The 1,153,433-nt window shown below is 43.8% G+C and overlaps 4 protein-coding genes across 12 annotated transcripts; 2 read left to right on the top strand and 2 right to left on the bottom strand.

The window, feature by feature from the left end:
* Positions 1-350,479: 350,479 nt before the first annotated feature.
* On the bottom strand, positions 350,480-354,104 carry ZFP36L2 (ZFP36 ring finger protein like 2). Its single transcript, XM_033938950.1, has 2 exons — positions 353,831-354,104; positions 350,480-353,495 (listed from the first exon to the last, which is right to left on the bottom strand). Exons 1-2 carry the CDS (start codon positions 353,879-353,881, stop codon positions 352,320-352,322), a joined length of 1,227 nt encoding a protein of 408 aa, XP_033794841.1. The 5' UTR covers positions 353,882-354,104; the 3' UTR covers positions 350,480-352,319.
* A 23,022-nt stretch (positions 354,105-377,126) lies between these two features.
* On the bottom strand, positions 377,127-915,241 carry THADA (THADA armadillo repeat containing). Of its 4 annotated transcripts, XR_004538762.1 has the most exons (40): positions 915,177-915,241; positions 906,213-906,314; positions 901,928-902,022; positions 899,899-900,029; positions 898,318-898,466; positions 896,734-896,766; positions 893,800-893,848; positions 892,087-892,277; positions 886,086-886,180; positions 884,957-885,180; positions 877,299-877,990; positions 866,221-866,375; positions 863,184-863,339; positions 860,873-861,001; positions 858,751-858,874; positions 855,556-855,707; positions 843,841-844,063; positions 841,087-841,222; positions 834,362-834,498; positions 827,833-827,994; positions 821,109-821,266; positions 808,474-808,583; positions 759,324-759,456; positions 756,397-756,519; positions 752,027-752,149; positions 748,003-748,094; positions 707,588-707,677; positions 703,886-704,017; positions 637,808-637,976; positions 593,045-593,160; positions 549,673-549,770; positions 521,393-521,793; positions 520,566-520,678; positions 504,768-504,840; positions 495,276-495,429; positions 478,988-479,149; positions 391,325-391,491; positions 383,418-384,072; positions 382,757-382,908; positions 377,127-378,210 (listed from the first exon to the last, which is right to left on the bottom strand). XR_004538762.1 is itself a non-coding variant. In XM_033937269.1 (38 exons), exons 2-38 carry the CDS (start codon positions 906,286-906,288, stop codon positions 383,740-383,742), a joined length of 5,856 nt encoding a protein of 1,951 aa, XP_033793160.1. In that variant the 5' UTR covers positions 906,289-906,314; positions 915,177-915,241; the 3' UTR covers positions 383,326-383,739. The 4 variants fall into 4 exon arrangements, 3 of the variants coding, with proteins under 3 accessions (XP_033793160.1, XP_033793161.1, XP_033793162.1); XM_033937269.1 differs by lacking the exons at positions 377,127-378,210; positions 382,757-382,908 and having other exon boundaries at positions 383,326-384,072; XM_033937270.1 differs by lacking the exons at positions 377,127-378,210; positions 382,757-382,908; positions 383,418-384,072; ... (13 more) ...; positions 756,397-756,519; positions 759,324-759,456 and adding an exon at positions 797,202-798,527.
* On the top strand, positions 429,795-430,178 carry LOC117357077 (60S ribosomal protein L37). Its single transcript, XM_033937272.1, has one exon. The coding sequence runs from the start codon at positions 429,832-429,834 to the stop codon at positions 430,123-430,125; it is 294 nt and encodes a 97-aa protein (XP_033793163.1). The 5' UTR covers positions 429,795-429,831; the 3' UTR covers positions 430,126-430,178.
* A 20,201-nt stretch (positions 915,242-935,442) lies between the features above and the next one.
* PLEKHH2 (pleckstrin homology, MyTH4 and FERM domain containing H2) lies at positions 935,443-1,153,190 on the top strand. 6 transcript variants are annotated; one of them, XM_033939575.1, is made up of 29 exons: positions 935,443-935,465; positions 946,760-946,889; positions 982,632-982,694; positions 991,505-991,654; positions 1,001,699-1,001,782; positions 1,005,922-1,006,003; positions 1,017,240-1,018,225; positions 1,031,269-1,031,344; positions 1,035,009-1,035,103; positions 1,039,180-1,039,324; positions 1,048,987-1,049,123; positions 1,053,131-1,053,241; positions 1,061,571-1,061,657; positions 1,064,853-1,065,011; positions 1,070,068-1,070,148; positions 1,074,806-1,074,985; positions 1,081,537-1,081,645; positions 1,084,469-1,084,581; positions 1,086,743-1,086,922; positions 1,094,848-1,094,945; positions 1,097,700-1,097,877; positions 1,106,461-1,106,616; positions 1,114,061-1,114,158; positions 1,115,720-1,115,861; positions 1,123,365-1,123,510; positions 1,135,197-1,135,326; positions 1,138,880-1,138,966; positions 1,144,905-1,145,042; positions 1,152,507-1,153,190. In XM_033939575.1, exons 2-29 carry the CDS (start codon positions 946,767-946,769, stop codon positions 1,152,690-1,152,692), a joined length of 4,320 nt encoding a protein of 1,439 aa, XP_033795466.1. In that variant the 5' UTR covers positions 935,443-935,465; positions 946,760-946,766; the 3' UTR covers positions 1,152,693-1,153,190. The 6 variants fall into 6 exon arrangements, with proteins under 6 accessions (XP_033795466.1, XP_033795465.1, XP_033795464.1 ...); XM_033939574.1 differs by lacking the exon at positions 935,443-935,465 and adding an exon at positions 936,459-936,531; XM_033939573.1 differs by lacking the exon at positions 935,443-935,465 and adding an exon at positions 936,619-936,661 and having other exon boundaries at positions 1,001,702-1,001,782.
* Positions 1,153,191-1,153,433: the final 243 nt, after the last annotated feature.

Raw genomic sequence — 1,153,433 nt, 5'->3', positions numbered from 1 at the left:
AGGGCTAGCCTGAAAACCCGATTGGCCTGGTGTTCCTCCAGGACAGGGTTGGGAATCACTGTGATACCTCTCCTTTGGATTGTATCATCACAATATGTGTACACCTTCCATTGTATATAAGTTCCCACCAAAGGTTGCAGGACCCCTGAATTTGCATTAGAAAGGAGGAACTTACTGACTGCCCTACAAATTAATTTTAGTGGAGAGTCTTGTGTTATAAGGAGAAAAATGTGTTGCACTAAGTTTGGATTAGTTTTGATGAAAGAATTCCTCATGCAAAAGCCAGAACACCCAAAAATCTTCAGGTGGCATTCTGTGATGATACCGTATCGTCAGGAGTTGTTTTTAGAAAGGGGAACGGCGAGTCCCTCGTTGCAGATCAATTGACCATAAAATTTCCTTTCAGGAGGCTTGGTTCCCCCTCTGCAGTGCCCAATCCCTGTGGCAACGAAGAACATGCCTCCGTGTCCCATTTCACTTCATCACGACTTTGGTAATTGGGATCGTAGACGTAAAGGTCAACAAACAAGTCGTACCTTTTCCCTGGACTCAATACATTTGTGACTCGCTTTCAACAGCTATGTTCCTTTCATCAGTCTCTAATGCAACACGAGCTATGGATTAGAAATAGATGCATACGTTACATACAAATTGTAGATTAAGAATAGGACATAGCATTTGTTTTCAAGGTCGTAAAGAGTTGCAAAGGAAAAAGGGAGGAGGGTGAGGAGAAATGTGAGGAAACAAAACTAGCGGTATTTACATGAAATATATGTTGTATTCATGTCCTGGGCCTGGTCCCATGAGTAGAATAATAATAAAATTTATTTATATCCCGCAGTAACTTGCAGTTCAAAGCGGTTTACATCAAGAGAAGCTGTCAAACACAGCGAAGATATGCCTGAAATACATCACTAAGATAATTTAAACAAAATCAGGACTCAGTTCAACACTGTGCATTGTAAAAATAAGAAGTAGCACAGATATCCAGTTCCAGGCTGGTTTGAACTTATATTGCAAAGCAGTGTGGGATTTGTAGTATCTGATCCTGTCCATTGAAATCATTGCTGCAAGTCCCATAATGCACCATGCACCGGTGGCCTCTGCGTTAGGGAAGTCTATGTTCGCCTACCTTCATTCAGTGTTGAGCTACTTCTGTTTGGCAGAGATTTCTCCTCATACTCTTAGTCGGCTGAATGAAACTTACAAGTTATTCCACATATTCACCCCAAAGTTCGACATACTTGGCACATTGTGTCTGACGTTTCTGTAACATAAGAACATAAGAACTGCCGCTGCTGGGTCAGACCAGTGGTCCATCGTGCCTAGCAGTCCGCTTTCATGGCAGCCCTTAGGTCAAAGACCAGTGCCCTGAGTCTAGCCTTACCTGCGTACATTCCGGTTCAGCAGGAACTTGTCTGACTTTGTCTTGAATCCCTGGAGGGTGTTTTCCCCTGTAACAACCTCCGGAAGAGCGTTCCAGTTTTTTACCACTCTCTGGGTGAAGAAGAACTTCCTTAAACATCCCAAAAATGCTCTTTGGTCACTGAAATACGGCTCCGCTGCTTCAATCATCTCCGAATCACTCAAAAATTGTCGCCCTTTCAAACTCTTTTTAAGGTTTGGAAACAGAAAATACTCAGATGGAACAAGATCTGGGGAGTAGGGTGGATGGTCTATGCACTGAAATCCCAACTGTGTTATTGGTGCTTTGCCAGCCTTGTGAGCAAGTGCATTATCTTGCAAAAAGAGAACTCTTTTCCGCAGCTTCCCTCTCCTTTTTTCTTTCAATGCCTCCTTTAATTGGCACAGCAAGTTATAGTAGTATTCTGCATTAACTGTTTGGCCCCTTGGAAGATAGTCAGTCATTACAACGCCTTCCTGATCCCAAAACGCTGTGGCCATGACCTTTCCTGCTGACCTTTGGGTCTTCAATTTCCTTGGCCTTGGAGATCCTGAGTGCCGCAATTGCATGGACTGTTGTTTTGTCTCATGATCATAGTGGTGAAACCATGTTTCATCAACAGTAACTAGTCGTTCCAAAAAGTTGGCACCAGCTTGCTGCAAAATCAATTTCGAACTGTCTAATCCACGTCGTTTCTTGAAAGCATTCAAACATTTGGGCACCCACTTGGCTGACAGCTTCTACATACTCAGCTGCTCGTGGATTATACACCCAACATGTTCCCTGGATATCTGAGGAGACTTAGAGGGGATATGATAGAGACTTACAAGATCATGAAGGGCATAGAGAGAGTGGAGAGGGACAGATTCTTCAAACTTTCGAAAAATAGGAGAACAAGAAGGCATTCAGAAAAGTTGAAAGGGGACAGATTCAAAACGAATGCTAGGAAGTTTTTCTTTACCCAACGTGTGGTGGACACCTGGAATGTGCTTCCAGAGGGCGTAATAGGGCAGAGTACGGTACTGGGGTTCAAGAAAGGATTGGACAATTTCCAGCTGGAAAAGGGGATAGAGGGGTATAGATAGAGGATTACTGCACAGGTCCTGGACCTGTTGGGGCCGCCGCGTGAGCGGACTGCTGGGCACGATGGACCTCAGGTCTGACCCAGTGGAGGCATTGCTTATGTTCTTATGTTTTAGCTGATATTCGCTGATCTGCCAAAACCAGGTCATGGACATATTCAACAATTTCAGGAGGCCCACTATCCTTAACCCAAGTTAAGATTCAACAGATTTTACTCTGGTCTCGTGTCCATCCACTTTAATTTCCAGGCTAGATACTCTATTTTTTTTAAATCCAAATTTTCTGATACAACCGTTCTGTAACGCGCTGTGAGATGCCGCATTTGAGTCCCCAGAGAGAGTTGTAAATTAGATATTGCTTCCCATAAGTGTTTCCATATTAAAAACCCTGGGTCTTTGCATGGGCACAAGCTCTGTTCCAAGGCCCACTGGTGGAATCAAAGTACCTGTAACCTCAACAGGAGTTGCATTGAGCTTAAGGAAATCCTCGGGGATCTGCTGCTTCTCTTTCTCCGAGTGCTCCGATGACTGTCTCAAAGGCTTCTCTGCCCCCGTCTGCAGAGTCGACTTCTGTACTCTGTTGGTCAGGAAAGAGAACGCTCCGGGCCGTTTCCTCCTCCAACTTCCCCTCTAATGCCCCAGGGCGACTCGGAGGACTCCGCTCCTCCGGAGATAGAGTTGTTCCCTCGATAGAGAGGACCGACGCTTCAACTTGCGCGCCTCCCACAGCCGAGGAGTTCTCCAGTTCTCTCGCTCGGGCTCCATGCTCGAGAAAGACGTCCATCTGGCACACTGATGCACTGGGTTCCTCCGGGAACACCCGGATCTTGGATTTCCTCTTAACCGTTGAAAGTGGTAAGGCAAAATTTCCCTCCAGCAGGTCCGTGGCGTCTCAGCACAAGCTACCAGCCACCATCTTAGTTGAGCTCCGCCCCCTGTGTTCCTGAAACCGATCTACAATTTATTGCTGTGGATGTTCTCATTACTGACCACTGGAAGCTACGGAAGCTCTAATGTCTACGCCAGCTCCTATGGAATGATGTCGAGAGGCGTGCGCTCTGGAGCAATGCAAGCCACCTGCGCCTCCTCCAATATGGGGGCTACAATTTATATTTGATTTATGCTTTTTAGTTATAACACGTTGTACTAATCTGTCTATTAGGAAGAGATGCCGACATGTAATTTATTGTAATTAATTGACTGCTGCTAGGAATACATGCATAATGTATCACACCCATTGCTTAACTGTAACTCTGCAACCTATTGCTTTTTTATGTTAACATGTATGGACTTGGGCTATTAATTATTACTTTTGATCCACACCCTGAGCGCTGTTTGCAATAAGTAGGTTTTGGATGACCTGGGAACCCTTTATCCAGCAGCTATTGGCCAGAGCACGTAGTTTTGTTGTGAATTCATTGCATTTGTAATCAGGAAGTGAAGCCATTTGATTAGTAGCATTTGGGAATAGGGGGGGATGGAGGGATGGGGGGATTAGAGAGATGGGATGGGGTGTGGGTGTATTGGGAGGTTATTGGTAGATATATTAATGTTAATATAAGTCTCTTTTCTTATGTTCTATTTGTTATTGTCTTTTATTGTTAACTTTAACAAACAGATTGAAACATAAAAGAAATATACATTATTATAATTTTTGATAAAGTTTACATGAATTTATTCAGGTACTCATGCATTTTTCTCTGGCAGATTCACAGTCTATTGAATGTACCTGGGGCCGTGACTTGCCAGGGTTACAAGGAATGGCATGGGTTTGAACCCATGACCTCAGGGTGATGAGGTTGCAATTCTAACCATTGGGCTGCATTCTCAGACGTGGTATGGTAAACATTGACAAAAATGGCAAAGCATGGTAAAAATATAATATGATAAAACATGGTATGGTGAGTATAGTGCGGCAAAACATAGCACTAGTACCTGGCCGAAACCCAAAGAATAGCAAGATTCCGGAACCCCAATGAGACCAACATTCCAGAGCTGAGATTGTGATGTCATAATGCCTCATTCCACAGTGCCTCAGAGCCAGCTTCATCAGTGATGTTACAATGGCTTAATTGTCCTATACAGTGGAACCTCGGTTTGCGAGTAACCCGGTTTGCGAGTGTTTTGCAAACCGAGCACTGCCCCGATCAACGAGCGCTTACAGTCCAGGAAGCACCGCTTCGGGGGATTCCTCTTCCGTCTTCCAGCCAGCCTTCCACGTTGGGTGCCTTCCGCAGGTTGGAAGACCTCTGTCTGGGCCTGCGCGGCCTGGTGCCGTCCCCCCTGCGCATTGCGTGTGGCGCGCACAGCATCAATCATCGGCGTTGTGTGTGTCTTGCGCGGCGTGCAGATGGGGCAGCGCTCGGCTGTGTGGGCTCGGGTTGGGGCTCTCCAGCATGCAAGGGGCATCCGACGTGGAGGGCTGGCTGGCGGATGGAGGAGGCATCCCTCTGAAGCGGCACTGTGAGTTCTCCGGTGGCTGGCACATTAAAGGCATCCCCTCCGAAGTGGCACTGTGGGGTTGTTCTTCATGACGGAGGGAGGAGGCGGACGGAGGAGATGGCGCTGCAGCACCCGGCCCCGACAGGTACATACCCCGGGTTCTGGAACCAATCGTTGCTGTTGCCACTATTGTCTATGGGGAACTTTGCTTTGATAAACGAGCATTTTGGATGAGCATGCTCCTGGAACGGATTATATTCGTAATCCAAGGTACCATTGTACTTGGCTCACGTTAGAACATAAGAATAGCCTTATGGTCCATCAAACCCAGTAGCCCGTTCTCACAGTGGCCAATCCAGGTCACTAGTACCTGGCTAAAACCCAAAGAGTAGCATCATTCCATGCAAGCTGTGGCTTCCCCTGTGTCTTTCTCAATAACAGACTATGGACTTTTCCTCCAGGAACTTGTTCAAGCCCTTCTTAAAACCAGCTACATTATCCGCTCTCACCACATCCTATGGTTTTAAAAGGATTTCCCTTTAGCTTCATCGAATGTCCCCTAGTCTTTGTAATTTTTGACAGAGTGAAAAATCGATCCACTTGTACCCGTTCTACTCCACTCAGGATTTTGTAGACTTCAATCATATCATATGGAAGGCTCTTTGTAAATGTTAGTGCTGCAAAACCTTTTAGGCACAGAAGAGCAGTCCAGGACATGCACAGATGTGTATGGATGCAATTCCAACAGCAGATTTGTGTACCAGTGGAAGCTACTGGGTAGAGCAGCTGCCTTGGCACCCTGAGGTTGTGAGTTCAATTCCCACTGCAGCTCCTTGGGACTCTGGGCAAGTCACTTAAACACTTCATTGCCCCAGGTACAAAATAAGGACCTGTCTAAAATAAGTACACTTCTCCCTCTTTATTCGCTGCGATAGGGGATTAACAAAACCGCAAATACAGAAAAACCGTGAATAACTTTTTCATATGATATTTGCTGTTTTGTATTAAAAACCATCGTGAATAGGGTGAAACCGCGAATAACATGGTGGGAGACCTGGCCTGTTCCTGAAGGAGAGGCAAAACACAGCAAAGAAAGCGCTGGGAATCGGCAATTTTTCTCTGGAAACGCTTGGAATCGGCAATTTCTCTATGCAAGCTGATGTCATTTGGGGGGAGGAGCCAGCAAGCTAAATACCGTAAATAATTGAAACCGCGAATGCTGAAACCGTGAATACGGAGGGAGAAGTGTACTGTAGGATAAACTGCTTTGATTGTATTCACCACCACAGAAAAAAAAAATGGTATACCGTACAAGTCCCATCCCCTTTCAGAAGGAGAGAGTGGCATAGTGGTTAGAGGTACAGTCTCAGTACCCTGAGGTTGTGGGTTCAAATCCCATGCTGCTCCCTGTGACCCTGGGCAAGTCACTGAACCCTCCAGTGCCCCAGGAAAAATGCTTTAAGAACCAGTATATAAAACACTTTGAGTGTGCTTGTAAAACTCTAAAAAGGCAGTCTACAACAGTGTTCTTCAACCACCGGTCCACAGAAATTTCCTGCCGGTCCACAGGGCCAGCACGTGCATCAGGCCCAAAACAGTGTTCTTCAACCGCCAGTCCACGGTGTGATCGATGTGGTGTTATCTTCGAGCCAGCTCCTTCTTCCTAACTAATTCAGTGCACAAAGCCACGGCCAGCGGCTTCTACGGGCATCCTGCGCCTGAACCGGAAGCCTTCTCTCTGATGTTGCAACACATGCAGCCAAATTGGACCCCTCCATCACCAACCTACTGACAGCTTCAATTGACCTCAAAGCTTTTCGAAAAGAAATCAAAACCATACTATTCAAGAAATACATCCTAATTTCCTAACCCCACTCTTCTCCCCTCTCTCCCCTTCTTAGGATCCTCCCTTCAAAATGTGATTTAGACCTAACGCCTTTAACTGTATTCCTCTTCCTGAAAACGTCCAGCTATCGTTTAGATGTATTAGGCCCTACGTCGTTAATTGTATTCCTATTCCTGGAAATGTCCAGTTATCTATTTGTTGTAATCCGCTTAGAACTGCAAGGTACAGGCGGAATAGAAGTCATTAATGTAATGTAATGTAATGTAATGTAAGAGGGAAGGCTTCCAGATGAGGCACGAGCCGTGCAAGGTGCAATTAGTACTATTATGGGGGCAGGGTCTGGGGTGGAGATGGGCGGGGTCTGGCCCACGACTTAGCCCCGTGTTCCTCAACCGCCGGTCCACAGAATAATTCTTTTATTTCTGCCGGTCCATAGGTGTAAAAAGGTTGGTCTACAAGTCCCATGCCCTTCACAAGACAGCTGCCACAAGCACAGACCCATGTGGGCATGGATCCAGTGTGCCCTTCCATGTCAGTACACATTATTTGCACTGGGCCTATTTGCATACTATTGGTTAGGGTTACCAGATGTCTGGATTTCCACAGACATGTTCAGGGGTCCGGACGGCTTTTCAAAACCTGGCACTTTGGGTTTTGAAAAGCTTCCTGATAATATCACGTCGGGAAGGAGCGTCTGCGCAAGCGCAGACGCAGTGCGGTGATGTCACACGCACGTGATGTCATTGCATCACATCTGTGCATGCACGGATGCTGTTTGGAGGGCATGATAGAGGCGGAACTGGGCGGTCCTGGGGGCGTGGCCATGGTCCGGATTTTCCCCGAAGGAAAATCTGGTAACCCTACTGAAGCAAATCTTTGATGTCACTCTAGTGATCGGAAATCAGACAAGGTTTCCCCAATCGACCACAGGCTGTTTGCCAGTCCCACCTCAAATATCTTCATGAATGATTGGGGGATTCTTTGTTTTGTTTATTTTAATGTGCAAAGGTGGAACCTGTAGGGAAGTTCACATTTTCCGCAGTAGGTAACAAATACATCAACAAATGCCTTCTTAGAAATAAAAAGTTAGACAAAGACCCAGGTAATGGCATCCCTGTGCATTTGTATAGGAAGGTGCTTTAGAAACCGAGTTGAAATTTAAAAAGATGCATTGTGATGCATCACTGGAAAAACAAGACTCCCTGGGTGAAAGCTGTTTTGAGAACCCCTCCCCCCCCCTTCCTGGGTATAAACTCAGATGATTTGCTGGCTTTGTAGACTTTGTGAGGAATAAATGTACGCCTATGTAAACTACTAGTGTTACAAACTCTCTTTTTTTATGCACAGTTGCCTGAAATAAGCTCTGAGGTCCTTTTCACAGACCAGTTAAGGGGGGGAGTAGAAAAGAGGAGGAAAAAACGGCCTATCCCCCACATGGAACACGACAGGAGGTACACAGTAAAATTCAGGAAAGGTAGAGCATAGGATAAAAACACAGATAACAAAAATATAAGGTTATATATCAAAGCTCACAAATAGTAACACCGTCATTGAAGATCGGGTAACGTATCATCATTATAAAAGCTCATAAATAACAGCTCATACTGTATATTGTATTATAGAAACATAGAAATATGACGGCAGATAAAGGCCAAATGGCCCATCTAGTCTGCCCATCCGCAGTAACCATTATCTCTTTCTCTCTCCGAGAGATCCCACGTGCCTATCCCAGGCCCCCTTGAATTCAGACACAGTCTCTGTTTCCACCATCTCTTCCGGGAGACTGTTCCACGCATCTACCACCCTTTCCGTAAAAAAGTATTTCCTTAGATTTCTCCCGAGCCTATCACCTCTTAACTTCATCCTATGCCCTCTCATTCCAGAGTTTCCTTTCAAATGAAAGGGATTCGACTCATGCACATTTATATTATGTAGGTATTTAAACGACTTTATCATATCTCCCCTCTCCCACTTTCCTCCATAGTATACGGATTGAAATCTTTAAGTCTGTCCCCAAACGCCTTATCACGAAGACCACACACCATTTTAGTAGCCTTCCTCTGGACCGACTCCATCCTTTTTATATCTTTTTGAAGGTGCGGCCTCCAGAATTGTACACAATATTCTAAATGAGGTCTCACCAAAGTCTTATACAGAGGCATCAATACCTCCTTATTTTAGAGAATGACACGGTGACAAAATTCATCACCGTTCCCGTCCCACGGATAACCGCGGGAAATAATCCCATGTCATTTTCTAGTGTCTATTTCAATCTAAATCCTTCTACACCAGCATTCTTCAAAGCAAAGCTTGCGGGTCAGTGGTTGTGGCCATTCATAACTCTGATTCTTCCTTCTCTCCTTAAAGAATTAGATGAAGATGGTTTCCTGCGGGGACGGGAACGGTGATGAATTTTGTCACCGTGTCATTCTCTATTTCTTACCTTCTCAGCTACTACTTTTGAGAGCCTTCTTTTCCTCTTACTTTCACTTACTTGCCTAACTAAAAGATTTGTCGCCCTTACAATTGCTCCTTTCAGTTTTGCCCACCACATTTCCACTCCTTCCAGATGGTCCCACCCAGACAACAATTCCTTGACGTAAACCCCCGTCCGAACAAAGTTAATTTTTTTAAAGTCTAGAACCATTGCTTTTGAATGCACCCTCTCTATACCCATCTTAATATTAAACCATACCATGCAGTGATCACTGGATGCCAGATGATCACCCACTATCCTGCTGCACAATTGGACGAATGGAAGGGAGAAGCAACGTTGACTTTTTTCAATCGCGCATAAAACATGCCTTTTTCTCCACAAAACTATTATAATTCAGGTAAATCTTGTAATTTGTTTTTAACGTAATATGTAATCAAGACCCGTAGCCAGAAACACACAAGACAAGGGTATCATACACGCGCTCAAGAAGAAACATTGGCTTTTAACAAGCGCGCATGAAACATGCCTGTCTCTCCCCAAAACTGAAAAGAAGTGTGATTTTACTACCCTCCACTAAAAATATATAGATACATTTCTTTTTTTTTCATTAGCCCATGTCAAATCACAAGTGCTGGCACTGTAACGGCAACCCCGGACCAGTCGCTGCTTTTTGTCGCCAAAGGCCGACACCGCTCTTCAAAAACGCCTCAGCAATTTTTAAGAATCCACCGGAGGCCTCATTTCAAAGTTAAAGAGCCCATTTGCATGCCATTGTGAGAGATCGCTAGAAACCTCGCTAAAGACAGAGATAATCCGTTTTGATAATCCACCGCTAAAATGCGTGTAGGCTAAACCCGCCGGAAAACAGTTTAGCGACAGCGTTAATGTTTTGAGAATTTTGCCCCCTGAGACTGCTGCTAGAGCAGTGGTCTTAAACTCGCGGCCCGGGAGCCACATGCGGCCCGCCAGATACTATTTTGCGGCCCGCAGTCTGTACTAGTGCTGCCCGCTCTTTGCAGCGTCCTCCGGCTTCCCCCTGGCCTCCTGCTCTTACCTTCAGATAATTACCACAGCCTGTAGAGAGGATTACCGGTGCTGTAGCGATCCTTGCAGGCTGCTGTCGTCCTCAGCAGCTCGTTCCCTCTGCCGTGATCCTGCCCCTGACTTCAGAAGAGGGGCGGGACCGCAGCAGAGGGAACATGCTGTGGAGGTCGATGGCAGCCTGCAAGGAATTCTACAGCACCGACGATCCTCTCTGCAGGCTGCGGTAATTAGCTGAAACTAAGACCGGGAGGCTAGGGGGGAAGCTGGAGGACGCTGCAAAGAAGGGGGGAGCATGCAGGCCTTCGGGGGGAAGGGGGGAGGCTTATAAACTATAACCCTAGATAACAATGCTCTTTGGAATTGAGGAGTGAATCTGGCCAGAATGATACCCTTACCCAGGGACCGGCCAGTATTCAGCCGGGACTTGCATACATTCCAACAGCTTCCCCCTATCCCATCAGCCCCGAATATCAATCCATTGGCCAGACATGGTCTATTATTGAATGCTGGGACCTAATTCTGCCCGGGGGAGTCAGCATTTAAAAATATGCTCACCACCTCTGGCTGATGTGTTTATTTTCTACATTGCCTATTCACTAAGGGACCCTTTTGCTAAATTGTGAAAAGCACTGAAGTAGGGTTACCAGATTTCATGAAGCCAAAAACTAGACATGTGGCCCTATTCCGCCCTGGTACTGCCCCCCATACAAATCTCTCCTCTTTCTTTGAGCTCGGGGCTGCGTCTGCAGAGCCTCCAAGCATGCACAAATGTGACATGAAATTCCAGGAAATTTACTACCCTGTTGTACCTTTCTCTATACGAGCATTCTGACTTCAGCACATCCCATCCAGAAATAACTCTTTCCAGCTCTGTGTTACTGGCTTTACATTTTTCTGGGTTACTAGTTTTTTCACCCTGGCTTTAAGCCCACTCTCTCGTGCTAGAATTATCAAGTTCACCTCTCCTTAGCCTTTCTTGTGTCAAGTTTTGATCTTGTGGTTTCTGAGGTAACTCCCTGTATTTCCTACAAAGTCTGAGCTTTAGCTACTTAAGAACAGTCAGACAAATGGATAATATAACCCAGAATCCTGTTTCCTCAGTGGTGAGTCTAGGTCAGTGGTAGGCAATTCCAGTCCTGGAGAGCCGGAGCCAGATCGGGGTTTTCAAGATATCCACAATAAATATGCATGAGATAGATTTGCATCTCAAGAAGGCAGTGCATGCAAATCCATCTCATACATATTCATTGTGGCTATCCTAAAAACCTGACCTGGCTCTGGCTCTCGAGGACCGGAATTGCCTACCCCTGGTCTAGGTCACAAGTACCTGGCAGAAACAAAAGGGTGGCAACATTCCATGCTATTGAACCCAGGGAAAGCATTGGCTTCCCCCCACGTCTGTCTCAATAGTAGACTATGGACTTTTCTTCCAGAAACTTGTACCAACCTTTCTTAAACCTAGCTATGCTAACCACATCCTCTGGCAACGAGTTCCAGAGCTTAACTGTTTTTTTAGGGAAAAAAAATATATCCTCCTATTTATTTTAAAAGTATTCCCGTGCGATTTCATCGAGTGTCCCCTTTCTGAAAGGGTGAAAAATGGATTCACTCTTACCCGCTCAGGATTTTGTAAACTTCGTTCATATTCCCCTTCAACCTGCAAATTTCCAGGCTGAAAAGCCCCAACCTTTTTAGTCTTTCCTCATAGGAGAGGAGTTCCTTCCCCTTTTATCATCTTGGTCGCTCTTCTTTGAACCTTTTCTAATTCCGCTATATCTTTTTTGAGATACGGTGACAGAACTATGCACAATACTCAAGGTGAGGACGCAACACGGAGCAATACAGAGGCATTATAATAGTCTCTGTCCGGTTCACCACACAATTGTTCCCCACGTACTCACCTTTATAGGACCCCCAGGGACCCCTGAAGAAGACTTTTTGTCAAAACGCGGACCGTGTTGGGTCCTGTATCCCTAGCGGACTAGGTCCTTTAAGACTCTTATGTGGATGATTTACTTTTATGTGGATGGAATTATTTTATGTGGATGATTTTAGTGTACCTTTGGAACTTTGATACTTTCAAATAAAGTCTATTTGGGAACATTGTCATTCCACAGAGTTTTTTTGGTTTTCTCTAGATTTTCTTCTTTGTGGATATTTTGGGGTCAATTCCTTTTGTTTTTTCCATGTTTGCTAGCCTGATTTTGCATTTTGAGAATTATTTCTGTCGCTTCTTCTTCCCCATTCCCACCCCCATGCAATAGTGGATTCACTCATTCCTTGTGATCATTGAAACACAGGCCCAGTTTTCAGAGCAGTGACCCCGCTGTACCTGTTTGCTTTTGTACTGGAGAATTGTGATAGTATGAGATTCTAATATATTTCTCTAAGCCTTATACCATCTTCAAATCTCAGAATGTGCAATCGCAGAATCCACCGGTTCGTGTAGCTTGCCTAGAAGCAGGCGTGGAGCAGTGGTTAAAGCTGCCTGAATAAATTCATGTAAACTGTTCTGAGCTCCCCTGAGAGAACGGTATAGAAAATTGAATAGGAAAATACAAATAAATATCTTGAGGTCGTGAGAGTACGAGATTCTAAGTATAATATATTTCTGTAAGACTTATACCACCTTCAAATCTTAAGGTTGTAGGTTCGAACCCACGCTGCTCCTTGTGCCACTTAAGGGCAAATTCTATAAGAAGCGCTCAAAAGTTAGGCGCCTAATTAGCCACTGTTCAGCGCGATTCAAGTAAAATCGGGTGCTGTTTAGTGAATCACGCTGAGCGGAGCCTGTTTTGGAGGCGTCCAAGAAATAGGCCAGCTCTAGGCCCGACTAAAAGTTAGCCGCCTAGCTGAGTGCTTAGGTTCATAGACAACAACGTGGAAGACAAAGGCGCGTGCCGACAACTGAGCGCAAGACGGAGGCGCGCGCCGAAGAAAATTACTGTTTTTAGGGGCTCCGACGGGGGGTTTTGTTGGGGAGCACCCCCAGTTTACTTAATACAAATCGCGCCGGCGTTGTGGGGGGTTTGGGGGGTTGCAACCCCCCACATTTTACTGTAAACTTAACTTTTTCCCTAAAAACAGGGAAAAAGTGAAGTTTTCAGTAAAATGTGGGGGGTTACAACCCCCCAAACCCCCCACAACGCGGCACGATCTGTATTAAGTAAAGTGGGGGGTTCCCCTCCACGCCCCCCCCCCGTCGGAGCCCTAAAAACAGTAATTTTCTTCGGCGCGCACCTCCACGCTGCGCTCAATTGACTGCTCGCGCCTTTGTCCCGGCGCGCTTTTGACCTGACACCGAGTGCTTAAGCCACGCTTAAGAGCAGTGATTCTGCAACAAGGCGCCTAACGCGTAGCCACGCCCACACCTAACATGCATAGCGCCTATTTTTTTGAAGGCCGCCTAAATTTTTTTTTTTTTTTAATAATTTTGAATACTTTACAATATCCAGCAATTCCAAAGGAAAAAAGGAAAAAACCATATTAAACCAATACATAATCAAAATGTATACACATAATTCCCTTCAAGCCCACATTAATGGGGAGCACATGCTATAATTTTTTCTAATAAAATCAGGAAAAATAAAGGATAATAATTCTAGGTTCACACTAGGGAACCCAGATTCATTCCTTAAATTGGGATATTAATTAATTTAATTCTCCTCATAATCTCAGCTAAATGAAACAAATCTTATTTCTGTTCTCTTGCAACCAAAAATTGTTGTAGTTGTATAGGATCCCAAAAAGCGTACTCAACCTCTTGTAATTTAACCAAACATTTACAGGGAAATTTCAGGTAAAAGGATGCCTCCAGGGCCAGAACTCTATCCTTCAATTTCAAAAATTCTTTCCTCCTCAATTGAGTAATCCTTGATACATCCGGAAAAATCCTAACCAAATCCCCACAAAATTTCATTAACCTGTTTTTAAAGTATAGTTTCATTATCAATGTCTTATCCATCTCACTCATGCATGTTATTTACCAGGGTGGACCGACTCTGAATCACATCTTGTGTATCTTCCAAAAATTCACCGTCTAAATTTTTACAGGCACCTTGTTACAGAGTCGCGCTTTCTTGATAGGCGCCTATGTTTCAATCAGTGCTGATTAAAAAGCTTAATTGAGCTTGTTATTCAATTTAGATGGGCGCCTCCAAAATAGGTGCCTAACTTTAGGTGCTGGTTACAGAGTTTGGGCCATAATCCTCCTGTCGCCCCAGGTACATTAGACAGATTATGAGCCTGTCGGGACAGACCGCCTCTTCCTGTACTAAAGTCAGGCCTCACCAATCAGAAGGCCTGACTTTAGTGCAGGAAGAGGCGGTCAGAGCATACAGCGAGTGATTTCCTTCACTCGCCGGTGCTCCGGCTACTTTCTCCTGCCCCTCCCGCTGCCCTCTCCAGTCTCCCCCCCACGAAAAACCGTATTCGCATTTTTTCATGATTCGCGGGGGTTCCTGGAACAGAACCCCCACGAATACCGGGGGAGTGCTGTAAACTGTTCAGAGCTCCCCTGAGAGAACACCATAGATAAATAAATATATCAAATTTGTCACATCTTTATGGCTAGCCTAAAATTCAGGAAGGGAACACTGCGGAGTTGATGTTCGTGTTGCCAGATTTTATTATATTATATAACAAATGTATCCCCCACCTCCTTTTTATAGAACGGTGATAGTGTTTTTTTAGCACAGGCCAGTTCACCGAATGCTCTGCGCTGCTCCTGAACACTATGGGGCTCATAATCAAAAAAAAAGTCTAACAAGTGGCCTAAATGGCTACTTGAACGATCAAAAAGCCTGATCGTCCAAGTACCCATAATCAAAGCTGGTTTTAGACGTATCTAAAATCAGCTTAGGCCTTTCCCCTGCCTCTAAACCCACAGAGAGAAAAGAGGCGTTTTTAGAGGAGGGGAAAGGGTGGGCAGTGGGCAGGAGGTGGGCCGACCTAGACCTAGGCGTGCAGCAGGTATAACCAAAACTTTAGGCAAGTTGCCTAGTCGGCACTTATACGTTTTGACTTAGACCAAGTCAAAACAGGTATAAGTGCCGAAAAGGGGCCGCTTTGCTGATCGCTGCAGCTCAGCGGCCCCAGCAACCTGCCTACCCCCTACAGCAATGATCGCGGCAGGAGAGATGGCTTATCTCCCCTGTCGCGATCCACCCTCCCCCCCCAACGATCAGGGCAGGAGGGAGCCCAAGCCCTCCTGTCCAGCGATCCCCAACCCCCTCCCCCCCCGGGCCGAATCCGTTGGGGCCAGGAGGGAGCCCAAGCCCTCCTGGCCGGGCGATCTCCCCCCTCCTCCCCCCCACCACACATTCCGGCCAGGAGGGAGCCCAAGCCCTTCTGGCCCGCGACCCCCTCTAACCCCCACCCCGCACTAAAATACGGGCAGGAGGGATCTCAGGCCCTCCTGCCCTCGACACAACCCCCCCAACGACCGCCCCCCCGAACCCCTCCCATGTGCAAAAGGTTTTATGTTAGGTGCCTTCTTCTGGGCGTTTGGGACTTGGACGAATATTTGGATGAGAATGTGGTATAAAGATAAACATAGTGACAATCTGGACAATCAAACGCTTAGACGTACAAATGGACAATTTTTGGGAAAAAAGTATACTTTAGATGTATTTTTCAAGAATGGACATTTGTGCCCTGCAGACTTTGGGCGATTAGTGCCCTATGTCCAAATCGATCTTAGACGTATGTTTTGATTATGCCCCTCCATAACTCTGCAAACAAAAAGAATACATTTTCAAAGTTTAGTTTACAGTATTTGATATAGGGTTCCTTTAACTAAGATGTGGTAAAAGTGTCCTTAGCTTACCGAGACGTGGGTTTTTTCTGCACGCCAAGGCCATTCTTACCACAGCAATAAAATGGATGATTTTCTATTTCTTGAATTCATGACCCATGCACTAAATGTTGCCATTAGTGCAAAGCCACTAAAAAACATTACCGTGTGAGCACTTCCACTCATTTTGCAGGCGGTAAAGGCTCACGCGGTAATCCTGCACTAACCAGGCAGCACATGGTAATGTGGACGTGTTAACTGATTAAAGTAGGAATGCCCACTCTCTGTCGCCCAACACATCCTTTCAACAAAAATTTTAAAAAATATTTTTTAGCACATGCTGATTTGAAACTTACTATAGGACTCGTGAGCGTAGTAAGCCATTTTAAGCTGCAATAAGCACACTTTAGCGTAGGGTTACCAGATGTCTGGGAAAACCCAGACACGTCCCCTTTTTGGAGGACTATCTGGGTAACCAAATGGATTTTTTTTTAAAAACAGCTGTTTGTCCCGGATTTTGAAGAGTGCCAAGCTTGGGCCCACGTCCGGAATGCCTCTGAGCATGCGTAGATGTGATATAATGACATCACGTGCTTGGGAGCATGCTTGTGACATCATCACGTCACATTCGTGCATGCTTGGAGGCTCTGCAGACGTAGCCCCGAGCTCAAGGAAAGAGGAGGAGAGGTTTGTATGGGGGCAGGACCAAAGTGGAATAGGGCAGGGCTGGGGCAGAATTGAGGTCCACATGTCCAGTTTTTGGCTCCATGAAATCTGGTAACCCTGCTTCAGCACTTTTCACAGCTTAGTAAAAGGGCCCTTAGTGAATAGGCAATGTAGAAAAAAAAAAAAAATCATAATCGTTTTCTAACTTCACAATATATTTGGCATCCTTCTAATCTCTCGTGTTAACAAATTATACAAGGATGCACAATATATAATATGGTCTTAGCGTGGCTGCACTTTTCAAGGCTGTATTGTTTGTTCCCCTGATGAGCCAAACATTGGTGAAACAAGGTCGCTTGTTGGGAAGATTGGAGAAGACGTGACAGCGTTGGAGCTCAAGTCATCTTTTGTCAGTTAAGTCCTTGAACGTGCCTCCGGGTGACTTTGCCGTTTTCTAAACCTGAGCTGTTCTGTGAGGGAGTTTTTTTGCCAGTGAAAGTATTCAAAACAGTTTTGATTTGTACCTTTTGGTTCTATACTGCTACATTAGTCTGAGGCATGCTGGGTTTGAAGAGGGAGGTACCTCGGGGCCACGATCATACAACATTTTGACTCATTATATGAACATCCTTCTAATCTCGCAATGGGGAAAAACAGTGGGACCGGACAAGAAGCTTTCCAAACAGCCAACAGGAGTGAAGTCAGACGATGTTTATTGTCGTCCAAGCATGTGCAGTGGTCAAAACCCAACACAGTACTGTGTTTCGGCGTATTAATGCGCCTGCATCAGGAGTCATTGTAAGGCTATACTTCACTGAAAATGATTTTTATTTTTATTTTTTTGAACATCCAATCCGGAGCACGGTGAAAAGTCAAACTCAGTTTTGAAAAGCACTTAGACGTGTATCCCTTCCTCACCGCACTTCTCTGGTCCTGCCCAGAACAGATCCACAGCGTTACCCACATTCTAGGGCTGGAAAACTTTACTTTTTTTGCCAGCAATTGTCCACCCTTTATAAGCTCTAAATGGTCTAGAAACCTATCCAATAGCTAATGGTTTAAGACAATAGCTGCCCAGCAGGGACTGAAGGAATTAGTGTACTGTAAATAGTCAACAGTACCCCTGAAATGTGGAGTACCTGTTTTTAGTAAACAAAATCAAATTCACTGCTACATTGCAACTGACCAGAGGAAGACATGAGGGACAAATGGACTACCAGGTGAGGTGCGCAGAAGTATACAGTATCATGTCTTTATTTTTAACAAAAGAATTAATTAAACTGCATGGATTCGGATGGACAATCACAAGCATAATCTATTTTATGTTCTTTTTTTGGCAACTACTTTTAACGGGGGAGCTTAGGCATTAAATGAAAAGTAATTACCGTAATAGCAAATCCACAGCCATCTAGACAGTACTCTCTCTAGTCTAGTCTGACCAACTTTCTAGGGAGAAGAGCCCAGGCCTCAACAAATGGACTAGGCCTCGGATAAGGTTGTTGATATCTGGAAATGTCACATGCCAGTGCCATGTGGTTTGAAACCACAGACAGAACATCTGAGCAAACTTAACTATGGCATTTTTCTAAACGGTGGCTTGGAGATAATCAGATATGACAAAGACAACATGGCACTCAAAGTGCTGTGTTGTCTGTACCTGCTGCAAACACATTGGCAACCAAAGAGCTAGGAAGATAGAAGGGAAGAAGAGATGAGAGGCCTTGCATGCATTCCCTTCCAAAGGGCCCCATGGACAGCGCGGACCAGCACAGTGAGGTGAGGGGGAAGGGAGGCCCGATCGTCCCCCCCCCCTCATTGCACCGGCCACGTGGCTGCGAGAAGCCCCGCCCCTCCCAGCACATATTCTCTTTTTCAACCCTGTAAAAGAGCTGCCTTGCAGGCGGGCCTCTCCCGCCAGCGGGCCCCACCAAAGGGCCCTTTGAGCATCCCTTCGAGCGGACCGAGCAGGATCTACAAGGCCATACAGCTTGGATCATTTCTCGGCGGGAAGCCCCATATCATTCACCACAGGAGCTATTGCCCTCTCAGCCCTCCCAAAAAAATCGCCAAACAAGAAATCTATTTCTGCCGTTGTTACTGCATAGTATCACCAGCAGACGATTCCATACCAGGTCCCATTGAACTTAAGCCCTCTGAACTCCTCTCCCCCCATCCAAGCTCCAGCCCTGAAAATAAAGAGACACAGCCTCCCACCCCATCTATCCTGATTGCTCTCCATTCCACACACAACCTTCTCCCTCACCCACCCCTCTCCTCTTCAACTGCTCCTCCCTATATCCCCTCCCCCATAACAAACACAATGAAGACTCCCACGGCAAAACAAAATGTACATTATCCTGCTGCACTCCTTGCTCCTAACAAACTAGAATGTGGCAGGATACATCTTCTCTATCCCAGTAGCTCTAAGAGCCTACAAACCTCACTACTCAATGAGAAAAAGTTATATAGACAGAAACCTAGTAGACTGCTCGTCCTAGATGCACAAAAACATCCCCCAATATGGAGGAGAAGACCAACATTCACACCAAGGAATGCACCTCCTTCCCATCCCGGGCCAAATAATCTTCTTTACCCAGACAGGGTCAACCACACACGTATGGAATATACCCCAATTACCTGTGCCTACGTGAACATCAGCGCACTAGACCCAAAGGTTGACATAATAAAGGACTGGATAGAAAATTAGAAGTTAGGATGCCTATTCCTCGTGGAAACCTGGCTAACCTCTGACTCCGACCCCAGAATTTTGTCCACGGGGCTACAAGCTAGAGGTGGTTCAAGCAGAAGCAGGCTCTGACTGCAGTTACGGTAATAGCTAGATGCAGTCTGGTTTGCTTGTGTGAGCAGAGCTGGAACCAGTTTAGCGCCCATCATTAAGGGCACGGTAAGCTTTGAGAATCCGGCCCTGAGTGTGCTGAACCTGCGCTCTTTTATTAATACTTGGGGACCGTGGGTGAATTTTTTTTATCAAAGTGCCAGTACTAAGTACCCCAGAGAACCCATTAGAAAAAAAAAAAAAAGCCCCGGACACGTGTCATGTGTCCATAACATTTGTAGTTTAAAAAAACACAACAACCTTGTATCTTGTACAGTGGTGCCTCGCATAACGAATGCCTCGCACAGCGAATGCTGCACACAACGAACTTCATGTCTTGATTCGTACAACGAACTTCGTTTCACACAACGAAGTCGCCCGAGCTGCGTTACTCACTGCGCTTAACTGCCCTCTCTCACAGCCCTTCGCCTGGCTCCCTGTGCAGTGGCGGACCGTCGGCTCGCCTCCTTTTATGGAGGGGCCCGGCGCCTACTGCTGATGCGTTGGGGGGGCGGAGCTTCTCTCGCCGCTTCCCCGATGCTAGAAAAAAAAAAAAAGAAAAGTTAAGTCCCAGTTTCTGCCCTCTCTCACTGTATACAGTCGTCCTTTTAAGTTAAACTCAATATTTTTTTTATATCATGGCTTCTAAAAAAAGCAGGAAGGTGATTTCTGTTGAAATGAAACGGGAAATAATTAGAAGGAGTGAATGTGGGGTAAAACAGTGTGACCTCGTCACAGAGTTTGGCCTCAGCAAGACCACCATTTTCACCATTTTGACAAATTTATCTTTTTTTATGTCATCTTAGCATATTTTATGCTGCAGAACGAATAATTTTTTTTAACATGTATTGTTATGGGAAAACGCGTTTCACATAACGAACTTTTCGCATAACAAACTTGCTCCTGGAACGAATTAAGTTCGTTGTGTGAGGCACCACTGTATATTGTTCATACTAAACCTAGCTATTCAGGAAGGTTTCAAAGAGAGGGACAGTTTGTGGATCCATGTTGCAGCCGCCTGTTAAATAAATAATATTTCCTAAATGTGCTATAAGCGTGTGAATTGCTCACCTATCCAATTTGTTTGTTTTTAAGGCTCCTTCAATTGCACGGGAAGAATGCCAAATTCTCTCACTAATTATAGTCATTATCAGATTTCGCTCTTCCCCAGCTCCCGGTCCTTTATCAAAATCAAAACATGTGTTCTTTAAGGGAGTAGGTTTTCTCCGCTCTTGTCATCTAGGCCAGTGTTTCTCAACTCGGTCCTGGAGTTACCCCCTTGCCAGTCAGGTTTTCAAGATCTTCACAATGAATAGGCATGAATGAAATTTGCCCATAATGGGGGCAGCGTATGCAAATCAAGTTTATGCAAATTCAATGTGGATATCCTGAAAACCTGACTGGCAAAGGGGTGATCCAGGACCGAGTTGAGAAACACTGATCTAGGACTCTTGGCTGAGCTTGCTTCCAGGGTCCTCTGCAGTTCTTTCTTAGGCAAGATGCTCCCAAGAGGGAGAGGTGCCAAGTTACCCAGTTCCAGTCTAGAGATTTTGGGACAGTCCTGGTTTTGAATTTACATCCGAAAGCAGTGTGGAATTTGCAGTGACTGATCCCTCCCATTGAAATCAATCCTGCAGGTCTCATAATGCAACAAGATAGGGGCGTCAGAAAATTCAGTACTGTCCCCAAATCTCCAACCTGGAACTGGGTAGCCTGGCATCTCTGAAGATGACTGACTGACACTGCTTCTGGCATTAGACATCCTTTAGCAGTCATTACAGATGTGTACAGTGGCGTACCTAGCATATGTGACACCAGGGGCCCATCATTTTTTGACACCCCCCATCTAAATCAAAAATATGATTTTTTGTAACAATCCACATATCGCACAACAAGAGTGTACCTAGGAAAAGGCAGCATCTTAAACACTGCAGTGAGCACTAGAACACCAACACATACATTGTAAATCTAAAAAAACCAGATCCCACACAGTCAATTGGTCCTGCAGTCAATGCCAACTGAAAACTATGTCCTTTCATGCACAGAGAACAGAGATACACCCTCGCCCAATATGGAATAATCACAAACTAAAAATAGAAATATGTAGACAAAAGTTAAACTGAACCGCCAAGAAACCAGACTCTGCATACAATGCAACACCACATAAACAGTGACACATGTCCTCTAATACTGTGCAAAATATAAAGACAGTAGATGTAAATTTGAAAAAACTGATACATAACAATCACCACTTTACAAATTAACAAATAAAAATAAAACAAATAATGAGAAATAAGAAAATACCATTTTATTGGACTAATCCATTTTTCAATTAGCTTTTAGAGGCCAAATCTTTCTTCAGAACAATACAGTATACTGCTGTTATGCTATCCTGTCCTAAGGAAAGGGGTTTAGTCCAAAAAATTGCCTTATTTCCATTTCCTATTTATAAACTTTTATCAATACAGTTACAATACTACTTGATTCTAAGTAAACCAACAAAAAAATCTTTTTACCTTTTGTCGTTTCTGCTTTAATCATCTTCTCTTTGCTCTCTTCTTTCTAAACAGCGTTTGTCCTCTCTCCCTTCCATGCAACATCTGCCATCTCTTTGCCCCTTCCACTCAGCTTCTGCCCTCTCTCTCTACCCCTTTCATCTACTGCCCACACTCTCTCTGCCCCTTCCATCCACCCTCTCTCTCTTCCATATGGCATCTTCCCTCTTTCTATGTCCCTTCAATAAACTGTATATCTGGGGTCCCTTCTCTCTTTTGCACATGATTCATTTCAGCTTCACCTCCTCTCCATTTTTCTGTCTCCACCCCCTCCCCTATGGTTTGGCATCTCTCTCTTTCTCTTCTCCTTTCCTTCCTTCCTTTCCACTCCATACCATGGTGTGGTATCTCTATCTCCTTCCCTTCCCTCATGCCATGGCATCTCTTCCTCCCCCTCCATGGTCTGGTATCTCCTTTCCTTTTTTCCTTTCCCTCCCATGTACTTGGCATCTCTGGTTCCTCTCCCTTGCCTTCCTTCTCCCTCCTTCCCTCTCTCTCCCCAATTGGGTGCTGCAGCAGCAGCATTTCTCCCCCCCCCCGCTTCCCTGTGCAGCAGCATGTCTCCCCCCTTGCCTTTGCAGCATTTCTCCCCCAATTGCCTGTGCAGTATTTCTATCCTCCCCCTTCCCTGCCCAGCATTTCTACCCTCCCCCTTCCCTGCCCAGCATGTCTGGCCGGTTCCCCTGCTGAAAGCCGCAAGCGTCTACACCTCATTGATCCGCAGCTGCGTCAGAAGCCATGACGTCAGAGAGAACGCTTCCGACGCAGCTGCGGTTCGCGCAAGGAGCGGACGCCCACAGCTTTCAGCAGGGGAGCCGGCCAGAAGCTGAGCAACGGCGGTGAGCACCCGCGGACACCCCTCTTTACTGCCGCTGCTGCTGGTTAAGGAAAGGCAGCAGCGGCAGAATAGGGAGGGCGGCCAGCTGTGCACCCCCTTGGGGCGTGCACCCGGGGTGGACCACCCCCTTGCCCCCCCTTGGTACGCCACTGGATGTGTATATAAAAAAAGAAGCCATAACTGAGGACACAGGCTTCTCAAATAGAGGGGTGCAAACTGGAGAAAACATTTCTTCACTCAACATGTAACTAAACTCTGGAATTTGTTGCCAGAGAATGTGGTGAAAGCAGTTAGCCTAGCAGGGTTTAAAAATGATTTGGATCATTTCCTAAAACAAAAGTGCATAAGCCATTATTAAGATCAACTTGGGAAAATCCACTATTTATTTCTAGAATTGTAGAACTTGCAAGCCTGAAAGGGCCCAAGGCCTATAAGTCCAATTGTACAATTTGTACAATTTCATGATGTGTTTGTCTCTTTTGACCATTGCTCTTGCTGACTTATGGCTTTAGCCAGTTCCACCTGAGTTGTTGTCAGTATTACCTGGTGTCTGTTGGTTGTTCTTCAGAGAGAGCAGATGTGTTAGAATCTTTGTATACTGAGAGCAGACCGTATTTGAACCTTTGTATACTGATAATAGCAGACTTTTAGACATGTGCCATCCTGTGTATGTTTGAGGGATAAACATTGCACACTATAAAAGAAGCCATTCAACATTGTTAAGCTCGTAGTTCATCTATGGAGTGAACACGTGCACTGCCCAGAAGCCCCTCCCATGAAATGGTTCCTAGTCTGACTGTTAAGGGACTACCCGGTTTGTGAGAGACTAAAGGATGCAGTTTCTATCCATGGTGATGCATCCTTTCTTTTCTGTACTAAGAAATATTATATGTAATTTTAATAGAAGTTGGTGTGTGCAATTCGATTCTCTGTATAGAAATTGGTGGGTTGTTAAAAGTTTTGCACTAGCCTGTTATACTGTGTAGCTAGGTAGAACAAGAATCTAACATAATAAAGCCCTAAGCGCGCATGCGCACTCCCACCTGCGTGCTCCCGTTTTCCGTGAGCTGTAGGGACCCGCAGGTAGGAGTGCGCATGCGCGCGGTGACGCAGAGCCTGTCGGACGCGGCGGCTCTTGCAGTCTGAAGGATGTGAACTGGCCAGGGTGACGTCAGCGGGGGCCGGAACGGACTTTAATTGCTGCCTCCCAGGCTTCTCCTCCTGCTCCGTCTGGGCCCATGTAAAAAACAAAACAAAACCCAGAGCTCACTTCGGGTCTGGCAAGGGCTGCGGGTCCTGAAACCTTCCGATTCTAGCAGCGTCTACAGCACTCTACACACGTTACTTCGGGGCCACGTGTCCCTTTTTTGTTTTTTTACAAAAAATCTGGCAACCCTAGGTATGAGAAATGAGGAGAGGCCATTAAACGCTCATTTTAAGAATGATTCTTTTTTGTATTTTACGTTTTGCTTTTGTTTAGTTTATCAAGAACTGTCATTGAGGCTGAGTTATGGTTCTATTATATACTCTGTGGAACTCTATTCCCAATCATTTACGAGGAGCTTCCTCATTAAAGTATTTCAAATCCAACTTTAAAACGTTCTTGTTTAAACATGCCTTCGGGCTCTAACCGTCCTTATAAGGATGAGTTCTCCCTTTCTTTTCTTTTTTAAAGAATTAAATTCTTCTTCTTCCTTTTAATGAACTTGTGTTTCCCCCTTCTTACTGTATTTCCCTTTGCTTGCTCTTTTCTTTCCTATCAATAATGTAGTTCTACCCATATCCCTCTTGTCCTGTTTTGTTAAGTATTTTCATTTTGTCCTGTTTTGAATCTGTTGGTTTTATTTTTTGTTCTTAGCCTTGTTGTTTATATCAGTGGTTTCCAACCCTGTCCTGGAGGACCACCAGGCCAATCGGGTTTTCAGGCTAGCCCTAATGAATATGCATGAGAGAGATTTGCATATAATGGAAGTGACAGGCATGCAAATCTGCCCCATTCATATTCACTAGGGCTAGCCTAAAAACCCAATTGGCCTGGTGGTCCTCCAGGACAGGGTTGGGAACCACTGGTTTATATTATGTAATCCCATTTTAATGCTCTGTAAACTACTAAGAAGTTTTGATTTAGCAGTATAACAAAATTGTAATAATCTTGGAAACTAAGGATCCAATCAATGTCAATAATTGGCTGCTAATTGGCCCCAATTTGGAACTGGAGACACATTTTGTTGCACACTAATCTATAACAATGTGCTTTCCAAATACTGTAGCAGGGGTCCCCAAAGTCCCTCCTTGAGGGCTGAATCCAGTCGGGTTTTCAGGATTTCCCCAATGACTATGCATGAGATCTATGTGCAAGCACTGCTTTTAATGCATATTCATTGGGGAAATCCTGAAAACCCGACTGGATTCGGCCCTCAAGGAGAGACTTTGGGGACCCCTGTTTTACTGTATATCACCTTTCCTTAGGGCAGGGGTAGACAATTCCGGTCCTCGAGAGCCGGAGCCAGGTCAGGTTTTCAGGATATCCACAATGAATATGTATGAGATGGATTTGCATGCACTGCCTCCTTGAGATGCAGATCTATCTCATGCATATTTAGTGTGGATATCCTGAAAACCTGACTTGGCTCCGGCTCTCGAGGACCGGAATTGCCTACCCCTGCCTTAGGGAATGGAAAAGCAGTATACAATCATCAACAAAAAGGTGAAGTTGGAAAGCAACAGAGAAAAGTATAAAAGATGTGAGGATATAGCAGGGAGGTGGGCAGGAGAAAGAGATAGATAGGAAAATAAAGGGGCCAAGTACCAGATGCTGTTAATCACCTTTCGTTCTGGGTATTTAGTGGTCAGAGGGTAAATGCATTCGAGTGAGGTCATGCATTGAAGACTATAGAGAACAGATGAGGTTTTGGGGCCTGTATTAAACCGAGGGAAGGAGATCTCCCTTTGCAGATGTTTTGGAAGTGATTATAGCCATCGCTGCTATCGTCGCTGCGGTTACGCTAACCAGTGAGCGCTGCAGATGTTCAGAAGCAGATTGTGAACAACTGTTTTGATGAGTTTTCCAGTTCCAACCACGGCTAGCCGCAAAAGAAAAAGGGCCTCATTCCCAGGGACACCCTAAAGCCGGCAACTAGCACCCCTCCCCCACCAAGTTTTCCCAAAGCACACACAAAACAGGAGAGACGTCACATAACATAGTACATGACAGCAGATAAAGACCCGAATGGTCCGTCTAGTCTGCCCGAGGGCACGAAGAAGATGAAGACTAGAATGGCAAGTAAAAGGGTGTTTTGGAGGCCGTACACTTCAGCCCTTCAAAAATAAATCTGCTTTCATTTATACAACACAAAGTATTTCCAAGAAATGTTACCAGATGATGAAGGTCTTCGTTGTAATTAGCATAGTTAGTGCCTGTAGGTTTGAGGGTGAACCTCAGTCTACACTTCAAAAGCTGTATAAGCTGACCAAATATTTTAGTTTGAGGGCATAGTTCATTTCTGTGAGCTTTGAGGCACTGACATAAGAACATAAGATTTGTCTCCGCTGGGTCAGACCAGAGGTCCCTCGCGCCCAGCAATCCGCTCCCGCAGCGGCCCATCAGGTCCATGACCTGTAAGTGATCCTTTATATCCTTCAATCCCTTTTATCCTTCCTTATCTATATCCTTCTAACTGTACCCTTCTTCATCCTATATCTTCCCTATCTATATCCCTCAATAACTTCTTCTTTCAAGAATATATCCAATTTCTCTTTGAAACCCTGTAAACTCTGTCCTATCACACCCTCCGGAAGCGCATTCCAGGTATCCACCACCCTCTGAGTGAAGAAGTACTTCCTGGCATTAGTTCTAAACCTGTCCCCTTTTAGTTTCTCCGAGTGCCCTCTTGTCCTTGTAGTTCCCCGTAGACTGAAGAATCTGTCTCTCTCCACATTCTCAATGCCCTTCATGATCTTATATGTCTCTATCATGTCTCCTCTGAGTCTCCGCTTCTCCAGGGAGAAGAGCCCCAGTTTCTCTAGCCTGTCTGCTTATGAAAGGTTTTCCATACCCTTTATCATACGTGTAGCTCTTCTCTGGACCCTCTCAAGTATCGCCATATCCTTCTTCAGGTACGGTGACCAGTACTGGACACAGTACTCCAGATGCGGGCGCACCATCGCTCGATACAGCGGCAGGATAACTTCCTTTGTTCTGGTTATAATACCCTTCTTGATGATCCCCATTTCAGTGCTTACACTTCAGGGCTTAGACGTCGGAATGGGGGGAGGCCACAGGGGCCTCCCCAATAATTGGCAGCCAGAGAGCCAGTTATGGCTGTACTCCCCCACCTACCTCCTCCCAGCCGCTGCAATTTTAAATCTCCCGGCAGCCGCTGCGCAGCGTTGCTGCACAACGGAGACTTCCGGGGCAGGCCTGCTCGTTGATGCTGCGTGGCGGCTGCTGGAAGATTTAAAATTACAGCGACCGGGGAAGATAGGTGGGGGGAGTCGGGAGCTGGAGAAAGAGGTCCTGCCACAGGATCCTGCTGGGGCTAGGGCAGAGCCTTTGGGTCCCCCCCCCCCAAATGAAAAAGCGTTCCTCTGCCTATGCTATAGGATGGTCACTAGGGAAAAATGATCGGGGCCTTTCTGAGTCAGGGAAGCCACATAGTTCCCTGGGATACCCTCCACCTTGTCCAGCCAAAACCTATTCCCCACTTCCCCTTTATCTGTCATGAGAACGTGAAATGTAGCATTATAGATCAGACCAAAAGTCCATCAAGCCGAGCTTCCTGTCTCAGACATTGGCCAGACTGGTTCACTAACAGCTACTCAGGACATTCCAAAGAGTGGGCCCAGTCTCCACAGCTCACTCCCAAGGATTGAGTGTCAGGTTAACTGCTTATGGACTTTCCCTCTAAAAATTTGTCCAAGCTCCTTTTCTCCCCATAGAGCTCAGAACGGGTTATAGGTTAAACATACATAATATACAGTTACGATTTGCCATAATTACAGTACAAGTTTACATGACAAGTTTTTATCCTAATATCCTATATAATAAAACCCTAGCCGCCCATGCGCACTCCTACCTGCGTGTTCCGTTTTCCCTGATCCGTGAGATGTAAGTCTGTGGCGGCAGGAGTGCGCATGCGCGAGTCCCCAGCCTTAAAACACCTAACTACACTCGCGGCAGGATTGGCCGCCAGCGCTAAACTCCCTGCTCTCTCGCGGCAAAAAAACGGTAAGTTTTTCGCGGTCTGACCCTCCCATCGCTTCCCGACGTCTGGCCGCCCCCCCCCCTTCCCTTCTCATGGTCCAGACTCCAAACCTGTCTCCAGCACTCTACACACGCTGCTTCGGAGCCTTCTACTGCCCTGATTTGCTCTGCCGCGTCTTTGATGATGTCATCAGGAAAGTGCCAGAGTAAATCAGGACAGTAGAAGGCCACGAAGCAGCACGTGTAGAGTGCTGCAGACGCTACTAGAGTTGGCAGGTTTGTCGGGACCGCGGGAAAGGAAGGAGGGGGGGGGGCAAGGGACTAAGGGAGCCGGACAGACTTCTAGCACCCGTTAATGTAACAGGCTAAAATACTAGTAAGTGAATAAAAGAGTATCCAATTTGTTTTGAATCTGTAATCTGTTAGTTTTCCTAATCCTATTTGAAGACGTGAATGGTTGTTCCCAATACCTGTCAGCCTATTCCATCCACTCATCGCTAATAATAAAACCCTAAGCGCGCATGCGCACTCCTACCTGCGTGATCCGTAGCTCCGTGGCCGGCAGAGAAATGTTAAAGCGTGCGGCGCATGCGTGTTCGGCACGTACGCACGTTCAGAGCGTGCGCTCATGACGCTTTACTGTATCCAGCAGTGGTTACTGTGTGCCGATTGCCCCCCAAAAAACCAAACCAAAAAAAAAGGTAGGTGGGAGAAGGGGGCGCGATAAACAGACAGGCAGGGACATTGACAGACAGACAGAAATAGAGGAGGGCTTTGAAGAGGAGGCCAGACGCGAATGAAGAGCAGCGGCGGCGGCAGCGGTTCGTGCCGGTGGGCCAGAAGAGACCAGGAAGCCGGGATGGAGGGAGGGTAGGAATGGCGGTTTGGGAGCAGGTATTAGGGATCAGGGAAGAGGTGCTGCTGGACAGGGGGAGATAAAAGGAAGGTAGAAGGGCTACTGCTGGACAGGGGGAGCAGGGAAGGGGTGCTGCTGGACATGGGGGAGATAAAAGGAAGGGAGAAGGGCTACTGCTGGACAGAGGGAGCAGGGAAGGAGTGCTGCTGGACACGGGGGAGGTAAAAGGAAGGGAGAAGGGCTACTGCTGGACAGGGGGAGCAGGGAAGGGGTGCTGCTGGACACGGGGGAGGTAAAAGGAAGGGAGAAGGGCTACTGCTGGACAGGGGGAGCAGGGAAGGGGTGCTGCTGGACACGGGGGAGGTAAAAGGAAGGGAGAAGGGCTACTGCTGGACAGGGGGAGCAGGGAAGGGGTGCTGCTGGACATGGGGGAGGTAAAAGGAAGGGAGAAGGGCTACTGCTGGACAGGGGGAGCAGAGAAGGGGTGCTGCTGGACACGGGGGAGGTAAAAGGAAGGGAGAAGGGCTACTTCTGGACAGGGGGAACAGGGAAGGGGTGCTGCTGGACACGGGGGAGGTAAAAGGAAGGGAGAAGGGCTACTGCTGGACAGGGGGAGCAGGGAAGGGGTGGTGGTGGACAGCCGAGGAAAGAGAGAGACAGAAAGACAGACAGCGGCCAAGGAAAGAGAAAGAAAGACAGACACAGACATTTATTCTAGCACCCGTTAATGTAACGAGCTTAAAGACTAGTGATCTATAAAGGTCTAACAGATATCCTCTCAGCTATCTCTTCTCCGCAATAAAAAGCCCTATCTTGTTTTGCCAGTCTTCAAAGAGGAACTATTTATTTCCCTCTGTCATTTTTGTTGAGCTTTTCTGTGCCTTTTCCAGTTTATCCCTACTTTTTTTTTTTTTTTAAATGGGATGACGAATAGTACCTTTAACATCTACCTAATCTTAACTATTAGTATGTTATTCTTCTTTTTAATGAACTGTAAACTGAATTGAGCTCCTTAGGGAAATGATCCGGTATATAATTTGAAGATTAGATTAGATTAGACCAGAACTGCACACAATCAGGCCAGTTCTAAAACTGCCGGGATCAGACGGCCATATTTAAATGGACGAAATAAGCGAGGCATTTATTAGGACCCCTGGTTGATCAGGTTTTTGTGGGTTTTTTTAACAGCATGACATCTGCTGTTGTCTGTTGTGCCAGTATTTGCTTCCCAGTTGTCAGTGAACATCTGGCCTCTTCCAGTGGCTTTCTTCGCATTTTTCCTTCCTTTTTTTTCTTTTCCTGTGTGAAAGAAAACTGTGTAAAGCCAGTTAGCCTAATTGAAGCCGTAAGGTTTCCATGAATTCAAATCTGAGCTGGCATTTAAAATACTGTATTTCAGGATTTCATTTTAAAAGTTGTTTTCTTAGAAAAGGAGAGAAAAAGCTTAATTTTGCACTAAACGCTGGGAGGTGTAGGAGGAAATATGATACACATTTGGAAAACAACATCACGCATACAAATGCCAGGTGTCTATAGTGCTGATAGGCATACGCAGTGCTGTATAAGAACATATTTATGAGATGGTCCCTGCACAGTAGAGCTTACATAGAAACATGATGGCAGATAAAGGCCAAATGGCCCATCCGGTCTGCCCATCCACACAATCCACTATCTCCTCCTCCTCTCCCTATTGGTTAATGCTCTTTAGACCTGCATTGTGAGGTCACAGATCATTGTTGTTATAAGCTAAGGCTCTTAGCACTTGTATTGTGAGGTCATAGAGCTTTATGGATATAGAAACATAGACAGTCAAACAAAAAAGGCAAGGGTAAAGACATTATCACTGGTTCAAAAGATACCACCCTTGCCTTTTTTGTTTGACTGTCCTTTCTCGAAGGCGAGGCATTCTTCTATAGAAACATGACGGCAGATACAGGCCAAATGGCCCATCCAGTCTGCCCATCCGCAGTAACTATTATCTCTTCCTCTCTCTAAGAGATCCCACGTGCATATCCCGGGCTTTCTTGAATTCAGACACGGTCTCTGTCTCCACCACTTCTTCAGGGAGACTATTCCATGCATCTGCCACCCTTTCTGTAAAAAAGTATTTCCTTAGATAACTCCTGAGCCTATCACCTCTTAACTTCATCCTATGCCCTCTCGTTCCAGAGCTTCCTTTCAAATGAAAGAGACTCGACTCATGCGCATTTACGCCATGTTGGTATTTAAACATCTCTATCGTATCTCCCCCCCTTTCCCCTTACAATCTAAATTAACAGACAACAGGACAAGTAGGGGCTTAGGGAGTTTCTCATAGTGCTTAGGGTGAGGAAGTTATGAGTTAAATGCATTCTCAAAGAGTTTCTATCACGAGGAGATACAGTACAGTCTTGATTATCCGACATAAATGGGTCCGACCCATTGTTGGATAAGTGAAAAGTCAAATAATACAGAAAAGAACGGTAACCCTTCAATCAAAGGCATACACAAAGACAGTAAAAGCAGGGTCCTGGGTGCAAAACAAATTGTCTCAGGTGCAAATCTTCCCTCTATGATACACTCGAAAACAGAAAAAGAAGTTGGTGACGCAATGACGTTACCAGGGGGGGGTCTGTCGGATATGCTGTATGGTCGGATTAGCGAAGGTTGGATAATCGAGACTACTGTAATTCATGTTAGCCATAGAAACCTACAGTTCTAGGATGTACAGAAGTGCCCCAGTAAATTCATACAGAACTGAAACCATTTACATAGTTGTGCTAAAAGCTTCAGCCAGAACTTATACCTCAAAATACACCAGAGAATTCACATAGGACTAAAACCATTTACGTGCACTGAGTGTGATAAAAGCTTCATCAGAGGGGAGAGTGTGGCACAGTGGGTTACAGCTACAGCCTCAGCCCACTGACATTATGGGTTCCAACCTACACTGCATCTTGTGACCTTGGGAAAGTCTATTAATCCTCCCATTGTCCCAGGTACATTAGATAGATTGTGGGGACAAAGAGGGGGGAAATGCTTGAGTACCTGAATAAATTCATGTAAACCATTCTGAGCTCCCGTGGGAGACCGATAAAGAAAACTGAATAAATAATAGTGTGAAAAGTTTCAGCCTCTGATAACCAGAGCTCACATTGTGATGTCATAATGCCTCATTCCACCAATGCCTAAGAGCCAACCTCATCAGTGATGTCACAATGACTTGATTGTCCTATACTTGGCTTACTTTTACAACATTATGATTTCTATTGTGGTGCAGTAGTTAAAGCTACAGGCTCAGCACCCTTGGGTTGTGGGTTCAAATCCACACTGCTCCTTGTGAGCCTGGGCAAGTCACTTAATCCCACCATTGCCCCAGGTATATTAGATAGATTGAGTTTGCCAGGACAGACTGGGAAAATCGCTTGAGTACCTGAATAAATTCATTCATGTAAACCATTCTGAGCTTCCCTGGGAGAATAGTATAGAAAAATAAATAATTAATTAAATATATCAACACATAACATAATAGCAGGGAAATCAGTGATGTGCTATATCAGTGGTTCCCAAACCTGTCCTGGGGGACCCCCAGCCAGTCAGGTTTTTAAGATATCCCTAATGAATATGCATGAGAGAGATTTGCATATCATGATATCCCTAATGAATATGCATGAGAGAGATTTGCATATAATGGAAGTGACAGATATGCAAATCTCTCTCATGCATATTCATTAGGGATATCTTAAAAACCTGACTGGCTGGGGGTCCCCCAGGACAGGTTTGGGAACCACTGTGCTATATGAACACCTTGTAAATTATTATCTAAGAGCAGAGCAAAATCAACAAAATTCTCATGATAAGAAATTTGTAGCATATCACAAGGGAACCTGTGCTTTGGTATGGTTTGGAATTTTAGGAAATATTCAAACCCTTTATGGATGCCAGTAATATATTTAGATTTTTATGAATTATACCGAGCAATTCAAAGCTTGTCTGAAAAATTTCCATCTCTGCTATCAACACACAGAGCTGTCAAAACTGTGAATCAGGTTGAAGGTGGATATTTTAACTTAAGTTTCACATCTTAGATGGTTCTCCAGGATCCGCAGTAGGGTCCAAATGCTTCTTTACAGCACTCATTTGCTGTTGGAGCCTGGTGCAGGTCACAGAGGTTCTTCAATCTATAATAGGGTATCATATGTCCAGATTTACCCAGACGTGTCCTATATAAGAACATAAGCAATGCCTCTGCTGGGTCAGGCCTGAGGTCCATCGTGCCCAGCAATCCGCTCTCGCTGCGGCCCAAAAAGTCCTGGACCTGTGTAGTAGTCCTCTATCTATACCCCTCTATCCCCTTCCCAGCAGGAAATTGTCCAATCCTTTCTTGAACCCCAGTACCGTACTCTGCCCTATTATGCTCTCTGGAAGCGCATTCCAGGTGTCCACCACACGTTGGGTAAAGAAGAACTTCCTAGCATTTGTTTTGAATCTGTCCCCTTTCAACTTTTCCAAATGCCCTCTTGTTCTTTTATTTTTTGAAAGTTTGAAGAATCTGTCCCTCTCTACTCTCTCTATGCCCTTCATGATCTTGTAAGTCTCTATAATATCCCCTCTAAGTCTCCTCTTCTCCAGGGAAAAGAGACCCAGTTTCTCCAATCTCTCAGTGTAAGAAAGGTTTTCCATACCTTTTATCAGACATGTCGCTCTCCTCTGAACCCTTTCGAGTAACGCCATATCCTTCTTAAGGTAAGGCGACCAAAATTGGACGCAGTACTCCAGATGCGGACGCACCATCGCCCGATACAACGGCAGGATAACTTCTTTCGTTCTGGTTGTAATACTCTTCTTGATTATACCAAGCATTCTATTCGCTCTCTTGCGGCCGCTGCGCACTGTGCCATCGGCTTCATTGTCATGTCCACCATTACCTCCAAGTCCCTTTCCTGTGTACTCTCATTCAATAATATCCCTCCCATCTTATAGCTGTACCTCAAGTTTCTGCTTCCCATATGTAATACTTTACATTTCTCAACGTTGAACTTCATCTGCCACCTTTTATTTTTGAGGACTGTCTGGACGGTTTCTGAACTGGAAAGAGTTTGTCTGGGTTTTGGACTCCCTCCCTCCAGTCCAGCCTCACCCCAGAGTCGAGTATGGCTCTCCCCTGTCCCCAACTTACTTCCTCTGGCACTGTAATTTCAATCTTCAGTTGCCTAAGACCACTTCCGGTGCAGACCATACCCATGCAGACTTAGGCGTCCCTGTGTGCCTTTGTAGGCACGAGACAGACACCTAAGAATGGTGTCTACATTTTTTCATTCATTTTTCATATGTACACACCATATAATCTTATTAACAACACATAATGGTTAACCACAAAATTAAACTACACAAAGCACACTGTATGCTTCTCAACATTCATTCTTACCAGAACACCTGGCCTTGGTCACACATGCAGAATATAGATAACCCCTAAGCAAATACAGGACCACAAACTAAAAGTACTAATATATACAAACAGAACCCTAAGCTTCAAGACTCTGCACGCAGTACAAGCCCAGAGAAATAGAAACAAATGCATTTCTTCCTCAACAGTACAAAATACAGCAGAAGTAAATTCTCAAAACTGACACATTTCAGTCACTAAATTGAAAATAAAATCATATTCCCTACCTTTTGTTTTACTAATCATCTTTTCCTAATCTCTGGTTGCACTGTGCTCTTAACTGTGTATCCAGGGCCTTCTTATCCATTTGCTGTGTTTCTCTCCTTCTTCACTTTCTGCCCTACATCCATCTTTAGCATTAACCTTTAATATTCAACTTTCTTCCATTTTTCTGCTTTCTTCTCAAAATCTATGTACTTTTCCATGTCTTCCCTTCCCATCTAGTCATGTGTACCATCTCCTCCCTCTGTCTCCCTCTCCCATGGTTAGACATCCCCCTCCCCCCTTCTATAGTATGGCATCTTTCACATCTCTTTCCCATAGCCTGGAATCTCTCTTCTTTCCCATGGTCTGGCATCTCTCTCACCTTTTCTCCTATCCTTTCTGCAGTCTGACATCTTTCTCATCTCCTTCCTGCAGTCTGGCATATCTCTCTCTCCTCTTTCCCTTCCATTCCGTGGTCTGGCATCTCTCTCTCTCTCTCTCCTTCCCATTACAGTTGTCTGACATCTCTATTCCCTCCTTCCATCACCCTTCTCCGGAATCTGACATCTCTCCCTTCTTTGAGTCATCTCTCCTCCCTCTCAATGTAACATTTCTCCCTCTCTCCTCTCCACCACTATCATGTCCAACAATTCTTCCTTTCTCCATGTATACCATCTCTCTTTCCCTCCCACTCCACACACCTATGTCCAACAATTCTTTTTCTCTTCTCTCACCCACCGGCAGCATCTCTCTCTTCCTCCCTTCCCACCACCTTGCCCGTGCATCTCTCTTTCCCTCCCTTCCTAACCCCCAGCCCATGCAGCATCTGTCCTTTCCAACCCCCTCCCAGCCATGCAGCATCTGTCCTCCCTGCCTTACCAAACCCAAGTCTGTGCAATATCTGTTCTTCTTGCTTTCCCAACCTCTCCCCCACCCCCTGCAGCCTATACCGCATCTGTCCTTCCCTCATTCCCAATCCCAGTCTCCCCCACCTCAGCTGAATCCTGTGGTACAACCTCTCCCCAGTTCCTAACTCCCCTACCTACCATCTCCCTGCCTCTGTAATTTAAAATATTTGGGGCCGTTGGTGCAACGTAGCAAGCTTCCCACCGTTGGCCTGCCCCGGAAGTGTTCTTTCTATAGCACGTCCTCTTCCCAAGTAGGCAGAACGCTGGAGAAAGAACGCTTCCAGGGTAGGCCGAGGGCAGGAGATTTGTTTTGTTGTACTGCCGGCTGCCCAAAGATTTTAAATTACAGCGGTGGGGAGGTAGTAGGTGGGGGAGTTGAGATTGCCAATTTTTGGGGAGGCCATGGCCCCTGTGGCCCTCCTCCCTCCCCCCCGAGTGCTTGTATATAATATGTAATCTGCTTTGATTGTAAACACAGAGGCCTGGATTCTCTAAATGACCGTTTGTTTTTAGGCACCCAAGCTCAGTAAAAAATGCCATTTAAATGACATTTTTAACCTAGTGTCGAGGCACCTATCGTCGCCTAAAAAATTGTCACCGGACTCGTGCTTCCATAGACGCTATAGGCTACCTAATGCCGGAGGTGGCGTTAGGTGGCCTAAAGTGCCTACATTGGCGTGATTCACATTAAAAGTAGGCGCCAGAAATGTAGGCCTGGAAAACCCTGGCCTACATTTCCAGCACCTACCTTTGCCAGAGGTGCAATTCTGTAACCGTCGCGTGATTGACATGCGATTGGCGGCCACTTTTAAGGCGGCCGCCGACAAAGGCACCGGTTAGAGAATCCAGGCGGGTCTAGGATTCCGGATTTTCCAGACGGAAAATTTGGTAACCCTAGTCCAGGGTGTACAATGAGCAATTTATTCCAAAGTTGTTAAGCATTCGATTGAGAAAAAGGAGTCCAACACGAAAAGCTAGGAAGAGATTCTTGAGGTCCAATATAGCTGAAGATTGGGAACTTTGATGACTGTCACAACAAAAGCTTGGATTATCCGAGAAAGCAAAAATATTCTAATTGTCGTTGACTCGGGCAAATCAACTGTGCAGAAGGTAAAGTGATGTTTTGGCACGGAGACTGCAGTTGAAAAGCCTGGATGCAAACTAGAGAATGACACGGTGACAAAATTCATCACCATTCCCGTCCCTGCGGATAACCGCGGGAAATAATCCCATGTCATTTTCTAGTGTCCATTTCAACCTCGGTCCTTCTACACCGGCATTCTTCAAAGCAAAGCTTGCGGGTCAGTGGTTGTGGCCATTCATACTCTGATTCTTATGTGAGCCAAGGATAATGAAGCCATTGTGACATCACTGATGTGATTGGCTCTTAGGCACTATGAGGCATTATGACATCACAATATCTGCTCTGGATACCAGAGACTGTCATTCTGTAGTGTCTGTTTCAACCTCAGTCCTTCTACACCATCATTCTTCAAAGCAAAGCTTGAGGGTCAGTGGTTGTGGCCATTCACACTCTGATTCTTCCCTCTCTCCATAAAGAATGACATGAAGATTGTTTCCCGCGGTTATCCAAGGGGATGGGAACGGTGATGAATTTTGTCACGGTGTCATTCTCTAATGCAAACTACAGATTCTGATAACCCTCTTCAGTGAGAATTACTGTCAACAGCAGCACGAGGAATTTCGATGAGCTGGAAGCATTGCAAGACAGGGGGCACACTTGGAAGACTTGATCATTTCCGATGGCAGAGAAGGAAGTGCTGTCACGTGAGGGTAACCCTTGGGAAATTCCTTTACTGCTGGTTTCAGGGTCTTGGGGAATTTCCTCTGCTCATAAACTGGTAAAAAGGGGAAAGAGCTTGCCGGAGGGGGGGGGGGGGTGTTTGAATAAGGGGGTGGAGATTCTAAAGGTGTGATCCAAGTAGGGGAGGCCTGAGAGAGCATAAAAGGCAAGGGAAGAGAGGGTGACCAGGTCTTTGGTCACCCAACCCTTAGTAGCAAGGGGGGGTGGATCCCAGACCTAATTTGTAGTGCTTAATTCTAAACACAAGACGAAGGTATTGCTTCTGTCTTACAGCAAAGACCTGGAAAGAGGTAAGGAGAATCATATAGTCCGGTGGGAATACAGTATAGAAAGCTGAATAAATAATAGTGTGAAAGGTTTCAGCCTTTGAGAACCAGAGCTGGTATTGTGATGTCATAATGCCTCATTCCACCAATGCCTAAGAGCCAACCTCATCAGTGATGTCACAATGGCTTGATTGTCCTTTACTTGGCTCACTTTTACTACATTTTGATTTCTAGAGTGGTGCTGTGTAGAGAATAACACAGGGGCAAATTTCTCCCCATCCCCGTGGGAACTCAATTTCCCTATCCCTTCCCCGCAAGTTTTGTCGCGGTCCCTGTCCCTGCCTCATTCCTGCAAGCTCTGCCTCAACCGCACAAGCCTCGAACGCATGATATGAAAGTGTTTGAGGTTTGTGCAGATGAGGACGGAGCTTGCATGTATGGGGTAGGGACAGGAAAAGAACTCGCGGGGACGGGACAGGAAAATGAGTTCCCGCGGGGACGGGGAAGAATTTGTCACAGTATCTTTGGGCCAAAGCTACATGAGATATAAGTAACTAAAGAGTTGATATTCGGGCCACGGCGGTAAGTGCCAATATTCAGACTGGTGTCCAATTCACTTCCGACAGCTGTTTTGCATAAGAAGGCCTCATTGCAGCTTTCTCTTGCACGCTAAGATTTATGGCATATATCCCTTAAAGTATCAAAATTAGAAACAGAAAGCTGTGATTTTGTTTCCCAAGAGAATATGGGATTTATTTTCTTGGCACAATTGTGATTTGCATATTTTTGGAATACATGACACACATGCAGCGTAATTCCAATTAGGTGCATATGTCATTAGAATAATGGCATATTCACACTTATGTGCACACGCATGCATGTAAATGGCCACATTTTCTGTAAAAATGCACATATCTTATATAGATCAAACATGTTGTACATATTCCCCCTGATTGACGGACAAAATGCTTCAGAGATAAGTTCATAAGTCTCTATTTATTATAAAACTGTGAGGAAGTGACATCATAGAAAGAGACGATGCCGGTGTGAGCAACAGGTCTGGGTTGCTGTGCGCGCCTGGAACATTAAAGAGGTATGGGGGAAGGGAAGGGGGAGTGGGTGGGGGGAGCAGGGAAGGAGCAGGGGCGGACAGGAGTACGGGTGCTGGCACCCGGGGCGGGCTGCCCCCACTGCTTACTACACCAGTGCCACAAGCTATCTGTATACATAGAGGCAACACTCAAGGCTGTATTTGTCTGTCTTGCCTGTTTAGATTGTAAGCTCCTTTGAGCAAGGACTGTCTTCTTTGTGACTCTGTACAGCGCTGCGTCTGGTAGCGCTATACAAATAATTAATGATAGTAGTAGTAGTGTGAAAAGTTTCTGTCTCTGGTAACCAGACCTGAGATTGTGATGTCATAATGCCTCATTCCACCAATAAGAGCCAGTCTCATCAGTGATGTCACAATGGCTTGATTGTCCCATACTCCTCTTTGCCTTCCAACCCAGCCAGCAGATTAACCGTTCCCCTTAACAGTATCCATGACATCCTGCTTGTCTGTTTAGATTGTAAGCTCTTTGGAGCAGGGACTCTTCTTTGTGACTCTGTACAGCGCTGCGTATGTCTGGTAGCCCTATAGAAATAATTAATAGTAGTAGTATATGTAAATTCAGTCACACTACTGCTCCAGAGAGGAGCACTTAATGTATGTAAAATATTTAAGTGCTGCACCCAATGTTTCAAGAAAACACTGACCACATGATTTAAATATTGACCCAAAGCATTTTTTATCTTGCACCAGCTGCCCTATCTTAATTATAGCATCAGTTTGCTTAAATGTGTAGAAATCCTTTAGGTTTTCATACCATACCTCTTATGGTTCACTTTGCAATTTATACCCTCTCCTCAGAAGCTCTGAATTTTATCTTACCGCAGGCTGTTGTTCCGACAATTTATTGCCCTGGCAACATTTTGCATTGCTCAGCACTGCCAGGGCTTCAAATGAAACTCAGGCCCTGCAGACGAAGCAACTTTGCAATTGATGTTCAGCCGCACATCGGACAGGTTCATCTTTCACAGGTGTGACAGCCACTTGCAAAGCATGATGGGAAACAGAACAAGATGGGAGGCCTGCAAGCTGTTTTCCACTGAAAACAGGAAATTCAGACTTAAGGTGCCCATCAACTGATTTCAGTAAGCCTTTAGCATTGCCTCACACAAAAGAATTAGGGGGGGGGGGGCCAACCCTGAGTAGCCTAGAGATGGGTCCTATGGTGACAAACTAGTTAGAAAGTGGTTGAGTGACATGCAGCAGAGAGTGGTGGTAAATGGAGCTTGGGTCAGAGAAGGGGGATTAGTGCAATGCCTCAAGGATCAGTCTGAGTGCACTTCTATCTAATATTTTCAAAACATTTACTACAGGACTGCCAGTGAAAGGTTGGTGAGGGAGGTTCAGATGTTGCTAAGAGCGGCAAAAAAAAAAAAAAAAAGCGCGTACGCCTGAAGGAATACAAACAACATGAAGTGATATAAGAAAGTTTGATGAATGATCTGGAACATGGCAGCTAGGATTTAAGGCAAAATAAGCCCTGATATTTAAAAACATACGGAGCCAGCAACACCGTCAACTGCCCCTCCCATTTTAAACAAATTTACCTCGGTTCTAAACATAATTTTAGGTGTGCTCCAGAAAGCGGTGGTTGAGAAGAGACACGTGGGCAGGAAAGTTATGCACCTGCCCCTGGATTCTATGTAGGCCGCCGATCCCAGACCCGCACATCAATTAATTAGTTAATGAGCTGTTAACATTAATTGGTACTTCTTTAGGTTTACATGCAGTTCTGCCTTGCCCCCCCCCCCATTGTATAAAAACGCACGCCTAAATTTTATAGTGCGCAAATAAAACCAGGACGTGGCCATTGGCGGGTCGGGGGCATTCCCAGAAATTAGGCGCCATGTTAGAGAGCAGGGGTCATGTACGTCCCCAACTGACATTAGGTTTCAGCAAGTCTGTACCTTGGGTGAATCTCTTTACAAAGGCAGTTAATAAATCCCAATAAATAAATAGGCCCACCCTCGCCCACCCATGCCTCTCCCAAGTCCGCACCTCCCCCCCCTTGCAATAACGTGCTATGAATTTTACATGTGCAATTTACAGAATCCTAAGGGCAGTTATGCGCGGCCGCAGAATTGCTAATTAATGCCAATTAGTGGATTTAACGTCAATTACAGCCAATGACGCCAATTAGTAGCTACTTATTAAGTGAGACTAGTCTATAGCTTGCATGTGCTACTTTGCATGCTAGTGTCAAATTGTGCACGCAGATTTATAGAAAGAGGGGGAGTGGGGGGGGTCTATGGATAACTCCAGTGCATAAGTTAGGCCAGGGGTGGGGAAGGAGGGCCGCAATGCAGTCAGAATTTCCCTAATGAATATGCATGAGATCTGTTTGCATGCACTGCCTCCATTGTATGCAAATAGATCTCATGCATATTCATTAGGGAAAACCTGACTGCATTGCGGCCCTCCTTCCCCACCCCTGGCCTAACTTATGCACTGGAGTTACGCCCAGAAATAGCTAAGAAGAAAAAAAAAAAAAATTTAAATTGAATCAGGTTGGGCAGACTGGATGGACCATTCGGGTCTTTATCTGCCGTCATCTACTATGTTACTATAAGCTTTGGATTCTACTTCCCCACCCCAAAGAGCTCAGAACGAGTTACAGGTAAAACATATCATTAAGAAGGGTATCACGACCAGGACGAAGGAAGTCATCCTGCCACTGTATCGTGCAATGGTGCGCCCGCACCTGGAGTACTGTGTCCAGTACTGGTCGCCGTACCTCAAGAAGGACATGGCGGTACCTGAAAGAGTCCAGAGAAGAGCAACTAAGCTAATAAAGGGCTTGGAGGACCTCTCATATACTGACAGACTGAAAAAGCTAGGGCTTTTCTCCCTGGAAAAGCGGAGACTTAGAGGAGACATGATAGAAACCTTCAAGATCATGAAGGGCATAGAAAAAGTGGACAGGGACAGATTTTTCAAACTATGGGGAACCACAAGGGGGCACTCAGAGAAATTGAAAGGGGGAAGGTTTAGAACAAACGCCAGGAAGTTCTTTTTCACCCAGAGGGTGGTGGATACATGGAAAGCGCTACCGGAGGATGTGATAAGCAGAAGCACGCTACAGGGCTTCAAGGAAGGTCTGGACAGGTACCTGGAGGACAAAGGGATTGAGGGGTACAGATAGGAGTAGAGGTAGGCAATAGGGATAGGATTAGAGGCAGTTACAAAATTAGTCAGGGACACTGTTCAGGCAATTAGGCCTGATGGACCGCCGCGGGAGCGGACCGCTGGGCAGGATGGACCTCTGGTCTGCCTCAGCGGAGGCAACTTCTTATGTTCTTACAGTTAACAGGTTACAATTAACTTTAGTTATCCTTACACTGCAAGTTTTATTAATAAAAGATTTTATCCTAACAATATACTTGACCCACATTTCTCTCACTGCTCACTGTATTGAATTTCAACATACCTTCGAGGATTTTTATTTATTTTATTCACTTTTCTATACCGTTCTCACAGAGGAGCTCAGAACAGTTTACATGAATTTATTCAGGTACTCAAGCATTTTTCCCTGTCTGTCCCGGTGGGCTCACAATCTACCTAATGTACCTGGGGCAATAGAGGGATTAAGTGACTTGCCCAGGGTCACAAGGAGCAGCGTGGGTTTGAACCCATAACCTCAAGGTGCTGAGGCTATAGCTTTAAACACTGTGCCACTCTAGAAATCATAATGTTGTAAAAATGAGCCAAGTATAGGACAATCGAGTCATTGTGACATCACTGATGAGGTTGGCTCTTAGGCATTGGTGGAATGAGGCATTATGACATCACAATACCAGCTCTGGTTCTCAAAGGCTGAAACCTTTCACACTATTATTTATTCAGCTTTCTATACTGTATTCCCAGGGGAGCTCAGAATGGTTTACATGAATTTATTCAGGTTCTCAAGCATTTTTCCCTGTCTGTCCCAGTGGGCTCACAATTTATCTAATGGACCTGGGGCAATGGGGGGATTAAGTGACTTGCCCAGGGTCACAAGGAGCAGCGTGGGTTTGAACCCACAACCTCAGGGTGCTGAGGCTATAGCTTTAACCACTGCACCACTCTAGAAATCAAAATGTAGTAGAAATGAGCCAAGTATAGGACAATTAAGCCATTGTGACATCACTGATGAATTTGGCTCTGAGGCACTGTGGAATGAGGCATTATGACATCACAATGTCAGCTCTGGAATGTTGCTCTCATTGGGGGTTCCGGAATCTTGCTATTCTTTGAGATGCTGGAATGTTGCTACTCCTTGGGTTTTGGCCAGGTACTAGGGACCTGGATTGGCCACCATGAGAACAGGCTACTGGGCTTGATGCACCATTGGTCTGACCCAGTAAGGCTATTCTTATGTTCTTATGTGAATCATCTCAGCGCCAAACTTTGTACGTCAATTACAGGATCCAGCCTTAGGTACCTCAACTACTTGCATATTTAGCAGTCAGTCAAAACAGAGAGGGAGTCAAAGTACTAATCAACCAAGAGGCCCAAAAAAATGAAACACAAGGGGCCCTCAAGTCCTGAGCAGTCGAACGTCCATTTGTTAAAGGACTGGACATGGTTTGTGATTCGGCATATCCTCCTGTGTCAGGGGTCGTTCAATGTAACCCATACAAAGAAAACTAGATAACACCAAATATTGACTCGCTCAACGATCAGTATCCAAGGAATAGCAAGAGTGAAGTTACACCTACGTATTAACAGCTAATTCAAAACCAGAGGTGTAGTAAGTAGGGGGTGGGGGTGGCGGTCCGCCCCTGGCACTGTCTTGGTGGGGGCGCCAGCACCCGTCCTTTCCACACACACACCCCCTGCTCCTTCCCTGTCCCCCACAACTGTGCACCCCTTCCCTTTCCCTGTACCTCTTTAAAATTCCCGGCACCCATGCCCAGGAAGTGACATCAGAGGAAGAGCCGACGCTGGCCCGAGCCGCAGCTTGGGGTTGCTGCTCGCGCCGGGAACGTCAAAGAGGTATGGGGAAAGGGAAGGGGCACGCATGTGTGACAGGAGAGGGCAGGGAAGGAGCGGATGGGGGAGGGGCGCCACTCACCCTCGCTACGCCATGGTGCAAACTCTCCCCCCCCCCCCCCCACTGAATGATCGCTGACGCAGGCGGGCATGCCAAAACCCAAACCGCATCGGGTCCTTTAATAAATAGAAGTTTGACCGCTTGGGACTTGAAGGCCCCTTGTGCTTCTTTCTTCTTGTGCCTATTAAGCCGTGCCATTTCAACAGCTCGCACTAGGGTTGGCACCGCTGCCACTGCATCCAGCGGCAAACTCTATTGTTCAGCACCAACATCCTAAATCAACATTCTTTCACGTTTCGCTCTAACAGATAAATAGCAGAAGCCTTGAGAAGGATGCAATAGGCCCTCCTTTGGCTCGGCAAGCCGCGAGTATTGTCCTAACGGCTTCATTAACAATAGCCAGCCAGGAAGGCTGCGGCACAACCTAGTTCCTGTTTAGGAAGAAGATCACTGATTTCCCACCCCGGTTCCTTGAATACAAATAATAGCCGTGAAGACAATTAGCAGCTGTCCTGGTCCTCCAGAGAGTTTCCTCAGAGCAGTCGCTTCAAAGGAAAAGGATACTGATAAAACAAGTGGGAGGGAGAACCAAAAAAAAAAAAAGACATCGTTATCTGCAGATAATAAAACAAAGCCTTGTTACAGTTCTTTCTGTTTGCATGGAAAGGACCGGAGTTTCTTTTGGCACCTTTCACACAAGAGCCTCCTGGTAGCTCGAGTGGCGGAGACCCCGGTTCGGGAGTGAGGTTCATGAAAGTCAGAACTGTGATAGGCCCTAGAGAAGTTGCAAGATTGGAAAGGTCCTGTTTTAGTCCATCTTTCCCGGAAGTAGCAAGACAAAATTTATCACCGTTCCCACCCCGTGCCCATGAGCTCGTGCCCATTCCTGCGCCGTCCCTGCCAGCTCGGTCCCCGTCCCTGCGAGCTCAGTCCCTGTCCCTGCCTTGCAAACTGTCAGATCCCACCCGCACAAGCCTCGATTAGTTATGATTTTATACTGAACTTATTTTTATTAAAGTATAAAAAGAGACTATTCTGTACAATTGTCATTTTATAAACACAAATAAAACAGAGCAAGGATCAACAAAGCCCCTGTCTCCCCTCCCTTTCACAAATATCCCCTCCACTGTTGTGAAAACCGAACAAACCAAATTACTACAGAATGCTACATAGAAAACTCAAACTAACAGAATACTTCAGTCACACATGGCAGGAATAGTGTTAGAGGAGTACAATTAGGGCAACTGCCCCCTGGTCAGAGAGAGAGACCTAAGCCAGCTGGAAGCTGAAAAAGCACTGCCTGGGCTTTGCGGTCCCCAGTTATGTCTAATACCAGCTCTAGCAGGATACGTATTTCAAATCTGAAATATTCTAATCACAAAATATAAAATAAATTAATTTTTTTCTACCTTTTGTTGTCTGGTAATTTTATTCTTCAAATCACATTGATCTCAGGCTTTGGTTTTAGGTTCCTTCTGTCTTCATCGTGGCATGGCTGGCTCCTGAAGGTAAAATAGGCACAAGAGGAACTGGGGAGGAGATGCCGAGTCTGACACGGGCGCAATTTTTTTTACCACAGGAGCAAGACTTTTCACCACTCCCACAGGACGGTAAAAAGTCTTGTCCCCCATTCCTGCAGTAAACCAATTGCAAATGTCTCCATTCCTGCGGATTTACTGTGGTGACCACGGTTTACCGCAGTAAACGGTCCCCATGTCATTCTATATGCTGAATATCATTCAATATGGATAGATGGTTGGATAATTAACCTTTCCAGAGGTGACAAGTAAAGAATGACACAGGGACACAATTTTTTTCCCCATCCCCACGGGAACTCATTTTCCTGTCCCAGCGAGTTCTTTTCCTGCCCCATTCCTGCAAGCTCTGCCTTAACCACGCAAACATCGAACACTTATGATTTTAACGTGTTTGAGGCTTGTGCAGATGTGGACGGAGCTTGCGGGAATTGGGTAGGCACAGGAAAAGAACTCACGGGTATGGGATGGGAAAATGAGTTCCTGCGGGGACAGAGACAAATTTGACCCTGTGTTATTCTCTAGTGACAAGTTTACATCAAGTTTTAAGGTAAGTAAAAATGCTAAAAATGAATGTTGCCCGATATTCAAGAGGAAGCCATTCTACACCTAGTTCTCAGGGGACACCTAGTCCCATCAGTTTTGCAGAATAGCCATAATGAATATTCATGAGTTTGATTTGCATGCAACTGAGGCAGTGCATGCTTGGAGCTGGTGTTTGGTCTCCAGCGGCATAGGGTTTCCGGGGAATAGCGGGCTGAAGGCTTGCTCTCAGGGATCAGGCTTTGGGAGATGAGGGCCAGGGAAGCCAAAAGGTTGGACATCCCCGACCTAGATGGAGACTAGCTTACATGATGTTTTGCTAGCAGCCAGCTTCTGAAGGGTGAAAGGCCTGCAAATTGGCTCATTGCTTCTCCCGGTTCATAGACAACCCCACGAAAGACAAAGGCGCGCGCCGACAACTGAGCGCAAGAAGGAGGTGCGCGCCAAAGAAAATTACAGTTTTTAGGGGATCCGACGGGGGGTTTTGTTGGGGAGCCCCCCCAGTTTACTTAATAGAGATCGCGTTGACGTTATGGGGGGTTGGGGGGTTGTAACCGTCCACATTTTACTGTAAACTTAACTTTTTCCCTAAAAACAGGGAAAAAGTGAAGTTTTCAGTAAAATGTGGGGGGTTACAACCCCCCAAACCCCCACAACGGCCCCACAACGCGGCGCAATCTCTATTAAGTAAAGTTGGGGGTTCCCCCCCCACATCCCCCCCACACCCCCGTCGGAGCCCTAAAAACAGTAATTTTGTGCGGCGCGCACCCCCACGCTGTGCTCAATTGTCTGGGCGCGCCTTTGTCCTGGCGCACTTTTGACCTGGCACCCTTCTCCCTGACCCCATTTTCGAGGACATGTCTGGGGGTCTGGATGGCTTTTCAAGACCCGGCACTTTCTCTGGGTTTTGAAAAGCTTCCTCGAAATCGTGTCAGTCAAGAGGGCATCCGTGCATGCACGGATGTCCTCCTGCCCGACATGAGCAGGCAGCGGGGGGTGGGGGGGGTGGGGCTAAGGGGGGATGGGTGGAACTGGGGGGTCCGGATTTTACCATCGACCCAGAAAGCGCCAGTGCCTCTTCCCCCTGCCCGTGTATTGGGCTCCCTGCTCCCCAGTTTGACTGGGCACGCGCACAGGAGCTTGGCTTTCCTCGCAACTCCTGTGCGCATGCGCCAGCTACATCCCTCTCCTTTACTTCCCAACGCTCAGCCTAATGGCGCCCGTCGACCATTTGCGTACTGTTAGTGTTGAGCTTCGGGAGGTGTTTTCTCAGCGCCGCTCTGATGGTTTTTCTGCTGCTGTTGCTTCCAACACCAGAGTGCTGAGAATCGGCCCCCAACCGAGGCGAAAGAAGATATTTCAAAGAACAAGTGACGAGTGCGTCAGGGCTGCCGTTTTTTGAATCGTGGAGGCGGAGCCATTGCTTTTCATTTAACTAGCCCTGTAACTAGACCTTCCTCGACTACTCCTACCCTGCAAACTGCCCCGCCTGCAAACAACTCCCTGAAAACTACCCCGTACCCCCAACTGACACAAAACCCCGCAAACTGCCCTAATCCAAGTTTATTTAAAAATTTGATTAAACGCCTATCAAATACTAAGCGTTTTACAGCAATAAAAAAAAAAAGGGTAAAACAAAGCATGGTAATTATAAAACAGAATAATGTTAATAACAAGAATGTATATCTGGACACATAACAAAAGGAGAGTGGAAAGAAAACGTAAATGGAAAAAACAAAACCAACCCACTACAAATTCACCACCATCCCACAAATTTCCCTAGCCCCTAAACTAGTTCTCCAAACTAGAGAATGACACGGGGACAAATGTTCCCATCCTGACAAGTTCTTTTCCTGTCCCTGCCCCATTCCTGCGAGCTCTGTCCTCATCTGCATAAGCCTCACATCTTTTAAAATCATAAGCAGCAACATTCTAGAGCTCAGACTGTGATGTCATAATGCCTCATTGCACCAATGCTTAAGCTCCGTCCTCATCCGCACAAGCCTCAAACACTTTAAAATCCTAAGTAGCAACATTCTAGAGCTCAGACTGTGATGTCATAATGCCTCATTGCACCAATGCTTAAGCTCCGTCCTCATCCGCACAAGCCTCAAACACTTTAAAATCCTAAGTAGCAACATTCTAGAGCTCAGACTGTGATGTCATAATGCCTCATTGCACCAATGCTTAAGCTCCGTCCTCATCCGCACAAGCCTCAAACACTTTAAAATCCTAAGTAGCAACATTCTAGAGCTCAGACTGTGATGTCATAATGCCTCATTGCACCAATGCTTAAGCTCCGTCCTCATCCGCACAAGCCTCAAACACTTTAAAATCCTAAGTAGCAACATTCTAGAGCTCAGACTGTGATGTCATAATGCCTCATTGCACCAATGCTTAAGCTCCGTCCTCATCTGCCCAAGCCTCAAACACTTTAAAATCATAAGAAGCAACATTCTAGAGCTCAGATTGTGATGTCATAATGCCTCATTCCACCAATGCCTCAGCTCCATCCTCATCTGCACAAGCCTCAAACAATTTAAAATCATAAGTGTCCAAGGCTTACAGGACTGGGAAATTGAATTCCTGTGGGGACGGGGACAAATTTGTCCCCGTGTCATTCTCTATCTCAAACTATCCCTATATGGTTGAAATTACCCCCTCCCCATCACACTTGCTGATCTACGACAGCTTCCCCCCCAGCCTTGATGGACCTTTGCTTTATGTTTATGTTTATTTATTCATTTGATGAATCGCTTATCCATAATTTACTAAGCGATTTACAATAAAATACATAAGCATTTTAAAAAACATATTAATAATATCAAGTAAAAGATAAAAAACAGACTCATAAACAGACAAGACATCAAGACACATAATGATAAAAGGGGAAAAGTTACATAATAGATGTTTCGAGAAGAAAAAAAGGGAACATTCAAGGAAAAAACATAAGGAGGGATGACTTAACTAATGTAATAAAAGTATTTATTTTAAAGATTAAAAGCATCTTTAAAAAGGAAAGTTTTTAATTTATTTTTAAAAAGACTGAGTTCCTTTTCATTTCTTATGTATTGTGGCAAGGAGTTCCAAGTCTGGGGGGCCACAATTGAAAACATGTCATGACGTCCACTTTTAAAGAAGGGACTGCCAGTAATCCTTGTGCTAAAGAACGAAGAGAACGTGATAAATTGTGTGGGATAAGCATCCGATTTATAAATGATGGTTCATTTGTGGATAGAGTTTTAAATACCAGCAACAGAATTTTATATGTAATGCGATGAGTAATAGGGAGCCAATGCGACTCGATCATATAAGGAGTTACATGGTCATACTTTTTACCATTGTATAAAAGTTTGACTGCAATATTTTGAATTATTTGTAAATGGTTTTTTTCTTTTTGTGTAATATTAATTAATAATGCATTACAATAGTCAAGCTTTGTTATAATCAGTGAATGTAATAGAATATTTAAAGATTTAGGTTCAAGAAATTTAGAAATTGAACGGATCATTCGCAATCTATAGAGGCAAGATTTGACAGTGTTGCTAATATGTTCATGATAGGAAAAATTTTCATCGATCACAACCCCAAGTATTTTTAATGAAGAAACTAAATCTATATGAATATTATTGATAAAAGGAGTAGCTAGCTTTGTTCCTTGTTTCCATGTAAAAAGTATTGCTTTTGTTTTAAGGATATTTAATGCTAATCTATTTTCCGCAAGCCAATATTTAATAGTATCGAGTTTTTTTTATTGATCTGGGAGATTTCTTCTGTATGTTCAGGATTTAAAGGGTGAAACAGCTGAATGTCATCTGCATAAGTGCATGAAGAAAAGCCGATAGATTGGCATAAACTTAGTAATGGTGAAAGAAAAATGTTAAACAGTAAAGGAGATAGTATAGATCCTTGAGGGATTCCATAGCTGAGGGAGTAAGATTTTGAACTTGTATTGTTGAAATGGACTGTATATGGTCCGTTCCAGTATGGCAACTCATGTGTTATGTTCTCCCCAACAGAGACAACACATGCCTAACACACACACATACACACACACACATCCAACATCCAAACATGTGAAAACACCACAGATGCGTTTGCAGGGAATGTGAATATGGTCAACAGACTAATTGGGGCTCCCTTATACAAAGCCACAGTAGCCATTCTTAGTGTGGGAAATGCAACATAGCCCATGGGAACTGAATAGGATTCGTCGCATTTGCCTCATGGGAATTGCTTCCGCGGCTTTGAAAAAGGGGACCAAAAAGAGCTCAAGTCACAGTAAGGGAAGAGGTGATCCGGAAGAAGTTTCTGTGCTTTAGATGTGATGTTTCTGTATCTAGCAAGAGGCAGAACAGGGGGGGAGGGACCCCCCTCCAAAATGTCATGTCCTGTGGGAGAAGCAGATGCAACAGCTGTAGGGTACATACCTGATTCATTAATATTAAACTAAACTAAACTAAACCTTAAGTTTATATACCGCATCATCTCCACGGATGTTGTGGAGCTCGGCACGGTTTACAAGAACTTAAAATATAGGAGGAGAAGGAAAAAAAAAAAAGGTTGACATGAACTTATATAGAGAAGAGAAGAGTAAGGGGGGATAGAATTACATTTTAGTGAAAAGCCAGGTTTTCAGTTGCTTGCGGAATAATTGGAGGGAGCCCAGGTTCCGCAGCGGGGTAGTAAGGTATTAAGGATCTGTAACTTTCAAACAGTTTTCCCCTCTGTAGATAATGGAGACTTTCAATATTGTGAGCATGCCAAAAAGTAGTGAGTGTTTGCATCTTCCCCCCCCCCCAAATAGCTTATAATTATAAAAAAAATCCTGAAACATTCACCTACATCTGGTAATGATGGATCTGGCTGAACAAGCATAAAGTGGAAGGGCAATTGTGGAAGTCCAGTGCCAGGCCAATAAATCGACTTCCTTTCTTTTTATCTTCCTTCATACTCTAAACAGAGAAAATAACCATATGGCCCATCTAGTCTGCCCCTCCACACCAATTAAGCAGCTCGATAATTGCTTCCTTTCCCTCTGAGATTCCCTATGCTTGGGAAAATCCACTGCTTATTCCTAGGATAAGCAGCATAAAATCTGTTTTACTCTTGTGGGATCCTGCCAGGTACTTGTGACCTGGGTTGACCATTGTTGGAAACAGGATATTAGGCTTGATGGACCTGTGGTCTGTCCCAGTATAGCAGCTCTTAAGTGATCCAAGTATGGGACAGTCAAGCCATTGTGACATCACTGATGAGGTTGGCTCTTAGGCATTGGTGGAATGAGACATTATGACATCACAATCGCAGCTCTGGTTATCAGAGGCTGAAACTTTTCACACTATCATTTATTCAGTTTTCTATACTGTTCTCCCAGGGGAACTCAGAAGAGTTAACATGAATTTATTCAGGTACTCAAGCATATTTCCCTGTCTGTCCCAGCAATGGGTGGAATAAATGACTTGCCCAGGGTCCCAAGGAGTAGTGTGGATTTGAACTTACAACCTCAGCATGCTGAGGCTGTAGCTTTACCCACTGCGCCACACTCTTTGCTCCCCTCCACTTCAGCTTCTCCTTTGTGGGCCATACATTACATAATTATGATTCTATAACTCCAGTTTATCATGAACTTCATTGGCTTCCAATAGAATCCAGGGTTCAATTTGAGATATCTACCCTGCTATTTTAAATTCTTTATGGAGAATCCCATCTTATTTGTTGGAGATCATAAATATATTGTCAGGTCGTTAAACTTTATGAACCATGTAATTATTTATTCTTGAACTTTCTTAATCTGAAAAATATTAGATATCAAATAATTATTTTCCTCCGCCATTCACTATTAGGCTTCTTCCGTTTGGAATTCACTTCCTTCAAGGTTGAAGTCTGAACAACATTTCATTCATTTACAAAAATTATTAAAGACTGTCCTGTTTAGAAAATATTTTAGGGCCCCTTTTACGAAGGCGCAGTAGCGATGCATGGGCTTTGATGCATTTACCGTGGCAGCATCGTTACCGTGTTGTATTCTGTAATTCTGGTATGCTATGTGTCTGAGTCTTTATTTTTGTAATTCGGAATGAACCTCTGTTATTTGTGGAAAATAAGTGCTTTTATCTATATATATAAAATCGGAGGTATGTATGTGTGTGTGTATGTGCCGCGATCACGCAAAAACGGCTTGACCGATTTGAACGAAACTTGGTATGCAGATCCCTCACTACCTGGGGTGATATGTTCTGGGGGTCTCGCGGCCCACCTGCACACGTGGGCGGAGCTACAAACAGAAAATCAGATTTCACCCCTTCATGTCAATGGAAAATATGTAAAAAGCTGCCATTCTCACAGTAATTCAAAAACGGCTTGACCGATTTGAACGAAACTTGGTATGCAGATCCCTCACTACCTGGGGTGATATGTTCTGGGGGTCTCGCGGCCCACAACTCTATGTTGCTTGCTCAAGGGTGGGTTCACCCAATAATTTATATGTTCTTGCTCCAGGAGGTGAAACTAAAATTGTTGTTTATAATCACGTTTTGCGTTAGTTTTATTGTATTCATTTTGTCAAATATTTCACATTATAATTTGAATATTGTACTTTTTATTAAGCTGTAAAAAAATAATTTCATTCACCACTATAAAGTATCTTTATTTGAATCCATTTACAGTGTTATTGCTATAATTAAATACCCGTGCAACGCCGGGGCATCAGCTAGTAATGTAATAATATAAAGTAATATCATTCTGGATTGGAGGTATTATGCACTTGGAGGTATTATGCTGCAGTCTGTCTCATTTATGGCCTCAAGAAATCAGACCATGTAAGCCCATATTACAAAAAACTACACTGCCTGCCTGTGGAAGCAAACTTCATCTTTAAGTTCGCCTGCCTTTGCTTCAAATCCAAGACAGGTTCATCCCCAACCTATCTGTCTCATCATTTCAAATTCGTAGTGCCTACTTGTTCGCTTTTCCATCCCTAAAGGGCTGTACCTACAAGAGAGACCTCGACAGAACACTATCATTCCAAGCAGACAAATGGAACAAATGTTTAACCAACTTCATCTCAAACGCACTTTCGTACCAAACGTTTAGGAAGTCAATAAAAACATCTCTTTGACAAATTTCTCTGATCCCTCCTCAAACTGATGTACTTCCAATACACTTCCAGATAAATCTGACTAAACTTAACAAGTCAATGTAACTTCGAAAGTTCTCTGTAATGTCACTATCTGTATACAGTCTCTTCCCTTGTAAACCGCTTAGAACTGTTTGTGGTATGGCGGTATATAAAAATAAAGTTATTATTATATAAAAAGTATTATGGCATGAGACAATCTTATTCTACAAGTGGAACAATGGTCTAATACTTGGCAACTGAGTTTTAATGCCAAAAAGTGTAAGGTGATGCACCTTGGTAGCAATAAACCCTGCAGAACATACACCCTGAATGGTGAAAACTTAACAAGAACCAACGCAGAACGAGACCTGGGTGTAATCATTAGTGAAGATATGAAAACTGCCAATCAGGTGGAGAAAGCTTCAGCCAAGGCTAGACAAATGCTAGGTTCCATCTGGAGAAGTTTTATCAGCCGTAAGCCTGAAGTCATAATGCTGTTGTACAGGTCGATGGTGAGACCTCATCTGGAGTACTGTGTTCAGTTTTGGAGGCCACATTTTCAAAAGGATGTGAAGAGAATGGAGTCGGTTCAGCGCATAGCCACTAAGATGGTCTCAGGATTAAAGATCTCCCCTATGAAGAACGTCTAAGCAGGCTGCAGTTATATTCTCTCGAAGAACGCAGAGAAAGGGGTGACATGATAGAGACATTCAAATATCTTACGGGCCGTTTTGAGGTGGAGGAAGATATCTTCTTCCTTATTGGTCCCACGGCAACCAGAGAGCATCCACTCAAACTCAAGGGTGGGAGATTTCATGGTGACATCAGGAAATACTTCTTCACCGAAGGAGTGGTTGATCGATGGAATGGTCTTCCGCGTCAGGTAGTTGAGGCCAGTAACGCACTCGACTTCAAGGGACGATGGGATAAACTTGTAGGTTCGCTCCGGGGAAATGCTTAAAAAGAGAGTTCTTGTTGAGGAAGGGTTCTTGGAGTGGGTTCACTCCGGGAAATTCTTAGAGAGAGGGTTCTTGTTGAGGGAGGGTTCTTCGAGTGGGCAGACTTGTTGGGCCGACGGCCCTTTTCTGCCGTCATACTCTATGTTTCTATGTTTAAGTGGAAGAGTGGCCTAGTGTTTAGAACTACTACCTCAACACCCTGAGGTTGTGAGTTTGATTCCAACTTGCTCCTCATGACCCTGGACAAGTCAGTTAGCACTTTATTACCCCAGGTCCCACAGTCAGATTGAGAGTTTACTGGGGCAGAGAGGAAAAATACTGATTACTATTCAATGTATTGTAAGCTACTTTGGGTAAATAAATAGGAGCATTCTTTCTACATGTTATGTTTCATTTATAGAAAAGGCAAAACAAAATGGCCTAAGTAAAATGCCTGTACTGTATATTAAACTAGATATAAGCTTATATACCGTACATCAACACAAAACAGAAGAGCAAAGAGAATTAATCCGGAATCACATATTTGTTTGATAGTACCAGCCAAAGCAAAGAGCTGACCAACTGTTTCAATTCCTAAAATGATTAATGACAGATGGAAAAAGTTGATCTAGCCCAGACCCTTTAACCCTTTGAAGTCAACTGCATAAGAATAGAAGCATCTATTTGTATGTTTTAGAAATGCAATAAAATCCTAATTTAAAGTCCCTTCTTTCAACACTTAAAAGCGAGGAGGGAACAGAAGGCTAAAAGGTTCCAAGCAGCCCCCGCGCTTTCTTGAGAGTTAAGGTTAAGCAAATAAAATTTCATCAGGTCTTACGGGGCCATTACGAGCAATAAAACCCTACCATCTTGTGATAAATCATGGACAATGAAAGCAAGCAGACTGAAGGAGATGGAAGACCTTATCAGCTGACGGCAGAGGTCTGATACCTGGCTTGCATCAAGCTGGAGGCTTCCTAGATGACAGAACTGTTTGACTTTTTTCTCCACTTTGTCAGATCATAAATATCTGAACACAGAAACCAACCGCCAGTCCTCCAGGGAAGGGAAGAAGATCTGAAAGCATGAGAAGCTACTCTTCAACTTGGGAAAGGTTCAATGCAAAGATAAACACTGCACCAGCATGCCTTATTGACTTCTTGGGGTACATGCCAGAGCTGGAAAACATGTTTTTAAACAACTGGCTGCCCCCATGGTCAGTCTTCGTTAAAACAGGCAACTCTACTGAATCTGTGAAGTGAGAATGGCCTGCCTGTTTCATTAACACTGGACCACAAGAATGCAGGTCATGAACACGGTTTAATTTTAGGAGAGCGGGAATTTAGTTTTATAAGATTCTGTAGAAGTCATATCCCAAAACCTCTTTATAGGTCAGGAGGATCTGAAAAGGCAATTGGGTAACTAATTTAACAATTAATGCAACATAGAGGCAATAACTGGCTACTCCACCACCACCACCACCAGGGCCATGATAGGGGAAACAGTAGAGACACCGGAAATATGCAGATAAGTAGAAATATCTGGATATGTATACATTTAAGATGAATGCAGAACTGGCACTGACATTATGCACATAAATAAGAATGATTTTGATTTTACATAGTGTGTATTTACATAGGATGTTTGTACTAGGGCAGTGGTAGGCAATTCCAGTCCTTGAGAGCCGGAGCCAGGTCAAGTTTTCAGGATATCCACAATAAATATGCATGAGATAGATTTGCATCTCAAGGAGGCAGTGTATGCAAATCCATCTCGTACATATTCATTGTGGATATCCTGAAAACCTAACCTGGCTCCGGCTCTCGAGGACCGGAATTGCCTAGGGTACTAGGGTATAGATGCTCAAGACCAGGGTATACATAGGATGAATTTAATGTATACTGTATACAGAGTGGAAATAGTGTATATATATAAAAACACAAAAACATGACAGCAGATAAAGGCCAAATGGCCCATCTAGTCTGCCCATCCACAGCAACCATTATCTCTTTTTCTCTCCGAGAGATCCCACGTGCCTATCCCAGGCCCTCTTGAATTCAGACATAGTCTCTGTCTCCACCACCTCTTCTGGGAGACTGTTCCACACATCTATCACCCTTTCTGCAAAAAAGTATTACCTCAGATTACTCCGGAGCCTATCACCTCTTAACTTCATCCTATGCCTTCTCATTGCAGAGTTTCCTTTCAAATGAAAGAAACTCGACTCAGGCACATAGGTATTTAAGTGTCTCTATCATATCTCCCCTCTCCTGCTTTTCCTCCAAAGTATACAGATTGAGATCTTTAAGTCTGTCGCCATACGCCTTATGATGAAGACCACATACCATTTTAGTAGCCTTCCTCTGGACCGACTCCATCCTTTTTATATCTTTTTGAAGGTGCGGCCTCCAGAATTGTGCACAATATTCTAAGTGAGTTCTCACCATAGTTTCACCATACAGAGGCATCAATACCGTCTTTTTCCTAATGGCCATATGGTATGTACATATGTTGGGTAGAGATTACATAAGAATATAAGAATAGCCTTACTGGGTCACCTCGATGGTCCACCAAGCCAAGTAGCCTGTGCTCATGGTGGCTAATCCAGGTCACTAGTATCTGGCCAAAACCCAAAGAGTAGCAACATTCCAGGCTATTGATCCAGGGCAAACAGAGGCTTCCACCATGTCTTAATAACAGACTATAGACTTTTCCTCCAGGAACTTGTCCAAACCTTTCTTAAAACCAACTTCGCTATCCACTCTTACCACATCCTCTCACAATGCGTTCCAGAGCTTAACTCTTGTCTGAGTGAAAAAAACTTCCTCCTGTTGGTTTTAAAAGCATTTCCCTTTAACTTCATCAAGTGCCCCTCCCCCTAGTCTTTCTAATTTTTGACGGAGTGAAAAATCGATCCACTTGTACCCGTTCTACTCTACTCAGGATTTTGTAAACTTCAGTCATTTCTCCCCTCAGCCGTCTCTTTTCCAAGCTGAAAAGCCCTAATATTTTTACTCTTTCCTCAAACGAGAGGAATTCATAAGAACATAAGAACATAAGCAATGCCTCTGCTGGGTCAGACCTGAGGTCCATCATGCCCAGCAGTCCGCTCACGCGGCGGCCCAACAGGTCCAGGACCTGTGCAGTAATCCTCTATTTATACCCCTCTATCCCCTTTTCCAGCAGGAAATTGTCCAATCCTTTCTTAAACCCCTGTACTGTACTCTGCCCTATTACTCCCTCTGGAAGCGCATTCCAGGTGTCCACCACTCGTTGGGTAAAGAAGAACTTCCTAGCATTCGTTTTAAATCTGTCCCCTTTCAACTTTTCCAAGTGTCCTCTTGTTCTTTTATTTTTCGAAAGTTTGAAGAATCTGTCCTTCTCTACTCTCTCTATGCCCTTCATGATCTTATAAGTCTCTATCATATCCCCTCTAAGTCTCCTCTTCTCCAGGGAAAAGAGACCCAGTTTCTCCAATCTCTCAGCGTATGAGAGGTTTTCCATCCCTTTTATCAAGCGTGTCGCTCTCCTCTGAACCCTCTCGAGTAACGCCATATCCTTCCTAAGGTACGGAGACCAATATTGGACGCAGTATTCCAGATGCGGGCGCACCATCGCCCGATACAATGGCAGGATAACTTCTTTTGTCCTTGTTGTAATACCCTTCTTGATTATGCCTAGCATTCTATTTGCTTTCTTAGCGGCTGTTGCGCACTGTGCCGTCGGCTTCATTGTCATGTCCACCATTACCCCCAAGTCCCTTTCTTGGTTGCTCTCATTCAATAATATCCCTCCCATCGTATAGTTGTACCTCGGGTTTCTGTTTCCAACATGCAATACTTTACATTTCTCAACGTTGAACTTCATCTGCCATCTCGCCGCCCATTCCCCCAATTTGTTCAAGTCCCTTTGCAATTCTTCGCATTCCTCTTTAGTCCCAGCTCCACTAAATAGTTTTGTATCGTCCGCAAATTTTATTATCTCACACTTCGTGCCTGTTTCTAGATCATTTATGAATATATTAAATAGCAGCGGCCCGAGCACTGAGCCCTGCGGAACACCACTCGTGACCCCCATCCAGTCCGAGTAGTGGCCCTTCACCCCTACCCTCTGTTTCCTACCCGCCAACCAGTTCCTGATCCATCTATGTACGTCTCCGTCCACTCCATGGTTCTTCAGTTTCCGGAGTAGACGTTCGTGAGGCACCTTGTCAAAGGCTTTTTGGAAATCAAGGTATATGATGTCTATGGGGTCTCCTCTGTCCATCCGTTTGTTAATTCCTTCGAAGAAGTGCAATAAGTTCGTTAGGCACGATCTCCCCCTGCAGAAACCATGTTGGGTTGTTTTCAAAAGTTCGTTTCTTTCCAGATGTTCATCGATGTGTTCTTTAATCAGTGCTTCCGTCAGTTTCCCCGGAACCGAAGTCAAACTCACTGGTCTGTAGTTTCCCGGGTCACCTCTTGATCCCTTTTTAAAGATGGGCGTGACATTGGCTATCTTCCAATCCTCCGGGATCATGCCTGTTTTCAAGGATAGGTTGCAAATTTGCTGCAGTAGTTCCGCTATCTCCTCCTTTAATTCCTTCAGAACCCTGGGATGGATTCCGTCCGGACCCGGGGATTTGTCAGTTTTAAGTTTTTCTATCTGCCTGTGTACATCATCAAGGCTCACTTCCATGGATGTTAATTTTTCTGCTTGATTTCCATTGAATATTTGTTCAGGTTCCGGTATGTTGGTTGTGTCTTCGTTTGTAAATACAGACGAGAAGAACATGTTGAGTCTTTCTGCGACTTCTTTCTCCTCCTTCACCGCTCCCTTCCTGTCTCCTTCGTCCAGCGGTCCTACCTCCTCCCTAGATGGCTGTTTCCCTTTAACATATCTGAAGAACGGTTTGAAATTTCGTGCCTCTTTATCATCTTGGTCTGCTCCCATCCCATGCAGCTTTGGGTTGATAATGGAAAACTGACCCCTGGCAGTAGTCTCACGGTAATACCACTGGGAGTCAGCCTTTCATATAAGGGTAATGGGGGGGATCGTAACCATGGGGAGAAATCCAGGACCCCTCTGTGGGTCCAGGATGATATTCAGGTGGAACCTCAATATTTATTTATTTAATTCGTTTATCTATCCCGTTGTCCCAAAGAGCTCAGAACTGGTTACAAGTTTTTATCCTAACTTGATACCTACCAGGGTCTAATATTTACAAACATAATATACAGTTTGCTATGGTTATCCTTGCGGTGCAAGGTTTTCAGTATGTTTTATCCTAATTTGACACAGAGGGCTCCTTTTACTAAGCTGCGATAGCATTTTTAGCGCGTGCTAAACCCGCGCTACGCGGCTAGAACTAACGCCAGCTCAATGCTAAGCGCGCGCTAAAACCGCCATCGCAGCTTAGTAAAAGGAGCCCAGAAAATTACAGTGTATGATACAAGTTATCCGTACGCGACACATACTGGTTCTGGTACCAATATACATTTCTTTGTGGTCTATCGGTCAGGGGTAGGGGTTTAGGTGAAGAGGTATATTTCTATTGCTTTTCTAAAACTGAGGAGTCCTTCGAGGGATCTGATCTGTGGGGGGCTGTCGATTCCAGTGGCTCGGTGTGAATTGGAAGCAGGACCCGTCGCCTTGCGGTTTGCAGTTGAAGGGCCTGAACAGGGGGCATTTTGAGGCATATTTTGGCCTGGGAGAGGAGGGACCGGGTTGGCACATACGGATGAAGCTTAGTCATCACGTAGCCCGGCTTGTTATACGTGTTAGGCAGACTTTGGATGAATCTCAGCCAGGACCCATATAAGTTCTGGTGGCCAATAGATGTCTAGTCATATCCTGATATTCAAACCCTGTCGTTCCGATCCCATCTATACCCATATAATATAGACATGCATTTTTTATTGTGGGTATCTTGAGAAATCAATCTGGCTGGGTATATTCCAAGGATTGGGTTAAGAACCCCTATTGCTAGATAGATGAGAGATTGATGGAAGGCAGTTAAAGTAATAGGAGCGAAGTTAGTTATGCCAGAAAGTGTAGGTGGAGAAAAAAGGTGTTTATGACAGCTGATGGAGGAGAAGGAGAAAGAAAGAAGGTGAGGAGCAGATGGTGTGTATTTATTTATCTGTAACAATTTTAAGTACTGCAATTTTCTTAATAGTTTCATAGTTTATTTAAATTTTGATTAAACGCTTATCCAAAGGTACAAAGCGTTGTACATCATAATTTTAAATAGCTGGGAGACGAACATTTGAAATAATTAGACATACACCAACTAATCATACATACTTATCATGTATTCTATTTACTAATTGTATGTATTCTCTTGTTGTGAACCGCTTTGAACTTCTGGTATAGCGGTATACAAAAAAATAAAATTATTATTATTATACTTGTGGCCAGAGAACATTAGGAGAAAAGGGAAGATCTACAATTTCTTAGAAAGAATACATAAAAGGAAAATACAATAGGAAAGGGGGAAAAGTGAAATAGTGTGGAAGTATGTACTTGTGTACAAAAATTCAGTTATAGGCGTCTTTAAAGAGAAAACATTTTAGGCTGCTTTTATATTTCTGCAAGTTTTGTTCAGCTCTGAGAGTTTCAAATTAAAGGGGCAGTGACTCAGAAAATGAGATTATCTTTAGGGATAGGAGTTAAGGGAATTCTGTGAGGCTGATCTTAAAGTTCTGGGAGGGTCATACTCATAAGGGATCAGCAGTCTATCTATGAAAGCTGGAGTATTGGTTTTCATGCTTTTAAAAGTCAAGAGTACAATTTTATAGGTAATCCTATGTAAAACAGGCAACCAGTGAGCTTTTTGTAACAGAGGGGTGACATGATCAAATTCTTTTGATCCCGAAATAATTTTAATAGCTGTATTTTGTATAAGTTGAAGACGTTTTATATCTTTTAGACACAATCCATTATATAATGAACTACAATAATCAATTTTAGATATTACAAGAGAATGAATTAAAACATTAAGAGATTTTACGTCGAGGAGGGAGACCAAAGTTCTAATCATCCCAAGTTTGTAAAAACAGTTCTTGACCAGCGCACTGATTTGAGGACGGAATGAAAGTTTATTATCAATAAGAACACCTAATATTTTGATTGTTGGAGTTGATTTAAGAGGGACATTGTCGGGGGCGATGCGTAGAGGTGGCCAAGATGGCGGCGGTGAGCTATGCGCGTTGAGATCGAGCTCTGGGATTTGTGATTTTTTTTTTTCTTAAAATGCCGCACACCAAGCGCAAAGGCACAATCCGAACGGGGCCCTTACCTTCGGATTCATCTACGCCGACTTCACCGCTAGACCTCCTCTTGATGTTGGAGTGCGTGGTGCCGTGGCGTTGCCCTTCCGGGACTTGGAAGGCACGCCGGAGCCGGAAGTCTCTCTCTCGCCTCCCGACCTCTCTATTCCTCCGTGCCCCACGACAGAGACGTCCGAGCGTGAAGGAAGCCCTGATACCGAAGTGGTTGCAGGAGCATTCCTTCATGAGGGAAGCACAGCCGGATATGGAGCCGCGGTGAAAAGAAAAGAGCAAGGAGTTGAAGATACCACCACAACTCCCTCGGAGGTTTCCCTTGAAGACGTTTGGAGACTGCTCCAGAAAATGGAAGGAACGATTCGAAAATCCACGGAAGAAACAGCAAATTTGGTAGGCAAAGTTAACTCTTTAGTAAAAACAGTAGATGACATTAAAAAAGACACAGAATTGAAGTTTTCAAAAATCAATGAGGATATTACATCTTTAAAATCAGTCAATGAAACTTTAATAAAAGATAAATTAATGATACACAAGAAAATAGAACAATTGGAAAATTATAACAGGAGAAGAGGGACGTTGTCAATGGAGTCCGGAGCAATTAACTCTAAACCTTCTTTCCATGAAAAAAACACGGTTCTTGTTTTAGAAATGCTTAGAGAAAGCATATTCGCATTTAGCCAAAAAAAACATTATGGTGGAAATAATAATAATAACAGTTTATATACCGCAAGACCGTGAAGTTCTATGCGGTTTACAATGATTAGAAATGTTACAGATTGAGTGAATAAACAAAGGTACAGATTGAATGAACAAACAAAGTACAGATTTAGCGACAGGTGGTTCTTGCGTTCAGTTGTTAAGGACTAAGATTGAATAGGTTGGTTTCCTAAGTATTTCAGGAATAGACGTGTTTTCAGGCATTTCCTGAATTCTCCATAGGTAGTAGGCACAAGCAATTATTCAAGGTCTTTACCCCATAATGCTGCTTGATGTGCGAGAAGATGTTGATGATGACTTTTACATTTACAACCTCTAACCGGTGGAAAAACGAAGTTCAGGTGTGAGCTTCGCTTGTGTCTGTTGGTTGAGAAAGAGAAATGGTCTGTTATGTATTTAGGGGCTAAGCCATAAAGTACCTTGAAGCAAAAGCAACCAAATAGAGAGTTGTGCGGGGACAGAAATCCCACCCATCCCTGCCAAAGTCCCACCCGTCCCCACCTGTCCCCATGAGGACTCCCACCCGTCCCCGCGAGGAATCCCTCCGTCCCCACCCGTCCCCGTGAGGAATCCCCTCCGTCCCCGCGAGGAATCCCCTACGTCCCCGCGAGGAATCCCCTACATCCCCACCCGTCCCTATAAACTACAGAAATAGTTATTTCATTTAATTATGCTACTGAATTAAAGGCTCTGGTAGAAACCCATTTAAAAATAAGCAAAAAGACTTTATTAATTGGGAAATATTAATTGGAAAGAATACATACTTTGTAAACGGGTTTCTACCAGAGCCTCTAATGTTTATAAATTTTTATCAACACAACTAATATACTACTTTATTTATCCTTAAGCAAAAAAAAAAAAAAAAATTTTTTTCCTATCTTTGTTGCCTGGTTTCTGCTTTCTTCATGTTCTCATTCAATTCCTTCCATCCACTGCTCTCTTCTCTCTGTGTCTTCCATTTGCTCTGTTACTGTGCCTCTCCCTTTCTCCCCCCTCCCAAATTGGTCTGGCACCCATCTTTTTCCCTCCGCTCCCCCCATAGTCTGGCACCTCTGTCTTCTTCCCTGCCAGCGTCTTCTCCCCATTCCCTCTTCCCCATTTTCTTTCAGTGTCCTTCTCCCCCACCATCTTCCCCATGTCCTGTCAGGCAGCATCCTTCTCCCCCTCTGTCTTCCCCATGTCCTTTCAGCGGCCTTCTCCCCCCCCTGTTTTCCCCATGTCCTTTCAGCGGCCTTCTCCACCCCTGTTTTCCCCATGTCCTTTCAGGGTCCTTCTCCCCCCTCTGTCTTCCCCATGTGCTTTCAGCATCCTTCCCCCCTCCTCCCGTTTACCCCATGTCCTTTCAGTGTTCTTCTCCACCCCTTTGTCTTCCCCAGTACTTTCAGCGGCCTTCTCCCCCCTTAAGCGTCTTTTCTTCTCCACTCCACCTTTCCTCCCTCCCTTTGTGGCGCTTTCGCACCCGACCGACAACAGAACAGGCCCGGTCGGACAAATCTCCCTGTCTTGTAGCCGCGAATCTAAATTACCTTCTTACAGCAGCTGGAGTAGTGAAGCTGCTGTAAGAGGTAATTTAGATTCGCGGCTACAGGGCAGGGAGATTTGTCGGCCGGGCCTGTTGTCGATCGATCGGGGGACCTGACCGGCTGTGCACATTCTCCGGGGTGGACCGCCCCCTCCCCCCTCTTTCGTATGCCATTGCCTTCTTCCTACCTGCCCTGCCGCACACAGCCGACCAGAAGTCTTCCTGATGTCAGCGCTGACATCGGAGGAAGGGAGGGCTTTGCTTAAGCCCTCCCTCCGACGTCAGCGCTGACATCGGGAAGACTTCCGTTCGGCTGTGTGCTGCGACAGGGCAGGTAAGGAGGAGGAGACTACCCTCGCGGCTCGAGTGCACTGCGATCCAACCCCGCAGGAACCCCGCGACCCTCGGAGGCGTCCCCACGGGATCCCCGCGACCCTAGGGGGCATCCCCACGGGATCCCCGCGACCCTAAGGGGCATCCCCATGGGATCCCCGTGACCCAAAGGGGGAACCCGCGGGATCCCCGTGAGATTCCCGTCATCCCCGTTCCCGTGCAGCTCTCTACAACCAAACTTGAATTTCACACATGCCTCCATCGGTAGCCAGTGTAAAAGTCGATAGGAAGGTGTCACATGATCAAACTTCTTCAGTCCGCAAAGTAGTCTAACCGCTGTATTTTGTAGTATCCAAACAGTGCCTAGATGTCGGTGCCCCAGTGCAGCATGGGAAACACCTATCCTACTAATTAAACTAAACCTTGGACTTGTGTATCGAGTCATCCCTGAGAAATAAGGCTCGACTTGGTTAACAATAGTTGTAGTTAATAGAAAGAATTGACCTCATGGAAACTTATCTGCTAGAAAATGCTGAAACAAAGTAGTTTTCAGGAATTTTTCAAAAAACTTGAAGAAAGAGGACAGGATCTTATTTGAGAAGATAGCTCGTTCCAAATTGCTGTTAGTAAATAGGGGAAGGAGGAAACAATTTTACTGATAGATCTGGCACCTTTTACAGTGGGGAAAGTAGGTTTAAATACCTGGATAGTTCTTGAAGATCTCAAAGAATTTAAAGCTAGAGGGACCAAGGAATCAAAGACACCATGTAAGATTTTAAAAACTATGCAGCATAATATCTGTTTTACTAGTTTGGGATTTTGCCAGGTACTTGTGACCTGAATTGACTACTGCTGGAAACAGGATACTGGAATTGACGGACCTTCAGCTCTTATATTCTTGTGTTCATTTTCTGGAAAAGTCCTGTTTTTTTGGATAATTTGAAAAATGATAGATCTATCAAGAAGAGGCTCTTGAGGGCAACCGACCTCCCTTTAGAAAAGTCAATAGAGATACACCGGGTCACAGTTGCCCCCCAAAGTAAAACAACGTCAGATCAGTTTAAATCCAAACGTAGCAGACGTGGGTTTTTTTGTGGTTTTTTTTAACAAAGAGAAAGAAATCCAACAAGTCTCCAGTGGAAGTCAAACAGCCAAAAATTGAAAAAGAAAACTGAAGAATGAATGTACTTGATGCAGAAGCTTTATTGAATCAAACGTGCAAACAAACAGAGTTCCACCAATGACTTGCATGAAGTTTAGAGGAGTCCTTCCAATTTTGAAGGATAAGCTGAAGAGCAATAAACAACAATAATATCATCGGGCGATCATGATATATAGGTAAAGGAGAGGATAATGCCAATGAGCCAGTAATTAGAATCTCAAAGAAGAGTCATGTATGCGAAATATTTTGAGGATTGTGAACCAAATTGACGTCCATTGTTGGAGCTATGTTTTCTCTTATAAAATCAATAAAACTATTTGAACTAAAAAAAAAAAAAAAGAATCAAACGTTATTTCCTTTAAAAAAAACCACCTTTTTAAAAAAATTCTTTATTGAATTTTTCAAACTACAAATGCGTAATAAATGATTCATATATTTGTACATTATATAATAAGTGCAACAAAACTTACAAATATTATTGTACAAAGAAATTTTCCACCTAATAAACAAATATATCAAAACCTTCATTAAACTATTCATAAAATCCCTGGATCAATTCCAATTCCATTCCTTTCCCTTGCCCCCCCCCCCCCCCCCCGCCAGGATGTGTATGTTTACTTGTCTATAAAATAAAAATCAATTATTCTTCTTTACAATATTTAGCCAATGGCTCCCAAACATCTAGAGAAACGGGGATCCAACATGGTCTGTGTATTGATTAAAGAATCTTCCTCAGGGGTCTTCAAGGATTTCTTGGGGGGAACAAAGTGGAGCAGAACAACATACAAGAAAATCTATTGTGGTAATCGCATAAAAGTCCTCAAGGTGCTGAGAAACGTCTCGGAGCAGGTTTTAATCAAAACACGGACCATGTTGGGTCCCCGTTTCTCTAGAACAAAAGGTGGATTTTTCTTAAAAGAAAACAACGTTCGATTGATTCAATAAAGCGCCTGCATCGAGTACATTCGTTCTGCGGTTTTCATGTTGGTTTTTTTTAGACATTTTTTTTTTTAAATCTAGAGAACTGCAGCCCTGCATGGGATATCCTGCAGTAGCTGAAAGGGCTAGCGTGACGACAGACCACAGATACGGCAGTATATAATATATGTAAAGAGAAAAAAAATCATTTGTCTCATTGTTACACCAGGGACCAGACACCAGAGTGGACTACTTGTTTGTTGAATCTGTCAGAAAAACAGCACAGAAGGGAGAAAAAAATAAGACTGCTAAACAAACATGAGTGCTGACAATCTGTGTAATGGCTCTTAAAACTTAGGCCTATAAATAGGCCCAGACGTGCCTCAGTCAAATCTTCTTTTGTTTCTAGTGATTTTGTCTCTGTGGTACCAAGGCTGTATTCTCTCAATACAGTTCCTATGTAGGCATCCTCTTTCTCAGAATAGGAGTTGGTAGGGTTAACAGAAGTCCGGATTTCCCCAAACATGTCCCCCTCAAATTGTGTCAGGCAGGGAGGAAGTCCAAGCATGCGCAAGGTTCCTCCCAGCCCGACACGATTTGTGGACAAGAGCAGGCAGCAGGGGGCGGGTCTAGGGTGGGACTGGGGGCAGGGTTAGGGTGGGGATGGGCAGAACTGGTTGGGCCCAGGGTGGGTCTAGGGGGGGTCCAGATTTTCCGATTGGAAAATCTGCCAACCCTCGGAGTTGGCAATGCTCTTCATTACAATAAACTTTAGTTTTTGTTGTTTGCTGTCTCTGAGCAGTCAAGGTCAATTGATCCTTCAGGCTGGATCCTCATTCCTCCAATAAAGGGGTCTCAAAGTCCCTCCTTGAGGGATGCGATCCAGTTGGGTTTTCAGGATTTCCCCAATGAATATGCATGAGATCTATGTGCATGCACTGCTTTCAATGCATATTCATTGGTGAAATCCTGAAAACCCAACTGGATTGTGGCCCTCAAGGAGGGACTTTGAGATCCCTGCTCCAAACCCTAGAGTCATTTGTAATTGTGGGCCTCTTCTTATCTGAGATAGTTCAAAGGCAAGATGCACACTTCCGTCCCAGTGTCTACTTTTAGATGTTTGGATGTGTTCTCATGGTGGTCCCAGTAATTCAAGAATACAGGCTAGCGGCAGCGATTTCTACAGCTGCCTGCCATTAACTCAGAAGCCGCTCCTCTGCCTTCCCGTCCTCTGTCAGATCTTCCTGTTTCTGCCCAGGTGGGATGCGACAGAGGAGAGGCTTCCGGGTTAGCGGCAGGCAGCGGTAGGAATTGCCGCTGACCCACTGAAGCAAGAAAGAGCATAATATATGTGAGTGGGATTGGGGTTGGGGGGAAGGAAATATGTTGCAGGAGGGATAAGAGTGGTGAGAGAGGAAAAAATGGACATAAGGGAGGAGGGGAAGGAGAAATGGACATAAGGGAAGAGGAGAAGGAGAGATGGTGCATGGGGAGAGAGGGATATAGGGGTGGATGGGAAGGAGAGATGTTGCATGGGGAGAGGGAGATATGGATATAGGAGTGGAAGGGAAGGAGAGATGGTACATGGGGAGAGAGGGAGATATGGATATAGGGGTGGAAGGGAAGGAGAGATGGTGTGTGGGGAGAGAGGGAGATATGAATATAGGGGTGTAAGGGAAGGAGAGATGGTGCGTGGGGAGAGAGGGAGATATGGATTTAGGGGTGGAAGGGAAGGAGAGATGGTGTGTGGGGAGACAGGGAGATATGGATTTAGGAGTGGAAGGGAAGGAGAGATGGTGTGTTGGGAAAGAAGGAGATATAGATTTAGGGGTGGAAGGAAAGGAGAGATGGTGTATGGGGAAAGAGGGAGATATGGATTTAGGGGTTGGAGGGAAGGAGAGATGGTGCGTGGGGAGAGAGGGAGATATGGATTTAGGGGTGGAAGGGAAGGAGAAATGGTGTGTGGGTAGAGAGGAAGATGTGGATTTAGGGGTTGGAGGGAAGGAGAGATGGTGCGTGGGGAGAGAGGGAGATATGGATTTAGGGGTGGGAGGGAAGGAGAGATGGTACGTGGGATGTGAGGAAGATATGGACACGAAACAAGTCTGTGAGAAATGTCATTAAATTGTTTTTCTTTATTTTCTGTAAGTACTTGAAGTTTTGTTTTTGTGTATGTTTATCGATAAGATGACAGCAAATACAAGTCCCGAAAAGCACAGTTAGCAAGATCTTACACAATCGCTTGCACTTTCACTCTTATAAGCTGCAATTGGTGCAGAAGTTACAACCTTCAGACAATGCAACGCAACAAAATGACCAGGTGTTCCTCAAGTGGTCCCCGAGATCACCTGACATTACTGTTTGTGACTTTGTCCTTTGGGGGTACGTGAAAGACAAAGGCCTCCTTTTACGAAACTGCAATAGCAGTTTCTAGCGCGGGGAGCCGCACTGAATGGCCCGCATTGCTTCCAATGCTCATTGAGTTCCTATGAGCATCGGGAGCCGCGCGGGCCATTCAGCGCGGCTCCCCGCGCTAGAAACTATCGCAGTTTCGTAAAAGAGGGGAAGAGTGTACGTACCTTCACTACCCGCAACTATGGATGATCTGCAGGAACGCATCACTGAAGCTATAAACGCAATCACGCCGGATATGCTTTGGAGAGTCTGGTCCAAGCTCGATTATCACATCGATGTTTGCCGAGTAACAGGTGGGGCTCACATTGAGTGTATGTAATCAACAGATACCGTATGAAACTTTATGATTTGATGAAACTGTAGCATTTAAGGTGAAAGAATAGTCCAATAAATTTTGGTTTTGTAACCATTTAAAACCAAGGAGTGTTTTTGTGGACACCCTGTATTATACTCATACCGCATTAAAAATCGAATCTCAAGCCCCCTTCTAGTCCCATTGTAACTCTTTGTAAATCTTGGGTCAAACATTTTAGGGTAAAATGGCTCTTTGCTTTAAAAAGGTTGCTGACCCCTGGCCCAGACTAGAGGTCTGAACAGGAACGGGGATTGCGGGAATCCCGCGGGTCCCGCAGGGGTCCCATGGGAATCCCCCCTAACCCACGGGACTCCCACGGGGACCCCCCTCTGGCCCACGGGAATCCCACGGGGTCCCCCCTCTGGCCCACGGGACTCCCATGGGGATGGAAGGCTTTGAAAGCAGGGTTCATCCATATAATATAATGGGCACGTCAGCCTTAGTAAAAGAGGGGGTTTATAAGTTAATTACCTGAACAGAAAACAAAAAAAGGGTTCCACCAAAGAGATTCCACAAGGAAAACAGCAAAAGAAACTGTGGAATTGATGATCCTGTCAGACGTAATTGCTGCTTTTTATAGGGACGGGCGGGGATGGAGGTAATTCCTTGCGGGGATGGGTGGGGACGGAGAGGATCCTGATGGGGACGGGTGGGGACGGAGAGGATCCTGGCGGGGATGGGTGGGGACGGAGAGGATCCTGATGGGGACAGGTGGAGACGGAGAGGATTCTGGTGGGGACGGAGAGGATCCTGGCGGGGATGGGATTTCTGTCCCCACGCAACTCTCTAGCCCAGACCTACAACACTTCATCAAAGGCATCAGACTGTTTACATAAACATAAAAATTCATCCAAATATCTTAAACCCTCTACACCTACCTCCAACTAATTCACCTACCTCCAGACAACTCACCTACTGCCAGATAACTCTCCCCCAAATACCCCACTTAAACACATTTCAAGTAAACAGACCCCTATAATAGATTGTAATCTTGCCTACTCTAACTGTATTCCATTTGCTAATTCACCCAGTTCGGCACAGTCAGTTTACTATCCAACCCATAAGGTCCCCTAGAATTCTACCCCCTTATAAAAAAAATTTAAAAAAATAACCAAAAGGTATCTTCACTGGAAATGTCCAGTCAAATCTTTTGTAATCCGCCTTGAACTGCAAGGTATAGGCGGAATAGAAATCCGTAATGTAATGTAATGTAATAAACCACAGCCTAAATTCATCGGGACAGATAGGGACAAATGACTGAGTACCTGAATATAAACCGCTTAGACAATTAATAGGCAGTATATAATTATCTTAAATCAATAAATAATATATTATAGACTGAAGTCTATTATGAGGCAAGTAGATAGCACTGCTCTGTTCTAGGGGCTGAATTATATTCATTGCTTTCTGGTGAGTTCCTTTCGTATTGATCCTTTCACAGAGCTCTGTGCTCTGAGTCTCAAGCTGTAACAGGATGTAATATTTCAACTGATTTGATTACTTTGTTATTTCGCCATTCACAAAGCATCAAAGATGATTACAATAAAACATCATAAAAACAGAAACAGTAATAAAGCTATGAAAATAATCCATTGCTCATAAACTAGAAAGAAAATATTTTGACAAAGACTGGTCTGCGTGACATTTGGAGCATTGAGATCAAGCATCAAATTACTGCGTCTCAATGGCCACGAATTTGGGCTTGGAGGATGAGATGTACGGCGTCAGCATCTATGAGACAAACTTGGGTTTTATTGTTACACTAGTCATTAAGCCCGTTACATAAACGGGTGCTAGAATATATGTATGTGTGTCTTTCTGTCTCTCTCCCTCCCTCTGTCTCTCTCTCTCTCCCTGGCCCCCTTTCTCTGTCTTTCTGTCCCTCTCCCTGTGTCTTTCCTCCAGGTATTTCCCTTCCCCTCCAAGTCCCTGTGCGGCGGTATCAGCATTTTCCCCCACCCCCCTTCCCTACTCTTAGCACGATGTGGCCTGTTCCTTTTGGCCCCTCTCCCTTCCCTCCCGCGGTGTAGCCTGCTCCAAGGGCCCCCCCTTCCCTTATCGTGTTTCCCGCAGGCAGGCCCAGCTTCTCCCTGCACGTACCGGTTTTTTTTTCTGTTTCCCTCCCTCGCGTGGCTGCCTGCCTGGTCGCAATGAGCAGCTCGCAATTGGAGTCTCTTTCTGCACTTCCCTGCCCGGTCCGCGGTCTGGCCTGCTCTGGGCAAGTGTCGCAGGGCTCCTCTCTATCCCCGCCAGCGTCGGAAGCCTTCTCCGACGCTGGTGCGGCTCATGAGAGGAGCCGACACCGTGAGCAGGGAGTCCAACGCTGGTGGCTGGGAACCAGTAAAGATGGGGACTCGGTTACATAGAGCATTTTAGACCCCAGTTCGTTTACAGAAATTACACAGCTCTAAGTCTAATAGATGCTGACACTGTCATCTCGAAGCCTTTGTTTCAAAACTCTAACTGGCTCCTCCCCAATCTACCTGTCTGAGCATCTTGAAATAGCAGGCCCCTCTCGCACACGAAACACTCATTTATTCACCTTTCCCTCCCTAAAAGGCTGCCTCTATAAGAGATTCATTGATAGAACCCTAGCATTCCAAGCGGGCAAATGGAACAATTGCCTAACTGACCTCATCTCCAACTCCCCGCCTTATCACCTGTTCAGGAAGTCACTAAAAACCTTCCTCTTCGACAAATTCCGCTAACTCTGCCTTCCCTCCTTCCCTGCTCCCTCCCTACCTCGATATGACCCTCTTACCCAATCTCAGTTTTGATCTAAAGGCCCCTCAGGCCTCCATAGCATATGCCTTTTCACGGCCTTATATTCAACAACGCTGTAAATGTAACACCGTTATAATTTGTAACATCGCTGTAAATGTACAGCCTCTTCTTAGCACATGCCTTTTCACTGCCATATATGCAACATCGCTGTAATTGTAAAAACGCTGTAATATGTAACTTCACTGTAAATGTATGTAACTTCGCTGTTAATTTTCACTGCCATTTATGTAACATCGCTGTAAATGTAACAACGCTGTAAATGTAACTTCGCTGTAAATGTACAGTCTCTTCTATTGTTAACCGCATAGAACTTCCATGGTATTGCGGTATACAAGAATAAAGTTATTATTATTATTATTATTATTATTTACTATTCTATTGTCCATTGATACTTGCTTTTTGGAAATCAATTTGGGGTCAAATAAATAACTTACTGGAAAATCCTGTGGCATTATCATATGATACTGTGTTATTTGGTACATCAATGAGAGCTAAGAGCCAAATAATAACAAACTTTTACTCATTATGACAGGGGTTGCCATACAGCATATTATGAAAAACTGGAAAAATTGGGACCGTCTGAATTACAGCTTTTGGTGGAATTCTTTATGTCACATCTTTAAAATGGAGAGGGTTATAGCCATACAGCAGGGGAATTTTAAGAAATTTCAGAATGTTTGTGAGCCATTAACAAAATATTGTAAAGAATGAATATTGGGTTTTCTTTTTGAACATACATGTCCAAGTCGGGGGGGGGGGGGGGATAATTTATATTATCTTATGTTTAAGGACAGTTGTTGGGGTATGTGGGAGGGAGGGATATTTGATCTGAATTAGACTTTGATAGACTATTAAGTGTTTTTAAAATGTAAAATGATTTTATCTTATATTGCACTTATTGTAAGTTTTAAAAATGAATAAAGATTATTAAAAAAAAAAACAACAAAAAAACATTTTAATGCTTCCTAAATAAATTGTATTTGGTCTCCCTTCCAATTCCAATGGAAGCCTATTCCACAAAACAAGAAAATTGTTCAAAGATCGAGTAGATGAAGTTTTTAATGCCGGCCGCGATGGGAACACCTTCGATGCTCATAGTAACATAATAACATAGTAGATGACGGCAGATAAAGACCCGAATGGTCCATCCAGTCTGCCCAACCTGATTCAATTTAAATTATTATTTTATTTTTTTTTTCTTCTTAGCTATTTCTGGGCGAGAATCCAAAGCTTTACCCGGTACTGTGCTTGGGTTCCAACTGCCGAAATCTCTGTTAAGACTTAAAGACTAAAACAGTTAGGGCTCTTCAGCTTGGAAAAGAGACGGCTGAGGTGAGATATGATTGAAGTCTACAAAATCCTGAGTGGAGTAGAACGGCGACAAGTGGATCGTTTTTTCGCTCCATCAAAAATGACAAAGGCTAGGGGACACTCGATGAAGTTACAGGGAAATACTTTTAAAACCAATAGGAGGAAATTTTTTTTCACTTAGAGAATAATTAAGCTCTGAAACGCAATAGTAACATAGTAGATGACGGCAGATAGAATTCCCACAAGCATCAGAGCTGTTACCGCTGTGGCCGGCGCTTAAAACGAGCTATGGCTTTGTAAAAAGGGGGGAGTCAACTTTCCCCCTCTTTTACAAAGGTGCGCTTTAGTGGGTGCTAAACACTCGCTAAATGCTAACACGCACGTGTTATCCTATGGACGCGTTAGCGGTTAGCGCACGCATTGATTTAGCGTGCACTAAATCCGGCGCTAAAACGCTTAGTGCACCTTTGTAAAAGAGGGCCTTGGTTTCTTCAGTAATGGTGTGATCACAGCCTGTTTCCGTTCATCTGGGTAATATAACATTCAAACTGGTTAAAAAATTAAACAAAAAAAACAGTGTCTGTCAATCTTTTTTTATTTTTTTTAAAATATCTTTATTCATTTTAAAGTCATAAATAAGTGCGACAAATTATACAATCATATCCTATATAATAAAACCCTAGCCGCGCATGCGCACTCCTACCTGCGTGTTCCATTTTCCCTGTTCCGTGAGATGTAGGTCCGTGGTGGCAGGAGTGCGCAGGCGCGGGTCCCCAGCCTTACAGCACCTAATTACACTCGCCGGCAGGACTGCTGTCAGCGCTGGACTCCCTGCTCTGTTAAAAGTAAGTTCTTTGCCTCGCCGCCCCCCTCCCCCCCCTTCCCTTCCCGCGGTCCCGACTCCAAACCTGCCGACTCCAGCAGCGTCTGCATCACTCTACACATGCTGCTTCGGGGCCGTAGAAGGCCCTGAAGCAGCGTGTGTACAGTGCTTCAGACGCTGCTGGAGTCGGCAGGTTTGGAGTCGGGACCGCGGAAAGGGAAGGGGGGGGGGCGCGGCGGCAAGGGACTACGAGAGCCGACCAGACTTCTAGCACCCGTTAATGTAACGGGCTAAAATACTAGTTACACTATAAAAGCACTTAGATTCAACCAAAATTCTAGGGGTCCTTTTACAAAGGCGCGGAATACCGCGCGTTAAACCGCCTGCCACGCTAGTACCTAACGCCTCCATTGATGAGGTGTTAGGATTTTAGGCTGCCGCGGGGGTTAGCGTGTGATGGAATGTCTGACGCGCTAACCCCCGTAGCGCGCCTTGATAAAAGGAGACCATAGTCTATGACAAATAGATATATCACCCTCCCATACTTATATTCAAAAATTGCACTCAAATGAAAGAATTAAAAATATTTTGATCATGCACATCCAGGGTGGGTGGGTGGGAGGGGGGGTTGGAAAATATTTTTAATTCTCTCAAAAGTTTTTTTTTAGCTCTGGCACACTAAATGGAGCAAATGTTTATCATGGCACATTATAATTGGTAGTGGTAGCGGCTTAGTGCGCAGAATAGCACGCGCTAAATTGCCACGCGTGGCAATTTAGTGCTCGCTATTCCGGGCACTAAAGCGGTAGCGGCTAGTGCATGTGGCAATTTAACGCGCGCTATTCCGCGCACTAAGGCGGTAGTGGCTAGTGCACGTGGCAATTTAGTGCTCGCTATTCCGGGCACTAAAGCGGTAGCGGCTAGTGCATGTGGCAATTTAACGCGCGCTATTCCGCGCACTAAGGCGGTAGTGGCTAGTGCACGTGGCAATTTAACGTGCGCTATTCCACGCACTAAGGCAGTAGCGGCTAGTGCACGTGGCAATTTAGCACACGCTATTCCACGCACTATGGCGGTAGTGGCTAGTGCACGTGGCAATTTAGCGCGCGCTATTCCACGCATTAAGGCGGTAGCGGCTAGTGCACGTGGCAATTTAATGTGCGCTATTTCGCGCACTAAGGCGGTAGTGGCTAGTGCACGTGGCAATTTAGCGCGCGCTATTCCGCGCGCTAAGGCCCTAACGCACCTTTGTAAAAGGAGCCCTAAATTTGCGAGTTATTTATTTCAAGTTCTTTAAGCTATGTATGGGCAATTGCAACAACGGTGAAACTAAAGTAGATAGAACTGCTAATCAGTGCTTGTTTTTGAGTGTAAATTAACTTAACATGCAGCTCGATAGTCAACAAGCAAACACGCACTTCTTCATCCACCATCCGCAGTCGTTCTCTTTTTTTCCCAATTTAATTTCTGTCTGAGCTGAAAATCCAAGTTCGCAAAGATAAGAAGATCCAAACGATAACAAAGCCTCGATTGCTTTCTTGCTCAAGTTAGGATAACTACTTCCTAAAAAATAAAATTACTTGCTGTTAGTTTTCGAGGACCAATCACGTCAAAGAATGATGCTTGTCTTGTCGGTTGTATCTTTACACACACAGACGCTCATAAGATTGACAGACTCAATGCTTATGCAATGTGCATGTCATCTATTTTAACGTATACTTATGAAGGGAATTTAAAAAAATGAAAGTATAATTCTGGAATCTCTCATGGCACACCCGGAATCTCTTCGGGGCACACCACAGTGCCTTGGCACGCAGTTTGAGAGACACTGGACTAACTCAATATGTTTTATGATGAACCTTCGAAGGCAACCCTTCTTTTTCAGATCAGAAAAAAGCAAAGGTAGACAAATATCAGTATAAATGATGAAAACATGAAAGAATTTTAGGGATAGGAAGAGGGAGGGGTGGGTGGGCAGGAGACAGAAAGATGGCAGAGCAGTTTTAAATGTCTTTTATAGTGGGATAGAAAGCCCAGATCTCTGTTAAGTCCTGTCTGGTAGGTGTCAAAATACCTTATCATTTTGATTTCAAAGGTTTTATGTTCCTGGATTGTTTTCAAGTTCCCTTTTAGGGATCCTTTTACTAAGCTGCGTTTGGGCTTTAAGGCGCTACATTGCCCCCGTGGGCTAGACCTTAACGCTAGCACTGAGCTGGCGTTAGTTTTTCCACGTAGCGCACAGTGTAGCGCGCGGTAATTTCCTGCGTGCGCTAAAAACGCTAGCGCACCTTACTAAAAGGAGCCCTTAGTATTCTCACCATAAAATCGTTGGCGCAGTGGTCGGTTTTTCCAAAGTGTCGCCCGATGGAGGTGACATCGTGGTTGGTCTTGCAATTCTTAATATGATAGAAGACGCAGCTATTTGTTGATGCCTTTTTTTTTTTTTAGGTATTTTTAACAAAATTGATGAACGATCCGTGATCTTTTTATCCACATTATGGTATCTCCTTGAAGATTGTTTTTATGTTCATTTTATTATATCCATTTGTTTTTATGATGTGTTCATTTTAAATACTGTGCATGTAAATTTTGTAAACCGTTTAGTTTTAAATGGTATTTAAATTTTTTAAATAAATAAATAAATATGTAGGTTGATTCTGGTCTTTAGCATTTGGCTTGTTTCACTGATGTAAAGTGCCTCTTTGCACTTTTTGCACTGAATGCACATTAGAAGATGCCTCCCTGCTCGACAAGAGCAGGCAGTGAGGGGCAGAGCTAGGGCGGGGGTGGGCATAACTAGGCGGGGATAGGGGGTCCGGATTTTCCAAAAGGAAAATCTGGCAACCCTAGTGGGGGGGGGGGGCAGATTGCCCCAGGCCCCATCTTGGTGGGGGTGCCAGCACCTCTCCTCCTTTCCATCCCCCGCTCCTTCCCACTTCTCCCCACCACGTGTGTGCCTTCAGTTCCCCGCCACTGTGCCTCCAGCTCTTCACCAGCACGAGCAGCACCTCAAACCTGGGCGCTCCCCTCTGACCGTCACTTCCAGGTCCCCCGACTGGCAGTAAGTTAAAGATGGTGCTCGCACCTAGGAAGCTAAACAGGTACAACAGAAGGGAAGGGGAGCCTGTGCGGCGGGGGAGGGGGCAAGGAAGGAGCAGGGAAGGACGGAGAAGAGTATGAGGGGGGTGCCATTGTCCCGGGCTCCTCTCACCCTCACTACGCCATTGTGTGGGAGAATTCTATAAAGGTTGATATCGTCATATCTGCTTGTCTTTCCCTCTATAGCAGGGGTGTCAAAGTCCCTCCTCGAGGGCCGCAATCCAATCGGGTTTTCAGGACTTCCCCAATGAATATGCATGAGATCTATTAGCATACAATGCAAGCAGTGCACGCAAACAGATCTCATGCATATTCATTGGGGAAATCCTGAAAACCCGACTGGATTGCGGCCCTCGAGGAGGGACTTTGAGACCCCCTGCTCTAGAGTTTCCCACCGTATCGGCCTTATCATTCCCTCTGCAATTGCCTACCTGAGCAGCGTGCATAGACTCACCCTTTTTCCCCCTGTTTGTCTGTCACAGTTAGATTGTAAGCTCTTTCGAGCAGGGAATGTCTCTTCTTAGGGCTACCCCCGGACCTGGCCTCTTTTTTAGAGGACAAGTCCGGGCGCCTTTTCAAAACCGGGCACTGTGTCCGGATTTTCAAAAGCTTCCAGCTCAGCCCCGTGTGGGGAGGGCACCTGCACAGGTGTAACACGGTGACATCACGTGTATGCGCGCGTGGGTGTGACTTCATCATGTCGCACCTGCGCATGTGAAGATGCTCTCCCGATGTGGCTCCGAGTGTGAGAATAGGTTGAGGGGGGGGGGGGGGGGGAGGGATGAAGCTTGGGAATGACTTGGGCAAAACAGGGCAGGGGTGGGTGGAACTGAGCGGGCCTTGGGATGGGGCCACGGGTCTTTATTTTACAGTAGTAAAATCCGGTAACCCTATCTCTTCTATGTTAATGTACAGCATTGCGTGCATCTGGTAACACTACAGAAATGATAATGAGGAGGAGGAGGAAGAGTCCCATGACTTCTTAGGGCAAGATTTTAATCCTGTCTGTAGCCACTGTATCTGTTTGGGTTCTCTGCTGTTTGTTTCTCTGCCAATTTACAAGTTCATCTGCACCAATATAAGCATTCATCCCTGGGCCAGTAGCTTTTATGCATGCTTCCTATCTCACAATTCATCTATTTGCATATAAGATTCATCCATTTGCATATAAAGAGATGGTAATGCTGTGCTATTTAAAGAGGAAATTTTCACTCCTAAATCCAAGGGATCTGACTGTTATCATGACTCCCCCCCCCCCCCCTACTGAAAAGCTTTGCCGACAGAAGGCTGCAAGTGAGTAGCAATTGTTTCGGATTGATTTAGTGGATTGGCCAACATGCAAAGTGCTGGGAAATTTTCCATTTGAATCTCTCCCCTGCGCATGCTGAGAGCTGGTTGTTTCAGAGGAGTTTCACTGCGTGGAATTCTTCTCTGGCCACCGTCCCCAGATAAAACAATTGAAGGATTAGGAATCCTGCTCACAAACTTATCCAGGGTAGATCTTAGTAAACAAGAAGACTTAATTGAGACAATCCAAATATGCAATCATGAACACTGTTTGCCAGGGTGGCTTTCTTGATAAAGACAGCTGTTCTTTAACTTTAATCTGCCTGCAGAATGGTCTTTTCTTAAATTTAAGAACCTATTAAAAAACACTTTTTTTTTTGTTTTTTAACGATGGCATTTGATGTTTCCCTGAGCTGAAATTTGCAGCTTCCATTATGTCTGTGGGCCCTCACCACCCAGGTTAAGGGCCTAACTCTGGACAATCCTGGTTTAGCCAGTACGCAGTTTAGCGAAAAGGGATTATCTCTGTCTTTATTGAGGTTTCTAGCAGTCTCTCACACTGACATGCAAATGGGCTCTTCGACACTGAAATGAGCCCTCCAGTGGATTCTTAAAAAATGCCGAGCCATTTTCAAAAAGCGGCGTTGGCTTTTGGCAACAAAAAAAAGCGACTGGTCCAGAGGTGCCGGTCAGTGTCAGAGACTGCTAGAAAGCCCCTGTGTTGTGATGCAGTGGGAGAGATGCCCATTCTCTCCGCTGCATCACAATATCACTTCCCTGCAGCGGCAGCAAGCACAACCCCCACCCTGGAACGGCAGTGACACCCCCACCACCACCCCCGCAGCAGAGATTTTAGGGCAGCAGGAGAGAGGGCATATCTCCTGCTGCAACGGCAGGGTTGGTGGGGATTTTAGGGCAGCAGGAGAGAGCGGGCATCTCTCCTACTGCAAGGGGGGGGGGGTCGCGTCAGGGATTTTAGGACAGCGGGAGAGTGTGGGCATCTCTCCCGTTGTGTTTTTTGTTTTTCTTGACAGCATTTTTTTCTGCGCACGTGGCCATCACTATCACCAGCAATGGGCACATGCAAATTTAGCGAATCTTCGCTGCTGTCCACCAATCTCATTTGCATTTACGATTTTTTTGAGACTGTCTCGGTTTTTTAGATTCACTATCAAAACGGCTGCATCAGCAGACCATCGCTTTTTAACGTGGGATTTGAAGAATCCAGCTCTCTATTTTAGACTGAGTGTCTTTTTTTTCCTTGTATGATATTATCCTTTATTTCCTATTAAGAATTGGCATTATTTTCCAAATTAGTTTTATCATTTTTAATTTGAAAGCCACTATGCAATTAGAAAGGTAGCAAGACTTTCATTTAAAAATAAGCAATTTCTCTCAAGTTTGTCCTGGTACTGCAAAACCTCTGTCATGCTGACCAGCTGCTGGGCACTGTACATTATTTTCATGGCCATATGCCTTTAACAAAGCTTTTTCTCCTATGTTGCAGTGTAAGGGAATGCCAAGGTCAAATATCTCCTGATATTCAGCCATTTTATACAGCCCAGGAATTCGGTACAGGGCCAATGAGAAGATCCCATCCCTGGCCCTTTAAGGCAGTGTCTCTCAAACTTTTTTTTTAAGCTCTGGCACACTAAACAGAGTAAATGTTTTTTGTGGCACATTATAATTAAAATTATAAAATTGCAAAAACAACATAAAATTAAATTTGAGAGTTATTTGTTTAAAGTTCTTTAAGCAATGAATGGGTAATTGTAACAACGGTGAAATTAAAGTAGATAGAATCGAATTGTTAATCAATGCGATGGATGTGCTTGTTTTTGAGTGCAAATTAAATCAAAATGTGGCTCAATAGTTGACAAGCAAACACACATTTCATCATCTCCCATCTCTTTTTATAATTTAATTTCTGTAAGAGCTGAAAATCCAAGAAGATCCAAACAGTAACAAGCCTCGATTGCTTTGTTGCTCAAGTTAGGATAACTACTGCCTTAAAAAATAAAATTACTTGCCATTAGTTTTCAAGGAGCAATCAAGTCAAAGAATGATGCTTGTCTGGGCGGTTGTATCCTTATGCACAGAGACGCTCATAACCTTGACAGATTCTTGCGTATGCAATGTAGGTGACATCCGTTCTAGTATACGATACTTATGAAAGGTATTTTTTAAAAATAAAGGTAAAATTTTGGAATCTGTCATGGCACACCTGGAATCAAATCGGGGCACACCGCTGTGCCTTGGCACACAGTTTGAGAGACACTGCTTTAAGGGGCAAAGAGATGGCACATCTGCTGAAGACATATTACTATGGCAATGTGATACTGTTCAAGGCAGTTTCAAGTTAATACCAGGGCAAGGGAACTTTTTTTTTTTTTTTTCAGCTGGGCCAAATGAGACAAGTTTCCTTGGAGTTGGGGAATTAATCGAATTCGCTTACTGGAACAAAGCCCATGAGTTAAAGTAAACCAATCCATCCTGAGAACAAAGAGACATTTTATGGCCCTGCTTTCATTTGAAGAGACTGTCTTCAGACGTCGCCCCTGTAAAAATCCCAATGTCAGATTCCTCCTGTGAACTTGAAGTAGGACAAGGGTCTGTCCATTCCCACTACCATATGCCAAACAGGCCCAAGCAGCAGGGTATCGCCCCGGAGCTAAAACCATCCCACTGAGCACTTAGCCGTAGTCCAGTACCTATGCATGTATGTAGTTAACTCTTTCCTCAGGACATCAGAACTAGTTTTCAATTGCAAAGTGAACCATCTTCCACCCTGGCAGAATGCATTTCAATAGCAAGCTGCGTCATTGTCATTTTTTTTTAAACTCTCCCATGCTAATCCCCTAATTTATGAAAACAGCAGTGCAGGGCAGACAGTTTACAAGCGAAGCCAGAATGCTTCATTTAATCTTCAACCTGAAAACATTCACGTTAATTACCCTTTCTCCAAATATAAAGGATCCAGCGACTCATAGATCAGAGAAATCTTCTACGACACCAGCAGAAAATCCATCTTCTCAGTCATGGTGCTCTCACTCTGGAACCCTCTTCCTCTGCATATAAAACAAAGAGTCTTCCCTCACATTATTCAGGACAAAACTCAAAACTTTTTTATTCAAGGATGCTTACAAAACCTAATCTAGGAACCCTTTTCTCCCTGGAATAATTTTTATTTCAGGTTTTCAGCTCCAAATGCCTCTTTAGAGACAAATTAACTTAGAAACATGATGGCAGATAAAGGCCAAATGGCCCATCTAGTCAGCCCATCCGCAGTAACCATTATTTCTTTCTCTCTCAGAGAGATCCCATGTGCATATCCCAGGCCCTCTTGAATTCAGACACAGTCTCTGTTTCCACTACCTCTTCCGGGAGACTGTTGCATGCATCTACCACCCTTTCTGTAAAAAAGTACTTCCTTAGATTACTCTGGAGCCTATCGCCTCTTAACTTCATCCTAGGCCCTCTCATTGCAGAGTTTCCTTTCAAATGAAAGAGACTCAACTCATGCACATTTATATTACGTAGATATTGAAACGTCTTCATCATATCGCCCCTCTCCCACCTTTCCTCCTGTTCAATATATTTATCAAGACGAAATATTTATCAAGACGGGGACGAAATGTGAGGTCATTAAATTTGCTGATGACACCAAACTCTGTAGCAGGGTCAAAACCAAGGAGGATTATGAAGACCTGCAGAGGGACCTGACGAGACTAGAGGAGTGGGCAAAAAAATGGCAAATGAGTTTCAATGTAGACAAATGCAAGGTCATGCATGTAGGGAAAAAGAACCCGATGTTCAGCTATAAAATGGGGGGAATATTGCTAGGGGTGAGCGACCTTGAAAAAGACCTGGGGGTGATGGTGGACGCAACATTGAAGCCATCGGCGCAGTGTGCGACAGCCTCAAAGAAAGCAAACAGAATGCTGGGCATCATCAAAAAGGGTATCACAACCAGGACGAAAGAAGTCATCATGCCACTGTATCGTGCAATGGTGCGCCCGCACCTGGAATACTGTGTCCAGTACTGGTCGCCGTACTTCAAGAAAGACATGGCAGTACTCGAGGGAGTCCAGAGAAGAGTGACAAAACTGATAAGAGGTATGGAAAATTTTTCATACGCTGACAGGTTAAAAATGCTGGGGCTGTTCTCCCTGGAGAAGAGGAGACTTAGAGGGGACATGATAGAAACCTTCAAAATCCTGAAGGGCATAGAGAAAGTGGACAAGGACAGATTCTTCAAACGGTGGGGAACCACAAGCACTAGGGGTCACTCGGAGAAATTGAAAGGGGACAGGTTCAGAACAAATGCTAGGAAGTTCTTTTTTACCCAGAGGGTGGTAGATGCATGGAACGCTCTTCCAGAGGTTGTGATAGGCCAGACCACAGTACAGGGGTTCAAGGAAGGTTTGGATAGGTTCCTAAAGGATAAAGGGATTGAGGGGTACAGTTAGAAGCAGAGGTAGGATATAAAAATGGTCAAATCACTTCACAGGTCAAAGGACCTGGTGGGCCACCGCGGGAGTGGACCACTGGCGGGATGGACCTCTGGTCTGACCCAGTGGAGGCAACTTCTTATGTTCTTATGTATACAGATTGAGATCTTTGTCTGTCCCCATACGCCTCATGACGAAGACCACACACCATTTTAGTAGCCTTCCTCTGGACCGATTCCATCCTTTTTATATCTTTTTGAAGGTGCGGCCTCCAGAAGTTTATACAATATTCTAAATGATGTCTCACTAGAGTCTTATACAGAGGCATCAATACCTCCTTTTTCCTACTGGCCGTACCTCTCCCTATGCAACCTAGCATCCTTCTAGCTTTCGCCGTCACCTTTTCAACCTGTTTGGCCACTTTAAGATAATCACATCCAATCCCACCCAAATCCCGCTCTCCTGTCGTGCACATAAGTTCTTCACCCTCTAAACTGTACCGTTCCCTCGGGTTTTTGTAGCCCAAATTCATGGCCTTGCATTTCTCAACTTTAAATTTTAGCTCCCAAATTTCAGACCATGCTTCGAGCTTCGCCAGGTCTTTCCTAATGCTCTATCCATCCCCCTCCCTCCTTTATATATTATTTTATCTCGATGTATTATTTTTTTACCACCTCTTGTACCTTCCTCCCCTGTCATGTCAGTGTCAAGTAATATATGTAACCTCCCCCTCCACATTTACCCCCTCTTTCACTAAAGCGCTAGCTGTTTTAGCGTGCACTAAATGCTAATATGTTCATAGAATGTAACGGATGCGTTAGCATTTAACACACGCTAAAACGGCTATCGCGCCTTGGTAAAAGAACCCCTTAATTATCATGTGGTGGAACTTTTTTTTTATTTTTTACTTTAACTTGCTTTTAAATATTTTTATTGACTGTAAACCGTCTAGATAAATTTTGATGGACGGTATATCAAAGAAATAATAAACTTGGAAACTTGGATAGATCCAAACTTTAGAATTCTCAATCATAACTGAAAGAATGGAGGTATAATCCACATTCATATACACTTCCCCCTCCCCATTCGCAGTTTCGGCAATCGCGATTTCACATATTCGTGATTTTTTGGGGAGGGGGAAAAAAGAAAAAAAAAAGCATTGTTAAGTCTTTCCCCCGGCATCCCGGCCTTATCTGGTGGTCTAGCGGGCTTTCGGGGCAGGAGCGATCTTCCTACGCTCCTGCCCCGTGCAGATTGCCATTAGGAAATAGCTGTAGGGAATTCCCGTCGTAGTCTCGAGAAACTACGGGAACTCACAGCAGCCATTTCCTAATGGCGATCTGCACAGGGCAGGAACGTAGGCAGATCGCTCCTGCCCCAAAAGCCCGCTAGACCACCAGGTAAGGCCAGGAAGGCGGGAGGGAGGCAGGGGTGGGTAAGAGCCGGATATTTGCGATTTTTCCCCATTCGCGGTCCGGCTCTGCCCCTATCCCCCGCGAATCCAGAGGGAGAAGTGTAAATATATATATTCCCAGTAAGCCCCATATTTCCAAAAGAAATTATACTTCCTACTACCATTATTGCTACTTACCATTTCAATAGCACTGCTGGATGTATGCAGCGCTGTACATTAAAACGTTCAGGAGGCAGTTCCTGCTCAATAGAGCTTACAATCTACTCAAACAGGACAAGTAGGGGGTTAGGGAGTTTCTCAAGAACGGGTGCTTTACAAGCGAGTGGGGGTTAGGAGTTAAAAACATCCTTGAAGAAGTGAGCTCTTAGCCAGGATGTGAATACTGCCAGGGACGAAGCTTGACGCACTGACTCAGGCCGTCTGTTCCAGGCATAAGGCACAGCAAGGGAGAAGGAACCTAGGCCCCGATGCACAAAGGTTTCCTATTGAACTCTTCTGCCGATTCACAAAACAGTCCTCCGTAGCAGATCGTCAGTAGCAGCCACCGAGAATCCTAAGCTAAAGCATTACAAGGAGCTCATTAGTATTCTGATGAGAACTCGGTGCAATGCACAGCAGGGAAACACACTGTTTCCCCTGCAAACTTCACCGATAGGATCTGAGCTGTCATTCTTACTTTCCTGTCAGTGCCTGAATGCTGATTGGCTCAGGCACTGCCAGTAAAGGCCCTGACAACTATTTAAAAACAAAGCAAAACAATCCTCCCTCCCACTGATCCCCCGGCCAAAGCCATTCCCCCCCCCCCCCAACACACACTCCTGTACTTTTTTTTTTTTTTTTAAGGGCTTTCTAACCATCCACCACCCTGTCCATAATGAAATACTTGATTATTTTTTTAAAAAAATTCTTTATTTGTTTTTGAAATCAATTACATAGTGCATAACAGATGAACAATCAAGTATTATAACATATTGCATTCTATTCCAACAAATTGATACAAAGCTGTTTAACGCCCCCCCCCACCCTCCCCCCTCCCCTCCTGGATGTGTATAAAAATCTTTCATGAATCAAAGGGAAATAATGTTAATAATTCACATTTATATCTTACAATACTTTGTTAACGGGCCCCAAATTTCCTTCAATTTGTTATAGTATCCCTTCTGTAAAGAATTAATATTTTCAAACTTATATATCTGGCATAAGGATTCCCACTAGAAACTATAATTTAAGTTATCCCAACTTTTCCAATTTTTCATTATAAGCTGTCGTGATGAGGAGCAATTTATTCTGGTTTGCATTGATTGGTTTCTTGGGGAACAATATCGTTCCAAACAATATTACATCATATGATAATGATAATGGAACTTCCAATATCGTAATAATTTGACCCCCAAATGGATTTCCAGAATTTAAGTATCGAGGGACAATACTATAGCAAATGATCCAGTGTCCCTATATCGATGTTTTCTGAGGTTATTCCCAAATCTCATAAAGAAAGAAAGAGCCATTGCTGTAGAGGGCAGGAAGTTCTACAAGGTACTGCTTCTAGTGTGACTAGAAGAAGAAGAAGCAGATGAGAGGTGGGTGTGTTCTCTAAGATCTATTACTTGAAATGAAAGATCGTTAACTGGCACTACTCCCAAGGCTCCACTCACCAAACAGGAGGGGATGACAAGGTAAAGAGAGGTGATGGGACCCAAAATATGAAAAAGAAAAGACAGAGGAGTAAGTGATTCAAGAACCTGAGACAAAGCGGGGACAATTAGGACATGAAATGAAAAGAGAACGTGGAATTACCAAATTACTATTGTAAAATCCAGGACCCATGGCCCCAACCCCAGGCCTGCCCAGACCTGCCCCGTTCTGCCCTTCAAGCCAGTTCTTACCCCAGTCTCGCACACACACCCCAGCTCCACCCCCTAAGCTGGCTATGTGCTATTTGCAGGCCGGAAGCTATTCCTGGCTGGCTAAATAGCACTGAATATTGGGCCCACTGAACACTCTGACAGCTTGAAAAACATAGATGTCTATTTTTTAAAAATGGCTGACATATACCTCTATGTTCTGAAAAAGCAACAAACATAATGGGCCCGTTAGTCAAACCATGGGACATTGCAGTTTGGGCCTTTAAGCGAATGGCGCAAGAGAAAAGATAAAGAGCAAAGATAAGTTATATAGCTCTGTGTGCATGCTGAGTACAATCAGTAATGTTGATTTCAGCTTAGTATATGAAGCAGCAAAATAGCTGACTTCTGATCTGATACAAGGGGTAGTCAAAAAGAAGACCAGAAAAGTTTGATAAAAATAAGATGGATTAAGAAGTATATAAAATTTGCTACGATAGAGTAGTAAAAGGTAGGTGTGTGTATGTGGAGGGGGGGGGGGTGTCGATGAAAGATAACCATGACCACATAAATTAAGGGTAAAAGTCATTATGATCCCTTTAGTGGTATTCTGAGACACTATCCCTCCTGTGGATCTGGCATTTGAATGCCCAAGGTGTTTTTGACTGGCTCTATCTTAACCGCTAAGTCAATATTCAGCACTGACCAGTTAAATTATAATGAGCAAAAATAGGACTGCTATTTAAGTGGTCTAATTTGCCTACTAAACCTGAATCCTGAATCAAAGCTGAATCCTGAATCAAAGCTGAATCCTTCCAGTTATTGTGCGATATAGCCTGTTACTGCAAACATTCAGTGGAGATAACAAGTTATCTCACTACTTGTTCCTCTGATCCCTTCCCCCACCCATGTACTGATCATCATCTCTCCTACTGTCATCCCCACTATCTGTCATATTCTCAACCTCTCTCTCTCTCTACTGCAACTGTACCCAAAGCCTTCTAACATGCCATAATTATGCCGCGCCTCAAAACACCCTCACTGGATTGGCCACCATGAGAACAGGCTACTGGGCTTGATGGACCATTGGTCTGACCCAGTAAGGCTATTCCTATGTTCTTCCCCTACAATAATCATCCTATATCCCTCCTCCCCTTCTTACCTCATAGTCTAAACAGTGTCATTTTGCTCACGTCACCCCTCTCAAGTCACTTCATTGGCTCCCTGTACGCTACTGCATATACACATCTCCCTCCGTATCCAAGGGGGTTAGGGGCAGAGCCGATCCGCAAATATTTAAAAAACGCAAATAATATTCGGGCCAGTTCTGCCCCTAACCCCCGCTTCCCCCCGGCTATTTTAAACCCTGTAAGCCCCCCCCCTTAAGCCTTACCTGGTGATCTAGCGGGTTTTCGGGGCAGGAGCGATATTCCCATGCTTCTGCCCCGTGCAGATCACTCACAGGAAATGGCTTCCTTGAGCTCCCGTAGTCTCCCGAGCCATTTCCTGTGAGCGATCTGCATGGGGCAGGAGCGTGGGAAGATCGCTCCTGCCCCAAAAACCCGCTAGACTACCAGGTAAGGCTTAAGGGGGGGGCTTAAAACTGCGAATAACCATATCCGCGGATACTGAAATCGTGGATTTGGAGGGGGAAGTGTAGTTCAAACTCCTCTTACTAACCTACAAGTATATTCGCTCTGCAGCTCCTCAATATCTCTCCTCTCCCTATACTCCACTCCAGAAACTCCATAGGGCAAGTCTCTCTTTGTACCCTTCTCCTCTACTGCCAGCTCCAGACTCTGTCCCTTCTGTCTTGCTGCACCATATGCCTAGAACAGGGGTGCCCAACGCGTCGATCGCGATCGACAGGTCGTTCGCTCAGGCGACCCCAGTCGATCGCACAGCAGGTTCCCTTCTTCCCTTCTCTTTTTTTCCCCTCCTGACTGGCCCGCCTCTTAAAGAACGCTGGCCAATCAGAGTGCTGGAAGGGCAGGGTGAAGGTCAGTGGGGGACGGAACTCAGCGCATCACAAGAAATAGAAGCGCCTGTAATGATTGAGGTAAGAGCGAGGCCTAATGCTGCCCGATATACAATTTAAAAAACCCCAAAATCGGCCTCCCAATCAGTGGCATACCGAGGTGGGGCGGTCCGCCCCCGCCCCGGGTGCACGGCTTGGAGGGATGCACAGCCGTCCGGGTCCTCCTGCCCTTCCTTTCCACCAGTCTGCGCACGGGGCTTGCACCCGCCGCCCAAATGGTGCTGTTGGTTATCGCGAGACTCGCGGGAGTTGACGGCACCATTCGAGCGTCGGCGCGGGACCAGGCAGGCGCGAGTCCCAAGCGCGGACCGGGGGAAAAGAAAGGCAGGATGACCCGGACCTGGCCGGCTGTGCACCCCTCCAAGCCGTGCACCCGGGCAGATCGTCCCCCTTCTAAATCTACTTGTCTTTTATTCAGTTCCACTAATGAGCATTGTGACAGGCAGTTCTTATGGGGCAGTTGTTGGAGGTATTTCTTTGTTTTTCTGTGCCTAAGTATTCTATTAATTTAACTTCCTTATTCCTGTGGGGATCTCCAAAGGGGACGAATAGGAGACGGCCGGTGGCAGGTGGTACTTTAGCGATCCTTGCAGGTTGCCATAGGCCTCAGGAGCTGTCTTCCCTCTGCCGTGGTCCTGCCCCTCCTCTAAGTCAGAGACAGGCTTGGGGCAGAGGGAAGACAGCTCCTGAGGCCTATGGCAACCTGCAAGGATCGCTAAAGTACCAGCGATCCTCTCTGCAGACTGCTCTCTGCTGGAATTAGGTAAATGGATGTGGGGAGGGTAGGCCTTCGGGGGGGGGTGCAGTCCTTCAAGAGGTAGTGCAGGCCTTCAGAGGGGGAGTCAACCTTTGAGGGGGAATGTGCAGACCTTCAGGGGGGGTCAGGCCTTCAGGGGAGGGGGGCTGTATAATAAAAAAATATTTGAACATAAATACAAAGTATACTCGGTGTGTATGTATATATATATATATAAAAATAAATATATATATGTTTAGCATTTTTATTGTTGGTAGATCATTTTGACTTGGTCATTTTAAAAGTAGCTCTCAAGCCCAAAAAGTGTGGGCACCCCTGGCCTAGAACAACCTGCCTGACTCAATACATCATGCTCCATCTCCAGCTGAAAGCCCACTAACCCTACCAATTTGTTTGTCATTCCCTCTGTAGTCCCCTACCCTCTCTAATTCGTCTTCCTTTTGTATTTCCCTACATGAGCAGCATATAGTGATTCACCACTTCTGTCCAGTGTGCCTTTCATAATTAGATTATAAGCTATTTCGAGTAGGAACCGTCTCTCACGTGTTTAATGCGTCTAGTAGCACTATAGAAATTAGAAATTGTAGTAGTAGTATCTCATGCTCAATATTTGTAGTTGGCTGCCATTTCTTGCTGGTTAAATAGCTTTGTATATTGGGGAGATTATGCCAGAGCCTGTAGTATACATTGCCACTTTGACCCTGATGACATTTTAGATACTACCACTGCATGTAACTGGTCGGTGGTGTAGTAACGGGGGGGAGGGGTAAGGAGGGCAGCCTGTCCCGGGCGCCATGTTGGTAGGAGCACCGGCACCGCTCCTCCAAACTGCCCCCTCCACATCTTCCCACTCCTCCCTCGACACCTCTGGTTGGTCGCCCCCGCGAGCAACAGCTTCAACATTTTCCTCGAGACTGCATCAGCTCTCCTGCTGGCATCACTTCCAGGCGCTGCACATAGGAAATGACGGAGGGAGAGCCGCCAGGGTCGTAAGGAGCAAACTGAAGTTGTTACTCGCGGCAGTGAAGAACTAGAGGTACGGGAGAAGGGAAGAGGGATGCGCACATGGCAGGAGGGGGATCGGGGAAGGAGTGGGGGGTGCGGAGATGAGGGCGGGGCGCCTCTGCCCCAGGACGCTTTTCACCCTCGCCACGTCACTGTAACTGGCATTTGCACGTCCATTCCTGGAGGTACTTTAAAGTAGGCGCTGCATTGGCTGTTCCTGTTCAAAAATATTCGCAGAACTTGACGCGTTCTGACCTGGGTAAGGAAACGAGGCAGTCGGTCTATTAGATCCAACGTGGACAGTAGACAAGAAAGACCATAGGAAGAAAAGTGGTCTTTAATCAATGCTCCCAGGAAATGGTGCCCAACATGGCCACGTTTCGCCAGCTAGGCTGCGTCAGGGGCATACATCCAGTTGGTGACACACAACTGCTTCCACCAGTGCTGAAAGAAATAATCCTGGGTAGGGTTGCCAGATTTCCTCTTTGGAAAAAAAGAGAATGCCTGGCCCCGCCCTGCTCCACCCTTAATCCTGCCCCATTCTGCCTCCAGCTTTTCCCAATTCCTCTCCCCAGCCCCGCCCCCACACAAATCTCCCCAAGCTTGAAGGCCACATTAGGAAGCCTTTGCGCAGGCGGGGGCATCTTCGCAATGTCAAACGCATGTGCGGGTGCACATGACATCGTCACGGAGATGGCTGTGAATGCGCAAAGGCTTGCAGACGCTGCCTCTGAGCTCAGGACTTCCAAAATCCCGGATAAACTGCCGGGTTTTGGGAAATTCCTCCGGGCGTCCGGACAGTCCTCTAAAAAGACATGTGGTAACCCTAATCCTGGGTCCGTTACAACTGATCATGAATGTTTTGTTGAGATATTGCCTTTTGCATTTTAAAACTTGCATCGAATCTGAATTGAAGCCGCTGTTTAAAAGTTATTTGTTCCGATTACAATTCCACCGTGCTACTCTTCAGAATCCCAAGCCGGCATTGCAGGAGCAGCCGAACAGTGGACTCGGGGAAGGACATTTGGAAAGCTGAGTTCATCAGAGGTGACGGATGTTTATGCTGATGCATCTGAAAAGTGGAGTGGTCCCCCCCCCCCAAAAAAAAAAATGCCTGAACCAGCTTCTTTGTCATTTTGTCTGCAAAACTTCAAGAAATAAAAATTCACAGGAAGAAGAACAAAAGTGTGGGTCCAAAACTGACCTATTTGGAGACACAGTCCATCCTCCCCCAGCCCACAGGAACAAGAAAGCTCAGTTGAGGAAGCTGACAATTACTGATGCAGCAGAAGAAACAATAAATTGCAGAACAGAGCCGATAATGGCGTGGAATCCCCGCCCTCTTCCAATCCATTGTCCTCTTGAGCGGTGAATATTACTTCTCAGGGAGAATTCCCTTCGTCTAATGAGCTACCCTGCATCACAAGGGCAGATGGATCACTTTTCACAGGGCTGTGATTTGATTCCCTTTTGCTTAGTCACCATCGCCTTTGATATTCCATCGACTTTATTCTCTCTCTCTTAATTTTGTGGGATAACAGCTGTCACAATAAAATGTCAGTCAGAGCCATCTTTTATACTGGCTTGTCACTGCATTGCAAGTTAGCATGACAGAGGAGACACTGATTTGGAGTCCTCAAGCTTCCTTTATTTAGAAGCCACGAGATGAGGCCCCATCTGACCCAGAGGTTAAAGGTCAGTCCCTAGGGGCCCGAGTGAGTTGTTCAGCTATGGGTGGATAATCCCCAATGAGTGGCTCTCAGTGATGGATTTCTTTATCACATGGTCTTCATTTAAAATAACAACACAATTAACAAGACCGCTAGAAATCCATGACTCAGACAAACGCTTAAGGGTTTGGATGAAAGGTAATTGCCAGCTAATCCATGAGACCACTATGACATTTGCCAGGCATACAGGAGAGGGAAGGAGGGGGGGGGGAAGGTTTCTCTGTGATAAGTATTGTTTCTTAGCAGTTCAAATAAGAAATTCTACAGGTTGGTTTCCAGAATCTTCACCTGTTTTATATCATAAATAAAACACAACACGGAATTCCAGCAGGGGTTATAGCAGTGGTTCCCAAACCTGTCCTGGGGGACCCCCAGCCAGTCAGGTTTTCAAGATATCCCTAATGAATATGCATGAGAGAGATTTGCATACCTGTTACTTCCATTATATGCAAATCTCTCTCATGCATATTCATTAGGGATATCTTGAAAAGCTGACTGGCTGGGGGGTCCCCCAGGACAGGTTTGGGAACAACACAAATGTCATAATTCACAGAAAAACACATAGGCACTCATTGTCAAAGCACACGGATGTCTCAAAATGCCCCCAAAAGTCCAAATCTAAATTTTCAAAAGGGAGAATTTGAAAATCCTACACTACAGTTCACTCAAATAGCAGAAGGGGAGGGAGGTGTTGTGGGATTGTTTAGGGTGGGGCTAGGGAGGGCCCAAATTGAAATGTCCAACAGCAATAATAGATTGGGAAGAAACGTCCAAATCAAAAAAGAAGGGCATCCTAATTTGGACTTGCTTCAATCTTGTCCAGGGTATAAAAAGGTGCCCTGAGCGGTATTGCTGGGGAAAAAGGCGATTTTGCTCTGCTGGATTACTGTGGACTCTCCGACACTTTCTCGCTGGCGAACGCTCATGATCCACCAGGCTTCTATGGAGAGGCTCTGTTTTTCTTCCATGTACACTGATCAAGGACGGTTATTTTGTACTTGTTGGAAGCCTTTTTGGGACACTTTAACGCCTAGAGCACGTAGTCATATATTGAATGTTTAAATTACTCCGAAGGAACTGCACCGGATTGCATGTGTGTTCTGTTTCTGTAGGGATTGGGGATGGGAGGGCGGGATGGGGGGAGGGGGACAGATATGGTTTCTGGTGAAGAAGTGATGAATATTGGTAATCTCTCTGTATTGTTGTACACCATTACCATACTGGAGTGTGTGGCGCAGTGGTTGAAGCTACAGCCTCAGCACCCTGGGGTTGTGGGTTCAAACCCCACGCTGCTCCTTGTGATCCTGGGCAAGTCACTTAATCCTCCATAGCCCCAGGTACATTAGATAGGTTGTGAGCCCACCGGGACAGACAGGGAAAATGCTTGAGTACCTGATTGTAAAAACCGCTTAGATAACCTTGATAGGCGGTATATAAAATCCTAATAAAACTTAACTTAAAACTTACTGTGATTTTGTATTTCTAATTTCAAAAAAGCAATAAAATATATTTGGAAAAAAAATAAAAAAAAGGTGCCCTGATTGAGTAACTGACTACTGGAGGGATTAAGGCATGACCCCTCATGAATCCCCAGTGGTTACTACTGTCCCCCCCCTCTCTCGCCCCTGAAATTGACACTGCAAAGGAAGACCAGATTCCCTCACAACATCAGATATTATGGTTTATGGCTTTTTAATCTTGTTATGCCGCTCGTTCATTTTACTGGTCTAGGCGGTTTATTTTACTTAAAAATTAATATACCGCATAAAAACTATGCGGTTTGCAAAATTACATGGAAACATATTTAAGAAATGCTAAACATGTTTCAACAAGACAAACGCAAAAGGCCATTAACTAACGGTATCATTATTAAAATCTTCTTTTAAATTCATCCTACAAGATGGAAACACAAAATCCCATAAAATCATTTACAGGACAGGAAGGCATGAACAGAGAATAGCATTAGCACAGGAAGGCATTGACAAATAACCGCGCTTTCAACATTTTCTTAAAGTTCGCTGTCCCATCACAGAATACCAGGCAGCGCATTCCAGATTTTGGCGCCAGCTACAGACAAAATTGTTCCCCCAATCTTAACATGAGAGACTAACATCCGCAGAGGTTTGGTCAGCAGGAGACCTGAAGTAATGATGCCGTTATACAGATCCATGGTGAGGCCTCACTTGGAGTACTGTGTTCAGTTCTGGAGACCACACTACCGTAAAGACATACTAAGAATTGAGTCGGTTCAACGAATGGCGACAAGGATGGTCTTGGGGCTCAAGGATCTCAGGTATGAAGAAAGACTAAAAAAGTTGCGGCTGAGGAAAGAAGAGAACGGGGAGACATGATTGAAGCGTATAAGTACATCACGGGACGCATCGAGTCGGAAGATGATCTCTTCTGTCTCATGGGACCCTCAAACACCAGAGGGCATCCGATGAAAATCAGGGGAGGGAAATTTCGTAGCGACTCCAGAAAGTACTTCTTCACCGAGAGAGTGGTGGATCATTGGAATAGACTCCCATTGCAGGTGATTAAGGCCAGCAGCGTGACGGATTTTAAGAAGAAATGGGATATTCACGTGGGATCTCTAGGGGAGTGAACTCTGGGGGGGCGGATAATTGGAATGGGCAGACTTGGTGGGCTATAGCCCTTTTCTGCCGTCTTTTTCTATGTTTCTAACATCTTACCCTCCAAACTCAGTTTCATACTATTTTCAGATCTCAAACATTTTCTGGGTTGATAGATTTAAAAAAAAACAAAAAAACCTTTACACGATACAATCAAATAAAACCAAAATGAAGAAAAAGAAAGAACTCCATTGGTAGATAGAATAGACCTAACTCACACAACAACCATACAGAATAACATTCACTCCTAAATAAAATAATAATGTCATATTAAGATTTCACAGGATTGCTCACTGAGGAGCCACAAATTATTTTAAAAACATGGATTAATTCAGATTGGATTGAATCTTCTCCGAATGCTTCTTTAAAAAAAAAAAACACTACACGTTTTTAACATAGTTTCAAAAGATTTTAATTTTTCCTCTAATCTTAACTCTCGGTATAAGTGATTCCATAAATACGGAACTGCAAAGTAGAATGCCTTATTTCACGTAGAGTCCCGCCTTGCTCTATTAACCGAAGGGAGTACTAACCTGTTGTCTTGAATAGATCTTAAAGTTCTTGACAGGTGAATAAGGAATTAGAAAGGAATGTAAATAGTCAGGCTGTAATGAATAAAAAACTCGATGTGCAAGAATTAAATCGATGTGCAAGAGTTAATTCGATGTGCAAGAGTTAAATCAAATTCTATAGTGACAGGTAATCAATGATATTGCAAATAGAGAGGTGTAATCTTATCGCCCAAAACTTTTATTGCAGTGTTTCGCATAGTTTGTAATCTTTTCAGATTCCTTTTTGATGTTCCCAAGTACACAACATTACAGTAATCCAACTTTGAGATAATTAAAGCAAGGAGAAGAGTGTGTAAGTATTTCTCTTGAAATAGTCCCACACGTAGAATTCATATGTTCACCTATCCGACAATAAAGGCCTGCCACTACAAAAGATTCCTGGACAAAACTCTCGCCTTCCAGGCAGGTAAATGGAGCGATTGACTGCGTAACATTATCATGCATTCCTCATCCTACTTCAATTTTAGAAAATCAGTAAAAACGAATTTGTTTAATCGATTTGTAACCTAAGAATCTTATAGTTTTTCACTTCTTCCATTCTGTAAGCTTGTATTCGATGACTTTGTATTGTGACCACTTCGCTGACTGTCCAGCACCTCTTGTTGTAAACCGCCTCAAACTATCATGGCTTTGGCGGTATATAAGAATAAAATTATTATTATTATTATTAATGAATAGAATTCTTTTTTAATGACCTCTGACACCTGTTTTTCAAAGGTCAGCTCGTAATCAACCCAAATCCCAAGATATTTAAAGTTTTTTACTAATGGAATTTTCCTTCCAAAAATTTCAACCTCCAAATTGGGTTGTAGATAGTGTCCTGTAATCCAACAAGATACACATTTGTCAAAAATGAGGACTAATCTGTGGTCAGATAACCATTGAGCAATTGTTACAAGTCCTTTCTTCACAGGATTCAAATTGGATCAATTTTAGCAATTAATAAGATGTCATTGGCATAGCAATATACTCTAAAGTCCATCTCTTGAATCAGAGAGATTAAAGGTGCTAAGAAGATGTTAAATATAAAGGCAATAGAGTAGATCCTTGAGGAAGTCCGCAAGATAATTGATACTTTTTTGAGATTGCTGTCTTTCCTTTCATTGAATATGTTCTATTGCACAAAAAAGATCCAAACCTGAATACAGCAGCAAGCAGGTCTAAAAAGTAGCCTAGACAGTAGAGTAGACTGAAAGACAGAGGACCAAGGTTCAAATCCTACTTCAATTTTCTTGTTTGTTTGTTTTTTACTTTTGAATTGTGAGCCCTAAGATATCCCACTTGCCTGTCCTATGCTTTCTTAAACTCAGACACAGTCTTTGTCTCCACCACCTCTACCGGGAGATTATTCCATGCATCTACCACCCTTTCTATAGAAAAAAGTATTTCCTTAGATTACTCCGGAGCCTATCACCTCTTAACTTCATCCTATGCCTTCTCATTCCAGAGCTTCCTTTCAAATTAAAGAGATTTGCCTCATGCGCATTTATGCCACATAGGTATTTAAATGTCTCTGTCATACCTCCCCTCTCCTACCTTTCCTCCAAAATATACATATTGAGATCTTTAAGTCTGCTTTTTCTTATGATGAAGACCACAGACCATTCTAGTAGCCTTCCTCTGGACCGACTCCATCCTTTTTATATATTTTTGAAGGTGCGGTCTCCAGAATTGTACACAATATTCTAAATGAGGTCTCACCAGAATCTTACACAGTGGCATCAATACATGCATATTCCTTGTGGATATCCTGAAAACCTGACTGGCAAGGGGATACTCCAGAACCGACTTGGGAAGCACTGAACTGGTAGAGAGGGGGGAACGTGGAAATATAATATAAGAACATAAGCAATGCCTCTGCTGGGTCAGACCTAAGGTCCATCGTGCCCAGAAGTCCACTCACGCGGCGGCCCAACAGGTCCAGGACCTGTGCAGTAATCCTCTATCTATACCCCTCTATCCCCTTTTCCAGCAGGAAATTGTCCAGTCCTTTCTTGAACCCTAGTACCGTACTCTGCCCTATTACGCTCTCTGGAAGCGCATTCCAGGTGTCCACCACACGTTGGGTAAAGAAGAACTTCCTAGCATTCGTTTTGAATCTGTCCCCTTTCAACTTTTCCGAATGCCCTCTTGTTCTTTTATTTTTCAAAAGTTTGAAGAATCTGTCCCTCTCTACTCTCTCTATGCCCTTCATGATCTTATAAGTCTCTATCATATCCCCTCTAAGTTTCCTCTTCTCCAGGGAAAAGAGACCCAGTTTCTCCAATCTCTCAGCGTATGAAAGGTTTTCCATCCCCTTTATCAGATGTGTCGCTCTCCTCTGAACCCTCTCGAATAACGCCATGTCCTTCTTAAGGTACGGCGACCAATATTGGACACAGTACTCCAGATGCGGATGCACCATCGCCTGATACAATGGCAGGATAACTTCTTTCGTTTTGGTTGTAATACCCTTCTTGATTATGCCTAGCATTCTGTTTGCCTTCTTAGCGGCCGCTGTGCACTGTGCCGTCGGCTTCATTGTCATGTCCACCATTACCCCCAAGTCCCTTTCTTGGGTACTCTCATTCAATAACATCCCTCCCATCGTATAGTTGTACCTCGGGTTTCTGTTTCCCACATGTAATACTTTACATTTCTCAACGTTGAACTTCATCTGCCATCTCGTCGCCCATTCCCCTAGTTTGTTCAAGTCCCTTTGCAATTCTTCACAGTCCTCTTTAGTCCGAGCTCCACTAGTGATTAAATACTTGAAAATATGAATGCACAAAACTCAAATCTTTGCCACAGGAGAGGAATCAGAGGCCCTGCTATAAAACTGCAAGGAAGGAGATTCAGAAGCAATAATGGGAGTTACCTTTTTACGGAAAGGGTGGTGGATGACTGGAATGCTGTCCAAAAGGAGAATTTGGTAGACAAAAGCAGTTATGGTATTCAGAAAGGCAGGGGATGAACCGAGATTGACTTAATGACGAGGAGATAGAAACCAAGCATGGGCACCTCCACTCGGAAAACTATGAATCTAATCTAATCTAATCTAATCCTTAGATTTGTATACCGCACTATCTCCACGTTCGTAGAGCTCGACGCGGTTTACAGTAGGAGAAATAGGAAGGAACTACAACAGAGGGTTAGAGGTAGAAGTGTGAAGAAAATTTAGAGGACTTGGGATGACAAGATATGAGTTTCCTTGATTCCTAAGTTGGAGGGAGACTTACATTTTTTGAGAAAAGCCAGGTTTTCAGATGTTTGCGGAAAACTTGGAGAGAGCTCAAGTTCCGAAGAGGGGAGGTAAGGTTGTTCCAGAGCTCAGTGATTTTGAAGTGGAGGGAGGTCCCTAGCTTTCCTGTGTGGGAAATGTCTTTTAGCGAGGGGAAGGATAGTTTTAATTTGTGGGAGGATCTGGTGGTATTAGGTATTAGTAACTAACACTTCCAAAAATTAGATTAAGCTGCACAGAACAAGCTGTTACAACCTTAAACAAAGACACTGGAGCAGCAGTTAATATTCGGACTTCTTCAGGGCAGGCTAGATGGATAATTTCAATCTTTATTAGGAATGGGCAGTCATGTCGAATGAATGTCATTGACCAATAAGGGTGCCCACATTTTCTTGACATTAACTTTTAGGAATGCCCACGATCCACCCACTGGCCTTTCGAGATTCATGCACTAGAATCTATGCATACAATTTTACAGAATACGCCTAGAAAGTTGTGTATATAAACAGTGGTGAGGCGAGGGGAAGTGGCACCCCTCCCCCCCACTCCTTCCTGCCACGCGCATGCCCCCGTTCCCTTCCCCCATATCTTTATCATTTTCCACGCAAGAGAACATAAGAACATAAGCAGTGCCTCCGCCGGGTCAGACCACAGGTCCATCCTGCCCAGCAGTCCGCTCCCGCGGCGGCCCAAACAGGTCACGACCTGTCTGAATCACCAGAAGGGGCCCCCTTGCCACCTTGGTTTCTCATTGAAGTCCTATCTTCCCATCAAAGTCCTAACCCTCCGGTCTTGCACATGCACGACCTGGTTGGGTTTCTATACTATTTTTTATTACCTGGTTAGCTTTCTATACCTGTGTTACATCCCAGCACCTCTCTCAGTATCCCACGATCCCTTTATCCCTCAGAAATCCGTCCAATCCCTGTTTGAATCCCTGTACCGTACTCTGCCTGATCACTTCCTCCGGTAGCGCATTCCAAGTGTCCACGACCCTTTGTGTGAAAAAAAACTTCCTTGCATTTGTTTTGAACCTATCTCCCTTCAGTTTCTCCGAATGCCCCCTCGTACCTGTTGTCCCCCTCAGTCTGAAGAATCTGTCCCTATCCACCCTCTCTATGCCCCTCATGATCCTGAAGGTCTCTATCATATCTCCCCTGAACCTCCTTTTTTCCAGAGAGAAGAGCCCCAGCCTATCCAACCTCTCGGCGTATGGGCAGTGTTCCAGCCCTTTTACCAGTTTCGTTGCTCTCCTTTGGACTCTCTCAAGTACCGCCATGTCCTTCTTGAGGTGCGGCGACCAATACTGAACGCAGTATTCCAGATGTGGACGCACCATCGCTCGATACAATGGCATGATGACTTCCCGCGTCCTGGTTGTTATGCCCCTCTTTATGATGCCCAGCATCCTGTTGGCTTTTTTCGAGGCTGCTGCGCACTGTGCAGATGGCTTCAGTGATGCATCCAAGAGCAATAGCACAAACTTGCTGCCTGCGTCACGTCGGCTATCCGTAACTTTACTAGGGCGCGAGGCACAGAAGTGACATCAGAGAGAGGCGAAACCGACGCTGTAATGCTGCTCGTGCAAGAAAAATTAAAGAGGCACGAGGAGAGGGAAGAGGCACACGTGCGTCAACAGAGGGGAAGGAGGGGGAAGCGGAGAGGAGGATGGGTGCGTGTGCCCTTTACAAATACCGTGCCCTGCACCCCATGCTGTTCCACACTGCAAATATCGTCAAATTATCCTCCCCCCCCCCTCCTTTATCAAACTGCACTAGAGATTTTTAGCATGGGCCAGCAAGGTTAAGTGCTCCGAAGCGCAAAGGGATTCTATGAGCATCTGAGCATTTACCATACCAGCTTGCGCTAAAAACCTCTAGTGCAGTTTGATAAAAGGGGCCCTATATTTTTGAAGGCTGTACATAAAAAAGTATTTTGTTACTTAACATAACAACATAAGAATAGCCTCACTGGGTCAGACCAATGGTCCATCAAGCCCAGTAGCCCGTTCTCAGGTGGCCAATCCAGGTCACTAGTACCTGGCCAAAATCCAAAGTGTAGCAACATTCCATTCAGAATTCTAAACAATAACTAGATTCTGGAATCCCAAAGAGTAATAAAAGATTCCGGAACCCCAAGGAGTAGCAACATTCCACGCTACCGATCCAGGACAATGAGTGGCTTCCTCCATGTCTTTCTCATTAACAGACTATGGACTTTTCCTCCAGGAACTTGTCCAAACCTTTCTTAAAACCAGCTACGCTATCCACTCTTACCCCAACTTCTGGCAATGCGTTCCAGAGCTTAACTATTCTTTGAGTGAAAAAATATTTTCCTCCTATTGGTTTTAAAAGTATTTCCCTGTAACTTCATGGACTGTTCCCTAGTCTTTGTCATTTTTGGCATAGTGAAAAATCGATCCACTTGTACCTGTTCTACTCCACTCAGGATTTTGTAGACTTCAATCATTTCTCCCCTCAGCCGTCTCTTTTCCAAACTGAAGAGTCCTAACCGTTTTAGTCTTTCCTCATACGAGAGAAGTTCCATCTCCTTTATCATCTTGTTCGCTCTTCTTTGAACCTTTTCTAGTGCTGCTATATCTTTCTTGAGATAAGGAGACCAGAACTGAATGCAATACTCCAGATCAGTGGTTCTTAACCTGGGTTCGACCGAACCCCAGGGGTTCGGTGAGTCAGTCTCGCGGGTTCAGTGGAGGTCAAAACACACCTCCAACTCATACAGCGCTTCGGTCACGTTCAATCATCTATCAGTTATTCAGTGATTTTGATCAAGACTAATCGTGTACTCGGTTTCTTGATCTATCAATCAACAGCAGAAGTCACACTGATTTGCAGTAAATTTCATTATTATGTTATTATTATTCGAAATATAGGAGAACTTTTTTGTTTTCAACATTGATATTATTTTTTCCCTCACTGTATACCTATGTTTTGAATTTGTAAAAATCATATTTTATTTTTCCAATAAAGGGTTCGGTGAACACGCATATGAAACTGGTGGGGTTCAGTACCTCCAACAAGGTTAAGAACCACTGCTCCAGATGAAGTTGCACCATGGTTTCATCGTATTGTCTACGATGATACCCAGATTCTTTTCTTGGGCGCTATCCCCCAAGGTGGACCCTAGCAACAGGTAACTATGATTTGGGTTATTCTTCCCAATGTGCATCACATTAAATTTCATCTGCCATTTGGATGCCCAGTCTTCCAATTTCTAAAAGTCCGCCTGCAATTTTTCACAATCCGCGTGCGTTTTGACAACTTTGAACAGTTTAGTGTCATCTGCAAATTTTAATCACTTCACTCGTCGTTCCAATTTCCATATCATTTATAAATAAGTTAAATAGCACCGTTTCCAGTACAGATCCAAGTTTCAAATTTATTAAAATTTGATGAAACGCTAATAATAAATTCTAAGGGGCTCATAATCGAAAGAGAAAAACATCCAAAAACTGGCCTAAGTCGGCACTTGGACGAACATTTCTCAAAAACGTCCAAGCGCCGATAATAAAACCGGGTTTTGGACGTATTTAAAAACGACCTAGGCCTTCATAGTGCCGATCAACGTCCAAAGCTAAACGGGGCGTTTCGGGAGGCGTTTTGAAGGCGGGAGTTGGACTGGGACGTGGGCCAGCTTAGACTTAGTCATACAGCATGTAAAACCGAAAGTTTTACATCAGAGCTTAGACGGAACTTGGACGTTGTGACTTAGACCATATAAAACATAGTCTGAGCCACAAAAAGCCACCTAAACTCACCAGGTAAGCACTTCAAACACATAACACAGACCCCCACACGCTACCCCAGTGATCACCAACCCCCCCACCCCCATAAAAATTTTATTCACAACTTTAAATTACAGCCTCCAGACCATCATCAACTGGCCGCCTGGCATAGGAAAGCCTAGTTGTTTAGCCCAAAGGCAGCTTAAGTCATCTTGGGGGTGGGTTAGGGACCCATAGAGAAGAGGACCCATGCCCATAAGCCCCTGTAATCACTGCATTGATACTTAAACATGTGCACTCCCCTATACACCCCTAAAACCCTTTTTTACTGGCATATAAGTGGCTCCTGGAGCCATTAGGGCTATTGGAGTGGTAGATAAGTGGGTCTAGGGGTTTCTAGAGGTGGTTTGGGGGGGCTCACCATGACCTATAAGGGAGCTGTAGGGAGGAGAAGCCATGGCACCCTTTTTGTGAAGTTCACAGCAGTGCCCTGTAAGGTACCCCACTATTTAGATGGCATGTCTGGGTGTTCAATCCATCACTTTGCAGACCCCTCCCACGTCCAACAGGGCATGTTCTAGGTGTTTTGGACTTGGACGGAAAGTTGGATGGAAATGTGGTATAAAGATGGACGATTTAGCGGCTTGGATGATCAGATCAGCAGGATGTATAATTAGACGATTTTCTAAAGTAAAAAAAAGTTTGATGTCTCTTTCAAAAATGTGTCTTAGGCTCTTTTTAACTTTGGACGACTTGCAAGATGGACGTCACCGGCTTAGACGTCCCTTTCGATTATGCCTCTCCACGTGTTTTAACAATTACAAATTAAAATGGGGAACAATTAACATACTTGTTAATGAAAAGATGTAACATACATAAAAGCAAGAGGAGAGTGGGGGAACATGCTTTTAACCCGTGAGTTAAAACCACAGACTCACACTGCAGGGAAGGGCGGCAGAGAGCAGGAGAGTCGGCAGGGACAGGGCGGCAGAGAGCAGGAGAGTCAGCAGAGCTTGCCTTCTTGTGCTTTTTGCACAGAGGACATGTGTATAAAATGTTTTATTTTGTTGAGTTTATTTTTGTTTGGGATTTCAGGGCTGCAGGGCTGGGATTTCAGAACAGGACAGTCGGCAAGGACATGAGCGACTGGTCTTCAGCAGTCGCTTCTTTTTGGATCGGCCAGCCCGATCGATGTTCCTTCTTCTGTTTAGTGAATCACTGCCTTCCTACTTATGCATGCCATTTCCCCTCATTTGCATTTGCGGATCGGATCGGGTGCGGATTGGATCGGGCAGAAGGTTAGTGAATCGGGTCAGGACACAATCGGTAAGCTTAGTGAATCCAGCCCAAAGTAATATAAAGACCGCTCCCCTCAAAAAAAATGCCTGACACTGAGGTTTTTGTTTGAAAAACTGCTTGAGGGACTTGGGTGAGAAAAATGTCCTTTCCCAAACAAACTTTCTCCTCTGGAAAAACTTCCACCTCAGGACACTGAAACGCACAACTATTTTTTAGGTTGGCGTTTTTTCTGTAGCCTCATTGTGACTCCCTGGAAGATATGAAAGAATGAAGAAACTTTATTGAGTAACAGAAGACAAACAACATGGAGCTGTTTGAAAGAAAGGAGTTTGCCTCTTAGTAAATATTTAGACTGATACTCTCAGGTACAATTGAAAAAAGCCCACCAACCCTCCCTTATTCAAAAAGATGAAAATAACATTCTTCTATTGAAAAATACATTTCAAATTATGGTATTCCATTTGATTATATCATCGAGTCCCATATGATTTGCTGTTTGAAGATCAAAAATCCTATATTTTTCTCTTTGGGCCAATGGCATGGTTCCATGTTAAGATCAACTGCTGTACAATCTGTCCCATTTTCTCTTCATTTTTACTAGATCCTTTTATGAAAAAAAAAAACCAAACCTGTAACATAAATTTATTTTCCAAGGAGAACACCACAAAAATATTAGCTTTGGCAACTTTTGACATTCCTGATTTTACAATTGTTTTGATCTAATTTCCATGTTTGGTTGACTCATAGCTATTATCTCTGGTCTTTTTAAGAGACTTTACATTCAAAGATGTTATCTGTAGCCAGGCACTGATACCGCAGAGAATTCTTAGTAGATTTATATCACTGTAAATTATATGCCTCAATATGCAATAAATGCAGGGGACAGGCAACCAATTGAAAGATTTCAAAACAAGCAGGTAATAATATCCCACACTTAAATAGAAAAAAAAGGATTCTTATGTAATTAAGTTAAATTGTGGAAACCGAAGGTACAACCCTTTTCAATCATCTATATATACCAGTGGGAAGCAGTGCTTCAATTTTGAGTTTTCAATTGCTGGAATCTTGCAGAGCTTGCCTGTCCCTCACTATTGGAAATGTGATAATGAAACAGCACCTCCCACTGGCAGAGTTGTAGGTGGAGGACTCCCACTCAGTTCAGAAGAATAATGGGTATTTGATTACAGAATCTAGGTGCCTAGATTCCATTACAAATACTAGTAAAACCGGGTACCACTGTGCCTAACATTCAGGCACCTGACCTTACACAAGCCATAGAGCTGGCATAAGAGCAGACCCTTAAAAAATGGCAGGGACAAATGTAACTTACAGTTACATACATAAATAGGAGTCCCCTTGCTAACACACGGTATATAAGTTAAGCAGATAAATGCAGGGTAGGGTATAGGCCGGTATGAGTGAACATATGCACATAAGTACTAGAATTCTATAATCTATACACCCACATTTACCCACTTACATACGCAGACCCATGTAACAGATAGCAGGGCATTCAATGGATCATTTAAGTGCTGCTGCCTAAATGTTTGCTGTACCTATATTCGGTTATACTAATATTCCATAATGGACCCTAGGTGCCTAGGTTTTATTATAGAATGGACTTCTATCATGTAACTTGGTGCTCATAAATGAAAGGGCCTAGTTATAGAACTATCCTCTAGAATATACTTTGGGCTACTTGTTCTAGGTTATTCCTAGATATTGTCATGTTCAGGAGGATGCCCTTGCCCCAACCCATGAATCTGACCCCTAAAGTCCCTTGCTCATGAAAATCATGGGTTCTTGAAATACCAAGTACATCAGTAAATAGGGAATTCCCAAGCTGGAGGGGAGGAGAGAGCACAAATACTATGGGATTTAGTAGGGGTAGGGATAGTGAAGAGAGAAGACTTGATGAGGATGAGTATCCTTACTTCCAGCAGGTCCAGGGAGGTAGAGCTCCTAACAGGATCTGAAAGGGTAGAGGAACCTACTACTATGGCAGTGGAGGGACTTGAGAAACAAGGGGAGGAGCTGTCAAGGATTCCCAGAATTCATAGGAGAGCCCAAACCAGAGAAGAGACTAAAGAAGATACCAGATTTTTTTCCAGGCCTGATTTGCATATGATTTATGGACAGTTAAAAATCCCTGGATAATAAATTTGCTAAGGAAGGAATCGAGGGATTGGATCTTATCTTGTGAACTTTACAAACTAATCTTACAGTATGCATTGTCTTGGCAAAAACTGGATCCAGAATTTGTTTGTTCACCCTGAGTGGAAAAGCGGCCCAGAATCAGGACAACTGAGAGCAGTCAGCAGGATGCAATAAACAGTGACTCTCTTGGGTCATCCAGAACTGTGGACCTGCCTGGAAGGAAGAACCACCCTCTTTTTTTTTCTTGGTGGAGTGCTGGGCCCTTACATCTACATAGACCTGACTTGCCAGTGGAGAACCCCTACCTGCTATAATGTATAAGCTCTACATATTTGTGCCTCATTTAGAGTAGATGAATAGTGGGCCACACCTCTATGCCTACTGGCGTATATAGGCAGTTTTATATGTACCTCTACTGAAAATAAAACTCAGGTAGTAATTAGATATCTGGTACAGTGTTGAACAGTCTTTGGCGGTGCCTGGAGATTGTCCAGGTACTGCCAGTGGTTTAGTCGGTACAATTAAGACAGCATCTTATGTGGTCCTACATAAGGCATTGAGTGGTCCCGGCATCGGCATTGAGTAGTCAGATGGTTTCCAGATCTGTCTGGAGTCTGCTTCCAGACAACCCCTACCGCTGGTACCAATGGGAGCATATATTCAGCGGTACTCTCCACTTAGCAGCTACTGAATGTTTGCAAGTGACACGAATGGCATGGCCATGCTGAATAATCTACCTTTTACATATTATATGTATAAATATAGCAAGAACAGTTTCTGAAAGCCATCGGCTTGAGTACATGGGTGCCCAATTTCTGTCTGGGTAAAAGAGCAATGGTTCTTTGAGTTTGTGTGGCTGTTAGGATTCTTTGCTTTAACAGCACCTGTTCTTTGTCACCTCCCAAAAGCTGCCGCCCTAGGCAATCCTCTAATCTGCCTAACGGTTAAGCTAGCCCTGTGTCCACTCGTGTGTGCAGGTTTGCGTTTTGTTTTGCATTGCATCGATAGCCTGTTAGTCGGAGCGAGCAGAGTCCTGCTAAGAGCATGCAATCTCTGTTCCTAGGGGTTAAATGTTGCATGTCATATGTTCTTTCCTGTCTCCTTGAGAACTTGCTGGCCTCTTGCCTCAGCCAATGTAGACTTTGACCTCATTAGTCAATTCCAGTCTTTTGGGGTATTCTTCTGCACCCCTCCCTCTAATGCAAAAATCTCCATCTTGGGCTTAAACACAAAAACCAAGGCACTCCGTTGCTTTTTTTTTTTTTTCTTTTTTTCGATCTGCACTCCTGGAATTTGCAGCATTTTTTTCTCTTAAGTCATTCTGCTTTTTTTTTTTTTTTCTGTGCAAGTGCTTTCATTAACTTGTACGTTCTGTTCTGTCTTCAAGTTTCAAGTTTATGAAGAAATTTTTTATACCGCTCAATCAAACTTCTAAGCGGTGTCCAAATAAGTGCTAATGAGGATCCAAAGACAGAGGCTTACATAGGTAAAATTTGAGATAGGTTACGAGACAAATATTATATAACATAAAAACGAACGGGCACAAGAGGAAAGAGATAGGAGCTATAATAATCAAGTAAAGTTAATATAAAAGGTAGGAAGTAGATTTTTTTTTTTTAAATTAAGAAATTTAAAATTATTTTGCCCTAATAAGGGCAGTTAGGTGTCGAAAGCATCTTGAAACAAAGCGTAGTGTCTTGCTATGGACATACAAAGACCTGAGACGGTTCAGAGGAAGGAAACAACGACGATATGGGGATTTGTGCCAAATAATGTATGAGAAGAGACGAAACACAGAAAGAGAGAAAATGAAGGCAGATAAAGACTACCGTATTTTCACGTAGATAACGCGCACCCGTGTATAACGCGCACACGGGTATAGCGCGCAGAAACCACGATTTTATGTACAACAACTTTTGTATACCGCGCTCACGGGTATACCGCGCATGCAGCCTGACTGTCCTTTCGCCTGCCCCGACTCTCCTCTGGCCACCCCGACTCTCCTTTCGCCCTCCCCGACTCTCCGTGCGCTGTCCCGACTCTCCTTTCGCCCGCCCTGCCCTGGAAATGGACCCGGAGTTTTCTCAGCAGAATTTCCCAGACCACCTCTTCCTCTCAACACATTGACACGCTAGTGGGTTTATTTTATAGCTTTTTCACTCCCTTCGGTCTGCCTGTCCCCCTTGCAGTCCTGTCCCCCCTTGAAGGTCTGCCTGTCCCCCTTGAAGGTCTGTCCCCATCCTGAAAGCCTGATGCCCCCCCCGACGTCCGATACATTCCCCCCCCCCCAGCAGGACCACTCGCACCCCCACCCCGAAGGACCGCCGACTCCCCGACAATATCGGGCCAGAAGGGAGCCCAAACCCTCCTGGCCACGGCGACCCCCTACCCCCACCCCGCACTACATTACGGGCAGGAGGGATCCCAGGCCCTCCTGCCCTCGACGCAAACCCCCCTCCCTCCAACGACCGCCCCCCCCAAGAACCTCCGACCGCCCCCCCAGCCGACCCGCGACCCCCCTAGCCGACCCCCACGACACCCCCACCCCCCTTCCCCGTACCTTTGGTAGTTGGCCGGACAGACGGGAGCCAAACCCGCCTGTCCGGCAGGCAGCCAACGACGGAATGAGGCCGGATTGGCCCATCCGTCCCAAAGCTCCGCCTACTGGTGGGGCCTAAGGCGCGTGGGCCAATCAGAATAGGCCCTGGAGCCTTAGGTCCCACCTGGGGGCGCGGCCTGAGGCACATGGTCGGGTTGGGCCCATGTGCCTCAGGCCGCGCCCCCAGGTGGGACCTAAGGCTCCAGGGCCTATTCTGATTGGCCCATGCGCCTTAGGCCCCACCAGTAGGCGGAGCTTTGGGACGGATGGGCCAATCCGGCCTCATTCCGTCGTTGGCTGCCTGCCGGACAGGCGGGTTTGGCTCCCGTCTGTCCGGCCAACTACCAAAGGTACGGGGAAGGGGGGTGGGGGTGTCGTGGGGGTCGGCCAGGGGGGTCGCGGGTCGGCTGGGGGGGCGGTCGGAGGTTCTTGGGGGGGGCGGTCGTTGGAGGGAGGGGGGTTTGCGTCGAGGGCAGGAGGGCCTGGGATCCCTCCTGCCCGTAATGTAGTGTGAGGTGGGGGTAGGGGGTCGCCGTGGCCAGGAGGGTTTGGGCTCCCTTCTGGCCCGATATTGTTGGGGAGTCGGCCGGGCAAGAGGGCTTGGGCTCCCTCTTGCTCCGATTGTGGATGCGGGTGCGGGTGGGAGCGCGTGCGAGCGGTCGTTCGGGGTGGGGGTGCGAGCGGTCCTGCTGGGGGGGGTGAATCGGGTGTCGGGCGGGGTGGGAACTATGTAAAAAAAATTTTGTATAACGCGCGAGGGGTATGCGCGGTAGGTAAAAACGCGTATAATGCGTGCGTTATATGCGTGAAAATACGGTATATGGCCTATTCAGTCTACCCCTTCCAGTGGCGTAGTAAAGGAATGGGCGGACCACCCAGGACACCATCTAAATGGGGTGCTAGCACCTTTATGCCTCCCCACCCCACCATACTCACACCCTTCCTTCCTTCCCCCCTCCCTGTACTTCTTTAAAATTTCAGAAGCACGAGCCGGCCTGGCTCCCCTCTGAAATTGCTTCCTAGTTGCAGGGCCAGGAAGTGACGACAGAGGGAAAGCCAGCGCCAGCATGAGCAGTAGGCCGGGGAGGTCGCAAAAAGAGAGGTCCCAGAGAAGGAGGTCCTGAGCAAAGGCAGCGTTTGGCTGAGGTAAGCCAAACCTTATTTGTAACGTGTGAGGTAAACTTAAAAGAAATAAAAAATCATTTACTCACATGCCGGTGTGTTCTTTTATCTGCTGACCTCTCCAGGAAATCCAGGCCAGTCTGCCACACCAGCTGTCTGTTACACACATATTGTACCACAAAAAAAGATGCTCAGTGGTATACGTAAGCTTTGGGTAATAGGTTCCAATGCCCTCCCAGGTTCTGTAAAAAAAAAAAAAATGGTTGACCAATTATTATTATTATGGACTGAATTTCTCACTGGACACCAAAACAATACTGCCCATGACAAAAAGTCAGAAAGAGAAGAAAAATGAAGGTAGGCAAACACCACAGTATCAAGATGAACACACGCTGGTTTATTATAAAGGCAAATGTTAATTGTAGAACATACCGATACTCAAATGTGAATTACATTACATTACATTACATTAGCGATTTATATTCCGCTTGTGCCTTGCGGTTCTAAGCGGATTACAATTTATAAGACTGGACATTTCCAGTAGCGGTGCAGTACATAGATTCAAGAATGTGTCAGGATACAATTGTTAATCTGGGTTTTTCGGAGGAACTTGAAAGCTAATAGTAGATTGTGATAAGTTGTTGTGATGAGTAGATATAATAAAGTCAGGATTCTGGTAGGTTGTTGTGATGAATAGAAATAATAAAAGTCAGGGTTCTGATGTATTGCGATGGTGGTGGTCATGAGAGTATTTTCTATTGTTGTTGAGGGGTTATGATGATGGGAAGTGTTTTTTGAAGAGATAAGTTTTGATTTCTTTTCGGAATATTTTGATGTCTGTTGAATTTATCAGTAGATTGTTGATGGTGGGATCAATCTTTGCTGCTTGTGTCGCTAAAAGGCTGTCGTATATTTTCTTTCGTCTTGTTCCGTTGAGAGGGGGGTGAATGAATAGGCTCCGAGTTCTCCTTAATCTATGAGATAGGTTACGGTGTAATCTGTTGTTTAGGTATATGGGTGCTGTTCCGTGTGTTACTTTGTATAGAATGGCAGTTGATGAGATGGACCAGGCCTGACATGGTCCATGTTTCGGCAGAAATTGCCTTCCTCTGTTGATCCACCTTCTGATCAAACACATTTGAGATAAATATTCTTCAGAAACCCCCCAGAAGCCTCAAAACCCCATGTGAAACTGACAGAGAAAACGTGGAAGTCGAGCACGTGAAGAGCTACTGCCAGGTCTTTGGGATAGACAGTCTTTGGAAATACAAAAGGAAGGATAAATAGGCAGACAATGCATGCTTCATGGTCTTTGTTTGCCATCATATTCTATTTTCAGCTTTTTTTTTTTTTTTAAAAAAAAGGTTGACAGCTTCAAGGTTCTTCAAGAAGAGTCATTGAGTGAAAGATTATGCAAGACAGGCTTACAACTTTCAAAGCATCTTTTCTCTTTTCTAGGGCAAGTTTCCCATCAAGGTAACACAGAAAGAAAACAAAAGGATGAACACTTAATACTTTTCAGAAAGCTTCATCCTTTGTCTTTCTGGTTTTGCGGTTGACTTCTTGCTTTGCAGTCTAACCTGTTTTGCATTTAGATGTTTAAATGGAAGAAATGCCCTTAGCCCCACAAAGACAATATTTTTCAGTAAATACTAAGGGAAGCACCAGACTGAGAGATGCAAAACATTTCCTTCCATAATGGTTCCTCCCTCTCCAGGTGAGACAAAGCAGCAGCCTTTGCTGTTTAAACCTGTTTTCCTTCACCTCGTGCCCTCAGTCAGTGAATAAAAATAGATACTCTGTGCACTTCATTTTGCCTGTTGTAGGATCTTACAAATGGTCTCCACCGAGCTCAGACAGAAGAGATTTCTAGAGACAAAACACAGTGAAGTATTTTCAATTCATCCCTTTAGACCAGTGGTCTCAAACTCGCGGCCCGGGGGCCACATGCGGCCCGCCAGGTCCTATTTTGAGGCCCTCGGTATGTTTATCATAATCACAAAAGTAAAATAAAATTGTTTTGATCATATGTCTCTTTACCTATAAATTACAATATTATTATTAAGACTTAGCCAAAAGGAAAGATTTATAAACTATAAAGTGTTTTATCTCATGCAAAATTGTCATTTCTTTAATAAGAAGAAATTAACTATTCTTTCTGCGGCCCTCCAAGTACCTACAAATCCAAAATGTGGCCCTGCAAAGGGTTTGAGTTTGAGACCACTGCTTTAGACACTCAGTTCAAGATATACAGGCAGTCCCCAGGTTAAGAACGAGTTACGTTTTTAAAACTGTTCTTAAGTCGGATTTGTATGTAACTCGGAACTTGTAGATTTTAAGATTGTTGCTGCTTACCTCTGCTTCCAGCTGACAAAAGAGTTAACTATCCCTACCAGTGTTTCGCTCTAAGGTACAGCAAGCACAACCACACACTGTTCTTAATGTGGCCATGCATCATTTCTGAATCTGCTACAGGAGAAGAGTAGGAGTCTATGCCACTGGAAAGACTGCTCAGTGAAATTAAATGAAGCTGCATCTGTGTTCTTAAGCATGAGTCGTACTTAAGTCAGGCGTCTGTAACCCGGGGACTGCCTGTACATCTTTACAATGTTGTTTGACTCGGCCTGCCTACTTGCTTGCTCTGCAGGTTTTGTCTCGGAAATTAAAGCATGCATATCTAAAGTAGAAGTGTTCAATTAAAAAAAAAAATTGATCAGATCCCATTAGAAACCGTTCAGATTAGATTAATATGATTATGAAATGCTCTGGATCTGCAGGTTCTCATTATCTTCTTCAAGTGCTGTCTTTGATACGAAGGTTGGCAACTATGAGGCAACAGTGGTGTCTATGATTGGCTTTTCCCCTTTGTTTTGCCTTTGGGGGCTCATTTTCAATACAAATAGACATCCAAAGGACAGCATAAACTAGCACGAGTCAAAACATCTAAGTGGGCATTCTCAAAACAGACTTTCTAGACGTCTTTCTTGGTTTTTTTGTCTCCAGTGTACCCAAATCTTAAGAGAGCATGTTAGAGGTGGATTTTGGGTGGGCTTAGGACTTGGATACTCATCAGGCATAATCAAACCTGTAACAAAAGTTCCTGGGCAGTTTTTTTAGACGTTTGGAGTTGGTTCATAGACAACCCCGCGAAAGACAAAGGCGCGCGCCGACAACTGAGCGCAAGACGGAGGCGTGCGCCGAAGAAAATTACAGTTTTTAGGGGCTCCTACGGGGGGATTTTGTTGGGGAGCCCCCCCAGTTTACTTAATAGAGATCGAGCCGGTGTTGTGGGGAGTTTGGGGGGTTGTAACCCTCCACATTTTACTGTAAACTTCACTTTTCCCTAAAAACAGGGAAAAAGTGAAGTTTTCAGTAAAATGTGGGGGGTTACAACCCCCCAAACCCCCCACAACGCCCCCACAACGCGGCGCAAACTCTATTAAGTAAAGTGGGGGGGTTCCCCCCCAACACACACCCCCGTCGGAGCCCTAAAAACAGTAATTTTTTGTGGCGCGCACCTCCACGCTGCGCTCAATTGTCTGCGCACGCCTTTGCGCTTTTGACCTGACACCTTGGAGCTAGACCTGTTTTAAAAGCATCTAAATGCTAAAAAGGTGTCCAAACTGATCAGATGACCATTGGAGGGATTAAGGCATGACCCCTTTTACTCCCCCAATAGTAACCGACCCCCCTCCTACCACCCAAAGAAGTAAAAAAACAAAAAAAAAAAACCCCAATACATTGTAGCCTGTATTAGGAGGGGGTGCTGAAAAGTTCTCAGCCCAAGCAGCTTCAGATATTAATCTAATCTAATCTAATCCTTAAGTTTATATACCGCATCATCTCCATGAGAATGGAGCTCGACACGGTTTACAAGAACTTAAAATAGTGGGTAGAGAAGAAGAAAAAGGATTACATGAACTTATGTGTAGAAGGGGGGAGAGAAAGGGGGGAAGGATAGAGCTACAATTTGCTGAAAAGCCAGGTTTTCAGTGGTTTGCGGAATAACTGAAGGGAGCTCAGGTTCCGCAGCGGGGTGGTGAGGTCGTTCCAAAGACCTGTGATTTTGAAGAGAAGGGATTTTCCCAGTTTGCCTGAATAGTGGATGCCGCGTGGAGAGGGGAAGGCTAGTTTAAGCCTTTAGGCAGTTCTGGAGGAGTCGGGACTGGAGGAGTTGAAAGACAGCGGGATAAGAGGAGGCAGGATTCCGTGAATGATCTTGAAAGCCAGGCAGGAACATTTGAAATGGATTCTGGAGATTATTGGGAGCCAATTAACACAGACATTTGAGCCCAGAAAGCAGAAGGGCACTCTAGGGTTACTGCAGTTGATTTCATATTAAAAGTTCCAGGGACAGATGTCACCATATCTTGCTTATATTGTATGGTGAGCCCTCCAAAACCTATTGTATCTACTTTAAGATGACACCCGCAGGCATAAGGGCTATTGTGGAGTACATGTGGGTACAGTAAGTTTTGGAGGGCTCAGCATGCAATGAAAGCAGTTTATAATGACATGTGACAATCCCTGCAATACCCCCTAGAGTACCCCTCTGCTGTGCTCAGCTCAAACTACAGAACTCACTAATGACATTCCGGAAAATGGTAAAGACCCTCCTCTTCAACTAAAGGTCACCCTCAGTCTACACCCAACCCCTTAAACCCCACCTCTACCCTTCTTTCTCCATTCTAATCTTCTGCCTAAATTTCTGTATTGTCCACTCTCAGCCTATACTCAAATAACTTGTATCTAAACTAAACTACTTATATTTAAACTACTGTTCTTAATTTGCTGTATAGTCCCTATATATTACACTGCTGCACAGTCTCATATGTCCAAGTATTTAAATCTACTGTATAATCTTGTATGTCCAATTCACTCCATTGTGAATGTTTACTTGTAAACCGTTCTGAGCTACTGGGAGGACGGGATAAAAATCTAAATAAATAAAATTAATAAATGCTAGCTGCTTTGAGGTCTGAAAAACTTTCTTTTTCTGCTTTTTTCATGTGGACGTATTTATATTCAAGAATGGCCAAAAAAGACATACTAAAGACCTAAATGTCTACATACACATAGGTCATTAAAAAAAAAAAAAAAAAGATACCTTGCTATTTTGAGAATGGACATTTTCTGTACTGGATTTCTGGACGTCTTTCCCAAAACATCCAAACTCAAACTTAGACGTCCTATTGAAAATGCCATTCCATGTTTCCACATTTTGACTATTTGTGTCATGTATCCTAGACTGTTCTCAGTTTTCTTTTGACTCTTTTATCCTTTTTGCCTTCCGGTGTAAATTAGCTGGTCTGATATGAGAAATTCTGAGTACGTAGTAACATAGTAAATGAAAGCAGATAAAGACCAAAGTTGACCTATCGATCCTGCCTAGTAGAGATGTATGCACTTTGGGTAGATCCTCACATAAATTCCCACATAAAATGCCTACACCACCTCTTTCTTCCATATTTGTCACCCAACTAGAAGCTGCCCAACCCCCACCCCCAAATATTCAAGTGCAGTCACTGGATATGGCCCAGCATTGAATATCCACGGTCAGTGCCAACCATGAGAGCTATCTGGGCTGTTTCCTGGTGGCTCACGCCGGCCTGGCTCCCCTCTGAAATCACTTCCTGGTTGCAGGACTAGGAAATGACATCAGAGGGAATGCCAATGCCAGCGTGAGCAGCAGGCTGGAGTAGCTGTAGCCAGTAGAAGGCAGAAGGTGTTGATGCCCCTGTACAGGTCATTGGTGAGGCCCAACTTGGAGTATTATGTTCAGTTTTGGAGACCGTATCTGGCGAAGGACGTAAGAAGACTTGAAGCGGTCCAGAGGAGGACGACAAAAATGATAGGAGGCTTGCGCAGAAGACGTATGAGGAGAGACTGGAAGCCCTGAATATGTATACCCTAGAGGAAAGGAGGGACAGGGGAGATATGATTCAAATACTTGAAGGGTATTAACTTAGAACAAAATATTTTCCAGAGAAAGGAAAATGGTAAAACCAGAGGTAGATTCAAGAGCAATGTTAGGAAACTCTACTTTACGGAGAGGGTGGTGAATGCCTGGAATGTGCTCCCACGAGAGCTGGTAGAGAGGAAAACGGTGATTGAGTTCAAAGAAGCGTAGGATGAACACAGAGGATCTAGAATCAGAAAATAATATTAAATATTGAACTAAGGCCAATACTGGGCAGACTTGCACGGTCTGTATATGGCCGTTTGGGGGAGGATGGGCTGGAGAGGGCTTCAATGGCTGGGAGGGTGTAGATGGGTGGAGTAGGTTTTGACGGAGATTTCGGCAGTTGGAACCCAAGTACAGTACCGGGTAGAGCGTTGGATTCTTGCCCAGAAATAGCTAAGAAGAAAAAATGTGAAAAATTTAAATTGAATCAGGTTGGGCAGACTGGATGGACCATTCGGGTCTTTATCTGCCGTCATCTACTATGTTACTATGCCACTGAACACATGTACAGTCGACTCCGCTTAAGAGCACGACCTTTGGACTGGGTCTCCACGTGCGCTTCAATGGAGTGTGCGCTTAATAGGAGTGGAGGGGAGAGAGGAGGGGGGAGGCTGTAGTTAAGCCGGCTCAGTTTAAATATGGCTGCTGGAGCCTAAAGTACAGGAAAGCTCTGCCCTACATCTTGAGTGGAAGCGGAGCACTCACTTTCCCAGCTGTCCCAGCGCTTAAGCTGCTGTGTGAAGTCCAGCCATTCGCAGCCAGAACGTGACTGCATTTAACCGGAGTGAACGTAACGTGAAAGAGTAGAGGTTGGACCTATGACATCAGTGCGCAAATGCGGACTGTGTGCTTATCCGAATTGCAAATATCCTGAGCTTACGTCCATTGACTTTAATGTTAAAAAAAAACGAGAGCATGGGGGTAGGCTGCGAATAACCGAAGCGTGCGCTTAACCGATGTGCACTTAGGTGGAGTCGACTGTATCGGTCGGTTCATAGACAAAAGTGCCGAAGACAAAGGCACGCGCCGACAACTGAGCGCAAGACGGAAGCGCCGAAGAAAAAGATTGTTTTTAGGGGCTCCGACGGGGGGTTTTGTTGGGGAACCCCCCCCCCCACTTTACTTAATACAGATCGCGGCGGCGTTGTGGGGGTTTGGGGGGTTGTAACCCCCCTCATTATACTGGAAACTTAACTGTTTCTCTGTTTTTTAGGGAAAAAGTGAAGTTTTCAATAAAATGTGGGGGGTTACAACCCCCCAAACCCCCCACAATGCCCCCACAACGCGGCGCAATCTGTATAAAGTAAAGTGGGGGAGTTCCCCCACACACACCCCCATCGGAGCCCTTTAAAACAGTCATTTTTTTCGGCGCGCGCCTCCACGCTGCGCTCAGTTGTCTGCACGCGCCTTTGTCCCGGCACGCTTTTGACCTGACACCGTATCGGTCATTTACAGTTACAGCTCCTGCTCTTTATCGGATTGTGACAGCACAGTCATACACCAAAATCAAGATGCTCTCCAGACTTTACAGGCATCGGTATTCAGAAACGATGACCACGTTATTTGTATTCTAAGGAGAGCCTCCCTTGTCACCACGTTGGCTTGCAATGGGATGGTAGGTGAGGTAATTCTAAGACTCGGTTCAGATGAGTCATATATATATATGCTTGTCATGGACATGCTGTAATTTAGAATTCATTTCTGAAATGGTTCCTTGACAGAATATAATTTTAGCTTCGCTTGCGTTGCTATTTTGCCGTACTGTTCAGTTAATTAGTGGCATGAAAGGTAACCAAACTTTCTTCTTAGCAGCGTTAAGTGCATTTCTTCACCAACTGCCAAAAAGAACGTTGTCCCCCTCCCCCCCCCCCCCATGGTTATTATGGGGCGGTTCCACACTGAAGGAGGCGTGGCAATACTTTGTGGAACAAGATTTTAGATGCTTCAGTTGTCTCGGGAGAAAGAGAGGAACATTTCAGCTCATATTGTATGTCTTATATTAGATTAGTTTACAAGGATGCTGGTTTATCCTTTATGCATCTGTGTTTATCTACACTTCCCCCTCCGTATTCGCGAATTCCGTATCTGCGGATTCGCTTATTCGCGGTTTTAAATCAAAAAATACATTTTAATTTGGGGGGCTATTTTAAGCCCTCCCCCCCCTAAGCCTTACCTGGTGGTTTAGCGGGTTTTCAGGGCAGGAGTGAAGGGGTGCTCGTGCACACAGCAGGAGGGGGCAAGGAAGGCGCAGATGGGGTTGGGGGCAGAGAAAAGAGTGGAGGATGGGTGCCACCACCCTGGTCACCTCTTACCCTTGCTACACCACCGGGGGAAGGAGAGGTGCAGGGGTTTGTTTGTGCAATTTTATGTAGGGTTATTGTTGATGAGAATGCTATTTTGTGAGTTTTTATAAGCTACATTGAGTAACTTTATGAAGCTGGGAGGGTGGGGTAGCCTGCCTTCATCTGGGGGGGGGGGGTGTAGGGGGAGGTAACCAGTGCTGCTCACAACACAACATTTGAACTGAAAAACCATCAAAAGTCCCAGGGTACTTTTTACACAAGGCGTTGCTTGCACTATGGGCTCCTTTTACTAAGGTGCGCTAGCGTTTTTAGCGCACGCAGGAAATTACCGCGTGCTACGCTTCTAGAACTAACGCCAGCTCAATGCTGGCGTTAAGGTCTAGCGCACGCGGCAAATCAGCGTGCGCTATTCCGCGCGTTAAAGTCCTAACGCACCTTTGTAAAAGGAGCTCTATGTTTTCCAGTCTGTGCGTACCGGTAATTTCCTTCCAGAAGGTGCAGAAAATGAAATCCTTAGGCAAAACGTGTTATTTCAAAACTGTGCAAGCCAATTTTTTTTTTTTTTTTTTGCCTTTTGATTTTTTTTTTTCCTCCTGTAACATCTGGCACAGGATCTGACAGGGAGGTACCAGCCTCTTCCAGTGGCTCAAACACTGGCAGAATTCCCACACTCACTATCACTGCTGGAAGCAGAAGCGATTTTAAGAATTCCCTACCTATCCTGCAGGCATCTGCCTACTAACCGCTGCTCTTCTGAGGAAACCAGTCAGCGGTTTTCATAAATCACCTTGATCCTGTATGTCTGGGGCGGTTTGAAAGCCTCGCTCAGCACATGCTGCCTGTCAGGACTCGGTTTGGCTTCAGAGCGCTCGGTCTTGCTTGGAGAATTCCTGCTATCGCAGCAGTCTCTTGCGCTCTCTTTTTCCACCGCCTTTTCAACCCCTCTGGCATTCACTACTAATGAGCTTTCTTCAGAAAGTCTGGTAACTGCCTTTACCTACATTAAGGGAAGAAGCACGACAGCAGATGAATGGAGAATGGACATAAGGTTTTGAAGCTCATTTTCATAAAAGAAAGACGTCCATAAAGTGTCATAAAGGGGCCGATGGACGTTTTTCTTGCCAAACTGTCCCAATTTGCTGTTTTCGAAACCTACTTTCTAGATCAGTGGTCTCCAACTCAAACCCTTTGCAGGGCCACATTTTGGACTTGTAGGGACTTGGAGGGCCTCAGAAAAAATAGTTAATGTCTTATTAAAGAAATGACAATTTTGCATGAGGTAAAATTCTTTTTAATTTATAAATCTTTCCTTTTGGCTAAGTCTTAATAATAATATTGTCATTTATAGCTAAAGAGACATATGATCAAGAAACTGTTTTATTTTACTTTTGTGATTATGATAAACATGCTGAGGGTCTCAAAATAGCACCTGGCGGGCCGCGAGTTTGAGACCACTGAGTTAAGGGGAACGGTTAATCTGCTGGCTGGGTTGGAGGGCAGAGGGGAGAACAGGACAATCAAGCCATTGTGACATCACTGATGAGGTTGGCTCTTATTGGTGGAATGAGGCATTATGACATCACAAGCTCAGCTCTGCTTCCCAAAGACAAACAGGATGTCAAGGATACAGTTAAGGCAGTGGTCTCCAACTCAAACCCTTTGCAGGGCCACATTTTGGATTTGTAGGGACTTGGAGGGCCTCAGAAAAAATAGTTAATGTCTTATTAAAGAAATGACAATTCTGCATGAGGTAAAACTCTTTATAGTTTATAAATCTTTCCTTCAGGCTAAGTCTTAATAATAATATTGCCATTTATAGCTAAAGAGACATTTGATCAAGAAACTGTTTTTTTTACTTTTGTGATTATGATAAACATACCGTGGGCCTCAAAATAGTACCTGGCGGGCCGCATGTGGCCCCCAGGCCACGAGTTTGAGACCACTGCCCTAGATGGATTTCTATGCTGTTTGTCTAAATCTCAAGGGGGCGTGTTAGAGGTGGGGTCAGGGCAGGTCTAGGGCGGCTTATGACTTGGATGCTTTTCTAAAAACAACTTCAACTGCAAACAACTTGGGTGTTTTTCTGCCATAATCAAACATTTCAGAAGATGTCCAGGGTACAATTTGTACCCCTGGTGTTAGTAAGGTTACCAGACATCCGGATATACCTGGACATGTTATTTATTTAGAGAGTATGTCCGGGCATCCGGACGGCTTTTCAAAACCCAGCACTTTGTCCGAGTTTTGAAAAGCAGATCACGTCGGGAGGGGTATCTGCGCATGAGTGCAGGGCAGGATTAATTCTTCGAGGGCCCCTAGGCACACAAGTACACTGGGCCCCCCTGCCCCGCCCCACCCCACCATGCGCCCAGGTGGAAACAGGAAGCTGTGTCAGAGGGAAGCTTTGGGCAAGCAGCACCGCTTGCACAATTACAGTTCCCGTTGCCTTTCTTACCTGCGTTGCTTGCTTGACTTACTTTCCGTCGATGGGGGGGGGCTGCGTTGTCAATTGGGGTGGGGCCCGCGTTGCTGATTGGGGGGGGCCCGCGTTTCCGATCGATGCTGGAGGGGCCCATCGCCATTTGGAAAAAACAATGTTGATACCCTCCTTCATCGGGCCATCCTGACCATTTCAGGTCCTAGGCACATGCCTACTTGGCCTATTGGTTGATCCTGCCCTGCAGGAGTGGATGCAATACGGTGATGTCATGCAGATGCGCGCATGCAGTCATCGCGTTGCATCTGTGCATTAGCGAATGCCTTCATGACCGAGACGAGTAGGCTGAAGGGGTAGGGCCAGGGGAAAGTCCGGGGCGTGGTATAAGCGTAATGGAGCGGGGATGGGTGGAACTGGGCGGGCCTGGGGGGTGGGTCTGGATTTTACATACGTAAAATCTGGTAACCCTAGGTGTTAGACCTGTTTTAATAACAAATAAGTGCCAAAAAGGTGCTCTAACTAACCATATTACCACTGGAAGGATGTAAATATGACCTCCCCACGGTGTGACATCACGGATGTGACACAATGATGTCATACACATGCGCATATGTGTGTGAGGTCGCCATATCGCATCTGCACATGCGGAGATGCTCGACAGACGTGGCCCCGAGCTCAAAGCTTTTCAAAACCCGGCAAAGCGCCAGGTTTTGAAAAGCCGTCCAGACTCCTGGACAGACCTCTATAAAGAGGATTTATCCTGGTAAATCCGGACGCCTGGTAACCCTACACTGACACCCCCCCCCCCCCCGCCCCTTCCACCTTCCAAAGTTGTGAATGACAGGTTCAGATGTCATGGCTGGTTCTAGTAGAATAGCAATCAGGTTCCTGGAGTAGCTTGGTGGGCGGTGTAGTGAACCATAGTGATGGGGACTCAGGCCCATACCTTACTCTAACCCTGGGGTAGGGAACTCCGGTCCTCGAGAACCATATTCCAAGTTTCCAAGTTTATTATAAAATTTGATTAATCACCTATTCCAAATTCTAAGCGATGTACAGCTGAGAATTACAGAGTCAAGAGAAACAGACAAGACTAACAAAACTATTACTAAACATATTAAAATTCAATAAATACATACAAGGTCAGACATAGGGAAAGTTTAGAGAAGAAATACAATTTAATTCAAAAAGAAATGATTAAGGTAAATAACACATTGGGAAAGGGGAGAGACACTGGTTATAATATTAAGGCTGAATTAAAGGCATAGGCAATTCATTTAATCCTTGAATGCATCTTAAAAAAGAAAACCCTTAAGTTTGCTCTTAAATTTATCCAAAACCCTTTCCCCAATGAATATGCATGAGATCTATTTGCATGCACTGCTTTCAATGCATATTCATTGGGGAAATCCTGAAAACCCGACTGGAATACGGCTCTCAAGGACCGGAGCTCCCTACCCCTGCTCTCACCACTGCCCTTGTAGTGGAACGTGTGAGCCTTGCAAATCCCATCCTAATCTCACTGTACCCACCTACTGCCTTCACACATCAAATCTCTTGAAGGACTTTTGAGCTTTAGGAAAGCAATAAAAACCTACCTCTTTACCTAATTCCCTTAGCCTAAAATCAGTACGGTATAGCTTTAACAGGGGTCTCAAAGTCCCTCCTTGAGGGCCGCAATCCAGTCGGGTTTTCAGGATTTCCCCCATGAATATGCATTGAAAGCAGTGCATGCACATAGATCTCATGCATATTCATTTGGGAAATCCTGAAAACCCGACTGGATTGCGGCCCTCAAGGAGGGACTTTGAGGCCCCTGGCTGTAGCACCTAGACTCCCAACACTCTCCACACATCATCATTGTTAAACTATCAACTCGACCGTGTGAACCACCATCTTCTTTCTTCAGTCATACAGTCTAACAGGCAACTAATGTATTCTTCACATCGGCTGAACTAGACTCAAAACGATCCATTATATATGAAACTAACTTTCAGTTACACAACTATAAGTGAATGATACGTGAAACCAGCAATGTTCTAATCTCACTGTTTCTCTGGCACAGGGACACTGTGGAAAAGTCCCACCTCCGGTCCGGCGGCAGCTGTGCTTATAGGGTTACCAGACATCCGGGAAAACCAGATATGTCCTCTTTTCAGAGGACTGTCCGGGCTCCCAGACAGGCTTTTCAAAACCCGGTATTTGTCCGGGTTTTGGAAAGCCCCGACGAACCCTGGCAAATAGAATGAACCCATTCCGAGCTCTTTGGGGAAAACGGGATTGGAAACGAATAAACTAACTGAATAAATAAATATCTTAGGAATTATCAAGAAATCAATGGAAAACAAAGATGAAAATGTTATAACGCCCTTGTATTGCTGTATGGTATGGCCGCACCTCAAATACTGTGTGCAATTCTAGTTGCTATATCTCAAAAGAGATATTGTGGAATTAGAAAAGTTACAGAGAAGGGCGACAAAAATGATAAAAGGAATGGGGCGACTTCCCTATGAGGAAAGGCTAAACAGGCTACGGCTGTTCAGCTTGCAGAAGAGACGGCTCAGGGGTGATATGATAGAGATCTATAAAATACTGAGTAGATTGGAAAGGGTAGATATGAATCACTTGTTTATTCTTGCCAAAAAGACTAGGACCAGGGGGCATGTGATTAAGCTACTAAGTAGTAGATTTAACACAAGCCAGAGAAAATATTTCTTCACACATGTAGTTAAACTCTGGAATTCGTTGCCGAAGAATGTGGTGAAAAATCAGTTAGCTTAGCAGGGTTTTAAAAAGGTTTGGCTAATCTCCTAAAAGAGAAGTCCATAGGGCATTATTGAGATGGCTTGGGGAAATCCACTGTTTATTCCTAGGATAAGCAGCATAAAATCTGTTTTACTACTTGGGATCTAGCTAGGTACTTGGGACCAGGGTTGGCCGCTGTTGGAAACAGGATGTTGGGTTTGATGGACCTTCGGCCTGTCCCAGACAGTTTCCGAGGGGGTGAAAAGAAAAGTTGAACATAAAATAGACGAATACGTTGACGTACGCAATTTTGAGGGAGAGGGTGAAAGGAAAGTTTATAATTACATCATTAAATTAAATAAAAATAAATGAGGGGAAGGGGGGGAAGACACCAGGACAGGGGGGGGGTCGCTTCTTTTTGTATACTGATGTGCTGTTGGAAAGGGGTATTGTCAAACGCTATGGTATGCGTCTTGGAATAATAGTCGCTCTAATAATAGTGTTACAGTATTTATACAGTTTCCGGTGAACGGGACATTCTACATTATTATGCCTTTCTCTCTAAAGGTTTTCCAACATCATTTCAAATACAAACAGCAATAACAAAAACCCTGTATGTTTTTCCCCAACAGATCTATTATTCAACATTATATACAGTAAGTTATTGGTCCAGTTGTAGGCCATTGTCTCCGTTGTATTATATTTGAGTTCATTATTTAGCTGCTGTCATCTGTTTTCCACCAGATAGGATATATGAAATTATAATTGTTATATAGATTAAAACCTATGCTACCAGCTTATGATTTCCGTCGTGTGGTGCAAGCAGTAATGCTAAGTAGAGTGGATTATTGCAATTCTCTTTATTTGGGAGTTACTAAAGTGACGATGAGAGCACGACAGATGTTAAGAACTTAAGAATTGCCGCTGCTGGGTCAGACCATTGGTCCATCGTGCCCAGCATTCCGCTCCCGCGGTGGCCCCCAGGTTAAAGACCAGCGCCCTAATCGAGACCAGCCCCACCTGCGTACGTTCTAGTTCCACAGGAACTTATCTAACTTTGTCTTGAATCCCTGGATCGTGTTTTCCCCTACGACAGCCTCCGGAAGAGCGTTCCCATTTTCCATCACTCTCTGGGTGAAGAAGAACTTCCTTATGTTCGTACGGAATCTATCCCCTTTCAACTTTAGAGAGTGCCCTCTCGTTCTCCCTAACTTGGAGAGGTTGAATAACCTGTCTTTATCCACTTTGTCTTGAATCCCTGAAGGGTGTTTTCCCCTATAGCAGCCTCCAGAAGAACGTTCCAGTTTTCCACCACTCTTTGGGTGAAGAAGAACTTCCTTACGTTTGTACGGAATCTATCCCCTTTCAGCTTTAGAGAGTGCCCTCTCGTTCTCTCTAGCTTGGAGAGGTTGAACAACCTGTCTTTATCTACTTTGTCTTGAATCCCTGAAGGGTGTTTTCCCCTATAGCAGCCTCCGGAAAAACGTTCCAGTTTTCCACCACTCTTTGGGTGAAGAAGAACTTCCTTACGTTTGTACGGAATCTATCCCCTTTTAACTTTAGAGAGTGCCCTCTCGTTCTCTCTACCTTGGACAGGGTGAACAACCTGTCTTTATCTACTAAGTCTATTCCCTTCAGTATCTTGAATGTTTTGATCATGAACCCCTCTCAGTCTCCTCTTTACAAGGGAGAAGAGGCCCAGTTTCTCTACTCTCACTGTACGGCAACTCCTCCAGCCCCTTAACCATTTTAGTTAACTCTGCCGCAAGATTGATTACTGGGGTTTCAAGAATGACTCGTATAACCCCAGTGTTGAAACAACTGTACTGGTTACCTCTGCAGCAGAGAGTCCAGTTTAAGATTCTCTCAATCATACAGCAAACCTTATATCGCACTTATATCAACCCAGAAAATGTTTGAGATCTGAAAATAGCATGAAGTTGAATTTGGAGGGTAAGATGTTAGACTCTCATGTTAAGATTGGGGCAACAATGCTGTCTGTTGCTGGCACCAAAATCTGGAATGCGCTGTCTGGTATTCTGCGATTTTGTGATGGGAGGCTGAACTTTAAGAAAATGTTGAAAACCCAATTATTTGTCAATGCCTTCATGTGCTAATGCTATTTGCTGCTGAAGCCTTACCGTCCTGTAAATGTTTTTATGGCACTTTGTCTTTCCGTCTTGTTGGATGAATTTGAAAAAAGGTTTTAATAATGAGACTGTTAATGTTTTATTGTGTTTGTTCTGTCGAAACATGTTTTAGTATTTTTAATATGTAATTTTGTAAACCGCACCTAGGTAACAGAAACCCGTGCAGAACTTATACCTTGAACGGGGAGACCTTGACCAGGACTTCAGCGGAACGAGATTTGGGAGTAATCATTAGTGCAGACATGAAATCTGCCAATCAGGTGGAGAAGGCTTCCTCAAAGGCAAGGCAGATGCTGGGTTGCATCCGTAGAAGTTTTGTCAGCAGAAAGCCTGCTGTCATTATGCCATTGTACAGGGCCATGGTGAGACCTCATCTGGAATACTGCGTGCAATTCTGGAAGCCACACTACCGCAAAGACGTGCAGAGGGTCGAGTCGGTCCAAAGAATGGCCACCAGAATGGTCTCAGGGCTTAAAGGTCTCCCGTACGAAGCAAGACTAGACAATTTGCAGCTCTACACTCTAGAGGAGCGCAGGGAGAGGGGAGACATGATTGAGACGTTTAAATACGTCACCGGACGTATAGAAGTGGAAGATGACATCTTCCTTCTTAGAGGCCCCTCAACCACAAGAGGGCACCCGCTCAAACTCAGGGGCGGAAAATTTCACGGCGACACCAGGAAGTATTTCTTCACGGAGCGAGTGATTGATCGGTGGAACGGGCTTCCAGTGCAGGTGATCGAGGCCAGCAGCGTGCCAGATTTTAAGAATAAATGGGACGCCCATGTGGGATCCCTAAGAGGGTCAGGGCAAAACACTAGCTAATCTTAAGGGGAGGGTCTATAGTGGGCAGACTTGATGGGCCTTGGCCCTTTTCTGCCGTCATCTTTCTATGTTTCTATGTTTCTATATAAATTTTTAAATAAATAGCTCAAACTTTAACCACTGCATGCGATAAGCCTGGTTTATTCCATCTCGCTGCTAGGATCCTGCCCATCTTACACATTTTCCAGAGTTTACGAATCATTTCCTTTCCATCTGGCACCGTTGCCACTTTTCAATTCTTTCCATAAACACATTGAATAGCTACCAGACCACACTTCAAGATAGATGCTCCCCCCACAGCCCCTCCTATTGCAGCATTCATTTATAACGTATGCACCAAGATTCCCAAGTTTGGCCTGGAACCTCTTTCAAGATCCCCAACAGCCCTCCCACTCCTATAGTACCAACTGCCCATCGCCCCACTGTTCTTCCAACACCCCTCCCACCACCTACAGTGCCAACTGCCCATCGCCCCACTGTTCTTCCAACACCCCTCCCACCAGCTACAGTACCAACTGCCCATCGCCCCACTGTTCTTCCAACACCCCTTCCACCACCTACAGTGCCAACTGCCCATCACCCCACTGTTCTTCCAACACCCCTCCCACCACCTACAGTGCCAACTGCCCATCGCCCCACTGTTCTTCCAACACCCCTCCCATCACCTACAGTGCCATTTGTCCATCGCCCCACTGTTCTTCCAACACCCCTCCCACCACCTACAGTGCCAATTGCCCATCGCCCCACTGTTCTTCCAACACCCCTCCCACCACCTACAGTGCCAACTGCCCATCACCCCACTGTTCTTCCAACACCCCTCCCACCACCTACAGTACCAACTGCCCATCGCCCCACTGTTCTTCCAACACCCCTCCCACCACCTACAGTGCCAACTGCCCATCACCCCACTGTTCTTCCAACACCCCTCCCACCACCTACAGTGCCAACTGCCCATCGCCCCACTGTTCTTCCAACACCCCTCCCACCACCTACAGTGCCATTTGTCCATTGCCCCACTGTTCTTCCAACACCCCTCCCACCATCTACAGTGCCAACTGCCCATCGCCCCACTGTTCTTCCAACACCCCTCCCACCACCTACAGTGCCAACTGCCCATCACCCCACTGTTCTTCCAACACCCCTCCCACCACCTACAGTGCCAACTGCCCATCGCCCCACTGTTCTTCCAACACCCCTCCCACCACCTACAGTGCCATTTGTCCATTGCCCCACTGTTCTTCCAACACCCCTCCCACCACCTACAGTGCCAACTGCCCATCGCCCCACTGTTCTTCCAACACCCCTCCCACCACCTACAGTGCCAACTGCCCATCGCCCCACTGTTCTTCCAACACCCCTCCCACCACCTACAGTGCCAACTGCCCATCGCCCCACTGTTCTTCCAACACCCCTCCCACCACCTACAGTGCCAACTGCCCATCGCCCCACTGTTCTTCCAACACCCCTCCCACCACCTACAGTGCCAACTGCCCATCGCCCCACTGTTCTTCCAACACCCCTCCCACCACCTACAGTACCAACTGCCCATCGCCCCACTGTTCTTCCAACACCCCTCCCACCACCTACAGTACCAACTGCCCATCGCCCCACTGTTCTTCCAACACCCCTCCCACCACCTACAGTACCAACTGCCCATCGCCCCACTGTTCTTCCAACACCCCTCCCACCACCTACAGTACCAACTGCCCATCGCCCCACTGTTCTTCCAACACCCCTCCCACCACCTACAGTACCAAATGCCCATCGCCCCACTGTTCTTCCAACACCCCTCCCACCACCTACAGTACCAACTGCCTATCGCCCCACTGTTCTTCCAACACCCCTCTCACCACCTACAGTACCAACTGCCCATCGCCCCACTGTTCTTCCAACACCCCTCCCACCACCTACAGTGCCAACTGCCCATCGCCCCACTGTTCTTCCAACACCCCTCCCACCACCTACAGTGCCAACTGCCCATCGCCCCACTGTTCTTCCAACACCCCTCCCACCACCTACAGTGCCAACTGCCCATCGCCCCACTGTTCTTCCAACACCCCTCCCACCACCTACAGTGCCAACTGCCCATCGCCCCACTGTTCTTCCAACACCCCTCCCACCACCTACAGTACCAACTGCCCATCGCCCTACTGTTGTTCCAACACCCCTCCCACCACCTACAGTACCAACTGCCCATCGCCCCACTGTTCTTCCAACACCCCTCCCACCACCTATTCTACAGCTTCAGCGGAGTGGTATGCATCCTACATAATGTTTTACAGCAGTTTTCTTGGAATTGGGCCAATGCATTTATACAATATGCCCTATCACTTTATTCGTATTTGTGCCTTTCCAATCTTCCATAGAAAGCTTACACCCAACATCCTCGTCCCATTGTTTAGCATATGCGGCACCCTCCCGTCCCACCCCTGTGCCTCTTTAAATCTTCGCCAGCGCGGGCAGCTTCTCCAGCCTGCTGCTTGCGCTGGTGTTGGCTTTCCCTCTGATATCACTTCCTGGCCCCACGACCCGGAAGTGATGTCAGAGGAAGCCAGGCCGGCGCAGAGCAACAGGTCAGAGCAATTGTTCACGCTGGTGAAGATTTAAAGAGATATGCTACAGTGGGGTGGAGCGGGGAAAGGGGGGCGTGAGCGTGGCAGGGGGAGCGGAAAGGTGCCAGCGCCCCTACCAAGACGGCACCTGGGTCAGTCCGCCCTTCCTTACTATATCACTGAGCATATATACTCTGTTATACATATTTGGTTCTTCATAAATGTAGATTATTGTAATGTTTATTGTTGTTCATTTTCACAGGCAACTAATGCAGGAAGAACAAGACAGCCTGCCACCCTTTGAATGAAAAGATGTAGGCTAATAACCGACATGGAATAATCCCGCTTCCTATCCTTTTTTGGGGCTCCCCTCCATTATACCTACCCCTTTCTGCCTGATATCTCTCTTCCTCTTCTCTTATTACAATTCTCTGTGAAAACTGCACAGTCACTGGAAACTCTTTTTCAAGCGAGGCATCATTTTCTCCAATGCTTGTAAAATAAAAACCCTTGCAATTCAGATGCTCTGTTTTCGCCTCTGTAAGGCTCATCTGTAGCAGTGATGGATAGATACATAAAGCAGTGTGTAAGAAGAATTGGAAGCATTCAGGGCCTTTGGAAAATTGACAGTGTAGTGTTTATACTTGTAAAAAAAAAAAATAAAAAAATAGATAAATGAGTGCATTCGGTTCCCAAAACAGTCACATCCTATCTTTTCGATAATGATAAACCCACACTAATATGAAGACAAGCTGCAAAGATAAATAAGAGGCAAATATTACTTATCTATATATATAAAATCGGAGGTATGTATGTGTGTATGTGCCGCGATCACGCAAAAACGGCTTGACCGATTTGAACGAAACTTGGTATGCAGATTCCTCACTACCTGGGATGATATGTTCTGGGGGTCTCGCGGCCCACCTGCACACGTGGGCGGAGCTACAAACAGAAAATCAGATATCACCCATTCATGTCAATGGAAAAATGTAAAAAGCTGCCATTCTCACAGTAATTCAAAAACGGCTTGACCGATTTGAACAAAACTTGGTATGCAGGTCCCTCACTACCTGGGGTGATATTTTCTGGGGGTCTCGCGGCCCACCTGCACACGTGGGCGGAGCTACAAACAGAAAATCAGATTTCACCCATTCATGTCAATGGAAAAAATGTAAAAAGCTGCCATTCTCACTGTAATTCAAAAACGGCTTGACCGATTTGAACGAAACTTGGTATGCAGATCCCTCACTACCTGGGGTGATATGTTCTGTGGGTCTCGCGGCCCACAACTCTATGTTGCTTGCTCAAGGGTGGGTTCACCCAAGAATTTATATGTTCTTGCTCCAGGAGGTGAAACTAAAATTGTTGTTTATAATCACGTTTTGCGTTAGTTGTATTGTATTCATTTTGTCAAATATTTCACATTATAATTTGAATATTGTACTTTTTATTAAGCTGTAAAAAAATAATTTCATTCACCACTATAAAGTATCTTTATTTGAATCCATTTACAGTGTTATTGCTATAATTAAATACCCGTGCAACGCCGGGGCATCAGCTAGTTTTTCTATAAAAGGGTTAAGTATATGAGGGGCAACTGAAAAGTTCTCAGCCCAACCAAGAAGAGAATGATGTGGAGCCATGAAACTTACAAGTTATTCCACACTTCTTGATACTTTTAATTTCAATGAGGCAAATGCATCTAGTGGTCTAATGGAATGGTCTAATGCCTGGCAACTAAAATTCAATGCAAAGAAATGCAGAGTAATGCATTTGGGGATTAATAATAGGAAGGAACCTTATATGCTGGGAGGAGAGAAGCTGATATGCACGGACGGGGAGAGGAACCTTGGGGTGATAGTGTCCGAAGATCTAAAGGCGAAAAAACAGTGTGACAAGGCAGTGGTTGCTGCCAGAAGGATGCTGGGCTGTATAAAGAGAGTCGTAGTCAGTAGAAGGAAGAAGGTGTTGATGCCCCTGTACAGGTCATTGGTGAGGCCCCACTTGGAGTACTGTGTTCAGTTTTGGAGACCGTATCTGGTGAAAGACGTAGGAAGACTTGAGGCAGTCCAGAGGAGGGCAACGAAAATGATAGGAGGCTTGCGCCAGAAGACGTATGAGGAGAGACTTGAAGCCCTGAATATGTATACCCTAGAGGAAAGGAGAGACAGGGGAGATATGATTCAGATGTTCAAATACTTGAAGGGTATTAACGTAGAACAAAATCTTTTCCAGAGAAAGGAAAATGGTAAAACCAGAGGACATAATTTGAGGTTGAGGGGTGGTAGATTCAGGGGCAATGTTAGGAAATTCTACTTTACGGAGAGGGTAGTGGATGCCTGGAATGCGCTCCCGAGAGAGGTGGTAGAGAGTAAAACTGTGACTGAGTTCAAAGAAGCCTGGGATGAACACAGAAGATTTAGAATCGGAAAATAATATTAAATATTGAACTAGGCCAGTTACTGGGCAGACTTGCACGGTCTGTGTCTGTGTATGGCCGTTTGGTGGAGGATGGGCAGGGGAGGGCTTCAATGGCTGGGAGGGTGTAGATGGGCTGGAGTAAGTCTTAACAGAGATTTTGGCAGTTGGAACCCAAGCACAGTACCGGGTAAAGCTTTGGAGTCTTGCCCAGAAATAGCTAAGAAGAAAAATTGGAAAAAAAATAAAATAAAATAAAAATTTAAATTGAATCAGGTTGGGCAGACTGGATGGACCATTCGGGTCTTTATCTGCTGTCATTTACTATGTTACTATGTATCTAGTAAATGGGCACAAGTCATTGTTACATCACTGATGAGGTTGGCTCTTAGGCATTGGTGGAATGAGGCATTATGACATCACAATACGAGGGACCACTGAAAAGTTCTCAGCCCAACCAAACAGACAATGATGTGAATCTATGAACCTTACACTTTTCATTTCCATGATATGAAATGAAACGAAAAGCGTCAAGAGAAGTGTGGAATAACTTGTAAGTTTCATGGCTCCACATCATTTTCTTCTTGGTTGGGCTGAGAACTTTTCAGTGGCTCCTCATAAATCCACAGCTAGGGTTTGTATTTGTATATTCCTGGAGGAAGAAAAAGCACATGATGGAGATAGGACTTCATAGCATCTCAAGGCACAATTCTGTAAGGCTTCCAATTGCAGCAGCGAAGCTAAATTCTGCTAAAGCATTTTACCTTTTGACTAGTTTATGGCACTTCTGTTGATGTCCTATATCTTTATTATAATTTTAAAATTTCTTCAGCATATTTATGTAGAGAAGGTTCAAAGAAGAGCGACCAAGATGATAAAGGGGATGGAACTCCTCTCGTATGAGGAAAGACTAAAAAGGTTAGGGCTCTTCTGCTTGGAAAAGAGACGGCTGAGGGGAGATAGGATTGAAGTCTACAAAATCCTGAGTGCAGTAGAACGGGTAACAAGTGGATCGATTTTTCACTCCGTCAAAAATTACAAAGAGTACGGGACACTCAAAGTTACAGAGAAAGACTTTTAAATCCAATAGGAGGAAATATTTTTTCACTCAGAGAATAGTTAAGCTCTGGAACACATTGCCAGAGGTTGTGGTTGGAGCGGATAGCGTAGCTGGTTTTAAGAAAGGTCTGGACAATTTCTGTCATTGAGAAAGACATGGGGGAAGCCACTGCTTGCCCTGGATCCGTAGCATGGAATGTGCTACTCTTTGGGTTTTGGCCAGGTACTAGTGACCTGGATTGGCCACCGTGAGAACGGGCTACTGGGCTTGATGGACCTTTGGTCTGACCCAGGAAGGCTATTCTTAGGTTCTTAGTCTTCATATGTGTCTACTCTTGAGGTCTTTCTGATGGCTTCCAGTGAAGAAGGTTACTGGTACTTCTTGTACAAAGAGACAGAAACAGATGAATTTTCAGGATATCCACACTGAATATGCATGAGATAAATTTGTATATACTTAGTACCAATATATGCAGATTATTTCACACATAGTCCTTGTGGATACCCTGAAAATACAACTGGCTGTGAGGTCCCCGGGACATAGTAGGGAAACTCTCCAGTTTATCCACCGTCTTTGGGAAAAACAAGATTTGAGCTGTAAAGGAAGCCATGATTCACTGACATTAGTACCTTTAGGGATTCCGTTTCTTTCTTTTTCATGGAAAAGGAGGTTTCAGTTTCTTTGCCAGCAGCCATTTTCTGTGGTGATGCAAGGTCCTCTGTAGACTTTCTGGCTCAGTGTAACATCTGTGTTTGATTTACAACTGGCCATGAAGAGTCATCTGAGAATCGTCCAAACAATTGAGAATCGTCCAACGACTGAGAATTGTCCAAAATGCTGCAGTCCGTCTCATTAAAAACTACACTGGTTGCCTGTGGAAGCAAGGGTCATCTTTAAGTTCGCCTGCCTTTGCTTCAAAACCATGACAGGTTCAAACCCCAACCTATCTGTCTCATCATTTTGAATTCGTAGTGCCTACTTGTTCGCTTTTCCATCCTTAAAGGGCTGTATCTACAAGAGAGACCTCGATAGAACATTTTCATTCCAAGCAGGCAAATGGAACAAATGTCTAACCAACTTCATCTCAAACGCACTTTCTCATCAAACTTTTAGGAAGTCAATCAAAACTTATCTCTTTGACAAATTTCTCTGATCCCCACTTCAACCTTGATGTACTTCCAGATAAACTTGACTAACTTTAACATGCCAATGTAATTTTGAAAGTTCTCTGTAATGTCGCTGTCTGTATACCAGGGATAGGGAACTCCGGTCCTCGAGAGCCGTATTCCAGTCGGGTTTTCAGGATTTCCGCAATGAATATGCATGAGATCTCTTTGCATGCACTGCTTTCAACGCATATTCATTGGGGAAATCCTGAAAACCCGACTGGAATACGGCTCTCGAGGACCGGAGTTCCCTACCCCTGCTGTATACAGTGGTTCCCAAACCTCTCCTGGGGGACCCCCTACAAGGCAGGTTTTCAAGATATCCCTAATGAATATGCATGAGAGAGATTTGCATATAATGGAAGTGACAGGTATGCAAATCTCTCTCATGCATATTCATTAGGGATATCTTGAAAACCTGACTGGCTGGGGGTCCCCCAGGACAGGTTTGGGAACCACTGATTTAGGGGATGGTTGGCTTGCTCCGCACACAAGCATCTGACAGCAAGTACTCTACGGTGTTGTCCTCCCCACCCCATACTTCTTTATTATACATGTTACATTTTCTGCATCATATTATACCACTAAACTGCACATTGCTGAATTTTTCAGTTTAGGGGTGTGGCACGGGCAAAGAACGGGCGTGGGAACATTAGCTAGTTAGTGCGTTACTGTTGCCATACGCTAACTGGCCAATGCAGAATTAACACAGGAGGACTTATACCTTCTAAATATAAGGCGCTGTGTCGTTCCATATTAACTCTAAGCAGGTATCATGCAATAATGGGAACCTTAGCACAAAGACCTTTTATTTTATGTTCTTTGTTAGCTATTTTATTATGTAAAGTGGTAGATGCGTGAAGGTGGTGGAGACAGAGACTGTGTCTGAATTCAAGATGGCCTGGGATGGGCACGTGGAATCTCTTAGAGAGAGGAAGAGATAATGGTTAGTGCGGATGGGCAGACTGGATGGGCCATTCGGCCTTTACCTGCCATCGTGTTCCTATGTGTTCCTCACCGGAGGAGGATTTGAACTCTTTTCGCAGGGCTTCTGCTGACTTAGAGCTCAGTGCTCCAACCCTCTAGAAGTCCCTCCTTCTGACTAAAATGTTCAGCAAGACGGGGGCAATGAGAAGAAAAAGAGGGCAATCAACTCAAACACCAGCAAAAGATCTTCAGCGTCAGTTACTCCCTTACAAACTCCCGGTCCATCTTGAAATTTATGTTCATTTGGAAGGAGAGTGAGCAAAAAGAGCCTTTTCATAAATGCCATTCCTGTGGACCGGTAGTCCCATTGAGAGAAGTTCATGCTTGTGTAGCTTGAGCTTCTCACATAAAGATGCCGGAGCCACACGGTTTCCATGATCCTCTCCTCAGGTACTATGGTTCAGATTGGAAGAAGAAGTGCTTGGATGATTCGTCACCCCTTAGCTACCCACATATCCTATTTTTCTGGGTTTATAACCCGTTCGTAAACAGAAGTAGTGTGTGGGCAGTTCTAGACTTCTATACAACAGAGCTTTAATCCTAGACATCTGCTGGCTTATCCAGTGCACTTTATAAAAATCACATGCTATCTTGAGGAAAATATTGGCACACTCTTCTAGGGCAAAAAATGGCTAGAGCTAATGAAGTTAATGGTTAAGAGGGAATTAAAAATTAACCTGGCACAATTTGTGAATTCTGCAAAGCCTTCATGTTGTACTGAAGGAACAAATGTATTGGACTTCTGGTTGAAAACAAGAGTACATTTTGGTTTCCAGTGCTCAATGACAAATTAGTTGTTGTTTCATTCAACGAGGCACACACACACATATATATTTTTTTTTCTCTCTCTCTCTTTTGCCTCTTTTTATTACCAGTTAAAGAGGAAATACGGTCAAATATGTTCCTCACTCTTTAATACCCTTCTTTTGAAGTATTTGACTTGGCATTTCTGTAATTATTTAAGACAAAAAAGAGACATGTTTAAGCCCTATCTTCTGAAGACTCAGCCATATTTTAGGCCTCAAACACATAAAAAACAGAAACCTGCTACAAATCCTAACACAGATAAAAGTGGGGTCAACTTTCAAAGCAATTTAACCGGCCAGAAACGGCTCCTGGCCAGTTAAATCACTTGTTCAGGAATAACCGGTCATTTTCAGTGGTACTTAACTGGTTAGTGTCCCTGAAAATTACCAGATAGCACCTAACACAAAACCAGATCTTTTTTAGGGGGGGGGAGGTTCCAGAGGCAGAGTCAGCACATGGCCAGTTAAGTTCCAATATTCAGCACTTAACCAGCCAAGATTACTGCATAAATAGGATCACTGTTCCCTCTAAGCCAGTGGTCTCCAACTCAAACCCTTTGCAGGGCCACATTTTGAATTTGTAGGTACATGGAGGGCCGCAAAAAAAAAATAGTTAATGTCTTATTAAAGAAATAACAATTTTGCATGAGGTAAAACTCTTTATAGTTTATAAATCTTTCCTTTTGGCTAAGTCTTAAAAATAATATTGTCATTTATAGCTAAAGAGACATATGATCAAGAAACTTTTATTTTACTTTTGTGATTACGATAAACATACCGAGGGCCTCAAAATAGTACCTGGGGGGCCGCCCCCCGGGCCGCGAGTTTGAGACCACTGCTCTAAGCTGTGTGGCAGTCCTCCAACCATGTAATCCACTACTGACAAATGTTATCTAAATTCGAAGTCACTGAGCTTCCGTGATGCAATTTTATATAAAAGCAACTTCGCTGATAGTGAATTTTTTTGAAAACCTGCATGTGAAAAAGTTAAAGTGCACCTCAATGGAATGTAATTATAGACCGAGAGGACCCTGCAGTTGAATATTCCTCATGAATTTTCTATGGAGTTCATTTATATCTGTAGGAAAATTGTGCATGAACAGATCACTATCCCATGGGACCTCCCTTCTCTTAAAGTGGGCAAAAGGTGTGCACCATAGAACGGGCAAACTTTTAGTCCCACCACACAACGAATTAATACGAACAAACAACTTTTGAAAAATTGTCCTTACAATAATATACAAGGGTCATTTCATAAATAATGCACAGGTTGGCAACATTGGGGAGTGAATGATGCAATTGCTGTAAACCTTGTTTCACTTTCACTTCACTGCTTGAAGCAGCAGGACGTTTGCATAGGAGCTCTGTAGTGTGCATAGGGTGGCTGTGACAAGTGCGGGAAATGGAGGCTGCAGGTGTCTCGGATACTGTGTCTGTTGACAATCAGAGGTCGTACATTAAGATTGAAACTCTACAGGGCAAAAACCCGACAGAAATCCAGTGTGTTACGTGAAGTGTGTGGTGAGTTAACAGTGGACCATAGTACAGTTTCTCGGTGGGCAACTCGTTTTCGGAGTGGTCATGCGAGCAAAGATGATGATGCAAGACGAGCTCCATCAAAAGTCAGACAAATGATGATTTTTGCTTATGATCACGAAGGCATCATCATCACAGACAAAGTTCCATGTGGAAGAAGTGTCAAAGCAGTGTATTATCATGATTTGTTGCACAAAACCCGACCTCAGTTGCTCTTGGTTGGGCCACTCATTCTTCACGATAACACTCGCCCACACATAGGGAATGTCGTCATTGGAAAAAGTATGCGAATACGGCTGGGAGATGTTACCTCATGCTCCCTACAGTCCAGACATGAGTCCACCAGACTTCGACCTTTTTTCCAAAGTTGAAACTACCTATTCGTGGACATCGTTTTGCATCTCTGGAAGAGCTTTATTCCGCTGGTACCCGAGCTATTCGGCAACTGAACAAAAACGGTGTCTAGGATGGAATAATGAAGCTTCCCGGACGTTGGGACTTGGTCATTGCAAAGCAGGGAGACTATATTGAAGGATTGTAAAGAAATACTTGAAAAAAAAAAAAAGATAAACATGTAAATAAAAAAGAAACAGTGTGCATTATTTATTAAATGACCCTCATAGTATCATTATTTTATATATCTGGCTATAATTGAATAAATAAATGGTACAATTAAGCCATATTCTAGTATTTGGTTTGGCTTATTTATTTATATCCCGCCCTTACCCAGGGCAGGCTATAAATTAACATACAAAAATACAAAATTATGTACAAAAATACATACAAAATCGACAATAAATACACCCACAAAACAGAGCAAAAATACAAACAATAAAATACATAGGCGACCAGCACCTCACTATCATCATCTCTTCTTCATTAATCACCCAGTCTGATATCCTGTACACTTCCCCCTCTGAATCTGTGGTTTCAGCATCCGCGGATTTGGTTATTCACGATTTTTACACAAAAAAAAACCATTTTAATTTTTAGGGCTATTTTAAGCCCTGTAAGCCCCCCCTTAAGCCTTACCTGGTGGTCCAGCAGGTTTTCGGGACAGGAGCGATCTTCCCACGCTCCTGCCCTGTGCACATCGCTCGTAAGAAATGGCTGCCTTGAGCTCCCATCGTAGACTCGAGAGACTACAGGAGCTCACGGCAGCCATTTCCTATGAGCGATCTGCATGGGGCAGGAGTGTGGGAAGATCACTCCTGTCCCGAAAACCCACTAGACCACCAGGTAAGGCTTAAGGGGGGGGCTTACAGGGCTTAAAATAGCCGGGTGGAAGCGGGGGTTAGGGGCAGAACCGGCCCGAATATTATTCGCAGTATTTTTATATTCGCGGGTCGGCTTTGCCCCTAACCCCCGTGGATACGGAGGGAGAAGTGTATTTTATCTGGCAAAAAAGATGCATTTTCAGCAGTTTCATAAAATTCTGCATGTTCTGTTGTCGACAATTGTACTCAGGGAGATCGTTCCATTCCCTGGGCCCTATACAATGAAATATACTATCTCTCGACATTGTTAGCCGCAGCTCTAATTGTTCTACAGATCGAAGTGGACGAAATGGGACACGTGGCAGAATGCTCTCAAGATCTTTAGAAGCCAAGTTGTGCAAGCACATATAAACGGTTAGCAATAGCTTAAAGCAAACCCTATCCATCAACTTCAATCAATACAAACTCACATAGGCCCCCTTTTATTAAACTGCGAGAGCGTTTTTTAGAGCAAGGAGCCGCGCTGAATGCCCCGCGCTGCTCCCGACGCTCATAGAGGTCCTATGAGCGTCGCGAGCAGCGAGAGGCATTCAGCGCGGCTCTCTGCGCTAAAATCCGCTATCGTGGTTTAATAAAAGGGGGCCATAATATTCTGTCACATGTTCCCGTCTATAATTTGACCGTCAATTTCACTATCATTCTCTTATATACATTGTAGAAAATTAAGGAAAAGTTGTTTAGTAAATTTGAAAAGGATTATTGTATGGTTTTTAATTGATTGTGAATTCAACAGTTAATGTGCTGGTTTTATCTTTTGTACATCACATAGGACCGCGAAGTATCTGTGATTCATGGTGTCAGGTCAAAAGCGCGCCGGGACAAAGGCGCGAGCAGACAACTGAGCGCAGCGTGGAGGCGCGCACCGAAGAAAAAGACTGTTTTTAGGGGCTACGACGGGGGTGTGGGGGGAACCCCCCACTTTATTTTATACAGATTGCGCCGCATTGTGGGGGGTTTGGGGGGTTGTAACCCCCCACATTTTACTGAAAACTTAACTTTTTCCCTGTTTTTAGGGAAAAAGTTACGTTTTCACTAAAATGTGGGGGGTTACAACCCCCCAAACCCCCCACAACGCCGCCGCAATCTGTATTAAGTAAAGTGGGGGGGGGCTCCCCAACAAAACCCCCCATCGCAGCCCCTATAAACAGTCTTTTTCTTCGGCGCGCACCTCCATCTTGTGCTCAGTTGTCGGCGCGCGCCTTTGTCTTCCGCGTTACTGTCTATGAACCATGATTTATAAATAAAGTTTTATGTTGTGCTATATTATCATACAGTTTCTCTTGATGAGGGTACAGCGGCTTACACATTTGAAAGATCAAATTAGGCAAAAACCAATAGTATGAACCGTGAAAATCTTCAGAAAGAAGGACAGCCAGAAAATGCACGGCTCCGAGGTAAACAATGGGGGTTTCACAAGCCAAAATAGGTCATAGGGGTTATTAAAATGCACAGTCTGTTCTTTATGCAGATTACAAATGACTTCATTGTGTCAAGTGGTTAAGATCAGCAGCTGGGTGCATTTACAAAATCTTGTTTACACATGTGGAATTCGGTGCTGGTGATTCCCGTACACTCAGCCGGTCCCCATCTTACTTTGGTTAAGGATGGATGACTCATTCGCTGGATAAAACAGAAGGAGCAGCGTGATTAACCAAACAGGCCCATTTGTCTAGTCATTAAGGTGGGCCGTAGCGAAGCAGGACCCTGCCAGAACTAACACCAACAGGAATACTTAAGCCGTTAGCCCTGTCACTTTGCTTTCCAGTTTGCTTTTTATGCCTCAGGATCCCCTCCCTGTCCTTAAATGTTAACTACGATAGAAAAGTAAATGAAACTAATTTGATGGAATCTTAGAATATTGTCTTTCTCTGCTTTCTAAGAAGGGATAGAAGAAAGAAAAGAAATGTATGATATAGTCCTTTTTTTCCCCCCCTATGGGTCTATAATTGTTTACATAATTTAAAAAATCATTTTCTTTTCTTTTATTAATTACTGTATTTCAAGTGGCTCATACTGGCCTCCCCTTCTCTTGTGAGGGGTTCCCGCCCAATGAGAACCCCAGTTCAATCCTTCCCCACATAACTTACCAGACGTTATCATGAGGCCTGAAATCTATCAGAGGGAGTTTTCATTCACATACTTTGCCAGTCTGGCAGGGTTCCCAAGGTAGTATCACTGGAACCTTTATTTGCACTTTGCTTATGAAATTTCTAGCCCGCATTATCCTAACATTCTAGGCAAGTTACAATAAATACATATATAAGCATTCAGAAAAGAAATAAAAACCACACTTTTCAAGAAATTCCTGAAACAGCAATAACACCACGACATCTTAGTAACTCTAAAACTGACATTTGATCTACCCATTACTGCACTAATAATAACAAAAGAATCTCCACTATGACCACCTATTAACTCTTTTACAAACCACCTCACCTTCAACAACCCACAAAATGTCCATAAGATCTAAAATTTACCTCTCTAGCTAATCATTGTAACTCTGTTCTTTTTTAAATCAGGGGCGGGAAACTACGAGGTGACACCAGGAAATTCTTTTTCACTGAAAGAGTGGTTGATCGCTGGAATAGTCTTCCACTACAGGTGATTGAGGCCAGCAGCGTGCCTGATTTTAAGGCCAAATGGGATCGGCACATGGGATCTATTCACAGGGCAAAGGTAGGGGAGGGACATTAAGGTGGGCAGACTAGATGGGCCGTGGGCCCTTATCTGCCGTCTATTTCTATGTTTCTATGTTTCTATGTTTTGTAATCCGCCTTGAACCGCAAGGTAATGGCGGAATAGAAATCCCTAATGTAATGTAATGTAATGTAATAAGTCAAATAAGGCAATGTAATTTATTTATTTAATCTGTTTTCTATCCCTTTGTCCTCAAAGAGCTTAAGAACATAAGATTTGCCACTGCTGGGTCGGACCAGCGGTCCATCGTGCCCTGCAGTCTGCTGATGCGGTAGCCCTTAGGTCAAAGGCCAGTGCCCTACTTAAGTCTAACCTGCATATGTTCTGGTCCAGCAGGAACTTATCTAACCTTTTCTTGAACCCCCCTGGAGGGTGTTTTCCCCTATAAGACTCTGGAAGAGATTTCTACCACTCTCTTTGTGAAGAGGAACCCTTACGTTTGTACGGAATCTTTTCCCTTCTAACTTTAGCGAGTGCCCTCTCGTTCTCTTCACCTTGGAGAGGGTGAACGATCTCTCTTTCTCTACCAAGTCAATTCCCTTCAATATCTTGAATGATTCGGTCGTGTCCCCTCTCAGTCTCCTCTTTTCAAGGGAGAAGAGACCCAGTTTCTCCAATCTCTCACTGTACGACAACTCCTCCAGCCCCTTAACCATTTTAGTCGCTCTTCTCTGGACCCTTTCGAGTAGTACCGTGTCCTTTTTTCATGGACGGCGACCAGTGTTGGACGCAGCACTCCAGGTGGGCTCAGAATGGGTTACAGGTTGAACATACATAAAAGACAGTTGACGGGTTATGATTTAGCAGCGACTCCCGAGTTGATGCAGGGTTTTCAAAGATTGCCTTTTTTCAAAAATTTGTGCCAGGCCATAGAATTTGGTCAGCGTGTACAGCAAGACTCTTCTTTTCACCCCTGAGGAAGGCCTTTTGGCCGAAACATGGACCTTGTTGGGGTCCAGTGTACATTACAATCCGAAGGACTGGGGTCCGGTATATATTTCATTACAAAGGACTTGTTAAATGCCTTTCACAACTTGCACTGCTGCATGTGTGTATTTGTCATTTTAATTTTTAAATTAATCAATTGATTGTCCTTGCAACAGTTTGAACAGGGTCCCTTCCCCATTTCATTTGTTGTCTACGTTTACACGTGGGGTTAGACTTTTCCTTTGTATTGTTTTTGTAACAGGTTATGATTTTCCATAATTACAGTACAGTTTATGATACAAGTTTTTTTTAATCCTAATTTGTTATTTATTAGGGGTCTAATACCAATATACTTAATATACAGTTTATAGGTTACAATTTGTCATAGTTATCCTTACATTGCAAGTTTTTCAATACAAGTTATAATTCTAACTTGACATATACTAGTATAGATACTAATATACTAATACTAATATAGATAATATACAATTTACAGGTTAAATTTCCATAGTTACCATTTTTATTTTTATTTATTTATAACTTTCATATACAGTTCACAAGAATAACTCTTGCTGAGTGAAACACAGGAAAGAAAAATTATTGAAAGTAAGCATCATATAATAACCATATCTTAATATCTTTTCTTAGAACACAATAATAATAGGTGTAGTCATCATATATATAAGGAGAAATTAATTACATAGTCAGTTGGGGAAAAAGGCTTAACATGAATCAACGACTAAATTAATCTAAACAATCCCCTTTCCAATCATTCCTTGACGATTTTCTTGATATCTAGAAATTTGTACAAGCACTACCGCCAGGACAGGTCAGGACAGAAAGGAGGTAGAATAGCCCTATACATAAAAGAAAGCATACAATCGACAAGAATGGACACAGCAGAGACGACCAACACGCTGGAATCGCTATGGGTTAAAACACCGGGAAGGAAAGGGCCTGAAATAAAGATGGGCCTATACTATCGTCCACCCGGGCAAACCGGAGATATCGATGAAGAAATGGAAGCCGAGATAAAGCAAGAATGGAAAAGCGGTAACACAGTTATTATGGGGGATTTCAACTACCCCGGGATAGACTGGAGTCTTGGAAGCTCAAGATGTTCTAGGGAGACAGAATTCCTGGAGGCTACACAAGATTGCTTCATGGAGCAGCTTGTTAGAGAACCGACGAGAGGAAATGCCACTCTGGATCTAATCCTAAATGGGTTAAGGGAACCTGCAAAGGAAGTGAAAGTAGTGGGACCGTTGGGAAACAGCGATCATAATATGATCAAGTTCAAGGTTGAAGTAGGGATACCGAAAGGAAAGAGAACAATAGCGACTACTTTCAACTTCAAGAAAGGAAACTATGAAGCAATGAGGGAAATGGAAAGGAAGAAACTTAGGAACACTTCCAAGAAATGGCAGACGGTAGAACATGCCTGGTCTTTTTTCAAGGACACGGTGAGCGAGGTGCAAAATCTGTATATCCCCAGAGTCAGAAAGGGGTGCAAAAAGAGTCGAACAAAAGACCCGGCGTGGATAACTAAAATAGTGAAGGAAGCGATGGGCAATAAGAAAAATTCATGCAGGAAATGGAGATTGGAAAAACTGGGACTCTTTTCCCTGTAGAAGAGGAGACTTAGAGGGGATATGATAGAGACTTACAAGATCATGAAAGGCATAGAGAGAGTAGAGAGGGACAGATTCTTCAAACTTTTGAAAAATAAAAGAACAAGAGGGCATTCGGAAAAGTTGAAAGGGGACAGATTCAAAACGAATGCTAGGAAGTTTTTCTTTACCCAACGTGTGGTGGACACCTGGAATGCGCTTCCAGAGGGCATAATAGGGCAGAGTATGGTACTGGGGTTCAAGAAAGGATTGGACAATTTCCTGTTGGAAAAGGGGATAGAGGGGTATCGATAGAGGATTACTACACAAGGTCCTGGACCTGTTGGGCTGCCGCATGAGCGGACTGCTGGGCACGATGGACCTCAGGTCTGACCCAGCAGAGGCATTGCTTATGTTCTGGAGAATAAAATGTATATTTAACACCCAAGTACCTAACCAGGCACTTATAGGGATACGCAAGAAGAAATGTAGCTCCTAACTTAATTGTCTTTTGAATATATGGTAGGGATTAGGGGGTGAGGTGCAGCAATACAAGAGTCAGGGGGTTTCAAGAGCTACTGCTGTTTGTGGAGACTGGTATTTTCGCCGCCATCTGCTGCAAAATGCTGGATATGTGTGTGTGTGTCATTCTGTGGCCTTTTGGATTGATGGCTGGTGGTGGGCAGATGCCTTTCCCTCCACCCCGAGCCTTCCCCTGTCATCTCTTTGTTTAGAGTTCTGGAAGTTGAGGACACACAGAAGGGAGGACATTGAGGACATGATGGGGGACAGGGAGGATACTTACGTTCATCCCAGAGGAGCAGTGACTAGGTTATGGTGCACCTGAAGTGCCTGCAAGACACAAGTTGTGAGAGACTGGGGTCAAGTTATTTATTTTAACATGTATAGCCCACAACATCCTACTATTCTGCTTGGGGTACAATAGAACATACACAGTTAAATTACATACATACAAAGACTATTGCTATAGTTGGCAAAAATGTACAAAGTTATATCTCAGTTATAGACATCAAAAGAACATTGGGACACTGGATCATCTGTTGTTCTATTGTCCTTTGATGCTCAGCTTCTGGAAGTCAATATGGGGACAGATTAACCTCATCCTGGAATCAACAATCCCTTTGAGGCAATTATATGTGGAATATTGCTGCACGTCAAGCCTCCCATAGATCGCTACAAAGGCAGGCTCTTCTTGATTATGATAGGGATGCAGATGAAAGGCATGCAGATGACAACCCGCAATTGGAAGAATTGCGATCACCTCAACTTTCCATTTTGGTGGGCCAGTTTATGTTTAGGGTACAAATATGAAAAGATGCATGCGGATATGTTCGGGCATAACAAATTATTTAATTTGGTTTGGGACCCGTTGACATCCTTTGTTAATTCAACATAGTTGTCTTGGTTTACATTTTTTTGTTTATTTTTATACATGTCCAGGACAGGGAGGGTGGGTGGGGGGGATATCTTTTTGGACTATTTCTTGATTAAATTGATGGAGGGGAGGTATATTTATCTTCTACATTGTTATTAGTGGAATATAAGTGCTTATTTTGTTATTCATGTCTGTATAATTTATGGCAAACAAAACAAAACTGCAGATCTGTACAAGACGTAGGCAAAATTTATTGTGACAAAATAATTATATGCAAACCCTTTTACCAATCAAGGGACCCGACACGGTCCGTGTTTCGGACAAACCTTCGTCAGGGGTCCATGGTAAAAAAGGATAACAAAAAAAGTCACAAAAAATTGTAGAGTTTTTTTTACTGCAGTTTAGGTTGGGACCTCCCTTTTCTCTTTGTATAATTTATGGCATTGTGTATTAGCTTTGAAAATCAATAAAGATTTTTTTAAAAAAAATTGTCTTCAAAATTTTTCAAAACTGTAAAATTCCAAGCAAAGTTTTGACTTGTAAAGCTAAATCATTCCAGAGATATACACCTTGGATTGAAAATGTAGTGTGTCTGTTAATAAGGAGTTAAAATTAAAAGGTTTAATCTCCGACAATAATCTATTCTCTGAACGCAATGGCTGCAAAGGATGATATTGCTGGAACAATGAGTTAAAAATAGGTGAACTATAGCCATTGAGTATCTTATAAATAAGGCATAACACTTTGAAATCTATTCTTGCACAAATTGGCAGTCAATGTAATTCTCTAAGAATAGGTGCAATGTGTTCATTTTTTGACACATGTATGATCAGTCTTGCCGCAGCATATTGAGTTAATTGTAGAGCTTATAAAGTGATTTTTGGCCACCCAAGATTTAAAGAATTACATTCATCAAGAAGTGGAGCAATAATTGCTATTACAACAGAACAAAAGTTGTCTGAATATAGGTAATCCTTTAATCTTCTCAAACTCCTCAGGTGGAAAAAAAACTTTAGAAACTATTGCCTTGATTTGAGGCTTTAACGACAATGTTGAATCAAGAATTACTCCCAAATATCTGCATTGGTCAAGTATTGGTCAACGAACACTTCCAAGGGAAATATATCTAGTTACCTACCTCTCCCCAAACATAACATTTGAGTTTTATTGAGGTTAAGTTTCAAGCGTTTATCAAGCATCCAAACACTGACTGCATAAAAGCATTCTAATTTAATTAATGTTTGGGAGACTGAGTCTAAAATTGGAACGACAAATTATATATCATCAGCATCAATCTGGTAGCTTACATTCAGCTGTGAGAGTATTTTACAAAGCGGTGACAGGTAAATATTAAACAATACGGCTGATAAAGCTGAATCTTGAGGTACATCTCCAACAATGGGGCACCATTCAGACAAATCATCAGTTTGTTTAACTCGAAAACTTCTGTCTTGCAAAAAAAATTCAAACCAGCCCAACACTTTCCCACCAATATCTAAAGTTTTCAGCTTTAATAATGAAATCCGATGGTTAATCAAGTCAAATGCAGCAGAAAAGTCTAAAAATATCTTCCAAAATGATTCTCCACGAGAACTGACAGCAGGCATTGAGGAAGCAGCGCAGGCGCTAGGCTTGATGCTGAAAAGATCGCTCCTGCCTTGCACCGCTGGCCGCGACATTGGAGGAGGCAGCCGGCAGCCGTCCAGTGAGGGAGCTACGGTATTTTAAAAGGTATGGGGGATTCCATTAGCTCGGCGACTTATCTAAGATTTTTAGAACAAAAATAGAGGTTTCCTGCGGCCTATTCAAGGGAGTGGCCTATACAAAGGAGCAGCCTATACATGGAGAACTACAGTACTCAACATACTGCATTGCAATCACCATACAAATGATCCTACACAACTGGAAATCGGTGGATATGTTAAACATCGCATTCTGGTGGAAAGCAGTCCTTCTGATCCACCTATATGAATCAAAAGCTGCTGAATTCTCCAATAGACAAACCACAATATCCCAGATCTGGGCCTCTATAGTGAACTTCTCTACATAACCGTTGACATTTTTCACTTTTCTCCAAGGTACAATCGACTCCACCTAAGTGCATGTCGGTTAAGCGCACGCTTCGGTTATCTGCAGCCTACCACCATGGTCCCATTTTTTTTTTACATTAAAGTCAATGGAGTAAACTCTGGATATTCGCAATTCTGATAAGCACACAATCCGCTTATGCGCAATGATGTCGTAGGTCCCACCTGCATTCTTTCACGTAACGTTCACTCTGATTAAAAGCAATCACAAAGATGAGCCGCGTGTTTTGGAACAGTAGTCTAGGCCTGGCCATGTGTTCGAACTTTCGGAACTGCACCGTGGCGGCGCGTGGACAAAAATCATTGTCTTTGGCTGAACGTGTCCACCATGCTGATGTCAGACGCCAGTTAGGCGTTGTTATTACAGTACTTGTACATAAATTGGAAGGGCCTGTGGTGTACTCCAGGTCCTTCTGCAGTTGCTCACGTATAGTCTCCCAATTAAAGCGATAGAGACCTATACACCGCTTTCAAACGTAGCAAAGCTGTTGGCTTCAAGGTGCCTGCCTGTTGACTATGAAAGCAACAAAAACCAAGGGATAATCGCAAACTTCAAACATGATTACAGGTCACTCGCCCTACGATATGTGATGGCAGTGATCGATGCAAGCACGGAATCCTGCTCCCAAGGTGCTGATCTAAGAACATAAGCAGTGGGTCAGACCAGGGGTCCATCCTGCCCAGCAGTCCGCTCACGCGACGGCCCATCAGGTCCAGGACCTGTATAATGATCTCTATCTATACCCTTCTATCTCTTTTTTCTTCAGGAATTCATCCAATCCCTTCTTGAACCCTGATACCATACCCTGTCCTATTACACCCTCTGGAAGCGCATTCCAGTCATCCACCACCCTTTGGGTGAAGAAGAACTTCCTAGCATTGGTTCTGAATCTGTCCCCTCTTAATTTTTCCGAATGCCCTCTCGTTCTTGTATTTTCTGAAAGTTTGAAGAATCTGTCCCTCTCCACTTTCTCTGTGCCCTTCATGATCTTGTGAGTCTCTATCATGTCCCCTCTGAGTCTCCGTTTTTCCAGGGAAAAGAGCCCCAGCTTCTCTAATCTTTCAGCATATGGAAGGTTTTCCATACCTCTTATCAATCGCGTAGCTCTTTTCTGAACCCTCTCGAGTATCGCCATATCCTTCTTAAGGTACGGCGACCGATATTGGAAGCAGTACTCCAGATGCGGGTGCACCGTCATCCGATGCAATGGCAGGATGACCTCTTTCGTTCTGGTTGTAATACGGTGCTCGACTCTCTTCGCCTGGTGCTCCGTTTAAGCGCACGTGGCAAACCGATCCGAAGGGCTTGCTGTAAAGCGGAGTCGACTGCACTACTATTCGGCTTTATGTCATATCATTTATGCTTTCTTGACGTGAAACTCAGAACCCTTCCTCACATATCTTATCATTATTTCTTCTTAAACGCGTTCTTTGCATTTGATACTTTTCCTTTTCTCTCTCCGGGTTCCACGTTTGTTCCTTGCGGAGTCGCCTCGTATGATTACATCCTCTCATGCTATCTCATCGTTTTTCTAAGGCGCTAGCCGATTTAGCGCACGTTAACCGATTTGGCATGCGCTAAATGCAAACGCGCCCATTATATTTTACGCATTCGCATTCAGCGGACGCTAAATCGATCAGCGCGTGCTAAATAAAAGGGCCAGCGCGCCTTAGTAAAACGACCCCTGTATTTTGGAAATGTCTTATGTAATGTCGTATTCCCACGCACGGGCTTCTCTCGCATTTGTTTGTGATTGTTCTGTTCTCTTTGCCCCCCCCCCCCAAAAAAAAAAAAAAATCCTGAAATCTGAAATCCCTGTCCCTTTTTAATTTCTCTGGCATGCAGAAGGAAGAGTGAAAAGAGTGACCCGCTCCAGACAGCAGTTAAGTTGGCATTCCTGTTAGGAATATAACAGCATGCGTTCATCTTTTGAGAGCGGAACAGGACCGGTTATAGGCTATGATGGTCCCGGTAGCCACCTATGCTTAAATTCACTATTAAAGCACCGAGGTTGAGGGTCTGAGCACTTGGGGGGGTCCTTTAACGAAGGTGAGCTCGCCGTTTTAGGACGCACTAAACGTTAACGCATCCATTATATTTTATGGACGCGTTTAGCTACCGCGCCTTAGTAAATGGACCCCAAATGTAACGCATCACATTATTTATTATTTATTCAGTTTTATGTAGAAAGCACGGTATTTCTTTTGTGTTTAATTGGCATAGTGTTAATTAAGGGCTAGATTCACTAACCTATCCGTGTCCAATCCGTGTCCGTTTGCATACAGGCCGACGAATTCGCTAAAGGCCTGCATGCAAATAGGGGGCGATCGTTGGTACGCCCCCCCCCCCAACCACATGGATCGCTAGAGAGCGATCCTTGAGCATACGCAGACCCTCTTCCTTGCCTGTAGAGGGTCTGCGCATTCTCTCAACAGGAAACTATTTTCTTTTTTTGCAAGCCCACGGTTTTAACCCGCTTTAAGCCAGCAGGTTAAAACTTCGGGCTTGCAATGCAGGGAAGGGCAGGAGAGTCGGGGCGGTAGGAGAGATTGGGGCGAGAGCAGCAGATCGGGGCTGAGAGCAGAAAACCAGGGCAGCAGAAGGCAGGGCAGTCGGAATGGACCTGAACGGCTCGTCCTCAGCAGTCGCTTATTTTGGAACGGTCAGCCCAGTCGGTGTCCCTCTTTCTTTTTTTAGTGAATCGCATCCCTGCCTACTTTGCATGCCGCTTCCCCTGATTTGCATGCACGGATTGGAATCGGATCGGTACACAGGTTAGTGAATCGGGTCGGAGGGAAATCGGGTCGCAAACTGATCAGTATACAGTCGGTTTGCTTAGTGAATCTAGCCCTGAGTGAATCCTGCGTTGAATTGTGGGTTTAATATAATCACAGGAAAGTTTATCATATGTACTCCAAGCTATTACTGTTTTGATATTACAAATTACTATGCCAGTCAAACTGCTCCCTCCTCCTCTCTCTCCTCCAGTTGACAGACACACAAACAGAGGCAAAAAGATTGGAAAGAAATTCCATGAATCACGCTGTGCATGCTTTCCCTACTTAATTAACAGCTACAGCAGGAAGAGGGGGGGGGGGGTAACTGCCTCCCTGGAAAACTGTGCAACTTCAAGCAGCAAACTGGAATTGAGACATCCAGATTAGGACATCGCAAGTTCCGCTACCGTATTAGAACCGTGTCTCCCCAAGTGGTTCAGTTCTTGGGCCTGTTCTTTTTAGCACTTTTGTAAGCGATATTGCTGAAGGGCTGTCAGGTAACATTTGCCTCTTTGCGGATGATTCCAAAATCTGCAATAGAGTAGACACCCCTTATGGTGCGGATGACATGAGGAAGGACTTAGTGAAGTTCGAAGAATGGTCTGAAATTTGTCAGCTAAAGAAATGCAAGGTCAGTGCTAAGAAATGCAAGGTCGTGCATTTGGGCTGCATAAACCCACGACCAGGGCATGATGTCAGAAAGGAGCCGAGACCAGTGCAGAAGGTGGAACATGCTGCTCTTGCTGGTGAACATTTCAAGAGGTGTGCAGGGGGGGGGGGAGCAGAGAGAAGGAGATGCACCCCCAACAAGACTGCTTGAGGTAGTCTGCCCCCCTTGCTATACCACTGAGTGGAGCACTCCTTAATAGGAGGGATTTTCTGAAACCTGACATCTGAGGTAGCAGGTAGAGAATGACACAGGGACAAATTTGTCCCCATCCCCACAGGAACTCAATTTCCCTGTCCCCATGAGGTTTGTCGCTGTCCCTATCTCATTCCTGGAAGCTCTGTCTTAACCGCACAAGCCTTGAACACTTATGATGTTAAAGCGTTTGAGGCTTGTGCAGATGAGGACGGAGCTTAGGCATTGGTGGAATGAGGCATTATGACATCACAGTCTGAGCTCTAGAATGTTGCTACTTAGGATTTTAAAGTGTTTGAGGCTTGTGCAGATGATGATGGAGCTTAGGCATTGGTGGAATGAGGCATTATGACATCACACTCTGAGCTCTAGAATGTTGCTACTTATGATTTTAAAGCGTTTGAGGCTTGTGCAGATGAGGACGGAGCTTAGGCATTGGTGGAATGAGGCATTATGACATCACAGTCTGAGCTCTAGAATGTTGCTACTTAGGATTTTAAAGTGTTTGAGGCTTGTGCAGGTGAGGATGGAGCTTAGGCATTGGTGGAATGAGGCATTATGACATCACACTCTGAGCTCTAGAATGTTGCTACTTATGATTTTAAAGCGTTTGAGGCTTGTGCAGATGAGGACGGAGCTTGCAGGAATGGGGCACTGAATGCTCTGCGCTGCTCCTAATGCTCATAGTGTTGGGAGCAGCGCAGAGCATTCAGCACGCCAATCTGTGCTAAAAACCACTTTTGCAGTTTTGGAAAAGGGAGAGGGAGGATTAGTTTTACTAAAACCAGAGTGCATTGAATTGTAGAGCAATTAAATTTTTGGGTTAAAAATGTTAACTTTTACTTTTTACTCAAAATTATCCCCTCCTTTTATGAAGCCGCGTTAGTGGGTTTTTTTTTTCACTGGTCACAGGAGCAAAAGCTCCAACGCTCATAGAATTCCTATGAGCTTCGAAGCTTTTACCGCCACAGCTGGCGATAAAAAACCCTAACACAGCTTTACAAAAGGGAGGGTATATTGGGCAATATCTTTTTTTTTAATGTTCTCTTAAGTAAATTTTTTTAATGTGTTCTTCACTGTACTTTTACTGAAGTATTAAAACATACGCTTATTTTTACTGTTACATAATTACTTTGGCCTAGTACTTTGAAAAACTGCAGACTTTAGCTGCATTAAGGAAGACAAGTACAGCAGTAAGTGATACTGTTTTTTGCCCCACCCCCTTTACTAAACTGTGATAGTGGTTATTTGCGCAGGGAGCCGTGCTGAATGGTCCACGCGACTCCCAATGCTCATAGAGTTCCTATGAGCGTCGGGAGCAGCGCGGAGCATTCAGCGCAGCTCCCTGCCATAATAACATATGTGCCTCACTTTAGAAACCCACAATCATATGTTATAGACTTTATATTGTCAATTCCACTTGGGTTCGTTAAAAGTGATGTCCTCACCGCCAATCCCAAGTATTAAAAACGGTTTCAAACTTGATTAATTGTTCTTTTATATACCCAATATTTTTTCTTTTCAGTGGACCTCAGAGACACAACTCGCCGCTCAAAAGTTTGTCATAACGGTTAGCTTATAAGAACATAAGACGTGCCTCTGTCGGGTCAGACCGGAGGTCCATCGTGCCCGGCAGTCCGCTCATGCGGCGGCCCCTCAGGTCCAGGACCTGATAGTGCTCCTACCCTAAAACTCACATACGCTTTTCGCTTTTGTCCTGTAGAGTAACCTTCTATCTATACCCTGCAATCCCCTTCGTTTCCAGGAAGTCATCCAGTCCCTTTTTGAAACCCAGTATTGTACTCTGTCCTATTACCTCCTTTGGAAGCGTGTTCCAGGTGTCCACCACCCTCTGAGCTTAACGTGTTGGCTCCTCACTGGTCCTCTTATAGCCTAGATATTAGTATTAGCTTATATATTTAAAGTGCAAAATTTTTAAAGTGCTTCAAGCTTGCTTCTCCCCAGAGTCAACCAACAGAGATAACAAAGATGCTTCCAGCATTGAGTACACTTTGGAAAGAAGTCTTGGTGGAAACTTTGCTTGGGAAACGATCCTTGATAAAGCGCTGAGGCGCAAAACATGTCGGATTCACGTTTCTTCGATCATTAAAGCTAAAGATAAGTTCAAGTGTATTGAAGGGATTTGAATGACTATAGCACTTTAAAACATATTTGAAGCACTTTAAAAATTTTGCACTTTAAACATATATGCTAATATCTAGACCAGTGGTCTCAAACTTGCGGCCCGGGGACCACATGCGGCCCGCTAGGTACTATTTTGAGGCCCTCAGTATGTTTATCATAATCACAAAAATAAAATAAAACAGTTTCTTGATCATATGTCTCTCTAGCTATAAATTACAATATTATTATTAAGACTTAGCTAAAAGGAAAGATTTATAAAGAGTTTTACCTCCTGCAAAATTGTCATTTCTTTAATAAGACATTAACTATTTTTTCTGAGGCCCTCCAAGTACCTACAAATCGAAAATGTGGCCCAGCAAAGGGTTTGAGTTTGAGACCACTGATCTAGACTATAAGAGGATCAGTGAGGAGCCAACACGTTAAGCTAACCGCTATGATAAATTTTTGAGCAGCGAGTTGTGTGTCTGAGGTCCACTGAAAAGAAAAAAATATTGCTTATATAAAAGAACAATTAAACACGTTTGAAAGCAATTTTTTTTAAATATTTTTATTGAAAATTTTTTATATTACAAACATACACTCCAAACAGAAAGTACAAAGTCAACAGGACCTCCGGGTTGAAAGCATTTTTAATACTTGGGATTGGTGGTGAGGCTGTCACTTTAGAAAGCCACACTGCCTTCGTCAGCTTAGTGAAAGTTTAAGGAATACGGAATCTGGCTAGGTGCGAGGCTGTCTGTATATGGCAGGAAGCTGCAGGTTATATTGCCATTAGAGCTCCGTAGAAGGAATGATGGGGGTGCTCGAAAGAGGTGGCAAGAGACAATAAAACCTGATAGCAACTTAAGAGCAAATATCTGATAATGGCAGTAAAAAGCAGTGTCAATATAATGTCCTTTTGTGCTGCTTCCAAAGTTTTTCACCCAACTAATTTCAAATGTTTTGCATTCTCTAACACTCCCTTTAAATACTGTGAAGCATGACCTTCTACGAGACACGTCCGCTTACTGAGGTGTCATTTCATTTTTATCTGTAATATTTTAGGCCTGTGAAGGTTTATTCCCTTTTTTTTAACTGTGGGCTGATTTCAATGATGGAACATTTTATTAGATTCTGTATCTTACATTTGCTTTCTATCAAATTATACATTTATAATAAGGCTATTAGCTATTATTGTATTTCATCACATTACATGCATGTGAACTGCCTGGACCTTGGTTTTCTCACCTTGTAAAAAGTAGAATATAAATTTATAATTACATTAAATTTACAAATGAACGCCAATATCAAACCCTTTATTCTGAATGTTTTTCCCATGTAGGTCTCTGTAGTGTCCCATGAAATATGGTGGAATAGTCTGAATTATAGGGTCCTTTTACTAAGAGGCGCACTAAACGCAAACATGTCTATTATAGTCTATGGACGCATTAGCGTTTCGCACACGCTAATATTTAGCATGCGCTAAAACAGCTAGTGTGCCTTTGTAAAAGGACCCGGTGTTTGGTATTTTCCAGTTTTTGTTCAAAGCTCAGTCCTTATTAATTTGGTGTCAACTTAAGCGATTGCCAGAAAATTAGAACTGGAGAAGTATGGAACATTTTTTTGCACTCATAAGAACCTAAGAATAGCCATATTGGGTCAGACCCATGGTCCATCAAGCCCAGTAGCCCGTTCTCACAGTGGCCAAAACCCAAGGAGTAGCAACATTCCAGCATCTCAAAGAATAGCAAGATTCCGGAACCCCAATGAGAGCAACATTCTAGAGCTGAGATTGTGATGTCATAATGCCTCATTCCACAGTGCCTCCGAGCCAACCTCATCAGTGATGTCACAATGGCTGCTCGTGGATTATGCATCCAACACGTTCCTTGGATATCTGTAGTGTCTCAGCAATTGTTTTAGCTATGAGGGGGGGGTCGCTAAAAAAAATGTCCTCTGCTCAACCAACAATGTTGGAGCATTCTCCATCGAGGGTTATACCCTTAGGGCTCCTTTTACTAAACTGCGCTAGTGGTTTTAGTGCACGCTTAGCACGCGCTGCATTGCCGTGCGCACTAGACGCTAACACCAGCATTGAGTTGTTGTTTAGTTCTTGGCGCGTAGCGCAGGGTTAGCGCACATAAGAGTTTGGCACACATAAGAGCATAAGAATAGTCAGACTGGGTCAGACCCATGTTCCATCAAGCCCAGTAGCCCGTTCTCACGGTGGCCAATCCAGGTCACTAGTACCTGGCCAAAACCCAAGGAGTAGTAATATTCCATGCTACCAATACAGGGCAAGCAGTGGCTTCCCCTGTGTCTTTCTCAATAACAGACTATGGACTTTTCCTCCAGGAACTTGTCCAAACCTTTCTTAAAACCAGCAACATTATACGCTCTTACCACATCCTCTGGCAACGCGTTCCAGAGCTTAACTATTCTCTGAGTGAAAAAAAATTTCCTCCAATTGGTTTTAAAAGCATTTCCCTGTAACTTCAAGTGTCCTCCAATTGTAGCGGTTGCGGGTCTTTCACGGTTTTTCTTAGGTTAACTGTTTCAAGCTGCATGCTATGGCACGAGGTATCTGCTCCATGATTCTCCTTTCCACTAACACAGCAACCAAACTATGCTGATCTAGAATTTTATAAACTATTTATCAGGGGGAGTTTTCAGTGTCAGTGGTCAGCGTATTTATTTAAATGTTGGTTGCTGCATTTAAATAAATGCATATCTTCAGTGCCACCAGATGGGGTAATTCTACAAGAAGCTGTCATAGGAACCAGCTCTATTGGTGCCAGTGGGTGGTGAGCACCCCCCAATATTGAGCAAGTTCCTTCCTTGTATCCAGGGAGAGATAATTTGTGTTGTTTGGGTCTCTCCCCCCCAAAAAAAAAAAAAAAAAATTATTTTGAAATGTTAGCACCAATGGAAGATGCCCAGTTTTAGATGGCAAGAAGACATGTAGGCGGTGGTATTCAAGTCATTTCTACGCATAAATTACTTTTGTGCATAAATGAACACTGATTTGTAGAAAGCTACATGCCATGGGCTGAAAATGTATACATCGGTGGTCAATATGCACATGAGTGGGATTTGGGCATATGAACAACCATATAGGGTCAGACCAATGGTCCATCTCTAGACCACTATTCATTTCCAACAATGGCCAATCCAAGTCACAAGTATCTGACAGAAACCCAAATATTAGCAACATTTCAGAGCTGAGATTGTGATGTCATAATGCCTTGTTCCACCAATGCCTAAGAGCCAACTTCATTAGTGATGTCACAATGGCTTGACTGTTCTACATTTGGCTCACATAAGAACATAAGAATAGCTATACTGGGTCAGAACAATGGTCAATCCAAGTTGCAAGTACCTGGCAGAAATGCCAATGGTAGCAAAATTCCAGAATCTTAAAGAGTGACAAGATTCTGGAATCTCAAAGAGTAGCAACATTCCATGCTACCGATCCCAGGGCAAGCAATGGTTTCCCCCATGTCTGTCTCAATAGCAGACTAGAAACAGTGACCATAAACACCCACACTGGGAACTAAACCCCCATCCCCAGCATTAAGGGACACAGTGTGTGGGCGGTATGCATATAGAATTCTATAATTTATGCAAGTTCTAGCACACAACTAGGCACCGGCAATGAAGTTACAAGGAGGAAATATTTTCTCACTCAAAGAATAGTTAAACTCTAGAACTCTTTGCCAGAGGATGTGGTAACAGTGGTTAGCATGTCTGGGATTAAAAAAGGTTTGGAAAAGTTCTTGGAGGAAAACTCCATAGTCTGCCATTGAGACAGGCATGGGGGAAGCCACTACTTGCCCTGGATTGGGATTCTGGAATGTTGCTACTCTCTGAGATTCCGGAATCTTGTTACTCTTTGGGATTCTGGAATGTTGCTACTCTTTGAGATTCCAGAATCTTGTTACTCTTTGGGATTCTGGAATGTTGCTACTCTCTGAGATTCCGGAATCTTGTTACTCTTTGGGATTCTGGAATGTTGCTACTCTCTGAGATTCCGGAATCTTGTTACTCTTTGGGATTCTGGAATGTTGCTACTATTTGAGTTTCTGCCAGGTACTTGTAACCTGGATTGGCCACCGTGAAGACAGGATAGTGGATCGGTAGCATGGAATGTTGCTACTCTCTGAGATTCCGGAATCTTGTTACTCTTTGGGATTCTGGAATGTTGCTACTATTTGAGTTTCTGCCAGGTACTTGTGACTTGGATTGGCCATTGTTGGAAACAGGATACTGGGTCAGATGGCTATTGGTCTGACACAGTATGGTTATTCTTGTGTTCTTATGCTCTTGGGCTGGTATAAGCACTTGCATCTTAAATTTATTTATTTAATTCGTTTTCTAACCCGTTGCACCCAAAGAGCTCAGAACAGGTTACAGGTTAAACATGCATCATTTCAGTACAAGTTTACGATACAAGTTTTTAGCCTAATCTGACACGTACTAGGGGTCTAATATTAATATACATAACTAGCTGATGCCCCGGCGTTGCACGGGTATTTAATTATAGCAATAACACTGTAAATGGATTCAAATAAAGATACTTTATAGTGGTGAATGAAATTATTGTTTTACAGCTTAATAAAAAGTACAATATTCAAATTATAATGTTAAATATTTGACAAAATGAATACAATACAACTAACGCAAAACGTGATTATAAACAACATTTTTAGTTTCACCTCCAGGAGCAAGAACATATACATTCTTGGGTGAACCCACCCTTGAGCAAGCAACATAGAGTTGTAGGCCGAGAGACCCCCAGAACATATCACCCCAGGTAGTGAGGGATCTGCATACCAAGTTTCGTTCAAATCGGTCAAGCCGTTTTTGCGTGATCGCGGCACATACACACATACACACATACATACCTCCGATTTTATATATATAGATATAGAGTTTACCGGTTACAATTTTCCAAAGCTATCCTTACAGTGCAAGGTTTTGAGTACAGTGGTACCTTGGAATCCGAACGCCCCAGAACTCAAACTATTTGGAATCCAAACCTTTTTTTTGTAGTAAATTTTGCCTCAGAATCCGAACTCTGCTTTGGAATACGAACGCCCTGCACACTGTATGTGTGTGTTTGTGCCCCAGAATCTGAATGCTGCTTTGGAACATTTGTTAATATTTTACCTTAAAATCCACTGTATTTCCTGTTACAATTTGAGTTTGTGGGACCCAGGAACGGATTAATCCAGTTTGTATTATTTTCAATGGGAAAAATTGTCTTGGAACTCAAACGCTTTGGAACTCAAACGGGGTTCTGGAACGGATTAAGTTCAGATTCCAAGGTATCACTGTACAAGTTTTATCCTAATTTGACACACAGATAGTTTACATGTTAGATTTGCCACAGTTACAGTGCAAGATTTTACAATACAAGTTTTCCTTTCGAAACAAGAATTTAAGAGCAAATGGGATGCCCATGTGGGATCCTTTAGAGGGTTAAGCTAAGGAAACCTGCCATCAGGTGTGGGATCCCTAAGATAGTAGACTTGGGGGAGGGTCAGTAGAATGGGCAGACCTGATGGGCTATGGCCCTTATCTGCCGTCATCTTCTATGTTTCTATGTAACACATCCTGGTTCTGATACCAATATACATTTCTTTGTAGGCCATCGGTCAAGGGCAGGGGTTTAGGTATGATTTTATTACTTTTACTAAAGCTAAGGAATCCTTCAAGGGATCTGATTTGTGGGGGCAAACGATTCCAGTGGCTTGGTACGAAGTGGGAGTAGGAACATCGGTTGGCGGTTTGAAGTCGAAGGGCATGACCAGGGGGCGTTTTGAGGCATATTTCATCCCAGAAGCGGAGGGACCGGTTCGACACGTATGAAGGAAGCTTAGCCGTGAGTGTATTTTGATTCTTAGAACCAGTGCTTACAGTAAACACCCTGGTACAGAATTACTCTGATAATATGGCCACTATTCGTATCATCTGTAGTGCTGTCCTCATTCTACCCCGGACCTGGCTCCAGTTTATATTGATAGTACGAGGCTGGTCAATCACATACTATCCATATAAATCTTGACAATCAACAGAGAAGAGATTAAGATGGATATCAGCAGCCAGCGTCCATACAAATCCTTTTGAAAATTGACCCCGTATATCCTACAATTTTGGACAGCAACTTTAAGACAGGGTGTCTATGTAGAGTTTTTCAAGTTTCATTTAAAATTTGATTAAATGCTTATAAATATTTCTAAGTGATATACATCGATTAAATTGGAGAACACGTACAAAATATGTCTGGACATTCATAAAAACTAGACTAACTAGAGACAAGTTAGAAATAGTCTGCTTAGAAACAGAGCGACCCAAGCAATTGGGATCGAAAGAGAGGAACAGCTGTGTAATTTCTTGATTGCAAAATGAATAGGTTGGTTTCTGATGCTAAGTGGTAGGTCTTTCCATAATTTTGGACCAATATAACAAAAGGCAGTGAGAGGATTGGGAAGAGGTTAGATGAAGTTTTGAGGAAGGCAGAAGATGAAGTAAGTTACGATCAGTGGAACGAAGGAAATGAAGGGGAATGTAAGGAATAATAAGCTTGTGAAGATAAGCAGGAGCAGAAGGTAGGTGCGACTTGTAAACAAAAGTGAGAATTTTATAAGTAATACGCGCAGAAAGAGGAAGCCAATGTTCAAATTTGAGCAAAGGTGTAACATGAGCTTGGCAAAAGTAGACTGAATAAGTTGCAGACACTTCAGGGAGGCCAACTTAAAGGGAATTGCAGTAGTCAAGATGTAGTAGTAGGAATTACAGTAGTCAAGATCAGATATTACCAAAGCCAAAGAGGTAGAAAGGAACAGACTAAGCAAATACGATGAAGAGAGAAAAAGAGAGTACAAATAACTGAGTCAATTTGTAGTTTAAATGTAAACTTGGTGTCAAAAATGATAGCTAAACATTTTACAGAATCCTTGTAGCAAGGAGGTAGATCACCAATAAGTGCGGAAGGACAACATCAGAAGAAGAATGGATCCAGGATCAAACTGCAGCAGCACCATCCCTTTGTGAAACAGTCATTGAGAGTTGAACTGGATCGGTAACAGAAAATCTGAATATCGTCTGCGTCAGCGGTAAGGGGTGCAGCCATGATCTTGAATAATAGTCAATGGTGGGGCAAGAAAATATCGAACAGCAGAGGAGCCAAGATGGAACCTTCCTGATTGAAGACTGAGAGCAGCTGTGGATGAACGATTAAAAGTCTTGTCATCTCAGTGTTTTGGATGTCTCTCAGCAATTCTCATTTTGTAGAAACAACATATTGGACTCCAGAAGGTTGTTCACAACCGAAACACAGACTGTGTCAGGTCCACACCATCAAACTTACACTGTGAAACACATTGTTTTTATCAATTGGATTCACATCACTTTTATTTGTGAAGACTTTTATTAATAAACTCTGATATCAAAATCATCGACTCCACAGCTTTGCTTCTTGCTTGGCTCCGAACGGTTTACTTGAATTTATTCAGGCTCACAAGCTATCTAAATGTACCTGGAGCAATGAGGGGCTTAAGTGACCTGCCCAGGGTCACAAGGAGCAGCGTGAGTTTGAACCCACAACCTTAGGGTACTGAGGCTGTAGCTTTAACCACTGCGCCACTCTAGAAATCAAAATGTAGCAAAAGTGATCCAAGTGTAGGACAATCCAGCCATCGTGACATCACTGATGAGGTTGGCTCTTATTGGTAGAATGAGGCATTGTGATGTCACACTACAAGCTCTGGTTATTTAGAGACTGAAACTTTTCACACTATTATTTATTCAATTTTGTATACCATTCTCCCAGGGGAGCTCAGAATGGTTTACTTGAATTTATTCAGGTACTCAAGCATTTTTCCCTGTCTGTCCCAGTGGGCTCACAATCTATCTAAATGTACCTGGGGCAATGAGGGGATTAAGTGACTTGCCCAGGGTGGATTTGAACCCACAACCTTAGGGGGCTGAGGCTGTAGCTTTAAACACAGCACCAAACTCTTAGACATAGCATGGTAGAAGGTAGCATGGTGAACATTGTCTGACAGCGATGGCAAAATATAGTTCATTAAATGAACTTGGTGAATACAGGGAGGATAAAGGCTGTGTTCTACTTGAAACTCACACTGAGCAACACTGGCGGTCTCTGACCACAAGTCCTGACCACAGTCATGTAAATACATACTTTTCCATTCTAACATACACACGTGCTGTGCTTCGCTCTTAACGCTGTCACATCATAGGCCTGCTGAGCAAGGATAATTGCAGGTAAGATTGCCAGCTCAGTTAAACTAAATACAGCTTACGTCAGGGTGAACAAACAGCAGAGCTAAGGTTTCCGCACTATAGGGTTATAATGGCAAGAATACTAGCGGCTTCATTTACTAAGCTGAGATAAAGTTCTGCAGCTTTGCAGAGCAATTGCCAAAATTAATGTAAGATAAGTGCAAAACCTTTGCAGTAAACTTTGGGAGCATCTGCAGCATTTAGAAAGCCCGGGGAATCAGCTGAGGGCCAGGTAACATCAGCCTCCCTGCTGGAGGAATAGACATTGGTCTGTGGGGAGGGGGAGAAATTTGCTTACAGTGTTAAGAAGTGGATTTGCAATAGCGGAACAAGTAGGGTTACCATATTTGGGAAGTCAAAAAATAGAACACATGCTCCCACCCCACATCCCATCAGTCTTGCTCCTGGCCCCACTCCTGCCCCGTCCCTTCATCCATTTCCTTAGTTGACTATCCTGCTGTCCACGGAGAACCTACGTTACAGGTAGGTAACTACGGTACACTTTCCACCCTCTGTACCCTTTTAGTGCTCTCTGTCTCTCTCTCCAACCCCCTCCCCTGCATGTGCTTCTCTCTCTCTCCCCCTTCCTCTCTCCAACCCCACCCCATGAGTGCTTCTCTCTCCTCTCTCTCTCTCTCTCGCCCCTTCCAAACCCCCCCTCTTTCTCAGCAGGATCCAGGTTTCTCTCTCTCTCCCTCCCCTTCCCCCCCTTCTCTCAGTAGGATCCAGAGCTCTCTCTCCAGCCATGGCTCTCCCTTGTCCCTCACCTACCTCCTCTGCTGAAATTTCAATCTTCAGGCCAGCCGGCAGTGTCAGCGAGGTGAGCCTGCTGCTCTCAGCCTGCCCCGGAAGCCTTCATTTTTCAGCTGTCCTGCATATGCAGGAACAGGAAGTCACTGCAGAATGAGGCTTCCAAGACAGGCTGACAGCAGCAGGCTCACCTCAGTGACGCTGCCGGCCTGCCCAAAGATTGAAAATTTCACCAGAGATAGGTGGGGGATGGTTGATCCATACCCGGATAGACACTTCCAAAGTTCCCAAGCTGTCTGGACACTCAAACAGTCCTCTAAAAGGAGGCCATGTTTGGGTAAGTCCGGACATCCGGTGCCCTAGGATCAAGGAATAAGGTGGTAAAAGTATGGTTAGCAGAAATCTGGATTTTCCCAGAGATGTCCTCTTTTTATAGGACTGTTCACGTGGCCAAACAGTTTCCTGGACTGGAGGGAGTTTGTCCGGTTTTGGACTCACTTTCTCCTATCCACCCCCCCCCCCCCCTGAACTCGGGTGGCAGCCAGCGGTGTTAGAAACATGATCCTGCTGCCGTCGCTCTGTCCCAGAAGCCTTCGCTCTGCAGCATCCTACCAAGGCGGGAACAGGAAGCAGTGCAAAGTGAAAGCTTCCAGGGCAGGTCGACAGCAGCAGGATCATGTTGCTAACGTTGCTGGCTGCCTGAAGTTTTGAAATTGCAGAAGAGATACTGGGGAAAGGGGAGACTCAGAGAGCCATACCTGACTCCGTGGTGGCCCGAGTGAGAGAAAGGCTGTGCTGGAGGTGGGGCAGATTAGGGATGAGAACAGCAGGATGCAAGGGCAGGGCACTGTGAGTGGGGGGGGGGGAGGGGGGCATGGGCCAGGGGGGGGGGGTCAGGTCATGTTCCTCTTTTTTGGCTTAATAAATATGGTAACCCTGGGTAAAAGGGGAGGGGGAAGATGATTAGATAATTAAAACTACAGAAGCTCAGAACGATTTACATGAATTTGTTTAAGTACTCAAGCATTTTCCCTCTCTGTCCCAGGGGGCTCACAATCTATCTAATGTACCTGGGGCAATGGGGGGATTAAGTGACTTGCCAGGGTCACAAGGAGCAGCGTGGGTTTGAACCCACAACCCCAGGGTGCCGAGGCTGTAGCTTTAACCACTGCGCCAAAAGGGGACCTGGGGTGATAGGGGCTGCCATGAGCAGGAAAATGGAAGCACCTTGTTACTGAGAGGATGAAAGAGGAGGTAGGCTTTGAGCCCTGTATAAAAATGGGAGTGAATATGAGTCACTGATTGGAGGAGCAAAAATTATAGGTGAAAGGATGAGTGATAAGAAAAACAGTAGAAGAGTTGAAGGGTTTTTGTTGTGAAGAAAATCAGGGGCAGTGGGTGGATTAAGGTGGTGTGGAAGTTTGGTACGTTTCAATGGCCATAACTTTGCAGCTTCTATTGTGCTTTGGGTGGCAGTGTCGGCAGCGTGCATTGGATCCTGGTCAGGGCATTGAGTTATATGTATAAATTATGAACTGCTGTAATAGATGACTGGTTTTATGGTGGCAATCTGGGTATGAGAATTTTCATTAGCTCTATGAGGGGCCACTGAAAAGTTTTCTGCCTAACCAACAAAGCTGAGAATGTCTCCATCATTGCCTATACATTTTTGGCCTGATTCTCTAAATGTGTATCTAAATTGCAGGTGGCGGTAGCAGCCAATCAGGATAAATGTTTAAAAAAAATTGTGTGAGGACGGACATGTAATTCGCTGTCTGTACAGTTTCTCTTCATTGTAAACCGCCTAGAAGTCGCAAGATTGTTGGCGGTATATAAGAATAAAGTTATTATTATTATTATTATTATAACATTTTCTTAATGTCCATGAATTGCGCTGCAGATAATGCGATTAGAGAATGGCACGGGGACGAATTTTTCCCCGTCACCCACACAGAGCTCAATTTCCCATCCCGTCCTCGCGAGTTCTTTTCCTGTCCCTGCCCCTTTCCTGCAAGCTTCGTCCTCATCTGCACAAGCCTCAAACACTTTAAAATCATGAGTGTTTGAGGCTTGTGTGGTTAAGGCAGAATTTACAGGAACGGGGCAGAGACTGCGACAAAACTCACGGGGACGGGACGGGGAAATTGAGTTCTTGCAGGGATTCTCTAAATGTGATGCAGTTAGCTAGACCTCTTGAGAAGATGTTAATTGCTCCGCATAATCTGTTGCATTAACAGTTGTGTTTTTTTTTTAATTCTTTATTTAACCTTTGCAAAATACAAGAATATCCAACCATATGGGAAAGCAAAAAATAAAATATATCTTTTTCAATGATACAGTCCACATTATTGGAGCCGCTCGGTGGACGCTAATAGAGAAACTATATATATATAAAAACAAATCAATCGATCAAAGTCCTATCAAGGTCAGGCATATTTAATGTGACCATACGTCCTGTTTTGAGGAAGTCTGTCCCGTTGTCCCGAACCACAGCTTCAGGACGCCGAAATGTCCCGTTTTGAGCAACCCACTGCAGTGTTCTCCCTAGTGCAAACGAAGGCAACGCCGACGCAGGAACAGATCAGGTGATGCAGCGATTGCTCAAGCCTTCCCCCCCCCCAACGTCAATTCTGATGTCGGAGAGGAAGTTCCGGGCCAGCATCTCTGTCTTGTTTCCTGAAGGATATCAGCATCTTAAACCTTTAGCATTGTCGTCTCAGAACTTTACCAAACTGGACTCCAAATTCCTTAAGCAATCTTCTTTAATACAGAACTCCAAACAAAGAAATAAATGAACTTACAGGTACAGATTTATGGCACCTGTCCACTCTTGCCCAGTTTAATTCCCTATCTCAGGGACTGGGAATTGATCTTTCAGCTGCTTGCTGACGATAATGTTGTGTTTTTAGAGAGAATAGTATTAATTGGCAGAAAGCTTTTAATAGAACAATGGTTTCTCAAGCCATGTGTTTGACTGAACATGGAGCTTGCTACTACTCAAAACAGAGAGAGAAAAAGCGTGGCAGAGAATAGCACACAGGCAACCAGCCTAGTGTGCTAGAAAGTCAGCAGCTACTAGGAAGTGTCCCATAATGCACAGGGGGAGCTGGAGGACTCATTCTTAAAAGCTTAGTTAAGGATACTATAGGTATGTCCGGATTTACCTGGACCTGCCCTCTTTTTAGAGGACCCAGCAGTTTGTCCAGGTTTTGGGCAGCCTAAATTTTTTTTTTCTATCTTCAGGCGGGCAAGGGAGGTCACCTGCTGGTGGGAGCCGAATGGATAGGGTTACCAGATTTTCCCGAAATCTGTTTGTGGCACCGTAAGCTGTGAATGCAAATTGGTGCGCACAGCAGATTGGTGGGCAAAACTTAATTAAAATGCCTAACTGGCAATGCCTATGGCCAATTAGCACCTACTAATTGACACTAATTGCCATTAATTAGAAGTTACACACACTCAGGGCCGGATTTAGATGAAAAGAGGCCCTAGGCTATTCCACTTATGAGGCCCTTTCACCTCCCATTTTTAAGTTTGTAAATTACATGAGAGATAATAAAATACATCATTACTGTGATATATATCAATATGTTAAATGAAACATGTTGTTATTGGTACTAACCTTTATAAAAAATGTGACACGGATAATAAATAAAAAAAAGGCGAGAACACTTATTTGGACATTTATTCTCAGCACCATATATAGTACTTGTAACAATAACTAATCAAACATAACACACAACATTGCCCCTTCCTATGTCCATAGTGCCCCCAGTGCGTCCTTCCTCACCTCACCCCCCCCTCCGATGCCCGCCTGCCTCCCATCCCTCTTCCACTGAACCCCCCCCCCCCCCCCGATGCCAGTCTGGGCCACCCTGTCCTGACGGATCCACGTTTTGCCTCTCTCCCCGCGGGGCTGGGCTTTGCCCAGCTGTTTCCGGACTGACGTCTTTCCCTCCCCGATCCTGTGATTCTTGTGCGCATATCTTGTATAGAATCATGCAAAGCGCTGTTCTGATCAGCGTCAATTTTTTTAGGTGTCCTATATAGAATCAGACCCAAAGGTTATAACAGTGTATCGCAAACTGTGTGCCGCGGCACACCAGCGTGCCTCCTGAGATTTCAGGTGTGCCGCAACACGCTGGCGAGGAGGAGAGTCATCCACGCCGGCTGACTGCCTACAGGACATGCCTCTCGCCGCGAGAGGCACGTTCTGTAGGCAGTCAGCCGGCGCGGATGACTCTTCTCCTGGCCGGCGTCTCTTCTCCTCTCCCCACACCTTCCGGATCCCTCCACCAAAGCGGCCAGATGGGTCTCCGCGCACGTCCAGGTGCCTTCCGGCCAGGGCACTGCATTTAGTGTGCCGCCGGCCGGAAAGTTTGCGAGACACTGGTTTAGAAAGTACATGCGTACATCATAATAGGGTTACCAGATTTTACTCCTGTACAATCCGGACCCTTGGCGAATATTTAGGGGCTCTTTTACTAAGGCACGCTAGCCGTTGTAGCACATGCTAAATATTAATGCGCGCTAAACGCTAATGTGTCCATTATATCCTATGGACGAGTTAGCGTTTAGCTCACGCTAATATTTAGCGCGCTAAATCGACTAGCGCGCCTTAGTATAAGGACCCCTTAAAGAGGTACTGGGGAAGGGAAGGCACGAGCGTGTCATGGGGAGCGCGGGAAGGAGTGGGCAGCGTGGAAGGAGCAGGGAGGCGCCATCACCCTCGTTATGCCACTGCCTCTACTGCCAACCCCCGACTGCCTTGCTGCGCCTTATGCCTGAAACATCCCGATTGACTCAGCGTGTCGGGCCCCGTCTCTTATGGTGTTCAAATCCAGGCTAAAACCCCCACTTTTTTGAAACTGCGTTTATGCCTACCCTTCCAACCTGTAAAGCCCCCATATCTGTTGCCATTTCCTCTTTCCTCTCCTACCTCTAGTCCCTTATATTTACTCACCTATGTAACATGTATAAGCCTTTGCCTTATGTTTGTCTTAATTAGACTGTAAGCTCTTTTGAGTAGGGACCGTCTCTAGTGTGTTTGTTGTAGAGCGCTGCGTGCTTCTGGTAGCACTTTATAAATAATAGTACTAGTAACTTTGAGTTACAACTCAAAAAAAAAAAAAAAGAAAGGCACGAGCTAAGTCCAAAATCTTTTCCCTTTCAAAAATAATGAAATATGTGACCCCTTTAACCTTGCTCCAAAATTGTATTAACTTTAAATTAGATTCTGGGGAACTCGTGCACATTATTAAAAAGTTGCCACAGCAAATTGTCGTCGTACAGATTGCTGGTTAAATTTTATTGTTCTAATCTCCTCTTGCTGATTTCATCTGCCGTGCATACATTAATTACACAAAATGAGAACTAGTTCAACTTTATGAAAAATTTAAATGATAAAACCCAAACAGTTATTGAAAAAAAAAAAAAGTCTCACAGACTTCCATGTCATTCTTCCAAATGTTCTGCAGTTGAGCAAACACAAACCCTTGCCTAGAGTAGTGTAAAGCACGCTCTCTCTTCTGTTCCACCTCACCATTTTCACCGAAGACCAAAGATAAGCTGTATTTTTCTTTCTCTTACCTAAGGAGTAGGCTTGTGCAGCCTTAGGAAATCTAGTCAACCCACACCCCATCTGAAAGTCAAACACACACATCTTTCAGAAAATAAGACAGCAGAACCTCTGTCAGGAATTCTGTATCCTGCGGTACTTCAAAGAGGGATGGGGGTGGAGAGGCATCTGAAGGAAGAATTTAAGGTGAACCAGATGTCCGCAATTTGGTGAAAGTATCAGTCAGGGATTTCAATATTGCTTTATTGATGGTCACCAGGATGAGCCTCCAACAGGGCCCAGGCCTCTCATGTCCTGTCTCCCAGACAGCGGCTTCAGCCACAGTCAATTGCATCAGCAGCACTGCAGGGATCAAAAGTTTTGGAAAGAAATTTGGCCGGCCTCAAAGGGAGTTTGATGATGTGAAAGCTGGCTTTGCTCTCTGTCCTCTGATCTTTATGGCAAGGGGCAGCGCAGTGTGAAGTACATATCAGCTAGTTACTAGGCCCCAAAGTGTTATGTGCATGTCAATAATGATAGAAGAAGCCTCTTGCTAACGCAGTGTGCTATAATTAGCAGCTTTTGTACTGTGCTGGGTTGTCACAAAAACCTTGTAAAAAAAAACCAAAACGTCATAGAACTTCAAGAAATTCTGTAAAGTAAGGCACTTTACACTGCCTTTAATAATACTGGCAATAATGGCTCTTTGGTAATCCCACAGTGTCCTGTGTTATAATATAAAGGCAGTCCCTGGGTTAAGAACGAGTTCCGTTTTTTAAACCACTCTTAAGTTGAATTTGTATGTAACTCGGATGCTGTACAGTACACAGTCATTAAACATTAAAAGAAACAGTCTTCAAAATAAAGTACTGTAGTTTAAATAGAAAGAAAAGATAAGTTTACACTTACTTTTGCTCTTTGGGTAGAAGATAACGTGACCATTTATTTTTTTTTTCCATCAAAACGGGACATCTACTGATTTTCAGTCCCGCATCCCACCCTAGCCCCGCCCCCAATTTCTTCCATTCATTTTTCATGTACACACAATATCTTATTAATTCATAATGGTAGCCATAAAATAAAATTTTAAAAAACACAAAGCACACTGTATGCAGAAAAAAGTTAATTATCATTTATATTCGGGGGTTTTCAAAGAGGTCAAGACAGATGACTTTAAAATATGCAATATCACCTCAGTAACAACTATAGAAAAATAGACAAATGTAGTGCAAAATAAAGACAGCAGATATAAATTATCAAAAATTACACATTTTGATCACTAAATTGAAAATAAAATCATTTTTCCTACCTTTGTTGTCTGGTGAGTCTCTGGTTGCACTTCCTTATAACTGTTCATCCTTTCTTTCTTTCTCTCTCCCTGTCCCCCTTCACTCCCTGCCCCCCTCCCAAGCCACCGCTGCCATACTCCCCTAACTTTTTCTTTCTTTCTTTCTCTCTCCCTGCCTCCCCCCACGCCACCAACAACGACAATTTCTCCCTGCTTCCCCGCTGAAAATGGGACATTTCGGCGTCCTGAAGCTGTGCGTGGGGACAACAGGACAGAGGATCTAAAAACGGGACAGTATGGTCACATTAGTAAAGGAGGAAGGGACCAGGAGGGGGGTCGGGGGGCTCATAGCTCAAGACAACTACTGCTGCTGCTGCTTCAGTGCTGGAAGGAGGGGGGATTCAGGGCTCAGGACTGCTGCCGCTGCTTCGGGGCTGGAGGGAGGACTGGAGTGAGGGGGATTCATGGTTCAGGACCACTACCGCTGTTTTAGGATTGGAGAGAGGGAGGTAGGTTCCCAGTTCAAGACCTCTGTTGCTCCAGGGATAATTTTTTTTTTGCCAGGGATTTTTTTTGCCAGTTAGGTGAGAATGCCGATTGCTTGAGTACCGGTTAATCAGCATTCTACCGTAATTTAGAGATAGCAAAATTTTTAAAGAAGCCAATTGAGGTTGCATAGATTCACCATTTGTCCTGTATGTCTGTCATAATTAGATTGTAAGCTCTTTCGAGCAGGGACCGTCTCTTGTGTGTTTAATGTACAGCACTGCGCACGTCGGGTAGTGCTACAGAAATAATAAATAGTAGTAGTAGGATGGGTCATCATCTGATCAAAGCCCTCTTGTTCTGCAGCTTACTTTCAAGAACACATAGGTAGGAGTGGAGGGGGGGGGGGGCTTGGGGTTAGAACTGCTGCCTCAGCACCCTGAGGTTGTGAGTTTCATCCCAGTCTGCTCTTTGTGATTCTGGGCAAGTCACTCCATTGCCCTAGGTACCTGCTGGGATAGAGAAATTACTTAGTACCTGAATACTATTTGGTGTATTGTAAACTGCTTTGAGTGAATCTCTTTATGATAAAGGCAACTAATAGATTCAATTCCTGGCCCCAGCCTTTGCTTTATGGGCTATACAAGGCCATGGACCTGCCAGTGGGGGGTGCTGTTTCACTATCACATTTTCAATAGTATGGGGCAGGCATGCTCTGTAGGACTGCAGGAAATCTGCCTGTCCCTAGTGATTGAAAACACAGTTTTGAAGCATCGTACCCCTTCCTCCCCCACTGGTAGCAATGCGGTTGGAGGACACCTACTCAGCTTAAAGAGGAACGGTGTCTGGAAGGCTACCAAATCCAGGAAATATCCCTGGGTAGATGTAAATGAAGGCTTATGGTGCTGATGCCCAACAGAGACCAAAGAGTCAAATTTTAAAAACCGCCATCTGACCCTGGCATCATACCCTAGGGCTCAGATGAACGGAGCAAGTTGGGGGCCTGTGTGGGAGAGTCACTACACACACACCCAACATCCAACATGGCTTTCAGGATAGCTCCACTGCCAAAGGAGCTGCCCCAGCATACCCAAGGGCCATTGGAGGAGGAGAGCAAGTCAGGGCAGGTGTAGGAGAGTCATACCGCCCCTGACGTCCTCCCAATGTGCTGCCATTTAAGGCGGTACATCGCCTAAGGTGCAAGCCAAATACAAACTTTTTAGAATACTTCTTTATGCAGTTCTTGGTGCAATTCCCAGTGCAACTCAAGACCAACTGAAACCCAATCAACAATAAGGTACCTTTCACTAATCTGCTGTCTCCTAACACAGCCTAGGAATACCTCTTCCCCACACCCTAAATCAGTGGTCTAAAACTTGCGGCCTGGGGGCCACATGCGGCCCGCCAGGTACCATTTTGAGGCCCTCAGTATGTTTATCATAATCACAAAAGTAAAATAAAATAGTTTCTTGATCATATATCTCTTTAGCTATAAATGACAATATTATTATTAAGACTTAGCCAAAAGGAAAGATTTATAAACTATAAAAAGTTTTACCTCATGCAAAAATGTTATTTCTTTAATAAGACATTAACTATTTTTTCTGTGGCCCTCCAAGTACCTACAAATCCAAAATGTGGCCCTGCAAAGGGTTTGAGTTTGAGACCACTGCCCTAAATCCTGTTTTTTTGCACAGTCTTGCTACCTGCACATTGACCTCTCCGCCATCGGAAAGTGTCTTACCAGGTAATATCAGAGAAACAAACTCGAAGAACCAAGATGAATTTCTCAATCACATATAACATAACATAAAAACGCACTTTTATACTGCAAAACCGTTAAGTTTTATGCGGTTCTATGTGATTCACAAAAGATAAAGGATCTACAAAATAAATGCAATAAATAAAATATATCTATCTTCCAAATGATTTAATCAAAGCGTGGGTTTTTGGAGCACGTCTGAATTGGTGAGAGGTGTCGGAGGATGCAATTAAATGATTCATAAGAACATAAGCAGTGCCTCTGCCGGGTCAGACCACAGGTCCATCCTGCCCAGCAGTCCGCTCCCGCGGCGGCCCAAACAGGTCAAGACCTGTCTGAATCATCAGAAGGGGCTCCCTTGCCACCTTGGTTTCCCATTTAAGACCTGCCTTCCTATCGAAGTCCTAGCCCTCCGGTCTTGCACATGCACGACCTGGTTGGTTTATACTCATTTCCTGGTTAACTTCCTATACTTGTGTTACATCCCAGCTCCTCCCTCAGTATCCCACGATCCCTTTATCCCTCAGAAATCCGTCCAATCCCTGTTTGAATCCCTGTACCGTACTCTGCCTGATCACTTCCTCCGGTAGCTCATTCCAAGTGTCCACGACCCTTTGTGTGAAAAAAAACTTCCTTGCATTTGTTTTGAACCTGTCTCCCTTCAGTTTCTCCGAATGCCCCCTCGTACTTGCTTTCCCCTTCAGTCTGAAGAATCTGTCCCTATCCACCCTCTCTATGCCCCTCATGATCTTGAAGGTCTCTATCATATCTCCCCTGAGCCTCCTTTTCTCCAGAGAGAAGAGCCCCAGCCTATCCAGCCTCTCGGCATATGAGCAGTGTTCCAGCCCTCTTACCAATTTCGTTGCTCTCCTTTGGACTCTCTCAAGTACCGCCATGTCCTTCTTGAGGTGTGGCGACCAAAACTGAACGCAGTATTCCAGATGTGGACGCACCATCGCTCGATACAATGGCATGATGACTTCCCGTGATCTGGTTACTATGCCCTTCTTTATGATTCCCAGCATCCTGTTGGCTTTTTTCGAGGCTGCTGCGCACTGTGCAGATGGCTTCAGTGATGCATCCACCAGCACACCCAAGTCTCTCTCGAGTCTGCTGTCTCCCAATAATACCCCCCCCAAGATGCTACTTGAAAGGACACAAATCTTACCTCTCCTATACCTGGTAAGCCTTATAGAAGTTCAGTCCCCATGGCGCACCACCAAACAAGGACCCAGAGCCCAAAGTTCTACCACCACATCATGAGATCGCTACCCTCATCACCAATATCCTATCCCCATTCTCAATTTCAAGCATGATACCAACAAAAAGCAGTTAAGACAACCCCTTTTCAGAAATCTTACTAACTTAAGATATATATCTAATGCCAATAAATCAAAACTCCAACCAAATCCACTGTATGCACTTCAAAGCTAGGTCAGTAGTCAACAAATTGTTTTTACACAAAGAGCTAATCCTAACCAGCAACCTGGGGCTCTTCTTCATCTGTGAAACCTGGCTAAAAGATCCTAATAGTCCTGAACCACCTCACCTCTGCCCACCAGGTACAGCATCATTCACATTCCCAGTTAGGACAGGCGAGGAGGTGGTTTACCTGTCGTTTATAGAAGCTCCTTCAATATTTTTGGATTGACTCTGCCACCCACTCCGACCTTGAATATATAACTTACAAACTTGAAGACAAGCCTAATACCATCAAGAACAGCATCTGCCTTCTACTGATATATTGCCATCCTGGCCCCCAATCAAACAATAATACAAACTTGTAAGAAATTATCTCAAGTGTAGCCTGCCAGTACACTAGACTGCTTATACTTGGAGACGTAAATCTTCCCCTTGAAGCATCTGATAATAATGCTGTTCACTGCTTCAAAATACTGCTTGAAGACTGCCAAATAGACCTCAAAACATCTGGCCCATCACTTGAAAAAGGCCATACCCTCAACTTCATTGCCTCCACATCTCCCTGTCTCATCACCAGTCTCTAAATGGTCCCCTGTTTCCTGGTCAGACCATTACCTCCTCTCATTCAATCTGTCTTCACATTGCAAACACAACCAGCAATTCCTTCTACTCTAATAAATCAGTAAGAGGTAAAATAAACCCTAACCAAAATAAACCCTATTCTGGAACAAAGTTACTGTTTCTTTAAACGTCACAACCGACTCGGCCATTGCAACTTCTAACTGTTATTTGGAACTTTTCTCCTGATACAGTACTTGTGAAAAAAGGCCCTTTGGCCAAAATCTATTGTTGAGAATCGATATGAGAAGAGATTTTCTGATTTGAAAAACTACCCGCTTGGATCTTAATCATCGTTTGAAGATATTGGAGTGCCATGAGGAGACAGCACAATTGAGCTAAGTGGTGATTTGAATAACTTCTCTTCTATATTGATGAGGTCTTCATTTTTCAATATTTGGGCTCGGTGGACTGTATGACATTGGGATAATATGTGTTTTTTTGACCAGAGATGTTTTTTTGTTCCTAACCTGGTTTTTTCTCCTAGCCTGGAGTTTGTTTGTTTCCGCAGTGGGGCCAGTGAGAATAACGACTTATTAAGAGGGACTTTTTGTCTCACTGCTTGAGTCAAAATTTCCTGTGGATTTGAGGCGCATTTCTTTAAAATTGATGATTTTCTGCATACAGCCACTGCTCACAAATTAGAATTGGACACCAATTTTAATTTAGATCTACGTTTTGTAAAGTGTCCCTTCCTCTGGTTTTGTTTTTGTTTTTTTTTGTAAGCAACTCACATTCTACATGGAACAATACTCCAGCCTACATCTTTCTCAATTTGGATTCTGACCAAAACACAGCACTGAGCTCCTTCTACTCACCCTTACCATAAAAATCAAACAGATACTAAGCACATGTCAACAAGCAGTCCTCCTTCATTTTGACTTCACAGCAGCTTTCGATTCTGTAAACCACCAACTTCTCCTAACAAAACTTACTGAAATTGTAATCATGGGCACCAAACTTAGTTGGTTTAACGACTTCCTCAAAAAGAGAGAATACCTTGTCTGGAAATATGAAGTCTTCTCTAACAGCTGGAAAACCTTCTGTTCTCCCCAATACTGTTCAATCTATTCAAGAGTTCTCTCGGTAACATCGCATTCATGAACAATGAATGCCTGTTATCACATGTGGATGACATTCTCCTTATTTCCATTATAGACAACTGACTAGATGCAACAAAAAAAAAATTGCTGATAACATTGACAAGATACAATCATGGGTCACAATCAACAAACTCAAATTGAACGCAACCAAAACCAAAATCTTCTGGTTCCACACATCACTGCAAACAGCTCCCAAGAGCACTGTCCTGCCATCTGGATCCAAAATAGACATAGAAAAATCCTCTAAAGTACTAGGTGTTATACTGGACTCCACACTATCCCTTGAACCACACATCTCAAATCTCTCGAAGAAAACCTTGTTTTTCATGAGGCAGCTGAGACTCATAAGACCCTATTCCATGAACGACACTTCACCATAACTGTACAAATGCTAATTTTGTCACAGATTGATTACTGCAACTCCCTCTACGCAGGCATCAACACAATACTAACTCACAAACTACAACTAATCAAAAATACAGCAATTAGATTTATCTTCAAGCTGAAAAAAATATGACCCAATCTCTACCTATCTCAAACAGTTGCATTGGTTACCCATCACTACTTGAATAAACTTCAAGAACTCCTGTATAATCTTCCACATCCTACATGGAAATTCTGCCATGCCACTCAAAACTTATTCACTTCCTCAAGGTCCACTTCAACCAGAAATCTCAGTAAGCTTCTGTTGAACTATTCCTCAAAAAAAGGCCTCAGATACAAACGTACTTTCAACACTATATCTACATATATCGGCACAAAGACATGGAACAACATCCCAACAACCATCAGATCTGAACTGAACTACCTCATATTCCAGCAGGAGCTAAAGACTTATCTCGTCGACACCACATCCACCACAGAAAACTGAGCCAAGAGCCTACAAAACACCTTACAACCTCTATGACACTAACGTACACAGTCAGCCACATGACACTGGACTATAAGCTACCTTCACCATCTACCTCATAGCACCACTCTTTAAACAATACTAGTTTATCTCCTTTTGTATTGTACCACCTCTCAAACTGTTTTGTAAAGTATCTCCTGTAGCATCCTTGTACTGTACTAAATTGTATCTCTTTAAATTGCACTGTAAGTTTCCTTGAACCTATTTAGACATAGTGCGACTCATAAATCTCAGATTGAATTAAACTAGATCCTAAAACAGTTTTCCTGTTCAGTCTTTTTCCATGATATATCTCTTTTTATAATTAAAAAAAAGAGTAAAATAGCAAAGCGATTTACTATCCCCTCCTCTCCCTTTTACCAAGCCGCGGTAGAGGTCCAACTCACATGCTGGAATCCTGAAGCAGGCAAGCACCAGACAGACCACTCTCACTTTCAAAATGGCGGGAGACCATACCCAAGATGTAATTTCCGACAACTTCAAACGTTACTCTTCCTTTTGGCATTAAAAGAGGCACTCTCTTGAGCAGTGGACTTTAGGAAAAACAACCCAGCAAAAGCAAATTCTCCTTTTCTCTCAGTGCAAGATGTTATCATCCAATTTGTTCATATCTTGGGTGGATGATAAACTGGTCAATTGGTCGGAGCTCGCAGAAGACAAATTTCCTGCCTAAAATAGGGTCCTAAATCTCCTTTTGTGTCAAGCCACTCCCAACTGCCCATCCCTCCAGAGAACCAGGAGCTGTCCTGGCTTCTCTTGTGCTTAGCCTCCAGGACCCCCCCCCCCCCCCCGGCCCTTGCTCAGAAGCCAACAAGTAAACTAACCTGTTTCCTTGACAACGCCTCACTTAGGTGCAGACGGCTTCCATAACCTCTTCTGATTAGTAGGTGAAAGTTCAGTGTCAGACACCGACGCTATCACAAACCCCTTAGCTGTACAGCACTGATAACTATTAAGCAGGTATGAGAAATAGATACACAGTTAAGGTAGTGAATTTTATCTCCATCCTGCTACACATAGAACATTAGAAAGCGTTCCTTTCAAAGCCTTCAAAACTCTTCTGGGAACTGTTCACAGAAGACGCTAAATAAATAAATGCTGATTTTTACAAAGCAACGGTAGATGTTTCTACCGCAGGCCGGCGAGGTGAATGCTCCGACGCTCACAGAAATCCTATGAGCGCCGGAGCATTTACCTCGCAGGCCTGCAGTAGAAACCTAAACCACGGCTTTGTAAAAGGGGACCAAAGTAATTGAGGAAGAATATTCATTTTCATAAGATTAATTTTCCTTCTTCCCTATGTGATAGGTAAATCCATCTAGAGCAATTGAAGATTTGTATGAATACAATCAAGTACAAACAAAACTGTGGAACAATGGTCTTGATGTAAAAGTGTTTAATATCATAAGTCTTCACAAATAAAAGTCTTCTCAAAAAGTGATGCACACAATAAATAAATCCGTATAGCACACAGGAAAAAAAAGTGGAATGGACCCGACACGGTCCGTTTTTTGATTATTGATAACCTTCTTCTGGGGTCCGATTCACCGCGTAGGAGCTCACAAAGCCTGCTTAGCTGTTCACCGCATCGCTGTTTTTCCAGATGTTATCCATAAGGTTTCCCTGTATATGATACGCTTTTGGACCCCTGAGGAAGGAGTGTTTCTTCGAAACACGGACCGTGTTGGGTCCCGGTTCACCAACCTTTTTGGATACAAACTCTTTTATTATTATATCTATGTTTGTTCATTAAAGACTTGGAGTCTTGTACATCACTCCTGAAGTTTTTTCTTTAGCTCTTCGGTCCGATTCAGCAATATCATACAAACGAAATATGAAGTCATCCAGATAACTGTAGGCTAGAAGCAAAATACTGACAACGCAGAATGCATCGCACTCCAAATCATTTGGTGGATTCTTTGTTTTTGTAAATACAATCAATTTTGAGGAGTCTACAGGCAGTGCCTGAGTTACAGACGCCCAACTTAAGTATGACTCATACTTAAGTACGCAGTTGCGGCTTCATTTGATTTCACTGAACAGTATTTCCAGTAGCATAGACTCCTATACTTCTCCTGTAGCAGATTCAGGAATGATGCCTGGCCACGATAAGAACAGTGTGTGGTTGTGCGTGCTGTACCTTGGAGGGAACACTGGTTAGGGACAGTCGGCCCTTTTGTCAGCTGGGAGCAGAGGAAAGCAGCAAGAATCTTAAAATCTACAAGTTCTGAGTTACATACAAATCTGACCTAAGAACAGCTTTAAAAACAACTCGTTCTTAACCCGGGGACTGCCTGTAATTGTTCTAATAAAGATTTTGCAACTGAGCTGGGACAACTATCCAAAAATATTGAAAAGTAGAGATCCTATGAATCTGACAATAGGCAATTGGCATTGCAACCCCAGGATATACAGCTCAGACTTGTCAAGATTTAGCTTGTATGGAAAGCTTATGTTCCACCTCTTCCATTACTAATCCTCAAAGAGAGGTTGAATCCTACACAAACAGTGCCAAGGGCTAAACTGTGAGCTCAATGTGGGCAACAGGGGGCGCCCCTGCCATGTACTTTAGTTAACATTCTGGACCTTCTATAAATGTCAAAATGTATAGCGCTGTATATGCCTTTCAGTGCTATATAACATAGAAACATGATGGCAGATAAAGGCCAAATGACCCATCTAGTTTGCCCATCTGCAGTAACCATTATCTCCTCCTCTCCCTATTGGCTAAAGCTCTTAACATTTGCATCTCCTCTTCCTATAGCCTAAGGCTCTGTGCACCTGCATTGTGAGGTCATAGAGCTGCCCATCCGCAGTAGCCATTATCTCTTCCTTCCACACTTTCTTGAATTCAGGCACAGTCTCTGTCTCCACCATTTCTTCCGGGAGACTATTCCATGCATCTATCACCCTTTCTGTAAAAAAGTATTTCCTTAGATAACTCCTCAGCCTATCACCTCTTAACTTCATCCTATGCCCTCTCATTCCAGAGCTTCCTTTCAAATGAAAGAGACTCGACTCATGTGCATTTACCCCACGTAGGTATTTAAACGTCTCTATCATATCTGATAAGTAGTAATAGTATTAGTATATGGTAGCCATGCTTTCTTGATTCAGATCCACGAGACTACGACGGGAACTCACGGCAGCCATTTTCGATGACGGCTCTGCACGGGGCAGGAGTGTAGGAAGATCGCCCCAGCCCTGCGTCACCGTTAGACCACCAAGTAAGGTCCAGGATGCAGAAGGGAGGCAGGGGTGGGTCAGAGTCGGCCCAAAAGTTGTTCGCAAATTTTCAATATTCACGGGCCTGCTCTGCTCTTAACCAACGCAAATACGGAGGGAGGGGGGGGGAGTGTAGTTTCATATCGCTTCTAAGCACCCTGAGAAACTCCTTAAACTTCTACTTGGCCTGTTGTCTGTTAATTTAGGTTGTAAGCTCTACTGGGTAGGGACCATCTCTTAAATATATTGTACAGCACTGCACATGCCTATCAGTACTATAGACATGTTAAATAGTAGGAGTAATAGCAAAGCCTTTATGCATCACCCTGTAAATGTGATTTAGCTTGTGAATTGAATGCTCTGACTAGGGTTACCAAACATCTGTTTTTTTCCGGACATGTCCTCTTTGTCCAGGTTTTGAAAAGCTTCTACATCGGGACTGTGTCGGGAGGGCATCTGCGCATGCAATGTGGTGACATCACACGCGTACATGTGCAGATGACCTCCCAACGCAGTCCCAAGGACGAGAACAGGTTGAGGGGGCGGGGCTGCGGGACAAGACCGGGGCAGAATGGGGCAGGGCTGGCTGGAAGTGGGCGGGGCTATGGGTCCAGATTTTACAGGAGTAAAATCTGGTAACCCTAGCTCTGACACAGCCCCACAAAAAAACGTTTTAAGCACATATTTCAGTGAATAAGCCCCGAAACTGTTAACCACCAGGCTGTCACACTAACCAGAAACATTAGCTCTCGAAATTGGGAAGTGGTGCTAGGAACTAGCAAATTCATTGTCTTAATGCTGCAAGAAAGCTAAACCTTTTGCTATCAGTGGGAGTCTGGCACTCTCATATCTGAATTAGCCATGCAAAGCAGAAGGGAAGTACAAGCAGTGACATTAGGGCTGCTTCCCTTTCTTTACTTAATGGTCAGTTCTGGTTGCTATGGACAGGATGGCAGTGTCTGTACTTAGAGAGAACATGCACACACAGAAAGCGCCTGGCTTGCAAATAAGCAATCCGGCCAAAACCAGCGCACAATTAGGAGCAGCATTTCAATGCTGGATTGAATGTTAGTTTAGCGGGGTCTTTTCTGTTTAATGTACCGAATAAATTGGTTGGGGTTTGTTTTTTTCGGGCACAAGAAATGCCAAGGAGCAAAAAAAAAAAAACCCCAAAACATCCCAGAATTATCTGGAAACAGTTTAATCTCTCTCACACATGAAATAACGAGAAAAAAAAAGGAAATTAAGACATTTCAAATGATTGTTTTCTGCTGTTTCCAAAAGAGTAAAAAAAAAAAATGCCTCCGTTACGAAGACTAGTTGTCCCCATTTTGTGCCTTTGGGAAAAAAACTAATCACGCTGGCCCTAAAGAGTGTATTAGGATGCCTTTCGACAAGACAAATAGACCAAGGTTTGATTCAAACCAGCTTTAAACCATTTTATAAGCAAAAAAAAAAAAAATCCCCAAGGAAAATGACACTGTTTACTGTAGGGTTGATGACATTTGCCATGCAGTTGTTTTCTTTACTCCTTTTTCCTCACGAACACGTAGTTATTTGGATATTTGCAGACAAAAAAAAAATAAAAAATGGAAAGCTGGCAGAATCGCTGCTTCCAGAGAGGCTGCATTCTTTACGGGAGTGCTGTGATTACCAAGGCCGCAGATCCAGTGCTGACATGGAGTGCCCACAGAACTGCAGGGCGGTGCTCGCTCTCGCAGAGCTGACAGCCAAAAATACTGCTCCCATGTCTCAACCACTAAAGCTGTGTATGCAGGACTCTTTCTCTTCTTTGCCAGGGAATGGCATGATGCAATTTGGAGCTCATAACTTTCTCATTAAAAAAAACAAATAAATAACACATTTCTTATAATGACTAAGAACAGGCTAAATAAATTCCTAATGGTCCATCTATTCTAATGTCACGAAATGCCCTGATGAGCACAGAAATGATTTCCTACTTCTCCCAATATGCTTGTTTTTATCTTCTTAAGCATGTCAATGGTTCTTCACATAGACATTCAAATATGAGGTTTGTGGATGCTAAGCTTTCCCAGCCCCAACTGTGAACTTCCTGACCCCCAAGTCAAACTGGCAGGCAGCACTTTCACTCCCCCCCCCCCCCCCCCACTTCCCAGTACCTCCAATAGCGCCAATAAACAGCAAAAGGATGCAGAGCTATTTACGACCTCAAAACTCCTGACAGTTCTCCATGGACAGGTGATCATACAGACACACAAGCGGTGATGTCACTGTTGCGGAGCCGGCCTCGGCTAGTTACAAGCTGAGAAAAGTCTAGAAAAGTCTTTAGCGCATATGCCAGCCTTTCCCGCCTAAGAATCAACTGTGCATATACTGTAACACTTATTGTACACCTTCAGTTTTTTCGTCTCCGCTTAACGCGTCGGACTTACAGTTTAGTTATAATCATGTCAGCCTTCTGACATAAAAAATTTCAAATTAACAACAAAGATTCCCGTTCCTTTTAGGAAATTTGATTTTTCCACACTAATATTCAAGATGACAGACAAGCAGTAACCGGGTTTTAAGCGCTGCTCTGCTTGTGCCTTTAAAATGCCCCTAAATGACTCACACGCCACCCGTGTTCACTGCTTGGGACTTGTGCCAGCTGTTCCCAATTTAGCAAGTGCTCTTTAAAAATCTGAGAACTCAAATTGAAGGATTACCTGGCCAAGCATGGAGGGGATCAACTGCAGCATCCGGTTCTGAATATAGACCGGTTACTTCTTCCCCTAAATACCCCTCTGCCTCAACGCAAGGTGTACGGGAGAAGACTTCGCAAAAATCGTAGCCGGGCAAGAGCCTTTCCAAACAACTGCTCTCGGGACCTTCTTCTTTGGCTCCACCCACTAAGGCGGAGCCACGTCGCACGTCGGCATCGATGCAATCAGCGAGGTCAGCCCCTAGAACAGAGCCGACGTACTCCAAACAAACGGCGGTGCCGAGGGAATCAATATACACAAGTACTATAGCACTACTGTTGACTCTTCCTTTGAAGAGAAAAGCAAAGCAAAAGTACTGTACAACATCAACATCTTCCCCTTCAACCTCTCCTCCGAGGAAGCACCGCTGTTCTATGAGGATCTCACATTGATTGCAGGATTCTTCTAACCATTCTTCTCCTTCCTGTCTGAATTCACCAGCATCCCCTACAGGAAGGAATTCTCCACCTTCTCTTCAGCAGGATGCTTTAGACACTCAGCGACAGACTGCAAGTAAGGCTACTGCCTTTGATTCAAATTCTCTATTTCATCTTTTCCAGCAGTTTCTGCAGCAACACTCTCTACCTACATTCAAGGATTCTCCTCCTCTTCTACAGTAGCACCAACTGCTCCTTGATTCCCCATTCAGTAAACGTTCATGGTCAATCTCGACTACTTCGTCAATTGCGGCTACTGTCCACTCTTCATATGCTTCAACTCCACAGTCATCACGTTCTCCAACACTAAAGTGAGCAACTCGTGACTCACCAGAGCTGTCATCTGAGACTTCACCACAGGAACCTGAGCGCCCCTCTCCTCCAGAGGACGCATCTCATTTACGCTTTCTCTCTAAGTTTGTTCAATCACTACAGCCTTCTACAACTTCAAAGCTGGACCCAAGAGAGAGATCTCAAGGTACTTAAATACTTAGACATTCCAAAGGAGATCATATCTATTGGATACTCACAAATCGGTCTGGAATATGCCTTTTACATCTAGAGTGACCAAGAGAAGTCTAGATTATAAATATAAAGTCCAGGGTGTTATGGGCTACGGCAAGCAGCAGCTTCCACACCATTCTTTGGTTGTAAAATCTGCTCTACGAAAATCTAAAAGTTTTAAAGAGTTCTTCAACTATCCCCTATGAAAGATATGAAGAACATGGACTAAATGGGTAAAATGATGTATCAAAACACCATGTTATCTGGCAGAATTGCAATTCACCAGTATCTCTACACTCAGTATTTATATGCTGTCATGGAGGAGATCAAAAAACAAGTGGAGGCCTCAGGATTCATTTCAATGTATCATCTCTGATTTTTAAGAGAGTTCCATGAACCTGATTAGAGCTGGTCATGACACTTATGACACCGCCATGTGGGGAGCAGCAACAGCTATCTGCACTAGGAGACTGATGTGGTTGCAATCTTTTGGATTACGAAATGATGTTCATAATAAAATCTTTGATGCTCCTTGCATGGGAGAGAATCTTTTTGGCGATGGAGTTAAGAATCTTATTGAGGGTATAAAGCAGGGCTGCACCACTCTTGATATCCTAGGAGGAGGGACTTAATCATTATAAACAGCCCTACAAGAAGCAACCCTATTATACAAATAAGAAACAGTACTCCTCAAAGAAGTCTTACCCCTCATACAAATCTTACCAGGGGCAGCAATACAACCGCAACCCTAGGTCTTCTTCGGGACCTAGACCTCAGAGAGACAAAAGATCTCAGAAACTAGCTCAGGTTGTGGGACCAAAAACATAGCCCTCTTTTTGATGGAGTTCTAGATCAACACATCCTAGTGGGGGGTGTTTACAATTTTTTTTGTTTTTTTACAGTGCCTAGAGTTTGGTCACTATGGACTCCTGGGTGCTCAAGATTCTCCAAGTGGGTTATCGTATCAATTTACAGTCTCTGCCTCCAAACAATCCTCTTACCTGCCATCAGCTGCAACTGGCCATTACAGATGGAGTTAAATCATCTCATTTCCATCAACACCATCAAGCCTGTTCCTACTCAAGAATATAGCCAGGGATTTTATTCAAAATATTTTCTCACTCCCAAAAAATCAGGAGATATTCAATCAAATCTGGATTTACGCAAACTCAACAGGTATGTGTTAAGGGAACAATTCCGTATGCTCTCCATTTCATCCTTCATGCCCCTTCTAGTGCACAGCATGTGGCTCTCCTCTCTGAATCTTCAGGAGGCATATATTCACATCCCGATCCACTCATCTCACTGGAAATATCTGCAGTTCATTTCCAGAATCGACACTTTCAATACAAGGCACTCCCATTTGGCCTCTCCTCTGCACCAAGAATATTCACGAAGTGTGTGCTCCCGATGGTAGCCTTCTTTCTGAGGCAGGGTCTCATGATTTTTCCATATCTAGATGACTGTCTCATGTTGGCTATGTTGCAAGACCAAATTTATGGGCATTGGAAACAACTGTGAACCTTCTTCTCCAACTAGGATTCTTAATAAACTTCCAAAAAATCTCAACTCTTTCCTACCCAACAACTTCAATTCATTGGAGTTCACATAGACACATCAAGAGTGGTGGTCTACCTGTCAGATGTCCGAGCTTCAGCCATTCGAGGCCTTATCCTCGAGCTCTCTCCGAATCAAATAGTGACTGTTCATTCTATCCTGGTGCTTCTGAGGCACATGTTGGTCTCGGTGCAGGTCCTTCCTCTAGCAAGACTTCATATGAAACCACTACAATGGTTTCTCAAGCACCACTGGAATCAGTTCAGTCTGTCTCTCTTTCTACAAGGATCAGGATCTCTGCTCAGATATTACATGCTCTTCGCTGGTGACAATCTTTCCAGAGGTCTTCCTTTCCTTCTACCTCAATGCACAATCAGCCTAATGACCAATTCATCAGAAAAGGGTTGAGGTGCCCATTTTGACTCATGGTCCAACCAGGGTCTATGGAGCCTGACCCTCGTGTCTCGAAGCATCAATTATCTCGAATTTCATGTCATCAGGTTAACGATTCACCAAACTATTCAGATCCAGGGAAAGACAATCATATTGCAAACAAGCTCAGCAGGCAGCTTGATCCTCACCAATGGTCACTCAAGATCACAATTACACAAGATCTATTTGAGTGCTGGGGCATGCCTCACATCGACCTCTTTGCATCACCACAGAACGCCAAGTGCAACAAATTTTGCTCAAAGTTCTTTGCTCCCATCAGGATTGCAGCAGACGCATTTCATATAACCTGGGGAACCTCTCTTTTGTACGCCTTTCCTCCAATTCCACTGATTGTCAGGACCATTCAGAAAGCCATATCGGACAGGTCATGCATGATCCTCATTACACCACACTGGCCCAGACAAACATGGTTTCCCGTTCTGCTGAATAGAGCTTGACATCCACCTTACATGTTACCTCTCATTCCAGATCTGATCTCCCAGCAAAACAGAAGGCTTTTACATTCCAACCTGAGATCTCTCAATCTCGTGGCCTGGTAACTCCTTCTACAGTAACCACAGAGGATATTTTTTCCACAGAGGTACTAAACATCCTCTTGTCTTCTAGAGCAGATTCCACCAAGCGCTCCTATGCCTCTAAGTGGAAATATTTTACTGTATTGTATCAGTCTCGACGACTAGACCCAGTCACTACTTCCATTTCACAGGTTCTCCAATATCTTACCTATTTGAAGTCTCTAGGTTTATCTCATAATTCCGAACTCATATGGCAGCCCTGGCAGACCTGGTTCATGACAATTATATTTTTCAGCATCTCATTGTGAAACAGTATTTCAAGGGCCTACTTAGGATTCTACCTCCATGATATTCACCTGTTCCTGCATGGGATCTTAACCTGATTTTGCACACTCTTTTGGCTACTCCCTTTCAGCCCTTGCATCAGGCCCCTTTAAATATCTTTCCCGGAAAACTTTGTTTTTGGTAGCTATCACATCCACTATACAAATTGGTGAACTCCAGGCCTTGGTGTATTACCAACCATACACTCAAGTTCTTCAAGACAAGGTGTTACTCAGAACCCATCCCAGATTTTTACCTAAGGTGGTGTCGAGATGCCACCTTAATCAATCCATCATTTTGCCTGCGTTTTATCAACCTCCTCATTCTTCAAACACGGAGCGAAAACTGCATATGATGGACTGCAAACATGCAATGTCTATATACCTTGAATGCACCAGCTGTCCAGACCAGCCAACTCAATTATTTCTCTCTCTCTCGCAGGAACTACCCATCTGAAACCAGTAACAAAGGGGACTTTATCCAGATAGCTTTCTAGCCTCATCCAATTTTGTTATTCTTCTCAACCTTCATTTGACACCTCGCCTACTTGGCCTCAGGTTACAGCACAAGACCTCAGAGCTATGTCATTTGACAGGTGTGCCTTCTCAGGATATTGGCAGAGCCGCTACGTGGACGTCCACTCATACTTTCACAAGACACTATTGTATCGATGTGGCATCCCAGGATGATTCTCAGATGGCAAGAGCAGTTCTTCAGGCGGCTTTATGAGGCAACAACAACCCTCCTCCGCATCTCTCAGGTAACAGACAATTCATCTTTATTATTATTATAATGATAATTACCTCTCTTTGGGCTCCTTTTACTAAGGCGCGCTAGCGTTTTTAGCTCATGCACAAGATTAGCGCGTGCTGTAGCGCACGCTAGCCAAAAAATTACCACCTGCTTAAAAGGAGGCAGTAGCGGCTAGCAATTTAGCGTGGGCTATTCCCTAACGCACCTTTGTAAAAGGAGCCCTTTGTCTGTTACCTTTGGTTTGGGAGGCACCACCTGTGTGGCTGTACGATCACCTGTCCATGGAGAAATGGTCCATGGAGAAATTGTAGCTCTCTGCTACGTGCACCAGGCTGCTCGGCTCCATGCAGGGATCAGCTGATGCTATTACAGTAGTAAGATTCTGTAGCTGACATTTGAGGCTTTTGGGAGACTTTGTGAGAGGCAGCTATGTGCTGGAAACTGCCTTAGTCAAAGTTATATTTTGTGGGTAAAACTTGAATTTCGAGAGTTTGTGTAGTTAAACAATACAGAGCTCGCGAGATTATTTGGCTACGAGTGTGTGATTGTAAATTTAAAAGCTTATCTACTGAACTGAGTATTGAGTTTTTGTGAAGCTGCTGGTCTGTATAGAGGTTTTGATCAATGATTTCGGTTGCCATTAAAATTGAAACCATATAATTCAACAGACCTTTAAGTTATCTTTTCATTGTCTGTTAAAGGAAGCTGATTTATGTTAAGTTCTACTTCTTCACCTGAAGTAAAAGAAACTCAGCTTATATTCAGGAGAATTTTAAGGGAGTAATCTTTGAATTGTGCCAAATATTTAAAAGGACCAAGGTGGCTTGGCTTCTCCCTTCCTTCTGTTATAAGGAAAATATATATATATATAATTTTTGTATATTTGGTGGTATATACAGAAGCCTGAAAAGCCTTTTTCAAATTAGAAATATAATAATTCATTTGAAAGGCTGACGACTTAGACCGTCTCTTGAATTAATGAGAACAGTCTTATTTTAAGAAATATTGGGATTCTTTCTGACTGATTTGTACTTGCTGAGGGTGGTTCAGTTTAGGGCTCCCTTAATTATCTGTTTATTTTAATTAGTTAGGGCCAGAAGTACAGGTTATTGAGGAAAAGAAATGCATTTAAATATTTGCATCATTAAAAAGACATGCCCCCCTCTTTTACGAAACTGCGCGTGGGGAGCTGCGCTGAATGGCCCGTGCTGCTCCCGACGCTCATAGGAACTCAATGAGCATCGGGAAAAGCGTGGTCCATTCAGCGCAGCTCCCCGCGCTAGAAACTGCTATCGCAGTTTCATAAAAGGAAGTGTTAGGGTTTTGCTTTATTGATTTATTTAAGATAGGTGAATAGGTATCAGAGGAGGACTGCAAACAAGCAGATAACAAGAAAGAATCAAAGACTTAGGATTCCTTTTACAAAGGCCCGCTAAGCATTTTAGCGCACACTAACCACGTGCTAACGCTAACACATGCATGTTAGTCTATGTTTAGCGCACCCTACAAACGGCTAACACACCTTTGTAAAAGATCCTCCCAAAAACTGAAAATCATTCCCCTTTACAAAAGGTATATCCCGCGTAGGAAAATTAGGAACAACCCTCCCTTTTAGAACCACAGAACTCTGGAATAACCTCACATCCCCGCTCAGAGTTTCAAGTTCCCTCCAATCCTTCCGCAAACACCTGAAAACTTGGCTCTTTTCAAAAATCTAACACTTCCCGCTTTTCCCTGTCCCTCTTTATCTTCCTAGCTCCTTTCCTATAACCCTTCATTGTAGCTCCTTTTCAACCTAACCCTGTAAACCGTGCCGAGCTCTACGCTTGTGGAGATGGCGCGGTATACAAACCTAAGGTTTAGTTTAGTTTAATGGGCTCAGAGTTGTAAGAACTATATTTAAAAGAAACCATTTTAGAAAAGTTACATTACATTTCTTCTCTGATTTAGATTTTCTTTACTGAGAGAATTAAATAGTTTTGTATTTTTAGGCTTCCCTGTAGAAACATAAAATCTAAGTTGAAAAATGTTATTGTAACTCCCTGAAACTGTTTGAAGCTCTTGAATTTCATTAAATTTGAATTTTACATAAGAAAACAAAATATCATATTTTAACCTCTTTCCTTAAATTCTAATTAGTTTATTTCCTCCTGCTGGAGGTTAGTTTGTTTTATTTGTACTCCACCCACGTTTAGGGTTTTACAGGGCAACGCGGGAAACTATCTTCATGTCATTCTTTAAGGAGAGAGGGAAGAATCAGAGTATGAATGGCCACAACCACTGACCCGCAAGCTTTGCTTTGAAGAATGCTGGTGTAGAAGGATTGAGGCTGAAACAGACACTACAGAATGACAGTCTCTGGTATCCAGAGCAGATATTGTGATGTCATAATGCCTCATTCCACCAGTGCCTAAGAGCCAATCACATCAGTGATGTTACAATGGCTTCATTATCCTTGGCTCACATAAGAATCAGAGTATGAATGGCTACAACCACTGACCCGCAAGCTTTGCTTTGAAGAACGCTGGTGTAGAAGGACTGAGGTTGAAACAGACACTACAGAATGACAGTCTCTGGTATCCAGAGCAGATATTGTGATGTCATAATGCCTCATTCCACCAGTGCCTAAGAGCCAATCACAGTCTATCTCAGGGGTAGGTCAGATTTTCAGGATATTCACAATAAATATGCATAAGATAGATTTGCATCTCAAGGAGGCAGTACATGCAAATCCATCTCATACATATTCATTGTGGATATCCTGAAAACCTGACCTGGCTCCAGCTTTCAAATTGCCTACCCCTGGTCTATCTAATGTACCTGCAGTAAAGCGACATGTTGGTGCCCAAATGCCATGGCATTAGGGCACCTAAATTTGTGACCCAGTTGATAGCAACATCCCCAATGTCTTTTAAATACAGTATAAGGAATAATTCCCCTCCCAAGGATTCGCAGTTTAATCTATTCCAGGTTTCACGATAAGCTCAGTTGGGCAATAATTTAGAGGCTCTTTACCACTGTCAGCACCACAAAATCAATGCCTGCAGTTTGTATCTCCCTATATCTTCTTGAAGTTCATCTGAAGTCTATTAAAATAAAAATCTTACGGCCCTTAATGATTAAATGGCAGATGTTCCAGTCACATCTTGCACAATGCAATACATGAATCAATCCTTCTTGCTTAATATTCAGACACATATGGTAACAGATGATAAATTCAAAACCCAACAAACAGAAGACGAAGCTGAATGGAAGAGGTTTGAGAAGGATTAGGTGGAAAGAATCAGTTCACTGTAAAAAAAAAAAAAAGTCTTTTTTTTTTTTTTTTTAAATTAACCCTTCTGAGAGTCCGGAAAGGAAACATTTCTTAAGTAAACCTTGCATAAACATACTCCGGTCACTCTATCATGCCTTACTCAAGAAACAGGTAGGTGAAAATGAAACAACCATATAAATATATAAAATTCAGACCGCAGTAGGAGTAAAACAATTGAAACATTACAATTGAAAAACAAGCAGATAAGATTTCAGGAACTTCCTTTCCCCCAGTTTCATTTAATCCAGTGGTCTCAAACTCGCGGCCCGGGGGCCACATGCGGCCCGCCAGGTCCTATTTTGAGGCCCTCGGTATATCTATCATAATCTCTTTAGCTATAAATGACAATATTATGATTAAGACTTAGCCAAAAGGAAAGATTTATAAATTAGAAAGAGTTTTACCTCAGGCAAAATTGTCATTTCTTTAATAAGACATTAACTATATTTTCTGAGGCCCTCCAAGTACCTCCAAATCCTAAATGTGGCCCTGCAAAGGGTTTGAGTTTGAGACCACTGATTTAACCCGTGTATGCAAACAGTTGCAGTTCCACCATTGGTGGGAAAACTCTGCCAACAATCAAGTTCGTATATATGATCAGCCTAGAACTGGAGTCTCAATTCCGTGCAGGGCTTGGCTGCCAGGGTGTGGGGAGCAGGTTTGTCTGAAGAGCAAATGCCTTGCATTGCAAGATATAGGAACAAAGGCCCAACCTACACATGTAGATACGAACGCTATGACTTTTAAATGTGCAGGAGTTAAGCTATGGAACGGCCTTGTTGGCCAGATTCGAAAATGTGGAGAGAGGAATTCTTTTAGGAAAATGTTGAAGTCTCAACTATTTGTTAATGCATTTTTCTGAGCAACTGATTTATACTACACTGAATTTATGCTATATTGAATATGTCCTTTTTATTTTCTTATTTTGTGTAGATTTTTAATATTTTATGTATGTAATCCCTTGTGAACCGTTTTGGATTAAAACGGTATAGAAATTTTAAAAATAAACAAGTAGACGACGCAGAGTTACACAGGGGAAGAAAGCAACATCTGCAGCCTCCGACTTTCTGTTGAACCATTTCAAATAAATTAGCGTTCATTAGAACATTAGCTCCCCTTAGACAACATCAACTTAAAGGTCCACAAAAGAATTCTAAGAGAGGCTGTTTTATTTGGACTAACTTCACACATGTGTGACTAGCTTTCAAGATCTGCGATTCCTTCGTTAGGTTAGGGCAAAGGCATCAATGCAAATTTACAAAGAGATTTGGGGAAACAGTTTAGTGCATCATAAAGCCCACTTGGTAATTATGGCCAGCCCTGCAGTTTACTACCACCACTGTACACTGGGGTTCAGGTGACCCAGAATTAGATCTTCTGGCCATTGATAATTACCTATACCATGAAAGAAATGCATTAAAGCTTCAAGTTAAATGCTGCTGGCTCCCTGTTTTGTGTGGTTCCTTTTCTAGATGTCAATCAGTTGAGGAGCTCCAATTGCTAATACACTCGACTCCACTTAAGTGCACGTCGGTTAAGCGCACACTGCGGTTATCCGCAGCCTGGTCCCGTTTGTTGTTTTTTTTTTACATTAAAGTCAATGGACGTAAGCTCCGGATAATTGCAATTCTGATACGCACACAATCCGCTTATGCACACTGTTGTAGGTGCCACCTGTATTCTTTCACGTAACGTTCACTCCGATTAAAAGCAATCACGTAGATGAGCTGCGTGTTTCGGAACAGTAGTCTAGGCCTGGCCATGTGTTCAAATTTTTGGAACTGCACCCTGGCATCACATGGACAAAAATCATTGTCTTTGGCTGAACGTGTCCACCATGCTGATGTCAGATGCCGCTTAGGCGTTGTTATTACAGTACTTGTACATAAATTGGAAGGGCCTATCCCTTCCAGGTCCTTCTGCAGTTGCTCACGTATAGTCTCCTAATTAAAGCGATAGAGACCTATACACCGCTTTCAAACGTAGCAAAGCTGTTGGCTTCAATGTGCCTGCCTGTTGACTATGAAAGCAACAAAAACCAAGGGATAATCACAAACTTCATAAGGGATTACAGGTCACTCATCCTAAGATATGTGATGGCAGTGATCGATGCAAGCATGGAATCCTGCCCTCAAGCTGCTGATCTCACGAGAAAAATGACAGTGCTCGACTCTCTTCACATGGTACTCCAATCAAGTGCATGCTCCATTTAAGTGCACGTGGCAAACCAGTCCGAAGGGCTTGCACTTAAGCGGAGTTGACTGTCCATCAGAGGGAAGTGAGGGATAAAATGATTGGAAGAAAAAGGGAAGTATACACTTAAGAACATAAGAACATAAGCAGTGCCTCCGCCGGGACAGACCATAGGTCCATCCTGCCCAGCAGTCCGCTCCCGCGGCGGCCCAAACTGGTCACGACCTGTCTGTATCACCAGAAGAGGCTCCCTTGCCACCTTGGTTTCTCATTTAAGTCCTGTCTTCCTATCGAAGTCCTAACCTTCCGGTCTTGCACATGCACGACCTGGTTTGGTTTCTATACTCATTACTTGGTTAGCTTTCTATACTTGTGTTACATCCCAGCTCCTCCCCCAGTATCTCACGATCCCTTTATCCCTCAGGAATCCGTCCAATCCCTGTTTGAATCCCTGTACCGTACTCTGCCTGATAACTTCCTCCGGTAGCGCATTCCAAGTGTCCACGACCCTTTGGGTGAAAAAAAAACTTCCTTGCATTTGTTTTGAACCTATCTCCCTTCAGTTTCTCCGAATGCCCCTCGTATTCGCTGTCCCTTTCAGTCTGAAGAATCTGTCCCTATCCACCCTCTCTATGCCCCTCATGATCTTGAAGGTCTCTATCATATCTCCCCTGAGCCTCCTCTTCTCCAGAGAGAAGAGCCCCAGCCTATCCAACCTCTCGGCATATGGGCAGTGTTCCAGCCCTTTTACCATTTTCGTTGCTCTCCTTTGGACTCTCTCAAGTACCGCCATGTCCTTCTTGAGGTGCGGCGACCAATACTGAACGCAGTATTCCAGATGTGGACGTACCATCGCTCGATACAATGGCATGATGACTTCCCGTGTTCTGGTTGTTATGCCCTTCTTTATGATGCCCAGCATCCTGTTGGCTTTTTCGAGGCTGCTGCGCACTGTGCAGATGGCTTCAGTGATGCATCCACCAGCACACCCAAGTCTCTCTCAAGTCTGCTGTCTCCCAACAATACCCCCCCCAATTTGTAGTTGAACAACGGGTTCTTTTTCCCTATATGCATGACTTTGCATTTGTCCACGTTAAAGCGCATTTGCCATTTGTTTGCCCAGTCTTCCAGCTTGTCCAGGTCCCTTTGTAGGTCCTCACACTCCTCCCTGGTCCTAACTCTGCCGCACAGTTTGGTATCGTCTGCAAATTTTATAACCTCGCACTTTGCCTCCTTTTCCAGGTCATTGATAAATATGTTGAAGAGTAATGGCCCCAGCACCGACCCCTGTGGCACACCGCTTGTGACTCCCCGCCAGTCAGAATATTGACCCTTTACTCCGACCCTCTGCAGTCTACCCGACAACCAGTGCTTGATCCATCTGTGCACATCCCCTCCCAGCCCGTGGTTCCACAGCTTCTTAAGCAGCCTTTCTTGTGGCACCTTGTCGAAAACCTTTTGAAAATCGAGGTAAATGATGTCTATGGGTTCCCCATTGTCCACCCGACTGCTTATTCCCTCAAAGAAGTACAGAAGGTTCGTTAGGCACGACCTTCCCTTACAGAATCCGTGCTGGCTTGTTCTCAGTAGGCCATTCCTCTCTATGTGCTCGCAAATGCCGTCCTTGATCATAGCTTCCACCATCTTCCCTATAATTGAAGTCAGGCTCACCGGCCTGTAGTTCCCGGGGTCACCCCTCGATCCCTTCTTGAAGATAGGTGTGACATTTGCCAATTTCCAGTCCTCTGGTACCTCACCAGTTTTCAAGGATAGGTTGCAAACATGTTGGATTGTGCCCGCTATTTCTTGTCTTAGTTCCTTCAGAACCCTTGGGTGGATCCCGTACGGGCCCGGTGATTTGCCGCATTTTAGCCTGTCTATCTGTTTGAGGACATCCTCCTTACTTACCTCTATGTGCTCCAATTTTTCAGCCTGTTCCCCACTCATGAGCTCCTCTGAGTCCGGTATATTAGATGTGTCTTCGCTCGTGAAAACCGACGAGAAGAACGTGTTCAACCTCTCAGCTACCTCTTTATCCTCCTTAATCACTCCCTTCCTATCCCCATCGTCCAACGGCCCCACCTCCTCTCTCGCTGGTCGCTTCCCCTTAACGTAACTGAAGAATGCCTTGAAGTTTTTCGCCTCCCTGGCCAGCCCCTCTTCGTATTCCCCCTTTGCTTTTCTAACCTCCCGATGGCATTCCTTTTGGCATTTCCTGTGCGCCTGGTGATTTTCCTCCGTTGGGTCCTTTTTCCATCTCTGGAAGGATACTTTTTTGTCCTTTATCGCCCTCTTTACTTCTGTTGACATCCAAACCGGGTCCTTTGATCGCTTGTTCTTGCAGCCTTTCCTGAAACTGGGGACATACATTCTCTGTGCTTCCTGCAGGGTGTCCCTGAATAGGGTCCAGGCGCTTCCCACAGTCTCCATCCTAAAGATGTTTCTGAGCTTCCTCCCCACCATTTCCCTCATAGCAACATAGTTCCCTTTCTTGAAGTTCAGCGCAGTTGTTGCGGTCCTCCTTACTATGGGTGTCTCTCTTTCTAATGTGAATCTGATCGTGTTGTGATCACTGTTGCCTAGTGGTCCTCCCACTTCTATCCCTCTTGCAGGCCCCCCTAATCCGTTTAGGATGAGGTCAAGAGTAGTACCCCCTCGCGTCGGTTCTTTGACTAGTTGCTCCATGAAGCATTCCTTCACAGCTTCTACAAATCCTGTCTCCCTAGTGCAGTTGGAGTGACCCATACTCCAGTCTATTCCCGGGTAGTTGAAGTCCCCCATCACTGTTACACTTCCAGTCCTGCATTCCTGTCTCAATTCCGCTTCCAAGTCATGTCCGACTCCTTCTGGTGTACCAGGTGGTCGATAGTACAGCCCCAGTTTTATGCCCGCACCCTTGTTTCCCGGTAATTTGACCCATAGCGATTCCAGCCCCTCTGCCTTCGTTGCCATATCCATCCCGACCGAGTGGATAGAGTCCTTTATATATAGTGCTATGCCTCCCCCCTTCTTGTGGGTCCTGTCCCTCCTGTAGAGCTTGTACCCCGGCAGCGCCACATCCCATTGATTTTCCTCTGTCCACCAGGTTTCTACAATTCCAATTATATCCAGGTCCTCCCCCTAGGCCACGACTTCTAGTTCACCCATCTTGGCCATGAGGCTTCTTGCGTTTGCGTATAAGCACCGCAGGTCCCGTCGTTTTTCTTCCACCTCTGCATTTACCTGGGCCACTTGCCCTTGGATTTCGGGCTGTTTTCCTGTTCCCTGTGCTTCTGCTTTGCCCTCAGCCTTTACCCTCTTAGCTTTCAGCTTCCCCACATCCCCGCCACCCCACTTCCCCGCTTTTCCTCTGGGTTTTCTAGCCCTACCGGCCCCCTCCTGGGCTATCATCCCTTGAGCCTCTGTTTGATCTCCCTCGCCTTGTGGTACCTCTATATTACCCTCGGCTTTCGCCCTCGTGCCACCCAGTCCCCCTGTGTCTCCATGCCCATTAGTTTTCTCCCAGCAAGCTCCCTTTACCTGATGTTTCCCTCGCTGTCTGATTCTAAGATCTTCCGGTCCCTCTGCTTCCTCCCTGCAGTCAGCCCGTTCAGCATCTGTTCTGGATACTGTTGTCCGAAGCGTCAACATCAGATCAGCTGTCGGCTTTCCCCCTCTCCTCAGTTTAAAGCCCTCTCCATCTCCTTCCTCACATTGGCTGCCAGTAGTCTAGTTCCCGCTGTGCTCAGGTGCAGGCCGTCCCGCCGGTAGAGCTTGCTCTTTCCCCAGAAGGACGTCCAGTTCCTCACAAAGTGGAAGCCCTCCTCCTGGCGCCATCTCCTCAACCATGCATTCACAGCTTGGAGGTCTGCCTGCCTCTTTGCATCTGCTCTCGGTACAGGCAGGATCTCCGAGAATGCTATCCTCCGTGTGCTCCGCTTCAGCTTTCGTCCCAGGACCCTGAACTGGTCAGTCAGTGTGGCCATGCTGAAGTTCCTCCGGCTCACATCATTCGTTCCGACATGGATTATTACCGCAGTCTCCTCTGTCTCTGCTCCATCCAGGATCCTCTCAATCCTGTCAGTGATGTCTCGTGTCTTGGCCCCTGGGAGACAAGTCACTAGCCGGTCCTCCCTTCCTCCAGCTACGTGACTGTCTACCTCTCTCAAGATCGAGTCTCCCACCACAATAGCAGACTTCCCTTTCCTCAGCAACCTCCTCTGCCTCAGGTCCGTGTCCTCGGTGTAGTGCGGTGTCTCTCCCTCGGGGTCCCGGTGAGTCGCGAACTCCTCCTCTTGCATGGTTCCTCCGCTAGGTCCTTTCCCGGTGTCGCCTTGTGGATCCTGGGTCTCGTCTGCCAAACATCCGTCTGTGCTGCTGCTGATCCCATTCCTCCACCTTCCTATAGGCCTCCTCGATGAATCTCTCGAGGTCCCTCACCTGGTCCACAATGGGGCCTGCTCCGTCTGTGTTCTGGGTAGACCAGCTCGTCTCCTCTGTGGTGCGCAGTCCCTCCAGTCCCTCCAGTTCCTGGACCCTGACCCTCAATCTGCTGACCTCCATCCTCAGGCTTCCCAGTTCCTGACACCGACTGCATATGTACTCCCGCCTTCCCAAAGGGAGGTAGTCGTACATATTGCACTCTGTGCAGTATACCGGAAAGTACCTCTGGGATCCTGGGTCCTCCATCGCTCTCGTAAAGTGCTGGTGTGCTCCTGCAGAGAGAAAAGAGAAAAGAAGGTGATTTCTTGGTGTTTCTGTCTTCCTCGCAAGGCTCCTTCGCAAAGGCGCTCTCGCTAAGGCGAGCGCCTTTGCCGCTCGCCTTCGCCGCGCACCGAATGGCTGCGTGCCGTTGGCTCCCTTCCTATTAAGGGGGGAGTCCGGGCGCTGACGTCGGTGGTGACGCGGTGCGGGTGGGCGGAGCTAACTCTCGCCACTACCCGCTCCTTGCTCCCACTGTCCCCTGCCTTCTCCTTCGCCTGTCTCCTCTGTCTCCTCTGACCCGCTCTCCTGCTGCTACAGCCGCCGCTTGCTCAGCTCCCCTCCTCGCGGCTGCTTCACAAATCCATCATCCAATCAAATTCTTTGGAAACCAACTATACTATGTTTATAGTCAAAATATATAGTACTAGTCTTTTAGCACGTTACATTAACGGGTGCTAGAATATATGTCTGTCTTTCTTTCTTTCTGTCTCTCTCCTTCCCACTGTCTTTCTTTTTGTTTCTATCCCTCCCGCTGTCTGTCTTTCTTTCTGTCTGTCTCTCTCCCTGGCCCCCTGTCTGTCTGTCTTTCTCCCTGTCCCTGTGGCTTTCTTTCTTTCTTTCTGTCTCCCTCCCGCTGTCTACCATTTCCCTGTGCAGCAGCATTTCCCCCACCCCACTTCTCTGTGCATCAGCAGCATTTCCCTTCCCCCCACACTTCCCTGTACAGCAGCTGCAGCAGCAGCATTCCCTCCCCCTCCATTTCCCTGTGCAGCAGCATTTCCCTCCCCCCCACCCCAGTTCCCTGTGCAGCAACAACAGCATTTCTTTCCCCCCCCACTGTTCTTATTAAGGAGTCAACAGCCTGACCACCCTTACCATCAGAAGCCAAGCAGGGTCAGGCCTAGCCAGTGGCGTAGCGAGCATGAGAGGCACCCTTCCCCCGCTATTTGCACCCCTCCCCTTCCCCCGTACCTCCTTAATGCTTGCAGCATGAGCAGCAACCCCAACCTGGTACTCACGCCAACGTCGGTTCTTCCTCTGACGTCACTTCCTAGGCGCAGGCCCAGGAAGTGATGTCAAAGGTAGAGCCGACGCGGGTGCGAACAGCAAGTTGAGATTACTGCTCACGCCACCAACATTAAAGAAGGAAGGGGCACATGTGCACGGTAGTGGGGGGGGGGCGAGGGAGGAGCGGAGAGGATGGGTTCTGGCACCCTCACCAAGATGGCATCCCAGGGCGACCGGCTCCCCCCCTTCTTATTACACCACTGAGCCTGGCCAGTACCTGGATGGGAGACCACCTGAGAACACTAGGCACCATAGGTCAAGGGGCCCCATGTTGGGCAGCATTGACCCAGTAGAGCCACACAGGAGAAGGCAATGGCAAACCACTCTTGCACTCTGCCATGAAACAGCACAGGGTGGGTTCCTCACTATGCACGATGTCATGAGTCAGTGGCATAATCCAGAAGATGCGGTAAGAGTGGGTAGCGTAGCTGGCTTTAAGAAAGGTTTGGACAAGTTCCTGGAGGAAAAGTCTATAGTCTGTTATTGAGAAATACACGGGGGAAGCCTCTGCTTGCCCTGGATGGGTAGCATGGAATGTTGCCACTCCTTGGGGTTCCAGAATCTTTTGTTACTCTTTAGGATTCCGGAATCTTGCTGTTCTTTAGGATTCTGAATGGAATGTTGCTACTCCTTGGGTTTTGGCCAGGTACTAGGGACCTGGATTGGCCACCGTGAGAATGGGCTACTGGGCTTGCTCGACCATTGGTCTGACCCAGTAAGGCTATTCTTATGTTCATTCTTCTTACGGACATGGAGTTGAATTTTTATTTTTTCTTTCCTCATAGCATTGGGCATATGTTTCTCTATCAGTCAAACCTGCATTACGACCACATTAGTGAATTCTATAACACAAGCTTTTCGATGTACGGGATGAATCCATATTCTGCTGGCTTCTTGTTTTATAACATCCAACCATGGACACTACCATCTCTGATAAATGTCAAGGGGCTCTTAGCCATGAAAAGACTTTTGTCCATCTTCAGTTTCTCATTCTAAATGCAGCCTGTGCAGCAAAGGGCAGAGTTAGTCAGCCTCAACGCTCGTCCAGCCAAAGACCCCTACAGCACAAACGCGCCACTGTGATATTTTACACAGCGTTATAAAGCATGGCAGTCATTCGACCAACAAACAGTCAATGCATTTAATGTGTGCGCCAATGACCGCATAAGCGTTTTCACGCTATTTAGAATCCAAGCCTTCCAGAACTCTGAGTAGTCATGCTAGCATTCTGAATTCTGTTTTGTCAGTAACATCCCCTAAATCGAAACAGATCTGTCAAAGACGGCTAATGGATAGTCTGTTCCACTGTTCAATTGACTCTTACGGCTTAGGTCTTGATGTATATATGAATCTGATGTACACTACAGGCCCTTTCAACTGCTTTGTTTATTCAAGGATTCTTTAAATCCTATACCAGCTGTTTTTGGTTTTAAAAAACGGCTTTTTAGTTCATCTGGATATGCTAAATTCTGCTTTTGCATTCCCAATGAATGAGGGGCTTTTTTTTTTCCTTGAGATCCTCATAACTGAGGTGTAAAGTGTGAGTTTAGAGACATAACAGTACATATAAAAATATTTATGATGTATATAGACCACAAAGTCCATCTAGACTGCGTGTTTTGCTCCCAATTGCAACACAGTGGTAATTTATTTTTATTAATTCATTTATTTAGCCCGTCCTCCAAAAGGAGCCCAGAACAGGTTACAAAGGTATATTCACAGTATAGAAGGACAAAATTATTGAAAGACATTTTTGGCAGACATAGCTTAGAAGAATTTGCGGCATTCGTAGAAGATATTACATGGCGTAGTATAGATTTAGGACAGAACATAATTGTACTAAAGTTTTAGGGCTCCTTTTACTAAGCTGCGATAGCAGTTTCACCGCTCGCTGAATTGCCGCGCACGCTAGACCTTGACGCCAGCATTGAGCTGGCGTTAGTTCTAGCCGCGCAGCGCGGGTTTAGTGCGTGCTAAAATCCTGCACACGCTAAAAACGCTATGGCAGCTTAGTACAATGAGCCCTTAGTGTTGTAAGCGAGTACATGATGGGTGGTTGGCAGTTTAGGTCCCGTGAGTAGCGTCGGACATTAAGGAAATGGAATTCATGAAGAGAAAGGTTAGGAAATAAGTGAATGGATCTCAAGGCCAAGGCTTACAAGTTCCAAGTTTCAGTCATTGATCCTCAAAACCTTCCCCTCCTTCTATAATTATAAAATCAATCCTTTATTATTTCTTTCTTGAAAATGCTTCCAACAGTGGATCCTTCTTCTTATATTCAATATAAATCATCATCCACCCAGCAGAGAAACAAAATAACTTATTTTAAATAGATGCAAATGATCCAAAGCCCGACAAGACCCGTTTCGCCCTTTATATAGGCTTTCTCAAGGGTTCAATAAATGACACTGCATCTATTTTTAACTGTGTCACTCCCGATAAAGGCTGGTGCTCAATGGGCTTTGGATCATTTGCATCTATTTCAGATAAGCTGTTTTGTTTCTCTGCTGGGTGGATGATGATGTATGGAACCACTGTTGGAAGCATTTTCAAGAAAGAAATAATAAAGAATTGATTTTATAATTATAGAAGGAGGGGGAGGTTTTGAGGATCAATGATTGAAACTTGGAACTTGTAAGTCTCGGTCTTGAGATCTATTTACTTATGTCCAAGCCTGTTTCTGAGATTCTTAACACACTCTTTGCTTCAGTCTATGGGATTGCACTTTTCCTTTGGATGGTGCCCTTCAGGGGCCCATCACATCCCATCACCAGGGGGGTAAGAGGAGAGCTGCCAGTGGCCACACCAAGTCAGCACCAGGGCAATCCTCCCCACTCCCATTGCTTCGCCACTGCTCCTAGTGGTGGCCTTAAGAAGGAAAAAGAGGAATAAGATAGCAAGTCAGTCAGCAAGGTAGAATGAGGAAGTAGGGAAAAGACAAGCACAAGACTGATTTGCCTAGTATAGCCCAGTGGTTTTCAACCCATTCCTCAGGGACCACCTAGCCAACTGGGTTTTCAGGATACCCACAATGAATATGCATGAGAGATATCTGCATGGAATTGTGGAAAAAACATGCATATTCACTGAGGTTATCCTGAAAATCCGACTGGCTAGATGGTTCCTGAGGAATGGGTTGAAACCCAGAAAGTGGTGGAGAGCTGTAATGCTCTTCCGGAGTCTGTTGTAGGGGAAAACACCCTCCATGGCTTCAAGACTAAGCTGGACAAGTTCCTGCTAAACTGGGACGTACGCAGGTGAGGCTGAACTCATTTAGAGCACTGGTCTTTGACCTGGGGGCCGCTGCATGAGCGGACTTCTGGTCAGGATGGACTACTGGTCTGCCCAGCGGCGGCAATTCTTATGTTCTTATTCGTCTAGCCAACACCTAGCACTGGCCCTAGATAGTCATACAGAGGCCTACTACAAACAGGGCCGGATTTTCCTATAGGCTAACTAGGCTTCAGCCTAGGGCCTCAAGATCAAGAGGGGCCTACATTCAAATTGTTAGCAAAATTAAAATTACACTATTCTAAAAACAATGAACACTAAAACACTGAACCGAAAATAAGGAGAAATTCTACACTTCGGGATCGGAACCAGCTCTGGCCGCAACGGGGCGCCGACTCGGCTTCTCCCTTTCTTTTTCTCGCCCTGGGAGGAGGATCGGGGAGGGAAAGACGTTAGTCCGGAAACAGCTGGGCAAAGCCCAGCCCTGCGGGGAGAGAGGCAAAACGTGGATCTGTCAGAACAGGGCGGCCCAGACTGGCATCGGGGGCTGGGGTGGGGTGGGGTGGTTTCAGTGGAAGGGGAATGGGAGGCAGACAGGCTGGCATCAGAGGGGGGGTGGGGGGGGTTAATGAAAGGCAGGCAGGCAGGATGGCATGGGGGGGTGTTCAATGGAAGGGGGATGGGAGGCAGGCGGGCATCGGAGGGGGGTGATGTGAGGAAGGACGCACTGGGGGGCACTATGGACATAGGAAGGGGCAATGTTGTGTGTTATGTTTGATTAGTTATTGTTACAAGTACTATATATGGTGTTGAGAATAAATGTCCAAATAAGTGTTCTCGACTTTTTTTTATTTATTATCCGTGTCACATTTTTTATAAAGGTTAGTACCAATAACAACATGTTTCATTTAACATATTGATATATATCACAGTAATGATGTATTTTATTATCTCTCATGTAATTTACAAACTTAAAAATGGGAGGTGAAAGGCCTAGGGCCTCTTTTCATCTAAATCCGGCCCTGACTACAAACTTTACAGTTTGAGGCTAATTTTTCCTAAAGTCATTCTAAAACCTGGTCACTTCCTGCACAAGGTAGAGTTTGTACCAAATAAAAAAGCTTGACTTGTGCCACTATGAACAAGTGTCATCACTTTTATCTTTGCAAGCGATTCCTTTCCTTGTGGCAGAAAATCATTGGTGCTCGACTTTTCCATTAGAGCTCAACTTTCCATTTTGGTGAGAAGGATTTTGCTAAACATGCAGAAATGTAATGCATATTTTGCAGTGCCGTGCTCATGTTTCCAGCCTAACAATTATTAACAGAAAACAAACCATTTTTATCCCTCAGCGTGTTGCCTAGTCAATCCTCCAGCAAAATTTAACTTGGGCCATGAAAAAAACATGCGTTAGCAATCCAAGAATACAAATCTTGGTGTCTGTAATTCACTACATACAGTAGCTCGCCAAACGTCTGCGATCCAATTGCTTGATAATCAACATTATATTTTATTGGACTTCTCTGATTCAGCAGCTCACTAACCATGTGTAGGTGTAGGTGCCTAGATGTAAGTCGAGCTGATTCTGGGTGATGGAGGTATGTTTTAATGGAACCTAAGTTCTGTTTACAGGTTCCTACTATGGAGCCTTGAGTGCCTAAGCAGAGGCGTTCACTTACAGAATTTCCCCCAAATAGTTCATTCCATGGAATCGAGGGTGAAATACTCACGTGGATTAAAAACTGGCTGGATCACAGGAAACAGAGAGTGGGGGTAAATGGACAATACTCGGACTGGAAGAGCATCCCCAGTGGGATGCCGCAGGGCTCAGTGCTTGAGCCTGTGCTCTTCAACATCTTTATAAATGATCTGGACATTAGTATGACGAGTGAGGTGATTAAATTTGCGGACGATACAAAGTTATTCAGAGTATTGAAGACACAGGGGGATTGCGAAGATCTGCAACGTGACATAATCAGGCTCGAGGAATGGGCATCGACAAGGCAGATGAGGTTCAACATGCATAAGTGTAAAGTGATGCATGTAGGCAACAAAAATCTCATGCACGAATACAGGATGTCTGGGGCGGTACTTGGAGAGACCTCCGAAGAAAGAGACTTAGGAGTTATGATCGACAAGTCGATGAAGCCGACCACGCAATGTGCGGCCGGTGGCAAAAAGGGCGAACAGAATGCTAGGAATGATAAAGAAGGGGATCACTAACAGATCGGAGAAGGTTATCATGCTGCTGTACTGGGGCCATGGTGTGCCCTCACTGGTCGCCATACATGAAGAAGGACACGGTACTACTCGAAAGGGTCCAGAGGAGAGCAACTAAGATGGTTAAGGGGCTGGAGGAGTTGCCATACAGTGAAAGATTAGAGAAACTGGGCTTTTTCTCCCTCAAACAGAGGAGATTGAGGGGGGACATGATGGAAACATTCAAGGTACTGAAGAGAATAGACTTAGTAGATAAGGCAGGTTGTTCACCCTCTCCAAGGTAGGGAGAACGAGAGGGCACTCTCTAAAATTGAAAGGGAATAGATTCCGTACGAATGTAAGGAAGTTCTTCTTCACTCAGAGAGTTGTAGAAAACTGGAACGCTCTTCCGGAGTCTGTCGTAGGGGAAAATACCCTCCAGGGATTCAAGACAAGTTTCTGCTGAACCAGAGCGTACGCAGGTAGGGCTAGTCTCAGTTAGGGCGCTGGTCTTTGACCAAGGGACTGCTGGGCCACGTGAGTGGACTGCTGGGCACAATGGACCCAAAAGCAGCAATTCTTATGTTCTTATGTTGTCTCAAGACTGGGAAGGTGTACTAAATTACCAAAGGCATTCTTTACATTGATTGTGTCTGTGTTGAATGTATCTGCTCGCTCTCCAGTCCTAGTTTATCACCCTCCTTCCCTTTTAGTCAATCCTCAGTTTTTTCTCCCAAGCTAGGGTTACCAGATGTCTTGGAAAACCCAGACATGTCTTGTTTATGGAAGACTATCCAGGTGCCCAGGGGATTTCCAAAACCCGGTAGTTTGTTCAGATTTTGGAAGGCCCCAAGCTTGGGGCCACATCTGGAGGTCCTCTGTGCATACGCGAATTAAACGTGACATCATCACATTGCATCCATGTATGCTCGGAGGCCCTCTAGACAATGGGCCTGAGCTCGGGGAAGAAGAGACAAAGTTTGTGTGGGGGAGGGGCTGAGGGCGGGGCAGAGTGGGGCAGGGCTGGGGGCGTAACAGAGCGCAGCCATGTGTTCTCTGTTTTTGCCAACAAAATCTAGTAACCCTATCCCAAGCCCAGTCAGCCTGTTGTTCTCTGTGTCTCCCAACCAAACCTCAATTGTTCTACACCCAGCAACCCTTTCAATCCCAGTTATCCTCTGCCTTAATTTGGTGCCCACTCAGAAGCTCCTTCTCGTGTCTCAATAATATGGTCAAAATTTATTCTCCCCCGCCCTCTTTCTCAATTTTTTCCAACAGCTTCCACAAGGCCTAAATTTAGGGTTACCACACGTCCAGGAAAACCTGGACATGTCCTATTTTTAAAGGCCTATCCGGGTGCCCAGACAAACTTTCCAAAACCCAGCAGTTGTCCGGGTTTTGGAAAGCTCTGGCCATGCCTAGAGGACCTCTGAGCATGAGCGGTTGACATCACACATGCCCGCGCATGCTCGGAGGCCCCTGGACACAGCCCAGAGGTCAGAAATTTAAAAAATAACCATGGCTTTTGGGGGCGGTGCTTAGGGCAGAATGGGGTAGGCTCAGGGGCAGAACAGGGCCGGGTGGAATGGGTCACGGGTGGGGCTATGCATCTGGGATTTTATCGAACAAAATATGGTAACGCTACCTAAGTTTTCTAGCTTCAATTTCCATACGTTGTGTTCATTAGAAAATGTTTCACAGAGCTAAAAACGGTGATTCTTTCAGCAACTTAAAGAGAACAAACTGAGGTTTTGAGCTGCTGGCTGGCAGCGAGGTTGCCTGGTCAGCAAACTCAAAATTGATTGGTCAATGAGTAGCTTTATGATTTCGGGTTTTCTTTACTGTTACAGTTCTGTAGAAATCTATTGCAATTTAGAAAGTTGCTTAAGACCCATTTGCTTAGGTTTTCTTAAGCTAATACACTACCTTTCTGAATGTCATCTTTTCTGTGGGTTACGAGATTTATTTTGGGGGGGGATTTTTATCTTTAGTTTGTAGGAGATAAACCTGATGGAATGACTATTAATGACTTGTTTTGCTCTATTGTAGAGTAAAGTAGATGAATGGCTGAAATGTAATCAATTTGTCAACATGGTATAAGTATATAATTTTTATTGATGTACTATGTGGTTTTTTAAAGGTGTTTAAATTTGAATTGTTTATGTGATATTGTGAGCCTCCTTGGATAAAGGCGGATTAGAAATGGTTTAAATAAATAAATACTGGAATATGACAATCAGACAGACAGGTAGAAACTAGCTTTTATTACAGAGATAATGATCCCCAAATTTTCTTGTCTCCATTAGTTCCATTAGTTCTCAAGAGAAGTTTGAACTTGATGGATCTCAGGTCTTCTCCAACTTTACCTACTTTGGAACCATGTAAGTATGCCTCAGACCTAGAAAGAAACATAGAAAGATGACGGCAGATAAGGGCTACAGCCCATCAAGTCTGCCCACACTATTTACCCACTCTCTTAAGTCTACTGACCCCCTAAAGAATAATTGTAATTATACTGTCACTCTACTGACCCGCTCATTCAAATCCATACCCTAGTGACCCTATCCCTTGGCATGACCCTCGTAGGGATCCCACATACTGCCCTCCCAGCAATTTCCTTCCTACTGAACATTAATAAAGTCATCTTACTACGAGAGACAGAGAGATTTCTGTAAATATAGCGACTTAAATTTAAAAAGACACGGAAAGAGTTGAAGGTGATTTTTTTACACTGTATTGTCTTAAAACATTCCTTTGACAATTTCTATGTCTTTCTTTATAAGCTGTTTTATTAATTTAAAATTTTATATACCACATACAACTATGCGGCTTCCATATCACATACATAAAATCTTGTTTCCATGCGATTATCACATACAACATAGACATATCTAAACAACATCATTAATCGTCCCTGTTATAAACAGGGATAGAGCGCAAATTCAGTCAATTCAGAAATACAAACAAGCTTTAAGTCATACATTGATGTAAAAAAAAAAAAAAAATTCTAAAAGGCTATTATCTAATCTAATCTAATCTAATCCTTAGGTTTGTATACCGCATCATCTCCACGTTCGTAGAGCTCGACGCGGTTTACAGTAGGAGAAATAGGAAGGAACTACAACAGAGGGTTAGAGGTAGAAGTGTGAAGAAAATTTAGAGGACTTGGGATGCCAAGATATAAGAGTTTCCGTGATTCATAAGTTGGAGGGAGACTTACATTTTTTGAGAAAAGCCAGGTTTTCAGATGTTTGCGGAAAACTTGGAGAGAGCTCAAGTTCCGAAGAGGGGAGGCAAGGTTGTTCCAGAGCTCAGTGATTTTGAAGTGGAGGGAGGTCCCTAGCTTTCCTGTGTGGGAAATGCCTTTTAGCGAGGGGAAGGATAGTTTTAATTTGTGGGAGGATCTGGTGTATTATCAACTGAAATATACCTTAGCATAAGAAGGCATTGGCAAATAATTGAGTTTTCAGCATTTCATAAGCTGTTTGAATGCATGGCAGGATTTTAGATCTCTTAGGCAAAGTCAAGCTTACTACAACTACCATTTATTTTTTCTATAGTGCTACCAGATGCATGCAGCATTGTACATTAAAAACGCAAGAGACGGTCCCTTGCACTCTCCTAGGCCCATTTGAGCTTTTAATTTATTTATAAGGCTTATATATCTTATTTCAAATAAAATCAAAGACAGTGACCAATTAAACATATACTCATATACTGTACACTTCTCCCTATGTATTTGTGGTTTCAGCATTCGCGGTTTCGATTATTCACAGTTTTTAACTTGCTGGCTGCTCCCCCCAAATTACATCAGCTTGCTTAGAGAAATCGCTGATTCCAAACGTTTACAGAGAAAATCGCTGATTCCCAGCACTTTCTTCACCGTCTGAATTGTGGTCACAGGGATGAAGCAGGAAACTACAGGCCGGTGAGCCTCACTTCAGTTGTTGGAAAAATAATGGAAGTGTTGCTTAAAAAAAGGACAGTGTACTTCCTTGAATCTAATGGGTTACAGGATCCAAGGCAACATGGCTTTACAAAAGGTAAATTGTGCCAAACAAACCTGATTGAATTTTTTGATTGGGTGACCAGAGAGCTGGATCAAGGACATATGCTAGATGTAATTTACTTAGATTTCAGCAAAGCTTTTGATAAGGTTCCTCATAGGAGGCTGTTGAACAAACTTGAAGGGCTGAAGTTAGGACCCAAAGTGGTGAACTGGGTTAGAAACTGGCTGTCGGACAGACACCAGAGGGTGGTGGTTAATGGAAGTCGCTCGGAGGAAGGAAAGGTGAATAGTGGAGTACCTCAGGATTCGGTGCTGGGGCCGATCCTGTTCATTGCTGAAGAGTGACATTGCTTGAGGAGTAGTGGCTCGTGGCCAGTAGGGGGTGATGTTTATGGGACAGTAATGGAATGGATATCAGAACATTATAGTGCAGTATTAAGTGCCTGTTTTTTGTATGATTCTGGGTAACTCTAGTTAGATACAAGCATATGTGTCAGTTAAGGCCACGCCCAAAGAGAAGCGTACGAAAAACTGGTGAATAAAAATCTGAATATGAATGAAGCTAAAGCCAGAAAAACACACTCCAAGATTAATATAAGGGAAAGTATAATAATATTCTTTTTATGTACTTTGCTATAAGGCTAGATCTTGAAAGAAATTACAGGGGCTCCATTTTGGGTTCTTTGTTTTGCTATATCTGCTGTGTCTTTGGACACCATTTTGTGTCAGTGACTAGTTTCTGTCTTCTTTGTTCTCTCTGCTTTTCTTTGTTTAGTTTTCCCGCTGCTAAGCCATGTGGTGTTAATTGATACCAGATGTGCTTTAGGCTGGCTAGGAAGACATGTCCCAAACCAAGATATAACAGGAATTAAATATGAATCAATCAAGTTATGAATGAAGGGCCCGAAAGTATGTGATTGTGTGGCTGTGTATTGAACAAAAGAATGGGTTTTGAAAAAACATATTATATATATTTGCAACCTAAAGAAATTCAAAGGGCACAACATCTGGAAATTAGCAGTCTCTAGCATAGAGAGGGGGAAACCAGCCCCTCCTCCTCCTTTTCTAGGAAGGCTTCTGTGTAAAGACAATGAAATTTGAAACTGTCAGCTTAGGGGGAAACAGCCCCTCCTTCTCGTCCTCCTTCTCTTTTAAGAATGACAAGCAGGCTGACAACTTTTCAGCACTGTAAGGTTTAGAACTTTTTAGCAGCTTGTTTGATACATAGACAAATTGTCTAAAATAAGAATGATAAAGGAATATTTGGAAATGTTATAAAATGTAAATGTATATTCAGAAATGAATGTAAGCAAACAAATGTAATTTTCTGAAACTTTTTTCTTTATCTAACTTTTAAGACCACCCATCTAATTTTATTGGTTGTCAAACTGATGATGTCATACTAAGCCAAAAGTACATAATAGAGTGACTTGAGATCTTAAACTGAGCTAGTTATCAGAAGGCCTGCATTTTGGCAACTATAACGACCTCCCACTAATGCAACTGGCCTTGGGATGTCCATGATAGCACAATAGCAACAATAAAATTGAATAGAGCTTTGCATTGGTGTCACATTTCATATTTTTTTGTTATTTACACTGAGTTTAATCTTTGCTCAAGCTGAAGGGTTAGAAGGAAAAGTGTGCCTTTTTCCAGATGATACCAAGATTTGTAACAGAGTAGACACCGAAGAGGGAGTGGAAAATATGAAAAAGGATCTGCAAAAGTTAGAGGAATGGTCTAATGCCTGACAAATAAAATTCAATGCAAAGAAATGCAGAGTAATGCATTTGGGGATTAATAATTGGAAAGAACCGTATATGCTGGGAGGTAAGAAGCTGATATGGACGGACGGGGATAGGGACCTTGGGGTGATAGTGTCTGAAGATCTAAAGGCGAAAAAACAGTGTGACAAGGCGGTGGCTGCTGCCAGAAGGATGATGGGCTATATAAAGAGAGGCATAGCCAGTAGAAGGAAGAAGGTGTTGATGCCCCTGTACAGGTCATTGGTGAGGCCCCACTTGTAGTATTGTGTTCAGTTTTGGAGACTGTATCTGGCGAAGGACATAAGAAAACTTGAAGCAGTCCAGAAGAGGGTGACGAAAATGATAGGATGCTTGCGCCAGAAGATGTATGAGAGACTGGAAACCCTGAATATGTATACCCTAGAGGAAAGGATGGACAGGGGAGATATGATTCAGACAATCAAATACTTGAAGGGTATTAATATAGAACAAAATCTTTTCCAGAGAAAGGAAAATGGTAAAACTAGAGGACATAATTTGAGGTTGAGGGGTGGTAGATTCAAGAGCAATGTTAGGAAATTCTACTTTACGAAGAGGGTAGTGTATGCCTGGTATGCGCTCTCGAGAGAGGTGGTGGAGAGGAAAACGATGACTGAGTTCAAAGAAGCGTGGGATGAACACAAAGGATCTAGAATCAGAAAATAATATTAAATATTGACCTAAGGCCAGTACTGGGCAGACTTGCACGGTCTGTGTCTGTATATGGCGGTTTGGGGGAGGATGGGCTGGAGAGGGCTTCAGTGGCTGGGAGGGTGGAGATGGGTGGAGTTTTTGACGGAGGTTTCGGCAGTTGGAACCCAAGCACAGTACGGGGTAGAGCTTTGGATTCTTGCCCAGAAATAGCTAAGAAGAAAAAATTAAAAAAATTTAAATTGAATCAGGTTGGGCAGACTGGATGGACCATTCGGGTCTTCATCTGCCGTCATCTACTATGTTACTATCACCATGTTAAAAAGATAGGCAATGCAATTGGGGAGCAAAGACATTTTTTAAAGATATGTGCAGTAAGGGATAAGAGGAAATGCCAAAATGGCATTATGAGGCTCAAGGATGAAGATGAAGAATATATAGAAATTGATAAGGATAAAGCTGAATTACTTTACAACTATTTCTGCTTTGTTTTAACAGATGAAGGGCCAGGGGTAGGACCACTGAAAACACATGCTAAAGGGAGTGGATGTGTGTTAGACCAGGACCAATGCTCAGAATGCTGTGTTCTGGAGGCGCTAAACTAATGTAGCCCCTGGCCTTGTGGCTGGTTATGTGCACAGGAGGCAAGCCAGAAGGACACTATCAGGTAAAAGGAAAGTAAATAGGACAAATAAAAAATTCCCTCTTTACCTGTATATTTTATTCATTCAATTTTCTATACCGTTCTCCCAGGGGAGCTCAGAACGGTTTACATGAATTTATTCAGGTACTCAAGCAGTTTTCCCTGTCTGTCTCGGTGGGCTCACAATCTATCTAATGTACCTGGGGCAGTAAGGGAACAAGTAACTCGCCCAGGGTCACAGGGAGCAGCGTGGATTTGAACCCACAACCTCATGGTGCTGAGGCTGTAGCTTGAACCACTGCACCACTCTAGGGATCAAAATATAGCAAAAGTGAGTCAACTATAGGACAATCAAGCCATTGTGACATCACTGATGAGGCATTGGTGGAATGAGGCCTTATGACATCACAATACTCTGGTTATCAGAGGCTCAAACTTTTCACACTATTAATTTATTCCGTTTCTATACTGTTCTCCCAGGGGAGCTCAAATCGGTTTACATGAATTTATTCAGGTACTCAAGCAGTTTTCCCTGTCTGTCTCAGTAGGCTCACAATCTATCTAATGTACCTAATTTGCATAGAGGTAACCAGCTGCTTAGATAAGTTCTCTGGCAGGTCCTACAACATTATTAGCCAGAGAGAGACAAACTGTTTCTCCCTTCTCCCAAATGCTTTCTGAGCCCTCTGTACACTGTTTATCAAGCTGTATCAAGCTGGAAAAATGACTCTTTCAAAAGAGCTAATGGTAGCTCTCTGCTCTAAGAACCAATAGTAGCTCTCTCCTCTAAGAGCCAATGATAGCTCTCTGTTCCAGGTAGTGGGAGGAGTCTTCACAGTGTGCATGACACCTTCTCCGTTGCCTTGACATCAGAGGCACATAAGCATTGCCTCTGCCGAGTCAGACCATAGGTCTATCATGCCCAGCAGTCCGCTCCCGCGGCAATAAGGAAACCTCTAAAAGAGTGTGTCTCAAACTTTTTAAGCTGCTAGCAACACTAATGTCGGGGCTGCGGCTGGAGGGCACCAGGAAATGTACAGATCTCATGTGTCATGTGTGATGTCATCACGTCGATGTTCGTGCATGCGCAGTTGTCCTCCAGCCGCGGCCCTGAGCCTCCTATTACTGCCGGTGGGTGGTGCTGCAGAAGAGGGAGCAGAGGCGCAGGCGCCGGCTGCCTGACGACAGGACGTGCCTCTCACCGCGAGAGGCACGTCCTGTAAGCAGTCAGCCGGCACCGGCGCCTCTCTTCCTCGCCGGCATCTCGGGGCACACCTGGAATCCTCCAGGGCACACTAGTGTGCTGCGGCACACAGGTTGTGATACACTGCTCTAAAAGATTCAGTGAACAGATTCATCCCCTCTCCTCGCGCTAAAAATAGACAAATTGATGGGATCTGATAGGAGAAATCTGTGGGCAGTCAAGGAACTTTGGAAAGTTCTGGCAGCTCCATTGTCTGTTCTTTTCAATGCTTCTTTAGAGTTACAGTAAAAAAAAAATAAATGTGCCACACAAAAAACTCATATAAACCCCATATTACAGATTTTCTAATTAACAACAAAAGACAATAACAATTTTCTGTAAATTTTGGAAAGGGAAAAAAACCTTCTTTAAACAGAAACTAATGCAAATATCATTATCAAGCAAGTTTGCCTGATTTAAGATAGAGAGCTAGGGGGCCTGGAAATTTGCCAGACACAGAAAGTTCCAGAGCCAAGGGATAATGAGTTTTTATGGAAGGGGAGGTCAGCAGCAGTTTCTTTCGGCTCCTTTAAGCTTCCCTTTCAGCTGGAACCATCTTATATCAAGCTATGGTGCCACCTGTAAGCTTTCCACATATTTTTATATCCCCCACACAATTTAGCCCAGCTAGTGGATATTCGATCCCTTGCCTACAGACCACAAACTGCAACTCTGGAACTCAGCTAACACCTAATCCAGCTGGCCTTAGCAATTATGAGGCCCTATGTGGACCAGTTTTGTGGGACACTTGGGATTTAAGATTTGAAAAGGATGTATTTATTATTTAAGCAGAATTATTTAATTGCTGACTATTAGTGATTTAAAAGCTGGGCCCCAGAGGTAGTATAATAGAAAAAATAGAGAACACTGAACAGAAGGAGAGAATCAACAGTGAGGCTTGCCACACAGCCTTCTTCAGTCCCTCATAAGCCCCTCCCCATCTTCCTGACTACAATACCTGACAGGCAGTCTGTGTGGGGTAGCAGACTACAGTAATTTCCAGCACCGGCACAACTTGAATCAATGAATGATTCTTCTAGTCACCTCTGCTGTACCAATGACTGTAACTTTGGTTGGCTGTAGCCCAGCTGAGGAGAGAGTGATGGTCTCCTGGGGTCCTGGCTGTCTTGTGCTTGAAAAAGTTGGTGCTTCTGCAGGGCCCACCCACATAGCACTATGGTGGGAGGAGCAGGGGGCATAGCCACAGGTGGTTTTAGGCCCGGCCACTCAGTAGCTACAGGCCACTGGCAGTGGTTTGTACACGCTGCTGGTGGCTGACCCAAATGCTTTTCCGCTAACGCATTTGAGTTTTACTTCAGAGGAAAGGCTTCTAGGTCAGCCACTGGCAGCATGTAGGAACCGCTGTCAGTGACCTGAAGATATACGGTACACAAGCTAGGGGGCTGGAAAGGGAGGGAGAGGGAAGGGTGGGAAAGGGAGAGGCTGCTGCCCAGGCTGGGGGAGTGGGAAGAGAGGAAAATAGAGAGATATGTCTGACCACTTTGGGCTCAAGCCTGCCCAAAATTGGCTGCCACTGGAGAGGAATATAGGATATCAGTGATAAGAAGCACACTTACCAAGGGGGAGGAGAGGGAGATGATATGAAGATGGAATGGGACAAGAAGCATTAACTTTTGGTCAGCTGTTAGTTGCAAAGCAAAGTCAGTTAAGCATGGGGCCCTAGAAGCACAGGACCCTGTGTGGCTGCTCCTCTTGCCCCTGCTTAAGGCTGAAACTGTCTAGACCCAGGGGTAGACAATTCCGGTCCTCGACAGCCACAGGCAGGTCAGATTTTCAGGATATCCACCATGAATATGTATGAGATGGATTTGCATGCACTGCCTCTTTGAAATGCAAATCTATCTCATGCATATTTATAGTGGATATCCTGAAAACCTGACCTGCCTGTGGTTCTCGAGGACTGGAATTGCTTAACCCTGGTCTAGACTGATTCCATCCCTACCCCCCCCCCCCCCATACACACACACCTAGGGTTACCATATTTTGAGATGCAAAAACCCAGACACATGGTCCCACCCCATTCCCGCCTTGTTCCACCTCCAGTCCCACCCCATTCCACTCCAGCCCCACCCACACAAAGCCTAGTCTCTTTTTCCCCGACCTCCGGGCCGCGTCTGGAGGGCCTTGAGCAAGCGCGGATGTGTGTGATGTCATCCGGACATGCTCAGAGGCCCTCCAGATGTGGGCGGAGCTCATTGGGGCTTTCCAAAACCCAGACAAACTACCAAGATTTGGAAAGTCCATCCGGGCACATGGCCAGTACTCTAAAAAGAGGACATGTCCGGATTTTCCCAGATATCTGGTAACCCTATACACACCCTCTTTCCAAAGGAGCAATGAAAGTTGTCCCTGCAGCATCACCAGCCCCAGCTGACCCCAGGATCAGAAGCCTGACCCAGAAATCAAATCCATATACCTCTACATTGTACTTTATAGCATGCTCACTGAGCCATCGGACCAGCCCTAGCATTCTCACACTCTGATGCTATGAGAATTTAGAACTTGACATCCTTGAGGAAGAGAAGAGGAGCTGAAATAAACAAGGAATAAATACTTATCCCACGTCAGACAATGTCAAGAGAGCAAAGGAGCCGACAATATTGTAGCATGCAGATAACCGAAAAGCTCAGCAGAGGCAGTAATGCTCAGAGCTTAATTTGTAGACAAAAAACAGAAATGAAATTGTCCAGGGAAGGGAGTCGGTGGACCAAGCAGCAAGAGAAGAGAGGCTGGATTAGAGAGCAGAGTACCTGTTCTCTGCTCTGCTCCAGGCTCATCCCCTCCCTTCCTCTTCCCTGTAGGCTTCCTGGAAGGAAATGACTGGAACAAAACACCCCTGTTGCTCTGCAGTCTGAAAAGAAGTGACAGAACTACATTCCAGTGAGAGGCAGAGAAAGAACCCAGGCACAAAGCACAAGGAGCACAAAAACGCACAAAGGGGCCTTCAAATTCCAGGCAAACAAACTTCAATTTATTGATGCTTGGGCATCAGAATGGGGGGGGGGGGAGCCACAGGTGCCATGGCACCCCTAAAAATCTCCCCACACCCCACTACCAATGCTGCTGTCGCAGAAGCAGCAAAACAAAGATAAAAGCGTCCGGAGTCTCTCTATTCATCCTCACAGCTGCCAGCTTTGCCTCGAAACTGAAAGTGATATCAAAAGGGGGCGGGACAGGCAGCCATGAATATGAATAGAGCTTCTCCACGATGCCTTTATTTTTGTTTTGCCGCCATCAGAAAGACTGATGGCGGTGAAGAGACATGCTGGCACAAGCCTCCTATCATTTTTGTTGCCCTCCTCTGGACCGCCTCAAGTCTTCTTACGTCCTTCGCCAGATACGGTCTCCAAAACTGAACACAATACTCCAAGTGGGGCCTCACCAATGACCTGTACAGGGGCATCAACACCTTCTTCCTTCTACCGACTACGCCTCTCTTTATACAGCCCAGCATCCTTCTGGCAGCAGCCACTGCCTTGTCACACTGTTTTTTCGCCTTTAAGAGTCTCCCTGTTATATAGTATGAAGGTGTGCCTGTTCAATAATTTGAGAGTATGAAGGTTTGAATGATAGAGCGAAAAATACAGTAAATGGCCAGACCACAAAGGTAGAAAAATGAATTTTATTTTTACTTTAGGATATAGTATCGTGGTAGCTGTGTTAATAAACACTAGTAAATAATTACAATGGAAATAAGGTGATATCTTTTTATTGGTCTAATTTTAATACATTTATGGTTAATGTTTGGAGACCAAACCCTCCTTCCTCATATTCTTGCCTTACATCTGTTTTCTCTTTCAGGGACAGATGTGCTAAGCATTTTGCCCTTAGACAGAGAAGATCGGATTCAGTAAATTAGGCGTCAGAAAATATCTGTTCTCAGCGCTATTCTATAAAGGACACTGTTGGCAGGGCAGGATTAATTCTTCGAGGGCCCCTAGGCACACAACACCACAGAAACACCGATGCATGTCCCCTAAAGCAAAAAAATAAATAGAAATTTTTTTTCTACCTTTGTCTTGTCTGGTTTCTGCTCTCCTCATCTTCTTGTCAATATCTTCCTTTCATCTTTTGTCCTTCTGTGCCACTTCCAGAAACTGTATGCCTCCCCCTTCCATCTTTCTCTTCACCCTCATTGGTCTGGCATCCATCTTCTTCATTATCTCCTCCAATAGTCTGACATCTCTCTCCTCTCTTCTTTCCTTCCCTCTCCTACACCCCCATGGTCTAGCATTTCACTCTCTCCTCTCCCTTCCCCCCACTTCCATCAACATCAGCCCCCTTTCTTTCCCTCCAACCCAATTCCATCCAGTATCCTTCCCTTTCCCTGTACACAATTCCATCAGCATCTGCCCCCTTTCTCTCCCTCCTTCCATACCATGCTGCCTCACCATCCTTCCCACCACCCTTCCATACCACCCTGCCCCCTTTCTCTTCCTCCACCACCCTTCCATACCATCCTTCCCACCACCCTGCCCACTTTTTCTTATTCCGCCACCCTTCCATACCATCCTTCTCACAACCCTTCCATACCACCCTGCCCCCTTTCTCTTCCTCCACCACCCTTCCATGCTCCTTTCTCCCCCTCCAAACATTGCTGCTGGCTCTGACCTCTGAGCTTCTTTGCCCAAAAGCAGCATTATAACAGTTGACGGCAACAGCCCCCCCCCTCCGCAGCAACAGCAAAGGCAACCCCCCCCAATGACAATGCCCCCCCCCCCCCGCAGCAATGGCAATGCCCCCGTTGCTCCGAATCTATAGCACTGCAAAATAACTCGGCCACGCAGTGAGAGAAATCGGTTTTAAATCGTCTCTTTTCTTATTTATTTTATTTTATTTGCATTTCATTTTCTTTATTTATCATTTGGTTTCTTTTTCTCTCACTGCATGGCCGAGTTGTTTTGCAGTGCTATAGATTCGGAGCAACGGCATGAACATTTTACTTTAGTCCATTTGTTATTTTAAAGACCATTTGATACCCAAAGACTCCTAAGACTCCTGATGCAGGCCGGATGGCCGAAACATGATCATGTCGAGTCATTGAGTTGCTTTGGATGTTTGAATTGGTTTGGATGAATAAAGATCACTGGATTTATCAGATGAGTTGAAAGACACTTTTTTGTGCACCATTCTGATTGGACATTTCCACTTTGCTCTTGTTCATTAATAGAGAATGACACGGTGACAAAATTCATCACCGTTCCCGTCCCTGCGGATAACCACGGGAAATAATCCCATGTCATTTTCTAGTGTCTATTTCAACCTCAGTCCTTCTACACCAGCATTCTTCAAAGCAAAGCTTGAGGGTCAGTGGTTGTGGCCATTCATACTCTGATTCTTATGGGAGCCAAGGATAATGAAGCCATTGTGACATCACTGATGTGATTGGCTCTTAGGCACTGGTGGAATGAGGCATTATGACATCACAATATCTGCTCTGGATACCAGAGACTGTCATTCTGTAGTGTCTGTTTCAACCTCAGTCCTCCTACACCAGCATTCTTCAAAGCAAAGCTTGCGGGTCAGTGGTTGTGGCCATTCATACTCTGATTCTTATGTGAGCCAAGGATAATGAAGCCATTGTGACATCACTGATGTGATTGGCTCTTAGGCACTGGTGGAATGAGGCATTATGACATCACAATATCTGCTCTGGATACCAGAGACTGTCATTCTGTAGTGTCTGTTTCAACCTCAGTCCTTCTACACCAGCATTCTTCAAAGCAAAGCTTGCGGGTCAGTGGTTGTGGCCATTCATACTCTGATTCTTCCCTCTCTCCTTAAAGAATGACATGAAGATGGTTTCCCGCGGATATCCGCGGAGACGGGAACGGTGTTGAATGTTGTCATCGTGTCTCTAGCCCAGGGGTGCCCAATAGGTCGATCGCGATCGACCGGTAGCTCGCCAAGGCAAAGTGAGTCGATCATCCAGGACTCACTTTGCCTTGGTGATCTATCGGGCCGATCAATCTTCCTCTCCCCGATGTCAATTCTGCCGTTGGAGAGGAAGTTCGGGCCAGCCAATCGCTGCCTGGCTGGGTGGAACTTCCTCTCCGATGGCAGAATTGACGTCGGGGAGAGGAAGATTGATTGGCTCGAAGCAGAGAGAGCATGGGGCAGCGTCGGCGTTATCCATTGGTGGCGTTTGGGTCCTGTTCCCCGATGGCAGCGGCAGTGGCAGTGGCTTGGGGAAGGGCAGGGAGAAAGAAAGAAAGGGGGCAGGCAGGGAAACAGAAGGAAAGAAGAGAAACAGAAAAAAAGAAAGGGGGCATGAAGAGAGAAAGAAAGAAAGGTCAGGGAGAGAGGAAGAAAAAGTTGGGGGAGGGAATGAGGTGTGTAGGAGAGGAAGCATACAGGCTGAAAGAAGGGAAGAAAGATTGGATGCACAGTCAGAAGAAGAAAGTGCAACCAGAAACTCATGAAATCACCAGACAAGGTAAGAAAAATGATTTTATTTTAAATTTAGTGATCAAAATGTGTCTGAATTTATATCTACTGTCTATATTTTACAATAAGGTCCCCTTTTACTAAACCGCAATAGTGGTTTTTAGCGCAGGGAGCCTATGAGCGTTGAGAGCAGCGCTGGGCATTCAGCGCAGCTCCCTGCGCTAAAAAATGCTATTGTGGTTTAGTAAAAAGGGAGGGGGTGGGTATTTGTCTATTTTTGTATGGTTGTTACTGAGGTGACAGTGCATAGAGCCATCTCCTTTGACCTCTTTGAAAAAACCCCGGAATAGGAATGATAATTAACAATTCTATGCGTACAGTGTGTGTTGTGTTTTTTTAAAATTTTATTGTTGGTAGATCATTTTGAAAGTAGCTCGCGAGTCAAAAAGGTGTGGGCACCCCTGCTCTAGCCATTAACACTCAAATAGAAAAATCAGCCATTTTACTCCTGCAGTAAAACAGTTTGAGCACGTGGGAATGACCCACGTTAGGGCCTGCTAGTGCTTCTGCCACGGCTTTGTAAAAGGGCCCCTCAGTTTCAAGAACAAGGAGGTCATTATTCTAGATCACAGTGAATGCTGGATATGTTATTAAAGTTGGCAGCTCCAAATTTATCATCAAATTCTTAACCATGAGTGTCCCGTTGTTAACCCTTTACTAGACACAAATGCTGCAGTCTTTAAGGCAGACAATCCTGTTGCTGTCGCGTGTAATTAATTGATTTATGATACTTTGACAAGTTTGATTATTACAGCTGGGTGCACAGTGAAAACACAAAGAACTTATTGTGCGCGCATCTATTGTAAACAGCTCTCGAAGGATCACTATCTCACTTTGGCACTACCCTTAAATGGCAGGAAAAAAAATTAAACCAAAATATGACACCGTGTTTTTGCTGCCGTGATTGTTGTTTATGTCAATCTTTAATGAGTCTCTCTCTCCAAATTCAACCAGATCTCCACAAGAAAAGCCTGAATTTTCTTCTCCTTTAAAATGGGGGCAGCCTACTAGCTCAGTGCTCCTTGTGACCTTGGTCAAGTCACTTAACCTTTCACTGCCTTAGGTACAAACAGATTTTGAGTCCTCTAGGGACAGAAAAATTGGTGAGGAGACAAAAGCGCGCCAACATTAGAGAGCAGACAATTGAGCACAAGACTGTACCGCCCCCCCATAAAAGTTTATTTTAAAGAGCTCCGAAAGGGGGTGTGGGGGGATCCCTCCCCCCACTTAACTTAAGAGTGTTTGTGCTGCCGTTGGGAGGGGTGGGGGGTGCAACCCCCCCCCCATTATACAGAAAACTTAATTTTTCCCCTAAAAAGTAGGGAAAAAGTTAAGTTTCCTCTATAATGGGGGTTCCAACCCCCCAAAACCTCCCTCCAAAGGCAGCGCGAACATTATTAAGTAAACTGGGGGGTGGTTCCCCCCTCACACACCCCCATCGGAGCTCTTTAAAATTAACTTTTATGGCAGCGCACTGGAGTATTGCGCTCAATTGTCTGCTCTCTAATGTCGGCGCGGCTTTGTCCTGCGCGCTTATGACTGTGAACTGAAAAATTCCTACTGTACCTGAATCTCATTTGTCTTGAGCTACAACTGTAAAAGCGTGAGCTAGTCCAAACAAATAAAAACAGGGTATCCCAAAAAGAAAATATAGATACTGAAAGGACTCGGGATGACAAACAATACGAGTTCCATAAAAAAAATTTAAAGCACATAGAACTAACCCACTACTTTTATAACCTTCAGTTACTACATATAAGCATCATTTGTGTGCCACGATTATAGTGTTCATAAGTGCTAGGCATGCGCTCAGCATTATTCTAGAATGCAAGTCACATGAAAGACAATTCTATAACTCTAAGCTGAGTGGGAGTCCTCCACCAACACATCTGCCAGTGGGGGCGCTGTATCGCATTTGTAATTGCAGGGGCAGGCAAGCTCTGCAGGACGCCAGGGAACCCGCCTGTCTCTAGAGGCTGAAAACGCAATATTGAAGCACTGCCTCCCACTGGCAGCAAAGCAATTGGAGGACTCCCATTCCGCTTAGAGGGAACAGTGTAAGTTTACAGAATACCAGCGTTTATGCACATAATTGGAGACAATATTTGGTAGTTACCCACATACGGGCCAGGTGCTATTCAATAAACAGTTTGCCTAACTTGTTTGCCCCCAGATTCTATATAGGACACTCAAATTTGTGCGCATGTACGTGACCGAGATGTGTGTGCAAATGAGTTCATTAGCAAGCTCCAAAACATCAGTAATTGTGTGCTAACAATAAATTATTGATGTTTATTGACTGCCATTAAAATTTGCATAAGGCAGGACTAGGACACCCAACTCCCATAGGCCCAGATTCTCTATATGGTGCCAATATCAGCGGCCACCTAAAAAGCAGCTGCCGATCACGTGTCAATCACACGACGGTGCCATATTGAGAACTGAACCTCTGGGAAAGTCACTGGAAATGTAGGCCAGAGTTTTCCAGGCCTAGCCTACATAGACTGCCTAATACCACAGTGAACATAAGAACATAAGCATTGCCTCTGCCAGGTCAGACCATGGGTCCATCATGCCCAGCAGTCCGCTCCCGCGGCGGCCCCCCCCAGGTCCATGACCTATAAGTGATCTTTTACTTAAAACATGTTATTCCCTAACCATTAAATATCCTGTATAGTAACCCTTTAACTATACCCTTCAATCCCCTTTTCCTTCAGGAAATCATCTAATCCCATTTTGAAACCCATAATCGTACTCTGCCCTACCACCTCCTCTGGGAGCGCATTCCAGGTGTCCACCACCCTCTGAATGAAGAAGAACTTCCTAGCATTTGTTCTGAATCTGTCTCCTTTCAATTTTTCTGAATGCCCTCTTGTTTTTGTTGCCCCCCCCCCCCTAGTCTGAAGAATCTGTCCCTCTCTACTTTCTCTATACTCTTCATGATCTTATAAGTTTCTATCATGTCCCCTCTAAGTCTCCGCTTTTCCAGGGAAAAGAGCCCCAGCTTCTGTAGCCTTTCAGCATATGAAAGGTTTTCCATGCCTATTATCATCCTTGTTGCTCTTCTCTGGACCCTCTCGAGTATCGCCATATCCTTCTTAAGGTACGGCGACCAGTATTGAACGCATTATTCCAGATGTGGGCACATTATCGCTCGATACAGTGGCAGGATAACCTCCTTCGTTCTGGTAGTGATACCTTTTTTGATAATGCCCAACATTCTGTTCACCTTCTTTGTTCTGTACGTGAGATTCCCGAGTTCAACCTCGCAGCAGAATTCATCAATTGCTGCAATGCGTTATATCTAATTTTAGTCATTCCCAAATAAAGCATATTACAGTTTACTTATAGTAAAAGCTTTGTGAAGAGGTAAAATATCCAACTTATACACAACCCCGGGTGAATATCATACAACTTCTTCTCTTGATACTTATTTCAAGGAGGTTTGACCAACTCATGCCAACTACGTCCTCTGCCATATCATGTCATATTGTGTTAGCTACTCTTCAAAAGTAATTAATTACAGCTACTGGGTTAGTGAATAGTTAAGCAATAAAAACATTCCTTTTCACCTAACGCCTCTACCTATGTCCGGTGGATTACAAAGAAATATACTGTATATTGGTACGAGATCCTCAGTATATGTTGCATTAGGATAAAAACTTGTATTGCTAAATCTTGCATTGTAACTATGGCAAATTGTAATCCATTAAATGCATATTATATGTAACCCATTCTGAGCTCGTTGGGGAGAACATATAGAAAAATTAAATAAGTAATACTTTATTGATAACTGCAAGAAAGTAATTAACTACAGTAACGAATTACTGATAGCTCAATATCGCATAACACTGAGAATACTGTCATGTATGAACTAAAGTGCATCATTTTTTTTACGTCTTCGTTTATTTATTGAAATTTTCGATACATACAAATTGTACAATAGTTGAACAGTTGTAATGATTGGAAATATACAGTAGGGTAAAGAGGGAGGAAGGGGAACAATCAGCATGAATGATTTAGCAAGATACACGAGTGATAAAGAAAATGCACTTATGTCTGCTATTGACATGCTGTAAGTGGGTGTATGTAAATGTAGGCAAACAAAAGTCGACTTGTACTAGTATTCTCCAATCAAATCTAATCTTCTATTTGTGCATCGCTCATACCTATACAGGCTCAAGGCGACTTTAAAGAGAGGAGAGAGGGGAGAGGATGGAGAGGGAGGGAGAAGAGGAGGGAGAGAAGGGAGGAGGATAGGGAGAGAGGGGAGGAGGATTGGTAGGAGGGAGAAGGAGAGGAGGGAAGAGATAAGAGGGAAAGAGGAGGTGGGAGGGGAAGGGGAGGAGGAGAGGATGCAGGAGATTAAGTGTCAAACAGATAGATGGGTTTTCAGTTTTCTTCAGAAGATGATGTGGCAAGGTTCAGTTCTGGTCATTTGTGTAAGGCCATTCCAAGTTTTTACTCCTAGAAAGGTAAGCATGGAGTGGAAAACTCGTTTGTAGTGAAGATCTTTTGTGGATGGGAGATTTAGTAGCATCTGGTTGAGGGTTGTGCGAGAAGTAGACCACGCCATTGAGAAGAGCTGGATGAGTGGGGCCTCAGAGTTTCCATAAAGTATGCGGTGAATGATGCAATGACTTAAGCATGCCAAATTACTGATATTGAATTCACACACAGCGTGCTATATTTAGGCACCTAAATTTTGGTGCAATTTATAGAATTACCACCAAGAGGATAATTTTATAACTGAGATCATGCATTAAAAAAATGCATGCAAACTTTTCCTTGTGTGGGTACCAAGAACTTCCATAACGAAGGTTTGTGCAGGTCTCTGTTTTGGAAAGCACCTCAGGAAATTTATGCACGCGCGTTTACATCCACTCTTTTGGCATGCATAAAATCCCTGGGACACTTTACGCACGTATGAGGGGGTGCTGAAATGTTCTCAGCCCACCCAATAAGGGAATGACGTGGAACCATGAAACGTACAAGTTATTCCACATATTCACCCCTAAGTTCAACACATTGGCACATTGTGTCTGAAGTTTCTGTAACACTTCCCAAAAATTCCCTGATGTCTGGTCACCGAAATACTGCTCCGCTGCTGCAATCACCTCTGAATCACTCAAAAATTGTCACCCTTTCAAACTCTTTTTAAGGTTTGGAAACAGAAAATAGTCAGATGGAGCAAGATCCGGTGAGTAGGGTAGATGGTCTATGCACCGAAACCCCCACTGCTTCAAAACATCCATTGTTTTGCCAGACTTGTGAACAGGTGTATTGTCTTACAAAAAGAGAACTCTTTTCCGCAGCTTCCTTCTCTATTTTTCTTTCAATGCTTCCTTTAATCGGCACAGAAGTTACAGAAGTATTTTGCATTAACTGTTTGGCCCCTTGGAAGATAGTCAGTCATTACAACATCTTTCTGGTCCCAAAGCACCGTGGCTTTGAACTTTCCTGCTGACTTCTGGGTCTCGAATTTCCTTGGCCTTGGAGAATCTGAGTGCCACCATGCTGCAAAATCAACTTGGAAGTGTCCACTCGACGTCATTTCTCATCACCATTCAAACATTTGGGCACCCACTTAGCTGACAGCTTCTGCATACCCAGCTGCTCGTGGATTATACACCCAGCACGTTCCCTGGATATCTGTAGTGTCTCAGCAATTGTTTTAGCCGATATTCACCGATCTGTCAAAATTAGGTCAACAATTTCAGGAGTTGACACCGTTTGAAGCCTCCAAGACCTTGCTGCAACTTCAGTCTCAAAATCTCCACCTGAAAGTTGGCACACCACTTCTTCACTGTGGAGTATGGCAGGCATTTGTCACTCGGTGTTTGCGTCATACATTCTTGGATTTCTTTTGGAGTTTTCTTCTGCAGGAATAGGAACTTCATGACAGCTCGGAGTTCCACACTTTTCGTAGACATGGCTCAGTTGATGATCTCTCAAATCCAACATCTAGTTTAACTGAGTGTTCATAATGTTTGGAAAGCACTTCTTTTTTGTTTTTTTCATAAGACCTCAGAACCACCACTCCTCCGCCCCACCAAAGTGTATATACGGGGAGTTACAAATGGTGAAATCCTCACCGGTGTCTTCAAAGTTTTAAATAACATGCATTTCTTAGTGTATTATTACTTAACTTAGTAATGGTGAAATCTTGTTTTTCATGCGGACTGAACGGTAAGACCCGACATGTTTCACTGAAGTTTCGTCAGGGGTCTACCCACTACCGCAGCCGTGCACTTCAAATCCATTTGCACGGCTGCGGTAGTGGGTAGACCCCTGACGAAACTTCAGTGAAACATGTCGGGTCTTACCGTTCAGTCCGCATGAAAAACAAGATTTCACCATTACTAAGTTAAGTAATAATACACTAAGAAATGCATGTTATTTAAAATTTTGAAGACACCGGTGAGGATTTCACCATTTGTAACTCCCCGTATATACACTTTGGTGGGACGGAGGAGTGGTGGTTCTGAGGTCTTATGAAAAAAACAAAAAAGAAGTGCTTTCCAAACATTATGAACACTCAGTTAAACTAGATGTTGGATTTGAAAGACAAACAGCCAAATACCTTAGAAACAATTCTAACTTTATTGACCAGATTTCTAAGGAAGCAATCAGCCTTTTCATATCAATTGATGATCTGACACAATGTCAAAACATAGCATTACAATTCTGCGAATTGGCACTTTGTATTATAAAATAACACTTTTTCAGCTACAGTGGCAAAATAATGCTCAGAATGTAAGAAGTTGATTGTGCACTCCCCTCCCCCAGTATGCATCTTTTTTTTTTTTTATTAAAAATGTGGATAAATACAAACTCCCAAGAATGCCTCCACTCAGACTGGAGAAAGTTACGCACATCAACCACACACTTTATAAACACCTATTTCTGGATATCATGAGGGCAATTTGTACATCAGAATTTACGGGGGGGGGGAGGGGGGGGCTGTCAATATTCAAAGTGATTTAACCCATCAGAAATGGCTCCTGGCTCATTAAATTGCTAGTTTGGGGTTAACTCTTAACCTGTTAGTGCCACTGAAAATGACTTGTTAATGCCTAAAGCAAAACTGACTATTTGTGGGGGCATTCCAGGGTTGATATTCATAAGAACATAAGAATTGCCGCAGCTGGGTCAGACCAGTGGTCCATCGTGCCCAGCAGTCTGCTCACGCGGCGGCCCTCTGGTCAAAGACCAGCGCCCTAACTGAGACTAGCCCTACCAGCGTATGTTCTTGCTCAGGAGAAACTTGTCTAACTTTGTCTTGAATCCCTGGAGGGTGTTTTACCCTATAACAGACTCCGGAAGAGCGTTCCAGTTTTCTACCACTCTCTGGGTGAAGAAGAACTTCCTTACGTTCGTACGGAATCTATCCTCTTTCAACTTTAGAGAGTGCCCTCTCGTTCTCCCTACCTTGGAGAGGGTGAACAATCTGTCCTTATCTACTGAGTCTATTCCCTTCAGTATTTTGAATGTTTCAATCATGTCCCCTCTCAATCTCCTCGGCTCGAGGGAGAAGAGGCCCAATTTCTCTAATCTTTCGCTGTGCGGCAGCTCCTCCAAGCCCTTAACCATCTTAGTTGCTCTTCTCTGGACCCTTACGAGTAGTACTGTGTACTTCTTCATGTACGGCGACCAGTGCTCTAGGTGAGGGCGCACCATGGCCCGGTTCAGGGCATAATAACCTTCTCCGATCTGTTCGTGATCCCCTTCTTTATCATTCTGTTCTCCCTTTTCAGCCCTTAACCAGCCAAAGTCACCGCATAAATAGGACCACATAAAAGTCAATCATTGCCGGTTAAGTGTTGAACAGCACACTTAATCAGCTTTGGTTTAGCTGGCTCTATAAACCCAGAAATTCATTGCTGGAACCCAGACATGACCCTGGAATTGAATTTCCAGGCATAATGCCAGCAGTGGTCAGTAAAATATTGAGTTTCGCCAGCTGAATATCAATCCCTAAGTACAAGGGTGCTTCAAAAAGCTTCTGCACTTTCATGTTTTCATAGGAAATGGCAAGAGGGCGTGTCATATAATGTCATGTGACTAGTCAGTCAGGCAAGCCAGTTCACCTTGCAGGTAGTGATGTAATTTGCTTTTTGAGATATTTAATTAATAGTGTTTAAAAAAAATAAAAGTGTAGAAACGTTTTGAAGATCCCTCTTAATATAAACTGTCTTGATCAGGTAGAACTTCATAGTCTGTTTATCTCAGGCTATTTTATGAGTTTTATGTGTATTTTTGATTGATCAGATTTGAGACATCCAGGTCAGAGCATGCTCAAATCTTGCGGTACTTTAGAAAAGGGTCTGCCAAGTTTACAAATCTACAAGTAGGAAAAATCAACAGAGGAAACAAGACTCCATAATTGAATTGTTTCAAGGAAATTCCTGATTACATTTTTTTATCTTTCACTGCTGGTTGCTCTGCCGTTCAAAGAACTCACCAGTAAATCCATTTTGTTTTCAATAGCCAAACCAGCATGCACTGGATTTATTGCTAGCTTTGCCGATCGGGATACAGTGTGAAGGGTTCTGCAAAGCCACAGTTTTGGACAATTGCTTTCTCTTCTCATCCGGGTTGGCATTTAGCAACACAGGAGAGGCAAATATGATCCACAAACGTCAAGCAGCATACAACAGAAGTGGATCGTACAGGAACAGTTGAAGTCTAAAAGAAGCCCTTTTGTTATATGTAGGATGATTGATTATAGTATCTGTATTGTGTCTGTATTGAAAACCATCTCAGAAAATTTTAACTCTGTATTGTAACACCATTACAAAAGCTCACATAGTGTAACACCATTACAGAAACTCATGTAAACCACTCTTAATTGACTCCCCCAGTCATTAGTGGCGGTTTAGAAGCTTTCAATAACAGTAATATTTGCCCAAGGTGACCACATTTCACCCACTTCTGGGCTCAACAATAGGAGAGAGTCAAAGCACAATTCTCTCTCTCTCTCTAAAAAAAGACAATGGTATATAGTTTATCCAGACGTATATCTCACAGCAATTACATCACACGCTATAGCCAGCTAGGGATAGCATTGTGCTTTGATTTCCTGCTATTGTTGGCCCCTGATGCAGCCCTGAAATGGGCAAAACATGGTCATGATGGATATATTCTTGTAGACTTCAGCTGTTCCTGCATGACTGAGCCACTTGGTTGGATATCAGTTTAGCCTCTCCTGTATTGTATACCCCAGGTTGTCATTGGCATGCGTGATGGACACAGTCATCCCCCTCCCAGACCCAGTGCTAGGAAGAAGAGGCATGTTAAAGTTACTTGTACGGGAATAAAACAGATAATGAAAGTTAAGGCCATCAGCAACTTGTCATGTACGCCTACTTTGGCAGGTCAGTTGTCTTGGTCCCCGCCCTGATTGCTTAAGATATCTTTTTCAGTAACAGTAATTGGGACAGGGAGTGGTTCTCAATTTGCTCTGCCTATTTGTCTAACCTTCACTGGCTCATTTCAGCAGCTCAGCTCAGCAGATCTCTCACTCCAAAACATCTTTGCCATGCCTAGGAGTGAAATACAGCTTCATCTTTGCCACCCTCCCACATGAGCAAGCGTGGGAGAGTGTGGTGCAGTGGTTAAAGCTATAGCCTCAGCACCCTTGGATTGTGGGTTCAAACCCGCACTGCTCCTTGTGAGCCTGGCAAGTCGCTTAATTCCCCTCCCCCCATTGCCTCAGGTACATTAGATAGATTGTGAGCCCACTGGGGCAGACAGGGAAAAATGCTTGAGTACCTAAATAAATTCATGTAAACCATTCTGAGCTCCCCTGGGAGAACAGTATAGAAAACTGAATAAATAATAGTGTGAAAAGTTTCAGCCTCTGATAACCAGAGCTGGTATTATGATGTCATAATGCCTCATTCCACCAATGCCTAAGAGCCAACCTCATCAGTGATGTCACAATGGCTTCGCTGTTCTATATTTGGCCAGAAGACGTATGAGGAGAGACTGAATATGAATACCCTAGAAGAAAGGAGGGACAGGGGAGATATGATTCAGACGATCAAATACTTGAAAGGTATTAACGTAGAACAAAATATTTTCCAGAGAAAGGAAAATGGTAAAACCAGAGGACATAATTTGAGGTTGAGGGGTGGTAGATTCAAGAGCAATGTTAGGAAATTCTACTTTACGGAGAGGGTGGATGCCTGGAATGCGCTCCCGAGAGAGGTGATGGATAGGAAAACGGTGACTGAGTTCAAAGAAGCGTGGGATGAACACAAAGGATCTAGAATCAGAAAATAATATTAAAAATTGAACTAAGGCCAGTACTGGGTAGACTTGCACGGTCTGTGTCTGTATATGGCCATTTGGTGGAGGATGGGCTGGGGAGGGCTTCAATGGCTGGGAGGGTGTAGATGGGCTGGAGTAGGTTTTAACGGAGATTTCGGCAGTAGGAACCCAAGCACAGTACCAGGAAGAACTCTGGAATCTTGCCCAGAAATAGCTAAGAAGAAAAAAAAATTTAGATTGAATCAGGTTACATAAAAACATAGAACATGACGGCAGAAAAGGGCCACGGCCCATCTAGTCTGCCCACACTAATGGCCCACCCCCTAACTACCTCCATGAAGAGATCCCACATGCCAATCCCATCTTTTCTTAAAATCTGGCACGCTGCTTGCCTCAATAACCTGTTGTGGAAGATTATTCCAGCGATCAACCACCCTTTCGGTGAAGAAATATTTTCTGGTGTCGCCATGAAATTTCCCACCTCTGATTTTCAACGGATGCCCTTTTGTTGCCGTGGGTCCTTTAAGGAAAAAGAGATCCTCTTCCACCTCGATACGGCCTGTGACATATTTGAACGTCTTGATCATGTGCCCCTCTCTCTGCGTTCCTCGAGTGAGTACAGCTGGAACTTACCAAGTCGATCCTCATACGGAAGATCCTTGAGACCTGAGACCATCCTGGTGGCCATTCGCTGAAACGACTCAACTCTCCGCACATCTTTTTGATAATGCGGCCTCCAGAATTGTACACAGTATTCCAGATGGGGTCTCACCATGGATCTGTACAACGGCATTATGACCTCAGGCTTACGGCTGACGAAACTTCTACGGATACAGCCCATGATTTGTCTAGCCCTGGATGAAGCTTTCTCCACTTGATTGGCAGTCTTCATGTCTTTGCTAATGATCACCCCCAAGTCACGTTCTGCTACAGTCCTTGCTAGGATCTCACCATTTAAGGGGTAAGTCCTGCATGGATTTTTGCCGCCAAGGTGCATGACCTTGCATTTTTTGGCATTGAAACTTAGTTGCCAAGTCTTTGACCAATGCTCCAGCAGGAGTAGGTCCTGCGTCATACTGTCGGGCATTGAGCTTTTGTCGGGCACTGTGCTTTCATCTGTTGTGCGGTTGTCTACTATGTTGCATAGTTTGGCGTCATCGGCGAATAATGTAATTTTACCTCAAAGCCCCTCAGCCAAGTCTCTTATGAAGATGTTAAATAGGATCGGGCCCAAGACCGAGCCCTGCGGCACTCTGCTGATCACCTCCATCGTATCAGAGAGGGTACCGTTTACCACTACCCTCTGAAGTCTACCTCTAAGCCAGTCCCTAACCCATGCGGTTAATGTTTCACCCAGTCCCATCAAACCCATCTTGCTCAATAACCTGCTGTGTGGGACGCTATCAAACGCTTTGCTGAAGTCAAAGTACACGACATCCAGGGACTCCCCTATATCCAGCTTTCTTGTTACCCAGTCAAAGAAGCTGATCAGATTTGATTGGCAGGACCTTCCCTTCGTAAACCATGTTGATGGGGATTTCATAGATTCTCCTCGTTCAGGATGGTATCCAATTTGCGTTTGATTAGTGTTTCCGTAAGTTTACTCACTATCGACGTGAAACTCACCGGTCTATAATTCTCAGCCTCCGTCCTGCATCCCTTTTTGTGGAGTGGAATGATGTTAGCCATTTTCCAATCCAACGGGACTCTTCCTGTTCTTACGGAAAGATTGAAGAGCGCGGATAACGGTTCCACCAGGACGTCACTCAACTCCCTGAGCACCCTGGGGTGTAGTTCATCCGGTCCCATAGCTATGTTCACCTTGAGTCTTGATAGCTCCTCATAGACACTGCTGGGCGTAAACTCGAAATTTTGTGCAGACTGGATGGACCATTCGGGTTGTTATCTGCCGTCATCTACTATGTTACTATGTCACTTCTGCTACATTTTGATTTCTAAAGTGGTGCAGTGGTTAAAGCTACAGCCTGAGCTTGTGGGTTCAAACCCACCTGCTCCTTGTGACCCTGGCCAAGTCAATTCAATCTTGCCTACTCGATATAGTAACTGTAAAGTGTGTTACTCAGGTTACAGTAGTGTAGCAAGGGGGGACACCAACACCTGTTCTCCTCTCCAACCCACCCCTTCCCCACTATCGTGCACGTGTGTCCCTTCCCTTCCCCCGTACCATTTTGCTGGCCGATGCTGGTGCGAACAGTAGGCTGGGGATTCTTAGTAACTAAGCTGGTTAGTTATCGATGTGGGCGACTGTCCAGTTGGGTTATTTTACTGTTAAGAACAGCTGGATCACCCCTGGAACCCAGATTCTTAGTACCGTTAAGATGGGTTATTTTATTGTTATCCCTAATTATTAGCAACAAAGTCTCATTGCATAAACTAAACTAAACTAAACCTTAGGTTTGTATACCGCATCCTCTCCACAATCGTAGAGCTCGGCACGGTTTACTAGAGTTGGGAGAGAAAGGAACTCCAATGAAGGTTAAAGGATAAAGTGAGAAGAATATTTGGAGAGCTTAGTATGCCATAGAAGGAGTAAGTATTACATTTTTGAGAATAGCCAGGTTTTCAGATGTTTGCGGAAGAGTTGTAGAGAGCTCAGGTTCCGAAGAGGGGAGGTAAGGTTGTTCCAGAGCTCAGTGATTCTGAAGGGGAGGGAGGTCCCTAGTTTTCCTGCACGGGAAATGCCTTTTAATGGAACTTTTGCTAAATCTGCATGATTTAGTGATAAAATAACATATCTGAACAGTAGCCCATATTGGTAAGTCCCCCACCCCCACCCCTTCTGTTACTAAACCGCTAGATGGATAGCATTGCCTCACAAATAGTAGGACTGAGACTGCACAGCTATCTTATCCATTTAAACAACTATCACTGCTGGCCATCCACATAAAATAAAGCAGATAAGATCCATTTAAACCTGCTGAAAATTGACCTTTAATGCTTTTAAAACTCTGTTCTTGCTGACACTGCAAGCTTCATTTTGAACTGCCATGATCTGCTTTTAACCATGTATGCGCTTTCCAGGAGAATTGTACTAATTAACCTTTAAACATCTTATTATTCTCCAGTTTTAATTACAGATAGTTGTATGGCTAGGAAGGCATACACATGATTTATTTCACTTTAATAATTGGGAGGAGAATGGTAAAAAGAACTGACTTATTAACCTGTGCTTTTTCATGCTTTCATGTTGCAAACAGACAGCTGAGTATGAGACAACAACTACAGTTGGCCCACCGGAGGAGACGACCAATACATCATTTAGAATAATAAGCAGACCATCACAAAAATGAGAGCAGGGGATGGAAATTCTGCCCAAACAGCTCCTGCAGGAGAGAAGCAAAGAAAGAGGTCCATTTACAGCAAGCATGTCAAACTCGAGGCCCACAACAAACATCTTTGTGGCCCAGCCAACGTAATCCAATACGTCATAACTAGAGTCGCAAAATTTGTCCCGCAATCCATTGGCGCCAAGAGATCACCTATCTAAGCCAGTGGCAAACAACGATATAACGTACGAGAATAACCAGTTGCTTATTCTTATTAAGTGCTACGATGCAGACGTCTTTGGTACCCGAGACAAGTTTGAAACAAGATTTTTCAGATTTTAAATCTTTGGAAGACAAGTTTTCTTTGTTTTCTTCGATTTTCTCAATAAATATAGAATCGGCACCTAATCGTACGCAAATGGAAGTAATTGAGATCCAGTGTGATTCAGATCTGAAGACAAAATACAGTGAAGTTGGTTTGAAAATATTAAAAAATTTGCATATGAAATTATTTCCATGTTTGGAAGTACTTATCGGTGCGAGCAGTTATTTATACCTATGAAAGGAAATAAGTCTCCTATCAGATCCAGAATTGCCGACATTCACCTTGGATGAGTTTTAAAAGTAATCACTCCGGACAGGATTTCCCCCGAAATAGGAAAAATAGAAACAGAGAAGAGATGCCAAGTGTCAGGAAGAAAACATTAATTTTATCATTCCTCTTGTTCTTTTCTTATACTGTACTTTTCGGGAAAAAAAACCTAAGTTTCTATGAAAAATGACGTTTTTGCTTTTTTGCGGCCCACATAAACTTAAACCTTGTTTATTTGGCCCGTGTCAGCCTTTGAGTTTGACATGCTTGATTTACAGCCTTTCCTGGATGCTCCACCTACTTCCAAAACTTCCACTTGAAGGACCCTCGACTTCAATGGCACTCAATGTTTACTGTACCATGTCTTCCATGCTTTGCATGCTAACCTTACCATTTTTGCAAAGTCATGTCTCACTTTGTCAGTCATGCTTGAAATACTTTGACTGCTGTGCCATTCTATGCTCACCCACATTAGGTCTCACCATACCATGTTTTGTCATTTTAAGTTTTACCATGCTTTGTTACCTCTGTTTTGCCATCTCTATCGGACAACGGTTGCCTTACTATTTTCTACCATACGACGTCTGAAAGTGTAATGCAGGGATTATAACTACAGCCTCGGCACCCTGTGGTTGTAGGTTCAAGCCCACATTGTTTCCTATGACCCTGAGCAGGCCACCTGGTTCTCCATTGCCCCATCTACATTAGATAGATAAGGAAAAATGCTTGAGTACCTGAATAAATTCATGTAAACCATTTAGAGCTCCCCTCGGAGTATAGAAAATTGAATGGATAAAATTAAAGTTCAACTCATGCCACTGCCTGAAGGGAAGAGGTGGGAGGGGTTAGCTCCTCTTTTGGGCATGGCACTTTGTTAAGGAGTTTTCTTTTTGCACTGTATTAATGAAGATGTACAAGGGCTTGCTAGTGTTTGCTCTCAGGGGAGATCTGACCACTAAAAAGAGAACAACAATCAAAATAAGCCTATTCATAAACAGAAATGTATCTTCTCTATTGCTGATTTCAAATGAATGGACTTTTGTTCCAGTTCTGATAGAAATGTTATAATCTATACAGATTGTCTTTTACAGGACTAGAAGGCTCAGGGCTGAGGTCATTATTTCATTCATATATTGTCAGGGCAAAAACTGTAGAACTTGCATTCATTTCTTTATCACTGCAAGATGGTGAAGAAACTGGAAGGGGCTGGAGGAGTCGCCGTACAGCGAGAGATTAGAGAAACTGGGCCTCTTCTTCCTTGAAAAGAGGAGACTGAGAGGGGACATGATCGAAACATTCAAGTTAATGCAGGGAATAGACTTAGTAGATAAAGACAGGTTGTTCACTCTCTCCAAGGTAGGGAGAACGAGAGGGCACTCTCTAAAGGTAAAAGGGGATAGAGTCCGTACAAACATAAGGAAGTTCTTCTTCACCCAGAGAGTGGTGGAAATCTGGAACGCTCTTCCAGAGGCTGTTATAGGGGGAAACACCCTCCAGGGATTCAAGACAAAGTTAGACAAGTTCCTGCTGAACCAGAATGTACGCAGGTAAGGCTAGACTCATTCAGGGCACTGGTTTTTGACCTAAGGGCCACCGCGGGAGCGGACAGCTGGGCACGATGGACCACTGGTCTGACCCAGCAGCGGCAGTTCTTATGTTCTTAACTATATTTCCAGATACAAATGTGCCTCAGAGTCAGAGTTGACTCTTGGCGACCACACAATGAAGGACCCTCCCCCCCCTTGTGTTTTTCTTGTTATGATACAGGAGTGATTTGCCATTGGTTTCTTCCAAGGCATGAAAGGTTAAGTGATTTGCCCAATGCCCAAGGTCTCAAAGAACCATCATGAACAAGCTATATTTACATTTTCTTAAAAAGACATTCCATAAGAAACGAGTCTGAGGAGAGACACATAGGGGGTAGTTCTCTTCACGTCGGCAAAGTTAGGCACTGGGATGCTCCACACTAAATACAAATGCTACTCGTATTTTGGCAATTACGCAATGTAATTGCTATTATAGAATACTAGCGTAAGACCGCAGTTATGCAACAACATTTTTGACACAGCTGCTTCTACTATGTCAAGGGCTTGGTGTAAATGTTCCCAACTAAATGCTACAGTCACCCATTATCCAATCGATAATCAAAGCGAGCTAACTGACTGGAAACGGTCCTGACCGGTTAACTCACTGCGTCATGACTATCCAGTCATTTTCAGCGGCACTTAACCGGTCATCCTAGTTGAATGTAAAGCCGGTCACGTCGGGGGGGCGTTCCAAAGGTGGAGTCTAATTAGGTCCTGATATTCAGACCTAACCGGACAGGTTTAGCGTATAAACGGGGGCCGCAGAAGTCGCTATCCTATCTTTATGTGGTACGAGTGGTTGGTTACTGTAAGTATGAATATTATCTTAGCTGGTCATGCACTAGTCAGTTAAAAAAAATATATATATGGAAATTCGATGCCAAAGCCTGTCCGCCGCCACCTGAATATCAACCGGTATAACTTTAACATGTGAGTTCTGAGCACGCATCTTGCCCACCCATGCCCCTCCCACATCCGCAGCCCCTTGCGGTTACGTGCTATAGAATTTGGACACTAAGAGGTACATAATCGAAATGGAAATACATCTAAAAACCCGCCTAAATCGGCACTTGGACGACCTAAAAGGCAGGTTGTCCAAGTGATGATAATCGAAACAGGTTTTTGATGTATCTAGAGGCATTTTAGGCCTCTTGAATGCCGCTGTGTGTCCAGAGTGAAAAGGGGAGTTTTTCAAGTAGTGGTTAGGGTGGGAGGTGGGCAGGATGTGGGTCGATCAAACTTAGTCGTCCAGCAGCGATAATCGAAAGTGTGACAAGGCTACCTAGACGGAATTTATATGTTGTGACTTAGGCGATCTAAAAACAGGTCTAAATGCCCAGAAGATATCCAAAGTGACCATATAACCACTGCAGGGACAAAGTACAGACCCAAACACACTCCCCCAGTGTTCACTGACTCCTTCCCCCACCCCTGCTAACACCATCATAAAAATCAGAATACAATATCTGCCTCCAGAACATCAGGAAAGCCTAGTAGAGCTGCACAGAGGTGGCTTAAGTAGTCTGGGGGGTAGGCTAGTGAACCATAGAGAGGAGGACCCAGATCCATAAGCCACTCTAACCACTGCATTCATGGTGGAAATTATGAGCCCACCAACCCCCCCAACCCTACTGTACTACCATATAGGTGCCATAAGGGCTATTGCGGTGGTAGACAGGTGGGTATAGTAGGTTTTGGGGGTGTTTTGGGGGCCTCACCATGACCAGCAAGGGAGTTGTGGTGAGATATGTGGCACCCTTTTTGTGAAGTTCACAGCAGTGCCCTGTAAGGTGCCCCACTACTTTGTTGCCATGTCTGGGTGGCCAGTCTATCACTTTGCTTACACCTCCCACGTCCAAAAAGTCTTGTTCTATGTGTTTTGGACTTGGACGAATTTTGGGATGAGAATGGGGTATAAAAATAGACGACTTGGTGGTCTGGATGATCAAACAGCTGGATGTATAATTAAGATGATTCTCTGAAAAAAAAAATATTTGGACGTATTTTTCGAGAATGGACTTTAGACGCTACCAACTTTGGGCGACTAGCACCCTAGACCCAAAATGGACTTAGATGTTTTTTTATTATGCTGCTCCACGGCTATAGAATGGCAACCAAGGAGAATTTATCAAGGTGCCATACCTTGATTGACCACGGGAGTCATCAACCTGCAGTATCTCTGTACTGCAGTTTGCTGACTCACATGGCAAAAATAAATGCTGCTTGCAAACCTCGTAAGCAGCATTAGTCCATCAGGCTGGGAGCATCTGCCCATTGCTTCCAGGCCGTGTCTTAAAGGAGCAGCACTTATACAAATAGTCCCTTGTTTTATTACTTGGGATCTAGCTAGGTACTTGGGACCTTGGTTGGCTATTGTTGGAAACAGGAAACTGGGCTTGATGGACCTTTGGTCTGTCCCAGTATGGTAATTCTTATGTGAGCCAAGTACAAGATAATCAAGCCAATGTGACATCACTGATGAGGTTGGCTCTTGGGCATTGGTGGAATGAGGCATTATTACATATTACATATTACATTAGTGATTTCTATTCCGCTTGTGCCTTGCGGTTCTAAGCGGATTACAAATTAGAAGATATCTAGACATTACCGAGAGAATTATATAACAAAGATTCATGTTCAGGAATGAGCAAAATACTCACTGACCAATGGCTGAATATTGATCCCCCACCATTTTTTTTTTTAAAGGATTTATTCACGATTGTTTTGACGGAGGTCAAACTACAGTGTCACTACTTCAGTCAAAGACAGTATTTGGGAACGAAGGCTCATACTGCCAGAATGCAATGCAGGCAAGCCATGATATAACTGGAAACTCAAAAAGGAGCAGGAGGCAGCCATCAAGTCAAAAAGAGAAACATTGATTCCACCTCCACTCCAGAAGGCATGGAAACAGGACTCTTCAAGATAAGCATCATCTAACTTTGGTATTCCAGACTGTGTAAATGGTTCTCTTTGCTATGCCCTCGGAGTATCCTAAAAACCAGACATGTTGGATGGACCTGAAGGATTGTCTTTTCCCCTTAGGAGGAAAGCAGGGGAAGGGTGCTCTGTATATCGCCTCTGTCCTATGAAATAGACCCCTTATTATGCTTTTCTCAGACGTCTTCATAAGAACATAAGAATTGCTGCTGCTGGGTCAGATCAGTGGTCCATCGTGCCCAGCAGTCTGCTCACGCGGCGGCCCTCTGGTCAAAGACCAGCGCCATGAGACTAGCCCTACCTGCGTACATTCTGGTTCAGCAGGAACTTGTCGAGCTTAGTCTTGAATCCCTGGAGGGTGTTTTCCCCTATGACAGACTCCAGAAGAGCGTTCCAGATTTCTACCACTCTCTGGGTGAAGAAGAACTTCCTTATGTTCGTACGGAATCTATCCCCTTTCAATTTTAGAAAGTGCCCTCTCGCTCTCCCATCCTTGGAGAAAGTGAACAACCTGTCCTTTTCCACCAAGTCTATTCCCTTCAGTACTTTAAATGTTTCAATCATGTCCCCTCTCAATCTCCTCTGTTCGGGAGAGAAAAGGCCGAGTTTCTCTAATCTTTCGCTGTACGGCAACTCCTCCAGCCCCGTAACCATCTTAGTCGCTCAAACTTATCTCTTCCAACAGTTTTTGAATTAGGGTTGATTCTTATTATTATCCCAGGACAAGCAGGCAGGTATTCTCACTAGTGGGTGATGTCATCCGACAGAGCTCTGATGCGGACGTCTCACAAGCATACTTGCTTGAAGAAACTTCAGAAGTTTCGAGATGCCCGCACCGCGCATGCATGAGTGCCTTCCCGCCCGATGCACCGGGCGTGTCTCCTAAGTTCTTTTCTTTCCGCGGAGCTGAGAAGTTTGCTTCAACTCTCTGCGCTGAGTGAACCCGTATTCTTGCCTTCTAGTGCCGCTGTTTTGAGTTTAATTTCTCATAATCGTGTGTTTTCTTCTGTCGTTTTATTATTTTTTAAAAAAAAATTTTTTTCCAAAGATTCGACCGGGTCGGCCGCGTGGATTAAATGAGATAGCACCAGCCGCAGTGGTAACAGTTCCAACGCTCATAGGAATTCTATGAGCACGGGGAGCTGTTATTGGTGCGGCCAGCCCTAGACTCCACACAAATAGCCTTTTTACCTATTCCAAAACCTCTCAAATAGATTTATTTATTTCATTTTCTATCCTTTCATCCCCAAAGAGCCCAGAACGGGTTACAGGCTAACATACATAATATACAGTTAACAAGTTAAAATGTGCCATAGTTACAGACCTAACTCAACACATATTAGGGATCTAATACCAATATACATAATATACAGTTTACAGGTTAAATTTGTCATAGTACAGGTCAGATAAAAGGCCGAAAGGCCCATCCAGTCTGCCCTTCCCCACATCCACTATCTCCTCCTCTCCCTAAGACGAGACATGTCAAACTCTGGCCCACAGGGCAAATCTGGCTCGCAGTGAGTTAAAAATAGGCCCGCCAGACATTTTCATCTTTATACTCAATCTGGCCCGCCGGCACGAACCGCTGCCACTGCTACTCTTCACTCACGTCAGCCTTCGTCTGATCTCCTCTTCAGAGCAGCCTGCTGAGGATCGCTGGCCAGCTGTAGCAAACCTCGCAGGCCATTGTCGACCTCGATAGCATGTTCCCTCTAATGCGATCCCAGAGAAGGGGTGGGATCATAGAAACATAGAAACATAGAAGATGACGGCAGAAAAGGGCTACAGCCCATCAAGTCTGCCCACTCTGCTTACCCACCCCCTGTCTATGCCCTAATGACCCAATTTCCTTATCTTGACCCTCGTAGGGATCTCACACGGGTATCCCATTTATTCTTAAAGTCTGGCACGCTGTCTACCTCGATCATCTGCACTGGAAGCTTGTTCCAATGATCAACCACTCTCTCTGTGAAGAAATACTTTCTGGTGTCGCCATGAAATTTTCCGCCCCTGAGTTTGAGCGGGTGCCCTCTTGTGGCCGAGGGTCCCTTGAGAAAGAAAATATCATCTTCCACTTCGACACGTCCCGTGAGGTACAGCTCTACACTCCCTACGTTCCTCGAGAGTGTAGAGCTGCAATTTGTTCAGTCTCTCTTCGTACGAGAGACCCTTGAGCCCCGAGATCATCCTGGTGACCGTCCGCTGAACCGATTCAATTCTGCACACATCTTTACTGTAATGTGGCCTCCAGAATTGCACACAGTACTCCAGATGAGGTCTCACCATGGCCCTGTACAACGGGAATGTCAGAGGGAACGTGCTACCGAGGTCGACAGAGGCAACTAAGTTTCAATGCCAAAAAATGCAAGGTCATGCACCTTGGCAGCAAAAATCCATGCACGTCTTACACCCTAAATGGTGAGAACCTAGCAAGGACTGTAGCAGAACGAGACTTGGGGTGATCATTAGTAAAGACATGAAGTCTGCCAATCAAGTGGAGAAAGCTTCATCCAAAGCTAGACAAATCATAGGTTGTATCCGTAGGAGCTTCGCAGGCGTAAGCCTGAGGTCATAATGCCTTTGTACAGATCCATGGTGAGACCCCATCTGGAATACTGTGTACAATTCTGGAGGCCACATTACCACAAAGATGTGCAGAGAGTTGAGTCGGTTCAGAGAATGGCCCCCCGGATGGTCTCCGGACTCAAGGATCTCCCGTATGAGGAACGGCTGGATAAATTGCAGCTCTACTCACTTGAGGAACGCAGAGAGAGGGGAGACATGATCGAGACGTTCAAATATGTCACGAGCCATATCGAGGTGGAGGAAGATATCTTTTTTCTTAAAGGCCCCACGGCAACAAGAGTGCATCCGTTGAAACTCAGGGGTGGGAAATTTCATGGTGACACCAGAAAATATTTCTTCACCGAAAGAGTGGTTGATCACTGGAATAGTCTTCCACTAGAGGTAATTGAGGCCAGCAGCGTGCCAGATTTTAAGAAAAAATGGGATTGGCACGTGGGATCTCTTCACGGAGGGAATTAGGGGTGGGACATTGGTATGGGCAGACTAGATGGGCCGTGGCCCTTTTCTGCCGTCAGTTTCTATGTTTCTATGAGGCCTGCGAGGTTCGCTAAAGCAGGCCAGCGATCCTCAGCAGGCTGCCCTGAAGAGGAGACCAGGCAAAGGCAGACGCGCGTGAAGAGCAGCAGCAGCTGCTGCCGGCTAGCCAGAGGAGACCAGGAAGTTGGGATGGAGGGAGGGTAGGAACGGCAGGCCAAATATGAAAGTGAGACCGGGAAGAAGGGGGGAAAACATGCAGGCCTTCGGGACGGGGACAGGCCCTGGTTTCACTTAATGGTGAAACCTTAGTTAGGACCAAGGCGGAACGTGATTTGGGGGTGATCATTAGCGAAGACATGAAGACTGCCAATCAAGTGGAGAAGGCTTCATCAAAGGCAAGACAAATGATGGGTTGTATCCGAAGAAGCTTTATCAGCCGGAAGCCCGAAGTTATAATGCCGTTGTACAGATCCATGGTGAGGCCTCATCTGGAATATTGTGTACAATTCTGGAGGCCACATTATCAAAAAGATGTGCTGAGAGTTGAGTCGGTTCAAAGAATGGCCACCAGGATGGTCTCGGGACTCAAAGACCTCCCGTATGAAGAAAGGCTGAATAAATTGCAGCTATACTCACTCGAAGAACGTAGAGAGAGAGGAGACATGATAGAGACGTTTAAATATATCACCGGCCATATTGAGGTGGAAGATGATATCTTCTTTTTTAAAGGTCCCTCGGCCAGAAGAGGACATCCGCTGAAAATCAGGGGTGGGAAATTTCATGGCGACACCAGGAAGTTCTACTTCACCGAAAGGGTGGTCGATCGTTGGAATGAACTTCCACTTCAGGTGATTCAGGCCAGCAGCGTGCCGGATTTTAAAAGGAAATGGGATACACATGTAGGATCTCTAGGGGAGTAAAAAAAAAAAAAAAAAGTAAATGGGATACACATGTGGTATCTCTAGGGGGGTAAATTCAAGGGGGTAGGGTTGTTGGGGTGGGCAGACTTGATGGGCTGTGGCCCTTTTCTGCCGTCATCTTCTATGTTTCTATGTTTCTATGAAGTACCCAGAGGGAGAGAAGGAGGGGTCCAGACGTGCATTTGCCGGACTGAAGAGGAGTGGGGGAAGAATAAGGATACAGACATTTAGGGACACAAATGGGGATACTGGATACTGCAGTGGCCAAGAAAATGCTAGATCAGGGGTGGGTGAAGAATGACAAAGGGAGATCATAAGCATTGAGAGAGGGAGTAAGGACACAGAGTGGATACTGGACATGTGGGTGGGGAAAGCAGGGAGGAAAGGGGAAGATGCTCAATGGAGAGGGGCAAAAGAGGAAATGCTGAACAAAGAAAGGGAGGGATAGAAAGAAAGGCTAAAAAGAAAGGGAATATGTTTGCTTGGAGGGAGATTGGGGTGGAGTTATGAAGAAATAAAACAGGAGACAGAGAGAGATGGAGGGCAATGGGATGGAGGGAGGGAAGGAACAGAAAGAGGGAGAAGTTGGACACAAGGGATGGTGTGGAGGGGGGATAGAGATACTGGATAGGAGGATAGTTGGGAAGAGAAACAGAGAGATGGTGGACCCTGGGGTGGTGGGGAAGGAGGGAGAGATGAGAAACGGACAGATGGTGGATCTGGGATGGTGGGGCCCATTGCTGCTGTTGCGGATGTGGACATGAAAAAAAGGAAAGATGCCAGACCTCTGGGGGAGGGAAGGGAAATGGAAGGGGAGGACAGAGATGAAAGATGGATGGTTAGCACAGAGAAAGAAGAAAACAACAAATGGGCAGGAGACCCTGGCAAGCGAGTTATCAGAAGACACCCAGAGCCTGGGACCAACAAAAGGTAGAAAAAATAATTTTATTTTCTGTTTGGTGATTACAATATTTATTTTGTTTACACCACAGAGCCGGTGTGGGGTTGGAGATGTTGTAACCCTATATGTCTGCTAAGACTAAACCTTAGTCACTTGGGGGGTCCTTTTATTAAAGTGCAGCGTAGCTTAATCAAAGGACCCCTAAGTATCTTAATTAAAAATTCAGCCCGCGACTTAGGGCTCCTTTTACTAAGCTGCGTTAGGGCTTTAACGCGTGGAATAGCGCGCGCTACATTGCCCTGCGCGCTAGACCTTAACGCCAGCATTGAGCTGGCGTTAGTTCTAGAAGCGTAGCGCGTGGTAATTTCCTGCGTGCGCTAAAAACGCTAACGCACCTTAGTAAAAGGAGCCCTTAGCCTTTTTTTTTTTCAGATTTCGGCCTCTTAGAAACATAGAAAGATGACGGCAGAAAAGGGCAAAAGCCCATCAAGTCTGCCCACTCTACTGACCCACCCCAATAAGTCTGAATGCTAATGACCCAGTTCCTTAACTCGACCTTCGTAAGGATCCCACGTAGATGTCCCATTTATTCTTGAAGTCAAGCACGCTAGTGGCCTCGACCACCTGCACCGGAAGCTTGTTCCAGTGTTCCACCACTCTTTCTGTGAAGAAATACTTCCTGGTGTCACCACTAAATTTCCCCCCTCTAAGTTTAAGCGGATGCCCTCTTGTGGTCGAGGGTCCTTTGAGAAAAAGGATGTCATCTTCCACCTCGACACGTCCTGTGATGTATTTAAATGTCTCAATCATGTCCCCCCTCTCCCTGCGTTCTTCTAGAGCACAGGTGTCAAAGTCGGTCCTCGAGGGCCTGAATCCAGTCGGGTTTTCAGGATTTCCCCAATGAATCTGCATGAGATCTATTTGCATGCACTGCTTTCAATGCATATTCATTGGGGAAATCCAGAAAACCCGACTGGATTCCGGCCCTCGAGGAGGGACTTTGACACCACTGTTCTAGAGTGTAAAGCTCTTATGTGATTGAGCTTGACACCCCTGCCCTAAGAGATCCTACGTGCCTGTCCTATGCTATCTTGAATTCAGATGTGGTCTTTATCTCCATCACCTTCCTTGGGAGTCTATTCCACGCATCTACCGCCCTTTCAGATCCAATGAATGCTTTTTTATGTCGTACAAAATGGAACACAAAAAGGACAAGTGGGCAAAGATTTAAACAAGCCACGACTGAGTCAATAAATATTTGTTCTAGTCTCTTAATTACACCTCAGTTCAATCCACCTTTCACAATGTACTGTAATCAATGTTTTTGTTTTCTTTGTATAATCCTTTATTTCAATATTGACAAAGAATCATCACCAACAATAATAACGTTATTTTGCAGTAAGGGGGAACATACTGTATCTTCTCCTCTCTGAGATGCTGTCAGGCCTGCAAAACAAAGCTAAAACCGTTCACAAAATATAAAAAGCACACATGCATTTACTCATCCCCACCCCACCCCCTTTTACAAAACCATAGCGCGGTTTTTAGCACCAGCTGTAGCAGTAACAGCTCCGACGCTCATAGAATTCCTATGAGCGGCGGACCTGCTACCGTCATGGCCTGCACTATGGTTTTGTAAAAAGGGGGGGGGGGGGGAGTGTTAATGTGCTAGACCACGGTGAGCCATTCTGATAATCGGGCGGTAAAATACTGCCATAGTAAACCGGCTGGAGCCGGCTTAGTGACCACCGTTAAGGGCATGTTAAGTTTTGAGAATCCAGCCCTCAGAGTCAGTGCCTGGAAGTGTGGCAGTTAAGAACAAGTTACCATATTTTTCCCCACTCCATAAGACGCACCGGACCATAAGACGCACCCTAGATTTAGAGTAGGAAAACCAGAAAAAAAAATTCTGAACCAAACTGTGTACTAATATATACCAGCCCCCTTCACTTCCTGCCAGGCTCTGCACCCTGACTCCCCTTCCCTGCCAGGTTGTTCCTTTCATTTTTCATATACACACAATACACACAGCAGATATAAATTATCAAAACTGACACATTTTGATCACTAAATTGAAAATAAAATCATTTTTCCTACCTTTGTTGTCTGGTGATTTCATGAGTCTCCTTCCTTCCTTTCTTCACTCAGGCCCAACAATTGTCCCTTTCTATTTCTTCCCTCCCATGTCCCAAGTTCGTGCCTCCTCACTGCCTTCCAGCTTTTGTCCTTCATTCTCCCTCCCTCCCATGTCCCAAGTTCTTGCCTCTTCCCCCTCACTGCCTTCCAAGCCTTTGTCCTTCCTGCCGTGCCAGACACTGTCTTTCTCCTTCCCTGCCGCGCTGATGAAGCCTGCTTACCCTCCGATTCCTCCTCCTCTGGCCCAGGTCCGCCGCTACTGCGCCACTACTCAAAGAAGGGAAGGGATGGGCCAGCGTGCAGCCATTGTACGTCGCCGGCCCACAAACCTTTGCCCAATGTCAGAACTGACGCCAGTTCTGACATCAGGAGAAGGCTTGTGAGCTGCATGCTGGCCCTTCCTTTCTTTGAGTGGTGACGCAGCGGCGGACCCGGGCCAGAGGAGAAGGAATCAGTGGAGGGTAGGCAGGCTTCAACAGGGCAAAGAGGGAGGAAAGCAGCATCTGGCGCGGCACGCTGGCCCTTACATTCCCTTCCTGCAGTGCAGTGGCGGCTGGCAAGGATAAGCGGCGGCAGGCAGGCGGGCGGCAGGCAGCCCGTGTACCCCCGACACGTGGGACATTTTGAAGAGGTACAACTGGGTGGGGGTGTTTTAAAAAAGTTACCTTCGCTTTATAAAATGCACCCAAATTTCCACCCAATTTTGGGTGGGAAAAAAGTACGTCTTATGAAGCGAAAAATAGGGTATGTTTTTAAAGCTGCTCTTAAGTCGGATTTGTATGTAACTCAGAACTTGTAAATTTTAAGATTTTTGCTGCTTACCTCGGCTCCCAGCTGGCAAAAGGGCCAACTGTCCCTACCAGTGTTCCCTGTAAGGTGGAGCATGCACAACCACGAACTTGCAGCTCGCGTCAGCTTCGGTGCTTTCTCTCTGATGTCATTTCCTAGGCGCGGGTCCCAGAAGTGACATCAAAGAGAGCGCTGAAGTCAACACGGACAGCAAGTTTGTGGCTGCTCGTGCCAAAGTTACAAAAGTACGAGGGAAAAGAAGGGGCACACGTGCACCAGGGGGAGGAATGGGAAAGGGCGGGCGGAGAGGAGGAGGGGTGACAGCGCCTCAAGGAAGACCGTGCCCGGGGCGGACTACCCTCCCCCCCCACACACACACACCCTTACTACGCCACTGTGCATAACCACACACACTTCTTAATGTGGCCATGCATCATTCCTGAATGTGCTGCAGGAGAAGTGTGGGAGTCTATGCCACTGGAAATACTGATCAGCGAAATCAAATGAAGCCACAACCGTGTTCTTTTTTTTAAATTTATTTATAAATTTTCAATCACTACATACATCTATATATATAAAATCGGATGTATGTATGTATGTGCCGCGATCACGCAAAAACGGCTTGACCGATTTGAACGAAACTTGGTATGCAGATCCCTCACTACCCGGGATGATATGTTCTGGGGGTCTCGCGGCCCACCTGCACACGTGAGCGGAGCTACAAACAGATAATCGGATTTCACCCATTCATGTCAATGGAAAAAATGTAAAGAGCTGCCAACGCAAAAACGGCTTGCCCGATTTGAACGAAACTTGGTATGCCAATCCCTTACTACCTGGGGTGATATGTTCTGAGGGTCTCACGGCCCACCTGCACATGTGGGCGGAGCTACAAACATAAAATCAGATTTCACCCATTCATGTCAATGGAAAAAATGTTAAACAGCTGCCAACGCAAAAACGGCTTGCCCGATTTGAACGAAACTTGGTATGCAGATCCCTCACTACCTGGGGTGATATGTTCTGGGGGTATCGCGGCCAACCTGCACACCTGGGCGGAGCTACAAACAGAAAATCAGATTTCACCCATTCATGTCAATGGAAAAAATGTAAAAACTGCCTCCGCAAAACCGGCTTGCCCGATTTGAACGAAACTTGGTATGCGGATCCCTCACTACCTGGGGTGATATGTTCTGGGGGTCTCACGGCCCACCTGCACATGTGGGCGGAGCTACAAACATAAAATCAGATTTCACCCATTCATGTCAATGGAAAAAATGTAAAACAGCTGCCAACGCAAAAACGGCTTGCCCGATTTGAACGAAACTTGGTATGCAGATCCCTCACTACCTGGGGTGATATGTTCTGGGGGTATCGCGGCCAACCTGCACACCTGGGCGGAGCTACAAACAGAAAATCAGATTTCACCCATTCATGTCAATGGAAAAAATGTAAAAACTGCCTCCGCAAAACCGGCTTGCCCGATTTGAACGAAACTTGGTATGTGGATCCCTCACTACCCAGGATGATATGTTCTGGGGGTCTCGCGGCCCAACTGCACACGTGGGCGGAGCTACAAACATAACTTCAGATTTCACCCATTCAAGTCAATGGGAAAAATGTAAAAAGCTGTGGGACCGATTTGAACTAAACTTGGTATGCTGTTCCCTCACTACCTGGGGTGATATGTTCTGGGGGTCTCGCGGCCCATCTGCACACATGGGCGGAGCTACAAACAGAAAATCAGATTTCACCCATTCATGTCAATGGAAAAAATGTAAAAAACTGCCATTCTCACAGTAATTACAACTACCTGGGGTGATATGTTCTGGGGGTCTCGCGGCCCATCTGCACACGTGGGCGGAGCTACAAACAGAACATCAGATTTCACCCATTCATGTCAATGGAAAAAATGTAAAAAGCTGCCATTCTCACTGTGACCAATTTGGACGAAACTTGGTATGCAGATCCCTCACTACCTGGGTTGTTATGTTCTGGGGGTCTCGCGGCTCACCTGCACACGTGGGCGGAGCTACAAACAGAAAATCAGATTTCACCCATTCATGTCAATGGAAAAAATGTAAAAAGATGCCATTCTCACAGTAATTCAAAAACGGCTTGACCGATTTGAACGAAACTTGGTATGCAGATCCCTCACTACCTGGGGTGATATGTTCTGGGGGTCTCGCGGCCCACCTGAACACATGGGCGGAGCTACAAACAGAAAATCACATTTCACCCATTCATGTCAATGGAAAAAATGTAAAAAGATGCCATTCTCACAGTAATTCAAAAACGGCTTGACCGATTTGAACGAAACTTGGTATGCAGATCCCTCACTACCTGGGGTGATATGTTCTTGGGGTCTTGCGGCCCACCTGTACACGTTGGCCGAGCTACAAGCAGAAAATCGGATTTCACCCATTCATGTCAATGGAAAAAATGTAAAAAGATGCCATTCTCACAGTAATTCAAAAACGGCTTGACCGATTTGAACGAAACTTGGTATGCAGATCCCTCACTACCTGGGGTGATATGTTCTTGGGGTCTCGCAGCCCACCTGCACACGTGGGCGGAGCTACAAACAGAAAATCAGATTTCACCCATTCAAGTCAATGGAAAAAATGTAAAAAGCTGTGGGACCGATTTGAACGAAAATTGGTATGCAGATCCCTCACTACCGGGGGTGATATGTTCTGGGGGTCTCGCGGCCCACCTGCACACGTGGGCGGAGCTACAAACAGGAAATCAGATTTCACCCATTCAAGTCAATGGAAAAAATGTAAAAAGCTGTGGGACCGATTTGAACGAAACTTGGTATGCAGATCCCTCACTACCTGGGGTGATATGTTCTGGGGGTCTCGCGGCCCACCTGCACACGTGGGCGGAGCTACAAACAGAAAATCGGATTTCACCCATTCATGTCAATGGAAAAAATGTAAAAAGATGCCATTCTCACAGTAATTTAAAAACGGCTTGACCGATTTGAACGAAACTTGGTATGCAGATCCCTCACTACCTGGGGTGATATGTTCTGGGGGTCTCGCGGCCCACCTGCACACGTGGGCGGAGCTACAAACAGAAAATCAGATTTCACCCATTCAAGTCAATGGAAAAAATGTAAAAAGCTGTGGGACCGATTTGAACGAAAATTGGTATGCAGATCCCTCACTACCGGGGGTGATATGTTCTGGGGGTCTCGCGGCCCACCTGCACACGTGGGCGGAGCTACAAACAGAAAATCAGATTTCACCCATTCAAGTCAATGGAAAAAATGTAAAAAGCTGTGGGACCGATTTGAACGAAACTTGGTATGCAGATCCCTCACTACCTGGGGTGATATGTTCTGGGGGTCTCGCGGCCCACCTGCACACATGGGCGGAGCTACAAACAGAAAATCAGATTTCACCCATTCAAGTCAATGGAAAAAATGTAAAAAGCTGTGGGACCGATTTGAACGAAACTTGGTATGCAGATCCCTCACTACCTGGGGTGATATGTTCTGGGGGTCTCACGGCCCACCTGCACACATGGGCGGAGCTACAAACAGAAAATCACATTTCACCCATTCATGTCAATGGAAAAAATGTAAAAAGATGCCATTCTCACATTAATTCAAAAACGGCTTGACCGATTTGAACGAAACTTGGTATGCAGATCCCTCACTACCTGGGGTGATATGTTCTGGGGGTCTTCCGGCCCACCTGCACACGTTGGCCGAGCTACAAGCAGAAAATCGGATTTCACCCATTCATGTCAATGGAAAAAATGTAATAAGCTGTGGGACCGATTTGAACGAAACTTGGTATGCAGATCCCTCACTACCTGGGGTGATATGTTCTTGGGGTCTCGCGGCCCACCTGCACACGTGGGCGGAGCTACAAACAGAAAATCAGATTTCACCCATTCAAGTCAATGGAAAAAATGTAAAAAGCTGTGGGACCGATTTGAACGAAAATTGGTATGCAGATCCCTCACTACCGGGGGTGATATGTTCTTGGGGTCTCGCGGCCCACCTGCACACGTGGGCAGAGCTACAAACAGAAAATCAGATTTCACCCATTCAAGTCAATGGAAAAAATGTAAAAAGCTGTGGGACCGATTTGAACAAAACTTGGTATGCAGATCCCTCACTACCTGGGGTGATATGTTCTGGGGGTCTCGCGGCCCACCTGCACACGTGGGAAGGGTGGGTTCACCCAATAATGTATATGTTCTTGCTCCTGGAGGTGAAACTAAAAATGTTGTTTATAATCAAGTTTTGTGTTAGTTGTATTGTATTCATTTTGTCAAATATTTCACATTATAATTTGAATATTGTACTTTTTATAAAGTAAAAAAATATTTTCATTCACCACTATAAAGTATCTTTATTTGAATCCATTTACAGTGTTATTGCTATAATTAAATACGCGTGCAACGCCGGACCATCAGCTAGTAATGAATAAAGAAAAAGATAATTAATACAATAATATGAAGAAAAACACATCAATTCAAAATTTCCTTTCAAGCCCACATCAATGAAGTGCCACACCCAAGTTCAAGGAAAATAAACATACTATAGGTAAATAATTGAATGAAACTCAGTCCATAAAATGGACCTTGATTCAGTCAATAATATCTAGAGCCAAATTACATTTGTTCCTCTAATATCTGTCATAGGTAAACAATACTCATTTCATTTCTTTAGCCAGCAGAAATTGTTGCAACTGTACTGGATCCCAGAACACAAATTCCGTATCATGCAATTTAACTAAACATTTACAGGGGAATTGTAAGTAAAAAGATGCCTCCAGAGCAATCACTCTAAGCTTTAGTTTCAAAAATTCTTTTCTTTTTAATTGGGTGGCTCTGGAGACATCCGAAAAAATTCTCACCAAGTCTCCACAAAATTCTGTCAGTCTATTTTTAAAATATAATTCCATTAATAATATCTTATCTATCTCTACCATGCAGATTATTACCAGAGTGGACCGAGTCTGGATCATATCTAGGGTTCTCAACTTTAAAGGCACAGACTTCAACCGCATGAGAGATTTTGTCCATCAGGAGCTATATAAACAAACAAAATCTGAAAATTTAGAGGATATGTGGATGTCTCTAAAGTCCATCCTACATGAAGCAACAAACCGATACATAAGAACAGTAAGTAAATGCAGGAGAACCAAAAGACCCCAATGGTTCACTAAAGAAATTTCAGACCTAGTTAAAAAGAAAAAAGAGGCATTCATCGCCTACAAACATTTAGGAAACCAGGGGGCGAAAGAAGACTATCTAGACGGAGCTAAAGCCGTTAAAAAGAAAGTCAGAGAGGCCAAACTCCGAATGGAGGAAAAACTGGCACGGAATATCAAGAAAGGGGATAAATCTTTCTTTAGCTATATTAGTGACAGGAAAAGAAACAAAGATGGTATAGAACGGCTGAAGAAATCGGATGGTAATTTTGCAGAATCAGACTCTGCCAAAGCAGAACTACTGAACGAATACTTCTGTTCAGTCTTCACCTGCGAATCACCGGGAGCTGGTCCGCAGCTTCAGACGGGAGATACCCAGAAAGACCCGTTTCAAGATTTCGAGTTTACGCCCAGTAACGTCTACAACGAACTATCGAAACTCAAAGTAAACAAAGCCATGGGACCGGACAACCTGCACCCCAGGGTGCTCAGGGAGCTATGTGGAGTCCTGGCCGAACCATTATCTGAGCTTTTCAATCTCTCCCTACGCTCAGGAAGAGTCCCCTTGGACTGGAAAACTGCCAACGTAATCCCACTTCACAAAAAGGGCTGCAGGACAGAGACGGCAAACTACAGACCGGTGAGTCTCACGTCTATAGTGTGTAAACTCATGGAAACACTCATCAAACGGAACCTTGACATAATCCTGGACGAAGAAAACTTACGAGACCCCCACCAGCACGGGTTCACCCAGGGTAGATCCTGCCAATCTAATCTGATTAGCTTTTTCGACTGGGTTACTAGACAACTGGATGCAGGAGAGTCACTGGACGTGGTATATTTGGACTTCAGTAAAGCATTTGATAGCGTCCCACACAGAAGGCTATTGAACAAATTGAAATCGATAGGATTAGGAAGCACTCTAACTGCATGGGTTGGAGATTGGCTAAACGATAGACTTCAGAGGGTGGTGGTGAACGGTACCCCATCCAAGGCGTCAAGAGTGACCAGTGGGGTGCCGCAGGGCTCGGTTCTGGGCCCAATTCTATTCAATTTATTCATAAGAGATATGACACAAGGACTTAAAGGAAAGGTAGCACTATTCGCTGACGACGCCAAACTTTGCAACATAATAGGCAAAAGCTTATTACCTGATAATATGACACACGATCTACGACTGCTGGAAAGATGGTCAACTACTTGGCAGCTAAGCTTCAATGCTAAAAAATGCAAGGTGATGCACCTGGGAAAGAAAAATCCGCACAAAAATTATGTACTGAATGGTGAGACCTTAGTTGAGACCAAGGCAGAACGCGATCTAGGGGTGATTATTAGTGAGGACATGAAGGCTGCCAATCAAGTGGAGAAGGCTTCCTCCAGGGCAAGACAGATGATAGGTTGTATCCGTAGAGGATTTGTCAGCAGGAGACCTGAAGTCATGATGCCGCTGTACAGATCCATGGTGAGGCCTCACTTGGAGTACTGTGTTCAGTTCTGGAGACCACACTACCGTAAGGACATACTGAGGATCGAGTCAGTCCAGCGAATGGCGACCAGGATGGTCCTGGGGCTCAAGGATCTCACGTATGAAGAAAGACTAAAAAAATTGTGGCTGTACTCACTTGAAGAAAGAAGAGAACGGGGAGACATGATTGAAACGTACAAATACATCACGGGACGTATCGAGTCAGAAGATAAAATCTTCTGTCTCATGGGACCCTCAACAACCAGAGGGCATCCGCTGAAAATCAGAGGAGGGAAATTTCATAGCGACTCCAGGAAGTACTTTTTCACCGAGAGAGTGGTGGAGAGTTGGAATGGACTCCCACTGCAGGTGATTGAGGCCAGCAGCGTGACTGATTTTAAGAAGAAATGGGATACTCATGTGGGATCTCTAAGGGAATGAACTCTGGGGGGAGGCTAATTGCAATGGGCAGACTTGGTGGGCTATAGCCCTTTTCTTCCGTCATTTTCTATGTTTCTATGTTTCTATGTTTCTATCCTCTACAAATTCTGTCAAATTTATTCCAGTTGATACCAGTTGGTCAACATCCTGCTTAGATTCACATTTTTTCTGGGGAATATAATAATAGTTATTAATAGTAAAGGTCTCCGCATTGGGTAAACCCAGTATCTCATTAAAGAATTTTTTTAATAATATTTCTGGAGAAAGCAAAGGGGTTACTGGGAAATTAACCAAGCGGAGATTCCTCGCGCTATAAAGATTCTCCATTATCTCTAACTTAGAATGCATATAACACATGAATCCTTAACTGCTGAGGTTGAAACAGTTTGCAATGTGGTAACTTGTGACTCCATTGTACTCATCCTCTTATCCAAAATACCTAAATTGGAATCTACATTCTCCAGCTTTTGAACAACTGCTTGTGAAAAGTCCACTGTTTGTTGTACCTTTGACCTCAGAAGCCCCTCCACTCTAGTTATTGCTAACCACAAGTCTTTAAGGGTAATATCTTGTAGTCCTTCTGTATCACTGTGTTCTTTAGTACGAGTCATACTTAAGTCGGGCGCCTATAACTCGGGGACTGCCTGCACTTAACTCACATAAGAGTTGCCATTCAGGGACAGACAGAAGGTCCTTTAAACCTAGTATCCTGTTTCCAAGAATGGCCAACCCAGGTCACAAGTGCCTGGCAAGATCCTAAGGAGTATCAACATTCTAGAGCTGATTTTGTGATGCCATAATGCCTCATTCCATCAATGCCTAAGAGCCAACCTCATCAGTGATGTCACAATGGCTTGATTATTCCTATACAGGCAGTACCAGGGTTAAGAATGAGTTACGTTTTTAAAGCTGTTCTTAAATCGAATTTGTATGTAACTCAGAACTTGTAGATTTTAAGATTTTTGCTGCTTACCTCTGCTCCCAGCTGACAAAAGGGCCAACTGTCCCTACCAGTGTTTCCCTCTAAGGTACGGCATGCACAACCACACACTGTTCTTAATGTGGCTGTGCATCATTCCTGAATCTGCTGCCGGAGAAGTGGAGGAGTCTGTGCCACTGGAAATACTATTCTGTGAAATCAAATGAAGCCGCAACCATGTTCTTAAGTACGAGTCGTACTTAAGTCGGGCGTCTGTAACTCAGGGACTGCCTGTAGTCCAAAGCCTAGAAGGGGCACTTGCAGGACTGAAAAGAAGTAGCAGCACAAACTTGCAACCTGTCGAAACAGAAACTCAGCAAAGATGAGCTGAATTAGTTGTTTCAAGCAGCAGATCATTACTGCCATGCCCCAGAGGAAAATGAAAATAGAACACCAAACTCCATTCTATTTATAATCACTGCAAGCAGTATTTTAAAAGCCATTATACTGTTTTCTAATACAAAGGCAGCCAGAGTTGCTTAAATGGTTCTCAGCGTGCCACGCCCATAGCTTTGTGATGAATGAAAGCTAAATTGTCTCAGAAAAAAAAAACCCACACTGATGGTAGAAAGACTTTTTCCAAAATTTCTCCCACACCTTGGCATGGTCTTCTAGATGCCCGCAGAAATTTTGATTAATATGTTTCAATGTTTCTCAAGTCATTCCTTCAATACTCCCTACGCAGGCTGGTCTTCAGGTTGTCCCCAATGAGAGGCAAATATGCACATTCATCGTAGAACGCTTGAACAGCCCAGTAGCTAGAGGGTGCTCCAGGAATGAGTCACACTGCTTTAGTTTAATAAGAATCTGATGGTTCGCCCTTCCCTTAATACATCAGAGTGGCACACTGTGAATCCAAATATCATCTCCAAAATGCAATGTTACTAACCAATCATCGCTGTCAAATGATCCAATTTTTAAATTTATAACATTTTATTGAAGGAATCAAATAAATATACAATAATAGAAGTTTCGTGGAGATGCCAGGAAGTACTTCTTCACGGAGAGAGTGATTGAGCATTGGAAGAAGCTTCCAGTGCAGGTGGTCAAGGCACGCAGCATCCCAGACTCCAAGAACAAATGGGATACCTATGTGGGATCCCTACGAGGGTCATGCCAAGGGATAGGGTCACTAGGGTATGGACTTGAATAAGCGGGTCAGTAGAGTGACAGTATAATTACAATTATACTTAGGGGGTCAGTAGACTTAAGAGGGTGGGTAAATAGTGTGGGCAGACTTGATGGGCTGTAGCCCTTATCTGCCGTCATCTTTCTATGTTTCTATGTTTTTAATATAATGCAAAAAGATACTCATTACAATTAGATTCACAATTATAATTTTCCATACATATTTCTAGCATTCCTCCAAAATATATTTCCATATGACCTATTTCATTCCTCTATACACCCCACCCACCCCGTTCCCTTCCCCCTTCCCTCCCCCATTCTTTAATTTATAACATTTTATTGAAGGAATATACAAGTATACAAAAATATAATACAAATTAAACTCAAAACAATTATATTCATAAAAATATTTGTCAAACATAGTTATATTATTCCTCCAAAATATATTTCCATATTATCTACAATAAACCTTAATACATTCTCTAGTTCAAACCTCCTTTTTCAATTCCTCAATTCCCTCCTCTCACCCCTACCCCTTTTAATTATATGTAAATCAAATTTTTTTTTTTTCAGCATCTTATTCCAACTGCCTAAAGTCATGTCTAAAAGAAGGTTCTCAACTACCAGCATTACTGAATCAATTTCTCCCTGTAAATCAGGTGGGTCAAGCATGCGACCTGCGGTAAAGTACTGTGCGGCCCGTGTTATAGTATCTAATGTGCATTCTAAATTTAACTTCCACGTAATTGTAATGGGAAAAATAGGAAGGGCGAATATTTTAGTGCAGCCCATGGATTAATGTGCGGCTGCCATAGTGTAGGGTTACCATATGGCTCCAGAAAAAGACATCCAGGTTTTACTTCCATTGAAAGCAGTGGAAGTAAAACCCGGATGTCTCAGTCCGTCCTCCTTTTTCTGGAGCCATATGGTAACCCTACTATAGTGGCCCATGAGTCAAGCCTGCTATAGACGCTCAGAAGCAACTTGTCTAATATTCCTGAACAAGCCTTTGTTTCCTCCCCTACTTTTCTGTTCCCAGTTCCCCTCTAAATAGGGTTACCATATGGCTCCAGAAAAAGGAGGATGCATTGAGACATCCGGGTTTTACTTCCACTTCCACTGAAAGCAATGGAAGTAGGACAGATAGAGATATCTGGGTTTTACTTCCATTTAAAGTAAAGCCCGGATGTCTCAATCCATCCTCCTTTTTCTGGAGCCTTATGGCAACCCTATCTCTAAATAAAAATGAAGTATGCTGTGATCAAAGCATGATACTGGCACGGACTTTACCAATTTCTCAGTAAAGACTTTTCTAGTCTTTTAACTTGAAATTTGTTCTAGAGTAATATATGCTAAACTTATGTGACCTTTAAGAACATAAGCATTGCCTCTGCCGGGTCAGACCAGGGGTCCATCGTGCCCAGCAGTCCGCTCCCGCGGCGGCCCCCCAGGTCCATGACCTGTAAGTTCTCCACCACCTACATTGTTTGTGCCCTAATCCTGAAGTACACTGTATAGTAACCCTCTAGCTATACCCTGTAATCCCTTTCTCCTTGAGGAAGTCATCCAATCCCTTTTTGAAACCCAATATTGTCCTCTGTCCTATCACCTCTCCTGGAAGCGCGTTCCAGATGTCCACCACCCTCTGAGTAAAGAAGAACTTCCCAGCATTCGTCTTGAATCTGTCTCCTCTCAGTTTTTCTGAATGCCCTCTTGTTTTTGTTGTCCCCGCTAGTCTGAAGAATCTCTCCCTCTCCACTTTCTTTATGTCTTTCATGATTTTATAAGTCTCTATCATGTCGCCTCTAAGTCTCTGCTTCTCCAGGGTAAAGAGCCCCAGCTTTGTCATGAAATATCCAGTAATTACGGGCTATAATGTATTTCCAAGGCTGAAAATTGTGCACGAATTTAGAAGCCTAACCTAGGAGCTTAAATGTAGGATCTCACTTGCCTGAGTCTGATGGAAAGGGGAGGGAGGGATTCTTCTCGTTGGCTCCCTCCGCTGGGAATGGCCAAGGGAGATCACAGTCTGGTCAATATTCAAAACAATTTAACCAGATAGAAATGGCCACTGAATGGTTAAATCACTTTTTTGGAAGTATTTGCTAATTTTGAGCAGCACTTAACCGATTATCGCCGCTGAAAATTAGCAGTTAACGTTAAAGTCAAAACCAGCTATTTTAGGGAAGTTCCAGGGGCTGAGTCAGCACTTAACCAGCCAGGGTAACTGCATAAAATACAGTACTATCTTCATGCGGAAACTCATTACCAGTTCAGTCAAAAAAGCGAGGGATAAACATAGAGGATCTCTAATTAGAAAATGAAGGATGTGAATTAAAGAACTAAGGCCAGGATTGGACAGACTTGCATGGTCTGTGTCCCATATGTGGTGATTTAGTGTAGGATTGGCTAGGGAGGGCATCAATGGGAACTCCACTAACTTGGAACATGAGGATGTTACTGGCCAGACTTTAGGGTAGATATCCTGCAAACAGGATGGTTGGATAGGCTTGAGCGAGCTTGGACGGCCACTTCAGCATTTGGAACCTAGGACAATAAGAAACAGGGCAAGTGGACCCAATATTTCACAGGAAAAGGAGCAATCCAAAGAAAACCAGACTGTAGATAACACAATGTTCTTGACTTTCCTTTTATCTCTTCAAATGCGTTTTCAAACCCAAAATAAAATGGTTTTTTTTTCATATACAGCAGTTGTTCTGTGCTCCAGCGCCCAGCTATTGACTTCATTCAACAATTTGTTTTTTTCGAGACTTGGAAAGTTACCGCCACAATTTTACACATACATCATTTTCCATCGGACCCTTGAGGAAGGCTTGTTAGCCAAAACATGGCCCGTGTCGGGTCTGTTTTACCTTTATATATGATCCATGTGGACAAGTTTTATTTTGTTCAAAAACGCATTTCAAGAAATAAAAGGAAAGTCAAGAACACTGTGCTATCCACAGTCTGTTTTTCTTTGGATTGAACCTAAGGCAATACCAGGTGGACTTTACAGCTATGGCCCAGAAATATCAAAGAAGAGACAAATTAATTTAATCATGAATTTTTAATGGGTATAAGTAATGGGCAGACTGGATGGACTGTTCAGGTCTTTATCTGCCGTCATTTACTATGTTACCTGGCAGAAACCTAGAGAGTAGCAACATTCCAGAGCTGAGATTGTGATGTCATAATGCCTCATTCCACCAATGCCTAAGAGCCAACCTCAGCAGTGATGTCACAATGGCTTGATTAGATGGCAACTTCAGCATTTGGAACTTAGGATAATACCAGGTGGACTTTACAGTCTATTACCCAGAAATACCAAAGAAGAGACAAGTTAAGTTAATCATGTATTTTTAAAGGGGATAACTAATGGGCAGACTGGATGGACTGTTCAGGTCTTTATCTGCCAACATTTACCATGTTACTATGTTAATCAGCTATCGTGTTTGCCAATGCCACCTAAACTAGATATTCAGTGCCAATGCCCGGACATGGTCCAGCATTAATTATCCAGGAATAACGCTGGCAGTGTTGAGCAAAACATTTGCCACCACTGGCTGATGATTTGGGGGGAGAGAAGGAAGCTTGTCTTCACTCTCTTTTGCCAAGCTGGCAAAAAGGAACTACACATCCCCCTCCATATTTGCGGCTTCAGAACTCATGACTTCGGTTATTCGTGATTTTTGTCTGGGTGACCCACTCCCACCTCCCAGACTGCTCCACTTACTTGCTTTTTAAAACCTGGTGGTCTAGCGGTGAAGTGGGGTAGGAGCGATCTTCCTACACTCCTGCCCTGTGCAGAACTGGGAACAAAAATGACTACCGTGAGTTCCCATAGGTCTTGCGGGAAATCACGGCCATTTTTGTTCCCAGCTCTGCATGGGACAGGAGCATAGGAAGATCACTTTTGCCCCGCTTCACCACTAGACCACCAGGTTTTAAAAAGTATGTACAGTGGACAGATCCGGGGGCAGGGTTAGAGTCGGCCCTAAAATTCTCGATTTTTCCATATTCGTGGGCTGGCTCTGCACCTATATGGAGGGAGAAGTGTATATGAAAATATGACCCCTAGCAGCCATTTTGCAAGACAACCACTAGGGGGCACCATTTTGTTAGCAACGCCGGAGATGCCAGGAGCAATGGGGCATTGCTTCTAGCCACCCCACCCCCAATCCTATCAGACACTCACTGGACCATCAAGAATTATACAGATAGCCATCAGGGTAGTTTGTGGGGGCATGGGATCCCGACAAGGGGAGTTGTGGCCAGGGGAATGGGATGGTCCCAACATGGGGGGTTGGGGCCATGGGGCTCCCTACTTGGGGGCATTAGGGCTGGGTGCTTGGAGCATTGAGGATTGAAAGCTTCTATACTGCTACTAATGACTGGAAAATCGATTCAGAGCAGTTTACATGAGCTTCTGTAATGGTGTTACAATACATGAGCTTCTGTAAAGGTGTTCCAGTACAGAATTAGTGTTTATTGAGATGGTTTCAATACAGACAAATGTATACCATAGTCAATCATCCTAGTATTATATATATATATATATATAATACTAGTATTGTGTACTATGTTCATACTAAATCCAACTTATTTGCACACATACCTGTATCATGTTCTATGTTGTGTTCTTAACGGAAGCTATCTCTTCTATGTTGCTTTATTAGTTAAAGTAGTCTGTGAAGAGGATGGTCTTTATCCCTTTCATGAACTTTCTGGTGTCCTTTTCTGGTCTGAATTCCTTCGGAAGGGAGTTCCACCACCTCAGAGCCACATGCAGTGTTATTCCTATAGGATGGGATTCAGTAATTTGCAGTACTGGAATACCAGAGGTTGTTGAATCCCATGGGTCATCAAAGTATGATAAAGAGCGAATCAGAGGAGGGAAATTTAATGGTGACACCAGGAAGTATTTCTTCACAGAAAAGGTTGTAGATCACTGGAACAAACTTCCAGTGCAGGTGGTCAAGGCCACCAGCATGCTAGACTTTAAGAATAAATGGGACATCCACGTGGGATCCCTGTGGGGGTCGAGCTAAGGATCTGGGTCATTAGCACTCAGACTTGATGGGGTGGGTCAGAAGAGTGGGCAGACTTGATGGGCTGTAGCCCTTTTCTGCCGTCATCTTTCTATGTTTCTATGTTTACCGCACCCTGATGAATTCCCCCCACCTTATTGTAAAATGAAAAGCAGAGTGACAAAAGCCATGAAAAACTCAAAGAATAAGTTGCCATGGACTCAGAATGGGCCATATTTCAGTGAGGGTACCTTGCCTTCCTCAGGAATCCATAAACAACACAAGCAAGAGCTGTAGCCGAAATACAATAATATCAAAATACCAGAGATGCCAGTACGATGATAAAAAGCATATTTGTGACAATTCCTAAAAGCTGCTAAAAATTGGTGCTTTGTGGGATCCTATTAGGTTCTTCTCTTCTTCTCACTCGTTTATGCCTACCATAGGCTTGGCATAAGTGGTGTAGTTAAATGCCTGGGTGTTGCCACCAGACCAGAATACACACGTCGGTTCGTAAGGAATAGCTAATCCCAGCTTCCAAGCCAGGAATCTTCAAGTCCATGAAATTCTTACCCTGTCTTTGTGGACCAACTAATTGCAGCAATTCAGCCAACAGGTATTTTTCTGCCTCTGGCTGGGAAAAAAACAATATTCAGCTTTGACCTCTACTCCAGTTGAAAAGCAGATGCACAGTCCTATATTTGCTGGGCTAGAGAGACTTTGGAGGTTTTGTAATGGCGAAATAGAAATCCCTAATGTAATGTAATTGTTCCAATACAGAAAAGTCTCGATTATCTGACCTTTGCTAATCCGACTATCCAGCATATCCAACCGAGCCCCCGATGATGTCATTATATTGCGGTTAAGAAGTATGCACATTCTCTTCCTGTTTTCTGGCTTCACACGCTGCACAGAAACCGTGGTTTTGACCACGCTTTTCCAATTTTCCAGTATATGCAGCAATTTTTGGACCTGGGTCCCCGCTTTTGCTGCAAGGGAACCATTTTTTTTCCATGCATATTTTAAAGGGTTACCATTGTTTTCCATGTTATCCAACTTATCTGACAACTGGTCGGTCCCATGTACGCTGGATAATCGAGACTGTAGTGCACTTTGAAACAGGAGCTGCAAGAAACAAAACCAATTTTCTTTCTGGCTTAAAGGAGTCACCCAGGAACTGTCTGCTTTAATAGAAGCTTTACTACCATTGTAAATAGAAAAAAAAAAAACCCCAAAACCAAAACAGATTTCACAATTGTATAGGTAACATCCAGTAGGCCTATAAAAGCAGGTTATGAGCTTTTTGCTGCCTCTGATGTGTTTCACCTGTAAGATTTCTGTTAATCATTTACCCTAAATCTATATTGACTTGCTTAATGTAACCCTGCCTTATTCAGCACTCTGAATCCTATCTGTGCTACATATAACAAAGAGAATGAGGGCCTAGTACCAAATTTTAAAATAACTACCACTGACAAAGTACATTGTAAGATTACTTTCTTTTTGATTTTTGTTTTGTTTTCTGGGGGGGGGGATTAGGTGGAGCACTAAATCTTTAAACATTTAAAAAAAAAAAAATAAATTATAGGTGAAACCAATCAAGTCCTCCTCAGTGAGAGAGACGTAGCGCCATGGCACTGCGCCAACAGCACAAATGTGCAAATGCATTTCTGTACTGGAGGTTACAGTCAGGCACATTCCAATTCGCCCCGTTAATACTGTCACAGTACTTGAAGCCTAAACAGGAAGTGAAGGAAAAAATACACCAGATGCTGTCTGAGTTTAGAAAGGCAGTACCAGGAAGCCTGCCATGAGAACAGCAAAGCTGCATAAGACATTAATAACTCGAACAGTGATATCCTGTCAGAACTGTTTACGGCTGGCAGATAAAGCCACATTACTTTAGGTGGGGGAGCATTTATTTCCTTTCAGCGTCTACAAATGCTGGGTGTATAAGCGTCCAGATTCTAGGGCTCCTTTATCAGCCATAATTATGCCATGCCAAGACTCACTTCCCCACCCCTCCATAAGAACAAATAATACACTCTGCAAATATCAGATACTTAACGCACTTTCCAGAAAATGAAGCTTTTTTTGCTGTCCTGAACTTGCATTTCAGTAAGACTTTCCAGTGTCTGTTTTCTGCTGAAATCGATAGGTTATTCGGCACATGCAGTTAGCATTTTGTCGGATGGTGTTCTTCCGTACTCACTTGAAACATGGTTAGAAGGAATACTTGCTGATCTGTATGGCACATGTATATGGCAAGGTTACCACGGTGGGGGAAACAGATGCCAGACATCTGGTAAGTCTGTTGGTGCTGGCACAGGTACAGTAATATCCAGCCATGAGGTTTTGCATCTGTTAGTTTCATTGAGAGCCAAAAAAATACTTCGAAAGTCACAAAAGCATCCCCTGTCTGTTTTGCCTGGTTTCTACATTTAACATGGAACTCCTCTCGTATGAGGAAAGCCTAAAACGGTTAGGGCTCTTCAGCTTGGAAAAGAGACGGCTGAGGGGAGATAGGACTGAAGTCTACCAAATCCTGAGTAGAGTAGAACGGGTACAAGTGGATCGATTTTTCATTCCATCTAAAATTACAAAGACTAAGGGACATTCGATGAAGTTACAGGGAAATACTTTTAAAACCAATAGGAGGAAAAAAAATTCACTCAGAGAATAGTTAAGCTCTGGAACACATTGCCAGAGATTGTGGTAAGAGCGGATAGCGTAGCTGGTTTTAAGAAAGGTTTGGACAATTTCCTGGAGGAAAAGTCCATTGTCTGTTATTGAGAAAGACACGGGGAAGCCACAGCTTGCCCTGGATCGGTAGCTTGGAATGCTGCTACTCCTTGGTTTTTAGGCCAGGTACTAGGGACCTGGATTGGCCACCGTGAGAACGGGCTACTGGGCTTGATAGACCATTGGTCTGACCCAGTAAGGCTGTTCTTATGCTCTTATGTGTGCCAAGCATAGGACAATTAAGCCATTGTAACATCACTGATGAGGTTGGCTCTTAGGCATTGGTGGAATGAGGCATTATGACATCACAATACCAGCTCTGGTTCTCAAAGGCTGAAACCTTTCACACTATTATTTATTCAATTTTCTATACTGTTCTCCCAGGGGAGCTCAGAATGGTTTACATGAATTTATTCAGGTTCTCAAGCATTTTTCCCTGTCTGTCCCAGTGGGCTCACAATCTATCTAATGGACCTGGGGCAATGGGGGGATTAAGTGACTTGCCCAGGGTCACAAGGAGCAGCGTGGGTTTGAACCCACAACCTCAGGGTGCTGAGGCTGTAGCTTTAACCACTGCACCACTCTAGAAATCAAAATGTAGTAGAAATGAGCCAAGTATAGGACAATTAAGCCATTGTGACATCACTGATGAGGTTGGCTCTGAGGCACTGTGGAATGAGGCATTATGACATCACAATCTCTGCTCTGGAATGTTGCTCTCATTGGGGTTCCGGAATCTTGCTATTCTTTGAGATGCTGGAATGTTGCTACTCCTTGGGTTTTGGCCACGAACTAGGGACCTGGATTGGCCACCATGAGAACAGGCTACTGGGCTTGATGCACCATTGGTCTGACCCAGTAAGGCTATTCTTAGGTTTTGTCTTTCCAGTGAAGAGTCAAGAGAGAGGCAGAAGACCCAGTTCCAGGCTTGGAGTTGGACAAGCTGCAGCCCAGGGCAGAAACTAAGGAGGAACCCTAATCGGTGCTAGATGCTCTGAAGTTCTGATCCAATAACATTGTTCAGTTTCACCAGGGACCCCCTTGTAATGAAGGGACTCCTGCTTATGACCCCGCTATCCCTCCTTTTCCGTAGTGCTGTCGCTGTGCACAAATCAGCATTTTTTTTTTTGCAAACCTATTAGGTATATTTTCAAAGCACTTAGACACGCACAAAGTTCCATAGTTACTGTGGTACTTTGTATATTTAAGTGCTTTGAAAATGAGCCCTTATGTATTTAATTTACATACCAGACTTAGGGTTCCTTTTACGTTTTTAGCGCATGCACCATATTAGCGCATGTTATAGCGGGTGCTAGCCGAAAAACTACCGCCTACTCACGAAGAGGCGGTAGCGGCTAGCGCGCGGCATTTTAGCGTGCGCTAAGGCCCTAGTGCACTTTTGTAAAAGGAGCCTTTAGTGAGTTCTGCACTCTGCATTCCATGTCACCCTCGGACACTAATGTCTGTTCGTAAGAAACAAGATGTGGGAATGGGATGGAGCCAGAAGGTAAAATGGAAAAAGAAAACATACTCTCTGCATACAAAGACAGAGAGAGGGTGATGGGGAGAACGATAACGAGAGAAATTGACTCCCCCCCCCCAAGATCTATTTCTCAATTGTGGCTTTACCCAAATAGAAAAATGTCACAGGGACCCTTTTACTAAAATCAGGTGGAGGGGTGGGGTGTCAGACCATCCCAGACTCTCTCCGTCCCCCCCACTCCTTCTCACTCCTCCCCCGCCGCACACGCCTTCAATTCTCCGCCACCGTGTCTCTAGCTCTTTTTAGAAAGTGCACCTACTTTTATTCTTCTGGTAAGATATACGCCACCTTTTACGAAACTACGATAGCGGTTTCTAGCGCGGGGAGCGGCGCTGAATGGCCCACGCTGCTCCCGACGCTCACTGTGTTCCTATGAGCGTCGGGAGCAGCACGGGCCATTCAGCGTGGCTCCCCGCGCTAGAAACTGCTATCGTAGTTTCATAAAAGAGGGGGATAGTGCCATAGACTATCTGGGTTTTAACTTTTTACAGTTTTATTGCTAAACGTTGTATTGATACGATGTTTGTCTATTGTTTGTTCATATTTATGCAACTAAAGGGTGATCAGTTTATTATGTGTGCAACCAATATGTGAACCGCCTCATTTTATGCGGTATATAAATATCTGTAGATCCCACGCTACTAATTTTCCCATGAGTGTGCGAGACCTGAAAAACAGTTAACAAGGGAGCACTTACCGCCTCCTGAGTGCTCACACGTTAACTCGTGTGTTAACCAGTTATCGCGTACTAATCAGAAAGCACAAGCTGGTGAATGCAGACACACACATCCCCCACCCATGGCACACCCCCCTTCCAAAAAAATGCAGACACACACATCCCCCACCCATGGCACACCCCCTTCCAAAAAAATACTTAAAAAAAAAAAAAAATTCATTAATGCACACCACGCACATGGAAAATACAAAATTAACGCAAAATGCTTTAATGTTTTGGGGTTTGTTTTTTTTTTTTTTTTTGGGTGGGGGGTTTGCAGTAAGCATTTTCTACACTCTAAGCACATGTTAGGAAGATGAGAGTTGTCCAGAATACAGCAGTTCGTCTGATCTATAACTTGAAGAAATCTGAACACATAATACCTTATCTTAGGAAATTCCATTGGCTCCCTGTTGAAGCGAGAAATACTTTTCAAATTTGCTTGTATCCGTTATAAGACTCGGTTTGGAAGCGCACCGTGTTACATGTTGAAACCTTTCAGACTTTCAGGTAACGAATGCCACGTGGCTGTTCTCTTTTCTCTTTCCCATCCTTAAACGGATGCGTCGTACAAGAGTTCTTGAAAGAACTCTATCTTTCCAAGCTGGCAAATGGAGTAAAACGTCACGTGGCATGATTGCGGCTTCTAGTTCCTACCAAACTTTTAGGAAAAATGTCAAAACTTTTCTTTTTGATAAATTCATCTGTTGTCCAGTTTTTCGTGATTGGAAACCGCATAGAACTGAGAGGTACTGCGGTATAAAAATAAAATGTATTATTATTATTAACAACCTCTAGTAGCTGGTTTTAAGAAAGGTTTGGAAACGTTCCTGGAGGAAAAGTCCATAGTCTGTTATTGAGAAAGACAAGGGGGAAGCCACTGCTTGCTCTGGATCGGTAGCATGGAATGTTGCTACTGTTTGGGGTTCCGGAATCTTTGGTGATTTAGACAGGTCATGACCTGTCCGCGGGAGCGGACTGCTGGGCAGGATGGACCTATGGTCTGACCCGGCGGAGGCACTGCTTATGTTCTTATGTTCTTATGTCACTTTGGGATTCCAGAATCTTGCTATTCTTTAGGATTCTGAATGGAATGTTGCTACTCCTTCAGTTTTGGCCACGTACTAGGGACTTGAGTTGGCCACCGTGAGAACAGGCTACTGGGCTTGATGGACCATTGGTCTGACCCAGTAAGGCTATTCTTATGTTCTAAAGTTAGTTAATTGAAAAATAATTATTGAAGGGGTACAATATGCATACAGGGTTCTCTGGAGAGGAAGATCAGGCTGTCTCTGCTCTACTGGGAGTTTCAGTCCATGGTGTTTCTTGCTGTCTTAGGTTCTATTAAAGGACTGTTTTAAGCATCGGGTGGCAGATTTATACCATCTAGCTGCCTTAGGCACGGTCTCAACAGGGTGGGGGATATCTTCTCTAAAAGTCCTGGCTAGCTGTTTGGGGAAGGGGTGGGGAGGCCCCTGTAATAACATGGGCACCGACTAAGAAAGCAGAAGTGCCAGTACAAGCAGTAACCTCCATGAGCACATCACCAACAGCACTGACAGAAACAGAATGACTGTCCCCTAGGGGGCCCTAGTGTAGACAGTTTCACCTATTGGGAAATCTGCCCCCAACTTAAAGACTGTCCATGTGTGCTATAAAAAGTGGTTGGCAATGGGATTTATGTGCCAAAGATAATGTCCAGTGCTTGTTCTTGTGGAATGCGTAACCTTTCTGCTTATATTTCAATAAATGAATTTTCAGCCTTTTATGCTTGGGCAAATGTTTTTCTGTGTATAAATTTCTATTTTATGCATGTTTCGTTCACCTCAGATTTTCACTTTTACATATAGGGAAGATAACTTTTAGTATAGGGTGCCTCTGCAAATAGGCACATATATACATACGAGAGGCTGCTGAAAAGTTCTCAGCCCAACCAAAGAAGAGAATGATATGGAGCCATAAAACTTACAAGTTATGCCACACTTTTCTTGACAGTTTTCATTTCATTTCTTGTCATTGAAATGAAAAGTGTGGCATAACTTGTAAGTTTTATGGTTCCACATCATTCTCTTCTTGGTTGTGCTGAGAAATTTTCAGTGGTCCCTCATATTATGATGTCATAATGCCTCATTCCACCAATGCCTAAGAGCCAACCTCATCGGTGATGTCACAATGGCTTGGTTTCTCTATACTGTACTTGTGCCCATTAACTAGATGTATTTGCCTCATGGAAATGAAAAGTGTCAAGAGAAGTGTGGAATAACTTGTAAGTTTCATGGTTCCACATCATTCTCTTGGTTGGGCTGGGAACTTTTCAGTGGCCCCTCATATAGACTTAAGATATTTTTGTGCCAGTTATATATACAAGTTTGCTTAGACTTTTATGTTTTGAGACTGTATTTGATGCTTTTAATAAATACATTTTTAAATAAGGATAAAAACACATATAGACCTTTATTTTGGAAACATTGCCTCAAAAGTAGTAGCTGAGAAGATAAGGAATAATAGGTTATCTTTCATAAGCTACAAAAAAAATCGCAGAAAGAGGAGGGCAGGCAAAAATATCTGGAAAAGTTAAGAGAGGCTGGTCGAGTAGCCAGGAAAGCAAAGATGCAAATGGAAGAAAAAGACAGGGAGAAAAGACATTTTTAGATATATCAGTGATAGGAAGAGTGCAAAAGTGGCATTGTGAGGCTCAAAGGTGAAGGGGAAAAATATGTAGAAGCTGATAAAGAAAAGGCTGAATTGCTTAACAAATATTTCTGTTCTGTGTTCACGGCTAAAACACCGGGATTGGGACCACAGAAGACAAACGCGAATAGGGATGGAGGAGTGGTAGACCTGATCGATTTTCAGAGGGTTGTGTTCATGAAGAACTAGCTAAATTAAAGGCAGATAAAGCAATGCGGCCGGATGGTGTACATCTGAGGGTGCTGAAGGAACTTAGGGAAGTTCTGGTGGCTCTGCTGACTGACCTTTCCAATGCTTCTCTAGAGTCGAGAGTGGTACCAGAAGACTGGAGAAGGGCGGATGTGGTCCCTCTCTACAAAAGTGGAAGTAAGGAAGAAATAGGGAATTACAGGCCGGTAAGTCTGACTTCTGTGTTAAGCAAATGAATGGAAACACTTTTAAATCACAGAATGGTGAAGTTTCTGGAATCCAGTGGATTACAGGACCGGAGACAACATGCATTCACTAGAGATAGGTCTTGTCAGACAAATTTGATCAATTTCTTTGACTGGATGACCAGAGAATTGGATAGAGGATGTACGCTAGACGTGGTTTATTTAGATTTTAGCAAAGCCTTTGACAATGTTCCACATAGGCATCTAATAAATAAACTGAGTGCCCTCAGGATGAGTCCCAAAGTGATGGGTTAGGTCTGGAATGGGGTGAGTGGAAGGCGACAGAGGGTAGTGATCAATGTAGATCGCCCTGAGGAAAGGGAGGTTACCAGTTGTGTATCTCAAGGTTCTGTTCTTAGGCCTGTTCTTTTTAACATTTTTATAAGCGATATTGCTGAAGGGTTGTCAGGTAAGATTTGCCTCTTTGCATATGATACCAAAATTTGCAATAGAATAGACACCCCAGAAGGTGTGAATAACATGAAGAAAGACCTAGTGAAGCTTGAAGAATGGTCTAAAATTTGAAAGCTAAAATTTAATGCTAAGAAATGCAAGGTCATGCATTTGGGCTGCAAAAACCCAAGGGGACAGTACAGTTTAGGGGGTGAAGAACTTATGTGCACGACAGAAGAGCGGGACTTGGGTGTGATTGTATGGATGATTTTAAGGTGGCCAAACAGGTTGAAAAAGTGACAGCAAATGTTAGAAAGATGCTAGAGTGCATATGAAGAGGTATGGCCGGTAGGAAAAAGGAGGTAGTGATGTCCCTGTACTATTCTGGAGGCCAAACCTTCAAAAAGATATGAAAAGGATGGAGTTGGTCCGGAGGAAGGCTACTAAAATGGTGAGTGGTCTTCGTGATAAGGTGTATGAGAACAGAGTTAAAGATCTCAATCTGTATACTTTGGAGGAAAGGCGAGAGAGGGGAGATATGATAGAGACATTTAAGTACTTACATTGCATAAAAGTGCTTGAGTCGAGTTTCTTTCATTTGAAAGGAAGCTCTGGAATGAGAGGGCATAGGATGAAGTTAAGAGGTTCTGGAGTAATCTGAGGAAATACTTTTTTACAGAAAGGGTGGTAGATGCGTAGGACAATCTCCTAGAAGAGGTAGTGGAAACACAGACTGTGTTTAATTTCAAGAAAGCCTGGGATAGGCACATGAGATCTCTTATAGAGAGGAAGAGATATTGGTTACTGCGGATGGGCAAGACTGGATGGGCCATTTGGCCTTTGTCTGTCATCATGTTTCTATATTTATACCTGTATAACATGTACACATAAAAACAAAAGTATTTCCATCCTGGGATAGACTGAAGGTCCATAAAGTCCAGTATCCAGGTTCTAACAATGGCCAGTCCAGGTCACAAGTCCAGGCAAGACCCCATAAGAGCAAAATAGATTTTAGGTTGCTTATTTAGTCCATCTGAATAAAGGTTTATGGATTTTTTGGGGGGAAGGTTATCAAAACCATTTTTAAACCCTGCTAAGCTAATTGCTTTTACCATATTCCCAGAGTTTAATTACATGTTGAGTGAAGAAATATTTTCTATGGTTTCCTTTAAATTTACTTCTTTTAGTACCTCAGCATTTTTCAAATGCTGCCATTACTGTGCTCTGCTGATTATCATCTTCGACTCCATAGGGCTGTACAGCGCTTTCTGTGGGCGGGCAAATGTGCTCATATTTCTTATGCGACTCTTACAATGCCTCGGGTTAAGGGAGGATTGGGATTGCTTAATATGCATAATTTTGCTATTGCCTGCCAATTGCGTCATTTAAATGATTGGTATCGAGGGGCATCCTATTTTTCTTATACTCCTGTGGAGTTGGAACTCCTTGCTCCTTATACTGTCATTCTCTTTTGCATGCTTCTGATCAGTGTTTGCAATTTGTGTTGTCTAGTTACCCTGTTTACTATTCGGTTCATACAGCTTGGCAATGGACTTGTGCATATTTGAATCTTTCTTCAGTTAGCTCCCCTTTATTGACGATCTGGGGTAATCCACAATTCCGTTCTGGGATGGAGATGTCCCTGTTTGACTCTTGGTCAGATAAAGGGTTAGTCTACTTACACACAGTGTTCTTCAACCACCGGTCCATGGACCAGTGCCGGTCCACAGAAATTTCCTGCCGGTCCACAGGGCTAGCACATGCATCAGGCCCACAACAGTGTTCTTCAACCGCCGGTCAACGGTGCGATCGATGCGGCGTTATATTCGAGCCAGTTCTCTCTTCCTAACTGATTCAGTGCACAAAGCCACGGGAAGCGGCTCCTACGGGCATCCTGCGCCTGAACCGGAAGCCTTCTCTCTGACGTTGCAACGTCAGAGGGAAGGCTTCCAGATGAGGCATGGGACGTGCAAGGAGCAATTAGTACTATTATGGGGGCATGGTTTGGGGGTGGAGATTGGGTAGAGATGGGCGGGGTCTGGCCCACGACTTAGCCCCGTGTTCTTCAATCGCTGGTCCACAGAATAATTCTTTTATTTCTGCAGGTCCATAGGTGTAAAAAGGTTGAAAAACACTGACTTACACCATATACTCACCTCAGCTGGACAGATGCGTTCATACCAAAATTTGGACCAGAAGTTTGGGCTTCTGCCTAATGATGTATTCCCTTATTTGCAGTTGCAACATTATGCACACACCTTACCACCTGTTACCTTGACTAAGACCGTTTTTGACTCCTTGAAAGAAAGCTTATTGTTTGGAAGCACAGTCTATGATTCCATCATAAATTTTTGTTGGAAGAGACCCCTGGTTTTGATTTTGCTTCTTTGAGTGAGCATTGGTCTGTTGATTTGGGGACCCCTATTTCAGTAGAATTGCTACAAGGCACTTTGAAGTCTTTTAAGCAGTCTCGGGCTTCAATTCCCTCGATTGAATTGCAATATAAACTGCTTATGCATTATATATTGCATTTATATCTTAAGCCTTTAATTCTTTGCCCTCCCTTTTGTCTTTCCCCCTTTGTGTTTATTCTCTCTAAGAAAAAATTGTAACTTTTCCCTTTTCTCCTCCTGACTCATGTTGGTCCAACCTGTAAGTCTGATGTTATTTTTATTAGATGTTATGACTATGCTTTTTTAGAAATTGTACATCGCTTAGAAAATAGAATAAGCGATTCATCAAATACCAATAAACTTGAACTTTTACATTTCCCCTGCCAGGTCGTATCGTGCTGCTCTTCATCCAGACTCCTGTTGTTCTAAATGTGTGTGTGGGGGGGGGGGGGAGGGCTGAATGCAACTTTGGGGCATATGTTTTATTCTTGTCCAGTTGTTTTGCAATTTTGGAAGATTCTTCATCATCACATTGCTCAGCTTTGGAATACTCGTTGTTTGCCTCATCCAAATATGCTTTCCACTACTTCAACCTTGGCCCATCCTGCTCCGAGAGGCCTACGTACTTTTTTGAAGCGTGCATGATTGTTTGGAAAGAAATCTATTCTAGTAACACTGGCTGGATGCGCATCCTCCTACCTTGTGGCGATCTTTGATGATTTATCAATTGAAGATGGAACGTTGTGACATTCCTGAGACGGACTCCGTTAAGGGCCATCAATTACAACTTACTTGGGAGCCGTTATGGGCTTCTTTGACCGAGTATGCTCGTAGCCATGTATTGAATATTTGATTGTGCAGTTGTTATTTTCTGGTACTGTCTGTGACATTTGCTCTCCTGCTGCTCCATGCCTTTTTTTTTTTTCTTTTGGGGTGTGGGGAGGGGATGGTTTTTGAAAATGTGGTCATTGCTGTATTATTGTTCTTGTAGTTTTCGCTTGTGCTTTTGACCAATAAACAGTTTTGCACATAAATTTACTTCTTTGTAGCTTCATTGTGTGGTCCTAGTTCTTGTATTTTTTGAAAGCGTGAACAAGTGATTTAGGTCTGTCGATTCCACTCCACTCAATATTTTATAGACCTCTATATATCTCCTTTCATCCCTTTCTTTGCTAAGCCTCTTCAGCCTTTTCTCATAAGGAGATCCACACAGTGCCATAGCGAGGGAGGATAGCGCTGTGCCGTTCACCCCCCCCCCCCCCCACACACACACACCACTCTTCCCCACTGCTTGAGCGTCCCCACGTACCTCTTGTGTGAAGAAATATTTTCTACGGTTTGCTTTAAATCTACTACTTAGTAGATTCATCACATGCCTCCTAGTGCTAGTATTTTTGGAAAGAGTGAACAAGCGATTCACATCTACCCTTTCCGCTCCACTCATTATTTTATAGACCTCTATCATATCACCCCTGAGCCGTCTCTTTTCCAAGCTCTCCTCGTAGGGAAGTCATCCCAAACCTTTTGTCATTTTCGTCGCCCTTCTCTGTACCTTTCCTAATTCCGCTATATCTTGTTTGAGATACTACAACCAGAACTGAATACAGTATTCGAGATGTGGCCGTACCATAGATCACAGATACAAGGGCATTATAACATTTTCATCTTTGTTTTCCATTCCTCTCCTGATAATTGCTAACATTATTTGCTTTCTTAGTGGCCATTGCACATTGAGCTGAGGGTTTCAATGACACCTAGATCCTTTTCCTGGGCAGTGACTCCTAACTTAGAACCCAGCATCACATAGCTATAGTTCGGGTTCCTCTTTCCCACATGCATCACTTTGCACTTGCTCACATTAAACGTCATCTGCCATTTTCACGCCCAGTCTCACTAGGTCCTCTGGCAATTTTTCACAATCCTCTTGCTATTTAACAACTTTGTGTCATCAACAAATTTAATTATCTCATTAGTTATTCCCATCTCTAGATCATTGATAAATATTTAAAAAGCAGTGGTCTCAGCCAGGGCCGCCATCAGAAATTTCTGGGCCCCTTACTGAGCAATCCTATTGGGCCCCCCACGCACCCCTTCCCCCCCCCGACGCCCCTCCCCTTCTTCCATGGGCCGAATACACACATACTTTTCTGCTAATGCTCCACCTAAGCCAGTCCCGTAAAATCTTCTCACGTCCATTGGGTGATTTGGCATAGAGGAGATATTCATAAAAAGAACATCCGTCAAGATCTATACTCATAGACTGTGCCATTTGCTTTAAATCATATTCCATCATTAATCCAAATTGCACAATTCTTTCTCTGTCTTTGTCCTGAATGGCATCTGGCCACATTGCTGGATCCTTCCAGTCAACAAATTTATGAGCAGGCGCGGAGAACGCATTTTTAAACAAATGTAGTTTATCCTTGTACTCCTTATGTAATTTTAATCATCTATGGATATGTTTGTATGTTTATTGTTCAAATGGTTTTATTTATTTCCCCAAATTTATTTTTGTTATACGCATTGAAAATATTTGATATTGCGTTTAAATCAAAATCTCAATAAACTTGAAACTTGAAACGAGTGCCCGTGAGATTGTGGGAGGGTTAAATACTCAAAACTTAGAAGAATAACAATTTACTTAAAGTTTTTGCTACGCCAGTTTTCTGGTATCTTTACATACAGTGGCGTACGTAGCATATGTAACACCCGGGGCCCATCATTATTTGGCACCCCCCCCCCATCTGAAAGAAAAAACATGATTTTTAGTAACAAACCACACGTCACACATGAGTACCTAGGAAAAGGCAGCATCTTACATATTGTAGTGAACAGTACATCAATACACCCATTGTAAAACTAAACAAGCCAGACCAGCACAGATCAATCCTACACCGTCAATCCTAACAGAAAACCATGTCTTTCGAACACACAGAACACAGAAAACACCTTCGCCTAGTATGGAATATGTCATCACAAACTAACCCCTCACTCTTTTACAAAACTGTAGTGTGGATTTTAGCCATAGTGGTAACAGAATTCTGAACATCAGAGCTGCTACCACCACGGCTGGCGCTAAAAAATGCTCCACAGTTTTGTAAAAGGGGGGATAAAATAGAAATACACAGTTTCAACGCTGTAGCTCAGAGATGCCCAAACTTTTTGAGCTTGTGAGCTACTTTAAAATGACCAAGTCAAAATAATCTACCAACAATAAAATTAAAAAACACAAAGCACACTATACGCTGAGAAAATGTTAATTATCATTCCTATTCTGGGTTTTTTTCAAAGAGGTCAAGGCAGATGACTCTATGCATTGTCACCTCAGTAACAACCATACAAAAATAGACAAATATACCCTCCATCCTTTTTATTAAACCACAATAGCAGTTTTTAGCGCAGGGAGCTGCGCTGAATGCCCAGCGCTGCTCTTGACGCTCATAGGCTCCCTGCGCTAAAAACCACTATTGCGGTTTAGTAAAAGGGGACCATATTGTAAAATATAGACAGCAGATATAAATTCAGAACTGTGCATAGTAAGTGAAGGGAAGTTTTTATCTCTGGGAATTTACCCAGTTAACTATTAAGTTATTTGGGCAAATTCCTTTGAAAACTGTGGCCTCCACTTTGCTAAATTTAAAATAAAATCATTTTTCCTACCTTGTCTGGTGATTTCATGAGTCTCTGGTTGCACTTTCTTCTTCTGACTGTGCATCCAATCTTTCTTCCCTTCTATCAGCCTGTATGCTTTCTCTCCTCCACACCTCATTCCCTCCCCCAACTTTTTCTTCCTCTCTCCCTGGCCTTTCTTTCTTTTTTTCTGTTTCTCTTCTTTCCTTCTGTTTCCCTGCCTGCCCCCTTTCTTTCTTTCTCCCTGCCGTTCCCCAAGCCACTGCCACTGCCGCTGCCATCGGGGAACAGGACCCACCAATGGATAACAGGCCCCAAAGCTGACGCCAATGCATGCTCTCCCTGCTTCGGGCCGATCAGTCTTCCTCTCCCCGACGTCAATTCTGCCGTCGGAGAGGAAGTTCCGCCCAGCCAGGCAGCGATTGGCTGGCCCGAACTTCCTCTCTGACTGCAGAATTGACGTCGGGGAGAGGAAGACTGATCGGCCCGATAGATTAGATCGCCAAGACAAAGTGAGTCCTGGGTGATCGACTCACTTTGCCTTGGCGAGCTACTGGCGCCCCTGCCTTAGAACACTGCCTAGGACCCTGGGGGAGCCCGGGCCCCCTGTCAGCTCCGGGCCCCTGAATGCAGGACTGGTAGTACTGCCCTGATGGCGGCCCTGGTCTCAGCACAGACCCCTGAGGAACCCCACTATTTACTCTTCTCCATTGAGAATATTGACCATTTAAACCTACTCTGTTTTCTGTCTTTCAACCAGCTCTTAATCCATAAAAGGACATTATCTCCTATCTTATGACTGTCTAATTTCCTCAGAAGTCTTTCATAAGGTACTTTGTCAAATGCCTTTTGAAAATCCAAATACACAATATCAAGCAGCTCACTTTTATCCACATGCTCATTTGCCCCTTCAAAGAAATGCAGATTGGTAAGGCAAAATTTCTTTTGACTAAATCCATGTTGGCTTTCTTTCATTAATCTATGCTTATATATATGTTCTGCATGCTGGTTTGATATATACTCTCTTTCATACTCGCATTATATATTTGAAGTGCAAGACATTAATTTAATATTGATATATATATGTTCTGTCATTTTGCCTGGCACCAACATCAGACTCACCAGTTTATAATTTCGTGGATCACCTCTGGAACTCTTTTTAAAAATCAGTGTCACGTTGGCCACCCTCCAGTTTTCTAGTACTATGCTGGATTTTTAAGAAAAATTACTAAGCAATGGATGTAAAACCCAGCTATCTCAATCTGTCCTTTTTCTGGAGCCATATGGTAACCCTATCTAGAGAGCATGTCACATGGGGCACGTTTCTGAAAAGATGACAAATTACTTAGTTCCATGCTGGAGATTTTGGGACAGTCCTTGAATTTCTGACCACTAGATCCTGGTGCATCATGGGACTTGAAGTCCTGATTTCAATGGGCAGGATCAGGCACTACAAACCTCATATTGCTTTGTAAGGTAGATTCAAAACCAGGACTGTCCCAAAATCTCCAGCCTCAAACTGGGTAACTAGGCATCGCTGATTTACGACTCGAGATGATCCTAACAATGCTTATGTTCCTATGTTCTCTTAAAAGCAGCACAGAGCAAGGTCTACAATATCTTTTTCACCTGTTTTCGGAGCAGGGGAACCTGGTCACATTTGCCGAGCTGCAACGGACTTTTGACCTACAGGCTAATGATCTCTTCGTCTATTACCAGATCCGTCACTATGTTCAGTCCCTCCCAGTGGCTGCCCTTACTGAAGTCTGCAGGGAGGCGCTTTCAGAACTCTTCAGCCTTTCAGCCCAACAGAGGATTCCTCTACGATTTCATATTGTGGGGATCAGGGATTGCCAACCAAGTACGAATCTGGATATATTAGCGACAGCGTGGGCTGAGGACTTGCATTGCCAGTTGACTGCTCAACAGTTACAACGGGTCCTGAAGAACATTCAGAAGGTGTCACCCAATATTACTCACTGGGAAATGCAATTGAAAATTGTTCTTAGACTTTACATTCCACCGGAACGTGCAGCCCGGATGGGAATTACTGCGTCGCATTCTTGCCCGAAATGCAATCAGGCTCACGCATCTTTGAGTCACATGTTTTGGGCCTGCCCCACAATCCAACAGTTTTGGAGACATCTTGGCCTATATACCACATCGCTTTGGGGAAGGCGATGGCTTCCGCAACCGAGGGCGTTATTTGGATCTTATAATATAGCCTCGCCCAAACCCAGGGGAATGTCAGCATTTATCTCCAGAGCCCTTTTGATGGGAAAAAAAGCCATCCTCACCAACTGGCTCTCCCGTGATCCCCTGTCATATGCACAATGGAGATCCCTAATGATAGTGTACGCAAAACTGGAGAGACGCATGGTAGGAGACTTGACTCTTGGCCCGGGTCGCTAATTTTGTCAGGTGTGGGAGCACTTCTGGCAGGACCTCACACCGCGTGCTCGCAGTAGACTTTTGAATCTTTAAGATTTTAATCCCACTCTCAGCTGTTGGACTGGCCATGGATTCTTGGGGAGGGGGGGGGGAGGAGGGGGATGGGAGGGGAACTGATTATATTGTTGAAAATGTTATTTCCTGACTGGTACTACTGTTTGTATTTGCTTCTTACTGCTGGAATAATAAAAATCATTTAAACATAAAAAGAAGCACAGAGACGTAAAAAAAAAAAAAAAAACAAGAACAAGAGGTTCAACCACTATACTGGTTTCCCTTGTGGGTAAACTGAAAGTTTTGCCTAAGAGCGCAACCTTATGGGCCTCACAAAGCATGCAGTTCCCCTTATCACTTGGCATGAGGCTGCATTTTGATTCAAAAGAAAAATGTTGCGCTCCAAGGAGCAGCTATGTTTTCTCAACAGCTCACATCATTTAGAGGATTTTAGTCCACTATAGGGTGTTTGAGTTTTGTAGAATTCAAGTAGCTCAGTAGAAAGCGTCCTTAAAGAGCCAGCTTTTTAAGAGACCTTTGAACTTACTAAGTGATTTTTCTTCCCTAATATGAATTGGAAGCGAGTAAATGAATCTTAGTGAGGGGACTGAGAGGAGAGATTTCTCCTCAGATCTTAAAGATCTTGCTGGAACGTAAGGGATTAGAAGTCTTTCTAAAAATGCAGGAGCTTTATTAACGTTTTGTATGTAAGTAATGCTATTTTGTACGTAATTCTATAGTTTACGGGTAACCAATATGCTTCTTTTAATAGGAGAGTGACGATCAAATTTTTTCTTTTTGGTAATTATTTTTATTGTGGTATTTTGTAGTATTTGTAATCTGCTTATTTTTTTTAAGAACATAAGAATCGCCTCTGCCGAGTCAGACCACAGGTCCATCATGCCCAGCAGTCCGCTCCCGCGGCGGCTCCCTAGGTCAATGACCTGTAAGTGATCTATTACTCTAAAGCATTTGTACTGTGTAGTACCCTTCTAATTATACCCTTCAATCCCCTTTTCCTTCAGGAATTTGTCCAGTCCCATTTTTAAACCTAACATCGTACTCTGCTTTACTACCTCCTCCGGAAGTGCATTCCAGGTGTCCACCACCCTCTGAGTGAAGAAGAACTTCCTGGCATTTGTTCTGAATCTGTCTCCCTTCAATTTTTCCGAATGCCCTCTAGTTTTTGTTGCCCCTGCCAGTCTGAAGAATCTGTCCCTCTCTACCTTCTCTATACCTTTCATGATCTTGTAAGTTTTTGTAATGTTATTCCCTTGTACAAGGCATTACAGTAGTCTATTTTTGATATGACTAACATGCATGAAGTTGACAGTGTTGCTCAAAGTACTTAAGTAAAAATTAATGTATTTTTTAATAAGTAAAAGTACAATGAAGAATATTGTACATTAAAAAATTTATTTAAGTAAAAAAATATTGTCAGATATACCCCCAACTCCTTTTTAGTAAGCCATGGGAGAGGTCTGTACCATACTGTTGCCCATGGCACTAAATGCTCCGACGCTGCTCCCATGCTCTTAAGAATTCTATGAGTGTCAGAACAGTGTCAGAGCATTTAGCGCTCCGGGCCACTGTAGAAACCTCTACGGTAGCCTAGAAAAAGGACAGATAAGAACATAAGAATAGCCTTACTGGGTCAGACCAATGGCCTATCAAGCCCAATAGCCCGTTCTCACAGTGGCCAATGCAGGTCCCTAGTACCTGGCCAAAACCTAAGGAGTAGCAAGATTCCAGCATCTCAAAGAATAGCAAGATTCCGGAACCACAATGAGAGCAACATTCCAGAGCTGACATTGTGATGTCATAATGCCTCATTCCACAGTGCCTCAGAGCCAACCTCATCAGTGATGTTACAATGGCTTGATTGCCCTATACTTGGCACACATAAGAGCATAAGGACAGCTATACAGGGTCAGACCAATGGTCCATCAAGCCCAGTAGCCCGTTCTCACAGTGGCCAGTCCAGGTCACTTGTACCTGGACCATACTTTCAATTTCCCTTTAAGAAAGTCTTCTAACTGGACTGGTTCAAAAAGATATACTTATCACTTCCATACCAGCCTAAGCATTTGAATGGAAATTTAAGAAAGAATGTAGCTCCAGCTGCTACCACCTTAGGTTTCAGCTGGAGAAATTGCTTTCTTTTATACTGAGTTTGTCTAGAGACATCTGGAAAATTGTCACACGTTGACCACAAAACAGGTCTTGTTTTTTCAAAAAATATAATTTCAAAATAGCCTGTTTTTCCATCTCTGTTTTGAAAACTACTAATAAAGTTGATCGTTTATCAATTATATCCTTAGAGGATTCAAGAAATTGTGATAAATTCAAACTATCAGGTGAGACAAGTTTATCCATCTCACCTTCTTCAAGTATTTTTTTAGACACTCTTGGAATGTAATAGAGGTTATCTAATTCAAGGTTATCCACTTTAGTATAATGCAATATATCCCTCAAATACATTTTCAAGAGTTCCAAAGAAGACAAATAATGTGTCAAGGGAAAATTTAGTAAACGAAGGTTTTTAGCTCTTAGAGAATTCTCTAATTTTTCTAACTTAGTATGAATCAACATACCATCTTTAATGTTAGAAACAGCATTTACTTGTAAAGTGTTCACAGCTTGATCTAATTTTTTTCCTGTTTCACTCTGATTAACATCAAATTTTTTAATTTTAACTGTAACATCTAAAGAAAATTGACATAATTTCAAAACAGTTTTTTGTAATGTTGACTCTATTCTGTTAATGCTTAGCCATACATCGTTTAGAGTGATCTCTTTGTCCTTAAGAAGGACTTCAGAGCAATGCCCCATGTCCATCTGCACAGGGGTTAGCTCTTTGTGTCCTTCTAAGGATAAGTCCTCCAGTCCAGAAGATAATAATATTTGTTGGGAAGAAGATATTCCCTCCTCCACTGGTGGGAGTCTTCCTTCCCTAAAGAATATGGTGGTTGAAGGGGTGGTGTAGGTTCTTCAGAGGATAGTGAAGCTGTTAGAGTATCTAAATTTACCTGATCTTCCCCTTGCAGCAACACAGGGGCCATAAGATGGCGATCCATCGGACCCTTCATCAAAACTAGTGGAACTACTTTGGTCTTTCTCTTGCCCATATTGATAAATTTCGATACTCCCTGTTCCCTGCTCCCCTTAGGCTCCGAAGGGGCGCAAAGGGGCAGGCCCCTTTGGCCACGCTCCTTTGGCTCACGACCCAAGGCTCGCGCCCGCGGCTAACTGGCAATTTAAAGATCCTTGCAGGACCCTCTCAGCTGGCTGGATTATAAGCTGCGGGACTGCCTGTCCTGATGTTGAAAAGTGCTTCTCAGTACTGGCGGCAAGTTCCCTCCGCGGCTAGCTGGCAATTTAAAGATCCTTGCAGGACCCTCTCAGCTGGCTGGATGGTAAGCTGCAGGACTGCCTGTCCCGATGTTGAAAAGTGCTTCTCAGCACTGGCGGCCATATGAGTTATTATTAAACCAGCATGGCTAAAAAAAGTGTTCAACAACTGCACTGGGAAAAAGTGGATTGCTCAGTCTGAGTCAAATGTTTCTTCAAAACAGGCCAGGCTTCAGTATTACTGATGTCTTTTGACTCACTCTGCAGATATTGATCAAGGGAATCTCTGACTTCCATATAACGAAGAATACTTTATCATCACCATTATCATTATCATCTACATTAGAAGCAGTCTTTGAGAACTGATGCAAGAATTTCAAACGTGTGGGAACCCTTCAGTCTTGGGGCCAGACATGCAGGCTTCCTCTCTAAAGGCTATCAATACAGTAGACAGTCACCCCAATGCAAAATGTTCTTTGGGATGACCAGCATCTGTCGTGGTAGAGACATGTCTGATCAAAAAGAATTGCCACCAGTTTCAGCTTCATTTCCACTTCAAAGCGACCCAACTCATCAGTGTTCTGTTTGGCTGGAGACCAATAACCAGTCCAGCCTTCACAGGCAACTCCACTGTGCTTATTGGCTATATTCACTGAACTGCAAAATTTAAGACAAAACGATCCATTGTTTTGCATGACAAGGTTTGCAATAGCAAATTCATGTTACGGATTTTGCTGTTTACTGAGGCATCGTCATTTACATCTTGCTTCTGCTTTTACGGTTAACTGCAAGAATTGGATGCATCTAGGTAAAAGTAGTGAAAACTGGTGAATATATTACTTCAGTAAAAGTAAAAACATTATCCTTAATGATAACGTTTGTTATGGGTCATACAGTGCTGATTTCATGAGGTAGCCTCAGGGACTGCTTTGAGAGGTTAAGTTCAAGACTAGCACTAGCCAAAAAAGTCTCCTCCTCCCCCCCCCCCCCCCCCCCCTGGAACTGAGTAACTCAGAAATTCTAGTCTTAGCGGATTCAGTTCTCTACATCACATAAAATCTTTTGTTCTTGCAAAATCACATTAGCAAGATTTCTTTTCCCCCTGCAGCTCACATAAATTTGCCTTTGCCTTCCCTAAAACACGCCTTTTCTGTAGAGCAGAAAAATGCTGATTTAGTAGTTTTGATTGATCTCAACCAAGAAAAGGTGAACTAAAAAAAAAAAAAGAGCATTCTCATTTATGACTGGGAGATAATTTACCTTTAAATCAGCAAACCTTTGGGCAGCTTCTTAAGCATGAACTGAGTTTCAAAGAATGTTGAAATCAGCCATCAATGCCTCTTTCACAAGCTTGCATCCCTCAGGGCAGAAGGGATAATGCCACGATGGGTAGTAATTCTTTAAGCAGCTGGCCACAGACTGAGGCTTGTCTGTTTCTTCATTTCTTTGCAAACAGCAGGTCAATTAACCCCTTGTGAGCTCTGGATTTTCATATTTTTTTCCTCTGGAGTTGGAAAACAGTAATATAGAATCCCTCTAAACCAGGGGTCCCCAAAGTCCCTCCTTGAAGGCCGAATCCAGTCGGGTTTTCAGGATTTCCCCAATGAATATGCATTGAAAGCAGTGCATGCACAAAGATCTCATGCATATTCATTGGGGAAATCCTGAAAACCCGACTGGATTCGGCCCTCAAGGAGGGACTTTGGGGACCCCTGCTCTAAACTATGTACCTAGAGCAGGGGTGTCAAAGTCCCTCTTCAAGGGCCGCAATCCATTTGGGTTTTCAGGATTTCCCCAATGAATATGTATGAGATGGATTTGCATGCACTGTCTCCTTGAGATGCAAATCTATCTCATGCATATTCATGGTGGATATCCTGAAAGCCTGACTCCGTCTCTCGAGGACCGGAATTGCCTACCCCTGACCTAGTAAAAGGGGCCCTATATCAGGGATCTCAAAGTCCCTCCTTGAGGGCCGCAATCCAGTCGGGTTTTCAGGATTTCCCCAATGAATATGCCTGAGATCTATGTGCATGCACTGCTTTCAATGCATATTCATGGGGGAAATCCTGAAAACCCAACTGGATTGCGGCCCTCGAGGAGGGACTTTGACACCCCTGACCTACAGTGTAGAATATTAATCTCTCTCTTACCCTCCATGAAATTACATAGGGCTCCTTTTACTAAGCTGCGATAGCGTTTTTAGCACGCGCAGAATTGCTGCGTGCGCTAAACCCGCGCTACACGGCTAGAACTTAACGCTAGCTCAATGCTGACGTTAGCCTCTAGCATACGGGGCAATTTAGCGCATGTAAAGCGCGCGCTAAAACCGCTATTGCAGCTTAGTAAAAGGAGCCCATAGTGTCACACTAAAAAACAAATAGAAGAAAATATTTTTCACTCAATATATACCCCCCCCCCCCTTTTACTAAACTGCAATAGCGGTTTTTAGCATAGGCCAATGTGCTGAATGCTCTGCTCAGAGTGTTCCGGTTGGGAGCAGCACAGAGAATTCTGCGCTAAAAAACGCTATCACGGGTTTTTTTTTTAAAAGTGTGTGTGTGTGGGGGGGGGGGGGATAGTTAAGCTCTGAAATTGCCACAGCAAGTGGTAAAAGCAATTAATGCAGCTGGGTTTAAACAAGGTTTGGACAAGACTAGTTCCTAGAGAAAAAGTTCATCAACTGTGATTAAGTTAGACCCGGAGAAAGCCACTGCTTATTCCTGGGATTTCTGGCATGGAATCTTCTCATTTTTTAGAACTCTGCCAGGTACTTGGGACCTGGACTGGTCACCGTTGGAAACAGAATCCTGAGCTAGATGGACCTTTAGTCTGACCCAGCAGGCCAACTCTTATGAGAACACATCACCCCTTTCTATCATAAACTCCATTGGCTGCCATTTGAATCCAGAGTTCTTGCTTCTGTTGTAAAATAACATTCGATATGCTTCCGAGTTACCTAAACTCTCATTTTAATCTGAGTTATACAAACAAGAGTTCTCGAAGATTGCATCTGTTCGCCTATCCCTCAGTTAAATTTTGCCAGTATAAAAGGTTTTGTGACCAAATCTTTGCCTTTCATAAGAACATAAGCAATGCCTCTGCTGGGTCAGACCAGAGGTCCATCACGCCCAGCAGTCCGCTCACGCGGCGGCCCATCAGGTCCAGGACCTGTGTAGTAGTTCTCTATCTATACCCTTCAATCTCCTTTTCCTTCAGAAAATCATCCAATCCCTTCTTGAACCCCAATACCGTACTCTGTCCTATCACACCCTCTGGAAGCGCGTTCCAGGTGTCCACCACCCTTTGGGTGAAGAAGAACTTCCTAGCATTGGTTCTGAATCTGTCCCCTCTCGTTCTTGTAGTTTTTGAAAGTATGAAGAATCTGTCCCTCTCCACTTTCTCTATACCCTTCAATCCCCTTTTCCTTCAGAAAATCATCCAATCCCTTCTTGAACCCCAATATCGTACTCTGTCCTATCACACTCTCTGGAAGCGCGTTCCAGGTGTCCACCACCCTTTGGGTGAAGAAGAACTTCCTAGCATTGGTTCTGAATCTGTCCCCTCTTGTTCTTGTAGTTTTTGAAAGTATGAAGAATCTGTCCCTCTCTACTTTCTCTATACCCTTCAATCCCCTTTTCCTTCAGAAAATCATCCAATCCCTTCTTGAACCCCAATATCGTACTCTGTCCTATCACACTCTCTGGAAGCGCGTTCCAGGTGTCCACCACCCTTTGGGTGAAGAAGAACTTCCTAGCATTGGTTCTGAATCTGTCCCCTCTCGTTCTTGTAGTTTTCAAAAGTATGAAGAATCTGTCCCTCTCCACTTTCTCTATACCCTTCAATCCCCTTTTCCTTCAGAAAATCATCCAATCTCTTGAACCCCAATATCGTACTTTATCCTATCACACTCTCTGGAAGCGCGTTCCAGGTGTCTACCACCTTTTGGGTGAAGAAGAACTTCCTAGCATTGGTTCTGAATCTGTCCCCTCTCGTTCTTGTAGTTTTCGAAAGTATGAAGAATCTGTCCCTCTCCACTTTCTCTATGCCCTTCATGATCTTGTAAGTCTCTATCATGTCCCCTCTAAATATTTGGCTTGACCGGTGTGTGTTAGAGGCCTCTTCTTATCTGGATTTTAGAAAACAGATAAAAACCCTACTATATAACAGGCTATGGCCTTAATACTTTTTTTATATCTTTTGCTATTTAAAATTCTCCGCATTCTTTTATATTGCATTTTATAATTTATGCATTTCTTTTTAGTGGCTTTTAATTGCTGTTTTTTAAAATAATTTTACTGCTTGTATCTTATCCAATTGTTGTGAACCGCTTAGAACTCCTGGGTTTGGTGGTATATACAATTAAATTTATTATTATGTTCCTCCCAAAACTTCTCTTAGTCTCATTTTGGAGCTTTACTTATTTTTCAAAGACTCCAGATAAAGGACAGAACATGAAAGTGACTTCAAAAATTCAGGGGGCTTGGTACTATTAGTAACTATCTCTGAGACAAGGTGATTAAAGTCACCAGAAACAAAAAAAAAAAAATGAGGCTTTAATGGATTATGTTAGAGCAAACAATTTCTAATAACAGCAGTCCAAAACCCATCCTTATATGTGAAAAATTTTAAAAGTTACAACATAACTTTTTGCGGACTTGGCATGAAAAATCACCCAGTCTCGAAACATTTTGGATCTCCTACTTTACCCCTTCTTTTGCGAACGCGTGTAGCGTTGGTTTTAGTGCCGGCAGCTGCAGTAAAACCTGCGCTATGCTTTCGTAAAAGAGGGGGTTAGTCACCTTTTCCCCAAAATGATCACCTTTTAACTTTACAAAAACACAATATGACAAATTATAGACTCAGTTTATTACCTCACAGCAGTACTTGGATATCTACTCAGATAACTTATTGTCACTTACCTTAATAACTAGGGATGGACAGTCATTTACAACAGAAGAAATATCAACATTTTTTATGCTGTTGTCTGTCATTGGCAAATGAAAGTGGGATTGTTTTGTTTGCCAACAACATGTTGGCAAATTAAAGCCACTCCTTCATACATGCATAATTCCTGGTTCTACCTTCTGGCCCCACCTCTTCGTAGCCCCTTGTCGCAATTTTGGCATCCCCCCCCCTTTCAGGCCTATCTTAAGAATTGGGGGACCAGCAGCCAAAGTTAGGGTAAGAGTGATGCCCACTTGCTCCTGCTTATAATCTTGACAACCTTCAATATGGAGTCAGTCCCAAGGAAGGCTACTAAAATGTTGAGTGGTCTTCATCATAAGGCATATGGAGACAAACTTAAAGATCTCAATTACCACAATCATATCAGCTCATTGACCAAAAACTGTTTCTATAAACTCCATCTAATTCATTCTAGAACCTCTGTTCTAGAACCTGCTTCTATTCAAACTTTAATTCATTTGCTGATCATCTCACACATAGACTACTGCAATTCTCTATACCATGGAATAACTCAAAATGAAATTCATCGACTGCAACTGATTCAAAATACCGCAATTAAACTCATCTAGAAAACCCAAAAATATGACCGTGTCACCCTGCTTCTTCGAGAATCACATTGGTTGCCAGTCTCACATAGAACTTACAAAATTCCCCTACTTGTTTTCTTTTTTTTTTTTTTTTTTTAATTCTTTATTAATTTTCAAACCAAATACAAAGTGCCAAGAGTATACAATCAATTAATACATTAAACAGCATTTTTATCTAAACAAATAGTAATACAAAGTATATTTCCCCTCCCTCTCCCTCCCACCCTCCCTGGATGTGTGTAAAAAAATCAATTAGGAATTAAAGGTGTGTTCTATTAATCAATTTTAACAAATTATGCTAATGGACCCCCAAGTTTCTTTAAAATTTTTTATTATACCCCCGTCATAAGAAGGAGTCTGTTTTTTGGGTTTTTTTCATCAATTGGACTCTTAGGTTGCAATAAAAGTCCCAAATAACACAATGTCATACGACGTTGGGATAGAGGCTTCCAATATCCTATTAATTTTACCCCAAATAGACTTCCAAATGTTGAGTATCAAGAGACAATAAAACAACATATGATCCAGTGTCCCTACTTCAAGATGACAGTGCCAGCATTTATTTGATTTTGAACTGTCCAACTTTTGTAAACGAACAGGGGTCCAAAAAATTCTATATAAGAAAATAAAAACAAGTTTGTCTCATAGATGCTGATGCTGTAATCTCATCCTCCAAGTCCAAATCCGTGGCCATTGAGTAGTAGAAATCTGCTGCTTTATCTCAATGCTCCAAATGTCTTTTAAGCTTGTTTTTGGCTTTTTATTTCAAGTTTCAAGTTTATTCAATCTTTTGATGGATCGCCTATAAAAATTTAAATATTCAGATATTAATTTGTACCACTTGGCAGCCTGATGCTCTTGCAAATCTGTCTGGAAACATAGGCCCGGCAAGCTATACTGATTTTTTAAGGTGCGCCACTCAGGGAACCCTTTCTGAATGGCCTGTTTCAATTGCAACCATTTATATCCTTAAAATTTTGAAATGCCAAATGATTGTTGCAATTGTAATAAATTCACCATTTTCCCATTTTGAATTACACCATCTAGCGTTCGTATGCCTGCCTACAACCAATGTTTCCAGAGGATTTTAGACTTGCTGATTTTTATCTTGGAGTTTAACCGTAGGGATTGACACGTGGATTGTTGCATTGGAGTAGAAGTAAATTATTAATAAATTTTAATGTATTCCAGGTGGAAAGAAGAATGCTACTTGTTTTCAAAATTAAATTCTCCCACTCACCTGCCTTCTTAGATAAATATCTTATCTCACATACTCCTTCCAGGGCCCTCAGATCTTTCAATCAGAACTTACTGACGGTCAAAGACCTCTGTTATACCAGAAAAATTATCTTTTCTGCCACAGCCCCTTCCCTCTGGAATGCAATGCCATCACATCTCCGCCGTGAAAACTCTCTAACCAAATTTAAAACTAACCGCAAAACATTTCTGTTCAAAGACGCATACCAAAATTGCAGTTAAGAATCCTTTTCCAGGAAAAAGATTTGTATTCCTTTCCGCCTGTATTTTTCTCCCCCTCTTCCTTTCCTCTTATTTTTATTTTTTGATGTAATTAAAATCTCCCCCCAGCTCCTTCTGTATCTAACATGTTCAAACTTTGTCCCTGTCTAGGCTACAACCTGCCCTATTTTTTTTTTTTATAAATTTTTAATATTGTAAAACAGCCAGACACCTGTGATGGTAGGTATACCAAATTATGAATAAACTTGATATGATAGAAATATTAAAATACCTATATGGCGTAAATGCGCATGAGTCGAGTTTCTTTCATTTGAAAGGATGCTCTGGAATGAGAGGACACAGGATGAAGAGGCGACAGGCACATGGGCAGCAGGTTCGTAATGCTGCTCACGCCAGGGAAAATGAAAGAGGTGCGATGTAAGGAAGGGTCAGGAAGGAGCAGGGAGACGGAGAGGAGGATGTGTCCCTGCGCCCCTTACAAAGACCACACCTGGGGCACCCCTCCCTTACTACGCCACTGGTTACAAGTCCTGGATGGGTTTCAGGTGGCTACTAGTCCACCAGGCATTTTTCTATAAGCTCTGCCTCCCTCAGTAGCAGGGAATCCAGAACTGGTATTCCTCACCCAGCACAAAGACAGAAGATTGCAGTGAAAAAATCCAAACGCATCACCCCATATTACAGAAAACTCCACTGGCTACCCATTGAGGCCACAATAATCTTCAAATTCGGCTGCCTCTGCTACAAGACACTCTTAAGCACTGCTCCCATCTACCTCCTGAAACACGTCATCCTACAGCAGTGGTTCCCAACCCTGTCCTGGAGGAACACCAGGCCAATTGGGTTTTCAGGCTAGCCCTAATGAATATGCATGAAGCAAATTTGCATGCCTATCACTTCCATCATATGCAAATCTCTCTCATGCATATTCATTAGGGCTAGCCTGAAAACCCGATTGGCCTGGTGTTCCTCCAGGACAGGGTTGGGAATCACTGTCCTACAGGACAAACTCCGCTTCCCACGCAGAATCCTCCTGTTTACATTCCCCTCCCCCAAAGGACGCCAATTCAAAATATTTCCTCAACAGGACTCTCGCTTTCCAAGCAGGGATACAGAACAACAACCTAAGCCAGGGGTGGGCAACTCCGGTCCTCAAGGGCTGGAATCCAGTCGGGTTTTCAGGATTTCCGCCATGAATATGCATTGAAAGCAGTGCATGCAAATAGATCTCATGCATATTCTTTGGGGAAATCCTGAAAACCCGACTGGATTCCGGCCCTCGAGGACCGGAATTGCCCACCCCTGCCCTAAGCGACCTAATCCTGAACTCACTAACATACCACACATTCAATAAAAACACACTTATTCGACAAATTTATCTGAACCTCCAAAATAGCTCAACACCTACCTCTTCCTACACATTCTCCTCCCCCCCACTCCCTATGCTGCCCAACCACATAACCGCACAATTACCCCTTCCCAATTCCAACCAATGTTAACTCACTGTTATCAGCGCCTCTTGTTGTACACCGTCTTGAACTGAAAGATATGACGGGATATAAATAAAACTATTATTATTATTCTGCTACACCGGAATACAATGGCTTTTGATATTTACTGCAAGGCCATTATTCAGTTTCCATAATAATGAATTGTATCGCATGCATTTGTATGCAATGCAACTCATTATTTTCACCTTACCTTGCATCTAATTACCGCCAATTAATATGCATTACCAGCAAATAACATGTCGAAACTGGTGGATACCAGCTATTGTAGTCACACTGCTTAGTAAACAGACTCCATAGAAATAAAGAAGAATGAACCATTTCATGGCCTTTTGTCAGGGGCGGGTGGGTCAGGACACACCCAGCCAGTTGGGTTTCCAGGATATCCATAATTAGTGGGTATGCAGATCTGGCTCATGCATATTCATGGTGGGTATCCTGATAACCTGACTGCCTGGTTGCTGTCTCGAGAGCTAGAAGTGCTGCTGCTGCGGGCATGTCACGAGAAAAAAGTCTAAGCGCATTTCGTGATCATTTGCCTGTCACACATTATTTACTTTTTGTAATTTTTTTCTAGGGCTGAATTTCAATTAAAATTTTAATCACAACCCCCCCTCCCCCCTTTTTTATCAAGCAGCGCTGCCGAGTCCTGGCCAAAAGCCTCTGCGCATTAGCTGCGCATTGATGTGTAATTTATACTGGCTAAAACCAGTCTCTTTTATTTTATTTTTTTATTTTAATAACTTCTATACCATTTTAAACCAAAATGGTTTACGGAACTGTTACATATATAAAATTTTAAAATAAATTAAGACAAATTTTAAAGCAAATAAAAAAGAAGTATTCAATTCTTTTAGAAAATCAGCAAGCAAAGGTCACATACTTAAAGGAACGCGTTTACAAATAATTGTGTTTTAAGTAACTTTCTAAATGCCCCCCCCCCCCATTTCAAATTGGCCCTACAAGAGACTTCCTAAATTTTACTCCAGCACATGAGGTCATTGCATTGGTTTCTACATATTTTGGGTTGACATTTGTCTTCAACAGCGCAGTTTTCAGAACGCAATGATCTTACTGGTTGATAACTAGACATTTTGGGGTCCTTTTAATAAGGCGTGCTGGCCGTTTTAGCGCGCGCTAAACGCTAACACATCCATTATATCCTATGGACGCGTTAGCGTTTAGCACGCGCTAATATATAGCGTGCGCTAAAACAGCTAGCGCGCCTTAGTAAAAGAACCCCTTTATTCTTAAAGAATTCAGGGATTGTACCGTATAGAAATTGATGACAAATAATAACTGCTTTATATTGAATTCTAAAAGCTGTCGGAGATAAGATGTGATATGCTCATATCTCGACGTTGCAAGCAGTGGTATAGTAAGGGGGGGCAGGGGGCAGTCCACCCTGGGCACCTTCTTGATGGGGGCACCAGCACCTGTTCTCCTTCCTGCCACCCTCACTCCTTCCTCGCCCCCTTCTACTGAGCACGCACCCCGTCCCCCGTACTTCCAACCTGCTGTTTGCACTCTTCCTATGATATCACTTCCTAGACCCGGAAGTGATGTCAGAAGAAGAGCCGATGCTGGCGCGAGCAGCAGGTTGGGGGTTGCTGCTTGCGCCGGGAACATTAAAGAGATACGGGGGAAGGGAGCAGCAGGAGGGGCGGGGAAGGAGCGGATAGGGTAGGGTGGGCAGAGAAGGCGGGGAGGGGCGCCACCGCCCCAGATGCCTCTCACCCTCGCCATGCCACTGGTTGCAAGTCTGATTTGCTTTGAACAATCAGGCCCTTGGTGTCAAGGCAGCACTGATTGGTTTCTTCTGAGAGGAAAACTGCTGTCATTTTCACTGACACATGGGAAATAATTACAACTACTACTATTAATTATTTCTATAGCGCTACCAGACGCACGCAGTGCTGCACAGAGTCACAAAGAATAAGAAAGCAGTCCCTGCTCCAAAGAGCTTACAATTTAAACAGGCAAGAAAGACAAACAGGATGTCATGGATACAGTTAAGGGGAACAGTTAATCTGCCGGCTGGGTTGGAGGGCAGAGGGGAGCCATTGTGACATCACTGATGAGGTTGGCTCTTAAGGGTGGAATGAGGCATTATGACATCACAATCTCAGCTCTGCTTCCCAAAGACTGAAACTCTTCACACTACTACTACTACTACTATGAATTATTTCTATAGCGCTACCAGACACACGCAGCGCTGCACAGAGTCACAAAAAAGACAGTCCCTGCTCGAAAGAGCTTACAATCTAAACAGGCAAGACATCAAGGGGAATTGCAAGATATCCCTGTTAGCAGCCATGGAAATCAGCCATCAGGCCCACTTTTCAAGAAAATTAGCACCTGCAAGAAACGTACAGGCTTTGAATATGCCTAAAGCATGTGCTGCATAACTTTTGAACAGATGCGAAACTCTGTGCAGTTCTTCGAGATGGCAATGAGTCTGGTTTTAGAACGCTGCTTCTTAGCTATGTTTAGGAAACAGCAGTGCAGCCATTGTTCTGGTAACTTTCCACTCACACCCTACTGCTGGGTGTGAATCTCATTAATTCCAGAAGCCTCTTGAGTTCAGACGGTCATAACCTCCCACTTAACTCCATCAGAGGCCTAGCCCTTCATATCCAGAGTTTTATCCTCCTGCTTAGTCAATACAAACTATGGGACGAAAAAAACATTCCCAAAACACTTACCGTAAGAGCTGAAAATGGCTTGATGTGTCTCTGATTTTCTGGAGAATAAGTTGCATGGCATATAGCAATCCTGAAAATATAAAACATTCTACAGATCAGGAGTCCTGTGGGTTTATGTATGTATATTATAATATATAGCATCAGTGGAGACTCAGAATACTGCACAATGTAATGAGACTGGTCAGTGTATTATTTCATGCTATCATATTTTATTTTTGAATATAGATTCTTTGCAGGCTGTGTATTTATTGCATCAGTGAACCCATTATTAAAACTTCTTTTGCATGTACCTTTAGGGTTGTCCCGAGAAACTTAGGGCTCCTTTTATTAAGCTGTGCTAGCGGTTTTAGCGCACGCGCTAGACGCTAACGTCTCCATTGAACTGGCATTAATTTTTCGGCATAGCAAGGGGGTTAGCGCACGCTAATCTGCAGCGCGCGCTAAAAACGCTACCGCAGCTTTAGTTAAGGAGCCCTTAAAGTTAGAAAAATTGTGCCAATTGATATTTTTTTCCCCATGAATTTGATTGTGCTTGATCTGCAAATTATTTTTTATTTAAAGATTCCTTCAAGAGCCTTTTTAAGAGTGTCAGTTCTCTAATATCAATCAAAGGTATTGCTAATTTCACCTTACAACAACCTAATGTAGGGTTACTAGATTTTCGCAGTTTTGTAAAAAAGGGGGGGGGGGGAGGGGAGAGTTCTCTATCGTCACCACACAAGATGTCTCTGACCCGCTAAGGCAGGGGTGTCCAATGTCGGTCCTCGAGGGCCGCAATCCAGTCGGGTTTTCAGGATTTCCCCAATGAATATGCATGAGATCTATTTGCATGCACTGCTTTCAATGCATATTCATTGGGGAAATCCTGAAAACCCGACTGGATTGCGGCCCTCGAGGACCAACATTGGACACCCCTGCGCTAAGGAGACTCTCAAAGAAATTCTGCTACTTCGATATCTGCCCATCTAACAGGTTGGAGCACACTCTTCCTGTATGTTTAGAAAAGGGTGCATATCCACAACCAATATTGACCATTACCTTGACCCCTATACGCAAAGCATTTAGTCTAGATTTAACCAAATTCAAAAACTTTTGACTGATGGCAGGAATATCTTGGCCTGATAAACTGCTGGAATTCAGCTATCAGACTTTCTTTTTTTTTAATATCTTTATTCATTTTAAAGCCAAAATAAGTGCAACATAATATACAAACATTTTACACTTTAACAGCACTTAATTCTATCAAATTACTGTATATTTTATGACAAATACATATATCATCCCCCCTTTCTACATATCCAACAATTGCACTCAAATTAAAAGAATACTTGAGGGTTTGGAATGCCATTGGTAGATGACTACCCCAAATTGTACGTGTTTAGCTATAAGCGAAGTATGTTCAATTTCTGTTATTTTCCACAATAAAATGCAGATATTGAAGGTTCATTTAATAAAATGCTGCTAGATTTTTTCACATAAAATGCCTTTTTATCAATGTATCATTGCTGAGTGTGAAAACATAAAAGTTAGATATATACAGGTGTGAATTAACAATTAATTTATGTGATAACTGGAATAGACCTAGTAAAATGCAATATAACTACTCATGCACTGCCTGTTGGAGAGTTTGTCCATGCACAGTGCCGCGCTCTGCCTTTAGTCGTGCGGCAGCCACGAGGTCAGAAACTTGGACGCTCCACTGCAAGATTGCACCATTGAAGAACAACGAGCGGGAGTGTGCTTTCTTTGGGCAGAGGGAGTGAAACCTGTGGAAATTCACCATCGGATATTGACTCAGTATGGACATAGCACCACGAATCAATCAAAGGTTTATGAGTAGGTAAAAGCGGGAAGAACAGGTGTAACAGACGACGGTCGTTCTGGTCGCCCATCAACGGTGTACACACAAGAGCACATCGACAGGGCAGATGCATTGATTAGAGAAGACCGGCGGATAACGGTTTCTCGATTGGTTCCAAATTTGGATATCAGCTATGGATCTGCATTTGCCATAAGGCATGATGGCTTGGGTTACAGGAAAGTCTGCAAACGACGGGTTCCCAAACAGCTGACTGATCCGCACAAGCAACAGCGTGTGGAGGTTGCGAACCAGTTCCTGAGACGGTATGAAGAAGATCCGAGTATTCTGGAGAGAACTTTCACCGGCGACAAGACATGGGTGTGTCACTACAACTTGGAGAGCAAATGACAAAACACGGAGTGGAGACATCCGTCTTCTCCAGCGAAGAAGAAATTCAAACATCAGCCCTCCTCCAAGAAAATCATGTTAACCTTCTTTTGGATCATGAAGGGACCTATTCTGGCACATTTCCAAGTGCATGGGCAAACAGTGAACAGTGAAAATTCTGTGCATTGCTGAGAAATAAACTTAAACCTGCAAGTCACAGCAAAAGAAGAAGAATGTTGTCCAAAACCAGTCTTGCTGCACCATGACAATGGACATCATCATACAGCAGCAGCGACAGAAGAGACAGTGCCACAGCTTGGGTTCAAACGTCTTCCTCCTTATAGCCCGGATCTGGCACCTAGCGATTATCACATCTTTAGTCCACTGAAGGAGATGCTGCAAAGTCACAAATTCCCCTCTGATGATGAAGTAAAGGAAGCAGTGCTCACCCGGCTTTGGGAGCAGCTAACATAGTAACATAGTAGATGACGGCAGATAAAGACCCAAATGGTCCATCCAGTCTGCCCAACCTTACTGACTCTTTAAATTACTGATTCAATTTAAATTTTTCTTCTTCTTAGCTATTTCTGGGCAAGAACCCAAAGCTCTGCCCGGTACTGTGCTTAGGTTCCATCTAAACAATCCCAGCCATCGAAGCCCTCCCCAGCCCATCCTCCACCAAACAGCCATATACGGACACAGCCCATGCAAGTTTGCCCAGTACTGGCCATAGTTCTTCAATATTTACTATTATTTTCTGATTCTAGATCCTCTGTGTTCATCCCATGCTTTTTTGAACTCTGTCACCGTTTTCCTCTCCACCACCTCCCTCGGGAGCACATTCCAGGCATCCACCACCCTCTCCGCAAAGAGTCTACCACACCTCAACCTCAAATTATGTCTTCTGGTTTTACCATTTTCCTTTCTCTGGAGAAGATTTTGTTATACGTTAATACCTTTTTAAGTATTTGGACTTCTGCATCATATCTCCCCTGTCCCTCCTTTCCTCTAAGGCAGTGGTTCCCAACCCTGTCCTGGAGGACCTCCAGGCCAATCGGGTTTTCAGGCTAGCCCAAATGAATATGCATGATAGAGATTTGCATATAATGGAAATGAAAGGCATGCAAATCTGCTCCATGCATATTCATTAGAGCTAGCCTGAAAACCCGATTGGCCTGGTGGTCCTCCAGGACAGGGTTGGGAACCACTGCTCTAAGGTATACATATTCAGGGCTCCCAGTCTCTCCTCATACATTTTTTTGAGCAAACCTCCTATCATTTTCATTGCCCTCCTCTGGACCACTTCAAGTCTTCTTATGTCCTTCGCCAGATAAGGTTTCCAAAACTGAATACAGTACTCCAAGTGGAGCCTCACCAACGACCTGTACAGGGGCATCAACACGGTGTCAGGTCAAAAGCACGCCGGGACAAAGGCGCGCCCAGACAATTGAGCGCAGCGCGCGCCGCCGCACCACTCTAAATTACTGTTTTTAGGGCTCCGATGGGGGGGGCAGTGGGGGGGAACCCCCCCACTTTACTTAATAGACATCGCACCGCGTTGTGGGGGCATTGTGGGGGGCTTGGGGGGTTGTAACCCCCCACATTTTACTGAAAACTTCACTTTTTCCCTGTTTTTAGGGAAAAAGTTAAGTTTACAGTAAAATGTGGAGGGTTACAACCCCCCAAACCCCCCATAACGCCGGCGCGATGTCTATTAAGTAAACTGGGGGGGTTCCCCAACATAACCCCCCGTCGGAGCCCCTAAAAACTGTAATTTAGAGCGGTGTGGCGGTGCGCTCAATTGTCGGCGCGCGCTTTTGTCTTTTGCGCCGTTGTCTATGAACCCATCAACACCTTCGCTCTTTTACTGGTAACGCCTCTCTTTATACAGCCCAGCATCCCTCTGGCAGCCACCGTCTTGTCGCACTGTTTTTTTGCCTTTAGATCTTCGGACACTATCACCCCAAGGTCCCTCTCCCTGTCCGTGCATATCAGCCTCTCACCTCCCAGCACATATGGCTCCTTCTGGTTATTACTCTGCATTTCTTTGCATTAAATTTTAGTTGCCAGATATTAGGCCATTCCTCTAAGTTTTGGAGATCCTTTTTCATGTTTTCCACTCACTCCCCGGTGTCTACTCTGTTACAAATCTTGGTATCATCCGCAAAAAGGCAAACCTTTCCTTCTGCAGGAATGCAAAAGCTAGTTGAACAAATGCGTCATCTTGCATGGGAACTATGTGGAAAAGAGATATGTTCAATTGCTCACAGTTAAATCTATGAAATGTATTTTGCCTTTAGTTTTTTTTTTTTAATTTACCCTCACAATGCCAAGAAATTTGCTCCATTATGCAAAAATATAGCAAATTTCACACACACACTACCTGTATCAAGCTGTGCTAAATGTTTTTAGCATTTGCCAGCGAGGTAAGTGCCCCAACGCTCACAGGAATTCTATGAGCGTTAGAGCATTTATCACGTCGGCCTGTGCTATAAACCTCTAGCGTGGCATGAGGTTGTGGGTTCAAACCCACATTGCTCCTTGTGACCCTGGGCAACTTAATCCCCCCATTGCCCCAGGGACATTAGATAGATTGTGAAGTAAAGAATGACACGGTGACAAAATTCATCACCGTTCCCGTCCCCGCGGATATCCGCAGGAAATAATCCCATGTCATTTTCTATTTCAACCTCAGTCCTTCTACACCAGCATTCTTCAAAGCAAAGCTTGCGGGTCAGTGGTTGTGGCCATTCATACTCTGATTCTTATGTGAGCCAAGGATAATGAAGCCATTGTGACATCACTGATGTGATTGGCTCTTAGGCACTATGAGGCATTATGACATCACAATATCTGCTCTGGATACCAGAGACTGTCATTCTGTAGTGTCTGTTTCAACCTCAGTCCTTCTACACCAGCATTCTTCAAAGCAAAGCTTGCGGGTCAGTGGTTGTGGCCATTCATACTCTGATTCTTATGGGAGCCAAGGATAATGAAGCCATTGTGACATCACTGATGTGATTGGCTCTTAGGCACTGGTGGAATGAGGCATTATGACATCACAATATCTGCTCTGGATACCAGAGACTGTCATTCTGTAGTGTCTGTTTCAACCTCAGTCCTTCTACACCAGCATTCTTCAAAGCAAAGCTTGCGGGTCAGTGGTTGTGGCCATTCATACTCTGATTCTTCCCTCTCTCCTTAAAGAATGACATGAAGATGGTTTCCCACGGTTATCCGCGGGGACGGGAACGGTGATGAATTTTGTCACCGCGTCATTCTCTATTGTGAAGCCACCAGGACAGGCAGGGAAAAATGCTTGATTACCTGAATAAATTCATGTAAACCGTTCTGAGCTCCCCTGGGAGAACAGTATAGAAAATTAAATCAATATTTAAGAAACACTGAGCTTTATGTTATCAGTGGCTTTGAGGGCCTTAAAAATTTATTAAAAAATATTTTCTGATCAAGCACAATCCAATTCATGGGAAAAACTTCAATTCGCTGTTTTTTCAACTTTAGGTTTTTCTGAACAACCCTAATGTACCTTCGCGACCCCATAGAAGAAAGAGGAAACTGCTAGGTCAATAAGAAATGTATCACAACTTGAAACGACTCCAGCTTTTTTGAGTTACCAAAACAGTTACATAACTCAAGAAAGCATAAGATAAACACAGAGAATCCCCAGCTGCAGCGCAGACGTAAAAGGAAAGGCAGAGGGTATCTATTTCATACCACAATGAGAAACAAACTGAGCCGACCAGATGAACCTTATATCGCTCCTTTCCTGCCATTATATTCTCTGCGTGGCTATTATCTATTCCTAGAACTGCTGAACGTGAAAAACACACTTTAGTTCAAGCATTTGTATTATAGCAAAAATCCTCATTATACACAGAACATTACTGTCCCCTTATTCTGCATGGACCACATCTTTGGATGGTGCTCTATCATGGGCAAAGAAAAGGTTAACAAGATCACAGAAACAACAAAGAAAAGCACATCATTTGAACCAAAAATATATGCATTCCAGTACACTTTGATATCCTAAGTCCTGAAAGAGACCTAATGAAAATTAACAGCTGCTACACAAGAGGTCAAGCAAAGATTGTTCACAAGATGATTTGCTTGTATTTTCTATGGTTTCCAGTGTTGCAATAAAGATGATATTGTTCTACAGGCAGTTCCCGGTTTAAGAATGCTCGACTTATGTCAAGACTTGTACTTACGAACCGGGGTCCTGCTTCTCCCTTCATGTGCCAACACCACCCTATTTCTCCCTTCCTGTCCCAATGCACCCCTTGTCCTGCTTCTCACTTGCCTTCCTCCCATGAGTGTTACCTCCTGTAGCCAGCTCCCTCTTCCCTACCATACTTCTCATCTCAAAGCCATGGCCATGGTTCATATATGTGGCTTGCAGATGACTCGGGAGCCTTCTTTTCCTGTCCCACAGCGCCCCTTGTCCTCCTTTGCCTCCCTCCTGCGGGTGTTACCTCCTGTGGCTGGCTTCTTCCTCCCTACCATATTTCTCTTCTCAAAGCCGCAACTGTGGGACCTGCACGCAGTCTGCAGCTGACCCAGAAGCCTTCCCAGCAGAAAGGGAAGGCTTCCAGGTCAGCTGTGGGCCTCATGTAGGAACCACGGCTTTGAGAAGAGAAGTATGGCAGGGAGGAAGGAGCTGGCCACAAGAGGGAAGCAAGTGAGGAGTATGAAGGTCGCATTGGGACACAGAAGGGAGGAAACTTTAGACAAAGGATGGAAGGAAGAAGGGAGGGGAGCATGGACTTAGGACATAGGATGGAAGGATGGAGGGAGTGAAGGAAAGAAATGCTGAGGTGGGAGAGGGAATAGAAAAGGAAAATTGTTGGGCATGGGCATCTGAGTCAAAGGGAAAGAGAGATGGCGCACATGGGGAAATGAAGACAGAGGTGAATTGTTGGGCATAGGGAGGGAGAGAGAAATATTGGACATGATGGTGGGAGTGGTGCGAGGTACAGATGCATGAGAGACTGACACGGGGACAGAATTTGTCCCTGTGGGAAACCATCCCCATGTCATTCTTTAAAGAGAGAGAGGGAAGAATCAGAGTCTGAATAGGCTCGGCCACTGACCCTCAAACATTGCATTGAAGAATACATGTGTAGAAGGACTGAGTTTGAGATACACCAAAGAATGACACTGGATGGTTTCTCACTGTTATCCACGGGGATGGGACAAATTCTGTCCCCGTATCATTCTCTGATGGCGAAGAGAGAGATGGGAGGGAAAAATGTTTGATGTGGTGGTGGAGAGGAAACAGTGGGACAGATGTTTTATAAGGATGGAGTCGGTCCAGAGGAAGGCTACTAAAATGATATGTGGTCTTCATCATAAGAATTATGGGGCAGACTTAAAGATCTCAATCTGTATACTTTGGAGGAAAGGCGGGCGAGGGGAGATACGATAGAGACGTTTAAATACCGACGTAATGTAAATGTGCATGAGTCGAGTCTCTTTTATTTGAAAGGAAACTCTGCAATGAGAGGGCATAGGATGAAGTTAAGAGGTGATAGGCTCCGGAGTAATCTGAAGAAATACTTTTTTGCAGAAAGGGTGGTAGATGTGTGGAAAAGTCTACCGGTAGAGGTGGTAGAGACACTGTGTCTGATTTCAAGAAAGTCTGGGATAGGCACATGGAATCTCTTAGAGAGAGGAAGAGAAAAGGGCCATTTGGCCTTTATCTGCTATTATGTTTCCATGAAAGTAAGTATAAATCTATATTTTCTTTCTATTTAAACAATGGTACTTTGTTATGAGGACTGTTTCTTTAATGTTTTTATAGACTGTGTACTGTACAGGATCTGAATGGTTTAAAAAGCGGAAGCTGTTCTTAACCCGGAGACTGCCTGTATATATATATATATTTTTTTTTTTTAAAGCTGCTTCATCTTAAATCTGTAAAGAAAATAGTTTAATACATCTTGAGGCCTGAAAGGGTTAAGTTGATAGAAGCCAGGATTGAATATTTGATGTCAAACACTGTAATGCTAGGGATAGGAACGGGGAAGTGCTTGTATAATAGTGTTTACATTCTTTTCTCTGACCGCTGGCCAAGGCAATATTACTGGTTGCTTCTTGTGGTCTGGCGCCTGCATTTTGCTTGCCTGCTCTCTCTTCTTACACAAGATGGACTGACACAACACCAAAACCCAAGAACTGTTATTATATATATATTTTTTTAACCTCACCTTGGACAGACATCACAAAAGCTTGTGGTCAAAGATTAATGCTTTCAAGTGGCTGCAGTTTCTGCAGGGCCTGCCCCGAGTTCTTCGTGCTGTGCATTGCATGCTGTTTGGTCAGGGCCGTGAAAATTTGCAGCCCGACAGAGGCTTCATCTGTCACTTCAGCGGGTTTGACTGCAGGCAGTTCCCAGGTAAACCTTGCTGGCATCGTCCTTTCTGGGAGCTCCCTTGCTAGTTTAATAAGGAGAAAGGCACCTCAGCCAAGTTAGGAGAGCAGGGCAGGATTTACCCTTTGGTGGAGGCCAAGCAAACACACGCTCATTCTCATTGTTAAAATACACTCATACGCGTGCTTTTCAGCCACATGCATGCTCACTCTCGTTCTTCACACAAAGACACGCCCACTCTTCAGTCACATGAAAGCAGTAGCGTAGTAAGGGGGAGGGCGATCTGCCCCAGGTGCCAGGTTGGTGGGGGCACCGACACCCCTCCTCCTCCCCTGCCTCTTTCCACTCCTCACTTCGCCAGGCGCACACCCCCCTTTCCCTCCCCCCATGTCTCTAGTTATTCACCGTCGCCAGCAACAACTTCAACGTGCTCCTCGCGTCCGCGACATCTCTCCCGCTGACGTCACTTCCGGGTGCCGCGCATAGGATGTGATGTCAGAGGGAGAGCCGACGGGGGTCGCGAGGAGCACGTTGAAGTTCTTTGTTGCCCAGATCAGGTTGTGTTGTAGAAGTTTTCATCTGCCTAAGAGGCTCATAGAGAAACCACAGAGTCCCCAGTGTTTAAATCTACACTTGCATAAGAGCAATAATAGTGATAGTATTGTGCCTACATGGAACCTCAGGGAACCGGAAGCATGCGGCCCGATCCAGCACCCCAGAGGTAACAGTACTGCAGGCAGAACTATGAAGCGCAAACACTGCAAAGTGGGTCACTAATCCAAGCGGTTGTTAATATACTCGACTCCACCTAAGTGCACGTCGGTTAAGCGCACATTTCGGTTATCTGCAGCCTACCACCACGGTCCCGTTTTTTTTTTTTACATTAAAGTCAATGGACGTAAGCTCTGGATATTTGCAATTCAGATAAGCACACAATCCGCTTATGCGCACCGATGTCATAGCCCAACCTCTGTTCTTTCACGTTACGTTCACTCCGGTTAAATGCAATCACGTTCTGACTGGGAATTGCTGGGCTTCACACAGCAGCTTAAGCGCTGGGACAGCTGGGAAAGAACTGTAGGGCAGAGCTTTCCTGTACTTTAGGCTCCAGCAGCCATATTTAAACTGAGCCGGTTTAACTACAGCCTCCCCCTCCCCTCCACTCCTATTAAGCGCACATGGAGACCCGGTCCGAAGGGTGTGCACTTAAGCGAAATCGACTGTATTCTAATTATGGCTATTATTGACACCTATCCATGCTTCTTCTTATTTCTACAGCGCATGGTAGGCTGTCTTTACTAATGATGCACCCTGTCCAGAAAGATAACATAAGAACAGCCTTACTAGATCAAACCAATGGTCCATCTAGCCCAATATCCCGTCTTCACGGTGGCCAATCCAAGTCACAAGTACCTGGCAAAAATACAAATAGCAGCAGCATTCCAGAGTTGAGATTGTGATGCCATAATGCCTCATTCCACAAGTGCTCCTATTTCCATCCAAGGGGTTACTCTTAAGCAGATAAATAAGATTCGAATTTTAGGTGTGATTTTAGATGAAAATCTAACCTACCATGACCACGTTAGTTATGTGGTTAAAGCTACCTTTTACAGACTTCGCCAAATACGGGCCATTTCGAAATTTCTATGTCCAAAATCATTGAATATATTAATTCACTCAATGATTATCTCAAAAATTGATTACTGTAATGCATTATTCAAGGGAATGGCTCAAAAAGAAATTAGAAGATTGCAGATAATCCAGAATGCCTCTATCAAATTAATTATGGAGCAAAGAAGTTCGACCATGTAACTCCTTTACTTCAAAATGCGCATTGGCTTCCGGTGTCCCATCGTATTCTATACAAATTATCTTTACTTACATTTAAATCTCTATTATATAAAACTCCAGCTTTTATTTATAAAGCATTGATATCTTATAATTCTCCCAAATTTTTGAGATCAAATGACCAACTCTTGTTGGTCATCCCCACTCTCAAAATTATCAATACTCGAAGGCAATTTATTTTTACTGTTGCGGCTCCTCAGACCTGGAATTCACTCCCGCTATACTTAAGAGAGGAGAAGAATTTGGAAAAATTTAAGAGCCAACTTAAGAGCTTTCTTTTTAAAGATGCGTTCAATACTTAATTGAAATGTTAATTTGCTCTTTTGTTAATTGCTCTTTTGTCTACTTTTATTTTACCTATTTATTTGTCCTTCGATTCCTGTTGTGTTTTACTTTTAATTGTTGATTCTTTCCTATCTAAGATTGTATTTCTATCCCACCTGTCCTATTGTATTCTTGTCTTATCTTAATTAGTTTGTTTTGTGACTTATCCCCTTGTTAATTATATGGTCTATTTTATGTATATTTTAGACAATTTATTTTACCAATTTGTACATCGCTTAGAATTTGGAATAGGCGATTAATCAAATAATAAATAAACTTGAACTTGAAACTTGAAACTTGCCTAAGAGCCAACCTCATCAGTGATGTCACAATGGCTTAATTGTCCTATAGTTGGCTCACATAAGAACATAGGAATAGCCTTACTGGGTCAGAGTAATGGTCCATCTTGCCCAGTATCCTGTCTTCGCAGAGACCAATCCAAGTCACAGGTACCTGGCAAAAACCCAAACAGTAGCAGCATTCCATGCCACCGATCCAGGGCAAGCAGTGGCTTCTCCCATGTCTGTCTCAACAGCAGTTTATGGACTTCTCCTCCAGGAACTTGTCCAAACTTTTTTTTTTAAACCAGCTACTCTCTGTTTCAGCAAAGCACAACACTTTCTGGGTCAAAAGCTGATGCAACTTTCCAACCAGTTTCCCAGTGAACATAAATGCTAATTAACTGAGCAAGATTTCCTTGTACCTTTAACCAAACTGGAAATCAGTTCACGGATGATGTATTGCTTGATTTATTAAAAACCTCACAGCTCTGCAAACAACGCAGTGGTAGCTGATCCTAGAGGCCAAGCACAGGAAGAGGTATGGCTTATCTGTCCTATTTCACAGCTGGAGAGCACTGCAGCCTCCACATAGGATGCGCCCTTGCATATTGGAGTGATAGCATGTGAGTGTTGTCTGTCACAGCCCTCAGCTTTCACTTTTACTGCTGCTCAAAAATGATTTTATGTACATCTGTTGCTTCTTTGCAGTCAACACTATCTACAGTGTATAGTACGGGTTTGCTCTATGGGCAATCACAGTAGATATGAAGTAAGCTCAACTCCTAAGCTGCTGTTGCACCTTTGCTGATGCCACTTCTTCCTTGGTACTCCCTGTATCGCTGCTCTCCACTCAGTCCTGCTTTAAAATCTCTGGGATTCCCTCTCATTGATCACGAGATGAAGCTTTCTCTCTAGTGCAGTGGTCTTCATTCATTTTTTTAAGTTGGGCCCACTTTGGATGCAAAGGAGCTGAAGGAGAGCTGCTAGATATCACCCCTTGAGAGGCCTTGACACTGCTGATCATTGTGTGTTAATGACATCCAGTAGCCCATAAGGCCAAGTGTAGGATTACATCAACATTACACATACGGTGCAATCATTAGAACTGAGGGGGAATTCTATAAGAGGCACCTAAAGATATGAGCTAGAGAATGACACGGGGAAAAAATCTGTCCTCGTCACTGCCCCATCCCCGGCCCACCGCCCCGTCACCGCCATTCCCTTCACCGCCATCCCCTTCACCGCCCCCGCAGCATCCATATAAGCCTTAGTACTGCAATATTTAGCTTATTCCTTTCTTATAAATCAAAGTTCTGGCTGCTGAACTAGAGAAAGAGATGTTCAGCTGGCAGGGCTTTGTTTATAAATTTTTATCAACACAACTAATATACTACTTTATCATAAAGCAAAAAATAAATAAATAAATGGAATTTTTTTTCTACCTTTGTTGTCTGGTTTCTGCTTTCCACATCTTCTCATTCAATTCCTTCCATCCACTGTGTGTCTTCTCTCTCCATCTTCCATTTGCTGTTACTGTGCCACTCCCTTCACCCCCCCCCCCCCAATTGGTCTAGCACCCATCTTCTTCCCTCCGCTCCCCCATAGTCTGGCATCTTTCTTCTTCCCTTCCAGCATCTTCTCCCCACTCTGTCTTCCACATTTCCCTTCGGGGTCTGTTCCTCTCTACCCTCTTTCAATGTCTGTTCTATTCCTTTCCATCACCACCCTTCCCTCCCTCCTTTACCATCTGTTCTTTTCTACCACCCTTCAGCTCCTCTCGCGTGGCCTATCTATCTACCTTCCTCTTATTTTTGTGGCACGTTACAATGTAATTTGTGCAAGCCACTGGAGCCTGCGAGCTCGGTCCCTGTCCCATCCCCACAAACCATCTAGCTTCTGTGCTCCTATTTTCCCCATTTCTAATATCTCCCCTATGTATCTGCCATTGCCCCCCCCTGTGTCCATATACCATCCCCATGGCATGTCCCCTTTATGTCTCTGTCCCTATGCCCCATGCACATAATTTCCCCTCTTTCTATTACCTTCCTGTGTCCAGATTTCCCCTATCTTCCTCTTCCATACCAGTGTGTCTCTTCTTTTCAACCCCATCTAGCTTCTTTCCCTCTTTCTGGAAGGGAAGAAGACAGATGCCAGACTATGGGGGAGCGGAGGGAAGAAGATGGGTGCTAGACCAATTGGGGAACGGTGACGGGGCGGTGAAGGGAATGGCGATGATGGGGCGGTGCAGAGCATGGTGTGCCGTGGACGGGGCGGTGACGGGGACAGATTTTTTTCCCTGTGTCATTCTCTACGAGAGGGCACTCTCTAAAATTGAAAGGGGATAGATTCTGTATGAATATAAGAAAGTTCTTCTTCACCCAGAGAGTGGTAGAAAACTGGAACGCTCTTCCGGAGTCTGTTATAGGGGAAAACACCCTCCAGGGATTCAAGACAAAGTTAGACAAGTTCCTGCTGAACCAGAATGTACGCAGGTAGGGCTAGTCTCAGGGCGCTGGTCTTTGATCAGAGGGCCGCCGCTTGAGCGGACTGCTGGACACGATGGACCACTGGTCTGACCCAGCAGCAGCAATTCTTATGTTCTTATGAACGGTCCACCCCGGGCACTGTCGTGCATGCTGCTTCCCCCTCCCTGTACCTTTGTAACGTTCCTGGCATGAGCAGCAACCCCCAACCAGCTGTCACACCAGCGTCGGCTCTTCCTCTGATGCCACTTCCTGGATCGCACCTAGGAAGTGACATCAGAGGAAGAGCTGACACCGGCGCGACAGCAGCTTGGGGGTCGCTGCTCACTACCAGGAACGTTACAGAGTTATGGGGGAAGGGAAGCGGCGTGCGCGAGGTGGGGAAAGAGCATATGGAGGTGAGGGGGGAGGCGGAGAAGAGGGGCAGGGTGGGGTGCCACCGCCCCGGGCATCTCTCACCCTCACTATGCCATTGATGCCATCCACCCCACCAGTCTACATTCACACTTTTTATTATGTGTATCCTGAAGGAGGAGAACAAAAACTACAGTGATGGTGTACAAGACACCAAGTCTTTATTGAATAAACATAAAAATAAAATTATAAAACAGTTTGTATCCAAAAGGACAGATAAGGTCAGACCCGACACGGTCCGTGTTTCGAATAAACACTCCTTCCTCAGGGGTCCTAATCTATGATGTATCAATGCAAGGAAACCTAATGGATAAAACAGTGAGTAACTCCACTTTTTGCCCTGCACCACGTAGGAGCGATTACGGTTATTGAGTTACTCACTGTTTTTATCCAGTTGTTATCCATTAGGTTTCCATGCATTGATACATCACAGATTAGGACCCCTGAGGAAGGAGTGGGTTTTTAAAATTTTTTTTATTTATCGATTTTAAACATTATCATTTATACAAATAATAAAAAAAGAGATTAGAAAATTACAAAATTTTACAGACATTAAGGGATATTCCCTACAACAGTAACCACTATCTCCTGTAGTCCACATAACGAGAGAATGTATCCTGATATTTACTTGAAGATACAGTTAAATATAATCATGATCAAAGATCAAATATTTATGGTGCGAAATACATCTAAGCTCCAATTATAATTAATTAAAATGGGAACTAATTAAGTTTCATGGAGTTGCAGAAGCTGTTCCAGCTGCATAGAATCCCAAAATACATATTCACATTTGTTAAATTTCACAAGACATTTACCTGGAAACTTTAAATAAAATGTGGCTCCCAAGACCAACACCCTTGATTTCAGGAGTGTTTATTCGAAACACGGACCGTGTTGGGTCCTACCTTATCTGTCCTTTTGTATACAAAATGTTTTATAATTTTATTTTTATGTTTATTCAATAAAGACTTGGCATCCTGTACACCAGTGGTTCCCAACCCTGTCTTGGAGGTCCACCAGGCCAATCGGGTTTTCAGGATAGCCCTAATAAATATGCATGGAGCAGATTTGCATTCCTGTCATTTCCACTATATGCAAATTTCTCTCATGCATATTCATTAGGGCTAGCCTAAAAACCCAATTGGCCTGGTGGACCTCCAAGATAGGGTTGGGAACCACTGCTGTACACCATCACTGCAGTTTTTTGTTTTTGTTCTTTGACTTGTTACTTCACTGCAGTTTCGTTGGGTATTTTTTTGCTTTTTGCCTCCTGTAGGAGGAGAGCATTTACAAACACATTCTCTTTGTCTATTGAGAAATGCTTTGTCCTCCCATCCACTTCCCCATTTCTGCCATGAACTTGGGTAGAGAGGCATAATGGTAATAAAAATATTTTTAAAAAGCCAGAAAGATGATGATGGTTGCCACAGATATCTCCAGGGGCTGTTTTTGGCACCTGCATTGAAGAACACTGCTCTGATGACTACTGTATATCCTGCCTCTGCCTCTAGATAAGCCACAGGGATTTTTTTCCCCAAGTTTTTTTAGTGTTTGTTATACCGCACATCATGGAGATACCTGAGCGGCATACAATGGATAGCATGAGCGAGAGAAAGAGGGGGAGAGGTTCTCAACCAAGTCACCTCCCTCAGACACCCCTTCCAGCTGACCCCTCTGTCAACCTCCCTTCAACCCCTGCCACCTTTTCCTCCTTTGCTGAAATCACTGAAGAGGAAACTGCAAATCTTCTCTCCTCCTCCAAACCCAATACCTGCTCCTCTGACCTAATTCCCACACCCCTATTCGTCACTATCTCTCCTACTGTCAGCCCTCTTATATGTCACGTCCTCACCCTATCACTCTCCACTGTAACTGTTCTCGATGTCCTCAAACATGCTGTAGTTACACCTCTCCTCAAAAAACCCTCACTAGACCCACATCCCCCTCTATCACCCCATATCCCTCCTCCCTTTCTTATCCAAGCTACTTGAATGTGCTGTTCACCATCGTTGCCTGGACTTCCTTTCATCTCAAGCTATTGTCCCACTTCAATTGGGCTTTTGCTCACTCCATTCCACAGAAACTGACCTTGATAAAAACTCTAGTGACCTATACCTAGCCAGATCTAATGGCCTCTACTTTATCATCATCCTTCTTGATCCTTTGATACTGTTGATCACCACCTACCCCTCGATATGCTGTCCTCACTGGGATTCCAGGGCTCTTTTCTCTCTTGGTTTTCTTCCTCTCTCTTCCATTGCACTTTCAACGTATACAATGGTGGATCCTCCTCCACTGTTATCCCACTGTCAATTGGTGTACCTCAAGGCTCTGTCTTGGGCCCTCTCCTTTTCTCCATATATACCCGCTCCCTAGGTACACTGATATCCTCCCATGGCTTTCAGTATCACCTCTATGCTGATAACTCCCAGATCTACCTCTCCACACCAGATATCTCTACAGGAATCCAGGCCCATCTGTCATTGCATGAACTGGGAGAGGCTTAAGGTCCTGACTGGGAACAGAAATAAGGAATGCCGACCTGGATGTGGTGGCGATATCTGAGACCTGGCTCACAGACTCCCATGGGTGGGACATGGTCATACCGGGTTACAACTTGCTTCGCCAGGACAGAGAAGGCAGATTGGGAGGAGGTGTAGCATTATATACTAAAGATGACATTAAGGTCACAAGAATCTCAGATGTCCAATACACTGGAGAATCCCTTTGGGTTAATTTGGCCAGAGGGAAGGACAAATGCTTGTATCTTGGCGTAATTTACAGACCCCCAAGACAACAGGTTGACCTGGATATGGAAATAATCGGGGATATAGAAAATATCACCTTGCGTGGGGACACAGTATTGTTAGGTGACTTCAACATGCCTGATGTGGATTGGGATACACTAACCTCCGATTCTGGCAGCAACAGGAGGCTATTAAACTCTATGAAAGGAGCTGGTCTGAAGCAACTGGTGTTAGACCCAACAAGGGATCAGGCAATACTGGACTTATTACTTACCAACGGAGAAAGTGTCACAGAGGTCTCGGTGGGCGACACATTGGCCTCCAGTGACCACAACATGGTATGGTTCAATCTTAGGAAAGGTTTCACTAAATCTAACACGCTGACCAAGGTCCTCAAATTCAAGGACACAAACTTCCAAGACATGGGTTCCTTTGTTCACCAGGCGCTACAAAGCCAAGCAAAAACCGATAGCGTGGAAGAAATGTGGTCGACTTTGAAAGCCACCATACAAGAAGCGACAAACCGCTATGTTAAATTAGTAAGTAAGCGGCGAAGAAACAACAAGCCACAATGGTTCCCTGCGGAGATCTCGGACCTCATCAAGGAAAAGAAAAAAGCTTTCATCTCTTACAAACAATCGGGGAAACAAGACTCTAGGGCAGACTACCTGACCAAGTCAAAAGCAGTCAAAACAGCAGTCAGGGAGGCTAAATTTCACATGGAGGAGTCTCTGGCAAAGAACATCCAGAAGAGAGATAAATCCTTCTTCAGGTATATCAGTGATAGAAGTAAAAACTCTGGCGGGATTGTACGTCTAAGGAAACCAAACGGAGACTATGTGGAAAAGGATTCCGAAAAAGCCCAGCTATTAAATGAATACTTCAGCTCAGTCTTCACCCGTGAAGCGCCGGGGCTTGGCCCTCAACTACAGACAAGGGCAGACTCAGTTGACCCATTTAGTAACTTCGAATTCACGCCCAGCAGTGTCTACGATGAGCTGTCAAAACTCAAGGTTAACAAGGCAATGGGGCCTGACAACCTACACCCCAGGGTGCTTAGGGAGTTGAGTGATGTCTTGGCAGAGCCACTGTCGGCACTCTTCAACCTCTCCCTTAGTACGGGAAGCGTCCCGTTGGACTGGAGGACGGCTAACGTCATTCCACTCCACAAGAAAGGCTCAAAGATGGAGACAGCAAACTACAGACCAGTGAGTCTAACATCTATAGTGAACAAACTTATGGAAACTCTGATCAAACGACAATTGGATAAGATCCTGGATGAGGAAAATCTACGGGACCCCCGTCAACATGGATTTACTAAGGGAAGATCATGTCAATCCAACCTGATCAGCTTCTTTGACTGGGTGACGGGGAAGCTGGATGTTGGGGAGTCCCTGGACATCGTGTACCTGGACTTTAGCAAAGCATTTGATAGCGTACCACACCGCAGGTTGCTGAACAAGATGAGTTCTATAGGATTAGGTGACACATTGACGAAATGGGTTAGGAACTGGCTTGGTGGTAGGCTTCAAAGGGTAGTGGTGAACGGCACCCCCTCAGAAATGACAGAGGTGATCAGTGGAGTGCCACAGGGTTCGGTCTTGGGACCGACCCTATTCAACATCTTTATAAGAGACTTGGCAGAAGGGCTTCGAGGTAAAATAGCATTATTCGCCGATGACGCCAAACTAAGTAATGTAGTGGGAAAATGCACAACGGACGAAGATTCAATGCCCGACAACATGATGCACGACCTACTCCTACTGGAGCGCTGGTCTAGGACCTGGCAACTCAGCTTCAATGCCAAAAAATGCAAAGTCATGCACCTAGGCAACCACAATCCATACAAGACTTATACTCTTAATGGTGAGATCCTAACAAGAACGGTTGCAGAACGGGACTTGGGGGTGATCGTCAGTGAGGACATGAAGGCTGCCAGCCAGGTAGAGCAGGCCTCATCCAAGGCAAGACAGATCCTAGGTTGCATTCGCAGGGGTTTCGTCAGCCGTAAGCCGGAAGTCATTATGCCATTGTATAGATCCATGGTGAGGCCCCACCTGGAATACTGTGTGCAATTCTGGAGACCACATTATTGCAAAGATGTGCTGAGATTGGAGTCGGTTCAGAGACTGGCCACCCGGATGGTCTCGGGACTCAAAGATCTCCCGTACGAAGAGAGGTTAGACAAACTGCGGCTATACTCGCTTGAGGAGCGCAGAGAGAGGGGGGACATGATCGAGACGTTCAAGTATCTCACGGGCCGCATCGTAGCGGAAGAAGATATCTTATTTTTCAAGGGACCCACGGCAACAAGAGGGCATCCGTGGAAAATCAGAGGCGGGAAACTACGAGGTGACACCAGGAAATTCTTTTTCACTGAAAGGGTGGTTGATCGCTGGAATAGTCTTCCACTGCAGGTGATTGAGGCCAGCAGCGTGCCTGATTTTAAGGCCAAATGGGATCGACAAGTGGGCTCTATTCACTAGGCAAAGGTAGGGGAGGGTCATTAGGGTGGGCAGACTAGATGGGCCGTGGCCCTTATCTGCCGTCTATTTCTATGTTTCTATGGCCACCATTTTGATGAGGCCGCCTTTCAAAGCAGGAGGAAGTGGGCATCCAGACCCACAAGAATATTGGGACCAGCCATTTTGGATATAAACTTTTTATGCAGTCTGTGCAATTTGATTTTAGATTTTTGTGATTTTAATAAATTCCTGTACCCTGTACATTTTCTTGCAGTATTGTTCTTGTTTGCAGAAAGGAGTTCCTGCACATTTAAAAGTTACTGCTGTTGTCTCTTGTTACAACAAAATGCTGAGAACAGAAAAGGTGGATTGCCCTATCAGGAATGCAGGTATTGCCTCGGTAGGATGATCGCTAGTGATGCCATGGTGAGAGAGAGCTTCTGCACTGACTCACCGTGACTTTGAGTCCAATCCAGCAGCAGCTTGCTCACAAATTTGCGTGGCTCTCTATCTTCTCTGTATCTCCAGCCTTTAATTTGCTGCTACTGCGTGCAGATCTATTTGTGTAGCTGTGCGGTCAGAGACTTCGAAGAAGAGATCAGCAAAGATTTTTAACTAAACTGGTCCACTGGTTGTACATGCCAGCTAGCGAATGGCAGCTGAACTGGACTTAAGTTAATCACACTGAGTTAATTAAGCAGAGTGCCTCTCTCTCTCACTCCAAAGAGCTGCTTTTTGACGACCATTTTGACTTTGACAAAACCCTCTGAGACAGAGGGGGAGTAATTAAGATCATTATTAATCAATAAGAATTTTTATATCAAAAATGCTAGGATAGAAAAATGGTTTCTGCAGCTGAGTTATGCAATATAAATGTATTGCTTTGTACTTTATATTATTTTGCTTTTTTCAACTGTGCTTGAATAAAGGGTGGCTACAGAATATTTTAGACACAGCCCCGTGGCTGCCAATACATTACATTGCATTTGTGATTCTATTCCGCCATTACCTTGCGGTTCAAGGCGGATTACAAAAGGAATTATCTGGCCATTTCCAGAGGAATTGAAGAGTAGAGCGGGTTGCTTCAGAGAGTTGGGACGAGTCTTGCGGTGTTAATTTGTCTTCAAGGATTTCTTGACCAGCATGGTTTTTGTAAGATGTAATACGATAGGTGAAATAATACAGGAAAAATTAGAATATTCTAAACAGAAATAAAAATCCCATCTCACATCTCTCCCAAGTATGAAAAGTGCCCTTACCTCATCAATTTGCTTCATTTCTTTGAAGGGATGAATAAACATGTGGATAAAGGTGAGCCGATTGATAATGTGGGGCTCATAATCAAAAAATAAAGACATCTGAAAACCGTCATAAGTTGGCACTTGGGGCTAGCGTTTTTAGCGTACGCAGGAAATTTCCACGCGCTACGCTTCTAGAGCTAACGCCAGCAAGGTCTAGCGCGCGGGGCAATGTAGCGCATGCTATTCCACACGTTAAAGCAATAACACGGCTTAGTAAAAGGAGCCCTTGGATGTCTTAATCGCCGGGACGTCCAAATGTTGATTTATGAAATTATCTGTACGTCTTGTGTGGCGCTTTGCCTGCTGTGTGTCCAGAGTTCGGGGGGGGGGGGGGAGGGGGGTTTTGGATGTTAAAAGATAGAAAATAGAAAGTAGAGTTGAAGGGTCAATATTATCAACAGAGAAAGGTAAATATTGGAGTTCCCCAGGGGTCTGTGCTGCTACAGCTGCTTTTTATAATACATTTGCAAATGATCTGGAAATGGGAATACGTGAGTGATCAAATTTGCTGACGACACAAAGCTCTGTAAAGTTCTTAAATCACCAGAGGACTGTGAAAAATTACAAGGGGGCCTTACAATACTGCAAAGCTGGGCAACCAAATAGCAGAAGACATATAATGTGAGCAAGTGCAAAGTGATGCATGTAGGAAAGAGAAACTCAAGCTTATATGATGTAAGGTTCCACATTAGGAGACACTGGCCAGGGAAAGGATTTAGGTGTCATTGTTGATGATAAATTGAAACCTCTGCTCAGTTTGCAGTGGCAGCTAAGAAAGAAAATAGAATCTTAAGAATTATTAGGAAAGGAACAGAGCACAAAATGGATATTTTAATGCCCTTGTATCGCTCCGTGGTGTTGCCATTCTTTGAATATTGTCTGTAACTCTGGTTACTATCAAAATATAGAAGGACGTCGATTACCGAACTCTGATTATCTGGATGTCCAATTATCCATTCTTCCACCCCCCCCCCCCCACCCCCACACCTGAAGCTGTGCTAGAGGTTTTTATTGTGGGACAGCACAGTAAATGCTCCAATATGTATACTTTGGAGGAAAGGCAGGAGAGGGGAGATAGGATAGATACATTTAAATACCTACATGATGTAAATGCGTGTGTCACGCCTCTTTCATTTGAAAGGAAGCTCTGAATTGAGAGGATATAGGATGAAGTTAAGAGGCTCAGGAGTAATCAAAGGAAATATAGTGGAACCTTGGTTTTCGAGCATAATTTGTTCCAGAAGCATGCTCATAAACCAAATTGCTCGTATATCAAAGCTTGATTTGTTCCCCTCCCACTGAGGCCACTGATGCTGCTCTACCCCCCCACCCTCCGATAACCCATATCGCTCCCCCCTCCAGCCTGCGAACACCCCCCCCAAGAACTGGCATCTCCCCCCCCCTGGCATCCCCCGCCAACCCAAACAGAAGCCTTACCCTATCTGGCACCGGCACGCAGCCCAAAGGACGTGCCGGTGGATGAAGATCCTGCCTCTTGCCTGGGCCTTGAGCATCTGTGCATGTTCAAGGCATTCTGGCTCTCGCTCTCTCTGAGATTCTCAGAGATCTCCGAGAATCTCAGAGAGAGCGAGAGCCAGAAGGCCTTGACCATGCACAAATGCTCAAGGCCCAGGCAAGAGGCAGTATCTTCGTTCACCGGCACATCCTGTGGGCTGTGTGCCGGTGCCAGATGGGGTAAGGCTTCTGTTTGGGCGGGCGGGGGATGCCGGTTCGTGAGCAGGGGAAGGATGGACGTTCGCAGGCAGGCGGGGGGAGTGATGCTCGCAAATCGAGTCAATGCTCAGTTTGCGAGTCACGATTTGCGAGAATGTTTTGCTTGTCTTGCAAAACACTTGCAAACTGCGTTACTCGCAAACCGAGGTTTGTACTTTTTTACAGAATGGGTGGTAGATGCGTGGAACAGCCTCCTGGAGGAAGTGTTGGAGACGTAGACTGTGTCTGAATTCAAGAGAGTATGGGATAGGCACGTGGAGTCTCTTAGAGAGAGGAAGAGATAATGGGCACTGCGGATGGGCAGATTAGATGGGCCATTTGGCCTTTATCTGCCATCATGTTTCTAACCCCTCGTATATGAAGCTCCCCTAATCTTTTTTATGTCTTGTTTGTCTATCTTGAATACTCTGTCGAGCAGGAACTGTCTCATTTGTGTTTGTGTGCAGCACTGCATACCTCTAATACAGGCTTGTCCAACCTATGGACCATGGGCCAGGACTCAGCCCACCAAGTGCTTTTATCTGGCCCTTGGAAGCCTGGCACTTCTTGTGTTTACAGCAGGATTCCTGCTTTCTGGCTGAAGCTTAGAGGGTCAAGTTGTGGTGGGGAAGCAGAAATCCTGGGTGAAGACTGGGGGGGGGGGGGGGGGAGGAGGAGTCCATGAGTGAGAGGGGTTGGGGGTTTACATGAGTGAGTGAGATGGGTGAAAGCTGGGGAGGGAAAATACACCATCATATTTTGCCACTATTTGACAAAACATGCGTGTTTTGGTCCTTCAAGTATTACAGAATATAAAATGTGGCCCCTGTTAGAAAAAGGTTGGAGAAGGCTGATTTAGTAGCATTATAGAAATAACAGGTAGTAGTAGCAGCATTAATTAGGGGCTCTTTGAGGATACAAAAACAATGGTGGTTTCAAGCCACAGGTCCTATTGCTTAGTATCTTTTTCCAGGAGAATCAAATATGTTTAGGTCTGTCACTTAGGAGTGGGCAGCATCCGCGACCACATTACCCCTGCATTAGCTTCCATGCACTGGCTGCCCATTCGAGACCCTGGTCCTCGCTTTCAAATCCTTCCGGGAAGCGATTCTGCACTACATAAAAACTAAACTACAAATCTACTTCCCAAAGCAACCACTGCGGTCCCAAGGAGAAAGACCACTGACCATACCTCCCGGCCACTCCCTTAAAACTGAAACAGCCCGCAAACACTCCTACTCACATTTCATACCCAGGCTATGACACACCATCCCCCCATCTGTTAAAACACTAGATGGACTTTGGAGCTTCTGGAAGGCCGTGAAAACTTTCCTCTTCACAAACCCAGCGCCTTAAGGACAAAGGGGCTGAGAGGGACTTTTTGGACAAAGGGACTGGGAGGGAACTTTTGGACAAAGGGGCTGAGTGGGAACCTTCAGAAAAGGGACCCACAGATGGGACTGAGAGGAAAATCTTGGACAAAGGCACTGAGAGGAAACTTTTGGACAAAGGGACTGGGAGGGAACTTTTGGACAAAGGGACTGAGTGGAAATCTTCAGAAAAAGGGCCCACAGATACAATGCAGGGGCCCAGTGCCCAAATGAATCTAACAGGCAGGGTCGAGAGAGTACAATGGGAGCCAAGGGACCATCCAAAAAAGGGGATACTGGCTGGGGGCAAAATGGACACGCCACGGGAGGTGGATGACCGAGTAAAGGCAAGCCAGGTGGGAGCGCCGAGCCATGGAAAGAAAACAGCAGGGCGGGCGACAAATCAGGACCTATATTGCCTCTACACAAATGCGAGGAGCCTCAGGGCCAAAATGGGAGAGTTGGAAATTATAGCCAGTCAAAAAGCCCTAGACATAATTGGAATCACAGAAACGTGGTGGGCTGATGACAATAAATGGGATGTAGTCAAACCAGGGTACAAACTTTACAGGAGAGACAGGACACACAAGAAGGGTGGAGGAATAGCGCTATACATAAAAGACTCCATACCTTCAACCAAAATGGAAACAGCAGTAAGGGCGGACGGCTTGGAATCAATATGGGTTAAGCTACCAGGAGGATCTGGAGCAGACATCAAATTGGGTCTATACTATCGTCCGCCTGGCCAATCGGAAGAAATCGACCGGGACCTCTAGACTGAACTGCGGCAGGTATGCAAGAATGGAAGTGTGGTGGTGATGGGGGACTTCAACTACCCTGGGATAGACTGGAGTATCGGGCACTCAAGTTGCGTGAGAGAGACCAAATTCCTGGAAGCCATGAGGGACTGTTTCCTGGAGCAGCTGGTCACAAAACCTACACGAGGAGAAGCTACTCTTGATCTAATCTTCAGTGGACTGGGGGGACCTGCAAAGGAAGTAGCAGTATTAGACCCACTGGGGAACAGCGATCATAACATGATCCAGTGCAGACTAGAACTGGGATCATCCAGGGTGAAAAGAACCACAACAGCAGCGCTCAACTTCAGAAAAGGGAATTATGATGCAATGAGGAAAATGGTGGGGAAGAAACTCAACGGCAGCACAAGGAAGATAGAGTCCGTAGAAAGCGCCTGGACCCTGCTCAAGCATACGGTGCACGAAGCACAGAACCTGTACGTCCCCAGGTTCAGAAAAGAGTGCAAGAAAAATCGAATAAAGAACCCAGCATGGATAACGGCTGCTGTAAAAAAGGCGATCAGTGACAAGAAAGCATCGTTCAAAAAATGGAAACAGGATCAAACGCAGGCCAACCAAAAGGATCAGAAGGAAAGACAGAAGGAGTGCCATCGAGTGGTTAGGAGAGCAAAGAGGGAATATGAAGAGAGACTAGCGGGAGAGGCAAAAAATTTCAAATCATTCTTCAGGTACGTAAAGGGAAAGCAACCAGCGAGGGAGGAAGTGGGGCCCTTGGATGATGGGGATAGAAAGGGAGTAGTGAGGGAGGAAAAAGAAATAGCTGACAAGTTAAACGACTTCTTTACGTCGGTCTTCACATCCAATATTCCGGAACCAGAGGAAATAGAAAATGGAGATCAAGATAGCAAGCTGGTCCAACTAGAGGTGAGCCAGGAGGATGTCCTCAGGCAGATAGACAAGCTAAAGAGCGACAAGTCGCCAGGTCCAGACAGCATTCACCCAAGGGTGCTCAAGGAATTAAGGAATGAAATAGCAGAGACACTTCAGCAAATATGCAACCTATCCCTAAAAACTGGAGAGATCCCGGAGGACTGGAAATTAGCTAATGTCACGCCCATCTTCAAGAAGGGTTCAAGGGGCGACCCGGGAAACTATAGGCCGGTGAGCCTCACATCGGTCCCGGGAAAGATGATGGAGGCACTGATTAAGGACGGCATCTGTGATCATATCGAAAAAAATGGACAGCTAAGGTCGAGCCAGCATGGGTTCTGCAAGGGTAGGTCGTGCCTCACAAACTTGTTGTACTTCTTTGAGGGGGTAAATAGCCAGGTGGACAAAGGTGAACCCATAGACATAATTTACCTAGACTTCCAGAAAGCCTTCGATAAGGTACCACATGAGCGGTTGCTCAGGAAACTATGGAATCACAGGGTGCGAGGGGAGGTCCACCGATGGATCAAAAACTGGCTGGCAGACAGGAAGCAGAGGGTTGGTGTAAAGGGCCACTACTCGGACTGGCAAGGGGTCACGAGTGGGGTTCCTCAAGGGTCAGTGCTGGGACCGCTCCTGTTTAACATATTCATTGACGACCTGGAGGCGGGAACAAAATGTGAGGTCATCAAATTCGCAGATGACACCAAACTATTCAGCAAGGTTGAAACCACGGTAGATTGCGAGGATCTCCAAAGGGATCTTACGACACTGGAAGAATGGGCGAAAAAGTGGCAAATGAGCTTCACGTGGGGAAATGCAAGGTCATGCATATAGGGAGAAGGAACCCGATGTTCACTTACAAAATGGGGGGATCAATGCTAGGGGTCAGTAAGCTGGAAAGAGACCTGGGAGTGATGGTAGACACATTGAAGGCGTCGGCACAGTGCGCCACAGCCTCGAGGAAAGCAAACCAAATGTTAGGTATCATTAAGAAGGGTATCTCAACCAGAACGAAGGAAGTCATCCTGCCACTGTACCGGGCTATGGTGCGCCCGCATCTAGAATACTGTGTACAGTACTGGTCACCGTACCTCAAAAAGGACATGGCAATGCTTGAGGGAGTCCAGAGAAGAGCAACTAAACTGATTAAGGTATGGAAAACCTTACATACACTGACAGACTGAAGAAGCTGGGGCTGTTCTCCCTGGAAAAGCGGAGACTCAGAGGAGATATGATAGAGACCTTCAAGATCCTGAGGGGCATCGAAAAGGTTGACAAGGACAGATTTTTCAATTGAAAGAAACCACAAGAACAAGGGGTCACTCGATGAAATTGAAGGGGGACAGGTTTAGAACAAACGCAAGGAAATTCTTTTTCACACAGAGGGTGGTGGACACATGGAACACCCTTCCAGAGGCTGTGATAGAAAATAGCACAGTACAGGGTTTCAAGGAAGACCTGGATAGGTTCCTGGAGGACAAAGGGATTGAGGGGTACAGATAAGAGCAGTGGAAGGTTTAGAGATAAGTGTAGAGGTAGGTATAAAATTAGTCAGGGACCGCTGCTCAGGCAATATGCCTGATGGACCGCCGCGTGAGCGGACCGCTGGGCGGGATGGACCTCTGGTCTGCCCCGGCGGATGCGACTACTTATGTTCTTATGTGCCCAGAAATGCCATTCAGAGTCAACGCACCTTTGCCACCTACTTTCACTGGATGCTGCTTAGTGTGTATGTTTTATTGTCATGTCTATATTGTAAATTATGTCATCTATGTCCTGTCTTGATTATATTGTGAATGTACCTTGTAACCCGTTCTGGGCTCCTTTGGGAGGATGGGCTAAATAATTGAATAAAGAAATAAAAAAGACAAAATCTGAGTAGAAGATGCAGAAGAGACAAGCCAGGGAAAGGGTAGCAGTGTCTTTTCAGTGTTTATTCAATACTTTTCTTTTTGTTTGGGGGTATTAGAAGCCCTACTTGCACTACACACAGTGGCAAGGGGCTGGACCGCCCCATGCGCTGTCTTGGTGGGGGTGGGGGAGGCAGTACCTCTCTGTCCCTTCCCCAAGCCACGTTCGCACCCTCCCATCTCCCCCCTTACTTCTTTAACTCTTTGCCAGCGTGAGCAACTTCTCCGGCCTACTGCTTGTGCTGGCCTGGCTCCCCTATGAAATCACTTCCTGTTCACGGGGCCTGGAAGTGATGTCAGAGGGAAAACAAACACCGGTGCGAGCAGCATGCCGGAGAAGCTGCTTGTCCTGGGGAAGATTTAAAGAGGTTCGGGGGGAAGGGAGGGTTCGAGTGTGGCATGGGGGGGGGGGAGGGACAGAGGGTGCGGGGGGTTCCAAACCGATGACACAGTTTAACTATTCTATAGGTACGCAGGGGTAAATTCCGTAAATTGCTTCTAAAAAGATAGCCACCTATCTCTTGTCAATCACACTTAGGTTCCTATTACATACACGCTTAACTTAAAACTCAGGCTTTTAAAGGCCTACATTATAGGTATCTAAGTCCTTTAGAAGTTTAGAGAATCATGCCTAGTGGTGCCAAGTCCTTTTCTGCCCCTAATCCTTGGAGTTAGATGCCTATGTTTTGTAGAATTATGCCTAAGATAGGCTCCTGTCACCCAATTAATTTGTATTTTTTTTTTTTTCAATTATGAGCTTGTTAATGCTCATAATTGAAGTCAATGTACTAATTAGGTTAAGCGCCTAACTTTAGGCACCTATTTAGCTAGGCTCATATCTCTCATAGAATCCACCCCTCCCCCCAACTGCATAGTCAGGAACTCTTATCAGTTCTGGTTGCACCGTATGTGTAATGTCGCTGCAATCCTACACTTGGCCTTATGGGATGGAAAAAGCAAGAACTTTGTGGCTATGCAGTCTTCAAACATATGTTCAGAGGATGTCTTTGGTCTCACGAGAAGCCAACCAGCTCCAGTAAAAGGGCCAAGAGAGTTCTGCAAGAATGTGGTTAAACCTGGTTTCTCTGTGCTTGAAATTAAAAGATGGTAAGCAAACTGCAACAAATGAGCCAGGTAATTGGAGAGATTGCAAAGCAGCTGGCTGCATAGATCTGGTTTATTTAGGATGTCACCAGAAACTTGCTTGTTTCTTTTATTATTATTATATATTTAATAAAATTCTGAAATAATTACAAGTGTCCACGTGTTAAGAGCTTGCTAATTTCTTTTGAGCTGGATTGCTTCCATTGTGTTACCCCATACTTCCCCAAGCATCCTAGTAGCAACACTTTCTCCTCCTCAGGGCTGACACAATTGTGCTGCTGTTTCATTGCCTGTTGCAAATTGAGAGCCTTATATTGCCTCCGGGGCTGACTATATCACTGTTTTCTAACAGCTACACAAGTAATTAATGTAGATGGGTTGGAGCTAGCTTTAACCATGACCTATACATTTCCTAGTGCCCAACCGTGCTTAAATATCAACTGGAGTCTCCATTTGCGGCCCGTCTCTTCCGTGAAACTTGTTAGAAAAGCTATTCTTTAATTCTTAGCTCCAGCAATAAATTTTTTTCACTGTTCTCTTAAGCTTCTGCAGCTGGTGTCGTGATTGTTGCTGTTTTCCGGGTCTCGCTGTGAAAGTGTAGGTAGAACCAATGTTTCAGCCATCATGCTGTGGCATACCCTGAAGAAAGCCACAGTGTAGATGGCTGAAATGTTGGTTCTACCTACACAGATGCGGCGAGACCCGGAAAACAGCAATAATTGTATTTTGTCACTGTCTTCCAGATGTAATTCAATGTGCAAACCCTCTGACTGCTTTCTTATGACTTATTAGCAAACCCCAGATCCTTGGTAGAGTCCAGAGAGATCTGAGGAGAGTTGAGGTAAAACAAGTGCCCCTGTGGCTCTCAATAGATCTCAAATTATAGAGATGCTGACTTTTGTCACCCAAGAATAGAGAACACTATATTTAACTTTATAACTACAGCATATTCACGTAATAAAAATTTCAGGAACTAATTAGCCCTACCAGTAATGGTGCGTTTCAGTTAAACAATACACATGATGAACAGGGATGGAGGGTGGGACACTTGAAGTGTGGGCATTGTTCAATTTGTTCTGTGACTTTAGACTGTGGGTCATTCATAAATCCATCTGATCAGCAAGAATATACTTTGAAAACCTTTGACTTCATGTGACACTAGAGGTGTTATCTTTGCAGTACAATTTCCCTGTAAATTGTTATATATTGGACAAACTTCAAGATCTTTCTAAAACAAGGATAATCGAACATAGATCATGTTTGACTTGTCATAAATTGGAGGCTCCTATGGTTCAACATAGTATGGACTTCAACCATTCTTTTGAAGAGATGCGATGCTGGATAATTGAAAAGCTAGTTCCATCACAAAAAGGAGGCGACTTTAAGCAGCTTCTGAGACAAGGAGAGCAAAAATGGATTTTTAGATTACAAACCTGTATTCCGAAGGGCTTGAATGCCCGCATTGAGTGGCGTGCTTTCTTTTGAAGATCGCTTTTATTTTTGTTCTCATTAGCTTACCGTCCCCCCTGTTTTTGTGATTGACGTGAGCACGCATCAATTTAAATCTCTGGTCAGACGCCGGGGGTGCCATTTTCCCGCGGAAGATTTTGAAGCTGCTGCTCATTTTTCTAAGGTAACCTAGATTTTTGATGCAATATAGATTTATATGTTTCATCACGACTAAGTATATAAAAAAAATTATTTTCTCAGATATTCCCCTGAAGCAGCCAATCGGCGAAACAGGGCCTGTCGGGAATACTGAGACGTACTTTGAAGCATGATTTGAAAATTGAATTGGTTTCTTCTACGGAGCAGTGGAGATCTTACCTAACTGCTTTTTGGGAGATGTATTGAAGATAAGTGCAAGTTTATTTATGCATGTTGCTATTTGCAGTTTGAACTGTGTATTTTGAACTGTGTTATTATAGCTTTCTAATATTTATTCACAGAGTTTTTTGACCAAGGATGTGTTTTTCTATGACAGTTTATTACTTGTCATAGTAGTTTCTTGGATGTTTTTCCTTGAAACACTGAGGTCTTTTTCTCCGTGTTAATTAACTTGCCTTTCTGCCTTCCGATATTAGCAGTTCTATTTTGAATATCTACTAGAGTTTTTGTTTTTCATTTTTTGATATTCAGCTTGTATATATGTAAGGAAGTTTTTCTTCCCCCAGAGAGTGGTAGAAAACTGGAATGCTCTTCCAGAGGCTGTTATAGGGGAAAACACCCTCCAGGGATTCACGAGAAAGTTAGACAAGTTCCTGCTGAACCAGAACATACGCAGGTAAGGCTAGACTCAGTTAGGGCACTGGTCAGTGACCTAACGGCCACCGCTTGAGGAGCCTGCTGGGCACGATGGACCACTGGTCTGACCCAGCAGCAGCAATTCTTATGTTCTTATGATGCAGCTGTGAGGCAAAATGCTTGGCCATCATCAGTGGAGCTAGGAGCTTGGCTGCCTTTCTAAACAGTTCAAGACAAGTTTATTGTTATTTCTTTAATGTTTGGCACAATGACTGCCTTGAATGAGTAGTGCCTGTGAGGTATTTAACTGTTTTATTAACTGTTTGTGTACCTATTTCACTTGTCCTTGTGGTCAAACGGAGGTTTAAATGCCTAATGGGGCTCTAAGGCATTTCCTTCTGAACACCTATAAATTTGCTTTTTCACCATCAAGATTTTTTCACAGCTTTATGTTTATATATTTGATTGAATCCCACTATTTATCCTTCTCCATTTATTTATTTAAAACATTTATATTTCACAGATCCAAATTCTATGCAGGTTACAATGGTAATACACATACAAATCTACTAAAATCCATTTTAACCAGTTTTTAATCCATACCTAGGACATTATCTCCTACCCCATATGTGCCAAAAATATCAACATATGTATAAGATTCAACACTCATGATTAATATTCTAAAAAATTTTGAAGATTTGACTGATATACTACTTGTCACCTTTGATATTGATTCTCTTTATACAAACATTCCTCAGTTAGATGCTTTAGCGATTGTGGAGAAAACTTTGGTGGGCTGCGAATTTGATCGTAGAACCCAACCACTTAATTTTGACTTTTGCTACTTTAGCTATACCCATGGCCTTGGTGTCTCCCCCCTACACACACAGATTCATATCTTGTCTCATACCCTTCAAGGCCTTTTTCCATTTTTATGTCTCCCCCCCCAAATAATGCAAAATTTTTTTTTCTGTCTCCCACCTATGCAGCATCTCTTCTGTCCCTCTTCCCCTCATCCAGCATTGCCCCATCACACTCCCTCTCCTCCCTACCACCACTGCCCCATCCAGGGCCACCATCAGAAATTTATGGGCCCCTTACTGAGCAATCCTATTGGGCCCCCCCACGCACCCCTTCCCCCCCACTTTTGTCCGGGGGGGGTGCTATCAGGAAATCAGCAGGGGACAAAAAAAAGTATTACAGCAGTGTTTATTGTTGTGCACAGCAGAAGCATAATACAGGAATTTGTGCTATGGTGGCCTAGGACCAATGTTCCCTCTAAGGATTGATGAGGTGTGTGCAAAAAAAAATATGCATGAGCGACAAGTTACATACTCCACAAATTTATGAGCAGGCGCGGAGGACGCATTTTTAAACAAATGTAGTTTATCCTTGTACTCCTTATGTAATTTTAATCATCTATGGATATTGTTCAAATGGTTTTATTTATTTCCCCAAATTTATTTTTGTTATACGCATTGAAAATATTTGATATTGCGTTTAAATCAAAATCTCAATAAACTTGAAACTTGAAACGAGTGCCCGTGAGATTGTGGGAGGTTAAATACTCAAAACTTAGAAGAATAACAATTTACTTAAAGTTTTTGGTACGCCTGCTTTCTGGTATCTTTACATACAGTGGCGTACCTAGCATATGTAAATCAACACTTTCAATTGGTGACTACTATATTTGTAGGACAAAATAGTAATGAAGTTTTTGCAGAAAAATATATATATATGTGAGACTAGTATCAACTCTAAATATGCTCAAAAAGAAGGAGAAAAGCCTCAGAAAGAGGTCCTCCCACCGCCACAAAGGTGGATATCAAGGTGGTTAGACGGTAACCTCACAGGCAAAACCTTCATTGATGTAAGTAATTTGAGCAGAAAACTTGTGCTTCACATATATAAGTTAATAGATAGAGGAAAAACCACTTATCTTAAACTGATCGGCAGTTTAAGATAAGTGGTTTTTCCTCTATCTATTAACTTATATATGTGAAGCACAAGTTTTCTGCTCAAATTACTTACATCAATGAAGGTTTTGCCTGTGAGGTTACCGTCTAACCACCTTGATATCCACCTTTGTGGCGGTGGGAGGACCTCTTTCTGAGGCTTTTCTCCTTCTTTTTGAGCATATTTAGAGTTGATACTAGTCTCACATATATATATTTTTCTGCAAAAACTTCATTACTATTTTGTCCTACAAATATAGTAGTCACCAATTGAAAGTGTTGATTTACATACATTGGTTTTCAATATATCTGTGTTTTTATAGCTAGTACCTAGCATATGTAACACCCGGGGCCCATCATTTTTTGGCACCCCCCCCATCTGTAAGAAAAACATGATTTTTAGTAATAAGCCACACGTCACACATGAGTACCTAGGAAAAGGCAGCATCTTACATATTGTAGTGAGCAGTACATCAATACACCCATTGTAAAACTAAACAAGCCAGACCAGCACAGATCAATCCTACATCGTCAATCCTAACAGAAAACCATGTCTTTCGAACACACAGAACACAGAAAACACCTTCGCCTATTATGGAATATGTCATCACAAACTAACCCCTCCCCCTTTTACAAAACTGTAGTGTGGATTTTAGCCACGATGGTAACAGCCCTGATGCTCATAGAATTCTGAGCATCAGAGCTGCTACCACCACGGCTGGCGCTAAAAAACGCTCCACAGTTTTGTAAAAGGGGGGATAAAATAGAAATACACAGTTTCAACGCTCTAGCTCAGAGATGCCCAAACTTTTTGAGCTTGTGAGCTACTTTAAAATGACCAAGTCAAAATAATCTACCAACAATAAAATTAAAAAACACAAAGCACACTATACGCTGAGAAAATGTTAATTATCATTCCTATTCTGGGTTTTTTTTCAAAGAGGTCAAGGCAGATGACTCTATGCATTGTCACCTCAGTAACAACCATACAAAAATAGACAAATATACCCCCCTTCCTTTTTAATAAACCACAATAGCAGTTTTTAGCGCAGGGAACTGCACTAAATGCCCAGCGCTGCTCTCAACGCTCATAGGTTCCTTGCGCTAAAAAACACTATTGCGGTTTAGTAAAAGGGGGCCATAGTGCAAAATATAGACAGACACATTTTGATCACTAAATTGAAAATAAAATCATTTTCCTACCTTTGTTTGCTAATTTCATCTGGTTGCACTTTATTCTGACTGTGCATCCAATATTTCTTCCCTTTCAGCCTCCTGTATGCTTCCTCTCCTCCAGACCTCATTCCCTCCCCCAACTTTTTCTTTCTTTCTCTATGTCTGTCTTTCTCTGATTCTGTGCCCCATTTTTTTGCTTTGATTCTGGGTCCCTGTCCCCCCCCCTTCTTTCTTTCTTCCTTCCTCCGTGCCCCATTTTTTGCTTTCTTTTCTGGCTCCCCCCCCACACCTTCTTTCTTCCTTCCTGCCTCCCCCATACCACCACCGCCACTGAATAGGCTGCTGCCGCTGCCGCAATCGGGAATAGGCCGAGATCTCCTTGCTTCTCTTCTGCACGGGGCCGATCAACTCTCGCCACCCGACGTCAATTCTAACGTCGGAAAGGACGTTCCGGGCAGCCAGGCAGCGATTGGCTAGCCAGAACGTCCTCTTGACGTCGGGCCGCGAGAGTTGGTCGGCCCTGTAGGGAAGAGAAGCAGGGAGATCAAAGAAAAATGGTGCCGGCCTGATCCCCGATGGCAGCAGTGAGAAGGGAAGGGAAGCAGGTTGGGCACCACTGCTCTAGACGAGCCGCACGCTAAGGAGAACAGTTGACCGCCCCCCCCCCCCTTGGTACGCCACTGGAGCAGCAGCGTGTCTGGCCGGCTCATTTGTTCAAAGCCGCGGGTGGCGGCTCCTTGCGAGATCCGCGCCTGCGTCTGAAGCCTCTCTGATGTTGTGACATCAGAGAGGCTTCCGATGCAGGAGTGGATAGCGCAAGGAGCCGCCAACCCGCGGCTTTGAATGAACGAGCCGGCTGCTGCTCCAAAAGGAAGGGAATGATCGCCTCCAGATCCCGGGCCACAAATAAAACCTGGAGAGCCATACGCGGGCCCCGTGTTTGAGACCGCTGCCTTAGAGGGAACACTGCCTAGGACCCTGGGGGAACCCGGGCCCCTGAATGCAGGACTGGTAGTACTGCCCTGATGGCGGCCCTGGCCCCATCTCTCTCTCCCCCTTCCTCCCTCCCAGCATTGCCCCATTTCTCTCTCACCCCTTCCTCCCTCCCAACATTGCCCCATCTCTCTCTCCCCCTTCCTCTCTCCCTCCCAGCATTGCCCCATTTCTCTCTCTCTCTCCCCCTTCCTCACTCCCAACATCACCTCCTTTTTTTAATATCATCTTTATTGGAAAAGCAGTACAGACATAACACAACCAGAAATACAATAACAGTAAAGCAAAACACACCAGCAGTGCAGGTACAGAAGCAAGAAATAAACAACTTCAAAGACCAGGCTTGCCATGGCAGGCCGCCCGTCCATTTTCAATATACAAAATACATCCCACTAATCAAATCCCCCAACATAAACCTAAATCTAAAAAAGAAAACAATGAATACAAGAACAGACACAAGTCGTTCCCCCCCCTCCAATACAACCTACCCCTTAGTATGCGATCAATAGTCCTAGATTGAGACCTAGAAAGTGGTACTGAGAGAAACCCCCCAACTCCCAGTGCACCACAGGACCCTCAGATATTCAGACATTGCTGCCACAACCAGATAGCACAGTTACTTTCCGTAATAGGTGTTATCCAGGGACAGCAGGCAGCTATTCTCACATATGGGTGACATCATCCGACGGAGCCTGGATGTGGACGCCTCAGAAGCAGACTTGCTTGAAGAAATTCAAAGTTTAGAGTTGCCCGCACCGCACATGCGCGAGTGCCTTCCCACCCAGCACAGGGCGCGTCTCCTCAGTTCACATAGCTAGCAGAGAAGCCAACCAGGGGAGGTGGGTGGGTTGTGAGAATAGCTGCCTGCTGTCCCTGGATAACACTGTTATGGTAAGTAACTGTGCTTTATCCCAGGACAAGCAGGCAGGTATTCTCACATATGGGTGACCTCCAAGCTAACCAGAATGGGATGGTGGGAGTGTTGGCAATTTAAGAGAATAAATTTTGCAATACTGTTTGGCCAAACTGTCCATCCCGTCTGGAGAAAGTGTCCAGACAATAGTGAGAAGTGAAGGTATGAACTGAGGACCCAGTAGCAGCCTTACAAATTTCCTCAATAGGTGTAGATCTGAGGAAAGCAACTGAAGCTGCCATTGCTCTGACTTTAAGGGCTGTGACTTTACTGTGAAGGGGTAATCCAGCCTGGGCATAGCAGAATGAGATACAAGCTGCCATCCAGTTGGAGATGGTATGCTTAGAAATAGGATGTCCCAACTTATTTGGATCAAAGGAGACAAAAAGTTGAGGAGCAGTTCTGTGTGGTTTGGTGCGTTCCAAGTAGAAGGCCAAAGCACGTTTGCAGTCCAGAGTATGAAGAGCTGATTCTCCAGGGTGAGAATGAGGCTTTGGAAAAAACACTGGAAGTATGATGGATTGGTTGAGATGAAATTCTGAGACCACTTTAGGTAGGAATTTCGGATGAGTACGGAGAACCACTTTTGTCATGATGGAACACCGTGAATGGTGGGTCAGTAACTAAGACTTGCAGCTCACTGACTCGTTGAGCAGAAGTGAGGGCAATGAGAAACACCACTTTCCAAGTGAGATACTTCAGATGAGTCTTATCAATTGGTTCAAATGGAGGCTTCATGACAACATTGAGGTCCCAAACCACAGGAGGCGGTTTGAGAGGAGGTTTGACATTGAAATGTCCTTTCATGAATCTGGAAACCACCGGATGAGCAGAGAGGGATTTCCCTTCAATAGGCTGATGGAAAGCCACAATTGCACTGAGATGGACTCGTATAGATGTAGACTTGAGGCCAGAATTGGATAAGTGTAAAAGATAGTCCAAAACAGAAGATAAGGAGGAATGCTGAGGCTCCTTATGATGAGAAAAACACCATGTAGAAAATCTAGTCCATTTTTAGTGATAGCATTGTCTAGTTTTAAGCTTTCGAGATTTAAGCTCTTACAGATTGAGAAAACTGAAGAGGGGTTATGTTGAGAGGTACCAGGCTGTCAGATGTAGAGACTACAGGTTGGGATGAAGCAGAGATCCCTGACTCTGTGTAAGCAGAGAAGGAAAAACTGGTAGAAGGTATGGCTCCCTGCGGCTGAGTTGAAGTAGAAGGGAGTACCAGGGTTGTCTCGGCCACCGAGGAGCGATTAGAATCATGGTGGCATGATCGTTCTTCAACTTGACCAGAGTCTTGAGAATGAGAGGGAATGGAAGAACTGCGTAGAGGAAAAGATTTATCCAGTCCAGAAGAAAAGCATCTGCCTCGAGGTGGTGAGGAGAGTATATCCTGGAGCAGAACTGAGCCAGTTTGTAGTTGTGGGGAGCTGCAAAGAGGTCTATCTGTGGCGTTCCCCACTGAGAAAAAATGTGATGAAGAGGCGAGGAATGGAGAGTCCATTCGTGAGGTTGCAGGAGACGACTCAAGTTGTCCGCCAAGCCCCTTGAATGTAGACAGCTTTGAGGAAGGTGTTGTGGCGGATTGTCCAGTTCTAAACCTCCAGAGCTTCTTGACAAAGGGAGGCAGACCCTGTCCCTCCCTGTTTGTTGACATAATACATGGCGACTTGGTTGTCCGTGCGAATAAGGACTACTGTGTCGTGAAGGAGATGTTGAAAAGCATGGAGAGCTTTGAGGATCGCTCTGAATTCCAACTGATTGATATGACACTGACGATCTGTACTGGTCCTGAGGCCTTGAGTACGGAGACCATCGAGATGAGCGCCCCAAGCGTAGGTCGAAGAGTTTGTCGTGAGGACCTTCCGATGAGGGGGTTAGTTGAAAAGCAAGCCTCTGGAAAGATTGGAAGAGAGCTTCCAATGGAGAGACTGCTTCAAAGAAGGAGTGACTGTGATGTGTCGAGAAAGAGGATTGCAAACCTGCATCCATTGAGATGCCAGCGTCCACTGAGGAATTCTGAGATGAAGTCTGGCAAAAAGGAGTCACGTGTACTGTGGAAGCCATGTAACCCAGAAGTACCATCATGTGTCTCGCTGAGATGGAAGAGCGGGAAGACACTGTGTGACAGAGTTGAAGAGCTTCCAGACGTTGTTGTGGAAGAAATGCTCTGAGTTGGACAGTGTCCAGAACAGCTCCAATGAATTGTAGATTCTGTGAGGGCTGAAGTTGAGATTTGGGAAAGTTGATTTCGAATCCCAAACTTTGTAGGAACCAGGTAGTCCGTTGAGACGCTACCATAACCCCTTGAGATGTGGAATCTTTGATGAGCCAGTCGTCGAGGTAAGGAAATACCTGAAGACCATGATTTCTTAGAGCTGCTGCTACCATTACCAGGCACTTGGTGAACACTCTGGGAGACGAGGCCAGGCCGAAGGATAGAACTCTGTATTGATAATGCAGATTCCTTAGAATATTTGGAGCCAGTATCCAATTGTACATCCAAGTCTACAGCCATCTGTCACAGGAAAGACGAGAAAGATAGCTGATCTGGCAATGCTTTGCCTCGAGAAGGACTCGAGGACGTCGAGGAAGCTTGTGTCGTAGAAGAAGCTTCAGCATGGAAAAAAGCATCAAAGGAACCTGGTGACTTGGACGAGGCAATCGAGACCGGAATATCCTTGAGGTCCGGCATCGGAGACCTCGAATGAGGAGTCGGTGGTCTGGTCGAGCGAGGCTTCGAGGAAGATGGTTTATCCTGCGAAGAACGATGCCTGGAAGAATGCCTCGATGAAGGCCTCGAACGGTGGTGAGAACTGTGTCTGGAACTAGATCTCGAGGATTGAGGAGATTTTGCCTCGGAGACGTAAGCAGTCGATGCCGATGTATGAATAGGGCTAGAGGCTGTAGATCGAAGCTCCAGAGGCTTGGTGGAGGAACCTCGATGCACTCTCAAAGACTCTGCTCCTTGCGTAGAGTGTGAGGATTCTCGTCGATGCACTCGCAAAGAATCTGCTCCTTGCTTTTCGTGCTTGGATGGCAGACCAGACACTCACAGAGACTCTGCTCCCTGCAAACAGTGTGGAAGCTCCAACTGGGGCATAGGAGGCAGCTCGACCTCACGGGAGTCTGCTGAATGCCCAGGCTGGATAAGAGGAAGCAGTTTAGGTCCCATGTTAGTAAGGAACTGAATAAACTGCTTCTCTAACATGGTCTGGAAAGAAGCTGGCAAGGATGGATCCGCGTCTGAAACCGGACCACCTGCCTTGGCTGGAGGTTCCTTCGAGGTAGTGAGTGTGCTTCGACTTAGTAGTCTTGGACACTTTAATCACCACCGGTGGAACCGACTGCTGAGCTATCTGACCTGAGGAAACAGGGGAAGATACAGCAGATGACGTCTAAGCAAGAGCTGCTGCAAACGATGAAGGTCTGATGAGGCTCGAGGTGGAAGCAGTAGGCGCTGAAGGAGCCTCGATGGAAGTCGAGGCCAAAGACGCCTTCGAAGTCGAGGGATCAGTAGGAGACTCCATCTCGAAAAGCTTGTCCACCAGAATGCAACAATGCATGAAGGCACGAAGCTGAAGTGTTTGGCAAGGCAGGCATGACCTAGGATGATGTTTCAGCCCAAGGCACTTGAGGTAGCGTCTGTGAGGGTCCGTGAGAGAGATCGCGCGCTGACACTTGCTACACCTCTTAAAGCCTGTAGCAGGCCGAGACATAGAAAGAAAAATAGCCGCCGCAAAGTTGAAGCTTACGGGCTGCGGCCGTGCGGCCTGTCCCGGAAAACAAACGGAAGAAGACATTTTTTTTTTTTTTAAACTAAAAGAAAAGAAACAAAATAAAACAGCAATTTGTGAAGAAAAAACACCAACCGCGGTTGAGAGAAGGCAAAAAGTGAACGAAGTTGAACGTAGAGAGTCAAAGATGGACTTCTCGGCTCCGCAGAAAACTGAGATCTGAGGAGACGCGCCCTGTGCTGGGCGGGAAGGCACTCGTGCATGCGTGGTGTGGGCGACTCGAAACTTCGAGTTTCTTCAATCAAGTCTGCTTGTGAGGCGTCCGCAACCGGGCTCCGTCAGATGACATCACCCATATGTGAGAATACCTGCCTGCTTGTCCTGGGATAAATATAGCAATGGCGTTCTGGGGTCTTCCTTTTCCCCTTCACCACCATGAGCTCACATCAGTGGTATCATAGAGATCTTTTGCAGCCTTTCCGAGCAGCCTGGGCCTGGTGGAGACAGGACAGGTTGCTTCCCTGCTAGGGCTAGTGGACAATCCGGAGTTTATCCCTAGGGTAGGGATCTCCCCCTTTACTTCCTTATTTCTCTCTCTCTCTCTTCCTCCCTACACACTCACTCTCCTGCTGCCCTCCAGGATAGTTGGTGGTAACAGAAGCAGTAAAAGTAACAGGAAGACATGAGGGGCCATCAACCTAAACACGTTGCTACTAGGTTGTCGGTTCGGTCCCTCTAAAACAGGAAGTTTAAATCAGAGGGGGAAAGGACTAAAATAACTAGTAGCATTGCATATAGGGAGATGGTCTGGTGCCCCAGGAAGACAGTGGGTCTAGGAAGAAGGGGAAGGTCATGGTTTGGTCATACTATGCTAATGGTTTGCAACTCCAAGCAACTCATGACTCGAGAACCATTGCTGTAGGGCAGTGGTTCCCAACCCTGTCCTGGAGGACCACCAGGCCAATCGGGTTTTCAGGCTAGCCCTAATGAATATGCATGAGAGAGATTTGCATATAATGGAAATGACAGGCATGCAAATCTGCTTCATGCATATTCATTAGGGCTAGCCTGAAAACCCGATTGGCCTGGTGGTCCTCCAGGACAGGGTTGGGAACCATTGCTGTAGGGCAGGGGTGTCCAATGTCGGTCCTCGAGGGCCGCAGTCCAGTCGGGTTTTCAGGATTTCCCCAATGAATATACATGAGGTCTATTTGCATGCACTGCTTTCATTGTATGCTAATAGATCTCATGTATATTCATTGGGGAAATCCTGAAAACCCGACTGGATTGTGGCCCTCGAGGACCGACATTGGACACCCCTGATGTAGGGAATCTAGACAAGGTATAGAGGAGGTAACCAAAATAATACAAAAGATAAAAGAACTGTAAGCAAATGCTAAACAGGTTTGGACGCTTTTGCTTGGAAAAAAAGATGACAGAGGAGATCTGACAGATGTCTATAAAATCAGGCATATGGTGGAACAAGTAAATAGGAAATGACTGTTTACCCTTTCAAATACTATTAAGAGGTAGGGGACATAACAGGAAACTCAGATAGCACATTTAAAACAAATCAGAGAGGAGGAGATTTTTGTTTTTAACTTAAAACACAATTAAGCTGAGGAATTATCTGCTGGAGGATGTGGTCAAAGCAGTTAGCAAAGTTCGGTTTATAAGAGATTTAGTTAAATTCCTAGATGAACTTCCATAAGCTATATAAACTTAGGAAACCCAGAGCTGATCTCTTGGAATGAACAGTAAGAAATTAATTGACAGTTCAGGAGCCTATCAGATATTTGTAACCTGGCTTGACCACTATCAGAAAGAGGATGTTATGCTCAATGGACCTCAACTGATCCAGCATGATACATCTTGTGTTCATTTATTGTCCATTTAGTCAATGTACACTTTTCGCTACAACTATGGCAGCAGCCGTTAGCTTTCACAGTAACATGGTCACATTGTAGATGACAATGGTTCATATCCAGGCTGGCTAAGTCACACTCAATATCCATCCACGATTAAATCAACAATGAATATGGGTATAAAATATATATACTTAATCATAAAACACAGATACAATTAGGGCATGTTCAAAGTCCATCTCTTCCAGTACAATAAATTTATCTGTGGGTACCAGTTCAAGGTCCATGTCTTAATCCTGTCTAGAACTCACTTCCAGAGAACTTGGTGGATGTAAATTCCTAAAACAATGTTTTTTTAACTTAGGGATTCTGAATCTGTCCTCAAGACATATCCAATCAATCAGGTTGAATGTATATCAGATCAGTTTGCATCTAATAGAGGCAATGTATATAATTTGATCTCACACACACTCATCCTGAAAACTTGACTGGCTTGATGCATCGTGTTGAGAAACTCTGCTTAATTCTAATAAAGGGAGTCTTAATTCCCAAAAGCTAATCAAAAACTTTATTTAGTCCAACAAAAAGATATTTTTTTAAATTCTCCTTTACTTTCACAAAATAAATATAGGGGTGCAGCTTCTTAAGCTTTGTCTAAAATGAAGACACATTTGTGTTTAATGGAGGTTCTTTGCAGTAGTTTAAGAATGGTTTATATGTGCTAAAATCCTTAAACTTATTAAGTTTATATTAGCAATTCCTTCTGACAGTTTCTGTTGTCACCTACTAACTGGTTCCCACTGGGTTTTTTTTGTGCGATATCATCTTGTGGGGGTGACTCTCCTGTTGGCAATCTCCCTAAAATATGCATCTGCTTCTTCATCCTGGAGATATGTATAAATGTACAGTATATGAAATCTGATCTACCTCAGTGGTTCTCAACCCAGTCCTTGGAACACATGCTGGCAGTTGGGTATTCAATATATTCATAATTGATATACATGAGAGAAATTTCATACCCTAGAGGCAGGGCATCCTGAAAATGCAACTGGTTGGGTGTGCCCTGTGGACTAGGTTGAGATTAAAAACCAGAATAGGCCGTCACACAGAGAAAGACAGGAGATAAGACAGACAACAGGGCAATTTTTGAAAGCTATGGCAGTCAAGTCACCAGTCATCAGGCTCACAGGTGCTACAGTGGCCTTAGCAAGGGCATCTGTACCCTTGCCATATATGAGTGATATGCCAAAAGTAATGCAAAAGAGGACATAAATGTTTTTATTAACTGACATGGGTCATTCTAATTGCACATGTTGGTAGAGTAACTTTTCCTCTATACAAGTGTTTCAGAATCTTTTTCTTCATTGCAGGTGAATAATGGATTCTAAGGAGACGCAACGTGCTGTCATTGAATTCTTGACAAAGGTGGGGTGCAGGCTGTCCCCCATCCAGAGAAGGCTACAGGTTTACAGAGATGGTACCATTGACAAAAGCAATGTGCATAGATGGATGAAGAAGTTTAAAGAAGGGGAAATCAGCATTGAGGACAAACCACACAGTGGGAAACCATCAACTGCGATCCCTGACCTGAATTGTCAGCAAGTGGACAAATTGATTTCCATAGACATAGGCTTAATCCGCAAGCTTGCAGCACAACTAGACTGTGGTCACAATGCTATACAAAAGAAGGTATTGGAAAGTATGTGCTAAGTGGGTACTTCAGCAGTTGACATTTGATTTGAAGGAAAGGGTGGAAGCCTGCTCCAATCTGCTGGAAGCATTTGAAGCCACTGAAGACATATTTGTTTCCAATCTGGTGAAAGGGGATTAAATAGGGGCATTTCTTTATGATCCAGAAAAAAGAATAAGTCCATGGAATTGTGTCACACCTCTTCTCCAAGGCCTAAGAAGTTCAAAAGCCAGCAACCAGCACAAGGGCATCATGCTCCTTGATTTTCTGGAACATGGTCTTACCCTGACCAGCGAGTGGTACATTGAGACACTCAAGAAGCTTAGAGAAGCCATGACGAGGAAGAGACCAAACAAAATCTGGAAACAAGCCACCTGCACCATGACAATGTACAACCACACATCTTTGGCAACAAATCAGATGATTGGCAAATTTATTTATTTATTTAGATTTTTATCCCGTCCTCCCAGTAGCTCAGAACGGTTTACAAGTAAACATTTACAATGGAGTGAATTGGACATACAAGATTATACAGTAGATTTAAATACTTGGACATACAAGACTGTGCATACAAATTGGACTGGTCAGTAGTCCCCCCCCCCCCCCCCCCCATCCACTGTACAGCCCGGATCTGGTACCCGCTGACTTCCACTTGTTTGATCCAATTTGATGACACTTATCGAGGTGAAACTGGCTGTGACGTGGATATGACAGTGTACATCTGAATTTTTTCAGAGGATGCGAGAGTTGGGTTCAACAAGGGCGCAAATGCATTGCTTGTGATGGAGACTATGTTGAGTAGCACCTTTGTACAGAGGAAGAGTTACTCTACCAACATGTGCAATTTGAATAATCTATGTCAGTAAATACAAAAAAAAAAAAAAAATTATGCCCACCTTTGCATTGCTCTTGGTACAGCCCTCGTCCATTCCGGTGCAGTCAATCCTTAGCAGCTGTAGTACAATCATCCACACAGAACTATAAATGCATCCCAAACCATGCTTGAAACTTCACCTTGAGCAATGTGTGCATTTCTGGTCACTGCATCTCAAAAAAGATGCAGTGGACCCAAAATGATGCTGAGTAAGCCAACAAATATAGTACAGGGAACAGACCACCTTCCTTATGACTAACTGGTTAAGAATCTTGAACAGTAACCCTTATTGTTGCTCTGGCTTCAGAAGGAAATAAAAGAAATTTAAGAACAGAGGTTTCTTTCTGTGATCAGAAGATGGCTGTTTCCTGATGTGGCTGGCTAAGGCCACTCAAGTTAGGAAAAATTTGTTTCTCCAACTTACACTTTTAATAGTTCCCCTGTAAATATTCTAGTTGGGTATCAGAAACATAATTATACCTTGATGGAGTCAATGCAGTTAGAATTGCTACTTTGAAGTAAAAATGGATAATGCATTTTTATTATTAATATTAACCTAGTCTTCTGTCACATGGGGTTTATTGTAGTTCATGAAGATGATATGAAGGATTTCATTTTGCTTCATTCTTTAATAAATTCTGTTTTTTGGTCTCTCCTCTCTTGATGTGAACTGGAGAAAGTTTATTGAAAAGTGCAACCTGATCAATTTTTTCCTTTGCTTTGTTTCTTTTATGGGTAATTGCACTTTGAAAAAAAATGATATTTGCAAAAACACTATGGCCCTTTTGCGCTTGCACACACTAATGCAGTAGCCTGAGGGTCACGTGGCCCATATGTGTAAGATATATACACAGCATTTAATGCATGCTGAGCTTTAATAAAAAAAAGGCCCCCTTATATGAAAATACCCACAAAAGCTGGCATGAGATACATATACTACTTTGCAGAAAATTTAATTATAAAAAAAGTTAGATGAATTGGCTCACCACTATGCTCATTTACCTATGAATTAATAGAAAACTTATGCACATAAAATCACTATTTTCCCAGGACAGACCTGGTCAAAGGCCTATCACAACTAAGCCTCCTGCAAATTGATTAACTGTCGTGGACTAGGTTTTACACCACATTCAAGCTTTGCCAAACTCCAGTTTCACAGCTTTGTCTTTTTTCTCTGGCATTTGTATTCTACTGCATGAGGGCCAAGACATGATGTCAGTTGTGCCATTTTCCAATCTGCTCAAGAAGTTAAAACTGTTCATAGCCTGTTTTTGACCAGCCAAACACCTATCTCGTATCACCTTTCCCATTTTGTATTGCTTTGATTTTTTTTATAAGCACAATAAGCCATAGAAAGGATGACAGCTCCTTGAATGTGCATGCTACATCTAGAACAGGGGTCTCAAAGTCCCTCTTTGAGGGCCGCAATCCAGTCGGGTTTTCTGGATTTCCCCAATGAATATGCATGAGATCTGTGTGCATGCACTGCTTTCAATGCATATTCATGGGGGAAATCCTGAAAACCCGACTGGATTGCGGCCCTCAAGGAGGGACTTTGAGATCCCTGATCTAGAATAATGGCCCAGGAGAAGACACCCCACGTCGGTCACCAAGAGCCACACTGCAGGCAGGTGTTCATGACTTTGCACAATGACCGTGCATGAGTGATTTGCATTTACCACTTCCATTTTATGCAAATAGATCTTAGGGATCATTAGGGAAACCTGAAAAACCCAAGTGCATTGTGGTCATCAAAGACCACAGTTACCCACCCCTAAACTAGCTGGTGCTAGTCTAACTTTTTAGTACAAGCTAAAATTAGCCTGTCAAATACTTGAATTGTAATTACATCCAATTAAATTGGTACTGTACAAATAGGGCGAGTTGTCTACCTTTAAACAATAACAATGCCAGTTGATGTCCTAACAGCAATTGAAGTGCAGATTTTTTACAGCACAGTATGGGCTAAGTGCAGCATTACAGGTATAGGCTTTGATTTAAAAAAAGGAAAATTGAGCCGCCCTTACATGGACTAATTGGCAGAGCCTTCCAAGGCTGCAGTTAGATGTTCCAAAGGTCTGAAATTCATATCTGAGAACAGGCACCAGGCCTTCAGTGCCAGATATCAAGGTGCAGCCTGGGACATAAAACAGTCAGAAGGGCAGCAGAGAACCTTGGCTATGTGACACAAAACCTTGACTGCCTAAGGACAATTAATAAATAATAGAGGCAAGAGTTGCATTGTGCAGAGGAAAAAAAAAAAGAGGCCAAGATTTCATCATGTTTAGTTAAAAGTGCATCGAATAGAGGCAACACCCATTTAATCTCTTAAAATAAAAAAGGGGGGGGGGAAGCATGGCTATCATTAAAAAAAAACCAACTTACCCCAGAAAAATACACATGCAGCAGCACATCTTTTGTAAAAAAAACAAAAAAAAAAACTGAAGGGGTCATTTTAAAAAGTACTTTCAGGTAGTTCTAGAATCTAGGTTAGCAAATGCCACTGGGAAAAAATTTGTCCTCGTGAACACTGTTCCTGCAGCATCCATATAAACCTCAGTACGGCAATATTTAGCTTATTCCTTCCTTATAAATCAAAGTTCTGGCTGCTGAACTAGAGAAAGATGTTCAGCTGGCAGGGTTTTGTTTTATAAATTTTTATCAACACAACTAATATACTACTTTATCCTAAAGCAAAACAAAAAGAAAATATAATTTTTTTTTCTACCTTTGTTGCCTGGTTTCTGCTTTCCTCATCTTCTCATTCAATTCCTTCCATATCTTCTGTGTCTTCTCTCTGCATCTTCCATTTGCTCTGTTACTGTGCCTCTCCCTTCAAACCCCCCACCCCCCAGTGGATCTGGCACCCATCTTCTTCCCTCCACTCCCCCCATAGTCTGCCATCTTTGTCTTCTCCCCACTCTGTTCCCCATTTCCCTTCAGCATCTTCTCCCCATTCTCTCTGTTCCCCATTTCCCTTCAGCATCTTCTCCCCATTCTCTCTGTTTCCCATTTCCCTTCAGCATCTTCTCCCCATTTCCCTTCAGCATCTGTTCCATTCCTTTCCAACACCACCCTTCCCTCTCGCACCCCCTTCAGCATCTATTCCCTTCTACCATCCCCCTCCCTCTTACCTTCATGGTGCATTACAATGTAATTTGTGCAAGCCGCCGGAGCTTGCGAGCTCGGTCCCTGTCCCCACAAACCATCTCACTTTTGTGTTCCTATTTTCCACCATTTCTAATCTACTATAATAAAATGCTAAGCGCACTCTTACCTGCATGATCCGTAGGTCCCTGGCCACTAGGAGTGCACATGCGCACTTAGCTGTGCCAGTGGACGCCAGACAAATTGAAAAGCGATGGCCTCCCTGCTCTCCACCTCATGCAGTCCTCCATCCCGGAAATACAGACACACCGGCTGAAGTTTCTTTTTTAACTTAAGACGCTGCGACGGCTCCTCTCACAAGCCGCTCCTGCGTCGGAGAAGGCTTCCGACACAGGCGGTGATTGTGACAGGAGCCGCCAGAAAATTAAACAAGCAGAGGGGACCAAGGGAAGGGGGGGTGGCAAGTGACTAAGGGAGCCACAGCGCTATCCTGTCGGCTCCCAGACAAAATCTACTTCTCTCGCGGCCCAGAAGACCTACCTGACAACCCCGGACACCGAGCTCAACCAGCTCCCCGCAGCCCAGCAGAGGCCCTGCACCATAGTGCGTCGGCACCCGATGCACAAGTCAGCTGCCCCGGAGCCCAAATACCACCAACGCAAGACGAAATTAGGGAAGGTAAAAGGGGAAATGGGAGCCTGAATATGGGTAGGTAAAAGGAAGGGAGAAGGGCTACTGCTTGATAGGGGGAGCAGGGAAAGGGTACTAGTGGACAGTGGGGAGGTAAAAGCAAGGAAAAAGGGCTACTGCTGGACAGGGGGAGCAGAGAAGGGGTGGTGCTGGACAGGGGGGGAGAGACAGAAAGAGAAAGAGTCTACACCCGTTAATGTAACGGGCTAAAAAACTAGTATAATAATAACAATTTATATACCGCAGGACCGTGAAGTTCTATGCGATTTACAATGATTAGAAATGTTACAGATTGAGTGAATAAACAAAGTACAGATTTAGCAACAGGTGGTTCTTGCGCTCGGTTGTTAAGGACTAAGATTGAATAGGTTGGTTTCCTAAGTATTTCAGGAATAGAAGTGTTTTCAGGCGTTTTCTGAATTCTCCATAGGTAGTAGGCACAAGCAATTATTCAAGGTCTTTACCCCATAATGCTGCTTGATGTGCGAGAAGATGTTGATGATGACTTTTAAATTTATAACCTCTAACCGGTGGAGAAACGAAGTTCAGGTGTGAGCTTCGCTTGTGTCTGTTGGTTGAGAAAGAGAAAAGATCTGTTATGTATTTAGAGGCTAAGCCATAAAGTACCTTGAAGCAAAAGCAACCAAACTTGAATTTCACACGTGCCTCCATCGTTAGCCAGTGTAAAAGTCGATAGGAAGGTGTCACATGATCAAACTTCTTCAATCCACAAAATAGTCTAAATCGCTGTATTTTGAACCAGTTGCAATCGACGCATGTATTTCTGGGTTGTGCCAAGTAGGCGATGTTACAATAATCGAGTTGACTCAGAATAAGGGATTGTACTAAAATTCGAAATGATGAGGCATCGATGGACCGAAGTTTCCAGAGGGTATAAAAGATTTTTCTGATCAAGAAGTCCACCTAGTCTTTCATGGTCAGGTTTTGGTCCAGTGTTACACCCAATATCTTCATAGTAGGTTGAATTGGATAGCTGAGGTTGTTGATGCACATTGGTGCTTTAGTGTCGAGTGGGTATGGTGCTGCTATGAAAAATTTTGTTTTCTCTGAGTTGAGTTTTAGTCTGAATTCAGTCATCCATTGCTCCATCCGATTTAATACTTCTGTTGCTTTGGGGGTGACTTCTGAGACAGAGTTGGTGAATGGGATGATTATCGTAAAGTCGTCAGCGGAGCTAAATAGTTTTATCCCCAGCTGGGATCGTTGTGCACCCAGTGAGGACATGTAAACATTGAAGAGCAAAGGGGATAGCGATGATCCTTGTGGCACGTGTCCATATACCATCCCCTTGTATGTTCCCTTTATGTCTCTATCCCTATACCCCCATGCCCATAATTTCCCCTCTGTTTCTGTTACCTTCCTGTGCCCAGATTTCCCCTCTCTTCCTCTTCCACATCAATGTCTCTTCTCTCTAACCCCATCTAGCTTCTTTCCTTCTTTCTCCTCCCCCACCCCTCCTGCTTCCAGCATCTGGCTCCCCTTTCTTGCCTGTCTGTGGGTTTAATATTTCTCTCCCTCTTCATCCCCTTGGGCCAGCATGTCTTTCCCTTTCATTCCCTCCTTCCTAGTGTGAGGAAGCATGCACGATCACGGATTGCGCGGTCCAACAGCCTCCTCCTGCCATCTCCCTCCCTCCACCTCACCTTAGGTGCAGACTTTAATTCTTCTGCTCCCAGCGGCACACTTTCAATAAGCCGGGGGTGCGCCCTGCTTGCATTGTTGAATCTTCTCCTCTGACCGGAAACAGGAAGTTGCATCAGAGGAGAAGATTCAACAACTTTGTGATTTTTGGGAAAAGGGGAAAAACCCATAGTTTAGCCTTCCTCCCGGTGTCCCGGCCTTACCTGGTAGTCTAGCAGGCTTTTGGGGCAGGAGCGATCTTCCTATGCTCCTGCCCTGTGCAGATCGCCAATAGGAAATGGCTGCCGCGAGTTCCCGTAGTCTCTCGAGACTACGACGGGAACTCCCCACAGCCATTTCCTATTGGTGATCTACACGGGGCAGGAGTGCAGGAAGATCGCTCCTGCCCCGAAAGCCCACTAGACTACCAGGTAAGGCCGGGACACCGGGAGGAAGGCTAAACTATGGGTTTTTCCCCTCTCCCCAAAAATCACAAATATGTGAAATCGCATTGCTGAAACCACAAATGGGGAGGGGAGGGGGGAAGTGTACAGCCCAGGGTAGCTCCACTGGCTGACCTTTTCAATGCTGCTTTAGAGTCAGGAGTGGTACTGGAGAAGGGCAATGTGGCGGTCCCTCTCCACTAACTGTGGAAGTAAAGAAGTAGGGAACTTGCCAGTAAGTCTGACTTCTCTGGCAAGTAAATTAATGGAAACATTTTAAAAACAGAACAGTGACATTTCCAGAATCCAGTGCGTTACAGGACCAGAGGTAGGTCTCGTCGGATAAATCTGATCAATTTCTTTGACTGGGTGACCAGAGAATTAGATAGAGGAAGTATGCTACATGTGGTGCATTTAGATTTTAGCAAAGCCTTCCACACAGGCATCTAATAAATAAGCCAAGTGACCCCGATATGCGCCCCAAAGTGACAGACTTGGTCATGGACTGGTTGAGTGAAGGTAGAGGGTAGTGGTCAAGGGAGGAGATTACACCGATGAGAGGAAATGTTACCAGTGGTGTAGCTCAAGGTTCAGTTTTTGGGCCTGTTCCTTTCAGCATTTTTGTAATCAATATTACTGAAGGGCTGACAGGTAATATTTGCCTTTTTATGGATAACAGCAAAACCTGAAAGAGTACCCCTGATGGTGAGGAAGGCTAGGGAAGCTTGAAACATGGGTCTGAAATTTGGCAGCTAAGATTTAATACTAAGAAATGCAAGGTAATGCATTTGAGCTTCAAAAAAATAAGGGAACAGTACAGTTTGAGGGATGAAGATCTTTTGTGAAAAAGAGGAGTGAAACTTGGGTGTGATAGTATGCAATGATCTTAAGGTGGTCAAACAGGTTAAAAAGGAGACAGCAAAAGCAAGAAGGATGCTAGGATGTATAGGGAGAGGTATAGCCATTAGGCAAAAGGACGTATTAATGCCATTGTATAACTCTGGTGAGAACTCATTTAGAATATTATGTACAATTCTGGAGATCGTCCCTTCAAAAAGATATAAACAGGATGGAGTCAGCTCAGAGGAAGGCTAATAAAGTGGTCTTCATCATAAGGCATATAGGGACAAAGTTTAAAGACCTCAATCTGCATACTTTGGAGGAAAGGTGGAAGAGAGGGGAAATACGAAGATTTAAATATCTAGTTGGCATAAATGCACATGAAGCAAGTCTCTTTCATTTGAAAGAAAGCTCCAGAATGAGAGGGCCGAGGATGAAATTAAGAGGCAATAGGCTCAGGAGAAATCTAAGGAATTTTTTTTTAAACCAAATAGGGTGGTAAGATGCATGGAATAATCTGGTCGAGGTGGAGGAGACAAAGTCTGACTGAATTTAAGAAAGCATGGGACAGGCACATGGGATCTCTTAGGGAGAAGAGGACTTAGTAGATGCTGCAGAGAGGCAGACTGGATAGGGCATTTGGCTTTTACCCGCTGTCATGTTTCGATCCAGTATCAAACCCAGTTCTTGCATGCATATCGTGCTACAAGCAGCTGGCATTCTACTACTACTAAAATCTCTATAGCACTACCAGACACACGTAGCACTGGACATTAAAATGCAAGACACTGTAAGCTCTCTCAAGCAAGGACTATCCAATTGTGACAGATTCATTTCTAGAACAGCCAGAAATCCATTTGGCTTTTGTTCCAGTCCATTACCAAATTATTTAGAAGAGTTATCGTCATCTTTTCTTACATCACCGATGTATCCTGTCCCAAATCCATAAGCTTCTGTTTATGCCTTGACAATCCATTCAATGAAAGTAACGGAGAGATTTCTTTTTTCTTTTGAGCAACATTTAGCTTTTTTTTTTTTTTTTTGAGTTGGCCATTAGATGAGAAGTGTAAGGATAGCTGCTAACCTGTTGTGTTATTTCTTCGTTAGTCATCTCAGTTCTATCTAGTTTTTCAAATGTTATTAAAATAATTCAAACATTTAACATAAGGCAATGTACTGAGTTATTTGCATGGAAAGGTAGTTGAGCCAAAACAATCTACCCCTGCCCACAGTCTCTTGTCTAGTTCAGCCAACTGGTTTCTACTTGTCTTCCCCTCCAAAATTCACCTATGGCCTACAAAATAGCTAATCAAGGCAAAGGTGTGTTCAATTTCTTGAAAAAAAACAAAAAAACCCAAAATAAAACAAAACAAAAAAAACACCACACAAAAAAAAAACCACCACAAAAAACCCCAAGACAAAACAAAACCCCCCACCAACCAAAAAAAACAAACAAACCTCCCTCCCCCAACCCACACAATCTACCTATTTAATACTCCAAGAATCAAATCTACTTAACCGAGCTAAGCTCCCTAGCACACTTTTTTACATTAACATATTTAAAGTTGTAGGAATTAGACATTATACTATTCCATTAATTCATAAAAATTCTTCAAAAGATTGCCAAATTTTAGACTCCAGAGTAGAGAATGACACGGTGAGAAAATTCATCACTGTTCCCGTCATTCTTTAAGGAGAGAGGAAAGAATCAAAATATGAATGGCCACAACCACTGACCTGCAAGCTTTGCTTTGAAGAATGCTGATGTAGAAGGATTGAGATTGAAATAGACACTAGAAAATGACATGGGATAATTTCCCGCGGTTATCCGCGGGGACGGGAACGGTGATGAATTTTCTCATCGTGTCATTTTCTACTCCAGAGCAATGAACACCAAGCAGGAATTCTATATCTGGCAATTACACGGGTGTTTTATGATGACAGGTAGGTAGGTGCCTAAATGCTATCTTTTACACACAACTTAAGGCAACTTATGTCACCTCAATGGCTAAATCTCTAGGCCAAATTGAAGGAAGTTAGGTACATAAGTTCCAGCACTTTATAAACCACACCTGTAACTCTCTGTCTATAACCCTCCTAGGTCCACACTCTTCCCCCCTCCTTAAAGTCGCTGCCATGGAATCTGAGTGTGCAACTTATACACCATGAAGGGTAGGCAGTTACACACAAACTGCTAATTGTTATCAAGTAGCACTAATTAAGGTCAATTATAGCCTGAATTTATTCTAAAAAAAATAAATAAATTTTATATACCGTATATCAGGCATTCCCCCTATCACATTTGCATGTATACTACCATATACTCATCTATTTTTAGCCTAAATATCTGAGAAACCCAATATATGTAAAATACAGTATGTAAAGTTTATGATTAACCCAGCACCTATATAAAAAGACAAAAGAAAAAAAAAATCCTTAAGATTTTCAAACAGTGAAATCCCCTTGTCTAGTTAGATTTACATGTATATTCCAATCCCAAGAACCATTTGACTTTTTCAAAAATTTCCCACTAGGAAGCAGCTAATACCAGATATACACAAAATGTTATGGTGGCACAGCTGCACAGACCTTCTCAGATCCCCAGTCCAGCCTCAGATAACCATTACACCTCTTTTTCAACGAGGCACATTACATATCACAAGATATGAAAGTGGTATTACAACATATACTGGTTCTTAGATATTCAACACGCCCACCACAATTCTTAGATTTAACCTAATTATTCAAGAATGACACCTAATTATTCAAGAATGTATCCAGAATAATTACTCAAGGCTAGAATCATAGATGGGGCTATAGCAAAGCTGTACAAGAACACACAGACTGTCAGTAACTCGCTTATAGCATTCTAGCTTAAAAGCACATTCCAGTATCAGTTTGCCTTCTGTAGCATTTTCTCTCCCTATTTGTACGAGACGGTTACAGCCTTCAGATATTTAGTTTTCCATTAAGGAAAGCCACTGCAACCTATAACAGGAGGTAGTATTGCTCTTGTATAGCTAACTACCATGTTCCCCAAAAATAATACCATGTTCCCCAAAAATAAGCCCTAGCATTTTTGTGGGTAGGTCTTTAATATGTCTTACCCCAAAAATAAGCCCTAATTAGATCACCCCCGAAGCCCATCCAAAATGTCCCCGACTCCATCCTATCCCTGGATTCACTGGCAGCAGCAGCGCTCACCCCCCCTCCTGTGGTCAAACCCCGCTGACGCTCCCACCCATCCCCCTGCACAGCATCTTTCCATCTCTCCCACCTATCCAAACTGACATACCTCCCTCCAAACAGCAGCGGCGGCAGTACTTTAAACAGGCTGCTTCGCAATTTTCTCCCACTGGTCCTACCCTCTGCCACTTCACTGATGTAATCAGCGATGCAGCACGAAGAAGGCCCAGGCGGGGAAGGCCACGAAGCAGCCTGCTTAAAGTGCTGCCGATGCTGCTGTTTGGAGGGAGGTATGTCGGTCTCGTGGTTGGTGGGTTGCTGTGGTTCTGCTATAGGGGGGATGGGAGGAACAGAAAGATAATGCTGCATGGGGGGGGAAAGGAAAGAGTAAGAATTGATGTGGAGGAAGGGAAAGAATCATTGAACACGGAAAAGACAAGTCATCCCCTGAAAATAAGCTCCAGTGCATTTTTTTGGATCCAAAATTAATGACACCTTCTTATTGTCTGGGAAACACGGTAGTAAGGCTATACCTTGTGTAGTGTGTTCAATTTGAAGTCATGCCTATGCCCAATGTCTTTTCAAAAGGTAGTTCAGAATAAGCTTGGTTAAATGGAAAGCTTGCAAGAGCCACAGTATAAGTGCGTGCTTAAGACACTCAAAATATACCGGCTGAAGGAAAGGAGGAATAAACGGTAACAGAAATATTTAAATATGACAGGCTCCAATAATAAAAGTGTAGAACAATGGAATTCAATAGGCAGAAGGCAAGGGGTTGTGATATACAGTTACAGAGAGAAAGGTTCCGATGCCAGATGAGCGCACACTCCCCTCCCCTCCCCCCTCCAAGGAGGGTAGTAAGTACAAAAAGTAGCCTACCATCACAAATGGTGGAAACTAAATACAGAATGCAAGCAGTTTAGGTAAAGATGCAAGTCTAGCATAATAGGTCAAACACCATGTACACACTTGGTGTAAATGCTTGCATCTCTGAAATGTTTGGTACATACAGTAATTACAAAATAGAACACAGATGAAATCTGCTCAGTTATGCACATGTTCATGACTAGAATAGCAGGCATTTGCATGCATACTTGCTATTTAAAATCCAGGTGATTCCTTACAAAATTACCTCCATAATGAAGTAAAAATAAATAAATAAATAAATAAAAAAAACCCAAAAAACAAAACAATGTGGTAGAGGAGTATATATAACAGACTAGAGTAGAAAATACTAAGCAAAAAAACGGTCTGACTAGCATTAGACTAAGACAACCAGTCTGACTGTAGTAACAGCCCTCTCAAAGCTGCGGTTCATCCAGTTTTCAAAGTAACCAAGCAAGCAACATGAATAACCATCAATGAATTAAGGGTAGGGAGATGAAACATTCACATGATTTGTTTAGATTAGTACTGTAGGCATAAGACAGATGGGGCATGGGTGCTGTAAAGAACAGAACAGATCTTTAGTTCTGAGGCCTGTAACATCAGTTCAGCATTGTGGCATTGACCATTTGAGTTTGCAAATAAGACATATTCCAAGGTGGTACAGTAGATCCAATGCCTTATCACTCCTTAATAGGGCTTAAGCAAACTTACAAAAGCCCACTGGTTCTCAACCCTGTCCTGGAGGACCACCAGTCAGTCGGGCTTTGGGATAGACCTAATGAATATGCATGAGATATTTGCATGTAATAGAAGTGACAGGCATGCAAATCTGCTTCATGCATATTCATTAGGGCTATCCTGAAAACATGACTGGCTGGTGGTCCGCCAGGACCGGGTTATAAGCCGAGTTTCTATAAATTTGTTTTTGATCTGCTGCTCATTAGTTTCAAGTATCCTCATTTTAGTGACTTAATGGTTAAACTACTCCAGGATATTATGAAGTTTGAGTGGGATAAAATAGTAATGTTTTTTTACCCCTTAACTGAAGAGCTTTAACTTGTTTTTAAGCTATCATAAAAGATGTTTGATAGCAAGAGGCATATAGTAAAAGAAAATCAAATCAAAACCCTTCTTTTCAAAAAAATGTATCCAGATATCTTAACCCAACCCTTCCCCCTCCTCCTAGATAAATTCTCCCCCAAAACCTCCACTTAAATAATCTCTTCCTCCCCAAAACACCAACCAAGTATTCAGATCCCTGAAATGTAACGTAATCTTATTTGTACTCTAACTGTAATCTATTTGTTATATCACACAGCAACGTACAGTCAATTTAATATCCAATTTGCAAGTTCTTCCGGAATTAATCCAGGTACCTCTCCTCCCTTGTAACCAAAAAAAAACACAACAACCCCAAAACTGTTGTAACTTCACTGGAAATGTCCAGTTAGTTCTTTTGTAATCCGCCTTGGCGGAATAGAAGTCCCTAATATAATGTAATAGTATGACAAGATCCAAAAGCAGAAATAGATCGTGTTAAGTTCCTCTATTACAGGGATGTCAAAGTCCCTCCTCGAGGGCCACAATCCAGTCAGGTTTTCAGGATTTCCCCCCAATGCATATGCATGAGATCTATTTGCATGCACTGCTTTCATTGTATGCTAATAGATCTCATGCATATTCATTGGGGAAAACCCAACTGGATTGCGGCTCTCGAGGAGGGACTTTGACACCCCTGCTCTATTATCTTAGCTCAGGATCTGCCCACGTAGAACCTGCTCTAAAATACAGGAATGAACATGTTTAACCGATGCATCCATTTACAAGTAATTATTGATGTGGTCAACACAACATTCATAACACAGCATATTCATTGTGTTTTTTTCACAGCAGCTTCTCTTTTGCCCAATATCACTTTCAAGGAAGAGCAAGGGGGAAGATCACCCCCTAATGCCGCCAGCTGCAGCAGATGTGAATCCTGATAGTCATAAACATGCATTTGCTGTCCCCTCCCCCAACACACCCAGATTACTACCACGTGCATGTCTTCCCACACCTGCAGTATAACCTAGATTTTTACCACTAGGAGTTAGAAACATTACCACATCTATGTCACTTGTCCCTCTGAGTATTTTCTAGTTTTATTCTTTTTTCATTAGAGCAAGGTACCTGGCATAGCACGCACTGTTATAGTACAATAGTAGACCAAGGAAGTGTCATGACATTCAGCTTTTAACAGCTATTTGCTTTTTTTGGCAACTACAGCCCACAAGATGCCATATAAACACACTGTCCATGTTGACACTGAGATCTTTCTTGGGTGGCGACTTCTAACTCAGCAATGTTTACAGAGTTGGGTTTCCTCACCATGTGCACCACTTTGCATTTGAACACATTAAAATTTCAAATGCCATTCAGACATCCAAAGCTCCTCCTGCAATTCTTTTTGTGCTACTCTTTCAAAATTGGTACTATCTACAAGAACATTTTTTTTAGTGGGTTGGAGACCTCAGCTATTGACTTTCTTCCACAAAGAGTGTGGTCCTGCTTCCTTAACCCTTTAATTGGCAGATGGTGAAATGGCTGCGGCTGCTTTACTTAACTTGATGTTGAACAAGAGCAACAGTGCCAAGGAACAGGCGTTTGGCGATGCAGATTTCCCATAAGAAGCACAGAAAACACATGTTGCTTCTGAGCAATCATGCCAAATAAAGGGTTAAACATTTGCAGTTCACAGTAAGGCCTTGTTTCCCATCTCAATCTAAGTCTTGTGACAGACCTGCCCTAGTTAAATGCATGCCAATTCATCCGTTTAAAAAACACATCTACCTAAACTAGGGTCAAAATAGCTTTATAATTTTGCTTGGCAGATAGCTTGAGACTATACCTCAGGGTTGTCCAATGTCGGTCCTTGAGGGCCGCAATCCAGTCAGGTTTTTAGGATTTCCCCAATGAATATGCATGAGATCTATTAGCATATATAGAGATCTTATGCATATTTATTGGGGAAATCCTGAAAACCCGACTGGATTGCGGCCCTCGAGGACCGACATTGGACACCCCTGCTATACCTAGTGCCCTTAAAAGACTATGTTTCAGTCCTCAAATACTATGGCAGTTCTCAACCCCGTCCTCGAGAACCCCTCAGTCGGGTTTTCAAGATATCCCTAATGAATATGCATGAGAGATTTGCATACCTGTCACTCCCTTTATATGCAAATCTCTCTCAGGCATATTCATTAAGGATATCTTGAGAACCAGACTGGCTGGGGGGGTCCCCTAGGACAGGGTTGAGAACCATTGCACTATGACCATATTAACTGGTTGTTAATCTGTAACCTACAAGAAGTTAACAATTTTAGACTTGGTAGGGAATAAACAGGGCTAAGAGATTTGATAAAAACATTATTCAGCAGAAGAGAGAGAACAAAGAGGCCCCTTAGACTTGTTACCAAATAAAGTCAATTATAATAGTGGTCGGATTTTCTATATCTTTCATGGAAGTCGTGCTGTTACTTGTAGTATAATTTTCAAGAAGGGAACTAGGCAGCAATCTTACAGGATGCATCTTATTTAAAAATAGGACAGCCAGGCAGCTACCTCATTGTTAATTTGATGAAATATCATTACTAGTAGAATACTACTCCACACTAGAGAGTTGCACGGGGACAGAAATCCCACCCATCCCCGCCAGGATCCTCTCTATCCCCACCCATCCTAATTCCACAGTTTCTTTTGTGTTTGTGCTCCTGTTTTCCTTGTGGAATCTCTTTGGTGGAACCCTTTTTTTTGTTTTCTGTTCAGGTAGTTAACTTATAAACCCCCCTCTTTTACTAAGGCTGACGTGTCCATTAAATTATATGGACGAACCCTGCTTCCAAAGCCTTCCATCCCCGTGGGAGTCCCGTGGGCCAGAGGGGGGTCCCCGTGGGTTAGGGGGGGGGGGGATTCCCACGATCCCTGTTCCCATGCAGACCTCTACTCCACACACACTCTGGTCTCACCTACAGAAGCCAACACTAAAAATTTTATAAACAGCACTGAAGGAAAAAAAATTGAGGTAGTATAGGAGGGAATATACTCTTTTCAGATGTCACATTTAGTACCAAGATTTTATGGCAGACAGAAGACCTAAGGTAATGGTCCATTCCCTATAATGGAAGAGGGGTATCCATAAGTACGATTACTGCTTAGTTTCTCCAAATACCTGACCTAGCTATCTGTAAGAGCAAACTGCTACTAGAGCAATTTAATAAATTGCATTGTGAAGGGGGGAGGATGAATCTACAGCTTATTTATTTAATGGTTCTATACAGTTCTCCCAGGGGAGTGCAGAACAGTTTACACAAATGCATTCAGGTACTTGATCATTTTTCCCTGTCTGTCCTCGTGGACTCACAATTAGAAAACAACACGGTGGTTGTTACCCACGGCTAACCCGCCGAAATGGGGAGAGAAAAACTTAGTGGTCGCTGTGGGGATGGGACAAGGCCATTCACCGCCCCGTGGAGCGGTGGGCGGTCTTGTCTCCGCAGTGAAGCCAGCACGGATCTCGGGGTCCAACATCCCCACCCAATCGCCATGTCCTGCCGTCTCCCTCCCTCCATCTCACCTTAGGTGCCGAGCCCAATTTAATTTTTCTTCTCCCAGCCGCAAGCTTTCAATAAGCCGCACGTGCGTAGCTGCTTGAATTGTTGAATCTTCTCCTCCGACGCAACTGGAATCAGTGTTTGGTCAGAAGAGAAGATTCAACAGCTCAAGCAGCCGCACGTGCACGGCTTATTAAAGCGTGCGGCTGGAAGACAAATTAAAGTCAGGCTCAGCACCTAAAGGTGAGGTGGAGGGAGATGGCAAGACGTGGCACTCAGAAGGGGGCTTCTGGACCGCATGATCCATGACCGCGCATGTTCCCTCACACTAGGAATGAGGGAGAGAAATACTAATCCCACAGGCAGGAAAGAAAGGGGAGGACAGGCAGGTGAGCCAGATGCTGGAAGCAGGGGGAGGGGGGAAGAGAAAGAAGCTAGATGGGGTTGGAGAGAAGAGACACATTGGTGTGGAAGAGGGGAAATTTGGACACAGGAAGGTAACAGAGGGGAAATTATGTGCATGGGGGCACAGGGACCGAGACATAAAGGGAACATACATTGGGATGGTATATGGACATGATGGGGGGGGGCAATGCCAGATACAGAGGGGAGATATTAGAAATGGGGAAAATAGGAACACAGAAGCGAGATGATTTGTGGGGACGGGGACGTACTCAGACTCTGGAGGCTTGCACAAATTACATTGTAATGTGCCACGAAGGTAAGAGGGAGAGAGATGGTCAGACCGCGCGAGAGGTGCTGAAGGTGGTAGAAAGGAACAGATGCTGATGGGAAGTGGGGAAGACAGAGTGGAGAGAAGACGCTGGAAGGGAAGACAGACTATGGGGGGAGCGGAGGGAAGATGGGTGCCAGACCAATTGGGGGGGGGGGGGAAGGGAGAGGCACAGTAACAGAGCAAATGGAAGATGCAGAGGGGAAACAGGGGATGAAAGGAATTCAATGAGAAGATGAGGAAAGCAGAAACCAGACAACAAAAGGTAGAAAAAAAGTTTTCTATTCATTTTTGCCTTAGGATATGGTATATTAGTTGTGTTGATAAAAATTTATAAACAAATCACTGCCAGCTGAACATCTTTCTCTAGTTCAGCAGCCAGCCAGAACTTTGATTTAAGGAAGGAATAAGCTAAATATTGCAGTACTGAGGCTTGTATGGATGCTGTGTGGACAGTAGTCACGGGGACAGGGCAGGGACAATTTTTTCCCCGTGTCATTCTCTACTCACAATCTATCTAATGTACCTAGGCCTATGGGGTGAATTAAGCGACTTTTCCAGAGTCAAAAGTAGCAGCATGGGTTTGAATCCACAAGCTCAGGGTGCTGAGGTTGTAGCTTTAACCACTTTACCACTCTCCCCTAAAGAGCTGAGCTGAACATCCAGCTTTGGCACCATTCTGCCCCTCTAGAAATAGAGGATAAAAATCTGGAATAAAATGTAGACTAATATAGATTTAACCCTCCCCCACAGACATGCCTAGAGCAGCCAAGTCTCCAAGACTACTACTGATTATAAAAATAAGTGATGCTAAAGCATTGTTACAGTGATCACACAACTAAAGATTTTGGCCAGGGGCTCGACCTATAGTACCAACCAAGGGGTGCAGCAGGGTTTTACAATCTGAAGCAATTTATTGAAACTTTCTAGACAGCAGCAACAGTTATGTAGCTGGCAGTAGGCACTAGTGTAGGATGGGCATCAGTGGGAACTCCACTAACTTGGAACATGAGGATGTTACTGGCCAGATTTTATGGTAGATATCCTGCAAACAACAGGATGGTTGGATAGGCTGGAGTGAGCTTTGACGGCAACTTTAGTTGGAACCTAGAATACCAGGTGGACTTTTGCCGTCTATGGCCCAGATATATCAAAGGACAAGTTAATTTAATCATGCATTTTTAATGGATATAGCTAATGGGCAGACAGGTCTTTATCTGCCATCATTTACTATGTTACATGATAGAGAGCAGGTGCAAAGGTTTCACTGATCAAAGGTGTAGGGGTGGGGAGGTCAAGAACCCCTGTCTTAAGCCATGCAGAAGAAGTACAGCAACATAGCTACAAAGCTGCATCATCTTTAAGGAGATATAGTACATGGATATTCTATACTAGTTATAAAAGCACATGGAAAGTTTAAGGTACCTGGACAAGGAGGAATGATCAGGCATCAGGAAAAACAAACAAAAAAAAACCCCCCACACTCACACAAACCACTACTATTCAAATGGCAGCTTCAACATAGTACAGCATTTTGAGGATGCCACCCTTGTGACAGTTTTAAGTATCTGAAATACTAGGTAGAGGAACTATGTACTCGTGTAGAAGACTCATACTATTAAAAAACAAAAAAAAACAACCACACACACACACTCCTCAGTGGCAGCTCAATAGGAGTGATCAAAAGATATCCTGTTAAAAAAAAAGAGCCTGAGCCACAAAAGATCAAGAAAGAGCTTAAAACAAGCTCTAAATATTTGATAAGTTCATTGCACAGATTTTGGATTGGAATTTAAACACTTTATATACAATTAGCCATGCCACTTGGTGTATGTCATCTTAATCACTCCTTAAAAAGCTGATGCTTAGCTGAAGCTTTGCAGTCCGACATGCATTTTTTTTTTAAATTTAAATATATATATTTTTTAGCATGCCAATATTGTAGTGGCAAAAACTGCAGCCAATGAAGAGTCAGGAATAGTCTACCTACAAAATAACTTGTCACTAGTTTTAGACAAGACCTTCCTGAGGACTACATATTGAATTTAAGGTTAAAAGCCAATTTGAAGTAGTCTCTTAACTTGGTCCACAAAAACAAAAAACACCTTGCCTCCCTTGAAACCACCTTCATTCAAAATGAACAGTTCTTAAATATACAGAAGTACATTGGTTCCACCTATTCTTATTGCAGTGTTAGACCTTCAAAAAAAAAAATTAAAATGCAAAGAGTAGCTAGGGCCCACAGTCCAAAGGCTAGTCTTAGTTCTAAGAAGAATGTAAGGTGCAATGTTATAAGTTATAGCAAACTACTTCACTTTGAGTCCTGCCTTGCTATTTAAAGTTGTGCTGTACTGAGCATTTCCAGTGCTCTCTGAATATCTTTCCAAGACCTTGTTCACAGATAAGGCCTAGTTTTGCTACATTACCCTTATACTCTCCTACCTTACTCTATAAATAAAGTGAAAACAAGCTGGTTTAGGAGGGTTAAGAACTAAGCATAGGATTCTGAATGCCAATACATGTTGCAAAAAGAACCATTGTATATAACCCACTGCCAACAAACATTTGTTCACTTCAAAAGTCAGAACATCGCATTTGTAAAAATTAGCTTGGATTAACAGAAGTATAGTGTATCATACATATTCTAGTTTAAGACTGTGCTGTTTCAACAGAGTGGAAAAGAAGGCTGCAGGAGTGGAATGACAGGCTGGGACCACTTGTTGCTCTGATCAGAAAATTCTTCCCACTCCACTCTTCCATCTCCAAGCTCTCCTCTCATGGCCTTCAACATGTTATAAACACTAGAGAAGCGAGAAACCTGTGAAACAGCCACGAATATTTGTATTTCCAGTAATATCCACAATATGGCTCCACTGAAAATAAGTACCCCTGTTGCAGGATCTGCAACTGTTAATTGCAGCAGTGTGTCAATTTCTGCAGGAAAGTCATTTTGCAAAAGTCAAACCTTTAGTAGTTTGTACAAGGAAAGAAGGAGACCCATCAGGATGCAGACCATGTTCTTTTTTTGCATTTTCTTCAAAAATTATTTTATTTGACAACTACAAAACATTTACAGTACAAATTTTACAGTCACACGCTCAATTTGTAGTGAACGGACTTCCCCAAAAATATATTACAACTCAAGTTGACTTATCCTTTAGTTACATTCAAAATAAAATAAAAAAAAAATCCAAAACAATGTCTGTTAAGTAGTCCAAAGAGAGTACATAGTGCTCATCTGGTACCTACTATGTACAAACAACTAAAGCTATGTCTCAATCTTCCACTGTTCAGGAACTCCTAACACAAGTAAGAAATATCTCAGTTTGGAATTGTATTAAACATATGTTTCATGTACTATATAAAGTTTCAGATCAAAAAGGTGGCCTCCTTAGTTAGAAAAGTGGTAAACATTTAGATAAAATCCCCTACATTCAGATTATCAAGCATTCAGAAAAAATACTTATTTGGTTGAGGAAGTTTAAGGCAAGCATGGACCCTGAAAAAGGCACTGTGAAACAATATGGGGCTCCCCCTTCTACCCCCTCCCCCCTCCCCACATTATTGCTACATATTCAGTTATATCACAGTGGATTTGTGGAACTACACACCCAAAATACTTTTTTGGTTAAATTTAGACATCAGCTTTTGAATTAGGATGCCACTTTATAATCTGATTGCAAAACTATAAGCTTTTGGACAGGCAACAACCATTTTACATTCTTTAAAAGAAGAAAAAAAAAATCCAACCATAGTACTTCCTCCTACTTCCACAGCATTGAGATTGATTTCTGTAAGAAACCATGCAAATTTTCCATTTACGTAAACAAGGAAAGAAATTAATGAAATAAATATTACATACAATCTCTTAAATTAAGATTTACTCATTTACAATAAAATAACCAAGTGAAGTTACAAAAAGGCATATATTACTGTGAAAAGAATATACACTCCACATTTTGCAGATTAATAATGACAATCATAATTTAAACATAATAAAAGAATATATATCTATTGCTTTTTCATCATACCTGATAAATACAGTATGAACAAATTACCAATGTATACTTTTCACAAGATAATAAATAAGTTAAATAGTTTTCATACTGAGCTGTGTGCAGCAAAATGCACCAGCAACTCAGAACAGCTAAAAAAAAAAAAAAAATAATAATAATTAAAAAAAAAAAAAAAAAGTCAGCAGTTATTCTCCAACAATTAAACTAAACTCACTTGAGTGCTTCCAAATAAAGCAAACAAACTTGTTCTAAGCCAAACATCCACTAAGTGGTGGCAATGGAACCAATGTTAAACTTTGGAATGGAAGTTATAGCATTTGTCGCATAATTTAACAAAACCCTCAGGATTGTTGTAAAGGCATATTCTTGGCAGGATATCGAGATATATATTTAAAAAAAAAAAAAAAATCCACGCACCTTATGCCAGGTGCTTAACTGGATTAAAGAAACACTATAAAAACTCAGCTTGGAGAAGGCTAAACTGCAGTTCACAAAATTGTTGCTTTCTGGCATAATGCTTCATCGCTGTCAAGAGATGGAATGCCTGCTGGTGCATTATATACGTATATATTTTCTCACAAAGTAAAAAAAAAAACAAAAAACCAAACCCAAAACCTTCCCCCGCTCACGAGTTCTATAAAAATAAGTTTGTTCTATTCATATTATGGTTTTTGCCCTTTTGCAAATAAACTTTTTTTTCCCTCTCGTTTTTGTTCAACTCTCGGTATTGAGGAGTCGTTCCTCCTCCCCCCACCCCCCCTTCACACAGCTGGGCTCGCGCGAGCCCTCCATTCCACCCCAGTGCCGGAGCTCGCGCACCTCCCCCTCCCGCCTTCTTGCCTCAGTCGTCGGAGATGGAAAGCCTGCTGAAGATAGGCAGCCGCCTGCCCGAGTCCAAGCCGGGCGACTCGGAGCCGCTGAGGCTGCCCGAGCTGAGGGAGCCGCTCAGGTAACTCTCGCGGTCGGAGAGCGAGTCCGGGGGGCTGGGGGGCGCGTCGAAGACGGGCGACTCGGAGAGGCGCCGCAGGGGCTGGAAGGTGAAGGCGGCGGCGGGGGGCGGCGGCGGCGAGGAGGGCGCTTGGCGGGGGTAGTAGGCGGAGGCGGCGTTGGCCTGGAAGTTCTGCGTCTGGATGGCGAGCGGCGCGATGAGGCCTCCCAGCTCCTGGCCCGAGAAGGCGAAGGCGTTGTTGGCGCAGCACGAGGACGACGTGAGCAGCTCGTCGCAGTAGAGGGAGGAGGGGGGCGGCGGGGTGCGCGAGGTGGGGCTCTCGAGCAGCAGCGGCGAGTCCAGCCCCTGGTGCTGGCTCGAGAAGCCCGAGAAGCTCAGGCTGTGGTGCAGCTTGGGCCGCTCGCGCGCGCCGCCGCCAAAGTTCAGTTGCAGGCCCTCGCGCCCCACGCCGAAGGCGGCGCAGTTGCCGTGGCCGCCGCCGGGGGGCGCGGCGGCCGGCGCCGGCCGCCTCTCCTCCGCGTTGTGGATGAAGTGGCAGCGCGGTCCGTAGGGGCAGAAGCCGATGGTGTGGAAGGTGCGGCACAGCTCCGTCTTGTACTTGGGGTGGCGGGTCAGGCTGCGCAGCTCGTGGAAGCCGTGCGCGAACTGGCACTTCTCGCCGTACTTGCAGGCGCCGCTCTCCTCGAAGGGCCGGCACAGCTCCGTCTTGTAGCGGGTCGAGTTGATCTGCGCGCCCGACTTCTGCTGCTGCTGCTGGAGCTGCAGGAGGTGCTGGCTGCGCTCGCCGTTCTCGCTGAACGAGCGGTCGCGGAACTTGTTCTCTTTGTTCAGCAGGGCCGTGCTGCCCTCCTTCAGGTTGCAGAAGTTGGCGCCCGGGAACTTGGAGGGGGAGGGCGAGCTCGAGACGGCGGCGGCGGTGGTGGTGTTGGCCAGGGCCGGCAAGTTGCTGGTCGAGTGTCTTCGCAGGAACGCCGGCACGAAGTTCGAGTTGGGGGAAGTAACAGGAGTCCCCACTGCTTTCTTATCCAGCATGTTAAGGTTTAGGTTGTTGAAAGATTTCTCCGTTTGCTAAAGAGAAAGAGAGGTCGGGGGGAGGGGGTGGAAGAGAAAGAGAGAAAAAAAAAGTGGAATTGTAACTTCTGAGCAGTCACAACAGCGTGCAAAACTCACATGCTTAGTTAGTCCCTTGATTACAGTAAAGACCCGTCTCAAGGCTTCAGGCCAGAGTCTCAAAACTCACAATCAAAGCAGCAATGAACAAAAAAATTAGCTTACTTATAAAAACTAGCAAATAACTAGTTTGAAAAAAAAAATGGAGATACTAAACTAGACAGTCTCGACGTTAGAGAAGTAAAAAAAAAAAAAAAAAGCAGCCTCTCAAAAGGGATGAGCCAGATACGTACCTTACACAAGAACTCAAAGTCGTAGAAAGCAGATAAGAGCGTCGTAGACATTTCCAGGTCCTGTTGGGATCGGACAGACAGGCGGACTCGGCGATCCGGCGGTCGTGGGGAGGCTTTGGCAAAGCCACGACTAGGTCTGAGGCGCGTGTGCCGCGTGAGGTCCGCGAACGCTCTCCGTGCGGCGGCGAGCGTGGAACTTGCAAGGCGAGAGAGAGGACTGCTGGAACTCGCGGAGGCGCCAGCGCGAGCATATAAACGCTAGAAGGGCGCGCGGGGGGAGGGATCGAACGCGGACCGGGCCTGAGCGACACTCCCCTCCCCCGGCTCGCCGCGAGCCCGGGCCTCGCCGCCGTCCGATTGGCCGCCGCCAATTTTTTCTCGGGTGACGTAACCGAGCGAAAGCCTGGGCAGTGCGTGCAACAGGAAGGACCCTGCTGTACGCTCTTGTGTTTTTTTAGGGGAGGGGGGGAGCTATACAGTTTGGCTTGCAGGCAAAACGAACTCCCCTCCCTCCATCGTGAAAGTTGCGTAGCTATGTGACCAGTATAAAAGGATTGGAGTGAGGCGCTGGAAGTTTATTGTCATTGAATTGAGGAAGCGAGACGGTTTAGGCCCAGCCTTGAGGTTACAGTCAAGCGCGTAGGAAGGGGAAGGAAAATAACTTTTGCTGTCACGTGGGAAGTGAACAGTGTCAGTGGGCGGTGGCGGTTTTGCTGTTAACTGGGGCGTTCTCAGTCTGCAACCTCAGATTGCTGACCGCAATTTTTGTTTATTTCAACGGTTTTACAAGTCTGTTTTTTTTGTTGGGGGGGGGGGGGGAAGTACCCGAATGTTATACAATATGTACATTTACTTTATATACTGTATTCCCATGCCCAACATTCAGAACCGTAGGCCTTCAAGTCTAGTTTTTAACTCCCCCAACCCTGACAGGTCCTGTCTTTCCGTCCAAATTATATTGTAAGCTCTTCTGGGCAGGGAACTAAAAGTGAAATGTCTACAGCACAATAGAAGTGATAAATAGTAGTTTCTTCGCTGGGGGGGGGGAGGGAGTGTGGCTCAGTGGTTCAACCACCCTGGGGCTGTGGGTTCCAAACACACGCTGCTCCTTGTGACCCTGGGCAAAGTCACCTAAATCCCCCGTTTGCCCCAGGTCCACGAGATAACTGTGAGCCGGCCGGGACCAACAGGGAAAACCTGCTTGAGTGCCTGAATAAATTCATGTAAACCGTTCTGAGCCCCCCCGGGAGAAAGATACAGAAAATTTTAATAGATAAATATCTTGCCACGTTTTCTGTGCAAGGGAGTGATCGCGCCAGCGGTAGGAAACAAGGGTAATGCTGCTTTTTTTGTATTGCATACGATTTTTTTTGGAAAAATCATTTTTTTTTTATTATGCCGGGCTGTGATTTATTTACTTTAATAAATTTAATAACATTTCAAGGATTTAAAAAAAAAAAAAAAAAAAGAGGCATCGCAAGAGCCTCGACCAACCGGCCCCGGTTTCTCGCACTGTCCCCCACGCCTTCCCGGGGACGCCGAGCGCCGCTCCCCAGGCCCGGCTGCGGCTTTCGGCGAAAACACTCGCGCTCCCTCTCGCAGCCCAGATCCGATTGCAGCGTTCGGCACTTTCCCTGAGCCTTCTCGGCGATCGGGGCTGGGCGGAGACCCTCCTCCCGCCCCTTTGAGCTAAGCTCCGTCCCATCCCACCCTGGCTCGCATCCCCCTTGTCATCTGCTTAAAAAAGCCGAGGCATACCGCGCGCTAGCGAGCGATAAAACACCGCAGCAAAACGATGGCTTTTCTTGCGCTGCAGGGGCTATAACTTTGGAATCGGATAACTGGGTATTTTTAGACTCTTTAAACGGCTTGAGCCGGGACCAGCACATGCCTCCATCGTGCTCACACGTTTCCCTTTGCATTGCAAGGAAGATGCTGCCCCCAAGTGGCCATTTCTTACTTTCCTAGGAGGGGGAGGGGACCGACTTCTCTCGCCCGTCTGATATATTATGCAAGTTGTAGAAAAGATAACCCCCATGATTAACCTATATATTAAGCGTTTATCTACTCAGCCTGCTGGGAAAGTAAACGATTCCAAGCAGTTTTTCCATATATAAGCAACAGAGTGGAAAAATAAAACACGTTATATACATATATTTTTTGCCTAATGCTTAAACTAAAGGAGGTCGTTCACAAATGTTCAGTCGTGCATTATAAAGAGAGTTAGAAAACTGAGCGGTAAAGTGTAAAAAATTATATGACGTTTGTGAGCAAATTTACATAGCTTCTACTAGGTGCTGTAACACTACCAAAATAAAAGGTATGACTGTAGACTTACTCTCTCGACCTGTCTACTCCCTTTAGTCCTTTTTCTCCACTAGGAGTAAAAACAAAGGTGCTGCCTATGAATGACATTCATATATTTTTTTAAATGTCAGCCTAGGTGCAGAAGTATGTTTTATGTGCATATAATTACATGAACCTGATGGAAATGCATAAAGAGTGCACATTTTAATTGAATCTTTTTTAAAGGCTGATAAAAGGGTATTTATTGCACACCCCTGCAGATCTTTCAGCCATACATCTTTCCCTTTCTCCTTACTCCAAAAACATTCTCTCTTCTTATGCGCCAGGTTCAACGATCCAGGAAGGGACAAAGAGGAAAATTCTCAAAACTCACAGGTAATATCCAGCAAATCGATGTAGTGGGGTGATTTTTATTTTAAGGGCGATTCTCAGCATAATAGCATGCAAATCACATGCACGCTATTTGTGCGGATAATCGCCTGTGAAGAGCAGGAGAACTGTGCCTGGTACTTGCTCAGAAGAGCAATTGCAAAGCACAGCTTCCCCTTTCTGTCAAAGCTGCCCCCCATTCTGTCAAAGCTGCCCCAAGCAGTTAAGGCTCCTCCTTTGGGGGTAGGATCGTAGAAAACAAATGCAAATGGGCATAGATGTTTAGCAGATTGTCTATTTTTAACTAGTTCCTCTTAAACACAAAGCAATGGGGCCTGACGGGACACTCAAAAGTTCTCGAAGAACTCAGAGATTCTTGCGTCTTCATTGTCTCATCTTTTCAATGCTTCCTTAGAGTCTTTTGTGGACGCCGAGGACTGGAGAAGGGCAGATGGGATCACTCTGCACGAGAGTGGAAGTAAAAGGAGGCTGGAAATTACAGGCTGGTTAGTCTGACCTTGGTAGTGAGTAACTAATGAAACGCTTCTTAAGCGGAAGATAGTGAGATTTCTAGAACTGAATGGATTTGCAGGACCTGAGACAGCAAGGTTTTGCGAGAGATAGGTCTTGTCAGATGAATCTGATTGATTGATTCGAAAAGCCAAAAGAAAGTATGAAGAGAGGCTAGCCAGGGAAGCACGAAATTTCAAACCGCTCTTTAGATATGTTAAAGGGAAGCAACCGGCTAGGGAGGAGGTGGGACCGGCGACGGAGACAGGAAGGGAGTGGTGAAGGAGGAGAAAGAAGTGGCAGAAAGACTTAACATGTTCATTTCGTCTGTATTCACAAACGAAGACACATCCAACATACCGGAACCTGAGCAATTCTTCAATGGAAATCAAGCAGAAAAATTAACATCCATGGAAGTGAGCCTTGAAGATGTACGCAGGCAAATAGAAAAACTAAAATCTGACAAATCCCCGGGTCCGGACGGAATCCATCCAAGGGTTCTGAAGGAATTAAAGGAGGAGATAGCGGAACTACTGCAGCAAATTTGCAATCTATCCCTGAAAACAGGCATGATCCTGGAGGATTGGAAGATAGCCAACGTTATGCCCATCTTTAAAAAGGGATCAAGAGGTGACCCGGGAAACTACAGACCAGTGAGTCTGACCTCGGTCTTGGGGAAAATGGCAGAAGCACTGATAAAAGAAAACATCGATGAACATTTTGAAAGAAACAAACTTCTGATAACCAGCCAACATGGTTTCTGCAAGGGGAGATTGTGCCTAACGAACTTATTGCACTTCTTCGAAGGAATTAACAAACGGATGGACAGAGAAGACCCCATAGACATCATATATCTAGATTTCCAAAAAGCCTTTGACAAGGTGCCCCGTGAACGTCTACTCCGGAAACTGAAGAACCATGGGGTGGAAGGAGACATACATAGATGGATCAGAAACTGGTTGGCGGGTAGGAAACAGAGGGTAAGAGTGAAGGGCCACTACTCGGACTGGAGGAGGGTAACGAGTGGGGTCCCGCAGGGCTCGGTACTCGGGCCGCTGATATTTAATATATTCATAAATGATCTAGAAACAGGGACGAAGTGTGAGCTAATAAAATTTGCGGACGACACCAAACTATTTAGCTCGGACTAAAGAGGACTGCAAAGGACTGCAAAGGGACTTGAACAAACTAGGGGAATGGGCGACGAGATGGCAGATGAAGTTCAATGTTGAGAAATGTAAAGTATTACATGTGGGAAACAGAAACCCGAGGAATGTTATTGAATGAGAGTACCCAAGAAAGGGACTTGGGGGTAATGGTGGACATGACAATGAAGCCGACGGCACAGTGCGCAGCGGCCGCTAAGAAGGCAAATAGAATGCTAGGTATAATCAAGAAGGGTATTACAACCAGAACAAAAGAAGTTATCCTGCCGTTGTATCAGGCGATGGTGCGTCCACATCTGGAGTACTGCGACCAATATTGGTCACCGTACCTTAAGAAGGATATAGCGATACTCGAGAGGGTTCAGAGGAGAGCGACATGTCTGATAAAAGGTATGGAAAACCTTTCATACACTGAGAGATTGGAAAAACTGGGACTCTTTTCCCTGGAGAAGAGGAGACTTAGAGGGGATATGATAGAGACTTACAAGATCATGAAGGACATAGAGAGAGTAGTTAGGGACAGATTCTTCAAACTTTCGAAAAATAAAAGAACAAGAGGGCATTCGGAAAAGTTGAAAGGGGACAAATTCAAAACGAATGCTAGGAAATTCTTCTTTACCCAACATGTGGCGGACACCTGGAATGCGCTTCCAGAGGGCGTAATAGGGCAGAGTACAGTACTAGGGTTCAAGAAAGGATTGGACAATTTCCTGCTGGAAAAGGGGATAGAGGGGTATAGATAGAGGATTACTACACAGGTCCTGGACCTGTTGGGCTGCCGCGTGAGCGGACTGCTGGGCACGATGGACCTCAGGTCTGACCCAGCAGAGGCATTGCTTATGTTCTTATTTCTTTGACTGGGTGACCAAACAATTGGATATGTGAGGGGCTGTCGACATGGTTCTGCATAGGTGATTGATAAATAAACTGAATTCATGTGGCCCTAAAGTGACAAACTGGTGTAAAAGCTGGTTAAGTGAAAGGAGACAAAGGGTAGTGGTAAATGGAGTTTGCTCGGAAAATAAGGATGCTGTTAGTGGAATGCCACAAGGATCTGTCCTTGGGCCGGCTCTATTTAACATCTTTGTGAGTGATATTGTGGAAGGACTGTCCGGCAAAGTTTGTCTTTCTGCAGAAGATACCAAATTCTGTAATGGGGTAGACACTCCAGAGAGGGTATGGATAATATGAGGCAGGATCTGGTGAAGCTTGAAGAATGGTCAAGTCATTGGCAACTAAGATTTAATGATAAAAAATGCAGGGTCATGTACTTGGGCTACAAAAATCCAGGAGAAAGGTATAGAGACTTGTGTCTGATGATATCAGGTTGGCAAAACAGGTAGAAAAGGCGACAGTCAAAGCCAGGAAGATGCTTGGGTGTATAAGAAGAGAGATGGCCAGTAGGAAAAGGGAGGTGATAATGCCGTTGTATACGTCTCTGGTGAGGCCACATTTGGAATACTGTGTGCAATTTTGGAGACCACACCTTCAAAAAGATATAAATAGGATGGAGTAGGTCCAGAGGGCTCCTACAAAATTGGTTAGTGGTCTTTGTCACATATCATTTGGGGACAGACGAGAATGTAATATGTATACTCTGGAAAAAAGACAGGAGAGAGGGGATATGATAGAGACATTTAAATATCTCCGTGGCGGTAATGTACATGAAGTAAGTTTCAAATGTAGGAGAACTCCAGAAAGAGAGGGCATAGGATGAAGTCAAGAGGTGATAGGCTCAGGAGTAATGTAAGTGGTAGATACGTGGAATAGTCTCCCGATCAAGGTGATGGAGATGAAGACCGTATCTGAATTCAAGATAGTGTGGGACAGGCATATGGGATCTCTTAGGGAGAAGAGGAGATAGTGGATGGTATGGAAGGGCAAACTGGATGGGGCATTTGGCCTTTATCTGCTGTCATGTTTCTATATCCCCCTCCACCCCAGACTATCAGGTATTCCCACCTATCCTGCCCCTTCCCCACACCCAAGAACATTCTCACCTCTTTCTCCTCACCCCTCCTAACCCCAAATGCTTGTAGATGCCCCCAAATGAGGCTAATATCCTCCACACTCCAATGACACTAGGATAATTCAACTGCCACACCCCCACCAGGGATGCTGTATCCTTCCTCTTTCATCTGAGTGCTGGTCTGGGCTATTAGTATCAGCAGCTAAAGTGGTGGGAGGAGCTGCTTTTTGTGGCGCTGCTTCTTCAGCAGAAGCATGGCACCCATTTAACTCCCATGCTATTGTCTCCTTTTTCCTAATTCTGGGAATTACAAGCTGACAGCATGATACAGGAGACAGAGAGATGGAGATTGATGAACTGATGCAGATGCTGCCCGTGACCTCTCTACATTGGTTCTGGCCAGGACTCAGCAAAAGTGCTGGTGGAAGCAATAGGCTGCCACTGTGGCCCCCAAAACTGTGGTGCTCTAGATGGATGCCTAAATTGTCTAATGCTGCCTTCTACTAGCCCTGCGAAAATACACTCTAAAAGAAGCACTAATGGTCTGAAAGAACAGCATCATTATGTATTTTTGAGCACAACTGGCAAATTGCTTGCCATAAATTTTTGATTACACATTATTTTTAAATATATATTCCATAGTTTTAATGTTTATTTTATTTGTTTATTTTATGTCACTTCCTTTTCTTCCTTTGTGTTTGCTATTATGCTTATCTCTCATCTATTGTCTTTTCTTATATCTCTCTATGCAATATTTTCTTTCTCCGAGGACAAGCGAGCATAATATTCTCACATATGGGTGACGTCATCCACGGAATCCGGTACAAACACTTTAAATCTAGGCAGTGCCCATTGCACGCATGTGCCAGTGTCTACATGCATGATGTTGGCTCATGGGACAATCAGTTCTTAGTTTTTTTGTGAAGCTGAGAAATTATGTCTTCAGTTTTTCCTCAACCTGTCAAACAGATATCTTTTGGTGCTTTCCTGGTTTCATTTTATTGCACCTTTCTTCATTTTTCTCGTCTTTAGTCATTCCCTTGAATTTGCTTCAGTTTTTTTTTCATTTTTTAGCCTTTGGACCGCTTTGAGACCCTTTTCACTTGAGCTCCCCAGGCCATTGAGTCTTTTGACTTCATGTTGGGCATTTTCCCTCCATGTCAAAGAGGGTATCAAGCGGCTTCAATAAATGTACTTGATGTAATCGGACCATTTCAGGCAATGACCCCCATAACTGGTGTGATCAGTGTCTGGGTCCTGACCATTGAGACAATTTGCTTTGACCACTGCGTATGCAAAAGAGGATACTTAAAGCCCATCAACGTTAATGTGAATGACATTTTAGTTCAGCATCGACACTGAGCATGGTGGGAGATTCAGGAGCCAACACATAGCTGCATCGACACTGCGTGTTCTGACATTACATACAGAGCGTTGAGCGTTGGGCTCTCTTCAAAGGAAGACTCAATATCGGCTTCCTCCATGCTTCACCCATCTGGGGAGGTAGCATGTAAGAAAGCTACAAAACAAACATTCTTCCCTTCTAGGCATGGTATGGCATCATCTCAGGCATCCACCTCTTTGTTGTGTAGACACAATGTACATCTCCACTGCTGATCATATCTCCTTCCAGGCATGCCTCTGCATCGAGGTCTTCCATGCCTCGCAAACATGCACCGCAGTCTGCTTCTGTGCCAATGTCACTTCCAGTGCAGATGTCATCTCTTCAAGAGGAGATCCAGGCTGTGGGCCTTCGGGTCAACTGCAGTTGCAGTGTACATAAGGCTTTAAGGGCATCCATGGCTACTTCAGCCCAGCCCAGGATACGTTGAGGTACCGATTGAGGATGAGCTCGCGCACCCTTTCAGGACAGTCCCATTCACCGCATGAGTCACCAGCAGAGGAGTTATCTCCAGGGTCAGAGCATTGTCCCTTGCCTTGACGCTAGATTCTCCTAGGAGAGAGTATTTTGAAGAGTGATTCAGATATCTCACATCACTCTGAAGAGAAGAGGATCTGCCAAATTTGTCAAAAGAAGAATACTATAGTATACTTTCTGATCTTTCTCCTCCACCTCAAAGGTGTAAGTCTCCACCACAGAGCATACCTTTACTGGCTTTATAAGGCAAATGGGTCAAGCTTTTCCATTGAAATGGAGACAGAGAAAGAACCTTGTTCAGAGCTTTTTGACTATGAATCACCACCAACAGACCGATTCAAGGTACCTTTACCTAGGGTCATGAAAGATACTTTAAGAACTGAGAGACCCCTCTTATCAGTTTAGGTAGGTCCTAAAATAAATTGACACGTACAGAATTCAAAAGTGTCCCTCGAACAGAGGAGATTGAGAGGGGACATGATCGAAACATTCAAGTACTGAAGGGAATAGACTTGGTAGATAAGGACAGGTTATTCACCCTCTCCAAGATACGAAGAACGAGAGGGCACTCCCTAAAATTGAAAGGGGATAGATTCTGTACAAACGTAAGGAAGTTCTTCACCCAGAGAGTGGTAGAAAACTGGAATGCTCTTCCGGAGTCTGTCATAGGGGAGAATACCCTCCATGGAATCAAGACAAAGTTAGACAAGTTCTTGCTGAACCGGAATGTACGCAGGTAGGGCTAGTCTCAGGGCACTGGTCTTTGACCAGAGGGCCGCCGCGTGAGCGGATTGCTGGGCACGATGGACCACTGGTCTGACCCAGCAGCGGCAATTCTTATGTTCTTAATTTGAGAGAACACAACTTCAAGATCACTCTCTAGTTGTGGAATCTGCTCTGAAACACTCACACAGTTCAAGGTCTTGCTCTTCTGCTCCTCCAGGAAGGGACGCCAGAACACTAGAATCTTTTGGTAATCTTTTTCAATTATCCTTGCTCATAAATAGAATTATAGACTTCAAATTCTATTCATCTATTTAAAATCCTTTCTAAAACAACTTTGAGATTATGAGGAATTCCTCCCTCTGGACAAATGTAAAGACTTCCAACAATTCTCCAAGAAAGTGCCTAGCTAGAGGCATCTTTGATGCATTTGTTTCTTCTAAAATATCAGCAGTGGCAATTGCTATGCACCATTTATCTTGGCTCAGTGGCACCTTTGCAGGTGGTACCAAAATCTGTAATACAGTAGACACCCCTGATGGTGTGGATAAAATGAGGAAGGACCTAGCAAAGCTCGAGGAATGGTCCAAATTTGGCAGCCAAGGTTTTTAATGCTAAGAAATGCAAGGTCATGCATTTGGGCTGCAAAAAATGGGAAATGACACAGTTTAGGGGGTGAAGATCTTATGTGCACAAAAGAAGAAAGGGACTTGGATGTGATAGTATACGATTACCTTAAGGTGGCCAAACAGGTTGAAAAAGTGATAGCGAGGAATGGCTGGTAGGAAAAAGGAGGTTTTGATGCCCCCATATATAACTCTGGTTAGAATATTGTATACAATTTTGGAGACCATACCTTCAAAAAGATATAAACAGGATGGAGTTGGTCCAGAGGAAGGCTACTAAAATGGTCGGTGTTCTTCGCCATAAGATATATGGGGACAGACTCAAAAGATCTCAATAAGTATACTTTGAAGGAAATGTGGAAGAGGGGAGATACGATAGAGTTATTTAAATCTTCGGAGTTCGACCTCCCTCCAACACTTCAGAAAACATCTGAAAACCTGGCTTTTCTCCAAAATGTAACCACCCCCCTATCCCCCATTATTCAAAGCCCTCTTTCCTTCCTATCTATCAGCCCTTCTTCCTCCCATTGGAGTTCCTTTCTCTATTTTAATTCCTGTAAACCGTGTCGAGCTCCACTTCCGTGGAGATGACGCGGTATATAAACCTAAGGTTTAGTTTAGTTTAGTTTAAATACCTATGAGACAAAAATGTGCATGAGGCAAGTCTCAATTGAAAAGAAACTCTGGAATGAGAGAGAATAGGATGAAGATACGAGGTGATAGATTCAAGAGTAATCTAAGGAAATACATTTTTATGTAAAGTTTGGTAAATGTATGGACTAGTGTCCTAGTATAGGTAGTGGAGAAAAAGCACAGTTACTTACCGTAACAGGTGTTATCCAGGGACAGCAGGCAGATATTCTTAACACATGGGTGACGTCACCGACGGAGCCCTCGGTACGGACCTTTTTAACTAGAAGTTTCTAGTTGGCCGCACCGCGCGTGCGCGAGTGCCTTCCCGCCCGACGGAGGAGTGCGTGGTCCCCAGTTAGGATAAGCCAGCTAAGAAGCCAACCCGGGGAGGTGGGTGGGACGTAAGAATATCTGCCTGCTGTCCCTGGATAACACCTGTTACGGTAAGTAACTGTGCTTTATCCCAGGACAAGCAGGCAGCATATTCTTAACACATGGGTGACCTCCAAGCTAACAAAGAGGGAGGGGGGATGGTTGGCCATTATGAAAATAAATTTTGTAACACAGATTGGCCGAAGTGTCCATCCCGTCTGGAGAAAGCATCCAGACAGTAGTGAGTAGTGAACGTGTGAACTGAGGACCAAGTGGCTGCCTTGCAAATTTCCTCGATGGGCGTGGAACGGAGGAAAGCTACAGAAGCAGCCATAGCTCGGACTCTGTGGGCCGTGACAGCTCCTTCCAGTGAGAGACCGGCCCGAGCATAGCAGAATGCGATACAGGCAGCAAGCCAATTAGAAAGAGTCCGTTTGGAGACAGGGCGACCCAAACGGTTAGGATCGAAAGACAAAAATAGCTGAGGGGATGTTCGGTGAGCTCTGGTACGATCAAGGTAGTAAGCAAGGGCACGCTTACAATCCAGCGTGTGCAACGCCTGTTCCCCAGGATGCGAGTGAGGTTTAGGGAAGAAGACTGGCAACACAATGGACTGGTTGAGGTGAAAAGCCGAGACCACCTTGGGGAGGAATTTAGGGTGGGTACGCAGAACAACCTTGTCATGGTAAAAGACAGTGAACGGTGGGTCAGCCACCAGTGCATGCAGTTCGCTAACCCTCCTGGCAGAGGTGATGGCAATTAGGAAGAGCACCTTCCAGGTAAGAAGCCTGAGCGAAGTTGTGGCAAGAGGCTCAAACGGAGGTTTCATGAGTGCTGATAAAACCACATTCAGGTCCCAGACGACAGGAGGAGGCTTGAGAGGCGGTTTGATATTGAAGAGACCTCTCATAAATCTGGAAACCAGAGGATGAGCCGTGAGGGGTTTTCCGAGGATAGGCTCGTGAAACGCAGTGATGGCACTGAGGTGGACTCGGATGGAGGTAGATTCGAGGCCAGCATTGGATAGCGAGAGTAAATAATCCAGCACAGTTTCCACCGCTAAAGAGGTGGGTTCATGATGATGCCGTAGACACCAGGAGGAGAACCTGGTCCACTTCTGATGGTAACATTGGAGGGTGGCCGGTTTTCTGGAGGCGTCCAATATGAGGCGGACAGGCTGAGATAGATTCTCTGGAGAGGTCAGCCCGAGAGAAACCAAGCTGTCAGGTGGAGCGAGGACAGATTGGGATGCAGTAGAGACTGATGCTGCTGTGTAAGTAGAGTAGGAAACACAGGAAGAGGAATGGGCTCCCTGGAGCTGAGTTGGAGCAGGAGGGAGAACCAGTGTTGACGAGGCCACCGAGGGGCGATGAGAATCATGGTGGCTTTGTCCCTGCGGAGCTTGGACAAGGTCCGCAACATCAGAGGAAGTGGAGGGAAGGCATACAGGAATCGATCCCTCCAATCGAGTAGGAATGCATCCGGGGCCAGACGGTGAGGAGAGAAGAGTCTGGAGCAGAATTGGGGCAGCTGATGATTGTGAGGTGCTGCAAAGAGGTCCACCTGCGGAGTGCCCCAGCGAGCAAAGATGGAGAGTAGAGTCGGAGGGTCCAACGTCCACTCGTGAGGTTGAAGGATGCGGCTGAGATTGTCGGGCAGGGAGTTCTGTTCGCCCTGGATATAGACCGCCCTGAGGAAGAGATTGCGGTTCGTGGCCCAGGTCCAGATGCGTAGAGCCTCCAGACAAAGGGGGCGAGATCCGGTGCCGCCTTGCTTGTTTATGTAGTACATGGCGACTTGATTGTCTGTGCACAGGAGGAGAACCTGAGGGCAGAGAAGATGTTGGAAAGCCTTGAGGGCGTAGAACATGGCTCTGAGTTCCAGGAAATTGATGTGATGTCGACGCTCCTGTGGGGTCCAAAGTCCCTGGGTGCGGAGAACTCCTAGGTGAGCTCCCCATGCATAGGGGGACGCATCCGTGGTGATGACCATAGAGTGAGGGGGCAGATGAAAGAGCAGACCCCTGGAAAGATTTGAGGAGTTCAACCACCATTGGAGAGATTGCTGAAGAGATGATGTCACAGAGATGGGATGAGAAAGAAGATCCGTCGTCTGTGACCATTGGTTGGCGAGAGTCCATTGAGGCGTGCGGAGGTGGAGACGTGCCAGAGGAAGGACATGTACTGTCGAGGCCATGTGTCCCAGGAGGACCATCATCTGTCGAGCAGAAATGGAGGGGTGTTGGAGCACCTGACGACAGAGATGGAGCAGAGTCCACTGACGATCGGAGGGAAGAAAAGCCCTCATTAGAGTGGTGTCCAGAACAGCTCCGATGAATTGAAGTCGCTGGGTGGGAAGTAAATGCGACTTGGGGTAGTTGATCTCGAACCCCAGGAGGTGGAGGAGAGAGATGGTGTGATGAGTAGCCTGTAGTACAAGTGGAGATGAAGGTGCTTTCACCAACCAGTCGTCCAAGTAGGGGAACACCTGGAGGTTGTGAGACCTGAGGAAGGCCGCAACTACTATGAGGCATTTGGTGAAGACTCTGGGTGAGGAAGCGAGGCCAAACGGTAGCACCTTGTACTGATAGTGGCGGTGCAGTACTTGGAACCGCAGATAGCGGCGAGAAGTCGGATTGATGGAGATGTGAGTGTAGGCCTCTTTGAGGTCCAGGGAACATAGCCAGTCGTGTTGAGAAAGAAGAGGGTAGAGCGTGGCAAGGGAGAGCATTCTGAACTTCTCCTTTACCAGACACTTGTTGAGGTCCCTGAGATCGAGAATGGGACGGAGGTCTCCCGTCTTTTTGGGTACCAGGAAGTAGCGGGAGTAGAATCCCTGACCCCTTTGGTCTGGAGGTACTTCTTCGATGGCATTGAGAAGAAGGAGGGATTGAACCTCCCTCAGGAGGAGGGGGGTTTGAGATGAGTGAGAAGCAGACTCTACGGGAGGGTTGTCCGGTGGAAGAGTCTGGAAGTTGAGAGAGTAGCCGTGGTGGATGATGTTGAGGACCCACTGGTCCGATGTGATGACCTCCCAACGGCTGGAGAATATGGTGAGACGACCTCCGATTGGTTGTGGAAGAGGTAGCGAAGGTGGAAGACTGGCTATGCCCTGGAGAGAAGATTCAAAAGGGCTGAGACTGCTTTGTAGGCTGAAGAGGCTTGGAGGGTTGAGTGGCCTGAGAACGAGCCTGGGCATGGTGCTGTTGTTGACGGGGTCGCCGAGGTTGCTGAGGAGGCGGATTGAGTGGCCTGGCTGAGAACCTGCGTTGATAAGACGACTGAGGTCGATAAGGTCGGGCAGGTGGAGCCTTCTTCTTTGGCTTGATCAGGGTGTCCCACCTGGTTTCGTGGGCGGAGAGTTTCTGGGTGGTGGAATCCAGTGACTCTCCAAAAAGTTCATCCCCGAGACAGGGGGCGTTGGCTAGACGATCCTGGTGATTGATGTCCAGGTCGGAGACTCTCAGTCAGGCCAGGCGGCGCATGGCTACGGCCATGGCAGAGGCACGGGAGGTGAGCTCGAATGAATCGTATATCGAGCGGACCATAAACTTGCGCAATTGAAGAAGGCCAGAGATGTGCTGTTGGAACAGTGGGACCTTGCGTTCCGGCAGGTATTTTTGGAGGGCGGACAGCTGTTGGACCAAATGTTTCATATAAAAAGAAAAATGGAATGAATAGTTGTTCGCCCTGTTGGCCAGCATGGCATTCTGGTAGAGCCTCTTGCCAAACTTGTCCATGGTCTTATCCTCTCTGCCAGGGGGGGTAGAGGCATAGACACTGGAGCCCTGAGTCTTTTTTAAGGTGGATTCAACAAGAAGGGACTCATGGGGCAATTGAGACTTGTCGAACCCTGGGATAGGGATGACACGATAGAGGTTGTCCAGTTTACGGGGGGCCCCCGGTACCGTAAGGGGGTTTTCCCAATTTTTGTAAAAAGTCTCCCGTAGGATGTCATGCACGGGAAGCTTGAGGAACTCCTTGGGAGGTTGTTCAAAATCTAAAGCCTCCAGGAAGGCTTGAGATTTTTTTGAGTCAGATTCTAGAGGAAGGGATAGTGCTGCAGACATCTCCCTGAGAAATTTCGAAAAGGAGGACTGCTCTGGTTTGGAGGTGGCATCGGGTGCCGACGGGTCCTCATCAGATGAGGAGGGATCCTCCTCGGTACCGGGAGGGGACTCCTCCCATAAATCAGGGTCCCGGACCTCTGGTGCATGCCGAGACACCGGGGTGGAAGGTGCGGTATGGCGAGTCTTAGATAAAGATTTTCCAGAGCGCACCGAAACGGTACCAGGAGAAGAGGACCGGCGTCGATCCCGGTCCCGGGAAGTATGACGCTCTGCCTGGTGCCGAGGGGGATCCGTCGTGGTATGGGAGTGGACCACCGGATGGGTATGAAGTTGCTCAGCCGAAAGAATCGGCATGGAGGTGTTAATAGGTACCGATGGGGTGGATACCGGGGGCTCGGTACGGGGCTCGGGCCGGTCTGGTACCGGAAGGAGCGGTGCCAGGATAGTGGGCAACAGTTGCTCGAGCTGACGCTGTAACTGTTCCTGGAGTTGAACTTTTAAGATGGCCGAAATACGGTCATCTAGGGGTGGCATCGGAACCGCTTTCTTTTGCTTCGGTTCCTTAGATGCCGCTCCACGCCCCGGCGATGAGGAGGCCGATGATGAGGCGCTCACCGAGATCGGGGCGGAGCGCTTGCGGGGTCGGCGCGAGGCCGGCAAGGTCGGTGTCGCCACCGTAGTTGGAGGGCGCTCGAGGGAAGAGGGAGGCTTCTTAGCCGGCTTACCTGGCGCCAGAGACGCCGATGCGGGGTCGGGCGGTGTCGAAGTAGACGGTGCCGATTTCTGTGGGACCGCTGTCGATGTCGAGGAGTCCATCGCCGACCCGGTGCCGAACAAAAGAGTTTGTTGAATTTTTCGGTTTTTGAGAGTTCTCTTTTTAAGAGTGGCACAGCGGGTGCAGGAGTCCGCCTGATGCTCCGGCCCCAAACACTGCAAACACCAATTGTGTGGGTCAGTGAGGGAGATCGGGCGTGCACACCGCTGGCACTTCTTAAAACCGACCTGCGGGGGCATGAAGGGGAAAACAGCCTCCGCAAAATCGAACCCCGAGGCCTGTATAATGGCAACAGGCCCCGCCGGGGCAAAATCGAAAAAAGGGGAAAAAATGCAAAGTTTTTTTTTTTTTTTTTTTTACAAATCAAACGAAAAATAAACCCGAAGGCAAAAAAAGAAAAAATAGGGAAAAAAGCGCGAGCGGGAAGGCAAAAAAGTGGTTTCAACGGCCGTTGAAAAAACACACGCGTCTTCTTCGCTCCGTGGAAACGAAGAAACTGGGGACCACGCACTCCTCCGTCGGGCGGGAAGGCACTCGCGCACGCGCGGTGCGGCCAACTAGAAACTTCTAGTTAAAAAGGTCCGTACCGAGGGCTCCGTCGGTGACGTCACCCATGTGTTAAGAATATGCTGCCTGCTTGTCCTGGGATAACGACTGTGTCCAAATTCAAGAAAACGTGAGATAGGCAACTTGGATCTCTTAGGGAAAGGAGGAGATAGTGGATGCTGCAGATGGGCAGACTGGATGGGCCATTTGTCTTTATCTGCTGTCATGTTTCTAATTTTTCAGATGCTCCTTTCAAGGGTGATGATCTTTTTTGGAGACAAGCGGCAGCTGATAAAAAAACCCCCAACAAAAACTACATAGACACCATGTGAACTTTGTCTATGCCTCAGATTTCTCAGTCTTCTTTTTTAGAAGAAACTCTGCTCCATCTAGATGTTTATTCTACTACAACACAAAACATCATTCATCCTTTAAATAAGAGAGCCATAGTTGATTGAGCATTGTCTTAACTAGACGGCATACTTTGAGTAGTAGGGACAGTCCTTTAATCTTATAAAGGGGTGCCTACTTGTCTTTATAATATACTAGTGCAAGTGGCAGAAATTCTGATTACAATGCATGCATGGATATTTACACCTGCGTTGGAGCAGGACTAACTGCCCACGCATATAATTTTTTACATGTACCCATACATTAGTATATTTTTTAATCTACCTAATCTACTTTGCCCAGACTCCACCCCTGTACATGCGTGCATGCAAATTACATATTTGTACAGCAGTTGTTTTATAAGACACAACATATGTGTGAAAATTACTCCCTACATGTCTCAGTACAGTACTGTCTATATTTGATATGTGATAATAATGGAAGAAAATAATGCGGAGCACCAGTAAGTACAATCTTAGCATCTTAACTGTTAGTTATTCTTAAAAAACAAACAAACAACAACCCCAAAACAAAACCTCAAAAAGTCTACTAAAGAACAAGCTATAAACTTTCTACTTGAATATTTTGACATCCAGAAGATGAAGACACATTTTTTTATTCAGTATCTCTGAGTGGATGGAGTCAGAGCTTAACTATTCTTTGAATGAACAAATATTTCCTATTGGTTTCAAAAAGTATTTCCATGTAACTTCACTGAGAATCTCCGGTCTTTGTAATTTTTAATAAGAGGTAAAAAAAAAAAAAAGCAATTTACTTGTACCCACTCTGTACCACTCAGCATTTTGTAACCCTTAATCCTATCTCCCCTCAGCTGATTCTTTTCCAAAATGAAAAGCCCTAACCTCTTTAGCCTCTCCTCATACAAGAAGAGTTCCATCCCCTTTATCTGCTCTTCTTTGAATCTTTCCAAGTTTTATTAAAAATTTGATAAGGCTTATTAAAAATTTCTAAGCGATTACATAATTAAAGTTGGGGGTAAGAAACATAAAGACAGACATCGACTATAACTTACTTGAATCTCAGGGAAGTAGGGGTAGAACTACAAATTAATACAGAAAAGAAGAACACAGAGGGATAATAACAATAGGGTAAAGGGTTTAAAAAGCTGCCAGATTGAGGCTTAGTTATTGCAATATTTTGACTTGTGCAACTTAAGAAATTGAGGGGGGTCTCGTATCTAAGTTATGTACAATCTCAAATGCATCTTTGAAAAGAAAACTCTTCAGTGAGCTTTTAAATCTTTCTAGCACTCTGAAATGGGCTGGAAGGTTATTCCATATCTGAGGGGCAGTGATAGAAAAGATGTCTGTGCATCTTAATAGTTTTTAAAGAGGATATTGACAGAAGATGTTGGTCTGTTGATCTCAATGTCCTGGGGGGAGCATATGAGATAAGAAGTTTATGCAGAAATGTGGGTTGATTTGTTTGACAAATTTTAAAGGTTAAAAGAGTTAACTTGTAGGTAATTCTATGCGGGACTGGAAGCCAGTGCACATTTTTAAAGAGCAGCGTACCGTGGCCATATTTCCTTGAATTTGTGATAATTTTAACTGCTGTATTTTGTATAGTTTGTAGCCGTCTGGTTTCTTTTAGCGAAATACCTTTGTACAGAGAATTGCAGTAATCTAATTTTGAGATTATTAGCGAATGTATTACTATATTCAGGGAAGCTGGTTCTAGCACCTTTGCCAATTATCTTATAATTCGTAATATGAAGAAGCAGTTTTTGACCACTGCACTTATCTGTTCATGGTAGGAAAATTTCTGGTCTATAACCACTCCTAGGATTCTAATGGATGTCACCATTATTAATGGGAAATTGTTTAAGTATAGGGGTACAGTTTGAGGTAAACCATCTTTCCAAGGAAATAGCATTGTTTGTGTTTTCGAGATATTGAGGGCCAACATATTTTCATTCAGCCAATTATGGATTTGCTGTTTATATTGATTATAATCATTGTGATTATCAGCATCAAATGGGTTCAAGAGTTGTATGTCATCTGCATATGCATACATTGTGAATCCAAGGGATTGCCTGAGTGTCATTAATGGTGCCAGGAAGATGTTAAATAAGTGGTGATAGAATCAAACCCTGTGGTATTCCAAAGGTGTTCGAGAATGAATTGGACACCGAGGCAAGATTCTCAAAAGTTTAACACCGTCACTTAACTGCTTTCCGGCGGTTTAGCCTGTATGCAGTTTAGCGGTGGATTATCAAAATGGATTATCTCCGTCTTTAGCGAGGTTTCTAGCAGTTTCTGACATTGACATGCAAATGGCCTCTTCAACATTGAAATGAGCCCTCTGGTGGATTCTTAAAAAAATGCTGAGCCATTTTCAAAAAGCGGCGTCGGCTTTTGGCAAAAAAAAAAAAAAAAAAGTGACTGGTCCAGTCAGAGACTGCTAGAAAGCCCTGTGTTGTGATGCAGCGGGAGAGATGCCCATTCTCTCTGCTGCATCACAACACTCCTTCCGTAAACTCCTGGCCGCAACCCCCCTGCAGCAGGAGTGCAGCCTACTCTTGTCTGCTGCACTAAATAAAATAATCTTGCCGCAACCTGACCTGACTGCCCCCAACCCGCAGCAGGAGAGATGCCTACTCTCTCCTGCTGCACTAAATTTTAAAAATCCTGCCGCGACCTGACCAAAATGTGCTTTCCCCCCAGCAGCAGGAGAGATGCCCACTTGCTCCTGCTGTACTATACTATCCTCCATGACCCAACTGCTCCCCCAATAGTAGTGACCCCTGTCTACGCAACCCCCCGCCCCCTAACCTGAACAGAGGATCCTGACAGAGGTGGACATCCTCATCGCAGCTACTGCTGCGTCTAAAATGGGTATTCCCCTTCTTGATGCATCTTGGGATGCACCGGGGAGGGGCCTGAGGCTCTGACTGGCCCAGGGTGTTTAAAGCACCTCCTATGGGAGGGACCTTAAACAACTTGGGCCAATCAGAGCCTCAGGCCCCTCTCTGGATGCATCAGGAAGGGCCCTAGGACTCTGATTGGCCCAGACATCCCATACTTCAATAGTGGATCTTTGTTTCTCATACAGTATATTAATTATCATCCACCCAACTAAGTAATGAAATAACTTATGTTGAATAGATGATGCAAATAATCCAAAGCCCGACAGGATCCGTTTCGCCCTTTATATTGGCTTTCTCAAGGGTTCAATATTGACGCTGCATCTATTTCTAGCTGGGTCACTCCTGATAAAGACTGGGTACTCTATTGAAGTATTTTTTTAAGAAAGAAGCAATAAAGAATTAAGAGTTTTAAGCAGGAGGGGAAGGTTTTAAGGATCAATAACGGAAACTCGGAACCTGTAAGTCTTGGCTTAAAGATTTATTCACTTATTTTCAAGCTGGTTTCTGAGATCCTCAACCACCCTGTATCGACACTCTATGCTCAAGTCTATGGGATTGTGCTTTTCCTGCGGGTGTTGAAAAATTCTCAGCCCAATTTCCTAAATTTTGAGCATTATTTTGCCACTGTAGCTGAAAAGAGTGTTATTTTATTTTGCAGAATAGTAATGCTATGTTTTGACATTGTTTCAGATCATTGATTGAAAACCATGTCTAGGAAAAGTGTGGAATTTTCAAGTATGGAACTCCGAGCCATCATGAAGTTCCTATTCCTGCAGAACAAAACTCCAAAGGAAATCCATGAATGAATGGTGCAAACACTGAGTGACAAATGCTCATCATACTCCACAGTGAAAAAGTGGTGTGCAACCTTTCAGTTTGGAGATTTTGAGACCGAAGATGCAGCAAGGTCTAGGAGGCCTCAACTTCTGGTTGTATCTTTTTAAAGGTGTGGTCGTGATAACATATACCATATCTTATTGTTATCATCTATCTAGGGCTGGTATTAGGGGGAGAGTAAACAGGGCAGCTGCCCTGGGCCACAAGGCTCTGGGGGCCCCCCGTGGGCCAGCATGTTTTTTTCCCTTTTCTCCATGCAGTTCCAATGTTGTCCTCACCTTCTGTCTTGCTGAAAAATCTGCCGGCCTTGGCAGCGATTCAGAAACATTGCCCGCATCTCCTCTTCTTGCTTTCCATCTGCCACAGTCCACCCTGGCAGAAACAGGAAGTTGCGTCATTGTGGAACGGACCGTGGCAGACGGAACGCAGGGATGAGAGCCACGGGCAATGTTTCTGACTCATTGCCGAGGCTGGTGGATTTTTCAGTGAGACAAAAAGTGAGGACCAGCGTGGAAAGAAGAGGTAGAACATGCTGGGCCAAGAAAGCCCTCTGAGAGAACAGTGGTAGAAATGTGGTAATGGGGAGTAGGAGGCTGGGAAAGAAGTGAGATGGGAAATAGGAGAGCTAAGGACTGAGGGGAAATGGAGAATTTGAGAGGTAGCTCAAAATTTAAAAAGAAGAAGGTTGAGAAAGAGGGCAAGATTTGAGTGGACAGGCAGAAAAGAAAAAGGAAAGCTGAAAGACAAAATCAATATGTTGGAGACAGGCATAAGGAGGGAATGGAACAAGAGAGAAGAGGAGAATAAAAACTGACAGCAGACACTGGAAAGAGAATTAGTAGAAGATAGACAAAAAGCAGAAAGAGAAACTGGGACCAAGATAATGGAAAAACAAAATGTCCAGACAAGGCAGAACAAATTGTTTTATTTTGAATTTATTAACTGGAATAGCTTTGGGATATGCAATGTATGCAAGTACAAATATGTAATATTTATACTTGCATAAATTTTAACTGCTTTTAAGGATCTTCGGAAATAGTGCAGTAGTCTTCAGTAATAGATTTTATGAAGCGCTGCTAAATCGTCATTGATCCTTCAGCGAGTCAAATATTTTAGGCTGATTGCATATGGGTTAGCCTTTGAAATTTTATGAGCGTGATGACATCATGGTTTACATTCAGGAAGAGGAGATTAAAAAACACCGCCGCCATCTTTACCCTTAAACAACACTGGGTTCAAATGAGAAGGTGAAAACATGTATGGTAAGTGCTTTTAATTTATTTTAAAGTTAGCTATCTGTACTGTATCGATAAACTGAGAGCAGCAGAGTAATGATAAATTTTATTATCATTATTATTTACACTAGGGGGGTTGCCTTGAAAAAACTAGTGCGATGAAACATGTTGGCATCTACCCCCAGCTGACGAAGTTGATATAACAGCTGAAGTCATAAAAAGCTAAGCGATACAGTTTAAATAATATTTATTGAGCACATAATTTATTATTTATTTAAGAGTGAAAGCACAAAACATAAAAAACTTTAAAAAGCACAAAAAATGAGTTATATAACTCACTGAAGGGTCAATGACGATTTAGCAGTGCTTCATAAAATCTGTTACTGAAGACTACTGCATTATTTCTGAAGATCCTTAAAAGCAGTTAAAATTTATGCAAGTATAAATATTAAAAACACGTACATTGCATGGACTATACATTGAGGGTATATACTCTATATACCATTGCAATTTAAGCTTTGGGATATGTGCATCACAATTATTTTTGTATTGTGTTCAGTGGCATAGTCATACAGCTGATTTGGGGGAGGGACTGGAGCCCAAAATTAGTGGATGGCCACCAAAGTTTCTCCTGGCCTGAGTGCAATATATAAATACTTAAGCTAGTAGGGATCCCCAAGCCCTGCCAACCGAAGAGATCTTCCTCCAGTCCGGCAACCCAAAATCTTCAAGCTTTGCAGCTAATGGGAATGTCCTCAAGCTGCCACTGCTTTCACGCATACATGAAAGCCAAGTGGGGGCAGGAATGAGGGAAGGCAGCAGCAACAGCTTTGTAATATTGCTGCCAGTTGCAGAACATGGAAAGTTCTGGTCACTGGACCTGAAAAAGGGGGAGAGGCGGTCCTCAGTTGATGAGGCTTGGGGATCCCCACCAGCTACAGCAGAGGAGATGCTCATTTTGAGAAGGCCTAAACTCAAAAGTGGGAGGTCCAGCTCCCCCTCATTGCCAGTGATTGTGTTCAAAATGAAGTACAGTACTTGTCGAGTTTAATTTGGAGGGATTTCCAGTTCAGCTTTGGTATTCATATTTCTATTTCTAATTTGTGATCCATTGTTTTATATTTGTTGAATGTTTGTCTGTCTGTTTTGTGTGTGAAGAAGTCATTTAAATGTGGGTGGGAAAATTGGGAGACGGGTAGGTAGAAGAGGGCCCCTCTACTTAATTTCTGCCCTGGGCCCCAGCATGTCTAAAACCAGCCCTTTCATCTATCGCAGATTATGTAACAGGGCTAGCTCTAGATTATTTATAAATCTGTTGTGATCTGTTTTCCTAGATCTCTTTTACTTTAGAGAAATAATGAAATGCATGTTTAGGAAATCTTCCTTGTTTCATGCTATCTGTTGTTTTCATGGTTCCTTCTTGTCCTTTTTCTCATGTTTATTAAAATCTGATGCAAACGCTTATAACATACGGCCTCTTTTACAAAGCCGCGCTAGTGGCTGCGTTGTGCTAATGGCCCCGAAGCCCATAGAGATTTAAAGGGCTTCGGGGCGGTTGCTGCTCGGCTTTGTAAAAGAGGCCGATAGTTTCAAAGTGAATTACAAATATAAAAAGGGGGTAATAAGAACATTTCACACATATGTTAACAAAAAATAGACAGACTTACAGACAGCATGAGAAAGGGGCTGGAACTCCAAATGTTTTCGAAAAAGATAACAACGAAGGGTCAAACATTGTGGAGGGGCTAAAAGTAGAAGCAAAAATGTTAAATAAAAAAGAAAAAAGACCTACAAAAATAAGTTTGATTGGTGAGTTTTAATTTCCGAAAGCATCTTTTATTTATTTATTTTTTTTATTTTATATTTATCAAATTTTACATTTTATAAATCAAGTATCCACTTGTACAGAAAGTTGAAGAAAAGCAGGAAAATAATACTCATAGGTAAAATACATAATAATCAACTAAATAAAAATAAATGTTTAGCTTAAATTCAGCTCAAGTCCTCTAAATTAGATCCAAGAAGGATGAGGCGGACATATTAACAGATACTAACAAATATCAATTCTGAAAGCATCTTTTAAAAAGAAACGTTTTTAAAAAAAACTTTTAAACTTGTCTCGAGCGGATTCTCCTCTAATATATCCAGGCAAAGAATTCCATCATCGAGGCGCAGCTGTTGAAAATATTTCTGCTCGTCTCGTGCCGATAACTTTAAGAGACGATACTGAAAAAAGGTTTTGGTCAGGGGACCGCAGAGTTCTGGATGGAGTATGAGAGATCAGTAACCTGCCCAAAAAAGGTAGGCAGATTAGATTGGCGGATCTTAAATGAGAGCAATGCTATTTTATAGGTAATACGATGGGGTATTGGCGACCAATGAGCATTTTTTCAAGAGAGGTGTTACATGATGAGTGAAAAGTTGTTTCCCTAGTGTTCTGTAGTACCTGAGAATGGCATTTTTTTTTTCTCTGAACCTCAAGTAGCTTTTCCCCTGCACGCCGAAGCAAGAGTTTGGAAGAAAGACTAAAAAGAACCAACAACGTGAAAGGTTATTATACAGCTGAGAACTGGAGTTGTCATTTATTATTACAAGGGCTGTTCATGGAATTACAAACTTTTAAAAAAATAAAAGTTTTAAATGGTGATAATCACAGTAGTCTTGGCCTCGACAGCTCATGAAAATGGTTGTTACTGCAAGAAAATTGTTCTTGCAATATTTCAAAGAATGCATATAAAGTACTATTCCTATCTAGATTCAAAGCATCCTATTACATTCAGATAAGTTGACACCAAGCACTAATTGTTTAACATGAAATTTTCTGCTTTTGTTCACTGTTCCGTTACTTTTGTTAAACATTTATCAAATAAAGATTGATATGAACTTAAAGAAATGAAAGATTAGTTTCTTACCTTGATAAAATCTTCTTTCTAGTAGACATACACTCTATTCCTGAACCTGTGGGTAGTCGACCCCTTCTCGCGAGAACTCTTGTAAGGAGCTTCATTTGCATTCTTTTCGCCCCTCCTCCCTTACCTCTGGGCTGTCCTTCAACTCCTGAAGTTACTACCAAAACAGCCAGTCCTGAAGAGGAAACAGAAGAGGTAGGGGTACGGGAAGTCTCCCTGAGAAACATGTTTGTTCTCATATCATCAAACATTATCAGCAAATATATAAGATAACCAAATTCAAACATTTGCAATACATAACAAGGGGGAAAACAAGTCACCAACTTAAGCGCAACCTGGAGGGTGGCCAATGTTACGCCGATTTTTAAAAAGGGTTCCAGGGAAGATCCAGGAAATTACAGACTGGTAAGTCTGACTTCAATGCTGGACAAAATGGTGGAAACAATTATAAAAAATAAAATAGTGGAACACGTAGACAAACATGATTTAAGGAGACAGTCAGCATGGGTTCAGCCGAGGAAGATCTTGCTTCACTAACTTGTTTGATGTCTTTGAAGGTGTGGATAAAGGTGAGCCGGTTGCTATGGTGTATCTAGATTTTCAGAAAGCTTTTGATAAAGTTCCTCATGAGAGGCTCCTGAGAAAATTAAAGAGTCATGGGATAGGTGGCAAAGTTCAGTTGTGGATTAGGAATTGGTTACCGGATAGAAAACAGAGGGTAGTGTTCAATAGTCATTTTGGAGGAGGAGAGTAAACAGAGGAGTGCCTCAGGGGTCTGTACTGGGACCGGTGCTATTTAACTTATTTATAAATGATCTGGAAATTGGAACGACGAGTGAGGTGATTAAATTTGCAGATGACACTAAACTGTTCAAAGTTGTTAAAACGCATGCGGATTGTGAAAAATTGCAGGTGGACCTTAGGAAATTGGAAGACTGGGCGTCCAAGTGGCAGATGAAATTTAATGTTTGTTTGTTTCTCACCCGCCCTTATCCAGAGCGAGTTACATATTAACATATAAATTAAAACATTTGCATTTGTCGTACAAAACACTTCAAGGACACACTATGGGCTCCTTTTACAAAGACGCGCTAGCGCACGGTAAGCCGCCGGACGCGCTAGCCGCTACCGCCTCCTCTTGAGCAGGCGGTAGTTTTTGGCCATTGCGGGGGTTAGCGCGTGATGAAAAGTCGCGCACGTTAACCCCGCTAGTGCAGCTTTGTAAAAGGAGCCCTATAACAAATTACATACCTACATATCAAATCAAATTACATATAACATACACGTCACATCAGCAACAAATATAATTTAAGGCCACAACTGGTCAAACCCACACACATCAAAATATAAAATTCCATAAGTCATGCAAGATGCCTCAATAACAGACATCATTAAATCAAATAAAACAAACCAGGCCATCGAAAGTCTCTGTGACCAGCGCTCAGCACTCAAGAGCCATCACTCCTTCTCCCTCAGCCAAACTCAGACCCTATATTTCATTTCACAGAACAGATGTCTTTTCAGCAGTTTCTTAAAGTCTTGAACATTTTGCTGCTGGCGAGTATAACCTGGAAGGTTTTTCCACTCCCAGGGGCCAATGCTGTGAAAGACACTATTTTGGGAAGAGGTAAGCCTTAAGCCTTAACTCCCGCACAGATGGTACAGGCAGATCACAATGCTCAATTGAGCGAAGCAGTCGAGCTGGCTCACGTGGCAAGATGCTCTGGACCAGGTGGCAATGTATTATGTAAACAAACAGGGCGGAACAGGCTCTTGGGTCTCTGGGAATGGGCGGTCTCCCAGAACATATTCCTGCGTGCGGTTTACATTCAGGGAGAGAGGAACTGTCTGGCAGACAAACTCAGTCGTCTTCTCCAGCCGCACGAGTGGTCGCTGAACTCCCGGGTTCTACGCGAGGTCTTCGACCGCTGGGGGACTCCTCAGGTGGATCTGTTTGCCTCCCCGGAGACTCACAAACTACCCCTCTATTGTTCTCGGATGTACTCCCGGGACCGTCTCGAGGCCGATGCCTTCCTTCTCGACTGGGAGGGGAGGTTCCTTTATGCGTTCCCTCCTTTTCCTCTGATCTTGAGAACGTTGGTACATCTCAAATCGACCAGGGCCACTATGATTCTCATTGCGCCTCGTTGGCCCAGGCAGCACTGGTTCTCCCTGCTCCTTTAACTCAGTGTACGGGAACCTCTGCTTCTGCCTGTTTTTCCCTCTCTGCTGTCTCAGAGTCGGGGTTCGCTGTTACATCCCAATCTTCAGTCTTTACATCTGACCGCTTGGTTCCTTTCCCCTTGACTTCGGTTCCTGTTTCTCAGTCGGTGAGGGAGATTTTGGAAGCCTCACGCAAGGTCTCGACTAGGCTTTGTTATTCCCAGAAGTGGACCAGATTTTCATCCTGGTGTTTCTCGAACCATCTGGACCCGAGTTCGGTTCCAGTGTCTTCGGTGCTGGAATATTTGTTGCATCTGTCTAAGTCTGGGCTGAAGACGACTTCCATTCGGGTGCATCTCAGTGCCATTGCGGCGTTCCATCGGCATATCGAGGGTCGGTCTCTTTCTCTTCATCCTCTGGTAACTCGTTTCATGAGGGGTCTCGTGAATGTTCATCCTCCTCTGAAACCTCCTCCTGTAGTTTGGGATCTTAATGTGGTATTAGCTCAACTGATGAAGCCTCCTTTTGAGCCTATCGACAAATCTCATCTTAAGTTTCTCACTTGGAAGGTGGTCTTTTTGCTTGCGCTCACATCCGCTCGTCGGATTAGTGAGCTGCAGGCTTTGGTTGCAGATCCACCTTTTACTGTGTTTCATCATGACAAGGTGGTTCTTCGCACCCATCCTAAATTTTTACCTAAGGTTGTGTCTGATTTCCACCTCAATCAGTCCATTGTTCTTCCGGTGTTCTTCCCGTAGCCCCACTCTCATCCTGGGGAGGCGGCGCTTCACACGCTTGACTGTAAGAGGGCGTTGGCCTTTTATCTCCAACGTACCAAGTTTCATCGGAAGGTTCCTCAATTGTTTTTGTCCTTTGATCCTAATCGGTTGGGACGTCCTATTTCCAAGCGCACCTTGTCCAACTGGTTGGCTGCTTGTATTTCTTTTTGCTACACTCAGGCTGGTCTCACGCTCCATGGTCGAGTCACGGGGCATAAGGTCCGGGCTATGGCAGCTTCTGTTGCTTTCCTCCGGTCTACTCCTGTGGAGGACATATGTAAAGCTGCCACTTGGTCTTCGGTTCATACGTTCACCTCCCACTACTGTCTGGACACTCTGTCCAGAAGCGACGGCCGGTTTGGCCAGTCGGTGTTACGTAACCTGTTTTCCTGAATTGCCATCCTCCCACCTGCCCTTTTTTGGTTGGCTTGGAGGTCACCCACATGTGAGAATATCATGCCTGCTTGTCCTGGGATAAAGCACAGTTACTTACCGTAACAGGTGTTATCCAGGGACAGCAGGCATATATTCTCACAACCCGCCCACCTCCCCGGGGATGGCTTCTTTGCTGGTTATGGAACTGAGGACCACGAGATGGGGATGCGCCCTCTAGTGGGCAAGAAGGCATGCACATGCGTGGTGCAGTGTAGCAAACTTGAAACTTCAATCAAGTTTGCTTGAAAAGCTGTCCGCGCTGGGGCTCCGTAGATGACGTCACCCACATGTGAGAATATCATGCCTGCTTGTCCTGGGATAAAGACATTCACCAGTAGCTTGTACTGGATCTTATGTGGACAAATGCAAAGTGATGCACAGTGGGAAGAATAACCCAAATCACAGTTGCCCACCTTGGGGGTTAGTGCCCAAGAAAAGGATTTGGGTGTCATCAGAGACAATATGATGACACCTTCCACCCAATGTGCGACGGCGGCCAAAAAAGCAAAAAGGATGCTAGGAATTATTTAAAAAGGAATGGTTAACAAGACTAAGAATGTTATAATGCCCCTGTATCGCTCCATGGTGCAACCTCATCTGGAATATTGTGTTCAAATCTGCCGCATCACTGATGATGTCATCAGCAATGTGGGAGAAGGCCCGAAGAAGCCTGTCTAGATTGCTGCTGACGCTGCCGTTTGCAAGAAGGTATTTCAGTCTCGCAGTCGGCGGGGTTAAGATGGGAGGGAGAGATGGAAGAGCCAGTGGGGGAGTGCCGGGCTCTGGAAGAAAGGAACAAGGGGATGATTGAATACCTCTGATATAAATGCACAAGAGTGAGGCATCCTTCAGTTAAAAGGAAGTTGTGGAATGAGGGGTATTAGAATAAGGTGAAAGGGGAGAGACTCAGGAGTAAATTGGATACCGTGTTTCTCCGAAATAAGACCTAGTGCATTTTTTGGGCCCAAAATTAATATATGACAGTGTCTTATTTTCAGGGAAACACGGTATCACACATTGTAGAAAGGAATATAAAACCAGATATGTAATAGGGAGAAAACTGAGTAATGTTAAGGAATGGCCTACGCTCAATCAGTAATACTGTTGAGTTCTATATAGAAGTAAAGGTTTCATGACCCTTGTTTCATCACATTTAAATGATCTAACCCAGCAACTACTGTATATTTTTAGAGCTTAGTCACAAAAGATATGCTGTGCTGCCACCTACTGGGCGTCAGTAAGAGTATTTGTCTTGGCAGTGTTCATTGTAGAAATTGCTACGCACAAAGACATCAGCTCGAACCTCCACTCACATCACAAAAAAAGCACCCTTGATCAGCTCACCAGCATAGAAAGGCTCTCAATCAGGCGGGTCCCCAAATCTCTGGCAGTCTCTATTCATGGATTAATATTTACTGGTCCCAGGGATGTGCCCTCTGGTGTCCCCTTCGTCTGTCGCTATCTTGAAATATGGCAGTGGTCCAGCTGATATCTAACTACAATCAAATCACAAACCAATGACCACATAGCATGAGGATGAGGGTTTTTTTTTTTAAATTTGTAAATATAAGGTTAAAGTAAAATATGTCTGTCCAGCCCAGCTGAAGATCTCTGAAGAACCATTGACTGAGCCTGAGGAAATTATCTACTCATCTGTCCTCACTTCATATAGAAACTAAAATTAAAAATAATTTATTATGTCATGCATATTTGTCTTTACTATATAAGACTATTGACCAATTAATTCTTTCCCTTTGTAAAGGAGGACTTAAAAAAAAGAAAAAGAAGAAGAAAGTTGATTTCTTCATCAGACTTAACCCAGAAATTAAACCGTGCTTAGCTAGATTAAGCTGAATGGGCATGCAAAACTGAAAAAAATAACATTTTTCCTTTTCTAAAAATATTTATCCAAATACTAAAACAGAACTTTATTATTATCCCATTCTTGCAATATAAGCACAAGTTGAAGTGAATAGAAAATGAAAAAAAGCTGGATTTTGCTTACTGGAAATGAAGTGGAGCATGCCTGGTGTGAATAAACTTCGCACAGCCCAGGAGTGCAGGCTGGTTATATGGAAAACATTACAGTTCAGTTTAGCTTCCTCACTACAGTAGCTGTAATAAAATACATTGACCCAAATATAATCATTAAATATATTTCAAAGCAGTCTTGCATAGCAAGTCCAATAGAGTTGGAGAAGATTTATGTCAAGGACATAACATTTTCTTACATTCAAAAAATGTGTCATGACATTAGCCTGAGAAAATACAGCCCTGCTCGTGTTGCAGGAACGTTTGTTGGGAAAAATGTACCAAGGATTCAATTCTTAGGTTTCCTCGGCTTTCTTGTTAGCATTGTGTCCCAGCGAGTTAAGTAGCTTAAGACAAGCCGATATCCTTTTCTTCTGAATTTGCAGCCTCGTAAACTCCAGAGTTTTGGAAAATTCTGGGGTAAGAGGAAGATCTTTAAGGAGCTGTTCAACCAGTTGGGCTTGATCAGTCACAATTCCAGACAATTGATGGAGTTCGGCTTGATCAGGAAAACATGAGTCCATTGAAGTGATAAGTCTGTGCAGGTGTTTACTAAGCAGTCTGACGTAGGTTAATTTTTCTGCCCAAAAGTTCACTTCTCCCTTATCAAAGAGGTACTCATCGCCTACCTAGGGAAGGCAGAAGAAAGATACTGAGTTAAACAAGAGAACACCTTTAAATCCAACACAATAACAAGAAACTAAATACAAGTTTTCCCAACTTGGAACTTCACAGAATATAATGTACCATATATTTCGCTCCATAAGACACACTTTTTTACCCCAAAAAAGTGAATGGAAATGTCTATGCGTCTTATGGAGCAAATATAAATTCCCCCGCCCCTCGTACCTTTTTAAATCCTGGTGGTCCAGCATTGTATTGGCAGAAGCAAGCTTTCTGCACTCCTGCCCCTCCCTCACTGGACAGCTGCCTCACTATGTCAGGGCCAGTGGCGGGATTTGCGAGAACTGACGGCAGCCATTCAGGGAGCGGCGCAGGGCCAGGCTGGAACACGAAAAGCTCGCTCCTGCCTTGTGTGCCGCTGGCCCCGACATAATGAGGCAGCCGTCCAGCGAGGGACGAGCAGGATCGCTGAAAGCTCACTCCTGCCGATACACCACTGAACCACCAGGATTTAAGGGAGATTTCAAAAAGTATGATGGGGGTGGGGTGGGATTTCAAAAGGTATGGGGGGAGGTGTAAAAAATTGGTAGTGGGCTGGGACAGATCCCTCCTGTCCTGGCCTACCACTAGACCACCAGTAGGGGGACAGGGTACAGAGCCTGGCAGGGAGGGGAGATAGGGTGCAGAGCCTGGTATATTTTATGAAATATATTAGTATACCATTTGGCTCACAATATTTTTTTCTCATTTTCCTCCTCTAAACCTAGGTGCGTCTTATGGTCATGTGCATCTTATAGTGTGAAAAATATGGTAAGTTAGAAAATGCTGCAACTTTCTTATTGCAAATCATGGCAGGATGGTGATTACTGTCACCAAAAGCATAGGTCATACATGGCTGGGGAAACTATTGATGAAAGAATGGAACAACAACAACAAAAAAAGGCCCTACAGGAATATACAATTTATCTTAAATTACCATTCCTACTTCTTTTTTGCTCCAGTATTTAATAACTATTTTCATTTTAACAATCTATGGGGCCTTTTAATTAAGCTGCCTGAAGACTATCTGAATTCAAGAGGGCCTGCGATAGGCACGTGGGATCTCTCAGAGAGAGAAAGAGATAATGGTTACTGTGGATGGGCAGACTAGATGGGCCATTTGGCCTTTATCTGCCATCATGTTTCTATGAAGCAGTTAGCACAGGTTTTGCTGTGCATTAAAATATTAGTGTGGAACGGCACGTCTAAAGCAGTAGAACAGCCAGCACATAAGATGCTTAAGATGGGAATGGGCAGTGTACGACCAGAGCAGCGTAGAGGAGCGGCTGCCATGACAGCTAGGATGCAAGCTTTGACCATATACTAACTACCATGACTACCGACAGTGCAGCTACATTTACCGCCACCTAGAGAGGAGGTTTTACGTGCAGCCAAACTATCTGCAGTCCAATAGTGTGGTTGCTATCATAATAAGTTTTGTGGTGTTTCCCCTTGTTATCTGACACTCTCCCCCACAGGTACCTCTCAACATCATCTTCCTGGCAGTCCAGTAGGTGACCCCTGATACTCCTTCCGTAGCCTTCCCCTGCCTTCAACTATGTCCTCAGTGGTGCTGGGTAGGATAAAAATGGCCGTCACGACAAAAGTTTGAAAGTAGGTGCTAATATTTATGCACCAGTTATTTATGTGTGATCAAATGTGTGTATATGCCAGATACATGCTTATGTGCTATGGGCCAAATTCAGTAAATGGTGCTGAAAAATTATCGGTACTCTGTGCTATTTTATAAAGGTCACTCTAAGCCAGTGGTGTCAAACTCAAACCCTTTGCGGGGCCACATTTTGGATTTGTAGGTACTTGGAGGGCCGCAGAAAAAAAATAGTTAATGTCTTATTAAAGAAATGACAATTTTGCATGAGGTTAAACTCTTTATAGTTTATAAAACTTCCCTTTAACAGTTTTACCTTATGCAAAATTGTCATTTCTTTAATAAGACATTAACTATTTTTTCTGCGGCCCTCCAAGTACTCTATTTTTTCTGCAGCACTCACATTTAAAGTTTAATATCTTTTCTTTCTCAAAACTGGCACATTTCTATTACTAAATTGAAAATAAAATCATTTTCCTACCTTTGTTTGGTAATTTCATCAGTCTCTGGTTGCACTTTATTCTTCTGACTGTGCATCCAATATTTCTTCTCTTCTTTCAGCCTCCTGTATGCTTCCTCTCCTCCAGACCTCATTCCCTCCCCCAACTTTTTCTATGTCTGTCTTTCTCTGATTCCTTGTCCCATTTTTTGCTTTGTTTCTGGCTCCTTGTCCCCCCCCTTCTTTCTTTTTTCCTTCTGGCTCCCTCCCCCCCTTCTTTCTTTCTTCCTTCCTGCCCTCCCCCATGCCACCGCCGCCGGGGAATAGGCTGCTGCTGCTGCTGCCGCCATCGGGAACAGGCCGAGATCTCCATGGGGCCAACCAACTCTCGCCGCCCAACGTCAATTCTAATGTCGGAAAGGACGTTCCGGGCAGCCAGGCAGCGATTGGCTAGCCAGAACATCCTCTCGACGTCGGAATTGAGGTCGGGCGGCGAGAGAAGCAGGAAGATCAAAGAGCATGGTGCCGGCGGTGAGAAGGGAAGGGAAGCAGTTGGGCACCCCTGCTCTAGACGAGCCGCGAGCCGCACTCTAGGAAGAACAGTGGAGGGTGACCAGCTGTGCGGACCGCCCCCCCTTGGTACGCCATTGGAGCAGCAGCGTGTCTGGCCGGCTCATTCCATTCAAAGCCGCGGGTGGCGGCTTCTTGCGAAATCCGCGCCTGCGTCTGAAGCCTCTCTGATGTTGTGATGTCAGAGAGGCTTCCGATGCAGGAGTGAATAGCGCAAGGAGCCGCCAACCCGCGGCTTTGAACGGAACAAACCGGCCAGACCCGCTGCTGCTCCAAAAGGAAGGGAATGATCCAGTCCAGACCGCGGGCCGCAAATAAAACTTGGACAGCCACATGTGGCCCGTGGGCCGCGTGTTTGAGACCGCTGCTCTAAGCTGACTCCCCTTTGTAGGACAGCTTTTAGTGCCGATTCCCATGCCCACAACACTGCATGCAAATTTCCAGAAAGTCATTGCCCAGGGCCACGCCCTCTTTTGGGATGTGTGCTGTAGGATTTGGGCACCCAGTACATGCAGATGTCACTGATTGTTAAGTGTCCAATTATGGCTGTTATTTAGCCTGTTATCTAGTTAAGTTGCATCTTAGGATCACACCCAAGTTTTGCAACACAAATTTCGGTGCCCTTTATAGAATCTGGGGTTACGTGCATCTCTTGCCTAATGGGTATTTTGCAGCTGGGCATTCCACACATCACCTATTGCCTAGACTACTGCAACCTGCTTCTCACTAGCCTTCCGCTAAACCATCTCTCTCCCCTTTGATCTGTTCAGAACTCTGCTGTACACCTCATATTCTGCTAATGTCGCTATGGCCACACGACCCCTCTCCTCATGTCACTTAATTGGCTCCCTATCCTCTTCCGCATACAGTTCACACTTCTCTTACTGACCTGGGTATTCATTCTGCAGCAACTCAATACCTCTCCTCTCTCCCTATACTCCCCCCCCAGGGAACTCCGCTGATTGGGTAAGTCTCTTCCTCTGTGGCCAACTCCAGACTCTGTCCCTTCTACTTTGCGACACTGTATGCCTGGAACAAACTGCCTGACATTGGTACGTCAAGCTCCATCCCTGACAGTATTCAAATCCAAACTCAAAGCCCACTTCTTTGAAGCTGCTTTCAATTCCAAATTCTTACCTACCAGCTAAACACCCATACCTAGCTTCTCACTCCCTCTGTAATTCCCCCAACCTGAGCACTGTTTATAGATGCACCTTTTTGTCCAGTTTGTCTGTCTCAACTATAAACATGGAAACACGATGGCAGATAAAGGTCAAATGGCCCATCCGCAGTAACCCTTATCTCTTTCGCTCTCCGAGAGATCCCACGTGCCTATCCCAGGCCCTTTTGAATTCAGACAAGCTTGTAAGCTCATTCGAGCAGGGACCATCTAATCTAATCTAATTCTTAGGTTTGTATACCGCATCATCTCCACGTTCGTAGAGCTCGACGCGGTTTACAATAAGAGAAATAGGAAGGAACTACAACAGAGGGTTAGAGGTAGAAGTGTGAAGAAAATTTAGAGGGCTTGGGATGCCATGTTTTGGTGTACAGAGCTGAATAAGACTGGTAGCACAATTTTTAAATCGGGACCATTTTGGATCCAAAATGAGCTGAAGGAGAGCCACCAAATATCATCCCCTATGGAGACACCACCAACCAGTGTGCGTTTGTTTATTTATAACCGGCTTTTTACAGAGCGGCTCACAATTTAAAACATAAACAGACTCTGAGACATTCATCTCCACCAGCCCATTTTCAAATGTTTAATTGAGGATATCCTCAAGGAGGTGGGCATTTCAAAATATATTTCTGTTTCTATGTCTGTTGAAAAGAAGAAGAAACAAACAAAACTGCAGACTGTGTACAAGATACGGGCAAAAATTTATTGTAGCAAAATTAAAATGCAAATAAGTAAAATAAAACCCTTTTACCAATCAAGGGTCCCGACACGGTCCGTGTTTCGGACAAACCTTCGTCAGGGGTCCTAATGAATACAAATACAATACAGAAAACATTATTGTACACAGTCTGCAGTTTTGTTTGTTTCTCCTGCTTGGTTTTTTCTGCAGACAAAGTTGGACTTTCTCCTTTGTTTTGTTGCTCTATGTCTGTTGAGAAATGTCTTGTCCTTCAAGCACGTAGCTCTACCTCCCCCATCCAATTTCCCCTTTCTTTGGAGAGCTTGGATAGAGAACATAAGAATTAATATACTGGGACAGACTGAAGGTCCATCAAGCCCAGTATCCTGTTTCTAAAAGTGGCTAACCCAGGTTCCAAGTACTTAACTAGATCCCAAGTAGTAAAACAGATTTTATGCAAATTGTAGCAAAAAAAAAAAAGTGATTTTAGGGGGCTATCTTTGGCTCCTGGGTTTGCACTGAGAGGAGGCAGGGAGGATATTAATACAACTTATAAAATATTATAAGTTACATATATGTTGATTACTGACACTTAAGAGTTCATACTCAGGTATATACCCACTTATGCTGGTATTCTATACAGGAAAGTAGACATCTAGGGGCTGATTCTGTATAGGACGCTGGCCGCCAAAGAAGTGGCTGAGAATCGTGAACCAGCGTCCTATAAAGAATTGTGTCTGTCTTAAAAAACATACACCTTACCCCCCCCCCCCCGATTCTCTAACCAATGACCATGTCACTGGCACAGAATACAGAATTGCACCTCAAATGTTAAAAGTAGACACGGCCAGCTGAGCTGATCGTGGCAAGGGAATCCCTGATCAGCTGAGCCGGCATGACTCCCCAAAGCTGTGGCTTTGGAGAGTCCTGCTGGCTCAGCTGATTGGGGGAAAATACCCCTGCTGCAATCGGCTCAGCCGGCTGCGACAGGGGACCCCCTGAAAGTACCCCCAAAATCAACAGGAGGGATGCTCACTCCCTCCTGTCGCTGACCCAAACAGCCGACACCCCCCCAAATCCAAGAATGGCAGCAGGAATGCCCACACCCTCCTGCCACCGGCCCCTTTGATCCCCTGAACACCTCCCCCCATTGAAAACTAGCAGGAGGGATACCCACTCCCTCCTGCTGACACCCCGAGAACCCTCAAAATGCCCCCAACCGCTGACACCTTCGAACTTCTAGATCCCACAAACATCCCCCAACATCCAGACCCCTACTCCGGCACCACCTCAAACCTCCAGAAACCCCATCCCTAAGCCCACCCCAACACCCTTGTACCTTTGTCAAAGAAAGGCTGGTCAGAGTGATGCTTATTCCCTCCAGCTGGCAGGCCCACCTCTTCAAAATGGCGGGCCTTTCCCTTTCTGGTGCATCCCAGGATGCACAGGGAAGAAGGCCTAAGGCCCCACCTATGGGAGGGCCTTAGGCATCTGAGCCAAACAGGGCCTTAGGTTCCTCTGGGATGCACCGGGAAGGGTAAGGCTCGCCATTCTGAAGAGTCAAAAAATATATGTTCTACCCTGTTAGTCTTCTGTTCTTGATTTTATAAAACTGTACATCACGTAGTAAATTTTAAATAAGCGATTTATCAAACAAAATAAAAAACTTGAAACTTGAAGAGGCAGACCTGCCAGCCGGAATAAACATCCCTCTGTCCAGCCTTTCTTTGACAAAGGTATGGAGGTGTCAGGGTGGGCTTAGGAGTACGGAGTGGGGGGTCTGGAGGGTGATGGGGTGGGGTCTGGCAGAAGGGAGTGGGCATCCCTCCTGCCAGTCTTCAAAGGGGGGGGGTCAGGGGATTAAAGGGGCAAGAGAGAGTGGGCATCCCTCCTGCCATTCTCAGATTTGGAGGGGGTGTAGGCTGTTCAAGAGGGTTGGCGGCAGGAGGGAGTGGGCATCCCTCCTGCCAATTTTGGTGGTACTTGTGTGGTCCTCTGCCATAGCCAGCAAAGATAACCCGTGTGGGTACCCACAGAAACCTTTTCCTCCTTGAATTTGAATGTTCATAATAACTTTCATTTTGGATTCTATTGTTGTGGGACTTTACATATATTGAATTGGAATATTTTGTGGAGTAAAGTCAGCCTATAGGTATATCTACACAGTATATGGGAAAATATACACAGCTATAAAACAAATACTGCTGAAAGAAATGTTTTTGATATAGCCAGATTATTGCACCAACATGGATCTCTACAGCAAGGAAATAAAGGGAAGCACTAAAAAAAAATGCAGTAGAGTATAATTCTTGACACGGAGGGGTGTCAGCGGTTCCATTATTCACACCAACTTGTCTTGTGATGTCTTATCGGAAGGAGGGCGAGTGTGTTATGTTACCTATGTCTCAGCATGCCGGAATGCTAAAACAGAGGTGTTGAAATATTTGCTCTAAAAACAGGATAAAAAGTTCAGAGCACGTCAAAGGTCATTTTGTTTCTCATATCAGCTGTCACCCAATGCTTTAAAATGGTCTGTGGCAGCTGTTTAAGTCTGTGCTGACTTTTCAAGACACTCAACAGGATCAGGCTATTTCTTCACAATGAAGGACTATGTCAGCCTAGTGCCGGGCTACCATCCCACAGACATCATTTGAAGGAACTAAGTTAACAGGACACTTCTGAAATACACGATGAATCCGTGCAATCAACCTCGGCACAGAAGTAGCTGATTAAGTTACCGATTTTGAAGTCTCTAAGTCTCTCTTCGGGTCATCTTCTCCCAGCTGCCACTGTATCAAGATTACGACACCGGCAGTTGCTTGATCCCAGGCCTGTAGCAGCTCACAAAGCAGACCAAAGGCTAAATCCATGGCCATCGGTGCATTAACCACACAAAAGGAAAAGTCTGTAGAGACAAAAGTATAGAGGGAGAATAAATTCAACCAACAACAAAGCTCATCATATGGCTGATAATAATAATAATAATTTTATTCTTATACTAGTCTTTAAGCCTGTTATATTAACGGGTGCTAGAGTAGATGTCTGTCTGTCTGTTTTGGTTTTTTTTTCATTTCTTTTTCTCTCTCTCCTTGCACGCTGCCTGTCTGTCATTTTTTCTGTCTGTGTCTCTCCCTATGTCCTTAGTGCCCTCAGTGCCTCCTTCCCATGTCCTTAGTACCCCCTCCTATGTCCTTAGTGCCCCCATTACCTCCTTCCTGTGTCCATAATGCCCCCAGCGCCTTCTTCCCATGTCCTTAGTGCCCCCAGTGCCTCTGTACTGTGTCCTTAGTGCCCCAGTGCCAGCGTACTGTGTCCTTAATGCCCCAGTGCCTCCTTCCCGTGTCCTTAGTGCCCCCAGTGCCTCTGTCCTGCTTAGTGCCCTCAGTGCATCCTATGTCCTTAGTACCCCCAGTGCCTCCTTCTTATGTCCCCATCATTATCTTCCAGACTTTGTCCCACCCCCACCCCCGATGGCAGCCTGTCTGCCTGCCTTCCATTGAAACCCCCCCCACCCCCCTTCCGATGCCAGCCTGCCTGCCTGCTTCCCATCCCCCTTCCATTGACCCCCCCCCCGATGCCAGTCTGCCTGCCTGCCTCCCATCCCCCTGAGCAGCATGTTTTTAAACACCCCCCCGCGCCGACCCTACCCGGCACACCAGAAACCCCCATTGACCCCCCCAGCCGACCCTCCCACCGCTAGACGGCCGAAAAACCTCGCAGCTCCAGCAGCGTCCCAGGCACAGTAAACACGCTGATTCTGGTCTTCTACTGGCCTAATTTACTCTGCTGTGTCCCTGATGACCCGAAGCAGTGTGTTTACTGTGCCTGGGACGCCCCTGGAGCTTCGAGGTTTGTCGGCTGTGTAGTGGTGGGAGGGTCGGTTGGGGGGGGTGTCAAAGGGGGTTTCTGGTGTGCCGGGTAGGGTCGGCAGCAGGAGGGGAGGGGGGAGTCGTGGCGTGTTACCTGGCTGGTCCTTAGACACGTGCATGTGCACTCTTACCGCCACAGCCCGACAGATCAGGACTCAGGGAACACGGGGTAAGAGTGCGCATGTGCGCTTAGCATTTTATTATTATAGATACTGCCATACCAAAAAAGTTCTAGGCGGTTCACAACAAGGTGAGCTAATACATGGGATCCAGATAAAATACAAATTAGAATAATGGACTTAAAAACAGATAAAGACAGAAAGCATTTACAATATAATGCAGAAAATACCGGCATGGCAGGGAAAGAAGTAATACATAGAACAGGTCAAATACATCAAGTTGAATATAAGGAACTTGATTGAAAAAATGAAGCAGAACGCATAAAGATACCAGCCTATCAAAGAGTTGAGTCTTTAACAATTGTCTAAAATCAAGATAGGAAGAGACCTCTAACATAATTTTTCCAAGCCATACATTCAATTTAGCAGCTTGAAATGAGAGGGTTCTCTCAAGGAACTTCTTATAACGACAGGATTTTAAGGAGGGATATGAAAACAAGTGCACTCTATGTGTGGTCTTTTTGGCATGACTCAAAGAAAAATGAGACACAAGATAACTTCTAACAAACCCGAAACTGATTTATAACAAATTCAAGAAAATTTGAACAGAATTCTCGACTCTATCGGCAACCAATGGAGTTTCAAATAAGAAGGAGTGATATGCTCCCATTTTTAAAAACAAAAATGAGGCGAACGGCAGTATTCTGAATCACTCTCAATTTTTTGAAAATTTTCTTGTAAGCACCTAGGTATATAATGTTACAGTAATCGAGAATATTTAAGACAACTGAAACAACTGGGCATCCAAAGTTCCAAACTGACATTCCACCTAGTTGTTCCATATAATGAAATAATTTGTTGCATGGGAAAGAGTTAGGTTCCAGCAGTACATGTTGTGCCTCAAAATCTTGGAAAGTGGATCCTATTGAGAAAATAGGGTTAGGTTCCTGCATGGGGACAGCATTGTAGATGCTTGTAATTCACTCTCTGGACACTTGGGGGGCCATATCTGGAAGTGAACATCAGATGCAAAGTGAAAATGAAAGCAAAGAAAGCTGTGATTTTTTAATTTTTTTACAGCAAATTTGCGAACACAGCGGTGTGAATGGGAAATATTGGTCACAATTGATGCAACTGTGGATATGCAAAATTGTACCATCGAGAACACACAAATAATGAGAACGGTCTATATCATTCTAATGCTTTTTACTTATAAGAATCCTTCATTACAACAAACTAAAGCCATGATTTTCAAGGATTAAAATAGTATACAGTGAGGTTATTTTAGAGTCATCTCCAAAAATAGAGCCATTTATACTCAAGGCAGGATTAATTCTTCGAGGGCACCTAGGCACACAAGCACACTGGGCCCCCCTGCCCACGCCCAAAACTGAACTGGAAACCCCAAAACAAACTCAGCAAGTACAGTCAAACCTCGGTTTGCGAGTAACACGGTTTGCGAGTGTTTTGTAAGACGAGCAAATCATTCTTGCACATCATGACTCGCAAACCAAGCATCACTACCCCCCCCCGCCCGCCCATGAACGCCCCCCCTCGCGAACTGGCATCCTCCGCCCGCCCAAACAGAAGCCATACCCCATCTGGCACCGGCACACAGCCCACAGGACATGCCGGTGAACGAAGATCCTTCCTGTTGCCTGGGCCTTGAGCATCTGCGCATGCTCAAGGCCTTCTGGCGCAGTGTTCCCGCTAAGCTGCGCTGGGGTGCGCTGGCGCTCAAAATATTACCTCGCAGCGCACAAGTTTCTCGTCACAGCGCACACAGTGTAGAGCACAGTTCTTCAACCGCCGGTCCGCAAACAAAATCTTGCCGGTCCGCGAAGGATTCGGTCCCCGCCGCAACGAAAGGCCGGCGTCAGCTGACTTGCAACTTCCTGTTGCAGTCGCTGTGCCGGGACTCCTGCCTTCCACCGCGTTTGCCTCCTGCCTTGTCTCCGCACCTCCAGACCAGCAGCGGCAGCTGTGTATGCTTTTAACTTCGGCACAGAGCTGCCCCTAATCAATAGTTTAGCGCGGTTTCATAAGGCAGCCTCGGGGCCTTTGCTAGGCCGGCCCACATCGCATCATCGAAGCGGGCCGGCTATCAAAGGCCCCGAGGCTGCCTCATGAAACCGCGCTAAACTATTGATTAGGGGCAGCTCTGTGCCGAAGTTAAAAGCATACAGAGCTGCCGCTGCTGGTCTGAACTCTTGGGCCGCTGAAGGAGGGCAAAAAGCAGCTGTCCTGGAGGTTTCCCTTCCTCTCGCCTTTACAGGTTCCTTTTTTCCACCTTTTTTTTTTTCCTTCAAACGGCAACGGGCCCCAGCATCGACATCAATCAAGTAAGTTCCACTGTCAATCAAGCGGTTCTGCTCGGCCAAAGCTTCCCCTGTGACATGAGCCACCCTCAGGGGAAAGAAAGTGACCCACAAAGGTGAGGGGAAGGGGGGCAGATGATGGAAGTTGGGGGGGGGGAGAGAGAGAGAGAGAGAGAGAAGGGGCAGATGATGGAATGGAGGAGATGAGAGAGAGAGAGAAGGGGACAGATGATGGAAGTGAGAAGAAGGGAGAGAGAGCAGAAGGCAGATGGATGTCAGTTGAGAAGGGAGAGCAGATGCTGAATGGAAGTGGGGAAAGAACACATACTGGATGGAAGGAGGAGATAAATAAAGGGGGAAGAAAATAGTAAGATAATGGAGGGGTGAGGGAAAGGGGTGACTGACAAGCTGTGTGTAGACACAGTGAAAAGAGGGAAACGGGACTAAATAGTAAGAAAGAATTTAATTTAGATGGAGGCAGAAAATAGAGAAGGAAGACCAGAGAAGAAAAGGGAAGAGAGAGCAGAGAATGATCAGATCTGAGTGGAGGAAATGAGAAGAGAGATATGCTAAAAACCACAGGGGGGAGGGAAGGATAGAGATGCCAGACCATGAGGGGAACAGAAGGAAGATGATGGATGCTAGACCAAATTGGGGGGTGGGGGGGGGGGCAGGAGGAGGGATGGCAGGGAAAGACAGACAGTGAATGGAAGGGGCAGATGCTGGACTGAAGAGACAGAGAAGGTTATCATGCTGCTGTACCGGGCCATGGTACGCCCTCACCTGGAGTACTGCGTCCAGCACTGGTACTTTAAGAAGGACACGGTACTACTCGAAAGGATCCAGAGAAGAGCAACTAAAATGGTTAAGGGGCTGGAGGAGTTGCCGTACAGCGAAAGATTAGAGAAACTGGGCCTCTTCTCCCTTGAGCAGAGGAGATTGAGAGGGGACATGATAGAAACATTCAAGGTACTGAAGGGAATAGACTTAGTAGCTAAGGCAGGGAGAACGAGAGGGCACTCTCTAAAGTTGAAAGGGGATAGATTCCATACAAACGTAAGGAAGTTCTGTGGTAGAAAGCAACATATTTATTTGGCTCATAACTTGCTGGCGCCCGATATTTTTAGCTCACAGTGAAAAAAAGTTTGCTCACAACACCCGCCCGCTTAGAGGGAACACTGCGTCAAGACCCAGTCCAGCAATAGGCAGGAACTTCGGGCACCGGCACCTCCTGTGTGTTGGTGCTGCATGCCTGCGCCAGAATGAGGGTAAGCACTCAGTTTGGGCGGGGGATGCCGAATCGCAAGGGGAGGCGATGCCGGTTCATGGGTGGGGGGACTCACAAATCGAGTCAATGCTCGGTTTGTGAGTCACGATTTGCAAAAATCTTGCTCGTCTTGCAAAACACTCACAAACCATGTTACTCGCAAACCGAGGTTTGACTGTATATTATTTTCAGTTCATTGTATTGCTTCCTATTTTTGATGGATGTTATTGTCAAAAGTTGAAAATGCATAAATAAAGAAAGAATTTAAAAAAAAGTTTATATTGTGTGTATATATGAAAAATGAATGGAAAAAATGGTGTTACAATTAGTACTATTATGGGGGCGGGGTCTGGGGTGGAGATTGGGTGGGGTCTGGCCCGCAACTTAGCCTGTGTTTTAGATTTCGGCCCCTTAATGTGACTGAGTTTGACACCCCTGTGCTAGGAATTATTAAAAAAGGGATGGTTAACAAGACTAAGAATGTTATACTGCTTCTGTATTGCTCCATGGTGCGACCTCATATGGAGTATTGCATTCAATTCTGGTATTATCTCAAGAAAGATATAGAGGTACTAGAAAAGGTTCAAAGAAGAGTAACAAAAATGTTAAAGGGGATGGAACTCCTCTCGTATGAGGAAAGACTAAAAAGGTTGGGGCTCTTCAGCTTGGAAAAGAGACAGCTGAGGGGAGATATGATTGAAGTCTACAAAATCCTGAGTGGAGTGGAACGGGTACAAGTGGATCGATTTTTCACCCATCAAAAACTACAAAGACTAGGGGACACTCAAAGAAGTTACAGGGAAATACTTTTAAAACCAATAGGAGGAAATATTTTTTCACTCAAAGAATAGTTAAGCTCTGGAATGCATTGTCAGAGGTTTTGGTAAGAGTGGATAGCGTAGCTGGTTTTAAGAAAGGTTTGGACAATTTCCTGGAGGAAAAATCCATAGTCTGTTATTGAGAAAGACATGGGGGAAGCCACTGCTTGCCTGGATCGGTAGCATGGAATGTTGCTACTCCTTGGATTTTGGCCAGGTACTAGTGACCTGAATTGGCCACCGTGAGGATGAGCTACTGGGCTGGATGGACCATTAGTCTGACTCAGTAAAGCTATTCTTCTTTTTTGTTTTAATTCTTTATTTAATAATTTGATTTTAATACAATGATCTCAGTACAACACAGTATAATTCATGAGCTTAGTAAACTAATAAAAAATAATGCATCTTATAAATACTACAAATAAATCAGCCCCATTCCCTATCTCTTCCCCCCCCCCCTCCCAGAAGACCTGGTTCCATAACCAAAGGAATAAGATAATTCTTTCATAAAGCTTTTTTTTCAAATTCAATATAACTCTCCCATATGTTCTTAAATTTTGCTCACTGATTAGTTAAAAGGGCCGAAAGTCTATATTTATCACACAATATTCCTAAACGTTCTCTCACATCTCTTAAGGTAGGTAGTGAGGTACATTTAGCGTACACCATTGCTGAGCTAGTGTGAGTCTAGCAGCTACGAATGTCAAGTCCATAAGTTTAGATTGAGAAGAGTTAGACCTTCTATTCTTACTCCCAACAATGCCGGTTCAGCATTCAGCTTAAGTGGAGTCTGAATTAATCTGCTTACATATTCAAAAACTTGCTCCCAAAACTTCTGGACCCTTTGACATTCCCACCACATATGATAGAATGTACCTCTTTCACCACATCCTTTCCAACAAGTAGGATCGCTCTGTTTGGTACATTTACTAATTAAAACCGTACTAGGAGTTTAATAGCATTTTCCACCAAAGTGGCAGCCCTAGCTGTCTGAAAGAGATGTGATACAATTACCCCCCACTCGTCTATAGACCAATCCTTCCCCAGATCTTTTACCCATGCTTTCACATACGATGTTTTGGTTACCGTATTTTCACGCATATAACGCGTGCGTTATACGTGTTTTTACAAACCGTGCATAACCTTGCGCGGTATATAAATTTTTTTTTACATAGTTCCCACCTCGCTTGACGCCCGATTCATCATCCGGAAGGACCGCTCGCACCCCCACCGCTCGCACTCCCACCCGAAGAACCGCTCGCACCCCCATAGTCTCCCCCCCTCCCCCATGGAGAAGCTGTCTACCTTGTTTCCGGATGCCAGTGAGCCCAGCTGTTTCCTCTGCCGGCGGTCCTGCCCCTTCTCTGAGCCCTGCTGCGCTGCTTCCTCTTCCGGCGGTCCCGCCCTTTCTCTGACGTCAGAGAAAGGGCGGGACCGCCGGAAGAGGAAGCAGCGTAGCGCAGGGCTCAGAGAAGGGGCAGCCAGAGGAGAGTCGGGGCAGTGAACGGAAAGTCGGGGCAGGTGAATGGAGAGTCGGGGCAGGTGAACGGAGAGTCGGGGCAGCGAACGGAGAGTCGGGGCAGCGAACGGAGAGTCGGGGCAGCCAGAGGAGAGTCGGGGCAGCGAACGGAAAGTTGGGGCAGATGAACGGAGAGTCGGGGCAGCCAGAGGAGAGTCGGGGCAGCGAACGGAGAGTCGGGGCAGCGAACGGAAAGTCAGGGCAGCCAGAGGAGAGTCGGGGCAGCCAGAGGAGAGTCGGGGCAGTGAACGGAAAGTCGGGGCAGGTGAACGGAGAGTCGGGGCAGCCAGAGGAGAGTCGGGGCAGCGAACGGAGAGTCGGGGCAGCGAACGGAAAGTCAGGGCAGCCAGAGGAGAGTCAGGGCAGCCAGAGGAGAGTCGGGGCGGCATGCGCGGTATACCCGTGAGCGCGGTATATAAAAATTTCTTTACATAAATTTGTGTTTTCCGCGCGCTATACCCGTGTGCGCGTTTTACACGGGTGCGCGTTATCTACGTGAAAATACGGTACTTTATTTTCATTTATAATTTTATATAACCAGGAAACGCACCCTTTTGCTACTGGTTCTTCTAACCTTTTTTCAAGTTCAGATTTCTTTAAAATTCCATTGCTCTTCAGCTTATATGTTAATATATAATTTTTTATCTGTAGGTAAGGAAAAAGATCTCTCGTTTCCAGTTGAAATTGATCCTGAATATCTATAAAGGCTTTAACCTCACCTTCTTCAATTAGTTGACCAAAACATGCTAATCCTTTTGCCTCCCACTTCTTAAAGATTCCCCCCTCCCTATCTGGTATAAAGTCTTCAGTAAGGCTAGTCTTATGTTTTAAAAATAAGGCTAATATATGCTGGTTACCTTACAAATCAGGACTGTTTAAAGCCCTTGAAGACCAATGTTCTGAATCCCTGTTATAGGACGTCTATAAGAGTTCTGTCCTATTATTTCAAACTAGTGTTTTAGCCCGTTACATTAACGGGTGCTAGAGTAGATGTCTGTCTGTCTGTCTGTTTTGGGTTTTTTTTAAATTTGTCTCTCTCTCCTTGGACGCTGTCATTCTTTCTGTCTGTGTCTTTCCCTGGTCCCCTGTCTGTCTATCTTTATTTCTAACTCTATCCTCTTCCCTCAATCCTGCATGTGCCCTTTTTTCTTTCTCCTCCCCACTTCCTTCCAACGTCTGCTCCCCCTGTCCTCCACACTTCCATTCAGTGTCTGTCTCCCTCTCTCTACCCCTTCCATCTACTATTCACCCTCTGTCTTGCCCCTTCCATTCACTGCCCTCTCTTCTCTTTCCATCCAGTGTCTGCCCTCTCTCTCTCTGTTCCATATGGCCTCTTTCCATCTCCTTCTTTCTTTTCCCTTGGTCTGGCATACCTTCCTCCTTCCCTCCATGCCCTGCCATCTCTTCTTCCCTCCAAGCCATTCTCTTCCCCTCTGTTCCCTTTCTTCCTTGAACTACTTCATCGGGCAGCAGCAGCATTCACAATTCATTGCTATTGCTGGCTTCAGGTCTTCCTCTCTGGCGGGTCCTGTCTTCATAAAAACAGGAAGTAGGCAGGACCGGCCAGAGAGGAAGGCCTGAAGACGGCAACAGCAGCGAATTGTAAACGCTGCTGCTGCCTGAAGCACCCGAGGCAGACGCTTTTCTCCCCTCCCAGCCCAACCCTCGCTGACTCTACGACCCTCCCAGCGAGATGACTTTAATAACAAACCTCCCTCCAGCGTTGGCAGCCGCAGCACGCTAAACAGGCTGCTTCGCGGCTTTCTTCTGCCGTTGAGTCCCTCTGTCGTGTCATTGATGACGTCATCAGTGACGGGGCAGAGGGACTCAACTGCAGGAGAAAGCCGCCAAGCAGCCTGTTTAGCGTGCTGCGGCTGCCAACGCTGGAGGGAGGTTTGTGCTGATATGTGCAGAAACAGTATGTCCCTCCCCCTCCAGTACCTCTGCAGCACTTTACGCGGCGCATCCTCCCACGATCCTGAGTCGGCCATAGCGCTTGAGTGTGGGCCCTAACCGCGCATCCGCTCTCCTGCCTGCCGCGGACCTACGGAACACGCAGGCGGGAGTGTGCATGTGCGGCTAGCGTTTTATTATATAGGATACTTCAGCTGTATGCACATAATACATGATATCACCAGCAGAAGCAATCATTTCAAATATCTAGTGTTGCAGGCCAGTGACTTTCCATGGTTAACTATAGTTAATATTAAATATTGCTAAGGTTTTATTAACTACTCATGTTGCACAGATCATAATTCGTTCCGAAAACATGCTTGTAATCCAAAACACTCGTATATCAAAGCGAATTTCCCCATTAGAAATGATGGAAACTCAGACGATTCTTTCCACAACCCAAAAGCTTTAATATTGCAAGACCTCGCTCATTTAGAACAGTCGCTACACTCTCACAGCATCAGAGAGAGAAGAACCATCGGCTCAGTTGTGATGATGTGACGCGTGTATACTATGTGTACTCGTATTGCAAGACTTTGCTTGTTTAAAACAATCACTACACTCTTGCAGCGTCAGAGAGAGAAGAACCATCGGCTCAGTTGTGATGTATGTATACTGTATGTATTCGTATTGCAAGACATTGCTTGTACATCAAGTTAAAATTTAATAAAATGTTTTGTCTTGCAAAACACTTGCAAACCAAGTTAATTGTAATCCAAGGTTTTACTGTACTTGTAAAATACAAAAAACATAAGAAGAGATCATGAGAGGGCACGTGACCATAACAGAAGGCACAGAATAGTTTATTTTAAAGGTGTAAATACTTGAAAATTAAAGTCTATAAAGAGATCAATTACGACCAAATAAGGAAGCAAAATCACTTTTGCTAGGCATGTTGATAGTTTGAGCATTCTGAATTGAACTATGTGGCGGCAGCAGCTAAGAAAGAAAATAAAATGTTAGGAATTATCAGGACAGGATTGGAAAACATAGATGAAAATGTTATAATGCCCTTGAATGCTGTGTACAATTCTGGCTGCCGTATTTCAAAAAAGATATAGCGGAATTAGAAAAGGTAGAGAGAAGGGCGGCAGAAATGATAAGAGGAATGGGATGACTTCCCTATGAGGAAAGGCTAAAGTGGCTAGAGCTCTTCAGCTTGCAGAAGAGACGGCTCAGGGGTGATATGATAGAGGTCTATAAAATACTGAGTGGAGTGGAAATTGTAGATGTGAATCGCTTGTTTACTCTTTCCAAAAATACTAGGGGGCATGTGATGAAGCTACTAAGTAGTAGATTTAAAACAAACCGGAGAAAATATTTCTTCACACAATGTGTAATTAAACTCTGGAATTCATTGCAGAAGAATGTGGTGAAATTGGTTAGCTTAGCAGGGTTTAAAAAAAGTTTGGATAATTTCCTAAAAGAGAAGTCCATAGGCCATTATTGAGATGGCTTGGGGAAATCCACTACTTATGCTTAGGATAAGCAGCAAAAAATCTGTTTTACTACTTGGGATCTAGCTAGGTACTTGGGACCAGGGTTGGCCACTGTTGGTCTTCTAGACCTTTGGGATGTCCCAGTATGGCAATTCTTATGTTCTTATATTTACATCTGAAAAAAATAACATAGTAATATAATAAATGATGGCAGATAAAGACCTGCATAGTCCATCCAGTCTGCCCAAGAGTTTACAGAACATTAATATGATGATATAAATGTTGTTAAATAAATCATCTCAATAATACACTTGGAAATTTTACTCTTGAAACCTTATATTATCATACATTTATGCAGGGTTTAGTTTCTAATTTGCTAAGCTTTTTTCCCATAGACATAGAATGAGAGAAAAGCCTAAATAAATTGGGTCTTTGAAGTTAGATTCTTAAGATGTTGTTAGGAAACCAAGGAGAGGTGAGGGAACCAGTTTGCTTTAGTCATTCAGCAGAAATGTCTTCGCCCATATAGAGAATGGCACGGTGACAAAATTTATCACCGTCCCCGTGGATAACCGCGGTAAACCATCTTCATGTCATTCTTTAAGGAGAGAGGGAAGAATCAGAGTATGAATGGCCACAACCACTGACCCGCAAGCTTTGCTTTGAAGAATGCTGGTGTAGAAGGACTGAGGTTGAAACAGACACTACAGAATGACAGTCTCTGGTATCCAGAGCAGATATTGTGATGTCATAATGCCTCATTCCACCTGTGCCTAAGAGCCAATCACATCAGTGATGTCACAATGGCTTCATTATCCTTGGCTCCCATAAGAATCAGAGTATGAATGGCCACAACCACTGACCCTCAAGCTTTGCTTTGAAGAATGCTGGTGTAGAAGGACTGAGGTTGAAACAGACACTAAAAAATGACATGGAATTATTTCCCGCGGTTAACCGCGGGGACGGGGACGGTGATGAATTTTGTCACCGTGTCATTCTTTGCGGCCCATATATACAAACCGATCATCTGATTTCCAGGTGATAGCCCCATAGCTGCATTTATTTAACAGTAACTGCTAAGGAGGCCATCACAAAAACAAATAAAACCTCAAAATAATATAGCAGCCTTAATCTCTTCAAAAGCTATTGGCAGTTTCTGATCATGCTTTTTAAAAAAAATGCTTTGCTGCATGCAGCACAGCAATTTGTGGCCTTCATTTTAAGTATCTCAGATTACTTTAATTAAAGCCGCTTACGAGCCGGCAATCGCCATGTAGAAACCCAGACTGCATAACACTAAGCCCGTAAACCAACCTCAAATACTTTCCAGAACAGCATGAAGTCGTAAAATTTGTTTGCCGACGAACTCAAAGAATTAATTTGAAACGTGTGAGGCGCGCAACACAAAACCCAGTGATCCTGTCAACTTGGTTCTCAGGCTTTACTGTTTTCTCTCTAAATTCATTTGTTCCAAAGGCGCAGCAATTAAAATGGCATGTAATATGGGCTTAATAATTACACATGGCAGCAATTCCATAGAGAATGGATGCAAGACATTTACCATTCATAACGTTTTACACCTTCCAGACAAGAAATATTTTTGAGAAACCAGACAGGAAGGATTGATTTTCTGCTGAATCGAGGCATGAATGCAATAAAGAAACCTGTAGAGTACTACAGCTAACTAAATTACCTGTTCTTTCCAAAACGCTGACGTGGCATTCATTAGCTGACATGGGACTTTTGAATGTTGTAAAAAAAATCATGAAGTACTTTGCAATATTCCCGATTCCTAAATAACTATGGTGAAAAACCTTCATGTAGCAGTTACAAGAAAAGTAAGATGTTACTTTTTGTGTGTGTGTCTTTATGCCACCTCAGCTTACTTTCTTATGTGGTCTACTGCTTAAGTGTTTTATTCTGTAGCTCATTAGTTTTATAATTTCCACCATAAGTAATTTCCTAATCCCTTATTTACATAGCACCATAGTAAAGGATTACAGTAGGCAACATAGACTTTCCACAAGAACTACAATCCCGAATCTTAGGAGTAGAAATTGATAACCACCTATCCATGAAGAGCCACGTACAATCAATAATAAAATCTTTCCATTAGAAAATACTTAGAAACAGAGGCTTTCTGAATCTTAGTGGAATCCCTAATCTTATCTTGAATAGACTACTGTAATGTGACACTAGTTCTTTGCTCTAAAACGTTGCTATTGTGTCTACAATTACACTTCTCCCTCCGGATTCGCGGGGGATAGGGGCAGAGCCGGACCGCGAATGGCGAAAAACCGCAAATATTCGGCTCTGAGCCACCCCCGCCTCCCTCCCGCCTTACCTGGTGGTCTAGCGGGATTTCAGGGCAGGAGCGATCTTCCTACACTCCTGCCCCGTGCAGATCGCCATTAGGAAATGGCTGCTGTGAGTTCCCATAGTCTCTCGAGACTACGACGTGAACTCCCTACAGCTATTTCCTAATGGCGATCTGCATGGAGCAGGAGCTAAGGAAGATCGCTCCTGCCCCGAAAGCCCGCTAGACCACCAGGTAAGGCCGGGATGCCAGGGGGAAGACTTAACGATGGTGTTTTTTTTCTTTTTTCCCCCTCCCCCAAAAATCGCGATATGTGAAATCGCGATTACCGAAACCGCGAATGGGGAGGGGGAAGTGTAGTTCAAAATGCAGCAGTAAGACTTATTTACAGGCTATGGAAATCGGAACACCTACAATCCTACTATATCAGTGGTCTCAAACCCAAAACTCTTTGAAGGACCACATTTTGGATTTGTAGGTACTTGGGAGGGTCGCAGAAAAAATAGTTAAGGCCTTATTAAAGAAATGACAATTTTGCATGAGGTAAAACTCTTTATAGTTTATAAATCTTCCCCCCCCCCCCGAAGGCCTGCATCTTCCCCCTGGCCTCCCGGTCTTAGTTTCAGCTAATTACCGCAGCCTGCAGAGAGGATCACCGGTGCTGTAGCATTCCTTGCAGGCTGCCATAGGCCTCCACAGCACATTTCCTATGCCATGGCCCGCTCCTCCTCTGACGTCAGGAGCAGGATTGCGGCAGAGAGAACATGCTGCTGAGGATGACGGCAGCCTGAAAAGATCGCTATAGCACCGGCAATCCTCTCTGCAGGCTACGGTAATTATCTGAAGGTAAGAGTGGGAGGCCAGGGGGGAAGCCAGAGGACGCTGCAAATAGCAGGCAGCACTCGTACAGACCGTGAGCCACAAAATAGTATCTGGTGGGCAGCATGTGGCCCCCAGGCCGCCAGTTTGAGACCACTGTACTATATGAAACTACATTGCCTGCCCATATGTAAACCTTTTCCTACCCTTTCTCATTTTTAAGTTCTTGTAAACCGTGCCGAGCTCTACTTCCGTGGAGATGATGCGGTATATAAACTTAAGGTTTAGTTTAGTTTGGTTTAGTTTAGATAACTGTAAGAATCAAGTTTAAATTAGGCATTATTGCCTTCAATGCCTCCAACTACCTAAAAGAGTTGGCCAAAGTGGCCATCCTATTCCAGGGTGCCTCCAACAAATATTCCACCAGAAATCTTTTCCACTTAAAAATCCCAGCAAGAAATAATATAAAGTCTACCAGACATATTACCTTATCCATCCAATATTAATTAGCAAAATGCTGGAACCAACTACCACTTACACTACGTTCTTGTGACCACTATCTCAGATTCAGAAAACTTTTAAAAGCATTTTCCATACCAAGACAGGGAGCCAACCCTGAAGTAACTGAAATGGTAATTGTAAAAGCCCATTTCTATATTGTTTAATGCAACTGCTGGGACATAATGATGAGCCAATGATGATCTACTTGACTTGTAACTCTGTATTTCTAACTATGACCTAACTCTATTAGTAACCGCACAGATCTACCTGTACTAGCAATTCTATTGAATTTCTATGTCAAACTGTCCATTTTAACTTCCTGGGTAACTGAGCCAACCTCCTGTAATGTAATCCGACCTTGAATTGAATACGTAAAGGCTGAATAGAAAACCTGATTAACATAACATAACAAATGACAGCAGATATATGATTAGCAGTAGTACTAGTATCATACAAACTATGCCTATATGGCTACCAAACTTCTACCCTATGCCCCGATTTGATCGCTTAGCTCACAAGAAGAAATCAATTACACACACTCTTGGGAAGCACCCACCCGGAAAAGATCTTACTCGCAATATCTATCACGCCTCTGGAACAAACTGCGTTCATTAGAAGAAAGCAATCCCACCTCTTCCCTTGGCCCTTTATGAAAGTGCACCAATCCAAATTCCCCAGATCTTACGAAATGGGCACTGACCTTCCGCTGTCACGAGTCTCAAACCCTGATGTGCTTCATCCTACCTGCCGCATTTTATATTGGGTGGCAAGTCAAATGCGTGCAAGACAAAAGCGCGCAGACAAGTGAGCGCAAGACAATTAAGCGCAAAGACAACTGAGTGCAAGACAACTTAGCTCAGGACAATTGCACGCAGCGAACTACAACACATGCGCGCATGTGCAGGAAATGTTAACAACACAATCACGCGCAAGACGTTCACGTAAGGATGTAAGGTACGTCACTGTCATACGTGACTGTGTTTTGCAAGTGGATTTTTAACACTGTGGTTACCTAGCCTCTTTGTGCTGAGAAGACGTTGACGTAAGGATGTAAGGTCATTGTCATACGTGACTGTGTTTTGCAAGTGCATTTTTAATCACTATGGTTACGTAGCCTCTTGTCTTGCACGCTATTATCTTGTGATATAAAGTCCTGCACACTATTGTCTTGCGCTCAGATGTCTTCCATGCTAGATGTCTTCGCGCTCAGATGTCTTGTGCTCAGTTGTCCTACGCTCAGATGTCTTCGCGCTCAAATGTCTTCGTGCTCACTTGTCTTCGCGCAATTGTCCGCACGCATTTGACTACGAACATTATATTGTCCATCATGTTTTGTTATTTTTTGATTGTGTGTTTGGTTGTAATCCGCCTTGTTATTTTTTATTTTATTTTATTTTTTTTATTTATAAATTTTATACTTATAATATCAGATGATACAAATAAAAAAAGGATCTTCCTTAAATATTAACAATATTTAGTCATTCATACAAAATTCCTTTCTAAGCCCACAATAATGGGAAGACACGACACAATTTCAAATAAAGAAATTATAAGGAAAGAGAAAAAAAAAAGGAAATATTTCACGATTCGTCCACACGAATCCTAAATCATTCCTTACTCTAATAGGGATTCTTGATTTAACTCTCTTATTCCTCAGTAGTGAAACTTAAACCTCTTAAATATTTATTCATTTCTGTCTCGAGCAATTAAAAATTGCTGCAATTGAATGGGATCCCAAAAAACATATTCAAAGACATTTACATGGAAATTTTAGGTAAAATGCCTCTAGAGCTAAAACTCTTAACTTTTAATTTAGAGAGTTGCGCGGGGACAGAAATCCCACCCGTCCCCACCCGTCCCCGCCAAAATCCCACCCATCCCCACCCGTCCCCGTGAGGAATCCCTCCGTCCCCACCCGTCCCCGTGAGGAATCCCTCCGTCCCCACCCGTCCCCGCGAGGAATCCCCTCCGTCCCCACCCGTCCCCGCGAGGAATCCCCTCCGTCCCCACCCGTCCCCGCGAGGAATCCCCTCCGTCACCATCCTTCCCTATAAACTTCAGAAATAGTTATTTTATTTAATTATGCTACTGAATTAAAGGCTCTGGTAGAGACCCATTTACAAATAAGCAAAGAGACTATTAATTTGGAAATATTAATTGGGAAGAATACATACTTTGTAAATGGGTTTCTACCAGAACCTCTAATGTAAATATAAAATATAAATACTCAGCTGATGAGAACCCACAAACTGTCAGCTGAGGACTTCCTTTGCAGTTGGCCTGGGGTCCCTTTTGCCAAGCTTGGCAGGCAGCAGTAGCGTCCCTGAGTCACAGATGCTGGCACCTCAGTGGCTCATGGATGCTGCCAGCAACTGCTGCGCTTGGTGGAGGGGAGTTCTGACCATCTCTAGAGGAGGTCCTCTGCTGGCGGTGCTTGGGGATCCCCACCAGTCACAGCAAGGGCCAACAAGTACTTCAACACTGTAGAAATAAAACCAGAAATGCATTTCCTTTTCTTTTGAACACAAAACAAAGATATCTGCCATATACATTTCCCAAGGCAGATGACTCTATGCAATGTCACCTCGGTAACAAAATACAAAAATAGACAAATACACCCCCTCCCTTTTTACTAAACCACAATAGTAGGTTTTAGCACAGGGAGTTACGCTGAATGCCTCGCGCTGCTCTCAATGCTCATAGGCTCCCTGCGCTAAAAAACAATATTGCGGTTTAGTAAAAGGGAGCCATAGTGCAAAATATAGACAGCAGATATAAATTCTCAAAACAGACACATTTTGATCACTAAATTGAAAATAAAATCATTTTTCCTATCTTTGCTGTTTGGTGATTTCATGAGTCTCTGGTTGCACTTTCTTCTTCTGACTGTGCATCCAATCTTTCTTCCTTTCTTTCAGCCTCCTGTATGTTTCCTCTCCTCCAGACCTCATTCTCTCCCCCAACTTTTTCTTTCTGTCTCCCTGTTCCCCCTTCTTTCTGTCTCTCTGTCTGCCCCCTTTCTTTCTTTCTCCGTGCCCTCCCCCAAGCCACTCGGTTTGCTGCCACCGCCATCGGGGAATAGTCCCCAAGCCACCGCTGTCCCAAGCTTTCCCTGCAGAAGCGTCGCGCTGACCAGCATTCCGCTCCCTGACGTCAATTCTGACGTAGGAGAGGAAGTTCCGGGCCAACAAGGCATTTCTCCTCATTCCATCCAGCCTGAGCCCCATCTCTCCTTGATCCAGCATTTCCCTTCTGTGTCTGTCAGAATTACCATTCCACCTATTTTCCAGCATCACCCTTCTTTGTGTCCATCTCACCTATATCCCTATCTCACCACTTTTTCAGAATCTTCATTTGTCTCTGTCCTTGTCTTTACCCCATATTCACCATTTGCCCTTTCAATGTCTTTATCTCCCCCCCCCCCACTTTTTCAGCATTACTTCTATGTCTCTTTTTCACCTCCTCTTCATGTCCCCTCTGTATCTCTATCCTTATTCAGTAGGTCCTGCTTACCCTTTCTCTTCTTTGTGTCACTATCTCCATTTTCAGTTTTCCCCCCTTTTCCTTTGTTACTGCCAGAATCTTTCCACCCTCCCTCCACTCCGGCCCAGCCCAGTATGAAATATTTCCTTTTGTTTCCCTCCCCTCTCTCTTTCTCTCTCTCTTCTGCTCCCTCACTCACGAGTCCTGCATCTGGCCCTCTCCCTTCTACCTGCACCTGGCAACACCCCCCTGCTCCGCGGCTCTCTTAAGCAACTCGTCAGCAGCGGTGATCAAGACAAGCTGCCGACATCGAGGCCTTCCCTCTACGAGTCCCACCTTTGTGGAAAAAGGAAGTTGAAACAAGCGGGACTCGCAGAGGGTAGGCCCCGACGCCAGAAGCTTGTGTCGATCGTTGCCGAAGAGAGCCGCAGGTAGAAGGGAGAGGGAGATAGGAAGGCTGTAGAAGCTCCGGAGCATGACACCGAACCCGGCCAGGATGATTTCTTTTTCAGGCTGCTGCTGCCGCTGCCGCTGCCATCCCCCACCCGAAATGACAAAAAACAGCCTAATGCCCGCGTCGGGAAATAGCCATGCTGAGCAGTGAGCTCAGCACGTACACAGATGAAAGCCTTGCTTGCTGATTGGTCCGGCGGCACGGTGGGACGGGGCCGCCGGACCAATCAGCAAGCAAGGCTTTCATCTGTGTACGTGCTGAGCTCACTGCTCAACATGGCTATTTCCCGACCCGACGCCAGACTTGCATCGCCAGAATTTAGGTAGGTTGTTTTCATCCCCGTGGGAGTCCCGTGGGCAAGGGGGCGTCCCCGTGGGAGTCCCGTGGGTCAGGGGGGCATCCCCGTGGGAGTCCCGTGGGCCCGGGGGCGTCCCCGTGGGAGTCCCGTGGGCCAGGGGGGGAACCCGCGGGATCCCCGCGGGACCCGCGGGATCCCCGCGATCCCCGTTCCCGTGCAGACCTCTATTTTAATTTCAGAAACTCTTTCCTTCTTAATTGTGTTGCTCTAGAGACATCTGGAAAAATTCTAACCAAATCCCCACAAAATTTTGTTAACCTATTTTTAAAATAAAGTTTCATTATTAACATTTTATCTATCTCACTCATGCATGTTATCACCAGAGTAGACCGACTCTGGATCACATCTTGGCTATCTTCCAGAAATTCTGTCAAATTAATTTCAGTTGTAACCAAATGGTCTACTTCCTGGGCGGGTTCTATTTTTTTTTTAGGAACATAATAATAATTATTTATTGGAAAATTTTCTGCATTGGACAACCCCAATATTTCTTTAAAAAATGTTCTTAATAATATTTCAAAGGATAATAAATGAGCTACTGGGAAGTTGACCAAGCGAAGATTTCTCGCTCTATACATATTTTCCATTAATTCCATTTTAGAATGTATCACTGTAGAATCCTTAACAGCAGATACTGAGACAGCTTGAAGTGTATTACATTGAGTTTTCACCACATTTAACGTTTATCCAAACTACCTAAATTGGAATCTACATTTTCAAATTTATGAGACACAGAATGTGAAAAATCTACTGTTTGTTTCACAGTTGACCTGAAAAACCCTTCTACTCTAGAAATACCTAACCACAAATCTTTAAGGGTAATATCTTGTGTTTCCACTGTTAGTGGTTGATCTTCTACTTCACCTGAAAATTCAAGTGATTTAGGTATTTCAGTAAAAACTAGTTTATTCTTCTGAGTGGAGGATACCACATATTCAGTGGAAATAGTAGGATTTATATTCCCACTATTACTCGATACTAGATGAAGGGGAGGAGTCCTTTCGAGGGGACTCATTGAAGCTCCCGAGATGGAAGAATTCATGCTGAGTGGTACTGTTGATGGATTATCAGTTATTAATGTCAAGTGCCTGTCCATAGGACCACATACAGCTGGTGTTGAACTTTTAGGTTTAGTTTTTCTTTTCCCCATGTTGAAGCTATTAAAAATTATAGAGGAAATAATACCTCCTTACATACCAATTCCTCAGCTCCTCGTGGCTCCAAGGGGCTCCCAAGGGGCAAAATGTGCCCCTTTGGGCATGCCCCTTTGGCCACGCCTTGCAGCTGCAACCGCAGCAGCGGCTTCAATTTTAAGATGTTGGCGGAGACGGACCAAATGACGTCATGGATCCGTCTCTTCCTGTGCCTGCCCGATGGGCTGCCGAAGAAACAGCTGCCGCTGCTGCGAGAGACACGGGGCAGCAAACAAGTCACCTCTAGTCTTAATCCCTCGTGAGTATCAGCTCCCGAGAATCCGCGGCAGCAGCTTCAATTTTAAGATGTTGGTGGAGACGGACCCAATGACGTCAGGGGTCTGTCTCTTCCTGTGCCTGCCTGATGGGCCTCCGAAGAAACAGCTGCCGCTGCTGCAAGAGACACGGGGCAGCAAACAAGTCATCTCTAGTCTTAATGTAAATTTATTTATTTTATTATTTATATATCACTTATAGCCTAAGTGGTTTACATTTAGGTACTGAAACATTTTTCCCTGCCTGTCCTGGCAGGCTCACTATCTATCTAATGTACCTGGGGCAATGGATGGGGGGAGGGGGGAGATTAAGTGACTTGTCCAGGGTCACAAGGAGCAGCAAGGTATTTGAACTCACAACCTCAGGGTACTGAGGCTGTAGCTCTAACCACTCTGTCACCCACTCCCCCAATAAACTATATAATGCTCTACCCTACCATGTCCTCTCCGGTGATTATAGATATAGCCTCTACTGTTCAAGATCCTTCCATTCTATGTATTATGTCCACCCATGCCATGTTTTGTCATACAATGCTTTACCACACTTTGTCATACTGTCACCTTTTCTCTCTCACTCCACTCTTCTATACGTCATATCTTCCACACTATACTACCTTACTATGTCTACCATGCTAAGATTTCTCAAACTATGTGTGCTACACAGTGTTTGCCATTCCATGTCTACCGTGCTAGGTTCTATCATGCTACATAATAATAATAATAATTTGTTTTCTTATATACTGCCCAACCGGAAGTTCCGGGCGGTTCATAGCGAGAGAACTGAGATATATCAGTGAAGACACAAAATACAGTAGAATTCAGTGGAATACAATACAATGAAATACAATATGATGCAGTACAATGTAATATAATATATCATTGCATAAATTTACCAAACAGATAGGTTTTTATCCATTTTCTAAACTCATGGTAAGATTGGGCTTGGCCAATTAGAGGACACAGCCAAGAGTTCATTTTCCCCGCTTGAAAAGCCAGAGTTTTGTCTAAAAATCTTATAAAATGACAGGCTTTCAGAGCAGGGTACATAAACATACCCGAGTTTCTTGTGTTCTTATTTGATGAGAATAATTTTAGTTGGGTGGATAAGTATGATGGTAGAAGTCCGAAGAATGCTTTATAACAAATGCAGCTGAATTTAAAAATAACTCGATCCAAGATGGCGATTCGTACCGGTGTCTGGTGAGACGCTGAGGGAATTTCCGCTTCTCACTCTCTACAGCAATTAGACTTTTTGTCGGTCGCGATGCCGAAGAGATGGGGTAAGAGCGCCGCTGCAGCCTCGCGGCGTCTTGAACACCCCCCTCTCGCTTCAATTGAACATTTTCTTCAGCGACTTCAGAGGGAGTCAGTGGCGTCGGGGAGTCGCCCGCTGGACTCTGCGACGTGGAGTGACGCCGGACCGGAAGTCCTGGGGCTGGATACTACGCTGAGCCCCGACCAGAGGAATCTACCTCCCCCACCGCTGAGTGCGAGTTCCCCACGCGAAAGGATTGGGCCAGAAGCTGCAGCACTCCCTGACCGAGAGGCTGTAACACCGGGGAGCCAGCAAGGGGAAGTCTCTATGGCTTTGTTAAGCCCAGAGATAGTTCCAGCGGATAGAGCAGAAGGAGGAGAAAATCCAGACCAACAGACAGAAGGCAGTCAAGGTGAGCCTTTTCAAACTTTACATGAGACTTTCTTTAAACATGAAAAACCAGCTGAAGTGACTCTTGACTCAATTTGGGACTTAGTTTCTAAACTGGGAGACTCACTAACTAAACAAATTAAAGAAGGCGAAAAGAATATAAAAATTCAAAAACAGACAATAGAGGAAAATAAACAGGAAATTTCTAATATTAAAGAAAAAGTGGGAGAAATTGAAAATGAAGTAAAAATGATTAAACAAGTTCAATCTACAATAATAAAAGATAATCAAATTATTAGAAGAAAATTGGAAACTATGGAAAACAACTATCGGACTAATAACCTACGATTGCTGAATTTTCCTAAAATTTTATCTATAAACCCGAGAGAGATGATAAAAAGGTATTTTATGGAGATACTCAATATTCCAGAGGAATCATTGCCTCCTCTCACTCGAGTATATTATTTGCCTACTAAAGCAAGGGATCAACACTCGGAGGATAAGAAACAGGAAATACAAGACCTTCAACAAGATTTGACAGCAATCCTGGAAACATCAGATAAAGATTTGGTTAAACCAGCAACTCTTTTGCTATCTGTGGCGTTGTTGCCGGACAAGAATTGGATTCTAAAAATGTTTTTTAGGAACAAGAATAAAGAGTTTTTGGGTTTGAAAATTCAAATGTTTCCAGACATTAGTAGAGAAACTCAGAACCGCAGGCGTCAATTTCTTATGATGAAAGCAGGAGTTACACAGCTGGGTGGTATTTTCTTTTTACGTTTCCCATGTAAATGCATAATAAGGTATCGAGATAATAAATATGTGTTTTTTGAACCAGCTCAACTTACAGCTTTTCTGACACTGAACGTTTGGAAAAAGAAGGAACAACAACAACTACAACAACAACAATACAATAGTAACAACAAATTGGATTTGATAATAGAATAAACTCCTCAAGCCAGTCACACGATACCGTTTCTTTTGTATAGATTTATTAATAAATTGATTTCCTTAAGTTCACTCATATAAATCTTGGATCACATTATAGAGGACTTGAGATTGTTCGATTAGAATTTTTCAATATCATGTAAACGATTTCTTGTTATTTTGTGTCTGATCTGACAATCTTTATGTACAAAATGTTTTGATTTTGTTAAATATTTTAAAATGATAAATAAAGAATTAAAAATAACTCTAGTTTCGAAAGGGAGCCAATGAAGTTACACGTAAAAAGGGCTTACATGGTCAAACTTTTTTAATCCAAAGATCAGATGAACAGCTGCATTTTGAACCAGGCGAAGTCTTAGCAATATTTTCTTGGTTGACCCTAGGTATTCCTCTAACCCACTCTCCTCTAGATCCTCCCAAAAACTGAAACTATCTTTCCCATCTACAAAAGGTATATCCCGCGCAGGAAAACTTGGAACATCCCTCCCTTTTAGAACCACAGAACTCTGGAACAACCTCTCATCCCCGCTCAGAAATGTTAGCTCCTTCCAATCCTTCCGTAAACACCTGAAAACTTGGCTCTTTTCAAAAATCTAATCACCCCCGTTCTCTAGTACCCTGTTCCCTCCCTATCTTCTTTTTCCCTCTCCTATATCCATCCTTGTAGTTCCTCTCCTCTCAACCTCTGTAAACCGTGCCGAGCTCTGCGCTTGCGGAGATGATGCGGTATACAAACCTAAGGTTTAGTTTAGTTTAGTTTAGTATGTGATATTAGAATAGTGGTAGATAGGATGGTGAACTCCATGTGAAAATATTTTTTTATGGTTCTTAGTTTCTATAAAATAGCGAAGCATTTTTTAGTCAGTTGGTCAGTGTGTTTCTTGAACATTAGGTGTCGGTCTGAAGTAATTCCCAAGATTTTGATGTGACTTGCTATCTCAAAATTTTGACCATTGAGTTGAATGGAGGTCTCCCTGAGTTGTCGTTGGGGCTAGCAAGAAAGATCTTAGTTTTCTCAGGGTTGAGTTTCAATTTTGACTGCAACATCCACTGTTCTATTTTTGCCAGAATATTTGAGATTAGGATACTTAGCTTTTACTAAGCTGCGATAGCGGTTTTAGCTCGTGCTTGGCGCGCGCAGAATTGCTGCGCGCACTAGACGCTCACGCCAGCATTGAGCTGGCGTTAGTTCTAGCTGCGCAGCGTGGGTTTAGCGTGCGCTAAAATTCTGCTCGTGCTAAAAACGCTATTGCATCTTGGTAAAAGAGGGGGTTAGTTCTGTTGAGAATGATTGTAATGGTATTAGTATAGTGATATCATCAGCATAGATGTAGAATATCACATTGAAACTTTGTAGTAAATTAGCCAAAGGGACATGCCATACTAGATTGCCACGCTTGTAATAATATACTTTATCGTGCTATATTTTGCCATACCATGCTTGTCATATTATGTTCTACCATGCTTTGTTAACTATGATTTGCCATCTTTGTCAGACAATGTCCTGCCATGCCATGTCTGCCATCACTGTGTATAAATACACTTTATTATGTATGTAAACTTATAACCCGTTTTGGGCTCTTCTAGGAGGATGGGATATAGAACCAAATAAATAAAGACTTGAATAGTCCATCCAGTCTGCCTAATAGATACATGCAATATAAATTCATGATTGTCTTTTTTCTTTGATATTTCTGGGCCACAGACTGTAAAGTCCACCCGGTACTGTCCTTTGGATCAAGCTACTGTAGTTACTGTCGAAGCTCACTCCAGCCTATCCAAACCATCTTCTCATTTGAGGGATACAGACCCAGCACCATCCTCATGTTCCAAATTACTGGAGTTCCTATCAAAGTCCTCCCCAGCCCATCCCAAACCAAACTGCTATAGATGGGACACAGACTGTGCAAGTTTGCCCAGTACCAGCCTTAGTTCTTTAATTTATACCATTCATTTTCCGACTAGAGATCCTCTGTGTTCATACCATGCTTTCTTGTATTCCTTCGTTGTTTTCCTCTCCAACACCCTCAGGAGGGTGTTTCAGGCATCAACCGTGAAAAATAATTTCCTAAAATTATCCTAAGTATGCCACCCAGTAAAACCTCAATTTATGTTCTCTAGTTTTACCATTTTCCCTTCTCTGGAAAAGATTTGGTTCTGTACTAATAACTTTCAATTAGTTAAATGTCTGTATCATATCTCCCCTGTCCCGCCTCTCCTCTAGAGTATGCATATTCAGGTCTTCCAGCCTCTTCTCATTTGTCTTTTGGCGCAAACTCCCTACCATTTTCGTCGCCTTCCCATGGACCGTTTCAAGTCTTCTTATATCCTTCTCCAGATACGGCCTCCAAAACTGAACACAATACTCCAAGTGGGGCTTCAGCAGCGACCAGTACAGGGGTATCAACACCTTCTTTCTTCTGCTGGTTACTCCTCTCTCTATAGAGCTTAGCATCCTTCAGGCTACAGCCACCTCCTTGTCGCACTGTTTTTTGCCTTCGGATCTTGTTTGTCTGTCTTGATTAGATTGTAATCTCTGTCGGGCACAGTCAGTCTCTTATATGTTTAGTGTACAGTAACGTAGTAAGGGGGGGGAACTGCCCCGGGGGCCATCTTGGTGGAGGTACTGGCACCTCTCCACCCCCAGCCCCGCTCCTCCCCCACCGCATGCCTTCAATTACACCCCCCCATATCTCTAACTATTTGGGGCGCGAGCTACAGCTCTAACCTGCTTCTCGTGCCGGCCTCGGCACCCCCCTCTGATGTCACTTCCGGGTCCCAGGACAAATGGCGTCAGAAGAAGAGCCAACGCCAGCACGGGCAGAAAGTTAGAGACGCTGCTCGCGCCGGGGAAGCTAAACAGGTAAGGGGGGTGGGAAGGAAAGGGAGCACGTATGGTGGGGGTGGGGAAGAAGGTGAGGTTTGGTGCTGTCGCCACGGGCGCCTCCCACTCTTGCTACGCCACTGGCTGCATATGTCTAGTAGCGCTATAGAAATAGTAAGTAGCGGTAGTTTCTATATAAACTTAAATTGTACAATAAAAGTAATACAGAAACGAAAATAAGATAGGAAAAAAATAAGAGAAAAGCAGAAGAAAGACACTAGGACTAAAGCATGGGAAATAATATTTTGAGAACATCTTTTCGAAGTCAAGAGACTTCAAATTAAATCCTATTATTGCAAAATGCTTCTTTAACAAATACTTTTACCCGATTTCAAGGACATTCTTACAAAATCACATATACAAAAAAAAAAAAGATACCCCTATTTTTTGGTTTCAACTGGATCCATTTAGTACACAGGCTCAGTAGTACACACAACCATGCAGGTGACTTAAGTGTAACTTCCAGGGATGAAGGAATATCAACGGTTGTTTTACTGTAACATCTTCTGGTCGACGGGATTGAGGCTGCATCTGTATCACAGTATGGAGAGAGTTTGGGTTCCCCTGCTTCTGTCATCATTGCATAGGCTAAAGGACATAAAAGCACCATCAGCTTAGCCTCTAAATCGAACCTTTTCCATTAACTTAAAAGCTATGTAGAACAAGGGCAGTTTATGCCGGATCAAAGGCAGAAAGAAGGAGGTGGAAAATTGCTTATTCAAACCCACCAACAATATTCTGTGCTGCCATCAACGTTATTAAGACCCTTTGTAGTTTTGGGTCACATAGTGCAATGGTGCATAGAAGAGGTTCCCAGCCCATGGTACACATACCTCAAGGGGTACACATGACATTACCAAGAGGTACATGGTGCCTCCAACACACTCTAGGCTCGCATCTCTTCTCCCCTCCTCCTTTCTTCCCCTAGTTCCAGCGGCAACCTTCCCTCTCCTTCTTCCCCCCCCCCCCGGGGTACATCATCTCTCTTTTTCTGGACGGGGGGAGAAAGACAGGTGTTGCTGGACTTGGGAAGGGAGAAAGAAAGGTGCTACTGGATGTGAGTCAGGGAAGGGAGAGGAAAAGGTACTGTTGGATGTGGTGGGGTGGAAAAAGAAGGAAGGGGAAAGGAATTTGGGCTTGTAGACCGCCTTTTGCAGTTATACAACCACACTCAAAGCAGTTTACATACAGGTACTTCAAGCATTTTCCCTATCTCGTGGTGGGCTCAGAATCTATCTAATATAGGCAGTGGAGGATTAAGTGACTTGCCCAAGGTCACAGGGAGCAGCACAGGGTTTAAACCTACCTCAGGGTGCCGAGGCTATAGCTCTAACCATTATGCCACCTGAAATTTCACCTAAAGTCCAAGAAAAAGTCTCAGCCTGTTTGGCTGACATTGCTGCCTGGGTGTCTTGCCGTCATCTGAAACTAAATATGTCCAAGACTGAGCTGCTCTTCTTTCCTCCTAAACCCTCCATTCTCCATCTCTGTAAATAATGCTGTCATCATTCCAGACTCCTCTGCCCACAACCTTGGAGTCATCTTTGATTCTGATCTCTCATTTTCTACGCACATCCATCAAACTGCTAAGGCCTGTCGCTTCTATCTCTACAACATCACCAAAATTCACCCCTTCGTCTTTGAGCACACTACCCGGACCCACACTCTCGTAACCTCATGCTTTGATTACTGCAATCTACTTCTAACTGGTCTCCCGCAGTGCCGTCTCTCCCCCCTGAAATCTGTGCAAAACTCTGCTGCATGACTCATCTTCTACCAACCCCGCTACACTCATGCCACCCCTCTCCTTAAATCACTTCACTGGCTCCCTATCCACCTTCGCATACAGTTCAAGCTCCTATTGCTGACCTACAAGTGTGTTCATTCTGCTGCTCAATATCTCTCCTCTCGTCTCTCTCCTTATACATCTCCCAGAGAACTCCGTTCCTCAGATAAGCCACTCTTAGCTTTACCCTTGTCCTCCACTGCCAATTCCAGACTTCATTCCTTTCATCTAGCTGCCCCCTATGCCTGGAATAAGTTACCCGAGTTTGTTCACCAAGCCTCTCCCCTTATCTTGTTTAAAAGCAGACTGAAGACTTATCTTTTTGATACAGCCTTCAATCCATAACCCCCTTCCCCACTGCCCACCAACCTAGCCAGCGATTAACCATTCCCTTTACTGTATCCACGGCATCCTGTTTAGATTGTAAGCTCATTTGAGCAGGGACCGTCTTCTTCATGACTCTGTACAGTGCTGTGTTATGTCTGGTAGCATTATAGAAATAATAATAATAATAATTAGTAGTAGTAGTAGCAGCAGATTCTAGGGCAGGTGTCAAAGAAAACAGAGAGGGGAAGGAGAGAGGAGAGATATTGGGTATGGAGGGAGCATAAGGATATGGAAAACAGAGGGGCAATGCTAGACAGAGAGGGGATAGGGACACAGAAGACAGATACTGAATACGGGGGGAGAACAGAGATAAGAACATAGAGAAGATGCTGGAAAGGACAGATAGGGTGACACAGAAGGACAGTGAGAGAAGAAATCCCCAATGGAAAGGAGGTTCTGTAAAAGATAGGAAAAAAATAAGAGAAAAGCAGAAGAGAGACACTAGGACTAAAGGAAATAAAAGAAAATGCTCAGACAACAAAAGTACTTTATTCTGAATTTAGTAATTGGTATGTCACCTTTTGGAACTGCATATCAGTTTCTATTTCTCTAGTATTGCTGTATATGCAGAGTCTATTTCATATTTGTTGAGGGTCTTCTGTACTTTGCATGTATGACTGCGTCGTGGTGTTCTGTCAGCATGTAGTTTCTGTGTAGAGATCTTGTAGCAGTTCTATTTGTTTTGTTTTCTCTTTAAACAGTGGTATATTGGTGTTTTAGGGCCTGGTGTAATATTAACAATGCTGCCTTTACACGCATAATATGGTTGCTCTTTGAGTCCTGGGAGTTAGTGCTATTATGGTATGGTAAGGTTCTGACTGTATTTTTGCAGAAGTGACATCAAAACTTAATTTTTCTACAATCTGGTCTAATGTTATGACAATTTTGTAGTACCTGATGCGTGTTAAGGTACAGAAAAGAATGTTAATCTTGCAACTCCCAATCTCATGAGATAGCAAAATCAACAAGCTCTCTGATAGGGAAGACTGGCTGAGGGCAAATGGGATGTGTGTGTGACAGAGAGAGAGTCACGCTTTATTGTAGATATATATATATCTCAGCTATTTTAAACCTGGATTTAAATGTGTTATAGAACAGGTACAAGTGAACCGATTTTTCACTTCATAAAAATAACAATGACTAGGAGACACTCAAAATTACAGAGTAATACTTTTGAAACCAATAGGAGGAAATATTTTTTCACTCAGAGAAGTTAAGCTCCGGAACGCGTTGACAGAGGTTGTGGTAAAAACGGATAGCGTAGTTGGTTTTAAGAAAGGTTTGGACAAATTCCTGGAGGAAAAGTCCATAGTCTGTTATTAAGAAATGGGGGAAGCCACTGCTTGCCCTGGATTGGTAGCATGGAATGTTGCTACTCTTTGGGTTTTAGCCAGGTACTAGTGACCTGGATTGGCCACCGTGAGAACGAGCTACTGGTCTTGATGGACCACTAATCTGACCCAGTATGGCTATTCTTATGTTTTTAGTGAGCCAATGATAGGACAATTAAGCCATTGTACCATCACTGATGAGGCTGGCTCTGAGGCACTGTGGAATGAGGCATTATGACATCACAATCTCAGCTCTGGAATGTTGCTCTCATTGGGGTTCCGGAATCTTGCTATTCTTCGAGATGCTGGAATGTTCCTACTCCTTGGATTTTGTCCAGGTACTAGTGACCTGGATTGGCCACCGTGAGAACGGGCTACTGGGCTTGATGGACCATGGGTCTGACCCAGTAAGGCTAGTATTATGTTCTTCGTATGTTTTAATTGTATGTTAAATATTTGTTTGACATTAGTTATTATGAATGTTATGTAACTGGCTATACATTTTTTTAAATAAATAAATAAATGAGGATACAAATAGCTTTTTTTTCAGTTTGACCTGCAATACTGATATTTTTAATGGAATTTGGTAATTTGATATATATTTTGTGGGGCTGCAATTTTCACTTTTTGTGGATATCTTTTGTTTTATGAGTAAATCAAGGAACTTTTTTGTTGTTTACCTGCAATTACATCACTTTCTTTTCCAGAGATAAATAAAAAAAAATATTTGATATCAATATGTGAACATTTCTTAAGAAACAACTGAATATTTCATAGGGTATCCTAATTTTTTCACATGACTGTATGTGTATAAGAAGGTATAATATGAATATAAGATATATTTTATACAGGTATGTATAAGCAAGTAAATTGATCATACATTATAGGTGGAAATAAGAAAGAGGACTGATTATGATTTAAGAGGGTTGTATTGAGAACCAATTCAGAAAACGCTAACTCTGTATTGTAACACCATTACAAAGCTCATGCAAACCGCTCTGAATTGACTCCCCCCCCCTCATCATTCGCAGCGGTAAAGAAGCTTCAATAACCAATGTAAAGGAAAGCCGGAATAAAGTACTTAATGAACAAGGAGCAAAACTTTGTATTGGATATGCAACCAATGTTGTTCACGTGGTGAGCGCTTTCTCTTCAAAGCGTTGAGACATGACCATGTTTCACCACTTCTCAGTTAGGACACTGGTCTTTGGCCAAAGGGCCGCCGCGTGAGCGCACTGCTGGGCACGATGGACCACGGGTCTGACCCAGCAGCAGCAATTCTTATGTTCTTTCGCATCTACATTGGTTGCCAGTTCAAGTAAGATTTTTATTTTTTCACACAAAGCTTTTCACTCGGGCGCTTCTCCATACCTTTTGCCATCTACACTTCTCCCTCTGAATCCACGGGTTTAATACCCACGAATTCGGTTATTCGCGGTTTTTAGCCCCGAACCTCCCCCTAGTTTGTATGGGTGAATCACTGCCTCCCGAACCTCCCCAGACCTTACCTGGTGGTCTAGTGGTGACACGGGGCAGGAGCGATCTTCCTATGCTCCTGCCCCGTGCAGAGCCGTCATCAAAAATGGCTGCCGTGAGTTCCCGTGGTCTCACGAGACAACAATAGGAACGCACGGCAGCCATTTTTTATGACGGCTCTGCACGAGGCAGGCGTGTAGGAAGATCGCTCCTGCCTCGTGTCACTGCTAGACCACCAGGTAAGGTCTGGGGAGGTCCGGGACGCAGGATGGAGGCAGGGGTGTGTAAGAGTCGGCCCTAAAAGTTATTCACGTTTTTTTCAATATTTACGGGCCGGCTCTATCCCTAACCCCCGTGTATGCAGAGGGAGAAGTGTACTGTGCCTTAAACTCCTTCCCACGTCTTATGCTCTTTAGATTCTAATAGGATGTTTCTCCCAGGCCCGCAACAGGCGCACCTGGAGTCTACTAGGAATACGGACTTTTATTTTTTGGCGCCTTCTCTTTGGAATTCCCTCCTTGACTTCATCCGTTCAGAAAAGCCATTGTCTCATTTCAAAATCTTGCTGAAGTTTCTAGTGTTACGTCAATCTGTACTGGGGTTAGGAGCTACCTTTCAGCTGCGCTTTCCATGTAAATGCTGTATTAATTATCAAGCAAATAGATATGTTTTTTATGAACCCGATCAACTACAATTTTTCTTGGAGGGTAAAGTGGCTTCCGTATCCCCTCAGATGCCCACTGAAGTCACCAACCAGACCCGTATAGTTAATATACAATCGATGTGCTCTGTATTTATGTTATGAAATATTGCTTGCTTCTTGCTATAATCAGCTATCCCTGATATATGCTTGATTCTCGCTCCTTAGTTGTGGACTGCTATCAAGGTATTGTATAAGTAATATTTAATATCTTATTACCTATTGGATATTGTTATGTTTCTTTATCAAAGAATTTCTTTTGATGTAAAATAAAGGTAAATAAATACATTTTTTTTAAAAACACACACAAAAAAAACACCTTGCTGAAGACGCATTTTTTTCGCTATTTTTTCCAGTGGGGCCAGCTGAGGTTTAGGACTGGTTGACCTGGGGCCAAAGGCAGTCAATTCGTGTGGCTTTTTATATTGTGTGTTTGTGTCTGGTGTTCTATTCCTTTTTCTATTTTCTTTAATGTATACCACTTAGATACTTGTGGCGCAATGGTTAAAGCTACAGCCTCAGCACCCTGGGGTTCTGGGTTCAAACCCACGCTGCTCCTTGTGACCCTGGGCAAGTCACTTAATCCCCCCATTGCCCCAGGTACATTAGATAGATTGTGAGCCCACCAGGACAGACAGGGAAAAATGCTTGAGAACCTGAATAAATTCATGTAAATGTTCTTAGCTCTCCTAGGAGAATGGTATAGAAAATTGAATAAATAACCCCCCCCATAATTCTTTATTTATACACTGTGCAAATGCATTTCGGTTCAAGGCGGTATACAAAAGAACATAAGGAGAAACAAATAACATTGAAATTGGTTAAACCATGTGGAAGTACGGCACACAGAAACTCCCTATCTGTCCCAGACAGGGATCACAATCTATGCTAAGGTGCCTGGAAAGTAATGATGAGAACTATGTACAATATTAAGATCAAATTGAGAAAAATAAAAAAAATAGCACTCAAGAGGGCAATATTAGATGTTGTTATCATTGCTGTTTTGTTGTTTTTTTATTAAAATGATGTCATTTTAATATTTGATGTCTTTTTATTAGTCTGTCTTAATTGTCTTTACCCCACCCAAATGTTTTATGAATGTTAGCCGCTTTGAAACTTTGAAAAGGCGGGATAGCAAAATTTAAATAAACTTGATAATGACAAATAATCACATCAGAAGCAAAGGAAAGAGACAAACACAACCTGCACTACATCATATGGGGCTCCTTTTACTAAGCTGCGAAAGTGTTTTTAGCGCGCGCAGAATTGCCGCGCGTGCTAAACCCACGCTACGCGGCTAGAACCAACGCCAGCTCAAGGCTGGCGTTAGCGTCTAGCGCACGGGGGCAATTTAGCGCGTGCTGAAACCGCTATCGCAGCTTAGTAAAAGGAGCCCGTAATCATACAACTTCGGGGAGGAGGGGGGGAAGACATCATACGAAATTTAAATAGTCAGATCATTCTTCTTTTAACTTAGAGGGAACATGATAGAGACTTACAAGATCATGAAGGGCATAGAGAAAGTGGAGAGGGACAGATTCTTCAAACGTTCGAAAACTACAAGAACGAGAGGGCATTCAGAAAATTTAAAGGGGACAGATTCAGAACCAGTGCTAGGAAGTTCTTCTTCACCCAAAGGGTGGCGGACACCTGGAATGTGCTTCCAGAGGGCGTGATAGGACAGAGTACGGTACTGGGGTTCAAGAAGGGATTGGATGATTTCCTGAAGGAAAAAGGTATAGAAGGGTATAGAAGATTACTATACAGGTCCTGGACCTGATGGGCCACCGCGTGAGCGGACTGCTGGGCGTGATGGACCTCTGGTCTGACCCAGCAGAGGCACTGCTTATGTTCTTATGACCTCCCTGTTTTCCTAGACAAATATCTCATTCCACAAACCCCCTCCTAGGGTCCTTAGATCTACGAATCAAAACTTATTGACAGTACCTTCAATCAAAGTCCTATACGACACTAGAAATTCCATTTTTCCTGTAGTCGCACCCTCGCTCTGGAATTCAATGCCACTTTATCTCCGCAACGAAAATTCCCTAAATAAATTTAAAACGAATCTTAAAACATTTCTTTTTAAAGATGCCTATCAATAAATGGGAAAAAAAAAGTTTTTAAGAAGCGCCATCCCTGTCTTCCTCTCGTTATTCCCTATCCCTCTAGCCTTCCTTTTTATTTTTATTTACATATTGTAATTACAACTTCCCTATCCCCCAGTACCTTTCATTTCTAATAAGCCTTAATTTGTCATAGTTTTAGTTTTACCCTCTTCTTATTTTATTTCAATTAAATCTTAAATTTTATTAGATTTTTCTAATTTTTAATATTGTAAACCGTCCAGATACATGTGATTGTCGGTATATCAAGCCATAAATAAACTTGAAAACTTGAAACTTGGGGCTCCTTTTATCAAGCCGCGCTAGCGGTTTAACGTGCGTAATAGCGCGCGCTAAACCGCGGGACGCGCACGCCGCTACCGCCTCCTCTTGGGCAAGCGGTAGTTTTTGGCCAGCGCGGGGGTTACCGCGTGATGAAAAGTCGTGCGCGTTAACCCCGCTAGCGCGGCTTGATAAAAGGAGCCCTTGATCTCGTATAATGAACAGTTATTCAAGATCCCCATCTTGAGAATCATCAATGCAATCGGCTGTCCAACCCCACCTCTAACGAATAAGCTAATGACTTTAAACAAAATCTCTAAATAGGGCAGTTTCCTCAGATCAGTCAATTCTCTGTCTAGAACAGTGGTCTCAAACATGCGGCCCGGGGGGGGGGGGGGGACACATGCGGCCCGCCAGGTACTATTTTGAGGCCCTCGGTATGTGTATCGTAATCACAAAAGTAAAATAAAACAGTTTCTTGATCATATGTCTCTTTAGCTATAAATTATAATATTATTATTAAGACTTAGCCAAAAGGAAAGATTTACAAACTATAAAGAGAGTTTTACCTCATGCAAAATTGTTATTTCTTTAATAAAACATTAACTATTTTTTCTGAGGCCCTCCAAGTACCTACAAATCCAAAATGTGGCCCTGCAAAGGGTTTGAGTTGGAGACCACTGGTCTAGAACAAATCAACCTAGATGTAGTGACAACACTTAGGCGCTGCATCTTCTACGTTAGTAATTTTGAGAAGAGCTTTTTGACCAACGCTCCATTTTCTTCTAGGATTTTGTTTCAGAAAAGATTCATCAACAATGTTTTTCTTTTGTGGCAGGGCTCTGTTGAGGAATTAAATTTTTTTTTTTTTTTTGCTTGGCTTAATCGGCGTGATACAGGTGGTATAATAACAATAACCCTTCTTGTGGAATTCTCTTTTTTGTGTGTGGTATTGCCATGGGAGACTGGGAGCTGAAGCTCTAGTAATGGAGGCACCAGTGGCTGCTCTGTGTCCATCCCAAACGCGGTGCATCGTGGTTTTCAAAGCATGACAATCCGACCTGAAAGCAGAGGGGTAAAGATGTGGCCTTAGGGGATAACTTGCTGACAGTCTCCTCTTTATGCTGCAGCCAGAAGGGTAAGGGTGCATGAGAGCTTGTTTGAGGATTGGGGGGGGGAGAGGTAAGGGAGTAAGCTAGTGAGTGGATGGACAGTAACAAGAATAAACAAGTGGATGGGGGACCAGGAGAGTGAGGGAGAAAGGGGATGGGAGACAAGCGAGGGAGCATTACAGTGGTATATAACACATTTATTCTTGCGACCTTTTTTGATAGCTTAGTCTTTGTTCTGGCTGCCTACCTACTGTACCATGAACCGCGACTTCTTGCATCACAATGAACCATTCATTGTTTCAACAGAATATAGTAATATTTTTTGTCTTCTGGCAAGTCCCCAAGATACAATTAACAAGGAACATCAACTGCCACACATTCCTTGATGCCATGTTTCCCTATACTGAGCATTCATTTACATTACTATGGGGCTTATAATCGAAAGAGGAAAACGTCCAAAAACCGGCCTAAGTCGGCACTTGGACAAACATTGTCAAAATACGTCCAAGTGCCGATAATAAAACCGAGTTTTGGACATATTTCTAAATGAACCAGGCCTTCATAGTGCCACTGAATGACCATAGTTAAACGGGGCGTTTCAGGAAGAGTGTTGAGGGCGGGATTTGGGCGGGACGTGGACTTAGTCGTACTGCATGTATAACTGAAAGTTATACAGCACAGGATTGATGGAACTTGGACGTTGTGACTTAGACCATTTAAAACATGGTCTAAGTCACAAAAACCCACCTAAAGTCACCAGATAAGCACTGCAAACACATAATACAGACCCCACACACTACCCCAGTGATCACCGACCCCACCCCCATAAAAATATTAATCACAACTTGAAAGTTGTGCCTCCAGAACATCATGACCTGGCCGCCTGGCATAGGAAAGCCTAGTCGTGCTGCACAGAGACATCTTAAGCCGTCTTGGGGGTGGGTTAGGGACCCATGGAGAGGAGGACCCATACCCATAAGCCCCTGTAATTACTGCATTGATACTTAAACATGTGCACTCCCTTATACACCCCCAAAACCCTTTTTTACTTGCATATAAGTGGCTCCTGCAGCCATAAGGGCTATTGGGGTGGTAGATAAGTGAGTCTAGGGCAGGGGTGTCCAATGTTGGTCCTCGAGGGCTGCAGTCCAGTCGGATTTTCAGGATTTCCCCAATGAATATACATGAGGTCTATTTGCATGCACTGCTTTCATTGTATGCTAATAGATCTCATGCATATTCATTGGGGAAATCCTGAAAACCAGACTGGATTGCGGCCCTCGAGGACCGACATTGGACACCCCTGGTCTAGGGGATTCTGGAGGTGGTTTGGGGGGATCAGCATGACCTATAAGGGAGCTATAGTGAGGAGAAGACATGGCATCCTTTTTGAGAAATTCACAGCAGTGCCCTGTAAGGTACCCCACTATTTAGGTGGCATGTCTGGGTGTTCAGTCCATCACTTTGCAGACCCCTCCCACGTCCAACAGGGCTTGTTCTAGGCGTTTTGGACTTGGACGAAAAGTTGGACGGAAATGTGGTATAAAGATGGACGATTTAACGACTTGGACGATCAGATCGACAGGACGTATACTTAGGCAATTTTTGAAATGAAAAAAAAATGTGGACGTATTTTTCGAAAATGTGTCTTAAGCTGTTTACTTTGGACGACTTGCGACTTAGACGAAAACGGACTTAGACGTTCCTTTCGATTATGCCCCTCCAAGTGTTTTGTCTGCCTTTCACCAAGTCACTATTGGAGTGTGTATGACACAGAGGTTTCGGACAGACAGTTTGAGGAGCAGGACAGCCCAGTGGCTCAATGGTGAAAGAGTATCTGCTACGAAGGCTCCCAACTCAATTCTTGGATTGGGTCACTTGCAGTCACAGCTGGCTGGAGGCAGTATTCATTGCCCCTGGTGGGAAGGCTTATGTTTGTCATTAGGGGTTGCAACTAGTGCCTGAATTGAGAGCCCATGATAAAGGTGCATGACTTATGTCCTCAGGGCTGATGCTAATAAGAACATAAGAATAGCCTTACTGGGTCAGACCAACGGTCTATCAAGCCCTGTAGTACATTCTCATGGTAGCCAATCCAGGTCACTAGTACTTGGCCAAAACCCAAGGAGTAGCAATATTCCATGCTACTGATACAGGGCAAGCAGTAGCTTCCCTCATGTCTTTCTCAATAACAGACTATGGACTTTTCCTCCAGGAACTTGTCAAAACCTTTCTTAAAACCAGGTATGCAATCCGTTCTTACCTCATCCTCTGGCAACGCGTTCCAGAGCTTAACTATTCTCTGAGTGAAAAAATATTTCCTCCTATTGGTTTTAAAAATATTTTCCTGTAACTTCATCAAATGTCCCCTAGTCTTTGTAATTTTTGACGAAATGAAAAATCGATCCACTTGTACCCGTTCTACTCCAGTCAGGATTTTGTAGACTTCAATCATGTCCCCTCAGTTGAAGAGCCCTAATCTTTTTAGTCTTTCCAGACTATCAACAGTGAGAGAGTGGGTCTGTTATAATATAGGGAAAATTCCTCAAGTAGCTGCAAATGAAGGAACCAGAATACTAACACTTATTCTGAATTAGCTGGAAGAAAAACAAGACAGGAGGTAACTGAGATCCCCCTTCAAAAAAAAAATAATAAATAAATGGAGGTGAGCCTCAGAAAAATTTAAATCAGGGTTCACAATCCAAAATGGTGTACTCTGGGTTATTTCTGGTTTGTTGGATCAGTTATATCCTACACAGCATCCTCCCTCCCCTAATTCCACTATCTTGGAACTCCCCGAGTCCTGACACCACCAGGCCTTACCAAAAACTTAAACTATCCTTCCCCTCACTAAAAGGTATCCTCTATGTGGGAAAATTGGGAAAATCTCTCTTCTTCAAAATCACAGGGCTTTGGAATAATCTTACTGCCCCAATCAGGGCTCCTTACAACTATTCCGTAAGCACCTGAAAACTAGACTTTTCACAAAAATGTAATGCTCTCCTCCCCCCTGTTCTCAACCTCCAAACCCATTATGTTATTCCTTCCTATATTAAGCTCTTGTAAACCGTGCCAAGCTCTATAATTATGGAGAGGATGCGGTATATAAACTTAAGGTTTAGTTTAGTTTATATCAGGGGATGGCTGCATTTCATCACAAGCTTCTGGACTATTACACCACAATATTTAGTACCAAATAACCTTTTCCCCTTGCCAACAAAATCAGAGTTTTATATCACGATTTCTAATTTTGATTCCACCCTATTCTTTTTTATTCCTGTTTCTGGATCTTCCTCGCCCAAGGTAGCTTGCATGGACGGGCTGAGTCACAAGTACAGTGGTACCTCGGTTTACGAGTGCACCGGTTTGCGAGTGTTTTGCAAGTCGAGCAAAACATTCGCAAAATTGTCGCCTTGGAAACCGAGGTTTTAAGAAAGGTTTGTGCCAATTTCCTGGAAGAAAAGTCCATACCCTGGGTCAGTAGCATGTAATGTTGCTACTCCTTGGGTTTTGGCCAGGTACTAGTGACCTGGATTGGCCTCCGTGAGAACGGGCTACTGGGCTTGATGGACCATTGGTCTGACCTAGTAAGGCTATTCTTAAGTTCTTAGAGTTTGTATCAGTGGCAAATAATTCAGAATGCTGTAGTACGATTGATAGAAGGCTGCAAGAGGTGTGACCACATCACACCCTTCTTAAACAAACTATACTGGCTACCAATACCTTACAGAGTTAAATTTAAATCTCTATGTTTGATTTTCAAGGTCATCAGACAGAATGGACCAGAATACTTAAAAGGACAAGTTAGGACCATTGAGACCTCTGAGGTCTTTTCAAGGAGCATCAATATTTGTACCCTCATCTAGTGTATCGGCCGCTGGAAGAAGATGACGAAGGGAACCTCGTCTTTCGGTAAACGCCGCAACAAGACGCACACTTTGTGCCGTCGGTGTGGATCCAAGGCTTACCATCTCCAGAAGTCTACCTGTGGTAAATGTGGATATCCAGCCAAGCGCAAAAGAAAGTATAATTGGAGTGCTAAAGCCAAAAGGCGCAATACCACGGGTACTGGCCGCATGAGGCACCTGAAAGTTGTCTACCGCAGATTCAGGAATGGATTCCGTGAGGGAACAACACCCAAACCTAAGAGAGCAGCTGTAGCAGCATCCAGTTCTTCTTAAAGAATGTGTTTTTTGGGGGTCAAAATAAATAAAATAAAATAACTTCGGTTGTCTCTGGGAATTTTTTTTTTTTTTTAAATGTCAGTTCTGAAGTGAATTGTGCTTTCAAAAGCATATTTATGATTCGATTACTTTTTTTTTTCCCTGTAGTTATATATAGTTTTAATTAAATTTTATTACACAGTGTTACTCTAGTTAATTATTTTTTACCCATTTTTTAATCTCCTTATGTGTTTTCCCTGTAAGTTCTTTCTTTACTATAAAAAAATGTATTTCTTTCCCTCTTACCCTTTGTTTACGTTATAATTGAAATTGTATGTATTGTTGTTGTTTCCTTATATGTATATTTTATTGTACATCGCTTAGAATTCTGATTAAGCGATTTAACAAGCAACCTAATAAACTTGAAACTTGAAATTGTATGATGTGATACTTGCCAGCGAGTCTTCTCAGAAGTAGCCTCCATGCTCTGGAATTTACTCCCAAATGGACTAAGTCTAACTCCAAACTAGCTCTACTTCAGGAAGCAGGTGAAAGCCTAGCTCTTCACCCAAGCCTTTAATATATAGGGTGATTGACTATACACTCTTCTGCATCAGGACTAGCTTTCCACACACACTAACTAAATCAGTTCCTTATATCTTGTTTAATATAAACAACTTGCCTTGAGTTTAGCTTCCCATCTGTTTATCCCAACGCACTCCGTACCGCTTATCTTGTCCCCATCTAATATCAACATTAAACCCCTTGGCTAGAAGTTGTTTCCTCGCAGCTTACTTGAGTGGGGACCTCTGAGCCTGCATTTCCAGCTATCTTGGCATTTGTTGAGCTTGCTCCGAGTTTTCGACGCTACCAGGCAAAACTAAGGTCGCCCCCCAGTGACATCACAGGGGCCTCACGGTTCCCTACAAAAGACCCACACTCCTGTGGCACATGGCCAGAGGCGCATGGCTGCAGCGTATGGTCAGAGAGGCGTGCCCTGAGGGGCACACCCTACCCCTTGGGAGCCCCTTGGAGCTCCAGGAAGCAAGGTGGGGTAAAGATATTCTTTATTTAAGTAGATTGATAACAGGAAAACACAAGGCCAAGACCAAAGTACCCACCCCTGTCCCAGCTGGCTCCATGGACCGTCACTTTGCACCAGAAGGTAATTTGAACTTTAGTCAAAATCAAGGTTCTTCACCAACAGAGATCTCACTGTCCCCTCCGGAGCATCTTCCTTCCCTCTTCCTTTTAGACCTTGCGATAAGAAGACCTTATTAGAAGGCTCTCTATCAGAAATTGGATCTTAGGACTCACAAAGTGTAACAAAATTAACTTTTACTTAAATGCCTCAAATGGTGTCTTTGTTAGATCCTCTACTGAGTGAGCCAGTATCTGAAGAAAAGCAAGATGTTACTCTTAAAGATTTGTGGGTTATTACCATAATCAAAGGTTAGAAGGGATATTAAGATCAATTAAGAATAAGGTGTTTTCACAAGAAGTGGTCGACAAATTTGTTAATGTGAATTCAAATGTTACTTTATTGGATAAACGATGCAGTATGGTTGAATCTTAGGTCTCAGCTCTACAGACTGTTTCAGCCTCAGCAATAAAAGACTCTTGTAATATACATTTTAAAATGGAAATGCTTGAGAATGCAGATAGAGCTAGAAACCTAAGATTTATTAATTTTCCTATTACATATTTACTTTCACCTGAGATCCTATTGAGTAAATACCTCAAAGAGATTCTAGGTATGGAAAATGCTGCTATTATGACTTCCTTGAAATGATATTATACTCCTGATAAAGAAAAAGCTCCCAGTTGATCATGGAGTTGATCGTCTAGTATCTTCATAATTAGATCTGACTGCTTTCTTAGAGGATTCTCAAGATAAGATACAGACAAGATCTACCCTTTTCATAACTTGTATTAATGAAGTTAAACTTTAAAAAGAAAGACGAGAATTTCTGTGGAGCTAAGGTAATGATATTTCCGGATGTAGCCAGAGCAACACAATTAAGACGGAAGGCCTTTTTGGCTTTGAAGCCTAGAGTGGTTGCTCTGAGTGCTACTTTTTTATTTCCTTGTAAATGTTTTAATTAATTTTCAAAATAATAACTATATTTTTGGGGATCCACTGCAATTAGAACAGTTCTTGAAAGAGGCTGAGAATAAAATATCTTGACAAATGAATATTTAAGCAAATGCAATGCTGATAAATAATGTTAGGAAGAAATATCCTAAATTCTTTTTCCTTAAATTGATTTCTTTAAAGTTTTTGGAAGCAATTTCTCCATTGATGGGGGCCGTTTGGTATTTCTTTGAGTTGTTTTTTTTCTTTTCCTTTGTATAATTGAAATGATTACCATTTTTCCTATAAGTCATCGGTGATCTCCTTGATTTGTAGGGCAGCTACCAGGTCCTCTTTGCATACCTTCACCAGGTTTTACCAGATTGATGTGGCGACCAAGCAGGATTCTGCTTCTGGTTCCCCCGTTTTGGTGGCTGACTCATCAGCCCCACCCTGGTTTTTGGGACTGCTCTTTTACGTCCCACTGGTTCCTGGAATAAAATGGGATTGTACAAGAACGAAAGATTAGGTTCTTACCTATGCTAATCTTATTTCTTTTAAATCCACACTCTATTCCTGGAACCCGCCGTGGAACCTGCTGATTCACCAATCGTCTGCCTTGACCAGCCCTTTGAAGATTACCACCTGAATGTATTTTATACTTTCCATGGAGTTTGTAGTTCTAGTGCCCCCTTTTGTAGGTGCAGGCTATTTCTCCTACTAGCACTGTTTTGTTCAGGTACCTCTTTGCAATTATTCATGATCGTTTAATGTTGATGTTCTGAGAAGAATAGACTAATGTGCCGGGGAGTTTCCCCATTCCCCTCCTTTTGTTCTTTTCTTTCAGATGTTGCTGTCTGCTTTCCTACTAAACTGATTTTCTGGGAGGAGATGCTGAGATGAGAGGGGGAGAAGCTGAAGATTCTGAATATTTATATCTCCCTATAAGCCTGTCTGGCGAGGATAGGTTTACAATCTACTTGTCCAGGAATAGAGTGGGACTGTACAGGAATTATGGTTTATACCAGGAGTGCCCAAAAGGTCGATCGTGATCGACCGGTAGATCGCAAAGGCAACACGAGTCGATATCGTTGCCTTCGCGTTCTACTTGCTTCCCGACTCAGAAGCGCCAAGCTGACCAACTTCCCTCACCCGACGTCTATTCTGACATCGGAGAGGAAGTTCCGGGCCGGCCAATCGCTGCCTGGCTAGACCAAAACTTCCTCTCTGACTTCAGAAATGACATCGGGGAGAGGAAATCTGGTTGGCCCGCCGTTTCTGTGTGGGGAAGCAGGGAGAGCTTGGGGCAGCGGTGGTAGGGAGGCCTGTTCCCCGATGGCAGCAGCAGTGGCTTGGGAGCAGGCAGGAAGACAGAAAGAAAGAAGGAAAAAAGAAAGAAAGAAAGGGGGGACAGGAAGACAGAAAGAAAGGGGGCATGGAGAGAGAAAGACAGAAAGAAAGGGGAGCAAGGAGACAGAAAGACAGAAAGAAAGGGGAAGGGGGCAGGGAGAGAGGAAGAAAAAGTTGGCGGAGGGAATGAGGCCTGGAAGCATACAACAGGCTGAAAGAAGGGAAGAAATATTGGATGCACAGTCAGAAGAATAAAGTGCAACCAGAGACTCATGAAATCAGCGGACAAAGGTAGGAGAAATGATTTTATTTTCAATTTAGTGATCAAAATGTATCCATTTTGAGAATTTATATTTGCTACCTATATTTTGCAATATGGCCCTCTTTTACTAAACCACAATAGCGTTTTTTTAGCGCAGGGAGCCTATGATCATCGAGAGAAGCACAGGGCAGCTCCCTGCACTAAAAACCATTATCGCAGTTTAGTAAAAAGGGAGGGGGTATATTTGTCTATTTTTGTATAGTTGTTCCTGAAGTGACATTGCATAAAGTCATCTGCCTTGACCTCTTTGAAAACCAGTGGAATATAAATGATAATTAACATTTTCTCTGCGTAGTGTGTTTTGTGTTTTTTTAAAATTTTATTGTTGGTAAATCATTTTTGACATGGTCATTTAAAAAATAGCTCGCAAGCCCATAAAGTGTGGGCACCCCTGGTTTAAGCGGTGGTTAAAAAAACCAAAAAAAACCCCCAAAAACAAAAAAACCCCCAAGAAAAAAGATTTGACCACTTTATTTTCACTACAGGTCTTCCGACCCATAACAATACCCTTAAACACTGAAATTGGTGTTTTTCAATGGTTAGACACTGGGGGGTTATGAGGTTTTTTCCTCTGTGTATAAAGTGTCACCATTGTGGATCAATATTGTGTTTGGATTGTGTCATTTTGGAGTTCACATATACTTCTCCCTCCATACTCGCGGTTTCGATTATTCACGTTTTTTAGCTTGCTGGCTTCTCCCCCCCCCCATTACATCATCTTGCATAGAGAAATCGCTGATTCCAAACATTTACAGAGAAAATTGCTGATTCCCAGCATTTTCTTCACCGTGTTTTGCCTCTCCTTCAGGAACAGGCCAAATCTCCCACCATGTTATTCATGGTTTCACCTTATTCACGATGGTTAGAAAACCGCGAATAACATATGAAAAAGTTATTCGCGGTTTTTCTGTATTCACGGGTCTGTTAATCCCCTATCACAGCGAATACGGAGGGAGAAGTGTATATGTATATGCCATTTTATAATCATGTATGTGCATAATAAACACATATATTTTACAGAATTATTCCCACAAAGGAGGGTCATCTTCACACAGGTCAATTTACCCACATAACTCATATATAGCTTACAAAGTTCACCTTGCTATAAAATTTTATGTCGCTGGTAATGAGATTTCATTCTTCTTATCGCCTCTTTCTTATATTCCATGTAGACATGGCTCAGCACTTTCAGGACGTGCATTACGGTTTTCATTGAAAATAAAGGCAGTAAAACTTGAGACAAAAGCGATTTGAATTCTGGCATCCAGGGTAAGCTGGAGTGTCAGAGCAAGATTCGATATCGGTAGAATTATATATAAACTCTCAGTTCATTATAGAATTTTCCTATTTGGGCTTTCTGTTAATTTAACAAACCTACAAAAAAAATGTATCTTTGTGCGATGCAAACTGAAAGCCCTGAAACATCAGATTAAAAACACATTTCACTGTGCGTATGCCTTTGTTTATGTGAGAGAATGCAATTAGCATACTAAATGAGAAAAAAAATGAATGGGGCTTCTTGGCGCTGGTAACACGATACAGAGAAGCCTAGCTCCCCCTGCCCTGATTTTAGCCAAGTGTTTCACTAAATTCAGACCTCCAGTCAAGCATTTCTGTTATCACTTTCATCTTACCACTGGGAAATATTTATGAAAAAAAACTTTTTTTCCAAGGCTACCATGTCAAGGCGATCGTTAACATAAATCAGATCCTACAAAAACAGCGAAATTGAAAACATGCACAGGTGGTACCGCAATGCTGGAACGAGGAACAACCATCTGAATAAACCTGTTCTTCAAGTGTTTCTAACATTTAACTCTTTCTCATCTGTGCGACTGCCAAAAGCCCTTTCTCAAGCTACTTTTAAGGTTAGTGTTCCAGTTCTTTGTGGTAAAAGATTCGTCTTTATCTCCTTATAAATGAAAAATCGATTCACGATGGATACCATATGGGACAGATTCTGTAAATAAGAATGTTTTTAAAAGTTTTCTAAAAATAGCATATTGACCTACTAATCTTATTAAAATAGGGAGATCATTCCAAATGAAAGGAGCCCGAAAAAAGAAGGATGCCTTCCATTGAACAAATGATCTAATTGTCTTTGGTGAGGGAAATTGACGATAGAATTGCTTCTGAACAATATATCCTGTTAGTAATGAAATCAATTCCACTAAATAATATGGCACCTGGCCATATAGAATATTACAAATCATAATACAGAGCTTCAAATAAATCCTTGCATTTACTGGCAACCAATGTAATTGAATAAAATATGGTGTAAAATGTAATCCGACCTTGAACTGAATAGGTAAAGGCGGAATAGAAAACCTGATTAACATAACATATTTAGAGATGGAAAAAATTACTCTCACCGCAGTATTCTGCACAGTTTGTAATCTTTTCAACAATCCTTTAGCACATCCTAAATAAACAATATTACAGTAGTTTATCTGGGAAAGAATAAGTGATTGAACCACAAGTGCAAAAACTGAATTATCAAAATATTTCTAAACTACCTGTAATTTTCTTAAAAGAAAAAATTATTTTTTTTACTAACCAGATTAACTTGATGCTCCATGCTCAATGAATTACATTGGCCAACACTCATTTTGGTGCCTCAAATGTTAGACCTGTTTCTGGGTATATTTGATTTGCTGATTCCAAAAATTGCACCAGTTTTCTCCTATGGGCTCTAGTTTTTGAGATACGGAACATGTGCCATACATAACGTGGCCATTTATTTTTTTCCCTCAAAACGGGATATCTACTAATTTTCAGTCCCGCCCCCCAATCCCGCCCTAGCCCCGTCCCCAATTTCTTCCATTCATTTTTCATGTACACACAATCTCTTATTAATTCATAATGGTAACCATAAAATTAAAAAAACAAAAAAAAACCACACTGTATGCGGAGAAAATGTTAATCATCATTTATATTGGGGGGTTTTCAAAGATGTCAAGACAGATGACTTTAAAATATGCAACGACACCTCAGTAAGAACTATAGAAAAATAGACAAATATAGTGCAAAATATAGACAGCAGATATAAATTCTCAAAACTGACACATTTTGATCATTAAGGGCTCCTTTTACAAAGCTGTGCTAGTGGTTTTAGCACACTAAATTGCCCTGCGCGCTAGACGCTAACGCCAGCATTGAGCTGGCATTAGTTCTAGCCGGGTAGCGTGGGTTTAACGTGCGCTAAAATTCTGCGCACGCTAAAAATACTATCGCAGCTTAATAAGAGGAGCCCTACATTGAAAATAAAATCATTTTTCCTACCTTTGTTGTCTGGTGAGTCTCTGGTTGCACTTCCTTCTGACTGTGCATCTGTTCATTTCTTTCTCTTTCTTTCTGTCTTTCTCTCTCCCTGCTCCCTTTCTTTCTTTCTCTCTCCCTGTCCCCTTTCTTTCTGTCTTTCTCTCTCCCTGCCCCCCCCAAGCCGCCGCCGCAGATTTCTCCAAGCCACCGCCGCCACAGCAACAGGCCAGGTGAATGCAATGACTGCACAAGCCTTCCCTCCCCCCGATGTCAATTCTGGAATCCCCCCACCCGGACCCCCCCCTAACCCCACCCTGGCCAGATAGCTCCTTTGCTGGAATGGCGGGCCTGCCCTTTCCCGGTGTATCTTGGGATGCAACAGGGAGAGGCCTAAGGCCCTGACTGGCCAGGCGCTTAAGGCCCCTCCTGTAGGAGGGGCCTTAGGCACCTGAGTCAACCAGAATCTTAGGCCCATCTCCCAGTGCATTCTGGGATGCACTGGGAGTGGCCTAAGATTCCGATTGGCCAGATCCCTTAGGCCACCCCCCATTATCGCTGGGATAAGAACACATCTAATCAATTCAAAACTTTGCCCTGTGCATCCCAATTTTGAAATACTTGTAATACTTGAAAGGTCAAATTGTATAAGTATGGCATTCTGACCCTGACACAATATGGATCTGCCTTTAGCCACTAAAGAACAGAGCAGGGTCTCCGTACCGTAACCTACTCTAAACCCTGATTGAATTGGGTGTAATAAATCAAACTGGTTCAGATAATCTGTCATTTTAATTGTAACCCATCTTTCCACTATTTTAGTAAATAGTGGAATGGATGCCAGTGGTTTATAGTTCGTAACTTCCTGAATTCCCAATTGCCGCTCAAATGGTCTACATTTGGACGTTTTGAACTTGGATGTTTTGTGGTCGAAAATGATGAACAAAGTTAGGCATCCTAAGGATGGATGTCCTGACGTCCAAATAGGTAATTAAAAACAAAATTTTAGACGTCTGATGAAGCCTCCATTTTAACCATTCTCAACTTCCTCTCTCAAACCACTCATATCCCTTATCTCTGCATGCCGGGTCTGTGAACTTCAACTGCTCATACCAGATCCACCCTATGCAACATTCTATCATGACAGAGTGGTTCTTCGCATGCATCTGAAGTTCCTCCCAAAGGTCATCACAGAATCTCATCTAAACCAGTTTATAGTTCTCTCTATCTTCTTTCCAAGACCACATTCTCACCTAGGTGAAGCAGGACTGTAAACATGCTCTTGCTTATTATTTAGATTGGACCAAACCTTAAAGAACTTCCACTCAGCTGTTCCTCTCATTCGATCCTAACAGACTTTGAGCTCGTGTCACCAAGAGAACCATCTCCATGTAGCTGGTGGACTGTATCTCTTTTTGAAATGCTCAGGCAGGGCTGACGCTTGAAGGCCATGTCACTGCACATAAAGTTTGAGCAAAAGTTTGAGCAAAGGCAACTTAAGTAGCTCATCCATTGTCACAAACACTCCTCAGCGCAGAGCTATCGTGTGACAAACACCGGGATTCTGGCGTGTCCCCTCTAACCAGGGGTACCTTCAGGACTTTTCAGTTGGTCCTAGGCAACTGCCTAGGCTTCCTTCATTCAATGTCCATACATTCTGTCTGGCTCTCTAACATAGGACCAGCAACTTGTACCTCCATGCTTTCCACACAATCCGGAATCTGGAAGTTTGAGGTGGGGAGGATTTCTTCCACCTCCTGCATGGGCCAATCTGGAACTGTTGGCTCTGCTGCTTGGCTCCTCGGCTCCTCACCTGCCTTGGGCTGTGGGAGTGACTCACCCTGGTCACTCGCTCCTCCCCCTCCTGCTTGTCTCAGCCTGCTTTTAAACAGCTCAGAGCCAATCCCCTTCAGCCTGTAGAGGGGGATGGGCTTTGGTTCCAAAGCAGCCTTCCCTGCCTGGGTTTTCTAGGTGCAGCTAGTTTCTCTGTGGCTTTTCTAGCTACATTATAGACTGGAGGCTGCTGTTGCCAGTCTGCCTGCCTCTGCTCCGGATCACTACTACTCTTATCAAAGGGGCAAGGGAGGTCAGCCTCAAGTTGACTGCCAGAATCAATCTGATCAGCTCTTCTGCACCGGATCCTATTAGGAGCAAAACTAGTGCTGGTGCTGGGTTTGTCACATTATGCTCCATTCCCATAGAGGACATCTGTAAAAAAAGCCACCTGGTCCTCAATTCATACCTTCACATCCCACTATTGTTTGGAGAATCATTCCAGGCGAGATAGTCGGTTCAGCCAAGCAGTTCTACAAAATGTATTCTCCATTTAGATGCCAACTTCCCTCCACCCCTTTTGGTTTCTCAAGGCTCATGGAAGTTGTTCAATAACCCTCTTCTCAGAGGCATGATCCTGGCAGCTTGGGAGTCCCACATATTAGAACATAATGCCTGCTTGACCTTAGAGAAAGCACAGTTACTCACCTGTAGCACGTATTCTCTGAGGACAGCAGGCATATATTCTCACAACCTTCCCATCTCCCCTAGTTGGTTTATTAGCTTTGTTACTGAACTGATTGTCCCACGAGGCAATGCCAGGCAGGAAGGTACTATACATGCGCGTGATATGGGCGGTCTTAAAGTGACAGTACAGTGACATTTTTTAATTGTCTTAAAGTGACAGTACAGTGACATTTTTTAACTGTCCATGCTGGGGTCTCATAGATGATTTCACCCACATGTAAGACTATATGCCTGCTGTCCTCAGAGAACACCTGCTACAGGTGAGCAACTATGCTTACTGGACGTATGTTTTTTCTTCTATCATGTTCAATATTTCTTACTTTACTTTGGGATAGAAAAAGACTTATTAATTTTACTGGTTTTCTCATCAATTACCACACAGAGTCCCCCTCGCCCAAAAAGTAGAATGCTACACTCTGTCTCTCTTCTATTAAAATCTACCCAGACTTTTTACAAAGCTATATTTGCAATGCAACTTGCAACTTTTAAACATATGCAGGCAACCTCATGAAGTTCTGTACTGTGTTGCTTGTTTCTTTAAGAACATAAAAATTGCTGCTGCTGGGTCAGACCAATGGTCCATCGTGCCCAGCAGTTCGCTCCCGCAGCGGCCCCTAGGTCAAAGATCAGCCCTACCTGTGTACGTTCCGGTTTAGCAGGAACTTGTCTAACTTTGTCTTGAATCCCTGGAGGGTGTTTTTCCCTATAACAGCCTCCGAAAGAGCGTTCCAGTTTTCTACCACTCTCTGGGTGAAGAAGAACTTCCTTACGTTTGTACGGAATCTATCCCCTTTTAACTTTAGAGAGTGTCCTCTCGTTCTCTTCACCTCGGAGAGGGTGAACAATCTCTCTTTCTCTACGAAGTCAATTCCCTTCAATATCCTGAATGTTTCGATCATGTCCCCTCTCAGTCTCCTCTTTTCAAGGGAGAAGAGGCCCAGTTTCTCTAATCTCTTGCTGTACGGCAACTTCTCCAGCCCCTTAACCATTTCAGTCGCTCTTCTCTGGACCCTTTCGAGTAGTACCGTGTCCTTTTTCATGTACAGTGAGCAACGCTGGATGCAGTATTCCAGGTGAGGGCATACCATGACCTGGTACAGTGGCATGATAACTTTCTCCAATCTGTTTGTGATCCCCTTCTTAATCATTCCTAGCATTCTGACCCGAGGAAGACAGCATAATTCTTAGAAGCTGGTCACAGATGTATTGAGTTAGTCCAATGAAAAGGTTATCACCTTATAACTTGTTTGTTAACCCTTATTTCCACATATTCAATGCTTTCAAGAACACTAGTTATCTCACTGTTTTTTCATTTTTTTAAAATTTTATTTAAAAACATTAAGAGACAAACAGGATAGATTTACTGAAATACACGTGACAGCTTCAACCTTATGCTCCAAACATTTCTGCATGGTTCTGAAATTCAGATTGTCCATGCGATGCCCTTACTTATGTTAAGCCCCATTCTTAGGCAGTTTTCTGTTTACTTTCCTTTTACTTAGCACATTGTTTGTCTTCAAAAACAACATTTTTCCATGTCTCTCTCCTTCTCCCCCATTGATTCCTAAACTTTAGGGCTTTTGAGTATAGAAATGAGGAAGTGTGGTAACTGAAGCGTGAGCGTTTCAGTCTTCTTAACTGAGTTGCAACATAGAGCATGTTTATTTTGTTTTGGCAGCCCTAGGGGACATCAGGAAAGTGACTCCATACTGGGAAAATAATAAGGAAGGTTACAAAGATAATGAAGCTCAAAGTATTAATTCGGAGCAAGAGACTATAACCATGGAAAAAAAGGTGGTTTATTTTTCCTCAGACACGTGGTCCCTAAGCGGTGTTATTTATAAAAGCAGAATATGCATTCCCTTTATTTACCAAGCATCTTCTGTCTTTAGGCATCATTATAGTTTAAGGTGAATTAAGTCCAAAGTGAAAAGCGCCTACCTTTGGCATCCTATATCTGCTCTTCTGATGCCGTTGAGCAAGAAAAAGATGCTGCTGCTAATAAGACTTGTAAGATCATCAAATCGATATTATTTATGAAAAACTGAGGAGTTACAAGAGACATCGTTCATCCAATCCTACAAATAAACCCATGGCAGAAATTGAACTAAGGAAAGATTTAGCGGAAAACCTTCGCTGGCGTTCCATAAGGCTCATCCATGCCAGTTCTGCCAGGACAGGTGCTTTTCGCCAATTCGCAAGATCCTCTTAGGTACTGCTATGTTGCTGAAGCAGTGTGTGTCAAAGATCTTACTGTCAAACTCCCTGAGACAATGGATACAGAGGTAAATACAAGAGGTAATCGAGTTAGTGAACTGTGGGCGACAAAGCCACTATCACACCATCTAAAAGTAACGAGGCACCTTAATGACCTCAAAAAGGGAGCAGAGCTAAGAAAAGACAAATTGATATTTTGAAAAATGCGTTAATCTCCAGATCTCATGCACTTGTGCACCACTTTGTTGGAACTTCAAAAATGCAATTTTCTACCCCTCCATAACACTATCCAGTACACCTAAATTTTAATTTAAAACGGGGAACCTACCTTTCTAGACACTATACCGTTCATCGTTTGTACAACATTCAGCCTCTTCAAAGGATTCCAATTTCATGTTCTGAGCTAGCCCAGCACCATCAAATTGCTCAACTTTTGCTGAGCTACATGATAAGAGTGATCCAGTACTATTATGGACGTTCAAGGGCACAGTAGGGTTCAGTTGTTCAAGGAAGAAATAAAAAACAGAGATTGCCTTTGTAGAGGTCAAAAGGAGCTTTTCTTCTACAGCTGCCAATTTGGCAAAAACAAATGCTCAGCTAATTTTATTTCCTCTGGAACAACAAACTAATCAAAGTGCATTAACTACTATTTTTATTTACCTAGTCCATTCCATTCCTTACCTATCGACTGTTGAGTGAAATGTTAAAAGAACATTGTTCAGACTGACTGATTCTATTCTCAGCAGGGCATGAGAAAGCAAGATAAACATATTTCTCCAGGGTTCGTTCACTTATTAAGCTGATGAACCATGGTGGTGAATGAAAATATAAAGTTTGTAACTGGGACCACTGGGCAACCATGATTGTTGGAGGAGTCCATACTGGTGGACCAAAGTTCAAGAATGGCAAAGCATGAGAGCTGGAGACTTCATTGGGTTGATCGGTTATAGCAGTGGTTCCCAATGGTGGTGCTACCGCCCACCGGTGGGCACTGAGAAGTCTAAGGGGGCATTTTGTGTCCAAGTCATATTGAAGGGGCGTTGAGGACCAGCCGCCGCCCCCTTGAGCAATTGGTGAATCCAGTGGCCACTGATGGCAGCACTGTCATCTTTGTTTTGATTCTTCAACTTTTGACCACCACGGCAATGTTCTCACCAAGTCCCACGCGACTGCCCCAAAGCTTCTCCTCTGACGCAAGCCGCCCAGGCGGAAACAGGCAGTGCGTCAGAGGAGAAGCTTTAGGGCAGTCGTGTGGGACTTGGTGAGAACATTGCCATGTCTGGACACCTCAGAAAGTGAAAACTATGAAGAACGCCCGCGGAGGTGAGGGGAAGGGAGGAAGGTGGCCCATTGAGGGGAAGAGGTTGAGTGGCGCTGAAGGGAAGTGGAGAGAGAGGAGGGAAAGATAACAGACGCTGAAGGGAAGTGAGGAGGGGAAAGAGAGGGAAGCAGACACTGAAGGGGAGAGAGAGAGAGGAAGGAACAGATGTTGGATGGCAGTTTCATCACATCAAGCTCAGCTCTCTCACTAATAATATTATATTCATTTTTTTAATCACACTATAAGCAATACATCAATATCTTCTAATAAAATAATTTTAAAAATTTGCCCTTTATTTCAATATAAAGTATGCACAACATAGTTTACTCAAAGGGGGCACTATCGAATCATTCACTGAAAAGTGGGCTTTGATTCAAATAAGGTTGGGAACCTATGGGTTACAGTGACTAAGGAAAAGCAGTGAAATTAAGCCATTCTGAATGGTTTTCATTAGGATGCTCTGTTGAGTTTCTATGAATGGTGTACAGCAGTGAAGCTTTTGTTGGAGGTTAGACACTGATTAATACACGTTACATGTAATCTTATATCCCACCAAAATCTCGCCAAGTAGAGTCTGAGGCGGGTATGAGGCAGACCTGTCAATTAACATGGTAAACAGGACTAAGAATGTTATAATGCCTCTATATTGCTCAATGGTGCGACCTCATCTCGAATATTGCATTCAGTTCTGGTCTCATCTCAAAAAAAGATATAGTGGCACTGGAAAAGGTTCGAAGAAGAGCGACCAAGATGATAAAGTGGATGGAACTCCTCTCGTATGAGGAAAGACTAAGATGGTTAGGGCTCTTCAGCTTGGAAAAGAGATGGCTGAGGGGAGATATGATTGAAGTCTACAAAATCTTGAGTGGTGTAGAACGGGTACAAGTGGATCGATTTTTTTACTGCATCAAGATTTACAAAAACTAGGGGGTCACTCGATAAAGTTACAGCGTAATACTTGTAAAACCAATAGGAGGAAATATTTTTTTCACTCAGAGAATAATTAAGCTCTGGAACGCGTTGCCAGAGGATGTGGTAAGAGCGGCTAATGTTGCTAGTTTTTGGGGGGGTTTTGCCATTTCAAAATTTTTATTTTATTTTAACAAAGACATATACAAAACTTGTTCAAAACTAAAGATAAGAGAGTCATCTGCGGGGTTGTTGCACGGAGACTAAAGAACTCAACAAGACAATTCAAAAACCATCTCCCCCATCCCAATCCCACCCTTTATCCTCCCCAGCACTCCAGTGTCAAAACGCCAAAAAAATAAAATAAAATAAAATTCAAAGCTAGTTTTAATAAAGGTTTAGACAAGTTCGTAGAGGAAAAGTCTGCTGTTGAGACCGACATGGGAGAAGCCACTGCTTGCCCTGGATCGGAGGCATGGAATGCTACTACTATTTGTTTTTTTCACCAGGTACTAGTGACTTGGATTGGCCTCCATGGAGACGGGATACTGGGATGGACCATTGGTCTGACCCAGTAAGGCTGTTCTTATGTTCTCTTCTCCTGTGGTATGCTGAAAGCATTAAACTCCTGAGCTTACAATGATTATTTTAAAGCCACAAGCATCTAGGAGCTCTCAGAAACCTGAAGGTTTGGATTAAGAACATGAAAACTGTAACATCTGAGATATGCAACCTTCCCATAGGAAAAGATCTCCTCTTTCTATGCTAAATGTTACCACTTTCCCACTGTAAAAATTCCCTTTGCTCAATGTGGTTAATAAAAAAATTAAGACATCTGTTGGGTTATTTTTCCTCATCACATCTTCCTTTCACAAGTCTTCAAATGGTTCTGTGTATAATAAGACCTTCTTATGGAATTAATGGCAGGAAATACCAGATGTTCCTCTGCATACTTCCAGGGGCCTTACACACATTGCCCCAGAAGCATAACACAGGGTCAGAATCTTTGGACAAAGAAATCCCAGTAAAGCATGAACACCTGGCATCTTTCAACAGAAGGATCTGAGCCGTCCGATTTGCTGTGGGCAAAAGGAAACGGTCAAAACGTGTGCAAATCGACAGCCGGAAATTATGACATCATAATCCCATTTTTCATGCCTACGAAATAGCTGGTGTGAAGAAAAGAGAAAGTTTGGAAGTGAAAACCTGGCACAGCAAAACCCAAGCAGAAAACAAGCCAGCAAGAGATCATTCTTAAAGTCATCTATGCGCAGCAAGCAGTATTTTTCAGGTAATCAGTTTACTGGAAGTGTGAAAATAGCAAGAAGTTTAATCCTCATTTCTTGGCAACAGCTGTTACACAATCATGTCCCTAGTGATGTCATGGGACAGCCATAAAATGGAGACAGTTCATGCAAACAGATCTCATGCATGTTCACTGAGAAAATCCTGAAAACCCAACTGAGCTGCATTCTGCTTTCGGGAACTGAGCAGGACCACAGTTGCACCCCTTGTTCCAAATAGCTTGAGATCTAAGTTGTGTTTACACAGTGTCCGGTAAAAAAAGGAACCCCCCCTTATGTAATTTCAAAATACTTCGTAATTGTTTAAATATTTAATATGATCATGTGAAATAGGAAGAAAGTGGGACCCAGGATTTTTATATCGTATTTGTACAATATTATGCTCTTATGACATGTTTATTTTCTGGTAGGTGCCTCAGACTAGATCAGTGGTCTCCAACTCAAACCCTTTGCAGGGCCACATTTTGGATTTGTAGGTACTTGGAGGGCCTCAGAAAAAATAGTTAATGTCTTATTAATGAAATGACAATTTTGCATGAGGTAAAACTCTTTATACTTTATAAATCTTTCCTTTTGGCTAAGCCTTAATAATAATAATAATATTGTAATTTATAGCTAAAGAGACATATGATCAATAAACTGTTTTATTTTACTTTTGTGATTATGATAAACATACAGAGGGCCTCAAAATAGTACCTGGCGGGCCGCGAGTTTGAGACCACTGTACTAGATGGCTTCTGATTTAGGAATCTAACTAGGGGAGTGTGTGGTATAATGGTTATAGCTACAGCCTCGGCAACCTGAGGTTGTGGGTTCAAATCCCACACTGCTCCTTGTGACCCTGGGCAAGTCACTTAATTCCCCCCCATTGCACCAGGTACATTAGATAGAATGTGAGCCCACAGGGACAGACGGGGAAAAATGCTTCAGTACCTGAATAAATTCATGTAAAACATTCTGAGTTCCCATGGGAGAATGGCATAGAAAATTGAACAGTGTGAAAAGTTTCTGTCTGGTAATCAGAACTGATATGGTGATGTCATAATCCACCAATGCCTAAGAGCCAACTTCATTAGTGATTCCTTGAACTTTCCATCAGTGATGTCACAATGGCTTGATTATTCTATACTTGGCTCACGTTTACCACATTATGATTTCTAGAATGGTGCAGTGGTTAAAGCGGTGTCAGGTCAAAAGCACGCCGGGACAAAGGCGCGCGCAGACAATTGAGCGCAGCGCGGAGGCGCACGTCGCAGAAAATTACTGATTTTAGGGCTCCAATGGGGGAGGCTTGGGGGGGAACCCCCCCACTTTACTTAATAGAGATCGCGCGCATTGGGGGGGCGTTGTGGGGGGTTTGGGGGGTTGTAACCCCCCACATTTTACTGAAAACTTCACTTTTTCCCTGTTTTTAGGGAAAAAGTTAAGTTTACAGAAAATGTGGAGGGTTACAACCCCCCAGACCCCCCACAACGCCGGCGCGATCTCTATTAAGTAAACTGGGGGGGGCTCCCCAACAAAACCCCCCATCGGAGCCCCTAAAAACTGTAATTTTCTTCGGCGCACGCCCCTGTCTTGCGCTCAGTTGTCGGCGCGCGCCTTTGTCTTTCACGGGGTTGTCTATGAACCGGTTAAAGCTATAGCCTCAGCATCTTGAGGTTGTGGGTTCAAATCCATGCTGCTCCTTGTGACCCTGAGCAAGTCATTTAATCCCCCCATTGCCCCAGGTACATTAGATAGATTGTGAGCCCACCAGGACAGGCAGGGAAAAATGCTTGATTATCAAAATGTATACCACTTGGACTATAAGTAGTATATAAATACTAAAAAAAAAAAAGAAGTAAATAAAAAATAAAATTTATACCAATTAAGCTAATTAAAAAATGAAAGGCTTATTTTACAAAGCCATGATAGAGGTTTCTACCGTAGCCTGGAGCGCTAAATATTCCGGCGCTCATAAGAATTCTATTGGTGTTGGAACAGCGTTGCAACATTTGGCACTCTGGGCCGCGGTAGAAACCGCTTCCACAGCTGAGTAAAACCCAGCGTAAATTAGGCACCTAGCTTTAAGCGTCTTTTTTAAAACTTGGTCCACAGTGTAAGTAATTTGAATAGCTGGGTTAAGCTGAAAACCAGATCCGTTTGAAGTTTTGGAGGATCAGAGATGAGAATTCTGGGTTTAAGAGAATAGTCTAAGTCAGGGGTGCCCACACTTTTTTGGCTTGCGAGCTACTTTTAAAATAACCAAGTCAAAATGATCTACCAACAATAAAATTTTAAAAAACACAAAGCACACTGCACGCAGAGAAAATGTTAATTATCATTTGTATTCGGGTTTTTTTTTTCAGAGGTCAAGACAGATGACTTTAAAATATGCAATGTCACCTCAGTAACAACTATACAAAAAAAGACAAATATACCCCCTCCCCTTTTACTAAACCGCGATAGTGTTTTTTAGTGCAGGGAGCTGCGCTGAATGCCCCTCGCAGCTCCCGACGCTCACAGGCTCCCTGTAATAAAAACCACTATCGCGGTTTAGTAAAAAAGGGCCATAATGCAAAATATAGACAGCAGATATAAATTCTAAAAAATTTTGATCACTAAATTAAATATAAAATCATTTTTCCTACCTTTTTGCCTGCTGATTTCATGAGCCTCTAGTTGCACTTCTTTCTTCTGTAAATTCAATATTTCTCTCTTTCTGCCCCCTCCCCTTTTCTTTCTGTCTCTCTTTCTTTCTCTCTCCCCCTGCCCCCCTCTTTATTTCTGTCTTTCTCTTTCCCCCTGCCTGCCTGTTTTTCTTTCTCTCTCCCCCTGCCCCCCTCTTTATTTCTGTCTTTCTTTCATAGTAACAGTAACGTTTTCTCTCTCCCCCTGCCCACCCAAGCCATCGTGCAATTTCTCCACTTCCCCAATTCTTTCTCTCTCCCTGCTCCCCCCCTGCCAAGCCACCACGCCGATTTTTCCCTGCTTCCCCAAGCCAGGCCTGGCACATACAAGCATACAAGCATACAAGAATTGACGTCGGAGGTGAAGGCTTGTGGGTCTGGCGCTTGTACGCGCCAGGCCTGGCTCGGGGAGGCAGGAAGAACAAGATCGCAAAGGCAACATGATCGACTTGCGTTGCCTTTGCGATCTACTGGTTGATCACGATCGACCATTTGGGCACCCCTGGTCTATGTATATAAAATTCTATCACAAAGTATTTTTGGACCAAAATCCTGTAGCCATAATTTTTTTGTCAGCCCATTAGGTGCATCTTTTTTTGGTTAACAAAAAATTGCAGTAAACTTCCCCCTTATCCCCACCCCCCTTCCTTTACTCAACAACTTTAGAGTCATCATCAGATATTTACTTATGCAATTTTGCTCTAGGGCTTCGGTGAAATATAAAACAATGTTTACCTTTTTATTGTTCTGGGGTAGAAAATGAAAGGAACAGATTAACGTCCTGTGAATTACTCATCTGATGCTACACAAAAGTCCTTCTACAAGCACAGCCGCCCAAAGGAACAGGAAATTGTGAAACTGCATAACTGGATTGGTGACAAAACCGCAAGCAGCTCAACCTGAGTGCGGTGTAAAGGTGGACACGTCTAGACTTTTTCTAGATAAGAAATCATCTATTTATTTTGGTCTTTGTAGAAACTTCACCCAGGTAATAGAATCCAATTAAGTTAATTCTACAAGTATCTGTAACTAATGAGAAATCAGCAGCCCAAATGCATTCACCACCTTCAATGGAGAATAGCTGACCGGGGAGTTACAAGGAACGGATAGCGTAGCTGGTTTTAAGAAAGGTTTGGGCAAGTTTCTGGAGGAAAAGTCCATAGTCTGTTTTTGAGAAAGACATGGGGGAAGCCACTGCTTGCCCTGGATCGGTAGCATGGAATGTTGCAACCCCTTGGGTGTTGGCCAGGGACTAGTGACTTGGATTGGCCACTGTGAGAATGGGCTACTGGGCTTGATGGACCATTGGTCTGACCCAGTAAGGCTATTCTTATGTTCTTATGTTGCAGTTATTAATGTTCTGCACGAACCTCAATTTAAACATTAACACAGAAGAATATGCCAAGCGGAAGTTTGTGTGTGCTACCGGTGTCCTTAATCCGCCTCCAGTTTTGCACGGCATTTTATTTATTTTGCAATTTGCCACATCAAAAACATTTATTCATCTGTGTGCAATGTACACTTAAAACTGCTTTCTTCAAATGCAGCAAAATTATCCTAATTTTTTTTCCTGCACGTAAGACATAAACATCGGTTCTTAATCCAGTCCTCAGGACACACCTTACAAACTGTTTCATGACATGACACCAGCCTATATGGCCTCCAAACTTCTGCCCTATGCCACGAACCAACCTCTTCGATCACAAGAAGAAAAGCGATTACCCATGCCCTTGGTGACGCACCCTCCGCCTTGAAAATGCCTGAAAAAGATCTTACTTGCACTGTCTACCATGCCTCTGGAACAAACTACCTACCCACCCAAGGTCGTTAGAAGGTCTACTAAACTTCAGGAAGGCAATAAAACTCACCTCTTCCCCTGACCCTCTATGAGAATGCACCAATCTTAATTCCCCAGACCTTCCGACAAAAGGGCTCGTGTCTCAAACGCTGATGTGTTTCATCCTATGTCTTACCATGCCATGTCTCCCATATGAGGAACGACTGGGTAAGTTGCGGCTGTACTCACTCGAGGAATGCAGAGAAAGGGGAGACACGATCGAGATGTTCAAATATGTCACGGGCCGTATCGAGGTGGAAGAGGATCTCTTTTTCCTTAAAGGACCCACGGCAACAAGAGGGCATCCGTTGAAAATCAGGGGTGGGAAATTTCATGGCGACACCAGAAAATATTTCTTCACCGAAAGGGTGGTTGACCGCTGGAATAATCTTCCACAACAGGTAATTGAGGTTTTTCGCCTGTCAAAAGGCAGGGGAGGCAGGAGAGGGCAGCTGGAGCGTCAGCGGGTGAAGAAAATCACTCGCAGTCTGCTCCGACCACCTCTTCCTGTAGTAAAGTCGGGCTACACCATTCAGGAGCTGCTTTGACCCGCAGCTCCTGATTGGTGTAGCCAGACTTTACTACAGGAAGAGGCGGTTGGAGCAGACCGCGAATGAGTGAGTCCGCGATTTGCAAACTCGTGGGGGAACACTGTAATACAATCACCTGCATCCAGTGGCGTAGAGGGGATGTGGTATGCCCCGGGCGCGGTCTTGGTAGGGACACTGGCACCCATCCTCCTTTCCGCTACCTTCCCTCGTACCTCATTAATTTTCCCAGCACTATGAACCGTTGTTGGTGTTGCTGCTTCTGACGTCACTTCTGGGCCCCGCGCCTAGGAAATAATGTCAGAGGGATAGCCGACATGATGCGGGCAGCAAATTCGTAATTGTATGGTGGAAGGGAAAGGGGCGGGGGGGGCACTCACCCTTGCTATGCCACTGTCTGCATCAGCAAGAAAACACTACAAAGTACAACTGTACTTAAAATCTCAGAAAGGATGTCATTATTCCTTCCATTTCCTGCACACTGATCTTGTTACTGTTATAAACACTTTTTCAACTTGAGTCGGAAAAGTGCTTGTGTGGCGATTGAATCTGTCTGTCTGTCTATCAAGCAGAATAATCTTTCTCTCTGTGGACCAATTGATCAAATGTGGCACGGAGGCCAGTCATGGGCCTGGAATTCACCCCACAGAAAATGAGCTCAGCGTGAGTCTGAGGTCATTTTTTATACGGTAAGGCTGAAAAGTCCAGTGAAAACTCACACACAAGCAGGTCTTTTGTTTTCTTTCTTGTTAGGCTTGTGGCCATTGCGTTTTCTGTGTCAATATTCCTGTAAACTCTGCAGATGGTGACCATATATTTAAAAATATCTTTTCCTGCTTTTGCTTTATAATACACTTTTACTTATATACTGGTATATTAATGCTCTTATGCAGGGCGATCCTTGCTGTTTCCAGGGTTGTACAAACATATTTTTGCTATTTAAAGAGCGACGTTAAATAACTTAGGAATCCTTTCATAAGCTGCAGCAGAAAGTGGCCTTAGCGTGACCTTCCGTGGGTCTTTCTCACGCTCTAAGACAGTGGTTAGAGCCACAGCTTCAGCACCTTGAGGTTGTGGGTTCAAATCCTATGCTGCTCCTTGTGACCCTGGGCAAGTCACTCAATCCCCCATTGCCCCAGGTACATTAGATAAGAGTTTGAGCCTACCAGGAGAGAGAGGAAAAATGCTTGAGTACCTAAATGTAAACCACTATAAGTGGTATATAAATACTACATATAAATACATTTTTACTGCAACCGTAAAATGGCCGATTTATTTTTCCTATTAATGGCCATGCAGTAATGTTTACCGTATATACTCAAATATAGAACAAGATTTTTGGGCCAAAAAAATGGCCCAAAAATGGGTCTCTCTTCCTATTTTTGAGTCATCACCCGGTGACCATCCGACACCTTCCCAGACTTGCTGCAAGGCTGCTGTAGGGCCGGGACAGGAGGGATTCCTCCCATCTCCCATCCGATACTAACAATTTTTTAACCCCCCCCCCCCCCACACACACACACACACATACCTTTTCCCTGGTGGTCCAACAGTGTATGGGCAGGAATGAGCTTTCCACCTTCCTGCCCCTCCTTCCAATCTAGCGGCAGCAGTGCACCCAGACCAGCATACAGGAGCAAGCTTTCGAAGCTCCTGCCCAACCCTGCACCGCTCCATGAATGCTGCCGCACTCGCGATTCCTCCCGTCCCGGCCTACCACTAGACGTGGAAGAGGGTACAGGGAAGGAAGGTGGGACAGGGTGCAGAGCCTGGCAGGGAGTGAGGGGGACTGAGTTCAGAGCTTGGCAGGGCAGGAGAGGGAAGGGGGCTGGGTGCAGAGCCTGATAGGGAACGGGGCTGAATTCAGAGCCTTGCAGGGCAGGGAGGGAAGGGAGCTGGGTGCAGAACTTGGCAGTGAGAGGGTCTGAGTGCAGAGACTGGCAGGGGAGGGCGTGAGGGAAGGGACACTGGGTGCAGATCCTGGCAGGGCATGGCACTTGAATATTAAGCCTATGTCTTATATTCGAGTCAACCATTTCTCCTGCTTTTTGGGGGGAGAAATGGGGGTCTTGACTTATATTCGGATCGACTTATATTCAAGTATATACAGTATTCTAGAACAGTGGTTCCCATCCCTGTCCTGGAGGACCAGCAGGCCAATCGGGTTTTCAGGATAGCCCTAATGAATATGCATGGAGTAGATTTGCATGTCTGTCACTTCCATTATATGCAAATCTCTCTCATGCAAATTCATTAGGGCTAACCTGAAAACCCGATTGGCCTGCTGGTCCTCCAGGACAGGATTAGAACCACTGCTCTAGAATACTGAACAATGCATAATTAAGTAATTTGTCTTTCTTCGGAACACTCACTTGATCAATAGATATCCTAATATAGAAGCATGTCCCTAAACCAGTGTTTATTTGAATTTTTAGATAATCAGGAGGTTTCCAAGGTGAGCCTCATATAAAATTTTGATGAGGACTAATTCACCATCACATCTTCATTGATCAAGTTTTTTGTCTATTTTTGTGTGTTTTACTTAGTGGAAAAAATGTATCATTTAAATCATAATTCTTAAGCACACTGAGCAATACAATAAATTCATGAACTTATCTCTTGTGAGGAGGAGCCATCAGTGCACAGCCATTTTCAAATATTTCTGGGTGTATCCATTTGACTCATTTGAGCTTTGGTGCTGGAGAAGGATTTTAGGCATACCGTGGACCGCTAGAACTAAGAAATCGATTCTGGAAGAGATCAAACCCGGCTATGTCGCTCGAAGCCCAAATGATGAAGTTACTACTGCCTTATTTTGGTCACACCATCAAAAAAGAGAGATCGCTGGAGGAACACATCATGTTTGGGAAGATCGAAAGAACCAGGCACAGAGGGCGGCCTGCAATCAAGTGGCTGGCCACGTTGAAAACAACCACGGGGATGACGCTGGAGGACCTTTCCGGACTAGCAGAAAACCGATTTCTTTTTAGATCTGCAATGCATCAAGCACGATAATAACAATAATAAAGGGCTCATGCGGTACCCATGCTGTATAATGTAGATGCGTTTATTGGTTAGTACAGGAATTCCAACTCTCTGCCCATGACACACCCGCTCAGAAAAGAAAATTAGAAAAATATTATAGTGCAGAGTTGCACGCACATATTTTTGGTGCATCCTCACCTGGAGTACTGCATCCAGCACTGGTCGCCGTACATGAAGAAGGACACGGTACTATTTGAAAGGGTCTAGAGAAGAGCGACTAAAATGATTAAGGGGCTGGAGAAGTTGCCATACAGTGAGAGATTGGAGAAACTGGGCCTTGTCTTCCTTGAAAAGAGGAGACTGAGAGGAGACATGATCGAAACATTCAAAATACTGACGGGAATAGACTTAGTAGATAAAGACAGACTGTTCACACTCTCCAAGGTAGGGATAGATTCCGTACAAATGTAAGGAAGTTCTTCTTCATCCGGATAGTGGTGGAGAGCTGGAACGCTCTTCCGGAGTCTGTTGAAGAGGAAAACACCCTCCAAGGTTTCAAGACTAAGCTGGACAAGTTCCTCCTAAACTGGGACGTACACAGGTGAGGCTGGACTCATTTAGAGCACTGGTCTTTGACCTGGGGGCCACCGCATGAGCGGACTGCCGGGCAGGATGGACCACTGATCTGACCCAACAGCGGCAATTCTTATGTACCAGGGAAGTCCGAGTGTGTCCCATGGTACATGTTATCACCTAACACAGCTTAGTAAAAGGGTCCCTTATCTTGGTGGGGTTTTTTTTTTCAGTTCTGTCCTTCAAGTCTTGTGGCAAGCCCTGTTTGTGATGGGCTGGAGGTGAAGTCCTTGATGTGAAGTGGTGCTGTCTGGATGGCGTTGAGGGTACCAGCTCATGGCCTGCATGCATAAATGGAAGACACAAACCTACCAGGCAGACAAGAATCCTGAAGTAACCTGAAGTGGAAGATTTAAGCCTTGTGAACAGTGACTTTAAAACTGATTTTTAATTTTAATTTAATATTACTTTCCTTAAATTTTTACCTTTTGGTTTAGTTAGAAACGTGGAAACATGATGGTAGATAAAGGCCAAATGGCCCATCCAGTCTGCCCATCCACAGTAACCATTATCTCTTCCTCTCTCTAAGAGATCCCACATGCCTATCCCAGGCTTTTTTGAAATCAGACACCATTCTCGGTCTCTACCATCTCTACCGGAAGACTGTTCCACGCATCTACCATCCTTTCTGTAAAATAAGTATTTCCTTAGATTACTTCAGAGCCTATCACCTCTTAACTTCATCCTATGCCCTCTCATTCCAGAGCTTCCTTTCAAATGAGACTTATTTTGCTGTTATATTATTTTCTTTTAGTTTAACTTTCTTCCACCGCCGCCACGCAGCGGCGGCGCGCCGGACCCTCCCTCTTCAGGTCAGCTGATGTCCTATTTAATCGGGCTCCCTGCGGCGCATGCCGCAGCGGCGCGCGCCTTTGGCGCGCGCCGAAGGAGCGCACATAAGGAGCAGGTCCTGCTCCTTGGTGCGCTCCTTCGTGCGCTAACTGAGGGTGCGACTAGTTTCAAGAATACAGCCCTAATTTATGCTCTTAGGTGGATTATTTATCTTCAGCACATCAAATTTTTAGCCGTTTTTAGTTTTTGCCTTTTTATTAGTCTATTATTTTCGTATTTTATCGTTGACTCAACTTTTAATATGTCTGTGATTTCATCTAACAATAATATTCCTACCATTTGGGGGCCTCGTCCTCCTAAACATAGATCCTTAATGCAACACCAGCCTTGTCTTTTAGAAATTCCCATTACTTCCCCTCTTAGTGAATCACCAAAGAACAGTAACTTAAAAATTGGTCTCATCAATGCTCGATCGATCAAGAGTAAATATCATTTATTAAAAGACTCTATTACCACTCAACGAATACACATACTTTTTATTACTGAAACTTGGCTCTCTGAGGGTGAGGAAGCATATTTATCATACTGCTGCCCTCCAAATTACAATTATTTTTATAACCATCGCTTAAATCGTAAAGGAGGAGGCCTTGCAGTTATTTTTCAATCAAACCTACTTAATCTCAATGATCAATCCAATGGAAACTCTGCTATCGAATATCTTGAGCTTAAACTTAATTCAAATATCAATTTCAATTTTTTGCTGTTATATGTTCCTCCACCAGTATGTCAAAATAAAATTACATTACTTCAAGATATAATTTTTGATTTTTGTTCATCCTCATTATTTCCTTTAGTTCTGGGAGATTTTAACATTCATTTTGACAATGCCTCAGATATCAATAGCCAAGAAATATTAAATATGTTTTGTTCATTAAACTTAGTTCCAAAAATTGATGGCCCAACTCATTCAGCAAATCATACTTTGGATATGATTTTTGCCCCCAATTCTCATTATATTAATTGCTCCACTCCATTAATTAACCCAGTACCCTGGTCTGACCACTATTTCATTTCTATTACCATAGCTTTTTCTAGTTTAAAATCTCATAAAAAACACATTGAACCTAAAATAATTTCATATCGTGACCTTACTAACATAGACGATACAGACATAACACCTGTTTTTGACATTTCGACTATTGAAGACATGCCTACCTTGATTGATGATCACCTTTTACATTGGAATTCCTCCCTTACCTCCTTTCTAGATACTAAGGCTCCAAAAATCTCAAAATCTATATCAGCACGAAAATTATCTAACCCATGGTTTACGCCTGAATTACATCTTTTAAAAAAACAACTTCGAGCCCTAGAACGAAAATGGCGCCATTCTAAGACTCAAAAGAATCTCCTAAATTTTAAGGAACAAGCGGCCATATACAAATTAAAAATTAATCAGTCCAAACAAAAATTTTATTCCGACAAAATTCATAAAGCTAAAAATTCTGCTGCTCTATTTAACATTCTAAAATCTATTACATCTCACAATACAAATAATTTTACTAATCAGACACCGCTTCTAAAAGCGCAAGATTTAGCAGATGCTTTTAAACAAAAAATCAACAATATTCGAAATACTTTTATTTCCAATATAAACAATAATCACTCTATAGAACATCCAGGCGACCATCTTTTTACTGCTAGATGTTCAAATTTTAAACTCCCTACACTTAATGATATTAAATCACTCATGTCACAAATAAATCTAAAGAGTTCTGGATTCGAAATTCTGCACCCATTTTACTTAAAAAAATTCTTTCATCTCTTTGGCCCATTCATTCATTCCATTATTTTAAAAAGTTTACAATCTGCTACAGTTCCTATTCTTTGGAAAACTGCTACTATCATTCCATTAATTAAAGATCACAAAATCAGTAGAAATGACCCTTTAAACTATCGCCCGATTGCTAATATCTCCTTCTTAGCAAAACTGACTGAAAAATTTATATTTAATCAGGTTTCCGATTTTGTTGAATCAACCAATGTATTACATCCCAATCAGACAGGTTTCCGCAAGTACCATAACACAGAACACTCCCTAATTGGCTTAACAAACAACATTCACTATTTTCTGGATCATCACAGATCCGTAGTCTTGTTTTCCCTAGATATTTCCGCAGCATTTGATACAATAGATCACGATTTACTTCTTAGGAGATTAGAATCAATAGGCTTTAGTGACCAAGTCCTTAATTGGTTTGCTTCTTATCTTACTAATCGAACTTATCTTGTGAAATTTAACAAGGGATTTTCAGAAGAATATACGACAACCTTTGGTATCCCTCAAGGATCTATCCTATCGCCTCTGTTATTCAACATTTATCTTGCTCCATTACTGAATCTGTGCCAGTCTGTTGGTTTCACTGCTTTTTCATACGCAGACGATATACAATTAATTCATCCATTTAATCCTGAAAATCATGAAGAAATCAAAACTTTAAATGCAAAACTTGAACAAGTTCATAATTGGCTTAATAATAATAAATTATCATTAAATATAAATAAAACAAAAGCTATGATTTTTAACTGGAAAAGAGACATTAGACTTAATTCTCCTTTCCTTCTTAATAATAAACCAATCGAAATCGTTCCTAAAACGAAAATCTTGGGTGTTATAATTGATGAAAGATTAGAATTTAAAGATCACATTAACAACATAGTTAAAGTCTGCTTTTACAAATTACGTCTAATTCGATCTATTTCTAAATTTCTTGAATCCAAATCCCGCAATATCTTAATTCATTCATTGGTAATATCAAAACTGGACTATTGCAACTCTTTGTTGCTTAATATTACTCAAAAGGAAAAACGACAACTGCAAATTGTTCAAAACACGGCAATAAAACTAATCTATGATGCTCGGAAATTTGATCACGTCACTCCACTCTTCAAAGACGCACACTGGCTTCCTATTTGCCAGCGTATACAATATAAAGTTTTACTACTTATTTTTAAAAACTTGATTTTCAAAGAACCTCAGTGCATTTCTAAAATGCTAATTCCCTATAGCTCCGCACGCGCACTTAGGTCATCTTCCCAAAACTTATTAGTTATTCCATCTTTAAAAATTATAGGCACCCGTAGATTAGACATGTTTTCAGTCGTGGGCCCCCAATGGTGGAATTTATTGCCCCAATATATAAAAAATGAAAAAGACATTCCCTCTTTTAAGAAATCTTTAAAAACATTTCTTTTTAAAAAGATTTTTAATACATAAAAATTTTGCTTTTTAATAAAATTTTTTCCGTTTCAAGAATTTTACTACCTCCTCAATGTTTTACCCTTAAATGTGTTTCTGATTATAAGATATGTAACTTTAACCTCCCTTTCCTCCCAATTGTTGTCTGTCTTGTCCAATATCTAATGTTTATATATTTATTGTATGTTTTTATCTTAATTAATTGTATTTTAATGTACATCGCTTTGTATAAAGATATAGCGATTTATCAAATATTTAATAAACCTTGAAACCTTGAAACCTTTACTCATGCATATTTATACCACGTAGGTATTTAAACGTCTCTATCATATCTCCCCTCTCCTGCCTTTCCTCCAAAGTATACAGATTGAGATCTTTCAGTCTGTCCCCATATGCCTCGTGACGAAGACCACCATGCACCATTTTAGTAGCCTTCCTCTGGACCGACTCAATCCTTTTTATATCTTTTTGAAGGTGCGGACTCCAGAATTGTGCACAATATTCTAAATGAGGTCTCACCAAAGTCTTATACAGAGGCATCAATGGCTCCTTTTTCCTACTAGCCATACCTCCCCCTAGGCACCCTAGCATCCTTCTAGCTTTCGCCGTCACCTTTTCAGCCTGTTTGGTCACCTTAAGATCATCAAATACAATCACACCCAAGTCCTGCTCTTCTGTCATCGTGATTTAATTTGCTATATTGGGTTAGCTTTTATTTTGGAGGCATATTTAATATTTATATTATTTTTTATATTTTATGTTTATATTCTATATTTATAGTTACATTTTAGTTTGGTTTATATATGGTTTGAGAGGGGCTGTGTGGATGTGATACGAGATTCGTTCAGGAGGATGCATTGTAACACCACGTCAACTGCCCATGTAATTAGCTCTGTTTAGTTACACCACTACAGAAGCCCGTGCTTTGCGACACCATTGAAAACCGCTCAGATTTGACGGTTCCAGTCATTAATAGCGGTATAGAAGCCTGAATAAAAAATAAACAATATGGCGCCTTGTGCCATCTTTAGCAGTAGCGCTACCTCCCGTGCCCGCCATACAGCTTCTACCCCCCGTTGACCTCATACTCCAACTCACCCTGAGGGCAACAGGGACAGGAGCAATCTTCACTTGCTTTACCAAAAATTATTCCCTTAGGACAACCCACTACCGGATTACCCCATAAAAAACCTAAAAATAATAGGATGGCAGACCAAAATGATTTGATTAAAGGACATAACCAAAAAGCATGAGATAATGTGCCAGGATCTTTATCACATTTAATACAAATAGGAGTATTAATTAAACCCGCATGAAAAGCTTGAATTTGGGAAAAATAAGCCCTATGTAAAATTCTATAAAAACAGCCCTTATATGGCAGCTTGAACCCCTAGAAGTAGTACTGTGAAACTACTACAAAAAGTCAAATGGTACCATTTTGAGGAAACAAAAGGATCAGTGGAGATGGTGATGTTCAAGATGCAGGCTTTATTCAAAAATGTACAATTGGATAATCCACATAAAATATATTTAGGCCCTAAACCAGGGGTGGGCAACTCCGGTCTTCGAGAGCCGGAATCCAGTCAGGTTTTCCCCAATGAATATGCATGAGATCTATTTGCTTACACTGCTTTCAATGCATATTCATTGGGGAAATCCTGAAAACCCAACTGGATTCCGGCCCTCGAGGACCGGAGTTACCCACCCCTGACCTAAACCAGAGAGGTGTGGACCCAACACAGTCCGTATTTCAACAATGATGTCTTTCTCAGGGGTCCCTAAAAGTCCCGATATCAAAGTACGTGGATTAAACACTGAAAACAATACCAAGTGTAACTCCGCGCGGATGAGAATTCCTCAAAAGCAAAAAAAGACTTTTATGGGGGAAGAGGATGGAATCAAGGGGGGGGTGTAGAATGGAATGGATTAGCTCATATGGAAATTTAATTTTGAGGTATGATATAAATATGTTTGGAAATATTATTATTGTGAATCTAATTGTAATGAATATCTCTTTGTATTAAAAACATATTTTTTTTTTACCAGAGAGTTCAGATGGTCATTAAAGGAAAGTGTAGAGTCAATAATGATGCCCAAAACTTTGCTTGAGAATTCGATCTGCAGTGAGGGACCAGAAGGTAGTGGAATGAGCGTGGGTAACTGATCTAATTTTGGGCCAAGCCAGAATAGTTTTGTTTTGGACTCATTCAGCTTCATTTGTACAGAGAAGGCCCAGGATTGGGGTTTCGTTATGCAAGCTGTTATATTTTCGGTGAGGTTAGTGAGGTTCGAGTCAATCTCGAGAAGGACAAGGATGTCATCTGCATATGTAAATAGAATTTCAAAGGGAGAAAGATGGAAGAGTTTCAAAGAAGACATATAAATGTTGAAAAGAATAGGGGACAGGGGTGATCCCTGGGGAACACCACATAGCAGTCTCCAAGTTAAAAAATTCATGAATGTGTGGTGGCAGTCCCAAAAAAATCCCAAACAGATTATTAGGAATTATTAGGAAAGGAATGGAAAATAAATCAAAGAATATTATGTTTTTATAGCATGCCATGATACAACCTTAACCTTAAGTATTGTGTACAATTTTGGTTGCCACATCTTACAAAAGATTAGTGGAATTAGAAAAGATTCAAAGGAGGACGGCCAAAATGATTAAGGGAATGAAACTCCAGTCTTGAGGAAAGGCTAAAGAGCTCAAGGCTGAGGGGGGATGTGATAGATGTTTACAAAACGCTAAATGGAGGGAATGGATAAAAGCAAATCAATTGGTTATTCCTTCAAAAAATACAAAGATTAGGAGACACGTCATGAAGTTAGAAAATAGAAGAAAACATTTTTTAAAATTTAATGTTATCATTAAGCTTTGAAGCTGTTTGCTGGAGGATGTGGTCATAATAGCTTTTATTTATTCATTCAATTTTCCCAGGAGAGCTCAGAACGGTTTGCATGAGTTTATTCGGGTACTCAAGCATTTTCCCTGTCTGTCCTGCTGGGCTCGCAATCTGTTGGGGCAATGGGGGGGATTAAGTGACTTGTCCAGGGTCACAAGGAGCAGCGTGGTTTTGAACCCACAACCCCAGGATGCTGAGGCTGTAGCTTTAACCACTGCGCCACACTCTCCCCTCAGTCAGAATGGCTGTTTAAAGAAGATTTTGATTAAGTTCTAGGAGGTAAAGTTCAGAAACTGATATTAAGGTAGACCTGGAGAAAGCCACTGTTATCTCTGGCATTGGTACAATGGAAACTTATTTCTTAGGATTCCGTCAGATTATTGTGATCTGTCTTGCCCATTGTTGGAAGCAGGATACTGGGCTGCATGGACTTGGATTTGATTTTGATAGGGCAATTCAAAATGGTTGTTTCCATTTTATCTTGCCCACTAGACCTTGGCTTGCAGTCATCTCTGTGCCCCACAAAGATGTGGAACCATGAAACTTACAAGTTATTCCACAGTTTTCTTGACACTTTTTGTTTCAATGATATGAAATGAAAAGTGTCAAGAGAAGTGTGGAATAACTTGTAAGTTTCATAGCTCCACATCATTGGTTGGGCTGAGAACTTTTCAGCTGCCCCTCATATTGTGATGTCATAATGCCTCATTCCACCAATGCCTAAGAGCTAACCTCATCGGTGATGTCACAATGGCTTGTTTTTCCTCTACTTGTGCCCATTTTTACTAGTTGCATTTACCTCATTGAAACGAAAAGTGTCAAGAGAAGTGTGGAATAACTTGTAAGTTTCATGGTTCCACATCATTTTGGGCTGAGAACTTTTCAGGGCCCCTCATATATTGCCCCCAGCAGCTACTCTTTCTTCCACCTACTCTTTCTTCCACCTATCACCTCTTCTTCCTCATCCCGTCGACCTCCAACCCTCATCCTCTCTACCCAGGGAGTGCAAACTCTTAACCCCAAACTATTTCTACTTGTGCCTATATAGAAACAAGGAAAGTTGTAAACAATATCTTTTTACCATGTTAATGTTTCTTTAATAAGCTTTTCAACCACTGCACCCAACAACAACAATTTATTATTTCTATAGCACTGTACATTGTACATGCAAGAGACGGTTCTTGCTCAGAAGAGCTTACAATCTAATTGAGACAGACACACAGAGGGGGCTAGAAGGTGGTAGTGGACTATTAAGGGAATGACAGACAGATATATTGGTTGGGTCAGTGTTTAAACGCAGCTTCAAATAAGTAGATTTTTAGACTGGCTTTGAATACCGCTAGAGATGGAGCCTGAAGTAGCGAGCCAGGCAGGTTGTTCCAAGCATGCGGTGCAGCAAAGGGACGGAGATGGGAGTTGGCAATCTAGGAGAAGGGTACACACCAATTTTAACCTTCTGTCTACCACCTAACTTGAAAGATAACCTTACAAAACCCCTCGATGCTAGTACATATCCAGGACCCTATAGCTACCCATAGGGGAAAGACATTCAAACTAAAAGGCTCACATTCACGCTTCTCTGTGAACATAGTACACTGGAGAAATGTATCAGTCTTCACAGTGACGGGACTAAATCGCGCGAGACAACGGCGCGCCGACAACTGAGCACAAGGTTGACGGCGCGCCGAAGAAGAGCACTATTTTAAAGGGCTCCGACGGGGGGTGTGGGGGGGAACCCCCCCACTTTACTTAACAGACATTGCGCTGCCGTTGTGGTGGGTTGGGGGGGTTGTAACCCCCCACATTATACTTAAAACTGAACTTTTTCCCTAAAAAACAGGCAAAAAGTTCGGTTTCAAGTATAATGAGGGGGGTTACAACCCCCCCAAACCCCCCACAACGGCAGCGCGATGTCTGTTAAGTAAAATAGGGGGGGTTCCCCACCCACCCACCCCCCCGTCGGAACCCTTTAAAATAGTGCTTTTCTTCGGCGCGCCGTCAACCTTGCGCTCAGTTGTCGGCACGCCTTTGTCTCGCGCGATTTTGTCTATGAACCGTCTTCACAGAGGTAACAAACTATTCCATTAAAAACCCAAACAGACTGGCAGCTCAGTAGGTGAATATTTCTCAAAGACAGATTACTCTCTTAATGACCTTATAATAAAGGTCCTTCAACGGAACTGCAGGAGCGCAAAGGAACGAAAAACTCTTGAAATTTAAATAATCAAACACTTTATTTATTTTAAAAGTTTATGCACTGCCTACAACCAAGGTGGTTTCCAAATAACCACAGACAACCACATGACAAACATAAGAAATCACAAAATGACTCAGATGCAGAGCCTTTGAACTGCAAAGTGTTACCATCTCATCACCTCCGTCTAACCCTTACTCCCTTTTTCTGAGCTTGAATTACACAAGTACAGGGCCTAAACTCTACAGTAGATTACTATTTCCAGTGCAATAGGTGAGTCATTCTAGGAAAGTGGGTTATCTCCCAATGGCTGTGAGCCATCTGCAGAAGGAATCCACTCCAGATATTTTCTCTGATCCTCCTGTACTTTACTGGGAGGGTTCATAGACAACGGCGCGAAAGACAAAGGCTCGCGCCGACAACTGAGCGCAAGACGGAGGCGCGCGCCAAAGAAAATTACAGTTTTTAGGGGCTCCGACGGGGGGGTTTGTTGGGGAACCCCCCCCCACTTTACTTAATAGACATCGCGCCGGCGTTATGGGGGGTTTGGGGGGTTGTAACCCTCCACATTTTACTGTAACTTAACTTTTTCCCTAAAAACAGATAAAAAGTTAAGTTTTCAGTAAAATGTAACCCCCCACACCCCCCACAACGCCCCCAGAACGCGGTGCGATGTGGGGGGGTTTGGGGGGTTGTAACCCTCCACATTTTACTGTAAACTTAACTTTTTCCCTAAAAACAGGTTCCCCCCAAGCCTCCCCCATTGGAGCCCTAAAAACAGTAATTTTGAGCGGCGCGCGCCTCCGTGCTGCGCTCAATTGTCTGGGCGCGCCTTTATCCCGGCGCGCTTTTGACCTGACACCTACAGGGAGCTCTACTGCCACCTGTAATTTACCCCTTCTGCACACGAACCTCAAGGAGTGTTCCTGTTCTGCTCTCCCCTTTCTCTTATTTTCTTTGCTGTTTTTCGACTTTTTCGGGGTTTCCTTTGTGCTCGGAGCATTTTCTTCAGCTCTGCCTGCAAAAGCGAAGCAGACTCCGGTCTGCAGCTGACAGGCCGATCCCTGGTGGTACCTGTTAGCCTGCATTTGTTTCTTTGAAGCTCAGGCCAGTCCCTGTGTTTTCCTCACCCACAGCTTAGCAGGCTGTTAGGCACCCTTAGGAGGCTCAGCGGTGTCTTGCAAGGGATATGCCTGCGTTTTTGTCTCCACCCTTCCCTTAGCACGTTCGTTGGTCCACGATGGTGGGTGTGTGGTCAGACACTGTGTGTCTGGCTAGCAGCCCAAAGATCATCATTGAAGAGGCATTTCCAGCATGAGGCAGTGAAACTCTGATTCCAGCTACTGTGAGAGAGCTGATGCAGGCTGCAGCACATTTCCAGCACAGGTCACAGTGAGTAAAGGCAGCCACAGCATATGAGGTGAATTGGGGAGGGATCTGAATTTCAATGTTCTAAGGGTTTCTGCATGTCCCCCTGGGTTCCCCCACCTGAAAAATCTTAAAATCACCATTTTTGTACTTTCTGTGAAAAATATCACAATTTGGATACAAATTTCTTAGCGGTGACCATTTTAGATTGTAGCAATCTTTTTTTTTCAAAAGCTCCCTGCTCTTCCAAAACTGCAGTTTTTACCTCAAAACATGTTGGGCCAGAGTCCTTGGGCTTTTCTACTTCAAATCCTTGCTAGGATTGTGCTAATTTAGTGCCTCTAGAGCAACCTTGCACCACATGCCGTGTGGCGTGGCTGGGAGAGGTGGCAGCACCATGCTTAACCTCTCCCCTGCGGCTAGCCCGTTGGGGGGTGGCCATTTCTTTTTCCGAGGCTCAGTAAGGCTGAAGGTTCCGCCCGAAAAAATGCGGATGCCCCGCAGCCCAAGAAATGCAAGGTCAAGTCATCTAGAGCAGTGTTTTTCAACCGCTGTTCCGCAGCACACTAGTGTGCCGCGAGATGTTGCCTGGTGTGCCGTACGGTGCAGACACTGATTAGGCCTCAGGCCGGGTCCCGCACGCGCTCCCATGAGACTCCCCCGGTCCCCGCTGCTGTTCAGTTTCGATCTTCTGCTCTGACGCAACCGGAAACAGGAAGTTGCAGCAGAGCAGAAGATTGAACACTGAGCAGCCGCGTGTGTGCGGCTCTTTGGGAAAGCGTGCATGTCGCCGAAAAACAAAACCTACAAACTAAGGTGAGGCGAAGGGAGAGAGCTGGCTAAACAGTAGGATCGATTGGGCAGGCGAGTGGTGGCTGCGGGGCCGTGCGATCGCTCGTGTTCCCGGCTCAAATTGGAAGGAGGGAGTGAAAGGGAAAAGGATTCTGGGCCAAGGGGATGAAGACGGAAAGAAAAACCCACAGCAGGAAAGAAAGGGAAGGAGAGGCAGGTGAGCCAGATGCTAGAAGCAGGGGGGGGGGAAGAAAGAGGGAAAAAAGCTAGATGGGGTTGAAAAGAAGAGACACACTGGTATGGAAGAGGAAGATAGGGGAAATCTGGACACAGGAAGGTAACAGAAAGAGGGGAAATTATGTGCATGGGGCATAGGGACAGACATAAAGGGGACATGCCATGGGGATGGTATATGGACACAGGGAGGGGGGCAATGACAGATACATAGGGGAGATATTAGAAATGGAGAAAATAGGAGCACAGAAGCGAGATGGTTTGTGGGGATGGGACAGGGACCGAGCTCGCAGGCTCCAGTGGCTTGCACAAATTACATTGTAACGTGCCATGAAAATAAGAGGGAGGAAGGTAGATAGATAAGCTACGTGAGAGGAGCTGAAGGGTAGTAGAAAGGAACAGATGGTAAAGGAGGGAGGGAAGGGTGGTGGTGGAAAGGAATAGGACAGACATTGAAGGAGGGTGGAGAGGAACAGACCCCGAAGGGAAATGTGGAAGACAGAGTGGGAAGAAGACAGATGCCAGACTATGGGGGAGCGGAGGGAAGAAGATGGGTGCTAGACCAATTGGGGGGGGGGGGTGAAGGGAGAGGCACAGTAACAGCAAATGGAAGACGTAGAGCACAGGTGTCAAAGTCGGTCCTCGAGGGCCAGAATCCAGTCGGGTTTTCAGGATTTCCCCAATGAATCTGCATGAGATCTATTTGCATGCACTGCTTTCAATGCATATTCATTGGGGAAATCTAGAAAACCCGACTGGATTCCGGCCCTCGAGGAGGGACTTTGACACCCCTGACGTAGAGAGAAGACACACAGTGGATGGAAGGAATTGAATGAGAAGATGTGGCAAGCAGAAACCAGACAACAAAGGTAGAAAAAAAAATTATATTTATTTATTTATTTATTTTTTGCTTTAGGATAAAATAGTATATTAGTTGTGTTGATAAAAATTTATAAACAAAGCCCTGCCAGCTGAACATCTCTTTCTCTAGTTCAGCAGCAGGAACTTTGATTTATAAGAAAGGAATAAGCTAAATATTACAGTACTAAGGCTTATATGGATGCAGCGGGGACAGTGACGGGGCGGTGAATGGGATGGCGGTGACGGTGACAGGGCGGTGAAGGGAACGGCTGTTGACGAAGAGCTACGTGTGTGTCTTTCTTCGATTCCAGCCAGAATATCAGCTTTGTGTTCAGCCAAACAGGCCCAGGTTACGCACTGAATAAAGTATTTTATAATTTTTCACTATTCCGTTTACTTAATATTTCATAATAAAGTAATTATAAAATACTTTCTTTGTGTTTATTTGATTCCTATTCAAGAGAATTACTTTATATATAGTCAATATAGGCACAGAGTTAAATTTTTTAACATTTTCTAATGGTGGTGTGCCTCGTGATTTTTTTCATGAAACAAGTGTGCCTTTGCCCAAAAAAGGTTGAAAAACACTGATCTAGAGGTGACTCTACTCCCCAGGGAATGGAGGCCTTCTCAGAATTTATGAAATATTTATGGAATTCATTTCAGGATAGCCATGCTTCCCCTGCACAGTCCCGCTCTGCCTCAGACCTATCTCGCAGCGGTTTTGCCTCTTTAGGCACATCCTCTTCTCAATCAGATGCTGTTCCTGAGTTAGCTGACACTGATTTGGGAGATACTTATGATGATGATCAGCTGGCAGACCCCTTGTATTCTGGGGATGCTTTTCCCATGGTGGGGGACATGGGACAGTATGGCTTTTGAACCTGGGGACGATCCCACGGTTCTGCATTTATTTAAGCCTGCTGCTTTGCCAAATCTCATATCAGAGACTCTGCAGGAGTTGAATTTAATCACCCAGCCAGCTCCTTCTGCCTCCTCCTTTCTCCTTTGTGGAGTGTGAACTCAATCCTGCAATCCTGAAGGCAGGAAGGAGCAGCAGCCCATCTGGAAGGAGGTAACTGGGATCCCCTGCCGACCCAGAGGGTTTCCTAAGATGTCAGAGCTGCCATCATGGGAAAGCCTTCCGGGTCAGTGAAGGATCCCAGTTACCTCCTTCCAGATGGGCTGCTGCTCCTTCCTGCCTTCAGGGGCACATGTTGCAGAGACGCAGGCAGCCACTCCAAGTGGCTGACCTGGAAGCCTTCCCTCCGATGTCAGAGCTTCCATAGTAACATAGTAGATGACAGCAGATAAAGAGCCGAATGGTCCATCCAGTCTGCCCAATCTGATTCAATTTAAATTTTTAAATTTTTTCTTCTTAGCTATTTTTGTTGCTGGTGGAAGGCCATAGTTTCCACTTGATTTCTGGTTTTCCTTTCATTTGTTTTGGCAACTAAAAATCATCTGTGCTTATTTTCTCAAACTTTTTTGTTCTTATTTTCACCATCTCTGCTGGGAGGTCATTCCAAGTTTCTACCACTTTTTTCCAAGAAAAAGTAATGTTTAATGTTGCTCTTGAAGCCACCCTATTGGAGTCTCATAGGTATGGCTCCTAAGTCAATACTGACCTCCACAGGAGAGGAAGTTCCATCAAGGCATCATTCAACACTGTGGACTATACCACAGTGGGCGAGGGAGACCCTTACAGAGGACTTGCCTCTGTAACCTCACAGTCTCCCGGAAGAGGTGGTGGAGACGGAGACTGTGTCTAAATTCAAGAAAGCCTGGTATAGGCGTGGGATCTCTTAGAGAGAGGAAAAGATAATGGTTACTGTGGATGGGCAAACTGGATGGGCCATTTGGCCTTTACGTGCCATCATGTTTCTATAACAATAATGCTATATGACCTCAGAATGCAGGTGTAAAAAACCTTAGCCTATAGAAAGAGGAGATGCAAATGTAAAGAGCCTTAGCCAATAGAGAGAGGAGGAGATAGTAGATGCTGCGGATGGGCAGACTGGATGGGCCATTTGGCCTTTATCTGCCATCATGTTTCTATATTCAGTAAGGAAACATGTGGTCTCTTAATAGGTATAGCATAGCCTCCTGGTATTCACTACCAGTCCCCAAGAGCTTCCAGCAGGCCAGGTTTTCAAGATATCCTTAATAAATAAGCATGACAGAGAACGGCATATATGGAACTGCTAAACATGCAAATCTTCTTTCATGCATGAAAACCTGTGTGATAAGTGGCTCTTGAAGACTGGAGTGAATACAAGAGCATAGCCTGTTACTGTAGCTACATCAGTGCTTCCCAATTTTTTTTTTCCAATTTGACCTCATTTTAGCTGTTGAAAATTCACGTGATCTCAGATGGAAAACAAAGCAAAGCATTCAAACGTAATAAACAGCACATTCATTGTGCTTCTTAAAGATTCAGTAACGTATAAATCTGGCAATGTGTGAAGTGTGAGGCAGATGTTTACAATAGAGCTGCATTTCGATTAACATGATTAATCACACGATTACCAAAAAATGAATTGTGATTAATCGTACAAGTAAAGGTATTTTATTTATTTCCTGCCGCAGTTCCTTGTGACTCTGGGCAAGTCACGTAACCTTCCATTGCCCCAAGTATAATATAAATACAGTAAAACCTTGGTTTGCAAGCATAATTTGTTCCAGAAGCATGCTTGTAATCCAAAGCACTCGTATAGCAAAGTGAATTTTCCCATAGGAAATAATGGAAACTCATACGATTCCGTTCCACAACCCAAAAACTTTAATACAAAATACTATATGTACTTGTTTTGCAAGACCTCGCTCATTTAGAACAGTCACTACACTCCCGCAGTGTCAGAGAGAGAAGAACCATTGGCTCAGTTGTGATGATGTGTGTATACTGTATGTACTTGTATTGTAAGACATTGCTTGTATATCAAGTTAAACATAAGAACATAAGCAGTGCCTCCGCCGGGTCAGACCATAGGTCCATCCTGCCCGGCAGTCCGCTCCCGCGGCGGCCCAAACAGGTCACGACCTGTCTGAATCACCAGAAGGGGCCCCCTTGCCACCTTGGTTTCTCATTAAAGTCCTATCTTCCCATCAAAGTCCTAACCCTCCGGTCTTGCACATGCACGACCTGGTTGGCTTTCTATACTTATTACCTGGTTAGCTTTCTATACTTGTGTTACATCCCAGCACCTCTCTCAGTATCCCACGATCCCTTTATCCCTCAGGAATCCGTCCAATCCCTGTTTGAATCCCTGTACCGTACTCTGCCTGATCACTTCCTCCGGTAGCGCATTCCAAGTGTCCACGACCCTTTGGGTGAAGAAAAACTTCCTTGCATTTGTTTTGAACCTATCTCCCTTCAGTTTCTCCGAATGCCCCCTCGTACCTGTTGTCCCCCTCAGTCTGAAGAATCTGTCCCTATCCACCCTCTCTATGCCCCTCATGATCTTGAAGGTCTCTATCATATCTCCCCTGAGCCTCCTTTTTTCCAGAGAGAAGAGCCCCAGCCTATCCAACCTCTCGGCGTATGGCAGTGTTCCAGCCCTCTTACCAGTTTCGTTGCTCTCCTTTGGACTCTCTCAAGTACCGCCATGTCTTTCTTGAGGTGCGGCGACCAATACTGAACGCAGTATTCCAGATGTGGACGCACCATCGCTCGATACAATGGCATGATGACTTCCCGCATCCTGGTTGTTATGCCCCTCTTTATGATGCCCAGCATCCTGTTGGCTTTTTTCGAGGCTGCTGCGCACTGTGCAGATGGTTTCAGTGATGCATCCACCAGCACACCCAAGTCTCTCTCAAGTCTGCTGTCTCCCAACAATGCCCCCCCCAATTTGTAGTTGAACAACGGGTTCTTTTTCCCTATATGCATGACCTTGCATTTTTCCACGTTAAAGCGCATTTGCCATTTGTTTGCCCAGTCTTCCAGCTTGTCCAGGTCCCTTTGCAGGTCCTCACACTCCTCCCTGGACCTAACTCTGCTGCACAGTTTGGTATCGTATGCAAATTTTATAACCTCGCACTTTGCCTCCTTTTCCATGTCATTGATAAATATGTTGAAGAGTAACGGCCCCAGCACCGATCCCTGTGGCACACCGCTCGTGACTCCCCGCCAGTCAGAATATTGGCCCTTTACTCCGTCCCTCTGCAGTCTACCCGACAACCAGTGCTTGATCCATCTGTGCTTGATCCACCCTCCCACCCCGTGGTTCCACAGCTTCCTAAGCAGCCTTTCATGTGGCACCTTGTCGAAAGCCTTTTGAAAATCAAGGTAAATGATGTCTATGGGTTCCCCATTGTCCACCCGACTGCTTATTCCCTCAAAGAAGTACAGAAGGTTTGTTAGGCACGACCTTCCCTTACAGAATCCGTGCTGGCTTGTTCTCAGTAGGCCATTCCTCTCGATGTGCTCGCAAATGCCGTCCTTGATCATAGCTTCCACCATCTTCCCTATAATTGAAGTCAGGCTCACTTGCAATCCAAGGTTTTACTGTACCTGTATATAATATGTAATCCATTTTAACTGTAGCCACAGAAAGGTGGGTATAACAAACCCCATCCCCCATCCATCTCGGCCACAGATTCTACTGGTGGCACCTCCAGGTCTGCTCGAGTGTCCGTAGCTCACTCCCCTCTGTCTATGCACAGTTCAGTGTCTGCCTTACCTTAAAGGTAGTCTTCTTTAATGGCAATTTTGCATATATGCTGTCTGCGGCCTGCTCCAAAACTTTCCTTCTGGCCCATCTCCGACACCAGTTCCTGTTCTGCATGGGCAGGACCAGGCTTCAGACAGAAAATATGCGATACTGCTGCTGCCATGGAGCAACAGAAGACCATCTTTAAGGTAGACTTATGCAAAGGGACTGATAAGGTTGACTTGCAGGTGAGGGGAAAGATGCTGGATCGTGCCAAGAACGGGGATTCTTCCCCACTGCAGTTCTTCTCCTCTCCGACCATCATCTGATAGCTTTCATGACTCATCACCATCCCCTCCATAAGCAGACCTGGATAATCTCCAGCCTATTGACCCTTGCACTCTCTCCACCACTGTTTCACCCCTTCTCACAACCACTATGCTACACAAATCTGTTAACGAGGTTGTCTTCTCCTATAATACCATTCTCTCCTCTGCTCTAGAAACCCTCGCAGCCCCCACTCCACATCCCATAAAGCACGGCAAACCTCAGCCCTAGCTGAGCCCTAGAAACCGCTACTTACCTTCATGTGCCTAGATCTGCTGAATGTCTTTGGCTCAAATCCCGCCCTGATGCTGACTTCATCCACTTTAATAATAATAATAACAGCTTATATACCGCAATACCGTGAAGTTCTATGTAGTTTACAAAGATTAAGCAAAGGTACAAATTGATTGACTTTAAGAGGGGAGGAAGAAAGAGGGTTAATAGGACAGGAAATCCATTTTTGAGGAGAGAGTGATCAATAGAACAAGTTAATCGCTATAGAGGGGAGAGAGAAGAGAGGATCAGTTGTCTAGATACTTTAGGAACAGGTGTGTTTTCAGATGTTTCCTAAATTCCTCATAAGTAGTGGGCGAAAGCAATTGTTCTAGGTTTTTACCCCATGATGCTGCTTGGTGCGAGAGAAGATGTTCATGGTGTTTTTTCAGTTTACAACCTCTCACTGGGGGGGAAACGAAGTTGGAATGTGAGCTTCTCTTGTGTCTGTTGGCTGAGAAGACGAAAAGGTCAGTTATATATTTAGGGGCAAGTCCGTGTAGTGCTTTGAAGCAGAAGCAGGCAAATTTAAACTTTACGCGCGCCTCCATTGGCAGCCAATGCAGCTGCCGGTAGTAGGGTGTCACATGGTCAAACTTCCTCAGCCCAAAGATCAGTTTGACCACTGCATTTTGCATCAATTGTAAACGCTGCATGTTCTTTTGGGAAATTGCTAAATAGGTGATGTTACAGTAGTCAAGTAGACTCAGTATGAGGGATTGGACTAGGGTTCTGAATGCCGCTGTATCGAAATAAGCTTTAATGGATCTGAGTTTCCAGAGAGTGAAGAATCCCTTTCTGATCAAGGAGTCCACCTGGTCTCTCATGGTTAGGCACTGATCCAAAGTTACACCTAGTATCTTTATGATAGGTTGGATAGGGTAATTAAGATTATTGATACATAGTGGTGATTTGGTGTCAAGCGGATGTGGCGAAGCAACGAAGAAAGTTGTCTTTTCTGAATTAAGTTTGAGTCTAAAGGTTGTCATCCAGTGCTCCATCACGTTTATGGCTTCTGAAGCTTTAGGAATAGTTTCAGAGATAGAATTAACGAATGGGATGATGATCGTAAAATCATCTGCATAACTAAATAGTTTTATCCCTAACTGGGTTAGCTGCGTGCCTAGTGAGGACATGTAGACGTTGAAGAGCAATGGAGATAGCGGAGACCCTTGTGGCACACCGGATGGATTGCTCCAGGTATCTGAAAGTTCATAATTAAAACATACTTGATAAGTGCGGGACATAAGGAAGCCACGGAACCAATTCAGCACCTTGTCCCTGATACCAATGGCGTCTAGGCATTGCAGCAGTTTACCGTGAGCTACTAGATCAAAGGCAGAACTCATATCAAATTGCATAACCAGGGCATTAAGGCCCTTACTAAACAGTAGGCGCAGATTGTCTAAAATAGCCGCAATTACTGTCTCAGTACTGAATAATGGTCTAAAACCGGATTGAGTTTCATATAGGAGAGAAAACTGATCCAGATAATCCATCAGTTGGGTGTGTACCAATCCCTCCATAATTTTTACAATAAACGGAAATGCCTTTAAATGCCTCCTGACCTCCTTCTAATCTGCTCTTTCACTTGCCAAACAAGACTAATTCACCCATTTGACTGACTTTTGGCTCCAACCCTCGCTGACTCTACTCAAAGTGCCCTCACCTCCGACCCCTCCATTCTATGGCTGACCACTTCTATGACAAGGTTCACAACCCTAAGTTCTCAACTAACCACCTCCACCTCTCCCTTCTCCAGCCTACTCTGTCAACCCCTCTTCAACCCCTGCCGCTTTTTCTTCCTTTCCCAAAATCACTGAAGAGGAAACTGCACACTTTGTTTCCGCCTATAAACTTACCACCTGCTCCTCTGATCCAATTCCCACCCATCTACTCAGCACTATCTTTCCTACTATTACCCCTTCCATCTGTCACATCCTCAACCTATCACTTTCCAGGCAACTGTCCCGGATGGCTTCAAACATATTGTAATTACATCTCTCCTCAAAAAAACCATAACTGGACCTTACCTGCCCTCCCAACTCTCACCCCATCTTTCTCCTCCCCATTTTATTCAAGCTACTTGAATGTGCTGTTTACTGCTATTGCCTTGATTTCTTGTCAACCCTGAGTGTTTCTGACCTACTCCAATCAGGCTTTTGCCCTTACTCGCCACAAAACTGCCCTTGCTCAAGTTTCTAATGACCTGTCCCTGGCCAGATCCTCATCCTTGATCCACCCACTGCTTTTGACACTGTAGACTACCACCTTCTCCTTGATACGCTGTATTTCAGGGCTCTGTTCTTTCTTGGTTCTACACTTATCTCTCATGCCTCACTTTTAGTGTATATAGTGGTAGATTCTCCCCCACTACTATCCTGCTATCAGTCGGGGTACTCCAGGGCTCTGTCGGGGGACCTCTTCACTTCTACATCTATACTCCCTTGGCGCTCTGATCTCTTCTCATAGTTTTCAATATCACCTCTATGCTGATGACTCCCAGGTCTACCTCTCTACAGGTATCCAGGCCCGTGTCTCAGCCTGCCTGTCCGACATCGCTTCCTGGATGTCTCACTGCCACCTAAAGCTGAATATGACCAAGACTGAGCTACTTATCTTTCCGCCTAAACCCACCTCTTCTCTCTCCCCACTCTCTGTTCCAGTGAACGGTGCTCTCATCCTCCCTGTCTCGTCAGCTCGCAACTTTGGGGGTCATCTTTGACTGCTCTCTCTCCTTCTCTGCACAAATCCAGCAGATTGCCAAAACCTGTGGCTTCTTTCTCTATATCACCAAGATCCGACCCTTCCTCTCAAAGCACACCACCAACACCTTTATCCACACCCTTATCACCTCTCACCTCACCTACTGCAACTTGCTTCTCACTGGTTTTTCTCGTAACCACCTCTCTCCCCTCCAATTCATCCAAAATTCTGCTGAATGACTTGTATTCTGCCAGAGTCACTATACCAATATCACTCCCCTCCTCAAATCACTCCATTGACTCCCTATCCATTGCCACACACAAATCAAATTCCTCTTACTGGCTTACAAATTAATGGTGTCAGGTCAAAAGCGCGCCGGGACAAAGGCGCGCCCAGACAATTGAGCGCAGCGCGGAGGCGCGCGCCGCTCTAAATTACTGATTTTAGGGCTCTGACAGGGGTGTGTGGGGGGGAACCCCCCCACTTTACTTAATAGACATCGCGCCGCATTGTGGGGGCGTTGTGGGGGGTTGTAACCCACCACATTTTAATGAAAACTTCACTTTTTCCCTGTTTTTAGGGAAAAAGTTAAGTTTACAGTAAAATGTGGAGGGTTACAACCCCCCAAACCCCCCATAACGCCGGCGCGATGTCTATTAAGTAAAGTGGGGGGGGTTCCCCAACAAAACCCCCCGTTGGAGTCCCTAAAAACTGTAATTTTCTTCGGCGCGCACCTTCGTCTTGCGCTCAGTTGTCGGCGCGCGCCTTTGTCTTTCGCGCTGTTGTCTATGAACCAAATTAATTTACTCTGCAGCTCCTCAATATCTCTCCTCTATCATCTCTCTCTATACTCCTCCCCGGGAACTCCGTTCATCAGGTAAGTCTCCCTTCTCCACTAATGCCAACTCCAGAGTCCGTTCCTTCTGTCCTGCTGCACCTTAAACCTGGAACAGATTCCCCGAATCACTACATCAAGCTCAGTTCCTGGCTGTATTCAAATCCAGACTCGAGGCCTGCTTCTTCAAAGTTGCTGTAAACTCTTAACCCCCTCTCGCTGTAAGGCATTCACGCATGACGTGCTCTCAAACCCCCTACTTATCATATTTGTCCGTTGATTAGATTGCAAGCTCTTTTGAGCAGAGACCATGTCTTGAATGTTCTAATGTACTCGTACAGTACTGCATACGTCTAGAAGCACTATAGGAATTATAAGTAGTAGTGGCTGGGAGTGGAAGAGAGCAGAATACATATTTGGATGAGACAGGAGATGCTGCAATGTCATTAATTTTCTTAACCACAATTAATTTTTTTAATCACGATTAATGCATTAATTGCAGAGTTAACTGCGATTAACTTGCAGCCCTAGTTTACAAGTATGTTGTTGGGATCTGTGCGAGAGGATGGGGGTGGGGGGTGTTAGACGATCCAAGTGTGTGACTGCAAGGGTGGTGAGTTACTGTGCATTGGTAAAGAATCTACAAGTATATAGTTGGGGTTTCTTTATAGATATATGCGCATTCATAAATGGGAGTGGGTGTGTTGCTAAGTGAGTGGATTTGAGTGGGTGGGAGGATAGTGGGTAATATGTGTCTGCATGGGTAGTGGGTTCACTCCCTCAGGCTCAGCCCCTCTTCTCAAGCTTTACCTGTTCAATCTGTCTTTCTCCTCTCTACCCCACCCCCTCCCCCGAACCTTGGCTCACTTCTCCACTCTCTGTCAACAACATCAAAATATCCACTCTCAACCCCCAGATTATATCCCCAGGTTCACCCACTCTTAAAACCATCCCTTCCCCATCTCATCCTTGATGTGGGAAAGAGTTTGCAACACCTGGGGCAAGGGCATTACCTAAGAACATAAGAATAGCCTTACTGGGTCAGACCAATGGTCCATCAAGTCCAGCAGCCCATTCTCACGGTGGCCAATCCAGGTCCCTAATACCTGGCCAAAACCCAAAAAGTAGCAACATTCCATGCTACCGATCTAGGGCAAGCAGTGGTTTCCCCCATGTCTTCCTCAATAACAGACTATGGACTTTTCCTCTAGGAACTTGTCCAAACCTTTCTTAAAACCAGCAACACTATCCACTCTTACCACAACCTCTGGCAATGCGTTCCAGAGCTTAACTATTCTCTGAGTGGAAAAAAAAAAATTCCTCCTATAGATTTTAAAAGTATTTCCTTGCCATTTCAAGTGTCCCCCTAGTCTCTGTAATTTTTGATGGAGTGAAAAATCGATCCACTTGTACCCGTTCTACTCCACTCAGGGTTTTGTAGACTTCAATCATATCTCTCCTCAGCTGACTCTTTTCCAAGCTGAAGAGCCCTAACCGTTTTAGTCTTTCCTCATACGAGAGGAGTTCTATCCCCTTTATCATCTTGGCCTTATAAACAAATATCGCACAAAAGAGCAGGCTCAAATTTGTCTGGATGCTTTTCCTTAGGCAACCATCAAAACTAATTTCCCGTATAATTTTGCTTTGATTATAGAAACAAATCCCATGAGTAAAAGCTCCACATTGGCTTCAAATGGACCAAAAATCATTTTATCTACTCCAAAAGGCGCAAGTAAAAAAGCTGATCGCTGTCGCTCGATTCAAATGACCGTTTTCTTAAGGAAGCCCTGGGAAACATAAAACTAGACTTTAAGAAGAAAATTCAGAACAGGGCTTTGAACAGCCCTGGGGGTCATTAGTTCAATTACACATTTCAAAGGAAGGAATCCAAATTTACATCAGATGAATACAATACCTTCCTGTGTCCTCTCCCCCATAAAACAATCTCCCAGGAGTTTACACCTCAATGCATGGAGGAGCAACAACAAAGCGGAGGCGTACACAATGAACCACCGAGTTGGTTAGCACCGAACACAAGTCATTAGTAACAGGTAACTAGTTGACAGAGCTCCTTTTCAGCAAAACAAGACAATTAATCTTGTTCTTAACTGGACAATTTTGTTATTGTGTACAGTTAAGACTTTGGCTTCAGTTCACAGTTGCTCCAAGGGGAATTGCTCTCTCTGAGCAACACACAGGAGCAGGGTATAAAAACCACCCTGCGGATGTGAGATTTCACTGGCAGCTAGGCCAGGCACAGCCCAAGAGTAGATCAGAGGTACAGAATGCCATTTTAGAAGATTCGCTTGTCCTCTGTAATGACATATTCCCTTGATCTTTATAGTAAAGATGCCTGATGTGTACAAATTATTTATTTCATTTGTTTTAAATCCTGTTCTCCCCAGCGAGCTCCACATGGGTTACAGATTAACAGACATAATATATAGTTAAAACAGGTTATAATTTGCCATGCTTATAAAACAATACAGTGTGTTCATCCTAACTTGACTTACAGAGGATCTAGTTCAACATACATTTAGTATACATAACCTGACCATACATCTCGTTTTGAACGGAACCATCCCATTTTTAGGTACCCTGTCCCGTTGTCTCCAAGCACAGCTTCGGGATGCTGAAATGTCCCGTTTTCAGAAACAGAGCAACTAGAGTCTAGTTGCCCTCTTTCTGAAAACAGGATATTTCGTCATCCCGAAGCTGTGTTTGGGGACAATGTGCCAGGGGTGCTCAAAAGGAGCCCGAGATTTCTTCCTGCTGGCACGAGCGGCTGGCTGTGAGGGCCGAGAGAGAATGCGCGGGGAACACCCCGGGGACCTCGGCTCACGTGCTCTCCTGACAGGACAGCCCGCTCCCTCTCTCCCTATGGCTCTGGCCTAGTGTTTGTCCCAGGGGCTTAGGCCACAGTGTGAGGAGAGCCCTTCCCATCTGCGCATTGGATGTGAGCGGCCCGGGCTTCGGCGGCGGCCCTCATCCCCCTCTGGCGCTGCAACCGGCATGTGGAGTCAGTGGACAAACGGCACCGCTCCCTGCAGGCTGTGCTCGACGAGATCTACAGCTACAGCCGCAACCTGGAGGAGCTGATGTTCGATGCCAACCATCTGCGGGAGGTGCCCAAGCCCGCTGCAAATAGGAAAGATTGCCCTGAATGCCAGTGGCAGCCCTGCTCTGGGCAAAGATGCAACAGGGGAGAGATTTGTGGTTTGAAAGAAAGTGGGGGCAGGGAGAGAGAAAGAAAGAGAGGGGACAGGGAGAGGGAGAGAGAGAGAGAGAAAGAAAGAAAGGGAGGCAGGGAGAGAGAAAAAAATACAGAAAGAAATAAAGGGGGCATGGAGACAGAAAGAAAGAAAGGAGGGCAGGAAGAGAGAAAGAAAGACAGAAAGAAAGAAGGGGTTCATGGAGAGAGAAAGAAAGAAAGACAGAAAGAAAGAAAGAAAGAATAGATGCACAGTTAGAAGAAGTGCAACCAGAGACTCACCAGACAACAAAAAGGTAGGAAAAATTATTTTATTTTCAATTTAGTGATCAAAATGTGTCAGTTTTGAGAATTTCTATCTGCGGTCTATATTTTGTACTATATTTGTCTATTTTTGTACAGTTGTTTCTGACATTGCATATTTTAAAGTCATCTGTCTTGCCCTCTTTGAAAAAACCCCAAATTTAAATTATAATTAGCATTTTCTCTGCATAGTGTGTTTTGTGAGAAAAAAATTTGCACGTACCTGGCCAATCCTTAGAGGGAGCACTGCCTGGGAGTTCTCTGGAAGTCTTTTGCTGCGAGTGGTGTTCCCAGATCACATCGGCAGCGGTATTCCTCACTGCAGATTCTTCGCTTTGCAGCAGCACAAACACACAATTCCAAAGAATCAATGTATCTGACAGACCTGAAAATATACAGGGAAGAATGACTATAATTGTATTATTATTTTAAAAAATGACGCTACATGCAAATCCCACAAATTATATTGTATATATTTTCTGCTGCATATCTCAGAGCAGTGTGTGGGGGGAGTGTGTGGCGCAGTGGTTAGAGCTACAGACTCAGCACCCTGAGGTTGTGGGTTTAATTCCCATGCTGCTCCTTGTGACCCTGAGCAAGTCACTTAATTCCCGCAATGCCCCAGGTACATTAGATACAGTGTGAGCCTGCCAGGATACAGGGAAAAATACTTGAGTACTTGAATGTACACCACTTAGGTTATAAGTAGTACAGTGTTCCCCTGGTCGTTTAAAGTCGGCGGTTCGCGGTCCCAGTCATTCATGGTATTTTCCGACAAGGAGAGGGCAGCGGGAGAGACAGGAGAGAGCAGCCGGAGCACCGGCGAGTGCAGGAAATCACTCGCTGTATGCTCCGACCACCTCTTCCTGCACTAAGTCAGGCCTTATCCAATCAGGAGCTGTTTTGACATGCAGCTCCTGATTGGTGAGGCCCGACTTAGTGCAGGAAGAGGCGGTTGGAGCATATAGCGAGTGATTTCCTGAACTCGCTGGTGCTCCGGCTACTCTCTCCTGCCTCTCCCGTCTCCCCCATTGAAAAACCGTATTCGCGGTGTTTTACAATTTGCGGGGGTTCCTAGAACGGAACCCCCACGAATATCAGGGGAGTGCTGTATATAAATGCTAAAAATAAATAAAAGAGCTAGAACTTTAATAACTGGGCATAGCAGATGGAGTTCTCTTGCTAGGCACCATCTTGAGTGAATTCCTTCACAAAGGCGGTAAATAAATTCTAATAAATATGTATTTAGGTGCATTTCACCTAAGCAATAGCGCCCACTGCGGCATTTACTTTCTTAAGTGGACTTGGTGACATCTGGGATATCCAAATTTTCTGACTGCCAAACAATATACGAGCATTTTTTTTAAAACATAGCCTTAACTCTATATTTAAGTCCTGCTCAAAAAATATAAGGCTACTAACAGTGTGGCTCTTTCAAGTGTATCAGATATCAATTGCTCCAAAATAGCAGATATATTAACATCAATCTGTATCTTAGAAACATAGAAATATGATGGCAGATAAAGGCCAAAAGGCCCATCCACAGCATCCACTATCTCTTCCTCTCCCTATTGGCTAAGGCTCTTAACATTTGCATCTTCTCTTCCTATAGGCTAAGGCTCTTTACACCTGCATTGTGAGGTCATAGAGCTCTATGGTTATAGAAACATGATGGCAGATAAAGGCCAAATGGCCCATCCACAGCATACACTATCTCCTCCTCTCCCTATTGGCTAAGGCTCTTAACATTTGCATCTCCTCTCCCTATTGGCTGAGGCTCTTTACACCTGCATTGTGAGGTCAAAGAGCTTTATGGTTATACAATCATAGAAACATGAAGGCATATAAAGGCCAAATGGCCCATCCACAGCATCCACTATCTCCTCCTCGCCTTACAAGATCCCATATGCCTGTCCCATGCTTTCTTGAATTCAGATACAGTCTTTGTCTCCACCACCTCTACCGGGAGCTTATTCCATGCATCTATCACCCTTTCTGTAAAAAAGTATTTTCTTAGATTACTCCTGAGCCTAACACTTTTTAGCATCATCCTATGCCCTTTCGTTCTGGAGCTTCCTTTCAAATGACAAAGATTTGCCTCATGTAGGTATTTAAATGTTTATAACATATCTCCCCTCTCCCGCCTTTCCTCCAAAGTATACATATTGAGATCTTTAAGTCTGTCTGCATACGCCTTATGACGAAGACAACTGACCATTTTAGCAGCCTTCCTCTGGACCAACTCCATCCTGTTTATATCTTTTTGAAGGTGTGGAGGGGCATAATCGAAAGGGACGTCTAAGTCCATTTACGTCCAACTCGCAAGTCGTCCAAACTAAAAAACAGCCTAAGACACATTTTCAAAAAATACATCCAAAATTTTTTTTGTTTCGAAAATCGTCTAATTATATGTCCTGGCAATCTGATCGTCCAAGTCGCTAAATCGTCCATCTTTATACCACATTATTGTCCAACTTTTCGTCCAAGCCCAAAATGCCTAAAACAAGCCCTGTTGGACGTGGGAGGGGTCTGCAAAGTGAAGGACTGCACACCCAGACATGCCACCTAAATAGTGGGGTACCTTACAGGGCACCTGAAAACCTGGCTCTTTTCAAAAATCTAACACCTCCCGCTCTCTGGTACCCTTGTCCCTCTCTATCTTCTTAGCTCATTTCCTTTAACCCTTCATTGGAGTTCCTTTCTATCCTAACTCTGTAAACCGTGCCGAGCTCTTCGCTTGTGGAGATGGCGCAGTATACAAACCTAAGGTTTAGTTTAGTTTAGGCACTGCTGTGAACTTCACAAAAAGGGTGCCATGTCTTCTCCTCCCTACAGCTCCCTTATAGGTTACGGTGAGCCCCTCAAACCACCTCCAGAATCCCCTAGACCCACTTATCTACCACCCCAATAGCCCTTATGGCTGCAGGAGCCACTTAAATGCCAGTAAAAAAAGGGTTTTAGGGGTGCATAGGGGAGTGCACATGTTTATGTATCAATGCAGTGATTACAGGGGCTTATGGGCATGGGTCCTCCTCTCTATGGGTTCCTAACCCACCCCCAAGACGACTTAAGCTGCCTCTGTGCTGGACGACTAGGCTTTCCTATGCAAGGCGGCCAGGTGATGATGGTCTGGAGGCTGAATTTTAAAGGTGTGATTAATATTTTTATGGGGGTGGGGGGTTGGGGATCCCCGGGGTAGTGTGTGGGGGGGTCTGTTTTATGTGTTTGCAGTTCTTATCTGGTGACTTTAGGTGGGTTTTTGTGACTTAGACCATGTTTTACATGATCTAAGTCACAACGTCCAAATTCCGTCGATCGTGGGCTGTATAACTTCTGGTTATACATGCTGTACGACTAAGTCTAAGCCGGCCCACGTCCCGCCCAACTCCTGCCCTCGACACTCCTCCCGAAACGCCCCGTTTAGCTTTGGTCGTTCAGCGGCACTATGAAGGCCTAGGCCAGGGGTAGGGAACTCCGGTCCTCGAGAGCCATATACCAGTCGGGTTTTCAGGATTTCCGCAATTAATATGCAATGCATGCAAATAGATCTTATGCATATTCAATGGGGAAATCCTGAAAACCCGACTGGAATACAGCTCTCGAGGACCGGAGTTCCCTACCCCTGGCCTAGGTTGTTTAGAAATATGTCCAAAACACGTTTTTGGTATCAGCACTTGGACGTTTTGAGAAATGTTAGTCCAAGTGACGACTTAGGCCGGTTTTTGGAAGTATTTCTCTTTCGATTATGAGCCCCATTATGAGCCCCATAGTCTCCAGAATTGTACACAATATTCTAAACAAGGTCACACCAGGGTCTTATATAGGGACATCAATACCTCCTTTTTCCTATTGGCCATACCTCTCCCTATGCACCCTAACATCTTTCTAGCTTTTACTGTTGCCTTTTCAACTTGTTTGGCCACCTTAAGGCCATCACATACTATCACACCCAAGTCCGGCTCATCTTTCATGCACAAAAGTTTTTCACTCCCCTAAACTGTACTGTTCCCTCGGATTTTTGCAGCCCAATTGCATGACCTTTAGTATAATCCGCAAAGAGGCAAATCTTATCTGACAGCCCTTCAGCAAAATCAATTACAAAATTGTTAAAAAGAACAGGCCCACGAACCAAACCTTGAGGTACACCACTGGTAACATTCCTTTCCTCAGAGCGATCTCCATTGATCACTACCCTCTGACGCCTTCCTCTCAACTAGTTTTTGATGCAGCCCGTCACTTTGGGACCCATCCAGAGCGCTCTCAGTTTATTTATTAGACGTCTGTGTGGAACAATGTCAAAGGCTTTGCTAAAATCTAAATACACCACACCTAGCACACATCCTCTATCCAATTCTCTGGTCACCCAGTCAAATAAATTGATCAGATTTGTCTGACAAGACCTACCTCTAGTGAATCCATGTTGCCTCCAGTCCTGTAATCCACTGGATTCCAGAAACTTCACTATTCTCTGTTTTAAAAGCGCTTCCATTAATTTGATTACCACAGAAGTCAGACTTACCGACCTGTAATTCCCTACTTCTTCCTTACTTCCACTTTTGTGGAGAGGGACCACATCCGCCCTTCTCCTGTCCTCCGGTACCACTCATTGAAAAGGTCAGTCAGCAGAGCTACCAGAACTTCCCTAAGTTCCTTCAACACCCGTCGGATGTACATCATCCAGCCCCACTGCTATGTCTACCTTCAATTTAGCTAGCTCCTCACAGACACAATCCTTTGAAAATCGATCAGGGTCTACCACACCTCTACATTATTTGCATTTGTTTTCTGCGGTCCTGTTCCCAGCACTTCAGCTGTGAACACAAAACAGAAATATTTGTAAGCAATTCAGCCTTATCTTTATCAGTTTCTATATATTTCTCCCCTCCATCTTCCTCCTGCTACCTTCTTCCTCCTTTCACTGAGGATTTTTCTTAGTTGGCAAATAGTATATTTTATTAAGTGGGGGAATAGCTTCAGTGGTCAATTTCAAATTTTCAATCAAATACCTCTTTAAAAAGATCTAAAGGCATCACCCCAGGAGTTCCAGAGAAATATAGCAGGTGTACATTCAAATGTCTATTCTAATTTTCCATCTGTTCAGTTTTTATATGCAAAACAGCACTATCTTTTATTGATGTAGTCTTAAATTGTTGTAATTTTTTTTAACTTACTCCTGAATCTGTCCAATCTGACCAGAGAGGTCCATTTTAACTGACTCCATAGTTCTAACTAAGTCCTCAAATATGGCTACTGTGGAGTAAAACTTCTGAAGCATGGCTCAAATTGAAGCAAACGTAATCTTTGCGGGTGCTGAAAATCTTGCTGCTCCTATGGTCTGTTCCTCTGCGTGCCTTCACGGGAGACCCCATTCTCAGTTGATCGTGTTCCTCCACTAACCACCGCCAACATCACCGGACATGGAGGAATGTTGGCACACAGAATACAGTCAGTAGATTAATCTTCACATTGAAGAAAAGTGATAAGATTACACCTTACCTACGTGAACTGCACTGGCTACCTACAGGAGGGTAAATATTTTATAAATTCTATTATATACTATTTAAGAACATAAGCAATGCCTCTGCTGGGTCAGACCAGAGGTCCATCATGCCCAGCAGTCCGCTCACGCGGCGGTCCATCAGGTCCAGGAGCTGTATGGTAATTCTCTATCTATATACCCTTCTATCCCCTTTTCCTTCAGGAAATCATCCAATCCCTTCTTGAATCCCAAAACTGTACTCTGTCCTATCACACCCTCTGGAAGCACATTCAAGATGTCCACCATCCTTTGGGTGAAGAAGAACTTCCTAGCATTGGTTCTGAATCTCTCCCATCTCGTTCTTGTAGTTTTTGAAAGTTTGAAGAATCTGTCCCTCTCCACTTTCTCTATACCCTTCATGATCTTGTAAGTCTGTATCATATCCCCTCTAAGTCTCCGCTTTTCCAGGGAAAAGAGCCCCAGTTTCTCTAATCTTTCAGCATATGGAAGGTTTTCCAAACCTTTTATCAATCGCGTCGCTCTTTTCTGAACCCTCTCGAGTAACGGCATATCCTTTTTAAGGTACGGCGACCAATATTGGACGCAGTACTTCAGATGCGGGCGCTCCACATTATGGGGTCCTTTTACTAAGGCGCGTTAGCCGTTTTAGCACGCACTAAAATTTAGCGTGCGCTAAAACGGCTAGCGCGCCTTAGTAAAAGGACCCCTATATGCCTCAACCCTTTAATTTTTCCAATAATCCATCTTTGAATCTGAAAAATGACACTTTTCAGTATCCAGTCATTAAAAATATAAGATACAATAGTTCTTTTAACTCCACATGGGCTTATCAAGCGGCAACACTTTAGAAAACTTGGCTAATATTAACTAGCAATCTAATTTTAAGATTTTGAGAAAAGACCTAAATACCTATCTATTTCAAGAATTTGTTATTAATAATTCCTAAATATTGTAATACTGTACTATTTAATAATTTGTATCTTCATAATTATTTATGTAAACCGCTGTGAACTTCAGGGAGGTATTGGCGGTATATACAGTCGACTCCACCTAAGTGCATATCGGTTAAGCGCATGCTTCGGTTATCCACAGCCTACCACCATGGTCCCGTTTTTTTTTTTTTTTCCATTAAAGTCAATGGACGTAAACTCTGGATAACTGCAATTCTAATAAGCACACAATCCGCTTATGCACACTGATGTTTTAGGTCCCACCTCTATTTGTTCATGTTACGTTCATTCTGGTTAAAAACAATCATGTTCTCACATGGATGAGCCACGTGTTTCAGATCAGCAGTCTAGGCCTGGCCAGGTATTCGAACTTTTGGAACTGCACCATGGCATCGCGTGGAGAAAAATCTTTGTGTTTGGCTGAATGTGTCCAACATGCTGGTCAAAAGTCATTGTCTTTGGCTGAATGTGTCGATGTCTTAAAGAGACTTGACCAACGGGAGAGTCAGGTATCTACTGCAAAACATTACAGCGTTCATCCTAACCAGATTTCTCGGATTCACAAAAAAAAGCAACCCTACCAGGAAACGGAAAAGAGTTTGGAAGGCTGGAGACGTTGAACAGACATTGCTGCGATGGTTTGCTGAAGCTAGAAGTCGTCAACTGTCAATCAGTGGGCCTCTGCTGATGGAGAAAGCAGCACAGCTATCCAAAGAACTGGGCATAGAAGACTTCAAAGCAACAAATAGGTGGCTAGAGAAGTGGAAAGTTTGTAACGGCATAAAATTTAAGAAGCAGCATGGCGAAAAACAAGACGCGGATGAGTTTGGTGCAGAAAGATGGGTCATGGAAGTGTTGACATCAGTCATTGATGGATATTAACTATGTGACGTTTTCAACATCGATGAGATGGGCCTGTACTGGTGTGCCATCCCTGTTGGAACATTGGCTTTCAAATGTAGCGAAACTGTTGGAGGTAAATGGATGTCATGACTATGGCCAGTTTTACAGCATCAGTAGTCAGATACACAACCTGAATCATGCAATCTGTGTGCAGAAAACAATGACTGATTATTTCAGTAGAATGTTGGTTTAAAAAAAATGTGTTTTGCATTAGGCTGAACAGTGCTGATTCTAAAACTGAGCCATGTAGAATTGTTTTATGTGTGTTTTTTTGCTGTACTGTGATTTTTCATGACTAAAAAGTGGAACACCGGAAGTGCATGTCATGGTCTGGTCCGGAGGGCTTGCACTTAAGTGAAGTCGACTGTAAATAAAAATTGTATTGTATTGTATATTTCATGGCCCAGGGAGGATGACGCGGTGTCAGGTCAAAAGCGCGCCGCGACAAAGGCGCGCCCAGACAATTGAGCGCAGCGCGGAGGCGTGCGCCGCTCTAAATTACTGTTTTTAGGGCTCCGATGGGGGGGCGTGGGGGGGACCCCCCCCCACTTTACTTAATAGACATCACGCCGCGTTGTGGGGGGTGTGGGGGGTTGTAACCCCCCACATTTTACTAAAAACTTAACTTTTTCCCTGATTTTAGGGAAAAAGTTCAGTTTACAGTAAAATGTGGAGGGTTACAACCCCCCAAACCCCTCATAACGCTGGCGCTATGTCTATTAAGTAAACTGGGGAGGTTCCCCAACAAAACCCCCCGTCGGAGCCCCTAAAAACTGTAATTTTGTGCGGTGCGCACCTCCACGCTGTGCTCAATTGTCGGCACGCGCTTTTGTCTTTCGCGCCGTTGTCTATGAACCGGACGACGCTCCTTTGTCTGCCCTCACAGCAGGGCTCTACTCCCTGACTTCAGTCAAATGGGTCTACGATAAGAAGCGTGCACCCATTTGACTGCTGCGCCAGGGTTGAAGCAGAGGCGGCCAAGGGCATCCACCTCACTATCTCCTTCTTTTTCAATGTGCATGTCCTTCAAGAGGTAAGATTAAAAGTAGCAACCGAACTCCACAATCGCAAACTCCTCAGAGCTCACGCCGCAGACAGCTTGGCCACTCCCTGTCCCCTTAAAGGTTTTAAATCAACACTAAAAAATATGACTTTTGTCAGCAGGCCTAAGGCACTTGACTAGTTGAACTCTGCTTGCCACGCCAAAGGGAAACAGTGAAATCCGTGAATCTGTTTTATTGTTTTTCTTGTAATTATTTACGATGCATCTTGGTGTTGTTTGGATGACTTTCCTATCAAAATATTGCAGTTCCTTTCTTTTGGTGAACTCATCTGTAAACCGCTTTGTTCTGACAGATAAAAGCAGTATATTAAGTTTTCCCTAAATAAATACATTGCACGGTGCTCTCCCAGAGCTCGGAACTAATGTAAAGTCCTGAGCATGTGGGGCCCTTCCTCCATGCAGCAATCCATTCAGTTCTTTCATTTTGTTCTTTCTGCTCTGCTGAACAAGAAATGAAGAAATAGCTCTCATTGTTTTCCCGATATTGTCTTTTGTCACATTTAATAGTAAAAGAAAAAATATTTTTTTAGTTTACCGGGATTTTTTTTTTTTTAAACTTCCACATCATGGCTCAAAAGAAGCTCCGCTTCAAACCATGCCTGAATTGCGGAAAAACATCAGAATTTCAACACCCATAATAGATTTCTCATATTTTTAGGTTCTGAGCACAAACAGGCTGAATGCAAACATTGCAGATGTCTCCATGTGTACCAGTAAATATCATCTGACATGGTCTACAAAACTCTACGCCAGTGTCTCGCAAATTTTGCCAAGCCGCCGCGCATTGTGTTGGCTTCGGCTCGAGGCATCTGGAAGTGAGCGGCCGTCGACGTCTGCACGAGCGTGAAGGCCCTCTAACAGGACCCTGAGCCGCCAGTAGGGGGTCCTGGAAGGGAATACGCACAGAGAGGAGGAGAGGCGCTGGCATCAGCTGACTGTTGCGAGAGGCACATCCTGTAGGCAGTCAGCCAGCGCCTCTCCTCCTCCTCGGCGTCTCGTGACACACCTGGAATCTTGGCGGCACACGTAACTTCAAAAGTCTTCACCAAATTGTAACTTCAAAAGTCTAATCACCAAATTGTGGCACTAGGGTTCTTCTGGCTGAGCATAGCTTTTAAAAAAGGAACGAGAAGCACAAGGATGTTTCTAGACTGGTGGGAGAATGTGGCGCAGTGGTTAAAGCTACAGCCTCAGCACCCTGAGGTTGTGGGTTCAAACCCATGCTGTTCCCTGTGACCCTGGGCAAGTCACTTAATCCCCTCCATTGCCCCAGGTACATTAGATAGATTGTGAGCCCGCTGGGACAGGCAGGGAAAAATGCTTGACTACCTGAATACATTCATGTAAACTATTCTGAGCTCCCTTGGATAACAGTATAGAAAACTGAATAAATAATAGTGTGAAAAGTTTCAGCCTCTGATATCCAGAGCTGGTATTGTGACATCATAATGCCTCATTCCACCAATGCCTAAGAGCCAACCTCATCAATGATGTCACAATGGCCTCCCTGTCCTTTACTTGGCTCACTTCTACTACATCTTGATTTCTAGAGTGGTGCAGTGGTTAAAGCGACAGCCTCAGCACCCTGGGGTTGTGGGTTCAAACTCACGCTGTTCCTTGTGACCCTGGGCATGTCACTTAATCCCCCCCCATTGCCCCAGGTACATTAGATAGACTGTGAGCCCACCGAGACAGACAGGGAAAGTGCTTGAGTACTTGAATAAATTGATGTAGGCGGTTCTGAGCTCTCTTGAGAGAACAGTATAGAAAATTACATAAATAAATAAATAAAAGGGGTGGAGCAGAGGTCTCATCCAAATGCAAGATTCAGCATATCACTGCAGCACAGTTTATGGTGAGTCTAAACACCCCTTCTGGAGGATCTGGTGTTCTTCAACCTCAAGGGCTTCTGCAGAAATTGAGGATCATACTCTGCTTATAAGCCTCAGTCTACATCCTATTCTTCACCAGTCAACAACAACCAAAAAGTAAGGCTCCAAATACATTAATTGCTATAGTGATGGAATCTTCCCTGACAGCTTCATTACCTGAACTTGATAGAGAGAGGGGAGACATGATATAAACGTTTAAATATGTTACTGGCCGTATGGAGATGGAAGAAGACATCTTTTTCCTTACAGGACCTACGGCGACAAGAGGGCATCCGCTAAAAAATCAGGGGTGGGAGATTTCATGGGGACATTAGGAAGTATTTCTTCACCGAAAGGGTGGTTGATCGTTGGAATAATCTTCCACTCCAGGTAGTAGAGGCCAGCAACGTGCTCGATTTTAAGAATAAATGGGATTAAACATGTGGGTTCACTTCGAGGAAGTGCTTAGAGGGGAGGGTTCTCCAAGTGGGCAGACTTGTTGGGCCGTCGGCCCTTTTCTGCCGTCATACTCTTCAGGTGATTGAGGCCAGCTGCGTGCCTGATTTTAAGGCCAAATGGGATCGACACGTGGGATCTATTCACAAGGTAATGGTAGGGGAGGGTCATTAGGGTGGGCAGACTGGATGGGCCGTGGCCCTTATCTGCCGTCAATTTCTATGTTTCTATGTTTCCTAAAAGTCAAATATCATGAGCTGGAAACATCACAGACCTCTCTGTCCGCAGGGTGCATCCTCCATAAGAATAGCCAGACTGACTCCGACCAATGATCCATCTAGCCCAGTTTCCTGTTTCAGGTCGTAAGTACCCAGCAAAATCCAAATAGTAGCAACATTCCATGCTACCTATCCCAGGGTAAGAACTGGCTTCCCCCATGTCTGTTTCAATAGCAGACTATGAATTTTTCCTCCAGGAACTTGTCTAAACCCAGCCATGTTAACCGCTTTTGCTACACGTCTATTGGTTTTAAAATTGGCCGGGAAACTCAGTCAATTCTTTCGCCTATAAACTGGTAGCAATGTGGAATGGGCTTCCTGACTCTGTCAGTTACAACAATTTTGTAAAGTTCTAAAAACTTTATTATTTACACAATACTTGAATAGTTTACCTAAAGATTCAACGAATTGATTGCTCTACAACACTTATTTTTCCTTATGCTCTTGTTTGCTTTTTTTGCTGGTCTTTAATTACTTGTAAACTGAGTCGAGCTCCGTTGGCAGATTACCTGGTATATAAATCGAAGATTAGATTAGATTTCCATGTAACTTCATCGAGTGTCCCTGTGTCTTTGTAATTTTTAATGGAGTAAAAAATCAACTCATTTGTTCCCGGTCTATATATTTATACACTACTTGTATTTATAGACTTCACTCATATCTCCCCTCAGCCATCTTTTTTTCAAACCTGAAGTGCCCTAACCTCTCTAGTCTCCATCCCCTTTATCATCTTGGTCGCTCTTCTTTGAACCTTTTCTAATTCTCTATTTAATTATTAGGATTTATTTACAACTGTAATGGCCAGGATAGCCATGCAAATGGTAACCCATAATTGGAAGAATTACGATCGCCTAAATTTTCCTTTCTGGTGGGCAAATCCGTGCTCCAGCTATACGTATGAAAGAATGAATGCCGAGAGTTTTGGGCACAGCAATTTATTTAAATTGGTTTGGGGCCCGTTGACATCTTATGTTACTTCATTATAGTAGGTCTTTGATTATGAGTCAATTTTTGTTTATTTTCATACACATCCAGGGAAGGGGGGATATTTCTGTCCTAATTTTGACCTTTGGGTATGGACACCTGGGGAGGATGGGAGGATACTATTAATCTGAATAGGGTAAGGTTATTGGGGAAATCTAAGTTTCTGTGTTTTATTGATTAAGAATTGGGTGAGGGGGGATAAAATGGTTGGTTATGTATATTTGTAAGTTAAATGTGTCTTGCACTATTGACGTTTGGAAAGTCAATAAAGAATTAAAAAAAAAGAATTTATTTACCACCTTTTTGAAGGAATTCACTCAAAGTGATTTACAGCAAAATAAGTGAAACAGACAATTACAGCAATGAAACTATTCAAATAACACATAGTCAACACAATTTACACAATAAAACAATTTATTAGACAGCAGTGTGTGTAAACAAAGATGGAACATATAGATAGATAAGATAGAGTAACAAGTGTTAGAAAATAAAGGACTAATTTAAAGTAAGTTGTATATGGAGTCAGAAAGAAAAAGGCCAAATGGCCCATCCAGTCTGTCCATCCACAGTAACCACTATCTCTTCCTCTCTCTAAGACAGGGGTGCCCAATATGTCGATCGCGATCGACTGGTAGATCGGGAAAGCAACGCGAGTCGATCACGGAGCCCATCCTGGGCTCCGTGATAGACTCGTGATGCCGGGCCGATCAGCCTTCTTCTCCCCAACGTCCCCCACCGCCGCCCCAAGCGTCGGACCGACCAGCATTCCTCTCCCCGACATAAATTCTGATGTTGGTGAGGAAGTTCTGGGCCAGCCAATTGCTGCCTGGCTGGCCCGGAACTTTCTCTCCAACGTCAGAATTGACATCGGGGAGTGGAATGGTGGTCAGCGCAATACTTCTGCAGGGAGAGCTTGGGGCGGCGGTGACTTAGAAGCCTGTTCCCCGATGGCGGCGGCAAACCTAGTGGCTTGGGGAGGGCAGGGAGAAAGAAAGAAAGGGGGCAGGCACGGAGACAGAAAGAAGGGGGGCAGGGAGACAAAGAAAGAAGAGAAACAGAAAGAAAGGGGGAACAGGGAGACAGAAAGAAAGGGGGCCTGTAGAGAGGGAGAGAGAAAGAAAGGGAGGCAGGGAGACAAAAAGAAAGGGGGAACAGGGAGACAGAAAGAAAGGGGGCATGGAGAGAGAAATAAAGGGAGGCAGGGAGACAGAAAGAAAGGGGGGCAGGGAAAGAAAGAAAAAGTTGGGGGAGAGAATGAGGTCTGGAGAAGAGGAAGCATACAGAAGGCTGAAAGAAGGAAAGAAATATTGGATGCACAGTCAGAAGAAGAAAGTGCAACCAGAGACTCATGAAATCACCAAACAAAGGTAGGAAAAATTATTTTATTTTCAATTTAGTGATCAAAATGTGTCCATTTTGAGAATTTATATCTGCTGTCTATATTTTGCACTATGGCTCCCTTTTACTAAACCGCAATACAGTGGTACCTTGGATTACGAGCATAATCCGTTCCAGGAGCATGCTCGTAATCCAAAATGCTCGTTTATCAAAGCAAAGTTCCCCATAGACAACAGTGGCAACAGCAACGATTGGTTCCAGAACCTGGGGTCTGTACCTGTCGGGGCCGGGTGCTGCAGCGCTGTCTCCTCCGTCTGCCTCCTCCGTCCGTCATCGGAAGAAGAACCCCACAGTGCCGCTTCGGTGGGGGATGTGTGTAATGTCCCCCAGCCGCCGGAGAACCCTGCAGTGCCTTCAGAGGGATGCCGCCTCCATCCGCCGGCCAGCCCTCCACTTCGAATGCCCCTCTCATGCTGGAGAGCCTCCACCCGAGCCCACGCAGCTGAGCGCCGCCCCACCCGCATAACACGCACAACGCCGATGATTGACGCTGTGCGCGTCACATGCAACGTGCAGGCGGGACGGCACCTGGCTGTGCAGGCCCAGACAGAGGTCCTCCAACCTGCGGAAGGCACCTGATGTGGAAGGCTGGCCGGAAGACGGAAGAAGAATCCCCCGAAGCGGCACTTCCTGGACTGTAAGTGCTCGTTTATCAGGGCAGTGCTCGGTTTGCGAGTCAAAAGTTTGCTGAGTGTTTTGCTCGTCTTGTAAAACACTCGCAAACCGAGGTTCCACTGTAGCAGTTTTTTAGTGCAGGGAGCTTATGAAAGTCAAGAGCAGCGCGGGGCATTCAGCACCGCTCCCTGTGCTAAAAATTGCTATCACGGTTTAGTAAAAAGGAAGGGGGTATATTTGTGTATTTTTGTATGGTTGTTACTGAGGTGACTTTGCATAGAGTCATCTGCCTTGACCTCTTTGAAAAAAACCCAGAATATGAATGATAATTAACATTTTTTCTGCCTTTCAGTGTGCTTTGCGTTTTTAAAAAAATTTTATTGTTGGTCATTTTAAAAGTAGCTCGCAAGCCCAAAAAGTTTGGGCACCCCTGCTCTAAGAGATCCCATGTGTTTATCCCATGCCTTCTTGAATTCAGACAGTCTCTGTCTCCACCACCTCTTCCTGGAGACTCTTCCATGCATCTCCCACCCTTTCTGTAAAAAAGTATTTTCTTAGATTACTCCTGAGCCTATCACCTCTTAACTTCATCCTATACACTCTCATTCCAGAGCTTCCTTTCAAATGAAAGAGACTCGACTCATGCGCATTTACATTACGTAGGTATTTAAACGTCTCTATCATATCTCCTCTCTCCTGCCTTTCCACCAAAGTATACAGATTGAGATCTTTAAGTCTGTCCCCATACGCCTTATGACGAAGACCATTTTAGGTGACTGAATATCATCTCAGCTAGGGTAGGCGTAGATATTAAACAAGTCCTGCTATACTATATGCAGTCAGTGTCACTACTTATGTGTGAGACTCCCAAGTTACGTAGTTCCTTCTTCCATTAAAGGCTAATCTTTCACCTGCTTCCTGAAGTAGAGATAGTTTTGTGAAGTGAAGCCTTTCAGGGGTGCAATTCAGAGTGTGGGGGTCTACTTTGGAGAAGGTGTAATTAAGGATATTTCTTAGAAGGACCTCAGTAACCCCAGAGATGAGGTTCAAGTCCTCTGGGACATTGTCTTTAAGGGCCAGATCAGACAGGATACTGTACTGGTAGCCAGTGAAGTTTCTGCAAAAATGGTGTGGTGTGGTCATGGGTTCATAGACAACCCCGCGAAAGACAAAGGCGCGCGCCGACAACTGAGCGCAAGACGGAGGCGCGCGTCGAAGAAAATTACAGTTTTTAAGGTATCCAACGGGGGGGGGGTTGTTGGGGAGCCCCCCCAGTTTACTTAATAGAGATCGCGCCGGCGTTATGGGGGGCTTGGGGGGTTGTAACCGTCCACATTTTACTGTAAACTTAACTTTTTCCCTAAAAACAGGGAAAAAGTGAAGTTTTCAATAAAATGTGGGGGGTTACAACCCTCAAACCCCCCACAACGCGGCGCGATCTCTATTAAGTAAAGTGGGGGGGTTCCCCCCCAAACCCCCCCCTGTCGGAGCCCTAAAAACAGTAATTTTCTGCGGCGCATGCCCCCGCGCTGCGCTCAATTGTCTGGGCGCGCCTTTGTCCCGGCGCGCTTTTGACCTGACACCGTGGTCATGTTGCTTACAACCTTCTATTAGTCTTGCTGTAGCCCTCTGAATCAACTGGAATTTATGCAAGCCCTCTGTAGCCAGACCAGCGTAGAGTGCATTATAGTAATCCAGTCAATGTTATCATGGCATTAAGATGATCATCAACTACTATGTGGTTAAGTGCAAGCACAGATCACCCCAGCACTAGCCAGATAGCGTTAGAGCAGAGCATGACCCTCCACCCAACTCTTCGGGTAAGTGGCGATACTCACTTGCCATCTGTATGGGATTTAATTTAGGACTGCAAAAAAGCTGTCAGGAAATGAAAGCAAAGCAACTGCTCAAATGTGGTCAACGATACGTTACTGGGGAATATCAGAGAGGGGGGAGAAGCTTACATTCATTATTTACGGCTGTATTCTAGGTTTCTAAGTGGTAGTCACAAGACAGGGGATGGCACTAAGTTACCCAAGCAGTAACAAAGCCCTTTTTTATTCTACTCCCATGCAGGGAATTATTCAGACATATTTGGCCTGAAGATAAGTTTTGGTTAACATGGGCTGCTGCTTTAAATTATTTTTGTACTTACTTTCCAGACGTATGATCAGTCTATCCCAGGGCCGTTAATAAACAATAGACACTTGTCTACATAAAGGACCTCATATGCCCATCCAGGTTGCCTGCAATATATGTATATGTGTGTGTGTGTGCATGTGTGTGTCTCTGTGTGCATGTGCGTGCGTGTATGTGCATGTGTGTGCATGTGCGTGTTTGCATGTGTGTGTGCTTCTATTTCTCTAAGAAACAGAAGCATATGCACAGAAACATACACAGAAGCTATCGTCATTGGAATCAGCTTGTATACATAAGTAAAATTCAGTTCCCTTAACCGCTGGCAAAAGTTGATGCCATTTTGTAATGACTCACTCAGTACGAGATTCTGGCTGATCAGGAACACAGAGGCGGTGCCAATCAGGACTTCTGCGGCTGCCAGTCTGAGCTCTGGCTGCTGCTCATCTGTACAGCAAGCAGCTATTAGTGAAATCCACTGTTTCAATTCAGAGTCCAGTGATTGCAAATCCTGAAAACACAAAAATATATGAGAGTTACCTACTATGTAGTTCAGGGCCAGTGTTCTACATAAGATTAAAAACAGATCAACCAAACTGATTGCTATTTTACTAGAAAAGAAAGAGTCTACTCATCCACCGAATGGTAATAAAGGATTTCACTAAAAATAGATGCTTTACATAATGGTGTGATATCACTGTTCCTCTGAATTAAATGCAGAACTTCCCTACAATTCAGTCCTAAATCCATCTTGATTAGCACAGATGATATGGAAATCACAGCTACATGGCCAGCCCCATATGTGGCAGTGATGAAATGCAACAGTATAAAACAATTACTTGGGCTGGTAGCGGGCCTGAGCTCGACTAGCTACAAGGCGGAAAAGAAAGAATGGCATTATTAATATAAATTGCATTACAATGCCTCTTGACTAGTCCATTGTGAGGCAGGGAGTTGCATCCAGCACATCTCATTTCAGAGAACGAACTTGTCTCCTTGCAGATGTACCATAACAAGAACATTCTACAGGCAAATCAGATGCTTGTGATTCAACACTGCAAAATCAGAGCACCACTTTTAGTCGATATATTCTCAAAAGCTTCTCAAAGAAACAGTAGAAGTTCTCACAGAAACATGATAGCATATAAAGCCCAAACGGCCTATCCAGTCTGCCCATCTGCAGTAACCATTATCTCCTCCTCTCCCTATTGGCTAATGTTCTTAACATTTGCATCTCCTCTTCCTATAGGCTAAGGCTCTGTGCACCTGCATTGTGAGGTCATAGAGCTGCCCATCCGCAGTAACCATTATCTCTTTCTCTCTCCGAGAGATCCCACGTGCCTATCCCAGGCCCTTTTGAATTCAGACACAGTCTCTGTTTCCACCACCTCTTCCACGCATCTACCAACCTTTCTGTAAAAAAGTATTTCCTTAGATTACTCCTAAAACTATCACCTCTTAACTTTATCCTATGCCCTCTCAATCAAGTGACTCGACTCACGTGCATTTACACCATATAGGTATTTAAACGTCTCTTATCATATCTCCTCTCTCCTGTAATTTTTCCAAAGTATACAGTACATATTGAGATCTTTAAGTCTGTCCCCATACGTCTCATGACGAAGACCACACACCATTTTAGTAGCCTTCCTCTGGACCGACTCCATCCTTTTTATATCTTTTTGAAGGTGCGGCCTCCAGAATTGTACACAATATTCTAAATGAGGTCTCACCAAAGTCTTATACAGGGGCATCAATACCTCCTTTTTCCTACTGGCCATACCTCTCCCTATGCAACCTAGCATCCTTCTAGCTTTCGCCGTCACCTTTTCAACCTGTTTGGCCCTTTTCGTATTTCTCTCCGTCAAGGGTAGTAAAAGTAAGAAACATCATGATTCATACTCTCTCATTTCAAGCAGCTTGTCTTCCGACACTTGTTATTTATATCTTATTCTTATGTACATTTCAGAAAACAAATAAAAGCTTAACTTTTTTCGAAAATTTTAGTTGATTAGATCCCCATGGTTCACTTCATTCATTTGTTATTATCTAACTTTTTGTAAACCACATTGAATTTCAAGGTTATGCGGACTAGAAATCCAATTTTATGTTATGTTATTATTGAAAACTTGGAGTATGAAAAACAATTCCTTATTCCTTCCCCTCACCACATACATATATTCTCCCTGTAATCCTCAATATCAGGTGGTGAAATAGCTCTGTTGGTGGTCTTGGGATATCTGCTGGACAATAAGAACATAAGAATAGCCTTAATGGGACAGACCGAAAGTCCATCAAGCCCAGTATCCTGTTTCCAACAGTGGACATCCCAGATCCCAAATACCTAGTTAGATCCCAAGTAGTAAAACAGATTTTATCCCTAAGAATAAGCAGTGGATTTCCCCAAGCCATCTCAATAATGGCCTATGGACTTTCCTTTTAGGAATTTATCCAAACCTTTTAAAAACCCTGCTAAGCTAACTGATCTCACCGGTGACGGGATAATCATGCGCCAGATGCCAGCACGCCGACAATCCAGCGCAGACAATTCGGCGGAAGACAGAAGTGCACGGGGGAAAAAATAATTTTTAAAGAGCTCTGACTGGGGGTTTGGGGTGGCAACCCCACCACTTTATTGGTTAGTGTTCGCGCTGCCATTGCGGGGGGGGGAGGTGTGGGGGGGTGAAACCCCCCACATTATAGAGGAAACGGAACTTTTCCTGAAAAAAATCAGAAAAAGTTCCATTTTCGCTATAATGGAGGTTTCCAACCCCCCGAACCCCCCTCCAACAGCAGCGCAAACACTAAACAATAAAGTGGAGGGGGGTTGCCACCCCAAACCCCCCATCGGAGCTCTTTAAAAATTACTTTTTCCCCCGCGCGCTTCTGTTTTGCGCCGAATTGTTGGCGCTGGATTGTCAGCGCGCTGACGTCTTGCGCTCCACTGTCTATGAACCGATCTCACCACATTCTCCGGCAATGAATCCCAGAGTTTAATTACCCATTATTGATTCATACTGTCTGTCTTTTTCAGCATTCATATGAACATATTTACCCTGAATTATCTTGAAAGAAACGCCGAAACATGCTCATATATTAACATAATAGATAATGGCAGATAAACACCTGTTCAGTCCATCCAGTCTGCCCAACAAGATAAACTTTTAGGGCCTGATTCTCTAACCATGCATCCAGATTTTAGGTGGCGGCAGGCATCCTACCACTGTCTGGCAGCCAATCAGGACGCACATTTTCTAAACAAACTCGGGCGAGGAAGTACACCTACATTGTAGACATCTGTTGCGGGTCTACAGACACACTTAAGCATGCCCAAGGTGAAGCGTGAGTGTGTTTTTGCCCAGAAGTGGCCTTGGGCATGTTTAAGCATCTCTACATGTCTCCATAGACCCACGACAGATGCATGAAATGTAGGTCTGCAAAATGCTGACTTATATTTCACAATCATAAAAGTAGACGCCGCAGCCGGCTAAGGGCAGCACGGGAATCCCCGATCAGCTGAGCCTGGCAGGAGTCCCTGAAACCACGGTTTCGGGGAGTCCTGTCGACTCATCTGATTGGGGGGGAATTCCCCTGCTGCAATTAGCTCAGCTGGCTGCGGCGGGCAGAGGACCTCCCGACACCCACCCCTGAGATCGGCAGGAGGGATGCCTACTCCCTCCTACCTAACACCCATTTTCACCCCCTCCCCGAGATTGGCAGGAGGGATGCCTACTCCCTCCTGCTGCCAGGTCCTTTTGAACCCCCAACACCCCACCCTGACACACCCTGAACCTCCAACACCACTCTGACACCCCTCCCCCCCAAATACATGAAGAGGAATTCCGGCAAGAGGGATGAGCAGCTCCTCCTGCCGGCAGACCTGTCTCTTTAAAAAGGCGGGCCTTCCCCTTCCCAGTGCATTCTGGGAAGCACCAGGGAGGGGCCTAAGGCCCTGATTAGCTGAAATATCTGGCAGGTGTGATTCTTTAACCTGCACTAGTTGACATGGGTAAGGCGTCTGTGCCTTAAGGTAGACACGATTCTCAGCCACTTCTTAGGCAACCACCGAGACCAGCATCCTATACAGAATAAGGCCCATAATATGCGATGTGATACTACACACAGTATGCACACTCAGTTTGTCCTTACCATGGCACAGACCACAGAAGTCTGCCTGTCTGCTCAGCCACGATCAGGGCACAAAACATAGAAGTCTGTCCAGCACCGGCTTTGTTTCTCAATTACTAGTGTTGCCATCTAATCCCCACTAAACTTGATTAGTTCCATGTCTTCCATACAGGATTCCTTTCTGTTTATCCCATGCATTTTTTAATTCCGTTACTGTTTTCGTCTCCATCACCTCCCAAGGGAGGGCATTCCATCGTCCACCACTCTCTCTGTGAAAAAGTACTTCTTGACGTTATTTCTGAATCGGTCTCCCTGTCTTCATGTAATCTAGTTCCCTCCTCTGGAAAAGGTTTGTTTGTATATTAATACCCTCTAAAAATATTTGAATGTCTATATCACCTTTCCCCCTCTTATACAAAGTCATGCTAGCGGCTGCCACGAAGCCCTTTAAATCTCTATGGGCTTCAGGGCCGTTACCGTGTGTCAGCCGCTAGCGTGGCTTTGTAGAAGAGGGAGTTTGTTTTTCCTTTCCTCCAGTGTGTAACATATAGTAGGTTCCAAGAACCCCCCCCTAAAATTTGCCAAATTAACTATAACAATCCAAACAAAAAATTGGCAATTAAATTTCAATCCTACTCAAGACAAACACCGGTGCCTATGATAACATAGTAACAAAGTAGATGACGGCGGATAAAGACCCGAATGGTCCATCTAGTCTGCCCAACCTGATTCAATCTAAAAATCTGTTGGTTTTTCTTCTTATCTATTTCTGGGCAAGAATCCAAAGCTCTGCCCGGTACTGTTCTTAGGTTCCAACTAGAGAATGACACGGTGACAAAATTCATCACCGTTCCCGTCCCCGCGGATAACTGTGGGAAACCATCCCCATGTCATTCTTTAAGGAGAGAGGGAAGAATCAGAGTATGAATGGCCACAGCCACTGACCCGCAAGCTTTGCTTTGAAGAATGCTGGTGTAGAAGGATTGAGGTTGAAATAGACACTAGAAAATGACATGGGATTATTTCTCGCGGTTATCCGCGGGGACGGGGACGGTGATGAATTTTGTCACCGTGTCATTCTCTAGTTCCAACTACTGAAGTCTCCGTCAAAGCTCACTCCAGTCCATCTACACCCTCCCAGCCATTGAAGCTCTCCCCAGCCCATCCTCCACCAAACGGCCATATACAGACACAGACCGTGCAAGTCTGCCCAGTACTGGCCTTAGTTCTTCAATATTTACTATTATTTTCTGATTCTAGATCCTCTGTGTTCATCCCATGATAAGCCACTATCAAAATTAAGACTTCAGTACTGGGTAAACTGAGACTGCACAGGTGATAGGCCTGATGGGCCGCCGTGGGAGCGGACCGCTGGGCGGGATGGACCTCTGGTCTGACCCAGCGGAGGCAACTTCTTATGTTACTCTGGGCAGAGAACTCATAGATGACAAGCACCAAGCAGTAATCCTAAATAAATGCTGCCCCGTACATCATCAAGTCTTATTTATTTGAAATTATTATAAATATGTGGGGAAAACTTTTTCTCAAAAGGCACACAGTGTTGCTTTTAGTAGGGAGGAAACAAAGTTATAAATCCCCAAATCATCCAAAAGAACTGACACCCCAAAAATGTTTTGTTTAACGTGAAAAAATCAATACATTGAATGCAATCTACTAAAAAGTTGAAGCCATGAAGCCAGCTTATCTGAGTCCAAAGGGAAACTATCGCCGCTCACAGAGCTCCGTTTCGAATCCTTCATCAGGAGCAGAGACAAATCAGTCCTTTTAATTGAACCATAAACAAAGATGATCCTCTTTATTCTTTTCGAACTTTGCAATGAATCGCAAAATATGTCCAGAACTTGGCTTAATCAACGCCAAACTGGGTGTGATTGAGACAAGTTCTGGACTTAATTTCGGGATTCATTGCTTGTCACCTATGAGTGGTCTGCCCAGGCTAAATAAACTGAAAATGAAGTCTCGGTTACCCAGTACTGAAGTCTTAATTTTGATAGTGGCTTATCATAGGCACCAGTGTTTGTCTCGAGTAGGATTGAAATTTAATTGCCAATTTTTTGTTTGGATTGTAACATATAAGTAATATAGTAAATGACGTCAGATAAAGACCCGAATGGTCCATCCAGTTTGCCCAACCACACATGCTCCATAAATTAATTCTTTAGTTTAAATGGTCCTTTTTCTTAGATATTTCTGAGCCAGAAACCCACAGCCGTGCCCGGTAGTGTGCTTAGGTTCCATCTACTGAAGTCTCCATCAAAGCTCACTCCAGCCCATCTTTAACCATCCCAGGTCATCAAGTCTCTTCACATACAGGTTGTTCACCCTCTCCAAGGAAGGGAGAATGAGAGGGCACTCTCTAAAGGTAAAAGGGGATCGATTCCGTACAAACGTAAGGAAGTTCTTTTTCACCCAGAGAGTGGTGGAAAACTGGAACGCTCTTCCGTAGGCTGTCGTAGGAGAAAACACCCTCCAGGGATTCAAGACAAAGTTAGACGAGTTCCTGTGGAACTGGAACATACGCAGGTAGGGCTGGTCTCGATTAGGGCACTGGACTTTGACTTAGGGGCCACCGCGGGAGCGGACTGCTGGGCACGATGGACCACTGGTCTGACCCAGCAGCAGCAATTCTTATTTTCTTGTGGTGCTTACCCCATACCATTTTTTGTCACTTTTCTCTGAAATTATTCAAGTCTTATGTCCTTAGCGAGGTATGGCCTCCAAAACTGAACACAATACTCCAAGTGGGGCCTTGCCAATGACTTGTACAGGGGCATCAACACTTCCCCTCTCTATGCAGCCCAGCATTCTTCTGGCTGTAGCCACAGCCTTGTCACTTTTTTTTTTGACACCTTGAGATCCTCATAAACCATCATCCCAAGGTCCTTCTCCTGAGCTGGGCTTATCAATCTCTTTCCTCCAACCTCATACACGTCAAGGCAGTAATAAAAGATATACATAAAATAAGAAAATTAAAAACATTTAACAAACACACTGCCCCATTCTTATCCCTAATCTCACCTCCTCCCCCCCCAGCACTGTTCACCATTGGCCATACAATCTACCTCCCCTCCTTTCTTTCAGTCTAACTCAGGGACAAGATAATGTGATAATCCATCTCTATCCTATTTCCCTTAGAGGCTCTTTCCATCAGTTAAGGCTATAAGAGAAAACATCCTCTGCCCGATATTTACAAGAGTTTAACCAGGCTGGAGAGGCTCCTGCCTGGTTAAACCCCACTAAGCAACCCAGCACCTGATATTCAGCTGAATATCGCCACCAACTGGCCATCTCCTAATCAGTTAGGTTAGGGACAGACTGGAGTGGAGCACTTATTTATGAATATAGTATGCAAACCACTTTGATTGTAACCACAGAAAGGCGGTTAATAAAGACACTGATAGTTAATGTCTTTTTCTGTTTGTCTTGTTGAAACATGTCTAGCATTTCTTAAATATGTATGCATGTAATTTTGTAAACCGCATAGTTTTTATGCGGTATACAGTGTTTCCCCGGTTGTTCGTGGCCGGCGGTTCACGGCCCCTTTCATTCACGGTATTTTCGGACCGTGAACCGCCGACAAGGAGAGGGCAGCAGGAGAGGCAGGAGAGAGCATCCAGAGCGCCGCGAGTGCAGGAAATCACTCGCGGTTCGCTCTGACCGCCTCTTCCTGCATGAAGTCGGGCCTTATCCGATCAGGAGCTGCTTTGACACGCAACTCCTGATTGGACAAGACCCGACTTTGTGCAGGAAGAGGCGGTCGGAGCGCACCGCGAGTGATTTCCTGCACTCGCGGCGCTCCAGTTGCTCTCCTGCTGTCTTCAGGCTCCCCCATGAAAAACCGTATTCGCGGTTTTTCGAGATTCGCGGGGGTTCCTGCAACGGAACCCCCGTGAATCTCGGGGGAGCATTGTTTACATTTTTAAATAAAATAAATAAACAGACTACTGCAATCTACTTCTAACAGGTTTCCTGCTGAACCACCTATTCCCCCCACCCCCCTCTTTCCCTTACTTAGTCGTAATTTTCAGCCTGGTAACCACATACGAGAAGTCAGGACAGCAAAAAAGCTGTCTTAGCTTTCCCCCTCTTTCATGAACACATAGCACATGTTTTTAGCGCCGGCAGCGCCGGTAACTGCTCCGACCCGTGCTATATGTTTGTGAAAGAGGGGGGTTTATGCGCTAAAGTTAATTAGGCACTGGTATGAATATTAGCCAATGCCCGGTTAACTTCCTGGTGATTGTCAATACCCACCCTATTCAACGCCAGGAGCAGTGCATGCCTCAGCATTGCACTTCCAGGATCAGCTCAGCACATGACTTTTGAGTGGCTCCGATGCCACTTACTGCGGGCTGAATATCGGGTCCTCTGTGCCTAAGCCTGGCATGATAGTACTTACAGCATGAAATCAGATGATGATCGCAAATTCCTGCCTTGATTATATCTTTGAAGACAAAGGAAGACACTGTAGACAGATGCACAAGATCAGCTGTTTTGCAGCATATCATTACTAAGTACTAAGCTCACACCGACTTGCTAGTCAGAAAAAGCTTCTCAACATTGTGGAAATTAAGAACTGTCAGAAAATACTTCGATGCTGTCTCATTCCGCTTACTGGTGTAATCCTCCATTCTAAGCTCACTCGACTACTGTAACATCATTTATCTGGGGTCTTTCAAAAAAATCACTCGAAAACTCCAAATCATCCAATCCGATTGATCTTTAGGTTAAAAAACTGGGAACACCTAACTCCCTACTACCAAAAACTCCACTGGCTGCCCCTCGAAGCGAGAGTGCTGTTCATATTTACCTGTCTCTGTTTCAAATCCATTCTAGGTTCGGCCCCCTTGTACTTGGTTCCCCACTTCAACCTAGAATGTCCATCCAGACCCACAAGCAGAGTCCATCTATTCAACCACCCAACACTAAAGGCCTGCCGTTACAAAAGATACCTGAACAGAACACTTGCCTTCCAAGCAGGTCAATGGAATGATTGGTTGGGTAGCATTATCACGCACTCCTCTTCCTACTTAAAGTTTCAGAAAACTTATAAAAACAAACTTGTTCAACCAATTTGTAACCAAGTCCTCTTAAGCCCTACTTCTCCATCTCCAACCGAATTATTCCCAAGTTCTCTCATGCCTCACCTCTATATCATGCTCTCCTGTATTTTGATGATCTTACATTGTACCTATATTCGCTGATTGTCCAGCTCTTCTTTGTTGTAAACCGCCTCGAACTACCACAGCTTTGGCGGTACATAAGAATAAAATTATTAAGTACACAACAGGCATTTGTTACGCGTCCTTTATTACCACCACTTTTTGGGACCCCTGAGGAAGACTGTTTGCTCGAAACACGAACCGTGTTGGGTCCCGTATTTTATATAAAGTGGTTCATTTACGCGCAACAAACTGTTTGTCTAAAATAAACTTTGCCTATATCTTGTGCATCTGTCTGCAGTACCGTCCTTTGTCTTCAGTTCACCGTATTTTTACTACAGATTTGTTGGATTTTCCTCGATTATATCTTTCCAGCTTCAGCAACAAATCCTTTGGTTTCCCATCGTAAACAAATATGATCTCCTTAAATACAGTGATCTTAAGCGGAAATATATGCAGTTAAGATTTTCAAGAATTATCAGCATCAATTGTTACCCAGCTATTTACTTAAAAAATACACAACCTCAATTAGTCTTACCTCTTGGCAACTTTGAACAAGATAGACAACCAACTTGGAAGACAACTTAACAGCTATACTTTGAATTTCCACGCTGGAAAAAAAAAATAACATAAGAAAGAGAACAAGTTTCGATGCTGTTCTGAATATTGTACTTATTAATCATTACTGATAGTAAATATGAACTTTTCTTCTTGTTCTCTGAACGTACTGTACACCAGGGGTCTCAAAGTCCCTCCTTGAGGGCCGCAATCCAGTCGGGTTTTCAGGATTTCCCCAATGAATAGGCACTGAAAGCGTCGCATGCACATAGATGTCATGCATATTCATTGGGGAAATCCTGAAAACCCGTCTGGATTGCGGCCCTCGAGGAGGGACTTTGAGACCCCTGGCTGTACACCATTACCTGCTGCAAATCTGTTACGCAATCCAAACAGCACTTGACTATCCCCTCTTTTACTAAGGCGTGCTAATCGATTTAGCACACGCTAAATGCTAACGCGCCCATTATATTCTATGGATGCGTTAGCATTTAGCACATGCTAATCATTAGCGCACGCTAAATCGATTAGCGTGCGTTAAATCGGTTAGGGCGCCTTAGTAAAAGGACCCCTATGCCTTCAGAGGAGAGAAAACACACTTATTTTTGGTGATTCAGTCTTCTGAATTTCATGTTTTTTGAAGGTAAGCTTTGAGAGTACTTGGAAGTTTTATTAAACCCTTTACTCTCCATAAAACATCAGGTCAATACTTTAATCAAAAAAGTCTTCCAGAAGTTAAGACAGTGTCACAGGATTAGATGCCATTTTCAGCAGGATTGGTTTAGAATTTTAGTTCCCTGTTTTCAAGCTTTTGCAGTTTTTCTCACGAGTCCTGCATATGTTATAAGTCATTATTTTTAAAGTTTGTATTCCCAGCACCAGAGTGACACCTAGTGGGCAGGTCCAATAATATCCGTTACCGACAACCACACCCCTGAGGCAGGCCTCCTTCTGGAGGCCGAAACACGGACCGTGTTGGGTCATCAACTGGATCATTCCATAATAAGGACATTATGTTTATATATTTGCATAATAGGATTTTTAAAATTTGAGTTCATAGAAATAAATATTGTTTGTTTCAAGGTTGAATAAATAGTGTTTATTTCAAGGTTGTTTCAAGGGTGTTCTATCTCACTCTCCACTTGCTTTCCTTTCTGTCGGATTTTACGTGGGGTTTCCATTCCCTTTCTTTTGGTTTACACCAGCATATACTGTATCTTAACATAGCGAGATGATTGTAATAGCCTGTATATGGGTTACACTAAACAAGCTTTTCTAAACACCTCAGCTAGACTGACATGTTACGCTAAAAAGTTTGTTAAGGCCACTATTATTAATAAAATTATACTGCAGAAAACAATACTACTTTTAAATTAATCTGTCTGATTTTAAGGTATTTCAAAGTCAATTTCTTTTTTATCTTACCCACTTATTATTTTCAAACTATGCTAAACATTTAAGGCAGGAAAAACAGGAATGGAGGTGTGGCCTAGTGGTTAGGACTGCAGCCTCAGCACCCCAAAGTTTCAGGTTCAATCCCAGCACTGCTCCTTGTGACCCTGGGCAAGTCCCTTAACACTCCATTGTCCCAGGCACATTAGTCAGACTGTGAGCCCCCCAGGACAGATAGGGAGGAATACTTGAGTACCTGAAACTATTCCCCTCTTCTACGAAAGCTCGCTGGCGGTTTTTAGCACAGGGAGCCGCTCTGGATGACCTGTGCTGCTCCCGACACTCATAAAGTTCCTATGAGCATCGGGAGCAGTGCGGGCCATTCAGCGCGGCTCTCTGCGCTAAAAAACGTTAGCGTGGTTTCGTACAATAGGGGGTATGCTTGGGCTACAGGATGACAATTTCCCACTCCAGGATTGGCGAAGCTATGCTGTCAGTGGGGGGTGCAAAGCTTTGGAATGCTTTGCCAGGAGTTCTGTGCTTCTGCGCCGTCAGATTGGGTTTCAAGAAAATGTTGAAAATGCAATTGTTTATAAATGCTTTCTTATGATGGGATATTATGCAATGTAATTACCTGCAAATGCTTTAGTAGATTGATATTTTGGATCTTATAGCGAAGTTCCTTTTAAATATTGAACATGTATGTACCGTCTAATATTTATGATTGTTGTCATGTAAACCGTATAGGAATTATACGGTATACATTTCCCCCTCCCTATTCGTGGTTTCTGCACTCGCGGTTTCACATAATCGCGATTTTTTTCTGGGGAGGGGGAAAATTTTAAAAAACATATTTTTGACCTCCCTGCCGCCTTCCCGGCCTTACCTGGTGGTCTAGAGGGCTTTCAGGGCAGGAACGATCTTCCTACGCTCCTGTCCCGTGCAGATCGCCATGAGGAAATGGCTGCTGTGAGTTCCTGTAGTCTCTCGAGACTACGACGGGAAATCCCACAGCCATTTCCTAATGGTGATCTGCACGGGGCAGGAGCGTAGGAAGATCGCTCCTGCCCCGAAAGCCCTCTAGACCACCAGGTAAGGCCGAGAAGGCGGCAGGGAGGTGGGGTGGGTCAGAGCCGGATATTTGCGGATTTTCGCCATTTGCGGTCCGGCTCTGCCCATATCCCCCGCGAATAACGAGGGAGAAGTGTACACTTCTCCCTCTGTATTCGCTGTGATAGGGGATTAACAGAACTGCACATACAGAAAAATCTCAAATAACTTTTTCATATGTTATTCGCTGTTTTCTATTAAAAACCATCGTGAATATAGTGAAACCGCGAATAACATGGTGGGAGACCTGGACTGTTCCTGAAGGAGAGGCAAAACACGGTCAAGTTTCAAGTTTTAATAAAATTTGATGGATCACTTAATCATAATACAAAGCGATGAACAGGTTTAAAAACATGTAGTACATTTCTCATTACAGGGAGACAACCTTTTTAATGAGGGAAGAAATACAATATTTTGACAGTAAAGGAGATGAGTAAGGAGACGAGTAAGATGATAGGAGGGGAAAGACAGCGCTAAAAATCTGGTAAAAATTAATTAAATTAGTGATAGAGTTCTTAAAAAAAATATAAAAAATTAGAAGTTAAAAAGCTTCTTTAAAAAAGAAAGTGCTGGGAATCAGCGATTTTCTCTGTAAACGCTTGGAATCAGCAATTTCTCTATGCAAGCTGATGTAATTTGGGAAGAGGAGCCAGCAAGCTAAAAAACGTGAATAATCGCAACCGCGAATATGGAGGGAGAAGTGTATACATTTCTAAAATAAATAAATAAATATTGGACATTACACCACCGACGCTAAAGGATAAAATCTAAAAGAATGTTTAGTCAAACCTTAGCCTATCAGGCAGAATTAACCTGGAATACTTTACCTTTTGAAATCAGACTGTAACATGAGTACATGACTTTCACAGAAAACTAAAACTATTTGCCTCCATCAAAATCATTATGAAAGCAAAGCACACTGGCTCCTGGTGTCTCATTGCATTACCTATAAAATATGTCTGTTAACTCTCAAGTCTCTCCTTTGCAAAGCCCAGCCTTCATAGATAGACTTTTGATACCTTATGCTCCCACTAGACGCTAAGATTAGAGAATGACACGGTGACAAAATTCATCACCGTCCCCGTCCCCGCGGATAACCACGGTAAACCATCTTCATGTCATTCTTTAAGGAGAGAGGGAAGAATCAGAGTATGAATGGCCACAACCACTGACCCGCAAGCTTTGCTTTGAAGAATGCTGGTGTAGAAGGACTGAGGTTGAAACAGACACTACAGAATGACAGTCTCTGGTATCCAGAGCAGATATTGTGATGTCATAATGCCTCATTCCACCAGTGCCTAAGAGCCAATCACATCAGTGATGTCACAATGGCTTCATTATCCTTGGCTCACATAAGAATCAGAGTATGAATGGCCACAACCACTGACCCGCAAGCTTTGCTTTGAAGAATGCTGGTGTAGAAGGACCGAGGTTGAAATAGACACTAGAAAATGACATGGGATTATTTCCCGCGGTTATCCGCGGGGATGGGAACGGTAATAAATTTTGTCACCAGTGTTCCCGCTAAGCTGCGCTGGCGTGCGCTGGCGCACAAAATATTAGGTCGCAGCGCACAAGTTTCTCGTCACAGCGCAGGACCGGCAAGATTGACTCATTTGAACTTCTGCAAGATCAGCATCGGAAGCGTGCGCTGGGCCGGAGAGATCTTGGGGAGCCTCCGACAGTGGCTTTCTCCCCTCTCTGCAGCTCTCCTTTACTTCCCAGCGCAGCGATTCACAAAGGCAGCCTCGGGGCTTTTGCTGAGTTGCGGCTGCCTCTGATGATGCAACTTCCTCTTTCCTCAGAGGCGGCGCGACACAACAAAGGACCCGAGGCTGCCTTCGTGAATCGCTGCGCTGGGAAGTAAGAAGAGCTGCTGGGAGGGGAGAAAACCACTATCAGTCTGGGAAGCTGCTGGGCAGGGGAAAAAAGGGACAGCTGCTACTGGAAAGGGAGAAGGAGAGATGCTTCTGGGAGGGGAGGAGGGAAAGGAATCTGGGAAGCTGCTGGGCCAGGAAAAAAAAGGGACAGCTGCTACTGGAGAGGGAGAAGGAGAAGGAGAGATGCATCTGGGAGGGGAGGAGGGAAAGGAATCTGGGAAGCTGCTGGGCCAGGAAAAAAAAGGACAGCTGCTACTGGAGAGGGAGAAGAAGGAGAGATGCTTCTGGGAGGGGAGGAGGGAAAGGAATCTGGGAAGCTGCTGGGCAAGGAAAAAAAGGGACAGCTGCTACTGGATAAGGAGAAGAAGGAGAGATGCTTCTGGGAGGGGAGGAGGGAAAGGAATCTGGGAAGCTGCTGGGCTAGGAAAAAAAGGGACAGCTGCTACTGGAGAGGGAGAAGGAGACGGAGAGATGCTTCTGGGAGGGGAGGAGGGAAAGGAATCTGGGAAGCTGCTGGGCCAGGAAAAAAAAGGACAGCTGCTACTGGAGAGGGAGAAGGAGACGGAGAGATGCTTCTGGGAGGGGAGGAGGGAAAGGAATCTGGGAAGCTGCTGGGCCAGGAAAAAAAAGGACAGCTGCTACTGGAGAGGGAGAAGAAGGAGAGATGCTTCTGGGAGGGGAGGAGGGAAAGGAATCTGGGAAGCTGCTGGGCAAGGAAAAAAAAAGGGACAGCTGCTACTGGAGAGGGAGACGGAGAGATGCTGCTGGGAGGGGAGGAAGGGAAGAGAGTTACTGCTGGACAGGAGGCTGGGAGAAAGAAAGAAAGGGGGCAGGCAGGGAAACAGAAGGAAAGAAGAGAAACAGAAAAAAAGAAAGAAAGGTCAGGGAGAGAGGAAGAAAAAGTTGGGGGAGGGAATGAGGTGTGGAGGAGAGAAAGCATACAGGCTGATAGAAGGGAAGAAAGATTGGATGCACAGTCAGAAGAAGAAAGTGCAACCAGAAATCACCAGACAAGGTAGGAAAAATGATTTTATTTTAAATTTAGCAAAGTGGAGGCAGTATTACCACAGTTTTCAAAGGAATTTGCCCAAATAACTTAATAGTTAACTGGGTAAACTTCCCTTCACTTACTATGCACAGTTCTGAATTTATATCTGCTGTCTATATTTTACAATATGGTCCCCTTTTACTAAACCGCAATAGTGGTTTTTAGCGCAGGGAGCCTATGAGCGTCAAGAGCAGTGCTGGGCATTCAGCGCAGCTCCCTGCGCTAAAAACTGCTATTGTGGTTTAATAAAAAGGATGGAGGGTATATTTGTCTATTTTTGTATGCTATAAAAACCAAATACAGAGAGAGACTGAGAGCTGTTGACGAAGAGCTACGTGTGTGTCTTTCTTCCATTCCAGCCAGAATATCAGCTTTGTGTTCAGCCAAACAGGCCCAGGTTTCGCACTGAATAAAGTATTTTATAATTTTTATTTCATAATAAAGTAATTATAAAATACTTTCTTTGTGTTTATTTGATTCCTATTCAAGAGAATTACTTTATATATAGTCAATATAGGCAGAGAGTTAAATTTTTTAACATTTTCTAATGGTGGTGTGCCTCGTGATTTTTTTCATGAAACAAGTGTGCCTTTGCCCAAAAAAGGTTGAAAAACACTGGTCTAGAAATTGAAAGCATCAAACGTATTGTCTTCTGGACTGTTTTTAATTTACAGTTTACACATATGGATGTAACAGACATAACTACATTTGTTGTAAAACATTTATTAAGATATCATTTCATCCCTACAATTTCTGTGTTCTTAAAAATATTATTTAACGTTATTTAATTTAGCGTGTAGGCCTAAAATTCCTTTGAATACCTCGTCCTCATGTATCAGCAACTTTGACAACATATTTATTTGGCTCATAACTTGCTGGCGCCCGATATTTTTAGCTCACAGTGAAAAAAGTTTGCTCACAACACCCGCCCGCTTAGAGGGAACACTGTTTGTCACCATGTCATTCTCTAGCTCAGATCTAAACGACCAACACTTACCGACTGTCCCCTCTCTTAAATTCATTAACACAAGTCGACAATTCATTTTCTCTGTCACGGCACCTCAAACGTGGAATTCCTCCCCCTCCCATTCACTTACGGGAAGAGCGTCTTTTAGACAGATTTAAGAGTAAGTTAAAATACTTTCTTTTTAAAGATGCTTTTGACTGATAACTCTCTAGATTAGAATCATTCCCTTAAACCTAGGCCTAAGATCTCTTCTAACTCTTCTACTTAACCCCCCGCTATTATTTTATCCCTTATTTGTCTCATTTGCTATCAATTATTGTAGTTCTCCCCTTTTTTCCCTTTTGCTTCGTTTGTCCTTGTTTCATGCTCCCCTGAAAGTTGTAATGTTTTTAGCGATGTGCATCGCTTAGAACTATGATTAAGCGATTCATCAAATTTTAAATAAAACTCGAAACTTGAAGAAATCATTTGATATTTGAATTTCATTATGCTTACTAGCAATTAATCATGCTGTTTTGTAAATCCTAGAATTAAATGCCTAGAGAACTCTTTTCTGGTCCACTTCAGACCTAATTTGGACTTTCATTTATGGTTGGTTTTATCTTTCGGTGGAATCTGGACATCATTAGTGGTTCGTTTTTATTACTTGGGACTCCTGATGCAGGCGCTATAGCCGAAACACAGGCCGTGTCGAGTCCATGATTTCAAATTATTATTCGCCATATTTATGTGAGTTTTTTAGACTATTTGCACAAATTTTAATTGCTACCAATAAAGAAGGGTTTTGAAGACCAGGCACGCAATGCATTTGATAAGCCATCTTTCTGGGTACAACCAAGGTGGTGTACATATTAAATACAAGCACCGCACCTTCTTTCTTCCTAATAGGCTCATACTCTAAGTTTTTGTAACCGTGAGGCACTACAAAGGGAAAGGACCCTAGCCCACTGCACTAACCATCAGGCTAAGTTTAATTTATTTTGTATTGTGTATTATACTACTTTATCTATTGATCGCATGCTGAATGGATGTTAAAAATCAAATCTCATTGTTGATTATTAAGTGATATATTTATGGTTATTTGTATGGATATGTTATCACACTTATTATAAATTTAAAAATGAATAAAGATTTAAAAAACAAACAAACAAAAAATCAAATCTCACACTCAGCATATAGGGGTCAACGCAGAAGTCTACATTAGAGCCTCAAAGCAGTAACCAAATAGCATGCAAACAGACCCTGTGTGTTAACATAGGGCTAGAGTCACCAAGGACGCTGATCATGTCCCAACCACTTTGCGACCCCGACCCGATTCACTAACTTTGCGACCCCGACCCGATTCACTAACCTTACTCCCGATCCAATCCGTGCATGCAAATGAGGGGGAATGGCATGCAAATGTAGGAAGGTAGCGATTCACGAAAAAATCTCAGGAACACCGACTGGGCTGGCAGATCAAAAAATAAGGACCAGTCGCTCACGTCCTTTCCGACTGCCCTGCTCTGCCCCACCCCGACTCTCCTCTTGCTGCCCTGCTCTCTGCCCCGACTCTCCTGCTCTCCCTTCCCCGCAGTGCGAGCCCGTGGGTTTAAAGTGGGTTAAAACCACGGGCTCGCGAAGTAAAAGTTAAAAAAATTAAAAAGTTTCCAGCTCTGTAAGCATGCGCAGACCATCTACAGGCAAAGAAGATGGTCTGCACATACGTCGGATTCGCTCTCCAGCGATCCATTCAATCAGTTGGGGACGTGACTCCAATCGCCTCCATTTGCATGAGGACGCATCGTGAATCAGGTGTCCGGCAACCTCACAGATCGGATCGCTAATGGATCAGATCCGTGAGATTAGTGAATATAGCCCATAGAAGAGCACATCAGCAGAAGCATAGCCAGCTTTTCACGCCTGGGGGAGCAAACCTTTTCTAAAAATAAATAAATTAATTAAAAAAAGAGAGAGGGTGAGGCTGCAGGTCTAATTCAAATAGGCACCATTTAATCTAGGCCTGCACAACTTTGGCCCTGCCAGGCCAGGTTTTAAAGATTTCCCCAATGAATATGCATGAGATCTATTTGCATGCACTGCTTTCAATGCATATTCATTGGGGAAATCCCAAAAACCCGACTGGATTCGGCCCTCAAGGACCGGAGTTGTGCAGGCCTGATTTAATCCAAAGTCAATTTCCTTGCACCTCATTTAGCTATGCTTGTGCACTTCAGCCACATCCACATGTGGGTCTAGACTAGTCTCAGCTAGAGATCTTGCAATAAACTCCAGCTGACATGGACCCAACGCTCCTGTATTGCAGGAGGATGAGGAATACTGCGGAATACAGATATATAACAGCTTTACTGTTGTTTTATTTTTACGTAGGGTCTTTGGCAGATGCTTACAATCTAGGGTGGGTTCCAAAGATACAAAATTTCAAATTAAACAATGCCATAAACATAAAACCATACAAAAATAAATCAAACATAACAATATACAATAACCACAAATAACAAACAAAAAATATAGAGTGGGAGGGTAATTTTGTGTGTCATTTTACATGGGTATATTGGCACATGTACACATGAAAAATCATTTTATAAAATTCCCACTCACTGCTCCATCAAATCAGGGGTTCTCAAACCAATCCTCAGGACACATCCAGCCAATCAGGTTTTCAGGATATCTACAATGAATATGCATGAAATAAACTGCAAAAACGACTGTGTCTAAATTCAAGAGGTCCTGGGATAGGCATGTGGGATCTCTCAGAGAGAGAAAGAGATAATGGTTACTGCGGATGGGCAGCATTTGGCCTTTATCTGCCATCATGTTACAATGTTTCTATACCCATAAAGTTCTATGACATCACAATGCAGGTGTAAAGAGCCTTAGCCTATAGGAAGAGGAGATGCAAATGTTGAGAGCCTTAGCCAATAGGGAGAGGAGGAGATAGTGGATGTTACAGATGGGCCATTTGGCATTTATCTGCCATCATGTTACAATGTTTCTATACCCATAAAGTTCTATGACATCACAATGCAGGTGTAAAGAGCCTTAGCCTATAGGAAGAGGAGATGCAAATGTTAAGAGCCTTAGCCAACAGGGAGAGAAGGAGATAGTGGATGTTGCAGATGGGCCATTTGGCCTTTATCTACCATCACGTTTCTATGCATGTTCTACCTTCATAGCAGGCAAATCTAACTCATGCATATTTTTTCTGGGCATCCAATAAACCTGCCTGGCTAGGTGACTGTGTCCTGAGTACTGGGTTGAAAAACAGTGCTGTAAATGGTACGGCAATCTAATTTCGTAAACCAGGTAGTTGGCTTGTGTCTCAAGATTACCTCTAGTGGGCAGTCTATCATAATTCAGCTGGCTTCATTATTTCCCGAGAGGCTGATCTCGCTTCAAGGCACTGCATGCACAGGCTGGTAGCAAAGACTTTCTAAGTCAACACCAGCACTGGAGGTGAAACCAAGCCTGGATTGTACCGCCAAATTTATACGCTGACAAACTTGCTTCTATTTCACACCTAACAGCTTAACTAAGCATTTCCTCTCAATAAAGGCAGAAGCACTGCAACTATTTATTTGAAGTTGTTACAAATGCAGGGATTTTCTCCTGGATCCTTGAATGCAGTATCATCCTTCCGCCATGACGACTGCACTGCAACGAGGCTCAAAGTCACTTCCTTATGTGTTTTGAATTACAGAGTGAATTGAACTGGAAAGATGATCAGAGGAAGATTATTACATTGCAATTTTAAAATGGTCCTTTGAACTTTTCTAGCAAACAGGGCAATTTATTATTTTAAGAGGATTAAAAGCCATGAAATAGCATCTCTGGTAATCTATGGCCTGCCTACATGTCCAGGGACATTATCATTTGTACAGTAAAACACTAGTAACTGCATTGACCGAGAAGAAACTCTGTAAATAGTGATACCATTGAAACAATCTACAAAGCACGCGATGAGCTTTGGAAGGCACATCATATCTGAAGACCTGTCAGGTCTTAATAGCTCATGTAGTAGAATACCAGTCGTTATTGGTCCCCTTAGAAGGTATCACAAAGATTCCAAGATACACAAAATGGGACATAAGCTAGTGAGGAACTGGGATAGTTCTCCAAGATTAGAGATTGTAACTAAGGTAGAATAAGCCAGATATCGTACATGCAGAGGCCTTTATTAATCTGCAATCAGCAGAAGGGAAAAATACTGAAAATAGCTCTTCAGAACTATTAAGAATTCCTTTCATTTATGAAAGATTTATTTATTTTAGGTATTTGCCTATCAAAGTTATCTAATCAGATACTCAAGCGTTTCCCCTATCTGTCCTGGGGGGCTCACAAGCTATCTAATGTACCTGGGGGCAAAGGAGGATTAGGTGACTTGCTCAGGATCACAAGGAGCAGCGTGGGATTTGAACCCACAACCTCAGGGTGCCGAGGCTGTTGCTCTAACCCCTCCGCCACGCCTTCCTGAATTTAATGCACAGGTCTCCCTCCATATTTGTGAGTTTGTCATTCGAGACTTTGGTTATTCGACATTGCCCCCAATCTTTTGGCCGCCCTCTTCGCTCATCATTCCACAACTGACAAAAACTGCCATTGTTTTAAAGGGGTGCCACCTTAGTGCATGCGCACTACTATCCAATTACTGATTGGATCTTTTAACTCTCATCAAAGTGTGAGCTGCAACCTGGGAACCAATTGCCCCCTCCCCCCCCCCAAGCAAGAACTGAGGAGAGTATCTCTCCTAAATCAGGAGCCCGATCCGGGGATCCACTTTGCCATCGGGAGCTGGAACTGTCGCGATCTAGAGCTCGCGATCCAGATTGGTAGAGCCGGGCAAGGCATGCCAGCAGGATCCCGTTGGTAATCGTCACAGATCTCAAGGCGCAGCAGAATGGGCTAGAGGACACCCGAAAAAGCTCTCGTCCTAGGATGAGTCCAAGGAGGAGATCTCCAGCGACCCCCAAGAGTCTCATCGACTCTACCCTTGCCATTGAGCCCCCCCCCCACCCCATATGGTGAGTCACACTTCCTTCCTTTCTGATACCGGGGTTGCAACCATCTATTTGCAAATTTATGGTATTCACGAGGGGGGCTGCATCCCTAAGCCCTGTAGATAAGGAGGGAGGCCTGTACTGCTCATTCAGACAAGACTTTTCTCAGGGTTTTACAATAAGTTATTCACAATAAAACACCGAAACACAATAAAAAAACAAAACACTCCAATTTCTTCTACTAAAACCTAGTGGTTGACATTCAATCACCACCCCAGGAATGAAAATTTATAGGAAACTGAAATGTTGGCCAGTGAGTAAAGGCTCGTTATGAACTGGGATGTCTAAAGAGTTTTATACCTTTTTCTGTCATTCTCCCAGAGACCATGGCCAAAAAAAAAAAAAAAAAGATGAAACCATCAAAGCTATGAGTGTCTTATAATTATAAGAACATAAGAATTGCCTTACTGGGCCAGACCAATGGTCCAACTAGTCCAGCATCCTGTCTTCATGGAGGCCAATCCAAGTCATAAGTACCTGGCAAAAACCCAAATTGTAGCAGCATTCCATGCCACCGATCCAGAGCATGGTGTGGTTTCTACATGTCTGTCTCAACAGTAGACTATGGACTTTTCCTCCAGGAACTTGTCCAAACATTTTTTTTTAAGTGAAATCTGTTTTTATTAAGCAACAACCATAACAAAGGTAAACAGCAGGACAAAGATATTTCAAATATGGAAAACAAAGCTCCCTACCCCCAAGAGGACTGGACTCTGATGTCCTCTCAGGTTACAAAGTATCCCAACCCCCCAATGTCCCCCCAACCCCCCCCACCAAACCCCGCCCAGAACCCCACTCCCCCCAACCCCCCCAAATCAGACAGGCGGGATGGAATACGCTTGTAGTCTATTCAAGATACGACTACGAACCCGGGGAGGCAAACTGTCCAAATAAGGAGTCCAAATATGAACAAAGTTTCTACTCCGTCGGCGGGAGGAAGAAGCCAGAAGGGCCTCCCAACCGAGAAGGGCATGTAATTTATTCCTCCAGTACCAGAAGGAGGGAGGAACCTCCGCCAGCCAGAAATTCAATATACATTTTTTCCCCAAAATATAACATTTGCTCAAAAAACAATTTCTCCGCAGAGGTGTACACAGAAAACAAGGAAAAATGAGCGAACAACATATGATATACAGAAACAGGAACAGAAACTCGCAAGAGACCCTGAAGAAAGGAAGCTAGGGCCCCCCAAAAGCTCTGAATACTCTCACAACCCCAAAGACCATGAAAGTAAGAATTCACCTCCGTATGGCAGGTGAGACAGTAGGGGGTATCGACACATCCCATATGGTAGGCCCGGCTCTGGGAAGCATAGGCTCTCAACAAGGTCCTGAAGTGGCATTCTCGAAGCAGGAACACCGCGAAGAGCCCGAAGCAAAAAACCCGCCCCGAGCTCCCGCCCCAAATCCCTCTGCCAAGCCATCAGTACCAAGGAAAAATCCCGCGGTGGACCAAGCGCCCCAAGTTGCTTATGATATAAGGAGACCGAGATCCCAGAAGCTGAGTCTTCCCCCCCCTTCCAAAAAGTCTCGAAAACGAATCCCAAAATCCAAAGAAAGAGAGCTCCGAGGAAGAGACCGCACGTAATGCCGCAGTTGACAATGAGCAAATGGAAGACCCAAATGTCCAAACATTTTTTTAAACCAGCTACATTAACCTCTCTCACCACATCCTCTGGCAATGCGTTCCAGAGCTTAACTATTCTCTGTGTGAAAAAATATTTCTTCCTATTGGTTTTAAAAGTATTTCTCTATAACTTCATCGAGTGTCGCCTAGTCTTTTGTAATTCTTTGATGCAGTAAAAAAAATCGATCCACTTGTGCCCGTTCTACACCACTCAGTATTTTGTAGACTTCGATTGTATTTCCCCTTAGCTGTCTCTTTTCCAAGCTGATGAGTGGACTGAAAATCGCTGCTAACCAGGTAAGTCCTGGCTCTGCCTCAACTCAGACACAGCAATAACCAGAGTGGTCTCAGCAGATACTCAATGGCACTAGCCAGTAAGTTGCATTGAATATGCATTCTGGGGCTGACCAGCGGGATTTAACTGGGTAGGATCCTTCTTACCCAATTAAACTCTCTTCAGTATCTACCCCATACTAAATAAGTGCTTCATATATGTACCTTTCAAGTATTTAAAAAAGTTATTTTCTTCCACTCAAAATTAAGTAAATAATTCTTGTTCCTTAGGTTTTCCTCATACAACGAATATTCTGTTCTTTTAATCTTAAGTTATTAAGGTCCCTGTTTACTAAAACTAAGAGAGTAATTTTAAGACAGCAATAACAGAATCCCGGCTCACAGAAAACAGTGGGGTCATAATAAGTGAGGCATGCACACCAGACTATCACATCATGCTCCAAAATAGAAAAGGTAAGTGTGTGTGTGGGAGGGGGAGAGGGGGGGGGGGGTTGGTTACAAATCCAACCTGGGTTTCCAGCAAATGAAAATCACCCAACCTACAAGAGCAGAATGTCTACTCCTTTGAATAGAAAACTCAAACGCAATGGGCATAATGGTGTTATACGCCATCCCTGACCTAGACACGGAAGAGTGTCAGGACACTGCGAATCTCATCGCAGAAACTAACCTAAAATTCTACAAAATCCTGAGTGGAGTAGAACGGTTACAAGTGGAATGATTTTATACTCCATCAAAAATGACAAAGACTAGGGGACACTCGATGAAGTTACAGGAGGAAATATTTTTTCACTCAGAGAATAGTTAAGAGGCTGTGGTAAGAAGGATAGCGTAGCTGGTTTTAAGAAAGGTTTGGACAAGTTCCTGGAGGAAAAGTCCATAGTCTGTTATTGAGAAAGACACGGGGGAAGCCACTGCTTGCCCTGGATCGGTAGCATAGAATGTTGCTACTCCTTGGGGTTCCAGAATATTTTGTTACTCTTTGGGATTCCAGAATCTTGCTATTGTTTAGGATTCTGAATGGAATGTTGCTACTCCTTGGGTGTTCTCCTCATTCTACGTATATGTAGATGACCCAACATGCCAAAAAGCCCAACAGGTAATCCAACAACTCGAGGGATTAGGACTACACCAAACAGTGAAAGAACAAACCCACAGCAAAGGACACACCTTAGAGCAGTGTTTCTCGACTTCTTCAAGTCAAGTACCTCCTAAGCCTAACAAATACCAACCGAGTACCCCTAAGCTCCACCCCAGACCTTCACCCCCATAATAATAGTACTAATTGTAATACAATTTCTTCCATCCATTTTTCATATACACACAATATAATCTTATTAATACATAATGGTAACCACAAAATTAAAAAAAAACACAAATCACACTATATGCAGAGAAAATGTTAATTATCATTTATATTTGAGGGTTTTCAAAGAGGTCAAGGCAGACTTTAAAATATGCAATCAGTAACAACTAAAGAAAAATAGACACATATTGAGCAAAATATAGACAACAGATATAAATTCATAAAACTGACACATTTTGATCACTAAATTGAAAATGAAATTATTTTTCCTACCTTTGTTGTCTGGTGATTTCATGAGTCTCTAATTGCATTTCCTTCTGATTGTGCATCCAGTATTTTTTTCTTTCTGCCTCCTGCACCTTCCTTTCCTCTGGAGCCCATTCCCTTCTCCAACCAACATCTCTCTCTCTCTCTCTGTCCCTCCATGAGTCCAACTTTTCTTCCTCTATCCTCCACCTCTATTGGCAATCTATCTCCCTTTCTCTCTTTCACTGCCTATCTGTCTTGAGAGATCCAGGCATCTCTACCACTCCCTCTACTGCCACATCCAACATTTCTCCCTCTCTCATTCACCGGATCATGTGCAGCATCTTTCTCCACGGCCCACCAGCCCCATGCCCATTTCTCCTTCTATCACCCCTCTCCAACATCATGCCACATCTCTCCCTCCACCACCATGTCCAACATTCCTCCCCCTTGCATCCCCTTCAATCTGTCCCTCTGTTCCCTCTCCACCACCATATCCAACATTTCTCCCTCTCATCCTTCTATTCTCCATGCATCTCTAACGTAAATCTACCATATAAACTGAGATTTTTGGGCCAAACAATTGGTCCCAAAATGGGGGTCTTGGTTTATATTCAAGTCCTCTGGCCTGCGCCCCCTTCCCAGACCTGTTGCAGGCCTCCGGCAGGCCTGACTGAAGCCCTGGTGGTCCAGCGGTGAACCGTGACAGCAGCGATACTTCCCATGTCCTGACCCAGCCGACTAAACAATCCACCTCCCTCATTTATATTTGATAGTTAAACCTTATTTACAAATGCATTAACTCATTTATATTTTCTTCAGAATTAAGCCTAAACATTTGAGCAGAAATACCTATAATTGGGGCTACCAGCAATCTTCATAATCCAGTGTAAGAATTTTGCTGGACTTTTGGCTGATCGCAGAAGAACTTCATTAGAATCCATATGATAAACAACCTTCAGCACCTGCAGATACAAACCGTGTTGCTGATCAGTACATGCAATAAAAGCACTGCAAATACACACTACGGCATTAACCATGTTGATGACAGAAGCATCTACCTATTGCAAGGGGGAAATTATTGCCTCTTACAGCTCTCTCCCTCCATTGATTGCCTTTTTTGAATTAGGTATAAATGAATTACTAGCTCAATCAACATTCACTGATTTGGAGTTACTTTGGTTTTTTAAAGCTAAGTTATGATTAGATCAAATGGGTTGCATGTGAATGAGTTCTTTAATACTCCCTAGTTATTTCATTTCACTACGTAATTATATATACATATATATATATTTATTTTTTTTTAAAATTCCTGGGTAATAAGTGTTCTTTCTTAATTGTCTATGCCAGGGGTTCAATCTCTATCTAGTGTATCTGGGACAATGAGGGGATTAAGTGACTTGCCCAGGGTCACAAGGAGCAGTGAGGGATTTGAACCCCTGTGCCACACACTCCCACTTTTGAGACAATTTCCCACTGGAGCCCCAAAATAACAAGGATGGATCAACCCAACATTTTTGGCCTACCAGAACTTTTTATACATTCCAGATTTAAAAAAAAAAAAATAAATAAAATAAAAAAAAAAAAAAAATATATATATATATTTATTTATTTACAGCATCTACAGACCCAATGGTGCCTTGACAAATGTTACTGTAACACAAAGGTTAAATTCTTACCCCACAAAAACATTCAAGGTTTTTTTCCTTTTCGGTCATCTGAAGTAGAATCTCTTCTGTTCCAGACAAAATGCCCAGCACGTGGCTCCCTTCCTTGGGCATTGGCTGGGAATTTAGCTGTTTCATCCATGCTAGAATTGCTTCCAGGATCAGTAGACGCACCTCGTGAAAGTCCGACTGCAACAGCTGTATCACTATCGACGTCGGAGTCCCTGTTTTTAAGTTATCCACTGTTAAATCAGAATGAGCTCTCACTGATAAAGCAGATATGATAAGTTTGGTGAAATTCTGCAAATACTGTGTCAGTCCAGGTACAATGGCGGAGTGGCAAGAATCTTTCATCAGGTCAGAGTCGGTGATCACGGAGCTAATATCGTCCCAGAACCCTTCTGCCACAGTGTCTACAATAAAGCACAGAAAAGAGAAATGTAGCATACAACATGACTCTTTTAAATTCAAATTCTGGTAAAGAAATACATTAAACGGAAATGAACTACTTTCAAAGCCACGGTAAAGGCACTGAAGCTCACAGGAATTGAACGGTTCATAGACAACGGCGGGAAAGACAAAAGCGCGCGCCGCTGCGCCGCTCTAAATTACAGTTTTTAGGTGCTCCGACGGGGGGTTTTGTTGGGGAACCCCCCCCAGTTTACTTAATAGACATCGCGCCGGCGTTATGGGGGGTTTGGGAGGTTGTAACCCTCCACATTTTACTGTAAACTGAACTTTTTCCCTAAAAACAGGGAAAAAGTTCAGTTTTCAGTAAAATGTGGGGGGTTACAACCCCTCCCCCACTCCCCAGAACGCCCCCACAACGCGGCGCAATGTCTATTAAGTAAAGTGGGGGGGTTCCCCCCATGCCCCCCCCCGTCGAAGCCCTAAAAACAGTAATTTAGAGTGACGCGCGCGGCGCTCAATTGTCTGGGCGCGCCTTTGTCCCGGCGCGCTTTTGACCTGACACCGAATTGAATGGGCTTTGGTGAATTTACCCCGGCAGCCTTCACTACTGTGGCTTTGTAAAAGAGGCTCGTAAAGCCCAATATCAGTAGGAGTTGGACAGAAGAAAAATAGAGGAATTGGAGCTGGAGATTTGGAATACCAACTCTACAACTCTGATCAGCACAAGTTAGCTAAGCCCTTTGAAAAGTGTAATCACAGTTCAGAGAAGGTTCAAAGAAGAGCGACCAAGATGGTAAAGGGGATGGAACTCCTCTCGTATGAGGAAAGACTAAAACGGTTAGGGCTCTTCAGCTTGGAAAAGAGACGGATGAGGGGAGATAGGATTGACATCTACAAAATCCTGAGTGGATCGATTTTTCGCTCCGTCAAAAATTACAAGACTAAGGGACACTCGATGAAATTACAGGGAAATACTTTTAAAACCAATAGGAGGAAACAGTTTTCCACGCAGAGAATAGTTAAGCTCTGGAACGCTTTGCCAGAAGATGTGGTAAGAGCAGATAGCGTAGCTGGTCTTAAGAAAGGTTTGGAGAAAGACATGGAGGAAGCCACTGCTTGCCCTGGATTGGTAGCATGGAATGTTGCTACTCCTTGGGTGTTGGCCAGGGACTAGAGTGACCTGGATTGGCCACCATGAGAACAGGCTACTGAGCTTGATGGACCATTGGTCTGACCCAGTGAGGCTATTCTTATGTTCTTAATCCAGAAGCACCAGTACTTTACAAAATTAATAAAGTGCAAATTATCCCCCCTCCTTTTACTAAATCGCGATAGTGTTTTTTTTTTAGCGCAGGGAGCCATGCTGATTGCTGTGCGCTGCTCCCAACACTCATAGAGTTCCTATGAGCATCGGGAGCATTGCTCAGTATTCAGTGCGACTCCCTGCGCTAAAAACTGCTATTGCGGTTTAGTAAAAGGGGAGGGGGGTATGTTTGCTAAAAACCACAAAATTAATAAAGTACAAAACCATTTGCTAAAAAACTGCATAAAACAGTCACACATATTCTACATATGGATTATTTTCTTTCTATTTTTGAGGTCGACTAAGCTGCTCACCCAATATTTAAAAACAAACACACTTCCTTTTCATCTACTGCTCTCTTGACAGCTGGCTTAATTTGATGACATGTACTAAAGAACTTCACAAGACAGTACACTACCAAGAGCAGAATTCAAAGTAGGAAGTACCTTGGACAGTATTCACAGGGAGATGATATCTGGAAAAAGGATGTTTCAGAATGCATTGCTTTATTAATTAGATTTTCCTAGCAAGCTCCTTTCAACTTTCTGCCACAGTATCTTTTCCTGAAAGAGTCACGGAACATGACCAAGTACAAAAAAAAGGACCAGCAATGCAAGTAAAACTATTCTGGATGGTTTAACAGGCTTCCACTTAACAACAAATCAGGCACAGATGTCAGGAAACCACCTCAATAGATCCTTATGTGTCTCTTGATTTTTTTTTTTCCCCTCCATGCTCCTCTTGCATACTTAAACCAGCTGCAGCTGTAAGATGATGTTCATACAACAGATGCTTCCAATTCTATTTTTTGGTTGACCCTTTGGTTGTTTATTGGTTGAACTTTATTTTAGAACAAAATACCTAAGTGAGAAGTTCAGACAAGGTACCTATTTTAATCCTAACTTTATATTAAAAAAATAAGATCCCAGAACCAGATCCAGTAAAGCACAAATTTATACTTGTTCAGAAGAAAATGTAAATGTGTGCGTGTATTCTCTGCATGTATAATTAGTATTTTTAAAAATATGCATGCATATTACAACCCCACCACCACTCTGTACAAACTACACTCCTGGGAATGCCTATTTGCACACTGGGCCTGATTTTATTAAATGTTGACTAGCCAATTTCCAAGTGGAACTTAATCTTTTTTTTAATTGGCTGGGATGCACTAGGGTGGGACCTAAAGCCGTGATTGGCTCAGGTTCCTAAGGCCCCTCCCAAAGGAGGAGACTTTAAGCACCTGGGCCAACCAGAGTCTTAAGCCTCCTTCCCAGTACATTCTGAGATGCACTGGAAGTGGCCTAAGACTCCGATTAGCCAGATACCTAAAGCCACTCCATAGGAGTGGCCTTAGGGGCTTATTCACATATACAATTATGCTATGTAATTTCATAAAAGCCCCATTAAGACTTTACATGTGGAAAAAAGCTTTATATCCTCTACATCTTACCATAAGTATAATGCCTGGTTCAGCAATAAGAACCTGTGGCAAGAATTGTATTCAGGTTTGTTGTTGGTAGGTGCCATTGCCTCATGTTTGAGTCCTAGCGACATCATCAAGTTTTCATGGCAGAATACGGAAGTAGATTGCCAGGCCTTTCTTCTTCACAGTATCAATTCAATGCTGTTGCTATTGTCACATCAAACGTGATCCTCCGCCTCCAACACTGCCCGTCTGCTGCAGCCCAGATGGCTGGTACATCGTTAGGCCGATATCTCCACTGAAACCCGTCCGCCTTGGGAGGCCCTGCTGGTAGTGAAACTACCGAAGGCATAGCTTTCAGCTTCTTAGATGCATGTAAACCCCAGTGGAAGGACAAGCCCATGTACCATGACTGGACATAAATTCACTAGGCTATCAGGCTGACCACACTCACCAGGCTGCATTTTCTGAATTTCAGGGAGTGAGAAATGCCATTTCAATCTGGGCACCAATGGATCAGAAACATCCAAGGATCATTCCTACCCCCTACCACCCGAGAGACTCTTGGTAAGAGCTGGGCTTGGGGATTATGTAAGTGGGATAGTCATCTGCTGCCACGGTGGGAGAAGATCAGGGGTTGGAATGAGGCAGGTTTTTCCCCCATAGTCCCTTTAAGAGACAGCAGCCTGATTTGAGGCCTGCTGTTTGCATTACTGCAACCAGGAATCTACAGCGTTCTTGGCTGCAGCAATGCAAATCTGTGGGATCTGGAAACTTTTATTTCTATATGGAAGCCTTGGAAATGGTTGCTTCTACTGGACCTGCTGGCACATATCTATGTATCTGTCAGTATCCTTCTACTTATTTTATGGAAGTTCCTGCATTTGGCAGAGCCTTTCGTCAGGTCCAGGAAAAACTGAGCACATCCTAACCTGCACGCTTCAATTCCCAACCTATCTAAAGCGGGCCTTCGCGTGTTTATTTGATCATGCTTTCAAGGAGTAATACGCTTTCAAATGACATTCTAAAGAAGTGTTGAAAAGGTCAGACAGCAGAGCTGCCAGAACTTCCATAAGAGTCTTTAATATCTTTGGATCTATGCTCTGCAGCCCCACGGCCTTGTCTACTTTTAAGTTGAGCTAGTTACTCGTGAAAACAATTTTCTGAAAATCATTTCAAGCCTATCTTGCTTCAGCTCTTACGTATTTGTGTCTGGTTTTTTTTTTTTCCAGTCCTATTCCCAGCTCTTCCTCAGTAACAGTAAACACTGAACAGAAATACTTGTTAAGCAATTTCCTTTTCTTCATCGACCTCTACATAATTTCTGAGACTCAAAATGCCACTTTTGCACTTCTTCCTCTTATACGTATGCATCTTTTAAAAAAATCTTATCTTCCCGTTTTACCATATTAGGCATTTTTATTTGCAGCCGTACCTATGCTCTCAACACTTTCTCAGTTTCTCTTAACTTTTCCACATCTTCCTCTCTTCGAGATATTGAGAATATGAACCTTGTCTTCCATTCTTTTTCATCTAATTGAAAACTATAGTGACATCTCTTTCCTTTTATTTACTTTTCTAACACATAGGGCTCCTTTTACTAAGCTACGATAGCGTTTTTAGCGCGTGCAGAATTTAATCACGCGTTAAACCCACGCTACGTGGCTAGAACTAACGCCAGCTCAGTGCTGGCGTTAGCGTCTAGCGCGCGGCAATTCTGTGCGCGCTAAAACCGCTATCGCAGCTTAGTAAAAGGAGCCCATAGAGTTATCTCCATTCAGTTTTTCCTACTTATCTTCTACTTCTCTTGGATTTTCCCAACTAGCCAATGATTCTCTGAGGTATTTCCACATTTAAACAAAGTTTAGCTTTCCTGAAAAGCTGGGATTGTCATCTTTGAATGAACCATCACCAGCTGTGTTCTAAAACTGAGCACCATCAGCCAATGACCACTGGATCCCAGATGATCACCCATTACACCTCAGGAACATTTTCCCTTTTGTAAGCAGTTGAGCTGCCTGATTCCTGATTTGAATTGATTCACTGATTTAATTAGGCTGAATCGATTCGTTCTCGGGAAAAACCAGACTCACTGATTCAGTGCAGGTCCATAAGGGGGGTGCTCCGAGGACTGTTGTCATCATGATCCGGGAACTTCTCTGCAGCATCAGCCTTCACAAAATGCTGCTCTTTCTGGCGTCGGGCCTGACTTTCTGCCAGGTCCTGCCTTCGCAGAAACAGGAAGTAGGCAGGACCCGTCAGAGAAGAAGGTCTGACACTGGCAAGAGTAGTGAGTTGTGAAGGCTGCGCTGATGACGGTGTGTGTGTTGGGGGGGGGGGGCTGACAGAGAAAAAGAGCAAGTGAAAGATGAATGGAGGGGAGCCAGATCTTGGGGAAGGAGGAGGAAAAATGTCTTACTACAGGGCAGGCAGGGAAGGAGATGGCCTGGAGACAAGGGGGAGATCAGATAAATCAGTGGGGAAGAGTGGGAGAGGCTGAAGTTAGGGAGGGAGGAAATGAGAGAGATGCTAGGACAGGAAAGCTGGAAGAGGAGAGGGGAGAGTGAGAAATGAGGAGGGGAGAGTGGGAAAAATGCTAAATCCACAAAAGGAGAGAGAGAGAGAGATGCTTGCCTTGGGATGAGGGTTGTAGGAGGAGAAAGGGAACAGAGGGGGCAAAGCTGGACAGAAGAAGAGGCAGGACCATAGGGGGAGGGAAGGGGACACAATGGATGGAAGGGGCAGAGAGAGAGAGAGAGAGAGAGAGCAGATGCATGGAAGGGAGAGAGAGGCCAGATACTGGATGGAAAGAATAAAGAGGAGGATTAAAGCACAAATGACAAAAGGAATAAAAAATGTTTTTTGTTGCTTTATTGTAGCTGTATTGATAAATGTTTATAAATAGAAAATGGAAAATAAAATAATCTTTTTATTAGACTAATTTTAATACATTTTTTTTTTTTTACTAACCAGGTCTGGACAGGATACTGACCTGAAAAATGAGGTTTTGGCCTCTGAAAGCTAATTTAAAAAAAAGATTAGTCCAATAAAATTGTATTTTCTTATTTTGTTATACTAATCATGTTTTCTATTCCACGTTTACCTATTCAGTTCAAGGTTTCAAGGTTTATTAAATATTTGATGAATCGCTAAATCTGATTACAAAGCGATGTACATAATTATAAAATTGGATAGAATTAAACATTAATACAAAATAAATAAACATTAAAATTAAGACAGGACAGACATTAGTTGGAGGGGAAGGAGGGTAAAAAGTTACATCTGTTATATCAAGAAAACATATATGGAAAAAACATAAAAGGAAACTAGGTATTTATAAAAGGAAAAATCATAAAATCAAGAAAGTTTAAATGTTAAAAGCATCTTTAAAAAGGTATGTTTTCAGGGATTTTTTAAAAGAAAGGATATCTTTTTCGTTTTTGATATGTTGGGGCAAAGCGTTTCACCTCTGAGGACCAATAACAGAGAACATGTCTGATCTTCGTGTGCCTATTACTTTCAAAGAGGGAACAACTAGTAAATTTTGAGAGGATGACCTAAGTGCACGTGCGGAGCTGTGGGGAATTAGCATTTTTGATATAAACTGAGGTTCATTGTTAACCAAGGTTTTATATATAAGTAACAAGATCTTAAACCATATGCGATGGCTAATAGGGAGCCAATGAGCGTCAATAAACAATGGTGTTACGTGATCATATTTCCTGGCGTTATAAATCAATTTGATAGCAGTGTTTTGAATAATTTGCAAACGTCGTTTTTCTTTTTGAGCAATGTTAAGCAGTAAAGAATTACAATAATCCATTTTGGCTATTACTAAAGAATGAATCAAAATATTGCGTGATTTGGGCTCAAGAAATTTGGAGATGGATCGTATTAAGCGTAGTTTATAGAAGCATATTTTAACAATATTATTGATATGGTCTTTAAATTCTAGGTTGTCATCAATTATAACTCCTACGATTTTTAATTTGGGAACGATTTCAATTGAAGTATTGCTAAGAATAAATGGTAACTTCAGGCCGATGTCTTTTTTCCAGTTAAAGATCATTGCCTTTGTTTTATTTATGTTTAAAGCTAATTTATTGTTGTTGAGCCAATTTTGAACTAATTCCAGTTTTTTATTTAATGATTTAATGTCTTCATGATTTTCAGGATTAAATGGATGAATCAGTTGAATATCATCTGCGTACGAGAAAGCAGTAAAGCCAACAGACTGGCAAAGATTCAGTAGTGGTGAGAGAAAGATGTTAAACAAGAGGGGTGATAAAATAGGTCGAATTACATTACAAGAGGTTGGGTCAGTTACCCATAAAGTTACAATGGACAGTTTGACATGGACATTCAATTCGGTTGCTAGTATAAGTAGATCAGTACAACTATTAATACAATTAGATTGTAGTTACAAATACATAGTTACAAGTACAAGAAAGGTCATCATTGGCTCTTCGTTTTGTCCCAGGAGTTGCATTAGAGTTAGACAGTGTTGGAATGGGCTTTTACAATTGTCATTCAGTTAATTCAGGGTTGGCTCTCTGTTTTGGTAGAGAAATGCTTTTAAAAGTTTTCGGAAACTGAGATAGCGGTCACAAGATCGTAGTGTAAGCAGTAGTTGGTTTAATCATTTTGCTAATTGATATTGAATGGATAAGGTAATTTGCCTGGTAGACTTTATATTGTTGCATGCTGGGAATTTTAAGTGGAAAAGTATCTGTTGGAGGCACCCTGGAGTAGGGTGGCTAACTGTTAGGTAGTCGGGGGCATTCCCTCTTAGGATCTTAAAGGCAGTGATGCCTAGTTTAAACTTGATCCTCACAGTTATAGGCAGCCAATTTAGTTTCATATAGTAGGGTTGAAGGAGTTCCGAGTCCCATAATCCATTTATGACTCTTAACGCTGCATTTTGAACTAGTTGAAGATATGATATTAATGTTTTAGAGCATAGAATTAGTGTTACATTACAGTGGTCTAGTTGAAATAGGATTAGGGATTGCACTAAGGTTCGGAAGGCCTCCGTTTTGAAGTATTTTCTGCTAGATCTTAGCTTTCTCATCACAAAGAAAGATTATTTTATTATTAATTGTACATGGCTTTTCATGGATAGGTGGCTATCTATTTCTATTCCCAAGATTCGGGATTGTAGTTCTGGTGGAAAGTCTGAATATTAGCTCAAACAAGAAACCGCAGAAAGATAAAGAGAGACATCAATATATGAAAAATGTAAGAGAAGTTGGGAAAGTAGTCAGGAAAGCAAAGATGCGAAAAGAAGAAAAATATAGCCAATAAGGAATAAATCTTTAAAAAAAAAAAAAAAATAAAAAGGATAGTGGCAGAAGGAAGTGGCACTGTGAGACTCAAAACTGAAAAAGAAGAATATGCAGAGGTTGACTTAAAAAAACAGAAATTTAGTTTATATACTGTATATTTCTGTTTAGCTTTCAGAGGGTTGAGGACCACAGAAAACTGACACAAAGAAGAATAGAAGCAAATAGTTTTCAAAAGACTGTATTGATGAGGAGTGATGGGGGTTGGGTAGAAGACTACTGCTAGGAGTTCACCGCCGCCATTTTTAACCCCTACACCAACAAGGCATAAGCATCCAGGAATCACTCCTTGCCTCTACTAGTAGACACCAGGGAAACCCTTGGTAGGTACTGGGGTGGTATTGAGGGGACTGTAAAGAGGGTGGTATCAGGAGAGCTTGCTTGGCAAGAGGGGATCAGGGGGAGGGAATGGGGTAGGGGGTTCTTGGTTTTGGAAGCAGCAGGCATTCATATTTTGGAAAGAGTAACTCTTTTTTCCCCATGTGCACCTTTATAAAATCATAGCTCCTTTCGGACTTACCCTTCTATTTATTGACACCCTTCTAGGTTTGTTTTTAAATAAAAAGACGTGTGTGTGGTAGACTCTTTTGTAAAATACTGGAGAAAAGTGCACATTCTGACTTGGATGTCGCAATTCCTATTTCAAGGTTCTATATAAAATGGGCCTTTAAATGCCTTCATAGTACGATTCCAGTTCTATTCTCCAAGGTGCCTGTTATAAATTTACCCACATTGTAATTTAAAGAGTTAAAATTCCATTTGATTTGCAGTTTGATTATGTGAAATGATGCGCGTCACTTGTTTATTTTGCAATAGGTCGGAAAACAATGACAATTAAGGTTTTTAAAAAATTCAAGCATCAGACTGGTCTACAGCCCCAAAGCACTGATGTATGTTTCCCTGTATTTAGATCAACCATTTTATAACCTCGGCTCTACTTCCTAAACACATAATTCTAAAATCAAAATACAATTCATCCCAACGACATAGCTACAATTTACTAATTATAATCTCACCGTACCGGTTTCTAATAGAAAAATCTTTTCCATCAGAAAGACTCAGAAATTGCTAAACATTTAAATTTAGCTCACGCCTTTTTCAGTAGTAACTCAAAGTGAATTACATAGAAACATAGAAATAGACGGCAGATAAGGGCCACGGCCCATCTAGTCTGCCCACCCCAATGACCCTCCCCTACCTTTCTCTGTGAATAGATCCCATGTGTCTATCCCATTTGGCCTTAAAATCAGGCACGCTGCTGGCCTCAATAACCTGAAGTGGAAGACTATTCCAGCGATCAACCACCCTTTCAGTGAAAAAGAATTTCCTGGTGTCCCCGTGCAGTTTCCCGCCCCTGAATCTGAGGCAATGAAGAATCATGTGACTTGATAAGGATCACGAGAAGTATCAGTGGGATATGAATCCTGGTTTCCCAGATTCCGAGCCTGCCGCTCGAAACATTAGACCAGCGTCTCGCAAACTTTCCAGCCAGCGGCACACTAAATACAGTGCCCCGGCTGGAAGGCACCCAGAAATACGCGGATGTCAACGCAATGATGTCATGTGCGAAGGCCCATCTGGCCGTAACCCATTTCGGTGGAGGGATCCGGGAGGTGCAGGGAGAAGAGGAGAGACGCCGGCCAGGAGGAGACTACAGGACGCGAGAGGCACATCCTATAGGCAGTCTGCCGGCGTGGATGACTCTTCTCCTTGCCAGTGTGTCACGGCACACCTGAAATCTCAGGAGGCACACAGTTTGCGATCCACTGCACTATCAAGAAAGTAGCACTTACCCAGATTTGTGTCTTAAATTAACAGCATTAACAAACAAAATCTCTACCTTCACTGAGTCCACAATGTATCTGCACAGGTGTGGCCCACTTACAGGCTTGCCTCTTTTTAGGGTGGTGTCGGCCCTTTGCTTTGATGTTGCTTGCTAAGGGGGTAGGGTCTGACGCCATTTGCAAATTTATATTTATATAAAAATGTATAGCCAAGACTATCTACAGTTCTTGGAGGGGTAAAGATACACATACACAAATGACCCATTCAGTAAGAAGAAACAAGAAAGACCATCGGTCACAGAAAGAAGAGGATTTCTTCTTATCTAGGGCCTGCCTCCTTTTCAGGGTGGTTTCAGCAGCTCTTCAAAATAAACTTCTGACCCTTAAGAAGGACCTCAGGATTCTTCACAGTCGGATTCAGCAACAATTATTTGAACTGCAGTTTGAAATGGAATTGACACTGAAGCCACAACCTCAGTGGCATAAACGTTTGCATCCCAGCTGGATTGGCATTCCTTCCAGAAGCTTTTGGCTTCGATTTGATGTGGTTGGTTCTCACACTAAGATAATATTTAGCATCAAAACAGTTGATACCATGATAAAGTTGTCAAGGACCAGTTCTATCACAGAGGTAGTTCTACCTGCCTGAGGCAAAATTGAAGCCTCAAGGATTCTTCTGCCCTTTTTCTATTAAAAATTGTAAAGGCCAATACTGGACAGTTCTCAGAAGGGGAGGAAATTTCCTCCTGTTTGGCCAAAAGGTATATACTTGGCTGTAGTTTTGGATCTTTACAAATTGTCAGAAACATAGAAACATGATGGCAGATAAAGGCTGAAAGGCCCATCTAGTCTGCCCATCTGCAGTAACTATTATCTCTTTCACTCTCTGAGAGATCCCATGTGCCTATCCCACGCCTTCTTGAATTCAGACACAGTCTCTGTCTCCACCACCTCTTCCAGGAGACTGTTCCATGCATCTACCACCCTTTCTATAAAAAAAGTATTTCCTTAGATTACTCCGGAGCCTATCACCTCTTAACTTCATCCTAGGCCCTCTCATTCCAGAGTTTCCTTTCAAATGAAAGAGACTCGACTCATGCACATTTACATTACATAGGTATTTAAATGTCTCTGTCATATCTCTCCTCTCCCGCCTTTCCTCCAAAGTATACAGATTGAGATCTTTGAATCTATCCCCATACACCTTATGATGAAGACCACACATCATTTTAGTAGCCTTCCTCTGGATCCACTTTAACCTTTTTATATCTTTTTGAAAGTGCGGCCTCCAGAATTGTACACAATATTTGTATGAGGTCTCACCAGAGTTTTATACAGGGGCATCAATACCTCCTTTTTCCTACTGGCCGTATCTCTCCCTATGCAACCTAGCATCCTTCTAGATTTCACTGTCACCTTTGCAATCTGTTTGGTCACCATTAGAACATCACATACAATCACACCCAAGTCCCGCTCTTCTGTTGTGCACATAAGTGCTTCACCCCCTAAACTGTACCGTTCCGTTCCTTGGGTTTTTGCAGCCCAAATGCATGATCTTGCATTTCTTAGCATGGAGTCATATTGGTAAGGTGAGCTCACTACCAGACAAAACTGCTTGGGAAGGTCATAGCAAATGTTGCAGTTTCTTGGGTTTTGGCCCAAAGCATCAATGGAGAATGATAAAGATCTCAATAACTTTTCTCAGTCCAATCATAAACATGATTGTGATCCAACCTCAGTATCTTAGCCATCTCAACATTTAGGCTACTTTTGTCTACCGTGGCAAATTCTTGTTGTTCGACCTTCACCCCCAAAGATCTCATGGAACTGATGAATGAATCTTCAATTCTCACTATTCTTGATAACCCTAGATGAATGGGTCTCTGCAAAATTTGACTCCTGCTACAGAAGTTATACACAAATAATAATAAAATATTCTTTCTCTAGTCTTACATCAGAATACTATAACAGCAATCTGAGTGATGCTCTTTATTAACTCTGAGAGCCTGCTATGTCATTTTTCTAGGGAAACAATACACTGTTGTTTAAAAATAATGAAATCATTGTCTACTAGAATCCAATACTCAGAATAGTTAAAGGACAATGTTTGTGCCGTTACAACAGGCAGTATGAATGTCTAGCCAGGTAGGAGTGTCTTCCTGGCTAGATGCTACTTACAAAAAAAAAAGGTAACTGATAAACCATTCTGGTTTGGATTTCTCTCTCCTTAGCTAGTAGGATATCCAATTTTCCACCAAGCCATAAATGTTAAGAAGTTACAATTGGATGTATATTATAGGCACAAAATGAAATTGTACTGAAATAAATACTGTAAAGAAACCTACCAGCCCAAATGAAACAAATGGGTATCTAACATAGGAACATGATGGCAGAGAAAGGCCAAATGGCCCATCCAATCTGCCCATCCGCAGTAACCATTATCTCTTCCTCTCTTCTTCAGAAATTCAGTCAAAACAGTACACCTCGTTGCTGGGTCTTCATCCTCACACTAGCAAGCAGATGAATACATGATTGTTTATGTTTATCATTATTGTTTAGAAGAGCAAATATTAAACTTATGAAAGAACATAAAAATTGCCATACCGGATCCAACGAAAGGTCCTTTGTCCACTACCCTTTTCTATCAGTGGCCAACCTACATCACAAGTACTTGCTGGGATCCCAGAAGTCAACTAGATTTCCAGGATCCCAGAAGTCAACTAGATTTCAAGGTTTATGGATTTTAACTTCAAGACGTGCTCAAACTTTTTTTTTTACCAGCTAAGAACATAGGAATATAAAAATAGCCATATTGGATCAGATTGATGGTCCATTTTGCTCAGTATCATGCTTCCAACAATGGCTCTTCCCTTCTTCTCTACTGGCTATTTTGAAAAAGGCACTAATTCAGCAAAGAATATCATGATGCCTTTGTAAAGATGTAATTGCAACTTGAGCACCATGCCCAGGCTAATTCTATAAATGGGCACCTCCATTTAGGTATGCAGTAGGAGCCTATTTTATAACGGAAGGGAAGATTGAGATACCAGACCTGGGGGGGAGGGGGGAAAGGGGAGATGTCAAACCATCGAGGGTAGAGGGGAGGAGGAAGAAAGGAGAGAGAGATGGAAGAGAAGACAGACATGCCTGATCAAGAGGTTGGGTGGGTGAGGTGAGGAAAGAAGGAACGGAGAGGAGAGACATGCCAGAGTATGGAGGAGTGGGGATAGAAAGAGAAAGGAGAGAGAAAAATAGACAGAGGGACAAAGCTGGAATGAATCATGTAAAAAGGAAAGAGAGGGCACAGGCTAAATGGAAGGGAGAGAGGGTAGACAGTGGATGGAAGGAGCAATGAAAGAGGGGAGGTGCCATATGGAAGGAAGAAAATGAAGAGAAAATGAGGAAAGCAGAAACCAGGAACAACAAAGGTAGAAAAAATACATTTTTCTTTTTATTATTTTATGATAAAGTAGTATTGTAGCTGTGTTGATAAACTTTTATAAATAGAAAATGGAAATAAGGTGATCTTTTTATTAGACTAATTTTAATATATTTTTGACTAACATTTGGAGAACATCTGACCTGAAGAAGATGGTTTGGGCATCTGAAAGCTAATTGAAAAAGTACTAGTCCAATAAAATGATATTATCTTATTTTCCATCTTTTGTTTTATTTCTATTTGTTAATTTGTTATTTGTCCATCTGCTATCTTTATATTTTGCACATATTTTGTTTCTGTGGTGGTATTACACTGTATGCAGAGTCTGGCTTCTTGGCAGTTCAGTTTAACTTTTGTCTACATATTTTAAAATTTTAGTTTGTGATTATTTATTCCATTCTGTGTAAATGAAAAAGACATCGTTTTCTGCTAGCATTGACTGTGCAAGATCATTTTGTATTAATCTAGCTTGTTTAGTTTTACAGTGGGTGTATTGATGTTCTAGTGCTCACTGCAGTATATAAGATGCTGCCTTTTCCTAGTTACACCCTTGTGTGACTTATGGATTACTACTAAAAATATTTTTTTATATAAAGAAGGAGATGTCAAAAAATGATCAGCCCCGGGTGTCAAATATGCAAGGTATGCCACTGATAGTCTTACTGAATTTGAAAAAATGTATAAATAATGATCAGACACGAAGAATAGATACAAAGCCTTTTTTATTTTGATTTTTCTGGAGTGTAATTGGAATTTGTAATCTGTGGAAATGTGCATCTCTTCTCATGTTTTACACAGTACGAGGAAATGCATTTCAGTTTTCTATTTTTCCAGTGTTCTACTTGCATAGAGGTTTGTCTTCCTGGGCTTCAGGTTTTGTCTGCATATTTGTATTTTTAATTTTTAGTTACTTATGACGGTCTACTAGCCACCAGAACAGCAAAAATAGACCACCACCTCTCAAATCTGCTGATCACGACGACCAACTACAAAACATTCACAAAAGAACTGAAAACCATACTATTCAAGAAATTTGTTCATTGATCTAACCAAACCGTATCGACCCTTCCCAGATCCCGATGCATACTATAGCTATCAACCTTGTAATCTCCCTGGGAATGCCCAGGCTAATTTCTTGTTATAAACCGCCTAGAACTGAAAGGTATTGGCGGGATAGAAGACATCAATGTAAAATGTAATGTAATGTATTTGTTGAGAAATCTGTTTTGGTAGCAGTGCAGCTTATGCTGTTGGTATTCTGGATTAGAGAATGACACAGTGACAAAATTCATCACTGTTCCCGTCCCCGCGGATAACCGTGGGAAATAATCCCATGTCATTTTTTAGTGTCTATTTCAACCTCGGTCCTTCTACACCAGCATTCTTCAAAGCAAAGCTTGCGGCTCAGTGGTTGTGTCCATTCATACTCTGATCCTTATGTGAGCCAAGGATAATGAAGCCATTGTGACATCACTGATGTGATTGGCTCTTAGGCACTGGTGGAATGAGGCATTATGACATCACAATATCTGCTCTGGATACCAGAGACTGTCATAAGAACATAAGCATTGCCTCCGCCAGGTCAGACCAGGGGTCCATTGCGCCCGGCAGTCCGCTCCCGCGGCGGCCCTCCAGGTCCATGACCTGAAAATGTTCCCTACCTAACCTAAAAGTCCATATCCTATTTGCTCAGTGTCCTGTGAGGTAAACCTCTATCTGTACCCCGTTATTCCCTTCGCTTCCAGGAAGTCATCCAGTCCCTTTTTGAACCCCAGAATTGTACTCTGGCTTATCACCTCTCCGGGAAGCACGTTCCAGGTGTCTACCACCCGTTGAGTGAAGAAGAACTTTCTTGCATTCGTTTTGAATCTGTCTCCTCTCAGTTTTTCTGAGTGACCTCTTGTTTTAGTTGCCCCTGCTAGTTTAAAGAATCTGTCCCTCTCCACCTTCTCTATGCCTTTCATGATTTTATAAGTCTGTATCATGTCCCCTCTCAGTCTCCGCTTTTCCAAGGTAAAGAGCCCCAGCCTGTCTAACCGTTCGGCATATGAGAGGTTCTCCATACCCTTTATCATCCTCGTTGCTCTCCTCTGGACCCTCTCGAGTATTGCCATGTCCTTCTTGAGGTATGGCGACCAGTATTGGACGCAGTATTCCAGATGTGGGCGCACCATTGCTCGATACAGTGGCAGGATAACTTCCTTCGTTCTGGTAGTGATACCCTTTTTGATAATGCCCAGCATTCTGCTCGCTTTTTTTGAGGCCGCTGCACATTGCGCCTCCGGCTTCATTGTGTTATCCACCAATACCAAAGACTGTCATTCTGTAGTGTCTGTTTCAACCTCAGTCCTTCTACACCAGCATTCTTCAAAGCAAAGCTTGTGGGTCAGTGGTTGTGGCCATTCATACTCTGATTCTTCCCTCTCTCCTTAAAGAATGACATGAAGATGGTTTACCGTGGTTATCCGCGGGGACAGGAACGGTGATGAATTTTGTCACCGTGTCATTCTCTAATTGAAACCAGGAAACAAAAATAGTGTAACAAGCTCCCAGGTAACGGTGACTGTGAATGGAAGCTGACAGCCTCCGGAGCCCAACAGAGGCTGGTTTCATTTTTGCCAGAGGCCCAAAGGCACAGGAGAAAACTGCCAGACCAAATCCCTGCAAATCTACCTGTGTATTAAAAATTAATCAGAGGAAAAGCTGTAATAAAATTAGATTAAAGCTATTAGTTAAATCTGAATTGATCTACTAGGAATGCCTTTATTTGAAATATTCGGAATGAGTGACTAAATACCCGTGCCATCAAGTAAGCATGACGGAAAAAAAAAATGTTAAATCATATATAAAATATTAGCCGAAACACCAGCTGGCTAGAAGTATATAAAATATGAACAGTCGTTTCTAAGGGCTCCTTTTACAAAACCGCGCTAGCGGTTTTAACGCACGCTCCGGATTAGCGCACGCTAGCCGGAAATCTACCGCCTGCTGAAAAGGAGGCGGTAAAGGCTAGTGCGTGCGGCAATTTAGCGCATGCTATTCCGCGCGTTAAGGCCCTAAGTAAAAGGAGCCCTAAGTTTCTATAATTTTTTTTTTAAACTTGTCTAATGAAAATTGATAATTCAAATCTTTTCAAAAACAAAGCACTAATGTTCTAGGCAGATCTGGTTAAGTGACCAGGGTCAGATTCATTTCCTGCTAACTAACTAAACAGGAGGTTAAGGGGCAAGCAATGTTTAAAGTATGTCTTCAATGTGCATTAAAACCCTTAGAAAGCAATAGACTATGCGCTATAGTTAATAAATCCTTATTCTAAGGGTTAGATCATTTACGACAAAAAAGAGCAGAGCTGTTTTTCTCAAGTGGTTTTAGATGGAATTCGTTTAATATATTTGGGCTAAATAATCAAAGGAAGCATGTGCACGGTGCAGTGTTTTTGTTCTTTGGCCTCACTTCATAGGAATTAAGGAAAAGGAACCTGTAATACCATTAAGGCCACAAAATCTATATTAATCACGAAGCAGACTGTCAATCAAGAACTGAGCGGTAAACAGGCAAGGTTAGGCCTAAGAATAGTTCACTGGAATACAACAAAGGGTTTTTTTGTCATTCTCCAAATCTGAGCTAACATGTGGGAGAGCTAGCGCTGGCTAACGTTTCACTTTCCACGTAAACTTAAGCAGCAAAGAATGCTATTGAACTGTAGAGAAGAATCAAGCATTGTGAAGTGTCAAACAGTATCAGGGCACCCGTATCGCCTCCTTCAGGGTGCTGTTAACACATCAGAATGACCTAACCCAGTGTTCTTCAACCTTTTGACACCTATGGACCGGCAGAAATAAAATATTTATTTTGTGGATTGGCACCGGTCTGCGGACCGGCAGTCAAAGAACATTGGGCTAAGTCGTGCCCATCTCTACCCAATCTCCGCCCCATAATAGTACTAATTGTAACACCATTTTTTCCATTTATTTTTCATATGTACACACAATATAATAGTATTAACAACACATAATGGTTACATAAGAACATAAGCAATGCCTCCGCTGGGTCAGGCCTGAGGTCCATCGTGCCCAGCAGTCCGCTCACGCGGCGGCCCAACAGGTCCAGGACCTGTGCAGTAATCCTCTATTTATACCCTTCTATCCCCTTTTCCAGCAGGAAATTGTCCAATCCTTTCTTGAATCCCAGTACCGTACTCTGCCCTATTACGTCCTCTGGAAGCGCATTCCAGGTGTCCACCACACGTTGGATTAAGAAGAACTTCCTAGCATTCGTTTTGAATCTGTCCCCTTTCAACTTTTCCGAATGCCCTCTTGTTCTTTTATTTTTTGAAAGTTTGAAGAATCTGTCCCTCTCTACTCTCTCTATGCCCTTCATGATCTTGTAAGTCTCTATCATATCCCCTCTAAGTCTCCTCTTCTCCAGGGAAAAGAGTCCCAGTTTTTCCAATTTCTCAGCGTATGAAAGGTTTTCCATCCCCTTTATCACACTGTATGCTTTTCAACACTCATTCCTACCAGAAAACAGATAACCCCATGCAAATGCAGGACCCAAAACTAAAAGTACTAATATTCACAAACAAACCCTAAGATGCAACAATCTGCAAGCAGTACAACCCCAGAGGAAAAGAAACAAATGCATTTCTTCCTGAACAGAGAGCAGATGTAAATCAATCACTAAATTCAAAAATAAAAGCATTCCTCCTACCATTGTTGTCTCTCTCCCTCCATGTGCCTTGCCTTCTGGCCTGCTCCCCGGTGTTATCTTTGGGCCGGTCCACTGTGCGATCAATGCAGCGTCTTTGGGCTGGCTCCCTGAGTGCTGCATTGCACAAAGCTGTGGGAAGCACGTCCCGCGCCTCATCTGGAAGCCTTCCCTCTGACGTTGCGACATCAGAAAGAAGGCTTCCTGTTCAGGCATAGGCCGCGCGTAGGAGCCTTTTCCCACGGCTTTGTGCACTGCCGCACTCAGGGAGCCGGCCCAAAGATGCCGCATTGATCACACCGCGGACCGGCGGCCGAAGAACGCCGTCTTGGGCCCAATGGACCGGCAGAAAATTTCTGTGGACTGGCACCGGTCCACGGACCGGCGGTTGAAGAACACTGCACTAACCCATGGCAAGGCATGGTTAAAGTTAAACATTACCTTATCACCAAATTGTTTTTTCCCACCTCGCATGGACTCAGTACATATTTCTCTTATACATTTTATAATTGACTGCAGCCTTCAGGTTGGCGCACTTACATCCAAAAAATGTTCAATTTGGGCCTAATTCTGGAAATGGCATCCCAATTGTGGTGGTAGGCATCCTACCATCATCTAATGAACCAATCAGGATGCACATTTAAAAAAAAAAAATCTGTGTGGCGAAGAATGCCTAAAGCCAGCATAGGCGTGGCTTACGCCGTAAGTGGCCTTAGGAATGTGCAGGCATGCCTAGGCGCTTCCGTAGGCGCAAGTCAGATGCCTTAAATTTAGACCTGTAGAATGCTGACCTACATTTAAGGCTTCTCTCCATAAAACACCCAATTCTGGACGGAGACCATCAAAAGCGCGCCGGACCTTGGCGCGCTACCAATCATGCCCCATTTGTGTGCAGGATGAATGTACGCCGTCACTCTGACTGCTATCAGGCCTTCCCGCTTGTGCTCTGAGGAGGGGTTTGATGGGGAACCCCCACTACACTTACAACTCCTCGCACTCCCGTTGAGGGGGTATCTGGGGGGGCCAGTATACTTAAAACTCACACTCTCCTCTCTAAACCTGGCTCTTCCGCTCTGAGACTACGGGAGCTCACGGAAGCCATTTCCTATGAGTGATCTGCACAGGGCAGGAGCGTAGGAAGATCGCTCCTGCCCCGAAAACCCGCTAGACCACCAGGTACGGCTTAAGGGATTCCGGGGGAAAGTGGGAGGGAGGCGGGAAAGGTCCGGAATACAGCTTTAATTAAAATTTTTTTTTTTTTTTAAATTTAAATCACAAATAACCGAATCCGCAGATGCTGAAACCGCAGATTTGGAGGGAGAAGTGTATACAACTCATGTCCTGCAGGAGACCTATGACTTCCTTCACTGCTTGCTCCCCCTTCAGTCTGGATGGGGTTCTAATTAGCCAGTTGCCTAATTATGGGTGTGCCTGGATTAGAGAGTTGCGCGGGGACAGAAATCTCATCTGTCCCAGTCAAAGTCCCACCCATCCCCGTGAGGAATCCCCTCCGTCCCCACCCGTCCCCGCGAGGAATCCCCTCCATCCCCACCCGTCCCTATAAACTTCAGAAATAGTTATTTCATTTAATTATGCTACTGAATTAAAGGCTCTGGTAGAAACCCATTTACAAATAAGCAAAGAGACTTTATTAATTTGGAAATATTAATTGGGAAGAATACATACTTTGTAAATAGGTTTCTACCAGAGCCTTTAATGTTTATAAATTTTTATCTGAGTCCTGAATAAACCCGAAAAAATGGGAGAAGAATTTATAAGCTCAACGAAGAAAATCTCCCAAGCCCCAAGGCGGAAACTGAGATGAGAGGGAGAGACCACCCGTAGAGAAGAGAAAATAGAAGCCACTCAAAATCAATATTACATATATTAAATATTTAATAAATGTTTGAGAGAGCCCTCAGTCACACAGCCATCCTCCAGTCCCCCAGAGGTAACGGCTGTCACTGGTTTGCACCCAGAAGAGTGTCAACTGTGAAACATCCCCGGGCTCTCTGTGAGTTTTAGTGATAAATAACACAAAAGTGCAAAGGAGTGCAAGCAAAATCAAAACACCCTCTCTACGAAGTGGTCTCTGCCCCTGATCCAGGGGGGCCGAGCAAGAAAGTTCAAGTGTCTAAATTTAATAAAATAAAGCCAATGGAAGATACTTAGCTTCTCAGAAAATTTTTATCAACACAACTAATATACTACTTTATCCTGAAGCAAAAAAAAAAGAAATATAATTTTTTTCCTACCTTTGTTGCCTGGTTTCTGCTTTCCTCATGTTCTCATTCAATTCCTTCCATCCACTATCTCTCTTCTCTCTGCGTCTTCCATTTGCTCTGTTATTGTGCCTCTCCCTTTCCCCCCCTTCCAAATTGGTCTGGCACCCATCTTCTTCCCTCCGCTCCCCCCATAGTCTGGCATCTCTGTCTTCTTCCCTGCCAGCGTCTTCGCCCCACTCTCTCTTCCCCATTTCCCTTCAGCGTCTTCTCCCCACTCTCTCTTCCCCATTTCCCTTCAGCATCTTCTCCCCACTCTCTCTTCCCCATTTCCCTTCAGCATCTTCTCCCCACTCTCTCTTCCCCATTTCCCTTCAGCATCTTATCCCCACTCTCTCTTCCCCATTTCCCTTCAGCATCTTCTCCCCACTCTCTCTTCCCCATGTCCTGTCAGCGTCATTCTCCTCCCTCTGACTTCCCCATGTGCTTTCAGTATCCTTCTCCCCCCTCTGTCTTCCCCATGTCCTTTCAGTGTCCTTCTCCCCCTCTGTCTTCCCCATGTCCTTTCAGCGTCCTTCTCTCCTCCGTCTTCCCCATGTCCTTTCAGCATCCTTCTTCCCCCTCTGTCTTCCCCATGTCCTTTGAGCCACCATGGAATCCACTTATGGCTGAACAAAAAGCTGTTGAAACTCAGGAGCCTGGGGTAAAGCCAAGATATAGCCTTAGCCACCCGCAAGGAAACCCTCCAGGGTTTCCCACTGATCCATGACTAACAAAGTGATGTCTGGATGTGCAGGAAAAAAATGTGTTCTGAGAATTAGTGCCACTCATAACGGTGCCCTGTGAGATCGACGGTTGCCGAGATTCTAGTTTCAGCTCCTGTAGGGAGTCTGCAATAATGTACAGCACAGTTGTTGACGTCAAGGACAACCACTGCTTCTTAACTTCCATTCCCTATAAGAGAACCCAACCTGTGATAGTAAAGGGATAAAATCTGACCTCCATTCTTCCCACTCCTTCTCTGGCTGTCTTGCTGGTCTAGAGGCAGGTACCACACTGCTGTGTGAAAACTCTGAAGGGGAATTTCCCTTTGTGCCAGCACTGGTGTGCCTGCAGGTGGCTCGGGGGCCCCAACAAATTAAGTAGGCTTTCCATAAGAGATTAACAAAGTCCGAGATAAAACCCTATACTAAAGACAGCAAGGATCCCTGCAGAGACTCAGGCCTCTTGGGTTCTGCAGCTTCCACGCACCTCTGTTTGGTGACTTTGTTGCTTAGAAGCTCCAGAATGGAGTTTATCTCTAATACCCGGGCCCTCTGCGGTTCCACAGCCCTAGAGATCTCAGAGGAGGCTAAGCATATGTTTCTGCCCTTCCCTCATGCGCCCTGCGGTGCATGAATGCTCCCCTGACGGCAATCCAGCGCAAATCTGGTATGATATAGAGGTAGAACAGTGAAAGGAGCCCATCCCTATCAATTTTATTTATTTATTTATTTTTATTTTCAGAGTTAATAATTTAATCGTACAAATATCATTTATACATCAAGGAACTGCTTCCTTTTGCTTTTACTTTCCACAAATGTGCTATCATAGGACTCCTCTCAGACTCAACACAGCTTTGGAGGGGTTCATCACCTTGTATGGTCCTAGTCTCCAAACGGAAAATGCCCTAGGAAGCTTTCAGATATGATTTGACTCTGCTGGAAATTTAACACTGTCCCTGCACCTTTCAGTTTGAGATGTTTGTTTCCTTTCATTGTGTGTGTGCGTACGTGTGGTTGGTGGTGCTGCTGCTGCTGCTTCTTGCTTTGGTGGGAGGAGTGCATGTGTAGTGAGCATCCCTATCCATTTTAAACAAAATTGAGGGGCTTGGAGGCAAAATAGAGGCTTTTAAAATAAAATTGGGAAAATCCAAGATGGCCACAGTGGCAGTGATTTCACGGCAAAAGTTGTTCGGGGGAGCTAGCCTGAACTTCAAAAAATTCAAGGAAGGGGTTTATGGAGGTGAACCGTCTCTGGCCCTAGGAATCCTCAAAATGGCCAAATTCAGACCTCCCCTCCCCAGATTTTCCCCATAGGCTATAATAGCCTGTACTCGTGCCTTGCTGGTACCTGCCTAAGTCAGCCCTCACTGCCGCTGAAAGGAATGGAGAAGACTTTCTGCCTCGGGACAGATTCCACAGGTCCAAAAATTATGATCTTCAGGCTGCCAGTCTACATAAATAATGACCCCCCTCCCCCCAAGCTACACTATTATCAGACCTGGGATTAATTTTCTTTATGTCTCAATAAATATCTGTCTTATTTATTGTTACCACCATCTGAAACTATTATGAAGTCAAAATGAGAAAATATTTAAGGCTGGCTATAACTCAATACAGATGTTGAAAGTCCAAAATCATTTTTTTTCCAGATAAAGGCTTCGTTCTTCAGCACAGTGATAGTAAAACAGCATATGCAGTGTATGCGATGGGTATGCTATTCTGTGACTTTTCAATTATGGGACCTCAATTACGGAATGCTCTCCCTGGGCAACTGTGATTTTATACATCTCGCCCACATTTTTAAACACTTTTAAAGACTCACCTCTTTCTGCAAGCTTTTAAGGCCAATTGAAAGAGAGACTACTGAACTGTGCGGTTTTATGTGATGGTATTGTTAAGATGCTCTATTTTGTGTGTTATTTATCTATACAGGAGTGGTCTAGTAGTTAGAGCAGCTGCCTCGGCACCCTAAGGTTGTAAGTTTGATTCCCACTGAAGTTCCTTGTGACTCTGGGCAAATTACTTAACACTTCGTTGCCCCAGGTACAAAATAAGTACCGTATTTTTTCGGTCTGATTTCATGCTGTGTTTTTCTGGCCTAATGGAGGAATAGGGAACCTGTGTGTGTTATGATGGTTCTCATGAAATCGCGGCAATTATATATTTTATAATATGACCTATGGTGGCTACTGAGCACATTACACATTTAATAGTGAGTAATTATAGAAATATCAGACAGATTCAAGAAGTACTAACTTTAGATATTAATCTATTTAATAAACATCTAAAATGTCAATGAGGTCAACACATCAACATAAGCATCTAGGTGCTGGAACATACACATACATATGTTGGTATGTCAGAATATACACACGTGTGTGTGCCAGAACACACACACTAATCTAATCTAATCCTTAGGTTTGTATACAGCATCATCTCCACGTTCGTAGAGCTCGACGCGGTTTACAGTAGGAGAAATAGGAAGGAACTACAACAGAGGGTTAGAGGTAGAAGTGTGAAGAAAATTTAGAGGACTTGGGATGCCAAGATATAAGAGTTTCCTTGATTCCTAAGTTGGAGGGAGACTTACATTTTTTGAGAAAAGCCAGGTTTTCAGATGTTTGCGGAAAACTTGGAGAGAGCTCAAGTTCCGAAGAGGGGATGTAAGGTTGTTCCAGAGCTCAGTGATTTTGAAGTGGAGGGAGGTCCCTAGCTTTCCTGTGTGGGAAATGCCTTTTAGCGAGGGGAAGGATAGTTTTAATTTGTGGGAGGATCTGGTGGTATTAGGGTTTGAGGAATTCCAAGAAAGAGGGACAAAGGGAGGGAGGATACCATATAGGATTTTGAAAGTTAAACAGGCGCATTTATAGTGGACCCTGGCGATTATCGGAAGCCAGTGGAGCTTGGCCAGGAGCGGGGAGACATGGTCAAATTTACTTTTAGTGAAGATGAGCTTGGCCGCGGCATTCTGAATCCATTGGAGTTTGTGGAGGTTTTTCTTAGTTAGGCTTAAGTAGATAGAGTTGCAATAGTCCAATCTGGAGAGGATGATGGATTGGACAAGGAGGGTAAAATGTTTTTGATGGAAGCAGGATCTAACTTTCCTCAGCATGTGAAGGCTGAAAAAGCATTTTTTTTTTACCAAGGATTGGAGGTGGTCATTGAAGGACAATGTGGAATCAATGATGATGCCCAAGACCTTGCTCGAGAACTCAAGCTGCAGAGAGGAGCCAGAGGGTAGTGGGATGGACACTGCTGTCAGCCATTTAAGAAACATACAAGTGTATTTTTTTCTGAACATTTATGCTGATGTATTGCCAGTAATGCTTTTGAACGGGACAAAATACTGCTACTACTACTAATTATTTCTATAGCGCTACCAGACGCACGCAGCGCTGAACAGAGTCATAAAGAAGACAGTCCCTGCTCGAAAGAGTTTACAATCTAAACAGACAAGACAGATAAACAGGATGTAATGGAGACAGTTAAGGGGAAGGGTTAATCTGCTGGCTGGGTGGAGGGCAATGAGGAGTACAGGACAATTAAGCCATTGTGACATCATTGATGAGGTTGGCTCTTATTGGTGGAATAAGGCATTACGACATCACAGCTCTGTTTCCCAAAGACTGAAACTCTTCAGACTACTACTACTATGAATTATTTCTATAGCGCTACCAGACGCAAGCAGCGCTATACAGAGTCACAAAGAAGACAGTCCCTGATCGAAAGAGCTTACAATCTAAACAGACAAGACAGAGAAATAGGATGTCACAGATATAGTTAAGGGGAACAGTTAATCTGCTGGCTGGGTTGGAGGACAGTGGGGAGAAGGGTTATGGATTGAAGGCTATATCAAAAAGGTGGGTTTTCAGTCTGCTTTTAAACAAGGTAAGGGAAGGTGCTTGGCGGACAAATTCAGGCAATTTATTCCAGGCATAGGGGGGCAGCTAGATGAAAGGAACAAAGTCGGGAATTGGCAGTGAAGGAGAAGGGTACAGCTAAGAGCAGCTTATCATTGGGAGATTAGGGGGGAAGCTATTCTTAATTCCTCCAGCGGAGGGCTGGAACAAAACAAACACCTTTCTAAGCTGTCTCTGGAAGCATGCATTAACCCCAATATTTATGTTACAGTACATTTATGTGCATTCCCCTTCTGAAACGTGCATTTCCCTTCTGAGGTGCTATGAGTATCACGGTGGCTTGCTCTTGGCGAAGTTTGAGTTCAGTTTTCCTGAGTAGAGGAACTGGAGGGAAAAGCATAAAAAAGGCATCAGACTCCAGGGAATTGGAGGTGTAGATTCTGGAACAGAAGCTTGAAAGTTTGTGATTGTGAGGAGACACAAATAGATCCACTTCCGGAGTGCCCCAATCCACAAAGATCTGACGTAAAGTGGTGGTGTTGAGGGACCACTTGTGTGGTTTAAGAAGCATACTCAACTTGTCGGCCAAGATATTCTGTTTCCCTGCTAGGTGGACTACCTTTAGAAAAATGTCGTGAGGAGTAGCCCAGGACCAGATCTATTCTGTTTCTTGGCAGTGAAGGCGAGATCCTGTTCCACCCTGTTTGTTCACAGAGTACATGGCTACTTGGTTGTCCATTTGAATAAGCATTACTTGATTGAGGTGGCGGTCCTGAAATGTGCTTAGAGCATTTCAGATTGCTCGAAGCTCAAGAAGATTGATGTGGAAAGTTTTCTCTTGGAACTCCAAATTCCCTGAGTATGCAGGAAATCCAAGTGGGCTCCCCAGCTGAGCATGGATGCATCTGTTGTTAATACCTTCTGATGTGGTGGAGTATGAAATGGAAGGCCTCTGGAAAGATTGTTCGGTGATCTATTCACAGGGCAAAGGTAGGGGAGGGACATTAAGGTGGGCAGACTAGATGGGCCGTGGGCCCTTATCTGCCGTCTATTTCTATGTTTCTATGTATATCTACCATTGAAGGAACTGGCGAAGGTGTGAGTTTACCTGTGTTATTTGGGAAAGTTTTCAATGTACTGAGACCATTGGATTGACAGTGTCCATTGAGGTTCCCTGAGATGCAGTCAGACAAAAGGTGTTACGTGAACCATAGATATCACGTGTCCCAGGAGGCGCATTATTTTGGTGTGCAGTTATGCGTTGAAGGGAGAAGACCTTCTGGTTTATTTGTATGAGTGTTGAGTCTCTTTTGAGGTAAAAGGCTCAAGATTGTGTTGTGTTCAGAAGTGCTTCTATGAACTCTAGAGATTGAGTTGGTTTTAAGTGTTCGAAGCATCATGGCAGCCACATATTTCCCTCCCTCCAGCTCCCGAAGCATCACGGCAGCCATATATCTCCCTCCCTCCTTCTGTTCCCGAAGTAGCAGGCAGATGGTCCTGACAACCCCCCTCCCTCCCTCTGTTTCTGAAGCAGCAGAGCCGGTTCTGACAACTCCCTCCTTTCATTCCCAAAGCAGTGGAACAGTACCTGACAACCCTCCCTCCATTCTCAAAGCAGTAGAGCCGGTCCTGACAACACCCTCCCTCCCTCCCTCCCCCGAAGCTGTAGTAGCAACTGGCAAGCAGAGGAAGCACTGGTAAACAGGTTGCTTCAGGCCAGTCCCGGCAGGGCCTTTCTTCTGATGCATCACTTCCGATGCGGCAGAGGAAAGGCCCTTCCTGGGCTGACCAGAAACTGCCTGTTTACCAGTGCTTCCTCTACTTGCCGGTTGCCACTACAGCTTCAGGTGAATGACTGAGGGAGGGGAGTTTGTCAGGATGCTCTGCTGCTTTGGGAATGGAATGAGAGAGGAAGGGAGGGGATTGTCAGGACCGGCTCTATTGCTTCAGGAACTGAGGGAGAGAGAGTTGTCAGGTCAGGTCTGGTTCTACTGTTTCGGAAATGGAGGGAGAGAGGGAGTGAGTGAGGGAATGGGGTGAGAAAGTGAGAAAGAAAGGAGGGACGAACAGATTCTGGACCTACAAGTGGGGATGGAGAGATGATAGAGTAGGGGTGGGAGTTATCCGGCATCCACCAATCCCCATGGATGCTGGATAAATGAGATTCTACTATAGTAATATCTGCAACATGTTACTTTCAGAGAATTTCCTGTGCACCTGATTTTAAACAGTACAAAATAAAATGAAATACCGAAGTGTTATAATTTAGATACCATTACAATATGCCTCTTGACACTTAGGTGGGAAGTTATTAACACGACTTAAGGAAATAACATGATATATTTGCCTGTTAACGTATTAAATGGCAAAAATCATGAGCTGTTTTACCATGTGCTTTATAATAAAGAGATGCAAATGCAAGCAGAAAGTTCATTATTAAATCAATGGATGAGACAGGAGCAAACCCCAGTTACTCTGGTCTCATCTGGCACCAGGCAGTCTCGCAACACTACCACTAGGAGTCAAGATACCCTTATGTAATTGTTTAAACCTAGCAATAGTACTGTAAGAACAGCTAGGAGTCATCAGGCACTATTTCAAACCCAGAATCAAACAGGCCAAGAGAGACTAGGAATCTCTCCTTCATGATACACTAGAAACCAAGGAACCCTCTCCAGGTTTCTTAGGGTTGGGGGAGGGGGGGGTTCTACAGAGAGGGAGGTTGTTTTGTGGGGCACCGGAGGTATCTTCAGGGGGTTAGTACCTATGTATCAATAATGTTAACTGTGGCCCTTTTAAAAAGGTCTCTTCAGGAGCTTTGAGCCGCACATTAGCAGTCGATATTCCCAGGGAGAAAAAGAATACATAGCTTCCTTTACCACAGGGAATTCCTAACCAGCAGTACGACTTCCATAATACATTAAGCAGCAGTAAAATGCAATATTTTACTGTAGCTTAGTAAAAGCCTCCTCAATTGACTGCGAGCTTGGTTCAGCCGGTGATATAGGTTGGTTAGCAACATGGAACACATTACCGTGAGGTGTGCTGCCTTCTTTGAATTTTCCAAGATAGCTGCTCAGTACAAGCAGGATGTCAAGGTAAGCGGCTCGAGTCACCAAGCAAGGGTTTGGCCTGAAAATGAAAATTGTTGACAGAAAATATGGTAAGTGCTTCTTAAACGAGAATTTGGAAAAAAAAACAAACGTATAGTGCCTTGCAAAAGACTTAACAACTATGTACATTTTTCAAATTATGCTGTCTTAATAACACTGTTTAAAATGGAGAACATAAGAACAGCCATGCTGGGTCAGACCAATGGTCCCATTTAACCCAGTTAAATGCTTCCAACAGTGGCTAATCTAGGTCAAAGTATGTGGCAGAAACCCAAAAAGGGCTTCCCCCATGTCCGTCTCCATCGCACACTATGGATATTTCCTCGAGGAACTGTCCAGATCTTTCTTAAACCCAGCTATGCTAACCACTTCCTCTGGCAACACATTCCAGAGATTAACTATTCTTTGAGTAAAATATTATTTCCTCCTATTTGTTCTAAAAGTATTCCCATGTCATTTCATTGAGTGTCTCCTGAGTTTTTGTATTTTTTTTTTGAAAGGGTGAAAAACGGATTCGTTCCTACCTGTTCTACACCACTCAGGATTTTGTAGACCTCAAGCACTTATCCGCATAACACACTACACTTCCAATGTGAAAGAATACTTGCAGAATTGAAAACTTATTAAGAATAAGAAACCCCCCAAAAATGGGACTGCATATGTCTCATAAATATCTCAAACACAACCCCACACAGAACAAACGAACCTGCTCAGCAACGCTACAAGGCTTAAACATACATACACCCAACCATCCACAGCAGGAGAAACACTCGATCAAACAGAAAACAAAAAAAGAAGTGGAGAAAAAGCCTCAGTTCAGCTTCATTTGCCAAAAAACTCCACTTCACATACACTCCTACACAAACAAACCGGTAGGGTGAAGAAAGCACTGTAATAGCTTGCAAAGTCAATGTTCAAAAGCACCAGGGGTACATAACCCCACACGTGAAAAAAATATGGCAACAGGGCCCAAAGGCACAGTGATCCGAAATCATAGCATTAGGCCAAAAAAAAACCCACTTAGCTGCCAAAGTCCATCAGATATGTCTCAATCCAGAGTAGTAACACAGCAGCTAGAGTACCCTGCATATGTCTCCCACACCTTTGCCGTTTAGAAAAACCGGAACTAAGAGCTCCTTTTACAGAGGTGCACTAAGCGTTTTAGAGTGCGTTAACCACGCGCTAAACGCTAAAGTGTGCATGTTAGTCTATGGACACGTTAGCACATGCATAAATTTAGCGTGCTCTAAACATGCACTAATTCACATAGCACACCTTAGTAAAACAGGGGGTAAATCTGGTTCCAAAAACTGCCTTAATATGGACCATAATAAGTTAAATAGTGTCTACTGTGGGTCTAACAGCAGCTGACCAAGAATATTTCTGGATGAAGACTTGAGCTGGTTCTGTTGTATGATATGAATTTTGAATAGAAGTCTAATCATGCTGAAAACAAAAATTTAAAAAAAAACCTCTGGAATAAAATTATTGTAAAGTACAGGTTGGGTGAGGGCTACAAGACAATTTCAGTCCGTTTGAATTTTCCTTGGGGTACTCTAAAGCCTATCATTGAAAAAAAAGATTAGTACCACCCGCCAAATCCTAGAATTATGGTTAAGAAAACTGTTGAGGTCTAAGATTACTGGCTGAGACTGAGAAAAATGTTGATTGTTTAACATTTGGAACGACCTCACCATCCCGTTGCGGAACCTGGGCTCCCTTCAATTATTCCGCAAACAACTGAAAACTTGGCTTTTCATCAAATTGTAACTCCATCCTCCCCCCCCTTTTTCTCCTCCCTTCTACACATAAGTTCATGTAAACCTTTTTTTCTTCTTCTCTACCTATTATTTAAGTTCTTGTAAACCGTGTCGAGCTCCATACTCATGGAGATGATGCGGTATATAAACTTAAGGTTTAGATTAGATTAGATTTCAAAATTACCCCATGGACAAAGTAGTGTATTGCCTTTTAAATCCACTTTAAAGGTTAATAAATAAATTAAAAACATATATAAATTGATAGCTTTTTATTGAACTTAACTTAAGCCCCCTTTTATCAAGCTGTGTTAGGGTTTTTTTTAAAAAAATTGCTGGCCGCTGCAATAAAAGCTCTGACGCTCATAGGAATTTTATGAGCATCGGGGCTTTTACCGCAGCGACCAGTGATAAAAACCCTAAAGCGGCTTGATATAAAGGGGCCTTAATCTCTGAAAGTGATACGCGCTGAAGAAAAGTTAATTTTGAGAGGTACAGGTAAACTGCACTTGAAAAAAAAAAAAATAAAATTATAGATTAAGATTTATCAAAGGCATCTTGAAATAAGAAGGTTTTAAGATTAGTCTTGAATTTTGGTAAATGAAGTTCATCGCGGAGAAATTGAGGGAGAGAATTCCATAATGTGGGGGCAGTTATAGCGAAATTAGTTTTCCTAGTATAGTAGGATTCTTTTAAGGATGGATGGAATGAAAAGGAGTTTTTGGTCAGTAGATCTTAAGGAACGGGGAGAACTTTGGGGTATTAATAATTTATCAAGAAATAAGGGTAAGTGGGAGAGTTTGATTTTGAAAGAGAGCAGTATAATTTTATAGATTATACGGTGGGTGACAGGGAGCCAATGAGCCTCTTTAAGAAGTGGGGTGACATGTTCGAATTTACCTATTTTGTAGATGAGTTTGATTGCTGTATTTTGTATGAGTTGTAAACGTCGAAGTTCTTTTTGGAAACTTGGAAAGCTACCAAGTTGGTAAAAGGGATGGAATTCCTCTCGTACGAGGAAAGACTAAAAAGGTTAGGGCTCTTCAGCTTGGAAAAGAAACGGCTGAGGGGAGATAGGATTGAAGTCTACAAAATCCTGAGTGTAGAACGGGTACAAGTGGATCGATTTTTCACTCCGTCAAAAAGTATAAAGACTAGGGGGACACAAGATTGAAGTTACAGGGAAATACTTTTCAAACCAATAGGAGAAAATTTTTTTTTTCACTCAGAGAATAGTTAAGCTCTGGTACGCGTTGCCAGAGGATGCGGTAAGAGCGGATAGCGTAGCTGGTTTTAAGAAAGGTTTGGACAAGTTCCTGGAGGAAAAGTCCATAGTCTGTTATTGAGATAGACATGGGTCGAAGCAACTGCTTGCCCTGTATTGGTAGCATGGAATATTGCTACACCTTGGGTTTTGGCCAGGTACTAGTGACTAGAGGGGAGTGTGTGGCGCAGTGGCTAAAGCTACAGCCTCAGCACCCTGGGGTTGTGGGTTCAAACCCACGCTGCTCCTTGTGACCCTGGGCAAGTCACTTAATCCCCCCATTGCCCCAGATACATTAGGTAGATTGTGAGCCCGCCGGGACAGACAGGGAAAAATGCTTGAGTACCTGAATAAATTCATGTAAACCGTTCTGAACTCCCCTGGGAGAACGGTATAGAAAAATTGAATAAATAAAATAAATAAATAAATAAAAACCTGGATTGGCCACCGTGAGAACGGGCTACTGGGCTTGATGTATTAAATCCTCCTTCCTGAGGTCAAGACAGTATACTATTCATTTAAGGGCCCTTTTTCTAAGCTGCATTAAGTACTAGTAAATACTCATAATATAGTAAAAATGGCTTAATGTGGAACATGCTAATAGACTTTGGATTAGTTTTGCCATATGCGTGCACCAATCACGGTAATTATTATCTGTATTTTTTGGGAGGCGCATGTCATGGATAGAGGCTGAGTGTGGATATGCTAATAACAATGAAATGGTTAGCTTTTAATATATTATCGAAGGCTTTAGTATTTACTATGTGCTTTACCACTATAGGGGATGCTCCTTGAAATTGCTCTCTGGCAAAACGCTGAATTCACGTCGGAGCCCCAAGTTTAGATAAGATAAGTGATCTTGGGCTTTAAAATCTCACTAAAATTATAATAAGTATAAGAAACATACGGTGGACCGATGAGGAGGCTGGCTACGGTATGGATCTAGCTTTACACAAAATATGATGCCAGAGTGTTGCCGCTGAGGTCACCGTAAAGATTAATCTAGAAACTTTATGAATTATAGCACTCTTTGAAGCATGGATAAGTGATCAACTGTTGAAGAGTTGAATAAGTGTGAATTGAACAAATTTCTTTGATATGAATAGTGAGTGTGGCAATGACTTACTACACTAATATTATAGCTTCACTTAGACGAAGAAATTTTCTGTATTTGACTTCATAGGCCAACATAGACTGTGAATAAGCTAGCACATGCACACATCACGGCTGAACTAACTACTGTTGTTAATACATCCATAGCGTGTCTTACCATATAGCTAGGAGCTTATAAAAAGAACCTCAATAAGCTCAGATTAATTCAGAACACCGCGATCCGTCTAATCTACGGTTTAAAAAAATGGGAACACATTACCCCTTACTATCAGAAACTCCACTGGTTACCCGTAGAATCCAGAGTCCTCTTCAAGTTTGCTTGTATTTGTTACAAAGCTCTCTTTGGGATTCTTCCAGCTTACCTCAACTCCCAGTTCTCTCTCAACGAGTCCAAGAGCACTCTCAGAACAAACCTATTTAATTACCCCTCCCTGAAATCTTACCAATACAAAATGTTCTACTATGTTACTATAAGTCTTAACAGAGATTTCGGCAGTTGGAACCCAAGCACAGTACCGGGTAAAGCTTTGGTATTCTTGCCCAGAAATAGATAAGAAAAAAAAAAAAAAAATTAAATTGAATTGAATCAGATTGGGCAGACTGGATGGACCATTCGGGTCTTTATCTGCCATCATCTACTATGTTACTATGTTATCATTCCAGGCAGCTAGGCTGAACACATGGCTTGGAAAACCCCTACTTAAGGCCACTACATACGCTGACTTTAGAAAATCCCTGAAAACTCGATTGTTTAACAAATTCTAAATTCCCAACTCACCTCATCCTCTCTACGGCCCTCTTCTCTACCATCCCAATTCAAGATTTGAGACCAACTTATACTCTCTTTCCACCTGTATCCCATGTACTGACAAAATGTATCTTTATTGTAAACCGCTTTGAACTTCACGGTATAGCGATATGTAAGAAATAAAAATTATTATCATCTAAACAGAAGATGGTAAGTGCACCCCTGGTAATTTTTTTAAAAAAATGGCGTACACTTTTAACGTTAGTGTGCAGCAATTAATGAAGTGCATAGTCTGCTACTGAGGAAGACATGGGGGAAGCCAATGCTTTCCCTAGGATTGATAGAATGGAATATTGCTACTCTTTGAGATTCCGGAATCTTGTTACTCTTTGGGATTCTGGAATGTTGCGCTACGCTCTGAGATTCCGGAATCTTGCTACTCTTTGGGATTCTGGAATGTTGCGCTACGCTCTGAGATTCCGGAATCTTGCTACTCTTTGGGATTCTGGAATGTTGCGCTACGCTCTGAGATTCCGGAATCTTGTTACTCTTTGGGATTCTGGAATGTTGCGCTACGCTCTGAGGTTTTGGAATCTTGTTATTCTTTGGGATTCTGGAATGTTGCGCTACGCTCTGAGATTCCGGAATCTTGCTACTCTTTGGGATTCTGGAATGTTGCGCTACGCTCTGAGATTTTGGAATCTTGTTACTCTTTGGGATTCTGGAATGTTGCTATTATTTGGGTTTCTGCCTGGTACTTGTGACCTGGATTGGCCACTGTGGAAACAGGATACTGGGCTAAATGGAGCACTGGTCTGACCCAGTATGGCTATAACTATGTTCAAACTGAAAAAAAGCCCTTTTTGATGGCTGTGCATGTTTTTTTTTAGCATAGCTTAGTGAAAGGATCCTTTAGTTTCTGCCACTATCTGTTTGTTATATACTATTCTTATAGTAGCCGAATATTGCGTATATTGGGTTGCTGCCCTGGCTCTGTCCCATTACAGATTGCTTATATTTTCAGTCTGTCTCTATCCATATATTGGCTGAAAATCTTTAGATAAAGAAGTTATATGTTTACTCACTGCTGGTAAATGTATAACTTCCTGTGGAGGAATAGCCTAACGATTAGTGCAATGGCCTGAGAACCAGGGGAACTGGGTTGAATTTCCACTGCAACAACTTGTGACTCCATTGCCTCAGGTACAAAATAAAGTGCCTGTAAAAGCCTTTGATTGTAACCACAGAAAGATGGCCTATCAAATCCTATTTCCTTTTCTCTTTGAAAAATGATCACTTTATTTCTCAGGACCTTTCTTTCTGGTGTAAGGTAATGGCTGTTGGGAATCTACTTCATAGAAACATGATGGCAGATAAAGGCCAAATGGCCCATCCACAGCATCCATTATCTCCTCCTCTCCCTATTGGCTAAGGCTCTTAACATTTGCATCTCCTCTTCCTATAGGCTAAGGCTCTTAACACCTGCATTGTGATGTCATAGAACTTTATGGTTATACAAACATAGTAACATGATGGCAGATAAAGGCCAAATGGCCCAACCAGTCTGCCTATCCGCAGTAACCATTATCTCGTTCTCTCTCCGAGAAATCCCACGTTCCTATCCCACGCCTTCTTGAATTCAGACACCGTTTCTGTTTCCACCACCTCTTCCGGGAGACTGTTCCACGCATCTACCACCTTTTATGTAAAAAGTATTTCCTTAGATAACTCCTGAGCCTATCACCTCTCAACTTCATCCTATGTCCTCTCATTCCAGAGCTTTCTTTCAAATAAAAGAAACTCGATTCATGCGCATTTACGCCACATAGGTATTTAAATGTCTGTAAGGCGTACAAAAGATCCTACAGCCATTTCCTACCTCAGCTATGGAACCGACTACCCACACAGATCAGGTTGATAGACTCACTAATGACCTTCCGCAGAGCAGTAAAGACCTTCCTCTTCCGCCAATCGGGCCTCCTCAATATACTTCTCCTAGTACTCTTCGCTCTGACCAGTCTGGTCTCTAGAATAAGCTTTGTTATTGTCTACTGTAACCTATTTGTTGTCATGACTAGTCTGTTTTCAAACGATTGTGAATGTCTACTTGTAACCCATTCTGAGCTTCTGGGAGAATGGGATAGAAATCGAAATAAAATCTCTCCCCGGCTTTTCTTCAAAGTATGCTGGATGGAGGGGGCAAGAGAGTAGATACTGGTTAGAAGAGTGAAAATAAAGGGGGAAAGAGAGAGAGAAAGATAAGATGCTGGGAGAGAGGGAAGAGTTAGGAAAGAAATTGGAGAATAATAGGATGAGGGAGATGGAAAGCTGTAAATAGAAGCAGATAAAGATCAGACAAATAAATGAAGGAAAATTGGAAGGAAAAGGTTAAAGTCAGAGATGAATGTAGGAGAGGACATGAAGGTGAGAAGAGGCAGAGAGACTAAAGACCCTGGAAAGAAAAGAAAAGACAGAAGAAAGCAGAAACTGGGATAAACATGAATAAAATGGCCAGACAAAAAAGGTAGAAAAAAATAATTTTATTTTCAATTTCATGAACAGAAAATGCAGTTTTACTGTAAATTTCCACTGCTTTCTTTTTATATTCCAAAGTTTCTCTTTCTCTGGTGTTGAACTGCATATGATTTCTTAAGCTTTAAGTTTGATTTTTGTCTACATTTATTTAAGTTTGTGGTTGTTTGTAGTTGCATTTTCTTATGTAGGGGCCTTGTTGTGAATATGTTAGCTTTGGGATATATGCATCACAGACATTACGTTTATTGACTTACAAGATAGCTAATGGGGAGGGCGGGTGAGCAATCTTTAAAGAATGGCTCAACACGATAACCCAAATTTCTAACATAGTAAATGATGGCAGATAAAGACCTGAATGGTCCATCCAGTCTGTCCATTAGTTATTCTCATTAGAAATACATGATTAAGTTAACTTGCCTCTTCTTTGATATTTCTGGGCCATAGACTAAAGTCCAAGCTCACTCCAGCCTATCCAACCATCCCGTTGTTTGTAGGATATCTATCGTAAAGTCTGGCCAGTAACATCCTCATGTTCCAAGTTAATGGAGTTCCCATTGATGCCTTCCCCAGCCCATCCTACACCGAATCACCATATATGGGACACAAACCGTACAAGTCTGTCCAATACCGGCCTTAGTTCTTTAATTTATACCATTTGTTTTCTAATTAGAGATCCTCTGTGTTTATTTATCCCACGCTTTTTTGAATTCCATCACCGTTTTCCTCTCCACCACCTCCCTTGGGAGGGCATTCCAGGCATCCACCATCCTCTCCGTGAAAAAGAATTTCCTAACCTCAGTTTATATTCAAGTCAACTTTTTGTTTCCTCTTTTTGGAGGGAAAAAAGGATACTTCCGTTTATATTCGGATTAGTTTATATTCGAGTATATACAGTAGTAAAAAGCCTACAGAAATCACATCAAGATTGAAGGTGAGGTGTCATGCTCTTACCTCGCAAGACCTGGACTCTAAATAGGAAGTGAGCTCAGGCATCTTTTTGCTTTTATAGTATGTCTGTCTCTGCCCAATGAGGTGACATTAACTAGATTCTTTGGATTGTCTATACACAGCCTGGCACTTCCTCATCCTGAGACAGATCTCTCATGGAGCTCTGAGGGTAAGATTCTCAAAACTTTAACGTGGTCACTAAACTAGATGCAGCCAGTTTACTGTTCATATATTTTAGTGGCAGATTATCAAAACGGCCATGCAAATCTAATACAACGAAGTCATTAATATTTAAAGGAGCATTCCAGGTGATTCTCTATTATTGCTGGGTGATTCCCTACCCTCGCCGTCCTATACTTGCGAGCAAAATTTTCCAGCAGGTCTGAGCTGTCATAGCCTTACTTTCTGGTCAGTGCCTGAGCACTAATTGGCTCAGGCATTGACAGGAAAGTAAGACATGCCGAAAAATGTTGCCGTCGCAAAACACCCCCTGACCTCCCCTCCCCCCGGCAGCGAGAGAAATGCCCGCTCTCTTCCACCACCATACAAAAACTCCCAACACCTCCCCCCATCAGAGGGAGAGATGCCTACTCCCTCCTGCCACCAAACAACCCCCCAGCTTCCCCCGGCAGCGGAAGGGATGCCTACACCCTCCTGAAACCACCATCATGCCCCAATGAGCCCACCATGCCTCCGACGCCTCCTGCACCCCTTACTTTGTTTACGAAGGTTTGACCAGATGGATGCCTTTCCCCTCCGGCCAGCAGACACCCCTCTTCAAAATGGCAGATCTTCCCAGTGCATCCCGGGATGTGCTGGGAAGGAACTAGAACTCTGATTTGCCCAGGTTGCTTAAGGCCCCTCCTATGGGGGAGACCTCAGGCATCTGGGCCAATCGGAGCCTTAGGCCCCTCCACGGATACACCGGCATGAATACACTTGTAGGTTAGTAATAGGAGTTTGAACTGTATGTGGAGGCAGATAGGAAGCCAGTGAAGTGATTTGAAAAGAGGGGCGAGTATAGCGAGGTTGGCAGAAGATAAATCATGCAGCTGAATTTTGCAGCGATTGCAGGGAGGAGAGGCGGTTCAGCAGGAGACCTGTTAGAAGTAAAATTGCAGTAGTCTAGGCGTGAGGTTACGAGAGTGTGGACAAAGGTCCAGGTAGTGTGCTCAGGGAGGAAGGGGCAAATTTTGGTTGTAGAGATAGAAGCGACAGGCTATAGCAGTGTTTTGGATGTGCTTAGAAAATGAGTGGTCAGAGTCGAAGGCGACACCAAGGTTGCGAAAGAGGAGACGGGAACAATAATAGTAATATTTATAGATGGAGAACAGAGGGAGAGGAGCAGAAGGTTTAGGAGGAAAGAGGAGCAGCTCAATCTTGGACATGTTTAGCTTCAGATGGCGGCGAGACATTGAAACAGCAATGTCAATCAAACAGGCTGAGACTTTTTCTTGAACTTTAGGTGAAATTTCAGGTGTCGAGAGGTAGATCTGGGAGTCATCAGCAAATAGGTGATACTAGAATCCATGGGAGGAGATCAGGGCACCGAGGGAAGAAGTGTAAAGAGAGAAAAGAAGAAGTCCTATAACAGAACCTTGGGATATGCCAACTGCTAGTGGGATAGCAGCAGAGGAGGATCCACCAATGCCTACACTAAAGGTGCGATGGGAGAGATAGGAGGAAAAACAGGAAAGGACAGATTTGTGGAATCCAAACGAGGACAGCGTATCAAATAGTAAACAGTGATTAACATTTTCAAAGGCAGCAGACAGGTCAAGAAGGATGAGGATTGAATAGAGGCCCTTAGATCTGGCCAGTAACAGGTCGCTGCGGACTTTGGTGAGGGCAGTCTCTGTGGAGTGTAGGGGGCGAAAGCCAGATTATAATAATAATAATAATAATAATTTTATTCTTATATACCGCCATACCCGGCGAGTTCTAGGCGGTTTACATCAGTTAGATTAGGATCAAGAGTCTGTCGATATGAAAGGAAGTCGAAAGCACGCTTGAGTAGCCTGGATATGAATAGAAGAAGGGAGACAGGGTGATAGCTGGATGGGCAGATTGGGTCCAGTGAGGGTTTTTTTTTTTGAGAAGTGGCTTAACCACCACATCAGAGACAGTTGCAGTGAAAATGGATAGGTTGAGGATATGACAGATGGGAGGGATAACAGTATGTCTCAAAACGTCCTGAAACCTCAATATGTAACCTGTAACCAGCTTTCTTCCAATGTAATGTAATCTCCTGAAAATGTCCAGCTATCTTTTAATGTAATCCGCTTAGAACCGCAAGGTACAGGCGGAATAGAAATCACTAATGTAATGTATGTGAGATGGGGTCAAGTAAAGGGGTGGGAATAGGGTCTGAGGAGCATGTAGTAGGCTTGGCTGAGGACAGAAGTTCTGCGGTTGTGATGTATTAATACCAAAGAGAGGAATTTCAGCCATTTTACTAAAAAAGTCCTTAGTATGTGGGAAAGACTCGTGTAAGTGCACGCTAAAGCCACTTCTTCACTGCTGTTTGGTAAAACGGTTCCTCAGACTTTTCGCATAATGCCCTTTTGGGTGGCATCTAATTGTTATTAAGCTCCTAGGTTTTGTAGGCGACTCACTTTTAAGAGGTTTGGAGCAGGCTGAACCCATTAAATGTAGGGGGTGCTTCTGTAATTCCTCTTGAAGAGAGACAGTAAGTTTTTATAGCCTTCCACACACTGCCCAGAGTTGCGTTCCAGTTTTTAACTAAAGAGCCAATACTGTAGGAACGCATATTAAAAATTAACATCATGATTTAAAATCAATAAAACAGAGGTTACACAAAAAGCCAATAATGTCATCTAAAGTTTTACATCTGGGAAAAATATTAGATTACTAGAAGGTTTACAACAAATAAAAAGTGAATGAGTAAAACAGAAAGAGCTCGACTGAAAAACAAACAGTATATTATCATTTATTTTGGAGAAGCAAAATAATTGCTAAAGTAATTTAAATGTTACAGTACAAGCCTTAAAACTTTGTTATAACATACACCGAATGAGTTACAGAGCCCCACGGACTGAAAATAATCATAACAAAGCCTTCCCCTAGGGTGCTTTGCAGATTTTATAAGAAATGAATTTCTGAAACAATCATGCACTTCCTATATCTCCATTAAAACTGTGAAATTAAAAAGGTCATTTCACAGTTTTAATGGAGATACAGACAGTATGGCAAAGGGGAAGAAAGAAAAACTATATAAATCAGAAAGCATAGAAGGTAGTTACACTTCTCCCTCCCTATTCGCGGGGGTTAGAGGCAGAGTCAGCCTGCGAATAGGGAAAATTTGCGAATAACTTTTGGGCCGGCTCTGACCTTACTTGGTGGTCTAGTGGTGACGCAGGGCAGGAGTGGTCTTTCTACACTCCTGTCCCGGGCAGAGCCATGCTGTGAGTTCCTGTTGTAGTCTCACAAGACTACAACAGGAACTCCTGTAAGCATGTGTATGTGCAAAGGTATATGTTAAGCAAAAATAGTAAAGACAAAGATGGTCTACCCATGGTGATGTGTGGATGAGGAGGGGTATATATGCAGAGAGCAAAGGATCTGCGCATGGGAACAACTATGGTGATGTAGCTATGGAAACACATTAGGTCAAACATCATGGCTAAGTTCCATATTCAATTGCAGGATATTTCCGGTGACTGGCACTGAATATCCTTTTTTTTTGGGGGGGGGGGAGGGGCTGCTGTTAACTTAACAGGCTGAGTCAACAGTCAGCATTGGCTGGTTAAGTTAACAGCGGCCACAGATAGGCCTGCTATTTACACAGCCTGATTTGGCTGCTAAACTTAAGCAAGTGCTTGAATATTCATGACTAGCTGGCTAAATTGCCTGACATAGGCAGCTAGCCACTAACCGTGAATATTCAGCAGAGACAGCCAGCTATCTCCTGTTGAATATTAGCGGTGAGGAGTGGCCTAGCGGTACAGCTACCGCCTCTGCACCCAGAGGTTGTGGGATCAAATCCAAATTCTGCATCTGTTCTTAATCAGAAGCAGTAGCAATGGGATTTGAATTAGGTATCCCTGGATGTCAAGCCCGGCACTCCTGAGTGGAGTTCCTTGGCCTGATCTCTAAGGAGGGTGTCTACAAACTCCATAAACACTGAACACAATGTTCTGCAAATACATGCCCCATGAAGAACTGATAGGATGCTATGGGGTCAAAGGCATAGCATTCTGAAACAATCTCTTTCCAAAAGATTACAAGCCTGAGTATCCCTCCCCGGGAGCACTGAGGAATGAGTCTTGAACTTTTGCTCTTTGGAGTAGATTAGACCACCACAGAATGGTGAGAAAGCTGCTGCTTTTCAAATCCCAGATACTTTCGGATTCTATACACCAGAGTCAACCTTCTCATTAATAAGAGATACAAAGAGGTGGATCTAGCACATTCTCATCTGTACATCTTTCGGGATTTTGTGAACAGGTACTCACACAGCTTCCTTAGGGATGTCAAGGAATTAGAGATGTTCAATGCTTCTCCATGCTCTGAATGGGATAACCTGAGCTATTTCTAATCTAAACTGCTATTTCTGCGTCGCACATACCTCAGCAGACTGAAGGCGACTTACAAAGAGAGAGGAATGGAGAGGGAAGGGGAGAGAAAGGGGAGGAGAAAAAGGGGAATATTTGGGCAGGGGGAGATCTGAGAAATTCAAGTGTCAAAGAGGTTGGTTTTCATTTTTTTCCGGAATGTGGTGTAGTTGGGTTCTGTTCTGGTCGTTTTAGTGAGGCCATTCCAGGTTTTCACTCCTAGGAAGAATGGAGTGAAAGATTCACTTGTATTGGAGATTCTTTGTTGCGGGAAGTTTTAGTAGTATCCTGTTAAGGGTTCTGTGGGAGGTAGACCATACCTTTGAGAAGAATTGGATGAGTGGAGCTTCTGAGTTTCCGTGAATTATTTGGTATAAAATGCATGAACTTTTAAATTTTATTCATGATGGGATGGGTAACCAGTGTAGTTGCCTGATGAAGGCTGATATCGAATCATATTTTTTCAGGTTGAAAATTAGTCTTACAGCTGTGTTTTGTATTGTTGCATTTTATGGATCGCTGCACTATTGATTCCCAAGTAGGTGGAGTTACAGTAGTCCAGCTGTGGTAGGATCATCGATTGCACAATCAGAACAAAGTGATGTTGATGAAAGTATGTTCTGATGAGCCTTAGTTGCTTCATGGTGAAGAGGGATTTTTTAAAAATATTAGAGATTTGAGCTGCCATGGTTAGTGTGGAATCAAGAATGCAGCCTAGGATTTTGGAGGTTTTATCGACAGCAAGGGTTTGGCCCGAACAGAGAGTGATGCTTATCGGTGATGTCTGTTGGGCTGTGTGGAAGTATAAGATTTTAGTTTTGGTTTGATTTAGTTTTAGCTTATTGATTGTTGCCCAATTTTGGATTCTTTCAATGTTGAGTGAGACTTTGTTGGTGGCATCTGATTGGTTGTTGGTTATGGGGATGAGGAGCAGAATGTCATCTGCATAGGACATTATGCTTTCATCATCAAATTTGATGTTTCCGAGGGAGCTCATGAAGAGGTTAAACAGGATGAATGAAAGAGAGCTCATCCGGTGTGGAATTGCATCTTTCTTGTGATGAAGAGGAAGACCAGTTGATCTCCACTCCAAGAAGATTCCTGGTTCTTCCTCAAGCTCCCAGGAATGTTCCAATTCAGACTTACAGAAGAATTCAGCTGGTTGTCTGAGTTTCTGCTTGTCCCACATTTCTGACATACTTCTGAGATATTTGAGGATTACCAAATCTAGATTGTTGGATCCATTGAGGTTGATGCACCTTTTCCAGCGGCACAGAGGATATGCAGTCCTTGAAAGGACAGTTTGAGGATACCAGTGACCTTGGTGTCTTAGCGCCACACCTCATTGGGGAGTAATGCCAAGTTACTTTGGCTGCCATCCAATGTCCTGCATCACACTCTCTTTGTATTTATAAAGTTAAGGCTTAATAGTTCCTTTTCTTTGGGCTCTACTGATGCTTGATATTAAGAGTGACCGAAAACTCTTGATATCAATGTATCTCCAGCATCTAATGCAGTTCCTGAACTTGTGGAGACTAATGTTTCTGATGCTGATGCCCTCTCACTCTTGAGTCTCCTTTCAATTGAAAGAGACTTACCTCATGTGTATTTATGCCACATAGGTATTTAAATGTCTCATTATCATTAACGTGTGGAGTTTTCTATGCCGATGAGAAGTAAAAATTGACCAGCTTATAATCAGTTTTGATTCTGTCAAAGTTTCCAGTGTTTAGGCTTTTTCTCCACAATTTTCAGTTTAATAGTTCTCTGTTTTGGACACGCATTTTACCACTGGCTGGTGACATACTTTATACTTATTTAATTTAAATGTCTTATCGTATCTCTCCTCTCCTGCTTTTCCCCTAAAGTATACAAATTGAGATCTTTAAGTCTGTTCCCGTATGCTTTATAACTTAAGACCATCAACCATTTTAGTTGCCTTTCTCTGGACTGACTCCAACTTGTTTATAACTTTTTGAAAGTGCAGTCTCCATAATTATACACAATATTCTAAATGAGGTCTCAACAGAGTCTTATACAGGGACATAAGTGCCTCCTTTTTCCTACTGGCCATTCCTCTCCCTAGCATTCATCTAGCTTTTCCATCGCCTTTTCAACCAGATTGGCTATCTTAAGATCATCACATACTATCACACCCAAGTCCCACTCCTCTTTCATGCACAAAGGTTCTTCACCCCCTTAACTGTACCATTCCCTTAGGCTTTTGCAGCCCAAATGCATGACCTTGCATTTCTTAGCATTAAGTCTTAGCTGCCAAATTTCAGACCATTCTTCAGGCTTCACTAGGTCCTTCCTCATGTTTTCCACATCATCAGGGGTGTCTGCTCTATTGCAGATTTTGCTATCATCCGGAAAGAGGCAAATCTTACCAGTCAACCATTCAGCAACATCACTTACAAAAATGTTAAAAAGAAAAGGCCCAAGGACTGAATCTAGAGGGACACCACTGTAACATCCCTTTCCTTAGAGTGATCTCCATTGATCACTACCTTCTGTTGCCTTCCAATTACTTAGCTCCTCACCCAGTCCGTCACTTTGAGGCCCATACTGAGGGCACTCAGTATATTTGCTAAAATCTAAATACACCACATCTAACGCTCTCCCTCTATCCATGCCTCTGGTCACCCAGACAAAGAAACTGATCAGATTTGTTTGACAAGACCTGCCTCTAGCGAATCCATGTTGCCGCAGGTCCTGTAATCCACTGGATTCCAAAAATATCACTAGTCTCTGTTTTAAAAGTCAGACTTCCTGGCCTACTTCTTCCTTACTTCCACTTTTGTGGAGAGGGACCACATCGGCCCTTCTCCAGTCCTTCAGTACACTCGACTCTAGATAAATTCTTTTTAATAACAAAATGCAACTTGCTTAATAACACTAATCATAATTTGAGTTTGGTATCAACAAAGACTTCTTGATCCCCTCTCCCATTTAAATGCTCATTTTAATATTTCATTTTGTAGCAGGCTGTCAGATCAAAGCAACCAACACATTTACATGGAATGCCTTCACATTTCCATAGCTGCTAGCAAACAGTAGATCGGCTCACAGTTAAAAAGAACTGTGTCGTTGACCTGAAACTCCATAGAACCAAACAGATATCCAAAAGCAACATTACACACACTAGTAAGAAGTCACGGTTGCAAGCTGTAAGCCAGAAATCGTTTGTGCAGATGTGGCTACCAAGCTATGTGTCAATTAGCATTACTCATAGTATGTAGTCAATGAAAACTTGCCTCTTCTTCCAATAAATGTCTATCCTTTAATTCTGTGCCAACATTTTGAGATCCAAAACAAGCGTACTGTGCCTGCTGTACTTGGTGGTTGACTTTACTATAAAAGGTGAAGGAAACCATGTTAAAATAATATTTGCAAGGCTCCTAACTGAGAAAGCCTAAGATTGATTTCAAGTGAAATAAGGCAGCCTTTCTTATAGCTTTAAATCAGAGCTTCGTACAGTAAGAACAGGTGGCATGTTAGGATATGAAACACTGAACCCTAGATGCTGCCATTCCTCGTAATATCAATTTCTGAACCCCCCCCCCCATTCCTTTTGCCATCTCTTATATTCATGTGCTCAAATAACACAGACATTATTCACAGGCTTCTTTAATAAAGCTAAAGGTAGACAACCCTGTACTGTGTTCATACTTCAAGTTTATTTATAGCTAGATATACCAACCATCAAGTGTATCTGGACGGTTTACAATAATAAAAGTTAGAAAAATTTTAAATAGCTTAAAATTTAAAAAAATAAAATGGGGGAGGGTTGGAAGGTGGGGGGGGGGGGGTAAAGACAAGGACCAGGACAAAATTGAGACTGATTAGAGATGGAAGGAGCTGGGGGAGGAAGGAAATTTTAATTACATTGTGTAAATAAAAATAAAAGGGAGGAAAGAGGGAAGGGATAAAGAAGGAGACGGGGATGTCACTTCTTAAGAGCGTTTCTCTGTTTATTAAGTTTTTAATTCTCATTGTCGGGTGCTTAATTGCATTTTTGATAGGCGTCTTTGAAAAGGAATGTTTTAAGGTTTGTTTTAAATTTAGAGAATCTTCACTGCGGAGGTAGGGGTAGCATTACATTCCAGAGCGAAGGCGCGACTACCGAAAAGATGGAGTTTCTAGTATAGTATAGGTCCTTGATTGAAGGGACTGTCAGTAAATTCTGATTAGTAGATCTAAGGGCCCTGTCCCAAGTGATATATTTTCAGAAAATAAAAGAGTTTTATCAGGATATGTGATACAGCAGATTGTGGACTACAATGGACGAACACAAATGTTCAAAATCTACACTATGCATAAAGAACAACTAATTTATATTTCAAAGGACTTTAATGAAGCACAGTTAATCAAGATGGGTGAAACTGGAAAATAATAAATGGCTCCTCATGGAGCGAACACCACGGGACACGGTCTCCCCTGAAAACAGGCAGCTAAATATAGGCCAAATAGTGATGAGTGCTGTTGCTTGAGGAACTGAAATTGCAGGCTTCTTTCAGTCATGGTGCTTGCTGTGGTTTCTATCTATTTATTAACAGGGTGTAGGTTGGATCCTATGATTCTTGCTACTCCAACAGGGGTTTCAAAATGCTGGTAGCTGTGGCAGTGCAGCATTTCCCGTAGTCTATAAAGTCAAACTCCAAAGGTAGCAACTTCTATATTTACTAGTCTTTAAGCCCATTACGTTAACGGGTGCTAGAATAGATGTGTGTGTCTGTCTTTCTTTCTCTCTCTCTCTCCTTGGCCGCTTTCTGTCTGTTTGTCTTTTTTTCTTTCTCTCTCTCTCTCCTTGGCCGCTTTCTGTCTGTTTGTCTTTTTTTCTTTCTCTCTCTCTCTCCTTGGCCGCTTTCTGTCTGTTTGTCTTTTTTTCTTTCTCTCTCTTTCCTCGGCTGTCCACCACCACCCCTTGCCTGCTCCCCCTGTTCAGCAGTAGCCTTTCTCCCTTTCTTTTACCTCCCCCCTCTCCAGCAACATCTCTTCCCTGTTCCCCCTATCCAGCAGTAGGAATCTTAAATATTAACAGGGCAATAACTAAACTCAGCAGTCGGCATTCCTTTTATCCAGGTGTTCTGCACTATGTGAATTAGAAAATGATATGGGAACATATCTGTCCCCGTCACCGCAGCAACTCAATTTCCCCGTCCCGTTCCCGTTAGATTTGTCACTGCCTCTGTCCCATTCCTGGAAGCTCTGCCTTAACCGCAAAAGCCTCTAACACTTATGATTTTAAAGTGTTTGAGGCTTGTGCAGATAAGGACGGAGCTTAGGCATTGGTGGAATGAGGCATTATGACATCACAATCTGAGCTCTAGAATGTTGCTACTTATGATTTTAAAGGGTTTGAGGCTTGTGCAGATGAGGACGGAGCTTAGGCATTGGTGGAATGAGGCATTATGACATCACAATCTGAGCTCTAGAATGTTGATACTTGTGAATTTAGTGTTTGAGGCTTGTGCAGATGAGGACGGAGCTTAGGCATTGGTGGAATGAGGCATTATGACATCACAATCTGAGCTCTAGAATGTTGCTACTTATGATTTTAAAGGGTTTGAGGCTTGTGCAGATGAGGACGGAGCTTAGGCATTGGTGGAATGAGGCATTATGACATCACAATCTGAGCTCTAGAATGTTGATACTTGTGAATTTAGTGTTTGAGGCTTGTGCAGATGAGGACGGAGCTTGCAGGAATGGGCCAGAGACAGGAAAATAACTCACAAGGATGGGATGGGATGGGAAAACTTTGTCCTGTATCATTCTCTAATGTGAATCGCTTCGGGGTGGTCTTGATCAGATGTTTATGAAAATCAGTGACTAGCACCTGTCAGTGGCATTTATTGGGGTAGGAGGTGCTGCTAGCTAGATAAATGCTTTTTAAGCAACAAAAAGCAGAATTAACTGGCACACAACTTAATATAGTAGGGTGTACATCAATAATTGTTGCACTTTCCTACCCCAGCAAAGCAATCTCTTTCTTCAGGACCAGTCAGAAATGGCCGTTGTCTACAGTCATTCACGCCGACAACCTCAAGCTGTCTTCCACGTCGTCATCTGTCCCATATCATTAATCTTCACTGGATTATCATACATATCAGAGTTCTCCCTAGGGCCTTTTAGCAGGGCGGTCCGCCCGGGTAATTTAGATGACCGCCCGGCTATCATCCGCTGTGAATTCTGCTGCTGCTGTCGGTGCTGCTCAACACCAAAAAAACAAAACAAAAACGGCTTGGAGATTTCACGCCTTAGCCCATAGCGAACTTATGCTCCGGGGCTCTAACATATGCATGCCGACTTCCCTTCTGTTCCCTCCGAAACCGGAAGTTATGTCCGGGGTGGGGGGAAGGAAGAGAAGAGAAGGGAAGCTGGCACGCACATGTTAGAGCCCTGAAGCATGAGTTCGCTAAGCGCTAAGGTGGGAGACAGGTCAGTGAAGCTTATAATTTGCTCTTCTTGCTGCCAGGTCCTGCCTACTTTCTGTTTCCGCGAAGGCAGGACCCGGCAGTATTTCCCCAATAGGTCAATCGCAATCTTGGGCCGATCTGCCTTCCTCTCCCCGATGGCAGAATTCACGTCGGGGAGAGGAATGCTGGTTGGCCCGAAGCAGGGAGAGTTTGGGGCGGCGGCAGCTTTGGGGCCTTTTATCCGATGGCGGCAGCTTGGGGCAGCGGCAGTGACTTGGGGGGAGGGCATGGAGAAAGAAAGAAAGAGGGCAGGCAGGGAGACAGAAGGAAAGAAGAGAAACAGAAAAAAGAAAGGGGGCATGAAGAGAGAAAGAAAGAAATGGAGGCAGGGAGAAAGAAAGGGTAGGGAGAGAGGAAGAAAAAGTTGGGGGAGGGAACGAGGTCTGGAGGAGAGGAAGCATACAGGCTGAAAGAAGGGAAGAAAGATTGGATGCACAGTCAGAAGAACAAAGTGCAACTAGAGACTCATGAAATCACCAGACAACAAGGTAGGAAAAATGATTTCATTTTAAATTTAGTGATCAAAATATGTCTGAATTTATATCTGCTGTCTATATTTTACACTATGGTCCCCTTTTACTAAACCGCAATAGAGGTTTTTAGCGCAGGGAGCCTATGAGCGTCGAGAGTAGCGCTGGGCATTCAGCGCAGCTCCCTGCGCTAAAAACTGCTTTCGTGGTTTAGTAAAAAGGGAGGGGGTATATTTGTCTATTTTTGTATGGTTGTTACTGAGGTGACAGTGCATAGAGTCATCTGCTTTGACCTCTTTGAAAAAAACCCGGAATAGGAATGATTATTAACATTATCTTTGTGTACAGTGTGCTTTGTGGGTTTTTAAAAATTTTATTATTGGTAGATCATTTTGACTTGGTCATTTTAAAAGTGGCTCGCAAGCCCAAAAAGTGTGGGCACCCCTGCTCTAGAACATCACTCCTTAGTTTTATCAAGTAGTGCAGTGAGGGACCAGCACTTTACATCTTATCACCTCATTTCTTTTTTCTCCTTATAATAATAATAATAATAACTGTTTATATACCGCAATACCGTGAAGTTCTATGTGGTTTACAAAAGATTACAAGAGGTTCAAAATGAGAGAACTTAAGAGAGAAGAGAGTGAGAATAGGTCAAGAAAACCGTTATTGAGAGAGGTGTGCGGGTCAGTTGTCTAGGTACTTCAGGAATAGATATGTTTTTAGGCGCTTCCTGAATTCCTCGTAAGTGGTGGGCGAAAGTAATTGTTTTAGGTCTTTGCCCCATAATGCTGCTTGATGTGAAAGAAGGTGTTCGTGGTGTTTTTTTAGTTTGCAATCTCTGACTGGGGGGGGTGAAACTAAGTTCAGATGTGAGCTTCTCTTGTGTTTGCATGTACAGCATGGTTCTTTATTCTAAGCAGCTCTGGCACTAACAGTACTACGGGTGCCTTAGGCTACTTTCACTACCACTTACAGTCAGGTTTGGCATTTTATCATGGTTTTGGTTTTTTATTTAGTTTTTCACCAGTATTTTCATTTATTTATTAAAGCAGCCTTTATTAACAGCCCGATGCCCCTCCCCTATCAGTGTGCATTCAATCTACTGCCGACACTTTTTTGGCACTTCTTTCAACAGATCAAATATCATAGCCCCACTGTCGCGTGTTCACCTTTATTCTGCATACGAGTTTATCTCATCAGTGCAGAGACCTTTTTGGTAAGTCCATTTTACTCTCCCTTTTTTACTTTCCCGAGTGCTGTGGTTTCATTCTTTGGTTTTAAAAGAAGCTCATTTGAACAATAATTTAGATCTTTCCCAGGTGTCACTTTTCATCTACCCGGTCGGCTTGTCTTTGAGCTACTATCGGCTTATGTTTTCAAGATACACTCTGTATTATCAGCTGTTCATTTCCCATACGTTTACTTTTGCCCTGTTTAGGTCTATATAGTCTAGGCATACTGTTTCTAACCAGCCATCATTTTAAGTATGTATATGCCCTATTTTAGGGGGGGGGGGGTTAAGTTCTTTTACCATGTTATTTCATTAATTCTGAGTTCGGTGTTACAATATATTGTTCTTGGTTTTTAGTTTACACATTATTTATTCTTTTCTATGACATGTTCGCATCGCAATTTTACTCAAAAGTATAAATAGGTATCCATATTTCCATTCATGTTTCATCACGGTGCTCTGGTTTTGGCTCCAGTATTTGTCACTTCCATCCACAAGGTCTGGCTATCCATTACCGTCTCATATTTTAAAGACTCACTCGTTATAATTAGCGGTGATCCACACGTCTCTTCATAATGGACATGTCCGATTTTAGCATTTGGATCTTAGTACTATGGGTTTGGTCTTTTCTAGTTTCCTTTCTATAGTCTGCTTTCCGTCTGGAGTCTTTTGAGTTTAGAATTACATTTTATGACATATTTTTGTGGTTATAATTGTATGACATGTCTAAATCGGTCAAGTTATCTATTCTTTTTATTATTTTTTGTCCCCTCATACAGTGGCAGACCGCCCCGGGTGCCAGCCCTAGGGGGGTACATAGCCGGCTGGATCCAGAACCTTTCGAGCTGCTCTAAATGGCACCTGCACTTATTCCGAAGCAGAGTCAGCAGCCGTACTGAAGTCAGGAAGGTCCTGCGATGACTGCATTTTCCGCCTCTGCCTCCGGAAGACGTAAGTGACGTCAGAAGGGGTGGACCGACAGCTGCAGTCATTGCGGAACCTTGCTGCAACTCCCTGTGTCTGCCGGCCCACCCCCTCCAACGTCACTTACATCTTCCAGAGGCAGAGGCAACAGAAGCAGTCATCATGGGACCTTGCTGGTTTGGAGGGAGAGAGGAGCATAGAAGGGTGGTGGAGAGAGAAAAAGGGGGTCAGGGTGGTATGGAAGGGTGCTGGAGGGAGAGAAAGGGGGCAGATGCTGATGGAATTGGTGTGCAGGGAAAGGAGAGAGAGACATAAGGGGGAAGGATACTGGATGGAATTGAGTTGGAGGGAAAGTTCAAGTTTCAAGTTCAAGTTTCAAGTTTATTAAACATTTGATGGATCGCCTATTAAAATTGCTAGGCGATGTACATATTCCAGGTAAAAGAAACACAGAAACTAACATATTTATCCATAAAATTACATAAAGTACATACTTGAGATGGGAGGAAAGGAATTAAAAAGTTACAATATTGGGTTCGGTAAAAAAGGTAAACACAAAAGGTAAGGGGTAAAATCCAAAGCACAGTTTAAGAAAAGTCCCTAAAACGAATAAAATTCAAGTGTTAAAAGCGTCATTGAATAAATAGGTTTTTAAAAGTTTTTTAAATGTTACGATGTCGCGTTCGATTCTAATATACTGAGGAAGCGCGTTCCACCATTGTGGTCCCATTACTGTGAACATGTCTGCTCTCCTAGTCCCTATAATTTTCAAGGAGGGTATGGAAAGTAGATTTTGATCGGAAGATCGAAGTGAGCGTTGGGTTTTGTAAGGGATTAGCGATCTAGAAATAAATTGAGGTTCATTAGTTGCTAAAGTTTTAAAAATGAGAAGCATTATTTTAAACGTTATCCTATGGCTGATTGGTAGCCAGTGAGCATCTTTTAGTAATGGGGAAACATGGTCGTATTTTTTCGCATTATATATTAATTTTATGGCCGTGTTCTGTATTAACTGCAGTCTTCTTTTTTCTTTCTGCGTGATATTAATAAGTAGAGCGTTGCAGTAGTCAATTTTTGATATTATTAAAGAGTGAATAAGTATTTTTATTGAAGTAGAACTAAGAAATTTGGCGATTGAGCGAATCTGACGTAACTTAAAGAAACAGTTTTTGACAACAAGTGAAATGTGTTCGTGGTAAATTAAGTTATCATCTAATACTACTCCTAGAATTTTGACCGAGGATACCGGATTAAGCAGGATGTTATTAAGGGTGAACGGTTTTGATAGTGTTATGTCTTTTTTCCAGTTGAATAGCATTGTTTTGGTCTTATTGATATTTAGTGCCAACTTGTTTGAATTAAGCCAATTTTGGATTTGTTCCAGTTTAAGGTTGATAGATGTAATTTCAATGTCATTTTCTGGGTCAAGGGGGTGAATGAGTTGAATGTCGTCTGCGTATGAAAATGGAATGAAGCCTATGGACTGACAGATTCCTAATAGTGGTGAAAGAAAAATGTTAAATAGTAGAGGTGACAAAATGGATCCTTGAGGTATTCCAAATGATGTAGAATAAGAAGTAGAATCTTCATTATTGAATCTGACAAAAGAAGTTCGGTTGTCCAGATAAGAAGTGAACCAGGCGAGAACTCTCTCGTTTATTCCTATTTCTTCGAGCCTTTTTAAGAGCAGATCATGATCGATGGTATCAAAGGCGGCAGAGATGTCTAATGAGAACCGGATGACTGATTTATGGTGGTCTAGATAGTATTGAATGTTTGAGGTTAAACCTATTAAAGAGTATTCTGTATTGTGAAATTTTCTAAATCCTGTTTGATTAGGATGTAGAAAGGGGGTAGATGCTAATGGAAGTGGGGGTAAGGGAGAGGAGAGAGTGAAATGCCAGACCATGGGGGTGTGGGAGAGGGAAGGGAAGAAGAGGAGAGAGAAGCCAGACCATTGGAGGAGGGAAGGGAAAAAGATGGATGCCAGAATAATAGGGGTGAAGGGAGAGATGGAAGTGGAATTCAAGGAGAGAAGATGCCATATAGAAGGGGCAGAGAGAGGGTAGACAGTGGATGAAAGGAAGAGAGTGACAAGACTATGAGGAAAGCAGAAACCAGAGAAGACAATGTAGAAAAAAATTTATATTTATTTATTTTTTGGCTTTAGGGGAGATGCATCGCTGTTTCTGTGGTGTTGCATTGTATGCAGAGTCCAGCTTCTTGGTGGTTCAATTTAACCTTTGTCTACGTTTTTCTATTTTATCCCCCCTTTTACAAAATTGTACAGCGTTTTTTTAGCACCAGCCATGGCGGTAATTGCTCAGAATTCTATGAGAGTTTGAGCTGTTACCACCATGGCTAAAAACTACATTACAGTTTTGTAAAAGGGAGAGGGATTAGTTTGTGATTACATATTCCATACTAGGCATTGGTGTTTTCTGTGTTCTGTGTGTTCAAAAGACATGGTTTTCAGTTAGGATTGACTGTGTAGGATTGATCTGTACTAGTCTAGCTTGTTTAGTTTTACAATGGGTGTATTGATGTAATGCTCACTGCAGTATGTAAGATGCTTTTTTTTCCTAGGTACATTCTTGTGTGATGTGTGGATTGTTACTAAAAATCATGTTTTTCATACAGATGGGTGAATGTCAAAATACGATGGGCCTCGGGTGTGCTAGGTACGCCACTGCCTTCATAGTTTATATCTAATCCACAAGCCTGCTTTTAGGACCTACAGGGTATGTATCCCTCTGATTAATGACAATTTCACTTCTCCTGTTATCTTATCCATTCTTTTTATTATACAACTGCCCAGATAAGCATCATTCTTTGACATGATTGGACCTTGAAAACTAACGGCAACAGTGTTCTCCCACAAAATTTTTTCCAGCCAAGAAAAACATTTGCTGCATTTAGTGTGCCACAAAACACATTTGCTCCGTTTAGAGTGCCGGAGTTAAAAAAAGTTTGAGAGACGCTGCTCTATACCATTTGAAAGCGGGCAAATATCTAATTATTCACTTCTAGAATTGGATACTTCTTAAATTTAATAAAAATATATGGAACAAGTGTCAAACCTTAAGAAAGGCAGTCATATTGAGCATTGGAAAATAACTAATAATAATTAACTAATACAAATTGTACACATTTAGGGCACCTTTTACTAAGCTGCGATAGCAGTTTTACCGTGCGCTTAGCTTGCGCAGAATTGCCGCACGTGCTAGATGCTAACGCCAGCATTGAGCTGGCGTTAGTTCTAGCTGTGTAGCGCGGCAATTCTGCACGCGCTAAAAACGTTATTGCAGCTTAGTAAAAGGAGCCCTTAATTTTCCCCACCCCCAAATTTCCCCGTCCCGCCCCACCCGGCTGGAAAAAATTTCTGGGGAGAACACTGCATATATTATGAAATAAATCCTTGAAGATTTGGAATGTTAAAGTGAAAAAAATTATCTGATTAATCTATAGGAAAGCTCTCCTATACGATTTTCAAGGATTTATTTGCAGGCAGCCGATTCCTCCCAGTGGTGGCTGCGGCGGTCTTCCATGCTGTTTGCCAGCTGCCAGGAAGGGGAGTGAAGAGTCAGCAGCGCATCTGGATTGCGATGAGCCCTGCCTTCGGTCCCGGTCCCGCTAAACCGGCTGGCAATGAAAAAGCCAGATGCCACAGGGACCCTTCCCTCTTGCCAAGTCACTATAGGCTCTGCCGGTTTCAATTCTGCCCCTCAACATCAGGAAGTAACCATGGGTGGGAGGGGGGGGCACGATCAAGACTGGCAGAACCTATAGTGACATGGCAAGAGGGAAGGGCCCCCCACGGCTTCTGGCTTCTTCATTGCCGCGACCGAAGGCAGGGCTCAGCAATCTAGAAGCGCCGCTGACTCCTCACTCCTCCCAGCGACCGGCAAACAGCATAGATGACCACCATGGTTGCCGGCGGGAGGAATCAGCTGCCTGCCTCGCATTTCGTGCCTGCGCAAGACCCGTGACTCCATTCCCCACAGCCAGACCACTGGTAGGTTTAAATTTTGATCTTTTTTGTTGTTAGAGAAGTACTCAAGCGTAGACTCAAATATAAACTGAGACCCCCATTTTTGGGCCACTTATAGTATAAGTATGAAAAAATGAATTTAGAAATATTGTGTCATAATAAATTATTTAAATTAACATGGGGTCCATTGACGAATTTTGTTAACTCTGATTAGTTGGATTATGTCTTTATTTCCTATTTGATTTGCACATCTAGGGAGGGTGGGAGGGAGGAGGGTAATATATTTTGTAGTATTCATTGATCGAATATAAGTGCTGTTTTATGATATTAATTGTATGTATAATTTAATGCACTTTGTTTTTGTTCTCGAATTAGGGTGGGAGGGAGGGGGAAAATATTTTGTAGCATTCTTTGATCGATAGTAAGTGCTGTCTATGAAGTTAATTGTATGTATATTTTAATGCACTGTTCTTGAATTGAAAATTAATAAAGATTTATTAAAAAAAAAAAGGATGAAAACAATGTGATAAGGTAGTGACCAAAGCCAGAGGATTGCTTGACTGCATAGAGGGGGTTATAACCAGCATGAAAAATTTGATAATATTCCTGTACAGGTCTTTGGAGAGATGCTTCTGGGAGGGGAGGAGGGAAAGGAATCTGGAAAGCTGCTGGGCAAGGAAAAAAAAGGGACAGCTGCTACTGGAGAGGGAGAAGAAGAAGGAGAGATGCTGTCCCTTTTTTCCTTGCCCAGCAGCTTCCCAGATTCCTTTCCCTCCTCCCCTCCCAGAAGCATCTCTCCTTCTTCTTCTCCCTCTCCAGTAGCAGCTGTCCCTTTTTTCCTTGCCCAGCAGCTTCCCAGATTCCTTTCCCTCCTCCCCTCCCAGAAGCATCTCTCCTTCTTCTTCTCCCTCTCCATTAGCAGCTGTCCCTTTTTTTTCCTTGCCCAGCAGCTTTCCAGATTCTTTTCCCTCCTCCCCTCCCAGAAGCATCTCTCCTTCTTCTTCTCCCTCTCCAGTAGCAGCTGTCCCTTTTTTTCCTTGCCCAGCAGCTTCCCAGATTCCTTTCCCTCCTCCCCTCCCAGAAGCATCTCTCCTTCTTCTTCTCCCTCTCCAGTAGCAGCTGTCCCTTTTTTCCCCTGCCCAGCAGCTTCCCAGACTCTGATAGTGGTTTTCTCCCCTCCCAGCAGCTCTTCTTACTTCCCAGCGCAGCGATTCACGAAGGCAGCCTCGGGTCCTTTGTTGGGTCGCGCCGCCTCTGAGGAAAGAGGAAGTTGCATCATCAGAGGCAGCCGCGACTCAGCAAAAGCCCCGAGGCTGCCTTCGTTAATCGCTGCGCTGGGAAGTAAAGGAGAGCTGCGGAGAGGGGAGAAAGCCACTGTCTGAGGCTCCCCAATATCTATCCGGCCCTGCGCACGCTTCCGATGCTGATCTTGCCGGCCCTGCGCGGACCGGCAAAAATTTCCTGCGGACCGGCACCGGTCCGTGGACCGGCGGTTGAAGAACTGTACATTAGAGAACCTAAATACTTGTCCTAAGCGTTCCTGAATTGCTGAAAACAACTTTATGGGATCCACAGAACAGGTCTGAGAAGCCTTGTTATAAAGCCAGTAAATCTGAGGATTTACTGGCAGATCAGGTTTTCAAACTGCACCCCTTCCCCCTCCCCAATTAAAAACAAACAAACCAACCAAAGAGCCAGAGAATTCTAAGCAAAAACAACAAGTTCCAAAAAAGCTCTCAAAACAAAACTGCGGCTGATTTTTTTCCCCATGATTTCCTGTGTTTGCGAGACAGTAAATGCATCAATGTATTGCAAGGATAAGCATGAAATCAAAACGGATTACTCTGACTGGGCCCATTTCTTCTGCTGTTTAACAAAACCTATTTATCTGAATGCCTCTTGCATTATGGAGGTCTGGCTGTTATACCATGGGGACACCTGCTTTCCTGCTCTCCATTTTGCTAAGCTTTGGAAGTAAAGATGCAGAATGGCTCCAGAAGCTTCTATTTACAGTAGAATCCCGGTTAACCAATACGCAAGCAACCGACACTCTCATCCAATCTGAAAAAAAAAAGTTCTCCCTCCAGCCCCTGCAGTAGTGGTCACTGACCCTGACTCGCCAACCTCTTCTTCCTCCCTCCAGCCCCTCAAGCAGCAGTGGCAGCTGGTTCTGACTCGCCAACCTCCGTCCCACCCTCCCCCCTCCAGTTCCGAAGCAGCAGAGGCAGCACTGTAAACAGGCTGCTCGAAGCCAGCCCCGGCAGAGCATTTCCTCTGCTATGTCACTTCTGACAAGGGGGAGGGGCTGGAGGGAGGGACAAAGGGGGTTTGGCAGGTCAGAACCTCTGCTGAATGGCTGCCGCTGCTGTTCTGGGAGAGCTGCAGGGAAGTGAGGGGATCCAGGAGGCCAGACCCGCTCAGAGAGAGGGAGGGCAGGTGGACCATTAGTGTGTGTGGGGGGAGGAAGGGACATGGATGCTGGACCTGCAGGGTGAAGGCCAGGGAAGGGGAGATGGATGGATGTTGGACCCATAAGTGGGGGGGAGGAGAGAGAAAGGGACCCAGACCAGAAAGGAGGGCAGGAAGAGAGAAACAGATGCTGGACCTATAAGTGGGGGTGGGGGGAATGCTAGAGAGAGGAAGAGAGTGAGGCTTAGAACAGAAAGCTGAGGTGTAGAGTTACCGGACGTTTTGGAAAACCCTGAACATGTCCTGTTTTTAGAGGATCCCGGATGGACTTTCTAAAACCCGGAAGTTTGTCCAGGTTTTGGAAAGCTTCGAGCTATGTCCGTGTTTGGATGGCCTTCAGCAAGCATGCGGGATGACGTCACACGCATCCGCGCATGCTGGAGGCCCTCCAAATTTGGCTTGGAGGTCGGGAAAGAGAGGCGTGGCTTTTTGGGGATGGGGCTAGAGGTAGAACAGGGTGGGGCTGGAAGCGGAACAAGGCAGGACTGGGGGCAGAACGGGGCAGGGCCATGCATCTGGGTTTGTCCGTCTTTAAATCTGGTAATCCCAGTGAGGTGGGGAGATAAAACTATTTTTATAGTAACTCTCAAGCAACCAGAAACTACAGTTATCCGGCATCTGCCAATTCCCATGGGGGCCGGATAACTGAGAGTTTACTGCATAAACACGAATGAAGTACAGATCAACTTCTGGAATGGCAATAAAATAATATTTCCTTTGCATATATATGTCCAACCCTAACATTATAGATCCCTCTTGGTAACTGGCTGGACACAAAATAAGGTAATGGTGCATATTCACGTCCACTAACTCTGGCTGAGAATATGTTTCACGCTTCCACCCCCAAAACCAGAATAAAACATTTGTTTTCTGTGGTGGCATTGGATTATATCCATACTCAGTCCTGTGCCTGGTATCTTTCGCTGAAAGAATCCCCCCAAGGTCACAGTTAATTTTTACCATATCTGAAACATTTTAGTTTTAGTTACATTTCTTTCTTTCCGTCGGTGACCTCCACACTCTTGAACATTTCCATGCCATCTCAAGATTAAATTGCTATGAACCAGCTTGGTGTCAGCGCAGGTGCAGAGCCCTGGGTTTGGTTTCTGGTTTAGATCTTCTATTCCCTGAGCTGCCCAGAGCTGGGGATGCTAAGGAAACAACATTCACAGTCCCTGCATAACGTCAATACTTAGTGGACAGATTTAGGGACACAACTGCAGGGTTCTTGAGTGCGCTCTGGTGTGAGGTTTCACTGATGGTCTGCAGAGGGCTCATCGCCTGGAAATCTTGCCTGAATGAACCTCTGACCCTCGGCCTGCAGCTCTCAGCAGACTGTAATTAACATAACAAAATTTCTTATATACACCAGCTTTCCTCGTGGTTCTGTGCGGTTAACAAAAATTTAAACACAATTAATTAAAATATTTACCAAATAGATCAGTCTTCATAAATTTTCTAAATGACAAATAAGAAGTAGAGATAGAAAGACACATGCTAATTTGTTTATCCCATAATGCGGCCTGATGCGCTAAGATCTTCTAAAGAAGCGTTTATATACACATCCTAAAGAGCCGAAGATCACGTAAATCATGGCTGCCCAATTCCGGTCCTCGAGATCTGCTGGCAGGCCAGGTTTTCAGGATATCCACAATGAATATGCATGAGAGAGATTTGCATACCAAGAAGGCAGTGCAGGCAAATCTCTCTCATGCATATTCATTGTGGATATCCTGAAAACCTGGCCTGCCAGTAGATCTTGAGGACAGCTCTGACGTAGAGGTTTTCTATTGGCAAATTTAAAATGATCCATAAGATAACTGGGTAATAACCTACTGAGAGCCTTGAAACAGATACAGCCGAAACTGTCATACTGGCTGCTACTTCCTCAGTGGCCATTTTCTTTTCGCCTGCCTTTGACCTTTTTTCACCTCTACAGTGCCATCTAGTGTTTCAGTTTGCTTGTTGCATTCACAATCATATTTCTTCTTTGTGAGGTGCTCTCAGTCTAGTACTAGCTGGGGCTCTAGCTTAGTTCCTCTGTTGAATCTTCTCAGCTAGTGCTCTTGTGCTTCTTTCCTAGTTGCCTTAGTATCTAGTATTCTAATCCAGGAGCTAAGTCCATGTGGCTGCTTGTCCCAGAGATCTCAACTTGAAGGGAAGGCAGCACCACCCAAACCCACCTCCAATCTAACCCAGATCTGGGATGCCACGTCTGATGAATATTCTGTAGCTCTGATTCCCCTTGCTGACAAAAACTGTTGCACCTGGTGCATGGTTAATGTGACCATTTATTTTTTTCCTCAAAACGGGACATCTACTAATTTTCAGTCCCGCCCCCAATCCTGCTCTAGCCCTGCCCCCAATTTCTTCCATTCATTTTTCATGTACACACAATATCTTATTAATTCATAATGGTAACCATAAAATAAAAAAAATTTAAAAAACCCACAAAGCACACTCTATGCAGAGAAAATGTTATTATTTATATTCGGGGGGTTTTCCAAAGTGGTCAAGATAGATGACTTTAAAATATGCAATGTCACCTCAGTAACAACTATAGAAAAACAGACAAATGTAGTACAAAATATAGACAGCAGATATAAATTCTCAAAACTGACACAATTTGATCACTAAATTGAAAATAAAATCATTTTTCCTACCTTTGTTGTCTGGTGAGTCTCTGGTTGCACTTCCTTCCGACTGTGCATCCTTTCCTTCTTTCTTTCTCTTTCCCTGCTTCCCCCGCACGCCACCGCAGATTTCTCCTTATGTTATTAAGTGAGCCAAGTGTAGAACATCACTGATGAAGTTGGTTCTTAGGCTTGGGTGGAATAAGGTATTATGACATTACAATCTAAGCTCTGGAATGTTGCTACTATTTGGGTTTCTGTCAGGTTCTTGTGACTTGGATTGGCCACTGTGGAAACAGGATACTGGGCTAGATGGACCATTGGACTGACCCAGTATGGCTATTCTTAGGCTCTTATTTCATGTTTGGGAGAAGTCAGCCCTTACAATGGGAGAATTCTGCACATAAAAATGGCACCTGCTCTAGAAAGGAAAGCAGATGGCTATTTTCTTTTATAGATAACTAGTCTTTAAGCCCTTTACATTAACGGGTGCTAGAGATTCCTCGGCTTCCTCCCCCTCCCTTTCCCCTTCCTGTCAACCCCCTTGTTTCCCTTTGCACAGTCTCCCTGCTTCATCCGCTCCTTCTCCTGCGCGGGCCACCGGAGCAGAGAGGACTGGGCAGAGGGGGCTGCCAGCCGGGGCCGGCGGAGAGGAGCTAGGCAGCTGGAGGAGTAGCAGCAGCCGCTGCCGACTGCAGCCTCCGTCCCGCCTTCGCCTCCCTGGATTTGCTAGAGCGGCCTGCAAGGTTCGCTACAGTGGCTGGCGAACCTCAGCAGGCCGCTTTGAAGAGGACCGGCAGTGGGAGGGAGGAGTCGCTGGCACACGCGCTAGCGCAGGCGCCGTGAGCACTGGCACCGAAGCACAGCTCCCGCCACCAGGACTCACGGATTTTCGACAGCGCATGCGCACTTAGCCTTTTATTATTATGGATAGTATAACAAGGTATACATGCACCAATAATTTAGGCAAGCACACTTATGCCAGTCAAAGAGCTGGTGTAGGCATTTGTGTCCAAATACCAGAAATATATGCATCACTTAGGGGCCCTTTTATTAAGCTGTGATAAGCACTAACGCAGGCTTACCACATGTACGACAGCACTATTGCAGGGCATGCTCAGGTGTTCCACGGTAGTTTTTGCATGCACACATAAACATTTACACATGTAATTAGTGCCTAAATATTATTGCCCGCTTTACAGAGTTCCCCCCTTATTTTCTTAAGTCTTATCGGGCTTTTGGGAATCCTTTTCTGGACCAGCTCTGGCTTGTCTGCATCCATTGGAATATCTGGCCTCCAGCACGGAACACAATATTCTCTAGGTCAGGGGTGTCAAAGTCCTTCCTCGAGGGCCGCAATCCAGTCGGGTTTTCAGGATTTCCCCAATGAATAGCATGAAATCTATTAGCATACAATGAAAGCAGTGCATACAGATAGATCTCATGCATATTCATTGGGGAAATCCTGAAAACCCAACTGGATTGTGGCCCTCGAGGAGGGACTTTGACACCCCTGCTCTAGGTAATCTCTCACTAACCAGCTGTGCAGAGGTAAGCAGTAATTCCTGTCTTTCCAGAAGTCTTGTTTAAATCACTATAGGAGCGGCCACTTAGAATTAACTGCTGCTGCTACAAAAGCCTTCATAGACTTTTTATATGCTTTAGGTTTGATGGCCAATTTGATAAAGGAAAAGATTGTAAGTGATAAAACCATTGAGGAAATGACTTTTTTTTTTTAAATGCGAAGGTCATTATAAATACTTTCTTCGGCAGTGAGCTGGTAACAGCTGATGGTCAAATGGGTGCGAGCCCACAAACCAGCTTTCGTACTGGGACAACTATTTCCTGAGTAGCTGACCTCCCCCCCCCACCAAAGTAAACCAAATGTCATGCATCATTAACCCTGAATGCAGACAGTGTGCTACTGTTCATCAAGATCTAGAATATGAGGAACTGTTTTTTTAATCTTAAAAAAAAAAAGTTTTGCTTCTATCTGGATCTAGTTTACCTAGTGCACCACTACACTTCAGCGCCCCCTGCCTGTTGCATCACAAAACATACTCTCAGTGCTGCTTTTGTGGTTTGCTTTCTTTTTTTTTTTTGGTGTAAGAATTTTTTTTTACTTTGGATCACTCCAACCCGTTATTGTAGACCAGTGTCTCCCAAACTGTGCACCACGGTACATTGGTATGCCCTGAAGAGATTCCAGCCGTGCCACAAGAGATTCTAGAACTGTACTTTATTTTTAAAAATTCCCTTCATAAGTATACACTAGAATAGATGACATGTACATCGCATAGGCAAAAGTCTGTCAATGTTATGAGCGTCTGTGTGCGTAATGATACAACCGCCCATGCAAGCATCATTCTTTGACGTGATTGGTCCTTGAAAACTAATGGCAAGTAATTTTATTTTTATTTTTTATGCAGTGGTTATCCTAACTTGAGCAACAAAGCAATCAAAGCTTTGTTACTGTTTGGATCTTCTTATCTTTGCAGTCTTGGATTTTCAGCTGACAGAAATTAAATTTTAAAAAAAGAGAATGACTGCAAATGGTGGATGATGAAATGCATGTTTGCTTTTCGACTATCGAGCCATGCTTTGAGTTAATTTGCACTCAAAAACAAGAACATCCACTGCATTGATTAGCAATTCCATTCCATCTACTTTAATTTCACCATTGTTACAATAGCTTAAAGTACTTTAAATAACTCTCAAATTTAATTTTTTGTTGGTTTTGCAATTTTATAATTTCAATTATAATGTGCCGCAAAAAACAGTTTGCTCCGTTTAGTGTGCCAGAGCTAAAAAAAAAGTTCAAGAGATACTGTGGTAGACTTTAGATATGTGGTATTCTTTCTTTCTGACTGGAGAATTTACTGTATTTTTCCCCGCTCCATTAGATGCACCTGACCATAAGACGCACCCTAGATTTAGAGGAGGAAAACAAGAATAAAACCATTCTGAACCAAATTCTCCCTGCCAGGCTCTGCACCCAACCCCACACTCCTTGCCAAGTTTTGCACCCTGTCCCCCCTCCCTGCCAGCTCTGTATCCTGTCCCCCCCTCTGGTGGTCTAGTGGTAGGCTGGGACAGGGCAGGCAGGCCTAGTGGCTGGCAGGCAGGTAGGAACAGGGCAGGCAGGTAGGGACAGGGGTCAGGGCGGGTAGGTAGGTAGGCAGGCAGGCCTCTCCCCCGTAGGCAGGCAGCAGGAAAGCCCTGGCCTCTCCCTCCTCCCTCCCTATTTTTAATTCAGCAGGGTGGGCAGGCAGGCCCCGGCCTCTCCATCCTTCCCCCCAAGTAGGCGGCAGGCAGCAGGCAGGCCCCGGCCCTATGCCTATGCTCTTCAACATCTTTATAAATGATCTGGACATTGGTACGATGAGTGAGGTGATTAGATTTGCGGACGATACAAAGTTATTCAGAGTAGCAAAGACACAGGGGGATTGCAAAGATCTGCAACGTGACATAATCAGGCTCGAGAAATGGGCATCGACATGGCAGATGAGGTTCAACGTTGATAAGTGTAAAGTGATGCATGTCGGTAACAAAAATCTCATGCACGAATACAGGATGTCCGGGGCAGTACTTGGAGACTCCCAGGAAAGAGACTTGGGAGTTCTGATCGACAAGTTGATGAAGCTATCCACGCAATGCGCGGCGGTGTCAAAAAGGGCAAACAGAATGCTAGGAATGATAAAGAAGAGGATAACAAACAGATCGGAGAAGGTTATCATGCCGCTGTACCGGACTATGGTGCGCCCTCACTTGGAGTACTGCGTCCAGCACTGGTCGCCGTACATAAAGAAGGAGACGGTACTACTCGAAAGGGTCCAGAGAAGAGCGACTAAGATGGTTAAGGGGCTGGAGGAGTTGCCGTACAGCGAGAGATTGGAGAAACTGGGCCTCTTCTCCCTCGAAAAGAGGAGACTGAGAGGGGATATGATTGAAACATTCAAGATAATGAAGGGAATAGACTTAGTAGATAAAGACAAGTTGTTCACCCTCTCCAAGGTAGAGAGAACGAGAGGACACTCTCTAAAGTTGAAAGGGGATAGATCCCATACAAACATAAGGAAGTTCTCCTTCACCCAGAGTGGTAGAAATCTGGAACGCTCTTCCGGAGTCTGTTATAGGGGAAAACACCCTCCAGAGATTCAAGACAAATTTGGACAAGTTCCTGCTCAACTGGAAAGTATGCAGGTAAGGCTGGGCTCATTTAGAGCACTGGTCTTTGACCTGGGGGCCGCCGCGTGAGCAGACTGCTGGGCACGATGGACCCCTGGTCTGACCCAGCAACGGCAATTCTTATGTTGTTATGTTACTGTGGCTTAGTAAAAGAGGGCCCATATGAAATAATTTAACACATAATTAAGATGCACAGGATAAAATAAATCTAGTAAGGAGGGACTTTCTTTTGAGCTCAGGATAAAGAACTGATTTATCTTTTGTTTTGTTCCTTAGCCTTAATTTATATTCTTTTCTTTAACCACTGCGGCGTGTTTACATTTTCACTTCAATTCATTTCCTGATTTCTTGGGCCACAAATAAATTTAAAAGATTAATATACAGCATATAAACTTCTAAATGGATTTGTTTGTTTTATCATCCTTGCAAAAAAAAAAAAAAGAGGAGAGAGAGAGGGAATAGTGTGAGAACTGGCAAAGTCTATTCTTGTAGAAAGTTTGAAATATCATAACATGGAGTTTTTTTCTGGCCATTTCTGTGACACACTTTATGAGGCATGAGGCAACAGTTTTCCTGTTTTTCAGCAACCCCTCTCTCCGACAAAGAAGGCTGAATGCTCTTGCTTTTTTTACGGATATGATGCACATTTGAAACATTTTGGGTAGAAGCGGGCATTTAACATGTTAACATTTTAAAAAATGCATTTTCCCCCTCTTTTACGAACGCATAGCGCGAGTTTTAGTGTTGGCAGCGGCGGTAATTGCTTCGACGCTCATAGGAATTCTACGAGCATCGGAGCGGTTACCGCCGCTGCTGGCGCTAAAACCCGCGCTATGCGTTCGTAAAAGAGAGGGGGTTTATATTTTTAATGCCCCTAGCATTCCTCAATTTGCAAGGCGATAGTGGCAGCAGTTCACATTCACTGTCTTTTGCTGGCTCCAGTCGCCTCTCTACTGCGTCCCATCACTCAGGAAACAGGAAGTTATGTGAATCAGGACGCAGTAGAGAAGAGTTCAGTGCCAGCAGAAGTAAGCAAATATGAATCCCTGCTGCCACCTGGTGATCTCTAGCAGGCAAGTTGAAATAGACTGGGGGGAGGGGTTTGAAAGTGAGTTAGTAAGAGAGGGGAGGGGAAGGGGAAGATGGCAGAGGGGTGGAATGGAAAGACAGAAGTTGGAATCAGAGAGACACGTGGGACTCGATGGCAGAGGAGAGGGAGGGAGTGATGGTGGACAACAGAAGCAGTGGTGGACAGACAAACTGGATAAGACAGACAAACTGGATAAGAAGGTGCATCTATACATGGTGCACAATTGGGGGAATTTTAGATAGTAACATGACGGCAGATAAAGACCTGATATTGGTGCTAGAAGGTGGGTTGGAGTTTGGAATTGAAAGCATCTTCAAAGAAGTGAGCTTTGAGTTTGGCGCGAGCCAGAGACAGAACTTGATGTACGAGTCAAGCAGTTCCTGAATCCACCCCTCAACTTCATGTACATGACATTTAAAACCTGTCACTTTGCGGCGCACGCCTTTGGCGCGCGTTACGGACTATGGATTTTTTCTAAATTCCTTTTAAAATACAAAAAAATTACACAAAATTTCTTATCTTTGCTTAATAGCTCCTCTTTTTTTTATCATACTTTTGGAAACTGAAGTAGATATTCCTTCTACTCTTAATCCTAATTTTGCAGATATGGAAAATAAATCGTCTTTTATTCCGGTCTTTTGGGGTCATAGACCCATTAAAAACGAATCTAATCATGCTAATTCTCATGCTGTTTTGCCATCAAATTTAAAATTACTCTCTACAGATAGAACTTCTTCCACTAATTCTAAATTACTCTTAAATCTCAAGTCCAAATCGTTAAATATAGGTTTAATTAATACTCGCTCTATTAAAACAAAATTTCATCTCATTAAAGATCTTATTATAGATCAATCGTTAGATATATTATTTCTAACTGAAACTTGGTTATCAGATGGCGACGAAGCATATCTTACATTTGCCTGTCCAGATGGTTATTCTTTTTTTTATAACCATCGTTCCAATAAAAAGGGTGGAGGTCTAGCTGTAATATTTAAAGAATTCTTATTGACTCAGGTGGATAAATCTACAGGCAATGTGACCATTGAATATTTACAACTCACCATACAAACAAAACCTAGAACTGATGTATTACTAATTTACCTTCCTCCCCCTATAAATTCTGATAATATTGCCCTTCTTCAATCCTTACTGTTTGAATTCGGCAGTTCTACCTTAAACCCATTAATTTTAGGGGACTTTAATATCCACTTTGATGACCAAAGTAACAGTTTTACTAAAACAGTTTTTTCCTATATTAATCTATTAGACCTATACTCATTAATAACCCAACCGACACATCAAGCAGGTCATATTATTGACACAGTATTAATTCCAACGTCAGCAAAGAACAACTTTTCCTTAAACTGTTGTCATCCAGTTCCCTGGTCTGATCACTTTTTGATTTCACTGACATATGTTAGCCCATATACTAAACCTAACACTAAACGACAAACAATTTCCTACAGGAATTTTAAGGAACTTTCACAGGATACAATACAATCTACATTTAAACTAGATTTTTCAGAATTAACTACTACTTCAATAGATGATTTAACCAACTTGTGGAATAGAGCCATTCAAGCTACTTTAAATAAACTTGTTCCAATACAAAATAAGGTCATTTCTGCTCGTAAAATTAGTAACCCTTGGTTTACTGCAGATCTCTTACTTTTTAAAAAACAATTAAGATCTCTTGAACGAAGATGGAGGAAGGATAAATCCCAAAATAATCTTATGACATACAAGGAACATATGAAACTCTATAAAACAAAAATTAATCAAACCAAAATGAAATACTATTCTGAAAAAATTTTCAAAGCTAAAAACCCTTCTATTCTTTATAACATTCTTAATAAAATAACATCGCATAAAAAAATACAAAATGATACAAGTAGTAGAGTTCCTACAGCCCAAGAAATCGCTGACTATTTTACGGAGAAAATTATTAAAATTAGGAAATCATTTAAAAATCTTCCACTCCCAAGTGATTCTGAACAGACTAATTCAGATTTGTTATCCTCTAAGTGTTCGAAATTCAAAATGCCTAGCATTAATGAGATAGAAATTATTCTAAAAACTCTGAATATCAAAAGTTCAAAAGCTGACCTAATACCACCACTAATTCTCAAACAATATTTTAAAATCTTTGGACCTTTGATTCATGTATTGGTTACAGAGAGTTTAAATCAACAGACGGTGCCCCTGAATTGGAAAAAATCATATATCCGTCCAATTATTAAAGATAAAAACGTAGGTCAAGATGAACTCTCCAATTATAGACCAATATCTAATATTCCATTTTTGGCTAAATTAACAGAAAAAATTGTTTTCAACCAAATTTCAGAGTTTATAGAACAAACTAATGTGTTACATCCGAATCAAACCGGTTTTAGAAAACATCATAACACGGAACACTCCCTTCTCGGTATGACAGCCTCAATTCAATATTTCTTAGATCACCATCAATCGGTGCTGTTAATTTCTCTTGATCTTTCAGCAGCGTTTGATACAATTGATCACCAGTTGCTCCTTGCTTGACTTCAATCTATTGGGGTTACAGATGAAGTTCTAGCTTGGTTCACATCTTATTTTAGTGAGCGTACATCTACAGTTATTTTTAATAATTCTTCATCCCTTCCATCTCAGATTTCACATGGGGTTCCACAAGGATCTATTCTTTCACCTTTGCTTTTTAATATTTTTTTAGCATCGCTGATGACATTATGCCAATCCGTAGGATTTCATGTTTTTGCCTATGCCGATGATATACAATTATTGCACCCCTTAAATAATAACAATTTAAGTGAAATTTCGGCTATTAATGAGAAACTAGATCAAATACACCATTGGCTAGATAAAAACAGATTGGCTCTCAATATCAATAAAACCAATGTTATGCTATTTCCATGGAAAGAGAGTTTTCCTCTTGCTTATCCAATTTCAATTCATAATGTTCCCCTACAATTAGTTAAAAATATAAAAATTTTAGGGGTAATTTTTGATAATAAACTTAATTACCATGATCATATCAGTAACATTGTAAAAATTACCTTTTATAGGTTACGTAAAATTCGTTCCATCTCTAAATTTCTTTGTCCTAAATCACTTACTATATTGATTCACTCTTTGGTGATGTCTAAAATTGATTATTGCAATTCTTTATTCAAAGGAATTGCACTATATGAAATAAAACGATTACAAATTATACAAAATACAGCTATAAAAGTAATAACTAATTCTAAAAAATTTGATCATGTAACACCACTTCTCAAAGAGGCTCATTGGCTCCCTGTTATTTACAGAATCACTTATAAATTATGCATAATTATCTTTAAAACTCTGATCAATAAGACTCCTGCTTTTCTATATAAGTCACTTATTCCATATTCTGCAAAGAGAATTCTACGTTCTAGCGAACAAAATCTGCTATCGATTCCATCATTAAAAATTATTAATACGAGGAGACAATTTATTTTTTCTTGTACTGCACCGCAAACATGGAACGCCCTCCCTATTTCTTTACGGGAGGAGAGAGAAATTGGAAAATTTAAAACTGAGTTAAAAACCTTCCTTTTTAAAGATGCCTTTTCAACATAATTTTACTTTTCGTGAATCATATTTTACTTTGTTATACCTTGCGTTAACTATTTCCCTTTTGTATTTTCCCTCAATGTTTCTTCTTTTCTTTATGAATTGTATTTCATCCCTCCCTTCCCTATGTTTATCAATGTTAAATTAAGAGTTTTAATCATTATTTAAATTAGTATGTGTATTGTATTGTATTGTTTTTTTTTTTTTTAAATGTACATCACTTAGAATATTTTATTAAGCGATTGATCAAATCATTTAATAAACTTGTAAACTTGTTTGTTCCAAGCATACCACCGTAGAAGGGACGGAGTCTGGAGCTAGCCATAGAGGAGAAGGGTACAGATAAGAGACTTATTTGATGAGTGAAGGGGAGGGGGGTGACTGCTTGAAGAACTCCATTTTTAAGGTACTCTCTCTATAGTAAAGGGGTCCTGAGCGAAACAGAGGCTGAGGGAAGATATGGAATGTAAAAGGGAGAACACAGCTGAAATTGAAACTGATGCAAAGGTAACTGCAGCCCATTGGTCAGACATTCTTAAAGAACCTTAGCCAGCCCACAGGCTGAGGGAAAGGCCAAACTGAATGTTGATGCCTCATAAGAAATTGGTTCGATCTCCTCTGCAGCTTATTGACTGGCTAAGAAATCTCTGAGGAATGGACTGAGCACGCAACACAGAAGAGCTGCAGTGTTGTTAAGGAGTTGAGGGGGGGAAGAAATGCTGAGGGAACACATATGGAATGAGAAAGAACAGAGCGGAACTAAATGCAAGCTGGGGGAGGCATGCACAGCGATACAAAGATAAGTGGAAGAAACAAACGGATGAGGACACTAGAAAAACTAACATTTTCGTTGTAGCGCCAACTTTATGGAACGCCATGCCACCTCAACTCTGCCTCGAAAACCTTCCCCTCCCCCTTTATCCTCAAGCTCATGTTTGTATTTGTAATTTATCTACTTAATGTCCACATTTCCCCTCCTACAAAAATTTATTTTAACCTTTCATTTTTAGCATTGTAAACCGGCCAGATGCACGTCAATGGTCGGCATATTAAAATTAATTAAACTTGAAACTAGAGGAACGGTGTGGAATGCAGAACAGCATAGAGGGTTCTCAGAAGAGAGAATCAGGTTGGAGGGAAATACTAAGGGGTGAGGAAAAGGATGAAAGTGGCAAGAGAGGTGAGACTATTTTCATTTACAATTTTACGACAGCTCCTCTCCACAACTCAGTGGAGCAAAATCACTGGGTAGGAATGCGCACCTCAATACTTCCACAAGATAACCCAAACAACCACCCCATCATAACCATTTACCCACATTCCCGGGCCAGGCTCGGTCTTCCAGGTACTTGTAATTAATCATGCAATTAAAATTTTTGATCTCACAATTTCTAAAAAAGGAGGACTTGGAAACCTACTTGCTTTCAGATGGCTGCTTTTAGAAATAGGCAACATCTCCAGTTCTTAAATGACTACTGAATATGGGAGCAATTAAGAATTGATAGATACTTTACATCAGGGGTGCCCACACTTTTTGGGCTTGCGAGCTACTTTTAAAATGACCAAGTCAAAATGATCTACCAACAATAAAATTTAAAAAAAACCCCACAAAGCAAACTGAAAGGCAGAGAAAATGTTAATTATCATTCATATTCCGGTTTTTTTTCAAAGAGGTCAAGGCAGATGACTCTATGCAATGTCACCTCAATAACAACCATACAAAAATAGACAAATATAGCCCCTCCCTTTTTACTAAACCACATAGCAGTTTTTAGCGCAGGGAGTTGCGCTGAATGCACCACGCTGCTCTCGACGCTCATAGGCTCCCTGCGCTAAAAAACGCTATTGCGGTTTAGTAAAAGGGAGCCATAGTGCAAAATATAGAAAGCAGATATAAATTCTCAAAACAGACACATTTTGATCACTAAATTGAAAATAAAATCATTTTTCCTACTTTTGTTTGGTGATTTCATGAATCTCTGGTTGCACTTTCTTCTTCTGACTTCTTCTCACTTCACTATGGCTGCACTTCTTCTGACATCTTTTGACTTCAGCCCACTCCTGCAGCCAATATTTCTTCCCTTCTTTCAGCCTCCTATATGCTTTCTCTCTTCCAGACCTCATTCTCTCCCCCAACTTTTTATTTCTTTCTCCCTGCCTCCTGTTCTTTCTTTCTCTCTCTCTCCATGCCCACTTTCTTTCTGTCTCCCTGTTCCCTTTTTCTTTCTGCCTCCCTGCCTGCCCCCTTTGTTTCTTTCTCCCTGCCCTCCCCCAAGCCACTAGGTTTGCCCTCGCCACCGGGGAACAGGCCTCTAAGCCACCGCCCCCCAAGCTCTGCATGCAGAAGCCTTGCACTGACCAGCATTCTGCTTCCCTTCAATTCTGATGTCGGAGAGGAAGTTCCGGGCCAGCCAGGCAGCGATTGGCTGGCCCAGAAATTCCTCTCCGATGTCAGAATTGACGTCGGGGAGAGGAATGCTGGTCAGCGTGAGGCTTCTGCAGGCCCAAATCTCCGGACACCCAGGGCCGAGGAAAAGAAAAAAAGCCAGTCTTCCATGAGAGCCGTTCCAGTCTCTTTTTAGCACAACACTTAGAAGAATGCATAGCCCCTCCCCCCCCAATAGGAACCACCTCAACTTCCCATTTTCAGGCTCAAGACGTCAGAGCAGCAGCAGCAGCTCCGGCATTTTTGGGCAGGGCACCTCCTGCTCCCGACCGCCTTTCTCCAGTCTGGCTTGTCGATTCCGCCAGGGGCAGCCGGCGCTCAACTCTCCAGGGTCGTGACTTCCCTAGACCTCCCTCCCGCCTTCTCCCGAAGGAAGTGACATCATCCCCCAGTCGGAAGACGGGTTCTGGCAGTCGGGCAAGGAAGGGCGCAGCCAGAATGAGTGTGCGTGAAGTGATGACTGGTGGGGAACCTTGGGGAGAGGAAGGCTGATTGGCCGGTCGATTGGGACGGCAACACGAGTCTATCACGGAACCCGGGATGGGCTCCGCGATCGACTCGCATTGCCTTCCCGATCGACCGGTTGATCGCGATTGGACACCCCTGCTTTACATGAAATAGAAAGGCATAAGCAGGAAAATAAAACTGACTCATCTCCTCACTGGAAATCATCAGAATACAGTTTTCATGAATGGGCACTAGATCTGGCTGGTTTTGCAGTACCATAATTATATGTAATACTTTAAAAAAATAAAAAAAAACCCAGAGATGTATAAAAACATTTTCCAATATATTAATAACTTCTTTTAACTTTATACACATATGGCGTTTCTACATACCTCCTGGCCAGCCAGAGTTTGGCTTTCACACAAACAATGATGTCATACAGCTCCCGCTGATCATCTGAATTGGTTCTGTGTTTTGACTCAAAGTAGGAGTGTAGCAAGTGAAATACCTAAACCAAAAGAGAGAACATGACAGACTGCTGTGAAAATATTTTCTTAAATCCCCAGTTACTGGCTTTCACCTTTCCTCAATAAAAGATAACACACCACCTGCAAAATGCCCCTTGAAGCAATGTTTTGTTGTTGGGGTTTTTTTTGCTGCAAGACATGTTATTTTTGGAGAAAATATTGATGCTATGAGTCCTGTACCATTCATTTGTTTGTATGCGGTGGGACCTTTCCACAGTTAAAAAGTCAATTATCTCACATATTAATCATGATTTCTTTATGATGTCGTACATATCTACTTAGCTATAAACAACCCTTAAACACAATTTTTCTTGGCATCAATGCTTTCAGTGAACTCATAATTTATTTAGTGGTGTATATATAGAAAACAAATAATTCAATTTATATATTATAATGGAGGTAGAAAGCCTCACACTAAAACTACAAAAAGGCTAGTTGTCCTATGTGAGGGATCCTTGCACTCAGGATTGCCCCAGCCATGCTTCCCATCTTAGCATAGAAAGACTTCAGGGGTTTTCTTCAGCCAGTACACAGTAGTATTCCTATCAGCATGTTTCCTGACTTCCATAAGGGTCCTATCCACCCAATCACATTTCTCATGCAAAATCTCCTCCAAGTTTCTTTTTTCCCTTCCGTTGGTACACCAGCCAGCCTTAAACCTGTGGCCCCTCAGAGTTTGGTCCCAGTCTCTGATTTCTGCTTTCCTTGTCTTCTCTTAACTCTCTTGCCAGAGTTTCCTGTCCATTTGTCAATTTTTCTCTCCTCTCACCTCACTTTCCTCTCAGCTTTCTTCAGTTTATTTTTCTGCCTCTGTCCAGATTTAATACTTTTTTTAATTATCCAGTCTTCAATTTCCCTCTTTTTACTGCATCTACCTAAGCTTTCCATCTCTATTATTCCACATTCTTTCATTATTCCACATTCTAGCGCTATCCTCTTTCTCTTCCTCTCCAGCATTTGCCTTCCTTCTCTCCTCTATCTTCCATACAAAGTCTGCCCAACTTCTCTTCCAGCCAGCATCTGCTCAGGAGCTGTACATCGAATGCATAAGCAATGCCTCTGCTAGGTCAGACTTGAAGTCCATCGTGCCCAGCAGTCCGCACACACGGTGGCCCAACAGGTCCAGGACCTGTGCAGTAAAACTGACAAATCCCTTGGTCCGAACGGAATCCATCCAAGGGTTCTGAAGGAACTAAAGGAGGAGACAGCGGAACTACTGCAGCAAATTTGCAATCTATCCCTGAAAACAGGATTGATCCCGGAGGACTGGAAGATAGCCAACGTTACGCCCATCTTTAAAAAGGGATCAAGAGGTGACCTGAGAAACTACACACTGGTGAGTCTGACCTCGGTTCCGGGGAAAATGGCGGAAGCACTGATAAAAGACAACATCGATGAATATTTTGAAAGAAACAAACTTCTGATAACTAGCCAACATGGTTTCTGCAAGGGGAGATCGTGCCTAACGAACTTATTGCACTTCTTCGAAGGAATTAACAAACGGAAGGACAGAGGAGACCCCATAGACATCATATATCTAGATTTCCAAAAAGCCTTTGACAAGGTACCCCATGAATGCCTACTTCAGAAACTGAAGAACCATGGGGTGGAAGGAGACGTACATAGATGGATCAGAAACTGGTTGGTGGGTAGGAAACAGAGGATAGGAGTGAAGGGCCACTACTCGGACTGGAGGAGGGTCACGGGTGGTGTTCCGCAGGGCTCGGTGCTCTAACCGCTGCTATTTAATATATTTATAAATGATCTAGAAACAGGGATGAAGTGTGAGATAATAAAATTCGCAGACGACACCAAACTATTAAGTGGAGCTCGGAGTAAAGAGGACTGCAAAGAACTGCAAAGAGACTTGAACAAACTAGGGGAATGGGCGATGAGATAGCAGATGAAATTCAATGTTGAGAAATGTAAAGTACTACATGTGGGAAGCAGAAACCCAAGGTACAGCTATACGATGGGAGGGATGTTATTGAAGGAGAGTACCCAAGAAAAGGATTTGGGGGTAATGGTGGACATGACAATTAAACCAACGGCACAGTACGCAGCGGCTGCTAAGAGAGCGAATAGAATGCTAGGTATAATCAAGAAGGGTATTACTACCAGAATGAAAGAAGTTATCCTGCCGTTGTATCAGGCGATGGTGCGTCCACATCTGGAGTACTGCATCCAATATTGGTCACCGTACCTTAAGAAGGATATTGCGTTACTCGAGAGGGTTCAGAGGACAGCAACACGTCTGATAAAAGGTATGGAAAACCTTTGATATGCTGAGAGATTGGAGAAACTGGGACTCTTTTCCCTGGAGAAGAGGAGACTTAGAGGGGATATGATAAAGACTTACAAGATCATGAAAGGCATAGAGAGAGTGGAGAGGGATAGATTCTTCAAACTTTCGAAAAATAAAAGAAGAGGGCATTCGGAAAAGTTGAAAGGGGACAGATTCAAAACGAATGCTAGGAAGTTCTTCTTTACCCAACGTGTGGTGGACACCTGGAATGCGCTTCCAGAGGGCGTAATAGGGCAGTGTATGGTACTGGGGTTTGTGACCAGTCAGACACGATGCCTGCTAAGATCCCAGTGAGGTCAGGGGAAAAAGTAAAGGGGAAAACCCAGAAGACAAATTCCAAGGTCTTTCCGGACCAGGATTCTGATATTTTCTCCTTTGACCACCAGAGGGAGCCTGATCTAGCTGAGATTGAGTTAGGTGAGCTGTACCCAAGCCACCACCGGGGGAGCCCAAGAACCTCCAGGTACACTGCTGACTCAGCCAGAGTAGGGCGGGGCCCTAGGGTATGTAAGCCAGCAGTGGAGATCAGACAGGCAGGCCGGCTAGGGAGAAAGTTCAAACCTTGCCTCCCTGAGGAGTTCCCTGGGCCAAGCAGGAGCAATGAACCCATGCCCATGGAGTTAACAGAAGCTGGTCAAGCTGAGGAGCTGCCAGTGCTGGATGTGGAACCCATGGACTATCAAGAAAGTTGTGCAGTGTGTGAAACCGATTGTCCTGAGCCCATGCAGGTGGATCTCATCTCAAGCTACAAAGAGTGAGTGCTTTGAATTGTTTGCCTGTTTTGGACTATTTTGATATTTTTTTGAAAAGCTAGGAGTGTGGAATTGGGGAGAGGTTTTGTTGTCACCTTGGGTGTGATTTTTGAAAGCCAATCCTGAGGCTTTAATTTGCAAAACCTAAGACACTCTCCTTTCCTGGCAGTGGACTAAATCTGCCAGAGGCTTTATTTAGATTTAAGCACTGTGAATTGCAGGAACCAGTGCACTGAACTGTATTTTGGTAGATTGCACAACCTGCTTGGGAGCAGGCTTGTAGTACTCTAAGAAGAGCTGGAAAACTCAGCTGCCATTTTGAACTTGATTTTGCAGCTGTTTTGTTTTCTTATCTGTTTTGAATTTGGTGCCTTGATACTAATTGCTATTCTGATCAATTTTTCAACTCTTGTGATGAACTGCTTACCTGAATTAAGGAATAAGTAAAACTGAATTATTTTTCTATCAGCCTCAATTGTTGGGATTTTGTTTTGTTCTTTCTTTTTGAGTTTCTGCCTAATAGCATTCCAGTCCTGCAGGGTGACTCCATTCAGGGTCACACGCTGGTGTAATATTTATGTGTAACCACTTGGAGTGCTGTAGGGTCCTGGTCCTGGGCTAAATTGTGGCTACAGGTTTAAGAAAGGTTTGGACAATTTCCTGCTGGAAAAGGGGAAAGAGGGGTATAGATAGAGGATTACTGCACAGGTCCTAGACCTGTTGGGCTGCCGCATATGCGGACTGCTGGGCACGATGGACAACAACAAATGAAGACCTATATGGGTCATCCAGTCTGCTCAACAAGTTGGTCAGTTATACTTGTTGCTCTGTGCAAGTTACATCCCCAATACTCTGTTTAATTTATGAAGGTCACTTAAGATTTTGCTTTAATTCTCTCTTTCTATATAAGGAACCTCTGTGTTTATTCCAGGGGGGGGGGGGTCGTTCTGTCCGTCACTGTTATCGTTCCCACCATCTCTACAAGGAGGGTTATTTTCAGACATCCACCACACTCTCCAAAAAAAAGTATTTCCCAATATTACTCTTAAATCTACCATCCTGCAATCTCTGAAAGAGATTTATAGGCACCCCTTGCTCTTCACCCAGCCACCACTAACGCTTAAATTCCCCAGAATAACTGGCCTTTGGCTCATTGGCAAATTTTTTCCAGAAGTGCTCCGATATTGCGTGCATTTCTCAACCAGCATAACAGGTTCGTGAGAGTACTTTGTGGTACTTTTACAGCCAAAGCACGCGTGTACGTTTCTGGACCCCTGATGAAGGCACTCTCACACGTTGAAACATGGACCATATAGGGTCTTCACCTACATTTCAGCTCTACATAACCGTCATACAGTACTTTTGCATTTGCTATTCTGCACCCCAGGACCAGTTTAGCAAATATAGGCGACATTGACATATTGACTAGCACCACTTTGGGATTATTTGATATCAACAGTTGGTACAATCATTTATGTTGCACCCCCAAATACCTACGTTGGCAATTTGTAACATGGACTATCATCATTCAGAGACTATTTGACATTATTTATTTTAGTATTTATATACCACATAGTCTAAGTCAGTGGTTCCCAACCCTGGAGTACCACCAGCCAGTTGGGTTTTTGGGATAGCTATAATGAATATGCATGAGATAGATTTGCATATAATGGAGGTGACAGGCATGCAAATCTGCCCCATGCAGATATTCCTTAGGGCTATCCTGAAAATCTGACTGGCTGGTGGTTCTCCAGGACAGGGTTGAGAACCACTGGTCTAAGTGCTTTACATTCAGGTACTCGAGCATTTTTCCTTATCTGTCCTGGTGGGCTCACACTCTAATGTACCTGGAGCAATGGGGGATTAAGTGACTTGGCCAGGGTCACAAGGAGCAGCGTGGTTTTGAACCCACAACCTCAGGGTGCTGAAGCTGTAGTTCTAACCACTGCGCCACATACTCTCCTCTTTCCCAGTGTGTCACAGCGCATTGAAATTTCAGGAGGCACGCTAGTGGGCCACGGCACACAGTTTGCGATACACTGCTCTAGAAAAACAGCAAAAATATTCTAACAAATCTCAAAGATTCTAGGAGGCTGATGCACTAAACCATACAGTGTTAGATAAACACCATTTTGCAAGAAAAATGGCTAAATAGGGGGAATTCTATAATATTTATATTATATTTGTTTGTATTGTTTTATAATTTTACGACTGTGGGCCTGGGATAGGTACATGGGATCTCTCGGAGAAAGAAAGAGATAAAGCGAGTGGTGGACATCTGGAATGCTCTCCCAGAGGAAGTAATTGCAGAATCCACCGTTCTAGGATTTAAGGGTAAACTAGAAGCACATCTCCTTAAGAGTGGCATAGAGTGATACGGGTAAGGGTAAATTAGATGCACATCTCCCTTGAGAAGCATTCAGTGATATGGGGACTAAAACTATGTCAGGGTACACCTGGCGGGGCCTCCGCGTGTGCGGATCACCGGACTTGATAGACCCAGGGTCTGATCCGGAGATGGCAATTCTTATGTTCTTATGGTTACTGCAGATGGGCAGACTGGATGGGCCATTTGGCCTTTATCTGCCATCATGTTTCTATAACCATAAAGTTCTATGACATCACAATACAGGTGTAAAAGCCTTAGCCAATAGGGAGAGGAGGAGATAATGGTTACTTCAGATGGGCAGACTGGATGGGCCTTTTGGCCTTTATCTGCCGTCACGTTTCTATGTTTCTTCTAGCATCCAGCTCATCAACTCCACTTATCTTTGCACCTGTGTGTGGAAGACCACGGTCGTTTTGGTAGTCTGATTGTGCCAGATCCATTTCAGCCCCAAAACAAGCTCATCCAAATATAAACCTCTGAACTGCTGCCATTTTGCAAACATTTTTTTTTCCCCCCTCACACCCCTACAGCTCAGTCAGTGGCACATTTTCCAGCCTCGTTGTTTACTCAGCGTTTTATTTCAGATGGTAAAATGTCTGTATTTTTTCAGGGCATTAAGAATGCACACTGCAGAGAGTGATGTCAGATTGTGGGGTGTTTATTGGTTTTTTAAAAAAAATCTTTTCTTCAGCCACCGACATGAACACAGTTAGGGCATTGTTTGCACCTCGGAGTTTGGAATGTGAATATTTATATTGTGTATATAATTTATATAAACATCATTAAGGGCATGCAAGCGAAATGCTTTATGATTTTGAGTTTTGGTAGGAGGAGGAAGCAAGTGGGATGAAATAAGGAAGAATTGTAACTGCAGGGAAAATTTAAATAATTAGAGAGTTCAAATCCATTTATACTTGTAAACATTTCGGATTGGAGGAAATCACAAGATTCCTTTTTTTTTCCTTTTAACAGCAATCAACCATGTTGCAATTATCCTCCATATCATGTACAAGATGCAGGCACTGTTTATTGTAATGTAAATGGTATAATAACTATTTACCAACCAGGGGACCCAACACGGTTGGTGTTTCGGACAAATTACCTTCCTCAGGGGTCCGTGGTAAATAAGTTATTGTAACAAACAGCAATAAATTGAATAAACAAGTGCCGTTCAACCTCCGATATCGGGTTTAGAAGTGTGTCGCAATAAACAGTGCCTGCATCTTGTACGTGATCTGCAGTTTTTGTTTTGTTTTTTCTGGTTTTTTGGATTACTGCAGTTTTTGTTGGACTCTTTTTGTGTTCCTTGGCAATTATCCGCCATGCCACCGTTTTAACAGCAGACCCTGCACCACTCTAAGCAGTAAAATGAATAAGTTGCTTTCAGGGCTCCTTTTACCAAGGTGCACTAGGGTTTTTAACGCACGCACCGGATTAGTGCGCGCCAGCCGAAAATCTACCACCTGCTCAAAAGGAGGCTAGCACACGGAGCAATTTAGTGCGCGCCATTCCGCGTGTTAAGACCCTAGGGCAGCTTTGTAAAAGGAGCCCTTCGTGTCAGCTTCACGATAGCGAGAAAGGAGAAAGGTGGGAGTGAAAAAGAACTTGCCAGCTCTTATACACTGAGGGTTACGTTGGATCTCATTTACTTTATTTTTTTAGAATGCACGCTGAAAATTTACTCTACGTGTTAAGGGGCTCACAATTGAATCGGAAATATGTCTAAAATTCCGCCTAAATCAGCACTTGGACGATCAAAGTCGTCCAAGTCCCGAAAATCGAAACGGGTTTTAGACGTATCTAAAAACAGCTTAGGCCTTTTCAATGCTGCTGTATGCCCAGAGTTGAAAGGGGTGTTTTAGGAGGAGTGGTGAGGGCGGGATATGGGCTGAGCTAGACTTAGTCGCACTGCAAGTATAAGCAAAAGTTTAATGAGACTGCCTAGTCGGAACTTGTACGTTGTGACTTAGGCGATGTAAAAACAGGTCTAAGTGCCCAGAAGGTATCCAAAGTGCAGACACAAAGTACAGACCCCCACACACTGCCCCAGTGAGCACTGACCACCCCTCTCCCCCAACACCATAAAAATCGGAATAAAAACGTACATACCTACCTCCACCTACTCCTTCTTATTGTACTCTCCTAATCTGTTAACTATAATGACCTGTACTTTTCCTGTAAATAAATATTACCTTCCTGTTGTACACTCTTGTATATTTCTGTCAACTTCAATGACCTGTACATTTCTAAACTTTTAACTCCAACGACTTCATTGTTTGTAACCTTAATTAATTGATGTGAACTGCCTAGAACTCCCTGGGTATGGCGGTATACAAAAATAAAGTTATTATTATTATTATTATTACCTCCAGAACATCAGCACCTGACATAGGAAAGCCTAGTAGAACAGCACAGAGGTGGCTTAAGTAGTCTGGAGCTATTGGGGTTGTAGACAGGTGGGACTAGTAGGCTTTGGGGGTGTTTTGGGGGCTCACCATGACCTATAAGGGAGTTCTGGTGAGATGTTTATGTGTTACCCTTTTTGTGAAGTTCGCAGCAGTGCCCTGTAAGGTGCCCCACTACTGTTTTGCCATGTCTGGGTGTCCAGTCCCACACTTTGCTGGCCCCTCCCATGTCCAAAAGGTCTTGTTTTAGGTGTTTATGACTTGGACAAATTTTGGGATGAGAATGGGATATAGACAACTTAGTGATCTGGATGATCAAACAACTGGATGTATAACTAGACGTTTCTGGGGAAAAAATATTTTGGACATATTTTTCGAGAATGGACTTTAGACAATGCTGACTTTGGACAACTAGCGACTTAGGCCCAAAACGAACTTAGACATATTTTTGGATTATGCCTCTCTAATTGTTCAAGTAGAGCTCTTTGCTTAAAACAACACCTCTAGAACGGTGTCCCATAAACTTTCTCGAGCTGCGGTACACTAAACATAGTGGCTGTGGCTCGAGGCATCCGGAAGTGCGTGGATGTCGCCGTGGTGATGTCACGCATCTACGTCCACGCATGCGCGAAGGTCCTATAGACCTGCGACGCCAGCGGTTGGTGCCAGCAGGGAAGAGGGCCGTAGAGAAGGAGAGGCGCTGGGGCTGACTGATTACCTACAGGACGTGCCTCTCGCCACGAAAGGCACATCCTGTAGGTAGTCAGCCGGCGCCTCTCCTCCTCGCTGACGCCTCGGATCCTTCTCTTCTCCTCTCCTTCCGCAGCATCCATCAGTGAAAATAGGAGGCTCAGGGCTGCGGCTGGAAAACATCTGAGCATGCACAGATGTCAATGTGATGATGTCAGTGCATTTCCGGGTGCCCTCCAGCCACGGGCCCGAGATTAGTGCATTATGATGCATGATAATACATGGTATGGCAGACAGTACATGAAAGTGCATGGCAAGAGCCTGGTAGGACAATACATAACTGTGAATGGTATAGAATGGATTGTCTGGCAAAGCATGAAAGTGTCGGCAATGACAGTCCATGACAGTACGTGGCACGGCAAGGTAATACATGACAGCGCATGAGAAGATGTGTTAGGCATGATATGGTGTGGAATGTATGGCAGGGCATGGTTGATCTTGTTGCTTAGACGGTGGTATTTCATGGAAGGTTAGAGGAAGAGGTGAGTTGTTATTGCCTTCCTGAAGTTCAACGGACCTTCTAGTGATCTGATGTGCGGTTGTAATTGGACTTTGTTGTTAACATAGTAAATGACGGCAGATAAAGACCTGAACGGCCTGTTCAGTCTGCCCATTAGTTATTCTCATCAAAAATACATGATTAAATTAACTTGTTCACCCTCTCCAAGGTAGATAGGATGAGAGGGCACTCTCTAAAGTTGAAAGGGGATAGATTCCGTGCAAACGTAAGGAAGTTTTTCTTCACCCAGAGAATAGTAGAAAACTGGAACGCTCTTCTGGAATCTGTCATAGGGGAAAACATCCTCCAGGGATTCAAGACAAAGTTAGACAAGTTCCTGCTGAACAAGAACGTGCGCAGGTAGGGCTAGTCTCAGTTAGGGCGCTGGTCTTTGATCAGATGGCTGCCGCGTGAGCGGACTGCTGGGCATGATGGACCACTGGTCTGACCTAGCAGTGGCAATTCTTATATCTCTTCTTTGATATTTCTGGGCCACAGACTAAAGTCCATCTGGTATTGTCCTAGGTTCCAACTGCTGAAGTTGCCACCTAAGCTCACTCCAGCCTATCCAACCATCCCGTTGTTTGCAGTATATCTACTGTAAAGTCTGGCCAGTAACATCCTCATGTTCTAAGATAGTGGAGTTCCCATTGATGCCCTCCCCAGCTCATCCTACACCAAATCATCATATAAGGGACACAAACCGTACAAATCTGTCCAATACCGGTCTTAGTTCTTTAATTTATGCCATCTGTTTTCTACGATCCTCTGTGTTTATCCCATTTACACCTGTAGATTGCATAAACATGGAAATGGCAATTTGAGAAAGCGTCACATCGGGTGGAGCAGGCTAATGCTTAGAACAGTGGGGCTGGGAACCAGAGGGCCCAGGTTCAAAGGTCAAAGCAGCTCTTTGCAGTCTTGGGCATGCCACTTAACTTTCCATTGTCTTGGGATGGCTAGGGGGTGGTCCTGGCAACCCCATCCTATTTAGGGCCTGCCATGGACACCGTCACACTTGTGGCAGCCTCCATAAGCCACTCACGGCTTGTCGCATGTGAACAGGGGATAGGGAGAGCGGTAGCACGCAGCTATTTCAAAGGGTGTGGTTTAAGCAGGTCTAAAATCTACACACACATTACGCATTTTACAAAGGGAATACACTTGTATAGGAAAAAAATAATTTCCCATTGGTTTCATTGGCTCCGAGGCACATACAGGTTTTTTAAAGCGAACCCTTTTAGCCAGGGCTTGAGGGATTAAGGAAGTCGTTTTCCTTAATCACCTGTTTATGTTTCCCTCCATAATGAAACAAAATTAAATTTGCAGCCTTGCTACTTAATTGGTGGGTTTGTAAAATGGAGCAGCTGCATTTGGAAGTGGTGCCAGTTCCACGCAGATGCTGCTGGGATCAGACTGTTCATTTTATCTAGGAGTGTGTTTCTGAAATGCCTGCGCACACTAGTAAAGCACAGTTACTTACCGTAACAGGTGTTATCCAGGGACAGCAGGCAGATATTCTTAACGTATGGGTGACGTCACCGACGGAGCCCCGGTACGGACCTTTTTAACTAGAAAGTTCTAGTTGGCCGCACCGCGCATGCGCGAGTGCCTTCCCGCCCGACGGAGGAGTGCGTGGTCTCCAGTTAGGATAAGCCAGCTAAGAAGCCAACCCGGGGAGGTGGGTGGGTCGTAAGAATATCTGCCTGCTGTCCCTGGATAACACCTGTTACGGTAAGTAACTGTGCTTTATCCCAGGACAAGCAGGCAGCATATTCTTAACGTATGGGTGACCTCTAAGCTAACAGAGAGGGAGGAGGGATGGTTGGCCATTAGGAAAATAAATTTTGTAACACAGATTGACCAAAGTGTCCATCCCGTCTGGAGAAGGCATCCAGACAGTAGTGAGTAGTGAATGTGTGAACTGAAGACCAAGTGGCCGCCTTGCAGATTTCCTCAATAGGAGTGGAACGGAGGAAAGCCACAGAAGCAGCCATAGCTCTGACCCTGTGGGCCGTGACAGGTCCTTCCAGTGACAGGCCGGCCCGAGCATAACAGAACGCAATACAGGCAGCAAGCCAATTGGACAGCGTTCGTTTAGATACAGGGTGACCCAGACGATTAGGATCGAAGGTCAGAAAAAGTTGAGGAGAGGAGCGGTGAGCCCTGGTACGGTCAAGGTAGTACGCCAGGGCACGCTTACAATCCAGCGTGTGAAGAGCCTGTTCCCCAGGATGAGAATGGGGTTTAGGGAAGAAAACAGGCAGCACGATGGACTGGTTGAGGCGAAAGGCTGAAACCACCTTAGGAAGGAATTTAGGATGGGTACGCAGAACCACCTTGTCATGGTGAAAAACAGTGAACGGTGGATCGGCTACCAGTGCATGTAGCTCGCTAACCCTCCTGGCAGAGGTGATGGCAATGAGGAAAAGCACCTTCCATGTGAGAAGTTTGAGCGAGGTAGTAGCCAGAGGCTCAAAAGGAGGTTTCATGAGGGCTGACAAAACCACATTGAGGTCCCAGACGACTGGGGGAGGCTGAAGAGGTGGTTTGATATTGAAGAGGCCTCTCATGAACCGGGAAACCAGAGGATGAGCCGTGAGGGGTTTTCCAAGGATAGGCTCATGAAACGCAGTGATGGCACTGAGGTGGACTCTGATTGAGGTCGACTTGAGGCCAGCGTCGGAGAGAGAGAGCAAATAGTCCAGTACAGTTTCCACCGCCAGAGAGGTGGGATTGTGATGATGAAGGAGACACCAAGCGGAGAACCGGGTCCACTTCTGATGGTAACATTGGAGTGTGGAGGGTTTCCTGGAGGCATCCAAAATGCGACGGACTGGCTGAGACAGGTTTTCTGGAGAGGTCAGCCCGAGAGAAACCAAGCTGTCAGGTGGAGGGAAGACAGATTGGGATGTAGCAGAGACTGATGTTGCTGCGTAAGCAGAGAAGGAAATACAGGAAGAGGAATGGGCTCCCTGGAGCTGAGTTGAAGCAGGAGGGAGAACCAATGTTGTCTGGGCCACCGAGGGGCGATGAGAATCATGGTGGCCCTGTCCTTGCGGAGCTTGAACAGGGTCCGCAACATCAGAGGAAGTGGAGGGAAGGCATAGAGGAACCGATCCGTCCAGTCGAGTAGGAATGCATCCGGGGCCAGACGATGTGGAGAGAAGAGTCTGGAGCAGAACTGGGGCAGCTGATGGTTGTGAGGAGCTGCAAAGAGGTCCACCTGTGGAGTGCCCCATCGAGCAAAGATGGAGTGGAGAGTGGGAGGATCCAGGGTCCACTCGTGAGGTTGAAGGATGCGGCTGAGCTGGTCGGCCAGGGAGTTCTGTTCGCCCTGGATATAGACCGCTTTGAGAAAAAGATTGTGGGCTGTGGCCCAGGTCCAAATTCGGAGGGCCTCCTGACAAAGGAGACGAGATCCGGTGCCGCCTTGCTTGTTGATGTAGTACATGGCGACTTGGTTGTCCGTGCACAGTAGAAGAACCTGAGGATAGAGAAGGTGCTGGAAGGCCTTGAGAGCATAAAACATGGCTCTGAGTTCCAGGAAATTGATGTGATGCTGACGCTCCTGAGGGGTCCAGAGTCCCTGGGTGCGTAGATCCCCTATGTGAGCTCCCCATGCATAGGGGGAGGCATCTGTGGTGATGATCATGGAATGAGGGGGCGGATGAAGAAGGAGGCCCCTGGAAAGATTTGAGGAGTTCAACCACCGTTGAAGAGAGTGCTGAAGAGACGATGTCACAGAGATGGGATGAGAAAGAGGATCCCTGGTCTGCGACCATTGGTTGGCGAGGGTCCATTGCGGTATCCTCAAATGGAGTCGCGCCAGAGGAACCACATGGACTGTCGAGGCCATGTGACCCAGAAGAATCATCATCTGGCGAGCAGGGATGGATGGTTGGAGGAGCACCTGTCGACAGAGGTGAAGCAGTGTCCGGTGCCGGTCGGCAGGAAGGAACGCTCTCATGGAGTTGGTATCGAGAAGTGCTCCGATGAACTGAAGGCGCTGCGTGGGAAGCAGATGCGACTTGGGATAATTGATCTCGAACCCCAAGAGATGGAGGAAAGAGATGGTGTGGTGAGTGGATTGCAGCACAAGTGGAGCGGTCGTTGCTTTCACCAACCAATCGTCCAAGTAGGGGAACACTTGTAGGTTGTGGGACCTGAGACAGGCCGCTACCACAATCAGGCACTTGGTGAACACCCTGGGCGAAGATGCGAGACCAAAGGGAAGCACTTTGTACTGATAGTGGTGATTGAGTATCTGGAATCGGAGGTAGCGACGTGAAGCCTGATGGATTGGGATGTGAGTGTAGGCCTCCTTGAGGTCCAGGGAACATAGCCAGTCGTGTTGAGACAGAAGAGGATAAAGTGTGGCAAGTGAGAGCATCCTGAACTTTTCCTTGACCAAACACTTGTTGAGGTTCCTGAGGTCGAGGATAGGACGAAGATCTCCTGTTTTCTTGGGTACCAAGAAGTAGCGGGAGTAAAATCCCTGACCTCTTTGGTCTGGTGGAACTTCTTCGATGGCATTGAGAAGGAGGAGGGATTGGACCTCCCTGAAGAGGAGAGGAGTTTGGGAGGAGTGAGAAGCAGACTCTACGGGAGGGTGGTCTGGAGGAAGAGTCTGAAACCTTAGTGAGTATCCGTGACGGATGATGTTTAGAACCCACAGGTCTGATGTGATGGCCTCCCAGCGTCGTAGAAAGATGGTGAGGCGGCCCCCAATAGGTTGAGGCAGAGGCAGCGAGGGTTGGAGACTGGCTATGCCCTGGAGAAAGGAGTCAAAAGGGCTGAGGAGGCTTAGTTTGAGGGAGAGGCTTAGCTGTCTGGTGAGATTGCGAGCGAGCCTGAGAGTGTTGTTGTTGTTGTTGGCGAGGCCGACGAGATTGCTGTTGAGGAGGATTCAGCGGCCTAGCAGAAAAGCGACATTGGTAAGAAGACTGAGGTCTGTATGGTCGTGTCGGCGGAGTCTTCTTTTTAGGCTTAATGAGGGTGTCCCATCTGGTCTCATGAGCCGAAAGTTTTTGTGTGGTGGTATCTAGAGACTCCCCAAAAAGTTCATCACCAAGACAGGGCGCGTTGGCAAGGCGGTCTTGGTGGTTGACATCCAGGTCAGATACTCTCAGCCAGGCAAGGCGTCGCATAGCAATTGCCAGAGCAGAGGCACGGGAGGAGAGCTCGAAGGAGTCATAGATTGAGCGTACCATGAACTTCCTGAGCTGAAGGAGGGTGGAAATTTGTTGCTGAAACAAAGGGACCTTGCGTTCAGGGATGTACTTTTGCAGAGCAGAAAGTTGTTGTACCAGATATTTCATATAAAAAGAAAAATGAAATGAATAATTGTTGGCTCTGCTAGCCAGCATGGCATTCTGGTATAGGCGCTTTCCAAATTTATCCATTGTTTTACCCTCTCTGCCAGGAGGGGTGGAGGCATAGACACTGGAACCATGAGATTTCTTGAGAGTGGATTCTACTAGGAGGCTCTCATGTGGCAACTGGGGTTTATCAAATCCCGGGATAGGGATGACCCTGTATAAACTGTCCAGTTTTTTAGGGGCACCTGGAACAGTAAGGGGGTTCTCCAAGTTTTTATAAAACGTCTCCCGCAGAATATCATGGACGGGGAGTTTGAGAAATTCCTTGGGGGGTTGGTCGAAGTCCAAGGCTTCTAGAAAGGCCTGGGACTTCTTGGAGTCGGACTCGAGTGGGATGGAAAGAGCCCCAGACATCTCCCGAAGGAATTTTGTAAATGAGGACTGCTCGGGCTTGGAGGTGGATTCAGCCATGGAGGGTTCCTCATCAGTGGAAGAGGCATCCTCCTCGGTACCGAGGGGGGATTGCTCCCATAAGTCAGGGTCCCTGATGGCCGGCTCAGCATGGCGGGTTTTAGAAAGGGACTTGCCAGATCTCATGGATACGGTGCCGGGGGATGAAGACCGGTGCCGATCTCTGTCCCGGGAGGAGTGGTGTCGATCCCGGTCCCGAGACGATCGATGTCGATCTTGGGTTCGGGATGGGTCCTCCGCCGTGCAGGTCTGTAATGCAGGCTGTGCCGATAAGACCGGCATCGAAGTATTCATCGGTACCGAGGGGGTGGTCACTGGCGTAGTGGTGCGAGGCTCGGGCCGGACCGGTACCGGAAGGAGCGGTGCCAGCAGGGTTGGGAGCAGTTCCTGAAGCTGGTGCTCGAGTTGCTCCTGTAATTTAGTTTGGAGGATGGCCGAGATACGGTCCTCCAATGGGGGCACCGGTACCGTTTTACTTTTCTTCGGTACCATAGGTGCCGCTCTACGCTCCGGTGATGAGGAGGCCGATGAAGAGGCACTCACCGTTATCGGAGCGGAGCGCTTACGGGACTTGCGGGACGTCGGAAGGACCGGTGTCACCGCCGTGGCTGGAGGGCGCTCGAGGGAAGTGGAAGGCTTCTTAGCTGGCTTACCTGGCGCCATCGACCCCGCAGAAGGATCAGGTGGTGTCGATGTTGACGGTGCCGATTTCGGCGGTGCCGTCGACGTCGGGGTCGGATCCATAGCAGAACCGGTGCCGAAGAGGAGATTCTGCTGAATTTGTCTATTTTTAAGTGTGCGTTTTTGAAGAGTCGCGCAGCGGGTGCAGGTGTCAGCCCGATGTTCCGGACCCAAGCACTGTAGGCACCAGTTGTGTGGGTCCGAAAGGGAAATCGGGCGTGCACACCGCTGGCACTTCTTAAAACCCGGCTGAGGGGGCATGAAGGGGAATACGGCCTCAGCGAAATCAAAGCCGGAGGCTTGTATGATGGCAACAGGCCCCGCCGGGGCCTGTTGAAAAATAAAGGAAAAAATAAAGTTTTTTTTTTTTTTTGTAAATTAGACAGAAAAGAAAAACCCGAAGGAAAAAAGCAGAAAAAATCAGAATAACGCGAGCGGGAAGGCAAAAAAGGAGTGTTCAACAGCCGTTGAATACCACATGCGTCTTCTTCGCTCCGCGGAAACGAAGAAACTGGAGACCACGCACTCCTCCGTCGGGCGGGAAGGCACTCGCGCATGCGCGGTGCGGCCAACTAGAACTTTCTAGTTAAAAAGGTCCGTACCGGGGCTCCGTCGGTGACGTCACCCATACGTTAAGAATATGCTGCCTGCTTGTCCTGGGATAATTATATGTATACTGTTGCAGGTATTTTACAAAAAGTTCTGTGTTTCATGAAGAAATGGCCTAAACGGTATAAATTCTAATCTAATCTAAACTAATCTGATCTAATATTATGTGTCACGCATTACCTAAGCAGGATCAAGGTGACTTAGAGAGAAAAGGGGTCCATTGGGACATGGTAGAGTCTTGAAGGGTGGAAGGAGGATATTTAACAGGAAAAGGAGAGAAGAAGGGCCTAGTCATAATTGAAAGAGTGTTCTGAAGGTTCATGTAGAGTTCAGTTATCGAAGAGAAGGGTCTTCAGTTTCCTCCGAAATAAGGTGTGGTTGGGTTCTATTCTGGTTGTTTCTCCAAGGTCATTGCATTTGCATCTTTACTTAAGAACATAAGAATAGCCTTAGTGGGTCAGACCAATGGTCCATCAAGCCCAGTAGCCCGTTCTCACGGTGGCCAATCCAGGTCCCTAGTACCTGGCCAGAACCTAAAGAGTAACAACATTCCAGCATCTCAAAGAACAGCAAGATTCCGGAACCCCAATGAGAACAACATTCCAGAGCTGAGATTGTGATGTCATAATGTCTCATTCCACAGTGCCTCAATGGCTTACCGTATTTTCACGTAGATAACGCGCACCCGTGTAAAACGCGCACACGGGTATAGCGCGCGGGAAACACACACATTTATGTAAATAAATTTTTATATACCGTGCTCACGGGTATACCGCGCATGCCGCCCCGACTCTCCTCTGGCTGCCCCGACTCTCCGTTCGCTGCCAGACTCTCCTCTGGCTGCCCCGACTCTCCGTTCGCTGCCCCGACTCTCTTCTGGCTGCCCCCCCTTGAAGTCCTGTCCCCCCTTGAAGGTCTGCCTGTCCCCCCCTGAAGTCCTGTCCCCATCCTGAAAGCCTGATCCCCCCCCGACGCCCGATTCATCATCTGGAAGGTCCGCTCGCACCCCCACTGCTCGCACTCCCACCCGAAGAACCGCTCGCACCCCCACAGCCTCCCCCCCATGGAGAAGCTGTCTACCTTGTTTCCGGATGCCAGTGAGCCCAGCTGCTTCCTCTGCCGGCGGTCCTGCCCCTTCTCTGAGCCCTGCGCTACGCTGCTTCCTCTTTCAGCGGTCCCGCCCTTTCTCTGTCAGAGAAAGGGCGGGACCGCCGGAAGAGGAAGCAGTGCAGCAGGGCTCAGAGAAGGGGCAGGACCGCCGGCAGAGGAAGCAGCTGGGCTCACTGGCATCCGGAAACAAGGTAGACAGCTTCTCCATGGGGGAGGGGGGGAGGCTGTGGGGGTGCGAGCGGTTCTTCGGGTGGGAGTGCGAGCGGTCCATCGGGGTGGGAGTGCGAGCGGTGGGGGTGCGAGCGGTCCTTCCGGATGATGGAGTCGGGCGTCGGGCAGGGTGAGAACTATGTAAAAAAAATTTTATATAGCGCGCTCACGCGTATAACGCGCAAGGTTATGCACGGTTTGTAAAATCGTGTATAACGTGTCCTATACTTGGCACACATAAGAATAGCTTTACTGGGTCAGACCAATGGTTCATCAAGCCCAGAATCCCGTTCTCATGGTGGCCAATCCAAGTCCCTAGTACCTGGTCAAAACCCAGGGAGCAGCAATATTCTATGCCACCAATCCAGAGCAAGCAGTGGCTTCCCCCGTGTCTTTCTCAATAACAGACTATGGACTAATTGGTTCCCGAGTCTCTGGTTCTTCTAATGTTTGTTTTTCCCCTTTGCTTCCTAAGGACTAGGGCTATATATTTTGGAACATTTTTAGGAAGGTTTTTTTTTATTTTAAAGCTTCTAGACTTCTTTTCAAACTACTAGCATTGTGGTGTGAGCATGTTCAATGGGCTTCCTTTGCCCAGCTGGTGATGTCTATTTAAGGAGAGCAATTCTGTATATCAGAAAAGGTATAATAAGGTCAAGTATATTGCAATGGCATTCATGATATATGAAGTGATTCTGAGCAAGGGCAAGGCTAAAAAGTGCATGACGAGGCTATATTTGGTTTTCCCCAGGTACATATTTTCTTTCTTCATATTCATTTCCAACCCCCTTTTCCAAAGAAAATCTTATCCAGAGATGCAAGTAATTAATCATAGCATGTCGGAGCTGCATTTTTTTGTGAATGCTTTCTGCCAGAAATTTTTCTAAATTCCTGATGCAGCTGAATCAAGCCCACAAATGGTTTAAAACTTTAAATCACCCTTATTTCTGCCCTACGTGCAGGTAAAAGTGTGTATCATCTAGTGCCATTTCGCTCATACTTATCTGAACTCTCCTGCTTTTTTTTTTTTTTTTTTTAAAGTGTTTGAGGCTTGTGCAGATGAGGACCGAGCTTGCGGGCATGAGCAGGGTCAGGAAAAGAACTAGCCGGGACAGGACAGAAAAATTAATTCCCGCAAGGACGGGGAAAAATTTCTCCCCTTGTCATTCTCTACTTGGGAGAACAGTATCGAAAATTGAATAAATAGTGTGAAAAGTTTCAGCCTCTGATAACCAGAGCTGGTATTGTGACATCATAATGCCTCTTTCCACCAATGCCTAAGAGCCAACCTCATCAGTGATGTCACAATGGCTTGATTGTCCTGTACTCCCTCTGCCCATCGACCCAGCCAGCAGATTAACCGTTTCCCTTAACTGTATCCATGACATCCTGTTTGTCTATGTTGTCTGTTTAGTTTGTAAGCTCTTTCAAACAGGGACTGTCTTCTTCTTTGTAACTTTATATAGCACTGCGTACGTCTGGTAGCACTATAGAAATAATTAATAGTAGTAGTGTGAAAAGTTTCAGCCTCTGATAACCAGAGCTGTTATTGTGACATCGTAATGCATCATTCCACCAATGCCTAAGAGCCAACCTCATCAGTGATGTCACAATGGCTTGATTGTCCTTTACTTGGCTCAATTTTACTACATTTTGATTTCTAGAGTGGTGCAGTGTAGAGAATGTTACAGGGACAAATTTGTCCCCATTAAGCAGGAACTCAATTTCCCCATCCCTGTGGTTTTGTCACTGTCCCCTGTCCCTGCCGCATTCCTGTAGGCTGTGCCTTAACAGCACAAGCCTCGGACACATATGATTTTTAAGTGTTTGAGGCTTGTCCAGATGAGGACAGAGCTTGCAGGAGTGGGGCAAGGAAAGAACTGGCATGGATGGGACGGGAAAATGAGTTCCCGCGGGGACGGGGAAAAATTTGTCCCCGTACCATTCTGTACTCAGAGAATTCTGCAATCTCTAGAGTAAAAAGTATGCATCAAGCATTCTTTACCTATCTGAACATCATAAATGTTAAGAGAAAAGCATCACACAGGCTTCCGCTTTGAAAATTACCGTATCTCAGTAAATCTGTGCGTTCATACACACATTTTCAGGATTAATTTACCTGCAGCAAGAACCAGAGGCCAATTATTCTGCACAAGGGTATAATCCAAAGGAAAACACCAGCGTAGGACCAGCAGCACAATATTGACATATTTTAAGGTCAATATTTTTTTGATTAGCATCCACTACAGGTGGCTTTTTCAGTCCAACATGTTTCGGCATTCCGCCTGCATCAGGGGATTAGTCGTCTCTGGTATATAGAGTGGATGGTCTTCTGGTCACTCGCACACAACAAATAGCTGTGCACACCTCAAATGCCACCCTTCACTTTTCAAAAGGTACAAAGATACTTTTTCTCTTCTTGCCACAGTATTACTCCGACCACGAGCACAACTAATTTCAAACATTCAAATGTCAATATTTTTTTGGAACCGGCATCCAGTAGCCCTTTTGGAACAAATACTCTTTTCAGCCCATGCTTTATTTTTTTTGTTTTTAATATTAACATTTGTCTGTGAATAAAGTTGGTGCTTTTGTGTTACCAGTTCTATGTTGCTTAATTTACTTGCATAAAGCTACATTTTCAAAAATATGCATTCACAAATCTTGCCCCCCCTCTCCCCCCCCGAAACACTTGTACAGAGCCCTCGTAAAGTTGAACATGCGAAGAACTTTCCTGCATCGCTCTGGAGGCATTGTTCCTTGCTCTATAACAGGGGTATCAAAGTCCCTCCTGGAGGGCCACAATCCAGTCGGGTTTTTAGGATTTCCCAAATGAATATGCATGAGATCTATTTGCATGCACTGCTTTCATTGTATGCCAATAGATCTCATGCATATTCATTGGTGAAATCCTGAAAACCCGACTGGATTCTGGCCCTCGAGAAGGGACTTTGAGACCCCTGCTCTATAATGAGCGGAGTGAGAGCTCAGTCTTCTTCATTTCTCTGGCAACCTGATCTCGGTGTATTAGTCATGGAGCATTGGGATGCTCCTGAAGGGTCCCTTAAAAAAGTCAAGATAATGGCTCGGCTGTATGCAATGACACAGGAGTGTCAGTAGCTGTTCGCTCAGCCCAAGGTAGATTCCTTGGTAGCGTAGATAACCAAACGCTGGGGGGGAGGGAGGGAAGTGGTGAGACTGTAACAGATGCTTGCTGTGGGGGATAGGGATAAGAGAGATGCTGGTTGGGGGGGGGGCAAGGGTCAGAAAGATGCTAATTGGAGGGGTCAGAGATGAGAAGGATGCTGGTTTGGGAGATGGGTAACAGAGTTGCTGGGTGGGGAGGACAGGGGTGAGAGATACTGGCTTGGGGGGGCAGGGGTGAGAGGTGTGAGATGCTGGCTGGGGAGAGAGGTGCTGACTCAGGGCACATGGGATCTCTCGGAAAGAGAAAGAGCTAATGGTTACTGTGAATGGGCAGACTAGATGGGCCATCTGGCCGTTATCTGCCATCATGTTTCTATGACATGTTCTACATTTCTATACTTGATTATGTCTTATGATGGATGTAAATTTATAACCTATTCTGAGCTCTTTAAATGTCACTATTTATACATTGAGATGCTTCTAAAATAAGGTCCAATATGCTCTTATCGAAAACTTTGGAGATGCTATTATTGCTGAAGTAACTTTCCTCTGTTTTGGTTTGGTCACGTTATAAGATCTGAGCAACTAATTCTTCTTATCTGCCTACTTTTCATCCAGGATGTAGACTTTTTTTTTCATAGGGTGGCATCAAAAAGAAATGGCTTTAAAGTGGCGTGAACGAAAAATCCATTGTCAAAAACACTTTTTTTTTTTTTTGCGTGCCACTACGAATGTTCAAATGAACATTCGTACTTGGCTTGCCAAAAATAAATGCCATAATTGTGAAATCTCGCCTACTGCAAGAGGTGGTTTCAATTATTGTTTGGACATACATGGTTCTGATTTGTTATTTTAAAGACTAGTCAAGTAAACAAAAGTTTTTAAGAAACAAAGTCAAAGTGCCATAAACTGTGATTAATTATTTGGCCTGACAAATCTTTTTAAACCTCTGGAGCTACAAAATCGGTGACGGGACAAAAGTGCGCGAGACTTCGGTGCACCGACACTGCAGCGCAGACAGTTCGGCGCAAAACCCAAGCGTGCCGCCTACAAACTTACTTTTAAAGAGCTCCGACGGGGGTGTGTGTGTGTGGGGCAACCCCCCACTTTACTTCATACTCTTCGCGCTGCCGTTGGGGGGGGGGTGCAACCCCCCATTATAGAGAAAACTACTTTTTCCTATAAAAATCGGGAAAAAGTTAAGTTTACTCTATAATGGAGGGTTCCAACCCCCCCCAACGGCAGCGCGAAGGGTATGAAGTAAACTGGGGGGGGGGGGTTCCCCACTCACACCCCGCGTCGGAGCTCTTTAAAAGTAACTTTTTAGGTGGCGCGCTGGGGTCTTGCGCCGATTTGTCTGCGCTGCAATGTTGGCGCGCCGAAGTCCTGTGCGCCAATGACTATGAACCACAAAATCGTTAGCATGGCGTGTCTATATCTGCTTCATAGTTATGAATCAAGCGCATTTTACTAATAACCCCTATAGCAATACTAGATAGATGCAGCCCTGTGAAGCCACACACTGCTCCAGTGAGCTTACCACAGGGCATCACGGCACACAATTCGGGGGTGTCACGAGCCACCAGCGAGGAGTCATAACGTGAGATTAGAACTGAACCATAAACAAGACGACGATCATGAACACGGAAACCATTGAAGATTTTGAGCTTGAAGGCGATAGAAGTTGTAAAGGATTTCAATCTCATGTGCTGAAAAACAAACACATAACTAGGGGAAGAGTGTGGCGCAGTGGTTAAAGCTACAGCCTCAGCACCCTGAGGTTGTGGGTTCAAACCTACGTTGCTCCTTGTGACCCTGAGCATGTCACTTAATTCCCCCATTGCCCCAGGTACATTAGGTAGATTGTGAGCCTACCAGAACAGATAGGGAAAATGCTTGAAGTACCTGTATGTAACCCCTTTGAGTGTGGCAGTATGCAAGTCTCAATCCCTTTCTCTGATGTCATAATGCCTCATTCCACCAATAAAAGCCAGCCTCATCAGTGATGTCACAATGGCTTCATTGTTTACACTTGGCTCACTTCTGATACTGTATTGGAGTGTGGTACAGTGGTTCCAGCTACAGCCTCAGCACCCTGAGGTTGTGGGTTCAAACCCTGTGCTGCTCCCTGTGACCCTGGGCAAGTCACTTAACACTCCACTGCCCCAGGTATATTAGATAGATTGTGAGCCCACCAGGACAGATAGGGGAAATGCTTGAAGTACTTGTATGTAACCACTTTGAGTGTGGCAGTATTCAAGTCTCAATCCCTTTCCCTGATGCCATAATGCCTGATTCCACCAATAAAAGCCAGCCTCATCAGTGATGTCACAATGGCTTCATTGTTCTATACTTGGCTCACTTCTGATATTGGGTTGGAGGGGAGTGTGGTGCAGTGATTAGAGACACAGCCTCAGCACCCTGAGGTTGTGGGTTCAAACCCCACACTGCTCCCTGTGACCCTGAGCATGTCACTTAATTCCCCCATTGCCCCAGGTACATTTGATAGATTGTGAGCCCACCGGGACAGACGGGGGAAAAATGCTTGAGTACCTGAATAAATTCATGTAAACCGTTCTGAGCTCCTCTGGGAGAACAGTATTTAAGCACATCCTGTCTTCGTTAACACAGATTTACATATAGCCTTTTCTAGGAATATAAACTTGAATGAATAAAGTCAACAGGCAGGCTGTGTGGCAGACATAGGAAGGGTGGTAATTGTATGACCTGTAACCACACATTAGAGTTAGAAGAATTCATCTATCCTAGGGATGGTAAGAGACATAAATATAAACATATGATACAGACTCTGAATCTTCTTATATGGTGTATGTTATATGGTGCCCATGCAATAAAGTCTACATTGGAAACACCTCTAGATCATTTTGAATCAAAACGAATGAACATCGTTCAACAATCTTGAAGAAAAGTTTGAGTTTACCTCTAGCCAGACATTGGGAGCTTCTAAAACACACAGGGCTGGATGCTATACACAGTGCAGCTGTTAGCGGCCACCTAAAAAACAGCCCCCAATCGCATGTCCATCACGCAATGGCGTTGTTTCTAGAATTTCGGCTTTGTGAAAGGTAGGCACCAGAAATGCAGGCCTGGGGTCAAGGGGTTAGAGGAGTCAAGGGGTTGGAGGAGCTGCGTACAGTGAAAGATTAGATAAACTGGGCCTCTTCTCCCTCGAACAGAGGAGATTGAGAGGGGACATGATCAAAACATTCAAGGTACTGAAGGGAATAGACTTAGTAGATAAGGACAGGTTGTTCACCCTCTCCAAAGTAGGGAGAACGAGAGGGCACTCTCTAAAGTTGAAAGGGGATAGATTCCGTACAAACGTAAGGAAGTCTACACCCAGAGAGTGGTAGAAAACTGGAACGCTCTTCCGGAGGCTGTTATAGGGGAAAACACCCTCCAGGGATTCAAGACAAAGTTAGATAAGTTCCTGCTGAACAAGGGCGTGCGCTGGTAGGGCTAGTCTCAGTTAGGGCACTAGTCTTTGACCTAAAGGCCGCCCATGAGCAGACTGCTGGGCATGATAGACCACTGGTCTGACCCAGCAGCGGCAATTCTTAAGTTCTTATGTACATTTCTACTGCCTACCTTTCGTGAGAATCGTGGCTACAAAGGCGCTTTATGACGCCTAACACCACTTCCGGCATTAGCCACGCCTACAGTGGCGTTAAGCTTTATAAAGCGCCTCCGTAGATGGGAGAATGATGGCAGTTTTGGAAGTGAACTTAGGTGCCTCCATTTTTTTAAAAATCAGTTTTTAATTGGTTTTAAACACCGTCAATTTCCGCGCCGTTTATCACCAATTAAAACAAGTTAGGCGGCGGTAGGATGCCTACTGCTGCCTAACAGAGTACCGTGACTAGAATCAGGGCCACAGGGCCTTATTCTATAAACGCTAGGTGCCGTAATTGAAACTGCCTAGCAATGCATAACTAAAATCTGTGTCTAAGCTAAATTCAATCAATTAACTTAAAAGGCATGATAATTGACTGCTCCATTGAAGTTAATTGAATAACTGATTAAAAAAAATTAAAAGTTAGGCAAGGAATTCCTAGTGATGCATAAGTAGAGGCTCCTTCCAACACCTACCTAAAAAGGTAGGCATGGTTAAGGGTGAATAGGTATAGATGACTTAGGTATTGCTAGTTGTCCAACTTAGGCGTCAGTAAATTAGGCCAGGAAAACCCTGGCCTAATAACCAGTGCCCGCTTCTAGGCCTCCTAGCAACACCTAAGCATGCCTAGGTACCACCAGACAGGATTCTATAAATGATACCTAGTGATTGATTGACCTTGCTAGGTGCCATTTATAGAATTAGGCCCACAATGGCTAATCTACAAAGTTTTGCTTTTGACCATGTTGAGGAGAATAGAAGGGGAGGAGATCGGAGAACAATGTTAAGATGAGAACACTGGATCTATAGATTAAAAAGGCCGGAACCTGCCAGACTTTCCTATATAGACTGGAGGGTTTTCTTCCACAGGGAGACCCTTTGGAAAATGATTGGCTCCTGAAGAAATTAGTTTTAATGGATCATCTGACTGGTTGCAAGATTTTGATGGTGTCCTATTTAAAGGGACACCATTCTGAAATTATTCCATACTGGAGGGATTCACACACTGCAAATAGTTGAGCGGATGTGGATGAAGTAAATTTTTTTACTTTGTGTCAGAAGTATATTTGGGTCATAGTGAAATAATATGAATGCTCACTCTGATTTTTGTTTTCACAGCACTCAGAAGAGGCATACATCTGCTCCTGAAGAAGCATTTTTACAAAACAGACAGTTCCATTGGGTGGGGCCGCTGATTTATAATATTGCTCATAAGAAAAACTATTCTATTGATATAAATATAGGAAACAGTAATTGGTGGAATGATTGAGGATGTGATGGGACAGTTTGTGTGGCTAAGTGAAGCCTGATATACTAAGCAACACTGACATTACTGAAGTCTCCCCAGTCTTATGTGTTGGAATTGGGGTGGGGAGAAGCAGAGGTATAAGGGGATGGGGAAAGAAGACAGACCAGGGAAGGGCAGGAGAAAAAATGCCAAACCAGAGAAGGGCAGGAGATGGGAGAGATGCCAGACCAGGGAAGGGAAAGGCAGGAGAAAGATGCCAGACTAGGGGAGGGGAGAGAGAGGCAAAATGAGGGAAGGGAGAGAGAGAAAGGCAAGATGAGGGAAGGGCAGAGGAGGGGGATATAAGACAAGGGAAGGGCAAAGGAGAGGAGAGAGATGCAAGAAGAGGGAAGGGGAGGAGAAAGATGAGACCATAGGAGGTGCAAAGTAGGAAGACAGAGATGTCAGAATATGGGAGAGAGAGGGAAGAAATGGTACACATGGATAGGTGGGGAAAGGAAGAAAGATGGAAGAAATGCTATTTATGGATAGATGAGAATAGGGGAGAAGAAAGAGGGGAGAGAGAAATGGAAGGGAAGGATAGAGTGAGGGAGGAAATGGTGAACTTGGATAGAAGGGAAGATATGAGTAAAGTAGAAAGATTTGAGAAAAATGGAAGCTGAATGTTAAAAATTAATACCAAAGATGGATGTAGGACAGAAAGTAAAGAAGGAGAGAAAAGCAGCAAATGGATAAGGTGGCCCTGGATACACAATTAAAAGCACAGGCAAAAACAAGTGCAACCAGAGACTGGGAAAAGATGGTGAGAAAAATAAAATCACCAGACAACAAAGCTAGGAAAAATTATTTTCTTTTCAAATTTAGTGACTGAAATATGTCCGTTTTGAGAATTTACATCTGTCATGTATATTTTGCACTGTTCAGGAAGAAATGCATTTGCTTCTATTTCTCTGGTGTTGTACTACATGCAGGGTTTCGTTTGTGTACATGAGAACTTTTAGTTTGTGGTCCTGTATTTACATGGAGGGACGTGATCAAAGCAAACGTCTAAGTCCGTTTTGGGCCTAGGGCACTAGTTGCTTAAAGTCAGCAGCGTCCAAAGTCCATTCTTGAAAAATACGTCCAAAGTATTTATTTTTTTGAAAATTGTCTACTTCTCCATCCAGCCGTTTGATCACCAGGCCCCCAGTATGTCTATCTTTATACTACATTCTCATCCAAAAAAATGTCCAAGACCCAAACGCCTAGAAGAAGTCCTTTTGGACGTGGGAGGGGTCAGTAAAGTGATGGACTGGCCACCCAAGACATGGCAACAGAGTAGTGGGGCACCTTACAGGGCACTGCTGTGAACGTCACAAAAAGGGTGCCACATAAACATCTCACCACAACTCCCTTGCAGGTCATGGTGAGCCCCCTAAAACATCCCCCAAACCCACTATACCCACCTGTCTACAACCCCAATAGCCCTTAGGGCGGCAGGTGCCACCTAAATGGCAGTACAGTAGGGTTTTGGTTTTTTTTGGTGGACTCACATTTTCCACCGTGAATGCAGTGGTTAGAGTGGCTTATGGGCCTGGGTCCTCCTCTCTATGGTTCACTAGCCCACCCCCAGACTACTTAAGCCACCTCTGTGCAACTCTACTAGGCTTTCCTATGCCAGGTGCTGATGTTATGGAGGCAAGTATGCATGTTTTTATTCCAATTTTTATGGCGGTGGGGGAGAGTGGGTCAGTGATCACTGGGGGAGTGTATGGGGGTCTGTACTTTGTGTCTGCAGTGGTTATCAGGTCATTCTGAATAACTTTTGGGCATTAGACCTGTTTTTAGATTGCCTAAGACACAACGTATAAATTCCATCTAAGCAGTCTCATCAAACTTTCAGTTATCCCTGCAGTATGACTAAGTCAAGGTCAGTTCACAACTTGCCCTTATCCTACCCTAACCACTTCTCCAAAAATGCCCCTTTCTGCTCTGGGTGAACAGCGGGATTCAGAGGCCTAAAAAGTCTCTGGATATGTCTAAAACCCCATTTTAATTATCAGCACTTGGACGGCTTTTCTTTTTGATCGACCAAGTGCTGACTTGAGAGGGTTTTTAGACATTTGTTCCAGAAGCATGCTCATAATCCAAAGTACTCATATTTCAAAACGAGTTTCCCCACATGAAGTAAGGGAAACTCGCTTGACTTGTCGTCATCCCCCTGAGGTCACCGGTGCTGCTCCATCTTACCCCCAACCTCCGAGGCCACCAGCGCTGCTCCACCCCCCCCCCCACCCCCGAGAACCGGCATCACCCCCCCCAACCAGCGAATACCCTTCGAGAACCAGCATTGCCCCCTCACGAACCGGCATCGCCCCTCCCCCCGCTCACATTGCCCCTGCCATGATCCGGCATCCCCCACCCACCCAAACAAAGTCCCTTACCCCTATCTGGCACCGAAACCAGCACCAATGCACAGGACATGCTGGTGCCAGTGCCCGAAGATCCTGCCTCTTGCCTGGGCTGGGCCTTGAGCATCTGCGCATGCTCAAGGCCTTCTGGTTCTTGCTCTCTCCGAAAAGCACTACCCCCCCCTCTTTTACTAAACCATGATAGCGGTTCTTACTGCAGGGAGCTGCACTGCTCCTGACGCTCATAGAGTTCCTTTGAGCATTGGGAGCAGCATTAAGCATTTAGCACGGCTCCCTGTGCTAAAAACCCCTATTGCAGTTTAGTAAAAAAAAAAAAAAGAGGGAGGGTTAAGTTATTTACATATGATATTCTGGGGGCTGTTCTTGATATGTTTTGTGCAATGTATGTTTATTAAAATAACAGGAAACAGTACTCTGTGCTAGGTGGACCATTGATCTGACTCAGTATTGCTATTCTTATGCTCTTTGCAGGGAAGTTTTGCATTATTTCTTGACGTACTAACTTTGACATGGAACGGGAATTTTCTGTAGCAGTTACTGAGGTGACATTGCATATTTTAAAGTCATCTGCCTTGACCTCTCTGAAAAAAAGGGCAAAATATAAAAGTTAATTAAAATTTTCTCTGCATACAGTGTGCTCTGCGTAATTTAATTATGTGGTTAATTTAATTATATATGTATTATGTATGTTGTATGTACGTATTATGTATATAATTTAATTATATATTGAAGAATGAATGGAAGAAATGGCTTTATAATTAGTACTATTATTATGGGGTTGGGTCTGGGACAGAGCGTGGGCGGGATCTGGGACTGAGCTTTTGAGCCCCCCCCAAACAAAAAAGCATATTCTATATTATACAGAAAACAATTTTTCCTCTAAAAAAATAGATAAAAAGCTAAATTTCCTCTTTAATGGGGGGTTACTACCCCCCCAAAACCACCCACCACGGCAGGGCGAACACTATGAAGTATACTGGGGGGGTTCCCCCCTCACACACCCCGTCGGAGCCCTTTAAAATAAGCTTTTACGGTGGCGCGCTGGAGTCTTGCGCTCAACTGTCTGCTCGCAAAATGTCATAGTAACATAGTAGATGACGGCAGATAAAGACCCGAATGGTCCATCCAGTCTGCCCAACCTGATTCAATTTAAATTTTTTTTTTAATTTTTTAAATTTTTTTCTTCTTAGCTATTTCTGGGTAAGAATCCAAAGCTTTACCCGGTACTGTGCTTGGGTTCCAACTGCCAAAATCTCCGTTAAAACCTACTCCAGTCCATCTAAACCCTCCCAGCCATTGAAGCCCTCCCCAGCCCATCCTCCCCCAAATGGCCATATACAGACACAGACCGTGCAAGTCTGCATTAATCTTATTTTCTGATTCTAGATCCTTTGTGTTCATCCCACGCTTCTTTGAACTCAGTCACAGTTTTACTCTCCACCACCTCTCTCGGGAGCGCATTCCAGGCATCCACTACCCTCTCCGTAAAGTAGAATTTCCTAACATTGCCCCTGAATCTACCACCCCTCAACCTCAAATTATGTCCTCTGGTTTTACCATTTTCCTTTCTCTGGAAAAGATTTTGTTCTACGTTAATACCCTTCAAGTATTTGAAAGTCTGAATCATATCTCCCCTGTCTCTCTTTGTCCCGCACGCTTATGACTGTGAACCGTTTCCTTACAACCTTCCTCGAAATTGTCTTTTACTATAACTAAAGAAGTCACAGAAGGAAAAGCCTGTACTGTAAAACGGACCACATTATAACATTTAATTACTGAAAGACAGCTAAGTTTTACTCTACGCACACAATCAAGGCTAGCTCAGCATGAAGTCAATTTAAAACAAGTTAATGTTTTCCACTCATTTTTATAGGGCCAGGACAAGGTAAACCTGAGGGCACCATGAGGGTTAAATGCACAAAGAACATTCTGGTGAATATTGCATTATTTATGATTCACAGTAAACATTAACAAGAAGAATTCTATCAGGCGCTGCCAATTTTTATATCCATTTTCAGTTCTAGCCATTTTAATACATTTACATAAAGCTAATTAAGGAGATTCACGTTCCCCTATCATGTTAATTGCAAACCTCAGCATCCACTGCCATAAGAAAAAGTCACTGCTTTATGCTTCTAATTACAAAGCAGTAAACTGCGAAATTACTCCGCACAGCTCCTGAACTTGCCCTTGCTCTCTGAACTAAGGTGGAGGATCTAAAATCAGAAAATAATATTAAAAATTGAACTAAGGCCAGTACTGGGCAGACTTGCACGGTCTCTGTCTGTGTATGGCCATTTGGTGGAGGAAGGGCTGGGGAGGGCTTCAATGGCTGGGAGGGTGTAGATGGGCTGGAGTAGGTTTTAACGGAGATTTCGGCAGTTGGAACCCAAGCACAATACCGGGTAGAGCTTTGGATTCTTGCCCAGAAATAGCTAAGAAGAAAAAAATTTAAATTGACTCAGGTTGGGCAGACTGGATGGACCATTCGGGTCTTTATCTGCCGTCATCTACTATGTTATGGTTATTCCAATAGTGGGAAACGCAAAGAGGTCTAAGTCGTGGTGCCGCTGGGGCTTGCGTGCGTCTGTGAAGCTGAAAGCTATGCCGTCGGTAGTTTCACTCTCAGCAGGGCCTCCGCAAGACGGACAGGTGACAGCGGAGATGTCAGACTAACGATGTACCACCCCAGCCGGGCGGCAGCAGATGGGCGGAGGATCGCGTTTGATGTGACTACCTCGAATTTATGCTGCGCGGAAGAAAGGTCTGGCAAGCTACTTCTGTATTCTGCCATGAAAACTTGGGGCTCCTTTTACAGAGAGATCCACGAAAAGTTAATCCAAAGAGCAATAATTCTGATGATATAAGTCCAATCATTAAATCTTAATTAACAAAATGAAGGCAAAGATCTCAGAATTGCCACTCCTAGGATCATAATAATATCATCCAAAATGGAATGGTGGCGTGGATATCTTTCACTGATCATAAAAACCTTCACCTATGTATAAAGATTTGACTTAATTCATCAACATTATTTTTATTATCATTGTGTTTAAACCACCCTACACAATGAGGTGTAAGAACAATCAGAACTGTTTTCAATTTGATTTGTCCATTTAAAAACCCTGACGAAGCCGCATGATAGCGGCGAAACGGGTTCCCGTCGGATAAGATATGATACATGGAGATATAACGGCGATATAAGCCAGGCCGTCTTAGTCCTCTTACATCAAACTTAAAAAAGATAAGTGCCATTTTTTTGGCTTGTACTTTGTTCTATCGGCCTGATTATCATTTTGGTCTGATAGATGCTATTTGCACAGTTACTAACTGTTTAACTTTACAAGTTCTTTGATACCAGTGTGCTAGCTAAAGCACTAGCCACTTTAAATGTTTGCTTAAATTGCACAATCTTTTTTGTGACAAGTGAGCCAGTTATTGCACTAGCCACTTTAATGTTACAGCTGCTATTTTTACAGCTTTATAACATGCTCAAATGCATAAGTTCTTTGGAATCAGTGAGTAAGCTAATGCACTAGCCACTTTAATGTCATTTCCACAATTAACTGCAAAGTTTTTGTACTAAGTAGGCCAGTTTATGCACTAGCCACTTTAATGTTATATGAATTAGCTTCAATGCATGCCAATATGCACGGTCCTAAAACTAGATAAGTTAAAAATTATTTATTTACTTCACAAAATAAATCTAAACAATCATTGTGTAGGGCGGTTTAAACACAATGATAATAAAAATAATGTTGATGAATTAAGTCAAATCTTTATACAAAGGTGAAGGTTTTTATGATCAATGAAAGATATCCATGCCACCATTCCATTTTGGATGATATTATTATGATCCTAGGAGTGGCAATTCTGAGATCTTTTCCTTCACTTTGTTAATTAAGATTTAATGATTGGACTTATATCATCAGAATTATTGCTCTTTGGATTAACTTTTCGTGGATCTAATTATTATTAGTTAATCTTTTGCTCCTTTTACAAAGCCGCGCTAGGGCGCTACATTGTCTCATTCATACTCCTGAGTTCTCCTCCCCTTCCCTGCAATCTCCCCGTTGTCTTCCTACCACTCTTGTAATTTCTTCTCAATAACTCAATCATGTAACCTGCCCCTAAACTGCAACTTCCCTAAATTCAATCCTCTTATTTCTATCTATCCTCAATTGCTCCTCAAAGCCTCTACTATGTAACTAACTCTAAATTGTAACTTCCTGGAAATGTCCAGCCATCTTCTAATGTAATCCGCTTAGAACTGCAAGGTACAGGCGGAATAGAAGTCACTAATGTAATGTAATGTAATAGCGAGGGCAGTTATTGCATCATCGCGCCGTGCACCTTCCACTCTTTTCTGCTTCACCCCACATTCTTCCCCGCTGCTTGGGCATCCCCCAACTCTTCCCTGCCACTTGAGCGCCTCCCCCCCCACGTACCTCTTGAAATGTTGGCCGGCGCAAGTCGCATCTTCCACCCGCTTCTCACGCTGGCATTGGCTCCCTTCTGACATCATGTCCAGGTCCCATGACCAGGAAGTGATGTCAGAAGGGAGCCAGAGGCGACACGAGCAGCGGGTGAATAAGCATAGAGGATCTCTAATTAGAAAATGAAGGATGTAAATTTAAGAGCTAAGGCTGGTACTGGACAGACTTGCACAGTCTGTGTCCCATATATGCTGATTCAGTGTAGAATGGGCTGGGGAGGGTATCAACTAACTTGGAACATGAGGACATTATTGGCCAGACTTTATGATAGATATCCTGCAAACAGGATGGTTGGATAGGCTGGAGTGAGCTTGGACGGCAATTTCAGCATTTGGAACCTAGGACAATACTAGATGGACTTTACAGTCTATGACCCAGAAATATCAAGGAAGAGACAAGTTAATTTAATTATGTATTTGTAATGGGTATAACTAATGGGCAGACTGGATGGACCGTTCAGGTCTTTATCTGCCGTCATTTACTATGTTACCTGGCAGAAACCCAGAGAGTATCAACATTCCAGAGCTGAGAGTGTGATGTCATAATGCCTCATTCCACCAATTCCTAAGAGCCAACCTCAGCAGTGATGTCACAATGGCTTGATTAGATGGTAACTTCAGCATTTGGAACCTAGGACAATACCAGGTGGACTTTACATCTATGACCCAGAAATATCAAGGAAGAGACAAATTAATTTAATTATGTATTTTTAATGGGTATAACTAATGGGCAGACTGGATGGACCGTTCAGGTCTTTATCTGCCGTCATTTACTATGTTACCTGGCAGAAACCCAGAGAGTATCAACATTCCAGAGCTGAGAGTGTGATGTCATAATGCCTCATTCCACCAATGCCTAAGAGCCAACCTCAGCAGTGATGTCACAGTGGCTTGATTAGATGGTAACTTCAGCATTTGGAACCTAGGACAATACCAGGTGGACTTTACTGTCTAAGAACATAAGAACATAAGAAGTTGCCTCCACTGAGGCAGACCAGAGGTCCATCTTGCCCAGCGGTCTGCTCCCGCGGCGGCCCATCAGGCCTAATTGCCTGAACAGTGTCCATGACTAATTTTGTAACTGCCTCTAATCCTATCCCTATACCTCTACTCCTATATGTACCCCTCAATCCCTTTGTCTATGACCCAGATATATCAAAGAAAAAAGACAAATTAACTTAATCATCAATTTATAATGTATATAATTAGTGGGCAGATTGGATGGACAGCTCAGGTCTTTATCTGCAGTCATTTACTATGTTACTATGTCACTTATCACTACAATGTATAATTTAAGCAGTAGTCCATTTTCCCAAATTAGGAACTAATTAGGGAACTAATATGGAGTGTCCTCCAAAACACATGCACACTGCAAACTATCAGTTAAGTAAAATTAAATAACAGATATTTTCAGAACAATTTAATATGGCTCAGAGCCGGTAAAGCTATTTTTCTGAGATACAGCATGCCGACATTGGCAGTGTTCACCAAGCACACAGAAGACCCGGGACAGGATCCTATTTTCAACGTACAACTTTCTCCCACCCTGACAGTGGCAGGAAGTCCAGATCACATAGTGCAGCTGCACCACGCCTCATATAATAAGATGTGGTTTGGGACATGACACCACACTTCTAGAAATGGGAGATCACTTTTCTGTGGAGCTTTTTCAGCAGCTTTTATGCAAACCTACGTCAACAGGAAACCACAAAGTACACCTGAATTTAGCTGTGGTTCACCAGTCTTCCACTTCAGCCCCTTTACTAAGGCTCATTCATACTTTCCCCCCTCTACACGCTATATTTTAAGGTTAACGCGTAGGTCAAGAATAGGGCACTTAGTTTTTGAATCTTTATATAGCAGTCTATTACCTAATAGTTGAAGCAGGTTAAAACGTATGTGGTTAAGTGTCATAATCAGCACTTACCTGCATAAAGATAGCACTGTATTTTATGCGGTCCTATTTAAGCGGTTCCTGCATGCAAGTTAAGCAGTTATGGTGCCAACTCAGCCCCGGACCACCCACAAAATAGTTGTTTTTGGCATAGGCACCAACCCCTGGATTCTCTAACCGGTGTCCATGTTGGCAGCCACCTTAAAAGTGGCCGCCGATTGAGTGTTAATCACACGACAGCGCCAGTTGGAGAATCACACTTCAAGCAAAGACAGGCACCAGAAATGTAGTCTCAGAAAACCCTGGTCTACATTTCTGGTGCCTGTCTTTGCCGGGGGATTCCAACACGGTTTTGGGGAGTCCTGCTGCTCCCCGCAATTAGCTGAACGGGCAGGGAGATCCCCGATTCCTCTCTCTCTCTTACCCACCAATTCCCCCCCCCAGTACCCCTGCAAGGAGAGACCCCTCCCTGAGCCCAACATCCCCCCCCATACCTTTACTGGAACATCAGCAGGAGGGATGCCCATTCCCCTCCTGCCGGCAGGCCCACCTCATTAAAATGGCGGGCCTTCCCTTTCTCGGTGCACCCTGGGATGCACTGGGAGGGGCCTAAGACTCTGACTGACCCAGGCACATAAGGCCCCTCCCATAGGGTTCACCAGGAAGGGGAAGACCCACAATTTTGACGAGATGGGCCTGCCAGCAGGAGGGAGTGGGCATTCCTCCTTCCGATGTTCCAGCAAAGATACAAGGGGTGGGGTGGGATGTTGGGCTCAGAAGAGGGGTCTCTCCTTGTTAGGGTATTAGAGGAGATTGGTTGATTGGTAGTGAGGGAGAGAGAGAAAGAGAGGAATCGGGGATCTCCCTGCCTGTTCAGCTAATCATAGCAGGGAAATCCCCGATCAGCTGAGCCAGCAGGACTTATTAAAGCCATGCTTTTGGGGACTCCTACCAGCTCAGCTGATCGGGAATTCCTCTGCTGCAATCGGCTGTTAGAAGGCTGTGGACTATTGTCAGGATCCCCCAGCAAAGACAGGCACCAGAAATGTAGGTCAGGGTTTTCCGGGCCTACATTTCTGGCACCTATCTTTGTATAAATTACGACTATTTAGGTGCTTTAGGCTACCTAACACCACTTCTGGCATTGGCCATGCCTACTTTGGTGTTCGGCGGCCTAAAGCACCTACTTTGGTGTTCGGTGCAATTCCAGCACCTTTTATTTAGGCCTTGTGGGTGCCTCAACATTGCTGTTTTTTTGCTGTTCCTAATGGTGTTCTTCAATTAACTTAGGCATCGGTAAGGCCAAATTCTATATAGGATGCCTACATTAGGCGCTGCTCAGCACCTTTATCAAGGAAACTTAGCGACGCCTAACTTTGGAATCAGATCACAACTTTTTTTTTTATTAATTGGCTTAGTCGGTGTGGTAATTGACCGTGCCAGTTTTCACCTAATCATAAAAATTTTTTAATTAACAATTTTGAGTTTGGTATTGAACTCTTAGGACACCTCTGATACCTACCTGAAAAGGAGGCGTGGTTAGGGGTGGAGAATACGGGTGGTCAACTTAGTCACTGGCAAATTGGGCCAAGTAAAACCTAGCCTAATATACCAGCACCTACCTCCAAGAAGCCTAGAGACGCCCAAGTGCACCTAGGCACCGCTAGGCAGAATTCTATAGGTGGTGCCTAACGGTTGATTGACAACCATGCTGCTAGGTACCGTTTATAGAGTCCAGCCCTAAATGGGAATATTCAACAGCACTGAAAAGAAGTCCCTAATTGCAAATGAGATGGTAGGGAATTCCAAAGTGTAGGTCCAGTTACCCTGAAAACTGAATCATAAATACTGTCTAAGTATACATGACAAAATGACAATACAAGTAACAGCTACACTTCTCCCTCCGTATTCGCTGTGATAGGGGTTTAACAGAACCGCAAATACAGAAAAAACGCAAATAACTTTTTCCATATGTTATTCGCTGTTTTCTATCGTGAATATAGTGAAACCGTGAATAACATGGTGGGAGACCTGGTCTGTTCCTCAAGGAGAGGCAAAACACGGTGAAGAAAGTGCTGGGAATCAGCGATTTTCTCTGTAAACGCTTGGAATCAGCAATTTCTCTATGCAAGCTGATGTAATTTGGGAGGAGGAGCCAGCAAGCTAAAAATCGTGAATAATCGAAACCGCGAATGCTGAAACCGCGAATACGGAGGGAGAAGTGTAATCAATTTTGTTGAAAGGAACACAATGTTCGAAGAGTGGAGTAGGGTAAGAGAAGACTGGATAAGAATGCCAGTATACCAGAGAAATCAGTCCCTTAGCAAGAGAATAAAATTAGGGGAGAACAAATATTTTGGCTTTCTTTTTTTTGTTAAATTCTGCAGAGGGAGGAAGGAAGATACCCCTTCTTGTAAGGCCCTGTAGGAACCTATACCAGATAGATTTCACTGAGCAAAAGCACTTAGACCAAGGCTCACGGTTACAAAGTGCTTGTGAATACTAGGCACGAGAAGAAGGATCATATTCCAATTCCTGGAAGCCTATACCAGCAATCTTAATCCGCTGGAAACAAGGCATAGTTTGTATCCAGGAGAGTCAAACCTGTTACCAAAATCCTGTTGCATCAGTCCAACTTGCATCATCTGCTGGAGGCAAAGAAATACTGACAGGATCTTGGCTAAACCACCTTTTCAAAACCTTACAGACTACATATGCATTGCTGCCTTATCTATGCTTTCAATGGATCTAACTTTGCCATTGCCTTCAAGAGTTTTCTTATTATGGTGCAGAAGCACGAATCCCTCCAAGTGCGCCTGAGTTTCATCAGAAATGTCAGCAAGATGGCCATATGGCTTCACTCTGTTAAAAAAAAAGTATGCACGATCAGACCTTTAAGAGTCCCATAGGATTCTGACGCCTTTGGGCTGGCAAAGCTCAATTTTCCTTAAAAGAGGCAGATTGGGAATATTCTGGGGAAAAGTAAACAGACCAATTCTATCATCAAGCCTTATGCAAACACACTAATTTTTCTAAAAGAGAATATGAATAGGCAGAAACTCAAAGTAACAACTTTTTCAGGAACATCAGAAGCAGAAAGTCTGTGAGGGAGTCCGTGGGACCATTAGATCATCAAGGAGCAAACGGGGCACTCAGGGAGGACAAGGCCAAAGCAATGAATTCTTTGCTTCGATCTTTATGGAAGAAGATGTAACAGATCTACTTTTACTAGAAATAGTTTTCAAGGCTGATGTGGAAGAATTGAAAGAAATTTTGGTGAGTCTGGAAGGCGTACTAGCCGGATAGTTTGCAGCAGGGTACTGAAACATGAAATTGCTGATTTGCTGTCAATAATCTGTACTTAAAATTGTCCATAGTACCTGAAGATTGGAGGGTGGCCAATGTAACACTGATTTTTTTTTTTAATGGTTCCAGGAGTGATCTGGGAAATTACAAACCAGTAAACCTGACTTTAGTGGTAGGCAAAATAGTGAAAACTATTAAAAAGAATAAAATTATGGAACATATAGACAAACGTGGTTTAATGGGTCAGAGTCAGCATGGGTTCAGCCAAGAGAAGACTTGCCTCACCAATTTGCTTAATTTCTTTGAAAACGTGAATAAAGGTGACTTGGTTGATATAGTGAATCTAGATTTTTGAAAGATTTTTAAAGTTTTTCATGAGAGAAAATTAATAAGTTATAGGACAGGAGGCAAATGTTTTGTTGTGAATTAGGAATTGGTTTTTTAGAAAGAAAACAGAAAATAGGGTTAAATGATCATTTTTCTCAGAGAAGGAAGGTGAATAGTGGTGTACCTCTTGGATCTCTGTTGGGACTGATGCTATTTAACATATTTAGAAATTATTTAGAAATTGGAACAAGTGAGGTGATTAAATTTGCAGATGACACAAAACTATTCAAAGTTGTTAGAACACATGCGGGCCGAAAAATTGCAGGAAGATCTTGGGAAACTGGAAGTCTGGGCATCCAAGTGGCAGATGAAATTTAATGTGGACGAATGGAAAATGATGCACGTTGTGAAGAATAATCCAAATAATAGTTGCCTGAAGCTAGGGGTAAACCTTAGGCATGAGCCCCCAAGAAAAAGATCCAAATGTCAATGCAGACAGTATGCTGAAATCTTGGGCCAAAATGGCAAACAGAATGCTAGGAATTATTAGGAAAAGGATAGTACATAGGGCCAAGATTATTATAATGCCTATGTTTGGCTCCATGGTACAACCATACCTTGAGTATCGTTCTATTTCTCTACACTGGAAAACTCTACGGACACTCAAGTCCAGGTGTCAGCCGACCTGACATTGCTATCTGGATGTCTCAATGCCATCTAAAATTAAACATAGCCAAGACTGAGCTCCTGATCCTTCCTTCTAAACCCGCCTCTCCTCTTACCCCATTCTCTATCTCCGTGGACATCGCCCTCATCATCCCTGTCTCATCCGCTTGTAACCTTGGGGTAATCTTTGACTTACATTTGGCGTGCAAATCCTAGCTGTAAAACTACTTCCCAACACACCAAGGTGATATACTAAACGGCAGCATACAGACTGCCAGACTTAGTTTTCGATTAATAATACTCAAAGCCCATGCTGTCAATCAATGATAGTACGGAGCAGGAAAAGTGAGATAAAAGAAAACCATACAATCACACACACACAAAAAAAAAACAAAAAAACAACCAATACAAATTACAGATAACATAACATGCAGTAAAAATGTTGAGACTTAGGGCTTCTTTTACGAAGGTTCGCTAGCGGTTTTATTGCACGTACCGGATTAGCACGTGCTGTAGCGCACATTGGCCGAAAATCTACCACCTGCTCAAAAGGAGGCGGTAGCGGCTAGCACACGTGGCAATTTAGCACGTGATATTCCATGCATTAAGGCCCTAGCACACCTTCGTAAAAGGAGTCCTAATGTATATCTCTATGGAGCTTTTACCCTAGAAATTGAAAGTGTGTTATTTCAAACATCAAAATCTTAATATTTAAGACACTCATCATATTAATATAATTATATTGGAATACTGCATCCACACAATATAAATAGCCGCAGCCCTTACAAATTAGGCTCAGTGAGTATACATCTAAACCAGTTTTATAAACTACACATTCTTTGTTCCATTATGATTCTTACAAAGTGCCAAAACTGCAAAAATAAAATATGCATCCCCATACCTGTTTTTTTTCCTTGTCAAAAGAATGCAGACATGAACCAATTAATGGTTATGATTATATTAAGTTTTAAAGTCAAAAGAGTATGTGTGTGGGTGTGAATAGATGGCAGCCCTAAATTAAGAACTAATAATTTTATAATTACTAATACTTTTATTATTAATTCAACACCATCTACTTTTAAAACTTGCTGGAAATTTGGCAACTTAAGCAAAACTATAGCTGCCTTCCTTATACTTTCTTTGAGTGAGGTTTCCCATATAGCATTAAAATGTATTTGCAAATACTGCTTAAAAAAAAAAATATGGTGGCATCGCTTTTATTTTAAAAAGCATTACTGATTCTACAAATGCTTACTGGGCACCTACAATCCAATCCGCCATATCAATTATTTCAAAAAGGTGCTGTTAACACAAGTAAATGTAATGTATTTCATGTCGACTAATGTCCAGTCTTAATGGCATCCAAGGCTGACACAAGAAACATAGAAACATGACAGGTAAAGGCCAAATGGCCCATCCAGTCTGCCCATCCTTAGCATCCAATATCTCCTCCTCTCCCTATTGGCTGAGGCTCTTAACATTTGCATCTCCTCTTCCTATAGGCTAAGGCTCTTTACACCTGCATTGTGATGTCATAGAACTTTATGGTTATAGAAACATTGTAACACGAAGGCAGATAAAGGCCAAATGGCCAATCTAGTCTGCCCATCCGCAGTAACTATTATCTCTTCCTCTCTCTAAGACAGGGGTGTCAAACTCAATCACATAAGGGGCCGAAATCTAAAACATAGGCTAAGTCGTAGGCCAAATTTTTTATTAAGATACTTAGGGGTCCTTTTATTAAGGTACGCTAACTGATTTAGCAAGCGCTAAATGCGCACCTTAATAAAAGGACCCCTTAGTCAGCAGAAGTAAAGGTTTACCACCTCTCCAACCTCAAGCCAGTTTTGTGATGTAAACAAAATTTTTTAAAAAAAGACTTTTCCTCTCTCTGTTATCCTAGCTCAGGTTCGTGGTCTAACACCAGCTCTGGCAAGATACAAATTTCAAATCGGATATATTGTAATCACAAAACAGAAAATAAAATTAATTTTCTACCTTTTGTTGTCTGGTCATTATTAAAGTCATGTTGGTCCCAGGCTCTGGTTGTCTTCTGATAACTTGCTTGCCAGGGTCTCCTGCCCATTTGTCGTTTTCTTCTTTTTCTGTGCTAACCATCCATCTTCCATCTCTGTCCACCATTCCTACTTACACCTCCCTCTATCTTCTTCAAACTCCAAGCAACTTTCCTGTGACACAGGGGCTGATCTAAGGCTTGACTGTGTCTGCAGCAACAGGTTTTGATAGCACTTTGGCCTGGGACTGAGCCAATGAGAGCTGTGCTTCTAAGTTCCACAATTACCCTCCACCTTCAATACTGCCTGGCAATGCAGCATGAGTTGGTTCAGGCCCAATCTGCACATGTTCACCTAAGACTACTCCACTTGTTACCTAAAAAAAAGTCCACAATAAAGAACATAAGAATTGCTACTGCTGGGCCAGACTAGTGGTCCATCGTGCCCAGCAATCCGCTCATGTGGTGGCCCTCTAGTCAAAGACCAGCGCCCTAACTGAGACTAGCCCTACCTGAGTACATTCCGGTTCAGCAGGAACTTGTCCAACTTTGTCTTGAATTCCTGGAGGATGTTTTCCCCTATAACAGACTGCGGAGAGCGTTCCAGTTTCTACCACTCTCTGGGTGAAGAAGAACTTCCTTATGTTTGTACGGAATCTATTCCCTTTCAACTTTAGAGAGTGCCCTCTCATTCTTCCTACCTTGGAGAGGGTGAACAATCTGTCTTTATCTGCTAAGTCTATTCCCTTCAGTATTTTGAATGTCTCGATAATATCCCCTCTCAGTCTCCTCTTTTCAAGGGAGAAGAGGCCCAGTTTCTCCAATCTCACTGTACGGCAACTCCTCCAGCCCCTTAACCATTTTGGTTGCTCTCTTTCTGGACCCTTTCGAGTAGTACCGTGTCCTTCTTCATGTATGGCGACCAGTGCTGGACGCAGTACTCCAGGTGAGGGCGCACCATGGCCCAGTACAGCGGCATGATAACCTTCTCCAATCTGTTCGTGATCCCCTTCTTTATCATTCCTAGCATTCTGTTTGCCCTTTCACCGCTGCCGCGCACTGCACAGACGGCTTCATCGACTTGTCAATCAAAACTCCCAAATCTCTTTCCTGGGAGGTCTCTCCAAGTACCACCCTGGACATCCTGTATTCGTGCATGAGATTTTTGTTACCGACATGCATCTCTTGTCACGTTGTAGATCTTCGCAATCCCCCTGTGTCTTCACTACTCTGAATAACTTTGTATTTTCTGCAAATTTAATCACCTCACTCGTACCAATGTCCATATCGTTTATAAAGATGTTGAAGAGTATGGGTCCAAGAACCAAGCCCTGCAGCACCCCACTGGTGACGCTCTTCCAGTCTGAGTATTGCCCATTTAACCCCACTCTCTGTTTCCTATGCTCCAGCCAGTTTTTAATCCACGTGAGTATTTCACCCTCGATTCCATGGCTTGCAATTTTCCGAAGTAGTCGTTCATTTGGAACCTTGTCAAATGCCTTCTGAAAATCCAGATATACAATGTTGACCGGGTCACCCTTATCTATCTACCTGTTTACTCCCTCAAAGAAGTGCAACAAGTTCGTTAAACAAGATCTGCCTTTGCTGAAACTGTGCTGGCTGGACCTCATCAGACCGTGTGCATCAAGGTGATTAATGATGCGGTCCTTTATCAGCGCCTCTACCATCTTTCCCTGTACCGAGGTCTGGCTCACCAGTCTGTAGCTTCCCGGATCTCCCCTTGAACCGTTCTTGAAGATTGGCGTAACATTCACCACCTTCCAGTCTTCTGGAATCTTTCCCGATTTGATCGACAGGTTGGCTATTAGATGAAGCAGTTCAGCTATAGTTCCTTTCAGTTCCTTGATGACCCTCGGATGGATGCCATCCGGTCCCAGGGATTTATCGCTCTTAAGCCTATTGATCTGCCTGCATATCTCTTCTAGATTGACCGTCAACCCTGTCAGTTTCCCGTCTTCGTTTCCAGCATATAGCCTGATGGGTTCCGGTATGCTGTGCATATTCTCTTTGGTAAATACAGATGCAAAAAATGTGTTCAGTTTGTTGGCGATTGCTTTGTTCTCCTTTAGAACTCCCTTTATTCCATGGTCATCCAATGATCCCACCGCTTCCTTCACGGGTCATTTCCCCTTAATATATCGAAAGAACGGCTTGAAGTTTTTCGCCTCCTTGGTTATTTTTTCCTTGGAGTCTCTTTTGGCCCCTTTTAACGCCTTATGGCACCTGCGTTGATGTTGTTTGTGCTTATTCCAGTTTTCCTCCGTTCTTGACCTTTTCCATTCCTTAAACAAAGTTTTCTTGTCTCTGATCGCTTCCTTCACTTCTACAGTGAGCCACGCCAGTTCCTTGTTCTTTTTCCTCTTGGATCCCTTGTTGATATGTGGTATATATAGATTTTGCGCCTCGGTGACTGTGTCCTTAAAAAGGGACCAAGCTTGCTCTAGCGTTTTTACAGTGCTTATCCTATTCTTAATCTTCTTCCCCACCATGAGTCTCATCCCTTTGTAATTCCCTTTCAGAAGTTCAGTGCCATGGCCGTCGTACAGGACCGATGTTTCGCCCCTGCGTCCAGGTTGAAGCGGATCATGTTGTGATCGCTGTTTCACAGCATCCCTTCTACTTCTACACCTTGTGTCACCATTCCACCCCTTCCATTTTTCCTTCCAACTCCTGTAGTGTCTTGCATTCCCCTCCCTCCCACTCTCATGATGCTCACACTCCTACCACCACCCCCGTACTGGCAGAGTTCTGCGATCAGACTTCCTTGCGAACCAGCAGAGCTTACCTCCCTCCATCTCCTAACAAGCATGGCTCACCCTCTCTCCCCCTCCTCTCCAGAAGAACCCCCATTCGCAGACTCACCTGCAGCCATCCCCCCTTCCAGGCCTACAATACTTCTCTGGTGGTCTAGTGGTACTGGAAGTTGTGGCAGCCATTTTTGCTGTAGAGACAGCATGGGCAAGAACAAGTGGGAATAATGATGGATGGAAGAACTAGAGGTTTACCTTTACAGTTCGAAAATAAAGAAGCATTCTATTGTGCTTTGTAACTTTCCTACCTCACATCTCAGGATTCTACCATATATACTCGAATATAAACCGGGATTTTTGGGCCAAAAATTGGCTCAAAAATTGGGGTCCCGATTTATATTTGGGCCAGTGCCCCCCTTCCAGACTTAATGCAGGCCGCTACCAGGCTTTGCCCCCTGCCCCCTCCCCTGTCTGTTGTACCTCCTCTAGTGGTCCAGAGGTGCAGCGGGCAAAAGCGAGCTTTCTGTGCTTTTGCCCCGCTGCTAACCCAGTCAGTCGGTGGCTGCCCTGAGTTTTGGTCTCTTTAGTTGCTGAGCAGCAACAAGCAGGAGCGCGCTTTGGTGCTGCTGCTCGGCACTGAGCGGCTTCCTGACTGGCTCCTGAGAATTTGTGGGAGACAGTCAGGAAGTCGCTTAGCACCGAGCAGCATGGTGCAGCAATGCCGAGCAGCCACCGACCAACTGGTTTAGCAGCGGGGCACGAGCGCGGAAAGCTCGCTCCTGCCTGCTGTACCTCTGGACCACCAGGGATCGGCAGAGGAGGTACAACGGACAGGGCAGGGAGAAGGAACAGGGTGCAGAGCCTGGGAGGGAGGGGGGCTGGGTGCAGAGCCAGGGAGGGAAGAGGGCTGGGTACAGAGCCAGGGAGGGAAGGGGGCTGAGTGCAGAGCCTGAGAGGGGATGAAGAGAAGGGGGCTTGATGCAGAGCCCGACAGGGCAGGACACTTAAATATTAAGCCACCCGACTTATATTCGAGTCAATCATTTTTACTCCTTTTTGGGGGGAAAATGGGGGTCTCAACAAATTCGGATCAACTTATATTTGAGTATAAACGGTATTTTAAATCATTCTCCAACATTGCCACAGTTTATTTTTCTTGGTTCATGACTGCTAAAATAAGTTTATAAAATGCAGAATCGAGCAAAAACATACTTGCAAAAGTGTTCCATGAATTTGATTCTGTCGTATACATGGATCTGTACAGTCTGGAAGGGTAGCAAGCAACAGCAATATCGTGCGTGGTACATGGTTAGTCATAACAAATGGAACAAGAGCACGGGCTGCCATCTCCCTTGAACGGTATACCGGTGAATGCCCACATCTGTAACAGAGAGAGAGAGAAGAAAGTCATGTAACATTGACAACGCCCTAACAAGCAACTATAATGTGCAACTAATATGCGAAATGACTACTTTCGTCCCTATCTAAGTCCCCTTGTACAAAGCCATAGCGCGGTTTTTAGCGCCAGCCCCGGCGGTAATAGCCCCGACGCACATACAACTCATATGAATGTTGGAGCTATTACCATCGTGGCCGGCACTAAAACCACACTACTGTTTTGTAAAAGAGGGTTGGGGTAAGTTAATAAGCAAAAAAGGAAATAAGATTATATACAAATCTAAAGAAGGGGGAGGGGCAAATTAAATTCCAGCTAATTACAGAGGTGAGTTAATATGTATCAAATTGTGTTTGTTAGATTAAAAAAAAAAAAAATCAACAACGACAACATTTTCTAAAACTAATACATAAAAAGATTGTCCAATACTAGTACACACACAGAAGAGTTTTCAATACAGATGAAAATATTACTTGACTGTTTGCTAACCTCTGAGGCCTTTTGCAGAATGTTCTGCCTATTTTTGCCCAACTCGTCCGGGTTTATTGAAACTATTTGCCTGCACATGAGACAGACACATATCTTGGCTAGATTTTGTGACTCCTGAGGCAGGACTTTCCACCGAAACACAGTTCAGTGTCGAGTTTGCAATGCACGCAAAAATATTGCCAAACTCCTGAGAATTTGTGGGAGACAGTCAGGAAGTCGCTTAGCACCAAGCAGCATGGTGCAGCAACGCCGAGCAGCCACTGACCAACTGGTTTAGCAGCGGGGCACAAGCGCGGAAAGCAGAATCAGGCAATCTTTTAATGTATTTTATTGGTTTAAGAAGTTTTACCATCATTGATGTTTTTGTCTACTAATAAACACCTTCACAAGGTGATAAACATCCAGATACATCTACCATTAGGGATGTGTAGCCACAAAGTTTTCATGTCAAGCCATTTTCCTGTGCCCTTTCTGAGATTAAATATTTATTGGGATTTATTAAGCAGATGTTCGAAGTGTGCTCCCTTTGCATGAAGGCACACCCTCAGCCTTGGCCTCTACTGCTCTGTGGACTTGTCAACGATGCTCTGCTTCAGCTCAGCCCAAACAGAGATGAGGAACCGTTTAAGGTCTTCAATATCAGATATCACTGTCTGATAGACGTGTTCCTGCATCAGTCCCCAGATCTAGAAGTCAACTGGGTTTAGGTCTGGTGAATTCACAGTCCAGAGGCTGGACCAATGAAGTCTGGGGTCTCATAGCAGTTCTACGGTGTCCTTTACCCGATACGCTGGCGCTTTGTCCTGTTGGAAGATATGCGACATGCAACAGATCACTGGCAACAGCTTCAGTGTCAAGAGAATATCCCAGTAGTATGCACTGTTAAGGAAGAGCTTACAGGAATGGGACGGGGGACAGCGACAAAACTTGCAGGGACGGGACAGGGAAATTGAGTTCCTGCGGGGACAGTGGAATACTCTATTTAACTGTGTTATTCATAGGAGCATCAGTTTTGAAACTCTCCGGCAGGGGGGACTTGCAAGAAATTTTTCAAAAGAAAACTACACACAGATTTTTCCCTCTGGTTGTAGGGGTAGAAAGTGGAACTGCGGTTTAAAGACATCTTAATATGATGGCTAGACATAGGTAGGATAGTTCTGTGTAAGTTGACTATGTGGCTAATGAATGTCCAAGACATTTTATTAAAGACCTAGCGAATGCTGAGTCTTTTATAAAATATGCAGAGCGTTGCCAAAGGAACATCATCATGCACGACAAAGCATTCCATTTTATCAAGGAAGATGAACAGAGTGTCAACACTTGGCAGCGTGTTTGCCTAAGCCAGTGTCTCTCAAAATTTCTCGAGCCGGGGCACACTGAAGGTTTTGGTGGACCGGCAAACTACTAAGACTGAAATTAAAAAAAAAACAAAAACATCGCCACCCCGTCCCCGCAAACTCAGTCCCGCAAACCATCTGATCCCATCCGCACAAGCCTCAAATAGTTACGATTTTAAATTGAACATATTTTATTAAAGTATAAAAAGAAACAATATTCTGTACAATTGTCATTTTATAAATACAAATAATACAGCGCAAGGATCAACAAAACCCCCGTTTCCCCTTCCCTTCACATATATCCCCTCTACTATCAAGAAAACTGAATAAGCCAAATTATTACAGAATGCTACAAAAATATCATGCTAACAGAATACCGCAGTCACACTTGGTAGGAATGGTGTTAGGGGGAGTGCAACTACGGCAACTGCCCCCTGGTCAGAGAGAGCCCTAAGCCAGCTGGAAGCTAAAGAAGCACTCTCCAGTTATGTCTAACATCAGCTCTAGCAGGATACATACTTCAAATCTGATTTATTCTAATCACAAGATAGAAATAAAATTATTTTTTTCTACCTTTTGTCATCTCTGGTTTCTGCTTTCATCGTCTTTTCACTCTCTTCCATCCAGCGTCTGTTCTCTGTCTCTTCAAACCAGCATCTGATCCTTCCATCCACTGTCTGCCCTCTACCCCTTCCATATGGTATCTACCTTCTTTCTAAGCTCCTCTCCCCTTTCCATCCAGCCTGTGCTTCTTCTCTCCTTTTTCCATGATTCATTCTGCTCTCATTTTTATCTCTCCTACACCAGATCTAGCATTTTTGTCCCTCTCTTCTTATTTCTCATATGACCCCCTGCCCAACATCAATCTCTCTCTACTTTCTCATTCCTCTGTCTCTCCCCTTTCCCTCATCTGATCTCTCCATTCCATCCTGACTCCTTCCCCTCCTCTAATTTCCCTGCCAGCTGTTTCCTTCCTATTTTCCTTCCTCCCCTGTTCAGCAATACCCATTATCCCTTTCCTCCTCCCCTTATCCAACAGTAACTCTCTTCCCTTTTCCTCCTCCCCTGTCCAGCAGTACCCCTTCCCCCTTCCCAGGAGTACTCCTTCTCCCTTCCCTCTCCAGGAAATGTTTCCTCTCTTTAGGCAAGTGGCAGCTCTGTGTGCTTTTTTTAAATTTATTTATAGCCTTTTAAATTTAAATCAAGCATACATAGCTTGAAAAAGATCGGAAACAAACAAATAAGAGAAATCACCTAATTATACAATCAAGTATAATGAAAACATTAACTATTATTTAGTCCACAATTACAGAGATCAAGAAAAGCAAATTTTCACAATTGGAAATACAATTCTAAACTAGAATAACGGCAATAGGCAACCCAAGCTACAGCCAGATGGTAGGTCATTTATCATTGGACCTGAGATTCCAACCTTTCTTTTGGTCCAATAAAATCTAAAAGCTGTTTGGGCTAAAAAAAAAAAAAGAAAATTCTTACTCTGATAGGTAATATAACATTTTGCTGGAAATTTAACCAAAAAAGTAGCCCTCAGAGCTAGGACTCTTGGCTCTTCCTTCGCTTCTGGGTTTTCTGAGCCAAATCTGGAAAAATTCTAACATTAGAGCCCAATAACTTGTCATTAATATGTCGGAAATACAAACAAAGAATATATTCCCTATCACTTTCCAAAGCCAATGTCAGCAACAAATTAGTTCTGTCGGTTATCACTTCAAGGGAGCTTTCTAGAAATAAAGACAAATTCATGTCCAAATTTTCTTTCAGATCTTCAACAACAGTAGATTCCCCTTGAGGTTTCTTTATAGTCAGATAATAAGCCCTCACAATTGGAGGTAAATTTTCCAATGGAATGGCAAGAACCTCTTGAAAATATTTTCTCGCCATCTCAACAAGTGAAATGACGGGACACTTAGGAAAGTTCAAAAATCTTAAATTGTTCTCTCTCATAGAATTTTCAAAATTCTCCAACTTACGGGAAATTAATGATCTTTCTTTAATCATTTTCATTTGTACAGTTTTAATTTCCTTTAGGTTTTCTTGTTTCTCCAATTTTTTAGTTAAATCATACAGACTCACTCCTTGCTGTTCTACTTTGGAGTAAATAGTTCCATAATCAGTTTTAATAACCGAAAGACTCAACTTAAGGTTGGCGTCCATGATAGATATGGCCTGCCAGAGCGCCTCCATATCTATTTTCTGTGGTCTTTTTAATTCCCCAAAACAGATGGCATTCCCTCCCGGAGCACCTCTCACCTCTCCATCCATGGTGCTGGGAGATAGCTATAGTAAAAACAAGTGGAATTGTCCAATAAGAAAAGGTGCAACAAATAAAGATGTCTTTCAACTCATCTGGACAATCAGGTTATGGTTGATTTTAAATCTATATGATATTTATATGATAAATTTATACGATATTAGTTATTATATATTTGTATCGTTTTATTAAAGTATATGTTGTTCTACATTGGTTAAAGAAACTTTTATATGCATATTGCTGTTTTCTTTTTAATATTTTTAACATTTCGAATGTGTCTAATGTTTTTTATTACTATATATTTTATCATTACAGTGTTTGTATGTTTCTATATGTGTTTATATGATTTTATACATTATCTATAGACTCCTGACGCAGGCCGTAGGGCCGAAACATGTACATGTCGGGTCGAGTATTTTTGGAAGAATAAAGGATAACCTGATTGTCCAGATGAGTTGAAAGACATCTTTATTTGTTGCACCTTTTCTTATTGGACAATTCCACTTGTTTTTACTATTCTGTTCTGTGGATTTGTTTCCCCTGTGTTTTGCGCTGGGAGATAGCTGACATATTTCACCTGCACCTTCCTCCTGAATCTCCCATGCTGGCGTCCCTCCTTCACTGGAACAAAACCCTTCCTCTTCGGACAGCTGAACTCCTGTGTCTCCCTGCACCTGAGCACTTCCAGGTTGGGGAGGGACCAACTTCTGCTCCAGGCTCAGAATCGCCCGTGCAGCTCCTGCGCCGGGCTCGCCCCCGAGGTAGAAAGGGTTCCTTCAACGAAACGTGAGAAGGCACTCGTTATTGTAGTTTGAACGAGACGCTGCGGGGTCTCTTGCGCCGGAGGGTTAGGGCGCGAGATCCCTTTCCTTTTCCCCATTCAGTCTGGGGAAGAAAGAATGTGCAGCGCTGATCGCTATCAATTCGGAGCGCTACACCCGTTCAAGTGTCCGTCTCCGCCGCCATCTTGATGACATGAACCGCTCTGTGTGCTTTTAACTTCGGCACACAGCTGCCCCTAAGCAGTAGTTAGCCGCGGTTTCATGAGGCAGCCTCGGGGCCTTTGCTAGGCCGGCCCTCATCGCATCATCGAAGCGGGCCGGCCTAGCAAAGGCCCCGAGGCTGCCTCATGAAACCGCGGCTAAACTACCGCTTGAGGGCAGCTGTGTGCCAAAGTTAAAAGTACATAAAGCTGCTGCTGCTGGTCTGGGGGTGCGGAGACAAAGGCAGGAGGCATACGGGGCAGGAGTCGGTGGAAGGCAGGAGTCCCGGCGTAGCGACGGCAACAGGAAGTTTCATGTCAGCTGACGCCAGCACCTTTTGTTGCTGCGGGGACCCGAATCCTTCACGGACTGGCAAGATTTTTTTTGTGGACCGGCGGTTGAAGAACACTGCTCTACACTATTATCACACACTCAGGAAGATCCTGTGGTGTGCTGCACTGAACTTTGTGCCCTTGAATGAGATAAGTACTGAACGCTGTGCGCTTTTCTGACTTATGCAACTCACACTGAGGACTTCCAAATCACTAAATTATTATTTATACTGATAAAAGTATGCGAGTGGACTCTGTATCTCCCTCGGTGTTCACTTGAAGAACTATTATAGAATTGGAATGTGAAATCAGCGTGTCGACGTCTGGGCCTGCGCGGAGGCCCTCCAGCCGTGGCCCTGAGCTCGTTAACCCTAAAATGACTATGTCGGTGGGGAGGTGCAAAGAGCAGGAGAGGCGACGGTGAGGAGGCGCCAGCTAACTCATCTACACGACGTGCCTTTCGTGGCACACCCGGAATCTTGCCACAGCACAGTTTGCGATACACCGTTTTAGCTAATGACCAAATTATAGTGCTGCTTTAAAATGAGCATATTTTTAGAACCACATTAATCTGCATGGTTACATGTGCACAATATTTTAATCTGATTTACAATTTTTTTCTTTTCCTAGTTTTTCCTTTAATTGCTTTTACAAACGGTACAGCTTCTCATCTGTTTACTATCACTCAAACATTTGTTCTAATTAAAGGCAATAACTCTGTAGGGAGGTTTTTTTTCCCCCCAAAAGCACAGCATTTAAGCCCAAAATGGAAGATAACATCGTTGCATCGCATGTGAATTCTCTGCAGCCACTCCCAGGCTTACAGCATACAGTCGTGTTAACAGAGAAGATGTTAGAGCAAAATATTTCTCTGCAAACACAAATAACTGATAGCATTACAGATGTTTAGCTTCTCATCAGCAACTTTATACTAAAGAAAGGGCCCTGCTCTGTTCGTAATCTTTGGAAAACATGAATCCCCCAAAGACGCTGGCATGAACCCACAAGGGAGAAGAATGGAAAATGGGACACAGCCAGGCTCAGTTGCTGCCAACCCCCCTTGTACAGGCAAAGATCCAAAAAAAAAAAAAAAAAAAAAAGATTTAAATTGCTGAATGTCTGTCCATAATTCATTCAGTCAGATAAAAGGGGATATTTATTCTCCCAGTTTCCATCTATTGCTTATGGACCTTTTATCTCAGCAGCACAGAGCAGGTATGAAATAACCTCACAATGTTAAGTTTCACCAATTTACGATGTTGCTTTAGCTAAACTTCACTCTAGAAACAGGAAACGAACGTAGCATAGGTTTCACTAAGAAGAGGGATTGAGAGCGACTGCTTAGGTAGAGGTTAAGGGCAACAGGAAAGGGAGCAGGAGAACGGGACCGGGGAGAGAAGAGGGAACAGACTAAACAAAACTTTAGACAAAATATTTGATTGTGTTATTGCTGTATGAACACAATCATACAGCAATAACACAATGCTGCTGTTTGGTGATAAAAAAAAAAAAAGACAGACCGTGCACAGCCTCCAAGAATATTGGCAAACATACCAGGAGATGCCTGTGACACTGAAATTGCCTCTTGCTTCTGTAGCCTTACCTGTACGGTGCAAATGGATTGTTTCTTTTTCTAGCTGGGAATTTACGGGAGAAATTAATCAAGCCTAGGCATATTTTTTTTTAAATCTGAAATAATCTAAGGGCTCCTTTTACTAAACCCGCGCTCTGCGGCTAGAACTAACGCCAGCTCAATGCGTTAAAGCCCTAACGCGGCTTAGTAAAAGGAGCCCTAAATGTGCTTTAGGATTATGTCCTACACGGCCAAAGCAACAGGGTTTGCACTTTCTAAACAATTTGTCGCTTGAGCAATATAAATGTATTTTATATACACAGAATGAGGTCGCCGACTGTGTAAACACTTACTAGGCTGAATATTTCACCATAAAACATTTACAAGACTCGTTGTTTAAACCAATAATCCTGGCCCAGATATTACAAAACTTTGTTTAACTAATACTGAGCAAAACCATCTGTAGATTTGAAGAAGAAGAAGAAAAAAAAAAGGGCAAAACCATAAAAAAATAATAATGAAACCAAAAGACACATGAACAAAGCGTATACATGAAAAATATTAGCTATGGCCCCTGTTCTTCACATTATCTGAGTCATCCACAGCATAATCTGTAGTTCTAGCCTTTACACAAGGACAACTTATAATTAGGACCTTTCAGTTTTGCTTTATTATTTAAAAACTGCCATGGCTCCAAGTTTCAGAAATACATGCCGAGGCGCAGCTGGAAGAAAAGTTCATGGACACCTACTCCTGATTCAGGATGTATTTTCATCACCTCTCCATGACTCAGTTAGCCTTGGGGAGGGAAGGGGTGGTATACAGTTAAGTCCTCCCCCAGTGCAGACAAGCTCAGAAAGAAATGGAATTATCTTGCTTTTCCTTCAGCCTGGCCTCCGAATTCTTTCTCAATCACACGATTACTTTATCTTCCTTTTAAAGAACTAGTCAGAAATTAGTCATGCTTTAAAGCGGTGATCTTCAATGCAGGGCCCAAGAGCCAATGGCAGCCCACACACCTCTCCGGAGTCCCCCCTGCACCCCGACGAGATCCAGTGCTTGCTCGCCGTTCTGGTTCTCAGCGGTGCTACTCTTACCTTTCAGGCCACCGGTAGTGTGAAGTAAACACACTGCCTTCGGTGGCCCAGAAGCTTTCTCTCTGCTACTGTTTCATGTCCCGCATAGGCAGGAAGCAGTAGCAGAGAGAAAGTAGCCAGGCCACCGAAGGCGGCATGTTTACTTCATTCACGCTGTCGGAGGCCTGAAGAGTGAGAGCAGCACTGTTGGGAATGAGAACGGTGAGAAAGCACCGGATCCCGTGAGGGTGGGTGGGTGAGGGAATCCCTTGGGCAGGGTAACAGAGAGATGCTGGATCATGGGGATGGAGAGTAAAAATGCAGAGCTGCAGGGGAAGAAAGGAAAGGGAAAATAGAGATGCCAGACCATGGGAGGAGGGAGGGAAGGAGACAGGTGCCAGATAAGGGATGCAAGGGAAGGAGGGGAGGAAAATACGGGAGGGTAAAAGAGAGATGCTAGACTGCGGGAATAGTGTTGAAAGGGAAAGAAAGATGTCAGATCTCCAGGGGAACAAAGGGAAGGAAAGGGGGGGGGGAAGGAATACAGATTTCAGGTCATGGGAGGGGAGAGAAAGAAAGAGAGATGCCAGACAAGGGGATGAAAAGGAAAGAGGGAAGAGAGATACCAGATCACAGAAGGGGGGAAGGGAGGGAAAGAGATGTCAGAACACTGTATGGGGAAGGAGGGGGGGGGAGAGAGAGATGCCAGACCATGGAAGAGGAGGAGAAGGAAGGGATTCTAGACTAAGGTACTACTACTACTACTATTATTTATTTATTTCTATAGCGCTACCAGATGCACGAAGCACTGTACAGACTCACAAAGAGTAAGAAAACAGTCCCTGCTCGAAAGAGCTTACAATCTAAACAGGCAAGACAGACAAACAAGATGTGATGGATACATTTAAAGGGAACAGTTATTCAGCTGGCTCGGTTGGAGGGCAGAGAAGTAGGGTTAAGGATTGAAAGCTATATCAAAAAGGTGGGTTTTCAGTCTGTTTTTATACAAGGGAAGGGGCTTGACAGACAAACTCGGGTAATTTATTCCAGGCATAGGGGGAAGCTAGATGAAAGGAGCAAAGTCTGGAATTGGCAGTGGAAAAGAAGGGTAACGTTAAGAGTGACTTATCTGAGGAATGGAGTTCTCTGGGAGGTGTATAAGGAGAAGTGAAGGAAGATATTGACACTTGTAGGTCAGCAATAAGATCTTGAACTGTATGCGATGGCAGATAGGGAGCCAGCGAAGTGACTTAAGGAGAGAGGTGACATGAGGGTAGCGAGGCTGGTAGATGAGGAGTCACGCAGCAGAGTTTTGCACAGATTGCAAGGGGCAGAGGCGACACCGAGGGATACCAGTTAGTAGATTGCAGTAATCTAAGTGTGAGGTTACGAGAGCTTAGACAAGGGTCGGGGTTCGGGTAGTGTGCTCAGAGAGGAAGGTAGGGGGAGGGGGAAGGGAAACACAGAGAGACCAGACCACAAAGGGGAAAGAGGGAAGGGAAGGAGGGGAGAGAGAGGTCAGACTATGGAAAGGAGAGGAGAAAGTTCCCAAACAGGAGGGGGAAAACAGATGTCAGACCATGGGGGAGGGAAAGAAAGGGAGGAGATGGCACACAGGGATGGAGGGAAAGGGGAGAGAGGGAGGAGATGATACACAGGGATGGAGGGAAAGGGGAGAGAGGGAGGAGATGGCACACAGGGATGGAGGGAAAGGGGAGAGAGGGAGGTGATGGTACACAGGGATGGAGGGAAAGGGGAGAGAGGGAGGAGATGGAACACAGGGATGGAGGGAAAGGGGAGAGATAGAGGAGATGGTACACAGGGATGGAGGGAAAGGGGAGAGAGGGAGGAGATGGCACACAGGGATGGAGGGAGAGAGGGAGGAGATAGTACACAGGGATGAAGGGAAAGGGGAGAGAGGGAGGAGATGGCACACAGGGATGGAGGGAGAGAGGGAGGTGATGGTACACAGGGATGGAGGGAAAGGGGAGAGAGGGAGGAGATAGTACACAGGGATGGAGGGAAAGGGGAGAGAGGGAGGAGATAGTACACAGGGATGAAGGGAAAGGGGAGAGAGGGAGGAGATGACACACAGGGATGGAGGGAAAGAGGAGAGAGGGAGGAGATAGTATACAGGGATGGAGGGAAAGGGGATAGAGGGAGGAGATGGCACACAGGGATGGGAAGAGTGGGGGTGGAGATGGTGAGAGTAGTGTTACCAGACATCCAGATTTACCTGGACATGTCCACTTTTTAGAGGACTGTCCGGGTGTCCGGATGGTTTCCTGGACTGGAGGGAGTTTGTCCAGGTTGCTTTGTTGGCAAATCCAGCAGTGTTTGAAGACAGGGCGAGTCTTTGAAGACTGGGATGGAGGGAAAGGGGAGAGAGGGAGGAGATGGTACACAGGGATGGAGGGAAAGGGGAGAGAGGGAGGAGATGGCACACAGGGATGGAGGGAAAGGGGAGAGAGGGAGGAGATGGTACACAGGGATGGAGAGAAAGGGGAGAGAGGGAGGAGATGACACACAGGGATGGAGGGAAAGGGGAGAGAGGGAGGAGATGGCACACAGGGATGGAGGGAAAGGGGAGAGAGGGAGGAGATGGCACACAGGGATGGAGGGAGAGAGGGAGGAGATGGTACACAGGGATGGAGGGAAAGGGGAGAGAGGGAGGAGATGGCACACAGGGATGGAGGGAAAGGGGAGAGAGGGAGGAGAGAGTACACAAGGATGAAGGGAAAGGGGAGAGAGGGAGGAGATGGCACACAGGGATGGAGGGAAAGAGGAGAGAGGGAGGAGATAGTACACAGGGATGGAGGAAAAGGGGAGAGAGGGAGGAGATGGCACACAGGGATGGGAAGAGTGTGGGTGGAGATGGTGAGAGTAGGGTTACCAGACATCCAGATTTACCTGGACATGTCCACTTTTTAGAGGACTGTCCGGGTGTCCGGATGGTTTCCTGGACTGGAGGGAGTTTGTCCAGGTTGCTTTGTTGGCAAATCCAGCAGTTTTTGAAGACAGGGCGAGTCTTTGAAGACTGAATTTAAGTTTACAGCCACTTCTGCTGGTTCGAGAAGCACACAGCAGTGGTGGGGAGGTAAAGCCAGGTCAGAAGAGTTGCAGAGACAGTGCCAGTGCCAGTGAAGGATCGCAAAATAACGCATCAAAACTTTTTCTGTGAAAGACTATGATAGCTCAGCTCCTTCCAGCTTGGGAACAGGATACTTTTTGTTTGTTGTCCCCTCAGGAAGGTGACGTTAGTTGCCAAAACCTGGATCCTGGTTGGGACTTTCCTAGGACTCCACTTTTGGGACCGCATATGATCCTTTGAGATCAAGGACTTTGCTGATTTATTATCAATGCTTTGAATAAATATAACTGTTGGTTGGTATTGACATCTCTCTTGCCTCTTTTTTGTGCTGTTCTACTTTCAAGACTAGGCTCTTTCTTCAGTTCCCCTTTGGGCAGGTTGGATAGACCATACGGGTTTTTATCTGCCATCATCTACTACGTTATGCTTTATGTTATTGTTTGGAGACCCCCCTCCCAATATGACCTCTTCTGTCGAGCCAGATAGGAGCAAGATGGCAGTAGCTACTACTCCTTCAATTCTATCTGATGACTCTGGAGTTGTTCATTATGGTAGCGAGAACCCTTCAGGGGATAGATATAGTGCTATATCAGGCAGTTGTGGTTTCAAGGCCTTCTGCAGTGACACTGGATTTGATCTGGCCTGCTTTACAGAAAATGGAGGCTTCTTTAGCCTCTTATATCGACAAAGTGTTGACCCAACTGGGACAATTGTCCCGAGTGACTGTTGTGGAGTAGAAATGTAGACAATTTAAATCTAAGATATCTTTGCTGGAGAATCAAATGGTAGATCTTAAGAACATTGATTTGGGGGTTCAAAAAAAATGGGAGCATATTAGTCTTCATTTTTAAAACATTGCATTGGTTGCCAATAGAGGCAAGAGTTCTATTCAAATTTACTTGCATCTGTTTCAAATCAATATTTGGTATGGCTCGTGCTTTATTGGTTTTGCAGTTTTCTTTAGACTGTTCTAATATATCTACACGTCAAATTCACTTGTTTACCTATCCAACAGTAACAGCTTGTAGGTAGAAGAGATATCTAAATAGAACTCTCGCTTTTCAAGCTGGTAGAATGAATGATTGGTTTGGTAAAATTTTTATGCATGCTTCCTCTTACCTTACTTTTAAAAACCCAGCTGTTTGATCGATTCATAACTTAAGGGTTCATTGTTTTATTTTAATCTTAATTGTATTTCTGACGATTTGTAATTTTCTACTGATTATCCAGTACTTCTTATTGTAAACCGCCTCAAACGTTTCCAGCTAGGCACTATATAAGAATAAATTATTATTATTATTATTATTTAGGTTGTATCTGCACTTTGGGGGAAACAAGAGACCTTTAAGAACTTTATTTAAAGTTTAAATTTAAGATTTCTTAATGTTCTTAAAAGTAATCTTGCCCCTCCTTTGGACGTGTTGAGACGTTACTATAGGGAGGTTCTCAAGGTCCAGAGACGATTTCACCTATTAGTAGGGCATTTTACCTACCAACAAAGGTGAACATAGTCTGCGCTGTATGCCTGGAACAGACTGTCTGTGCCAATATGTCAATCCCTGTCAAATCCAAGCTAAAAATCCATTTTTTTTCAAGGCTGCTTTCAACACCTACCGTAAGTCTCCTACGTAAGATACCTATGTCCATCCTATCACTCTCTCTGCAAAAACTCACCAACCCTATAAGTCCTGTATGTCCAAATTAGATTGTAAGCTCTACTGATCAGGGACCGTCTATTGCTTGTTAAATGTACAGCACTGCATAAGTTTTTCAGTGCTATAGAAATGATAAATAGCAGTACAATATTCCCCCCCAAATTTGTGGGGGTTCCATTCCAGGAACCCCAGCGAATTTCAAAAAACCGCAAATACGGTTTTTAGGCAGGGGAGACAGGAGAGGGCAGCTGGAGAGGCAGAAGCGGGCAGCTGGAGTGCCGGCGAGTGAAGGAAATCACTCACTGTATGCTTCAACCGCCTGTTCCTGTACTAACGTCGGGCCTCACCAATCAGGAGCTGTTTTGACATGCAGCTCCTGATTGGTAAGGTCCGACTTTAGTACAGGAAGAGGCGGTCGGAGCATATAGCGAGTGATTTCCTTCATCGCCGGCACTCTGGCTGCCCTCTCCTGCCCGGTCATTTGCGGTCAGAAAATACCGCGAATGACCGGGATTGCAAACCGCCGACCGCGAACACTGTAGTAGTATACTGAATTTAAAAAACATGGCTTTCTATCTGTAGTGGACTAAAGCCCTGAAGTTCATCTAGCTTTCAATTTAACAGAGCTGAGCTGGAGTGTGGGTTAGATTCTCTCTGAAGTTCCCTTAGTCCTCTATTTTCACATATATATAATATATAAACCACTTTGTAACCATAGAAAGGCAGTACATAAAATCCTTTTCCCTTACAATGTGAGAAAACACACCTTTGCTAGTAGGCTCGCATCCTGCATGTCTCATTCTTATCAGTTAATTTTTTCTGGCAAAAAAGGTGCCGGTACTCAAAAACCAGGCCGTTCTACAGGAGTGGGGTGATCACTGAGGGGCCCACCCCACAGTAGCCAGGCCCTCTGCAACCAGCCACAGAACCCATGAAAAGACAGCACTGTGTAAAATCTGAGGTCTTTTACTGATACTTGGGAACTGTGGGTCATTTTTATCAAGCAACAGAAAAGGTTTCGATACTCAGTACTCCCGAGTACCTCCTCAGAAAAAGAAAGTGCTGATGCTTACTCACCTGGGATTGATCTTGGAAGTGTATGGAAGATCCTAAACCCTTTGGGTGGTGGCAGTAAGCAGTTTGAGGGCAAGCTCCTTACAAAGGGCTGCAATATTAAGTTTTATCTATTGTAGCTCACAGACAATGGTCAGTTCACCTCTTTTGTAAACTACATAGAACCGAAAGGCTTTTGCGATATATACCGTATTTTTCAGACCTTAAGACACACCGGACCACAGGATGTACCCACCTGTAGAGGAGAAAAAACCAAGAAAAAAAATTTGGTTAAGAATTTTTTTCTTCTTGGTTTTTCCTCCGCTACACATAGGTGCGTCTGGTAGTCATCTGGTGCTGGGAAGCCCAAAGCTGCCCGGTACCTTTTTTTAGTGGCGGTGGTCCAGCACGGTCTCCTGGACGGCTGCCTTTGTCTTAGAAGAGCGACGCACAATGCTGGAGCGCAACCTTTGCGCTTCCTGCCTGGTCGCGCCACTCTGTGATTGGCTACAGTCAGAAAGTAACCCAACCGATGTTGGCAGTTTGGTAGATATGAATCACTTGTTAACTCTTTCCAAAAATTCTACGACTAGGGGAAATACGATGAAGTTACTAAGTAATAGATTTAAAACAAACCAGAGAAAATATTTCTTCACACAACGTGTAATTAAATTCTGGAATTCACTGCTGGAGAATATGATAAAATCAGTTAGCTTAGCTGGGTTTAAAAAAGGCTTGGATAATTTCCTACAAGAGAAGTCCAAAGGCCATTAATAATAATAATAATAATTTATTTTGTATACCGCCATACCCAGGGAGTTCTAGGCGGTTCACAATAGATAGATGAATTACATACAGTGCGATTGAAAAAAGAAGAACATAACAAGGCAATCATAGGGTCAAACTAGTTTACATTAACAATTTAGGTGGGGAAGGGCTAAATACAGAGCACGTACAGTGTGTACTGTAAGAGGATATAATTGAATTTATGAGCAGGGGGAACAAAGCATATTAGATGAAAGGGGGGGAGCAACAATCTTAGAAGGGTGGGGGGGAGGATGCGGAAAGGTAAAGGAAGAGGTGGGAAGCGTTGAGGAGGGAGAAGGGGAGTGTTAAGGATTTGGTCTGTTGCAAAGAAGAGTTTTGATCTGTTTTCTAGTGTGGAGAAGGGGAACACAAAGGTGGAAGTGGGGAGCATTAAGGATTTGGTCCATTGAAAAGTAGAGTTTTGAGCTTTTTTCTAAAGTGGAGGTATGACGAGGCATCAAGTATAATTTGGGCGAGCCATGAATTTAGTTTGGCCGCTTGAAAAGAGAAGGTTCGTTCGAGGAATCTTTTAAGATGACACGATTTCAGTGAGGGAAAAGCGAACATAGTTATTCTGCGGGAGTTTAGGTTGAAGTGGGGATAAAGATAGTCTGGTGACATACCAGATACGGTTTTGTAGCAGATGCAAGAGAACTTAAATAGAACTCTGGATTCGAATGGCAGCCAGTGCAACTTGTGGTAGAAAGGGGATATGTGTTCCCATTTCTTCAGGCCAAAGATAAGGCGGATGGCGGTGTTTTGGACCAATCTCAGCTTCCTGGTGATTTTCTTGAAGGCGCCTAGATAAATGATGTTACAGTAGTCTAGGACACTAAGAATAGAAGATTGGACCAGCAGATGAAAGGAGGTGTCATCAAAGTATTTTTTAATAGTGCGGAGTTTCCAGAGCACCGAGATACTTTTCTTAAACACTAGGTCAGTGTGTTTCTCCAGTGTGAGATGCTTGTCTAAAGTGACTCCTAGTATTTTTAAGGATTGCTCAATACAGTAGTCTAGTCCACTGACATGTAGCGCAGTTTCCTTGATTTTGTTGTTTGGGGATACTAAGAATTTAGTTTTTTCTGGGTTTAGCTTTAGTCTAAACGCTGTCATCCAAAGTTCGATCTGATTTAGGGTGAAAGATAACGAGTTTAGAAGCTCTGAGGTAAAGTAAGAGAGCGGAATGATTATGGTGATGTCATCTGCGTAGATGAAGAATTTGAGCTTTAAGCTCTGCAGGAGCTTTCCTAGGGAGACAAGGTAGATGTTAAATAGGATGGGGGACAAGGGGGAGCCTTGTGGGACCCCACAAGGGTTGTCCCAGCTGTAGGAGGTAGTGTCGTCCTTGAACACCTTGTAGGTTCTTGTTGTCAGGAATCCATGGAACCAATTGAGAACATGACCTGAGATTCCAATAGATGTCAGACAGTCTAGTAGAGTGGGGTGGTCAACCAAGTGAAATGCGCTACTCAGATCGAGTTGCAATATTAGAGCGCATGAACCTTGGCTGAATAGTTGATGAAGGTAATCAAGCAGAGAAACTAAAATTGTTTCAGTACTGTGACCTGACCGGAAACCGGATTGGTTGTCATGTAGGCTATTGTGTTTTTCTAAGTATGTGGTGAGTTCGGTGTTTACTATCCCTTCTGCTATTTTGGTAACCAGGGGGATATTGGCGATAGGTCTAAAGTTGGATGCAGTGTTAGATGGCTCTTTAGTATTTTTTTTAATTGGTGTAATCATAATGTGCCCTTGTTCTACTGGGAACTTCCCAGAGGATAGTAGAGAGTTGATCCAAATCAGCATTTTGGCCTTAACATTGACTGGGCCGATTTCATGACATTAGGGGGACAGGTATCCAGTCTGCAGTAGGAATTGGCATACTTATTGTAGTGTTAACTAAAAATTTGCCAGTCTATGGGTGAGAATGTATTCCAGAACAGGTCGGCTCTGGAATCGTCTGAGTCTAGTAGAATGGGGTAACAACAGTGGGGCTTGGTTGGGTCGGTAAGAGAGGATCTTAGTTTTTGTATTTTGGAGATGAAGAAATCCGCCATGCTGTTTGCAGTTAGAGTGGGCTATTCGGGTGTGTCGATAAATGTTTCTATATTGTATAGATCATTTACCAGCTTAAAAAGGTTACTACTGTTGGTTGAAATGTCGCCAATTTTGAGGGCATAGAAGTTTTTGTGTTTTTCTTTGGTTCGATTTTTGTAGATTTTTACTTTTAATCTCCAGGCGATTCTGTGATCTTGCGTTCCTGATTTTAGCCAAAGTCTTTCCGATTTTCTTAGGTCTCTCTTTAACATTAGCAGTTCTGTGTCAAACCAGCCCTCTAGGTTTTTAAGTCTCTTTCTGCGGATTTTAATGGGAGCCATTTTATTTAGGATATTGGTGCTATCAATAATCCAGGAGTTCATAAATTGATCGGTTTGTTTATTTTGTTCTGATATGATCTCATAGTGAGACCAGAATTCTACGGGATTTATCTTACCTCTGCTAGTATGGAATTTTTTATTTCTCGTTTTTGGGTTATTATTTGTTGGACTCGTAGTTTTTAGTTGGCAATCGGGTTCAAAATTGCAGAGACTGTGATCCGACCATAGTGAGTCGGTACAGTGTTCTTGTTTCCAGAGTATTTTGGGGTTAGGTAGCTCTTTAGAGAAGAAAGTAACTAAATCTAACTGATGGCCTCTTTGGTGGGTTTTAACTGGGAGAGGTTTGAGGTACCCTAGTGAAGAGATGAGTGACCAGAGTTCTGTGGTTTCAGGTTGGTCTATTTTTTCAAGGTGGATATTAATATCTCCACACAGTAGGTTGTAAGGGCTGGATAGAGAGTTAGTTAGTAAAAATTCGGAGAAGTCATCCTTGGCAAGGTTCCATTTTTTTGGTGGAACATAAAACAGTGTTGTTGTTAACGCAACCGCTAGGGATTTGGATGATAGTGAGAATGAAAGAATTTCTAGGTAGGGAGTGGATTTTGAGTTAAGAATAGAGCAGTGTAGGTTGTCTTTAAAAATTATGGCTAGGCCTCCCCCCCTGCCCCAAGTCCTAGCTAGCGATAAAATTTTGAAGCCTGGGGGAAGGCAGTCTTCGATAATAATGTCGTTATCGGATAGTAGCCATGTTTCTGTAAATAGAGCGAAGTCAGGGTTGGTTTCTTTCAGCCAGTCCTTAATTAGTATGGACTTGTTCCTCATGGATCTTATATTTAAGTAAAAGCCATGTAGGTTCTGGTAGCTGGCCGGATCAATTGGACAAATGTGGGAGTAAGTTAGTTTTTTTAGAGATCGTTGTTTTTTTATGTATGGTTTGGTCGGTCTACGTAGTGGTGGTAGAATTGGTATTGGGAAGGGGCCTGCTTCAGAGTAATCATATAATGCGCGGTGAGAGATTGTAGGGGTGGCTTGGGGAAATCCACTGCTTATTCTTAAAATAAGCAGCATAAAATCTGTTTTACTACTTGGGATCTAGGTTAGCCACTATTGGAAACAGGATAGTTCAAGTTCAAGTTCAATTTTATTTGATGAATCGCCTATAACACTTTCTAAGCGATGTACAATTTAAAACATCATATAAGATAACAAACAGTATTAAAAACAAAAATTCTTAACAAAATTTTTTAAAGAGCAAAAATTTATAACATACAGTGTTAGAACTTAAGGGGTTACATCACTAACTAGGTACATTAGGGAAAAAGGGGCACAGTTACAATTTTCTCAATCTAAGATGGAAGAAACATTAAAGGTAAACACATAGGGAAGGGGCAAAAAATGTATTTAGAAAATTAAAATTTTGAGCTTGAAAAACATACTGGGCTTGACAGACCTTTGGTTTGTCCCAGTATGGCAATTCTTATGGTGATGACCTGGAACTAAGAAGATCTTCAGATCTAAATAGCCTGAAGTTTGGTTAATGGCCTGACTAACTTTTGCAGCGGCTTGAATGAGTGCAAAGCTTGCTAAGATATATGCAAGAGGGACAGCTGCTCAGTGTTGGATTAAGTATGGGAATCTGTATGCTCGTCTACTCAGCATGACAGAGAACAAAGGTGGAAGGCAACAAACAATAAAACTGATTTAACTGGGCAGACTGGATTGGCTGATTCTGTCTGCTGTCATATAAAGTCTGAAAAGAAAATGCATCATAAAATCTTCAGTAGTTAAGCTTTTCACAATAATGATCGTGGAAAAGCAAAGAATTACTCCCTTAATTTACATTAAGGTCTAATGAAAATCTGTTATTAAACTTATCTGTTTACCATTTACCGAGAACAATTCGGCAACAATCTTGTCGAGAGTTTGGGAACTTGAATTCCTCCAACAGATGTCTGGTGTTTTAGTCAGCATTTACCCATAGTCAATCCAGAACAAACAAGCTACAGCTGGCAGGACTAAAATTATAATTTATTGTACCAGCTTGTACCATGCACAGAAAGATTCTACATTCCTGTCTTTTCTTTCAGTTTATTAAGTACAGTTGACAGTCAGAACATTAATCAAAGACATGAATAAAAATATTCTATCAAAATAATGTGCAGTAATAAATTCCATGCACATTGTAAATGCATAGCTGCCTTAATTACATTACTTTATTCTCTGCTGGTCTTATCTTTTTTATAATGATTGCCTTCACTAATTTACGGAAGGTCAGACATCCAAAATAAAGCATTATGCATGTATTAGCTAAACAGTTTCTCTCTAAAAAGGTTCCTACTTGCCACACCTTATGTTACTAATCAAAATCACTCCTGGCATTATATTGATTTGTGACAATGAAGGCAAAAAAAGGAGAGAGCACAAGACTGCATGAAACTAAAAATGTTACTTTTGTGCATTCATGAAGCAGAAAATACAATTCTCTTCTCAGCTCCTCAGCTGCCAAATCTGTTTTCATTCAAGCATCCACATACTACGCTCATAACAATAAAACTGGTCATCTCTTAGCGAACTATTTGAAGAAATCCACTGATAAAACCTCAATAACTTCAATTAAAGACTCAGCTGGTAAACTCATCACAGGTACCTCTGCTATATCATCGAATTTTCTCTCCTTTTATCAACAACTTTACTCCTCAGAATCTCCCCCCTCTGTCACTCTTACTGACTCTTTCTTGTTTTTCCTCACCCTTCACTCTCACCCGCAGATCATCTTCTATTGGACAAAACTTTTACACCATAAGAACTCATGGATGCCATCAACTCCCTTGCTTCCAATAAATTCCCCGGTCCAGATGGACTGACCACTGAGTTCTATAAAGCCTTTTTACCTTCCCTACTCCCACATATGTTGTCCTTCTTTCATTCTATCTGTGACCAGGGTCAGGCCCATGGCTCTTTTACTGAAGCCACCCTCATCGTCTTCCCCAAACCAGGCAAAGATCCTCAAGACATGAAGAATTATCGCCCGATTTCCCTGATTAATGTAGATGCCAAAATCTTTGCAAAGATATTAGCTACTCGCCTACAATCTGTTCTACCCAAACTTATCAACCCTGACCAATCGGGATTCCTAAATAATAGATACTCTTCTAATAACATTCGCTTATTATCACATATCATTCACCATACCACATCGCACTCTGATAGACTCTTAATAATGGCCCTCGATGCTGAGAAGGCCTTTGATCGAATAGAATGGCATTTCCAATTCCACATGCTGAAATGGTATGGATTCTCTAACTCCTTCATTCATATGGTCAGAGCCCTTTACTCTCATCCTAAACGAGAATCATGATTAATGGTCTTCTCTCACAACCTTTCCACCCATCTAGAGGTACAAGACAGGGATGTCCCCTATCTCCCTTACTATTTAATCTTGCCCTCGAACCTCTTCTAACCGCTATCAGACACGACACTAGAATTGAAGGATTTCATTTAAACTCCTTTTCAGTCAAACTTTCAGCCTATGCTGACGATATACTTTTATACATTACCCCAGAATCTTTAATTTATGTTTTAGAACAAATTTGATTAAATTCCGCAATTTCTGGATACAAATTAAATATCACAAAATCAGAAAATTTTACCATTAAATTGCATTGATACACAATCAGAAGCTATCAACCAGGGCTTCATATGGTCCCCCCAATAAAATCAAATATCTTGGACTGTATTTTGGCCCCTCCATTGAATCCACCTTACAGTTTAATACCGAATTTATCATATCTACAATTCAAACATGCACACGGAGATGGTCCCCTCTTAATCTTTCCTGGTGGGGTCGACTCTCCACTATCTGCATGATGATTACTCCTAAAATTAATTATATTCTTAATATGCTACCCATTCTTTTTCCTCACTCTGTATACACTCGTATGGAAAAACTTCTTGTTGACTTTTTATGGCAAGGTAAACAACCTAGAATCGCACTTAGAAAACTGAAATGCCCTCGAGATCAAGGAGGAGTTAATTTCCCCAGCTTTCGAGATTACCACTTTGCTTTTTTAATGACACAAGGATCCGTATGGCTGAATCTTAATCCTCCTCCCATATTCCCCATATGGTTACATCTAGAACACACTATCACCGATTCACTCTACCTTCAGTATGCTCCTATCATAATCCTTCCTCTACCCGCGAAAACGAATCCAATCATATTAAGTATCTGGCAAGCTATTTGTCATATAGATTCCATTTCTGATTAAAAAAATGAGCAAACTATCTCAGCTCCAATTTGGAACAATCCAAGAATAAAAATTAATAGAGAAGTAGTTATTTGGAAACTTTAGCAACGACAAGGCTTATGGAACCTCGAACACTTGCTTATAGATGATAAAGGAATATCATTCTCTGATATTATGGCCAAATTCCCCCCTCACAATACTTCAGTTGGGTACAGCTTTTCCTTCCCCCTCATCCCTGCACAAATCACCTGACCTACCCGCCATGACACTCTCTTTTTCCCTCTCTAAAGGTCAATCATCCAAATGATATAAATTCATACAATCAAATGTTATCATCCCCTATCAGACTCCATAACCAAATGGAACACGATATTACAAATGTCATTCACTGAACATACATGGTCAGCTATTTGGCCAAGACTCTTAAAATCTTTGTGTTCAGCCTCACATTTACAAGCGGCCCTATTTCTCTATCATAGAGCATTTTGGACCCCTAACAAATCTGCCAAACTAGCTAGATCAAATGATGGTTGTTGTTGGACATGCAAATCACATGATGGCTCACTTTACCATATGCTTTATGCTTGCCCCCATGTTTCTGCATTCTGGACGGCAGTTTGGTCAATGATTATCAAAATATTTCATATATCTGATCCTTTGTCTTTTGATATTTTAATTACTGGATCACTGGCACTATCCTGCCCACTATCCGTGCACCATGATCGTCTCTTGATATCCTTGTTGTTTATTGCTATTAAAGTTATCCTCCAAAACTGGAAAGATTTCTCGAAACTAGAATTGAATCACTGGTGGAACTCTGTTTGTTTGCATGTTAAATTCGAACGTCACATTGCTGAACGCCACAATTCAATACTCTCTTATACCAAAACCTGGTCCCTAATACTTGATTATTGTAAACTAGACTTTTGATGTTCTTAACCTTACACCCATTATTATATTGTATAAACCTACCCTTCTTTCTTATGGTATACATTTCACATTTCATGACTTGTACTACTGTTCTTGTACGGCTGTTTATTACACCTATTACACCTATCTTTGCCATTCTATCTTGTTTAGCAGCACTACTCACTTACCCCTGAAACTTATGATTTTTATACTTTTATTAAGCAATTCGATATACTTGGCATGTGTTAATACTTGTTATCATCTGCTTCCCTTTTATTCCCTGCTTCCCTTGTTATCATCTGCTTTCCTTTTCCACTGTTTGTATTATGTTCTTTTTTTCTAAGAAAATCAATAAAATTTTCTAAACTAAAAATGTTACTTTTAAAGTTCAGGATTAAACTTTGGAATTTGTTGCTGGAGAATGTGGTAAAAGAAGTTAGCTTAGCAGGGTTTAAAAAAAGGTTTGGATCATAGCTATTATTAAGATGGACTTGGGGAAATCCACTTCTTATTCCTAAGATAAGCAGCATAAAATCTGTTTTTCTTCTTGGGATCTTGACAGGTACTTGTGACCCGAGTCGGCTACTGTTGGAAACAGGATACTGGGCTTGATGTCCCAGTATGGCAACTCTTACGTTCGTAAGACCTTTTGAGCAACTGGGCTGTAATTTATTTCATTCAATTTTCTATACCATTCTCACAATGGAGCTCAAGCATTTTTCCCTGTCTGTCACGGCAGGCTCACAATCTGTCTAATGTACCTGTGGCAATTGTCCTGTGCTCTTCCACATGATTTAAGAATACAGCAGAAATTTTTTTTAAAAAAATTCTTTATTGATTTTTAAATAATAACAGTGCACTACAATGAATTATCAAGAGCAAATCAGAAAAAGCACTTTACACATACAAACATTTAAAAATAAATCAGCAGAAATTTTTTTAAAAAATGTTTTATGCACCATAATATTGCCACTATAGTCATCCAGCAAAGCACTATGATCACAGAAAAGAGAAAAGAAGCCCAAAACACTGTTAAGTACAGGCAGCAGCCCCTGTCCACGATGCAAGCAAAATCAAAATGCAATATTAAATAAATGTTGGGTTGCAGTTGTACCAACCAGAAGTTAAGCAGTCAAGGAGTGGGGGTGGGTAGATATTTGGGACAGGAGTATGTTGAGCAGGGGGATACATGTAAGCTGCACGGGGGTACCTAAGACAGTAGGAGTGTGCGAGACGTGTCTATTATGGATGAGATGACTGAAGCACTGAAATAGGGGATCGTTTATGTTTTAGATCAGGGGTGTCAAATATCGGTCCTCGAGGGCCACAGTCCATTCGGGTTTTCAGGATTTCCCCAATGAATATGCATGAGATCTATTTGCATGCACTGCTTTCATTGTATGCTAATAAATCTCATGCATATTTATTGGGGAAATCCTGAAAACCCCACTGGATTGCGGCCCTTGAGGACCGATATTTGACACCTCTGTTTTAGATTCTTGATACGAGAGGTGTTCAATAATTGATCTACCTGAGTATGAAAGAAAGTAGCATATTGAAAGAAGTCTGTGCATGTTGTGACATGTCTCAAGGTTACTCATGCACAGTGCAAGTCTAACATTGCAAGAGACAGGATGTCAGGAGAGTCCTTGTGCGAATCAAGTAAGAAACTGGTAGATTTGGAGCACCATTCAGTGATAAAATTTCTCACAAAAGAAAGGAAAAAGCCAAAGGAGATTCATGAACACATGACTGCAGTTTATGGTGAGTCTGCCCCATCATCCTACAAAGTAAAATTTTGGAGAAAGCAGTTTAAGTGGGGTAGAGAGTCCATTGAAGATGACCCTCACACTGGACGGCCTGTGGAAGCAACTTCCACAGAAATGTGCAAGAAAGTCGAGGATTTAATTTTGTCAGACAGACGAATTAAGGTTTCCTGAATAGCTGAAGAAATGGGTATCTCGGCAGATAAAGTTTGGAAAATAATTAATGAAAACCTTGGGCACGTCCAAGGTTAGTGCAAGATGGATTCCAAGAATGCTGATGACATGTCAGAAAACCACGAGGCTCCAGTGCTGTCAGGAGAACTTGGAGATGATCCTTGAAGACCAAGTCATCGTTCGGTGATTGCTGATGAGACTTGGGTCTATCACAGAGATCCTGAGTCCAAAATGGAGTCAATGTAGTAGAAGCACATGTCATCCTCCACCCTAAAAAAGTTCCAAGTCAGAAAACTTTCCAGGCAAAGTCATGGCAACTGTCTTCTGGGATGATGATGGACTTTTGCTTCTGGAGTTCATGCCACACAAGACAACATAACCGGGGAGAGTTAGGCCAATACAATGATCACTTCGCGGGAGTCAATCAAGGAGAAAAGATGAGGAAAACTCACAGCAGGCATGCTACTTCTTCACAATAATGCACCGGTGCACATGTCACGACAATCATAGGATGCCATCCGAGAATGTGGGTTTCAGCAACTGAACCATTCACTCCTCATTCCTGACCTGGCTCCCTCGGATTATTTTCTGTTCCAAGTTTTGAAGAAATCTCTCCATGGGCAGCAGTTTTCACGTGATGAAGACGTCAACGAAGCTGCGACGTCCTGGTTTGAAGGTCAAATAGAAGAATTATTTTCATTGCAGGAAAAGTGGATAAGAACATAAGAATTGCCGCTGATGGGTCAGTCCAGTGGTCCATCATGCCCAGCAGTTTGCTCCCGCGGTGGCCCTTAGGTCAAAGACCAGTGCCCTAACCGAGACTAGCCTTACCTGCGTACGTTCTGGTTCAGCAGGAACTTGTCCAACTTTGTCTTGAATCCCTGGAGGGTGTTTTCCCCCATAACAGACTCCGGAAGAGCGTTCCAGATTTCTACCACTCTCTGGATGAAGAAGAACTTCCTTACGTTTATACGGAATCTATCCCCTTTTAACTTTAGAAGTATATGGGGCTATCAAGAGACTATATTGAAAAATAAAACAAAAATTATTTTAAAACTCTCTTCTTTCCTAACAAGGTAGATAAATTATTGAACGCCCCTCGCATACTGCCTTTCTGTGGTACAACCAAAGCAGTTTACAAATTACATACAGGTTCTTTTTTTTGTCCCTAGTGAGGGTCACAATGTAAATTTTGTACCTATGCACAAGGAGGTGTTTTGTGAGAAATTCCCTAATCCCCATTTGTCCTGTTTGTTCGTTTTAGACTGTAAGCTCTATTAAGCATGGATTGTCGATGACATATTTAATGTACAGTGCTGTGTATGTCTAACAGTGCTATAGAAATGAAAAGTAGTAGTGGTAGTAGTACTTTTACTGCGTATGATATGTAATTTTGTTTTCCCTAAAACAGTTCTAATGTCAGAAAAAAATGTTCAAGGCTTAAATTATATGAACCTAAAAGGTAATTTATTTGTTTCCGTGTCACAATCTGGTACAGACTGCAGAAAATAAACATATATTCAAGTTAAGTACAGTCTGGTTTACCATAAATTAACCCAGAAATTTGGATAACCTAAGATTGGTTAGCTAAGACTCTAATGTAATTTGCAATATGGAGCCAGAAGAACAGAAGAGTACTGTAAAACTTGCTAAATTTTTATAAAAATTTTATTAACTGTGTGTGGCACTTCTGTTCTATCAATATGTGTAGGTTTTTTTTTACCTATAAGTATATTTTTAATATAGACTGGTACGTCTAGTCTCGTCATTGTCTTTCATTTCACCATTTCCTAGAATGAGACAACAAAAACAGCGAAAAATCAAGGCCACCAATGTTTGTTGTTAGCACTTTTCACCGAAGCCACTTAGAAATTTCATAAACTGTACAGAATGACCTCAACTACTTAATCATTATTTCCTTCCAACTGTGTTTGCCATGCTGCCAGACAGTGGACCAGTGCAGAATGCTACCATGGACTTAACATCCTTAATGGAAGATTAGGTTCTTACCTCGATAATCTTCTATCTAGTAGAAAAGCACATGAGTCCTGAACATGAGTGGGTAGTGCATCTACACCCACAAGACTGCAGAAGGCATCATTTACATTTTCAACTCTGTCTCCTTGCATCACCACGAACTGCCCTCTCTCCTCAGTTTGTACTAAAGCAGATAACCCCTAAAAAAGGAGAAACAACAAGGAAGAGTACGGGGAACTCCTTGATCACATACTTTTAATCTGCTCTACAAGAAAACATAGCATCAAGGCAGAATGAAAACAGCCATCTACCTGAGTGCAACCAGCATTAACACTTGTTCGGCTCTGACCTTGTCAAGAGCAATCCTTAGAGACATATCTGTATCTTTGAAACTTTAACTTTGTATTGCTTGAGTGCCATTAGACAAGTCTCTGCAGAAACACACCTATCTGAGGCTAAAAGCAGGCCACACTGAAAAATTATAGGGCAGGGTTTCAGGACTCTTGTGCTTTTCTACTGGAAGAAAGATTATCAAGGTTAGAATCTAATCTTGCATTCCAATGCAAAGAACACATAAGTCCTGAACATGTAGGAAGTACCAAAGCAGTCCTTCAAGTTTAGGGTGAGACAGGAGCCTGCTATGAGAACCATGAACCCAAAAGCGAAGTCCTTTTATGCTGCCACATCCACTCTAAAACTTAGTAAAGGTATGTAGAGTGGACCAAGTAGCAGCCCTATAAATTTCGTGAGGTGGAACTGTCTTTGATTCTGCCTATGAAGAAGACACAGTTCTGGTGGAATGAACTCTCAAGGAAATGGGCAGTCATTTACCACATCTAATGTAAGCAGAGGAAATTGCCGCTCATATCCATCTGGAAATCGAGGCTTTAGAGGCCGATCTTCCTCTCCAGCCCAGACTCGTTAGGACAAAGCAATGATCTGAAAGTCTGAAATCATTTGTTATTTCCAGTTAATGAACGAGTATCCTTCTGACATCTAGCCATGCTAGTATTTTGTCCTGTTTCTTTATGGCTGTGGCCTGAAAAGCCAGCAGTAAGAATTTCTGATTCACATTTCACATGGAATGCTGATATCACCTTTGGTAGAAAGGAGGGAACTGTACACAGGAATACTTCTGCCTCCGTGATTCTGAGGAATGGTTCACTGCATGACATGGTCTGTAGCTCCAAAACTCTTCTGGCTGAAATGATAGCTATCAGGAAAACTGACTTTACAGTGAGATCAATCAGTGTGGCCTCCTGTAAGGGCTCAAACAGGACCTTACTTAAGGCCCTCAACACGAAGTTAAGGTTTCATGAAGGACAAGTTTGAAGCACAGGCAGACGCCCCACGACCCGGAAGTGATTTCAGAGGGAGCCAGGCCAGAGTGAGCAGCAAGCTCGCGCCGGCAAAGATTTTAAAAAGATACGGGGGATGGAGAAGGGAGGGCATGAACGTGGCATGGGGGAAGCACAGAGGTGCCAGTGCCCCGACCAGGACAGCGCCTGGGGCGATCCGCCCCCCCTTCCTTTACTATGCCACTGGGGAGAATAAACAGGTTCCTTAGACACTAACACCCTAATTCTATATATGGTGCTCAAAACTGCATGCACAAATTTGGGCACAAACCCGTTTTGCACATGCAATTTATTTGATAAACGAGGCAATTATTGTTGATAATTGGGTGCTCATAATTATTGGTGCTAATTGGTATTAATTTAAATTTGAACGTGCATCCTTAGGTGCCAGGATCTGTGCTTAAAGTTTACATGTAGATTTGAAAAGAGAATGCAGCCATGGGAGGAGCATAAACAGATCAAGGGTGTTGCATTACATTACATTACAGATTTCTATTCCGCCATTACCTTTCGGTTCAAAGCGGATTACAAAAAGAGTTATGGAAGAAGGATTACAAAGTTAGATCAGAGATCGTTTCCAACAGAGGGATAAGAAGGATCAGGAGTTGGGGAGGGGATGGTAAGAAGGAGTATTAAGCTTTATTAAGGGATTTCTTGAAGAGTATAGTTTTTATTTCCTTTCTGAACATCTTGTAGTCTGGGGTTGTTATCAACAGGTTGGAGATTTGGTTATCTAGTTTTGCTGCTTGAGTGGCTAGTAGGCCATCGTATAGTTTTTTCCGTTTTACTTCTTTGATTGGGGGGGGGGGTAAGTGAATGGGGTGTGTGTTTTTCTATGCCTGGTAGAGGTAGTTCCTGGAATTTGCATTGTTACAGAATAAGGGAGATAGGCACCTAATTTAGGTATGAGAATTTATACCAGATTTTAGTTGGTGTAAATCCTTGTGCCTAAATCTAGGCACAGATTACAGCACCAAACACTATTCTATAAATGGTGCTCCAAACTCTGAGCTTATTTTTTATCATATACAGAATTTAGTCACAAGCTCTCTAAGGACAAGGAAATATCTACTATGCCTAAATATAACTTACCTTGAGCTACCAATAAAAATATTAGCTAAATCCAAGTAAAATAAAATATCTATGCAATAGGCTTTGACTTCAACTTATATTTGCAGTGAGGGACATTGGGTAAGTCACCTGCAAATATAAGCCTTCGCTTCCAAGTCCCATCGAAGAGGAACTGGGGATGTTATTGCAACAGAGAGGTGGGGAGAACTCCAGCATGCATCATTGGGTGGCTAGACTCAGCCATATCGACAGAGGACTCTTTAGCTTGGAAATACTCAGGAAAATTAACTATGTCTTACCCATGGACCGACGCAGAATGCTTTATGGCAGAGGCGGCTCAGTATATGGCTCTACTGCAAAGCAACTACTCCCCAAAACATGCTCTAAGCTGAACCACAATTGGCTGAGGCACTGATAGGAAAGATATCCTTTATTAAAAAAAAAAAAACAGCAATTTGCACAGGTCCCTGATCCCCCCATTCTGCCCGATTCAGCCAGATCCCGTTCCCTTCTGTTCCTCTACAATATAAAAAAAGAACAAAATCTACGGTATCTAGTTCCCCCCCCATGTAATTGGCACCAACTCTCTACCCACCCTCGCCCAACTTAAAATTACCTGCCATTGTGTTTAACAAAGAAACACAATGGCAGATAAAAGCCAATGGCCCATCCAGTCTGCCCATCCGCGGCATCCACCATCTCTTCTTCTGCCTAAGAGATCCCACATGCCAGTCCCACGCTTTCTTGAATCACACAGCTCTCCCTCTCAGCCTCCCTAACATGATTTTTAAAAAAATAGTCCCTAGTATCTAACGGTACCTTGACTCCTCCCAAGCCTCCTAGACCCCTGTCTAGTGGGGGTAGGATTAATCCCTGGTCAATTCTATCCTGGTAATTGCATGGTATTACTGCCAACGCAAGGCACCTAGAGATCACCGGCCCAAGAGTAAAGAAGGTGGGGAGCTGTACTATATTTAAGAGATAAGATAATTGGGGGCAAGGGGCAATTATTTGAATTATCAGTGGCTCTTCCAAATTGCCCCTAGAGATCAGGATATTTTGAGGTGTTAACTTTCAATGAGAAATGCAATTTGCAAAGTTTAATGCAAGTTATGCTATTCTTTTTGCATGCATTTGCAGCTCATTATTATTTAAGTAATGTTATGGTTAAAAAAAATCATGCATTAAGTTGTGTTATTGGCAAATAACATATGTTATTGCCACATCTCAGCTTAGTAAATAGACTGCTAAGTTTGTACTGAACAAGAGGATAAAGCAATTTGCCCAAGGTCATGAGCATCAATAGGATTTGAACAGTAGATTCCCCAGTCGATAGTTCACTGCTCTAACCTTTAAAACAGTCTTATACTCCTTGAGAGTCTCCTAACTTAATATTAAACAAAGTTTTGTTCAGTGTCCAAGGATGAACCACATTGTCCATGAAAAATATGGAGCTAAAAACGAGAGGTCCGTTTTTGCATGATCTAACTGCAAAACTCCAAAAGCTAATTTGTTATTGATTTTCTAAGCAGCGGCTCCGTAACCTTACATTGTGCTTGAGGCAGCAGGAATTATATCAAATGAGATAACTGCATGGCATAGCACCCTGTCCAGTTTGCAATGTCCTTCCTGGTCATGTAAATCAATTGCTAACATGAGCAATTGCCAAGGTTATCACCCCATGAATTAAATTATGAAGACATCGAGGCAGGCTGAATTTGCCAGCTGCTGCCTAAAACATGGGCTTTCGGCACATAATGTACTTCGTTGTTTATCACATTTAAATACTTTTTGCTGTAAGACACAAATAAATGCTATAAGTCATTCACCTGCCTGGAGAAATACAAGGAGTATCATGCAGCAGAGATTACTCTTCACTGCTGAGAAAAGCTTTGGGGGGTGACAAACATAACAATTGCCCTACTGGGACAGACCGAAGGTCCATCATGCCTAGTATCCTATTTTCAACCGTGGCCAATCCGGGTCACAAGAACCTGGCAAGAACCCAAGAAGTAAAACAGATTTTATGCTGCTTATCCTAGGAATAAAAAGTGGATTTCCCCAAGCCATCTTAATGTGGGAACGGTTGAGTTTAGGGGGTGAAGAACTTATGTGCACGATAGAAGAGTGGGATTTGGGTGTGATTATATGTGATGATCTTAAGGTGGCCAAACAGGTTGAAAAGTTGACGGCAAAAGCTAGAAGGATGCTATGTTGCATAGGGAGAGATATGGCCAGTAGGAAAAAGGAGGTATTGATGCCTCTGTGTAATAATAATAACTTTATTCTTTTATACCGCCATAACCAAAAGCTCTAGGCGGTTTACACTAAAAAGAGCTGGACAACCAGCGAAATACAATAATACAGTAAAAAAATACAAATATTTGTAAAATAAAATTTCAATAATAAAACTCTCATTAAGTAATAAACTTATCGAACAAAGTAGTCTTAATTTCCAAAAACAGCAATAGGATAACATAGCTTGCTAAATACATTTACCTAACCAAAATTGTTGCAATTCTGGAGGCCGCACCTTCAAAAAGATATCAAAAGGATGGAGTCGGTCCAGAGGAAGGCTACTAAAATGGTGTGTGATCTTCATCATAAGGCGTATGGGAACAGACTTAAAGATCTCAATCTGTATATTTTGGAGGAAAGGCAGGAGAGGGGAGATATGATAGAGATGTTTAAATACAATCAGCAAAAAATTGTTATTAGCCTAGTGGTGGAGAAACCCCATGAAAGTACATTTATAATAGGTGGAGAAAAAGCCTCAACTTATCAACAATATACGGACGGCTACCCAATGAGTTCTTAAGCCATTCCTGCTCTGTATCATAGGCAGAACATAATAACATAGTAGATGATGGCAGAAAAAGACCCGAATGATCCATCCAGTCTGCCCAACCTGATTCAATTTAAATTTTTTAAATTTTTCTTCTTAGCTATTTCTGGGCAAGAATCCAAAGCTTTACCCAGTACTGTGCTTGGGTTCCAACTGCCGAAATCTCTGTTAAGACTTACTCCAGCCCATCTACATCCTCCCAGCCATTGAAGCCCTCCCCAGCCCATCCTCCACCAAATGGTCATATACAAACACAGCCCATGCAAGTCTGCCCAGTACTGGCCTTAGTTCAATATTTAATCTTATTTTCTGATTCTAAATCCTCTGTGTTCATCCCAGGCTTCTTTGAACTCAGTCACAGTTTTACTCTCCACCACCTCTCTCGGGAGCGCATTCCAGGCATCCACTACCCTCTCCGTAAAGTAGAATTTCCTAACATTGCCCCTGAATCTACCATCCCTCAACCTCAAATTATGTCCTCTGGTTTTACCATTTTCCTTTCTCTGGAAAAGATTTTGTTCTACGTTAATACCCTTCAAGTATTTGAACATCTGAATCATATCTCCCCTGTCTCTCCTTTCTTCTAGGGTATACATATTCAGGGATTCCAGTTTCTCCTCATACGTCTTCTGGCGCAAGCCTCCTATCATTTTCGTCGCCCTCCTCTGGACCGTTTCAAGTCTTCTTACGTCTTTCGCCAGATACGGTCTCCAAAACTGAACACAATACTCCAAGTGGGGCCTCACCAATGACCTGTACAGGGGCATCAACACCTTCTTCCTTCTACTGACTACGCCTCTCTTTATACAGCCCAGCATCCTTCTGGCAGCAGCCACTGCCTTGTCACACTGTTTTTTCGCCTTTAGATCTTCGGACACTATCACCCCAAGGTCCCTCTCCCCGTCCGTGCATATCAGCTTCTCTCCTCCCAGCATATACGGTTCCTTCCTATTATTAATCCCCAAATGTATTATTCTGCATTTCTTTGCATTGAATTTTAGTTGCCAGGCATTAGACCATTCCTCTAACTTTTGCAGATCCTTTTTCATATTTTCCATTCCCTCTTCGGTGTCTACTTTGTTACAAATCTTGGTATCATCTGCAAAAAGGCACACTTTTCCTTCTAACCCTTCAGCAATGTCACTCACAAACATATTGAACAGGATTGGCCCCAGCACCGAACCCTGAGGGACTCCACTACTCACCTTTCCTTCCTCCGAGCAACTTCCATTAACCACCACCCTCTGGCGTCTGTCCGACAGCCAGTTTCTGACCCAGTTCACCACTTTGGGTCCTAACTTCACACATTTCAAAATGTAACTTTTCAAAACGGGACCAAAGCCACCACTGTGCACAGGGAGCCAGAAAAAGCACAAAAACAGTTCACTTATCTTCTGACGATGGCAACCACAGTAGCGAGTAGTGTATGAAGGGGCCAAGCTTTTTCTTCTTACTTAACAGCCAGATAACATCTTTTTCACATACAGTCAAACCTCGGTTTGTGAGTAATGCGGTTTGTGAGTGTTTTGCAAGACAAGCAAAACACTCAAGCAAATCGTGCCTCGCAAAATGAGCATTGACTTGATTTGCGAGCCCCCCTCCGAACTGGCATCACCTGCCCAAACCCTTACCCCGATCTGGCATTGGCACGCAGTACCAACCCACAGGACGTGCTGGTGCCTGAAGATCCTGCCTCTTGCTGCTGGGCTGAGCCTTGAGCATCTGCGCATGCTAAAGGCCTTCTCGCTCTCGCTAAGATTCTGGTAAGGGTTTGGGTGGGCGATGCCGGTTCTTGGGGGGGAGGGGCTCGTGGGCAGGGGCAATGCCAGTTCTCAGGGGGGTGGAAGCGCGCCAGTAGCCTCAGGGGTATGGGTGTCTTTTTGGGTTGTGGGGTGGAAACGAGCAGCGCTGGTGGCCTTGGGGGGAGGGAACCAATCAAGAGAGTTTCCCTTACTTCCTATGGGAAAACTCACTTTGATATCCGAGCACTTTGGTTTACGAGCATGCTTCTGGAACGAATTATGCTCGCAAACCAAGGTTCCACTGTATAATAAAAGCATATTAAAAGACTTATGAATGAATAAAAAGCATAAAAGCATATGTATAAATATGTGTTCATGACATATGTAAATATATATATAAAATATATTGCAAATTAAATGCATAGCGTGAATACAAACAAGGCATAATGAAGCATATTCAAAACATGAAAACAGGTGACAAAAGCATGTAACAAAGAAGAGCTAAAATATTAGAAACAAATACAAGAACAATGAAGGATAAAATAAGATAACGAAGGGGAAAAACCATAGAAACCATGAAGAATCATAAAAATGAATGAATTAAAACAGAGATATTAAGCATAATGGATATATCTCACAGCATAATGTGAAACATAAACAAAAGCATGTAATTGGGAAGAGCTCCTACTCTACGGAATCTTTCAAACCATGTTATATTTTAATTATGAGATGCTCTCTATGTTTATGATGTTTTAGTTTGTAATCATGTTTTATTTTATTTTAACACGGTCCCTTTAGACCAGGGGTCTCAAAATCCCTCCTCGAGGGCCGCAATCCAGTCGGGTTTTCAGGATTTCCCCAATGAATATGCATGAGATCTATGTGCATGCACTGCTTTCAATGCAAATTCACTGGGGAAATCCTGAAAACCCGACTGGATTGCGGCCATCAAGGAGTGACTTTGAGATCCATGCTTTAGACTCTTGATAAAGGCCCAGACGCCGAAACACTGCCAGTGTCGAGTCTATTGAGCCATTACAGCATATTCATCAATAGTGATTTTCTTGAACCCTACACCCTTGGCTGATCTAGTGACATCCTGCCCTCACGACTTCCTCGCTGTGCGCTTTCGTCTCATCATCGAGGCCTGTCCTTGGCTTCTGATTCAGCGCAGCCACTAAGCACCACCAACACGTACATTAAATCCTGATCACTGGTGTAGCACAAAGGCCCAGATTCCATAACGGCACCTAAATTGGGCTTATGCGATAATAGGCGTCAAAGCCTTAGGTGCCCCCCCTCCCTATTTATGACAGGGTTTTCTCGGTCTAAATACAGGTATCCAAGTTCAATTTAGATGCCTACATGTAAAGCATGCCCAAGATAGGGAGGAGTGTATGGCACAGTGGTTAGAGCTACAGCCTCAGCACCCTGAAGTCCTGGGTTCAAATCCCAGTGCTGCTCCTTGTGACTCTGGGCAAGTCACTTAATCCCCCATTAAATTAGGTAGAATGTGAGCCCTCCAGGACAGATAGGGAAAAATGCTTAAGTACTTGAATGTAAACCACTTAGGGCTCCTTTTACAAAGCCGCGACTTTTCATCACGCGCTAACCCCTGCGCTGGCCAAAAACTGCTGCCTGCTCAAGAGGAGGCGGTAGCGGCTAGCGCGTCCGGCAGTTTAGTGCGCGCTATTATGCACGATAAACCGCTAGCGAGCCTTTGTAAAATGAGCCCTTAGGCTACAAGTGGTATATAAATACTAAAAATTAAAATTAAATAAAATAAATAATCCGCCCTTAAACACGCCCACTTGGATAGCTGCCTGCCAAGTTAGCTGCCCACCACCCAATTAATTTTAATTTTTGCTAATTATGAGCTCATAATTACTCATTATTAGCGCTAATTAAGCTTTTTGAATAATTAAGTTAGGCGCCCAGATCAGCTTGGCACGCCGATCTATGTTTATGTTTATTAAACTAAACTAAACCTTAAGTTTGTATACCGCATCATCTCCACAATCGTAGAGCTCGACACGGTTTACAGGAACTGGTATAAAGAAGGTTTAGAGGGACTTGGGGCTCCTTTTATCAAGGTGCGCTACAGGGGTTAGCGCGTCGGACATTTCATCACGCGCTAACCCCCGCGGCAAGCCAAAAAACTAACGCCTCGTCAATGGAGGCGTTAGCGACTAGCGCGGCAGGCGGTTTAACGCGCCGTATTCCGCACGTTAAACCCCCCTACCCGCGCCTTGATAAAAGGACCCCTTAGTATAAAGATGAAATACCATAGAGGGAGGAAGTATTACATTTTAGAGAACAGCCACAGTTTTCAGATGTTTTAAAAACTTTATATACCGCAACCCAGCCAACAAAGGATCCAAGCGGTTTACAATATATATTTCACCTCAATTAAGAAAAGAACTCCAATCAAGAATAGAAAACAAAGAATTAAAAGAAAAAGGTGGGATTTTTGGGTTTTTTTTTCTAAAATCCATAAAATCCTATGTCAACCAAAACATAAAATTAACATATTAATAATTCATAAAATTCTATACCATTCAAGATATCAATAATAAAAATTACATTAATACAAACTAAATATATTAGCATCTAGACATCTAGCTTCAAGCACCGTTTATTCTGGACCAGATCTCCAGGCACATTCAGGGCTCCTTTTTCTAAGGTGCGCTAGCGTTTTTAGCGCAGGCAGGATTTTAGCACGCGCTAAACCCGTGCTTCTAGAACCAACGCCAGCTCAATGCTGGCGTGAAGGTCTAGCACGCGTGGCAATTTAGCGCGCATTAAGGCCCTAACCCACCTTTGTAAAAGGAGCCCTCAGTTCTTGCATTTTTCCTACATTTCTTCTAAAGACGAGGTTGGCAATTTCACTTAGCCAGTTGATTTTAATTTATGATCTAAGGGCTCTGAGCGTCACCTTACTCAAAAACAATTTAAAATGAATTATTAAAACACTTCATAGGAGGGGTAGCTTTATCCAAACATACCCAAGCTGCACCATGAGATTAGGTCATGCCCATTAAAAAAATTATTTGCTGAACTGTGTCAATGGAGCTTTGATGCCCTCAAACACAATATTAGGATTTCTTGAAGAAGAACGTTTCACTTTACGCAGGTATATACGACTGCTTGGTTTTTGCTGAAAACATATTACTATGTCCTGGGGAGAAATTAATTGCACAGCTTTACAGTTAAGCAATACAGTTTTAAATACTCATAAAAAGTTTCTTTACTGTATTTATAACCTATGAGCAGCATAATTTGAGCCGTGAAGTGAGCGTTAGTTGAGGTAACATGATTGGATCATAAAGGACAGTAGATTTATTCATGTCGTTATTTCATTCAGAAATGAAAAAAAGCAAAATCACATACGGCAAGTTCAAATCTGTGTTATCTCCAAAGAATAATAAACACCTAAGAATGCCTTAAATAACTCAGACTAGCTGAAACCTTGAGCACTGTACAAAACTGGTTTGTCAAAAGTGTCGCGCAATCGGAGTAGTCCCTGCTGTAATATGAAACGAGATCTTTATCCTTAGGCTGTTGTAGTTTATGCAAATCACGGTCACCTAGCTGGACAATGAAACCGAGTCAGCATTTCGTCTCTTTCTAGACAGCAGCTAAGTATTGGGAGCAGGGCCATTTTGTACAAGTTGACTGCGACTACAGACATTTTTATGGCTTCCATCCTACCCCGGAACAAACAAACCAAAACTGCAGATATGTACAACGATGTAGGCGAATTTTATTGTGACAAGCAAACTATATATTAAAACCTTTTTACCAAACAGGGGACCCAACACGGTCCGTGTTTCGGACAACCTTCATCAGGGGTCCATGGTAGATAAAGGAAAAAACATATGTCACAACAAATATTGAAAAAGATAATATAAAACCAAACAGATGATGTGTCACGCTAGCGATTTTTCCTATTTGCAGAGACTCTCGGCGTGACACATCATCTGTTTGGGTTTATATTATCTTTTTCAATATTTGTTGTGACATATGTTTTTTCCTTTATCTACCATGGACCCCTGATGAAGGTTGTCCGAAACACGGACCGTGTTGGGTCCCCTGTTTGGTAAAAAGGTTTTAATATATAGTTTGCTTGTCACAATAAAATTCGCCTACATCGTTGTACATATCTGCAGTTTTGGTTTGTTTGTTCCTGGCTGGTTTTTTTTACTGCAGACGAGGTTGGACCTCCCTTCTTTTGGTTCCATCCTACCCCACCAAGTCACAAACTACTGTGAAACATTGTTTATGCATATCTTTAGTTTCCGGCTTTGGAGAGACCAATGGAGTAGGCTCTTTTTTTGTATGAAACTTTAACTTTCAGAGACACCACTGCTTTTTTGAGAACGTGTTGAATACTCAAATTGGTTCCCTGATGCAGGATCGAAATGGGCCCCGTCGGAGCCTTTAATTAAGCTAAGTGTTTTGCTTGAAATAATTAAAACTACAAGTTAAGAACTTTTATGTCAGACTATAGCTATAAATTGATGTATCTGGCTTATATAGAAAAAAAAAATTTTTTACAAGGAAGGGAATACCAATGGATTATCCAAGGTGATACAATTAATTCACCCTTTATGCCTTGTATCAAAAAAGGTTTCAATGCCAGTCTTTTAACCCTCAGAGACGCCACCAGAAGATCACATTATCATATCTTCTGGCTTTACGCACCTGATCGTCATTGGGTCAATATATGGTGTGTATATCAATTTCTTATTTTTTTGAATTCATTTTTAAAACAATAAATAGTTTTAAAGAATATTTTATATGAGTTAAATACTTAGCTTAACTGGTGGTTGGTGGTTTACAAGGGATTAATGAGCCAACATGTTTCACCCGTAGAGGGGGGGGGGGTGGAAACCTCTACGGGTGAAACATGTTGGCTCATTAATCCCTTGTAAACCACCAACCACCAGTTAAACTAAGTATTTAACTCATATAAAATATTCTTTAAAACTATTTATTGTTTTAAAAATGAATTCAAAAAAATAAGAAATTGATATACACACCATATATTGACCCATTGACGATCAGGTGCGTAAAGCCAGAAGATATGATAATGTGATCTTCTGGTGGCGTCTCTGAGGGTTAAAAGACTGGCATTGAAACCTTTTTTGATACAAGGCATAAAGGGTGAATTAATTGTATCACCTTGGATAATCCAGACTATAGCTATAAGTCATGTTACTCACTGAACTTCACAATATGCAATGATTGGGTAGTGAGGCAATCTTTCTTGGGGCCTTGGCTCCTTGTCCTTTGCCTTCGTGTCTCTGAGCATATTTTTGAGTTCTAAGTGTTTGTGTTTTACCACTAATAATCCGAGTATTACAATCATTGAGTGAATTTTGTTTTCATATCTTTAGCTACCTGCAGAAAGTCTTCTCCTTTCTATACTAAACTAAATATGATCACATCTCGCCCTATCTCCAACAATTGCACTGGCTGCCTGTTGTTTTTACATCTCAGTACAAAGCAATAATGATTTGCCATCAGTTTTTGTATGGAATCATACCTGAATTGTTTAAAAGTAAGATGTCAAACTATTTACCATCTAGGTCTCTGCGTTCTGAGAACTCAGCGCTATTAAAAATAAATGCTAATCTAAAATATGGTGAGACCAGTAAAATGGCCTTTTGCTGTGCGGAGGTCAAATTGTGGAATTCACTTGTCTGTCAGTTAAGAAAATGTCATGACAAGGGTAATTTCAGAAAAACTATTAAAAACGCAATTATTTGTTAATGCATTTTTCTAGGAACTGATCTTTGCAATTGTTCTTTTGATGGGCACTTTATGTGATTTTCTGATTATGTGTTAATGTTTGTTTAATTTTATTTGTCTTATTGAATTATGTATGTAATGATATTACATTACATTACATTATTGACTTCTATTCCGCTCCTACCTTGCAGTTCTGGGCGGATTACAAAAGAGACATCTGGACATTTCCAGGAGAATTACAAAGAGATATCTGGATATTTTCGGGAGAATTACAAGAAGATTGGTGAATTACAATTTAGGGAATGGGATACAGCAAGGAAGATTACAAGAATTACAAGGAGATTGGTGAATTACAATTTAGGGAATGGGATACAGTGAGGAAGATTGGGCAGTTTCCAGGGGAGATTACAAAGAATACGATATCTGTATAAATTTTTTGAATAGTTGGGTTTTGATTTCTTTGCGAAAAGATTTGAAGTCGCTTGTTGTTATCAACAGGTTGGAGATGGTATGGTCCAGTTTTGCTGCTTGCGTCGCTAGTAGACTGTCAAACATCTTCTTGCGCTGTGTGCCTTTGAGTGGGGGGTAGGTAAAAGGAGTCTTGGTTCTTCTTTGTCTAGTGGTAAGGTTTTGGTTTAGGCGGTTGTTTAGGTAATTGGGGGCTGTGCCATTTATTGCTTTGAATAAGGGACAGTATAATTTGAATTGAATTCGCGCTTGTATTGGTAAACAGTGTGAATCTAGTAGGCCGCAGTGATGTGGTCAAATTTTCTTAGCGAGTAGATCAATCTGAGTGCAGTGTTTTGGATTGTCTGTAGTTGTTTTATCATTGTTGCAGGGCATGGCAGGTAGAGGATTTTGCAGTAGTCCAATAGACCTAGAACTAGGGATTGAACTATGAGCCTATAGTGCTCTTTGTTGAAGAATTTTCTGATTTTTCGTAGATTGCACATGGTTAGAAATGCTTTCTGGGTGGTCTGGTTGATTTGGGCCTGCATTGTGCAGCATCTATCTATTGTTACTCCCAGGAGTTTAAGGTTGGGTTGTATAGGGTATTTGGAGGTGTTTACCCACTTCCCTCCTTCCCCTCTCTTGCCCTTTCTCCCCATTGTTCCCACATCCCTTAAGTTAACTCAACTTGTACGTCAACTCAACTTGTACTCCACTAATCTTCTGTAAACCGCATAGAACTTAATGGTATTGCGGTATATAAACTGTTATTATTATTATTATTATTTATTTCAAGTTCTGTGATGGAGGGGTTTTTGTCCTTTTCTAGCAGTAGAAATTTTGTTTTGTTTGTGTTCAGCTTCAATTTGTGGTCTGACATCCATTTTTCCACTGCTTTTAGAGTTTTTTCCAGTTTTTCTGTATAAGTGGGGTAGGGAGATTTGAAGGGTAGAAGTATGGTGATGTCGTCAGCATAGCTAAATGAGGTGACATTTAGGTTGTATAGGGTAGAACCAAGGGAGGATAAAAAGAGGTTGAAGAGAATAGGTGAGAGTGGTGAGCCTTGAGGAACTCCACAGGGGTTGGTCCAGGGTTTTAATTTAAGGTCGTTTGGCTTTACTCTGTAAGATTTGGATTTAAGGCATCCTTGGAACCAGTTATATACTCTACCAACGATCCCTATGGCTTCTAGTATCTGTAGTAGGATGGTGTGGTCAACCAGGTCGAATGCTGCAGATAGATCAAGTTGAATTATCAGCATCCTTCCGCTTTTGCTGAGGTGTTGGCAGGCTGTGTCTAGTAGGGTTACTAGTAGAGTCTCCGTGCTGTGGTTGGATCTGAACCCTGATTGAGAAGGGTGGAGAAGATTGTAGTCTTCCAGGTAATTAGTTAGGTATTGTGAAACTAGTTCTTCTATTAGTTTGACATATATTGGTATTGAAGCGATGGGTCTATAGTTAGCGGGGTCATCTATTTAGCCTTTGTGATCCTTCACAATTGGAGTGATTATGATTTCTCCTAGGTGCTGTGGGAATTGGCCTTCAGTGAGTGTAATTTGGATCCACTGCATGAGGCTTGCCCTAAATTTGGGGGTGGCATTTGTTAACAGATACATGGGACAGTTGTTCAGGTTACATGAGGCATGGCTGTATTTTTTTGTAAAGTCGATTCATGTCTGACCAGTGAACTACTGGAAATTCTGTCCAGATCCGGTCGGCTGCAATGGCATCTCCTATTGGGGGAGTTGTTGTTATCTCGTCGAGGTGGGGGGGGGGGGTGTTATTGAAGATAGTCCTGATTGTTGTTGAAGTAGTCAGCGAGTTGAGTGGCTGTTGGTGGGTGCTTTCCTTGAACTGCTAGGTAAGGTTTAGTGTCGGTGAGGTTTTTTACTAGGTTGAATAGTTTTTTTGTGTCTATAGACTCCAATCCAACCAGCTTGGAGTAGTAATCTTTTCTTTTTTCCTTGAGTTTGGTCTTGTATTGTTTGATTAGGCTTCTCCATGCTATTTTGGATTGATCTTGCTTATTTTTTTTCCAGTTACTTTCCAGTTATCGGCAGTGCCTTTTGAGTTGAAGAAGTTCGGCGTCGAACCATTTGTCCGATTGTCTGCAGGTTTATACAATATATAAATTTTTAAAATAAAACAAATAAATAGACATTACATCTGGAAACAACTAAATTCCGAGATATTTCATTTTTTTAACCCTGTGCCCTCTTTGCGTGTCTCTCATGCTCCTGAAGACGAAGGAAAAAGCTCTAGGTACAGACTCATTCTACTCTTACCCACCAGCCTTCCTCACTACTCCCATCTTTTCGGATCTCCGGATCTATATCTGTACCGAGATTCAAACTCTATTACTTGAGTGCTTCTTTTATTACCTTTCCACTGTTGTATTTGACTCAGACCTTGCCATGATCCTTTGTTATTTGTACTCCTATGTTACTTGTTCTTGTATCCTCACCTCACATGTATGATCTTATACTTGCCTTCTGTTAACCACATCAAACTTCAGGATGCTTTTAAGTACCGTTAACTTTTAAAAGCATGTGCTCAGATTTAGTCCAATTACATTACATTAGGGATTTCTATTCCGCCATTACCTTGCGGTTCAAGGCGGATTACAAAAGAGTTAAAGAGGGTGTTTTACAAAAAGTTATCTGGTCCTCTTTGGGGAAAAAAAAAGAGTAGAGCAGGTTGATTTGGGGGTTCAGGGGGTTAGAGGGATGAAAGAAGGAAGCTTGAGAGGTGAAGACTTTTTAGGGATTTTTTGAAAAGCATCGCCTTTATTTCTTTTCTGGGGTCATTATCAGAAGGTTGGCGATTTGGTTGTCTATTTTTGCTGCTTGAGTGGCTAGGAGGCCATCATATAGTTTTTTTCCGTTTAACTTCTTTGATTGGCGGGTATGTGAATGGGGTGTGAGTTTTTCTATGTCTAGTTGAGGTGGTTTGGATGAGGCGGTTGTTCAAGTAGGTTGGGCTATCTCCGTTTAAAGTTTCGAATAGTATTCTTGCTGGAATTTGAAGCCAGTGTGAGTACATCATGAAAATGCTCCAAAAGATCAATAAGATTTAAATAAAGGGGGTATCGGTTCTGGTTGTTTTAGATATAACACCACATTGTCCACAGTTAAATAGTATGCCTTGTTTAGTGCCTCTATGTAAGGCGTATGGCATGGAGAGCCTATTATTAACATATAATTGAGCTGTCAGACTGCTACCTGATGCAGTTGATGAAACAATCTAAAGATGAAGATTGATTACTGTAATATTATAAGAACATAAGTATAGCCTTACTGGGTCAGACCATCTAGCCAAGTATCCCGTCTTCAAGGTGGTCAATCCAGGTCACAAGTACCTGGCAAAAAAAACCAAAGAGTAGCAGCATTACATGCTACCGATACCTGGGCAAGCAGTAGCTTCCCCCCAAGACTGTCTCAATAACAGATTATGGACATTTCCTTCAGGAAATTATTCAAACCTTTCTTAAAACCAGCTATTTTAATCGCTCTTACCACAACCACTGGCAACACGTTCTAGAGCTCAACTATTCTCTGAGTGAAAATATATTTGCCCCTATTGGTTCTAAAAATATCACCTTGTAACTTCACTGAGTGTCCCTTTGTCGTTGTAATTTTTGATGGAGTAAAAAAATCGATCCACTTGTACCCATTTTGTAGACTTCAATCATCTCTCCCTTCAGCTTTCTCTTTACCAAGCTGAAGAGCCCTAACCTCTTTAGTCTTTCCTCATATGAGAAGAGTTCCATCCCCTTTATCACCTTGGTCACTCTTCTTTCAATCTTTTCTAGTTCTATCTTTTTTGAGATAAGGCAACCAGAATTAAATGCAATACTCAAGGTGAGGTTGCACCATGGAGCGATGCAGAGGCATTATAACCTTCTTAGTCTTGTTTATCATGCCTTTAGTAATAATTTCTAGCATCTGTTTGCTTTTTTTGGCCACAGTTGCATATTGGGCAGAAGGTTTCAGTGAACTGTCTACAATGACACCCAGATCTTTTTCTTGGGCACTTTCCCCCAAAGTGGACCCTAGCATCTGGTAACTATGATTTGGGTTATTCTTTCCAACGTGCACCACCCTGCATTTGTCCACATTAAATTTCATCTGCCATTTGGAAACCCAGTCTTCCAATTTCCTAAGGTCTGCCTGCAATTTTTCAGTCTGCATACATTTTAACAACTATGAACAGTTTAGTGTCATCTGCAAATTTAATCATCTCACTCGTTCCAATTTCCAGATCATTTATAAATAAGTTAAATAGCCCTGGTCCCAGAAAAAATCCTTGCGGCATTCCACTATTTCCATTAAGAAAATGGCCATTTAACACTACCCTCTGTTTTCTGTCCGAAAACCAATTCCTAATCCACAACTGAACACTGCCTCCTATTCCATGACTCTCAAGAGCCACTTATGAGGAACTATGTCAAAAGCTTTCTGAAAATCTAGATACACTACATCAACTGGCTTACCTTTATCCAGATGTTTATTAACACTTTCAAAGAAGTCAAGCCAATTGATGAGGCAAGACCTCCCTTGACTAAACCCATGCTAACTCTCTTCCATTAAATCATGTTTGCCTGCGTGTTCCACAATTTTATTTTTTATAATTGTTTCCACTACCGTATTTGCCGGCGTATAAGATGACTTTTCAGTACCTTAAAATCCTCCCCAAAGTCGGGGGTCGTCTTATACGCCGGGTACTGTTTAAATGCCCTTACTTTACATTAGAGAGCTGCACGGGGACGCCCCTAGGGTCGCGGGGATCCCGTGGGGACGCCCCCTAGGGTCGCGGTGATCCATGGGGATGCCTCCGAGGGTCGCGGGGCTGGATGTACTCAGTCTTCTGGATGTACGCGGCTCTTCTTCTCCCTACCTTCTCTGCTTGCAGCACAGAGCCGAACGGAAGTCTTCCCGACGTCAGCGCTGACGTCGGAGGGGAGGGAGGGCTTAAACAAAGCTTAAACAAAGCCCTCCCTCCCTCCGACGTCAGCGCTGACGTCGGGAAGACTTCCGTTCGGCTCTGTGCTGCAGGCAGGGCAGATAAGGAGAAGGAGTAGGTGGGATGAGGAATATTAATAGAAGTACAAGGTGAGAGGAATCTTAATATGAATAGCTTGGCTGAATATTTTTATGCTTCATTTTCCATGGGCTTAAGAAATGTTAATCACTTGACTTGCTGGTTGAATTGTGTGGATGTATGTACAAACATATTTAAAATAGTGTTTTACTTTCAGGCTATGAGGGAACAGAAGATGAATGATTTGGTAAGGGATGTAGGTTTTTTTGTAGCATACTATTTGAAGATCAGTTTGGTTTTCAGTTAATCGCATGATAAAGTACATGTACAAAAATGTTTCTTAATGTTTAAGCCTAAAATAATAATCTTTGATGTACATTTTGGAGTTTTGGATATTTTTTTGAGTGACATTACAGCAGCTGTAAGAAGGTAATTTAGATTCGCGGTTAAGGGCAGGGAGGTTTGTCGGACCGGGGCTGTTGTCGGTCGGTCGGGGAAGTGCCACAAAAGTAAGGGGACCTGGCTGGCTGTGCTGCACCCGGGGCGGTAGAGAAGGTGTGCGGAAGAAGGGGTAGTCTTATACGGCGAGTATATAACAAACTCTATATTTTAACTGTAAAAGTTGGGGGGTCGTCTTATAAGCCCAGTCGTCTTATACGCCGGCAAATACGGTATTTTGCCCGGCACTGAAGTCAAACTTATTGGTCTGTAATTTTCCGATCTCCCCTGGAACCCTTTTTAAAAATTGGCATAACATTGGCCACCCAGATACTACAGATCACTAACAGCAGATCAGTAATTTCATGTTTGAGTTCTTTCAGACTCTGGGCTGTATACCATCAGGTGCAGGTGATTTATCACTCTTCAACTTGTCAATATGCTTAGTACTTCTTCCAGGTTCATCGAGATTTCTTTCAGTTCCTCTGCATCATCACCCTTGAAAACATTCCTGGTTCAGGTATATTTCTAATAATCTACCCAGCACTACATACATCAATACCTTCAAACCCCAATCATACTCAAAATTGGAGAAAAGACCTCAGTGTCTAATAGGGGTGTCCTCAAAAAAATACAACTCCCACATAGACAAACCTGCCTCAACATACAATCATTGAGACAGGAAGACACATCCTCATCAAAAAACTCCAAAGATAAGTGGAAAAATTTTACTCTTCTTAATTAATTTGCAGTTGCATAAATATAGATATCAAAACGTTATCACACTTATCTGAAAAAGTAGTCTTCGTAGTGCTGGGCAATAGAAGCAGGAAAAACCCGCAAAGTGGAGCATGAGCAAAGTGCAAAGCAGCCACTGAATCACCACCGCATGCACGCTGTCAGTACGATTTCCAACAGGGCTCCCTGTTTCGCAAAAAGCTTCATCAGGGAAATGCTGGTCCTGCTATGACCATGGATGAACCACAAGATCCATGGCGTACAAACGTAAGGAAGTTCTTCTTCACCCAGAGAGTGGTGGAAAACTGGAATGCTCTTCTGGAGGCTGTTATAGGGGAAAACACCCTCCAGGGAATCAAGACAAAGTTAGACAACCGGAATGGTAAGCAGGCAGGGCTGGTCTCAGGTCACTGGTCTTTGACCTAGGGGTCACCGTGGGAGTGGACTGCTGGGAATGATGGACCACTAGTCTGACCCAGAAGCGGCAATTCTTATGTTCTTATGTCCTTAAGGCGCTGGGTTTGTAAAGAGGAAGGTTTTCACGGCCTTCCTGAAGCTCCAAAGTCCATCTAGTGTTCTAACAGATGGGGGGATGGTGTGCCATAGTCTGGGTATGTTTTGAGGGAGCAGCCGGGAGGTATGGTTAGTCATTTTTCTACTTGGGACCTCGGTGGTCGCTTTGGGAAGTAGATTTGTAGTTTAGTTTTCATGTAGTACAGAATCTTTTCATGGAAGGTTTTGAAAGCAAGGACCAGGGCCTTGAAGGCGCAGCGCTTTTGAATGGGCAGCCAGTGCATGAAAGCTAATGCGGGGTAATGTGGTCGCGGATGCCGGCATTTTGCACCCTATGGAGGCGGGAGAGAGTTTTGGTAGACAGGCCCACTAGAAGTGTGTGGCAATAGTCTATGCGGGATATTACGAAAGCATACAGTAGTTGGGAAAATTCAGGTTCTGAGAAGTATGCATGTATGGTTTTTAGCTGGCGGAGGTAGTAGATGATGATACTAGTTTGGATACGTGATCTGTCATTGATAAGTTTGAGTTGAGAGTTACTCCTAGCCTGCGGACATTATCCTCAGGTGTAAGGGTGTTTGTGCCCCAGGAAAAGGATGGACGGGGATATACGCAATGATCTTTGTGGATCCAGAGAAGTTCTGTCTTGGATTCACTTAACTGTAACTTGTTCCCGGTCATCCTGGTCTTTATTTCAGTTAAACAAGACTGGAGGTTATAATTTGTGTGTCTCGGTGTTGGCCTAGGGGGAGGTCATCTGCGAAAGAGTGGATTCTGATTCGGTGTTTTCTGCTATGTCCAGTACTGGTTTGACATAGAGGTTGAAGAGGAGAGGTGATAGTAAGGCTCCCTGAGGCACTCCATAGTGGAGTGGTTTGGGTTCAAATAAGGATTTTCCTAGTAGAATTCTCTGCGATCTGTCGTTCAGGAATGAAGAGAACCATCGAAGTGTGTTGTCACAGATTCCGATGGACTTTAGCCTGGACAAGAGGGTATTTCCTTGATAGAGCCTATTTGATCAGAATGTACTAAAAGCTTCAGAGGTGAAGAGAATCAATCGGCCAAAATTCTAGCAGGTATTTTGGCATCGAGATTAATAAAGGAAGTTGGTTTACAGTTTGCTATATATACGTGAACCCTGCCAGATTTAGGGAGGAATTCTTTCAAGGCTTCTGTAATAGTACCCCATATCTGCACTGACATTAAGAAAGCCTGATAGAGCTTTATAGTGTTAGAACTAGGTCATTCTGAAATGTTTTGAAAAGTTTAACTGTAAATCCATCCATTACAGAAGTCTTATTTTTAAAAGAGCTTATCACCATCTTAAATCCAGAGTTAGACAGCTTCTGTCCTTGTAATAATAATAATAATAATAACTTTATTCTTATATACCGCCAACAATCTTGCGACTTCTAGGCGGTTTACAATAAAGAGAAGTGGTTTACAATAGAGAGAAACTGTAAATACAATAAAGAGAAACTGTACATACAGCGAATTAAAGGGTATAGCATTGTACATCTGGTAATTCCAACATTAATAATATTAACAACAGTTTGTGTGCTGCAAGACCAGGAAGTGCCATGCTGCTTACACAAATTTAGAAATATTCCATGAATTGAATGGTGTGTTCATGGTTAGTGATTAGGGTTGGGGTTTATAATTTACAGGGTCGGGTATGTGGTGGTATTATGAGGGGGGCTGATGTTCTGGTTCGCTACCTAGGTATTTCAAGAACAGGTAAGTTTTTAGGTGTTTCCTGAATTCGCCATAGTTGTTTGTGTGTGCAATTAGTTTTTCTAAGTCTTTACCCCATGTGGCTGCTTGGTACGATAGCAGTTGTTGATGGTATCTCTTATATTTACACCCTCTAGCCGGTGGGGAGACAAATTTCAGGTGTGTTTTTCTTTCATGTCTGTTGGTAGGGAATGAGAAGAGGTCTGTAATGTATTTAGGGGCTAGACCGTTTAATACCTTGAAGCAGAGACATCCTAGCTTGAACTTCGTGCGTGCCTTCATCAGCAGCCAGTGTAGGAGTCTGTAGGAAGGGGTTATGTGGTCGGACTTCTTCAACCCGAAAATCATCCTGACTGCTGCGTTTTGTATCAATTGTAGTCTTTGCATTTGCTTCTGGGGGATTGTCAGATGGGTGATGTTGCAATAATCTAGGTGGCTTAGTATTAGGGATTGTACTAGAATTCTGAAGGCTGAAGTGTGGAAGTACGCCTTAATAGACCTAAGTTTCCAGAGAGTGAAAAACCCTCTTTTGATTAGGGAGTCTATATGGTCTTTCATGGTTAGACCTTGGTCTAGTATTACTCCTAGAATCTTACTGAGTAAGGAAATGGGTGCTGAGCTGTTCTGTATCTTTTCTCAGCTTCATATAATTGACAATATTCATAAAAATGTGCTTTTATCTACTGAGCTGTCCTTGAGAATATTTAATGGAATATATAGTTGTGTAGGGTGCGATCCCCTATGTATCACCTTTTTGTACAACTGAGGACTGCTTAGGCCAGGATCCATCTTTCGTGAACCAAACTGTCATGGCTTCTCCAGTGCTTCCTGCATCTCCGATTGCTAGCATAGCACACTGACATTCCAAGGAACATCTGTGTTTTGTCAGTTCATAATCATTCTCGCACGGGACTTTGGTGCGCCGACATTGCAGCGCAGACAAATCGGCGCAAGACCTCAGCGTGCTGCCTAAAAAGTTACTTTTAAAGAGTTCCAACGCGGGGTGTAAGTGGGGAACCGCCCAGTTTACTTCATACTCTTCGTGCTGCCATTGGGGGGGTTGGGGGGTTGGAACCCTCCATTATAGAGTAAACTTAACTTTTTCCCGATTTTTTAGGGAAAAGTTAAGTTTACTCTATAATGTGGGGGGTTGCACCCTCCTCCCAATGGCAATGCGAAGAGTATGAAGTAAAATGGGGGTTCCCCCCACGCCCCCTGTTGGAGCTCTTTAAAAGTAACTTTTTAGGCGGCGCGCTGGGGTCTTGCGCCTAATTGTCTGCACTGCAATGTCAGCGTGCCAAAGTCTCGCGCGCTTTTGTCCCGTCACCGTTTTGTCTCTTGTGTGAAGCTGATAACAGGACAGATAGACACTGACACAAGACAACAACCCTTCTAAGTGCCAGCCCTGATGGGAGGATATCTGAAAGAACCATGGGCTCCATTGTTCTCTAGGCCTGCACTTCATCTGATGGACAGGTAAGAATGCCAGATCGTATTGGTCCAAAGCCTGAGGAGAATTGCCACCAGGCCTGGTGAAAGAAATGGTCAAGAAGAGTTTTTGAAAGGGACCAAGATGGAGGAAAATCTGAGGAGACCGACTTGTTTGTGCCTCACAAGTACTGAGCCTCTCTGTATTATAAGCCATAAAGAGAAGCCTTGGCTAATATTTATGGCTTACCACTCTGGAAGAAGGCAGGGACTGTAGACAAACTTCTAACACCCTTCAGCTGCACATTGGGGTAGCTCGCTGGGAATTGAGTTGTAGGAAGGAACTCGTCCATCACCACTGCATGATTCTCCACAGGATAGTCAATCAGCAGTACAGTGAAAATCAGGTACCTCTTTGGTCAGGAGTTTTTCTTTGGTTTAGTTTGCAAAGGATGGTGGTAGTTCCCACGGGCATGGTTTATGAGCCCAACATATTTGCTGCTTTTTTGGTCTCTTCTCAGGAATAACTATTAGTACTGAAAGAGAATATATGCAAATATCTATTTTTGTGTAATACTTAGGCAGTTCTTTCGTATAATCTTCTTGTAGTATTTATTTTTGTATGTTTGTTTGCCAAGTTTGCTAATTATTATTATTCTGTAACAATTATATCCCTTTATTTCTAGCCAGCATTCAATTACAACAAACAAGATAATTGAATTTAAGGAGAAGAAGATTGTGGTTTGAGACACAATGAGAATTGAACATTTTATAGGACATTTATCTTAGTTATTATAATTAGAAAGGGAATTCTAATTCTTTAGAAAAGTACATTACTCCCCCCCCCAAATTCACGGGGATTCCGTTCCAGGAGCACACACGAATTTCGAAAAACTGCGAATGCAGTTTAGGGACATATCGGAGGTGAGAGAGGGCTGTAGGGGCGGCAGCGGGTGCTGAAAAAAAAAGGCTAGTGTCCTGCAGGATCATTCTTAGTATTTTCTGACCGCTTCTTCCGAGAACTAAAGTCAGGCTACACCCACCAGGAGCTGCTTTGACACACTCTCTGGCGCATCAAAGCAGCTCCTGATTGGTGTAGCCTTACTTTAGTTCCCGGAAGAGGCGGTCAGAAAATACCACGAAAGACTGAGTCCGCGATTCGCGAACTGCAAATTTGTGGGGGTATACTGTATTTATAAATAATTTTAAGAGGATATTTGAATTATTTATAGAGTATGATATAAAGATTATGTATAAAGGGTTGGTAAATAAATGAAAACATTTTCTATAAAGCTTTTTTGAGTAAGATATAGTAATTTATTTCCATACTGGCATATTTCTTTTTTGGGTGTTGCCAGTGCTGAACCATTATGGGCTCAAAGTGCATTTATACCGTTAGCTAATGTAGCTGGAAGAATTACTAATAGAGAATAACACAGGAACAAATTTTTTCCCCATCCCCGCAGGAACTCATTTTCCTATACCGTCCCGGCGAGTTCTTTTCCTGTCCCTGCCCCATTGCTGCAAGCAGTGTCCTCATCTGCACAAGCCTCAAATACTAAAATCCTAAGTAGCAACATTCTAGAGCTCAGATTGTGATGTCATAATGCCTCATTCCACCAATGCCTAAGCTCCGTCCTCATCTGCACAAGCCTCAAACACTAAAATCATAAGTAGCAACATTCTAGAGCTCAGATTGTGATGTCATAATGCCTCATTCCACTAATGCCTAAGCTCCGTCCTCAACTGCACAAGCCTCAAACATTAAAATCCTAAGTAGCAACATTCTAGAGCTCAGATTGTGATGTCATAATGCCTCATTCCACCAATGCCTAAGCTCCGTCCTCATCTGCACAAGCCTCAAACACTAAAATCATAAGTAGCAACATTCTAGAGCTCAGATTGTGATGTCATAATGCCTCATTCCACCAATGCCTAAGCTCCGTCCTCATCTGCACAAGCCTCAAACACTAAAATCATAAGTAGCAACATTCTAGAGCTCAGATTGTGATGTCATAATGCCTCATTCCACTAATGCCTAAGCTCCGTCCTCAACTGCACAAGCCTCAAACACTAAAATCATAAGTAGCAACATTCTAGAGCTCAGATTGTGATGTCATAATGCCTCATTCCACTAATGCCTAAGCTCCGTCCTCAACTGCACAAGCCTCAAACATTAAAATCCTAAGTAGCAACATTCTAGAGCTCAGATTGTGATGTCATAATGCCTCATTCCACTAATGCCTAAGCTCCGTCCTCAACTGCACAAGCCTCAAACATTAAAATCCTAAGTAGCAACATTCTAGAGCTCAGATTGTGATGTCATAATGCCTCATTCCACCAATGCCTAAGCTCCGTCCTCATCTGCACAAGCCTCAAACACTAAAATCCTAAGTAGCAACATTCTAGAGCTCAGATTGTGATGTCATAATGCCTCATTCCACCAATGCCTAAGCTCCGTCCTCATCTGCACAAGCCTCAAACACTAAAATCATAAGTAGCAACATTCTAGAGCTCAGATTGTGATGTCATAATGCCTCATTCCACTAATGCCTAAGCTCCGTCCTCAACTGCACAAGCCTCAAACATTAAAATCCTAAGTAGCAACATTCTAGAGCTCAGATTGTGATGTCATAATGCCTCATTCCACCAATGCCTAAGCTCCGTCCTCATCTGCACAAGCCTCAAACACTAAAATCATAAGTAGCAACATTCTAGAGCTCAGATTGTGATGTCATAATGCCTCATTCCACTAATGCCTAAGCTCCGTCCTCAACTGCACAAGCCTCAAACATTAAAATCCTAAGTAGCAACATTCTAGAGCTCAGATTGTGATGTCATAATGCCTCATTCCACTAATGCCTAAGCTCCGTCCTCAACTGCACAAGCCTCAAACATTAAAATCCTAAGTAGCAACATTCTAGAGCTCAGATTGTGATGTCATAATGCCTCATTCCACCAATGCCTAAGCTCCGTCCTCATCTGCACAAGCCTCAAACACTAAAATCCTAAGTAGCAACATTCTAGAGCTCAGATTGTGATGTCATAATGCCTCATTCCACCAATGCCTAAGCTCCGTCCTCATCTGCACAAGCCTCAAACACTAAAATCATAAGTAGCAACATTCTAGAGCTCAGATTGTGATGTCATAATGCCTCATTCCACTAATGCCTAAGCTCCGTCCTCAACTGCACAAGCCTCAAACATTAAAATCCTAAGTAGCAACATTCTAAAGCTCAGATTGTGATGTCATAATGCCTCATTCCACCAATGCCTAAGCTCCGTCCTCATCTGCACAAGCCTCAAACACTAAAATCCTAAGTAGCAACATTCTAGAGCTCAGATTGTGATGTCATAATGCCTCATTCCACCAATGCCTAAGCTCCGTCCTCATCTGCACAAGCCTCAAACACTAAAATCATAAGTAGCAACATTCTAGAGCTTAACCTGTGATGTCATAAGCCTCATTCCACCAATGCCTAAGCTCCGTCCTCATCTGCACAAGCCCCAAACACTTTAAAATCATAAGTGTCCGAGCCTTGAGCGGTTAAAGCAGAGCTTACAGAAATGGGGCAGGGACAGCAACAAAACTCCCAGGGACGGGGACAGGGAAACGGAGTTCCTGCGGGGACGGGGTAAAATGTGTCCCCATGTCATTCACTAATTACTACCCCACCCCTTTTACAAAACTGTGAAAGTGGTTTTTAGCGCAGGCTGGTGTGCTGAATGCTCTGCCCTGCTCCCGACACTCAAGAGTTCCTATGAGCATTGGGGGCAGTGCAGAGCATTCAGTGCACCGGCCTGCGCTAAAAAAAAAAAAAAAAACACGCTTCTGCAGTTTTGTAAATGTGTGTGTGTGTGTGTGGAGGGGGGGGGGGTAAGCAAAGTGATTTTCTGTGTTTTCATGCACTAGCAACTCGTACTATAAAGTCCTATCATTTTCTCTTTTGCTTACCCTGATGCCTGTTGGACATACACAACCAGTTGGTTTTTTAAAAATCTCCCAACTGCCCCATTAGAAAATATAGCACATGCATTCTTAGACCATTAGTTAAGGTCATCGTCCAAATATTGCAAATACTACCCTAATTTTGGTACAATACTCCTGACCCGAACCGCTGGATACTTACCACCCCCCTACATAATTACCAGCATGGGCTACATCTTAATCTGCCCATAGCATTTAAATCTCCTAGGCACAAGATAAGCTCTCATAAGCGATCTATATTGCTGTTCAGCCATCTCCAAACAAATAGAGCACTTCCAAAGACCCAACTTAATTTGATCTAATTCTACTGCCTTCCTCAAAATCCCTGCTCTTTATCCCATGCCCCCTGCTGGAAATGTGCATTAGTTTATACAGCAAAATGGCCAATAAAAAAAGCCGGCTCAAGTCTCCGCATTTTTCTCCCAAAGCAAAAGCACACATTGAAGTTTTCTTGGATTACTAATGCAAACCCCAAAGGGCACAAAGTATCAGCAGGGTTTGCACCAGAGCAGGCTGTTTAATTATTATTCCCATAGATAGCGTGTCTGGAATGTCTCAACTATTGAGAATGTAGAGCAGTGAAAAAAAAAAAAAATAACACAAAAACACAAAACTGTAAGGATGACAGCAAAATGAAACAAAATCCATTTGTTTGCCTGTCCTTTTGATTAAAAACATTCTTCACACTCAGTCATGCAAAAAAAATATTTTTCTTAAACAGGCATTGCTCATCCTGAATTAATGTCTTGCAAAGATTAAAACCAAAAAAATGTGAAAAGGAACAGGTTGTTAAGTCTCTTCCAAGCAAAACATGAGAGAAAAAAAAATAAAAAAGCCCTCCCGAAGAACTTCATCAAGCAATCAAGTGCCCTGGCTTAGTAGGGAGTAACGAATACATGTACCAGAGGGAGACGTACGTTTGTCCTTGCAGCATTTGATCCTACGTCCTGCAACTGATTTCACCACGGTCAAAGCAACCTTAATTCAACTCCCACTAGTTGGAAAATTCCACGTCAGCTGAACTGAAACAATCAAAGCACAGTCGGAATTCTTCCTGCTGAAATACGGTTTTTAAAACATCATGCAAAAACAAAGCATTATTTCTTTTGCAAAATATCCAGTTCCCTTTGGGCTCCTTTTTACTAAGCCGCACGCGGAATAGCGTGCGCTAAATTGCCGCGCACACTAGACTTTAACGTCAGCACTGAGCTGGCGTTAGTTCTGGAAGCGTAGCGTGCGGCAATTTCCGGCGTGCGCTAAAAACGCTAGCCTACCTTAGTAAAAGGAGCCCTTTGTTTGATCGAATCGAGAAGTTAACAGCGGTGAATTTTACATATTAAGCCAATCGGGAGCTGCTTTGACACGCAGCTCCTGATTGGATAAGGCCCGATTTAGTACAGGAAGAGGCGGTCGGAGTGTACCGCGAGAGATTTCCTGCACTCGCGGCGATCCGGCTGCTCTCCTGCTGCCCTCTCCCGCTGCCCTCTTCAGGCTCCCCCATGAAAAACTGTATTCGCGGTTTTTCGAGATTCGCAGGGGTTCCGTCGGGGAGTACATATTCTCTCGCACCAAGCAGCATCATGGGGTAAAGACCTAGAACAATTGCTTTCGCCCACTACTTATGAGGAATTTAGGAAACGTCTGAAAACACACCTGTTCCTAAAGCATCTAGACAACTGATCCTCTCTTCTCTCTCCCCTCTATAGCGATTAACTTGTTCTATTGATCACTCTCTCCTCAAAAATGGATTTCCTGTCCTATTAACCCTCTTTCTTCCTCCCCTCTTAAAGTCAATCAATTTGTACCTTTGCTTAATCTTTGTAAACCGCATAGAACTTCACGGTATTGCGGTATATAAGCTATTATTATTATTACTGTATATCAAATCCCAACCCCTAACCTGCATTTTCTTCTTTCCAAAAACCAATACAACCCATACTAGCGTGTCATTTTTAGAAGATACAGGACACTATTGTCATCACCTAAGTGTCCTCCTGGCTTTAACAATACTATAAAGCTTGGGACTATTATATCTAAAAGAGAAACAATGGAGTAGTTTGGCAATATAAAGTGAAGAGTCTCCCCACTATCTGCTAGATAACGCTCCTGAACCCAGTGTTTTTTCCCGGCATTCTGCTGCTGCGTTGCTTTGAGCTCGCAAAATCTAAAGGTTCCTGAAGAAGGATGTTTTTCCCGAAACGGAAGCTCAGTTGAACCCTCTATTTTGGAGCGGCCTCCTTCTATGTGCAGCCTCTCCTTGGGCTTCTTTGCCCCGTTATGCTCTGGGAGCCTGATGTCTCTCATAGAGCCCCTGCTTGAGATAAGTAATTTTTTAATATGTTTGTGCAGTGCTCCTGTTCGATTAATTGTGTTGGAGCAGCTCTGGTAAATATATACCAGTGGTCTCCAACTCAAACCCTTTGCAGGGCCGCATTTTGGGTTTGTAGATACTTGGAGGGCCTCAGAAAAAAATAGTTAATGTCTTATTAAAGAAATGACAGTTTTGCAAGAGGTAAAACTCTTTATAGTTTATAAATCTTTCCTTTTGGCTAAGTCTTAATAATAATATTGTAATTTATAGCTAAAGAAACAAATGTTCAAGAAACTGTTTTATTTTACTTTTGTGATCATGATAAACATACCGAGGGCCTCAAAATAGTACCTGGCGGGCCGCATGTGGCCCCCGGGTCGCAAGTTTCAGACCACTGATATATACTAATGAGTTATTATTACCTTTTGTTAAAACACTGGCGTTATTACACTTTTTTCATTATTTAATATCACACATAGGAAGAGTCTATGATGGTGTGGCGTGTTGGGCTGGTGCCCTCACACGGATTGTAATATTGAACGAATATTCGTTCATCTGATTTCACAGTCCACACTGAGGTCCACGGTTTATTCATCATTTCCCCGTTGCTGCTCCTCACATTCCATCTTTCAGTGACACTATTAGGACTTTTTCTTTAGTTAGTTAGATATTTCAATCCCAACATTCTTATACCCCACCCCCTCCCCTGTCAACATCTGCAGCCAGCCTAAAGAAGAAACTTGTCTTAGGGTCAGGCTGATCTCTTCTAGGGAGTATTTCAGGAGCAACTGCTAGTGACGGGTGGAGACGAGACGGAATTTGGCAGGTTGGGATTTGTGGGTTTCTCTATCCTCAAACAGCAGCCGAATAGGTTATGATAGAGGAGGATTGTAGGGGGGGAGTCGGTGGACCCATGTGGGCATCCCTCCTGCCATCTTTCAATTTAAAGTATGGGGGCTAGGGGCCATCGGTGGGTTGTTGGGGGGGGGCAGTGGAACATGGAGTAAGGAAGGAGGGGGCATTCTTCCTATCAAATTGGTTTTTTTTTAAGTACTGGGGGTGAGGGCAACAAATAGCTCTGGGGGGGATCGGTTGGAGGGTGGGAGGAATTGAGGGTCTTTTTTTTCTTTTAATATATGGGCAAGAGGGGATTTTGTTGTGGTGGGGTCTGAGCTGTCAAGCCTTACTTTTCTGTCAGTGCCTGAGCCAATCAGCGCTCAGACGTCAACAGGGAAGTAAGGCTACAACAGCTCAGATCCTACCAGAAAATCTATTTGCATGCACTGCTTTCATTGTATGCTAATAGATCTCATGCATATTCATTGGGGAAATCCTGAAAACCCGACTGGATTGCGGCCCTCGAGGAGGGACTTTGACACCCCTGATGTAGTGCGTGCTTGAACTGCGGGTAAATTGGGCGCAAAGCTTATTACGTTCAACTTTTATTACGCTCAGCCGCACTCAGCGTAAGATGTGCACGCTTCAATTGTGGGTTCTGATGACGTGACGCACGTATACGTACATGTACTGCAAGACAACGCTCGTTTATCAAGTTAAAATTTAATAAAATGTTTTGCTCGACTTGCAAAACACTCGCAAATCATGTTCCTCGCTGTCCACGGTTTGACTGTAGATGTAAATAGAAAGCACGGTTGATGCATAGCCTAAGGCACAGGTGTCAGTCGGTCCTCGAGGGCCAGAATCCAGTCGGGTTTTCAGAATTTCCCCAATGAATCTGCATGAGATCTATTTGCATGCACTGCTTTCAATGCATATTCATTGGGGAAATCCTGAAAACCCGACTGGATTCCGGCCCTCGAGGAGGGACTTTGACACCCCTGGCCTAAGGCCTGCATGCAACAAGGTGGAATGCCAAAACGCTTTCTGTGGAAAGCATGGTTCCTGATGCTGGCGGGGGTAGCCCAAGCCCCCGCCAGTTGAAGATGTTCTCTGCCTGAGATCCTCGTGCTGTCTGAGCAGCGGGGAAGAGGGTGACTTAGGATCCCGGGCAAGCACAAAAAAAGAAGGGAGGCTACCTTTGCCAAACGTAAGGAGAAGCACAAGGCAAGGCAGATGTCTGAATGCAACCGTGATGTGGAAGCCTGCATGTATCGCATATTCAGAAAAGCCAGTTTACCTAGTGAAATAGCTTTGAGCGGGGACCATTTCTTATATGTGTAGTGTAGAGCACTCAGCACATCTCGTAGTAGCACCATAGAAACAACAGCTAGTAGTGGTAAAAAAATTCTGTGCCAGTTTCAGTCTTTCCTACTCAAAAATGATAAGCAAGCAGTTAATCAGTGTGGATTCAATTACTGATTAAAATATGTCCGTTTGGGCATAAAAAAACAAATAGTAAAAAAACAAACATCAAAACTAAATTACACTTCCCCCTCCCCATTCGCGGTTTCGGCAATCGCGATTTCACATATTTGCGATTTTTGGGGGAGGGGTGAAAAAAAGAAAAAAAAACAACATAGTTTAGCCTTCCCCCCGGCGTCCCGGCCGTACCTGGTGGTCTAGCGGGCTTTCGGGGCAGGAGCGATCTTCCTATGCTCCTGTCCCGTGTAGATCATCAACAGGAAATGGCTGTGGGGAGTTCCCGTCATAGTCTCAAGAGACTGCGGGAACTCACAGCAGCCATTTCCTATTGGCGATCTGCACGGGGCAGGAGTGTAGGAAGATCGCTCCTGCCCCGAAAGTCCGCCAGACCACCAGGTAAGGCCGGGATGCCGAGGGGAAATCGGGAGGGAGGCGGGGGCGGGTCAGAGCCGGACCAGAAGATATTTGCGGTATTTCACCATTCGCGGTCCAGCTCTGCCCCTATCCCCCGCAAATCCGGAGGGAAAAGTGTAGCTCATCAAGGGGTCCTTTTACTAAGACGCATAAATGATTAGCACATGCTAAACGCCATACAGCCCACTATACCTATGCCTGTTTGGCACTTAAAGGCACGTTAAGTCATTAGTCTACCTTAATAATAATAATAAAAAATTTATTTTTATATACCGCCATACCCGAAAGTTCTAGGCGGTTCACAACAAATTGAACATGATACAAACAGTTCAAGTTATTTAGATAAAAATTCAACAAATTAGAAGGCATACAACAGAAAGAAATACATACAATGTAAAAGAGAGCGGAGAATTTTACAAAGAATAAAAGATTAAATTGTAAAAATGCATTTAAGACCCTAACCTATTGAATAATTGAGTTTTTATTTGTTTTCTACAATTAAGATAAGAGGCGACTTCTAACACAAACTTGGCAAGCCAAATATTTAATTTAGCCGCCTGAAAGGAAAAGGTTCTTTCGCAGAACCTTTTGTACTGGCAAAATTTTACTGAGGGATACGCAAACAGATGTATTCTTCGAGAACTCTTATTAGGATAGCTCAGGTTAAAGTGAGGGTTAACAAAAAGATGAAAACTTAAACAGAACTCTAAGTTCAAATGCCAGCCAATAGAGCTTTTGATAGGAGGGAGTAACATGCTCCTATTTCTCAGAGTTCTTAACCTTTTCCTATTGTAATACATTTTACGCTACGCTGGTTCCAATCGTAATTATTTTAGCAAAGTTTTGTATTATTCACCGTCATCATTTACGGCTATTGTAAACATAATGTAAATAAGTCATAAGTCTGTCAATTCAAATATTTTGTGTTCCTGGCTCTTTATTAGTATGGGACATACGATGGCAACAACATTTTTGGAATGTCCCGTCATCCGGAACACACGATAGGAAAAGGTTAATAGTAGCATTTTTATTCTCCATAAAATTAACCCTGAATATATAAGTGAAACAATGCACATTTACGCCAAATTAATTTTATGACAAAATAAATTTTCATTTAATACAAGGAAAAGGAACTAACTCCCCTCCCCCCCACCCTCCCTTCTACAAAATCGTAGAGCGATTTTTAGTGCCGGCCGAAGCAGTAACCACTCCAATGCTCAGAAGAATTCTATGAGCGTTGGAACTGTTACCACCACGGCCGATGCTAAAAACTGTGCTATAGTTTTATAAAAGGGGTGGGGCATAATATTTAAATCATCAGCCAAGTGACTACAATTATCTACATTGTGAAAAATATTTGTTTTCTGTTCCCCTTTTCTATATATAATTCAGCCTCTTTTAACTTCGTGCAAATCCACACTTGGCTAAGGGTAATCAGCAGTTTTATAGTTCTTGAATCATTTGCATGTTTCTTCCAAATGTTAAATAAATGTTCCTGGTCTTAACCTTACAGAAACATTTGCTGAAACTGTAAACTGTTAGTTAGACCTGTCAACAAGAAAAAAAAAAAATCATGAAGATGAACAACTCTGCCCTTCATGGAATAGTAGGTATCAATGCAACCACTGGTTGTTATGGAAGAAGTCTGGGAATGCAAACTTCTAAGGTTCATATGTCAGAAGATTCCCTAAATTTCTTTCCATTTTACTTTACCTTGATTGTTTCCAATCAGCATAAACACTCGAGGAAAGATTAGGTTCTTACCTAGCTAATCTTCTTTCTTGTAACCAGGGGCTAGACATACTAAAGTCTCTGATCATCTAACGATCGTCACTAAACCGGTTTTGTGACTGATCGAATTTGCCGACCTGAAACACAAAACGGGACACTGCGTGGTTTTCCGAGCGTTCACTCATTCTTCATGTAAATGAGATCATTAATATTAAAATGCCATGCAAACTAGCCAACCGATCAATGCTCATGAACAAAAATTAGCGATCAATTCTAGCGACCCCCCCCAAAAAAAAAGACAAGTGAAGACCAGTCACTTCCATGTCTTACTGACAGCTCAGCCTTGAAATCAATATATTAATAAAATGTATAACCTTTATAACATGAATTAAATATTTACAACAGTGTGTTATATGCGCGTTGTGAGCATATATGTTGAAGGCGTGTTTATGCATGCCCGTTAACAGCGTAAAGTTTACGAAAGGGTGGAAAAAAGATGGCGGCAAACGATAGATGAAAATTTTTGTTTCTCGTGATTAAAATATGTACGAATTGGCCAGAACTTTTTTTTGTACAGCACCCTCATTTATTTACCACATTTGCATAGTCTGCTGCTACCTCTCTGCCCCTTCCCTACGGCCTCGCATTGGCTACTTTTCGCTTTTGCAACAGCTTCTTCCAACAGCTCCAATAAAGAAGAAAATCTTTACAGGCAGTGTTTATAAATCGCTTAGAGATAAGAATGTTTTGCCTTCGACGCAAGGCGATGATGTATGCATATGACGCACTACAATAAGCCATGCCTATGACTGACGTAGTATATCTTGGCGCATGCGTACATTGTGGCTGTATCGACTGGACTATTCTGCACATGTATCTAAATTGCTCTCACAGCGACTGATCGGACAGGATTACTGCGAACCAACGCGCAAATCATTTGCATGCAAACTTGTTGGAACATCAATTGCTGTTTCAGAATCGGCCAAAAAAAATCAGCCCAAAGAAACCCGCACAATCTTAGTGACCGTGTTTAGTGCATCTACGCCCAGGACTGCTAGTCTTGACCATCAGGTTTTAACCCCCACTAGTTGCAAGGGTTCTAGAGAGTCCATTGTTTATGTTCATGCTCCACCTTGATGGGATGAGCTCCGCTCTCCTCAGTTGGTACCAAAGCTTCTAGTGAGTCCTAGAATGCAAATAAAAGAGAGGTGCTGGGAAACTCTCTGAAACTACATAAGTCTGTTCTGCTCTAAATACAAACATTAAACAACAGTGCTTTTAAAACCACTACTAAACGAAACAAAGAAGGTGGTAATAAACGGAACCAATAGAGTGAATTCTTCTTCATTCATGACCCTACCAGGCAAGCGATGGAAACAAGATATCTGAGTAAGCAGACATGTCTGAAACAGAAAGCAGGGTGTGCGTCAAGACTACCAGTCCTGGTTACAAGGAAGAAGAATAGCAAGGTAAGAACCTGATCTTTCCTTCTTATGTAACAGGACTGGTAATCTTGACCATCGGGACATATCAGAGCAGTCCTCAATTCCTAGGATGGGACAGATGAGCCTGCTGCAAGCACAGAAGACCCAAAAGCAGTGTCCAGCCCTCTGTAAAACTTAGTGAATATGTGGAGATTGGACCGAGTGGTCTCACCTGTGGAAATTTGCAGGGTGGCCACTTGGTCCAAAGTGGTCACCCTGCAAATCTCTGCAGGTGAGACTGCTGTAGACTCTGCCCAAGATGACATAATGGTGCGAGTGGAGTGCACCTTCTCTGCCACTGGAGACTGCTTTCTGCTGCCAATATAGGTGAAAGATATAGCCATCCTGATCCACCTGGATATGGTCGCTTTAGATGCTAGCCTCCCCTGACGTGCTACATCTGTAAGCACGAAGAGGCGATCAGACAGCCGGAACTTGGTGGTCACCTCCAAGTAACAAATCAAAATTTATAGCACATCCAGAACTTTCAACACACTGTTTTCTTAACTCTTGTAGGTGTGAAAGCTGGGAGTCACACCTGCTGGTTGAGGTGAAAATTGGACACGACTTTCAGTAGGAAGGAAAGGCCATTCGAATCGAGATGCTCCCATGCTCTTCTTGCTGATATCACAGCCACTAGGAAAACTGTTTAAACTGTCAAATCAATCAGGGACACCTCCTCCTAAGGTTCATATGGGGCGTTGCAAGTGCCTGCAGAACCAAATTAAGGCACCAAGATGGAAAAGGCTGTTGCATTGGAGGGCAAAGATGCAAGACTCCCTTCAAAAATCTGGGTACATCTGGATGAGATGCTAAAATGCACTTGTTGAATTGTGTTCCGAAGCAGGAAAGGCCGGCTATCTGTACCTTGAGAGAGCCAACCACCAGGCCCTTCTTCAGATCTTCCTGAGCACCACTGAAACTGATGTGGTCACTGGGTCTAAGCAATGTTGCTTGAACCAGGGACCTGATACACTTCCAGGCCTTCGTTAACATGGACTGCTTCTTAGCCCTCAGGAGCGTGGCAATAACCTCAGGTGACTAGCCTTTATGCTCTAAGGCTTTGTGCTCAAGAGCCATGCTGTAAGACCAAAGCACTCCAGATCCTCCAGTGCGATCCTCCTGTGAGATGAGATTCGAATGACAAGGAAGCCTGTGAGCCATGTGCCTCTACAGACATACTAAGTCTGTATGCTATGGCAACCTTGGCAAATCTGGAGCTACCAGGATCACTCGACATTGGTGCGTTCTGACTTGCCAAAGAACTCTGCCTATCACTGGCAGCAGGGAGAACACATACAGGAGCTCCTCTTCAGGCCAGACCTAGAGTGTCCAGGAAGAAGAACCTGTTCTGTGCCATCTCAAAATGGATTCCCAGGTATTCCAAGGACCGATTTGGGATCAATTGACTACCCAGCCCAACATCTGCAGGAGTTCGACCACTTGCTCTACGCCGTCACTCCCTTGTCCCTCGAGAGTACTCTTACATGTACAAGCCAATCGCCCAGGTAAGAATGCCCCTGAATTCCCAGCTTGCGGAGGTGTGCTGTCACAACAATCATCACCTTGGTTCATGGAGCTGTTGCTAGGCCAAAGAGAAGAACAGAGAATTGGAAATGTTTGACCAGAATATGGAACCTCAAGAACTTTCTGTGAGATGTAAAGATGGGAATATGCCAGTATGCCTCTGTGAGATCCATAGAGATAAGGTATTTCCCCCGGTGCAACCGAGACAATGACCAATCACATCATTTCCATGCGGAAGTGGGTAATATTGAGGGCTGCGTTGACTGACTTTAGATCCAGAATCAGTCTCCATATCCTAAGTGGTTTTACATTCAGGTATTTCATCCCCTGGTTCTAAGGCCACAGCATTAACCATTAGGCTACTCCTTCACTCCTAGAACAGCATGAGATGTTGCTTGTGTCAAAGATGCCTAGATCAAAAGGAAATGACTTTTGCAAAACTTCAGCAACTAAGCACAGAGAAAAATAGAAATTGCAGAAAAAGATTGAAGATTTGACCAGCAAAGCAACTCTAACATGATGGAGAAGTGGGGTAGGGGAGGAGGAAGATGAAGAACAAGAGACCTCAGCAAGAGATCTGTTGTTGGTGGGCAGCATTCATCAGATGCCTATCCCCTCCCAGATCAGGACAAGTAATGCTGAATTAAGCAATGTTCACCTATAAGTATATCCATGGTTGAAACAATCTGTTCAGCTGTCTAAAATGTCTGAGACAATTTGGCAATCAGCCTGGTCTGTGATGAAGGGCCAGAGTGTGATGTGCAAAATATGACATGACCCTTTAGAGGTCATGTTGCCCCACCACCCCCTTCCCCTTTCTGAATCTGCATGTTGTAGCGTGGCCGGCCCTTGGGCCTAGAGGTGACCGGCACACGCCTACAATACTGCCCTGGTGTGCTTCCCCAAATAGGAGGAAGTCCCTGTTGTGGGTACTATACTCTGTGTACAAAAGTCAGAATGACACAATTCAGGTAAGTATCAACATAAAGAAATACTATTTATTGATCATCCAGATAGAGCAAAAACAAAAATGCAGGGAAACAAGTCCAAAAGTAACAGCAACTATAATGTCCCCAAAATAATAGTGTCCTCGCCAGCCTGGTCTGGTTCATGCTCAAGTGTTTAACTTATGTCCCAGGTAAGTCTTTAGTCCAAACCCAAACTCAGATCTGTACAATGTTACAGGGTTTCTCCCTTCTCTCCAAACATTAAAGAGCGGAAGGTTACTGGATTTGTCAATTCAGCTCCTTGGCAAAGCAAAGAACAAAAAATATAACACATAAAACACACTACCTGAAAGTCTGGCAAACCGGCACCAACCTTCAGAGTTTTCACGGCACTCAAAAGTACATTACCAATGTTGCTTAACTGTCTTTAAGCATTGTTCCCACAGCAAGCCAGCTAGCACATTAAAAAAAAATCCCTAAAAATAACAACTTTGCAAGTCAAACACACCGTCAGATCAGCTCACTTCCTTGGCTTTTAGTAAAGCAGGTTCTGGCAGAACACTCCATTCCATGTCTTCCAATACCTGGTTCTCCTGTGTTTGTTCCTCTGCGTCTGGGTTTATCATTTCCACATCTGTGGTTTCCTGGGCTGGTGGAAGTTCCTTCCACATGGGAACTTCCCTGGTCTCCTTCTCTCTCCAGGATAGCCAGTTTTCTAAATGTTCCAGCCAGCTTTCTAAATGTGCCACGCCCAGCCCTACTCGGGGGAAGGGCTTTCTTCTGCTGAGGCTGCCTTCTACCCTGTTTAGCCAGCCCTTTCCAAGATGGTGGATTTAAAGGGGTAAGACCTATTTTCACAGGTCTATGGGCCCCTGCTCAAACACAGCCTGCGCTTCCTGATCTTGTTCCTGGCTTGCAGGCACATAGTGATCAGCCCTGACTAATTTCACCGGGCGGTTTCTAAGGTTTTTCATTGGCACAAGGCCGGAACTGGAATCGGGCTTGTGACAATGTGCCCAATGGACCAACCTGCCCCCAAGAAAACATCACTTCAAGCAAATCCTTACATCAAACTAAGCCATTGCCTCTATCAAATAAATACAGATGTCACGAAAGTCATCCAAGCAGAATGAGGAGTAACAGAAGATGACAATGATAAGGAAGACAGCCTGAGAGGTTTCCAAGACGGTAGCTTATGTGGACTCCATGGTCTTCAGTTCTGAGTGAGATCAATCCATGTGGGTTAGTTAGCAATTCAGTCATCTAGAGACAGAGGTGGTTGAATAACTACTGTACTTACCAAAATCCATAAACATATCTCTGCTGTCTCTCTCTGTATCACTTTAATATAACATAACAATCGGCCTCTATACCACAGGTCTGTGAAGCTCTATGCGGTTTACAAAAGAAAAATTATACAATTGAATAAGAAAACTTAGTTACCCAGATATTTTGCAAACAGGTATGTTTTTAGGTGTTTCCTAAATTCTAAATAAGTACTGGAAATCATAATCAATCGGTCTAAATCCTTACCCCATAAGGCCGCCTGGTAAGACAATATGTGTTGGCGATTCTTTTTAAGCTTACATCCTTTTACAGATGGAAAAATAAAGTTTAAATGTAAACATCTAATGTGCTTACTTGTAGCAAAAGAAAATAGGTCAGTTAGATATTTAGGAGTCAATCCAAACTTTACCCTTTATAATAGCTTAGGATTTGGAGAAAAGGACGTTCCTGGTACTACTTAAAACTTGCCTATCTTCATTTCTTGCCCAACAAAGAATCTGCTTAGAAGTTAAAATTCCCTAAATTCATCTCTATTCGCTGCCTACAACAATCTGAGAGGTCTTGATACTCTAAAATAGATGCATGCAGTTAAATAAAAAGCACTATCCTTTACTAGTCAAATGTGATCCCTCTTTTCTATATGGTATACTTTACCTCATTATAAAAGGAACAAACGGTGCCATGCTGAGAGCTGAATAGGTCCCATCCATTGGAGAAGGGTACAGTTTACCCAGGATCAAAAGCAACAGGAACAAGCTGGGATGGAGCTTCAGTTCACCCATTTCACTAATTAAAAAAAGGAAAATGTACCTGAGCATTGTGTTGCAGTTAAGGCAATGGCTTAATAGCCTACCAGCATGCACCAAATTAAGAATTTACTCCGAAGATTATTACATAAGTAACATGATTCGTGTATTTTTCTTATTATGATAGTTAGTGGTCAACTAAAGAGCGTTTCTAAAAGCAGGTAGAATAGATGTGGATTCTTTCTGTCCTGCAAATAAAAGCAGCAAATGATCGATGACCCAGCCTGGCACACTGGACCTGAATGCTGACAACTTGAAAAATAACAATTCAGAAAACAGTTACATTATCAGACAGCTTAGACAACTAAACCCAGATCTTTATTTTATTCCCATATTAAAAATGCAACATACACCCACTATTTTTTTTTTAATGTGGAAATAAAGAAGTTTGTTTCATTTGCCAGCTTTCGCATATTACCCTTCAGTCTTTGCCGCAAGTACAGTAAAACCTAGGATTGTGAGTAACTTGGTGTGCGAGTGTTTTGCAAGACGAGCAAAAATGTTTCATTAAATTTTAACTTGATAAATGAGCGATGTCTTGCAATACGAGCACATATATGCACGGCACGTCATCACAACTGAGCCAAGGACGCTGCGAGGTCTTGCAATACAAGTACGCACTGTATACACGAGTCACAAAGGTTCTAAATGTACTACAGTACAGTATTTTCTATTAAAGTTTTTGGGTTGTGGAACAAATCGTCTTTGTTTCCATTATTTCTTATGGGGAAATTCGCTTAGATATACGAGTGCTTTGGATTTCAAGTATGCTCCCAACCATGGTTTTACTGTACAGTGGTACCTTGGATTACGAGCATAACCCGTTCCAGGAGCATGCTCGTAATCCAAAATGCTCGTTTATCAAAGCGAGTTTCCCCATAGGAAATAATGGAAACTTGCTTTGATGCGTTCCCCCCCCCACGAGAACCGGCATTCAAGACAAAATTTGGGCTCTACTATTACTATTAATTATTTCTATAGCACTACCAGATATACACAGTGCTGTACAGTCTCAAAAAAAACAGTCCCTGCTTGAAAGAGCTTACAACCTAAACAGACAAGACAGACAAACAGGATGTCATGGATACAGTTAAGGGGAACAGTTAATCTGCTGGCTGGGTTGGTGGGCAGAGGGGAGTCCAGGACAATCAAGTCATTGTGACATCACTGATGAGGTTGGCTCTTATTGGTGGAATGAGGCATTATGACATCACAATCTCAGCTCTGCTTCCCAAAGACTGAAACTCTTCACACTACTACTACTATGAATTATTTCTATAGCACTACTAGACATATGCAGCGCTGTACAGAGTCACAAAGAAGACAGTCCATGCTCGAAAGAGCTTACAATCTAAACCAGTGTATCTCAAACTGTGTGCCGAGGCACACTACTGTGCCTCCTGAGATTCCAAGTGTGCCACGGCACACTGAGGAAGAAGAGAGGCGCTTGCCAGCTGACTTCCCTATGCAGTACAGCGCCAGCGCTGCCCGATTCGCCAAAGGCCTGCATGTTTCCCTCTTCTCTCTAGCGTCCTCCGGCTTCCCCCCTGGCCTCCCGGTCTCACCTTTAAAGTTAATTACAGCAGCCTGCAGAGGATCGCCAGTAGGTAAAATGATTTTATTTTCAATATAGTGATTGAAATGTGTCAGTTTTGAGAATTTATATCTGCTGTGTATATATGAAAAATGAATGGAAAAAATGGCATTACAATTAGTAAAGGGGATTGGATCTGGGGCAGAGCTTGGGTGGGCCTAGGGAGGTCTGTGCTTGGGGCACTCAGTTGATATTTGTTAGACTTAGGGGCTACTTAGCTTGAAGTAGTTGAGAAACACTACAATCAGCTGGCAATCAGCTGGCGCCAGTGCCTCTCCTTCTCTCCGGCCCTCTTCCCTGCTGGCAGCCCCTACTGGCGTCTCAGGGCCCATCTGGAGGGCCTCTGCACATGCATGGACGTCGACGTGATGATGTCACGCATGTGTGTGATGTCATCACGGCGACGTCCACGCACTTCTGGGTGTCTCAAGCCATGGCCACTACCTTTAGTGTTCCCCAGCTCGAGAAAGTTTGAGAGACACTGATCTAAACACAAGACAGACAAACAGGATGTCATGGATACAGTTAAGGGAACGGTTAATCAGCTGGATGGGTTGGAGGGCAGAGGAGTAGGGTTAAGGATTGAAAGCTATATCAAAAAGGTGGGTTTTCAGTCTGCTTTTAAACAAGGGAAGGGAAGGGGCTTGGTGGACAAACTTGGGTAATTTATTCCAGGCATAGATGAAAGGAATGAAGTCTGGAATTGGCAGTGGAGGAGAAGGGTACAGCTAATAGCCGCTGATCTAAGGATTAGAGTTCTCTAGGAGGTGTGTAAGGAGGGAGAAGAGAGGAGAGATATTGAGGGGCAGCAGAATGAAAACACTTGTAGGTCAGCAATAGGAGCTTGAACTGTATGCGAAGGTGGATAGGGAACAAGTGAAGGGGTTTAAGGAGAGGGGTGGCATGAGTGTAGCGAGGTTGGCTCCCCATATGTACTATCTGTGGCTGATGTTTATGTAATCTGTGACCTGGATGGAAAAGGAACATTTATAAGAAGATTGATCCAGATTGTTTTGAGTTGTTCACAACCTTTTAAGTAATATCAAGATATCTCTTCTGCACTCTAGAGCAGTGCTTCTCAAACCAGTCCTGGAGGAATGCCTAGTCTCATCAGGTTGGAGTTGGGAACTGAAAACAGCAAAGCAGAAGGGATGGAATCTGGAGCTGGTCACAGAGGAGAAGGGTACAGATAAGAGAGACTTATCTGATGAGCGAAATGCCGGGGGAGGTGGGGGAGAGATGAGAGGTACCGAGAAGCTGCAAAGCAAACACACTTGTAGGTCAGTAAAAGGAGTTTGAACTGTATGTGGAAACAGAGAGTCAATTAAGTGACTTGAGACGGGTAATGTGGGCATAGCGACACTGGCAAAATATGAAGCGTGCAGCAGAGTTTTTTTTTTTGAACAGAATAAAGGGGAGAGAGATGGCTTAGCGGAAGGCTAGTGAGTAGGTTGCAGTAGTCTAGGCAAGAGGTGATGAGGGTATGGATGACAGACTTGGCAGTGCGCTCAATTCCTTGCTATGAATGGCACAGCTCTGTCTGTTGCTACTCGACCAACACTCAATATTTCCCCAGCTCACAATCTTCCTATTTTCATTTAGTATTTGATATTTTTTTTCCCAGTTTACTATTTCACTATATAGGACTGCCTATAGAGAACGATACATCTCCCTTATTCCCAAAACTTCATTGGTTACGCGTGAGCTAGTTGAGAGTAAAACCATGAATTTGTTCGTATGCCAGAGTGAAAAGAGTACCGTCTTCAACAGCAGAGCACACGCTCAATGACAGAACAAGAAACCAGAAGACATTTGGAAAGGTTAAAGTACAGAGAAAGCAGAGCCAGGGAGTTATACTGACTTCTATCCTTTCAAAAGACTCAGCTTTAACACTTTGATTGCTGAAAAAACCATATCAAGCGACAATTTTATTTAAAAAATCTCTCATTTTCTTACCTATCCATTGCGTTGGCTACATTTTCCAGCTGTTCAAGAAGAAAGGGATACAGACTTGGAAACCGGGAGAAAAATTCTCTTCCCGTCATTCTGCAGAAACAAAATGAATTAATGACTTTTCATATATGTGTGGTATTATCAATTACAGTACTTTACTTCCAGATACAGAAATATACCAATCAAGAATATTACCGTATTTTCACGCATATAACACGCGCGCTATACACGATTTTACAAACCGAGCATAACCATACGCATTATATGCGTGAGCGCGTTTTACAATTTGTTTTTTACATTGCTGGTTCCCCCCCGACGTCCGATTCATCCCCCAGCCCCCCCGCACTGTTTGCGGTGGAGAAGCAGCCTACCGTGGGTTCACGATGTCAGTGAGCCCTGCGCTGCTTCTTCTGCCGCAGTCCCGCCCCTTCTCTGCGCTGCTTCCTCTGCCGTGGTCCCACCCCTTCTCTGACGTCAGAGAAGGGGGGGAACCGCGGCAGAGGAAGCAGCCCAGAGAAGGAGCGGTACCGTGGCAGAGGAAGCAGCGCAGGGCTCACTGGCATCGCGAATCCACGGTAGGCTGCTTCTCCACCGCAAACGGTGCGGGGGGGCTGGGGGATGAATCGAACGTCGGGAGGGGGGTGCGTGCGGTCCTTCAGGGTGGGAGGGCCAGCGGTCCTTCAGGGTGGGGGGCCAGCTGTCCTTCGGGGTGGGGCATCAGACTTTCAGGGGGGGGGCGGGCCTTCAAGGGGGGGACAGGACTTCCGGGGGGGGGGGGGACAGGACTTCTAGGGCAGGGCGGCAAGAGGAGAGTCGGGGCGGCAAGCAGCATGCGCGGTATATGCGTATGTGTGCTATAAGTAAATTTATTTACATAAATGTTGTTTTCCCGCGCGCTATACCCATGTGCGCGTTTTACACGGGTGCGCTTTATATGCGTGAAAATACGGTAGTTCAGGATGCATTTTCTATTGGTTTCTTTTTTCCTATTGTGTTCTAGTTTGCAACAAAATTTTTTTCCATGCACATGAACACTAATTAAGGGTTCCTTTTACAAAGCCACGCTAGCGCTTCCCCTGAGGCAAATACATCGACGTCCATTCAATTCCTACGGGCTTCAGTGCATTTGCTGCAGGAGAAATCACGACTGTGGCTTTGTACAAGGGGCCCCAAGTATCTTAATTACATTTCTGAGACGAACATCAAACAAGACTGATAAGAAAAAAATTCCAATAAATTTGCAAATGAATTGGCTTCAAAGGACCAGTTAGAATAGTTCATATAGCTATACCAACCGAGGAGAAAAGACTCATTGATACTGTAAAATGCTTCTCATGCCTTATTAACCTTTGTTAAGACTTTTAACATAAATTTCAGACACCCGTTCATCAGCTGTCCTCTTAAAATTCATATCAACCCACTTCAAGCTGCTAAAGGGTACAATACGTGGGGCTGGAGTAGTAGCTAATGGTTACAGCAGCATGTCAAGAATCAAAGAATCCACAATTTAAATCCTATTTCTTTTACTAACCCTTTTCCGAAACCTTGGGCAAGTTACTTTCACCCTCCTCTGTCTCAGGCACAAATTTAGAACTAGCACATTTCAGAAAAACTAGCCCATCATGGTCATTGGTGCAGCAAGGATAGGCGACGCCTGGGGCTTCTCCGCCCTCTTCTCCGCCTCACCAGCCATGCATGCGCCTTCCCTCCCCCCTTACCTCTTTAACTTTGCCAGTGCGAGCAGCAACTTCAATCTGCTGCCCGCACTAGCTTCGGCTCTCCCTCTGATGTCACTTCCTGGTGCCACAAGCAGGAAGTGACTTCAGAGAGAGAGCCGAGGCCAGAGCCAGCAGCAGGCTGGAAATGCTTTTTGTGCCGGCGAAGAGTTAGAGGTGCAGTGGAGAAGGTGAAGGAATGTGCGGCAGGGCGGAGGAGATGCTGGCACCCCCAAGAAGATTGCACCAGGATTGTCCATCCCCCCACCCCTTACTGATCATGGTACTTCTAACAGACAACATCCAGGTGCCTGACACTGCATACTACAATCCGTGGCTTAATGGGGAAAAAAGCTTAAAAAGTATTTTTATTGTTAAAAATGGGAAAGTAAGTACCCGGACAGAAATACAGAAGAACACTGTGTAAAAGCAAACTCCTTTCATATTACAAAAACATTCAATCCAATCCAATGTAATGAAGCAAATATAACTGTACTAAAAGTCCACTTTCCTTCCAGAATTGTCAAGGGGAGAACATAACTATAATAAAACATATTTGCTGCATCTGAAAAAGGGAGAACGCAGATCTGTCGTTCTTGCTTTATTACTGCATTTTTCTCTTATATTAACAATTCTCTAGTAGCATACCTAGCACGCAGGTACACTTGTCCGATGGCTCTCATGGGATATCCTCTCTCCAAAAAATGTTTTTCCAGATCTTTAGCTGCTAATTTGAAATTTTGCAGGGAAGAACAAACCCTAGATGCTCTCAGGAACTGGCTCACTGGAAAATTAAATTTCAACTGGTAGGGATGGTGGCTAGAGAAATGCAGGAGGGTGTTGCAGGCTACTGGCTTTCTATAGAAATCAGTACCTATATTGTCATGTCCAAAAATTCTATTTGTTGAAGGTTATAGGTGATGGTGAACTGCAAACACAGTTGTCGTGCATTGATCCATGTTGCAAAATCCTTGAGATCTTGTTCAGTGCCATTCCACAAGAAAAATATATCGTCCAAAAATCTTTTTCCATAACAATATATTATGAAAGAAGATAAAAGGATATATTTCCCTAGTTTCAAATCGTCCAACATAGTATGTAGTAGCAACAGAGGGGGGCCAAAGAATCTCCCATCGCTACTCCTTGAATCTGCTGCAAGAACACCCCATCATATTCAAAATAGTTGTTGTCAATAACCCATTGAGTTAACTGCATAAGGAAGGGAGTGGAAATTCTTTGATCATTTCCTCTAGCTTGAAAAATTTCTTCTATTACCGATAGAGCACCTGCTTGGGGAATACGGGTATATAAAGACACCACTTCCAGGGAGACTAACTAAGTGTCTAGTAACAGGGTCATGGCTGAATGCATGATTAGATTTACCGTAGTAAAATAATAATAGCCAGATTTAAGCTAATCTTTTTTAATGGCAACCCGGTCATGGCTGAATGCATGATTAGATTTACCGTAGTAAAATAATAATAGCCAGATTTAAGCTAATCTTTTTTAATGGCAACCCGGTCGACATTGTATATCTAGATTTTCAGAAGGCGTTTGACAAGGTTCCACATGAACGACTACTTTGGAAAATTGCAAGCCATGGGATCAAGGGTGAAATACTCACGTGGATAAAAAAACTGGCTGGAGCATAACAGAGAGTGGGGGTAAATGGACATTACTCTTACTGGAAGATCGTCACCAGTGGGGTGCCGCAGGGCTCGGTGCTTGGACCCATGCTCTTCAACATCTTTACAAACGATCTGGACATTGGTACGATGAGTGAGGTGATTAAATTTGCGGACGATACAAAGTTATTTAGAGTAGTGAAGACGAAAGGGGATTGCGAAGAATTGCAACGTGACATAATCAGGCTCGAGGAATGGGCATCAACATGGCAGATGAGGTTCAGCGTGGATAAGTGCAAAGTGATGCATGTAGGTAACAAAAATCTCATGCACAAATACAGGATGTCCGGGGCGGTACTTGGAGAGACCTCCCAGGAAAGAGACTTGGGAATTATGATCGACAATTTGATGAAGCCATCTGCGTAATGTGCGGTGGCAGCGAAAAGGGCAAACAGAATGCTAGGAATGATAAAGAAGGGGATCACGAACAGATCGGAGAAGGTTATCATGCCGCTGTACCGGGCCATGGTGCGCCCTCACCTGGAGTACTGCGTCCAGCACTGGTCGCCGTACATGAAAAAGGACACGGTACTACTCAAAAGGGTCCAGAAAAGAGCGACTAAGATGGTTAAAGGGCTGGAGGAGTTACCATACAGCGAAAGATTAGAGAAACTGGGCCTCTTCTCCCTCGAACAGAGGAGATTGAGAGGGGACATGATTGAAACATTCAAGGTACTGAAAGAAATAGAATGGTTGTTCATCCTCTCCAATGTAGGGAGAACGAGAGGGCACTCTCTAAAATTAAAAGGGGATAGATTCTGTATGAACATAAGAAGTTCTTCTTCACCCAAAGAGAGTGGTAGAGAACTGGAACGCTCTTCTGGAGTCCGTCATAGGGGAAATCACCCTCCAGGGATTCAAGACAAAGTTAGACAAGTTCCTGCTGAACCAGAATGTACTTAGGTAGGGCTAGTCTCAGGGCGCTGGTCTTTGACCAGAGGGCAACTACGTGAGCGGACTGCTGGCCACGATGGACCACTGGTCTGACCCAGCAGTGACAATTCTTATGTTCTAAGAACATGGCTATTAATACAAAAGTTCAAAAATCAGCTTTTAGGTACAGGAAAGACCCATGTAAGACCACTTTGTAGCACTACTTTATAAAAGGGCCCCTATATAGAATCATGATGGCAGATAAAGGCATCCAATCTGCCCATCCGCAACATCCACTATCTCCTCCTTCCCTATAGGCTAAGGCTCTTTACACCTGCATTATGAAGTCATAAAGCTTTATGGTTACAGGCTAAGAGATACATAATAAAAAAAAAAGTCTAAAATTCCGCCTAAATCGACACTTGGACGATCAAAAAGACAGGTCACCAAGTACCAATAATAGAAGAGGGTTTTAGACGTATCTAAAACCAGTTTAGACCTTTTCACTGCCTCTGTGTGCTCAGAGCGAAAAGGGGAATTTTTGAAGGATGGGTAGGGCGGGAGGTAGGCCAGCTTACACTTAGTCGTCTGGTAGCCATACCTGGACAGAACTTATATATTTTGACTTGGACCAAGTCAAAACGGGTATATGTTTCGGATTGGGCTGCTGAGCTGATCGCAGCTGCCATGATCAGATCAGCGGCCCAGGCAACCCGCCCATCCCCCCCTAACAATCGCGGCAGGAGAGATGCCCAGTCCTTTCCCAAAGCCGCTGCGACCCCCCTCCCCCGAATGATCACAGCAGGAGAGATGTCCAATCTCTCCTGCCCGAAGCCGTTGCAACCCACCCAAATGATTGCCGGCAGGAGAGTTGCCCAATCTCTCCTGCTGATACTTGTGCCCCCCCCTCCGCAAGTTTACCGGCAGGAGGGATGCCGACACCCCCCCAAAGTTTGCCCACCCGTATTCATCAAGGCCATCCCCACTGTGACCCCCTGTCAGGAAGGCCTTCACTGGAATGGTGGGCCTGCCCCTTCCCGGTGCATCTTGGGATGCTCCATGGAGGGGCCTAAGGCCCTGGATTGGACCAGGTACTTAAGGCTCCTCCTTTATGAGGGGCTTGGGGCACCTGGGCCAACCAGAATCTTAGGCCTATCTCCCAGTGCATTCTGGGATGCACTGGGAGTGGCCTAAGATTCTGATTGGACAGATCCCTTATGCCCCTCCTATGGGAGAGGGGCCTAAGATTCCAGTTGGCCTAGGTGCATCAGGCTCCTCTTATAAGATGCACCAGGAAGGTGCAGGCCCGCCATTCCAGTGAAGGCGGGCCTGCCGGCCGGACGCAGCCAGGAACATCTAAAACAGGTTAGAGCAGTGGTCTCAAACTCAAACCCTTTGCAGGGCAACATTTTGGATTTGTTGGTACTTGGTCAGAAAAAAAATAATGTCTTATTCAAGAAATGACAATTTTTCATGAGGTAAAACTCTTTATAGTTTATAAATCTTTCCTTTTGGCTAAGTCTTAATAATAATATTGTAATTTATAGCTAAAGAGACATATGATGAAGAAACTGTTTGATTTTACTTTTGTGATAATGATAAACATAACGAGGGCCTCAAAATAGTACCTGGCGGGCCACATGTGGCCTCCCAGGCTGCGAGTTTGAGACCACTGGGTTAGTGGGGGTCCGGGTAGGGGTGGCCTTGGGGGGTCCAGTGGGGGTGGTCTTGGGGTCCCGGATGGGCAACCTTTGGGTGGTGGGAGGGTGTCAGCAGGAGGGACTGGGCATCCATGGAAATAATATGTTTGATGCCAATTTGTCTTGGATTTGGAAAGTTAAACAGTTAAATCTAAATTCAAATCCTAACTTCAATTAAGAGAAACCAAGGCAAAGTTCATACTTTTATTGAAATCTCTTCAACAGGTTTTCTTTCCTTTCCTTCCTAAATATCTAACAAAATTTATTATTATTTATACTGTCAGAATATACAGTTCCTTCTCATTGCTGAGTAGGATGTAGCTTCTCTTGAAAGGTTCTTCTAAGTTTTAATCATTCAATAAGAACAGAGTAACCACCACATTGGGTCAGACCAATGGTCCAACTAGCTCAGTATCCTGCTTCCAACATTAGCCAATCCAGGTCATGCGTAACTAGAAGAAACCCAAATAGTGGCAACATTCCATTCTAGCAATCCCAGGGCAAGCAGTGGCTTCCCCGTGTCTGTCTCAATAGCAAACTACGGACTTTTCCTCCAGGAACTTTCAAATCTTTTTTAAACCCAGATGCGCTAACCCAGGGGTAGGGAACTCCGGTCCTCGAGAGCCATATTCCAGTCGGGTTTTCAGGATTTCCCCAATGAATATGCATTGAAAGCACTGCATGCAAACAGATCTCATGCATATTCATTGGGGAAATCCTGAAAACCCGACTGGAATACAGCTCCCGAGGACCGGAGTTCCCTACCCCTGCGCTAACCGCTGTTACCACATACTCTGGTAACGAGTTCCAGTTAACTATTCTTTTGAGTGAAAAAATATTTCCTCCTATTTGTTTTAAAAATATTTCCATGTTACTTCATTGAGTGTCCCCTTCTCTTTGTACTTTTTGAAAGAGTAAAAAAATCAATTGTTTTATCTGTTCGACACCACTCGGGATTTTTTTTTAGAGTTCAACCATATCCCCCCACCCCCTCAGCTGTCTCTTTTCTAAGCTGAAGAACCCTAACCTCTTTAGCCTTTCCTCATAAGAGAGGAGTTCCATCCCTTTTATCATCCTGGTCACTCTTCTTTGAACTTTTTCTTTTTTGAGATATGGTAACCGGAATTGACAGCAATAATCAAAGTGAAATCATACCATGGAGGGGTAAAGAGGCATTATAGCATCCTTGGTCTTAATACCATCCCTCTCCTAATAATTCCGAAGAGTGGTCGTCCACTTTAAGGGCTACATCTGCAGTCTCCTAATACTGCTAGCCTCCCAGATGTACAGAATTTACATCTAGGGAATTAACTATGCCTACCCGAAACACAATAAAGTGGTACCTTGGTTTACGAGCATAATTCGTTCCAGAAGCATGCTCGTAAACCAAAATACTCGTATATCAAAGTGAGTTTCCCCATAGGAAATAATGGAAACTCGCTATGATACGTTCCCACCCCCGGAGGCCAGCGGCGCTGCTCTATCCCCCCCCCCCACGAGAACTGGCATTGCTCCCCCCGAAGGCTCCCCATGCGATCCGGCACCCTCTCCCCCCCGCGATTCGGCACCTTCCCGCCGCAATCTGAAGTCCTCCAGCCCTACCCGAACCCGCTTCTTACTGTCATCTGGGCCTCGGCACCGGCATGTCCTGTGCGTTGGTGCCGGTGCCCGAAGATCGGCTTCCTCTTCTTGCTGGGCCTTGAGCATCTGCGCATGCTCAAGGCCTGCAAGTTCACGCTTTCTCCGAGATCTCTGAGAATTTCAGAGAGAGCGTGAACTTGCAGGCCTTGAGCATGCGCAGATGCTCAAGGCCCAGCAAGAAGAGGAGGCCGATGTTCGGGCACAGGACATGCCAGTGCCGAGGCCCAGATGATAGTAAGAAGCAGGTTCGGGTGGGTCTGGGGGACTTCAGATTGCCGGGGGGGGGGGGTGCTGGATCGCGTGGGGCGCCACTCTCAAATCGAGGCACGCTCGGTTTCCGAGACGCCGATTTTGCCAATGTTTTGCTCATCTTGCAAAACACTCGCAAACCGGTGCACTCGTAAACCGAGGTATCACTGTATATTGTACCAAAGTAAAAACGAGCTCAAAAGTACTTGCCAAATAAATAAAAATGTTTGAATTACACAGCTGATCAGGGGCACTATTTCTATCCTTGTGAAAGTTCTCAAGGATAACCAAACTGTGCTGCGATTGCTAAAGCAGTGATTTCATATGGCTTGATAGAGATATAGCTGAATACTGGAAACTTTGCCCCTCCCCCCTTTTATCAAGCTGCGGTAGAGCGTTTTAGCAGAGGCCAGAGATGTAGAAATTGAATGAGCTTCGGAGCATTTACCTCACTGGCCTGCGCTAAAACGCTCTTCCATAGCGTTTTAAAGCGTAGTTAAAAGGGAGCCTTTATCAGGCCTAAGTCACTTATGTTGCTTAATTTTCTTTTATCAATTCCCAAGAATACTCCTGGTTCTACTTTTAGAAAAGTTGTTTAAATCAATTGCACAAAAATGGACCGTGTTCCTTCAAACTGATAAAATAATATTTTGATACTAACAGTTCCTTATTTCTGAAAGTTCCTGATTGAATATCTGCCTAATATAGAAAAAGCAAAAAAATTAACATCGAGTCCTTAATATGTAAACCATTAAAACAACATAAAAATGAACATGATCCAAAATTTCAGTTTTACATCATTGAAATATGAACCTAGAAAACAAGGTTGGAAAACTAACTCCAAGAGAAGCATGCTTCTCCTTAAAACTTATGTCAACTTATGTTTCTCCTTAAAACTTATGTATGTCAACAATGGTCACATCTGATATGAATCAGATGTTTTTAACTTAAAGCATTACAGTATTTTGGCATTTAGGAAGCTAACAACTTGGCTTACAGATATGATCCATATAATTAAAAAGCTGAAGACTCCAAGCCATCCTTTGAAAGTTTAGAGATGACAAGAACCTCTATTTTAGAAGATGGATTTGGTCCAGATTTAAATAAGCCAGTAACCCTTTCTTCATGCTTTAAGAGTACAGTTTCATCTCTTTGCTTAATAAAATAAAATTAGCTATGGTAAGATGGACATCACCTTCCATGTTTCAGTAAATCCTCTTGACAACAGTATTCCTGTCTATTTCATATTCTACACATTTCAGATGTGTCTATGCCTACAAGTCCAAATATAGAGATATTCACTTTCAAGTTTATTACACGACAATAGCAATTTTTTTTTTGCTTAAAAATACCGGGTTGTAACTTCAAAAGCAGGACTGCATTGATGGCTGCATCTTCCTCCCAAAATGAACCCAAAGATTCCTTGACCGTAGTTTTGAGTGTGGTGAGTGAGAGGGTTTTGATACCTGCTTTGAACAAAAATAAGGAGTCGGCTGGAAGTGAATCTGCTGTTTTGAGTAGGTCTTCGGGTACAACTATGAAAAAGGTAGTTGAAGCTATAGCCAGATTGGAGAAATCTTTGCCAGAACACCTGGATATATTTACTAAAGTTTTGAATTGTTGCAGGCCCAATTTAGAGCACATGGTGAAGGACAGGGAAGGCATGAAGAACAGCTTGAATTCCTGGAGCAACAAGTAGTGGATTTGAAGGTTGTAACGTGGCTTTGATTAAAAATAAGACTGCTGTTCATTATGGGGAAAATTTGATAACCCTATGAATGGGCTGCAGGAGTCTAGTCTATGAATATTGGCACTTGGTGGATGGCCTCCCAGAATGCGCTTGGCAAGCTTGGCAATGTAACAAACATACATCTCTGTAGCTTTGGCAATGTTGACATCAGTAACCCTGGTGGATGGCCTCCTAGAATACACTTGGCAAACTTGGGGAACCACCATGTTTGATCGAGGAGTTGATTTGAGAGATTGACTGTGACTTCACATCCTGAGGCAGCTTATGATTAGCGAAATGCTGGCCACCGTCAATGTGCGGTGTCTTTCTGTTTACTCAATAGAATTTGGCTTTTCAAATCATTTTCAGATCATAGGGGTCCTGATACAAGGCAGAGTATATTCCACTTGTATTGCACAAGGCTTTTCTCTATTGAAATATTATTGAGGAGGTTTTTTATGCCAGTGACTTTATTACACCCTGTAAAACTCCACCTGTTTTCAACCTGAGTTTCTCGGTTTGGTGGAGGGGGGATCTGAGGCTTTTTCCTCCTCTTAATAATTTTCACAGAAGAAGTGTTGCTGATGTGCGAATTGTGGGGGTTTTCTGCCTTGTTCTGGAACTCTATGCCTGTGGAATGTTTAGTACTTCTCTTTGTGGACTCTGCTGATCTTTCATGAGTAGTTGTGCTGTGCTGTAAACCAGGTCGAAAGTGTAGTGAGATTATAATGTAACAAACGTAACATCTCCATAGCTTTGGCAATGTTGACATTGGTAACCCTGGTGGATGGCCTCTCAGAATGTGCTTGGCAAACTTGGCAATGTAACACACGTAACATCTCCATAGCTTTGGCAATGTTGACATCGGTAACCCTGGTGGATGGCCTCTCAGAATGTGCTTGGCAAACTTGGCAATGTAACACACGTAACATCTCCATAGCTTTGGCAATGTTGACATCGGTAACCCTGGTGGATGGCCTCTCAGAATGCGCTTGGCAAACTTGGCAATGTAACAAACGTAACATCTCCATAGCTTTGGCAATGTTGACATTGGTAACCCTGGTGGATGGCCTCTCAGAATGCGCTTGGCAAACTTGGCAATGTAACAAACGTAACATCTCCACAGCTTTGGCAATGTTGACATTGGTAACCCTGGTAGATGGCCTCTAAGAATGCGCTTGGCAAACTTGGCAATGTAACAAACGTAACATCTCCATAGCTTTGGCAATGTTGACATTGGTAACCCTGGTGGATGGCCTCTCAGAATGCGCTTGGCAAACTTGGTAATGTAACAAACGTAACATCTCCACAGCTTTGGCAATGTTGACATTGGTAACCCTGGTGGATGGCCTCTCAGAATGCGCTTGGCAAACTTGGCAATGTAACAAACGTAACATCTCCACAGCTTTGGCAATGTTGACATTGGTAACCCTGGTGGATGGCCTCTCAGAATGCGCTTGGCAAACTTGGCAATGTAACAAACGTAACATCTCCACAGCTTTGGCAATGTTGACATTGGTAACCCTGGTGGATGGCCTCTCAGAATGCGCTTGGCAAACTTGGCAATGTAACAAACGTAACATCTCCATAGCTTTGGCAATGTTGACATTGGTAACCCTGGTGGATGGCCTCTCAGAATGCGCTTGGCAAACTTGGCAATGTAACAAACGTAACATTTCCATAGCTTTGGCAATGTTAACATTGGTAACCCTGGTGGATGGTCTCTCAGAATGCGCTTGGCAAACTTGGCAATGTAATAAACGTAACATCTCCATAGCTTTGGCAATGTTAACATTGGTAACCCTGGTGGATGGCCTCTCAGAATGCGCTTGGCAAACTTGGCAATGTAACAAACGTAACATCTCCATAGCTTTGGCAATGTTAACATTGGTAACCCTGGTGGATGGCCTCTCAGAATGCGCTTGGCAAACTTGGCAATGTAACAAACGTAACATCTCCATAGCTTTGGCAATGTTGACATTGGTAACCCTGGTGGATGGCCTCTCAGAATGCGCTTGGCAAACTTGGCAATGTAACAAACGTAACATCTCCACAGCTTTGGCAATGTTGACATTGGTAACCCTGGTAGATGGCCTCTCAGAATGCGCTTGGCAAACTTGGCAATGTAACAAACGTAACATCTCCACAGCTTTGGCAATGTTGACATCGGTAACCCTGGTGGATGGCCTCTCAGAATGCGCTTGGCAAACTTGGCAATGTAATAAACGTAACATCTCCATAGCTTTGGCAATGTTGACATCGGTAACCCTGGTGGATGGCCTCTCAGAATGCGCTTGGCAAACTTGGCAATGTAACAAACGTAACATCTCCACAGCTTTGGCAATGTTGACATTGGTAACCCTGGTAGATGGCCTCTCAGAATGCGCTTGGCAAACTTGGCAATGTAACAAACGTAACATCTCCACAGCTTTGGCAATGTTGACATTGGTAACCCTGGTGGATGGCCTCTCAGAATGCGCTTGGCAAACTTGGCAATGTAATAAACGTAACATCTCCATAGCTTTGGCAATGTTGACATCGGTAACCCTGGTGGATGGCCTCTCAGAATGCGCTTGGCAAACTTGGCAATGTAACAAACGTAACATCTCCATAGCTTTGGCAATGTTGACATTGGTAACCCTGGTGGATGGCCTCTCAGAATGCGCTTGGCAAACTTGGCAATGTAACAAACGTAACATCTCCACAGCTTTGGCAATGTTGACATTGGTAACCCTGGTAGATGGCCTCTCAGAATGCGCTTGGCAAACTTGGCAATGTAATAAACGTAACATCTCCATAGCTTTGGCAATGTTGACATCGGTAACCCGGGTGGATGGCCTCTCAGAATGCGCTTGGCAAACTTGGCAATGTAACAAACGTAACATCTCCATAGCTTTGGCAATGTTGACATTGGTAACCCTGGTGGATGGCCTCTCAGAATGCGCTTGGCAAACTTGGCAATGTAACAAACGTAACATCTCCATAGCTTTGGCAATGTTGACATTGGTAACCCTAGTGGATGGCCTCTCAGAATGCGCTTGGCAAACTTGGCAATGTAACAAACGTAACATCTCCATAGCTTTGGCAATGTTGACATTGATAACCCTGGTGGATGGCCTCTCAGAATGCGCTTGGCAAACTTGGCAATGTAACAAACGTAACATCTCCATAGCTTTGGCAATGTTGACATCCATAACCCTGGTGGATGGCCTCCCAGAATGCGCTTCATCAGTCACTCATGTGTTACCCTCGTTGAAGTGCTTCCACCACTGAAATACTACAGCACAGTAATTGTTTAACCACCGTATGCTTGCCATCATGTTTCAAGAGTTTCATTACTGCTCTTTCTAAGTTTGACACAAATGAATCGCACACCTCTGGCATACTCTCACAGAAGTCTTCCTCATCTGCCATGACAAAACATACAAAGATCTTCCTCTCTCAATGACCCAACAAGGAAGACTATAGCAGTTCAATTGCAGGTTCCGAAATATCGATGTTGTTACATCTACTTCTTGGAAAGAAAAACAGAGGCAGTCTCATTACTTTTCAATCAGCCCTCATTTATTTATTTTTTATTATTAGGTTTTATTTACCACCTTTTGGAAGAAATTCACTCAAGACAGTGTACAGCAAGAATAATTTAAAGATCAGCAACTTATACAATAGTCAAGTAAAAGTACACATTATTGTACAATATACTACATTACAATGTCAATAAGCAATAAAACGTGTGTGTATGTTTCTCTCTCTCTCAGGAACATGATTCTGTGATATCCAACAGATAAAATTAGATTTAAAAAAAATAATAAATAACATATTTTCTTTATCAAGTGGCCTTGCCAGCCTCAGTCAAAAGGCAGAGAAATTATTTCCTGTTTAGGAAGGCGATGAACACTTTTCTGTTTTGGAAACGTGTTGATAAAAGAGTTGCTGCAGAAATTTTATTGGCGTGAGAATAGATTAGGTGATTTATCAGTTTCAGTTATCATGGATTTTACTGTAAATCTTTGGAACTCAGTCTTCTTGCCTGTCATGTGCATAGAACCTACATAGGTATGTAACTGCAGTCTACAAGAACAGTAATGCTACTAGGAAGTTAATTATTTCTTCTATTAAAGTCCTGGGTGAAGCACCAAGCCTTCACCTGTCTTCTAAAGTAGAAATATGGTGAACACCACACCATGGATAAGCACCTCCATCCCTAGTCAAGAAGGATTCCTAGGAGATACCTGGGCATGACAACTTAGAGGAAGAGAGGAATAGATAAGACTAGAAACATAGACAATGACGGCAGATAAAGGCCATATTGGCTATCCATATCACCTTGACATCATGTGACCGGGTCAAGCGGTTAGTACCCGTCACATATCATCCCTAGGTGCCTGCTAAAACAAACACAATATGGTTAAAACATTTCTAAATAATTTATTTACTCTTGACCAGGTCTTTCCCCGAGACCCCCCTGGACTCCTTAGATCTTCCAGGTCCTTTCCTGATCCCCTTATTAGCCCTCTTCCAGCAGCTCCTAGTGCCATCACCGTCTCTCCGCTGGTTGCCACCAGCCCTGCCAGTCCCTATGCTAGTTGCTCGCCAGACCTTTTGGCCAATGTTTTCCTGGGTCTGTCAGACTGTCTGGGTCTCTCCGCCGGTCGCCACTGATCCCTCCACTGGTTGCTTGCCAGACCCCCTCAGCCTTGGACCTTGACTTTCCTGGCTGCTTCTTGTGGAGCCAACGCCGGTCCCTATGCTCCCCAGGCACCTGGGTCTCCCACTCCCTGAAACTTCACCGGTTGTCATACTTGAGCCTCACCTGGGCTCCAGGCTCTACCGTGCCCTCCGGCTATGCCTTCTTCCAGATCTCCATTCTCTCAGGCGTCTTTTCCTGGACACCCGCACTGAGGATTCTTCCAGTCCCTCAGTTGTCTTCTCCCAGACACATTCCCTCCAGTTTTCTCAGCCAGTCTCTCTCTAAAAGCTCCTTCCTGTCACTTAGCCGCTCTCTGTGAGGACAACCCCATCACTCACATCCCTGGTCACCACTCACTTCTCTGGTTTTCCTGGCCACCACTGGGACTTCTGCCAGTTGACAACCTTGGAGATGCCCTCCCTGGTCACCCCAAAGATCTAACAGGCTTATAGAGTGTTGGGTCAGAGGCCCGCATTCTTCCCTTTGAGGATTGCCTGGCTCCCAAAAGAGCCTCTGCTTTTCTAGCTCTTTGCCTGGGAACTGTCCTTTTCAGCATCACAGCTTACTCAGTGTGAGTGGACAGCTCCCAGCAGCCTTTTTAGGATGATATACAGATTAGCTCCTGTCTACTACTCAGGCTCCTTCTACTGGCCAGTGACAGGTACTCCACCCTGTCACACACCTGCTATTTCCTCCTCTCCCTAAGGGATCCCACATGCCTGTCTCATGCTTTCTTGAATTTAGACACAGTCCTTGTCTCTACCACCTCTACTGGATAGATGGATGTGGGGATATCCACTGCTTGTGGGGATATCCACTACTTATTCCTAAAATGCAGCATAGAATGTGTTTACTCTTTGGGATCTTGCCAGATACTTGTGACCTGGGTTGGTCACTGTTGGAAACAGGATACTGGGCTTAATGGACCTGTGGTCTGTCCTAGTAAGGCAGCTCTTATGTTCTTAGGTTATGCCTTGGAGATATGCTTCTATGCTTAGTCTTGTGTTTGTGAAATATGTCACAGGCTCTAAACACTTTGCCTAAAATGTCTAAATGCTAACATTCATGACTTTTCTAAAATGGTGCTGTAAATGTTTTAGCAGAGAATTGTGGATATTGAAGTCCACCTGTATATTGTGGAAATAAGAGTCAACAAACAAGTTGTAACATATACACTTCTCTCTCCGTATTCGCTGTGATAGGGGATTAACAGACCCACGAATAACTCTTTCATATGTTATTCGTTGTTTTCTATTAAAAATCATTGTGAATATGTTGAAACCGCGAATAACATGGTGGGAGACCTGGCCTGTTCCTGAAGGAGAGGCAAAACTCGGTGAAGAAAGTGCTGGGAATCGGCGATTTTCTCTGTAGACGCTTGGAATCGGCGATTTCTCTATGCAAGCTGACGTAATTTGGGGGGAGGAGCCAGGAAGATAAAAACTGTAAATAATCAAAACTGCGATTGCTGAAACTGCGAATACGGAGGAAGTAGTCATTGGGGAGGGTCATTGGGTGGGCAGACTAGATGGGCCGTGGCCCTTATCTGCCGTCTATTTCTATGTTTCTATGTTTTTGTAAGTGTACTGTTTTACTGGACTAACAATTTATCTTTGACAAGCCTCCAAAGAAAAAAACAGAATGAGTTCAGCAGTAAACATTTCTCAAAGACCACCACTCTGTTAAAAACTTTACAATATAGGTATTTAAAGGACATTTCAGAAGCACAAAGAAAACATTTTGAAAATAAAATGATAAAATAATTTGAAACTGAAAAAAAGGACTCTGCTTTCTCCATCATTATCAAATCTATGATCTTTCATCGACGGTGGCCAGCATTTCGCTAATCATAAGCTGCCTCAGGATGTGAAGTCACAGTCAATCTCTCAAATCAACTCCTCGATCAAACATGGTGGTTCCCCAAGTTTGCCAAGTGTATTCTAGGAGGCCATCCACCAGGGTTACCGATGTCAACATTGCCAAAGCTACAGAGATGTATGTTTGTTACATTGCCAAGCTTGCCAAGCGCATTCTGGGAGGCCATCCACCAAGTGCCAATATTCATAGACTAGGCTCCTGCAGCCCATTCATAGGGTTATTCATAGGGTTACTGTCTCATCACCTCTGTCTTACCTTACTCTCTTTTAATAAGCTGCTATGGCATATACGCAGACAGTTTAAAAACTAGATGAGTTTGTACTGTTTAAAGTCGGTATAAACGCAATGTTTCTTCAACGGTTTGTCAAAAATATATTTAGCTTGATGAAAATAGATCACCTGCAGTTTTGTTTATTGACCCTTAATTTGAACTAAAATTTCCTAACCCATTTCAACAGTTGGTCTTAAAGTATGCTTCCTAGCTCTACTTGCAGGCTATAATACTGACCCTTTTCTCATTTCCTTCTTTTAGTGATAACACTCTTTAATAGATAATGAATCTTTATATCTTTGGGTGTTTCATGCCTAATAGAGACCTGTGTCTTTTCAAAGAGCTGCGGAAGATGCTCAAGGCCTCAGGACCTCTTGCAACCGTCTCATAAGACTACATTAGATGGGAAGGTTGTTTAATTTGCCACAAAAAATTTATACATTAGATAAATGTCTATGAAACTTTCTTTTAGCTCCGACACACTAAATGTAGTAAATGTTTTCCGTGGCACATTATAATTGAAATTATAAAATTGTAAAACCAACAAAAAATTAAATTTGAGAGTTATTTACTTAAAGTTCTTTAAGCTATGTATGGGTAATTGTAACAGTGGTGAAACTAAAGTAGTCTGCATCTGAGCCATCTTCCTATAATCCATATAATTGTATAGTTATAAAGAGGAAAGCCTCACTATTACAAAAATCAAACTGAACAGTACAGCAATGCTGGATATATCATCAGTATATTATTCAATTCAATGCAGAAAGTACGTCATGGGAGTTCAGATTTCCACCCTTATCACACAGTTGCAGGTGGGGGGATTCTTCATAATTCCCAGAACTTCTATTTAATTTATTATTGTTTTATTTTCATTTTATTACTGTTTCGTTACTGTTTCATTAATAAATAGTTAGATAGAATAACTTAGCTTTTATTAGCAGTCCATTCCCCTTCCTGACGCGTTTCGCCTAGCTTTTTCAAGGTCGAGGGAACAGAACATTGCTACTTAGCTTCTCCTGTTAAATCCCGTCTCAGGCTAAGTAGCAATGTTCAGTTCCCCCGACCTTGAAAAAGCTAGGCGAAACGCGTCAGGAAGGGGAATGGACTGCTAATAAAAGCTAAGTTATTCTATCTAACTATTTATTAATGAAACAGTAACGAAACAGTAATAAAATGAAAATAAAACAAGAATAAATTAAATAGAAGTTCTGGGAATTATGAAGAATCCCCCCACCTGCAACTGTGTGATAAGGGTGGAAATCTGAACTCCCATGACGTACTTTCTGCATTGAATTGAATAATATACTGATGATATATCCAGCACTGCTGTACTGTCAGGTCGAATATTGTAATAGTGAAGCTTTCCTCTTTGAAACTAAAGTAGAACAGAATTGTTAATCAATGGGATGGATGAGCTTGTTCTTGAGTGCAAATTAACCCAAAACGTGACTTGATAGTGGACAAGCAACCACGCATTTCATCATCCACCATCGGCAGTCATTCTCTCTTTTTTTTTAATTTAATTTCGAGATAATCTTGGAGAGAGCGAGACCAGAAGGCTTTGAGCATGCGCAAATGCTCAAAGCCTAGTCTAGCCCGGCGCAGGAAGAAGGAGGATCTCTCCTGCACCGCACCGCCCAGCCCAGCCCAGGCCAACCCAAAGAGGGAAGATCTTCGGGAACTGGCACTGGCACATCCTGTGCATTGGTGCTGGTGACGGTGCCCAATGGGGTAAGAGATGTTTTACGGTGCTGGGGGGGTGTAGGATCGCGGGGGAGGGGGGGGGTGACGCGAGAGGGGGGGGAGGATGCCGGTTCGCAGAGGGAATGCCGGATTCGAATGAAAAAAAAAATGCTCTCTCGGGTAAGCGAGCGGGGGGGAGGACGCCAGTTCGGAGTAGGCGGGAGGAGGTTTTAGCATGCGCGGTATACGCGTGTGCGCGCTATATTAAATTTTTTTTACATAAATTTGTGTTCCCCGCGCGCTATACCCGTGTGCGCGTTTTACACGGGTGCGCGGTATATGGGGAAAATACGGTACTTGCCGTTAGTTTTCAAGGATCAATCGCGTTAAAGAATGATGCTTGTCTGGGCAGTTGCATCCTTATGCACACAGATGCTCATAACACTGACAGACTCTTGCGTCATCTATTGTAGTGTAAACTTTTGAGGGGAATTTTTTAAAACAAAGTAAAATTCTAGAATCTCTTGTGGCACAAATGGAATCTCTTTAGGGCACACCACTGTGCCGTGGCACACAGTTTGAGAGACGCTGCATTAGATTATACTAAAAATAACTAGTTTGCTTTTTATATGTAGACACACAGTGACATTAGGAAGTATTTCTTCATCGAAAGGGTGGTTGATCGTTGGAATGATCTTCCATTTCAGGTAGTTGAGGCCAGCAACGTGCTCGATTTTAAGAAAAAATGGGATAAACATGTGGGTTCACTTCGAGGAAGTGCTTAGGGGGGAGAGTTCTCCGAATGGGCAGACATGTTGGGCCGTCATATTCTATGTTTCTACATACACTTCCCCCTCCCCATTCGTGGATTCGGCAATCGCGATTTCACATATTCACGATTTTTGGGGGAGGGGGGAAAAAAAGGAAACCCCGCATAGTTTAGCCTTCCCCCTGGCATCCCGGGCTCACCTGGTGGTCTAGCAGGCTTTTGGGGCAGGAGCGATCTTCCTACACTCCTGCCCCGTGCAGATCGCCAAATAGGGAAATGGCTGCCGTGAGCTCCTGCCGTAGTCTCGAGAGACTACAGGAACTCAGGGCAACCATTTCTTATTGGTGATCTGCACGGGGCAGGAGTGTAGGAAGATCGCTCCTGCCCCAAAAGCCTGCTAGACCACCAGGTAAGGCCGGGATGCCGGGGGGAAGGCGGGAGGGAGGCGGGGGTGGGTCAGAGCCGGACCAGAAGATATTCGCGGTACTTCACCATTCGCGGTCTGGCTCTGCCCCTATCCCCCGCAAATCCGGAGGGAGAAGTGTACAACCAACCCATATCCAGGCTTAGTAGCCTTCTGCCTATATAATAAGTCACTATTCTTGGACTGGGAAGCAACTTGTTATGCATAGCGGCATGCAGTTAGGCGTTGCCTACCTGAATATGATTAATAATTATTTCAATGTGCCAAGGTATAAAAAGTAAATATATTCAGAATGTGTGTACAAAGACTAAAAGATGATTAATTACAGGAACAAACAATTGCTGAGATTTTTCAGATGTAAATTTTGGCACTGTACTCACTTATTGATATCCATTAATCTGACATTTCCCAAGCCGGAGAATTTAAAACTACACACCCTAAGGGCTCCTTTTACAAAGCCACGCTAGGGCCTTAACGCGCAGAAGAGCGAACGCTAAATTGTCGCATGCGCTAGCCTCCTTTTCAGCAGGCGGTAGATTTCCGGCTAGCGCACGCTATGGCGCGCGCTAATCCGTTACGTGCGATAAAACCACTAGCGCGGCTTTGTAAAAAGACCCCCTAAGTGTTTACAGGGTCGCTAACTAGGACTTGCCGACAGATACTGTATTGCAGCTTCTCTGCTTTCTTTACTTGGTCTAACACGGTTTTAGAATCTTTATATCCTCATTTAGGTTCTAAGTTTTATATTTTTATCTTGCTTTGTAAAATTCTCCGCATTCTTTTATACTGCATGCATTTTATAATTTATGTATTTCTTCCACTGGATGCCTTCAGTTGCTGTCTTTTAAAATAACTTGTACTGTCTGTATCTTATCCAATTGTTGTGAACCGCTTAGAACTTTCAGGTATGGCGGTATATAAAAATACATTTATTATTATTATTTATTATTAAGTTGAAAGACTACTTGAGTGGCAATCAACAGTCATATACCAGTTAAGAATTTAAGCAAGCTGTTTTATGCATGCTTCTGTATCCTAAATGCAGTATCTTTTCATGAAAGGCTAAATATGGGACTTTTGCTTTTTATAAATTATGGCCACGTTGCACTTCCATGCGCTCATGAAACTGAAGTAGCAAGCATGGTTTCACCACGTGGAATGCATAAATTACGGAGCATTTATAGTGATCATTCCTCTCCCGTCTCACCTGCCTGTAATGCATAGTATCCAATACTGATTTATATAACACAGATAGAGAAGAAGTAAATCCATAGAAGCTATGCAAGTCAAGCCCACAACCTTGTAGAGAAGACAAAACAATTCTTTTACACGTTAATATAAAGCATACCTTTGGCAAACCATATTGCCAGTGAATATAGTACATTTCAACTGGATTCTTAACAGGCTGAGATTTGGACTAGAAGAATTACCAAAAGAATTGCCGCTGCTTGGTCAGACCAGTGGTCCATCGTGCCCAGCAATCCGCTCCCGCAGCGGCCCTTAGGTCAAAGACCAGCGCTCTAACTGAGACTAGCCCTATCAGTGTACGTCCTTGTTCAGCAGGAACTTGTCTAACTTTGTCTTGAATCCCTGGAGGGTGTTTTCTCCTATAACAGCCTCCGGAAGAGCGTTCCAGTTTTCTATCACTCTCTGTGTAAAGAAGAACTTCCTTACGTTTGTACAGAATCTGTCCCCTTTTAACTTTAGAGAGTGCTCTCTCGTCCTCCCTACCTTGGAGAGGGTGAACAACCTGTCCTTATCTACTAAGTCTATTCCCTGTTTCGATCATGTCCCCTCTCCTTTTTCTTGGGCGCTGACCCCCAAGGTGGACCCTAGCATCTGGTAACTATGATTTGGGTTATTCTGACCACTGTGCATCACTTTGCATTTGTCCATATTAAATCTCATCTAGCACTTGGATGTCAAGTCTTCCAATTTCCAGGGGCACTATGATTTGTTACAGTTCCTCCAAAGCAGTGGTCTCCAACTCAAACCCTTTGCAGGGCCACATTTTGGATTTGTAGGTACTTGGAGGGCCTCAGAAAATATAGTTAATGTCTTTATAGTTTATAAATCTTTCCTTTTGGCTAAGTCTTAATAATAATATTGTAATTTATAGCTAAAGAGACATATGATCAAGAAACTTTTTTAGTCTACTTTTGTGATTATGATAAACATACCGAGGGCATCAAAATAGTACCTGGCGGGCCACGAGTTTGACACCACTGCTCCAAAGCGGTTCATAGACAAAATCGCACGAGACAACGGCGCGCCGACAACTGAGCGCAAGGTTGACGGCGTGCCGAAGAAAAGCACTATTTTAAAGGGTTCTGACGGGGGGTTTTGGTGGGGAATCCCCCTATTTTACTTAACAGACATTGCGCTGGCGTTGTGGGGGGTTTGGGGGGTTGTAACCCCCCTCATTATACTTGAAACCGAACTTTTTGCCTGTTTTTTAGGGATAAAGTTCAGTTTTAAGTATAATGTGGGGGGTTACAACCCCCCAAACCCCCCACAACGCCAGCGCAATGTCTGTTAAGTAAAGTGGGGAGGTTCCGCCCCCACCCCCCCGTCGGAGCCCTTTAAAATAGTGCTTTTCTTCGGCGCGCCATCAACCTTGCGCTCAGTTGTCGGCGTGCCGTTGTCTCGCGTGATTTAGTCCCGTCACCCTCCAAAGCATCGCACTGAATACCATTTTGGGCACCCCCCCCCCCTCAGTTAAGACCAAAGCAAAGAATTTGTTTAATCTTTCAAGTATGATTCTTCTCTATCCTGACTGCATTGCTTATCACTCGATCATCTGAAAGTCCAACTGATTCTCTCACATGCTTCAAATATACTAGGAGAAAAGGGTTTTTTAAATGAGTTTTTGCCTCTGTGCAAGCTTCTTTTCAAACTGATTTACATTTATTTTGCACATAATATACTATTTATGACCTGAAATGTTCGTCTGGCAAACATCCCAAGGTTTTCTTTTGTTTTGTGATTCGGCCTCTGTTCTACAAAATTCCTGATCTGCATAAATTAAGAAATATCTGGAGATTTTCAAACTGAAGCATGTGACTTTTCTATGAACTCTGGTTTTTGGCAAATCGCAACCTTTTCTTTGCCACCAAACAAAATGTGTTCAAAAAAGACTTTTTTTTTTTTTTTACAAAAACTAGGGGCTCCTTTTACGAAGGCGCATTAGGGCCCTAACATGTGGAATAGCGTGCACTAAAATACCACGCGCGCTAGCCTCTACCGCCTCCTCTTGAGCAGGCAGTAGTTTTTCGGCTAGCGTGCGCTATAACGCAACCCTAATCCGGTGCGTGCGCTAAAAACGCAAGCGCACCTTCGTAAAAGGAGCCCTAAGTTAATCTCTTCAAATAATGATAACAAAAAAAAAAGGGTTTTGTTTTTTTTTTTTAAATCCATCTGAGCTTCTGGTTTCTTTTAAGTGTTTGTTCTGCATATCTTCACCTTTGCATTCCCCAGTAAAGGACTATAAATAGTACGTCTACAGCAGGGGACTCAAAGTCCCTCCTTGAGGGCCATAATCCAGTCGAGTTTTCAGGATTTCCCTAATGAATATGCATGAGATCTATGTGCATGCACTGCTTTCAATGCATATTCATTGGGGAAATCCTGAAAACCCGACTGGATTGCGGCCCTCAAGGAGGGACTTTGAGATCCCTGGTCTACAGGTACAAAAGAGGCAAATGTAGCTGGTGGCTCTTGTAAATAAAAGTGCTTCTAAAGCAGAGATCATCGAATTAACATATTTATACAGTCCTTGACTAACTGATCAGTTTATAACTTAATAAAAACACAGGCAATGCAAACTGGCAAGAATGTTCCAGCCATTCTTTAGGAAACTGAAATACCAAGTCATAAACAGCTAGTTTTCCATTTCTTGTCTACGTATTTATTTTAGAACCAAGTAAACAATTAAGAAGGGTATCACGACCAAGAAGAAGGAAATCATCCTGCCACTGTATCGTGCTATGGTGCACCCGCACCTGGAGTACTGTGTTCAATTCTGGTCGCCGTACCTCAAGAAGGACATGGAGGTACTTGAGAGAGTTCAAAGAAGAGCAACTAAGCTAATAAAGGGTATGGAGGACCTCTCATCTACTGACAGACTGAAAAGGCTGGGGCTTTTCTCCCTGGAGAAGCGGAGACTTAGAGGAGACATGATAGAAACCTTCAAGATCATGAAGGGCATAGAAAAAATAGACAGGGATAGATTTTTCAAATTAAGGGGATCAACAAGTACAAGGGGGCACTCGGAGAAATTGAAAGGGGAGAAGTTTAGAACAAACGCTAGGAAGTTCTTTTTCACACAGAGGGTGGTGGATACATGGAACGCGCTACCAGAGGATGTGATAAACAGGAGCACGCTACAGGGGTTCAAAGAAGCTTTGGATAGGTACTTGGAGGACAAAGGGATTGAGGGGTACAGATAAGAGTAGAGGTAGATTATAGGGATGGGATTAGAGGTAAGTTACAAAATTAATCAGGGACCACTGTTCAGGCACTAGGCCTGATGGGCCGCCGCGGGAGCGGACCGCTGAGCAAGATGGACCTCTGGTCTGACTCAGCGGGGGCAACTTCTTATGTTCTTATGTAATATAAAATAAAACGTGTTTTCAAGTCATTTATTTCACTTATGATTCTGAAATCCACATACATTGGGGAAGGTTCTGTGGTTACAATCAAAATGGTTTACATATTATATACAGATACTTATTTTGTAGTGATTTGCCCAGAGTCAAGTTGTTTTTATTTGCTTAGAACTGTTTTACTGAAAGTACATTTCACTGAACCAATGTTTTACATGTCTTCAATATTACCTCTCTACTTCATTTACTAACATAAGAATAGCCTCACTGGGTCAGATCAATGGTCCATCAAGCTCAGTAGCCCGTTCTCAAGGTGGCCAAAACCCAAGGAGTAGCAACATTCCAGCATCTCAAAGAATAGCAAGATTCCGGAATCTCAGAGAGTAGCAAGATTCTGTAATCCCAAATAGTAGCAACATTCCATGCTACCGATCCAGGGCAAGCAGTGGCTTCCCCCATGACTTTCTCAATAACAGATAACAGACTATGGACTTTTCCTCCAGGAACTTGTCCAAACCTTTCTTAAAACCAGCTACACTATCCACTCTTACCACATCCTCTGGCAACGCGTTCCAGAGCTCCTTTCTGCACTCTCCTGTACTTAAGTTGCTTTATAGTCTTGTGCTGTCCAAAATGTTTTCCATTGTGAATGTTGGCTTGTAACCTGTTCTGAGCTACTGGGAGGATGGGATAGAAATCGAAATAAATAAATAAACAAACTATTCTCCGAGTGAAAAAAAAATTTCCTCCAATTGATTTTAAAAGTATTTCCCCGTAACTTCATGAGTGTCCCCTAATCTTTGTAATTCTTGATGGTGAAAAATCGATCCATTTGTACCCGTTACCTCCACTCAGGCTTTTGTAGACTTCAATCATATCTCCCCTCAGCCGTCTCTTTTCCAAGCTGAAAAACCCTAATATTTTTAGTCTTTCCTCAAACGAGAGGAGTTCCAGCCCCTTCATCACCTTGGTCGCTCTTCAGCCATATTTTGTTAGTTCATGAAAAAGTTGGCACACCATTATTTTTATTATGATTTGTCTGCTTGTAGCTTTGGTTTTGTACATTGAGCTTGTGCACCGCCTAGAACAGGGGTCGGCAAGCCACATGCAGCTCTTTCACCACATGGCTGCGGCTCATCTCTTGCTTCAACTGGTTAGCGGCAGCAATTCCTATAGTTGCCTGCCACTAACTGGAAGCCTCTCCTCTGCCAGAGCGGGAGCTTCCGGGTTGAAGCAAGAAAGAGCATAATACTTGTGAGTTGGGTTGGAGGGGAAGGAAATATGTTACAGGAGGGATGAGAGTGCTGAGAGGGAGAAATGAACATAAGGGTGGAGGGGAAGGAAAGATGGTGCTTGAAGAGAGAGGGAGATATGGACATATGAGTGGGGGAAGGGAAACAGTGCATAGGGAGAAATGGACATGAAACCATTCTTTGAGGAAACAAAGGGTCAAAAGTCTTATTATATTGTTTTTCTTTATTTTCTGTAAGTTCCTGAAGTTTTGTTTTTGTGCTAAATGCATATAGTGTTCCCCCGGTCATTCGCGGTATTTTCCGACCGCGAACCGCTGACAAGGAGAGGCAGGAGAGAGCAGCCGGAGCGCCACGAGTGCAGGAAATCACTCGCGGTACGCTCCGACCGCCTCTTCCTGCGCTAAGTCGGGCCTTATCCAATCAGGAGCTGCTTTGACATGCAGCTCCTGATTGGATAAGGCCCGACTTAGTGCAGGAAGAGGCGGTCGGAGCGTACCGCGAGTGATTTCCTGCACTCGCGGCGCTCCGGCTGCTCTCCTGCTGCCCTCTTCAGGCTCCTCCAGGGAAAACCGTATTTGCGGGGGTTCCTGGAACAGAACCACCGCAAATATCGGGGGAGTACTGTATGCCCGTATCGTATTAAAAATTGTATCAAACATTTTAGGATAAAATGGCTCTTTGCTTTAAAAAGGTTGCTGAACCCTGGCCTAGACCTTTGTGATTGCGCAGAATCTAAGTTTTTGAATAAAATAAATTACTGAATACTTCTAGAAAACAAAAACTCCATTGTGCGGAGGAGTGGCCTAGTGGTTAGAGCAGTTGCCTCAGCACCCTGAGGTTGTGAGTTTGATTCCTACTGCAGCTCCTTGTGACTCTGGGAAAGTCCTTTAACACTTCATTGGCCCAGGTACAAAACAAGTGCCTGTCTAAAATATGTATACCACTTTGACTGTAACCACACAGAAAAGCAGTTTTAGCAAGTCCTTTAACCTTTACAAGGAATTTTGATCTGTTATCTGGTGGCCACTGAATACCAAAGAGGTAGAATGGTTGAGACAATAATTTAGAGTTGCCAGATTTTCGGGAACAAAAATCTGGACCCATGGCCCGCCCCGTTCTGCCCGAATCACGCCCCGTTCTGCCCCCAGCCCCATCCCCCTCAACCTGGTCGCTTGTAGGGAGGGCATCTGCGCATGTGCTGGTGTGACGTGATGACATCACACGCACGCGCACGTGAACGTGATATCACCGCGTTGCATGCGCACATGCTGTCCCGATGTCGCTGCTAGCTGGAGACAAAGTGCAAAGGTTTTGAAAAGCCGTCCAGGGAAATCCAGACGTCTGGATAATTACACTGAAAAGTGTACACTGCTTGGATTCTTTCAACCGGGGTGGCAGCAGAGCTAAAGTTTAGGGCCTAGGGTGCTCCTAACCTTCCTTCTATTTATTTGTCATAGGATCCACCAGATGACAAAACTCCAGTTCAAAATGCATGAAGGATATTAAGGACTCACACAGAGGAAAATCACCATGTGGCATTTCACTTTCTGTTTGCATAAATCAAATATTTAAACAGCTGCAGAAATGTTTTTATTTTGCATTTTAAAAAGTCTGCAATCTCTCTGAACTCTAGGAGGAAAAAGAGCAGTGCATTGAAAAAAGACCAAATAATCTATCTCTGCATCCTCTAACTGCTTGCACCTAGAGACCAGAAATGCTTTTGGGTAGCACCTACCATCATCATTTTTCTCCCTGAAAAAGGTTCATATGGGACATTTATACCATGCATCGTAAGTAGTGCTGCCCGATTCAGGAAAAAAAATTTCGATTCGATTTTCCTACCCAATAGGGTGGTTTTTTTTTCAAACATCCTGGTGGGTTTATTTTATAGCCTCTTCACCCCCTCTGCCTCCTCCTAACCACACTGGCGCTGTGGTATAAACAAAATAAACAAACAAAAAAGACTTTTCCTCTCTCTGTTAAATCCTAGCTCACGTTTGTGGTCCAACAAAAGCTCTGGCAGGATATACGTTTCAAATCTGACATATTGTAATCACAAAACGGAAACAAAAATTATTTTTTCTACCTTTTGTTGTCTGGTCATTGTTCAAATCTTGTTGGTCCCAGGCTCTGGTTGTCTTCTGATAGCTTGCTTGCCAGGGTCTCCTTCTTTCTCCATGCTAACCATCCATCTGCCATCTCTGTCCTCCCCTTCCAGTTCCCTTCCCTCCCCTGGAGGTCTGGCATCTTTCCTTTTTTTCATCTCCATCTACAGATCCACCATTTCTCAACTACCCTTTCATCCAGCATCTCTCCCTTTCTGTAACTTTCATCCCTAAATCCCATTGTCCACCATCTCTCTCCCTCTCCTCTGTTTTTAGACCCCTTATTTCTTCCCCCCAAAGTCCGGCATATGCATGTCTCTTTGAACCCCTCCCTTCCCTCCCTCCCTCCGTGTACTTCTACACCAGGGCCCCCTCCCCTGAACGTCTCCACCCTCCTGAAGGCCTGCGTATTCAATTTACCTAATTTCAGCAGCCTGCCCTGCAGAAGCGATCTAGCTCTAGCGATCTTTGCAAGCTGTCATACGTCGTCCGAGTTGTCTTCTCTCTGACGACGTATGGCAGCTTGCAAAGATCACTAGAGCCAGCGATCTTCTGCAGGGCAGGTTGCTGAAATTAGGTAAATTGATGTGGGGAAGCTGGACATCAGCAGGGAAGCCACTTCCCGACTGACCCTTCCCACCCGCCCTCTAAAGCAGGAGTGGTAGGCCAGCAAGAGGCAGCGCTGACGCTCCTGCTTTGGGGGTGAGGGTCAGTCAACGAATCGGGAGGCTGATTTTTGTCGTGTAAATCGATTCGAATCGTGAATCGGGCAGCCCGATTCTCAGCTTCCCAAGCTCGATTCTAATTTTCCCCAGCCCTCCTGCCCGATTCTCAGCTTCCCCAGCCTCCCTACCCGATTCTTAGCTTCCCCAGCCCGATTCTCAGATTCCCCTGTCTGATTCTCAGCTTCCCCTGTCCTATTCTCAGCTTCCCCAGCCCGATTCTAATTTTCCCCAGCCCCCCAGCTCGATTTTCAGCTTCCCCAGCCCCCCTGTCCAATTCTTAACTTCCCCAGCCCGATTCTTAGCTTTCCCAGCCCAATTCTCAGCTTCCCCAACCTCCCTACCCGATTCTCAGCTTCCTCAGCCCCCCCTGCCTGATTCTCAAACTTATACTGGCAATCGCGTGGAGGAGAGGAGAAATATTTTTGTGGCGCAAAGGAGAGAGCCAACACGACATCCAATCGGCACTCCCAAGTCCTTCTGGTGTAACTTCTGGTTTCACAAAACCGGAAGTTACTTTAGATAGGGGCAACTCTGGCGGGTGGCTGAGGCAGAGGGAAAGCATGAACGCCGTGAATGGGTCTTGAATCGGTGAGTTCGATTTTTTGCCAAATCAAATCGATTCGAATTGATTCACCTGAAATGAATTGGTGAATCGATTAGAATCGTGAATCGGGCAGCACTACCTCAGACTCACCAGCCTCCTTGCTGATTCCCAGCTTCCATCCCCAGCCCCCAAGACTCACTAGGCCCCCTGCCGATTCTCAGGTTCCATCCCCAGCCCCCAAGACTCACCAGCCCCCCTGCCAATTCCCAGTTTCCATCCCCAACCAAGACTCACCAGCCTCCCTGCCAATTCTCAGCCCCTCCTGCTGATTCTCAGCTCCCCCCCTGCCGATTCTCAGCCCCCCTGCTGGTTTATTTACTTACTCGACTGGATGTGGAATCGCGGGGAAGAGAGGAGAAATGCGGAGACAGAGCCAGCAAAAAATACCCTTTGCTTCCGAGGTCCGCTGCACAAGATCTGCTCACCCCCCCTCCATGCTCCCACGTCCTTTCGTTTCTTCTGATGTAACTTCCGGTTTCACAAAACCGGAAGTTACATTAGATGGAAACGAGTCCGGTGGCCGACGGTGAAAAAAAAAATGAGCTTGAATCGGGGCTGAATCAGTGAGTCCGTTTTTTTACAAAAACGAATCGATTCGAATCGATTCACCTGTTTCAAATCGGTGAACTGATTTGAATCATGAATCGGGCAGCACTAACCGGAAGACACCGATTTGGAGGCAATTCTGTAACATAGGCACTAACCTTTATGCACCCACTATGTCTGTAAATCAGTGTACCGCAAGACAGCGGGTAAGATGAGGCGCCAGCCGACTGCCTCGAGGACATGCCTCTTGCAGCTAAGAGGCAGATCCTGTAGGCAGTCAGCCACCACCAACGCCTCTCCGTGCCTCTTCTTTTTCTGTCCCCCCACTAGCGGCTCAGGGCCCTGTCTGGAGGGCGTCCACGCACTTACGGGTGCCCTTGAGCCGAGGCTGCCAGTTTGGTGTGCTGCAGATCGCAAAGTTTGCGAGACACTGGTGTAAATGTTTAAAATAATGGCATTTATGTGTGTTACGTCTGTACACACACATGTAATTGCAGAAATGTCACCTATTTGGTTTTAACAAAAACTGTGGATACAGATGTTCTGGAGATAATTTATTAAACACTGACATATAAAACCATGAAAATTCAATTAAAAAAGTACAATGATAAAAAATACAGTGATAAAAATCCAACCGGACCCTATTTTAGCTTGTCTGTGGTGTTCTTTGCTCACAGGTTTAAAGACAATAGACTGTTTTCAGTCCAATTCTTTATATGTGAGTTTGCAAACCATTGGACCCCTGAGGAAGGCGTGTTCACTGAAACACGGACCATGTAGAGTCTGGTTGGATTTTTATCACTGTATTTTTTATCAATGTACTTTTTAAATTGAATTTTCATGGTTTTATATGTCAGTGTTTAATAAATTATCTCCAGAACATCTGAATCCACAGTTTTTGTTTTTGTTTTCATTGGTGGATCATTGGGTCTCCCCATTTTTCTTTGTTGTGCTGCATCTACTTTAACTGGTACAAGGGAAGCACATAAAGTCTGGGTAGGGCACAAATATACATGCAAAACTTAAAATACTCTATAAGTTACAAAGGTATCTGCAGGTCTGTTATGTTAGGCACTAACGCATCAGCCCTATGGCTGCTATTATTTTAGCATTTACAGCCTAAGCAGTTTACATTCAGGTTTTCAAGTATTTCTCCCTATCTGTCCTGGGGGGCTCACAATCTGACTAATATTGGGGCAATGGAGTGTTAAGTGACTTGCCCAGGGTCACAAGGTGCAGCACTGGACTTGAACCTGCAACTTCAGGGTGCTGAGACTGCAGCCCTAACCACTAGACCACGCCTCCACTTATTTATCTGCCCATTGTGTTATGTTATAAGGCTTAGGCATTTTTTTGCCAAACCAAACCAAATCGATTCGAATCGATTCACCTGAAGTGAATTGGTGAATCGATTTGAATCGTGAATCGGGCAGCACTACCCCAGACTCACCAGCCCCCCTGCTGATTCCCAGCTTCCATCCCCAGCCCCCAAGACTCACCAGGTCCCCTGCTGATTCTCAGGTTCCATCCCCAGCCCCCAGCTCTGCAACATTAAGTGCTATCAACCAGGGGTTCAAAAGTCAAACTCAGGCCTGCGGGCCAAATCTGGCCCGTGTAATTGTATTTGGCCCACGAGAAAATACCAAATGTCTACCAGAGCTGGCCCACCGGGTATGTCAATGTAGGAGAGCTATACTATCTTCACGATGTGTGTCAGTTGCTTTTAGACCTTTCACATTTATTTATTTATTACTTTTAATCGGGTTTTAATTCATCATGTGACCATCGGTTTCTTCAGCCTTTTTTTTTTCGTTCTACTTTTTGCTTATGATTACAGCTGTGACTACGGCACTTGTCATGTGCCCCCCCTTTTTAAATTGCCGGCATTTTTCGAGCCGTTTTTACTTTCGGTTGTCTCTACTAGGTAAGAGCCACCATGGCTTTATTTCATTCTTCCTTTTTATTTTTAACGTGCACATAGTCATTTTAAGTTATCGTAAGTTCCCATAAAATATTAGCTGATGGTTTTTATGTTTTCTATAGTCTATTGCCACACTGCGACGTTTGTTAGTGCAGGACAGCTACACTTTTGTCACGCTCTGCAGCAGAGACTTTTTACTTATGCATTTTTAAACCTTTCTGCACGCAAGGTTTTGTAATTATTTATTTTTCACTATTTATATTACATTTTTTTGGTTGGGTTCTAGTTTATTATGTGCCTGCGATGCTTCTTTGGCCACTTTTATGTTTACACTCTTTTAGTTTCTTTTGCCGAACCTTGTCCTTAAACCTGGTTACGACCACGGCACTTGTTTTGGTTGGCCCGCAACTTTGTCCAAGTTTTTAATTTTGGCTCACTGTGTATTTGATTTTGACACCCCTGCTCTATCCCAGGGGTAGGCAATTGCGGTCCTCGAGAGCCGGAGCCAGGTCAGGTTTTCAGGATATCCACAATAAATATGCATGAGATAGATTTGCATCTCAAGGAGGCAGTGCGTGCAGATCCATCTCGTACATATTCATTGTGGATATCCTGAAAACCTGTCCTGGCTCTGGCTCTCGAGGACCAGAATTGCCTATCCCTGCTCTAGAGGATGCTTTTTCATTATTAAAGCAGGCTTTATGCAGCAGTCTACCTGTGGCAGTCCAGGTTTTTCAGGAAAGCAATACTTTTTTTGATTTTATAAACTCTGCTGAAACCCTGATGTTTACCATTTATTAATGAACAAAACAAAGGCAATGAAAGGCAAGGGAGATGACTTAAACAACAATGGACATTTTTATAATAAAGGTCTTATATTGATTGCCTTTCACTGCCTTTGTTCTTCTCTCACGAGGCAAGCACTCTCTGTTTGTTTTATACCATTTATTAATGCTCATATCAATACCCTAACTCAGGGGTCTCAAAGTCCCTCCTTGAGAGCCGCAATCCAGTCGGGTTTTCAGGATTTCCCTAATGAATATGCATGAGATCTATGTGCATGCACTGCTTTTGGTGCATGTTCATTGGGGGAATCCTGAAAACCCGACTGGATTGTGGCCCTCAAGGAGGGACTTTGAGATCCCTGCCCTAACTTGACCAAGCAAAATATTTCATTTTCTTCCGTTTACCAAAACCTATGCTTTGTGCTCTGTGTAACGCAACCTACTTTTGCTTATGTTGTATACATTAACACTATACTAGGCAAATATATATTTGTGCCTGCCCCCAGATTTACTTCTTTTCTTACCAGTGCCCTCCCCCACTGCATTTCACCACTCTAGAAGCAGCAGGGAAAAAAGTGCAAAGCCTATCTGTGGGTATGAGTGAGTGAGCTGGAGAACTATCAAGTTACCCATTTCCAGGAGGGAAATTCTGAGCTAGTCCTGGATTTCTGACCCTATCCTGGTACATTATGGAACCTGAAGCTGATTTCAGTTGGTGGTATCAAGGACTACAAACACAACACTGAACTTGGAATAAAGGTTCAAAAACAGAACTGGTAAAAAAAAAAAAAATCTCCCTCTTTGAACTGGGGAACTTGACAGCTCTAGAGACATTGGGGGGGGGGAGGCTTGTGGGCCGGCGGGGTGCCTGGCTCTTCCCTGCCCAGAGTTGTGGCAGCGGCGGGGGATAATTAAATGGAGCTGGTGGGGGGGTGGTGGCAGGGAGGAATCGGCGGTCAGCCTGTGTACCCCCAACAGGCGGTCCGTGTACCCCATAGGGTACGCATACCGCAGGTTGAGAAACACTGGCGTAAGAGACCTAGCTTGGTTTTGGAACCATGCATGTTTGAGTTCCAAGTAGCCCATACAGTGAGATTTTTTGACTTGACCTTTGTTAGATAAGTTGCATTGGTTGTCAGTTGAGACACAGGGGTTTTTTTTTGCTTTTAATTTATTTTATTAAGTTTTACCAAACAGATTATAGTAACGATATTGAATAACCCGTCCATAAGTACAGAAATGTGGTAAGTAAACAGATTTAAGACACAGATAGTTTTAAAATTTTGTTTGACTTTCCATGCTATAAATGAGAGAGGTCCTTGGTATTTGAGGAATAGATTGATTTTTCTTCTATCAAGGCCTTCCTTATACTCCAGTCAAGAGATATCGTTTGAAATGCCCTCTTTTTAATATCTTGAAAGGTCTTGTTTCTGGGCAAAGGTCTTCTCTGTAGCCATACCCTGGAGAGAGCCATAGCATGATGGCTGAAACTGCAGTTCCACTTACTTAGATGTGGCAAGACCTAGACAACTGCAATAATCGAGATACAATATGGCTTGATTCCGCTATTATTCCTCATCGAGCTCATAAGAACGCAGGAATAATCATACCAGGTCAGAGCAATGGTCCATCTAGCCCGGTATTCTGTTTCCAATAGTGGCCAATCAAGGTCACGAGTACCTGGCAGAAACCTAACTCACCACCCAAATCTATTTTCCATCCCTGTATAAATTTAAATTTGACAAGCACTTTCATGTTCAGTATTATAGTCATGGGATTAATTTTGGTTGTGGGAGGGAGCTTTGGCTTTAACTCTGGGTTTTAACTCCGATACAGTGCTTTTGAGGCATTTTAGTAATATTAGGTGTGGGCAGGATATTCAGTGGAGTGCATGGTTTAAGTACTGTTTTGTCTCTGTGTGTTATTTGTTAGTCTAAATTGCCACTTGTACCATTTTATGACATGTCATCTTTTTTGAACATGTGCGATTAAGTCATCCTTTATAACTAGAAAACATCTCTAGATTAAACCTTTGATATTGTGGCAGTGGTTCATGCCTTAGTCATTTCTAGATTAACTTTAATGCCTTATATTGTTTTCCTGATAATAATGCTTAACTCACAGCTGATAAAAAGTACTGTAATCAGGATTTTTAAATGTTTACATTGATTTTATACTGTATAATTTGCCTTCTTTTCTTTGCAAATATGTCCATGTAGTGGCAAAGTAAGGGGGGAGCGTGGGGGGAGAACCAACCCTGGCGCCATCTTGGTGGGGGATCCGGTAACACTCCACCCTCCTATGTCACGCTCACACCCTCCCTTCCCCCCTCCCCCCCACACACAATACCTCTTTAGATCTTCTTCGCCAGAGTGAGCAAATTCTTCAGCCTGCACCTCATGCTGGCCTGGCTTCCCTCTGAAATCACTTCTGGGTCACGGGGCCAGGAAGTGACATCAGAACTGCAAACTGCAACTATGGAAACTAATGTAGTATAAATCATATTTCTATCAGTTTCTTTTCTATGGATGGATGTCACAAGACAACATCTAATTTTCTTGATATCCAAAAAAAGGTATTTCCTCACTGTCGTACTGTTATCTTAAATTTAAGATTATAGTCACATGAATTCAACCACAGTTGGAATGCTGTAAGTCTCTCTTCACCTCCTCTCCAAAAAATGAAGATATCGTCTTATATAGAAGTACCTCATGTTCATACGGATGATCTTCCAAGAAGTTCTTTTCGAATTTGGCTACACATAAATTTGCCTAGAAGACACACCCTTTCCACATGCTCTGGGTTGGTTGCTTCTAGGTCCACCTGAGCTCTTAGAACTCTCTTCGTGAGAAGCAGAAGAGAGTTCTAAGAGTTCAGGTGGACCTAGAAGCAACCAACCCACAGCATGTGGAAAGGGTGTGTCTTCTAGGCAATGGAGGCAGCCACAAACCCATAGGATACCTGAATTCTCTGAAAAAAGCAGAAGAAAGTTCTAAGAGCTCAGGTGGACCTAGAAGCAATCAATCCAGAGCATGTGGAAAGGGTGTGTCTTCTAGGCAATGGAGGCAGCCACAAACCCACAGGATACCAGAATCCTCTGAGAGAAGCAGATCTGTACAGCCAAGGGTTCAGAGGACAGAAACCATTACTCCCCAAAGAAATCAGACTCCTGAGGAAGACCTGTTGGCCAAAACATGTGCATGTCGAGTCATTGAGTCGTTGGATATATTTTTATGACATTGGATGAATAAAGATTCCTATATTTTCAGAAGCATTGGAGGACACTTTCATTAGTGCACATCATTCTGATCTGGACTATTCCACTCAGCCTTTGGTACATTTGTGTCTGTGGTTTTGTATTTTCCCCTGTTTTTGCTTAAGCTTATCTAACTTTAAAGATTTTTTTTTTTTTATCCGTCACCTTAATATGAGTCCACTTAGCTTCTCTAATAACATAGATTTCATGGTGCCTTTAAGGAAGTGTAATATCCTCTTTTGTTTTAAAAGTCAGGGATTAAAAAACACATTTGTTCTAAAGATGGAATTTCACAATGTAACATACAAGTATTATACCTTACAGCTGTTACAGTCTTATCTACTTTCTAAAGAAAGTTTTATAATAAGGTAAACGAATAATTATAATTCCTTTTTCTCTTTATTTAATTTTTCATTGATGTCACATGACGTTCAGAATTATTTTTTAGCTACTATTATAAACTGCATTGCTCAAAAAAAGTTTACATTAAACTAAAGAGGTATGTCTTCAGTTTATTTTCATTTTCCTAAATATTTTCCTGTTGCTTTAATTCATTTATGTATGTGGTGGAAAAATGCTCATTTCAACATCTAGATAAGATGGATATTTTAAAGGAAGATTGCACATTTTTATATAAGTTGGTTGGTTTTTTTTATATAAATGTTTATGTCTATTTTATCATCTTGAATATTCCATTTCTAACTTTGAGTGTGATTGTTAGCAGGATGGTCATGATATATATTTTATTTTTATTATTTTTATTTAAATTATGTTATTTAATCGTTTATAATCTATGGTCAAATTTTACATGTATGTTACTCTTTTCAATGTAATTTATATCTTTTATGTATATATTATGTGTGTTTATTGTTTATAAACTCCTGATGCAGGCTATAGGGCTGAAACACATATGTCGAGTCTTGCTGAACTAGAAAAATAAAGCATTACAGAATTTAATGGTCATCTTCTCTGTGTTTGCATGTGTATTTATCCTGTAAAGGTGTTTCTCCTGTTCCATTGTAGTCTGCTTCAGCTCCATGAAAGAGTAGCTGTATCTGGAGGAATTTTCTGCTTCAAGCTGCAGTCAGCGGCCATGCTGAGATCTTTGGGCTGCTAGTTGGATGTTAGCAACAAACGCCAAAAGAAGGGGGAGGTGAAACCATAGCTGGCATTGTGAGGACCCCAAAGTATGCTACTGATGTCTAACAGTCTGTGCTTAAGCTGCTGACCAAGTAAAGGAAGCGAGCAAATGCTGAGGGCCCGGAACCCTGAGCTCCACAAATCTTCAGCAGGCTGGCTGCACAGGTCTCCAAAGGATTTATCTGCCCGTTGCAGACTAAAGTATGCTCCCCTCCAAGCAGGCACAGAAGTTCCTGCCATGTAAAAACCATTAGCAGTCCAAAAAAACAGCACAATAAAGAAATAAAGGGAGCCGATAAGCACAACTCCATCATGCTCACCTGCAGAAGGAAGAACTGAAGGGGGAAGGAGGAGGAACTGAAAAGCTGTGATTAACATGAGTAGGCATGGACAACCCTACGGTTCAGCATAACATTCCTATTGCACTGGAATAACTATTGGTTATTTAGGCAATGAAAATGTTCTATTTAGAGAGAATTTGTTATCCAGTTTTAAAGGGACGCAGGCAGCGGCTCTTACATGTTGCATGTGGCTGACCCACAAGCCTTCCCTCTAACGTCGGAGAGAAAGCTTATGGGTCAGTCACATGCAGCATGCAAGACCTGCTGCCTGCATCCCTGTGCAGCTGAAGGCAGGAAGGAACAGCCCAGCTGGACCGCCCTGAAGGAGGTAACTGGGATTCCCTGCTGACCCGGAAGGCTTCCCTCCGATGTCACTTCTGACATTGGAGGGAAGCCTTCCGGGTCGGCTTTAGCAGAGGGGGAAATGCAGGAAGGAATGCATGGGATCCCTGACAGCAGCGATGGTGGCCATTAAGGAGGAAAAGGGCGGGAGACTGGCACAGTGCCTTGTACCCCCAAACAAGTGGCTCATGTACCCCTAAGGGTATGTGTACCGCATGTTGAGAAACTCTGGTATAATGCATGACAAAATCATTGTACAGGAAGCCAAAAACAATAACATCACTAAATAAACACAAATTTTAAAAACGGAAATGAAATGAATGTCAATGAGACTGAAATCCACATTGCGAACAAACTGTTCCAGACTTTTGCATACCACTGCATTACAAGCCTTTGCGGGTTTATTTACTGTGGTTAGCACTTGATTAGTTTGTGACGATGAAGTGTTTTGAGCACAGTTGAAAGGACTTTCATCAGCTTAGGTATAATTGGTATCCACTTTCAAAAGGATTTTTATGTACCTATAGCAATAAGTGAAATAGGGAAAGTGTTCCCACCATTCCACACTGCAGATATGAACCTGAGAGTTCTGATAATATGAATGCACAGTGACACCTAGTGGAATGAACTATGGCAACAGGTTCAACGCATCCAGCTGAAGTATCAGTTTATTTATAGAAAAACGTAAGCCTTGCCATACCGAGATAGACCTAATGTCCATCAAGCCCATTTCCTGTTTCCAACCGTGGCCAACCCAGGTCACAAGCACCGTAGAAGTCCATCTGGCATTAACTTCACTTCTGGAGCTGCATTTAAACATCACCCCTGCACATCATAAATGAAAATTATAGTTGCCTTCCAGGCATCCACCACCCTCTCTGTGAAAAAGTATTTCCTGGCATTACTCCTAAGTCTACCGCCCCGCAACTTCATATTATGTCCTCTTGCTTTTAGCACTTCTACATCTCTGGAAACGATTTGTTTGTGATTAATATTATTCAAGTATTTAAACGTCTGCATCCCATCTCCTCTATCCCTTCTTTCCTCTAGGGCAGGGGTAGGCAATTCCGGTCCTCGAGAGCCACAGGCAGGTCATGTTTTCAGGATATCCACAATGAATATGTATGAGATGGATTTGCATGCATTGCCTCCTTGAGATATAAATCTTATCTCATGCATATTTATTGTGGATATCCTGAAAACCTGACATGCATGTGGCTCTCGAGGACCAGAACTGCCTATGCCTGCTCTAGGATATACATATTCAGGTATTCTAAGCCTCTTCTCATATGTCTCTCTACGCAATCTCATTTTCATTTCCTTTCTCTGGACCTTTTCCAAGTCTTTTCACATCCTTAGCAAGATAAGGCCTCCAGAACAGAACACAAATATTCCAAGTGGGGCCTTACCAGTGACTTGTAGAGGGACACTAGCACGAGTTTGGGTCCTAACTTCAGCCTGTCAGTGTCAAACGCTTTGCTGAAATCCAGGTAGATCATATCTAGTGCAAATTCTCTATCCAAATCTCTGGTCATCCAGTCAAAGAAAAATCAATCAGATTTGTTTCTTCCAATTTCCTAAGGTCTTCCTGCAATTTTTCACAGGCTGCATGCGTTTTTACAACTTTGACTACTTTTGTGTCATTTGCAAATTTAATCACCTCACTTATTGTTACAATATTCAGATTATTTATAAATATGTTAAATAACACCAATTTCAGTATAGATCCCTGTGGCACGCCATTGAGAAAAATGACCATTTAACTCTACTCTCTGTTTTCTGTCCACAACTGTCAATTCCTAATCCACAACAGGCCACTGTCTCCTATCCCATGTCTCAAGAAGAACTTTGTTAAAAGCTTTCTGAAAATCTATACACTACTAGTGTTTAAGCCCATTACATTAACGGTAATACTTTTAGCACAATAGGGCACTGAGGCCTTTCTTTCTTTCTTTGCTTCCTGCTCCCCCTGTCGAGGAATAGCCCTTCTACCTTCCTTTTAAACCCCCCCTGTCCAGCAGCACCCCTTCCTTGCTCCCCCTGTCCAGCAGCACCCCTTTCCTGCTCCCCCTGTCCAGGAGTAGCCCTTTTCCCTTCCTTTTACACCCCCCTGTCCAGCAGCACCCCTTCCCTGCTCCCCCTGTCCAGCAGCAGCCCTTCTCCCTTCCTTTTACCTACCCCATGTCCAACAGTACCCCTTCTCTGCTCCCCCTGTCCAGGAGTAGCCATTTTCCCTTCCTTTTACATCCCCCCTGTCCAGCAGCATCCCTTCCCTGCTCCCCCTGTCCAGCAGTAGCCCTTCTCCCTTATTTTTACCTCCCCCCTGTCCAGCAGTAGCCCTTCTCCTTTACTTTTACCTCCCCCTGTCCAGTAGTACCCCTTCTCCCTTCCCTCCTCTCTCTGTCCAGCATCTGCTAGCCCGGGCAGCCTCAGGGCTTTTGCTAGGCCGGCCCGCCTCGCATTATCGAAGTGGGCCGGCCTAGCAAATGTCCTGCACTGCTGCTACTGCTGGTCCGGGGGTGAGAAGAAGAAGCGTCTCGGCAGCGGTAAAGTAGTAGTCAGAAGGCAGGAAGTCAGCCGGCAGGAAATCAGCTGAGGCAGGCACTGCGCATGCGCGACACGCTACCATGGAGGCATGGAGTTTGAAGTGTGCATGCGCGCTAAGGGTTTTATTATAGTGGATATCAAGGGGATCGCCTTTATCCATGAGTTTATTCACACCTTCAAAAAAATTAAGCAAACTGGTGAAACAAGACTTCCCTTGGCTGAACCCATGTTGACTCTGACCCATTAAAACCATGTTTGTTTAGGATCTAGGACGATTTATCACGGCTAATACATTGTGGCTAATTTAGAATGACCGTTTCATTGCTGAATCGGCCATACTGAATCATCCACAGCAGCACCTGATCTCTTATGTGTGTGTGTGGGGGGGCTATACCCCCACACCTGCCCCCCCAAAGTAAGAGCGTCCCCCATCCACCTCTTGAAAAGTTTGCCGGTGTGAGCAGCATCTTCCACCTCCTGTTTGGGCCAGTCTAAGCTCCCCTCTGATGTCATGTCCTGGTCCCGCAACTAGGAAGTGAGGTCAGAAGGGAGCCAAGGCAGGCTGAGCAGTGGGTGAAAGATGCTGTTCGCGATGGCAAACTTTTCAAGAGGTATGCGGGAGAGGGGGACAGAGAGGAGGAGAAGCACCACTGGGAGGGGGGGGTTTGTGGTGGAGATGAGGAGAGGCATTGGCGGGGTGAAGAGAAGAGGAGAGGCAATGCGGGGAAAGGGGAAGGAGAGGCACGATTCATTGCGGCCATGTTGAAACATCCCATGATGAACGGCAGCAAAAAAAAAAAAAAAATCGGTCCGTTTCAGTCTGTTTAGGTGTTCCATAGTTTTATTTTTTTTATAATACATTAGTACATAGTAAAAAGAAAAATCAATGCAAGTTAGTAGTGTCTTCATTTGGACATTTTTTATACAAAAAGTGGACCTTACCTGTTTTTCTTGGAATGTTCATCTTTTCCTCTTTTAACACCAAATATTCTTGTAATCAAAGTACTGAAAAGCAGGGTAGATGAATTTCTCACCTACAGCACAAACATAACACTGTTATTTAGTGAAGTTCATTAAATGATGCCATATAACATAGTAACATAGTAAATGACGGCAGATAAAGACCTGAACAGTCCATCCAGTGTGCCCATTAATTATACCCATTACAAATATATGATCAAATTAACTTGTCTCTTCTTTGGTATTTCTGGGTCATAGACTTTAAAGTCCACCTGGTATTGTCCTAGGTTCCAAATGCTGAAGTTGTCGTCTAATCAAGCCATTGTGACATCACTGCTGAGGTTGGCTCTTAGGCACTGGTGGAATGAGGCATTATGACATCATAATCTCAGCTCTGGAATGTTGATACTCTGGATTTCTGCCAGGTAACATAGTAACATAGTAAATGACGGCAGATAAAGACCTCAAAGGTCCATCCTGTCTGCCCATTAGTTATACCCATTAAAAATACATGATTAAATTAACTCATCTCTTCTTTGATATTTCGGGGCATAGACTGTAAAGTCCACCTGGTATTGTCCTAGGTTCTAAATGCTGAAGTTGCCGTCTAATCAAGCCATTGTGACATCACTGCTGAGGTTGGCTCTTAGGCACTGGTGGAATGAGGCATTATGACATCACAATCTCAGCTCTGGAATGTTGATACTCTCTGGGTTTCTGCCAGGTAACATAGTAATATAGTAAATGATGGTAGATGAAGACTTGAACGGTCCATCCAGTCCGCTCATCAGTTATATCCATTAAAAATACATGATTAAATTAACTCATCTCTTCTTTGATATTTCTGGGTCATAGACTGTAAAGTCCACCTGGTATTGTCCTAAGTTTCATCCACTTACTGCACAGTACATCATTTCTTTACAGGCTAACATACCCTTTATTTAATCAGCATGAAAACTGCTGTTGCACATTATCCGAACCCATGTAATAACGGTGCGTTTACAAATGGTGTGTAAATAAGTAGAGCATGATTCGCAAAATATGCATGAGATTTCTGTGCATGCACATAGATCTCATGCATATTCATGGGGGAAATCCTGAAAACCCGACTGGATTGCGGCCCTCAAGGAAGGACTTTGAGATCCCTGCTCTATATAGTACTGTGCCTAGAACTCTGGTTTATGAGGATTCAGTGAGATATAAGACTGAATATAACATACACATGTATTTTTTTTTTAATTCTATTTAGTTATTTGTGTCTCCCATAATTACTTTAAACTGCCTTGATATATTTTCATTTAAAGGCAGTATAATTATATCCAAGATGCCATGTGCTCCCAGCTAATCTGCAACTAAAGATCTCTTCTTCCAGCAAGAGCCGTCATCATAGTGAGCTACTTTTAACCCAACTTAAATTAATCATTACGATGTGGTTCTATTTTTATTCTTCTAAACTTTTTATTTTTTAGTAATATTTGAAACTGTATTTTAACTAAAGCTGTATCTGACTGCTGTATAAAGTATTGTTTTTATGAGATTGTATTTTTTCGCTGAAATGTTTCAGTTTTCCTTTTTCTGTTGTGAACCGCCCAGAACTGTTGGTAGGGCGGTTTATAAGAAAATTTATTATTATTTCTCTAACAATATTTTATCTTGTGGCACATTTTCCTTGTTTAAAGATCCCTAAATTGTAATTAATATTACGGCATTGCCTGCAAAATCTTATAAATAAATTTTGCTCTGCAAAAATAAAATTCTAGTGCTTCCTTAAATGCTTTAAGAATCTGTTCTTAAATATTATACAGAGACAAGTTAAAAATAGGTAGTACATTCCCAAAATTAACATCTATTTTAATACATATATATTCCTCTATTTGTGTTATATATATTTTTTAGAAATAAAAAAAAAACAAATCAGATGCTTGGAGAAAGATGTATGAGGGAAACCATTGCTGCAGAAGCATCTATTTGAGGCGGTGTTGCATTTGTATTTTCCTCCATATGCAACTTTGGGCTCCTAAACCGCGGTAGCGGTTTAATGTGCGTAATAGCGCACGCTAAACTGCCGGCCGCGCTAGCCGCTACTGCTTCCCTCTTGAGCAGGCGGTAGTTTTTCGGCTAGCGTGGGGGTTAGCGCATGATGAAAAGTCCCGTGCAATAAATCCGCTAACGCGGCTTCGTAAAAGGAGCCCTCTATTTTTTTCAAATCACAGCTCCCACTGGAAATGAAGTCATACACGAGCAGATCTGCACCTATTTCACCAGGGGCACTATTTGGCTGAGACTCTAAAGCAAAAAATAAAAAACATGTAGGATTTGTTCAGGTCCTGACCTGGACAGCTGAATTCCTGTTTTCATCTCCTTTCTAAAATAGGTTTCTTAAGGGGGTAATTACTGAATATACTCGAATATAAGCCTAGATTTTGGGGCCCAAAAATAGGGGTCTCGGTTTATATTTAAGTCTTACTACTTAGCATTTCTATAGTGCCCCTAGATGTACGCAGCAATGTACATTAAACATGTAAGAGATAATCCCTGCTCAAACAGGAAAAATAGGGGCTAGGGAATTTCTCACAGAGGGAATGATAAAAACAAGACATGGACCTATCTCAGGGCTCTCCCCAGGCCTACCTTAAGCTCTCCTATGCTCCTGCCTTGTGCAGTCTCATTACTCATAATGGCTGACACAAGTTCCCACAGTAACCTTGTGAGTCTGCCATAAGTTTGATTTATATTTGAGTCAACCTTTTTTCCCTTTTTTTTGGGGGGGAAGGGTTACCTTGGTTTTTATTCAGATAGGTTTATATTCGAGTATATATGGTACCTAAAATTAGTTTATAGCACTAAATACTCCTATATTTCAATAAAATCTTCAAGCAGATGTTAAACAAGTTTGTTGCTCAGAGTATGATGAATTGGGATACACTGTTTAAAAGTTTTAAGTGCAATTTTAGTACGATGCTAGAAAATTATTTCCTACAACTGAAATAAAATACCACTTGAGGATGAGCTAGTCTGCCTTAGTCATTGTGGAGATCTCAACATTCCAAACAAATTTATGAAACCGTGGACATTTTGGGGGGTCCGGTATTTAAAAAGAAACCATATTTCACGGTACACATTGTGAGCATGTTCAAGGATCAGGTACATAGATTGGAAAGGAAATGAGAAGAGTGATGACATAAAAAGAATGGAACCCAAGCTATGGAAATAGAAAAGCTATAAATAATGGCATTAGAAAAATAAATTAAGAATCCAGCGATTCTGTATACAACAGATGTTAGAGAACCATGAAGCATGGCATAAGAACAAACTATGTATAAAATCCATTTAATATCCATTAACTATGACGTATAAACTAATTTTAGGTACCATTTATACTCGAATATAAACCTATCCGAATAAAAACCAAGGTAACCCCCCCCCCCCCCCCCCCCGCCAAGAAAAGTGAAAAAAGGTTGACTCAAATATAAATCAAACTTATGGCAGACTCACAAGGTTACTGTGGGAACTTGTGTCAGCCATTATGAGTAATGAGACTGCACAGGGCAGGAGCATAGGAGAGCTTAAGGTAGGCCTGGGGAGAGCCCTGAGATAGGTCCATGTCTTGGTTTTATCATTCCCTCTGTGGGAAATTCCCTAGCCCCTATTTTTCCTGTTTGTCTGTCTTAATTAGATTGCAAACCCTATTGAGGAGGGATTATCTCTTACATGTTTAATCCACATTGCTGCGTACATCTAGGTAAAGACGTACAATGCTGTACTGCACTTTGGCCACATCAGAATGCAGCCATGCGGGTTCATAAGGTTACCAGAAAAAAATGCATTGTTAAACTAACCCTGGCCACGGAATTTTGAAACATGCCACAGTCCTGCAAATATTCATCCTTATTTCATTGTGCAAGCTCATTTCTTTAAACTTTCAAACAAGCGTATTGACATACACTCTGCCAATTCCTCAAAATAAAGTGTGTGGGGGGGGGAGGGGGAGAAATGCACAACTTACCGCCCAAACAGGGGATGTAAACCCCAGAATTGCTGCTTGAGTTCCATCTGCCACATATGGAATGATTCTTTCACTCAAACGGGTATCTCGAAACAAAGCTCTTAGAATGTTTAAAGCATGAACCTAGAACACATATAAAAAATAAAAAAAAAATCTCAATATCTTTTTTAAGTAGAACATGACTAAGGGATTCTTAGGCGCACGTAGTACGACACAGATGACAAAGTGGCGTTGTGATATTTCAAAATATTTATACAATTCCACATCACCAAACAGTTGCTGTTTTTTTTTTTTTACAAAGCTGCGGTTAAAGGTTTCTACCGCGGGTCAGCGAGGTAAATGCTCCGACTCTCATAGAATTCCTATAAGGATCGGAGCAATTACCTTGTCAGTCCAAAGTAGAAACCTCTACTGTGGTTTTGTAAAAAGGAGCCCAATATTTGTTGTTAATGATGCAGAAGTCCTACATCAGTGATTGTCACTATTTTTTGGGAGCTTGGTAGGAAAATAAAAACCTTCAGCAAGAGAGCTTCACGACTTATATTCCGTGAGAGCTGCTATACTCACGTTACCCCTCTCCTAAAGTCACTTCATTGGCTTCCCATCCATTTCCAAATACAATTCAAACTCCTCTTAACTGACCTACAAATGCACTCACTCAGCTGCCCCTCACTATCTCTCTTCACTTATCCCTCCCCCCCCCGGGGGGCTCCGCTCAACTGGTATGTTCTTCCTTTCTATGCCCTTCTCTTCCTCCGCCAAATCCAGACTCTGTACCTTCTGCCTTGCTGCACCATATGCTTGGAACAAGCTGCCCAAATCCCTACGGCAGGCTCCGTCTCTGGCAGTATTCAAGGCCCAATTAAAAGCCCACATCTTTGAGAGTGCTTTCGACTCCTAACTCCTCTCGCCTTGGGTTCTGCATCCCCCAACCCTATATGTCATGTCTGTCTGTCCAAGTTAGATTGTAAGTTCTTCCGAGCAGGGACCATCTATAAATGTCAAAATGTACAGCACTGCGTACGCCTTTCAGCACTATATAAGTGATAAGTAGAAGAGCCAGAACTAGTGCTGGATAAAGTAGTTTGAATAAAGTTAGGACAGCAAATTTTCTGTCCTAACTTTATTTAGAAGAGCACAGAGGTGGGGCAGACAGCCCTAACTGGCTCAGGTGCCAAAAGCCCTTCCCCTGGTCTTAGGCACCTGAGCCGATCAGGGCATTAGACCCCTCCCAGTTAGCGGTGGCACTCCACACTCTGCCCTGATATTCAATGTTACCATTTGAATAGTGCTGAATATCTGTGAATAACTTAAAATGTCTCAGCCAGCATTTCAAGAAAACACCAACTGTGGAATTTAAACACTGACCCATTTATTTACATACACTTAAGAAGTACTTCCTTCAATTTCCTTCTGTTTGTTTTAAACTTGTCACCTTGTCCAAATATAATATAATATATCAGCCATATTCCCCTTGTCCATTTGCATGCTGACACATGCAAAGAATTCCAACTGATCAGCGAAGCATGACTACAAGGAGAGTTGGCTCCTGAAGATTTGTGTGCGACTCCTGAGCCGATGGAAGTAGGCTTGGCAACCATTTTGAAGGACTGAGCTGCAGAACTAACAATCCCACTGTGAGGTGATTCCTAAGAGCGAGGTTGAGATCCATCGATCTATTGCACAAACTGGAAAGGGTCCACGACCTAGAGATACTTGCCTGTAGAGGGTGTGTGCAAACTTGTATCTCACATGATTTTCTCATACAACCATTAAAGGCCCATAAGACTCCTGAGGCAAGCCAGTTGGGCCGAAACATGTGCATGTCGGTTCGTTGAGTCTTTGGATGTATACACAAGATTTTGAACCAATAAAGGCATTTGCATTCATCAGATGAGTTGAAGGACACTTTTTTAGTGCTCACCGTTCTGATTGGGACAATTCCACTTTGCCTTTTTGCTTTCGAGGTTATGGTTTTGTTTCCCCTGTTTTATTAGTTCCTTTCACTAAAACCATGTTGACTTTTCCCTTCATGTTGTGGTTCTATAGCTCACCTGACTTACTGGTCTGTAGATCCCAGGGGTTCCCTTACAGCCTTATTTGAAAATGGATGGTGCATTGCTAAGTCTTCATCCTCCGACACTAGTTTATGTAAACTCACAGAGAACAAACGAGTGTGGTGCCCAACTGGTTTCACCACAAGACCTCAAACACCCAAGGCACTACTTCAACAATTAACTGAACATAAACACTGCATAAAATGCACTATTAAATACACAATTAATACATGAAACAATCATTCCCCCCTCCCAATTATTAATACAAGAAGATATATTATGCAAATATAATTATAATTAAGTCATTTTATACTCAAAATACATTTCTCTCCCCTCCCCTCCCCCCCCCGGATGTGTAAAGAAATCTAATTAAAGGAGAGATAAATGACCATTATTGCGAGGTAACAAATGTGGTGAATGGGTTCCACACTTTTTTAAACGAACTACTAAACCCTAAACAATCCGCATTTATTCTCTCGTACTTATAAGTGGTACACACATTTAACCACCAGAATGTGTAATTAAGACTGTCATGACTCTTCCAGTGTCGTGTAACCATTTAGATAGCTATACATGTCATGATCAAGAAAAGACGGCTTTTATATTTATCCAAAGTAGGCTTAACGTGTAATAACGTACCACAAATTACGGCTTCGTAAATTAAGGGAATAGATGATTCTGGAGGTCAATTTGGGGACAAATTAATCTTATTCTTGATGTGTGGATATTCGAGGCAGCACAGCCCCCGAGGAAACTGTAAAGTGAAACGGTTGGGCAGCCGTCGGGCAAAACTTAAGAGCTCTTCTTTTATAAATTATAAACACAACGTCAACTTTGAGACTTAATAAAAATTATAAATTAACATCACTGTGCGTACTGGCCTAGAAAAGAGAGCGACGATGAACACATCACCCCTGTAAGGGCATGAAAAAAGTTGAAGTAGTGCCTTGGGTATTTGAGGTCTTGTGGTGAAACCAGTTGGGCACTACACCCGTTTGTTCTCTGTGAGTTTGAATTGATTTTTGAACAAACTTAAATTTTTTTCCTTTTTGTGGATTGGATTATACTAGTTTATGTAAAACGTAAGTCCCTTTAGACCTAAATGCCTCCCATGTGCTATCATCTATAATAATAAAGTACTTAGCTTGCATGCGCACACTTACCACCGTGTTCCCTGATCTGTAGGTCAGTGGTTGGCAGGAGTGCGCATGCGCGACACCAGGATGCCTTCAGTTCTGCGGGCCTCTCAAGAAGCAGCGGTGGCAGGGATGGCGGAAACGTTAACGAGGCGGCTGTTGGCCTCAGGCGCGCACGGTGGCTGTCGGCACCTGCAGGCCGCAGCGGCTATTGGCGGAGGGCAGACGTGAACGGAGGTAAGGGGTGCTGCTGGACAGGGGAAGAGGTGCTGATGGACGGGGGGGGGGGCAGAAAAAGGAAGGAAGGCCTATTGCTGGACAGGGGGAGCAGGAAAGAGGTGCTGATGGATGGGGGGGCAGAAAAAGGAAGGGAGGCCTACTGCTGGACAGGGGCTGTCACTATATATTATTTAAATTACTTAACATTTTTTCAATTGTTTTCTACTCTTATCTGTCATTTTTAAATCTAATGTAAACCGTCCAGATATTTGCTTGATGGTCGGTATATTAAAATCTAATAAACTTGAAACTTGAAAGAGGTGCTGATGGATGGGGGGGGCAGAAAAAGGAAGGGAGGCCTACTGCTGGACAGGAGGAGCAGGAAAGAGGTGCTGATGGACAGGGGGGGGGAGAAAAAGGAAGGGAGGTCTACTGTTGGACAGGGGGAGCAGGAAGGAGGTGCTGCTGGACAGGGGGAAGTAAAATAAAGGGAGAAGGGCTGCTGCTGGATAAGGGGAGCAGTGAAGGGGTGGTGGTGGACACAGAGGAGGTAAAAGGAAGGGAGAATGGACAGGGGGAGCAGGCAAGGGGTGGTGGTGGACAGCCAAGGAAAAAGAAAGACAGAAATACAGAAAGCGGCTAAGGAGAGAGAGAGAGAAAGAAATAAAGACAGACACACACACATACATATATTCTAGCACCGGTTAATGTAACGGGCTATAAGACTAGTATACAATAAGTTTCTGTCTTTCAAAAATCTCATCTGTCAGGTCAATTTGTCTGATCCTGCTTGGGTTTTTAGATTAAATTAATAATCAATAGATTATACATTTTGGTAGTACGTTTAGGTATCTTAAAATAAGTCAATGACATTTAGATCAGTTACATAAAGCCCGATTGCAAATAATTTGCCCAAGAGCATGTAATAAGTTTTCCATGGAGTTATGTGCATCATCACCTGTGGAATTGTGCTGATATCACTGTGCAATTCATTCGAAGGCATGGCCAAAGATATCAATTCCTTCATTGTTGTGTTAAGCAAACCTGCTTTACTGCTTTTTGGTTCTGATGCCAATAAAGCCTGCAGAAAGTTAAAAAGACAGAGATCGCTAAAAGAAAAGTCTTCACTTGCCACATCTGCATGCATAAAAATATTAGGCCTGTTATTTTATTTTTTGAACTACTTAGAGCAGCCTTTTTGCTTCTACCTGTTATGCATATATGAGAAGTAGTTACCAGTATATCTGGATACTGATCCACATTATTAGAAAATATTTGCATCAAGATCAATTTAGATTGGTAGTGCAAGCGCTAATATTAAGTAAACTATTACTGCAACATACTATAGTTTATCTGGGAATTACCAAGTGTCTGCTTAAATCTTTGCAGACAAGACAATACAAAAAATCAGCTGTTCGATTAATTTATAGATTAAGAAAATCAGATAGAATTATACCTTCATAGTGGTCCTTTTACTTCGCTGCACTAACCAATTTAACGCACACTAATGGTCTCTTTTACAAAGCCACGCTAGCAGCTGTGCTGCGCTAATGGCCCCGAAGCCCATAGAGATTTAAAGGGCTTTGGGGCCGTTGCCGCGCGGCAGCTGCTGGCGCCACTTTGTAAAAGAGGCAGTAAATGTTAAGATGCCCATAGGAATATAATGGATGTCTTAGCACTTAGCGTGTGCTAAATGACCCCCATATAGCTTTACGCTGGTTGCCAATCGAGGCCAGAGTCATGTTTAAGTTGGGCTATCTGATGGACTGACCCCACAATATATGAGCCATTTAATCTGCAGGCCATTGATAGGACAATATTATAATGTTCATAATACTTTAACATTACAATTTCCAAGTTTAAAAGGAATTATATATAAAAGATTGTTTGCTATCTCCTTCCCTTATGAGGCCACCTCTGTAGAGTCAATCCTGACAATTCAAATACAATCTATAATAACTCTTTTTTTAAAAAAAGTTCTTAAAACTTTTTTTGTTTCAGAAATGTAATCTTAATATTTAATAATGCCGTTAATTATGTATATCTTAGCTGAATTGATCTATTTCTTTGTATATAATCCGCTATGAATTATTTGTTGGCAATAGCGGAATATAAATGATTTAAGTATAACTGAATATTCAGATATAACTTCAAATGCCGCAGCTGGCTTTAAACGGAGTAGATGAGTAGCTTAATGGTTAGAGAAGTGTTAATGTCCAGATAGCAAGACATGCCATGAGGTGGAAGAACCACTAGTCACACTTTAAAGATAAGTGTATTGTGTGTGTGTGTGTATGTGTTTATATCGCTAATAATAAAACTCTAAGCGCGCATGCGCACTCCTACCTGCATGATCTTTGCCTCCGTGGCCGGCAAAGGAATGTTAAAGTTTGGTGCGTTCAGCGTGTGCCCGAATGACGGTTTGATGTCAGACAGACAGGACAGCTGCAGAGCACCAGCTCCAGCAGCTAAGAAGGGGCACGGAACTCTCAAAATGGCGCAGCGGAGGCCAGGACACCTGAAGCTCACCACCGCCAGCTAACACCAGGGAGAGAAGGAGGCGGCGGTGACCGAGCTACGGAGCCAGGGGAGGGAAGGCCACAACCACTGCCGCTCCCTGGTCGCACACGTGTCCGGTATTCTCTTCTGCTTCCACTGTCCCCTCTGGGTCAGAGCACCGTTGCAGCTGGCAGGGGCCGCGCTCTCTGCCTGCCTAGTAGTGAACCTACCACCCCTTACCTCTGAATTTGAGTTTGTTGGGCGGGTCAAGGATGAGAATCTGTTTATTCGCTGCCATGGCGCTGGAGGCTGGTGGTGCTGCCGCTGAGAGGGGGGTGGGCTGGGTTGGGGAGAGGGGAGGGGGAGGTCAAAGGAAGTGGAGCGGGGCGCTAGCAGAGAACAGGAGGGAGGGAAAGAGATAGAAAGACAGACAGACATACAGACAGCGGCCAAGGAGAGAGAGAGAGAGAGAGAGAGACAAAAAGACAGGCAGACACACAGACAGCGGCCAAGGAGAAAGAGAGAGAGACAGACAGACACACAAACAGCGAGAGAGAGACAGAAAGACAGCAAGCAAGGAGAGAGAGAGAGACACACACACACACACAGACAGCGGACAAGGAGAGAGAGACAGAGAGACAGACAGACAGCGGCCAAGGAGAGAGAGACAGAGAGACAGAAAGACAGACAGACAGTGGCCAAGGAGAGAGAGAGACAGAGAGACAGAAAGACATATAGACAGCGGCCAAGGAGAAAGAGAGACAGACAGATACATAGACAGTGATCAAGGAGAGACAAACAGAAAGAAAGACAGACAGACAGACAGCGTTCAGAGAGAGAGAGAGAGAGAGACAGACAGAAAGACAGACAGACAGTGTCCAAGGAGAGAGAGACAGACAGACAGCAGCCAAGGAGAAAGAGACAGAAAGACAGACACACAGACAGCGGACAAGGAGAGAGAGAGAGAGACAGAAAGAAAGACAGACAGACAGACACATCTATTCTAGCACCTGTTAATGTAACGGGTTTAAACACTATATGTGTAACAAAGCATGGGTGGTTAGGACATTGATGTGGCTATGATGGTCCCGTGGTAACCGTTGCTTATTCTGTGGCATTTTGGTTATGGGTCTGAGCACATCATATTTTTTAAAAAAATATTTTTTCAAGATATTATTTTGAACGAGGAGTCGACGTGTTTTTGGGGTGGAAAGTTTCTACACGCAAGCAGTGATTTTCTAGTGTACTCCTAGTGTGAATGATAAATAAAGTTTAGGGAAAAAAAATTTGTGAACGTAACCAGTTATAGTTATTTCAAGGTTTCAAAGAAAATGATTGACTATTTCTTTAGACCATGAAGACAAAAGCTGGTCACATGAAAAGTACCTGAATGTAGAATGGAACTCCAGCACTGCGCCTGGTTGCACAGAGTTTTGACGATGGATCACTAGATTTAATTTCCTCTAATACATTGCATAACCACTGCTGCGGCAGACAATGCAGACTCTCAATGCTGCATCTAAAATAAACAGACGCAGATAAATCAGGGCTCAGAACAAAGAGTTCATCATACGAGTACAAATTATTAAAAGCACATTGTTCCAATTCGAGAATTACAGGATCAACATATGCTCATAATAAGATGTGTAAAGTCTTCAATATATCAAACTCATTGTCATTGTTTTACTCTTTGGGAACTTGCCAGGTACTTGTGACCTGGACCGTCCACTGTTGGAAACAGGATACTGGGCTTGATGGACCTTCGGCCTGTCCCAAGTATGGAAAACTATGGGCTCCTTTTACGAAGGTACGCTAGTGTTTTTAGCGCACGCACAAAATTACCGCACGCTAAACCGCGCAGTACGCTTCTAGAATAATGCCAACTCAATGCTGGCGTTAAGGTCTAGCGCGCCCTATTCCGCGCTTTAAGGCCCTAACGCACCTTTGTAAAAGGAGCCCTGTGCTCATGCTGACATTTCCCCAATATTCATACAAAATACTTTTGGCCAATAACTTGGTTCATAGTCTAAAGCGCGCGAGGACAAAGGCGCGCCGACAACCCAGCGCAGACAACTGAGTGCAGGGCTTGATCGCGCCAAAGAAAAACCGTATTTTAAAGGGAACCCCCCCCCCACTTTACTTAATAGAGATCGCACTGGCATTGTGGGGGGTTTGGGGGGATGTAACCGTATTTTAAAGGGAAACACCCCCCCCCCACTTTACTTAATAGAGATCGCACTGGCATTGTGGGGGGTTTGGGGGGATGTAACCGTATTTTAAAGGGAACCCCCCCCACTTTACTTAATAGAGATCGCACTGGCATTGTGGGGGGTTTGGGGGGATGTAACCGTATTTTAAAGGGAAACACCCCCCCCCCCACTTTACTTAATAGAGATCGCACTGGCATTGTGGGGGGTTTGGGGGGATGTAACCGTATTTTAAAGGGAAACCCCCCCACTTTACTTACTAGAGATCGCACTGGCATTGTGGGGGGTTTGGGGGGATGTAACCGTATTTTAAAGGGAACCCCCCCCCCACTTTACTTAATAGAGATCGCACTGGCATTGTGGGGGGTTTGGGGGGATGTAACCGTATTTTAAAGGGAAACACCCCCCCCCCCACTTTACTTAATAGAGATCGCACTGGCATTGTGGGGGGTTTGGGGGGATGTAACCGTATTTTAAAGGGAACCCCCCCCACTTTACTTAATAGAGATCGCACTGGCATTGTGGGGGGTTTGGGGGGATGTAACCGTATTTTAAAGGGAACCCCCCCCCCACTTTACTTAATAGAGATCGCACTGGCATTGTGGGGGGTTTGGGGGGATGTAACCGTATTTTAAAGGGAACCCTCCCCCCACTTTACTTAATAGAGATCGCACTGGCATTGTGGGGGATTTGGGGGGATGTAACCGTATTTTAAAGGGAACCCCCCCCCACTTTACTTAATAGAGATCGCACTGGCATTGTGGGGGGTTTGGGGGGATGTAACCGTATTTTAAAGGGAACCCCCCCCCCCACTTTACTTAATAGAGATCGCACTGGCATTGTGGGGGGTTTGGGGGGATGTAACCGTATTTTAAAGGGAACCCTCCCCCCACTTTACTTAATAGAGATCGCACTGGCATTGTGGGGGGTTTGGGGGGATGTAACCGTATTTTAAAGGGAACCCCCCCCCCCACTTTACTTAATAGAGATCGCACTGGCATTGTGGGGGGTTTGGGGGGATGTAACCGTATTTTAAAGGGAACCCTCCCCCCACTTTACTTAATAGAGATCGCACTGGCATTGTGGGGGGTTTGGGGGGATGTAACCGTATTTTAAAGGGAACCCCCCCCACTTTACTTAATAGAGATCGCACTGGCATTGTGGGGGGTTTGGGGGGATGTAACCGTATTTTAAAGGGAACCCTCCCCCCACTTTACTTAATAGAGATCGCACTGGCATTGTGGGGGGTTTGGGGGGATGTAACCGTATTTTAAAGGGAACCCCCCCCCACTTTACTTAATAGAGATCGCACTGGCATTGTGGGGGGTTTGGGGGGATGTAACCGTATTTTAAAGGGAACCCCCCCCCACTTTACTTAATAGAGATCGCACTGGCATTGTGGGGGGTTTGGGGGGATGTAACCGTATTTTAAAGGGAACCCTCCCCCCACTTTACTTAATAGAGATCGCACTGGCATTGTGGGGGGTTTGGGGGGATGTAACCGTATTTTAAAGGGAACCCTCCCCCCACTTTACTTAATAGAGATCGCACTGGCATTGTGGGGGGTTTGGGGGGATGTAACCGTATTTTAAAGGGAACCCTCCCCCCACTTTACTTAATAGAGATCGCACTGGCATTGTGGGGGGTTTGGGGGGATGTAACCGTATTTTAAAGGGAAACCCCCCCACACACTTTACTTAATAGAGATCGCACTGGCATTATGGGGGGTTTGGGGGGATGTAACCCCCCTCATTATACTGGAAACTTAACTTTTTCCTTGTTTTTTAGGGAAAAAGTTAAGTTTTCGGTATAATGGGGGGTTACACCCCCCACATCCCCCCAACATGGTAGCGTGAGGCAGCGCGATCCCTATTAAGTAAAGTGGGGGGGTTCCCCACCAACACCCCCGTAGGAGCCCTTTAAAACACGGGTTTTTTTCGGCGCGATCAAGCCCTGCGCTCAGTTGTCTGCGCTGGGTTGTCGGCGCGCCGTTGTCCTCGCGCGCTTTTGACCCGTCACCCAATAACTTGATGGTGCTGGTGAAACCATTTACTCATTTTATGACGATTTATTGTTTTTAATTTCTAGGCCGCTTAAACCTAATACATAATACATATTTCATCAAACAATGCATTGCACATATTTAGGTCCTTTTACTAAGGTGCCCTAGCCGTTTTAGCACGCGCTAAACACCAACGCGTCCATTATAGTCTATGGACGCATTAGCGTTTAGCGCCTTAGTATAAGGACCCCATTATTTGTGGAGAAGAAGCTCCCCCAAGGACCTCTCCTCTCTAGATCAGATTGTGGCTCTGAATCCCATTATTCTTAAACATTTCAAATCTAAAAATATAATCCACAGAAAATCAAACTAAAAATCCCTTCATGCCTCACATGAACATAACACCTTAAAAAAAAAAAGGTAAAAGTACAAAACCATCAAAGCTCTCTTCAATATGTATCAATGCTGACTCATTCTTCAATGCTATTTCATAAAAAAAGGTCAACAAATAATTGTGTTTTCAGCATTTTTAAATTTTTTAATGAATATGCATGAATATACCTGTACGATTCAGGTAGACAAATGCATCTATTCGGGTTCGTAGGAATGCAAAAATCAAGCATGGGAATACATACTGAAAAGTAAAGAGCCACTTATGACCCCAGCCAAGCTCAGCCTAGGTCAAACTAAATATCTTTTTGCAGCATAAGACTGGCTTTCTCTATATACAGTACTTCTCTGAAATTTGCGGGGGTTCCGTTATAGGAACCCCCGTGAATTTTGAAAAACCGCAAATATAGTTTTTTGCCTGTCAAAAGGCAGGGGAAGCAGGAGAGGGCAGCTGGAGCGCCGGCGGATGAAGAAAATCACTCGCGGTCTGCTCTGACCGCCTCTTCCTGTAGTAAAGTCGGGCTACACCAATCAGGAGCTGCTTTGATACGCAGCTCCTGATTGGTGCAGTCCGACTTTACTACAGGAAGAGACAGTCGGATCAGACCGCGAATGAGCGAGTCTGCGATTCGCGAATGAGCGGGGGAACACTGTATTCCATTTAAGTAACACAGTAACATAATAGATGATGGCAGAAAACGATCTGTACACTTACCCCTCCATATTCGCAGTTTCGTGGTCTGCAGTTTCAGTTAGTCGCGGTTTTTCGATCGAAGGCCCCACCCCAAAATTTACATCACAAGAAATCGCTGCTCCTAGCGATACACAGAGAAAACTGATCCTTCCAGCTGTACTTTCTTCACTGGAACAGGTCAGGTTATTTGTGATTTTTTTTTATTTATATAAAAATTTTGTGGATTTTTTTCACAGAAAAACCGCAAATAACATGCAAAAAGTTATTTGCGGTTTTTCTCAATTCACTGCCTTGCCATTCCCCTATCACCGCGAATGCGGAGGGGGAAGTGCACAGTCCACCCAGTCTGCCCAAACATGATAAACTCATGGCATTAGGTATGTTGTAATTCTACGTATACATACTTGATCTTGATTTGTTCTTGCCACGGACGACCGAGTGGCACTGGCCTTGTTCTCTAACTACTTAACCCTTTCAGGACCAAGGGACATATTTGTCCCATAACTTTAAAATCCTATAAATTTTGATTGGGATAGTCTACAGTTCTAAATTTGATATGTACGGATTCCATATGATACTGCCTTTATGTAAACAAACTGGTTCCGACATTCATTCATTAGCGTCGTTGCCAGATTGACGAGAAGATTCACTTGCCACACTGTCCATAAGCCAGAAGTGTGATTTTTTTAAATAAAAATAATGATATTTCACAAAAAAAAATCAATTTTTTGGCATCTGCAAGCCCTTTTTACCATAAAAATGTCGTCAAAACCACAAAAATTGGCCTACGATCCTTATGGTCCTCAAAGGGTTAAGCTATAGTAGTTCAGAAATGTTTACAGAAGTGAGACTCATGAGAGTCACCCGACAAAAAAAAAATATCAATTAATCTGCAACATCCATGCTTTTTAAGAGTCAGACATCTGAGCAAAACCTGATAATCGGGACAAACTTATGGAGTGCTTTTATAATAATAAATTGTTACAAGTAATGATAAGACTACAGATATAGATCTGCTTCATATGTGATCCAAATCTGCTTCAATCTATGCACAATTAAGAGCTGTAGAAGAAAAGAGCAGACAATATCTCACTTCATTACTCTGATCCTCCTAATAGTTCTGAAAGCTTGCAACTTGAAACTTTGGGCACGGAACAGCAAGAAAAAACAGTTCATTATCTAGAACTAAGGTTCCCCAAGATTGCTAGTTACATGTTAGGCTATGGTAATGTTTAATTCTTATTACCATTTTGTAATGTTGTAATTGGTAGGTTATGCTCCGTCCTCATCTGCACAAGCCTCGAACCCTTATGATTTTAGTTTGAGGCTTTTGCAGATGAGGACGGAGCTTGCAGAGATGGGGCAAGGACAGGGACAGAACTCACAGGGACGGGGATGGATATAGATCCCAAGGGGCGGGGGACAAATTTGTGTACTCCCCCCCCCCCCGTGTCATTCTCTAGTCTGGGTCACCCTGCACTGATCCTGACCTTTTGACTTTCCCCTTCAGTCAGGCCCTATTTCAAACTTTTCCCAAGTTTGAATGCGTGGACATGAAAAATATATCTCAAGAATGCTTGGGACAAGTATATTAGATCTCTAAGAGAGAGGAAGAGATAGTACATGTCATGGATAGGCAGACTAGACAGGCTATATGGTCTTTATCTGCCTTCATTATTCTATGTTGCTCTCACATTGGAGATATTGCTACCTTGCCACCCGAGATTGTCATTAAATTGATTCAAAAATTATAAAATAACACAATCAAAATGCTTAAGTACCACGAGATTTATCAATTTTTAAAAAGGAAATCTTTGACCTCGCCCCAGAAACTATCCCTACAAACTTAAGTAACCACCAGAATCAAATAGAGTAAAGAAAGTATAATAAAATAAATCCCAGGTTGCTAGAGATTATGTTGCTTCTCTTTTACCTTTGCTATACCTAAAAAAAAACCACCATGCTGAGAAATGGGTGCACAAATCTCCAATACAGAGGGAAATTGGCATCAATTTTGATCTGCTGAGTTACTGAAGACGGCTATATAACTAGTCTTTCTTCCTACAGCCAACAGGAGAAAGGTATTGACAAAAAGTGCTGTGCATGGCTTCAAGTTTAAAGGAAAATCTGGACTGGATTATTTGGACTAGAAATGTCTGCATCACTCTTATTTTGAAATAAATTTGAACTTCTCACAGAGAGATGGGCAGGGATTATGGAGGTGGGACTGCATCAGAGTTTCAGGGTGAAATAATTGTTGAGAACATGCATATTTTTACCTTGCTTATGTTGCTGTAAAAGTTTAAACATCTTATTCCTCACTGCACTTAAGAATCACACATTACCATACAAGATGTGTAAATAGGATGTATTTAGCTGCAATAGACCGAAAGAAGATTGACCCATTGGAGCTTTGGTACGGGAGGATTTTAGGCATGTCATGAACTACCAGAACTAACAAATTGATTCTGGAAGAGATCAAACCGGCTATGTCACTCAAAGCCCAAATGATGAAGTTACGACTGTCCTATTTTGGTCCCACCATCAGAAAGGAGAGATCACTGGAGAAGGACATCATGTTTGGGAAGATCGAAGGAACCAGGCGAAGAGGGCGACCTGCAATCAGAAGGCTGGACACGTTGAACACAACCATGGGGATGACGCTGGAGGACCTTTCTGGACTAGCACTAAACCAATTTTTTTTTAGATCTGCGATTCATCAAGTCACTAGGACTCAAGCACGAGTCAATGGCACCTAAGAACAACAGCTGCGATAGTAAACCTAGTATTATGTGTATATATACATAGGATGACTTGATTTGGTGTAAAGGTGTGCATAGAAGTAGGATGATCAATGTGCCAGTAACATAAGTAGGATGTTTGATTATGGCATAATTATGCCGGTATTAATAACTCTGTATGGTAACATCTCTACAGAAGCTCATGCAAACCTCTCTGAATTGACGGCAATTTATTTTTTCTGTTACCGCACTTCAGACTTGGAACGCCCTTCCAATTTATTTAAGGGAAGAGCAGAATCTGGAGAAATTCAAAAGTAATTTAAAAACATTTCTCTTTAAAGATGCTTTTGGTAATTAACTAAACAGTCCATAGGTCAGATTATTTTTACTGTGTCATATTATATTTTCTATTTGTTTCCCTTTTTGTTCTCCTTTTCTATATTGATTTTGTATTTCACCTCCCCTTTTTCCTTGTGTATATAAGTTTGTTAAGTTAAACTTTTAATCCCGAATGTCATTATGTATTGCTTTGTATTGTATTGTCTCCCATTAATTGTCATTTTAATTTGTTCATCGCTTAGAAATATGATTAAGCGATTAATCAAAACAATTATTAAACTTGAAACTTGATTAGAAGCGGTATAGAAGCTCTCAATAAACAAACAAACATATGGAGATCCGTTTGGAATTTAAAGAGACCTCTCAAGTGAAAGGCTTACTAGCAGCGAGGAAATACTCTGCCACAACTAACACGCCTCAAAAGGCAGTTCTGAAAATTAAGCCAGAGATTTTAGATTCCAGAATGCTGCCTTAGAGAGCGCCAACCCATGCCCAAGTCCAACTAGCAAAGCTGACGTTATATTGCATTTATTTTGAGTTTCACCAGACATGGGGCTCTCCATGGCTCCCAACAGACCTAATTTTTATGACTCTAGGTTTGAAAAATCAATTTTTGTATATACTGAGTGGTTCAATGGTGCAGATGTATCAATATTTTTGTATGGACAGCCTCTTTACCTTATTTCGTTGAATCTGTACAACGGGTCAATGTACAACATTCTTATTTGTAGTCTGTAATGGAGCATAATATTCATCAAATTACTTATTTATATTTATGTATCATTAAACACGAGCAATGCACTTGGCTCCTTTATTTAAAATTTTGCAACTTAGCAGTTTTCTAAGACTTGATAGATGCCATAAAAAGAAGCTGAGTGCATGTTTGCCTTATTAGCTAGTTTTTAAGGCTACGCAGGACATGTTTTGACATAAACAATTTTAAAGAACAAACATAATTGTTAATGAAACCTTTAGCCATCATTCTGTCAGCTTATTTTAAGAATTTATTTTGCCAGTTGTGATTTGCTCTTAGAATAGAAGACCACACAATCTATGGATAAACACATCTGTGGATTTAGCTACTCCAATCTGGCTCCACTTATCGTTCTGTGGTGCTCAATCTCTTTATTGTACCAATTAGGACTCGATACGCACGTGTTTCAGCCAGATGGCCTACCTCAGGAATCTTAGCATTATTCTTATAAAAAGAAATGCAAAGTATCACGGCTTGTAACAGAGCATATGCTTTTAAATTATTCATCAAAGACATCGCTAAAAAGGCACTTAAGATAGGTGATACTTTACTTCAAAAATAGGTTAATGAAATTTTGTGGGGATTTGGTTAGGATTTTTCCGGATGTATCTAGGACCACTCAAATGAGGAGGAAAGAATTTCTGAAATTGAAGGACAGAGTTTTGGCCCTGGAGGCATCCTTTTACCTGAAATTTCCCTGTAAATGTCTGGTTAAGTTACAAGATATTGAGTACGCCTTTTGGGATCCTATACAACTACAACAATTTTTAGTTGCAAGAGAACAGAAATGAGATTTGTTTCACCTAGCTGAGAATATGAGGAGAATTAATTCAAATAATATCCCATTTTAAGGAATGATTCAAGGTTCTCTAGTGCGAACCGAGAATTATTGTCCTTTATTTTCTTGAATTGATTTGATTAGAAATAGCAATATGTGCTCCCCATTAATGTGGGCTTAAAAGGAATTATGTATGTATGGTTTGATTATGTATTGTTTTATGTGTTTATCCTTTTTTCCTTTGGAATTATTGGATATTGTAATGTATTCAAAATTTATAAATAAATAAAAAAAGATAGGCGATACTTTGCAATTCTCTTTATAAGAATTATCCTCCAATTCCTGAGGTAGGCCATCTGGCTGAAACACGTACACATGGGTCGAGTTCTAAGTGATACAATAAAGAGATTGAGCACCACAGGTCAACTTCGTTGTTTTTCTTACCTTTCTACCTGTGAGGGTAACATCTTATGGTCCACTTATAGTTCTCAATATGTACGAACACTGGCCCCTCCATGATATTTTTAAGAACGGCTCTGATATAGCATAAAATACGTGACATAATATTAAAAAATTCTGTGGTGCACTCTAGTTTATCAATTCAACAAGATACATTGGGGATTTTCTATAAATGGCACTCTACCAGCGCCTAACTTAATTGACAAAGCCGTTAAAATATGAATCAAAAATCATTTTTTAAAATGTAGGTGCCCTGAGTCTACAAAAACGGGGCCTTAGTACGCCTAAGGTCGAAGTGGGCGTGGTTAATGCCAGAAACAACCTTAGGCATTCTTAGGCATCTCCGTAGACATTCTAGACCCTCAATCTCTCAATATTTTAATACATTCACTTATCATATCTAAGCTCGATTACTGTAATGCATTGTAGAAGGGTATCTACCAAAAAGATATCCGTCGCTTACAACTGATACAAAACACGGCCATAAAAATTATCACAAACAAAAAGAAATTTGACTATGTCACTCCACTATTAAAAACAGCTCACTTTTTGTCAATTCCACACCATATCATATATAAAATAGCTATCCTTTCATTCAAAACACTAAAGAAACGGCCTTTATCCACAAACTTATTATCACACTTGATCCTATAAGAGCTCCAAGATCCTCTTCTCAGCATCTACTTCATACACCATCCTTGAAAATAATTAACACACGTCAGGCTACCTCAGTCGCAATTATGGCCCCTACAATATGGAATTCCTTACCTCAAGGGAAATCTAAAGACTTACCTTTTTCAAGATGCATTTGACTGTTAAATAGATTTGGTTACAGCCAGAGTTATTCTATTATCTTTATTCCCTAGCTTTCCCATCGTGGCTAACCTTTTATGTATTCTTTACTTTTAATTTGTAGCTCTCCCTATTTTCCTATTGTTTCTAGTTAGTCAAGTATTGTTGTGCGAGTACTAACTCGATTATTGTCCCCCCTCCCCCTTTTAATTACAAATTGTAAAACGCTTAGAAGTTTTGATTTGCGTTTTATCAAAATTTTAATAAACTTGGAAACACAGGTGCCAAAAATGTAGGCCTTCAAAACCCTGGCCTACATTTCAGGTGCCTATGTTTGAGGGAGCCGCAGTTCTACACGATATCGGTGCCATTTGTAGAATCCGGCCCATCGGAGTCAGAATATCTAATTGCTATGAATTCTGTGAACAACTGACTCAATGGCACAGTGTTATAAACAAGACTATTTACATTCTCACAGTACATTAATAGATTGATAAGTAGCAGATGTTATAGTCTGTCTTTGCAAAAAAAAGATTTGCGTGGGATGCACCAGATGGAGTTTTAGGACTTGATTGAAATCATCATCACCGTGCCTCAGTACAATGCTTTTTTATGAGCAACTCATGCTTTCACTGATCAGCAAGGGTTTATTATAAACTGTGCCCTAGAAGAGTGGCTGTGTTAAATCCAAGCTGAACAGACACAAACAATATTGGATTTCGAAGTCAAGGCACCTCAATCTGAGGGAAAATGAATGACATTGATAGGAATAGTTTAACATGGTGTTCCACAAACTTTTTGGCCAGAAGCACACATTAAACCCAGTGCCCTGGCCGGAAGTCACCCGGACCGGGCCCCCACTTGATGTCATCATGTCAATAACCGCGTATGCGCGGAGACCCCTCTGGCCATGACCCTCAACCCGTCACTTCGGTGGGGGATCCTGGAAGAGGAGTGGTGCGGGGAGAGGAGGAAAGATGCTGGCGAGAAGAGTCATCGGTGCCCGCTGACTGCCTACAGGACGTGCCATGAAAGGCATGTCCTGTAAGCAGTCAGCCCGCGCTGGTGCCTCTCCAACATATACCGGCGTCTCATTGGGGCCCACCTGGAATCTGCTGCGACACACAGTTTGTGGTACACTGGTTTAACATAACATAAAATTTTATTTGTATACCGCAATGCATCGTGATGTTCGATGCAGTTAACAGGAATTAAGCAGAAGACCGTACATGAGAGGTGAGGACAAAAGTGCAATTAACTTAGGAGCATGACAAGGTCAAATACAATCATGGAAAGGTAATATAATTAATGTTTTTATTCTAACATCACTTCTCACTTTTGTACTCCGTATCTAGTTTTACATTACATTACATTAGAGATTTCTATTCCGCCATTGCCTTGCGGTTCAAATACAAAAAATGTATTATAAGAAGAAGATATCTGGTAATTTCTTTTTTTTATGCTTAAATCTTTTATTGATTTTTCAATTTAAATTTCAAGTATTACACTTGTACAGAAAGCAATAATAGAATAGATATCAATTACTGTATACAGTAAATATAACTCACAAATTAACAAATTTTACTATTTATGCTCAAGTCCTCAACTTAGGATCCAAGAGTCAAAGAAAATTGGCGAAAAATAGAAGAAATTAATAATAATATATAAGAAACTGAAAGCTATAGCACTGAAATGAGGTCATCAATAATCAAATTTAGGGTTCAAAGGTTGTTGCATTCAGACGAGACATTGCCACAAAGTTTGTCAATTGGGATGGTTCAAAAAACATATATTTGAGAGTACGGTAACACACAATACATTTACATGGATGTCTCAAATAAAAAGTCGCCCCCAAGGATAAAACCCCAGGTTTCAAAAGAAGAAATTCACGGCGGCGCCTTTGCGTCTCCCGTGCCAAGTCTGGAAACATTTGTATTTTGTGACCAAGGAAACTTTTCTGTCTATTTTTAAAGTAAAGTTTTAACAACCATGTTTTATCAATTGGCAAAGCTAAAGTAATAATCATAGTGGCTGATGATGTTAAGTCCTTCTCAGATGTCTCTAAGATTTGTGAAATATTTAAGGGTTCTCGGTCTGGAGATTTTACTTTTTGTTGTTGGTTTTGTTCTTTATCAGGCAAATAATAAACCCGTGAAAATGGTGGTAATGAATCTTCAGGTATTTCCAAAGTTTCCACTAAATATCTCTTAAGCATATCTCTGGGTGTTACCAGATCAAGTCTTGGAAAATTAATTAACCTTAAATTGTTACTACGTGAATTGTTCTCAAGCATTTCAATCTTTTTCCTTAGGTTAATATTATCTTTAACTAAATAAAGTCTCTTGCAATTGTTTCGATGTTATAATTTCCTTTTCTATTTTCTGAATGGATGAGTTAGAGGTATTCATTTCTTTTCTTAAGTCCTTCAATTCTTTATTATGTTCCTTAATTTTCCCTTCGATTTGTTGAAAAGTAGGAGTTATATTTTTAACAAAACCAGCCATTAAGTCCCAAATGGAATCTAAAGTCACTTCAGCAGGTTTAATCAATACAATTGGAGTTTGTGTGAATGTGAAGTGCTCACCGTTCTGAAGATTTCCTTCGGGGCTTGTCTTCTGTCCTTCCCCCTCATATTGAGATGTTACTGCCCCAGATATCTCCATGGGGACCCTTGCAGTGAGAGCCCCAGCCTCCAAGCTCTCCAGAAGATCCTTCCTTGCCTCTGGAGAGGAGAAAACCTCAGAATCCGGGGTTTCTCCACCCCTGGGAGAGCTGGTAATCTGAGGCTGCGGGGGTGGTGCCCTAACATCGGGGCTTAGAGTAGTGTCGGGCCCAGGAGTGTTCACCATGGGTTCGCCTCCCTGTGTCCTCAGCAGGCCACCGTCCGATGTTGCAGTGACCTCCTGCATACGCCGCAGAAGATCTTGGATATTACTAAGAGCGGGGGCTCCAGGACGCCGCGAGGCAGAAGCGGCACTCCGGCCCCGTCTCTTAGGCATCGCGGTAAGCAAAGTACCGCTAGAATTATTCAAAACCGACACTGTTCTGGGACGAGCAACTCAGCGCGTCCTGCTCTCAATCGCCATCTTGGATCCAAGCGATATCTGGTAATTTCTAGAGGAGATAAAGAGTGGATGAGATTGCTTTGGGGAATTGGAAAGTGGTTTTGGGGAGTGGGAAGGAGCTAGCGGTTTTCTTGGTCAAACAAACTGATACATGCTGTATGTAAATGTGTGTTTCAATAAAGCTGTTATAGAATGGATTGACATTGCAAGGACATAAATGGAGATATAAATATGAATATTTATAACATAAGTTTGACTAGAAATGAGGGAGGAGTCCAAAGTGCCTGAGTCAGTCAGAGCCTTAGGCTCCTCTCATGCAACAATGATGGAGGCCTACAGGAGAGAGACTGAGCACCCCTCCTGATCCCAACTTTTGAAAGATATGGGAAGAGGGGTGGGTCAGGCTGGGCCCGACCAATGGCGGTGGGGGAGTTGCGATGGCAGGAGGGAGTTGGCGTCCGTCCTGCCATATTCATGCGGGTGGAGAGGGGGTGGGCAGCATTAGGTACGTTTTGGAGTTGTTGTTTTTTTTCGGGGGAGCCAGGCCCAATGGTAGGAGGGAGTTGGCATCCCTCCTGCCATATTTTTGGGGAAGCGCTGATGGCAGGAGGGAGTCTGCATCTCTCCTGCCTTTTCTTGTGGGTGGGGGGCTGCATTTGTGTGCGGGGAGGCTTTTTATTTTATTTACTGGCCAGATATTTTGCATGTGTAATACACACAAAATATCAGTGCCATTTTTTAAAAATGAACAAAAAACAGGCAGACCTGTCTGTATTACCAACAGGTCTGCAGCAGGCAGTAAAACCTGATTCAAAATAGCCAAGTAATTGTTAGTGAATCAATCGCTTGGCTATTTTGCATGGGGTTTTACTAATTTGCATGGGTGGATCGGAGAGGAGTTTTATCGGGCAGCAGTTTAGCGAATCGGATCAGGGTTAGGGAACCATCGTAAAACCAGTTAGCCCTTAGTTGATCTGTAACCTGTCGCTAAAATCATCCATAGTATCAAAAGATTTGTAAAAAGGTCTCCGGGGGCAAAAAGGGCAAGAGAGAAAGGCTGCAGGGGGAGGGGGGAGAGGCTGCAGGGGGGTAGGGGGGTAGGGGGTAAGAGAGAGGCACTGCAGGGGGGAGGGAGAAAGAAAGAGACTGCAGGGAGGAGTGAGTGAGAGAGAGAGAGAGAATGAAGGGAGGAGGGCATGAGAGAGAGTGAGACTGCAGGGAGGAGAGAGAGAGAGAAAGACTGCAGGGAGTAGGGAGAGAGAGAGAGAGAAAGATTGCAGGGAGTGGGAGTGAGAGAGAATGACTGCAGGGAGTAGGGAGTAAGAGACTGCAGGGTTGTGGGACAGAAGAAGAGATACTGGACTGATGGTCAGAGAGAGGAAGAGGTGGTAGTCAATGGGAGAGATGCACAGGAAGGGGGAAAAAGAAGGAAATGATGGATCCAGGGGTAGAAGATATTGAAGGAGAGATAATTGGATAATGGAAGAGAGGGAAGAATGCTCGTTCATGGGAGAAGGAGAAGAGGAGGGAAGAGAAAGGGAACTGGAAGATGCTGGAAAGTGGCATGAAAGGACCAGGCTATCAGGGAGAGGAGAAAGAGGGAGCAAATTTTGGGAATGTTGGAACCATGTGGGAAAGGCTGGGGGGAAAGGAAGAAAGATAGTGATTACAAGGGGTAGAAGCAGGTTAAAAATGAAAGGGAATGGGACATTTAAATAGGAGATAGAATTTGATAGCTGAAAGTATAAAGAAGAAGAATGAGAGAGGGTAAAATTAAAGTAGAAAGAGAGGCTGTAAAGGAAAAGAAAAGAAAGGAAAGACCAATATGTAAGAGGCAGGTGCAGTGAGGGAATGTAACAAGACAAAAGAGAGGAGTAAGAACAAATGGACAGCAGGCACTTGAAGGAGAATTAGCAGAGGAGAGACAGGAAAGCAGAAGAGAGAAATTGGAACCAACATGATGGGGAAAAAATGAGAAAAGCATTTTATTTTAAATTCATTAACTGGGATATGTTATGAGCAGATGGCTTTGTATCATAGTAGATGCCTTTGTATTGTGTTCACTAGAAAAGGAAAAGCATTTCCCTTTTTATTTCTCCACTGTTGCAGTACATGCTGTTTAATTTCTTGGGATTCCCAGTTCAAATTTCGACTAGGTATTTTTATTTCTAATTTCTGATCCCTTGCTCTGTATCTGGTGAGGGCATACACTGGGATTGTAATGGCAGGTAGTGGAGACAGGGAGAGAGGATTCAGGGAGGGCCTCCTCTTTTATTTTCTAACCTTGGCCCTAGCATGTCTACCACCGGTCCTGACCCTTGCTTTAGCTGGTGAGGATCCACAAGTATCAGCAGCTTAGGACCTCCTCTAAAAAGAAACTTGGAAACACTCTTCTACTGGGCTCTGCATTTGGCAGCAGCATCCTTGAGCCACCGACAACAGAGCATGAGTGGGGTATTGGCATCAGTGGCTCATGGATGTTTCTGCTGACTGCCAAGCTTGGTAAAAGGGAGTTCTGGCTGCCTTTGGAAGAAGTCTTCAGGAGAGTGGGGGGGGGGGGGAGTGTGGAGGCTGAGACAAAATGTGGTGCCTACTCACTTCGAGTTCAGGCCTATCCAAAATTGGCTTCTGGCTACACCACTGCAACCAAGATGATAAAGGGGATGGAACTCCTCTCTAAATTATGAGGAAAGGCTAAAGAGGTTAGGGCTCTTCAGCTTAGAATAGAAATGGATGAGGGGAGATATGATTGAAGTCTACATAATCCTGAGTGGTGTACAACGGGTATAAGCGAATCAGTTTTTTACTCCATCAAAAATTACGACAACTAGAGGACACGCAATGAAGTTATAGGGAAATACTTTTAAAATCACTAGGACAAAATATTTTTTTCACTTAAAAAATAGTTAAGCTCTGGAACTCAGGCTGTGGTAACAGTGGTTAACATAGATTCTAGAGTTTAAAAAAAAGGTTTGGACAAGTTTCTGGAGGTAAAGTCCATAGTCTGCTATTGAGACAGACATGGGGGAAGCTATTACGTCCCTTGGGATCGGTAGCATGGACTGTTGCTACTATTTAGACTTCTGCCAGGTGTTTGTGAGCTTGGTTGGCCACTGTGGAATCAGGATATTGGGCTACATGGACCATTCGATTGCCTTGTTATGCTCTTCTTTTTTCAATTGCACTGTATGTAACTCATCTATTTGTTGTGAACCGCCTAGAACTCCCTGGGTATGGCGGTATACAAAAATAAATTATTATTATTATTATTATTGCTCTGACTAGTCTTATGTTCCTCTTCTGTAGCTCCTAAATTCTATAGTGCAGCTGCAAAAAGGCATTAACATGGGAGAGGCATGGGCGTGTCAGGGGCATTCCATTTCTGTGCACACTTTATGGAATGGTTGCAACTAGGCACCAGCATTTATGTCAGCCATAGACAGGGTGCAGGTGGTCACACCCCTCTCGTTTTACAGACTATGGCTGTTGCACATATATTTTTGTATTGCTTTTGCATTCTTAAGCCCTTGGCTCACAGCAGGACCGAATACAGTTTTCGCATTGTTTTTACATTTTTACACTTGTGGCTCATATTAAGAACGGACCCCGGAAGGTTGTTGTCACGACCGAAACACAGCACATGTCGGGTCTATGCCACTACTATACTGTGTTATTCTTGTCGTCTATTTTATTGTTATCTCTGCACCAGTTTTGAAATAAACAACATAACAAGATAACAGATCCACTTTCTTTTTCCATTTCACACCTAAAGTTTAGCATGTGACAATGGACTTACACAATATTCTAAATGAGGTCTCACCAGAGTCTTATACAGGGACATCAATACCTCCTTTTTTCTAATGGCCATACCTCTCCCTATGCACCCTAGCATCCTTCTAGCTTTTGCCGTCACCTTTTCAACCTGTTGGGCCACCTTAAGATCATCACATACTATCACACCCAAGTCATGCTCCTCTTTCAGGCACAAAAGTTCTTTACTCTCTAAACTATACCGTTCCCTCAGGTTTTTACAGCCCAGATGCATAACCTTGCATTTCTTAGCATTAAATCTTAGCTGTCAAATTTCAGACCATTTTCACACTTCACTAGGTCCTTCCTCATGTTTTCCACACTATCAGGGGTGTCTAGTCTATTGCAGATTTTGGTATCATCCACAAAGATGCAAATCTTACCAGTCAGTCCTTCAACAATATTGCTTACAAAATTTTTTTAAAGAACAGGCCCAAGAACCTAACCTTGAAGCATACCACTGACAACATCCCTTTCCGCAAAGCGATCTCCATTGATCTCAACTCTCTGTCACCTTCCACTCAACCAGTTCCTGACTCAGTCCATCACTTTGGGGCCCATACTCAATTTATTTATTAGACGCCTTTGTGGAACTCTGTCAAAGACACATCTGGCGCATTCCCTCTATCCAATTCTCTGGTCACCTAATCAAAGCGATTGATATTGACTGCAAAAGCCTCTAACAAGATGGAACAAATGGGGCTGGATGGATACACTATGAGTTGAATCTAGCTCTCAGCAGTGAAGTACCCATGCTGCTGCTTTCTGGTGACAAGACAATGAACCAGTCTCAGAAATGCCCATTATGGCTAACGTTGGTGTCTTGATTAGGGAACTAAAGTACTATTTTTCTACTAACATAGCAACAAGCTTGGACTCACAGCTGGAGGATGCTACTGCTAAAATTTCCTCACATTGCCACTACACTACAGAACATGTTAACCATACAGACCCCTGACCAGAAGAATTTGAAGTCATAGCTAGGGCCAACTCATTTAAAATAGAAATGCTGGAGTGCTGGTTAAAGGCTATGATGGACTCCTAGAAAGATGCCAAGAACTACAATCAAGGAAGTCCCAAAGAGCAGCTGGTATTCTGGAGAAGGCTGGGAGTAGTGACTGCCTGGCTCTTCTGCAATATTGGATTTCTGAGGTACTGGACTTGAATCTGCAGAATCGGCACCTTATAATACATGAAGCTCATTGTACTCTGGGCTCCTGTTCTACTGGAAAAAATCCAGGACTTGACCACAGTGTTACACCTTGCATAATTTCTAACACAAAGTTAAGCTTCTCTCTGCCACACACACCAGAGGAGAGTTACTTTACCAAAACAGAAAAAGTCTACTGGCACTTCATTTCTAGCTGGAGCTCCAGGAGCATCAGCAAAGCCACAAAATTGTGAAGTGGGTACTGTTCAAGATAGGACTTATATATGTCATTCAGCTAAGCCAAATGCTTCTCTTCTCATCACCCAAAGAAATGGAGAGCTTTCTGAAAATCTACTTCCAAGCATGGAGCTGAACAGTGAAGACATATTCAGCGGAACGCTTTTTGTTTGGGGGAGACCCAAAAGCTGTGCCCTAGACCTCTCTCTCCGGCTCCCACCTTCCCCGCCGCTCTCATTTTAAATCTTTGGGCAGCAGTAACAAGTGAGCCTGCTGTCGGCCTGCCACAGAAGTCTTCATTCTTTAGTGACTAGACACCGTAGAATGGGGGGGGGGGAAGAGCCATCTCTTCAGACCAACCACCAATTATTAGGGGGGTCCATGGCCCCTGTGGCCACCCCATTCCACCACCCATGAGTGAAGAGACTCCCTGGATTGTTGTTATATGTGATGGTGTAGGCATGGAGGGATGTGCTTATCTGCCTTTCCCTTCATGTGGAAAGGGGGGGTATCATCTTTTTTTTAAAATCTGCAGATGAGAATATTTGATATTAAGGGAGAGAGTGGTGTAGGGCAGTGGTTCCCAACCCTGTCCTTGAGGACCACTAGGCCAATCGGGGTTTCAGGCTAGCCCTAATGAATATGCATGGAGCAGATTTGCATGCCTATCACTTCCATTATATGCATATTCATTAGGGCTAGTCTGAAAACCCGATTGGCCTGGTGGTCCTCCAGGACAGGGTTGGGAACCACTGGTGTAGGATATTAGGGTGGATTTAATTACAATTGCAATTGTCCTGGCATTGCAGAGAGACATCTACATTATCACTCGTGCTCCCAGCTGCAAACACAATGATGTGAGCAAAGGCAAGAGATCACTCTATTTAGAAACAGGTTGCATAAATGATGGATGACTACATCATACGATGCTGGGCTCTGAAAAGGGCAAGACCTTTGCTGTACTGTGAAGGTGTTATGTGGTTCCTCTCCTAATGCACCTACATTTTTCTTGCCTTGGCCATGCTGTAATAGTGTATTGCTCACATTGGCTCATCTTAAATTTAAAGCAAAAACATTCACTTGGCTGAGGGCCACAGAAGAAACATTCAACACAGTATTTTCCTTACAAAGCAATTTGTCTCGGAAGGAATGCTTTCCATCAACTATAAAATGGACAAACCTTGCCAATCCTCAGATATAAAGTCTAGTTTTCAACATACTGTAAATCTAATGTTGCCACCAGTCCACAAGGCTGCCAAGTGTGAACACTAGTTATATGTAAACAACATTTCTTTTTTGTCTAAATTGCTAATGATTTAACTCCACTTAAGCTCTTCTGTGATTCTGGTGCCTAAGTTCTTTGGTCTACAACAGACCGAATGCCGTCCATCTCTTTATTTCTCTTCAAAGAGGGAACAGGAAAGAGGAAGCTATCGTCCTTTCATGGAACACAGCATTAAGAGAAGATTAAGTATGGAAACAGCTACAAAATTAGCCTTTTGCTGCCAGTATTTGAAACCAAATCATGGCTTAAAAATATTACTCCAATGTAGAAAACATAAATGAAAGAGCTCAATACATGTTATGATACAAGTGGCTCAGACTATTTTCAGAAAAGAAAGGAATTATTTTTGTATTTATTTTAATTAGGCCCCATTGTATCAAGCCACGTTGCGATAAAAGCTCCGATGCTCATAGAATTCCTATGAGCGTCGAAGCTTTATACCGCAGCAGCCGGCGATAAAAAACCATGACGTAGAACAGGATCCAAGATGGCCGCTGCATGTCTGCTGCAGTGAGGACGCCGTCGAAAGTTTCCTCTAACTATGCCGAAAAGACGGGGAAGGAACGTCGGAGGAGCCTCCCGGCGACCCTTAACTCCAGTGGTTACCATTGATGATTTTCTCCGACGCCTACAACGGGAGCAAGAAGAGTCGGGTGCCAGCTCGCTGGGGCCGCCGCCGGAGAGTAGCGCGGTGGTGAGATCCCCTGGGCTTGATGTCACGCTCAGCCCCAACGTCAGGACGCCACCCCTTCAACCGACGCCGCAAGCAGCTAGCTCTCCACGGGACCAGAATGCACCCGAGGAGGTAGCTTCTTCTTCGTTCCCAGAGGCTAGCATGGAGGGCTCGCCGAACACAACAACGCAGAGTGACATGCTCTCTCTGCAAGGACTTGCGACCGGGACAACAGAGGCTGGGGGAATACAAGACGCCACTGAGGTAAAGCTAATTTCAGAACATTTAGATACTACACCATTACAACTTTTTTCACCTACAAAACCCCCTAAAGTTACACTTGATGCATTATGGGACTTGGCAGTGAATTTGGAGAATTCTTTAAATCCTCAAATAAAAAGTTTGGACAAAGAATTAAAAGAACAAAAAGAAGAAATAAATGTCTTAAAGCAGGATATTTCTCAATTAAAAACAGAGTCACAAAATACAAGTAAGGAGCTAATGTCTTTGAAACAAAATCAAGATTTGCTGGTTAAAGATAATATAATACTCAGGAGGAAGTTGGAAGCTCAGGAGAATAATGGTCGAATTAACAATTTGAGATTTATAAATTTTCCAAAGATCTTGTCAACTTCTCCTAGAGAAATGGTGAAAAGGTATTTTATGGAAATATTGGAAATTCCTGAAAGCTCCTTACCTCCTCTTACAAGAGTGTATTACCTTCCTGCCAAGCCCCAATCCAAAGAAGAAGGAAAAATTGAGGAACCCCGGGAGAGATCATTGGACATTTCCGCAATACTGGAACAATCGGATAGAGAATTGGCTGTTCCAGCCACTCTCTTGTTGTCTGTCGCTTTGGCTCCAGACAAGGATTGGATATTAAAACTTTTCTTTAAAAATAGGTCCAAAGACTTCCTGGGACATCATATTCAGATTTTCCCCGATGTCTCTAGAGAGACTCAAAAAAGAAGGAAAGAATTTCTACTTCTAAAACCTGGAGTGACTCAAATAGGGGGTATTTTCTTTTTGAGATATCCATGTAAATGTGTGGTTAGATATTTATCATTGAAGTATATTTTTACAGAACCGTCTCAACTGATTAGTTTTCTCTCAGCGAAACGTCTTGAAAAAGGAATAACAGCGCCCATGGAAGGTTAGCTCCCTGCACTGTAGTAAGACATGGATTTTCTTTTAATTAATTTGATTTATATTTGTCCTACTCTTTAAATCTTGGATCCAATATATGGAGGACTAGTGTGTGATCAGCTAGATCATTATTACTTTATTTATCTATTTTTATTTTCAAACTGAATTATGATTGTGGTATATCTTAATTTTGGAAATTTAGTTCAGTATGTTGTTTGATCTCACTTTACTGTACAAGATGTATATGCTTGGTAATATTGTAAAATTCTATAAATAAATAATAAATAAATAAATAAAAACCATGACGTACCTTGATAAAAGGGGATCTTAATTTACCTAAATATAAACAGATCAAACCTTATACAACATAACTTTCTAATCAGACCTCATACACACAGAACATTACTCGAGATACGTTCATGCCCTTACTGGGGTGGTATATTCATCATTGGTCTGATTCACTTGCAAACTTTAGGCCGTGGTGAACCCCACTACATGTGTCAAATTCTATCTATAAGGAAGAATACTTAACTTGCCCAAGTTATTAATGCCATTAACAGTCCAGGATCCTATCCGAAATGTAGTAGTTTTCAATCTTGTGCTTTGTCCCTCCTCCCCTCTTCCTCTCATTGAATCAATAAAATACTGTCCTGTTCATCAAGTAGCTGACTTGGATGCACTCTTCCCTTGTCATACCACCGTTTGCCTTTCCATCTGCTCGGGGTTCTGCCTGATCCAACATTTGACTTCTCCACCTCGTAAACATTGCAACATCCCAGCTCCCACAGCACAGTTCATGCTTCTTCCACCGTGTGAATCTTAGATTTCCCATTTATCATAATCCATAGTCCAAAAGAGAAAAGCCAGCGATATCTGTGCTCCTCAGTCCCAAGAAGCCTTGTGATCTAATCTAATCTAATCCTTAGGTTTGTATACCGCATCATCTCCACGTTCGTAGAGCTCGACGCGGTTTACAGTAGGAGAAATAGGAAAGAACTACAACAGAGGGTTAGAGGTAGAAGTGTGAAGAAAATTTAGAGGACTTGAGATGTTCCTAAAAGCCTGCCTCTTCTGTAGGGTGACCTAGGCCAAATCCTGAAAAACACCTACGGTACTTTAATGTCTTTCCGATGAAAATCAAGCATACGGCGTTCCTTGGCCAAAATGTGCTCTTTAGTTTCAAAATCCACAAAGCAGGCAATTATGTCCCTCACATTCGATCCTTTGGGGGGGTCCCAAGGCTGCAAGCGTGCCCTTTGAAAGTGTAGTCGTTCCCGCTCAGTCACCTAGAAAAAGGCTGCAAATTTATCTCACCACAGCAACACTGTCCCGAAAAGCCTCAGTTTCAGGAGTTCCCTTGAATCAAAGGTTGCAGCGAGATCGTGCTTGTAGCTCTGGTAATGAGAATATCATGACTCTGCACAGAACCCTGGGTCGATGTCACCTCCTCAACCAATCTCACCAAGTGGCCCTCCGATGCCGCTACTCGTGCGCCCAGCTTTTATTTCTGCTCGAGCTGCTTGTACATCATGGCGAACACCCACCATTTCCTTCTTTAAGTCCTGTAACCATGTATTTGTCTCCTGCACAGTTGCACCGTCTGCCTCTACGACCATACTCGTCTGTTCGTCCTCCTCAGAGTCTGAGGATGGCTGCGCCAGTTTTTCCCCCATTCCGCCATGGAGGGCCAAAGCACCAATTTCTGTTTCTCGCCCGATTCTGCTGTGTACTGAAATGTCTCGCGTTTCTTCCGTGTCGACATCATAAGTCTCAGTTGTCGCACCTCTGGGATGTAAATTTCACTCAGCCAGAGAATGTTATTTTAGTTAATATTCAGGAGCCTTGGCAGAGCTCCCGAATTATGCTTCCATCCTGGGCTATGATGTTACTTCCTCAACAACACTCACTTTTAACTATGCGCGTTGAACTAGACACCTACCTGTTGTAGAATCACACCTATCAAGTTAGGCACCTTTCATTTAACTCCATTCAGTGGCAATTAAGAGGTGTTGAGTGCCAATTACCAGCACCAATTTCACCTACATTGGTTAGGCATGCTGATGTAGGTGCCTACCTTTAAGCACACTTTATAGAATCTGGGAGACAGTGAGTTTTATTCAGATGCAATTTTAATTCAGTCAAAACCAATTAGAGATTCCATCTGAACAATGATTCAAGGATAGGAGAGAGCCCTGTCCTGGTCCTCTCCAACCTCAGAGCTGAAAACTTGTCAATATATGAATGACAAGAAAACACTATATTTATTTAGTATAGGAACCAATGCATCCAAATAGATGTTAAAGAATAACAAGGACAATACCTAACCTTCCAGAAACCACAATGCACTGGAACAATTTTCAGAAACCTTGCCATTCCAGGAAACCTGTTGCATTCTTTCAGACAAAAAGAGTTGGTCCAAGACAAAGACCAACCTTCGATCCCCAAATTCTTAAATCTAGCAAGAAGCAGTTGATGATGGTGTCAAAAGTTTCTGTTAGATCCAACAAAATTAAAATGGCATTCTTTCCTCTTTCCCAGGTGCACTGGAAATTGTCAAAGATAACAAAACTATGAAGATCATTTCATAAATAATACACACTATTTTTTTTTTTTAATTTATATATATATTTTTTTTTTCAAGTATTTCTTTGCAATCCTTCAATATAGTCTCCCTGCTTTGAAATGACCAAGTCTCAATGTCCAGGACGCTTCATTATTCCATCCATGACACCGTTTTTGTTCAGTTGCCGAATGGCTCGGGTAACGGCGGAAGAAAGCTCTTCCAGAGATGCAAAACAATGTCCACGCATAGGTTGTTTCAAAACTTTGGAAAAAGGTTTAAGTCTGGTGGACTCATGTCTGGACTGTAGGGAGCATGAGGTAACACCTCCCAGCTGTATTTGCGTAGTTTTTCAATGCTGGGTGGAGAGCTCCATCTTCCCCACAACCAAAAAAATTTTGACGCGCTCAACCAAAAGTCAAAAAATGATGATTTTTGCTTATGATCATTAAGGCATCATCATCACAGACAAAGTTCCATGTGGAAGAAGTGTCACAGCAGTGTATTATTGTGATTTGTTTTGCAAAAAATGCGCAGAAAACTTGACCTCAGTTGCTCTTGGCTGGGCTACTTATTCTTCACGACAATGCTCGCCCGCACATAGGGAATGTTGTCATTGAAAAACTACACAAATACGGCTGGGAGGTGTTACGTCATGCTCCCTACAGTCCAGACATCACTGTACACCAACATTACACAAGTTAAATTCATCACTAGGAAGAAGAGACTGGCAAATAGAAAACCCAAATGCAGTGCTGCCTTGTACTTGAACTCGGGTGACGATTTGGCTTTGAAGATAATCTATGCAAAATAAAGATTTAGCACGCAAAAACTGAAGAACTGCTAACAAACTGGGAAACAGTACAGTAACCAGTGTGGAAAAGGCTGCAAGTCATTGACTTGGGCTCAGTTTTTTAAAATAAAATGAGACAAGGATAGTCCTTAGGGATGCCCACAGGAGACATAGAAACATGAATATAGTTTGGTAACTAATCCTTCTCTGGTTGTAGCACAAAAGCAACCAGAGCTACAGGTAGGCAAAGAAAAAAAGCGAAGAATAAAGGACAATGTACACTAGTTAGTCCCAGTTCTACTGACCAGGAGATATCAGCTCTCATTTCTTCCTTAGCAGCTTCCCCCATAGTAACGGAAGTAAAAATTTAATACCCATTCGGTAGCCTGGCACAGAATAAAGGAGTATTATGTTCAATTCTGGTCTCCTTATCTCAAGAAAGATATATTGGCGCTAGAAAAGGTTCAAAGAAGAGTGACCAAGATGGTTAAAGGAGATGGAACTCCTCTCGTATGAGGAAAGACTAAAAGAGTTAGGGCTCTTCAGCTTGGAAGGGAGACGGCTGAGGGGAGATATGATTGAAGTCTACAAAATCCTGAGTGGAGTAGAATGGGTACAAGTGGATTGATTTTTCGCTCTGTCAAAATTTACAAAGTCTAGGGGACACTCGACGGAGTTACAGGGAAATACTTTTAAAACCAATTGGAGGAAATTTTTTTTCACTCAGAGAATAGTTAAGCTCTGGAACGCATTGCCAGAGAATGTGGTAAGAGCGGATAGTGTAGCTGGTTTTAAAAAAGGTTTGGACAAGTTCCTGGAGGAAAAGTCCATAGTCTGTTATTGAGAAAGACATGGGAGAAGCTACTGCTTGACCTGGATCGGTAGTATGGAATGTTGCTACTCTTTGGGTTTTCACCAGGTACTAGTGACCTGGATTGGCCACTGTGAGAACGGGTTACTGGGCTTGATGGACCATTGGTCTGACCCAGTAAGGCTATTCTTATGTTCACTTAAATTTAAAATACTTCAAAGAGCCAAATCAATAAAGGCTGTTAAAATCCCCACCAGCACATTCCAACAAAGGACAATTTCCTACTACCCCCACCCCTCGCCTTTTTTCCTCTTGTTCTCTTTCCCCTCCTACTGCAGTTCTGTTCAAAAACAACTCTGCTGAGCTACATCATTTTAGGCTTTTGCTCCGAACAACGGGCTTCTCCCTTCCCTCCTCCCCCCTGTTCAGCAGTACCCTAGCCTATCCAGGACTGACTTTTACGATCGCGTATCTGCCGGGACTCCTGCCTTCCTCATCTTCTCTCTGCAACCCCTCTCCTCTCTCTAGCGGGCTGGTCTAGCAAAGCCCCCCCCCCCCGAGGCTGCCTGATGAAACTGTGGCTAAAAGCACACAGAGCTGCCACTAGGCTAGAGAGAGGAGAGGGAGTGCGGAGAGAAGACGAGGAAGGCAGGAGTCAAGGCAGGTACACGACCGTAAAATTCAGTCCTGGCATACGCTACAGTAGGAGCAAGTCAGCTGACACAAGCGCCGGAGCCTCTCTTAATGCCCAGTGTGCTGCGGGACACTTAAAATCTCAAAAGGCACACAGTTTGCAATAACGCTGGCCTATAAGAACAGTGGAGTTACCTGTGTTTGTTGAACTGGTTGCTAGTCTCCAGCCAAACAGAACAGTGATGAGTTGGGCCACTTTAAAGTGGAGATTTATTTTATATATTTATTTCGATTTTTATCCCATCTTCCCAGTAGCTCAGAATAGCCTACAAGCAAACATTCATAGTGGAGTACATTTGGACAGTACAAAGATTATACAGTAGTTTAAGTACAAGGACTATACAGCAATTTAAGTAGAGGTTAAGAATGGAGAAGAGAGAGTAGTAGGAAGGGGAAATTTGGGGGGGGGGGGTAAAGGGGTAGATTGCAGTTGTAATTTTAGTTGAAGAGGAATATAAGAATTGCCACTGCTGAGTCAGACCAGTGGTCCATCATGCCTAGCAGTCCGCTCACACGGCGGCCCTCTGGTCAAAGACCGGCGCCCTAACTGAGACTAGACCTACCAGCGCACGTTCTTGTTCAGCAGAAACTTGTCTAACTTTGTCTTGAATCCCTGGAGGGTGTTTTCCCCTATAACAGCCTCTGGAAGAGCGTTCCAGCTTTCTACCACTCTCTGGGTGAAGAAGAACTTCCTTACATTTGTACGGATTCTATCCCCTTTCAACTTTAGAGAGTGCCCTCTTGTTCTCCCTACCTTGGAGAGGGTGAACAACTTGTCCTTATCTACTAAGTCTATCCCCTTCAGTACCTTGAATGTTTCGATCTTTACTGCTTTCCGGAAGTTCATCAATGAGTTGGTTCCAGAGTTGGGGAAAGAAGTGGCTGTAGGAGCATTTGCAGGCGGTTTCTAAAAGGTGAGATCTTCCTGGGGGGATGCATAGGCGTTTCTCCATTTCCGAGTGGAGGGAGCGGGTATGGGTGTACATGGTTAGCTTGGATTCTCTGTAGGCTGGGGTGGTGGCGTAAATTCTTTTATGCAGGGCCTTGAATGCACAGCGTTGGTTAATCGGAAGCCAGTGCTCTGCGCGGAGGTCTGGGGAGAAGGGGTCATGATAGCTGAGGCTGTGTAGGAGGCGGATTGCTGCATTTTGAACCCGCTGGAGGCGCTTGAGATCTTTTTTTGGCTTTTTTGGCAATTCTTGATGATCAGAGAGATGTCTCTACCAAATTTATTATTAAATTTTATGTTACCTTTTATTAATAATAAATTTTATGTTATATTTGTACCTATTAGGACCCCTGACGAAGGTTTGTCCGAAACACGGACCGTGTCGGGTCCCTTGATTGGTAAAAGGGTTTGCATATTTTTGTCATTAATAAATTTTGCCTACGTCTTGTACAGATCTGCAGTTTTGTTTTGTTTGTTCTCGGTTGTTCTTTATTGCAGTTTAGGTTGGACCTTCTTTTGTTCTATTGCTTATGTCTCTACCACAACAGACTGCTGGTCATTCCAAGGAAAATTTTATATTGGGCGACTTTCTATTAGACTGATGGTCTTTAAAGAGGAAGCATGCTTGTCTGGCCTTAAGTCTTCTTTGTAACTGACCAGCATGAGGATGATAATGAAGATGAAGATGCAAGTGATGAATTAGAACACAGTGCTTCTAATGATAATGACGATGTTTTTCACTGTACAGAAGTCAAGTGTTCAACAGAAATTCCTTTGATCAATATCTGCAAACCCAGTCAAAACATCTAATATTGCAGCCTGGCCTGATTTGAAGGAACTTTTTACTCAGATTGAGCAATCCATTTTTTAGCTGTACCGATTTAAATAACGACTCATAGGTGCACTTTGCATGAATGATAATTTTCAAAATTTAGTTTTACTGAAAGCAAATTGGATTGAATTGCAGAACGATAAAATTGTTGGGATAAAAACATTAGCAGTAGTTGCATTCATTGGAATTACTCAAAAAGAATTATCCCCCCTTTCATTACAAAGCCGTGCTGCCGAGAAGCAGGAGCGAAATGCTGAGCCGCCCATTCTATTCCTATGGATGGTTTGGCATTTAGATCGCTCTTCTTGCCAGTGCAGCTTTGTAAGACGGGGGTATATTAGGCAATAACTTTTTTTTTTTACTTATGTACATTTTTTAATGTGTTCTTCACTATACCTTTATTTAAGTATTTTTTTAAAAATGTATTTTTATTTTTACTTAAGTACTTTGATCAAGTAATTTGAACACCACAAATTAATTCAATGATCTCCTATTTAAATTGCTACCCTTTGAAAATCAGAACTACATCTTCTTGTTTTAATTCCTGAGGTAAAAACCCTTGCTGAAAAGGGGAATTCACCAAATCCTTTCAAATAATCTGTCTGAGTAGGATCAAGCAAACAAGATCTGGCCTTACAGTTACCTAATTTTCCCTTCACCTCAACCCAACCAGTCACTGCATGAAAACATCCAAGTGTGGTTTTTATTCAATTTCTGAATAACTAACATGAAAAAGCATACATTATCAAGTTTAATTTTACCACAAACTAAAACAGGTCATATAATATGTGATTAGTTTGAAAGCAGACCTTCTTACCCTTTCCAAGAGAGGGAAAAAAAAAGAGGTGCCTAGCCAAGCACATTTCTGGCCAACTGAAGAGCTTATATCAGTCTGCTCTTCCCACAGATACACTTCTCCCTCCATATTCACTGTGATAGGGGATTAACAGAACTGCAAATACTGAAAAACCGCAAATAACCTTTTCATATGTTATTCGCTGTTTTCTATTAAAAACCATTGTGAATATAGTGAAACCGTGAATAACATGGTGGGAGACCTGGCCCTGTTCCTGAAGGAGAGGCAGAACACGGCGAAGAAAGTGCTGGGAATCAGCGATTTTCTCTATGCAAGCTGACATCATTTGGGGATGGAGCCAGCAAGCTAAAAACCATAAATAATCGAAACCGCGATTGCTGAAAACGCGAATAAGGAGGGAGAAGTGTATTTCTGGGCTTACAGACAGCAGAATACATGGTGGTCCACTATATGGTAGTGGGGCTAATTTCCCTACCCTTTTCCTCTCTAATATATAAAAATAAGGTAGCGTGGGCTAAACTCTTTAGCGAAGATGCTACTTACTCTTGAACCAAATCAATACATTTTCTTCAATCAAATTCCAAAGCTTGCTACTCATTTAAGAGGTCGTTTACAACCATTCACAATAATGCTATCACACATTTATCTCCTATAGGGCTCATATGGGATCTGTTGCAAACAATGTGAGTTAATGTTTCGGAAACTAAAACCAATTTTTACAGTCTATGAAACTCTATCCTCTTTCAAGAATAAAAGATAATATTTAACATTAGATACTGAACACTGTCCTATCAATGGTGCCGAACAGTTTCTCAATGTGTGCTAAAAATAATTATGGGTCTTTTTACTAAGCTGCGTTAGATGCTAATACGTGCCTAAATCAGCAAAAATGACCTAATGGAGGAAGCATGGTATTTCATTTATTTATTTATTTTTAAATTTGGAAGGGGGGGGAGAAGCAGGAGCGAGGAATGGGGGGAGAAAGGGCATAGAAATGGTATTGGCACATAAGAGTTGCCATAGTGGCAAGATCCCAAAGAAAGAAACGGATTTTATGCTGGCTTATCCTAAGAATTAGCAATGGATTTCCCCAAGTCCATCTTAATAATGGCTTGTGGACTTTTCTTTTAGGAAATTGTCCAAACCTTTTTTAAACCCTGCTAAGCTGTTTTCACCACATTCTCTGGCAACAAATTCCATAATTACATGTTGAGTGAAGGAATATTTTCTCTAGTTCCTTTTAAATCTACTACTTAGTAGCTTCATCGCATGCCTCCTAGTCCTAGTATTTTTGAAAACAGTAAGCAAGCTATTCACTTCTGTTCCCCTCCACTCAGTGTTTTATATACCTCTATCAATATCTCCCCTAAGCCTTCTCTTCTCCTGGCTGAAGAACCCTAGCCATTTTAGCTTTTCCTCATAAGGAAGTCATCCCATCTCTTTTATCATTTTCATCACCCTTTTCTGTACCTTTTCAAATTCCGCTATAACTCTGCAAATGCGGAGACCAGAAATGCAAACAGTATTCAAGATGCAGCCGCATCATGGAGTGACCCAAAGGCATTATAACATTTTCATCTTTGTTTTCCATTCCTTTCCTGATAATTCCTAAAATTCTATTTGCTTTCTTAGCTGCTGCCACACACGGAGCCGAGTGTTTCAACATGCCCTCAACAATGACACCTAGATTCTCTTCCTTGGGTGAAGACTCCTAACATTATGCTCTGGATCTCATAGCTATAGTTTGGGCTCCTCTTTCCTATATGCATCAGTTAGCGTATATACACTGTTGTTGTTGGGTGCCATCGACTCATGTTCGAGCCCTAGTGACTTGATGAATTGCAGATCTAAAAATAAATCAAGTTTTGGGCTAGTCCGGAAAGATCCTCCAGTGTCATCCCCATGGTTGTGTTCAACATGTCCAGCCATCTGATTGCAGGCCGCCCTCTTCGCCTGCTTCCTTCGATCTTCATAAACAGGATGGCCTTCTCCAGTGATATTTCTCTTCTGATGGTGTGACCAAAATAAGACAGTTGCTGCAGGCTTAACGCTAGAGTCCTTACCGCAGCAAGTGCACTCATGCTATCTATTTTTAATGACTCAATTGATGAAGCAATTATTTATTGATCCACCAGTTGCTCACATTCGTTAGTTAACCAGTCAGTTCAATGATCCTCAGAAACACCACCTCGGACTCCTATGAATTCATAGTCCCAGGCTTTATGTGCTAAATCCTCATCGGCTCACAATGCTTTAATAATAATTTATTTAAATAACTATAAATAGTTTAGTGAGGTTGATAATATGACTTATCTCAAACATGGTCTTCATAGATGCCAACATGTTAGCCAACATGTTTCACAACCAAGTTTTCTCAAGGCCATACATCCCTTTGAAGCTCAGCGCCACTCCACTCGACCACATTGTGATCCGATGAGGATTTAGCACATAAAGCCTGGGACTATGAATTAATAGGAGTCTGAGGTGGTGTTTCTGAGGATCATTGAACTGACTGGTTAACTAACGATTGTGAGCCACTGGTGAATCAATAAATAACTGTTTCATCAACTGAGTTACTAGATTAAGGCTCCCCTATAAGTTGAATTATTGAAGAAAAGTGCTAAAATCAGATCTATTTTTAATGGCCACAAGCTAATGATAACATATGGATTAACATCTGCAAACAAAATGCTGCCGTCCGTATGATCACAGTACTGAAGAGTTTACACTGGTTACCAATTCAGTTGAGAATTGGATACAAAATTTTGACAATCTTGTTCACCAGGTGATTTATGGGGAGACTCCTTTGTACTTAGGACAGCTCTTGAAACGGTATATACCTTCTAGAAGTTTGCGATCTCAATCCACAATGAAGTTGTCAATTGATGCATTAGGTGAAACACATTACAGAAGAGCACAAGTAACAGCTATTTTGGTTGTTGGTCCACATTTGTGGAACGCTTTGCCAATGCTTAAGATTATGCAAAGAGAAAATGCTATTTAAGAAGCAACTGGAAAACCTTTTTATGTGCCAAAGCTTTTTGTTAGCTTAGTGCAGGGGTAGGCAATTCTGGTCCTCGAGAGCCGGAGCCAGGTCAGGTTTTCAGGATCTCCACAATGAATATGTATGAGATGGATTTGCATGCACTGTCTCCTTGAGATGCAAATCTATCTCATGCATATTTATTGTGGAGATCCTGGCTCCGGCTCTCGAGGACCGGAATTGCCTACCCCTGGCTTAGTGTAACACTGTATTTTATGGCTCATAGAGGATGAGCATTTTTATGAGCATTATGCTAGTTTTAGTTATTATCTATATAATAAAATGCTAACCGCGCATGCGCACTCTCGCCACATGTTCCCTGAGATCTGATCTGTCGCGCTAGGCGAGAGTGCGCATGCGCGTTGCACGTCACCAGCCAACGATCACCTCCACAAGTCCGCTCCCAGCCAGCCGATGATCGCCTCCACAAGCCGGGACTGGGGCACAAAGAGCGCCTCCTGCCCCCCCCCGGGACGAACCGAAAAACGGAGCCGAGAGGAGTCCAGCAACTTTCCGAACTGGCTCTTGCGATGACCCTGCCGCCCGGGACCCAAGTCCTTTGCCGCTCCACCCTTCCCTTCCCTTCCCGCGGACCCGACTACGAACCTGGCGATTCCAGCGTGTGCAGCAGTCTTCACACGCTGCTTCGGGCCCTTTTACTGCCCTGATTTGCTCTGCCGCGTCTCTGATGATGTCATCAGGGACGTGCCAGAGTAAATCAGGGCAGTAGAAGGACCCGAAGCAGCGTGTGAAGACTGCTGCACATGCTGGAATCGCCAGGTTCGTAGTCGGGACCGCGGGAAGGGAAAGGGGGGAAGATGAAATGCTAATGCTGCTGCACAAAGAAGTGGTGTGGGGGGAGGGAAATGGAGGGGGAGGGAATGCTGCTTTGGACAGATAGACAGAGGGAGGAAGGGAGACAGAAAGAAAAGAAGAAAGACACAGGGGCAGGGAGATACACAGAAAGCCAGACAGACAAAGGGGGCCAGGGACAGAGAGAGACAGAAAGAAAGACAGCGGGAAGAAGAGAGAGACAAAAATAAAGACAGACAGACAGACATATATTCTAGCACCCGTTAATGTAACGGGCTAAAATACTAGTATGTGAAGAATAGGATGGAATGCATATGTTGGGACATGTTTGAGTATGTCCTGAATGTGTGCGTCTTCTACTGTAACCCGCTTAGTTGTTAAGCGGGAAAGAAAATTTTAAAATAAATATATTCATCTTAATAGCCATCCTGAGGTACCTATTCTGCAATAGGCTTACTTTGGAATTAACATCTCAAAACAAGAGACCCCCCCCCCCCCCCCCGGAAACCCACACATAAAACGTATCCAAATGCCTCAATATAAAAAAGCTTAGGGGAGGAAGATTTCATGGGGACACCAGGAAATACTTCTTCACCGAGAGGGTGATTGATAGATGGAATGGTCTTCCACGTCAGATGGTCGAGGCCAGTAGTACACTAGACTTCAAGGGACGATGAGACAAGCAGATGGGGTCGCTACAAAGGTATAACAGAGGATACCTCGAGGGTGGGAGGGATCCTGATTGGGCAGACTTGTTGGGCTGCCAGCCCTTTTCTGCCGTCATGTTCTATGTTTCTATGTACTTTAAAAAGTTTTATAAGGGACATGTAGAATAAGGAAAAATGCACTGGAAATGAATTCCTTAAGTTCAATCCCCCCCCCCCCCACCTCCAAAATATACTGCATTGCAATGCTGCTGCACATTATTTCGTATTGCCACTCAAGCAATGAAGTCCACATTTTTTGTGAAAAACAAAGTTCAGCTGCCTACAAAGGAAGGAGTGTTACGGGCTGTTTACTTTGAAACTGAGCAGCCTACTCCCTTCTAGTTGGCACCAATATCTTCTCATGGTCTGGCAGAAAGATTATTGTTTTAAGAGGCAGGTGGCCTCAAAAAAGTGAGAAAAAGAATGGAGCTTTGCAATGTAAAAATGTTATTTGCTTCAAGGAACCACAGGCTCTAACGTGCCACAACCCAGGTGGTGATCCTTAGTCTAGAAGTGCCAGCTTGAAAGGATGAATTAATCTTACTAGAGGATATGACTTCAAAGGCAACAGTTACCACATAATATGTAAAACAGAAGTCTTTCAATGAAGAGGTGAATCGTTAAACGTGCAGGTAGGAACAGCAGTTTCATGTCTCTACATATCCAGCCACTCCTTCACACTGTTTACAAAGTATGCTATTTTATTTATTCCCAGTCAATATTTCCTGCCTAATACTATATTGTCCACTGTCTTTCAGCAAGTTAAGACTTGTTTTATCTTCTATCATCAAAACCAAAGAAAACAGGGGGTCCAACCTTGTCTGCAGTAAAAAAACAACCAGAAGCAAACAAACCAAAACTGCAGGCGTGTACACGATGCAGGCAAATTTTATTGTGACAAATAAATTATATCTAAAAATTGTCACAAAAAAGCTAGAAAGATAACGTCGTGTATTTCGCCAAAAATCGCAAATTACTATGGATAGTCGCCAAAGTAATTTGCGATTTTCGGCGAAATACACGACGTTATCTTTCCAGCTTTTTTTGTGACAATTTTTTCTTTTCTTTTTTACCACGGACCCCTGATGAAGGTTGTCCGAAACACGGACCGTGTTGGGTCCCTTGCTTGGCAAAAAGGTTTTTAGATATAATTTATTTGTCACAATAAAATTTGCCTGCAGTTTTGGTTTGTTTGTTATCTTCTATCATGCCACTGAATGTTATGTGGTTCATTAAAAAAAAAAAAAAAAATAGACATCTAAAAAAAGGCATCAAACAGCACTTGGATGTTTTTCTCACCAAAATGTCCAAGTGCCGATTTTCAAAGCCAACTTTCCGGACGTCTTGCAAGGCTTCCTAGTCACTGTGCATCAAAAATTGGAGGTGTTTTATGGGTGGGCTTAGACTTGGGACGTCTTGCAGCAATAATTGAACCTGTCCCGAGATGTACTGGATGGAACTTAGACGTTCAGAGTTAAGTGTCTTAAGTGCTAAAAAAAATAAAAAAAAAATACCCAAACTGACCAGATGAACACAGGAGGGATTAGATAATGACCCCCCCACACTCCCCAGTTAATCCTCAATAGTGGCTGTGTGCCATAAATCTCGTGCTGGTAACTAAAAAATAACTTTGTCAGGGGACAGGGATCTTTGGAAGAAAAGTTTGACAAAGTTATTTTTTAGTTACCAGCACGAGATTTATGGCACACAGCCACTATTGAGGATTAACAACAATCAACTATCCACCCGATTCAGATAAGTACATAACTACAACTTAGTGGGTATAGTTATGTGATTAGCAGCATCTGTTAGGGTGGTCAGGGGACGGTGAAGACGATGATGGTCCCCTTGTTAACCTCAATTTAGTGACATATTATAGGTTATAAGGTTTGAGCACTTCACTTTAATTTAATTTATTTTAATAATCAACGCAATTATCATTTAACCAGAGCTGCGATAATAGTAGTATATATCCATGGTTGGAAGGACATCTCTGAACACTTGTATATAGTGAAACAACCAGCAGAACAAAGGGAGTGCTTGCCTTGGGTTAAAAGTACAGGCAAGGCAAGCAAGACAACCCCAATTCAATGTTGGTTGTTTAGAAGATCAATCATAAACTATCATCATCGATTCCATGCAGTGCGTCAATTCTTGCCGCTTTTCAGTTAGGATACTGAAGAGTGCGTTGTTTCTGTTGGGGATTTTTGTGGGTAGTCTCAAAAACAATTCCGATAAACTTTGAAAAACTCTAGATTTTCCACCATTTTTTATTTCCAGCCTGAACATACAAAGCCTCTTCTATGGATGATTCGCTTGACGAATTGATGAAATTAATCCTCTTATTTGTTCTATGGTTTCTTCTGGATCTTCTGTTTTTATCCACCCACGAACAAAACAAAACTTTTTGTATAATCCAATTCATCTCTACAATATTTTACTATTTTTGGTGCATTAATCTGTGTTTGATATTGATTCATTTTGATCTGATGGAATGCTTATTGTTGATGATAATCCTGAGATGTTAATGTTTGTCTGATTGGATCCAATTTGGAAGATACATCCATTTTCAAATCTTCTGACACGGTATTCAATTTATCCACTGTCAACAACATTAAATCCAGAGAGCATCTTGTTAATGCTTCATTTCACTGTGACACAATCTGGATTATCCAAGAAATGAGGATCTTTAAACAAATGTAAACATCTGAACAATGTTGCCTAAGTATTCATGTGGAGGAGTGACTTGGTGGTTAAAGATGCTGCCTCAGCACCCTGAGGTTGCAGGTTCGTTCCCAGTGCTGCTCCCTGTGACCCTGGGCAAGTTAGCCCCACATATCATTGTTAAATTGTGATCCCGTTGAGACACATATATTAGGTTATAAGTGGTATATAAGAAATAAAAATAAAAGATAACTACAGTAAATGTTTGGGCTATCACTTTTTAAAGGGATCGAGCAAATAATTTTTGTTAAAGATTACAGAGAGAATCTACCTTGTCACAGTGATTGTGATCAAAGTGAAATTTGAAAATGCATTCTCCATTAGTTTAATAGTGTTCAAGAAACCATAGTGCTTCTGAAGAAATTCATGCCTCAAACATTTATGTTCATGTTTTATTAGAACTTGTTATACCGCTTCAGAATACGACAGATATAAGCGGTTTACAATACAAATATTTTATGAAAGGAACTCCATTAAAGATAGGAAAATAAAGAGATAGGATGTACAGTGGTACCTCGGTTTACGAGTGCACCGGTTTGCGAGTGTTTTGCAAGATGAGCAAAACACTCAGCAAACTTTTGTCTCGCAAACCGAGAACTGCCCCGATAAACGAGCTCTGTTTGCAATGGTGGCCCAGGGGTGAGTACCCGCCTGTGGGTGCTGCAGCGCTTCCAAAGTGGTGGCTTCCTTCCCTCGGGGTCCCAGTGCGGCTGCCCTCCGGCTTCGGCCGATGCCTCTGCCGTCCACCAGCGCCTTCCGCTTCTTATTCAAGCAGGACATCCTGCGTGCTTGTACGTGGTGAGCGTGTTGTCGGGGCAGCGGCTGACTTAGGAGAGGTTAGGCCGCGCGCTTACTCGTTCAGGATGGCGGTCGGCTTGAATAAGAAGCAGGAGGCGCTGGTGGACGGCAGAGGCATCGGCCGAAGCTGGGGGGCAACCGCACTGGAAGCGCTGCAGCATCCGCAGGCAGGTACTCACTCCTGGGCCACCATTTGTAAACTTTGGTTGTGGAACGAATCTTCTGAGTTTGTATTAAGGCCTATGGGGAACTTTGCTTTGATAAACAAGCGTTTTGGATTACAAGCATGATCCTGGAATGGATTATGCTCGTAAACCAAAGTACCACTATACAGTAAAACCTTAGATTGCAAGTAACTTGGTTTGCAAGTGTTTTGCAAGACAAGCAAAACATTTTTTTTATTATTATTTTTATTAATTTCAAATATAGAATCAAGTACAACTTGTACAGAAAGCAAATTAAACCAAACAAATTTACAAAGCCAAGGCATAGTAAATCCATACTTTAACAAGATTAAAACAAAAATAAAAGAGTACCGTATTTTCTCGCATATAACGCGCGCGTTATACGTGGTTTTTACGTACCGCGCACACCCTTGCGCGTTATACGCGTGAGCGCGTTGTACAAAATTTTTTTTACATAGTTCCCCCCCAAGTCTGATTCACACCCCCCCCCCGCAGGACCGCTCGCACCCCCACCCCGAAGGACCGCTCGCACGCACCCGCACCCCCACCCCGAAGGACCGCTCGCACGCACTCCCACCCGCACCCACACCCCCACCCTGAAGGACCGCTCGCACCCCCACAGCCTCCCGACCCCCCCCCCCCCATCATGTAGAAGCTCCTACCGGTGTCCTGTTGCTTCCTCTTGGCGGTCCCGGCATCAGGCTTTCAGGGTGGGGACAGGACTTCAAGGGGGAGAGGAGAGTCGGGCGGGCGAAAGGAGAGTCGGGGTGGCCAGAGGAGAGTCGGGGCGGGCGAAAGGAGAGTCAGGCGGCGACGGGAGAGTCGGGCAGCATGCGCGGTATACGGGTGTGCGCGGTATATAAAAATTTCTGTACATAAATGTGTGTTTTTTGCGCGCTATACCCGTGTGCGTGTTTTACACGGGTGCGCGTTATCTATGTGAAAATACGGTAATTAGAATGGTAAAATTAGCTCGAGTCCTCTATTTAGATCCAAGAAGTTTTAAACTGGCGAACTAAAGGAAAAGTATAATCTATACAACAAAAGTAATGCTATCTTCTATACAGCAGGAACGGAGTTACGCATTTTATTTATAGAGTTCAAGATTTATCTTTATCCAAGCAGGACAAGGCCAAAACATTAGTTAATTGTTCAGGCTCAAAAAAGACATATTTAATTGAATGGTAGCGAACAAAGCACTTACAAGGATGTCTTAAAAAAAATGTAGCCCCTGGTTTTAAAAGAAGAAAATCACGTCTGCGTTTTTGTGTTTCCCTTGAAATATCAGGGAAAATTTGAATTTTACAACCAAGAAATTCCTTCAGTTTATTTTTAAGAAATAGTCTCAATAACCATGGTTTATCAATAGAAAGGGCTAACGTTATAACCAATGTTGCTGGTATTGCCACCTCCGTATCTGACGTCTCCAAAATCTCAGAAACATTCAACGCTTGTTGTTCAATTGATTCAAGTTGTTGATGGTACCGGGAAGATAATACTCTTGAGAAAATGGTGGAAGATTTTCCTCTGCAACTTCTAAGATTTCTAATAAGAATCTCCTGAGCATGTCTCTAGATGTAACCATTGTTATTCTTGGAACGTTTATCAGTCTCAAGTTATTGTTATGGGCTTGATTCTCTAATGACTCTACTTTTCATCTAAGATTCATATTATCTTTAATTAGAATTTCCTGCATTAGTTTTACTGATACCATGTCCTGCTCAGTTTTTTGAAATGAAATTTTAGAAGCAAGTCATATCCAGCATTATTTTTTCCAACTCTTCTGAGTGCTGACCCATTTTTTTTTTCAATTTGCTGGAAATTGGGACTAATTATCTTTCCAAAGTTCGCTACCAGATCCCAAAGGGATTCTAGAACCACCTCAGCAGGCCCATCCCAAAAGGAAACTTGTATTTGAGTTCATAGTCGCTCACCTTCCTTAGGAAATCCTTGGCTTTGTTCCTTCTGGATCAAACCTCCTCCCAAGGCTGTAATTGCCCAGAATCCTCTTCAGAGAAACCCTGACCCGGGATCTCCATTGCCATACTCCCCGATGTTATATCGTCTGCCTCTAGGGATTGGACCGCCCCTGTCTTCGGGGTTTCCTCACCTCTGGGAGAACTGGTGGTCCGCGGTGGAGGAGAAAGTGCTCTAACCTCCGGACTGAGGGTGGTATCGGGCCCTAGAGGAATTCCTCCAGTCTCGGCCAAACCCGGCATCCTCAGGGGGCTAACGTCCGGGGTTATCGGTGCTGCTCCCTGCATCCGTCTGAGCAACTCCTCAATGTTGCCAAGCGTTGGAACTCCAGAGCACCGCGAGGCACCAGCAGCTCTCCGGCCTCTCCTTTTCGGCATCACGTTTAAGAAGAAAAAAACGTAGTTAAACTGGGAACCCCAAGTTGCCAGAAGTAAAACAGGTAACCGGAGAGCACTGGTAGAATGCGTGCCACCCGCAAGTATATACAGCAACCATCTTGGATCTTCTGTCAACAAGCAAAACATTTTATTACATTTTAACTTGATATACAAGCAAGGTCTTGCAATACAAGTACATATAGTATGCATCATCACAACTGAGTCGATGGTTCTTCTCTCTCTGATGCTTCAAGAGTGTAGTGACTGTTCTAAACAAGCAAAGTCTTGCAATACAAATATGTGCAGTATACGCTCGTCACATCATCACAACTGAGCCGATGGTTCTTATCTCTCTGACGCTGCAAGAATGTAGTGACTGTTTTAAACAAGCAAAGTCTTGCAATACGAGTACATACGGTATACACGCCTCACATCATCACAACTGAGCCGATGGTTCTTCTCTCTCTGACGCTGCAGGAGTGTAGTGACTGTTCTAAACGAGCGAGGTCTTGCAATACGAGTACATACGGTATACATGCGTCACATCATCACAACTGAGCCGATGGTTCTTCTCTCTCCGACGTTGCAGGAGTGTAGTGACTGTTCTAAATGAGCGAGGTCTTGCAATACAAGTATGTATAGCATTTTGTATTAAAGTTTTTAGGTTGTGGAACTAATCGTCTGAGTTTCCATTATTTCCTATGGGGAAATTTGCTTTGATATACGAATGCTTTGGATTACAAGCATGCTTCTGGAATGAATTATGCTCGTAAACCAAGGTCTTACTGTATATAGCATAATGTTATAAGAGGTTAAAAAAAAAGTTTACATATTGAAGCAACATTTTTTTTTGCAGGTCCATTCGGCAAGTCTCCTGTCCTATTACTGTAAATAAATATACAGGGCTGCCCAAGTCCGGTCCTCGAGATCTACTGGTAGGCCAGGTTTTCAGGATATCCACAATGAATATGCATGAGAGAGATTTGCATATCAAGAAGACAGTGCAAACAAATCTTTCTCATGCATATTCATTGCGAATATCCTGAAAATTTGGCCTGCCAGTAGATCTTGAGGACCGGACTTGGGCTGCCCTGGTATAGACACATCTTCATTAATCTGTTTTTAATTGTATTACTGTAACTCAAGTATGGATTTGCTTCTCCATTCTGTACATCTCATGCAAATCTTTTGAAAGGGATATGTCTCATTCACTGAAGTAGGATTACTGTACTGCCTTATATAGCAAGATATTGTGTTTAACAAGTTCCTGCGAATATTAGATTTTTACTATACACATAGAGGACCATTTTTGATATAGCAGAACTAGAAAAGGTTCAAAGAAGAGCAATCAAGATGATAAAGAGGATGGAAAGACTAAAAAGGTTAGGGCTCGTCAGCTTGGAAAAAAAGAGGGCTGAGGGGAGGAGATATAATTGAAGTCTACAAAATCCTGAGTGGTGCAGAATGGGTACAAGTGGATTGATTTTTTATTTGTCAAAAATTACAAAGACTAAGGGACACTCGAAGTTACAGAGTAGTACTTTTAAAATCAAAAGGAAGAAATTTTTTTCACTCAAGAGAATAGTTAAGCTCTGGAATGCATTGCCAAAGGATGTGGTAAGAGTGGTTAATGTAGCTGGTTTTAAAAAAGGTTGAGACAAGTTCCTGGAGGAAAAGTCTATAGCCTGCTGTAGAGACAGAAATGGGGGAAGCCACTTCTTGCCCTGGATCGGTGACATGGAATGCTGCTACTATTTGGGTTTTTGCTAGGTACTTATGACTTGGATTGGCCTCCATGAAGAGAGAATACTGGGCTACATGGATCATTGTACATCGCTTAGAAATTTTGCTAAGCAACTGAATCAAATTTTAAATAAAACTTGAAAGTATCCTTCTGTTCTTATTACATTATATTAGAGATTTCTATTCCGCCATTACCTTGCGGTTCAAGACGGATTACAAAAGAGATGGAGGGTTACAATAGAAGATCTCTGGTTATTTTTAGAGAGGGTAAAAAGAGGGTCAGGTTGATTTGGGGGTCAGGAAGAAGATGGGGGGGGAGGAAGGTACTTGTGGTGTTAAGACATCTAAGTCCAATTCTGGATATTTCCCGCAAGAAATCCAAAATTCATGGCAGAGAAACGTCCATTTTCAAAACCATGGACATCCAAATATTTTTTTTTTGAAAATTGTCTACTTAAGACATCTTGGTCATCAGGAGTCCAACCTTAAGACACTTAACTTTGTTCGCCATTTCTGACTACAGAAATGCCCAAGTTCAAAACGTCCAAATCCAGACCATTTGGATGGGGGAAGGACCAGCATTGTAATGGACTGGCCACACAGGCATTCCAGCAGAGCAGTGGGACACCTTAGAGCAGGTGTGTCAAAGTCCCTCCTCGAGGGCCGCAATCCAGTCGGGTTTTCAGGATTTCCCCAATGAATACGCATGAGATCTATTTGCGTGCACTGCTTTCATTGTATGCTAATAAATCTCATGCATATTCATTGGGGAAATCCTGAAAACCCGACTGGATTGCGGCCCTCGAGGAGGGACTTTGACACCCCTGCCTTAGAGGGTACTGCTGTAAACTTCACATAAAGGGTGCCTGAGGTACATCTCACCATAACCCCTTTATAAATATATGGTGAGCCCTCCAAAACTCCCCCAAACCCTACTATTTATTTATTTGTTTCTACAATTTCTAAAACACCTATAACTAAGCAGTTAACAATTAAAACATTCACAGTGGTTCCAAGGACAGTACATTTACAAAATGCATTCAATTACATTCCAATCACATAGCAATTTAATCCACTTAAAATAACGTCAAAAACTCAGCGAGTTTACATGTTATCCTTCCCCACTAAATAAAGTGCAGCAATCACAATTAACTTGTCTACCAGCACAATAACCCTTATGGCTGCAGGTGGGACCTATATGACAGTATAGTAAGATTTTGGTGGCTTCACAATTTCCACCATAGATGGAAACCACATTCTGACCGACTCTACATTATCTCCCAACATATTTCTGTTGCTGTCTTCCTGATAAAAATAAATCACACCGTTTAAAACAGGGGTCTCAAAGTCCCTCCTCGAGGGCCGCAATCCAGTCGGGTTTTCAGGATTTCCCCCAATGACTATGCATGAGATCTATGTGCATGCACTGCTTTCAATGCATAGTCATTGGGGAAATCCTGAAAACCCGACTGGATTGCGGCCCTCAAGGAGGGACTTTGAGATCGCTGGTTTAAAACAATACCACACTGTGCTAATTGTTTCAATGAGATATTAAGCTGAATGTTGGCCAAAGGGACTGCTAAGTCTGCAAACATTAAAAATGTGCGGTTTGACATGAATTAAAATAATTCCAGATAGTGTGCATTCTTTTGTGTGTAATGGCAGCCAAATACGGTTAATGGTATGGGAGGCAGCAGTGCTCCAAGCCACAATTTCACCCTGTTCAACACATCTCCTAGGTCACAGCCAAGAAAAGGAGACAATGAATATTGAGCAATTTTGGCACTGTTCGGCCTGCACAGACCTCAATACGGCCCTGATGGCAGGAACCACACATATTTAATCAAGTTTATGAAACTTATACAACTATTTCTGCATTTGTTAGCAGATATAACTAAACCCAAAGTGCTGGGGCGGCAATATTAATTTTTTTACATCTAAATAAAAGATTTCAGAACCAGTCCTAAACCTCTCATTTTAATCGTTTCAGTAAAAACAACTTCTGAATTCCTTCTCACCGAGTCTGAGAAGAGATAAACAGCACAATAAAAAAAAGTATGATTATATAAAATAGAAGTTAAGAGGTTTCGCTGAGAGGGAACATCAAGCCTATATAATAATTACTAGATTAAAAAAAAAGACATATATTCCCAAGGGGTACAAATGATGGATGGATGACAAGATGAAGAAACCAACAAATACAAAACCCCATAATTTAGGCTGAATCACCTAAGCCTTGCAGGGGTAAGCAATTCCAGTCCTCGTGAATATGTATGAGATGGATTTGCATGCACTGCCTCCTTGAGATGCAAATCTATCTCATGCATTGTAGATATCCTGAAAACCTGACTTGGCTCCGGCTCTCGAGGACCGGAATTGCTTACCTCTGACCTAAGGCATCGCTTGGGTAGTGGTTTATAACTATTACCACATCTCAGAATTGAAACGCTTCTTTAGAAGCGACCACTACTCTATCCTAGCGTGTTAAGCCACTCCCTCTCTCCCCTCCTTTTTAGATTTTATTTTATCTTTGTATTTAAGCTCTCACCTTTTCCCACTTTTCCTTCTGGTACCAGTAAGTCTATATGTTTTGTCGCCCCCTCTACTTTTTATTTTTATATTTTAATATTTTGATAATTGTAAACATTGTGGTATGCTTTTGATAAACGATATATCAAAGATTAAATAAACTTGGAAACTCCATTCCCTGCCAACGTATCTTTTAGGGAAGCTCCAAGAAGTACCTGGCAATTTCTTGTTTTTAGGCTTTCTTCACTGCACTGCTCACTTCAGCTTCCATAGAAACATGATGGCAGATAAAGGCCAAATGGTCCTTCTAGTCTGCCTATATGAAGCATCCACTATCTCCTCCTCTCCCTAAGAGATCCCACATGCCTGTTCTACGTTTTCTTGAATTCAGACACAGTCTTTGTTTCCACCACCTCTTCCGGGAGACTGTTCCACGCATCTACCACCCTTTCTTTAAAGAAAGTATTTCCTCAGATTACTCCGCAGCCTATCACCTCTTAACTTCGTCCTATGCTCTCTCATTCCGGAGCTTCCTTTCAAATGAAAGGGAATCGTCTCATGCACAATTATGTCATGTAGGTATTTAAACGTCTCTTATCATTATCTCCCCTCTTCCGCCTTTCCTCCATTACATCTTGACATCTTTCAGTCTGTCCCGAACAGCTACCCCCCGCACATTTCTAGTCACAACTGATGAAGATTTGCTATACACAAACATTCCCCGTACAGATTGCATTGCTGCATGTGAAAAATTCCTAAAAACATCTACCCCTGGACCACCAACACTCTTCAGAAGCTATTAAAGCACTGATCAAATTTATTCTAACTCGCAACTATTTCCGCTTTCACAATGGCGTCTACCTACAAATCGTAGGCACTACTAAGAGCAGCAGGATGGCACCAGAATATGGAAAAGCCTCTTCATGGCAGAACTAGAAGAGACATTTCTAAATACATATCAGACATAACCCCTGAAATACTACCAGTATACTGATGACATTTTTATGATTTGGACCAAGGGAGAAGAGACTCTCAAACAATTTTAGAACTCTTTAAAAAAAAAAATTCTTTATTAATTTTTATTACTAACAAGTGCAACACAATGTTCACATCAGTAATAATAAATAAGCACTTAAATACAATCAGTATTAGTACAACAATATATGCCCTCCCCCCCACAATTACCTTAAAGATCACCCTAAAGATACATCCCCCCTCCCCGGATGTGTCTGAATTACACCAATAAAAGAAGGCTAAACGAACTATAGCTATAACTATAACATTATCTCCTTTACTGTTTGACATTGTTCTGGAACCCTTGTTATTGGCCATTCAACAAGCAAAGGAGATTCAAGGTATTCCTTATGCAGGTCGGGAATACAAGGTTTCTGCTTACGCAGCTGATATTTTGCTTCATTTGAGGAATCCTGAGATTACCATTCCATGTTTATTGGATCTGATTGAGAAATTTGGAAAATTTTCTGGATACAAAATTAATTGGAGTAAATCGGAGGTTCTTCCGCTAAATGCAATTTTAGAACTCTTAATACATACCACCATACAATCAAATTCAAAATTGAATATTCCCCAGAAAAAGTCAGTTTTCTAGACATCACAGTGTCTATCAATAATGGTTACATCCAAACATCTATATCAGCGGTCTCAAACACGCGGCCCACGGGCCGCATGTGGCTCTCCAAGTTTTATTTGCGGCCCGTGGTCTGGAGGCATCATTCTCTTCCTTTTGGAGCAGCAGCCGGCTCGTTCGTTCAAATCCGTGGGTTGGCGGCTCCTTGCGCTATCCACTCCTGCATCGGAAGCCTCTCTGATGTCACAACATCAGAGAGGCTTCAGACGCAGGCACGGATCTCGCAAGGAGCCGCCACCCGCGGCTTTAAATGAACGAGCCGGCCAGACACGCTGCTGCTCCAGTGGCGTACCAAGGGGGGGGGGGGGGCGGTCCACTGTTCTCCCTAGAGTGCGGCTCGCGGCTCGTCTAGAGTAGTGGTGCAGAACCTGTTTCCCTTCCCTTCTCACTGCTGCCATCGGGGATCAGGCCGGCACCGTGTTCTTTGATCTCCCTGCTTCTCTTCCCTGCGGGGCCGACCAACTCTCGCGGCCCGACGTCAATTCTGACGTCGAGAGGACGTTCTGGCTAGGCAATCGCTGCCTGGCTGCCCGGAACGTCCTTTCCGACGTTAGAATTGACGTCGGGCGGCGAGAGTTGGTCGGCCCGGTGCAGAAGAGAAGCAGGGAGATCTCTGCCTGTTTCCGATAGCGGCAGCAGCAGCAGCCTATTCTGTGGCGGCGGTGGCATGGGGGAGGGCAGGAAGGAAGGAAGAAAGAAAGAAAGAAGGTGGGGTGGGGACAGGGAGCCAGAAAAAAAAGCAAAAAATGGGGCACGGAGGAAGGAAGAAAGAAGGAGGGGGGACAGGGAACCAGAAACAAAGCAAAAAATGGGGCACGGAATCAGAGAAAGACAGACAGAGAAAGAAAGAAAAAGTTGGGGGAGGGAATGAGGTCTGGAGGAGAGGAAGCATACAGGAGGCTGAAAGAAGGGAAGAAATATTGGATGCATAGTCAGAGACTGATGAAATTACCAAACAAAGGTAGGAAAATGATTTTATTTTCAATTTAGTGATTGAAATGTGCCAGTTTTGAGAAAGAAAAGATATTAAACTTTAAATGTGAGTGCTGCAGAAAAAAATAGAGTACTTGGAGGGCCGCAGAAAAAATAGTTAATGTCTTATTAAAGAAATGACAATTTTGCATGAGGCAAAATTCTTTATAGTTTATATATCTTTCCTTTTAACTGTTAAAGGAAAGTTTTATAAACTATAAAGAGTTTTACCTCATGCAAAATTGTCATTTCTTTAATAAGACATTAACTATTTTTTCTGAGGCCCTCCAAGTACCTACAAATCCAAAATGTGGCCCCGCAAAGGGTTTGAGTTTGAGACCACTGATCTATATAGAAGAAGCCTACAGACAGATGCATCTACTACCTCCACAACTCCAGCTTCCACCCTTCACAAATAAAAAGATCCATTATACACAGCCAAGCCACTTGATACCACCATATCTACTCTGACCCAAGAGATAAACTCCTAGAAACCCTGACTGAATCTTTCACACAAAAAGGATACAACCCTAAAATAATCGCCAAGAACATTACCTCATTCCTTAAAACAAAGAAGATCTTTTGCATTACAAAGACAAGAAAACAAGAGAAAGGACACCCTTGGCAGAGACGTACAATCCAGAGCTGGAAAAAAAACACTAAGAAAAATTATAAGATATCTACAACCACTGCTCCAGGAAGACAAATTGCTAAAAGAAATATTCCCAGCTCCACCTGTGCTGGCCTTCCATCAGCCACCTAATCTGAAACAGAAACTGGTAAGAAGCAAACTCCCTACACAAACCCACAAAGAGAATAGCATACATTGCATTCTATGTGAGCACATCTCAAAGGATTCCATAGTCACTCATATGGGAAAAACATTCAGCATAAGGGGATCCTTCACATGCTCAACTTCCAATGTGGTATAGACTTCCCCCTCCAAATCCGCGGTTTCAGCATCCGCGGATTCGGTTATTGCGATTTTTTTTTAGGGGAGAAAAAAAAAAGCTACGTTTTGGACCTTCCCCGTCTCCCTCCTGCCTCCCCACCCCCCTTGGCATCCCAGCCTTACCTGGTGGTCTAGCGGGCTTTCGGGGCAGGAGCGATCTTCCTACGCTCCTGCCCAGTGCAGATCGCCAATAGGAAATGGCTGCCGTGAGCTCCCGTCGTAGTCTCGAAAGACTACTGGAGCTCACGGCAGCTATTTCCTATTGGCAATCTGCACGGGGCAAGAGCTTAGGAAGATCGCTCCTGCCCTGAAAGCCTGCTAGACCACCAGGTAAGGCCGGCACAGGCTGCCCAGCCCAGAGAGGAATGATCTTCGCTCTGCCCGGCCCGACACCGAAGCGGGGAAAAAGGAGACCGAAGCACCCTCACTGGCCCCTGCAAACATGCAACAAGCACAGAAGGAGGCATTCGGAGACGGAGACCACCAGGTAAGGTGCAGAAGTGGGTCAGAGCCGGCACAAAGTTGTTCACGATTTTTCACACTTCGCGGTCCGGCTCTGCCCCTAACCCCCGCGAATACCGAGGGAGAAGTGTATATCATTCAATGCAAAAAGTGCAAAGAAGGTGGTTACACTGGTGAAACAGGCCAGATGCTAAAGACTAGGATCAGCTTATAAATATCATATTAAAAATTACAGTGCCAACCAGGATGTCACCCCTGTCGGAGAGCACTTTGAAAAAACTGACCACTGCCCCAATGATTTTATGGTGAGAATACTAAAAGGAAATTTTAAAACAATCCAAGAACGTAAGACTTTTGCAATCAAAATGATAAAATATTTTGATACCCACCGGACAGGACTCAACAAGAATCTTGGCTTTCTTTCCCACTACAAAGAAACTTAAACTGTTTTGACACCTCTCTTGTCTCCTGTTTAACAAAGACCTTGATTTCTTTCCCACTACAAAGGAATTTAAACTGCCTTCTCACCTCTGTGTCCCCAACTTCCACTGAAATGCTTTCATGTTTCCCTTATATATACTGATTTTGCCAACATTTGCATATTTCTGATCTGAAGAAGAGGTTACCTTCGAAAGCTAGTCATAAACTACATTAAGTTCATCCAATAAAAAAGGTATTATATTTTTTCTTTTTTTTTTTTATTCTACTTATTACCTTGAAAAATGGACTAACATGGCCACCACACCATTTCACTCTAGGTAATTTGGATGCATCATCAACATAAGCAAAAATTCTTACTTGTAGCCTGTACTCATAAAACCCTTACAGATTTACGCCTGGATTCTGCAAAGTGCGTCCCGATTTTAGGCAGCTATAGGCGTCCTACAGCTGTCTAATCAGCCAATCGGGACGCACTTTAAAAAAAAAAAAAAAAAAAAATGCTCCCCAGGCAAGCTGCCTATATTGAAGGTGCCTCCAGGAGCCTAGCAAGACCTCCTAAGCTCGCCTAAGGGCCTTAGGCGAACCTAGGCGGTCCTAGCATCTCCCTAGTAGAGGGAGAAACGCTTACAATGTAGCCCAGAAAAATGTTGGCCTACATTGTAAGTAGACGCGGCTGCTATACGTATCACGGCAAGGGATCTCCCTGCCGCGATAAGTATAGCGGCCACGGCTGCCTGTCCCCACCCCGATCGGCCGCAGGAGGGTGCCCAACCCCTCCTGCTGGAAGGCCGCCCATCCAACACCCCCGATCGCCGGCAGGAGGGTGCCCAACCCCTCCTGCCAGCGATCAGGTGGGGGGGGGACAGGCAGCCGTGGCCGCTATACTTATCCCTTGCCGCGATAAGTATAGCGGCCATGTCTACTTACAATGTAGGCCAGCAAAATGCATTTTGCTGGCCTACATTGTAAGCGTCTCTCCCTCTACTAGGGAGACGCTTAAGGCCACCTGGGTTCTTGCGGGCCTGCCTGGGGAGCAATTAAAAAACAAACAAACGTGCGTTCTGATTGGCTGATTAGACAGCTGTAGGACGCCTACAGCTTCCTAAAATCAGGACGCACTTTGCAGAACCCGGGCCTTAAGGCTTAAACCCGCAAAGCCAATAAAACCAGCTCGTTTCTTTTTCTTACCTGATCAGCATTTCTGTGAATTTTACAAAGCCAACATATGCCAATTCAAAAGCTCCTCTGTGTCTGGACTGCAAGAGGTGATGTTTAAAATAGTCTCCTATTTCTTTAACCTATAGAAACAGAAGACAGAATTCACTAACTTTATGTTGCAAATGTTTTTGTACAACCAGCCTACAAAGGGACTGAATATTCTGTTATTGCCTCTCAATAGTTGATATTCATGGATTGTGTGTGACTTTTTACAACCTACTTCACTCGAAAAGCACTTCAGTTGCCTCCTGAAAAACGAAACGCAGATGAATGAAATGGCGTAACAGCCGTGAACGAAAGAGCTTCAGAGAATATTTATTTTTAAAATTTCTATCCCGCTAATCAACTAAGGTGCGCTAGGGCTTTAGCGCGCGCTAGAACTTAACGCCTGCATTGAGCTGGCGTTAGCTCTAGCCGCGTAGCGTGTGGTGTAGCGCGCGGTTATATCCTGCGTGCGCTAAAAACGCCAGCGCACCTTAGTTAAAGGAGCCCTAAGGGTGTAGCAATCGATGCATACATAAAAGTAACAAACATTATATATCAATTAATACGTTATCACAATAAGAACCATCGGCTTTTCTTCAAATTATATAGGGATGCTCTACTAATATGAATCGATCAAGGAAGGAAGAATCTCACAAACAGTTTCTTGAAAAATTTAACATCTGTGCAGACTCTTGGGGCTCCTTTTACGAAGGCGCATTAGCGGTTTAACTCGCATAATAGCATTCGCTAAACCGCCGGCCGTGCTAGCCGCTACCGCTTGAGCAGGCAGTAGTTTTTCGGCTAGCGCAGGGGTTAGCGCGTGATTAAAAGTCACGCGCGCTAACGCGGCTTCGTAAAAGGAGCCCTTAATGTCCCTTTCATTCAAGTTTCAAAGTCTTCGGACCGCCACTGATACCGCAGCTCTGCTGGCCTTTTTCTAATCTAATCTAATCTTTGTGTGTCGTGCACACTTAAACAGGCTCTAGGCGACTTGAAGAAGGAAAGGGAAGCGAGGGTAAAGAGTTAATTCCAACTGTAAATTTCGATGTGGAGAGTATCTTTTCAAAGTTTGAATCGGGCACCTGATGTATTACAACTGATGCAGGCTTCAATCGGCAACCAGTGTCGTTATTTTTTTTTAACACTGGGGTGATATGATCATATTTTGATGTCCCATCAATCAGTCTAGCAGCTGTATGTTGTATAACCTGCAGACTTGAATCCTTGCATTTGTGATGCCCAAAAATAGAGCATTACAAAAATCAAGTTTGCTAACCACAAGACTTTGGACAACAAACTGAAAGTCTTCTATTGATAACATTGGTCCGACTCTAAATAGAACCCTCAGTTGTATAAATGCTCCCTTTATCACATAAAATATGTGACTCTCCATAGACAGATGACTATCAAGATAAACACCAAAATAATCTCATATCTGCTGTAATAGTTAAGCTGTGAACCATATTGCCATAGGATCTGGTAAGAGCAGTTAACAAAGCTGGTTTTAAAAAAGGTTTGGCCAAGTTCTTAGAGGACATGTCCATAGTCTGCTATTGAGACAGACATGGGGGGGAACCACTGCTTGCTCTGGATCGGTAGCATGGAATGTTGCTACTGTTTGTTTTTTTGCCAGGTACTGTTACAGCGGAGATTGATTGCTTTGGTACAAACTGGAGAGGGCACTATACTCTACTGGTGAAGGAGGAGGAGCTGAAAGATATGATTGACACCCTTCTGTAACAGTTCGTGAGCCTGGATTGATCACCTAATGTACAGACACTTGTGAATATTAACAGAAAGAAGATTATCCAGGTAAGAACTTAATCTTTCATTCCATTTTAGCTGAAACTGAGACAAGGCCGAATACCGATTTTAAGCTGGTTTCAACACTGAAACCAAAACTTGGCCAGCCTCTACTGTGTTTCCATGTTGTGTTTCCTCTCCCATCTTTTTCGGGTTCTATTTATATTCCATGTTGTGTCCTGCATGTAAACAATAATTCAGTATGGTCAAAACATTTCTCAAATATAGGTAGTCGTCAACTTACGACCTATCCAGGTTACGACTGTTCGACTTTATGACGCAACTTCCGCTCTCCAAAGTCTCGGTACGCAGCGTGATAACATACAGAGGGGTGTTGCCTCACACGAGTTTGTGCCTTGTTGTTTTGGCGATTTCATGCCCTTAAAATGACTATGAAGAGGAAATTGTCTCTGTCCACTCCTCAGCCTTCCAAAAAGGAAAGAAAGGCCATAGACCTAGAACCAAAATGATGATAATAAAGCAGTATGAAGGAGGAAAGAAAGTGAATGTGATCGCATGTGATATAAAGTTATCACACTCTACTGTATCAACTATTATAAAGGACAAAAATAGAATTTGTGAAGCTGTGAAAGGTTCTGCACCTTTGCAGTCAACAGTGATTACGAAGCAACGTACTAGGCCCATCCATGAAATGGAGAAATTGTTAAACATTTGGATGGAAGATCAGATTCAAAAGCGGACGCCCTTAAGCCTCGTTACAGTACAGTCAAAGGCTGGAAGTCTGTTTGGGACTTTAAAGGAACGCACTGGAGAAGACTACAGTCAAGAATTTGTGGTAAGTACTGGTTGGTTTAAGAGGTTTAAAAATAGATTCCAGTTGCATAATGTTTGGCTGACTGGAGAAGCAGCGAGTGTGGATGAGGAAGGAGCTAAAAAGTTTGTTGATAGTTTAGAAGAAATAATCATGGTGGAGGGTTACCTGGCAAAGCAAATTTTTAACATGGATGAAACAGGGTTATATTGGAAGCGGATGCCAGGACGCACTTACATCTACAAAGAAGCCAAAAGCATGCCAGGATTTAAAGCACACAAGGATAGACTCACTCTACTGCTTGGAGGGAATATCAATGAGTTCAAGATGAATCCCTTATTAATTCACCATTCTGAAAATCCACACGCATTTAAGAATGTGAACAAGCACACTTTGCCAGTTTATTATAGATCAAGCCGTAATGCCTAGATGAACCAGGCTTTATTTGAGGATTGGTATAGTAATTGTGCGTGAGTACTATTTGGAGAAAGGAATCCCCTTCAAAATTTTACTGTTGCTTAATAATGCGCCTGGACATCCACATCACTTGGTTGATCTCCATCCCAATGTGAAAGTGTTATTTTTGCCCCCGAACACTACACCACTTATTCAACCGATGGACCAAGGGGCGATTGCTACTTTGAAGATATACTATCTGAGAACCACTTTTGCCCAAGCCATAGCTGCTATAGATGCCAACCCTGAATTATCACTACGTGACTATTAGAAACAGTATAACATTCTTAAGTGTATAAAAAATCTTGCTACTGCTTGGGACTCAGTGACGGAAAAGTGTATGAATGGTGTATGGAAGAAGTGTGTTAAGTGCTATGTGAATACCTTTGCTGGATTTAACAGTGAACAAGAACTTGATGAGATTCGTGAAGAAATAGTGAAACTGTCAAAAGACCTTTCATTGGAATGTGAAATGGAAGATGTTGAGGAGTTGCTAGATTGGGAATCAGGGGAACCTACGAATGAAGAGCTGATAGAATTAGAAGAAGAAAGAGTGGCGGAAGAAAAAATAAGAGAATTGGAGAAAGACCAAGAGGATGACGCACCACAACGAATGTTCACCACAAAGGGATTATCAGAAGGTTTATCTCTACTGAATAAACTCCTCGCCCATTTTGAAGACATGGACCCAAACACTGAACGATTTGCGAGGATTGAACGGATGGCACGCGACACATTTTGTCCTTATTGTGAAATTTATGAAGAGAAAAAAATGCAAACAATTCAGACAAAGCTCACTATGTTTATGAAAAGAGCAACTAACTCCACCCATCACCGGATCCGCAGCCTCGCCTGATGAAGGAGATATCGACAAACCGTAGCCAAGCACCAGTGGTGTCATGAATTAAATGTACTTTACTGTATTGTATTTTTGACTTAGAAAGAAAGAAAATATTGTTAACAGATTACTTTAAGATGATTAAAATATCATTACCCAGTCTAATATTCTTGTCTTAATTTAACATAGGCTGACTTACGTCCTGATCAACTTACGACCTATCAGTCGGAACCAATTGCGGTCGTAAGTCAACGACTACCTGTAGTTAAAACGAGAATCGTGTGAGTGCAGCATTATGTATTGCAGATTGTTTCCTCATTATGAATATGTCAACGTATACTAGAAACTGAGTTGAATCAAATCCTAATAAGGATCCACATTTTTACAAAATATTACAGTATCTTGTTTTCTGATTTGTGACCACTAAAGAAATTGTAGAGCAATAATGGAACTGAAACAAGTTGTATGGTTCGTACAGGATTACCTTATAAGCCACTGTGAAAGACTAGCTAAACTTGAAAAGAAGAAAAGTTAAACAAGAAGAAACCATACCATGGATATCTTGTTATGTCACCAATAAATAATAACAAAAATGTGCCAGACAACCACCCTTCAAACCACCCAATGAATTCAGGTATTTTCTCATTAATATGGCAGCTTTACTGGACATTCTCTCTCCTGTCTTGGGTTGTATTTCATTTCTTTGCAGATGATGATAAATACATGCACAATGGGTGGCGTTTGGATCTTGATTTTCTAGCCTGTCTCTAGTGCCTAAGAAATCACTATTTCTTTCACTGGGAAAAATCCATCTAAGTGTCCATTTTAAACTTGATCTCCTGTAGTTAGAGCAAAATTGGAAAAGCAAAATGACTTTCAAATAGCGTACTTCAAAGAACATAAGAATATCCTTACTGGGTCAGACCAATGGTCCATCAAGCCCAGTAGCTCGTTCTCACAGTGGCCAATCCAGGTCACTAGTATCTGGCAAAAACCCAAAGATAGCAATATTCCATGCTACCGATCTAGGGCAAGCAGTGGCTTCCCCCATGTCTTTCTCAATAACAGACTACGGACTTTTCCTCCAGGAACTTGTCCAAATCTTTCTTAAAACCAGCTACACTATCCACTCTTACCACATTCTCTGGCAATGCGTTCCAGAGCATAACTATTCTAACATAAGAACATAAGTTAGAATAGTTAAGTTCTTATGTTAGAATAGTTAAGCTCTGAGTGAAAAAATATTTCCTCCTATTGAATTTAAAAGTATTTCCCTGTAACTTCGGGTGTCCCGACTCCTCTGATAAAAACCCATTCTCACTTCTGCTTCTTTGCTGGCAACCGGGACTTGTCGAGAATAATTGGAACCGCAGAGAGGACCAGAAACAGCAGAGCCCAGAGAGGATGGTAGAAGAACCAGCCTTTCCTCTCTTTCTCCCTCCCTGCCCCTTACCTTCGGGGCAGGCAATTTCTCTAAATGTGCTTCTTACCAGCAGCCAGAGCGTTGAAACCGCATGTGGCTGCAGGAAAAGTTGTCTCTGATGCAACTTCCGGTTGCGTCAGAGACGACCTTTACGACAGCCACATGCAATTTCAACGCTCCAGCTGCTGGTAAGAAGCACATTTAGAGAAATTCCCTGCCGCGAAGGTAAGGGGCAGGGAGGGAGATGCTCAGGCAGTGGCGATCAGGATGGAGGGAGGGAGCGCGATCTGTGACCACGCACATTCCCTCCCTTCACTGCGGAGACAAGGCCATTCACCGCTCCCCGTACCCGCAGTGACCACTTCTTTTCCTTCCCCCGTTTCGGCGGGTTACCCGCGGCTAGCTGTGGGTGACAACCACCGTGTCATTCTCTAGTGCGCGCTTCAACTGTGGGTTCTGATGAGATGACACGCGATATGTGCTCGTACTGCAAGACAACGCTCGTTTATCGAGTTAAAATTTAATAAAATGTTTTGCTCGTCTTGCAAACCATGTTACTCGCTATCCAAGGTTTGACTGTACTTTATCCTACAGTGTGGATAAAGTGAATGAGTTTAATTAAAAAACACCTCAAGCTAAATGATATCTTCAGTATCAGCATCTTTGCATCAAGCACACTAGAGAATGACACGGTGACAAAATTCATCACCGTTCCCGTCCCCGCGGGAAACCATCTTCATGTCATTCTTTAAGGAGAGAGGGAAGAATCAGAGTATGAATGGCCACAACCACTGACCCAAAAGCTTTGCTTTGAGGAATGCTGGTGTAGAAGGACTGAGGTTGAAACAGACACTACAGAATGACAGTCTCTGGTATCCAGAGCAGATATTGTGATGTCATAATGCCTCATTCCACCAGTGCCTAAGAGCCAATCACATCAGTGATGTCACAATGGCTTCATTATCCTTGGCTCACATAAGAATCAGAGTATGAATGGCCACAACCACTGACCCGCAAGCTCTGCTTTGAAGAATGCTGGTGTAGAAGGACTGAGGTTGAAACAGACACTACAGAATGACAGTCTCTGGTATCCAGAGCAGATATTGTGATGTCATAATGCCTCATTCCACCAGTGCCTAAGAGCCAATCACATCAGTGATGTCACAATGGCTTCATTATCCTTGGCTCACATAAGAATCAGAGTATGAATGGCCACAACCACTGACCCGCAAGCTCTGCTTTGAAGAATGCTGGTGTAGAAGGACTGAGGTTGAAACAGACACTACAGAATGACAGTCTCTGGTATCCAGAGCAGATATTGTGATGTCATAATGCCTCATTCCACCAGTGCCTAAGAGCCAATCACATCAGTGATGTCACAATGGCTTCATTATCCTTGGCTCACATAAGAATCAGAGTATGAATGGCCACAACCTCTGACCCGCAAGCTTTGCTTTGAAGAATGCTGGTGTAGAAGGACTGAGGTTGAAATAGACACTAGAAAATGACATGGGATTATTTCCTGCGGTTATCCACGGAAAAGGGAACGGTGATGAATTTTGTCACCGTGTCATTCTCTAAAGCACACTGCTTAAACAGCAATAATGTTGAAGAAATTAAATGTCCACACACTCAAGATAACCGCAAATGTGCTTTTATTGTATTATTATGAGATTGCATTGGTTGTATTGCACTGTTGTAGTTTTGAAAATTAATAAAGAATATATATATATATATAAAAAGAAAACCACAAATCAGCACTCAATTATCTTATGCTCATTACATTGCAGAAAAATAAGTTGGGGGGGGGAAGGAGTGCTGCAAACAAACTTAACTAGGGTAATTAATTTTATTTATTTAATTTAGGTATTTATAAACCACCTATCAAAGTTGCCTAAGCGGTTTTATAATCAGGTATTCAAGCAATTTTCCCTATCTGTCCCGGTGGACTCACAATCTATCTAATGTACCTGGGGCAATGGAGAACATAAGAATTGCCGCTGCTGGGTCAGACCAGTGGTCCATCATGCCCAGCAGTCCACTCACACGGCGGCCCTCTGGTCAAAGACCAGCATCCTAACAGAGCACGTTCTTGTTCAGCAGGAACTTGTCCAACTTTGTCTTGAATCCCTGGAGGGTGTTTTCCCCTATAACAGACTCCAGAAGAGTGTTCCAGATTTCTACCACTCTCAGGGTGAAGAAGAACTTCCTTACGTTTGTACGGAATCTATCCCCTTTCAACTTTAGAGAGTGCACTCTCGTTCTCCCTACCTTGGAGAGGTTGAACAACCTATCCTTATCTACTAAGTCTATTCCCATCATGTACCCTCTCAATCTCCTCTGTTCGAGGAAGAAGAGGCCCAGTTTCTCTAATCTTTCGCTGTACGGCAGCTCCCCCAAACCGTTAACCATATTAATTGCTCTTCTCTGGACCCTTTCGAGTAGCACCGTGTCCTTCTTCATGTACGGCGACCAGTGCTGGACGCAGTACTCCAGGTGTGGGCGCACCATGGCCCGGTACAGCAGCACGATAACCTTCTCTGATCTGTTCGTGATCCCCTTCTTTATCATTCCTAGCATTCTGTTTGCTCTTCTTGCCGCCGCCGCCACACATTGCGTGGACAGCTTCACCGACTTGTCGATCAGAACTCCCAAGTCCCTTTCCTGGGAGGTCTCTCCAAGTACCGCCCCGGACATCCTGTATTCGTGCATGAGATTTTTGTTACCGACATGCATCACTTTACACTTATCCACGTTGAACCTCATCTGCCATGTCGATGCCCATTCCTCGAGCCTGATTATGTCACATTGCTGAGGTTGTAGTTCTAACCACTATACCACTCCTTCCAGTACAGTACAACTCTTCCATAACGCATCATAATGCATCAGAATATAGAGAACCCAAAGCTAATAACATGTCCCTGAAAATCACGGAAAATAATATTATGGTTTCCTTCTAATTTCAGTGTTCTTACAAATGTGAATGTCTGAAATGCAGAGTAAAGTTGCTATGTCAACTGGCAGGCCTCGGTGCACTGGGGTATACATCTCTTTCTTTCTCCGAAGATGAATAAAAACCCTCTACCCAGAACATCTCTTTAAAACTTCTCTGTTGCTTGTGGCGAGGGAAAATTATCACTTGCATCCTCATTCCATGGCAATGATCTGAAATTACTCATCTTCTGGCTTCTACTGTACAATGCTGAATTACACTCAGGCTCTATACCTTACATTAAAAAAATATACTATATGTAGTGTATAATCATGATTAAGTTAATTAATCCTTTGCATAACCAAATACAGTGGAACCTTGGTTTACGAGCATAATTCGTTCCAGAAGCATGCTCATAAATCAAATTGCTCATATATCAAAACGAGTTTCTCCATAGGAAGTAAGGGAAACTCACTTGATTCGTTCCCTCCCCTTCGAGGCCACTGGTGCTGCTCCACCTTCCCCCCCCCCATCCCTAAGGCCACCGGCACTGCTCCACACACTCTTCCCCCCCCCAAGATTCGGCATCGCCTCCCCTGCTCGCGCCAACCCCCCCCCTCGCGATCCGGCATCCCTCACCCACCCAAACACAATCCATTACCCCGATCTGGCACTGGCACCAGCACCAATGCACAGGACATGCCAGTGCCTGAAGATCCTCCCTCTTGCTTGGGCTGAGCCTTGAGCATCTGCACATGCTCATGACCTTCTGGTTCTCGCTCTCTCAGAGATTCTCGGAGGGAGCGAGAACCAGAAGGCCTTGAGCATGCGCAGATGCTCAAGGCTCAGCCCAAGCAAGAGGGAGGATCTTCAGGCACTGGCATGTCCTGTGTGCGAGGAAAGATTTGCGGGAATGTTTTGCTCGTCTTGCAGAAAGAACACTTGCAAAGCATGTTACTCGCAAACCGAGGTTTGACTGTAATTATGTGTGCTAAAGACTGTGTTCAGATCCGCAAACCTCAGTGCTCAAATGAAATCAATGTGATACCAAGAGCAGAGGTTGTTGACTGGGACCATCATAACCACAGTACAGTCCCATAAAATGCATCATGTATAACTTTGAAAACCCAGATAAAAAGGTGGACTTATCTGGGAACAATGCAACATTTCTCTGATGAATATCCTCTGCTGTAGAAGTGAACAAAATAAACCAAAAACACATCAGAATCAACAGTGCACACCCAAAGGTGCCTACACCCGGTCCCTCGACTCGAATTTTGCTCCACGAGACGTCAGGATGGAATGAACTCACAGGATATGTTCTCCTGCCTCGGGAAGTGGCTTTATGGGACTATACTCTGGTTATGATGGTACCAGTCAGCAGCCTCTGCTCCAGATATCACATTGATTTCATTTGAGCACTGAGGTTTGCGGATCTGAACACAGTCTTTTAGCACACAATTATTTGGTTATTATTTGGTTATGCAAAGGACTGATTAACTTATTCATGTTTATACACTACATATAGTAGAGTTTTTAATATAAGGTATAGAGCAGGGGTGTCCAACCTGCGGCCCGAGGTCCGCATGCGGCCCAGTGAAGTATTTTGTGCAGCCCCGGTCGAGGGTGATGCAGTGTTTTCCTCTGCTGTCCCCGGGTGTTTACCGTCTTGCCGGCTCCTTCCTCTGTCTTGCTGCAGCGTTTGCATGTTTGTGCGGCCCCAGAAACATTTTTTTCGGCCAATGCGGCCCAGCGAAGCCAAAAGGTTGGACACCCCTGGTATAGAGCCTGAGTGTAATTCAGCATTGAACTAATATAAAATCTCAGGAAATGTTTATTGCCACACTCCATGAAGTTTACGATTGCAAGTTCTAATGTACAATCCCAACCCAAAGATGACCGCTGCGGCTGCTTTCCTTTCACCCCTGGACAAGAGCCAAGTCAACGTTTACTAAAGCTGACCTGTACCCTCTTGCCTCTGGAACTCTACTCCACCGGCCAATCCATGTGGTCCTACTGTCGCAGACGTTTTGTTCTTGAACAGAAATGTAAAGATTTTACTAGGCTTTCTGTTTAGATCTGTACTGTGGTGTAAGTTCCCGTTTCTTTGCAATTAATCCAAGGTTATTTTACAGAGAGGATGTGATTAAAGGGCGCTGCAGTAACAATCAAGTTCTCTTAAGTAATAACAAGCCATTAAAATGCAATTTGTTTAGATTTTGCTTTCTTAGAATTTTTTTTATGGTAGCATATTGCAGCGTTCATGTAAATTACTGCTGTTACATCCAAACAGCACAGAAAACACATACCCTAGTCATATCTGGAAATTGCCAAATGTCTTGGTTTACATTGAGCTATAACCAGGTGTGACCTTTAAAACTAGACCACACACCAAACTAGACCAATTTTTTTTTTTGAATCATATGTTGACAAGTCAGGGCTCACACAAGATAATACTTACATTAACATACGAAAATGTAAAATAATAATCAGATGTTTGTAGAGCTTCCATAGAATGAGATCAACTGTAGGATGTTATCCCACAGCTTTGCCGTGCTTCATTCAACAGTATTTTTTTAATCTTTATTTTCACTGGTCCTCAGCGGGCCACCACGCACTCAAACTATCTCATTGTGCTGGGCTTTATGCTCCCACTCGTGATTGGATCCAGTATATGCTATTTAAACCTTTTTAAGAAATAACTTAGTATAAATGCTAAAAGTACTTAGCTTTTTGTAAGACGCTGTGCAGGGGGGGGGGGGGTAATACACCATACACCAACATGTTTCGCCCGTGCAATTCGAAGGGCTTTATCAAGGTTCCCACTCCCTCTTTAAGCTATTCAACCAACCATTGTGTCCAAAACGCAATGAGCTTCCATGTCATATTTTAAAAAGATGCAGCTTTATTCTGCGTACTAATTGTTATAATACATACAGGCATTTCTAGCATCAAAGAGAAATTCCTGTCCATTTAAACGGCCTTCTACCTCCCCGCCCCCAAATATTCAGAGACCCTAAACTGGGTAGTACCACTGAATATCACCTCTGACCGTCTACTAAAAAATGGGCAGATCAGGAGCAGTACAGGGGGTGGAGCTCAAAAACTGTCCTAAATCCATCCATTTAGCTAAGCCGACACTGAATATCAGCCAACACTCGCACATCTATATTATAACTTCAAAGAAGGCCCGATCCCCCTTCTCAGCCTCCAAGAAAGCTCCCCTCATTCCTTCCCCAGCCCATGAGAATCAAAGCCCTCCCACCAGAACTAGTCTCCCCCACCCCTCACTTCCCCCTGGGTCTATCTGTATTCCTGGTGGCCCTAGTGGGGGATACTGGTGGTACCATGAGCTGTTGCACAAGAGGTTTCAGCAGCTATTAACAGCCACAAGAGGCAAGAGTAAGGAAGCTTTGCTCCTGTCTGTCCCCACTAGGACTATCACAGATACAAGTAGGTTTGGGAGGGGACCTATGCAGACTTCAATGGTGGTGGCTGAGGGAGCTCGTTCTGGGGAGGGGGAGTGCTTTGATTCTTGTGAGCTGGGGGGAGGGGGAAAAGGAAGGAGCGGGCTTTTGGAGGCTGGAGGTAAACCAAGACTTCTTTTCAATTAAAATATAGCTATGCAGGTCTCAACCGATATTCTGCCAGAGCCCACATAAGTGTTTTATGCAAGCCCCGGCTGAATATGAACCGGCACCCACATAGATTCAGGCGGCCATCCCCACCAAATTTAGTCCCAATATTTAGTACCGGTGCCCAGACATGGTCCGGCAATGTATACTGTGGAGCTAATCTAGCCGGCGACTATAAATGTTTAAAAACCACAGACCGTCACCAGCTGAATATCGGCCGGTTTGTGTTCTAAAGCAAGGGCCAAGGAATAACTGATCACATCATCACCGTCACAGAAAATGCTCTTATTTATTTAGTTTTGAAAAGCAGCAACACCTTAGGAAGGAGTAAACATTTATTCCGAAGTCAAAAGAAATTTAAATAAAGTATGAGTGGATATTTCTGCTCTCTTCCTACCCCCACTCTGGGAAATGGCATTTGTTGAAACCACATGGAAAGGAAAGGTCATCAATTGAGAACAGAAACCTAATAAATCCAAGATATTTCCAAATGAAATTCTTGTGGTAAGCTAATTTCTTGTAAACACTGCACTCATGTGTCTTGAATACTCCCAGATGGTGTAGAGTCTTTCATGGTCTTTAAATAATCATTTAGCAAAAAAAGCAGCTAGCAGAGAGAAAAGTTACAGTAGACCAATTTTGGCGTCCACATATCCACATCCAACCAATGCATCCGACTCCTACCAAAATAAATAATGCTAGCTTCATTCAAAACCACCCCCCACTTCTTTCATGTGAAAAGGGAAAGAGAACCTCCATACCTGCTCCACTGTTATTAACCCCTGAGCAGATGCGGGCACGGTTTGCAGAAGTAGAAGTTGGCAGAGCATTCCTAGAAGCAAAGAGATCTCTTTCATGCATCGCCAGCAACACACCAGCACCATCTGAGCTGTGACACAACTGTTTTGTCCTTCTTCCACTGTAGAAGAAAAGTAACATAATGTAAAAATTTATTTCTCTACTGCAATACCATTAAGTTCTTTGTGGTTTACAAAAATAGAGCAAAAATACAATTAGATAAAGTGCATCAGTTGCCTAATAATCTAGTAAACAAAATGTTTTCAGTTGTCTCCTAAAATGTTGATAAAAGCTAGAAATCGCTATCAAAGAATTCAGATCCTTATCCCATAATGCTGCTTGTTAAGACAAAAGACGATGATATTTTTTTTTATATTTTGGCAGCCTTTAACAGAGATGGAAAAACAAACAGAGCGTGTGTGAATCGACAGTGCTTTGAGTTTGCAAATGTGAATGAATCCAGATAATAATACCTTGAAACAAATGCAACCAAACATGAAACAAATGCAACCAAACTTGAATTTCACATGAACCTTGACTGGTAACCAATGCAATTCGTGAAAAAAAAAAGGAGCGATATGATCAAACTTTTTCAAATTGAAAATCAGTCGAACGGCCACATTCTGGATAATACGTGATCTACAGAGACTTTTTTTTGAAGTAAACAATATTACAAAAATCCTACTGGCTTAAAACTAAAAGTTTGAACCAGCAATTTAAAAGATGAAATATCAAAGTATGCTCTAATGGTACGCAACATAACATAAGTCATAAGTCATTCAGTTTTGGGCAACATGCCATTCTACTGGACATTCTGGGGGACAATTCAAGAGGACGCCTCCTCATAGATGCACCATGATGACAGCCTATTTTACATAGTAACATAGTAAATGACAGCAGATAAAGACATGAATGGTTCATCTAGTCTGCCCAACCATACATATTCCATAAATTAAATTAATTTAATTTAAATGGTCCTTTTTCATAGATATTTCTGGGACAGAAACCCAGAGCCCTGCTCAGTAGTGTGCTTAGGTTCCATCTACAGTAGTCTCCATCAAAGCTCACTCCAGCTCATCTTAACCATCCCAGCCATCAAAGCCTTCCCCAGCCCATCCGCAAATGAATGTCCATAAACGAGCCACAGACCATGTAAGCCTGCCCAGTACTGGCCTTAGCTCTTCAATATACAGTATACCCATTATTTTCTGACTAGAGATCCTCTGTGTTCATCCCATGCTTGTTTGAACCCTGTCACCATTTTCTTCTCCACCACCCTCCTCAGGAGCACATTCCAGGCATCAACCTCCCTCTCCGTAAAGAAGAATTTCCTAACATTACTCTTGAGTCTACCTCAAATCTTCCTTTCTCTGGAATAGATTTTGTTCTATGTTAATATCTTTCAAGTATTTGAATGTCTGAAATCACCAAAAAAAAACCCAAAAAACGAATTAACAAGGCAGCTAAACACTATTAGCAAACAGTATTGTAGGAGGAAGAGACCTCAAGTGCTCCAGAAAAAAAATCTTGCCTTATGTCTAATATTAGGAACTATCATTGGTCATAAAAACCTCCAAAGTCAAATGTTTTGATTTTACCACCCTACAAGTTGTTCTTAGTGTTCATAACCAAATCAAAATAGGCAGGACAAAATATTACAAATTGTCCAGTTCAAATAGTAAACTCAAAAATAATTCCTCCAATGTAACTGGTTACTTAGCTTAGAACTTGTTGTGCCCCTAGTATCGCTCCATTCGACTCCGGAAACCGGATGTCCAAATTCCTCTCGAGTGCACAATTAAATCTTCTCAATGGTGGTAACGAGTACACTGACTTTTCCGTTTTACGAGTTCCATTTCTTCAGGAGTCGGGTGGCCAACCCTATTTTTCTGTGAAATTTTCTATTCACAAAGATTGTGATTACTTTTTCCGTATCGGCGTTCGTTACCACCATTACCACCATTGAGGAACTTTAATTGTGCACTCGAGAGGAATATGAACAGCCGGATTCCGGAAGTGAATGGAGAGAGAGTAGGGGCACAAGTTCTAAGCTAAGTAACCAGTTACATTGGGGAAATTAACTTTGAGTTTACTATTTGAACTGGATGATTTATAATATTTTGAACTAGAACACTAAGAACAACGTGTAGGATGGTAAATCAGAACAATGACGTTAGAGGTTTTTACGACCAATGGTAGCTCCTAATATTAGACATAAGGCAAGATTTTTTTTCTATACTATCTGTCTGGAGAACTTGGTCTTTTCCTCCTACAATACTGCCCTAAAATCCCAGCCATGACCCGACCCAACCATCGCCCCCCCCAAATGGGAGAGATGCCCACTTTCCTCCACTAGCAAGTGACCCCCCTCTCCTGTCTCCTCCGCTCCCCTCCCCCTTACCTCAAAATAGATTACCCGAAGGGATGCGAATTCCCAACTCTCAGCTGCCTGAGTCGTCTAAAATAGCCCTTCCCCTCCTCAGTGCATCTTGGGATGCACCAGGGAGGGGCCTGAGGCTCCGATTGGCCCAAGTTGTTTAAGGCCCCTCTCATTGGGCATCTGGGCCAATCAGAGCCTCAGGCCCCTCCCCAGTGCATCCCAAGATGCAACAGGGAGGGGAAGGCCCATTTTAGACGAGGCAGGCAGCTGGGAGGAGGGAGTTTGCATCACTCTGGGTCATCTATTTTAAGGTAAGAGGGAGGGGGCAGTGGAGATGGGGGTCAGTTGCCAGCAGGAGAGAGTGGGCATCTCTCCCGCTGCAGGGGGGGGGGGGAGGGTCGCGGCAGGAATTTTAGGGCAGCAGGAGAGTGTGGGCATATTTCCTACTGCTGGGGGGGTTGTTCGTTGACAGCGGGAAAGAGATTGAACATCTCTCCCGCTATTATTGTGTTTTGGCGGGGGGGTTCTTGATGCATTTTTTCTGCGCATGTGCCCATCGCTATCACCAGCGATGGGCACATACAAATTTAGCAAATCTTCGCTGCTGTCAATCAACCTCATTTGCATGTGCGTTCTTGGAGAGAACGAGAGCCAAAAGGCCTTGAGCATGCGCAGATGCTCAAGGCCCAGTCCGGGAAGTGGCAAGATCTTCGGGCACCGGCACCTCCTGTGGGTTGGTGCTGCATGCCGGTGCCACATTGGGGGTAAGCCTTCAGTTTGGGCGGGCGGGGGATGCTGGTTTGCATGGGGGAGGGGAGCGTTCACAAGGGGGGGCGATGCCGGTTTGTGGGGGGGATGGCAGTTTGCAAGCGGGGGACTCGCAAATCGAGTCAATGCTCGGTTTGCGAGTCACAATTTGCGAAAATGTTTTGCTCGTCTTGCAAAACACTCGCAAAATGCGGTACTCATAAACCGAGGTTTGACTGTACTTGAATATACACAACACCCTGTTTAAAAAGCATGCATAATATCAAGAAAGAAAATAGTTTTATTCACACCTTCACAGCTCATTTTATTTCACACCTTCACTTACAGCATGACTTGGCGTTGCCCAGCACAGGGTGGGAGGAGGGGCAGGGGAATTTGCATTTTAGCCAGAATAACAGCAGTGTTTCTTCTACTGTCTAATCTGAACCCAAAACAATCAGACCTTTTCCTCTTAAATGTTTGGGGTTTTTTTTTTTTTTTATAAGTGCTGCTCTGTACGCATTGTGCTACCTTAAAATTATTTCTAGACACCAACTCCTTCAGAAAAAGAGTCAGTGATGTTTTCAAAACATCAAGGGGCACCAGGTTAAAAAGCCTTTTTGGTTAGAGGCCCTGAATGAGAAAAAATAACACCCTCCTCAGTGAACCGTCCGTAAATACAGTCATTCAATTGCTAACAAAACTAAATCTGCACTTAAGCTACCTACAGCATAAAACAAAACGGAATAAACATTTTATGTGCCACGGTTCACCAATATCAGAAGTCTCTCCTTCATCTTACCAAGAGATTTTTTTTTAAAGTGGGCCATAAAGTTCTAAAAGCTCAACATCTCCACCACATGGGCAGAATGAGAGCTACAGCTATACCTAGAGGGATAAAACCCAGTTTATATAAAGAAAAGTAGAAAGTGATGGCTGACAAAAGCCCCATCTCTCTTCTTCCCTTTTCTCTTCATACTGCAGTACCAGAGACCCTATATGATCTTTTTTTTTTACATGCCATGGCAGGAATTAAACTTATTCATAAACTAGGGTATGCTGAGTGTGATCTCAGAGAATGACATGGGGACAAATTTGTCCCCACTAGAAATAAATACTCAAGGATTAGGGCCCGAATATATCCCTTATTAACTCAACACAAGCCCCACACGGACAAACGAAATACACACCCAGCAACACTACAAGGCCTTACTTACAACCCACAACATTCACACTCCCCAAAGAGAAAGGGAAAAAGGAAAAAGAAAAGAAGAGGAGAAAAAGGCCTCAGTTCAGCTTCATCTGGCCACAAAAACTCCCCTCCTACAAAAGCTGTTCATGTGTAAATGCTGAAAAATAGTCCAAGAAAACAGGGCAACTAAAGTAGCCTGCCAGGTGATATCAAACGGCACGCCTAGTACAGATGAAAGTCAGTGGGTGAATGTAACATCCTCACCACTTCATCAATGAAACGGAGGGTTCCCCGTTGGGTGTAAGGACTGGATTTGGAGGCCATTAGCAACTAAGCTATTTTTTCTTGCTTTTGCTGTGGATGTTATGAGCTGGACTATACTGCCTTTTGCTACATTCACCCACTGACTTTCATCTGTACTAGGCGTGCCGTTTGATACCACCTGGCAGGCTACTTTAGTTGCCCTGTTTTCTTGGACTTTTTTTCAGCATTTACACATGAACAGCTTTTGTAGGAGTGGAGTTTTTTTGGCCAGATGAAGCTGAACTGAGGCCTTTTTCTCCACTTCTTTTCCTTTTTCCTTTTCGCTTTGGGGAGTGTGAATATTGTTGGTTGTAAGCAAGGCCTTGTAATGTTGCTGGGTGTGTGTATCGTTTGTCCGTGTGGGGCTTGTTTTGAGTTAATAAGGGACAAATTTGTCCACATCCCCCCGCAGGAACTCAATTTCCCCATCCCGTCCCCATGAGTTTTGTCGCTGTTCCTGTCCCATTCCTGTAAAGCTCTGCCTTAACCACATAAGCCTCAAACACTTACGATTTTAAAGTGTTTAGGGCTTGTGCAGATGAGGACAGAGCTTGCAGGAATGGGGCAGGGACAGGAAAAGAACAGGATGGGATGGGAAAATAAGTTCCTCTAGGGATGAGGAAAAATTTGTCTCCGTGTCATTCTCTAACCTCAATCCTGAAAATTTACATCCAGTGATCATCTTAATATAGGGTTCCCATATGACTCCAGAAAAGAGAGGACAGATTGAGAAATCTGGGTTTTACTTCCATTGAAAGCAAAGGAAGTAAAACCTGGATATCTCAATCCATCCTCCTTTTTTCTGGAGCCATATGATAACCCTTTCTTAATATCTATTGGGCCAAAGAGAATTCCCTTATGGAGTTCAAAAGGACAGAATGTATAGGCGACATATTAACATGTTATGGATCATTGTGCTTGTGCATCAGTGTTTTTGATCACCACTATTTCTATTGGGAAGTGGCGTAATAATTTCCTCCATGGCAGTGGTTGGCAATTCCGGTCCTCGAGAGCCACAGGCAGGTCAGGTTTTCAGGATATCCACAATAAATATGCATGAGATAGATTTGCATTTCAAGGAGGCAGTGCATGCAGATTCATCTCATACATATTCATTGTGGATATCCTGAAAACCTACTCTGCCTGTGGGCTCTCGAGGACTGGAATTGCCTTCCCCTGCTCCATGGTATCGGGGAAGAAATTCTTCCTTTGGTTATTTTTCAGCCTAGCTCCCTACAGTCTCTTATAGTCATAGCAGTCATTTGAAAGAGGTGGTGTGCTGTAACATAGTACTTTACAGGTCCGATATTCAGTAGGGAGCGATCAGCATTTTGCTGACCAGCACTGGCATTAAACCCGGAAATTCAATGCTGACCAATGTAGCAGGAGAACAATGCACTATTGTGCGTATCAACCTGGTTTTAATCCAAATTTCCAAGATTTTATATGGCGCAGCACAGGATATATGGACTCCTGATGAAGATATAGATTGCTGAAACACAGTCTGTGTTGGGATCTTAGTACATCTATTCATCTGGATTTTGCTGCTTCATTTTTTTATATAGTGTTTTTAAAAGTGGCACAGCGGGGGTCAGCGGCGCACCTCTTCCCCCCCCCCCCGTACTTTTTTATCTTCAGCGCGAGCAGCCACGAACTTGCTGCCCACGTCTCCAGCGCTGTCCGACGTCACTTCTTAGGCGTGGGTCCTGGAAGTGATATCAGAGAGCACGCAGAAGTCAACGCGAGCAGGTTTGTGGCTGCTCACGCCGAAGTTAAAAAGGTATGGGTGGAAGGGGGGCGGGAAGGTGTGGGAAGGGGGGCTGAGAGGAGGGGTGCCAGCACCCCAAAGAATGCACCACTCCGCCCCCCTCGTATTATGGCACTGGTTTTTAATAAAGTGCTTTCATTTTGGACTCCTGCTCTCAACTTGGTTGTGGCTTTTCCACCCTTTGCATTTTCAATTTTTTATTTGTGGCTCTTCCACCCATTGCATTTTTCATGTTTGAGCACCAAGATCCAACAGGCAAAACCCATTTTAAAAAGTCACGTGTTCCAGTTGCCCTACCTTTCATGTCTGTACACAGACTTTCGGATGCCTCATGTTCTTCCGAAAGTCTTTGAAAATCCAATTCATGATGTGCCTGCAACAACCTTGCCTGAATAAAATAATCATTTGTGTCTCGTGGCTGTATCTCGGTCAGGATCATCTGCAACTGAGCTGCAGTTTCTGTATGGGAAGCAGAATATAGTACTTCTGTACTGTTATTTGTCCAGTACCAAAACACTGTAAATACTCACCAAAGACATACACAGAGGTTTAAAAACGTATAAAAGTCCTCAAGCATCCAAATCAAGTGACTTATTCTACACTAAAGTTTTGCCAAACAGAGAGAAGGCAGGGTGAATCTCAGCTGCTGTTCCTGGTGACCAAGTCCTATTCTCTCTCCACCCCTCCTCTTGTGCTAGGAATTAAGCAGCAACGAGCCCTTTCCTTTTGTTTTTTTCCTTATTTGTTTTTCGTTCCTATCCAAATTGTATTTCTAACCTTATTTCCTTTTGTCTCCCATCTGTCTGTCTCATTTATCCCTTTTTTAATATGCCAATTATTAGTTGATGTTTCTTTGTAAAAAAAAATTAATTATTAATGGTATTGTTAATGGCATTTTTATTATGTTCATGCACTTTTTTTATATATATTGTAAACTCGCTTAGAAATTAGATAAGCGATTAAATCAGATGTTAATAAAACCTTGAAACCTCACCAGCTAGTATGGAAAATCAACAAGTAGCAAGCCCTGCCAGCTTCCATCTGAAGTTGGAAGTGCATTGGGCCCAGCACAGTTCTGACTTTAGTGGGAATGCAAAGAAACAAACAAAGAAGGTGACTGCCCAATCTTCTTTATATTAGATAATATGACACTGAACTCTGAGGACTTTCTTAAGAGATCAGATTCCATAGGTGACCCTTGAGGGGAGGAATGCTGGCCAAATATCTGACCCTCAGTAAGCCTGGCTCTATGAGAGAGGTTGTAGAGGACCTGTGAACTACTGTCTGCCTCAAAAGCACAGTTACTTACTGTAACAGGTGTTATCCAGGGACAGCAGGCAGATATTCTCAACATGTGAGTGATGTCACTGACGGAGCCCCCTAGCGGACATTTTCGCAAGCAGACTTGCTTGAAGACCTTCAAGCTTGCGATTGGCCCGCACATGCGTGCGTGCCCCTCCCGCCCGGTCTTGGGCATGTGTCTCCTCAGCGTGGCCTCAGTTCAGATAGCTAGCAAACCAACCACGGGGAGGCGGGTGGGTTGCGAAAATATCTATCCCTGGATAACACCTGTTATGGTAAGTTATGGTAAGTAACTGTGCTTTATCCAGGACAAGCAGGCGGCATATTCTCAACATGTGGGAGACCACCACAAGCTAACCAGAATGGGATGAAGGGAGAGTTGGCAATTTAGGAGAACAGATTTTGCAAAATGGACTGGCCAAAATGGCCATCACGCCTGGAAAAAGCATCCAGACAGTAGTGCGAGGTAAACGTGTGAACTGAGCACCAAGTGGCAGCCTTACAGATTTCCTCAATCGGAGTCGAGTGGAGGAAAGCAACGGACACCGCCATCGCTCTGACCTTGTGGCCTGTGACTCGACCCGGCAGGGAGAGACCAGCCTGAGCGTAACAGAAAGAGATACAAGAGGCCAACCAGTTAGAAATAGTCCACTTAAAAACCAGAGCGACCCAAGAGATTAGGATCGAAAGAGAGGAACAGCTGGGGAGCAGAACAATGAGGAGCAGTGCGATTCAAGTAGAAAGCCAACGCACGCTTTCAATCAAGAGAATGCAGAGCTACTTCTCCAGGGTGAGAATGGGGCTTCAGAAAAAACACAGGAAGAACAATGGAATGGTTGATGTGAAACTCAGAAACAACCTTAGGCAAGAACTTAGGATGGGTACGGAGAACCACCTTATCATGATGGAAGACAGTGAAAGATGGATCCGCAACCAAGGCTTGAAGCTCACTGACCCGACGGGCAGAAGTGAGAGCAATAAGAAATACAACCTTCCAAGTAAGAAACTTCAAGTGAGCCCGCGCAAGCGGTACGAATGGGGGTTTCATCAATTGAGCAAGGACCACGTTAAGATCCCAAACCACAGGAGGAGGTTTAAGGGGTGGATGAACGTGGAAAAGGCCTGTCATAAAGCGGAAAACCACAGGATGAACAGAGATAGGCTTCCCATCAATCGGCTGATGAAAAGCAGCAATGGCACTAAGGTGGACCTGAACCGACGAGGACTTAAGTCCAGCGCCAGACAAGTGTAACAGATAATCCAGGACAGCAGATAAGACGCAGATAGCAGCCCCTGCTGCCAAGTAGCACACCAGGAAGAAAAGCAGGTCCACTTCTGATGGTAACATTGACGAGTGGATTCCTTCTGTGACGCCTCCAAGACGTCCAGCAAAGGCTGTGAGAACTGGAACGAGGGCATTAAGTCTCGAGTAACCAAGCCGTTAAGTGCAGAGACTGTAGGTTGGGATGAAGTAGTGAACCTCGACTCTGCGTAAGCAGAGAAGGAAAAACAGGCAGAAGAAGAGGCTCCCTGAAACTGAGTTGCAACAGAAGGGAGAACCACGGCTGTCGGGGCCACCGAGGACCTATCAGAATCATGGTAGCACACGTGGACTTGAGTCTGACGAGAGTCTTCAGAATCAGAGGGAATGGAGGGAATGTATATAGAAACAGGTTTGTCCAATCCAGCAGGAAAGCATCTGCCTCGAGTCTGAGAGAGGTGTAAACCCTGGAGCAGAAGCAGGGCAACTTGTGATTGAGGGGGGATGCGAACAGATCGACATCCAGAGTCCCCCAATGAGCAAATACCTGACACAGGGTCAAGGAATGGATGGACCACTCGTGAGGCTGCAAAAGACGACTCAACTTGTCCGCCAGACAATTGTGCTGGCCCTGAATGTAGACCGCTCGAAGGAATATATTGCGGCGGGTGGCCCAATCCCAGAGCCGCATCGCCTCCTGGTACAGGGACCGGGACCCCGTTCCTCCCTGTTTGTTGATATAATACATGGTGACCTGGTTGTCCGTGCGGACCAGCACCACTCGGTCGCGAAACAGGTGACAAAAAGCTTTCAGGGTGAGGAAAATCGCTCGAAGCTCCAGCAGATTGATGTGACAAAGGCACTGGACCAAAGACCCTGAGTGCGAAGACCGTCCAAATGAGCCCCCCAAGCATAGGTCGACGAATCCATCGTGAGGACCTTCTGCGGAGGAGGAGCGTGAAACAGAAAACCTCTGGAAAGATTGGAAGAGAGCATCCACCAACGGAAAGACTGCTTCAACAAAGGAGTCACGACAATGAGTCGAGAGACAGGATCCCGATCCTGGTTCCATTGGGACACTAGAGTCCATTGAGGAATACGGAGGTGAAGTCTGGCAAAAGGAATCATGTGAACCGTGGAGGCCACGTGACCTAGGATGACCATCATAAGCCGAGCCGGGGCTGAGGACAGATGGCCACCCTCCGGCATAAGCGAACAAGGACCTCCTGACGAGGACGAGGCAAGAAGGAGCGGAGACGAGCCGTGTCCAGGACCGCTCCACTAAATTCTAGAGACTGGGACGGGCAGAGCTGAGACTTGGGGAAGTTCACCTCGAAGCCGAGGCTCTGAAAGAGCAATATGGTTTGAATCGTCGCTCGCAGAACTACGCAGCGAGAAGACGCTTTGATCAACCAGTCGTCGAGGTAGGGAAACACCTGCAGGCTGCGGAGACGCAGGGCCGCAGCTACCACAACTAGATATTTTGTGAAAACCCTCGGAGAGGCCGCCAGGCCAAAGGGAAGAACACAATACTGCCAAATTTCATACCATTCTTCAAGCTTCGTCAGGTCTTTCTTCATGTTATTCACACCATCCGGTGTGTCTACACCATCCTACCCCGACTTTCCTGAACAGATTATAGCACAGTATAACTACATCCAAGTCATGGTTCTCTGTGAACCATGTCTTGTGATCGCCACTATATATAACTCCTCTTCTTCTTCCATCATAGCTTCTAGATCCAGAATCTTGTTTCCCATACTTCAAGCATTAGTATATCCTGCTTTCCAGACATTGCCCCCTTTTCCCATGCTTGTAGAGGTATTCAGGGATTTACATACCTAAGGGCTTATACTCACCTGGGAGCTTTGATCACCCTGCCCCATCATTTCTAGTTTAAAGCCCTCTTCAGTAGATTAGCCAGCCTGCTGGTGAAGACACTTCTCTTCCCTTCTTTGATAGATGCACACAATTCCTGTTCAGTAGCACTTGGAAGATCATCCCATGGTCCAGGAATCCAAAATGCTCTCGACTACACCATCCACATGGCCATGCATTCAACTCCAGGATGCCAGCTTCACTGCCCTGGCCTTTACCCTCAACAGGGTAGGATGGACGAGAATACCACCTGTGAACCTGACTGCTTCACCTTCTCTCCCAGAGCAACAAAGTCACTTTTGACACATTCGCAGGGGTACCTGGCAGTATCGTTAGTGCCAATGTGGATGAGCAGCATCGGATAGTAGATATCGGACTTGATGAGTCTCGGCAAGCTCTCCATAACATCTTGGATTTTGGCACCAAGCAGATAGCATACCTCTCGTGACATCATGTCTGGTCTTCAGATGGATGCTTCTGTACCCCTCAGAAGGGAATTGCCAACTACCATTACCATATGCCTTCTAGTGGTCACAGATCCAGTATTTTGGGGGATTTCAAGTTTTGGTCCTTCCTCTCCTTGGGATGATCTCATCTCCACTTCCAGGATACCGGTTCTTCAGTTCAAGAGCGGGGGGAATCACAGTACCAATCTTCCAGTGTTCCGTAATCTGAGTCCAGCTGCCTTCCCTTATAAGGCACAGCCTCTTCTTCCCCACTGCTGGAAATCTTTGATGCCTCATGAACCATTTCATCGATGTACCTATCATTCTCATGGATGCTTCTTAATCTTGCCACCTCCTCTCTCAGTTCTTTTACTTCCTTCATGAGGGATTCAAGCTAAAAACAGCTTGTACATGGAATTACTCCCTCTGCCTGGATAACATTTTCTGTCTGCACAGAGACAGAAGCTGTAACCTGAGCAGCAGCTTTGGTGATACGATGTTTCCCAGCCATACTGTGGTGCAGAAGAACTTACACCTGGAAGGAAAAAAAGAAAGGGCAGAAAAGTCCTACCAAAGTAATGCCCTGTTCCAGAGGCAGACAGTAGTTCATGGGTTGCTAAAAGTAAAGAAATGAGCTAGGGTTGGGCCTGCAAGAAACTATCTTTAATGCTGATCCTCTACAACCTCTCTCTTAGAACCAGGCTTAATAAGGTTTAGGCACTAGGCCAGAATTCCTCCCCTCAAGGGTCACCTGTGGAGTTTGATCTCTTAAGAAAGTCCTCAGGGAAATACTTTTAAAATCAATAGGAGAAAATATTTTTTCACTCAGAGAATAGTTAAGCTCTGGAACGCATTGCCAGAGCTTGTGGTAAGAGCGGATAGTGTAGCTGGTTTTAAGTTCCTGGAGGAAAAGTCCATAGTCTGTTATTGAGAAAGACATTGGGGAAGCCACTGCTTCCCCTAGATCGGTAGCATGGAATGTTGCTACTCTTTGGGATTCTAGAATCTTGTTACTCTCTGAGATTTCGGAATCTTGCTATTCTTTGAGATTCTGTATGGAATGTTGCTACTCCTTGGGTTTTGGCCAGGTACTAGGGACCTGGATTGGTCACCGTGAGAACGGGCTACTGGGCTTGATAGACCATTGGTCTGACCCAGTAAAGCTATTCTTATGTTCTTATAATTACCAGTCAAAACCACAAATGTCCTCAGCATTAAGAGGCATATTTCATCAGACAAAAAAAAGTTGTTGCTTCAACAGTTTCTTAAATTGGCACAAATCTTTCTGCTGTCAGAGGTGCACTGGAAGCTTGTTCCATGCCATTGGTCCAGCGCAAGAAAAACCACTAACCAGTTAGCGTGCGGTAATGCAGAGGTGCTGATTGGTGAAGGGATGCTTACTCCCCACCTCCAGATGCACTCCACCCCCCAACAAAAAATAAAATATATTTTTGTGTGGGATTAGCGTGGGGCAACTTGGAACTTACTGCTAGATGCCTGAGCACAGCCTGTGTTAAAGTTGCAGTAAGAGTACACAATTTATTATTGCAGTTTAGCAAAAGGACCTCTATTAAAGATATAACAAAAAAAAAAATGGCAATCACAAAAATTATTCACACATTACCATATGCTCTAGTCTAATCTAATCTTAGATTTATATACCGAGTTATCCCTAAAAAAAATAGGGCTTGACTCGGTTTATAACAGTTTATCTAAAAGGGATAACATTACAATCCTTAAAAATTATTGTTTAAAAAAACATTGAAACAACATGGGGTTTTTAAGATTTTTCGGAGCACCTGAAGCAAAATACAAGATCTCATTTGAGAAGGTAGATCATGCCACAATGCAGTTAATAAAAACGAAAAAGAATGAGCTCTCATGTTAAGTTCTCTCATTCAGCCTCCTTGGGGTTACAAAATGGTATTAGGCCACATACCTGGATCAGTGTCCATTGGGATAAGGCCCTCTGGGGAAGAGCTGTGAACAACTGGAGACACTACAGCGGAAAGTCTGTAGCACATCAGGATAAGTCTTGACACTGTCCGTCTCCACTGAGTCACCAATGCCAGGTTCCTTGCAAGAAGTAAATTAAATTCAGAAACTACCAGCTAGTCATATTAAATGTCAGAAAATTATTACATCAAACACATGAACTGGATGTGTGTGGAAACGTATCTCTCGCTAGACTCTGTGGTAAATTCACAATTTAAAGAATTCAGACAATTTTTATATTAGTATATTGGTATATTAGTTTAAGACAAGTTTTCTTTTTTTTTAAATTATTCTTTATTCATTTTTAAATCAAATACATAGTGCAAACAAATGAACACTCAAGTAATATAACATACTGCACTCTGTTCCATCAAATAATATACAGCTATTAAAACCCTCCCCCCCACCCTAACCCTCCCTCCTGGATGTGTATAACAATCTTTCATGAATCAAAGGGAAATAATATTACTAATTCATAACTTATAATATTTTGTTAACGGGCCCCAAATTTCCTTGAATTTGCTATGGTGCCCCCTCTGTATGGAATTAATGTTTTCAAACTTATAAATCTTATAAACAGGTTTTCTATAAAAAAAATTATTTCAGCAATAAAGCTTTTAGTCAACTCATATCTCTAGGTTTCAGTGGTGCAGGACAGTTGGGGTGTATATTAAGAGGCATTAGTACATTTAGCCTGTAAGTGCACACAGTTCAGTGCATATAAATGTCGTTAACAGTCATTAGGTCCCACTGCATAAAACAACACCAGCAATAAATAACATGTATTAATCAGCATATGCTAATGAACATAAACAATATCATACTAGGGAAAGGGAGAAATGAAATTGCTGGGGACGCCTCGTCGCGAGAATGAACGCGCCACCCGCCTTCGAGTCCTTCCTGCTGTTCGACGGCGAGAAAAAAGTGAGAGAAGCTGGAGTGCTTGTGGTGGCTCCAGTGGGAGACGCGTCCGGGGTGGTGGCCGTTGAGGCCGGAGCCAAAGGAGAGCAGGGCAAAAGGGCTCTTTAAACAGGATGAGACCAAGGTGGAGTATGGAGCGTTAAATACAAAAAAGAACCGGGGCAGCCATTTCCAGCCTAGTTCTCAGGGTGCATTTAGTCCGTCGGGTTTGTCAGGATGCATGCAAATTGAACTCATGAAGATTCATTGTGGATAGGGTTACCGTATGGCTCCAAAACAAGGAGGACGGATTGAGACTTCCGGGCTTTACTACTCCTTGTTCTGGAGCCATATGGTAACCCTAATTGTGGATATCTTGAAAACCTTGCTGGGAATGGTTTGGTAATGGCTAGTTTGGGTGATATAGAGATATAAGAGGATGTGGTAGGAGCGGATAGCGTAGTTGGTTTTAAGAAAGGTTTGGACAAGTTCCTGGAGGAAAAGTCCATAGTCTGTTATTGAGAAAGACATGGGGGAAGTCACTGCTTGCCCTGGATCGGTAGCATGGAATGTTGCTACTATTTGGGATTCCAGAATCTTGCTACTCTCTGAGATTCCGGAATCTTGCTGTTCTTTGAAATGCTGGAATGTTGCTACTCCTTGGGTTTTGGCCATGTACTAGTGATCTGGATTGGCCACCGTGAGAACGGGCTACTGGGCTTGATGGACCATTGGTCTGACCCAGTAAGGCTATTCTTTTGAAATTAGATTTGTGTACTGCTTTTTTGTGGTTACATATTCAAAGCAGTTTTTATTATATATATATATATATATATATACACACACACACGGGTACTGAGGCAGCAGCTCTACCAGTAGGCCATTCCCGGGAAAGACTAAAAGGTCCATCAAGCCCAATAACCTGTGTCCAACAGAAGCTAATCCATGTCATAAGTACCTTGCAAAATCTCAGAGTAAAAAAAGATTTTATCCTGTTTAAACCTAGGCCTAGGCGGTGGATTTTCCCCAAGGCTATCAACATGGCTTAAGGACTTTTCTTTTAGGAAATTGTCCAAACCATTATTAAACCTTGCTAAGCTAAGTGCTTTTATCACATTATCAGGCAACAACTTCCTTAGCAACTTTAGCACATCTAGGAACTAAGAATTGTTAGTCTGGCACTTCACCCAAGCCGTTAATATATAGGGTGATTGACCATACACTCATTCTGCACCTGGACTAGATTCCCACACATACTAACTAATTCAGTTCCTTATACCTTGTTTAACTGTATAAACAACTTGCCTTGAGTTTAGCCTCCCATCTGTTTATCCCAAAGCACTCTGTACCACCCACCTTGTCCCCTTCTAATTTCTGCATTTGACTGCTCGGCTATAGGATAAGCTGTATTATAGAAAAGCATTAGCGTCATATCTATGTTATTTGAATGCTCCAATTTGTGATTATTAGATGCTGCAGAAGTATTGTGGCTCACTTTTATAGTAGAATCCCGATTAACCGGTACTCAAGCAAAGGCGCACTCACCCAACCGGCAAAAAAAATCTCCAAAATGGTCCCCAAGTACAGCGGCAACAGCCCCAATCCGTAATCCCCCCCTTCTTCCCTCCATCCAGCTCTGAAGCAGCAGCAGAGGTCCTAAGCTGCCAGACACTTAAGGCACAAGTTTTCAAGAAAGAATCATTCTTTATAATACCGAGGGCCTCAAAATAGTACCTGGCGGGCCGCAAGTTTGAGACCACTGTTCTAAAGCAACCGAGAATGGAGTGCTTTTATTAAAAATAGTAGAAATTAGAGTAAATGCTCCTTATTACAAACACCCAACAAATCCATTCAGGTACACGTCAGTATATGAAGAGCCAGCAAGCTACTCACTATTATTTAACAAGTGGAGAATAGACCTGCTGCAAGGATCTTCAATAGATGATGTGTGCAGAGTCTAAAGACAGGAAAGGGTCCGGATCAATCTCCTATGGACCCCTCTCAGCCAATTTCCGACAGGGCCCCTGTTTTCCTATAATTAGCTTTGTCAGGGTAATAAGCTTTAGCTTGAGCCTAACGCTTCAAAATTAGCTTGCTGGCTCTTCATATACTGATGTGTACCTGAATGCATTTGTTGGGTACCTTTATTAAATGCATTGCTTTATTATCTTTAAATTATTTCTATTTGTACTTTCACTAATACTTGGAATTTCGCTAACCATATAGTTCACAGAAAAACACATTCAGCCACCTGAGAGGTATGGCTTACAACAGTGATTCCCAAACCTGTCCTGGGGAAACACTAGTCAGTCAGGTTTTCAAGCTATCCACAATGAATATGCAAGAAATAGATTTGCATACCAAGGAGGAAGTATATGCAAATCAATCTCATGAATATGTATTTTAGATATCCTGAAAAGCTAACTGGCTTGGGGTTACCCCAGGACAGGCTTGGGAATCACTGGCTTAGAAGAAGTTTCTGTTGTCCAGACTGCATGAGAAATTTCCATATGGGTCAGGATAATATGGATACTGTTCATTTCTACTGTATAATATTAGTTAGGCAAACTGTGGCGTCCTGATAGGCCCAACCATTCCACAGTGAGTGGGAGTCCAAATACAACAACAAAAGAACCTGTGGAGATGTTCTTAATGCAGGCGTCTTTAGTAGTATTTTGAGATTAGACAAAGCTAATGTGAACGAGAAATCAGCAGAAAACTGTCAGCATAGCTATTGCTAACAATCAGCATTTTCAGTTGGCATTACTAATGTCAGCGAAGGCCTATGGGAAATTATATCAATCTGACTCTGGCATGTGAATGCAGATAGTCCCTGAGGGCAGGGAGACTGTTTTAAGTAGCCCTGATTAAATCATGATTAGCTAAAAGGTGTTAATGTCTGATTAAGAGGGTGCTTAGGACAATGGGTCCAGGTGCACAGATAACTAAAGTTAATCAGAAACTATTGTCAGAGGCATACTGGAAATTACATTTGACCATAGCCTATTCTTCGGCTGTCTAGCACAAGTTTACTAAGGAGGGGGAGATTTAACTTCTATTGAAGCTCAATAGTTTTCTTTATACAGAATAGGATTCCAAGCTATAAAAGCCTCCTCTCTGCAACACACAGGAAGCTCTCTCTTTCTCTGTCTATCCTTCTCTTTATCTATGGAACACGAAGCTTGGACCATCACCCCATCCCCCTTCTCTCTCTCTCTGCCTTTCCCTGGAACTTCAGGCTTCTATGTCTCTCTTTTCCTCTGAACTCTGTAAGGCAGGGAAACTGCTTTGCTCTCTACTTAATTGTAATGCTTAATTGTAATGCTTATAAATATTGCTTTTCTGTAAGCCTATTTCTATAATATATTCTTTATGCAATCACTTCTGGCTGTGCCTCTTTGATTCTACTTCCTGGTGAATCTTCAGTGAGGGAACTGAACCTGGGACCTGGCGTGTGTAAGGGCGCCTCTCAAGTGACCCTACCAACCATATATTGTGGGGGGCCACTAACAATCCTTACAAAAGCCAACTCTGGCAAACCAAGTTTGGCAAAGAGCAGTGTTTGCAGCACTAACCCAGAGCTGGTTTTCTGTTGATTTTGCATTCACATTAGCTTTGTCTAACCTAATCTAATCTAATCTAAGACTTGGCTTTATATACTGAGACATCAGTCCAAGAAAGCTCGACTCGGTTTACAATAGTTAACTTAACAAATAAAAACCATGAGGAATGAGACTAAGTTTCTGGAAATTAATTTTCAAAGGGTTTAGCAAATAAAGATTTATGAAAAAGTTGAAGTGAACCAGAACTCCTTAAAAGGAGTGGGAGATCATTCCAAAGTTGAGAAAGCTTAAAAATCAAAGATTTGAGTGAAAATCTTGACTCCTTTTATCCCTTTCTTGGAAGGAAGAGATAATTTAAATTGTTGATTACCTCTTGCAAAAGAAAACCTGTAAACATTCCAAGATAAAGTATCACTAAGGACCCCTGAGGAAGGCATGTGGAAACATGGAGCGTGTTGGGTCCTCAGCAAAGAACAACAAAACGCTTCCTTAGAGGCGACCCCTTCCCTCTTGTATTTTCCATTCCCCACTCACCTCCTTTTGCTTTAATTTTTATCTCAATGTATTTTTTTACTCCCTTGTGTCCTTCCCTTCCTGTCATGTTAGTTTCTGTCAGTCCTCGAATCCCCTCTTTATAGTTAATTTTACTGGTCATTGTTTTATTTCGTTTTATACTGTTCGTTTTTTTACTTATTGTAAAACCATTTGGCTAGTACCTGATAGACGGCATATCAAATATCTAATAAACTTGGAAACTCTTGTTTAGGCATCTTTGGATTTTTATTGCAGCCTATTATTGACTGAATAAACGCCTGCATCAAGAACATCTTCTCCACAGTTCCTTTCATTGCTGATACCGACATGTCCAAAAAACAAAAGGAATTGACCCCAAAATATCCACAGAGAAGAAAATCCAGAGAAAACCAAAAAAACTCTGTGGAGTGACGATGTTCCTAAATGGACTTTATTTGAAAGTTTCAAAGTTCCAAAGGTACACTAAAATCATCCATATAAAATAATTTCATCCACATAAGAGCCTTAAAGGGCCTAGTCCGCTAGGGATACAGGACCCAATACGGTCCGCGTTTCGACAAAAAGTCTTTTTCAGGGATCCCTGGGGGTCCTATAAAGGGCCCTTTCCATTGCAAATGCAAGCAGTGTCTCACTTCCGGCTCACCACACAATTGTTTCCCACGTACTCATCTTTATAGGACCCCCAGGGACCCCTGAAGAAGACGTTTTGTCAAAACGCAGACTGTGTTGGATCCTGTATCCCTAGCGGACTAGGTCCTTTAAGGCTCTTATGTGGATGATTTACTTTTATGTGGATGGAATTATTTTATGTGGATGATTTCAGTGTACCTTTGGAACTTTGACACTTTCAAATAAAGTCCATTTAGGAACATCGTCACTCCACAGAGTTTTTTTTATACCGACATGTCCAACATCACACAAAGTTGTTGGTAGAGGAAGTGTGAATTTGTGACAAGGGCGAACAGAATACTAGGAATGATTAAGAAGGGGATCACGAGCAGATCGAAGAGGGTTATCATGCCGCTGTACCGGGCCATGGTACGCCCCCACCCGGAATACTGTGTCCAGCACTGGTCGCCGTACATGAAGAAGGACATGGAACTGCTGGAAAGGGTGCAGAGAAGAGCGATTAAAATGGTTAAGGGACTGGAGGAGTTGCTGTACAGTGAGAGATTAGAGAAACTGGGCCTCTTCTCCCTTGAAAAGTGGAGACTGAGAGGGGACATGATCGAAACGTTCAAGATAATGAAGGGAATAGACTTAGTAGATAAAGACAGGTTGTTCACCCTCTCCAAGGTAGAGAGAACGAGAGGGCACTCTCTAAAGTTAAAAGAGGATAGATTCCGTACGAACATAAGGAAGTTCTTCTTCACCCAGAGAGTGGTAGAAAACTGGAACACACTTCCAGAGGCTGTTATAAGGGAAAACACCCTCCAGGGATTCAAGACAAAGTTATACAAGGTCCTGCTGAACCAGAACGTACGCAGGTAAAACTAGTCTCAGTTAGGGCACTGGTCTTTGACCTAAGGGCCGTCGCCTGAGCGGACTGCTGGACACGATGGACCACTGGTCTGACCCAGCAGTGGCAATTTTTATGTTCTTAGCCTGTATTAAATGCTGTACCCAGACATCCTCCTCCTTCCCTGCTAGCCTGCTCTTGGATTTCACTTACCCTAAAGGCAATTGCTCCAGGGCTGCAATGATGCAGCGCACTCTGCCGTACATAGGGAAGCGGGCCGACGCTTGCAGCAAGGATTTTTCTGCTTGAGAGATCTCATTCTCAAGGCTTCCCAGCAGACAACAGACAACTGAAATCAAAAGAAGAAAATCTTAAAAACAAACTGCTTCCACGTTCCAATCCTTTTAAAATCAATAGGCGGAAATTTTTTTTTCACTCAGAGAATAGTTAAACTCTGGAACGCGTTGCCAGAGGATGTGGTAAGAGTGGAGAGCGTAGCTGGTTTTAAGAAAGGTTTGGACAAGTTCCTGGAGGAAAAGTCCATAGTCTGTTATTGAGAAAGACACAGGAGAACCACTGCTTGCCCTGTATTGGTATCATGGTATATTGCTACTCCTTGGGTTTTGGCCAGGTAATAGTGACCTGGATTGGCCACTGTGAGAACGGCTAGTGGGTTTGATGGACCTTTGGTCTGACCCAGTAAGGCTGCTCTTATGTTGTAATCCCTTTTGTATTCAAACCACCACATGTTGATTTCTGTTGGCTGACCAATCTTTCTAAGAAGATTTTGTTTATATAGCGGCAGGTCGTAAGGGAAATAAATTAAGTAGATCCCACTGAATTTATACACCGCTCTTCGATTATAACATCAGTGCGGTGTACATCAGTTAAAAAAGGAAAAGAACACCAAATCATGATGCAAGGATAAGAAGAAAAGAGAGAAAAAGTCATTTAATTGATGTATTGAGAGATGCCCAATTGAGAATTAAAACCAAATCATAAAAGAGATTATAAATATACTTAAAGATTAAAAAAAAAAACTAAGAGGGAAATGCCAATCCAAATAGGTAAGTTTTTAGTTTGGCTCTAAATGTTATATAAGTAAGTTCACCCGAAGTTCATTAGGAAGAAAGGTACAGATGTAAAAAAAAATGCAGAATTCTGAGTTGACTTAAGTTGAACCAGGTGAATTGAAGGCACTGTCAATCTATTTCAATTCGATGACCTCAGTGATCGCGGAGCTTTATACGGGATGAGAAGTTTCGCAAGACAGTCAGGTTGCCCACCGTTTAACACTTTAAAGGTCAAGGTCAATGCTTTAAACATCAGTCTGATTTTTATTGGTAGCCAGTGATATTCCTTAAGTAATGGGGTCACATGATTTAAGGAATATCACTGGGATTTAACTGGTAAATATCAATAATGCACACCCACCCACTGTAGTCCAAAGGGGGAAAAAAAATGGTAAAATAATTGTTTAAAGGATAAACGGAACTCCCCCAGGACTCTTTCACTTCTTTGATCCTCCACTTTATATTTGTACTTTTTCAGTGAAGACAACTCTTTGTATATTAGATTCCACCAAAAGAGATGCCCAGCAATGGCACCTATGCTATTAAAACATCAATAAACACAGGGGGGCCAGATAAAAGCACTTTTCTATATAGCTTCTGTTTGTTTATCCCCCACCCTTATCCAGGGCGAGTTACACAATTACATACAAAATAAGGTATCACATTTAATGTATAACAAGTTGCACACTTACATACCAAATACATAAAACATACAAGTCGCCTCAACGACGAACATCATTATAGCCAAGAAAACAGACCATGAAATAGATCCGTGACCAGCACTCTGCACTCAACAGTCACCACTTCTCCTCCCTCGGCCAATCTCAGACCTTATATTCCATATGACAGAACAAGTGTCTTAAGTACTTTAAGTTCTGTAGATTTGGCTGTCGACGAATACAGTACTCCCCCGATATTCGCGGGGGTTCCGTTCCAGGAATCCCAGCGAATGTTGAAAAACCGTGAATACAGTTTTTAGCAGGGGAGACAGGAGAGGGCAGCCAAAGCGCCAGCGAGTGAAGGAAATCGCTCGTGGTATGCTCCGACCGCCTCTTCCTGTACTAAAGCCGGGCCTCACCAATCAGGAGCTGCGTGTCAAAGCAGCTCCTGATTGGTGAGGCCCGACTTTAGTACAGGAAGAGGTGGTCAGAGCATACCGCAAGCGATTTCCTTCACTTGCCGGCGCTCTGGCTGCCTTCTCCTGCCCGGTCGTTCGCGGTCAGAAAATACCGTGAATGACCGGGACTGCGAATTCACAGGGGATCACTGTATATTCTGGAAGGTTGTTCCATTCCCTGGAACCATTACAGTGAAAAACACTATTCCTGGATGATAAAAGCCTTAAGTCCCGCACAGACGGAACAAATAGATCACAGTGATCAACTGACCGAAGCAATCGATACGACTCACGTGGCAAAATGCTATGGATCAAGTGTTTGGGAGCCAACTTCTGTAGGCACATGAAGACATTTACCAGTAGTTTGTAACGTAACCTGTCCCTTACTTTCAGCCAATACAACCTTATAAAGTATTCTGTCACTTGCTCACGTCTTCCCAATTTAAACAGAGAGCGTACCACTCACTGGGTAAGTGCCCATCTGAGCCCTATCAGTGAATTTTCTGTGGTATATTATGGATAGCTGCTGCTGAAAATTATTTCTAAACTGCCCCTGAATAGCAAGCAAGGATCAAGCAAGGACATTTCACCTAATTCTATGGCTAGCTGTCAACATTCAACCGATATCCAGACAGAGAAAGAGAGACAGTGTTACTTTGTGTACTTGCATTTCTTGGGGTTTTTGTTTTTTATTGTGGGAGGGGGTGTAATTTAAATGAACCATTGTATTTCAACCATATCTAATTGATTTGTATATTTGGAAAAAAAGAAACTAACCAACTAATGTATTCTTCTCCGTTCTGCTAGCGCCCTCGCTCTGGTCCAGGTGAAGCTGTAGCACAGGTTGTTGATGCGACGTGCATGTGCACAGAGCCGCCGTTAATTCCTCGTGATGCACTAAGAAGTTCAGCAGGTACGAAGCGGTGACGCAGTCAAAGTGTTTTGTGCTCGTGCTAAGATCCAGCGCTGCCTGTAGCAATGCCGTCAGCTGCTCAGCATCCTAACACAGAGCAAAAGGATCACAATTTAATACTGATTTCTAAGTCACCCAATCAAAACAGATCTTGAGCAACTTAGAGCCACAATTAACATAAAATACAAACGAAAATACCTTAAAACAAGTAACATAATACAAATAACCTAACAAAGTCCTCTTTAGTCCAATTATAATAGGCGTACTCTTCATACTGCCTGAATTTCTGCAGGCCCTGTACTCTCTCTGCATGAACTTAGCACCAACTTTTCAAAACAAAAGTATGTACATATTTACCCTTTGAAAACTGCTTTAGTGGAAAAAAAAGGACCCATAAAGATACAGTAAAACCTTGGATTGCAAGTAACTTGGTCTTGCAAAACATTTGATTAAATTTTAACTTGATATACAAGCAATATCTTGCAATACACACGTCACGTCGTCACAACTGAGCCAATGGTTCTTCTCTCTCTGACGCTGCGGGAGTGTAGTGACTGTTCTAAACGAGCAAGGTCTTGCAATACAAGTACGTATAGTATTTTGTATTAAAGTTTTTGGATTGTGGAACGAATCGTCTGAGTTTCCATTATTTTCCATGGGGAAAATTTGCTTTACTATACGTGTGCTTTGGATTACAAGCATGTTTTACTGTATACACCTTATTTTTCTTAGGATACATTTTTCAACTAAAACAACTCACAAACGTTTGAAAATATAGAAGCATGTGTGTTTTTTTGATTCCCACCCTAACCCCTCCCCCAACCACATATACACTGGAACAATGTGTAGACCAGTGGTTCCCAACCCTGTCCTGGAGGGCCACCAGCCAGTCGGGTTTTCGGGACAGCCCTAATGAATATGCATGAGAAAGATTTGCATATAATGGAGATGACAGGCACGCAAATCTGCCCCATACGTATTCATTAGGGCTATCCTGAAAATCTGACTGGCTGGTTGTCCTACAGGACAGGGTTGGGAACCGCTGGTGGAGTCAATTTTCAAACACTGTTTTACTTATGGAAATGGCTTTGAAAATTGCCCTCTGGTTACTTTATTTAAAACTTAGCTTGCACTATGCAGCATACTTACACTCTTCCTGAACAACTGTAGATGACGACCCATAATTCTGTAGATTACAAACAGGAAAAGGTAACAAGTAGAGAATGACACGGTGACAAAATTAATCACCGTTCCCGTCCGGGAAACCATCTTCATGTCATTCTTTAAGGAGAGAGGGAAGAATCAGAGTATGAATGGCCACAACCACTGACCCGCAAGCTTTGCTTTGAAGAATGCTGGTGTAGAAGGATTGAAGTTGAGATAGACACTACAGAATGACAGTCTCTGGTATCCAGAGCAGATATTGTGATGTCATAATGCCTCATTCCACCAGTGCCTAAGAGCCAATCACATCAGTGATGTCACAATGGCTTCATTATCCTTGGCTCCCATAAGAATCAGAGTATGAATGGCCACAACCACTGACCCTCAAGCTTTGCTTTGAAGAATGCTGGTGTAGAAGGACTGAGGCTGAAATAGACACTAAAAAATGACATGGGATTATTTCCCGCGGTTATCCGCGGGGATGGGAACGGTGATGAATTTTGTCACCGTGTCATTCTCTAGTAACAAGCATATCTAGGAAATAATGGACTGAAAAACATCCGAAAGCTACTTCCATGATTAAAACACAGTTTCCAGACAGGCAGGACACAGGAAATTGGAAATACACCAGGTTGCCTTGTGGAAGTACTATTTAAAAAATGATATTTAAAAATTTTTTAATTGAATCAGGTTGGGCAGGCTGGATGGACCATTCGGGTCTTTATCTGCCGTCATCTACTATGTACTAGTGCTACCCAATTTAGGGAAAAAATTTTCGATTTGATTAGTCTTATTAAATTTATTTTTTGATTCGATTCACTTTTCCTGCCCAATCGGACGATATTTTTAAATGGCCTGGCGGGTTTATTTTTGTAGCCTCTTTGCCCACCCTGCCCCCCTTTGCCCTCTCCAACCCAACACCAGTGCTGTGGTGTAAACAAAACAAAAAAAAATTTTTCCTTTCTCCGTTAGGTCCTAGCTCACACTCGCAGCTCTGGAAGTACAGTGGTGCCTCGCATAACGGACGCCTCGCACAGCGAACGCTGCGCACAACGAACTTTATGTCTTGATCCGTACAACGAACTTCGTTTCACACAACGAAGTCGCCCGAGCTGCATCCTTCCGCGCAGGCACTGCGCTTAACTGCCCTCTCTCCGCCTGGCTCCCTCTTGCCCCCCCGACTCCCCGACACGATCGGGGCAAGAGGGAGCTCAAGCCCTCTTGCCCCCCCGACTCCCCGACACGATCGGGGCAAGAGGGAGCTCAAGCCCTCTTGCCCCCCGACTCCCCGACACGATCGGGGCAAAAGGGAGCCCAAGCCCTCTTGCCCCGCCGATTCCCCAACTCCCCGACAATATCGGGCCAGGAGGGAGCCCAAGTCCTCCTGGCCACGGCGACCCCCTAACCCCACCCTGCACTACATTACGGGCAGGAGGGATCCCAGGCCCTCCTGCCCTCGACGCAAACCCCCCTCCCCCCAACGACCGCCCCCCCCAAGAACCTCCGACCGCCCGACCCGCGACCCCCCTGGCCGACCCCCACGACACCCCCAACCCCCTTCCCCGTACCTTTCTGTAGTTGGCCGGACAGACGGGAGCCAAACCCGCCTGTCCGGCAGGCAGCCATCGACGGAATGAGGCCGGATTGGCCCATCCGTCCCAAAGCTCCGCCTACTGGTGGGGCCTAAGGCGCCTGGGCCAATCAGAATAGGCCCGGGAGCCTTAGGTCCCTCCTGGGGGCGGGGCCTGAGGCACATGGGCCCAACCCGACCATGTGCCTCAGGCCCTGCCCCCAGGAGGGACCTAAGGCTCCCGGGCCTATTCTGATTGGCCCAGGCGCCTTAGGCCCCACCAGTAGGCGGAGCTTTGGGACGGATGGGCCAATCCGGCCTCATTCCGTCGATGGCTGCCTGCCGGACAGGCGGGTTTGGCTCCCGTCTGTCCGGCCAACTACAGAAAGGTACGGGGAAGGGGGTTGGGGGTGTCGTGGGGGTCGGCCAGGGGGGTCGCGGGTCGGCTGGGAGGGCGGTCGGAGGTTCTTGGGGGGGGCGGTCGTTGGGGGGAGGGGGGTTTGCGTCGAGGGCAGGAGGGCCTGGGATCCCTCCTGCCCGTAATGTAGTGCAGGGTGGGGTTAGGGGGTCGCCGTGGCCAGGAGGACTTGGGCTCCCTCCTGGCCCGATATTGTCGGGGAGTTGGGGAATCGGCGGGGCAAGAGGGCTTGGGCTCCCTCTTGCCCCGATCGTGTCGGGGAGTCGGGGGGGCAAGAGGGCTTGAGCTCCCTCTTGCCCCAATCGTGTCGGGGAGTCGGGGGGGCAAGAGGGCTTGAGCTCCCTCTTGCCCCGATCGTGTCGGGGAGTCGGGGGGCAAGAGGGCTTGAGCTCCCTCTTGCCCCGATCGTGTCGGGGGTGCCAGGGACCACACGGAGTCACCCACCGTACCACCCGATTCGGGTAAGCGCAGGTATCGGTGGGTGGCTTATTTGATGGCCCTGCCTTATCGGGGAAACATGGTAGAAAAAAAAAAAAAATGAACAGTTAAGTCCCAGTTTTTGCCGCTGAGACTCTGCCCTCTCTCACTGTAAAATTAGACTCTACTTAGTCTGTCTTTAAATTTAAAAAATGTGTGTTGTTTTAAAAAACAATTATGTTTTTAGATGTATCTAAATAAAAATAATAACCAAAAATTTATCTTTTTTTATGTCATCTTAGCATATTTTATGCTACAGAACGAATTATTTTTTTTTACATGTATTGTTATGGGAAAACGCGTTTCACATAACGAACTTTTCGCATAACAAACTTGCTCCTGGAACGAATTAAGTTCGTTGTGTGAGGCACCACTGTATACACATTTCAAATCCGACATATTGTAATCACAAAATAGAAAATAAAATTAAGCCTGGTCATCTTATTATTAAATCATGTTGGTCCCAGGCTCTGGTTTCTGTTTGCCTTCTGTTAACTCGCTCACCAGGGTCTCCTGCCCATTTGACGTTTTCTTCTTTTCCCGTGCTCACCATTCATCTTTCGTCTTTGTACCTTACCTTCCACTGGAATATACACATTTCTGTTTCTTTCCCACTATCTACTACAGAGCTGCCCAAGTCCGGTCTTCGAGATCTACTGGCAGGCCAGGTTTTCAGGATATCCACAATGAATATGCATGAGAGATATTTGCCTGCATTGCCTTCTTGGTGTGCAAATCTCTCTCATGCATGTTCATTGTGGATATCCTGAAAACCTGGCCTGCCAGCAGATCTCGAGGACCAGACTTGGGCAGCCCTGATCTACTATATCTCTCTCCCTGCTTTGTGCTCAGGGTCAAACCTTTCTATTCTCCTCCATGTAACATCTCTCCCTCACCACTTTCTACCTCTTTGTTTACTACTGGCAGAATTCTGGGCAAAAAAATTCAAAATTCTGTGCACAAAATTAGCAAATTCTTCAAGTTTGTCAAAATTTAAACAATATTTTTGCTAATTTTTATCCATACTAAGAACATAAGACTAGCCTTACTTGGTCAGAACAGTGATCCATCAAGCCCAGTAGCCTGTTCTCACAGTGGCCAATCCAGATCCCTGGTACCTGGCCAAAACCCAAAGAGTAGCAACATTCCTTGCTAGCAATCCAGGGCAAGCAGTGGTTTCCCCCATGTCTTTCTCAATAACAGACTATGGACTTTTCCTCCAGGAACTTGTCTAAACCTTTCTTAAAACTAGCTACACTATCCATTCTTACTACAACTTCTGGCAACATGATCCAGAGCTTAACTATTCTCCAAGTGAAAAAAATATTTTCTTCTATTGGCTTTAAAAGTATTTCTCTGTAACTTCATCAAATGTCCCCTAGTCTTTGTAATTTTTGATGGACCGAAAAATTGATTCACTTGTACCCATTCTACTCCACTCAGGATTTTGTAGACCTCAATCATATCTCCCCTCAACTATTAAAATAAAATGTTTTTCTTCTACCAAGGTTGTCTGGATGTTTTATTTTTCCATCATGTGGGTTCGTTTCTTTTTTCTGCTTTCCTGCCATCTACAAATTCTCCTTCAAGTGGCTGCTATCCATTTGTCTTTTCTATGCTCCTGTCTATTCCCTCACTACACCTGCCTCAGACATATTGATCATTTCTTTTTAGCTCTTTTTTTGCCTTTTTTACCCTTCTCTTCTTTTTCACTTTTCAGCTATCAAATTTCCATCTTCTCGCCCTTTCCCCATCTCATTCTTTCCTCAGCCCTCCATTCCCTTTCATCTTCAGTGTATCTCCATTACCATATTTCTACCCTTTGTTATATCTACCCTCTTATCCATTTCCTTGCTATCCTCTTCTCCCCCTCAAGGTTCTACCATTCTCAGTATCTCCTCCCCACCCTTGTAGCCTGACATCTTCCTATCTCTTCCCTGCTGCACTCTCCCACTCTCTTCCCTCACTCCCATTTCCAGGCATCTCTCCAACACTCCATTCTGCTCCTAGATCCAACATCTCCCTCCTTATCCCCTTCCATCCCTTATGTATCTCGCTCTCTCCCTCTCATCTACCCCCATGTCCAACATCTCTCTCTATCTCTCTCCCTTCCTTGTGCCCTATGTAAATCTCTCTATCTCCCTCCATGCACCATCTCTCCCTTCCTCCCCTCCATTATGTGCAATTTCATCATCTCTCCTCACCATGCATGTCTCCCTCTCCTACCCCTGTGCCACCATCTTTCTTTCCTCTCACCCTCCCCTCCACATGCCAACGTTCCTTCCTGAAGCTCCTTTCACCCGTTCCTTCCCCCTGTGCCACCAGCTATCCTTCTTCTCCTTCCCTGTAAGCTAAAGTTTGCTTCTTTAGGTTGCGGTATTGGCACTGACTCTCACATGCTGCCTGCCGCTAACCCAAAAGTCTCCCCTCTGCTTCGGAGAGACTTCCAGGTCAGCGGCAGGCTGCGTGTGGGAACTGCTGCCAATACTATGACACGGCGAGATTTGATGCAGACATGGCCAGCATGGCGCGATTCGGCATGGGAAAAGGGAATTCCATTCCTCCCTCCAATCCACCCGTGCATTAATTTTCCTTCTATCCCTCCCATCCCCCTGTGCAGCACTGCCAAAGAGGCTAGAGCCGACGAGCGAGTTGCTTTCCTCATCGTCCCCAGCAACCAGGAGCATAGCCATGGGTGGGCTTGAGCCCACCCAGTTTGGGGTCAGGCCCATTCAGCAGCGATGCACCTACCGCCCGCCTGTTGCTAACCCAGAAGCCTCTCCTCCGCCATGTCCAGACCCCTCTCTCCCTGTCTTTTGGCACCTTTGTGTCATTATAAAATAGGCACCATCCTTTCATATTAACTACTCAAGAAAAAGATCTGTGTCATTATGGATAATGCATTAAGGTTTTCATCCCAGTGTACTGCAGCTGCTAGAAAACCAAATAGAATGTTAGGGATTATTAAAAAAGGAACGGGAAAACAAAACTCGAATATCCTCATTCTGCAGCAGTACCCATGAGTAAGATGGTCACCCCATGTCAAAAAAAAAGAAAAAAACTTTGATAAATTTCTCTGACTCCATTTCTGCCTTGATGTACTTCTAAAACACTTCCAGGAATAATTTAATTTTACCATACTAAAATAGGGCTCCTTTTACGAAGGTGCGCTAGCGTTTTTAGCGCATGTACCGGATTAGCGCACGCTAGCCGAAAAACTACCGCCTGCTCAAGAGGAGGCGGTAGCGGCTAGCACAGGCAGCATCTTAGCGCGTGCTATTCCGCGCGTTAAGACCCCAACGCACCTTCGTAAAAGGAGCTCATAATTTTGAAAGTTTTTTGCAATATCGCTGTCTGTATACAGGGTGTCAGGTCAAAAGCGCGCCGGGACAAAGGCGTGCCCAGACAATTGAGCGCAGCGCGGAGGTGCGCGCTACTCTAAATTACTGTTTTTAAGGCTCCGACAGGGGGGGGGGGGCGTGGGGAGAACCCCCCCACTTTACTTAATAGAGATCGCGCCGCGTTGTGGGAGTGTTGTGGGGGGTTTGGGGGGTTGTAACCTCCCACATTTTACTGAAAACTTCACTTTTTCCCTGTTTTTAGGGAAAAAGTTAAGTTTACAGTAAAATGTGGAGGGTTACAACCCCCCAAACCCCCCCATAACGCTGGCGCGAAGTCTATTAAGTAAAGTGGGGGGTTCCCCCCCACGCCCCCCCTGTCAGAGCCCTAAAAACAGTTATTTAGAGCGGTGCGCGCCTCTGCGCTGCGCTCAATTGTCTGGGCGCGCCTTTGTCTTTCGCGCCGTTGTCTATGAACCGTATACAGTCCTCTGTAAACCGCTCTGAACTGTTTGTGGTATTGCGGTATGTAAAAATAAAGTTTATTATTATTAGAAAAAGTTTAGAGAGAGGACGAGGGCGCTTTGATCCAAGATGGCGATCTGAGACAGGACGCGCTGAGCTGCGTGTCCCAGGATTGGGCCTTTTCAATTTCCTTAACGGTAATTACTTACCGCGATGCCGAAGAGACTGGGCCGGAGTGCCGCTTCTGCCTCGCGGCGTCCTGGAGCCCCGGGTCTCGGGAATATTCAAGATTTACTGCGGCGCATGCAGGAGGTAGCAGTGACGTCGGATGGCGGCCCGCTGACAACACAGGGAGGCGAAACCAACGTGGATGCTCCGGGGCCCGACACCACACTGAGCCCCGACGTTAGGGCACCGCCCCCGCAACCCCAGACGACCAGCTCTCCCAGGGGCGGGGAAACCCCGGATTCATTGGTTTTCTCCTCTCCAGAGGCAAGTAAGGATCCACTGGAGAGCTTGGAGGCTGGGGCCCACTTTTCTAGGGCCCCCATGGAGATATCTGGGGGAATATCATCTCTACATGAGGGGGAAGGGCTGAAGACATCCCCCGAAGGACTTCAGAACGGTGAGAACTCTACATTTACACAAATTTCAACTGAATTGATTAAACCTGCAGAAGTGACTTTAGACTCTATATGGGACTTAATGGCTGGTTTTGTTAAAAATATTACTCCTACACTTCAACAAATTGAAGGGAAAATTAAGGAACATGATAAGGAATTGAAGGATTTAAGAGAAGAAACGAATACTTCTAACTCATCTGTTCAAAAAATAGAAAAAGAAATTGTATCATTGAAACAAATTCAAGAGGCCTTAGTTAAAGACAATATTAGCCTAAGGAAGAAGACTGAAATGCTTGAGAATAATTCACGCAGTAATAATTTAAGGTTAATTAACTTTCCAAGACTTGAGTTAGTAACACCTAGAGATATGCTTAAGAGATATCTAGTAGAGAACTTAGAGATACCCGAAGATTCATTACCACCATTTTCACGGGTTTATTATTTGCCTGATAAAGAACAAAATCAACAACTAAAAGAAAAACCTTCAGATCAAGAACTTCTAAATATATCACAGATCTTAGAAACATCTGAGTAGGATTTAGCATCACCAGCCACCATGATTATTACTTTAGCTTTGCCAATTGATAAAACATGGTTGTTAAAACTTTTCTTTAAAAATAGACAAAAAAGCTTTCTTGGTTATAAAATACAAATGTTCCCAGATTTGGCACGGGAGACGCAAAGGCGCCGCCGTGAATTTCTTCTTTTGAAACCTGGGGTTTTATCTTTGGGGGCAACCTTTTATTTGAGACATCCGTGTAAATGTATTGTATATCACCGTACTCTTAAATATGTGTTTTTTGAACCATCACAATTGACAAATTTCGTGGCTATGTCTCGCCTGAATGTTAACAATCTTTGAGCCCTATATTTAGGATATTGTGACCCTATCTCAGTGCTATAGTTCTCAGTTTCTCTTTATAATTTTCTTTTTAGATAATTTCGCCAATTTTCTATAATTCTTGGATCCTAATTGTGGACTTGAGCATAAATAGTATATTTGTTTAATTTAAGATTTATATTGCTTTGTATTTGATATCTATCCTATTCTTGCTTTCTGTACACGTGTAATACTTGAAATTTAAGTGGAAAATAATAAATAAATAAATAAATAAAAAGAAAAAGTTTAGAGAAGGGCGACAAATATGAAAAATATGAAGAAAGGCTTAAGGGGTTAGGGCTCTTCAGCTTGGAGAAAAGATGATCAAGAGGGAATATACCCGAAGTTCAGAAAATCATGAGCGAGGTGGAACAGTTCATTAAGCCATAGGTTTCCAAACCTCTCCTGGATGAACCCCCCGGCCAGTCAGGTTTTCAGGATACCCACATTGAATATTCATGAGAGAGATATGAAGGCACTAAGAAAGAAATTCCCAAGTGGAAAAGCTTCATACAATAATATCAAATAATAATTCCCACTTAAGCTAAAATGTATATGAAAGTTCTATTTTACTAACAGGAGTAAGCCTCAGTAATGGAGCCTACGCGTAGTCAAATTCAATGACTGGGGTATTCAGCGTAGTTGTTTATTGCTCCTTATTCTCCAATCATTGGCTTCACTCCTTCACTCCTATTATTATACTTTATTTATCAAAAGACTAAAACTAATATAAATTAGTGATTTTTATTTAAGGTCGTTTTTTTTAAATTTTTCATTATAAAAATGATGTATTTAGTTCGTTTCCATTCCTTTCATTACACTCTTGTAAACTTCATGAAACTGCATTCATTCATTTAACTCCAAAGGTTAATTCTTATTATATATTGATAGTTAAACAACATTTCTTATTTAGAAATTCTTATTAATAGTTAGGCAACATTTCTTATTTAGAAAGCCTACTTATCTTAAGTCAGCGCTTGTATTACAGAAAAGCCAACGTGGCCAACGTTTCGTGGGCAAGGATTCCAACCCACTGCATCAGGGCCGAATATTATGGAAAACAAGCCGCTGAATACTGAAACTGTTTTCAAAAATTTAAAAAAAACGACCTTAAATAAAAATCACTAATTTATATTAGTTTTAGTCTTTTGATAAATAAAGTATAATAATAGGAGTGAAGGAGTGAAGCCAATGATTGGAGAATAAGGAGCAATAAACAACTACGTCATTGAATTTGACTACGCGTAGGCTCCATTACTGAGGCTTACTCCTGTTAGTAAAATAGAACTTTCATATACATTTTAGCTTAAGTGGGAATTATTATTTGATATTATTGAGAGATATGAAGGCACCTTCTCCACTGCATTCATATCTCTCTCATGAATATTCATTGTGGATATTCTGACAACCTGACTGGCTGAGGGTTCCCCCAAAGACAGGTTTAGGAACCATTGATCCAAGCAGCATATGGTAGAAAAAAGTTATAACAGGAGGACTAAACTAAACTAAACTAAGCCTTAAGTTTATATACCGCATCATCTCCACGAAAGTGGAGCTCGACACGGTTTACAAAGCTTAAAAATATAAGAAGAGAGAGGAGAAAGATTTACAAGAGCATATGGACAGAGGGGATGTAAACAGGAGAAGAGATGTTATATGTTAGAGAAAAGCCAGGTTTTCAGTTGTTTTCGGAATAGTTGGAGGGAGCCCAGGTTCCGCAGCGGGATAGTGAGATCGTTCCAAAGGCCCCTGATTTTGGAGAGGAGGGATCTTCCCAGTTTGCCTGCGTGGAGGATGCCGTGTAGAGAGGGGAAGGATAGTTTATGTCTGTGGGCGGATCTGGTGGTAGCAGGCATCAAGGCGATGAAGGATAGAGGGATTAGGGGCGGAAGGATGCCGTGAATGATCTTGAAAGCCAGGCAGGAGCATTTGAAATGAATTCTGGAAAGTACTGGAAGCCAGTGAAAATTGGTAAGTAGTGGGGAGACGTGATCAGATTTGCGTTTTGGAAAAATCAGCTTGGCTGCAGTATTCTGGATAAGCTGGTGTCTGCGAAGACTTTTTTTTGTTAGGCATAAATAAATGGCATTACAGTAATCGAGTTTGGATAGGATGATGGATTGTACAAGGACGGTGAAATGTTTTTGGTGAAAGTAGGATCTTACTTTCCTCAGCATGTGGAGGTTGAAAAAACATGATTTTGCCAAGGAATTCAGGTGATCGTTGAGGGAGAGGGAAGAATCGATGATGATGCCGAGGACCTTGCTTGAGAACTCAAGGTGCAGAGCAGGGCCTGTGGGTAGGACTGCATCACAAAAGTTTAAAACATAATTATACAACACAACAATTCATTATTAAGGTGTATAAGTTTGGGAAAGTTCCTGCAGGAAAAGTCCATTAAGAATTAGCCAAGTAGGCTTGAGTGAGCCACAGCTCATCCATGGACATGAGAAACCGATCTATTTTTTAGGATCTGCCGGGTACTTATGACCCACACTGACCATTGTCAGATGCTGGAATCAGGGTTCAATGGACCTTGGTCTGACTAGCATGGCATTTCTCATAAACAGCTTCAGGTCCATGCTGCTTTGTATTGATGTCTTGGTGATATGCAAGTGCCATTGCTTTCCAATGTAAACAGTACCTGTCGATATACAACTGCATCCGGCAGCTTCCTCAGAAGTTCAAATGCGAGACGTTTCACTTCCTCAAAGCTATTGGTGAAACACTCCAGGAGCCCTTGGACTTGGGAACCCGTAACTGCTTCTGCCAGCTGAAAGACCTGTTGACATGGACCTATTTTTAAGGGAAAAGAAACAATTTTTATATTAGATATTTCTTGCTATAGGACATCTGGTGTTCTTGGGTTCATAGTTCTCACATATACAGTCTTTGAAAGACCTTTGGAAGCACTTTTCCCATGAATTATATGCTTTGTGCAAAATCTTGCAAAACTATTTCTTTCGCATTTCCACATTTGGCAGAAATGTATATCTATTCATTTATATCTTTTTTTAACCTACCTCTTGATATGTCCGTTCCTAATTCTGCCACTCACACCTGGGCCAGCACTGTCAATGTGCATCTCCTTTTGATTTTTAACTCCTGTGACACCAATAACCTATGACACATTTGGCAAAGGAAATTGAAATTCTAATCTACTTCACTGAATTGCATACTTTGAGCGACCTTCTTCCTGCTAGTCATAGAGATTTGCATATCATGGAGGTGGAAGGCATGCAAATCTGTTCCATGTATATTCATTAGGGTTTTCCTGAAAACCTGACTGGCTGGTGGTCCTCCAGGACAGGGTTGGGAACCACTGCTCTAGTGCACCTTTAACCCAGCTGTGAGTGTTTCAACTATGCTGCAAGGTTTGGTTATACAGGTTGGAGGGGTTTTTTTTTATGCCAATGACTGATTTCATGACAGCACTATACTACCTGTGTTTATTACATTACATTACAGTAGGGATTCCTATTCCGCCATTACCTTGCGATTCAAGGCGGATTGCAAAAAGAATTATCAAGGATGTATTACAAAAAGATCTTATCAAAAAGATATCTGGTCATTTTCAAAGATAGTAAGAAATGAGTATGGCTAGTTGTTTTGGGTAGGGGGTGTTTTGGGTAGGGGGCTTTAGTGAGAGGCAGTTTTGAAACTTGCGGTGTTATTTCTTTTTCAGGGATTTCTTGAAGAGTATAGTCTTTATTTCTTTTCTAAATGTTTTGTAGTCTGGGGATGCCATCAGTAGATTGGCAATATGGTTGTCTAGTTTGGCTGCTTGAGTGGCCAGGAGGCCATCATATAGTTTTTTTTCCGTTTGACCTCCTTAATTGGGGGGTATGAGAATGGGGTGTGAGCTTTCCTATGTCTGGTTGAGGTGTTGTGGATGGGAGGCAGTTGTTCAGGTAGTTTGGGCTGTCTCCGTATAAAGTCTTAAATAGTAGACTTAAATAGTATGACGGTCACTTTATTCTGAGGTTTTTTTTTTCCCAGCTGCTACCACTGCAGATAAACTGTTATTTGCTCTCTCTGTGGCTTTAATCCATTTCAACAGTAGAGGTGGAGAGGCATAATCGAAAGGGACATCTAAGTCCGTTTACATCCACCTCGCAAGTCGTCCAAAGTAAAAAACAGCTTAAGGCACATTTTCGAAAAATACGTCCAACTTTTTTTTTTTTTGTTTCGAAAATCGTCTAACTATATGTCCTGCCAATCTGATCGTCCAAGCCGCTAAATCGTCCATCTTTATACCACATTTTCGTCCAACTTTTCGTCCAAGTCCAAAACGCCTAGAACAGGCTCTGTTGGACGTGGGAGGGGTCTGAAAAGTGATGGACTGAACACCCAGACATGCCACCTAAATAGTGGAGTACCTTACAGGGCACTGTTGTGAACTTCACAAAAAGGGTGTCATAGCTTCTCCTCCCTACAGATCCCTTATAGGTCACGGTGAGCCCCCCAAACCACCTCCAGAATCCCCTAGACCCACTTATCTACCACCCCAATAGCCCTTATGGTTGCAGGAGCCACTTATACACCAGTACAAAAGGGTTTTGGGGGTGTATAGGAGAATGCGCATGTTTCAATATCAATGCAGTGATTACAGGGGCTTATGGGCATGGGTCCTCCTCTCTATAGGTCCCTAACCCACCCCCAAGATGACTTAAGCCGCCTCTGTGCTGGACGACTAGGCTTTCCTATGCCCGGCTGCCAGGTGATGATGGTCTGGAGGCTGAAATTTAAAAGTGTGATTAATATTTTTATGGGGGTGGGGGGTTGGGGATCCTGGGGTAGTGTGTGGGGGTCTGTTTTATGTGTTTGCAGTGCTTATCTGGTGACTTTAGGTGGGTTTTTGTGACTTAGACCATGTTTTACATAGTCTAAATCACAACGTCCAAGTTCAGTCGATCGTCGGCTGTATAACTTTCGGTTATACATGCCGTACGACTAAGTCTAAGCCGGCCCACATCCCGCCCAACTCCTGCCCTCGACACTCCTCTCGAAACGCCCCGTTTAGCTTTGGTCATTCACTATGTAGGCCTAGGTCGTTTAGAAATACGTCCAAAACCTGATTTTATTATTGACACTTGGACGTATTTGTGAAATGTTCGTCCAAGTGCTAACTTAGGTCATTTTTTGGACGTTTTTCTCTTTCGATTATGAGCCCCTTAGTATTGTTATTCTGTTGAAACCCTTATTGTCTGCAGTAGAATAAAATGACCATTTGTTAAGTCCTACACCCCCTTTACCAGCTCAGATGAAGGGGATCCTTCTTCCTCTAACAAATGTCCCGTCTTATATCCCTGTACCACATACACTTCACAAGAATCTTCTTATAAGTTTAACAACAATCTTAAAACAAACATTTTCACCTTGGCCTTTGATGTTAATCTTTCTAGGAAGCCACCTTGGTGCAGCTGCCATCATTGAGTTGTAATATCTTTGTCATTGCCTGGTTTAGCAACAGTAGTTGTGGTGTGCTTCTGTTGTACATCTTTGTTTTTCTACTCTCCTGTCATTATGGAGTTACTCTTCACACTTAAATCTTAGTTTGTAGACTGATTACTGGCGTTTCACGTACGACACATAGAACGCCTACCGTATTCACGCCGTTGTGGCATATCTACTAATAAAGTGACTTTTTGAACCATATACCCTTGGCTGTCTACTTGACATCTTATCCTCACGATTCCTTCGTTGTGTGACCTTGAAATAAGCGCCTTAATAAAATCCAATCATTCTGTATACCTTCTTACCCAGTTTACCAGCAAGAGTGCAGGCAGCAATTCTAAGGCATATACATCAAGATTATTTATCAGGTCAGATATCTCACCTTCTGGAACTGAAAATATTTCAGCTATTGACCCTAAAATGGTCAAGGCACAAAATCTGGTCGTGTGTGATGAGCCAGGAAACAGGGCTTCGAAGAGACCCTCACTGATGGAGAGCATGAAAGCCTACAATTTAGAAAAGATAGAGATACAATTATGGAGGCCATCTTTATAACTCTTACATCTTGATAAATTCTTGAGAGCATGAAGATTAAAAACAAGATGCACATTTCTGGCATATCCTGAATATGACACCATAATACAGTAAAATCTTGGTTTGCGAGCATAATGCGTCCCAGAAACATGCTTGTAATCCAAAACGCTTGTATATCAAAAGCGAATTTCCCCATAAGAAATAATGGAAACTCAAGGCAATTCGTTCCACAACCCCAAAACTTTAATACAAAATACCGTACTATATAAAGTAAAAATATATTAACCTGCACTTTACTTTTGAAAATAATCACGGTTGGTGTGAGGGAGATGAGAGTCATTGTGTAGGACGACTTTCACTATGACGTGACGCGCATATCGCAAGACCTCGCTCGTTTAGAACAGTCACTACACTCCCGCGACATCATAGAGAAGAGCTGTCGGCTCAGTCGTCATGCGCGTAGACTGTACGTACTGGTATTGCAAGACCTCGCTCGTTTATCAAGTTAAAATTTAATAAAAACATTTTGTTCGTCTTGCAAAACACTCGCACACCAAGTTACTCGCAATCCAAGGTTTTACCATATCGGAAATGAATAAGGCTCCCACTTCTCTAATAAAGCTCCCCAGATAGTCACAACTTCCACATATAAAATTAGATCTGATGGGCAGGAGCGTAAAAAATTTAGAAGAGCATAAAAAATTTAGAATAACCCATTAAAATTCCTCCAGTCCATATCGCAGAACCTTCTTATCATACCCTCTTTGAAATCAATAAATACATTGCGATCCAATAACTTTGCTGTTACTGCTCCTACCTTATGGGATTCATGACCTAATTATCTGCGCAGTGAGCTCGATCAAAGGCAATTCAAAGACCTGTTAAAAAACATTTTTGTTTAAAGACGCTTTTGGTTAATAACTGTCCTTTTAAGGACACAGCCTGGCTAAAGCCAAGCTAAACTAATGCAAACTGCTACCCTCCCCTTCTGTTTTTCCCTTAAACGTAACACCTTTTCTATCACAAATGTAGTTCTTCCCTACTATCCTACAGTGTGAAGTAAGTCCATATTTCTACTATGATATTAATTAGTCTGTGTTGTGATTCTGAATCCCTTGTTTTTATCAGTTTTTATTTGCTTTTATGTAATTATCGATTATAATTTGTATCTCATCCAAACCACCTCTACCAGGCATAGAAAAACACACACCCCATTCACTTACCCCCCAATCAAAGAAGTAGAACGGAAAAAACTATACAACGGACTACTGGCCACTCAGGCAGCGAAGATAGACAACCAAGTCTCCAACCTATTGACAACAACCCCAGACTACAAGATGTTCAGAAAGGAAATAAAAACTATACTCTTCAAGAAATCCCTTAATAAAGCTTAATACCATGATAAAGCTTAACCCCCCTCTTACCATCCCCTCCCTAACCCCAGATCCTACTTTTCCCTCTCTTGGAAACCTTCTCTGATCTAACGTTGTAACCCTTCTTCCATAACTCTTTTTGTAATCCGCTTTGAACCGAAAGGTAATGGCAGAATAGAAATCTGTAATGTAATGTAATGTTTTTATGTGTTCTTAAGAAATTTTTAAATTGTAAGCCGCTTAGAAATTTGAATAAGCGGTTGAAAAAATATTTTAATAAATTTGAAACTTGAAGAGTTTAATCCAGACTAAAAAAAAACAAACCAAGCCTAAATTAAAATATAAAATTAAAAGTAAAACATTTGGCATGTGAGCTGTCAAGCCTTTTATTACATTCTACAGGTTTCAGCATCGCATCCAGTCACTCTGCTTTTTATCCTCTTACTGAAGAAATGTAGTTTCTAATCAGCGTTCCCTTTGAAGTACCATGTGGCTTTCTCTTATATCAATTCAAGGTTGGCTCGTTTACCATGTCACAGCTGTTTTCTCTCAAGTTCCTGAATGAAGTTCAGAGGTTACTTGCAGTGGTTTCCTCACCTTGTACTGCTGTAAAATCACAGAAGGATCCCAGACCACCAAATCACCATTATCAACAGTCCCTGGCTTGTTTACGTTTTGTTCCAGTTTATAGAGGACCTGGGAGCTTTCCTGTATCCTGCAGAACAACTTCAAACACAACCAAACACTGTAATAAGTAAATGAAATGATGAATGTTACAGTTCTGAATGTAGATGTAAAATAAGTTTCAGGACATATGGAACCCGTCCTGTATTATATAGGTAATTCGGTAACTCGTTCTGAGCTCTTATGGGAAGACGGGCTATAAAACCAAATATACATGTACAAGCCCAGATTTAGCCACAGACAGCTGCATTCAGGATCATCTTCAGAGAGGTACCTACTGTTGCCATCACTGCCCTGGCGCTCCACTTCCTCCTACGCTCATCTGTAGGATCTGTGCAGAGTACAAGAGTTTACAGGTAGAGAATGACGCGGGGACAAATTTTTCCCCGTCCCCGCAGGAACTCATTTTCCCATCCTGTCCCGTCAAGTTTTTTTCCTGCCCCTGCCCCATTCCTGCAAAGCTCCATCCTCATCAGCACAAGCCTCAAACGCTTTAAAATCATAAGCAGCAACATTCTAGAGCTCAGACTGTGATGTCATAATGCCTCATTCCACCAATGCCTAAGCTCTGTCCTCATTTGCACAAGCCTCAAGTAAATTGTGATGTCATAATGCCTCATTCCACCAATGCCTAAGCTCCGTCCTCATCTGCAGAAGCCTCAAACACTTTAAAATCATAAGTGTTCGAGGCTTGTGCGGTTAAGGCAGAGCTTACAGGAATGAAACAGGGACAGCAACAAAACTCGCAGAGACGGGGAAATTGAGTTCCTGTGGGGACAAATTTGTCCCCGTGTCATTCTCGACACTGCACCACTCTAGAAATCAAAATGTAGTACAAGTGAGCCAACTAAAGGACAATCAAGCCATTGTGACATCACTGATGAGGTTGGCTCTTAGGCACTGGTGGAATGAGGCATTATGACATCACAATACCAGCTTTGGTTATCAGAGGCTGAAACTTTTCACACTATTTATTCAATTTTCTATACTGTTCTCCCAAGTAGTGAATAGTATGGGGATACATTTTTCGCCGTCCCCGCGGGAACTCATTTTCCCATCCTGTCCCCGTCCCATTCCTGCAAGCTCTGTCCTCATCTGCACAAGCCTCAACCACTTTAAAATCATAAGTGTTCGAGGTTTGTGCGGTTAAGGCAGAGCTTACAGGAATGGGACAGTGAGAAAACTCACGGGGACAGGATGGGGAAATTGAGTTCCTAAGGAGACAAATTTGTCCCCATGTCATTCTCTGTTTACAGACTCCATGCTGAATGTTTGGAAGGTTTTCAGTGAGAGGGGAAGATAAGAGAGGGCAGGATTAGGGCAGAGGGACAGACCACCTTCCCTTCTCTCCAAATGCCAGAAGGCAGTATCAGATGGGGGAGAGCGGAACATTTATTTCCTCCATCATTGCCAGAGGGCAAGAGTGCAAAGGAGAGGGTTGGGGGGAGCCCCACCTTGCAACCTATAAATTGGTGCTCTCCTTCCTCTATCTCCCCCCTCTTTGGTGATAACATTCCTCCTTCTCTCCTTTTTTCTCTTCTCTTTCCTCCCTTCCTTCAATTCATCAACTGCCCCTTCTCTCTTCTCTCCCTGCCATCTGTCAATCGCCATCCCCTCTCTCCCTCCCTCCCCCCTTTCAGCATTGCTCTTCCTCTTCCTCTCCTCCCAGTCAGCTGTAGCAGAATGCCTCTTTGGTTGGTGGGACCCAGTTCCTATCCAGCTCTTATCACTAATTTTTTTTTCAGCGCATGTTGTTACAACACAAACTTTACCAATAAAGAGTCAGCAACACATATTACACCAGGCCCTGGAACACGAATATACATTCTACAGGGAAGACAATTGTTCCCTCTAAACTGAGCAGGAGTCCTCCACCTACTATCCTATCTGCGAGGGGGTGCTGTTTCTCTATCACATTGTCAATAGTGAGGAGCAGGCAAGCTCTGTAGGACTCCAGGGAATCTGACTGTCTTTAGCAATTGAAAACACAATATCGAAGCACTGCCCTCTGCTGGCAGCAATGCAGTTGGAGGACTCCTGCTCAGCTTAGAGGGAACAGTAAATGTCTGCAACCTACGTGCTAAGCTCCTAAATGCTTAACAACTGCCAGCGGCCATCCAGATGCGGTCTTCCTTCTAACAGCACAGCTTTGCAAGGCAACAGATTCCAAAACCAAAATTCACAGCCTTCATTCCACAATGTACGATACTAAATGCCAGCTCACCTTTTTCATTAGGCAGCAAATCTGTTGTCTCACGGATGGAGACTGGCTGTTTAGGTTATACCCGATGCAAAATTTAATCATTTCCATCTCCTCCATGGAAACAATTTCTGTGCTGCGGTGGCTTTCGCAAAGCAAACCCAGAGCATCTATGCGGACCTAAAAGAGAAAGGAAATGGCCACAGAATGTGTGAATACTTTACAAATTGAATTGAGATATATAAAAGCGTCATTGTTATAAGCCAACACAAGATGAGCAGCTGAACCTGTAGTACATTTTCAGAAGCATCGTTTACTTTATGCTTTTTTCAACCAGAAAGTTCCAAACATGTTATAATTATAATTGAGCAAAGAAAACTAAAATACAATTAAAAATAGAACTTGTTACACATCGAATGCAATTATTACATTCAGTTATTCAGAGTAGTGAACACGCAAGATTGCAAAGATCTGCAGCTGACATAAACACGACATGGCAAATGAGGTTTAATGTGGATAAGTGTAAGGTGATGCATTTCAGTAACAAAAATCTTATACATGAATACAGGATGTCCGGGGCGTTAATTGGGGGGGACCCCCCCAGGAAAGAGACTTGGGAGTGCTGGTCGACAGGTCGATGAAGCCATCTGCGTAATGTGCGGCAGCAGCGAAAAGGGCAAATAGGATGCTAGGAATGATTAAGAAGGGGGATCATGAACATATTGGAGAAGGTTATCGTGCCGCTGTTCCGGGCCATGGTACGTCCTCACCTGGAACACTGCGTCCAGTACTGTACATGAAGAAGAACACGGTACTACTCGAAAAGGGTCCAGAGAAGAGCAACTAAAATGGTTAAGGGGCTGGAGGAGTTGCCGTACAGTGAGAGATTGGAGAAACTGGGCCTCTTCTCCCTTGAAAAGAGGAGACTGAGAGGGGACATGATCGAAACATTCAAGATTCTGAAGGGAATAGACTTAGTAGATAAAGACAGGTTGTTCACCCTCTCCAAGGTAAAGAGAACGAGAGGGCACTCTCTAAAGTTGAAAGGGGATAGATTCCGTACAAACGTAAGGAAGTTCTTCTTCATCCAGAAAGTGGTAGAAAACTGGAACGCTCTTTTGGAGACTGTTATAGGGGAAAACACCCTCCAGGGATTCAAGACAAAGTTAGACAAGTTCCTGCTGAACCGGAACGTACACAGGTAAGGCTAGACTCAGTTAGGGCACTGGTCTTTGACCTAGGGCAGGGGTAGGCAATTCCGGCCCTCGAGAGCCGGAGCCAGGTCAGGTTTTCAGGATATCCACAATGAATATGTATGAGATGGATTTGCATGCACTGCCTCCTTGAGATGCAAATCCATCTCATGCATATTTATTGTGGATATCCTGAAAACCTGACCTGGCTCCGGCTCTCGAGGACCGGAATTGCCTATCCCTGACCTAGGGGCTGCTGCGGGAGCGGACTGCTGGGCACGATGGACCACTGGTCTGACCCAGCAGCAGAAATTCTTATGTTCTTAACTTTTCTTCCATTTTCTATAACCTTTAGACCAGTGGTTCCCAAACCTGTTCTGGGGGACCCCCAGCCAGTCAGGTTTTCAAGATATCCCTAATGAATATGCATGAGAGAGATTTGCATACCTGTCACTTCCATTATATGCAAATCTCTCTCATGCATAATCATTAGGGATATCTTGAAAACCTGACTGGCTGGGGGTCCCCCAGGACAGGTTTCGGAACCACTGCTTTAGACCAAATGAGGCAAAAAAAATCAAAGACATTTGTAGATTTTGATGTAAAAGCAGACAGAATCATTGACTTCCGAATAATTGCCCTTTAAGTACACTTGCAAACTAGGTCATTCACAAACCAGATGTATAAGTACTTCTGTCTCCCCCTCCCCCCCTGAGCAAAGCTGTCTGCCCCCAGCACCCACCTCCCCCCCAAATGTCTCTCCATGGCCCTCTTCTGTCTTCCCCCCCAGAGCAAAGCTGTCTGTCCCCAGCACACCTCCCCCCAAAGCTGCCCCCTTTCCCTATCTCTCCATGGCCCCTTCTGTCTCCCCCCAGCACACCCCTCCCCCCAAAGCAGCCCCCTTTCCCTCTCCCTATCTCTCCATGGCCCTTTCTGTCTTCCCCCCAGAGCAAAGCTGTTTGCCCCAAGCACACCCCTCTCCCCAAAGCAGCCCCCTTTCCCTCTCCCACTGACTCTCTCTCTCTGGCCCCCTTTCTCTGTCTGTCTTTCTGTCCCTCTCCCTGCCCCTGTGTCTTTCTTTCTTTCTGTCTCCTTCCCTCCCGCTGTCTGTCTGTCATTTTTTCCCATTTCCCTGTGCAGCAGCATTTCCATCCCACTTCCCTATGCAGCAGCAACAGCATTTCCCTCATATCCCCCCCTTTCCTGTGCAGAAGCAGTAGCAGCATTTTCCCCCACCCCCCTTTCCCTTCTCTTCCCTGCTCCGTTCGGCCCCTCCCCCTTCTTTTACTGCCGTTGTCCTGCTCGATCTGGCCTGCTCCTGACCCTCCCACCGCCGACAAACCTTGGGGCTCCAGCCGCGTAGGCAGCACTTTAAACACGTTGCTTCACGGCCTTCTACTGCTGATTTCCTCTGCCGCGTCTGTCTCCGATGATGTCATCAGAGACGCGGCAGAAGAACTCGGCAGAGAAGGGCGCGAAGCAGCGTGTTTATAGTGCTGCCTACGCCGCTGGAGCCGGGAGGTTTGTGGAGGGTCAACGGCCGGAACGGGGCTGCTGTCCACCACTCGTTTGCTGCCACTGGTGCTGCCTACTCCGCTGGAGCCGGGAGGTTTGTAGAGAGCACAGTCGCGCGCATGCGCCTCCAGCCCCTGCAAGCGCCGTGAGGTGTCAATTAGAATGTTGCCACAGAAGCACACCTCACAGCGCCAGGACTCACGAATTTTTGAGAGCGCATGCGCGCTCTAGCGTTTTATTATTATTGATTGTATGCTGAGTACCCATTATGTAAACCGCTATGAATTGCTGGTTAGGTGGTACAGAAAAATAAAATTATTATAAACCAAACAAATTGTTTTTTCATGACTTACCTGATCATGTCGGTGGACTAAGCCTTGTTTAATTAATCCAGTGGATACTGCTTCACGCCATACAAAATTATCAGTGAAAGTTAGGTGGCCATGAGCTCTAGCTGTTCTCAGACAAGCCATCAAGGCTCCTAATGCACCTCTGCTAGTGCAGGATCCTGAGGCAATAAAGATATGAATAATCAAACAGGTGCACGTCTAGAAATCCAAATAATAAGCTAACGTTCTCAGCCACCTCAGCAAACATATTACACTTCCCCCTCCCCATTCGCGGTTTCCCTACTCGCGATTTCACATAATCGCGATTTTTTTTGGGGGGGAGGAGGGAAAAAAAAACCCATATTTTTGTCTTCCCCCCGGCATCCTGGCCTTACCTGGTGGTCTAGCTGGTTCCTATGCTCCTGCCCCGTGCAGATAGCCATTAGGAAATGGCTGTGGGGAGTTCCCGTAGTCTCTCGAGAGACTACGGGAACTCCCCACAGCCATTTCCTAATAACTATCTGCACGGGGCAGGAGCGTAGGAAGATCGCTCCTGCCCCGAAAACCAGCTAGACCACCAGGTAAGGCCGGGATGCCAGGGGAAGGCGAAAGGGAGGCGGGGGTGGGTCAGAGCCGTTTTATTCGCGGTTTTTCACCATTCACAGTCCGGCTCTGCCCCTATCCCCCACGAATAAAGAGGGAGAAGTGTAATGCACTCTGCTGTAAAAAAAAAAACAAAACCAACCCCACAGAAAAGGTGTTGCAGTGGCCATTTTATTACACCCATGTCTTTGCTTTCTCAACCCTCAATGCAACCACAGAACATTTGTTTTGATGGGTGCATCTAAGTATAGCAGCCCTAGCTGCCTTCATTATCCAAGATGATAAGTCAATTAGTTTCTTTGGCTATACATTCTGTTCCAGCACTTAGTAGTTTCCATAAATTCAACATAACACCATTAATTCATGATGGAACACGACTTCTTCTAGGGCAGTGTCTCGCAAACTGCGTGCTCCGAAGAGATTCTAGGGGTGCCACGAGAGAGTCCAGAATTTTAATTTTAAAAATTCCCTTCATAAGTATACACTAGGGGCTCCTTTTACGAAGCCGCGCTAGCGGGTTTAACACGTGCGACTTTTCATCACGTGCTAACCCCCGCGCTGGCCAAAAAACTACCACCTGCTCAAAAGGAGGCGGTAGCGGCTAGTGCTTACAGCAGTTTAGCATACGTTATTACACGCGTTAAACCGCTCCCGCCCCTTCGTACTAGAATAGATGGCATGTACGCCTGTCAATGTTATGAGTGTCTGTGTGCATAAGGATACAACCGCCCAGGCAGGCACCATTCTTCGACGTGATTGGTCCTTGAAAACTAACAGTATTATTATTATTATTTTATTTCTTATATACCGCCAAAGCCGTATTAGTTCGAGGCGGTTCACAACAAAGAAGTAATTTTCGTTTTCTTTTTATGCCGTAGTTATCCTAACTTGAGCAACAAAGCAATCAAGGCTTTGTTACCCTTTGGATCTTCTTATCTCTGCGAACTTGGATGTTCAGCTCTGACAGAAATTAAAGAGAAAAAAAGAGAAACGACTGCAGATGGTGGATGATGAAATGCGCGTTTGCTTGTTGACTATCAAGTCGCATTTTGAGTTAATTTGCGCTCAAAAACAAGCTCCTCTATCGCATTGATTAGCAATTCAGCAATGTTACTTACCGTAACAGTTGTTATCCAGGGACAGCAGGCAGCTATTCTCACTAGTGGGTGATGTCATCAGACAGAGCCCCGGTACGGACGTCTCACAAGCACGTGTTGCTTGTAGAAACTTAAAGTTTCTAGATGCCCGCACCGCGCATGCGCCGGTGCCTTCCTACCCGGAGATCCGGGCGTGTCTCCTCAGTTCAGGTAGCTAGCCTGAGAAGCCAACCCAGGGGAGGTGGGTGGGACGTGAGAATAGCTGCCTGCTGTCCCTGGATAACAACTGTTACGGTAAGTAACATTGCTTTATCCCAGGACAAGCAGGCAGGTATTCTCACTAGTGGGTGACCTCCAAGCTAACCTCAGTGGGATGGAGGGGGAGTTGGCGACTTAAGAGAATAAATTTTTCAATACTGTTTGGCCAAACTGTCCATCCCGTCTGGAGAGGGTATCCAGACAATAATGTGAGGTGAATGTGTGAACCGAGGACCAGGTGGCAGCCTTGCAAATTTCCTCGATTGGTGTTGATCTGAGGAATGCTACTGAGGCTGCCATTGCTCTGACCTTATGGGCTGTGACCTTACAAGGAAGTGATAATCCAGCCTGGGCATAGCAGAAAGAGATACAAGCCGCCATCCAATTAGAGATGGTGCGCTTCGATATGGGTCTTCCCAACTTATTAGGATCGAAGGAGACAAAAAGTTGAGGAGTGGATCTGTGTGGCTTGGTGCGATCCAGGTAGAAAGCCAAGGCACGTTTGCAGTCTAGAGTGTGAAGGGCCGATTCTCCGTGGTGAGAATGAGGCTTAGGGAAGAATACTGGAAGTACAATGGATTGGTTGAGATGAAATTCGGAGACCACCTTAGGCAGGAATTTCGGGTGAGTGCGGAGGACCACCTTGTCATGGTGGAATACTGTGAATGGTGGGTCCGCCATCAATGCCTGGAGTTCGCTGACTCTGCGAGCGGACGTAAGGGCTACAAGGAAAAGCACTTTCCAGGTGAGATACTTCAGAGGGGCCCTGTTGAGTGGTTCAAACGGGGGCTTCATGAGGTGGGAAAGGACTACATTGAGGTCCCAAACCACTGGGGGTGGTTTGAGAGGAGGGTTAACATGGAAGAGTCCTTTCATAAATCTGGCGACCACCGGATGGGCCGAGAGGGGTTTCCCTTGTAGAGGCTGGTGGAACGCCGCAATAGCGCTCAGATGGACTCGTATGGACGTGGACTTGAGCCCAGATTGAGATAGGTGTAGGAGATAGTCCAGCACGGAGGATAAGGAAGCTCGCTGAGGTTCCTTTGACTTAGAAACACACCATGAGGAGAATCTGGTCCATTTCTGGGAGTAGCATTGTCGAGTGGCGGGCTTCCTGGAAGCTTCCAAGACCTCCCTCACTTCTTGTGAGAATTGGTGAGGGGTTACGTTGAGAGGAACCAAGCTGTCAGGTGGAGAGACTGCAGGTTGGGATGAAGTAGTGATCCTTGATGTTGAGTAAGTAGTGAAGGAAACACTGGAAGTGGTACTGGTTCCCTGCTGCTGAGTTGAAGTAGGAGGGAGAACCAAGGTTGTCTGGGCCACCGAGGAGCTATTAGAATCATGGTGGCCCGTTCGAGTTTCAGCTTGACCAGAGTCTTCTGGATCAGCGGGAATGGTGGGAACGCATATAGAAATCGTTTCCCCCAGTTCAGTAGAAAAGCATCTGCCTCGAGGCGATGAGGAGTGTAAATCCTGGAGCAAAACTGAGGCAGTTTGGCGTTGTGGGGAGCCGCAAAGAGGTCTATCTGAGGCGTCCCCCATTGCGTGAAGATTTGGTGAAGGGGGCTGGAATGGAGAGTCCATTCGTGCGGTTGTAGCAGACGGCTTAGTTTGTCTGCTAAGACGTTGTTCTCCCCTTGGATGTATACTGCTCTGAGTAGGGTGTTGTGGCGCACCGCCCAGTCCCAGACTCGTAGAGCTTCCTGGCAAAGGAGGGCCGAGCCCGTGCCTCCTTGCTTGTTGATATAATACATGGCGGCCTGATTGTCTGTGCGAATGAGGATTACCATGTCGTGGAGTAGGTGTTGGAAAGCTTGGAGCGCATTGAAGATGGCTCTGAGTTCCAGTAGATTGATTTGGTGTAGTCTCTCCGCATTGGTCCAGAATCCTTGGGTGCGGAGACCCTCCAGATGGGCCCCCCATGCGTAATTCGACGAATCAGTCGTGAGGACTTTCTGATGGGGGGGAGAGTGCATCAGCAAACCTCTGGATAGATTCGAAGAGGTCATCCACCAAAGTAGAGACTGCCGAAGAGCAGGTGTGACTAAGATGCGTTTGGATAGTGGATCGGATGTCTGATTCCACTGTGATGCCAGGGTCCACTGGGGGATCCTGAGGTGGAGTCTGGCAAAGGGTGTCACATGTACTGTGGAGGCCATATGGCCCAGGAGCACCATCAGTTGTCTCGCCGGTAGGGTTTGGCGAGTCGACACCGACTGGCAGAGATGAAGAAGAGACTCCATGCGTTGCCGAGGTAGGAATGCTCGGAGTCGGGTGGTGTCCAGGACCGCTCCGATGAAGGGGAGGGACTGGGTGGGTTGTAGATGAGACTTGGAGAAGTTGATCTCGAAGCCCAAATTCTGGAGGAAGTAGGTTGTAGCCACGGCCGCCGAAGTGACCTCTGGGGCTGACGGGGCCTTGATGAGCCAGTCGTCGAGGTATGGGAATACCTGTAGACCCCTGTCCCGGAGTGCTGCGGCCACTACCACCAGGCACTTTGTGAAGACTCTGGGGGACGAAGATAGGCCGAATGGTAGCACTCGATACTGTAGGTGCAGATTTCCCACCCGAAATCTGAGGAACTTTCGGGAGGCCGGGTGAATGGGGATGTGAGTGTAGGCCTCCTTGAGATCCAGGGAGCATAACCAGTCGTTCTGCTCGAGGAGGGGGTATAGAGAAGCCAAAGTCAGCATGCGAAACTTCTCTTTGACCAGGAACTTGTTGAGGGCCCGAAGGTCTAAAATGGGTCGCAGGTCGCCCGTTTTCTTCGGGACGAGGAAGTACCGGGAGTAAAACCCTCGGTTCAATTGGTCTGACGGGACCGGCTCGACAGCCCGAAGCTGGAGTAAGGTTTGGACTTCCTGAAGAAGAAGGGCAGTCTGCGTCGAGCTTGAAGGATACTCTCTTGGGGGATGGTCCGGAGGGACCCGGTGGAATTGAAGAGAGTATCCTTCTCTTATGATGGTGAGGACCCATAGGTCCGTAGTTATGGCCTCCCATCGATGGTAGAAAAGATGGAGGCGGCCCCCTATGGGAGAGGCCGAGGTTATGCTCCCGGGGGGGGCGTCAAAAGGGCTGGGGGGCCTTAGGTACGGCCGGTGGCTGAGGTTTTTGTTGAGACTTCTGGGGAGGTTGTCTCTTCGCAGGCTGCCTCGCAGCAGGCGTTTGTCTGGGCATGTAACGCCGCTGGTAAATCAGGGGTGGCCTGGGAGGTCGAGACTGTTGAGGCTTGGGTTTGGGCCGCAGGATGGACTGAAAGGATTTTTCATGATCCGACAGCTTCTTGGTAACAGTTTCGATAGATTCATCGAACAGGTCAGCTCCAGCACATGGTACGTTGGCGAGTCTGTCCTGAAGGTTGGGGTCCATATCGATGGTACGGAGCCATGCCAGGCGACGCATCGCTACCGCGCTTGCGGCGGCGCGTGCCGAGAGTTCGAATGCATCGAAGGAGGATTGCATCAGCTGGAGGCGTAATTGGGAGAGGGAGGCTACCACTTCCTCGAACTCGAATCGAGCTTGGTTGTCTATGAACGGAGTGAACTTGCGGAGCACCGGCAAGAAGAACTCCAAATAGGAAGAGAAAAAGAAGTTGTAGTTTAGCACCCGTGACGCCATCATGGAGTTTTGGTAGAATTTTCTACCAAATTTGTCCATCGTTCTCCCCTCTCGGCCCGGCGGTACAGAGGCGTAGACCTGGGAGGGATGAGAGCGTTTTAGGGAGGACTCGACCAGCAGGGATTGGTGGGAGAGTTGGGGGCCCTCGAACCCTTTATGGTGCACGATGCGGTATCGAGCATCGAGTTTGCTAGGGATCGCCGGTATGGCATACGGCGTTTCGAAGCACTGCATGAAGGTCTGGTCCAGTAATTTATGCAGGGGGAGCCGAAGCGACTCCGTTGGGGGGTTAGGTAAATGCATGGTGTCCAGATACTCTTTGGAGTATCGGGAGCCCGTGTCAAGGGTCACATCCAGATCATCCGCCATTTGTCGGAGGAATGATGAGAAGGACAATTGTTCCGCCAGCGTCGGTCTGTGGGACGGGCTGGCGGAGGAGGAGGCCTCCAGGTCCGTGGACATCGGGGAGTGACAAGGAGAATCGGGCACCGGTGTCTCCTCGTACTCTGGGCCCCTCGGAGGGGACGCCTCTGATGAGGAGTATCCCCTACGTTGCAGTTTTTTCTGCGGTGACACCTCCGAATAGCGTGAGGAGTGCCAGGATGAGTGTCTCGATCGGTGCCCGTCTCGGTGGCGGGACGGGGATCGGGATCGTCTGTGCATCGCATGGTCTCCCGAGGTCCCCAAGTGGATAGGGCTGGAAGCAGTGGATCGCCACTGGGTTTGCGATGCGGGTTCCTGCGATGCTACCCAAGTCTGGTAAGGAGTACGGAGGAACTCTTCCTGACTATGCCCAGGGCTTCGAGTATCGATCGAAGGTCTGGTCCCATGTTGGCGCGGAGGCGTAATGGGTTCTAATGGCGGCATGTCGGTAAGCGAGGCTTGCCGCGTGGGTATCGCCGCCCTCCCTCGTTCGTCCTCGTCGGTTGTCGAGGTCGAACGGTGTGGGGGAGGGGGAGGGGGCGGACCGCCCCTTTGGACCGGTACCGGGAGGTCACCCTGTATGGCAGCGATGAGCCCGGGTCCGATGGTCTGCATGAGCTCAACGAATTGAGCTTCCAGCACGGACCGTAGCGAAGCCGATAAGGAGGGATCCGCACCGAAAGGGGGTCCTCCTGCACGGGCATCGCGCTCCTTCGAGGTCGAGTGCTTCTGCTTAGTAGCTTTCGGCACTTTGATGACCATTGGTGGCACTGTGGAAGGAAGAGGTACCTGAACCGAGGAGACCGGGGCAGGCACCGACGTCGAGCTCGTGGATGGTGTCGGGGCGAGCGATGCCGGTTTCGCCGCACTCGATGCAGGAGGAGTCGATGCCGGTTTCGCCCGCACCGGGGAGGTATCAGATGAAGTGGAGGCTGAGGGATCCTTAGCTGCGTCCATCTTGAACATCGATTCCCACAATAGGCAACGTCGCTTGAATGAGCGTGCCGTAAGGGTAGAGCAAGGCCCGCACGATTTCGGGATGTGGTCAGGGCCCAAACACTGCAAACAGCGCCAGTGAGGGTCCGTGAGTGAAATCGCGCGTTGGCACTTGCTGCACTTTTTAAAACCGGTGATTGGCCGGGACATAGGCCGGAAAATCTCTGCCGCGAGGTCGAAGCCCGTGGGCCTGAGCCACGTGGCCGGCCCGTTCGACCCGCCGGAGGAAATAATCTTCTCCTTTTTTTTTTTTTTTTTTGAAAAAGAAAAGAACTGTTAAAGTAATTAAAAGAAACGAAAACGAAAACGCGGACAAGGAAGGCAAATTTAACTGAATTCAGCTAGCGCATGAAGAAGTTGAACTTCTCAGCTCCGCGGAAAAGAAAGAACTGAGGAGACACGCCCGGATCTCCGGGTAGGAAGGCACCGGCGCATGCGCGGTGCGGGCATCTAGAAACTTTAAGTTTCTACAAGCAACACGTGTTTGTGAGACGTCCGTACCGGGGCTCTGTCTGATGACATCACCCACTAGTGAGAATACCTGCCTGCTTGTCCTGGGATAACATTCTATCTACTTTAGTTTCACCGTTGTTACAATTACCCATACATAGCTTAAAGAACTTTAAATAAATAACTCTCAAATTTAATTTTCTGTTGGGTTCTGCGGCCAGATTGATTAACGGGAACGTCGAAATATGTTCACATCACACCTTATCTTCAACAATTACACTGGCTGCCAGTTGCATTCAGAGTTCAGTACAAAGCAGTGATGATTTGTCATCAATTTCTGTATGATACGATCCCTGAACTCTTCAAGAGTAAGATGGCTAATTACCAACCAAAAAGATCATTGCGCTCTGCAAATTAAGCCCTCTTAAATGTGAATGCCAGTCCAAAACATGTAGAAACCAGCGCAATGACTTTTTGTTGTGCAGGGGTAAAATTGTGGAACTCACTTGTAGGGCAAATACAGAAAAGGGGTAATAGAGGTACATTTAGGAAACTACTTAACCCTTTCAGGACCATAAGGATCGTAGGCCAATTTTTGTGGTTTTGACGACATTTTTATGGTAAAAAGGGCTTGCAGATGCCAAAAAATTGATTTTTTTTGTGAAATATCATTATTTTTTTTTTTTAAATCACACTTCTGGCTTATGGACAGTGTGGCAAGTGAATCTTCTCGTCAATCTGGCAACGACGCTAATGAATGAATGTCGGAACCAGTTTGTTTACATAAAGGCAGTATCATATGGAATCCGTACATATCAAATTTAGAACTGTAGACTATCCCAATCAAAATTTATAGGATTTTAAAGTTATGGGACAAATATGTCCCTTGGTCCTGAAAGGGTTAAAACACAATTATTTGTAAATGCCTTTTTTAGGCATTGATTTTTCCTGATTTTGCTGATTGTCTGAGGATTATGTTTATTTGTCTTTTATTTTGTTTTAAAACCTATGTATGTAATATTTTGTAAACCGTTTAGGCTTTAGACTAGTGTATCGCAAATTGGGTGCCGTGGCATACTCGTGGGCCCTGAAGGATTCCAGGTGTGCCCCAAGATGCCAGCAAGGAGGAAAAGCGCCAGTGCCAGCTGACTGCTTACAGGATGTGCCTCTCGTGGCGAGAGACACGTCCTGTAGTCAAGTCAGCCGGCGCCTCTGCCTTTCCTTCTCACTGGCGCCTCTGTTCCTTCTCCTCATCTTTCCTTCTGCAGCACCCCCCCATCCCCACCCCCCACACCGGCGGTAATAGGAGGCTCAGGGCCGTGGCTGGAGGACATCCGTGCATGCACGTGGTGTCATCACATCAATGACTGCGCATTTCCGGGTGCCCTCCAGCTACAGCCCCGAGATTAGTGTGTCAGCAGCTTTAAAAGTTTGCAACACACTGTTCTAGGGGCTGATGCTCAATGCTCAGGCACTAAAGCCCACAGTAAAACTCCACAGGGCAACCGCAGCACAGCAAAATAGCTAATCAACACTCAAGGCAAATGCTATTCAGATTTTATGCACAGAAAATTCACGCTATTAAACCAAAAGTTAGGGAATGAAGGTGCCTGGCTTTTTAATCAGAACTGATTGAAACATAGGCGCCTATCAAGAAAGCGCCATTCTGTAACAAGGCACTTCTAAAAATTTAGGCGGCCTTTACAAAAATAGGCGCTATGCACGTTAGGCGTGGCGTGGCTACTTGTTAGACGCTTTCTTACAGAAATTGCTGCTCTTAAGCATGCTTAAGCTCGCATGGGTGCCTAACTTTTCATTGTGCCTAGAGCTGGCCTATTTACTGGGCGCTTCCAAAATAGGTGCCGCTCAGCGTGATTCACTAGACCAGTGTTTTTCAACCGCTGTTCCGCGGCACACTAGTGTGCCGCGAGATGTTGTCTGGTGTGCCGTACGGTCAGGGCCGCCATCAGGGCAGTACCACCAGTCTAGGGAGAGGGGCGGTCCGCCCCACGTGGACAGGAGAGAGCTGGATGGGGGACCCGCGGAGTTCAATACATCTCGAGCCGCGAGGCTCGTCTTCTGCTTCCTGCCTGCCCTGCAGCTAACATATAGCCGATCGCAAGCGTTCCCCGATGTCAGCGCTGACGTCGGAGGGAGGGCTTAAGCAAAGCCTGCCCTCCGACGTTAGCGCTGACGTCGGAGAATACTTCCGTTCGGCTATTTGTGCGCGGCAGGGCAGGCAGGAAGCAGAAGACAAGCCTCGCGGCTTGAGCTTCGTTTTGCTGAGAAAGTTGCAAAGATGGGCTGGGAGGCAAACACGGAACACAAAAGGGGGGAGGGAGTGCGTTTTGGACACAAGGCATGAACTTGGGAGAGAGGAAGGGAGGGAAAGAGATGCTAAGGTGGGGGAGGGAATGCGTTTTTGGACACAGAAGAAATGGACTTGGGAGAGAGGAAGGGAGGGAAAGAGATGCTGAGGTGGGGGAGGGAATGCGTTTTTGGACACAGAAGAAATGGACTTGGGAGAGAGGAAGGGAGGGAATGAGATGCTGAGGTGGGGGAGGGAATGAGTGTTTGGACACAGAAGGCATGGACTTTGGAGAGAGGAAGGGAGGGAAAGAGATGGTTGTGTACACGGGGAATAGAAGAAAGGAGAATTTTTGGTCATAGGGAGGGAGTGAGGTACAGATAGTGGCATACCAGGGTGGGGGGGGGCGGTCTGCCCCACCCCGGGTTTACGTCCCAAGGGGGTGCACAGCTGGCCACCCTCCAGTGTTGTCCCTAGGCCGGCAAACTGCGGCTCTTTAGCCACTTGAGTGCCACCGCCGCCAACGGTGTTGTTGGCGGTGGCAGCATTATAAAATACTTTCTTTGTGTTTATTTGATTCCTATTCAAGAGAATTACTTTATATATAGTCAATATAGGCACAGAGTTAAATTTTTTAACATTTTCTAATGGTGGTGTGCCTCGTGATTTTTTTCATGAAACAAGTGTGCCTTTGCCCAAAAAAGGTTGAAAAACACTGCACTAGACAACACCCAATTGTGCTTGAATCACGTTGAATGGTGCCTAGATCGGCGCCTAACTTTTGGGCGCTTCTGATAGAATTTGCCCCTTAATCCTCCACTGCCCCAGGTACATTAGAGAGATTGTGAGCCCGTCAGCCCAGAGAGGGAAAATGCTTGAAGTACCTGTATGTAACCACTTTGAGTGTGGCAGTATGCAAGTCTCAATCCCTTTCCCTGATGTCATAATGCCTCATTCCACCAATAAAAGCCAACCTCATCGGTGATGTCACAATGGCTTCATTATCCTATACTTGGCTCACTTCTGATACTGTATTGGAGTGTGGTACAGTGGTTCAATCTACAGCCTCAGCACCCTGAGGTTGTGGGTTCAAACCCAAAACTGCTTCCTGTGACCTAGGCAAGTCACTTAATCCTCCACTGCCCCAGGTACATTAGATAGATTGTGAGCCTGTCAGCACAGAGAGGGAAAAATGCTTGAAGTACCTGTATGTAAACCGCATTTGAGTGGTTGCAAAACTACAAAAAGGCGATATACAAGACCCAATCCCTTTCCCTAATAATATACAGGCATCAGAACCCATGTCTAGAAGCGTAGCAGTTCATCTACTTGAAGCTAAATTTTCTTACCAACATTAGTACTGGCAGAAGACTGAAGATTCTTCACCATGTAGTGTACACTTTCGGGGTTACACTTCAACAACTTGGGCAGGTAGTAATCAATAATGTAAGTGGTTTTGTCAGGGTTTCCTTCGCACAGTATTAAGAGAAGAGGAGACACCCAGGTCGCATGCCACTGCGCAATCCAGAACTCTTTTTGAGAGGTAGAGGCAAGTTGATGTCTATGGTTCATAAACATGGTTTCCAAAAGATTGCTTGCATACGGCGCAAACGACTGGTCGCTCATAACATCCAAGACCTGGGCTGGGATCGTTCTATCCATCGTTAGAATGCTCTCGACGCCCACACACTCCACGAGACAGGCAAGCGAAGCGTACTTCCCTTTCCTATGCCATTCTAAACTTAGGAGACTGCCTAGAAGCTGTGAAAAGAAGGGGTCGCTTTTGACATCTGCTCCGTCAAGGGTAAGCCGGTGGATCTGGAGGAGATTTTTGAACACCGCTTTGGCCTGGTGCCTGACGGCATCCAGTGGATGCTCCCAATGTGTATAGACATAGTCCAAAAGTTTTCTAAGAGCGTCCGCATTTCCATCCAGACTCTCTTTCAAATCCTGTGAGCATGAACCGAGGACATCCAATGCCGACGTAGTCCACATGGCTAAAATCCTGGATACCGACATAGCCAGGCTGGAATCTTTTAATCTATTAAAATAACAAAAAGAAAGAAACGTGAGACGATATAGTTTAGATTTAAATTTGTCCTAAGAAAGGCAAGCCATAGTTAATATATGCATCTGTTGTAGTTATTGTCTTGGTGGGTCCGTCTCTGCCACTGCTTCTCTCTTTTGATGTGTTTTAGGATTAACTTCTAATTGATTAGAACACAAAGCCTAATTTTGCATGGGTTGTCTAGATAAGAAGAGAGTCATCCAAGCCTAAAAATTCAGAATTAGCAGAATACTATACAAAAGGCTCGCTGAACACAGAGGCTTTTGTAAAATGCCTATAACTGCATGGAGAACTATAAGTGGATGTGTCAGCCTGTATAGCTGGAGAATCTATTTTACAAAGAAATACATTAAAAAATATAGGGTGGCATCAGTGAGAGCTCTGGGTGTGAAAAAATCTGACACTTACATGTGTAATCAGTAGATCTGAAAGCGCCAGATTTTATAAAACTAATGTCCAAAAGGAGTCCGTTAAGGAGCCAAACTATGAAATTATAATTTTTTTTTTAGATTCCTGAGGTGGTTTTAAACACCTGACAGACAAATACAATACTCCTCAATCATTCCTCCAAAGCTTTAAGTTGTCCGTCAGAGTCGCCCGATGCTTACACATGCCTCGGAGGTTGTAAGTGCAGTGTGTGTTTATTGCCATTGGCAAAACTGGAAATGCAAGCATATTTTTCTAGCATTTCTAAATCATGCCCCAAAGATGTCTCTTTCAAAAATTAGGCGTCAAAATGAAGTACGCCGAGCACAAATTCAATAATGGCATCTGGGCACCCAGATTCCATTATGGAATTCCAGTGCAAGTCAGCATTTACTTGCTAAAATTTAGATGTACCCATTTACGCCACATTTATTTATTTATTCAATTTTCTATACCGTTCTCCTAAGGGAGCTCAGAATGGTTTACATTAATTTATTCAGGTACTCAAGCATTTTTCCCTGTCTATCCCGGCGGGCTCACAATCTACCTAATGTACCTGGGGCAATGGGGGGGATTAAGTGACTTGCCCAGGGTCACAAGGAGCAGCGTGGGTTTGAACCCACAACCCCGGGGTGCTGAGGCTGTAGCTTTAACCACTGCGCCACACCCACCCCACTTATGTGCACACACCTAAATGCAGTGCTTTAGCACAGAAATGAAAGACCCTTGCACCTTCCCCTTTCACCTATTTGCATTTATGCGCTATGCGATAAGCGTGGTCATATTACAGAATATCACTGAGCGGGTGCCTTGTAATATAATTTTGGAATGACAAATGAAAAATGACCCACCTTTTTGATATAGCCTTCAATCTATAACCCTACTCCCCACTGCCCTCCACCCAACCACCTGATTAACCCTTTCCCTTAACTATATCCATGACATCCCATTTGTCTATCTTGTCTGTTTAGATTGTAAGCTCTTTTGAGCAAGGACTGTCGTCTTCGTTGTGACTCTGTACAGCGCTGCGTACATCTGGTAGCAGTACAGAAATAATTAATAGTAGTAGTAGTGTGAAGAGTTTCAGTCTTTGGGAAGCAGAGCTGAGATTGTGATGTCATAATGCCTCATTCCACCAATAAGAGCCAACCTCATCAGTGATGTCACAATGGCTTGATTGTCCTGTACTCCCCTCTGCCCTCCAACCCAGTCAGCAGATTAACCGTTCCCCTTAACTGTATCCATGACATCCTGTTTGTCTGTCTGTCTTGTCTGTTTAGATTGTAAGCTCTTTGAGCAGGGACTGTCTTCTTTGTGACTTTATACAGCGCTGCGTACATCTGGTAGCATTACAGAAATGTATTTATTTATTTAAAATTTCTTTATAACCCACCTATCTACAAATAATTAATAGTAGTATTTACATATAGGCAACTAAGGTGACAGAATTAGGGGGGACAGAGTAATTGTAAAACAAGTCACCTAAATGGGAAAGGCAGGTAGGGCCACATTCTATAAACAGTGCAGTTTGAAGAACTGCACCTAGTGGCAGATAAATCAACTTAGGCACCAGCAGGCATCATAATCTTAAATGCCAGATAATAAGTCAGGTATTTCTTAGTCTAATATAGTTGCACCAAATTCCACCCCCTAACCACGCCTACGAGGTTAGACTAATTACATTTTTTTTATTGTTTTTTAAAGGCACTTTCAATTAGCAACACAAATTAAGCCAATTAAAAAATTTGAGCTAGGAACCTATATCGGCAGGCACCACCGATTTAGGCGCCTAGTTATAGGATCCGGGCCACAGGTGCCAATGGGGCTCGTTTTCAAAACAAAGAGACGTCCAAGAAATGACAAAGTGGCATTCGGACACGTTAATCGCCAATACATCCAAATCACCATTCTCGAAACTTGCTTCCCTAGACATCTTGCTAGGCTTTTTGTCTGCGGTGCATCCAACGTTCAAGAGGACGGGTTGGAGGCGTGTTATGGGTAGGCTTTGCCCATGGACTTCTTGTGGCAACAATCGAACATTTACCAAGACGTCCAGAATGCTATTTAGATGGTCGGAGCTAGACCTGTTTTAAAAGCAAAGGGTCAAAAAGGTACCCAAACTGAACTGATGACCACTGGAGAGATTAAATCATGACCCTCCCCCCCGCCACATTCGTTCAGATCTTTGGTGGGGTGGGAGGGAGTCAGTGATCACTGGAGGAAACAGTACATATCTGTCTCTATGATTCATAGACAGTGGAGCGCAAGACGTCAGCGCGCTGACAATCCAGCGCCGACAATTCGGCGCAAGACAGAAGCGCTGCTGTTGGAGGGGGGTTGGAAACCTCCATTATAGTGAAAACGGAACTTTTTCTGATTTTTTTCGGGAAAATTTCCGTTTTCTCTATAATGTGGGGGGTTTCACCCCCCCACACACCCTCCCGCAACGGCAGCATGAACACTAACCAATAAAGTGGGGGGGGGGGGTTGCCACCCCAAACCCCCAGTCGGAGCTCTTTAAAAATTATTTTTTCCCCCGCGCGCTTCTGTCTTCCGCCGAATTGTCGGCGCTGGATTGTCAGCACGCTGGCGTCTGGCACGCAATTATCCCGTCACCGTCTCTATAACAGCAGCACGTGGTATGGGAAATCCTAGAGCAGCAAGCAGGTGTCTAGAGTAGCCTGGTGGGCAATGTCGTAAACCATAGAGAGGGGGGGGGGTACCCAGGCCCATGTACTCTAATCCAGTGGTTCTCAACCCTGTCCTATGGGACCCTCCCAGCCAGTCGGGTTTTCAAGATATCCCTAATGAATATGCATGAGAGAGATTTGCATATAATGGAAGTGACAGGTATGCAAATTTCTCTCATGCATATATATTAGGGATATCTTGAAAACCTGACTGGGGAGGTCCCCTAGGACAGGGTTGAGAACCATTGCTCTAACCAATACTTCTATAGTGGAAAGTGTGATCCCACCAAAATCCTACTGTACTGTCATATAGGTGACACCTGAAGAAGCCATAAGGGCTATTGGGTTGGTAGATAGGTGAGTACAGTAGGTTTTGGGGGACTTTTGGAGGGCTCACCATACATTACAAGGGGGGTTATGGTGAGATATACACCTGGCATCCTTTATGTGAAGTTCACAGCAGTGCCCTTTAAAGTGCCCCAGTGCTCTGCTGGCATGTCTGTATGGTCAGTCTAGTAAAAATTCCAGCCCCTCCTACATCCCAATGGCTTGTTTTGCACATTTTTCATTTGGACGTCTCATTGGTAGAAAATAAAAGATAGACGCACTGAAGGCAAAAGACATCTGGCAGATTATTTTCGAGAAAAAAAAAAAAGACAGACATCTTGTGATTTCGAAAATGGGCATTTTCTCCACCTGGTGTTTGGACACACTTCAAGACATCCAAAGCTAGACTTAGGGCTCCTTTTACTAAGCTGCGTTAGGGCTTTAACACGCGGAATGGCCCGCGCTACAATGCCATGTGTGCTAGATGCTAACGCCAGCATTGAGCTAATCTGCTGCGTGCGCTAAAAACGCTAGCGCACCTTAGTAAAAAGAGCCCTTAGGCGCACTATAGAAAATGACCAACGGCACAATGCGCAGCAGAATGTTGGGTATTATTAAGAAGGGTATTACAACCAGAACGAAAGAAGTCATCATGCCGCTGTATCGCGCGATGGTACGACCGCATCTGGAATACTGCACCTAAAGAAGGACATGGAGATACTTGAGAGGGTTCAGAGAAGAGCGACAACAATGATAAATGGTATGGAAAACCTTTCATACGCTGAGAGGCTAGAAAAGCTGGGGCTCTTCACCCTGGAAAAGCGGAGACTCAGAGGAGACATGATAGAGACTTACAAGATCATGAAGGGCATAGAGAAGGTGGAGAGGGACAGATTCTTCAGCCTATTGGGAGCTACCAGAACAAGGGGGCACTCGGAAAAATCGAAAGGGGACAGGTTTAGAACCAATGCTAGGAAATTTTTCTTCACTCAGAGGGTGGTGGACACCTAGAATGCGCTTCCGGAGGATGTAATAGGACAGAATACATTAAGAGGATTCAAAGAGGGATTGGAAAAGTTCCTAAAGGATACGCGGATTGAGGGATATAGATAGAGACAGAGATAGGATGATGAAAGGGTATTGAAAGGTTTTAGACAAAGGATCACTTACAGGTCATGGACCTGATGGGCTGCTGCGTGAGCGGACCGCTGGGCGCGATGGACCTCTGGTCTGACTCAGCGGAGGCAACTTCTTATAATAATAATAACAGCTTATATACCGCAATACCGTGAAGTTCTATGCGGTTTACAAAAGATTAAGCAAAGGTACAAATTGACTGACTTCAAGAGGGGAAGAAGAAAGAGAAGTAATTAGACAGGAAATTCATTGTTGAGGAGAAAAGTGATCAAAAGGACAGTAGGTCGCTATTGAGGGGAAAGAGATAAGTGGATCAGTTGTCAAGATGTTTTAGGAACAGGTATGTTTTTAGACGTTTCCTAAATTCCTCGTAAGTAGAGGGCGAACGTAATTGTTCTAGGTCTTTACCCCATGATGCTGCTTGGTGTGAGAGAAGGAATTCATGGTGTTTTTTTCAGTAAGTTCTTATGTTCTTATGACCATGTGTCTTTAAAACACTGCAGAAACAAGGAAAAAACTGCAGACCAAATGTACAAAGATGCAGGCTATGTTCTGTTTATCGAGTTTATCGGTACGTGTTTGCCTTTCAGAACTATACAAATTCATGTTTATTATCAATTCATATTGCAGTTCTTTCTAATTCCTCACTAACCCTGGACCCCTGAAGAAGGCGTGTTTACCGAAACACAGACAGCGTTGGGTCCCTTGGTTTGTTTCAGGGGTGGTAACACTAACCACATTTAAATTTGATATAATTTATCTTTAATCTTATCTATTGTTTTGCCTTTTGTCTTTGTTTTGTTCTATTTCTATCATTTAAATTTCTCCAGAATTCTACTGTTCAACGGCTCCCCCTTCTGCTTCTATTCCTTTCTCTCCTCTCTTCTACCTTCCAAAGTATTTAGATCAATGCTGTCTTGTTAAAATGTTTATTTTATTTTTCCTCTAACTCTACTTTTCACTTCTCTATTACCCTCCAGGTACTTTAGTTAGATTGTGAGCCTTCGGGACAGTAAGGGAATTTTTCAAGTACCTTTCTTATTTCTAATCTTAATGTATATTTTCTGTAAACCGCTTAGAACCTAACGGATGTAGCGGTATATAAGAAATAAATTACATTACATTACATTACATATAATAAACATAGCCTGCATCTTTGTACATTTCGTCTGCAGTTTTTTCCTTGTTTCTCCGTTTGCTTCACTTCACTGCGGTCGTTGTTGGATTTTTTTTTACTTTGTTTCTTTAAAACACTGCAAATGATACCACAGACATTTTCACTTGCTTGGAAACTAATATAAAATGCACATGAACATTTTATAAAAGTACACATATGTGAATCCCAACTCCATCCATAATGTACCCATAAATCCACCTACTAGAGAGTCACATACATTACATTACATTACATAAGCATCTATGGATCGCCAATATACCCAATAGGAAGTTCAATATGATTTCCAAGTAAGAGGCTGGCCATCTCCAGAATTACCGTTTTTTTTAACATTAAAATCAAAATTATAACCTTACATTAGAATCAAAACACTAAAATTTAACATTAAAATTGAAACAAAAACTCCGCTAGCAGTTTCTAGCGCGGGGAGCTGCGCTATATGGTCCACGCTGCTCCCGACGCTCTTAGGAACAAGCATTCCATAGCATCTGAAGTATTGATTTTCTGTAAGTTATGAAGAAACAATATAAGAACATAAGAAGTTGCCTCCACTGGGTCAGACCGAGGTCCATCTCGCCCAGCGGTCCGCTCCCGCGGCGGCCCATCAGGTCTGCGACCTGTGAAGTGGTTTCTGACCACTTTTATAACCTACCTCAAGTTCTATCTGTACCCCTCTATCCCTTTATCCTCCAGGAACCTATCCAAACCCTTCTTGAACCCCTGTACAGAGTTCTGGCCTATCACTTCCTCCGGAAGCGCGTTCCATGTGTCCACCACCCTCTGCGTAAAAAAGAATTTTCTAGCATTTGTTCTAAACCTGTCCCCTTTCAATTTCTCTGAGTGACCCCTAGTGCTTGTGGCTCCCCTCAGTTTGAAGAATCTGTCCTTATTTACTCTCTCTATGCCCTTAAGGATTTTGAAGGTTTCTATCATGTCCCCTCTAAGTCTCCTCTTCTCCAGGGAGAACAGCCCCAGCATTTTTAACCTGTCAGCGTATGGAAAATTTTCCATACCTTTTATCAGCTTAGTCGCCCTCCTCTGCACTCCCTCGAGTACCGCCATGTCCTTCTTGAGGTACGGCGACCAGTATTGAACACAGTACTCCAGGTGCGGGCGCACCATTGCGCGATACAGCGGCAATATACCACAAAACATTTTTTTTTTTTAAGTGTTGAAGAGATTTACCGAGAGCTAAGGGTTAATAAAACCATTAAAATATCTAGGAACAGTTTCTCGCCATTCCGGCCCATGTTTCCATTTCTCCACTCTAACATGGCCAGGGCTCCTTGACACAGAAAAAGGAGAACGGAATCGGACGGCACTTCTTTACAGAGGTTCCTCCAGCTGTTCACAAACCAGTCTGGCGCATGCCCCCATTCCGCTGGATGCAGGAGGAGGAGGTCACTGACCTGCAAAGCACATAATGATATTAGTAAAAAAAAAGTAGATGCTTTCAACAACAAACAAAGCTAAAATGATCCAAAAGAAATGTCCCAGAACTAATCAATGCCAGGCCAACAAAATTAATTTTTTTTCTGCAGATCAGATTTTTTCTTGGACTTGAACATCACTAAAACAATGCTTTTAACAGGCATGGCTTTGATTTTACTGCTAACCTAGAAAGAAGGCACCAAGCTCTGACCTTGTGCACTCGGCATTTATACCACATTAACCTGATGAGTTCCTAAACACATATCCGTGTAACTGAGACTAAATATATTCATTGTCCAAAGAATGATGGAAAACGGTGTCTTAATATTAAATATATTACAGTGTTCCCCCGGTCGTTGCGGTCCCGGTCATTCGTGGTATTTTCCGACCGCGAACCGCCGACAAGGAGAGGGCAGCGGGAGAGGCAGGAGAGCAGCCGGAGCGCCACCAGTGCAGGAAATCACTCGCAGTACGCTCCGACCGCCTCTTCCTTCACTAAGTCGGGCTTTATCCAATCAGGAGCTGCTTTGACACGCAGCTCCTGATTGGATAAGGCCCGACTTAGTGCAGGAAGAGGTGGTCGGAGCGTACCGCGAGTGATTTCCTGCACTCGCAGCGCTCCGGCTGCTCTCCAGCTGCCCTCTCCTGCAGCCCTCTTCAGGCTCCCCCAAGAAAAACCATATTTGCGGTTTATCGAGATTCGCAGGGGTTCCTGAAACGGAACCCCCGCGAATATCAGGGGAGTACTGTATATAGGAGAGTGAAAAACAAGAGCAAAAAAGCACAGCTAGTTAATAAAAGAGAGTATTCTAAACATTAAAAACTCCTGAAGGCTTATTGGAAAAAAGCATGTTTTAATTCTAAGATAAAGAACAATACTTACCAAACCTGGAAGTTTTTCAGTTGGGTTTAACATTATCTTAGTGTAAAGGATAACAGCCAGTCCTGAAGTGCTCTGAATATTCTGCAAAAGCCCCTCTGAGGAACATAGAAAACACAATCTCAATGCACTTCTAAAGAAGATATCTACCATATATACTCAAATATAAGTCGAGACCCCCTTTCCCCCAAAAAAGGAGGAAAAATGGTTGAATGGAATATAAGTCGGGCGGCTTAATATTCAAGTGCCCTCCCCTGTCAGGCACTGCACGCAGCACCCTTCCTTCCCACTCTCCCTCCAATTCGCGGGAGCCAGTAAGGAAGCTGCTCAGCGCCGAGAAGCAGCACCAAATCGTGCTGCTACTCATGCCGCTCAGATTAAGAAACTGGATCTGCGCAGCCCTCATTTATTGAATTACCTGTAAACCGTGTCGAGCTCTATCTTTATGGAGATGATGCGATATACAAACTTAAGGTTTAGTTTAATATACATACAACTAGTGTTTAAGCCCGTTACATTAACGGGTGCTAGAATATATGCCTGTCTGTCTTTCTTTCTTTATGTCTCTCTCCCTGCTCCTGTCTCTTTTTTCCTTTCTTTCTGTTTCTCTCCCTCCTGCTATTTTTCTCTCTCTCTCCCTGGCACCCTTTGTCTGTCTGTCTGTCTTTCTGTCTGTCTCTCTGGTCCCTTGTCTGTCTGTATTTCTTTCTGTCTCTCCCCCCCCCCCCCACTTTCCTTTGCAGAAGCAGCAGCGGTATTCCCCTTCCCCTCCAGGTCCCTGTGAAGTAGTAGCAGCATTTTCCCCCACCCCCATTCCCTTCTCTCCCCCCTCCACTTTCCTTTGCAGAAGCAGCAGTGATATTTCCCTTCCCCTCCAGGTCCCTGCTGAAGCAGTAGCAGCATTTTCCCCCACCCCCCATTCCCTTCTCTTACTGTTGAGCTGTCCTGCTCCGTTCGGCCCCTCCCCCTTCCCTTCCCGCGGGCTGGCCTGCTGCGGCTGAAGTTTTTTAAAAAAATTTCCAAAGTACCGGCGGCTCCTCTGACGATCCCCGTGGTGGCTGATCCTCCTGTAAAGAGCAGCCTGCGATGGTGGCCGGCTTTAGCGAACCTCGCAGGCCGCTCTCCAACTCGGTAGAACGTTCCCTCTGATACGATCCCATGCATCAGAGGGAACGTGCTACCGAGGTTGGAGAGCGGCCTGCGAGGTTCGCTAAAGCCGGCCACCATCGCAGGCTGCTCTTTACAGGAGGATCAGCAGCAGCGGCGGCGGCGAGTGAGGGCCGAGGTGTGTTCCCTGCCGAGGACGCGGGCAGGGAGAGAGCTTGCCTGGCTTCCAGGGTGAGTGAGGGCGGGAGGAGGAGAGTGGCCAGAATGTTCCCTGCCGCTGGGTTGGCTGCCATGGATCACATACCACAGCGGCAGGCAACACGAAATCCTAAGTGCGCATGTGCACTTAGTCTTTTATTATATAGGATATAGCTGGCTTCTGTCTTAGGATTCATCTCTTCTCCTCCCCTCCTTCTTTCCTTATGCCAGCCAGCATAACATTTATACACTTTAGCTCTGTAACCTAAGATACAGATTTCATACTTGCTTTTTCTATTGGCTATATGGTGTAAACACTTATGATGGAGCCATACTGAAACGTGATGTCACCTAGTGCCAAAACTGACCTTTCTATATTTCCCTGACAAATGCATTTCCAATACTAAGGCTAATAACTCCAGAGAACAGGCCCCCACCTTCCTGAGTTACACTGTCCTTCGCTAGTACTTCTTAGGAGGACCTCTTATCATGTACTGTACTGTTCTGAAAAGTCCCAAACAGTGATGTCACAGTCAGGAGATCCGACTGCTGGTTTCTGGAGCAAAGGTGAATCTCTCTCTTACTAGCAGAGAGGAAAATGACTGCTTAGAAGATTGAATTTGCTATTTAATTGGAAAAAAGACATTACGCTTTCAAAATCGTTTATTCTCAACAACATCCCACTCAACTTAGTATCCACGGTCAAAATTCTCGGGGTACTTCTAGATGATAAATTGACTTATCACGAACATATCTCTCATCGTTAAAAATTGTTTCTTTAAATTACGACAGATTAGATCAATCGCCAAATTTCTAAGTTTATCCTCATTAAAGATCCTAATTCACTCCTTTGTAATATCAAAAATCGACAATTGTAATGCCCTATTTATTAACATTACACAAAAAGAGAAAAGGAGATTACAGATAATACAGAATACGGCTATCAAGTTAATTTACAATTCAAAAAAATTTGACCACGTCTCCCCATTACTTATTGACGCTCACTGGTTACCAATTGGTCACAGGATTTTGTTTAAAATAATGCTTCTCATTTTTAAGACCTTAGCATCCAGCGAACCACAATTTATCTCTAGATCACTAATCCCATATAAAACTCAACGGTCATTACGATCATCTGATCAAAACTTACTTACAGTACCGTCTCTGAAAGTCATAGGGACACGAAGATCCGACATGTTCACAGTAATGGGACCACAATGGTGGAACGCCCTCCCTCAGTATATTAGAATCGAACATGACATTGCAACATTTAAAAAACTTTTAAAAACTTACTTATTTAAAGACGCTTTTAATTCTTGAAATTTTTATATGCTTTAGGAATATCCTGTTAAACTGTGCTTTGGTAACTCTAAACCTTACCTCCTGTTTTTTCCCTTTTTACTACATTGTAACATTTAAAATCTTTTAATAACTTATTCATTCAATGATGCTTTTATTCCTGAAATTTTTATCTGCTTTAGGGATATCCCTTAAATTGTGCATTGGCAATTTTAACCTTACCTTTTGTTCTTCCCTTTTTATTAAACCCAACATTGTAATCTTTTAATTTTTTCCTTACCCCTTATGTATGTTTTTATGAAAGTTGTATTGTTATAAGTTAGATATTTGTTATATAATAGTTTCTCTGTTTTCTTTAATTAGACTATGTACATCGCCTAGCAATTTTAATAGGCGATTCATCAAATGCATAAATAAACTTGAAACTTGAATTCATATGCACAATGTCTCTCTTGGAAATATCGCTATTTGGGGTTTCGCAGGGGTCTTCGCCTACAATATATGCAGGTCTTATGCTTGCGTCTTCTTCTGCCTACATTGTCATGCAGGTCTTACTTCCGATTCTCCTCCGATTCGTCCTCATTCCTCAATGGGCAGGACGTGGACCGATTTCTTCTTTCCAGCTAGCAGTGTTTTCCACTAACTGCAATCTAGCTACACAGACCATTGTAACAAAAGTTACAACAGTTAAATCGACTAGTTATCAAAGCATGCACAATCTTTACCAGATTAAATTTGGTCAAAAATGGGTCTTAGTTATTTAATTAGCTGCAGCTGAAAGAAGCAACCTTTGACCACCCCAACTATTTGAAATTTGAAATCTAGGGAACAATCACAATAAATTTTCAAGGTTTTGATTTTTTTTTCCACCAATAACAAATTCATACCATTGATCTTTGGCACCAACTGCAATGGTTTATTCTAGCGTGACACCCACATTGCTACTGATTTTTTCACATTCAACACTAAATCATGACAACCAAACTAGAGAATAACATGGGGACAAATTTGTCCCTGTGCAATCTATCTCCATCCCTGTCCCCATGAGTTCTCTCCCTGTCCCATCCCTGCAAGCTCTGTCCTCATCTGCACAAGCCTCGAACACTTGTGATTTTAAAATGTTTAGGTTTGTGCATATGAGGACAGAGCAGGGACAGGGGCAGAACTCACGGGGATGGAGATAGATTCCGAGGGGACGGGGCAAATTTCTGCCTATGTCATTCTCTAAACCAAATCACTCATACAACCTCTCCAGTTTCTCATAATAACATTTGAAAGGTTTGAAGCGCCCCCCACAATGTTAGGTTGTAGGGGTTATGTGAGGTGCCCTTACAAACGCCAGGTCCCGAGTTCAATACCTTCACAGAAGATTCACCAGGAAGCAGACTCAAATAAGAAGCACAGCCAGAAGTGATGGCATAAAGAATATATTATAGAAATATTAAATATTATATTATATTATAGAAATATTAAATATTATATTATATTATATTATAGAAATATTACAGAAAAGCAAGATTCATAAAAGTTACAATTAAGCATTAAAATTAATGAGAGATACAGTGGTGCCTCACACAACGAACTTAATTGGTTCCAGGAGCAAGTTTGTTATGCGAAAAGTTCGTTATGTGAAACGCGTTTTCCCATAACAATACATGTTAAAAAAAATAATTCGTTCTGTAGCATAAAATATGCTAAGATGACATAAAAAAAGATAATTTTTTGTTATTATTTTTATTTAGATACATCTAAAAACATAATTGTTTTTTAAAACAACACATCACCTTTCACCTGCCTGTCCTTAATCCAAATTGCTAATAGCCTCTCCATTTCCTCGTGGATTGAAGACCTATGTTTTTCATGAAATAGTTTTGATACTCCTTTGGCTACTTTGGCTGATTTTATTGCATCCTTATTTGTCAAAATGGTGAAAATGGTGGTTTTGCTGAGGCCAAACTCTTTGACGAGGTCACACTGTTTTACCCCACATTCACTCCTTCTAATTATTTCCCGTTTCATTTCAACAGAAATCACCTTCCTGCTTTAAACAATAATTTTACAGTGAGAGAGGGCAGAGTCTCAGCGGCAAAAACTGGGACTTAAACTGTTCATTTTTTTTTTTTTTTCTAGCATCGGGGAAGCGGCGAGAGTAGCTCCGCCCCCCCAACGCATCAGCAGTAGGCGCCGGGCCCCTGCGAGCCGACGGTCCACCACTGCACAGGGAGCCAGGCGGAGAGAGGGCAGTTAAGCGCAGTGCCTGCGCGGAAGGATGCAGCTCGGGCGACTTCGTTGTGTGAAACGAAGTTCGTTGTAGGAAGCAAGACATGAAGTTCGTTGTGCGCAGCGTTCGCTGTGCGAGGCGTTCGTTATGCGAGGCACCACTGTATAAGTTTTACAATTACAGAGACTGCTTCTGTGTTCTTGTGAATGAGAGAGAACACACAAAGAGAGAGAGAGAGAGAGAAAAAGGGGGGTGGGGAGGGTGATGTCCCAAGCTTCAGGTTCCAGCGATAGAGAGCAAGAGGAAGAAGGGCAAAAGGAGCCAGAGGAGCAAAAGAGGGGGGTGTTGTAGAGAGGAGCCTTTTATAGCTTGGAATCTTATTCTAAATATAGAAACTATTGTATTTCCCAGTATCTTTCTGTTTAGAATTTGTAAACTGTTTGAAACAATGGTTAGTTTAATTGATAAGGAAGGTGTGATACTTGCAGGCGTGGTAGATGGGATTAGTCTCTGGCTTCTTTGTCCCATTCAAGCAGCCTATCTTCTTAAACAATCCAGTCTGGCTGGATGCTTCATGTATGTGAATTCTGTGCAGGAGCACAGAAATCTGCATCAACATTCCAGTCAGATTGATATAATTTCCCATAGGCCTTTGCTGACATTAGTTATGCCAACTGAAAATGCTGATTACTAGGCTGACATCATCTTCCAACACCATTTCTTGATTTTCTTCAACAACAAAAAAACAACTGGACATAATCCGCAAATAGATGGAACTCTATGTTATGATCAGAAAAACCAGGACCAAACTCCAGAGTCCAAACAGAAACAAACAGCAGTGGATAATTTTAGTGATGTTGGTATGCAACTTTATTCCGTAATCATGGAAATCCGTGCGGTGGCTCGTCAACGCACGTGTTTCAGCCAATATGGTCTGCCTCAGGAGCTCAGGGTCCTCCAAGACGTCCAAGCACCGCCTCCTATTCTCTTCTTAAATTCAACACAGCCGCTTTTGCTATCTGCCCATCACTAAAATTCTCTACTGTGGTTAGTCGGTTTGGGTTTGTTTGGTTGTTTTTTTTACTCTAAGTTATGAAACAGAGTATAGACCTTTCCCTCCAGAACGTAGAAGGATCAAAGCATAAACTTTTCAGCTGTGCAAATGACGCAGACACTTACCATCCAAAAACACACTCATGAGGCAGCGGAGCATTCCACTCATGCTGTGCCAGACGGCGGAATCAGGATCTCTCTGAAGATATTCTTGAACATTCGCCTGTATTTTTTGTGCCAAGACCATTGAAACTTTTACAGCCATCAATAAGTCATGCATCGACTGAGTCTGGGCAATACGATTCCCATGCAGTTTCCTTTTAAAATAAAAACACAAGATGTGTAACATTTCACGATGTCCGCTTGGTTTGAACAGTGGTACTAAATGAACGGCAGAGCAGCTTTCAAAATACTTCCTGACATTTTAGCTGAGCTGGCCTACAGGTAAGAAAAAGAAACATGGGAATAAACAGCTCCATTTTAACAAGATCCATAGAAATAGAAATTGAGATGTGTAGGTAGAATTACCAGATTTTCTGTCGGGAACATCCGGACCCCCAGTCCTGCTCCCCAGTTCCACCCATCCCCGCCCTGGTCCCGCCTCCAATCCCACCCCGCTACCTGCCCTCATCAGGCAAGACATCCGCGCATGCGTGGATGCTCTACTGTGTGAAGGAAAGCTTTTCAAAACCCAGGTTTTGAAAAGCCATCCGGACCCCTGGACATGTCCGGGGAAATCCGGACATCTGATAACCCTATGTACAGGTCACTAGCCTAAAGATTAGTTGCCCTTACTAAAGTTCCTTTTCAGCATAGCCTACTTTCCAAAGAACTTCTCACCCTGCTTCTTCTTCCTTAAAGTAATCTCCATTTCAAAAGTTGTCATACCTGAATTTAAGAAATTTAACTTTGTAGGACCTATTTTCAGCTCTTATATTAAACCATGTCATGTGATGATCAGTGGAGCTCAGAATACCTGGCTATTAGAAACACTTTCTACATGTCTAAGCCTCATATTACCCCTTCCTTCATGGTTTCTGTTTCCGTTTGCCTAAGGACAGCCCTTGAAGGGAGACTGAAATTCAACAGATGGAATGTTCAGATCTAAGACATTAGGTAGACGTAGAAATAGTGGAAAGATACACTTTGGACAGACTGCAGGAAGCATAAAGCTGAAGATGCACATCCAGAGGTCTGGCTACATTTTATCCCAGAATAGGATTAACAACTCCTCTGCCCTTCAACTAGAGAATGATACAGTGACAAAATTCATCACCGTTCCCATCCCCGTGGATAACCGCGGGAAACCATCTTCGTGTCATTCTTTAAGGAGAGAGGGAAGAATCAGAGTATGAATGGCCACAACCACTGACCCGCAAGCTTTGCTTTGAAGAATGCTGGTGTAGAAGGATTGAGATTGAAATAGACACTAGAAAATGACAAATGACATGGGATTATTTCCCACGGTTATTCGCGGGGACGGGAACGGTGATAAATTTTATCATTCTCTACCTCCAACCCAGCCAGCTGATTAACCGTTCCCCTTAACTGTATCCATGACATCCTGTTTGTCTTTGGGAAGCAGAGCTGAGCTTCTGATGTCATAATGGCTCTTCCACCAATAAGAGTCAACCACATCAGTGATGTCACAATGGCTTGATTGTCCTGTACTCCTCTCTGCCCTCCAACCCAGCCAGCTGATTAACCGTTCTCCTTAACTGTATCCATTACATCCTGTTTGTCTGTCTTGCCTGTTTAGATTGTAAGTTCTTTCGAGCAGGGACTGTTTACAGGTAGCGCTATTGAAATAATTAATAGTAGTAGTAGCAGCTGATTTACCTATTTTGATCTTGAAATGTATGCATTGACTTCTGTAGAAATTGAAGAACTGTGAACAGCAAACACAATTATTAGCGTTTAGTTTGAGTTTACACTTCCCCCTCTGTATTTGCAGGAGTTCGGGGCAGAGCCGGCCTGCGAATATGAAAAACCGCGAATAATATTTGGGCCGGTTCTGCCCCTAACCCCCCGGCTATTTTAAGCTCTGAAAGCCCCCCCTTAAGCCTTACCTGGTGGTCTAGTGGGTTTTCAGGCAGGAGCGATCTTCCCACGCTCCTGCCCTGTGCAGATCGCTCACAGGAAATGGCTGCCTTGAGCTCCCGTAGTCTCTCGAGCTATTTCCTGTGAGCGATCTGCACAGGGCAGGAGCGTGGGAAGATCGCTCCCCTGCCTAAAAACCCGCTAGACCACCAAAATAGCCCGAAAAATGAAAGTGATTTTTTTTTTCATTTAAAACCGCGAATAAGTGAATCCGTAGATACAGAATTTGCGAATACGGAGGGGGAAGTGTAGTTTATTTATCAACTTATTATAGCAATACAATCAGTGTTGGTCAAAGTACTCAAGTAAAAATACATGTATTTTTTTAAATATTTATGTACAGTGAAGAACACATTAAAAAATTGCTTATATAAAAGTAAAAAAAAAAAAAAAAGCTATTGCCTAAAATAATACTTTCTGAGTAATCCCAACAATTTTTATTGCTCTACAATTCAATCCACTTTGCTTTTAGTAAAACTAAATTTTGAAAATGACCATCACTCATGCAAGGGTGCTTGTGAATCATTATTAAACCAGCATAGCTAAAAAGGTGTCCAAGAACTGCACTGGCAGAAAGTGGATTGCTCAGTCTGAGTAAAATTTTCCCTCAAATCAGGCCAGACTGCAATATTACTGATGTCTTTTGACTTTGTCTGCAGATACTGATAAGGTCATCTCCATCTGAAAACACTGTTCTTATCTATAATAATAATCCTCTAAGAGCGCATGCGCACTTAGGAGGATGTGGGGACCTGATGTGTGCTGTGTCCATCTGTGGCCGCGGCTTGAGGCGCATGCGCCAGTTTGGCGCATCGGGCGACACGGAGCAGCGCTGGCGGCAGATGGCGGGAGGAGGGCTCATGGGTCTGCCGCCGCTGTCACGCCTGTTCACAGCGGCCTGCACGTCACCGACTCCCCCCCTCCTGCACCAACCGCCGCCGCTCCTGTTCAAAGCGGCCTGCTGAGGTTCGCGGCCGGCTGTAGCGAACCTCGAAGGCCGCTCTCCAAATGATGGCGGATAAAAGACCTGAACAGTCCATCCAGTCTGCCCAACAAGCTATACTATCTATGCATACTTGATCTTGGATTTGTCCTTGCCATTTTCAGGCCACAAGACTGTAGAAATCTGCCCAGCTCTAGCCTTGTTCTCCAACTGCTGAAGCTGCCATCAGAGCTCCAAATTTAGTCCTTCCAAATCTCTCCAGCCAAAATCGTCACAGTCTGTTGACGCCTGTCCGGCACTGGCTTTGCTTCTCAATTACTGGTGTTGTCATCTAATCAAGGCTAAGCTTGTTTGGTTCCATGCCTTCCATGTATTTATCCTATGCATTTTTTAATTGTTACCTCGTTTCGTCTCCACCATCTCCTGTGGGAGGACATTCCAGGCATCTACCGTCCTCTCTGTAAAACTTACTCCCTGATGTTATTCCTGAGTTTGCCCCCCCTACAAACTTAATTCATATCCTCTAGTTCCATCACCTTTCCTGCTCTAGAAGTAGACAAAATAATGGAATTCAAAAAACATCCTGGAGAGGATAGTAAATATGGAAACCAAAAGCATGGCCTGAAGTGTTGCAATAAGAATGGAACAACATGTGTATCAATAGTATTTATATTTGATCATCTCTGTGATGAAATCTGTTTTAGGTTAATGATGGTCTGTCATTATGTATGTTTTACTGTATCCACTCAGAACTGTTAGATGTAGCAGGTTACAACGAGGCATAAACACACTCGAGGAATGGGCCGCAAAATGGCAAATGAGGTTCAACGTGGATAAGTGCAAGGTGATGCATGTCGGTAACAAAAATCACATGCACGAATACAGGATGTCCGGAGCTATACACGGAGAGACCCCCCCCCCCCAAGGAAAGAGGCTTGGGAGTACTTGTAGACAAGCCAATGAAACCGTCCGCACAATGTGCGGCAGCGAAAAGGGCAAACAGAATGCTAGGAATGATTAAGAAGGGGATCACAAACAGATCTGAAAAGGTTATCATGCCGTTGAACCGAGCCATGGTACGCCCCCACCTGGAATATTGCGTCCAACACTGGTCGCCGTACATGAAAAAGGACATGCTACTAATCGAAAGGGTGCAGAGAAGAGTGACAAAAATGGTTATGGGATTGGAGGAGTTGCCGTACAATGAGGCTAGAGAAACTGGGCCTCTACTCCCTCGATAAGAAGAGACTGAGAGGTGACATGATCGAAACCTTCAAGAGAAAAAGAGATTGTTCACTCTCTTCAAGGTGAAGAGAACACGAGGGCACTCGCTAAAGTTAAAAGGGAATAGATTCCATACAAATGTAAGGAAGTTCTTCTTCACCCAGAGTGGTAGAAATCTGGAACGCTCTTCCAGAGGCTGTTATAGGGGAAGCACCCTTCGGGATTCAAGAAAAGGTTGGATAAGTTCCTTCTGGAATAGAACATACGCAGGTAATGCTAGACTCAAATAGGGCACTGGTCTTTGACCTAAGGGCCACCACGTGAGCAGACTGCTGGGCACGATGGACCACTGGTCTGACCCAGCAGCGGCAAATCTTATATTCTTATAAAAATACTTTAAATAAATAAATAGTTGTTATTTGCCCTCAGTTGTTATTTGCCCTGAGATTCTCTGTTGGCAAATATCTCTAGATTATAACAGTGTACATTATCCGGTAGGAACTTACCTTCTATGAAGACATCTGTTACACAAGCTGTACCTGTGAAAAAGAAAATAAAAAAAGGAAATTATATTACAGTTCATTTAAGTAATTGATATCCAGTGCATGATTTATCATATTTCTATGTATGAAAGCATTCACGCATATAACATGCACAAATTGCACATCTGTGTAAAAATAAACTCATATTGTGCTAAACCAGTTTATTTTTCTAAAGCACACTAATTGCAAAATTGACACATTCGTTTTTAAGGGCTTTTCTTTTTAGATTTTTTTTTAAGGTATTATTAATGTACAAAACATGAGGGGAAAAAAAAAAGCTAAAAAGAAAAGACCTTAACAAACAGACATGTTAATTTTGCCATCAACATGTCTTAGTAAAATTACAATTATGGCCCAATTCTGATAAACAAATCAACTAAACGAGGAAAATCAAGAAATGTCCAATAAACCAATACAAAATGTTGAAGACAAAACTTGTATCAAGTAAATTTTTATGCCAGACCTCAAACACCAAGGCACTACTTATTAACTTTTTCGTGCCCTTGCTGGGGTGGTGTTTTCATCATTGGTCTTGGCAAGATGACATATGCAAAAAAAAATTTTTTTAGAAATTAATTGTAAACAGGCTCTATATAGATTGTAAAGTGCATAAAGTGCTGTAAAGGAAAGGCTGCCCAAGCGTTTCACTCTTGGTTTCGTCAGGGGCTATACCTCCTTAAATACAGACACCAGTTTTGTGGTGGAAAAAGGCCCTCACTGAGAACTGAAAACAGCACTACTCTCAGCACTGCACTCTGCCTGTATTCCTCTGATAAAGCCATCTATGCAAAGTTTTAAAGCATCTACCCTGGTGAAAATGTCTTTACCCACTAAATACTTAGGGCTCCTTTTACAAAGGTGCGTTAGGGCCTTAACATGTGGAATAGCGCACGCTAAAATGCCCCACGCGCTGGCCGCTACCGCCTCCTTTTAAGCAGGTGGTCATTTTTGGACTAGCGCGCGCTATACCACGCGCTAATCTTGTGCGTGCGTTAAAAAAACGCTAGCGCACCGAGTATTCAAATAGAATAATCAAGTTCAAGTTTATTTATATTTGATAAATCGCTTATCCATAATTTACTAAGCGAGTTACAACCAAAATATAAAAGTAAGTCACAAAATTAACATACTATTTAAAATGGGCGAGGTGAACAAACGTACTGACAAACTTGGATACAGAAGGAAAAAAGGGGTAAAGTTACAAAATTGGTGTTAAGCTAGATTAACGAAAAAACCGTAAATGGAAAGAACATAAGGGAAGGTAATAAAATTAATTTTCTTATATAAAAAAAATTTTTTTACCTTTTTGTTTTCAGAGATGTTTTCTACTTTATTTAAGATTCAAAGGTTAAATGTGTCTTTAAAAAGAAATGTTTTTAAGTTATTTTTAAATCGGTTGAGGTCATTTTCATCCCTTATATATTGCGGTAGGGTATTCCAGGTCTGAGGAGCCATCACCGAGTATATATCGTGACGTCTAGTGCCAATAATTTTTAATGAAGGAACAATGAGCAGATTTTAGCTGTGATTATACAAAAAATGAAATACCTATGCTGAAGTTGTCCATACAAGATGCAAGATTATTAATCACATTTCTAAACAGATGTGCGTCGGTGCGCCCAAGTTCTTCCCTAAGGTGTCTGGTAAACCTGTACACTGCTTCTGCTTTAAATTGGTCTGGAAGGGCATTCAGTGAACTAAAATGTAAACAAAAGCAACATTACACAAAACCAGGCAATTTAAAGGAGTAGACAAATGACAAATCATGGCATGCGTGTGATGGAGAAAATAAGCCACATTAAGACAGATTGAGAATAAATTAAAAATGCTGATAGCAGTCAGCGGGTTTGTTTTTTTTTTAAATGTGACCATCACCAGTTATATTATTTATTTATTACAGAAGGTCTATGGAGCTGTGCACATTTCCAGTTCTAGGGATACTACCAATATTAATGAGGAACCTCTACGTCAGGGGTGTCAAAGTCCCTCCTCGAGGGCCGCAATCCAGTCGGGTTTTCAGGATTTCCCCAATGAATATGCATGAGATCTATTTGCATGCACTGCTTTCATTGTGTGCTAATAGATCTCATGCATATTCATTGGAGAAATCCTGAAAACCCGACTGGATAGCGGCCCTCAAGGAGGGATTTTGACACCCATGCTCTACCGTAAAGTTTGCCCTCTCCTGCTTTAATATATAAGGTCCTATGTGATGTACTAAGGATATACAGAGATGAATGTACATTCTCTGCTCCGTGATAAGCATCAGCTACACCAAGGTTAATCCTAAAGCCAAATTCTTAAAAATAAATGAATAAAATATCCAACTAGTTTTAGTTTATTTATCCCACATTTTACGAAGCTGCATTAGGCTTTTTTTTTTTTTTTTTTAAATCGCTGAAATAGAAAGGTCTTAAGTTTAGATTTGAATTTGTCAAGGGAATTTTCGAGACTGAGGTGTGATGGCATAGCATTCCAGAGGGTAGGAGTAGCGGCAGAGAAGTTGGTATTACGAGTGTAGAAAAGTTCTTTGATTGATAGAACGGTTAAAAGGTTCTGGTCGGCGGATCTCAAGGCTCAAGGAGAGGCATAAGGGATGAGCTGTTTGTTTAAAAAAGGTGGACAATGGGTCGACTTGATTTTGAATGTGAGCAAAAGAATTTTATATGTGATGCGATGGGAGACCGGTAGCCAGTGTGACTCATGGAGAAGCGGGGTGACGTGATCATATTTCTTTGCATTGTGAATGAGTTTGACAGCTGCATTTTGGATAAGCTGTAACCAGTGAATTTCTTTTTGAGTAATCCCGTGATAGAGGGAGTTACAATTAACACTATTACTATTCTTAAAATACGAACCCAGTAAAATTAAATTATTTATGCTGCTGAAGTAAATGGAGGTTGCCATGTGAGGATTGCGTCAAGAATATAACTGAAACAAGCAACAAGCGTGTCCAAAATGAGAACACGTGGAATGCAACAACCAATCTGGCAACAGCTTGACCACCAACATCTCTCCTACACATAAAATAAAATGCCGAGGTTTCAGTTCATTGTAGGTGAGTCATGATACTGAAGAGGAGCTACTACAATAGCAAAATGAGTCAATCAGTTTGGCTTGACACTGTACCTTGACATCACCCTTTTCAAGGGGTTCTTAGAGTCCACTGAAAAATACATGACCACTAGAGCATCTAGACAGCAGCAAAGCATGGGACTGCATTCCGACTCTTCACTCAGCTTAATCAGCAAAGGCATGATCTGTCAACAAAATACATAGGGTCAACATTAAAGGCTCTGTATGGACCAGTACTCATTTGTAATGAAAGCCAACATCTATTTCTTACAAACTGAAGCTTCTCCAGGAAGTGAGGAGCCCTAGTCATCATATAATAGTGTGGCCTGGTTCCACATGCATGTGTTCTGGCTTGAATTGCTACTATCTGGAGTCTCTGACCAAGGATGGTAACTTTGACAACTAGGCTACATGGGAGGTGACAGAATGCCCAAGGGTAAAAGACTACTAGTGCCCAACTCCCAGTTAGGTTATAATGAAGTTGGAAGCCCAAAGCAGCTAGACGTAGCTGTCAGGTAAAAATAAAGCTTGGTACAAATCCTCCCTTTATTGTGATAAAAACACTACAGAATATATATTTTCTTTTTTATTCATAAAAGTTTGGAATGGCCTTCCTTCTATAATTAAAAGTTCTCTCTCATCTACCCACTTTTCATAAAGTACTGAAGATATATTTATTTCAGAAAGTTACGGTACTAATGATCCTTTTTTTTTTTTTCAAATCAATCATAAAGGATAAAACTCTATAGGGCTCCTTTTACGAAGCCGCGTAATTTTTAATGACGCGCTAACCCCCGCGCTAGCCCAAAAACTACTGTCTGCTCAACAGGAGGCGGTAGCGGCTAGCCCATCCGGCAGTTTAGCATGTGCTATTACATGCGTTAAACCGCTAACCGGCTTCGTAAAAGGAGTCCATAGTTCCTGTTCTAATCTCTTGTATAATTTATTAATATTTTGTTAACCGAGTCGAGCCCATTTGTTGGGATGAATCGGTATAAAAAAAATCAAAGATTAGATTAGTATCTCAGGGCCTGATTCTGCAAAGATTGCTGAAAGGGTTTTAATGGCGCAATAATTGGTTGTGCCATTAAAAACCAATTAAAAACACATTAAAAATAAATTAGGTACCCTCTGGAACCGGTGCCAAAGCCCAGAAATGGAATGCAAACATACCGAGTGTGTTTTGGGGGCAGCGCCAGACTTTGGCGTCACTAGGCACCGCTGGTCACGATTCCACCAGGACCCTAAGGTGCCAGATATGTAGGCCTGTAGAACCGTGACCTACATTTCCAGGGCCTCGGGTCCTTCCTAGCTGCGATTCTGTAAGCGGCACCTGTCCGTGACTGACATGCAGCAGGTGCTCGTTTTCCCTCTGGGAGAGTGTGGCGCAGTGGTTAAAGCTACAGCCTCAGCACTCTGAGGTTGTGGGTTCAAACCCACACTGCTCCTTGTGACCCTGAGCAAGTCACTTAATCCCCCCACTGCCCCAGGTACATTAGAGAGATTGTGAGCCCGTCAGCACAGAGAGGGAAAATGCTTGAAGTACCTGTATGTAACCACTTTGAGTGTGGCAGTATGCAAGTCTCAATCCCTTTCCCTGATGTCATAATGCCTCATTCCACCAATAAAAGCCAACCTCATCAGTGATGTCACAATGGCTTGATTGTCCTATACTTGGCTCACTTTTACTACATTTGGATTTATAGAGTGGCGCAGTGGTTAAAGCTACAGCCTCAGCACCCTGAGGTTGTGGGTTCAAACCCACGCTGCTCCTTGTGACCCTGAGCAAGTCACTTAATCCCCCCACTGCCCCAGGTACATTAGATAGATTGTGAGCCCAGCAGGACAGGGAAAAATGCTTGAGTACCTGGAACAGAACCCCCGCGGATATCAGGGGGGGGGAGTACTGTATATTGTATGATACTTAATAAAACCTTAAGTTTACAAGCAAATAGGACTGGATTCATTCTCTAAACACTTTCTCACCAATACAAAAGGGGAGAACGTCCTTCAAAAGTCAAGTCCCAAGCACTTCAAAATTAGTATAAAGATCAGAGCAGGATAATTACAAATTAAGTCATACCTGTTTGATACAGTTAATTTGTTGAACTCCGTCCGTTAGCTGCACACAGCGCAACAACAAGGAAGCCAGATTTTGCCCCTCAGCATCTGCAAACGCTAAGAACAATTCAGAGTAAATATTAGCACACCACTTCACACCGATAACTCTTCGGCTAAAGTCCAAAATCTTAACAGAGCTCAGAGAGGTTCCGGCATGTTTCTTAAAGATTTGCATAATAAATCCTTGGAGACGGGGGAGTTTCCACAAAATTGGAGAACAGCAGATATGGTCCCTCTTCACAAAGCAGAGACAGAGAAGAGGCCAGTTAGCCTTACTTCAATGGTTGGAAAGATAATGGGAGGCGCTGCTCAAGGAGAGGATAATGAAGTTTTCTGGAATCCAATATAAAAACATAAGAACTGCCGCTGCTGGGTCAGACCAACGGTCCATTGTGACCAGCAGTCCGCTCATGCGGCAGCCCTTTGGTCAAAGACCAGTGCTCTAAATGAGTCCAGCCTCACCTGCGTATGTTCCTGTTTAGCAGGAACTTGTCCAACTTTGTCTTGAATCCCTGGAGGGTGTTTTCCCCTATAACAGACTCCAAAAGAGCGTTCCAGATTTCTACCACTCTCAGGGTGAAGAAGAACTTCCTTACGTTTGTACGGAATCTATCCCCTTTCAACTTTAGAGAGTGCACTCTCATTCTCCCTACCTTGGAGAGGGTGAACAACTTGTCATTATCTGCTAAGTCTATTCCCTTCAGTATTTTGAATGTTTTGATCATGTCCCCTCTCAGTCTCCTCTTTTCAAGGGAGAAGAGGCCCAGTTTCTCCAATTTCTCACTGTTCGGCACTCCTCCAACCCCTTAACCATTTTAGTTGCTCCTCTCTGGACCTTTTCGAGTAGTACCGTGTCCTTCTTCGTGTACGGCGACCAGTGCTGGACGCAGAACTCCAGGTGAGAGTGCACCAAAGGGTTAGAAGACATGGCTTCAAAGGAAAATCATGCCAAACGATTTATTTTAATTTTTTTATATTTTATTTATCAAATTTCAAATTATATTACAAGAATTAGCTCTTGCGCCAGTAATACAACAGGAAATCATAATACAATAAAAGAAAGCAAATTTTAAGCTCCTTAGACCCCAATCACGGAAGGAGGAATTCCACCAAAAGTGAAGAGAAACTTAATTTTCATATGATAAAGCAGGACTTGCTTAACAGCATTGAATACCACTAACTAAATGTTCCCATTACCAAAACGTTCCCTTCTTCAGATTTACGAAAGCTCGCAGCTGTTCAGGAGAATAGAAGTCATTTTTAACACCTAAATATTTAACTAGACATTTGCAGGGGTAGACAATTCACAAAAATGCAGTAACAAACAGCTGAGTTTTTACTTGTTTTCTAAATTGAAACTGGTTTACTCACAGGTGCAACATGTTCTCATCTCCCACAATAGCCAATACCTTCACTAAACCAACATCTCCAAACAAACCATTCTCTATGCCAACTTGGTCATACGAGGGCTGCTTGGAAGAATTCGTATACACACTGCTCCAGACGCAGCATTGCACTGGAGGGAAGCAAAGAGACAGCGGCCCGCAGAGACCTCTCCTGCTGCTAGCAACAGTACCACTCTGCCAGTCTGGTTTGTCCCTCCCCCCCCCAGCACTGTTTTAAAGGGGAGAGTGACAAAAACAAACCCCATGAGGTTCATCTGGTATGGTGAAATGTTTGGACTCTTCCAGGTATCCAAGGACTCTGTCCTTGACATGATCCTAGAACTCACTCTGATTGCTCAGGCTCAACTGAATAGAGAATGAGATGGGGTCTGTACTAGGACCAGTGCTATTTAACTTATTTATAAATGATCTGGAAATTGAAATGACGAGTGAGGTGATTAAATTTGCAGGTGACACTGAACTGTTCAAAGTTGTTAAAACGCATGTGAATTGTGAAAAATTGCAGGCGGACCTTCAGAAATTGGAAGACTAGGCGTCCAAATAATAATAATAATAATTTTATTTTTATATACCGCCAAAGCCATGAAAAGTTTGAGACGGTCTACAACAAGAAGCGCTGGACAATCAGCGAAGAGGTCAACAATTCAAAGACATCTATACAATCTTATATAATGGAAGAAGTAGAAAGCTATATAGTTCATAAGGTTAATGGTTGAAGTTGCAGTGCTATAAAATTCTTAGTTTACAAATCGATTGAACAAACTCGTTTTTATCAATTTTCTAAAATTGAGGTAGGTTGAGGAGTGCGTGATAACGTTACTCAACCAATCGTTCCATTTGCCTGCCTGGAAGGCGAGGGTTCTGGCCAGGAATCTTTTGTAGTGGTAGGCCTTTATTGTTGGGTAGGTGAACAGATGTGTTCTTCGTGTGGGCCTAATAGAACTTGCCAGATTAAACTGGGAAATTAGGTAAGTGGGGGCCAGACCAAATATTGATTTATAACACAGACAAGAGAACTTAAACAGAATTTGCGCCTCCAGGGGCAGCCAGTGGAGTTTTTGATAATAGGGGCTTATGTGATCCCATTTCTTCAGCCCAAAAATCAGTCGAACTGCTGAATTTTGAATGACTCTGAGTCTTAGAATGGCAGATGAAATTTAATGTGAACAAATTCAAATGAGAAGAATAACCTGAATCACAGTTACCGGATGCTAGGGTCTACTTTGGGGAGTAGCACCCAAGAAAAAAATCTGGGTATCATCGTAAACATGATTAAATTAACTTGTCTCTTCTTTGATGAAACATTCCACTCAATGTGCAGCGGCGGCCAAAAAAGCAAACAGGATGCTAGGAATTATTAAAAAAGGGATGGTTAACAAAACTAAGAATGTTATAATGCCCCTGTATCGCTCCATGGTGCAATCTCATCTGGAGTACTGCATTCAATTCTAGTCTCCTTATCTCAAGAAAGATAGAGTGGCGCTAGAAAATATTCAAAGAAGAGCGACCAAGATTGTAAAGGTGATGGAACTCCTCTCGTATGAGGAAAGACTACAACAGTTAGGGCTCTTCAGATTGGAAAAGAGACGGCTGAGGGGAGATATGATTGAAGTCTACAAAATCCTGAGTGGAGTAGAACGGGTACAAGTGGATTGATATTTCACTTCGTCAAAAATTACAAAGACTAGGGGACACTCGATGAAGTTACAGGGAAATACTTTTAAAACCAATAGGAGGAAAACTTTTTTCAACTCAGAGAATAGTTAAGCTCTGGAACACATTGCCAGAGGATGTGTAAAGAGCGGATAGCATAGCTGGTTTTAAGGAAGGTTTGGACAAGTTTCTGGAGGAAAAGTCCATAGTCTGTTATTGAGAAAGACACGGGGGAAGCCACTGCTTGCCCTGCATCAGTAGCATGGAATATTGCTACTCCTTGGATTTTGGCCAGGTACTACTGACCTGGATTGGCCACCGTGAGAATGGGCTACTGGTCTGATAGACCATTGGCCTGTCCCAGTAAGGCTATTCTTACGTTCTTATAAAATTCATCACCATTCCCGTCCCAAAACTATCTCCATGTCATTCTTTAAGGAGAGAGGGAAGAATCAGAGTATGAATGGGCCCAGCCACTGACCTTCAAGTCCTGCATTGAAGAATGCTGGTGTAGAAGGACTGAGGTTGAAACAGACACTAAAGAAGGACATGGGATGGTTAAAACATAACACCATAAGCGTTGCCATATTGGGACAGACCGAAGGTCCATCAAGCCCAATTTCCAACAGTTGCTAATTCAGGTCACAAGTACCTGCCAGAAACCCAAAAGTAGCAACATTCCAGAGCTGAGATTGTGATGTCATAATGCCTCCAATGCCTAAGAGCCAATCACATCAGTGATGTCACAATTGCTTCATTATCCTCTAGGCTCACATAAGAATCAGAGTATGAGTGGGCCCAACTACTGACCTCAAGCCTTGCATTGAAGAATGCTTGTGTAGAAGGACTGAGGTTGAGATAGACACTAAAGAAGGACACGAGTTGGTTTCCCGCGGTTATCCGTGGAGACGGGAACGTTGATGAATTCTGTCACCATGTCATTCTCTAACAGTTCAACTGGGCCCAGGAGCTCTTTCAACAGACCAGTCCTCTACTGCATGGAATAACCATTACCATCTACTAGAGACAGAATAGTAAACAGCACTTGCCTACAAAGTGTCTTTTATAAGTCAGGGCTTACAGCTGCTAAGCCTCTTGTCTCCAGAAAAGAAAGATATATTACATTCAATAAACTTTTAGACAAACCAAAAAGAAACTAAAGTGAAAAATAAAAAAAAACATGCTCACAGAGAAGTTCTTCAAGAATGGGATCATCAAGGACTAGGGCATCAACTTGAATTTCTTTCTTCTTTTTTAAGACCATTTTTGTAAAATCCAGAAATCTCTGTGCTAAAAATACAGTAAAATTTCATTTTAGAGTTATAAAACAAGGCAACCACTTCCTTTTCAAAAGTCGGACTGATCTTTAGGGCAGGTTATTTTCCATCAGACACAAGTTGTGTGTAAATTGTCAGCTTTAGTTTGTCAATTTACACACATATAACAAACTCTGTACCCAAAAAATTATCAACATATATGATTTTAAGACCAATCGGTGTGGGGGGGGGGGGAAGTTTCCAAAATTAATATTTGTCGAGGTGCACAGTTCATTCAGTAAAACATTCCATTGTAATGGCCAGGCAATAGAAATCATATGCTCCTGTATTGTTGATGATTTCACTGGCTCTAAAGACAACATATAGATAATAATATAGTAAATGACGGCAGATAAAGACCCGAACGGTCCAGTCTGCCCATTAGTTATTCTCATTAGAAATACATGATTAAATTAACTTGTCTCTTCTTTGATATTTCTAGGCCATAGACTAAACTCTACCTAATACTGTCCTAGGTTCCAACCGCTGGAGTTGCCATCTAAGCTCACTCCAGCCTATCCAACCATCCCGTTGCCTGCAGGACATCTACCGTAAAGTCTGGCCAGCAACATCCCCATACTCCAAGCCAGTGGAGCTTCCATAGATGCCCTCCCCAGTCCATTCTACACTGAATAACCATATATGGGACACAAACTGTACAAGTCTGAAGAGATCCTCGGTGTTTATCCCACACATTTTTGAATTCCATCACCATTTTCCTCTCTACCACCTCCCTCGGGAGGGCATTCCAGACATCCACCATCCTCGCTGTTAAAAAGAATTTCCTAACATTACTCCCAAGTCTTCCTCCCTGCAACCTCAAGTTATGCCCTCTAGTTTTACCATTTTCCCTTATCTGGAAAAGATTTGGTTCTACATTAAATACCTTTCAAGTATTTAAATATCTGTATCATATCTCACCTATCCCTCCTCTCCTCTAAAGCAGTGGTCCCAACCCTGTCCTGGAGGACCACAAGGCCAATCGGGTTTTCAGGATAGCCCTAATGCAGGGATCTCAAAGTCCCTCCTTGAGAGCCGCAATCCAGTCGGGTTTTCAGGATTTCCCCAATGAATATGCATGAGATCTATGTGCATGCACTGTTTTCAATGCATATTCGTTGGGGAAATCCTGAAAACCCAACTGGATTGCGGCCCTCAAGGAGGGACTTTGAGATCCCTGCCCTAATGAATATGCATGGAGCAGATATGCATGACTGTCACTTCCATTATATGCAAATCTCTCTCATGCATAATCAGGGCTAGCCTGAAAACCTGATTGGCCTGGAGCTCCTCCAGGACAGGGTTGGGAACCACTGCTCTAGAATATAACATAACATAATATAATAACGAATTTCTAGACTGCATAACCCTTAGTTCAATGTGGTTAACAAAAGATTATGGTATGAGAAAATACAGAGATAATATAATACATAAAGAATTAACTAGCCAAAAATTTGGAGAAAAGAAGTCTTAAGTTTTCTATAATGTTTATATAAGATGTTGATCTGGTCAATAATGTCGCAATAAGCTGCTTGATAGGAAAGACAGTGCCAGTCTTCCAGTCTCATACTTCTTTTGGTTCAAACCCCTTACCATTTTAATCACCTTTCTCTAGGACAGGGGTGTCAAAGTCCCTCCTTGAGGGCCACAATCCAGTCAGGTTTTCAGGATTTCCCCAATGAATATGTATGAGATCTATTTGCATGCACTGCTTTCATTGTGTGCGAATAGATCTCATGCATATTCATTGGGGAAATCCTGAAAACCCGACTGGATTGCGGCCCTCAAGGAGGGACTTTGACATCCCTGCTCTAGGATGATAGATATTTTTACCTCCCAGATCCCAACAGTTTTGGTGCATAAAAAATCTACAACACACGTAAATCTCCATTCAAAGCGTTATACAGTAAATCATTCATTACCAAGATCTTCATTTTTTATCCTCCACAATACCAGGAAGTGAAATCAGAATGGTAAAATTATGGTCATACCTGTTAATTTTCTTTCCTTTAGAAGCAGCAGATGAATCCAGAGACTAGTGGGTATAGCTCACATCGACCAGCAGGTGGAGATAGAGAACTGATTAACAGTTGGCCTTAAAGCCTGGTGTTCCTTCTGTTGATTCAGTTATGCACTTTGCCCAAGCATCCCGAAAGGAGAATGAGCAGCCACAAACTCCATTCCAGTAAAAAATGTGTCTTTCGCTTCTGAATACCAGTGATATTTTCTCTCTTTTTTTATTTTAATTGATTTGATTTTTGATTTTTTTTTTTTTCAGTCATGAACGAATACACTTACCAACTATAGCCCCGGCTACCCTAATGACATACCCACCCTACACACAGCCCGTGCACTTGGGGAGGGGCTCTGGATTCATCTGCTGCTTCTAAAGGAAAGAAAATTAACAGGTATGACCATAATTTTACCTTCCATAGCAAAGCAGCAGATGAATCCAGAGACTAGTGGGATGTAGCAAAGCAAACTCAAACTGGGTGGGACGCCAATGCCGCCTCTGCCAGCACTGCTGCGCCAAAACTCGCCTCTGAACGGGCCGCTACATCTAACCGATAATGCTTTGAAAAAGTATTCCCTGACGACCAAGTGGCCGCCCGGCAAATCTCCTCTAATGACATCCCCCTGGACTCCGCCCAAGATGTAGCCAAAGCCCGAGTGGAATGAGCATGAAGGTGCTCCGGTACCTTCTTCCCTGACAACACATACGCCGAAGCAATAGTGTCCTTGACCCAACGCGCAATGGACGCTTTAGACGCCGCCATCCCTTTGTTTTTACCCGCGAACGCGACAAAGAGATGGTCCGACCGGCGAAAATCATTCGTCACCTCCAAATAATGGAGAAGCATACAGCGTACATCCAGTAGCCGTACCGACAAAAAACGCTTCCCCCAATCATCCTTCCTGAAGGATGGCAGGAACAAACACTGGTTCACATGAAAGGACAAAATAACCTTAGGCAGGAAGGACGGCACCGTACGCACCGTCACCCCAGTCTCCGAGAAACGCAAAAAGGGTTCCCTGCAAGAAAGCGCTTGCAGCTCCGATACTCGCCTTGCAGAAGCCATCGCCACCAAAAAAACTGTCTTTAGTGTGACATCTTTCAACGTGGCCGCTGACAGGGGCTCAAAAGGTGCCCCCTGCAATTTCCCAAGGACGAGCTTAAGGTTCCAAGTAGGACAAATTCGCTTAACCGGCGGCCGGATATGTTGAACCCCCTTGAGGAAACGCACCACGTCCGGCTGCGATGCGAGAGCCGAGCGAGCCACCCGGCCCCTGTAACAGGCAATGGCCGATACTTGAACCTTTAAAGAGTTATATGCTAACCCTTTCTCTACGCCCTCCTGCAGGAACGCAAGAATAGCTGGCAGAGAAGCACGGAAAGGCGCAATTCCGTGTCTTCCGCACCATGCCTCAAAGATTCTCCAGACCCTCGCATAGGAGGCTGACGTTGAAATCCTCTTAGCCTTAAGCAGGGTGGAAATCACCCGTTCTGAATAGCCCTTCTTTTTCAGCCTTGACCTTTCAATAGCCAGGCCGTAAGACCAAAGCGGCCCGGATCTTCCATTAATATTGGACCCTGAGTTAGCAAGTCCGGAGTTACCTGGAACGCTACCTGCTCGCCTACCGACAGCAGCATCAGATCTGCGTACCACGGCCGCCTTGGCCAATCCGGAGCCACCAGGATTACTCTGCCTCGAAAGCGAGAGATGCGTTGCAACACCCGCCCTATCATGGGCCAAGGTGGGAATACATAAAGAAGGGAATTCGGAGGCCACGGGAGAGCTAATGCGTCCACCCCCTCCGATCCCTGTTCCTTGCGTCTGCTGAAGAACCAAGGCACCTTCGCATTGCGGGAAGAGGCCATGAGATCCATCTCTGGCAACCCCCAACGACGGACTAGCAGGCCGAACGCTCGAGCCGACAACTCCCATTCTCCCGGATCGAGAAGAGTTCTGCTGAGGAAGTCCGCCTGCACGTTTTCGTGCCCTGCAATGTGTGCCGCCGACAGAAGCGGAACATGCACCTCTGCCCATCGAAACAAATGTCTTGCCTCTTCGGCTAACTGCGGGCTCCGGGTACCCCCCTGCCGATTGACATACGCGACCGCCGTGACATTGTCCGAAAAGATCCTGGTCGGTCTGTCGTGAACTAGGGCCTGAAATGCCCGCAACGCTAACCGGATCGCTCTCAACTCCAGCAAGTTTATGGGCCATTGAGCCTCCTGGGAAGACCAAATTCCCTGCACCGATGTCTGCATGCAGTGGGCTCCCCAGCCCTGCAGGCTGGCATCCGTCGTAACTACCACCCAATCCGGTGTGGCCAACGGCATGCCCCTCCAAAGATGCAAGTCCTGGAGCCACCAGCGCATGCTGTGAGCTGCTCGAGGACTCCACTGGAGACGCACATTGTATTTCATAGAAGCTGGGGACCAGCGAGAGAGCAGAGACTGCTGTAAGGGTCTCATGTGGCTCCGGGCCCAGGGAACCACCTCCAGAGTCGCCACCATGGAGCCCAGCACCTGTACTTAATTCCAAACTCGAGGCCTGAGCGACCCGAGAAGGAGGCGAATTTGAGCCTGCAATTTCTCCCCCCGATCTCGGGGTAGAAACACCTTCCCCAGAGCCGTATCGAACCGTACCCCCAGATGCACCAAAGATTGCGATGGGGACAAAACACTCTTGGGAAAGTTGACAATCCACCCCAACGACTGAAGGAGAGAGATCACTCTCTGCGTCACCGACACACTCTCCTGCCGGGATGAGGCGCGTATCAACCAATCATCCAAGTACGGGTGTACGCGAATCCCTTCCTTGCGTAGAAAAGCGGCTACCACCACCATGACTTTGGAAAATGTGCGGGGAGCCGTCGCCAGGCCAAAGGGCATTGCCCGAAACTGAAAATGTTGGCCCAGAATCGCAAACCGCAGATACCGCTGGTGCGGAGGCCATATCGGAATATGGAGGTACGCCTCCTTGAGATCGAGAGACGTGAGGAACTCTCCTGGTCTCACCGCCGCAATAACCGAGCGCACCGTTTCCATCCTGAAATGGCGCACGCTGAGGAATCTGTTGACCCCTTTGAGATCCAGCACAGGTCTGAAGGACCCCCCCTTCTTTGGTACAATGAAGTATAGGGAATAGATACCGCGGCCTACCTCTTCCGGGGGTACCGGTACCACCGCCCCCAGATCGAGCAGCCCCTGAAGTGTCCTGCGGACCTCGGATCCTTTTGCCGCGCCACGGCACGGGGATACCAAGAAAGAATCTACGAAGGGAGCGGCGAATTCTAATTTGTACCCTTCGTGAACAAGGTCCAACACCCATTGGTCGGACGTGACATTGGCCCACTCCGCCCGGAATGCCGAAAGCCGACCCCCTAAGGGCAGGGCGGAGGGAGCCAAGCCCCCGTCATTGTGGAGGGCGACTGGCTGGGGTACGGGCTGACTGCCCTGAAGAGGGTCTCGCCGTACGAAAGGAACTTCTCTGCTGAAACCGAGGTCTCGAAGCAGAGAACGGGCCAGATGCAGACCTGGAAAAAGGTCTACCAGCCCTGGCCCGCCTAACATCCCGGAAACACGGTCTAGACGATGCAGCCCTTACCGGGGGCCTAGCCCTGTCCTCGGGTAAACGCTGCGTTTTGGTATCTCCAAAATCCTTTACCAGTTTATCCAACTCCGTTCCAAACAATAAACCCCCTTTAAACGGGAGTCTCACCAGCTGGAGCTTGGACGCTGCATCGGCCGCCCAATGACGGAGCCACAAGGACCTGCGTGACACCACAGACAGAGACATCTGTTTCGCAGACGCCCGAATAATATCATACAATGAGTCCGCCAAATAAGCCAAGCCTGACTCCAAATCAGCCAGTTCCGAAGGGATAGAACCCCCCGACTCCAGCAAATTATCTGTCATTCCTTGTGACCACTGCAGACAAGCCCGCGCCGCGTAAGAACTGCAGATTGCGGCCTGTAAGGTAACTGCAGCCACTTCAAAGGACATCTTAAGGGATGCTTCAATCTTTCTATCCTGAGCATCCTTAAGTGTCACGCCCCCTTCTACCGGTAAGGTAGTTCTCTTAGTCACCGCTGCTACCAGAGCGTCCACCTTAGGCAACCTAAACTTGTCCAGTTCGGTCGGATCGACCGGATACAAGAGCCTCATGGCCCTTGCCACTCGCAAACTGGCCTCCGGCGCCTCCCATTGCGCCGATATCAGCTCCTGCATGGCCTCATGGACCGGAAAGGCCTTAGTCGGCCTACGGGTACCTGCCATCAGTGGGTTACCGGACCCCTTGGCATCTTCCTGAGCAATGTTCAAACTCTGCAAAGCCTTTGAAATAAAAGAAGAAAGCTCCTCTCTATGGAACAACCGGATAGCCGTCGGGTCATCCCCCTCCCTACCCGGGATACTCTCCGTGTCCCAATCCAATAGCTCCCCTTCCTCCAACGACTCAGGCAGGGAGAAAGGTGACCTGGGCAAAATATCCACCTCCTCCGCAGACACTAGCCTGCGCTTCTTAGCCCCCTGCGACTGCCCCGGGGATCCTACTGCCCCTGCAGTGGGTCTAGCCTCTTTCCCCTCCCCCCCCCGTAGAGGTAGAGGGTACCGCAAGGGACCGCCCGGCCCCCAGCCCCGGCTGGGTAGGCTGCGAGCTCTGTAATTTAAATGCCTGATGGAGCAACATCACAAATTCGGGCGAAAATGCCCCCCAGCTAAGAGGCACTCCCCCGCCCTGCTCTGCGCCGAGGGGAGGGGCCGCGCCGGCCTCCAGCGCTCTCTCCTCTGCCCCCGCCGCCTCACACTTGCCATCCGTGGCCGAGTCCTGCAGTAACCCTGCATCGACTCCGAGCGGCGGGGACATTGCGCAAGACTCCCGTACCCGGGACATGGCCGCCTCACAAGCCGCCAAAAACGGGTCGTCTGCCGGTGCTTCCAAGCATCCGGCAGAGCAAGGACCCGACCGTGTTCGGCGCTTCCCGCAGCGCGAACACATCTGACCAGCCTCTGCAGCCATCCCCCCTCGGCCTGACCAAAAAGCTCCGACGCGGTTTTTTTTTTTGTTTTTTTTTTCACACACGCGGCGAACGCCGCCGAAAGACGACTCCGCCCCCCAAGACGCCCGGCACCCGGGAAACGCGACCACACTCGAGGTAGGCCAAGAAAACACTCACCCGGTCCGCCGCTTACCCCCGAAGCCAGGCAATCGTTGGTAAATGTACTGGAAGCCGAGTTAACCACTGCCCGGCTCAGTACTAGCAGGAAGGCTCCATTTTTTTTTTTTTTTTTTTTTTATACTGGAATGAAGAAGCCAGCCAATATCCTGCACCTGAAAAGGAACCCCTCTATCCAACGGAGGGGAGGGTGGAGCAGGGACCTGGGAGGGCCCAGGTGTACCTCCCAAAGCCGGCACCAATCAGCCAGGCACCCCCACCTACTGAAGAGAACTAGTCTCAACAGAGGAATCCTAACGGAACACCCTTCAATCTATCCTGCAGCAGGCAGAGACCCGGAGCTAGAAGAATAGCTCCCACCTTGCTGGGAGATAGAGCAAAACTGAATCAACAGAAGGAACACCAGGCTTTAAGGCCAACTGTTAATCAGTTCTCTATCTCCACCTGCTGGTCGATGTGAGCTATACCCACTAGTCTCTGGATTCATCTGCTGCTTTGCTATGGAAAGATGTAATATGATAGTGCAAGTTACTTTCCCCATGCCTAGTATGTTGAATGGGTTGGATCCGCCACATAGCTTTTTTTCAATTTGCTGCCTGTTTTATTTTCTTGAATGTCCAATTTTGTCAAATCAAACTCTTAAGTAAGCCCCCCTGTGAGCATTTCTGAGTCTGGGGCTGAACTAGCTGGAGTCTCCCTCAGGCAAGCTGCATCTGTTCCTCACTCACTCAGTGCCCGATGCCTCCACCTGAGGAAGAAAGGTGCAGCTACATGCAGGCATAAAAATTAGGTCCACAGAAAAAATGCACCTACTTATAAGACAGGACGTGTTCTCATAGGGCAGAGTGGATGTAGACCCACAATGAATGCAAATATTTTTTAAAATGCACAATTATTCATGACAGGCAGTATCTATCATAGTAAAATAGGTCTTGACTCCATACTAATTCAAAGAACTAATTTTATCTAAAGGGAACACAGCAATTTTCAAATACCCTATTTACCTAAGTAAATGACTTTTGAAAACTGCCCTCATTACACATATGCTGTAATACATAGTTTAATATAGAAGCTATATGATGAATGTGTTTTTGAGTATATTTTGAGATGGATTTGGGGAGGGGGAGGGGTCAGGCTCCTGAAAGTTAAAGTAAGGATTACAATGAAAGTTCATCTAAAGCAGTGTTTCCCGTCTGTCCTGGAGTACCCCCCTGCCAGTCAAAGTTTTCAGGATTTCCACAATGAATATGCATACAATGGAGGTAGCATATGCAAATTAATTTCATGCTTATTCACTGAGGATATCCTGAAAACCTGACTAGCAAGGGGCTACTCCAGGACAAACTTGGGAAACACTAGCCCTCCTGCACCAGTCTGGCGAAAACCTAGCATTCTGCTCAGTAAATGCTCTAGGCGACTGCCTAGCCAGTCGAATAGTTAAACTGGCCCATGCGCCTACTAGGTGTCGTATAACATATCATGAAGAAAAAAAAACCAGTGCATGCAATTCTTTACGGGGAGTCATCGAATCCCACGACACCTAAATTCAAGGAGCCGGCGCCCTCTCTCATCCCGTACTCCAGAAATCTCTCCCTCTTTTCCGTTATCCCCGGTCCAGCATCTCTCCCCACCCCCCACCTTCACACTCGCCTTTGAGGTCTCCAGCAGCAACTCACACAAGTCGCGCGCCTCCAGCCCCAGCGCTTTCCTCTCGACCTAGTCCCACCCCCCCCCCTTCTGACGTAGCTTCCGGTTTCCGGTGGGGTCGAAAACTACGGAGGAAGCTGTTGCTCTGCGACTCGGAGGACGCGTTTGAAGCTAGACCTGGAGACGAGCGGACAAGGCTAAAGACAGCCTGTTTAGAGTGTTGCTAGCTTGAAGCTGCTTAGGGAGGTAAGTAAGGCTAGCGGCGGGTTTCCAATGGGAGGGTGAGAAGGAAGGATGGGGATTCGGCTGCATGGCGGGTGCTTGGGGGGGGGGGGGCGGGCGGTGCTCACTCAAGTGTTCTGAATAAGGGAAGGGAGGGAGGGAAGCTGGGTAAGGGTCCTGCTGCACGAGGGATGGGAGGGAGGGTGGGTAAGATAGAAGCTGCACATATGGTGGAAAGAATTGGGGTGAAGGAGAGGAATAATAATAATAACTTTATTCTTATATACCGCCAACAATCTTGCGACTTCTAGGCGGTTTACAATAAAGAGAAATTGTACAGACAGCGAATTACAGAGTATAGCAGTGTACATCTGATTATAACAACATTAATCGTGATAACAACAGTTCATATGCTGCAGGGCCATGCGGCTTACAAAGAATTAGAAAAATTCCATAAATTGAATGGAGTACACATAGTTAGTGATTAGGGGTTAACAGTTTACAAGTTCGGTTTTGGGATGGTATTACGAAGGGGGGCTATTGTCCTGGTTCGTTCCCTAGGTATTTCGAGAACAGGTAAGTTTTTAGGTGTTTCCTAAATTCTCCGTATTTGTTTGTGTGTGTAATTAATTTTTCTAGGTCTTTGCCCCATAAGAAGTTGTTGATGGTATCTCTTATATTTGCATCCTCTAGCCGGTGGGGAGACGAATTTCAGGTGTGATCTTATCTCATGTCTGTTGGTTGGGAATGAGAAGAGGTCTGTTATGTATTTAGGGGCTAGACCGTGTAATACCTTGGGAAGGGAGAGATGATCACGTACATACCCCGAAAATAAGACCTAGTGCCTTTTTGGGTTCTAAAATTAATATGACACTGTCTTATTTTCGGGGAGACACGGTAGCTGCGATGCCAGCTGCCTTTTATTTAGGCTATTTCTGACAACTTTTTTTCCCAATTAACTTAGACGTTGGCAGGGCGCCCACCCACGGGGTGCTGGTTATAGAATTTCCCTGCTAATGTCTACAGTTTAGTAGGCAAAGTTTTTGAAAACTTTAGTAAAAGTTAGGGATCTTTTCCAGATAAGCCCCGCCAAAAAGTTAACCCCCGCCACCCAAAAAAGATTATAAAAATGAGGCGTGATCTGTAGAAAGTAAAGTGGGGGGGTTCCCTCCCCACGCCCCCCCCCCCCCGTCGGAGCCCTTAAAAAAATGGTCGACAGTTTATCCTATTTTTTTATAATGTTGTTTCATATCCTCTTTTTTATAATATTTTTTGATAATGTTAAGTTTCATATCCTCTTTTTTATAATCTTTTTTGGGTGCTCCGACGGGGGGGGGACGTGGGGGGGAACCCCTCCACTTTATTTTATACACATTGCGCCGCGTTGTGGGGCCGTTGTGCTGAGAACTTCACTGGTTAAGGTTGCGTGCGCTGGCAAAAGGTGGCGGGGCTTAACTTTCGGCACGTCCATTTTTTCCATTAGTGGCGGGGCTTATCTGGAAAAGATCCAAAGTTAGTACAAATTTCCTGGTAGTGAAGTGTAGTATTGCACTCAAGAAAACATACATGTGTCACTCTTGTCACAGTTGTTTGTTTCCCTGGTTTAAATTCCACATCAGCCAGGGTATTTAATATTGAAATAAATGTTATTTTGTTATACATTTAGTACTAAACATGTTAATTTTATTTGAACAGATAAGATATTGCAATCAACATTTCTTATGTTTCTTTGACAGAACTTGAAAAAGTATTCCTGTACAGCACAAGAGACCTTAAACATAACTCAGGATATGCAATGTTACCAAAACAACTTCAGATAAGTATTGCAATCAAATATTTAATTTTTTTACAATAGCTTGACTTAATTAAACCAGTTCAGCTTAGAACTTGACACTTTAAAGTTTTTCCTCCTTTTGTTTTTTCAGGTTCTACTTTTTTTTTTTTTTTTTAATCTGTTCCTTTCCTCAGTCTGAGAACTCCTGACATGTAAGTAGTTGCTTTTGTTTTTTGTCAAGCTCATGATATCATGAAAAAAGTGTTATGTAGAAACATAGAAGAATCAATGCCTTTTGGGGTCTCCCTTGAAGTTGACAGATTTTGGGATTCTTTTTAATAAAGCTAGCTTTTATGGAGTTCAAAGACTGGTATGAATCAGTTTTTGAATAAGGTTTATATAATGGGGAAAATGTATGCTTAATCATTGGCTTCAGGACCAACTTGCTTTCTTTTAGTATTGGAGGAACAAGTTGCACATTTCAGTGGTGTGAGAGTCATATGATGCCCAGTATCAGTCTAAAAGGCAAAAGGTACAGTATTTTTATCAATCTGGGAGGCCTACCTCCAGTCAGTATCTCCAAAAGTACATAGCTTTTTGCTGAATGGGTTTCAGTATGTGCACCATAAGATTAGTTAAAAGTTTTCTAGGGCTTATGCTAGAGTTTGGAGACATTTTTGAGTTCTGGCATGAGGAATGGGCCCTGTCTCCCTTTTTGGTGTTTCTTCAGGATAGCTTCAAGAAGAGCCTAGGCCTGAATTCATTGATGGTCCAGGCTTCAGTCCTGGCCTGTTACAGAGGGCAAGTGAACAATTCATTATCAGCATTTCATCCAGACATGGTCAAGTTCTTGAGAGAAGTTAATCATTTGCACCCACTACTCCGGCTCTTCTGTTCTCAGTGGGATCTTGATTTGGTCTTGAACAGTTTTCAGAGGGCTTCCTTTGAGCTGCTTCATGGTTCTACTCTGAAAGATATTACACTCGACACGGTGTTTTTGGTAGCCATTACATCAGCCAGATGGGTGTCAAAGCTTCAAGCACACTTGTTGAGACCCTTTTGGGTGTTTACTGAAGGGTGGGTTTCCATCCGTACTGTTCCCTCCTTTTTGCCTAAGTTGATTTTTTTTTCCATTGGCGCTAATCAAGCTGTGTTTCTTCCTGCCTTTAGTAAGGAAGATTATGGGTCAGAGTTTTCATATCTTAGGCTTCTGGATGTTGGATGAGCGCTGTTGCACTACCTAGAGCTTACTAATGACTTTAGAACTACAGATCACCTGTTTGTAGTGTATTTTGGACCTGAGAAGGACCAGGTGGCTTCCAAAGCAATAGTTTCTTGTTGACTTAAGGGAGGCGATTACCTTGGCCTATATTTCTTCAGGGAAACAACCCTCAGCAATTTTCCAGGTTCATTCCATTCAGGAGATGGCTATTTCCTTTCCTGTGTGTCTGGTGGTCCTTCTGGTTGAAATTTACAGGTCTGCTACCTAGTCCTTCATGCTACCACCTTGATGTGGCTCAGCAGGATGCTTCATTTGGAGCTGGTCCAATTGGAGAATGACACGGGAACAAATTAGTCCCTGTTCCCGTAGGAACTCAATTTCTCTGTCCCGTCCCCATGAGTTTCATTGCTGTCCCTGCCTCATTCTTGTAAGCTCTGCCTTAATCGCACAAGCCTTAAACACTTATGATTTTAAAGTGTTTGAGACTTGTGCAGATGAGGATGAAGCTTGCAGGAATGGGGCGAGGACGAGAAAAAATTTGTCCCCGTGTCATTCTCTATTTCCAATTTCCACTCTGTGAGAACTGCTTTGTACATCCCACTTGTCCTATATTGATTTGTTGCCATGCTATGTAAGAAAAAAATTAGTTCTTACTGGATAATTTTCTTTCCTTTAGTGCAATAAATCAATATATGACCCTCCCTCTGAATATTTCTGCTAGTTTGTTGTGGTTATTTGTTCTTGGTTCTCCAGACTTCTCTGCTTAGATGTGGCTATCACTATTCCAGATACTTGCTTGGACATTCTATATGATTATAGAGGCAGAGGAAGGATACTTCTTCTGGTAAAGCAGGGGTGTCAAAGTCCCTCCTCGAGGGCCGCAATCTAGTTGGGTTTTCAGGATTTCCCCAATGAATATGCATGAGATCTATTTGCATGCACTGCTTTCATTGTATGCTAATAGATCTCATGCATATTCATTGGGGAAATCCTGAAAACCCGATTGGATTGGGCCCTCGAGGAGGGACTTTGACACCCCTGTGGTAGATCTATCTGACTTTGCTCTTTTTCCATTGCTAGACTGAAACGTGACACTGAGCTCTAGATTAGTGTTCTTCAACCTCCGGTCCATGGGGCCGGCAAGTCCATCAGGCCCAAGATGGTTCTTCAGCCGTCAGTCCACAGTGTGATCAAGATGAGGTGTGAGATGCGCGCAAGGAGCCGCTGCCCACAGCTTTGTGCAATGCAGCACTCAGGGAGCTGGCCCAAAGATGCCATGTTGATCGCACTGTGGGCCGGCCCGAAGATAATACCGGGGGACAGGCCAGAAGGCAAGGCACAGCAGGGAGGGAGAGAGACAACAATGGTAGTGGGAATGCTTTTATTTTTTTTAGTTAGTGATTTATTTACATCTGCTGTCTGTTCAGGAAGAAATGCATTTGTTTCTTTTCCTCTGGGGTTGTACTGCTTGCAGAGTCTTGCATCTTAGGGTTTGTTTGTAAATATTAGTACTTTTTGTTTTTGGTCCTGCATTTGCATGGGGTTATCTGTTGGAATGAATGTTGAAAAGCATAAAGTGTGCTTTGTGTATTTTAATTTTGTGGTTAACCATTATGGGTTCTTAATACAATTATATTGTGTGTATTTATGGAAAATGAATGAAAAAAATAGTGTTACAATTAGTACTATTATGGGGGCGGGGTCTGGGGTGGAGATGTGCACCACTTAGCCCAGTGTTTTTCAACAGCTGGTCCGCAAACCGGTGCCAGTTCACAATATAATTATTTTATTTCCGCCGGTCCATAGATGTCAAAAGGTTGAAGAACACTGCTCTAGAACTAGGCAAAGTCCTTGAAAATGGAAAAGTTGTGCATTTTATTATTTAATAAAACTAGATGAAGTGTTTCTGCGTCTTAAATAACTCAACACAGAGATGAATTTTAAAGAATCCAGAAATTTTTGATTGCAAAATATTTTATTTTTCTTGGATGAATAAAGCTCTTAGTAATTTACTTTATTCTTAGTTAGTTCTAAGAGTCTGATTTGCTTAAACTTTTATTTCTCATTGCGTAATAATGGCCAAGACTTAACTTTCTCTTGGCTGGTTCTCCTTCTTTTCTTAAATTTGCTGTTACCGAGTTATTTGCAGGCAGTGAAATACAATGGAACCTTGGTTTACTAGCATAATTCGTTCCAGAAGTATGCTCATAAACCAAATTGCTCGTATATCAAAGCGAGTTTCCCCATAGGAAGTAAGGGAAACTCACTTTGATTCGTTCTACCTCCTGCTCTGCTCCCCCCCCTCCACCGAGGCTACCGGTGCTGCTCCATTACCCCCCCCCCCCCGAGCACCGCAACGACATCGCTTACCCCGATTGGGCACCGGCACCAGCACCAATGCACAGGAGGTGCCGGTGCCCGAAGATCCTCCCTCTTCTGGCCTGGGTTGTGCTGGGCGGTGCGACGGAGATCCTCCCTCTTCGCTGGGCTGGGCTTTGAGCATTTGTAGGATCGTGGGGGGGAGGGGACGCGAGCGGGGGGGATGCCGGATCGCGGGGGGGTGGCACTCGTAAACCGAATCAAACAATTTTGCGAATGTTTTGCTCGTCTTGCAAAACACTCGCAAACCGGTGCACTCGTAAACCAAGGTTTGACTGTACCTAGTTATTGGGCAAGTGTTTGAATTTCCCAAGAATGTTATTGTACAAGAGCTTTTGTAGGCATTGCAGTTGTCTTTCGTGTTGCCACGTTCTCATCCTTGTTCATAAAAAGCAGCAGAATTCAATTTTGTTTTAATACCATTTGCATTTCTTACTTCTTCTAATTTTCAGAGCAGGTCCCTTGAGTGTAAGTTGTTTCCTACACTTCATGATATCAAGATGAACAACTGTCGGTCAGGAGTGCGGAAGATGTGAAGCCATCTGGTGACCTTGCACTGACAAAACAGAAGCGTCCCTCATCTTGGGATACAAACAAAACAGTGTTTAATATGCATTTTATGTTTAATTATGCAAATGTTTTATATGTACAGTTTTACGTTTTTATACATTTTTGTAAATGGTCTCTATATGTTGCAACTATTCCCTTAGGAGTAAATTCTCTATTAGTACGTCTAAGTTAGGCGTGCTTTAGACGTCCAGAAACGGCAGGGCCAATTAACCGGTACTTAGGCGTACGGTAGACGTCCCGACAATCTAGCCGCGTAAAATAAACGCAGGTTTCTGAAACGTCATTAAGACATTTCCAATGGACCCATGATAGACGTGGGTAAGGTTTTTTGGACGTCTCCAATGGACCCATGATAGACGTAGGTACGTTTTTTTTTTTTGTTTTTTTTTTTTTAAATTATACTTTATTTATACTCTTTATTATCACACATTCAGCATTGTAAGTATAGGATGATGAAAAAGATAACTAAAACACAGTATACCATTTTCTAAACTATATATTAGTTAATCTAGCAGAGAACACTTCTGTGTTGTATCTTTTTCCTCTAGGATATCAGAATTGTACAGTTTACCATTAATACAAGGAAAAAAAATATGTCATGTTTCAAAGGAGAACTAGAAGATGAAATGTACCTAGTGGGTGTTGAACTTACATTATCAGTATGAAAGGTGGGAACCGGTAGATGTGTGCTACACAGAAAGCTGTACAGGAATGTCATACTCACCTCCTATTAGAAGTGGAAAGGATAGGACTTTGAACACCATATAGACTTTTTTTATAAACTTCGTTTAACTTCCACAAAGACTGGCAGGAAAGGCACCCTAAGTCATCCAATAAGCTTTCTCTCGATTTCACAGAGACATTATTTCAGAGAGGATAGTTTAGAAGTGATATCTTGCTCGAAAGAACACTCTCCTGGTCTTAAAACATTGCAACAATCAGCTCATTCTTCACAACAAGAAACAGAATCAAAACACAGATTAAACCTGAATGTGGCTTCCAGTTCACAGGAAGAGGAAATAGCAAGCAGCACAATGCTGATCTCATTGTGACATCATCAAGGTGCACCTGGAAGGTAGATATGCCACAAGTAAAAGACAAGCCGGGACTTGAACTCACAACCTACAGATGATCAATATAGTGCTTTTACTCACTAACCTACACTTGTGTCTCTGGTTCCCCTGTCAAAGCATACCTTAGTGATGCAATGATTACCCCTTGTCAAATCTTGTACCTAAAGCCATTTCTGGAGACTCCCATTCCCAAGTCCCCACCATAGCTCAGTGCTTAAAAGCACTGCCTGTATCTTCCAAAGGTCAGGAGTTCAAGTCCTGACTAAGGTTACCAAAGACATAATATTTTTTTTTTCCAACCACCCAAACATGCATAGCTAAGCATGTGAACCTCACTTCCCAATCTTCACTTATTTAATTTGTCATTGTGTTTGGTGGAGGTGGTTCATTCTGCTGTACTTTTTTGTATAACAGCGATATCGGCGTGGTTTAGGATGTAATTAACAGTGTTGATGTAGTGCGGAACTGCCACCGCAAGCACGCCCAAGCGGCACAAACACGCCATCGCGTTTTTTTTGCGTTGTGACATCATAGAATCGGCTGTTCTTCATACGCAGTTATTTCCTCTAAAATGGCAGCTAGGAGACAGCCAAATTTCTCCACAGAGGACTCCAGGCTGCTGGCCAGGCTCTTTTTAGGGCATGAGCACCACTATTTTAGAGTGGCAGGCCATCGCAGGTCATACCTGCAGTTCAGGGACTCCTGGACCCGCCTGACCCGGCGGTTCAATCGTAGAGCCTCCTGTCCCAGGGAAGTAAGTATTCCAAGTCAGGCCCTCACAAATAATCATGTAAAATGTAATGATGGAAACCTGTCTCAATCAAATTGTTCATGTTTTTGTGGGTAAATTTTGATTCCTTTTAAAAACTACAATTGTGCATAATAAATCTTTTACATTGAATACTGAAATTAAAGCACATCCCAAAGGAGCAGTAGTAGGATTTCAAATGTCAAATTCAGCTCCTAGAAGGCATCTATTCCATTCACAACATGCACACAACTAATTTTTGGGTCACAAGCTTCGCATTTGTAATAGAAACATCTTGAAATCAACTTTGCCAAATTGCTGCTATGTCATTTCAAATACCTTCACCTTTCCTGGATCAATCTGCTGGTCTAGGGAGATAGTGGCATGACGTTTAAAGTGACAGCGTCAGTACCCTGACGTCAGGGGTTTCAAGCCACGCTGCTCCTTCTGACCAAACTATGTTATTGCCCCTGCTGTATGATTGTAAGCTCACCAGGACATGCTGTAATGTGGGGCAGTGCTGATAGGCTACAGCCTCAGCACCCTGGGGTTGTGAGTTCAATCCCACACTCCTCCTTGTGATGCTGGCCATGTCACCTCAAACCCCCCCCCCCCCCCACTGTCCCAGGTACAGTAGAGAGATAGCGATGCCTCCAGCACAGAAAGGGGAAAGAGCTGGAGTACGTGAATACATTCATGTAAAACATGTGGCAGAAGGGGGTAGAGGCAGGCAGCAAAGCGGATAGCGGCTCTTGGAGGGCAGCGTACTCCATTTTTATGTGCTTATAGAGGTCAATACTTAAGTAAACATGTTATGCCACAGTGCTAGATGGCACTCATCATATCCCTCCCTCTCTGTTCTTTCTCTCTCTCTCTATTATCTAGGTTGAGGATCTCAGGAAAAGGGGGCGGCTGCTGAGGCGCCAGGAGCGGGCCTTCCTTGAGGGGGTGAGGGAGGAATTGCGCGCTGAAGCCAGTGAGTAATGAGTCCAGCGTGTGTTTCTTTGTGATCAGCCTACCAGAATAAATAGATGAAAATGCTTGAGTAGCTGTCAACCATTCTTAATCATAAAATCTGCAGTAAAGCTGCTATTGTGATATCATGTCACAATGGCTTTATGGTGTTCTACTTGCCTCACTTACTTACGCTACATTTTGATGTTTACAGTGGAGTAGGTGCTTTGCATCCTGTTATTAGCATTTGAAGAAAATAACGTAGTAAATAATGTCATGTTCAAAAGTGTTGTGGACATATCTGACTGTATCCTATTTCTCTCTTGTCAAGCAGCACCGCAGGCACCCCCTCAGGAGGCCCCGCAGGTGATGGAGGGAGCCCCACCCTGGTCCTCAGCAGAGGAAGAGGAGATGGAGGAGGAGGAGGCCTGGCAGCCCTCAGGACCGCCCACACCACCACTGCCCCCTGGACCTCCACCACTGCCACCTGGACCTCCACCACTGCCCCCACCACTGCCCCCTGGACTGCCTGCCCCACCACTGCCCCCTGGACCCCCACCGCCTGCCCCACCACTACCTCCTGGACCACCACCACCATCCCCTGTTGGACCTTCCCCTTCCCCCACCCACAGCCCTTCCCCTCACTCTCCTGCCCTTCCTGTTCCCATCCCACCCCCTTTCCTTGCTGTTCCCCCCCAGGAGCAGCCCGACCAGCCTCAGGAGGGGGCAGCCAGGGAGATGGCGGCCTACTCTGCCATCTTGGAGGAGGTGCAGGTAATGAGAGGGTGTGTGGAGAGGATGGAACATGCCCTCTTGCGGCTGGTAGCCGAAAGAGGGCATGGTGCCAGCAGCCATACACCCTCTCATTGACTGCACCTCTTCCGCCCCCCTCGCCTGAGGTAGCTCAAGCTGCTCTTGGGGGGCACCTACCCTCTTTCCCTGTGTTATGTGTATGTAAATAGTTATTTAAAAAAAAGTTTTAAGTTTTTAAAAGTTTTAAAAAGTTTATATTTTAATAAAAAAGTTGGTTATAGTTTAAACTTTCCTGTGTGGTTTTAACCATGTAGCATCAGCAGTTTAGTGGACAGAGTCCAAGGTAGATAGGGGTTCAGGAGGGACTGCTGAATGGGCCCTTTTCAATATACAAGAAGGTGACATATAGAAAGTTTGACAATCTTTATTGGGGTCTGTCATTCATTCTATTACCTGCTAGCCACTCTGATGTCAAATCATTGCAGAATCTAGGAAAAAAGTAAGTGAATGCAAGGGTATATGCAACTATAGGTAGATAACGACATCTCAGCTATGATGTGCAAAATAAGGCAGTCCCTGTTCCAAAGTAAATGGCTACATAAGGAAGAAAATATAAGTCACTGTGGTAGATTTGTTGTTAAGGAATAGGGTTACTGCTACTAAGAGTTGGCTCCACACCAGGAGAATCCAAATGAGACATGTGGGTTTTTCTTCCTTTCACGGAAGGTGATGGAAGTAAAGGCCACATACCTCAATCTATCCTCCTGGTTCTTGAGCTGCACTATTTTGGTTAAGCAGGTGTGGAAACCACAAAGATGCTCACAGCTGCACTGCTCTCAGTAATACAAAACTCCATCTGACAATACTGCAGTTGCCTGTTTAAGACACCTGAAAACAGAAAAGAGGAGAAGCTGGTTTACACAAGGTTCACAAACAGGGGGTTCAACCCCCAAGGTCCATATCTATCCTCCCTTCCCTGAAGCAATGTGTTAACCTCATTTATGTTGAGCTGCTGTTTGTGTGCATATAACAGCAGGAATGCGTGCCATGGTGTTCTATGAGGCCAACATTATCAATTTACTATTGTTCCTGAAAGTCATCAAGGATACCTGTGTGAAGAGAACAATAGAAGTGTGAAACATTTATTTCACTCATCAGAAGAGTGACTCAAGTGAAGAATAGTAGAGTATCATTCTCACCTACAACTGTTTGGCTAGGTGCAAGCTGGTGTGCTGAGCTGATGAGCAGAGTTAACCTGAAATGAAGAATAGAGAAACTGTTAACAAAGATCTATGTCTCCAAAATGAAACACTGAAGTTGTGGCAGAACACACACCTAGAAGTAACAGAAGTGCTAACATACCTTTAGACTCCTTATTAAAAATGGCAGCCATTAGCCACTCATTAGGAGTTTTCCACCTGAACCATGTACACTGATTGGATGTCCACTGAATGGCAGTGTTTCCCCCCCCCAACACACCCAACCTGTTCTTATCAATGAGTTAGTACACAGAACCATTCCTCACCTGATTTTAACTTGCCTGTAATTTGATTCTACAAAGAATTAACTTTAGCTCTATGAGTAAACCCTCTCAGATGTATGAACACATCCATTTTACTTATATATCCATATTTCTACCAGCAAAATTTCTACCAGCATGGTCTTTATCAGTCTTCTCAGTCATTTTTGTCAGCCCTGTGGAATGAAGAGTAAGAGATATCAGAAATAAAATAACTATTATAAACAATAGCACACAATGAAAGCCCATAAAGAGAAGTCAGTTTTTGCTGGTTGGTTTCTTTAGTTCTATCATAAGGACACCTAAGTAGCTTACAAAATATCATTCTCACCTGGACTTACTATCTGAGCTACTTCTAGAAAAGATAAAACAACATATTAGAATGACATGTAGCTTGTTAATGGCTCTGTGGAATAGAGAGAAATGGGAGGCAGAGATAGGAAAAAAAAAAGTAAAAGACTAAGACAGAGTAAAGTCTCAAACATCTGCATAAGGAATAGAACAGAATAGAAAAGAAACACTGCTCACCTGGACCTTCTTATACCCATGCACGCCTAATTAACGTCTGATGTCAGTAGGACGGGAAAGGTTTCTCAATGCCTATTGGGCACCGTTCGGGTGCGGTTCCTTGGCCCGCTTCCTAACCACGCCTATCACACCTCATTGGCTATTCTATGGGGGGGTGTTTGAACGTGTTCTACAAGTAGCCTGAAAAGATATCTTCACCTTACAACATGGCTCCAAAACGGAAATCGAATTTCTTGCATGGAGAGTTGCAGATATGGAAAATGGAAGTGGGGCAGACCATGACATTTTGAAAGCAGGGAGAGTGGTGGGTGTAGGCATCTGTGTGTAACCTGGCCTGGCCCCTTCTTTTCCCTAACAATTGATTCCCCTCCACACTTAACACAAAATTTAAGTCCTCAACAATCCCTCACACCAACACCCAGAAAAATCCATAAACGAAAGAAATACAGATAATGGGGGTGGGGAGGAGTGTCAAAGGCAGAAGGGAGTATAAAGGAGAACAGGCAAGTTTCATAGCACAAAGTTTCATCATTGAGGAAACGGAACACCACAAACACCAACTCACATGAGGGGGTCTTACATAGGGAAAATGGCTGTGCCAAAGCTTTCTATATACTAAGCACGCCTAATTAGCGGCGGACGTCATAGGAACCGTTAGGATTCAAATCTAATTGGATGTGCATTGGATGTGGTTTAGCAATATACAGCTGTAGTGACGTTGTAGTCAATTCCTTCACATCTCTAAGCTCTATGTTCTAAACAAAGTTACCTCTATAGCTCTATGCCTTAAGGCATTGCTTTTTTTTCATCTTCCATACATCAGGGGGTTCAAGTCTTGAGTAAGGTTAGCAAATAGGTTATATTCATTTCTCAGCCAGGACACCTGGTAACTCTTTAGCCTTGCCTTTACATATCAATATTTTGCTTCAGCTTTTATTATGTGCAGCCCATTGTCTAATAGGTAATGCAACCTGTTCTCTCTCATGCTGAACACCCTCCCCCCACCAAAAACATCCCCCCCTAACTGGATCATTCTTCAACACCTGTCCAAGCCCTCTGAAGTTTGATTTAACTCATAGAAAATAAATATGAAATATGTATTAAAGAATTGCAGCACAAATAACGCCTAAACGGAACAGATTATTTACAGTCCTATATGCATTAGTACAGTGCTCAGAATGAAGATTAGCGTGTAAGAAAAACAGAGCTCCACCTCACATGCATTCAAGCACACTTGGGAATATGGGTTTGGGGCTCAGTGAAAGCAGCGCTTTTAGCCATTGAGCTAACACTCTTTTGTCTCAGCCTACTATGACATTATAGCTAAACTCCTTTTCCCTTAGCACTTCACTAAGATATGATATGACAAGGGAACGAGAGGAATTGGAGGTGTGGGTCAGTGAGGAAAGGCACTCTCTACCAATCGTGCGGCCTTTGAGGGTTCAAATCCCAGCCTGTATTTTACTTGTGGCGTATCTGCCTTCCAGGTGCACTTTGATGATGCTTTCCACTTCTTATAGGAGTTGAATATAACATTTCTCCATTTAAACATGGCATACGTTGTTAGTTTTTATCGTGGTAAAGTATACATTTCTGAAATGGTGAAGAAATGGCAGAAAGCGGTATAAGCAAATCCAAACTGCTATAAGCACAAGAAAGCATTTGTAGCTCAACACGCTAATGCTCCTTTTCTGAGCTTTGCCATCTAAAACTCCCCAGTTCAACTCCCACCTTTGCTAATTTTAATAAGGTCCTAGTTTTTTGCTATTAGCTCTTATAACATTTCCCTTTGCAGGCAAACCTATTTTCAACTTACCATGGCTCGGACATCCTAAGCAGTGATGAGAGACACCTTTCCTCTGACAGCAAGATGACATTTGTGGATCGCCTGGTTAATGTGCTCTCATCACTGCTTAGGATGTCCGAGCCATGGTAAGTTGAAAATAGGTTTGCCTGCAAAGGGAAATGTTATAAGAGCTAATAGCAAAAAACTAGGACCTTATTAAAATTAGCAAAGGTGGGAGTCGAACTGGGGAGTTTTAGATGGCAAAGCTCAGAAAAGGAGCATTAGCGTGTTGAGCTACAAATGCTTTCTTGTGCTTATAGCAGTTTGGATTTGCTTATACCGCTTTCTGCCATTTCTTCACCATTTCAGAAATGTATACTTTACCACGATAAAAACTAACAACGTATGCCATGTTTAAATGGAGAAATGTTATATTCAACTCCTATAAGAAGTGGAAAGCATCATCAAAGTGCACCTGGAAGGCAGATACGCCACAAGTAAAATACAGGCTGGGATTTGAACCCTCAAAGGCCGGACAATTGGTAGAGAGTGCCTTTCCTCACTGACCCACAGCTCCAATTCCTCTGGTTCCCTTGTCATATCATATCTTAGTGAAGTGCTAAGGGAAAAGGAGTTTAGCTATAATGTCATAGTAGGCTGCTTTCACTGAGCCCCAAACCCATATTCCCAAGTGTGCTTGAATGCATGTGAGGTGGAGCTCCGTTTTTCTCACACGCTAATCTTCATTCTAAGCACTGTACTAATGCATATAGGACTGTAAATAATCTGTTCCGTTTAGGCGTTATTTGTGCTGCAATTCTTTAATACATATTTCATATTTGTTTTCTACTTGAAAACGTTCCAAATCTTTAGGCATTCCTTTGCTTAAACTTATTTGAGTTCATCCTGATATGATACCTAATGAAGCATGGACAGTTCAGTCAAGCAGCTGTAGCTCTATCGGTTAGGAGCCCAGCCTGTGCTGCTAACATCCAGAAGTTGTGGGTTCAACACCCACCACGTCTTTTAATTGTGGCATATTACTGGAAGATGCAGATTGATGAGGTCACAATGAGGTCAGTTTTGTGCAACTGAACACCTCCATTTTGCAATGAGGGAAGCTGGATTGTTAAGGTGTGTATCTGTTTATTCTCTTTTTAAGTGCTGATAATGTGTGCTGGTTTTTCTTTGCTTTCAAAAGAGAGCCGATTGCAGTGCTGTTTGTTGAGACAAAAAAGGGGGTTGTAAAAGCCATGTGAAAATTATATTATGGTTTGGGATGAAATGTGGTTTGTTATCCATGCAATATAATGTGTTCCATTGTTATGGTGTCATTATATTTATTCGGACAGAGAAAAGATGAAATATACCTATTGAAATTCACTATTGGAATTATTGATGAAAAACACAGCGGACGTCTGCCTCGCGTGTAACAAAGAGCCGCAATTACGATAGTTGAAACGGCATTGAAATCCAAGCTAGACCAGGGTTTCTTACGTCTACATAATTCACGAGATTTAGACGCACGCGTTCGCCCAAGTAGCGCCTATCTAGCGTCCCCACTTGGCACGCCCAACGGAACGCCCACGGAACGCCCACGTCCAGAGCTGCAGACGGGACTATGCTTTCAATAGACGTTAGTTCGTTATGTACTACCTAGGGACGTCTATGTGTCGTTAATTACCCAATTAACATCAATTAAGACCCTTAACTCCGTAATTATTCACTTGCAGCGGACGTCCAAAGCACGCCTAAGTTAAACGCAGTAATAGAGAATTTAGGCCTTAGTGTCCCCTGAAGAAGGCGTCTTCTATACGCCAAAACTGGGATCCTTGTTGAGACCTAATGTTTTTAATAAAGACTTACTTTGGTTGTAAAGACATCCCCCTTGTCTGTCTTTGCTGTTTTGACTTTCCACTGACAATAATATACAACACTTTCACATGGACAGTGCAGAATAAGGCAATCAAATAACAGCAAAAGCACAGGCAAGAAGTCCTAAATTCAAGGGAGGAAAAAGCCACAGCCACAAACCTTCCCACCCCACAATGGTGGTTTAAGGTGGTCAGGCAAAAACCTCATAGGCATGAAAAACCTCCCCCTGGAGTTTCTACAAGCTCTGTGCAATGCAGTGTTTAAGGTGGAAGAAAAGCTTATCTTCACGATTGGTACTAGAGAATGACAAGGGGACCATTTACCGCGGTAAACCGTGGTCACCACAGTAAATCCACAGGAACAGAGACATTTGCAACTGGTTTACTGCAGGAATGGGGACAAGACCTTTCACCGCCCCGCAGGAATGGGGACAAGACCTTTTACCGCCCCGTGGGAGCGGTGAAGACTTGCTCCTGTGGTAAAAAAAATTGCGTCCGTGCCAGACTCGGCATCTTCTCCCCAGCTCTTCTTGCGCCTATTTTACCTTCAGGAGCCAGCCATGCCACGATGAAGACAGAAGGAACCTAAAACCAAAGCCTGAGACCAATGTGATTTGAAGAATAAAATTACCAGATAACAAAAAGAAAAAAATGTATTTTATATTTTGTGATTAGAATATTTCAGATTTGAAATATGTATCCTGCTAGAGCTGGTATTAGACATAACTGGGGACTGCAAAGTCTAGTCTGTGCTTCTTTAGCTTCCAGCTGGCTTAGGGCTCTCTCTGACAAGGGGGCAGTTGCCCTAGTTGCACTTTTTTAACATTATTCATGCCATGTGTGACTAAAGTATTCTGTTAGTATTCTGATTATTCTATGTAGCATTCTGTAGTAATTTGGTTTGTTCAGTTTTCACAATAGTGAAGGGGATATTTGTGAAAGGGAGGGGAGATGGGTTTTGTTGAACCTTGCTCTGTTTTATTTGTGCTTATAAAATGACAATTGTCAGAGGAGAAGCTTCCGCCCACACACATGCGACTGCAGGGCGGCACAGGCAGGCTTCGCCAGCATCAGTTTCTTTTCTAAAGTGCCGCAAAGATAAGGGGGAGGAAGGAAGCTAGATTTGGCTGGAGTAAGGGAAGGAGCTGCGTGTGCGATAGGTGACCGTGCGCCTTCCCTCCCTTAAGTTTCTTTACGCCGCGAAGGTAAGGAGGAGAGGGAGATTCTCGGGCCGCTAAAGGGTGGTGAGAGGGAAGGGTGGGTACTGCGGTGAAGGGGACAGATTTTTCCCCGTGTCATTCTCGAATTGGTACACCAACGGTGGCCAGCGTTTCACAATTCTGCTGCCTCGGCATATAACCAGCCCAATCAAAACTACAAGATAAAAAACTAGAATTAATTAGTTGATAAAACTTCAAACCAAAAATTTAAACAAACAAAAGACAAACATTTAGCATGGGACTCGCGAGCGCGTCTCTGTACACAGTAAGATGGCCTCCATATGCCAAAGACGGGAATTTGTACACTTCTTGCATCGTATGTATCAAAACCGGAAGTGACAGCATGTTGTTGCCATGATATGGCAACGATGCTAGAGTACATCATAGGCTCATTAAGATGAAAATAAAATGTGCAGGGGATCTCTTTGAAATGAAAAATCTGAATGCTTAGTTTGAATTTTTCAAAATGGAAAAACTGCTTAGGAGGTTTTTGCCTGACCACCTTAAAACCACCATTGTGGGGTTAGAGGGTTTGTATCTGAGGCTTTTTCCTCCCTGATTTTAGGGCTTCTTGCCTGTGCTTTTGCTGTTAATTTCATTGCCTTATTCTGCACTGTCCCTGTGAAAGTGTTGTATATTATTAGTAGTGTATTTTCACTAATTCTGTGTTTAGGCTATTGACCTTCCATCCTCCTTTACTGGAGCACTAGGAAATTCCAGCACGAGAAAGAAGGGACCTGTTCCATTGGAATCATGAGAACACAAAACACGGATCGTGACTTCATCAAGCGTGACAGATAGCGTAGTTGGTTTTAAGAAAGGTTTGGACAAGTTCCTGGAGGAAAAGTCCATAGTCTGTTATTGAGAAGCTTGCTATGGATTGGTAGCATGGAATGTTGCTACTCCTTAGGTTTTGGCCAGGTACTAGGGACCTGGATTGGTCACCATGAGAACGGGCTACTGGGCTTGATGGACCACTGGTCTGACCCATGAAGGCTATTCTTATGTGTGCTACGTATAGGACAATCAAGCCATTGTAACACCACTGATGAGTTTGGCTCTGAGGCACTGTGGAATGAGGCATTATGGCATCACAATCTCAGCTCTGGAATGTTGCTTTCATTGGGGTTCCGGAATCTTGCTATTCTTTGAGATGTTGGAATGTTGCTACTCCTTGGGTTTTGGCCAGGTACTAGGGATCTTGACTGGCCACCGTGAGAACGGGCTACTGGGTTTGATGGACCATTGGTCTGATCCAGTAAGGCTATTCTTATGTACTTTATGTGAGAGTTATCATCTGACCCAGGTGGGATTTTAAGAAAGGTTGTGGGATGTTTCAAGGTAAAATAGTTTCCCATCTGTGCAGATTGTGGGACCCATTACAACACTTCATTTGCAAACATGGAGTAAACCCAAAACAGAACTTTACTTTTCATGCAACATGTCTTCAACATTTATCAAAATATAGCAGAAGTAATAGCATTCAGCCTAAAGAAGTGCCTTTCAGCCTTTATATAGAGAAGCCATAATAGCTAGTGATCCTGGTCACCAAATTCCTGGACAAGTCTGCAGGTGTCCCCCCCCCCCCCCCAATGAATATCATGGTGACGCCAGATGTAAGAGTTGCAGTCTTGTTTCAGAATGAGAGTGAATGGGTCAATGAATATTAACAGAGTAGCAGAACAACGACTCTAGCAAAAAAGCATGAGCATAGATTCAAATAACATTGACTTTTATTATAAGTAAGTAATTGTACCATTATTTGTCTGGTAGTGACTTTAAAAAGGTCCTCCAGCCAGTTGTACTCTCAGGTACAGACTATTGCAATATATTGCTTCTGGGTGCTCTGTCCACTGTATTAACAGCATTGCATGTAGCACAGAATTCTGTTATCCGCACGTTATTTAGGTTATCAAGACGCAATCATGTCTCAGAGTTTTACATCAAGTTGTACTGGCTTAAAGTAGAATACAGCTGTGCTTCCCTCTAGTCTGCTGAATAGCCAAGCAGATCTAAGAAGTGCTAATTATAACAGTAACGACTGTTGGAAATTGCTTAGAAGAAGCCCCTTCAGCAAAACGTCCCCATAGCTCGCCAGCTCAGCCAAAGCCACTGTTCTTTTGACCTCCCTGACTCTATAAAAATACTAGAACCCGCAGAAAGCACACATTCTTCACACGAATCCCTTAAGAACAGTCAAACAGGGTGGGGACTGTACTGGTCTAGAGTCTAAAAGAAAAAATTAGCAGGTAAGAACTAGTGCTGCCCAATTTGCTGATTCGTTAAAAAAAAAAATTGGGCTTGCCGATTCATTCAGATCTAAAGCAGGAGCAGCAGCGCTACCTCTTGCTGGCCATCCACTGCTGCTGCTACTCATGCTTTAAGGGACAAGAGGGGAGGGTCAGTCGTGAAGTGCTGCATAGGCGCTTTCTAGCATCCTCCGGCTTCCCCCTGGCCTCACCTTTAACTAATTAGGGCAGCCTGCAGAGGATCGCCGGTGCTGTAGTTATCCTAGAAGGCTGCCGTTGTCCTCTGCAGCACATTCCTTCTGCTGCAATCCTGCCCCTGACAGAGGAGGCGCAGGACCGAGGCAGAGGCGACAGCAGCCTGCTAGGATCACTACAGCACTGGCGATCCTCTGCAGGCTGCTCTAATTAGATGAAGGTGAGACCAGGAGGCCAGGGGGAAAGCCAGAGGATGCTACAAAGAAGGGGGGGAGTGTCCTGGTGTAGAAGTACACAGAGGGAGGGAGGGAGGGAAGGAAGGAGGAGGTCCAAAAAGACATGCATATGCCAGACGGGAGAGGGAAGGGGGAAGAAATAATGGGTCTAAAAACAGGAGAGGGAGAGAAATGGACAATGGGATTTAGGGAGGAAAGAAACAGAAAAGAAGAGAAGTTGGACACAAGGGATGATATAGAGGGGGGATAGAGATATTGGATAAGAGGGTAGTTGGGAAGAGAAAGGGAGAGCTGGTGGACCCTGAGGTGGTGGGGAAGGAGGGAGAGATGCTGGATGAAAGGGTAGTTGAGAAAAGGAGAGATGGTGGGATCCAACGCTGCAGCTGCAGGGATGGAAACAAAAAAAAGGAAAGATGCCAGACCTCTGGGGGAGGGAAGGGGAGGACAGAGATGGAAGATGGATGGGTAGCACGGAGAAAGAAGAAACAACAAATGGTCAGGAGACCCTGGCAAGCGAGAAGACGTTTGTCGCAGAGCCTGGGACCAACATGATTTGAATAATGAGCAGACAACAAAAGGTAGAGAAAATAATTTTATTTTTTGTTTTGTGATTACAATATGTCAGATTTAAAATATGTATCCTGCCAGAGCTGGTATTAGACCGGTGAACGTGAGCTAGGATTTAACAGAGAGGAAAAATCGATTCAATAGGCTGAATTGAATTTTTTTTTTCCTGAATAGGGCAGCACTAGTAAGAACCTAATCTCTCCTTCTTTAGCATCTCTTCAGACTGGTACAGTCCCCACCCTGTCTATCTGTTGTTCTTACAGGATTTGAGTGAAGAGTGTTTTTTTCTGCAGGTTCTAGCATTTTTATAGGGTTGGGAAGATCAAAAGAACAGCAGTTTCAACAGGTTGAAAAGATAATGGCAAAAGCTAGAAGGATGCTTGGGTGTATATAAGGAGAGGAATGGCCAGTAGGAAAAAGAAGGTATCAATTCCCCCTGTATAAGACTCTGGTGAGACCTCATTTTAGAATATTGTGTTCAATTCTGGAGATCAGTGCTTCAAAAAGATATAAACAGGATGGAGTCGGATCAGAGCAAGCCTTAGAAACTGGAGTTCAAGTTAGTTGAGTGAGACTGCTGAGGGTTGGCTAAGCTTGAACAAGGCGAAAGCCAAGGTGTCGTTTTTAAGAATGTAGGTTGCCGATTATTAAAGTAGCCATGGGGGGGGGGAGGGGCTACTTTAACAACTGTCTCCCAAACTTTGGGCTAGCACGGCCTCCTCCCCTAAAACTCTCACTTTGCTGTTTCTGGCTCTGTTCAGCAAAAGCCAGGAGTCAGTTCTCACACATGCTTAGCATGCATCAGAAATCCCAGCATGCCCCCAGAGCAGGGTTGAGCAGAGCTCACGGTTGCTTGGCTAGTGAGGGACAGAACGCACCCCCCCCCCCCCAGTTGCTGGGCTAGCTAAGCCTGTCCGTTGTTAAAAATTTGCCAGCACACCAGATGTTCATTTGCACATACTCAACAAAAAGAAAACGCTTTATGAGCTATAGTGCAAAGTAGTTTTCACAATCGGCAATAACAGTCAAAGAAAACTAGAGGGCAGAGACCAGTCATGCATTTATGGCTTCGAACCCCTGTGGGAATCTCTAGAACGCCTGTGCAAAGTCCCTGCAGACGTGCGTGCAAACGCGGGAACCCCTGAAACGCTTTGCACGCTCTTGAGACACGCACGACCCACGCGAACGTACGGGGACGGGGACGGGGACGGGGACTCTCCCCCCCCCGGACTTCCGACCACGCCTTTTCCGCGCCCTTCACGGAGCTCCCAGAGGCGAGCCCAACGTCTCGAGACAGCCTTTTAGCACGCCCAACAACTAGGCCCCGCCCACTTCTGGTCCCTACCTTCAACTTTGGCTTTGAGGCCGGCGGTCGCGCGTCAGAGAGAGGCGGGGCTAGGCGGAGAGAGGGGTGGGGGGAAAGCTCCGGGGCCGGTGGCGCGCGGCTCGTGCGAATCTCTGCCGGGGACCCCCGAAGACAAGTTGGAAGGTAGGACTGGAAAGGGGGGGAGGGGAATAGAAGAGAGGGAGAGATTCTGTACTAGGGGAGGAGGGAGGAGGGTACCGGCTCCTTGAATGCCTGTGAAGGGCAGCAAAGATGGGTCTCGCACGCCTAATGCGTAAGAGTTGCATGCACTGTTCTTTTTTTTTTAACCCCCATCCATAGAAAATACTTCTACAGATTCGTGATATGTCCTGCTGCACCCAGTAGGGGACTTAAAAAGCTGCCTGGGCTAGTTTAACTTTTAGCCCGACTAATGGTTATTTTTATTTCTTTAGAAAAGAAATATCCTGCCTATCAGCCGTTCTAAGGTTAAGATGACCCAGTGTCCTGACAGCAATAGAAACATCAGCCTGTAGAGACAGGGGGCAGTTGTCAAATAAAATGGCTTTTGGAAATTGCCTGTAGTAGGGGTGATTGTATAATCAGCTGTTCATGTGAGAAGCCAAAAAAAGGTGTCTCTTTTATAAAGTCTGCATCCTTGCTTAGGTGTCTAGAAAACTGGCTCCTAGAATAAACTCCAATAATGGGCAAGTGTTCACTCACAAATATACACCTCGGGAAAAAAAGTACTATATGTGTGTCTACATGACTGTTTCTCCACCTTTTTCAAGCCAAGTACCCCTAAGTCGAACAACTGAGTATTTCAGAGCTTCTAGCAGCAGAGATTTTGAAATGGACATTTTATTGTTAAACCTTTAATTAGACAATATATGTAACAAATACAGGTCACTGCCCATTGCATAAAGACCAAGACACAGTTGATATTATCTGTTACAAAAGGGTCAATTGAAAAGTTTCCAGCCTGACCAAGAAAAAGCAAGATTAACACCACGATTCTATAGCTCTCTGACACTTAAGAACAGTGGTCTCAAACTCAAACCCTTTGGAGGGCCATGTTTTGGATTTATAAATTCTTGGAGGGCCTCGGAAAAAAATAGTTAATGTCTTATTAAGGAAATGAAAATTTTGCATAAGGTAAAACTCTTTGTAGTTTATAAATCTCTCCTTTTGGATGTCTTAATAATAATGTAATAATGTAATTTATAGCTGTTTTATTTTACTTTTGTGATTATGATAAACATACCGAGGGCCTCAAAATAGTACTTGGCGGGCCGCAGGTTTGAGACCACTGCTTAAGAACATAAGAATTGCCACATTGGTTCAGACCAAAGGTCCATCAAGACCAGTATTCTGTTTCCAATAGTGGCCAACCCAGGTCCCAAGTACACCTAGTTAGATTCCAAGTAGTAAAAAAGATTTTATGCTGCTTATCCTAGGCATAAGCAGTGGATTTCCCCAAGCCATCTCAATAATGGTCTAAGGACTTCTCTTTTAGGAAATTATCCAAGCCTTTTTAAAACCCTGCTAAGCTAACTGATTTCACCACATTCTTGTGTGAAGAAATATTTTCTCCAGTTTGTTTTAAATCTACTACTTAGTAGCTTCATTGCATGCCCCCCCCACCCCCCCAGTCCTAGCATTTTTGGAAAGAGTGAACAAGTGATTCACGTCTACCCTTTCCACTCTACTCAGTATTTTATAGTCCAGTGTAGTCTAATCTTCGATTCCTTTCCTGATAATTTCTAACATTCTATTTGCTTTCTTAGCCGCTGCCGCACATTGAGCTGAGGGTTTCAATGTATCCTGAACAATGGCACCTACAGTCATGTGAAAAAAATTAGGACACCCCATGAAATATTCAGTTCTTTCTTAAGAAATGTTCACATATCGATGTCCAATCTTTTTTTTTATTTATCTCTGGAAAAGAAAGTGATGTAATTGCAGGTAAACAACAAAAATTTTCCTTGATTTACTCATGAAACAAAAGATATCCACAAAAATGTGTATTCTAATTGAGGAATAAATTAGGACACCCTACACCCTAATAGCTTGTGTTACCCCCTCTTTGGCTGAAATAACTATACTGAGACGCTTCTTGGTGCCATCTACCAGTCTGATCGGTCTGAGGAAAGTTTGGTCCACTCCTCAATGCAGAATTCTTTCAGCTGAGAGAGAGAGGGCAGACAGTGGATGGAAGGGGCAGCGAAAGAGGGCAGACAGTGGATGGAGGGACCGGAAAAGACTGGATGAAAGGGGCAGCGAAAGAGGGCAGAGTGGATGGAAGGGACAAAGAAAGAGGGCAGAGACTGGATGAAAGATAGAGTGACCCGACTGTGGAGATCAGCATGCTGAAACCGAGATTCAGAATGCTTATTTCATCCAAAAAGCCCAGAGCTCCCATTAAAACTGTAAAAGCAAATACGTGTGCCTATATTCTACCACGCTTTAAGATGGTCCACGCTTTCAGTTTAAGTGGCTGAGGTTGCATTCCTTGTATGTGCCGAAGATAGTTCATTCTCATTGCTATGTGCTATTTATTTTTAACTTTAATTGGGTTATGGTGTATAGTAAAGTGCTTTGGTTCAGTCGGGCCTTATTTAATAATAATAACAGTTTATATACCGCAATACTGTGAAGTTCTATGCAGTTTACAAAAGATTAAGCAAAGGTACAAATTGATTGACTTTAAGAGGGGTGGAAGAAAGAGAATTAATAGGACAGGAAATCCATTGTTGAGGAGAAAAGTGATCAATAGGACAAGTTAATCGCTATTGAGGGGAGAGAGATGAGTGGATCAGTTGTCTAGATGCTTTAGGAACAGGTGTGTTTTTAGACGTTTCCTAAATTCCTCATAAGTAGTAGGCGAAAGCAATTGTTCTAGGTCTTTACCCATGATGCTGCTTGGTGTGAGAGAAGGATGTTCATGGTGTTTTTTCAGTTATTTATTTTATAAAGAGCCCTTTACAAAACTGGAGAACTTGTCCATAGTGACCAATCAGATATCGTGCTTCATTTTCCCAGAGAAATGAAACTGAGATTGACCACTATTGGCAATTTTTAGGCAGGGTGAATTTGACTTAAATCACTAGTCAGAAAGCCTTGATTTAAATCATTTTTGTTTATATACCGTAATCTTAATATTTACAACTAGATGAAGGTTTCACTTTTTGAAAATGTAATTTTTCAGATTAGTTTTATCCCAAAAATTACTGATTTGGTTATACTATCGCAAACTGTGGGCTGCAGCAGGTTCCAGGTGTGCCCTGAGTCCCCAGGCAAGAAGGACAGGTGCCGGCTGATGGCTTACAGGATGTGCCTCTCGCCGCGAGAGGCGAGTCCTGTAGGCAGCCGGCGCTGACGACTCCTCCTCGCTGGCACCTCCCTTCCTCCAGGATCCCCCACCGGCGAAGTGACAGGTTCAGGGTCACAGCCGTAGGTTCTCTGCGCATGCGCCGATGTCGACATGATGACATCACGCATGTGCATGACATCACATCAACATCCACGCCCTTCTGGATGCCTTTTGGCCGGGCCACCAGGTTTAATATACTGCCATTCCGAAAACTTTTCGGGACACAGCATTACAAGGAGCGCATTAGTATTAAAATGAGCACTCTGCGTAACTCACAGCAAGGAACACCCAACTTTTAGCGTGTAAACATTTGCTTGAATTTTAAAGTCTGGCCATGTGTGTGTTTTGTGTATGTGTGTTTCCTGCATCTAATATTCTCACTTCATCGTCCTTGTTCAATCCACCATCCTCTCTAGACTGGATTATTGCAACTCCATCTATTTAAGCCTAACTAAAAAAAAACCTCCATAGACTTCAGCTAATTCAGAACGCCGCGGCCAAGCTTATTTTCGCAAAAGGCAAGTTCGACCACGTCTCCCCACTCCTGTCCAAACTTCACTGGCTCCCAGTTCACTCCAGAGTCCTCTTTAAATGTGCCTGTTTAGCCTTCAAGATCCTACATGGCATCCTCCCTCCCGTTATCCCACTCTTCTGGAACTCCTCTAATCCTAATTCCACTAGATCCTCCCAAAAACTGAAACTATCATTCCCCTCTACAAAAGGTATATCCCGCGTAGGAAAACTAGGAACATCCCTCCCCTATAGAACCACAGAACTCTGGAACAACCTCACATCCCCGCTCAGAGTTTCAAGTTCCCTCCAATCCTTCCGCAAACACCTGAAAACTTGGCTCTTTTCAAAAATCTAACACTTCCCGCTTTTTGGTTCCCTGTCCCTCTTTATCTTCCTAGCTCCTTTCCTATAACCCTTCATTGTAGCTCCTTTTCAACCTAACCCTGTAAACTGTGCCGAGCTCTACGCTTGTGGAGATGGCGCGGTATACAAACCTAAGGTTTAGTTTAGTTTAGTGTCTAAAATCACCATGGAACACACACACAAAAAAAAAAAACAACAACTCCCAATCTGTAGCAGAGAGGCTTCAGCTGCAGGTTTGCCCTTGCTGCTGATTATTCAGAGCACTGGCGATCAAAGCTCGACACTTTACTGGGCCTGCGCACAAGAGCTCTGTGTACCACCAATATGTTTTATGCGCAGCATTTGATACGAGTATATTCCGCATGCATCTACCTTTGCAAGAATTACCGTATTTTCACGCATATAACGCGCGCGTTATACACGATTTTACAAACCGAGTATAACCATGCACGTTATATTCGTGAGCGTGTTGTACAAATTTTTTTTTTACATAGTTCCCCCCCCCCCCCCCCGACGTCAGATTCACCCCGCAGGACAGCTCGCACCCCCACCCCGAAGGACCACTCGCACCCACCCCCCCACCCCGAAGGACCACTCGCACCCCTATAGCCTCCCCCTCCCCATCATGGAGAAGCTGCCTACAGTTGTCCTGCTGCTTCCTTTGCCGGCGGTCCCGCCCCTTCTCTGAGCCCTGCGTCTGCGCTGCTTCCTCTTCCGGCGGTCCCGCCCTTTCTCTGACGTCAGAGAAAGGACGAGACCACCGGAAGAGGAAGCAGCGCAGACGCAGGGCTCAGAGAAGGGGCGGGACCGCCGGCAGAGGAAGCAGCAGGACAACGGTAGGCAGTTTCTCCATGATGGGGGGGGAGGAGGCTGTGGGGGTGCGAGCGGTCCTTCGGGGTGGGGGGTGGGGGTGCGGGTGCGAGTGCGAGCGGTCCTTCGGGGTGGGGGTGCAAGCGGTCCTGCGGGGGGGGGTGAATCGGACATCGGGGGGGGGGCATCAGGCTTTCAGGGTGGGGACAGGACTTCAAGGGAGGACAGGACTTCAAGGGGGAGAGGAGAGTCGGGGCGGGCGAAAGGAGAGTCGGGGCGGCCAGAGGAGAGTTGGGGCGGGCGAAAGGAGAGTCGGGCGGCGACGGGAGAGTCGGGGCGGCATGCGCGGTATACGGGTGTGCGCGCTATATAAAAATTTCTTTACATAAATTAGAGTTTCCCGCGCGCTATACCCGTGTGCGCGTTTTACACGGGTGCGCGGTATATGAGTGAAAATACGGTACTGCCATTTCAAACTATAACTGGAGAGAGGGGCCAAATGAAAAGCTATGGAACTACTGGAAGGTGACGTGCATTAAACTCTTTATTGAATTCAGGTGATTATTGAACTAATTCAGGTGATTATTGAACTAAGAATTTTTATAGCTCTGTTAATTCAACCAGTAACCTAAGAACTATATAGCTTTCCACTTCTTCCATTATGTAAGATTGTATTGACGACTTTGAATTGTAACCTCTTCGCTGATTGTCCAGCACTTCTTGTTGTAAATCGCCTCGAACTACCATGGCTTTGGCGGTATATAAGAATAAAATTATTATTATTATTTATTTCAAGTCCAGTATTTTTTGAAGACCAGTGAATTGTTGGGTTTGACGCAAATAAAGCTGCTGATCACGTATGATAAAGCCATGAATTGGAATGGCTGTTCTGGCTATTGACATGTCCATGAATTTCAAGAGGCCAAACTCATCTGATCGATGTTTTGATCCTGTTGTAGAGGAAAGGGAAACATTCTGGACATAAACTGAACAAATCTCGTGGAAAAATATCTTCAGTGGGTTTTATTATGAGTGGTGAAGAGTCAAGAGGAGATTATTATTAGATATTGTTCTTTCTCTAAAGAAGATTCTGAAAGGATGAAGTCAGGATATGGTAATCTTAAACATGATGAAGAAGGACTTATGGGATGTCTCCTTACAGTTTGGAATCGGAGGTAGAGACATTATCAGATCTTGAGAAAAATAATTGCCTTTCTCCCGTGGCTTGAGATTCTGAAACCCGAATGAAGGAAAATACAGAATTTGCAGTAACCCTTTGACAAAATTGTTAAATGTCCTGGGAAGAAATGAGTATCTACCCTAGTAGAGGCAGCAAAACATGGAGTAAGCGCCTGAGATCAGAACCAAAGTGACATTAATGGAGGTCACATTAAAGATCGTTATGGAGGAGGCGGTCAATTTGGTGGTCTATATTACAATTGGAGAACAAGATGACACAGGACAGTTTGAGTTGCAATGAAATCTGTACCGCAAGGGAGCCCTTCATAATCTGCGCAGAGGCAAAGCAGCATTTTTAACTACGGCACAAAGAGGCGTTGCTATAGCCATGTATAGGTTAGAGGAGTAGGCCACACGCATGCGTTTGATTTTCAAAGAATATGTGTGTTTTTGCTCCTCCCTGTTCTGACTGAATAAATTGCAGGTGCAGAGTATGTAAATACTTTTAACACTTGCTGATTTTCAAAGAGAAGCAATGCAGGTAGTTCTGTTTTGAAATTCTGCATAAAGTATGTGCCTTAAAAATAACCGTATAGTTTCCAGAAAAGTAGGACGGCCCCAGAGCCTTCATGAACACAGTCACGCAGCTGGCTAGAGATAAAGCAAAGCAATTTATTAATAGGCAGGGTGTGGGGGTGTGTGGAGGGAATAAAACACAAAATCCAGTCCTTGGAACTAAGAATTCTCTTCCATGGCCTGTTCTGCAGGAGCAGCACAAACCGCTTGATTCTGGTCAGGGGACCCCACTCTAGGTTAAAATGCTGTCGTCCAAAGTACAGCAGAACCAGGCTCAGCTGGGTCCTGGTTTCCAAAGTTAATGTTTCTACTGGATTCCAAAATACATGACCTACCTGAGTGACGCTTCTGCTGCTTACGTAAATGTCGTGAAGGCATATGCTGGTGGACATAAGAATAGCCTTACTGAGTCAGACCAATGGCCATCAAGCCCAGTAGCCTGTTCTCACGGTGGCCAAGCCAGGTCCCCAGTACCTGGCCAAAACCCAAGGAGTAGCAACATTCCAGCATCTCAAAGAATAGCAAGATTCTGGAACCCCAATGAGACCAACATTCCAGAGCTGAGATTGTGATGTCATAATGCTTCATTCCACAGTGCTTCAGAGCCAACCTCATCAGTGATGTTATAATGACTTGATTGTCCTATACTTCGCACACATAAGAGCACAAGAACAGCCATACTGAGTCGGACCAAAGTTCTTACTGTGGCCAATCCAGGTCCCTAGTACCTGGCCAAAACCCAAGGAGTAGCAAAATTCCATGCTACTGATCCTTGCCTGAGCCGTGCTGAGGGATTTTATCCTGCCTCTGCTCTTCCCTCTCTGCTCTGTAGTGTGTTCTTTAATGTGGCTCCATGGATGTAAGGGAGAACCATTAGGGGAGCAGTGAATTCCTATAGTCTCCCTCACACTAGACCAGTGCTCGCAAACTTTGCAAAGCCGCAGTACAATACATGTGGTGGCTGCAGCTCAGGGCATCTGGAAATGCGCAGACGTTGATGAGGTGACGTCACGTGCATGTGTGATGTTATCACATCGACATCTGCCTCCTTCCCCAGTGGACCGTAGCTCCTTCTTTAGAATTTTCTTCTGCAATCGAGTTGAGAAGTTGTGTTTCTGATCTGCACTGCTCAGTTTTTATTTTTTGGTACTTTTTATCCAGATTGAGAGGCTTTGGTGTCGTAAGGTCGCTGAATTTGGGGCAGCTCTGCCTGGGAGAGGATGCAGAATCCACATGGGCGGTCTGGTCTGCACCTTGCAGGGCAACTCGCAGGTATACCTGCTGAGCCAGCCTGCTTTGTGCAACTTGGAAGATTGGAGTCCATTCTCCTGGGAACTAGCTCGCCTTCTGATTTATCAGAGGCTTAAGTGTAGTCTGTACAGCCCCAGTTTTAGTCCTGTGGAACTTATTAGTTGCTGGCTGGGCTTTTTTTACCTCCCCTTTTCATGGCTTGTGGAGTTTTCTGAGGCAGAAAGTCTGCTCCTTCCAGTCAAGCTGTAGGCAAAGCTGACACAGGCAGGCACCAGCACAACACAGCGAGTACATGCTGTTCTAGCCTATGGGCAAAATTGTAGGGGTCTGAAACTTTTATTTTTAAAAGTTCCTGGAGCCAGAGCTAGGTTCCCCCTTCCTTAAAACCCCTTTTCCTGAATTTTTTGAACTTCAGGGAAGCTCCCTCGGGCTGTTTTTGGTGCAGTTTTGCTGGCAGCGGCCATCTTGGATTTTTCTTTATCTGATTTCATAAAAGCCTCTATCTGCCTCAAAATCCCTTAGTTTTGCTCAAAGTCAACTGGGATAGACTCCTCAGGCCATTCTGAACCCATATCATGCCAGCTTTATGCTGAATGGTTGACCAAGGGGCATCCATGTTCCATGTGCCTTGGACACATGAAAGAAGCAAAAGTCTCGGGCTTAGCCTTCCCAGAATCCGGTAGGGCTGGGGAGCCACAGGGGGTCTGTTTGGCAGGAAAGAAATCCCTCCCATAGATCCTAAAGAGTGAAGGTGCCAAACACATGTACATTGATACTGCAGATCCCCAAGAGAACCCAGTTTGAGTCCCTGCAGGGCTCTATGGGGCCACCTGTACAGGGGTTTACCCCAGATTATGTTAATCTGCTCTGCTGGTGGTGGACTAGGGAGATCCTCCTCCCCAGGTTGTCTCCTTGCTGCTAAGGGACCCACCACACATCCAGAGTGACCAGATGAAAAAAGACTGTGAGAATTTGAGGTCGGATTCCATGCCTTTAATGTCCTAAGGTGAAACTTCTCTCCTGGAGGATTCCAGTTCCCTTTATGGCAGTAGGCAGGAGGTGGTAGTTTCCCTTGACCAGGGAGAAGACCCATCAGTGAGGCATTAGTTTAGATCTGCACTCAGGAATTTAAAACTGGAATCTCCTCAGCTGTCATAAGAACATAAAAATTGCCGCTGCTGGGTCAGACCAGTGGACCATCGTGCCCAGCAGTCCACTTCCGTGGCGGACCTTAGGTCAAAGACCAGTGCCCTAACTGAGTCTAGCCTTACCTGCGTATGTTCTGGTTTACCAGGAACTTGTCTAGCTATATTTCATTACATATTAAGAAATAAACACTAAATATAGCACATAATATAATCTTAAACCTTATTCGACTAGAGGTGTGGCATCATCGTGGACAGACACCCGGGCAGTTCTACCCGAAGAGTTCTGTAGTGCAGCTATTTGGTCTACTCTCCATACCTTTATGAGATTTTACACAGTAGATGTGGCAACTTGGGGGGACACTGCTTTTGGGTCCTCCGTTTTGTGGGCATGCTCATCTGTTCCACCTAGAAGTCTGACATTGCTTTGGTGCGTCATCTATTGTACAGACTCCTATGTTTATGTAACAGAATGGAAGATTAGGTTCTTAACTGGATAATCTTCTTTCTGTTAATACACATAGGATTCTGTATGGCCCGCCCTGCAAGTTTTTCTTCTACATGCCTGTTTCTGCCTTGGACACGTCCATAATCTGGAAATGGAGATCTTCTGTCAGTTGGATGAATGTGTAATTATTCATGGTAAATAAAGTGAAGAATTGTTAAACTTCATATATGTTCACGTTAATTGCATATGGCAAGATGACTCATTTCATACACCTACATTGCAAGTTTATCTTAACTTTTGTTCTTTTTATGAGTTACAGAGCAGAACAGAAATGTACTGTATTACCAGGGAAGCTCCCCGTATCCTTCCTTCTCGTTCTTCTATTGTAGTGGTGATCGACTGCTTTGGTACAAACTGAAGAGGAAGCTACAGTTCACTGAGGAAGGAGGTGGAGTTGAAAAGATGTGATTGACATTCTTCTGCAACAACTCACAACCACAAGATATTCACCTATCATACAGACTCCTATATGTATTAATAAAAATAAGATTATCCAGTAAGACCTAATCTTCCATTGGTCTGGACCCAGCATGGCTAATTCTTTTGTTCTAATGACTAAAGCAAAAAATATCTCTGCTTACTGGGATCCAGAAGGAATTTTTCATTTTCAAACAACAGCTGGATAGACTGCATGTTTATGTAACCCTGTGTCAAGAACACCTGTTTCTCTTCCAGAATAAACATGGCAGAGATTTCAAATGGAGACGGAGCGGTGGACTGGAAGGAAAGATGCATGACTCTGGAATCCCAGCTGTTGAAATTTCGAGTCCAAGCCAGCAAGATCAGAGAGCTGTTAGCAGAGAAGGTAAATAGTATTGCCAGAGTTATCATCAAATCTTGCATTTGTCATTGGATTGCAGGGAAAGGTTTGTCTTTGATTAATTGAAAAGGGAAGAAATCACGGCAATAGCCTTTTTCTTAATCATGTAGGAATAGTCTAAATTCAGAGAGTAGACATCCCCCCCCCCTTTTTTTTTTTTTTTTTTCCAGAAGTGGCAAAGGAAGCTGAATCATATGAAGCATCTGAGTCCTGAATTACTCTGTATTTTTGGCAAAGGAAAACATAAATAAATGAATCCACAACATATCCTTCTTTTCCTCAGTTCTGCTCAGAGTTCTAGCCCTTGCAGCTCTCCTCATAGCCCCGGCACTCCCCCCTCCTACCCCACCCTTAAAGTTTAGTCTTTTCTTACTGCCCTCCTCTTCCCTGCCTGGTGCTCTGAGTGGGCTTCATTTTCTTCCCTCTGCCAGGAGCATAGAGGATTGTTACTGTATCTACTATGGCCCGTTCTCCTTCTATTTGTATAGCAGGGCTCCCCAAATGGAGTTGCATAATCCATATTTATGGTTGTGACCTTTTTTAGCTCCAGCAAACTAAACAGAGCAAATGTTTTTCGCAGCACGTTAAATTATAAAATTGCAAAACCAACAAAAAATTAAGTTTGAGAGTTATTTATTTAAAGTTTCTTAAGCTATGTATGGGTAATTGTAACAATGGTGAAACTAAAGTAGATAGAATAGAATTGCTAATCAATGAGATGGAGGTGCTCGTTTCTAAGTGCAAATTAACTCAAAACGCAGTTCGATAGTCAACAATCGAACATGCATTTCATCATCCACTATCTGCAGTTGTTTTCTTTTTATCGATTTAATTTCTGTCAGCTGAAAATCCAAGTTCGAAAAGATAAGAAGATCCAAATGGTAGCAAAGCCTTGATTGCTGTGTTGCTCGCCTATCGGGTCGCAGGGACTTGAGCGTAGGCTGTTAGGTGCCTGCAGGGGGCTCAGCAAGGTTCTTCAGGGTGCCAGCTGCGTTTCAACTCCCCCCTTTCATGTATGCTAGTCCGCAGAGGTCAAGTATCAATCAGACTTTGGTTCAACTGGCAGCCAGAAAATTTGAACATTGGAGGATAGTGGTTTCTTCTCCATATCCAGCTATGTTACAGAGAGCTGAGGCAGGCTGCAGCATATTCACAGCACAGGTCACAGTGAGTAAGGCTGTTACAGTCTATGGGCAAAATTGTTGAAGGGTCTGCAAATACTATTTTTGCAGGTTTTTGCCACTTCCTATAGGGTCTCCCACCTCTAAAAACTTATTTTCGGTGGTTTTTATTTTCTGTTAGACCATTTTAGTGTGCTGTTTTTTGGTACCAAACGCTGCTGTGTTGGCCATCTTGGATTTCATAATTTTTTTTTTTCAAAGTTATACAGAACTGGTAAGGAAGGAGTCCCCAGGCTCTTTAACCGCTAATTTATGCCAGATTTGTGCTGGATGGATGCCAGAAGAGCACCCTTGCATCGCGTGCTGCACAGTGCATGAAGAGGATCAGGAACTTCAGACTTAGCTTCCCCTTGGGTCTCTAGGGCTGAGGAGACATTTGAGGGCCTGTCTGCCAGGAAAAATCCTCCCAGACCTCTGAAACACCAACTTGCCTAAATGTAGAAACGCGGAAACCACGGGGCCCAAGAGACAATATAGAGTCACATAGAGGGGACTCTGTGCCGCTTATTACAACATTATCTCCTGAATTTGTCAATATAATGTGGAGAGCTTGTTTGGATGGCTGGAATTCCAATGGGAGGTCTGGCAGCGAACCAGGAGGCACACGAGGGGGCTGGACTTCCATGACACTCCTGTCTCATTATGCGAGGCTGGCCAGGATCTGGTGGACCTTTTGGAAAGAGACTCGGATGACAAAGGGCCTATCTGTATGCCTTTGCTGTCGCAGAGTGAGCCCTCCCTGCTGTGGGTAAAACAGGGTCACAAATAGGAGAGATTACACAAGATACGGTGGTGGCCCTTGACCAGGTGGATGACCCCACAGTACACTGGCTGTTCAAGTCCTCAGCTCTTATGGATTTCATTACTGACTCCCCGTGAGAGTTAAAGCTGATCTTCCAGCAAGCTCCGTGCTCTATCTTCAGCGGTGTGAGACAAATCAAAATCCAAGTGAATCAAGGGGAATACAGGAAAGATCACTAATATCTTAACAAATATAGGCAGCCATTATCAACACTTTAAACTGCGGCTTAAAAGTCAGAGTGGACAATGTAACAGGAGCTGGGGGGCTTCCTTGGTTCCAGAAAATTTGTGAATTGATCAGGATCAAGAAAAACAAAAGATTTAGGGCTCCTTTTTACTAGCGTTTTTAGCGCACGCACAAAATTACCGCACGCTAAACCGCACGGTACGTTCTATAATAACGCCAGCTCAATGCAGGTGTTAAGGTCTAGCCTGTGCGGCAATTTTGCGCGTGTTAAGGCCCCAGCGCACCTTAGTAAAAGGAGCCCTTAGCCTCGTATTAAAAAAAAAAAACATTTGCAAGGAAAGTAAAGGAAAAGTGACCTTCCCAAAATCAACAGCTGAGTCTTATATAAGAACATAAGACTTGCCGCTGCTGGATCAGACCAGTGGTCCATCACACGGTGGTCCCCAGGTCAAAGACCTGTGCCCTAACCGAGACCAGCCCTACCTGCATTCGTTCTGGTTCAGCAGGAACTTGTCCAACCTTGTCTTGAATCCCTGGAGGGTGTTTTCCCCTATCACAGCCTCCAGAAGAGCGTTCCAGTTTCCCACCACTTTCTGGGTGAAGAAGAACTTCCTTACGTTTGTACGGAATCTATCCCCTTTCAACTTTAGAGAGTGCCCTCTCGTTTTCTCTACCTTGGAGAGGGTGAACAACCTGTCCTTATCTACTAAGTCTATTCCCTTCATTATCTTGAACATTTCGATCATGTCCCCTCTCAGTCTCCTTTTTTCAAGGGAGAAGAGGCCTTAAATCTAAGCTGAATGGGTACTCCAAAGGTAGGATCTCCCACATGACATTGAACCCCACTACCAATGCCTGTAGAGAAATGTAAGAACAGCTTTCTGTTAATAACAATGAAAAAATGCTCTTTTTCCCTTATTTCTTTTTTTTTATTCAAATCTATTTTTTGTAGTATCAACGAGCAGAATACAACAGTAATAAATAGCCATCAATATTTTCAGTTTGAAACTAACAATTAAGAACTTTTTTTTTTTTTTTTTACATTGATTTAAACTCAAACCTTTTGGAGGGCCACATTTTGGATTTGTAGGTACTTGGAGGGCCTCATAAAAAAATAATTAATGTCTTATTAAAGAAATTACAATTTTACATGAGGTAAAACTCTTTATAGTTTATAAATCTTTCCTTTTGGCTTAGTCTTAATAATAATATTGTCATTTGTAGCTAAAGAGACATATGATCAAGAAACTCTTTTTTTGTGATTATGATAAACATACCGACGGCCTCAAAATAGTACCTGGTGAGCCACATGTGGCCCTCAGGCCACGAGTTTGAAACCACTGATTTAAACCCTAACCACTTCTTGGTCACCACACAAAATAAAATATGCAAAGACATTATCATCTGGACTTTTACAAAAAAAAATAATAATTCCAACCATATTTCCTGAGAGGGATAGAAAAGAAGCCCCATCTCAGAACTAAAAATAACTTTCACCCGAATGTTTAAAAACCGTTTAGTGCCTTGCAAGTCAATATTTTGATGCGCATAGATGACAAAGTGCATATTGGGATTTATTAAAAGAAGAGAAATGTGAAAACTGGGGCTAGCCTTGTGATTATTTCCCTTCTGTTCCAGCTGTTTTGCTTTAATAAACAGCCAGCGTCCTTTGTGTTGTTTCTGGACTATCTTCTTGGCTCTTGATTCTTTCCACATGGCCGCAGCGTCTAGAGCAGGAGAAATGTAGTTATTGATGTTGCAGTGGATCAGAGCTGTAGAGCTCCTAAGAGAGACACTGACCTGACTGGCGGTACTCCTCATACCACAGTGATCATTGTGTTTAGACAGAATCAAGGCTGTAGAATGTCCCTGCTGGGTCTGGAGTTCATTCTTCTTTCTCTGTTGTGACTTTGAATTCTTTTAAACTCAGAGTTTTCTGCTTGGTGTGCAGACTCCTTGGTAAAATGTCTTCTGGTTCAGAGGATCTTAGGGATTATAATACCTTAAAGCAAGCCTGCACAACTCTGGCCCTCGAGGGCCGAAGCCAGTCGGGTTTTCAGGATTTCCCTAGTGAATTTGCATGAGATCTGTTTGCCTGCACTGTTTCCATTGTATGCATATTGATCTCGTGTATACTCATTTAGGAAATCCTGAAAAACCTGGCCTGGCGAGGGCTGAAGTTGGGCACCCCTGCCTTAAAGGGATAATCCTACAGTATAAGGAGGTGTGTATTTTAAGCAGTAAAATAAACATCCACCTCAAAGAAGCAGTAAAATATACATCCACATCAAAGAAGAGCGACCAAAATGATAAAGGGGATGGAACTCCTCTCGTATGAGGAAAGACTAAAAAAGTTAGGGCTCTTCAGCTTGGAAAAGAGATGGCTGAGGGGAGATATGACCGAAGTCTACAAAATCTTGAATGGAGTAGAACGGGTACAACTGGATCGATTTTTCACTCCGTCAAAAATTACAAAGACTAGGGGACACTCGATCAAACTGCAGGGAAATGCTTTTAAAACCAATAGGAGGAAAATATTTTTTCACCAGTGAATAGTTAAGCTCTGGAACGCGTTGCCAGAGGTTGTGGTAAAAGCGGATAGCGTAGCTGGTTTTAAGAAAAGTTTGGACAAATTCCTGGAGGAAAAGTCCATAGTCTGTTATTAAGACATGTGGGAAGCCTCTGCTTGCCCTGGATCGATAGCATGGATTGTTGCTACTCTTTGGATTTTGGCCAGGTACTAGTAACCTGGATTGGCCACCGTGAGAACAGGCTACTGGGCTAAATGGACCTTTGGTCTGACCCAGTAAGGCTATTCTTATATGTGTGTAAATAATCTTGTACAGAATAATAACTAGATGAAAAGCACATGCCATGAATTGAGGACACATATTTTGCCAGTGGACAATATTCTAAGTTATATAAATATATGCCAAATATTGGACTGGACTGCCCTAGGGCTGTTGCAAATGTCTGTGCTGGCCACTTAAGCTAGCATTTTAGAAAGAAAAGTAACCGGCTACTTGTCCTCTAGGCCCTCTCTTGTGAAGCTGCGTTAGGGTTTTATATCGTGAGTCAGTGCAATAAAAGCGCCAACGCTCATAGAATTTCTGTGAGCATCGGAGCTTTTGCCACCACAGCCTGCGATAAAAACCCCCAATATAGCTTGATAAAAGGGGGCCTTAATTAGACCCTTATTTTCTAACCTCTCTTCTATCTTTTTTACAAAACCGCAATAGTGATTTTTAGCATAGGCTGGCATGCTGAATGCTCTGCTCCCGACGCTCCTAGGAACTCTGAGTGTTGGGAACAGCGCAGAGCATTCGGCGCACCACCCTGCACTAAAAACCACTATCGTATTTTTTTTTTAAGGGGGATATATCCCTTATTTGCATACACCCAACGGCGCTTTGGATGTATCCAGGACTTTTTAGGCCTCTAAATCCCGCTGTGCACCCAGACCTGAAAGGGGTGTTTCTAAAGGCGTGGTTAGGGCGGGATGTGGACCGACCTAGACTTGGTCATCCTGCAGGGAAAATCAAATGTGTGACAAAGACTTTCTAGGCGAAACTTATATGTTGTGAGTTACATGATATAAGAGCAAGTATAACTGCTAAAAAGGTATCCAAGGTGACCAGATAACCACTGCAGGGCCAAAGTAAAGTCCCACACACACCCCGTGTTCACTGACCCCCGTCACACCCCCACAAGGTTCAGAATAAAAATGTACATACAGTGGTACCTCGGTTTATGAGTGCACCGGTTTGCAAGTGTTTTGCAAGACGAACAAAACATTTGCAAAATCGGCACCTCGGAAACCAAGGGTGCCTCGATTTGTGAGTGGCGCCCCCCGCGATCTGGCACCCCCCGCATGCGTCGCACCCCCCTCCTCCCGGCCGCGATCTGAAATCCTCCAGACCCACCCGAACAGGCTTCTTACTTCCATCTGGCCACCGGCACCGGCACTGGCATGTCCTGTGCATTGGTGCTGGTGCCTGAAGATCGGCCTCCTCTTCTTGCTGGGCCTTGAGCATCTGCGCGTGCTCAAGGCCCAGCAAGAAGAGGAGGCAGATCTTCGGGCACCGGCACCAACGCACAGGACATGCCGGTGCTGGTGGCCAGATGGAAGTAAGAAGCCTGTTCGGGTGGGTCTGGGGGATTTCAGATCGTGGGGGGGAGGGTGCCGGATCACGGGGGGGGGGGGGAGGGTGCCGGATCACGCGGGGGGGTGCCTTCGGGGGGAGCAATGCCGGTTCTCGGGGGGGGGGGGGGTAGAGCAGCGCCGCTGGCCTCGGGAGGTGGGGGTGAGTGGGAACGTATCAAGCGAGTTTCCCTTAGTTCCTATGGGGAAACTCGCTTTGATATATGAGTATTTTGGTTTACGAGCATGCTTCTGGAATGAATTATGCTCGTAAACCATGGTACCACTGTACTTGCCTCCGGAGCATCAGCACCTCCTATAGGAAAGCCTAGTAGAGCTGCATAGAGGTGGCTTAAGTAGGCTAGTGAACCATAGAGAGGAGGACCCATGCCCACAAGTCACTCTAACCACTAGATTAATGGTGGAAAATGTGAGCCCCCAAAACCCTACTGTACTGCCTTATAGGTGCCACCTGCAGCCATAAGGGCTATTGGAGTTGTAGACAGGTGGGTATAGTGGGTTTGGGGGTTATTTAGGGAGGCTCACCATAACCTATAAGGGAATTCTGGTGATGTGTTTATGTGGCACCCTTTTTGTGAGGTTCACAGCAGTGTCCAATAAGATGCCCATCTGCTCTGTTGCCACGTCTGGGTGACTAGTCCATCACAGTGCAGGCCCCTCCCACATCCATTTTGTTCTGGGCGTTTGTGACTTGGACACATTTTTTGGTCAAGAGTGTGGTATAAAGATAAACGTAATGATAGTCTGGACGATCAAACGCCTGGACGTACAGAGAGACAATTTTCGGTGAAAAATATTTTAGACGCAGTTTTCGAAAATGGACATTTTCCTGCTGCCAACTTTGGGTGACTAGCACCCTATGCCCAAATCAGACTTAGACGTTTGTGTTTTTTTTTTATTATTATGGGCTCTCTACCTGTCTATTAAAATGTTTTATTGTGTATTGTAATGTAACATACTACGCCATACTTTGTATTATAATCTGAATTTTTTTTTTTTACTGCTGTAATTGTCTATTGCTTGTGTTTGACTTGTTCTTGCTGTATCCCGCTTTGAGTGAACTCTGAGGTGGTAAATAAAACCTAATAAATAAAAGAGTACCTAAGTATGCACATTCTTACTCTCTTATCCTAGGCACCCCATAATAAAATTATTGTTCACATGTTTAAATTGTTATAGAGGAGGGAAAAGTTGAATACATTAGACTCTCAGTTAACCGGCACCCATGGGGGTTGATAGATGCTGGATAAATGTTTCTGGATGCATGAGAGTTTACTATTAAAAACAGGCCTAACTAATACTATGCCCCACCATAAACTGTTCCAGACAAACTACCGGACACGTGGTAGGCAAAGCGTGGGCGTACTCAGGATTCAGCATGCCAGTTACACTTAAATTTCCACCAGAAATTGATTTTATTTTCATTTTTATTTAGAGTATTACAGTATTTCTTTGATTTTTCTTTTTGCTGGTTGCTTGAGTTTTTACAGTAACATAATAATGACGGCAGATAAAGATGTGAATGGTTCATCCAGTCTGCCCATTAGTTATACCCTTTAAAAAATACATGATTAACTTGTCTCTTCTATGATATTTAAGACATAAGAATAGCCTTACTGGCTGGTCAGACCAGTGGTCCATCAAGTAGTCCGTTCTCACTTTGGCCAATACAGGTCAATGGTCAAAGAGTAGCAACATTCCATGCTACCGATCCATGGCAAGCAGTGGTTTTCCTATGTCTTTCTCAATGACAGCACATAATCAGGCCTGAGGAATGGGCATCAACGTGGCAGATGAGGTTTCAACGTGGATAAGTGTAAAATGATGCATGTCGGTAACAAAAATCTCATGCACGAATACAGGATGCCCGGGGCGGTACTTGGAGAGACCTCCCAGGAAAGAGACTTGGGAGTTATGATCGACAAGTCGATGAAGCCGTACACACAATGTATGGCGGGCAGCAAAAAGGGCGAACAGAAATGTTAGGAATGATAAAGCAGGGGGGTCACGAACAGATCAGAGAAGGTTATCATGCCGCTGTACCGGGCCATGGTGCGCTCTCACCTGGAGTAAGTACTGCGTCCAGCACTGATCGCCATACATGAAAAAAGGACTTGGTACTACTCGAAAGAGTCCAGAGAAGTAGCGACTAAGATGGTTAAGGGGCTGAAGGATCTGCCATTCAGTGAAAGATTAGAGAAACTGGGCCTTTTCTCCCTCGAACAGAGGAGATTGAGAGGGGACATGATAAAACATTCAAGGTACTGAAGGGAATAGACTTAGTAGATAAGGACAGGTTGTTCACCCTCTCCAAGGTAGGGGAGAACAAGAGGGGCACTCTCCTAAAGTTGAAAGGGGATAGATTCCGTACAAAAGTAAGGAAATTCTTCTTCACCCAGAGAGTGGTAGAAAGCTGGAACGCTCTTCCGGAGGCTGTTATAGGGGAAAGCACCCTCCAGGGATTCAAGACAAAGATAGACAAGTTCCTGATGAACCAGAATGTACGCAGGTAGGGCTAGTCTCAGTTAGGGCGCTGGTCTTTGACCAAGGGCCGGCACGTGAGCGGACTGCTGGGCATGATGGACCACTGGTCTGACCCCAACAATGGCAATTCTTATGTTCTTATATAACAGAGAGCTAGCCCCCCTCTTTTAAAGTCACTTTATTGGCTTCCCAACTGTTTCCAAATACAAAGTCAAACTCTTCTTACTGACCTACAAATGCACTCACTTGGCTGCCCCTCATGATCTCTCTTCACTTATCTCCCTCTATGCCCCACCACCACCACAAGCTCCGCTCAGCTGGTAAGTCCCTCCTATCTGTGCCCGTCTCTTCTTCCGCCAACTCCAGACTCCGTCCCTTCTATCTTGCTACACCGTATGTTTTGAGCAAGCTGCCCGAATCCCTACTGCGGGCTCCGTCCTCTGGCAGTGTTCAAGGCTCCGGTTAAAAGCCCACCTCTTTGACACGCTTTCAGCTCCTAACTTCTCTCAACCGTAGGTTCTGCATCTTAATCCTACAGGTCTGTCCAAGTTAGATGGTAAGCTCTTCCGAGCAGGGACCTTTACTGTCCCCCATTCAGTCACCAAGTCCTGTAGTGTTTCCAGTTTGGGCTGGCAGCAGCAATGAGCTTGAGGTGGGGGATGGGAGAGCAGAAACAGAGAGCAGTTGTAAGAATTTCAAGTATCTGACTCCCTGCTTTGTGCCATTCCTGCCTGCAGGTACACATTTGTTAAGATTCCACGGCTTGTCTGTGTCAAATTTTTGCTGACACACTGGTTGAGAACCGCAGCTTTTGAGTGAGGTGGGGGTAGGCTAGTTGGGCTGAATGATCTGTTAAGTTTTGAGATAGTGGTCTTGGAGGCTGTATGTTGCAAATTCCCCGTTCGCTTCATCTACAGCAGAGGCAGGAGCGAGATGATAAGGGCAGAATAGGGAGGAAAGCCTGATCTAAGGATTACTACAGGTCATGGTGGAACCAGCAGATATGTCTCCCCAGTAAACCAGCCAGGGATCTAGAAGGATGGATGCTTTGAGCAACGTGTTTAAGTATGATGAAGTTTGGAGGTAGGACATAGTGGTGGGGTTGGGTATTGAATTAAGTCTAGGTATAGGAGGACAGTGAGGGTGAACCATTTAAAGACCGAGTGCCCAAAGTGCAACCCAAAACCCACTTATTTATCGCAAAGTGCCAACACGGCAATTTAACTTAAATACTGAGGTTTTAATTTAGGAAAAACAACTCGTACATTAAAATCTTTTGTCTTAAAAGAAAAACACAATAACAGAGCTTTCAATGATACAAACACAAATTTTTTTTTTTTAAAAATGGAAGCACCCAATACAAATTTATCTCTATTCCAAAATTAGCTAACACTTCTAGTTAACACTAAAGAAATGGATATTCCCTGAATCTACAATCTGCTCCTCTCTGCTGTGCCACGCTGTGAGCTATGCTCCCCTCCAACCGAGCTCCTCTCCAACCCCACCACGGAGATCACCTTCGCCACAGACTCAACAGGCTGCCATCCACACCGCACCCTCACGCCGCATGTGAGCCCCAGACAGGGGAGGGAGGAAGCGCTCCCATTGGACTGCTGGGCAGAGGGGCGGGTGATGTGAGAAATGTCCTCAGGCACAAGTGGAGCGGGGAGTAGCCCGCCCCCCCCCCCCCCCCCGGGCCCTCTGGCTTTCTAGGAATGAACTCTGGCAAACTCTGTGCTGGGGCGACAGCGCACATGCCCACAGAGAGGGCTCTGAGTGCCCCTCCCCCTGGCACTTGTGTCATAGGTTCACCACCACTGGTATAGGATATTAATGTTCATCTGCCCAGGATGTTAGAGAGTCAAAAAGAGAAATATTGACTTGGTTAGAGAGTCCTATCTTACAAGCAGTAAACGTCAGCAGCTGACAGCTGTGATACAGCCTTGCAATGGCAATGTTGTACAACTGTGTAGACAGCTAGTCTTTAGCTCTCATTAACATCCTGTAATGCATGGTTTTGAAGGCTTTGGATATAGAAGTGATCGTTGCACAGAAGAAAAAAAACCTGCAATAACTACTAGCAGTTGCTGTATGAAAAAGAAAGATGTCCAGCCTGATTTTCTCCTGCTAAAGATTAACAAACATTTATGCACAGAATGTATTTGTCCCACAGTTGTTGACCTTCTGTGAATGTTAGCAGCAATTTGATACAGCACAACATTTGCCCCAGGCCTTAATTCCTTACAATTTTGGAAAGGAAAAAAGCAAACTCCTTTTTTACTAAACCGCAATAGCGGTTATTAGAACAGGGAGTCGCGCTGAATGCTCTGTGCGGCTCCCGAAGCTCCTAGAGTTCCTATGAGCATTCGGCACGGTGTCAGGTCAAAAGCGCGCCGGGACAAAGGCGCGCCCAGACAATTGAGCGCAGCGCAGAGGCGCGCGCCGCTCACAATTACTGATTTTAGGGCTCCGACGGGGGGGGGCATGGGGGGAACCCCCCCACTTTACTTAATAGACATTGCGTCGCCTTGTGGGGGCGTTGTGGGGGGTGGGGGGGTTGTAACCCCCCACATTTTACTGAAAACTTAACTTTTTCCCTGTTTTTAGGGAAAAAGTTAAGTTTACAGTAAAATGTGGAGGGTTACAACCCCCCATAACGCCGGCGCGATGTCTATTAAGTAAAGTGGGGGGGGGTTCCCCAACAAAACCCCCCGTCGGAGCCCCTAAAAACTGTAATTTTCTTTGGCGCGCGCCTCCGTCTTGCACTCAGTTGTCGGCACGCGCCTTTGTCTTTCACGCCGTTGTCTATGAACCATTCAGCACAGATCCCTGTGCTAATAACCACTATCGCAGTTTAGTAAAACCCTCCAAAAACAACTCGCGGTGGGACTTCAGTCTGATTTCTTAAATCTACCCTTGGGGTGTAAACTGTCCTGCAGTGCTGTTTCGGGCAGTTTCTTGCACGTGCAATTATTTTTCTTGTGATTTTTCACTTCTGGAGTATAAAGGAAGTTGCTTTTCCTGCTTATTTTCCTTATTGGGAAGTTACTCTGCACCCTTTTCTCATGTCTGTATGTGGTGCTGTGATGGGTTGAAATAAAAGTGCTCGGGCTTTCAGTGAGGATGCACGAAACCGTCCCCCTCTTCTATGAAACCACGCTAGCGGGTTTTTAGCGCAGAGAGCCGCACTGAATGCTCCCGACGCTCACTGAGTTCCTTTGAGCGTCGGGAGCAGCGCAGGCCATTCAGTACAGCTCTCTGTGCTAAAAACCACTAGCGCGGTTTCGTAGAAGGGGGGGGGGTGTTTAATGCAGAAATAAAAGGGCCTGTTTAAGCCTGAAGAATACTCTATCACTCATCTGAGAGGGGACATTATCGAAACATTCAAGATAATGAAGGGAATAGACTTAGTGGATAAAGGCAGGTTGTTCTCCCTCTCCAAGGTAGGGAGAACGAGAGAGCACTCTCTAAAGTTAAAAGAGGATAGAGTCCGTACAAGCATAAGGAAGTTCTTCTTCACCCAGAGAGTGGTGGAAAACTGGAACGCTCTTCTGGAGTCTGTCATAGGAGAAAACACCCTTCAGGGATTCAAATAGGGGAAAACACCCTCCAGGGATTCAAGGCAAACTTAAACAAGTTCCTACTGAACCGGAACATACGCAGGTAAGGCTAAACTCGATTAGGGCACTGGTCTTTGACCTAAGGGCTGCTGCGGGTGCGGACTGCTGGGCACGATGGACCACCGGTCTGACCCAGCAGTGGCAATTCTTATGTTCTTATCTCCACCCTATATTTATTAACCTGTGAAATTAAAGTGCGATATTTTAATAATCTTTCAATTTACTATGGCAATTTGAATCATACTCTATTACAATACATTAACGAAACACATGGTTCATTTATGTACAGCCGTACATCGCAAACTGTGTGCCGCATGAGATTTCAGAGTGTGCCGCACGAGACGCCTCTTGTGGCGTCTCTCCTTCTCTCTGCGCCAGTGACTTCACTGGCGGCTCAGGGCCCCCATCTGGATGTCCGCCGCGCATGCGCAAGACGCGCACTTCCCGGTGCCCTCGGGCCACGGCTTCCAGTTCAGTGTGCTGCGGCTCGTAAAGTTTGCGAGCCGTTGATGTACAGTAGCATAGTACATGGTGTACATTCCATCCAGTCTGCCTAAACAAGATAAACGCGAAGGATGTGATACTATGTGCGTACATATAAGCATACTTGTTCTTGACTTGTCCTTGCCGTTTTCAGGGCCTTGTTCTGGAACTACTGAAGCTGTCATCGAGGCCCCACTCCAACCCATCCGAATCTGTCCAGCCACGATCGGGGCATAAACCATAAAAGTCTACCCTGTACTAGCTTTGCTTCCCGATTACTAGAGTTGCCATCTGCTATGTTCGTGTGGTTCCATTTTCTTTGCGCACAGGTTTCCTTTATGTTTATCCTAAGCATTTTTTGAATTTCATTACTGATTTTCATCTCCACCGCCCCCTGCAGGAGGGCATTCCAGGTACTCCTCACTCTTCCTATGAAGAAGTAACATACATAGTAGATGATGGCAGATAAAGACCCGAATGGTCCATCCAGTCTGCCCAACCTAATTCAATTTAAATTTTTTAAATTTTTTCTTCTTAGCTATTTCTGGGCAAGAATCCAAAGCTCTACCCGGTACTGTGCTTTGGTTTCAACTGCCGAAATCTCTGTTAAAACCTACTCCAGCCCATCTACACCCTCCCAGCCATTGAAGCCCTCTCCAGCCCATCTTCCACCAAACGGCCATATACAGACGCAGATGGTGCAAGTCTGCCCAGTACTGGCCTTAGTTCAATATTTAATATTATTTTCTGATTCAGCACCTTCTTTCTTCTTCTGGTCATACCCCTCTTTCTACTGCCTAGCATCTTTCTAGCCATGGCCACTACTATATCACATTGTTTTGTCACTTTGAGATCCTCAGACATCAGCACCTCAAGGTCCTTCCCCTGAGCTGTGCTCATCAATCCCTGTCCTCCGTTCTTGTATATCTCCTTTGGATTTCTGCATTCCAAATATGCCACACCACACTTCTTCATATTAAATTTTAACTTCCAGCCCTTTGACCATTCTTCTAATTTTTGAAGAACTCTTCTCGTGGTTTCTTCTCCCTCTGGAGAATCCATTCTATTAGTGATTGTCCACAAAAAGACAAACTTTTCCTTCTAACCCTTCAGCAGTGTCTCTCACAAATATATTAAACAAAATTGGCCTCGGTACAAACCCCTGAGGCACTCTACTATTCACCTAACTTTCCTCCAAGCAAATTCCATGTCGCCTGTCGGTCCACAAGTTTCTAATCTACTTCACCACTTTGGGTCTTATGTTCTGCACTCGGCTAATTCATAAGTCTTTCTGTGAGGAGCTGCATCAAAGGCTTTTCTGAAATCCATCTAGCACATGTTTATCCAGTTCTTTCGTCACCCAATCAAGAAATCAGATTCTTTTGGCAGTATTTTCCTTTGGTAAAAATCATGTTGCCTCAGATCCTGCATCCTGTTGAATTCTAGAATAACTATATTTTCTTTCAGCAGTGACCCCGTTGTTTTTCCTACCACTGACCTGAGGCTTACCGGCCGGTAGTTTCTCACTTCTTCCTTGTCCCCGCTTTTGTGAAGAGGGACCACATCTGCTTGTCTCCAAACCTGTGGAAACTCTCCCATATTTAAAGATCTATTAAATAAATCCTTAAGAGGTCCAGCCAGGATTTCTCTGAATTGCCTCAGTATTCTAAGATGTGTCCCTGTCAGATGACGAGCCCCCAAAATGTCAGATTGGTTCCCAAATGTCAGTTAAGGATGTCAAATGTAATCTTTTGTTTTAAAGTGTATTTTGGCTAGTCTTTGTGGGTGTGTTGAGAAGGCCTGGGTTCAAGCCTCAGAGGAGTAGCGGGAAGTAAAATTATTGACAATGATAGTCAGGTGGTTGAATAAAAAGTATATTTCAAAGGAACTGGTATTTTAGGCCCCTCATCCCAAGATGCATTGGGAGGAGGAAGGCCCGTCATTCTGAGCACACGACCCTATAGGTAGGCGGGAGTGGGCTTCCTCATGCTGATTTGTCATCTGAAGGTATGGGGGTATTGGAGGATGTGTGTGGGGGGGATCCAGGAATGTCAAGAGTCCATGAATGTTGTGGGTCCAGGGATGTTGGAGGGGAAGGTATCTGGGGAGGTTAGGGGTTCAGGGATATTGGGGGGGAATGTTGGAGGAGTGTAGGGCTCGGCGGCTCTTTTTTTATTTGGTTAGTTTGGAGGGGATCGGTGGGAGGGAGGGAGGGAGAGAGGAATCTCCCTGCCAGTTCATCTGATCCTGGAAGGGAGAATCCCCATCAGCTTAGCTGGAAAGAACCCCCAAAACCAGCTCAACTGAGGGAAATTCCCTTCAGCGATCAGAAAAGGTAGTTGGGTATGTCTGCAAAACTTGGTTTTGTGCGTTTTTCATGGTTTTATTTTTGAAAATGGCCAAGAAAGACCAGGACCAAAACATCTACATAGGTCTTTTTCCAAAAATAAAAGATAGATGTCTGGCTGGTTTTGAAAATTGACATGTTCTCTACTGGATTTCTGGATGTTTTTTCCAAAACTTCTAAATTGGATTTAGACATCCTATTGAAAATGACCCTCCTGTTGTATACCACAAAAATATTGATGCAGCATTTGTCATCGTTGCATTACAGATGATATTTGTAGAGCCATCAAATGTTTCTGAGCATTTTTTTTTCTAATTCATCTGTGCCCTCGTCTTTTAGAGGTAGCTGAAATATCTTATTTTAGCAATGTCTACCACAGCCATTTGGAATTTTATGTCTGCAGTAGTTTTGCCAAGTAAGAAGGTATGATGAATCTGAAATGACCTTGCAAAGAAAGAGACCTTGTTTGAATGTTAAGTAGAGGCTGCTGGGAGTGGGAGAGGTTGCTGCAGGAATTTCAGGAACTGTGTCAGCGAAAAAAAAAAAAAAAAAAGCTTCATGATGCACCAAATACAGGCTGAGTAAAGATCAAACTGTGCATGAATGGTCTGTGTGTGAACAGCAAAACTGCGAAAATTGTTTTTGCGGTAGTACCTACATGATACGGTGTTGAGTTGCATTGTACTGTAGTAACAGACTTACAACTGGAGAATAGGCTATGATAGTTCAAGTTCAATTTATTTAATATACCGCAAATATGAAACCAAAGGTAAATCTAAGCAATTTACAATAAAAAGTTTAAAAATAAATAATGTAAGATTAAATAGGGTAAGAAAAGAAACGAAAAAAAGAATCTAAACAGTAAAACCATCAAAGAACATAAGAACATAAGAACTGCCATCTCCGGATCAGACCTTCGGTCCATCAAGTCCGGCGATCCGCACACGCGGAGGCCCTGCCAGGTGTACACCTGGCGTAATTTATAGTCCACCATATCTTTATATGCCTCTCTTAAGGAGATATGCATCTAGTTTGCTCTTGAAGCCTAGGACGGTCGATTCCGCCATAATCTCATCTGGGAGGGCATTCCAGGTGTCAACCACTCTCTGAGTGAAGCAGAACTTCCTGACATTAGTCCTGAACCTGTCCCCCCTTAGCTTCATTACATGTCCTCTAGTCCGTGTCAATTTGGACAGTGTAAATAATCTTCTCTGCTCTATTTTGTCGATTCCTTTCAGTATTTTGAAGGTCTCGATCATATCCCCACGCAGTCTCCTTTTCTCAAGGGAGAACAATCCTAGTGTTATAAGTCTATCCTCATATTATCCCAGGACAAGCAGGCAGCATATTCTTGACTGATGGGTGACGGCACCGACGGAGCCCCGGTACGAACAATTTTAGAGTGATTGCACTCTAAGAACTTTAGAAAGTTCTAGCTAGGCCGCACCGCGCGTGCGCGAGTGCCTTCCCGCCCGACAGAGGCGCGCGGTCCCCAGTTTTCTTAATTCCGCGGAGCTAAGAAGACGCGTGTTTCCAACGGCTGTTGGAAGTTTTTTTCTATTTCACTTGCCTTCCCGCTCGCGCGTATTTTTTTCTTCATATTTTATTTCTTCCTTTTTATTTACCTTTTGTGTAAAAAAAAAAAAAAAAAATCTTTTTATTTTTCATTTTTTTTGTCGAATCTGACCCGGCGGGGCCTGTTGGCACCATCGAAGCCTCGGGCTTCGATTTTGCTACAGCAGTATTTCCCTTCATGCCCCCGTCACCGGGTTTCAAAAAATGTCAGCGGTGTGCACGTCCTATCTCCCTCTCCGACCCACACAAGTGGTGCCTCCAGTGTCTGGGTCCGGACCATAGGGCTGAAACCTGCACCCGCTGTAGTTCTTTACAAAAAAGAACTTAAAAAAATCGACAAATTCAGCAGCGGATCCTTTTCGGTACCGCTATGGAAGTTGCACCGGTATCGACGTCGACGACTTCCTCCAAATCGACTCCGACTACCTCGGCACCGCCAGATCCATCGTCGGTGTCGACTCCTGTAGGTAAGCCGGCTAAGAAGCCTTCCCCTACTGTTCTAGGCCCGCCAGTCGAGCATGCAGTGAGCCAAGTCCTGCAGACTGAGCGCCGGCCCCGTAAACGCTCCGCTCCCATTGAAGTCTCTGCCTCGTCATCGGCATCGACTTCTCCCGAGCGTCGAGCGGCACCGAAGGTACCGAGCAAGAAAAAACCGGTACCGGTGCCATCGGGACCAACGTTGGATGAGCGCATTGCCTCTATCCTCCAGGTCCAGCTTAAGCAGCAACTCCAACAGTTGCTCCCGGCTCTATTGTCTCCGAACCTTCCAGTGTCGGTACCGACTGAGCCGTCGGTGCCGTCTGTCGAACAGCCTCTTTTATTGTCATCGACTGTTTCGGCACCGCAAAAATCTTTGTCCATGCCTGTTCTGTCAGTAGAACCAAAACGGCGTGCTACTCCTACAGTGTCGGAGCCGGTACTGTTCTCTGAACCTCGTACCGTTCTACATTCTTCAGGTACCGTATCCACTCGGTCTGGTAAATCGGTACGCAAGACTAAACATGCTGATACATCGACTCCACTTTCCCAGGGCCATTTACAATTGGTACGGGACCCTGACTTGTGGGACGATTCAGATGATCCCCTCGGTACCGAGGAGGATTACACATCTGATGAGGAGGAACCATCGGTGCAGGATACTACTGCTAAGCCAGAGCACTCCTCCTTCACTAAATTTTTAAAGGAGATGTCAGACACTCTGTCTATTCCTTTAGAGTCTGACTCTAAAAAATCCAAGGCATTTTTGGATGCCTTGGATTTTGACCAACCTCCTAAAGAGTTTTTAAAGTTACCCCTCCATGACATCTTGAGGGAAACTTTTTATAAAAATCTTGAAACTCCTTTGACAATCCCAGGAGCCCCAAGAAAACTGGAATCTCTGTATAAAGTGATTCCAATACCTGGATTTGACAAACACCAACTTTCCCATGAATCTCTGTTGGTAGAGTCAACCCTAAAGAAATCTGCAGGCGCCAGTATGTATGCCTCTGTCCCTCCTGGCAGGGAAGGAAAGGCCATGGACAAATTTGGAAAGCGTCTTTACCAAAATGCCATGCTGGCCAACCGCTCAGGTAATTACGCATTCCACTTTTCATTTTACCTGAAGTATCTCGTTCAACAGGTAACCTCTTTTCAAAAGTATATTCCGGACCGTAAACTTCCTGCTTTTCAGCAATGTACCTCTAGTCTTTTGCAACTCAGGAAGTTTATGGTCCGTTCTATTTATGATACTTTTGAACTGACGTCTCGTGCTACTGCTATCTCTGTAGCAATGAGAAGATTAGCATGGCTGCGGGCCTCGGAACTGGACGTTAACCATCAGGACCGGCTTGCCAATGCGCCTTGCCTAGGGGATGAGCTGTTTGGGGAGTCCATGAATACCACCACACAAAAGCTCTCCGCCCATGAAACTAGGTGGGACACCTTGTTGAAAAACAAGAAGAAACCTCCTCCTCCTCGTCCATTCAGGCAAAATCTTCATATCAAAGGAGGTTTTCTGCTCGACCGGCTCAGCCTCATCCTCCTCAACCTCGCAGACAGCGTCAGCAGCAGCAACAGGCTCGTCAACAACAGCAGCCCACTGTCAAACCGGCTACTCAACCTAAGTCGACGCAGCCCTTTTGACTCCTTTCTCCAGGACATTGCCAGTCTTCCTCCCTCATGTCCTCTACCTCAGCCCATAGGAGGTCGACTAAAAATTTTTCTATCTCGCTGGGAAGCAATCACCTCCGACCAGTGGGTACTTGCTATCATCGCCCACAGCTACTCCCTAAATTTTCAGACTCCTCCACCTGTAAGTCTGCCAAAAGAGTCTGCTTCCAACAAGGCTCAGTCCCTCCTCCTCGCTCAGGAGGTTCAATCCCTCCTTCTTCTCAATGCCATCGAACCAGTTCCTCTGGACCAGCAAGGCCTGGGATTTTATTCCCGGTACTTTCTTGTACCCAAAAAGACCGGAGATCTCAGACCTATATTAGATCTCAGAGATCTCAACAAATGTCTGGTCAAGGAGAAGTTCAAGATGTTATCTCTTGCCATCCTATACCCTCTTCTTTCTCAGGAAGACTGGCTATGTTCCCTCGATCTCAAGGAGGCGTATACTCACATTCCAATTCATCTGATGTCCAGACAATATCTTCGCTTTCTTGTCAATCAACATCATTACCAATACAAGGTGCTACCCTTCGGCCTAGCCTCCTCGCCCAGGGTATTCACCAAATGTCTGATTGTGGTCGCAGCTTATCTCCGCTCCCACAACTTTCAAGTCTTCCCTTACCTGGACGACTGGCTCATCAAGGCTCCTTCTCCTCAGTCCGTTCACAAAGCCACCGATCAGACCATTTACTTCCTTCGACTGTTAGGGTTCGAGATCAATCTACCCAAGTCGCACCTCATTCCAACTCAGCGACTTCAATTCATTGGAGCCATTCTGGATACTGTTCAGATGAGGGCTTTTCTTCCTCCAAACCGCCTTCACACCATCCTTCATCTCTGTCAGCAGGTGTTCCAGCAACCTTCCATCTCTGCGAATCACATGATGGTGCTCTTGGGACACATGGCCTCCACAGTACATGTCACTCCCTTCGCACGTCTCCACCTGCGTACTCCTCAATGGACCCTAGCAACTCAGTGGTCACAAGCGATGGATCCTTGTTCACGACACATATCTGTGACCTCGTCTCTTCGACAGTCGCTTCTTTGGTGGTTGAAATCATCAAATCTATCCAGAGGTCTACTGTTCCATCTACCTCCTCATCAACTGGTCATCACCACAGATTCCTCCCCCTATGCATGGGGAGCTCACTTGAACGAGTTCCAAACTCAGGGATTTTGGACCACCCAGGAAAAGAAACACCACATCAATTTTCTGGAACTCAGAGCGATGTTTTACGCCCTCAAAGCTTTCCAACATCTCCTTTTTCCTCAAGTTCTTCTCATTTGCACAGACAACCAAGTTGCAATGTACTACATCAACAAACAGGGAGGGACGGGATCCCGTCCCTTATGTCAGGAAGCTCAAAGGATTTGGTCCTGGGCGACTGCTCGTCACCTATTCCTGAAGGCAGTCTACATCCAGGGGGAACAGAATTGCTTAGCAGACAATCTCAGCAGAATCCTTCAACCTCACGAATGGACTCTCGACCCCTCGACTCTCCAGTTCATTTTCTCTCAATGGGGCACTCCTCAAGTGGATCTTTTTGCAGCTCCCCACAACCATCAACTGCCCCTGTTTTGCTCCAGACTTTACTCTCCTCACCGTCTGGAACCCGATGCATTTCTCCTAGATTGGACCAATCTCTTCCTTTATGCATTTCCTCCTCTTCCGCTCATGCTGCGCACCTTATTCAAGCTCAAGAGGGAACAAGCCACCATGATTCTCATCGCTCCACGGTGGCCCAGACAGCATTGGTTTTCCCTTCTACTTCAACTCAGTTCCAGGGAACCCATACCTCTTCCTCTGTTTCCTTCACTGCTTACACAGCATCAGCAAACACTGCTTCATCCCAACTTACAGTCTCTGCACCTGACAGCTTGGTATCTCTCGGGCTGACTCCAGCTCATGCTCTCCTTTCTCAGCCTGTCCGTTCTATTATTGATGCCTCCAGGAAACCGTCTACTCTTCAATGTTACCAACAAAAGTGGTCTCGGTTTTCTTCCTGGTGCCTGTTACATCACCATAATCCCATATCTACAGCAGTGGGACTGGTGTTGGACTATTTATTGTCCTTATCTGACTCTGGTCTTAAATCTTCTTCGATAAGGGTCCACCTTAGTGCCATTGCAGCTTTTCATGAGCCGATTCATGGAAAACCCCTCTCAGCTCATCCCTTAGTTTCAAGGTTCATGAAGGGCCTTTTCAATGTGAAACCACCTCTTAAAGCCCCTCCTGTGGTATGGGATCTTAATGTGGTTCTTTCTGCGTTGATGAAGCCTCCTTTCAAGCCGTTGGCCTCAACGCATTTTAAATTTCTTACTTGGAAAGTGGTCTTTCTAATAGCTCTCACTTCTGCCAGGAGGGTCAGTGAGCTCCATGCACTGGTGGCGGATCCACCTTTCACTGTTTTTCACCATGATAAGGTCGTCCTCCGCACACATCCCAAGTTCCTTCCTAAGGTTGTGTCTGAATTTCATCTTAACCAATCCATCGTTCTACCTGTTTTTTTCCCAAAACCTCATTCTAATCCAGGTGAACAGGCTTTGCATACCTTGGATTGTAAACGTGCTCTGGCTTACTATCTTGATCGCACCAAACCTCACAGATCATCTCCTCAACTGTTTTTGTCATTTGATCCTAACAAGTTGGGTCATCCTGTATTTAAACGCACTCTATCCAATTGGCTTGCTGCTTGCGTTTCTTTTTGTTATGCTCAGTCCGGCCTGACACTGGAAGGTTCTGTCACGGGCCACAAAATTAGAGCTATGGCAGCGTCTGTAGCTTTCCTCCGTTCCACTCCTATTGAGGAAATCTGCAAGGCTGCTACTTGGTCCTCAGTTCATACTTTTACATCTCATTATTGTCTGGATGCATTCTCCAGACGGGATGGACACTTCGGCCAATCTGTTTTACAAAATTTATTTTCATAATGGCCAACCTTCCCTCCATCCCTCTTTTTTGTTAGCTTGGAGGTCACCCATCAGTCAAGAATATGCTGCCTGCTTGTCCTGGGATAAAGCACAGTTACTTACCGTAACAGGTGTTATCCAGGGACAGCAGGCAGATATTCTTGCGTCCCTCCCACCTCCCCGGGTTGGCTTCTTAGCTGGCTTATCCTAACTGGGGACCGCGCGCCTCTGTCGGGCGGGAAGGCACTCGCGCACGCGCGGTGCGGCCTAGCTAGAACTTTCTAAAGTTCTTAGAGTGCAATCACTCTAAAATTGTCCGTACCGGGGCTCCGTCGGTGCCGTCACCCATCAGTCAAGAATATCTGCCTGCTGTCCCTGGATAACACCTGTTACGGTAAGTAACTGTGCTTTCCAGTCTCTCCATACCCTTCACCAGTTTTGTTGCTCGTCTCTGCACCCTCTCCAGCAGTTTTATATCCTTCTTTAGGTAGGGAGACCAATGTTGGACGCAGTATTCCAAGTGTGGTCTGACCATTGCCCTATAAAGCGGCATTATAACTTTCTCCGATCTACTCAAGATTCCTTTCTTTATCATGCCCAACATTCTATTTGCCTTCTTTGCATTTATTTTATTTTTAAATTTTGCATTTATTTTATTTTTAAATTTCTATACCGTTTAAAACTAAACAATTTACGTAATTTATATACATAAAATTGTAAAAATAACATAATTAGACAAACAAGCAAATAATCCTCAAAGAACATATCTAGAAAATACGGTAACACCAAAGGCTTATACAAAGGGTCATGAATGATTCATCAACAACACCTACTTTCCTTAGGTTTTCATTATATGAGGGTCATTTCATAAATAATGCGTTCTATTTTTTTTTAATTTACATGTTTTGTTTTGTTTTTGTTCAAGTATTTCTTTACAATCCTTCAGTATAGTTTCCCTGCTTTGCAATGACCGAGACCCAGCGTCCGGGAAGCTTCTTTATTCCATCCAAAACACCGTTTTTGTTCAGTTGCCGAATGGTTCAGGTAACGGCGGAAGAAAGCTCTTCCAGAGATGCAAAATGATGTCCATGCATAGGTTGTTTCAACTTTGGAAAAAAGTCAAAGTCTGGTGGATTCATGTCTGGACTGTAGGGAGCATGAGGTAACACCTCCCAGCCGTATTCGTGTAATTTTTCAATGATGACATTCCCTATGTGCGGGCGAGTTTTGTTGTGAAGAATGAGTGGCCCAGCCAAGAGCAACTGAGGTTGGGTTTTGTGCATTTTTCTGCACATTTTTGGAAAAAAAATCATGATAATACACTGCTGTGACACTTCTTCCACATGGAACTTTGTGATGATGATGCCTTCATGATCATAAGCAAAAATCATCATTTGTTTGACTTTTGATTGAGCTCATCAAAATTTTTTGGGTCGTGAGGAAGATGGAGCTCTCCACTTGTTGGACTGTGATTTCAGCTCCGGCTCAAAGTCTCTGACCCACGTTTCATCAATAGCAAGAAGAATGCCTGACCTTTTTCCAAAGCTGAAACAACCTATGCATGGAGATCGTTTTGCATCTCTGGAAGAGCTTTCTTCCACCATTACCTGAGCCATTCGTCAACTGAACCAAAACGGTGTTTTGGATGGAATAATGAAGCTTCCCGGATGTTGGGACTCAGTCATTGCAAAGCAGTGAGACTATATTGAAGGATTGTAAAGAAATACTTGGAAAAAAAAAAATAAAACCATGTAAATTTAAAAAAATAGTGTGCATTATTTATGAATGACCCTTAGATTTTCTGCCATTTTTCAAAAAAATTTATTCTCATACAGGCTTGTCCCCTTCCTTTCGTTCTTCCCTTTCATGTAAACTTTTTTTTACAATTTTATAGTTCTGCCCTCCTTACCTTATGTGCCTGTTAGTCATTATCCATTGAATTTTACGTAAGTATTTGTGTATGTAATGATGATTCTCATTTGTATTATTGTACACTTTTGTGAATTTTTGTACTCTTATTTTAAATTGTACAGCGCTTAGATGGTTTTCATAAGCTAAACTAAAACTAAACTAAATCTTAAGTTTATATACCGCATCATCTCCACGGAAGTAGAGCTCGGCACGGTTTACAAGAACTTAAAAATGAGAAAGGGTAGGAAAAGGTTTACATAAGTTTATAAATCGAGTGGAAAAGTAAGGGAAAAGAAATTACATGTTAGCGTTACATGTAAGCATTTTTATCCAATGTTAAATAAACTGTAAAAAGGCATCTACAAATAATTGCATCTTGAATAATTTTCTAAAACTACCCTTTTCACGGCATTTTCATATTTGACCCACAAGAGAGTTTCATAATGTAACTCCTGCACAACAGAATGTCATTTTGCCCGTCTCCACATGCTTCAGGTTAGCTTTTGTTTTCAGTAGAACTTAATTCTCAGAACATGAATTTTTTTTTTTTTTTTAAATTGTATTTTTTTCTTTCTTCCCTCTTTCCTATTGTTTCATGTGGATTGTTTACCCCCAGTTTTTTTTTTTTTTTTTTTTTTAATTTTAAAGTAGTTAATTTTAATTACAATGTATTTGTGATTTTAGAAATCCAATTTTATTTCTTTGTAAAACGCTTTGTATCCTGAAAAGCGTTTAATCAAATAATATAATAAACTTGAAACTTGACAGGAGGGAATTGGCGGTTACAGGTTAGGGAAAGAGTAGGAACGAACAATATGGTAGGGGAGGAAACTAAAATTGGTTCTGCCCACATTAATTGAGATAAAGCCAAGAATGCTCTTTGCTGAGTTGGTGCAATAGAGCGGATTCCAAGAAGGTATAGAGAAGCTCTGAGCTGGTGAAAATATTTTTCTGTCTCAAATTTGAGAATACAGTGGAATAATTGCTAGTTATTGCAACTGTAGGCCTTATGGAGTATACAGCTGTACACTAGCTGCTCTGTGTGGATTTGTTGTATAGAATTTTCTGCCTGCCCTTGTGAGGCCTTTTCATGCAGTCATTCAAATCCATTCAGGCCAACTTTTGGAACTAAGTACAGTACCATGATTTTCTATGTTTTTATTTCATCATCACCTAAACCAATAAACATCATTCAAGGCTTTACTGTTTCTTGTATTGTGTCATTTTATACTTCTGCTAAACAAAATGTTCTCTGACTGATATCTAAATCAATAGCAGTTAATCAGGGATCTCAAAGTCCCTCCTTGAGGGCCGCAGTCCAGTCAGGTTTTCAGGATTTCCCCAATGAATATGCATGAGATCTATGTGCATGCACTGCTTTCAATGCATATTCATTGGGGGAAATCCTGAAAACCCGACTGGATTGCGGCCCTCAAGGAGGGACTTTGAGATCCCTGATTAACTGATGATCACAACAGACATAAGAATAGCCTTACTGGGTCAGACCAATGGTCCATCAAGCCCAGTAGCCCGTTCTCACAGTGGCCAATCCAGGTCCCTAGTACCTGGCCAAAACCCAAGGAGTAGCAACATTCCAGCATCTCAAAGAATAGCAAAATTCCGGAGCCCCAATGAGAGCAAGATTCCAGAGCTGTGATTTCATAATGCCTAATTCCTCAGTGCCAAACTCATCAATGATGTCACAGTGGCTTCATTGTCCTATACTTGGCACACATAGGAGCATAAGAACAGTCATATTGGGTCAGACCAATGGACCATCAAGCCCATTAGCCTGTTCTCATGGTGGCCAATCCAGGTTCCTAGTACCTGGCTAAAACCCAAGGAGTAACAACATTCCATGCTACTGATAAAGGGCAAGCAGTGGCTTCCCCCAGCGTACAGATTGCCACTTTCACAGATGGCTCTCAGGTATCTCAAGCCCATATCCATCTGCTTCAAGAAGTTGTATTCCTGCAATCAAATGTAACAGCCTGTTGAAATTCAAGAATGGAATCGGGGCTTCTATTCCAGGTACTTCCTGATTCCCAAAAAGAGAGATCTGTCTCCTAGATTAGATGTTAGGGACATCAAAGAAGTGTTGAAAATTAACACTTTATTCTCATCACCCCCTACTTGCTTTTGGGAGACTGGCTACACTTGCTGGAGCTGAAAGATGCCTGCATGACATCCTAATTATCCTATTTGCAGAAAATATGTCCATTTCATTCTGCACACTTATTACTACTACTGTTATTTCTAGAGTGCTACCAGACATATGCAGCTCTGTACAGGGTCACAAAGGAGACAAGTCGGTAAGAGTGGATCGCATAGCTGGTTTTAAGAAAGGTTTGGACAAGTTCCTGGAGGGAAAGTCCATAGTCTGTTATTGAGACAGGCATGGGGGAAGTCACTGCTTGCCCTGGATCGGTAGCATGGAGTATTGCTACTCCTTGGGTTTTGGCCAGATACTAGTGACCTGGATTGGCCACTGTGAGAACGGGCTACTGGGCTTGATGGACCATTGATCTGATCTAACAAGGCATGTTATTATGTCTCTACAGTACAGAGTTCTTCCCTTAGCTCTTTCATCTGCCCACAAGCATAACATAACATAAATGTTTCCATAGAATTTTATCTTTTCAAGCTGGATCATGGGATAAAACTTTTTCTGACCTGATAACAAACTCCAACTCCTATCTTTCCTTTAGAAAAATGCTGAAGACCTACTTATTTGACAAATTCTTCTGAATGCGATTATAATACACAAGTGACCCTCAGCTTCGCTTTGGACACCAGATATTTTCCTGCTCACTTCTAAATTCTTTTTGACAAAAGCATAGATGCCGAAATACTGTCTCTGTCGAGTCTTCACAGTGCTACTATCAATAAAGTGAACTTTGAACTTTACAGCTGTGGCTGAATTGTTGACATCTCATCCTTACGACTCCTTTGTTGTGCCTTGATTGTCTCGTCGTTGAGGTCTCCTTGGGCTTCCTTTTTGGTGTTATAACAATATAGACAATCTTAAACATCCTCCCTCACTTTCAAAACTCAATCCGGGGAGCAACCCACAAGGATAATACAAATTAGGCAAGGATGCATAAATGATGCATGTGTGTGTTTTACTTCAAACATGCACACACTTGATCGATTTATTCAAGCTCGAGAAATGGGCATCAACATGGCAAATGAGGTTCAACATGGATAAGTGCAAAGTGATGCATATCGGTAACAAAACTCTCATGCATGAATACAGGATGTCCAGGGCGGTTCTTGGAGAGACCTCCCAGGAAAGAGACTTGGGAGTTCTGATTGACAAGTCGATGAAGCCGTCTGCACAATGCACTGTGGCGGCAAAAAGGGCAAACAGAATGCTAGGAATGATAAAGAAGGGGATCGCAAATAGATCGGAGAAGGTTATCATGCCACTGTACCGGGCCATGGTGCTCCCTCACCTGGAGTACTGCGTCCAGCACTGGTCGCTATACATGAAGAAGGACACGGTACTACTCAAAAGGGTCCAGAGAAGAGCGACTAAAATGGTTAAGGGGCTGGAAGAATTGCCGTACACTGAGAGATTAGAGAAACTGGGCCTCTTCTCCCTTGAAAAGAGGAGACAGAGGGGACATGACCAAAACATTCAAGATAATGAAGGGAATAGACTTAGTAGATAAAGACAGGTTGTTCACCCTCTCCAAGGTAGAGAGAACGAGAGGGCACTCTCTAAAGTTAAAAGGGGATAGAGTCCGTACAAACGTAAGGAAGTTCTTCTTCACCCAGAAAGTGGTGGGAAATTGGAACGCTCTTCCGGAGTCTGTTGTAGGGGAAAACACCCTCCAGGGTTTCAAGACTAAGTTGGACAAGTTCCTGCTAAACTGGGACATACGCAGGTGAGGCTGGACTCATTTAGAGCACTGGTCTTTGACCTGGGGGTCGCCGTGTGAGCGGACTGCTGGGCAGGATGGACCACTGGTCTGACCCAGCAGCAGCAATTCTTATGTTCTTATGTATTTTGTATCCTTAAAAAAAACCAAAAACTAGCTGACTACAAAGTCCATGCTTAGCTTGTCTTCAGTTTTGGCACTGGCTTTTAAAGACGTTTTGTTTATTGCATGATGACTTTCTAAACAGGAAATTATGATTAATTGCACAAGTAAGGTTGCCATATTGCTCCAGAAAAAAAGAGGACAGATTGAGACATCAATGGAAGTAAAACCCGGATAACTCATTCCATCCTCTTTTTTTCTGGAGCCATTTGGTAACCCTATGCACAAGGAAAGTTGACTGGTATTTGTAACTCTGAACATTTGCACCTTCAGGGCAAATGTGGTGCAAATACTTAGAGTGTGAGTTAATGGTTTGGCTAATGTCTGCTACGTTTTAACCTTAAATATCTTGCATTTACATTTAATGACCCCTGCCTTAATTCTGGTTTTGGTATACAGTATAGCATTAGCTTTGGCACTTGTCCCAGATGGTTTTATACTGGAACTCTAAGGCCTGGTTTCTATCTTTCCCATGCATTCCTCATATGACTTTAATTACAGTGCAGTGAAATTAGTTAAAAGAAAAAAACCAACAAAGTAGTTTTATCATTTTATAATGCTGATGAATATTTAGAGATACAGTTTTTTTAGGATTATCAAGATCTTTTTGTCAGTCTAGCTTAAAACTACCGGTATTATTTTTACTCGCCCAAGTTATGCTGGGTTTTTTTTGACTCGGCAACTTCCACCCACTGTTTTTGGACTGTCAGCTCAGTTGGAACCAAGACTGGGAACTGGCACAATGAACCTCGATTTGCAGCTTCCGAGGAACTTTCTCTTTGTTTTATATCCCTTCCCCCATTGTACTAGTCAGATAGTTTTGGCACAGAGTTCATGCTCTAGCGCTCTTTCCAGAATCCTTCAGCCATGGGCCCTGAATCTAGCTATTAAGCATCCTCCCACCCACTAGAAGGTGTTGTAACTTCCTTCACAGAATCAGACAATGCCAAGATAGTTCACATATTCACTCTTTTCTGACCCGCCTCACAGCTGAATTTTGTTGCACCGAGTATGATTTTCCAGATCTTCTAATTTATCTGCTAACACCTCACTGTCATCCTCTAGTTTATCTGGTACATTTTATAGCTGGGTCAGAAATTCTACCTGTTCATCCATTAGTTGCTCAACCTCTACTGCACTCAAGCCCAGATCAGTGAGGTCTTTCTTGAGTTCAATATCAGTGGCTTTACCTCAAGTACATACAGTACTCTACAACAGTGGTCTCAAAACTCAAGGCCCTTGGGCCGCATGCGGCCCACCAGGTACTATTTTGAGGCCCTCGGTATTATAAAGAATGATTCTTTATGGAAAACATGTGCCTTAAGTGTCCTGCGGTGGCAGTCTGGAACGTTGCCTGCCTCACTGCTGTAACCTCACACAAGCCTCCAATGGTTACCTTATGTTCTGGAATGTTAGAAACATAGACTATGATGGCAGAAAAGGGCCGTCGGCCCAACACGTCTGCCCACTCAAAAGAACCCTCCCCTTAAAAGAACACTAGCTATATTCTCTTCCATCCGGAGTTGGGCATTCCTGACTGCTGTTTTAACAGAGTGTTGCCCGCCTCACTGCTGTAACCTCACGCAAGCGCTTTCCTGCGTCTGTACACAATTGTGAAGTGGAGTGGAGAGGACAATCGCGTACAGACGCAGGAAAGCACTTACGTGAGGTTACAGCAGTGAGGCAGGCAAAGTTCCAGAACGTAAGGTAACCTTGGAGGCAATACAGCTTGTGCGTGTGTCCGGTGCTAGAGTTGGTCCAAAATCTTGTCTCTTGCAGTTGATACTCTGATAGTTTTTCACTTTCTGCATATTGCACTGCTTTCAGCTGTGTATTGCTGAAATTATCAAAAGCAATTAAGGAAAGATTTATAAATTATAACGGTTATAGTTTATAAATCTTTCCTTAATTGCTTCTGATAATTTCAGATAATCCACAGTTTGGATTTGTAGGTACTTGGAGGGCCGCAGAAAAAATAGTTAATACCTTATGTAGGTACTTACCTCTTGCAAAGTTGTCATTGCTTTAATAAGACATTAACTATTTTTTCTGCGGCCCTGGGTTTGAGTTCGAGACCGCTGTTTCTATAATATCTCTTGAGCTCCGATTTCAACTCAGTATGCCACATTTTTATGACTGCTCCATACTGCGATAACATGACAGACTAGCCTCACACACCTTTCTCCTTGATTGGGAAAAGAGACTTCTTTATACATATTCTCCAACACACACCCCTCCCCATTGCACAAACGCTCCTTAAACTCAAGCAGGACCAAGGAACTATAGTCCTCGTTTTCCCATATTGGTCGAGGCAAGATTTGATTCCTCTTGCTTCTGGCACTAACCTACAGGGCTCCATGGAGATGAAGGATCCTTTCTGTATTCCAACCTACAGTCCCTTGCAACTACTGCTTGGATGTTGAGAGGTTGGAAGTTGATATCTCCACCCACATGAGGGTGTCTCATATGTCCTACTGGCTTCCAGGAAAGATTTCACTAAGATATCATATGATTTTAAGTGATGGAGGTTTGCTGTCTGGTGTGAGTGCAACGTCCTAGGTACTTTTCCTGTCCTGCAAAAAAATTGTCAGAGTCGGAATTAAAGAGCAACTTAAAAGGGTGGGTCAATAGTGTGGGCAGACTTGATGGGCTGTAGCCCTTATCTGCCGTCATCTTTCTATGTTTCTAACTCTGTAAGGGTTCGCCTCTGTGCAACTGGAGCTTATCACCATGTAGAGGGTAAGCACATCTCTGCTCAGCCTTTAGCTGTTCACTGTCACGATCATGAATTTAACCTCTATCAAGCCCTCTACAGTGTCACCATCTCAGTGTTGTTCTAACCCAGCTGATGAAAGCTCCTTTGGAGCCACTTGACACCTGCCATCTGAAGTTTGTGACCTGGAAGATCTTGTTTATGGTGACTGTTACTTCAGCACACAGAGTTGGTAAACTCCAGGCTCTACAAGTTCATCCACCTTATGTAAGGTTTTTCTACAACCGAGTACTTCTGTGTGCACATCCTGAGTTCCTTCTTAAGAAAGTATAGGAATTCTACCTGAACCAGTCAATTGTTCTACAAGCAATCTTCTTCCTAAGACCCCTCCACTGCACTGCGCACGTTGAACTGTAAGAGAGCCTTGGCCTTCTATCTGGAGTGGACCAAAGCCCATAGACAGTCGAGGAATTTGGGCAAGGAGAACTTTTGAATTTGGCAGTTCTTGGAGATATCTTTAGAGTTATTAATTTCTAGAACCACTCTCTTGGCTACCTTGAGTCCGACTGCAATACCGTACTAAAACTTTACTTCTGACATAAGTCTCAGATGTTTGGGGGATCATTAATGTGTATATTTCTTGACCTTTCTAGGGACCCCAGACCAAGTGCAGGATCCTCGCCCTGGGGTAACATTTTGGCTAAAATTTCCTTGTAGATATTGTGTCTCACTTCATGGTCAGAATCTTCTTCTCTTTGAGCTCAAACAATTGGTAGAGAGAGCTTTCAGTGACTGTTAGTTAATTCCATGAAAACCTTTAACCAGCTACTAAAGAATTCTCAAAGCACTTTTCATGATTTTTTTTTCCTTTCTTGCTTTTTATTTCCTCCTGGGTTCCAAATATTGTAGGCTAAAATTTGGTTGTTTTTTTTTTTTTTAATTATTATTATATTTTCATATTAATTTCCCTATTGGGTAATTGGGTTACTTCCATCATTCTTAAATGATTTTGGAATGTTACATATCATTCAAGAAATAAATACTGGAGGCTACAGTGTTTTATTTGTTTTCAACTTTTAGGGGAAAAAAACATTTCTAATTAATTTTATGCAAAGAAAGAGAAAATGACAGCAGATAAAAGTCAAATGGACTATCCAGTCTTCTTATCCATACCATCTGCTATCCCTTCCTCTCCTTTAGAGTTTCTCTGTGCCTGTCCTATACTTTCATGAATTCTGATAGTCTCAACTACCTTATCCAGGAGGCCATCACCCTTTCCATAAAGTAGCATTTCTGTAGATTACTCCTGTCTACCCCTTTGTGGAAGAGTAAAGGGTTATCTTCTGCTAATGCTACCTTTCCACCTCCATACAGCAGGGGCTGCCAGCCCAAGACTGAGTGGACTGCATGTCCCAGACCACACTGGGCTTTACAGCTCAGTGCTGAGCTACCCTAACAAGGTAACACTGCTGAGTCAGGGGGCGGGACTCGGCAGGGAGGTGTTTATCTGCCACACAGGAGAATCATTCAAGGAGATCCCCACGAGAGGGAAAAATCTCTGAGGAAGGAAGAAGTCCCGGGGGGAGAGAGAAACTTCCCCTTTCCTAGCTGTAGGCTGAGGGAGCCTTGGAAAGATTTGGGACGTGTGCAAGATTCTCCAGGAGTATCTGGTCTCTACTGAAACAGGGTAAGCCAAGCCCATAAGGAGAATAATTGTGGAAGTGGCTTAAGGCTTTGAAAATTAAGCAATTGTCTGTGAGGAAACAGACTCGGGTTTCTAGAAAAATAAAAGCTTTCTGGCTGTTGCACGTATTTGCAGTGGTTGTTTATGCTGTTTTGAGTGCATGTGGGCAGCGCTCCGGGTGAGTCTGGATTGGACTCTGCCACACCCCTTTCACCTTCATCCTATGCAGTGGTGTAGTGGGGGTGAACTGCGCCCGGGGCGGTGGTGCCCCTCTCCCTCCCTCTTCCCTGTACCTTTTTATATTCGGCACAAGCATCCACGAACCTGCTGCCCACATCAGCTTCGGCGCTGTCTGACGTCACTCCGTAGGTGCGGTCCGAAGCCGACGCTTAGCAGCAAGTTTGTGGCTGCTCGCACCAAATTTTAAAAGTACGGGGGAAGGGAAGAGGTGCACACGCAGTGGGAGGGGGTGACGGAGAGCAGCTTGATACGCTAAAAGACGTTGGTGTTGTTTCTTATAATTACATCCTTTGACAGAAGGAAATGAGAAGGATGTAGCTGATCGCCCTGCATATAGAGAAAGAAGAAATGTTATTGGACAGGAGACAAGTGTTAAGAGAATACAGAAAAAAGCAGAAACAGTTGACTGAGACCAATATGATCAAAGCAAAATGACCAAACTACAGAGAGAGAATTTTTTTTATTTTTCTTAGTGATTAGACTATATCAGTTTTGGGGAATGTACTTGGTGTTAGACATGGCTGGGGTCCAGGGCAGAAATTTGGGAACAGGAGGGGGACCCTAAAGCCCACTTCTTCATTTTTAGGCAGGCTTGGGGCCCTCTTTGTCCAGAGTGTCAAGGGCAATTCACCCCCACCCCCCTTTTCAATACCATCCCTGATATCTGATATCTTTGTACAGCACAGGAAAAAAATGCATCTTTTCTCTTTCTCTGGTGTTGTACTACATGCAAGGCTGGCTTCTTGAGCTTTCAGTTTAATTTTCATTTACATATTTTTTTAATTTCTAGTTTGTGTGACTGGGACCAGGTATTCTGTTAGCATTAATTTTCAATTTAGTGATCTGAAGTAATTTGGTTTGTTCACTTTTCTCTATGGCAGGGGTGCCCACACTTTGGGCTTGCGAGATACTTTTAAAATGACCAAGTCAAAATGATCTACCAACAATAAAATTTTAAAAAACACAAAGTACACTGTACGCAGAGAAAATGTTAATTATTTATATTCTGCAGGTTTTCAAAGAGGTCAAGGCAGATGACTTTATGCAATGTCACCTCAGGAATAGCTATACAAAAATAGACAAATATATCCCCTCCCTTTTTACTAAACCGCGATAGTGGTTTTTAGCACAGGGAGCTGCACTGAATGTCCTGCGCTGCTCTCGATGCTCATAGGCTCCCTGCGCTAAAAAACGCTATTGCGGTTTGGTAAAAGGGGGCCATAGTGCAAAATATAGGCAGCAGATATAAATTCTCAAAATGGACACATTTTGATCACTAAATTGAAAATAAAATCATTTTTCCTACCTTTGTTTTCTGGTGATTTCATGAGTCTCTAATTGCACTTTATTCTTCTGACTGTGCATCCAATATTTCTTCCCTTCTTTCAGCCTGCTGTATGCTTCCAGACCTCATTCCCTCCGCCAACTTTTTCTTCCTCTCTCCCTGCCCCCTCCCCTTTCTTTCTTTCTTTCTTTCTGTCTCCCTGCCCCCCTTTGTCTGTCTTTCTCCATGCCCCCTTTCTTTCTGTCTTCCTGTCCCCCCTTTCTTTCTTTCTGTCTTTCTCTCTTCATGCCCCCTTTCTTTCTGTCTCCCTGCTCCCCCTTTTTTTTGTCTCCCTGCCTGCTCCCAAGCCAATACCACCACCATTGGGGAACAGGCCTCCAAACCACCGCCGCCCCAAGCTCTCCCAGATTTCCTCTCCCCGACGTCATTTCTGAAGTCAGAGAGGAAGTTCCGGGCCAGCCAGGCAGCGATTGGCTGGCCCGGAACTTCCTCTCCGACGTCAGAATTGACGTCAGGTGGGGAAAGTTGGTCGGCTCGGCGCTTCTGAGTCAGGAAGCAAGTAGAACGCGAAGGCAATGCGATTGACTCGCATTGCCTTCGCGATCGACCATTTGGGCACCCCTGCTCTATGGTGTTGGGGCTGTTTGGCATATTCAGTGAATGTTCTGTTAATAAAAAGCCAATGTCATGCAGTGACGTTTACTCGAGGGTCATTTCATAAATAATGCACTTGTTGGCAACATTGGGAAGTGGATGATGCAATTGCAGTAAACCTTGTTTCACTTTCACTTCAGTGCTTGAAGCAGTAGGATGTTTGCTTAGGAGCTCTGTAGTGTACATAGTGTGGCTGTGACAAGTGCAGGAAATGGAGGCTGCAGGTGTCTCGGGTACTGTGTCTGTTGACGATCAGAGGTCGTACATTAAGACTGAAACTCTGTGTGGCAAAAAGCCAACATATATCCACAGTGCATTACGTGAAGTTTGTGGTGAGTTAAAAGTGGACCATAGTACAGTTTCTCGGTGGGCAACTCGTTTTCGGAGTGGTCGTGTGAGCATAGATGATGATGCAAGATCAGGTAGGACGAAATCAACAACCGATGAACGATGTGTGAAACTTGTGGCTGATGCTTTCATCACAGACAAAGTTCCATGTGGAAAAAGTGTCACAGCAGTGTATGATCGTGATTTTTTTGTAAAAAATGTGCAGAAAAAAAGCACAAAACCCGACCTCAGTTGCTCATGGCTGGGCCACTCATTTTTCACGACAATGCTCGCCTGCACATAGGGAATGTCATTATTGAAAAACTATGCAAAATACGGCTGGGAGGTGTTACCTCATGCTCCCTACAGTCCAGACATGAGTCCACCAGACTGTGACCTTTTTCCAAAGTTGAAACATCCTATGCGTGGGCATCGTTTTGCATCTCTGGAAGAGCTTTCTTCCGCCATTACCCGAGCCATTCGGCATCTGAACAAAAACGGTGTCATGGATGGAATAATGAAGCTTCCTGGACGTTGTGACTTGGTCATTTCAAAGCAGGGAGACTATATTGAAGGATTGTAAAGAAATACTTGGAAAAAAAAATAAAACATGTAAATAAAACAAAATAGTGTGCATTATTTATGAAATGACCCTCGTATCATTATGCACCAACAATTCTAAACAATGGCAGTCCTCCCCCCCCCCCATACCCCCCCAAATCTTTTGTTGGTCTAGTAGACAGCATTTTTGGGGAGGGGACATTATTATTATTCGTTCAAGTTTGTCCCATAGAGGACGATGGTGTTAAATAATGATCTGCTCCCGGAGTCATATGCGCAAAGTGCGACACTGTTCTAGGTTTAAAAAAAAATTGTCAAGGCCTTTTAATAAAAGACAAATTGCATTTGTTTGAAATAAAGGAATGTGAAAAATAATCTGAGGAATTTCCTTCTGTTTTTGCTTAGATGCAGCAGCTGGAGAGACAAGTTCTTGAAGCCAACCGGCGCGCAGACAAAGCACATCAACAGGTACACGCAACCTTCAATGGCAGCTTTGCTTGCTAGCTTTTAAACATATTGGCAGGATAATGCATTCAACGTCCAAAATAAGAGAATGGTGAGCTTAAAATAGAAGATATGTAAGAGTATAATAATACCAATGTTAGCTTATAGCACAGTATTGAAAAGGTTACAAAATGCGCAAAGTCAGGATTGAAGAAGGGAAAGGGATTGGGACTTGCATACCGCCTTCTTGTAGTTCTCCAGCCACATTCAAAATGGTTTACATACAGCGACTTAAGGCATGTGTCCCTACCTGTCCTAGTGGGCTCACTATCTATCTAATGTACCTGGGGCAGTAGAGGATTAAGTGACTTGTCCAGGGTCACAGGGAGCAGTGTGGGGTTTGAACCCACAACTTTCAGGGTGCTGAGGCTGTAGCTCTAATCACTGCACTACACTCCCCTCCAATACAATATCACAAGTGAGCCAAGTATAGAATAATGAAGCCATTGTGACATCACTGATGAGGTTGGTTTTTATTGGTGGAATGAGGCATTATGACATCAGGGAAAGAGATTGGGACACGAATACTGCCTTTTTGTAGTTATACAACCACACTCAAAGCAGTTTACATACGGGTACGTCAAGCAGTTTCCCTATCTGTCCTGGTGGGTTCACAATCTATCTAATGTACCTGGGGCAGTGAAGGATTAAGTGACTTGAGCAAGGTCACAAGGAGCAGTGCAGGGTTTGAACCCACAACCTGAGGGTGCTGAGGCTGTAGCTCTAACCACTGCAACACACTCTCCTCCTAAGATTACAGAAAAGATGCGGAAAAGAAAGCTGATGTAGTTTGCATAAATGGAAAGATAAGAAGGTACTAGAAGGGAGAAAAGCCTGGGATCAGTAGCATCCACCGATTTGCAAAGGACTGTAACTAAAGACTGTTTGACCACCCAGGGTCAAACATAGGCACCTATGTGTCTTTATGAAATAGCATCTATGTAGGTATCTGCATGCCTCTTAACCTAGGGACCCTCTCATGAAATTACCCTCACAGAGTACAAACATCATAAACCTCAATCTTAACCCTTTCAGGACCAAGGGACATATTTGTCCCATAACTTTAAAATCCTATAAATTTTGATTGGGATAGTCTACAGTTCTAAATTTGATATGTACGGATTCCATATGATACTGCCTTTATGTAAACAAACTGGTTCCGACATTCATTCATTAGCGTCGTTGCCAGATTGACGAGAAGATTCACTTGCCACACTGTCCATAAGCCAGAAGTTTGATTTTTAAAAAAAAAAAATAATGATATTTCACAAAAAAAAATCAATTTTTTGGCATCTGCAAGCCCTTTTTACCATAAAAATGTCGTCAAAACCACAAAAATTGGCCTACGATCCTTATGGTCCTGAAAGGGTTAAGGAAGATAGATATTACTTTTCCTTTATTTATTCCACAATCAAGTGTTAAAATATATGTAAGGGCAGGGCTGGCTTTAAACAGGGGAGGCAAGGGTTGCCTCACGGACCCCATCACCAAACTCCCCTCCCCCCACCTTAAAACGTGTTTCTCTGTAGAGGACTCGGAGCAGCAGCAGTAATTCCCATAGGCCAGTGGTCTCAAACTCAAACCCTTAGTGGGGCCACAATTTGGATTTGTAGGTACTTGGAGGGCCACAGAAAAAAATAGTTAATGTCTTATTAAAGAAATGACAACTTTGCATGAGGTAAAACTCTTTATAGTTTATAAATCTTTCCTTTAACAGTTAAATGAAAGATTTATAAACTATAAAGAGTTTTATCTTATGCAAAATTGTCGTTAACTATTTTTCTGCGGCCCTCCAAGTACCCTATTTTTTCTGCAGCCCTCACATTTAAAGTTTAATATCTTTCCTTTCTCAAAACTGACACATTTCAATCACTATATTGAAAATAAAATCATTTTCCTTATCTTTTTGTCTGGTGACTTTATTTCTCTGTGCATTTAACTATGTTTCCAGGGTCTTCTTGTCCTTTGACTGGTTTTCTCTCCGTCTTCACTTTCTGCCTTGCATCCATCTTTGGCATTAACTTAATATTCAATTTTTTGCTTTCTTTTCAAAATCTACATTTCCATGTCTTCCCTTCCCTTCTTCTGTCCCTATTTCCATGGTCTGACATCTCTTTCTTTCCTTTCTCTCCCTCCCTCCTTCCTTCCTTTCCCCAGGTCTGGCATCTGTCTCCTTCCCTCCTTCTTTCTTTACTTCTCCCTGCCCTCCCCCAAGCCACCACCATTGGGGAACAGGCCGCCACCATCGCAATTGGGGAACAGGCCAGCGCCGAGGTCTTAACTCTCCCTGCTTATATTCCCCAGCGCGAGGCCGACCAATTCACGCCACCCGACGTCAATTCTAACGTTGGGGAGGAACTTCCGGGCCAGCCAGGCAGCGATTGGCTGGCCCGGAACTTCCTCCCTGACATTAGAATTGACGTCGGGAGGCAAGAATTGGTCGGCTCCGAGCTGGGGAAGATATGCAGGGAGAGCTAAGACCTCGGGCGCTGGCTTGTTCCCAGATTGCGGTGGCTTGGGGGAGGGCAGTGGAAAGGGAAGCAGATTGGGGACCCCTGCTTTAGGCGAGGACAGATCGCGGGTCGCAAAATAGTCCCTGGGGCGGCTGCGTGCTTGAGACTGCTGCCATAGACCATCTGCTGCATCCTGCCCCCTTCTGATGTAACTTCCTGCTTCTGCAAGGGTGGAATTCAGCAGAACCGAGGCTCTGGGATCAGCAGCAGATGGCTTATGTTGATTGCTGCCACTGCCCCGAGACCTACAGAGAAATGCATGTTTAAAGGCAGGCGGGGTGTTCAGAGACAGTGGGACATACCAGACAGCCAAGGCCCCCCCAAACCAGTCACTCCAGTGCCTCACAGTTGGTAGGACCAGCCCTAAGAACATAAGAATAGTCATACTGGGTCAAACCAATGGTTCATCAAGCCCAGTAGCCCTTTCTCACAGTGCCCAATCCAGGTCACTAGTACCTGGCCAAAACCCAAAGAGTAGCAACATTCCATGCCACCAATCCAGGGCAAGCAGTGTCTTCCCCATGTCTTTCTCAATGACAGACTATGGACTTTTTCTCCAGGAAATTGTCCAAACTTTTCTTAAAACCAGCTACGCTATCCTGTATATAGAGGAATGATGTCATCGGGATGCCCAAGAGTAGAGCTCTGACTGAGCCAGACCAAATGGTGCAGAAAATTTCTGATAAAATCAGTTTAAGGAAGCAGTTGCACTGCCATTAAAATGGGGCAAGCTGAGGAGGTGAACATTTGTTGCTACTTTCAGCTATTTTGATCACCTTATGCAGTGGTGATTTGCGATTCGAATCGATTTGTATTTACATGACTAACCGAAAATTGTCAGGTGATAATAATGTTTTAAGATGAGAAAACAAATCTAATTTAAAGACAATGAAGAGTTCAGAAAAACACCTAAGCTTTTAAAAGATTGTAAAATTGGTACTGACACTCCCCTCAAACTCAGAGGAACATTGACCAGCATGGGTAAGCCATAGAATTTGGGTCTTTTTCACGTTCAATGCTAAATGATTAGCAGCCATTTCATGCCCAGACAATACGTAGATGCAGCTCTATTAACTTCAGTCCCTCAACCTCAGGGTCCCACAACCTCGGGGGATTTTTTTTTTTTTTGCTTGAGATTGCTCTCTTTCCATAGTAACAGAGTAAATGACGGCAGATAAATGTAATGTAATTTATTTCTTATATACCGCTAATTCCGTTAGGTTCTAAGCGGTTTACAGAAAATATACATTAGGGTGCATTAAAATTATAAGTAAGATAGGTACTTAGAAATTCCCTTACTGTCCCGAAGGCTCACAATCTAACTAAAGTACCTGGAAAAATGACAATTAGTAGAGTAATAAAGAAATAAAAATTAGAGATAGAGGAGAAAAATAAGAAAAAAGCCCCAAAAAATATTCTAATAAGACTACAATGATCTAAAGGACTTTGAAAAGTTGAAAAGAGGGGAGATAGGAATAGATGCAGAAGGGAGAACCGTTGAAACAATGGAATTCTGGGGAAATTTAAATGAAATTTAAATAATAAAATAAAAACAAAACAAGTAGCAAAACAATGAATGAGATTAAAAAATATATATCATAAACTAAAAAGAAAGTGAAAATAAAAACAAAACAGACCCAAATGGTCCATCCAGTCTGCCCAACCATACATTATCCATAAATTAATTATTTAGTTTAAATAGTCCTTTTGCGAGGAACAAAAAAAAAAACAACAACCAAACAAACCGTAAATTATTAGCGTAATGTCGATAGCTTACTTCCAAATTACGAGTAGCTAGTAGCTTACAGACCAGAAACAGAAATAACAGTCCAGATAAGGACAACCCTTGAGGTGCTCCTGAATGTATAGGCACCCAGATTAATTTTGAATGGGTTTGAACAACTTGAAATTGTTGGTTGTTTTATATTTGTGTCTATTAAACCTAAAATTTGCTTCCTATTTCATCAAAGAGGGGCCTCCATAAATGTTTCAGTTTATGGACCACAATATTATTAAATCTGGCCCTGCACATACATAGCTTAAATTTTTGTAGAAATGTAAACATCTAAACTGGAAAGAATACAAACAAACTGGATACCATAGCTGAGAAAAGGTGGAATAAAAATATTCATGCATAAAATAAAACATATATTCCAAGAAGCTCTGTTCATTTCTTCTTTGAAGGAATACTTCGGTCTAAGCATCACAGAAGTCAATCAATAAAGGCTGAATGACTTCCATTATGTCAGGTGGAGCTAAAAATATTGCTTTCTTGGCATTTTTTTTTTCATATTCATGTGGTCTGTGCCAAGTCCAAAACCTGAAAAAAGTGTTATCCAACCTTTCTAAGGATCTATGATTTCAGCCCTGGACAGCCTTGCTAATTTTTGAAACAGGTTGACGTTCTCCTTGGATTGAACTCAACCTGTATGAATTGTTTTGCGATATATGCAGGTCTGTAGCGTTCCGGAGTAAGGTCAGAAACATTTCCCAAGCGTTAGTAATTAATAAGGAAGAATATGGAAAAAGGTCTCTGCGTATGTGTCAGTCGCTCACTGAGCGGTCGATCTCACGGGTTTGCATGCAAATGATTTGCACCTCCCTGCAAACTTGGTAGGTTCCACGATCGGCCAACAGTGATCCAGTCGGTATTACCGACTGACTCGAGTGCATCTAGCCCCCTGAAGGCTCGCTCTCTCACAGAGGTAGTAACACAATTTGTGTAAAATGGTTTAGGGAAGTCTTTCCTTTCTTACCTTCTCAACTAACCTTGAATTTTCTCTCCCTATCCAGCATCCGCTTTTCTGAACATCTTCCCTTTCTCTTTCACCTGCCCTCACTGGGCTTTTTACCATTCCACAGAGACAATGGAATTTTTTTTTTTTTTTTTTGCTTGGGATTGACAAACACACCTAGCTCTCTCTCCATAGTAACAGAGTAAATGACGGCAGACAAAGACCCGAATGGTCCATCCAGTCTGCCCAACCATACATGCCCCATAAATTAATTATTTAGTTTAAACGGTCCTTTTTCTTAGATATTTCTGGGCCAGAAACCCAGAGCTCTGCCCGGTAGCGTGCTTAGATTCCATCTACTGGGGTCTCCATCAAAGCTCACTCCAGCCCCTCTTAACCATCCCAGCCATCCAAGTCCTCCCCAGCCCGTCCTCAACTGGTTAGTTTATGTAGAGTAAAAAAATTGGTAGGCCCATAGCCCCTGTCCCCCACACCATTTAGCTGCCAATGCCTTTGTAGCTTATATAGTACTAGTATTTTAGCCCGTTACATTAACGGGTGCTAGAATATATGTCTGTCTGTCTTTCTTTATTTCTGTCTCTCTCTCCCTCCCGCTGTCTTTGTTTCTGTCTCTCTCCCTGGCCCCCTTTGTCTGTCTGTCTTTCTTTGTCTCTCCCTGCCCCTGTGTCTTTCTTCTTGTCTCCCTTCCTCCTTTCCCCCCCCCCCACTTAAGAACATAAGAACATAAGAACTGCCTTCTCTGGATCAGACCTTCGGTCCATCAAGTCCGGCGATCCGCACACGCGGAGGCCCTGCCAGGTGTACACCTGGCTTAATTTATAGTCCACCATATCCTTATATGCCTCTCTTAAGGAGATATGCATCTAGTTTGCTCTTGAAGCCTAGGACGGTCGATTCCGTCATAATCTCCTCTGGGAGGGCATTCCAGGTGTCAACCACTCTCTGAGTGAAGCAGAACTTCCTGACATTAGTCCTGAACCTGTCCCCCCTTAGCTTCATTACATGTCCTCTAGTCCGTGTCAAATTGGACAATGTAAATAATCTTCTCTGCTCTATTTTGTCGATTCCTTTCAGTATTTTGAAGGTCTCGATCATATCCCCACGCAGTCTCCTTTTCTCAAGGGAGAACAATCCTAGTGTTATAAGTCTGTCCTCGTATTCCAGTTTCTCCATACCCTTCACCAGTTTTGTTGCTCGTCTCTGCACCCTCTCCAGCAGTTTTATATCCTTATTTAGGTAGGGAGACCAATGTTGGACGCAGTATTCCAAGTGTGGTCTGACCATTGCCCTATAAAGCGGCATTATAACTTTCTCCGATCTACTCGAGATTCCTTTCTTTATCATGCCCAACATTCTATTTGCCTTCTTTGCCGCTGCCGCGCATTGTGCTGACGGCTTCAGGGTCCTATCTATCAGTACACCCAGGTCCTTTTCTTGTTCACTCTTCCCCAGAGTTGCACCTGACATTGTATACTCGTATTCCTTATTTTTATTGCCTAAATGCATTACCTTGCATTTCTCCACATTGAACTTCATCTGCCATTTCTCCGCCCATGTTTCTAACCGACACAAGTCGCTCTGGAGTTTCTCTCTATCATCCTGCGATCTGATCGCCCGGCATAGTTTTGTATCGTCTGCAAACTTGATGATCTCACTGGATGTTCCTTCCTCCAGGTCATTGATATAAATATTAAAAAGGATCGGCCCAAGTACCGAGCCCTGGGGTACACCACTAGTCACTTTCTCCCAGTCGGAGAACTTCCCATTTATGCCCACTCTCTGCTTTCGGTTTTCCAGCCATTTGCCTATCCACCTTTGTATATCCCCCTCTATGCCATGGCTTTGTAGTTTCCTGAGAAGTCTTTCGTGTGGAACTTTGTCGAACGCTTTCTGGAAGTCCAAGTATATTATGTCCACCGGCTTCCCACTATCAATTTGCTCGTTCACGGTCTCACAGCAGCATTCCCTCCCCCTCCATGTCCCTGTAGAACAGAATTTCCCCCTACAGCAGCATTTTGATCTCACCCCCCCACTTCCCTGTGCAGCAGCCACAGCAGCAGCATTCCCTCCCCCACACACCACGTTTCCCCTCCCCCCCTCCCCCCCTTTCCCTTCCTGCGGTCCCGACAAACCTGCAGATTCCAGCAGCGTGTGCAGCACTCTACACACGCTGCTTCAGGGCCTTCTACTGCCCTGATTTACTCTGGCACGTCCCTGATGACATCATCAAAATGCGGCAGAGCAAATCAGGGCAGTAGAAGGCCCTGAAGCAGCGTGTGTAGAGTGCTGCACACGCTGCTGGAATCAGCAGGTTTTGAGTCGGGACCGCGAAGAACGTAGTGGCTGGACTGTGTTGTTGGGCTTCCCTTCCTGCGAGGTGTCGCTGCGGCTCCTTTCGATCCCCGCCAGCATCGGAGAGCAGGGAGTCCAGCACTGAGTTCAAGTCCTGGAAGCACTAACTGCGAAGGTCCGTGAAAGAAAAGGACTCCTGCAGCACCTTGAAGTCCGTTAACGGCGAACATAAAGACCGCGTCAGCCAAATTGAATTCAATGGCTGAGGGAAAAAGAAAATGCCTCGTTGGGAAGATGGCTGGGGACTCGCGCATGCACACTCCTGCGACCACAGACCTACGGATCATGGAAGCGCGCATGCGCGGCTAGCGTTTTATTATATAGGATAATTTCATCCTATTCCCATGGCCAGTAAGAGTTTCTACTTTCCACACATATAGCTCTTCCTCACACCTACCAGAGGCCACACAAATGTGGATAGTGTTTTTAGCTTTTTTTCTGAAGAAATAAAAAGAAGCTTTTTGAACATTGTTGGTTTCCACACTTTTTGTTTTCGTTTGGTTAAGCGGTTTTGCAATCAGGTACTCAAGCATTTTTCCCTGTCTGTCCCAGCGGGCTCACAGTCAATCTAATCTAATCTAATCCTTAGGTTTGTATACCGCATCATCTCCACGTTCGTAGAGCTCGACGCGGTTTACAGTAGGAGAAATAGGAAGAAACTACAACAGAGGGTTAGAGGTTAAAGTGTGAAGAAAATTTAGAGGACTTGGGATGCCAAGATATAAGCTTCCTTGATTCCTAAGTTGGAGGGAGACTTACATTTTTTGAGAAAAGCCAGGTTTTCAGATGTTTGCGGAAAACTTAGAGAGAGCTCAAGTTCCGAAGAGGGGAGGTAAGGTTGTTCCAGAGCTCAGTGATTTTGAAGTGGAGGGAGGTCCCTAGCTTTCCTGTGTGGGAATGCCTTTTAGCGAGGGGAAGGATAGTTTTAATTTGTGGGAGGATCTGGTGGTATTAGGGTTTGAGGAATTCCAAGAAACAGGGATAAAGGGAGGGAGGATACCATATAGGATATCTAATGTACATGGGGTAGTGAAGGATTAAGTGACTTTCCCAGGGTCACAAGGAGCAGCGCAGGGTTTGAACCCACAACCTCAGTCCTCATATACAATTGTAGAGATAATTCTATTCAGTTCTATATTTCATTGATATCCAGGTGCAGGTTATGGAAGAGAAGTTAAAAGAAGCCAACATTCAAACAAGTGAATCGGAAACCAGGTTGTATAAGAGGTGTCAAAATCTAGAGACTCTGGGTCAAGAGAAAGATGACGCCATCCACAATTTAGAGCAAGAACTGGAGAAACAGGTCAGTACAAAGCTGGTTATTGTAAGGTTTAGGTTTGGGTTGGGTTTGTTTTTTTTTGGGGGGGGAGTGGAATGAAAGCTCTAGTGGGAATAGGCAATGGAAGTTGAGGTGTTTGTTTGTTTTTATTTTTATTTTCTGCTTTCTGCTGCATTTGCTAATTTGACTCTTTTACGCAGGCAGATTAATTAATTAATTTTCTTTTCTGTCCCGTTGTGCACAAAGAGCTCAGAACGGATTACAGGTTAAACATACATAGTATACAGTTAACAGGTTACGATTTGCACTGGATTTGCCATAATTTCAGCACAAGTTATTATCCTAGCTAACACATACTAGGGTCTAATACTAATATACATCCGCTATAATAAAACCCTTAGCGCACATGCGGACTTCAAATTTGGTGGGTCTGTGGTGCCGTGCCCGCGCATGCGCAGTGCCTACCTCAGCTTATCACGGACCCACAAAGTTTATAGCGGATCCCTCCCGCCTCTGGTCACTGTGTTTATTATAGCGGATTACAGACTGCCCTTCTCCACGGCTTCCAAAAACTCTAATCCAACGTCATCACTCCCAAAAACTTTAATCCAACATCGTCACTCCAGCAACCGGCGCCCTATTATTATTATTATTTTTTTTTTTAAACCCTCCACCCTCAAATGAGAGAAACAGGTGCAAAGTCTCCAATAGGACAAACGTGAGAGGTGTTTGTGCCACTCTCCTAACCAATAGTGAAGTAGAACAGGCATGACTTTGAACTGGGAAATAGGAAGGAGGAAAGGTTTAACAGTTCGAGGCAGAAGTATGGAAACCGATAAAGTTCACTCGGTGCTGCTGGACAGGAGGCGCAGGGAAGGGGTGCTGCTGGATGGGGAGAGGTAAAAGTAAGGGAGAATGGCTACTGCAGGACAGGGGGAGTGGGGAAGGGGTGCTGCTGGACAGTGGGTAGGTAAAAGGAAGGGAGAAAGGCTACTGCTGGACAGGGGGAGCAGGGAAGGGGTGCTGCTGGACAAGGGGGAGTTAAAAGGAAGAGAGAAGGACTACTGGACAGGGGAAGCAGGGAAGGGGTGCTGCTGGACAGGGGGTAGGATAAAAGGAAAGGAGAAAGGCTATTGCTAGACAGGGGGAGCAGGGAAGGGGTGCTGCTGGACAGGGAGAATAAAAGGAAGAGAGAAGGGCTACTCGGCTGGACAGGGGGAGAGAAAGAAAGAAAGAAAGAAATACAGACAGTGGGCAGGGAGAGAGAGAGAAAGAAATACAGACAGGGGGGCCAGGGAGAGAGACAGAAAGAAAGGGGCAGTGAGAGAGAAATAAACACAGAGTCACACAGAAAGAAAGAAATGCCTAAGTCTACACATCTATTCTAGCACCCGTTAATGTAACGGGCTAAAAAAACTAGTACTGTAATATACAGTTTACCAGTTACATACTTACCATAGTTTTCCTTACAGTGCAAGTTTTATCCTAATTAATTCTCAGACAATTTACAGGTTGGATTTGCCATAGTTACAGTGCAAGATTTTACAATACAAGTTTCACATTGTGATCCATCGGTCAACAGGATTCTTCCCTGCCAGTCTGCTGGCTGAACGCTCCTTTTACAAAGCCCCGGTACTAATTCTCTTGCAACAAATGCATCAAAGCTCATTCAATTCCTATGGGCTTTGGTGCATTTGCCGCAGGAGAGTCGCTACAGGCAGTTTTTGTAAAAGAGGCCCTAGGGATGCTATTTCCCGAAAGATCTTTTCATCATTTTGTTCTTTAAGTGAACTGCAAGTAGAAATACCCTGAAAGTATCATCTTAAAAGCATTAGAACAGTGTTTCTTCAATTACCGGTCCATGGACCAATGCCGATCCACAGAAATTTCCTGCCGGTCCACAGGGCCAGCACATGCATCAGGCCCAAAACAGTGTTCTTCAAACCGCCGGTCCATGGTGCGATCGATGCGGCGTTATCTTCGAGCCAGCTCCCTCTTCCTAAACTGATTCAGTGCACAAAGCCACGGGCAGTAGCTTCTACGGGCATCCCTGCGCCTGAACCGGAAGCCTTCTCTCTGACGTCGCAACGTCAGAGGGAAGGCTTCCAGATGAGGCAAGGGACGTGCAAGGTGCAATTAGTACTATTATGGGGGCGGGGTCTGGGGTTGACATTAGGTAGAGATGGGCGGGGCCCACGACTTAGCCCAATGTTCTTCAACTGCCAGTCCACGGACCGATGCCAGTCCATAGAATAATTTTTTTTATTTCTGCTGGTCCATATGTGTAAAAAGGTTGAAAAACACTGCATTAGAATATTCAGATCTGTGTTCACAGCATGGGACATTCAAGCCATGGACGTACACTGAAAGATTCTCCAAGAAGGGATGCCTTGGAGGCTTGTACTTTTGTGTGACGTTCCACTCTCTTCCCAGGGTGTGTTCTGGTAATGTTTTATCATAATAAGTTCCACTGACAAATTACTTGTAAGGATTTTGTTGGGATGTTGGATAATCATACGCACAGTTTTCAGAGTCATCATCCATCTAAATTGACGGTCTGAAAATGGCTCTCCCTTATTATTATTAAAAGCACAGGTTCTACAACCTGCCATCTTTCAGCTACAGTTAGAGGAAGTATTCAATGGTAAGTTTACAGGCAAAACATGCATGGCCTTCTGCTTTGAAAATTGATGCAAAGCCTGTCGGGCTCATAAAACATTTAAACATCCAAAAACTAGCTTAAGTCAGCACTTGGACGTCTAAGTGCCAGTAATTGAAACCAACTTTCTGGATGTCTAGCAGGACTTCCAAACCGCTGACCGTCCAGATTCTAAAGTGGTGTGTTGGGAGGTGTGTTATGGGCGGGCATCAGGTGAGCTTAAACCTGGATGTCCTGCAGCAATAATCAAAGCTTTCTCAGGACGTCCAAGGCAGAACTTACTTAGACCTGTTTTACATCATCAAAGAGTTCTAAAGGTGACCCAACTGACCACTGGAGGGTTTAAGGCATGACCTCCCCCCTCCTTATTCCTCTAGTGGTCACGACCCCCTCTCACCACCCATGGAGTGAAACCCCCCCCCAATAGGTTTCCCATCAGCTGATCGCGACAGGGGAATCCCCATCAGCTGAGCTGGTTTTGAGGATTCCTGCTGACTCAGCTGATGGGGATTCCCCCTGGCCAGGATCAGCTGGACTGGCAGACAGATTCCTTTCTCCCTTCCTCCCTCACAGGCACTGATCCCCCAGCCCCCTCCACAGAGAGTCCCCACACTACACTACTCCCCTCGACATCCTCCCACAACACTCTTTCGGTACAAAAATCAGCAGGAGGGATGTCCACTCCCTCCTGCCGCCAGGCCCCATCAAATCCCAGCACCCCTCTACAACCCCATAGTTTCAATGACAATCCGGCAGGTTGGATGACCACTCCCTCCTGCCTGCAGGCCTGCCTCTTCCTAATGGTAGGCCTTCCCCTTCCTGGTGCATCCTGGGATGCACTGGGAGGGGCCTAAGGCTCTGATTAGCCCAGGTGCCTAAGGCCCCTTGCATCTGGCCCACCTGGGCCAATCAGAGCCGTAGGATGTACCAGGAAGGGGTTTGGAGGGGGTGCCGAAGTGGGACACCAGGGGTTCGGGGGTATTGGGTTGGGGTGCCGCAGGTCTGGGGATTGTCAGGGTGAGGTGCCACGAGTTCGGGGGTCCCGTGGTTTTGGGTGGGGTGTCGCAGTTTGATGGGGCCTGGCGGCAGGAGGGAGTGGGCATCCCTCCTGCCGATTTTTGTACCAAAGGTACAGTGGAGTGTGGGGGATGTCAGAGGGGGTTAGGGGAAGTTAGAGGGGAGGGGGGAAGTGCGGGAGCTCTCTGTGAATTAGTGCCTGTGAGGGAGGGAGGATTCTCCTTGCCAGTTCAGCTGATCCTGGAAAGGGGAATCTCCATCAGCTGAGCCAGCAGGAATCCCCTAAAACGTCTCAGCTGATGGGGATTCCCCTGCTGCGATCAGCTGATGGCAGCACAACTCAAACAAATGGTATTGGAGCCCACAAGGGAACAGACAATACTGGACCTGGTACTCACCAATGGAGACAGTGTCTCAGAGGTATCAGTAGGAGACACGTTGGCCTCCAGTGACCACAACATGGTGTGGCTCAACCTCAGGAAAGGCTTCTCTAAATCAAACACAGCAACGAGGGTCCTCAACTTTAGGGGCACAGACTTCGACCACATGAGAGACTTTGTCCATCAAGAGCTGCAAAACCATGCAGAAACTGACAATCCGGAAACTATGTGGTCAAATCTGAAATCCATCCTGAACGAAGCAACTAACCGCTACATTAATACAGTAAGCAAACGCCGGAGAAACAAAAGACCACAATGGTTCAGCAAGGAAATTTCGGACCTCATTAAAAAGAAAAAATAAGCATTTATCACCTACAAACATCTTGAGAAGAGGGAGGCAAAGGAAGACTATCTGGTCAGATCGAAAGCTGTCAAAAAGGCAGTCAGGGAGGCCAAACTACGAACAGAAGAAGATCTAGCACGGAACATTAAAAAAGGGGATAAATCCTTCTTCAGGTACATTAGAAACAAAGAAACATAGAATATGACGGCAGAAAAGGGCCTACGGCCCAACAAGTCTGCCCACTCAAATAACCCTCCCCTCTAAGTTCCTCTTTGAAGTGAGCCCACGTGTTGATCCCATTTGATCTTAAAATCAGTCACGTTACTGGCCTCAACTACCTGAAGTGGAAGATTATTCCAACGGTCGACCACTCTTTCGGTGAAGAAGTACTTCCTAGTGTCACCATGGAATCTCCCGCCTCTGATTTTCAGTGGATGCCCCCTTGTCGCCGTAGGGCCTGTAAGGAAGAAGATATCTTCTTCCACCTCAATGCGGCCAGTAACGTATTTGAACGTCTCTATCATGTCACCTCTCTCTCTGCGTTCTTCGAGAGAGTAAAGGTGCAACTTACCTAGTCGTTCTTCATAAGGGACATCCTTGAGCCCTGAGACCATCTTGGTGACCAATCGTTGAACCGATTCCATTCTTAGCACATCCTTCCAATAGTGTGGCCTCCAAAACTGTACACAGTACTCCAGATGTGGTCTCACCATGGACCTGTACAGCGGCATCACCACCTCGGGCCTTCGGCTGACAAAGCTTCTCCGGATGCAACCTAGCATTTGTCTAGCTTTAGATGAGGCTTTCTCCACCTGATTGGCTGCCTTCATATCATCACTAATGATTACTCCCAGGTCTCGTTCTGCCACAGTTCTGGTCAAGGTCTCACCATTCAGAGTGTAGGTTCTGCACGAGTTTCTGCCACCAAGGTGCATTATCTTACACTTTTTGGCATTGAAATTCAGCTGCCAAAGAGTAGACCAGTGTTCTAGAACAAGTATGTCCTGTGTCATAGCGTCAGGCATGGTATCTCCGCTCACTATGTTGCACAATTTAGCATCATCGGCAAATAATGCAATTTTTCCCCGAAGTCCCTGAGGCAGATCTTGTATGAAGATATTAAATAGGATTGGGCCCAGGACCGAGCCCTGCGGTACTCCACTGTGCACTTCCGACTTTTCAGAGGGGGTACCATTTACCACCACCCTCTGATGTCTACCACTGAGCCAGTCTTTAACCAATGCAGTTAATATTCCTCCTAGCCCCAATGAACTCATCTTGTTCAAAAGTCTACGGTGTGGGACGCTGTCAAAAGCCTTGCTGAAGTCCAGATACAACACATCCAGGGACTCTCCTTTATCCAGTTCTTTTGTTACCCCGTCAAAGAAGCTGATCAAGTTGGATTGGCAGGATCTCCCCTTAGTAAATCCATGCTGGGGTGGATCCCTCAGTCTCTCGTCATCCATAACCGTGTCTAATTTGTGTTTAATCAATGTTTCCATAAGCTTGCACACTATTGACGTGAGACTTACCGGTCTGTAATTTGCAGTGTCTGACCTGCATCCCTTTTTGTGGAGCGGAATGACGTTAGCTGGTTTCCAGTCTAGTGGAACTTTTCCCGTGCCCAGGGAAAGATTGAAGAGCGCGGCTAATGGTTCTGCCAGGACATCTCTCAATTCCCTAAGCACTCTGGGGTGCAAATTATCTGGTCCCATGGCTTTATACACTTTGAGCCTTGACAATTCTTGCGACAGGAAAAGAAACAAGGATGGGATAGAGCGCCTTAGGCAGTCAGATGGAAACTACGCGGAATCTGATTCTACCAAGGCAGAACTACTAAACGAATACTTCTGCTCAGTATTCACCTGTGAAGCACCGGGAGCTGGTCCACAACTACAGACAAGAGACAGCCAAAAAGACCTGTTTCAGGATTTCGAGTTTACACCCAGTAGCGTCTACTACGAACTTTCAAGACTCAAAGTAGACAAAGCCATGGGACCAGACAATCTACACCCCAGGGTGCTCAGAGAGCTGTGTGAAGTTCTAGCTGAACCACTATCCGTGCTCTTCAATCTTTCCATGCGCACGGGAAGAGTACCCCTGGACTGGAAAACAGCTAACGTAATTCCACTCCACAAAAAGGGCTGCAGAACAGAAACAGAAAATTACAGACTGGTGAGTCTCACATCCATAGTGTGCAAACTCATGGAAACACTGATCAAACAGAAACTCGACCAAATACTAGACGAAGAAAATCTACGTGATCCACACCAACACGGATTTACCAGGGGAAGATCCTGCCAATCTAATCTGATTGACTTCTTTGACTGGGTGACAAGTCATCTGGATGCCGGGGAGTCCCTGGACGTGATTTATTTGGACTTCAGCAAAGCTTTTGATAGCGTCCCACACCGCAGGCTGTTGAACAAACTAAAATCTATGGGATTAGGGGATACACTCACTACATGGGTTAGGGATTGGCTAAGCGGTAGGCTTCAAAGGGTGATGGTAAATGGTACCCCCTCCAAAACGTCAGCCGTGACGAGTGGAGTACCACAGGGCTCCGTCTTAGGGCCGATTCTATTCAATTTATTCATAAGAGATATGACCCAAGGGCTTAGAGGAAAAGTGTCACTGTTTGCCGACGACGCCAAACTATGCAACATAGTAGGTAAAAGCAGTGTGCCTGACACTATGATGCAGGACCTACGGCAGCTGGAACAGTGGTCGTCAACTTGGCAGCTAAGCTTCAATGCTAAAAAATGTAAAGTGATGCACCTAGGTAAAAAAAATCCACACAGAACTTACACACTAAATGGAGAAACCTTGTCCAAGACCACGGCAGAACATGATTTAGGAGTGATCATTAGTGATGATATGAAGGCTGCCAATCAGGTGGAGAAGGCAAGACAAGACAAAATAAAAGGTCAAGGGCATGACAGGAGCAACAACTCTTATGTAGAGTAGATAACAATTAATGATTACGTGTTCTAATGTTTGGATAAGCCAAGTCTTAATATTTTTAAATTTCAAAGATGGCAGATGAAGTTCAACGTTGAGAAATGTAAAGTATTACATGTGGGAAACAGAAACCCAAGGTACAACTATACGATGGGAGGGATGTTATTAAATGAGAGTACCCAAGAAAGGGACTTGAGGGTAATGACAATGAAGCCGATGGCACAGTGCGCAGCGGCCGCTAAGAGAGCGAATAGAATGCTAGGTATAATCAAGAAGGGTATTACTACCAGAACAAAAGAAGTTATCCTGCCATTGTATCGGGCGATGGTGCGTCCGCATCTGGAGTACTGCGTCCAATATTGGTCGCCGTACCAAGGCAAGACAAATGATGGGCTGCATCCGTAGGGGTTTTGTCAGCAGAAAACCTGAAGTCATAATGCCGCTGTACAGATCCATGGTGAGACCTCATCTGGAGTATTGTGTTCAATTCTGGAGACCGCACTACCGGAAGGATGTGTTGAGAATTGAGTCGGTTCAGCGAATGGCTACCAGGATGGTCTTGGGGCTCAGGGAACTCACGTACGAAGAACGGCTAAAAAAACTGCGGATGTACTCACTGGAAGAACGAAGAGAGAGGGGAGACATGATTGAGACCTTTAAGTATATTACGGGACGTATAGAGGTGAAAGAAGATATCTTCTGTCTTACAGGGCCCTCGGTCACCAGAGGGCACTCGCTGAAAGTCAGGGGAGGGAAATTTCATTGTGATACCAGGAAGTACTTCTTCACCGAAAGGGTAGTCGATCATTGGAACGAGCTACCTCAGCAGGTGATTGAGGCCAACAACGTGTCAGATTTTAAGAGAAAATGGGATATTCACGTGGGATCTCTAGGGGAATAAAAGTCAGGGAGTGGGTCATTGGTGTGGGCAGACTTGATGGGCTGAGGCCCTTTTCTGCCGTCAATTTCTATGTTTCTATGTTTCTAAGCTGTGCTGATGGGGAAGGACAATTTGGTACCACATCCAAACAGCTTGCTTTTATGCATTTTTCATGTGGACGTCTTTATATTTGGGAATGTCAAAAAAAGATAAGATGTGCTAAGGGTTAAAATGTCTAGATAGGTTTTATTTATTTATTTTTTTGGGGGGGGTTAAATTTAGACATGTGGCAATTTTGAGAATGGACATTTTTACTACTGAATTTCTCAACATTTTTCTCAACATGTCCAAACTCTGACTTAAACATCCTATCGAAAATGCCCCTTCATGGGTTAAAAGTAAATGTGCATGCAGACAGTTTGAAAATGTCCCCTGAAAGAAGCAGATTTCAAAGGCATTTACCCAGGTAATCGGCATTTATCTGGGTAGACAATCCGGGCTGAAAATTGTCAGAGCCAAGTGTAGAACAATGAAGCCATTGTAATATCACCGATGAAGTTGGCTTTTATTGGTGGAATGAGGCAATATGACATCAGGGAAAGAGATTGGGACTTGTATACTGCCTTTTTGTAGTTAAATAACCACACTCAAAGTGGTTACACAGTCTATCTAATATACCTGGGGCAGTAGAGGATTAAGTGACTTGCCCAGGGTCACAAGGAGCAGTGTGGGTTTGAACCAACAACCTCAGGGTGCTGAGACTGTAACTAACCACTGCACCACATTCTCCTCCAATAGAACAATGAAGCCATTGTGACCTCACTGATGAGGTTGGCTTTTATTGGTGGAATGAGGTAGTTTTACTAACCACTTTCAAAGCAGTTTACATAGAGGTACTTCAAGCATTTTTCCTCTCTGTCCTGGTGGGCTCACAATCTATCTAAAATTTATTTATTTATTTAAAACATTTATAGACTGCTTAAATATCTAAGTGGTTTCCAACAGCAAACACACACAAAAATTAGCCATAAAACTTATTAACATAAAAGACTAAGGGCTCCTTTTATTAAGGTGTGCTAGTGGTTTTAGCATGCGCTACAATACCACACGCGCTAAACGCTAACGACTCCATAGAGCAGGGGTCCCCAAAGTCCCTCCTTGAGGGCCGAATCCAGTCGGGGGTTTCAGGATTTCCCCAACGAATATGCATGAGATCTATGTGCATGCGCTGCTTTCAATGCATATTCATTGGGGAAATCCTGAAAACCCGACTGGATTGCGGCCCTCAAGGAGGGACTTTGGGGACCCCTGCCGTAGAGCTTGCGTTAATATTTTTCATTTAGCCCGGGGATAGCGCGTGCTAAAAACGCTAGCGCACCTTTAGTAAAAGGAGCCCTAACATTCTCAAAGTCTCATCTTCTATAGTGACAATATATCAAGGCAGTTAGAATGAAATTAGCCTTGTTGCAAATAGGCCTCAACAAAATTTGTGTCTTTGCTTCTTAAACTTAGTGCAACTCGTCCATAATCTTAGGTGTCCGGGTGAATGATCGCCTAGATGTACCCCAGCAATACCAAACATTTTTTATTTTGAAGCAACGTACCAACCACTTTTTCCTTAATTGCAGCTAATCTCATAGGGCAGTGGAGGATTAAGTGACTTGCCCACAACCTCAGGGTGCTGAGGCTCTAACTCTAACCTCTATGCCAGAGAGTTAAAAGCAGCCTTGAAAGAGTGGGCTTTTAGCCTACGTTTGAAAACTGCCAGTGACGGAGCTTGACCTACTGACTCAGGCAGTCTGTGTGCTCCTTTTTTTGTTTGTTTCAGAAGCAGATGAGAATTAAAGAAGCGAAAATTATAGAAGAGAAAGCAATCAAAATCAAAGAATGGGTGACACTGAAGTTACATGAGGTAGGTTATATTGTAAATCAAGATATAGCAAAACAAGAAAAAGGTTGTGGAGACAGAAGATTGAATGTGCCGATCTTTAGTTTAATAAGCATCCAAATAACTTAAAAACAATGCACAAAGGGTGTATACAGTCACAAATGACCCACAGGATAAACCCCAAATAAAGCTGAACCTTGGTTTGCGAGCATAATTCGTTCCAGAAGCATGCTTGTAAACCTATGTGCTCTTATATCAAAGCGAGTTTCCCCATAGAAAGTAAGGGAAACTCGCTTGATTCATTACACATCCCCAAAAGACCCTCCCCCCCGAGGCCACTGACGCGCTTCCACCCCACTCCCACGAACCAGCATTGCCCCCCCCCCCCTCTCGCCCAAACCCTTACCGCGATGGGGCACCAGCACTCGGCACCAACTCACAGGACGTGCCGGTGCCAAAAGAGCCTACCACCTGCCGCTGATCTCTGCTTGGTGTCTCCAAGAATCTCAGAGAGAGCGGGAGTCAGAAGGCCTTGAGCAGGCGCAGAGGCCCAAGGCCAAGCAGAGATCAGTGGCAGGTTCTTTTGGCACCGGTACGTACTGTGGGTTGGTGCTGCATGCCGGTGCCCCATCACGGTAAGGGTTTGGGCGGGGGGGGTGGGGTTGATGCCGGTTCGTGGGGGTGGGGGGGTGGTGATTCCGATTCGCAGAGATGGAGGCTCGCAAATAGTCAACACTCGGTTTGTGAGGCAAGATTTGCTAGTGTTTTGCTCGTCTTGCAAAACACTCGCAAACCACGTTACTCGCAAACCGAGGTTTGACTGTAATGTATACAATAAAAATGACCCAACACGGGCCAAGTTTCGGCAAAATTAAAAATGCCTTCCTCAGGGGGGGGTTCTTATAGGGTCCTAAAAGATGGAAAGAGAAAAGATTTAGAAAAAAGAAATATTAATTTATTTAAATAAACAAGAATAAGTGGTGGTGCACATGTAATAAAAATGTGAATGATGAATTACTGTGTGAGGTGAAATAAAATGATGAAAATACAAAGATGGTAAAGCAGGACAAATGATGGTTGATTTCCTGGATGTGCATGACTCATTCAGAAATCAAAGGGAAATACTAATGACCAACTCTTACAAAATTTTGTTAATGGACCCCCAAATCTCTTTGAATTTATTATAGTGTCCCAACTGTAACGAATTCATACTTTCAAACTTATAAATTTGGCATAAGGTTTCCCACCAAAAACTATCATTTGTGTTATCCCAAGTTTTCCAATTTTTCGTGATTAGCTGCATAGCAACTCCTGTCATGATGAGAAGTAATCTATTTTTATTTGCATTGATTGGACTCTTGGGCATTAATGATGTAGGGAGGTAGGGAGAACGAGAGGGCGCACTCTAAAATTGAAAGGGGATAGATTCCGTACGAACATAAGGAAGTTCTTCTTCACCCAGAGAGTGGTAGAAAACTGGAACGCTCTTCCGGAGTCTGTCATAGGGGAAAACACCCTCCAGGGATTCAAGACAAAGTTAGACAAGTTCCTGCTGAACCGGAACGTACGCCGGTAGGGCTAGTCTCAGTTAGGGCGCTAGTTTTTGACCAGAGGGCCGCCACGTGATCGGATTGCTGGGCACGAATGACCCAGCGGCCGCAATTCTTATGTTCTTAAGTTCAACACTACATCATACGACAGTGACAATGGAGCTTACAATTTCGTATTGATTTGACCCCATATGGATCTCCCAAATTTAAATATCAACGGACAATAGAACAGTAAATGATCCAGTGTCCCTATATCAAGATGACAGTGCCAGCATCTATTAGACTTGTTTGTATAGTTGGTCATTTTATCATTTATTTAACTTGGCATTACTTTATTCTCTTTCTACCATGGCTGGAAAGAGATGAAGAGAGCTGAGAAAGTGAGAATAAATTATCTTAGTGAGGAATGTAGATTCAGTCAGGAGCCTGTTCCTGGCATCTGAAAAAACAAACAAACACTTTAGATACTTGTAACTCCTTGACCTAGCCATAATTTGTGGTACTTTACGACGTGTTAAACCTTCTTTGGATCGTTATAAAAGCCGGCTTTTCTTAATAATGATGGGAATAGCAATGCAGATGATTACACGTAATTGGAAGAGTTATGATAGGCTTAATTATACTTTTTGGTGGGTGAACTTATGTTGCAGTTACAAATATGAAAGAATGAACGCTGAATTTTTGGGATATACACTTCCCCCTCTCCATTCGCAGTTTCCGCACTCGCGATTTCACATAATCGTGATTTTTTTGGGGGGGAGGGGGAACCCCCCCCCCATATTTTTGCTTTCCCCCCGGCATCCCGGCCTTTCCTGGTGGTCTAGCGGGCTTTCGGGGCAGGAGCGATCTTCCTACGCTCCTGCCCCGTATAGATCACCAATAGAAATGGCTGTAGGGAGTTCCCGTTGTAGTCTCGGGAGACTACGGGAACTTACGGCAGCCATTTCCTATTGGCGATCTGCATGGGGCAGGAGTGTAGGAAGATCGCTCCTGCCCCAAAAGCCTGCTAGACCACCAGGAAAGGCCGGGATGCCAGGGGGAAAGCAAAAATATGGGGGGGGGGGGTTTCCCCCTCCCCCCAAAAAAAATCACGATTATGTGAAATCACGAGTGCGGAAACCGCGAATGGAGAGGGGGAAGTGTATATCCCAAAAATTCAGCGTTCATTTTTTCATATTTGTAACTGCAACATAAGTTCACCCACCAAAAAGTATAATTAAGCTCCTGCCCCAAAAGCCCGCTAGACCACCAGGTAAGGCCGGGATGCCGGGAGAAGGCGGGAGGGAGGCGGGGTTGGGTCAGAGCCAGATATTTGTGGTTTTTCCCTATTCGCGTTCCGGCTCTGCCCCTATCCTCTGCGAATAATGAGGGAGATGTGTAGTAATGAATTTAGAAGGGTGTGGAGCCCGTTGACATCATTTGTTGAATCACATTAGTTGTCATGTACCTTTTCTTTTTAGTTAATTTCCTTACACATCCAGGGTAGGAGGGAGGGAGGTGGGAAGGCATCATTATTTCTTGTATTTAGTTTATTGAAATTCTATATGTGGTTATACTTTTATGGATGAATGGGAGGAAGGGGGGAAAAATGACTGTTTTCAGAATGTTTGTATATTTAAAGTGCTTTTCCTGATTCGTTTATGTTTAAAATTTTTGCAATGCACTGTTAATATTTGAAAATTAATAAAGATTTTTTTTAAAAAACCCTCCCTGACCTAGATATAGCTCTAGAGCAGGGGCGTCAAAGTCCCTCCTCGAGGGCCGCAATCCAGTCGGGTTTCAGGATTTCCCCAATGAATATGCATGAGATCTATTAGCATACAATGAAAGCAGTGCATGCAAATAGATCTCATGCATATTCATTGGGGAAATCCTGAAAACCCGACTGGATTGCGGCCCTCCAGGAGGGACTTTGACACCCCTGCTCTAGAGTTACCAGAGATGATGGTAAATAAAGACTCCAAACAACAAAGTACAGTGGGCCTCCAAGAGTGAATCTATAGCCAGACTTTAATGAGGGACTCAATACAGGTTGTGTTTCAGCAGACATTTTTGCTGAAGGTGACAGCAGTTGTGTCAGGGTTCATCAAGCTCAGTAACACAGGGTGGTGTCCTCTTTGCTTTCTACGCCAGCGGTCAATACCACCACACAAAAGAATTGAGAGCAATGTAGTATATCCTGTCAAATTGTTGAAAAAGAAAAACCAACCCGCCACTACCAAGGCATGAAAGCCTCAAATGGAGAGTCTCTTTTCACAGCAGTGAACGAAAGACTAAAACGGCCCATCTAGTCTGCCCAATGAGGTGGTTATGATTATAACTGCTGCTCTGAGCAGGTTACTCCCTTAATCTCCTTTACCCTCTCTTCTCTCCCTTTCCCTTCCTCTCCCTCTTACCTATCCACCTCCTCTCTCTCCCTCCTCTTTCTCTCCTCTCTTACCTCTCTTTACAGTCACCTTGAGCCTGTATAGGTATGAGCGACGCACAAATAGTAGAGTAGAATATTTCAAGTGCAAAAGATCATTAATTGCTCTTCTTTTTTCCTTCTGAATTGTAATATATATGAAATACATTTAATGTAAGGTAATATACACCTACTATTTTTACATTTAGCTTGAAATGGAGAATGAAAACCTTCGCTTGATGAACAGAGAGCAAACGGAAGAGATAAAGGCGCTGCAGTCTAAATTGCAAGGTAGTACTTCAGCTCTTATTAAAAAGCGTTGCAAGCAAGTGGGACAGAGGACACTGCAGAGGCAGCCTTCACAAGCGGAGGTAGGGCGTTCCAAATCGAGCAACTGCAGCACCACTGTCTGAATTCCAGAGGAAGCGGCAATCTGCATCTTCCAACTAAGGAGGATTTGCAACAGTGCTGGATGGGAAAGGGCAGTTTCCAACGGATCAGGTTACCCAAAGAGGCAAAAAGAAACCAGCTTAAGAAAAACCCTGTTCCAAACATGCCTTATTCACTATAGTTGTGTAAGGGGACCTCCTTATTCAGTGAAAGCTGGGTTTGCAAGAGTGAGTGATCAGTTGGGTTTATAGTCATTCGCGCGCGAGATTTCAGCGCGCCGACATTGCAGCTCTGACAATTCGGCGCAAGACCCCAGTGCGCCGCCTAAAAAGTGACTTTTAAAGAGCTCCGACACGGGGTGTGAGTGGGGAACCCCTCCCCCCCAGTTTACTTCATACTCTTCACGCTGCCGTTGTGGGGGTTGGAACCCTCCATTATAGAGTAAACTTAACTTTTTCCTGGTTTTTTTAGGAAAAAGTTAAGTTTTCTCTATAATGTGGGGGGTTGCACCCCCCCAACGGCAGCGCGAAGAATATGAAGTAAACTGGGGGGGGGGGTTTCCCCACTCACACCCCGCATCGGAGCTCTTTAAAAAGTCACTTTTTAGGCAGCGCGCTGGTGCCTTGCGCCGAATTGTCGGCACTGCAATGTCAGCGTGCTGAAGTCTCGCGCGCTTTTGTCCCGTCACCATCAGTTCTTAACGCCATTAGCTCACACTGCCCAATTGCAAATAATACCAAAGTTCAGTACAGTGGCACCTTGCTTTGCGAGCACAATTCGTTCCAGAAGCATGCTCGTAATCCAAAGCACTCGTATATCAAAGCGAATTTCCCCACAGGAAATAATGGAAACTCGGATAATTCGTTCCACATCCCAAAAACATTAATAGAAAATACAGTACTGTAGGTACTTGTATTGCAAGATCTCACTCGTTTCGAACAGTCGCTACAATGGCGGGTGAACTGGGCGTGATGCTTTTATTACGTTCAGCCACGCTCAGCGTGAGATGTGTGTATGTTGTGTGCACTTGAACTGTGGGTGCATGTATTAAGTTCAGCCGCAATCCGTGATGCGACGCACATCTATTGTGCGATTGGACGCGACGCATGTGTAGGTGCTCGTACTGCAAGGCAACGCTCGTTTATCGAGTTAAAATGTCTTGCTCGTCTTGCAAAACAAACGTAAACCACGTTAACTCGCTATCCAAGGATTGACTGTATTTGCATCTGGGAGATATTCAGAAACGTTGCTAGGAATTCCGTGAAACTGAACTTTGATTTGCAAGAATTTGATGCTCGGTATCTTTTATGGTACGCACTGCATTGTCTATTGGCAAAAGAACTCGGTTCATAGACAACGGCGCGAAAGACAAAGGCGCGCGCCGACAACTAAGCGCAAGACGTAGGCGCGCACCAAAGAAAATTACAGTTTTTAGGGGCTCCGACGGGGGGTTTTGTTGGGGAACCCCCCCACTTTACTTAATAGACATTGCGCCAGCGTTATGGGAGTTTGGGGGGTTGTAACCCTCCACATTTTACTGTAAACTTAACTTTTTCCCTAAAAACAGGGAAAAAGTTAAGTTTTCAGTAAAATGTGGGGGGTTACAACCCCCCACAACGCGGCGCGGTGTCTATTTAGTAAAGTGGAGGGGTTCCCCCCCCCACACCCCCCGTCGGAGCCCTAAAAACAGTAATTTTGAGCGGCGCGTGCCTCCGCGCTGCGCTCAATTGTCTGGGCGCGCCTTTGTCCTGGCGCGCTTTTGACCTGACACCAAAGAACTCTTGCCAGTAGATAACTGTACTTCTGTTGTGTGGGAGAAAAGACAGTTTTCAACTAGATTTCTGCTTTCATTTTTCATGAGTACTTTTGAAACACTTTTATCCTAAGTTGTTTATTCCTGCGTCTGCTCCCTAAGCAGGTCTTTGTCTCGGAGGCACAAAGTTTCTCTGAGCAATCATTCAGTGTACAGTGTTCCCCCGGTCATTCGCAGTTCGCGGTCCCGGTCATTTGCGGATTTTCTGACTGCGAATGACCAGGCAGGAGAGGGCAGCCGAAGCAACAGGAGAGAGCAGCCGGAGCGCCGGCGAGTGAAGGAAATCACTCGCGGTATGCTCCGACCGCCTCTTCCTGCTCTAAAGTCGGGCCTCACCAATGGTGGTGGGTCAGCATCTAAAGCTTCACAGGCCTTGCTGTACAGCTCTTGAAAGCCTTTATTATTTCTTGATCAAGGGGCTTGACGAGGGATGTCGTGTTAGGAGGTATGTAGAGAACGTCAACATCAGGGGGTGCATTTTCATGATCTTGCCGACAGTGTACGGATGCATTATCCAAAATCAGCAATACCTTAAATCAGTGTTTTTCAACCTTTTTTGGGCAAAGGCACACTTGTTTCATGAAAAAAATCACGAGGCACACCACCATTAGAAAATGTTAAAAAATTTAACTCTGTGCCTATATTGACTATATATAAAGTAATTCTCTTGAATAGGAATCAAATAAACACAAAGAAAGTATTTTATAATTACTTTATTATGAAATATTAAGTAAACAGAATAGTGAAAAATTATAAAATACTTTATTCAGTGCGAAACCTGGGCCTGTTTGGCTGAACACAAAGCTGATATTCTGGCTGGAATCGAAGAAAGACACACACGTAGCTCTTTGTCAACAGCTCTCAGTCTCTCTCTGTATTTGGTTTTTATAGCATACAAAAATAGACAAATATACCCTCCATCCTTTTTATTAAACCACAATAACAGTTTTTAGCGCAGGAAGCTGCGCTGAATGCCCAGCGCTGCTCTTGACGCTCATAGGCTCCCTGCGCTAAAAACCACTATTGCGGTTTAGTAAAAGGTGACCATATTGTAAAATATAGACAGCAGATATAAATTCAGAACTGTGCATAGTAAGTGAAGGGAAGTTTTCATCTCTGGGAATTTACCCAGTTAACTATTAAGTTATTTGGGCAAATTCCTTTGAAAACTGTGGTAATACTGCCTCCACTTTGCTAAATTTAAAATAAAATCATTTTTCCTACCTTGTCTGGTGATTTCTGGTTGCACTTTCTTCTTCTGACTGTGCATCCAATCTTTCTTCCCTTCTATCAGCCTGTATGCTTTCTCTCCTCCACACCTCATTCCCTTCCCCAACTTTTTCTTCCTCTCTCCCTGACCTTTCTTTCTTTTTTTCTGTTTCTCTTCTTTCCTTCTGTTTCCCTGCCTGCCCCCTTTCTTTCTTTCTCCCTGCCGTTCCCCAAGCCATTGCCACTGCCATCGGGGAACAGGACCCACCAATGGATAACAGGCCCCAAAGCCGACGCCGACGCATGCTCTCCCTGACGTCAATTCTGCAATCGGAGAGGAAGTTCCGCCCAGCCAGGCAGCGATTGGCTGGCCCGAACTTCCTCTCCGACTGCAGAATTGACGTCGGGGAGAAGAAGACTTATCGGCTCGATAGATTAGATCGCCAAGACAAAGTGAGTCCTGGGTGATCGACTCACTTTGCCTTGGCGAGCTACTGGCGCCCCTGCCTCGGGCCCCCTGTCAGCTCCGGGCCCCTGAATGCAGGACTGGTAGTACTGCCCTGATGGCGGCCCTGCGGCACACCAGGCATCATCTCGCGGCACACTAGTGTGCCGCGGAACAGCGGTTGAAAAACACTGCCTTAAATGACAGGTTTCTATGATAGAGATAACATTCAACTTCTGGAATGAAACGGTTGTTAAAGCAATCCCAGAAAAACACGGGCATCATCCAAGCTTTGCGGTGCCACCTCTAGTGATTGGCATGCAGTTCAGCTTCTTTCCTTTAAGTATGCTAGGATTTTGGGCTCTGTAGACCATAAGGGGCTTGCTTTTGAAATCACCCTTGGTATTGGCATACAGTAGCAGGGTGGTGCGATCTTTAAATGACTTGAATCCTGAGGCTTATGCTGCTGTTTTCATTATATATGTCCTCTGGCACATACCCCTTTTGTTTTAAATTCCTCAGCAACTTCGTTGTCATCTGAACCTGTCTTCCCCAGAATGGTTTACATTTTTAAGCACATATCTCTTTAAAATGCGCTAGTCAACCTGAATTCGCAAAAAAGGGCTTCACATATTCCTGCCCCTAGTTCAGGGGTGTCAAACTCAATCACATAAGGGGCTGAAATCTAAAACATAGGCTAAGTTCCCTCCCTCCATGTACTTCTGCACCAGGCCCCCCCAAAAAGGCCTGCATGTTTTCCCCCAACCACCTCCCCGGGTACACCCAGGCAGCCTCTGGCGCGTTCACGCGCCTGCCAGTCTCTAGTTTATTGATCCCCTTCCCCCACCCCAGCTAAGTTCCTATATTTACCAGAAGGTGCAGAAGCTACCATCGCCACCTCCTCCCACCTGACATATCACATCCAGTCAATCCAGGACGCTGTAGGGAGGAAATTGGAGTGGGGGGAGGGGTTGGGATACATTCAAACGCATACTGTTGCTGCCTAATAATAAACCGGTTTTACTAGATTGCTTCTTTTATCACACGGAGCGAAGGAAAACGCGGGTAAACAAAACATCTCACACATACACGCTGTTAAAACTATCAACCGCCACAACAAAAACAGGCACGCCCGCTCCCAGCAACGGTGATGGACAAGCATGAGGGCCAATGAGGAAAAGAGTGCCGACCCCGGCTATTCACGCGTCCTTCTGGAGCAGGAGTGTCGAGGATTTCCGGTTGGCTGTAGCGAACCTAGCAGGCTGCCTCGGCCTCCTCAGCACGTTCCCTCTGCTGTAGTCCCGCCCCCCTCCTCAGACATACAGGATCACGGCAGAGGGAACATGCTGCTGAGGCTAAAGCAGCCTGCTAGGATCGCTACAGTCGACCGGCGATCCTCGGCAGGCTGCTTAGAAGAAGAGACCGGGAAGCTGGGATGGAGGGAAGAGAAGTAACGGTGGGCTAAATTTAATTACCATGCTTGCCCTTGGGACACAGTTTGACACCCCTGCTCTAATTGATGTGTTTGTAAATGTCTCTGACTTTCATCCTGACAACAATGCTGTCCACTGTGCTTTTTTTTTTTCTCTCATTCACCATTTGCATTCTTCACAAATTTAGCCACTTCTCCATCTTTTCCATTGACTGATCATGAATCACAGATGTTGTTTTTGGAACTTTCCAGTGAAGCTTCAAGAACAGGCTGACGAATATCTTCCTCTTTTTGCCAGATGGATCGGACTGTGTATTCATTCACCTTGAACTCATGGCTGACAGCAGAAACATACTTGCCAGAATGAAGCCTGTCTAAAACATGTATTTTTGTCACTCAGACACATGGCTGCTTCTTTCTCTTTGGAGCTGAATCTTCAGATGTTTTAACTCACTCTCTTGACGCTTGGTGGCCATCACCTGGACCCCACCCCAGCTCTGCTTAGTTCTGCCTTCGCCTCCAGCTTCGCCCCATTCCACCAAAGCCCTACCCCCAGCCACGCCTCGTGTCTCCTTCCCTGAGGTTTGGAGGGCCTATGTGCATGCGCAGAAAATGACCTGATGATGTCACGGCACATGCACGTGTTCATATGATGTCTGTGCATGCGCAGAGAGCCTCCAGACGCGGCCCAAGCTCTGGGACTTCCACAACCCAGACAAACTGCCGGGTTTTTGAAATTCCTCCAGGCACCTGGACGGCCCTCTTAAAAGAAGATGTCTGGGTTTTCCCGGAAGTCTGGGATGCTTGGTGGGTTGCTGGGAAGATGTCCAGGTTTTCCTGGATGTCTCTTGATGCTTGACTGTTTCTGCAAGCAAAGCCAAAACCACAAAGTGAAAGTGAAAGGAAACAAAGCTTTTTTTTCTAAGGTCCACAAAAAACGAACACATGGCACGAATAGAGGTCACAATGCATGCAGCTGCAGATAAGCAAAATCATGAATAGGGAATGCACAAATAATGAGAACAAACTGTATTTTTGGTAAATGCTTAGCTATATCTTTGGCGTAATGTGAGTAAAAATTGTTTTGTGTACATGTGTGCCATTTTGCTAATTATTATTATATATTTCCAGTCCACACCGACATATTTCTTCATTGGGTACTACCAGTGTGATAAGACATTTTAGGTTTGTTATTGCTGTAGGATCACTCCCCTTGACACAGGCCCAAAAAATAGAATGTGTTGTGGAAAATCCCAGGCCTCATGACCACACACAATATTCTGCAGTGTTAACAAGCTGTAACAAGAAGATGTTATCTTTAGAGCTAGAGCACAATCTTAACTCCCCTCAAAGTGAAAGGTCACTTGGACATACAAAGTCAGAGGCGTGAAGAAAGTACAAGAGGTTTATTACAGCATGCCGGACTCTAGTGCAGTGAACAGCCTGCTTACAAGAGTATTAGAAACAGGAAATGCACAGACTTTTATGCCCTTTTCACTAAACATATGAAAACTAATATATGCAAAAACTACAATTTTCATTTGTTACTTCTATAACTTTCTACAATTATTATTGGTCCTAAGTCAGCACTTATGATAGGTTCAGGGATACAACTTATAGTCCTATAAGAAACTAGCTCATTTCTCTGCTTATCTAAATCTTACAGTTCTAAATGTTACATGTACAGGAGCTTACAATGTGGTAAGGCAGGGACATACATTTCAGGCAGATGAGGTCAATAGATTGTACACTGTTTTCAGCTGTAGGCCAGAACAATATTTTAAACAACAGTTAACCATTTCATAACCCTACAAAAGTGACTAGGTCACTCATGCAAAACATCACGTGGTCAACATTTAGCCCCATGTAATGCTGCTACTCTGGCAAAAAAACAAACAAACCCAGCTTTTGCAGCCTTGCATTAATAAGTGGCTGCCCCAGCAACTCCAAGCCTGAAATCTGTGTAGGGTACTAATGCTTCTGAGCAGTTACCAAAACTGAAGCATGAGATTTGGGTCTCGAGTGGAAGGGAGGGGAAAAGAGAAGCAATAAGCTGGATAAGTTGAGGGAAAGGGACATAGAGAAGATATGCTGCAGATAAGGGAGGGATGAGGACACTGAGAGGACACTTGCAGAACATGAGGGAGGATTCTTGACATAGATGAGAAATGTCAAAAGGATAAAAGCGCTATATAGAGGTGCGAGAAAACCAGAGCACAGAATAATAATAATAACTTTATTTTTCTATACCGCCAACACCCAAAAAGTTCTAGGCAGTTCACAGAATAAAAAGGACTGGACATTCCAGTGATGATACAAAGCACACAGAAAGGCAGTACAATATTTCAATAAAGAAAAATACAGTATGAAACTATGAGATAGTCATCAATCAAGTAACAAATTTTTTGAAAAAATAGGTCTTAACCAGTTTTCTAAATGTGCAATAAGATGCAGATTGTTGAATCAGACCGTCTAACCATACTTGAGCTTTACCTGCTTGATAAGCCAAAGATCAATCAAAATACTTTTTATAACAGCAATTTTTGGGATTAGGAAAAGAGAATAAACCAGTGCGCCGAGTAGACCTAGTCGAACAATACAAGTCAAAGTGAGAGAAGAGATATAACGGAGCTAATCCAAATAACATCTTGTAGCAAATACTAGCAAATTTGAAAAGTACTCTTGCTTCCATTAGCAACCAGTGCAGTTGACGGTAATAAGGTTTGACATGTTCCTGTTCTATTAATCCTAAAATTAAATGGACCGCTGTATTTTGGAATAGCCTTAATCTTCCTAAAACGGTTTTATAAGCTCCCAGATAGATTATATTGCATTAGTCAAGAATAGATAAGATTAATGCTTGAACTAATAATCTGAAAAAGGTAGGGTCAAAGGTAGAAAAAAGTATTTTATTTCTGACTTTAGTTGTAATAGGAATTTAGTCTGAATTAGGTAATAGGTCAGCTTTGGGAAATGTGCATCTCTGGTATCTTGCATTTCAGTTTCTATTTCTATTACAGTGAAGAATTTCTATATAGTGTCAAGCTTATTTGGGTCTTGATATAGCGCTTTTATAAGCAAAGCGGTTTCCAATTTATACAAAGTATAGGACTGAAAAGTGATTGTTTTTTGCAGAGATTGTATACTGGAACTCTGAAATAATTCCTCCTCTCCCAGTCCTCGCTACATTGGAAGAGATGGTATTATGGGGGAGGGAGGGGGGTCTATCTTAATTTTCCACCCCGGGCCCCATTCATTCCTAGCCACACCACTGCTTGGAATACAAGCTCCCTCGGGACTAGCGACAGGAAAAGTAAATACCCTTTATAGAATTGCACTTTGTGCCAGTGTTTTCCAGTGCTCATTTTTGAGAGCTATTTATAGAATCCAGCCCTATTTGCTATTCCAGAGCATGGGCATATCTCCAACTTAAGCATGCAACTTATAGAATATTATAAACAACACACATTTCATGGCACTGTTAGAAACATGTTGCCAGATAAAGGCCAAATGGCCCATCCAATCTGCCCATCCACAGTAACCATTATCTCTTTCTCTCTCTAAGAGATCCCACATGCCTATCCCAAGGGCTCTTGAATTCAGGTAATATATATGGACTCACCTTTAGGCATACCAGTGCTGTTTTAGAATAGGTGCTCCCCGTGAAGCATTTGTGCACCTAAAATGAGGTGCCCACTAAGTTTGTAACGAGGGCAGTGGAGGGTTAAAGGGCTTGTCCAAGATCACAAGGAGCCAACAGTTGGCGTGAATCAGCTTCCCTGGTTGTCAGCTTGTCACTCTGAAAATGCTGTATGTCTCTGATATTATCTTTCTCCGAGGACAGACACACAGTATATTCTCACATATGGGCGGCAGCGTCCATGGAGCCCGGTACGGTCATGTACCAAAGTGTATTGTCACTTTAAAACTTTAGCACTGTCCTTACAGCATGGGCACGTGTACCTTTCCACCCAACATTGACTCGCAGGACCTTCAATTCTTCATTCTCTGCAGAGCAAAAAATTTGTGTTTTTTGAACACTGCTGTGTGGTAAATTTTTCTCTTCAAGTGCCTTCCCATACCATTTTGTTCTCATAGTTTCTCATTTTAATATATTTCATTTAATTTTCTCTTCATTTTAGTGATTTTTCCTTTGTCGGGTCTGTCGAGGGCATGAACGTTGACTCCTTTTCTGAAACGGTTCTACTCGACCTCCCCTACAATTGAGCCCTTTGATTTAGTGTCAGCGGTCTTCCCATCAATGTCTCTTACACCTATTGGATTCAAGAAATACTCTTGATTTAACAGGACCATTTTAGGTTCAGACCCTCAAAATTGGTGAGTGCAGTGTCTAGGTCCTGAGCATCGGGACATTTCTTGTAATTTCTGTGCTCGCATGCAAAATTGGGCTTTAAAGGTTTGCCAAATTCAGTTTAAGAAGCTGTTTGGGTCCATGTCCACAGACCCATTACCTGCCCAGGTGCCTCCTCCATTGATGTTGACGCCAGCATCCACTCAGCCTCTGACACTTTCCAGAGGAAGCTCTTCTGCTGCAGGTTGGAAAAAGTCTTAAGAAGCATCAACACTCTCACCTTCCATTCGAAGTTCCACATCCTCACCATCTTCAACACCTCAGAAGCGTTGATGGTCAGAACACTCTCTATCACTCCATATGCTTTCTCCTACTAGGCATCCTCCTTCTAAGTCCCCAATGCCTCCATGTCAACCTGAGCTGACTGTAACTTTAACTACATTGGTACCGGCACCTTCCCTTCAGGACCAGATTAAGGTCTTACTACAGCAGTAATTGGCATCCCTACTTCAGTCTAGGACACTACTTCCCTTGATGCAGCACGCCTCAGCCTCAGTCCAGCCTGACATGCTACAGCCAAATGCTTCTTTGCAGCCAGCACATCCTTGACATCGATCTACCTCACAACGTTGTCAGTCAATACCTCAATGTCAATCCACATCCAAGTATCGAGGTTCCACATCTCAACATTGAGATTCTGCCCAACATCATTCACTTCAGGCCTTCTCATCCAGGCATTCTTCCAAGCCTCCTCTCGACACTCGATGACTCCATCAATGGACTCTCAGTGCACCTCTCCATCACCGTCTCAATGATCTTCATGACACTCTCCAACCCACACTCCAAATCAGTCTACTCTCAACTCAGCTCCTAAAGGAAAAACCTGCCAACAGAATTCAAGAGGATATCCTGGAGAGTGATCTTGAGGCCCAGCGGAAGACCCCGACCCCAGAAGCAACAGATCACCACCCCCCCAAAAAGCACAGAGTGGTTGTCAATGGGGACTCCCTGCTGCGAGGCACCGAGGGACCGGTATGTATACCAGATCTACAATCAAGAGAGGTTTGCTGTCTGCTGGGAGCCAGGATCCGAGATGTGACCACCAGTTTAGAAAGACTAATCAAGCCCCAAGATCACTACCCGATGCTCCTCATCCTACTACTGTTTATCTCCTTTGACCTTAACAGATTGGGAGTTCCAGTTATCAAGAGGACTGGCTAGCAAACTCTGTATCCTTTGCATATTCTCAGGTTGGGCTGACACTAGAGGACCATGTCACTGTTCATAGAGTAAGAGTCCTGGCAACTTCTATTGCACATTTACGCTCCACTCCCATTCAAGACATCTGCAAAGCTGCCACTTGGTCCTCAGTCCACACATTTACTTCTCATTACTGCTTAGATTAGACAAAACAGTCAATTTGGTCAGGCAGTTCTCAAAAATGTATTTTCTCTTTAAAAACCATCTTCCCTCCATCCTCAGGGATTTCACCAGCCTCATGACAGTTATATTTAACCCTCTTCCTAGAGGCATAAGTCTAGCCGCTTGGAAGTCCCGTATTTGAGAATATACTGCCTGCTTGCCCTCGGAGAAAGCATAGTTCCTCACCTGTAGCAGGTGTTCTCCGAGGACAGCAGGCAGATATTCTCACAACTTGCCTAACTCCCCTAGCTGGCTTCTTAGCTTTTGGATGGAATTGAATATCCTGTGAGCTGACATTGGGCAGGAAGACACACGTGCAGTATGGACAGTGGTAAAGTTTTAAAGTGACAGTGTACTCTGGTACATGTCCATACTAGGCTCCTTAGACGACATCACCCATATGTGAGAATATATGCCTTCTGTCCTTGGAGAATACATTCTACAGGTGAGTAACTATGCTTTATAACAGTGCAGCTTATCAAGATATTTTATTTCAATTTGTAGAACTGGAAATTGGAGAAAAATCGCCATATGGTCAAACACAAGAGAGCAACCAAGTTCAGAGGCCACAGCACCAAAGCTCAGGTGTTTCAGAAGCAACTCAAAACGGAAGGAAAGGTTTTGCATTGAAAGATGTGGAGATTAGCATGTCAAAGTGCTCACATGCCATTGCCAGTGACTGGAGCTCTGATGAGGAAGAGGGAAGGATTAAGTCCGGGTGTACATCTGTGTTGTCAAGTCACACATCAGAAGAAGGCCACAAATACAGCCGAATGGGGAGCGAAACGTTTCTGACAGCCTCTGATGACAGCAGCTCTCTCTGTGAAGAAGAAAACCTGGTGCTTCAGAGGACAGAGCATAAGGAATTACCTTTCTGGCACCAAGGGGCCCAGTGGAAGGCACAAATGAAACCATCTGCAAAGGGCAATTCAGAATCCTTCACGGAAAAGAGAGAACACGATAGCTCCTCAGAGGAACTTAATAAGAAATTTCAGTCTCAGAGATTAGACTATTCCTCCTCATCTAACGAAAATAATACCCGAACCCCTATTCCAGTCCCATCTCTTGTTCCAAAATATCCTACCAAGACATCAGTTACGGGAGCTCATTGTGTAGCCCCACCCCTGCCAGATTCATCATCGAAGCTGTCCGTTCCAAAATTACGAACCCCCGATGCTTTCAGTTTAAATGTCGCTTTAGCCAGAAAACACTTAAGTCAACCACAGCTGAGCTCAGACAAGATGTTTGGTAGAAACAGGAAAGCTATAAGCATGATAAGGCCATTTAGACCTCAAGAGACCGATATTGATCTGATTGATGGGAAAACATCTGATGTGTTAGAGAAGATGGAGGTTGTATGTGATGAGGGGGTGTTTTCCCATGATTCTTCTGAAGCGCAGAGTGCCGAAGAGCAGGACTCATGTGATGTAACGGGAACGACAGCCAACAACAAACCTCCAACGCCTCCACTTCATCGATTTCCCTCCTGGGTATGTGCCATAGTTTTCTTTATCCAGATGTTCTATATTTCCAGTTGTTTTAATGATACACTTTATAGTCTGATCCTTTGTGCATTACTGCTCTCATTTTTTTTCTCATTTGGGTCTCTGCCACCATGGTTTTGGAACCGCTGAACAAAGATCTCCCAGTAGCCTTAGTCTATGATTAATGTTAGTTGTTATATAGTTGCCCTGAGATGACTGTCTCCCAGTATGTGAGAGATGCTGTGAATGCAGAACTGTTTCTGGAGCCAGATGTTCTCAACTCACATCTGCTGGACAGAATCAGTGACTAGAATTCAGAAGGAAGAACAGAAGCGAAAAGGCTGTTATTTCTCAGTTGCTGTGAGGAGATTGTGGTCAGAAATAGTGGCAGAGCAGAAATAGGTTGAACCCTGTCAGTAATGGAGCAATTTTCAGATCCATCTACCTAAATAAAATTCACCTGTCTTAACAATTACATTATCCCAGGACAAGCAGGCAGCATATTCTTAACGTATGGGTGACGTCACCGACGGAGCCCTCGGTACGGACCTTTTTAACTAGAAGTTTCTAGTTGGCCGCACCGCGCGTGCGCGAGTGCCTTCCCGCCCGACGGAGGAGTGCGTGGCCCCCAGTTTCTTCGTTTCCGCGGAGCGAAGAAGACGCGTGTATTTTTTCAATGGCCGTTGAAATCACTTTTTCGCCTTCCCGCTCGCGTTTTTTTCCTAATTTTTTCTCTCTTTACCTTCGGGTTTACTTTTTCTTTGATTTGCAAAAAAAAAAAAAAAAAAAAAACTTTCATTTTTCCTTTTTCTTTCGTTTTTGCCCCGGCGGGGCCTGTTGCCATTATACAGGCCTCGGACTTCGATTTTGCGGAGGCTATCTTCCCCTTCATGCCCCCGCAGGTCGGTTTTAAGAAGTGCCAGCGGTGTGCACGCCCGATCTCCGTTTCTGACCCACACAATTGGTGTTTGCAGTGTCTGGGTCCGGAGCATCGGGCAGACTCCTGCACCCGCTGTGCCACTCTGCAAAAACGAACGCTTAAAAACCGAAGAATCCAACAAACTCTTCTTTTCGGCACCGAGTCGGCGATGGACTCCTCGACATCGACAGCGGTACCACAGAAATCGGCACCGTCTACTTCGACACCGCCCGACCCCACATCGGCGTCTCTGGCGCCAGGTAAGCCGGCTAAGAAGCCTTCCTCTTCCCTCGAGCGCCCTCCAGCTACGGTGGCGACACCGTCCCTACCGGCATCGCACCGGTCCCGCAAACGCTCCGCCCCGATATCGGTGAGTGCCTCGTCATCGGCCTCCTCATCGCCGGGGCGTGGAGCGGCATCCAAGGAACCGAAGAAAAAGAAAGCGGTTCCGATGCCACCCCTAGATGACCGTATCTCGGTCATTCTCAAAGCTCAGCTTCAGGAACAGTTGAAGAAACAACTTGAACAGCTGTTACCCTCTATCCTGGCACCGCTCCTTCCGGTACCAGACCGGCCCGAGCCCCGCACCGAGCCCCCGGTGTCCACTCCTTCGGTACCGGTAAACACCTCTATGCCGATCCTTTCGGCTCAACAACTTCACGCCGATCCGGTGGTTCATTCTCAGACCAATGTGGATCCTTCTCGGCACCAGGTGGTACGGCATTCTTCTCGGGACCGAGAACGACGCCGATCGTCCTCCCCTGGTACCGTTTCAGTGCGCTCTGGTAAGTCTTTGTCCAAGACTCGCCACACCGCGCCCTCCACCCCGGTGTCTCGACATGCACCAGAGGTCAGAGACCCTGATTTGTGGGAGGAGACTCCCCTCGGTACCGAGGAGGATCCCTCCTCATCTGATGAGGAACCATCGGCACCCGATGCCACCTCTAAACCGGAGCAGTCCTCATTCACTAAATTTCTGAGAGAAATGTCTGCTGCCCTATCCCTTCCACTAGAATCTGACTCGAAAAAGTCTCAAGCCTTTCTAGAGGCTTTAGATTTTGAGCAACCTCCTAAGGAGTTCCTCAAGCTTCCCGTACATGACATCCTACGGGAAACGTTCTACAAGAACTTGGAAACTCCCCTCACGGTACCGGGAGCCCCCCGTAAGCTGGACAACCTTTACCGGGTCATCCCTATACCTGGATTTGACAAATCTCAATTGCCCCATGAGTCCCTTTTAGTGGAATCCACTTTGAAAAAGACCCAGGGCTCCAGTGTCTATGCCTCTACCCCTCCTGGCAGAGAAGGTAAGACCATGGACAAATTTGGCAAGAGGCTTTACCAAAATGCCATGCTGGCCAACAGGGCAAACAACTACTCCTTCCATTTTTCTTTCTACCTAAAACACTTGGTCCAACAACTGTCTACCCTTCAGAAGTACCTTCCTGAGCGCAAGGTCCCGCTATTCCAACAACACATCTCTGGTCTTCTCCAGATGCGAAAATACATGGTCCGCTCAATATATGACTCCTTCGAGCTCACCTCTCGGGCCTCTGCCATGGCTGTAGCCATGCGTCGACTAGCCTGGCTCAGAGTCTCCGACCTGGACGTCAACCACCAGGATCGTTTGGCCAACGCCCCCTGTCTCGGGGATGAACTCTTTGGAGAGTCCCTGGATTCCACCACCCAGAAACTCTCGGCCCATGAGACCAGGTGGGACACCTTGATCAAGCCAAAAAAGAAGGCTCCGCCTGCTCGACCCTATCGGCCTCAATCTTCTTACCAGCGGAGGTTCTCAGCCAGGCCACTCAATCCGCCCCCCCAACAATCTCGGCGACCTCGTCAACAGCAGCACCATGCCCAGGCTCGATCTCAGGCCACTCAACCCTCTAAGCCGCCTCAGCCTGCTAAACAGTCTCAGCCCTTTTGACTCTTCTCTCCAGGGCATAGCCAGTCATCCTCCCTCACTGCCTCTTCCACAGCCTATCGGGGGTCGTCTCACCATTTTCTCCAGCCGTTGGGAAGTCATCACGTCGGACCAGTGGGTCCTCAACATCATCCGCCACGGCTACTCTCTCAACTTCCAGACTCTTCCACCAGACAACCTTCCCGTAGAGTCTGCTTCACACTCATCTCAAACCCCCCTCCTCCTGAGGGAAGTTCAATCCCTCCTCCTTCTCAACGCCATCGAAGAAGTACCTCCAGATCAAAGGGGTCAGGGATTCTACTCCCGCTACTTCCTGGTTCCCAAAAAGACGGGAGACCTCCGTCCCATTCTCGATCTAAGGGATCTCAACAAGTGTCTGGTCAAGGAGAAGTTCAGAATGCTCTCCCTTGCCACGCTTTACCCTCTTCTTTCTCAACACGACTGGCTATGTTCCCTGGACCTCAAAGAGGCCTACACTCACATCTCCATCAATCAGAGTTCTCGCCGCTACCTGCGGTTCCAGGTACTGCACCACCACTATCAGTACAAGGTGCTACCGTTCGGCCTCGCTTCCTCCCCCAGGGTCTTCACCAAGTGCCTTATAGTGGTAGCGGCCTTCCTCAGGTCTCACAACCTCCAGGTGTTCCCCTACTTGGACGATTGGTTGGTGAAAGCACCTTCATCTCAACTCGTGCTACAAGCTACTCATCACACCATCTCTCTCCTCCACCTCCTGGGGTTCGAGATCAACTACCCCAAGTCGCATCTGCTTCCCACCCAGCGACTTCAATTCATTGGAGCAGTTCTGGACACCACGCTGATGAGGGCCTTTCTCCCCTCCGATCGCCAGCGGACCCTGCTCCATCTCTGCCGTCAGGTGCTCATGCATCCCTCCATTCCTGCCCGACAGATGATGGTCCTCCTGGGTCACATGGCCTCGACGGTGCATGTCCTTCCTCTGGCACGTCTCCACCTTCGTACGCCTCAGTGGACTCTCGCCACCCAATGGTCACAGACTTCGGATCTTCTTTCTCATCCCGTCTCTGTGACATCATCTCTTCAGCAATCTCTCCAATGGTGGTTGAACTCCTCAAATCTTTCCAGGGGTCTACTCTTTCATCTGCCCCCCCACTCTATGATCATCACCACAGATGCGTCCCCCTACGCGTGGGGAGCTCACCTGGGAGATCTACGCACCCAGGGACTTTGGACCCCACAGGAGCGTCGTCATCACATCAATTTCCTGGAACTCAGAGCCATGTTCTACGCCCTCAAGGCTTTCCAACATCTTCTCTGCCCTCAAGTCCTCCTCCTGTGCACAGACAATCAAGTCGCCATGTACTACATAAACAAGCAAGGCGGCACCGGATCTCGCCCCCTTTGTTTGGAGGCTCTGCGCATCTGGACCTGGGCCACGGACCGCAATCTCTTTCTCAGGGCGGTCTATATCCAGGGCGAACAGAACTCTCTGGCCGACAATCTCAGCCGCATCCTTCAACCTCACGAGTGGACGTTGGACCCTCCGACTCTGCTATCCATCTTTGCTCGATGGGGCACTCCGCAGGTGGACCTCTTTGCAGCACCTCACAATCATCAGCTGCCCCAATTCTGTTCCAGACTCTTCTCTCCTCACCGTCTGGCTCCGGATGCATTCCTGCTCGATTGGAGGGATCGGTTCCTGTATGCCTTCCCTCCACTTCCTCTGATGTTGCGGACCTTGTCCAAACTCCGCAAGGATCACGCCACCATGATTCTTATCGCCCCTCGGTGGCCTCGCCAACACTGGTTCTCACTCCTGCTCCAACTCAGCTCCAGGGAACCCATTCTACTTCCTGTGTTTCCTACTCTACTTACGCAGCAGCATCAGTCTCTACTGCATCCCAATCTGTCTTCGCTCCACCTGACAGCTTGGTTTCTCTCGGGCTGACCTCTCCAGAGAATCTATCTCAACCGGTCCGCCTCATTTTGGACGCCTCCAGGAAACCGGCCACTCTCCAATGTTACCATCAGAAGTGGACCAGATTCTCCTCGTGGTGTCTCCGGCATCGTCAGGAACCCACCTCCTTAGCGGTGGAAACTGTCTTGGAATATTTGCTCTCACTGTCCAATGCTGGCCTCAAAACTACCTCCATCAGAGTCCACCTCAGTGCCATCACTGCGTTTCATGAGCCTATTCTCGGAAAACCCCTCACGGCTCATCCTCTGGTTTCCAGATTTATGAGAGGGCTCTTCAATCTCAAACCGCCTCTCAAACCTCCTCCTGTCGTCTGGGACCTGAATGTGGTTCTCTCAGCCCTCATGAAACCTCCGTTTGAGCCTCTTGCCACAACTTCGCTCAGGCTTCTTACCTGGAAGGTGCTTTTCCTAATTGCCATCACCTCTGCCAGGAGGGTTAGCGAACTGCATGCACTGGTTGCCGACCCACCTTTCACTGTTTTTCACCATGACAAGGTTGTTCTGCGTACCCACCCTAAATTCCTTCCCAAGGTGGTCTCGGCTTTTCACCTTAACCAGTCCATTGTGCTGCCCGTCTTCTTCCCTAAGCCTCACTCGCATCCTGGGGAACAGGCGTTGCACACGCTGGATTGTAAGCGTGCCCTTGCTTACTATCTTGATCGTACCAGAGCTCACCGGACATCCCCTCAGCTCTTTTTGTCTTTCGATCCCAACCGTTTGGGTCGTCCTGTCTCCAAACGGACACTTTCCAATTGGCTTGCTGCCTGTATTGCTTTCTGCTACGCTCGGGCCGGTCTCTCACTGGATGGAACTGTCACGGCCCACAGGGTCCGAGCTATGGCTGCTTCTGTAGCTTTCCTCCGCTCCACGCCCATCGAGGAAATCTGCAAGGCGGCCACTTGGTCCTCAGTTCACACATTCACTACTCACTACTGTCTGGACGCATTCTCCAGATGGGATGGACACTTCGGCCAATCTGTGTTACAAAATTTATTTTCCTAATGGCCAACCATCCCACCTCCCTCTTTGTTAGCTTGGAGGTCACCCATACGTTAAGAATATGCTGCCTGCTTGTCCTGGGATAAAGCACAGTTACTTACCGTAACAGGTGTTATCCAGGGACAGCAGGCAGATATTCTTACGTCCCACCCACCTCCCCGGGTTGGCTTCTTAGCTGGCTTATACTAACTGGGGGCCACGCACTCCTCCGTCGGGCGGGAAGGCACTCGCGCACGCGCGGTGCGGCCAACTAGAAACTTCTAGTTAAAAAGGTCCGTACCGAGGGCTCCGTCGGTGACGTCACCCATACGTTAAGAATATCTGCCTGCTGTCCCTGGATAACACCTGTTACGGTAAGTAACTGTGCTTTACATTCCAGGATTTAAGGGCAAGTTGGATGCATATCTTCTTGAAAAACACATTGAGTAACTAAGGTATTCGCCAGGGTAGACCTGGCTGGGCCTCCGCGTGTGCGGATCGCCGGACTAGATGGACCCATGGTCTGATCCGGTGCTGGCATTTCTTATGTTTATGTTCTTATATTCTGCCAGTACCTTAATAGTTCAGGGCGGATTACAAAATAAGAGGCTGGACCAGCATTTCCAGAGATTTATAACAAGAATTATAGTGACCATAATCATGATGATAAAAGGTCAGTTGCTAACGATCAGTTTTTATCTACCAAGCCATAAATATGGACAAGAAGTGATTTCAGTCTTTTCCTAAAATGCAAATAATTACCACAGAATTCCAAATCATTGCTGCCTGATAAAACACGGAAAAAGAATGCTACTTCATGGATTTAGCTTTTTTTACAGAAGGGAAATGTAATTTATAAATATTACAAGTATTTTATGTCTTATTTGAGCCCTCCAAGCAATGAAATTAGAGCAGACTTAAACCGGAGCAGCCCCTGTCAATATCCTGAAAACTGTTAAACGCAGTTTGAATTGTACTCAAGCTAGCATTGGGAGCCAGTGTACAGTAGTGAACTGAGTTGTATTTATGTAGTCCAAAAATTAAGCAAACCATTGTATTTTGAAATGTCTGTATTCAAGTTTCAAGTTTTATTTAAAATTTGATTAATTGCTTAATCTTACTTCTAAGCGATGTTCTAAGGGAGGTACAATATATGCAACATGGACTTAAGAACATAAGCATAAGCAGTGCCTCTGCTGGGTCAGACCAGAAGTCCATCATGCCCAGCAGTCTGCTCACGTGGTGGCCCATACAGGTCCAGGACCTGTATAGTAATCCTCTATCTATACTCTTCAATCACCTTTTCCTTCAGGAAATCATCTAATCCCTTCTTGAACCCCAATACCGTACTCTGTCCTATCATACCCTCTGGAAGCGCATTCCAGGTGTCCACCACTCTTTGGGTGAAGAAGAACTTCCTAGCATTGGTTCTAAATCTGTCCCCTCTTAATTTTTCCGAATGCCCTCTTGTTCTTGTAGTTTTCGAAAGTTTGAAGAATCTGTCCCTCTCCACTTTCTCTATGCCCTTCATGATCTTGTAAGTCTCTATCATGTCCCCTCTAAGCCTCCGCTTTTCCAGGGAAAAGAGCCCCAGTTTCTCTAATCTTTCAGCATATGAAGGGTTTTCCATACCTTTTATCAATCGCGTTGCTCTTTTCTGAACCCTCTCGAGTATCACCATAGCCTTCTTAAGGTATGACGACCAATATTGGATGCAGTACTCCAGATGCGGGCGCACCATCGTCCGATACAACGGCAGGATAACTTCTATCGTTCTGGTTGTAATGACTTTCTTGATAATACCTAGCATTCTATTCGCCTTCTTAGAGGCCGCTGCGCACTGTGCCAACAGCTTCATTGTCTTGTCCACTATTACCCCCAAGTCCTTTTCTAGGGTACTTTCACCCATTACCAGCCCTCCCATCGTATAACTGTACTTCAGATTTCTGTTTCCTACATGCAAACCTTTACATTTCTCTAGATTAAACTTCATCTGCCATCTTGTCGCCCACTCTTCTAGTTTGTTCAGGTCCCTTTGTAAATCCTCACAGTTCCCTTTAGTCCCAACTCCACTAAATAGTTTGGTGTCGTCTGTGAATTTTATTACTTCGCACTTCGTTCCTGTTTCTAGATCATTTATAAATACATTGGACAGCAGCAGTCCGAGTACCGACCCCTGCGGAACACCACTCATGACCCTCCTCCAGTCAGAGTAGTGGCCCTTCACTCCTACCCGTTGCTTCCTATCCACCAACCAATTTTTGATCCATCTATGTACGTCTCCTTCCACCCCATTATTCTTCAGTTTCCGTAGTAGGCGTTCATGGGGTACCTTGTCAAAGGCTTTTTGGAAATCCATGGTGAGACCGCACCTGGAGTACTGTGTGCAATTCTGGAGGCCGCATTACCGCAAGGATGTGCTGAGACTGGAATCGGTCCAGAGAATGGCCACCAGAATGGTCTCGGGACTCAAGGAGCTCCCGTACGAGGAGCGATTAGGGAAATTGCAGCTCTACTCACTCGAGGAACATCGAGAGAGGGGAGATATGATCGAGACATTCAAGTATCTCACGGGCCGCATCGAGGTGGAAGAAGACATCTTCTTCTTCAAGGGTCCCGCGGCAACAAGGGGGCATTCGTGGAAAATCAGGGGCGGGAAACTGCACAGTGACACTAGAAAGTTCTTCTTCACTGAAAGGGTGGTTGATCACTGGAATAGTCTTCCACTTCAGGTTATTGAGGCCAGAAGTGTGCCAGATTTTAAGGCCAGATGGGATAGACATGTGGGATCTATCCGCAAAGATAGATAGGGAGGGTCATTGGGGTGGGCAGACTTGATGGGCCGTGGCCCTTATCTGCCGTCTATTTCTATGTTTCTATGTTTCTATCTAAGTATACGATGTCATACAAGTGCCAATGGGGAAGAGAGGTGTGAAATACAATCGGCCTCTTTTACAAAGCCGCACTAGCGGTTGCTCTGCGCTAACGGCCTCGAAGCCCATAGAGAATTAAAGGGTTTTGGGCTGTTTCTGTGCGGCTTTGTAAAAGAGGAAAGAAACGAATATGGGAAAAACATAAGGCAGGGATTTGAGAAAGAGAGAAAAAAAGAAGAAGAAAAGGGTTATAATATAGAGATAAGATTGGAAAGAAGCTTATCGATTGAGGAGGGTTTTATAACAGCTGACCATTACAAATATTAAAATAATCAAGCCTTGATAAAAATCACAAATTGAACAAATAACCTAAAAACTGCAGGTATGAAATATTTTCTAACAACCCTAAGCTTTTTAAGTAAGTAGAAAGAACTCCTCATGACGCTTCGCACGTGATTTTATATAAATAACAAACTGTCGGCCTCTTTTACAAAGCCGTGCTAGCGGTCCCGAAGCCCATAGAGATTTAAAGGGCTTCAGGGCTGTTGCCACGCGGCTTTGTAAAAGAGGTCGTGTCTCTCTACTCCCAGAATTTTTGCATTTAACACCACAGAAAAAAAAAAAAAATAAAAGATCACTATGGTAAACTTATCACTGTATCCAAGGTAAGTTGCAGAGCCTAGCCACAGAAACTTAGGGGCTGATCTGGAAGCGGTGCTTGCTGCAGCAGGCGCCTAAAATCACCGACGGGCGCTTCTTCCAGAATCACGGCTACCACAGACCCTAGGTGGCAGAAATGTAAGCCAGGTTTTAAAGGCCTACATTTCCGGCGCTCAGGTATCACGCATAGTGACGCCTAATTCTGGCGCCGCCTCTAACCACACCTGCTTCCATGTTAGGCATTGCCATGCGCCAGGGACCTAGGTGCCGGCCGCGGAAGACGCCTTGTGCCGCCTATTTTTATGTTAATTGTTTTTGAATCATCTTTTAATAGCATATTCAATTATCACACCACTTAAAACCCAATTAAATTAGGTGCTGGTAGACGTGCTTCAGACGCATACCACCACCTAACTTTAGGTGGCCCTTACGGAATTTCCTCCGTAGTCTTGTTTTTATTCAGCTAACCTAATTTTTAATCAGCCCAGTACACCTCTGAATGTCTGTTAAAGTATCCATCAAAACAAAATGGAACTGTAAATATCAAGCGTAATAAACCATTAACTCATCTGACATACTATTTCATAAAAGGCAGACGCCAGTACATGAAAGTTTCTGCAGGATGATACGGGTCAAGCAAGCCCTTGCGATGTAGTTTTATTGCTGCATGTTCTTTGATGTCTGTTCTGATTCTCTGAAGAAGATACCGCGAAACGAGCTCGTCAGAATCGGAAACAATCAGAATTGGCTTCTAGAATGATCTATCTGACGCCACTGAGATAAGGTTTTTTTTTTAAATATCTTGCAGTATTTATACGTTATGTGCATGATTTTGCACACTATTGAGCGTGATTTTACACACAAATTCAAGGTGGCAGGAGCACGGCCAGGGATTGAAAATTTTTGTCCGCATTGGCTGCATGGCCGTCAGGCTGGCATGTGATAACGGATATTTAATCTGAGGCCTTTGCTCCATGCCGCAGATTACCTAACCTTTTATGAAATAGTATGTCGGATGAGTGAATGGTTTGTTAAGCTTTATGTTTACAGTTCCATTTTTGTTTTGATTTCTGCAATTGTTGGCTGTGAAACTTTTGAAGTTTTTGGTTTTGTTAAAGTATCCAGCCATTTTCTAGATCCTGGTACAAAAACTGTGATGATATCCAAATAAGTAGAATGCCGAACTTTGGACTGATTAGATACCACACCCAATGAGTGTAAGAGGACATGAAAAAGAGTAGGGGAAAACAGATAAAAATATAACAACTCAAAGCATACATTGCAGCGTTGCAAATCATCTGCTTTATTTTTTTGAAATAAATGTCTTAATCCTACACCGAAACAACATAGAAACATCGTTGTCCAACTTAGGGCTCCTTTCACTAAAGTGCGCTAGCGTTTATAGCACACGCACGAAATTACCGCGTGCTACACTGCGCGGTACGCTTCTAGAATAATGCCAGCTCAATGCTGGTGTTAAGGTCTAGCGCGTGCTATTCTGCGCGTTAAGGCCCTAACGCACCTTAGTAAAAAGAGCCCTTAGCCACCCTTCAGTCTTCTCTTCTTTCTAACAGGGGCTAGGAATACATGTTGCCATAGACACAAAATGGAAGAAAATTAAGACGATCACAGTTTTTCAAATTTGGAGTTATCATCTGTATGGCTACCTCAATCATAATCAGAAAAAGCCGGCGTTTATAACGATCCATGGGGGGGCTTAACATACAGTAGTGTTCCACATATTATTTTTTTCAAGATGGCACCAGGTTAGGTTGCTGTTATAGTACCTCCCGCCGTTTTCTTTGTTCGTGTTTATGTTTTTTGTTTCTTTTCTTATTTAATTTGGTTTTATTATCTACATTTACACTCCTGTAATATATATATATATTTTTTTCTAATTTTTTTTTTCATTTTTTATTGATCTTATTGTTTTAAATTTGGAGCCTACTGTCTTCTTGGCAGTTTGGCCCACATGCAACGGTCTTGGTGGCCTTCTACAGTGGTCAAGGTCGGAGGTCGGCAGCGACTGAGGTTTAGCGGCAAATCGTCTCCACAGCAGCAGCAGCAGCCGAGGGACTTCAGTCACCTGAACCCGCAGTACCTGTCGCCCAAACCCGAACACAACGGCGAGCTGAGGCTGAACAGCCCCAACAAGATGCTGTCGCACACGGCCGACGAGCTCTCCGGCACGGAGGCCATTGTGGCGGCGCCGCCGTCGTCATCCGCCGCTACTGCCTATCTGCAGGCCACAGCCAAGATCGCTCTGAAGCCCCCCGGGAATCACCTGCTGAGTTGTGGCGGCGGGGGCTTAGGTAGCGCCGGCTTCAGCGGACTGCCGAGACAAGAGCTGGCCGGTCCCCCGGCCCTGGGAGGCTCCGCCTCACCCCCTATGTCCGACTTTAGCACCCCGTGGTGGGTGCAGACCTCTTCACCGCCTCCACGTGTCTCCGGCGCACCTAACCCTGGCGGCAGCGGCCAGATCAACGCTTTGCCCGGCCCGGAGACTGAGAACTTCTACCCCGGGATCCCATTGTCCATTAGCTTGGCTTTTTTCCAGAGCTTCTCGCCGATGTCGCACAAGCCGTGCGCTGCGATGAATGTGCCCGGCTTCAGTAGCCCCTTTTCGACTCGGATCTCGTTACCTCAGCAGCAGCAACAGCAAAGCAGGGGTCCCCTGTCAGCCCCCAGCTCTAGCAGCATCAACACCAGCACCAGGCGGCTTTTCCGCAGCAGAGAAATTCCTACAATCACCATCAACCTCTCCTGAAGCAGCCTCCTTGGAGCAGCCATCAGGGTAGCGGCTGGAGTACAGGCAATATGTCGTGGGGAAGAATGCATGGAAGAGACCATTGCAGAGCAGGAAACATGGGCATCCATGTGACTATCAACCAAATCTCTCCCCTGAAGAAGCCCTTTTTCTGGGAACGTCATCGCTCCTCCAAAAACTTACTTGCTCCACTCCATCACTGACGTTGAAACCGTGGATTGAAGACTATGTTTTGATTTTATTTTTATTTTTCTTTCCAGTTTATGAATTATTTTAATCTCATTTATTGTTTTGCCACTTGTTTTGTTTTATTTTTATCATTTAAATTTCCCCAGAATTCTATTGTTCAACGTTTCCTCCCTTCTGCATCTATTCTTATCTCTCCTCTCTTCAACCTTCCAAAGTCCTTTAGATCAGTGTAGTCTTGTCAGAATGTTTATTTTCTTATCTTTTCCTCTATCTCTATTTTTCACTTCTTTATTACTCTCCAGGTACTTTAGTTACATTGTGAGCCTTCGGGACAGTAAGGGAATTTCTAAGTACCTATCTTACTTATAATTTTAATGCACCCTAATGTATATTTTCTGTAAACCGCTTAGAACCTAACGGATTAGCGGTATATAAGAAATAAATTACATTACATTACATATAATCACCTCATAAGACATGGGACACTCGAAGTTACAGGGAAATACAGTACTTTTAAAACCAATAGGAAGAAATATTTTTTCACTCATTGCCAGAGGTTGTGGTAAGAGCGGATAGCGTAGCTGGTTTTAAGAAAGGATTGGACAAGCTCCTGGAGGAAAAGTCCATAGTCTGTTATTGAGAAAGACACCGTGAGAACGAGCTACTAGTGGTCTGGCCCAGTAAGGCTATTCTTATGTTCTTATGGTCTGCTGAAGATAAGGAAATTATTGTTGATGTGTAAATCACTGAGCAATAAATCATTTGTGTGTTTAACAATAGGAAAGCAGAATTTATGCTATTGCCAAGTCTGGAATGCGAATGTCTGAAGCCTTCACCTTGGATTCAGTAAATAAAGGTAAGTGTTTTAGTTTTTGTTGTGGTGGTGACTCTCTTAGTTGTGATCTACAGTGACTGGTCTAGCAAGTGAATAAAGTAAAATGCCCACGGCGATAGTTACCACGGTAGCATCTGATTTTTTTTTTTTTTTAATCTTTATTCATTTTCAAGACTAATACAAAGTGCCATGAAGTATACAAACATTAATATTCAACATAAGCACTTAAAATCCATAAATAACATTACAGAAGTTTCCAAGTTTATTCAATATTTGATTAATCGCTTATTTAACACTAGTCTTTAAGCCCGTTACATTAACGGGTGCTAGAATAGATGTGTCTGTCTGTCTGTGTTTCTTTATCTCTCTCTCCTTGGCCGCTGTCTGTAACGTTCTGTCTCCCCCTCCCCCCGAGCAAAGCTGTCTGTTCCCAGCACACCTCCCCCCAAAGCAGCCCCCTTTCCCTATCTCTCCATGGCCCCTTCTGTCTTCCCCCCCCTCAAGCACACCCCTCCCCCCAAAGCAGCCCCCCCCTTTTCCTCTCCCGCTGACTCTCTCTCTGGCCCCCTTTCTCTGTCTGTCTTTCTGGCCCTCTCCCTGCCCCTGTCTTTCTTTCTTTCTGTCTCCCTCCCTCCCTCCCTCCCACTCTGTCTGCCTGTCATTTTTCCCCATTTCCCTGTGCAGCAGCATTTCCATCCCACTTCCCTATGCAGCAGCAACAGCATTTCCCTCCTATCTCCCCCCCTTTTCCTGTGCAGAAACAGTAGCAGCATTTTCCCCCATCCCCCTTTCCCTTCTCTTCCCTGCTCCATTCGGCCCTTCCCCCTTCTTTTACTGCCTTGTCCTGCTCGATCTGGCCTGCTCCTGACCCTCCCACCGCCGACAAACCTCGAGGCTCCAGCCGCGTAGGCAGCACTTTAAACACGCTGCTCTTCGGCCTTCTACCGCCGATTTCCTCTGCCGTGTCTGTCTCCTATGATGTCATCAGAGACGACGGCAGAGGAAATCGGCAGTAGAAGGGCGAAGCAGCGTGTTTATAATGCTGCCTACGCCGCTGGAGCCGGGAGGTTTGTGGAGGGCCACTGGAGCCGCCTACGCCGCTGGAGCCAGGTTTGGAGAGCACAGTCGCGCGCCTTCAGTCCCCGCATGCGCCCTGAGGTTTAGAATGTTGCCACAGAAGCACACCTCAGGGCGCCACACCGCATGAATTTTTAAGAGCGCATGGGCCTCTAGCTTTTTATTATTATTGATTCTAAGCGATGTACATAGTATAATAATAAACATAAGTTAATAGAGGGAGACTGACAATTTAATTTAAAAAAAAAAAAACACTTAAGACAAACATGGGATACAAAGGGAAAGGAGAAGGGAAAGAAATACAATTTTGAGAAGGTTAAAGAAAACATTTATGGTAAACAACATTAGGAAGGAAAAACAAAGGGAGGCAAGAGTAAAAGAAGAAAAATATCCCTCCCCTTTCTTCCAACACTTCAATCAAGAAATAAACCAAAAAGATATCCCCCACCTACCCACCCCGTCCTAGAGATATAAATAAAAATAAACAGTAAATTAAATAAAAACAATTATGTTGAATTAACAAAGGATGTCAACGGCCCCCATACCAATTAAAATATTTTGCTATTCCCCAACTTATCCGCATTCATCTTTTCATATTTGTAACCTAAACTACCACCCCTTGAAAACAAAGCACATAGTTTTGAAAATGAACTTAAGTGAGTAATTTTGCGATAATTGAATGTAAGAAAGGTTTGAAAAAATTCCTAGAGGAAAAGTCCATAGTCTGTTATTGAGAAAGATATGGGGGAAGCCACTGCTAGCCCTGGATCATGGAATGTTGCTACTCTTTGGGTTTTGGCCAGGTACTAGGGGCCTGGATTGGCCACCATGAGAACAGGCTACTGGTCTTGATGGACCATTGGTCTGACCCAGTATGGCTATTCCAATTGGGTGCTATCATTTGTATCGCTATCGCTGTCATAATAAGGAAAAGCCTGCATTTGTAACGGTCCATAGGAGGCTTGATATGCAGCAAAGTTCCACATATAATTGCCTCATACGTCAAAGGGATTGTTGATTCACGGTGCATTTCAAGAGTATTTCAAAAGTGCTTTAGTACTTAGGCGCCATCCGACTTGTGTTTGAGTCCTAGCAACTTGATGGTGATATCAAGTTTTCGTGGCAGAATACAGAAGTAGATTGCTGGGCCTTTCTTCTGCGCAGTATACATTCAATTTTGTCGCCATTGTCGCTTCAGATGCGATTCTCCGCCTCCAACACTGCCCAGATGGATGGTGCATCATTAGTCTGACATCTCTGCTGAAACCTGTCGGCCTTTGGAAATTACCGACGGCAGAGCTTCCAGCTTCACAGATGCACGCAAGCCCCAGTGGCACGACAGAGTCAAAACTAATTTAAACTGTCTTGATTTAATGTCGGGTCAGTATTCAGCTGGCATGAGGGGGACATGAGTGGCTTTTTTCTGGCAGGTGTGGATGTGGGTGGAGGGAGGTAGCAGGCAGAGGAGGAAGACTGGTTAGGTGAGGGTTCAGACAGGGACACAGACACTCAGAAACTCTCCAGTAATTCAGACAAACACGCTCTCTTCATGCTCTCCAATCTCCAACACAACCAAATCTCTAGTGGTTCAAAAGACAATTTGGTCCACACTTTCCCCCCTTAAACTAAGTCAAAGTAGAGATTTCCACCATGGCCCATAGCACTAAATGGTCCAACCCTCACAGAATTCCTATGACCATTGGAGCATTTAGTGCTCCGGGCCACGGTAGAAACCTCTACCTTTGCTTAGTAAAAGAGGGCCTTTATTTTCTTTTAAAGCATGTCTAAATCTGGGCATGTTTTGGAACGCCCAAACGAATCCTTTTGCTCTCCATTATCACACCAAGAGGCATATTCCCTGATGTTGTCCATGTCATGCCCATGGAACACCCACTTTGCAGAAGTCTTGATTTTGGCAATTAGCACTATGAGTGTTTGGGTTTTTTATTTTGGTGGGGGTTGATTGTACTTTGGACATTTTACAGCCACATGTGTTTCCACATTATTCCATTATAATAATAATAATAACAGCTTATATACCGCAATACCGTGAAGTTCTATGCGGTTTACAAAGATTAAGCAAAGGTACAAATTGATTGACTTTAAGAGGAGAGGAAGAAAGAGGGTTAATAGGACAGGAAATCCATTTTTGAGGAGAGAGTGATCAATAGAACAAGTTAATCGCTATAGAGGGGAGAGAGAAGAGAGGATCAGTTGTCTAGATACTTTAGGAACAGGTGTGTTTTCAGACGTCTCTTTTTTTTTTTTTAATGATCCCCATGATGTATGTGCTGCTGACTCTCTGCAGTTCAGTCATCTATGCAGTATTCATATTTTCAGTCTCATTCCACCTCTTTTTTTGCTTTCCAGCTTACTTCCAACCCCTCTGTCCTTTCCAAACCGCCTAGAAGTCGCAAGATTGTGGCGGTATAGAAGAATAAAGTTATTATTATTATTATTATTATGTCTGTTATGATGTGTTTTATATCTATTCTGAAAAATGATAAGTATAATAAACTGTGTATCATAAGCCTGATGAAGAGTTGCATCACAAAACTGTAATCTGGTATTGAAGGGACAAAAATTATTTTGTGCTTGTGTATTTTAGCCAGTGGCTTGTCGACGTCATGTTCGGCATCGGGCCTATACACGTCTCTCCTCTACAAGAATATGACTGTACCTGTCTACACAACTTTGAAAGGGGTAAGGTTATTGTCAGTTTTTATTGTTCCTATGATGCATGTGTGCAATGTAAGGGGTCCTTTTACAAAGTCACAGTAGTGATTCTCCCGCTGCAAATGCACCAGAGCCCATAGGAATTGAACAGACTTCGGTGCATTTGCCACAGGGTAATCATTCACATGATGCCTACGGCCTGGCCCCCCTGATTAGGCCGCTCTTACTATTGGAAGCTAAGCAGGGTCAGGCCTGGCTAGTATCTGGATGGGAGACCACCTGGGATTACCAGGTGCTGTAGGTTGAGGGGCCCTTTGTTGAGCAGCAGCAACATGGTGGAGCTGCACACTGCAAAGGAGAAGGCAATGGTACACCACTCATATACTCTGCTGTGAAACATCACAGAACATAAGCATAGCCTTACTGGGTCAGACCAATAGTTCATCAAGCCCAGTAACCCGTTCTCACAGTGGCCAATCCATGTCTCTGGTACCTGGCCAAAACCCAAGGAGTAGCAACATTCCAGCATCTCAAAGAAGAGCAAGATTCCGGAACCCCAATGAGAACAACATTCCAGAGCTGAGATTGTGATGTCATAATGCCTCGTTCCACAGTGCCTCAGAGCCAACCTCATCAGTGATGTTACAATGGCTTAATCGTCTTATACTTGGCTCACTTAAAAGCATAAGAATAGCCTTACTGTGTCAGACCAATGGCCCATCAAGACCAGTAGCCCGTTCTCATGGTGGCCAATCCAGGCCCCTAGTACCTGGCAAAAACCCAAAGAATAGCTACCGATCCAGGGCAAGCAGTGGCTTCCCCATGTCTTTCTCAATGGCAGACTATGGACTTTTCCTCCAGGAATTTGTTCAAACCTTTCTTACATTCAGTTATCGCGAAATTACTCACTTAAGTTCATTTTCAAAACTATGTGCATTGTTTTCAAGGGGTGGTAGTTAAGCCTGTCTTGAAACCAGCTACGCTATCCACTCTTAACCCAACCTCTGGCAATGCGTTCCAGAGCTTAGCTATTCTCTGATTGAAAAAATATTTCCTCCTATTGGTTTTAAAAGTATTTCCCCGTATCTTCATTGAGTGTCCCCTAGTCTTTGTAGGGTGGATTATTCACTGTGTGTGTTGTCATGAGACAGTGGCCAACTCAGTGGCAAGATCCATTCATCAATCACTGCCATGACTTTGTAAAAGGAGCCCTAAATTTTATATGGTGTGAAAAATCAGCCCCATTAGGTAAGAGATTCATAACCCTAGTAATCTTTTTATTTCAAAAGTTGTTTTGTTTTTTTTAAATCGTAAAATATAAATGGGGCCATCTTGAAGAAAGCCTTCACATTCTTTTTTCAGGTAAGAAATCTGGAGCCGTTCTTCATGAGTTTTCAAGCCTTAGGGCTCCTTTTACAAAGCTGCGGTAGAACTTTCTACCACGGGCCGGCAAAGTAAATGCTGTGAGCGTCAGAGCATTTATCTTGCCGGCCCGCCATAGGCAGCGGAATGCTTTTCCGTTTATAAGGGCTCAAAGGCTCCGCCCTAGCCCCAGCAAGATCTCTCTTCAGCTCCCAACTCCCCCTCCTACCTTCCCTGGTCGCTGTAATTTTTAAATCTTCTGGCAGCCGCCATGCAGCGTCAATGAGCAGGCCTGCCCCAGAAATCTTCATTCTGCAGTGACGCTGCACGGTGGCTGTCCGAAGATTTAAAATTACAGCGGTCAGGAAGAGGTGGGTGGGGGAGTAAAGCCATAACTGACTTTTTGATTAGGCTGTGGCCTCCCCCATTCCGACATCAGAGGTAGGTGGTGTTCATAATAATGTGAGTCGACTAGGGCAGGGGTAGGCAATTCCGGTCCGCGAGAGCTGGAGCCAGGTCAGGTTTTCAAGATATCCACCATGAATATATATGAAATGGATTTGCATGCACTGCCTCGTTGAGATGCAAATCTATCTCATGCATATTTATTGTGGATATCCTGAAAACCTGACCTGGCTCTCGAGGACCGGAATTGCCTACTCCTAGACTAGGGTAAGGTTAATGGGACTTGCATACTGATTTTTCTGTGTGGTTTATAAAGTCAAAGCAGTTTACATATTTTAGACAGGTATTTATTTTGTAACTGGGGCAACAAAGTGTTAAGTGACTTGCCCAAAATCACAAGGAGCTGCAGTGGGAATCAAAATCACAACCTCGGAGAGCTGAGGTAGCTGCTCTAACCACTAGGCCACTTTTATCTGGGTTGTGCTCCATTAAGCCCATGTTAATTTTATTGCAGACTGAGTCTAAAGCAGGGGTGTCAAAGTCCCTCCTCGAGGTCCGCAATCCAGCCGGGTTTTCAGGATTCCCCCAATGAGTATGCATGAGATCTGTTTGCATGCACTGCTTTCATTGTATGCTAATAGATCTTGTGCATATTCATTGGGGAAATCCTGAAAACCCGACTGGATTGCGGCCCTCGAAGAAGGACTTTGACACCCCTGGTCTAAATTGTATCGAGTGCAAGCATTAACTCTTGCTTTAGCATTAATTCAGTTTGGTAAACAGACCTGTAATTCTTCTCAGTTTGCAGCTCATAATAGCAAATGCATCTTCAGGTCTTTCCAGTCAAGCATGTGGAGAAATCCTGACATGCTTCCTAAGAACAAAAGAAGAAGCTAAAAAAAAATAGCACCATACAAAAAAGAATCCAAATTATAAAAAAAAGTCCACGCGTTTATTGATAGCCTGACACGGCCTTGTTTCGCCAAAGGAGACTGCATCAGGGGACTGTTGTATAAAGAAATACAATATAAATATACAATATATTGTATTCTAGGCAGTATATAAAGTACCTCAATAAACCATAAACAGATGAGTAGACAAGTTCCTGCTGAACCAGAACGTACGCAGGGCACTGATCTTTGACCTAAGGGCTGCTGGGCACGATGGACCACTGGTCTGACCCTGCAGCGGCAATTCTTATGTTCTTATGAGTATTATTTTGTATTTTGAACAGATGACTATAATAATAAGATTAAAAGAATACCGAATAATTTTTTTTTTTGCTAGAAGTTGACGTGCTAACTAAGGGTTCCTTTTACTAAGCTGCGGTAGCGTTTGTAGCGCGCGCTAACCCCCGCGCTAGGCGGAAATACTAACGCCAGCTCAATGGAGGCGTTATCATCTAGTGCGTGGGGCATTGTAGCACGCGCTAAAACCGCTAGCGCAGCCTAGTAAAAGGAGCCCTAAGGGTTCCTTTTACTAAAACGCGGTAGAGGTTTGTACCGCGGGCCGGCGAGGTAAATGCTCCGACGCTCATAGAATTCCTTTGAGCTTCGGAACATCAACCTCACTTTCCCGCGGTAGAAACCTCTACCGCGGTTTAGTAAAATCCAGCGTAAGTTTGGACCCATGACGAATATGTTATTCCTAAGTTACATCTCCGAAGGTCCAACATAAATTTTAAGAGCCTGTTCGGGGGGAAAGCAGTGTAATTTTGTGCTATTTCTGGATAACCCTGTTATTTTGAAAAGCGTGTCTTTAGTTTGATTTTAATATTCCATAAAGGATTCTCATGTATATAATTGTTCTTATGGAATTGGCTCATGTTAAAATGATTTATGTTTCTTGGTTTTTTTTCAAAAAACTTTATTGATTTTTCAAATGAACAACAGTGCAATAAACAATTAGATATACATATAATAACACAAGAAAAAGCACACTCATCTTTCAGAAAAACATGAACAATCATTTTTTTCCCCACCCACCCACCCAATTGAACAAGAGAACATAAATATTTCTAAGATAACCCCACCCATCCACCCCTTGGATGTGTAGTTTACAACCAGAACTTTATTAATAAATCATTCAACTATTTATGTTTATTAAAAGCTTGATATACCGCCATTCAAAACAGGAAATCTAAACAGTTTACAAAAAATAGAATGTGTATAGGATTTTTTAATGTACCATTTTGGAAGTGCCAAGCGCATGCATACGGGAGCAGTCTGCTAGGGGTTATCGCTGCAAATACTGTGAGTGTGAAAGTAATATGTGGTTGTGCTCAGGAAGACTGGCGCCTTTTACCTGGAAAGAACATTGTGGTGTTCTCCTTTTAGAAAGCAACGCAGATAAGCTGTAGCCCGTTCATGGATGATTCTTCAGGATCGGAGGAAGAGGACAGTTCCACATCCAGCTCACAGACCTCGGAGTCGGATTGTAGAAATAGAAGTGGTACAGGTAGCCCCCGGGCTATGAAGCGAGGTTTGTAGAAATAGAAGCATGATTGGTCTGACTTGGATTGGAATAAGGGGCCACTTTTGTTGAGAATTGGAATTCAGGTACTGGATGGACGCTGTGCCGAGAAATTGCTATGACCGAAAATGTATCTTACTGGGGAAACACACCATGAAATTAGACTGTGATTATTTATCAGACGTGTTTTTGATGGCTTTTCTGAGCCTGATTTACCAGATTAGTTTTATAAGGGACAAAATGAATCAAAAACAAAATTACTCTGGCTCGGCCCAAAATTAGTATACCTGCCCACCCACTTCACACTACCCACAGGCCCTGCTCTGCACCTTGAGTTCTCAAGCAAGGTCCTCGGCATCATCATCGATTCTTCCCTCTCCCTCAACGATCACCTGAATTCCTTGGCAAAATCATGTTTTTTCAGCCTCCACATGCTGAGGAAAGTAAGATCCTACTTTCACCAAAAACATTTCACCGTCCTTGTACAATCCATCATCCTATCCAAACTCGATTACTGTAATGCCATTTATCTATGCCTAACAAAAAAAAGTCTTCGCAGACTCCAGCTTATCCAAAATACTGCTGCCAAGCTGATTTTTCCAAAACGCAAATCTAATCACGTCTCCCCACTACTTACCAATCTTCACTGGCTCCCAGTACTTTCCAGAATTCATTTCAAATGCTCCTGCCTGGCTTTCAAGATCATTCACGGCATCCTTCCGCCCCTAATCCCTCTATCCTTCATCGCCTCGACGCCTGCCACCACCAGATCCGCCCACAGACATAAACTATTCTTCCCCTCTCTACACGGCATCCTCCACGCAGGCAAACTGGGAAGATCCCTCCTCTCCAAAATCACGGGCCTTTGGAACGATCTCACTATCCCGCTGCAGAACCTGGACTCCCTCCAACTATTCCGAAAACAACTGAAAACCTGGCTTTTTTCTAACATATAACATTTCTTCTCCTGTTTACATCCCCTCTATCCATATGCTCTTGTAAATCTTTCTTCTCTCTCTTCTTATATTTTTAAGCTTTGTAAACCGTGTCAAGCTCCACTTCCGTGGAGATGATGCGGTATATAAACTTAAGGCTTAGTTTAGTTTAGTTTAGACAGTTGCGTAACTGGCGACCCTAAAATGGAGAGTGTCTGTTCTACAGTGGCATCTGGGCATCCAGATTCTATTATAGAATACTAGCAAAAACCCGCAACGGAGCGCCCAAATAGAGGTGCACTCGGTTACTTCAGGTCTGCGCACCCAGTTCTAGAATTGCTGTGAGAATGTGTTTCCTTAACCTCATGTAAGAACTTTAGAAAAGTGGCACAAAATTGGGGTTTACCTAGTGTAGGGTTTCCAGACGTCCGGATTTCTCCGGACGGCTTTTCAAAACCCGGCGCTTTTAGAGAATCTGGGTTCTGTTTAAAAATATTTTTCAATAGATTTGGCAATAGTCACTTTTGACAAAAGTTTTGGGCAGTGGTGGTTAAGCTCCTATACGCTCACCAGTGACCTGAGACTTTTTCCTTTGTCTTATAGTGACAACTTGGCACGATAGTGGAGTGTTATATATTTTGTATAAATGCTTTGTTTTTTCCTCCACTCCTCCTTTTCTATAATTTTGTCTAATATACCAATTTATTTATTTAAACATAGGTCACATTTTTTCATTAGTTGATGACTCCAGATCTGCATCAACTTAGCTTTGGTCCCATTGCATATATGATCCTGTGGCCTTGTGAAAGGCCACAGGATTACCTGAGTTTGTCTCCCAAGCCCCTTCCCTTCCCTTGTTTAAAAGCAGACTGAAAACCCACCTTTTTGATATAGCTTTCAATCCATAACCCTACTCCCCACTGCCCAACGACCCAGCCAGCAGATTAACCGTTCCCCTTAACTGTCTCCATGACATCCTGTTTATCTGTCTTGTCTGTTTAGATTGTAAGATCTTTCAAGCAGGGACTGTCTTCTTTGTGACTCTGTATAGCGCTGCGTATGTCCGGTAGTGCTATAGAAATAATTCATAGTAGTAGTAGTAGTGTGAAGAGTGTCTGTCTTTGGGAAGCAGAGCTGAGCTTGTGATGTCATAATGCCTCATTCCACCAGTAAGAGCCAACCTCATCAGTGATGTCACAATGGCTTCATTGTCCTGTATTCCCCACTGCCCACCAATCCAGCCAGCTGATTAACCGTTTCCCTTAACTGTATCCATGACATCTTGTATGTCTGTCTTGGCTGTTTAGATTGTAAGCTCTTTTGAGCAGGGACTTTCTTCTTTGTGACTCTGTACAGCGCTGCATGCATCTGGTAGCGCTATAGAAATAATTAATAGTAGTAGTAGGACTGCCAATGTGGCCTGCGCTCTGCTATGGAATTACGGTAACCCCTTGCCACTGTATACTGGGAGAGATTTCCAGGTGTCCACCACTCGTTGCATGAAGCAGAACTTCCTGATATTTGTCCTGGACTTGACCCCCTTAGCTTCAGTCCATGTCCTCTTGTCCGTGTCACATTGGACATTGTAAATAATTTATTTTCCTAATCGACAAAATAGAGCAGGAAAAAAAAAATTATTTACAACGTCCAATGTGACACGGACAAGAGCACATGGACTGAAGCTAAGGGGGGACAAGTCCAGGACAAATATCAGGAAGTTCTGCTTCACGCAATGAGTGGTGGACACCTGGAATGCTCTCCCAGAGGAGGTTATTGCGGAATCCACCGTTCTAGGATTTAAAAGCAAACTAGATGCACATCTCCTTACGAGAGGCATAGAGGGATATGGGTGACTAAAATTACGCCAGGTGTACACCTGGCTGGGCCTCCGCGTGTGCGGATGGCCGGACTTGATGGACCGAAGGTCTGATCCGGAGATGGCAGTTCTTATGTTCTTATGCCATGCTTCCTGCTTCTCATCTTCACCCACTGCCAGGGACCTTTCCAGATCCCGATAAAGCAAAACTTCACCTCACTCTATGAGAAAATGGAAAATTTTTCTTTTTTTCTTTAACACTTGCTGAGCTCTATCATTTTCCAATTTATCCAGAAGTAAGACAAACCAGCATTAATGATAATTCAATCATTTATTCTGAAGGCAGAATTGCTGAGCACATCCCGACGCGACCCGTTTCGCCCTAACCGGGCTTTCTCAAGGGTTCACAGTAGGCGCTCTTTTTTCAGTGTCCTCACATCTCAGGAACTCCGTCTGCTCTGGATAAATTGGCTCAGCAAGTGTTAAAGAAAAAAAAGAAAATTTTTCCATTTTCTCATAGAGTGAGGTTTTGCTTTATCAAGATTTAAATTACCTTGCTTTCATCTTCATTGTCATTGAGTGATCACCTTTCCAGATCCCCCTTCACTATTTCACATAGAAATTCTAGCATTTTACATGTGGCGATGACAGCCATGTGTAAATGGAGATTTCAGAGAAGGCTCAGTTTACACATGGAAATCACTAATATGTAGAGAATTTTGCAAGAGGACGTGTTGGGGATATAATTTGGATATATCCTGGGAAGGTCAACACATCTGTTCCCCATTTCATAAAAGCAATATATAGTATGTGTTATGACTTAATATTTCCATGTTGAGATTTACAGCTGCTCCCTTGCATGTATTAGTGTTTGAAAAGTGCTCGTTTACAGGAGGGATTAAGGGAGGTATCCCCTTTAGTCCTCTGTTGCTTATTTTCCCATCCCAAATTGAAAATAGAAATTTTGGCCTCTGTAATTGATGAGCAGCATCAATATAGGTTTGCAAAATAATAATAATAATAACTTTATTTTTGTATACCGCCATACCCAGTGAGTTCTAGGCGGTTCAATTAATTAAACATAGTTACATACAGTTAAGTATTAATTGAACAGAGTTGCAGGTAACGAAGTAGATGAAGTTGGGGAGCAGGATAGAGTGGATCAAGGGGGGGATGGGGCGTAATAAAGGGGGAGGGAGGAGCTTTGGTTCTTTGAGGAGGGGGCAATTAACTGTCTTGGCCTTGGAAGAGGTGTGTATGGAATGGCTGATGTAGAGGTGCATTTATTTGTTCAATTTTCTATACTGTTCTCCCAGGGTGAGCTCAGAACGGTTTACATGAATTTATTCAGGTACTTGAGCGTTTGTCCCTGTCTTTCCCGGCAGAGCGTGGTAGCATAGACTCGCAGGTTGCAGGAAAAATTCAAAACACTTTATTTATGTACACAAAGGGAAATAGCCAGCCCTGTTTCCTTACAGGCTTGGTACTTCAACTGAAGTCTTTCAAGCCCGGTGACAGTTCGGTAGCCAGTCCCTGACATGGCTCCACACTAATAAGCATTTACAAGCAAGACCACAGTTCCAATAGCCTGTCCTTGACATTGTTCCACGATTCCAAAAGCCAAAGGATAATTGGCGTATCTCGGCAGTAGGGTTACCGGATGTCCAGGTACCCAAAGGGATTTCCAAAACCCGGCAGTTTGTCCGGGTTTTGGAAGGCTTGAACTCGGGGACTTGTCTGGAGGGCCTCTGCGCGTGCGCAGATATTGGCATGATGATTGCGTTAACGTCCCCTCATGCGCAGAGGCCCTACAGACACACAGGGCAGGATTAATCAATAGGCCAAGTAGGCACGTGCCTAGGGCCCAAAATGGTCAGGGGGGCCCGATGAAGGAGGGCATCAACATTGTTTTTTCCAAACGGCGATGGGCCCCTCCAGCATCGATTGGTAATGCGCCCCCCCCCCTGATCGCCAACGCACCCCCCCATCATCAACGGAAAGTAAGACAAGCAAGCAACATGGGTAAGAAAGGCAACGGGAACTGTAATTGTGCCAGTGGTGCTGCTTGCCCAAAGCTTCCCTCTGACGCAGCTTCCTGTTTCTGCCTGGGCGCATGGTGGGGTGGGTCGGGGCAGGGGGGACCCAGTGTACTTGTGTGCCTAGGGGCCCTCGACAAATTAATTCTGCCCTGCAGACACGGCCCCAAGCTTGTGGAAGGAGACATGGAGTTCATGTGGGGACAGGGAGTGGCTGAGAGTGGAATGGGGCGGGGCTGGGGGATAGAACAAGGTAATGCTAGGTTTCCAATTTTTTCAAAAGAGGAAATTTGGTGGTGTCAGGTCAAAAGCGTGCCGGGACAAAGGCGTGCCCAGACAATTGAGCGCAGCGCGGAGGCGCGCGCCGCTCTAAATGACTGTTTTTAGGGCTCCGACGGGGGGGTGTGGGGGGGAACTCCCCCACTTTACTTAATAGACATCGCACCGCGGTGTGGGGGGTTGTAACCCCCCACATTTTACTGAAAACTTTACTTTTTCCCTGTTTTTAGGGAAAAAGTTCAGTTTACAGTAAAATATGGAGGGTTACAACCCCCCATAACGCCGGCGCGATGTCTATTCAGTAAACTGGGGGGTTCCCCAACTAAACCCCCCGTCGGAGCCCCTAAAAACTGTAATTTTGTGCGGCGCACACCTCCGTGCTGTGCTCAATTGTCGGCGCACGCTTTTGTCTTTCGCGCCGTTGTCTATGAACCAATTTGGTTACCCTACTTGGCAGTCTTCAGTTACCTCTCACACAATCCTTGGAGGCATAGACTGAAGGCTTCTTATGATACAGAGTGCAAGCATCTGAACCAGGGCCACTACTCTTCCCTGAAACTTCCCTCAGGTTCTGCAGCCAAGCCAGAACTCCCTTGGATAGGGTTACCAGACATCCGGATTTACCTGTCTTCGTTTTAAAGGGACGTCCGGACGGCTTTTCAAAACCCTGCACTTCGTTCCGGGTTTTGAAAAACAGATCGCGTCAGGAGGGGCATCTGCGCATGCGCAGGTGCTCTTCCGACCGAGGGGAGTAGGCTACGGGGAGCGGGGCTAGAGGCGAGGCTGGGGCGTAGTGTGGGTGTAACGGGGGCGGGGATAGGTGGAACTGGGCAGGCCTGGAGCCGGGTCTATGGGTCCAGATTTTACATACATAAAATCTGGTAACCCTACCCTTGGAGGATCCCCACTTGGGGCCTCCCTGTCCTTTCCTGCCAGAGGGCTTTCAACTTCCTGCTTTTTGCTTGGGCCAGACAGGCTAAGCAAGCCATTCCATGCCTTAAGGTAGCTCAGTTCCAGCCTCAGTGAGGGAGTGTTCCTAAGGAAATCCTGCCTTGTACCATCCATTCCCTCACATGCTGACACTTAAAACATACGTTGCGTAATCCCAGCTTAAAAATGTATCTATCTTGTCAATTACAGATGTAAGCTACTCTCATTTTTTCCCCTGTTGATTTTTCCCATGTGTAGAGTTGCACAGTAGTTACTCCCGCTACACACACAGTACGGGCAAATACGCACACATTCCTGGAGGTATTTTAGGAAAGACCGTACTGTGGAAGATACCAATGGAATCGAGCACGTCCAGATCTGGACTTCTCAATTCCAGTCTTTGCATTCTATGTAAAATGGGGCTCACTTTTCAGCCGTCTGTCCTAGCATGCTGCTGCTTCTATTCTCCTTGCACCCCCCCCCCCCCCCACGGTATTTTAATTGCTACATAAGTCAGATACTAAAAAGAATTTTAAGAAAAAGAATTCGGACAACCTTGTTTACCACCAGAGCATGATGTCCGTCTCTGAGGCTTCTGACTTCGCTCAGCTCTGAATATTCGGTCATGAAGTATACCGCACGATGTTTTGCCTTCTGGCACTGTCGCAAGTTTATCAAATGACTCCGATTCTTACACAGGAATGACCAGTGTACCCCATTCATCCTAAGTAGTTGAAAACGGAAGCCATGACTGCAGCTGCGCCACTCGATTTTTTTTTTGTTTTGTTTTTCAGGGTTTTGGCTGAAATGACATTCAGCTTTGCCACTTTTAGGAAGGCCTGAGGATTCTTTTGATTCACTAACAAAGCTTGCTGCTTGCAAGGGATGGTTAAGGTGATGGGAGCTAGTTTGGGGGGAGGGAATAGGTGGACAGGAGCCAGAGCATTCTGGTTTCCTCGGTGTAGATAGCATCTATTAATAAGTAAGCCCTGGACAGGGACTCCTGGCCTTCAGAGTGACTCATAGCAAATAATGAGTCGCAGGATGGGAGGGAGCCAAGACGGCCTTACCATAGCCTGACCACATAAGAGAGCCTGAGGAGACAGCTGCCTTTCAGCTCTGCCAAGCAACCAGATGTGAGGGCTGAGTGGAAAATGAGGATGCTCTGACTCTGCTCGCAGTAACAGACAGGCAAAGGAAGGATTGGGGTGATGTGGTTAACATCTGCAGTGGAGGTTGTTGTTTTTAAGTATTGTTCTGTTTAAGTTGAATTATATGGCTGTTACTGAAAATTGAAAGTGGAACAGGAAAGATGCCAGCATTGCACATCCCCCCGTCCTGTAGGTTTTACCACGTTCTAGACCAGTGGTCTCAAAGTCAAACCCTTTGCAGGGCCACATTTTGGATTTGGAGGTACTTGGAGGGCCTCAGAAAAAATAGTTAATTTTGCATGAGGTAAAACTCTTTATAGTTTATAAATCTTTCCTTTTGGCTAAGTCTTAATAATAATATTGTCATTTATAGCTAAAGAGACATATGATCAAGAAACTCTTTTATTTTACTTTTGTGATTATGATAAACATACCGAGGGCCTCAAAATAGTACCTGGCGGGCTGCATGTGATATCCGGGCTGCGAGTTTGAGACCACTGTCTTAGACTGTGAGCCTTCTAGAGAAAAGAAAATATCTACTGTGCTTAAATATAATAAGCTTTCAGCTTGGATTTGGAAACAATGAGTAATAATCTAAAATCCAGATCCAGTCATTTTCCTCCCTGTTACCACAGCACTATACTAGGGTTTGACTTTGAGACTACTGGTCTAAGATGTACGGTACCTCAGGCAATGGAGGAAGAAATAACTTGCTCAATGCCATATAGATATAAAACAAAACAACAAAAGGAAAATAAGATACCTTTTTTATTGGACTAACTTACCCCCTCTTTTACTAAGCCACTCATATAAGTGTCAGAGTAGCATTGGAGCATTTAGTGCTCCAAGCAGCGGTAGAAAACTCTACCGTGGCTTAGTAAAAGGTAGGTTAATTTGAAAGCTAGTCAAGAAATATATTAAGTTAGTCCAATAAAAAAGGTATCATCTTATTTTTCTTTTCTTTTTTTGTTTCATTTCTGTTTGCTGCCTTTAAAGTGGACTAATGTGGTAACTAAGACACTTTGCCCAAGGTCATACGAAGTGACAGCAAAAGAAGCAGGATTTGAACCCACAACCTGCTTCTCTAAACAATAAGCCATCCTTCTCAAGCGATATTACAGTAGAATCTTGATTATCTGACATGCCTAGGTTACATCCCAGCGTCGTTAATGAGATGCTTGTAGATTTCTATTTCTTTCCTGGCGTCGTGTTTAGTTAAAACACAGTGCTGGGCAATATTCTTAGGCATATTTAGCTTGTAAACTTTTGTTACTTCTTCCTCTTTTTAAACATGCATTCAGTGGCTTAGCAAGGGTGAGAGGCGTCCCCCGCCCCTCTTCTCCCCCCCTTCCTGCTGTACAAGCACGTGCCGCTTCCCTTCCCCCACACTTCTGCAATGTTCCTGGCGCGAGCAGCAAACCCCCCCTTCTCCCCCGGACCTGCTGTCACACCAGCGTCGGCTCTTCCTCTGACGTCACTTCCTAGGCGTGAGTCCAGGAAGTGACGTCGGAGGAAGAGCCGACGCTGGCGTGACAGCAGGTTGGGGGGGTTGCTGCTCGCGCCAGGAACTTTACAAAGGTATGGAGAATGGATGGAGCAGAGGGACCGAGAGGAAGACGGGGGTGCCTGCGCCCTCAACAAGACAGACTGCCCCCTCCCCTTACTACGCCATGGGCTCCCTTTTATTTCTCATTCACTTTTTCAATATTGTCAATCCCATTTATATTGGATAATCAACACTCTACTGTAGCACAGTACGCTGGGGACCTCAATTGCTTTGTTTCATTGTAGTTTCTGGTTGCTTACATTAAAGTGTCGTATAAAACAGAAGAGTCAAATGCACAAACACAAGATCGCAAAGCAAGAAGTGGAAATGTCCTATACAGACTGGTGGACTCAAATGGATTGCAAGAATGTCCTTTTATTCATCCCAAAACAACTCAATGGCTCGACAGGTACATGTTTCGGCCAAGATGGCCTGCCTCAGGAGTCTTAAAAAAATCTCGTGGTTGATATGAATAATTAGGTCCACAAAAGAACAGGCACTTAAATCGTGGCTGCAGAATTATGGATGGGTAAATGAAAGATACCACATTTCTCTTCCTCACTTCAGCTGAGTGCTGATTTGCTGACTGCTGAAGGAGAAGGCGGGGCTTGCCGATGGAGGAGTGGAGCAGGATAAGTGAGAAAGCAGAGTGCTGACTACTGAAGTGACTCCTGAGGCAGGCCATCTTGGCCGAAACATGTATATTGTCGAGTCATTGAGTTGTTTTTGGATGAATGAAAAGACATTTTTGCAATACATTTGAGTCCACCAGTCTGTATAGGACATTTCCACTTCTTGTTGCTTACAGTAAAGGGCATTTTTAGAAAGCAGAAGTCCTGAGTCAGTGTCTACAGAAGATGGTGCCTTCCCTTTGTTGTATGTGTTGGGATCTTTTATACATGAAGAAAGTTCTATAATGCAAGTTAATCACAATTCAGTGGTTCTGGCTTATAGTTTGCATTGTCCTCCTTCATATAGGTGCATCTCTGTCTTCAATGGCCTCAGAAAGTGATTATGCTATTCCTCCCGATGCCTACTCGACAGACACAGAATATTCAGAGCCAGAGCAGAAGCTTCTGAAAACATGCTCCTCCTCTAGCGATATTGGAAAAAATGTGAGAATCAAAGCTTTGAAGGAGCTAATGCGTTTCTAGCACGAGTTGTAGCTTGCTTACTTGATGGTACTGCTATGGTCTCTTCATAGTGGTCGTGAAGAAATCTGTCTTCTCATTAGTCATGTTTCTTTTTTAATTGAAACTTTTTAATTTACATTCATCAATCAGATATTCAAATAGGTAAATATATAATTAACAAAATTAGCATACCAGTTCACTTTACGAAGAAATGCTTGCTTCTCTTTAATTATTAAAAGATGATGACGGGCATAATATGTTCACAATATATGTCTCTTTAGAAGTCAGAACCTCAAACTGAGAGGAATGGGGGTAAGATTATAAAATTACAAAACACTTCAACACCCCATTTAATTAAAAAACAAAAAGACTAGCCAGGCACCTAGGTAATCTGTACAGGCGAAAGAAAAAACCTCAGATATTAGTGAGGTGAAATCATTCTCTACCAACCCCACATCATTGGCTAGAAAATGCTTTTGCCAAATTTATAAATTTGGTGAAAGTTTTTTTCTAGCCAATGATGTGAGGTCTTTAGAAGTCAGGTCATCTGAAGAGGCTTCCTTTGTTACACATCAGGGATTTTCAGCCCAGTCTTCAGGACACACCTAGGGACTAATGTAGAAAGCTACCTCATCATGTAGTTAATGGAATTGGTATAGAAGGGTTGGCTCGCTGTGTTCATCAGGGCAAAAAGGCTAACAGCCCCCCTTCCTGGCCCTCCAAAAGTGTCAGGATCTTGGTCGTGCATCTTCTACTCACAATCTGACCTGATGGCTCCTACCCTTTGACAAGATATTCCTGGCATCCCTTGGCACCTCCACTTACCCCAACATGACTAACTCCACCTTCCTCCTAGTTAAAAAAAAATCGCTGGTACCTAGTGGCACCCCTACCTCCTGCCCTCTCTAACTAGATTCGCTCTTCTGACTTAAAAAACAACAATTCCCTGGTGTTTAGTAGTACCTCTCCACCTCCTGATCCCTCCCCTAGGCCCCTCCCCCAGACTCCCTACTTGAATGAGGCAGGAGCAATGCCCACTCCTTGCTACTGTCTTTTGAAAATGGCAACATCTGACCCTGTGCAGTACATTCTGGGATGCACTGAGAAGGGTCGGTCTGCTAAATAAGGAATCTTTCCCTTATTTACTACTGTGGGTAGAGACCATCATATAAGGGGAAAATTCCCTTATTTAGCAGACAGACCCCATTCTGCCTCCTAGGTAGGGTCAAGTGCCACCATTTTCATAGATGGCGGTGTTGAAACAGGAGCTATTTGACATCATTCCTGCCTCATTAAGGTATGGAGATCGTAATTCCTATTGGTTCTAGCCTCTCAGCGTTTCTCAACATAATTCAAGAGATTATACATACTGTGAACAACTGGATGAGAGAATATAAATTAAAACTTAATTAAGATAAAACTAAGTTTTTCTTTGTCTCTCCTTCTAATAGGATAATGGAAAAAAAACTTGATATTCTATTCTATTGACTTAGAAATTAGAATTCTAGGTGTTCATTTAAACTGGAATCTATCTATGAAGGCATTTACCTCCGTATTGGTTAAAAAATGTTTCTTCATTTTATGAAAACTGCGTACAATTAAATTTTATTTCAGTCCTACATCATTTAGGATCCTGGTTCAATCCCTAGTACTTAGTACTTTAGATTATTGCAATTCAGTCCATCTTGCTGGTCAACTCTCAAACTTAGATAGACTACACAAAATTCAGAATGCGGCAGTCCATTTGATTTTTAATTTAAAGAGGTCTAATCATGTCACCCCGTATTATAGAGGCCATCGTATTGTTTAAATTTGGGACCCTTTGCTATAAAGTTTTATATGATCTGGCACCTGAGTATTTATTGGACCAATTCATGCTTTATAATACAAATCATCCATTCAAGGACTTCCCCCCCTATTTCCCCCGTACTCTATTAAACTGCCCCAGCTTTTCCAGACACCCCAAAAACTGCCCCTAAGACACCAGGGACGTCTTACGTGAAATGTCCAAAGTCAGACTTAAAGGTCCTATCGAAAATGCCCCCTCCTGAGGGCGGGGTGTAGAACAAGTTAAAGTGAATCAATATTTTACTTTCAAAAATTACGTAGACTAGGGGACACTCAATGAAGTTACCTGGAAATATTTTTAAAACAAATAGGAATTTTTTTTTCACTCAATAAATAGTTAAGCTCTGGAACTTGTTGCCAGAGGATGTGATAACAGCAGTTAGTATATCTGGGTTTAAAATGATTTGGAAAAGTTCTGCAGAGTATATTGCATGAACAGGATGATGAATTCTCAGTGATTAAGCAAGTGTGACTTGTGCCAAGGCATTTAATTTGCTTCATCTCGGATGAGAGTGAAATCTTAATAACATAAGAATAGCCTTACTGGGTCAAACCAGTAGTCCATCAAGCCAGTAGCCCATTCTCACAGTGGCCACTAGTACTTGGCCACTAGTACAGGTCACTAGTACTTGGCCAAAACCCAACGTGTAGCAATATTCCATGCTACCGATCCAGGGCAAGCAGTGGCTTCCCCCATGTCTTTCTCAATAACAGACTATGGACTTTTCCTCCAGGAACTTGTCCAAACCTTTCTTAAAACCAGCTACGCTATCCGCTTTTACCACATCCTCTGGCAACGCGTTCCAGAGCTTAACTATTCTCTGAATGAAAAAAAATTTCCTCCTATTGGTTTTAAAAGTATTTCTGTGTAACTTCATCGAGTGTCCCCTAGTCTTTGTAAATTTTGACAGAGCTTATAGAGTTTTATTCCTGTTTTGATTTTTAGATTGAAAACCACTTGGTCCTGCAAGCCAGTTCAAGCAGTACAGTAAATGCTGGTAGAGCTTCTGCCTCTGCACCCAGAGGATGTGGGTTCAAATCCTAATGCTGCTGTTTGTGACCCTGGGCAAGTCACTTAATCCTCCAGTACCCATTGCTTTGAATGCCAAAGCCACAAAAAGGCAGTATATGAGTCCCCATTCCCTTTCATCAAGCCCAGTAGCCTGTTTTCAACAGTGGCTAACCCAGGTCACAAGCACCTGGCAGAAACCCAAAGAGCAGCAACATTCCAGAGCTGAGATTGTGATGTCATAATGCCTCATTCTACCAATGCCTAAGAGCCAGCCTCACCAGTGATGTCACAATGGCTTGATTGTCCTATACTCAGCTCGCATGAGAATTGTGTGGCTCACTGGTAGAGCTGCTGCCTCTGCACCCAGAAGTTGTGGGTTCAAATCCTAATGCTGCTGTTTGTGACCCTGGGCAAGTCACTTAATCCTGGTTCATAGTCAAAAGTGCGCAACGACAAAGGCGCACCAACAACCGAGCGCAAGGCGGAAGCGCGCCAAAGAAAAACAGTATTTTAAGGGGCTCCGATGGGGGGTGTTGGTGGGGAACCCTCCCACTTAATAGAGATCGCGCCGGCAGTTTGGGGGGTTGTAACCCCCCTCATTTACTGGAAACTTAACTTTTTCCCTCTTTTTTAGGGAAAAAGTGAAGTTTTCAGTATAATGTGGGGGGTTACAACCCCCCAAACCCTCCACAACACCAGCGCGATCTCTGTTAAGTAAAGTGGGGGGAGTTCCCCCCCACACTCCCCGTCGGAGCCCCTTAAAATACTGTTTTTCTTCGGCACGCTTCCACCTTGCGCTCAGTTGTCTGCGCTGGGTTGTCAGCGCGCCTTTGTCGTCGTGCACTTTTGACCTGTCACCCTTAATCCTCCAGTGCCAAAGCCACAAAATGTCTGCATACGAGTCCCCATTCCCTTTCCCTATTTGACTGAAAGCCAATGGAGCGCTTTCAATGTATGGATTGTTTAAAAGTTGGCTTCATGTTAGTTTAGGTGTACCTCATAACTCCATAAGAGACATTTTCCACATATAAAATAAGATTTACATGTGGGAAAAAAAAGGTCATAAATTTACTCTCCTTTTGCTGTATGAATTTACCTTTGTCTATTAAAATATATTTTTAATACACAGGAAGTATTGGAAAAATCTGGATACCTGTTGAAAATGAGTGGCAGAGTTAAGAGCTGGAAGCGGCGCTGGTTTGTGCTCAAAGGTGGCGAATTACTTTACTACAAGTCACCGGTAAGCGAACGCAAGAGTGTTCCATTTAGCAACTCTGCTGTTATGAATCAGAAATTAATAGTGCTTGCTTGTTTCTGGAAGGACAGATGTTGATTAGTGGGCAGTTATTCCAATTATTGAAGCATGGGGCAAGCTGGGCCACTGGGAGAGAAACAACAGCAAAGCTAAAAATCAAAGGGTGGGGGGGGGGGGGTCTTGTTAGGGTTACCAGACATCCGGGAAAACCTGGACGGGTTCCCAGCCAGACTTTCCAAAACCCGTCAGTTTGTCCTGGTTTTGGAAAGCTCCAACGAGCTCCATCTACATCTGGAGGGCCTCTAAGCATGTGTGAATGACGTTGCACACATCCGCACATTCTCGAGGCCCTCCATAAACGGCCAGAGCTTGTCATGGGAGAACACAAGGCTTTGAGAGGACAGGATGGGGTGGAACTTGAAGCAGAACTGGGCGGGGCTAGAGGCAGAACAAGGCGGGGATAGGGCCAGAATGGGGCGGGGCCATGTGTCCGGGTTTGTGAGGCTTCAAATATGGTAACCCTAGGTCTTGTGGCATAGCTAGATAAGCCTTATGGAATTTGCCTACCATCAGTTTCTATGAGTCTGATATTTGAAAACATATATGCAGTTGGTGCCAATACCAGCTCTATTTTCTCCGTTATGGGGACAGTTATATAACTGGGTGCTCTAATGCTGCATGAGGAGTGCCAATTTAATAACAGCAGCTGGGTACCATTATTCTGTTGTACCTAGAATACTAATTGTAAAATAATTTTTGTCAAATTTTTTACTTTTATGGTATATAATAAATAGACAAATAAAGTCACTACTCTGTGAACTGTCACTGTACACAACAACTTAATCAAAACGAGCCTCAGACAAACTGACTGAATATAAAATTGCAAGTCAGGTACTTTTAGCCAATAAGCCAACATATCTTTAATCGTCGGCTACATGTTAGGTGGGAAATTCAGTAAAACACTCAGACATAGTCCGAGAAAAACTTGAACTCCCACCCTACTGTAAAGTATAGTCACCAGTGTACAGTCACTCAGCAGTGTGCCACAAAGTTAAACAAAAAAGTGCACAAAACAAAACACAAAAACATCAAAAAACAAAAAAAAAACAGTTCAGCAGTATTATCTAAGATGATTTCTCCCCTGCAACAAACCCAATCTTCAACATTCTCAGGCCTCTGCCTACACTCAGACATAGAGCCCAAGAGATCGCGAACAGCCCTCCAACACCCAGCTGCCTGCTCTCAAATCCGACCCTAGTTTTTAACACCTTGCCAGTAGGAGGCTGGCTCAGTCATTTCCTTCCTGCATGGCAAGCCATCACGATGGACAAATAGGTCCTGAAGATCATTTCACACGGTTATTGCTTCAGATTCCTGCTTCAAGTCCATGTTTCCCAGTCACCTCAGCCTCAACACATACCACAGATGGCAGCGAAGCTATCCCTTCTGGTTCAAAACACTGTGGAGGTAGTGTTCAACTATCAGAAAACCCTGGGCTTCTGCTCAAATTTCTTCCTTATTCCCAAGAAAACTCAAGGCCGCCGTCCCATTCTACTATGTAACATTCGACGCTTCCAATTGATACAAAACACTATGATCATGAAGAAGAAGAAGAAATTTGATCACGTCACTCCCTTACTAAAGAGTGCGCATTGGTTGCCAATACCACACCAAACCACATATAAAATAGCTCTTCTTTCCTTCAAAACCCAAAATACCAAAGAACCTACTTTCATTCATAAACTCCTTATGATCCCTCTAGAGCCCTAAGATCCACCTCTCAACACCTTCTTCACATACCTTCTTTAAAATTCATTAGTACTCGTCAGGCATCTTCATTCGCAACCACAGCTCCAACAATTTGGAATTCTTTACCTCCACATATTAGGGCTGAACAAAATTTAGATAAATTTAAGGGAAGCCTTAAATCAGGGGTGCCCAATACGTCGATCGCGATCGATCGGTCGATCAGGAAGGCAACGCCAGTCGATCTCGTGTTGCCGTTCCAATCGGCCGGCCGATCAGCCTTCCTCTTCCCAAGGTTCCCCACCGGAATCTCCCCAAGGTTCCCCACGCACACTCATTCTTGCTGCGCCCTTCCTGCCCGACTGCCAGAACCCGTCTTCCGACTGGGGAATGATGTCACTTCCTTCGGGAGAAGGCGGGAGGGAGGTCTAGGGAAGTCACGACTCTTGAGAGCTGAGCGCCGGCTGCCCCTGTTGGAATTGACAAGCCAGACTGGAGAAAGGCGGTCGGGAGCAGGAGGTGCTCTGCCCAAAAATGCTGGAGCTGCTGCTGCTGCTCTGACGTCTTGAGCCTGAAAATGGGAAGTTGAGTGTCGTGCTAAAAAGAGACTGGAATGGCTCTCATGGAAGACTGGCTTTTTTCCTTTTCCTCGGCCCTGGGGATCCAGAGATTTGGGCCTGCAGAAGCCTCACGCTGACCAGCATTCCTCTCCCCGACATCAATTCTTACATCGGAGAGGAATTTCTGGGCCAGCCAATCGTTGCTTGGCTGGCCCGGAACTTCCTCTCCGACATCAGAATTGAAGGGGAGCAGAATGCTGGTCAGTGCAAGGCTTCTGCATGCAGAGCTTGGGGGGCGGTGGCTTGGAGGCCTGTTCCCCGGTGGCGACGGCAAACCTAGTGGCTTGGGGGAGGGCAGGGAGAAAGAAACAAAGGGTGCAAGCAGGGAGACAGAAAGAAAAAGGGAACAGGGAGACAGAAAGAAAGTGGGCATGGAGAGAGAGAGAAAGAAAGAACAGGAGGCAGGGAGAAAGAAAGAAAAAGTTGGGGGAGAGAATGAGGTATGGAAGAGTGAAAGCATATAGGAGGCTGAAAGAAGGAGTGGGCTGAAATCAGAAGATGTCAGAAGAAGTGCAGCCAGAGTGAAGTCAGAAGAAGAAAGTGCAACCAGAGACTCATGAAATCACCAAACAAAAGTAGGAAAAATGATTTTATTTTCAATTTAGTGATCAAAATATGTCTGTTTTGAGAATTTATTTCTGCTGTCTATATTTTGCACTATGGCTCCCTTTTACTAAACCACAATAGCGGTTTTTAGCGCAGGGAGCCTATGAGTGTCGAGAGCAGCATGGGGCATTCAGCGCAACTCCCTGCGCTAAAAACTGCTATGTGGTTTAGTAAAAAGGGAGGGGCTATATTTGTCTATTTTTGTATGGTTGTTATTGAGGTGACATTGCATAGAGTCATCTGCCTTGACCTCTTTGAAAAAAACCCAGAATATGAATGATAATTAACATTTTCTCTGCCTTTCAGTGTGCTTTGTGGGTTTTTAAAAAAATTTTTATTGTTGGTAGATCATTTTGACTTGGTCATTTTAAAAGTAGCTCGCAAGCCCAAAAAGTGTGGGCACCCCTGCCTTAAATGCTTCCTTTGTAAAGATGCATATGAATGCTAAACGACTTCAGTGTCTTTTCTGGTCGATTACCAACTGGATCCCCCTCAATTTATGAACATGATCTCCATCACTGCCCTTCTGTTTTTACCATATATGTTCTCTTTTTCTTTTAAATTGTAGATCCCCCCACTTTCCTCTTGGTTTTTACGTTGTCATGTTTTTGTCCAGTCATTATTTAGTATGATACATGTTTCCCTTTTTATTGTAAAACGATTAGAATTTATGATTAGCGTTTTACCAAAATTTTAATAAACTTGAAACTTGATTTTTGTTCCTAGGCAGTAAGTATAATTTCCTAATTGCTCTTGCCTAAAAAGTATAGAAAATGTCAGTTATTTCCATAAAACTTTGCTTTTGTGACCTGGATAGTCAAATTCTGCAATTTAAAACGTGAAAACGCCAAATTTTCATCTCTTCATTCTTATAAAGTCATAAAAAACAACATATGAATCATAATTAACACGTATTTATATTGAAGTTGCACAAAGATAACCACAGAAGATTTAGAAGGAGTAGTTTTTTAAGATTTGAAATTATATTGTAAGTCACTTTCATGAATCAGTCCCCAAATGTAGTGTCCCATCATGTTCTCATTATGCTGTCCTTTGTAGTGGCATTTGAAGTCCAGTATATCTTGGTGGAAGTGCTTACTTTGCTCCTCTGAGTATGCTCCCAAGTTCTCCCTGAATGTCTCAAGATTAGCATCAAGGACATGGACTTTGGGAGACATCCTACAGCCCATTTTATTGTCCTTCACCCGATTCTCAAACAACTCCATGTAGTTTTTGGCCTTGTGGTTGCCCAGGAAGCCCCGAACCACTGCAACAAAGCTGTTCCAAGCCACTTTCTTCTTCCTAGTTGGCTTCTTGGGAAATTCCTTGCACTCCAGGATCTTCTTTATCTGTGGTCTGACAAAGAGATGAGACACATGGTGGGGAAGAAGATTAAGAAGAGGATAAGCACTGTAAAAATGATAGAGCAAGCTTGATACCTTTTTAAGGACACAGTCACCGAGGCGCAAAATATATATATACCACGTATCAACAAGGGATCCAAGAGGAAAAAGAACAAAGAACCGGCGTAGCTCACTGTAGAGGTTAAAGAAGCGATCAGAGACAAGAAAACTTAGTTTAAGGAATGGAAAAGGTCAAAAACTGCAAAAAGCACAAACAACATCAACGCAGGTGCCATAAGGTAGTAAAAGGGGCCAAAAGAGACTACGAGGAAAAAATAGCCAAGGAGGTGAAAAACTTCAAGCCGTTCTTTCGATATATTAAGGGGAAATGACCCACGAAGGAAGCGGTGGGACCGTTGAATGACTGTGGAATGAAGGGAGTGCTAAAGGAGGACAAAGCAATCGCCGACAAACTGAATACATTTTTTACATATGTATTTATCAAAGAGGATATACACAGCATACCAGAACCCATCAGGCTAAATGCTGGAAACGAAGATGGGAAACTGACAGGGTTGACGGTCAGTCTAGAAGAGGTATGCAGGCAGATAGATAGGCTTAAAAGCGATAAATCCCCGGGACCAGATGGCATCCATCCGAGGGTCATCAAGGAACTGAAAGGGACTATAGCTGAACTGCTTCAACTAGTAGCCAACCTGTCGATCAAATCGGGAAAGATTCCGGAGGACTGGAAGGTGGCGAATGTTACGCCAATCTTCAAAAAAGGTTTGAGGGGGTCCCGGGAAACTACAGACCAGTGAGTCTGACCTTGGTACTGGGAAAGATGGTAGAGGCACTGATAAAGGACCGCATCATTGATCACCTTGACGGACACAGGCTGATGAGGACCAGCCAGCACGGTTTCAGCAAAGGCAGATCTTGTTTGACGAACTTGCTGCACTTCTCCAAGGGAGTAAACAGGCAGATAAACATGGGCGACCTGGTCGACATTGTATATCTGGATTTTCAGAAGGCATTCAACAAGGTTCCACATGAATGACTACTTCGGAAAATTGCAATCCATGGAATTGAGGGTGAAATACTCACATGGATTAAAAACTGGCTGGAGCATAAGAAACAGAGAGTGGGGGGTAAATGGACAATACTCTGACTGGAAGAGCGTCACCAGTGGGGTGCCGCAGGGCTCAGTGCTTGGACCCATGCTCTTCAACATCTTTATAAACGATCTGGACATTGGTATGACAAGTGAGGTAATTAAATTTTTGGACAATACGAAGTTATTCAGAGTAGTGAAGACACATAATCAGGCTCGAGAATGGGCATCGACATGGCAGATGAGGTTCAACATGGATAAGAGTAAGGTGATGCATGTCGGTAACAAAAATCTTATACTCAAATACAGGATGTCCGGTGCAGTACTTGGAGTGACCCCCCAGGAAAGAGACTTAGAAGTACTGGTCGACAAGTCAATGAAGCCTTCCGCGCAATGTGCGTTAGCAGTGAAAAGGGCGAACAGAATGCTAGGAATGATGAAGAAGGGGATCACGAACAGATCGGAGAAGGTTATCATGCCACTGTACCAGGCCATGGTGCGCCCTCACCTGGAGTTCTGCATCCAGCACTGGTCATCATACATGAAGAAGGACACAGTACTACTCGAAAGGGTCCAGAGGAGAGCAACTAAGATGGTTAAGGGGTTGGAGGAGTGAGTACAGTGAGAGATTAGAGAAACTGGGCCTCTTCTCCCTTGAAAAGAGGAGACTGAGAGGGGACATGATCGAAACATTCAAAATACTGAAGGGAATAGACTTAGTAGATAAGGACAGGTTGTTCACCCTCTTCAAGGTAGAGAGAATGAGAGGGCACTCTCTAAAGTTGAAAGGGGATAGATTCCGTACAAACGTAAGGAAGTTCTTCTTCTCCCAGAGAGTGGTGGAAAACTGGAACGTTCTTCCGGAGGCTTTTATAGGGGAAAACACTCTCCAGGGATTCAAGACAAAGTTAGACAAGTTCCTGCTGAACCAGAACGAATGCAGGTAGGGCTGGTCTCGGTTAGGGCACTGGTCTTTGACCTAAAGGCCGCCCCGAGAGCGGACTGCTGGGCACGATGGACCACTGGTCTGACCCAGCAGTGGCAATTCTTATATTCACATTTGTTAGTGCACTTTTGTGTCCCTGCTGTACCAAACAGTGATAACAGAGAAACTTGGTAAAACCACCTTGGAGACCCATTAGGAATACCACCATTTTCAAGTCTCCGATGACCTCCCAGCGGTACTCAATACTCATCATACTTCAAGTTGCCTGGTAAGTTCTTGACAATGTTGTAATCCTCTTTGAGGTGCACTGAATGAGCCAGTGGAAGAGACGGGTACTTGTTCCCGTTATGGAGCAGCGTGGCTTTGATGCTCCTGAATGAGCTGTCAATTAAGAGATGCCACTCTTTCGGGTTACAGGCAGAGCCCATCTTGATGGATAAAGAAGGTGGAAAAAGTTTGGTGACGCTTCTGATCTGTGAATTGCACACTTTCATCAACAATTTCCTGGAGGGAAAGTCCATAGTCTGTTATTGAGAAAGACATAGGGGAAGCCACTGCTTGCCCTGGATCGGTAGCATGGAATATTGCTACTTCTTAGGTTTTGGCCAGGTACTAGTGACCTGGATTGGCCACCATGAGAATGGGCTACTGGGCTTGATGGACCATTTATTTGACCTTATGTCCTTATGCTTGAGTCTAGACGTCAAAAACTCAGCATACCAAGATCTCTGATCAAGTCATTGAGATCTTTTATTTATTTATTTTATTCATTCAGTTATTTAGCCCATCCTCCCAAAGGAGCCCAGAACGGGTTACATAGTACATCCACAATATACTCGAGACAGGACAGAGATGACATAATTTACATTATAGACATGACAATAAAACATATACGCTAAGTAGCATTTGTTTTGGATGGTATGGGTTTCTCTCATCAGCTGCATCATTGATTTTGTAAACTGGATCTCCAATGTCTCCCTTACTGTCTGACTTGCTGCTCTCTTCTAAAGACAGCTGCTCTTCCTCTGGGGGAGTGGGTATGGAGCGCTCAGAGCAATGTGGATGATGGATGAAGGAATGTCTGGATAAATGATTGCAGATTAATGCTTGCCAGTTCGATATTTGGAAGGGTCCACTGTGCAGAAGTAGCAGTTGCTTGAGTGGTCAGTGGATTCCTGCCAAATTCTTGGATATCAAATTTCTTGGCTCTCTTTTCCCCTCTGTGCCATCCTGCAGAAGAACAAAATGAATTTGTGGTAATGAAAACAATACATTTATTTCACCTATGACTAATTTGTATGAGATTCTAAAATACGCTATTTCTTTACTGCATTAATGCCCGTTATTTTTTTTTTTTTTTTATTTACTTATTAAATTTTCTATACCGTTCTGCCAGGGGAGCTCAGAACGGTTTACATGCATTATTTATTCAGGTACTCAAGCAGTTTTCTCTGTCTCTCCCAGGGGGCTCACAATCAATCTAATGTACCTGGGGCAATGGGGGGATTATGTGACTTGCCCAGGGTCACAAGGAGCAGCATGGGTTTGAACCCACAACCTCAGGGTGCTGAGGCTGTAGCTTTAACCACTATACAACCGAACCTATTTGCTAATAGCATACATTAATTGCATTAGTGCACACTAATACAATAAGGTATTTCAGTACATCAGCCCTAAGAGGATGAAAATAATTATCTTAAAAAATATAAAAATTTATAATGCCTTTAAAAATTTAGCAATTTTATGTCATTCTCTTCATATTTCCAGGATAAGAATTTCATTTTTTTTTTTTTCAAAGAATCATTTCTATTTTTTAAAACAAATATACAAAGTAAAGGATAAGAATTTCTAATGTAAATACATGGAAATTGATTTTACAAAAGGACATTCTTAGAGAATGATTAAAAAGTATGTATATATTTATTTTTCTTTTACACAGAGTGATGTAATCAGAAAACCTCAGGGTCACATTGAGCTGAGTGCATCCAGCCAGATCTTAAGAGGGGATGGAAAGCAAACAGTTCAGGTATAGCATAAGCTCTTGTTTTTCTTTTTCAGTTTTTTTTTTTTTTAATTTTCCTGTAAGTATGATGTAATATTTATTTTCTTTTTGCTTTTAATAAGATGTAGCCTTCTAGTCTTTTGTACCCTTTTAGATTTACGATTGTAAACCTCTATGAAGGCATTATCGTTGGTGGTATATCAAATTTTTTTTAAAAAAATTTATTTTTATTCAAATTTTACATTTTAAACAAGCATTTCAACTTGAATATGGATTGGGATTAAAATACAAGAAGCCATGGATGGAACACCATCCAAAGAAAATTTTAAAGAAAAACATAATATTCATTATTTCGTCCACAATGATCCAAGACCTAAGCAAATAAAAAAATAAAAGAAAATTACGGTTCATAGACAAAATCGCGCAAGACAACGGCGCGCAGACAACTGAGCGCAAGGTTGACGGTGCGCCGAAGAAAAGCACTATTTTAAAGGGTTTGGACGGAGGATGTTGGTGGGAAACCCCCTATTTTACTTAACAGACATCGCGCTGGCGTTGTGGGGGGTTTGGGGGGTTGTAACCCCCCCTCATTATACTTGAAACTGAACTTTTTGCCTGTTTTTTAGGGAAAAAGTTCAGTTTTTAGTATAATGTGGGGGGTTACAACCCCCCAAACCCCCAGAACACCAGCACAATGTCTGTTAAGTAAAGTGGGGGGGTTCCCCCCCACCCCCCGTCGGAGCCCTTTAAAATAATGCTTTTCTTCAGTGCGCCGTCAACCTTGCGCTCAGTTGTCTGCGCGCCGTTGTCTCGGGCGATTTAGTCCCGTCACTGAAAATTACAAAAATCATTTATCTGGACATAATAGAAATAAGAGAGACCACTTCCGGCTGCCGGTTTGCTAGACTGTAGAAGTCACCATTGGTCCGATGGTTACTCCCTCCCCTTTCATGGTCACAATAAATTGTAACAACTGTTTGGGTTCAAAAAATAGAAAAGATTTTCCTTCTAATGAGATACAGCACTTAGCAGGAAATTTTAATACAAAGGAAGCACCCAGAGCAATAAACCAAAAATAATAATAATAATAATTTTTTTTTTTTTTTTTGTATACCGCCATACCCAGGGAGTTCTAGGCGGTTCACAACAAATAGATTAAATTACATACAGTGCGATTGAAAAAAGAAGAACATAACAAGGCAATCGAAGGGTCAAACTAGTTAACATTGACAATTTAGGTGAAGGAAGGGCAAAAAAGTCTTTTCTTCTTTTCTGCGTCTCATGAGATATATCAGGAAATATAGGTGGTATATTACATTTAAATAGACTTGGAAACTCGTAGTGATGGATGCATGAAACATCCCCCCTCTCCATGCCGAGTGGAGGTAGTAGGGGCAGCAATAGTAGGAAAAAATATTTATATTAAACTCTTTTTATGATTATTTTGCAAATTGAACAAAAGAACAATAATCAAGTATATACAGAAGTGTGACATGATGGGTAGGGTGTCAAAAGTGCGGAGGACAACGGGGCACTGACAATTCCGCATCGACATTTGAGCACAGGAGAAAAGCATGCCACCGCTTCTTCCACTTCCAGCCATTCGTTCTTACGGTCTGAGGGGAGGGGAAGCCCCCCGACTACACTTAGAAGTCCTCATGCTCCCGTTTGGGGGGGAGACCAGTACACTGAAAACTCCCGTTCTCCTTCCCGTTTTCACTGTTCGGGAGTTTTCAGTGTAGTGGGGGAGGGGGTTCCCCCCCACACCCCCAACGGGAGCACGAGGACTTCTAAGTGTAGTGGGGAGGTTCCCCTCCCCTCAGACCATATAAAGGAATGGCTGGAAGCTGCAGTGCGCTTTTCTCCTGCGCTCAAATGTCGGTGTGAGATTGTCGGCATGCTGTTGTCCTCCGCGGTTTTGGCGCTTCACCGACATGATCCATATAAATGAAAAATATTATATAGAGAAAAATGTCATCACAATCACTGAGGTCCACAATACAGGGCCAAGCCAATAACAATTATGTGCAAGAAATCCTAAAATAAGGAAAAAAAACAAAGAAAAAGAACATATCATAAATTCCACCCTGTTCGACAATAGCACTAGATGCATAAGATAAGGAAAAGTCTATAGTCTGTTATTGAGAAAGATATGGGGGAAGCCTCTGCTTGCCCTGGATCGGTAGCATGGATTGGCCACCGTGAGAACGGGCTACTGAGCTTAATGGACCGTTGGTCTGCCCCAGTATGGTTGTTCTTATACTCTTATGTGTGCCAAGTATAGGACAATCAAGCCATTGTAACATCACTGATGAGGTTGGTTCTAAGGCACTGAGGAACGAGACATTATGACATCACAATCTCAGCTCTGGAATGTTACCCTCATTGGGGTTCCGGAATCTTGCTATTCTTTGAGATGCTGGAATGTTGCTACTCTTTGGGTTTTGGCCAGGTACTAGTGACCTGGATTGGCCACCGTGAGAGCGGGCTACTGGGTTTGATTGACCATTGGTCAGACCCAGTAAGGCTATTCTTATGTTCTTATAAAAAAAGACCTAGAGCATTTCTATGGAAGAAGTAGTTCCACCTTCTGCAGCGTAGAAGCACAGCAGTTAGTGAATTAATTCTTTCAGGTTTCCTCTCCTGTTTTGATCACTGATACATACAGAGGGACTGATGTAGAAAGTTACCGCATGCAAAAGCACATGGTTAACAAGACATGTGCATGCCCAACACTGGGCTCACAATGCAGAATGCAAGAATGTACTTGTGCAGTAGATGGCAGCACCGAGTATAGTAAAACGTATTCTATGGAGGCTATTAGTTGAACTTCTGCAATGCAAAGAAATTTTTGACAACGCAGTATGAGCACAGTGCAGCGCGGAAGGATTAGTTGCCCTGGTAGTCTAGTAGCACGTTGATCCAAAACCCGCCCATGCCCCACAACATAAAAACAAATGGTAGCTTTCTACATCAGCCCCCAAATGCCTTGTATTCTAGTGTTCCCCCCCCCAATATGACTCCCTCAAACTTTAAAAAATATTATCTGATTATCTAGTGCCTCCCTTCCTAACCAGATCCCTTGTCCCTGCCATTAAAAAAATTCTCTAGTAGGTAGCTCTACCCTCCCCCACACCAAACCCAACATTAAAAAAATAACATGCATTTAGAAGATAAGATTTTTTTCTAATCTCTTTTTTTTTTTTGCTAATGTTTCAGTTGATGACCGAGAAGCGAACCTTTTACCTGACTGCAGACTCTCCCAATCTCTTGGAGGAGTGGATCAGGGTGCTGCAGAGTGTCCTGCGAGTCCAAGCTGCCAGCGCGCTTTTCTCTCAACCAGACATCAGACCGCTGATGAAGGGATTGCTTACCAAGGCAAGAACAAGTGCTTCTGCTGAGTAACCTCTTGTGTCTCCTGCATGCAGTTTGTTTCTAGCAACACGTCAGAAATTGATATACCTAGCTTAGCCATGAGGGCTATTGGGGTGGTAGACAGATGGGTCTAATAGGTTTCGGGGAGTTTGGGAGGGCTTAGCATAAATTAGAAGGGGTATATGGTGAGATGTACTTCTGGCACTCTAAGGTGTCTCACTGCTCTGTTGGCTTTTCTGTGTGGCCAGTCCATCACAGTGATCATCAAAAATTCGTCCTTATCTCTCTAGACTTGTCAGCCGCTTTCGACACTGTCGACCATCACCTCTTCATTGATCGTCTTAAGAACTATGGTATCACAGGCTCTGCCCTCTTATGGTTCACTTCTTACTTCGAAGACCGTAATTTCTAAGTCTGCTTGGAAAAAAAAAATCTCTTCTCCAAATACTCAAATTTTTGGCGTTCCTCAAGGCTCTATTCTTTCTTCTTTACTATTCAATATTTTTCTAGCCCCTCTTCTCACTCTAGCCCAGTCTATTGGATTCACAATCTTTGCTTACGCAGACGACATCCAACTTCTTCACCCCATTGATCCTTCCAATATCCGTGATATACAAGAAATAAACACTAAACTCGACAAAATTAGCGACTGGCTCCGTATAAATCAGGGGTGTCCAATGTCGGTCCTCGAGGGCCGCAATCCAGTCGGGTTTTCAGGATTTCCCCAATGAATATGCATTGAAAGCAGTGCATGCAAATAGATCTCATGCAGATTCATTGGGGAAATCCTGAAAACCCGACTGGATTGCGGCCCTGGAGGACCGACATTGGACACCCCTGGTATAAATAAACTTTCCTTCAATATAAATAAAACTTTCTTTATAAAAAGCCAGCATAAATTTGATGATCTCACTCATTGTTCCCCTTTCCAGATCCTTTACAAACTATGCCATAAAGTACTAGTGCTTCAGTAACTGACCTTTTAACTTTACTTTCTACTTTCTATACTTTAGCCTGTTCTCTTTGACAATTAATTCTTCAAAGATCGCCACATGCACCTGTCCTTTTACTTAATATAATTAGGATCTTCTTTTCCTTTCCCTCTTCCTCCTCCTTCCTCCCTTTTTACCCTCGCTTCCCTTCCCTTCTTCAAGTCGCCTAGAGCCTGTTTAGGTGTGCGCAACACACAAATATTAGATTAGATCCCATGGCTGTTTGATTTCCTCAGGGGTCTTCCATGAGATACTTCTCGAGTGCTTTCTGAAAATCCAGACACACTATCAGTTGGCTCGCCTTTATCCAAATGTTTGTTCATGCTTTTGAAAAAAATGTTAGTTTCAATAATCATAGACTGGTTCCAATTGTAACATCAACTTCCAGTCTTTCAATTATTTATCTTTATATATATATATTTTGATGATCCTCAGAGGGCACCAAAGCCCATTTGGTTACTGTGAAACATATCACAATCACCCGATCGTCCTAGGATCGATATTATATATCTTTTTATATGTCTTTTATCGTATTTTAATTTTACTTATCTTGATTAATATAATGAATCCCTGGGACCGCCTCTACCGACACGCACATGTTTCAAAATGATTTTCATCAGGGCTGAGGCTCCCACATATAACTAAAAAAAACACAAAAAATTATCAATATTAGTCACTGAGAATACCTTCATTTTTATCTTCATTTCATTACTGTTCTGCAAACACTCTGACCAGGACCTAGCTTTTATTTTGGATTTATTTAACATTACTTACTAACGTGCTTCAAAGCTGTCGCTCCTCTCCATAAAATGGCATGTCAACTTAGCATCTGTCGTCAGTTCCGGTTTTTAAACAAAATGAAACCCGGAAAAAAAATGTAGCATATTGGTGAGGCAGGACTTCCCTTGTCTAAATCCATGTTGCATGAAACCATATACATGTATATCTGTGTGTTTAGTAATTACGTTTTTTTTATTTTTTTTTATTTTATTTATCATTTCAAATTATCATTACACCACAATGATAAGGAAATACTGAAATGCAATACAATCAGTACATGCTGATAAGCAAAAATTAACAAAAGAAAATATTGCATTCAACATAGTCCACAATAGGTGAAGGAGAAAAGAAGAGAAAGAAACAACCCCTAGGGGAAGGGATACATTAACCAAATTGAGAATTCTAAAATAAAGAGCAGTAACAGCCTTCTAAAAATTAACGCCACACAATCCTGGTTCAATCTGGATGCATAGAGACACCCTTACCTTCTAAGAAAAAACCTAATTGGGCAGGTTTAAAAAATACATATTTAGTTTCCTGAAAGGAAACCACACATTTACAAGGGAATCTTAACTGAAAAACTGCCCCTAATGATATCACTTTCATTCGGTATGTTAGAAATTCTTTTCTTCTAGATTGCGTATCAGGAAACATATATATTCGTCCTCCCAAGTAGGATACTTGTTTCAATTTAAAGTACAATTTCAGCAGCAATTCTTTATCTTGATGAAATACAAGAGAGACTAGTAAAGTAGCCCGACCCTCTATTTCGATATCAGATGATTGTAATATATCAGATAAATCCATCTGGTCTCCACCTCTAACTAATTCTCCTTCTTTATTGGAATTTTTCTTTAAGTAATAGATTTTTTGTCGTGGTGGAAGATCAGATTCTGATATCTTCAATATAATTATCATGAAATTCCTAAAAGTTTCCCGAGGTGACATAAACTTGGCTATTGGAAAATTTAAAAGTCTCAGGTTCAAACTTTTATGTTGATTCTCCAAGTTTTCAATCTTCCTCAGGAGAAGCATTTTATCAGAAACTTGTTTAGTCATCAAATTTTTAGTCTCTGTTGTTGTTGTTTTCTCTAGATTCTTTATCTCTATTTGTTGCTGCTGAAGTGATGTCTCCAACAGGTCTATCTTAGAAGTTGAGTTTAAAGTAATTGAGACAAAGTTAACACATACCGAATGCAGGTTCTCCAAAGCCGTCCAGATAGAGTCAAGTGTGACCGCCTGAGGCCTCACAAGTGGCTTGAGGGGGGAAATAGCCGCTAGCTTCTCCTCAGCGACTCCTCCAGGTGCCGAATCCTGGGTTCCCTCAGCCTCTCCACCACTTGCTGCCCGGGGTTCACTAATCCCTAGCCGCTGCGACTCCCCGGCAGGAATCGGCATCGGCGTTGATGTAAACACTTCCGGGTCAACATCGGGTCTCGGTAGCGTCTCCCCCGCTACATTCGGGGGGCTCCCCCATGGCGACCGGTCCCTCGATGTTCCTCCAGGCATTGGGGGCATGTGTGGCTCTCTTGGGCTCAGCGATAAATCGCCGTCCAAGCTCAGCAGCAGACCCGCCCGATGTGGTTGGCTGGACTGTAAACGATGGCATTACAGTCTGTCGCATGTTGGAGAAAACAGAGGTAAGTGGAGGGAGTCCCCTCTGTTTCCCACGTCTTTTGGACATTGGATAGCAGTAGTAATTGTATTAATTCAAAAGAAATTGCCCCATTGACAGAGAGCACTCCAATATGTGCTCTGCTCAGGACGCCATCTTTTCCCCCCCAGTCTGTTTTACATTTTTTTTTTTTATAATAGTTTTAACCATTTTGCCCAGTATTGACATCAAGCTTACCCATCTGTAGTTTCCTGGATTAGCCCTTAACTCCACACTAGGGAAAGGCAGCGCCAGTACTTGAGTGCCACAGGTAAGTCGAGTTTTCAGAATATCCACAATGAATATGCATGAGAGATATTTGTGTACATAGATATCCTGAAACTTGGCCTACCTTTGGCACTCAGGGATCAGACTTGCCTATCCCTGATTTATGCTGTTGTCCCCCCTCCCTGCACTACGTTAATTGGGTGGCATTGTAGAGTGATGATTTAAGCTGAGTTTTATCCATCCAGTGACATATAAAAGGTATTATTTAGATTGCTAAATTATATTGTTTATGCAGCTGTTTGTCTATTGCTCCATATAGTCAAAAGTAAGTGCAGATTCAAAACAAAGATAGTCAAACATAAAAATTGCATAAAAAAGAAAATTCTTGATAAGTCTTTAATTGAGCCTTGTATTATAGCTAGTCAGAGGTTTGAATATCTATGGTTTTGTACTCATATAGATTGCAAAATCTTCAAAAAGGGGAGGTAATATAGACAATGTACTGTTAACGATTATTAATCAGTAAAAGTGTTGTACCATACTGCCTTTGACTTTTGGTTTAACATTTCTGGTCTGCTACTTATCCATGTTAGACTGGGCCTTTATGTATATACGAGCATACACTTCTCCCTCTGAATTCACAGTGGATGCGGGCAGAACATAGCCGCGAATATGGAAAAAACGCAAATAACTTTTTATATGTTATTTGCGATTTTGGGGGGGAAAGTCAGCTTTTTTACTATTGAAACCGTGAATAACTTTTCAACAGTAATTCACGTGGGTTTTTTTAAGGCTCATGGCAGGCAAGCAGCGATTCCCAGCGATTTTAGGGCTTATAGCAGGCAAGCAGCGATTCCCAACGCTTTTGGAACTTATAGCAGGCAAGCAGCGATCCCCAGCGATTTTTAGGGTAATAGTGATTTTCTCCATGCATGCTGACAAGCAGCATTTCTCTCTGTGGATGCTGGAAAGCAGTGATTTTCAGGGTGAAAGATTTGAAGCAGCGATTTTTGTGGGAGAAAACTTGAAAGCAGCGATTTTTCAGAGTGAATGTTGGTAAGCGCTAAACTTTTTTTATCGGTACAGTAAAAGAAAAGGAGCTTTACTCATGATGTAATTTGGGGGGGCGGAGTCAGCCTGCAAAACCGCAAGTGCTGAAACCATGAATACGGAGGGAGAAGTGTACAATTAAAAGTGTGATGATGTCCATATGTACATTTTTGTCTGAGATGGTGGATATTGGGGTAACCATGACTGAGTTTAATTATGAAAATCTCAGGGAGGGCCTCAAAGCATGAAAAATAGAGGAAGGTATCGGTCTGAAAGCTTGCCTTTGGCATCTAATACCCTTGCACTAGTCCTGTAAAGAGTATCATATTATAACTTTGTTGGCATATCTTTTCAGGTGAAACATGGGTATTCCAAGAGAGTCTGGTGTGCACTGGTTGGAAAAACATTATATTATTTTCGCAGCCATGAGGATAAGGTATGTTTGTGTGGTTCCCTCAGTTCGGGAAGAAGCGATTAGCATTGATAGGTAACATTTTCAAAGGCCTACTTGCGATCCACAGGTGTAGATCAGGCAAAAACGGAGGTAGCTCAGCAGAATCATATTGCAGGCAGTCCCCGAGTTACAGACACCCAACTTAAGTACGGCTCATATTTAAGAACGCAGTCAAAACTTCATTTGATTTCACTGAGCAGTGTTTCCAGTGGCATAGACTCCTACACTTCTCCTGTAGTTTTTAATTAGTTCTTCCTTCTCCTATGTTTTCTGCTTTGTACTCTAGTCTTAATTACATGTGAACCGAGTTCAGCTCCACTGGGAGATGACTCGGCATATAAACCAAAGATTAGATTAGGAATGATGCATGGCAACATTAAGAACAGTGTGTGGTTGTGCATGCTGTACATTAGAGGGAATGCTGGTAGGGACAATTGGCCCTTTTGCCCGCTAGGAGCAGAGGTAAGCAGCAAGTTCTGAGTTACATACAAATACAATTTAAGAACAGCTTTAAAAACGTAACTCATTCTTAACCCGGGAAGCTGCCTGCACTTGATTTCCTGTTCCCTGAAAGTCCATGTGTGTTTAGCTGCACTAAAAAGGCATTCCAGGGTTGTGATTAGAAGCAACACTGATGTTTGTTTGATATCATATACTTTGAACCTTGTGAAAGACAAATATTCAAATACAACGCATGTGAATATCTATTTGAAAATTGGTTGGATTAGTGATGTATTGCAAAGAACTTGCATATGATTTGGGACTAATGTACATAAGAACATAAGAATTGCCGCTGCTGGGTCAGACCAGTGGTCCATCCTGCCCAGCAATCCGCTCACACAGTGGCCCCTAGGTCAAGACCAGTGCTCCAAATGAGTCCAGTCTCACCAGTTTAGCATGAACATGTCCAACCTTGTCTTGAATCCCTGAAGGGTGTTTTCCCCTATAACAGCCTCCGGAAGAGCGTTCCAGTTTTCCACCACTCTCTGGGTGAAGAAGAACTTCCTTAGTTTGTACGGAATCTATCCCCTTTCAACTTTAGAGAGTGCCCTCTCGTTCTCCCTACCTTGGAGAGGGTAAACAATCTCTTTCTCTACTAAGTCTACTCCCTTCAGTATTTTGAATGTTTCAATCATGTCCTCTCACAGTCTCCTCTTTTCAAGGGAGAAGAGGCCCAGCTTCTCCAATCTCTCACTGTACGGCAACTCCTCCATCCCCTTAACCATTTTAGTCGCTCTTCTCTGGACCCTTTCGAGTAGTACCGTGCCATTCTTCATGTACGGCGACCAGTGCTGGACGCAGTACTCCAGGTGAGGGCGCACCATGGCCCGGTTATAGCGGCATGATAACCCTCTCCGATCTGTTCGTGATCCCCTTCTTGATCATTCTTAGCATTCTGTTCACCCTTTTCGCCACCGCAGCGCATTGTGCAGATGGTTTCATGGACTTGTCGATCAGAACTCCCAAGTCCCTTTCCTGGGAGGTCTCTCCAAGTACTTACCGCCAACATCCTGTATTCGTGCATGAGATTTTTGTTCCTGACATGCATCACTTTGCACTTATCCACCTTGAACCTCATTTGCCATGTCGATGTCCATTTCTCGAGCTTGATTATGTCACATTGCAGATCTTCGCAATCCCCTGTGTCTTCACTACTCTGTATAACTTCGTATCATCTGCAAATTTAATCACCTCACTCATCGTACCAATGTCCAGATCATTTATTAAGATGTTGAAGAGCATGGGTCCAAGCACCGAGCCCTGCGGCACCCCGCTGGTGATGCTTTTCCAGTCTGAGAATTGTCCATTTACCCCCCACTCTCTGTTTCTGATTCTCCAGCCAGTTTTTAATCCACGTGAGTATTTCACTCTTGATTCCATGGTATGCAATTTTCCAAAGTAGTCATTCATGTGTAACAGTATGTATATTGAGCAGTCAAGAAGACTTCAGGCTGAAATTTGTTTTTCTTGCTGTCAATCTGTCACAAAGGGATTTTATGTTCCCACAGTTATGTCTTGTCTCAGCTTCCTGTGAGATTAGAAATTCAATGCTGTACCCTGACTGCCATTATCCAGCTTTGATCAGCATGTCCCACAGATTCTCTCACAGGTTTACTGCTTTTGATGTACCTGAAAAAGTTGTTGCTATGAATTTTTCACTCTTTGGCAAGTTTCTCTTCATATTCTCTTTTAGTCTTCTTTATCAATGCTTTGCATCTAATTTGCCAGGGCTTATGTTGCTTCTTATTTTCGTCATTTGGATAATTTTTCCATTCTTTAAAAGATTTCTTCTGGCTTTAATAGCCTCTTTCACTTCACCTTTTAACCATGCCAGCTGTCATTTGCTCTTCTTTCCACATAAGAATTGCCGCTGCTGGGTCAGACCAGTGGTCCATCCTGCCCAGCAGTCCACTCACGCGGTGACCCCAAGGTCAAGACCAGTGCTCCAAATGAGTTCAGTCTCACCAGTTTAGCATGAACTTGTCCAACTTTGTCTTGAAACCCTGGAGGGTGTTTTCCCCTATAACAGACTCCAGAAGAGCATTCCAGTTTTCTACCACTCTCTGGGTGAAGAAGAATTTCCTTATGTTTGTACGAAATCTATCCCCTTTCAACTTTAGAGAGTGTCCTCTCGTTCTCCCTACCTTGGAGAGGGTAAACAGTCTGTCTTTCTCTACTAAGTCTATTCCCTTCAGTATTTTGAATGTTTCGATCATGTCCCCTCGCAGCCTCCTTTTTTCAAGGGAGAAGAGGCCCAGCTTCTCCAATCTCTCACTGTACAGCAACTCCTCCATCCATCAATCTTTTTTAATACATGGAATACATTTGGTCTGGGCTTCCAGAATGGTATTTTTAAACAGCATCCTTGCATGATTTAAAGTCCTAATCTTTGCCACTGATCCTTTTATCTTCTTTTTAATGATTTTCCCTCATTTTATCATGGTCACCAAATTAAATGCTGCTACAGTAGATTTCTTTAGTGGCTTCACTTCAGAGATCAACTCAGATTTGATCATGTTATGATCACTGTTTCCCAGAGGACCCAACACCATTACCTCTTGTACTATGCCCTGCATTCCACTAAAGACTAAATCTAAAATAGCTCCCCCTCTCCCATATTGTATCATTATATTCCATTGTCTTTGCTCTTGTGATCTGGATTTGGATTTTAAATTTAGATTTCATTACTCGCTTTTGCTCAAGTCGAGCTCTAGGTGAGTTACAAACAGGTGCACAAGTTGTTTCCCCTCTCAAGCAAACTTATATTATAAGCATACTGGAGGCAAATTTAAGAGCCTAGATTCAACTTGCTGAGTGCTAATTCTATAATGGCATCTGAGTGCCAAGATTCTGTTATAGAATGCTAGTGTAAGTCGGCATCTGTGTGCCTTGCCCATACTTCACTCATGTGTATATTCCCTTCCATTTGCTCACTAAGGTCCAGGGTCTATAAACAGCGCTGATATTGGTGGCCGCTTAAAAAGCAGCCACCGATTGCACGCCAGACACACATCAGCACTATTTTGGAGAATCTCACCTGTGGGAAAGATAGGCTTCGGAAATTTAGGTCAGGGCTTTCCAGGCCTGCCTTTCTGGTGCCTATTTTTGTGTGAATTGCACCTAGGTAGGCATTTTAGGCTGCCTAACGCCACTTGCGGCATTGACCACGCCCACAGTGACATTCAGCAGCCTAAAACGCCTAAGTAGGTGCTTTAATTTTGCCGTTTTAAATAGCGTTTCCTCATTAACATAGGTGCTGGTAGGGCGCCTGCTTAGGGGGAAATTCTAGAATTTCCACCTAAGCAAACTGTACATCCAAATTATAGAATAGCACTCATTGCTCAGCTAACAGGCATGCAAATAACATTCTTCGACATAAGTGCTAGTAGTTTTAGACATAGTGCTAATAACATTCTTCGACATAGTGCTAATAATTTTAGCATGTTGATGACACTTACATTTAGGCACTAAAGTTATGGAATGAAGGGGATTCTTCTTATAATCTATTTATATACAGTAGACTCTCTGTTAACTGGAACTCAAGTAACCAGAACTCTCAAGCAACCAGCAAAAAAAAAAAAAAAAAAAAATCAAAAGAAATATTGTGATACTTTAAATAAAAATGAAAATAAAATCAATTTCTGGCAGAAACACCTGAGTACGCCCACGCTTTGCCTACCACATATCCGGTAGTTTGTCTGGAACAGTTTATGGTACAGCATAGAATGGGGTATAATATTAGTTAGGTCTATTTTTAATGCAACCCTCAAGCAACCAGAAACTATATTTATCCGGCATCTATCAATCCCCAGGGGTGCCGGTTAACTGAAAGTTTGCTGTACCACTATATAAATAAGGAAATAGTTGAACCTGAGGAAGCAGAAGGTGGAGCAAGTTGCATAAAGGGTATGAACGGAAGAAGCAGGATTTGAACTCTAGCTTTTCTGGTTCTTGGCCTGCTTCTCTATCCACTAGGCTGCTCCTCCACCTTAGGCAGTGTTCCTATAGTAAAGCCTGCTGGCATGATCGTAGAAATATCTCCTTTTCTCCAAGCTGTCCTGTAGATATGCTGACATTTAACCCAGGGACAGAGGATAAACGTTGACCTTTGGATCACATTTGATGCTTAACTTCCCAGTTTCCTCTAGGTCAAATCAAGCTGTGGGAAGCTAAGGTTGAAGAAGTGGACAGGTCGTGTGATTCAGATGAAGACTATGAGGCCAGCAGCCGCAGTTTGTTATCAACACATTATACCATTGCAGTCCACCCCAAAGAGCAAGGACCCACCTACCTACTCATTGGGTCCAAACATGAGAAGGTAATTGTAATGTATCTTACCTTGCAAATGGGCATAACTGGGATTATTTTCTTGACTGTTGGTATAGATCTATTTAATAAATAATAATAAACTTTATTCTTGTATACTGCCATACCGTTTCGCTCTAGGCGGTTCACATTCAAGAGAGACTGAACAGTTCAGTGACAATACGTTCTTAGAGAATACAGAGTATAATTGACGTTTAATTTACAAATTTTTCAAAAAGATACATTTTCAAAATTTTCAAAAGGTGTAATAAGACTGATTCTGGGAAATTATTATACTTAACCAGTTGCTCAACTTCCCTGCCCAAAATGCAAATGTTTTATCAAGAAATCTTTTATAACAGCATTGTTTTAGTGTGGGATAGGCAGACTATTTTTAACCTATATAGTTCAAAACGTGAAGATAGGTAAGCTGGAGCCAAAAATACAAGCAAATTTAAATAGCACCCTAGCTTCAATAGGCAACCAGTGTAGCTGCTGATAATATGGGCTAATATGATCATATTTTTTCAGCCCATAAATCAGACGAACTGCCGTATTTTGAATTATTGTTGGCCTTTTCAGGGTTTTTTTTTCTTAGCTCCCAGATATATTATATTGCAATAATCAAGTATAGATAGGATAGAAGACTGCACCAACAGTCTTAAAAGATGTAGCGTCAAAATATTTTTTGATAGTTCTTAGTTTCCATAGGGCAGCAAAACATTTTTTTAATCACTTGATCTGCGTGGATCTCTAAAGTTAGATAACGATCTAATGTAACGCCGAAGATTTTTATGGAGGTGGCAATCGGGTAGCCTTGACTTTTGAGATATATCACATTGTCTTTGAATTTATCAGTAGGATTTGCAAGAAAAACCTTCATTTTTTCTGGCTTCAGTTTAACATTAACAGTCCACTTTTCTATCTGAGTTAAAATGAAATATGGTTCTCAATATCTGATGTAATGGGAATATCATCTGCATAGATGTAGAATGTAACTTTCAAACTTTGTACTAGATTTCCCAGAGAAACAAGATAGACATTGAACAATGTGGGTGACCTAAGAACATAAGCATTGCCTCTGCTGGGTCAGACCAGGGGTCCATCGTGCCCAGCAGATGGCTCCCACGGCGGCCCCCAGGTCCATGACCTGTAAGTGGTCCTTAACCTAAAATTCTTTATTCCCTATTCATTTAGTGCCTGTATAGTTACCCTCTATCTGTACCCTTCAGTCCCCTTCTCCTTCAGGAAGTCATCCAATCCCTTTTTGAAGCCCAATATTGTACTCTGCCCTATCACCTCCACTGGGAGCGCATTCTAGGTGTCCACCATCCTCTGAGTGAAGAAGAACTTCCTAGCATTCGTTTTGAATCTGTCTCCTTTCAATTTTTCTGAATTCCCTTTTGTTTTTGTTGTCCCCACTAGTCTGAAGAATCTGTCCCTCTCCACCTTCTCTATGCCTTTCATGATTTTATAAGTCTCTATCATGTCCCCCCTAAGTCTCCGCTTTTCCAGGGTGAAGAGCTCCAGCTTCTCCAACCTTTCAGCATATGAAAGGTTCTCCATGCCCTTTATCATCCTTGTCGCTCTTCTCTGGACCCTCTCGAGTATCGCCATATCCTTCTTAAGGTAGGGCGACCGGTATTGGACACAGTACTCCAGATGTGGGCGCACCATCGCTCGATACAGTGGTAGAATAACCTCCTTCGTTCTGGTAGTGATACCCTTTTTGATTATGCCCAACATTCTGTTCGCTTTCTTTGAGGCCGCTGCACATTGCGCCGCCGGTGGAACTCCACATGGGTTGTTCCAGGGCGAAGAACATGTACCCTCACTGTGTACTTGATAAGATCTTTTTTTCAAGAACCCCTGAAACCAGTTCTAGACATTTCCCGGGATCCCAATTGTGTCCAGACAACCTATATTGTGGCATAACCCAAAAAGAAATAAGAAGATTACAGATAATACAAAATTATTACTAATTTAAAAAAAAATATGATCACATTACACCACTTCTATAAGCAGCACATTGGTTACCAATCACACATAGAATAACTTTTAAAATTCAACAATCACATGCTCCGATATTTCTGGATCATCTCTTGATACCATAATCTCCATTCAGGGCACTTAGATCAACACAACAACACTTACTGACTATCCCTTCTTTAAAAGTAATAGAGTTCAGGAGATCTACCATTTTCTCGGTTGTAGCACCCCAGCTTTGGAACAATTTACCAATATTCTTATGCAATGAACCTTCTTTAGAAAAATTCAAGCGTTCCTTAAAAAGTTTCCTGTACATAACTTACCAATCACTAAATCTCTAGATATTAATTAGACCTACGAGTAGGTCGTAAATTTATCTTCTTTTTTCTATGATTATTTCTGCCTTTATATCCCCCCCTTTTTTTTTTCTTTTGTGTTCTCACCATATGTGTTCTTCCCTAAATCTTTCTTCTCTTTCTTTAAAGATTATAGTTCATCCCCCTCGCCTTCTGTATGTTATGTATTAGAATGTATATAATTTGTATTCAATTGTATAAAAATGATTTGTTTTGTCCCCTATTTTTTTAAAATGTTATACGCATTGAAGTATATGACATTGCGTATACAACAAACCTTAATAAAACTTGAAACTAATAAGATTTCATGATCCACCAGATCAAAAGCACTGCACAAATCTAGCTGAAGGATTAGTGCACTGCTTCCTACGCTATGTCCATTCTTCAGCTATCTCAAGATTAGTTTACATTTCAAGATAGTTTGCATCAGACCCTATATCATAGGGCCCCAAAGTGGTTTCGGGATATGTTGAAACAATAATAATAAATTAATAATAAATGTATTTTTATATACCGCCTACCCGAGAGTTCTAAGCGGTTCACAACATTTGGATAAGATACAAACCATACAAGTTAATTAAAAAAGACAGCAATTGAAGGCAACTAATGGAAGAAATACGTAAATTATAAAATGCATGCAATACAAAAGAATGCGGAGAATTTTACATAGCAAGATAAAAAATTTAAAAAGTATTAAGACCCTAGCCTATTAAATAATTGAGTTTTTATCTGTTTTCTAAAATCCAGGTAAGAAGAGGCTTCTAACACACATCGGGCAAGCCAAATATTTAATTTAGCTGCCTGAAAGGCAAAGATTCTTTCACAAAATCTTTTATACTGGCAAAATTTTACTGAGGGATAGGCGAACAAATGTAATCTTCGAGAACTCTTGTTTGTATAACTCAGATTAAAATGAGAGTTTAGGTAACTCGGAACTTGGAAGCATATCGAATGTTATTTTATAACAGAAGCAAGAAAACTTGAACAGAACTCTGGATTCAAATGGCAGCCAATGGAGCTTTTGATAGGAGGGGGTGATATGTTCCCATTTCTTTAGGCCATAAATAAGGCGGACCGCCGTGTTCTGGACCACCCTTAATTTTCTAATAATTTTCTTGGGAGCACCTACATAAATAATAGTGCAATAGTCAAGAATACTCAGGATAGAGGATTGGACTAGTAGACAAAAGGAAACTTCGTCAAAATATTTTTTAATGGTACGGAGTTTCCAGAGCACTGAAATGCTTTTCTTAAATACTAAATCAGAATGCTTTTCTAATGTAAGATGTTTATCCAAGGTTTTTATCTAGTATTTTTAGAGATTATTCAATATTATAATTCATCCCATTTACATGTATCATGGTTTCCTTGATTTTATCATTAGGGGTTGCTAAAAAGAATTTGGTCTTTTCTTTATTTAATTTTAGTCTAAAAGCAGACATCCAGAGTTCAACCTGACTTAGAACTATTGAAACAGTAGTATCCGAGCAGAGAATTAAGGTCAGAAAATGCAATGAGACTGACCACCGACAGAGTAAACATTATATCACATGTGCATATAAGGTTGTCAATGTTTTCCGCTTTTGGAATGGTTTGAGCGGTCAAATGAATTTGTGTAAGCCCAGGGACGCTTTAAAAAAAAATGTTGAAGGCATATTTGTATGTATCAGCTTTTTCTGTGAATCTGGAAGAGTTGCTTGTTTGATGTATGTTTTGGTTTAAAGCAGTATATAAATTTTTAAATAAGTAAATAAAATCTATCTGCTTTCTCTGGATCTACTGCCTGCCAGGGGACCTCGGAGGACCCGGTGTCTTCCTGGATCCTCCGAGGCGGCTTTTCCTGCCCACCCTCCCGCCCTTTATTTGTCTGGTTTAGTAGGCAGCAGAGTTTAGGTAGGCGGTTATCCCGAGCTACGGTATGGTACAGCTCATCAGGTGATGAGCGGGGGGGGGGGGGGGCGGCAGGGAGCCGTGCCCGGGTTCTGGTGCTCTGGTTAAAGGGGCATGTTGGGACATGCCACCTCCCAGACCCTTGCTGGCATGGCAGGATCGGGGGCCGAATATTATTGGTATTGGTTTAAGGTGTAGCTCGGGAAACTGTTTTTTGTTATGTAAGTGTTAAATTAATGGTTTGTTAATAAACAGAGCTGCGGCTATTTATCCCTATACATGAGTGGTGTGATTATTGAGGGGAGTTTAGGTGTGGATGGGGTGGGGGAGAGTGAGCAGGCCAATACATATCCCGCAGTTAATAAATTTTTAAATAAGTAAATAAAATCTATCTGCTTTCTCTGGATCTACTGCCTGCCAGAAATGCTGGGATAACTTATATTAACACTCTGGGCTCCTTTTACTAAGGTGCGCTAGCGTTTTTAGCGCACGCAGGAAATCACCGCGCGCCACACTTCTAGAGCTAACGCCAGCTCAAGCAACTCAAGCTATTCCGCGTGTTAAAGCCCTAACGCAGCTTAGTAAAAGGAGTCCTATGGCATTTATTAACATCAGAATCATTTTGATAGCCTGGATAACATAATAGTCAAAGTACAAAATTTGCTGTAGAACGCAAGAGGATAACGTTTGATAGATGTATTTTCCTGTTGGACATGGCCTGAAGGAGCAGTATAGAAGAAACAAGGAAATTGGGAGCTACATTCTTACTGGCATACCCTTGCCAATGTGCTGTTAAATATTTAGGAATAAGACATGCTTTTTTTTTCCTACCAGAACAGCTTAGATCCCTTTTAGATCTTAAGAAGTTGACCAGTTCTGTGGTTTGACTTAACCCCTCTTCTACGAAACTGTGCTAGCAGTTTCTAGCGCGGGGAGCAATGCTGAATGACCCGCGCTGCTTCCGATGCTCACAGGAACTCAGTGAGCATCGGAAGCAGCACGGGCCATTCAGCGCGACTCTCTGTGCTAAAAAACACTAGCATAGTTTATAATAAAATCTGCTTAGGCCTTTTCCTCATTGCAAATTAGTTGATATACTCTCCTCAGTTTTGTGTCTCCTCCCTTTACTTTTTTGTGGTCTGAGAAAGAACTTGTATTCCCTATAGTTAAAAATCTTGCTGTTGTTGGACTGTTTTGGGATTTTGAGTTTGTTTGGGGTTTTTTTTGTTTGTTTGTTTTATTTTAATTTTATTCTTTCAATATTTTTTCCTTTTTTATTATTTTTAATTATTTATAATTAATATTTTTTTTATTATTGAATTTTGTTAAATCTCTACTATTTAATAATTGTTACTCAAGTACTTTAGCTGGATTGTGAGCCTTCGGGACAGATAGGGGAGTCTTAAGTACCTGTATTTTCTTGTAACTGCTTAGATCTATAATATGCTTAAATGGTATATCAAATATTAATAAAACATAAACATATTCCATTATTGTATTTGCTACTTGGGTTTGATTTCTTTCCTTGTTTAAGAGGGGTGACAAGTTTTTTTTTTTTAATCTTTATTCATTTCAAATCTTAAAACAAGTACAATAATTACATTTATCAATTTAACTTTCAAATACACTTGAAATTTTACAATTGATCCTCATATTATAAAATAATATCCCCTCCCTTATTCAATTATAATAATAATAATAATAACTTTATTTTGTATACCGCAGTACCACAAACACTTCAGAGCGGTTTACAGTGTAAGATACTGTACATTTACAGCGAAGATACAATGAGGACTGTACATATTCAGTAAAGGTGTTTATACAGCAAAGAACAATGCAGATTTACCATGCAGGAGACTGTACATATACAGCAGAGATATTTATATAGTGGAAAAAAGCAGTGCGAGAGATTTATAGAGCAAAATGCAATGCAAGGGACAGAATAATGCGGTGAAGCGGTTTACTATGCAATGATAGTTACATATATGGCGAGGATGCAGGGTGGTGAATGACAAGAAAAGCAACCAGTATCAATTACAGGATGGGAGTATTTGATTGAGGGGTAGAATTTGGTTATTTGGTGAGGGGGGGGTCAAGAAATTTGTCGTAGAGGAAAGATTTGAGAGATTTCCTGAAGGATGAGTAAGATGGGGCAGATGAGATGAGGGTGGTCAGGCAGTTTGTGAAAATGACAAGTTTTAACTTGTAATTATTCATAAATTAACAAACCAAAAAAAAAAAAAAAATCAGAAGAAGTAAAAAAAAACAAAACTAGGAGATAAAACTATTATATTCACTGAGGCTGAAGATGTATGTTTTGTTTTCTCAGGACACCTGGCTGTATCACTTGACTATTGCTGCTGGAAGCACATGTGTGAATGTCGGATCTGAATTTGAACAGCTTGTTTGCAAACTGTTGAATTTAGAAGGAGAGTCTTGTAAGTTACCATCAGATTCTGGAACAACTACTGTGGAAATCTGGTTGCATTCACCTGACACATGATTCTAGATCAGGGGTGGGCAACTCCAGTCCTCGAGGGCCGGAATCCAGAAGGGTTTTCAGGATTTCCCCAATGAGTATGCATTGAAAGCAGTGCATGCACATAGATCTCATGCATATTCATTGGGGAAATCCTAAAAACCCGACTGGATTCCACCTTCGAGGACCGGAGTTGCCATCCCTGTTCTAGGTTCTCACCAAGCTTCACATACATGCACAGCAACAAAAGGTTCTTCTTTTTTTAAAGGCCTCCTGTATGCCAGTCCACAACGGTCTGTATTAAGTGATTTAGAAGAACAGTTATAAAGATGTGTGATTCTTATTGCTAATGTACATGTATCACTGGTGTCTAGAATTAGAATTGAGATAATTTTCATCAAATGGATCTTCAGGTCTTAGAAGGAAGAGTAAGAAGCAAGAAATAGAAAATGTGTTCTCTGTCACTTGGAACCTCCAAAATATATCCAGAATGATATGAAACAACCTAACAAAGTTCAATAATACTACAAAAAAGTTATAATAAAATCTTGTTTGCGGAATATTCTTATAAGTTTCAATAAATTACTCACTGATAACATAAAATAATGGAAAATAAATAACTATAGCAGGATGATGATTTTTCTTTACTGTTTCCTAATAAATGTGTTGGACTAAACAAAATACTAGTAATGTATATAAGAAAGGGGCTAAAACTAAACCTAACAATGACTATTAGGGGCATTTTCGAAACACAAAAATGTCCCCAAAAAAACCCCGTCTAAATCAGCACTTGGATGTTTTTCTTGGCAAAATGGCCAAGTGTCAGTTTTTGAAACAAATATTTTAGACGTCTTGCAGGATGTTCGCCCTCCAGGATATCTAAGTCTTAAAGGGGCATGTTAGAGGTGTGTTTTGGGCAGGCTTAGACTCAGACGTCTTGTGGTGATAATCAAACTTTTTGCAAGACGTCCTGGAAGGTGTCTTAAGTAGCCAGGCTAGTGAACCATAGAGAAGAGGGGTCAGACCCATAAACCACTCTACATACAACATGGTGGAAAGTATGAGTCCACCAAAACCCCACTATACTATCATATAGGTGCCACCTGCAGCCATGAGGTTACTGAGTGGTAGATAGGTGGGTATAGTAGGTTTTAGGGGAGTTTTGGAGGGCTCGGCATAAATTATAAGGGGTATATGGTGAGATGTATGAGATCTGACATCCTTTAAGTTTTAAATTTAAGTTTAAGTTTTAAGTTTAAGTTTATTAGGATTTTATATACCGCCTATCAAGGTTTTCTAAGCGGTTTTACAATCGGGCACTCAAGCATTTTCCCTATCTGTCCCGGTGGGCTCACAATCTATCTAACGTACCTGGGGCTATGGAGTATTAAGTGACTTGCCCAGGGTCACAAGGAGCAGCATGGGGTTTGAACCCACAACCCTAGGGCGCTAAGGCTGTAGCTGCAACCACTGCGCCACACATCCCTTTATGTGTTCACAGCAGTGCCCTCTAAGATGCTCCACTGCTCCTGTTGGCGTGTCTATGTGCCAGACAACAATAGGAGTATAAAAAAAAATTATTTTTAATAAATATGCTCTTCAAATATGATCCACAGAATACCAGCATATATCTTATAAAATGTAGAAAATAATATACATATATAATAAATGAAATATATAATGTAGAAAATAATATCCATATATAATAAATGAAATATATAATGTGAAAAGTGCTCAGTGCCCTTTGTCTCCTGCACAGACGATGTTGCTAAAAGAACAAGTTTGGGACCATCATACCACTCTTCCGTCCCAATACAGAGATGTTACTATAACAGCTACTAAGAAAATTGAAAAAAGTAGCACTTACTTTGTATTTGAAGTGACTAATCTTGTTCCTTCATTGTAACCATATAGTGTCCCGGCAGGAATTTTTCTTTTTCTACCTTTGCTGTGCGTGCTTCAAAGTAACTGGTGCTTGCTCATAAAATGTGCATAAAACAACTGCTCCTTTACTCAGACCCAAGTTTCACCCGAAAAGGGTTTCCTCAGGAGGAGGTTAAACTAAAATAAAAATATATTCAAATACAAGGAAAGTGCTACTTTTTCCAATTTTCTTAGTAGCTGTTATAGTAACATCTCTGTATTGGGACGGAAGAGTGGTATGATGGTCCCAAACTTGTTCTTTTAGCGACACCGTCTGTGCAGGAGACAAAGGGCACTGAGCACTTTTCACATTATATATTTCATTTATTATATATGGATATTATTTTCTACATTATATATTTCATTTATTATATATGGATATTATTTTCTACATTTTATAAGATATATGCTGGTATTTTGTGGGGCGTGTCTATGTGGTCAGTCCATTACAGTGGTGGCCCCGCCCACGTCTAAATAGTGCTGATTTTGACATTTCTAACTTGGACATTTTTGTGGTCGAAAATGGCGAATAAAATTAGACGTCCTGGCAGTCTAGACATTCTGGCGGCCAAAATGTCCAAGAGCTGTGAGCTTAGAAGTTTATTAGCTCCTTCAATTAAATCATTAACATGTGCTTCATTTGCTCTTAAACCACACGGCAAAAGCATATTTTCTGATCACAATGTTTAAATATAAAGCCATACAATTTTAGCTAGACCTTCTACCCCAGAATTAGCTGTGTGCAGGCCTCTGAGCGTTGGATCCTATTTGAATGAGCGACATTTCTGGGGCGGGGCAACTGGACTCACCTTAGTCCATAAGTAACAAAATACTTCTCTTTAAATGATTTCTTATTCAGGTTCGCAGATTTGGCGACACCCTGCCCTCTGTCACACCAAAGAAGGACTTAAATCTCCTCTCACAACCCTGCCCTCGGAGGCCTTGCAAACAGAAGCACTTAAACTCTTCAAGGTAAAATATTAAAAGGATGATTAGTGATGAAATAGAATGGTTTGGTTCTATTACACATAATCTTCCGTCTTCTATAAGATTAAGCTCGGGCGATTCTTTAATGATTGAATATTCTTCTAGAATTCTGGGATTTGTCTTGGATTCCACTCTTTCTATGACAAATCAAATTAATTTGGTTCAGGCTACAATATTGGCCCATCTAGATTATTCCAATTCCCTTTTCATTGGTTTAGGTAAGGCTGACTGTCATCTTTTTTTTTTTTTTTAAATATCTTTATTGGCAATTGCAAAGGGAACATACAACCAGAGGGGAAACATAGAGAAAGAGTACAACCAGGGGAATCAACAAGCGAAAACCATGGCAGCAGATGATTCATAAGAACATAAGCAGTGCCTCCGCCGGGTCAGACCATAGGTCCATCCTGCCCAGCAGTCCGCTCCCGCGGCGGCCCAAACAGGTCACGACCCGTCTGAATCACCAGAAGGGGCTCCCTTGCCACCTTGGTTTCTCATTGAAGTCCTATCTTCCCATCGAAGTCCTAACCCTCCGGTCTTGCACATGCACGACCTGGTTGGGTTTCTATACTTATTACCTGGTTAGCTTTCTATACTTGTGTTACATCCCAGCTCCTCCCTCGGTATCCCACGATCCCTTTATCCCTCAGGAATCCGTCCAATCCCTGTTTGAATCCCTGTACCGTACTCTGCCTGATCACTTCTTCCGGTAGCGCATTCCAAGTGTCCACGACCCTTTGGGTGAAAAAAAACTTCCTTGCATTTGTTTTGAACCTATCTCCCTTCAGTTTCTCCGAATGTCCCCTCGTACTTGTTGTCCCCTTCAGTCTGAAGAATCTGTCCCTATCAGTGTTCCCTCTAAGCTGCGCTGGCATGCGCTGGCGCACAAAATATTACATCCAGCGCACAAGTTTCACGTCACAGCGCACGGCGGGCAGGGCGGCGAGAGGAGAATCGGGCGAGTTGGCTCATAACTTGCTGGCGCCCGATATTTTTAGCGCACAGCGAAAAAAATTTTGCTCACAACACCCGCCCGCTTAGAGGGAGCACTGGTCCCTATCCACCCTCTCTATGCCCCTCATGATCTTGAAGGTCTCTATCATATCTCCCCTGAGCCTCCTTTTTTCCAGAGAGAAGAGCCCCAGCCTATCCAACCTCTCGGCGTATGGGCAGTGTTCCAGCCCTTTTACCAGTTTCGTTGCTCTCCTTTGGACTCTCTCAAGTACCGCCATGTCCTTCTTGAGGTGTGGCGACCAATACTGAACGCAGTATTCCAGATGTGGACGCATCATCGCTCGATACAATGGCATGATGACTTCCCGCGTCCTGGTTGTTATGCCCCTCTTTATGATGCCCAGCATCCTGTTGGCTTTTTTCGAGGCTGCTGCGCACTGTGCAGATGGCTTCAGTGATGCATCCACCAGCACACCCAAGTCTCTCTCAAGTCTGCTGTCTCCCAACAATGCCCCCCCCAATTTGTAGTTGAACAACGGGTTCTTTTTCCCTATATGCATGACCTTGCATTTTTCCACGTTAAAGCGCATTTGCCATTTGTTTGCCCAGTCTTCCAGCTTGTCCAGGTCCCTTTGTAGGTCCTCACACTCCTTCCTGGTCCTAACTCTGCCGCACAGTCATATAGTACAGAAATCTGTTGGCTGGATGCCCAACACAATTGACATTTTGAAGTAGCAAAAAAAAAACCCAAGCAAACACACACAAACCCCAAGCGCCCGGCCACAAGTCACAACAAGCATACAGCAAACATCTCGCAGTCATACCCCCAAACACACAAGTGCAGCCACCCAGGGGAGCGAAAAGGAAAAGAGAGAGAGCGGCATCCACTCTACAAGAAATCAGAGGAAGGGTCCTCGGGTCACCTTTTAAATTAATCCCAAATATTCAGTGCTGGGCTGTTTACTCTGAATATCAGACTCTTGTTTCTCAGCTCAAATATGTTCCTGGTGGATTTTCTGCTCTAGGTGTATTGATGGAGAATGAGTCCCCTCACCTTTTTGTCATGACATTGCTGGCCACGGCCTTGTACTGGTGACAACAACCCTAAACCAGAATCATAGCAGCCAATATGGTTCTAACCAAATGCTGTTATAAATCTGCTTGATTTTTTATTTTTTTTTCCACCCTACAGACCTGCCAGTTATTTATCAATGCTGCTGTTGATTCCCCTGCCATCGATTATCATGTGTCTTTGGCCCAAAGTGCTTTGCAGGTCTGCCTCACCCATCCAGAACTACAGAATGAGATCTATTGCCAGCTCATCAAACAGACGAGAAGAAGGCAGGCACAGAAACCGTCAGGACCTGTGCAGGTACAAGGCAATACAGAGGCTTCTGTGGCACATTATACAAACTGGCACCGCATATAGTAAAGTGGAGAAATTCTTTGTAGCTCTACTTTCTCAGTTTAGGTCAGGATCATGTAATAATAATAATTTTTATTTTTATACCCAGGGCCGGATTTAGATGAATAGAGGCCCTAGGCTATTCCACTTATGAGGCCCTTTCACCTCCCATTTTTAAGTTTGTAAATTACATGAGAGATAATAAAATACATCATTACTGTGATATATATCAATATGTTAAATGAAACATGTTGTTATTGGTGCTAACCTTTATAAAAAATGTGACACGGATAAATAAATAAAAAAAAGTCGAGAACACTTATTTGGACATTTATTCTCAGCACCATATATAGTACTTGTAACAATAACTAATCAAACTTAACACACAACATTGCCCCTTCCTATGTCCATAGTGCCCCCAGTGCGTCCTTCCTCACCTCACCCCCCCTCCGATGCCCGCCTTCCTCCCATCCCCCTTCCATTGAACACCCCCCACCCATGCCATCCTGCCTGCCTGCCTTCCATTAAACCCCCCCACTCCCCCTCCGATGCCAGTCTGGGCCGCCCTGTCCTGACGGATCCACGTTTTGCCTCTCTCCCCGCGGGGCTGGGCTTTGCCCAGCTGTTTCTGGACTGACGTCTTTCCCTCCCCGATCCTCCTCCCAGGGCGAGAAAAAGAAAGGGAGAAGCCGAGTCGGCGCCCCGTTGCAGCCGGTTCCGATCCCGAAGCGTAGAATTTCTCCTTATTTTCGGTTCAGTGTTTTAGTGTTCACTGTTTTTAGAATAGTGTAATTTTAATTTTGCTAACAATTTGAATGTAGGCCCCTCTTGATCTTGAGGCCCTAGGCTGAAGCCTAGTTAGCCTATAGAAAAATCCGGCCCTGTTTATACCGCAGTACTTCTCAGTTCTATGCAGTTAGCAATAATCGAAAGCTGAACAAAAACAGCGATAATACAGCAGGAGCATTAAAATTCATAATGACATCAGGCAAATTTATCAAAAAGGTAAGTTTTAACATTTTTCCTAAAAGTTTGGTAGGAGTTAGATGCCACAACCAAGCCACTTTAGCATTTTACTCCATTTAATAGCAGCAGTCATTGTCTGAAAATCTGAAATGTTTCAACATGTAACTTGCTGCTGTTTATTAGGTGTTTATAAATTGTAAAACTGTGTACAGTGGAACCTTGGTTTACAAGCATAATTCGTTCCAGAAGCATGCTTGTAAACCAAATTGCTCGTATATCAAAGCAAGTTTCCCCATAGGAAGTAAGGGAAACTGCTTTGATTGGTTCCACCTCCTCCCTCCCCCCTCCACGAGGCCACCGGCGCTGCTCCATTCTCCCCCCCCTTGAGGAATCCGACGCTGTTCCAAACCCCTCCCCGCGATCCAGCTTCCCCCCCCTGCGAACCAGCATCCCCCCCCGCTCACATTGCTCCCCCTCCACCGCGATCCTACTTTCCCCCTCCCGAGCAGTCAATGACACCCTTTACCCGACTTGGCACCAGTGCCGGTGCCTGAAGATCCTCCCTCTTCTGGCGCGGCTGGGCGGTGCATCTGAGATCCTCCTTCTGGGCTGGGCTGGGCTGGGCTGGACTGGCTTTGAGCATTTGCGCATGCTCAAAGCCTTCTGGTCTCGCTTTCTCCGAGATTGAGAGCGAGACCAGAAGGCTTTGAGCATGCGCAAATGCTCAAAGCCAGTCCAGCCCAGAAGAAGGAGGATCTCCAACGCACCGCCCAGCCTAGGCTGTGCCAGAAGAGGGAGGATCTTCGGGCACCGGCACTGGTGCCAAGTCGGGTAAAGGGTGTCATTGACTGCTCGGGGGTGGGGAAAGTAGGATCGCGGTGGAGGGGGGCAATGCGAGCAGGGGGGGGGGGGTTGCCGGATCGCTGGGGGGGATGCCGGATCGCTGGGGGGGAGCGCTCGTACAGCGAGGCAAGCTCGGTTTACGAGGCACCAAGTTTGTGAATGTTTTGCTCGTCTTGCAAAACACTCGCAAACTGGTGCACTCGTAAACCGAGGTACCACTGTATTTATTTTCCAATTAATTAGGAGCTTTTACAAGGCATAGCAGTCTTTGTTTATCGGGTGTTATGCAGCTAAGATAATATTGCTGGGTAACTTTTTAGCTGAATCAATTACATTCATTTGTTCATCTGAGCTGTTAGTGTGCAAAAGGCACAAAAACAGAGTGAAGGATCCAAGATTGGCAAGGGGAGGAAGGAGAAAGAAGTAGGGAAAATGGGAGGGGGGGGAATGGTAGTGTTTATCCAGAAAACATTTGTGTCTCTTTTTGCCATGGGAATATTTTATCATCATTTATTGGCTAAAACCAAAAAATCAGAAGCCCCAACTATATTTCCTTAGGTTTCTCATTGGGGAAATCCTGAAAACCCGACTGGATTGCGGCCCTCAAGGAGGGACTTTGACACCCCTGCTTTAAGGGCACCATGAAGTCAGGGATCTGTAGTATTGTTCTGTCTGCAGGTTCTGGACTGGATAGCTTATAGTTTATTTATATTCTACCTTTAAACAAGGCAAATTACAACCAAACATGCATACATATACAATAAAAAAAATAACAAAACCAGTTCTCACCGGGTATTTGAGCTAAGCTGCCTCTCCACATGAGAAATTCAACTGGAAAAGAGAATACATGAGCTCAAAAATACATATATTTCTTAATCTTTCATAAATATCGACCGAGAGTCACTTCGTTAGGTGCTACGTTTGTACTTAAATATCCTTCAAAATGTTGTATTACTTGTTTGGGTAAAAATTTTCTTTTCTTTGAGCCCAAACAATTGTTAGAATTGATTGTGGCTAGAGAAGGTGGGAAGATCATGATTGGCTCTGTTCCCATTTCAAAAGAGTAACGTGAACTGGCTGCTGACGCTGCCCTCTTTGTACTGCTCCCCTCTAATGAGATTGTTTTCTCTTTTTTATTTCTAGTTCTTGACTCCAAAAATATTTGTGGACTAAATAATGATAGTTTTATTTTTTTTTATAATGTTAGGGATTAATTTACCTATTTAATTTGGTGAATCAGTATTCAAGTGTGTAAATGATACTTGTTTGATCAATTAAAAAAATGATAAATAAATAATAAAAAAGAAAGAAAAGAGAATACATGTAGGAAATAACCTGGACCAGATAGAGAACTAAATTCCAGTTGAGAGCGAGGCGCTGTAGTTCAGAAATATTAAAACGTGGCAGGAATTCCTAAGTCTCTTTCCTCCTTCTCCCAGCTTGAAGGCTTACCTGTGGAACAGCAAATGTACTTTCACTTTCTGTTTCTTTCATTGTGTGACAGAACAGTGAATTTGTGGGAATGGCAGTGGTGTAGTAAGGGGGTGCAAGCACCTCTCCTCCTCTCCACCCCCGCCTCTTCCCACTCCTCCCCTCACCATATGCACGCCCCCTTCTCTTCCCCCCTTACCTCTAGTTCAGGGGTGCCCACACTTTTTGGGCTTGTGAGCTACTTTTAAAATGGCCAAGTCAAAATGATCTACCAACAATAAAATTAAAAAAAAACACAACGCACACTGTACGCAGAGAAAATGTTAATTACCATTTATATTCCGGGTTTTTTTCAAAGAGGTCAAGGCAAATGATTTTAAAATATGCAATGTCACCTCTGTAACAACTATACAAAAATAGACAAATATACCCCCTCCCCTTTTACTAAACTGCAATAGCGTTTTTAGCGCAGGAAGTTTTGCTGAATGCCCCACACTGCTCCCGATGCTCATGGGCTTCCTGCGCTAAAAAACCGCTATTGCAATTTAGTAAAAGGGGGCCATAGTGCAAATACAGACAGCAGATATAAATTCTCAAAACGGACACATTTTGATCATTAAATTGAAAATAAAAGCATTTTTCCTACCTTTGGTGATTTCATGAGTCTCTGGTTGCACTTCCTTCTGACTGTGCATCCAATATTTCTGCTTCCTGCATGCTTCCTCTCCAGACCTCATTCCATTCCCCAACCAACATCTCTCTCTGTCCCTCCATGAGTCCAACTTTTTCTTCCTCTCTCCTTCCCCCTCCCCTTTCTTTCTTCCCCTCCCCTTTTTTTCTTTTTCTCTCCCTGCCCCCTTCTTTCTTTCTCTCTCCCTGCCCCCTTTCTTTCTTTCTGTCTTTCTCTCTCCCTGCCCCCCTTTCTTTCTATCTTTCTTTCCCTCTCCCTGCCCCCCTTTCTTTCTGTGTTTCTTTCTTTTTCTCTCCCAGTCCCACTTTCTTTCTCTTTCCTGCCACCTCTTTCTTTCTTTCTTTCTCTCTCTCTCCCTGCCCCCCTTTCTTTCTGTGTTTCTTTTTCTCTCCCAGCCCCACATTCTTTCTCTCTCCCTGCCCTCTTCCTTTCTCTCTCCCTGCCCCCCAAGCCACTGCTGTCAATTTCTCCCTGCTTCCCCAACTCCGCAAAAGCCAGGGCCAAGCCTCCCCCCCCCACGTCAATTCTGACGTCACAGAGGAAGTTTTGGGCCAGCCAGGCAGCGATTGGCTGGCCCGGAACTTCCTCTTTGACGTCAGAATTGACGTCGGGGGGGGGGGGGGGGGAAGAGGCTTGTGGGCCCAGCGCACGCCTAGCTTTTGTGGCATTGGGGAAGCAGGGAGAACGTAAAGGCAATGCCAGTCTATCACAGAGCCCGGGATGGGCTCTGTGATCGACTCGCGCTGCCCTTGCAATCTACTGGTCGATCGCGATCGACCTTTTGGGCACCCCTGCTCTAGTTGTTCACCGCCGTCAGTAACAACTTCAATTGCACCTCACAATAATGTTGGCTCTCCCGCTGACGTCACTTCTGGGTGCCGCTCATAGGAAGTGACATCAAAGGGAAAGCCGATGGGGTTGTGAAGAGCACATTAAAGTTGTTGTTCATAGCGGTGAACAACTAGAGGTATGGGGGAAGGGAAGGGGGCACATGCGCTGTGGGGGGATCGGGGAAGGAGCGGGGGGCAGAGACGAGGGCAGGGGAGGGGTGCCTCTGCCCCGTGTGCCTCTCACCCTCGCTACGCCACTGGGTAATGGGTAGAGGAATTTTGCACGATAGATCAGCTTCTATTCTCTTATCCTTCACTGAAGCCTTGCCGACTAAAAGATTTTTAAAATGATGCCCATAAGAAAAAGAGGTGGCTATGGACAGATCTTCAGGACAAAACCTAAAGGACTTGGGGCTGGATTCTCAAAACTTACCATGCCTTTAATGATGGTCACTAGACAGGTTCCAGCTGGTTTAGCATCCCAGGATTTTATCTGCCGATTATCAGACTCTGACTCTGCAATGCAAATGCAGTACAATGAGGTCATTAATATTAAAATAGTATTACAATGAGGTCATTAATACTAAAAGAAGTACCCCGGGCGATTCTCTAAAGTTTCCGGGTGATTCTCTAACTTCGTTATACTACATTTGTGGGCAGAATTTTCTGGCAGGGTCTGAGCTGTCATAGCCTTACTTTCCAGTCAGTGCTTGGTAGGAAAGTAACATAGAAACATGACGGCAGATAAAGGCCAAATGGCCCGTCCAGTCTGCCCAAGTAAGGCTTGAAAGCTCAGACCCCACCACAAAAAAATCTCCTCCTATCCACAAATAAAAAAAAAAGATCCCATCCCACCGATGCTCTCCCCCCCCCCCCCCCCCAAATCAGCAGGATGGATGCCTACTCCCTCCTACCTCAGTTGCCACTACCTGGACCTGATCAAACCCCACACACATCCCCATGCCTTGACAGGAAGGATGCCCACTCCCTCCTGCCACCAGGGCAGGAGAGAGAAGCTGTACCTAGTTATTATTCTATTATTCTTCTGAGCAAGCGCCGGGTGCATTTCCTCCATCTCTCTTTACCAGCGATTCTCCGTACAAATAGCGTGCATATAATTTGAATGCTATTATGCTGAGAAAGAAAAATTGCTCCCACTACAGCCACTACACCGACATGCCTAATTTTACTGGTGAGTTTTGTGAATCAGGCCCTCAGTTGCAATGTTCACATCAGGAGAAGCCAGTGAAGTTTTTGCTTTTACCTGATGTGATACATTTCTTCCTGAGCAGTTGCCAGTGTTATAATGCAGCTCAATGATGTACGCCATTTTAGTAAGAGTTCATTAGAGGATTTATAGCAGAAGACTTCAGGATTTGGTTTTCAGCAAACCGAAGAAGAACAGGGGAGAGTGTGGTGCAGTGGTTAAAGCTACAGGCTCAGCACCCTGACGTTGTGGGTTCAAACCCATGCTGCTCCTTGTGACCCTGGGCTTTTGGCTGATGGGCTTCACAGACCTGCTGTTTTTGAACAAGAGTGTGGAATGCTGATGATACCTTGAACTGCAAGAGATAGAGATAAGTGTTGTAGCTGTGTCTGTGTATGGCCGTTTGGAGGAGGATGGGCAGGGGAGGGCTTCAATGGCTGGGAGGGTGTAGATGGGCTGGAGTAAGTCTTAACAGAGATTTCGGCAGTTGGAACCCAAGCACAGTACCGGGTAAAGCTTTGGATTCTCGCCCAGAAATAGCTAAGAAGAAAAAAAAAAAAAAATTTTTTAAATTGAATCAGGTTGGGCAGACTGGATGGACCATTCGGGTCTTTATCTGCCGTCATCTACTATGTTACTATGTTACTATGTTACTATGCTTAAGGCTTTTGTGCACATTTTTTGCTAGCACTCATCCGATTGCAGTTCTAACACAATAGCGGGAAGTGATTTTATGGTCACTCCCGAGTACCTCTCTTAGGCCCCCTCCAGCTTAAGAAAGTAAGTCTGTAATGTAGTGTTTAGCTCTGAGGAAGTTTTTTTTAGTATAAAAACTTATTTAAAAATTATGAAATGATTTATTACTAAATTATAAAATTAATTATTTGATTATGAAATTATAAAATTGATAGAGAGTTAAAAAATTAACAAAGAAACATAGGGAGGAGGAGGTTTTTGAGCCAATGAGGTAGCTCATGAATAAAGCCTGCTTGAAAGCTAATGAGCAGCAGCAGGCTGGGAGTCTGAGGCTCTTTTCTCTTTTCCTTGGGGTATCCTTTGAGCTGAATACATGATAAGCATAACACTATATTGAAAGTTAATCCCTTTTAATTAGGGAACAAGTGAATATATCCCCTAGGTCAGGGGTAGGGAACTCCGGTCCTCGAGAGCCGTATTCCAGTCGGGTTTTCAGGATTTCCCTAATGAATATGCATTGAAAGCAGTGCATGCAAATAGATCTCATGCATATTCATTGGGGAAAACCCGACTGGAATGCGGCTCTCGAGGACCCAGAGTTCCCTACCACTGCCCTAGGTGTTTGGAGTATTGAATATCAAGTCACTTAATCCTGCCATTGCTCCAGGTGCATTAGATAGATTGTGAACCCAGCGGGACAGACAGCGAAAAATGCTTGCGTATCTGAATAAATTCATGTAAAGCCGTTCTGAGCTCCCCTGGGAGAACGGTATAGAAAATTGAATTGGATAAATAAACAGCTCTTAGGAGCTGTTCTGGCTTTTGCTGAAGGACAGTGGGACTGTGAGCTGCTTCAAGAGCATAATTTAATTGAAGCAGTGGCTTGGTCTTTGAGTTGATGAGTGAAGTCAGCAGACTCCATTTTTTTTTTCTCTTCAAAAGACTGGATATATGGATCCCAAATTTGAAGGAAATGCTTTTTGCATAAGTTGCATTGTAATTGGTCTTGAACCTATTTAGGCTTAGTGCGACTCAGAAATATTAGATTAGATAAATCTCCAATAGGAGTCTCCCTTCAAAAATTTGCACAATTTCATAGAGAGCTTCAAAATTGCCCTCGGAGGGTAATTTTCAAAGTACATCTACAGGTAAAGCAGCACAATATGTAAATGGACAAGAGCAGTAAGATGCTCAGTTAAATGATGACCTGCCTTCTTCTTACCTGCAGGCTTGGCAGTTGCTAGCTCTCTGTGTTGGGCTGTTTCTGCCCCAGCATCCCTTCCTGTGGCTTCTAAAGCTTCACTTAAAGAGGAGCACAGATCTCAGGTAGGTATAAATCTCTCAGTGAGTTGAACTATGAGTCTGGAATGACATCTGTTGATTGAACTTCAGTGTTCAAACTCATTTTCATCCATCTTCAGAGGATACTCTGCCAATGATTGTAATAGGTTTGAGCTTCCTAGAAGTCACCTGTCTAACTCTGCTATTACACTTTGTTTCAAAAACACCATACATAACTACTGTATATACTCGAATATAAACTGAGGTAGCCTTTCCCCCCCAAAAAGAGGAAAAAAGGTTGACTCGAATATAAACCGGGGGTTAATATTCAAATGCATTGTCTTGTCTTGCCCTGCCAGCCTCTGCACTCAGCCCCCCTCCCTCCCTGCCAGGTTCTGTACCCCGTCCCTCATCCCTCCCGATGATTTGCAGGCCTCCGCTGGGCGTGCCGTGAGCCCTGGTGGTCCAGTGGTGGCCGGGAAAGGAGGGATCCCTCCTGCCTCCTGTCCCAGCATATTCTAAGAATTTTTATCTCCTTCCCGCCTCCCCTATGCACCTTTTAGTATTCCTGGTGAACCAAGGCAGGAGTGACCTTCCTTCGCTCCTGCCCGTGCAGAGCCACTAGCTGATTGGCTGCCATGAGTCCAAGATGCATTGAACTTTACAGCTCAGCACTCAACCCTCATCCAGCAGGTGGCATTGAACTGCATGAACAGACTACCCTACTGAGTCATGGAGTGGAACCCAGGCAGGAAGAGCTTCATATGCCCAGTCTGGAATTCATTCTGGGAGGTCCCCATGAGAGGTCCCTAGGAGAGGGTATCTGTGGGAAGGTGAGAATCTCCACAAAGAGACTTCCCTGAGCAGAGAAGGCTCAGAAGCTGTGGGTTAAGGAGATCCCCCGGGGAAAGCTGAGAAGACTGGAAAGGATTGTTTGGAAGAGCTGGTATGGGGAGTGGTGTTGTGCTTGGCTGGATGAGAAGCCTGTTGAATGTATTGGAAGCTTGGACAGTAAAGGTGCTGGCTAAGGAAAGCCATTTGGTTGAGGCTGTGTGCTGAAGAGCTTAACACTGCTGGGAAAGGAACAGCTAATGTCTGGTGAGGCTGAGGTAAGCCATGCAGGCTTTGAAATTGCTGAGAGCTAATTAACTGACTAAACTCTGAATGGGAATTGATACTGTCTATAGAACAAACTGTTACACAGGACTAAGAGATTGAACTTAAAGTACAGTGGTACCTTGGATTACGAGCATAATCCGTTCCAGGAGCATGCTCGTAATCCAAAATGCTCGTTTATCAAAGCGAGTTTCCCCATAGGAAATAATGGAAACTCGCTTTGATAGGTTCCCCCCCCCCAAGGCCAGCAGCGCTGCATCTCCTCCCCCCACGAGAACCGGCATTGCTCCCCCTCGAAGGCCCCCCCGCGAACCTGCACCCTCCCCCCCGCTATCCGCAACCCCCCGCCGCCATCGGGCACCCCCCCTGCCGCCATCAGGCACCCCCCCCCCGCCGCCATCGGGCACCCCCCGCCGCGACCTGAGGTCCCCCCAACCCACCCGAACCCTCTTCTTACTTTTCTGTAGCCTCCGCAGCGGCACCGGCACCAGCATGTCCTGTGCGTGGTGCCGGTGCCTGAAGATCTGCTTCCTGTGCTGGGCCTTGAGAGTTCACGTTCGACGTGAGAGTTATTTATTAAAAACCTGTGTGGAATATTGTCAAAGGCTTTGCTAAAATCTAAATTCATCACATCTAGCATACTCCCTTTATCCAATTCTCTAGTCACCCAGTCAAAGAAAGTGATCAGATTTGTCTGACAAGACCTGCCTCTAGTGAATCCATGTTGCTTTGAGTCCTGTAATCAACAAAATTCCAGAAAAGTCACAATTCTCTGTTTTAGAAGTGTTTCCATTCATTTTCTTACCACAGAAGTCAGACTTACGGTACTGGCCTATAGTTCCCTACTTCTTCCTTACTTCCATTGTTGTGGAGAGGGAACCACATCTGCCTTTCTCCAGTCCTCCTAGAAGCATTGAAGGAGATGCCCGAGTTGGAGATAAACATAAAAATCCTTGACAAGGATCTGGTATTTCTGATGTAGGTCCTGGAAAGAACAAAAACTGTCCGCAGAATATAATTGGTAGAGATGAGTCAGACCCTTTTGCTCTCAATCTGTGATCCAACGGGAAGATCACCCAGGAACAAATATTGTAAAGACAGCCAAGGTGTTGGGAGTCCCTCAGTTTACAAAACCTTTTCACCTACTTTGGAACATCCAGCTAAGTACAGGGTTCTGGACTTTTCTTTGCTTCAATACATGAAGATCCAAAAGCTTTTTAAGGGGCACATTCCCTAAGAAAATACTCACAATCCATTCCCAGGGCAAAGGGTTATCTACCCCTATGACAGAAGAGATTTAACCGGTGCCGCCTAGAAATATTTTTTCAAATTGGAAACCCCCAACCCACCATCTGATTTTTTTCTCATAAGACCCCCCCCCTCTGCCTCCAAATACCAATAGCAGCTGCCTTTTCTAATGTTTTGAAAATGTTCACTTTGTAGATTCTCTAGAATACGTTTAGGCACAGGAACTGGTACTATCTGGCAGAAATACAAGAATTTTGGTAACAGCATCATTTTACTGACAGCTATTTGACCTAACAACAGCTCTAATAATTAAATAAATGGAGTCCATTAACTAATTATTTTGGCTGCTTATCTGGGATCTGCACTAAATTTTGGGTGACATTTTACAAAATCCGGGAGCCAATGTCCAGGTCTAATATTTCTCTTTCTTCACAGGACAGAAACGGGAAAATATGCCGTGTACTGTCAGCGCTGTGTGGAGAGAACACAGCATAATGGGGACCGGGAAGCCCGACCCTCCAGAATGGAAATCCTCTCCATCCTTCTGAGAAACCCCTACCACCATTCCCTTCCCTTCAGCATCCCTGTGCATTTCTTGAACGGCACATACCAGGTAGGGCAAGCTTCTAGTTCATAGCTTGTTTATTTTAGGAGTCCCAAGAGGCAAACTGGACAAAATGGTTAGGTTAGAATTTATAATTGGGGAGTGGGATAGACCACGTCAACCTTGGGGTAGACAATCTTTATTTTGTATTAATAAATTTAAAACCATAATACCTATAAAACTACATGATACAAGTCCATTGTATAATATATCCCAAGTTGGGTTATTGATTGCAATACTCTGACACGGTCCGTGTTTCAGCCTCCTGGTGGAGGCCTGCCTCAGGGGTGTGTTTATGGGTCTAAAAGAAATACATTACACATGAAAAAAAAGGTCAAGGAAGCATGAATAAATTACAAACCAAATTAAACTCAAAAGCATATAAATAAATTAATAAACTCAAATGTCTAACAGATTCATAAAAGCATAGGGACTAAAAAAGCATGAACATACATGTAAAACACATTTCTTAAAGGCATATATATCAAGGGGTTTGTCTACTTAATCAGTGATCAGAAAAACGTTGATCTGATTTCAAGATTATAAGCTAAGTCCTCATTATATTGATTGATTGATTGGTTTGCTTATTTAGGTCAGTGGAGGAGGTGGTGGACCAATGATTGAGTAGACAAACCCCTTGAGTAGAACGGCATTTGCTGTCCTATTGTGAATAGGGAAAGGGTGTCTGAGGCCTTTCCACCTTTTGTCCATGATTTTTGATATATGCCAACACAGGTTATTTAAAAATTTATTAAAATTAGTTAAAATTTTTAGATATATTTAATAAGAATTACATACCCGCTCCACTTTTCGATGTTTATCTTGCAGATAGTTTGCTGGAGTAGTTTGTCTTTGTTGTTTCTAGGTTAGAATTATACCCAGTACTTGACAGTAAGAGGAAAGAACATTTGGGAGAGTATTAAATTGTAATGAGCCAATATTTAAAAAAAACCACAAAAAACAGTCTGGATTACAGCACCTGTTGCCTGGCAAGTGCTGCCGACTGGGATAGTACCCAGAGGTACTATCCAGATATGTGTGGAGCTTTTTTGCCTATGATACAGGGCAGGACTGGCTTAAGAACTCATTGGGTTGCCGTCCGTATATTGTTGATAAGTTAAGGCTTTTTCTCCACCTATTATAAATGTACTTTCATGGGGTATCTCCACCACTAGGCTAATAACAATTTTTTTGCTGATTGTAACTATCCAGATACTGCCATCAAATATCCTGCACTAACCCCTGGATTCTATTTTATTATTTTTTTAATCTTTATTAATTTTCAAAGCTAATACAAAGTGCCATGAATTACATATACATTAATAACAAAATAAGCACTTAAATTCCATTAATAACAATGCAGAAAATGAATATCCCTCCTCTCCCATCCAACAATTTAATCAAGAAATGGACCAGAAAGATATCCTTTCCACCCACCCACCCTGTCCTGGATATGTATAAAAATAAACAAAAAATTTAAACAAAGACAACTATGTTAAATTAACAAAGGATGTCAACAGGAAAGCCCTGGATTCTATATTTGATGCCTAGATTTGCATGCCAAAATATGTGCACGTTTCCAAGACGCACATGCAAATTAATTAGCTAATGATCCAATCAAAGTCGGTAATTGGGTGCTAAAAGCCAATTATTGACATTAATTGGCACCCATTAAAATTTGCATGCGCATCTAACTGCGTGCCATTCTATAAGGCATGGCGGCTAACTCTGAGAGCACGTAACTCAAAAGGGGTTGTGGGCGCCAGGGGCATTACGAAAAATTACGTGCATTCTTACAGAATACTCCCTCAGCGCACCTAATGAAGCTAACATTTGCACTAGATTTCAGCGGGCATAAATCAAACATTAGGCATGGAAGTCAGTGCTAAGCGCGATTCTATAAAGAACACGCACCCTTTATAGAATAGCACTTAGCACAGATTTTATTGGGGTTTTTTTTAGCATCATTTCTAGAATTTCCCCCCTAAGTGGATAGTGTCAGGGAAGCGATGGCAGTCCTGGAACCTGTCTGACTAGTGAAGGAGGGGACACAGGTAATTTAGTAGGGTGTTTGAGGTTTTGATTTATTTTAATGTTCTTTTTATTTATTTATTTTTATTATTTGAATTGTTATATCTTTACTATTTCATAATTGTTTTCTCAGGTACTTTAGTTAGATTGTGAGCCTTCGGGACAGTTAGGGAACTTCCAAGTCCTTAATTTTTCTATTTTATTTTATTGTAACCCATTCTGAGCTTCTGGGGAGGACGGGCTATAAAAATGAACAATTAAATAAATAAGGGTGAATCAAAAATTAAAGGCAATTGTTAAATTATGCGAACCAGAACAGAGCTAGCGAAATGCCACATCTGTACTCATACATTGCCTATTGGTTAGTTCACGCACAGTGCATCGCTCGGCCTTTAATTGTGTGGCAGCCCTGAGGCCAGAAACATGGACGCTGCACTGCAAGATTGCACCATCGAAGAACAACGTGCAGTAGTGCGCTTTCTTTGGGCAGAGGGAGTGAAACCTGTGGAAATTCGCCGTCGGATATTGACTCAGTAAGGACATAGCACCATGAATCAACGGAAGGTTTATGAGTATGTAAAAAGGTTTAAAGCGTGAAGAAAGATGTAACTTACGAATGTTGCTCTGGTCGCCCTTCAACATTACACACACAAGAGCACATTGGCAGGTGAGATGCCTTGATTAGAGAAGACCGACAGATGACGGTGTCTCAATTGGCTGCAAATTTGGATATCAGCTATGGATCTGCATTTGCCATAATGCATGATGACTTGGGATACAGGAAAGTCTGCGCACGATGGGTTCCCAAACAGCTGACTGATCTGCACAAGCAACAGCGTGTGGAGGTTGCGACCCAGTTCCTGAGACGGTATGGAGAAGATCCGAGTATTCTGGAGCAGTGGCGTACCGCGGGGGGGGCGGGGGGGGCGGGCCGCCCCGGGTACCAGCCCTAAGGGGGTGTTCCCGGCCTTGCCGTTCAGTCCCCCGCCACCCCCGAAGGACCGCTCGCCCCACTGACCTTCCTGCACCACCTGTGAAGCAGCCCGCAGCAGGATCGCGAAGTCAGCGTCAGCATCCCTGCGCTGCTTCCTGCGCCGCGATCCCGCCCCTCCTCTGACGTCAGAGGAGGGGCGGGACCGTGGCGCAGGAAGCAGCGCAGGGATCGCTGACGCTGACTTCGCGATCCTGCTGCGGCTGTTCATAGGTGGTGCGGGGAGGCCAGGGGGGCGAACGGTCCTTCGGGGTGGGTCGGGGCATCAGGCCTTCAGGGTGGGGCGGGCGGGCAGGCAAGCAGGCTTTCAAGGGGGAGGGGGTGACAGGCAGGCAGGCAGGCATCCTTCAAGGGGGGACAGGCCTTCGGGGGGGGGGGGGTGCAGACCTTCAAAAAAAAAAAATAATAATTTTTTACATGGGGGGGGGGGGGGTGTCAAAAAATGATGCGCCCCGGGTGCCACATACCCTAGGTACGCCACTGTTCTGGAGAGAATTGTCACCGGTGATGAGACATGGGTGTGTCACTGCGACCCGAAAAGCAAAAGACAAAGCATGATGAAGTAAAGGAAGCGGTGCTCACCTGGCTTTGGGAGCAGCTGAAAAACTTCTTCTCTGCAGGAATACAGAAGCTAAGTTAAACGATACAGGAAATGCATTGTCTTGCAAGGGGATTATGTGGAAAAGTGATATGTTCAATTGCTCACAGTAACTTCTATTAAGGCAGTTAAATGTATTTTGCTTGTACACTTCTCCCTCCGTATTCGCAGTTTCAGCATTCGCAGTTTCGATTATTCACGGTTTTTAGCTTGCTGGCTCCTCCCCCCAAATTACATCAGCTTGCATAGAGAAATCGCTGATTCCAAGCGTTTACAGAGAAAATCGCTGATTCCCGTGTTCACCGTGTTTTGCCTCTCCTTCAGGAACAGGCCAGGTTATTCACGGTTTCACCATATTCACGATGGTTTTTAATAGAAAACAGCAAATAACATATATAAAAGTTATTCGCGGTTTTTCAGAATTTGCGGTTCTGTTAATCCCCTATCACAGCGAATACGGAGGGAGAAGTGTACTTTTTGGTTTACACTGCTCCCTCCGGATTCGCGGGGGATAGGGGCAGAGCCGGACCGCGAATGGTGAAAAACCGCGAATATCCGGCTCTGACCCACCCCCGCCTCCCTCCCACCTTCCCGGCCTTACCTGGTGGTCTAGCGGGCTTTCGGGGCAGGAGCGATCTTCCTACGCATTAGGAAATGGCTGTGGGGAGTTCCCGTAGTCTCTCAAGACTAAGACGGGAACTCCCTACAGCTATTTCCTAATGGCGATCTGCACGGGGCAGGAGCGTAGGAAGATCGCTCCTGCCCCGAAAGCCCACTAGACCACCAGGTAAGGCCGGGATACCTGGTGGAAGACTTAAGGATGTTTTTTTTTTTTCTTTTTCCCCCTCCCCAAAAAATTGCGAATATGTGAAATCGCGATTACTGAAACCGTGAATGGGGAGGGGGAAGTGTACTCTTGTGTGTGTGTAGATAGATAGGAAAGCCCCTACAGAAAGAACCCATCTATGTGATTTCTTATTAAGATCAGGCATTAAAGTCTAAAAACTTCATGGCATGCCTGATCTTAATAATATTTTTTTTTCTATAAAGTGAAAAGCATTGGGGCAGTAAGTAGCTCCTGATGAAGCAGTTGCGAGACGGATGCTCCATTGAGCATTGTCATCTGCCTGAGTCACTGCTGATATTTACGATAAGCTGAAATTGATTTTTGCTCGAATGCAGGAGTAGAGAACTCTGGTCCTCGAGAGCCGAATTCCAAACGGGTTTTCAGGATTTCCCCAATGAATATGCATTGAAAGCAGTGCATGCAAATAGATCTCATGCATATTCATTGGGGAAATCCTGAAAACCTGACTGGAATACGGCTCTCGAGGACCGGAGTTCCCTACCCCTGCTCTAATGGATTGTGAAAGAAGATTTGGAATGTGAATTTGTACGAATAAGTAATATAACAAATAAGTCAATGGACGTCTTTTTTTTAGGAGGTTTTTCTGATTAGTGATGATGTACTAAAATTCTCTCGGAGAGTTACATAGATAACCCGTGTGGGAACCCACTGAAATCTTTTCCTCCTTGAATTTGAATGTTCATACAGTGGTTTAGTAAGGGTGAGCGGTGCCCCTCCCAATCCAATCCAATCCTTAGTCTTATATACCAGGTCGTTCCCACTAGGGACTCGTTCGGGTTCACAAAATTAATTAAAAAGACAGAGGAAGACAAAAATTCATCTGTTGCAGTCCTTATTTATCATTTAAAAATTTCTGGAAAAGATACGTCTTCAAAGTTTTCCTAAAAAATGTCAAAGAAGGAAGAAGTCTAATTTCTGAAGGGAGATCATTCCAGATTTTTACCAAGGCAAATGCCATAGAGTGAGAAAGCCTACCTAAGGTTTTAATGTCGCTACTGGAAGGGAAAACAAATTTAAATTTACGTATTCCTCTAGAACAGTGGTTCCCAAACCTGTCCTGGGGGACTCCCAGCCAGTCAGGTTTTCAAGATATCCCTAATGAATATTCATGAGAGAGATTTGCATATAATGGAAGTGACAGGTATGCAAATCTCTCATGCATATTCATTAGGGATATCTTGAAAACCTGACTGGCTGGGGGTCCCCCAGGACAGGTTTGGGAACCACTGCTCTAGAAGAAAGGGGTTGTTGGGAATTGAAAGAAAAAGTATGCAATGGGGAAAAAAATCCCATATAAAATTTTAAATATAACACTGGCACAATTAAATTGAACCCTCCAATAAACCGGAAGCCAATGCAGTGCCTTCAGTAATGTAGTAACATAATAATAATAATAGTTTATTTTTGTATACCGCCACACCATCAGTTCTTGGCGGTTTACACAATAAATCACAAAGTATTTAAATTACAGAGCCAGATAACAGTGTCATATAAAAGGAAATAACACAATTCAATAAAAGATACTAACCGACAAAGTACGACCCTAACTCATTCAATACAGATTATTTATACTAAAATAGATAAGCTTCTGTAAAATTTATTCCATAAAAATAATAAAAATCCATTTATCAAATTGAGATTGATATCTATTAAGTATTGTACTGTTTAAATAGATAGGTCTCTTACCAAATATTAATTTGGCAGCCATGTTCTGAATAAGCTGCAATCTCTTTAAATTGCCCTTAAACTGATATAAAGAGAGTTTACATAATCCAAATGAGCTAATATAGCCTGGACCAACACGGCAAAATGTTGCTGATGGAAGAAATGACGGACCCTCCTCAACTTCCGAAGACTAAAGAAGCAATTTTTCGATATATTGTTAATTTGATTAGACAAAGAAAGGGTAGAATCCAAAACAAACCCCAGGATTCTGAATGAAAATTCAATCTTCACAATATCACCAGAATTTAATTGCAGGAAAGAGGGTAAATTGTGTAAAATAGGGCCTCTTCCCCACCACCCCTACCGCGCGCGCCCCCTTCCCTTTCCCGTACCTGTTTAACTTCTCTGGCATGAGCAACAAGCCCACGTCGGTGTCTGCTCGCCCTTTCACTTCACTTCCTAGGCGCGGGGCGTGAAAGTGACATCAGAGGGAACGTCGACGCTGATGTGGGCAGCAACCTCGTACCGGGGAAGTAAAAAGGTATGGGAGAAGGCACGAGGCGCACAAGGCAAGGAGAGGAGTGGGGGGAGCAGAGAGGAGGAGGAGTTCCACATCCTTAGGAAGACCGTGCCTGGGGCAGACCCCCCCACCCCCAGCACTCCCCTTGCTACATCACTGTGTTCGTATTAATTTTCATTTTAGATTCTATTGTTGTGAGACTTTGCATCCAAATAAATAAGAACAATTGAAAGGACTAAAAACCCTGGCATTACTAATATTCTTACCTTTTTTTTGTTTTGTTTGTTTATTTCAATGAGGTACTCTATTGAAAAGCTAGCAAAACAGATGGTAGCAGAACACTGATATGAGATGCATTGGCAGTGGTTACCAAAGAGCTGAACCACTCACACCGTGTAGCAAACTGTGGCGTTCGCACCAAGAATATTAACAGCTCGAAGAAGTAGTTGTGGAGATCAAAAACCTCTCAATTTGGTTGTAAATTTTTAACCCATCCCCCACATAAGCAACAGATAGCAACATCCAAAGAGAGAGAGAGAAAAAAAGGGGGCAGGGGGATGATGGGAAGAGGGGGCAGGAAGGGAGCTGCTCACATGGACATTTAGAAGTAGCCAATCATATCTTTTTTTAACAGACCCCCAGATTTCCACCCATTTGGCCGTAGTCTTGCGATGAACGGCAGTCAAGTGCTCCATATGCATAACATTTAAAAAAAATTTAATCAGCACAAAAGCTGCTCTGGTGGAACTATATTGAATGGTGTCAGATTCCTTCTACATGTAACCCCTTTCATGCTTGCAAATTTCTCATATTAAAGTAATATTCATTCGCTCATTATTTCATGTTTAGATTACAGTAATGCACTATACAAAGGAATCACTAAGAAAGAAATAAAACGTCTTCAAATTATTCAAAATACCACCATTAAAATTATTTCAAATGCACGAAAATACGATCATGTCACACCTCTTTTGATCAACGCTCACTGGCTTCCTATAGATCATCGAATTTCCTATAAAATAATGTTACAGACATACAAGACCATAACTTCTGGCCAACCTGATTTTATTAACAGGCTACTTATCCCCCCATACCCCCCCCCATCGTACATTACACTCATCTAATCAAAACTTGCTATCCATCCCTTCTTTAAGATACATTAACACTATGCGTACTAGCATCTTTTCTGTTATGGCCCCTACCATCTGGAATTCAACTCCAAATTATATAAGAGAAATTACATCCCTGCATAAATTTAAAAGTAATTTTAAGGCCTTTCTTTTTTAAAGACGCCTTTGGTGTATAATAGTCCTTCTAAGGACGGTAATGGAAATCTGTTCCTTGCCATATTTTAATCATGTTATTGCTGGAGGGGTTTGTTCTTTATATGAAAAAATTGCAGATTGCAACTGGAGGATATGGCGACAGTCTGTATTTTTTCTTTCTTTTCTGTGTCTTGCTGGTTTTGATGTACTGCTCAGTTTTGTACCTGGGTTTGGGCCTTGTGCCCTTGTACTGTTGGATTCTGTACACTCTGTGTTGCATTTGCTAATAAAAATTATTTTAAAAAAAAAATGTTAGCTTATCTTACATTATTCTAGACTATTTATATTTTGTTCCCCTTCCTTTTATTTTGTTCCTTTTCCCCTTCTTTCTCTTTATACAAATTGTATTTCTGCCCTTCTCCATCTTGTATCGGTAAGTTAATGTTTGTCAGTGCGTTTGATTGTTTGTAGCATCATTTGTAATTTGTTTTTAACATACGTTCTTTTTATACTTTGTTTTTATATTATGTAAAACTGCTTTGAATTTTAATAAGGTGGTATATCAAATTTTTAAATAAACCTGAAACCTCTGTATGGCTGGTCTGGGGTTTTTTTTTTTCTGAATGTGCCTATTTACACCCATTCCCATCACAGGTAGTTGGGTTTGATGCTTCTACCACAGTGGAGGAGTTTCTGCGCACACTGAATCAGGACGTGGGAATGAGGAGACCAGGCCAGTCGGGATTTGCACTGTTTACCGATGATCCTTCTGGAAAGGATCTGGAGTATTGCTTACAGCGAAGCATAAAGGTGAGCAGATTTTTTTAAATTTTTTTTTTTTTGATTGATTGAATACACCATACAGAGAAAGGGAGTCTAAATATACAGAAGAAAACAACAACACCCAACAAGAGCTGCCTTCAGAACTGGGACGAAAAATACTTTATTTTAAAATGTAAGACCCGACACGGCCAGTGTTTCGGCTCTTGCCTGCCTCAGGGGTCTTTTCTCTTTTCAAAATGGGGAGTGTGTGGTGCAGGGGTTACAACTACAGCCTTAGTGCCCTGAGGTTGTGGGTTCAAATCCCTCACTGCGCCTTGTGACCCTGGGCAAGTCACTTAATCCCCCCCCATTGCCCCATGTACCGCCAGGACAGATAAGGAACTATGATAAAGTACCTGAATATAAAACCACTTAGGATATAAGTGGTATATAAATAAATAAATTTAAAAAATGATTTGTCCCAAATGCAATGAAACCTTTTCTGGAACTAGTAGCGACGTGTGTGCTACTCACCACGTGTCTGGCATTCAGCTCTCAACTAGAGAGAGATGATCCTTCTGTTGGGTGTTGTTGTTTTCGGCCATTTTTTATGGATTGACCATAGGACAGAATAAAATACCTACACTTTTAAGGGACATTTAATTCATGGTAGAGGAAAATGTACATCTTTGTTCAATAGCCATATTGTTTTGTGGAAGAGGGCAAAAAATTATCATATATTTACACATCCTATTGATAAGACATGCGTATGTAAAATATGGCCCCCGTGGATCTCTCCATTTCCCTTCCTCTCCTTCCTCCACTGCATTCCACCAGCGTCTCCTCCTCCTCCTCTCCATTTTTCCACTTTGTGGCCTCTTCCCAGCACCCGGTATCCTGTCCCACTTGGGCCAGCGGTGGGGCTGCTGCCTCTGGACTTCTTGCTGTTTGCTCTCCTCTCTTTTCTCCCTCCCTGCAGTCTTTCTTACTTGGCTTATTTATTTTATTTATTGGGATTTATTAACAGCCTTAATAAATAAAAATTCACCCAAGGCGGTGTATAGCAGGTACAGTTTAATATAAAATTGTAGTAAATATAATATAATATAAAACAATAGTAAAATGACAAAATATAAACATAATACAATAAATGAGGTGAACCTGAAATCAACAAATTGAAGCTTAATAATAGGACTACCATAAACAGCATCAAAAATAGGCACATTTAACAGCACTGAAATTCAAATGGTGGAAATGTAGAGGGGCATTTTCCATTGGACATCTATGTCTGATTTTGGACATTTTGAGAAAAACGTCCAAAAATTGGGTGGAGAAAATGTCCATTTTCAAACCCACAGGATGTCTATCTTTTTTTATTTTTTTTCAAAAATGGCCTTGCTTGATGTCTATGTCCAAAACAAGCCATTTGCATGTAGGAGGACCAACATTTTTTAATGGACTGGCCACATAGACACCCCAGCAAAGCAGTGGGTCACCCTAAGGGGCACTGCTCTGAGCTAGAGAATGACACAGGGACAAATTTTTCCCTGCCCCTGCAGAAACTCATGTTCCCATCCCGTCCCAGCAAGTTCTTTAACTGCCTCTGCCCCATTCCTGCGAGCTCCGCCCTCATTTGCACAAGCCTCAAACACTTTAAAATCATAAGTGTTTGAGGCTTGTGAAGTTAAGGCAGAGCATAGAGGAATGGGACAAAACTCGTGGGGACGGGGAAATTGAGTTCCTGCAGGGACGGGAAAAAATTTGTCCCTGTGTCATTCTCTACTATGAACATCACATTAAGGGTGCCAGGTATACATCTCACCATAACCCCCCTGTACATTATATGGTGAGCCCTCCAAAATTCCCCCAAAACCTACTGTACCAACCTGTCTGCCACTCCAGTAGCCCTTACGCCTGCAGGTGTCACCTTTATGGCAGTACAGTGAGTTTTTGGTGAGCTCACACTTTCCACCATAAGTGTACTTGTTAGGGTGGCATATGGGTCAGGATCCCCTTCTCTGTGGTCCACTGCACTGCCCACCAGTCTACTCCAGAGACCTGCTTGCAGCTGTACTAGGCTGGCCATAGTATCTGCAGCTGTCATAGGGACAGATATGTACTGTTTCATGCAGATATTTGGGGGGTGGGAAGGGGTCAGTGGGGGAGTGTGTTGACCTATTAAGAACCACCCTCAACATTGGGAGAGGAAGCTTCCCCAGAGTCATAGGGCAGTGCTGTGCCTCAGCGCCCTCTAGGATATGGATGTGATATCACTGAGCTGAGGCAGGCCCAAATTCACTCGGACTATCCTGAGTACCTAGAAGAGTCCGATCGGGACCATTCATGGGACTCAGATGAGGATCCATGTTATTTCTTGGAAAAGGAATTTTATGGTATCTTTTCTGATCCCCTCTCCACCACAAGAGAGGCGTAAATGTCCACCCGAGAGCCTCTCGTTCACCGATTTTGTGAAGGAGATAGCTTTGACCATCACATTTAAGTTGGAAACAGAGGAGGAGCCCAGGACTGAGATGTTTTCAGTCTTGTATAATGAATCTCCTCCCAGAGAGGGAATCACAGTTCCGTTACATCCTATCCTGATGGACCTACTGCTGAAGAACTGGGAATCTCCCCTCGGTGTAAGTGATACCTAAGAAGGGGAATACACAGTAATTAATCTAAAAGGCTCCTGGATTCAAGAGGACACAATTGCTACACCATTCTCTGGTGGTCGAATCCAATCTCACGTGGGCCAGAAACTCCAGGACTCATACCTTGATGCCCCCAAGTAAGGAGGCTCAGACTGGACTCGTTTGTATGCCTGTGTGTGTTTATTCATATTCAATAAAACACCTGAGGAAAATTTTGAAACATTTCAATCTAGACATATCAAATAATTCCTATATTCAGTGGCACTACATGAATAGCTACTGCCACTGAATATACTAGGCGAGGCAAATCATTTGCTTTCTTATTGAAATGCAAGTATTGACAATATAACCCTCATTTCTTTTTTTTTTTTTTTTTTTTTCATCTTTATTCCTTTTTATTTCTTTCAACAAGTGTACAATATTATTACAAGTAATTCACATCATTCACTTGACATTCTTAAGCAATATTATTACACATGTTTTAATTCCCTCCACCCACCTCCCATCCCCTCCCCTATCAACAAAATATTTTATCCAAACATATACATATTTAGACTCTCCCTCCCCCCCATTTTTACAAATTATCCCCTAAGGAAAAAGAATAACCCTTAATCATTACAATATTCAATTAATGGCCTCCACACCTCCTTAAACCTTTTAAAATATCCCCTCTGTACGGCAAGAAATCTTTCCATCTTATATAAATGACAAACTGAGTTCCACCAAAAACTACAATTCAATCTAGAACAGTCTTTCCAATTAGTCGTTATTTGTTGAATTCCCACTCCAGTAAGAATCATCAATAATTTGTTGTTTGCTGCAGATATTTGACTTTTGGCCCTCATACACATTCCAAAAATCACTGTGTCGTAGGATAATGCTACATGATTTTCCATCAATATATTAACTTGATCCCATATTGATATCCAAAATGCCTGAATACATGGACAATAAAATAAAAGATGGTCTAAAGTTCCAATTTCAATTTTACAATGCCAGCATCTATTAGACTTAGAGCAATCTAATTTTTGTAATTTAGTAGGGGTCCAGAATGCTCTATGCAACAAAAAGAACCATGTTTGCCTAATAGATGCCGACATCGTACCTTTAATTCTCCAAGACCAAATACGTGGCCATTGAGATGCATTAATTTGATGCTTAATCTCAATGCTCCAAATATCTCTTAATCCATTTTTTGGTTTCTTATTCAAATAATTAGATATCATTTTATACCACTTTGCGGCCTGGTGTCCCAGAAAATCTGCCTGGAAACATAAGAATTCTAAGCTGTAATGATCATTTAAAGATTTCCATTCAGGGAACCCCACCTGAATAGCCTGCTTCAATTGCAACCACTTATAACTTTGTTTTTTATTCAGACCATATTTATGTTGCAATTGTGAAAAATCAAGCAGCTTACCATTATCAATTACTTCCGTTAAGGATCTTATACCTGCTTTAATCCAATCCTTCCAGACAATCTTAAACCCGCCTATTTGTATCTTGGAGTTTACCCAAATAGTCTGCTGTTTCGATTTTAAAATAGAATCACTAGTTAATTTATCTACAAATCTTAATGTTTTCCAAGTATCCATTAATACTCTATTGTCTTTACGTATTCTAGGCACTTTTATACCAAGCAGAAGATCAAGCCTAAGTGGAAAAATAAGTGATCTCTCCACCCTTAACCACTCTGGTAATTGTTCCAAAAGCTCTGGGAGGACCCAATACATACCTTGGCGCATGATATAGGCCTGATGATACCTATAAAAATTGGGAAAATTTACCCCACCCTCCTCAATTGGTCTTTGCAAAGACACTAGAGCCACTCTTGCAATTTTACCCAGCCAAATAAATTTAACCAGAATACTATTTAATTTTTTATAAAAAGACCCCTGAAAAAACACTGGTATCATTCCCAATTGATAGCAAACTACAGGCAAAATCATCATTTTAACAGTTTGAACTCTTCCCCACCATGACAAATGTAAAGGATTCCATTGCTCACATAACTCTGTTACTTTTTGTAATAAAAATTTTTCGTTTATTCTCATTGTCTCTTCAAGTGTTTTATTCAACCAAATACCTAAGTATTTTATACCATCCTCTTTCCAAATAAAAGGGAAAGAATCAAGTATACCTTTTGTACAATGCACATTTAAAGGTAAAATTTCTGATTTATTCCAATTTATTTTGTATCCTGAGAATTTTCCAAATGTATCTATTATCTCCAGTAGACATGGAATTGTTGTTTCCGGATTCCTCAAATGAAGCAATATATCATCTGCATAAGCGGATACTTTATATTCCACTCCAGCACATGGAATACCCTTTATGTCCTTTGCCTGTTGAATAGCTAACAACAAGGGTTCAAGAACTATATCAAAGAGCAAAGGAGATAATGGACAACCCTGTCTAACTCCCCTCTGCAATTTAAAAGCATCTGAAAAATTATTATTTATGTATAAACGAGCAGTTGGGGAGCTATACAGTGCTTGAATCATTTGTATAAATCCGGATCCAATACCAAACCATTCCATAGCTTGATACATGAAATTCCATTCTACACGATCAAAAGCCTTCTCAGCATCTAGTGATACTGAAAAAGCCGGATCATTAATTTGTCTTGTTAAATAATACATCTGAAATGCCAGTCTAGTATTATTTGAAGAGTGTCTTTGAGCAACAAATCCAGTTTGATTTATTCCTATTATATGCGGAAGAGCTTTAGCCAATCTTAATGCTAAAATCTTAGCTAATATTTTACCATCTACATTTATTAAAGATATAGGCCTGTAATTTGACACCAATGTTGGATCTTTATTTGGCTTTGGCAAAACAATAGTTAAAGATTCTGCCATAGTGCCTGATATACAACCTTTATTCAGTTGGTCCTGATATAGTTTTAATAAATACGGTAATAGGGAAATTTGAAATTCTTTATAAAACTCTACTGTAAATCCATCTCCACCTGGAGCGGTCCCAACTCTAAGGGATTTCAATGCCATTTGTAACTCTTTTAATGATATAGGTTTATCTAAACTTCCTTTTATATGATCAGGAACCTTAGGTCCTTTAACTAAACTCAAAAAATCCAACCCATCTTTCTCTTTATCTAAATAAGACTCAGAAGAATACAGTGACTTATAATATTTTAAAAATTGTTTTAATATATTTCCAATTTGAGAATGAGAATGTCCTAATTCATCCTTAATTATGCTTATTTTCTCCTTTCTTTTCTTTGCTTTTAAATAATTTGCCAATAATCTTCCAGCCTTATTTGCACTACCATAATACATCGTTTGCTGAGCAAAAATATCTTTCCTTACTAATCCAGAGGAAATTTCATTATATTCACATTTTTTTTTTAACAATAATTGAAATGTCTCTTGTTCCCATTTATTAACCAATTTTAATTCCAAATTTTTAATTTCTTTTTCCAAATTTGCAAATTGCTTTCTTATCTGTTTCTTTTTATACGCAGAATATGATATAATTTGTCCTCTCATAGTTGCTTTGAAAGCATCCCATAATATTCCAATCGACATTTCCTCTAGGTCATTAAGTCTGAAATATTCATTCATTTTTATCTGAAATTCAGTGCATTTCTAATGTATTAGTTCTGTAAACCGCTTAATACTCATGTACAAGCGGTATATCAAATATAATAAATTCAAACCAATCTTATTGTTACCAAGTTGTCCCTCATCAGAGAATTCTTTGCTCCTTCTCTTCATGTTATATTTTTGTTCATTGATACTTAATTTCTAGAGGTCAATTTGGGGACAAATAAATCTTATTCTTGAGTCATCTATTCCCTTAACTTATGAAGCCATAATTTGTGGTACGTTACTGCACGTTAAGCCTACTTTGGATAAATATAAAAGCCGTCTTTTCTTGATCATGACGGGAATAGCCATCCAAATGGTCACACATAACTGGAAGAGCCACAACAGAATAAATTACACATTTTGGTGGGCAAATGTTTGTATCACATATAAATATGTGAGAATGAATGCGGAATGTATGGGGTTTAGTAGTTCATTTAATAAAGTGTGGAGCCCATTGACTACATTTGTTACCTCGCAATAACGGTCATGTATCTCTCCTTTTCTTAGATTTCCTTCCACATCCAGGGTGGGTGAGTGAGGGGAGGGAAATGTATTTTGAGGATTAAAATTACTTAATTATAATATTGTAATCACATCATATGTCATATTGTATTAATAATTGGGAGGAGGGTGGGAGAAAATGATTGTTTTATGCATTATTTGTGTAGTTAATAGTGCGTTTTATGCAGTATTTTATGTTCAATTAATTGTATTGCACTGTCAAAGTTTGAAAATCAATAAAAGATTTAAAAAAAAAAAAAAGTTCTGTAAACCGCTTAATACTCATGTACAAGCGGTATATCAAATATAATAAATCCAATCCAATCTTATTGTTTCCAAGTTGTCCCTCATCAGGGAATTCTTTGCTCCTTCTCTTCATGTGCATGTCTCCATCTTGCATGGTCTCCTAAGATAGGGATCGCTTATCCTAATTAGCTGGTGATCTTATTTGGCCATTAATTAGGAAGCTGGTATTATAATTGTAGAAATGTATCTGGAGGTGAAATGTTGTACTGGAGTTGGGAAGCTAATGGTGTGATTGTACATGTGTAATTGGACGCGAGGTGCTAGACTGGAACTGGGAAGCTCCTGGTGTGATTGCACTGGCATAACTGCAGGCGAGGTGCTCTGCGTAGGTGATTCTGAAGCTATTTTTTTGCACTGAATCAACTTGTTAATCAATGAAGTAGTGTAGCTGTTTTAGATTAATGAATTTGCTTCTTTGCCTAGATCTGTGATATTATTTCAAAGTGGGAACAGGCCTTCAAGCAACAGCATCCTGGGAAATGTGAGAGTACAAGGACTGTGCGCCTCACCTACAAGAACAGGTACATGGCAACACCTCTACAGAAGCTAATGTGTCATAACACCCTTACAGAAGCTCATGCATTATAGCGCCTTTACAGAGGCTCATGTAAATCACTCTGATTTGACTCCCCCAGTCATTAGTAACGGTATAGAAGCTCTCAATAAACATAGAAATGGTTCCCTCCTTATTTATCTGCCTTTTAGTAAGACAAGCTATAGTGTGGTGGTTATAAATAAATGCTCGACATTCACTGCCAGGGTGCAGAAGGCCATTGGCTGAGACCGTAGCATACAGAAATAGAGAAGAGAGGCACACATTTCTTTGTGGCCCTCGGAATCAGATTAAGGCATAGTCAAATCAGGCCCAAACATTAGGGGGGGGGGGGGCCTTGTCAGATGTGCTAAGGAGTCAGGAGGCTAGGATTGCCAACTGTCTGGATATTTTCAGGATTCTCAAAAGTTGTACGTTATCCATCTCCAAGCCAGAAGGATGGCTAAGTATGTGGACATTTTCCAGAGTTTAGCCCACTACAGCTCTCCACACTCCCCCTTTCACTGCTGAGGCTATGGTAGGCTCCAGCCAATAGGAAGGCTGCTCTAATCGTAGGAAGGAGGAGCTGAGCTACATGGCTTTGGGGGGGGGGGAAACTGATGAGCTCCGCACTGGGTCTTTGGAGAGAATTAGTGGTCTGGGGTGGAGCTGTTGGAAAAGATTAGGACTGAAGAATGGGAGACAATATGAACGTCTTGTTGTTACCTGAGGAAAAGAGGGGGAGGAATGGGACTTGTTATACCCCTCTACTGTGGTTACACATTCAAAGTGATTTACATATATACAGGTACTTATTTTGTATCTGGGGCACTAGAGGATAAAGGGCTAGATTCACCAAGCTCAACGATCAAATCCCGACCACTTAGCAACCCGATTTTCCTCTGACCCGATTCACTAACCTCTGTCCCGATCATCCTCCGACCCGCGCATGCATGTGAGGGGGAACGGCATTCAAATGTAGGCAGGCAGCGATTCACTAAAAAAATAAGGGACACCGACTTGGCCGGACCGATCCAAAAATAAGCGACTGCTGAGGACCCAGTCGCTCAGGTCCTTTCCGACTGTCCTGCCTTCTGCCGCCCTGCTCTCTGCTCACTGCCCCGACTCTCCTGTCCTTTCACGCAGTGCAAGCCCGTGACCAGCACCATTTTTCAATGAGCCAGACGATTTAGCTGGGCCTAAGCTTCTCCATTCAAATCATGTGCGCAATTGCTTAATCCCCATGTTCACTCACAAAGTAGGCTCTGCATTCTTCCCTACTACTTCTGAGCAGGTGAAATAATGGTGGGGGAGGAGGTCCCTGGTAGGGGGGACAAACATCTATATTTGCCTAGGGCCCATCTAGTGTAAATTCAGCCCTGGCAGGCCTTATTCTCTGCTTTGCCAAGAGATGTAAAAAAAATTTTACTCCTGAGTGTGGCCTGGTATTTTGTCAACAATCTAAAAACCCTACTTTTTCCTGAAGAAAACATGAATTACCGGGTGATATTTTTTATTTTATGTCTTAAGTATCCTGCATTTCTTTACAGGCTCTGCTTCTCAAAACAGTTCTCTGGGGAGACGGAGAGGGAGAAGTTGCTGTTGATGTTTCAGACAAATGATCAGATTGTGCATGGATTATTTCCTGTTAACAAGGAGCTGGCATTGGAAATGGCAGCACTTGTGGCTCAGGTAATCTCTGAAATGTGTTATCATTATGGTGTACAGAGTTACAGACATCCGACTTAAGTACGACTTGTACTTAAGAACGCGGTTGCAGCTTCATTTGATTTCACAGAGCAGTGTTTCCAGTGGTATAGACTCCTACACATCTCCTGTAGCAGATTCAGAAATGATGCACAGCCACATTAAGAACAGTGTGTGGTTGTGCATGCTGTAACTTAGAGGGAACACTGGTAGGGACAGCTGGCTCTTTCGTCAGATGAGAGCAGAGGTAAGCAGCAAGAATCTTAAAATCTACAAGTTCCGAGTTACATACAAATCCGACTTAAGAACAGCTTTGAAAACGTAACTCGTTCTTAACCCAGGGTCTACCTGTATAGAAATAATCAAGTCATTGTGGCATCACTGATGAAGTTGGCTCTTAGGCATTGGTGGAATGAGGCATTATGACGTCACAATTTCAGCTCTGGAATGTTGCTACTTAAGAACGTGGTTGTGGCTTCATTTGATTTCACTGAGCAGTATTTCCAGTGGCATAGACTCCTCCACTTCTCCTGTAGCAGATTCAGGAATGATGCATGGCCACATGAAGAACAGTGTATGGTTGTGTATGCTGTACCTTAGAGAGAAAGGACAGTTGAACCTTTTGTCAGCTGGGAGCAGAGGTACGCAGCAAAAATCTTAAAATCTACACGTTCTGGGTCACATAGAAATCCAACTTAAGAACAGGTTTAAAAACATAACTCTTAACCCAGGGACTGCCTGTATTATATCCAACTGTTCCTGAATGCAATGAAGGTTTACTTCTGTAACACCATGTAAGGAAAAACAAACCCCCCTGAGCTCCCTCTTTCGTGTTAGAATCCTTACAAACATGATAGGCTTCAACATAGACTAGTACAATCTGTTGCTTCTTTCTACCTTTTGTAGTAAATCAGTCTGCTAAGTAGTAGATTTAAAACAAACCGGAGAAAATATTTCTTCACTCAATATAAACTCTGGAATTCGTTGCTGGAGAATGTGGTGAAAGCGGTGGCGTAGTAAGGGGGTTGGGGACGGATCGCCCTGGGCACTGTCTTGGCACCGGCACTCCTCCACTCATCCCCCCACCCCAACGCCACAATTGTGCCCTCCCTTCCCTACCTCCACTTCTTTAAATCTTTGCCAGTATGAGCAACTTTTCCAGCCTCTTGCTCGTGACAGCCTGGCTCTCCTCTGAAATCACTTCTAGGTCGCAGGACCAGGAAGTGATGTCAGAGCGAAAGCCAGTGCTGGCACGAGCTGCAGGCCAGAGAAGCTGCTCATGCTGGCGAAGATTTAAAGAGGTATGGGGGAAGGGAGAGCACAGGTATGGCACGGGGGGGGGAGGAAAGAAGATGTGGAAAGAGCGGGTTTAGTTGGAGAGGAGGACACGGGGGGGGGGGGGGATGCCCCGGGCGCCTTCTACCCTTGCTACACCACTGGGTGAAAACAGTTAGCAGCATAACAGGGTTTAAAAAAGGTTTGGGTAATTTCCTAAAAGAAAACTCCCTCAGCCATTATTAAGATGGATTTGGGGAAATCCACTGCTTATTCCTAGGAAAAGCAGCATAAAATCTGTTTTACTCCTTGGGATCTTGGCCAGGTACTTGTGACCTAGTTTGGCCAGCTTTGGAAACAGGATACTGGGCTCAATGGAATTTTGGTCTGTCCCAGTATGACCGCTCTTATGTTATTATGAGCATATCCGGGATCATTTGCAGCACTCTGTGACAAGGCCTCTTAATCCAATTCTCGGCGCACATTCATCCAGTCGGGATTGTCACAATGAGTATGTATCAGATAAATTTGCTTGCACCACCTCCATTGTATTCACCTCCATCTCGTGCAGATTCATTACGGGTATCTGAAGACCTGACTGGCTACCACTTACCAAATTTTATTTTCTACAAGGGTTTTGTATAACAGATTATTTTCTGCTATGATAGTTAGTAGGGAGTCATGGGTGCTATAGTATTTATTTATTTAAAATTATTTCTTTTTTCTTTTTTTATTCGTTTATCATAATTTCAACAAAATAAATTTATTGAACAAACAAAAATTTTCCCAACTTACAATATAGAAAAAAAGAAATACTCATTCAAATTTTTATAACTACATATAAACTTTTGAGTAGTCCACATTAGAGAGAGAAACAATTCACATACCATTGGGAATGGAAAATTAAGAAGATTTAAGAAATTAACAGGAATCAAATGAGTAGCTTGTCTCACATTTTTAAATCAGACCAGAAAATTGGGATCATTTGGAAGTCTGCATTAAAACCCTTCCTGCCCAAAAAAAACTGCAATTGGGAGAGTTCATAAAAAACATAAGTATTCTGATCCAAGTAAATCACGCATTTACAAGAATAACACAATTGAAATTTTGCCCCCATTGTTTTAACATTTTCTTTCAGTTCTAGGAATCTTTTCCTTCTTGTTTGTGTCATTCTTGAGACATCTGAAAATATAGAAATCTTGCCATCCATAAAGGAGACTTCTTTCAATCTAAAATTATTTCTAGCCCGCCTATCTACAAATCTAGGCGGGGAACAAAGTAGTAAAAGGCACACACCTCAAATAAGCGTAAAGATGTAGATGACAACATCAGTATAAAAAAGAAAGCAGATGTCCGAATAAAACCATGCTGAAATTCTGAAAAACTGTTTATCCCAGGACTAACAGGCAGCATATTCTCAACAGTGGGTGACGTCACCAACGGATCCCCGCAGCAGACAGCTTCACAAGCAGACTTGCTTGAAGATCTTTGTAAGATCTTACGAGTGCTGCACTGCGCATGTGCGAGTACCTTCCCGCCCGAGTGATGGCGCGTGTCTTCTGTGAGGTACCTCAGTTCAAAGTCTCACAAAGCTCTTACTGGCTGCTTCTCCTCGAAGTCTACCGAGGTCGAAGACTCCTCCATCGAGACTGCCTCCAAGGGAGCCTTCTCCTCCTGCTTCGACCCACCCTCGAACCCCGGGGACTTCACCATCGAGGTTTTTGAAGCACAAACATTCACTAACTCCTCCTCACGCAGGTAGTGCAGCTTCCTCAATCACTGTGCGCCTGGACTCTGAGCCTCCTCAGTATTCCAGAGAGGCTTCTCCTTCCTATTTGGTAGTCCCTCAGTCTCGCACTCCTTCTCCTGAAGGTGCCTCGCCCTCGAAGTCTGCCTCTTTTGCCAGGTTCGTCTTTGATATGGGAAAAGCTCTTCAGCTGGATCTCCACTCTGATTCCAAGTATACCCCTGAATACTTGGCCGACATGGAGTTGCCTCATCCACCCAAAGCTTCCTATGACTGCAGTATTGAAGCAAACTTTTTTAAGGAATATGGAAACTCCTTATTCCATTACAGCCATTCCATCCAAGCTGGAATCCAGGTATCGCACAATACCTTGCAAAGGCTTCGAGAAATCTCAATTGTCCCACCAGTCTTTGGTTGTAGAATCTTCTTTAAAGAAAGCTCACCCATCTAAGCTTTACGCTGGGGTCCCTCCAGGTAGGGAGGGCCGTACCATGGACAAGTTTGGCCATAGATTATACCAGAATTCCATGATGGCTAACAGAATTCTCAATTATAACTACATTTTCACGGCTTATTTTAATCATTTCCTCAAATTGATGCCTAAATTCTACCCAGCACTTGAGGAACAAAGTCTTCCTGAATTTAAACAGATCATCAGAACTCTGTCTCAACTTAGACTCTTCATGCTGCAAGCCACATACGATGCTTTTGAGCTCTCTTCTAGAGTTTCTGCCTTTGCAGTAGCCATGCGCCGTCTCACCTGGCTCCGCATTGTTGATATGGATCCCAATCTGCAGGACCGTCTAGCGAACTTGCCTTGCCAGGGGAATGAACTCTTTGATGATTCTATTGAAGCTGCTACAAAGCGCCTTTCTGAACATGAGCGCTCTTTTGCTTCCTTGATTTAGCCGAAGCCTAAGACTCCTCCTGCTCACCCATACAAGCAACCACCATGTCGTTATCCTCAAAAAACGACACTAGCCTTCTCCAGGCCTCCGCCTAGAAGGCCTCCACAGCAACAACGACAACAGAAGGCTCAAACTCCTGCTGCGACTAAATCTGCTCAGTCTTTTTGACATTCCCAGTCTGAGCATGCCAAACTCCCTGCATCATAATTCTCTTCTGCCCATAGGAGGTCGTCTTTACCAATTTTATCACCAGTTGGAGATGATCACCTCAGATCTCTGGGCTCTCACCATCCTTCGGGAGAGATACTCGCTTCACTTTCTTCAGGTGCCTCCAGATCGCCCTCCAGAAGAGTGTCCTTCCAATTTGTCGCAACTTCCCCTTCTTCAGGAAGCTCAGGCTCTTCTTCGCCTTCGAGCTGTCGAGGAGGTTCCTCTGAACCAACGGGACATGGGCTTTTATTCCCGTTATTTTCTAGTTCCAAAGAAGATGGGGAATTTGCGACCTATTCTGGACCTCAGAGCCCTCAACAAATTTCTAATCAAAGAGAAGTTTTGGATGCTTTCTTTACCAACTCTGTAATCCCTGATAAATCAGGGAGATTGGCTATGCTCTCTGGATCTCAAAGAGGCTTACACTCATATCCCGATTCATCCAGCCTCTCGCAAGTATTTAAGATTTCAGGTGGGGAATCTTCATCTACAATAAAGAGTTCTTCCTTTCGGACGCCTCATCCCCCAGAGTCTTCACGAAGTGTCTGGTGGTGGTGGCTGCAGCCCTTCATACCCAAGATCTTCAAGTTTTTCCGTACCTCGACGACTGGCTCATCAAAGCCCCCTCTCAACAAGGGGTTATTGCAGCAACCCAACAGACTATTATGTTCCTCCAAAGTCTGGGGTTCAAAGTCAACTTTCCAAAATCCCAGTTGACCCCCATCTCAGTCTCTCCAGTTCATTGGGGCCACTCTAGACACTGTCCAGCTCAGAGCGTTTCTACCTCCACCACGTCAGGATACCCTCATTCGCATTTGCCATCAAGTGTCTCATCTCACTTCAATTTCAGCAAGACACATGATGGTTCTGCTCGGTCACATGGCTTCTACAGTTCACGTGACACCTTTTGCCAGACTTCACCTTTGCATACCTCAGTGGACCCTGGCATCTCAGTGACAACAAGCTATCGACCCGCTTTCTCAACAAATTATAGTAACTCCTTTGTTGAAGCAGTCTCTCCACTGGTGGATACTCTCTTCCAAGCTTTCCAGAGGTTTGCAGTTCCACACTCTCCCTCATCAGAAGGTTCTCACAATAGACTCATCAACCTACGCATGGGGAACCCATCTAGACGGTCTCCGTACCCAAGGTCATTGGTCTCCCGCAGACCGTCTTTGTCACATCAATCTGTTGGAACTCAGAGCGATTTTCAATGCTCTCAAAGCTTTTCAACACCTTCTTCACGACAATGTAGACCTTGTCTAGATGGGCAACCAAGTTGCTATGTACCATGTCAACAAACAGGGAGGGACGGGATCTCACTCCCTTTGTCAAGAAGCTCTGAAGCTGTGGGATTGGGCAATCCATCATAATATCTTTCTCAGAGCTGTCTACATTCAAGGTCAGCACAACTGTCTGGCGGACAAGTTGAGTCATCTTCTGTAACCACACGAATGGACACTCAATTCCTCGCCTCTATGTCACGTGTTTGCTCGATGGGGGACTCCTCTTTGCCTCTCCCCTCAACAACAAGCTGCCTCAATTCTGCTCCCAAATATACTCTCCCCAGCGTCTTGAGGCAGATGCTTTCCTACTGGATTGGACGGGTCAGTTTCTCTATGACTTTTCTCCATTCCCTCTTGATTCTCAAGACTCTTGTCAAACTCAAGATAGACCATGCCACCATGATTCTGATAGCTCCTCGGTGGCCCAGACAACCGTGGTACTCCCTTCTACTTCAACTCAGCACCAGGGAGCCTCTACGTCTACCAGTTTTTCCCTCTCTGCTTACTCAGAGTCAAGGGTCCTTGCTACATCCCAACCTGCAGTCTCTACACTTAACAGCTTGGTACCTTTCAACCTAACAGACTCTCTACAGTTTTCGCAGTCTGTACAGGACATTTTGGTAGCTTCCAGAAAGCCGTCCACTAGGCAGTGTTACGGCCAGAAATGGACTAGATTTTCTGCTTGGTGTTCCACTCGCCAAATGGAGCCAATGTCTACTTCCTAAGCTTCTGTTTTGGATTATTTACTTCACTTATCACATTCTAGACTCCAGTCTACATCTATCCGAGTCCATCTCAGTGTGATTGCTGCTATTCATCAGCCTCTTGATGGGAAACCTCTATCTGCACACCCTGTGGTTTCCCGCTTTATGAAAGGACTTTTTAATGTTCATCCATCGCTCAAACCACCTCCAGTGGTCTGGGTTCTCAATGTTGTCTTGGCTCAATTGATGAAGCCTCCATTTGAACCAATTGATAAGGCTCATCTCAAATACCTTACTTGGAAAGTGGTTTTCCTGATTGCCCTCACGTCTGCTCGAAGAGTCAGTGAGTTACAAGCTTTGGTTGCGGATCCATCTTTCACAGTTTTCCACCATGACAAGGTGGTCCTCCGTACTCATCCTAAATTCTTACCTAAAGTTGTTTCAGAATTTCACATCAATCAATCTATTGTTCTTCCAGTATTTTTTCCAAAGCCTCATTCTCACCCTGGAGAAGTGGCGCTCCATATTTTGGACTGTAAATGTGCTTTGGCTTGCAACGCACTCAACCTCACAGAACAGCCCCACAACTTTTCATCTCCTTCGATCCAAATAAGTTGGGGCATCCTGTCTCGAAGCGAACCATATCCAACTGGATAGCTGCTTGCATCTCTTTCTGCTATTGCTCAGGCTGGTCTCACTCTGCAGGGTCGAGTCACGGGCCACAGAGTTTGAGCAATGGCAGCGTCTGTAGCTTTCCTCAGATCAACTCCTATTGAGGAAATCTGCAAGGCTGCCATACTTTCACCTCTCATTACTGTCTGGATACTTTCTCCAGAAGGGATTGCCATTTTGGCCAATCTGTTTTGCAAAATCTCTTTTCTTAACTTGCCAACTCTCCCTCCATCCCATTATGCTTCTTAGCTTGGAGGTCACCCACTGTTGAGAATATGCTGCCTGCTTGTCCTGGGATAAAGCACAGTTACTTACCGTAACAGTTGTTATCCAGGGACAGCAGGCAAATATTCTCACAACCCACCCTCCTCCCCTGGTTGGCTTCTTAGCTAGCTATCAGAACTGAGGTACCTCACAGAAGACGCACGCCCTAACTCGGGCGGGAAGGCACTCGTGCAAGCGCAGTGCAGCACTCAGAAGCTCTTAAAAAGATCTTCAAGCAAGTCTGCTCTCGAGGCTGTCCGCTGCGGGGCTCCGTCTGTGACATCACCCACTGTTGAGAATATCTGCCTGCTGTCCCTGGATAACAACTATTACGGTAAGTAATTGTGCTATTTGTACCTGTATTTGTGCCTTTCAGTGTTGTGTCAGCGTTTCCATTCTATTTTCTCTGATTGTCTCACCAGGTGGAGACGGGGGACTACGAACGGCCATTCTCCACCTCAGCAGGGCAAGGGACATCTCAGTCTAAGGGTGACCAAGCAGTAAAGCAAGCCCTGGAGAGATTTTATCCCAAGCAGTATAGACACGGCTGCTCAGAGGAACAGTTACGGTGAGATACCATACGGCGTTCTGTTTGGCAAAGTCTTTTGTTCTAAAGTTAATTTTAGCATGGTGACATACAAGTTATAAAAATGTACTCTCGCATTTCCGCACACACCATCTCTGTACAAAGCTGCCATTCTTTAGACATAAAGAGAAACAGAAATACTCTCTACGGTATTATAAACTATATTTCCTGAGAATTTACAGGAAGAGGGGAATTGGTATGAAAGTAAAAAATTAAAAAAAAAAGCCAATTTCTTTTTTTTTTTAAAGAAATTACACTTTAGGTTTTGTCTACTGGTTCCATTTTATTCAGGGCAGGCTGATCTAATACAGGGTTTACCTCCTTCCCCAGTATAAACATTTGGATGCTAGGGTGCATAGGAAGAGGTATGGCCAGTAGGAAAAAGGAGATATTGATGCCCCTGTATAAGACTGTGGTGAGACCTCATTTAAAATTTTGTGTACAATTCTGGAGGCCGCACCTTCAAAAAGATATAAAAAGGATGGAGTCGGTCCAGAGCAAGGCTACTAAAATGGTATGTGATCCTCATCATAAGGCGTATGGCGACAGACTTAAAGATCTCAATATGTATACTTTGGGGAAAAGGGGAGATATGATAGAGAGGTTTAAATAAAAAATTTACAAAAAATGTCACTCACCAGCTGTGGGCTACCACTCCAAGATCCAACATAAAGATCCAAACAAGGTGGCGAAAAAGCCTCAAAAACTATTATCACGCAGCAATCTTTGATGATCTACAGCTGGCGTTCTTATTGTCATTGGCAAAAAACACACCTGCAGCACAATGTTCAAAGATCTAAAGAGGGAAAAACCCACTACTGTTAGATCTTTTAACATTGTGCTGCAGGTGTGAGTTTTTTGCCAATGACAATAAGAACGCCAGCTGTAAATCATCAAAGATTGCTGCGTGATAATAGTTTTTGAGGCTTTTTCGCCACCTTGTTTGCATCTTAATGTTGGATCTTGGAGTGGTAGCCCACTGCTGGTGAGTGACGTTTTTTGTAAAATTTTTTGTTTAATTATCACTATGATAGTGTTCTTGAGAGACGTTTAAATACCTACGTGCCGTAAATGCACATGAGTCGAGCCTCTTTCATTTGAAAGGAAGCTCTGGAATGAGAGGGCATAGGATGAAGTTAAGAGGTGACAGGCTCAGGAGTAATCTAAGGAAATACTATTTTACAGAAAGGGTGGTAGATGAGTGGAACAGTCTCCCGGTAGAGGTGGTGGAGACAGAGACCGTGTCTGAATTCAAGATAGCCTGGGATAGGCATGTGGGATCTCTTAGAGAGAGGAAGAGATATTGGTTATTGCAGATGGACAGACTGGATGGGCCATCACGTTTCTATGGTCCTGATGACTGATAACAAAACCAGAAATATGAGCTTAAGCATGAGGTGGAGAAAAAGCAGAGAAGACCAGCTTGTGCTGGTAACACTTTTAAAAAGAGATGTTCATGGCTTTTTATTAGGCTCCCTCACAAGCCCTATCCCTCTGGAACCCACATAACCAAGCTCTGAAAGTCTTTCTTTCTCTGTACAGGAAGAGTGCTCTTGGTGGAAAAGTCAATTGTGAAATAATGTGTTAAATAGAAAAAAAAAAAAATCACCTTTGTCTTGGTTTAAAGATGATTCAAGTGAATAGTTGTGTATTTATAATCTTAGCATCTTTTGTTCAGCACTGAAGACGAACAGGGAAAATGCAGGCACACTGAATGGTAACATTTTCCTGACAAATTCAGGGGACTATGCAGAAAGCCCCTGCATAAGAGCCACGGACCACTTTCTTTCTAATGTGGATTTTCCACAGAAAAATTACCTGCAGAATGTGGTATTCATTGAGCATGAAAGTTACTGCTCCGTCCGAATCTCAGCACAAAGCAAAATGTCCACCTTTCTGTCACTGTGTGAGTGATGATTGTCTCATGCTCTGACAGGAATAAGGATATTTTAAAAAAAATGCCCAAGTCTGCAAAATGCCTGGTAGTCTAGTGACCCTCTAATCCACTCCCTCCCCTTCCCTCCAGACATAAAGCTTTCAATATCGGCCCTCTGACTACCTCAACTTTTTTTTTTTTTTTAAATCCCTGGTGTCTAGCAGACTGACCCTTCTCACTACATCTCAGGATGGCCATTTTCCGAGATGGCAGGGCTGAGGAATCAGGGAATTTTCAAAGTCAGGGGAAGAGGAGTCAGTTCAGGGAGATGGGGGTGCCAGTAGGCTGAAGCATAAAGCTTTGTCAGGGAACTCTCCTTTCCTCTCCACACTGCCTCAGACCTGGCAGTAAATTTCTCATGTTGTGCTTGCCTGGTAGACAGAGTATAGCTTTGCATTGCAGAAGATGATGATCAATTGTCTCCTTTCCATACATATTAATATGCTGTGTGCCAATATGCGATTTAACTGTAGCATTAAAATCCTTTCTGTATGGTTCAGCTAGTAGACCACTCATTAACCGCTCACCTTTGCTCACGGTAGCTTCCTGCATCAGCCCCTCAGTGTGTAACGCTCACCTTTTATCTTAGGGAAGCCATCTGGCCCCCTGAGCATGTGCAAGTGATCCTGTGCCAGGTAGATAAGGGTAGGTTGTTCAACCTCTCCAAGATAGGGAGAACGAGAGGGCACCCTCTAAAATTGAAAGGGGATAAATTCCATATGAGCATAAGGAAGTTCTTCTTCACCCAGAGAGTGGTAGAAAACTGGAACGCTCTTCCGGAGGCTGTTATAGGGGAAAACACCCTTGGGGACTCGAGACAAAGTTAGACAAGTTCCTGCTAAACCAGAATGTACGCAGGTAGGGCTAGTCTCAGTAAGGGCGCTGATCTTTGACCAGAAGGCCGCCGCGTGAGTGGACTGCTGGGCATGATGGACCACGGGTCTGATCCAGCAGCGGCAATTCTTATGTTCACCCTCAGTCCAAAAGTGTTCTGTGATCCAGCAGCATGCGGCTCTCTTTTCTCCTTACAAATCGAAGGGAAGAAGAAGAAGAACAAACTGACCCATCTAGAATTTTTAACAGCAAGCAAACACCACCATGCTTGTTCTAGCAGGAATGTTTCCACGTCACCTTATCAGAGGTCTTCCGGCTCTTGATCTGTATTCCCCTCAGGCCCAGCATCAGTACCTATTGGGTACGCTGGCAACAGCCAAATAAAGCACCTCCTGCTTAAATGCAATGCAGATTCCAGCAGGAACAGGGAGCTCTAGAGCTCAAGGCACGTATCAGAGGAATCTTTGCTCCTCTCCTTCATCCCTATGAAAGGGTGGCTTGTACCCCATTGGGGTCTCGCAGCTCCCATCCCTATGATAAGAATCATAGCAGTAAGCGCAGCATATCACTCTATTTCCTCTCAAGCCGCACAAATACAGGCAGACCAATGGGGGAAAACAAGAGAGAGAAAATAGTTCTCCGAAGCTAGCACAGACGGGAATTATGTAGAATCGGATTCCGATAAAGCCGAACTACTAAATGAGTACTTCTGCTGAGTCTTTACCTGCAAGGCGCCGGGGTCCGGTCCACAGTTGCAGACAAGGGAAAGCTCGGAAAACCCTTTTCGGAATTTCGAGTTTACACCCTACAGCGTCTACTGTGAACTATCAAGACTCAAAGTGAACAAAGCCATGGGACCTGACAATCTACACCCCAGGGTGCTTAGAGAGTTGAGTGATGTCCTGGTGGAACCGTTATCCGCGCTCTTCAATCTTTCCCTAAGTACAGGAAGAGTCCTGTTGGACTGGAAAACAGCTAACGTCATTCCACTCCACAAAAAGGGATGCAGGACAGAGGCTGCGAATTACAGACCGGTGAGTCTCACATCAATAGTGATGTAGGCAGCTGTCCAGGCCTACCTCGGTAATGAGACCTCGCACGCTATATACTGGTTTCAATAAGTATATATTTATTTAGTCAATCAGTAACATCTTACAGGAATAAATCATTCAGCATATAGCGTAACAGAAGGTGATCTCCAGGCCTGTAGATCCTCTGATGTCTGTTCTGACCTCTCCCTTCTAAAGGCCTGGTTTTTATACATTTCTTAGTGGCCAACACCACGTTGGCCTAGATCACATGATACCTCCTTATTGGCTATTTTCCTATGCACTACTGCCTAACTACATTCATTTATTGGCTGGTTTACCTGCGTCATGTTATATGTTCACTCTGTTTCCCGTAAGACCTAACCTATTCCCCGAAATATCTGTTCCCAAACCATATAAGTCTTTCCGAGCACAAGACCCCCTCCCAACTGCAAATATCTCTGACACTTGCTATTTCTTGAGAACTTTATCTTCTGAGAATTTTTATCTTTGGACCATGGTCTGTGTTTATCTCTTCATGGTATCTGGCTGGGTGGGCCTTGGTACAAAACCACAGCAAACCCACAGCCTTAGATCCTGTTGCTTTTTCTCTAGTTTTACTGATACAGTAGCTAACTTTTGCATCCTTGCATGCCTTCTGGTAAATTGTGTACAATATCTTTTTACAGTTAATCTACTGTTTCCATCAGCTACAGAGATAGATAAGGTAAATGTCAGCTGCAAGGGGGGGAGGGAAGTTTCTGTAGAGAGAAAAGGTTTCTTGTGAGCTTCTGGGTTTTTCCTTATCCCACTTCACCTGGTTCAATGTCAGGACTTACAGGGATCCTTCAGAACGTCCATGCTTTTTCTTCATTCCGTCTCCCTCCTCCTCTCATAACTTATGGAAACACTAATTAAACATAAATTAGATACGATCCTGAACGAGGAGAATCTACGTGATCCCCATCAACTTGGATTTACAAAGGGAAGGTCCTGCCAATCCAATCTAATCAGCTTCTTTGACTGGGTAACAAGAAAGCTGGATATGGGGGACTCCCTGGACGTCGTGTACTTGGACTTCAGTAAAGCTTTTGATTGCGTCCCACACCGCAGGTTATTGAGCAAGATGAGTTCGATGGGATTAGGTGAAACATTAACTGCATGGGTCAAAGACTGGCTAAGCGGTAGACTTCAAAGGGTGTTGGTTAACAATACCCTCTCCGAAACGTTGGATGTGATCAGTGGCGTGCCGCAGGGCTCAGTCTTGTGCCCGATCCTATTTAACATTTTCGTAAGAGATCTGACTCAGGGGCTTCAAGGTAAAATAACATTATTCGTCGATGACGCCAAACTATGCAAAATAGTAGGCAAAAGCACATTGCCCAACAGTATGGCGCGGGACCTACTCTTACTGGACTTGGCAACTAAGCTTCAATGCCAAAAAGTGTAAGGTTATGCACCATGGCAGCAGAAATCCATGCAGAACTTACACCCTAAATGGTGAGACTTTAGCTAGGACTGCAGCAGAATGAGACTTAGGAGTGATCATTAGTGAAGACAAGAAAACTGCCAATCAAGTGGAGAAAGCTTCATCCAAGGCTAGACAAATGATGGGTTGTATCCGTAGACATTTCGTCAGCCGGAAGCCCAAAGTCACAATTCCGTTGTAAAGATCCATGGTGAGACCTCATCTGGAATATTGTGTACAGTTCTGGAGGCCACATTACCAAAAGGATGTGCTGAGAGCTGAATCGGTTCACCGAATGGCCACCAGGATGGTCTCAGGACTCAAGGATCTCCCTTATGAGGAAAGGCTGAATAAATTGCAGCTATACTCACTCAAGGAACGTAGAAAGAGGGAAGACATGATTGAGACGTTCAAATATATCACGGGCCGTATCGAGGTGGAAGATGATATCTTTTTTCTTATAGGCCCACAGCCACAAGAGGGCATCCGCTGAAAATCAGGGGCGGGAATTTTCATGGCGACACCAGGAAGTATTTCTTCACCGAAAGGGTGGTTGATCATTGGAATGATCTTCCACTGCAGGTAATTGAGGCCAGCAGCGTGCCAGATTTTAAGAAAAAATGGGATAGGCATGTGGGATCTCTTAGGGAAAGAAGTTAGGGGGGTGGGTCATTAGAGTGGGCAGACTTGATGGGCCGTGGCCCTTTTCTGTCGTCATTTTCTATGTTTCTATAAACTCCATAAGGCTGTCCAGTTACAGGCATACTTCAAGGAAAGGGGTAAAGAGTTCACAGAAAACTAAGAAAAAGGGTTCTGAAAGAACTAAAGGAGGAAATAGCGGGACTACTGCAGCAAATTTGCAATCTATCCCTGAAAACAGGCGTGATCCTGGAGGATTAGAAGATAGTCAATATTAAGCCCATCTTTAAAAAGGGATCAAGAGGTGACCCGGGAAACTACAGACAGGTGAGTCTGACCTCGGTTCCGGGGAAAATGGCAGAAGCACAGAAAAAAGACAACATCGATGAGCATTTTGAAAGAAATAAACTTCTGATAACCAACCAACAAGGCTTCTGCAAGGGAAGATCATGCCTAACAAGCTTATTGCACTTCTTCGAAGGAATTAACAAACGGATTGATAAAGGGGACTCCATAGACATCGTATATTTAGATTTCCAAAAAGCCTTTGACAAGGTACCCCATGAACGCCTACTTCAGAAATTGAAGAACCATGGGTGGAAGGAGACGTACATAGATGGATCAGAAATTGGTTGGCGGGAAGGAAGCAGAGGGTAGGAGTGAAGGGCCACTACTCGGACTGGAGGGTCACGAGTGGTGTTCCGCAGGGGTCAGTGCTCGGACCGCTGCTATTTAATATATTTATAAATGATCTAGAAACAGGGACGAAGTGCGAAATAATAAAATTTGCAGGCGACACCAAACTATTTAGTGGTGCTCGGACTAAAGAGGACTGCGAAGAATTACAAAGGGACTTGAACAAACTAGAGGAATCGGCGACGAGTTGACAGATGAAGTTCAACATAGAGAAATGTAAAGTATTACATGTGGGAAGCAGAAACCCGAGGTACAGCTATACGATGAGAGGGATGTTATTGAATGAGAGTACCCAAGAAAGGGACTTGGGGGTAATGGTGGACATGACAATGAAGCCGACGGCACAGTGTGCAGCGGCCGCTAAGAGAGCGAATAGAATGTTAGGTATAATCAAGAAGGGTATTACAACCAGAACGAAAGAAGTTATCCTGCCGTTTTATTGGATGATGGTGCGTCCGCATCTGGAGTACTGCGTCCAATATTGTTCGCCGTACCTTAAGAAGGATATGGCGTTACTTGAGAGGGTTCAGAGGAGAGTGACATGTCTGATAAAAGGGATGGAAAACCTTTCATACGCTGAGAGATTGGAGAAACTGGGTCTCTTTTCCCTGGAGAAGAGGAGACTTAGAGGGGATATGATAGAGACTTACAAGATCATGAAGGGCATAGAGAAAGTAGAGAGGGACAGATTCTTCAAACTTTCAAAAAATAAAAGAACAAGAGGGCATTTGGAAAAGTTGAAAGGGGACAGATTCAAAACAAATGCTAGGAAGTTTTTCTTTACCTAATGTGTGGTGGACACCTGGAATGCATTTCCAGAGGACGTAATAGGGCAGAGTACGGTACTGGGGTTTAAGAAAGGATTGGACAATTTCCTGCTGGAAAAGGGGATATAAGGGTATAGATAGAGGATTACTGCACAGGTCCTGGACCTGTTGGGTCGCCGCGTGAGCAGACTGCTTGGCACGATGGACCTCAGGTCTGACCCAGCGGAGGCATTGCTTATGTTCTTATGGATTGGCCTCCGTGAAGACAGTGGGCTAGATCAGGGGTGTGCAACTCCGGTCCTCAAGGGCCGGAATCCAGTCGGGTTTTCAGGATTTCCACAATGAATATGCATTGAAAGCAGTGCATGCAAATAGATCTCATGCATATTCATTGGGGAAATCCTGAAAACCCGACTGAATTCTGACCCTCGAGGACCGGAGTTGCCCACCCTTGGGCTAGGAATCAGTGTTCCCGCTAAGCTGCGCTGGGGTGCGCTGGCGCTCAAAATATTACCTCGCAGCGCACAAGTTTCTCGTCACAGCGCACACAGTGTAGAGCACAGTTCTTCAACCGCCGGTCCGCAAACAAAATCTTGCCGGTCCGCGAAGGATTCGGTCCCCGCCGCAACGAAAGGCCGGCGTCAGCTGACTTGCAACTTCCTGTTGCAGTCGCTGTGCCGGGACTCCTGCCTTCGCCGGGACTCCTGCCTTCCACCGCGTTTGCCTCCTGCCTTGTCTCCGCACCTCCAGACCAGCAGCGGCAGCTGTGTATGCTTTTAACTTCGGCACAGAGCTGCCCCTAATCAATAGTTTAGCGCGGTTTCATAAGGCAGCCTCGGGGCCTTTGCTAGGCCGGCCCACATCGCATCATCGAAGCGGGCCGGCTATCAAAGGCCCCGAGGCTGCCTCATGAAACCGCGCTAAACTATTGATTAGGGGCAGCTCTGTGCCGAAGTTAAAAGCATACAGAGCTGCCGCTGCTGGTCTGAACTCTTGGGCCGCTGAAGGAGGGCAAAAAGCAGCTGTCCTGGAGGTTTCCCTTCCTCTCGCCTTTACAGGTTCCTTTTTTCCACCTTTTTTTTTTTCCTTCAAACGGCAACGGGCCCCAGCATCGACATCAATCAAGTAAGTTCCACTGTCAATCAAGCGGTTCTGCTCGGCCAAAGCTTCCCCTGTGACATGAGCCACCCTCAGGGGAAAGAAAGTGACCCACAAAGGTGAGGGGAAGGGGGGCAGATGATGGAAGTTGGGGGGGGGGGGAGAGAGAGAGAGAGAGAGAAGGGGCAGATGATGGAATGGAGGAGATGAGAGAGAGAGAGAAGGGGACAGATGATGGAAGTGAGAAGAAGGGAGAGAGAGCAGAAGGCAGATGGATGTCAGTTGAGAAGGGAGAGCAGATGCTGAATGGAAGTGGGGAAAGAACACATACTGGATGGAAGGAGGAGATAAATAAAGGGGGAAGAAAATAGTAAGATAATGGAGGGGTGAGGGAAAGGGGTGACAAGCTGTGTGTAGACACAGTGAAAAGAGGGAAACGGGACTAAATAGTAAGAAAGAATTTAATTTAGATGGAGGCAGAAAATAGAGAAGGAAGACCAGAGAAGAAAAGGGAAGAGAGAGCAGAGAATGATCAGATCTGAGTGGAGGAAATGAGAAGAGAGATATGCTAAAAACCACAGGGGGGAGGAAGGATAGAGATGCCAGACCATGAGGGGAACAGAAGGAAGATGATGGATGCTAGACCAAATTGGGGGGTGGGGGGGGGGCAGGAGGAGAGATGGCAGGGAAAGACAGACAGTGAATGGAAGGGGCAGATGCTGGACTGAAGAGACAGAGAAGGTTATCATGCTGCTGTACCGGGCCATGGTACGCCCTCACCTGGAGTACTGCGTCCAGCACTGGTACTTTAAGAAGGACACGGTACTACTCGAAAGGATCCAGAGAAGAGCAACTAAAATGGTTAAGGGGCTGGAGGAGTTGCCGTACAGCGAAAGATTAGAGAAACTGGGCCTCTTCTCCCTTGAGCAGAGGAGATTGAGAGGGGACATGATAGAAACATTCAAGGTACTGAAGGGAATAGACTTAGTAGCTAAGGCAGGGAGAACGAGAGGGCACTCTCTAAAGTTGAAAGGGGATAGATTCCATACAAACGTAAGGAAGTTCTGTGGTAGAAAGCAACATATTTATTTGGCTCATAACTTGCTGGCGCCCGATATTTTTAGCTCACAGTGAAAAAAGTTTGCTCACAACACCCGCCCGCTTAGAGGGAACACTGGCTAGATGGACCATTGGTCTGATCCAGTAAGGCTATTTTTATGTTCTTAATAAATAAATAAATGTATGAATGTCTTGCTTCACCTTCGGACAGAGGGTGCCCAGTTACTGTGAGAACACAGCCTGCCCATCAATAGATTGGAGCTGAAAGCCATTGCTTGAACATTGTGAATATAGAGTCTGGCGTTGGGGAAAGCCCAATCTTGTATACATAGACAAATCAGGTGGTAATGTTTTAAACAGGGAGGGTTTTCCATACCTTTTATCATTTTTGTCGCTCTTCTCTGAACCCTCTCAAGTATCACCATGTCCTTCTTAAGGTACGGTGACCAATATTGGACACAGTACTCCAGATGCGGGTGCACCATCGTACGATACAGCGGCATGATGACTTCCTTCGTTCTGGTTGTAATACCCATCTTAATAATACCCAACATTCTGTTTGCTTTCTTTGAGGCTGCTGCGCATTGTGCCGTTGACTTCATTGCTGGTGGATACAACAATGAAGTCAATGGCACAATGCGCAGCAGCCTCAAAGAAAACAAACAGAATGTTGGGTATTATTAAGAAGGGTATTACAACCAGAACGAAGGAAGTCATCATGCCGCTGTATCGTGCGATGGTGCACCCGCATCTGGAGTACTGTGTCCAATATTGGTCACCATACCTTAAGAAGGACATGGCGATACTTGAGAGTGTTCAGAGAAGAGCGACAAAAATGATAAAAGGTATGGAAAACCTTTCATACGCAGACAGGTTAGAAAAGCTGGGGCTCTTCTCCCTGGAGAAGCGGAGACTCAGAGGAGACAGGATAGAGACTTACAAGATCATGAAGGGCATAGAGAAGGTGGAGAGGGACAGATTCTTCAGCCTATTGGGAACCACAAGAACAAGGGGAAATTGAAAGGGGACAGGTTTAGAACCAATGCTAGGAAATTCTTTTTCACTCAGAGGGTGGTGGACATCTGGAATGTGCTTCCGGAGGTTGTGATAGGACAAAGTACATTAAAGGGTTTCAAAGAAGGATTGGATAAATTCCTGAAGGATACAGGGATTGAGGGATATAGGTTGAGATAGGATTATGAAAGGGTATAGATAGATGGATAAAGGGGATTGAGGGGTTTTAGACAAAAGATCACCTTACAGGTCATGGACCTGATGGGCTGCCGCGGGAGCGGACTGCTGGGCGCGATGGACCTCTGGTCTGACTCATCAGAGGCAACTTCTTATGTTCTTATGTCAGGTTTATATCACCTGTGGCAGGAAGTTAAAAACATATGGGATGTTGCATGCCCATTCAGGCCACCCTTCAGGTATTTTTTTTTTCTGTCCCTAATGGTCTCACAGTCTAAGTTCTGTACCTGGGGCAATGGGGGGGTTAAGTGACTTGTCCAGGGTCACAAGGAACTTTAGTGGGAATTAAACCCAGTTCTCCAGGTTCTCAGCCCAGGCACTAACTTTGAGTTTGCAGTAGGAATCGAACTCAGTACCCCAGGTCCTCAGTCAAATCTACATTCTTGGCCTGCCAATAACTTTGCTGATTAGGACTGGCCATTTAATGGCAATGTCCAGTTAGATGCCGCTGAATATGGCTGGTTAGTCCCCATCAAGTGATTTAAATCTTGTTTTGAATATTGGCCTTATGCACTTAATCATAAACTACTAACCCTATAAGGCCAATATTCAAAACAGAATGCCCAAAATCCTATCCCCTTTTTGGATACAGAAATTTGGCCTCATAAAAATGTGTACTGTATGTACTCTAAAGACATATATTCAATCTCCAAGTGAATAGCCTCAGACGCATCTGTTAGAATAAACTGTTTCCACTAATCCGTTGTTAAATGTGATACCAACCCTTGGATCTCGGTGGTATTCCTATATGATATGGGTGTTAAGACACCTGTTTCTCACATATTATGTACTTCTGGCAAACCTGGCAAAGTTTGCAGCTGTTGTTAAGAGCCACGACTTGGATTATATATGTAGCATCGCTTTGAATTCTTTTCCTTTTCTTGGTCTGTAGGCAGCTTCATCACCGACTCTCAGCAAAGTGGATGGCTCTTTGTGGACACAGCGCTACGGATTGCATGCGCATTTATCTGACTGTTGCTAGGAAGTGGCCCTTCTATGGCGCAAAGCTGTTTTCTGCAAAGGTAGTTTAATTTTGTGGGTTTTTTTTAAATCCATTTTGTGTGGAGCCATGAAATGTTGGGTTAAAAAATTTAGGGGTCCTTTTATTAAGGTGCGCTAACCGATTTAGCGCGCACTAAAGATTAGTGCATGCTAAACGTTAAGACATCCATTGTATTCCTATGGGCATCTTAGCATTTAGGCCCAGATTCTGTATAGGACGCCTGTCTCGGGCATCCTATACAGAATCGGAACAAAACCCGATTTTGTAACCGACGTCCATGTTGCAGATGCCGGTTACAGAATCAGGTTTGTTTAGAACCAGCCGCTATACTTAATCGCGACAAGGGATCTCCCTGCCGCGATTAGTATAGCGGCTATGGCCGCCAGTCTCCCCTTCCCCCCCTCGACGATTGTGGGTTCTGTGGGAAGGAAGGGTTTGGCACCCTCCTGCCGCGATCGTCGGGGGTTGGGAGAGAGGAGACTGGCGGCTGCTATACGAATCGCGGCAGGGAGATCCCTTGCCGCAATTAAGTATAGCGGCCGCGTCTACTTACCATGTAGGCCAAAATTTTGCTGGCCTACATTGTAAGCATCTCCCGCTCTACTAGGGAGACATGTAGGGCCGCCTAAGTTCGCCTAAGGTGAGCTTAGGTGGGCTTGCGGGCCTCCCTAGGCTCCCGGAGGTGCCTGCGGAGCATTTTTTTAGAAAACGTGCCTCCCGATTGGCTGATTAGACAGCTGTAGGACACCTACAGCTGCCTACAATCGGGACGCACTTTGCAGAATCGGGGCCTTAGTGCGTGCTAAATCAGTTAGCTCACCTTAATAAAAGGACCCCTTAGATTCAATAAAAAAAATTATCCAAGTTTATTTATAGTTTGGTATACCAACCATCACAGGTATCTGGCCGGTTTACAATATTAAAAATTAAAAATAGTTATAAATAATAAATACATTTATATGTAAAATAGAAATAAAAATAGGGCAGGTAGGGGCCAATACAAGGACAAAGATTAGACGGGTTAGAGACAAGAGGAGCATGGTGGGAAGGGAGATTTTAATTACAATGAGAAAATAAAAGTAAAAGGAAGGATAGAGGGAGAGGGTAAAACAGAAAGAAAAAAGGGAGGGAGGGTTGCTTCTTAAAAGCAGTTCTCTATTTGTTTTTATTTTCCCTCGATCAAGATTATTGATTGCAATTTTGGTATGCATCTCTGAATAGAAATGTTTTGAGGTTAGTTTTAAACCTGTTTTAAAGAATTTTCACAGCGAAGAGGCAAAGGCATTGATTGCATTCCAGAGGGAGGGGGCAGCTGCGGAAAAGATAGCCTTTCTAGTCTAATATAGGTCTTTCAAAAGCATGTATGAGGTAAGCATCTTTCTGTTAACCATGTAAGTTTGTTTAATAATTATATGGAAGGCAAAACATACTTTTGACCAGACAGCTCGATGTCCAGCCAAAAGTTACCAGTATAACAAATAGAGGCATTTGAGGGTGTACCAAAAGTTATCCAGATAGGAATCAATATTCAGCTGGTGGCTGTGAGCATTTTACTGACTGCCATTTAATTACTTCCGGATAGTCAAGCTTCCCTGTCCAATTGACTATATATAACAGTACTATATAGATAATATATTACTTTGTTACACAGAGAGTGGCAGTGGACTCAAGTGATTTTCGCTTACAGTCCTACTCACGAGGTTCTGTGGGGAAACTCACCTCCCTTATACTGAAGCGCTCTCTGAAATTTAGGCAAAGTATTAACAGTTTTTTTTTTCATTGAGCATAGGAGAATTTTTACAGACGAGGTTTTTGTTTAAGAGAAAATAATCCACACTGTTAATTTCCAAAATTGTCTCAACCCTGGCATAGCTACATTTTGAAAGGCCTCTCTCAAAAGTATTTTGTATCTTAACGCTCCACCATCAGAACTCCTTTGCAAAGAAACAACTTCAGCATGCTTAACCAATATTTTAGGTCAACTATACTTCTCCATCCTGATTCATGGGTTTAGGACACTTGAATTCGGTTATTCGTGAGTTTCTAAACCCATACCCACCCCCACCTCCTGAACGCCTCATAAAACACCCAAACCCAGCCCCACTGCGTTACCATGACTCAAAACGCAGGCAACAAGTGACTCGGTTGGCTCCTTCCTGCGCACAACCACGAAGCCCCGCTCTAACAGCCTCAATTCTCCCAGGACCGTCACAATGTCCGGCCACAGTCCCCCCAGGCCTTCGTCACTCTAACGGTCTCATGTCTCACCTCCCACAAAGCCCCCCAGACAGCCACAGCACCCGCCCACTTGCCAGTTTCGCGCTCCCAGCCAGGTTTCTTAGCGCCAGTGCCCCAGCCAATCAGCGGCTGCCTTGGTCTTGGCCTCTCCGCAGCACTAGGTGGGCGCAGCCAGTGGCGAGAAGGGTCTTCGCCGCTGTCACGCCAACCCACCGCCGAGCCAGACAATAGGCATCATCCTTGTGAGGGGAGGGGAAGTCCGGTGTCTTTTCGATGCTGCCCCGCTTCACCCTTCACCCGCTAGACCACCAGGTAAGCTGTATAGAGGGAGGTGGGGAAGAGGTCCAGGAGGCAGGCAGGGGTGGGTCAGAGCTAGCCCTACAAGTTTTTCATGTTTTCTCGATATTCACGGGCCTGCTCTGCCCTAACCCCTATGAATATTGAGGGGGAAGTGATTTGGCATTAATTTTTGTATGGAGTGATATCCGAACTGTTTAAGAGTAGGATATCTAACTATTTACCATCTAGATCCCTGCGCTCTGAAAATTTAGCCTTACTTAAAACAATATGTTGAGACCAGTAAAAAGGTTTTCTACTGTGCGGGGGTCAAATTGTGGAACTCACTTGTTAGTCAGTTACGAAAAATGTTGCGACAAGGGCAATTTTAGAAAATTACTCAAAACGCAGCTGTTTGTAAATGCATTTTTTTTAAGATACTGATTTTTTTTAGTGATTGTTTTGGCTGAATAATTTCTGTATGACTTTCTGAGGATTACTTGCTTATATTTGTCTGATCTTATTGGTTTTATTTAAGTATGTATGTATAGATATGTAAACCGTTTAGGTTTAAACGGTATAAAAATTTTTAAAATAAATAAATAGATCCCTTCACTGGAAGTATGATGTAAAAATTGTCTTTGCCAGTTAAATGACCGCCAAGCATGATCTAGAGCAGTGGTTCCCAACCCTGTCCTGGAGGACCACCAGGCCAATTGGGTTTTCAGGCTAGCCCTAATGAATATGCATGAGAGAGATTTGCATATAATGGAAGTGAGAGGCATGCAAATCTGCTCCATGCATATTCATTAGGGCTAGCCTGAAAACCCGATTGGCATGGTGGTCCTGCAGGACAGGGTTGGGAACCACTGATCTAGAGAGGTCGGAAGAGAATTCATTTATTTGAATTTGCATTTTGGCAAGAAACAGAACATCAAAATAAAAATTTTAAAAATGGTAGAATTTTCAGATCCAGAGATTGCTAAAATTCAAACATGCTATATATTTTCTGTGTCGCCTATGGTTGTTCTTAACAGAAAGGACTTCTTTTCTCGTAGCCCTTACCTCCATCTCCAATAGAGAATACCTTCATCTGGCTTGCAGTACATGAAGATGGCATTAGCATCTTGGAATACAGCTCCTTGGTAAGATAACAGAGCCTGCTTCTGCTTTTTACCTATCCATGCTCAACAGTAAATGTATGCAGTTATTTCCACCATGTCCAGGCCAGTAGGTTAAGGAAAATGACTAGAAGAAAGGGCACTTAGCAGTTGAAAGAAAATGAATCGCTTTAGGTAGACTTTTGAAAAGGGGCTGTATTTTCTGTTTATGGCTTTTGTGGTGCTTCATGCAGAATATGAAGTACAGTGGTGCCTCACACAACGAACTTAATTCGTTCCAGGAGCAAGTTTGTTATGCGAAAAGTTTGTTATGTGAAACGCGTTAAGCGCAGTGACTAACGACTGCCTGCAGTGCCTGCGCGGAAGGATGCAATACATCGGCAGCGATCGTGGAAGCTCGGGCGACTTCGTTGTGTGAAACGAAGTTCGTTGTATGAATCATGACATGAAGTTCGTTGTGTGCAGCGTTCGCTGTGCGAGGCGTTCTTTATGCGAGGCACCACTGTATATTAAATATTTCTTCTGTATTTTTGAGTGACTTATTAAAGGCTTTAAAACTCAAAGCATTGTCCAAAACCCAGAACTCCTTTCCTTCTCTTTTGTTTCTTACACTGGTGACAGTACGCAGTAAGTAACCACATGCTGACTGCGTTGTGCGCAGTCCACAAGGTATGAAGTTAGTACATGAATTTGTTTTTGCACCGCACTACGTAGGAGCCCTCACGTCTGCTCAGCTGTTACTGCTGATTCCAGTTTTTATCCAGTTGTTATCCATCAGGTTTTGTTTGGTTTTTTTTGACACACTCTAGGACCCCTGAGGAACAAGTGTTCCTTCGAAACACGGACTGTGTCGGGGCTGGGTTCATCAACCCTTTTGGATACAAACTGTTTGATGATTATATATATATATATATTTTTTTATGACTGTTCATTAAAGACATGGGGCTCCTTTTATGAAGCTGCGTTGACGGTTTAACACGCGTAATAGCGCGCGCTAATTTGCCGGCCATGCTGGCCGCTACCGCCGCCTCTTGAGCAGGCGGTAGTTTTTCAGCTAGCACAGGGGTTAGTGCGCATTAAAAGTTGCGTGCGATAAAGCCGCTAACGTGGCTTCGTAAAAGGAGCCCTTGATATCTTGCACATCATCACTGCAGTTTTTTCCTTTGTCTTTTGTTAGTACATGAATTAGCATGATTATACTGTATTCCCCATAGTCACACTGGTAAGACAGTGTGTACCAATTCATATATATATTTTTTTAATGTTTTATTAGAAATTTGAAAAGAAATACAAACTAGAGGCCTGCACAGGACTGGGGATCGCGGGAATCCCCCCTAACCCACGGGACTCCCACGGGGACCCCCCTCTAGCCAACGGGACTCCCACAGGGATGGAAGGCTTTGAAAGCAGGGTTCATCCATATAATATAATGGACAAGTCAGCCTTAGTAAAGAGGGCGTTTATAAGTTAATTACCTGAACAGAAAACAAAAAAAGGTTTCCACCAAAGAGATTCCACAAGGAAAACAGCAGCGCAAACACAAAAGAAACTGTGGAATTGATGATCCTGTCAGAAATAATTGCTGCTTTTTATGGGGACGGGTGGGGATGGAGGTAATTTCTTGCGGGGATGGGTGGGGATGGAGAGGATCCTGGCGGGGACGGGCGGGGGTGGGTGGGATTTCTGTCCCCGCGCAACTCTCTAATACAAACACCAAAAGTGGATATCAGCACAAACAAAAATGCCATATGCAACAGCTCAGCAAAACAATTGCCACCAGCAAAAAAATTCAAAATGCATCCTTAAACAGAGATATCCTCACCAATATGCTCCCCACATCCCACCCCCACCTGCATTAATCAGAAACACACCACATATGACAACCCCCTGTTGTTTCTACAGGAAGTCGTCCCAATAACAATCCCCCCTCGAATGTCCCTCCCCCCCAAGACAGTAAACTTAAGTCAAATATTCCACCTTGTCCATAATCAAAGACCAGGTTCGTACAGAAAGGAAATACAGTGGTACCTTGGATTACGAGCATAATCCGTTCCAGGAGCATGCTCGTAATCCAAAATGCTCATTTATCAAAGCGAGTTTCCCCATAGGAAATAATGGAAACTCGCTTTGATACGTTCCCACCCCCCGAGGCCAGCGGCACTGCTCTATCCCCTCCCCCCACAAGAACCGGCATTGCCCCCCCTGCGATCCAGCACCCCCCTCCCCCCGCGATCCGGCACCCCCCCCGCCGCGATTCGGCACCCCCCTGCAATCCAGCACCCCTGCCGTGATTCGGCACCCCCCCCCCGCTGCAATCTGAAGTCCCCCACACCCACCCGAACCCGCTTCTTACTGTCTTCTGGGCCTCGGCACCGACACCGGCAGGTCCTGTGCATTGGTGCCAGTGCCCGAAGATCGGCCTCCTCTTCTTGCTGGGCCTTGAGCATCTGCGCATGCTCAAGGCCTGCGAGTTCACGCTCTCTCCAAGATCTCCGAGAATCTCGGAGAGAGCGTGAACTCGCAGGCCTTGAGCATGCGCAGATGCTCAAGGCCCAGCAAGAAGAGGAGGCCGATCTTCGGGCACCGGCACCAACGCACAGGACGTGCCGGTGCCCAGGCCCAGATGACAGTAAGAAGCGGCAGGGGGGTGTGCCCAATCGCAGCAGGGGGAGGGGGGTGCCGGATCGCGGGGGACGCCGCTCACAAATCGAGGCACGCTCGGTTTCCAAGGCGCCGATTTTGCGAATGTTTTGCTCGTCTTGCAAAACACTCGCAAACCGGTGCACTCATAAACCGAGGTACCACTGTATTGTCCATGGCGTTTTGCAAAAGAAAGCTCCATTGCACAAATAGTTTGCAACTTCAGAGACCAGTCCAACATAATAGGAGGCTCCGTCCTCTTCCAATGATTAGCTATCAACATTTGGCTGCAGCTAATCCCCATCGGCAGAGCTTAGTCTGCCAGGTACCAATTCATATCCTAATAGTTTGACACACTTTAGTAAAAGGTCCCCTTAGGGCTCCTTTTACAAACGCTAGCCACTACCACCTCCTTTTGAGCAGGCGGTAGATTTTCGGCTAGCGCGCACTAATCCGGTGCGTGCGTTAAAAACGCTAGCGCACCTTTGTAAAAGGAGCTCTTAGTGTCTAGCATCCTTGCTCTCTTGTTCATTTGTTTGCAGTTCTTCAGAATGGACAACTAAATCAAATCCATATGAAAACTGCATACACAACAGTTGCATGCTCTCATTCCAGCTATCACCAGCTTGCTTCTTCTGCTCACCACTCAGTGCCTGCCTACGTCATTAGGGTCATTTATTGTGCTGCTTACATGCTGTGTATAAGACAAGCTAGCAGGGTTTAGGTTTAATAGGACTTAATATATCTCCCTTCCTGAGAAGCATGGTGGTGGTGTACAATTTAAAATTAAAGATCAAGAAAAAGAAAAAAAGAACTTCAGTCTATCAATATGAGGCAAAGGAGAGATAAAAGCAGGAAAGTTGTGCCATCCAGAGCTGCGAATCCAGTTCCTACCAATCAGTGAATGCCCTTTTTCCCCCCCAATTCTTTATTCATTTTTCCAACTTGCATCACGTACACAATATTACATCAGGTAAAATTTGTATACAGCACTCAAATTTCTTTCTTATATCATCTTAAATACATAAATTTATACCCTCCCCACCCATCCTTCCCACAAATAATTTAATCAAAAATAGCATATAAATATTATATTCCTATCTATTAATTAAATCTTTAATAGAACTTTATACCATCCCTCCTCCCCCTAAATATAAATGTACTTTCAGTAGAAAATGATGTCTAATCATTGCAGTGAATACCTTTTGAAACAGAAATATCTTCTGTCAAATCTTAAACTTTGGGAAAGACTGTTCTCCAGAGACAAGCAGGGGAGATGCGTGTACACAGTGTTGGTGAATTCTTAGACTGATCCTGCGTGTCGGTGCTCTCCCCTAGCTACAGTAAGCCTCTGGCTTACTGGGCATGTGCAGGGAGTCGGGACTTCCGCCTTCCGTAACCCCTCCCTTGTCTAGTCAGCTTCTTTCTTAGCCATTCATGACAGGTCACAGCTCTCTCCTCTCTCACACATCAAATTATTTAGATTTTTTTAAAAAAAAAAAACAACTCACTGAACTATCGAAAAAAAACAACAACCCAGGAATACCAATGAACCAAACGTCTTTAAGGAAATGAGCTTTCTGAGAAGACAAATTCAGCAAAACATCTCCGACACTGGGGGCTCCTTTTACTAAGCTGCGCGTGCTAAATTGCCACGCACGTTAGACGCTAACGCCAGCATTGAGCTGGCGTTAGTTCTAGCCGCGTAGCGCGGGTTTAGCGCGCGCTAAAAACGCTATCGCAGCTTAGTAAAAGGAGTCCTAGGTCTGTGAATAAACCGATCGGTCAGCTCAATCAGCTGTTTCCAAAATCATCACAGCTTTTGCGTCAGCAGTATGACTTCTCTGCTCCCGCCAGCCACGATGAAGGCTCCCTGCCCCCAGGGCCCAGTTTTGGATTGCTGGGGAAGGTTACATGCCGCTCCCCAACATCCTCAAATTGGAGTAGACTGTCAGAGCCCATTAGAACCTCACACAGCAGTGACCGCACTGCAACCACCAAAGGCTCCACCCCTTCACCACTGGCTAACGCGATGCCGGTAACGAGAGGGTTTCCTCACAATGCCTCGGACCGTCTTCAATCAAAGAAAAAGGCTCCCGGAAGCCCCATCTCGGCCTTGCGATCCTCCCAGCCATCTGTCAAACAGACTATAGCTTCAAAAGGTTAAGGGGCCCAAATTATCAAAAACTACCCCACCCCAGTTGATGAAGCCCTGTACATAGCTACAGTTTTCCTGATACTACCAATATTTATGCAAAGAATAGCATTCATGCCCATGCACAAAGAGCTGCATTGCATATACAGTACATGAGTGCTGATATTTTTTTCACTCGCCAAAAACTATCAGCTGCCAGAACAGACCTGTCTATACATGCTTCTGGCATGCTGTCCCATGTTAGAGCACATTTTTTGCACCCAATTTATTTGTTTACTTTTGGATAACTGCATTGGGGTACAAATTTTTATCCTAGTACTGTATATACTCGAATATAAACTGAAATATTTAGGCCAAAAAATGTCCTCAGAATGGGTGTCACAGCTTATATTCATATCAGCGCTGACCCGCCCCTCTCCCAAACCTGTTGCAGGCCTCTTCTGGGCTTGCTGTGAGACCTGGTGGTCCAGCGGTGGCCGGGACAGGAGGGATCCCTCCCGCCTCCTGTCCCAGGCGATTCTAAGAATTTTTACCTTCTTCCCCGCTTACCTTTTCTATCCCTGGTGGTTCAGCAGTGAATTGCGGCAGCTAGCGGCTCTGCATGGGCAGGAGCAATCTTCCTTCGCTCCTGCCCATGCAGAGCCGCTGATTGGCTGCCGTGAACTCGTGGCAGCCAATCAGCTAGTGGCTCTGCATGGGCGGGAGCAAAGGAAGGTCGCTCCTGCCGCGATTCACCACTGGACCATCAGGGATAGTAGAGGTAGCACGGGGGAGGTGGGAGGGAGGTAAAAGTTCTTAAAATCGGCTGGGACAAGGAGGCAGGAGGGATCCCCTCTAAAAAAATATTTAGAACGCCCTATTCTAAAAAATATATTTTTAAAATTTATTAACAGGTGCTTGGCACATGGAAAATGCAAAATTACCACAAAACACTTTAACGTATTGTATGACGAGATCTCTTTATGCATAGAGATATTTGGTTAAGAGCTTTTGTACTGGGTACAAAATAAATTGCCCTTTTTTTCTAGAATTTATTTAAATGCATTGAGTTGGAATCTGGTTTACAAGAAAAGCTTTGTTTTCTTCCTGTTCACACATTTTTAGTGCTTCTCTTATGCTTAGCAGCTAATGTTTTGCCTTTTCTCTGCTTTTCTGTTCGATTCTAAGTGTGCTGTAATCACTTACCTGCACAAAAGCCTGATGACTTTCGGTGGTTATCGAGATGACTTTATGCTGGTCTTCAGCAGCTGCCATACAAAGGAGAAGCCAAACGAAAAGCTGCTTTTTACCATGGCAAAGCCAAAGGTTGGTATATGGGCATGCCACTGAAATGCCCATTAAGTTAAGCTCAAAGGTACAGGACACAACAGCACCCACTGTTTTTAGGGAAGTAGTAATTATTAACCACGTCAGTCATTTATAGAAAAAGCAGTCTGAGACCTACAGCAAAGTTTTATATAATGCGCTGTGTTTTATTCTTCGAATAATCTTCTATAGGGTCTCCAAACTTGAGAAACAAAATTACAATTTGGAAAGGTAAAGGAAAGAAAGTAATAGTGTGCCAAGGGCTTCTAAGGACCTCTTTGAAATTTTGCTTTTGAGAAAAGTATGTATTTCTTGGCTTAAATAAATTGAGAGCCCAGTATATAGCCAGTGGCTATCAGCATTTTGTTGATCACCGCTGTGTGGTGGTTAGTGGCGTAGCAGTTAGAGCTACAGCCACCCTGAGGTTGTGGGTTGAACCCTGCGCTGTTCCTTGTTACCCTGGGCAAGTCACTTAATCCTCCACTGCCCCAGATACTTTAGATAGAAACATGATGGCAGATAAAAGCCTAATGGCCCATCTAGTCTGCCCTTCCGCACCATCCATTATCTTCTCATCTCCCAAGAGATCTCGCATGGCTGTCCTATGCTATCTTGAATTCAGATACATTCTTCGTCTCCACCACCTCCAATGGGAGACCATTCCACACATCTTTCACCCTTTCTCTAAAGAAGTATTTTTTTACATTACTCCTGAACCTATCACCTCTTAACTTTATTCTATGCCCTCTCCTTTCAGAATTTTCCTTAATTTAGAAAAGACTCACCTCCTGTACATTAACGCCATAGAGATATTTAAGCGTCTTTATCACCCCCTCTCTCCTGTCTTTCTTCTAGAATATACATATTAAGTTCTCTAAGTCTGTCCCCATACGATTTATGACAAAAGTCACTAACCTTATAGCAGCCCTCTGGACCGACTCCATTCTATTTATATCTTTTTGTAGGTAGGGTCTCCAAAATTGCACACAGTATTTCAAATGGGGCCTCACCAAAGACTTATACAATGGCATTATCACCTCCCTTTTCCTACTGACCATTCCTCTCTTTATGCACCCAAGTATCTTCCTGGCTTTGACAGTCACCTTTTCTACCTGTTTTGCCACCTTGAGATCATCAGACACATTTACCCCCAAGTCCCGCTGGGAGAGATAGGGAAAATGCCTGAGTACCTGATTGTAAACCTTGTCCAAGCGGTTTATGAAATCTCAATTCAAATCCAGGCCGTGTCTAATAATAATAATAATAACAGCTTATATACCGCAGTACCATGAAGTTCTATGCGGTTTACAAAAGATTAAGCAAAGGTATAAATTGATTGACTTCAAGAGGGGTGGAAGAAAGAGAATTAATAGGACAGGAAAATCATTGTTGAGAAAAAAGTGATCAATAGGACAAGTTAGAAACATAGAAATAGACGGCAGATAAGGGCCACGGCCCATCAAGTCTGCCCACTCTAATGGGGGGGAGAGAGATGAATGGATCAATTGTCTAGATCAGGGGTGTCAAAGTCCCTCCTCGAGGGCCGTAATCCAGTCGGGTTTTCAGGATTTCCCCCATGAATATGCATTGAAAGCAGTGCATGCACATAGATCTCATGCATATTCATTGGGGAAATCCTGAAAACCCGACTGGATTCCGGCCCTCGAGGACCGACTTTGACACCTGTGGTCTAGATGCTTTAGGAACAACAGGTGTGTTTTTAGACGTTTCCTAAATTCCTCATAAGTAGTGGGCGAACGCAATTGTTCTAGGTTTTTACCCCATGCTGCTGCTTGGTGTGAGAGAAGGTGTTCATGGTGTTTTTTTCAGTTTGCAACCTCTCCCTGGGGGGGGGGCAACGAAATTGGAACGAGAGCTTCTCTTGTGTCTGTTGGCTGAGAAGGAGAAAAGGTCAGTAGTGGATTTAGGGGCGAGTCCGTATAATGCTTTAAAGCAAAAACAGGCAAATTTGAACTTTACGCGTGCCGCCATCGGCAGCCAATGCAGCTGCCGGTAGTAAGGTGTCACGTGGTCAAATTTCGCTGGCTAGCATGTAGCCAGTTAAGCACGGCATTCAGCAGTTAACCAGCTATAGGTTACCGCATAAAGGATCCCCTTTTACAAAGCCAAGGTAGTGATTCCTGCATAACAAATGCAACACAGCCCATTTAATTCCTATGGGCTTCGTAGCAGTTGATGCTCCGGGAATTGCTACCGCAGCTTTGTAAAAGGGGCCCCCAAAGACAGGACTGACTTTTATGCAGTCCTGTTTATGCCGTTACTCTGGCCAGTTACGTGCTGACTGTGCCCCCCAAACTCTCCCAAACACCAGTTTTTAGTATGGTGCTAACCGGTTATTTTCAGTGACAGCTAAGTGCCACTGAAAATTAGTATTCAGGCCTGATTTAACCAGCGAGGAGACATATATGGCTGGTTAAATCATATCATATAACTAGCACTCTTATAATTGATAGTAGTAGGGGTTATTCTATACCAATACCAAAATTCAGGGATAGTCTCTTATTTTATCCCTTATACTATAACACCCTTCAGAAGTTTTCAAGATCCTCAGAAACACCACTTTGTGTTCAATAAAATTTCATTACACAAAATCTTTATGTGTTATATCGTCATAGGATGATACCTGTTGAATGTGAAAGTATTATCTATATTTAAGGACAAAAAACACAGACAAAAAAAAAAAAATATATATATATATATATAAAATATTTATTTAATTATATTTATCTAAAACCTTTGATCCTATGATGATATAACACATAAAGCTTTTGTGTAAAGAAATTCTATTGAACACAAAGTGGCGTTTCTGAGGATCTTGGAAACTTCTGAAGGGTGTTATAGTATAAGGGATAATATAAGAGACTATCCCTGAATTTTGGTATTGGTTAAATCATATTGTATATCAACCCCCCCAAATGTTAAATAGATACTCTTTAATGCAGTGCCTTTCCACTATAAGGGTTGGAAGCCATTGGCAGATCCCCACTTTTCTTTCCTCAATGCACATGCTTCTCTGAAGCAGCTGTTCAGTTTTCTTCCAGCAGCATGTGACTCTTGATGAGTTTGATCTGTATGGTGCCCAAACTTCCTTGCTATTCTCATCAGTTTGGGCATCGTGGAGATAGTTATGTGACACAGGCACTAACATTTACATGCCCATCTGTGCACATATGTGCAAGTATCTCTGAAACATAGGTAACACATGTTTTTTAAGCGTCTCTCCAGACCGGCACGGCTCACTGATGGGTAATAGCTCACCATGACCAGCAGGAGGAGACTGAGACAAACTATTGGCTGTAGTAAAAGTGGGCTGTGCAGTCCCAAGTACACTCAGTCTGTTCTCAGTCTCCAGCAAGTGGAGGTGGTAAGCTTGTGCAGTCGTCCCTGGTTTAGTGTAGGGCTGTTGGAATTTGGTTGGTGGCCCTCTGGTCCCCATCTCTGTTGCTGGACTGAGCTTGGGGGGACCCTTTCAGGGGTCCGTCCGACCTCGGGGGTGTCACACTCAACGGGCTGAGCCTCTTCCCCCATTTCCCCCACCTCCTGAAAATATTTTCTGTAGAGGTACCTCAGCTGTAAGTCTTGCCACCGATACCGGCAAGGCATATGGCTTAGAGAGCCGTGGTGTCCCTTCAAATAAAGTTTAAAAAATAAAATCCTAAAGCAGTGCCAGTCTGAAGGGAAGCCTTCAATTAACTTTTATTGATAACCAGCACATTTTTCTTTAGCTTAATCGTTTTAGCTTAGATCAGCAGTCTCAAACTCGCGGTCCACAGACCGCATGCGGCCCTCCAGGTGCTATTTTGCAGCCCGCAGTCCGGACGCGATGATCAACTGCTCCCTTGCTGCAGTTGATTCTTCCAGTCAAAGCTGCGGCTGGCGACTGCTCCTCACGCCATCCACACCAGCATTTCTCTTCCCCCTTCCCTTCCTTGTGGAGCAGCAGCGTGTCTGGCCGGCTCCCTTGCTCAGTTCAAAGCCGCGGGTGGCGGCTCCTCGCGCAATTCACTCCTGCATCGGAAGTCTCTCTGACGTCACAACATCAGAGAGGCTTCTGATGCAGACGCGGATCTCACCAGAAGCCGCCACCCGCGGCTTTGAACGGAACGATCGACTGAGCAAGGAAGCCGGCCAGACACGCTGCTGCTCCACAAGGAAGGGAACGGAAGGGGAGGGGAAAGAGAAATGCTTCTGCTGCATCGGAAAGGGGGACCCTAGGGAAATGCTGCTGCTGCACAGGGAAAGGGAGAGGGAGGGAAGGGGGAAGAGAAATGCCTCTGCTGCACAGGAAAGGGGGAAGGGAAATGCTGCTGCTGCTGCACAGGGAAAGGGAGGGGGAGGGAAGGGTGAAAAGAGAAATGCTTCTGCTGCACAGGAAAGGGGGAAGGGAAATGCTGCTTCTGTTGCTGCTGCACCCAATTGGAGAAAGAGAGGGAGGGAAGGAAGGAGAAGGAAGACAAAGGAGAGGAGAGGAACAAGAGATGCCAAGTTCATGGGAGGGAGGGAAGGAAAGGAGATACCAGACCATGGAGGGGGAGGGAATGATGCCAGGGCATGGGGGGAGGGAAGGAGACAGATGCCAGACCAGGGGAAGAGAGGGAGGGAGAGAAAGGAAGGAAAGAGATGTCAGACCATGGAAATAGGACGGAAGAAAAGAGAGATAGGAAGGGAAGGGAAGACATGGAAACGTAGATTTTTGAAAAGAAAGCAGAAAAATTGAATATTAAGTTAATGCCAAAGATGGATGCAAGGCAGAAAGTGAAGATGGAGAGAAAAACAGTCAAAGGACAAGAATGGCCTGGAAACATAGTTAAAAACACAGAAAAATAAAGTCAACAGACAACAAAGGTATGGAAAATGATTTTATTTTCAATATAGTGATTGAAATGTGTCAGTTTTGAGAAAGAAAAGATATTAAACTTTAAATGTGAGGGCTGCAGAAAAAATAGAGTACTTGGAGGGCCGCAGAAAAAAATAGTTAATTTCTTATTAAAGAAATGACAATTTTGCATAAGGTAAAACTCTTTATAGTTTATATATCTTTCCTTTTAACTGTTAAAGGAAAGTTTTATAAACTATAAAGAGTTTTACCTCATGCAAAATTGTCATTTATTTAATAAGACATTAACTATTTTTTCTGCGGCCCTCCAAGTACCTACAAATCCAAAATGTGGCCCCACAAAGGGTTTGAGTTTGAGACCATTGGCTTAGATCAACGTGCATAGATGCATATATGAGAGCTACACCAATATTCTATAAAAGAATGTAAGCGCCTATTTTATAGAATATGCACCAATCACGTGCCTTCCAAGCACCTATATATAGGCACACAGTTATAGAATTGCCCTCCGCATGAGTAAAAGTTACTGGAAGCAAGCCGTGCTAAGCTAAACAGATGGCTGTCCTGGAGGAGGTGCTGCAGGGAAAGTATGCAGACATTAACAAATCTAATCTAATCTGGTATTTGTGCATCGCACTAAGCCTACAAAGGTTCAAGGCGACTTACAGAACAGAAAAGGAGAACTGTTTAGTACACTGAAGAGTAGCTAAGATAAACATTACAATACACTGACAGACTGAAGAAGCTGGGGCTGTTCTCCCTGGAAAAGCGGAGACTCAGAGGAGATATGATAGAGACCTTCAAGATCCTGAGGGGCATCGAAAAGGTTGACAAAGACAGATTTTTCAATTTGAAAGAAACCACAAGAACAAGGGGTCACTCGATGAAATTGAAGGGGGACAGGTTTAAAACAAACGCAAGGAAGTACTTTTTCACACAGAGGGTGGTGGACACATGGAACACCCTTCCGGAGGCCGTGATAAGAAATAGCACAGTACAGGGTTTCAAGGATGACCTGGATAGGTTCCTGGAAGACAAAGGGATTGAGGGGTACAGATAAGAGCAGTGGAAGGTTTAGAGATAAGTGTAGAGGTAGGCAATAAAATTAGTCAGGGACCGCTGACCAGGCAATATGCCTGATGGGCCGCCGCGTGAGCGGACCGCTGGGCTGGATGGACCTCTGGTCTGCCCCGGCGGAGGCGACTACTTATGTACTTATGTACTAGGATGCACTATATATTAAGACCTTTGGGAATTCTCAAGGAAGAGAATGCCATTCTGTGTAGAGAAAGAGGTAGTTTGGTCGTGCTCAGAGGAGCCGCGGGAGCATTTAGAGGTCTAGAGTAGAGCATTTAGAGGTCTAGAGTAGAGCAAGAAAGTTAATATGATATGATAAATGATGTCATGAGGTGGAATGGAGTCTTACAGTCATTAACTGGTATTTAGCTTAGTACTTGGTTCCAGGATGGTAATAAAATGAAAAGATCGGCATTGAAGAGCATAGGGCTTAGTTGTTGAAAGAGTATATGGAGTCGAAAAGAAGGGTCTTTAGTTTCTTATGAAACATGGTGTAGTTAGGTTCAGTTCTGACGGTTCTTGTGAGGTTGTTCCAAGTTTTCACATCTGTGAATGTGAACACTGAGTGAAATATGTGTTTGTAATTGAAGTTTTTTGTTGTGGGAACGGTTCAATTGTTTCTTGTCAAAATTTCTGCGTGAAGCTTCCTCCGATGCCAGAGGGCAGGCTTCCGGCTCAGTCACAGGATGCGCATAGGAGCCGCTGCCCGCAGCTTTGTGCAGAGAAACGACTGTGTCTGGAAGGAGGAGGGAGCCGGCCAGAAGAAGGAAAACACCCGCCAGAGGGAGGCACATACTTAGGGCACAGAATGGAGAGAGAGGGGTGCATTAGGACATGGGAGGGAGGGAGCACAAACTTTGGACTAATGATCGCAGGAAGGAGGGAGGGGGCATGAACTTGGGACACAGAATGGAGGGAGGGAGGGGAGCATGAGCCATAGAATGGAAGAATGGAGGGAGTGAGGGAAAGAGATTCTGAGGGGAGGGAATAGAAAGGGAGAATTGGGTGTCTGAGTGAGAGGGAAAGAGATGGTGTACATGGGGAGATAAAGAAAGAGGAGAATTGTTGGGCATAGGGAGGGAGAGAATTGGACATGGTGGTGGGAGAGGAGTGAGGCAGAGATGCATGGGGAAGAGAGAGATGAGAGGGAGTAATGTTGGATGTGATGGTGGTGGAGAGGGAACAGTGGGATGGATGGAAAAGGTTGCAAAATGGGTCTCAAGGAGGTAGAGAAGGTGGGAAGAATACTAGGATCCGAGTTACATACAAATTCAACTTAAGAACAGTTTAAAAAACGGAACCCGTTCTTAACCCAGGGACTGCCTGTATAGTCATTACTTAGAATTCAACTTAGTTTGATATGAGGTCTGCTTCCAGTAATTTGTATTCTTGTTAGTTCTCTGACAGTCATATCACATAGGACGTAATTTGTCAAGGCTTTTCTTCCGGCATGCAGATTGGGAAAAAAAAATCTCTCAAAACCTTCTGCTTTACAGAATTTTTATTCCCCCCCCCCCTTCCGATTACAGGTTCTGGAGATCACACTGCTCATTGCCAGTTACATTAATGCTTTCCATCAGCAGAAGGGAGCAGCTCATCACCTCTCTGCTCCAGCGCTACTCTCTGGCCAGCTGGAAGAACAGAAAACAAAGCAGATGGGGAGTCAGCCGCTTCTTGCCAACAACAGACCAACCAAAGGTCCAACCTTATTATAAACAGAGGACAAACACTTTGCAGTGTCTCTCGTGTAGCATCAAATGCTGGCATGTTGTGACAGACTGCGTGAATCAAGTGAGCCTTACCTGTTGACCTCCAGAAAACAGGGGACTCAGTACCCAGACATCACACGTGCTGCTTTGTCCATACATGGACAAGTGTGTTTCCACTAAGCCTTTGCTTTTTTATCATTTAATGGAAAACAGTTTTTATTGAACAAATAGAAGAAGTACTAAACCATCAGAGGTACAAGAACTGTTCAAAAAATATATACCAACAGCCCCAATTCCCCCCCTTCCATATCCAACCCTTCTCCACACAACACCAAAGTGCACTGTCCCACTGTCCCCACTACAACAAAAATGCAAGATACGCAAAGATAAAGGGCATCTGCCCCACAAAACCAAGTGGATGGACAGAAGTACAGTGACAGAGCTTTTTTTATGATTTAAATCAGTGGTTCCCAAACCTGTCCTGGGGGACCCCCAGCCAGTCAGCTTTTCAAGATATCCCTAATGAATATGCATGAGAGAGATTTGCATACCTGTCACTTCCATTATATGCAAATCTCTCTCATGCATATTCATTAGGGATATCTTGAAAAGCTGACTGGCTAGGGGTCCCCCAGGACAGGTTTGGGAATCATTGATTTAAATGAATCATACAGTATAAGGACCAAAGCCACAACATTATATTCTTCTGTAACAAATCAAAATCTCAGTGTAGAGAGGTTAGTTTTC

This window comes from Geotrypetes seraphini, chromosome 3 (assembly GCF_902459505.1).
Source record: "Geotrypetes seraphini chromosome 3, aGeoSer1.1, whole genome shotgun sequence".
In the NCBI taxonomy this organism is placed as follows: Eukaryota; Metazoa; Chordata; class Amphibia; order Gymnophiona; family Dermophiidae; genus Geotrypetes; species Geotrypetes seraphini.
This window is presented reverse-complemented; position numbering and strand designations above follow the sequence as displayed.

Excerpts from the sequence above, each read along its gene's own strand:
- ZFP36L2 (XM_033938950.1), bottom strand. The coding sequence starts at position 353,881 with ATGTCTACGACGCTCTTATCTGCTTTCTACGACTTTGAGTTCTTGTGT. Across the intron at positions 353,496-353,830 it reads ACTTTGAGTTCTTGTGTAAG|CAAACGGAGAAATCTTTCAA; the intron begins GTACGTATCTGG and ends CTTTCTCTTTAG.
- LOC117357077 (XM_033937272.1), top strand. The coding sequence starts at position 429,832 with ATGACGAAGGGAACCTCGTCTTTCGGTAAACGCCGCAACAAGACGCAC.
- THADA (XM_033937269.1), bottom strand. The coding sequence starts at position 906,288 with ATGGTCTTAAAAAAGAAGAAAGAAATTCAAGTTGATGCCCTAGTCCTT. Across the intron at positions 886,181-892,086 it reads CATGAGTGTGTTTTTGGATG|AGGGGCTTTTGCAGAATATT; the intron begins GTAAGTGTCTGC and ends TATGTTCCTCAG. Across the intron at positions 549,771-593,044 it reads AAACTCTGGCTGGCCAGGAG|GCCAAACCCTTGCTTGGTGA; the intron begins GTATGTAGAAAC and ends TTTCATTTTCAG.
- PLEKHH2 (XM_033939575.1), top strand. The coding sequence starts at position 946,767 with ATGGCAGAGATTTCAAATGGAGACGGAGCGGTGGACTGGAAGGAAAGA. Across the intron at positions 1,084,582-1,086,742 it reads AAGCACTTAAACTCTTCAAG|ACCTGCCAGTTATTTATCAA; the intron begins GTAAAATATTAA and ends TCCACCCTACAG. Across the intron at positions 1,115,862-1,123,364 it reads TGGCAGCACTTGTGGCTCAG|GTGGAGACGGGGGACTACGA; the intron begins GTAATCTCTGAA and ends TTGTCTCACCAG.